Raw genomic sequence first — 1,153,433 nt, forward strand, 5'->3', positions numbered from 1 at the left:
CGTCTATTCTTCACCCATCTTCTTTCTTAGTCTCAATCTTGCAAATCTTCAACTTCTGTTCTTCCTGCTTTTACTCTGCCTCTTACTTGCTTCTTGGTTCTTCTCTGGCCAGGATATGGAAATATTTATTGATAACTAGTCGCTTTGAAGTTCTCCTCTTAGTAACAGTTTGATAAATTGTTTGGGCGTGTCATTTTTACTTTGTGGAAGTTTTCTTCAGTTTCGTGCATCAGCGTGCTGTTTAATAACGGTAGTGTGACTTTTACCCATATTTTTTGCCAGTGGTGGCTTGCCCAAGCGGTCTTCTCGTCAGGCCGTTTCTTGCTCGCTCCGCTGAGTGGGGGCGTTTGGGGGTTTACGAGCGGTGAAAGTCCGGTGTTTGTTTGTCAGTCCCTGCACCGGTCCCTTCTGGCGTTTGGTGTCCTGTCGTGTCTGTGCAGGGTTCCGTGTTCTGTCCCAGCAGATATACAGCCCACTTCAGCTACAAGGGCCTTCTGTTGGTCTCGCTGTCCTTTCCCTTCTCTCGACGCTTCTGCCTTGTAGGAATAGTGTCTTGCTAATTACGTCCTTTTCTTTCTTGATACTTCTCGCATTGCAATTTTTGGGTCATTGCATCTCGTCCTTGCTAGAGTTTTTACAATGGTTCTTACAAGAAGTTTTACTTATAATCATCTGACATGTGTAGTACCTACATTGTGTTACGCCTTTTTAAAAAGCTTTACAAATTTCGGCGCCCTTTCCATGTTACAATTCTAAGATATTTTGAGTCTTAACTTATACAAGAAACCTCAAATTCGTTTTTTATTTTTGTGTAGTGTCGTGGTGTATAGCATTTTAGTATTTCATGCTGTTAGACTATCTACACTTTATCCTTTCACCTTAATCTATGGTACTATTGGTGTAATTTTTGTTTTTGTTTTTATTGAAACTACTTTCTTTTTCCCACCTTCCTCTCTCTTCAATCTTCTTTCTCCTGACGATCTTATCTGCAACATAATCTTGAAATATTGTGCTGATTATTTACCAGTAATAAAATTAATCTTCAAACTTGTACTGAAAGTGTTTAATACTGCCAGTCTTAGGTAAAAATACCTCTGCTTTATCTCGTAAAATACCCTCTAATTCTCATTTACTGTGTTCCGAAATACCTTGAACTTCTTGCAATTTTTCGTCGATTTCTTTATGGACTTCTAACATGAGTTGAGGCGATTCCCCCTTTTGTGCATACCATTCTAATTCTTCATCCTCTTTATCTCGCATCATTCTTAATTGTTTGTTTATAACTGATATTTCTTCTAATTTTAGCTTTTGCTCAAAGAGAAGTGTGACATTCCCGAATGTTACACTACCTTTCCCCATATCTATTATCGCTCGTCTCTCATTTAAAAAATCTGCACCTATAATCAAATCCACCATTAGTTTAGGTATAATCACGAAGTTGGCTTCGATCTTTTGACCTTGGCACGAAAGAGTTGACATTGTTTGTATCGTAACTTCCGAAGCATTGTTTCTAATAGGACCTCTTACTTTAATCTTACATGTTTTCAGAACTGGCAATTCCTCATCGGCATTACACTGCATGAATAAATTTTCTGAAATCGCAGTCAGTTCACTTCCACTATCAATTACAATATTGACTGGGATATACTTTACCATGGCCTTCACAATTGGTTGAATTTGAAAGGGTTGGTTCTGTTCTTCTTGAATTCGAACTTTCTGTAGGATAAGCTTCGACTGCTACTTCTCTCTCTTTTATTTCCTCTTCTCTATTTCTTCCTTCATTTATGCTTTCTTCAACATCCTCTACTTGTTCCTCATCCTCATCTATCTTCTCCTTCTTCGTCACTACGTCCACATAATCGCATGTAAATGTTCTAGTTATCACTTCATAACTTCCTTCATTATATACGTTGGGTTGTGTGCCCACTCGTAACTTCTTTTCAACTTCTGTCGACTGCGCATTATCCTCATTGAATTCGCTTTCCCTGGTTTCCATCTCAAATAGCTCTGCAATACTCATTACTTCGTCCTTTCCTCCTACATTCGTTGTGCATGCCTCTGGTAATTCATCTTCTTCGTCAGTATTCTTCCAATTAATTTCGTCCCAACACGATATTGTTATTTTCTTGTCTTCGTTTTCATCTGGTCTCTGCGGATTTGTTTCTTCCTTCTTCTCTTCTCGTGATCAGATTTTTACTTCTCTGTTCAAGGTGCTGCAATTGTCCTGGGTCGGTGCGTCATTCTCTTTGGCATGGGCGCTTAGCTGTCAATTCGAACGTTTATCGGGGTTTGGTGGTCTTACCTCCACCTCTTCTATCTGTATTCTCTTTTCTTGTTCAGCTTGTGGATAGTGGTTTCTTTGTTGATAATTTGTCGGTCTAATGGTTCTCCAGTACCCGTTCCGGTTGTCGTTATTCCCTCTGTAATAGTTGTTGGAGTTCCTGGGTGAATTATAGTTATTGACATATTCTCTTCTAAATCCATAACCGGTTCTTTGTTGAAATCTATTGTCGTTTCTTGGTGCGAAGTTATCACATGGTTCGTAATTATTGTTTCTTCGTACTGTGTCTTGTGGGTTCCACTGATTTTTGCTTTCGTTTTTACGTGCTCTTCGTCTTTTTCTTGCGTCATCTTCCGAAAATATGAACTCTAGTTCCCTTAGAATACCTTTAAATGCTTCGACGTCATTGCCTCCGCGACCTACTAATGATTGCTGGTATTTCAATGGTAGCTTCATCGCGCATACTGTAATCAACTCTCCGTCACTGTAAGGTACATCTAAGCATTGATTTTTCTTTGCCATTAATTCGAAAAATTTCACGGGACTCTTCTCTCCTGAATTTTCAAAATATGGGTTCTGTAATAATTCGTACTTCACTCTGTTCTGTGCTTCGCTGGACCAATATCGTGAGAGAAACTTCTCTCTGAAATCTTCGTACGATCGGCATGTCGCTGCAACATTCTGCATGGTTTCTGCGACTGTTCCTGACATGTGTGCACATATAAAGTCTAATTTGTGTGCTAGCGTCCAGTGTTCTGGTAATCCTACTCGGAAATGATCAATAAAAGTTCGTGGATGTAATGAGTTTCCTTCTCGAAAGTGTTCAAATTTTCTGACTGTGAGGAAATCATCGTTGTCGTACTTCGTCATAGTTTCATATGAAATTCGCGATTCTTCGCCACTTTTGTTTCTGATCATTTCTCCCGTCGTTCTTTCCGGTTGTGGTGGATCCATTGGATATTGTCCACTGTAACTTTCGCGTACCCGCGGTACAGACTGTCTGATTTCACGTATGTTACTTTCCGCCTGTGATTGGAATCGCAAATGCATGATGTCTTCGTTAATTGTTTGTTTTTCCGGTGATGTTACAGATACGGATGTGGTTGCAGACCCTGTGCTTGTTCGATCCTGTTCACTACGCTCTCCAATGGTTTGCAACAACTCTGTTCGCAATTTCTGAAATTGTCGCTTCTTTTGCGCTTCTATTTTGACTATGCGGTTATCATATCTTTTCAGCGCTGCTTTTGTGATACGTTTGTGTAACACACTGTTTTCAACATCTTCACGCGCTGTACCTGCTGCTTGTCTAGTAATTACGTTTATCTGTGTCTCTAGTTTCTTGACTTCTCCCTGGGTGTTGTTACGTAATGTTTTGATCTCGTCCTGAATGTCATTACGCAATGTTTGTACGTCCGCTTGTACCCTGTCAGTGTCTGTTCTCAATTGATTGTGACCTTTATTAAGTTTCCTATCACTTCTCGAGATTCTTTTGCCTGGTCTTCAATATGACTTAGATGTAACTGAATTTCTTTGTTTTGTTCTTTAATCTCATGCATTTGTCTCGTGGTTTCTGCATTCTGAATTTGAATTTGGTTCGCTATGTCTTTATTTTGCCTTGTCATGGTTTCCGTGATTTGTTGTAATAATTCTGCCAGATTGGTGGGTCCTATTGCGTTTTCTTCCGACGTCCTACGCTCTGTGTTTTCGCCCAAGTATTGGTTCGCAACCGATTGCATTGAACTGTGCTGTGACAAGTTTCTGCTCGCATTCCTTGTACTCTGTGGTGAGGGAGCTATGATTACTTGTACTATGGGTTCTACGTATTCAAGACGTAAGTTAGAATCCTCATCGACTGTCTCTCTACTTTCCTGCTCCTCTGTCGTATGCTGACTTACGTTTTCTATGCCTTGACGTACATTATCCTCGTTATGGTGCATTATATGTCCTATTTCTCGCGATACTGCATCGTCCGTTGTAGTGTCCTCTATTCTCTGTCCATTTTCATGCTGGGTCTCTACCTCAATTTGGTCAAGGTCTCGATTTGCCATTGCTAATCTTTCCGAATCCCTTATTTTCTGTTTTAAAAGCAATTCATGCGCCCTACTTCGCGTCAACATGCGCTCATACGATCTCACTCGTTAAATAAACTTTTTACACACACGACTTGACAATCAATTCACTTATTTGTTGGGTCAGAACAAAATTGGCAACGATGTATCAGCAACCTGTGCGCTTGCATTGGAGAGAAAACTTAATTCTAACAATATTAAAATTCATAACTTAATTATGCTATTGTCTCTGCAAGAATTCTCACTTTTATTGAATACTTTCTTACTATCTATCGCTGCAGCTACTGTTTTCGACTATTTATAACGTTCAAAACAATTTTTTTTATTACGAAAATTTTTCAACGGGATATTTTTCTGACCTAGTTAGGCATGTGGTCGACCTTCAATCATGGTAGTTTACCATCCTGGCAGGGTCGCCATTTTCTAACATTCTGCGTGGTGTCTGTTTGTTCTATATCGTGTCTCCCTACCACTTTCTCGCAACGACGCTCTGAGTGTGTTTTTTAGGGAATTGACTAGTTTGAACCTGGGACCTGTTGCTGGTAAGGAGACGCCAGACCACACATGACATGTAGAATTCAGAAGAGTTCAGTGAGACTAGCGATGATATAACCAAATACTTAATGATTTCAGCGTCAGCTCCACTGCACTCCCTGTAAAAGAATCTTAATAGTAACTAAATTTAGTGGAAGGGGTTCAAGGCTTTCCTATTTTTAGTTAGCTGGTAAAATAACGTCGAAAAAGCAGTTAAGTTTACCACTGGAAATTTTATTCTACTCACACAAACATTGTTTATAAATTGCACTATTGATAAAAGGAAATGTTTTAATACTGGATTGTGAAACCAACTGCGTTCAACAAAAATGTGAACGAATATTCCCTGAATGGGATTCCAAGTTCCACAATGTATCGAAAGATGACCTATGCCATATCACATCTATAATCTAGGTTTAAATTAAGTTTCACAAAAGAGAAAACTATCAAAATGGTCTACAGTGACCCTCAATTATCTTTAATTACTTATCTAACTTGTCGTCAATTACTGTGGCTGATGTGGCTTCTCAATAACTATATAACAGAAAAATCATCGCGTTCCAGATTTTATACTTCAAGTGGCAAATTTGAACACCATGAGCTTTAATTGACGATCGACAATAGTATTACGCAAAAAGGGGATGTAACAGATGAGACTTCTGCAGTTCTGAGTGAAGCCTTATGCGCTCAAAAATGCGGCATCGTGTGTGTTCATTACCTTGTCAGTGTTCGTCTGGGGGCAGCGGGCAGCACAGCTCCGCTCACCTCACTGTCTCGGAAGCAACTCTCTCCTGACTTCTCCTTATTACAATTTACCGAAGTTGGTTTAAAAACACTATCTGGCTGTGTTTTCATCTGACCAATCAGGGTCTCAGTGTTAACCTTAAGCTCTGCCTACAAAAATTCTGTCTATCCAATGAGAAACGTTATACTTTTCGTGGTGGAGCAATGTTTTTAAAGTTTGCAACGTAACAGAGACGCGAAAAAGTCTCACGCTAAAACTTGCAGCTGGTGTGGTCCTTTTAGCGTTATCGTAAGATCTGTACTGTTCTTCTGGAGGGCTCTATCTTTTAACATGGGCTGGGGGTGGTCCTGACGTAACAGAGACGCGAAAAGGTTTCCGCTAAAAACTTGCTGGTGGTGTGGCCCTTTTTGTGTTATCGTAAGATCTATACTGTTCTTCTGGAGGGCTAAAGCTTTTAACTTGGGCTGGGGGTGGTCCTAACGTAACAGAGACGCGAAAAAGTCTCACGCTAAAACTTGCAGCTGGGGTGGTCCTAGTGGTTAGCTGGCAACGTGGGTGTCCAGTCCGTCCCTTATCGTAGGGCCTTCTAGCTTAACACGGTTCTGATCTCGGCTTCTGTTCTTGTTTCTCCCCTTGGAACTGCGTCTGTCTCACAGTGGGAAGGTATGACATGCATTTAGGCATTCTTGTGTTAGTCTGTGGTATTCCATTTGCTCACTCGTTACTCGTTTTACTTTGGTTAATTTAATGTCACGATTTATTCGGAGCTATGTGACATACTACTGGATTTGCTTATCATGTCAGGGTTTTCATGGAAGGTGTTGGATTTGCCTGACACCTTAGAACTGATCCTCATCTTTCAGACTGGTAAGTTTTGCTCTGACAAATTATTCATGGGATTACAATGAACTTACCAGTGATATGCAAAGCAAAACTTTTTTCAACATTTACGATGGCGTGTATTTTAATTATTTCATATGTGGAATGTGCTGAAAATTGAGTAGTAGGTCTACAACTTTTGGCGGAGAGATAATTAACTTTTAGGCTTTCTGTGTAGTCGAAATGATTCATTTTGGTATGGTGGTGCTTTGTGGTTTCTATGTCAGTAGATCCCTAAATGTACTAAACTTCATTTAACAAATATCAAGTATAAAGTGATAGAGTCAGCCCCGGAACTATGATATTTCCTATTTCCTAACTCGAGGCAAAACTTGATAGTTCGGCCCCCCCTCCCCCCCCCCCCCCATTCCTCTAAAGCGTTTGACACACGCCGCTTCACACATCATTATTCTATCGCACGTCACTGTATTTCGCTCTACGGAATTCGCGCGTGTGTATTTTGTAATGGAAGCCATCAAATCTATACTGAAGACAGTGGAAATCAATATCTCCTGTGGTGCCTCCCCTACTCACAGTCGACCGGGTTGACATTCTGACTCATTTTTTTATTTAAAAAAACACAATGAATACTGGGTTAGATTATTTGTGAGTGGGATAATAAGAACTCCAGAAAATTTGCGCTCTTCATTGCCTGTTAGCTAATAACTTCCTCTTTTGTGTGACATGAAATTAAATACAGGAAACATAAAACCCTACAGACAAGAGACAAGCAACACATGCACATTTCCTCAATCCTTAAGCCCCAGCACGTTTTCCTCTCTAATCCTGTAACAGATTTACACGGCGTACTTTCCATTCTGCGAAAGAATGTATTACCTCATCACAGATTGTCAAACGTTTTGCTACATGAAAAGTAAAAATATCGTTGTCTAATACTGAAAATGCTATTAATACAAGTAGTACCCAAGAGTGGTGTGATTTCTCGATATGATTGTCTATTTTGTCGCTGTCTGCTAGGTCTTTCTAATACCTCAGCAATTGTAACACACGCAAAATGAGCGAGACTGTTTTGTCGCAAATGGTCATTTTTATCCACCTCATTTACATAAATAACTCGACAGAATATAATTCATGAAGTACCAATATCAAATCCCTATTGGGAGTATTACAAGCAAAAAGTTGTATGTTGGGAAATAGTTTAACGTTGAATTCATATGCTCCAGTTTCTCAAGCGTCAGATCGAAAAGTAGTAGTAGTACGAAATTTTTATACAAATTTGAAATCGTCATATTCTTCCATATAATTTGTGTGATGACCCAGTTTCTTCTCTTTCCTCGTTCTAAGAAACAATCTTGTTACCACTAATTCTGTAACTATTCCTGCCATTATCAAAACTTATTCTCCGGTCAACTTCACTAATATTGGCAGAATCACCGGTTTAGTTATCCCGCGTTTATTCGCCGGTTAGGCGTTATTGCGTGTCCGTACTACGCTGTTTCCACGCTATTCGGAGAACAGAACTATAGAACTTAAGCGGCTGCTAATCGAGGTCTGTACAACTGGCCCTTAGTAATGCAGCGATCTGCCAAAAATTTTCTGTCAAAATTTCATTTTCTTGTGTATACCAAGTAGATAATGTGTAATCTTTCGTACCTGTCATTCCTGTTAGTCGTGTATTTCCACACCTGTAGTCTGAATCTCACTAATAACTATAACAATGCTTATCACTGGCACACTATCGCACGTCACTGTATTTCGCTCTGCGGAATTCGCGCGTGTGTATTTTGTTCACCATCCGTGATAGTCTAGTGGTTAGGACATTGCGTTGTGGCCGCAAGAACCCAGGTTCGAATCCTGGTCACGGCAAAAGGTTAATATTTTAATGAGGAATGGCGCACTTGCTCTTACCCTTCATTGATACTTTAGTCTTAAACAATCAACGATTAGTATTCACCCGTTCGGGTGTATTCGGCTCAGCTCTTATAGCTATGTCCCCTTTTGTCAGCGGGAAAGTTTTTTATCTCTTGATGCGAAGGGGATTCTACTGACAGAGACATCTTATATACTATGCACGCATTCAAAAATCGGTCTACGATTCGTTCAGCAATGAACTTAGCAAGTGTTCAAAAATGTTCAAAAACCAACAGGGATGCGTTTCAAAACCATATGAGTAATCGATACATCAACGTATGCTGTATTCTAGGCACTTTGTAAAACACGGATGTTTTTTCCTCAAGAATATGAATTTGGCGCCCTGAAATTGCAGCCCGGGGCAGACACCTCATTCCCCCTCCTGCACCCCCCCCCCCCCCCCCCCCCGCTAAATCGCTAAATCCTGGCCTGGGATGTGCACCCCAGATCTAAAGGCTAGTCTGCCCATGCGCAATCCAAATCTGTACATTGTTCCAGCAAACCATGCTCTGTATAGGCTCAGAAAAGATGTTATGTTGCACAGTGCACGCTGTGCTTCTATAGATTTATCACTGTCGCACCTACCAGTTGTCAAAAGTTCCCAACCCTTTTTAATTGAATTAGTCAAACACTGTCGGAATTGTGATCCAAGTTTTCTTTACTGCTGAAAGATGGAGAAAGCTGAATCTGCGGTCTAGCGGTACCGAGTGACGTCAGCAACTTTGCGCACACTAACAGAAGAGCGAAGTACACCCACGCTGAGTTCACCAGCCGTGATAGTCTAGTGGTTAGGACATTGCGTTGTGGCCGCAAGAACCCAGGTTCGAATCCTGGTCACGCCAAAAGGTTAATATTTTAATGAGGAATGGCGCACTTGCTCTTACCCTTCATTGATACTTTAGTCTTGTTGGAAAATAGTTATTGGTTTTGTTCAGATTAATCCTGTACTACTAGATTTATGAAGTGATAAGGACACCGTTTCGCACAAGTGACTTGTAATCCAAGTACGGACAAGTGGAATATTCTCTAAATTATGAACTAAGATTCCTATTACGAAGGTCGTAGTATTTACTAATCGATGGGAACGGAAGAAGTGAAAGCGAAATTGTATCTGCCGTTCCACAGGGAACAAAGATAGACTCTTAAGTTTTCCTGACCTGTTTAAATGAATTAGGGCTCTTTCAAAACGTCAGGAAGTGTACTATAGCAAAGCAGGAAAGGCCAGAGAATAAATGGAAAGTTGTAGAAGCACACATGACTTGTAAAATATATATGTCGCTATAGGACAAGTAAAGAGAACTCTGGAGAAATGAAAAGTAACTGTATAAGTTTGAAGATCTCAAGTGACGAATCAGTACTAAGGAGAGATAGGAAGGCTAAAAGGTGAAAGGATATATAAATGACTGAACAGAGCAAAACAATCTTGAAGGCAATATTATGGAAAGGAGACGAGAAAATACAACAAGATGAATGTGACCAGTGAAAGACCTTAATTGTTGCATGTCATATAGGATAGTCGATATTCCTTATGATTTACTGATTTGCTTGGGAGAACCAGCCTGGTCACAGATAAATGAGATTGATAAAATTACCTCAGACTAAAAGAAGAGTGATAATTCAAATTACAAAGCGAGGTGTGAATACTACAGAACTATCAATTCAGTAAATCACGGATGCAAAACACTAACACGAATTATTTACAGAATAATGGATCAACTGACAGAAGTCGATTTCGAGGGAGATCAGTTTACCTTTCGGAGGAATATACGAAAATAGGATGCAATTTTTATCCTATTAATTATACACTGAAGAGCCAAAGAAACTCGTACTCCTGCCTAATATCGTGTAGGGCCCCCACGACCACGCAGAAGTGAAGCAACACGACGAGGCATGGACTCGACTGTTTCAAGTAGTGCTGGAGGGAATTGACACCACGAATCCTGCAGGGCTCTCTATCTGTAAGAGTCAGACGGGGTGGCGATCTCTTCTGAACATCACGTTGAAAGGCATCCCAGATATGCTCAATAATGTTCATGTCTGGGGAGTTTGGTGGCCATCGGAAGTGTTCAAACTCAGAAGAGTGTTCCTGGAGCCAATCTGTAGCAATTTTGGACGTGTGTCGCATTGTCCTGCTGGAATTGCCCAAGTCCGTCGGAATGCACAATGGACATGAATGGATGCAGGTGATGAGACAGAATGCTTGCATACGTGTCGTCTCTCAGAGTCGTACCTCGACGTATCAGGTGTTCCATATCACTCTAACTTCACCCGTCCCACACCATTAAAGAGCCCCCAGCAGCTTCAACAGTCCTCTGCTGACATGTGGGGTCCATGGATTCATGAGGTTGTCTCCATACCCGTACACGTCCATCCTCTCGATACAATTTGAAACGAGACTCGTCCAACCAGGCAACATGTTTGCAGTCATCAACAGTCCAGTGTAACTGTTGACGGGCCCAGGTGAAGCGTAAAGCGTTGTATCGTGCAGTCATCAAGGGTCCACGAGTGGGCCTTCGAAGGCCCATATCGATGATGTTTCGCTGAATGGTTCGCACGCTGATACTTCTTGATGGCCCAGCATTGAAATGTGCAGCAATTTGCGGAAGGGTTGCACTTATGTCACGTTGAACGATTCTCTTCAGTCGTCATTGGTCCCGTTCTTGCAGGATCTTTTTTCCGGCCGCAGCGATGACGGAGATCTGATGTTTTACCGGATTCCTGATATTCACGGTACACTCATGAAATGGTCGTACGGGAAAATCTACCTGGGAGATGCTGTGTACCACTGCTCGTGGGCCGACTATAACAGCATGTTCAAAAGCACTTAAATCTTGATAACACGGCATTGTAGCAGCAGTAGCCGATCTAACAACTGTGCCCGATTCTTGTTGTCTTATATAGGAGTGGCTGACTGCCGCGCCGTATTCAGCCTTTTTACATATTTCTGTATTTGAATATGCATGTCGATACCAGTTTCATTGGCGTTTTAGTGTATTTGAATATACACTGAAGAAATGCAAACTTACATGTAAAACACTAGTGGTTTTTTGTAAGTTTCTGACAGTACTTTCTGCAATGTGTATTTCGAAATTCAAAAGGCAGCGGGGATAAAAGACACAAAGCGAATCGATATCTATAGCTCGTACAGAGACCACGGTGCAGTTAAAAGCATCCGAAGGACATGAAAGAGAAGCTGTAGATGAGAATGACGTAATAGATTTGTTGCTTATCCCCGAGGTGGTTCACTCTGTACAATGAGCAAACTGAAGAGGAAACCTATGAGACATTTGGAAAGGGAATTAAATTTAACGGTGAAGAAAGAAAAACTCTGGAATTCGCCAATGTCTTAGTAATTCTGTCAGAAGCTGCAAAGGACTTGCAAGGTAGTGTCTTGAAAATAGGTTGTGAGTAATATCAGCAAAAGAAAGGAAGGGTCTTCATATGTACTCGATTTAAATCAGACGATACTGAGGGAATTAGAATAGGAAACGAGGCACTAAAAGCTCTAGATGAGTTTTTGTTATGTTGGTAGGAAAAATACCGAAGAAGAGAGGATAAAAATTCATACTGGCAACAAGGAAAAAATCATTTCTGGAAAAGAGAAGTTTATTAATTTCGGTATGAGGAAATCTTTTCAGAATGCATTTGTGTGGAGTGTAGCCTTGCACGAAAGTGAAAAGTAAGCGGAAAAATTTCAAAGAGTAATAGTGTAAACACTTTTTAAACGTGCTCATAATGAATGTGGATCAGATGCTAATTAAGATATACTGAATCAGATCGCATGGGGTGGGAAGGAAGGGAAGAAATTTAGGGCATTACTTGATCGAAAGAAAGAGTCCTGAGACATCAGTGCAGTGGAGGGAAGTTTGTGAGCTAAAAATGATGGATTGTGTACAAGAACTGATTATAAACACAGGATGTATGGATGTATGGTATAGTAGTTGTGTCCTAGGGACCATAATAACATGTTGAAAAGAAGAATACTGCAACATCAATGTTTTTAACGAGTGTAGGAGTCCGTTAAGTGATACAGTGTGAGACTAAGCAGTACAAGCAGTTATTGAATAACAAAGCTCGTGAAAAAAAGGAACTGATTAAGGGAATATCCTGATTAAAATGTCAGTCTTTTATGTTAACATGATTGGAACTTGGGTTGATGTGGCTACTAGACGATGGACTTAGTTCAGTATCTTCTATCCCTCTCTGGGAGCGACCTCTGTGTTTTCTACACAGATCTGTACAAAGGTTAGCTCCCATCAATCTGCTTCAGTATACCAATAGCAATGCCTTCATTGGCCAACATCCGAACCCTCCAAGCTACTCAACTGCCCCTCTAGATAGAGAACATCTCTTGTTTGTAACTGAAATCGATTCAAATGGCTCTGAGCACTATGGGACTCAACTGCTGTGGTCATAAGTCCCCTAGAACTTAGAACTACTTAAACCTAACTAACCTAAGGACATCACACACATCCATGCCCGAGGCAGGATTCGAACTTGCGACCGTAGCGGTCGTGCGGTTCCAGACTGTAGCGCCTTTAACCGCTCGGCCACTCCGGACGGCTAACTGAAATCGGCTTGCTCTCAAAATCAGTTATCTTTTTGGGCAATTTCTATGATTTTATTGCTGCATACTGAATACCGTTCTGAGCCATTGATAACTACAGTGATGAACAATGAAGTTGGGACAAATTCCATTGACGTATGGCTAGATGGTTGACTCGGTGGAGTTCATCGGTCCCATCGGGTTACGGAAGGATGGGGAAGGAAGTCTGCTGTGCCCTTTCAGAGGAATCAACCCGGCAATTTCCTGCAGCGATTTAGGGAAATGACGGAAAACCTATATATTAATATGTTGATTCGTTTAATTTGGAAAGAAGCTGTTATGTGAAGAGCAGAATTTATTGAACTTAAATGTTTAAGAAACTTGGTATGCTCCATCCAGTTCATATTTTCGACAGCTCAGCTCCCACAATTTTCGAAGATTCACCCATTTTCGCTGATTCTGTTCCCCAAGATGTGCTAAAGTTGTTTCGAAACCAACTGCCCATTTTCCACAATCAGTTAATAATTCTCTGTCAAATGTTATTAACAATTTCTTGTGCTGTTGCAGTGTTTCTAACACATATAATTACAGAGTATTTATAAAGTGCAACAGTGTCAAGTCCGCTTCATACATGGAGGTGATGGAATGTCATTTATATACATAAGGAGTTGAAGCAGACTCAGGATTAATGTATAACAAAAAATTAAGCGCATTGTTTTCACTTACATTTAGCACTAGTAATACGTTTATTTAACGAGTATTTTAGGAAAAACGTTCCAGGAATGAAGCTTGATGACAACTAATTAGAAGGTGCCTTATGCTGTCGTGGAAGCACCACACTGATCTTTATATTCCAGCTGTCTGAGAAACACTGTGATGATGGCAATATCTTTTGTTTTCGTTGACGGCGCAAAACAGTTGCTGCAACTAGACCTGAAGATGACTTATACTGACTGAAACCAGTCATCTAAAATAAGCAATATTGTGATCCCGACTTCGTTACTCAATAGTTGTATGATAATTATTTAAAACATTTTCTGACCTTTTTTACTCAGAGATTTTTAGAGCATATTGTTTGGAAAAATTCCTTGTGCTAGGGTTGAATTGTCTACACCGCTAAGAAAATGACAGAGTAAGTTGGAAAGACGGGTGTTATGTTCTAACGACAATAATAGTTCAAATGGCTCTGAGCACTATGGGACTTAACATCTGAGGTCATCAGTCCCCTAGAACTTAGAACTACTTAAACCTAACAAACCTAAGGACATCACACACATCCATGCCCGAGGCAGGATTCGAACCTGCGACCGTAGCGGTCGCGCGGTTCCGGACTGCAGCGCCTAACGACAATAATACTTCGCGACTTTTGTAGTGAGATTTTACCTATATATATTATCATCAGTGCTGCTTATTTGTTGCTTCTGGTTGTTTAAATATTTGTAGGTGGTAAGTTTCATGTGAAACTGCTTGCTTCTTCAACGAATGTACAGAACGGGATGTAAAGAAAACTGGTAGCGTTTCATTAAATGATTAGGGTTGAGGAACGGGTGAAGCTCCAGAATTCTATAATAGGCTTTGAACGCGAGATGATAAGCATTATTGAAAGGAGAGAATGTTAATGCTGAATTGTAGACTTTTAAACGCTTGGATCAGAATGTATTTTTTGTATTTGTCTCTTGAATATTTCTCTGAAATTCAACCGAGTGGCGTCGCGCAAACGCCTCGATATTTGGGCAAGCCGACTTCTTTCCATTTTCAGACGTCCAGGCGTCTTTTAGACGTCGATAACCACCTGAATATCAGAGAAATATTCCAAATTTTCCTTTACAAGGAAAAATCACATTTTGTTGAATCCCTTCTACATTTACTGATGTTATGGTGAATTACTTGCTGTCGACTAACTGTCGGTGACGTTTTAAGAAACAACACAGAAAGATGTGAGATCTCAGTCTGCGTCCTCCGTCTTGCTGCAGCAGTCTGTTGCTCTACTATCGAGACGCCACCTACCTGCTGGCGAAGTTACTGTGCCTACTGGACCGGAAAGGACAGTTTTCTCCGGCCGAAGGAGTGATTTTTAGCAGAGCGAGCGTAGCCGTGATAGTCTAGAGGTTAGGACATTGCGTTGTGGCCGCAAGAACCCAGGTTCGAATCCTGGTCACGGCAACATAGTGCTCTATTTTATATTTTTTACAGAGCTACAAATGTATTCAAAAGGTTTCTTATAATTGTAATAATTAAAAACTTTTCATTTCTTTCACCAACATTACACACCTGTGATTTAGATTTTGAGATATTCTTTACATATTTTAAATAGGATGTAACTTGGTCACCAAGTAACAATGAACACAATTCTGCTAAACAAAGAGTAGCCATGAGTATCACATGCTCAACTATAGCCTGCAGATAGTGAACACAGCAGTGAAATAATTGAAACTACCCAAATCATTTTTCTTTTTCTTCTGATGGAAAATGATCGACGCTCAACGATGTAATTATGTTCGAGAAAAATTCTGCGGTGTGGAAATATTTGGCTATTGTGAATAGGTACAGATGGTACAAAGATAAACAGAAAACATAATATAGTTTTCGGAAGAGCTCTTGAAGATATGTATAAAATATGAGAATATGGAGGTAACAGCGTTAATTTCTCGCGAGTAATATTTGATAAAAGAAAACAATTTGCACTGAGGTTCAAACAAAGCAGCTGAAACATTGCCACTTATCTTCACTAAAAAAGCATACTTTGCATAGTTTAATAGTATATTTTAATACTGTGTCATATTATGGGGTAACTGATAAGAAACACACTAAAATTACTGAGTCCAAAAGCGTGTAAAAATTACTGAGGTGCGAATTCATGGAATCCTTGCAGTACTCTTTTCATGTAACTAGCTAGAACACTGCTGTTTCTCATTGTACATATCGCAAGAAATACGGCTCTCTTTTGAAGTCAACCCCTCAATTCAAGAAATCGTTATCGAGAACAACAATAATTTGTATTATCACTTCAAATCACTCATTGTGGAATCTGTACTTCAGAAATACACATTTTCAATAGCTTGGAAGTAGCCGTAAGAGAACGTCAACTGATAAACTAAAGATTAGGAGTATCCTGTAGAATTTTCTGGCAGTCATCTTCTTTTACTTCACTAATCAATTTATATCACATAACACGAATTCAATCTAATACTTGATTCCGGAACAACCTCAGAGCAGAAATTACAGTTTGCGAAACTAAACACTTCAAACTGTTTTTGATTTCACGATTCTTGGACACAATAGCATACCGATTAAATTGCGCACTTTACTACCGTTCATTTAAATGTTTGTAGTAAACATTTTAATTAATTTGTATGTGAAAAACAGGTACTTTTTTACTTTTTTTACGTTTTTAAGGCCCATCTTATTTAGGAATTGTCAAAGAAAAATTACCACATCAGGTTTGTTTTACAAGCATGCAATGCATTTTTATTTTTCTAAGATTCCCAGCAATCTCGAGAACTTTTATCATGGCTATAGGTAACGAATTCTAATATAATTTTTCAGGCGTTTCGTTTAATGAAGATTTATAAAGAGTTGTAAACCATCCAGTATCTTACGTCTTTGGATTCAATGCAGTAAGTGCACGCCAGTGTACAATACGTTTCTTTCTATACTTCCTTATTTCTATAGAAAATAGGAATCAAGAAGTGCAGATCAGTCTTATACGGCGAAATTATCATTTGCAAAAGAAGTTAATTACAAACACATATGAGATCCTGGCACTACATTTGACATCTATTGTTGTTGATTTATAGTGCACAAGTAAGGACTATCAATAAGAGCTATTGGCCACATGCACTACCGAGAAGATACCCCTGATGCTAGAGGAACAAATTATTAAGGAAAACTGGAGTCACCGCTGTACCTAGTCAATTTCTACCTCATACTGTATTGCGATGTATCATAAATCCGAATAGTCTTTGATTGGATTGATTTGGGCGAAGAGACCAAACAACAAGATCATCGATCTTATTGGATTAGGGAAGGAAGTTGGCCGTGTCTTGTCAAAGGAACCATACCGGCATTTGCCGGAAGCGATTTAGGAAAATCACGGAGAACCTAAATCAAGGTGGCCGGAAGTGGGATTGAACCGTCGTCCTCCCGAATGCGAGTCCAGTGTGCTAACCACTGCGCCACCTCGCTCGGTAAATCGGAATAGTCCGGGTTCTGGCAGCCAACGTAGAAAAGAAAAATGGTACAACTCTACTTTCTTATCTAATGTGTCTACTTCATGATCTTTACTTTGTCCTGCAGATACAACGGCTCTAACGAGAAAGAATATGGTCTTGTTCAGTCATATTCCCATTACAATACTTATTACGAAATTAGAATTACTAGTTTATTGAGTTTCTTCCCGAAGGTATCTGCTTCTTCTTCAGTCAGTGTATTAAGCAAATAATCTGTTACTCTAGGGGAGAATGCTGTACCAGGGGCATAGTGTACCAAGGAACATACACTGAGAACCAAAGAAACTGGTACACATGCCTAATAATGTGTAGAGCCCCTGAGGGAACGCAGGAGTGCAGCAGCAAGACGACGTGGCATGGACTCGACTGATGTCTGATGAAGAGTTTGAGGAAACTGACACCATGAATCCTGCAGCGCTTATCATAAATGCGTAAGAGATCTCTTCGCAACAACCCGTTGCATGGCATCCCAGATAGGATCAAAAATGTTCATTTTTGGTGAGTTTGGTGGCCAGTGGAAGTGTTTAAACTCAGAGGAGTGTTCCTGGAGCCATTCTGTAGAAATTTTAGATGTGTGGGGTGTCGCACTGTACTGCTGGAATAGATCAAGTCCGTCGGAATGCGCAATGAACGTGAATGGATGCAGGTGATCAGGCAGGATGCTCTTGTACGTGCCACCTGTCAGAGTCGTATCTAGACGTATCAGGGTTCCCATGTCACTCCAACTGCACACGCCCCTCACCATTACAGAGCCTCCACAAACTTGAACAGTCCTCTGCTGATACGCAGGGTCCATGGATTCATGTGGTTATCTCCATAGCCGTACATGTCCATCCGCTCAATACAATCTGAAATGAGACTCGTCCAACCAGGCAACATGTTTACAGTCATCAACAGTCCAATGTCGGTGTTGACGGCCCCAGGCGAGGCGTAAAGCTTTGTGTCGTGCAGTCATCAAGGGTCTACGAGTGGGCCTTCGACTCCGAAAGCCCATATCGATGATGTTTCATTGAATAGTTCGCACGCTGACACTTGTTAATGGACCAGCATTGAAATCTGCAGCAATTTTTGGAAGCGCTGTACTTCTGTGACATTGAACGATTCTCTCTAGTCGTCGTTGGTCTTTTTCTAGCCGCAGCAATGTCGGAGATCTGATGTTTCACCGGATTCCTGATCTTCACGGTACACTCGTGAAATGGTCGTACGGGAAAATCCCTACTTCATCGCCACCTCGGAGACGCTATGCCCCATTGCTCGTGCACCTAGTATAACACCACGTTCAAACTCACTTAAATACTGATAACCTGTCATTTTAGCAGCTGTAATTGATCTAACAACTGCACCAGACACAGGTTGTCTTATATGGGCGCTGTTAACTGCAGCACCGTATTCTGTCTGTTTACATATCTCTGTATTTGATTACGCATGCCTACATCAGTTTATTTGGCGCTTCAGTGGGTAATATTCCTTGGATGTCGTTTCAGTGTAGTAGCTGATTTTGGAGTCACTTGGAGGAATCTGTGCTACAAATTGCATAAGCAGTTTCTGGCATTTTCTAATGTTTTTGTTGTTGTGAAACATGAGATGGTTTCTGTAGCCTCTGTTAATATTTCATGCTACACATCCCGTAGCGCTAAATATTATGTTAAAGCTATTTGAAGCATATTGTTTTTTCTTTAGTACGGTGTTATAGGAAGTAAAATTTGTATATATGTAAAACTACTTACATAAGCGTGGACGTTTAAGATAGTCGTGCATTATCTTGTATTTTGAAACTTGTCTTCTGCCATATCACACGTTAAATCTGTAAACGAACTGAGTTTCTTTAATGGCTTAACAGTTTTCCCTGCCTTGAAAATGCAGTGTTATGTTATCTGCCAACAGCTTCTTTTTCAAAATGTTTTTAACATGTAAATCATTTTGATAGTACTTCGTCTAAATGTGGTTTCATTTATTGATTATTGGTGTGCAGCAGAGCAATAGCGTAGCTCATAGGCTATAAATAGAGTACTGACAAAAAGACATTCTCGAGTGCAACAGTTGTAAACGTGAACTGCGTATTTGTTCCAAGGTACATGGACATGTTATTCCTTGGAACAATTTTTCACATCTGGAAAAACTTTACTTTACTGCGGAGTAATTTTTGTAACTTAGGAAAAAAGACTGCAACACACATGAAGAGTATGATATCAGTTCAAAATAGAGTAAAGAAATGTAATAAAAGTCAGTTACAGGGCAGCCTGAATAGTGTTCCAAGGTACTAGACTCTGCCCTACGGCGCCTCTTCTATGGTTTCCTACAGTTCTTATTCCAGTACGTTTTTGATTGCGAGCCTTCATCGGGAGTCCTTCTCACTCCACACGGTCTACATGTTTCTTCCACTTTAGTTTGTTCCTTTTCGTTCTTTTTTTCTTTAAATCCTCATTCCTACACGATATTTTCTTGTATACCATTCTCTCTTCATGGAAGCCTCATTTATTCAGCTGATAGTGTACTTTTTAGTGTCTTACTGTCACTTGTGCCGCATTTTAATAAGTAAAAGTTGATAATGCTATGGTTTTCTAAAACTTCAGCTGGCTTTCTTTCCTGACCTTGTTCTGTACTTGTTTTAATATAGTTACACATATGGAAGTAAATTTATTTAATTTAAAAGGAAGCTTTGTGAAGAAATTACGGCGGATATATCGTTGTATGGTTGACCGATCGTACACTCCGCATGTAATCTACATCTACATCTATCTCCATACTCAGCAAGTAGCCTCATTGTGTGCGGCGGAGGATACACCGTGTTTCGCGGTCGCGACCCCGTTTTCCTGTTCCAGTCACGAATGATGTGTGGGAGAACGATTGTAGGTAATCCTATATTCCGGGCTTTAATCTCACTAATTTCTCCTTCAGGTTCTCTTGGCAAGATATACGAAGGAACAAGCAGTATACTGGTTAATTCGTATTGTGTCGAATCTTAAGAATGAACAATTGGCCGTAGCGTTTGCGACTGGAGTTGGAGGGGCATCTCTGTGACGTTTTCACTTTAACTAAACGAACCTGTTACTGGTGTATTTAGATTAGCCACTGACCTCGTTTTATACATTGCAATTTAATCCTAACTTAAGCTATTACAGCAGTCGATTGTCTGTGTTGTTTTCTGCCCTATGTCAATAAGTTGGTAGGTAACTTCTAATAAAGCCATTTCCTCCCTGCCTATTACAATCGTGGAGAATACGCTACTCACCATGTATAAGGGAGAATTTGTCTGATTATGTCATTGTGGTTAATGTTCGAGGAAACAGTATGCCTTCTGACTCAGTTTGGGGACATGGGGGCTCACACTTTTAGTACTAAAGTTTCCACGCGATTCACAACACCTCTCATTTATAACTAATAAATTAACAAACGACAGAGCTGATACCCGATGTTAATCCAAACAGGTCAGAACACTGTTGCAGGAACAACGAAAAAAGGATGCCAAATTTAAACGGAAGCAAAATCCTCAGTACCGGTGACCTTTTACTGAATTTTGAAATTTATCGCGGATTCAATGCGAGATACTTATAATAGTTTCCGTAATGAAACCTTGTCTCGAAACTCGGCAGAAAATCCAAACAGATTGTAGTCGTACGTGAAGTATGCTAGTGGCAAAACACAAGCAATGCCTTTTCTGCGCAGTATCAACGGAAGTACTATCGATGACAGTGCTGCTAAAGCTGAGTTACTGAACACAGCCTTCCGAAATTCCTTCAGCAAAGAAGACGAAGTAAATATTCGAGAAGTCGAATTAAAAACAGCTGCAGACGTGAGCAACGCAGTATGAGACATCCTCGGAGTAGTGAAGCACCTTCAATCACTTTATAAGAGCAAGTCTTCCGGTCGAGACCGTATATCACTTAAGTTCCTCTCAGAGTATGCTGATGCAATAGCTCTGTACTTAATGGTCATATACAACCGCTCGCTCGACGGAAGAGCCGTACCGAAGGACGCAAGTTACACAGGTCAGACCAATACCCAAAAAGAGAAATAGGAGCAATCCGCTGAATTACAGGCCTTTTTCATTAACATCGATGTGCAGCAAGATTTAGCAAAATATGTTGTTTTCGAACATTGTGAATTAGCTCGAACATATCGGGCTCTTAATATACAGTCGAGACGGATTTAGAATACATCGTTCCTACGGAACACAACTTAGTCGCACCAAGGGTTGACTGCTATGGACAAGGGACTTCAAATTGATTCCGTACTTTTAGATCTTCAGAAGGCGTTCTAAACTCTATCTCACAAGTGGCTTGTAAACAAATTGCGTGCTTATGAAATATCGTCTCAGTTATGCGACAGGATTCGTGATTTCCTATCAGACAGGTTATAGTTCATAGTAACTGACGAAAAGTCATCATGTATAACAGAAATGATCTCTGGCGTTCCCCAAGGTTGTACGACAGGGCGTTTGTTGTTCCTTACCTATGTAAATGATTTAGGGGACACCGACCTACGTAGGGAGAAACGATCATCATAATAAAATAAGGGAAAACAGAACTCGAGGCAAACATATAGGTGCTCGTTTTTTCCGTACGCTGTTCGAAGGTGGAATAATAGAGAATTATTGTGATGGTGGTAGATAAACCCACTGCCATGCGCTTAAGTGTGATTTGCATAGTATCCTTGTAGATATAGATGTACCATATCAGACTGCAGTTTGTGGACCGTTTCTGTGAGATGAACTGACTAAACTGTCGTGTCACGAACCCCGCAGCTGTTCTTTGATTATGATCGTGTGTCTGTTCTCTCTCTCTCTCTCTCTCTCTCTCTCTCTCTCTCTGTCTCTCGTTAAAGCAACTTTGTAAGTGCCACAGACCGTCGAAAAATATTTAAGAATTGGTGAATCGATTATTTTACAAGCGATTTCTTTCACGTTTTAATTAGACTTTCCTTGTGTTGTTTCAATAAACCGTAGTCTACTTGTAAACGTAGGCTTCCGCGGCCGTTATCACAGTCAATATAATTCTGGGTTTGAGGCCGCAATATCATCTGTAAAATTCCGACGTTTCGGCGACTGTTGCAAGGCACCTTCCTCAGGGTGTATTGCTAAGTGCTTAATGAGCACTAGTCTGAATACTTACATACTATGGAGGAGTGCTGTCATCCAATGACAGCAGTTAGTAATACACCCTAAGGAAGGCTCCTTTAAACAGTCACAAAAGCGTCGGAATTTTACAGATGACGATGCGGCCTCAAACCCAGAAGAATTTTATTGACTTAATCTACCTTCTCTACATCTACATTTGCGCGATCGTTCGACCTCACACCACGACGGATGGTTGCTGCTAGGTACTGGAAAGTATTAAGGCGATTGGTTACCGATCACGTAGTCAAATGATGCAGATTCTTTCAGTGTACTGGAGAGCATTACACCAGATCTATTTACACTGAGAGTCAACTGTCAATCATCGCAGAAGGCTCTGGATATCTACAAGTGTCACCCGTTTCGTATCCATTTCCTAATGATCTCAAATGACTACACACGTATTCATCGTCTCTGCATAACCTTTTTGAGGCCCAAAATTATGAAAAATTTTCAAATGTTCAAATGTGTGATTTCATAAGGGACAAAACTGCTTAGGTCATCGGTCCCTAGACTTCCACACTACTTAAAGTAACTTAAACTAACCCATGCCCGAGGGAGGAATCGAACCTCCGTCGAGAGGGGCAAAATTATGACATCACGCTCCATGATGTTCTAGCACAATACAGCCATCCTCGTAAGCAGCCGACTGTTCTGTGAAGCTATCGTACTGTGAATCACAATATACAAACGTTTTGATTTTCACCTTTTCACAGGACTTTTGAGAAATCAATATTTGGGATTCAGCTGAAAGATCTGTTTATTCATACGTAAAATGCAAAGATATTGTGTCTGACAACCTGACTTTTCTTCGTTTCCGTGTATCAGTCAGCTGTATACCTATATCCAGGCTAAAATACATATAAAACGTTATTTTGAAGTAGAACACGAGAAATACAGCCTCCTGATGATCACAAATTTACAGTTTAATGTCCTGGGAAATTAATGTATAAATTTGTGTTATCGAGTTAGTCTCACAGGATTGTTATTTTACCTTTTTGAGATTTGTCGTGAATATGTGTGCGCCCGTGCGTGAGTGCGTTCTTGCGTATTTGTAAGTTGAGACACTTAATCCTGAGGTGCAATACGATTGGCCCGAGACACAAAGGCAGGCCTGTTCCTCGACAATTCTCATCCTCCCTGTAATAGCGATTCTCCAGTAAGTCCTCCTTCTCAATGTGAGTGCCCACATCACTACTCCACTCTTGATAGTGCCAGGAGAATACTTGAATTAGCCGGAATGTCGTGAATTCCTAAAGAATCCTAGTACAGTTGAAGCACCGTACTCGGCAGCAATTGTCAATGTCTCCTGGAGCACACTGTACAAATTACAGACAGGTTCTGGATTGATAAGTTATGCTATGTAGGCTATACTTCTGTAGATATATCACTGTTACAGTTATCATACGTCGAAAGTTTCTAACCGCTTCCAATTAAACCATATCGAAATTACGTTCAAAGTTTTCTTTGCGACGGAAGAACGGAGACAGATTAATCAATGAATCGGCGTTCTAGCGGTCCCGCGTGACGTCAGCAAATCTGCGACCGCTAAAGGAGAGCAAAGCACACCCACAACGTCGCCACCAGCCGTGATAGTCTAGTGGTTAGGACATTGCGTTGTGGCCGCAAGAACCCAGGTTCGAATCCTGGTCGCGGCAAAAGGCTATTATTTTAATGAGGATTGGCGCAATTGCGCTTAACTACTGCATAGAGACATTACTTTTGTTAGGAAATCGTTATTGATTTTGTTCAAACCAATTTCATACTACAAGGCTTCTAAAATGATTTTGACACCGTAAGTCACAAGCGACTTTCAACCAAAAAACGAGTAAGTAGAATATCGTCTAAATTACTCATCACGATACTTGGTTTCCCGTCAGGAAGGTTGCAGTTTGTACTAACCGGTGGAAACTGGTCTAGTGAAACCGAAATTGTATCTGGTGTACCACACGGAATAATTATAGGCTCTTTACTGTTCCTGATCTGTATAAACGAATGAGAAGACAACGTGAGCAGTTGTCTTAGACTGTTGAAAAATGAGGTTGGCCGAAAGTGCAAAGCAGGAATGACTAGAGAAGGAATACAAAATTGTAGCAGCATACATAGGTACGGGGAAGATGCATATGCCGCCTACAGGAAAATTAAACAGACTTGAAGAAAAGAAAGTAACTTTATCAGTATAAAGAGCTCAGGAGGGCAAGCAGTATTAAGCAATGGAGATTGGAGAGATCATACTGTAAGAAGAATGTGTTAGTTGAAGCAAGCATCTATGGTAGTTGGCATTTCGCACAAATTACTGAGCACCTTGGGAGAGCCAATCACGGATAAATGAGACAGGTGAAACTGCCTTAGATTACAAAAACACGTAACATTTCAACATCCCAGGAAAATATGCGGTGTAGGGGTTGAATATCACCAATATCACCAAACTATCAATTTAGTGTGTTATGGATGCAAAACAGTAACACGAAGTATTTACAGAATAATGGATCGACTGACTGAAGCCGATTTCGAGGGAGTTCAGTTTGGCTTCCGGAGAAATGCAGGAACACAATACGCACTATTGACCATACGACTGATGTTTGAATGCAGATTGAAGAAATCCTAACTTAGATCCAACCATCTATAGGTTTAAGAAATCTTTTGACATTGTTACCTGCAACACACTCTGAGATATTCTATAGGTAGTTTTGATATGAATGCAGAAAGCACAAGGTTATCCACAACTTACACGGGAATCAGACTGCAGTTACAAGAATCGAAGGACATGAAAGGCAAGCTTTAGGTCAGAAGGGAATGGGATAGAGTTGTTGTATGTCGCCAATGCTATTGAGTATTTACAATGAGCAAATAGTAATGGACACCAAGAATACATTTGGAAAGGAATTAAACTTAAAGGGGAAGAAATTTGCTGATGACATAGCAATTCAGTCAGAGGCAACAAAAGACTAACAAGATGGGGTCTTGTAAAGAGGTTATGAGTGAATATCAACAAAAGTAAAAAAAGGCCACGTAATGTAGTCGGATTAAATAAGACGATGGTGAAGCAGTTAGAGTAGTAAACGAGACACTAGAAGTTGTAGATGAGTTTGCTACATTGGCATAAAAATAAATGACGATAGCCGAAGAAGAGAGGATGAAGTGCAGACTGTCAGTAGTAAGAATAGCGCTTCAGACAAGGAGATGCTTATTAATTTAACTGTGAAGAAAGCTTTTCTGATGATATTTGTCTGGTGTTTAGCCTCGTACAGAAGGGAAATCTAAGCGAAAACCAGCTCATGAAGTGAAAGATAAGAGGCTAATGAAGATAAGAGGCTAATGAAGATCGTTTTAATCAATCGGTGAGGTGGGGGGAGGTGGGGGGGGGAGGGAGAGAGACAAATTTGGGGCCTTCCTTTACAGACAGGATGGATTCAGTGTGAAGTGCGTGGGATAAAAATTGTGGCGGGAGTACAAGAATTGGCTACAGACTACAGGTTCCAGTTGAAGTAGCTGTGGAAGAAAGGCAAGTCAAAAATCAGGAAGTAACAGCGTTGCAACAGAAAGGTTCCTTCAAGTGTAGGAGTCAATTCAGTGTTGCTGGTGAGAATAAACAATACCTGCAGTTCACTAAATGACCAAGTTAATGAAAAGATTACTGATTAAGGGAATGTCCTCATTCAAATATCAGTATTTTTCCATGTCCAAGATGCAAACCTAGTGGCTATAACGGCTGGTAGGTGGACTAATCCAGTCCAGTATCTTCCATCCATCTGTAGGAGGGCCTTACATCTGTTCTGCACACTTCCGAGCAGCTGCTACTTTCCATCCATCTGCTACAGTGTTCCGACACTGCTGCTCCCCATTGCCTTCCGTCCATTCCCTCTAAGCTAATCAACGGCAGACCTAGACAGTGAAAACGTCTTGTTTAGAATTGTAATTCCGTTTGCTCTTAAAACCTTTGTCTTTTTCGGCAATTTTCTGTCCTTTTCTGGCTCCATATTGACTACCATTCTGAACCACTGGCAGCTAGTGTGATAAACAACCGTTATAAATAGGGAGATAAAAATTTCTTCAAATTGTGACAAATCTCATTGTTCACTTTCATACGACTGATATGTACTTTCTAAATGATTAATTACGCCGGAAAATTATACCAAAAGACACTGAACAGTAGAAATTTACAAAATGTGTTGACATGTTGACTTCTTTGTGTTTGAAACTAACAGTTAAGTGAAGAGTAAAATTTGTTGAACGTAGGTGTCTCAGAAACGTGATATGCTCATCCGCCCAATCCTTAGACCCAAAAATTTCGAATGTTCTCCCACATTCGCTAACTCAGTTTCCTGTAGTGTGTTACAGCTGTTTTTTTCGAGACTAAGAGTCCATTTCCCAAGAATCACTTAATAATTCTCTGAAAATATTGTTAACAATTTCTTCTTCTATTGTTGTCTCTGTAACAATTAATTATATCACCTGCTGATGAAACACTCTCAAATGCGTTTTATACATAGCAGGTGATGAAAGATCGTTTATACACAGAAGGAGTCGACACGGATCCAGAATTAAGATCCATGGGTTATTTCATCCTTGAGTCACTAAGATTTTCTCTCCTTCTGCAACTATTAGATTATTTCAGCTTCGCACATTGTATTCCTTTTGTTAAGTAGGATTCAACTGCACACAATAAGTTAAATTCCATCTGTTTTTTTTTTTTTAAGTTTTCTTCAGAGGAATATTAAACAGAAAAATTCTTGAAATATTTTACGAAAACGTCAAATGGTAATAGTTTCTTGCACAATACTTGAAATATCTGGTTTTAAATTCCATTCTCAGTCGAGCAAACCTTCTGGAACGGAAATTGTGATTCACTAAGTAATAGTAAACTACTGCCCCAAGGAACTTTCGGAACAAGGGGAAGAAACAACTGACAACTAATGTAAAAAAAAAATAAAATTATGTAATCTGAGCGCGAACAGCTACCTAAAGATGAAACTGTCGGTTCGAAACCGGTAACACTTCTACTTGTGTGAATAAATATCTTTGTTAACAGTGGTTCGTTTCTGTTTTCTTCTTTGCAAGAAGAAGAATCATCTTGCAATTTTTACACAGCTACGGTCTCATAAGGTTAAATTTCGATAAAATAACAACCTTTGTTAAACATGGTAGAGCACCCTAGGCTGTAGATTAAGTAAAATATAAAAAATAAGTACTTTGCTACCATTGAGATGTAATGCTGCTGAGAAATATAATTGTTGAACGAAAGATACCACTAAGGGAATTGCATGTAATTTTCGAAACGACGCCGTTATGTTGTCGAGGAGACACAACGGTGATATGTACATTCAAAGCGACTAACACAGTCATTTGGTTGACGATGGTAACAGTAGATGAGACGAGTTCTTAGTTAACCAGACTTGAGCATGGCGACTTACTGCCTTTAACTGGTCATCTAAAGTAAATAATGTTGCGATGGAGACTGTGTTAATCGCAGAGTTCGTATGATATTACTTAAATCTTTTCTCTTCCCTTTCTTACTGAGGGATTTAACAAAGCATACTGTTACGTGTGTGGAAAAATTCCTTGTGGTGATACTGAATTGTATACAACACTACGAATATGATTTGCTGAAATGGAAAGACTGATGTTTTGTTCGTAGCTACATGAATATTTCGCGACACTTTTTTTGAGCGATCTTAAGCGGATGTATTTATTTTAATGCTACTTCAATGTTACTTTCGTCTGTTTGAAGGGTCAATATTTTCAGTGTGTCTTCTCCCCCCCCCCCCCCCCATCCTCCTCGCCAAGAAATGTACAGATGTACAGAATGCGGTGTACAGAAAACTGGAATACGTTCACGAAATTATTAGGGATGAGGAAGGGGGGGATAGGGAATTCCAGAGATTTGTAATAGGCTTTTAAAGGGAGATGATAAGCGTGGGTTTGTAAGAGAGATTGTTAATGCTGTATTGTGAGATATGAATAAGGTAGGTTGTAAGCTGTTTGTTTGTAGTTGCCTCCATTTCACATTTATTGAAATTAAGCTGAGGTCCTTGTGTCGACTAACTACACAGAGACGTGAAATCTAAGTCTGTGTCCTCCATCTTGTCGCTCCCACCCGTTGCTCTGAAATCGAAACATCACCTACCAGCTGGTGGAGCTTCTTTGCTAACTGGAACGGGAAGTGCTTTTTAAAGAGCATAAGTAGCCATGATAGTCTAACAGGACATTGTGTTGTGGCTCCATGAACTAAGTTTCGAATCATGGTCAAGGAAACGTATTGCTCTTTTTATTTTACACAGTGACAGGTGTGGTCAAAATGTCTCTTCACATTGTAGTAACTGAATATTGCTAATTTTATTTTATCAGGATTACACAGCTATTATTCAGACTTAGCGATATTTTTTACGTATTTCAAATATGATGTAAGTGGCTTATCGAGTTATAATGAGCATAATTCTGCTAGAAAAAGGCGAGCCTTGAATTTACCATGCCCAACTGCAAGCTGCAGAACATCAGAACAGTAGTGGAATAATAGGAACTGCCTAAATGCTTTGACTCCCTCTTCACATGGAAAAGGATCGACATTGATCAACAGACTTATGTTCAGAAGCCATTCTAGGCTGTGAAAAGCGGCGAAAAGTTACACATGATACAAAGATAAAAACGTAAAATACGTTCGTGTATCAGCATACAATCACAGTATGAATGTATGGTGTGCTCATACAGTTTTACAAAGAACTGTTGATGGTATGCATAAAAGATGAACAAATGTAGATATATGATTTTGAGAGCCTTAATGTCTAGCAAGTAATTTTTGATAACAGAAAATTATTGCGGCAGAGCACCATACACAGCGGCTGATAGAACTAAAGTAATCTTCATTTGCATAGTGAATGTTGTTGCACACACATAGCGTCAAAGAAAGACACACTTTTCTTGATTTAATTCTATACTGTGATAGGGAGTCATATTTTGGGATAACTGATAAAGACATTGTAAAATTACAGTGTCCGAAAGCGTGTAGCAAATTATTGACGTTGTGAAGTCATGAAATTCTTGCAGCAGTCTCTTCAGATAATTAGTTATGAGACAAATACCTCTCACTGTACTTATTATTTAACAAAATAAATCGCAAGAAATATGTCTGTCTTTGGAAGCAGCCCCTCAGTTCAGCGAACCATTAGCAAATACAAGAATAAACTACACTGAAACTTAAAACATTTCATTCTGCTGTCACTAATACAGGAAAACACATTCTGGGTAGCTTGCATGTAGCCATGAAAAGGTCAGCTACTGATAAAGTACACATTAGGAAAATCCTAGAGAATTTTTCGGTAGCCATCTTCTCGATACAGCGAAATACTTGATTTCGGAACATCTTATGACCAGCAAATGCAATATGTGTAGCCAAGCACTGCAAACAGTTTTTAATTTGACTACTCTTCGGTAGAACAGCCTACGGATTATCTTATGCACATTAGTATCGTGCAGTTAAATGATTGTAGTAAGCTTTTCATTATTTTGCAAATTAGATCAAGTACGTTTTTCTTCATTCTGAAGGCTCATATCACTTAAGATCTGTGAAAGGGATATTCGCACATCAGGTTTCTTTTGCAAGTATGTAATGCATTTTTATTTTTCTGGCTTTTCCAGCAGTCTCTAGAAACTTTTTGCAATGGATTTAGGTGACTAATTCTGATATAATCTCTCAAATGTTTCATTCAATGAAGATTCGTAAAGAATTTAATGTATGCAATGTATTACTACTTGGGCTTCAATACAGTAGGTGTATTTCTGTATAAGCTATAATTCTTTCTATATTTCCATATTTACGCAGCTCAAATTGTTGTTATTCAACTATGACAGGCATCAGCAAGTACAAATGGATCTGAGATGGAGGAATTATTATTTGCGAAAGAAGTTAATTACAAACAAATCTGAGAGACTGGGACCACATTTGTCGTCACTTTTCATTAATTTATGGTACAAAGTAAGGACTATCAAGAAGAGCTATCGGTCATGTGAACTATCGAGAAAATACTTCTGGTACTACAGGAATCAACCAATAACGAAAACTGGAAGTCATTCCTATAGTTAGTCAATTCCACATGTTTCTGCAACCTAGTTCTTACTGCGTATCAGAAACCAGAATGGTCGGAGTCCTGAAAGTCAAGGCAGAAAAGAAAAATTGGAGAACTCTGTCTTACGTTTTTATGTCTAGGATGCACGATCTTTGTGTGATATTTTATTCGTTGTGCAGATGCAGAGGTTGTAGCTAGAATACATTTTGATCTTCTTCAGTTATACACCCACTCCAATATTTGTAACGAAGTTGGTTACTTATTTATTGACTTTCTTCTCAAAGGAATCGTCTCCTTTTGCACTTCTTGTGTTAAGCAAATAGCCTGTTACAGTAGGGGGGTATGATGTACCTGAAGAATAGTGTACTTAGGACCACTTGATTTTTCTTGGTCGGTGTTTAAGTCTACTGACTGATTTTAGAATCATGAAGGACTGCACACTGGAAACCGCCGTATGCAGTTTGCGGAATTTTTTAGTGTTTTTATTGTTTTCAGACATGAGGTTGAGTTTTGTGCAACGTCTGTGAATATTACAAGTTTCACATATTTAAGCACTGCATGCTGTGTTAAAGCTAATTGGGGGATATTGTTTATTCCTGTGTTACAGAGTTTTATATTCAGTAAAATTCTGTGTATTTGTAAAAGTAGTTACATAACATGTGGAAGTCGTATATCGAAACAGAAGAGGGTCTCTTGCCATGGACCACTGGAAATTTTCAAACGAATTGAGTTTCTTTTACGTCTTACCAAGTGTTCCTCTCTTGAAAATGGAAATTTCTGTTAGTTGGTAATACTTCTGTTTCAAAATGTTTTTACTTGTAACTCGTTTATAGTAATACTTATTCTTTATGTGATTCCACTTATTGATTATTGGTGTTTCGCAGAGTAATAACGTACCACATAGACTATTAAACACATTACTGATGAGATTTTCTCGATTGCAGCAGTTGTAAAGTTGAATAGCGTATTTGTTCCTGGTTACATGACAATTTGGAACAATATTTCACATCTGGAAAATCTTACATCTCCTGAGTAATTTTTGTAAATTCAGAAAACGACTGCAGCACACTTGAAGTTTATGCTATCATGTCAAAGTGGAATAACAAAATGTAATAATCTTCTGTTACTGGGCTGGCTGGAGGAGAGTGTCTAAACAGTTTCCAAGGTACATTACTCTCTGCTGTGGCGTGTCCAACGTGCAGTGCTGGTAGCTGAATGCCTGCCAACCACACAATTCGAACGCCCACGAATCTACTCGTACCGTGACAGGGCGAAGAAGTCAGCGAGTAGATCAACATAGGTCGACGTTGATGAACACGCCAAAATCTCAAACGTCGCAAGCGACTAGCATCGGTGTGCGCCGATCCAGACTGTAGTCTATTTCCACGACCCAGCCAAGCAGTCAATCAGAAAGGTGTAGTACTTCACACATTGAGAGTTGAGAGTTTAAGCTTGCACCAAAGCAGCAGAAGAAAGTGACACGACCATCCTTCACCAGAGTACCAGAGTCGCCGCTGCTGTTACGGTCCAGTCTACTGTCTACCACCACTCCACAACCGAGGCGTTGCGCCCTCAGCAACCTAACTCCACCAGCTCGACGCATCTGGACTTTGTCATCGTTTTGGGGACTGTAGATGGGAACATCAACTTTTCCGTTACTCGTGCTCGGAATGGACTTCAGCGTTCACGACGAACGTGCTCCGTACTGACTTGTCGGAATTTTAGCTTTCGTTCTGCCAGTTATATCGTCCTGCAAGGGATTCGATTACCTATACTTGTTTTCTAGCTATTTCCGGTTTTCAACACTGTGTTTTTTTACTACAGTGTTCAAGAACAGATCTTTTTGCCACAGTGAATTTTCTGAAGCAGTATTTATTTTCTATGATGTTCACTGATTAGTTTTGGAAGATACTTCTGAAAGTATTTTGTGTGTGTTGCTACTCTGTAGCTAAAGGCTTATAACTGTGCGCATTCAACATAATTGTGTAAAAAAAAAATTTTTTTCAGTTTAGCTTCCGAGTAACAATATAAAAGTCTCTCCTACTCGACCCCATGTAGTTACTTACATTACTTCTACCAGTGCAGGGCTACAGTGAAGATCCCTGGCTCCTTAAATAAGTGTCTGCAGGATGATCTTGGATGAGCTCCAGCAATTATTCTGATTACACACTTCAGTGCAACGAACACTCTTTTACTCAATGATGAGTTACCCCAGAATATGATGCCGTACGAAAGCAGAGAATGATGCAAGCCTGTATTGCATTCGTTCTTCATCTACGCCGTCTACATGTTCCTTTTGTTTCATTTATGTTATATTTCTAAACCTATCTTTAAATCTTCATTTCTTGTACTGTCGTCTGTTGTGTATCCTTTCTCTCTAATTATACGCCACATTTATTCAGCAGTTATTGTACTTTTTGGTACCTTGCTGTTACCAATGCTTCACTTCCATAGAAAAGTGTTGGTACTACTACAATTTTCTAAAACTTCAGTAATGTTTCTTTCCCGACTGTTTTCTGCAGATTTTTTAATAAATTGTTACACATATTGAGGTAAATTTATTGAATTTTGAGAGAAGCTTTGAGAAGAAATTACGGAAGACCTGTCATACGGGTGATGAACCGTACTGTCCACGTAATTTATACAGATACAGCTACATCTACATCCACACCAACATTCAGCAAGACACCTCACAGTGTACGGTGGTGGGTACTTTGTGTACTGTTGTCACTCCCCCCCTTTTCCTGCTCCAGTCACGATTGGCGCGGGAAAGAACGGCTATAGGTAATCCTCCATCAGGGCTCCAATCTCACTGATTTTACCTTCAAGGTCTTTAGGCAAATTATGCGAAGGGTTGACTCTTCCAGTGAAGAACGCACACGGAATTTTAAGGGTAAACCACGGCTCATAGCGTCCGTCACTAGAGTTGGACGAGCATCTCTGTGACGTTTCCGCTCGACTAAACGAATCTGTTAGTGCCATACCTAGGTAGGTCCCCGAAGTCATTTTATGCAGTGCAATTTAAACCTAACTTAAGCTATTGCAGTGGTCGCTTTTCTGTGTTGTTGTGTGTCCTATGTCTATAAGTTGGAAAGTATCTACTAATAAAGCAGCTAATTCCTTATTTCGGTCGTATAGTCAGTGCTTCAAGCTGACGGGAACACACTTCTCCTTTTCTACGTCCACATGTGTGCCTTATTACGTTATGTGGCGGAGTGTAAGTGGTGTACCATAGCCATTTTCTCCATGTCCATTACAACCGCGAACAATATACTACAGACCTTTTATAAGCCATGATTTCTCTAGTTATGTCATCGTGGTTATTGTCCGAGGAAATAATACGCCTTTTGACTCAGTTTTAGAATTTGGGCCCTCACACTTTTGGCAGGGAAACTCACCGCGATGCACAACGGCCATAATGTAACGTCTCATTCTGCAGTTCCTGTACGCTGTCTGAGACACGAGCTGACAAAAATGACCTTTCTCGAAGCCCGAAGCAATACTTTTGTGTGACTACCCGCTCTCTCTCTGTCTCTCTCTCTCGCTCTCTCTGTGTCTCGCTCTCTTACTCCCGATAATACTGTTTTGTATGGGCTACAGACCGCTGAAAAATATTCAAGAATTGGTGGAACGATTATTTCGCAAGCAGCTTCAATCTTACCTTAGTTAGACTTCATTTACTTTCTCTCAATAAATCTTTACCCGGCTTTTCCATAACATATTTGTGCCTTCGTTCGATCTCATATCTCGCCAGACGATTACTTCTGGATACTAGACAAGGTTTCAAGTGATTGTGCAGCGATCAAGTAGTCAGACGATTTACTTTCATTCAGTCTGTTTGAGAGAATTGCACGTTTATTTACACTGGGAGTCCACCGCGAATCTTCGGCGCAACCATTATCCACACTCATGCTCATAAATTACGGATAATGTTGATACATGGTGAAACAACGCTCTGGTGGGCGGTTTGCGGGTTTAAATCACCCCGGGGTATGACCATGCGGTGCATCTGACCTGCAGTCGTCGCACGGTGGCGCTGGCAGCAGTCTACATACGCAAAGGTGTGTTGGTGCATGTCAGAGTACGGTGCATCGAGTAAGTGTGCAGACGTTTTCAGACGTGCTAGTGGTGACTGTGATGGAAATGAATCAAACAACACGTATTTATGACGTTATGAGGGGTAGAATACTAGGGCGACTGGAGGCTGGTCACACATAGCAGGTCGTAACATGGGCCCTTCGTGTGCCATAAAGTGTGATGTCAAGATTATGGCAACGATTCCCGCAGACAGGAAACGTGTCCAGGTGCTATAGTACGGGACGTCCACAGTGTGAAACACCACAAGAAGACCGATATTTCACCATCAGTGCCCGCAACGGCCACGGAGTACTGCAGGTAGCTTTGCTCGGGACATTACCGTAGCCACTGGAACAGTTGTCTCCAGACACACAGTCTACAGACGACTGAACAGACATGGTTTATTCGCCCGGAGATCTGCAAGGTGCATTCCACTGACCCCTGGTCACAGGAGAGCCCGTAAAGCCTGGTGTCAAGAACACAGTACACGCTCATTGGAACAGTGGTCCCAGGTTATGTTCACGGACGAGTCCAGGTATAGTCTGAACAGTGATTCTCGCCGGGTTTTCATCTGGCGTGAACCAGGAACCAGATACTAATCCCTTAATGTCCTTGAAAGGGACCTGTATGGAAGTCGTGGTTTGATGGTGTGGGGTGGGATTATTATTGGTGCACGTACACCCCCGCATGTCTTTGACAGAGGAACTGTAACAGGTAAGGTATATCGCGACGTCATTTTGCACCAGTTTGTCAGCCTTTTTAGGGTCCCACCTTCCTCCTAATGGATGATAACGCACAGCCCCACCGAGCTGCCATCGTGGAGTACCTTGAAACATGAGATATCAGACGAATGGAGTGACGTGCCTGTTCTCCAGACCTAACCCCATTGAACACGTCTGGGATGCTCTCAGTCGACGTATCGCTGCACGTCTTCAAACCCCTACGACACTTCAGGGGTTCCGACAGGCACTGGTGCAAGAATGGGGGGCTATACCCCAGCAGCTGCTAGACCATCTGATCCAGAGTATGCCAGACCGTTGTGCGGCCTGTGTACGTGTGCATGGAGATCATATCTCATATTGATGTCGGGGTACATGCGCAGGAAACAGGGGCGTTTTGTAGCACATGTGTTTCGGGACTATTTTCTCAACTTATCACCAATAGCGTGGACTTACAGATCCGTGTTGTGTGTGTTCCCTATGTGACTATGCTATTAGCGCCAGTTTTGTGTAGTGCCACGTTGTGTGGCACCACATTCTGCAATTATCCTTAATTTATGAGCATTAGTGTATATGCAAGTGTCACTCCGTTTCGTGTCCATTTCATAATGATCGTATTTGCCCATATACATATCTGTCGTCAGCGAACATCATCACAGAGGCAGAGACGTTACGACGTCACGCGGCGTGATGTAGCAGCTGACCGTTTTGTGAAACTATGATTTTGTGAATCACTATATATAGGTACTTCTTATTTTCACTTGTTCACAGGGCTTAAGAGATATCACGGTATAGCCTTCGGTTCAAAGATACATAAATTCACAACATTTTTTGCGAAGATATTGTGTCTGACAACCCGACTTTTCTTCGTTTGCGTGGATTAGTCGCCTGTACATCTATATCCAGGCTAAAATATACACAGCAATTGTATCACTAGTGCATTAAGTCATTTTAAAAGTACAACACCTAAAAACAGTGCATCCTGATATTCACAGATTCACACTATCAATTTCTGGAAAATTACTCTATAAATCCGTATAATAGAATTAGACTGTTTGGATTCTTATTTTATCGTTTTGAGATACATCTTGTACATGCGTGTGCGCGCGTGAATGTGTGCGTGCTTGTGCGTTTGCATGTTTAGACATTCAGACATTCAGCCCTGAGGTGCAACATAATTGGCTTCAGACAAAAACGAAGGCCTTTTCCTAGGTCATTGTCATTGTCCTGCTAATGGAACTTGTCCGAGAAGTGCTGCTTCTTAGTGTGATTTCCCACATTACTATTCCGCTCTTAATGCTGCCAGGGAATACCTGACCAGATTTCGCTGGAATGTGTCTAATTCCTGAGCAAGCCTTGTACAGCCGGATCATAATATTCAACATGTATTGTTCTCTGGCAGCGGTGTTTTCTACCCGCACCATGATGTCTGTCGAGTCTCCCATGAATATTCGCCTTCCGGATACCGTTCGTTTCAGGTTTGACAAGACTACTCGTCATTTTCAACCACGCTGTCTAGAAATTCACGTTTCAAAAAATGGCTCTGAGCACTATGGGACTTAACATCTTAGGTCATCAGTCCCCTAGAACTTAGAACTACTTAAACCTAACTAACCTAAGGACATCACACACATCCATGCCCGAAGCAGGATTCGAACCTGCGACCGTAGCGGTCGGACTTTCCAGACTGAAGCGCCTAGAACCGCTCGGCCACTCCGGCCGGCAAATTCACGTTTGGTTGGTTGATACGATTCGAGTTACATCTCATCAGGTAGATGCTGCTTCTTTTGATTCTGATTCGTATATATTTTTTGTGAAGTTTCAAGATCCCGTGATAATAGACCAGCTTCTCTCTTGGGCTGGTTCTCAGGTGGTGTTTACACATCGTGATGGTTCCGTTAGTCCAGGACTTCTTGCAAATGCGGCGATCGAGTATTCTCCGGTTAGAGTTTGCAATCTTTCATTTCTTAAGGCGGCGTTGCTTCCTCGTGGAGTCGTTCGGCATATCCCAGCGAGAACGCTGGTGTGCTCAGCATCGCTTGCAATGTTGCAGTAGTATCCGAACCGTAGACATGTGTCTTCAAAAGAATATTCCTTCACACCTTAATACTTGCGATTACCGGATTCATGTTACGCGTGTAGGGCAAGAAGGAACCAGCTTCCTTAGTAATGAAAGTGGTTATCTGAGATCCAACCGTCCGCGTCGTGTTACGGTTTTAAAGTGGTCCTATGGAAAAACCTTGTCCGTTGACATTAGCTGAACTAGAGTCTTCGCAGTGTGCTGTCAGTACTTCTCCAGCTTCAGAGGCCGTTGGGGAGAGACTGCTTCCCACTTAGCGCGAACTTTCCACCCTTAGCTGCACTCTCAGATGCGGCCTCTGCTGCCGTTATGGCGCCGGCACCGTTAGCATAATTCAAACGCCCCTAGACTCAGGATGATACAGATTTTGAAGTCACTCCTCCCCAACCACGCCTCTCCGAGAAAGTGGTGGTAGAGGGTGCTACTTCCAATGGTGTAGCTTTGAATATAGACGGTAATTGCGGTTCTTATCTCGCCAGGAATGACGAGGCCGAATCTGTTGATGCTGAAATGAATGTTGCATCCGCGTCCTCTCCTCCATCCGTACAATAATGTCTGTCACGTTGTGTTCCTATCATTTAACGGTGATATCGTCTACTTGTAACCTCCCCCTCACTTATCGACCTTAATGACAGTGAAAAATTAAACCGCGTGTACCTAATGGAAATTTGGGAAAAGCAATCGTCACCGAAGTTAATTTGTCGGTAAAGAGGGAGGAAAGGGTTACATCTAAATGAAAGGAAAAATGCAAATGAAACTGTTGGAAATTAATTTTGAAAAGGGGTAAAGTTAATAAAGAAAGTGAATGTGCGGCCGTTGCGTCAACAATTAACTAGCGGTAATTAGATATTTGAGATTTGGGGGAAATCACGGTCGCCAGTCCTAAGGACAATTACTATAGTAACTGAAAAAGAAAGGTTATTACACATATAATTAGCACTAGAAGCGTGGCAACTGAAGGTTGACACGTGTAGTGTGAAAACTGAAAGTTTGTCGGAAGTAATAAATTTCGCTGCACTCTGACTTAATTTAGCAAAAGAATTAATAAAACCGGAAAATTGAAAGTTAATTTAGTGACTGAAATTAATAAGAAGCTTTCATTCTTAAGCACATCGAAATTCAGTAAAATACGGTTAGTCTTGGACTACCTCAACAATCATTTCAAAAGCTACTTGAATCTACGCAATTTAGAAATAAGAGATTTAGCTTTGAACTTGAATTAAATGATTCTGAACAATTAACAATAGTAAAATTTAGTACGTACCAAGCTGAGCTGCAGTCACAGGTAAGCTAAAATACGGTAACAAAACTCGCACTCTTAATTTGTGCTTGTGTAATCTAAATATTGTAGCCAGCTATGAATACTAAAACTGAACTTTGAAATTAAAGCAGTGAAATGGAATGAGTGTACTTTAATGCTGGCGTCTGAATTTCAACGACACTCGGGTTCATTTCGGAAAAGGAAGGGACCCTGCTTGGTAATGCAATTGGGACAATGAGCAACAAAGGGTCATGCTAAGTTGCTGTAATTTTGCGAGGCAAATGGAACAGTTTGAAAAGCTGAGGTCTGCCATACAGTTCTGAAACTTTACGTGCTTTTAGTCTTCCTTGTTGGTTGATTGAAGGTTTGAAGTCGTCGATCGAGGAGGTGGCGACAGTCACTCATTGTCGGCCGTCGCTGTTGCAGAAGCTGGATGCTGGCGCGCCTTCTTCTCGACACGGTCACCAGACGAAACGGGCTCTTGATGTGCGCCAGCTAATGCTTCCCGTCCGCGACACCATGCCAGAAACTATCATTGCAAGTCGAGCGCAATTACATGCTGCCAAACCCCGAAAGCGCGGCAACTCGCGGGAGCGTGACACAACACACCTGCTCCACTCGCTACTCCAGCCAGACTCTCTCTCTCTGCTCGCGCTCGACGCGGCAGAGTTAACACTCCCAAAGATCCTAAACACTTTTGTTCTCCACACGACCTATCGATGTATTCGTTCGATAGTTTTCCCTAGGCCAGACCCAGCGTATAAATACAAATAATATTCACAAAACAAACCAACATAAATATATATATATATATATATATATATATATATATATATATATATATATATATATATATATAAACAGTAAAACAATTACAATATATAAAGAGACAGAAACGTCATATCTTGAGGTAACAAACCAAGGAAAAAAAATTATAGTACAATAGATGGAAATAGGAGGATATGCATTTCCGGCGTTACATACTGCTCTGTTCTTATAGTGTTGTAGTGCAGTACCACCCCCTCCTCATTCTGGTACAGTGGAACAAGGAGGAGCAACAAGTTACTACGAATTTTTCTTCGGGCTAGTCAGATGATGCAGATAGCTCCAGACGCTGCACTGCCTGTCTCTTCTCTATCTGCTGACGATGTTCATCACTCCCGATTGAGTTTCTCGCATTCTGTTGAGTGGAGCATGGAATCTGCTCCTTCCAGTGGGGAGGGTTCAAATCTTGTACCGTCTTCTCGCCCACCTGTCGGTGGTATGGAGAGCGAGACGTGATGTGTAAATTCTTTTGTAGTTCTCCTTTCATTTGTTGCATGTGTTAACTAATGCAGGCATATAAGTTTCATCCCCCAAGCATTAGTAGGATAAGGTCTCCATTTCGTCTTGCTGCGTTACGACAGTTTATTTACGATTCCCAAGCTGCTGCTGTCTGGTTTCAAGAAGTGGTATTTGATGTGTTTAGTCTCCCTGAGTAGTGTACGTTTTTTGAAGTTACGCCAGTAAGTTCTACTGGCATGGCCATGCTTCATTGGGATGCTATTCCGTTTGTAAGGTGGCAGAATAAATGGTCAGATTCGCACCTTACGCGAGACATATACAAATCGCAATGGGAAGGTGAAGATGACACCTAACGTAAATCGACAGTTATGAGAACACTTGCCTATCAATTTGTAATGCAAAAAGGGATGACAGTCAATTGGCGGTAATTAACGCACCACACCTATACAACGAATATCTTTGAGCGGAAGGTAGAACAGGGAATGTGAGTCAAGTCGCTTTTAGTTTTGGAAAGCCAGCTCCACAACGGCATAGCGAAGCCGAGCTGCGGGAGTTACGCCGGCAACCACTTAAAGGGGCGGCAGGAAAGAGGACAGCAACCCCGGGCCAGGCGATTCAAGCTGGAGGGCCGACTGTAGAGAGGTACAAGGGCAGAGAGGAAGCTTTTGAAAGCAGTGTTTCGAAATTTCAATGGGATATGAACAAAAGCAAGTGACGCATTTTCGTCCAGTGACTGTGACACACAGAAAGGTCAATGTACTTGAGGCGTCTAGAACGAGCACAAAACGTCCGATTGGCGGAAACTAATTAGGAAGGAGAAAACTGCTGATGTTTCGACACAGTTTGATAGAAGGGACGTTGCGGTTGGTAGAGGGTGTTTCTACAAAATAAGAGGAACGCTCCTATTGGTCAAAAAAGCCGTGATGTGTAAAAGGAACTCAAATGGAGGGAGGCAGTTCTGCCATGAGTAGGACAAGAGAGAAATTTTAGGGAAACTCTTCTCTGAACTGGCGTCATGTGCAGAACGGAGCACTTAACGCTCCGTACGGCGCAGATAAGAATTTGGTGTGGACACTGCGTTCACAGAGGCTGCACTCCAGCTAAAATTAGCTGTAGCAACGTTTAGCTCCAACTGTGGAGAAACGAACCAGCCAAATTAGTTAATTGTTCTTGGGAGAACTGAGAGGGCACTATAAAATGCACGCTGCTACAACCATGTGAGTGTATATCGCCATGTAATAGGACTAGGGCTGAGTACATGTTTTCTCGCACAACGAGAAACATAGGGAAAGTTTCAGCTGGAAAGCTCAGCAAAGGCCAGGTTAGTTTTGTAGGAATTTCTGTGACAGACAGCTGCCTTGCAGACAGCAGCACATCGCAGCTTAAGGTAAATACCGCCTGCAGAGGCGTAACTTTATTGGTTCACCAGTTTGCATCCACTTTAAACTCGAGTGGCCTTGGGTAAAATTGCTCTAAAATTAGTCACTTGACTAACCATCCACCATAAAATTGATTGTCATCCTAAATAGTACCGAACCTTGACTGTAATCGGACGATTTTTATAGTTCAAAATGGTTCAAATGGCTCTGAGCACTATGGCACTTAACTGCTGTGGTCATCAGTCCCCTAGAAGTTAGAACTACTTAAACCTAACTAACCTAAGGACATTACACACATCCATGCCCGAGGCAGGATTCGAACCTGCGACCGTAGCGGTCGTGCGGTTCCAGACTGTAGCGCCTTTAACCGCTCGGCCACTCCGCCCGGCGATTTTTATAGTACTGACAAACATCATAACGTATGTGTAGGAGCAATTTTGCAAAGAAACGTCCAATAAAACTTTCATATTATTGAGCTTAGGATTAATGTAAAGAAACTTCCAATTAAACTTTCATAATATTGTGCTTAAGATTAATGTTCTTTCAGAGAGTTGATATTTAATATTGTTGTGTATAAACTTATTTCACTTTTGATGTTGGCAAGATGCGTTATCCATTGCGCTCTTTTTATGTTGGCGAGTCGAAAACTGTGTGAAAATCTGTAATTTGGTGAGAAATTTTGCGACATTAAACTTGTCATTTCACCTCACACAGTCGTTCTCAATTGTAGAATAAGTGAAAACAAACCCCCCGCCCCCATACCTTACACGCTGACGGACTTTGAACCACTGGGTGATGGTCGACGTATCGCATGTCGATTTTATGATCTCGCCTAAATTTGTCTTTATGTTCCAACTGGAACTGGTCATACAAATAATCGCTTGTGTTTTTATAAGAAAGATGCCATTTATTTACTTGGTCAAAATCCACGGAAAATTTTGATGGGGAAGGGGCGATATTTGAACTACGCCTTACGTCCTGTGGATCAGACTCCTAACTATAGCTGTGGTTGTGTACTTAATGATGTGCTGGCGTAGCAGGGTCGGCAGGATGCTTGGATCTGCAGATGTCCCACATTAGTGCGATTTTTGTAATTCGCAGCTACTTCTGGTAGTCGACTGGACCGTTTAAATTGTCTGCTTCCCTACGTAGCCAGCTTTCGTCAACTGATGCAGTTCCCCCCAGCTTCACAGACTACTGTGATGTATAATGACTCTTAATCACGTCCCGCAGTGGATACCTCTTTCTCACCCCATTTGGAAGCTAAATATTTTTCATCTGGCGTATCCCTCTCTGGATGATATCATCGCTGTCGTGTGGGGGCGAGCAATCCGCTGCAAAGTGCGTCATCCCTCAATTATGGAATCGTGGGTTACCATTGTCAAATATCACCTTCACGCTGTACTCCTGCGTTCTAGCGCTTGTAAAGCTGCTGGAATGAGGAGGACTCGGAAATTTTATTATGCTGTCCCTCTTGATCTTTATGATGGTGCTCGAGACGTCCCATTCACAGTTATATATGTTCACCGGGTGAAGGCGAGACTCCTGCAACTCACAAGACTGCAAGTACAAGTACTTCGTTTGCATTCCCAGCCACGTTAGATTCTCCAGGACGAGTTGACGCCTCTGTATCATCAAACTCGGCTTCGAACGCTATTTGAAAGGACGTGTCTACCATTCGTTCTATATGTGGACGTGAGTGGTCACCTAACCTGATGTGATGCGTGAACTTTCCCGTATTTTTGCGATCTTTACACTGGAGTGGAATCAGACGGTATACTGTCTGCTGGTTTTATACTTTTCTCCTTGATAGTGCTGTTACACCAGCTTTCCATAGGAGTTTTTGACAGCTTATCGCCGTGATGAGGTATCTGACTTTGTAGTTAGTTCTCCTTCCCGCAGATCGCCGGTAGTGGATGGCGTTCACAAAGAATTTTGTGCTCGGTTTTGGCCTTGATAGGAGACACGAAAAGATCTATGGTGAATGAAATGTGCAACGGGTACTCACTCAGCCCTCCTTTAAGTTCGGAAAAACTGTTTTAATTCCCAAAAAGACAGGACATTTGTCGACCGATCAAGTCCGACCTACAACGCTATTCAATTTCGATTATAAAGTCGTAGCGCCTGCGATGAATAGCCGTTTGTCTGTTTTGCTTGCTGACACATTGCGCGTTATCAATGTTGTCTACCGGGTCGTACTCTCCTGACTCCCGTTACTGAATGTCGTGATAACATCTCGACTGATTCCATTGTTTCTGTGGTGGTAACATTACTTTTTATTGATTTGCTGTTGCTAGTGGTGATGGCTGTTGATTTTAACAATGCTGCACGACGGATGTACTAGTACTGGTATTCTGACGTGAATGGTCGCCTTACTCCCTCTATAGAAGTGTGTCGTGGTGTCCTGCTGCGGGGTCCCCTATCTATGTCGTTATTAGTGCTATCCCTGGAACCCTTATTGCTGTCCATAGCTGCTCGCTTATAGGGAGAAAGGTTTATCGTCCTTGCGTATGCCGACGACGTTGTGGTACTTCATCGTTCTCATGAAGACATACCACTGCTCAGCGAAGTTTTGGATGTATTTTTTGGGAGCACAGGCTACTCAGTTTGCGGGGATATGAAGCAGCTGAGATTCCATAGGCTGTGGCTGTCGCCGCAATCGATCATTAGGTGTTTAACGCATCTTTGTCCGCTGAAGATGGCTGCGTTAAATCGTGGCACGCCACTGACAGGATTCAAGGGGCGATTCGTGAACACGAGTGTCGCTCCATCTCTTTACTTCATAAGGTTCGGATCGTGGAAACTTATGTGTTGAGTAAAACCTATTTTGTTGCACAAATTTTTCTCCTTCCAACGATGATATCCCGAAAGTTACAAGTTTATCTGGTGAAAGTCTATTTTTCAGGTGCATTATGAGGTTTGGTTGAACAGAATTGGGGAGAAGAGAAATTTGTGGCACAACTTGACTAGAAGAAGGGATCGGTTGGTAGGACATATTCTGAGTTATCAAGGGATCACCAATGTAGTATTGGAGGGAAGCGCGGAGGGTAAAAATCGTAGAGGGAGACCAAGAGATGAATACACTAAACAGATTCAGAAGGATGTTGGTTGCAGTAGGTACGGGGAGATGAAGAAGCTTGCACAGGATAGAGTAGCATGGAGAGCTGCATCAAACCAGTCTCTGGACTGAAGACCACAACAAGAACATGAGGTTATGGCGAGACCCCGGCTGATGGGTAGTTCGGGCGTCCCTGATGTTCGTGCCAAGGCACGATAAGTATCAATGAATTAGCTGTATCTCGTGTATTTCTTGGACGCACTACCTTAACGTGTCTTTGGGTCCCCCAGTCACTTACAGCTCGCCTTTTTGCCTGCCTCCAACCTGCGAGCGTAAACCCTCCAATACATGTTGCTAGTACAAATAACAAATTAAGACATATTCGAAAGAATACTTGGATGTTGATACTCTTTCCCAGTCGCATATCGCTGTTCGAAAGGATACTTGGAGGTTGATATTCTTTCCCAGTCGCATATCGCTATAAATATGCTGTTATACCGCTGGACGTTTGCAAAATGCGTTTTCTCTGTGGAACCCCTGCCGCCAGAGACAGATTGGAAGGTTGCTTGGTCAACTTGCTTTCCAATTGACGTTGCATCCTCTTGGTACCACGTAATTCATAACTTTGTCCCCATCAACGTTATACTTTTTCGCAATGGCCTTAGTGAAACAGACCGATGCAATCGTTGCCATGAAACGGATACAGTACGTCATCGGACGGTTGCTTACGGAATTGGCTCTGTTGTCAATTGGCCTTTTTTTGGCACGACGACGGAAGCGGTGAGATTGTCCGGCGTCCCGATTCAGCCTTCTTTTCCAGCACCCAGCAAGAAGAACAATGGAGTTATGTGGCTTGTCGGTCATTATGTTCTTCATGTGGTGGGGAGCCGGTATGACCAGGAGTGTTGTGTCTTTCACTAATATGTGGCTACGGCCCAGTGGACATGCCTAAGGATGCCACGCTATCATGCGCTTTTTGCCGGTATGCTGTATCTCGTATTTAATTGTGAAGAAGTTGGATGATGATCGGATGTTTCACTCCTGTTTCGTTGTTTTTGGTATGAGTGAACTGGTGCCCTTGGTATTTTTGTAATGGTCCCTTTTCAGGTGTCTTATTACAAAGTTTATTTCATTTTTGTGGTACTATGTGTCTCTTTTTTAATTAATAAAAATAAACAAAAAATGTGGCTGGCAGCTACTGGCAATGATTTTATTTTCTGTTTCAGTGGTGGAAGCCATGTAGGATGAATCCCGATTTGGTTTCTTTCTTTTTGAGTAGCGCGTTTTAAGGTTTCAAAGAAAAAATAAATAAATAAAAATTTTAAAAAGCAAAAAATAATAAAGGCCAGTACCATGTGATGGACCAGTACAGAGACAGGCGGGGCCAGCCTCCGGGATTCGACGCCTGCCTACCTTGTCTCCAGAAAGCCTGCAGCTGACAGTGTCCGTTCTTTCCTGCCGTTAAAAAAAAAAAAGAAAAGTGGTTAGGGCATTTCGTTGTGGCAGCAAGAAACCACATTCGAAACCTGGTCACGGCAGAAGGTTAAAATTTTGATGAGGAATGTGCGCACATACACTTAACTACTTCATTGATACAATACTTTTGTTGACAAATAATTGTCATTTTTTCAGGCGATTTTATAGTACTATAGCTCTGAAATGATTTCGATACCGTTTCTTACTAGCAGCTTCTAATCAAAACGCGAGCAACCGGAATATCGTCTAAGTTACGCACCAGAAATTGTGAATCATTGTCAGGAAGATTGCAGTATGTACTAACGGATGGGAACGGAGCGAGTGAAACCGAAACTTTATCTAGAGTTCCATAAGGAACAGTGACAGACTATTTACTGTTTCTGATAAGTACCAATGAATTAGCAGACAATCTGAGTATCTTTGTTGCATTGCTGAAAAATGAGAATGGCAGAAAGTGTAAAATAGCAATGCAGGAATGGCTAAAGAGAAAAAGCAGTATTTTAGAAGCATGCGTGACTGTGTGAAAGATAGATGCCACCTATAGTAAAACTAAAGAGACCTCTGGAGAAAAAGAAGCAAGTTATGAATATTAAGAGGTCAGATCGACAACCAGTATAATGCAAAGGAGGGAAATCTGCGGCGAAGGAAAGCTGTAGACAGTGTTGTCTGCAACAAACGCTTTGAAATTTTAGAGGTATCAGGAATAAAACACAGGAAGCAAAAAATTATCTTCAGCTTGTACAATAACCAGTATGGAGTTAGAAGACTCGATGGACATGAAAGGGAAGCATTAGTTGAGAATGGAATGAGATAGGGATTGCTGACTATTCCCAATGTTGTTCAGTGTGTACACCTAGCAAGCAGTGAAGGAGGCATTTGTAAGGGGAATTCAACTTCAGGGGTAGTGTCTTCGAAAGAGGTTATTAGTGACTATCACCAAAAGCAAAAAAAGGGACATGGAATGTAGTCGAATTAAATCAGACGTTTTTCAGAGAATTATAAAAGGAAATGAGACACTAAGAACTGTAGAGGAGTTTTGATAGAGATATAAATGACGATAGCCAAAGAGGAGGGGATAAAACCCAGACTGGTAACACAAAGAAAAGTTACCTGAAAAGGAGATGTTCATCAATTTAACTGTGACGATGTCTTTTCTGAAGATATTTGTCTGGACTGTAGTCTTATACAGAAGTGACACGCAAGCTAAAAACAGTTCAGAGCGTAAGAGAATAGAAGCTTTTGTAATGTGGTTCTAAAGAAGGTAGACCAGGGCCTGCTGAAGAGATACTGAGTATAATCTACCGGGGGGGAGGGGCGGCGAGTGTGAGGAGGGGGGAAGAAGGAATCCAGACGCATTAACGTAATGGAGAGAAATATGTGGGATAAAAATTCTCGAGGGTATATAAGGAATGACGATAGGACACTGGTTCAAGAAAATTTAGGGTACCATAGTATGCAATAAGTATAATGACAAGTTAAAAAGAAGAAAGCTGTAAATGATCAAGTTAATGAAACAAGTGTAACGGATTAACGGAATGTCCTCATTAAAATATCAGTACTTTTCCGTGACCAAGATTAGAACTTTAATAGGTGTGGCTAACCACTTGGCCATAGCGACTGGTATGCGAACTTACCCAGTCCAGTATCTTACTTCTATCTGTAGGAGTGCACAGTTCTACACAGTTCTGTACAGCTTGTACTTCCCATCCATCTGCTGCACTGTATCGATAATACTGCCTTCATTGCTTCTTCCAACCCTCCAAGGTACTCATCGAGCGCTCTAGTTAGAGAAAGTCCCTCGCTTAGAACTGAAATTAGGTTTGCTCTCAAAATCTTTACCTTTTTCGGAAATTTTCGTTGAATTTGGAGCTCCATGTTCAATACCGTTCTGAGCCACTGACAGCTATAGTGATGAACAGTGAAGTTGTACCTAGGGACTGCACTATTATCTTTTTCCAAACTGTGACAAATTCTGTTAGCGTGTGTAAAAATGTTGTTCTCGATTGCTTTCATACGACCAATATTTACTTTCTAAGTGATGGACTACACCAGCAAATTATACCAAAGGCATTAAAGAATAGAAATTTGCAAAGTATGATAATATGTTGATCTGCTTGCTTTCGAAACTAGCACTTACGTGAAGTGCAATTATTGATTTCCGAAGTCTCTTAAGATTTTCTCCATTTCTCAAACTATTTGATTTATTCAGTGTCACACACTGCATTTCTCTTGTTAAGTATGATTCAGATCAGTTGCATATAATATTTAATTACATATAGCTAATTTTTTCCAGAAGAGTATCACAGAGAAAAATGCTTCAGATAAACTGCAAAAACACCACCTGGTGGTTGTTTTTCATGTAATCCTTGAAATATTTGGTGAGCAAATGTATAAATGGCATTCTCAGTCGAGCAAACCTACTGGAATGTATTTTGTGATGTACTAAATACCAACACAACCCCAAAAAACTTTGGTCACAAAGGGAAAAACCAGCTGACAAATAATATAAACAACAATATACGCAATCTAAACGTGAACAGCTGTCTAAAGAAGTAACTATGGGTTCGAAACCTGTAACACTTCCTTTTGTGTGAATAAATAGCTTTATTAATAGTGGTTGGTTGCTGTTTTCTTCTTCGCAAGAATCAGCTTGTACTTTGGACAAACGTACGGTCCAAAAGGTTAGTTTCCGACAAAATAACAGCCTCTGATTAATATGACATAGTACCGTGGCTATGGATTCAGTAAGATTAAAAAATGAAGTACATAGTTTCCACTTATACGCGACACCATTTTTAAGCATATCTGTTCAACGAATATTTTAGAAACAAAGATATCAGTAAAGAAATTGGATGAAAAATTTACTAAAAGATGACATTACTCGTATGCTGCCCAGGAGGCACTACAGTAATCTGTATTTTAAAACTTGAGTATCGCAATATTATTTATTTCGTTGACGACGCGGAACAGTAGTTCAGTAGAGATTTAAGGCAACCAGACCTGAAGATGGCCTGTACCTACAAACTGGTCATCTGAAATTAATAATATTTTGATCTAGAGAGTGTTACACAGTTTGTATGATATTTATTTTCGTTTTTGTTCCTTTCCTTATTGAAAGATTTAACAAAGGATATTGTTATTTATCCGGAAAAATTCCTTGTGCTAGTGTTGAACTGTATACACCACTAAGGAATAACTTAGCAAGTTACAATGACTGGTGTTATGTCCGTAGCTACATTAGTACTTCGCGAGAATTTTTATTTTATTTATTTCTTATTGCTAGGTGCTACATGGACATATAGGTTTCAGTGCTATTGTTGTGTTGCTTTTGGTTGTTTTAATGATAATGAGTCAACACTTTCCGTGTATCTTCCTCCGACTTCTTCAAGGAATGCTCAGAATGGGGTGTCCATAAAATTGGCAGATATGAATGAAATAATTAGGGATGAGAGACGGGGAAATATCAAAAAAATTATGAAAGGTAGTTTTAGCACGATTGCAGGCGTCAGTTTAAAAGAGAGGATGTTAAAGCTGCCATGTAGGATATAAATAACATAGTTTATGAGCAATTTATTTATAGTGCACTCGATTCCTCATATATTGACATCAAGATGAATTTTCTGCTGACGACCAACAGCAGATAACGTTTTGAGAAGCAACAACACAGAGGCGTGAGATCTCAGTCTGCGTCCTCCGTCTCACTCTTCTCCCGCCTGTTGCTCTGCGATCGAGACGCCACCTACCTGCTGGCGGAGTTAGTTTGCCAACTGGAGCGGAAAGGACAGTTTTCTGCTTCCAGAGGAGCGTTTCCATAAGAGCAGTGGTAGCCGTGATAGTCTAGTGGTTAGGACATTGCGTTGTGGCCGCAAGAACCCAGGTTCGAATCCTGGTCACGGCAATATAGTGCTCTATTTTGTATTTCTTTTTACAGAGTTACTAATGTAGTCAGAAGGTCTCCTCCCATTGTAATAACTCAAAATTGATCATTCCGTTCACCAACATTAGACAGATGTGGTTCACATTCTGTGATTTTTTTTTTGTTGTTTCCAATATGATGTGTTTGGATCATCAGGCTATAATGAAACAATTCTGCTAAACGAAGACGAGCCTTGACTGACACATGCTCAATTGCAACATGCAGTTCGCGAAGATAGTAGTGGAATAACAGAAAGTGACCAAATGCTTTGCCTCCCTCCTAAGATGGAAAAGAAGCGACGTTGAGCAATATAACCATGTTCTAGTAAAACTCTACAGTGTGGCAAACGTTTGCTTATAGTGGGTAGTTGAGAGTGATGCAAAGATAAACAGCAGATGTAATATAGTTTTGTATAATATATGAGGACACATAGGTATAAGATTACGACAGAGTTAATTTCTGGTGACTAATATCTGGCAACAGAAAAACGTTTGTTCAGAGCACCACACTCAGCAGTTAAACATCTAAATCTATCTTCATTTGCATTATGAATGCTTTTAGAGATACACAGTGTCAATAAAAAACGCACACTTTGCTTTCATTAATTCCATATTGTCATATGGCGCCATATTTTGCAGTACCTGATAAAGAAATGCCAAAATAATCAGGTTCAAAAGAGACTTACATATTATTTGTGGTATTAATTCATGACATCTTTGCAGTAGTCTCTTTAGATAGGTAGGTATAATATTACTGCTTCTCACTGTATTTACTCTTTAATGAAATACATAACAAGAAATATCTCTTTCTTTGAAATCTACTCCTCAGTTAACGGAATCATTACTAAGAACGAGAATACTCTATATCAAAACTTAAAATCACTCTCTGTGTTGTCCGTAATTAAGGAATACACATTTTCAATAGTTTGAAAGCAACCCTAAAATGAGCAGCTACTTATAAATCACATATAAGGAGTATCTGAAAGAATTTCAGGCGGACATTTTCTTCTACTTCAGTGATGAATTTCTTAGCACAGCGAAATGATGTCTATGTTTAAAGTACATCACATCACATCACATGAACGCGGTGTAATACCGGGTTTCGGAAGACTTCCGAGCAACAAATCCAATATGTATAACTAAGCACTGTTTCCAATTTGACGATCCTTGGGCACTATAGCCTACGGATCATCTTATCCACTTCAGAAGAGGACATTTAAATGTTTTTGATGAGCTTATTGACTAATCTGGACAACGGTGACGAATTCTGATCTAATCCTCAAGGTGTTTCATTCAATGAAGATTCATAAAGAACTGTAAAACATCCAGCATCTTACTACTTTGTCTTCACTGCAGTAAGCCCATTTCTGTATATTCGATGTTTCTTTCTGTATTTCCATTTTCTATAGATGGGATTGTTATTACTGAACTATGATAAACATCAGCAGGTGCAGATGAATGTAAGAGGGGGAAATTATTATTTGAGAGAAAGTTAATTACTAACAAATATGGGATATTTGTACTACGTTTGTAGTCACTTGTTGTTGATCTGTGGTACACAAATGAGGACCAACAAGAAGAACAACCGGCCACATGAATTATCGAGAAATTACTTCCGGTGCTAGAGGAACTAGCTAATAAGGAACACTGGAAGTCTCTTGTACAGTTAATAAGATTCACTTGTCTCTCCAATGTAGTTCATTCTGTGTTACTGTGCATCAGAAACCGGAATAGACAGAGTCCTGACAGTCAGTGTAGAAAAGCATGTAACAGCTATACATTACATGGTGTTTGTGTGATCCTTTGTTCTACGTGGATATACAGTGGTTTTAGCTAGAATGAACTGTGGGCTTGTTCATTTATGCACCAACTCCGATATTTGTTACGAAGTTGAAATTAATAATTTATTGACTTGCTTCTCAAAGCAATCGTCTTCTTTTCACTTCATGTACATGAAAGAATCCGCTCTAGAAACCGCTATAAGTATTTTCCCGCATACTGTACTGTTTTTGTTCTCTGTTTTGTGCAGCATTTCTAAATATTATACAGGGATATTACAAATGATTGAAGCGATTTCATAAATTCACTGTAGCTCCATTCATTGACATATGGTCACGACACACTACAGATACGTAGAAAAACTCATAAAGTTTTGTTCGGCTGAAACCGCACTTAAGGTTTCTGCTGCCAGAGCGCTCGAGAGAGCAGTGAGACAAAATGGCGACAGGAGCCGAGAAAGCGTATGTCGTGCTTGAAATGCACTCACATCAGTCAGTCATAACAGTGCAACGACACTTCAGGACGGAGTTCAACAAAGATCCACCAACTGCTAACTCCATTCGGCGATGGTATGCGCAGTTTAAAGCTCCTGGATGCCTCTGTAAGGGGAAATCAACGGGTCGGCCTGCAGTGAGCGAAGAAACGGTTGAACGCGTGCGGGCAAGTTTCACGCGTAGCCCGCGGAAGTCGACGAATAAAGCAAGCAGCGAGCTAAACGTACCACAGCCGACGGTTTGGAAAATCTTACGGAAAAGGCTAAAGCAGAAGCCTTACCGTTTACAATTGCTACAAGCCCTGACACCCGATGACAAAGTCAAACGCTTTGAATTTTCGGCGCGGTTGCAACAGCTCATGGAAGAGGATGCGTTCAGTGCGAAACTTGTTTTCAGTGATGAAGCAACATTTTTTCTTAATGGTGAAGTGAACACACACAATGTGCGAATCTGGGCGGCAGAGAATCCTCACGCATTCGTGCAGCAAATTCGCAATTCACCAAAAGTTAACGTGTTTTGTGCAAACTCGCGGTTTAAAGTTTACGGCCCCTTTTTCTTCTGCGAAAAAAACGTTACAAGACACGTGTATCTGGACATCTGGAAAATTGGCTCATGCCAGAACTGGAGACCGACAGCGCCGACTTCATATTTCAACAGGATGGTACTCCACCGCACTTCCATCACGATGTTCGGCATTTCTTAAACAGGAGATTGGAAAACCGATGGATCGGTCGTGGTGGAGATCATGATCAGCAATTCATGTCATGGCCTCCACGCTCTCCCGACTTAACCCAATGCGATTTCTTTCTGTGGGGGTATGTGAAAGATTCAGTGTTTAAACCTCCTATACCAAGAAACGTGCCAGAACTGCGAGCTCGCATCAACGATGCTTTCGAACTCATTGATGGGGACATGCTGCGCCGAGTGTGGGAGGAACTTGATTATCGGTTTGATGTCTGCCGAATCACTAAAGGGGCACATATCGAACATTTGTGAATGCTTAAAAAAACTTTTTGAGTTTTTGTATGTGCGTACAAAGCATTGTGAAAATATCTCAAATAATAAAGTTATTGTAGAGCTGTGAAATCGCTTCAATCATTTGTAATAACCCTGTAGGTTCGACACACAATACGAGGGGCGTTCAGTAAGTAAAGAAACTCATGTTTTTCTGAAAACAGGTTAGTTTTATTCAGTATTCCAATACACCATATTATTCATCACTGTTTTGGCTAGATAAACATATTTTTCAATACAATCTCCGTTTAATGTGACGGCCTTCGCCACGTTACTAACAGAGCCTGTATGCCCGCGTGGTACCACTCTACTGTTTGACGCTTGATCACTAACCTCCCCATCATCCACGAGTATCAGTACTACTCAGTCATACAATTTACGAAAATTAAAACCCCTTTAAAGTCTGTCGTATATATCTATGATATGCAAAGGGTATATGGAAAGTGTGATGTAAGTTATGTTAGAGTGCTTTGCTGATTAGTGTTTGTAACTTATGTAAATAAATATGTGGAATGTATAATTTACTAAATAATATTATGTCATGGATTAATGAAATGAAAATATTCGTGTGTGTAATTTTTGGTATTTCTGCAAATTGTCATTTGTATAAAATGGTATACGCTTAATGGCAATGTGTAGGATATGTGTTATGTAAAAAAAAAAATGGCTCTGAGCACTATGGGACTTAACAGCTGTTATGTAAAAGACAGAGTGCTTTTTTACTGTGCGGAATTTACTGTGGGAACCGTAAAAGGTAGCTTGGGTTTTTGGGGCGCTACCTGTATAGCGAGTGGCTACGAGAGGCCACAGTATGTAGGCAGCAGTGAAAGACACAACACTCGGACGGTGCAGGCGATGTCTTGCGTGGAAAATGTTGCACAATAGCTTCGGCAGACGAATACTGAATTATTAAGGCATTGGTACAAGTTGTTGGGCTACGTTATGGACGTCAAAATGACGCCAAGAAGAATTAATTAGTCCATACTTGAAGAAACATTAACGCCATACCATGGGTAGTGTAGCTGACGATACTAACCTGCACATCTAACGACTACAGCCAACATGTTGCGAACTGTATAATTAGAACTGTAGAAGCGTGAACCATTAATTCAAGACTAACTTTTTTTGAATAATTATTGTGTTTAACATAAAATTTGGTTCACCCCGTTATTTTATTCCTAATCTTTCATCTATATAGGGTCCTTTTCTGGTTTCACCAACTGCGACATGCCAATTGCAATAATGACTGTGTGGACGATGAGGCCTATTCTACGCCTTATTTTAGATCTATATGACGATGCTATGCTGATTATATTTATATGTTTTGACGATGCCATTATGGCCTTATCACTTTAGGACATGGTGTAAAAAAGATCTGACGATGGTCATTACGGACTGAAAGCGGTCATCGTCTAAAGAACTCATATTGTGATCAAAGACTGAAATAAAAAACATTTCCTTTCCAATTAAACCTGATGTAAAAACATTTAAAGTGCTTTATTCGGTATCTACGAGCACTAATTTTCATCTCTGAATAAATGTCTGAAAATAATTGTTGTGGACGAATTTTTAAAGTGCAGGTAAATGTACTACATGATTTACGTAGTAGAAATGCTGAAGTGAAATTTTGCTTAAGTATTGAAGTTGATGTTTTTTCGACAAATTTAGTTATTTTAATATTCTTACTGTCTTTCGGGTAATAAGTAAAGTGAAACTGAGTAAATATGTTTTGCTAAAAAGACAAACTTGTCATGCATAAATACTAAGGTTTAGCAAGTTCAAAATTTTAAGTGAAGTAACGATAAATTTCTTTCATTTATGAATGAACTCCAGTACACTAAGAAGAGTTATAAAAAGAAAATTGCATATGTGGCTCAGTAACACTGATGTAGAACTGCATGAAAATAATGAATGACAATACAGAGTGACTACCTTTGGCTTTTGACAAATCATGTGTTAAGAGAAAGTTATAATCAAAGCATCTTAATGAATTTAAATGTGTGTAATATGGTATTCGAGTATTTAAGTATTTAATTTGTTGGTTATACAAGATGAAAACATATAAGTCCATCCCAGTCAATTTCTTTTAGCGCATAGTGATGATTAAAAATTAGTGGCCTTTCTAGATATATATGTATGTTGGTGTAGCAGCTAAAAGACTCTTATGTCTTGCTCAGAACCATATCCTGAAAAGATGTATTTGTTTGTGAAGCTATGTTAGGGGGACAGCATGAAAGCAGGCCAGATTTACTTGCTCCGTTTTTTTTTTAACTTAACCATGCTTTGCCTAGATAAGCTGCCGCCCGTTAATCCATTAGAGAAACCCCTTAATAAACTTCGTACGAAGGTCCTAGATGCAGTATTATTCCTTTTTTACTGCGTTTCTTTCTACCAGCTAGAAAACTCTTAGGAAAAGGAACCAATAGTCTGTTTTCCATATCTGTTAGTCATGCATCACGGTCAAATCCTGTAGAAGGGTAACATTATGCTACAGTTGTGGAAAGTAACCACGATTGTGACTTGTATACTACATGCAGAAATCCCCATACAGTAGTGTTACACGTGGCTTTTCCCATGATGGAACTATTTATTGGTTGGCTCTGAGCACTATGGGACTTAACATCTGTGGTCATCAGTCCCCTAGAACTTAGAACTACTTAAACCTAACCAACCTAAGGACATCACACACATTCATGCCCGAGGCAGGATTCGAACCTGCGATCGTAGCAGTCGCGCGGTTCCGGACTGAGCGCCTATAACCGCGAGACCACCGCGGCCGGCAACTATTTGTTCTCTTAGGGTATAGTCATACAGGAACTGCTTTCCGCGGAGTGCATCCTTCATGGAGCCAAAAAGATGGATGTCGGAAGGTACGAGACCCTGACTGTTGATGTTTCTTGAACTCCTCTGGAGTGCGAATACATTTGTAAGATCCCGAGTGGTCACTGAGAAGTAAATGTACCTTTGCATGTTTGTGACGACGAACACAGTGAAGTCGTTTCTTCAATTTCCTGAGGGTAGTACAGTTCCCTTGAGTTCTTCGTTGCGTCATGGGGGAGGAAATCAAACAGAATAACTTCTTTAGAGCCCCAGAAGACATTCGAAATGACTTTACCACCTTTTTCTTCGGAGAAGAGGTGGTTTGGCGCCAGTCCATGGATTGTCGTTTTGTTTCTGCTTCGAAGTGATGAAGTCACGTTTCATCGCCTGTGATGACGTTCGACAAAAAAATTGTCACGATAAGCCTGGTAACCCGCAAGCAATTCCCGCAGGTGGTCCTTTGTTGCTCTTTATGGTCTTCTGTTACGCAGGGCGGAACCCAGCATGCACACACCGAGTACCTTACTGATTGTAGTGCGAGGTGTTCGACTGAGATCCGTTTATCATCTCTAATGAGTGTGTGTGTGTGTGTGTGTGTGTGTGTGTGTGTGTGTGTGTGTGTGCAGGTTCCAACAATGGTGTGTGTGGCCGGCCGGCACGCGGCATGTCCGACATGTTTGCGCAACCTTTTGCTATTATGAAAGACACCTCGCCCAACGACTCTCCGTGCTTGTTCACTGCCAGGTTTCCGTTGAGATTTTGCAAGCGCCTATGAGTGTCTGCGACGGTCTGGTTTTCCGCCAAAAGAAACTCAATGGCAGCTCTTTGCTTGGAACGCTGCTCCATCACAGACGCCACTTTGAAGGCAACGTATTCCGTAACGACCTATCGGAACCTCATGAAACTATAGGGGCTGTAGCAGGAATATTCCAGGATATCCAAAAACGAGTTCGCATTTTTTAACGGAAATTATCCGTAAACAAAGAATGTGTTGCGTTGTTCACAGTACGCCCTTCGTAAGTTAAAACTATTTGGAGGATGTTGTTTACTCTTCAGTTGCAGAGTTTCGTTGTGAATAAAATATTGAATACTAGTTAGAGTAGTTACTAGATGCGTGGATGGTTAAACCATACATCGTCGAACGTCCACTATCTTGTACCTTGAAACGGAAGGAGATCTTCTGGCATGGAATACGTGAAATTTGCAAAAGAAATGCGTTCCTTTAAGTACAAAACAATTTTCTCCGTCTTGGTTATGGGAATTTCTCTTTGTATCCAATAGCATCTTTTTCAAAATATTTTTTAACGTGGAATTCGTTTTGGATAATCCTTCCTTTTAATGTGACTCCACTTCTTGATTGTTGGTGTGTAGTAGAGTAACAATGTAACATGTAGACTATTAATTATAGTGGTGACAAGATTTTCTCGATTGCAACACTTGTAAACGTGAAAACCGTTTTCTTCCTAGGTGTGTGACCAAGTTGTTCCTGGGAACAATTTTTCACGTCTGGGAAAACCTTATTTTTCCCGAATAATTTTTGCAATGTCAGGAGAAGACTACAGCACACATAAAGTGTACGCTATTACATCAAAATGGAATAAAAAATATAATGAACTTCTGTTACAGTCTTACTGTTTAAAACATCAATTTCAATGACGTATTTAAAGAAACGATCATTCTCCCAAAGAGCAGAACTATCTGCCAAACACCTGACCGATGTTTATGCTTTTACATACGCACTTTTACGGCGTGTTTTCGAAATTGGGTCATCTCTCCTCGCTTTATCCTAAGCCAGCATTTGTCTAATTACATCACTGTGGGTGTTGTGCGAGGAAATAATATGTATTTCCACTCAGTTTAAGAAATAGGGTGCTCACACATTTGCTAGTAAAATTCTCCATGATGGCACAACGCTTCTGATGTACTGTCTCATTCTGCAGTTTGTGGAGCGTTTCTGTGATATGAGGTGACTAAAGTGACCTATCACGAAGCTCGCAGCTCTTCTTTAAATATGCTTCTCTCTCTCTCTCTCTCTCTCTCTCTCTCTCTCTGTCTCTCTCTCTCTCTCTCTCGTTAACCCAACTTGGTGAGGGCCACAAACCATCGAAAAATAATCGCGATTTGTTGGAAAGAATATTTTCCAAGCTACTTCTTTCGTGCTAGGAACTGACTGCCATTGGGTTGCCAGAGTAATTCGTGATCTACCTTCTCCATATAGCTCGATAGTTCGAACTCGGATCACCAGGACAGATCCTAGATACTAGACAGGTTTCATGTGACTGGTCACCAATTGCATAGTCTAACGATTTAGATTCTTTCAGTGTATTTTTGAGCATTACTTCACATTTATTTATCCTGATGGTCAACTTTCAGTCTTCGCAGCAGGCAGTGATTATTTTCAAACCGTCGCCCCATTTTGAATCCATTTCCTTATAATTTCAGCTGGCTTCACACATATGCGTCGTACGCGAAACCATTATAGTCGTACAGACGTCATGACGTGACTCGTCAAGATGTAGCAGCACGATACACGTATCCTAGTAAACAGTCGACTGTGAAACTGTGGTATTATGAATCACAATACATAGCCATTGCTGATTTTCACTTGTTCACAAGATTTTTGAAATACGTTCTATAAGCTTTGGCTCAAAGATAAACCTGACGGCAAAAAAAGTGGATCACTGCTCAGTGCAACCAATATGACGTAGATGTGTTGCGGGTCCTCTCGACGCCGAAAGCCTGTGCGTACAGTCATTTGACTGCACATAATGGTTCAAATGGCTCTGAGCACTATAGGACTTAACTTCTAAGGTCATCAATCCCCTAGACCTTAGAACTACTTAAACCTAACTAACCTAAGGACATCACACACATCCATGCCCGAGGCAGGATTCGAACCTGCGACTGTAGCGGTCGCGCGGTTCCAGACTGTAGCGCCTAGAACCGCTCGGCCACTCCGGCCGGCTGCACGTAATTGTTATCAAAAGAGACCACTAAATAATCTTGCTCATTATGGCAGTCACTCCAGATGTAAACCAATACCACCATACAACAAATATTAGAAAATACGTTATTAGAGATGAGACAGTCCTTAACACTTGTAAATATAACTTCATTACAATAAGTGATACTGCAAAGGTCTTATAACAATCATTACATTACATGACGAGTTGTTGTTCATGACCCGAATTGGAACTCATTCTTAATCGAAAAAAGCTTGCATGTCTGATCGAGACTTGACTAGGCATGAAGATATGTCAAATACCAATCAAATATTCTGAATAAATTCAACTTTGGTGTGTCATCGACTTATCACACACATGTTTACAGACAGGGGAGACTACGTTCTCGCAGCAACTACAACTAATCTCGTTGTCTACATTGCGGATTATCTGTATCAGCCACCACAAGGGCAATGGTGAGATGATCAACGCTGCAGTTGATCCCTTACTCCACGAAAATATCAAAATGTTCAAAGGTGTGCGAAATATTATGGGACTTAACTGCTAAGGTCATCAGTCCCTAAGCTTACGCACTACTTAACCTAAATTATCCTAACGACAAACATACACACCCATGCTCGAGGGAAGACTCGAACCTCAGCCGGGACCAGCTGCACAGTATGAAAATATCGACGCACTGCAAAGAGTACGAAGCAGTAGCTCTCGGTTTCTAAAGATTTCGTCCTGAGTTCAATACAGCTGTTTGTACCTCCTCTGAGACAAAGCTACAAATAGCTCTATCGAACTCAGAACGACATCTGTAGAAATGTTGTCATCATAAGACGACTCACCGCCGTTGGTAACCAGTATTTCTAGAGGTAATAAACATAAAATAATTCGGAACTGCTACTGAAAACACACAAATCTGTTAATGAAACCGTATCACCGAATACTCTGTTAACTGTGTTTCATTCAGAAATTACTCACAGCCACATTGTCGTACTTGTGTTATAGACCGGTAAAGCTAGTGAGTACAACAAAAGACTCCAAGTTTAATTAAGATAGCCATTCGTTGTGTGATATTATGATGAAATATTAGTGTAGTGCATATTAATAGTCTTTCCCATTAGGTTATTACACAAAATAGACACAAATATCAGAAATAATTGTCGACAGTCTATTCAACTTAGTTATCAAACTGTCGAATGGTGTGCCGTTACTGTTTCGATTCCGCGCATGTAGCGACTCGTGGATTCTGAGTTAAGTCATGTTTAAAGCACAATCGCATAAAAACTAGGTTACTTGGTGGTTTATCGATAAGGGGCGAGAAAGGTAAACACGTGCAGGTGCCAGATTAGAAGATGCGCGGTGGGTGTTTTTGCCAACCAAGCACCATGGTGACGTCTTCCAAGTCGCTTTTGCTACTCTCCAATTGCGAGGTTTCTCATTTGTTGGCAACATTTGTCATCTGCGAAGGACACATCCCTATGAAGTGGTTCGTAACACAAAACACATTCTTTATGCCACAAGACGTATATCAATAACAAAACATTTCGTGGACGTATACAAGCCATTGTTTGAAATAGTTTTTGTTATGGCTCACCCACTATTAAATCCTTATGAAGTTAATATCAGGTACTTCAAATCGCCATCACGGTGCATTCATTTAGGTTTACAGTCACCTCGTTAAATCTGTTGCGGCAAAGCCGGCCGGTGTGGCCGAGCGGTTCCACGCGCTTCAGTCTGGAACCGCGCGACCGCTACGGTCGCAGGTTCGAATCCTGCCTCGGGTATGGATGTGTGTGATGTCCTTAGGTTAGTTAGGTTTAAGTAGTTGTAAGTTCTAGGGGACTGATGACCTCAGATGTTGAGTCCCATAGTGCTCAGCGCCATCTGTTGCGGCAAATGGCAGGATCAATCCTTTGAAAGGGCACAGACATCTTCCTTCCCCATCCGTTCCAGTTCGATATTCTGCTTCGTTTCTAATTTCGTTTTCGACGAGATGTTATACCATAATCCTTCCTCCTTTCTTTTAACCTCAACACGACTACTGAAGGCAAGTGTCGCACGAAGGTTAAATGGTCGTCACATTTGCCACTTGACAGTTACACTGTCATTGACCGTAGTAGTAAATCGCAGAAACATCCCACATCAACGCCTGTTTGTCTTCCTGAATGCGGTCATTAATGTATCTCAAAGCGATCTTACTTTAAACGACACTACATGGCTTTCTCTATACCACCCTCTCCATGCAGGGCACAGGTGTTTCGTATTTGCCTCCACTGTTTTCACCCTTTTATACGCTCCTCATAAAGTAAAAAAAAATGAGAAATATTCAAGTTGGATGGCACGAGCTATACTACAAAGTTGAACAAATTAAGACCATAGTCAAATATGTTTATAGCGACATGCCATACAAAATCGCCATGGAGCATGGCGAAACATAGTATTATATTGCCTGAAACGTTCATAATGTTACAGTTGCTAATTCGAACACATGAAAGTCCGCTGGAGATAGTAGGCTCTATGCCCAGTGCGTCACGATCACTTGGGCAGACGCTGGTCTACGTCAAGAGGCCACTGGCTAATGGAACTGAAATTGGTCTTACCATGACAGACTCCCGCAAGCCCTTTCACAAACATGTTTCCGCAAGATTTTTCTATTACTGGCTGGTTAGAAAATGAACAAAACTGTCTCTCATCTTCTGTAACACAGATGCTATTGGCAAACAGACGGAATACAGCTTTAAAAAGATAGGAAAAGAATGGGTTTGATATCACGGCTTTGTGTTCGCACTGTATGACGTTGACTGCTAGGCAACAAATAGATTATTCACAACAACAGCTCAAGAGGAAGTCAACACTTCTCGTGGCTTGTTCTGGGTACTCCATTTCGACAAAAACGTGATGGTAACACGTGTGAAATTTGGTGGTTGGTTGGACTGAGGCTAGCTTGTAATGGCTAAGGTGTGGTTTCGATTCCCGCTGGGGGCACCAGTTTTTAACAGCCACAAAACAAACCCTCTTCATCTCCAATAACGACAAGGACAGAACACAGGGCTGTGGCTTGGTTCCCAATCAACATTAAACATGTCTGTTTCATACTGTCTGGAACGTAGTTGGTTTATTTTTGGCGTCCGAGGCGGAAGTTGCTGCTTGCAGAAACACTGTCTGTAGCAAGCTTTCTTACAGTAGTTATGTTGTTTTAATTAACAGACCAGTTGTCATGTAAGGTCATAGGACCTTCATTTCTTATTTTAAGTAACTTTCAGATTTAGAAGATAGTGGCACTGGTGTGGGATTCGAGCTCTTACCTCAAAGTTTCTCTGGATTTGAACTCTTTGAGATGATACTGTCACAACATTTCGTTGTTTTCTCATGATGCCACACTCCTCCAGATCTCTATGAATGGCACGATCCCAACTAATAGTGAGAGGGAAATTGATATTTGACACCACTTTATGTGGGCTGGCGTTTCCTAATCATTCTCATTAACTTAAATTTCTCTACATTTAGGTCTAGCTTGCATTCATCACACAAACTAGAAATTTTGTCTAAGTCGTCATTTATCCTCCTTCAGTCAATTGAACTTCGACACATTCCCGTACACCACAGCATCACCTGCAAACAGTTGTAGGCTGCTGCCCACCCTCTCGCCCAGATTCTTTATGTACACAGAAAATAACAGCGGTCCTACTGCGCTTCGATGGGGCACTCCTGACCATACCCATGTGTCTGATGAACGCTCGCTGTTGAGGATAACATACTAGCTTCTGTTACTTCAGAACCTATTCCATTCTCCTTGTAATAACGCCTCTCTGATAAGTGCCACTTAATAATGTGACCACCCACGTTACTATTTCACTCTTAATGCTGCCAGTAGAATATCTGACTTCGCCGGTATGTCTTTAATTCACAAGGAAGCATAGCAGAGAAGGAGAACAGTATTCAGTACGTATCGTGAGCACTCCTGTAGCATACCTCGTACGAATTACAAAAACCAACTGGCAATCTCCAGGGTGTAGACGATAGGGAGTATGGTGCTAGGAAACTCCGTTCCTTCTTCGACTTTGCTCTTATATAATATCTAAAGGCTAGTTCACCCATGCGCAATCCGAACCGGAACACTACTCTTACGAATCGTGGTCTGTATATGGTCAGAAATGATACGGTATGCAGTAATCGCTGTATTTCTACAGGCATGTTACTGTTCCAGCTATCAGACGTCAAATGTTTCTAGCCCTTTTTAATGAAATTAGTTAAAGACAGCCGAAATTGCGGTCCATGTATACTTTACAATGGAAGGATGGAGAAAGCTGAGCCGGCGCTCTAGCGGAACCGAGTGACGTCAGCAACTCTGCGGCCGCTGACTGAAGAGCGAAGTACACCCACGCTGAGTTCACCAGCCGTGATAGTCTAGTGGTTAGGACATTGCGTTGTGGCCGCAAGAACCCAGGTTCGAATCCTGGTCACGGCAGAAGGTTAATATTTTAACGAAGAATGGCGCACCTGCACTTAAATGCATCATTGATACATTATTTTCTTTAGTAAATGGGTTTGGTTTTGTTCAGAACCATTCCATGCTATTGGATTTCCGAAGTGATTGACACCTTTTCTCACAAGTGGCTTTCAATCAAAATGCGTACAAGTGAGTGTAAGTCATGGGACGGGATCCATGATTTCGTGTCAGGAAGGGCGTACTACGTACTAAACGACGCCAACTGGTTAACCAAAACTGTGTCTGGTGTTCCACAAGGGACGCGATGTGTTCTTTACTGTTCCTGATACGTATAAACGAATCAGAAAACAATCTCAGTAGCTTTCTTAGAGCGCTGAAAAATTAGATTGGTAGTAAGTGCAAAATAGCAAAGCAGGAATAGCTAAAGAGGAAACGCAAAACTGTAAAACCGCAAATGACTATGGGAAAGATAGGTGTTGTCTATAGAAAAATTAAAGAGACCTCTGGAGGTAAGAATAGCAACTATATCAACAGTAACAGCTCAGGTGGTAAATCGGTACTTAGCAAAGAAGGGAAGGCTGAAAGCTGAACTGAATAAACAGGGTGTACATAAAGTCCGGGAACACTTTCAATTATTTATTGCACAAGAACGAAACATTGTACAGATATCATCCACATGTGATTTTGAAGAGAAACCCTGGAAGCTTTTTTTTCATGTGTACCACCATAGCGTAGTTTGATAATGTACAAAAACCTGTACAGAGAAACAAACGTTAAGATTATATAACGGATAGGAGATGGGAGAGATATCTATAAGAAGAATATGATTGACCATTTCAAGCCCTTGGTGGAAAAAGGTCACTGTGACAGACGATACTCCATACAAATTATTTAGCTCCTTGTTAGTGCCAGCCACGGCAAAGAAAAATGAGACTGTGAAAATTACATCAGACTAAAAAATGAACGTAATAATTCAAATTCCAAAGAAAGGATGCACTGACAAGTGTGAATATTACCGAATTATTAGTTTAGTAAGTCACGGACGAAAATACTAACACGAATTATTTACAGACTAAAGTCCCAGTTGATAGATGCTGATATCAGGGGAGATCAGTTTGACATACGGAGAAATGTATGGACAAAGGAGGCACTATGGACCCTGTGACTTAGGTATAAATCCGGACTGAAGAAATGCAAAACTAAATTTGAAGAACTTGTAGATTTAAAGAAAGCTTTTGACATTGTTGACAGCAACACATCTTTGAAATTTTTAAGGGATAAAATGCACGAAGGGAAGGGTTATCTTCAGCTTGTACAGAAATCATACTGGAATTCTAACAATCGAAGGATATGAAAGGGAGGCATTAGTTGAGAATGGAGTGAGATAGCTTTCTAGCCTATCCCCTATGTTGTTAAATCTGTACACTGAGCAAGTAGTAAAGGAAACCAAGGACAAATTTGGTAAGAGAATTACCCGCACGGTCTTAGGCGCTGCAGTCATGGACTGTGCGGCTGGTCCCGGCGGAGGTTCGAGTCCTCCCTCGGGCATGGGTGTGTATGTTTGTCCTTGGGATAATTTGGGTTAAATAGTGTGTAAGCTTAGCGACTGATGACCTTAGCAGTTAAGTCCCATAAGATTTCACACACATTTTTTTGATAAGAGAATTAATCTCCAGGTCGAAGAAATAAAAACTTGGCGGTTTGCCGATGACATGGTAATTCTGACAGAAGCGGAAAGGACTTGAAAAGACGTTGTGAGTGAATATCTGCAAAAGTAAAAATGGGCCATGGGAAGTAGTCGAATTAAATTAGACGATACTGAGGGAATCTGAATACGCAATGAGACACTAAAAGTCTTAGAATGAGTTTTGCTGTACTAGTATCATCGGTCCCTAGGCTTACACACTACTCAGTCTAACTTAAACTAACTTGCGCTAAGGACAACACACACACACACACACACACACACACACACACACACACACAGGCCCGAGGGTGGACTCGAACCGCCGACGGACTCTACCTTGCGTGGCTTAAACGGAGAAGTCCATTAATTTAAATGTGAGGAAGCCTTATCTGCAGATACCTTTCTGGAATACAGCCTTGTACGGAAGTGAAACGTAGGCGAACAACATTTCACAGCTTTATAAATCTGGTTCTAAAGAAGATGGACCAGAGGCTAATGAGAAAACAATGAATGAATTCTAAGAGGTGAGAAACAAATTTATGTTATACATGACTGAAAGAAGTTATCCTGACTCGTCAAGGAAATAGAAATCTGGGGATGAAAATGGTCAACGGTATACAAGGAATGGCTATAGGACGTAGGTTCATGAAGTAGGGTATCGTAGTTATGGAGTAAAGACGATAATAGGAAGTTGCAGTGTTGCAACACCAATGTTTCCTACAAGTGTAGGAGTCCATTAAGTGTTGCTGCGTTATAACAATACCAGAAATTACTAAATGACCAAATTAATCACAAAAAAATTGATTAAGTGAATGTACTCATTGAAATATCAGCCTTTCCCCGAAAGCAAGATTAGAATCTGAATAGTAGTGGCGGCAACCAAGTATCCTGACCACTAGACCATAACTGCTGGTAGCCAGAGTTAGAAACTCCAGTACCCATCTGTCGGAGCACCCTGTCCCTGCTCTACAAATTTTTGCACAGCCTGTACTTCCCATCCATATGCTGCAGTGTAACGATAATAATGCCTTCATTGCCTTCCGTCCAACGCTCCAAGGTTGTGATCAGAACATCTCTTGTTTAATATTGAAATTTTATTTACTCTCAAAATTTTTTTTCTTTTTAGGCAAAGTTCGACAATGTTTTCGCTGCATATTGAATAACTTTCTGAGCCACTGACAACTTAATGATGTACAATAAACCTGTAGCTTGGGAGTCACAACTATCTTTTTAAAAATTGTGAAAAATTCCATTAGCTTATGTTTACATATCATTCTCACTACACGACCTATACACTAATGTGCTAAAAAGTCATAGGTCATGGGATAGCGATGTGCACATATACAGGTGGCGGTAATATCGAGTACACAAGATATAAAAGAGCAGTTCATTGGCGGAGCTGTCATTTGTACTCAGTTGATTCATGTGCAAATGTATCCGACTTGATTATTGACGAATGATGGAAACTAACAGACTCTAAACGCGGATTTGTTCTTTGAGCTAGACACATGGGACATTCCATTTCGGAAATCGTTAGGGAATTCAATATTCCGAGATCAACGGTGTCTAGAGTGTGCCGAGAATACCAATTTTCAGCGTTACCTCTTAACAAGGACAACGCAGAGACGAACGGCCTACATTAAACGACCGAGACCATCGGCGTTGCGTAGAGTTGTCACTGCTAAGTCCGGATGTTCAGATGTGTGTGAATTCCTAAGGGACCAAACTGCTGAGGTCATCGGTCCCTAGACTTACACACTACTTAAACTAACTTATGCTAAGGCCAACACACACACACACACACACACACACACACACACACACACACACTCATGCCCGAGGGAAGACTCGAATCCCCGGCGGGAGGGACCGCGTAACCGTGACATGGCGCCTCTAACCGAGCGGCCACTCCGCGTGGCAACAGATAAGTAACACTGGGTGAAACAATCGTAGAAACAAAAGTGGGACGTACAACGTACTCATACCTTAGGACAGTGCGAAATTTTGCTTTAATGGGCTATCCTAACTGCAGGACATCGCCAGCAGCGTCTCTCCTGGGCTCGTGACCATGTAGGTTGGACCTTAGACTACTGACAAACCGTGGCCTGGTCAGATGATTCGCTATTTCATTTGGTAAGAACTGATGGTATGGTTAGAGTGTGGCGCAGGCCCCACGAAACCAAAGACCCACGTTTTCAACAAGTCACTGTGCAAGTTGGTGATGGATCCATAACGGCGTGGACTGTGTTCAGGTACATGGAGTGGACTAGGTTCTCTGGTCCAACTGAACCGATCACTGACTGGAAATAAATATGTTTGGCTACTTGGTAACCATTTGCACCCGTTCATGGGCTTCATGCTCCCAAGCAACAATGTCATTTTATGGATGGCAATGCGCCATGGTAGAACATTCTGGACAGTTCGAGCGAAGGATTCGGCCACTCAGATCGCCCGATGATAATCTAATCGAACATTTATGGGAAATAATGGAGAGGTCAGTTCGTACAACAAATCCAGCACTGGGCACACTTTCGCAAGTACAGACGGCTATAGAGACAATATGGATCATTATTTCTGAGTGGGGCTTCCAACGACTTGACTCTCTGCCAAGTCGAGTTGCTGCACCATGCAGGACAAAAGAGGAAGCTGTACGATATTGGGAAGTATCCCATGACTTTCGTCACCTCAGCATATCTACTTGGTAAGTGATGAATTACACCAGAAAATTACACCAAAGACATTTAAGAGGCGAAATTTACAAAATACCTTAATGTATTGGTTTGTTTGCTTTGGAAACAAACAATTGCGTAAAGACCAAAAGGAAATGAACTTAAGTGTCACCATTTCTTAGACCACAAAATTTAGAACATTCTCCCACTTTCGGTAAAATCGTTTCCTGAAGTGAACTACAGCTGTTATTTTGAAATTAAGCGTCGATTTTCCAAGAACCACTTAATAATTCCTTTGAAAATGTTAACAGTTCCTTCTGGTATTGCTGTCTCTCTAACAACAGTGTGAAGCAGTGTCTCAGTCGAGGAAATCCTCTGTAACGCAGATTGTGATTCACTAAATAGTAGTAAACCATTGCTCCAAGGATCTCTGTGCAAAAGGGGGTAAAACAGCCGACAACTAATGTAAACAACGACATAAGTGATCTAAAAGTGAACAGCCGTCGAAAGATAAAACTGTCGGTTCGAAAGTGGTAACAGTGCTATTTTTATGAATAAATAGCCTTATTAGCAGTGGCTAGTTGCTGTTTTCTTCTTCGCAAGAATCAACTCACATTTTGTACAGACCTACTATGTCAAAAGGTTAGTTTTCAAAAAACTAGCAATATGCGGTTGGTATGGTAAGCACAGTGACTGTAGATTCATTAAGATAGATAATTGTTTTCACTTATATGTAACTTTAATCTTAGGTATATTCGTTTGACGAATATCTTAGAAGAATGATAACAGTAAGGAAGTTGGATGAAAAGTTACTACAAGACGGCATTACGCTGTATATTCATATTGTCTGAGTAGAGCAGTCCAGATCACAAAACTATATTTTTATTTTCGATGACGGTGTCCAGCAGTAATTGCGACGAGTTATTAGGTAACCACACCTGAACATGGACTATACTGACTGAAACCGATCATCTAAAATAAATAATATTGTGAGGTAGACTGTGTTATTTACACAATTTGTATGAACATTTTATAAATTTTTTCATGCGCTTTCTTGTTGAGGAGTTTTACAAAGCATATTGTTACCTGTCTGGAAAAATTCCATGTGCCGGGGTTGACATGTACACATCACTAATAAGCTGACTGAGTAAGCTCGAGTGAGTGGTATTATGTTCTAGCTACATTAATACATCGCATGAGGCTTTCTCTCTCTTTTTTCCTAGATCTTAAATACGCATATTAATTTCAGTGCTACTGCCATATTTCATTTGGTTGTTTCACTACGTATGCATCAACATTTTCAGTGCATCTCCTTTTTCCGAGGAATGAACAGAACATGGGGGACAGAATGTTGGCATATTTTCATGAAATGATTAGGGATGGGGAACGGCGGGAACTCCAGAAATTTGTAACAAGTGTTTAAAGCGAAATGGTAAGCGTGGGCTTGATGTTAACGTTGGACAGCAGGATGTGAATAATACAGGTTGGAAGCTGTTTATTTGTAGCTGACTACCCTTGCTGTCGATTAACTGCCTGTAACGTTTTGAGAAATAATAACACTGAGACGCCAGATCTCAGTCTGCGTCCTCTGTCTCGCTGCTCCCACCTGTTCCAGTGCGGTCGAGACGCCATCTGCCTGCTGGCGGAGATAGTTTGCCAACTGGAGCGGAAAGGACCGTTTTCTGCTGCCAGAGAAGCGTTTCGAGAAGAGCAACAGTAGCCGTGATAGTCTAGTGGTTAGGACATTGCGTTGTGGCCGCAAGAACCCAGGTTCGAATCCTGGTCACGGCAACATAGTGCTCTATTTTGTATTTTTTAAAGAGTTGCAGATGTAGTCAAAAGGCCTCTTCACATTGTAACAACTGAATATTGCTCATTCAGGTTACCAATATTACACATATGTGATTCACATTCTCTGATATTTTTTTACATATATCATGTATGATATAACTTATCGCCGATAAATTATGAAAACAATTTTGCTAATCAAACATGAACCTTCAGTGGAATATGCTCAACTGCAGATAGTAAAACGGTTATCGAATAATAAGGACTTTCTCGATGTTTTGCCTCCTTCCTCAGATAGAAAACGATGAAAGTTGAAAAATAGAATTGAATTCAGGACAAATTCTATAGTGTGGAAATCATTTTACTATTACGAATAGTTACAGATGATACAAGCATCATTTACAGATATGCTCGTGTAACAATATCCATTTCTACTGCGGAGTATATGATGTGCTCATAAAAATCTAAACATATTTTCAGCAAGAGCTGTTGAAGATACGCATATAATATGAGGACACACAGATATATGATTTTGACAGTTAATTTCTGGTGAGTAATATCTGGTAAAAGGAAAAATCATTTGGGCTAAGCACCACACACAACAGCTGAAAAACTTAAAGCAATCTTCATTTGCAAAGTGAGTGTTGTTGGATATACAAGATGTCAAAAAAGTCGTATTTTGCTTATTTTAATTCCATATTGCAATTTGATGTCACATTTTGGGGTAACTGACAAGGAGATGCTTAAATTGCCCGGTCCAAAAGAGCGTAAGAAACTATTGACGGTGTGAATACATAAAATCTTTGCAACAGTTTCTAAGTGTGTTTACTCTTTAATGAAATATAACACAAGAAACACACTCTCTTTGAATCCGTAAGATTAGAATCTTTAACAAGAACAAAAATGATTCATATTAAAACTTGAAATCACACAATCTGGTGTTCATAATTCGGAAATATACTTTGTCAGTAGCTTGTAAGTAACTTTAAAAAGGTCAGCTACGGATGAAGTACAGATTAGGAGAACCTTAATCAATTTTGTGGCAGCCATTTCATTGTATTTCAGCGATCAATTTCTTAGCAAAGCGAAATGGAGTGTCTATATTTAAAGTCATATCATATAAAATAAATGTAGTGTAATACTTGATTTTGGAATAATTTCATAGCAGCAAATGTTGCACGTGTAACTAAGCACTGAAAACTCGCTTTTCATTTGACGTCCCTTGAGTTCAATACTTTATGGATTATCTTACGCACTTTAGAACTGTAAATTTAGTCTTAGTAGTAAGCTTTTAATTAACTTGTGTATGAGAACAAGCATTTTTAACTTTTTCCGCGTTCTTGAGTTCAACACCACTTAGGACCTTCGGAAGGAAAATTAGTACATCAGGTTTATTTTACAAGTAGTTAATGCATTTTATTATTTGGCATTTTCGTAGTCTCGAAAATCTTTTACTTTGAATATAGTATACGTATTCTGATCTAACCTTTCATGAGTTTGATTCTATGAAGATTCGTAAAAAGTTGTAAACCATCCAACATATTGCGTTATGGCTTCAATGCAGTTAGTTTATTTCAGTATACGCTATACTTTTCTTCTATATTTCCGTATTTCTAGGGCGCATTATTGTTATTCTCCTATTATAGGCATCAGCAGGTACAGATGAATCTTAGACGGGGAAATTATTAGTTGGGAAAGAAAGTAATTACAAACAAACAAATCTTGGTTGCTGCGATAACATTTGTCCTCACCACTATCTGCCTTCTGCTTGTATGTGTATACTACACTGAAGAGCCAAAGAAACTGGTACACCTGCCTAATGTTGCGTAGGATCCCCGCGAGCACGCAAAAGTGCCGCAACATGACGTGGCATGGACTCGACTAATGCCTGAAGTAGTGCTGGAGTGAACTGACACCATGAATCCTACAAGGCTGTACACAAATCCGTAAGATTAGATTAGATTAGATTAATACTAGTTCCATGGATCATGAATACGATATTTCGTAATGATGTGGAACGAGTCAAATTTTCCAATACATGACATAATTAAGTTAATTTAACAACATAATTAAGTTAATATGACAAAGTTTTTACTTTTTTTCTAATTTTTTAAAATAATTTTTTGTTTGGTTTTTTTTTTAATTTATATCTAAAAATTCCTCTTGGAGTAGAAGGAGTTGTCATTCAGAAATTCTTTTAATTTCTTCTTAAATACTTTTTGGTTATCTGTCAGACTTCTGATACTATTTGGTAAGTGACCAAAGACTTTAGTGGCAGTATAATTCACCCCTTTCTGTGCCAAAGTTAGATTTAATCTTGAATAGTGAAGATCATCCTTTCTCCAAATATTGTAGTTATACACACTGCTATTACTTTTGAAGTAAGAGTACGAGGGGGTGGAAATCTCTTCTGAACAGCACGTTGCAAGGCATCCCAGATATGTTCAATAATGTTCATGTATGAGGAGTTTGGTGGGCAGCGGAAGTGTTCCTGGAGCCACTCTGTAGCAATTAGGGATGTGTGGGGTGTCACATTGTCCTGCTGGAACTGCCAATGCACAATGGACATGAATGGATGCAGGTGATGAGACAGGATGTTTACGTGCATGTCACCTGTCAGAGACGTATCTAGACGTCTTCACACACTCCACACCATTACAGAGCCTCCACCACCTTGAACTGTCCTCTGCTGACATGCAGGGTCCATGGATTCATGAGGATGTCTCCAATACCCGTACACGTCCGTCCGCTCGATACAATTTGAAACGAGACTCGCCCGACCAGCAACATGTTTCCATCATCAAAAATCCAATATCGGTGTTGACGGGCCCAGGCGAGACGTAAAGCTTTGTGTCGTGCAGTCACCAGAGGTACACGTGTGGACCTTCGGCTCTGAAAGCCCATATCGATGTTGTTTCGTTGAATGGTTCGCACGCTGACACTTGTTGATGGCCCATCTTTGAAATCTGCAGCAATTTCCGGAAAGGTTGTACTTCTGTCTTCAGTTGTCGGTGGTTCCTTTCTTTCAGGATCTTTTCCCGGCCTCAGCGATGTCGGAGATTTGATGTTTTACCGGATTCCCGATAATCACAGTACACTCGTGAAATGGTCGTACGGGAAAATCCCCACTTCATCGGTACCTCGTAGATGCTATGTCCCACTGCTCGTGAGCCGACTATAACACCACATTCAAACTCACTTAAATCTTGCAAACCTGCCATTGTAGCAGCAGTAACCGATCTAAAAGCTGCACCATACGCTTGTTGTCTTATACAGGCGTTGCCGACCGCAGCGCCGTACTCTGCCTCTTTACATAGCTCTGTATTTGAATATGCATGCCGGTACCAGTTACTTTGGAGCTTCAGTATACATGTTCTTTTTAAGATATTTTGTTCGTTGTGGAGCTAGAGCGGTTCCAGTTAGAATGCGTTATGGTCTTGCTTTGTTATACACCCACGCCAATACTTGTTACGAACTTGAAATTACTAATTTATTGACTTGATTCTCAAATGAATCGCATTCTTCTCCACTTAATATGCTAAGCAACTTGTAAAATGTAAACTTTCACTGCCAGAAATCTCACAATTAATACAATGTTCCGAGCTATTATGCCACTGACGAATGGATTTCACCTTAAAACCCAGCATTTCGTCACCATTTGTGGAGAACATCTTCAAGCGAGATCGTAGCTACTTTGAACGTCCGATTCACACGCTGGCTCGCTGCTTCCGCACAGTGGCGTGGCGTCACATGTTTTGACCTTCCCATTAAAATTCCTGGGTTATTTTACAATCTTTATGGCCTCTCTTTATATCCTTTCACGGTCTCTGATTGTGGCTGACAGTACTTGAGTCCTATCAAAATGAAAGTGGCGGTCTCTGGCTGCAAAGCATGCTCCGCAACAGCTGATCTATCACTCTCCCGTTTTCTGCAGTTGCTTTTGTGCTCTTATAGTCGTTTTTTGACGTTCTTTTTGTAGTACCCAAGTACACCTCCCCACAACTACACGTAACCCTATAAATTCCTTCCTTTTCTAGCGGTTGGCGAGCATCCTTGGCCGATTTGAGGTGATCTTGAATCTTCTGGGTGGGTTTGTGTATTTCTGCCATGTTTCATTGGGCTTCAAGTTCCCAAACAACGATGGAATTTTTATGGATGACAATGTTTCATATCACCGAGCCAAAATTGTTTGCTGTAGTTTGAAGCACATTCTGGACAGTTCGAGTGAATGATTTGGCCACCGATTGAACGTTTATGGGACATAATCGAGAGGTCAGTTCGTGCACAAAGTCTTGCACCGGCAACACTTTCGTTATTATAAGCAACTATAAATGCAGCATGCTCAAATTTCCGCAGTGGACTTGCAATGACTTGTTGAGTCCATGCCACGTCGAATTGTTGCACTACGCTGCCGACCATTGACTGGAAATGGTCCGCATTCAAAGTCTGTTAATTCCCGTAGTGTGGCCATAATAACGTCGGACACGTTTTCACATTAGTCACCTGAGTAGAAATGACAACTCCGCCAATGCACTGCCCTTTCATACCTTGTGTACATAATGCTTCCACAATCTGTATACGTGCAAATCGCTATCCCACGGCTTTTGTAACCTCTATCACGAAACGTAAAAGAGGTAATTTACGTTAATTACCTAAATATATCATTGCTGGTCACGTATAGTTACTTCATGGGTTCTAATAACATTTTTGATAATTGTGTTTTCTGATATTACAGCACAAAATTTCAAGCACTGGAATGACCTGTCTGTTGCCAGAGACCTCAGCTACACTTAATCTCTCGTAGACTGTAATTGCATCACTTACTTACGAATTTTGCTTTTCTGTACTACGTCGTATGAACATCAATAATTCGTCGTAAGGTGCAAGAATCATACGATGCTAATTTGGCGTCTTTTGTTTCCGTTCTTACGATTTTGGTCAGTAAATTAACATACGACAAGTCGTTCTTTTTCTGCCATACTCGAACTCATTTCCCTTATCTCCTTGTTTTCTTTTGCTTACCAGATATAGGTAAAATAATTACTGCACACGTTTTCTTTTGGGTATTCGAGATCTAGACATTGTAAAATGACTAAAATGGAAGTATCAACATCAAAATACGACGATCGCTTTAATGGAGCGTTTAATCAGATTATCTGTTTCGGCAAACTGTGTTTCAATTTTTGGATCTTATGCAGCACATTTAAAAGAATCTCATACAAGTGTTTAACGATTTGCGTCACTTGGAACGTGAAGATGGTAACATAGCTTGCCGAAAACGGTAACCTGAATAAATGCTCTACTAAAGCGATGGTGGCATTTCGAAGTTTGTTGCTTCTTTTTTCATTTCAGTCTAGATCGCCTCCAGAGTGGAATTAAGGTCAAGCACATATAATCTCGTACAATTTCTCGGTCCACTGACAATGATGACAATACTATTGATGATGTGAGGGTAGCTTCACTGTTTTGAAGGTATGACAAACCAGTAATGTCAGTAAATGTTGAACGTGTGCTGGCTCCTTAACAGCACTTGCAAAGTGATCCACAGTGTGTCTCCTATAACCGAGCGGCAGCCGGCAGCCCACGTGGAAACACTGTAGGGGCAAGTGACAGACGACTAATATCAAGTTATTTTAATCGCACTATAACGAGCAAAAATTCTGTTCATTTTTAGAAACAGTTGCATAACATGTGGACGGTTAAGCCATACATCGTCGGTCATGTACAAACTTGGGCCTTGACACGGAAGAAGGCTTTCTACCACAGAACACATGAAATTTGCATACGAACTGAGTTTCTTCAATGACTTGACAATTTTCTCTGTCTTGAAAATGGAAATTTGCGTTATTTACCAATAACTTCCTATCCATTTTTTTAGCCTTAACTAGTTTTTTGTAATGTTTTTTCTACATGTGATTCCATTTATTGATAATTGGTGTGCATTAGAATATTAATGTAACACATAGACTGTTAAATACAGTACTGACGAGATTTTATCGATAGCAACATTCGTAAATTTGAATAACGACATTCTCAAGTACCTAGGAACAATTTTTCACGTCCGGAAATAACTTACTTTTTGGAAGTAATTTTTGTAATTTCAGAAAAAGACTGCAACATACATAAAGTATATCCTATCACTTAAAAGTGGAATAAGAAAATACATTAAACTTCTGTTACAAGGCCGGCTAGAAGCGAAGTCTGGTAAGCGTTCCAAGGCACAATACGCTCCGCTACTCTACCTCTTGTATGGCTTCCTACATTTCTTATTTCAGTGCCCTTTCAATTGCAAACCATTGATGGGAGTCTCTCACCATCTACATTATCTACATGTTCGTTCCATGTGGTCTTACTTTCTTTTGTTTTTTCTTCGTCAGTCACATTGAACTCTAATAAAATTAATGGCTTGGTGTTGCTATGGTTTCCTACAACTTCAGCAGGAATTCTTTCGTGACTTCGTTCTGCTTTATTTTTACTATCGCCCCACACATGGAAGTGAATTTATTTAATTTGAAAGGAAGCTTTGAGAAGAAATTACGGCTGACCCATCATTGTATGGCTGATCGACCGTACACTCTGCATAATTTCTTCGTCTACAACTACATCTACATCTACACTCAGCAAACCACCTCGTTGTGTACGACGGAAGTAATTTTGTGACCACTGAGACTTCCCCCTTCTCCTATTCCAGTCACGAATGGCGCGTGGGAACGACAATTGTAAGTAATCCTACACCGGGCCTGTAATCTCGCTAATTTTACCTGCAAGGCCTTTTGGCAAGATGTGTGAATGACGAAGCAGCATACTGGTTGACTCTTCTAGCAAAGAACGCACTCTGAATTTTAGCAGTAAACAACTGCTTCTAGCGTCTACCACTGGTGCTGGACGAGCATCTCTGGACGTTTTCATTCTGACTTACAGAAACTGTTCCTGCCATATTTATATCGGTAACTGAACTGATTTTACACACTGCCATTTAATCCTAATTTAAGCCATTACAGCAGCCTATTTTCTGTGCCCTACATCTGTAAGTTTATAAGTAGCTTCTAATAAATATTTTCATTCCTTATTTCGGTCGTATAGTCACGCTGACGGGAGCACCTGTTTCCTGTTCTACGTCGACATGTGTGCTGCTTTACGCTTTGGCGGAGGTTTAACAGTGCACCACAGCCATTTTCTGCCTGTCTATTACAACCGCGGATAATACGCAAATAACACGCTACTGACATTGTCTAAGCCAGAATTTGTCAAATTATGTCGATGTGATTATTGTGCGAAGTAATAACACACATTTAGACTGAGATTAAGAATTTGGGCGCTCACACTTGAGGCAGTGAACTTCTCCACGATGCACAACGCCACTCACGTAACGTCTCATTCAGCACTTTCCCGAGCACGGGGTACCGGGTTCGATTCCCGGCGGGGTCAGGGATTTTCTCTTGCCTCGAGATGACTGGGTGTTTGTGTTGTCCTCATCATTTATGAAAGTAGCGAAACTGGGCTGAGCAAAGGTTGGAAATTTGTACGGGCGCTGATAACCGCGCAGTCGAGCGTCCTGCAGTCCAAACATCATCATGATCAGCAGCAGCATTCAGTACTTTGTGGATCACTTCTGTGACACCAACTGACTAAACTGATCTGTCCCGTATCGCGCAGCTCTTGTTTGAATATGCTGGTCTGTATGTCCTATGTCCTCTCTCTCTCTCTCTCTCTCACACACACACACACACACACATTCCTATTAAACCAACTTGGTCAGGAGCGCAGACTGTTGAAAAATATTCAAGACTTGCTGAATTGGTAAGGAGCGCAGGCCATTGAAAAATATTCAAGAACTGCGGAAGAAATAGTTTGCAAGCTACCTCTTTCGTGCGTGAATAAGACTCCTGTTGGTTCTTTCAATCAATCTTTATCTGCCTTCTCCACATCTACATTAATTTTGTGCTGTCGTTGGACCTCAAATCGGGCCGGACGCTAGGTTCTAGATACTGGACAGGTTTCAAGTGACTGGCCACCGACCATTTGGTGAAACGATTTAAGTTCTTGCAGTCTGTTTGTAAGAAGTGTGCTGTGTACAACTTCGTACACAATGTTAATTGTAGGTGGGACACAGAGTGGTGCAGCAACAGTCGTAGTAGGAAATCTGGACAGGAACAGAAAGGACTAGCGAACAAATTAACACAATAATCTGAAGATTTACATAACTTCTATTTCTCCGCGTATACGGAGACTCGTTACAAATGACGCAGCAAGAAGTACAGTCCGGTTCATACAATAGGAACTAGGATGACGGTCTCCGAACTAAAGCACGAATGAATGTCGGAGCCGCAACTAGGCGACATCTGCTTGACATCTTGTGGCAAAGAGGCTCCAAGCCTGAATAGGTTGAGTGACTGCCGCAGGCCGCCGCTATACAGGGTGAAGAGAAATTCGCACACTCGGGCTTTGCAGCGCGACTCCTCACATGCCAGCGATAAAAACATTACTGTCACAAAATTTCGTCCGACGAGTACATCTGGCAGAAAAAGGACGTTAAAGAGTGGCAATCTGACAACACTGTAACCACATGTATGATAAGTACCTCTGTCAGCACATTATAGTCGTTCTGTACAGTTGATGCAGTTATTTGAGTTTTGAGTTACCATACAGGAAGTCCTTGGTTCGATCCGGGACTGGGCCATATGTTTTATATTTGGTAAATGTAGTCCAGGTGGTACGGTGTCTGTCATCTTAATCGTCAATAGCGATTTCAGCGAGTCCTCCAGCTTTTTCCACGTCGTGGGCATGAATTGACTCCCACCACTTCATCTACTAGATGCGAAACCTGTTTTCCGTGTACTCTTCTCCAATGGTCCCATAGATTGCTACTAACACTTATTCTTGCCTCGTTCAGGTACATTACATTTTCATAGGGCTTTACGTTACTAGTAGGACTCTTATTCTTTCCTCGTTTAGGTACATTACATTTTCTTAGGGCTTTGCGAATAATGTCCAAACTCGGTTACTATTTGTATGTGTTATCACCATCATCCCACTAATTATGCCTTTCAAAATTGAGTCTGGTAACTGCATACTGCTTATTACATATCTCAATGCGTTATTATTACACTACTGGCCATTAAAATTGCTACACAACGAAGATGACGTGCTACAGATACGAAATTTAACCGACAGGAAGAAGATGCTGTGATATGCAAATGATTAGCTTTAAAGAGCATTCACACAAGTTTGGCGCCGGTGGCGACACCTATAATGTGCTGACATGAGGAAAGTTTCCAACCGATTTGTCATACACAAGCAGCAGTTGAACGGCGTTGACCGGTGAAACGTTGTTGTGATGCCTCGTGTAAGGAGGAAAAATGCGTACCATCACGTTTCCGACTTTGATAAAGGTCGGATTGTAGTCCATCGCGATTGCGGTTTATCCTATCGCGACATTGCTGCCCGCGTTAGTCGAGATCCAATGACTGTTAACAGAATATGGAATCGGTGGGTTCAGGTGGGTAATACGACACGACGTGCCTGATCCCAACGGCCTCGTATCACTAGCAGTCGAGATGACAGACATCTTATTCGCATGGCTGTAACGGATCGTGCAGCCACGTCTCGATCCCTGAGTCAACAGATGGGGACGTTTGCAAGACAACAACCATCTGCACGAACAGTCCGACGACGTTTGCAGCAGCATAGACTATCAGCTCGGAGACCAAGGCTGCGGTTACCCTTGATGCTGCATCACAGACAGGAGCGCCTACGATCGTGTACTCAACGACGAACCTGGGTGCACGAATGGCAAAACGTCATTTTTTCGAATGAATCCAGGTTCTGTTTATAGCATCATGATGATCGCATCCGTGTTTGGCAACATCGCGGTCAACGCACATTGGAAGCGTGTATTCGTCAGCGCCATACTGGCCTATCACCCGGTGTGATGGTATGGGGTGCCATTGGTTACACGTCTCGGTCGCCTCTTGTTCGCACTGACGGAACTTTCAACAGTGGACGTTACATTTCGGATCTGTTACGACCCGTGGCTCTATCCTTCATTCGATCCCTGCGAAACCCTACATTTCAGCAGGATAATGCACGACCGCATGTTGCAGGTCCTGTACGGGTCGTTCTGGATACGGAAAATGTTCGACTGCTGCCCTGGCCAGCACATTCTCCAGATCTCTCACCAGTTGCTCTGACCGAGAAACTGACTCGTCACAATACGCCAGTCACTACTCTTGATTAACTGTTGTATCGTGTTGAAGCTGCATGGGCAGCTGTACCTGTATACGCCATCCAAGCTCTGTTTGACTCAATGCCCAGGCGTATCAAGGCCGTTATTACGACCAGAGGTGGTTGTTCTGGGTATTGATTCCTCAGGATCTCTGCACCCAAATTGCGTGAAAATGTAATCACATGTCAGTTCTAGTATAATATACCCGTTTATCATCTGCATTTCTTCTTGGTGTAGCGATTTTAATGTCCTGTAGTGTATTATTATTATCTTCTTTCCTTTCTCAGACCTTAGGTCTGGTTAAAAATGGAAAGTGACGCGGACTTTGATCAAGCGTGACTTCCTTTTATTATTATTTCTTTCCTTTCTCAGACGTTATGTCTGGTTAAAAATGGAAAGTGACGCGGACCTTGGTCAAGCGTGACTTCCTTTTAACTGTACGGTATATGTTACATTGCATTTAGGAACTTTCGGGTAATTGAACAAGTATCAATAATTACAGATTTCTGTAATTGTATATATAAGTTTGGATGTAGCTGTATTGCTTTGATGTACTGGTGGATATTGTGTGGTATGACTCCTGTAGTTGATAGTATAATCGGTATAATGTCAACTTTATCCTGAGGCCACATGTCCATGACTTCCTCAGCCAGTTGGATGTATTTTTCAATTTTTTCCTCTGTTTTCTTCTGTATATTTGTTGTATTGGGTATTGATATTTCGATTAGTTATGTCAATTTCTTCTTTTTATTGGTGAGTATGATGTCAGGTTTGTTATGTGGTGTTGTTTTATCAGTTATAATGGTTCTGTTCCAGTACATTTTGTATTCATCATTCTCCAGTACATTTTGTGGTGCATACATATATGTGGGAACGTGTTGTTTTATTAGTTTGTGTTGTATGGCAAGTTGTTGATGTATTATTTTTGCTACATTGTCATGTCTTCTGGGTTATTCTGTATTTGCTAGTATTGTACATCCGCTTGTTATGTGATCTACTGTTTCTATTTGTTGTTTGCAAAGTCTGCATTTATCTGTTGTGGTATTGGGATCTTTCATAATATGCTTGCTGTAATATCTGGTGTTTATTGTTTGATCCTGTATTGCAATCATGAATCCTTCCGTCTCACTGTATATATTGCCTTTTGTTAGCCATGTGTTGGATGCGTCTTGATCGATGTGTGGCTGTGTTAGATGGTACGGGTGCTTGCCATGTAGAGTTTTCTTTTTCCAACTTACTTTCTTCGTATCTGTTGATGTTATGTGATCTAAAGGGTTGTAGAAGTGGTTATGAAATTGCAGTGGTGTAGCCGATGTATTTATATGAGTGACAGCTTTGTGTATTTTGCTAGTTTCTGCTCGTTCTAGAAAGAATTTTCTTAAATTGTCTACCTGTCCATAATGTAGGTTTTTTATGTCGATAAATCCCCTTCCTCCTTCCTTTCTGCTTAATGTGAATCTTTCTGTTGCTGAATGTATGTGATGTATTCTATATTTGTGGCATTGTGATCGTGTAAGTGTATTGTGTGCTTCTAGGTCTGTGTTACTCCATTTCACTACTCCAAATGAGTTGGTCAATATTGGTATAGCGTAGCTATTTATAGCTTTTTCTTGTTTCTTGCTGTCAATTCTGTTTTCAGTATTTTTGTTAGTCTTTGTCTATATTTTTCTTTTAGTTCTTCTTTAATATTTGTATTATCTATTCCTATTTTTTGTCTGTATCCTAGATATTTATAAGCATCTGTTTTTTCCATCGCTTCTATGCAGTCGCTGTGGTTATCCAATATGTAATCTTCCTGTTTAGTGTGTTTTCCCTTGACTATGCTATTTTTCTTACATTTGTCTGTTCCAAAAGCTATATTTATATCATTGCTAAATATTTCTGTTATCTTTAGTAATTGGTTGAGTTGTTGATTTGTTGCTGCCAGTAGTTTTAGATCATCCAGGTATAGCAAATGTGTGATTTTGTGTTGGTATGTTCCAGTAATATTGTATCCATAATTTGTATTGTTTAGCATGTTGGATAGTGGGTTCAGAGCAAGGAAGAACAAGAAAGGACTTAATGAGTCTCCTTGGTATATTCCACGCTTAATCTGTATTGGCTGTGATGTGATATTATTTGAATTTGTTTGAATATTAAGTGCGGTTTTCCAATTTTTCATTACTATGTTTAGGAACTGTATCAATTTAGGATCTACTTTGTATATTTCCAATATTTGTAGTAGCCATGAATGGGGTACACTATCAAAAGCTTTTTGGTGATCAATGTATGCGTAGTGTAGCGACCTTTGTTTAGTTTTAGCTTGATATGTCACTACTGCATCTATTATCCGTTGCTCTTTACATTCTCGTGCGCCTTTGCAACAGACTTTTTGTTCTTCATTTATAATTTTGTTCTGTGTTGTATGTGTCATTAATTTCTGTGTAATGACTGAAGTTAATATTTTGTATATTGTTGGTAGGCATGTTATGGGGCGATATTTAGCTGGGTTTGCTGTGTCTGCTTGATCTTTAGGTTTCAGATAGGTTATTCCATGTGTAAGTGTATCAGGGAATGTGTATGGGTCTGCAATGTAACTGTTAAATAATTTAGTTGGATGTGAATGTGTTGAGGTGAACTTCTTTAGCCCGAAATTTGCTATTTTATCTTTTCCAGGGGCTTTCCAATTGTGCGTAGAATTAATTGCTCGGGTGACTTCATGTTGCAAAATTACCACTTCAGGCATTTGCGGTATCATCTTGTATGTGTCTGTTTCTGCTTGTATCCACCGTGCATGTCTGTTATGTTGTACTGGGTTTGGCCATATGTTGCTCCAGAAGTGTTCCATGTCTGTTATGTTTGATGGATTGTCTATTTTAATGTGTGTGTCATCTATTGTCTGGTAAAATCTCTTTTGTTTGTGTTGAATGTTTGGTTTTGTTTCCTTCTATTTTAACTTTTTTTGTATCTTCTAAGTCGTTTGGCCAATGCTTGTAATTTTTGCTCATTTTCATCTAATTGCTCTATCGCTTCTTGTTGTGAGATTTTACCTAACCTTTTTCGTTTTTTGTCTGATATTTCATTTCTTATAAATTGTGTTAGCTGTCCGAAGTATTTTCTAAGTTTTTCTATTCTGATCTGTAGCCTGTGTTGCCATGCTGGTTTTGTGGGTTTCTTCTGTGTGTTGGTTGGTTCTGATCTCTGCCTAGTGTGTATATTTAGTGTAGTGAGTGCTCCTATATAAACCAGTAGTTGTAACTCTTCCATAGTTGTATTTTCATTTATTTTGTTGTGTATGATTGTGTTGATAGTTGTTATTGTTGTTTTGACTTGTGGGTTATTTGGTGGTCTATGCAAGAATGGTCTAATGTCTGTATTTGTGTCTTTGTATTCTATATATGTCAGCTGAAATTTTTCTTCTATATCTAACATGTGTGTCACTTCGTGTTCTATTTGTGCTTGTTCTGGTGGCTGTCTTAAGATTTCGTTTTCCTCTGATTGTTTAATTGATGCGTGTTGTTCTCGGTTTGTTTGCTCTGGGATTTTTGAGTCCATTACTGTATTTTCTTCTTCTTCTGACTGTACATTATTTTGTTCGAGTATTTCTTGTACTTGTTGTTAGATGTTTTCTAATTCTGACTGGGGTATCCTGTTATTTTTGATTATTACACGGATCTGATCAGCTAGTCGTTGTTCTGTTAAAAATTTTAATTCTGGGTAACTGGTAATAAATGTTGTGTATACTTGTGATCTGTATCCAGTTGTGTTGGTTCCTAAGACTGTTGCTTGGTAATAACAGAACATGAGGTGTCGGTTTACTTCATCATACCATCTCATCCTCTGTCTTTGTTTTCCTTCTAGGGTGGTTGCGGGAAGCATGTCCTGCAACACAGCTCTATTTGGATTTAAATCATTTTCCGTGTGGCTAGCAGTGTCGTTACCATTGTGGACGGGCATTGGGTTCAAGCGTCGTCCCCGAGCATGACAGTGCTTGTCCGAGGATTCATTAGTTCTGTCCTGAACCAACTAATCACACTAAAAGGGGGGTTATCCCTATTAGTGGTTTGTTCTTTTCGTCGCCTTTTACGACTGGCAGAACATACCGGAGTCCTATTCTTTTCTTATTGTTATTATTATTATTGTTATTATTCTGTCGATGGGATTGTGGAAATATCTAATCTATTGCCGTTAGGGAAGCAGTGTAACTCGGGACTAAACATTTCACATATAGCACTGTCAGAATGAATCATGCAGAACAATTTCTGTCAGAGGGGTAATGCGCGTTAGGTGGAACAGCGTGCGGGACTGGCGGCGTGTTATAGTATGCGGTGTCCACCAGACAGGGACTAGTTCAAAAAATGGCTCTGAGCATTATGGGACTTAACTTCTGAGGTCATGAGTCCCCTAGAAATTAGAACTAGTTAAACTTTTTTTTTTTCTACTGACTGGTTTGATGCGGCCCGCCACGAATTCCTCTCCTGTGCTAACCTCTTCATCTCAGAGTAGCACTTGCAACCTACGTCCTCGATTATTTGCTTGACGTTAGTCCACGACTGTTCATGCTGCTCTTGTTATTTTGGATGCAGCTTTGCTGTGAAGGGTCCAGAGCTGTATGATCCATCGGGTTGCACAATGTTTTTACGTGCAGTGAGGTCACTTTGAGCATCTGTTGTTCTGAGGACAATGTATTCTGTTGTGAAGGTCACGCAGTCATTAATATGGACACTATTATTCAAACTGGTTGCTAATGTGCGACATCTGAGAGCTCATTTTATATGTAGGATAAATGAAAAGTAGATGTTGTGTTGTTGTACAGCACTGTCATCTTTAGCGTCTCGAAATTGGTGTTGTTTATACAGTTATTCTGTCATATGACAGGTCATTTGTTTAAACTGTCTATCTCTTATTTGTCTGAACACGCAATTGTTATGTTCAGCGTTACAAAATGTTGTAAATTTAGGATACATGTGCCCTAAGGAATGGTGTACATTACAGTATGAAATGTCAGAATGAAATTAGCAAATAATGAAAACTCTTTCCAAACCAGGATCGAACCCTCGACCTCCTGCATGCTAACGCAAAACTCTATCCACTGATGCACTCTCTGGACGTAATTTTGTCAGAGACATTTTTTTTTATCGCTTGCATGTGAGGAGTCGCCCTGCGTAGCCCGAGTGCGCGAATTTCGCTTCACCATTTACAGCTTCGGCAGAGGGTGCTTGTAGACAAGAGCCGCTGAAGGTTTGGCATAGCGTAAGAGCACCGTTGAATCTGCCAGATTACGCGTGAATGCTGTCAACGTCTGATGGAAACTTACAGTTCCACTGCCAGCTTTAAGACGCCGGTTCGATGATATCAATACGTGATACCACAAACTAAATAAATGTCGTGTGACTAGAGCCTCTCGTCGGGTAGACCGTTCGCCGGGTGTAAGTCTTTCGATTTGACGCTACTTCGGCGACTTGCCCGTCGATGGGGATGAAATGATTATGATTAACACAACACAACACAACACCCGGTCCCTAAGCGGAGAAATTCTCCGACCCGGCGGGGAATCGAAGCCGGGCCCTTAGGACTGACATTCTGTCGCGCTGACCACTCAGCTACCGGGGGCGGACTATCACAACGTGCCTCTCGATTATTTTCTCTGAGGATCAACTATCAGATTTTGCAGCAGTCTACGATTACCCGCAAATTTTGTCCATTTTGTATCCATTTCCTAATGATCTCACCTAGCCATACAGAAATGTGTTTTCTGCAAACAACCTTGCAGAAGTACAGCCGCTATGACAACACAAATCGGGGTGCAGTAGCACAATATGCATATCCTCCTAGTAAGCAGCTGATTCAAGACATGAATTAGAAAACGCCTTCAGTCACAACTTTTCGTGTTTTATTCAGTACATGATCCATTTCGGACCCTGTGGGTCCATCATCAGGTGTAATTCGTCTTAATGCGAATAACGAATAACACCTGATGATGGACTCACTGGGTCCGAAATGCATCTTGTACTGAATAAAACACGAAAAGTTGTGACTGAAGGCGTTTTCTAATTCATACCTCCACTATACTGAATAGAGTCACGTTTGAAGCTGCAAAATATGGATAAAATTAAAAAGCAGGATTGTTTTCTGAATCTATGATATTATGAATCACAACATATAGGCATTTCCTACTTTCGTTCGTTCAAAGAACTTTGAGATATCGGTGGTTAGGCTTCGGCTGAGAGATACATATATTTACAACTTAATTTGCAAGGATTTTGTGTCTGAGAACTGTATATCAGTCGGTTGTATACCTAAACCCAGGCTAAAATATACACAAAAATTATTTTTCTAGTGCAATAAGTTATTTTACAGTACAACACATGAAATTAATACATCCTAATGTTCACAAATTTACATTATAAGTGCCTCAGAAATTACTGTGTAATTAGATGTTGATGAACTAGACTGTTTGGATTCTTAATTTACTCTTTTGAGAGTTGTCGTGTACATGTGCGCGCGTGTAAATACGTGCACACTTGCGTGTTTGTCATTTAGTTCAGTCACAAACGCAGGCCTTCTCTTCGGCCATTCTCATGCTACCCCTAAGAGGGCTTGTCGCATAAGTGCTGCTTCTTAATGTGACTTCCGACAGTGCTATTCCACCGCTGGAATGTCTTCTATTGATGAGCAAACCTAATAGAGTCAAAGCATAGTGTTCAGCATGAATTGTTATTTTATAGGATATAGATTCCGCCTTTTTGCAAACATACTATTTTTTCTTTTTGCCCAAACATGTTTCAGCAACACTGTGCCATCATCCGTGGGATTTTGCTTATTGAAAACTGTAGAAAGTGAACATATTTTGTGTTGTAACTGATTTAACAAAGTGACGCCTAAAGAGATTTTGTTCGTATTGTTTTTTATCGTGATTTTGCTTTATATGGTTTTCCAGGACCTTCTGTATGGTATACTGCACTGATAGCTTGTCACCTGAAAGCGAGATGACATAAATGTGAATTTCACCTCCACACCCCATGGTTTTTAAAAAACGCGATTCCGCCGTGTAAAAATGTTTGCGTATACTTGTGTACTTGTTACTACTCAATTTTTGTTATGACTGATCCTTCTTCTTCTGCTTTCTAAGGACACCGCATACACACATTAATGTACTTTGTCTAATTTCGTTTCTTATAAACGCCTTCTTACTTCACAAAATGCGGAAAGCCCGTCGTATTCATTTGTTCCTAAAATTTGTTTGCCTTCTGCTACTGCCTTCTGTATGTGGAAGTTCTCTTCTGCTGTCAGTTTGTGGTACAGAATTTTTAAATCTGTTGCTACTGTAATTGGGTGATGGTTATGGGCTATTAGGTACTCAGCATATGTGCTATGGGTGCTGTTACTTTTTAGGGCTCTGAGGTGTTTTGAGTATCTCGTTTTAAAGTTCCTGCATGTTTGTCCCACGTATACTGGTTGACAAGTGTTGCATGTGAGTTCATGTATTCTTTATCTGTTGAAATTATCTGTGGGTGTCTCCTGCGTCCTGGGTTTTTTCTGTGTAGCGTTGTCTGTCCTGTATTCTAATCGAAGCCACTGTTTCTTCAATATGTTTCCTGTTCTGTGGACAATTTTGTTATTATAGGTGAGTATGTGCGTTGGATGTGTATGTCGTGAGTGTGTGTGCTTGTGTGTTGTTGTACATCTGTGTCTTGGATGTAGTCATTGGGGACACCATACAGTTGGTCCTGCAAAGATATATAATGTAAAATGACGGTAACAAACAAAACGAAAAAAAACTTTCTTTAGGCCTCACTTTGTTAGACCAGTTGGTACCTAAAATATGTTCACTTTTTACGCTTCTCAATAAACAAATACCTACTGATGATGGCACGGGGGTGCTGAAACATGTTTAGGTAAAAAGAAGAAACAGTGTGTTTGAAAGAAAGGCGGAACCTATACCCTATAATTTAGCTGCAATTACGAAAGAAAATACGAGAGCTATCATATGTCAAAAGTTTCTAACCGTTTTTGATTAAATTAGTTAAGCACTGTCTAAATTGTGATCCAAGATTTCTTTGCGACGGAAGAATGGAGGAAGAAGAATCGGCGCTCTAGAGGAACCGAGTGATGTCAGAAGCTCTGCAGCCGCTGACGAGAAAGCAAAATGCACCCACCACGGAACCACAAGCCGTGATATTCTAGTGATGGTCCCGCCTTGCGCTTCGGGCGAGTAGGTTGTTTCTCCTTCCACGTGCATAGCAGCGCCGCGTGTGTCGAATTTTGGTGTTCTTATACTTGTGTGTGTATCGGCAGGTGTCATATGATGTCCGTCGAATTTTCCAAGAACATTCCTCGTCCGGCTACCGGTCGTTTCACTTTTCACAAGAGTAGGCGTCGTGTGCAACCGGTTTCTCTAGAAATTCGCGATTGATTAGTTGGTACGATTCGAGTTACATGCGATCAGGTAGATGCAGCTTATTTTTGCTCTGGTTTATATGTATTTTTTGTGAAGTTTCAAGATACCGTGCAAATAGAACGGCTTCTCTCTCAGATTGGTGTTCAGATGATGTTCACACATCGTGAGTCCAGTCCTTCTTGCAAATGCGGCGATTGAGTGTATTTCGGCTAGAGTTTACAATCTCCCACCCGAAGTGGACGATTCATTTCTTAAGCCGGCGTTGCTTCCTCGTGGAGTCGTTCTGCATGTCCGACGGGAACACTGGTCTGGTCAACATTGCTTTCAGTGTTATAGTGGTATCCGAACCGTAGAAATGTGTGTTCATAAGAATATTCATTTACACCTGAACGTTTGTGATTACTAGATTCATGTGGCGTATGCAGGGCAAGAAGAAACCTGATTCCTTTGTAATGAAAGTGGCTTCTCAGATCCAATTGTTCGCGCCGTGCTACGGTTTGAAAGCCGTCCTACGAAAAACGTCATACGGTGAGAATTCTTCCGGGTTGTATGGTTGTGTGGTTCATGGAACTCTTCTATCCCTGACGTTTCGCCCAAAACTACGTTGAAAATCTTCGGAGGTGCTCCTGGTTGTGCTGAGTCTTGCCGACTGACGAGTCGGACGTCAAAGAACGGCCTAAATACCGTGGAAAGTGGGCGTGATCAGGATTTCACGTGATAGCAGAGGTAAACCTTGTCAAGGGTAAAATATAACTATAGATTATAGCACGTCAAAGATAAAAACTTCTCATCGATTCTGTAGCGCCACTGTCCATATATCACTGAGTTTCATAGTTTATGTATTTCGACGGCTTGTCTATATTGTCGTGGATAACAGTTCGTCCTTAGGCCTCCTGTTATTCGGTCGCAAAACTCTATTTATTTCCTTACTAGAGTACCCATTCTTCTCAAAAACCTGCTTTAGATGTTTTAACTCGGCCTACAGGTACTCCGGCGTACAAATCCTTTCAGCTCTGTTCACTAGGCTTTTAATTACACCTCTTTTCTGTTGTGAATGATGACTGGAATCCTTATGCAAGTACCTGTCGGTATGTGTAACCTTCCGAAAGACTTTATGTTTCAAGCTGCCATCAGTTTGTCTCATAAAGAAGACATCCAAGAAGGATGTTGCATTGTCTTTCTCCATTTCCATGGTAAACTGGATTTCAGGCTGTATACTATTTAAATAACAAAGTAATTCCTATAGAGCTTTTTTGTCATGTGACAAAACCACAAATTTATTATCTTCGTATTGATACCAAAAAGCGAATAAGAAACCATGTCGACAGTATCGATGTCCAACGTAGCTTTGGACGAAACGTCAGGGATAGAAGAGTTCCATGGACCACGGCCATACAACCCGGAAGAAGTCTCGGCAGCTGAAACATCCGGTCGTGAAAGCCTTCATTGTATGTCCTCCGGTGACATCGGCTCAATAAGGATCGTCGCAATCTGCTGTCAGAACTTCTCCAGCTTTAGTGAACGTTGTGGACATATTGCCCCCTACACCGCGCGACTTTGCGCCATTACTGGTACGTTCAGATTCGGCCCCTGCTGCCGTTAAGGCGCCGACGCAAGTAGCACAATTCAAAGATCGGAGGACCCAGCATGCTCAAGATTTTGGAGTCACTCCTTCACAATCTCGCCTTCATAGTGCTTTTTTCAGTGGTGATACTCTGAATAGTCACGAAACTACGGTTCTTGTTTCCCCACGGATGACGAGGCTGGTTCTGTTGACGTTGAAATGGATGTTGCAAATGCGTGCTCTCCTAACCCTCAGAAACGTCTTTTCCGGTGGGTTCCGATGGTTTAACGAAGACATCGACTGCTCTTCTGTCTTTCCAGGGTTCTAGTGAAATGCCACCGTTCCCTGAATATGATACGATGGTGTTAACAGGTAACTGCGGATACTCCTCTGGGCAGTCAAATGATGCAGACAGCTTCAGATGTTGCGTTGCCTGTCTCTTCTCTATCTGATGATGATGGTGGAGTTCATCGCTCCCGCTTATGTTTTTCGCAATCCGTTGGCTGGAGTGGGGACCCTCTCTCCCAGCAGCGGACATTGATGAGCCCCCTATTCTTCCGCGTCAAGAAGTTATATTGTCACGAAATGGTGTTGGACAACGTTTTCGACATGAGCGTGCAGCGTCGTAACGAAGAAATAAAGCATGGAATGTGCACCTTCCGGTAGAGACGATTCAAATCCTGTGCATTCGTCACAGCCGTCTGCTGGTGTTGTGGAGAGCGACACGTGATGCGTTCATTGTTTTTTCTACAGTCATGCTCATAAATTAAGGATAATTGCAGAATTTGGTGTTACACAACGTGGCACTACACAAAACTGGCGCTAATAGCATAGGCACATATGGAACACACACGACACAGATCTGCAAGTCCACGGTTTTGGTGATAAGTTGAGAAAACCGTCCCGGAACACATGTGCTACAAAACGCCACTGTTTCCTGCACATATACCCCGGCATCAATATGGGATATGATCACCATGCACACGTACACAGGCCGCACAACGGGTTGGCATACTCTGGATCAGGTGGTCGGGCACTGCTGGGGTATAGCCTCCCAGCCTGTCGGAGCTCCTGAAGTGTCCTAGGGGTTTGAAGACGTGCAGCGATACGTCGACCGAGAGCATCCCAGACGTGCTCGTTGGGGTTTAGGTCTGGAGAACAGGCAGGCCACTCCTTTCGCCTGATATCTTCTGTTTCAAGGTACTCCACCACGATGGCAGCTCGGTGGGGCCGTGCGTTATCATCCATCAGAAGGAAGGTGGGACCCACTGCAACCCTGAAAAGGCGAACATGCTGGTGCAAAATGACGTCCCGATACACCTGAGTTGTTACAGTGCCTCTATCAAAGACATTCAGGGGTGTACGTGCACCAATCATAATCCCACCCCACACCATCAAACCACCACCTCCATACGGGTCCCTTTCAAGGGGTTGGTATTTGGTTCTTGGTTCAAGCCAAATGAAAACCCGGCGAGAATCACTGTTCAGACTACACCTGGACTCGTCCGTGAACATAACCTGGGACCACTGTTCCAATGACCATGTACTACGTTCTTGACACCAGGCTTTAAGGGCTCTCCTGCGACCAGGGGTCAGTTGAATGCAACTTGCAGGCCTCGGGGCGAATAAACCACGTCTGTTCAGTCGTCTGTAGACTGTGTGTCTGGAGACAACTGTTCCAGCGGCTGCATTAAGGTCCCGAGCAAGGCTACCTGCAGTACTCCGTGGCCGTTTGCGGGCACTGATGGTGAAATATCGGACTTTTTGTGGTGTTTCACACTGTGGACGTCCCGTACTGTATCGCCTGGACACGTTTCCTGTCTGCTGGAATCGTGGCCGTAATATTGAGATCACACTTTGTGGTACACGAAGGGCCCGTGTTACGACCTGCTGTGTGTGACCAGCCTCCAGTCACCTTAGTATTCTACCCCTCACAAAGTCATCAATATGTGTTCTTTAAGTCATTTTCATCACAGTCACCACTAGCACGTCTTAAAACGTCTGCACACTTACTCGTTGCACCGTACTCTGACAGGCACCAACACACCTCTGCGTATGTGGACTGCTGTCAGCGCCACCGTGGGACGACCGCAGGTCAAATGCACCGCATGGTCATACCCCGAGGTGATTTAAACCCGAAAACCGCCCACCAGAGCGTTGTTTCACCATGTATCAGCATTGTCCTTAATTAATGAGCATGGGTATAGTTACACTTTCATCTCTTACATGTGTTAACTAATGCAGGCGTATGCGTTTCTTACCCTAAATGTTCAGATGGTAAGCTCTACATTACGGCATGCTGCGTTACGACAGTTAACGTATGACTCCCAAGGTGAAGTTTTGTGTTGGCAATAAGTGTTATCTGATGCGTTTTGTCTCCCTGGGTATTCTATGTTTTTAATGTCGCGCTAGAATGTTCTGCCTGCGTGGACGTGATTTATAGGGACGGATTCCTTTGACGGACTTTGTAACGCTGGAGACTGTCAGGCCATTTTTGATGTAGTTTTTATGATCTCTCCTTAGTTTTCCCTTGTGCTTCATCTGGATCTGGTTGACGCGCTTTGATAAGGAATATGCCATTTATTTACTTCGTCAAAATACGCGGGCATTTTGACGCGGGGGATCAGACTCCCAGCTATAACTATGGTCGTGAAATTAATGATATGGTTTTGTTGAGTCTACAGATGCTTCGCTATACAGTTACCCACATTAGTGCGTTTAACGTATTTCACTGCTACTTCTAGTAGTTGACTGGACCTTGTTATTTGTCTGCTTCTCTTTGTAGCCAACTTTTGTCAATTGATGCAATTCCTGCCAGCTTCACTGACCACTGTGCTGTTCCAGTGACTCTTAACCACGTCCCACGGCGGGTACATCTTTCTCTATTGGAAGCTAAATATTTTACATCTGTTGGACCTCTATTTGGCTGATATCACTGATGTCGTGTGGGGACGGGCAAATCGTTCCCAGGTACGTGATTTCTCAATTAGGGAATAGTGGGTTGCCATTGCCAGACATCAGCTTCGCACTGAACTCATGCCTTTTAGCGCTGGTAAAGCGGCTGAAATGAGGAGGAGTCGGGTGTTTTATTATGCTGTCAGTCGTGATATTTATAACAGTGCTCGAGACGTCCCACTAATAATTACGGAAGTTCATCACGTGAAGGCGAAACTCTTGCAACTCAAAAGGTTATAGTTAGATGGTCTTCGTTTGCGATCCTAGCCATGTTCGATTCGCCAGGATGAGTTGTCGTTTCTGTATCACCTATTCGGCTTCGAACGCGATCTGAAAGAACGTGCCTCCATACCATTCTTTCTATATTTGGACGTGAGTGGTCATCCCAACCCGATATCATGTGTGAACTTTCTCGGTATTTAAAGATTTATGATTCTGCCGTAATCTGCTCATTAAGAGGTATAAACTTACACACAGTAAGCCAGTTATTAAAGTTAGAAACTTGTTTTACGTTTTAAGACAGTGTAACTCACGCCTCGAAGTTTAACCCTTAACTCACAAGATGTGGTGTCCCACACCATGCAAAAATTTTCGAACTCGTTATCCGAGGTCATTTCTGGCAGAATGCTCCTATACCCATGCTGCCCTCCTTATGTCGCCAACCCTAAATATTTTGCTGTCGGTTGCGTGATAGCTTCCTTTGTTTTTTGTTGACATGTGTTACTGACACCTGTTGGGGTCTCCTAGACTGCACCTCGTGAACTACGTACCGGTTTTCCTCAGTACAGTACAAAATGTGTTCGCAGTAATGTGTTAGTTTTAACGATCCGAAGTTTAATGAAATTGTTAGTCGGTGGATGGAGGAAGATGTCAGTGATACAATCAAGAAATAGACGAAAACGACGTGGATTTTACAAGAACCACTGATCACAGTTCTGCGAGCGGAAGATAATTCAAAGGAACAACTTCAGGACATTTATGATGGAGACCTTTTTCCTCCTTCAATACAATACTCAAAGTGTTAGTTAAAGTTGGATGTGTCATGAGTGACGTTAAATAAAAATGTAGCGCTCATTTATCAGTACTGAGTGTCAATTCAGAGAGTCAGTCACATTAATGTGACCACTTGTCAGAATTATGAATAAGCACCTTTTGCAGCGCGGGCCCCTGGGAGATGTGCAGGAAGAAAGTCAGTGAAGTTCTAAATGGTCCCGACAGAGATGTGAAGTTATGCCTACTACAGTTCCATGGCGAGCTGCGCTAGGTTTCCTCGGTAGAGGATCCATGGAGCGAACAGCCCGATATAGGTGTTCCGTAGGTTTCGATAGGGCTTAAATCCGGGGAGTTTCGTGGCCATAATAGTACAGTAAACTCATCCTAGTGCTTTTCGAACTGCGGACGTACACTGCGACCTGCGCGACCCGCTGCATTGTGCTGCTGGTAGATGCAATCGTGACGAGGAAAAACAAACTGCGTGCAACGGTGGACGTGGTCCCGAAGGACAGATGAATACTTGCCTTGATCCACTGTGCCATCCAGACGACGAGAGTACCCAGTGAATGCCATGAAAACATTCTCCAGACCGTAACGCTCCATCTCCCAGCCTGAACTCTTTCGATAATTGTCACAGGGTGTTTACTTTCAGACATCTGACGCCGATGGAGCCTAAAACGCGATTCATCTGTGAAGACCACCTTTCGCCACTCGGTGGAAATCCAGTTTCGAAATTTGCGTGCCAATTCCAGCGTTTGTCGCCGAAGAACAACAGTGAACATGGGTGCATTAAGCAGGCGCCTGCTTCTCTGCCTCGTGATGGCTGGGTGTTGTGTGCTGTCCTTAGGTTAGTTAGGTTTAAGTAGTTCTAAGTTCTAGGGGACTGATGACCACAGATGTTAAGTCCCATAGTGCTCAGAGCCATTTGAACCAGGCGCCTGCTGCGTAGGGCCATTCACAGCAATGTTCGCTGAACGGTCGTTCAGGAAACATTGTTGATAGATCGTTGCTTCATCTGGGCGGCTAGGTGGTCAACAGTTTGTAATGGTTCTTTATTTACGTGACCATTAAGGCACTCCAACCCCAGTTCTCGATACCAGTAATATCGAACTACTTTTCTTCGAAGTAACTGACATATTTTTGTGACAATATTCACATTTGGTTTTATTAATGTGTAGGTACTCTGATGTATCGATATATTACAGTGATATGGTTCTTGTGTGTATCCATTTCTGCGAGACTGTCATAATCTTTGACTTACTTGTAACCGTTTTGGTGGGAATGCGCACAGAGCAGTCTTTGTTTCACTTTGCAGAAGTTATGTTGTTATTTCGCTTTGTAAAAGAACAGTCTCAAGTCTCGTGTTTAGTTCAAGTTGAAATTAAATATGTGAAGATTGATACAAAACTGTTTTCTTGATGATGTGACAATTGAGAAGAAGTATATGTGAATTTACAAGAAGTTTATTAAAAATGTGGATCGTGAACACCAAGTCAAAAATTATTTCTACCATGCCATTATTCCGATCTGGGATTGTTTGATCATTAAGAATTTCCCGAAAAACGCATTTGTTAGGTCTTCAAATGTTGCTAAAATAGAGATCCGGGCCTTCTAGCAGCCAAAGTGTAATCACCCTAGAATCAACAAGATGAGCCATAGCGACTTAAACGAAATCTACGTGGGAATCCATTCAAGGTAAGTCCCAAATTAATGACTTATTTACAGTGACCTCATTATTTCGATTCTGACGATACCATCCACAGTCAATAGTTTTGTTGTTGCCCGATAAAGCGAACATATGCTGCGTGAGCAACATAATTAATCTGATTTCTAATCTACTTTGCAAGTGGTGGTATTGTTAGTAGTTGCACATCTGTTCGCCCGTACACATCTCCGCAGCCGCCGTTCATTCCTGTCATCTATGGCCCATGGTGCACCACAGAGGCCTTGGCGTCAGTTTTACATGGCGTCATTTTGTCATGCACGGTATACTTTAATCGTGATGGCACGCGAACAGTTTGCAAATTAGCTGTTTTGGAAATGCTTCCAGCTTACCCTTTTGAACCTCAGATAAATCAGCCCGTTTCCGCAATACGAGAACGACTGCAGTGTTTTCCAAGTTCCCGCTCCGCTTCCCCCGCACCCCCTCCCCCCCTTCACGACACCTTTGGTGTATCCACCACTCCTAGTGCCGCCAGCTGCTGTCTCTGAATGGTTACTGTACGTAGACGTCGAACATAGGAGGTGATACGGTGATCACATCGATGTGACTGGACGGTGTGGTAAGTGGATGTAACAATTAGGAGGGTTATGAAATGTAACCGTCAGGTAGGTCCAGTCGTAGAGAAAGCAGCTGACAGACTTCAAATGGTTCAAATGGCTCTGAGCACTATGGGACTTAACATCTAGGGTCATCAGTCCCCTAGAACTTAGAACTACTTAAACCTAACTAACCTAAGGACATCACACAACACCCATTCATCACGAGGCAGAGAAAATCCCTGACCCCGCCGGGAATCGAACCCGCGGAACCCGGGCGCGGGAAGCGAGAACGCTACCGCACGACCACTAGCTGCGGACGACAGACCGGTTCGTTGGCAGGATACTAGGAAAATGCCGTCGGTCTACAGAGGAGACTGCTTCCAAATCACTCGTCCGTCCCATCATGGAATATGGTTCAGGTGTGAGAGATTCACACCAAGTAGGATTTGCTCGGCTTACTGAAGTATACGAACAAGAGCAGTACGAATGGTCAATTTTTGTTTAACTAACGGAGCGTGTCTCGTCTGTGTTGAAATACCTGCATTGTAAGACTCCTGCAGATAGACTCAAATTATTCCCCGAAAGGCTACTTAAAAAATTTTAAGAACCAGTGTTACGTGAAGGGAGACATTTCTCGTTCCGATAGAGATCGTGAAGAAAATATTAAACTAATTACAGCACTCACGGATACATTCAAGCAGTCTTTCTCCGCGCAGTCCATGCACGATTCGGATGGGAAGAAACCCTAAAGTGTGGGAGCAGGCTAAATACACTCTCCCCTGCACTTCACAGTTGTTTGCAGACCATTTACAGATGCAGATGTTGATTTAGCGAGCGACCCATGGATATGCAAGCAGCTGGAGCAGCAGTCCGGTAGATGCGTGGCATAGGAGCGCAACAGTTCACTAATCCTTGGAACATAAGATGACAAGTAGCACACGGCTGAGGGTAATGTAAAATTGACAGTCCGTACCTTACTGCACAAAACTGAATAAAATTCTTTAAACATAAGTTTTTGGTATAGCGATTAAACTTCATTGTCACAGAATTAACAAGTTGCGAGATGTGCAGAGAGAGAAAAGAAAGGACTATACTCGCAGGCACGTATAGCAGATGAAACATTAAATTTCAAAGGCACGCAATATTAATCGATGAATGGGTGTCAATCTCTTCACTTCTCGTAAATGTTTCCATATTAAGTTTTCACATTCGAGTAATTTGTCTATAAGCAAGACTAACCAAACAAATAACTATGTTGAGACACATTAGTACTATTATGGAGTGAGTTATCCTTCATCTACTATGGCAAATAATCTGTATGTTATGAGTGAATCCTCCATCTACTCTGTTAAGTAATCTTTTTTTATATTTTGTTTTTATAAATGTCAGACGAACCGTATTTTGAAGCTGTAGAAACTTTGGGCACAAATTCTAATTATTCAAATCCATCTGTATCAGATGCACATGCAATGTTAGAATGGGATTCAGATAAATATGATGATATCTCTTATCCTAATGATGAGTCAAGTAGAGCTATATATGATTCACAAACAAAGGAACGTTTGAAACGTATTTTCATAAAGTGCACAAAAGACATAAGAAGCATAAATCCACTGAACTATATTAACATGGTCTAAATGTACATTTAATTCACGTGTTCATGACGTTATTGGACAAACAGCTTATGATATACATCCTAATGATAATAATTTCCAGTGATCTTTTGACTGGAAATTAAAAGAATTTAGAAGATACGATAATTTTATGCGATGTTTGGCTATAATACCTGTTACAAGGGTCGAACGAAAAGTAATGGCTGTAATGCCTGTAATATTTATCATGATGACACATGAATACAAACTAATTTAAATGGGTTTGGATGGGAATATTTTAATAAATCAAACGCAGAAATCATCCTTAGAATGTGATCTTTAATCACCAATATTCACTTTTCCACATAATCACCAGCGAATTGGATACATTTCTGCCAACGATGAACAAGTTTTCTGAAGCCGTCACGGAAGAAGTCGACACTCTGTTTCCATAACCAGAGTCTCACAGTTCTCTCATCCTCTTCATCAGAAACACAATGATGTACCCGCTGATCGGTTTTAATTATCAGGAACAGATGGAAGTCAGACGGTGCTAATAAATCTGTACTGTATGGAGGTGCCGTACAGTGGTGAGATTCAGTCTCTGAAGTTCTGCTGTGGTGGCACATGAAGTGTGTGGTTTGGTATCGTCATGCTGCAGGAAAACAGTTCCCTTTTCCTTTCACATCAACACAATCAGCATAAGCTGCTTCCATTCTCTGATGAATTTCCTTTGGGATTACACCTTCTGCTGTCAAGAATTCAATGACTGCACGTTGCTTAAATCACATTGACCGACAGTCTGCGTAGGGTTCCATACTTTACACTGTAAAAACACAACTGTTCAATGCTAAGGCTTCCTACTAACTGGATCTGTAGAGAAGAGGATACAGAACAAGAAGTACCTGCCTCTACCAATGCTGCCAACTGTAGAAGAGTTGCATAGGCGGAAACATTAATTTTCAGTCAACCCTGATATATGTTGTATAAAATGGTCATGGCAAATGAATATAAGTTCCCAATAACAGAGATTATTTTGGTCAATTGTGTATAATATGTATGTAATATTGGAAAATTACATTTGTTTTATAATTTACATAAGAGTAATATTTACAAACCACAATTATTATCAGCACTAAGTCCTGAATGTCACATAAATGAAATTGTCAGTAAGAAAGATAATGATGCATTGAAGGAAATAGCTAATCTACAGGCGTATGTCGGTACCAGACCTTACATTTATTCAACTTATTCTCCAAGTCAAGATTATTATGCTTTTAAAACAATGGGAGTTAAATGTAAAGATATTAATAATATGTTTGAAACAATATTACAAATGAGTTCAATTCGTTCTTGCAATGTATGTTTAAAAGCAACATTTGGAGAAAGAATACATAGAAAATTTGTTGATAAATATATTTATCATGATGACACATGAATACAAACTAAAGGGTAATTTTCAAATGTTTTAGGTTACTGAAAGAAGGAAAATAAGACATACATTATTTTCGCCCATTCCAATAGGACATTAACGAATTATCTGGATCGAAAGCCATGTCCAATAATAAAATCAGTGGTACTGTTTCATCTTAAGACTATTGTGATACTGAGGAGGTCACTGTTCAAGAACCTCCTAAAACTACAGGTAAGGTTCTATAAGTTCTCGTAGATGAGGAAGATACTAGTTAGCATTCGACACCTAAGTAAAGGGATAGTAAAAGAAAACTTGAAAGTAACGACAGTACTGAATCAGCACCATATCTATAAATTATAACACTACTAATTGAAACTGTTAAGTATATCAGTCAGAGCAAGAATGTATAGACTCCTTGTGTGGCTATATAACCACTTTATCAAAAAATATATGAGCATCACTATTCAAAATAATGAATTGTATATAGGACAAATGGAACCATTCCAAAAACCAGAAAATTTTGTTAATTTCTGCAGTTTGTTAAAGTTCCAAAGCAATTGGACACACAACGTTTTCTGACAAAACCAATACCCATATCTTTATAAAATCAGTACAGATATTTATAGAAATAGAAGTACAAAACATGGAAAATTTGTCTTCCTCTTCTTTAAACAAGCAGGAACTAATAGAGAACACATCCACTTCATTCACAACTAGAAAAGACAAAATGTATCATACAGATGTATGTTCCACAACAGCATCACTTCTGTCTTTTGGTGGGCTGAATTTACTAGGGTCATCAGACTTTATGTCACTGATGGAAAAATCAATCTCTTCAAGTATTTCATTGTGAAACCTAGTCGGCTGGGGTGGCCGATCGGTTCTAGGCGCTACAGTCTGAAAGTGCGCGACTGCTATGGTTGCAGGTTCGAATCCTGCCTCGGGCATGGATGTGTGTGATGTCCTTAGGTTAGTTAGGTTTATGTAGTTCTAAGTTCTAGGGGACTGCTGACCTCAGAAGTTAAGTCCCATAGTGCTCAGAGTCATTTGAACCATTGTGAAACCTAGACAGATATGTTTCTTTGTCATGGCTGGACAAACCAAAAAATGTATTTATAATTTGTTAGTTTTACAACTGACAGAAAATCAGAACAACTACCACACAACATTTGGTACAAATCCATATTAAGGGAAATACAAATGTGAATCTGAAGAATTCAAATTTGAAAATTACTCAAGCAGTTCAGAATTTGATAACCAGTACACAAGTTTTTCTGGACAAATTAAATCCAGACCAAATTACAAAAAAGTTCTAGTTAATATCATGGAAAATGATGTTACCTTTCCATTTAACAAGATATAAAATAGATTATTTTGGAGGAAAAATATTTCTTTATGAACTTTAAGTGATGATACTTTTTTAAATATTATCAAACATACTCAAATTATCTTGAGTGATTTTTCTCTATGGAAATTATGTTTTGAATGCAAAGGAAGTGTATTTTCAAGCTTATGCACAATTCGATTCGTATTATTACAATGAAAAAGAATCATTAGATATAATTAAACATTTATTAGAATATCAGTTTGGAAGTGACTGGGATATCATTTATGACTTTATTTGTACATTGTATAATGTATCAGACAAAACAAATGCAAAACAAAATTGTATTCAGTTAATAGGTCACATAGTAGTAGTTTCAAATCTACATTTGCTAGTTTAATAGCAATGCTATGATTAATACTGGATGGTGTAATAAAAACCATAAACAATTTACATTTAGACTGATAGAATGTGCTAATAAATGTTTGATATGTATGGATGATCCTAATTTTGATCCAAGATCATTTGAACAATTAAAATGTATTTTTATTGGCGATCCTACTAATATTCAAATAAAGTTTGAAAGAGACTGTACCCCTGATAAAAATCCTGTATTTGTATGATCTAATATTGAATATTTCAAAGGAGATGTAAGGGAACATAGGATTTGTAGATATTATTGGACTAGATGGGATATAAAATTAGAAAACAAATTCATTTTCTTTGTACAATTTTATTGTATATAAACTTTTACAAAAATAATACAAATTGTTTTATCTTAAATCCTCAACATCCTTAGTGCCTGTAATAGGTGATCTGCTACGATCATGGATTTCACGTTCTTTTTCTTTATTTTCTGGATTAGGTGTATCTAAATTATCAGAAATACAGGTACATGCAGAGGATCCAGCTATTATGTCAGTACAGTACATTGCATAGAGTCAAAACAAACGCCTTTAAAACTATCTACAAAAAATTTAGTTGAAAATGTCATCCACATTTCATCAGTATGACATAATGTACATGTTTGAGAATTATATGTTTGATAATTAGTACCTATAATAATTCCATGTGTTATCTGAGCTTGGAAGAAATAATACTGGGGAAGACGGACAGTGCAAGCTTTCACTGCCCGAGACTTGTGCACAGAATGGTATAAATAGGCGGCTGTGTAAGTCGACTAGGCTCAGAATGAGTGGGCCTGACAAGGATGCTTAAATAGCACCGATGCCAGAACACAAGCAGTCTTAACAAAATTCTCTGCAGCACAAATGCAATTAATGCAAGCTCAGATTACAGCTAAGCTTAAATAAATAATTATTACACTCCCAATAGTTATTATAATTTGTTACAGAACACTACTCTACAATCTCTTAAGAAGTTAGAAGAAAATTAAAGACACTACTTACAGTTGGCTTAAGGAAATTTCAGTATTAAATAGTTATACCAAATCCTGCTGTAACAAATGATTAAGCCAACCCCAAGCCAACTGCCTCAAATGCTATGGCTCCTGGACGGGTGCACAGTCCAGGCCAATCTCATATCGGACAATGTGTCCTAAGACAAACTAAATTTTCCACATAAATCACTTAAATAAAATAAACACACGATATACATGAGCTGAAGTAGAATAAGCAGCACATTAGCCTCAATTAATAAGACACAGTGGAGCCAAGTCCAGAAAGATGGTTAATGTTCCAACAAACGACAACTACGAATTGAGCAAAGCATTTATCGAAAATGTTCTAATTAAACACAAGTCACATGGTTTTTAACACTAACCCTGATAACATTCGGTCAACACGAAAGTCCATTTTCGCACCAGTAACAGAAAACCTATGATTGTATTAATCATCGACCAATACCACGTGCCAGAACTAACATTATCTGATAATTATTTGCCTCAAGGAAGGCAAGAATTAATAACAGGCAGGTGGAAGCACTTAAACACACATGAATACTACGATGACAAGGAACTTCACAGCAGCCTTCCTCGTATAGGCGACCACTAACACCAGTACTACAATGACAAGGAACTTCACAGCAGCCTTCCTCGTATAGGCGAACACTAACACCAGCCGAAATTAAAGGCGCCACTGACACTTAAAATTCACAGATCGGACTTCCAATGAGATTCAATGTACAAAGATCTAATTAAAATAGTTAACAGACCGTTTTAACACAAATTCTTGCTCATATAATTCACCCCGAAAATTCCATGGAGGCGTGGACCTCAGTATCAGCAAACAGAACCGGAGCATCCAGAAATGCTGGTAAACACGCCTCTGACACCTCGGCGGGTTTTTAATAATCCACTCCTGAGGTTCCTTGCCACTGCAAGACAAACACATTCTAACATGACCCTTGTATATTCACGCCAACACTGAGACAGGTGGGTGGCAGGCTACGCCAGATAGATCTGCGCTCCCTGGGGAACATCTTGGAGCCAAAGATGAGAGCATATAGATATTGATACAGCACGACAAGCCGCCACTGCTCACTTTGACATCTTTTAAACAATGTCTGATCAAAAGTGTCTGACTGTATAACGTGGGAATTACCAATAGTCACGAGGGGCAGGCCCACCTCTACAAAAGGGGGTGGGAAGTACTGCGACGTCGGTAAAACAATAACAGCGAAATGGTTCGCTCATGAGAGCTCAGCGACTTAGAACGTGGTCTGGTCACCAGACGTCACCTGAGTTACAAATCCATCTGGGACATTTCAGCCGTTCTGAAGTTAGTGAAGTTGACTGGTGGTGATGAGTTTGTGGAATGGAAAAGCGAATAAATCACCAAAGTTGATCCTAGAGTTGCAAAACCACCGTAGGCTGCCATACAGTATCATAAGTAAGCGTAGGCTACGGTAGTTTCCCTAGTAGCTGTGGTCAGTTGAGGTTGCACTCGTATTCGCTTGTAACGCTCCCACCGACCACCTTAAACGGCAATCGATGCTAGCGTTATACCTCTGCGAGGAGTTTTTGAGATGTGACCCTGAGGTAAGCTGATGGAAGCAGAGCAATCAAACTGAGAGTCGTTTCCGAAACACTCCAGAAGAGTATAAACAATAGTAAACGATGGGTATAGAACAGATGTTTTCCCAGCACAAAAGCAAGTTGTAACATTATATTTTAAAACAGGTCGCCAGAACATTCTACGCACAAACCTCGTAGATCCAAAACACGTACTCCTACCACCTCTACATATAAAGTTAGGCCTAATGAAACAGTTTGTAAAGGCTTTACCTAAAGATGGACCATGTTTTAAGTATCTCAGCCAAAAGTCTGCACGCCTTTCAGAACCTAAAGTAAAAGAAGGCGTCTTTGTCGGACCTGACATTAGAAAATAGATGTCTGATGTTAACTTTGAGTCCACAATGACCTTAAATGAGAAAGAAGCATGGGTATTGTTGTATCGATAGCTACGATGCCACGGCGTAGGTACAAGTTCTTAGGTAGGCACTACGACACCGACACCGACGACAGCGCCTTCTAGCCGGCGCTGTGCAGCTCTATGAGCGCCGCTCCAGATTCTCTCCATTTGATTCCGAGTAGACGACCAAGCAAAATTGTTTCTATTTCATAGTGGGCGAGGCGCTACAGATTTTGCCTGTGAAACTTTTATGAGCTTTGATACATCCGGCTTCACACCTACGTGCTCCTCAGTGCAAAGTTAGGTATTCAAGTTATCATGTATTCAAGTTATTATTGTTGTGAGATAGTAAAACCACGTGTACCTTGAAAGCTATACCGAGAGATTTTTACCTCACCTGCTCCTACTCCCTTACTACATTCGGCCTACCCTTCAGTTTACAGGAGCAGACCCACGCGCCGCCTACCTGGCGGGATACAAAAGGTATCATTCAAGCAAGTCGTTATAAACTTCTTAGGACATGAAAAAGACCCAGAATATGTTTCTGTTATAGCTACAATGTTACAGAAGTTTAAAACTTTAGGATGTTTAATGAGCCCGAAAGTTCACTTTTTTAACAGCCACCTTGATTACTTCTACATCTACATCTACATTTACATCTACATCTACATACATACTCCACAATCCACCATACGGTGCGTGGCGGAGGGTACCTCGTACCACAACTAGCATCTTCTCTCCCTGTTCCACTCCCAAACAGAACGAGGGAAAAATGACTGCCTATATGCCTCTGTACAAGCCCTAATATCTCTTATCATATCTTTGTGATCTTTCCACGAAATATAAGTTGGCGGCAGTAAAATTGTACTGCAGTCAGCCTCAAATGCTGGTTCTGTAAATTTCCTCAGTAGCGATTCACGAAAAGAACGCCGCCTTTCCTCCAGAGACTCCCACCCGAGTTCCTGAAGCATTTCCGTAACACTTGCGTGACGATCAAACCTACCAGTAACAAATCTAGCAGCCCGCCTCTGAATTGCTTCTTTGTGTTCCCTCAATCCGACCTGATAGGGATCCCCAACGCTAGAGCACTACTCAAGAATAGGTCGTATTAGTGTTTTATAAGCGGTTTCCTTTACAGATGAACCACATCTTCCCTAAATTCTACCAATGAACCGAAGACGACTATTCGCCTTCCCCACAACAGCCATTACATGCTTGTCCCACTTCATATCGCTCTGCAATGTTACTCCCAAATATTTAATCGACGTGACTGTCAAACGCTACACTACTAATGGAGTATTCAAACATTACGAGATTCTTTTTCCTATTCATCTGCATTAATTTACATTTATCTATATTTAGAGTTAGCTGCCATTCTTTACACCAATCACAAATCCTGTCCAAGTCATCTTGTATCCTCTTACAGTCACTCAACGACGACACCTTGCCGTACACCACAGCATCATCAGCAAACAGCCGCACATTGCTATCCACCCTATGCAAAAGATCATTTATGTAGATAGAAAACAACAGCGGAACTACCACACTTCCCTGGGGCACTCCAGATGATACCCTCACCTCCAATGAACACTCACCATCGAGGACAATGTACTGGGTTCTATTACTTAAGATGACTTCGAGCCACTCACATTTTTTGGAACCAATCCCATATGCTCGTGCCTTAGTTAGGAGTCTGCAGTGGGGCACCGAGTCAAACGCTTTCCGGAAGTCAAGGAATATGGCATCCGTCTGATACCCTTCATCCATGGTTCGCAAGACATCATGTGAAAAAAGAGCGAGTTGCGTTTCGCAGGAGCGATGGTTTCTAAAGCCGTGCTGATGCATGGACAGCAACTTCTCTGTCTCAAGGAAATTCATTATATTCGAACTGAGAATATGTTCGAGAATCCTGCAACAAATCGATGTTAAGGATATTGGTCTGTAATTTTGCGGATCCGTCCTTCTACCCTTCTTATATACAGGTTGTCACCTGCGCTTTTTTCCAGTCGCTCGGGACTTTACGTTGAGCAAGAGATTCGCGATAAATGCAAGCTAAGTAAGGAGCCAATGCAGTAGAGTACTCTCTGTGAAACCGAATTGGAATCCCATGAGGACCTGGCGATTTATTTATTTTCAACCCATTCAGCTGCTTCACAACCCCAGGGATGTCTATCACTATGTCCTCCATACGGGAATATGTACGAGACTCAAACGGCGGTATGTTTGTACGATCCTCCTGCGTGAAAGATTTCTCAAATGCTCAATTTAAAATTTCAGCTTTCGTTTTGCTGTCTTCCGTTGCCAGGCCAGACAGATCAGTGAGTGACTGGATGGAAGCCTTCGACCCGCTTACCGATTTTACGTAAGACCAGAATTTCCTTGGGTTTTCAGCAAGATCTTTTGTTAAGGTATGACGGTGGTAGTGGTTGTATGCTTCGCGCATCGCTCTTTTTACAGCAGCACGAATCTCCACTAACTTTTGCCTGTCCTCATTCTCCCGATCTTTCTTGTACTGCGAGTGCAACTGTCTTTGCTTCCTGAGCATCCTCCGAATTGTGCTGTTAAACCACGGTGGTTCTTTTCCGTCCGTAACCCATTTTTTCGGCACATACTTCTCCAATGCGTGATTTACAGTGTATTTAAAATTTGCCCATAATTCTTCCACGTCCATCGTACCGGAAATAAATGAAGTCGATTCATTTACTAAGTGGGATGCTAACAACTGCTTATCTGCTCCTTCTAGTAAGAATACTCTCCTAGCCTTCTTGACCGACTTTTTAACTTTCGCAACCATAGTCGTAATGACATCATGGTCATTAATCCCTGTCTCAACACTGACACCATCGATGAGGTCTGGTCTATTCGTGGCTACTATATATAAAATATTTCCATTACGCGTTGGCTGTCGATTTAGCTGCTCAAGACAGTTTTCGGATAATGTGTTCAAAAGTAATTTACACGACGGCTTGTCTGTACCACCTGCAATGAACCCATAGACTACCCAGTCTATACTAGGTAGGTTGAAGTAGCCTCCGACTAATATAGCATGATCCGGGTACTTCTGCGATACAGAGTGTAGACTGCTTTTGAATGATTCTAGAACTCTCACAGTGGAACCTGGTGGCCGGTAATAACACACAACAATTAACTTTATTTCTCCTAGCCCTGTTAAACGTGCCCAAATAACTTCACAATCACACTCTACTTCGACCTCAGTAGACAATATTTTTGTCAACTGCAATGAAGAAACCACCTCCTACGGTGTCTAATCTTTCTTTCCGATACACGTTCCAACCCTCACTAAATATTTCAGAACTTCCTGTCTCAGGGTTCAGCCAGGTCTCAGTCCCGAGAATAATTTGCGCGCCACACGCTTCCTGGAGGGCAGTAAATTCAGGAACTTTATTACGAACACTCTGAAAATTTACTGCTAATATCTTGATAGCTGAAGTGTCTTTACACTGAGCGCGTCCTAATTTCCCTGCCTGTACGTCGACTGGCGATTGTTCATCAGGACACCTCGCACTACTGCCTAGCCTAAAAAAAAACCCATGTGCACGCCACAACTTTCTGGACAATATGGGAGATGTTAGTGAGGAACAAAGAGAGCGTTTTCACCAGGACATTACAGTGATGGAAAAACGCTACGAAGGCCGCTGGAACACCAACATGATGGGGGGCTACTGTTGGTCACTTCATCGAGAAGTTGGGCAAGCGACTCACCATAGAAAAGGCTACAAAAGAAGCTTCAATGAAAAAAGAAAAAGAAAGTACAAACCAATTGCAGCTGACAAGAGAAACCTCTATTAACACATATCATTGTTTTAAGTAGCTTACAGTAAATATAAACCGTGCTTATGTTGTAACAAAGCGGTTCATTAATTTCCCCGTTTACCGTATGGCATAGGATTTTATACTATATATTAAAAAGCATGCTGCTCGAAAACTACGGGCGATACAAAAAAACTAAGGCTAGATTTGGATTCAACTCATAAAAATCTGTAAAGATCCGCTATCAAAGTAAAAAAAGTTTTTCAAAACAAAATTTTTCGTTGGCCTGTGTTATTAGTTAAGTAAAGCACAACCAACTATAGCTCTTTAAATAACAAATGTGCTTTCATAAGCAGTCTTTTGACCTACTCAAAAGTATAATTGACTGTGCAAATGACAACACAACGTTAAATTCAAGTTCAGCCACTTTCTCATATTCAGTTAGTACATTCGGAATTAAACCTACTAGGATAGGAGTCCTGTCCAAGGTTTGTGATTTGGGATGATCACAGGTGTAGGATAGAGTTCTTAGTAACACCACGATTAGTATTAAAATCAAGCAACTTTCACAAATACCTGGTCTCTTTACAGAGTGCCAAATACAAAACAATTTAGTGGAAGGCTGGTGGCGCTGGTGGCGCAATTCGCAGTGTCTGTTAACCTGGCGGCGATGCAGTCATGGCAGTACACATGGCCTCGCCCTATTACTGATCTTCTTGGTGTCGAAATAATATTTTTATAGGGCCAAAAACCATCCCGTGATAATGGTATTACCAAATTCAGCATCCGAGGCCCATAAATACTGCCCTCAAGTTCTTCTGACATCAAAACTCTCGGAATATGAGCCACTATGATCCGCTGCCGTTAGCGAGGTGTTAACCATCACACTGCTCATCCCAGACTCCATACCCGTCACATAGGGAGAGTTGCCACTTGCGCGCCAACCACACCTTTTCCACTCTGCCAGGCTACTTCCGTAGTTGCGGGGCTTCCCTACGTGTTTTACATCACTCCTGCGTTCCCCAGTTATGGACCAAGTCATTTCTAGTACATTACATAACAATCATTTCAGTAGTTATTTAAACAACATCGTTCAAAATTTCGCATAACTGAAACATGTATACGTAGTCAAAGAATTTCAATGGCAGATACAATATTATACATAAGCAATACTACAAACTGACATAGGAATATCGATACAGATACAAAATAGGCTAAAAATAGGTGATACACGCTGTACGTTACGTGTGCTGCATATCTATCGGGCGTTACCTCATAATGATCGCTTTCTTACTAGATACCTCTAAAAACCACGAGCGGTGAGCTATGTAGAAACTGAGACAGGGTATTTTAAGGGCTGGGTAACCTACGGAAAGTTTTCGTTCTCCATTGTTATCCTCCTGTCTGTTACTTGAAACTAAACAGTATTTATAGCAAAACGGAAACTGTCAATGTTCACTTCTGATTCTATTCGAAAATTGAAGATTTGTAAGGTGCAACAAAGGGATGTTATAATATTATTATTTTTATATTTTACAGATTCGATCTCCTCAACGGTTCTTCACACGCACTGCTTTCCACAATATAGCCTTTAAGTTCATCTCCCTTGTATAGACTCTACATATTCCTTCCACCTTTCAGATTTCCCTTCTTTCCTGGGAACTTGTTTTCCATCTGAGCCCTTCATATGGCTGCTTCTCCTATCTCCGAAGCTATTTTTAATCATCCTGTAGGCGCTATTTATCTTACACCTAGTGAAATATGCTTCTAAATAATCATTTATCTCCTGTAGCCATTTCTGCTTAGCCATTTTACACTTCCTGTCAGGCTCATTTTTTAGATATTTGTATTCCCCTCCGTCTGCTTCTTTTGCTGCATTTTTATGTTCTCTCCTTTCGTCGCTTAAATTCAGTATCTTCTGTGTTACCCAACAGCAAGGTCCATGGTTCAAGGAAGGTGTCGATGCATCCATAGAAACTCAAATTGTTGGGTATTTGGATACCATCCGATGTCTCCGAAATTGATTATGTACGATTATTTAAGTGTTTTTCATTCTGTTTGGCAATGGGACACAAATATTCTAATAGGGTGCATATTACGTGAAATGTGTGCTGGTTTGTTACAAATTCAAGATACATTTCAGTGAACGAGGTTGCGCAGTGATAAATGCACTCGTCTCTCTGTCTCATGAAAAGCAGTATTTCCCGTTGACTTAAATCACGAAATTGGGCAAGAAACATGGTTTCGTAGTACAAGTAAAGAAAAAATTAGAAGACTGTTAATTCGTGATTATATCACATGAAAAAATTTGAAATTAAAACATGTTCGAAAATCATGGAATCACTAGGACCGATATCTTGCCAATATCAATGTTGATAACAGGGAAAAATTGTCAGTATACTCGATTTCCGGAAACACACACACACACACACACACACACACCTACATCTATATGATTACTCTGCTATTCACAATCAAGTGCCGGGTAGAGGGTTCAATGAACCACCTTCATGCTGTCTCTCTACTGTTCCACTCTCGAACGGCACGCGGGAAAAACAGATACTTAAATTATTCTGTACGAGCCCTGATTCCTCTTATTTTATAGTGATAATCATTTCTCCCTATGTAGGTGGGTGCCAACAGCATGTTTTCGCAATCGGAGGACAAAACTAGTGACTGAAATTTCATGAGAAGATCCCGATGCAACGAAAAACGCCTTTGTTTAAATGATTGCCACTCCAATTCACGTATCATGTCTGTGACACTACCTCCCCTATTTCGCGATAATACAAAACGAGCTGCCCTTCTTCGTAATTTTTCGATGTCATCCGTCAGTCCCACCTGATGCGGGTCCCACACCGCACAGCAATACTCCAGAACAGGGCGGAAAAGCGTGGTGTAAGCAGTCTCTTTAGTAGACCTGTTGCACCTTCTAAGTCTTCTGCCAATGAATCGCAGTCTTTGATTTGCCCTACCCACAATATTATCTATGTGATCGTTCCAAATTTGGTTATTTGTAATTGTAATCCCTAAGTATTTAGCTGAATTTAAAGCCTTCAAATTTGTATGACTTATCGCGTAATCGAAATTAAGGTGATTTCTTTTAGTACTCATGTGAATAACTTCACACTTTTCTTTATTCAGGGTCAATTTACACTTTTCGCACCATACAGATATCTTATCTAAATCACTTTGTAAGTCGTTTTGATCATCTGATGACTTTACAAGACGGTAAATGACAGCATCATCTGCAAACAATCTAAGACGTCTACTCAGATTGCCTCCTATGTCGTCTATATAGATCAGGAACAATAGAGGGCCTATACCACTTCCTTGGGGAACGCCGGATATTACTTCTGTTTTACTCGATGAATTTCCGTCTGTTACTACGAACTGTCACCTTTCTGACAGAAAATCACGAATCCAGTCGCACAACTGAGGCGATACTCCGTAGGCACGCAGTTTGATTAGAAGACGCTTGTTAGGAATAGTGTCGAAAGCCTTCAGGAAATCTAAAAATATGGAATCAATTTGATATCCCCTGTCAATAGCGCTTATTACTTCATGAGTAAAAAGAGCTAGCTGTGTTCCACAAGAACGATATTTCCTGAATCCGTGCTAACTATGTGTCAATAAACCGTTTTCTTCGAGGTACTTCATAATGTTCGAACACAGTATATGTTCCAAAGCCCTATGTAAATCGACGTTAGTGATATAGGCCTGTAATTCAGCGTATTACCCCCACTTCCCTTTTTGGGTATTGGTGTGAATTGAGCAATTTTCCAGTCTTTAGGTACGGATCTTTCTGTGAGCGAGTGGTTGTATATAATTGCTAAATATGGAGTTATTTCATCAGCATACTCCGAGGGGAACCTGACTGGTGTACAATCTGGACCGGAGGCCTTGCCTTTATTAAGTGATTTAAGCTGGTTTGTTACGCCGAGGATATCAACTTCTATGTTTCTCATCTTGGCAGTTGTTCTAGATTGGAATTCAGGAATATTTACTTCGTCTTCTTTGGTGCGGGAGTTTCAGAAAACCGTGTTTAAAAACTCTGCTTTAGTGAAACTGTCATAAGTTACTTAACCGTTGTTATCGCGCAGTGAAGGTATTGATTGCGTCTAGCAACTGGTGTGCTTTATGTATGACTAGAATCTAGAATCTCTTTGGTTTTCTGCCAGATTTCAAGACAGAATTTCGTTGTGGAAATTATTAATATATATAAATATATATATATATATATATATCAAAAAGAGCATCTTAAATTAATGAAGAATATAATAACACCTCAAATAAAAATTTGCAAAGCTCAGCATGCATTGCCAAATGCAGCAGAGGGGACTAAAATTTACTGTCTAAATTCAGAGTATAATGTGGGAGGACGACTAAGTGGAAGGAATTGTTAGAATGTGTGGCTGTTCGCTGAAGATGTACTTTGATAACAACGGGTGTGTGTGCAACTGTTTGCAGTAATAGTGCTGCCGTGAACTTCCCGTGTGGACTGTGCGTTCCTTCATCCGTCTTGAGACCCACAGCTGTCTGTCAACCAGCGAGGCGATCGGCCTTGGACGGAGGCAGAGGTCGAACACCCGCCCTTCAAGTTCAGAGGCCGGCGGTCAGACAGGTACGCCAGCGGCGGCACTCGAGAGCAAGGTTGCGCGCCGCGTAACTCACGCATTTTTACCTTTTCCGATGTCATCCTGAACTGTTGGCTGCCCTGCGCGAGAAGGCATCTTTCTGGCTCACATGGGTGCTCCCGCCGTCTGAGATACCGAGGGGCAAATAAAAGGCTAGTGATGGTGGCATGTGAGATGCCGTATAAGGACCTGTGTGAATACATCGTCCTCAGACAGCAGGTGGCAGCTGAGGAAGCCCCGGAATGTAAATAACGCAGAATGCATCGGGCGTTCCACTTTCCCATTATGGGCCCTCGGATGCGGTCCTTGATGACGACGGGGGATTTCGCAGGAGGAAGGTCGAGGGAGGAGGAAAAAGGAGAACTTCGGCTGTCTGGTGGTCAGTGACTGCCCTCGTAAATAATACTCGCCTGCCAGGATGGAGTGCACTGCACTTGCCCGGGGACCGGCAGTCATTGCTCTTCACATGGCGGCTGGGAACCACCAGACATCCATCCCTTCGTAGCAGCGGTGTCCGCACTGGAACATTCAACTGACGGCTGAGAACCAAGACACGTTGCTACGACGTATCCTCACTGATACGTTGCTGGATCGAAACACTTTTTTTAATACACTCCTGGAAATTGAAATAAGAACACCGTGAATTCATTGTCCCAGGAAGGGGAAACTTTATTGACACATTCCTGGGGTCAGATACATCACATGATCACACTGACAGAACCACAGGCACATAGACACAGGCAACAGAGCATGCACAATGTCGGCACTAGTACAGTGTATATCCACCTTTCGCAGCAATGCAGGCTGCTATTCTCCCATGGAGACGATCGTAGAGATGCTGGATGTAGTCCTGTGGAACGGCTTGCCATGCCATTTCCACCTGGCGCCTCAGTTGGACCAGCGTTCGTGCTGGACGTGCAGACCGCGTGAGACGACGCTTCATCCAGTCCCAAACATGCTCAATGGGGGACAGATCCGGAGATCTTGCTGGCCAGGGTAGTTGACTTACACCTTCTAGAGCACGTTGGGTGGCACGGGATACATGCGGACGTACATTGTCCTGTTGGAACAGCAAGTTCCCTTGCCGGTCTAGGAATGGTAGAACGATGGGTTCGATGACGGTTTGGATGTACCGTGCACTATTCAGTGTCCCCTCGACGATCACCAGTGGTGTACGGCCAGTGTAGGAGATCGCTCCCCACACCATGATGCCAGGTGTTGGCCCTGTGTCCCTCGGTCGTATGCAGTCCTGATTGTGGCGCTCACCTGCACGGCGCCAAACACGCATACGACCATCATTGGCACCAAGGCAGAAGCGACTCTCATCGCTGAAGACGACACGTCTCCATTCGTCCCTCCATTCACGCCTGTCGCGACACCACTGGAGGCGGGCTGCACGATGTTGGGGCGTGAGCGGAAGACGGCCTAACGGTGTGCGGGACCGCAGCCCAGCTTCATGGAGACGGTTGCGAATGGTCCTCGCCGATACCCCAGGAGCAACAGTGTCCCTAATTTGCTGGGAAGTGGCGGTGCGGTCCCCTACGGCACTGCGTAGGATCCTACGGTCTTGGCGTGCATCCGTGCGTCGCTGCGGTCCGGTCCCAGGTCGACGGGCACGTGCACCTTCCGCCGACCACTGGCGACAACATCGATGTACTGAGGAGACCTCACGCCCCATGTGTTGAGCAATTCGGCGGTACGTCCACCCGGCCTCCCGCATGCCCACTATACGCCCTCGCTCAAAGTCCGTCAACTGCACATACGGTTCACGTCCACGCTGTCGCGGCATGCTACCAGTGTTAAAGACTGCGATGGAGCTCCGTATGCCACGGCAAACTGGCTGACACTGACGGCGGCGGTGCACAAATGCTGCGCAGCTAGCGCCATTCGACGGCCAACACCGCGGTTCCTGGTGTGTCCGCTGTGCCGTGCGTGTGATCATTGCTTGTACAGCCCTCTCGCAGTGTCCGGAGCAAGTATGATGGGTCTGACACACCGGTGTCAATGTGTTCTTTTTTCCATTTCCAGGAGTGTTGAACCTAGTACGTAATAAAGGTCGGCGAATGTTCCACAGAGACACAAGTTGCACCCAAAAGGCTCCAAATGCGCATTACAGTACTATGCTACTAATGTTTTCAATATGCAAGGGAACAAAAATATAAGCACTCTGACGTCACAGCGTGCATCCTTGCATACCAAGAGTACAAAGATGTCTCTCATAAAGTTCCGTAGAAAATCGATGTAAAAGAAAGGCAGTCTTGTAAAAAAGTAATCAGATCTCCGACAAGTAGCTGCCATCACTACTGTGTGGCATTACTGCCTGATTTAAGGCCGCTGAAGGCCGCCAACTTACACTTAAGGTGGCAAATCTGACGGGATAGCGATAATTACATATACAGGTGGCCTTAGTATCGCTTGGACAGTGCGGTGAAATGTGGCGTTACTGGGCTGTGGCTGCAGAAGACAGACGCGTCTGCCTTTGCTAACAGCACGACATCGCCTGCAGCGCATTGCTTGGGCTCGTGACCGTATCGGCTTGACCCTAGGCCGTGTTATAGTTCTGGGTGGAGATTTTAATTTACCAGATGTAGACTGGGACACTCAAACGTTTATAACGGGTGCCAGGGACAAAGAATCCAGATAAATTTTTTAAGTGCATTATCTGAAAATTATCTTGAGCAGTTAAACAGAGAACCGACTCGTGGTGATAACATATTAGACCGTCTGGTGACAAACAGACCCGAACTATTTGAAACAGTTAATGCAGAACAAGGAATCAGCGATCATAAAGCGGTTACTGCATCGATGATTTCAGCCGTAAATAGAAATATTAAAAAAGGTAGGAAGACCTTTCCGTTTAGCGAAACTGATAAAAAGCAGATTTCAGAATACTTCACGGCTCAACACAAAAGTTTTGTCTCACATACAGATAGTGTTGAGGATCAGTGGGCAAAGTTCAAAACCATCGTACAATATGCATTAGATGAGTACGTGCCAAGCAAGATCGTAAGAGATGGAAAAGAGCCACCGTGGTACAACAACCGGGTTAGAAAACTGCTACGGAAGCAAAGGGAACTTCACAGCAAACATAAACATAGCCAAAGCCTTGCAGACAAACAAAAATTACACGAAGCGACATGTAGTGTGAGAAGAGCTATCCGAGAGTCGTTCAGTGAATTCGAAAGTAAAGTTCTCTGTACTAAATTGGCAGAAAATCCTAAGAAATTTTGGTCTTATGTCAAAGCGGTAGCTGGATCGAAACAAAGTGTCCAGACACTCTGTGAACTGAAACAGAGGATGACAGACTAAAGGCCGAAATACTAAATGTCTTTTTCCAAAGCTGTTTCACAGAGGAAGACTGCTCTGTAGTTCCTTCTCTAGATTGTCTCACAGATGAAAAAATGATAGATATCGAAATAGATGACAAAGGAATAGAAAAACAATTAAAATCGCTAAAAAGAGGAAAGGCCGCTGGACCTGATGAGATACCAGTTCGATTTTACACAGAGTACGCGAAGGAACGTGGGGGCACGTGGGGGCTTCTTGCAGCGGTGTACCGTAGGTCTCTAGAAGATTGGAAAAGGGTACAGATCATCCCCTTTTTCATGAAGGGACGTCGAACAGATGTACAGAACTATAGACCTATATCTGCAATGTCGATCAGTTGTAGAATTTTGGACCACGTATTATGTTCGAGTATAATGAATTTTCTGGAGGCTAGAAATCTACTCTGTAGGAATCAGCATGGGTTTCGAAAAAGACGATCGTGTGAAACCCAGCTCGCGCTGTTCGTCCACGAGTCTCAGAGGGCCATAGACACGGGTTCACAGGTAGATGCCATGTTTCTTGACTTCCGCAAGGCTTTTGATACAGTTCCCCCCAGTCGTTTAATGAACAAAGTAAGACCACATGGACTATCAGACCAATTGTATGATTGGATTGAAGAGTTTCTAGATAACAGAACGCAGCATGTCATTCTCAATGAAGAGAAGTCTTCAGAAGTAAGAGTGATTTCAGGTGTGCCGCAGGGGAGTGTCGTAGGACCGTTGCTATTCACAATATATATAAATGACCTTGGGGATAACATCGGAAGTTCAGTGAGGCTATTTGCGGATGATGCTGTAGTATATCGAGAGGTTGTAACAATGGAAAACTGTAATGAAATGCAGGAGGATCTGCCACGAACTGACGTATGGTGCAGGGAATGGCAATTGAATATCAATGTAGACAAGTGTAATGTGCTGCAAATACATGGAAAAAAAGATCCTTTATCATTTAGCTACAATATAGCAGGTCAGCAACTGGAAGCAGTTAATTCCATAAATTATCTGGGAGTACGCATTAGGAGTGATTTAAAATGGAATGACCATATAAAATTAATCGTCGGTAAAACAGATGCCAGACTGAGATTCATTGGAACCATCCTAAGGAAATGCAATCCGAAAACAAAGGAAGTAGGTTACAGTACACTTGTTCGCCCACTGCTTGAATACTGCTCATCAGTGTGGGATCCGTACCAGATAGGGTTAATAGAAGAGATAGAGAAGATTCAACGGAGTGCAGCGTGCTTCGTTACAGGATCATTTAGTAATCCCGAAAGCGTTACGGAGATTACAGATAAACTCCAGAGGAAGACTCTGCAAGAGAGACGCTCAGTAGCTCGGTACGCGCTTTTGTTGAAGTTTCGAGAACATACCTTCACCGAGGAGTCAAGCAGTTTATCGCTCCCTCCTACGTATATCTCGCGAAGAGACCATGAGGATAAAATTAGAGAAATTAGAGCCCACACAGAGGCATACCGACAATCTTTCTTTCCACGAACAATACGAGACTGGAACAAAAGGGAGAACCGATTGAGGTTCTCAAAGTACCCTCCGTCACACACCGTCAGGTGGCTTGCGGAGTATGGAAGTAGATGTAGATGTAGACAACCGGAAAACCGTGGCCTGATCAGAGAAACCCCGATTTCATTTGGTAAGAGCTGATGGTAGGTTTCGAATGTGGCGCAGACTCCACGAAGCCATGGACCCAATTGTCAACAAGACACTGTGCAAACTGGTGGTGGCTTCATAATGGTGTACACTGTGTTTATGTGGAATGGACTGGATTCTCTGGTTCATCTGATCCGATCACTGACTGTAAATTTTTATGTTCGGCTACTTGGACACCATCTGCATTCATGGACTTCATGTTCCCAGACAACCATGTCACCGAGCCATAATTGTTAGCGATTGGGTAGAACATTTTGGACATTTCGAGCCAATCATCTAGCCACCCACATAGCTCGACATCAGTCCGATCGAACATTTATGGGACATAATCGAGAGGTTAGTTCGTGCACAAAATTCTGCACCAACAACAGTTTAACAATCATGACTGACTATAGAGGAAGCAGGGCTCAATATTTCTGCGGGGGACATCCAACATCTTGCTGTGTTCTGCTACGTCAAGTTATTGTACTACGCCGGGTAAAAGAACACGATATTAGGAGATATCACATTACTTTTGTCACTGTACTACTAATGGTCTCAGTATAACGGGGTGAAGTCGCAGTGCATACGAGTACAAAAATGTCTCTTACAAAATTTCGCCCCTTGAATACTTCAGGTAGAAAATGGACATCAAAGAAAGGTAACTGGCAGCATTGTAATCATTTCTCCGACGGGTACTTGCCATAAGTACCGTGCAGCAGTACGGCCTGATTTAAGGTCACCGAATTGTGTCGATCCAGAATGTAAAAAATACATTTATTTCTACATCTGCATCTAGAAACAAGCTGCCTTGCAGAGAACACACTGAAGTGTTCCTCAGAAATAGTCTACCAACAATTAATCCAAAGCGCTCCAAAGCACCCTAAGGCAGTGAAATATCCTCACACAAATTGGTCACAAGTTTGATGAAGTGACCAGGCAAAACTTTTACCCAGAGATATCAAAGCTATGTGTCTAGATGCAATCACTGAAATCTAGCCAACTCTAAGAAAAATAAAATCAAATATCCTTGCCTTTGGTAACTTCCATCGCATGTAGTTAGCTGAAAAAGCTAGTGGTCCCGAGCAATTCGAGAGGGTTTGTATCACTCTATTGTAATAACTCTAGTTGACAAATTTAAACTGTTTTGCTGCATATGGTTTGTAAATAGGTGCATTTACCTAATTTTGGGGTGCTGAATACACTGGTAAAATCAGTTTTTTCTATAACGTCACATTTCCTAGACACACAGCAGAATAAAAAAATGGTAATATCGAAAACTGTCACAATTAAGTCAAACAAAAATACACACTCAGAACGTTTGAAATCAATACTATTTTGTATGGATATATAGACATGATGCCGATAAAAGGTCCAAATTAGTTCAGAAGATATTTTCACCTTTAATCGTCTTTGGTTTTTGAAAAATGCGACGACGGAGCTCTTCTTTTGTTTTCCATTTCATCACTCTCCCTAACAAGACCCCAGCAGTAGTCACCCGTCTCGAAGGGTTCCAATGGCCTTGGTAACGGTGTTCCATGGTAAGAATGTCTTGGCTCTGAGCACTATGGGACTCAACTGCTGTGGTCATTAGTCCCCTAGAACTTAGAACTACTTAAACCTAACTAACCTAAGGACATCACACACATCCATGCCCGAGGCAGGATTCGAACCTGCGACCGTAGCAGTCGCACGGTTTCGGACTGCGCGCCTAGAACCGCGAGACCACCGCGGCCGGCAAGAATGTCTTGGTAAAAGCGTTCACCATGCTCATCGCTTACGGCTCCAAAATTTTCCGAGAAGAAATGAGAATGTAAAAAGTAAATTTTAAGCGACATTCTACACCCCATGCTCTTATAGTTGTCCAGTAGATCATTCAGAATGTAACATGATTTTTGTCTTTTCTGTTACCAAAAAAGCCGGCCGCGGTGGTCTCGCGGTTCTAGGCGCTCAGTCAGGAGCCGCGCGACTGCTACGGTCGCAGGTTCGAATCCTGCCTCGGGCATGGATGTGTGTGATGTCCTTAGGTTAGTTAGGTTTAAGTAGTTCTAAGTTCTAGAGGACTTATGACCACAGATGTTGAGTCCCATAGCGCTCAGAGCCATTTGAACCATTTTTTTGTTACCCAAAAAACCCTTTACAATTGCTTTAAAAGAAGACCAAGCAGCTAATTGGAGATCTGTGAGTTTGGTAGCAAAGGTTGGATCTTTCAGCAGTTTTCTTATTTTGGTCCAACAAATGTAACCTCTTTCACTTTTGCCTCACTTAATTTGGGAAACCTTTCTTTTAAGTGATTGAAGGTCTCACCTTCTTTATCCAGAGCTTCACACAGTTCTTGATAAGGCCAAACTTGATATAATGGGGAGGCAAAATGATTTTATCGGGCTCAACCAATGGGGTATTGTTAACATTTACGTTTCCAGGAACATATGGCTTCCTTAAAGGCCATTCCTTGAGTGTATAGTTGTTCTTGGTGTCACAAGGGTGCAAAAAGCAGCAGTATTCCGTGAATCCATCCCGTAAACCTGTAAGGAGTTCAACAACTTTTAAATCACAGCAAAGTTGCCATTCATGATCCTTATACTTGATTGCCTCTAGCAGCAAAGCCATGGTTTCATAAGTTTCTTTCATGTCTACTGCGTAAGCCAAAGGTACCGATGGAAATGCATTGCCATTATGCAGTAGTACTGCTTTCAAGCTGGTTTTACTGGAGTCAATAAACAGTCGCCACTCCTGTGGATTATGTCGTACACCTAGCTGCATCATCAGACCACTGACATCTCTACATACACACAGTGAATTCCGCATATCGAAATATTGATCGAAGGAAGCAACTCTTGATCTGAAACAGGACATTTTTGTCCCTGGAACTAGAAGGTTCCGTTGTCGCAGTCTCGACCCCAAGAGTTCAACTTGCTGTTTCGATAGTTTTAGATCGCGAACCAAATCGTTCAGTTCCTTTTGATTAAAGAACTGAGGCGAAGTGTCATGATATTGAGGGCAGTACTCTTCTGTATGTTCAATACTTTCTGATTCACTTGACATGGTGTCTGGTTCCGTGGCTTTCAAGTTACAGACAGCAACAAGCAACCCCTCATCATGGGGCACAGGCAAATGCAATAAAGATACATTTGGATACTTTATTTTATGTCTAGTTATGCTTGAATGTCCCGAAATATTTGTAAGAAAGAAGTAACAGTCTGAATAATGGTCATTAGGCTCACACTACGCCATCGGAACAGCAAATGGCATGGCTCGGCGTTTTCCTTTCAACCACTCGGGTAAGGTTGTAGCACAGGTTATGCAGACAATCTGAGGTGCAAAATTTTTATATTGATCACCAACAGGACAAACAAAATACAGTTTATATGACTTCTTAAACAAATCAGTGATTGGTTTTCTTTGGGCTTTTGGAGTGACTTTCCCACACACATAACAAAAGTTGTCTGGGTTGTTTAGACAGCAACGAGATTTACTAGTTGCCATTTTTCTTAGTGTAAGTTTCAAACACAAAAAGTTTGCCTATCTTTCACAGGAAATACTCACTGCGGATCTCTTTCACACCACAGGATTACCACATCAACCGTTTACTGACGATTTGTAGCTCTAGCTCTCCTCTGCAAATAAAAAACAAACAATTAAACATCAAAACAGAAGAACAGCAAAAAGAGAAATACTGAACACGAAAAATAAAAAACTTTTAAAAACTCAAAAATGGTAGGTGCTAGAACATTCTGAAAGGTACATTCGGATTCTACACACCAAAATACATACTAGTTGATGTATCACATCCTAGGTGCAAAATGGCTGTTAGCTAGTGTAATAGACCATTTCGTAATGTATTGTTCCAAAAAGATCTGTGATACCCTATGTGGTTATTTCCGCTGTATTGTGTTAAGTAGGTTATCAATGTTCGTTGTTTTCCACGTTCTTGTACCTAAAAAAAAAAGAGAGCTGCAAGCTGCTCCAGAGGTGTGCTGCCGTCGCGACCCTGTCTGGAGTCGGTCGATGTTGAAGCCCATCCGATAGGAGGACGCCTTGTAAGATTTGCCGATACTCCTATCACACTGATAAAATGTTGTAATAAATGGTTAAATATAATGTTTTAACCACTTCTGCGGAGAAGCTCATACTGTGAATATTAAAATGTGTGTGTTTCATTCAATCTGTGTCCCTTTATACCACTGCTTAAGTTAAAGCACTTCAAATGATTTTGCCGCTCGGGGTAGTCCGGGTGACTGCCCCCGTCGGAGGTTCGAGTCCTCCCTAGGACATGGGTGTGTGTGTTGTCCTTAGCATAAGTCAGATTAAATAGAGCGTAAGCTTAGCGACCGATGGCCTCAGCAGTTTGGTCGCATAAGACTCTACCACAAATTTCCAATTTTCAAATGATTTCGGCAGAATATTCCGAAGTTAACGGGATCTAAACTGGAAAGTTCAGTTATTTAAGAATGGTTATTCAGGAGAGACTAATGCTTTGGAAGGTAATTACAGTTTCAGAATAAAAGAATAACATGTCACTAATATAAAAACGGAAAAGAGTGGTTGTTATGTCCATTCTCCCCTAGGCAGCAGGTCAGGTGTTGCGGGTTAATCTTTATTGACAGGCGTATTCCATTTAATGGTACAGTTACGACCGGGCAGAAAACATCAAGTAATAAATTATGTGACATGTTTGATAGAAGGCTGTAGCTATGAACAGTTTATTCGAAAGTGAAGGTCGTGAGCTTTCGATCGTAAAGTGAAATCACAGGCTATAATTAAACTATGAATTATGGGGTTGAAAAATCGAGGAGACTGGAAAAAGTCGTGACATTGAACATTCATGCGACAGTTTGTAATATGTTATTATGGAGATTACATTACCAATCAGCTCTTCTCAGAAGTGTTAATTAAGAATTACGTGTAATGGACTTCATGATAGCTACGTAATCTCGGAAAGCTTTTCAGTGATGGCTAGATACATTGTGAGAAGTTAAATGGTCGTTTTAATCAATACAGAATGGCAATAAAATTAGGTTTGGATACTAAACTTCTACAGGTATTAATATCTCTGACTGTCATTTCATGTGTAAGGTTTTCATATGTTTTCTTTTATTGCAAATAACTCATCTTTACTGTACTCAGAAGAATGACTTTAACGGTCCATCGACATCGAGGTCATTAGCGACAGAGCCCAAGTTAGAATGGTGTCATGGAGGTATAAGGAAATCGGCGTGCCTTTTCAAAGGAACAATCCTGGAATTTGTCTGGAGCGATTTACGGAAATCACGGAGAACCTACATCTGGATCGCCGGACGCGGGTTTTAGTCGTTGTCCTCCCGAAAGCGAGTCCAGTGTGCTAACCACTGCACCACCTCGCTCGTTCACTGTACTGGGACAAAGATGAATGAGCGCACTGCACAAGTGGTGAATAAGATCCTTGACCCTACGTTTAGTTTTGTCTGTGGTTCACTTGCTAGTCAGTCAGTTGTGCATCACTGGGGCATTCTTATTTGAGGCATAGTAGCGAGCATTTGAGTTTATCAGCAAATGAGATCTGTTTTTTCTGAATCTGGAAGAAACTATATGGAATACTTTATTATGGAGATGAAAACTTGTTAATAAAGCTATTTCATTCGTTGTATTTATGGAGAAGATTTCTGGAGGAATTTTTAAAAGTAATCCTTGCACAAACAAGAATAAGATATTTGTCAGAACTATTAATTCATGTAATTCTTCGTCCCTCAGATAACAAATAATATTTTTGATTTGTGTTGATCTCTTTGTATCCATTACGTCACAAATCTTTGAAACCAAACATTGCACTTCATAACACACATCTGACATTATATACAGACATTGCCTAGTTATTATGGTAAAGCTGTAACGTCAACATTTGCTTTGAAATTTTGTATTTAATATGCAATTTGTGGAATCAGGTCAGATAAAATTATTCTGAGGTGAATGTGCAATGTTCAGAGGTAAGTATGGGCATCTGTAGAGAATTTTGAATTGCATAGGTCGGCTAGAATGACTGCAAGACACTGGCAGTTAAAAATCGGGTATGGTACACAGTCCTGCTTTCATTATGTAATGAGAATTTTTTGAGTGGTGGTTGTTGAGAACATTAGTGATGACCTGTTGCTTAAACAGTTAATAACGATTTAAGTAAACTATTTGGAATTAATTCCAAGCAACAGATCAGAGTCCAAGTGAGAGGCTTATTTCAGTTCTTTTGGAGTCACGCAATTTGGGGTTGTGTGTAGGAAGAAAGAAATTTCACCAACTACAGCTGCCATTGTTACAACACTTTAGGCAGAAGGGCGCTACACAAAGCATCAAATTTCCTCCAGACTCGGGATCTCACAACAGACAGTGAGTAGTTACAAAAAAATTGTACATTAGTACAAATTTAATTAACTGAACTCTTTCCAAAATGTTGCTCTTGAAAAGCAGCTTTACCGTAACAATTTGGACACCTCTGTACTTCGGTATTGAGGTTCAGTTATATAGTTTTCGTTATGCACAAAATTAGTTTCTGTTGGCATTTAAATAGATTCATTTTCATTTATTTCAAATTCTGCATTTCATGGAATTTAAAGTTTTCTTTCACGAAATTGTTCACGTGCACAACGGAAGGCCAGCCAGCAGTCAGTATTTCTCAGCAGTTGAATACGATACCTAAGGTACATGTTACTCGAGGAAAACGTTTTTGAACATAAAATATTCATTATTCACACATCTAGACATGTTTTTTACAGGAAGCTTCATGTATAGTATATGAAATTTAACGCAAAATTTCTATATAAACTTATAAAGTACAACATTATTAGCCATTTTTATTAAAGTCCATCGGGTCACTGTCAGTAATTGATCAATTAAATTAATTGATGAGTGCAATTAAAATTCATATAAAGAAAGAAGCTTAAATATTCTAGGAATTAGTAGCATAGGTTAATTCGAATAAACATTCCATATGTGTCCAATTTTGTTGGTTAAGGAGATATAATTGTTAAAATGTAGAATAAATATTAATCGTGGTGCCTAGGAAACATGTTGATGTCCACCGATCCATCCATCAGAGAATGTTAGATTTACATTAGATGATGTGTCACCTGACGACTAGAATGTGTAGAGCCTCGTCATGCTGCAAGAATATACGCACTCATGCAGCCAAAGAAAACTCTTCCAATAATGTTTGAAGCTCCATTTCAAGAAAGATAGGGAACGAGCTTCTCTAAGTCGATGAAGTAACACAGGAAGTCTAATCAACACTGTCCATCATACGACGCCATACATTTACAAAGAAGCGTTCTTGAAAATATGTCTCAGTGGCGGCTTCTGAATACTCCTGAACCAACGATGTTTGTTACGGGTGTTCTTGATACCGTCACAAATGAAAGTGGCTGCATCTATAAACAATATTAGTGGGATTATTAGGCGATTTACAATTAAACAGCGAAAAAATTCCAGTGGTCTATCTTCGTCTTCTTCTCGAAGGCGATGGATCCGCTGTAAATGATAAGGATAGAGGCTTTGCATATATTACGTTAGCCATATTCTTGTATATGGAGCCCCGATACACACGTACAAATGCTGCCAATGCTCGTTGAACGACTACGTTCTACCAGCTGAGTAATATCTTGAACTTTATCTACGCTCTGTTCACTTGCACATTCAGATGAAATAGGACTAATAGGAATGGGAGAGCCATGAACAGTGGCCTACCAGAAAACTGTTGGTTTGGCTGGCCTAAGGCCACGACCTACGTAAGCGTCAGAAGCGACCGAAAGAGAGCGAAAGCTTCAGACGACAAAACGCAGCTTCAGGTGTTGTTTCGGAAGTGTCCTAGATGAGCGACGTCCTTTGCGCCACCCATCCTCTGCTACGGCTTTGAATTCTAACGTGTTTGCACCTTGTCGCTGCAGCACGCGTGACAATGAGAGCGACAGCTACGATTCTTCTCCACAAAGCACTGGAGCGGATGTGCCGTCTGCTACGAAATATCCATTATCCGATTTTAAGAAAACTGTTCAGCGAAAAAAATTTATCCTTCTGCATCTTGCAACTTGATATCTTTGCTCAATGAAGGACTGAATTTATTTTCGTTATACCTCATGCTTACGGTGCTGCACAAAACTGAGTAAATGACTGCACGAAATTTTGCAGAGGTAAAACGACATTGTGTAGACTCTGCGTATAGTTCGTTTTAGGTCATACATTATTGTGTATTAAATGTAGCCAACACATCTAAATCGGTCAAATATTTTGTCAAATTATTTGTCTAAAAGAAACATTTTATATGCCTTTGAACGATGCTCGAAATCATGTACCGAAAATGACGTACATCAAATGTTTCTCTAAAACACTTTATTAATTATTTGTAGACAAATCATATCACAAAACGTTTGATTTCCTATTCAAAAATTTTGTATGCTTTATTTATGCTGACTGTTTAGATTAACTGAAACGATTCAGTTTGGCCTTTAACATTGATTTCTGATGAATTACGTTCCCAACAATCAAAGATCAGCAATATTTCATTGTTTTTCTTTGTGTTTTATAAGGAATTCAGTGTGTATGATATTCTGGGATAGGTGTGTATACACTTAAACATCAATTACTGTGGCAAGATCTTAAAAATATACTTTTAGATGCAATGTAAATGATCCAGATAAAGTTTAGTAAACAGCGGCCGGCCGCGGTGGTCTAGCGGTTCTAGGCGCTCAGTCAGGAACCGCGCGACTGCTAAAGGTCGCAGGTTCGAATCCTGCCTCGGGCATGGATGTGTGTGATGTCCTTAGGTTAGTTAGGTTTAAGTAGTTCTAAGTTCTAGGGGACTTATGACCACAGATGTTGAGTCCCATAGCGCTCAGAGCCATTTTTTTTTTTTTAGTAAACAGCATTAGTGATAGGATTGTAGGCAAGCCAGTTAAAATTTAAGATGTAGGCAAGATCGAACTCTGTACCTACGACGCTACACCACGGATACTTAATACGTAACATCCTCCATTCTTCCGTATTTACTCTACTCAGTCATTCCTCCCTACTTACCGGGTGTTGAATGTTCTTGGTCATGTGAGAAACATTCGTCTTTAATTTGTTGATGAGATAATCGAACGTCTCTCTGCTCAGCCACGTATATTCGAAACATTTGCTAGTGATCTTCGTTGATAACTTATGAAATTCTCCATGAAGATCCCTCCCTTTGTAAATTTCGTAACAGCGCTCCATATCGCCTTATTTTCCTAAGTAAAGATGATTTTGTTTCCGTACTCTCGAGCTACATTATTCTACTATTCAGGGGCGCCGTTTACAGAAACAGGCGGTCGGTTCTAGAAGGTATCTTGTAGCGGAAGATGGCTGCTCACACACAGAACACTTTAGCGTATCGCCGGATGATGCCGCTTGTTAGGCTAGGCGCAAATTGAGACGCGTACAGCACGTGTGACGTGACACACAGCGCGACACGCACGTGCCGCACTAGTTGCGCTGGTCCAGCGCATATTGCGACGCGTACACCGTACTTCGCACGCGCCGACAGAACCAGATCGCGCGCAACCTGTTATCTTCCTCAAACGATTTTACAGAAACTATTCACTGAAAATATTTTCTTTTTGCCTTACTTGTAGCGTTATACGTCACCTTCGTGGCGAAGTGCCTATCATCTCGCTAATGGCCATTCTTATTGTGATGTACACATTTTAGTAAGACACTACGCAAAACTCAAAAAGTTTGCAACGAAAATCAGGGGTCGCTATGATTTTGCGTTTGGTGCCTATTATACCATGTGTTGCTGCGTATGAAATTTAGCTAAGATGTTGAATTTTTGTTTAGACTTGGGAGGAGGTCTCTGTCTGCCTCCGAGCTCCAGAAAATGGATCCGATGTAGATTGCTCACTTCCGATCTCACGCCCGCGAGAATGAAATACTCGCAACATCTCTCATATCTCCTAAACCGCTCGAGACATCGAAACGAAAGTTTGGCGAATGATAGCACACAAGGAGGAGAGGGTTTTGCCAATTCTTAAACACACGGAACTTTCTTATCTATGGCGATATATCACTACTTATACTACCCTTTTTATTTATTTCACTCCAGTGACCGTAATTTTTTAAGAGTCATCGACAGCTAGCGAAACAAGAGCTTCCTAGTGTAAAAATAAACATGAAATATCTTCTTTTAATTAAACAAGTTACAAAGAGAAATGTGGCCGTTACTCACAAACGGTGATGCTTCTTCAAACGAGAAAAGGTTAACAACTCACACAAAAATAGATTGACAATTCTGTTGGAATTTTGGTGGAATCCCCGTAACCCATCGTATTTTTAACACTGAGCGACTGGAATGGAAACTTACCAAAGGATTTTATTCCTTCTCTTGATCTGAGCAGTATTAAAATAATGACGAGCGTTCCTTCAGGCGGAATGATAGGCACATGCCAGATACTGGTTACTCACCTACGGCTTGCCAAACTGACAATGTCTGATCGCGAATAAAATAGTTGTTATTGAGAAACACAAACAATTGATCTGTCGCACAACATAATGGCAGTGTATTGTCAGCAGCGGAGGATAATGCGCGTGACAGAAATGCACAAGCTAGCCATGTCTACCTTGTGATTAGGAGTTCGAAAAACATTGTCATGAAAGTATATCTGACTCTGTCTGCAGTACATTTCAACAAATTAAATATATCTAATCATGAGACTCTTTTAGGATATTCCTACTTTCGTAATAATAGCACCATGTTCTTCATTTGTGTAGCCTGTTTTATAATTAGTTTATTAATGCTGATAATGTGCATGCAACAATTGAAATGCTTTTTCTCATCACGGCGAACCAATTAAAACATTGTTATTTGTGACTGCTTTTCGACTCTTTCTAGCTTGCAGTGGAAATGTGATGTTCACATGCATGTAGTACAGTGTATCGTATTACATTACTACATCCATATCCAAGTAATCACAGTGAGACATCTATACTTCAGATCTTAGACGCTTTTTACCAGGAGCACAAAGGGATAACACCTCTGGAGATCATCCCTTTACAAATTTTTGTAACAGATCGTACAGATACGCCAGCATACTAGACAGTGAGAAGATATCCTTGTTTTACTTTCCTGCCTTGCTTCTTAATCACATGATTTTATAATATTCCTTGCTTCCTTATTCACTACCCTCTGTCCCTTCTTGCGATCTGAAAACATCGTGGAGGCATATGATACAATTCCAGCGGCCAATGGCTCATCCGTTACTGAAGTATGGATTTTTCTTGACAGAAGAAAAAACAAAACAGAACTATACAGATATAAATAACAGAAAAGTATAATGTACTAACGAAGAAAGCAGGAGCGTTTAAATGGGGAAAAACGAAACACTACCCAAAGGCAGTAAAATTTAGTACACAGCAAGGCAAAATTTACCGTATGGCCAATACTACCACTGGTCATATGCGCCGTTCCGATGTGAGCATATGGCCGGGCTACTTTTCCGCTCCCAGCCTCAAATTTCCCACGGTGCTAGCAAGGCACGCGCGACGCGCGGCGCGAGAAACTGTGCCTCAACCACAACGCCGCGCGACCTGCCGCAGGCGCGCGTCGCGTCCCAGTCGCGTCGCGTCGCAATTTGCGCGTTCCCATTTGAACCAGTGAAGTCACAAAAATGCGCGCTGCGCTGCGTCGCGCCACACTCGCTATACGCGTCTGAAGTTGCGCCTAGCCGGAGTGTCGCGTATCCAGACGTCGCTCGCTGTCCTTCGCTTCTGACGCATATATAGGCCGCGGCCTAAGGCAAGTTGGCTGTCTTAAGTACGTGAATGCAGTGGCTTCTGTCTTGGTAGTTTGCCGTGTTTAATCAGAGCTCAGTGATGGCACAAACCTCAAGTATAATTTCTAGTGACTGTGTTGAGAACTGTCGATGCTTATTAGCTTTGTAAAAGTCCTTTTACTTTATTGAGGATTAATGTCATTCATGTCATGGCAGTATTTAACATGCATGGAAAACGGGAATTTATAAATTTGTTTCATTATGTTAGCCTTCCATGAATTATTGTAGCTGAATTTTGTGACTGCTGAGGAAGCTATGGAGGTACATCCATTTTACTGTTTAAAATTATGTTGCCTTAAATTCATTGAATGACAGTTTTGGATATTATTTTCTGAAACAGAAGTGTAATGAGTTTCGAGGAAAAGTATCACACTCACCTCAACCTAACCCTTCTCCTCACTTACCACGTATCGCAATTCAAAGCAAAACAATGACAGTCGATAAATAAATCCGTGCTACAGCAGTACCAACAAGAGAAATGAAACTTACCTTTCTAGGGAACTGTACCTTTTAACCACTAAATATTGGACACATGTTACATAGAATGCTTTATTCGAATTAGTCTATGCTACCACCTCCTAAAACATTTACTATTCCTCCAGAAACAGCCATTCTTATTGTGTTTGGTTAGTAATGAAGGACATCAACAACAATGGCTAGGAATTTTTACTAGATGAGTTGTACTTTCTCTAAATCTGAGTTTGTTGCTAAGGACCAAATTTCGAAACCACACGTTATCATTAAAGGAGTGAATAATATGGAAGTGTTCAGTTTAGCCTTGATGTTTGAGTGTCTTTTACTCAGTGAATATGTTTGATGTATCTTCACGTAAAGTATAATATTAAGGCACTAGGTTCTTTCGATACAGTTGGAATGCTATATGAACCCGTGATGTTGATTGTCGAGTAGAAAGTACGGGATATGTACCTCACTGTCTCCTATTTCTTTTCTCTCGTTGTCACGTCGACGTGACGTTAAAGTTTAATCTTTCATCCTTTTTTTTTTTGTCTACCGCTCTCCAAATGTTGGCACCATTGCCAAGAAGCCAAACTAGCCTGACTAGGACCAGCTTGAAAGTTAAATGCCGGCCGCGGTGGCCGAGCGGTTCTAGGCGCTTCAGTCCGGAACCGCGCGACTGCTACGGTCGCAGGTTCGAATCCTGCCTCGGGCATGGATGTGTATGGTGTCCTTAGGTTAGTTACGTTTAAGTAGTTCTAAGTTCTAGGGGACTGATGACCTCAGATGTTAAGTCTCATAGTGCTCAGAGCCATTTTAACCATTTTCGAAAGTTAAATGCAGTGACAGCAACAACGTTCAGAAAACTAGGTGTATAATGGCGCTCTGTGCTAACGGCACATTAAGCCGCGCAAGCACTCTACATCTACATTTACATCAGTTCTTTACAGTTCACACTTAAGTAGCTGGCAGAGTGCTCTTCGAACCGCCTTCACACTATTTCTCTACCGTTTCAGTTTCTAACAAAGTATAAAACAAACAAACACTTAAATCTTTCTGTACTTGGTCTGATTTCTCTTATTTTATTGTGATGATCATTTCTCATAAAATATTTTTCCTTTAAGAGAAGCAATATCTTGAGAAGATCTCGCCGCAATGAAAAATGCCTTTGTTTTAATGATTTCCATCCCAACTCGCTTATCGTCTCTGTGACATCTGAACTTTTTGGATGCTCTCCGTCAGTCCTACCTGGTAAGAATTCCATGCAGCACAGCAATACTCTAGCAGAGGACGAATAAGCATAGTGCAGACTATTTCTTCGTAGACTTGTTGCCTCTTCTAAGTGTTGTGCAAATAAAAGATAGTCACTGGTTTGCCTACACCACAACATTATCTATGTGATCATTACAACCTAAGTTGGTCGCAGTTGTAATTCTAGGTATTTAGTCGAATTGGCAGCCTTGAAATTTGTATGATTTATCGTGTAATCGAAATTTAACATAATTATTTTCGTACTCATGTGCATGACCTCAAACTTTTCCTTTTTATGAGAAAATTGCCACTTTTCTCACCATTCAGATATTGTATCGAAGTCATTTTCCTGTTGATTTTGGTCTTTACTGGACGGTAAATGACATAATTATCTGCAAACAGTCTAAGAGAGCTGCTCAAATGGTTCAAATGGCTCTGAGCACTATGGGACTCAACTACTGAGGTTATAAGTCCCCTAGAACTTAGAACTACTTAAACCTAACTAACCTAAGGACAACACACACATCCATGCCCGAGACAGGATTCTAACCTGCGACCGTAGCGGTCGCGGGTTCCAGACCGTAGTGCCAGAACCGCTCGGCCACCAGCGGCCGGCTGAGCTGCTCAGATTATCTCCTACATCCTATACGTAGATTATGAACACAGAGGGCCTATAACATTTCCTTGGGGAATGCCTGATATCACATATGAACATATAGTATCGCAGGAGCCAAATCTGTCAGAAAAGCTGTCAAAAATAACAAAACAACATCACGCAAATAAAAAGTAAACATATAAATAACGTGATAATTTCATAACAAAAAGACAACAGACATCTGCGCTCCGAGTTGCCATATAGACCACATCATACTAGCTAAGAGGTGCATTTGACAATAGTAAATCACGGAAATGAGCTCGTCGTCTAACTTCTTATCACTAGGAGTAAATAAAGAAATAGTGCAGCAAACAAAAAGTGTACAAAATAAAAGAAATTACTTCTGTTTTACTCTGTGATTTTCCGTCGATAACTACGTACTGCGACCTTTCTGAGAGGAAATTTTGGATCCAGTTGCACAACTGAAGCGAAACTCTCATGGCCACACATTTGAATAGAAGGCAGGACTTGATGTCAATATGGTTTGGTTTCACGACGAAGCCTACTTTCATTTGGATGGGTTCGTCAATGAGCAAAATTGGCCTATTTGGGGGACTGAGAATCTGCATTTCGCGATCGAGAAGTCTCTTTACCTTTAACAGCTTACTGAGTGGGTGCAATGACCAGTCACAGAACAATCAGTGCGATATTCCTTGATGGCACGGTGACTATCGAACTGTACTGAAGGTTTTGGAAGACGTGATTCATGCAAGACAGAGCTAGACCCCATCGAAGCAGGAGAGTATTTGATGTCTGGAGGAGCACTTTGGGGACCACATTCTGGCTCTGCGGTACCCAGAGGCCACTTGAGTGGGCCTCGACTGACCGCCATGTTCTTCAAATCTGAACACATGCGACGACTCCTTTTTTTGGGGCTATGTTAAACACAAAGTGTACAGCAACAACCCCAAAACCATTGCTGAGCTGAAGACAGCCATTCAGGAGGTCATCGACATATCGATGTTCCGACGCTTCAGAGGGTCAAGGAGAACTTCGCTATTTGCCTGTGCCACATCATCACCAGTGATGGCTGGCATATGGAACATGTCATAACCTATATCCGAATATCTGCAGTGACGTATACATGTTGCATAAAGAGTGTGAACGCCGTAGTTTCTAACTAATTTACATTTTTTCATACAATTCAATAATTGTCACCCTCTATGTGTAAATGGTATTTTCAGGGGTTACAATCTTTTAAATCCTCAGATTTTTGTATTTCATTCTTATATCCATTCTGATATTTGATTCTTATATCTATTCTTCAGGAAGATCTGGTGTATTTCCTTGGTTGACACCGAACGTATAAACATTCGAAACACAGAAATTCCGAACATTACGAGTATCGCATGAAGGCAAATTTGCAAAAGTGACATCTCTGCCTGTCAATCTCACTCAGGGAAGAAACGTCGTTAACGTTCCTGAAGATTCCACACGTTGGCAATAATTTTGCGACAAACTATGGGTAACAAATAATTTTTCCGAATACCGGCCCTTACAATTGAGTGTGAATTAGGATACATTACAGAAATTTGACCGAAAACAGTGTCAAATAATTTTCTGATTCATTTACTGTTTTCTTGATTAATTCACCAGACATACAATTAGTAGATAGATAAGGACAACGCTATTTGAAAATACCCTGAAATTTTTTTTGTAGTAATCCTATGGGGACATGGGCAAATAAATGAGAATCAAAAATAAAAATAACAATCTGGTTTCGAACATGGGGTGCAAACATGTGAAGCCGTAAAGCTAATCATTATGCCAGCGCTTCTGTTAAACTATTTACTCGCTCAAAGGTACATAAATTACCTCGAAAACCTTGATCATCGTTTTCTCAGAAGTCTAATATCTACGTACAAGCCGAAACACGTGTTCGACTATTTTCAACCCTCTTACACTGAGGAAAGTTTCTGGGAATTCGGATTTTGGCATTTGTCGTGTCCTCCTCGTGAGATCTGAACCTCATTCGCGAGTGAGAGTCTGCTGCTGTCTTAACAACTTCACCGCGGTGCTTGGTAGCTTTTCACTTTGTGTTGGTGGTCGGTGAAACAACTCTATACTGAAACTGTTTGTAAGTGCAAAAAAGCCTGCCGGAGGAACATCCGCAACCAAGCATTATGGTTGAGGTTGAAAATACCGCTTCAGTCGTAAGCTTCTTTAGTTTTTCTGTGCATAAGCCATGATCGGTTTCGGGATATTACATGCCCATCATCAGGTGTGATACTGAAAATAAGGAATAGACCGAAGTTAATAATGATTTTTAAACGCATTCGTACACATGAGGAAACAAAAAGGAAGTACGATATAAAAATGGTTCAAATGGCTCTGAGCACCATGGGACTTAACTTCTGAGGTCATCAGTCCCCTAGAAGTACTTGAACCTAACTAACCTAAGGACATCACACACATCCATGCATGAGGCAGGATTCGAACCTGCGACCGTAGCGGTCGCACGATTCCAGACTGTAGCCCCTAGTACTATATAACATTTTTAGAAATAGGGATCGCGCTAAGTGCGGTAACTCATAAATCAACGCCAGAGCGACACCAGACGGTACTACAGATGACTGCCTGTGTAAAGAAGTATGGAATGAACACATGGACACCTACATTTTATGCTGGACCGCAAGCGCCGCTATGGAGAGCATAGCACCACCATCGAGTACAGAGCACGGAGTAGCTTGCACGAGGGAGGAAGCAAACTGATAAACCAAATTGGCAAACGTACTGCCATCTGTTGACAGGAAGAACAACGCGCGACCGGCTAGCCAAGCCGTTTGTAAATGGTTACCATCTCGACGAGGAGACTGCTATAACGTTTGTGACAGAAGCACTGGAGGACACAACAATGCATCAACCCACAGAGTGTGTGTGCCGCCGCTGTTTGGCGGCCAGACGACAGCAACCATTGTGTTCGCGCTCACGTGTTGCAATTTGTCGCCGGCAGCGTGCAGGCGAGTCCTTGTGATTCCATAAAGGTTGAACCCTACTTGTCCTCTGCGGTCCGAAATGCATCTGCGACGCAGAACCTGACCTCTGGCCTTGGCCATTCTCACGGTTTCTTCCAGAGCTCCGGCGGAAAGCATCTGCATTTCAGGTAGGCAGAGCCGGCATTAAGCGTTACGTTGTCCGGCCAGGGCACAGCAGCAAGGTGGTAGCGGTCAACGAGGTGCTGTTGCTCCTGCGGTGCTGGTTGTTCCTTATGCATTACTCCCTCTCTCTCAACTACACATTGCCGGCCGGTGTGGCCGAGCGGTTCTAGCCGCTTCAGTCTGGAACCTCACGACCGCTACGGTCGCAGGTTCGAACCCTGCCTCGGGCATCGATGTGTGTGATGTCCTTAGCTTAGTTAGGTTTAAGTAGTTCTAAGTCTATGGGACTGATGACCTCAGATGTTAGGTCCCTTAGTGTTCAGAGCCATTTGAACCATTTTTTCAACTACACATCGTTAAAGCAAACATCGCACTAAATTCCGCTACAAAAATCATTTTGTTTGTAAAGGGAAACAAACCGAAGCTTTCCGTCGACACTGGTCATCGCATGATAAACGTAGTGAGCGGCATTTGTTTAGGGTTACTCTAACTGAAGCATGTGCGTTTGAAATACGAGATGTGTTTTTTAAGTAAGTACCGTTTTGAAATTGAAAAAGACGTGCTAAGATATCTCAATATTTTTATTTTTACGTGAAAGCCTGTACCTTAATCTACTTTTCTACATAATTTCCGTCAATATTGAGGCACATGTCATAACGTTGTACCAGTTTTTGAATACCCTCCTCATAGACGTCTGCCGCCTGACTTGTTAACGACTGCATCGCCACTATTTAGACTTCGTCATCGTCTTGAAGACGCTGACCCCCCCGGTGTTTCTTCAAGTGCAGGAACAGATGGTAGTCACTGGGTGCAGGATCAGGGCTGTACGGAGGATGATCTAGAGTTTCCCATCGAAAAGGGTTGATGAGATCTTTGGTCTGATTCGCCAATTGCGGACGGGCATTGTCTTGTGTTTCTTCAAGTGCAGTAACAGATGGTAGTCACTGGGCGCAGGATCAGGGCTGTACGGAGGATGATCTAGAGTTTCCCATCGAAAAGGTTTGATGAGATCTTTGGTCTGATTCGCCAATTGCGGACGGGCATTGTCTTGTGTTTCTTCAAGTGCAGGAACAGATGGTAGTCACTGGGCGCAGGATCAGGGCTGTACGGAGGATGATCTAGAGTTTCCCATCGAAAAGGTTTGATGAGATCTTTGGTCTGATTCGCCAATTGCGGACGGGCATTGTCTTGTGGTTCTTCAAGTGCAGGAACAGATGGTAGTCACTGGGCGCAGGATCAGGGCTGTACGGAGGATGATCTAGAGTTTCCCATCGAAAAGGTTTGATGAGATCTTTGGTCTGATTCGCCAATTGCGGACGGGCATTGTCTTGCAGCAAAGCGATGCCCTTGCTCAACTTGCCACATCTTTTGTTCTGAATTGAACGGCGCAGATTGCGCAATGTCTTACAGTAAGCTGCTGCATTGATTGTCTCATTATGAGGCAGAAATTCCACCAGCAATACTCCTTTTCTATCCCAAAAACTGTGCACATGATTTTCCGAGCAGAAATTTTTTGCTTGAACTTCACTTTTTTGGTGAAGCTGAATGCCGCCATTCCATGGACTGTTGCTTTGATGCTGGTGTGACGTAGGCCAGCCATGTTCCATCGCTCGTAACAATTTGGCTTACGAAATCATCACCGTCTTTGTGGTACCGCTCAAGGAAAGTCAATGCACTGTCTAAACGTCTGGTTTTGTGCACATCCGTCAACATTTTCGGTACCCAACGAGTGCACAATTTTCGGTAATTCAAGTGGCCGGTCACAATGTCATACAAAACACTACGAGAACCATTACGAAAGTCATGCCGCAAGAAGGAAATCGTAAAGCGGCGTTTTCTCTCAACTTAAAAAACACGCCTCGTGCAATTGAAATTACGTCACTGGCACAAAACTGCGTGAATTTACATAACACAAAAACTGAATCTGATCCAACACTGTTGATTTAAAATTAGCCCTGGTAACTGGAACTTCATCAGTTATAAAATAATGGTGCCTGTGCTTAATGAATGATATCCCTGAAATAATAAAATTTCTTACCTTTCTCTACGCAATGGTAACGCTCTTCGCACTGCTCCCTGTTAGTACTTTAAACCGTATAATTAGCAAACAGCTATTGTGCACGGATGTTGCTTTGCAGACATTTTAATTAAATTGAATATGGCTGTGACAATACCTTCTTGAGAAAGATACTTAATCAACAATGACATGGATCATTTTGACTCTTTGAAAATTAATAATGCTCGCAGTTCACACACTCAATAAACTGATTGTACATTGACAATTAGCTTTACAAAATCATTGGATGTGAGTGCTGTACATTGTCTCAATCATCACTTATGAATACGTGCATTACATTAGTAACAAAACAACTTTCTTTACCTTAATTATTTCCAACTTCTGTTGAGATTCCGTTTACAGTTAGCAAACATCATAGTATCTTGCAAATAAAAGCCGTTACTGCTCGTCGGGAGTAAATATATATATCCAACACACATCAGATAAAACACGTCTTTACACTTGAGAGTCCTCCATACATCTCTCGATCTTAAGTTACTCTAACACTTTACCCATAACACGTTGAATCAGCGATCGCTGTTGAGCAGCGATGCTACTACACAGTCGATACTACATTTGACCATCTCTGGTTCAATATAATATTTTCTTGCAAAACTTGAATTAATTTACCCTATGTATATATCTTTCGCAGCTACACACTGAAAAACTGAGAATACAGAGATCTTCCTAAACAGCAGAGAAACGCCCCTGTCGACTCTTAGGAGGGACACCCGGCATATATCTGAAACTGTTAGACCACCCTCAGTTGCATGGTCTGATCAACGTTATACCATGGCATATTTTCCGACATACGCGCACCAAGCATATATAAGTACGGCTATGTACTGCAGTGACAGAATCATGAGATTCCTCCTAATATCGTGTCGGGGCTGCTTTTGTCCGGCATAGTGCAGCAAGTCGACGTGGCCTGGACTCAGCAAGTTTTGGGAAGACTCCTGCAGAAATACTGAGCCATGTTGCCTCTATAACCCTCCATAATTGCGAAAGTGTTGCTGGTGCAGCATTTTGTGCATGAACTAACCTTTCGCTTATGTGCCATAAATGTTCCAAAGGGTTCATGTTGGAGATCTAAGAGACCAAATCATTCGCTCGAATGGTTCAAAATGTACCGGGTGATCAAAAAGTCAGTATGAATTTGAAAACTTAATAAACGACGGAATAATGTAGATAGAGAGCTAAAAATTGACACACATGCTTGGAATTACATGGGGTTTCACTAGAACAAAAAAAAAACAAAGTTCACAAAATGTCCGACAGATGGTGCTGGGCAGCAAAACGTCAGTGACTACGCATGACCATCGTGTATAAAAAATGAGCTGTAATCAGAGAGAGAATTCCCCCACCCTCACCTACCTTGGCCTCACCATTGACCGTCACCTCACCTGGATCCCTCATCTCCGCTCCATCCAATCCAAAGCCCACAACCGCCTCTGACTCCTCAAACTTCTCTCCGGCCAGACATGGGGGTTGCACCCCTCTACCATCCTCCACACCTACAAATCCTTAATCCGTCCCATCCTCTGTTATGCCAGTCCTGCCTGGATATCTGCCCCCCCCCCCAAATTCTATAAGTCCCTCCAGATCCTTGAGCGTCATGCACTCCACCTCGCCTTCTGTATACGCCTCCCATCCCCCACGCGGATCCTCTATGATCTCATTCCTTTCCCCCATCTGCTCCTGTTCCTCGAACATATCCGCATCCTCTACACCTCCCGCCGTCTTGATCCCCCTCACCCCCTGGTTGCTCCTCTCCTCTCCGATCCCCGCCCCCTGCCACGTCTTCACCGTTGTGTCCCCCCTGCCCTCCATCTCTACACCCTACATCTCCTTTCCCAAGGTGGCTTCCATCAACTCCCCCTCCCGGATGATGCCCTCTCCCCCTCCATTTATCCCTCCTATCAACTCTGATCCTCACTCCCCCTCCTTTCCTCTGTCCTTTTCCCGCCCCCCTTCCATCCTCTTTCTTCCCCACCTCCCCTCTCTTTGCCCCCTTCTCTCCCCCGCGTCCTTTTACATTTCCCTCCTCTCATTCCCTCTCGCGTCTGCCCTTCTCCCCCTTTATTAGTCCTCTCCCTCCTTGGTCCCCCCCCCCTTTTCGCTCTTTTTTTTCTTTTTCTTTCCTCTCCTCCCTCCTTGTTTTCCCCCTCCTGCAGGACCCCCCCCCCCCCATCTGCCTTTGGCTCGGGAGTGTCATCTTTGTGCTGCCACTTTCGTGCAGTGTTCTCCAGTGAGTGTTCTACAGTGTGTGTTTTACAGTGAGTGTTCCATACTGTGTTTTTTGGGACTTGTTGTGAACGGCCATCATACTGTCGCTGGGTGTGCCTTTTATCTCTTGCGAACAGAAACCAGACTGTCGCCGTGTTTTTTAATTGTGTGTCTACTATGTTACTTGTCTGATTCCTGTGTATTTTATCTACATTGCCAACCCCTTTTGCTTTCTGTTTTAACTTTCCGCATTTTTACGCCATTTTACACTTTAAATCACCATTTTATCGCCTGTTTTTCCTTGTTTCTTTCTTCTTCCTTTATTTAAAAAAAGTCTGTAGGCTGTAGAACAGCGTAGTAAGCTGCTGCCAGCCCGCCCCCTTCGGGGGGAATTGAAAGTCAATAAAGAAAAAAAAAAAAGAGAGAGAGAGAGAGAGAGAATTAGATGCGCCAGCAATCGCAGCATGTTGACGTTACCTGAACAAGCGCTTTTAGTGAAGCTGTATTATCAGAATGTGGGGAATGTGCTAGTTCAGCGTTACGATCCTATCGCCATAGGAAGGGGATTCGAACGGGTAATGGTCCGTTGACAAATGCAGCTGTGGCGAGAATGATTTCGAAGTTCGAAGCCACGGCTTCTTTAGACGATAGACCCCGTAGTGGCCGACCGAGCACAAGGCGTAATGCTGCTGAGGCAATTCAGGAAGCAATGGAGACTGTAGCGCGTTCGTCTATGCACAGGGAAGTCAGCGCTCGTGAAGTCGCACGTCGCACCGGCATTCCATACACTACTGTTTGGTTGGCACTTAGGCGTACCCTCCGATGCTATCCGTACAAAATCCATCGGCATCATGAACTGTTTGTTACCTGGTGATTTAGTGAAGCGGGGGGCATTAGCGGTGTGGACGTTTCAAAAGATGGCGGAAGATGACGATTGGTTGAATAACGTGTTGTGGACCGACGGAGCTCATTTCACGCTCCGAGGGTCTGTCAACGCCCACAACTGCAAAATTTGGGCTACCGAAAATCGTAGAACTTTCGTGGAAACTCCATTCCACGACGAGAAAGACACGGTATGGGTTGGATTTACCACATCTACCGTTATCGGGCCTTTTTTCTTCGAGGAAATGCGTGAGTCTGGTTTTGTAACTGCTACCGTGACGGGTGAGAGGTACGTCGATATGTTACAGAATCGCATCATCCCCAGCCTGGCTGATAAACACCTGCTGGAACGTACGATGTTTATGTAGGATGGCGCTGCTCCACCCCATATTGCTAGACGCGTGAAAGATCTCTCGCGCGCGTCGTTTGGTGATGATCGTGTGCTCAGCCGCCACTTTCGTCATGCTTGGCCTCCCAGGTCCCCAGACCTCAGTCCGTGCGATTATTGGCTTTGGGGTTACCTGAAGTCGCAAGTGAATCGTGATCGACCGACATCTCTAGGGATGCTGAAAGACAACATCCGACGCCAATGCCTCACCATGCCAATGCCTCCGGACATGCTTTACAGTGCTGTTCACAACATTATTACTCGACTACAGCTATTGCTGAGGAATGATGGTGGACATATTGAGCATTTCCTGTAAAGAACATCACCTTTGCTTCGTCTTACTTTGTTATGCTAATTATTGCTATTCTGATCAGATGAAATGCCATATGTCTGAAATTTTTTGATCTTTTGCATTTTTTTGGTTCTAATAAAACCCCATGTCATTTCAAGCATGTGTGTCAATTTGTACCTCTCTATCTACATTATTCTGTGATTTATTCAGTTTTCAAATTTATACTGACTTTCTGATCACCCGGTACTTCAAACCCGTCACGAACAATTGCGGGCCGGTGACATTGCACAAAAAATTCCATCGTTGTTTCGGAGTATGACGTCCATGAACAGCTGAAAATGGTCTCAAAATAGCGAAACACCCAGCGGACTAAGTCCATTCCATGTGAACATAGCCCACACTATTATGGAGCAACCACCAGCTTGCACAGTGCCTTGTCGGCAAACTTGGATCCGTGGGGTCTGCGCCGCACCCGAACCCTACCATCAGCTCTTACCAACTGACATCGGGACTCATCTGACCAGGCCACGGTTCTCCAGTCCTCTAAGATTCAATCGATATGGTCGCGAGCCCAGGAGAGGCGCTGCAGGTGATGATGTGCTGTTAGCAAAAGGCACTCACGCCGGTCATCTGCTGCCATAGCCCATCAACGCCAAATTTTGCTGCACTACGATAACGAATATGTTTATCGCACTTTCCACATGGATTTCTGCTGTTATGTTACGCAATGTTGCTTGTCAGTTAGCACTGACACTTCTACACAAACGCCGCATGTCTCGGTCGTTAAGTGAAGATCTTTGCCCATTGCGTTGTCCGGTCAGAGGTGATGAATGATGATGAAGTCTCATAATCCTTGACAGAGCGTAGGGGAACTATGCGGGAGACCCGCACCGCCGTACTAGGCAACTTCGTATTGGAGGAGATTTGCCACCGCCTTCCTCCGACCGTAATGGAGGATGATGAAGACGACACAACAACACCCAGACATCTCGAGGCAGGTGAAAATCCCTGACCCCGCTGGAATCGAATCCGGGACCCCGTGCTCCGGAAGCGAGAACGCTCCCGCCAGACCACGAGCTGTGGACCCGGTGAGAAGTAGCGCCTAAAATTTAGTATTCTCGGCACACTCTTGACACTGTGCCTCGCGGAATGTTGATTACCATAACGATTTCCGAAACCGAATGTCTCATGCGTCTAGCTACAACTACCATTTTACTTTCAGTGTCCGTTAATTCATGTCGTGCGGCCATAATCACGTCGGAAACCTTTTTACATACCCTTTTACAAATTGTGTTCACGATACTGACGTCATCTATATGTGGGTATTGCTCTCCCATGGCCTCTGCTATCTCACTATAAACCAAAACAATGAGAAGTACATACGAACATTGTGGTGTCTTTTTAAGGGCAGCTATCAATATGTACCTTACTTGCACACCGTTTGGAAGCAGCGACTACACAGCTTCCAGAAAGTTTACTTCCCTGAAAATCTTGGCATCCTCTAGTAATTACACAACCGTCTGAAGCGTTTACATCTCTGGAACTGTTAAATTATCGTTCTCTTAGGACATTGCTACGTTATCTCACTAAAAGGCGAATTCCATTTCGAAGCGGTAACCGGTTACATGTTAAATGTAGCTTTCTATCCAGAACCAGCTATCCGCTGTAACTGTAAAACCAGTTTTCAGCAGATATTTTGCTTCTCCGGCTCCTGCAGAGATATGATGGGGATTAATACTATATCGTTTCGGTATATGGTTTAGCGAGTCGGATCGCTCGGATTAACAGGCACAACAGCAAACCTAATGGAAATGTTCTTATCGTTGCTGTCACGGTTGCCCGTAGTGAATACAAACGTCGTTTGCTACGGAATGTTTGTAAGCTCTCTCGTTAGCTGGTGAATCTCATTTACACAGATCCCGTATAAGCAGAGAACAGGTCTTTCTAATTTTTCCTTGCTGTTTAGTAAATTATGTAGTTCGGAAAGGCAGAACGTATGTATTGTGTTATAAATCTCAAAATGTAAGACACTGAAAATTGAATAGCTTTCTACACCTTTTTTTCTTTGTGATTATACACTACTGGCCATTAAAACTGCTACACCAAGAAGAAATGCAGATGATAAACGGGTATTCATTGGACAAATATATTACACTAGAACTGACATGTGATTACATTTTCATGCAATTTGGGTTCACAGATCCTGAGAAATCAGTACCCAGAACAACCACCTCTGGCCGTAATAATTGCCTTGATACGCCTGGGCATTGATTCAAACAGAGCTTGGATGGCGTGTACAGATACAGCTGCCCATGCAGCTTTATCACGATGCCACAGTTCATCAAGAGTAGTGACTGGCGTATTGTGACGAGCCAGTTGCTCGGCCACCATTGACCAGACTTTATGAACTGGTGATAGATCTGGAGAATGTGCTGGCCAGGGCAGCAGTCGAACATTTGCTGTATCCAGAAAGGCTCGTACAGAACCTGCAACATGCGGTCGTGCATTATCCTGCTGAAATGTAGGGTTTCGCAGGGATCGAATGAAGGGTAGAGTCACGGGTCGTAACACATCTGAAACGTAACGTACACTGTTAAAAGTCCCGTCAATGCGAACAAGAGGTGACCGAGACGTGTAAACAATGGCACCCCATGCCATCACGTCGGGTGATACGCCAGTATGGCGATGACGAATACACGCTTCCAATTTGCGTTCACCGCGATATCGCCAAACACGGATGGAACCGTCATGATGCTGTAAACTGAACCTGGATTAATCCGAAAAAATTACGTTTTGCCATACCCAGGTTCGTCGTTGAGTACACCATTGCAGGCGCTCCTGTCTGTGATACAGCGTTAGGGGTAACCGCAATTATGGTCTCCGAGCTGATAGTCCATGCTGCTGCAAACGTCGTCGAACTGTTCGTGCAGTTGGTTGTTGTCTTGCACATGTCCCCATCTGTTGACTCAGGGATCGAGACGTGGCTGCACGATCCATTACAGCCATGCGGATAAGATGCCTGTCATCTCGACTGCTAGTGTTACGAGGCCGTTAGGATCCATCACGGCGTTCCATATTACCCTCCTGAACCCACCGATTCCATATTCTGCTAACAGTCATCGGATCTCAACCAACGCGAGCAGTGATGTCGCGATACGATAAACCGCAATCGCGATAGGCGAACCTTTATCAAAGTCGGAAACGTGATGGTACGCATTTCTCCTCGTTACACGAGGCATCACAACAACGTTTCACTAGGCAACGCCGGTCAACTGCTGTTTGTGTATGAGGAATCGGCTGGAAGCTTTCCTCATGTCAGCACGTTGAAGGTGTCGCCACCAGCGCCAGCCTTGTGTGAATGCACTGAAAAGTTAATCATTTGCATATCACAGCGTCTTCTTCCTGTCGGTTAAATTTCGCGTCTGTAGCACGTCATCTTCGTGGTGTAGCAATTTTAATGGCCAGTAGTGTAATTCGTGATTTCGATGCACTAATTTTTTTTTTAATTGCTCTTCTGTTATCCGTTCAGAAATAGCGTCTGATTAGTCTTAAATCAACACTAAATTCCTTAACAGCAAAATGCAGTCCTTACTATCCATGTGGGAATTAACTGATTAAGGTTCACGTAACAACCAACCATAATCCTGAATCTTCCAGGCAGATTAAAACTGTGTGCCGGACCGAGACCCGAACTCTTGACCTGTGCCTTTCACGGGCAAGTGCTCTACCAACTGAGCTACCTAAGCACGACTCAGGCACCGTCCTCACAGCTTTACTTCCGCCAGTACCTCGCCTCCTACCTTCCAAACTTTACAGAAGCACTCCTGCGAACCTTGCAGATCTAGCACTCCTGAAGGAAAGGATATTGTGTAGACATCGCTTAACCACAGCCTGGGGATGTTTCCAGAATGAGATTTTCATTCTACAGCGGAGTGTGCGCTGATATGAAACTTCCTGGCAGATTAATCTGCACACTCTCTAACATTCTGCGTGGTGTCTGTTTGTTCTATATCGTGTCTCCCTACCACTTTCGCGCAACGACGCTCTGAGCGTGTTTTTTAGGGAATTGACTAGTTTGAACCTGGGACCTGTAGCTGGTAAGGAGACGCCAGACCACACATGACATGTAGAGTTCAGAATAGTTCAGTGAGACCAGCGATGATATAACCAAATACTTAATGATTTTAGCGTTAGCTCCACTGCACTCCCTGTAAAAGAATCTTAATACTAACTAAATTTAGTGGAAGGGGTTCAAGGCTTTCCTATTTTTAGTTAGCTGGTAAAATAACGTCGAAAAAGCAGTTAAGTTTACCATTGGAAATTTTATTCCACTCACAAAGCATTGTTTATAAATTGCACTATTGATAAAAGGAAATGTGTTAATACAGGATGATAAAAACCAACTGCATTCAACAAAAATGTGAACGAATATTCCCTGAATGGGTTTCCAAGTTCTACAATGGATCGAAGGATTTATAATCTAGGTTTAAATTAAGTTTCACAAAAGAGAAAACTATCAAAATGGTCTACAGTGACCCTCAATTATCTTTAATTACTTATCTAACTTGTCGTAAATTACAGTGGTTGATGTGGCTTCTCAGTAACTATATAACAGAAAAATCATCGCATTTCAGATTTTTACTTCAAGTGGCAAATGTGAACACCATGAGCTTTAATTGACGATCGACACAAGTATTACGCAAAAAGGGGGTGTAACAGATGAGACTTCTGCAGTTCTGAGTGAAGCTTTATGCGCTGTTATGCGGCATCGCGTGCGTTCATTACCTTGTCGGTGTTCGTCAGGGGGCGGCGGGCAGCACTGCTCCGCTCACCTTGGAAGCTACTCTCTCCTAACTTCTCCTTACTACAATTTACCGAAGTTGGTTTAAAAAAAACTATCTGGCTGTGTTTTCATCTGACCAATCAGGGTCTCAATGTTAACCTTAAGCTCCGCCTACGAAAATTCAGTCTATCCAATGAGAAACGTTATACTTTTCGTGGTGGGGCAATGTTTTTAAAGTTTGCAACATAACAGAGACGCGAAAAAGTCTCACGCTAAAACTTGCAGCTGGGGGTAGACCTTTTTGTGTTATTGTAAGATCTATACTGTTCTTCTGGAGGGCTCTAGCTTTTAACATGGGCTGAGGGTTGGTCCTAGCGGTTAGCTGGCAACGTGGGTGTCCGTCCGTTATCGTAGGGCCTTCCAGCTTAACGCGGTTCTGCTCTCGGCTTCTGTTCTCGTTTCTCCCCTCGGAACTGCGTCTGTCTCACGGTGGGAAGGTATGACGTGCATTTAGGCATTCTTGTGTTAGTCTGTGGTATTCCATTTGCTCACTCGTTACTCGTATTACTTTGGTTAATTTAGTGTCACGATTTATTCGGAGCTATGTGACATACTACTGGATTTGCTTATCATGTCAGGGTTTTCATGGAAGGTGTTGGATTTGCCTGACACCTTACAACTCCGGTGCAGAGTGAAAATCGCATTCTGGAACCAGAATCATGTGTGACGGAAAAAGTTGTCATAAATCACATTCGAGTGTTTTATGTCAAAGTAGACTGAACAGAAAAAAATGTTCAGCTAATTTAAGTACAACAATAATTCCGTGAAGCTCGACGGCTTTCTATTGGATGCCACAATCTATGCCACTTATCCAACCGGTGCAAGAAATTTCATCATGGAGAAGCGAAGACTGGGTTAACAGCAGAAAAAAATCCGTTGTTCAACCTGGATTCGATCCCGCAATCTTTCGGTTTCCAGGGTCGACAATTACTCGTACAATATCAGTATTTTCTACATCATCTTCTGCTCCCGAAGGTGAATGCACAGGTGCGATAGAAAACACCAGCCTTCTTTACATAATTTTATCAGTACTGAATTTAAGATGTAAGTGGATGGAAAATTACCCACTAATGATACGAATGTAATTATACGAAGAGAAATATATAAAGTCATGGTCTCACTGTGGAGGAGTGTTCTTGAGTTCAAAAAGGCTTTACTTTTTAACGCAGCTCTCTTTTAGATCAGCTCACTTTATGAAGCATTTTTCAGGGGAGAAGATTCCGTACATGGAGAAAGATTCTGTGTGGTCAGCAAATTACAAAAAATTCAAATGGCTCTGAGCACTATGGGACTTAACATCTAAGGTCATCAGTCCCCTAGAACTTAGAACTACTTGAACCTAACTAACCTAAGGACATCGCACAACACCCAACCATCACGAGGCAGAGAAAATCCCTGACCTCGCCGGGAATCGACCCGGGAACCCGGGCGTGGGAAGTGAGAACGCTACCGCACGACCACGAGATGCGGGCAGCAAATTACAGGTTTGTGATTGCTATGCTATCTACGAGGCGCGTTCAGTAAGCAATGCAAAACATTTTTCTCTCGGCCAGTTTCGGTTGAAAAATTGCTAGATTTGTTATGAGACATGGTGAAATATTCCCGCTTCAGCCCCTATAGTCTCATGAAGCTCCTATCGATGGCGACGCTAAACATTGCCTTCAAAATGGCGTCTATAACGGAGATGCGTTACAAGCAGAGAATTCTCATTGAGTTTCTTTTGCAGAAACCCAGATCATAGCACATAGACATAGGCGATTGCAGAATGCCTACGGAGACTAGGCAGTGAACAAAAGCACGGTGAGTCGTTGAGCGAGGCGTTACTAGTAGGGTAGCGGAGCTCCGAGAACACTCTTCATGTCAAATTGAAATGCAAATTAATTAACGCCGCCCCTCCCCTCCCCCACCCCAGATGACCTCATGTGTATTCCCCAGCTGGAACGTGGTTCCCGCACCCTACCCCTCCCCACACCTTCCCTGCCACTTCCCCACCTATCTTATTGGCGAGAGTTTCGAATTTTGGTGGGAATTTCTTTGACTCAGGGCGCGATGACGTCCCACCCCACCAGGGAATTACAAATGGCAGCTCCTTTTCCGGGACTTGGAACCCTGGTCCTTCTGGTTGGAAAGCCGAAGTGCAACCCCTCTCCCCCCCCCCCCCAACATATGGAAACTGCCCAGGTGCAGAAGAGGATTGTTGGACAAGCGTACTTTATTTATTATTGTTGTAAACTGAAGTTAATATCGATCCTCATTACGTAATCATAAACATCGGTCCTAATTACACAACTATATGCACAGCGCTACACAAGGAGCGCCTAAAATCGCAAAACAGCTCAAAAATTGACGATGCCATACAACTGGCGTTATCCTGGTGGGAAAAAATTCACAATACCACTCAAAAGTAGTGGGAGACATACTCAAACTCTACCCCTCACTTACACGCTGGGAAAAAGCCTGGAGTGGAACGTACTATCTTTATTTTTTTGGTGGGAACTGTGTACAACTGACGAGATGCTGGTGTTCGACAAAGAGCAGTCTAATAAGTGTATTACCTGTTAGCATACAGCTGAGGACTGTATCTATCGCTGTTTGATGTCACAGTTCGCTACAGACAACTGTAGGTTGTACACGGCGGAGAAAATCACCTTGTATATGTTTTCCTACAATTACTCTTTAGGCCCACTGCTTATTTTTCTAAACCTGTGCAATTATTATGTTTGAGCATTTGTTTTGGTTGAGAGGTTAACTATTGTGGAAATCGATTCTGTAGCCTGCTAATTTAGTGGCTCAGATCCTTGCTATGTAGCCGACTGACCCAAGGCAGGGAAACATGTTTATTTGCAGTGAGCACTGGCAACTATGACTAGCATATGGTCGAGCTTCCCGGGGATTTTTGCTACTGGAATGGAAGACTGTCATCAACAAAAAGAGCATTTGCTGGTGGTAAACATCCTGATCCTATTTCTCACAACCGTCAGAACATTTTGTCTATTACTGGATTATTTCCTACGTGGGGTCACAATCGTCAAAAAGACATTGAAGATATATTTGAGTTTTGCGGTATGTTTTGTTTTGCTGAGCAAGGATTCACTACACCTCTCAAGCTATGACTTTAGGCGTCACCTTAATACCGCCAACTTTCCTTCCTAAGTGGGTAAGTGGCATTATACATATATTCGGACTTTGCTATGCTGGAGGTACTGGCTATTGTTTGTGCTACTTTTTAATGTTCTTAATTTTTTTGTCTTCGTTTTTCTTTGTAAGTGTCAGGAGTGCAGACTACATCCTAGGAGTCAAGGTGTTAACACGTCTTGAAGGATGATACGTGATACAGCGATCTTTGTTTACCAATGTATACATAAACAAGATGCATATTTAATGATTCCAACATGGTGGTCAAGATGTCACCATGCCACAACTAACGTGGAGCAGGAGAGCTCTGAGCGCACACCCAGTGCGATGCGAAATGTTTTGGTAGTAGTGATAGTAGTAGGATATAGAGGTATAATTAAAAACTGAATTAATTTTTGTTGGAGAATGTAACAGCATTTCAGATTTCCATACATGATAATAGATTTACTGCTACCAAATGATTTACTAAGTTACAAATAAATGGACATATTACAGAAGAATTTCCAGTCTGATGATCTGTCATGTGGAGTAACTGTTGCATCACAATTTGGTAATCATTCAACAGAGCAAAGAGTATTTCACATATATTTTTCTGTCGATAATATTACAAAACACCTCTTTGGATATGTTAGAATATGTTAGTTACATTGTGTCTAATTCTTTAAATTTCGAGTAAGTAATGTTGGCAGTAAATTCAAGAATACTTTTCATTCATGTTTTAGGGCAAATCACAAACTTTTCAGCGACATAAACTAAAGCTTATGTTTTTTGGCTTCACCCACTTTTTCTGACGGGTAGCGTAATGTGTCTTTTGCAAGCGGTAGATATTTTATCAATACTTTGTAATCAGTTCGCTCTAATATGTCAGTTTTTACCCCCTCGCACGAATGTGGTGTAGTAGTTCATACTTAAACACAATTGCATATGATACTGTCAATGTGTCGAGGTACTTAACGTTGTTTGTAAGTTATATTGTTTTTCATACCGGTGATTCCGGATGTTGGTTTTTTTAAAAACGTTCCCCTATTTCTTGTGTTGTCATGTAATTAATTTCTCGGCTGAGTGTCGCTCCCACAGTTGCTTACGTCGGCCTCCTACGTTGGTGCTCCTGTTCCACGCATACACGCCTCGGCGTTCTTCAATGGGCATGACCCATGCACGAAGTATATCTTGTATCGGTGTCCTGGTCGCTGTACCTGTGGTTTGCTCACTCCACTTGCTGATAATGTGGATCTATTGGGAGGATTCTTGTCCATTTCATACGATTCGGTTCTTAACATCAATTTCTTTTCAGGGTTTCGTCTTATCTCGTGTCCTCTGTCATTTTATAGATGACGAGTGCATTTTTTGTATGCCGCTTTCAAGCAGGAAGATGGGCAATGTCTGTTATTTGCCCTCACGGAGATCTAAGCACACTTTAATATGTGTACTTGACACTGCAGCACTTTGATACAATCACGCTAAGGTTAATTTTGGTTGTAACTTCTTTAAGTTCAACTGTTTTTCACCTGAAGATATGATTTTGTGGTCACAAAACTAGTTGTCACTAAGTGATTGACAATTAGCTTCTGGCAGCTGTTGCTGTCTTATTAGTTGAAATGGGGTACTGCAGTTGTACTTGAACCATATTCAAATGATGAACCGCTCACAGCGTTTCACGAAAGCTATCCGCCAAGGAGCCCAATTAACTCTGTTACTCTGTTGCAAGAACTACATCGGTCTGTCATTGTGCTTGCAGCGTGACTGATTTTGTTCGATATCCGATATAACTACGTAGCCTTGCATGCCGGTGCCAAGACGATTAAAATTCTTCCGGCTGATGTACAGTGTCACTGTATAAAAATTTAAATACTTTGAAATATAATAAACTCTATACTCAACGTTTAGGCCATATCATAACGGCCTTCCTCAGGGTAAGACTTATTTTACTGGAGGAAAGGTGCCGCAGTTTATTGCAAACAATCGTTGTCAATGCTTACTACTTCTGGAACTTTATTGGCACTGGAATATAACAAGCTAGTCGTGACAAGAGTGAGAGATTTGGAAAGAGACTACCTTTAGACTATCCGGCTCGTCAATGATAGGCACATACTTGCAAATCAGCCCTTGGCTTCTTGTGGGCATGTTTTATTCCCGATGTTCGTGCAAATGATTAATAGTCCCTCTATAGCTGTTTGTTTAGGGTGTACCGTCCTTGACCATCGAGGCTTCTGCCCCAGAAACTTCGGACAGGGATAGCTGGTAGCCATGACTCCGGAAGCTTGTAGCCGTCCCCTCTATTAGTGTTTCAAGCTGGTTTATGAGTTTAACCGCCTCTCTGTTTCGCGTCGGCACGTCCATGACTCTTTTGCCAGTACACGGGCTTCTTGTACCACGAGAAGTTGTCCACAAGCACTGTGGTCTTCCACTATTGCCGGTTAATTGTGCTGTTCTAATTGCACCTAGCGTTCATGTTCTACCTCGTGTGTGCTGCCTGGCTTCTCTGTCTTCCCTATATAGGCAACGAAGCAGTCGCAGCGTAGCTCTTATACACACATAAAAAAAGTCTTGCATTGCCTCGGTTCCGAGAGTTTCGGAACTTGTACAGAAAATTGGAATATAAATCAACATAAACATCATTTCCGCCCTTTTTATTGAAAACCACACATTGCATGTTGTGTCACCATACAGCGAGACCTGCAGAGATGGTGGTCCAGATTTCTGTACACACCGGTACCTTTAATAGCCAGTAGCACGTCCTCTTGCACTGATGAATGCCTGTATTCGTCGTGGCATACTGTCCACAGGTTCATCAAGGCACTGTTGGTCCAGATTGTCCCACTCCTCAACAGCGATTCGGCGTAGATCCCTCAGAGTGATTAGTGGATCACGTCGTCCATAAACAGCCCTTTTCAGTCTATCCCAGGCATGTGCGATAGGGTTCATGTCTGGAGAACATGCAGGCCATTCTAGTCGAGCGATGTCGTTAACCTGCAGGAAGTCATTCACAAGATTTGCACGATGGGGGCGCGAATTGTCCATGAAGACGAATGCCTTGCCAATATGCTGCCAATATAGTTGAACTATTGGTCGGAGGATGGCATTACTTATCGTACAGCCGTTATGGCGCCTTCCATGACCACCAGCGGCGTACGTCGGCCCCGCATATTGCCACCCTAAAACAGCAGGTAACCTCCACCTTGTTGCACTCGCTGGACAGTGCGTCTAAGGCGTTCAGCCTGACCGGGTTCCCTTCAAACACGTCTTCGACGATTTTCTGATTGAAGCCATATGCGACACTCATCCGTGAAGAGTACGTGATGCCAATCCTAAGCAGCCCATTCGGCATGTTGATGGGCCCATCTGTGGCGCGCTGCATGGTGTCATGGTTGCCATGGACGTCGGGACTGAAGTTGCGCATCATGCAGCCTATTGGGCACAGTTTGAGTCGTAACACGACGTCCTATGGTTGCACGAAAAGCATTATTCAACATGGTGGCTTTGCTGTCAGGGTTCCTCCGAGCCATAATCCGTAGGTAGCGGTCATGCACTGCAGCAGTAGCCCTTGGGCGATTGAGCGAGACATGTCGTCTACAGTTCCTGTCTCTCTGTTATCTCTTCCATGTCCGAACAATATCGCTCTGGTTCACTTCGAGACGTCTGGACACTTCCATTGTTGAGAGCCCTTCCTGGTACAAAATAACAATGAGGACTCGATCGAACCGCGGTATTGACCGTCTAGGCATGGTTGAACTATAGACAACACGAGCTGTGTACCTCCTTCCTGATGTAATGGCTGGAAGTGTTAGGCTGTGGGGCCCCCTCCGTCTAATAGGCGCTGCTCATGCGTGGTTGTTTACATCTTTGAGCGGGTTTAGTGACATCTCTGAACAGTCAGAGGGACTGTGTCTGTGATACAATATCCACAGTCAACGTCTCTCTTCAGGAGTTCTGGGAAACTGGGTGATGCAAAACTTTTTTTGATGTCTGTACTTATGCAGTATTAAAGTTAAGTTCTTCACCGCATCTCTAGTGGAACCTGTCACGTGGATCCTGGCTGCCGCAGAAAATCGGTTTGAAACCTCACCGACGGAGGATGTTACCTAGCTGTTCACTGACGTCCTTCACGTACGGTAAGTGCACTACCGGAAGCTTCTCTCCCTTGCAGTCTTCTCGTGTTCTATTCTGGTTGATCCTGGTAGCCTTTCCTACAACTGTGTTGTCACATCCGTTGGCCCTAAATGTGTGGTATGGTCCCCTAGATTCTTCTTTGATATTGTTAGTGTCACTTACGGGGTGAGCACGGAAGTCATTGGATGCTGAATAGAATACTTGCGAGCTGGGTGATGGCGGCTCTCCGTGTGCAGGTACACATTTGTGTGGGTTGGCTTCCGTTATGCTTTGTGTCCGTCGGCGGTTCTGTATACCTCCAAATCCAAAAATGACAGCGTACTGATGTTTTCGGTTTCGTGCGTGAACTGTATATTCTTTGGCAAGCTATTTACGTGCTGAATGAAATTTCCCAACTTTTCTTCTCGTGCGGCCATTTAGCGAATGAGTACTTTACATACCGTAGGCAACAAGTTCCACTTTACCATTATACCTATAGAGGACACCATCCGCATTCTATAGGAGCAGATCCACCTATCTGTGATCTGATGCGCTTATGCCTGCCATCAAAGTCGTTGACCTGATCGGGAAAACACAGCGAGCCGTTCGATGAGTGACAATGGGCTCTCCGCTCCCCCGTCGCTGCGGACATCTTCGTGGAAGCTTCTGAGCAAACAGCCGTTGCTTCTGCACCATTGCGCCCCCGTTGTTGGCTACGGTATGCAGACTACACATTCATTATATGACCACACAAAGAAGAACTTCAACAATATTAAGCATCGTTCGATGTCTGCTGTTATACTTATTTGATAAGGAATCACAACACTGGAACAACACTCTACAATTGGTTGCATTGGCACCATGTAAGCGATTTTGTTTACAGATGCTGTGCATTTTCCCAAACCCCTCCAAAAAATCTAAGTTTTCCATCGGTCTTCCCAAATTCTGATTTCTAAGCATTACACATAAATACTGAAACGCTGACCTGCTCTACAAAATTAACAGTTAATTTTTTAAACAGATACTATTGGGTGCTCTCTCTTTGTTATGTCATTTTGGTTGTTGAACAATGTGATACAGAGTTTAACACATATTACGTCTCACATCAAAAAGTGATCTTTGATCAATGCTGCACTGATAATACTATATCGAACGATCCTGATGACTGCGCACAATGTTAAGTGTAGTGGATATAAACATAAGCAGGATTATCCAATGACGATGTTTAAAAGTTTCAGGGATGATGAAAAAGGGTAAATGCATACCATAAGAGCTATAAGCAGTTCTTCATTTTCACTACTGTGAATCACATCTCTTCTACCGGAAAAAGTGCTCACAGCTATGAAAGTACGGGGATCCCACACTTACTAGACCTTTTTTCCTTGTTTTGGCCCCTATTATAACCTCAAAATATTGCCTAGCTTACAACCTTAGCATCAGTAGACGTATCAGAACGATTTTTGCTTATAACTTCGGACTCGGTCATCCAGAGCAGAGTCCCTTACCTCAAATTGAGTCAGTTTCCCCTCTGTATATCCCTGAAAGTTTGTAACATCGTTACTGAATCACCATGCACATGTTTCAAAAAGAATGCAGCTCGGTCAAGCGAACCAAATCGTCTTTGTTATTAATATAGCATACAACCACGAATGTTAGGAACACAACCTTCAGCAATGCGTTTCGGAAGTTAAGCTCCTATCATCTCGCTGTCTGTGTTAACGTTACATCAACAGGCATATACACTCCTGGAAATTGAAATAAGAACACCGTGAATTCATTGTCCCAGGAAGGGGAAACTTTATTGACACATTCCTGGGGTCAGATACATCACATGATCACACTGACAGAACCACACGCACATAGACACAGGCAACGGAGCATGCACAATGTCGGCACTAGTACAGTATATATCCACCTTTCGCAGCAATGCAGGCTGCTATTCTCCCATGGAGACGATCGTAGAGATGCTGGATGTAGTCCTGTGGAACGGCTTGCCATGCCATTTCCACCTGGCGCCTCAGTTGGACCAGCGTTCGTGCTGGACGTGCAGACCGCGTGAGACGACGCTTCATCCAGTCCCAAACATGCTCAATGGGGGACAGACCCGGAGATCTTGCTGGCCAGGGTAGTTGACTTACACCTTCTGGAGCACGTTGGGTGGCACGGGGTACATGCGGACGTGCATTGTCCTGTTGAAACAGCAAGTTCCCTTGCCGGTCTAGGAATGGTAGAACGATGGGTTCGATGACGGTTTGGATGTACCGTGCACTATTCAGTGTCCCCTCGACGATCACCAGTGGTGTACGGCCAGTGTAGGAGATCGCTCCCCACACCATGATGCCGGGTGTTGGCCCTGTGTGCCTCGGTCGTATGCAGTCCTGATTGTGGCGCTCACCTGCACGGCGCCAAACACGCATACGACCATCATTAGCACCAAGGCAGAAGCGACTCTCATCCCTGAAGACGACACGTCTCCATTCGTCCCTCCATTCACGCCTGTCGCGACACCACTGGAGGCGGGCTGCACGATGTTGGGGCGTGAGCGGAAGACGGCCTAACGGTGTGCGGGACCGTAGCCCAGCTTCATGGAGACGGTTGCGAATGGTCCTCGCCGATACCCCAGGAGCAACAGTGTCCCTAATTTGCTGGGAAGTGGCGGTGTGGTCCCCTACGGCACTGCGTAGGATCCTACCGTCTTGGCGTGCATCCGTGCGGCGCTGCGGTCCGGTCCCAGGTCGACGGGCACGTGCACCTTCCGCCGACCACTGGCGACAACATCGATGTACTGTGGAGACCTCACGCCCCACGTGTTGAGCAGTTCGGCGGTACGTCCACCCGGCCTCCCGCATGCCCACTATACGCCCTCGCTCAAAGTCCGTCAAATGCACATACGGTTCACGTCCACGCTGTCGCGGCATGCTACCAGTGTTAAAGACTGCGATGGAGCTCCGTATGCCACGGCAAACTGGCTGACACTGACGGCGGCGGTGCACAAATGCTGCGCAGCTAGCGCCATTCGACGGCCAACACCGCGGTTCCTGGTGTGTCCGCTGTGCCGTGCGTGTGATCATTGCTTGTACAGCCCTCTCGCAGTGTCCGGAGCAAGTATGGTGGGTCTGACACACCGGTGTCAATGTGTTCTTTTTTCCATTTCCAGGAGTGTAGATAGCACACAGAATAAAAAAAAAAATGAAAACAAGGTAGTTATCCGGACGGGAAGTCCTCATTTTACTTTAAAAACGGCAACAACGGATTCCTTGTTCCACTTATCCATGCTACTGCCTGCCCACCGATGTGTTAATTTCCTGTCTCGGTAAATAGCAGTCACGTTAGCTGTAAGTTCGTTCAGCTGCCTCACCGTGCACCGGCTGTTTCAGTGAACATGTGTACGGCTCCAAAAGACTGCATTGAGCTATGAGCCGTTCCATAGCATTCCAAAGATGTTACAAGGGACGTTAATAGGCAACATACCAACGGTTATCGACGCAAAACTGCTCACTTATAGCGTATTAAGACTAACGTTATAAAAGATCTAAAAAACCATTGAAGAAAGCATTACCACTCTCTCTCTCGTTTATACCTTACGTATATTACCAAACCTAACTTGGTGAAATGCTATTTCAATTTACTTCAAGTAGGTTTAGTATATTATCGAACCTAACTTGGTGAGATTGATATTTCAAGTTCGGGTTAAGCTTCCTTCCCTTCTTCTATAAGTGCACCACTTCTAAATCTATGTCTTTTAGGGAGCAGCCAGTCTCATATATGGCAAATACTGCCCAGCTTAAAAGCGCATGCATGCTCCCGATATCTTGTCGAAAATTTCCTTCCCATCTGTTCTATAAATTTCACCTCTCACGATGCACGCTGTATTTTAGAAACACCATCAGTTCAAATATACTTATCCTGTACCCGACTGGATACTTTAAAATATATCTGATTAAGGTATTTGCTTTGAATGGCATCTAGACATTGTATGGCCTAAAATGTTCGCCATTGCTATGAAAATTTTCTAAAATACGTGTATGGTATAGAAACAATCTTTTCATTCCTAACTATTTCCTCTTTTCCTTTCTTCTTGCCGCTATGGATAACATGATTCACCACCCTTACATCATACCCATTATTAATTGCTATTTGTTTATTAACGTTTAATTCATTTAACCTCTCTACTGCAGTCACTGGCACATTAATGTCTCTGTTCATTAAGATTCTAAACGCCATTTATTTGAAAACAGGCGGATGGCAAGACGTGCTAGAAGTCACATCTGTTGCCGTTGGTTTTCTGAAAATCTTGAAGGTATGCACTTTGTCTTGTCTCATCGCCGCAAGGTACAAAAGGCGTGGAGTTTGTCTTGTCTCATCACCGCAAGATCTAAAAACGAAATACAACAAGTACTTTAGAGCTCTACAATAAAGTCAATTTCCTCGTGGAACCCATTAAATTTACCAACTCTTTTGAACTCCTCAGCTCCATCCACGAGCAACCAAGTTTCATTGACTTAGGCGTTTTTTTTATTTATCCAGCTTGCTATAAAAAAATGTACACACATGTAAGCGTAAGATAAAAGAGAATAGATGCTTGTATGAGAGGTAAGATAAGGATATACGAAAATAGCTGTCAGCTGTAAAACATTATAAATTTGTTGAGGAGAAAAGCTTCTTCGCGTTAATCGGTCTGGTTTGTCCCATCTTGTGCTGTAGATGCAGGTATGAGTAACTGACAAACCTTGTACTTGATATTGTTGTGAATAATATACAGAATACAATGCTCAAACATCAAGATGTGATATTACAATGCTCAAACAGCAAAATGTTATACGAGTATATCTGAACATAGCCCGCATTTTTCAATATTTAAATGCAAAGTTCAATTCACTTTTGGTAACGCTATTTAAGGTGGAAATGAAAGTAAGATTTTTCACGGTCAATCTGCTTATCGAACAATGGTACGTTCATCAGCACCACAGGGCCTGAAACATTCACCAGTTAGTAAGCGATGGTTATTTCATTTTACCTACAGGATTTCACATAATACTCAGTGAGACAATTAATATTTTCAGATGTTTGGATTTAAATCCAATACGTCATGCTATCGCTTCTGCGATGTGTCGTTCCGACGGCAAACCTTTGATTCGCGCACTGAGCAGATTCATTTTTAACTTAGTCATTGTCATACTTCCTCACTGCTGACCGGCAAAGGACACATTACACTCTCCCATTAAAGTATTGTCAGATTTCAAAACATATTCTTCCAGATTGTTAGTAAAAATATCTGTCATTGTGTCTCATATGCTTGATCTCATAGGAAGTCCAGTTTCCTGGACGTAAAATTTGTTAACAGATGAATAAGACAGCCAACAAGCTGCATTAAGTGGTGGTATTCAATTAACCTTTAATTCAACTGGTTGGCTGTCTTATTCAAGCTGTTATTCTGTAACCGTTGCTGAAATGCAGCCATATTCAAAATAGTAAAATTTGTTGTTAAATGAGAAATAATTAAAATCAGTGACAAGCCTCAGTAGCTCTATAGCCTGAAAAGTTTTCTGTCTTCAGAGCTTCTTATGCGTGAGAAAGTTATTTTGAATATTATCTAAACGTTGGCGTACAAGTTTTTAATGTCCAGGAGGATTCAATGATCAGATTGCCTTTAGGTGGATGGACATTAACACGGATTAGTGGACCGAGAATCTGGTGTTCACATTTTTAAAGTAAGACAAGAACTTCTTGTCCGAATAACATGTTTTTTTTTTCACTTTGAATGCTTTTCGAGTGCATGTTTATGTGGGGATAGCATAATCGATTAACGGGAACTTTACTCTTGAACTGTATTGCATATAATTATGATCCCAACATTACACATTGTATGCTAACACAATTATATTATGACTTGCAAATCTACTGCCTCCAGTCCACATCATTAGTACACTACAACTATGCACAACTACAACCTTCAATCTCGCAGGGACACTTTCTGTAATCAAGACAATTGATAATCGGAATCATCGTAGCAGCCGTTCCTGAATGTAGTTAAATATTCTGGTACCATTATCTGACTGCGGGAGACTGATTTCTTCCGTTAATGAATAATTGGACGCTTCGAAGTACACAGTTAGTAGAGTTCTTAGACACTGAAGTAGATGGTTAGATTCCCGTTATTAATATGTTGTTCTGTTTTTTAGTGAAATAGCAACCACTGCTTTTATAATGTTTCTGGAACAATCTGGAAATAGGTGGCCTGAGCACAGAGCAAACCTGCCCAGTATCATTCATTATTTAAACAGACCTACAGCCATATACTTACGATTAACTCTCATGTCCAGTAAGTTATTACAATATTTTGCTCTGCTCTTACTTAATGTTCACCGGATTTAACGTTTCTTATACACCTGAATTTGCTAAAAATTGTTATTGGACTTCCACAGTATTCGATTTACAACACTCGTGAATCCAATTTCAACAACGTCGATAAAAATTTCAAATCCCTTCAGTATTTTCAGGTCAGTGCTTATTTAGTCTAATCTGTATGCGCACATGTACATTTCCATGCTCAGTCCGCAAGTCGCTGTACAGTGAGTGGTAGAGGATACTTCAAGCCAATAAGAGCGTTTTTGAAGTGCAGTTCCTATGACATACTGAGTGATGTAAGATATTGTCTAATGCCTCTGCAAACGTCGTAAACTCTCATAGCTTGCTAGATTTCTTCCTATGGTACTTGTTCGATGCTGGGAGCTTCAATTGTCGCACTGTCTTTCTGATCACCTGAAATCACCTAAAATGATTTCAAGAGATCACAGATATCCACTTACGTTCTCTGAGCAACTTTTACTACATTTTCTTACGTGCTGGACTGACCGGTCGAGATCGTTTGATATTTGTATTCGTGGACTGAAGGTGAGTATAATGGGTGTATGTGTAGTGTAGTGTAGCGTAATGTATGTGTTCTGTGATGATGCTGGGAGATCAAGAATATCTGGACACCCCTATGTATTGCCAGCATATACAGGGTGGTCCATTGATAGTGACCGGGCCAAATATCTCAGGAAATAAGCATCAAACAAAAAAACTACAAAGAACGAAACTTGTCTAGCTTGAAGGGGGAAACCAGATGGCGCTATGGTTGGCCCGCTAGATGGCACTGCCATAGGTCAAACGGATATCAACTGCGTTTTTTTAAAATAAGAACCCCATTCTTTATTACATACGAGGTGTGGCTAGAAAAAAACCGGACTAGTACTGGTGAAACAATAAAACGAATGCAATAAGGCTGAAAGTCGCGTGGCCTGTCACGTGACTCTCGCTCCGCCTACTGCTCGAGTTTCATCTGCCTCCTGCACTCAGTCTGCCAGTGGCGTCTGTTTTAAGTAGTTGACGTTTTGTCTGTGCGTCGGAAAATGTTGAGTGTACAGAAAGAACAGCGTGTTAACATCAAATTGTTATTACTTGCGATGAATCGTGGTTTTTTACTTACGATCCCGAAACTAAACGCCAATCGATGCATTGGAAAACTCCTGGTTCTCCACAACAAAAAAAAGCACGAATGTCAAAATCGAAATTCAAGGCAATGATGATTGTTTTTTTTTGACATCAAAGGGATTGTGCACATTGATTGGGTACCAGAGGGACAAACAGTGAATCAGCATTACTACATTAGCGTCCTGGCTACCATACGTGAGCGAGTACGGAGAAAACGGAACGATTTGTGGAGAAAAAAGTCATGGATCCTTCACCAAGACAATGCCCCAGCTCACAGTGCGTTGTCAATGAAGACGTTTTTGGCAAAACACAACATTCCCATCTTAGATCATCCACTCTACTCACCTGATTTGGCCCCCTGTGACTTTTTTTCTTTTCCCTAAAGTCAAGTCAGCTTTGAAAGGAACTAGATTTGAGACTGTTGAAGCAGTAAAAGAAAAAGCGACGGAAGTAATGTATGGACTTACCGAAAATGATCTGCAGCATTGCTATGAACAGTGGAAAATTCGTATGGAGCGGTGTAGAGACCGAGGAGCAGAGTACATTGAAGGAGATAACATGAAATTGTAAATAATTGTAAATAAATGTTTTTTCCAGCATCAGTCCGGTTTTTTTCTAGCCGCACCTCGTATTTGTGTACAACGTAAAGAAATAGGAATGTTTTAGTTGGACCACTTTTTCGCTTTGTGATAGATGGCGCTGTAACACTCACAAACGTATGTATGTGGTATCACGTAACATTCCGCCAGTGCGGACGTTATTTGCTTCGTGATACATTACCCGTGTTAAAATGGACCGTTTACCATTTGCGGAAAAGGTCGATATCGTGTTGATGTATGGCTATTATGATCAAAATGCCCAACGGGCGTGTGCTATTTATGTTGCTCGGTATCATCCAAATGTCCAGACCGTTCGCCAGATAGTTACGTTATTTAAGGAAACAGGAGGTGTTCAGGCACATGTGAAACGTCAAGCACGACCTGAAAGAAATGATGATGCCCAAGTGGCTGTTATAGCTGCTGCCGTGGCTAATTCGCACATCAGTAGCAGACAAATTACGCGAGAATGGGTCATCTCAAAAACGTCGGTGTTGGGAGGAATGTCGTTACACATATTGCCAAGTGCATTGAGGTTGACGGACATCATTTTGAGCATTTGTTGCATTAATGTGGTATTTACAGGTAATCACGCTGTAACAGGATGCGTTCTCAGAAATGATAAGCTCACAAAGGTACATGTATCACATTGGAACAACCAAAATAAAATGTTAAAACGCACCTACGTTCTGTATTTTAATTTAAAAAACCTACCTGTTAGCAACTGTTCGTCTAAAATTGTGAGAGATACGTTTGTGTACTATTACAGCGCCATCTGACACAAAGCGAAAAAAGTGGACCAACTAAAACATTCATATTTCTTTACGTTGTACACGTTGTAAAAAATGGGGGTTGCTATTTAAAAAACCGCAGTTGATATCCATTTGACCTATGGCAGCGCCATCTAGCGGGCCAACCATAGCGCCATCTGGTTTCCCCCTTCAAGCTAGACAAGTTTCGTTCTTTGTAGTTTTTTTTTCATTTGACGCTTATTTCGTGAGATATTTGGCCCGGTCAAGATCAATGGACCACCCTGTATAGCCTATTCCTGACGGATAGCAGCAAGGAGGCAGACGAGCTTAACGTCCCAAGCTGACACACGGATCAGCATTTAGAGTGTCACACATCTACCCTTCATGAGACAGTGGCAATGATGTACTAACTATCTGATCAAGAATATCTGGACACCACTATGTAATGTGGAATTGACCACTAGATGTCACGCAAAACGGACACGCCAGTATAAAAAGAGGCAGGGACTACTGGGTTATCAGTGGAGAGGCAGTAGCAGCAGAAAGGGTTAGTCAGGAGAGCACAGTAACTTCCAGTGTGTACTACTCATCAGGTATCATCTGCGTTACAAATCTATCCGGGAAATTTCAAATCATCTAAAGGGGTCCAAGTCAACTGTTGGTAATGTGACTGCGAAGTGGAAACGCAAAGTTGGGTTGGGTTGTTTGGGGAAGGAGACCAGACAGCGAGGTTATCGGTCTCGTCGGATTAGGGAAGGATGGAGAAGGAAATCGGCCGTGTCCTTTCAGAGGAAGCATCCCGGCATTTGCCTGGAGTGATTTAGGGAAATCACGGAAAACCTAAATCAGGATGGTCGGATGAGGGATTGAACCGTAGTCCTCCCGAATACGAGTCCAGTGTCTAACCACTGCGCCACCGGAAATGCAAAGGAACAACCACAACTAAACCAATAGCAGGCAGACCTCATATACCGATGGTCAGGGATCATCTCGCATTGCCTAAGGTGGTTGTAAAAAATCGCATGAAGTCTGCGGAAGGAATTGCTGGTGAGTTCCAAAGCACCACCGGTAGTCCAGCTAGCACAATGACTATGCGTGGGGAGTTAAAATGAAGGGGCACACTAGTCGAGCACAAGTTTCTGTTGTCAGTGCTAAGCGACGCTTGAGACAGTGTAAAGCGCTGGTGACTGGAACTGAGTAATTTGGAGTGATGAATCATACTATACGCTGTGACAATACGATGGTAGCGTTTGAGATTGGCGAATGCCTCGTGCACGTTACGTGTCACAATTTGTAATGCCAACAGTGAAGTACAGAGGAGATGGTGTTATTCCCCTTACTGCGCTTAAGAAAATGCTAGATGCGGAGTGTTATGAACACATTTTAAACCATTGTATACTGCGGACAGTAGATGAACAGTTCGGAGGCGATGACTGTATCAACCTGAAAATGCAACATGTTATTAACCAGGGTATTTGAGGCAGTGGTTTATGGACAATGCATTCCTGAAATGGAATGGCCTGCCAAGAATCCCCAATGCACCCAAAGGAACACCTATGGGGTGAGCTAGAGCGTCGACTTCGCTCGAGACACCATCGTCCAATATCAGTACCATCTCTGGTTTCTGCTCTTGAGGAAGGCTACGATCCGTCCACAAACATTCAGACAGCTCACTGAAAGTTTCTCCAGCGGAATTCAAGCCATCGTATATGCGAAGGGATTGAGATTGACAAAAACAACTAGGGTCATACGCGCACGTATGAGAACCGTAGAATACGAAGACAAAGAGAGGAGTTAAAAACGGCTACACGTTAAGCCCAACCGACGGAGAAAAAGACAGCCGAAAACAGGGAGGTGGAGGTAAGTCTATAAAATACGCCATAGAGAAATGGAGATTCTAAACTAGAGATTAAATGTACTTCGCCATATTGCTACGACGGATAAAAATTAAAACGCGGTCGACAGCACGCGCATCGTTCGCTAAAACGGCCGATAACTCAGACGGCAAACACAAATGAGAACGTAAGTGGTTAAAAAAAGGGCATTCTGTCAGGAGATGGTGGACTGTCAAAGGTTGAGGGCAATGAGCACAAAGTGGTGGGGGAGCACCACTTAGCAAATTGCGATGGCTAGAGAGACCGTATCCGATAGTGACCTAGGTAAAGTAGTCTCCGCACGGAGAGAGGGTCGAGAGAAGGTCGTCCAAGCCGCTGGGAGAGGCTTAATTCCCTGGAGTTTGTTCCCATGAAAGGAGGACCAGTGGTGATGCCAAATTGACACCTGCTGACAGACGGCAACACAGAGATCATCAGAAGGAATGTAAGAACTAGCGAGCTGAGGTAGGAGGACTGCAGTCTAGGCAGCAGCGCCAGCGGCCTCATTTCTTGTCAGACCGACGTGACCAGTAATCCATATAAACATCACAGTGGCTCCATCAAGAGTGAGAAAGTGACAGCTTTCCTGGACCCGTTGCACTAAGGGATGGACGGTGAACAGCACACAGACGCTCCGAAGGGCATTGAGAGAGTAGAGCAGATGAGGCAACTGAAAAGCCTCTGTCGCTGGATGACTGCATTGCCTCATAAAGAGCGAAGAGCTCTGCTGTAAATACTGAGCAGTGTGCCGGAAGCCGACAACGAAGAACTTCGGTGCCAATGACGAAGGTACACCCGACACCACGGTCAGTCCGAGAGCCATCAATGTACACAAAGGTACTACCGCGAAGTTCAGTGCGAAGGTCGTGAAACTTAAGGTGATAGAGCGAGGCTGGAGTAATGGCCTTAGAAAGTGAATGAAGGCCAAGGTAAACACTGGCCGCCGCACGATGCCAAGGTGGTGATGGTTTCATACCCATCAGGAAAGCGGCAGGTAGCGTGAAGTTAAGCTGCCGGAGCGAGCCGAAAGCGAAGTCCAGCAGGTAACTGAGAAGAGGGACGCGCCTCATAATGGCGATAAAAGGAGTAATCGAAGAGGGAGGCATAGGATGGTTGGCTAGGCATGACAGACAAACAGCATACATATCTGCTGAAGAGAAAGTCACAGCGATATGACAGTGGTAGCTAGGCAGCTTCTGCATACAGGCGCTCAAATGGGCTAGTGTGAAAGTCGCCAGCGGCCAAACGGACGCTACCATGGTGAACAGTATTGAGACGGCGTAAAAGGGACGGACGTGCAGATGCATAAACACATAATCTAGTTCTGAATAGACAAGGGACCCGTACAAAAGGAGGAGGTTCGATCGATCTGCTCCCCAGGAAGTACCACTAAGGACACGTAGGACATTGAGGGACCGCGAACAGTGGCCTCCTAGGTAACACACGTGGGAGAACCAAGAAAGTTTCCTATCGACCATGAGCCACTGGAGTTTCATAGTTTCAACGAACGGAAGAGCAACACGCCCTAGATATAAAGACGGTGCAAGAAACCAATTTCGCCGCTAGAAATTAATAGAAACGGTTTTGTCAGTGGGAAGACGAAAACTATTGTCGATGCATGAGCAAAGACGGTCGAGGAATCGCACAAGGCGCCACTGAAGGAGACAAGTCCGCTGAGGACTGCAATAGATCGCAAAATCGTCAACGAAAAGGCAACCGGAGATGCCCTGCGGGAGACAGGCCATTATAGGACGGAACCCTGAGGCACACGGTTTTCCTGGATAAAGGTGTCCGACAAGGCAGTATCCACATATATCTTGAAAACTCAGTCTTTCAAAGAACCATGAAGGCAACACGGCATGTGGCCACGCAGACCCCAGGTGTAGAGAGTATGGTTGTCCTCATCATCATTATCAATGTCATCAATCTTCATCTTCTTCTCATTATCCTTTTTTGCCTTCTGCCCCTTCTTCTTCTTTTTTTCTTCTATATCGTTACCACTCGCATCATCGTTATTTACTTTTTATCACCATTACCAGCACCATCGCCATTATCCTCTTCTTCTTGTTCTTGCGATTGATTGCCTTCTTACAATCATAATCATTGGTATTATTATTAAAATGTCCATCATCATAATCTTATTCTTCTACTCCATCATCTTCATAATATTTGCCTTTATCATCATCGTCTGCATCATTACCATAACCACCACAACCACCACCGCATCATTATTTCATGTTCTTCTTCATCTTCTAGATTATCTTCTCCTACTGCTTAGTCTTTCTCTCCTTCTTCTCCTTTATCATTACCAATTTCCTCTTCTATTTCATTATCATCATCACTGTCTTGATCTTCTCCTTCTACTTCATGATCATCTAGGGTCCATATTCATATGGAGTATTTGGTTATATAGACCACCTTTCAGTGGTCACAGACAGATTTTAAGTCGTATTTCCACTATATAAACTATTTTAACATTCTGCGTGGTGTCTGTTTGTTCTAAGTCGTGTCTCCCTACCACTTTCGTGCAACGACGCTCTGAGCGTGTTTTTTAGGGAATTGACTAGTTTGAACCTGGGACCTGTTGCTGGTAAGGAGGCGCCAGACCACACATGACATGTAGTGTTCAGAATAGTTCAGTGAGACTAGCGATGATATAATCAAATACTTAATGATTTCAGCGTTAGCTCCACTGCACACCCTGTAAAAGAATCTTAATACTAACTAAATTTAGTGGAAGGGGTTCAAGGCTTTCCTATTTTTAGTTAGCTGGTAAAATAACATCGAAAAAGCAGTTACGTTTACCATTGGAAATTTTATTCTACTCACAAAACATTGTTTATAAACTGCACTATTGATAAAAGGAAATATTTTAATACAGGATGATAAAAACCAACTGCGTTAAACAATAATGTGAACGAATATTCCCTGAATGGGTTTCCAAGTTCTACAATGGATCGAAGGATGACCTATGCCGTATCACATCTATAATCTAGATTTAAGTTAAGTTTCATAAAAGAGAAAACAATCAAATTGGTCTACAGTGACCCTCAATTTTCTTTAATTACTTATCTAACATGTCGTAAATTACAGTGGCTGATGTGGCTTCCCAAAAATTATATAACAGAAAAATCATAGCATTTCAGATTTTTGACAAACTGCCTATTGGCTTCTGTCTCGGGTTCTTCGGCCGACGTTCATCTAATGATTTTTCTGACGTTTCGCCAGCACGAGTGGCTGGCATTGTCAAAGCTTCACCCTCCATTGCCGGTGGTGAACTGGAGGCGAGCTCGCGGCCGCAGACTATATGTACCTGGCGCGCCAACGTCCGAGGGCTTCTCAGCGGTCATTTCCGGTGCGGTTCTCCTCTTGCTACCTGCGACGGTCGTTCGCTGCAGTACGGGAAGCCAGGATCCGTTTACCTTAAGGCTTTCCTCTTTCTTGTTGAAACTGTTCGCGTGTTTTTGGATTTCTACAGCTTCTCTGAACAAGCGCGTGTGATAGTGCTTCTCTACAGCCAGAACTTCCGTGTCGGCGAATTTTATTACGTGGTCGGTCTCATTCAGTGCGTGTTCTGCCACGGCCGATTTCTCCACCTGCCCCAACCTGCAATGTCGCTTATGCTCTTTGATCCTGGTGTTAATGGATCGTCCAGTCATTCCGACATAAACTTTTCCGCATGTGCAAGGTATACGGTATATTCCCGACAATGCAAGTGGGTCTCTTTTCTCCTTCGCCGATCTAAGACACTCTTTGATCTTCCTTGTCGGTTTGAAAATCGTCTTTACGCCGTGTTTGCGCAATATACGGCCGATTCTGTCCGTCACTCTGGGAATGTATGGCAGAAAGGCTGTACCCGACATTTCTTTTTCTGGTTCCTTACTTCGCCGAGTGTTAGGCTCTGTTACACTTCTAATGTAATTTGTGGAGTACCCATTGCTCCTCAGAACAGTTTCCAGGTGTTGCATTTCTCGTTTGAGGTGTTGAGGCTCACATATTCGTCCTGCTCTCGTTACGAGCGTACTAATCATGCCTCTTTTCTGGCTCGGGTGGTGGTTTGACAGTTTGTGGAGGTATCGGTCCGTGTGTGTCGGTTTTCGATACACGCTGTGTCCCAGGTTTTCGCCGTCCCTTGTGACCAGCACATCTAGAAATGGCAGTTTCCTGTCCTTTTCTACCTCCATGGTAAATGTTATGTTGGCATGGAGGCTGTTCAAGTGTCTCAGGAATTCACCGAGCTGTTCTTCACCATGGCTCCACACCACGAAAGTATCATCGACGTACCTGTACCACACCTTAGGTTTGCAAGTCGCCGAGTCCAGTGCCTGTGCTTCGAATTGTTCCATGAAGAAGTTGGCCACCACTGGACTGAGAGGACTACCCATGGCGACGCCTTCCAGCTGTTCGTAGAAATCGCCATTCCACGTGAAATAGCTCGTGGTGAGACATGCATGGAAGAGCTTTTTGATGTCTTGCGGGAACATGGAACCGATGTGCTCCAGAGCGTCGCTGAGTGGCACTTTCGTAAATAACGAAACAACATCAAAACTGACCAGGATGTCGTTTGGCGCAAGTTTCAGTTTCTTCAGCTTCTCAATGAAATGTCCTGAGTCCTTAATGTATGTGTCGGTCTTTCCCACGTGTGGCTGTAGCAGAGAGGCCAAGTGTTTCGCCAGTTTATACGTTGGTGAGCCAGGAGCGCTAACGATCGGTCTCAGTGGAACGTTGTTCTTATGGATCTTGGGTAATCCATACAGCCGAGGTGGTAGGGCTTCTGTGTTGCGCAGGTATCTCTGTATGTCCGCCGGCAGAGAAGACGCCTTGATTAATCGATTCGTATTCCGAGTGATACGCTGCGTCGGATCTGCGCTTAGTTTTCGGTACGTCGTCGGATCTAATAGGTCTCGGATCTTTTGCTCATAATCTTCGGTCTTCATTACGACGGTCGCATTCCCCTTATCGGCAGGCAGTACCAATATACTCTTGTCGGCGTTGAGATTCTTAATGGCTTGTTCCTCTTCTTTCTTCAGGTTGCAAGCTGGTGGTTTTGCTCGGCGCAGTATCCTGGCTGTTTCAGTGCGTATTTCCTCTGCCCTTTCACAAGGAAGGGTCCGAATGGCTGCTTCGGTGTTGGCAATGATGTCCTCCATAGGTATAGTTCTCGGGATGATAGCGAAATTCCCTCCTTTTTGAAGGACTGACACTTCCTCTTCGGTCAATTGTCGTTCAGTGAGGTTGACCACTGTGTGTGACATGTCGGGAATCGCGTTGTCGGTCTGCTTCCGGCATCTTTCAAACTTTTTCTTTTGCCGCTCGGTGCAGCGCTCGAGTTCGTTCTGCATGCTCCTGTGAGTGATGCTGTCGATCTTGTCCCAGTCGTCTCGATGCATTCTGCTACTTAGTTGATAGAAAATGTCCAGGCCACGAAAGCCTTAACAATTTTGTATTTCAGATTTTTACTTCAAGTAGCAAATGTGAACACCATGAGATTTAATTGACGATCGACACTAGTGGAAATAGGGAATGTAACAGATGAGACTTCTGCAGTTCTGAGTGAAACCTTATGCGCTCAAAAATGCGCCATCGCGTGCGTTCATTATCTTGTCGGTGTTTAGGCAGCGTCAGGGGGCGGCGGACGGCGCAGCTCCACACCTCTCGCCGTCTCGGAAACAACTCCCTCCTATCTTCTCCTTACTGCAATTTACCGAAGTTGGTTTTAAAAAAAGGTATCTGGCTGTGTTTTCAACTGACCAATCAGCGTCTCTGTGTTAACTTTAAGCTCCTCCTACAAAAATTCTGTCTATCCAATGAGAAACGTTATACTTTTCGTGATGGGGAAATGTTTTTAACGTTTGCAACGTAACAGAGACGCGGAAAAGTCTCACGCTAAAACTTGCAGCTGGTGTGGCCCTTTTAGTGTTATCGTAAGATATATAATGTTCTTCTGGAGGGCTCTATCTTTTAACGTGGGCTGGAGGACTCTATCTTTTAACATGGGCTGGGGGTGATCCTGGCGGTCGGCTGGCGACGTGTGTGTCCATCCCTTATCGTAGGGCCTTCTCGCTTACACGACTCTGCTCTCGGCTTCTGTTCTCGTTTCTCCCCTCGGAACTGCGTCTGTTTCACGGTGGGAAGGTATGACATGCATTTAGGCGTTCTTGTGTTAGTGTGTGGTATTCCATATGCTCACTCGTTGATCGTATTACTTTGGTTAATTTAATGTTAGGATTTATTCCGGATTTGCTTATCATGTCAGGATTTTCATGGAAGGTGTTGGATTTGCCTGACACCTTACACTTTCTATAGATTGATAATTTCAATATCTATGCAATGGAGTTATCAGTCATGCCGCAAAGTAATTTGTTTACGTCATATGTTACCAGACAGTGTCTCAGACCACTCAGAAAAATCAAATGTTCTAATCGTTTATATCGTCTCAATTGAAACAAAGCCACAGAAAATTGATGAATAATCGTCATAAATGCGTGGTGGAAAGCTGACTGTAAGTGACTGGTTACTTTTACCTGTGTATTTCAATTGATATTCCCAGACTTCGTTAAGAAGATACTAATATTTCATACCTTCCAGGGCAAATATTTAACAGATCAGGGAAAGACTTAACCGATCAAGGAGGAAGGTCGTAATCATCTCTGAACGAGGCTGAAACTGAAATGTCAGAATGCTGACGCCGTGGGAGCGCAGCCACCTGTCAGTCACAACACAATGACGCACCTCTGTCAGTTGCTGCTCCTCTCCCAGCTGATCGGCGTCGCAACATTCGCGGTAATGGACTGCTACATTGTACTGTCCGTCACCGGAGCAGGTGCGGGCGATGGCGTACCCCAGGCGGTAGGAATGCGCGAATAATTTCCTCCGAGCTCGGAGAACAGCCCTGGCATTCCTCAGCGCGGATTCTCACGAACCTTACGTAAGCGCAGGGCTCGCAGGAATGAGAGCCAAAAAGCAACGGGGGAAAAAAAAGAAATGGGCGCAGCCACGAGGTCAGCTCATGTGCTCCGGCGGTCAGCCCTGGACGCCCTATAAAAGGCTATCACCGTGGCAGAGGTGTCTTCACTCTCCCCCACCCCTTCCCACCTGCCCGCCGAGTCAGGTGATACAGTGTGGAAGAACGAAACTGAGGTAGGGAGGAGGGGAGAAACAAAGATCGAATGTGTATCGCGAGGCGGGGCGATGCGACTGTGAACCTGTTCCGCCACAGTCGGCCGTGACATTTCGCAGATGAGCAGCTCTGCGCCGCAGAGTCCAGCTCCATCAGCGCGGCTCGCTCGGGCCAGTTTTTCACCCGCCCTGTCGCATCCAGCAATGCCAACAGGTTGCCGATGGACTGGCAAAAAGGGTCCACAGCGGGGCGGTTACCGGTGACTTCTGCGCCGGCTGCTGCTTCCACGATTCGCCTGCGTCGTCTCGTTTCGCGGTAAGGGCGGAAAAACTGAAGGAAAGTTGCGCAATGTGAACGGTCGCGCGCGTCTCGAAGCGTGTGGCGTTCGTCCCAGACTGAGAGAGAGGCGCACCTTACGAGCGTACAGCACGTCTTCTAAAGACACCTCAAGAGGTTTAGCTTGAGCTGTCCCCAGGTGTATAGAAAATCTCCCTTCACTGTCACTGGATATCTGTCAACTGCATCCGCATCTACATGACTACACTGCAATTCACTAATAAGTGCGTGGCAGAGAACTCACCGAACCACCTTCAATCTGTTCTCTACCGGTCAACCCTCGAACATCGCACGGGAATAACGAACACTAAAATCTTACCACGCGAGCCAAAATTTCTCTTCTTTTGTTGCGATGATAACCTCTCCCGTCGATGGGTGCCACCAAAATTTTTTCGCATTCGGAGGAGAAAGTTGGCGACTGAAATTTCGTGGAAAGTTCCCGCCGCAAAGGGAAACGTCTTCAGCCGGCCGGTGTGGCCCATCGGTTCTAGGCGCTTCAGTCTGGAACCGCGCGACCGCTGCGGTCGCAGGTTCGAATCCTGCCGCGGGCATGGATGTGTGTGATGTCCTTAGGTTAGTTAGGTTTAAGTAGTTCTAAGTTCTAGGGGACTGATGACCTCAGATGTTAAGTCCCATAGTGCTCAGAGCCATTTTTGAACGTCTTCGTTTCAATGGTTTCCACCCCATCTCGCGTATCACTTCCGTGACACTTTCCTCACTATTTCGCGATAACACAAAACGAGCTATCTGTTTTGAACTTTTTCGTTTTCATCCGTCAATCCTATCTGATGCAGACGCATACACGCAAAAATAGTCATCTCAATGTATACAGCGGGACGAAGCATGGAAATGTGTATTCGTAGAAATTCTGTTGCTGGGATCTTGACACATTCACAGAGAAAGCGTTTCACGTCCAAAGCTTTCTGTCTTGCGTATTCTTTACAGAAGTTGAATCGCAACGTACACTTCCCATATTTATTCGCCATAATCGATGTACACTAGCACACGCGCAGGTTACGTCCGCAAGATAAACAAAATCTATTCACATGTCTCGCAAGCGGAAATACCAAACACCTACTTTGCATGGCCGATAGAGCCAGACTGTCGAATCTGATGTGAACAACCCTATCACTGAGCTGTTCACAACAGCTCAGTCTGTGCCCTACTTTCCTATTCATAACGAGTCCTAATCCCATTGCCCATTTTCTTGTTGCTGTAGATATTACGAATGTTCGTGAGACCACAAATCCTTGTCTTCTTCCCATTTCACTACACTGACCTCCATGTATCTATATTCATTCTTTGCATTTCTCTTTTTGGATTTTCTGTCTTTACTACTGCGGTAAAACTTCTGACATTCCATGATTCGACTTATTAGAATGTTGTCCCTTAGTTGGACACTGCATTTTATCCTCATGATCATCTCCCAAAGATCCGAATGGAGGATTAATCTGGAATAGTTTAACAATCTTTCCCCCATGAACCATGGACCTTGCCGTTGGTGGGGAGGCTTGCGTGCCTCAGCGATACAGATAGCCGTACCGTAGGTGCAACCACAACGGAGGGGTATCTGTTGAGAGGCCAGACAAACGCGTGGTTCCTGAAGAGGGGCAGCAGCCTTTTCAGTAGTTGCAGGGCCAACAGTCTGGATGATTGACTGGTCTGGCCTTGTAACACTAACCAAAACGGCCTTGCTGTGCTGGTACTGCGAACGGTTGAAAGCAAGGGGAAACTACAGCCGTAATTTCTCCCGAGGGCATGCAGCTTTACTGTATGGTTAATGATGATGGCGTCCTCTTGGGTAAAATATTCCGGAGGTAAAATAGTGCCCCATTCGGATCTCCGGACGGGGACTACTCAAGAGGACGTCGTTATCAGGAGAAAGAAAACTGGCGTTCTACGGATCGGAGCGCGGAATGTCAGATCCCTTAATCGGGCAGATAGGTTAGAAAAATTTAAAGAGGGAAATGGATAGGTTAAAGTTAGATATAGTGGGAATTAGTGAAGTTCGGTGGCAGGAGGAAAAAGACTTTTGGTCAGGCAAATACAGGGTTATAAATACAAAGTCAATAATTGGTAATGCAGGAGTAGGTTTAATAATGAATAAAAAATAGGAATGCGGGTAAGCTACTACAAACAACATAGTGAACGTATTATTGTGGCCAAGATAGACACGAAGCCCACACCTACTACAGTAGTACAAGTTTATATGCCAACTAGCTCTGCAGATGACGAAGAAATTGAAGAAATGAATGATGAAATAAAAGAAATTATTCAGATAGTGAAGGGAGACGGAAATTTAATAGTCATGGGTGACTGGAATTCGGTAGTAGGAAAAGGGAGGGAAGGAAACGTAGTAGGTGAATATGGATTGGGGCTAAGAAATGAAAAAGGAAGCCGCCTGGTAGAATTTTGCACAGAGCACAACTCAATCATAGCTAACACTTGGTTCAAGAATCATAAAAGAAAGGTTGTATGCATGGAGGAAGCCTGGAGATACTGACAGATTTCAGATAGATTATATAATGGTAAGACAGAGATTTAGGAACCAGGTTTTAAATTGTAAGACAGTTCCAGGGGCAGATGTGGACTCTGACCACAATCTTTTGGTTATGAACTGTAGATTAAAACTGAAGAAACTGCAAAAAGGGGGGAATTTAAGGAGATGGGACCTGGATAAACTGACTAAACCAGAGGTAGTACAGAGTTTTAGGGAGAACGTAAGGACACAAATGGCAGGAATGGGGGAAAGAAATACAGTAGAAGAAGAATGGGTAGCTTTGAGGGATGAAGTAGTGAAGGCAGCAGAGGATGAAGTAGGTAAAAAGACGAGGGCTAGTAGAAATCCTGGGGTAACAGAAGAAATATTGAATTTAATTGATGAAAGGAGAAAATATAAAAATGCAGTAAATGAAGCAGGCAAAAAAAATACAAACGTCTCAAAAATGAGATCGACAGGAAGTGCAAAATGGCTAAGCAGGGAAGGCTAGAGGATAAATGTAAGGATGTAGAGGCTTATCTCACTAGGGGTAAGACAGATACTGCCTACAGGAAAATTAAAAAGACCTTTGGAGAAAAGGGAACCACTTGTATGAATATCAAGAGCTCAGATGGAAACCCAATTCTAAGCAAAGAAGGGAAAGCAGAAAGGTGGAAGGAGTATATAGGGGGTCTATACAAGGGCGATGTACTTGAGGACAATATTATGGAAATGAAAGAAGAGGTAGATGAAGATGAAAGGGAAGATATGATACTGCGTGAAGAGTTTGACAGAGCACTGAAAGACCTAAGTCGAAACAAGGCCCCGGGAGTAGACAACATTCCATTAGAACTAAATGGTTCAAATGGCTCTGAGCACTATGGGACTTAACATCTGTGGTCATCAGTCCCCTAGAACTTAGAACTACTTAAACTTAACTAACCTAAGGACATCACACACATAAGTGCCCGAGGCAGGATTCGAACCTGCGACTGTAGCAGTCTCGCAGTTCCGGACTGAGCGCCTAGAACCGCGAGACCACCGCGGCCGGCCCATTAGAACTACTGACGGCCTTGGGAGAGCCAGTCCTGACAACACTCTACCATCTGGTGAGCAAGATGTATGAGACAGGCGAAATACCCTCAGACTTAAAGAAGAATATAATAATTCCAATCCCAAAGAAAGCTGGTGTTGACAGATGTGAAAATTACCGAACTATCGGTTTAATAAGTCACGGCTGCAAAATACTAATACGAATTCTTTACAGGCGAATGGAAAAACTAGTAGAAGCCGACCTTGGGGAAGATCAGTTTGGATTCCGTAGAAATATTGGAACACGTGAGGCAATACTGACCCTACGACTTATCTTAGAAGCTAGATTAAGGAAAGGCAAACCTACGTTTCTAGCATTTGTAGACTTAGAGAAAGCTTTTGACAATGTTGACTGGAATACTCTCTTTCAAATTCTGAAGGTGACAGGGGTAAAATACAGGGAGCGAAAGGCTATTTACAATTTGTATGGAAACCAAATGGCAGTTATAAGAGTTGAAGGACATGAAAGGGAAGCAGTGGTTGGGAAGGGAGTGAGACAGGGTTTTTGCCTCTCCCCGATGTTATTCAATCTGTATATTGAGCAAGCAGTAAAGGAAACAAAAGAAAAGTTCGGAGTAGGTATTAAAACACATGGAGAAGAAATAAAAACTTTGAGGTTCGCCGATGACATGGTAATTCTGTCAGAGACAGCAAAGGAGTTGGAAGAGCAGTTGAATGGAATGTACAGTGTCTTGAAAGGAGGGTGTAAGATGAACATCAACAAAAGCAAAACGAGGATAATGGAATGTAGTCGAATTAAGTCGGGTGATGCTGAGGGAATTAGATTAGGAAATGAGACACTTAAAGTTGTAAAGGAGTTTTGCTATTTGGGGAGCAAAATAACTGATGATGGTCGAAGTACAGAGGATATAAAATGTAGACTGGCAATGGCAAGGAAAGAGTTTCTGAAGAAGAGAAATTTGTTAACTTCGAGTATAGATTTAAGTGTCAGGAAGTCGTTTCTGAAAGTATTTGTATGGAGTGTAGCCATGTATGGAAGTGAAACATGGACGATAAATAGTTTAGACAAGAAGAGAATAGAAGCTTTCGAAGTGTGGTGCTACAGAAGAATGCTGAAGATTAGATGGGTAGATCACATAACTATTGAGGAGGTGTTGAATAGGATTGGGGAGAAGAGAAGCTTGTGGCACAACTTGACAAAAAGAAGGGACCGGTTAGTAGGACATGTTATGACGCATCAAGGGATCACAAATTTAGTATTGGAGGGCAGCGTAGAGGGTAAAAATCGTAGAGGAAGAGATGAATACACTAAGCAGATTCTGAAGGATATGGGTTGCAGTAAGTACTGGGAAATCAAGAAACTTGCACAGGATAGAGTAGCATGGAGAGCTGCATCAAACCAGTCTCAGGACTGAAGACCACAACAACAACAGTTTACCAATGGAGAGATGATGATGACACTTTATCAATTACTTTCTTTTGCACTTTGCAGACACGTACTTCACTGTTTCTTTAAGACAAAGAAAATACTTATACTGGCAGAAAAGAAGATACACAGTCAGCTTCAGGCTGGGTGGAGACAAGCCGGGCACGGTTCGAGCCGTGAGGCCTGGCCACGATGGCTCCCCCTTCCCCCGCCTGCCGCTGTGCTGGTCCCTCACATGGTACTGCCTCCTCCTTATCTTTTTTATATTTTTTCCTTACAATTTGCTAAACAAAAAGAAAACAGGAAACAAAATCAGAGTTCATCCTACATAGCTTTGGCCACTTAAAAAAGAAAAAAAAATTCTTCTCCAGGCGTTGCCTGCAACAATTTTATTTATTTTCTTTTTATTAATTTTTAAAAAAAGAACAAGACAAAAAGGGTCATTAAAATGTGTACTGCTGGCCATTATAATTGCTACACCACGAAGATGATGTGCTACAGACGCGAAATTTAACCGACAGGAAGAAGATGCTGTGAAATTCAAATGATTAGATTTACAAAGCATTCACACAAGATTGGCTCCGTTGGCGACACCTGCAACGTGCTGACATGAGGAAAATTTACAACCTATTTCTCACGCACAAACAGCAGTTGACCGGCGTTGCCTGGTGAAACGTTGTTGTGATGCATCGTGTGAGGAGGAGAAATGCGTACCATCACGTTTCCGACTTTGATCAAAATCGGATTGTAACCTATCGCGATTGCGGTTTATCGTATCGCGACATTGCTGCTCGCGTCGATCGAGATCCAATGACTATTAGCAATATATGGAATCGGTGGGTTCAGGTGGGGAATACGGAACGCCGTACTGGATCCCAACGGCCTCGTATCACTAGCAGTCGAGACGACAGGCATCTTATTCGCATGGGTGTAACGGATCGTGCAGCCACGTCTCGACCCCTGAGTCAACATATGGGGACGTTTGCAAGACAACAACCATCTTCACGAACAGTTCGACGACGTTTGCAGCAGCACGGACTATCAGCTCGGAGACCATGGCTGCGGTTACCCTTGACGCTGCATCACAGACAGGAGCGCCTGCGATGGTGTACTCAACGACGAACCTGGGTGCACGAATGGTAAAACGTCATTTTTTCGGATGAATCCAGGTTCTGTTTACAGCATCAAGATGGTCGCATCCGTGTTTGGCGTCATCGCGGTGAACGCACGTTGGAAGTGTGTATTCGTAATCGCCATACTGGCGTATCACCCGGTATGATGGTATTGGGTGCCATTGTTTACACGTCTCGGTCACCTCTTGTTCACATTGACGGCACTTTGAACAGTGGACGTTACATTTCAGATGTGTTTCGACCCGAGGCTCTACCCTTCATTCGAACCCTGCGAAACCCTACATTTCAGCAGGATAATGCAGGACCGTATGTTGCAGGTCATGTACGGGCCTTTCTGGATACAGAAAATGTTCGACTGCTGCCCTGGCCAGCACATTCTCCAGACCTCTCACCAACTGAAAACGTCTGGTCAATGGTGTCCGAGCAACTGGCTCGTCACAATACGCCAGTCACTACTCTTGATGAACTGTGGTATCGTGTTGAAGCTGCATGGGCAGCTGTACCTGTACACGCCATTCAAGCTCTGTTTGACTCAATGCCCAGGCGTATCAAGGCCGTTATTACGTCCAGAGGTGGTTGTTCTGGGTACTGATTTCTCAGGATCTATGCACCCAAATTGCGTGAAAATGTAATCACATGTTATTTGTAGTATAATATATTTGTCCAATGAATACCCGTTTATCATCTGCATTTCTTCTTGGTGTAGAATTTTAATGGCCAGTAGTGTAATAAACTGTGCGAAAAAACTTCTGAACGGGACCATAACGAGAGTATCACAAGGACCGGTTAACTCTGCCGATACTGTGACGACGAAATACAAGATTCAACATATTGGCGAATTAGTGGCAGTACCGTGGCAATCGCCAACACTTCCAATATGCAGTGGCCATATTTTGGTGGTAGGCGAGTGGGTCCCTATCGTCCCCTTCATCCTTACTGTATTGAACATAGTGGCCTAACAACCAAGCAACGGATTTGACTTTGCTCTTTGAAAATAGGAAGAGTCTGGACGCAATAGGATATCAGCTGAAAAGGCAGTGTCAGTGAATCGAGCTATAAAGGCTAATTGTTTTATAAGCAAATGTCTATTCAGTTCGTGACCACAACAGGTAAATCTATACTGTACCGTGTCTATGGCGGGAAAGCGACTACATTAATCCGTAACACTAAGTCGGATACGGAATGGGCGCCCATTGTGGGATAAAAAAAATTGTGCACCACGTGAAAACATGAGGACTCCATCGCCTTAGGTAAAACAGAAAGGTTCAGATGAAGGCACACCGTATTCCAAGAAGTTTGCGGTGCTGCCCATTCAAGCGTCACCGTACAGTCAATCCCTCTCCCGCGCATTAACAAAAATGTGGTAGTGAGATGCTGCCTCCGTAGAATATCAGCCCCCAAATAACAGACAGCAATATATAATTCACGGACATGGAAATGCATTCGAGCAACATCGATAGGCGGATAAAGACTATTCGGCCTCAGACTGTAAAATAACCGCGATTTGAATGTCTCGATTGCCTTGTCCGCACGGTGCGCCGAACAAATAATACAGGCAGTTTCCTCTGAATATCGGAAAGTCCCAAAGCAACGAGAGAATGCTGCCGCCTCGTATCAAAATCGATGAATGTGATACTTCCATTAATGAAACAACTATAGTGCGTTTAAAATTAGTTGCGACTTTTGACGTTTGGCTCACCGAAGGGGACGTGACGGCATTGCCCAGGTAACACCAATGGCAAGGCAGCTTTCCCTTCCGCGCCGCCAGAGGTTTGGTTGGCAAAGCGCCCCTGTTGCCACGCATCGGTTAAACAGTACCACATGGTGTCACGCATTACATGCAACTACGTTCTTGAGCTCTCGTTGTGAAGTAGCATTTTTTGGCGTTGAAGTGTTCTGCAGCTGTTGTGAACAAGTGTTTTGTGTTGGCGTTGCATTGGTAATAACAGTGCAGTACGTCTGAATACGAGGTTCGCATTAAAATTGTCGTCCAAGAACACGTTCACTGGATGTGAAGATAATGTTCTGTTGCATAATATTCCTCCGAATTCAACAACAACAACAAAATTGTTCAAATGGCTCTGAGCACTATGGGACTTAACTTCTGAGGTCATCAGTCCCCTAGAACTTAGAACTACTTAAACCTAACCATCCTAATGACATCACACACATTCATGGCCGAGGAAGGATTCGAATCTGCGACCGTAGCGGTCGCGCGGTTCCAGACTGAAGCGCCTAGAACTGCTCGGCCGCACCGCCCGGCTTTTACGAATTAACACAATTTTGCAAACTTTAAGTGAATAGGGCACAAACTCTCTGCTAAACATATCGTTCAAAATCAGTGTAAAAGTAGTATCCAACAAAGACCAAAAACCCACATAAAAGCAGCGGGGAGTGGCCGCGCGTCTTAATCGCCGTGTCACGGATTACGCCGCCTCTCCCGCCGGAGCTTCGAGTCCTCCCTCGGGCGTGGGTGTGTGTATGTGGTGTGTGTGCTGTTCTCAGCACAAGTTAGTTTAAATAGTGTGTAAGTCTAGGGTCGATGACATCAGCAGTTTGGTCCCTTAGTAATTCACACACATTTTTTTCCCACATAAAACTCCTTAGGCAGACCATCCAAACCCGGCAACTCGCGCGAAGGCGGTCTGAAAATAGGCAGCGTGACATTGTAAATCTTCTAAACACGTAGCAGTATGAGCAGGTGTAAGTCTACGATCCAGAGCCTGAATAAATAAATCGGGTGACGTTTCAACAGGAACGGGTATTTCATACAGCCCAACACAGAATTGATGTACAGCACACAATATGTCCTTTTGTGCGGTCACAACATTGCCGTCCTCTGTCTTGAAAGACGTGATAAACGCTCGTCGACGACGAGTCAGATATCAAATGACATAATATAGAAAAGTCAGTTCATTCTCTGATACGGAACATGGTTTAGATCGCATTCTTAATCCTCCCTTTTGACGCTACCTCAATCTTTAACAATTGCACCTTTGCACGCCTGGCGTCTGCAATCCGTAGCGGAGCCTGATGCATACTTTCATAAAGATCACTTGAGAGAGAGTAGCAAAATTCTTGCGTCCTCCGATATTCCCGCGCTCTATCAGCGCAGGATCGTAACAACGCTGGTCTGAACGCCGGCTTTGCAAATTGAACCCACCATTCCTAAATAGAGGCGTATCGCGCAGTTGAGAGAGAAACTACAGTCCCACACTTCACGGATCACCTCATCGAGAGACTGATGCTCAAAGTGTTCCACAGTTAGCATCCAGGGCAATCGAAACAATTTCACTCACTTTCGTGTGTGGTTTAAAGTAACAGGCACCGCACAGTGGTCAGTGAAGCTGGTGGGGATGACATCGACAGCCAAAATTCTACCACACATCCTATTTTATACATAAAATTCGTAAAGCTTACTGCTAGAAGTAGCAATAAAATAGGTATAAAAATAGGTTCAAATGGCTCTGAGCACTATGGAACTCAACTGGTGAGGTCATAAGTCCCCTAGAACTTAGAACTACTTAAACCTAACTAACCTAAGGACAACACACACATCCATGCCCGAGGCAGGATTCGAACCTGCGACCGTAGCGGTCGCGCGGTTCCAGACTGTAGCGCCAGAACCGCTCGACCACCAGCGGCCGGCCTATAAAAATAGGTATATTTGGCAAGAGTCTGATATTTACAGACACAAACATCTTTCAGTTTCACGGAACGAATTAAATCTTGCAAATGCCAACAGAAATTAAAACTGGGAGACTGATTTACAGGGTGCAAAACCCAGTTAAAATTGCCACCTATCAAGATATTCTCCAGACTTTTCTTAACAAGTAAACCACCTCTCCTTTATAGAGTCGGGAGCCGTCCAAAGTGTGTCCGGTACCGATGTATAAAGGAGAAGCAAGTGCAAGTGAAGAAAAGGTACATTCTATTCCTCTCCCACTAACAAGTTAACAAGAACTTCAATCCCTTCATTGGGAAAGCCCTCACTAAAAAAAAAAAAAAAAAAAAAAAAAACAAGTCTGTCCCCGTGGAACATTCTGGAGGCAAATTAATCATAGTGCAAAAACCAGGGATTGAAAAGCGAGTAAATTGTAGTTCTTGTAGGAATACGACATCCGTACAGGGATCATAGATAAACTGACGCAACGAAGCGAGCCGCGGATCCGATTTCCCCCTATCAACATTCAATGAAAGTAACGTATAAGCCCACAGATTTTAACAACAAGAAACAAAATTCGAGGTGTTGACCAATTGAATCCTGCTTCGGGCATGGATGTGTGTGATGTCCTTAGGTTAGTTAGGTTTAAGTAGTTCTAAGTTCTAGGCGACTGATGACCTCAGAAGTTAAGTCGCATAGTGCTCAGAGCCATCACAAAGCGTCAAGATCCATTGCCCACTCCATTGATGAATCAGAGGGTTGGGGACTCCCACCTCCATCTGTAGAATCTTTATATTCCTTCGTTTTACGAGCGACCGAGCGCTCTGGTTGGACGCGTTGTTCACAACAACTTTGAGGCAATACAACATGGGATATCGGGGACGTAGGCGGTTCTTGAATATTAGGCAGAATAGGTGACAAACAAGGAGCAGCAGTTGGCCACTACATAGGATGAGACCCTTGCAATTCCGATCGAGACAAGAGAGGGGTCAGGCACCACAACACATGGGTCAACATGCAGGATTTCATGGCCTTCAAACGACTTCACTGGAGTAATAACAGTTGGTCGTTCCCGGCATCACCTGAATGGGTGACATCAAGGAAAGAGGTGATTTTGGGGACGTCTCAATTTGCTGCTGTTAAATCACTGTAACATCACAGGGCTCAACAACTTCCCCACCCTTTGGTGGTTCAGGATGAGTTTCCTCAACAGAGGGAGGGATACTAGGAGAAACACCAGAGCAGTCAGCAGCTGTTTTCGCACTATCGAACCCATCTGGAATCAGGACTACGAGATACATCAACCGACAAAATTAGTTCCTGGAGGGGTAGGTGAGGAGTGGACCCATCCGACTCCTCACTATCCTGCCTACGGTGCCACTTTTGCTGTACTGCGGACACTGCCTGCTTGGTAACAATTTCAGGACCGTGCTGGGAGGGTAAAGGCGGAAAGTAGGAAGCAGTAAACTGTGCGTCCTGTTGTTTCATTGTACCCGGGGAAGACATGGCACCAACTTTGTGAGCAGTAGAAACAAGATGAGCTAACGTCAACTTACTGGGATGTTTGAATGAGAAAATCAATACAAAAATCCTCCTCAGGCAACTGGATCTAAGGTGGCCACTTTCATTTCAGAGAAAGCGTGTCCCCAGTTGCCCGTTATACGTAATATGAATGCGGTAACCACAGACCAGCAGATGGGTAGGAATGTCACATTTAACTACCATCTCCAATGAACGGATTCCGCTATAATATTGCAAACCGGTGTTGATGGAACAGTGTTCGCGTCGAATACCCCTTACATCACCGTAAGGAAGAGACACTACTGTAAGTAAGCTGTCGCCTGTTGCCGGCGGGAGACCGAACACTCGAGCGTTAATACACATATCAAAAAAGTTTTGCATCACCCCGGTTCCCAGAAGTCCTGAAGATAGACGTTGACCGTGGATATTGTATCAGAGACACAGTCCCTTTGACTGTTCAGAGACGGTCGCAGGTTCGAATCCTGCCTCGGGCATGGATGTATCTGATGTCCTTAGGTTAGTTAGGTTTAAGTAGTTCTAAGTTCTAGGGGACTGATGAACTCAGAAGTTAAGTCCCATAGCGCTCAGAGCCATTTGAACCATTTGAACCTGTTCATGATACTAAGAGCGCCCAAAGATGTAAACAACCATGCATGAGCAGCGCCTATTAGACTGAGGGGGTCCGACAGCCGATCCGTTCCAGTCATTCCACCAGGAAGGAGGTACACGGCTCGTGTTGTCGGTAGTTAAACCATGCCTAGACGGTCAATACCGCGGTTCGATCGCGTCAGCATTCTTACTTTGTGCGAGGAAGGGCTCTCAAAAAGGAAAGTGTCCAGGCGTCTCGGAGTGAACCAAGGCGATGTTGTTCGGACATGGAGGAGATACAGACAGACAGGAACTGTCGATGACATGCCTCGCTCAGGCCGCCCAAAGGCTACTATTGTAGTGGATGACCGCTACCTACGGATTATGGCTCGGAGGAACCCTGACAACAACGCCCCCATGTTGAATAATGCTTTTCTTGCAGCCATAGGGCGTCTTGTTATGACTGAAACTGTGCACAACAGGCTGCACGAAGCGCAACTTCACGCCCAACGTCCATGGCGATGCCCATCTATGCAACCACGACGCCATGCAGCGCGGTACAGATGGGCCCAGCAACATGCCGAATGGACCGCTCAGGATCGGCATGAAGTTCTCTTCACCGATGAGTGTCGCATATGCCTTCAACCAGACAATCGTCGGAGACGTGTTTGGAGGCAACCCGGTCAGGCTGAACGCCTTAGACACACTGTCCAGGGAGAGAAGCAAGGTGTAGGTTGCCAGCTGTTATGTGCTCGCATTATGCGTGGCCGACATACGCCGCTGCTGGTCATGGAAGGCGCCGTAACGGCTGTATGATCCGTGAATGCCATCCTCCGACCGATAGTGAAACCATATCGGCGTCATATTGGCAAGGCATTCGTCTTCATGGACGACAATTTGCACCCCCATCGTGCACATCTTGTGAATGACTTCGTTCAGGATAACGACATGGCTCGACTAGAGTGGCCAGGATGCTCTCCTGCCATGAACCCTATCGAACGTGCCTGGGATAGATTGAAAAGGGCTGTTTATGGACGACGTGACCCACCAACCACTCTGGGGAATCTACGTCGAATCGCCCTTGTGGAGTGGGAAAATCTGGACCAACAGTGCCTAGATGAACTTGTGGATAGTATTCTACAACGAATACGGGCATGCATCAATACAAGAGGACGTGCTACTGCGTATTAGAGGTACCGATGTGTACAGATATCTGGACCACCACCTCGGAAGGTCTCGCTGTACGGTGGTACAACATGGTATGTGCGGTTTCTATGAACTATTTAAAAAGGCGAAAATGATGTTTATGTTGATGGTATTCCAATAATCTGTACAGGTCCCGGAACTCTCGGAAACGAGGTGATGCAAAACATTTTTTATGTGCGTATAATCCAGTTCCACGTTAGCAAGAAGCACCATACTTATGGAAACATCACAATGATTACAGGGAAAAAGCAACCTATCTACGTAGGAATCTGATAAGATGTTATATGATTTGTATCGACGAGCCAATCATGAATATCCAAAGATTGGGCTGCACGGAACGCGTGAGTTATCAAAACTGAAGCTTACTGTACCTTGGAACTCATGGCAGACATTATGAGCGGACTGCATGCTGCTCACATACATACCAAACAATTAATGTTACGAACCAAATAACGAAGCAACACAAGCGAAAACACAAACAAGATGGAGGAAAAGCTGTCCATCCGCGCGCGGCGGTGCGATGAGGCAATAGACTAACACTCTTCCCGCTAGGGTGCTCCAGATGCAAAGTTCTGCTGAAATACCGCAGTAAATACGTCTGACAGCCCTTAGGAGAGACAACTGGTACATAGTGGCAAGGATACTGAACAGTCTTGTTAATGTGACTACCTGCCACAAAAATCCAATACTTTTTGCAGCACAGATGTGACGGAAGAAAGTCATTGGAGTTGTGCAAGGTAACGATGAGGTGCTGTGGGCCATCTGCGCTAAGTGTCTCGGTTGAGAATCCATAGCGCGAATAGCCCGATCGAGGTAGTCCCACGGATACTCGATGGGGTTTAAATCCTGGGAGTTTGGTGATCAGGAGATTACGGTAGACTTATCCTCGTGCTCTTCAAACTACTCACGTGCACTGCAAGCAGTGTCACATGTTGCATTGTCTTACTGGTAGATGTCGTCGTGCCAACGAAAAACAAAATGCATGCAGGTCTGGACATGGTCCCCTAAGGCTAGACGGATACTTACGTTCATCGATTGTGCCACCCAGTATGACGAGATCACCTAGGAAATGCCACGATAAAACCAAAAGTTCTCTCTTCCAGCCGGGACCCTTCCGATGGTGGTTGCAGGGTGTATGCTTTCAGACGTTTCACACCATACACACCAATGGCCATCTGTCTGATGTGGCAGACTTGTTATCTCTCAGTGGACATTCAGTTGCGGTACTGGCATCAAGATTAATATGTCAATTGCCGATGGACTGCTGTCGGCATGGTTGAATGAAGCACATGCCTGCTGCACAGGCCCATACACAGCAACTTTCGCTGAACGGTCGTTGAGGAGAGACTCTTGGTAGCTACGTGGTTCTTCTGGGTGGTCAGCTGCTGAACAGTTTGACAACCTCTATTCGTCTGCACACATCTCCACAAGTGTCCTTCACCCCTGTCATCTGTGGGTGGTGGTGCACCACAGTTTCCTCAACTCTGATTTTAGATAGAACCATTTGGTATGTACGGTACACTTCAACGACTGCAGCACGCGAACAGTTTACAGACTTGGCCGTTCGTAAATGCCTCTCACCTTTGCCCTGAAAACCAATGAATATGTTGTTTTGGATGTCACATAATTCGTTGGGTTTCCGCATCACGACGAACGACTGCACTGTTTTCCGCGTTCCATCCAACGCATTTTTATATATCCTCCCCCCCCCCCCCCCCTGCCGTACGAGAGTGGTCATTGTACGTTGTCGTCGAACATAGCCATTGTTCATATTAATGTGACTGGACCGTGTATTACTACTTGGATAAATAAACTCTTCCTCTGGTATCTACTGTTGTTGTTGTTGTTGTTGTGGTCTTCAGTCCTGAGACTGGTTTGATGCAGCTCTTCATGCTACTCTATCCTGTGCAAGTTTCTTCATCTCCTAGTACCTACTGCAACCTACATCCTTCTGAATCTGCTTAGTGTATTCATCTCTTGGTATCCCTCTACGATTTTTACCCTCCACGCTGCCCTCCAATACTAAATTGGTGATCCCTTGATGCCTCAGAACATATCCTACCAACCGATCCCTTCTTTTAGTCAAGTTGTGCCACAAACTTCTCTTCTCCCCAATCCTATTCAATACCTCCTCAATAGTTATGTGATCTACCCATCTAATCTTCAGCATTCTTCTGTAGCACCATATTTCGAAAGCTTCTATTCTCTTCTTGTCTAAACTATTTATCGTCCATGTTTCACTTCCATACATGGCTACACTCCATACAAATACTTTCAGAAATGACTTCCTCGCACTTAAATCTATACTCGATGTGAACAAATTTCTCTTCTTCAGAAACGCTTTCCTTGCCATTGCCAGTCTATATTTTATATCCTCTGTACTTCGACCATCATCAGTTATTTTGCTCCCCAAATAGCAAAACTCCTTTACTACTTTAAGTGTCTCATTTCCTAATCTAATTCCCTCAGCATCACCCGACTTAATTCGACTACATTCCATTATCCTCGTTTTGCTTTTGTTGATGTTCATCTTATATCCTCCTTTCAAGACACTATCCATTCCGTTCAACTGCTATTCCAAATCCTGTGCTATCTATGACAAATTACAAAGTCATCGGCAAACCTCGAAGTTTTTATTTCTTCTCCATGGATTTTAATACCTACTCCGAAATTTTCTTTTGTTTCCTTTACTGCTTGTTCAACATACAGATTGAATAACATCGGAGAAAGGCTACAACCCTGTCTCACTCCATTCCCAACCACTGCTTCCCTTTCATGTCCCTCGAGTCGTATAACTGCCATCTGGTTTCTGTACAAATTGTAAATAGCCTGTCGCTCCCTGTATTTTACCCCTGCCACCTTAAGAATTTGAAAGAGAGTATTCCAGTCAACATTGTCAAAAGCTTTCTCTAAGTCTACAAATGCTAGAAACGTAGGTTTGCCTTTTCTTAATCTAGCTTCTAAGATAAGTCGTAGGGTCAGTATTGCCACACGTGTTCCAATATTTCTAAGGAATACAAACTGATCTTCCCTGAGGTCGGCTTCTACCAATTTTTGCATTCGTCTGTAAAGAATTAAAAAAAATGGTTCTAATGGCTCTGAGCACTATGGGACTTAACATATAAGGTCATTAGTCCCCTAGAACTACTTAAACCTAACTAACCTAAGGACATCACACACATTCATGCTCGAGGCAGGATTCGAACCTCCGACCGTAGCAGTCGCGTGGTTCCAGACTGAAGCGCCTAGAACCGCTCAGCCACGCCGGCCGGCTGTAAAGAATTCGCGTTAGTATTTTGCAGCTGTGACTTATTAAACTTATAGTTCAGTAACTTTCACATCTGTCAACACCTGCTTTCTTTGGGATTGGAATTACTACATTCTTCTTGAAGTCTGAGGGTATTTTGCCTGTCTCATACATCTTGCTCACCAGATGGTAGAGTTTTGTCAGGACTGGCTCTCCCAAGACTGTCAGTAGTTCTAATGGAATGTTGTCTACTCCCGGGGCCTTGTTTCGACTCAGGTCTTTCAGTGCTCTGTCAAACTCTTCACGCAGTATCATATCTGCCATTTCATCTTCATCTACATCCTCTTCCATTTCCGTAACATTGTCCTCAGGTACATCGCTGTTGTATAGACCCCCTATATAATCCTTCCACCTTTCTGCTTTCCATTCTTTGCTTAGAACTGGGTTTCCATCTGAGCTCTTGTTTTTCATACTAGTGGTTCTCTTTTCTCCAAGGGTCTGTTTAATTTTCCTGGAGGCAGTATCTGTCTTACCCCTAGTGAGATAAGCCTCTACATCCTTACATTTGTCCTCTAGCCATCCCTGCTTAGCCATTTTGCACTTCCTGTCAATCTAATTTTTGAGACGTTTGTATTCCTTTTTACCTGCTTCATTTACTGCATTTTTATATTTTCTCCTTTCATCAATTAAATTCAGTATTTCTTCTGTCACTAAAGGATTTCTACAAGCCCTCGTCTTTTTACCTACTTGATCCTCTGCTGTCTTCACTACTTCATCTCAAAGCTACCCATTCTTCTTCTACTGTATTTCTTTCCCCCATTCTTCTTCTACTGTCTTTCTTTCCGCCATTCCTGTAAATTGTTCCGTTATGCTCTCCCTTAAACTCTATACAACGTCTGGTTTAATCAGTCTGTCCAGGTCCCATCTCCTTAAATTCCCACCTTTTTGCAGTGTCTATTGTATCAATGTGTATTAACATGAAATAGGATGAATCATAAACATTTGGAATTATTCATGAAATGTTTCAAACTGGTATTCGATTTAGCACTTTACAATCAAGCAATAGTAAGTACACTGTCAACTTAAATAGTGTGACATCTGTATTTAGCTGCGAGAGAGTATATGTCATGGGCATAAACCATAATTAGCCTTATTATTATTATTTTGTATAACATTTTTTAATCTTGAGTGACCTTTACGTTCGCCTAACTTTACTTAATGTTCACGTGGAAAGTGTACTGTGAATAGATATTTACAAGGATGTGGGCACGATGTTCGGTGTCAGAGGCAAATCTCTGCAATTATCCTTGGCTCACATGGAATGCTGCCATTGTAGCTGACAGCTACTGAACTCGTTGCTTAGGAGATGTTCGGCAAAAAATGGTTTTGAGCACTATGGTTCAAATGGCTCTGAGCACTATGGGACTTAACATCTTAGGTCATCAGTCCCTTAGAACTTAGAACTACTTAAACCTAACTAAGCCGGCCTCAGTGGCCGAGCGGTTCTAGGCGCTACAGTCTGGAACCGCGCGACCGCTACGGTCGCAGGTTCGAATCCTGCCTCGGGCATGGATGTGTGTGATGTCCTTAGGTTAGTTAGGTTTAAGTAGTTCTAAGTTCTAGGGGACTGATGACCTCAGAAGTTAAGTGCCATAGTGCTCAGAGCCATTTTTGAACCTAACTAACCTAAGGACATCACACACATCCATGCCAGAGGCAGGATTCGAACCTGCGACCGTAGCGGTCACGCGGTTCCGGGCTGCAGTGCCTAGAACCGCACGGCCACCGCGGCCGGCTAGATGTTCGGCATCTTTGGAGAAGACAAGATGGTGGGTGCTAACGATAGAATTAATTAAAAAATCTCAGGCAATTCCTTTTCCCGAGCCGATGCGCCATCCTGTCATAGAACTTTCACTCCGAAAACGGTCAGGACTGTTTGAAAACGATGCGGGAGTGGGATGTGCTGGGGCTGAGATACGATCACTGTTTTATCAACAACAACAAACGCCCACATAACTATGCATTTGCGTAACATGAATCACTTAATTAGTATTTCACTTGCATATGACATGCTTACTTTGGTCCTGACAATAGCTTATTTAACAGTCAGACACCCTGGCCAGAGCCCAAATTCTCCAAATACGAAAACTACTACACAGTCACTTTTCAGTGTTGGTAATTGGTCAGTACCCTGTCTCATCCCATGCTCGGGGTCCTCATGGTTTATGGTGAACACAGGTTTCGTCTCGTTCTTTCAGCGTCTTTATTCTTCTGTACTGGTGTGTAAGTGTCGGACTGAAGTGCCACAGTTAGTTAGGCACTGGTTATAGGAGGTGCAATATCGAGATTCTAGCTTATTTCATCCAAGGCTGTTTCAAAAAAGTGTCTCAGAGCTGGTGGCTCATTGCTTTGATATTAGGTTTGTTGAGATTAACTGATTGAATCCAACACCCACGAAACGTAAATGACACTTCCGATAAGAAGTAGTTCAAACCACCGATAAATGTTCTACTGAGGAAACAAAAAGCGAGAATTTGAGTCATACTGTACAACTGATGAAATAAATATTCTAAAATTACTGGTAAAAAAATAGACATGACGCTTCAAGCAACTGTAATCTGTAATGGAAACTAAATGTTACGTGAAAATTTAGGTTCAAAAGGTAAAGTGCTCTTAGTCAGAAGCAATCTTCACATACTGATCGAATGGTGATTGTGATAAACTGTAGCTTCTACATGCAATGCAATGTTCGGAAGACCAAAACCGATTTCGCAAACGAGTTTGCATGTCAAGGCTCCAATCGATTTTGCTAGCTCGATCTAACATATGTGTTCGTATCGCCAACTGCCAAATGGTTTCAGGCAATCGACAGTTCGATTTACGATTTCAAAAAATTGCTCTGAGCACTATGGGACTCAACTGCTGTGGTTATCAGTCCCCTAGAACTTAGAACTACTTAAACCTAACTAACCTAAGCACATCACACACATCCATGCCCGAGGCAGGATTCGAACCTGCGACCGTAGCAGGCGCACGGCTCCGGACTGCGCGCCTAGAACCGCGAGACCACCGCGGCCGGCGATTTACGATTTGGTCAACACTATGACTGTATCCCTAAGTTAAATACTGGTGGGTAGTTTCTTGCTCAGTCTACTATTTCTTCTTTTTACTGCACACAAAAGGCCTCACAGTGCGCATTAGCCGATATTATTAAAAACAAATAGGAACATGATAGCCCAAGTAAGTTATAAAAAATAATTGATAGTATACATGGGAGCGAATATAGATTGTGGAAGTATGACGCTAACAGCGAGGAAGAATAGTTTATTTGTGCGATTTTAAAATTGTGACTAAACTAGCTATGCAGCCAAGTGTGGGGCTCTGACGTGTGCACGTACTGTAGTTTCCGAATGACAAAAAAAGGCAGCTCTAGGTAAATTTAGAGAGAGATAATTGAAGATTATGAAAAAGTGATGATGAAGTTTCAATCGAAAATGGCGGATCATGTATGACAACGGACGAACGATAATCATCATGAAGAACCAGGGTCCAAATGGCCCTGAGCACTATGGGACTTAACAACTGAGGTCATCAGTCCCCTAGAACTTAGAACGGCTTAAACCTAACTAACGTAAGGACATCACACACATCCAGGATTCGAACCTGCGACCGCAGCGGTCGCGCGGTTCCAGACTGAAGCGCCTAGAACCGCTACCGGCCGGCTACGAACAAAGGACTGAGGCAACAATTTATTAGTGTAGACGTTTCAGTATTGATAGGCTGAGCTGATTTTAACCTGAAATTTCACGACCAGTTATTTATAAAACTGTTAATGGTGGTTTGAGCTATATAAATGTGTGTGCCAGGTGCTTTTCGGCTTTTGACAGATGAACACAAAAGACAACGAATGGGAGCTGCACTGACTTTTGTCACTCATTACGACAACGATGCCGATGAGTTACTGAATCACATTGTTAATGGACACTAGACCTGGGCTTCGGATAAAAGAACAGAAAGAAAGCTTAACAGCGGAATAGCATTGTTTACGATCCATCCCCTTCCTACAAGAAAATCTGAGCAACAAAGAAGTTATTGTCACAATTTACGGAGGTTGAAAGGGCGTCCTACTCATCGACTGTATGCCTAGAGTAGTCCGTAAGCGCTTCCTCCTGATGTCATACCCTTCATCGGGTATGCTGCGCCGCTCAAAACAGACGACGTGGATAGTTCTCCTGCAACATTCTACTTTTTCACAGCAACGTTCGCTCCAGTTCTGCAGCTTTCAGGAAGGACTCGCTATGGCAATGCAGATGGGGAGATTCTAAACATCCGGTCTGTAGCTCGGACTTGGATGCCAACTTGTTGATTTTTGGGGCGGAAAACACTATGGAAACGGGAACGAACTGAAAGAGGACGTTAGTGACTGGTTCAACAACTTGATGGCAACTGAGCATGAAGAAGGCTACGACAAGTGTTGACTGAACTTGAACGGCAACTACGTAGAAACATGGCTGAGATAACGCAGTGCGTTAACAAAAAATCGTAACTTGAAAACTATTGGAAAAGTGATCTACATCTACATGATTACTCTGCAATTCCGCCTGGCAGAAGGTTCATCAAACCATTTTAGTACTACTTCTCTACCATTCCACTCTCGAATGGCGCGTGGGAAAAAGGAACACCTAAATATTTCCGTTCGAGCTCTTGATTTTTCTTATTTTATTAGTATGATCATTTCCCCCTACGTAGGTGGGTGTCAAAAAAATATTTTCGCATTCGGAAGAGAAAGTTGGTATTTGAAATTTCGTAAATAGGTCTCGCCGCTAAGAAAACCACCTTTGTTTCAGTGACTGCCACCCCAACTCGCGTAACATACAGTGACACTCTCACCCCTATTGCGCAATAACGCGAAACGAGCTGCCCTTCTTTGCACTTCTTCGATGTCCTCCGACAATCCTACCTGGAAAGTATCTCATACCGTGCACCAATATTCCAGCAGAGGACGGACAAGTGTAATGTCGGCTGTCTCTTTAGTGGGTTTGATGCATCTTCTAAGTGTTCTGCCAACAAAGCGGAGTCTTTGTTTCGCCTTCCCCACTATATTATCTATGTTATCTTTCCAATTTAAGTTGCTCGTAATTGTAATTCCTAGGTATTTAGTCGAATTGACAGCCCTTAGGCTTGTGATATTTATCGTATACCCAAAATTTATCGGATTTCTTTTAGTACCCATGTGGATGACCTCACACTTTTCTTTGTTTAGTGCCAATCGCCATTTTTCGCACCATACAGAAATTCTCTCTAGATCATTTTGTAATTGGAATTGATCGTCTGATGATTTTACTAGACGGTAAACTACAGCGTCATCTGCAAACAATCTAAGGGGGTCGCTCAGATTATGTCCTAGATTATTTATGTAAATCAAGAACAGCAGTAGGCCTATGAACTACCTTGCGGAACGCCAGATATCACTTCTGTTTTACTCGATGATTCACCGTCTATCACTACGAACTGTGACCGCTCTCTGAGAGGAAATCACGGATCCAGTCACACAACTGGGACTATACTCCATATGCAAGCAATTTGATTAATAGTCGCTTGTGAGGAACGGTATCAAAAGCCTTCTGGAAATCTAGGAATATGGAATCCATCTGAGATCCCTTGTCGACAGCACTCATTACTTCATGGGAATAAAGAGCTATCTGTGTTGCACAAGAACGATATTTTCTCAATCCGTGTTGGTTATGTATCAATAAGTCATTTTCTACATCGTGATTCACAACGTTCGAGTACAGTATATGCTCCAAAATCTTACTGAAAATTGAAGTCAATGATAAGGGTATATAATTCAATGGGTTGCTCCTATTTTCCTTCTTGAATATTGGTGAGACCTGTGCTACTTTCTAGTCCTTAGGAACTGACCTTTGGTCAAGTAAGCGGTTGTTGCGAAACGTTTAGCAGCTGTCAATTTTTTTGAAGTCAGAATTTCAATATGTAGCCCCGTCGCTCGTAGAAGATCAAGCCAATATTCGAGTTTTGTCCATTCACGGGTCAGCATTGCGGCATCAAGGATTTTGATTGTTTCATTTATTCTTGCACGAAGGGTATTAATGTCATTGACTGGTGTTTTGTTCGCGTGATCCTTGACGAAACCTCACAAAAGGACGAGAAACGGTGCCACTGCGACAGTGCGACGGCTATGCGATGGGACCTTGACGATCCATCCACCCGTCAGGAAATGTCATTCAGCACATCTGCACGTTTAAATTACAGTGAAGATGTTGTAACACCACGGTGGGTGATGACGGTCGGCTGCAGTTTTCCGATCTGTGATAACGGAAACTGTTCGAATATGTCCAGGTAAACATTTGCCGTTATGAAGAAAGATGGGTCTAACCCCCTATCGTGCATTAGGCCACATGAAGATTAAGCTCTGGGTTGTGACTGATGTGTCTATGTGTGTTGTGTGGGTTTTCAGAGCGCCAGATTGTCGTACTGTAGCGATCCACATGTCAAGAAATGCGGAACACTGCTTAATCTGGAAAGAGGTACTTTTCAGACAGTCACTGCTTATGTACGAGTAACACTGTACGGATTGTTGGCCGCGCGGAGTGGCCGCGCGGTATGAGGCGCCATGCACGGACTGCGTGTCGCCTCCCACCGGAGGTTCGAGTCCTCCCTCGGGCATAAGTTAAAGTTAGTTTAAGAAGTGTGTAAGTCTAGGGACCGATGACCACAGCAGTTTGGTCCCTTAGGAATTCACACACAGACACAGACGGATGGTTGGTCTCGCTTCCCGCTATTCGCGTGATAAACAATGAACTGACTTTTGGGGGCTGCGCTGAAATGCAACTTGCACTCAGTCAACACTTATTTGAGAAGTAGGCGAACGCCCGCTTGCGGGCAGTCTACGACACGGCCTGTCGCTTTAAGCTTTTTGGAGCCAACTCATTATACTTGTTTTTGCCTTTGTTGGCGTCTCATACTGGTGTCGATAAATTCACAATGTCGTTGTCGTAGGATGGGTTCTGCATATCTGATGAAGCATTATACTTTCTCCTAGTGTATCGCTTTTTGGTGCACTGCAAGTCAAATCTGCAACAAAGGACTAAAGAAATAAAAAACTTGAGAACGCCTATAAGTTTTAGAACAAATCTCTATCCAAGTTACGATTTTCTGACGGACCGTAAGAGAACGACAGCTACGAAAGTCGCTGCAGAACTGAATATCGTACTCTCGAACACTGTCAGCACCAAAACAACACAAAGGGAGCTCCACAAGCAGGTAATTGTACCGCGAAGAGGAATGTCAAAACCATTTATCAGTGACGGAAATGCCGGTAAGAGGAAAGTGTGGTCTGAAGCTATAAAACCTACACTATAGAGCAATGCAAAAGTGTCACTTGGTCGAGTGAATCTTGTTTCAGTTTCCAACATTTGACCGAGTTTACGTCCTAAGAGTGAAACACTGCGGACTTTGTTGGGCAGCCATATTGTATCCATGGGCCCCATGGTTAGTCTCCAAGTTCGCATTACTTTCAAGGATTACATGACCGTTTTGTCTGATCAAGTCCATCCTGTGACACAGTGTTTGTTCCCCAATTTCCAGGACTGGTTCCGTAAGCAGGAGAATGAAGTGGCGCATCTTCCCTGGTCACCACAGTAACCAGATCTCAACACTGTCGAGTCTTTGAGCTCTTCTTCCGAGAGATGGGTGTGTGATCTCTATCCACGTCCATCATCGTTCCCTGAACTTGTCACTGTTTTCGAGGGAGAATGATGTTGTGTAACTGAAGGTGAAGGGAGGGGAAAGGAAAGGAAAGGGAAGAACTGATGATATCAGCTGTATCGGAAATTTATGCGGAATCAGCGGCGACGAGCGGAAATTTGTGCTAGACCAGGACTCGAACCTGGGGTATCCTACGTACTAGGCAGTTACGTTAAGCACTGCTCCACCTGGACACAGCTTTATCGTAAATGCGCGGGCTATATCGGTACGCTCCCTGGCTGACCCACACTCCCACCTAAGGTCACCTATCTGCAGTCCTTGTTCCTCCTTGCTCTCTAATTTGTGGTTCCCGCTGGAGGTCGAACATAAATGTGCATCCAAGCTAAAAGTTGAATGCTTGATGTCTGTTCTTTCGGAGATGTTCGAAAGAAGAGACATCATGCGTTCATAGAACGATATAAGATTCCCTCGAACAACCTACACGACCTATATTTATACACGACAGGCCATTAAAATTGCTACACCAAGAAGAAATGCAGATGATAAACGGGTATTCACTGGACAAATATATTACACTAGAACTGACATGTGATTACATTTTCATGCAATTTGGGTTCACAGATCCTGAGAAATCAGTACTCACAACAACCACCTCTGGCCGTAATAATTCCCTTGATTCGCCTGGGCATTGATTCAAACAGAGCTTGGATGGCGTGTACAGATGCAGCTGCCCATGCAGCTTTAACACGATGCCACAGTTCATCAAGAGTAGTGACTGGCGTATTGTGACGAGCCAGTTGCTCGGCCACCATTGACCAGACGTTATGAATTGGTGAGAGATCTGGAGAATGTGCTGGCCAGGGCAGCAGTCGAACATTTTCTGTATCCAGAAAGGCTCGTACAGGACCTGCAACATGTGGTCGTTCATTATCCTGCTGAAATGTAGGGTTTCGCACGGATAGAATGAAGGGTAGAGCCACGGGTCGTAACAAATCCGAAATATAACGTCCACTGTTCAAGCGCCGTCAATGAGGGTAAGAGGTGACCGAAACGTGTAACCAATGGCAGCCCATACCATCACGCCGGGTGATACGCCAGTATGGCGATGACGAATACACGCTTCCAACGTGCGTTCACCGCGATGTCGCCAAACGCGGATGCGACCATCATGATGCTGTAAACAGAACCTGGATTGATTCGAAAAAATGACGTTTTGCCATTCGTGCACCCAGATTCGTCGTTGAGTACACCATCGCAGGCGCTCCTGTCTGTGATGCGCCGTCAAGGGGAACCGCAGCCATGATCTCCGAGCTGATAGTCCATGCTGCTGCAAACGTCGTCGAACTGTTCGTGCAGATGGTTGTTGTCTTGCAAACGTCCCCATCTGTTGACTCAGGATCGAGACGTGGCTGCACGATCCGTTACAGCCATGGGGATAAGATGCCTGTCATCTCAACTGCTACTGATACGAGGCCGTTGGGATCCAGCAAGTCGTGTCGTATTACCTACCTGAACCCACCGATTCCATATTCTGCTAACAGTCATTGGATCTCGACCAACGCGAGCAGCAATGTCCCGATACGATAAACCGCAATCACGATAGGCTACAATCTGACCTTTATCAAAGTCGGAAACGTGATGGTACGCATTTCTCCTCCTTACACGAGGCATCACAACGACGTTTCACCAGGCAACTGCTGTATGAGAAATGGGTTGGAAACTTTCCTCATGTCAGCACGTTGTAGGTGTCGCCACCGGCGCCAATCTTGTGTGGATGCTCTGAAGCCGGCCGGAGTGGCCGAGTGGTTCTAGGCGCTTCAGTCTGGCACCGCGCAACCGCTACGGTCGCAGGTTCGAATCCTGCCTCAGGCATGGATGTCTGTGATGTCCTTAGGTTAGTTAGGTTTAAGTAGTTCTAAGTTCTAGGGGACTTATGACCTCAGATGTTGAGTCCCATAGTGCTCAGAGCCATTTGAACCATTTTTGATGCTCTGAAAAGCAGGTTTAAGTAGTTCTAAGTTCTAGGGGACTTATGACCTCAGATGTTGAGTCCCATAGTGCTCAGAGCCATTTGAACCATTTTTGATGCTCTGAAAAGCTAATCATTCGCATATCACAGCATCTTCTTCCTGCCTGTTAAATTTCGCGTCTGTATCACGTCTTCTTCATGGTGTAGCAATTTTAATGTATATTTCGGAATGACTGAAAGCTGCTTCGAATGCCAATGGGCGTCGTACACCGTATTAGGCATGTTTGCGTGTTGCGTTTTTGGCTGATGGATAGTTTTGGCCACACCGCTGATGTTACGTGTAGTCTTTGTGAATGTACAGTCAGTAGGGTGTGGCAGGGAGAACTGACCTGCACGCCACGACACTGTAGTTCCGTCACTACTGCACAATAAGCTGTTTTTCTTCCGCGGCAATAAAATAACTCAGCGGGGAGTGAGACGTTAAGTCTCGGTCAGCTGCCGTTTGTAGCGCGGACGCACACGCCGTTATGACGTCCTGTAATGCGAGCAGAGGCCAAGGGCGGGTGCAACACGGGCGGCCCTAGCTGTCTGCGAGATTCATGGTGGCCCGGCCCGGCCTCGGCGTGCGTGGGCGGACCGCACAGTACAGTACGTCGCAGGACTGAGCTGTGCCGCTTTGCTGCTCGCGCCGGAGTCGTAAATACACCCAAAGGCTGCTAACGATGCTCACTCACGCTACTCACGCTGCACTTTAGTTCCTTCTCTAGATTGTCGCACAGATGACAAAATGGTAGATATCGAAATAGACGACAGAGGGATAGAGAAACAATTAATATCGCTCAAAAGAGGAAAGGCCGCTGGACCTGATGGGATACCAGTTCGATTTTACACAGAGTACGCGAAGGAACTTGCCCCCCTTCTTGCAGCGGTGTACCGTAGGTCTCTAGAAGAGTGTAGCATTCCAAAGGATTGGAAAAGGGCACAGGTCATCCCCGTTTTCAAGAAGGGACGTCGAACAGATGTGCAGAACTATAGACCTATATCTCTAACGTCGATCAGTTGTAGATTTTTGGAACACGTATTATGTTCGAATATAATGACTTTTTTGGAGACTAGAAATCTACTCTGTAGGAATCAGCATGGGTTTCGAAAAAGATGGCCATGTGAAACCCAGCTCTCGCTATTCATCCACGAGACTCACAGGGCCATAGACACGCGTTCCCAGGTAGATGCCGTGTTTCTTGACTTCCGCAAGGCGTTTGATACAGTTCCCCACAGTCGTTTAATGAACAAGGTAAGGGCATATGGACTATTAGACCAATTGTGTGATTGGATTAAAGAGTTACTAGATATCAGAACGCAACATGTCATTCTCAGTGGAGAGAAGTCTTCCGAAGTAAGAGTGATTTCAGGTGTGCCGCACGGGAGTGTCGTAGGACCGTTGCTATTCACAAAATCTGCAGCGAATTGACGCATGGTGCAGGGAATGGCAATTGAATCTCAATGTAGACAAGTGTAATGTGCTGCGAATACATAGAAAGATAGTTCCCTTATCATTTAGCTACAAAATAGCAGGTCAACAACTGGAAGAAGTTAATTCCATAAATTATCTGGGAGTACGCATTAGGAGTGATTTAAAATGGAATGATCATATAAAGTTGATCGTCGGTAAAGCAGACGCCAGACTGAGATTCATTGGAAGAATCCTAAGGAAATGCAATGCGAAAACAAAGGAAGTAGGTTATAGTACGCTTGTTCGCCCACTGCTTGAATACTGCTCAGCAGTGTGGGATCCGTACCAGATAGGGTTGATAGAAGAGATAGAGAAGATCCAACGGAGAACAGCGCGCTTCGTTGCAGGATCATTTAGTAATCGCGAAAGCGTTACGGAGATGATAGATAAACTCCAGTGGAAGACTCTACGAGAGAGACGCTCAGTAACTCGGTACGGGCTTTTGTTAAAGTTTCGAGAACATACCTTCACCGAAGAGTCAAGCAGTATATTGCTCCCTCCTACGTATATCTCGCGAAGAGACCATGAGGATAAAATCAGAGAGATTAGAGCCCACACAGAAGCATACCGACAATCCTTCTTTCCACGAACAATACGAGACTGGAATAGAAGGGAGAACCGATAGAGGTACTCAGGGTACCCTCCGCCACACACCGTCAGGTGGCTTGCTGAGTATGGATGTAGATGTAGAATGTCCTCCTTGAAAAGATCCAAGTTTTGCTGTGTCACACGCTTTATCAGAGACGACCAAGAATATCACTGGTATTTGTAGCGTCTCCTGGCAAAACACACATTATATGTGGTAAAAAAGGAGAAAAGAATAATTGAACTGGATGATTGTAATTGCGTGGACAATGATTGTGTGAACTTTATGTAATAAAGAGAAACCATTATGTGTCATGTTTTATACTTGTATAGAATTATGTACCGATTTAAAAAAAATGATATCTGCGTCGGCGAGTACTGAAGCCGCCACAGACGATAATTATTAAACATCAATCAAAGATGAGATTACGTCACAACGCGTATAAATAGTAGTGACCGAAAATTAATTTGTAGGAAGGGCCTGTGACGTTATATTGTATGCTTGTATAGCATTCTTTTGTCAAGATTGAGAGACGTACGCCATTAGTTACTGATTTGTAAAGGTGTGTAATAATTTAATCTGTCTAAATGTTTTGAATATAGAGTTATTTAGTGAAAACTTGCGTTATGATTTGTAATAAGCTTGTCTGGTATTTTATCCCATCCTTTTAAGACATTTTCAGCTATTTAAATATTATTCGTGGTGCAGAGCTGCGCTTCGAATGAACCAGCCTCTGCCGCGGCGCATTCAAACTGCATTAAATGAAACCAATCATATCGCAAAGAGCGGACAGGTAATAGTGAACTCAAATCATTTCTTTCAGCTTTCGGAATTGCAGGGCAGAGCAGCAGATTTTATGATGGGTTTTACAGGTGGACGCGGGCTGCGGATGATGTATTATAGTTCGCAACTCGTGGTCGTGCGGTAGTGTTCTCCCTTCCCACGCCCGGGTTCCCGGGTTCGATTCCCGGCGGGGTCACGGATTTTCTCTGCCTCGTGATGACTGTGTGTTGTCCTTAGGTTAGTTAGGTTTAAGTAGTTCTAAGTTCTAGGGGACTGATGACCATAGATGTTAAGTCCCAAAGTGCTCAGAGCCATTTGAACCATTTCTTTTTATATATTATTAACAGTGCAAAAAGATAATTTACCTTCATAACATAAAAGAAATCTTGCTGTGCGTAGTTCTGGCCTGGCAAACATTATAGTAAAAACATATTTTTCTCTGATAATAGTCTCACGTTCCCGTGTTAGTCGTGGTACTTATTGGTGTTTTACTGTTAACAAAAATCCACTGCAAAATTTTGATGTTGGAACAAACATAGCGTACTGTAACATCAGTATTGATAACGAAATAATTTTCAATAACCTTTTCAATAACTCTAAAGTAAGGAAGATATGCTGAACTTTATGGCGAGTTACACTAGCGAAAAAATGTTCCTTTAATAGAAAGCCAGATCCAGAATAATAAGAACAAAATATATTTTGTTTTGTTGAAAATTAATTATCCAAAGAAAGTCACAGCACAGCATCCCTAAAAAGTATTTCGGGGCTCTTTTTGTAGCAAAATATTTTATCTCATATATTAGTTGTTACAAAGCAGAGAGCCAGCGAAATATTGGTTTTCGTCTTCTTTTCCTGAACAAGGTGTCGTATGGGGCCTACTAGTAGAGTTTCGATTATCATCTCGATAAATAAAGTTACATGATTACACTGCCTGAGAAAACAAAGTGAAGCACGCAGAAGACATGGTGGAATGTCAATGTGGAGTTGAAATTCTGTCTGACAGATGGAATAGCCATCTTTGTGCATTACTGTTGTTCACGTTTAGTTATATTACCAAGCTTGGTAAGGTATATAAGAGGCGTGAACAGCGTCCGACGTCTGAGTGATCACTGTGAAGGTCACTGAGATACAGCCTACTCATGTGAGACAGCGTTATCAGCACCTGACAGAGTTTCAAAGGAGCCTTACTATGGTCTTCATTTGGCTCGCTGGAAGGATTCTACATAATCCAGATTTGTGGTGTGTTTGGATTACTTATCAATTTATTTCATTAACGGTACAGAGTAATCCACTGCCTTGAAATGTAAGGTGGGTCGGATCCTTCTAAATCTAACAGCAAAGGTCCTCTTATTATTACAGTCTTATTGGTGTACCCTTGTTAATGCTTTTTTAAATAATATAAAGAATATAACACATAGCCGCGCGGGATTAGTCGAGCGGTCTAAGGCGCTACAATCATAGACTGTGCGGCTGGTCCCGGCGGAGGTTCGAGTCCTCCCTCGGGCATGGGTGTGTGTGTGTTTGTCCTTAGGATAATGGAGGTTAAGTAGTGTGTACGCTTAGGGACTGATGACCTTAGCAGTTAAGTCCCATAAGATTTCACACACATTTGAACATTTTTGAACGTAACACATAAAAATTTTTCTAAGGTTATGGATAATTGAATGTTTAACAGTTGTTAAAGCCGTTCTATATAATTTGTTTCGCCCTAGTTGAGGAGAATATGGTTTATATAAAGCAAATGTAAAAAAATAATAATAAAATAACTGTGGCGAAAATAAGTTGCAATTTGTAGAGCGAACTGATATACTGTATATGGACGTGTAATACGAGGGGCGTTGGGAAAGTCCGTGCAACAATAAAAACTACTTACGTGTTTGGGGTAAACCTTTTTTATTTTTCGACATGGTCTCCTTTTAGACTTATACACTACGTCCAACGCTGTTCTAATGCGTTGATTCCTTACGAATAATAGGAATTGTCCAAGTCTGCACAATAGTTATTAGTTTCAGCACTCACCTCCTCGTTTGAATAAAATCTTTGTCCCGCCAGCCATTTCTTCAAATTGGGGAACAAATACCTGTCCGAGGCAGCCAAGTCTGGAGAATAGGGGAGATGTGAAACGAGTTGGATTCCTATTTCCATTAATTTTGCTACCACAACTTCTGAGGTGTGTGATGGTGCACTGTCGTGATGGAAAAGGACTTTTTTGCAGCCCCATCGCCGGCGTTTTTCTGTCAGCTCGGTTTTCAAACGGTCCAAAAACGATGAATAATATTCACCTGTAATAGTTTTACCCTTTTCCAGTCGATGAGGATTATCCCTTGCGAATACCAAAAGACTGTCGCTATAACCTTTCCAGCCGAAGGAATGGTCTTCACCTTTTTTGGTGCAGTCTCTCCCTTGGTAACCCATTGTTTAGATTATTGTTTGGTCTCAGGAATATAATAATGTAATACATGTTCCATCCACAGTGACGAAACGATGCTTAAAGTCCTTCGGATTGTTCCTGAACAGCTGCAAACCATCCTTGCAACACTCCACACGATTCCGTTTTTGATCAAGCGTGAGCAATTGCGGAACCTATCTTGCGGATAGTTTTCTCATCTGCAAAAGTTTATGTAAAACATTATGTACCTGTTCATTCGAGATGCCCACAGCACTAGCAGTCTCACTCACCTTAACTCTTCATTATTCATTACCATATCATGGATTTTATCAATGATTTCTGGAATTGTAACCTCCACAGGGCGTCCAGAACGTTCAGCATCAGTTGCGCCCATCTGGCCACTCTGAAAATTTTGAATCCACTTACAAAGTCTTCTAATCGAAGGTGCAGAGTCACCGTAACGTTTATCAAGCTTCTCTTTAGTGTCCTGAGGCGTTTTGCCTTTGATAAAGTAATGTTTAATCACCTCACGCAATTCTTTTTCGTCCATTTTTTGACAATCACTCGACTTCCTTGATTCACACGAATGCCAAACAGAAATAAATAGACCAGTATGGCTCAAACTTGGTGTGTGTTCTTTCCAAAGTTGCTACTAACTCAACATGACCTCGATACGCGCCGGTGGTGCCATCTCTCGGACTTTGCACGGACTTTTCAAACGCCCCTCGTACAGTCTACGTACCTCTGTGGTTGATAGTAGCCTATTTCTACCTATTTCAGGTGAGAAGGTCTCGGTAGAACCTCGAGCTATTCTCATATGCAACAGTTAGTGTTTATGTATGTTTATTGTGTTTGCGTGTATTCACGTATTACTTAGAGCGTTGCATGTCAGGACACTACATGATATTCAGTTGTTGTTTGTTCGCCTTATTGTTGGTACTTGCGGAATATTCTTTGTGATACCTTAGATATATACACATGCTATTATACAGATTAATTGCTGATTGAGTATTTGATACATGGAATTCATGAATTTTAGCTTTGCATGAAGAATACACTTATGGTTGTAAATTTGTTGGTAGAAAAAGAATGTAGTTCATTGCTGCTTGGGCGCAATATTCCTTAAATAACTTAATAAATAACATTTTTAGTTTCATACATAGTTTATACAGAAAATACATTTGCTATATAAAATTCATTGATTGTCGCTTTACATAAAGAAGATAATGTACTTCTATCTACATGTAATAAGACGAATAATACTTTACTGCATGTGTACAATATGCTTTAAACAATATACAATGCGTCGTTGGGACGAGGGGCCTCGGAATAAAGGTTCTTCGAGCTTTCTCCTCCAAAGTGACGTTACATTATTACTAGAGGCTTAGTATGTGGTGTTGGTGCTTGTTTCATGATTGTTACTGCCTGTTTTGCTGTTTATGATTATGTTATGGCAAGCAATGTCATGTGTTGGTTTGGGTCCCTTACGTGTTGATTAATTCTAAATCATGTTCACTTAGTGTGCTCGTTCATTCCATGGTTTCGGAGTCTTATGTCGTGCTTATGTCCTCCCATGTGAATTTCTGTGTTGCCTGTCCTTGTCTACGCCTCCTTACGTATGAGTTTTGGTCCTTGTATTCTTCGTGCGTTCGAATGTGGCAGTGGCTCGATTTTGTACCGCATAGCAAAGTGAGGGCAGGCATACTTGTCGCCGACCTCTAAACGCTACAAGGGAGGATCGCCGCATTGTGCACCAAGCACATCGTAACCCTTTCGCATCAGCGCCTGCCTTCAGAGAACAAGTAATGGACTCCTTGCGACGTCCTGTCTCATCTCACGGCCTTTGGTTGGAGACTAGCAGCGGCTGCGCTAGGTAATTCCCATGCCATGCGTAGGCTGCCATTAACACAGCATCACAAACGGCTGTGTTTGGAGTGGTGCCGGCACGGGAATAATGGACTGCTGACGAATGGCTTCGCAGTGAGTGATGTGAAAAAACCGAGTTGTAGCTAAGTCTTTCACGATTTGAAGATGTACACAATGTGATCAAAAGTATCCGGACATCTGGCTGAAAATGACTTACAAGTTCGTGGCGCCTCCATCGATAATGCTGGAATTCAGTATGGTGTTGGCCCACCCATAGCCTTGATGACAGCTTCCACTCTCGCAGGCATACGTTCAATCATGTGCTGGAAGGTTTCCTAGGGAATGGCAGCCCATTCTTCACGGAGTGCTGCACTGAGGAGAGGTATCGATGTCGGTCGGTGAGGCCTTGTACGAAGTCGGCGTTCCACAATATCCCGAAGGTGTTCTGTAGGATTCAGGTCAGGACTCTGTGCAGGACAGTCCATTACAGGGATGTTATTGTCGTGTAACCACTCCGCCACAGGCCGTGCATTATGAACAGGTGCTCGATCGTGTTGAAAGATGCAATCGCCATCCCCGAATTTATCTTCAGCAGTGGGAAGCAAGAATGTGCTTAAAACATCAGTGTAGGCCTGTGCTGTGACAGAGCCACGCAAAACAATACTTGGTGGAATCCCCCTCCATGAAAAACACGACCACACCATAACACCACCGTCTCCGAATTTTAGTGTTGGCACTACACACGCTGGCGGATGAGGTTCACCTGGCATTCGCAATACCCACACCCTGCCATCGGATCGCCACATTGTGTACAGTGATTCGTCACTCCGCACAATGTTTTTCCATCGTTCAATCAACCAATGTTTTCGCTCCTGACACAAAGCGAGGCGTAGTTTGGCACTTACTGGCATGATATTTGGCTTATGAGCAGTCACTCCACCATGAAATCCAAGTTTTCTCACCTCCCGCCTAACTGTCAAAGTAATTACAGTGGATCAAAATGGTTCAAATGGCTCTGAGCACTATGGGACTTAACATCTGAGGTCATCAGTCCCCTAGAACTTAGAACTACTTAAACCTAACTAACCTAAGGACATGACACACATCCTTGCCCGAGGCAGGATTCGAACCTGCGACCGCAGCGGTCACGCGGTTCCTGATTGTAGCGCGTAGAACTGCTCGGCCACCTCGGCCGGCTACAGTGGATCCTGATGCAGTTTGGGATTCCTGCGTGATGGTCTTTACAGATGTCTGCTTATTACAAATTACGACTGTCAGCGGTCTTTGTCAGTCAACAGACGAGGTCGGCCTGTACGCTTTTGTGCTTTACGTGCCCTTCACGTTTCCACTTCACTATCACATCGGAAGCAGTGGACCTAGGGATGGTTAGGAGTGTGGAAATGAAGCGAACGGAGTATGACACAAGTGACACCCAAGCACCTGACCTCGTTCGAAGTCCGTGAGTTCCGCGGAGCGCCCCATTCTGCTCCCTCACGATGTCTAAAGACTACTTTGGCCGCTGATATGGAGTACCTGGCAGTAGGTGGCAGCACAATGCACCTAATGTGAAAAACGTATCTTTTGGTGGGTGTCCGGATACTTTTGATCACATAGTGTATGTAAGTTGTACGTGAATAAACTTTGCGGATTCTAACATGCCGAGATGTATCTATTAGATTTAAGCTGCGAATAAAGAATACAATCTTGTTTCCATACTGAGATATATCAAGGTTATTCGTAAAATAGTGGTGGGACACGCTACCTCTTAATCATTATCCGTCAGTCTGAGACATGTCGATGTCCCTGCCAGTCAGACATGAGAAACGTTATCAGATTCGGACGGATTTTAATAGATTCATAGAGATGTTACAATTTGAAACTGAAAATGTGGACTTTTAACAGTGGAAATTATTACAGTACGTGTTGCAAGACGAGTGGTTGGTTGACTCCCCGAAAATGGATGGAAGTAATTCTTCTTTTTGTGGGTGATCCTGGTTTCCAGACTGGTGCAGCCGAGTGTTTTGGAATTGACAACAGTATGTAAGAAAATTGACGATGTTATGTATCAGAGAGTTTTAAAAGCTCACGAGAAATTAATTCGGCTAAGATAGAATAGCAAAATTTATTTCGAATGCCAGTTAAAGTAGGGGCTTTGGAACGCACCGAAAAATTAATTAAAAAACCAGCATTATATATTAATGAATAAATCAGTCGCAAGGCTATGCCTCTGTTTACGTGCAGGCCACCGTAGATGCTGGTGAGAAATTTACTAACACAAGTGCAGAATGGCCAGTTAGTGTACAGGATGCTAGAATATGGAAACATAATTTCATGGTCAAAGGGGATGCTTGCTTGCTTGATGATTAAAGGTTAGGAATATCACTACTGTTATTCACTTCTTTTAAGCCACCAAGAAGTGCTGATCACTGACGATTGAATTCTCTCCATACCAGAGATAGAGCGATGTGGAGAGAGCCATTGGTAAACTGAAGCAACGATTTCCAAGCGTCGGTAACTGCGTAGGACTTTCTTTAGACAGAATCCCCAAATTAGTAGTAACGTGTGCTGTACTGCACAACATGTCAAAGCACCTGAAAGATAACTTTCAGTATCATTTAGAGTCCCGGAAATGTGTAGACGAATCAGAAGACGACGACGAAAGTGAGAGTCCTGATGAAGGTGAGCCAATCAACGTGCAGCTGGAAACCACTGGAAGCAAGGTTCGTGGAGAACAGAAGAGTTAGTAAATGCTCGGATTTAATCAGGTGTTTTTTCTTGCTTCAGTTGTGTACTATTCAAATGTAATAAGCAACAAGTAAGGAATGCAATTATGATTGAAAGTCACGTAATTGTAAGAGAGCAATAATATTACATATTATATTTTTATTTATTTTGTTTGTACAATAAAGAAAGGAATGAGAAGGATATGGTAACAGGAAACTTTTAACTGTACAGTATTTATTTTTCACACCAATAGTACGTTTGAGTAGGTTTGTCCTCTACAATTTTTTTTAGCGTTTTCTATTTGAAGGTTATGTAATTCCAGTTGTTTCAACAATTCAAGTCTCTGAAGGTGAGGTAAAGACAAGTCTTTTGTTTCTTCAGTTTCATATGCCGCAACGATTTTCACACCAGGTCGAATGTATGTCGATGTTGTCGATATTGGTGTCGCAGGAGCAACAAGTGGGCACGTACCTGCGTTTGACATTTCCCTCTAATCTTCATTTCTATCGGAATCCTTAGCAGCGTTTGATACGTGCTTGGCACCAACTGAAATAGCACCAGGAACCTTTCTGAGAACAGGATTATCTTCCTGGCGGAGCAACATCAATAAATCCTTTTCCCAGTCTTTAAGTTTAATTGATTTATTTCTTGTTTCCTACAGATCTGTCTCCTCTTTTATTTGGCTCTTCATATTGGCGAACAGTTTATTAAGCTCTGCAACACTGTACTGTTTGCCCATTCCATGGGAGTATTTCTGTACAATAGTATTGCAAACATTCTTCTTTTTTGACATTGCCTTCGGTATGCTAGATTTTTGTAACAGAATCATATACTGTGATATCGAACTGACGAGCACTGCTTTGCTGACTGTGGTCTTGTCGGCATTTTCACTTTCACTGGAAGGCTTGTCTATAATTGGCTCTTAACCTAGCACGACCTGCGCGTCACGATCCTCTACATGCAATTAACGTTTGGTATGAGTACAATGGGTCGTGAGGGAAAATGGAGGGGGGGGGGGCGGTACAGACACAGTATAGCTGTGAGTTCTCATGGACAGGCGAACGTTGACTCACAGTGAAAACAAGACGTATCTTGCCCTTGAGCTGTATACACTCCTGAAGAATCTGCTTGCGTTTTTCGACTGAACAGATTAATCTACCTACACTTAGCAACAAATTATTCGCTTCAGAAACAGTCGGCGCTAAATTTAGGTCCTAGGTATTACTAAGTAGACTCTATGTTATATTCATATCATTCATTGTTTTCAACCCTGAATCAAAGTTCTGAACTACCAAGGGTGACAGTCGCGGGTGCGTTTAACGGCCACATGGGCAGAGATCTACGTGATTTTCAGGTACTCCAAACGTCTGTCCCCAATAGAACATGTATAGGGGTAACGCGGAATCGATTCCGTCTCAGTGGTAGTATCCTGGATATCAAGGACTAGTTACAGTAGCTGTGCTGCAGACTACCTCAGGAGAGGATAGTGGCCTTGCGAAATCCTTTTCAATCGAATCAATGTAGCAGATGGAGGGGTTACAACGTCATGCTGATAAATAGACTCAAACTGCGCAAGTATGCAGCGTAATTGTTGCAGCTGAGTCAGACCGAACCACGTGACATCTTTAGCCAACGAATTACCTTATGGTATGCACAATTACAACAGGCTTCATCTGCTTTAGCAGTGTGCTATAGTGATGTGGCGCTGGGATTTCATTGTTTACCAGCACAGCAGACATGTAACGAAAAACAAACGAGTAAATAGTTGTAGATTTTAGTTGAAATTTTATGGTTATCCCTTGTAATCCATCCTGATGCTGCTGCAACGCTAAGCTGTCCTGATCTGGGACGTGCAACGGGACGCGTTCGAGCAGCTGGTCACAATTAGAGATGGGCAAAACTGTTCTTTTCAGAGATCGGATCAGAACTGTTCACTCCCTGAAATGAATTAGCTCTTTTTCATGACTCACCACTCATTCACAATAGAAAATAAATGGAAGGCACATTGCCCTTTAAACTTGGTTTATTCCAGTACTATACCTGTATTTTGATCTTATTTGATCCTATTTTGAAGTAACACAGATAATGAGTAAGAATTTTGTATTGTTTATTGAAATTTCCACGATATGACGAAGTTTTTGATTATTGATTTATTTTGCACTAACATGGTTTTTTGGGTGATCGGAAAATGTTGTTACTTGAGATTTACATTAACAATATATTTGGCTATAATGTATTAAAATTTCATTAACCTCGTACAAATACATCGCAAGCCATATATTTTTAAAGTGAACATTTCCTTCCAAAGACGCCTAAAATCGCAAAATCCGTACTACAATAAGAAAAAAATATATAAATTTGACTGTAAGACCAAAGTGCTGCATATAGCCTTCCGCAGAATAAAACAAGGAAAAATTGGTGTATCACTTTTGCTATACGTTTATCGGTTCGCTCGTAATTAAAGTGTAAATTCGAGTGACCATAATAAAAAACCCTATAGTAAGAGGAGCCATCAGGAACCTAATCTGATCAGTTTAAACAAATAAAAATAAAATAAAAACAAATGATGTATACATAACATAATAACGTAATATACATAGCGGTATTACTACGAAGAACAATATCCAGTAGAGACGAACTCCGATGCAGAGGCGCTGAGTCAAGCAGCTCGAGCCGCGAGCTGTATTACTGCGTGAGCTAAGAGCGCAGAGACCAGAGTGACACCTGAGTTGCTTTGCTCAACGCTCTGGCTAGAGTCGAGAAGGGTGGGGTGAGCGTTGAGCGGGCGAGTTCCGAGGGTGGGGGGAGCGGTGAACAGCCACCACTCACCCGCTCGGAGACAAATCGTCCACTCTCTTGCGAGCAGGTTGTTGCATGTAGTTCTTATGTTCTCCGCTAGGAGGCTCTCTGTCTTGTTGCTCGCATCAACCGCCCAGAGGGCAGGACGTGCGACTGAAACGATCGCTGACGGAGTTCAGGTGCGCCAGACACTGCACGTGGCAGAGGAAGCACAGGGACGGCACGGCATGTGTGAAACACAAAATCCAATGGGGCACTGCACAATGCAGGCAGCCAAGGCAGAAGCAGGGCAGAGGCCGGCGCTGGCTGTGGTGTGTGGCGTGCGGTGTGCTCTGACCAGCAGAGGCGCCGCTGATATGCTCCGACTCTCTCTCTCTCTTTCTCTCTCTCTCTGCTGTGGGAAACGTTTGGAGCTACCGTTCTTTTTTTCTGAATCACTGATTGTTCACTCCTTTGAAAGATTCAACTCTATGAATTAGTTCAGGAGCGGATCCCCCATCTCTAGTCACAATGTGCAATTCCGCGTTGCGGAGCATTCTCAAGCGCGACAGCGAAATCTGAAATGTCAGATATTTGCTGCATAGAGAGGAATGTGGCAAAAGGGATGCAAAATCGCTTTCTACGACATATGTGAAGACTGGGAGAGGTCATACTGGATAGAAGCCTGTACTTGGTGGTCTGCTACGTCATAGCTTACGTGCTATGACTATACGACATTTAAAATCATTGGTGTATTGAAGAGTTACCAATATAAACATCATTTTAGAGAAGATTTGTTACAAATGTTGGATGGTTTTCTATCGATGATTAAAGCATTTATTACAGAATACGATCAAATACACAGACTGTCGATGGGCAGGTGGAGCTAAAAAGATAAAAATAAAATGTGCCTTGTATAACGAATAGAAGTGCGGACTTTCAGCAGAAATGTATCCAGTTCATATCTTTCTCTTTGCCAAAATCTTTTTCCTCTTTCATGTTTTCAAAAAATCTAGGTTTCCTTATTAATTTAACAGAAGTATACTATAGTTTCTGTAATATTCAGTGACACATTTAAACAAAAAATGGTGCAAATGGCTCTGAGCACTATGGGACTTAACCTCTATGGTCATCAGTCCCCTAGAACTTAGAACTACTTAAACCTAACTAACCTAAGAACATCACACACACCCAGTCATCACATTTAAACAAGAGCGCTCTGTGTTGAAGAGTGTTTGTTCAATTTTGCGAATGTTGAAACGGTCTGCTGCAGAAATTCAGCAGCAGACTGAAAGCAGCAGACTGAAAGAAACATGTTACTTAAGTATAAAAGCGTGGATTTTAGTACGTATGCCATCGTTACGAGTGTCATGTTCTGGAATGTAAGGGAAATTCCCCATGAAAATGTAAGGGAGAAGCAAAATACAAGTAGCTTTCTTACCAGAATTGAAGTAAGCAGGAATGAAGACAAACTAAAAATCAAGTATCCGACTCCTCATGTGGATCATCAGAATGTTGAGTCGTTAAGGTCTGACAGACAGAAAGAAACACGATAGATATTGATATCGCCAGAAAAATTTAGTTCCATGAAAAATATGACGAAATAAAAGGCAATTCGTCTTCTTTCAAGTTTGTGCGAACCCGTCTGGTGATAAGAGACATTTATATAACACTGATCAAACACTAATATGCATTTAGATTTCACGAGACATGGGTTAACAAGCCAAAACTAGCGACAGCCCTAGTGTGTTGTTGTACAAGCCACAAGATATAAGCCGCCTCACGGATTTACTCCTGAGAAGAGAAATCTTTGTTCTCATTACTAGAAATAGAGCTCAAGGTGAAATGCTAAAAAAGTGTCGCGGTGGCCGAATTTTCATGAATGGAGCCAACGTTTAAGTTTCGAATTAATTACGCTTATTGTGCCTGATGACGTGAGGGACTGTTTACCATGCGCATCCCTCATTTCAGACAGATCAGACCAAGAGCTCAGATCCGTTTTTAATGAAATAATGATTCGAGTAAGTAAAGCATAGTCTCTGATGCTTACGTCAGACTTAGCTAAATTGTTTCGAAATGCTTGTTTATCACACGTGGCACAGTGTCATGTTGTAGAGAAAAATTACTTATAACTACGAAAATTAAATCAGGAAAAAGAGAAGCTGAACTGAATAAAGTAGTCAGAAGTGTGATGTAACTTATTTCTTTCGAAGAAACTAAATCCATGGTTTGGTGCCAGCAGCACAGTATGTGATTTTTCTGTTTCCGAAAAGTTCTATTTTCTGTATCTCTCTTAATTAAAAGAGCAAAATATAATCTTGGACTGCTTGGACGCCGGTGATGACCAAGAACAAGTGACTTTGTGTAGCACGATTTTGGAATGAGCTTTGTCACCAGCAGAAAACGAGTGTGCAATGTAATATGTATAATAAAACACTTCCCTTTTGCAGATTCGTTTAATTTCAGTGTGTTTCTGTATTATTTCAGTGATAATAAAATCGTCTGCAAAGATAAAACTGGCTTCGTCTTGCGCGCCATGCTCTGAAATTCGTATCTCCTCCTAGCCTCGGTTCTCTTCGTAAGAACACAGCCGCAGCTATACATCAGAGGCTAGACCAAGTGATTCAGACGACACGCGGGTTGGGAGCTACAGTATCTTCGCGTTTTCTTTTAGACCTGCAAGGTAAGCGTGGAACGCAAACACATTGAGTATGAGAGTTCCCCTGAACGCTTTTAATAGAGCCACTCACATGGAACAGTGTATCCACCCGATACTCGCGCGTCTGCAGATATATCTAGTCGACGTAGTTTTTTTCTAACGTAAATAAGACTAAACTTGAGCCAGAAAATGAGAATTTGTTAGGGTAGTCTGTGATATTGCGCCAGGATTATCATTAAGATATTTTGTTAGGGTGGTGGGAGGCCAAGTGATTTAAAAGCTTCATCTTTTTGTGTACCGTAGTATGTATTTTTTTAAAGTATTAATGGAAATATATTGGTGTGGTGAATTTTTCTTTCCGGCTTTTATCTTTTCTATGTATTCTAAGAACTTCAACTTGTTATGCGACTTTGTCTCTACTAGTAATTCCACCAACAAACGAGCGACATTTATTTTTTTGTAATTTTCAACTTCTCCGAAGTGAGAATGGCCGACTGAGACTATGTGATGCACAAATCTTTACGTGTGTCAGACGTGGAACTCAGTCGACGCCTGTGAGAGCAGCCTATAATGCATCAGCGTTTCAAGTTTTATTTGGTCATGCATATATAATAGTGGAGATATTAGCCCCGCCAGGATAGCTGAGAGCGCTAACGCGCTGCTTCCTGGACTCGGGTAGGCGCGCTGGCCCCGGATCGACTCCGCCCGGCGGATTAACGACGACGGTTAGTGTGCCGGCCAGCCTGGATGTGGTTTTCAGGCGGTTTTCCACATCCTCCTAGGTGAATTCCGGGCTGGTCCCCACGTCCCGCCTCAGTTACACGACTCGCAGACATTTGACACACATTCACACTATTTCACGATTTACACAAGACACAGACAGCTTGGGTACACTCATTCCGTCCCGGGGGGTATGGGTGGTGGCAGGAAGGGCATCCGACCACCCCTTAACTTAACCACGCCAAATCTGTACTTAACCCTGCCGACCCTGCGCAAAATGCGGGATAAAGAAAGAAATATAACAGTGGAGATATTACTGTCGTAGTCAGCTGCATATATACTTGGAATGCCTCGGAAGGGTACCGTCCGATCGCCGTGTCATCCTCAGCCGATAGGCGTCACTGGGTGCTGATACAGAGTGGCATGTGGTCAGCGCATCTCTCTCCCGGCCGTTGTCAGTCTTTGTGACCGGAGCCGCTACTTCTCAGTCCAGTAGCTCCTCAGTTGGCCTCAAAAGGGTTGTCTGCACCCCGCTTGCCAACAGCATTCGGCAGACCCTGACGGTCACCTATCCAAGTGCCAGCCAAACCTGACAGCGCTTAAATTCGATGATTCGGTGATCGGACGGGAACCGGTGTTACCACTGTGGAAGGCTGTTGGCAGCTGCATATATACGTTTTCATTTATTCATTTACGTAGAACAGACAGCACAAACACGTACTTTCGATGGGTTGTCCCCCTTTTTGCATTAAAATATAATCACACATTATATGTACACTTCCAGGGCACAACCTTTTAAATTAATTAGTTAATATTCCAATATTCACTCTGCCTACCACGAAGCCATTTAAATTGTTAAACCACATAACTACCATATGTATTTCAGTAATATCAGAAATTGAGTCCGCCTTGATGCAAAACACCTTGTTATTCGTTTATTTCTTTATTATCCAAAACTAGTTCAAAAATGGCTCTGAGCACTATGGGACTCAACTGCTGAGGTCATTAGTCCCCTAGAACTTAGAACTAGTTAAACCTAACTAACCTAAGGACATCACAAACATCCATGCCCGAGGCAGGATTCGAACCTGCGACCGTAGCGGTCTTGCGGTTCCAGACTGCAGCCAAAACTAGTTTCGGCGACAAATATCACCATCAGCAGTGGGGTTTTTTAATCTTCAACATTCAGAAAATGGCATGATTGTACAAACACAGTAAAACATTATTAGATTTTTACAATTCGTCTTTTGAAATATAGTTTTCTATTGATACTTTCATACTACCTTATTTTATTGTATGTTACAGCATGTTTTAAGCAATTATTGGCGCTGTTTGCGACATATTTTCTGTGCTCTTTTTTTTCTGTTGCCGTCTTTTTACTTAGCGAACATCATGTCATCTGCAAGTATGTGAGCGGCTGTTAGTAATGTATTTCATTTGACAGTACCCGCAGTGATTTTAAATTAAACCATAAATTTAAACAGCTCACTTTCATTAGTAATTCAGGCAGTGAAATACTTTTAACGAGTTAACTTCCAGAGCTGCCAAGCCTAGGGAAGAAGGTCAGTACCGATTACATATGTTTACTGCTGAACATTTTACGTGATGGCAGTGTTTGCCTCTTCACACACACACACACACACACACACACACACACAGTAGTCTTACAACACATACAAGGAACAGCATATATTCCAAACGACGTCATCTTCAAATGTAATCGACACTCGCAGACGCAAACAGGAGACTATTTTACATTCGGAATATTTTACTCAGGCTGATGCAGTCATCGTTACGTCTTATAGTAGGGACTCATCCCCCAGAGAATGTAACGGCTGTACTTTCACTCTACCCTCAACAGTTCGCAGTATCACTATGGTAAGGCCATGTTGGCTGAAGCTACAAACCCAGCCAGATTAGTCAAACATCCAACCTGCTACCCCTGGAATTACTGAAAACGCTGCTGCCCCTCTTCAGCAACCATATGGGAGTCTGATCTTTCCACTGATACCGTTCGATGTGGTTGAATCTATAGTATAGCTGTCAGTTCCCGTAACACACTCCAGTCACCCTACTGCGGCAAGGTCCATGGTGTGAGAGAGAGGAGAGTGATCGTCGAAAGTATGTTTGTATATTTAAAAAATTTTCGACCGTGTTGACTGGAATAAACTCTCTGAATTTATGAACTTATCAGTGATAATACCGGAGAAGGAAAATTATCTACGATTTGTACTTCAATCAGACAGCAGTGACAATAGTCGAAGGATATGAAAGGGAAGCTATAGTTGCGAAGGAAGTGAGACAGGGTCATGTCATTCAACCCGTACATTGAGCAAACGGTAAAGGAAACTGTACTCATAAATTATTTCAACTTCATGTAAATTGTAATTAGTGTTTTCACTCATTTTCCGGATACTAGAACTGATGTGCCTCGTGTATAACTAATTGCACTCCACGGTTTTTAATACTTTTCTTGCTTTATACATACATAGTAGAGTGGCAATTATTAACCGAAACCTGTTGTGATAATGGACATTCGGACAGAACGTGTCACCCTTTTCACAGAATACCGCCACATATCATGTCCTCATCAACCTCTTTCTCAGCATCACAAGAACAGAATTTCCAGAGACGAATGTGCAACTTCCTTCCGATTCGTCACTCATTCTTTCTAACTGTACAGATATAAAACGCTTATGTCGCTCCATCCACAACTTTACAAACAGGTATGTGTCAAAAGATCGCCACTGTCAGTTGCTTTTCAGAATAAATACATAGTCTGCGCTTCACTTTCCAGAGTAGTTCCTTTCCCAAACGATGTCTTTCCTATACTACAAGAAACTACTATCAAGGAAAATGTCTAGAAACTCACCCACACAATCCGCGCGTTGCAAACACCGAAACCTTTGGAACCGCACGCACTGCACCACCGACTCAAAACCCAGGGGCTTAGAACTGATTGAGGCGTTACCATAGAAACGTTAACAAAAAAAACGTTATGCGATTGTTCACGGTAGACACGCTAAGCAGCCGTACCATACCAACTTCATTTATGATTGATCTTCTCTGGCCGAACGGAATATAAGGTACGTACTACACTTCTTCTGCTGGTATGAATAATCGATAAATATTACGAAGATGTATGTACACATATACTCATATGTATGTATGTATGTATGTATGTATGTACGTATGTGTGTTCCACGTCTCCTAAACTACTGAATCTATTTCAACCGAACTTGGTAAGCATCTCAAAGGGATGGAGTGGAGGTAAAAATCATTGTAGTCGACGACCCTCGGATAGCCGTACTTTATCACACAGTATTTGAAACTGAGGCCACTTAGTGGCTTGTAACAAGCTTTACATATAATTTCAAACCTTGATGAAACTTTTTCTTGCTGACAATTCCCACAAACTGGTGAAAGGAAAGAAGTTTCTCGCTTATTACATTTTCGCTGTTCATGCAGTAAAACTGCCACATGAAGCATGACGTTTCAATTTACTACTTCTTTACTACTAACTATATTCGTGATGCATACTTCAGATAGTATTGACGTATATCATTGAATGTACCTACAAAAATTTATCACTACACGACACATAGTTCAGGATGTTTGGCGTCATAAACACTGAGATGAGTGAAAAACTGCGGCGTAATGTAATTTTAATTTATTACTTCTTTACTAGTAACTCTGTTCGCGGGTCAAGAGCTAAGTACAGTTCCACCCGTCCGCTTTGCCCATAACGCTTGTATGACGTTACTATTTAACGTTGCGTAGAACGTAAGCGATCTATTATGAAATGTTAAGTGTGATTGTGTAAGTTTCGCGAGTAATCTATGATGCTTATAAGCAGCAAGCATAGATTAAACTGTTGATAGAGAAATAAATACTTGGCTCTTTACTTGTAATCTCGGTACGGTTCTGACGGTAAGGTTCGGTGGGAACTTTAGAGCAGAAGCTAAACTGCTGTTTCTTAATTATTAATATAATGTTGTTTATTGCAGTTATTTGGCTGTTTTTGTAATGTGGCAAGTTTTTTCAGGGTGAGTTTATTCAGGAATGTAAATACATTAGCCGGCCGAAGTGGCCGTGCGGTTAAAGGCGCTGCAGTCTGGAACCGCAAGACCGCTACGGTCGCAGGTTCGAATCCTGCCTCGGGCATGGATGTTTGTGATGTCCTTAGGTTAGTTAGGTTTAACTAGTTGTAAGTTCTAGGGGACTAATGACCTCAGCAGTTGAGTCCCATAGTGCTCAGAGCCATTTGAACCATTTTTTGTAAATACATTGCTCATATGGTCGTGAGTGAAGTGAGTTGTGGTGCTATTCATAATTTTGCTTTTTTACCAGTACTTTGTCTCTTTTTAAAATGTAAAGTCGCTGAGGCGTTGCATATACGAAATCGATTTTGTATTACAGCGAATTACTCGATTCCAATTCCCTATTCTCTGAATATTTTGTTCAGTTTACTCCAGATGAATTGGATTGTCCTAATTTCCAGTGTCTTTGTTCCTCTGCGATGATCTTAGCTTTATTAACCTTTCTTAAGTTTGTCCCCGCCCAAAACCCTCTCATTCTCGCGGGTAACTCATTAATTTTTATTTTATTTGCTGATTGACATATGCAAGTGTTTTTTTTTGTTCTTCTATGAACATCATGCTCTACCTTGTCGTCACCGTCATGCAGAATGTAAATTGGACTGTTATTAAATGCTATATGTGACTGTCTTAGTAACTACAATAAACGATCGTCTTTACGCGTAGTGTGAACGTCACTGATCAAAGTAGACACGAGGAGTCGGTCCTTATTGTATCCCTCTATTCACATCACATTTTGCAGACAGTATTCATACACTTTGCTGAATTTACCTACAAAAATATATCATTGTACGACATACGGTTTAGAAGATACATCAAATACTGAAATGCGTGCAAAATTGCGGCATCATGTATGGCGTTTTAATTTATTACTTCTTTACCACCAAGTCCATTCGAAACACATTTCGCAGACGGTTTAGAAGATACATCAAATACTGAGATGCGTGCAAAATTGCGGCATCATGTATGGCGTTTTAATTTATTACTTATTTGCCACCAAGTCCATTCGCAACACATTTCGCAGACGGTATCTACATAGGTTGCTGAACGCACCTACAAAAAAATACCGTTGTACTACACATATTTCAGGAGATATGATGTCATAAACACTAACTTGCAGTGAAAAAGTATGCATCGTGCTTGACGATTAAATTTGTTACTTCGTTATACTAACTCTATTCACAGCACGTTTCGCAGACAGTAGCCACATCTATTACTGGATGTACCTGCAAAGATCTGTCATCGTACAGTACATAGTGGAGCAGACGAGACGTCATAAACATTAAACTGCGTGAAAATGAAACTGCAGGGCGATATTCGCCAGATATGCGAGTGAAACACGTGCACAACGATCTGTGAATTATGTTACATATATGTGAAATACAGGAGGAGGAGATGGGCAGACAGCGAGGGGGAATAAGGTGTTACGACTTCTGCACCACTTGTTAGCAGCAGACACAGTGCCTGCGCCAAAGACTGAGACGGCGTGGAGTTTTACAATTATTTATTGATCTTTCTTTGCAATTTCTCCCTCGTCGTCGCTGCCCAGCCCTGCGGATCCCTCCGCCTGGCTGCTGCTGTGTAGATTCTCCGACAATGCGTGCAACGCGTGCCGCTGATCGCACTCGGGAGCCTCAGGCCACCAGTGCTCCGCTGAAGCCAGGATGACCTGTGGTTGAGATGAACTCGTCGCCGCTCGGCGCCCCAGTACGGGCACGCCCACGGAGCCGTGAAGTCCGGAAGTCAGTCCCCGGCGGCGCCTGTGACCCAGGGACACAGATAGCGGGAGGAGGAGGTGGACAGATAGATTGGAAGGGGGAAATGGAGAGGGAGAGAGGAGAGGAGGAGATAGCCAGAGAGAGGGGGGAAGGATATGGACAGACGGAGGAGGAGATAGACAGAGAGAGGGGGGAGACGGATATAAAGTGAGATGGGGAGGAGGAACGCACATAGAAAGGGAAGAGGAGGCGATGGACAGAGAGAAGGGGAAAAGAATATTGGCAGAGAAAGGAGGGAGGAGGAAACGGACAAAGAGAGGTGTGGAGGAGATGGACAGAGGGGGAAGCAGCAGATGGACAGAGAGAGCGGAGGAGGAGCAGATGAGTAGAGAGAGGGAACGAGGACCAAATTGATGGAGAGAATGGCAAGAGAAAATGGACAGAGAATGAAGTGGTTGACGAGATGGACAGAGGGAGGGGGTGAAGGATGAGATGGACAGAGATGAGGGAAGGAGGAGATGGACTAATAGAAGGTTGTAATAAATATAGGCCCAGGCAATGCCGGGCACTCAGATAGTAGGTAACAATCTCACATAATAAAATACTTTCCACCGCAGTAAAAGAGCCCACTGGTCGCTTTGGAGAGCTGCAGAATATGTACAACTGTTACTAGGCGATCATGTCAACCTCTGCTGTTGAGGCAGTGAAGTGTGAATGTGACAGTCAGTTGTGCTGTATCAGTGCAGTAAGATGGGTAGACGTGAAAACGTAGCAGGATGGCAGCTATTGGAATTTAGACGTGCCCATGGTCACACCGTTAATGAAGTTGCTTGATTTGTCTAACGTATCTACAAAGAATGCACAGTCATGCGCCACAGTGAGAGAACAGTTGTCTTAAGAGGATGCAGACTGACAGGAACTCGAGATGAGCGTCACGTCCTGTAAGTCACAATCACTTTCAGACCCGACAGGAATTGCGAGTCAATTCCAGCGTCCGATTCCACACATCGGCTTTCACCACTGACCTAATGTGTGATGTGATGAGCTTACCTTGCTTTGGGTTGTCTTTGGGTGTAATAAGTAGATTATGAATTTAATGTATAGTTGACTTAGATGTTCTCTAAGTGTCGTACCGCTTTAGAACAAACAAACTATTCTGGAGAAAGCAATATTTGGCTACGGTTACAGTACCATCCTCCTTGGTGTGTAAAAATACCACTATAACCGTGGCCGAAACGGTGCTTTCCCCAACGTAGTTTTTTACATTCTGACGCAGTACGATACTCAGAAAACTTGTATTTTACCTGACCTTGGCCATGGAAGTCTGCGCAATTAAAATGTGTAGTAGTCTGTTTTCTTATCGTGTTTTGTTTGCAATGTAATGCATGCGTAGATGTTCTTGCATACTGAGATACTGAGATTCCCCTGGTTTAGTCTAGAATTTATTTTCCTAGAATGGATGTGTCAGCTGTATTTAATGACAAAATGTTTAGGAAAAAGTCAGAGATTTGGAGTCATGCAAAAAGTTTTTACAGACATTCGGTGTGAATGGAGAATTTTGTAAACGTCACACATGTGACATGTATCAGTATATGACTTTGGTCATGGTTCCTTCTTTAAGAAAAATTTGACGAGTGTGTGTGGTGATCAAGATGGGACGATTTATGATCTGTCAGAAGAAGATCATGGTCTGAAAGTTGGATGCTGAACTTGTAGTTATGCTCACCTACAATTTTTGTTACAAGTGCTCTGCTCGTTCTGCCATGCATGAAACTGGGATTTCTTATGCTACTGTCGTGGATTGTTTTCTTTTTGTGGAGAGTTAAGCATAGGATTTCATTAGGGGGGCCAGGGTTTACCATTAGTCGATGAATCTCATTTTGGGAAGAGAAAGAATGAAGGTGGGCATAAATTCCTTCAGCTTTGAGTTATTGGAGCAGCAGCTTTTTTTTCGGGGGGGGGGGGGGGGTGGGAGAGGTTATTTTCAGGGTGGTGCGCAGTAGTACTAAACAGGTACTCCCATCTTTCATAGAAAAGTTCGTAGAAGAGGGTTCAACTAGAATGTCTAATGAGTTTTCTTCTTACAGCGGGTGGTGTCGAAGGAGATATAAATTGGCAGTGATAAGAGGAAGTATTCTGCATTGCCTGTGCGTTTGGATGAGTATTGTTAGAACAAAATCATTTCTAAGGGGTTTTGTGCTTTTCAAGCTTTCATGAAATTGTTAGCAAAATGCACAGGCTGCACCTTGGTTGTTAAGTGTGGGTGGGTTTTGTGTTTTTGGTTTGTTTGTTGTTTTCTTTGTTCCAGTTGGTACTGTGTGAGCGTTTGGTACTTTTGGATTACCTGGAAGGTGGTGGCGGGTTATGGTTTTGGCATGATTGGGTTTGAGGGGGGGGGGGGGGGGTTCGGGTTCGTTGGTTGTGGTTACAAGTAACCTAAGTTGGAACGATCACATAGATAATGTTGTGGGTAGAGCAAACCAAGGACTGCGATTCATTGGTAGAACACTCAGAAGGTGCAATAGATCTACTAAAGAGACAGCTTACACTGCACTTGTCCGTCCTATTCTGGAGTATTGCTGTGCGGTGTGGGATCCGTATCAGGTGAAACTGACGGATGATGTTGAAAAAGTTCAAAGAAGGTCTTCTCGTTTTGCATTATCGCTAAATAGGGGAGATAGTACCACAGACATGATTCGTGAATTGGAGTGTCAGCATTAAAAGAAAGGCGTCTTTCGTTGCGACGGGATCTTCTCGTGAAATTTCAATCACCAGTTTTCTCCTCCGATTGTGAAAACATTCTGTTGACACCCACCTACGTAGGAAGAAATGATCATCACGATAAAATAAGAGAAATCAGAGATCGCAGAGGAAAATTTAAGAGCTCGTTTTTCCCGCTCGCCGTTCGAGAATGGAATGGTAGAGAGACTGCTTGAAGGTGGTTCATTGAACCCTCTGCCAGGCGCTTAATTGTAAGTAGCAGCCGGCCGTTGTGGCCGAGCGGTTCTAGGTACTTCAGTCTGGAACCGCGCGACGGCTACGGTTGCACGTTCGAATCCTGCCTCGGGCGTGGATGTGTGTGATGCCCTTAGGTTATTTAGGTTTGAGTAGTTCTAAGTTCTAGGGGACTCATGACCTCAGATGTTATGTCCGATAGTGCTTAGAGCCATTTGAACCTTTTTTTGTGAATAGGAGAGTAACCACGTAGATGTAGATGTAGCTTGTGTGGGGTTGTTGCTTTGGTTGGTGCGGGACGTTTCTTGTGGGTCTTATGGAAAAAGGGGTGTTTCGCCTGGGTAGGACGTGTTTTCGTGGATATGTTGGGTCAATTCTGTTGACCGGGTTCAAGGTACATATCATATTTCGCGTTTTTGCAGCAGTACAGAGAGCGACACCGAAAATGTAAATCCTTAATTAAATAACAGTCCTCACATAAGAAAAACGACGAAAAATACCGTAACGTGGAATTAAGTAATAATGAGAGCGATACCAACAATGAAAACAAGGTGTATGTCAACTGCAAAATTATGGTTGGCTGTTCCCCGTTTCGTCATATTTCGTGAAGTTTTCGTTGAGTGTGTAGTGCGCTTCCTTTTAGGATTTCTGTTTTCATTTCCCACCATTTCCTGTTGCTGTTGTTTTTGCGCTTAGTGTATGTTACTGTTTATTTGATGTTGCGGTTGTAGTGTTAGACTGTGGTTTGTCCCAGATTAATCTCATTTGATCCAATATTTATTTTTAACAATTATCACTATATATTATGAGTTTACAATGCGGGATATTGAAGTGGATGTTAAAGGTATTTTAACTCCTCACGAAAACTATTATAGCGATTTATTTCGGTTATGTACATTTCCTTTTTTTTCTGTTGTCAATTTTTTCATTACCCCAGTTTGTGTACGATATATTTTGTGGCTAAAAATAATTAATCGGATGAACTCTGATTTTAATTTATTGGATGTATGGATATTATCTTTTCTCTGTGCTGTATTCGTTTGTTTCCGAGTAAGCTTCGTTGTTTCATATAGGAGCTATAATACGGAGAGTTGTCATAACGTCACAAATTTGAAGCCAACGTCCCGCACGTTAGTTAACATCCTGTGGTAAAGTTCGATAAAAAATGCCATCTTGCATCATTTACCGGTGTGCTAGTCGTTCTGATTATGATCTACAGTGTGAATGAGTCACATTTCACTCGTAAGGGGACTCGTTCAAGTCACATTTTCTTTTATACACGTGAATTTTAGTTCCGCTGGCTTCTTTCACTGTTGTGACCTTATTTATATAATTTCCCTCTAGATATCTTATCAGTACAAACCGAAGAGGACTCTGGTTGGACACTTTGAGAAGGAAATCCTGCTAACCTTGCGGACATAGCAAAACATATTCTCAGTATTTTCAGGAAGAGGACATAGACGGAACGTCACATACTTCACTTCTTGATAAGTCTAAGTGTGTAACACAAAGAAAATAACATTAACGAGGCTAAATGTGTCGCACTACTGGATCAAATGAGTCGTTAACACCAGAAAAAGTCTGAAAATCCATTCCTGACCCTGTGTTATTCACGAAAGCACAATAATATTTACTTTTTAAAACAACTGTTGCGCTTACACAACAGAAATTAAGAACAAGAAGCAATTGTAAACAACAGTCTGCTAAAGTTTAGAGGCTACTAACATGACGGTACCGTCTTCAGAGCAATGTACAGCGTAGATGTGTAGGGCCATCTCCCCTTGTTATACTGTACATCCAAGGTTGTTTTGATTTATTGCCTCTGTATATCTTCGACTTAGGTATGACGTCATTGGTCAAAGCCGAAGGGTAGAATAGCACACTAGAATTTATCCAAAATTGTTTCTGTCATTAAATACAAATCCGCTTCAGCCAGTTCCCGAGTGTCAATTGCAAAAGAAACTCCACGCAGAAGACATTTGGAGTCGGGTGCCTCGTAAAAGGCACATAAAACCTTAAGTCTCCAATCGGCCAAACTACCCAAGAAGTGGACAGTAGTTGACTGGAGATGTGTAGTGTGGACCCAAAAATCTCGATTTGTCCTCTTTTAAAATGATGCAAGGCGTCTATTTGACCAGCAGTGTGTGAAGAGCTAGATGCGGTTGTGTGCGTGATTTTCGTACCATCACTTGGGCCCACTCATTCATGTTACCGTTAACATGAACCACGATATTTCTTTCAACATTCTCGGTGACCAAGTGTTGCCATTTGTTCTACGTATTTGTGATGAGTATGCTGTAGAGACTCCTGCCTTTCAAGATAACAACCGTGTTCACAGGGATGCAGCCATTTGAAGAACTCTGAGACTCCCTATACCACTTTGACTAGCCTACTAAATCAGCCAATCATAATCCAAAAGCAAACGTGTGGTACTATTTGGAACAGATGGTGCTTTCTTTTGATAAACATCAGAGTTTTTCGTGAGACAGTCACAGCGGCACTTAAATGAACAAATATTGTCATTTTTCAATTTATGCTTTTTATTTCATGTATCGATAGGCATACTAAGTGTAAATATAGTCCTGTGTTTTATCTTCCCATTTGGTTATTACGTCCCATGTTATATTTCTGTGTTTCCCTGTTCCATTCCTTGTCTAGTCTGATGGAGGGAGTGTGTGCAAATGTCAGTTTATGGTGCTTCATTGTATTTGGTTCTTGGGCAGGTATTCTTTGAATGGTAATGGCAGTGTAGCCAACTTTTGTGTTGAGACTAAGTAGCTTCTGCTAGGCCATAGAGACGTTAATAGAGATTGGTCAGCAGTTATTGTATAAGTTGGTACAGGTAGCCAAAACGTTTCTTCTCTGCCCGTTGCCGCTACTGCAGCGCAGAACAGCACTTTTCGCTGGGTCATCGTAAGTGAGAATGTGTGCTCTGATCATCTTTCGTTATGTAAGCTAAGGTAGTTGGAATGTGTAAGCGTATGGCCGAGGTTGATACGTCAATACGTTTTTTAGCAGTAGAGCCGTGGTAGATCGTACTCGAGTATCTATTTCAGTTGGGGAGTGCAACTATTCTTATTAATATTTTGTTTATTTAACGCGATTCTTTGTCCTATAGCTACTTGGTAATGGGAGAGTGTTTTGTGCAACCTGTGTCTCGCTTTAGTTAATGTGAATCTTTTATTTGTGAATGCATATTGTGTGTGTGTGTGTGTGTGTGTTATATAGTCTTAGAATTCTTTTTCCATGTATCAAGTTTAAATGCATTTTGTGAGTTCTGTGTGCCTTTTATCAAGCAACTAAACTACACCACGCACCTTTCCGCCATGTGGAGAATCCTTAGCTGAACGCTATTACTCTTTCAAACGTGCTGCTCAGTTTGAATTTCGAATCGTTTGGGAATCTGTTCAAATGGTTCAAATGGCTCTGAGCACTATGGGACTCAACTGCTGAGGTCATTAGTCCCCTAGAACTTAGAACTAGTTAAACCTAACTAACCTAAAGACATCACAAACATCCATGCCCGAGGCAGGATTCGAACCTGCGACCGTAGCGGTCTCGCGGTTCCAGGCTGCAGCGCCTTTAACCGCACGGCCACTTCGGCCGGCTGGGAATCTGTTTTCATCTTATATATTTCCGAGTATTTTTTTCGTACCTCCTAGCTAGCTACCAAGCGGTTGATCAGTAAAACTAATGTTTCTCTGCTGTTTAGATTTATCCTCATGGTCTCTTCTTTCTGTGTGTGTACTTTGGGAGGAAGGGATAATTAGTAACTTATAACAAATCGAGGCTTTTCCTACATGTTTGGATAGAGTTTATTTATAAACTACTATTCTGTGTAAAGGATGTCATGCGTTCCTATAGTGATCATTATTGTTTGGTAATTGAAGTTATTTGTAATTTTATCTGTAAACCAGTATTAAATCGTCTTCGTAACATCACATGTGCAATCCGTCCAACTATTCGTCTGATTTCCTCAGGGACACCTGATTTGGCTGTTTGGTTTGTTAATGTTTTATTTGGCGTTAATACAAAAGTTTTATCCTAAATTTGATCAAATGCTATTCGGAGAGATAATATACCAGTGAGTCATTACAATGAGATTTAATTAGTAATCAACTCATAAACCAGTTGTTGAGACTTGCGCAGTGGAAACGAGCACTAGGTTGCTTTCAGTCCCATCATCCGGATATGATGTGTAGTTCAGGGTAGAGTAGGTTTTATTCAGAATATAGTAATCATAGCAGCTCAGGGGTCTAACCATTAACGAGTAACTTCAGCTGGATGTTGCATACCTGACGAAACTTGTGCCCTCGGCGATTGAAGGCCATTATCAACTATATAGGCAGTGTTACGCGGTGTTGTATTGTATTGTATTGTATGTTAACCGGCGACCTAGAAACGACGGAGAGGCTCCGTCCCCGCCGCAGCCGCAGTGGTCCACAACCCCACGACGACTACATACGCGGTGTTAGTCATGCGATGTCTCCTGACAGTAACTTATTTTTGTCAAGTGTGCGTATGGGCAAATCTCTGAAGAAACCATCATTGCAACACAGTGTATTTATAGTGTATGTTCTAAGTGTTTGAACCTTTTCAGTCACACGTGGGGATGATAACTCTACAGTTGAGCCAGCTGTTTTTTTTTTTTTTTTTTTTTTTTTTTACCACTTGTGATTGGCAAGGAATGCTCTTATGTTCATAGCGCACACTGTTTCCTGAGAGTGCCAGGGAGCCAGTACGGAGAAGCGCCTGCCATCTGGCGTTCAGAGCGCGTGTTACATGCTGCGGCAGCCTTCGTGACTCGGATCGCGTATTGACGGTGGTCGACGTCAGCCCGCTAACTGCTTCATCACGTTTCCCCTAAAATCAAGAATTACCATGAACAACTGAGCAAGAGTATACTACGGCTAACGCATTACGCTTCAATAGTAGAGCAGAGAATTTCACATATTCTGACTGGCTAGCGCAGTTGACCTCACTCACTTAAAAACGAGCGAGGTGCACATGAGGTATGTCCTCTCTTTTCGTGTCTCAATACCTTCTCCCACCCATATCCTATACCGGCTCCAAAAGATGAAGGACCTCCTCAAACACATAGAATACCTTTGCCTCTCCTACATGTCTTGTTCATAAGTTCCAACACCCTATAGTCACTCTCACTGTTTCTGGAATACACATAGGGATGTAGTGTGCGCGCAGTAAGCGCAGGCAACAAATCAGATATCTGTTACAAATTTCAGTAGTTGAGATGTTGCAGTTTTCACAGTAAAATCTTTACAGTGTCTAGCCGCGATTTCTGTCACAGCTACAAGTTGGGGGAAACAACTAAAGGTGGTATGCTGTGTGTGCCATCTGTTGACCGAAGTTCATAGTTATTTCTAAGATCATTCTGTCTCCGCGCTATGTGTGTACACCGTGCAGTTTCATTCTACATCTACATCTACATGGATACTTTGCAAATCACATTTAGGTGCCTAGCAGAGGGTTCATCGAACCACCTTCACAATTCTCTATTATTCCGATCTCGTATAGCGTGCGGAAAGAATGAACACCTATATCTTGCCGTACGAGCTCCGATTTCCCTTATTTTATCGTGGTGATCGTTCCGCCCTATGTAGGTCGGTGTCAACAAAATATTTTCGCATTCGGAGGAGGAAGTTGGTGACTGCGATTTCGTGAGAAGATTCCGTCGCAACGAAAAACGCCTTTCTTTTAATGATTTCCAGCCCAAATCCTGTATCATTTCTGTGACACTCTCTGCCATACTTCTTTGAACTTTTCCGATTTACTCCGCCAGTCCTACCTGGTAAGGATCCCATACCGCGCAGCAGTATTCTAAAAGAGGACGGACAAGCGTAGTGTAGGCAGTCTCCTTAGTAGGTCTGTTACATTTTCTAAGTGTCCTGCCAATAAAACACAGCCTTTGGTTAGCCTTCCCCACAACATTTTCTATGTGCTCTTTCCAATTTAAGTTGTTCGTAATTGTAATACCTAGGTATTTAGTTGAATTTACGGCTTTTAGATTAAACTGATTGATCGTGTAACCGAAGTTTGATTTATAGTGCAAAAGTAGGATTCACAGAAATCACAGCTATCGGAAAATTGACTGATTTATAGTGCAACCGAAGAATAACGGATTCCTTTTAGTACTCATGTGGATGGCCTCACACTTATCGTTATTTAGGGTCAACTGCCACATTTCGCACCATTTAGACTTTTTTTCTAAATCGTTCTGCAGTTTGCTTTGATCTTCTGATGACTTTATTAGTCGCTAAACGACAGCGTCATCTGCAAACAACCGAAGACGGCTGCTCAGATTGTCTCCCAAATCGTTTATATAGGTAAGGAACAGCAAAGGGCCTATAACACTACCTTGGAGAACGCCTGATATCACTTCCGTTTTACTCCATGACTTTCCGTCAATTACTACGAACTGTGACCTCTCTGACAGAAAATCACAAATCCAGTCACATAAGCATGCAATTTTACTACGAGCCGCTTGTGTGTTACAGTGTCAAAAGCCTTCCGGAAATCCAGGAATACGGAATCGATCTGAAATCCCTTGTCAATAGCACTCGGCACTTCACGTGAATAAAGAGATAGTTGTGTTTCACAGGAACGGTGTTTTCTAAAGCCATGTTGACTGTGTGTCAGTAGACCGTTTCCTTCGAGGTAATTAATGTGACAGTCTGTCAAAAGCCTGAATAACCACCATTTGCATCGGGGACCGCTACGAAACATGCAGGAATAGATTCACTGATATTCTGGCAGGTACCTACAGGGATGTGGAACCATATCGACCGCGGTGTCGTGGCCTGTTGCACTACGTTTGTAAGTAGGCTGTTTAGGTTTTTTTTATTGGTAACGCCACCTCTGTATGAAAATCACTGGCTGTGCTGTGTGCAGTCTGTGGCTGCTTTGCATTGTTGTAACACTCGCCATTGTAGTGTTAGGCAGCTGGCTGTGAACAGCGCGTAGCGTTGCGCAGTTGGAGGTGAGCCGCCAGCAGTGGTGGATGTGGGGAGAGAGATGGCGGAGTTTTGAAATTTGTCATGAACTGCTATATATATTATGACTATTGAGGTAAATATATTGGTTGTTCTCTATCAAAATCTTTCATTTGCTAACTATGCCTATCAGTAGTTAGTGCCTTCAGTACTTTGAATCTTTTATTTAGCTGGCAGTAGTGGCGCTCGCTGTATTGCAGTAGCTTGAGTAGCGAAGATTTTTGTGAGGTAAGTGATTTGTGAAAGGTATAGTTTAATGTTAGTCAGGGCTCATTCTTTTGTAGGGATTATTGAAAGTCAGATTGCGTTGCGCTAACAAAATATTGTGTGTCAGTTTAAGGACAGTCGTGTATAATTGATCAAAGGGGACGTTTCATACGTTTCCCAGTTGAGGATCCATGTGGCTAACAGCCCGATCGAGGTAATCCCACGGATTTTTCAGTGGGTTTTAATACAGGGTGTCTGGTGTCTAGGGGAGAATGGTAAACCCATCCTAGTGCTCTTCGAACCACGCATGTACACTGCGAACTGTGTGAGACGTTACATTGTCCTGCTGGTAGATGCCATCGTGCCGAGGAAAGAGCGTGAAGGGGTGGATATGGTCCCCAATGATAGATGCGAACTTGTGTTGATCCATTGTGCGTTCCAGATTGATGAGATCAACCAGGAAATACCTCTTTCGTGGAGCCTTCCGAGTATTGTTGCAGTTTGTTTGCTTTCAGAGTTTCATGCCGAGGGAGCATAAAACGTGATTCATATGAAAAGGACACCTGTCGCCACTCAGTGAACGTCCAATTTCCGTATTAGCGGGCTGATTCGAACCTTCGTCACCACTGAACAGCAGTCATTACGGGTGCGTGAACCACGCGCCTGCTGCGGTGGCCTACACGCAGTAACGTTGGCTGAACTGTTGTTGAGGAGACGCGGTCGGTAGCCCCTTGGTTTGTCTGGGCTGTCAGTTGCTGAACAGCTGCGCATCTATTCGCCCGTATACATCTCCGTCGTCGCTCACACCCGTCGTCTAAGTCCCGTAGTGCATCACAGTTGCCTCCTTGCCGGGTTTGGATGGCCCCATTTTGCCATGCACGGTGTACATTAACCACGGTGGCACGCAATCAGTTTAAAAACTTATATATTTCGGAAATGCTTCCACCATTGGCTACAAATCCGATGATCATGCCCTTTTGTATGTCAGATAAATCGCTCCGCTTTTGCATTAAGACAACAACTGGACTGTTTTCCACGTCTCCCCAACATGTTTCATATACTCTCGACTGCTAGTGCTGCCACCTGTCGTCAGTCAGTGACCATTGCACTTTGATGCCGAACATACGCTGTGGTCACATTAACGTTACTGGACCATGTATAAACTACATACGGTCGAAGAAATGAACCAAGAAGCTAATTTACTCTGAGAAAAATTTTGTACTTGGTATTTTACCTGGCAGCAGCACTGCTACGTGTGATGTTGGGCCTCTGCCCTCACTGATATACGCGTTGTGTTGCATTGTCCGAGGTCTAGGTTAGATTGAAAGGTGATATCTTGTTGCTGGGTTGGTGAAGCCAACGACTCTGATCGCCAAATAAGGTTATGATGACTGACTGAACTATAGCGTAGCCTAATGATTACGTACGCGCCATATTTAAACACACTTAGCGCACTTTTTATTTTAAAAACTAAAAGTGCAAGGTAAATTCAGAAAATGTATATCAGTAATGGACAAGGCTTCGATGAGTATTTTGATGTGCACTGTATACGTATAATGTACGTAAATTGCAATAAATGCATTTCGAATTCACTACCTAACGTTCACCAAATGTTTAAGAGTAGTGTATTCACAAGATAGGCAGCTCTTTCAAAACTGTAATACGGAGGTAAATTTTTGTGTGAAATTTCTTGGCAGATTAAAACTGTATGCCGAACCGAGACTCGAACTCGGGACCTTTGCCTTTCGCGGGCAAGTGCTCTAACAACTGAGCTACCCAAGCACGACTCACGCTCCGTCCTCACAGCTTCACTGCTGCCAGTACCTCGTCTCCTACCTTCCAAACTTCACAGAAGCTTTCCTGCAAACCTTGCAGAACTAGCACTCATGGAAGAAAGGATATTGCGGAGACATGGCTTTTTCAAGTTCTGCAAGATTCCCAGGAGAGCTTCTGTGAAGTTTGGAAGGTAGGAGACGAGGTACTCACCGAATTAAAGCTGTGGGGACGGAGCGTGAGTCGTGCTTGGGTAGCTAAGATGGTAGAGCAGTTGCCCGCGAAAGGCAAAGGTCCCGAGTTCGAGTCTCGGTCCAGCACACGGTTTTAATCTGCCAGGAAGTTTCATATCAGCGTACACTCCGCTGCAGAGTGAAAATTTCACTATGGAAACTTTTTGTGTATCTTACACTATTCCCGACGTCAACTTCTAACCTGCAGATCCGTACTTCCCCGTTCATTTCACTTGCATATCATCAACCTTAAAACGCATAACAAAGTCAGTAACTACATGCCAGAATATTGAAGGGTATAGGACGGCTATAACAAGGGGAGAATAGAATTTTCATTATTCACTCACAGTATATTTATATTTATTTATCCTTCCATTCAAATCTTGTAATGAATTGGGCGACACACTCTTGAAATATTCAGTTTCCACACCTTACAGAAGAAGACATATCACGTCCGTTGCATTTCCACAGCTCACTTGGCCAGATAAGTCAATCAACAGATATGATTGCCAAAGCTCGTAAGATGCAACTTCTGACTAATAACAGCGTAACATCTACAGTGATAACTCGTAGAAGTGGCGTCTTAAAGTTGCCAAGTGATACGAGCTGTGAACTTGTAAACTGCAATTTTAACCTGTGACAAATCACAACTAAAAAATCCGTCTTACAGAAAAGTAGGATTCACAGAAATCACAGCTATCGGAAAATCACAATTCAGTCCACCCGTGCACGCATTAACAAGCTGCAATGATGACGTCAGAGACGACCTTGCCAGCGCTCAGCTGTTCACTACTGCCGTAACCTGTTGTGTCGTCATTCGAATTTTGACTGAAGGCAATATCGTTTATGTGAGTGTGAGTATTTTCGGTAAACGTTAATAGTTTTCTGGGAAACTGCGAGTTGTGATAACCACTGTAGATACCGAAAATAGTCAGTAACAAAGTTTTATAATTTCCTAAGAACAACAAGACGAAACAATAATTGATAATTGCTTCTAAACCGGGCAATTCGTTTTCAGCTGGTAATGTTTCTATTTGCTAGATACATTTCGCTTACTCAGATCATGAAAGGGATTTGAAAAGCGATCTGTCGAGTCTTCCACTGAAACGCATGATAAAGACTGACGGTGTTGGAACTCTGGATGTTCCATCCTCAAAAGTTGATTTAGGGGCTAGTGATGAGTTTAAAATGAGAGAAAAGCTCGGATACAAAGAAGAATTTACTGTAAAGAGGTAGAGGAGATTTTGCAGTTTTAATTTTTTTGTTTTATTTAATTTTTATTGCTTTCTTTGTGCTATTCTCTTTAATTATATAAGAGGTCATGTTTTTAGTATTTTTTAACTTGTGGCATGTTTTGATTGATTCCAAAGTTGTACCTCAGCACTGCAATAACAATATTAAGAATACTAATGATAGTAATAGTAATAACCATTTAGTACTGGTAAAGAAGAAAAGTGTACATCTTTGTAAATGTATAATGTATCAGTAACGGTATGCATATGTTTTGGCTAAAAGTTTAGAAAATGAAAGTTTAAAAAGTTAAACATATCACAAACGAAGAAAGAAAGTACTAGAAAAGAAAATGTTAAGTATGAAAAAAAAAGAAGAAACAACATGAATGCGAATTACGTCTATGCGCCAACGATTAGAAATTATGTATAAAGAAACAGAAGAAATTAGGCAAAAGAATACATATTTACAGGATAATCTTTGTAGGTGTGTGTAATGCAGACTTACTTGGAATAAAATATGTTCAATATGTCCCTGAGGATTCATTTTTTGACTAAACGACGAGTGGTCATGAAAGGAGAGCTTTCTTACTGGTCATCAAAAGGTATTGCTAGGGCGGCGACTTTACAATGTATATCTTATAAAGTGCCATTTTTTCTTAGGGATGTATTGAAATATCTTCTTCCTAGTACTGTCATTGTTAAATGAAGAGCCACGCAGTTTAACATTGCTCAAGGATTTATGCCAGCATTTTATCAACCATTAAGAAATAGCATGGATAAAATTTGAAAAACAAACACACGTTTAGGTAGTCCTTAAAGTTTCATACAGAGAAAAAGTTTTAAATAATGGCTGATTTACTTGTTTATTCAAGTATTAAATGAGGTAATAATAATAATTATAATAAAAAACTATAAAATGACAAATCCAGTTTTTATTCACACTTGAGCTTCAGTTAACATGTATGCCCAGCATAAGCTTCCATGCGGCGCTGTGAGGCAGTGGTGTCATTGCTCGCAGCAAACTTGCGCATGCGCATACCATGTATTCCAGTAACCGCCATCTCCCCCGGACGCGAGATCCCTGGCCTCTGTCAGCAAGTCCCATCTTCTCTTCACTTCTGAATACCCGATGTCTTTTCCCAAATTAATTCAACTGTCTCCCCGTCGTAGAGCATGAACTCATTCCTGAAATCAATCCTTACTTCCAACCATAACCTACCCTACACCACTCACCTCATCACAATTGAATCTTCCATCTCACCTTTTCCTTATCCAGAGGGCGTCCTACCCATTTTTAACACCTACATCTCACCTATCACGTCCTCCGCACATAGACACGCCCATATCGTTTTTCATGTAATACCCTTCCATCCTCCATAATATTTCCCACGTTCTAATCCCCATCCACAGTTACTAGGAGAAACCATCATACCATCTCATAATAAACTGAATGAACGCAACGTCACTTTTTTTAACTTCAAAAACTTTTTCATATTAAATTGAATTAGTATATATTTCATATTACGACTGGTTGTGCCCGCCATACCTAGCAATACCTGCTTTTCTTAGCGAGGAAATACATATGTATAAAACAGACACACATGTTACATACATTTCACACATGTATATTTCACATATATTGAACATATTTCTGACGTCTTTGTACACTTATCTCACCCTTATCTGAAGCGAATTTTGCCTTTCAGTTTCATCTGAATTCTGGGGAAAACTGTAATTGTGCCAGTAACCGATCGTCTTTTCGAGGTAAAGGACTGTCGCTGGCAAGTATGATTCTTCGCTGTTTGACACCGTGTAACTCTAGAAAGGACTATTTTAATCTATGGTAATGACACTTATCATAACATCTTTGGTGCCAAAACACGATGTAGCTGATGCATTGAACAACGCAAATAAGAGACAGATTGCGCTCCATTCTTTTAAAGTCTTGTATGTCAGCTGATGAAAGAAAAGGAATACCCGCATGACATGATCGTGCGTTTCTACATGTCACCCCTTCTCATCCTCATCCTCATCCCTGGCGGTAGTAGGCGTATCTTACTACTACAGTATTTTTATACAAATCTATATACAAAATTTGGTTGAAACTGTTTCAAGCGCTTCTGAGTTATTCTTTTGTGTCAGGCCTTTTCACCCAAACGCTCAGCCACAGAGCTGTTATGGGTGTCTTACTGTCATAGTAATTTTTTCTACCTATTCTGTAGAAACTCCTTCAGGTGTTACACAGATATACTGATATGTCACTGACTTTACACCCCCTCCCTACTCTCCTCCCATTTATAGCGGTGAAAAGTCATCGTGAATGTCTCCTGTAAGTCTAGCGACCCCGAAAAATGTATATACTCATATCAGCCATTGCAGAAAATTTTTATAAGTCCCACCTTCAAAAGCATCAATCGTGGTTATATTCCCATCCCCTAAAAACTAAAAGCGGGTAGGCCCTCCATTAAAATCTACCCTTTAAATTTCAATTGTGCACAAAGTCAAGTGGATAACGCGAAATTACGGCCATCAGAGTAGACCTTAAAGTGAAAAATTTGCCTAAATGTGGATGTGGTTGGCGCTGTATGGCTGGAATAGTTTATTTGCCTATGATTTACTATAATTGAAAGCATCTCCCTGAACACTCGTTAACTGCATCTAGCTTGATATAGTGAAGGTGTCAAATAGAAACATTGGTTAGTTAAAAACTCAAATTTATTCACAAACGCATCAATTAATGACATAGATTTGTCACGATTTTCATAACTGACTTTCCGTTTCCAATTTCTGGTGTAAGTATAGGTGGATGGCAGTGTTACTTGTTCATCCATGAATTTGCTATTTACATACTTCAGAATTTACACGAAAATAAAGTACAACGATAATTCCACTCCATGCAACCCTACAAATTCCTGACTGAGGAAGTGGCTGGAAGTAGGTGACTATCCCAAAAAGTGCACGCGTCCATATACAGGGTGGAGAAAAATTGCGTCACGAAATCTTAACCCTGGATAGCTGATGCCGGAAGGAACCAAAATTACTAATGTAGTGTAGGTCGACAACGCATAATTTTTAAATTACGGAAACTTGGCGCCACGTGCTCCGATTAGCCGCAGGATTGCCCTGTTGCCGGATGCTCTGGACAACGCATGACCGCGAATGCTTTGCCTGCCGGAGACGGCGATGTATCCAAGGCGGCCCGCACTCTCGGTGGTAGCGCGCCAGTCTTCACTCTAGGGGCCTGCGGGCGAATCCGCCTGGATCCCGACACATCAATTGCAGTTTCATGATAATAACCGTCAACAGCTGTTAGTTCGCGTACAGAAAGTCTTTTACAAAATGTATTGGCCCCGAAAAGGGCCCTTTTGGTAGCTAGGACATTGTTTACTTCAAGCAGGTGCTCGAACTGGCGGCCCTCTGACGCGACACAAGCTTGGTAACGTCGAACGGTGTTTTGCCGAATTCTTTCAAAGATTCCTGGCATTGCCCTGATGCGATTGTCGGCATGTTGAATGCGATCCATTAATTTCTTTTCGTTTCTAGGTGGTTCGCGTTCGGATGGGTGAACTACTCGTAGAACCTTGAAGAATCCCCACAGGAAAAAGTTCGGTGGCGTGAGGTCTGGTGATCACTGGGGCCAGTCCTACGAGCATCCCTGCCAATTACCCGGCCGTCGAAGAGTTCATTTAAATATCCGCGCACAGCACGAATACCAGTGCGGGCTCACCATCACGTGCAACCTCTTGCGTAGCCGTTATGTCAAGGGGAACATCTTGCAGCAAAAAGTGAAAGTAACTTGCCCTGGTAAGTCTAGGAGGTAGACGGACCGGCCCAATCAGATGGTCACCCACAATGCCTGCCCAAAAGTTGAGCTAAAATCGTTCCTGGTGTCCGCAGACGTAAGTGACGTGAGGATTTCTCCTTGCCCAGTAATGAACGTTTCGAACGTTGTGAAGTCCATCCCGATGGTAGGTGCACTCGTCGGTAAACAACACAGCGGCGGGGAAGTCGGTATCTCGTGCAACACGCAGAAACCACCGGCAAAACCCTAGCCTGTGTTCATAGTCCGCCACAGGATTTAGGTCTTGGACAGAGTGGAAACTAAATGGATGCTGGCCGTCATCCCTCAAAACATCCCAGGCTAACCGATAAACGACCCCCATGTCGTGTCCAACCGCTCGAGTACTTGTCGTAGGTGATTCACTGAAGCGCTCGAGAACAGTCTATTCAAATGCATCCCGTCGTGTTCTAGCTCTTCCATCATCACTATGATATCCCGCTGTTTCGCCAAGTCGCCGGCGAATTGCTGTAAACGGTTGCGGGTGTGGGTGGCGTCAAGCTGGGTACCGTTCCTCATACAACCCTCGAGCTTCATGCGCGTTACCGTCGGCTAGTCCATAAACAAAATCATACCTCGTTGTTCTTCAAACGAATACTGTGCCGCCATGCTTACTGTGTGACTAAATCGCAGGTGACGTGTGTGTGCTCCGAAGAGAAGCTTACGTGTGAATGCCTCTGACTTGAGGTGGTGACAAACAGCAAGATCCATTCGACATGTGTGTGTATCACGTTGGGGCAGTGACGGGGCGAGGGACGTTTGTAAGTGTGAACCGACAACCATAGCGCTGCCCGTCAACCGATGAACGGCAACAGAGCAACCCCCCGGCCAATCGGAGCGCGTGGCGCCAAGTTTCAGTAGTTTAAACATGGTGCGTTGTCGACATTAGTAATTTTGGTTCCCACTGGCATCAGCTATCCAGGGTTAAAATTTCGTGACACAATTTTTCTCCACCCTGCAGATGTGATGAACTTGAGACAGGCGACCGTCCTGGGTTCCTCAAGCGTGAAATCGAACTGAACTACTGCGCTGGTGCCGCGAATTACGCTCACGATGAGTTTGGCGGTCTTGCGCAATGTTGTACACTGCAGAACTGCTGGCCTTTCGTGAAGACGGGGTCGTCAGTATCCCGTCGCAATGTGAAGATGGCACAACCACGATGCAACGTCAAGTCGATCCGTCCTCTATAGCTACCGTCCACAGGATCGATCCAGACACCTTCACGACCAAAGCGCAAGACGATGAGGACAGCTCCGCTACCAACTTCCTAGTGCAGTGGTTCCCAACTTTTCTTAGACCATTACCCCTGAGCGCAGTCAGACATTAGTTGGTACACCCGCCTTCCGCACCCCCTCTCCCCACCCCTACCATCAGTTGCTTCCCCTCCCTCCACCACAGTATCACTAGCTTTAGCACCTAACTAAACTGTGGAATGAAATACTTTTCTTGAAACAATTTTACTCTTAAGAGCATGAAACATGAAAATTATTTAGTTCGTTTATATGAATGTGTGTGTATGTGTGGTGTGTGTGTGGAGGGGGAGGGGGGGTGTTAGAACGAATGTCGAAGGAATTCATGGTCCCCGCTACTTCACAGGTGCTACCCCAACTCCTTCTCAGATTAGAAAGCTTACTATATACAATGAGGGTAGACACTTGTGCCGGCCAGAGTGGCCGTGCGGTTCTCGGCGCTACAGTCTGGAACCGCGTGACCGCTACGGTCGCAGGTTCGAATCCTGCCTCGGGCATGGATGTGTGTGATGTTCTTAGGTTAGTTAGGTTTAAGTAGTTCTAAGTTCTAGGGGACTGATGACCACAGCAGTTAAGTCCCATAGTGCTCAGAGCCATTTGAACAATTTTTTTAGACACTTGTACAAAAAATACTTAATTCTCTCCACTGCCGCGCTTGCTCGACCTGTGCACTGCAATCCCTTTTAGAATCAAACATGTTCAGATGTGCGCACTATTCGTACTATTTTGTGCTTTGTCCTTTCCGATGTTCTTGTTAGGTGGTAGACTGACGTATTCTCTTCTTGCATACGCTGTCAGCTCTCCACCTTACTTTCAGACCACCTACTTTTCTTATCTACATTGACATTATCTGAGTTTTGAACGTTATCTGTGAAAATTACGGTGCCAACTGCTCAGAACTGAGTCTGATCATCCGTAAATACCTGTAAATGATATTTAATACAAAGAATGGCTATCAACAGTATACAGAACAACTTCCTCATCAAACAGTGACAACATACTGGCTAATTCTCACGCACTGAAACCATGCCCTATTAGGAAATGCGTCTGTAGAATTATACGAAAATTTAACAAATTGAAATTGTCTCCCAATTCCATCTTCTAAAGTTCGTTAGGGACTACCATTGATTCTAAAAGTGGAGCGTGACGGATAGTACTTAAGATTTTGAGCACATGACTGATAATTCGTTCTGGATAGCAAAATATAGATATTGTTAAACAAAGTGGAATTTTTGAACTAAAATAAATTCAGAGCTAGCTTTTGCATCAAATATAAACTTTTTTTTATTACCTGTCCCAAATGTGCCCTATCTCTACGAAATCATCTCAAAATCATCCTTTATCCTCAGTCACACCAGGGATCATCTCAAATAGATTTCATTCGCAATTCGACAGACAGCTCCCAACACATCGACGACTCGAAAAATTTTCTCCGCAGCCGATTCATTCTCTGTCATCTTCTCCTAATACAACCTCTGATAGCCAAAGAGTAACATACCATTCATGTGTTCAGGCATATAAACCTTTCAAGTATTAGGAAATATACCTCACGTATTGAGAAATACTTCTCGGGGAGACACATCACATAAAACTGGTCTGTAGTTTTCTCCAACTCTCTTTTGTTGTACCCATATTGAGCAGGTAATCTTCGTAGTTTGGATGTCGCATGCTCCATCCACCAATTTAATCTGTTGATTATATTACTACTGCATAACTTCCATGTTTCCAGCACAATAGTTCTTAGTTCCTCGTCTTTGACCAGGGTAGTAACTAATTCCCAGTATCCTTTTCCACGGAAAATAGGTTGTTTCCGAAAACTGATTCTGGTAATATAAGCACAGTGATCGGAGAAATCTACGAGCCAGATTTCTAAGGCAGTTTCTGATGCAGTTATGTTACGTACTAAGTCTTGTGAGATCTAAATCCTGTCTATTCCGCTCGCTGAATGACTAATGACGTAGGTGTGCATTAATGAGTCTGCATTTGTTGCCTCCACGTGTAAATCATATTAAAATTTTTAACAGTGTATTCCAGTTCAGTGCATTTTTTAAATTTTGAATTTGGTCTCTTTATCTTATAACAGAGTTAAAATCGCCACCAAATACCACTCTGCTCCAAGAAACTGGTAAAGCAGACGTAATGTCCTGTTTGAAACAGTCGGTCCTCGCATCTCCGCTGCTGTTAGCAAACGGAGCACACACATTTTGAAAGATTGTATCTTCTATTTGTGCAGATGTTGCTTTACCGTATAAAAGTCTCTCAGTTTCCGCCACTTGAATGCCGTCTTTTATTAATGTCACCGTACTCAGAATTACTTTTCATCCTGTAATTTCAAACAGACTGCTAGTTTCGACTTCCTGGAGGAATTATATACTAACTTCAGCAGTGTACAAGAATCGTTGGAGACAGGTCTGCCTGAACTTAGATGATGTTCTGTTACGTATTAAAGTACTCGTACAAATTTTATGACTTTGATAGGTCATAAATGTCTCTTGTGGTTGTGAATTCCTTTTTTCTAGGTTTCCTTGTCTATACTTGTTGTTCTTCATATTGTAATTGGTCTGGTTTGCAATTGGGATCAGAATTCACCTCTCTTTTCCGATATTTCCGCCTGGTTCTACTTGACCGTACGATCACCAGATTCTGCACTTTCTTTCGTCCCTCACGACTGTCGGCAGAGAAATTATGCTCGTCATGGGAGATCGGTTCGGAGTCAGACACTGTCATATCTTCACTCGCGGTTTCCCCTAGGTCACTACTGGAAACAGTTGTGGGCTCTTTGTTTGCATCGTCTCGTCCCCCTTCGTTAGTACACGCAGAAATTTTCCTTTTACACTCTTCAGTCGATACGTGATTCAGCTTTCCTTTGAAAATACACTTAGTTTTATCCATCTGTGATTGTTCTGTTGTTTCTGATGTGAAATCGCAGACGCTTCCTTTGAATGTATCATCGATTTAGTCACAAGTCTTGGCTCTGGAGCACCGTACACCTCTTCACCACGAACGATCTCTATCGAGGACATTTCTGAGACGTCTGTTTTAAACTGCCCGACTGAGACTGCAATGTCTCTCTGCCGGACTTAATGTTTACCGTTTGTTGCCTAAAGCTTGCTACAGGTTAGGGCAAATAAAAGGGACCCGAAGAACAGGGTTCCAAGGTACAAAGAAATGCAGGAGAGGGAAGCAAATACGATACTAACCTGATTAGATTCAAAGTGATCACCATTCATCACTTGGCACTTTTGGGTCCTGGTTCTGAATGTTTCATACTTGTTCGGAACAGATCCTGTCTGACACCATTTTCGGACTAAGCGTCCCATGGCATTCTTTGCTGGAACTTTGACACCATTAAACTTCTCAGCAACTAACTGACCGCACGGTTTCCACGTCTTTGTTGACACGTGACTTTCCACAACAAACACTTGCTGCTCCAGTGTGAATACTATCGTACCCCTTGCAATGCTCCATTCACACTGACAAAGCCCGCAGTACGCTGTGAACCGGAGTGGATCACGTAGCGGACGTACACGTGGTCTCCGCGTCAAGTAGTGTGGTTGTAAGCATACATTCACATGCAATCGCATCCACTTATCCGGGCCACTTTTATTCGCCCCACCCTGTAATATCGGCTGTGCTATCATCTTTAGGAATACTATTTGCATGGACATGGCTGACAGATAGTGAATCTCCTCAATCTGACTCTATCCATGTACACCTAAAGACCGAGATACACTTTCATTTGGAACATCACTGATGTGTTCAGGCTTATTGTTTACCGTCTCTGGATCATTAACAGCAACTGAGTTACTTACGGCTGATGCGGCACTTTTTGCCACCGATTCTCTACTTATCCCGTCTGTGAGGAATACATTAAGTTCGGCTGGTCCTGGCGGAGGTTCGAGTCCTCCCTCGGGCATGGGTGTGTGTTTGTCCTTAGGATAATTTCGGTTAAGTAGTGTGTAAGCTTAGGGACTGATGACATTAGCAGTTAAGTCTCATAAGATTTCACACATTTCAATACATTTAGTTAGGTTACGTGCAAGACGGAATTTTCGTCTGAGACAGTCTTGTTTAACATGATCTGTTTCATTACATATGAAGCATTCTGGTCGTTGCATCGTCTATTTAATATATGTTTGACATCGCTCAACACTCTGTACAGACAGGATCGGTTTTTTAACTCCCATTTGGATTGATCTTACTCCATTTAGGAGGGGAACAGGGTCCGCACAGACATCGTTCTGAAAGGGTGCAATTTGAGTTTTATTACTTCATTTGGAACCTCCATGGAGTTGTTAAAGACACGCATATTTACCAAGTTGTCTTCTACTGGAGTAACGGTAAACATGGCGACAGAGTCTGTTGCAAATATTAAATCAAAGTGACCAGTACATCAGGAATTACATTTACATCTACGTGATTACTCTGCTATTCACAATAAAGTGCCTGGCAGAGGGTTCAATGAACCACCTTCATGCTGTCTCTCTACCTTTCCACTCTCGAACGGCACGCGGGAGAAAACGCGCACTTAAATTTTTCCGTGCGAGCCCTGATTTCTCTTATTTTATCGTGATGATCATTTCTCCCTATGTAGGTGGGTGCCAACAGAATGTTTTCGCAATCGGAGGAGAAACTGGTGATTGAAATTTCATGAGAAGATCCCGTCGCAACGAAAAACGCCTTTGTTTTAATCATTGCCATTCCAATTCACGTATCATGTCTGTGACACTATCTGCCCTATTTCGCGATAATACAAAACGAGCTGCCCTTCTTTGTACTTTTTCGATGTCATCCGTCAGCCCCACCTGATACGGATTCCACACCTCACAGCCACTTTTCGCACCATACAGATATCTTATCTAAATCATTTTGCAAGTCGTTTTGATCATCTGATGACTTTACAAGACGGTAAATGACAGCATCATCTGCGAACAATCTAAGACGGTTAGTCAGATTGCCTCCTATGTAATTAATATAGATCAGGAACAACAGAGGGCCTATAACACTTCCTTGGGGAACGCCGGATGTTACCTCTATTTTACTCTATGACTTTCCGTCTATTACTAGGAACTGTGACCTTTCTGACAGGAAATGAGGAATCCAGTCGCACAACTGAAGCGATACTCCGTAGGCACGCAGTTTGGTTAGAAGACGCTTGTGAGGAACGGTGTCGAAAGGCTTCTGGAAATCTAAAAATATGGAAACAATTTGACATCCTCTGTGGATAGCACTTATTACTTCATGAGTGTAAAGAGCTAGTTGTGTTTCACAAGATCGATATTTTCTGAATCCGTGCTGACTATATGTCAATAAAACGTTTTCTTCGAGGTACTTCATAATGTTCGAATACAGTATATGTTCTAAAACCCTACTGCAAATCGACGTTAGTGATATAGGCCTGTAATTCAGCGGATTACTCATGTTTCCCTTTTTGGGTATTGGTGTGACTTGAGCAGTTTTCCAGTCTTTAGGTACGTATCTTTCTGTGAGCGAATGGTTGTATGCAATTGCTAAATATGGAGCTATTTTATCAGCATACTCTGAGAGGAACCTGACTGGTATACAATCTGGACCGGAGGCCTTGCCTTTATTTAGTGATTTAAGCTGCTTTGTTACACCGAGGATATCTACTTATATGTTTCTCATCTTGGCAGTTGTTCTTGATTGGAATTCAGGAATATTTACTTCGTCTTCTTTGGTGAAGGAGTTTCGGAAAACCGTGTTTAATAACTCTGCTTTAGTGGCACTGTCATCAGTGGCTTCACCGTTGTTATCGCACAGTGAAGATTCAAAATGGCCCTGAGCTCTATGGGACTTAACTTTTGAGGTAATCGTTCCTCTAGAACTTAGAACTACTTAAACCTAACTAACCTAAGGACATCACACACATCCATGCCCGAGGCAGGGTTCGAACTTGCGACCGTAGCGGTCGGGTGGTTCTAGACTGAAGCGCCTAGAACCGCTCGGCCACATCGGCCAGCTCACAGTGCTCTAAATTAGAGCAAATTTTGAAAAAGTAGACGGACTAGTTAATACTAATTTGCACATTGTCTGCTTGACGTCTTACAAATTTTATACAGCTAATTACAGAACTCTGTATTTCGAGAGCTGTTGGCCGTTCGTTCTCCTCGTCGAATTTCAGTTCCATAGTAATCTTCCGGGTGAAACGTAATTTTATAGTGAAATAACTAGATGCTTACCATGAATTATGTTTTAACTGGTAGAGGTTCGTGAGGATGTATTTTGTATATAATGTGATGCAACGATAGCGCGCCATCAGCACGCCATGGTATATGAATTACAAGAGACGTTAATAAGTAATGCAACACTTTTTTTCTGAAAGCAGGTTGGTTTTATTCAGGATTCCAATACATCATATCATTCCTCATTCTTCAGGCTACAAAACTCTATTTTTAAGCATAACCTCCTTTCAAAGCGACAGCCTTACGCCACCTTACTGGGACGGCCTGCATACTCACTTGGTAACACTCTACGTCCTGTTGAATCAATAATCTCCCAGTCATCCACGTACTGCTTTGCGCGGAGTGCATCCTTCATTGGGAGAGACAGACAGAAGTCGGAAGGTGCGAGATCTCGACTGTAGGGCGGATGATGAAGAACAGTCCTCTGACTACCCTCAACTGGTGGACGAGTGTTTCAGCACTACCAACAGAGACGTCCAGTTGAGCAGCGAGGTGTCAGAATGTGATTCGTCGATCACGTCGATTGAGAGTGTCCACACTCTCCAACATTGCAGGAGCCGTAGCTGTGTGCCGGCCGAAGTGGCCGTGCGGTTAAAGGCGCTGCAGTCTGGAACCGCAAGACCGCTACAGTCGCAGGTTCGAATCCTGCCTCGGGCATGGATGTTTGTGATGTCCTTAGGTTAGTTAGGTTTAACTAGTCCTAAGTTCTAGGGGACTAATGACCTCAGCAGTTGAGTCCCATAGTGCTCAGAGCCATTTGAACCATTTGAACCGTAGCTGTGTGTGACCGGCAGGCACGAGGTAGATTGCACGAGTTTGGGTGAACTTGTTGCGATGACACACCCCTCGCCCAACGACTTTTGTTCACTGCCAGGTCTCCACAGGCATTCTACAGGGACCTATAAATATCTGCAAAGCTCTGGTTTCCCGCCAAAACAAACTCATTGACAGCTTTCTGGTTGGAGCGCACCTCTGTCACATGCCTCATTTTGAAGGTTACGGATTTTCAAGAAACTATAGGGGCTGAAGCGGGATTATTCGACGATATCCCACAACATCCACATTTTTTCAACCGGAACTGGCTTAGAAAAAATTTGTTGCATTAACTGTTGAACTCCCCTGCTACAGCGGACATCACTCGAGCCTATAGCCTTTTTTAACTAAATCCGATTACCATTGTTATTTTTTATGCAAAGCTAACTTTTTGCATTAACGGTAGCAGTTACACGGTCAGGCGTCACAGAGCTTACTGTTTTCCAACTAAGACCTTTGAATATAAAAATCTCAACATTCCGACAAGAAAAGGTTTGATGGCACCGTAGATATAGTTACGCCATATCATTAAATTTATTTTTCCTTTCTTGTCGGCCACTCTCATTCACTCTTTTTTTTTTTTACCAAAAAGTGTAGCGTTACACACTTCAGTTGTTAATAGGTACTTTGTTAAGTTCACGACCAGTGTTGGTCTTTACAGTCAAGCTATCTTCAAGACGATCTGAAACTTTTGCTGCTAAGAAGCTAGGTCAAATCATCGTTAGTTACTCGAGCTACCATCTAATCTTGTGACGCACCACAGTTCAAAAGCTTCTATTATATTTTTGTCTGTACTGCTCATAGTCCGAGTTCCACATACGTACAAGGCTGCACATCAGACACATAGCTATAGAAAAGAGTTCTTCATATTGAAATTTATGTCACATTGTAACAAATTCCTCTTTATCAAAAATTCTTTTCTCGCTGTAGCCAATCTGCATGTTACATGTTCTCTGCTTCGGCCTTCATGAGTTACGTTACTGCCCAAATTGGAAAAATAAAATAATACTTTTAGGCGTTGTTTGATATACTTCTACATTTGCCGAGGTGGGTTGCCATACGTGCCTCTATGATACAGACCACAGTACCATATGTGTAATTACATACTCAATCAGAGGCAAGACTGACATATGGTTATGAACAATAAATGCAAACTTTCTAGTAACTGCATGGGCAAAAGCGTGAACGATAGACTGGCCTGATATTGTAACGTTAGCTGGCGTAGCGAAGTTTGCAACGAGCTATTTAGCTTAATATCCTTTTCCATTCTACATGAAATCTCATTGAATTTTAACGATCTACGGAATCTTTTGCTTTCGTGTGAAAAAGTCTACAAATTGAGCCATCCAAGAATGAATCACGACCCGCACTCACTGGCTTTTCATTGCCAGAGGTACTAGCTAAAGCTGTGAAGTCATTACCGGATGGCTCATCGGCAGAGCAGCTGCCTTCGATAGGAAAAGGTTCCACGTTAGAGTACTGGTCCAGCATACATCTGCAATCTTCCAGGAAAACATCAGATCAGTGCACAATTCACTGCAGAGTCAAAATTCTATTTGAATTAGGAATGACATCACAGTCCACATCCTTATTGTCGTCACAGCACAGACGACCTAACGTCAGCAAATTTCAACAAATCGGGCAACGCCCCACTTATAAATGACTGGTGAAATAAAGAAATTGAAGTGTTACTGTATTCAGAAGCTGCTCACAGACAGAATACTTACTTAACTGGTTTCCAGCGGGAATGGAGGTCAAAATTATGACGAACAAGCTTAGAATAATTCCATCTCTACCACTGTCTTATACAGGGTGTTTCCGTATGAGCGTGCAAAGATTTAATAGGACGTAGAGATTGCTCCACTGAAGAATTTGAGGTAGGGAACCTGGGGTCGGAGAAGCCAGGTTAAGGAGTTAATTGGAATAAAATCACGTAACTGTGTACTTTTTTAATTTACATTAGTCGATTGGAAATACCATCATTGACACATGGTTCCATTTGTACAGTATCTTACAAAATGTACTGACGGCCATCAACCTCAACGCCAGCATGACGTCGGCAAACAAGATTCTGACGCACCCTAATAAATATCTGTGGTGTGTTTCGAATCACATCACAGGCAGCTACAATTCTGGCAGCTTATTCCATCTCTGTACCCACTGGGGTCTCACACAAAAGTGGCTAAAGATATCCCCACAGGAAGTAAACAACGGGATTCAGGTTAGGTGGTCTCGCAGGCCATGTAATAGGACCTTCTCTTCCAATCCAGCGACGGGAAAATACTATACCGGTACTGTTACATCGCATTGTACTGAGTAGTAATGAGTCTGTCGTTCATTCATAGCGCATTCCGTCACGGGACATTGCAAATATAATACAACAGAGCCACCTTATGGAGAAGTAAAGTAAACAAATCGTGCAACATGACTTCCTGGTAATCAAGGTCGACCTCCGTGTTTCCTTACAGGAAATAAAGACTGTACATGTAAGTAAACAGCACAGTACGTGTAAACTTGTGCGCATCTTACTTGTAAATGAGCTGGAAAACAGTAATACTAAATAAAGCGGTGGACAAGTGTACTTCCATGTCTCCTTATGTTGACTTCTCCGACCCCAGGTTTCCCATCTCAAATTGTTCGGTGGAGCGTTCTCCATGTTTTGTTACATTTTTGCACGCTCAGACATCCTGTATATCACTGACACGCAAAAGGCCGGAGTTCAAAGCTTGGACACAAAGTTCCGGACATTCACCCCATGGAGTGGAAAGCACGATGTCCCAAGAATCGTTGTGTATGTCTTGTCACTGGCTGCGACAACGCTCTTTGTGAAGTGTGTCTCTGTCCACCCCTGTAAGCTTTTTAGAGTAGGCAAAAGTAGTGGAGTGTCAGTAAAGCGTGAAAAGAAATGACACGGGATCGATAGTAATTTGCACAGGCGCCGTAGTAGCTGCCCCTTCCTATCAGGCAGATCTTGAACTAGAGAGAGATAGAGAAAAAGTACAATAAAAGAGCGAGACGGTGTTGTGATTCCAGCAGACCGTAAACTACGGTTGTTATCGCCATTTATACGGCTACAGAACGGATGTCGGCTCATAAAGCGCCTACGTGCGGTGATTCGAGGAGATCGTTAGGCCCCCTTCGACTTTAGTGCTCCAGTATTCCACAGCACGGTTCCTACGTCCTGGTCCGCCCACCGCGACAACAGTATTTTACCCGCGGCCGGGGCGGGATGTGCTCGGAGTACCTAATTTGCAAATCCTGGTGTTATCTCCGAGGGCAGAGGATGAGACTTGCAGCGGCCTGAGCCGTGATGCTAATTTACGGTCGGCCTGTGGGCGGCTTTACAGCGAGCGGGCATCGGCACTGCCCGGGATTTCGGTGTTCAAATAAAATGAGCGCGGATTCCTTTCGGGTCGGCGCGGGGTGGTTGTCGGACAGCGGATAGCGGACAGCGTCCTGGGTTTGGGAAGGCGCCAGCCCACCCAGACGGCGCGAGTGAGTCAGGAGCCGGCAGCTAGGAGCCAGCAGCCGGCCCGGGGAGTGGTCGGACACGCCATTGTTCCCGCGGACGATTCATTGCCGCGGCCGCCGACGCGCGGTCGTGACCTTTCTGGCCAGCCCTCAGCCCACGGAACTCCGCACGCCGGGGCGGGGAGCCACGTGCTCCGGAACCAACACGCTGGCCCGACGCTGATCACAAGGGCGCTACAAGAGCGAGCTGAATCGACCGCGGCATTAAGGCACAGGACGTGGAAAAGTCCTTTTTTACCGCTTTACGTCTACATCTACATCTACATCTACATAGCTATCCTGCAAATCGCCCTTACGTGCCGGGTAGAGGGTTTATTGAACCATATTCACAAAGATTCTCCATTACTCCACTCTAGAACAGCACGCAGGAAAAAGCAAGCACCTACACTCAAGTGCCAAAGAAACTGCGAACTCATACACTACTGGCCATTAAAATTGCAACACTACAAAGATGACGTGCTACAAAAAATGGTTCAAATGGCTCTGAGCACTATGGGACTTAACGGCCGAGGTCATCAGTCCCCTAGAACTTAGAACTACTTAAACCGAACTAACCTAAGGACATCACACACATCCATGCCCGAGGCAGGATTCGAACCTGCGACCGTAGCGGTCGCGCGGCTCCAGACTGTAGCGCCTAGAACCGCTCGGCCACTTCGGCCGGCGACGTGCTACACACACGAAATTTAACCGACAGGAAGAAGATATTGTGATACGCAAATGATTAGCTTTTCAGAGCATTCACACAAGATTGGCGCCAGTGGCGACACCTACAACGTGCTGACATGAGGAAAGTTTCCAACCGATTTCTCATACACAAACATCAGTTGACCGGCGTTGTCTCGTGCAACGTTGTTGTGATGCCTCGTGTAAGGAGGAGAAATGCGTACCATTACGTTCCCGACTTTGAAAAAGGTCGGATTGTAGCCTATCGCGATTGCGGTTTATCCTATCGCGATATTGCTGCTCGCGTTGGTCGAGATCCCATGACTGTTAGCATAATATGAAATCCGTGCTTTCAGGAGGGTAATACGGAACGCCGTGCTGGATCCCAACGGCCTCGTATCACTAGCAGTCGAGATAACAGGCATCTTATCCGCATGGCTGTAACGGATCGTGCAGCCACGTCTCGATCCCTGAGTCAACAGATGGGGACGTTTGCAAGACAACAACCATCTGCCCGAACAGTTCGACGACGTTTGCAGCAGCACGGACTATCAGCTCGGAGACCATGGCTGCGGTTACCCTTGACGCTGCATCACAGACAGGAGCGCCTGCGATGGTGTACTCAACGATGAACCTGGGTGCACGAATGGCAAAACGCCATTTTTTCGGATGAATCCAGGTTCTGTTTACAGCATCATGATGGTCGCATCCGTGTTTGGTGACATCGCGATGAACGCACATTGGAAGCGTGTATTCGTCATCGCTATACTGGCGTATCACCTGGCGTGATGGTATGGGGTGCCATTGCTTACACATCTCGGTCACCTCTTACCCGCATTGACGGCACTTTGAACGTGGACATTTCAGATGTGTTACGACCCGTGGCTCTACCCTTCATTTGGTCCCTACGAAACCCTACATTTCAGCAGGATAATGGACGACCGCATGTTGCAGGTCCTGTACGGGCCTTTCTGGATAGAGAAAATGTTCGACTGCTGCCCTGACCAGCACATTCTCCAGAACTCTCACCAATTGAAAACGTCTGGTCAATGGTGGTCGAGCAACTGCCTCGTCACAATACGCCAGTCACTACTCTTGACGAACTATGGTATCGTAATGAAACTGCATGGGTAGCTGTACCTGTACACGCCACCCAAGCTCTGTTTGACTCAATAACTAGACGTATCAAGGCCGTTATTACGGCCAGAGGTGGTTGTTCTGGGTACTGATTTCTCAGGATGTATGCACCCAAATTGCGTGAAAATATAATCACATGTCAGTTGTAGTATAATATATTTGTCCAATGAATACCCGTTTATCATCTGCATTTCTTCTTGGTGTAGCAATTTTAGTGCCCAGTAGTGTATATATAGATACGCGAACAGTCAGAATACGGCGCTGCGGTCGCCAACGCCTACATGACACATGTGTCTAGCGCAGTTGTTAGATCGGTTACTTCTGATACAATGGCAGATTATCGAGATTTAAGAGAGGTTGAACGTGGTGCTATAGTCGGCGCACGAGCGATGGGACACAGCATCTCCGAGGTAGCGATGAAGTGGGGATTTTCCCGTACGACCACATCCCGAGTGTACCGTGAATAACAGGAATCCTGTAAAACATCAAATCTCCGACATCGCTGGGGCAGGAAAAAGATGCTTCAAGAACAGGACCAACGATGACTGAAGAGAATCGTTCAACGTGACAAAAGTGCAACCCTTCCGCAAATTGCTGCAGATTTCAATGCTGGACCATCAAGTGTCAGGGTGTGAACCGTTCTACGAAACATCATCGATATGGGCTTTCGGAGCCGAAGGCCCACTCGTGTACCCTTGATGACTGCTGATGGAGGCTCTTTAATGGTGTGGGGCGTGTGCTGTTGAAATGCTATGAACCCATGACACGTCTAGGTACGACTCTGACAGATAATACATACGTAAGCATCCTGTCTGCTCACCTTCTTCCATTCATGGCCATTGTGCATTCCGACAGACCGGCCGGTGTGACCGCGCGGTTATAGGCGCTTCAGTCTGGAACCGCGTGACCGCTACGGTCACATGTTCGAATCCTGCCTCGGGCATGGATGTGTGTGATGTCCTTAGGTTAGTTAGGTTTAAGTAGTTCTAAGTTCTAGGGGACTGATGACCACAGATGTTAAGTCCCATAGTGCTCAGAGCCATGTATTGGTGGACGTGGTACCCACAGACAGAGGCATAATTTGTTGACCCACTATGCCTTCCAGAATGATAAGATGACCCAGGAAGTGCCACCAAAACATTCCCCAGACCACAACGCTCCCTCCTCCGGCCAGGAACCTTCGGACTACTGTTGCAGGGTGTTATCATTTGTTCGATGGGGCATAAAACTCAGTGGATGGCCTGTAATGGCACTCGCGTGCGGATTCCAGAATTCGGCGCCGATCAACAGCAGTCAGCATGGTTGCATGAATCAGGTGAATGCTGCAGAGCCACAAACGCAGCAGCGTTCGCTGAATGGTTGTTGGGCAGCCACTGGTGGTGGCCCAGGTGGTCAGTTGCTCAACAGTCACACTTCTATTCGCCCGTACACATTTCTGCAGCTGTCGTTCACCCATCTCATTTATAGTCTGTGATGAACCACTGTTGCCTCGCATCGGTTTTGGATAGTGCCATTCCTCCACGCACGGTGTACTTTAACCACGGAGGCACGCTAGTATTTTACAAATAGAGCCGTTTTAGGAGTGTTTCCATCCTTTTGTACATCAGATAAAGCCCTCTATTTCTGCATTATGACAAGGACTGCGCTGTGTTTCCGCTTCCCCCGGAGATGTTTTATATACCCTCCATTGCTAGTGCTGGCACTTGCCGTTTGTGAGTGATTATTGTACGTCGACTTCTAAAATGGACGGTGTTGACATTAATGTGACTTGACCATGTGAATCAATAAGACTTGCCCCAAAAGTGATGCCATCGAATACAAACATACGTTGCCACGGTCTTCAATCTGGAGACTGGTTTGATGCAGCTCTCCACGCTAGTCTACTATTTGGAAGACTTTTCATGTTTGTATACCTACTGCAAACTACATCCATCTGAACCTCCTTACTATATTCAGGTCTCAATTTCCCTCCACAGTTTCGCCCTCAACCCCTTTGACTGCGTTCTGTTGCCATACTGACGAGTCTTTCATGCCTCAGGAAGTATCCTAACAACTGCTACTTTTTTTTAGTCGAGTTATGCCAGAAATTTATTTTCTCCCGAATTTGGTTCAGTGTCTCTGAGTCAGTTATTCCTCCTACCGATTCAGTGTTCAATGTTGTTCTGTGGCACCGCATTTCAAAAGCTTTTATCCTCTTCTTGCGTGATCTCTTTATCGAGTGCACTTCATTTACACCGAATGCCACGTTCCAGATAAATATTTTCAGAAAATAGTTCCTAATATTTGATATTCTCCTTCAATATTTTTTTTTCCAAAAACGCTTTTCTTGCTATTGCAAATCTTAAATTTACAGCCTCTCTACTACACTCATCCAATGTTATATAACAATACTCATCGACTCCTTTTAGCCTCTCAGTTCCAAGTCTAATTTCCTCACCATCTCCTGATTTATTTCGACTATACAGTATTACCCTCGTTTCATTTTAGTTGACGTTCATCTGTCAACCTCCGTTCAAATTATGCTGTTCTAAATCCATTACTGTCTCTGAGACAATTACGTCATCGGCAAACCTATGGGTTTTTATTTCTTCTCTCAGATCTTAAACTGTCTTTCCAAATTACTCTTTACTTTTCTTTATTGCTTGCTGAGTGTATTGATCGAATAAAGTCGGGCATAGACCACAAACCTGTCCCACTCACTTCTTCATTACTGATTTTCTTTTATGTACTTCTTGTAACATATTTTCGAGTTATCCGAATAGCTTCACGTCGTTTCTAGCTAGTGGATTCACGTACTACTCGTATTTCCTTTGCTGCCCGTATCAATAGAATAAGTATTGCAACTGTAATGACACACAGTTATGATATGGTACAACTGAGTTAAAAGGGTATTCAGCTTAGTATATAAGTTGCGCGGATAAAGTATTAGTCTGCCTCTGAACAGAACAGATTGATCTTTTTGGAGCCTGTAGATTGTCTAACATTGGACAGTGGTGTAGCCCTCCACCACTGACGTAACTCACGGCAGGGAAGCGGTGCGTATCTGTCAGTTTGTTACATGTAACCAGTGAGTAAGATGAGTCGAAGTCGAAACGTGACAAAATGGTAACAAGTAGTTGTCCTGTTTGTACATGTAGATGACAACGCGGTGAGTGAAGTTGTTTGACTATTTGTGTCAACGTGAGCTGTCCAATGTATCTACAATGGATGGAGTACCACGCAGAGCATTTAACACGGCTTACGAGCAGATACAACCAACAGGGCTCGGAAACCGTTGCCAGGCCTTGCAATGACAATCGCTTTTAAGCCCAAGAGGAATTGCTGTTGTGAATGAATGCAAGTCCATGTCAACTACGTGACAGAAGTGCAAGCCTTCCGCAGATTGCTGCAGATTTCAATGCTGTGCCATCAACAGGTGTCAGTGTACAAACCATTCAACGAAATATCATTGATATGAGCTTTCGGAGCCGAAGGCCCACTCGTGTAACCTTGACTGCACGACACAAAGCTTTACGCCTCGCCTGGGCCCGTCCACACCAACATTGGACTGTTGATAACTGGAAACATGTTGCCCGGTCGGACGAGTGTCGTTTCAACTTGTATCGAGCGGATGGACGTATACAGGTATGGAGACAACGTCGTGAATCCATAGGCCCTGCATGTCAGCAGCGGACTGTTAAAGCTGGTGGAGACTCTGTAATGGTGTGGGGCGCGTGCAATTCGAGTGGTATGGGACCTCTGACAGTCTAGATACGACTCTGACAGGTGACATGTACGTAAGCATCCTGTCTGACCACCTACATCCATTCCTGTCCGTTGTGCATTCTGACGGACTTGGGAAATTCCAGCAGGACAATGCGACTCCCAACACGTTCAGAATTGCTACAGAGTGGCTCCAGGAAGACTCTTCTGAGTTTAAATGCTTCCCCGGCTACCAAACTCTCCAGACATGAACATTATTGAGCATATCTGGGATGCCTTGCAATGTGCTGTTCGCAGAGATCTCTATCCCCTCTTACGTATTTATGGACACTCCTGCAGGATTCATGGTGTCATTTCCCTCCAGCACTATTTCAGACATTATCTGAATTCATGCCACGTCGTGTTGTTGCACTTCTGCGTGCTCGCGTGGGCCCACGTGCCGCACACCGTTGTTCCTCACTGTTAGTCCTGCAGACGTTCCAGACACTCAGGGGTGAGAATAAAGTCATTGGTCCTATGTATGCTAAGAAAATAAATACAAAATTCGAAAAGACAGGTTCTTTTGAAGTGCAGTGTGGCAGAGAAAGGTGAGTAGTTGATCCAACGTGCGTCAAAGATGGACCACACTATTGCAGGAGGAGTCGATCGGTGGTGTGCAAACACGCATTGCACGAGGAATTGCCCGAAAGTTGGACATGCTTGCGACCGAGGTGTATAAAATGCTTTAAAACATCCTCCGTTGCTATCCATACAAAATAATGCATTTTCAAGAGTTACTTCCTGTTGACCTGCCAGCAAGACAAACGTTCGCTCTGGAATTTCTTGCTTGGGTTGAAGTGGACAATGAATTGCCATGGAACATTTTGTGGTCAGACAAAACCTATTTCCATTTTCAAGGACAGTGCGTAGATCTGCAGAATATTGGCAATGGAAAATCCGCCAGCACATCAACGGGTGCCACTTAATTCTGAAAAGGTGACTGTATAGTGTGGGTTGACGGCGTCTTTGATCGTATCATGATATTTTTTCGAGGAGATGAGTCTTGCGAGTCCTGTTACATCTACCGTTTGTGGTAAACGCTGTGAGAGAATTTTGCAGATCATTATCATTCGAACCCTTAACAACGTGGATGTGAGGGTAGGATAACTTTTGTTCAAGATGGCGCTCTTCGCACATTGCAAAGCCAACGAGGCGCTGCTGTAGAGGTTATTTCGGAAACGGTGGAATTTCCCTGCAGCCCAGCAGTCCAGGTCACCTGCTCTTAATACGTGTGACTCTGTCTGTGGGGTTATTTTAAAGATGTTGTGTTTTGTGCTCCAGTTACCATCGTAACTAAATGAAGGCACGCACTGAGAAACGCATTCCGAACATGACCCCCGAGACCCTCCGATCTCTTCTGAAAAATGCTGTTTCTTGACATCAACTTGTGGCAAAAACTTTGCGGAATCACGAGAATTTTTATGCGGTCTCTGGTCCCATAACAATTGGAAAGTGATATCATTTTCCTTTTTATACGTTTTTTTGTCTCCAGGACAATTAAAAACCGATGTCATTTTGTTTTCTATGTAGTTTTTGGCCTCAGAACAAATAAAATCCGATAACCGATTTTTCTCATCCGATGTAGTACGACCTCAGAGTGATGGATGGGTTTACCTGAGTAACAGTGCCACAGCTATTGGCTGTCGAACTCGCGCAGTCATGCACATTGAACAGTGCAGTTGGTGTAATGTGCACCTCAAACTGTAGCCGTTGTATTGCAATTCATCTGTTATTTGGAGCTGACCTCATTTAATTTAAAGGCTTCCAGTGCCATCTGATGGTAAAATTTTCGTTACTTTTGTTTCATGGCGTGTTTTTTTTTCCTTTATTGTAATTTCATGCCTCAACTGAGGCGGGCCTGCAGTGGCCTACATACGCCGCTCTTCAGTCAAAAGACACAACATAAATACACGGCACAGAAAGTATAAAAACATGGTAAACTCAAGATGAACACTGCACAAGAGATCAGAAGTCGTTCGACGGAAGTCACTGTAATGAAGGGTGGCACGATTTGGAAACAGATGAAGACGTCCAGGTGGAGACACAAACATAGGAGAAAACACTGATGAAGACACTGTACACAAACGGAGGAACACTGACGCACGGAAAACACTTGCGACGATCATCTGCGAAACACTCACACTGACGAAGGAGGGGGCCTGCCTCCTGGTCAAAGGGAGAGGTTGGAGGGCGAGAAGGGGGGTGGAGCCAGTGAGAGAAAGAAGAGAGAGTGAGGGGGAGAGAGGGGGGTTGGAAGCCTGGGGAGAGGGGTGGAAGCGGGAGACGTGGGAGAGGAGGGGGGGAAGGAAGGTGAGGAAGGAGAGAGGGAGCCCTGGGGGAAAAAAGAGGGGGAACAAACTGGCTCTGAGCACTATGGGACTTAAACCTAACTAACCTAAGGACATCGCACAACACCCAGTCATCACGAGGCAGAGAAAATCCCTGACCCCACCGGGAATCGAAACCGGGAACCCGGGCGTGAGAAGCGAGAACACTACCGCACGACCACGAGCTGCGGACGAGGGGGAACAGGAGAGGAGAGTCAGAGCTGGTGGAGGGGTAGATGGACGGGACAAGGACATCACCAGGGAGGGGGAGTTGGCTGAAGCCACCTTGGGAAAGGGTGTGGGGGGGGGGGGTGTGAAGATGGAGAGCAGGTGGGATGCAAGAATATAGGCGCGGCAGCGGGCGTGGATGGGCGAGGATGGGAGAGACAAGCGGGTGTGGGGGATCGAGCTTGCAGGAGGTGTAAAGGATCTGTGTCTGTTAGAGAAAAACGAGAAGGTGCGGGAAGGGAATCAAGTCGTATAGGATCTCTGTGCAGGATGGGAGGATGCGATACGTGAGGTGGAGTGTGTGGCGTTCAAGGATTTGGAGGGACTTATAGTTGGTGGGAGGGGTGGAGATCCAGGCGGGATGGGCATAGCAGAGGACAGGGCGGATGAGGGATTTATAAGTATGGAGGATGGTGGAGGGGTCCAGACCTCATGTGTGGCCAGAAAGGAGTTTGAGGAGGCGGAGTCAGGCACGTGCCTTGGCTTGGATCGTCCAGTGATGGGGGTTCCAGGAAAGGTGACGGTCAAGGGTGACACCAAGGTACTGGAGGGTTGGGGTGAGGTGAATGGGATGGCCATAGATAGAAAAATCAAGGAGGCGGAAGGAAGGGGTGGTTTTGCCTACAATGATTGCCTCGGTTTTCGAAGGATTGATCTTGAGCAGCCACTGGTTGCACCAAGTGGTGAACAGAACAACATGGGATTGGAGAAGGTGTTGGGAACGTTGCAGGGTGAGGGCAATGGCAAGGAAGGCAGTGTCATCGGCGTACTGGAGAAGGTGAATGGGAGGTGAAAGCAGCGGCGTGTCCGCCGTATACGGAAGGTAGAGAAGAGGGGAGAGGACGGAACCTTGGGGCGGAGGGGTAGAAGGTGTAGGAATTCGTGTTTTGAATTGTGACATAGGAAGGACGGGGGGAAAGAAAGGAGGCGATCAGACAGATGTAGTTAATAGGAAGGGCGAAGATTTGGAATTTGAAGAGGAGACCGGAATGCCATACATGGTCGTAGGCACGTTCAAGGTCGAGGGAGAGGAAGATGGCAGAGAGACCATGACGTGTCTTCTTGCGTCAATAACATGCTGTTCAAGTACATCAGTCTAAGCAGTGATTCTCTTTCTACGTTATTTGCTATTGGAACTTTAACTATCGATACTCTGTATACAAGTTCATCCATTTTTATGAGTGGCGTTCATTAAGTAATGCAAAACTTTTTTTTTTTGGCAACATTCAGTTGAAAAAATATGGAATTTATTGTGGGTCATCGTGGAACATTCCGGCTTCAGCCCATATAGTTAACTGAAGTTCCCGTATGTGGCGGTTCTATACGTACTCGTCAAAATGACGTCTGTAGCGAAGGTGCGTTCCAAGAAGAGACCTATCATTGAGTTTCTTTTGGCGGAAAACCAGAGCATCGCAGATATTCATAGGCGCTTGAAGAATGTACACGCAGACCTGGCAGTCAACGAAAGAATGGTGAGTCATTGGGAGAGGCGTCGGTTCAAAATGGTTCAAATGGCTCTAAGCACTATGGGACTTAACATCTGAGGTCATCAGTCCCCTAGACTTAGAACTACTTAGACCTAACTAACCTAAGGACATCACACACATCCACGCCCGAGGCACGATTCGAACCTGCGACCGTAGCAGCAGCGCGGTTCCGGACTGAAGTGCCTAGAACCGATCGGCCATAGCGGCTAGCGAGGCGTCGGTCATCACTGCAACAAAGCCGCGCAAACGTGTCCGATATTCCGTGTGCCGGCCGGCCCCACATAGCTGTCACTACTGCAAATGTTGGAACGTGCAGACACTCTCATTAGAGGTGATAGACGGATCACAATCAAACATCTCGTTGCACCACTGGATGAGACCAGGTGGGTGATGCCACACACGCATACAGACTCTCTCAGTAAGGTTGCGTAAGGCCGTCGCATTGAAAGGAGATCATATTGAAAAATTCGGTTTTGTAGCCAAAGGAGTGGAAAATAATATGTAATATGGTTACTGGTATCGTGAATAAAACGAACGTGCTTTCAGGAGAAAAGTGATTTGCATTACATATTGAAAGTTCCTCGTATATTACGTTTGGAAGTCTGGAAATGACAAAGAACCATTTTGCATCAAGACATCTTACAAATCTCATATTGTTTTAGCTGATACAGACCAAATTAAATAAGAGCTAAACATTTATTGCGAGCGTCATATTACATGTGCAACTACACTGACACATTACAAGCCACTTTACAGAGGCAGGAAGAACTGTCCGTAAACCTTCGCTTGAGCCTGAATTTCTCACGTTTTCCAGAGGCGGTTACTTCGCGGTATGTGTGTGGGAGGAATTAATGCGTGTACACTCAGAAATATAACTGTAAACCTCACCGTTAAACGCAACGCCTCTCTTGTAGCGTCTGCCACTGTAGCTGTATGAGCGTCTCTATGAAGCTTTCACGCCTACTGAATTGCTCTGTGACAAAACACCCCGCTCTGCTTTAGATTTTCCCTATTTCAAATACCAATAATATATGATATGATTCCGGACTGACGAGCAATATTTGAGCATTAGTTGAAAGAGTGTTTTCCTAAGCTACCTTCCTCATAGACGGAGTACCTTTCCTGAGCGTTCTTCCGATGAATTTCATCCTGACATCTGTCTTATCTGCAATTGGTTTTGTAATGTCGTTCCGCTTTCAATAGCTCTGTATGCATAGTCCCAGTAATTTAATACATGATTATTCAGCAGTCGTATCATGGGTCTTCCTGGCTATTCATGCACAGTACATTTCCGATCCATGCACCAAGCGGTTGTCCTCTGTAAGTCTACCTGTATTTCGCTACAGTTTTCTAGCGTTATAGATTCTCTCTGTAGAACAATATCTTGTGCGAAAGGCCTCATACCAAATTCCGACGCTACGTATGGTATCCTTTACAAACTCGTATATTTTGAAAATGAATGGCGCCATAACACTGCGATAAGACACGCCCAAAATTATTTTTACTGTTTCAGAAGTCTCTTCGTTTAAATTTTACACAGGAGCTGGTTTTGATTTCATCGACGTTCAAAACTGTGTACTGTTGCACAGACTGCCTTTATTTTGCTCCGTGGTTTATTTTGCAGTAAATATATGTTTTTTAGTTTAATAAGGCTTGATTTTTCATTCTCTGCTCACAGTTAATCTAAACCCCACACATTTACCAACTTATGCAGAAAATGTAAACATTTTTAGGCATTTTAATCCAACGAGATCGAACTTTCATATTTACGTATTAATCGAATATACTACGCATATTATTTCGGTTATTTTTGGTCCACAGATATCAGCATTCGTTCTCTCCACTACCGGTATTCAGAGTGTTCTTTCAATAGGTTTACAGTGAGTTGCTTAGCAGTTATGTTGTTTATACCTTTCAGAGGAGACACAGAACTCATCTCTAGTTAAGCGCTCTTCCACGGCCGCCGAGTTCATCGGTTGCGATTAAAGTTGTTCAAGCGTGACAATAGAGTTCTAGATCAAAAAGCAGTCCTGCACTATTACGCGACGAAGAACAGTTCCTTAGTAACGCGAGCAGAGTCGCTTCCTTTTTGACGAGGTAGTATTACCCACAAGAACGCAATCATTATTACCCACAAGAATCTAATTTGAAGGCCCCATACGGGAGAAGTTCTTCATCATTGCACATTATCTTCCAGCACACAAGTCGCCGGTTGTTTATCAGAATGATATGGAGGTCTCAGAAATCACTGGAACACTCTGCGGAACTCTGGGTGGACCGTCCAAAAATAAAGTAACTTCCAAATTAACAAACATATTGACACACCGTCCATATGCATTAGTATAAGTAATCTGAGCATTACGTATCGCTGTATTCAAACAGGAGTTACGACGTACACAGAGAAAAATAGCGCTCGCACATAAGTAGGTGATTGGATCTACATGACAATTAAACTTGTAGTGCAGTCCAAGTTACACGCATACTGACCACCGCCTATTGTCATGAGTGACATAAAGATACTTGATATCAGATCAAAAACTTGCAAGTGCAGAAAGACTAGTAAACAGATAAATTAATGTGCGAAGTGTTCTAATGTATTCAACCCACACTCGGGTGTAGCTGGTGTCTGGTTGTGTGAGGTTTGCATAAAGTAATAAGCACGCGCAAGAAGAATAAGTGCTGGGTCGTAGAAGTCGGCAACCGTTTAGTTTCCCAAGAAATTGTTCTCCAGGTATGTTCTTAGATTATATTAAAATGTTCTGTCTTCCATATCTTCTTAATAACTTTATTGGTAATGCAGCAGGCTTTTTTCCCTCTACAAAGTGGGCAGATTTTATGTCGTGATTCGGCATGCATCACTATACTTCTGAACTAGATGGGATTTCATCACTCACTCGCGTTATAAATATAAATAGACAGATCTTCATGAGTCTGAAATCAGATGTCTTCTTTTGCCTGTTTCTTCAGATGAGTTCCGTCGTCGTTATTCTCACGATCCTGGAATTTTCCTTATTATTCTTCTTCTTTCTAATATTTCTAGTTTATCTAACTTCTAATTCAATACTAGGCATTCACTCACATATAGACATTTGGATTTCACCACCGTATTGTAATGTTTCGTTCTAAGGTCGCTCGATAACCATTTGTGTTGCGAACATTTCCCATGAGAACAACGGATTTTTTCTCTTGTGCTTTTACTTCATAGCACATAGTTCTGTTCCTTTATCTTTAATTATTTCTCTCAAATAACTTTGTCAATTTCTTTGTGTGACTACTATTTGTAACTACAGCTGCGAATAATGTTTATACTAATGACGAATTTAGCTTTTTCGCAGAGTTCCTCAAACCTGAAGCTCCCTGGCGGATTAAAACTGTGTGTGGTACTGGGACTCGAACGCTGGACCTTTGCCTTTCGCGGGCAAGTGTTCTACCGACAGAGCTACCCGAGCACGACTCAGGGCCCATCCTCACGGCTTCATTTCCGCCAGTACCTCGTCTCCTACCTTCCAAACTTTACAGAAGTTTCGCTGCGAAACTTGCAGGAGTAACACTTGTGGAAGAAAGGATATTGCGGTCTTGCCCACAGTTTTACTGTGGCGAAAATAAAGCTGTGGGGACGAAGCGTGAGTCGCGCTTGATAGCTCAATCGGTAAATTTTGATGAAAGTTAGTCTGACTCTCCTGACTTAAAGGAAGGAAAAGTGAAAGGTTGTGATTCAGAGGATGTAAGTGGTATTCAAGTATCCATTCAGCAATGCACATCGAAGTGGAAGGGCCGAAGCAAATGTTGAGAGTAGCCCAAAAAAAAAAATGGTTCAAATGGCTCTGAGCACTCTGAGCACTATGGTCATCAGTCCCCTAGAACTTATAACTACTTAAGCCTAACTAACCTAGGGACATCACACACAGCCATGCCCGAGGCAGGATTCGAACCTGCGACCGTAGCGGTCGCGCGGTTCCAGACTGTAGCGCCTAGAACCGCTCGGCCACTACGGCCAGCGCACCGCTAGATATGTAAGGCTTTCAGAAGGTGTAGTAAAATAACGGGTAAATCATAGGCAATTTACTGTAACATTATTCTTTCTCCTCAGTAGAAATAAGCGAATGGAATATTCTGATTATTTTTCCTTTCACGTTCTTATGATTTTCTCCAGAATACAGTGTTGCGGGTTCGAAGATAAGCCGTCACCTTGACTTATTTACGTATTTATGTTGAATTGTTATATTTAATTCATAAACTTTATTTTTATGTGATATTTACGAGTTAGGTTTACTAATTTGGATTTAAATTGAAATTTTCTGATTACTTATCTGTCAACAGACTGAAAACCCTTTTAGTTAACGATAGGACGCATTAAGGAGTTTAAAATCGATATCTACCCATTCCAAATCCAAACTAAATACTCCCAAATGATTGTCAGATTTTCAGTTAATTTGTAGAGAATATTTAACAAGCAACTGAGACAGGAGATATATCTCTCTATAAATACTGACTCAAAAATTGCTATACTTCTTATGCAGTGGGTGAAATATTCCCTATTCTTCTGTAACCTTTACTGTTTTGCAGGTTTCTACAAAAATTAATTCTAAATCTTTTATAATTTTTGATTAAGGGAACTTTAAACGTTCAGCAGTTTTAGAATATGTTCTATCAGCATGATTATTTTTTGGGTGTTAGTTACTTCCTTAATTTAATCATCAATTGGTAACACATTGAAACAGGGCAGCTGAATCCGTTCTATGAATACTGGGAGTAGTTTGTTTCTTAACATGATAGTGGTGTTTACTACGTCTGCATTTCCCTCTGCCACAACTACACTTGGGCTCTATAAACCTGAGGAGCACCTTTTTTTGTTATTCATCCGCGTACAGACCGCTTTGTTTCCATTTTTCCCCGTATGTTTCTGTATGTGAATCACTGTGTGTGTGAGGACACTTGGAAGTTGCCGCCATTATATATATGTTCGAGGGTTTTCATCGTCACTCTATTTTGGTAGTAGCAAGACATAGAAATTAGAGACTTTTTTCGATCAGTGATGGGACGAGAGTCATGTGAGCGCACTTACAGAAGGTAGTCGGTACTCCATCCCTAGACTAACGGAGATTTCCCCCACAAATGGTCACTTGTAAATGGTCCGAGCTCCCTCGACTTTCTGCGGTCAGTTGCTGGCCCCAGATTTTAAGTGTCCCAAAGCAGTATGAGCAACCCATTAGTTACTGGACGTTGGTATTTGTGTTCCTTAAGTTTGATTTTAGAGGACGATAAATCTCTTGCTTTTAGTCGTAATGCTTAAGGAGACAAAGCACCATCTCATTTCTACTTTCCATTTTAGACATTTTTGTTTAATTGAGGGTGGATGTGTGAACTTGGGATGGCACCCTCTGTTCTGATGGTAGCTCTGCCCATATGTTCGTTTTACCGTAGAATGTTGAAGTATCCGTAAGACATTAGTTGATAATGCAACCCCACCTTCTGATATTCCGTATGCTAATCTGTGAACTGTAATTTTCGGATTCTTGGCGAGTTTGCTGCAGTATCATTTGACAATTAACTTCAACACATAATCGTCCATTGGTTGCCAGAGGAGATGTGCATTGTTCAAACGAAAGATTATAATATGTAGAATGTAACAAGTATCTAAACGTTGTAGAAATTCCTAGATTTTCTTGGATATTAAACGAATTTGACTTCCAGTCTACCTTGAACCCTCCATTATGCCATTAACGTTAAACCATCCAACTTAAAGAGGGCATGATGAAGTGGTGCGTTGACTGAATAGCAATATGGATGTTGGACTTTTCCTAGTTTTCACTGCTTGAATTTACCTAAGATAGACTGAGTTTTTTACCACCAACCCACCACATATCCCGAGATCCATCACGTCAGATCAGTGCATCCAATCGCTTTAACAGGTGCGTTACACTGAGCGCAATGATTATCTGTTCATATGGAAAATTTCTTTCAGTCACTGATTTAAGGGACTTCAAGGGATTTAAGGGAATTTAAGGAGATGGGACCTGGATAAGCTGACTAAATCAGAGGTTGTGCAGAGTTTCAGGGAGAGCATAAGGGAACAATTGACAAGAATGGGGTAAAGAAATACAGTAGAAGAAGAATGGGTAGCTTTGAGGGTGAAGTGGTGAAGGCAGCAGAGGATCAAGTAGGTAAAAAGACGAGGGCTAGTAGAAATCCTTGGGTCACAGAAGATATATTGAATTTAATTGATGAAAGGAGAAAATATAAAAATGCAGTAAATGAAGCAGGCAAAAAGGAATACAAAGTCTCAAAAATGAGATCGACAGGAAGTGCAAAATGGCTAAGCAGGGATGGCTAGAGGACAAATGTAAGGATGTAGAAGCTTATCTCACTAGGGGTAAGATAGATACTGCCTACAGGAAAATTAAAGAGACCTTTGGAGAGAAGAGAACCACTTGTATGAATATAAGAGCTCAGATGGCAACCCAGTTCTAAGCAAAGAAGGAAAGGCAGAAAGGTGGAAGGAGTATATAGAGGGTTTATACAAGGGCGATGTACTTGAGAACAATATTATGGAAATGGAAGAGGATGTAGATGAAGATGAAATGGGAGATATGATACTGCGTGAACAGTTTGACAGAGCACTGAAAGACCTGAGTCGCAACAAAGCTCCGGGAGTAGACAACATTCCATTAGAACTACTGACAGCCTTGGGAGAGCCAGTCCTGACAAAACTCTACCATCTGGTGAGCAAGATGTATGAGACAGGCGAAATACCCTCAGACTTCAAGAAGAATATAATAATTCCAATCCCAGAGAAAGCAGGTGTTGACAGATGTGAAAATTACCGAACTATCATTTTAATAAGTCACGGCTGCAAAATACTAACGCGAATTCTTTACAGACGAATGGAAAAACTAGTAGAAGCCGACCTTGGCGAAGATCAGTTTGGATTCCGTAGAAATATTGGAACACGTGAGGCAATACTGACCCTACGACTTATCTTAGAAGCTAGATTAAGGAAAGGCAAGCCTACGTTTCTAGCATTTGTAGACTTAGAGAAAGCTTTTGACAATGTTGACTGGAATACTCTCTTTCGAATTCTGAAGGTGGCAGGGGTAATATATAGGGAGCGAAAGGATATTTACAATTTGTGTAGAAACCAAATGTCAGTTATAGCAGTTGAAGGGCATGAAAGGGAAGCAGTAGTTGGGAAGGGAGTGAGACAGGTTTGTAGCCTCTCCCTGATGTTATTCAATCTGTATATTGAGCAAGCAGTGAAGGAAACAAAAGAAAAATTCGGAGTAGGTATTAAAATACATGGAGAAGAAATAAAAACTTTGAGGTTCGCCGATGACATTGTAATTGTGTCAGGGGCAGCAAAGGACTTGGAAGAGTAGTTGAATCGAATGGATTGTGTCTTGAAAAGAGGATATAAGATGAACATCAACAAAAGCAAAACGAGGATAATGGAATGTAGTCGAATTAAGTCGGGTGATGCTGAGGGTATTAGATTATGAAATGAGACACTTAAAGTAGTAAAGGAGTTTTGCTATTTGGGGAGCAAAATAACTGACGATGGTCGAAGTAGAGAGGATATAAAATGTAGACTGGCAATGGGAAGGAAAGCGTTTCTGAAGAAGAGAAATTTGTTAACATCTAGTATAGATTTGTCAGGAAGTCGTTTCTGAAAGTATTTGTATGGAATGTAGGCATGTATGGAAGTGAAACATGGACGATAAATAGTTTAGACAAGAAGAGAACAGAAGCTTTCGAAATGTGGTGCTACAGAAGAATGCTGAAGATTAGATGGGTAGATCACATAACTAATGAGAAGGTCTTGAATAGGATTGGGGAGAAGGGAAGTTTGTGGCACAACTTGACTAGAAGAAGGGATCGGTTGGTAGGACATGTTCTGAGACATCAAGGCATCACCAATTTAGTATTGGAGGGCAGCGTGGAGGGTAAAAATCGTAGAGGGAGACCAAGAGATGAATACACCAAGCAGATTCAGAAGGATGTAGGTTGCAGTAGGTACTCGGAGATGAAGAAGCGTGCATCATTCTATAAAATTTCTTTAATTCAGATGTTTGTCTGCAGAACTACTTATGAGAAGTTTAACTGTAGAGATCGGATGTTTGTAGAATGAGAGTCCCAATGTTTACAGAATGATGTTTCCTTCGAACTCCATGAAGGTATAATGATGTGTGTAGAGAAGATAGTTCCATAGTTAAACAAATAAACTCATACCTGATTTCTAAATGTGCTCACATTCAAATGTACCACCAAAGGGCATGATGTGCACAATGCTTAGCAGTGTACAGAAAATGAGAGATAGAGAGAGAGAGAGAGAGTTGCGAAATTGTTTCCTTACGTCCTAGTTATCTGTTGTGTCTGATAAAAGTAAATAACTCTGACTAATGGGTCGGTTCTGTTGCATGAAGTCATACTAATGTGTGGCGGGCATCTTGCATTGTGAGTCTGACAGACAGTCACGAATACAATCCGAGGCAACTCAAGACGTCTGGATACAGGAGGAGAACCGAAATAAATTTTAAGCAAAAGATGAACCGACAGTTTTTTTAAACACACCTGAAAATATTTAGTGTATTTACCTTGGTGAAATACTTCTTTCTGTGACATTTTTCCGAAAACCTGCTGGATGATTGGACGTCTAACTTAATTCCTTTTCGATTTCAGGTGTCGTATCTTTTCTTTTCTTGATTGGCACTGCTCTGTGTCATCCTTCTTGTTTCTTTTTTACTGTTTATTAATGTTTTACATGTTTTGGGGAATATATTTCATTGTCTGTTAGTGCACTTGTATAAAATAATTGGAGCTTCGTGTGTGTGTGTGTGTGTGTGTGTGTGTGTGTGCACGTAACTTGAGAGGGAATTTTGTTGAATAAGTGTAGCAGAAGAGTCAGAAGTCGTCTTGTCACACACGCACAAAGGTGAGCTAAATATACGCGAGTATTTTGAAGTAAGGGAAAAAAGGGATGGTAAGATTTCGGGGTATCTGACAATGGAGATTTAATGCAAGAAAGAGGGTAATGGGAACGATTTGTACAACGAGGAACTTCAGTTAAATGCGAAAGAAACCATTCTGTTAGTGACTTTGCAACACAATAGCATGACTCAGGTACCTGCAGCGGGTGTTTCTGTAGAAGCACCGCACAATTAGGGTAGTACTTAATGAAGCGAGACGTGTTCCTCAACCTCTCAACTTTAGTACGTTGCAATCGCTCGTGCAGGAAGATTTTAATGGAATTAGGAAGAAATTTGAGTAACAAGAGGGAAACTGGAATAAGGAATCCCAGGAACCGGAGGAAAATTGTAAACGGGAAGCTCACCAACTGGAGAAAAGGCTCGACATTAAATTCAGAAAACAAATAAATGAAAATTTGGGAAATATGCTGCTCATCTGGACTCCATAATTATCGAAAGCTGGTGCACTGAGGAATCATACTGCCAATTGATTGTGGAGGTGAGATCTGGAATAGAAGTGGTAACCCACTACAGAGAAGAATTTAGAGGTAAAGGAGAAGAAGCGTGAGGGAACAGCAAGCTAAATAGACGGATAGAATCCAGAATCACCGTGCCTGAGCAAGATTTTATTTAACACTCCGATAAAGCGATTGTTGATGGTCCAGAAATCAGGGAGATCATCAGACGGATATATATGGAGCAGAAGAAGAAATTGATTGGGTGTACGACCAGATGTCGCAGCAAGAGAAGTCGTTAGAAAAGCGGGAAAACGAAATTAATGGAGTTACTGACATGTTAGAGGTGCTCACCAAAATAGTCGAGCAATTATCTTTAAGGGATGATAGAGATTATGATCACACTTATCGCGCTCCTGTGAAAGAAAGTAAAGAAGTTCAGTTCTTGTTGTTCAAGCAGAATCAGCTAGAAATCAGTCAGCTCAACCAAGAAGCGTTGGCGCATTTACAGCAGGGAAATGATGACGAGAGGATGCAGGAACGCAGTCGATTAGGCGTGGGTGTTCCGTCAGATGCAGGAAGACGTGGCATTAGGAGGCAAAGGGAAGATGACGAGGAACTATGTTACCTTAAAGAGGCGATATGCAATATACATGGCTCGACTTATACGTTGTCCGACGCCAGGAAAAGCTATGACGATATAGGCGGAGATGATAGCAGGAATCACCTCGTTTTAGTTTTTCTGTACCCTACTAATTAGCAGCATCCGTGTATGTGGATCGAGAAGTTAGAAATCCTACTACTATTCTCTTCTGGACCGCTGCTAAAGATGCAATCAGTATGAAGAGGCTGTTGCACGAATGAGGATAATTATGTGTGTCACTTGTATGGAGAACTTTGACTCCCATTTCTAGCAGAGTTTTGGGCAAAAGATATGTACGATTGAATTCAACTTAATGATATCTAATTGCAACAAGACTAACAGCAGCGATCCCATCACGTTTTTTAAAGAGTTGGTAAAGAGGAGAAAATATCGATGCTACGTCTGACCCTCCGGAACTAATAAGGATATTCCTAACAAAACTGTCCAACAAGCTATGTCATGAGATCATAATTGCAGGATGCCATACACAGTATATAAAGTCGTGCCACAGTCCGCTGCAGGAAATAAGATATGATAAAAATGTGAGTTACTGTACGTGTGGTGGACAAGTTTGAATGCATGTTCCATGAAGCGAAGATAACTACAAAAGAGGGTAATGGACTTGACCATAGATGAAAAAGAAACCGTGAACGTAGAACATGCAACCAGTGGCCAAAATACAACAATGATTATGGGAATTCGCGGCCTCCAGATGACCATATATCCTAGCATTTTTGACTGAGATCGGCTCACCAGACCCATGTAATAATTAGCACAATTCAGAGGGAAATGATAATCAAAGAAGTCGACTAGCCAGAGAGACAATGAAACCAGAGGACAATAGCAAAATCGCGGGGTAAGGTATGGCCAGCTTGTACATAAATTCTGAAGAAACTAAAGAGATTTTAATAGAGAAGGATGAAGAGGTAGCTGTTGTTCAATATCCTACGGTAAATACAAAGAATGGAGAGATAGTGATACTATATGTATTAGATTCTCGGTGTTTAGGCTTCAGAACTCATGAGAATGTCACCCGCTGTAGTCAGGAGAAAAAGAGATTAGCCTGTGCTGCCGATATAGGAAACTAAAGTAACTGAGGCGATACAAGGCAAGAGCAGTGGTTTCAGAAAATAGATAGAGATCTGGTTCACGTATCAGTCGGATTTATTAAGCGTGAGTTTCCTTCTGTCCTCACACTCATTGTCAAGGCAATACTAGGAACGGACATCCTGAATCAGTAAGAGGTAATCATTGTCATGCGGGAGAAGTTTGTCTTGCTGCATGTGAATAGCTTCATTGTCAAATTAGAATTCGAAGTCTGCTTAAGCAGTAAGAAACACAAAAATTTGAATTACTTCGTCTAGTAATTCTAATGGGTAATTAAAAAGATGGTATTGCTTGAATGATAGTGTGGCCAGATCTACTGTGCACATTCAGGGAGTCAATTTTAGAGGGCTGTGGGAGACCATTCAGGAAAAAAAAAGTGTCACATGCGGGAAATAAATGGAAGGAACAATCTGAGTGCAATACTAGAATCACATAAGGATTTCTTTGCCAAAATATCATGTGCCATTGAGCATTTTGTTAAAAGGTCAAAGTTAAAGAATGTAAGGAGTTCCTTGTGATGCCTTGTACAGTACTGCTGACATATTGAGAGAAGATGGACGCCGAGATTCAAGACTTACTGAGCCAAGACATAATTGAATCAGCTGTTAGTTCAGGTAGTTCATGCAACAATCTACTTCACTGCATTTTGATTGTTCTGAAAAGGGTGGACCAGTTAGATTAGTGTTAGATTCTAGACAAGTTAGAAAAGTTGTAGAGATGGAAACCAAGGGCCAGATTAACTGAATGAACTATTACAAAAGTTTCTTAGAATTAAAGTGCTGTCATCAGTTGACTTAAGCTTTAGTTATTGGCAGATCGAACATCAGCCCATGTGCAGGAAACATACAGTTTCCTTGGCTATGGCAAATGCTACAAGATCAGAAAGCTTCCATTTGGACTGAATGTATCCTCATTGGCATTCATTTAAGGTTCATATACTGGAATTACAGAAGCATTAAAGAATTGACTGTGTTTTGGCCATTCAGAAATCATGGGTGCACATAATCAGGCAGTGGACAAACTCTGGCATGTGTTCTGTAAGAAGAGTTTCATGGTAAATCTTGTTAAGTCTGAATTTGTAATATAGCTATATCCCAAATTTTGTTGGCTATCAAAGGTTCTTCAGTTCGAATTAACAAGTGGAAACTACACCAATTTTCAGGTTTAGTTAACTTTTATAACAGGTTCAGTAACATGGAAGGCATCACGACTCCCTGCCTCTGTAGTCTGTCTGGTAAAATGATCTCATGGGGCTGGGACAACCAAGCTCAGCGTGATTTCAATCAGATGAAATGTGCATTGTTGAGGATCCAATTCCGGAACATCCAGATTTGACCAGAGAATTTTGTTTGTTGTCAGATATCTCACCAACCAGTTATGGAGTGAAGATGTGATAGGAGTTTGAGGAAGGTGAAGTATAGTCCTGTATACAATGACATTTGCATGCTGAGGGTTCAACAAATGTGGCAGTGGTGCAGAGGCTCGCAGTAGTGAGGGATTTGTCAAATTCTGGTATTATCTCTTTAGGAGAGAGACCAAGGATTACAGTGGCTATAATGCACTCCAATTCTACAACTTCATCTACATAGATTCTCCGTAATTTACCGTACGGTGCGTGGCGGAGGGTATCATGTACCACTTCAAGTCATTCCCTCCCTTGTTCCACTCGCAAATAGTGCGTGGGAAAAACCACTGTCTATATGCCTCCATATGAGCCCTAATTTCTCTTATGCTATTCTCGCAGTCACTAAGTGCAACGTATGTTGGCGGCAGTAGAAGTGTTCGGAATTCAGCGTTTAATGCCAGTTCTCTAAATTTTCTCAGTATTATTCCTCGAGAAGAACGACGCCTTACCTCCAGGGATTCCCATCTGAGTTCCCGAATCATCTCCGTAACACTCACGTGTTTTTCAAAGCTATTAGTAACAAAGCTAGCAGCCACCTCCGAACTGATTCGATGTCCTCCCACAATCCGATGTGGTACAGATCACAAACATTCGAGAAGTACTCAAGAATAGGTCGCATTAGCGTCTTATGTGTGGTTTCCTTAACATGTGAACCAAACTTTCTTAAAATTTTCCCAATAAACCTTCCCTGCCATAGTTTTCGCAAGTTCGTTCCATTTCATATCGCTTTGCAACGTTACGCCCCGATATTTCAACGACTTCACTGTGTCAAGGAGGACACTAGTAATACTGTATCCAAACATTACAGGTTTGTTCTTCCTAACCATCTGCACGAACTTCCATTTTTCCACATTTAGAGTTAGCTGCCTTTCATCTTACAAACTAGAAATTTTGTCTAAGCCGTCTTGTATCTTCCTACAGTCACTCAGCTTCGACACTTTACCATAGCACCGTCAGCAAACAACTGCAGATTGTTGCCCACCCTGTCTACGAAATCATTTATCTGTGCAGAGAACAACAGTGGTCCTGTCACACTTCCCTGGGGCACTCCTGACGGTACCCTTGTCTCTGATGATCATTCGCTGTCGAGAAAAACATACTGGCTTCTATTGCTTAAGGAGTATTCGAACCACTCACATATCTGTGAACTTATTCCATATGCTCGTACCTTCTTTAAAAGAATGCAGTGGGGCACGGTGTTAAATGATTTCTGGAAATCCAGAAATATTGAATCAGTCTGTTGCCCTTTACCTTTGCAGTGTATCATGTGTGAAAAGGGCAAGCTGCGTTTCGCAAGAGAGATGCTTTCTAAAGCCAAGCTGATTCGTGGACGTAAGCTACTCAGTCTCTAGAAAGTTTATTGTATTCGAACTGAGAATATGTTTAAGGATTTTGCAACAAACCGAACTCAAAGATATTACTCTGGAATTTCGTGGGTCCGTTCTTGTACCCTTCTTATATACAAGAGTCACCTTCGCTTTTTTCCAGTCGCTTGGAACTTTGTGCTGGGTAAGAGAATCGCGATAAATGCAAGCTAGATAAGCGGTCAACGTCGTGGAGTACTCTTTGTAGAACCGAACTGGTATTCCATCGGGACCTGGTGATTTATTTGCTTTCAAATCTTTCAGGTGTTTCTCTACGCCAGGGATGCTTATTGGTATAGCTTCTACACGGGAGTCTGTCCGATGGTCAAGTGATGGAACGTTTGTACAATTACCCTGTGTGAACGATTTCTTGAAAATGAAATTTAAAACCTCGGTTGTCTTTTGCCATCTTCAGCTGCCGCATCAGACTGGTCAACAAGGGACTGAATGGAAGCCTTAAACCGTTTAACGATTTTACACACGACCAGAATTTTCACGGGTTCTCTGCCAGATCTTTTGCTAAGGTATGACTGTGGTAGCTGGAAGCTTCGGGCATAGATCTTTTCATAGACGTACGAAGGTCTACTAACCTTTGCTTCTGCCTCGGCAAATGCGGGCTGGTTCCCCTTATTCGGCCTCAGCTACACTATGTCGGCGATTGCTGCACAAACAAGTTCTCCACGTACGCGTACACCACCATTACTCTACCACGCAAACATAGGGGTTACACTCGTCTGGTGTGAGACGTTCCCTGGGGGGTCCACCAGGGGCCGAACCGCACAATAACCCTGGGTTCGGTGAGGGGCGGCGGAGGGGTGAAGTGGACTGGGGTAGTCGTCGTGGGGTTGCGGACCACTGCTGCTGCGGCGGGGACGGAGCCTCAATGTCGTTTCCAGGTCCCCGGTTAACATAACATAACATAACAACCTTTGCTTGTCGTTACTTGTGTGTTCTCTTCTGAACCGTGAGTGCAGCAGCCTCTGCTTCGTCCACATCTTACGAATTCCGTTATTAAACCATGGTGGGTCTTTTCCATCCCTTATCCACTTACTAGGCACATAACGCTCCAGACCACGATTTACAATCTGCTTAACCTGTGCCCATAATTCCTCTAGGTCCATCTTACTAGAAGTAATTGATGTCAGTTCACTGTCTAAGTGAAATGTTAACAACTGCTTAACTGCTCTTTCTAGCACAAACAATCTCCTAGCGTTCTTGACTGATTTATTAACTTTAGTAACCAAGTTGCTGTTATGATATCATGATCGGTAATTACCGTTTCTATTCTGTCACTGTCTATAAGTCCGACATATTCGTAGCTACAAGGCCTAAGTTATTTCCACTGCATGTGGACTGCCCAGCTAGCTGCTCAAGACACTTTTCAGAAAAAGTGTTCAAAAGTGTCTCCGACGAATGTCTATCTATCTGTACCCGCCGCAATGAATCCATAAGCATCCCGGGCTATATTCGGTAGGCTAAAGACGCCTCCAATTAGTAATGCATGATCTGGGTATTAACGCGCTACAGACCATAGACTATCTTTGAATGACTCTAGAATTGTCACAGCGGAATCGGGTGGCCGGTAAAAACATCCAACAATTAAGTTCGTTTCACCTACACCTGTTACACCCGACCAGATAACTTCACTATCACACTCAACTTCCACCTCAATAGAGACAATATATTTGTCAACTGCAATGAATACTCCTCCTCCAATGGCCTCTAATCTGTCTTTTCGATAAACATTTCTGGTCACACACAAGTTAAACCAAGGACGTTTGTCACATGCATCCCTCTTTCTGCTGGAATTTAAATTCTCAATTGTTTATGTACCAAGATCGCAAAGTCTAGTCGAAGGTGTGTTCTCCCATGCTCCTATTGGCTTAGTGCTAAGAACAAATCAAGAATTTGGAGACTATATCTGTATAGAGTCAGCCGTATGTGGCTTTTCAGACTCATAGACATCACACTTGAAGGTATAGTGCAAAAACAGGAAAAGGACCTTGTAAAATTACTATAAGGAAACTGGAGGGATCGTGGATAAGTAGTTATTTGACAGGTTTATCTACAACTAAATAATGTACTGTTCCACAAATTGAATCGTTGAGACCCAAGTTACGTTGTCTACATACCAGAATAACTTATAAACAAACTCACTTGGTGTACAGGGTGATTCAGCTCTCCTTGACTATGGTTTCTATGTGTTCTTAACCCTTCGTTACTCGGGCGAAAATTCGTGACATGGTCACACGCGTGGATGACAGGTGTCATCCACAAAGCAAGCGGTCTATTTGTGTATTTTGAACGGTCTTCATGACTGATTTTATGTTTTTTTATTAAATCTAAATATAATACATTTAATATTCGTGCACAGTATAATATATTCTAACGTTTGAAACAGTTCGACCATTCGAAGAAGAATATCTTCAGCTGAACTACTGGCATTACATGATCCCTCTGGTTGCTTTCCGACGTACGGTTCTAAATTCAAATTGTAGGCTGTCTTCACATAAACGAAAGCAAACACTTTTAACCCATACTTTGCTGGTTTGCTAGGGATACATTGCCTGAATGGAATGGGCAGTTTCTTCTAAATGCCATAAGCTGTTCGTCAACAGTAAGATATTCACTAGGTGAAAAATATTTTTGGCAATTGTTCGTGAATAGTTTAAGTACCTCTCTGATAGGAACCAACTTGTCAGTCTCTCTGCGAACACCTCTATCACGAATATTATCAAACCTAAGACATCTCAACAGAAACCTGAATCGGTTTTCACTTATGCATAAATAACATGATTCAAGTGCGTTTCCCTTTGAGTTATCCCACAATTTTGATATACTCTTCCTAGAACATCTCAAAGATCCACACAGATATAACAGACCAATGACAGATCTGATCTCTATCGCATCTGTTTCTTTAACGTCCCTTTCCCTTGAGAAGTTACCACGAACTTCACTCATGGATATATTAGTGCATGTTGCGATAATGCTTATTATGTTTTCACCCAAGAACAAATTCAGAATTTCTATTTATGTCTTTTTTATACGAGCTTAATTTTTTGGTCCAGTCAAATGTGTAATAATATAACAAGATCTGCTTCTAACAGTGGTAGGATATTTATTTTTCCCCCGTGTAGTTATTCCATCTTTCCCTAAAAGAAATGCATCCTCTTGAGTTACTTCTTCCTGTGACGCATATTCGTCATTCCCTGGCACTTCTTGTTCTACTCCTGAATCATGACCGCTTACATGAACACAGTCCTCAGTCTCTGAGTCAGCGCTATCACTGTGAGCATCTTCATCACTCAGCTCATTGAACCATTCCAACCATACATTAGGACCTCTACTAAATTCCGAGGTTTTTTTGCTTTTGACATTTCTTCCACAATCTAAAAATAAAGAGAATACTAGGTAACAAGGGAAGTAATGCAGTCAGTTTAAATAAGTCCAAATTTAAGCACATGAAATATCGATTGAATCTAGGAAAGCAATAAAGTAATATAGACTTACTTCGTTTCAGATTGTGGCAGCAGAGCTCGCGGGGATCACTGGTGTCCTCCAGACCATAATAATGTTTCATAAACAATGTATCTTTTGTAACTGAAAGCCAACAATGATTGGAGCTAACTGCTGGAGAGTTAACAGAAAGGTACTGAAAATGGCGCGATCTCAGTCCTGCCCTGTCACACAAAATTGGGCGGGAAAATCATATGGATGACGAGTGTCATCCGCGCGAGCGACGGAGGGTTAATACAGCATAAGAAAGAACCTTCTTTTAGGAAATTTAATGAGTTAAAATTTGCACTGGGATGCGTTTTCACTATAGGCTGCAGTTCTCTAATTATTCAAGGAAAACCTAAGAAAGAGACCTTCTAACGCGATTTTTATTTATTTATTTATTTATTAACTGTAAACCGTCGCCTCCAGAGAAGCTTTTGCCAGTACAGAATTTAACTGCATTAAATTTCCTATAAAAAGATCCTATTCATTTTTACGTATGAGGGAAAGTTTGCATGTAGCGAGCAAGAGAATATAAAAATCCCACTCACTCGTCGGTTTTGACGGCATTGCGTGTTGCACAAATCCATAGGCTTATCAGCTGAACCACCCTGTATAAGCCATAGTTATGCAAATTTGTGATGATGAAATGTTTCAAGAAACTTAGGGATATTGTATTCTTTAGCAACACAAAGACGGATCTGTAGAAAGTTCTAGGAACCGGAAAGGTTTGCCTGATGGCAAAACCATCCACTCTAAGTAACCAGGCTCTCTTATTCCGCTTACTCCAGTGGGAATGAGAGAATTCGTTGCCATCGACCCATACAGTCCCCTTCCCCAAACGATACGGACTTTTTCAACATGTTTTTGTGGCTTTTGAGATAATATGAAAGTTTGGAAGCTTTACGCCACTGTGAAGCTCGATCACTCGGACAGTGGTGAATACTTTCCGCAATAGTTTCTAGCGAGAGGTAGGCCAAGTCGAGGAAGTCATCTCAGACAACAGGCCACAATTCTACTCCCAACGATGGCGCTCGAAATGGAAGATAACACAGGTATACTTTTCATTTTAACACTCAGCTTCCAACCCATCTGAAGAGACCATGAAAGAGGAAGGGGATACTTGTAGGATATATTGCTCCAAGCAACAAAGGAAATGGGATGCGTTTTGGCATAAGTTTCAGAACTTTATGAATGACCTACCCCATAATTGTATAGCAGTGTATTAACACATAAATCATCTCCCAATAGAATACGCGATTTGGTAAACCTTTCCCATGATGAAACGAAGGGACACCAGTAGATTGTCCAGTTTGTACTGAAGAACATGAAAGGCTGACTGAAAAGACGTAGGAGATGCTAGCAGGAAGGGATCTTGTGTAGTAAAGTACTGCATATAGGACAGAAGGTCTTGTTGAAAGCACACTGATTTTCTGAGAAGTAGAAGCTTTTGTGTAGCAAATTCTTTAACATTTATTGCAGGCCCTTCCAAATATCTCTGTTGATTTATTGTGTGTCCGCGACAGTGGCTGGTGAAATATTTCCTGAGGAAAATCGCCAAGCACCCGCACAGTTTGAGAAGTTATTTTAATCTGACGATCAATTTTGCAACTTCAGTATGCCATCTTCAGGCTCCACAAGCACTTCATTTATAGACAATCAGATGTTTCGATGTTGGCATACTGGAGCCATCAGTATCTGGATACTGTGAATTCGTTATTCGAATCTACATTTACATCTACATGGTTACTCTGCAATTCTACATCTACATCTACATCCATACTCCGCAAGCCAGCTGACCGTTTATGGCGGAGGGTACCTTGATTACCTCTATCGGTTCTCCCTTCTATTCCAATCTCGTATTGTTCGTGGAAAGAAAGATTGCCGGTATGCCTCTGTTTCCGCTCTAATCTCCCTGATTTTATCCTCATGGTCTCTTCGCGAGATAAACGTAGGCGGGAGCAATATACTCATTGACTCCTCGGCGAAGGTATGTTCTCGAAACTTCAACAAAAGCCCGTACCGAGCTACTGAGCATCTCTCTTGTAGAGTCTGCCACTGGAGTCTATCCATCATCTCCGTAACGCTTTCGCGATTACTAAATCATCCTATAACGAGGCGGCCGAGCGGTTCTAGGCACTACAGTCTGGAACCGCGCGACCGCTACGGTTGCAGGTTCGAATCCTGCCTCGGGCATGGATGTGTGTGATGTCCTTAGGTTAGTTAGGTTTAAGTAGTTCTAAGTTCTAGGAGACTGATGACCCCAGCAGTTAAGTCTCATAGTTCTCAGAGCCATTTGAGCCATTGTTTTTAACGAAGCGCGCTGCTCTCCGTTGGATCTTCTTTATCTCTTCGATCAACCCTATCTGGTACGGATTCCACACCGGTGAGCAGTGTTCAAGCAGTGGGGGAACAAGTGTACTGTAACCTACTTCCTTTGTTTTCGGATTGCATTTCCTTAGGATTCTTCCAATGAATCTCAGTCTGGCATCTGCTTTACCGACGATCAACTTTATATGAACCTTCCATTTTAAATCACTCCTAATGCGTACTTCCAGACAATTTATGGAATTAACTGCTTCCAGTTGCTGATCTGCTATATTGCAGCTAAATGATATGGGATCTTTCTTTCTATGTATTCGCAGCACATTACACTTGTCTACATTGAGATTCAATTGCCATTCCCTGCACCATGCGTCAATTCGCTGCAGATCCTCCTGCATTTCTGTACAATTTTCCATTGTCACAACCTCTCGATATACCACAGCATCATCCGCAAGAACTCTCAGTGAAATTCCGATGTCATCCACAAGGTCATTTATGTATATTGTGAATAGCAACGATCCTACGACACTCCCGTGCCGCACACCTGAAATCACTCTTACTTCGGAAGACTTCTCTCCATTGAGAATGACATGCTGCGTTCTGTTACCTAGGAACTCTTCAATCCAATCACACAATTGGTCTGATAGTCCATATGCTCTTACTTTAATCATTAAACTACTGTGTGGAACTGTATCAAACACCTTCCGGAAGTCAAGAAACACGGCATCTACCTGAGAATCCGTGTCTATGGCCCTCTGAGTCTCCTGGACGAATAGCGCGAGCTGGGTTTCTTTCACACGATTGTCTTTTTCGAAACCCATGCTGATTCCTACAGAGTATATTTCTAGTCTCCAGAAAAGTCATATTCACACTTAAGTGCCTGGTAGAGGGTACATCGAACCATATTCATACTACTTATCTACCTACCATTCCACTCTCGAATGGCGAGTGGGAAAAAGGAACACCTAAATACACTCCTGGAAATGGAAAAGAGAACACATTGACACCGGTGTGTCAGACCCACCATACTTGCTCCGGACACTGCGAGAGGGCTGTACAAGCAATGATCACACGCACGGCACAGCGGACACACCAGGAACCGCGGTGTTGGCCGTCGAATGGCGCTAGCTGCGCAGCATTTGTGCACCGCCGCCGTCAGTGTCAGCCAGTTTGCCGTGGCATACGGAGCTCCATCGCAGTCTTTAACACTGGTAGCATGCCGCGACAGCGTGGACGTGAACCGTATGTGCAGTTGACGGACTTTGAGCGAGGGCGTATAGTGGGCATGCGGGAGGCCGGGTGGACGTACCGCCGAATTGCTCAACACGTGGGGCGTGAGGTCTCCACAGTACATCGATGTTGTCGCCAGTGGTCGGCGGAAGGTGCACGTGCCCGTCGACCTGGGACCGGACCGCAGCGACGCACGGATGCACGCCAAGACTGTAGGATCCTACGCAGTGCCGTAGGGGACCGCACCGCCACTTCCCAGCAAATTAGGGACACTGTTGCTCCTGGGGTATCGGCGGGGACCATTCGCAACCGTCTCCATGAAGCTGGGCTACGGTCCCGCACACCGTTAGGCCGTCTTCCGCTCACGCCCCAACATCGTGCAGCCCGCCTCCAGTGGTGTCGCGACAGGCGTGAATGGAGGGACGAATGGAGACGTGTCGTCTTCAGCGATGAGAGTCGCTTCTGCCTTGGTGCCAATGATGGTCGTATGCGTGTTTGGCGCCGTGCAGGTGAGCGCCACAATCAGGACTGCATACGACCGAGGCACACAGGGCCAACACCCGGCATCATGGTGTGGGGAGCGATCTCCTACACTGGCCGTACACCACTGGTGATCGTCGAGGGGACACTGAATAGTGCACGGTACATCCAAACCGTCATCGAACCCATCGTTCTACCATTCCTAGACCGGCAAGGGAACTTGCTGTTCCAACAGGACAATGCACGTCCGCATGTATCCCGTGCCACCCAACGTGCTCTAGAAGGTGTAAGTCAACTACCCTGGCCAGCAAGATCTCCGGATCTGTCCCCCATTGAGCATGTTTGGGACTGGATGAAGCGTCGTCTCACGCGGTCTGCACGTCCAGCACGAACGCTGGTCCAACTGAGGCGCCAGGTGGAAATGGCATGGCAAGTCGTTCCACAGGACTACATCCAGCATCTCTACGATCGTCTCCATGGGAGAATAGCAGCCTGCATTGCTGCGAAAGGTGGATATACACTGTACTAGTGCCGACATTGTGCATGCTCTGTTGCCTGTGTCTATGTGCCTGTGGTTCTGTCAGTGTGATCATCTGACCCCAGGAATGGGTCAATAAAGTTTCCCCTTCCTGGGACAATGAATTCACGGTGTTCTTGTTTCAGTTTCCAGGAGTGTATTTCCGTTCAAGCTCTGCTGTCTCTTATTTTATTATGATGATCGTTCTTGCTACGTAGGTGCGTGTCAACAAAATATTTTCGCATTCGGAAGAGAAAGTTGGTGATTGAAATTCCGTAAATAGATCTCGCAGCAAAGAAAACCGCCTTTGTTTCAGTGACTGCCATCCCAACTCGCGTATCATATCAATGTCACTCTCACCCATACTGCGCGATAACACGAAACGAGCTGTCCTTCTTTGCACTTTTTCGATGTCCTCCCTGAATCCTACCTGGTAAGGACCCCATACCGCGCATCAGTATTCCAGCAGAGGACGGATAAGTGTAATATAGACTGTCTCTTTAGTGGGTTTCTCGCATCTTCTAAGTGTTCTGCTAACAAAGCACAGTCTTTGTTTCGCCTTCCCCGTAATATTATCTACGTGGTCTTTCCAATTTAAGTTGCTCGTAATTGTAATTCCTAGGTATTTAGTCGAATTGACAGCCCTTAGATATGTGCGATTTATCGTGTACCCAAAATTTATCGGACTTCTTTTAGTATCCATGTGGATGACCTCGCACTTTTCTTTGTTTAGTGCCAGTTGCCACTTCTCGCGCCATATAGAAATTCTCTCTATATCATTTTGTAAGTAGAATTGATTGTCTGATGATTTTACTAGACGGTAAATTACAGAGTCATCTGCAAACAATCTAAGAGGGCTGCTCAGATTATCACCTAGATTATTTATGTAAATCTGGAACAGCAGGGGGCCTATGACACTACCTTGCGCAATGCCAGATATCACTAGATGATTTACCGTCTATCACTACGAACTGTGACCTCTCTGAAAGGAAATCACGAATCCAGTCACACAACTGAGACGATACTCCATATGCACGCAATTTGATTAATAGTCGCTTGTGAGGAACGGTATCAAAAGCCTTCTGGAAATCTGGGAATGTGGAATCGATCTGAGATCCCTTGTCGACAGCACTCATTACTTCATGGGGCTAAAGAGATAGCTGTGTTGCACAAGAACGATATTTTCTGAGTCCAAGTTGGTTATGTGTCAATAAGTCATTTTCTTCAAGGTGATTCATAATGTTCGAGTACAGTATATGCTCCAAAATCCTACTGCAAATTGAGGTCAGTGATATGGGTCTGTAATTCAGTGGGTTACTCCTATTTCCTTTCTGGAATATTGGTGTGACCTGTGCTACTTTCTAGTTATTAGGAACAGACCTTTCGTCAAGTGAGCGGTTGTATAAATTGCTAAGGAAGGCGCTATTTTGCCTGCATACTCTGAAAGGAACCTGATTGGACCGGAAGACTTGCCTTTCTTAAGTGATTTGAGTTGTTTCGCAACACCTAAGATACCTACTTTTATGTCACTCATGCTAACAGCTGTTCTACTTTCGAATTCTGGAATATTTACTTCGTCTTCTTTCATGAAGGAATTACGGAAAACTGTATTTAGTAACTCTGCTTTAGAGGCACCATCATCGGTAACATTTCCATCGGTATCGTGCAGCGACAGTATCGACTGTTTTTTGCCACTGGAGTTCTTTACATACGACCAGAATCTCTTTGGTTTATCTACCATATTTAGAGACAATGTTTCTTGTGGAAACTGTTGAAAGCATCTCGCGTTGACGTCCACACTGAATTTCGAGCTTCCGTGAAACTTATCCAGTCTTGGGGATTTTGTGTTCTTCTGAATTTGGCATGCTTTTTTCGTTGCTTCTGCAACAGTATTCTGACGCGTTTTGTATACCATGACGGATCGGTCCCGTCTCTTATTAACTTATGCGCTATGAATCTATTTATTGCTGTCGATATTGAGACTCTCTCTTAGGAAGACATCAAGTGAATTTTTATCTGCTTTCTTCGAAGACTTGACAAAAACTGAGCACACCTGCGGTCCAAGAAAACATATCCTCTCTAGTATGAATGACCTAGAGACCATCCGATTAAAAAGATCTGACAGCATGCACAACATTTAAAATACAAAAGTCTTTGTAGAATAAATAGGAAATGTACATTAGAGATGATTTCTATGTTGACCTCCAGCATTGGAATGACGCTGATGAGACGTTTGAATATACACTCCTGGAAATGGAAAAAAGAACACATTGACACCGGTGTGTCAGACCCACCATACTTGCTCCGGACACTGCGAGAGGGCTGTACAAGCAATGATCACACGCACGGCACAGCGGACACACCAGGAACCGCGGTGTTGGCCGTCGAATGGCGCTAGCTGCGCAGCATTTGTGCACCGCCGCCGTCGATGTCAGCCAGTTTGCCGTGGCATACGGAGCTCCATCGCAGTCTTTAACACTGGTAGCATGCCGCGACAGCGTGGACGTGAACCGTATGTGCAGTTGACGGACTTTGAGCGAGGGCGTATAGTGGGCATGCGGGAGGCCGGGTGGACGTACCGCCGAATTGCTCAACACGTGGGGCGTGAGGTCTCCACAGTACATCGATGTTGTCGCCAGTGGTCGGCGGAAGGTTCACGTGCCCGTCGACCTGGGACCGGACCGCAGCGACGCACGGATGCACGCCAAGACCGTAGGATCCTACGCAGTGCCGTAGGGGACCGCACCGCCACTTCCCAGCAAATTAGGGACACTGTTGCTCCTGGGGTATCGGCGAGGACCATTCGCAACCGTCTCCATGAAGCTGGGCTACGGTCCCGCACACCGTTAGGCCGTCTTCCGCTCACGCCCCAACATCGTGCAGCCCGCCTCCAGTGGTGTCGCGACAGGCGTGAATGGGGGGACGAATGGAGACGTGTCGTCTTCAGCGATGAGAGTCGCTTCTGCCTTGGTGCCAATGATGGTCGTATGCGTGTTTGATGCCGTGCAGGTGAGCGCCACAATCAGGACTGCATACGACCGAGACACACAGGGCCAACACCCGGCATCATGGTGTGGGGAGCGATCTCCTACACTGGCCGTACACCACTGGTGATAGTCGAGGGGACACTGAATAGTGCACGGTACATCCAAACCGTCATCGAACCCATCGTTCTACCATTCCTAGACCGGCAAGGGAACTTGCTGTTCCAACAGGACAATGCACGTCCGCATGTATCCCGTGCCACCCAACGTGCTCTAGAAGGTGTAAGTCAACTACCCTGGCCAGCAAGATCTCCGGATCTGTCCCCCATTGAGCATGTTTGGGACTGGATGAAGCGTCGTCTCACGCGGTCTGCACGTCCAGCACGAACGCTGGTCCAACTGAGGCGCCAGGTGGAAATGGCATGGCAAGCCGTTCCACAGGACTACATCCAGCATCTCTACGATCGTCTCCATGGGAGAATAGCAGCCTGCATTGCTGCGAAAGGTGGATATACACTGTACTAGTGCCGACATTGTGCATGCTCTGTTGCCTGTGTCTATGTGCCTGTGGTTCTGTCAGTGTGATCATGTGATGTATCTGACCCCAGGAATGTGTCAATAAAGTTTCCCCTTCCTGGGACAATGAATTCACGGTGTTCTTATTTCAATTTCCAGGAGTGTATATGGTTAGTAAATAGTTACGATTACTTGTTTTTCTCTAGTGGTAAGTGAATGTTGTTGTTTGATATGTTCTTAATTGATCTTCACTTTGTGACTTGTTATGAAATCACTTTTAGATATATGTTATCACAAATGTTGTCTGAAAACAATGAACTCAAGGTATAGTGAGAAATGCCTGTCTTAAAAGTGGAACTTCTCAAAGCTACTGAGCATTATAACTACGTCTATGAGGTGTAGTGTTTCCTAAATCTTTGGAATTCTTGGTCAGTACAGGAGACATTGAAGGGAAATAGGAACAAGAGGAGAATTTGAGATACCCACTTAAAGGTACAATGTGATTGAGACGCTGAGAAATTGTCTGCTGCAGGAAATGCTATGCCTGTGTAGTAGTATTGAGGTAGATGACAGTTTTATCTGTTGTTTTGCCAGTTACAGGGGTAGCGCTACGTTTATCTTACATCTGCTTACTCTGAGGAAGTTGCATTGTCAAAGTAAGAGATGAGGCAAAGTAAGTAGTGCAAGCTTACCCTTAAAATCTCAGTGAATAGAATAGCAGTGTTAAGGACAGTAGTATGTTTTGTGTTTATTTTCTTTCCATGAAATCCCAGATCTCAGTCGACTACAGACTTATGATGACAAAGAGAGATTGTGTGTTGATGGCAATGACAATTCCAACTGTGGACAGAGTGTGCTCCAGATGAGTGTGCATCAAGGCGAACTTCTTACATTGGTAAATGGTGTAGGGCAACAAAAGGTCAGAAGATGGTGTGCAGGAAGTGAGTTCAATAATGTGTAACTCATGTGGCTGATAAGAGGCAAGCGATTATTCAAAGTAATGTAACCACTTTGTGCGAGATTTTCCATATCCATGTGAAAAATTATGCAGTGTTCCCACATGCCAATGTCTGTTTTCCATGTTATAGGTCCATTTATGATGAGATACTGGATGAAAATGATTCCCATCGATCCTGATGAGAAAGTTACTCTAGTTACAGATAAGTGGAAATGTAGAAACTGACTAATTATCCCAGATGTAATGGGTAGTATAGCGTAGAAACTAACCATTTAATGATAGAATGTGTGGTGTCACCGCCAGACACCACACTTGCTAGGTGGTAGCTTTTAAATCGGCCGCAGTCCATTAGTATACGTCGGACCCGCGTGTCGCCACTGTCAGTAATTACAGACCGAGCGCCGCCACACGGCAGGTCGCGAGAGACTTATTAGCACTCGCCCCAGTTGTACAGCCGACTTTGCTAGCGATGATACACTGACAAATACGCTCTCATTTGCCGAGACGATAGTTAGCATAGCCTTCAGCTAAGTCAATTGCTACGACCTAGCAAGGCGCCATTTATCCTTTGCTATGTATCTAATGAAGCATGTACAGTAACAAGACCAATGTTCACCAATTGTGGATTAAAGTTAAGTATTCCAGCAGTTACGTACTTTTCTTTATAGCATTCAGTAAGTATCCTGTTTCAGACCTCACGCCATCCTGCGTGAGCTTATAGCGTGCATTTCGGCTTCCTCAAACAACACGGTGTTGGCACTTCTGCCGACACTTCAGAATGTGTCTCGATAGTCCTTCTAGGTGACTGTTTCAAGGGAATGTAGCTGGAGATGTACATCGAAAATCAGAACTGGAATAATTTAGTAGCTAGAGGGAAAAAGTTGATGAGAGGAAAACAGTACCTGTTCGTTTTCCTCATATGTGCCCCACTACATTTCATCAGTGGCATATAGCGAAGTAATCATTGTAATCTCTTTGTGCTATCACTTATCAGAACCAGGATGTACCACATGGAAAAGCATTAAATGTCAGATAGTTATTATATCCATTGTTAATGAGTAAAAATACATTTCTATGACGGTTTAAACATTTTAAAATTTTTCTCTTTAGTCAGTACTAATGTGGAAATGTAGGATGCACCTGTGTGTAAAATACTGTAAATATTTTACATTCCCCAACCTCATGGGTTTACAGGCATGTCGGCATTGTAACATTTTACAATCTAGTGAAATAGGTAAGTACATGTTCAGTTATTTGTAAATTGTTAATGTTATGCGAATTCTCTGTTTGCAATATATGGTAGTACGCAGCAGTTGGAGATATTTGTTCATGCATGATGGGAAAAGAAAACCCAGCTTGGAACGAGGCAATGAGCAAGCCTCCCTCAGTCCTGGCGATGAGGAGATAACAGATAGAACTGCAGTCTTTGAACTACGATCCTTTATGTGCAGAGTCGACCACTGCTACAGATAAGAGTGCAGTGAATGCTGTACCACTGTGTTCTGCAGTGAGTGTGCTGAAAATATGCTGTTTGTCAGGCTTGCTGTGCTTAATGTTACCCACATGAGCAGCTACTCCAACTGATGTGATGTTACGATCCATGAGGGTCGACGTCCTGATGGCTTGACAGCGGCAGAGACGCACTCCTTCTGATTGCAGAGTGTCTGAAACCAACACATTGCTCCACAGCACTGCATATACTGTCGCATACAGAACATGTGCATTCAGTCCTAGTACGCACCAGGAGTGTTTGGCGGTAATCCAGTTCGTAAAAAGTGGGACTGTCCACCTATTGGTAATCCAAGTCATAAAAAGAAGGATTGCCCACCCAGTGATAATCCAGGTCATAAGAATGACTGCTATTTAGCTTTTTTGGCCTCAGGTGCTGTGAGGCCCACAAGCTCATCTACCATTGTCCTAAGCAACATCATAAAAACCTCAAAAATTCTCATTACCATACATACACATACACATTCTCTCTCTCTCTCTCTCTCTCTCTCTCTCTCTCACACACACACACACACACACACACACACACACACACACACACACACACACACACACACACATATATATATATATATATATATATATATATATATATATATATATATATATATATATATATATATTCCCAGGATGGCTCACTTCAGCAGTGACATATTCAGTCAGTCATGATTATGAGACAGCAACCTAGTGCATCTTGAGACTGCACTGCAAAGTTATCATGTGAGGGCTCGACAGCAGTATGGTCCACAAGGGTGATGCTGACATGGTGTGAAGATTATCCAACCTGCAAATGATAATATATGATGATTATTGAATAATAGAAGTGGCACTTACTACCTGAGGTGAGCAGTGAAGGCGACTGGTATTGCTCCATCAAGAAAACAGACTCACTCACAGGAACTTTATGTGTAAGGCTCCCTCCCACGTAGGCAAGGATATCAATATGAGAATGCCACCAATGTTATGTGATTAGTGGTGAAACATGTGAATAATTTTTCTTTCTTTCATTTAGACAGATGTATTTTTGCTTTGTCTTGAGTGAAGTGTATTATCGAGACTTGGGTGCACATGAGACCTAATATCATCCTATTTTCTTCTGTAACTGAACCAATGCCATTTCTTATTATTATGTAACAAGTCTTTTTATGTGAAACACAAACCTATATTCATCGGGTCATTCCCATGAGATGTGCATATTCAACCTCTGGCCTTCAGGATGTATCTTACACCTTTTCTTGTTAATTTATGACTGTGTATTGATATTCATTTTTACATTCCACTATAATAAATTTTATTTCTACATGTCTGATTTCATTTAAATGTAATATAATTCCTGTACCTATTTACTTAGTGTCAGATCAATAAGGTTTCCTATTTGTCGATGCAAGGATTCTTATGCTAATTGTGATTTTTCTCCATATCACATGAGTTGAAGTGTGTGTTGCAAATTTTGGATCTTAATAGGAAACTATAAAAGTGTGTGTGGCATCAATATTATGCTATCATAGTTCTTAAGTGATTTAATTGTGGAGTTTATTCCTTTCCCTTTTTTTGTTGATCTGATGACAAACAAACTTTGTCAAGTGAATATGAACAGTGGCATGTTGACATACATTTTCTGCAAGAACACAATTTAAGCATTACTCCTTGTGTTTGTAATATTATGGCATACCAGATTCACCACCACATGTCATAGTCTTTCATTTTCTTGGTTTCATGTAAATGTAAAATGCCTTTCATACTTTCAATTAGTCATAGGAATTCATTTTTCCATATTTATGTGTGATTATTTTCTTCTTCTTTTGCTGTTTTCTTTCAAGGGTTCTACTATCTGTTTGCATATTTGTTGTTACGATATATGCTTTATGAGGAGCTAGGTCCCCATCCCTTTAGAAAGAAATATACATATGTGTAAAGAAATACTGTCATCTTAATTTAATTTTGGATGGTTGTGTGAACTCAGGATAATGCCCTTATGTTAATACTACCTCTGCCAGCACATTTGTTTTCCTATAGAACGTTGAAATATTTATAACACATTACATGGTATATAGTCCCACCTTTTGATAATGTGTGTATGTAAATTTGTGAACTGTAATTTTCAGATATCTTGGCGAGCACAGCACAGTATACTATCATTTGACTGTTAACTTCAACATGTATTCCTATGTTGATTGCCATGGTAACTCTGCATTTTTCACATGGAAAATTATAATGTGTGAAATAAAACAAATATCTCTACATTGTAGAAATTCCTGTTAGTTTTCCATTTCTGCAATTTGCCATTAGAGGCAGACATATTGCTAAAAAAGTGCTGAGTTGATTGAATACCAACATGTATGTTGGATTTTTTGTAGCTGTCAGAATTTATTTGAGAATACCCCTTACTGGTAGCATACTGAAAGTGAGAGAGCAAGGGACTGAGAGACAGAGAGAGATAGAGAGTAAATGCCTGTGGAGAAATGTAGTACATATCTTAATCACATGCTGTTTGTACATCAGCCTTTCAGTCCCTCATATACTTATCTTGAAGTAGATTGCTTTCATCTTTGTACCCCCTGTGTGTAATAAAAATCAACAACAGATGAATCTGTCCACTCTGTTGACTGAATTCTTATTAATTTTTGATAGGCACTTTGGGCTGCAAATCTGAGGGAGTCATGAATACGATTCTAAGTGACCCAATAGGTCAGTTATTTCCCCCCCCCCCCCCAAAAATAACTACAATGCAAGAGTAGTTCCCAAACAAAGTCAAAACGACAAATAACAGTCTTAAAAAAGACACTCCTTCTTTCACCATCTCCAAAACCTTTCATTCACACTGAACATTCCAAACTATTGTTTGTTTGTTGTCAGTTTAGAAGCTGACTGAAGTATTTGACTGTTCCTGGGCACTTATATCAAATAATTACACCTCTAAAGGACATTTCAGTGCCTGATAGCCTTTAATTTGCTCTTTAGCATTTGTAAGCATTTTCAGAAGCTTTATTTTACTAGGATACCTTGCCTTTAACTATGATTTTTGCTTTTATGTCAACTTCATTGCTATACTTTAAGTTTTAGTGTCATGTATTCCACATGCTTGTAAATTATTTCAACATTCATTCATGTCTTCCATTTCACTACAACTAGAGTCTGATTTCAGGTTGAAATTTCATCAAGGTGGAATAGTTTCACTTATTGTAATCCCACTACCTAATATATTTTTCTTTTCTTATTTTGTATTCCCTATTCAAAACATAAGGTTTGAAAATATGATGTCTCAAAATTCTTACATAACATTTATTTTTTAAACCTTTATTATTTAGTATATGATTTATATCTGCTGCTACCAACAATGTACATAGTTCAGGTATAAGTATTCTAAATTAATGATTCACTAAAACTGTCTTTATTTCAAATTTCTGTACTGATGATGACGTTTTGTGATAGTATTGATATATATTTTATTTGAAATCTTTTGCTCAAGTCTTTCTAAGAAATGTCTTGTCTTTTACGAAGGCTATATAATTCGAAATTTATCTTAATTCAAAGTTGTCAGTATCTAGAATAGAATGTCAGAATTATAGAATGTAATCCTTTCAAAATTATAGTGTTGTTGTCTTGCAACCATAAATTTTCTGATTCCATACATAACTTTCACAGAATAACATGTTAGTTTGTAAAATATTTCAGCTAGAAAATTAAAGTTTTCAGAATTTCTTGGTGGACTTTCGTAGTTCCAAGTGGTCACTAAAGCTTTTGCCCCATAAGAGGGAGCAATTAATTGAGCCAATTTAAGGACATCTATACAACAGTTGAACTAAATATTTTGTGTATATGTTATTTTCTAACATATAATATCTCTTTATACATTAACATTTTGAACAAACTGTTCTAATTGCATGTTTAAATAGGCAGAACCACAAAACTACAGTCAGTTAGCAGCTAGTACTCAAAGAACAAAGCTACTATTGTTGTCACCTAGATGTACAGTCGCTATGTCAGCCAATAAGAGTAATTTAGCGATGTTTTTATCGAGTTATGGCCTTGTTCCCTTCTTGTTAGTTAGCCATCTGTGTAACTATGAATGGGCACTTGTGAACTGTTGGTATGCTCCCTACAACCACATAGGTTACTGATCTTTGTTTTAAAAAATACATTATTTATTTGAAGTAAACTGACCATCGATACTGTTCATGAATAATAAATATGAATGAAGTGAAAACTGAACTCAACTGTGCTATATACTATCATTTAAAAATTGCTTGAGGCATGTAATAATCAACAGCAGTGTGGTATTACTAATAAGAAAATCTACAAGACTCACAAGCCCCAAAAAACGTTGGTAAGCTTACAATTGAAGATGTGATGGTTTCCAGTTGGTGTTCTTGTTAATACGTGGCTGTTATTTGCTGGTTTCTGTTGGCATGTTTTAATTATTGTTGGCATAATACTCTTTGCACTACGAAACTAAAAGTCATGCTCTAAAATCCAGACACAGCATATCTGTCTCAAAGTGGCAAAGAAATTTTAAAAATGAACAGTTTAATTTGTTCATACCCTATTTTGCTGAATATAACAACTACTTGAAATTTTCTGTATTACTTTTGTCCTCTTCTGTTCATTAGTTACCAACTGATGACTGAATATTATTTTAGGCTGTTTATTGCCATTAATCTGTATAATTTGCTAATAGGTGTTATTAGATAACAGACGTTTGGGTAATATTAATGGGGTTTGTTATTTGTGATGATGACTTAGATATTTTTTAATTGAATACAATTTTTTTCGATCATATTTTGGATACCATGCAGTGATGTTGACGATGCAACTGTGTTCGATTTCACTGACATTTGTATTACTCTGTTCAGAGGTGTAAGTTCATACATTAAAACATGCAAACACTAACATTTTATGTTTAAAAATTCGTTTACAAAGTAAGTATATTTCTCAAGTAATTTTGCTTTATTTTTAAAATTATCATTATAGTCTATTATCTCCTTCTTGCTAAAGCAGCTCCTCACTCGTCCATCCAAGGCTCCATCAATCTAGTTATAGTTCTTCCACCATGGAAGAACTGTTGTCAGCACCAACATGCAATAACCATTTAGCTATAGAGATAGACTATTAACAAAACTAGTCATATTTTTTTCTAGAGATCTATTCATGAAAGCTAATGTTGTTAAAGTAACACTATTTTAGGAAATAAATCTACTGTGAGGCTGTGATTTTGAAATAGTTGTTTAAAGAAAATTTTCTTGTGTCTTATATACTTTATGTCTCTCTATGGAGTTGACTACTGGTTAATATTCAGCACAGCATTAATGAATAAAAGTTTACACAGTAAGTTAACATCCAGACACATTAATTGCTAAAAACTACACTCACTACAAGAGCAAAGGCAACACAGAATGACGTCCTCTAATTCTGTTTATTTTTTCTGCACTTTCCTGCTATTTCTGCAGTTGCGCCCTGTCTTGTTTGCAGATTTGTAATGAGTCAATATCGAGTGACATTCTGTTTACAGAGATGAAGTGAATAACTTTCATGAACATGCCTTTCAGTTCCTCTAAGGTGGAATTAATTTTGAAGCAAAATTATTATTTTCCATTTATCAGCAGATGATTTGGGACCATTTACACATCAAAAGAAAAATATGTATCCTGTATCAAACCCAGTGGCATGCCTGTAGCGCTTTGTAACCAGATATAAAATAATTCCTTATACAAAGTACAATACTATAATTTGCTTTTTATGAGTTATGTATGAAGTAAACTAATTCTTACACACACAACTAGTCCCATAAAATTATAGTTCCGTTTAATGAATTTTGTAATATTATAGTGAAATGCACTAGTTATGTATTATGACATTCCAGTTGGAAATATTCAATAATTCATGTATTTCGTTATAAGTCGCAAATTAAGGATGACAAACATCATTGTATCAGAATTGCAACTAAATCAGAATTTAGTACCCCAATTACATTTGATGTTCTTATTACAATACCCCCCAAAAATATAAAGAAAACAGTTGCACAGAGGAAGTGAACGGTTATGGGGAAGTGATTACACTTTACAAGAAAAGAGAAAGTGCATTCATTCTCTCATCATGGTAGGAATCAGCATTAGTTTTTATTACAATGCTCTGCATATTATACCAACAATTTCACCCAACTTTGAAGACTGTGTAATGGATACCTTAAAGTATGCCTACATTTACTTTGACTTCTGTATTTTTCAATTTCAACATTCTTTGTCCAGTGTTAATCAAATACGCTTGCAGTTCTGACTTTTTTATACAACTGTGTATGTGTATGAAATAGAGAGTATTGCACCTACAGTGTCAACGATTGCAAAGCCAAAACGTCAAGAAGAAGGCTTAGCACATTTTAAGACGTTGCACCACTTAGCCTTACACTGCTGGTTGACACAGCATTCCGAATAATGTCGCTTGTAGCATAGGTGTTTGGTAAATCCTGAAGTCTTCCTTAATTCACCTACTCTCTACAGTCTGTTAGTGTTTCCTGCACTGTCGAGAACAGCAAATTTTCTGTAGCCATATTCCTTTTTTTACAGAATAAAAAGCTATGTAAGTATTTATGTTTTGATTATAAGTAAGATCAGTAATTTACATTGAGTGAAACTTTTTGTTACGGAAATATATCGTAACATTTCCATGGTGATTAAAAGGAGCATTAATGAACACAACTGAAATCACAGAGAATAATTATAAAAAACAGCGAGACGTTTATTTGCAGTATAAGATTTAATGGTACATTTTTAATTACATTGGCAAGAAGCTATGAACGGTGTACTGACATCGGCGATCACATTGCATTAGTCGACGAACAATGATACAAAATCGTTTGTTAAGACCTCCACTTTCTCACCGATCCAGTTTTTGGTCACTTGGAACAAGTTTCCATGGAATAAAAGCGGAGATAACTGTCCAGAAGATCTGTAAGCACTAGTATTGGAACTGAAATAAAGGATAACGATACTTTCATAACTAAATTACAAAAAAAAAAAGACTGAAGAAACAAAAAACAGAGGAAAAAGTATTATCACTGGTCTCAGACTAGCTTATGAGCACAGTTCAAAGTCCATTTCATATTACAGAGTTTATATATCACAGACATCAATGTTTGTTAGCATTCTTGCTTTTGTATTGTCATTAATATTATAGGCACATTGTTGCGATATTGTTGAAATGTGGTTTTATTGTATACGACCGTTAGTTCGCTCTTTCAAGTACCTTTGATGTAGATTTCACGATATCTACACCACAGAGTCATAGAATCACTGTGAATTGAAAAGCGACATTGGTTAAACACATTGATCGACCTTGAGGCGTTTGACTATTTATATGTGCAACCTGCCAAATGGTATGCAAGAACTGTTAACTGTATCTGAGGTGGAATAATAACATCTGCCTATGAGGTGAGTTCGGCGGTATTTCATGTTCCATAGATTAGTGCCATGTCAGAGTTAGAGGGGAAACTAAACCAATGCACACCTTGCCGACGCGACAAGTGCTGCCAGGGCCCGAATACGGCCCAGCCGTCCAGATGGGCCCAAATCCTGGACGGGCAGTCATCGCGCAGGCTGTGCTAACCTACCTGGGACGCCACGCTGCTTAGGATCGAATCCGCGGCCAGGCTCTCGAACTCGCCACACGTATAACCGTCTAAGATCATATAATGATGAAAAAGCGTAGGAAAACGTATAGATACAGCACAATAAATTATTTTGAAGAACAAGTAAATGGTATATAGAATTCCGCGATATCGACTGTTGTATGTTTCGAGTAGAATTTATTTATAACCTGTTGCGTAAGTACAAGGTTAAAGACGAGATGCCGAGAAAATAATTCTAACCTGGAAGGAAGAATAGGAACTTTGATTTTGTAGTGTATCATTAACATCGTGATATGTCAGCAGAAAAAAAAATGTGCTCACAAGTACTCCCAAAGATAACAGTAATTTCGAAGTCGAAATTGAAATTATTGAAGAAGTTAACGAATTTAAATATCTAGAAGCCTTCTTCAATACAACAAGTAACATCAAAGATGAAATTGAAATTGGATTACTAAGCACAAATAATGCATTGTGCTCACAAGTACTCCCAAATAAACAGTAATTTCAAAGTCGAAATTGAAATAATTGAAGAAGTTAACGAATTTAAATATCTAGAAGCCTTCTTCAATACAACAAGTAACATCAAAGATGAAATTGAAATTGGATTACTAAGCACAAATAAGGCTTATTGTAGCCCGACAAATTTCCTAAAAAGTAGTAAAATCTCTAGAAATAATCGAAATATTGATCTGAAACTACTTTTTAATTATCGCTTTAAAGTATGCAATTGAAACCTTGACTCTAACAAAAAAAAATAAAAAAATAAAAATAAAAAAATTAAAAAAAACGAATAAATGTTCGGGATCTTGAAAGGAAAATACAATAGTTTTGCAGCAGTGAACGTAGAGGAGGGCAAATCTCGAAAAACTTACAGTTGTATTAGCTATTTGAAGGACTTGCCTTGGCAGCAAAGATAAAAGGTAATATTGTTAATTGGATTGGAAAGAAGACAAATTCATAGATTGTAGCAGAAGAATTAGACTGACCAGAATAGCCGAGAATCAGATTTCAGAAAATGTTGAAAAGACCTGAAATTTTTGAAAATTACTAGTTGGAGTGGCTATTGCAAAAAGAGACAAGTTGTTAAATCAGCAACAAAGAAAACATACGGCTTGTAACTGATTTGTAGTAATAATGAAAATCGAGATTGAGGTCAATAGCGACGGAATAAACACTCTTAAGTGATACAGAGTTAAGAAAAACTGACGTTGGGGATGACTGTGGTGCACTGCGCATATTCTTTAGAAATTATTTGCAAAAAATTGTCCCTGAACTAAAAAAAATTGTGGACTATTTTTAATATTAACTTAGTGACGTCGTTATAAAAAGGAAACTTAGTTGAAATGAAATAATCGGATGAACAGTTAGGGTTGACTGTACTTGGGAAACCTCCCAGGGTTTTTCCTTGTGTACTTAGAGTAAGCGAGTTTGATACCTGAAAGAACGTTCTTATTGTTGAGCGGCTGCCAAAAGTTGTGTTCAGAAGTTGTGACTAGAATACTGTGAGCGTTTGTTTAAACCAAAGAAGTTTTTGTCATAAATGAGTGTGAACTGCATCAAGCATTCTCTTGGCTCGGAAATAAGACATGACTCATAATCTGTCATTATCTACTAGAACCTAAATCGTAGAAATGGGAATATTTTCGAGGGCGCTGGGTAAGAAACACTGAGAGATGAAATGATTGACACAAGACTGCAAGACAAAAAACATAGAAAGCAAGCAAGACAAACACATATACCATGGAATCTTGTAATGACGATTCTCAGCAAAGATATTGCATTAATATGTAACTACAGGTGGGAAAAATAAAAGTGAACTGGAAAATATTTCAAGCACCTTAAGCTAGGCAACCAACCTTACATCATCCGCCCCAGTTATGGATATTGTAAGGTGGGTTGGCTGTCTTAAGGTACATGAAACACTTTTTGAGGGCAGTTTTATGTGCCCGTCCTGTAACATGGAAGCAATAGGAAGCTTAACTGTGGCAAGAATCTTCGGTATCAAAGCGGAGAAAGATAAATTAAATTTATACTTGCGTTAGTAAAAAGTAACCTCTTTGAACAAATTCTCAGCACTGCAGCTGAAGCCTCGCTCTTTAGCCACTAGGACAAAGAGAGCCAGCTTAGACAAACTCTGGAAGCTCTATGAAGACGCAGACCCAACTGCGTCAGCCTCACTCGTAAATGAGATGACCACTGGATCTGCGTTTCCTGTCACACTACTAGAGGTCTAGAGGTAGCACATGCAAAGCGCATTTTATACAAGCAGCGGATACAAGCGGTTGCCGCTTAAGATATTAGGCGACACTACCTACAGATTCAACATCGGAAATGTCTGAAACGTTATTTAGTACACTGAGTGCATATTTATAAAATATGCGCTTCAGATTTGTGACGAAAGCACCAAATCATTAAACCGGGTAGTTCACGTTTCATCGAAACCGCAGCAATGGTGCAAAGGAGGCATGGCATCTCCGAGGGGGGGAACTAGAATCTCGTCTCGTACGTAAACGACACGAAGGCTATACGACATGCAAAACGCAAATCCAGCGTGATCTCTACAAGTCTGGCAGTTAGTCCTTCTAGGTTAACGGCAGCGTAGCGTCCCAGCTGTTTCATTTGCTTTTCTTGACCGTTGAGCGCCGTGCATGATGTTATATCGTATTCTGATCATCCCACAACACATTGCCTTATCTTTTCCTTTCGACTGCTGCGTCCGTGTTTTGAATACAAAACGGAGGGATATATGATTAGTTTCGAATCTTGTGGTACGGTAATTCGATACGTGAGGACATAGCCTCTTAGGCTAAATTATGTTGCGTCTTAAAGATAATTTTATATCTATTGTGAAGAGATCAGCTGCAGTGGGGAAATGAGACGTCTTGTTTGCGGCGTGAGCTGAATTGGTGAGCTTCTATTGCGTAGCACACTGTGTCTACTACATGCAGTATATTGTTGTGACGTAAGCGTAGTAACAAAGATATTAGTGTATGTAATTTTCCCCACTTGTGAATGTATTTTCAGCCCTTTATGCTTTAGCATGCATATGTCTTAAATAGGACTACTGGTCTTTTGATCTCTGTATTGAAACTTCTTTTGAGAATAGCAACGTGTATTGACAACAATTTTACAGTGGCTTTCTTATCGAACCTAAAAACACAGATCACAACCAGCAGGTCAGGGAAACTGACTGGTGGCACCTGCGCATCGCGGAGCAGTCGCAGAGTCGGCAGGTAGCGGTGGGCGTGGCGTCCAGCGGGCAGTGACGTCAGAGGGAGAGGAAGTGGCTGAGCGCCTGGTCGATGAGCTTGGTGGGGGCGGTGCCGTCGGCCGTGTAGCGCACCGCCCGCAGGGGGTCGCCTTCGCTGTTGACGACGCCGTACTCGCCCACGATGAAGCCGTCCGGGGTTCGTTCCTCGACGCGGTACTTGCGGAAGCCGCGGCCCTCCACCACGTAGCCGGCCTTGTTGCCTGCGCTGTCCACCTGCAACACCAACACATCTATGTAAAATCCGCAAATACGAAGCCGAGTAGATGAGTAAATCCCCGAAACCATCCAGACAGCCTAAAATTCTAGACCCAGACACACTTCAGCGATTTCACAATATGGTGTAGCCTTTGGTACCTTAAAAAAGCAAAACCATCCCAAATAATAGGCAGAATCAATCATTAAACTCTCCTCCTGCCCCTCCCCAAAGCCATCAAGGCTACCAGACACTGCACATCCAGATCTACTTCTACAATTTTAGCATCTGGTGTAGTCTTTGGTACCTTGAGACCACCTAAATGTCCCAGTTAAGTGGCTGGATCAATCAGTAAACCTCCTCAAGCCGTCTATACTTCCCACCATCTCATATCCAGGTCTGTTTCTGGAAATTCACCATGTGGTGTAACCTTTGGTGCCGTAAGACCATCCAAAAATCCCAAATACGAGGCTAATCAATCAGCGAGCCTCCCCAAGACATCCAGACTTCGAAAGACTCCACATTCAGATCCACGTGTTCAACTTCAGCCGCTGGTCTACTCTTTGGTACCTTACATCAGCCTAAACGACCCAAATACAAGGCTGGATCAGTCAGTAAGCCGCCCTTCCCGTCCAAAAAGCCATCCGCACTTCCTAACACTCCACATTATGATCTAGTTCAACTATTTCACCATCTGGAGTAGCCTTCACTACCTGAAGAACGACAAAAATTTCAAATAAGAGGCTGTGTGAATCAGTAAGTCTTCAAGCCATCCAGACTTACCAACATTCCACATCCATATTCGCTCAATAGCTCACCATATAGCACAGTCTCCGCTTTAAAGTCGAAAATTATCCCAAAGACGGAGCTGATTTAGCCACTAAGCCTCCTGAAGCCATTTAGACTATCAATATTCGACATTCAGACCCACTTAACTATATCACAATCTGATGTAGCGTTTGGTGCGTTGAAGTTATTGTCATTGGAAGTAACATGTCTTGGTTGATCAGGTTGCGTCATATTCGTTTCATAACTTCTTCGATTTTTTGAGCCTCTTTCCTGCGATCTTTCTCATGAATCTTCCAAGATCTCAGGGTAGCTGAACACTTAATTCCTCTCATATTTTGAGGCTTATTATTTCAAAGACAGGTTTCCATGATTCTTAGAAGATGTCTATGTTACCTGGTGCCACAGAGAGGCTTTTACTTTGTTGGTAACCAGCATATCTATTCTGATCTTCAGGTAACAGTAGTAGCAGTATTCGTAGTGTGTAAGGATTGAAGAAAAATGCAATGATTGAAAAGATAATAGGAAAAATACAGATTATGATAGTATCTACGCTTATCAGCACATAGGTATGATAATTGTTGGTAGGCATGAGTGATATGGTCTTAATAGCGAACGCAAGAAATGTATCCCACACAAGAATTCATCGCCAGTTCCAGCATGTGTGAGCTCGCTCTCGAAAGTCCTTGCAGAATAAGATTGCCATAATCAGGTAAGAGGGGTGTTAGTGATTCCACGCGTTTCTTTTCAAGCTCGAGAGAAACTGTTTTCTTATGTTTGGATAGTGAATTAAGTGACGCAGGCACTTTCTTACTGAGCACATTTGTGTGTTCAGTCCAGTCTAAGTAATGGTTCACAATTAGCCTCAAGTCGTTTGCAGAAGAAGGAAATGTTATTTCTGTGCCGTCTCGGATTAATGGTAGAAGCGTTCCTCTGGACTGAGGGAAAGTAAGTCTTTTATGAGTGAATGAGATAGCTTTCTTTTTTGGTGGGATCAATTTCAAACCCGTGTTCTGGGTGTACTCTAATAAGGCAAATAAGTCAGCACTTACATCCTGGATGGCTATGCACAGTTTTGTTGGACTTCCAGATGGGAGTAGCTAAAGATCGTGAGCGTAGAACTGATATTTTCGTTTGGAGATATAAATCGGCACATCAGCGGATAATGAGAAAAGCAATGGACCCAACACTGATCCTTGTGGGACATGTGATACCACATCTTTCCATTCTGATCTTTTTGTTTCAACCTTTACACACCGTTGGTGGCATGCAAAATATTAGCGGAATCATTAGAGGGTCTCGAACCGATGCTTTGGGCCTCACATTCAATTTTTCGTCAATACGAGAACGGCTGGGTAAGGAATTGTATGTGTGAAGACGCTAGATATCGCTACGTCGTGACAAGGAGACCTTGTACCTCCCTAACCTCTTGACATACGGAATCTTAAGGAAGATTTATGCGGTGTGCAGTTAAACATCACTCCACAGGGAATACCCAGAAGTGAAGTGTCAGGAGTATTGTGTAAGAACGACATTCCATTGCCGCCGTCCCGCTTACGGAAGCACCAGAGCAGGAGCGTATTGCATTAGCGAGTCGGCTGTGTCCTTAGGGTGTCGATAGCAGCTTCACAGACGGAGCCGTGAATCCACCTCGTCACGCTTGTTACTGTGCTGCCGACCTTCCACGGGATGGAGTGCCTTCGGATAATTAGTTTCCTGCAGAGTTAGTCTCGCATTAGCCACTGGCGCGCTGTTCGGCTGTGTTGATTTAGAGGACAACGCAGCGCCCGTAAAAAGAGGTATCGTGCATGCAAAGTGGCAGATTAGCCCTCTAGAGATCATTACTGCCACAAGCGGGCGCAAATAAGTTTCGGAAGACTGCAGCTTAAGCTTCACAATTTAGAACACTTGTTAGCGGGAATGGGTTCCCTTCAGTCGTTTATCTTTTCGTCAGCGAAGGTTGGTCTGCGGTGGGTGAGTTTAATATCCAATTGATGTCGAGGTCTCTCTCTGTCGAGATTTTAACGTTCTGTCAATGCGGAGGACGTTATGGACAGGCGCTGAAATACCTGCCCGTAAATTTGTAGCTAAACGAAGACCCATGATATAAAAACACGGATATATTTCACCGAGAGAACATTTATAGATTGAGTTACTGAATTAATTTTTAGGAAATTTTTATAAATACGACTCAAGAAACAGGGAGACCAGTCGTTTAATACAAAATATCAGTACCGGGACTCTACTTCGCAGAGAAGACGAAGAGCTTCATAAGAAGAGACATGATTAGAAATGAAGATACTAGAACAGAATTAAATATTTTCAACATGAATGAAAAAATTCAAAAATATCGTGAAGATTAGACACAACGCCTCATGAGAATGTCAGGTCACAGAACTTCTGAGAAGATCCTCAACAACAAGCCGAATGGCTAAACAGACATTAGAATACCCTGAAAAAAATTGTTTTTGAGTTCAGAACAGGCAACAGCCTAATCTTTGGGAGGAAGAAGAAGATGATAATAGTTTTCACTTATTAAACAACCTTTTTGGGCAATTTCGTAATAATCTGAAGTAAATTTTAAATTACGGTATCCGTAAGAAAATGTTTCTACTGTTACGATTCTTTCATTGCATAATTCATCGCAGTATATACTTTAGTTCTGGTTTGTCTATAGCAGTTCGTCTCGAAAAGGGGTTATAAGGTAAATATCAACAAAAGCAAAACAAAGGTGACGGAATCTAGTCGAATGAAATCAGATGATATTAAGAAAATTAGGTCAGGAAAAGTGAACACGAAAAGTGGTTGAATATTTTTGCTGTCTGGGCTGCAAAATAACTGACAGTGGTCAATTTAGAGAGAATATCAAAATCACGGTGGCAGCAGCGAGAAAAGATTCTCTGAAAAAGAGGAATTTCTTAACATGGAATTTAAATTTAAATATTAGAAAGCCTTTTCTGAAGCTGTTTGTGTGGAATGTAGCTTTGCACGGAAGTGAAACGTGGCCGGTGTGTAGTTCAGCCAACAAGAGAATAGAAGCTTTTGAAATGTGATGCTAAGGCAATACTGTACTTATATATTTGCATTTGTGCATATTTCTTTCAACAACTGTCTCATAACGTCAAAGGTATTTTCATGAATCCATGGAAATGAAATTTTTTTCTATAGTTCGCTGCAAAAACACAGGTCACTTTTTGTTTTCGTTTCTAATAGAAAATTGGCAAAATGAACACCCGGCAATGCCAGTTTTGTCTGGTAGTTAGAAGTGAAAGTAAAGGCGCGAAATTCTTCTGTTTTCATGTTTTTACGTGCGATATTCTAAAATGTGAAGGATTTCGAGTATATTGTAGTGGAACTTCTAGAACCTTAATAAAACTTCTTTCCTCTACGTGTAACAAAGAAAATCTTTATTTAACCTGGTTTATGAATGTATAAATTGCTGTTTACGCATTTTTACAGCTGCAAACTTTACCGTGAAAACCACTGTAACTTCTGAAATGAGGGTAGCTTTCCCTCTCTATTTCGACATCACTCACTTCTTCGACACGCATCCTTACCGATGCGAAGAGCAATTCACTGGCGTTCTAGAATGTAGTTAAATAAATTATGACGTGGTATCTTGAATTTCTCGTGCAGTATACTATGACAGCATGATTCTCCTGAATACAAGAGAACCTTAAGGATTCGTGTCCGGGCTCTTGTGCCTACAACTTTAAGTGGTACAACGGCAAGTACCTTTCGCCATGCACTTGACAGTGGTTTCCAGAGCAAAGATGTAAATGTAAAATATCAAGAGATCACATCGCGCTACGAGAAGAGATTGAATAGTGATGCAATGTACAGTTACGAAATATCTTATCAAGATGGTTTATTGTTCGGCACAAACACTTAATTATCTGTTTCGGCCGAAAGGTGACAGTTTCTAGATACAACACAGAGTGATTTAAGAGGAAGAAAGTTGTGATTCGAAATGTGATTTAAAAATAGGATTCTATTGTCGTGAAATATTTTTATGCAACAAGACAAATATTCAGTTGGAGCAAAACTGAAGACAGCGCATTGCCTGGCTTTAGCTCACCCTAAACGAGCTTCACCATTCGGGGTTCTTGTTTTCCAAACAAATCTAATTATTTTCCATCAAGAAGGTTAGGCTATCTGGTCTTTGAAATAGTTCCGAAACGTTTCTTACCTATATTGATGGACCACTACATCTGAGGATGACAAGATTGGCTTTCCTACATCCAAAGAACTGTTTACAGTATTCTACTTTGTAGCGCCAGCTAAGATAGGAGTACTGGCACATGTTGGGACGTTAACTCGGATCGTGAGACTAACTAGAACCCTGATTAGATCACTGCTAGTGACAGAGAAGGGGACGGATGCACGACTAGGTCTGACAAACCATTTTAATATTTCTGGTATATTTCATTACACCGCAATACAGAAAGAGTGTGTCGTTTGGTGAACAAGCTAAAGGCTGCAGCTAGGTCATTCTTCACCATAAGCTTCCTTACTGGGTTATTAATCCAACAGACAAGACAAGAGTTCCCCAAGAATATAGTATAATAGCAGAGATCAGCTGAGAAATTCGATACGAATAGGGTCGTCAAGCATGAATAGATGGTTCATTTGGTAACAGGGATACTAGATGAAGCTAAGAGGATAAGATTGACTTCCCATCAGGGACATATCTTCGTCTTTGAGGAAGCTTGAAATCTATTTGTTGATCACAGTTGGTCACATTATCGTTGTGAAAGAAAATTGCATTGTTATTAGAACACCGTACTTGTCTACCGGTTCGGAGCCTTTAGCATTAAAATTATATGGTGCAACGATTAGAAGAGTCCTACTAAAGAGATATCTAAAGACACCTCTGGATGAACATAATTTCATACATGATAGAGATCAGGCATGCAGAATGGTATGAATGTGATCCACCGAATTATAGCCAATGAAAATTTCAACTTCTCTTGAAAACAGAGTTACTAGCAATTTAGATACCTTAAAATCAGTTGTACTATATGACGCGAGTGTTTGGACACATATAGATTCCAGTCGGAACAGTTAACAATAGTATTAGCAGCCAAGTAAGTGGATAACTCACGAGCGTGCACGCCTATGTATAAAGTGCGCCAACCACAAATAACGTTGTATTGCATCGTTACAATTTTGCTCAAAAATTGCGAGCCCGTACCTATTCCTTCTTTACTGCTTCAGCTAACACACTGGCAAGTGAACAGCAGTAGTACAGAATAAAAAGCAAGCCAGGCGAAAAACAATGTACGATGCGTGCAAGAAAATTCCGAGCTAGTGGCACAGTTCCACAATGAGACAGTTGTCTACGAGGTAATTAGCAATCGAATAACTGGTTGGCTGTGATCACATGCTTAGAGAGTGTCATTATTGTTGGGTAATATTTGTACGCGTCATCAGAGTGATATAATGAATGTTTATTTTGTTATTGTTTAATTAAACATTGGTTATCTCATATAATCGTTGTTTAATTAAACTAAGATTAAACTGTGATTTTACTCATACATGTTTACCTTCCTAACGTAAAGGCATCTAATCCTTACATGTGTACAAAGTGTTACAAAAAGCGGTCATTGGAAGCGCAGGGAAACTATACTGAAGGCATGGAATGAGATGACATCGAAAAATGAAGATGGAAATAAACGAAAATTTATGTGCGTTATTCATGAAATGACAATCTTACACTAGTGCACATTGTTATAGGTTGTCACAATGAATGATTATTAAATTATGAAGAGGCATTGTTCACAGTTTCCGTTCCTATCATTAGTATATCTCGTAATATGTATGCTTGACTATACTTCTGCACGAATTTTAACCATGGCATCAACTTTTCAGAGAAAAAGTTCTGTCCGAGAAAATTTTGTGACAACCTACCCGGCACCCAGTTGATTGTCAGAGACTTTGGAGTTGGATGTCACTGGTTATTTAGATAGGAGAAAAAATTATTAATAAAAAAAAGTTGTGCCAAGAACACAAATATCAGAGAATGGTATTGATAAAGCACTAATATATGCTTAAGACCATGTTAGATACTAAAATAGTAGGGGAGATCGTGGTAATATGAAACAGGACTGTAATACGAAACGCCATAGTATTTGCAGCCTGCTAATATGTTTGCAATAGTTTTGAGTCGTAAAAAGTATTTTCTTTTCTTTCTTTTTTGCTTTTGTCGAAGCGTTCGTTTCTTATTGAAATCAGAATTTTTTCGTAATGTTTGTAGCAGGAATAAACTTTTTTTTATTGATTTGGCCTACTAAGGACCACATGAAATAACTTACGTATTCTTTCTTTCCTCCTTCCTTTCTTTCCAGTAATTTTCATCCTTTCCCTACACTTTTCTCATCTTTCTTCAGTCATATTGCATCTGCTTTTTCTTTGTTCTCTCCTGGAGGCCCTTGAAATCTTTTACTTTTACTCTGAACCTTTATCTTTCTCCAGTTTCTGTATCCATTGTTTCCTTTTCCCTCAGGTCTGCTTCAACTTCTTTTATCCACGCCATTGATGTTTTTGGGTTCCTGTTAAAGAACTTAAAAGTTCTTCCTGTTATTCTGCTTTCATCGAGCGTTTTTATGTGTCCATACAATGCAACTCTTCTCTCAATCATCGTGTCTAATGTTTGCTCTATTGCTCTGTTTTTTCATAAATTTCTTGTATATTTCTTAATTTCCATTTCCCATTCTCATATTTTGGTCCCAAGATTTTCCTGATTACAGTACTTTCCTGCCGTTCTTTTCTAAAAAAATGGCTCTGAGCACTATGGGACTCAACTTCTGAGGACATCAGTCCCCTAGAACTTAGAACAACTTAAACCTAACTAACCTAAGGACATCACACACATCTATGCCCGAGGCAGGATTCGAACCTGCGACCGTAGGCGGTCTCGCGGTTCCAGACTGTAGCGCCTAGAACCACACGTCCACTCCAGCCGGCCGTTCTTTACTACTTCACCTGATTGTTTGGCTAGATTTAACGAAAGGCTTTCTGATGCATAAAGGCATTCTGGTTTAATGACAGTTCTATTATATACTGTACACATTAGATTGCACACAAAAATGTTTGTTGTGAGCCTATGTTATTTATCTAGATAATGGGCTGTAATTGTGAAGACCGAATAAATAATTTAGTTAAAAAATAAGCGATAATCATACCTGCGGATTTTCTGGCGCAGACACAGGGGCCGTCGAGGGCTGAGTGGTTTGCGACGCGTCTTGGGGCTGAATGCCGTGTGCACGGCCATTGGTGACCACACTCAGCTGCTCGTCCACTTCATAGTTCTGCTCCGGTTGCTCGTAGTTGTGCTCTGAGGGTTCAGAGTGGCTCTGGTGGTGGTGAGCTGGCGACTGCTGGTCCTGCTGCTGCTGCTGCGACTGCTGTTGTTGATGCTGCTGCTGCTGTTGGCCTTGGTGACCGAAGCTCTTGCGACCGCGCTGAGGAGTCCAGCCGTGGCGCCTCACGGGCTCAGGTTGGCTCGGCGGTGGCCCACTGTAGAACTGGACGCGGCTGTTGGATGTGGGCGACGACACGCGTGACTCGTAGTTGACCACGGCGGGCGCTGGCACCTCGACCACTGTGGCGATCGTCTGGTCGCTGCCATCGTCGTGGTAGTTGTGCTGCCTGTTGTGGTGGTCTCGCTGCGCGTGCAGCGCCGAGATATCCGATGGGGAAGACTCCTCGACGCTGAACTGGCTGCGCTGCACAGCCGTCGCCGCCGGCTGGTCCTCGGTCACGAGTGACGTGGGAACCACCTGCTGCTGGTCCTCCACGGCTCGTTCTTGAGACGCCTGCGCAGAATCGGGCAACGACGTCTGCGAGTACTGCCTCGCACCATCACCTTCCGTCCGACTAGAAAGAAAATTGTCGTGACTGGAAGATTCACTGCTGTGGTGAAATGGAGAATCACTCTCTTGAGATACACCGAACGGTTTACTTCGTGCAGTGTTGGGCGGTGATGAGGGACCCTGCACTACCGACGAAGAGACCCGGACGGAGATTACTTGTTGTACTGTCGAACTTTCGGGCCGAGAAGTCGGCTGTCCAGGATGGCTAACAACTATTTGAGTAGCTTGAGTGGGATGGGAGGAGAACCACGAATTGGAGGTGGACTGGGGAAAGGCAGTACTGTGTCCCTGGTAACTGTGGTCTTGACGCTGCTCGTGGAGCGTTACAGTGTGATAACTGGGGCTGGGACCAACACTGCTGTGAAACAGGCTTCCTGTCTCGGCGCCTTGACCTGTCGACGATTGATAGTGAACATTAGGATCTGGCACAGAATTGTGCGGACTATTGCTGTGGTATGCACCATTCGTTGAGGTTTGGTGAGGGCTACGATGCTGAGTGCCACGTGTGTTTTCATCCTGATGCTGCACATAGAAGCTGGTGATCCTCGACGCAGACAGTACGCCGTCACTGGCGTGTTGGTCACCATCAGTAGGGTCTCCGGCGGTAAGTGATATCAGTTCCTGTTTCGATGTGACGATATCTGTGACTACCGATATACTACTGTCGGGAGGAAGGGTGACGTCGGATGTCGTGGGAGAGTTCTGTGGCGGGTAAGTCCTGTAGTGGAGTTCGGAAGCGGAATCCTCGATCCGCTGGGTGGGTTCTGTAGAGGACTGGAATGTCTCGCTGTCGCTTTCCGCCGGTGGTTTGCCGTACGTGCTGCTGTAATCTTGCTGGCGGGTGGACGGGCCAGAGAGTGGGGTCTCGGTGGTAGCGCTAAAGGGCGTCGGGGTGGCGCGGGAAGTGGTCAGAGTGGTGCTGGAGCTCTTGGGCGCCAGGCGGGCACCGAAGCCGATGTCCTCCGGCGCCGTGGTGGAGTCTCGCAACCTAGGTTTGGCCACCTGCTGGGGAGTCCGCGGCAGTGACGACCCGATGAACACCGACAGGAAGTCGGTCCCCGCGATCAGGTCGTCTGCTCGTGGGCGGGGCCGCCCCGAGGAAGCGCGGGCAGGTAGGCCCGCGCTCGGCCCCACTAGTGCCACGCACGTGATCTGCAACACAGAGCGCCGCGGGCGGTCATTGCCGTGGACTCAAACACTGTGCGTTACTCAGCTAGGCTTTTTGTTTATTTACTTATGCGTGTATTTCACCTTTCTTACCATGCTTCCTCAGCGAGTTCAGATGGCTCTGGACAAAAAAATAAATAAATAAATAAATAAATAAAAAGGGGGGGACTTAACTTCTGAGGTCATCAGTCCCCTAAAACTCTTAGAACTACTTAAACCTAACTAACCTACGGACATCACACACATCCATGCCCGAGGTAGGATTCGAACCTGCGACCGTAGAGGTCGCGTGGCTCCGGACTGAAGTGCCTGGAACCGCTCGGCCACCGCGGCCGGCTCTTCAACGAGCAAACATTATAGTTTGTATAGTGCATAGCAAACAATAATTGTTTACCGCGTACCACACTCGTGTAGAGGAGCTCGATCAAATCGATATAAAATACTTGTGACCCATCATGTCGGAAAACTACCTCAAATTTGCCTACAAAAACCATCAAAGCTACAACGTATGTCCGAGACTTTCAGTATTCTCTCATTCTCTGCGCGCAAAGTATTATTTCTCGAGAAGAAAATGAACACTTTTTGTATCAAATTTAGTGTAGTTTAGTTTTGTACGGGGATTCGTTTCCGCTAGGGACCGAGATTTTCGACTGTTTCAAGAGAAACGTATAACAATGTCCTTCAAACCCAATTCCCTCCCACCCCCATTGCACATGCACTTACCCCGCTCTACTCATGATTTTTAGTATGTTCATCACTACACGAATCGTTTCGCATCTGCGACATTTTTATCTCTCCGTTTTCTGGGCTGTTGTTAGATCATCTGCTTAATCATCCACTTACAAATCATAAACCTGATATTTGTGTGATTTTTACCTCAATTTTTGTGAATTAGGACAGCAGAAAATAAACAGTTAAATAGCTTTGTATGTGTTGCCTTCTTACTGCGAAACTAGTGTGCTTGTTGGGGTTCAGTTGAGATCGATTTTTAAGCGTAATTAGTTTATACATAACGTTTGAAAAAGTCTTTTTTCTTTGAATACCTTCACAGGAAAGTGTACATAAAAATGTTTACGAAATAGCCGACAATGCCAATGGTAGTTAAACACAAAAAAGTCAAATATTGAAAATAATTTCTGCAGTTGCATGTTATTGCAGACTGGTTGGAGGAACAGCCATTAGCAACATACTAAAGGTCATGACAGCCGGGCGCGTGAGTGAGAGGATGCGGGGGCGTTTGAGGGCCACTTTTGCAGGTCTCTCTTGCATAGCTCGGACACCACGGGCCCTAGCGAAAAGGTATCCCAGTACAAAATTAAACTGCTTCAAATGTCCGACAAAAAAGATCCTTTTAAGTTTTTCTCTAGGACCAATAATTTTCTCGCAGAGAGCGGGAGAGTTCTGAAAATCTCACACGCCGCACATGCGCTAAAGCTTAAGTGATTTTTGTAGGTCAGCTAGTGATAGTACCCTGAACTGATAAGCCACACTCATCTGTCTCATATCAAATTCTTCATCACGACTATCTATACAGCACTGTGGTAGGTTGTAACCAATTAAATGGTTCAAATGGCTCGGAGCACTATGAGACTCAACATCTGAGGTCATCAGTCCCCCAGAACTTAGAACTACTTCAACCTAACTAACCTAAGGACATCACACACATCCATCCCCGAGGCAGGATTCGAATCTGCGACCGTAGCGGTCGCGCGGTTCCAAACTGTAGTGCTTAGAACCACTTGGTCACACCGGCCGGCTGTAACCAATTACCTACACCCTGTAGAATAATAGTAATTATATTAATAAAATCATCCAGCAAACTGGCCTAGACAAGACTGGTTGCGAAATTTGTTGTCCCAAAATCGGAACAGCTTTCATGTTTACAAGAGATACCTACATATAATAGATAGTGCATCTCAAAATACAAAAAAACAACAAACAGTACAACACAGTCATCGAGCCAGAGTGCCTTTTTGGGGATGAGACTCGCACTATACACAGAAAAAGAGACATCCAAGTAACATAAAAAAAGAACGAAAAGAAATCAAGACTATTTTAAGTTTAAATTATAATGAACGAGCAACGCAAAGACAAAGTGGAAATACGGAAACTGAAAAGTACCTCAACATGTATTCGGATATCTAAAAACGAAGGCTAAAATTCTGTGAGTGTTTTAAAAGAACGGGGCCAACCACTGAGGAATTTCACGAAACTCGCAATAAAGCGAAAACTGAAATAAAAAAAACTGATCAGTGCACTAACAGAACACCTGAAAGACACAGGAATTACACAACGTGAGAAAGGAAAATATTTAGGCAGAAAATTCACGACTGCATAATTAGTTCGCTGGACAAACCCACAGCCGGAACAACTTGGTCTGAAGAGCGGCAAAGAGCCAAATCTGAGAGAATGAAAGTAATGTGTACCCAAAGGACTGCTAAAACATAACACTGAATATGCGCCTTGTTGTATAATACGTGGTCCGGTGAGGCCCCAGTTTGAGTAATGATAATGATAATAATAAAAATAATAATAATAACGATAACCTTAGGTCAGCAAAATTACAGGCTGACAGCCTAATCTTGTTTTTGGATTTCAGGGATGACCCAGGATTTCTTATTCTCTACAATTCGAACTTCAAATCGTAGTAGAGAATATCAGGGTGCTTTCCGAAAGGGAAGACCCTACCCAGAACAGATTTTTAACTTCAAACCAATAATTAGCCACAGAATGTTAACCAGAAAACTGATAAAAGCATCGTTTATTGATTTCAAGAAAGCAGTTGATTTTCTAGACAGAAAGACAATAGATAAAAATCATTAGAGAATTTAGTGTTATATTCGTGAACTTTAATAAATAGAATAGCTAAAGTGAAATGCATCGTAGAAACATCTCAGCCATTTAAAATACAAACTGCCGTAAGACAATCCGACGGTTTACCACTTTCACTGTTTAACTGGGTTGTAGAACAAATTCTAACGATCTGGTACTGCAGCTAAGAAGTCACAAAACTGAAGCTATAATTTCGGGAAGGAAATCAAATTGAATGAGACAGACTGTGTTGCTTTTACAGATGATCTGGCAATGCAGAACACTTGCTCAAATATATCTTCCGGAAAGTATAGCGAATAGAGCGGATCTCAGAATTCCTGCTCAAAAAACAAAATTTATGACAAATACGGAAAAAGGAAAGTAAAGAGAATTAGTACATTTATATATCTTGAAGAAACTATACAGTAGAATAGAACAGAAAAATTTGCGGTAGATTTTAGGATTAATGAAACAAAAAGAGCATTTTTTGACAAGAACATATCAATAAGTAATGCATATTTAGAAATACATAACTAAAATTCTGTGCCAAGACCAGAATATTTACATGCCTGTAACAGCTTAACGATGAACTAAAGCGAGTAGAATAGGAACATCTGAAAAGACGGATAGTTAGAAAAATGACGGCTGCAGTACAAAGTAAACAGAGTTTGAAAATGGGAAGTAATGAGCAGATCTCCCAAAATATCAGAAATAATGGTAAAGCGAAAGTCAATTTTCTTTGAACATTTCTAACAACTCAAAGAGAGCAGGGTAAAGAAACAAGCGTTCCTGTATTTCTGCAAAAATAAATTAACAGTACCGTGGAAATCAGAAATAGGAAAACATCTACAAGAAACAATAACAAAGAAACGGAAATGTCATCAAAAACTTTTTAAGAATAAAACACGAAGTCTGGTAGGCTTTCAAGACAAAAGAAGAAAGAAATCGGAACTGCATCGGGGCTAGCATGAGCAGAACAAACGAAAAGAGGATACAGGGAGGAGATCGAAGAGCACTGGAGAAATACGAAACAAGAAAGAAAGGCATTGAACTGAAGATATTACTTGATCCCTGTTGGTCAATAGGAAGATAAAGAAAGTTATACACCATTGTCAGGCTTCTGAATGTAAAGCAATTTTCTCATTACGTTCTTGTCGAATGTGAGAAGTAACCTGTGCAGAAACATAACAGAAGGAATCAATGTGAAGAATAAGTTAATTGGTCAGAGGATGCGCGAGAAATAATTGAGTAAGATTAGCAAATGGGACGGAAAGAAGAAAGAATTAGAGAGTCAGGAGAAAACTATAGATAGTTTATAACGCTACATACTGGTTCCCTGTTGGATAGAAAGCAAACAGCTGCAGTATGCCGACAGCTGAGCTACACCGATGACAAAAGATGAAGCATTAACCTCCTATTGAATGCAGAGTCGTTCTGAATAAAAAGCAGGTTGCAGAGTATGGCTGTCGCATGGCTGAAGTGGGAAAATAAATGGAGAAAGAGTTAATGTTACGCAAAGATACAGCCCTGATGCCTGACCTAATCGATCCGATGTCGTAGTTGCGGAATGCTAAATGGCATTTAGTATCCCTAAAACAACATTCATCATACAGTAGTTTGAACAACGTCCTTGAACATCGCTAGCGCTAACGGTTGAAAGACACAGAGTGGAAAAACGGTGCACCTGTGACTTTTTATCACTTAAAACGGTGTTTATTTTTACCGCTTTTAAACATACCGAAATGTCGTGAACGTAGTTGTTGTTGTATATAATCTGAATTGGATTTGCTGAAATGGAATGAATTTCGTGATGCCCTGTAGATTCACTATTTGTGATTAGTTTTCTCTGATATCATCGCATCTTCACTGAATTCACCCTCACAATCTACTTACTGACTGTGAGTGAAACTATTTCAATTGAAAGGCACAGTGTTTAAATTAGGGGTAATACATCAGAAAAATAAGTGTAACAGGGTCACAGACATTAACTAAAGAGTTGTATTTTACCTGCACTTTTATAGATTACGTCCCCACAAATTGGATTAGAAAACGTAACTGGTCTTGGAGTAATTTGGTGTAGGTAAGTGTTAATTTACAGACAGAACAAGTGACAAGACCAAAATTAAAAAGAAATTTTGTTTCCAACCTAAATCAAATACGAGAACACAAAGCAGGAAACAGTTAGAAGACAAGATGAAAGAAAGAAATGAATAGATAAAGGCGTATTTCAAGGACTGCGCAGTTTAGTTGCTTAATCGTGGTCCTCAGTAGGATTATAATCGAAAAGACGAAAAAAAAAGGTTGGATTCCAAGTGGGAAATATAGAATTTGTGTACGACAGGTAGGGTACGTGATGAAGTTGCTGAGGATCTGTCGACGTACTGTCATCTTCGCAGATATTGAGAAGGGTTATAATGCTGTGGACAGACGTAGAGCTTATGACATTCTACAAGACCTCAGGGTGTGCACTGGTCAATACCTAAGGCAAATTTCCTTGGTGAAACTTTGTTGTCTTTAGAACGCCTAAAGGCAATCAAATTTTTGGCACACACTCGTACAGTCTGCCACAGCTTTACCAATTTTACGTCAGCGATCACATTTCATTACTCATTTACAAGTATGAGAAGCAGTATACCTTTGTACAACTGACACCCGAGGCAGTACAACACTTGTGAGACAAAAGGAGTTCGGTGTGTACAGCAGTACAGTACGTGATCTACGTAAGCATCTAGCCGCTCGTTAGGCTCCTCGTAAAGTAGCAGTGAACTCATTACCAGCTGGAATGTGGTTGAGTTGTAAACAAGATACGTCTCGGGCAACGAACAGGTGGAGGCCTGTTTGCAACAGAGAAGAGCTGATCTCTTTACCGCGGCAGGAAGCAGAATGAAGCGGCGTGAAGGCCAGACCTACACGCAACGAAGGCGTCGGCGCTGACGGCGTGACTGAGTCATCGTCCATCTGCAGAGAAATCTTGCTGACAGCGATTACTCCAACTCGCCATGTAAATAGGTCTTGCTAAACCTTAATGACCCAATTACGGTCTCTTCAAAAGGTAACATTCCTAGCCCATCCTGCTTTCAGTCAATCGGCTTCTGTAGCCATTACTTAGTTAAAAGCCCTTCTCTTTGCTCTGAAGAACAGTTGTCTAATTTTTTCCGCTCTTCTGAAAAGTTTCAGGGGGCTAGAGTAACAACGCCATTGCGGCATACAGTTCAATTGAATAAGCAGGGAACACTTAATCAAAAAAAAAAAAGTATCTTACCGATGCTTGAAAACTGCTTACTAGCAAGAATACAAAAGAGAGATAACCTTACTGGGCTTACGAAGAAATAACTGTTACATAACTAAACCCGTGAAACCTCTCCAGGAGCTGCAGCTTATTTTTTACACTTGTTTGTTATGTGTGAACAAGGCCAGAACGAATTAAAATACGCCTTATTTAACCCTCCTGCCATTAAAAGACGTTGGTTGTAGATTTTCACCCAGACGAATGGTCACATGCTGTTACTTAGCACTTATAAACATGTATTAAGCAACGAGATAAAAATCTATGTCCAAACTCACTTCTAAACACCGCGAATCACATTATGGTGTGTGACTGTGGATATTCGTCGTATCACTATGTTTCCCTCTGCCCCTCCCCCCCTCCCCCGACTTTCTGTTCCGTGGGAAGAACGTTTGTCAGTAAATCTCCATGCGGCATCTAATCTTCCCCCACAATCATTTCGCGAGACGAATGTGGGAGGATATAAAAAATATAGTATTTGTAATTTAAAACGCAAGTACGTTGCTTTGAGATTAAAAAGTTATAGTTCCCAATGGGACAGACACATCTAGCAGCACATCCTTTTAAACGAAGTGGCAAAAAATTTCGAAATGCGTTCAGAGTTGGCAGTTTTATGTATGTTCTGTAGTAGGCTAAATTACGTGACACCTGAAAATTTCTGCAACTGTCGTCACCGCCTCATGTGATTCAGGAAAGAAGGCAGAATAGGCTTATATGCTGCTTCAGTGTCGCACACTATACTAAGCAAAAAAAAGAGGAAGAACTCTTACATACTGTTTTCCCATTCACTCACCAAAAACTGACGCGTGAGAATGAGGTTGTATCGCAAATACAGGTATTGTTTGTTTCAAAAAGTCAAAGCAACAAATCTAACTCATTCTTTTCTATTTGATTTGGTAATTGCGTCACTAGTTTCGCATCTTCACGTTTTATTTCGAGAATGTTTGTAATCCATACATTTTTAAGTCAGAGAACGGCTGATACCGTGGTAATTTTGGTTAGTGTGTTGCGTTGAACGAGTTATATGAGTTACTAGAAGTTAAACCGTTTGACGTCGTCGATCAAGTGTAGGCAATGGGTACAAATGTTTATTTTTAAATATGCACTGGAAGACATCTGAAGACTGACTGCCAGAGCTACAAATCAGTAATGGTAGCGTTCTGTAACATTAATTGAAAAATAGTGTCCTTACAAATAAGAAACTGAGTTCAATTATTATTTGTTTAATTATTTTTAACTTTAAATCAAATACGACATTATCTGGCGTTCACCTATGACAAATGTCCTAATAGTTTCCTTTGACTACGTTAGATCGGATGGTAGTCATTTCCAGATGGGAGTACACTTTCTGAAACCGGTAGTGTTCGAGCAGACGAGACTATAACTGTAGCTTGGGTAGAAAATAGTGTTTAGCACAAAGCTACGTTTTGTATAGCTGTGGGACTACATCACCCCATCGTTACCTAAACTAAAGACAAATCAATAGAATGAAAAAGACTGATTATGCAGAGGAAGATATTACTTTAAATTTTCGCTTCTGTCTCATGTACGCAGTACACAGGAGAGGACAAATTGTTTCAACAGAGCACGTGTCAAGGATTTTGGTCTGTGACGTCAGCCAAATCAATATATTCGATTGCTGATGCAACAGACCTGACTACTGGAAGTTTTGTTCCTGTATATTCGTGTAAACAACTTTGACCTTTTCTTAACAGGGCTTTGGAGATAACGAACAGCGCGTAACGACTTCCCACTCCTTCAGGAGTCGTGTCGCGAGTGTTCAACGGCGGCTTCCGTATCTCAATTGCCTCGATAAATTTTTTTACGGCCTCCGTAGCGACAAAACTTCTGTAGGGGAATCTGGACACAGGAAATTAAAATTTCTAACAAATGACCATCAGATGACTGGAAACCCAGATTCCAGGTCGTAAAGTAGGCACCGAACACATTTCGTTTTTGACACTTGTAAACACGCGAAACAAGGACGTCACAGGATTGGTAACACGATGTAAATTGTAGCGAACATCGAAATGTGAAGGATACTTAAAGCAGGTTTTTTCTGGATTTCCATTTGTGTTTTAATCGCCACTTCTAACGAGCTCCACTTCTTTCACTTTGTCACACATTTTCAAATGATTCAAAATGTGTCAGCAGCATAGTTGAGCTCTAGCAAAACTTCGATTCGATAGTTTTGGTGCAGTATATAAACAACGTCGTAAACGGTAGGACTACCGACAGTACTGGTAGAATTGGTAGGAAAATAATCATAAATGGATGCGTGAGAGAAAAAATGGGAGCCGACGACTTCCCTTCATTTTTCGTTTGTTTGTTTGCACGTAATTAGTACCTCAAATCGCTCAGCGTTAGTTCATTTTTTATTTTATATCTTCAAAATACTGCAGTTTAAAAGTATTAAAAATTAGTTGATCGCGTAACTTCTGCGTTCTCATGTAACCAAAACAATTACTTTTGATACAAGTACTGTTTACATACACAAACATAAAAAAATCTGTATCATTATTTTTGTTATTTTGTACTCATTAGAACGGTCTTCATCATCATCAAATGCAAGAGTTTTCTATTAATAATGATAAGAGCAAAAATTTTTTATATATCGCCACTCAGTTTCGAGACGGTTCGCAATTTTCGGTGTCTAGGGGGAATTTAGTAAGATACTGATCGCATATGTAAACAAAGTGACCGAAAGGGGGTAATGCCCGACAGGTATGCAAGACACCTGGTAAAGCTACCTAGTCCATCCATACTTATGTTAGTCCATGGTAGCCTATGGTAGTTTTACACCTCTAATCACCAATGGTCGAGAACTGTTTCAGGATTGACAAGAATTGAGACTCAAACATTTAAACGGTGGAGGCTTCATGTAACAAAATTTTAGATTTCACCTGTACTGTAGAACTAAGCTGAAATTCATCTCTAGGTTTCCATTGCATATTTCTGTAACACATGCTGATATGTTACTGTAAAGTGTGGTACACTGAACAGTATGAAATCTTAGTACTTGAATATTTTAGAGTTTGCTAGTATGTTGGGTAAGTTCTTATTAACACTACATCTTTCAATGTTTTCCTCCATAACTAGGCAGTTAGGTGGCGTGAGGCTATGCGGTAGACCTGGTTTCGACATCCAGTGTTGCCAGGGATGTTTGCTTTGTGGTAGGAGTGGAACGTGGATGACTCGACATCCTGAAGGTAGTTTAGGCGCTGCTAGGGTGAGAAGTAAGGGCTCCGAGGTTCCGAAAGCCGACAACGGTTGGTAGGTTGGTGTGATGATCCAATGCCACTCCACAACGCATCTAAATGACGTCATATGGCACACGATGCGACGGCCGCACTGCATCACGTGACCTTCAGGATCTGATCGACGAGTTCCCTTTAATTCATTTCGAGGTGTAAAAGCTCATCATCAGAGAATTGCTACAATACAAAAACATCTACCTTAAGTACACTATAATTCCTCTGTACTGTGACCACAGTAATTCAGGGCGAACATTCATGTTTGGACGTATTATATTACGGTTATGTCAAGAATATATGATTAATTATTGGAGCGCGTCACTGTGGATCGAGTAGGTTACTAGAAATTCTCGATGTTGTGAAAACTTGTGTAACGAACCTATAAGTGGAGAGATGTGGGCCTGTGTACAAAATTTTAAAGGTGGTTATTTATCTTTGTTCAGTTGTAATTAATCCATTGTAATTGAAAAGTGGACGTGTACTTCTTTTGTACACGAATAGTAGGTAGATGCCAACAAAATATTTTCACTCTCTTGAGGAGAAAACTGGTGATTGAAATTTCGTCAAAAGATCAAGGTGCAACGAAAAACACCTTTCTTTTAATGATTTACACTCTAGCTCTCTCATCATATCCGTGATACTCTCTTTCCTGTTCTACGATAACACAGAAGCTCCGCTCATTTGAACTTTGTCGATTTCCTCCGTCAGCCCTATCTGATGCGGATCCCACACCGCATAGCAATACTCCAGAAGGGGGTGGGCAAGCGTAGTACAACCAGAGTCTTTAGTGGACTTGTTACATTTCCTAAGTGTTCTGCCGATAAATCGCAGTCTTCCAGTTAATTTTCTCACAACTTTATCTATGTAATCGTTCCAATTTAAGTTATTCGTAAATGCAATTCCTAAGTATTTAATGGAGTTTACAGACTTTAGACTTGTGTTATTTACCGATTAACTAAAAAATAGCGGATTCTTTTTAATGCTCATGAGGATGACTTCACACTTTTCGTGGCTTAGAGTCAAGTGTCACTTTTTTCAACCGTACAGGTATCTTGTCTAATTGATTTTTCATTTGATTTTGATCATCTTACGACTTTAAATGATGGTAAATGACAGCGTTATATGCAAACAATCTAAGAGGGCTGCTGCTCAGATTGTCTCCTAAATCGTTTATGCAGATCATTTGCAACAGGGGGCCTGTAACACTTTCTCCGGGAACGCCAGATATTGCTTCTGTTTTACTCGATGGCTTTCCGTCAGCTGTTACGAACTTTCTGACAGGAAATCATGAATTCAGTCACACAATTGGCACGATACTCAACAGGCACACCATTTAATTACAAGTCGCTTGTAAGGAACGGTGCCAAAAGCCTGCTAGAAATCTAAAAAATACGAATAGTTGGACAGCGTATAAGAGCAGACACTAGTGCAGAAAAATGTGACAAGTGATCACTTGTGTTTTGTTATGATGAAATAAAACTGAATAAAGATAATTTTTTTAAAAAATATAGTGAGATGATTGTATACAGGAACTATATTTTATTTAAAATAGTTATAACCAAGAAGATACCGGAACTTTAAGTGGCTGAGTGAAGCAACCCGCAAAAGTTATATCTTGGCACTCGCGTTGTGTTATGTACCTGGTCACATGTAATGCTTCGCTCGGAAATTTTCTTGCGTTACGCATTTTCCAAAACTCAGTTAACGGTTCTGAACATTTATTTTGCTACGTTTAACCGGATAACATTAAAAATTACAATGTACTCTTCAGTTTCTTATATTCGACACGCGAAGTTGCCTGAAAATGGTCCTGTGGGCCAAAACTGGCTGGTTGCGCTTATGATTCACATGAATTTAAACAGATGAGATGGTTTCCCTTACCACGTATTTCTGCTTCATCTAAATGGTGACTGGGACATCAACAAAAACTATTCTACTGAGGGGGGCCGAGCTAAACTTCCCAATTACCAGTATCAAATGCCCTCACCTAAGAAGCTCTAAAGAGAGGTTTGGGACTTAATTTAGGAAACCAGTGTGGGTAGCACCTGTTCTTATCGTCTTTCACAGAGTACTTTATAATTCTAAAATGGCAGACTAGTTCGTGGAAGTAATAGTGGACTCAAGCATGATTACTACCACATTAATACGTATATATTTAAACAAATTTAACATGCAGAAGGAAAACTACATTAATGATAAAATTAAACACAATAGCGCTAGATTTCAGGTTATGAAATTCTACCGTTACGTTCATGTTTATATTTCAATTTTGTGACTTCACATCAGTTAAACTTTAGGAGAGTGGGATGCCTATAGGTTTAGATTGCAGGTATTCAGATGCTGCAGCCGAGCGAGTAAGCTCCTAGTTTCATAAGCGCGTGGCTTCTGGGTAGAATATCGCTGTTGGTACCCTGTTTTTGTTATTCACACATAATTCTAGCAACATATTTACTATGACAGCACAAATTGTCAAAATTTAATGATTCATTTTTTATTTTGTTGAAGTTTATCCCGAAAAAAGGGAAAAATGTTTCATCTTAAGAAGGATCTAAATAAGAAAAGGAAACACGAGGAAACGCAAACAGGTCAGTATAGCCTTTTTATTTATATTATTGTATCTAGATTTGTGACAAGTGTGCTATGTAACTTGTAAAGCACTGCCCGAATCGGTATGATACTGATCGTAGAAACATGGGAAACAGTAATTATTGCGAAATACAGAACACGTAATGAACACCGAGTTTTTCCATGTGCATGGGTTTTGCAACGCGTCTGTCGCAAAAAAAAAAAAAAAAAAAAAAAAAAAAAAGTTCAAATGGCTCTAAGCGCTATGGGACTTAACATCTTTAATAAACGGTTAGCGGTAGTCACACATTTTCGCGGCGTACCATGCGTATCGAACCATATCACCGACTATAGCTCACAGAAACAGTTGTACCAGCAGCACTATTTGATGCAGAGACCTCACACTTACGAAACGAAGCGCTCGCCTGTGTACTCCTTCGAGATTACAGGACCAATGAAGTATATAACTGCACCTAAGCTTCTCGAACTAGATTTCCTAGAAAACGATTGAGAGTTGGGTCCTCCTTTTTACATATGTTGAAGTCCTAGTCTTGACGTACACGTGTTGTCAGCGTGTGAGGAGAAGTTTATTCGGTCGTCTTGTTTGGTATAAAAATCTGATAGCACAAGTGATCTCTGGGATCAGGAAACTGGGATCTGACTGAAGACACTGGAATTCATCACATGAATTGATGAAATCTACAGGTTCGGTTAGTGCACTACTGAATGAGAGATCAGAATTTATTACCATTCTACCACAAGCATAGAAAACGTCACAGTAGGTCAACCTGCAGGTCCACTGCCCGCGAAAGGAAAGGTTGCTGGCTCGAGTCCCGGTCCGATACACAGTTTTGGTCTGCCAGGACGTCTCACTTTTCTCCCGGTCTTTCATTCTCACTCTAGTGCTTGTACGCGCTAGACAGGGGACTGGCAAATGCGGCGCACGAAGCGCGGAGGGCAGGGAGTCGACACAGCACCTGCAGGTGCGCGAGCGCGCTTTCGATCCCCCGTGCGGACATTCCAGCGCAAATGCCACGGCCGCACTCGTCAGCGCGCAACAGCCGCGCCGCGCCGCGCCGTCTGACGACGATTACTCTACGTCTGGGAGCTGCCAGGCAGAGCACTGTGGAGCAGCGATGATGCTGCACCCATCAACCGTCTGGCGCAGCGACTCCGTTCTTTCGTGGCACTGTGATCAAAATGATATTCAGTATCAGATTAGTTGAATGTCACTCACTGTCTATCCAAGGTGCAACTATTCCCGTGCGTTCCTTAAAAGACAATAAGATGTGTCACTGCGGCCATGCGGAAACTTCCACGACACAATTTTTAACTGTCACGCCTATAGTGAAATTAGAAAACCAATAGACACTTAACAACAAATAGAAGAACTTTTAAGAAATTGCGACTGGTGTACAATAACAGTCAATGTGGCTGACCATTCGCCAGCATTAAGAAGACAAATTTGCCGTGCTACGACAGTTACAAAATGTCTCCCATCTCAAAAAGCGTCACCACAGAAGCGAGTGCATTGTAAAGCCGTCGGCACACGGACCGTGCATCCGAACGTTGAGCGTTGAGCGTGCCGAGTTTCTGACGTCATAGCGTGGAATAGCACGTTCGGGAGTCTTTCCGAACGTGCAGAGCAATATCTGGCATGTCAGATATTCTGAGCGTGCGTCTCAGCGTTGACCAATGAGATGGCACAGCGCCACCTACGTCACACGCACGCCGTCTCCCTTCAGCACAGAGTTGTCAGGCGCCATGTTGGCGTTCATTTGAAACCTATACGTATATATGCCGTTTCTGAGCACCAGCAAATTGAGAATCACTGTAAAGCCCGTTGTTAACTGTGTGATTCGTTCCAATAAAATTATGAGGAACATCGTATTCGTGGCAAAAGAATTATTGTAACCTGCGTATTATGAGAGTAGGCTATTTGAAGGCAGTGACGCAGTGAAGATCCATCAAAAACGCATTGTTTTGGTACAATTTGTTATAATTAAATTTCAATTAGTAACATAATTATCTACGATTAACGGTTTCAGCAAGAGGTAACGCAATATGATTACGTATACCAAGGGTGTTAGGGGTTTAGCGTAGTGGTTAGCGTCTCTCTCTAGGAAGATCGTTTTGTTGGGGCGGTGGTTCGCGTCTTAACACTTCAAAAAATTTTTTTTCTTAACATTCGCGTTTCTTAGGTTCTGATACTTTATTATTAATTTAATATAAGTATACGCTATAATATTTGATGTTATGTAAATATAAATTCACCTTTTTTTGAGGGGTGACTTTGTTCGATTGGCTTAGGCCTAATCTACAGGACAGCTTGCGGTACTTGTATAAAGATATTTTGCTCCTTTTTCTTTTACGCTTCGTAATTCATATGTTGCAAGGATTCTGCTACTGGTTAGGAACAGTGATCAAGTAAGTCTGACCCTGGGGTTTTAGTAAAATGTGAGAATGATGAAATAATGTTTATCGTATGCAGAGAAGTATTCCAACTTGTACCTCGCTGTTTGTAATGGAACTGTTATAAGCCTGTGTCCTTATTGATTGGACATGGTACTTTCCTTTTCGTGGACGATGGAGGAAATGTGCGTTTTAATAGAGCTAACGTGGGAATTTTACGCACGCCCGTTGAGTAAATAGTGTGATTTACGAACTACTAGAAACATCCCTCAACTGCCGCTGGAGTGCGTTGCGATCGCGTATACCACGTTGGGGCCCACGTACCGTATGCACAAGTCGCATCGTTCCCGAGCGTTCAGCAGCACGTTGAATTTGGCACGCTCAACGTTAACGTTCGACAGCACGGTCCGTGTGCCGACGGCTTTAGTGTTGTGGAGGATACGAATGCGAGTGTTCTGTTACAGAACGGGCATAGGCAAACTAGATCGCAGCGACACACGAGGCAGAACCGGCAGAACCACAACAGCCCCACGTCGACATAGCATCCACTCTCACCACGCCGATCTGACGCGGAGATCCTCATCGGAGTGAGGTCCACAACGCATGAACTGTGATATAGTGCCGTAATCAGTCCCGATGCTCTCCTCGGACGATTTCCAGACATACAAAAAAGTGATTTTTACGCAGAGAGAGAATGGTAACGTGCTCTGGCGCCCTTACAGGACATATACTCATTCATACGTATTTAAAAAAAATCTACGTACACACGGACGTATGTACATGTGTATGTAGGTACAAGTATGCTTGTGTGTATGAACAGGGTGACAAATATTGAAATGTATGAAAAAACGTAAATTAGTTACAAACTACAACGTGCACATACTTTATTCAATATGTAAACGTCGCTACAGATATTCCGATCTAGGTTATGAAATGTTCGATATGTCTGCCATCATTGGCGATGATGTGGCGCAGACGAATAGCGAAATTCTGCATGACCCTCTGAAGTGTCGGAACTTCGATGTTGTCGATGACATCCTGAATGTCTGTATTCAGCTCAGGAATGGTTTTGAGATGGTTGATGTACACCATGTCTTTAATATAGCCTCAAAAAAAGAATCTCATGACTTCTGATCCGGAGAATATGGCGGCCAATCTAGTCCCATACCAGTGGCCTCTGTGTACCCCAAAGTGCTTCTCCAGGACATCAAACAGTCTGCTGCTTCAGTGGGGTTGAGCTCCGTCTTGCTTCAGCCACATCTTGTCGAAATCAAGGTAACTTCGGATAATGGGGATGAAATCATCTTCCAAAACCTTCACGTGCCGTTCGGTAGTCAACGTGCCATCAAGGCATATCGCACCGATTATTCCGTGATTGGCCACTGCACAGCACACAGTCATCCGTTGAGAGTGAAGACACTTATTGATCGCTAAATACGGATTCTCAGTCCTCCAAATGCACCGCTTTTGCTTACTGACCAACACATCCAAATAAAAGTGGACTTCGTCGCTAAACCAAACCATGCATGCGCATGCTAATTCCCATCATGCCCAGCGGCCAACTGTGCAGTTTGAACGTGACAACGCAAACCGTTCAGAAGTTATGACGATTTTGTTTCATATAGTTCAATAATTGTCACCCAGTATGTTCCACATCTTCTCCTAAACTTTTAAATTTTCATTCGCTCTGCGCCGGCCGGTGTGGCCGAGCGGTTCTAGGTGCTTCCGTCTGGAACCGCGCAACCGCTACGGTCGCAGGTTCGAATCCTGCCTCGGGCATGGATGTGTGTGCTGTCCTTAGGTTGGTTTGGTTTAAGTAGTTCTAAGTTCTAAGGGACTGATAACCTCAGATATTAAGTCCCATAGTGCTCAGAGCCATTTGAACCATTTGCCATTCGCTGTGCTTTTAGCTAATACATGTGCGTATGACCTCTCCACTAATATTGTTGCTTTTATATAAATATTACACACATTTCATTTTTTAACATTAGTTAGCCGTTATAGTTATTATTATTATTGTTATTACTATGCTGCAACAACCCCAAACACGTTAAAAACTCGACCTATTATATAAAAAAGAGACACGAGGTTTCAGGGAAGTAATAAAATAAGGAAATGTAATCTAAGAATAAATAAGCTGGCGGACACTGCACCATTAAAGTTTTTTTCAAAAAGTGTTGGCGTCCCGTGTTTTAATGACCTGACATAGATGAGGCGTTGCGGTGCACTGTTTCTTAAAAATTCCCAGCATTTTTTACTTAGGGGTGATCTGGGTGTACAGTACATAAAAAATACGACAGGATTGTACGACTATGAGCCGAACTATATTCAGTTTAAATGTTGTCGCTATTTTGCAGGGAAACTGTTATAACATTCCCTTAAAAACCATGCAGAACCTGTATTTCTGTATTCCGAGACGACTGGAAGCTGTTTGTAATACTAACGGGTTTCCTACACAGTAAATGTGTTTCCATGTTATTGTCCACCCCCTGTATCTATAGCGAAGTACTGCCTGAAGAAAACCTGCACAGATGCCCTGCTTTCAAGATTTCAAATTGGTGGAAAAACTGGCAACATGTTGAGAAAGGTAATACTGTACGGCTTACGAAACGAAAAAGCGGAGTATCGTGTGACTACAATATCTGCTAATAGTTGATACTGAATGTGTACAGAGAAGAACAATTTTGTTTGACCCGTGGAAGTGTGTCATGGAGATTCTGACGAAACTGAACTGGCAGACATTTAAAGACAGGCGTAAACTATTTCGACAAGACCTACTTACAAAGTTTTAAGGAACGGCTTTAACTGATGATTCTTGGAATATACTACAGTTCCTTACGTATAGCACCCATATCATTTGCAGAGGCAAGAGTAGACTAATTACAGCGAGCGGTGAGGCGATTGAACAGTCATTCTTCCCGCGCCACATGCGTGGATGCGACGGGCAGACGTCGTAATAACTTGTACAATGTCTTGCTCTTTCTTTGTGATTCATCAGTCTTCTGAATTGTTAGATGCGTCCCGCCACGAGTTCCTCTCCTGTGCCAACTTTTTCACTTCAGAGTAGCACTTACAAATTACGTCCTCAATTATTTGCTGTATGTATTCCAAGCTCTGTTTTCCCCTACAGTTTGTACCCCCTACCAGTCCCTGTAGTACCATGGAAGTTATTCCGTGATGTCTTAACAGATATCCTATCATCCTGTCCCTTCTTCTTGTCAGTGTTTTCCACATATTCCTTTCCTCGCCATTTCTCCGGGGTACCTCCTCATTCCTTACCTTATCAGTCTACCTAATTTTCAATATTATTCTGTAACACTACATCTCAAACGCTTCGATTCTCTTCTGTTCCAGCTTTATTACAGTAAAATGCTGTGCTCCGAACGTGCCTTCTTGGAATTTCTTCCTCAAATTAAGGCTTACGCTCGAAACTAGTAGATTTCTCTTGGCCAAGAATGTCCTTTTTGCCAGGCTTTTCATGTCCCCCTTACTCAGTTCGTCATGGGTTATTTTGCTGCTTAGTTAGCAGAATTCCTTTATTTCTTCCACTTAGTGATCCCCAATTATGATGTAAAATCCTATCATTGACATCTTCGTGAATTTTAAATTCACTCTTGAATTTCCGTGATTTCTTCTTCGATGTATAGATTGAACAGTAGGGGTGAAAGACTACATCCCAGTCTTATACCATTTTTAATCCGAGCACTTCGTTCTTGGTCTTCCACTCTTATTGTTCCCTCTTGGTTGTTGCACATATTGTTTATTAACCATCTATCCATATAGCTTACCCCTATTTTTCTCAGAATTTCGAGCACCTTTCACCATTTTGACACTGTCTAACGGTTTTTCCGCGTCGACAAATGCTATGTTCTTCATAGTGGTTTGCGGATTATGGACGTTAGTGTAAATATAGACAAAATGCCAGTCAGGCGTAAAAAAATACATATAACCTAATATGGAAAATTTCTAATTCATGACTCCCAAGGAATGTATTATTAACCACCCTTTGAGCACACCAGTAATGAATAATTGTTAAGCTGACATACAAATACCCAGGAGTAGCAAAGCATTGGGACATGAAGTCACGGATGATAAAGGCTTAACTTGCGGTAAACCCAATGACACGATTCGATTTACTGGTCAATTACTAATAAACTTAAGTTTCTTGTACGTAACAGTATACCGCAGCATTATATGTGAGATCAGTATAAAGGTCTGACTAGGAGAGAAATTGAAGTTAAACTAAGGAGGAGCGTTGGAGTAGTTAATAGATTGTTTAACTTGCGGGAGACTACTACACAGATGATAAAAAACGTGCCCGCAAAATATACTTTGACATTGGGTTTCGGAGCAGAATTTATAATATTCTTCAGGCCCTTACATATCGGCCCAAAAGGAAGAGGGGAAGTAAAATGAGACTGATAAACGTTCACACAGTGACATTGAAGCAATCGATCTCTCTGTGGTCCGTCCGCTAGTGGAACGAGATCACGCTTAAACTTTCCAATGATATTCTTGTCAGTAGATGTGCGCGTAATAAGAAAATATTTGTAATTGCAGCAAGTTTCCTCCGAATGTGGTCGATGCTAATAATTTGAGCACATTTTTAATAATTTTTGAAATTATGACAACTAATGCAGCATAAGTTCAAAAGTGTTTTAGAGGTATTATCGCGATTTCTGTTTTCGATCACGCAGTATTCCATTCTGAAAAATAATGAAAGATGACACAGACTCGATCCACGTTATTTCAGCAGAAATTTTGCGAGTGGTCTATACAATTTTTTGATGTTACCTCATTAACTACCGAAATTTTTTGGTTAACGGATTAGCGTGCGGCGTCAGGCACTTCAGACAGGTAATGTTTTTCGGATAGTAAAGGAAATTTTCTAAAACAAAGACGGAAAAAAATTGACGATCAAATAACAAACAGATTGTTTCCGTACTTTAATGACTACTTTACAATTCGCTGGCACGAAATTTGACTCACTGTCATTTTCGGAATCCAGCAAGCACACGTCCCAAAATTTCGCTCTATCTGAGGAGCGCCTGATAGAGCAGGTAGCAGAGTTCACAGGGGACTGCAGTGAGGTGGCTGCGCCGTAAATGAGAACCCACTTCTTGGCACAAAAACGTACCTCTCGGTCCAAGAGTGAATCTACGTGAAGTTATGAGCACAGAAAATAGTCGGGGACCGGAAGAATCACTAAAAGCAAAGTACACACCTTAGAATAATAATGACAAAGAAAAATATTCAATCCATTAAGGCTAAACGCCTTCCTCTGTCAGCATGGGGGGTATAAAGGATTTCCCAGAAATGCTGTCACAAACTTCAACTAGTTGAAGAGGATGTATTGAGGAAAAAATCGAGGATAGGAGTCCCCGTTTGGGAGCGTCCTCCAACGACGCTATAGAACGTCGAAGTTATATGTTCCAGCGTCTGTCACTAGGCCACCCCTTCGGCAACAAATGTGACTTTGTCCGCTGATGGATCATAGGCAGAAAGTCTCGCAATAATATTTGTTATTCAGTGATCACGACTGACTGCCACGATCGCCATTGTAGAAGATAGAGCTGGCTGCTGCATAGAAAGGCCTTGACCCCCACGCATACAATGCTCTGCTCCGTTGGTGGACACAGATATGCCATGACGTCTGTCACCTTAGTGTAGGGTTTAGTTAACCGCGAGTTTATTGTTAGATGTTTAGCAAATGGGGTCATCTAGCTACACTCCTGGAAATGGAAAAAAGAACACATTGACACCGGTGTGTCAGACCCACCATACTTGCTCCGGACACTGCGAGAGGGCTGTACAAGCAATGATCACACGCACGGCACAGCGGACACACCAGGAACCGCGGTGTTGGCCGTCGAATGGCGCTAGCTGCGCAGCATTTGTGCACCGCCGCCGTCAGTGTCAGCCAGTTTGCCGTGGCATACGGAGCTCCATCGCAGTCTTTAACACTGGTAGCATGCCGCGACAGCGTGGACGTGAACCGTATGTGCAGCTGACGGACTTTGAGCGAGGGCGTATAGTGGGCATGCGGGAGGCCGGGTGGACGTACCGCCGAATTGCTCAACACGTGGGGCGTGGGGTCTCCACAGTACATCGATGTTGTCGCCAGTGGTCGGCGGAAGGTGCACGTGCCCGTCGACCTGGGACCGGACCGCAGCGACGCACGGATGCACGCCAAGACCGTAGGATCCTACGCAGCGCCGTAGGGGACCGCACCGCCACTTCCCAGCAAATTAGGGACACTGTTGCTCCTGGGGTATCGGCGAGGACCATTCGCAACCGTCTCCATGAAGCTGGGCTACGGTCCCGCACACCGTTAGGCCGTCTTCCGCTCACGCCCCAACATCGTGCAGCCCGCCTCCAGTGGTGTCGCGACAGGCGTGAATGGAGGGACGAATGGAGACGTGTCATCTTCAGCGATGAGAGTCGCTTCTGCCTTGGTGCCAATGATGGTCGTATGCGTGTTTGGCGCCGTGCAGGTGAGCGCCACAATCAGGACTGCATACGACCGAGGCACACAGGGCCAACACCCGGCATCATGGTGTGGGGAGCGATCTCCTACACTGGCCGTACACCACTGGTGATCGTCGAGGGGACACTGAATAGTGCACGGTACATCCAAACCGTCATCGAACCCATCGTTCTACCATTCCTAGACCGGCAAGGGAACTTGCTGTTCCAACAGGACAATGCACGTCCGCATGTACCCCGTGCCACCCAACGTGCTCTAGAAGGTGTAAGTCAACTACCCTGGCCAGCAAGATCTCCGGATCTGTCCCCCATTGAGCATGTTTGGGACTGGATGAAGCGTCGTCTCACGCGGTCTGCACGTCCAGCACGAACGCTGGTCCAACTGAGGCGCCAGGTGGAAATGGCATGGCAAGCCGTTCCACAGGACTACATCCAGCATCTCTACGATCGTCTCCATGGGAGAATAGCAGCCTGCATTGCTGCGAAAGGTGGATATACACTGTACTAGTGCCGACATTGTGCATGCTCTGTTGCCTGTGTCTATGTGCCTGTGGTTCTGTCAGAGTGATCATGTGATGTATCTGACCCCAGGAATGTGTCAATAACGTTTCCCCTTCCTGGGACAATGAATTCACGGTGTTCTTATTTCAATTTCCAGGAGTGTATTTTGCCGTCTTGTGTCCAATATTTTTTTAGTGTTTGTGTGTGTAGAGAGGGGTTACTCTGAGGGACGGCGTTGCATTCCGATTTCATTTAAGGTGGTAGAATAAAGGTGAATAATAATAATACCCGCAAATTCGAGAAATTGGGCTTCAGAACGAGACCAGCTATCTTATTAAACACCTGCACTGAGATAATTTCGATACTATTCCGAGTAGCAAAGGTTTCATAAGCGTAAGGAAAGCTATTTCAATTACAGAGTTTTCTACATTCGGTCTAATGTTAGATGTTGTGTGACTAACTCCAATGAAACCTTACGAAAGTTGCAGCGAGGTCTACAAGTGAGAAGTGACTTGTTGCCCAGGTGTCTCCAGAAAGGCCATTCGGACAAAAGCATGCGCAGAGCTGTGGACGCGTGGACTTGGATCACCTTGTGAGCAGCTCGTTGCAGGAGTAATGTATGCAAAATTTACCGGTTATGCAAGACAAGCGTCCGACAGATACTGTTATGTGACCGCTTACATTTCGCACAGGTAATGTCGATCTTGCATGACGATGAAACGACTAGTGTGGGCGAAAATGACAGTGATACCTTTGAACGAGAGCATTATACTTTCAGCACGTTGCCGTGACGTGTTCACGGCAGTAAGTGTCGGAGCGATAAACTGTACGTAATGTTTCTCACTGGACGTTAGCCTACTATTCATATAACGCAAGGGGGTGAAGGGTAAGCAGACACGTATTTTGATACTAATGTACGTAGTACGTTTCAGATAAGGAAGACGTGTGCAAGGCCTCGTTTACTTGGTACTCCAAAATAGATTTTGGGAATCATCGACTGCAGATTGACAAATATTTCAAAGTTTCGTTTGATGTCTTACAGAGGTTATCAATCTGAAGGCTCGTATAAAAATTACCATCACCGTTCGATATCCTTCTATTACAGATCGTACACGGGACTTCAACACTCTTAGGTCTCAGGAGTATACTTGCCACATTAAATTTAATACATACCACATACATTCTATTAACGGTCGTCCTGTTGTTTTGTGGAAGATTTATTCGTTGTCATGATATAAGGGTCTAAATTTCCACAAAAATGCACTAAAATCACGTTTTACGAGAATCGCACGTGCTGAGATGGTTTAAAGCGTTACAGATGATAACGAAAAATGCACTGTTGTCCAAAATTAAAGTGTCCAAAATTAAAGCACAAAACCACTATTTCCCCGTCCTGTGTCTAATTCACGAGATAATCATACAAACTATCAACAGATGTCCGTAGGAACATGTCCTGCACGGAAGATGGCATTGTGGTCCACGGACAGCCACGCCAACGACGACGTAGGGGTACTTATCAAACGGGATGGTGTTTGCCGAGTGGTTCCACATTCACAATCGCTGTATACACAGACACCGATGGTGCACTATCGCATAGAGAGGACTCCTACCATGCTCTCTGTGGTGAAGGGCCATGGGAAGAATGGAAGCAGGACAGTCGCAAACAGACGTGGTCCGTTAATTTAATGTAAATAGTTTTGTTGTTTTTCGGATGTGGTGGCAGTTGAAGAGGTCGATACTACACCGAAGACCAGAGCGGGGCCGACAACGTGTAACATCAGAAAGAGAGAACCGTTGTTTGGCTGTGAGTGCACGACGGTACCGCCTTAGTACTGCACGGCAACTGGCATCTGACCTTCTGTACACATTTTACTTCACTAAAACACTATTTAGGGGCCCACAATTTGTGGAAAGAGACCGATGTCGTGAAGGATCCCTAATGGTGTGGGCAGGAATTTCGAACAGCTCGTTATGAAACTGTGCGTTTGATTCGGCAACGTTTAAGTGCTGTCAGGTATTGTGAAGAGATATTGAGACCTCGTTTGCGGTTGTTGCGAGTTGCTGTGGGCCTAGACTTCGTATTGACCGACAATAATGCTCTACCTCATAGAGCATGGGTGGTTGATGTTTTCTTGGAAACAGAAGATATTGCAAGTATGGCGTGGTCTATAGTTTATTATTTGTGGCGCGAATCGTTCAGCTTGTGACATAGTAAGCTTTTAAGTATAAGTTTATCTATGTCTGTGTTATACGGTCGTATCGTAGGTTTTTCTAGGTAATATAAACTACTTACATGCATTATTATCATAAACTTCGCGCAATATTAGTATTTCGTCTGGTATCGTATTTATGTTTGCTGTTATTCTGTGCACTCTATTAAGTATGCATGGTTATTTTTCATTTATTTGCGTGTAATCTCATACGTATATGTGAATAAAATATGTGTAACTATAAAAAATTTTCTAAATTAACTAAAATAAAACATAAACATATAAAACAAAATACTAAATAATAAAAAATGATAATATAAAAATTTAAAAACAAAACAATAATCTCAAGCGGGTATGGGACCATGACGTGGTGGTGAGACGTGTGTGTTCTGAGGACACAGTAAGCTATACTGGACAGATTCGACCATACCAGACAGGTAACTGTACAGGAGCCAGACTAACGATGCCCGACTCAGGCAACATGGTTCGAAAGACAGTTAGATAAAACCCATATTGAATCAGCCGTCCTCGAGTCAACAAAAATCTACATCTGTTGTCAAGGTAAGGCGGTATAACGTCAAAATTATTGCAGGGTAAAAGTTGGGAAGCATAGCACAAAAAAGGCGAATATGTCCTGGATAGAGTTGGGAATGTAAAAGAAGGTAACTATCTTTTCGACTTACCTGGCACCTTCAAATATACTTAAAACAAAACATTTTGAAATACACACACTCTTTTTTTTCGAGGTAACCCACCTTCCCAGCTTGGTGATTTCTCTCGGCTGTATCTTGCAATTTGTAGGCTAAAGTTCCTGATCCTGTGCCCAAATTCCAGAATATTCGCCAGCCATAGCAAATGTCATACGGCCTAAGAGCATACTGCATGTAACTGGCAAAAACTTTTTCTGGGGAAATAAAATTTCTGTGTATGATTTTGTCCCAGAGGGGACCATTTCTCCTCCAAACCCACCCCCTATTTCATGTATGGTGAGGGTTATAAGAACAAATGGACACAAATTTCTGTGTTTCGAGAGAGTGGAATGCAGCTACAAAAAGGGATATCTGAGAGGGTGTACATCTATAATAGGGTGTATCCGAGAGAGGAGACAAATGCATCCTAAACTATATGACACGGTGTACCATACTGCATACAAATACCATATTATATGACATGATGGCATGTGTCATCATGTGTCATGTTAATTTACTTGACATGGTGTATCACATTACATGAGATGGTTACTAACAGTAACAAGTAAAAAAGCGCAAAAATATCAAGATGTTTTGCTTTCAATGTCTTTGAAGGTGCCAAATAAGTCGTAAAGTTAATTCCCTTCTTTTACGTCCCCAAATCTGCCTTTTTGTGATATGTTAGGAGCATTATTCATTCTGGTCAGTTCTATGTGAATGATATGTCATCATCGAAATATTCCAAATCATATTTGGCCGGATCTAGCAGTCGTCTTTGCTGTGATTATATCACAGCTCAGGACATTGAAGTATGTCTATGCGCGTAAGGTAAACTGTAATTCCTATTTTCAGTTCGCATTCGCATCCTATTATGAAACTTTTCCGTTGTTATAGACATCTTCTTTGCACCAATACTGCCACAGGAAGATTTGAAGACCATAAAATGTAATATGTATCAACTGTTTTATATGTACATAATTATAATACATAGTCATCACGATGCCGTCCGTTATGGACGAAATAATGTTTAATATGATTTCTCGTACGGTGTGCCAATCAGAGTAGTTCTTTTAAGAGAAATCTACATCTACTTCTACATGGACACTCTGCAATTCACATTTAAGTGCCTGACAGAGGGATCATAGAACAACCTTCACAATAATTCCTTATTATTCCAATCTCGTACAGCGCGCAGAAAAAAAACGAACAACCATAGCTTTCCTTGCAAGCTATGATTTCCATCATGTTATTATGATGATTATTTCTCCCTTTGGAGGTCGGCGTCACTAAAATATTTTCGCATTCGCATCATGTACTCTACAGTTTTGATCTTCATTGTTAGTATTTCGAGAATGGGCCGCTGCTATCTCTGAGACAGGCTGCTTACGCAAACTGAGAATATCATAGGCTCCGACACTGACCCTTGTGGCACTACAGAAACGATTTGATTGGCGGACGACCGCTGACGGCCGCGGCCACGTGGGCGGTCAAACATGGCACTATTGTCTCTGGGGGCTGCATGGCGCATCAGCAGCAGCCGTGGCGTGGGCGGCAGCTGTTGGCATTACCGTAGGCAAGGTCGCCGCCGCGTTCTGCACGAGGCCGGGGTGCATAGCCAGGCACCGGGAGTGCACAGTACGGCCTTGAGCCGTCACACCGGCCTGCTAACGGTTTCTGTCCCTGCTCTGGTGCGAAAGTTGGCCATGTCCGGCACACTTACTGACCACACGGGCCGGACTCTCTGGACTTCGTAACACAACACACTGACAAGAACATGGTGACGTACGCGCTACCACACAAAGTGAACTACCCGAGCGATATTTTCTTACGCTGGTAAATATTCAGAATCATTCATCAATTTATGTCAACTGCTGAGCATTATGTTACTCTTGAGCGCAAACGATGTCATTATTCTTGAGTTAAAATTTCAGGTCTGAGAGGCCGTGGTCGATGCATAAAACTGCTCCCTTACGTTTCGTCTCCAACAGCGGGAGAAATCTTCCGAGGTAAAACGACTGCTGCCACTACGGGTTGAGGGGTTCAAAATGGTTCAAATGGCTCTGAGCACTATGGGACTCAACTGCTGAGGTCATTAGTCCCCTAGAACTTAGAACTAGTTAAACCTAACTATCCTAAGGACATCACAAACATCCATGCCCGAGGCAGGATTCGAACCTGCGACCGTAGCGGTCTTGCGGTTCCAGACTGCAGCGCCTTTAACCGCACGGCCACTTCGGCCGGTCGGGTTGAGGGGTTCTCGCCTTTTTAGAGCGCATAGAGGGAACCACCATACGTCACGTGATACCGACTGTGTGACTATTTCTATATGGCGTCATCATTCACTTAAAAATAATCGATTGTTATTTTGTTGGTGCCAAAAATATCTACCGAAAAACCAGAGAAAATGTGCCTGACGGTTCTTAGGAGTATATATAATGTGTCTGGCCCTGCTCTGGTGACATCGAAATAAGTGTCCAAGGAATAGAAAAGCAACTGGAATCACTCAACAGAGGAAAGTCGACTGGACCTGACGGGATACCAATTCGATTCTACACAGAGTACGCGAAAGAACTTGCCCCCTTCTAACAGCCGTGTACCGCAAGTCTCTAGAGGAGCGGAAGGTTCCAAATGATTGGTAAAGAGCACAGGTAGTCCCAGTCTTCAAGAAGGATCGTCAAGCAGATGCGTAAAACTATAGACCTATATCTGTGACATCTGTTGTAGAATTTTAGAACATGTTTTTTGCTCGAGTATCATGTCGTTTATGGAAACCCAGAATCTACTCTGTAGGAATCAACATGGATTCCGGAAACAGCGATCGTGTGAGACCCAACTCGCTTTATTTGTTCATGAGACCCAGAAAATATTAGATACAGGCTCCCAGGTATATGTTATTTTTCTTGACTTCCGGAAGGCGTTCGATACAGTTCCGCACTGTCGCCTGATAAACAAAGTAAGAGCCTATGGAATATCAGACCAGCTGTGTGGCTGGATTGAAGAGTTTTTAGCAGACAGAACACAGCATGTTGTTATCAATGGAGAGACGTCTACAGACGTTAAAGTAACCTCTGGCGTGCCACAGGGGAGTGTTATGGGACCATTGCTTTTCACAATATATATAAATGACCTAGTAGATAGTGTCGGAAGTTCCATGCGGCTTTTCGCGGACGATGCTGTAGTATACAGAGAAGTTGCAGCATTAGAAAATTGTAGCGAAATGCAGGAAGATCTGCAGCGGATAGGCACTTGGTGCAGGGAGTGGCAACTGACCCTTAACATAGACAAATGTAATGTATTGTGAATACATACAAAGAAGGATCCTTTATTGTATGATTATATGATAGCGGAACAAACACTGGTAGCAGTTACTTCTGTAAAATATCTGGGAGTATGCGTGCGGAACGATTTGAAGTGGAATGATCATATAAAATTAATTGTTGGTAAGGCGGGTACCAGGTTGAGATTCATTGGGAGAGTCCTTAGAAAATGTAGTCCATCAACAAAGGAGGTGGCTTACAAAACACTAGTTCGACCTACGCTTGAGTATTGGTCATCAGTGTGGGATCCGTACCAGATCGGGTTGACGGAAGAGATAGAGAAGATCCAAAGAAGAGCGGTGCGTTTCGTCACAGGGTTGTTTGGTAAGCGTGATAGCGTTACGGAGATGTTTAGTAAATTCAAGTGGCAGACTCTGCAAGAGAGGCGCTCTGCATCGCGGTGTAGCTTGCTGTCCAGGTTTCGAGAGGGTGCGTTTCTGGATGAGGTATCGAATATATTGCTTCCCCCTATTTATACCTCCCGAGGAGATCGCAAATGTAAAATTAGAGAGATTCGAGCGCGCACGGAGGCTTTCAGACAGTCTTTCTTCCCGCGAACCATACGCGACTGGAACAGGAAAGGGAGGTAATGACAGTAGCACGTAAAGTGCACTCCGCCACACACCGTTGGGTGGCTTGCGGAGTATAAATGTAGATGTAGATGTAGATGAAAGTTGGCCACGTCCGGCACCGTTACTGACCACACGGGCAGGACGCTCAGGACTTCGTAACACAGCCGACTGACAAGAACATGTTCTTCATTGTTAGTATGTCGAGACTAGGTCGCTATCACTGTGGCAGGCCGCTTACGCACACTGACAATATCATATGCTCCGACACTGACCCTTGTGGCACTACAGAAACGATTTGTTTGGCGGAAGAATTGTCACTTTCAGTATACTGTATATATAAAATAAGTAAAAATTTCGTTATCTGCCATTCTCCGCCGCGCGGAGTAGCCATGCGGTCTAGGTTCGCGCGGCTTCCCCCGTCGGAGGTTCAAATCCTCCCTCGGGCATGGGGGTGCGTGTGTTGTCCTTAGCGTAAGTTAGTTTCAGTTACAGGTTACCGTTAGTTTCAGTTACAAGTTAGATTAATTAGTGCGTAAGCCTTTTGACCGATGACCTCAGCAGTTTGGTCCCATAGTCCTTACCACAAATTTCCAATTTGCTACGCGTGGTTTGAGGCACCATGTCACGGATAGCGCGGTCCCTCCCGCCGGAGGTTGGAGTCCTCCCTCGGGCATGGGTGTGTGTGTTGTTCTTAGCATAAGTTAGTTTAAGTAGTGTGTAAGTCTAGGGACCGATGACCTCAGCAGTTTGGTCCTTTCGGAATTCACACACATTTGTGCATTTTTTTTAATGGTCAGCAAAAATTCACCACGTCCGTCCACGCCAGTGTCCTTTAGAAGTATCTAAGACTGAAATTAGTACTTGTAGGATCCAGTTTCGGGATGGTCATTTTTTAATTCAGTAAAAACGTAGTATACCATCTGTAGCACCGAGCGAGATGGCGCAGTAGTTAACACGCTAGAGTCGTATTCGGGAGGACGATTGTTCGAACCCGTGTCCGACCGTCCTAATTTAGGTTTTTTACGTGATTTTCCTAAATCACTTCAGGCAAATGCCGGTATGGTTCCTTTGAAAGGGCACGGCCGACTTCCTTCCCTATCCTTCCCTAATGCAATGGGATCCATCACTTCGCTGTTTGGTCTCCTCTCCCGAATCAACCAACCAACCTACCAACTATATGTAGCTAAGTGGTGAAGAATTGTCACTTTCAGTATAAATTACACGATAGGCTAGCATAGGGATCACTTGTCACTACATACGATCAAATGGTTCAAATGTCTCTGGGCAGCCACGTGGGATTAGCCGAGCGGTCTAGGGTGCTGCAGTCATGGACTGTGCGGCTGGTCCCGGCGGATGTTCGAGTCCTCCCTCGGGCATGGGTGTGTGTGTTTGTCCTTAGGATAATTTAGGTTAAGTAGTGTGTAAGCTTAGGGACTGCTGACCTTAGCAGTGAAGTCCCATAAGATTTCACACACATTTGAACTTTTTTTTTTTTTGTCTCTTAGCACTATGGGACTTAACTTCTGAGGTCATCAGTCCCCTAGAACTTAGAACTACTTAAACCTAACTAACCTAAGGACATCACACACATCCACGCCCGAGGCAGGATTCGAACCTGCGACCGTAGCGGTCACGCGGTTCCAGACTGAAGCGCCTAGAACCTCTCGGTCACTGCGGCCGGCTACATACGATCAGTTTGTAGTACCGCTTTATGTGAGTCTATCTATGCTTTCCACATGAACATAGGTATCTGATCTCACGCTCCCAAGCGACGGCCTTTGATTTAGTTGATTTGTACTTTCGTTATTGCTACGTTTCCGTTCCATGCTTGTAGTGGAATGTATTTTGAGTATTTTATGACAGCCCTTGATATTCGTTTAGTGCAGAGGACGAAACGAGTTCCAGAGTAAGTTTTCCCATCGGTTCACTTATTAACATATTGCCTTAATTTCACGTTTTGATAGCTATCAATGGGCACTGTTTAGAAATGCCGATTCTGTATGAGTGAATGCAAGCACTGTTTTACCTAGCTTTACCTAGCTTGGGCAGACTGGGGCCTTGCTTGTGGTCTATCTGAGATATTATTATGAAGATAATTACAAATACCAACAAAAATAATAAAAGTACATAATAATAATAATAAGAGAACACATTAAAATAATATTAATACTAATTTAGCAATTTTGAAGCCGAATTTCGGAAAAAGAGAACATAATGACACAGGAGAAGACTGGAATGGTAGTGATGATCATTCTTAAGAAAGACCAAACTGTTTCAAAGGAGTACTCTGTAGATAAGGAGAGGGGAGGAGGGGAGTATTTACTAAAGTGAGCTTCGAAACAAGTATGTGGAAGAGACAGCTAGAGTGACAGAATAGAGACAACTCTCTTTCAAAGTTGGAAACGAGCTTAATTTTTGGAACGGAAAACGATCTTGAGGAGATGTCTGACTTCTGAAGTGATACACAGAAAATGTTATTTTTCTGACGTCGAGTGTTTCTGCTTTTACCTATCAGACAGAAGTCATAGAGTTGAAAATAAATAAGAGGTTTTGCAGTCTTTGAACAGACCGTAGAGCACCTCTCCATGATAATTGTCCTTGAGCTGGAGTGTTGTGGCTGAAAAAACGAACATCACTAATAAATCAAGCAGAAGCATTCCGTTCGTCATGAGTACTCATACAAAAGTCTTTCAAGAACAGCGTCATCATAGCGAAGGATTCAGAGTGTAGTTATCCTGTGAGTTGACTTATAAGTTCCAGACGAAATATTTGTTTTATAATATATCTGTACACAGCATAGAGAGACGCTAACTCTTTTTTTGCATATCGCTGGTGTGTTTTCAGTCCAGGCTATGTTATCACCCAGAATTATCGCTATCTGTTCAAGTTGCTGTCAAAGTCTTCACGTACTCATAACTATAGCAAGTAGCGAAAGCAACCAGTTATTCAAGATATGTTATTGATCTTCCAGGAAGTCCAGCGCTCACTGCGCTGCAGAGTGAAAATACATTCTGCAAATAGATCATTACATATTCTGCTGATAAGTTTCTGGCAAAGGCAGTAATTGAATTGCACTACTGACGGGTAAGTGCTCCAATTGCTCTAAAAAATGAAGGGCTTACTACACTTCTTTAGCTGACATTGCATAACAGAAATAGCAGCTGATTACGCCTCGTACTGCCGCCTGGTGGCCGCGCCTGGAAGCGGGTGCCGCTTTTGACTCGTAGTGACTGCTTAGTCATCTTACTACGTCTGCCCGTGTCAACAAGCATTTGTTACTCGCGTCACTATCAATTACAGCGCTGTAAAGCCCCAGAAGACGTTATTGCTATTCTCCAAATTGAAATCAGCGCTAAAAAGCTGTCGATCATAGCCGACAGGAGTAATAAAGGTTAAAACAAAGAAAGAAACACTTGCCAGCAGACATCGCACGATGAGCTATGAGACATTGGTTTGTATCCACTTCCTCGTGTCCTTGATGACCAATTAGCAAGAAGTACATCTTACTCTTGAAGGCCATGACCCTGCCTATTATGCTCGTGTCAAAGTAAATGGTGGTTGGTACTAACGTGCCTGACAGGCACTGCCACGCAGCAAAAACTACCTTACAGAGAGGACTGATCAAATACGCACACGTACTGTAGCTCCCATCCCTCATTCCTCGGTGTTCGTGATCGAAGAACCACGGCATCGAACACGATAACAATGCGAATGGGCAGAGGTGTGGAGTCAGATTCTGTGCGTCCATTTTCAAGAGGTTAACAACCAACCTTAATTTCTTTGTCAAATTCAAGGACGGATGAAACCTTGGGTAATAACTAAATAAAACAGAGCAACAGCCCAAAATATGCAGGTTTACAGAAACTTATGTTCTTTAGTTCACGCTAGTGATACTTCCACAATAATAGTGTTAAACAGAGTGAAATAGTGTTAAATAGAGTTAAAATAGTGACTAAATGAAAGCAGTAACTGTAACTGTGAAGACAACTGTTTATGCAAATTGTGTGGGTCTGGACGTAAATTATTGTAAGGGGGAGAGAAAATGAAAAAAAAGTTATGAATTCGAGGGTAGAATCTAAAACACTGTACTCAGGGAAGAATAGTTAATTTCAAACGCTATTAATGACAGTTCGTTTCCCCGTGGCTACTGTGGGTCAGACTATATGTCGTGCAGATCAGTCTGAGATCTAAAGACAAATGTGGGAAAAGAAATGCTACGCAAAGACGTCAAATGAAAACGGATTTTACCGAGCTATTCAAGAAATGAAAAGCAGAAATTCCGATGAAGAGCTTTACAGGGCAACGTTAGATAGAGTTTGAGGTAATTGAGGAAGAGACCAATTTGTCTCATTCGGAAGACTCGTTTGATATAGCGTCTGCCCTGTATAAATCGCTTCAGCTGCGCATAACTACTGCAGCCAACACCCATTTGAATGAGATTACTGCAACCGAGCATTGGTCTCTTCTAGAACTTTTACCCCCCTTCCCCCCTTCCCACACACAAGCACTTCTATTACTAACCTTAAGATATTTGATGCTTTAAAAAGGATGCATCCTATGAAGCGATCCCTTCCTTTATTGAGATTGCGCCATAAGTTTCTTTTTGTCTTCCACATTCGGTTCAGTACCTCTTACCAGCTACAGCTTTGCAAGAGAGTTCCAAACATTTGAATGTATATTAGTTGTTCATAAATTACTGTTTTTTGCTATCGCAAATGTGCATTTTACGCCGGCCGAAGTGGCCGTGCGGTTAAAGGCGCTGCAGTCTGGAACCGCAAGACCGCTACGGTCGCAGGTTCGAATCCTGCCTCGGGCATGGATGTTTGTGATGTCCTTAGGTTAGTTAGGTTTAACTAGTTCTAAGTTCTAGGGGACTAATGACCTCAGCAGTTGAGTCCCATAGTGCTCAGAGCCATTTTTTTTTTTTTTTGTGCATTTTACACCCTCTCAACTTCGGCAATCGTTTGCTGATTTCCTTTCCACATTACAATTATCATCGGCTGCTCTTAGTGTCCCTTTTCCTAATATAATTGACTCAGAATTACCTGATTTACTTCGACTACATTCCGATACTCTTGTTTTATTTTTGTTGATCTTCATCTTACAACTTCTCTTCGGCACACTATCCAATCCCTTCAACTGCTCTTCCACGTCCCTTGGCGTCAGTCACAAAATTACTTTGTCATCAGAAAATTAAAGATTTATTCCTTATCCATGGACTTTAATTCCCTTTCCAAATTTTCCTTTTGTTTCCCTTACTGCTTGCTCAACAAGCAGATTGAGTAACATCGTGGATAGGAAATGTCCCTGTCTCTCTTGCTCCTCATCTGCTGCTTTCATACCATTCGCGCCTTGGAACTGCAGTCTGATTTCGCTCCCTGTATTTTATCCCTGGAACCTTCACAATTTCAAAAGTTTTACTCCAGTCGAAATTGTTAAATGTTTTGTCTAAATCTATAAATGCTATAAATGTATGTTAGTCGTTCTTCATCCTGTCTTCTAAGACAAGCCTTTGGGTCATTACTGCGTCACGTGTTCCTATATTTCTCTGAAAACCAAACAGATCTCCCTCGAGATTGGCTTCTACCACTTTTTCCATTCATTTGTAACTAATTTGTGTCAGTATTTCACAAGCATGGGGTATTAAACTGCTTGTTCAGTCATATCCACGGTTGTAAACACCTGTCTATTTCGAATGAGAATTTTTATAGTCTTCTTGAAGTCTAAGGCTGTTTAATCTGTCTCCTATATGTTGCTTACCACTTGGGGTGGTTTGGTCACAGACCGCTCTCCCACAGACCTTAATAATCCTGCGGGACTGTCGTTTTCTCCAGGAGACTTGTTTCGATTTCTCAGTGATCTGTCAAATTCTGCTCGTAGTATCGTATCGCCTATCTCATTTTCATTTAGTTCCTATTACCTTTGTACAATTCATCAAATGCATTTCTCATATCTAGCCATTCTGTATATGCATTCAACATTTTAGCTACTCCTTCTTCGCTTAGTATTGGTTCCATCTAACCTTATATCAATATGTCCTGTGACGTCAGCATAGTCCCAGAAACTAGTTCATATGCCGCACATTACAAATTTCCCGTACTTATTCACCATCTGATAATGAACCTGAAATGCCTTGAATCAGTCTAAGGAGCCTGGAAAAAGTTTTTAAAAAACATAATAAACAGACTCGTTGCAATTTTAACCACGATCGTAGATATAACGTCCTGAACGGACAAGATATACTGAATGAAACAACACGTTAACTGTTACCAGTCACAATTTATTTATTTTCGGGACGTGTTTCCGAGCTTCAAACCTCCGTCGTCAGGTGTTTTTCTGTGAATTAAAATGATTTTGGGGTATACTGTGGCAGTGACTAGTGGAAGACGACAAAAGCATGAATAAAAATATAAATCTAAAAGTAAAAAGCGGTCCCAGACATTTTTGTGTCGTGTTATGCGACATACATCACACACTGTATAAAGAAAATGTGGCAAAGGTGGACACTACAAACTAAGTGTATATGATGTAACGCGACAGGGAAATGTCTGTGACTGCCGGAGATATTTTCGACTTTACATTTATGTTTATGTTGATCATTTCAAAAAATCCCTCCACATAACTATGATCTATGAACTGCTTCTGTCCTCTTCTACCAGACATAGATTACCAAAGTTGTAATACAACATATATCTCGCTTTAATCCACGTAAATCCAACTGACGATGGAGGTTTGAAGCCCTGATACGTCGTCATGGAAATAAAGAAGTAGTGCATAGTAACAGTAAATTTCTTGATGAAAAACAAACAGTGTTGGATGCAGGGCTGTAATTATAATATTTTATTTACCAACGACGCGTTTCGCCTGATTCAGACATCTTCAGATCGCCCTACACAAACAAATTGTGTTTCGTTAGAAGTGGTATGACCCCATTTTGCAAAACAAGAGTTACCAGCAAGAGACTGTAACACGACTTATTGATATTAGTTTGTATTAGGTAGTATTAAGTTCAGTCATGCTACGTTCGGTTCATAGTCGTGTAACAGTTTATTTCTACTAACTCCAGTTTTGCAAAAAGGAGTCATGACACTGCTAAGAAAATGTAATTTTTTTGTGTAGGGCAATCCGAAGATGCCTGATTCAGGCGAAATGCGACGTTGGTAAATAAAAGACAATTACAGACTTTCAAACAAGTCTGTTTGTTGCATCATCGTATATTACTGGTTGCTGTAGCATCCCTGACATGAGTGAAAAACGTAAACTACTTGTTTCATTTAATTTCATTCAGTACTAGTCCCAATAAAGCCTAATTAAAAATGTTCGTATTTAAAGTAGTTTTTTATTCCTGTCTCTCCGCAGCTCGTGGTCTTTCGGTATCGTTCTCGCTTCCCGCGCACGGGGTCCCGGGTTCGATTCTCGGCGGGGTCAGGGATTTTTTTCTGTCTGGAGATGACTGGGTGTTGTGTCATCTTCATCATTAACATTCGTTCCCATTACGGTGGAAGGAAGGTAATGGAAAACCACCTTGCCTAGTACAGCGGTGCGGGTCTCCCGCGTGTTCCTCTACGCTCCTAGGAGTGGGAGACCTCATCATCATTATTACTATATCACATAGTTGAGGTAAAGATGTGTGTGGATTTTCGTTGTCTAAAGCGATATTTTTATTCCAATCCTATGTATGTAGAATCAATTTTTCACTCTGTGGAGTAATGTGCGCTGATTTTAAACTTCCTAGGAGATTAAATTGTTCCAATGGCTCTGAGCACTATGAGACTTAACCGCTGAGGTCATCAGTACCCTAGAACTTAGAACTACTTAAACCTAACGAACCTAAGGACATCACACACATCCATGCCCGACGCAGGATACGAACCTGCGACCGTAGCGGTCGCGCGGTTCCAGACTGTAGCGCCTAGAGGCGCTTGGCCACTCCGGTCAGCCCTAGGAGATTAAAAATTTGCGCCAGATTGGGTCTCGAACTCGAGACCTTCACCTTTTTCGAGCTACCTACGCACCTAAGCTACCTGGGTTCAAGTGCCGATTCGGCACACAGTATAATTCCCAGGAAGATACATTTCTGTGTAGTTGTAATGGAAAGTAAAATATATCTAAAGATACTGTCAGGGACGAGTTATGTGGGAGAATCTTCAGGAGCCAAGAAACATAACGTCTGCCGTGGCAGCCACTAATGAGGCGTTGTTACTCGCAGACCTGGCGTGTCAGCCGTACATGCAGATGCGGTATCCGTTGTGCAGACGTGTTTCTGGGGTGAGAGAGGCAGTGACAAACAGCCGGACTCCAGAATTGCCGGCGGTGTTTTCCTTGGGCACGGCGTCCGCCAAGGCCGCTCCAGCGCTCCAGCACACCTGGACTACTGGAGGAAGGAGGGCGGACAATGGCGGACGCGCCGACACGCACGAGACGTGGCACTGCATTTGCGGCGGGTCGGCTCCGCTCCCAGCTGGTTCGTCACGCAGCTCGCCCATCGGCCAGCATCAGCGTTAATTCTGGCGATGAGGCGGCGGCCAGAGGGCGGGGTCTAGCGGAACGCTCTCCCTGCGTGGATACGTGAGCAGAAACACCGTCCATTAGCGGAAGATCTTTAGTCACTCTTGGAGTGAGGCCAGCGGTTCTTGCTCCTGATTCTCGCCACCTCAAGCAGGCGATTCGAACCGACAATACCTCTGCTGCTTACATGTGTGTCTCCTCACTTGGTGTTGGTTGGACGATGACGTAAACAATACTTCAACACTTGTTTTCAAAGTCGGACATAATGTAGCAGGAGAGCCCACGATCATGATGACACTTTTACTACTATGATTTTCAGTCACTGACCGCATATATACGAGGGTGAGTCAAATGAAAACCTTAAATATTTTTTAAAAATATTATTTATCACTTTTCAACATAATCCACCCCACGCTCAAGTCCTCCAGCGCTTGTACAGGGTGTTACAAAAAGGTACGGCCAAACTTTCAGTAAACATTCCTCACACACAAAGAAAGAAAATATGTTATGTGGACATGTGTCCGGAAACGCTTACTTTCCATGTTGTAGCTCATTTTATTACTTCTCTTCAAATAACATTAATCATGGAATGGAAACACACAGCAACAGAATGTACCAGCGTGACTTCAAACACTGTGTTACAGGAAATGTTCAAAATGTCCTCCGTTAGCGAGGATACATGCATCCACCCTCCGTCGCATGGAATCCCTGATGCGCTGATGCAGCCCTGGAGATTGGCGTATTGTATCACAGCCGTCCACAATACGAGCACGAAGAGTCTCTACATTTTGTACCGGGGTTGCGTAGAAAAGAGCTTTCAAATGCCCCCATAAATGAAAGTCAAGAGGGTTGAGGTCAGGAGAGCGTGGAGGCCATGGAATTGGTCCGCCTCTACCAATCCATCGGTCACCGAATCTGTTGTTGAGAAGCGTATGAACACTTCGACTGAAATGTGCAGGAGCTCCATCGTGCATGAACCACATGTTGTGTCGTACTTGTAAAGGCACATGTTCTAGCAGCACAGGTAGAGTATCCCGTATGAAATAATGATAACGTGCTCCATTGAGCGTAGGTGGAAGAACATGGGGCCCAATCAAGACATCACCAACAATGCCTGCCCAAACGTTCACAGAAAATCTGTGTTGATGACGTGATTGCACAATTGCGTGCGGATTCTCGCCAGCCCACACATGTACAGTACAGTACAGACTGACGAAACTAAAATGAGCTCTAACATGGAAATCAAGCGTTTCCGGACACATGTCCACATAACATCTTTTCTTTATTTGTGTGTGAGGAATGTTTCCTGAAAGTTTGGCCGTACCTTTTTGTAACACCCTGTAAAGTGCATAAATTCCTTTAGAAAAAAAATCTTTTGTTATTCCGCGCAACCACTCATGCACCGCGTGTCGTACCTCTTTATCAGAACGGAATTTCTTTTCTCCTGTTGCGTCTTTGAGTGGTCCAAACATATGGAAATCACTTAGGGCAAGGTTTGGTGAGTTTGGCGGATAAGGAAGACACTCAAAATGCAGGTCTGTGATTGTTGCAACTGTTGTACGGGGGCCGGCCTGGGTAGCCGATCGGTTCTAGGCGCTACAGTGTGGAACCGCGCGACCGCTACGTGGAAAGAAAGATTGTCGGTATGCCTCTGTGTGGGCTCTAATCTCCCTGATTTTATCCTCATGGTATCTTCGCGAGGAATACAAGGGAGGAACATACTGCTTGACTCCTCGGCGAAGGTTGTTGTTGTTGTTGTTGTTGTTGTGGTCTCCAGCCCTGAGACTGGCTTGATGCAGCTCTCCATGCTACTCTATCCTGTGCAAGTTTCTTCATCTCCCAGTACCTACTGCAACCTACATCCTTATGAGTCTGTTAAGTGTATTCATCTCTTGGTCTCCCTCTACGATTTTTACCCTCCACGCTGCCCTCCAATACTAAATTGGTGATCCCGTGATGCCTCAGAACATGTCCTACCAACCGATCCCTTCTTCTAGTCAAGTTGTGCCACAAACTTCTCTTCTCCTCAGTCCTATTCAATACCTCCTCACTCCTCATTAGTTTTACGATCTACCCATCTAATCTTCAGCATTCTTCTGTAGCACCACATTTCGAAAGCTTCTATTCTCTTCTTGTCCACACTATTTATCGTCCATGTTTCACTTCCATACGTGGCTACGCTCCATACAAATACTTTCAGAAACGAGTTCCTGACACTTAAATCTATACTTGATGTTAACAAATTTCTCTTCTTCAGAAACGCTTTCCTTGCCATTGTCAGTCTACATTTTATATCCTCTCTACTTCGACCATCATCAGTTATGTTCTCGAAACTTCAACAAAAGCCCGTACCGAACTACTGAGCGTCTCTCTTGCAGAGTCTTCCACTGGAGTTTACCTGTCATCTCCGTAACGGTTTCGCGATTACTAAATGATCCTGTAATGAAGCGGCCGAGCGGTTCTAGGTACTACAGTCTGGAACCGCCTGGCCGCTACGGTTGCAGGTTAGAATCCTGCCTGGGGCATGGATGTGTGTGATGTCCTTAGGTTAGTCAGGTTTAAGTAGTTCCAAGTTCTAAGGGACTGATGACCTCAGAAGTTAAGTCCCATAGTGCTCAGAGCCATTTGAACCATTTGTTGTACGGGCAGTGTGGGGCCTTGCATTGTCATGTTGCAAAAGGACACCTGCTGACAGCAATCCACGTCGCTTTGGTTTGATTGCAGGCCGAAGATGATTTTTTAGGAGATCTGTGTATGATGCACTGGTGACAGTGGTCCCTCCAGGCATGTAATGCTCGAAAATGACGCCTTTTTCGTCCCAAAAGAGAGTCGGCATAACCTTCCCTGCTGATGGTTCTGTTCGGAACTTCTTTGGTTTTGGTGATGAGGAATGGCGCCATTTCTTGCTCACTCTCTTCGTTTCCGGTTGGTGGAAGTGAACCCAGGTTTCGTCCCCAGTAACAATTCTTGCAAGAAAGCCACCACCTTCTCGTTCAAAGCGCCGAAGAAGTTCTTCACAAACATCAACACGTCGTTCTCTCATTTCAGGAGTCAGCTGCCGTGGCACCCCTCTTGCAGACACTTTGTGAAACTGGAGGATATCATGCACAATGTGGTGTGTTGACCCATGACTAGTCTGTAAACATGCTCCAGTGTCACTCAGTGTCACTCGGCGGTTTTCCTTCACTATAGCTTCAACTGGTGCAATGTTCTGTGGAGTCACAACTCGTTGTGCCTGACCTGGACGAGAAGCATCTTCCACTGAAGTGACGCCATTTGCGAACTTCCTACTCCATTCGTAGACTTGCTGCTGTGACAAACATGCATCATCGTACTGAACCTTCATTCGTCGATGAATTTCAGTAGGTTTCACACCTTCACTACGCAAAAACCGAATAACAGAACTCTGTTCTTCCCTGCTGCAGGTCGCAAGGTGGGGCGGCCATCTTTATACTGATACTGCGACGGAATGTGTGCATCTGCACTATGCTGCCACCTACAGGCCATTCTGCACGCTGTCTGTAGCACTCTTACCAGCTAACAGGATAACGGCGCGAAATTTCGATTTGTTATTACAAATTTAAGGTTTTCATTTGACTCATCGTTGTATATCTTACAATAGTTAGGGTTTCGACGTCAGTTATCTTCAGATCAATTCTCCTCAGTGCTCAGAGACACTTATACACTCCCTGAAAATAAAAGTGAAGCACTACGATGACACTGTCCGATGTGAATGTAACTTCTTACAAGTACAAACCATCGAAGCGAATGTAAATGATTACAGTTGGGATTCTTTCTGATGGGTAGAGCGGCTGGAGAGCATTAGTGCTGTTATCACGCCTGCTAGATTATACAGTCCAGTCACATTAATGACCACCATCTATGCTTGACGTGAACGTGCAATACCCAGTCACAGACGACAGGTGGCAGTACTAGCAGTGAAGTGTATATAGAGCGTGTCGGAGGGGGGGGGGGGGGGGGGGAGGGGGGGGCGGAGAGAGAGAATGCGGGAAACAGTGCAGCAATTGGCATAATTCGGAAGCAAAACGATTTATCTGATATCCAAAACGGCATGTTCATTGGCTTTTGTGCCAAGGGTGGAAGCATTTCCGAACGGCTGAGTTTGTAAACTGTTCGCGTGCCACGCTATCCAAAATCGAGGCAATTGTGATGCACGACGGGACACAAATAAAAAGGGTGAACGAAGAGTGCGGAGATGTGGGTGGAGAGATGTGCAACTCTTGAGCAACTAACAGCCCAAGCTATTTGGCACTATATTTATGAGAAACTTCATTTTCTTTAATCACGCGATTTTTCTCACGTGTCATTCGGAAGGAATTTGTGCGTGTTTCTGAGTAAAAACTGAGCTGGCGATTATGACTAGACGTAGTACAGAACTGAAGTTTTTACTTCAAAATTGAACTTTTGGTTAAGAATTATGACATTTAAAAGATAATTAAGGCTGCTGGTATTTGAAAATAATATACTACAACCCATTTCGCCACATTAACAAAACTGAGCGTACGTTGTGAGGTCGAACTGTTTTCAGTGACGAACACTTGCCTTAAAAATTTTTCTGGAGTATCATTATTGGTTTACTTTCTGAGTTTGAAAACAGTGGTAACTTCGAGTCAGGACAAAGATGTTATAATTTAACTTACATCTTGCTTTGAAGGAACTTCGAAATCTATTTAAGCTTTCTTTAACTGTCTTAAGATCAAATGAGTTATTTTCTTTTAGTGTTGTTTACCCCTTTAGCAGCGACTATGTTTGGCAGTTGTGTACTATGAAAAATGTAAGTCTCTGAGGTCTTTGAATTGTGAGTGAAACAAATCGTAAGGTAACTGAGAAGTGACAGAATACCAAAGCCAATTGTTTATTAAATGACTACACTTTCGCCAGCTACTGAACTACTTATTGTAATTTTCACAATCGCCATTTCCACTTTTAAGTCGTTTTCACCTGGTTAAGGAGCTGAAAACACAATATTTGTCAGTGTTAGTAAAATAAGTAAAGGTGTTGTCAGCGTATATGGGTCAAATCAGTATTCGTCATATATGTGATCCATGTGTAACAATGTAAATAAACCTGGTGGAAATGGATTCACAGTTTCTACACATGTTACTAACGTACACCGTATTTGTTAAAAATAAGCTGAAACCGACTTTAAGTGTAGATATCAGGAATCCTGTTTCAGAAGATTTATTCCCTTCTGTTGTATACCGATGGTGTACGTCACGAATACTGACATGAACCATATATAGGATCACGTGCAATTCCCTTACTTTACGAATGTTCACTACTACCGTGTTTTCGGCACCTTAAACACTTGAAAATGACTGAAAAGTCGAACCTGAATTTGTAGAAATGACGAATTGGCGAATATGAAGTCACTCAAAAAATTCAAACACTTAAATCCCTAAACAAATACAATTGTGCAAATTGTGTACTAAGTAAACTTAGGCGACTGGAACAGAGTGAAGTAACTTTTTTACAAAATGACGTGAAAGTTACAAGGGGAAGAAACTGAAGGAAATCTTACTTCTTCTATACGATGCAAACTTAACGAGTTCCTGTAAATGTGTCGAGTCTGCTACCGCAATTTTGTAGAAGAACATGCAAGGCCAAATTCATATTAACCGGTATCACCTAATTTCTAAGAAAATGTGGGTAGAGTTAATGTAGTATGATAGCCTCTCTCGTTAAAGCAGGCAGTCATGTTTTTAGCACAAAATAGCCAAGGTGTATAATCAGAAACTACCCTGGTAATATCTCGTAATATTTTGAGTGAATATGTGTAGAGAGACTTTCAGGACTGTGTTACTTAGTGAAGCTACTTACAGAAAATTGGTAGTTTCTTATGTGAGACAATGTATAGACCCCTTTGTAATTCATTGTTTTTCTTACTAACGCTGAGAGAATACAGCTCGTATGCGCTTCCAGAAATTTTAATGAACCTCAGTTAATAAGAGCAAACGTTATCTCGTAGTCTACGAGCGGTAACCACAGGCTATGCTTTCTTCTCCGAGTATCCGGGAAAGGTATCCATTAATACAGACCTTGTACACAGTAATGGCTGTGACCTTAGGATGGCTTTTCCTGCGGTTTTCCGTGGCACACATACAGAGCAGTGCCAAGCTCAAGGACAGAACTTCACTTCAACATTAGGAAGCGATTTCTCAGCTCGATCCGCTGCCTTCCAAAATGTCAAATGCGGAAGGAGAAACATCCATCAACTGATACTTAACGTCTGCTATCACTCAGAAGAATGCCAACAAACGGTTTCTGAGCTACTCAGATTCAGTCAGTGGATTCACACGGACGATGAGCCTAGTCATCCATTTTTAGATTTCGCTTTGTGTCCCTAAAACGAGCGAATTAATGCTGGAACCGTTTTTAGAAAAGTACATCCCGATCCATTTCCAAACCTTTTTGCAGTCAGAGCCTGTGCCACATCCAATACTAATAAAATACTAGTATATCTTGTGCTTAGAGCTCACTTTCTGTCCGTGTTTGTTTTCAAATGTATACAAGGGGCGATAAAAGTGTTTCCGTTTCGGGACGCTGCTGCAGCGTATACACAAGGTAGCACCGTACGTCGCACAAACAGTTCCGAAGTGAATATTCAGTCGACAGACTTAAGTATAAGGAGATATAAGGCTGCAGTCAGCGGGCAGTACCTCAAGACAATCAGTTGCTGACCCTCATGAATCGAAAACATGACTGCGTCGTTTCATGATTCGAGGGTCAGCAACTGATAAAAAAAATGGGGCCCCCCAAGGTCGCGATGGCGGCGTCACTGTCCCGCCGAGATAATTTGTCCTTTAAGGACAATTATCTGAGCAAGCACCCACGCCAGCAAAAGGTTGCCCGACACATGCTGTTCGATAACGTAATGTAAAACGGACTCGGAACAGAAAGAAAGGATGTGTCATGCTGATATGATCAACTGTATAATCTAGGGATAAGAATCCAAATTAGAATATAAAATTTGAAAAATTTTATATGGCAAGGTATCAGAATATTCATTTTTCAGCAGCTTTTTTGTGATTATATATACAGCCTGTCCCATTTATCTTGACCACCCTAAATAACTGTTGGTCCGGATGCAAATTACAAAAGGTTTCAAGCAAATGTTCTTTAGCTGTCAGGGGGACATCAATCATCAATCAGCGTGATTGCCTTCGTTGTAGCTTTTTTTCTTTTTTTCAAAGATATGAACAGCGGTATGACTTTTTTAAATGGCACCCTGTATTTTTTCTTCGGTAATTCATTTCCTGTCCTAAAGACCTATACAAAAATGTATCACAGTGTACCATTCACTGAAACACAACGTTATTAATTACATAGCACAACATTGACTTTGAGCCCGGGATCACAAACTCGTCCACCTGCTGGAGTTGTCAGAAAATAAATGAAAGCCAAGTTAAAACATAACACAAAATTGAATTTGACTCCCCTGTACCATTGCCCAGGAGTAGAATATTCAAAGGTGCTCAAAGTGGTGACCCTGGACACCGATACACTGGTGCACTCGTTGAATGAAAGAATTTTATACCGCTTCCAGTGTTGCCTGCTGAAAAGAATTACAAGCAAGCACGATACGTCTCTGCATGTCCTCTGGAGTTGTTGGAATATCGCGATAGACAACGTCTTTAATGCATCCCCAAAGAAAAAAGTCCAGAGATTTAAATCAGGATATCTAGCAAGCCAAGTTACTGTTCGTCCTCGACCAGTCCATCTGACAGGATACCTTCGGTTCAGAACACGACATGCACGCAAGGCATTATGTGCTGACAGCACCAAGGCATTGTCTCAGTGAGCGTCTCAGGACTCGTTTACAGTCATCGCCATGTAATGCCAAAATGGAAATTATAAATGTTTTGTTAGTCCTCATTCGCTAGATTTAGGATTATAATAATATCCAATGATAGGTTAGGGTCTGTGAACTATGAACTTTATTGCCACGCACAGTCTTCATACAAGTACTGAAAAACTACCATCAATAAATCATTGCAAGTAGTTCCTAATACGTGTTGCCATCTATTTTTGTCACAGCTGTTGTCTGTCTATCCCTACGTGGCCCGGTCACAAATCAGCATAGTAGTATGCAAGGAAGCCACCTCTTAACAGCAACTACTCTGGTGGTAAGGGGTTCGCTTTCTGCCCATGTTTGACGCCAAATGCATTTGGTGAATGCAACGTATACAAATAGCAGTTTCTAGTAAAAACATGTAATTTGTATCGACCGTGTCTTTAAGATTATCAATGCAGTGTTCGGTTTTTATTAACCGGAAATAAGTTAAGTCGAAATTTAGGCAGAGGACCTAACTGTGTTCAGAAAGCATAGATTAAAGCAGTTGGCGGTGGGGTGTTTTCTGCTGTCAGAGGTAGTTTACTTTGTGATGAAACTAAAGTAGATTTTTCCTGTGAGTTAACATGGAAAGAAGTTATCCTTCACAACTAGAAAAAATTAATAATTGATTCATTTTACCGTCCCTCCGACTCAGCCGATACAGGTCTTGAAATGTTCAAAGATAGCTTAAATTTCATTTCAAATAGGTACGTCGCTCATACAATTATACTTGGTGGTGACTTCAATCTACCATCTAAATGTTTACATAATAGCACGTTCAAATGTTCAAATCTGTGTGAAATCATATGGGACTTAACTGCTAAGGTCATCAGTCCCTAAGCTTACACACTACTTAACCTAAATTATCCTAAGGACAAACACACACACCCATGCCCGAAGGAGGACTCGAATAAAACATCGTCCGAAACCGTATAGAAAGCGTTCTGAGAAAATTATATTGAACAATCAGTTTAGGTTCTCACTAGTAGTGTAAATGGTTGCGAAAACATACTTGACCTCTTACAACAGAGAGCGTCCTGACGGGTACTGGCATTAGTGACTACAACGTAGTTGTAGCGAGCCTGAATACCTTAACTTCCAAATCCACCAAAAATAAACGCAAAATACAGGGTGATTCAAAAAGAATACCACAACTTTAGGAATTTAAAACTCTGTAACGACAAAAGGCAGAGCTAAGCACTATCTGTCGGCGAATTAAGGGAGCTATAAAGTTTCATTTAGCTGTACATTTGTTTGCTTGAGGCGCTGTTGACTAGGCGTCAGCGTCAGTTGATGCTAAGACGGCGACCGCTCAACAGATCTGGAGATCTGGAGATGTTAGAGAATTGGCTGTTCCCTCAGCTCGAACAAGAAGCACAACAATTCATATTTCAGCAGGATGGAGCGCCACCACATTGGCACTTATCTGTCCGTAACTACCTGAACGTCAACTACCCGAGGCGATGGATCGGCCGCCAGGCAGCCCGTGACAGAGCACTTCATCACTGGCCTCCAAGAAGCCCTGATCTTACCCCCTGCGATTTTTTCTTATGGGGGTATGTTAAGGATATGGTGTTTCGGCCACCTCTGCCAGCCACCATTGATGATTTGAAACGAGAAATAACAGCAGCTATCCAAACTGTTACGCCTGATATGCTACAGAGAGTGTGGAACGAGTTGGAGTATCGGGTTGATATTGCTCGTGTGTCTGGAGGGGGCCATATTGAACATCTCTGAACTTGTTTTTGAGTGAAAAAAAACCTTTTTAAATACTCTTTGTAATGATGTATAACAGAAGGTTATATTATGTTTCTTTCATTAAATACACATTTTTAAAGTTGTGGTATTCTTTTTGAATCACCCTGTACATATATCTAAACAAAGCAGACCAAAATCCGCTTCACGTCTTCCTGAGAAACAATCACCACTACTTTCAATGTAACTATGTAAGCATGGACCAGATGGGGTTTCAATTCAGAAAAATAGTATCGACGGCAATTGGGAGATACACAGGGTGAGTAATTAACTATTGCCACCAAGAATACCTCCGAAAGTTTGCCAACTGTGGTGTGAGATTGTCAGAACGCGTACAGTGTCATCATTGAGCCCCACCCTAGTGCTTCGTTCGTAGCTGTCAATCATGAGGTAATTTCGAGCGGAATACGGATTGAATTCTCTGCGCCTTTCGGTTTTCGACAGGAAAATCCGCACGTAAACGCGCAGTGATTCTTGTTCGGATACTGCTTGACTCCCACCAACGTTGCAAAACGGCAGCGTCAGGTAATTTGAGAAACTGAGTGTAAAGGAAGAAATCTGACAGATCGGACGAGCACAAAGGAAACATCGGGAGCTGCAGCAAGGCGCATTGTCGGCGCGGCAGCTTCCTGCCGCATTGTATGGGGCCCGCCGGCCGTACCTGCTGTTACGTGGAGAGCGTGTGAAACAGGAGCCCGCAGCCGCAGGTTTTGCCGGAGCGCCACTGCGCGGCACGGCACACCGCCCACTGCTGCAGGGTCAACGCTCCCAAACCGCGTTTTGTGCCCCTCGCCCAAAAAACTTACAAGACTTTCCCCTCGTCTGTTAGGAGTGGCACAGACTCTACACGATTTCATTGTGTCAAAAGTGTTCTCCTCCCGGGGTTCTGAGGAATGAAGAAATACTTGCAGTGCCGCATGACTCGAATAACTTGGACTGAGCACCATTCAGATGAGAAAGAAACAAAATTCCTCTCACTTCTTACTGGGTGGAATCACGTGCTACTTGGCAAGAAGAGAATCTTCTCTTGTGTTCCAATTAAAGACTCTACAAGAGACTAGTACGCGAGTGGCGAGTGATCGCCTGAGACAAGGGGATCGTCAAAGGAGCCCCGGGGAAGTGTCATAGTGACAGTCGTACTCCTACGGATCTCGCTCCATCAGCAACCATAACGACGGTGGAAAGCCTGAAGATGCTCTCAGGAAAGGGCGAAAACCGGTTGCTAACAAACAAAAAATTTGAAAACGTGATCGAGACTGTATTTATTTGATTTTTAGTGTGGTGGGACTACTCTTGTTCTCTACACGCATAAATGACCTGATAGACAGGGTGAGCAGGAATCCCTGGCAATTCGCTGAAGACACTGTAGCGTGCAGGACAGGGTCGTCTTTAATTGACTGTAGGAGGATGCAAGTTGACTTGGAGAGAGTTCCTATTTTTGTGATGTATGGCAGCTTGCTGTAAATGAGGAAAATGTAATTTAATGCAGATCTACATCTACATCTACATTTTACTCCGCAAGCCACCCAACGGTGTGTGGCAGAGGGCACTTTACGTGACACTGTCATTACCTCCCTTTTCTGTTCCAGTCGCGTATGGTTCGTGGGAAGAACGACTGCCGGAAAGCCTCCGTCCGCGCTCGAATCTCTCTAATTTTACATTCGTGGTCTCCTCTGGAGGTATAATTAGGGGGAAGCAATATATTCGATACCTCATCCAGAAACGCACCCTCTCGAAACCTGGACAGCAAGCTACACCGCGATGCAGAGCGCCTCTCTTGCAGAGTCTGCCACTTGAGTTTGCTAAACATCTCCGTAACGCTATTACGCTTACCAAATAACCCTGTGACGAAACGCGCCGCTCTTCTTTGGATCTTCTCTATCTCCTCCGGCAACCCGATCTGGTACGGATCCCACACTGATGAGCAATACTCAAGTGTAGGTCGAACGAGTGTTTTGTAAGCCTCCTCCTTTGTTGATGGACTACATTTTCTAAGGACTCTCCCAATGAATCTCAGCCTGGTACCCGCCTTACAGCCCGCCGTGGTGGCCAAGCGGTTCTAGGCGCTACAGTCTGGAACCGCGCGACCGCTACGGTCGCAGGTTCGAATCCTGCGTCGGGCATGGATGTTTGTGATGTCCTTAGGTTAGTTAGGTTTAAGTAGTTCTAAGTTCTAGGGGACTGATGACCTCAGAAGTTAAGTCCCATAGTGCTCAGAGCCATTTGAACCATTTGAACCCGCCTTACCAACAATTAATTTTGTATGATCATTCCTCTTCAAATCGTTCCGCACGCATACTCCCAGATATTTTACCGAAGTAACTGCTACCAGTGTTTGTTCCGCTATCATATAATCATACAATAAAGGATCCTTCTTTGTATGTATTCGCAATACATTACATTCGTCTATGTTAAGGGTCAGTTGCCACTCCCTGCACCAAGTGCCTATCCGCTGCAGATCTTCCTGCATTTCGCTAAAAATTTTTAATGCTGCAACTTCTCTGTATACTACAGCATCATCCGCGAAAAGCCGCGTGGAACTTCCGACACTATCTACTACGTCATTTATATATATTGTGAAAAGCAGTTGACCCATAACACTCCCCTGTGGCACGCCAGAGGTTACTTTAACGTCTGTAGACGTCTCTCCATTGCGAACAACATGCTGTGTTCTGTTTGCTAAAAACTCTTCAATCCAGCCACACAGCTGGTCTGTTATTCCGTAGGCTCTTACTTTGTTTATCAGGCGACAGTACGGAACTGCATTGAGAGAAACAGTCTTCTAATGTTAATATACGGCTTTAGTGGTGCCCTGCTTGACTTGTAACGTTGTAAAGCGGCGTGAAATGAGACACGCACGTAATATCGGTTTTAGAGAATGGAGCTGCTTGACTTCGGTTTATTGGGCGAATTCTGGGTCAGTGTAGCTCATCTATTAAGGAATCTGCGTACAGAAAACTTTTGTGACTCGTTCTTTAGTAAATGATCGAGTGCTTCTGGTCCCCATCAGGTCGAATTAAAGGATGAAATCGAAGCACTTCAGAGGCATCCTGCTAGGTTTGTTACCGGCAGATTCGATCAGCAGGTGAGCATTAAGGAAATCGTACCTGATCGCAAATCAGAGTCCCTGGACGAAAGCTTTTTTTTAAAAAAAAACATTTTTGAGAAAGTTTAGAGAAACAGTATTTGCGACAAACTGCAGAACCATTCTACTGTCACTGAGATTGCGCGTGAGGACTGCAAAGACAAGGTAGGAGAAATTGGGACTGTGTACAGAAACATGAAGGCAGTCCTTTCTCCCTTGTTCCATTTGCGAATGGAACAGGAAAGGTAATGACCAACGGTAGTACAAGGCATCGTCGGTCATGCACCGTTATGTTGGCTTGCGGAGCACATATGTAGTTGTAGAAATGTTAGGTGAAAAAATACGAGAGCTTCGCAATAAGTAAAGACGTAGAAACACCTACAGAAACGTAAGCAGCAGACAAACACCTGCCTCCTACGCAATGTTCGCTTCGTAATTCTACATATATTAATTTGCGACCAATAGTCCGCAGTTTCTGATTGTCTAAATTCTGTGTAATATTTGTTTTTAAAGTTTGGGTTTCTCTACACACGTCAACCTCCATGAACAAGACAAACACAGTGATTGCAGATTTAAATCTGACATCCACCTCCACGGTGGAACTGGAAGCTGTGAGTGTTATTTTCTCAGGCTGACACGCTACCTTAGGCATTAAAAGGGAACACTAATGTCAGCGATTCAAGTGAAGTAGGCTAATGCCACTATCGCATTTAATTCTCCTTTGTTTTTACTCCACATGCATCAATAACAACATAAATAAATATTTTTGTCACATTTGTTAGAAATAAAAAATAATACATCTGAAGCTCGACTGTGACATTGGATATTTAAGCAGCTGAATAATTGTATATACGAGGCATATTCAGAAAGGAAGGTCCTGTCAGGTGCGGAGTAGAAGCCATTGTGAAAATCCCATGGACCTTTGCACAAATATGTTGGGCAGTGTCTTTAGTGTAGCTGTCGATCCCTTCACATCGCTCTTTTCAATTTACGATGCAAAGTGATCACGTAAAAATGCGTAAAACAAGTGTCTCCCGCGAAGTATGTGGATCTGGTGAGAGATTTCGCCTGAAGCTCTGCAGCCCACATAACATAAATGTCATGCATTTAATTCTTCAGGGCAATTTCCAGCCGCATTCTGCAGGGGCAATTACGACGCTCCTGCTGCGTTTTCAATGGGAAGTGTTTGATCACCCACAATATAGCTTTCAATTGGCTTCCTGCATTGTTCATCTCTGCTTACGTGGACCGCTGGCTACGAAGACAACATTTTGGCACTAACAACGAAAGGCAGACCAGTGTAGAGAACTGGCGGAAAGCACACACGACTACTTTCTGTGACGAGGGTACTGGAAAGTTCGTACAACGCCACGACAAATGTCTAAGTCGGAGCGGTGACTATTTAGAGGTAGCTGGAAGGTGTTGCTAATAAAAAATTTTTGGTTTTCACTGTGGTTTTCGTTTCGCGGCCGATCGGACCCTACTTTCGGAACAGCCGTCGTCAGGTTCTGTTCGAGACTTCTTTGTTACCAAATGATTCTCTAAATTTTGTCAATGTGGGAGAATGGTTGATGCCACTTGAGAAATTCCTGGGGTTGTTTCGCAGCTGTTGATTTCATATTTACTTAAATCAAACACTCCGGTTGGCATTTATATACCATCCTTGGTCAGAAACGAATTCTGACTCAATTAAAAGCTATTCTCAGGCAGTTATGTGTATATGCCGAAGACAGCAAAGTCAGATAGTAAAATGTTGTTCGACATCGAAGTATGGCGTCAGAACTAATACAAAGTTTATGATGAAGAGGATGATGAACGAAGGTGATATCCACATAGTCTGACGACCTTTTAACGACAAAATAACACCTAGGAGTCATCAGGTGCGTTTTTCCTCGTTTTGGAAGGTAATAGCAATATGTTGATGGCATTAATATAAAAGTAATGCTCTACAATTGTTTCATGCGATGCCCAGATTTGAAGGAAAATTTCGGTTTGTTCTCGTTACAAAGGATTTTTTAAGTGCAATTTCATGTGCCTATTCACTAGATTGCTCCCTAATTATTCTAGTCGAACGACACTGAAAAACAAAAAGAAGAAAAAACATAACGCTGATACGAACAGCAACGGCAAATCGTAGCTGATAATCATCGTCGCAGCCATTTGATTATAAAGTCTGAAGACAGTGGTTACAAGTAGTGGAATAAATCGAAGATCTAATCCACAAGTGATTACGATGATGGCATTCTCCGTTCCAATTACTGAAGAAGGCACGGCTTGAAAGTGGTTCTGTCTCTTGGAATCGTGCCACACTCTTTCAGTGGGCGCTGAGTTCCGTTGTTGCACCTGACAGAACACTTTCGTTGTTCATTTTCTTGCAATTCTCCACCCTGGCTTTTGTTCTGTGTCGATCAAGTTGCAAGTCATACCTGGCGTACTTTAAGGCTTGTGTATTGCGTAACTGTAGTTTGATTTTGTCTTTTGCTTCTTCTTTGCACAATACGTAAGTGTACTTCCTCCTCTTTTTCTGGCGCTATTTAAAGAAAGCAGGGCATGTATTTACATTAAGTAGCATTTCATGCTAGTAGTTTCAAAAATCTTACATTAAGCATTTATTTGTCTAGTGTGTATGGCACAGCGTCTACAGTAATAGTTAATCAATGATGGAAAAACTTATTCCACCCTTCGTTCTTTTCTCTTAAAACTGGAAGAAAATTTGTCAAATATTTAACATTTTTTGTGACTCGCTCTCTACTCGATAGCCGACGCCCTTGCCGCTGTGGTAACACCGATTCCCGTCAGATCACCGAAGTTAAGCGCTGTCGGGCTGGATTAGCACTTGGATGGGTGACCATCCGGTCTGCCGAGCGCTGTTGGCAAGCGGGGTGCACTCAGCCCTTGTGAGGCAAACTGTGGAGCTACTTGATTGAGAAGTAGCGGCTCCGGTTTCGTAAACTGACATATGGTCGGGAGAGCTGTGTGCTGACCACATGCAACTCCACGTCCGCATCCAGTGACGCCTGCGGGTTGAGGATGACACGGCGGCTGGTCGGTGCCGTTGGGTCTTCCAAGGCCTGTTCGGACGGAGTTCAGTTTAGTTTAGTTTTTCTACACGATTTGTGTTTCGTGCAATAGTGATAGCTGTTCATTTTGTATAGTGACTTTTATCACTACTATCTTCGCTTCAGTAGAGAAAAATAGCTGAAAGATGTGACTCGGGGGTTAATACACAGAAATAATATTCAGGATTAGATGAGCTGAACTGCTTGCTTCACTTGTCTGCTTCATTATCCCATGATTTCCCCAAAATCGATTCTCTCGGACACAGGAATGGTTTCACTGGTGACAGCTCCCGTCTTTCGTCACTGAGTGTGTGAAAGACACATTGGCAGTGAAGTACCAATATAAATACGTGTAATGTAAATACGTGTGAGTGGGCGAAATCATACCGTAGTGTTGTATCCATCCGCAGCAGTTCAAAGCAGCACGAACACGCAAAATGACTTGTGGTAAGGATGGGGGTAGGGGGGTGGGGGAAGGGGGAAGGGGGAGGAGGTATACTGACATTTCAGTTCCTTACACCCGAATAGATTACAGTTTACTCACGTTGCAGCATTTTTTGTTATTTTATTTTTTTATTTATTTAACCTGAGAAGCCACTATTTATATTTAATCAAGAATTCTACATATTTTACATTACACCTAGTGTAGCATACTGCATTTAGAAAATGACAATAGCGCGGATAGAAACACACAGTTTATATTCTTCGATAATTACAACAGTAAATACAAATTAAAGAAGTTAGTGTAACAGCCTTATTTGACCTAGTTATTCCATGTCCGTCTACTACTACTAGTCGTTTAAGGCTCTGTAAAAATATTAATGAAGTCTGTATGTATTTTTTTCACTACTTCTTTTTTTCTGTTAACAATGCTTACCGTGTAATGACTTTGTGTGTACAGATGCAGCGTAATATCTTATGTCAAATTAGTCTTGTATTTATTGGGTAACATTATTTCCATGTGCGTATGTAATGTCGCTGCAACCGTAGGAGCTTCGAACCGTTAAGAAAATTAATAATGCATAACGTTATGGAGAAACAGTTAAGGAGTGGTGGTGAGCTATGTTTGTTGAGTAAAGCCGAGTACCACGATTGAAAAGAGCTGTAGTCATATGGGCCGTGAGCTGTCTATGGTCTGGTTTAGTATGCTCAAAACTGTATCGGAATCTGTGTAATGGCCGATCTCCTAAACAGCTTAATTTTGGTGACGTGAAAAATAAACGGATGGAGCGCACGTTGGGTTTGATGATCGGACAGCCTTCCACTGTTGCTTCTGGAAATCTATATTCTTAATATTAAATAAATTCGATTGGTCGTATCCTGTTCCGCTTTTGAAGTAGTGAAAGTTTTTTTATGGTGTGCTCAGAGAGACCAGCCATCAACGAGACAACGAGGCGTCGGCACAAGAGATTTTGCATCAATCGTCTCAAGTAGGAAGCTGCAGAATGCACATCTCTGTAATCACACTGTCGACTGTCAACCGATGGTTCAAATGGCTCTGAGCACTATGGGACTCAACTGCTGAGGTCATTAGTCCCCTAGAACTTAGAACTACTTACACTTAACTAACCTAAGGACATCACAAACATCCATGCCCGAGGCAGGATTCGAACCTGCGACAGTAGCGGTCTTGCGGTTCCAGACTGCAGCGCCTTTAACCGCACGGCCACTTCGGCCGGCTGGTGAGAACCAGCACAAACGAACTACTGTAGCCAAATGTTATTAAAGCGTGTTACATACTTTCAGGCCAGTTAACGATTTACGTTTCAACAGTTCTCCTCCAGTAACACTTGAATTTAAAATTGCATTTGTGCTGTTGAGGGGTCTTTCAGGGTCAGAAATTTACGTACTTGTCACATAACGAAGTGTGTTGACATAATGGTTAAGCTAAGGAGACTGGTTCTCTCTTATTTTGATAATCCATGGTCGCCACAATTAAACCAACCACATTTTTAAGACACTGGGGAAAAGAATGAACACTTTTGCCCTATTAATACTACGAACTCCCGTTATTGAAGATAGTGTTCGTGAAGCAACCAATTAACAAATACTTGAAGCCGAAACTGTTTACAGCTGGGTCATTTCGAGATAGGTCCACATCACTTATTCCTTGGTGCTTTATTCCAACCAGGGATCATTTACTTGTTTGTTGATTGGGCTGCCTAATAATTACAGCAACACTTACACAAATACTTCTTGTGTACATTTTATCTGGTATGCGTCTCGCTTGGATGTATTTATTTTGTTTATGACTGAAGTGAGATTGTGAACCATATCAACGATCTCAATCAATGTTTATTAGAGCTAGACGCTACCTGCTAGGAGATATCAAACACATAGTAGTCCACGACAGAAACAGTCTGTTTAGGGGCGGAATAAATGGGCATATACCCGGAACTCATTGGTAATAGATTAAGGGGCTCCGGAACGGCTCAAAATCATGAAAAGTTCAATTTTTACTTTTTTGCGTTTTCTGAATCTGCAGACTATTACCTTTTAATAGATATATAATTTATTCAATTCCGAAGACTACAACTATTTTTAAATTTTTTTTTTTGAAATGTGTTCTACATGGCCGTGACCCACTGTGGCGCTGTTAAACTGCTGTCAAATGGTGTTATTATTAACGTCCGTGTTCATCAGGTACATTTTAGTGATGTGAGATAAAGTATGTGTTGTGGCTAACCTTGTTTTCAGAGACTTAGCAGCACCCGAACTGTTGAAAAAGTGTATTCACGGAAAAACTCAAAACCCCAATGAAAGTGTAAATAGTGTTATATGGTCGAGAATACCCAAGACTGTATTTGTTGGAATAGAAACACTTCACTTTGGTGTGTATGATGCTGTTGCGACTTTCAATGATGGCAACATTGTAAGGTGCAAGGTATTTAGAAATATGGGAATGAAGATAGGTTCTAACATGGTACGAGCGATGCTTGCTTTAGACAAGGAACGCCTTCGGGCTGCAGACAGGGCTGTAAAGAGTCTAGAAATACAAGCAAGAGTAAACAGGAGGAGGAACAAGAGGAAGCTGGAGGAGGAGTTTGCAGAGGATGAAGATAATCCATCCTATGGACCTGGAATGCACTAAAAAGTTAATCCAATCTTTGTCGCTCGATTCCCAAAACTTTTATTTTCTCATACTAATTACATGTTTTCTAAGGATCTTCCAAACATATTTGTTTCAAACTTTCAGTAAATGTTACACAGTACCTTCTGCATAATTTAACACAGCCTTTTTCCAAAAAACTGTATATTTTTGAATATATAAATAAAAAACTGCAAAAAAATGTTGTGAATTTTCATTACAATTGAAAAAAAATCATCTTTAATAACTGAACTAAAATTTTGTAAAATCCCTGTGTTAAGTTGTAGCCCATATTCCAATAAATAATCTGTAAAAAGTTCAACTTCCTACCTCAAATACTTTGTGAGGAAAGATGTAATTTATAAGCGTTATTTTAACATTGCAAGTATAGGGCGTTCCGGAGCCCCTTAAGAGGTGTTTATTGCGACGTAGCCTCTACGGGTCACGTGCAGTAAGGAGCTTACATATATTAGAAGGTAAATGACAAAGTGGGGAAAGATATGAGCTGCGCGTTTACTTACTTCTAGAACAAGTAGCCCAAGAACAGTACCTTCAGCTTTTCATAAAAGAGTCTTAACCCAACAGTAGTAGTAATTCGGAATCGGTAAAAGTAGAGAAGAAGAAATTAGGACCGTTTTACTAGGTTTGAACGCTGAGCTCTAGTGCCAATGCACTGAGAGAAAGGGGTGGAAGAGGCAGACGAACAGGAATGTGGTAGCACACAGTTAATGATGATAAGATAAAAGGAAGTGGCGTGGCTCATTGAGAAAGAAAAAGAGAAAGAAACGTAACTGGATGGACATAGGTGCATTGATTGTACCGTTCGACAGAGGGAACACAGTTGCGATATAGTAATTTCTTTGTGGTGACTAGTTTCGAACCATCAGGTGCATTTTCAAACCATGGCCTTAGACGTGATGGCCCAAAACTAGTCACCACAAAGGAACGGCTATTATCGCAGCTGTGATGGATATTGGAAGAAAACTGAAGGAAATTTAATACCCAATTTGCTGGTCCTGTCCTCCATTAATATGTTGGAACTTCCTCAACAGGGTTTTGATTTGTACGTAGATTACTGGGCAATTTCGTTCCAGAGGCGGACGGCAGGAACGGGCACAGCTATCAGTGTAGGTGAGTGAGACGTTGTGTTTCGATTAGTATGAGGAGATGAGACGTACTTAATCTCTTATGCGAGGTACTAGGGTGCATTTTCACTGAAGAGCCAATGCAATAGGCACACCGGGTGGTACTCCCATAACTTGGGTGGTTGCAACCAATCAAACTAGGCATATGACACGGTTACATAGATGAATATTTCAGATGTAATGAATACAAGCGTTCTAAGCGTTTAGTGTTCTAACTAACCTTACCGCGTTGGATTACATCGCAATAATGGAGGTTCGGTAGTACGAGATATTGCTTAAGTTTACGTTTCGCTTCCGGTAGAAATACGTTGAGGGCATAGAAGCCATTCTTAACGTGGCGACAGTATTTTCTGCCCATCTAAGATGCTCTTACAAGGCTACGTCCAAGTTCTCCACAGTTTTCTGGTATGGTACTGGCGTAAAGAATAGTAGACAATTGTTCACTGAATTCTGAACTTTAGTTTGTGTTGGGATACTAAGATTACGAGCGACTTTTTAGCATTTAAGCTCAAACGTTGCGCCAATATTACCATTGAAGACAGGTCATTATTGATATGTCCGAGCGCAAAATTTACGAGAGCTTGCTGAAGAGGAAAACCTCCGATTTTTTTTATGTGAAAACTTTTAAGGCTTTTTTAAAAAAACAACAACCTGTTTAACATTCTACACCTTTATTGTTCCTGGTTACATATTTATTTCCCTACACGCTCATAGTGGCGACGAACACATTGCTCCCAGCGAGAGACCAGTTTGTTGATACCGTCATTGTAGAATGTTTGACTTTGTTTCTTTAAGTTTTGGAAGTAAGGGGCGAAGTCAGAACTTTATGGAGGATGATCGATGACAGTGAATCCAAGGCGTCAGATTGCTGCAGCACTCGAGTGTGGTCTGAATTGCCATGCTGAAGGAGAGGTTTCACCATATGTGGCTGAACACTTGGAACTCCAAACTCGATTACAGCACACTGTTTCCCACGCACCGACATAGTTACGTTAGACATCGCCGTGATACACGCTAGAATTTGCAGTCCTGTAGCGACAGAGGGCTACAAATACGTAGGAATTAAGACTAAAGCTGTAGAACGTTAATAGCGTTTCTTTTAATTTAAAAATCATCAGGTGTTCCTATATAGAAATTAGGAGGCATGCGATACCATCTTCAGTTTATCCTACCTCTGTTTATTCTAATTGAAATTATAAAGTACAGGATTCATGTCTATTGGACTAACACGTCACACTAAAGCATAAACGAAAACTTTCCCAATTATTTTGCAACCTATAAAAACATTATTGGTATCTTTGAATTTGAAACTTTTTGATCATAAAATTGTTTATCCTATAGGTTTCCATGATTTATAGCAAATGCCACATGGTTCGAGTATTTTTCCAAATGTAATATTCGTAGTATTTCTTGGAAATGTATTGTTTCTTTAACAGAAAACTATTATAATGTTCTAAAAGCACACTTAACATGTAAATAATTAGTTGTTTTGTAAAAGATGAATATATACAGTCCTTTACACGAGACAAACATTTTTGAGTCCCAAAATTTCATTTTTAAGACTATAAAAGAATGGTATACCTTTGAATTTTTCATACAGTGGAAGGAGAGAAGTTTAGATAAAATTGTTAATACAGTAACGGGATTTCATTATAATTTGAACAATGTAGCTTCTACGACATACTAGAATACCAATAGTGAAAAAATACAATTTTAGAAAGAATTGTTGATAATATAAAACCAGATGCAATTATAATCATTAATTTGAACGATACACCTTCTGGAACATATTAGAAGTTCATGTTTTAACATACAGAACTGAATCTTCGACAAATGATCAGTCAGTAGTAGGTGTGCATTAGTATTTGTTTCAGTGCACCAAAAACATGTCTTTTACATAATAAAGATGGGAATAAAAAGCTGTCTTTAGTGGTAAAAAGATTGGTGGTGTATTTTGACTGTTGTGAAACGTTAAAATGCGAAACAAAACTAATAACGTGATGTCGTGAAAATGGGTCTTCACCTTGTCGGTAAAAAACCCCAAGCCTGAAATCTGTGAAAGCTACGAGCCCTGTATTAAAGACAAACATCTTTCCGTATGTTATTTTCTATCGAATGTTTTAGCAAATGATTCCCCTTTCCTTGCCGGCCGCTGTGGCCGAGCGGTTCTAGGCGCTTCAGACTGGAACCGCGCTGCTGCTACGGCCGCAGGTTCGAATCCTGCCTCGAGCATGGATGTGTGTGATGTCCTTAGGTTAGTTAGGTTTAAGTAGTTCTAAGTTTAGGGGACTGATGACCTCAGATGTTAAGTCCCATAGTGCTTAGAGCCATTTGAACCATTTTGAACCTGTTTCCTTGAAGTTTAAAAATCTGCTAAATTAGTTATTTGTGACGCTAGAACACTACAGAAGTTGTGTACAACACTACAAGAGTTGTTTCTCACTTAGTTTGGGAAAGTGGATCATTTCACTTTGACATACAAGGGAAACATAAGTGGGCCTAGAAATGATCCCTGTGGCACTCATGAGAGAACATGTTTTCGGGACGACTCTTTATTTCCACAGACAACACGCTGCTGTCTTTTTCAACTATCTTTCAAAGCACTTCAGCACACTGTCTGAAAATTTTAACTTTTGCATCTTCCCGAGCAGTACATCGACATTGACAGTATCAGAAGTTTTGCGGAAGTCTAGAATATTGTGGCCTCACAATTATCCTCGTCGTTTTTTTATCTTCGGTTACCTAAAAAATGCAACAAAGAAATGAAAACAATATGGCTGCAGCGCCCTGGTAGCACACTGTGTACTGCAAGCGCCGGGCGCGCGCCTTGGGGCCCGCTGGTTGCGGCGACACTGCAGTGTCCTTAGCGGCGGGCGGCACCTCCCACGCCGCGGGCGGCGGTCGGCCGCCACCGCCACCCCACGGTCGGCCATTGTGGGTCGCAGCTGCCGCCCATTACCGGTAAAACTCTCGCACACACACACTGCGCCGTCAGTCACTTTGTAAAGGTGCCGACTCAGTGAGCTGACATTGCTCTGTTGGTACCGATCTAACACACCAATACGTCATGTGTCCACTAATGCATTAGCTTCCACCACCCTCTGCGATGACCTGACTGTGTTTTTATGGTTCTACTATACCTCGTTCGATAGAAACGGACCCTTAGAGAGTCACTTTGCTGTCCGTCCATACGTCTGTCTGTCTGTCTGTTCGTCTTACTTTTCTCAGGAACGGGTTGAGGTATCAAGTTGAAATTATCTCAGTTACTAAATCCTTTGGTTCCTTGGCGGTGTATAACACTCTAACTTTTAAGGTACCTTGGCGGTGTATAACATTTAAGCTTCTAAGTCAATGCAGTCAAGAGATACGGTCATATATATTACATAATTTGATACTCGCAGACTCACTTATCAAAACCTGTAGGGTACTTTCCGTTGGACTAGAATCATGAAAGTTGGCAAGAAAAAGAGTCTCACTACACAAGTAAAGGAAAAAAATCTGGAAACTGTGAATTCCTCACTAAACCAAACAAAGGAAAATTATTATTTGTTTTCTGTCGATCTGTCCGTCCGTTAATCCCTGTTTCTCAGTTTGTAATTTATGTCACACATGTATAATGCGAAGATCTACACCCCTTGGCCGTGTAATAAATGTAAGCCTCCAAGTCAATGCAGCCAAAAGATTCGGGCATTTATGTCTCATCACTAGCTGTAAGGTACTTCTCATTGACGTAGCATCATGAAATTTGGGAAGAAGCAAGGTTTCACAGTACAACCAGTAAATTGTTAATTTCTGATTGTATCACATGGAAAGAATATTTCTTGTGCCATTTCTTATGTGACGTCAAACTTGAATTTAAAATATTATCGAAAGTTTTGGAATCCCTAGGACCGATATCTTGCCAGTGCCAACGTAGAGAACAGGTAAAAATGGTCGAGATTCGCCTCCTGGAGTAGGTGAACTGTACGTATACATCATTAAATTTCTACGAAACCATCAGTGCGCGTGTCCTACTAGGATCTGGCCAATTTTTCCTCACAAACTCACCTCAGTTTGCTCAGGGTAGACAAGTCGTTATACGTATTTCAGCATGAATCCATCACTCTGCACCGAAGTGTGCGCTGTTTTAAAACTTCCTGGCAGATTAAAACTGAGTGCCCGCTGGGACTCGAACCCGGCACGTAGCCTTCCGTGGCCATTGCACTTACCGACTGGGCCATACAGGCACGAGTGAATATGCGCCCTCGTTAGTTGTGCCAGTACGTCTCTCCTATCTACCAAACCTCACAGGAGCCCTCCTGTTGTTAACTGGAACAATTTTTTTCATACATTTTGAAAGTCGTGAATTACAAAACATCTTTGAAATACTTTACTTTTACGCGAGTTAAAGCCACTTGCCAGGTGCACAGACACTCTACACTCGATTTCTCGTCTGTTAAAGCATGTGAAGACGTGGGTGAAGAAGAGTTACAGAAACTGTTGAATCGGATAAACAGTCTATTTGGCACAGAATATAGACTGAGAGTAAGCTGAGGAAAAACGAAAGTAATGTGAAGTAGGAGAAATGAGAATAGCGAGAAGCTTAACATCGCAACTGATGATCACGAAATAGACGAATTAATGAATTCTGCTTGCTCGGAAGCAAGATAAAGCCATGACAGACGAAGTAAGGAGGACAAGAAAGCAGATTAGCACAGGCAAAGAGGACATTCCTGACCAACAGACGTCATTAGAATCAAATAAAGGCCTTCCTCTGAGGAAGAAATTTCCGAGAATGTGCGTTTGGAGCACAGCAGTCTATGGTGGCGAATCACGGACTGTGGAAAACCGAAACAGCTGAGAATCAAAGCATTTAAGATGTGGTGCAGCAAAAGAATGTTGAAACTTAGGTGGCCTGATAAGGTAAGGAATGTGGAGGTTCTCCGTAGAACGGGCGAGAAAAAGAATTTGTCGAAAACACTGACAAGGTGAAGGGACAAGATGACAGGACATGAGTTGGACAACATGGAATAATGTCCATACTACTAGAAGGAGTTGTAGAGGGTAAACGCTGTACGGGACGTCTTAGGCTGGAATACATCCAAGAATTGAGACATAGGACACAAGTGCTACTTTGAGATGAAGAGGTTATTACAGTAGGACAATTGTTGGCGGTTGCATCAAACCAATGAGATGACTGAGGACTCAAAAGAGAAAAAACATGCTACTGTCTTTGGCTGCCTAATGAAGGAATATCTATATGCAATACTTTGGAGGAATAGCTCATTGACCAATCCGGTGTCAGCACGTGAGTTTTTACAGAAGTGTGCCCACGAAGACAGTGGGATAAAGAATTTTTCTGCTCTTTGCTTTCAACCTCTTCAGGATGTTATGGGGCATCTTGTTTCCAGAGTCGTTCGTATTACACTCACTACGAGGTCGCTACCTCCACTTACACGATGTTTTGTCAGTTTCATTTTGATGACTGTTTCTACTTCGCAACATGCAGCAGCGCATGGTGTGACCCTTACTAGCAGGCGCTGCTTGGCGCAATATTTTATTGCAGAATTCTAAGTTTCTTCGATGCATTGTCCTTTGTGTATCCAAAATCCGACGTTCAAAGAGAGAGATCTCGTTCCATGTCAAAGGATTGATATCGGCATTTCTTTGGTAGGGCTTCGCATACTTTTCCATCCCACTAATGTAATGTTTTGCAGAAATTCTAGGTTGTGTGAGATTTCTTCCAGAATCTGATGTTTTGGAATTGTACTGCACGTGGTCCATTGGAGGACGAATGTTATCTCGACATTCCATTTTCTTAGTGGATTTTTTAATAATGACATTAAGTTAACCTAAATTTCTTTAGATTCATTTTTCATCCCACTATCATTCATGAAATTTCTGCGTTGTTGCCATGCGCTCTTCTATTTTTACTACAATCGATAGTTGAAGAGAGTACAAGTTATTTAATGCAACTTGCCTTCAACAGAATCATTACTCAAACAACCCGTCTCATTTTTCCATTTTTTGCGTGGGTTACCGTCTGTATAATGTCAATTAACGTTTCTGTGAACTTTGAGGCTACATGCTGATCTTGAACATGTTTGGGGTAACTAATATATTTCATGTTAGTTTGCCAATATGTTTTTGGGTCTACAAAGTTAGGTCTTACATCCTCATAGCATGCGTCGTTTCTACAAGGCGAACACAAAGACAATTTATACATTTTACCAGGAAATTAGAAGGTGTGGTTATAATGTTGCATTCATTTAAATATATGTTCAGGCTCCGCTTATTTTTCGTTGCACTATGAAAGCACTTCCTACTTCTGGATATATCAATTAAGTCGGAATGATACCACGTTAATAATCATTGCTGGGTTTACATTTTGTGTGAAAAGGGGAATATTTTTAGAACATTTTTACTGAAGGCGGATCAGTTACGTACTCAGTTTAGTTCAAAAAGGAGCTGCATTCATCTGCCGACATGCTGCCAGGATATGTTCGCGGTGATCTGATAGCTGCAGTCGTAATTATTTTGTGTGAAATCCTGTCAACGACATCTAAGCAATTTTCCCGGAATATTTTTCTTCTGAGAATTCTAGTGTAGCAAGCTGTGCAGGAGAAATACTGTGAAATTCAGAAACTGATAAAGAGGTACTGACACAACTGTCGCTATGAGGCCACGTTGTGAAGCGTGTATTGGTTTTGTGACGCAGTGGCGAAGTGACAGGAGGGATCGATTATCGGTCATCCTTGGGATTTGTGCCTGCGTAGGTCAGTCGGTATGCGATGTTCCAGGTTCGAGTTCCGGTCTGGAACATAGATTATAAGGAAAAATTGCAGGCCTAAAAAACAGAAACTAAGAGGGGGTAAAGTGCCAGACTAAAAAAAAGTCTGTAAGAGCATTGTACATAATGGGGAGGTTCGAATCGCAGTCCATCACAGTGTTTTGATCTGCCTCTAACTTAGCAGACCTATTATTTCGCTGCTTTAGTCTGGCAATTACATGGTTTAAGTGGCCGAACGTTACTTGAAATTGGCCATCTGATATGAAGAGCGTATGTAATTTGGTTAATGATAGAGATATTGGCTTACTGCAAGGTGCAGTGATTAGTGTTCTGAAACATTCATCTATGGATAATGATCTGTGTAAGGTAGCTTTAAGGCAACCGGATTTGCCACTACATTTAATATTTATCGGGTTAAAACAATTCCATCTTTATATTTTTGTGCAGACTCTAAGTGACTGTAGCTCATTCGCATAATAATATCTGTAGAGATTTGCAGTAAGAAATAAGAGCAACCAAAAAATCTTGCTCTAAGGTTTATAAACAGGCTACTAGCTTGTTGCTGTACAAAATATCTGATAATACATCAATACGTAAATGTACAGCTCTAAAACCGCCAATATATTTACAATTAGCAGCCGATATTTTTATAGGCCTGTACCGCAATATATCGATATTTTCTCGGTATATCAAGGCCCAGTTATGATGTTTTTATAACATCGGATTCCCAATATTTTCAAAAATATCAACAGTTCTAGTCAACAGTCATGTTAGAATGTTTTTTACAGAACCAAAGATTCAATGGACGTAAAACCCTCTTGACGTAGAGAAACTGAGTAAAATGAAAATGAGTGTAAATAAATGTAATGTACTGCACTTACATTAATAGATTCACTACTGTTCAATTACACTAATGGTGACAAATCACTGAAAACGACTACAGTCGTAATCATTATCATCATTTTCTTGTTCCTCTGTTCCGCATCAGTGCAGCGTCCGTATGCTTATTAAAGGATTTAGCGTTGTTAGCTAAGGATGGCTGAATGCTCTTCCTATCACCACGCCCTCCTTCCTCCTTCCCTCCGGAACGGAGTATGTGTACCCCAAATGTCTGTGTGTAATTTTATTCATGTGAAAGTGAGCGAAAGTTTTTGAAATGTTGGCGAATCGTGTAACTGAGGCGGGACTTGGGATCGAGCACGGTATTCACCTAGCTGGCAGTGGGAAAGCGCCTAAAAGCCACAACCAGGCTGTTTGGCACACCGACCATCGTCTTTAATCTGCCAGGCGGATTCGATTGCCTATCCGGAAGGGTATCAACACTCGTAATATGTACAGGAATAATCACATGGAGCGGCATAAAATGGTATGAGCGCATTGAAACAGTTGAAGGAATATCAGATGTCAAGCTTTCATGTAAAGGATCTATAAGTATTTAAAAACAGATCTTTAAACACATGTTTAGGAAATGTCAGCGGTCATAAAATACTATTAAAAATATAACAAAACTGTCTAGCTCACATAAAATATTTTGTTTCAAAAAAAGTAACGAAGAAAGGGTGTTAGAGAACTCTCATTTGGCAGACTCTTGAGTTTTGTTTTACTGTCTGGAAGTCTTATTTTGAGGTATTAATAGAAGGATGAGAAAAGTTCCAAAGAAGAGCAATTCATTTCGTCACGAATTCGTTCAGTAAGAACGGGAGTGTTACGGAGATGTTCATCAGACTCTAGTGGCAGATTTACTTGTGTCTGTTATCCATCACAGAGAGATTCACTGTTAAATGTCAGTCAGTTCAGTGGGTTAGTACAAATGGACTCGCATTCTAGAGGACAGCGGTTCAAATCCCCGTCCGGTCTTCCAGATTTAGGATTTGCGTGTTTGCCCTAAACAGGTTCAGGCGACAGCCAGTGTGCTACCGTTGAAGAGCTGATTTTCTTCCCCATCCTTACTAAGCTATCCTAGTGCTCCTTTTCCAATGACTTAGTTGTCGCCGACACGTTAAACTCGATCTTTGTTACTACTACAATCGCGAGAGCGTGCGTGTAGAGAAGAGTCAAGAATATACACTCCTGGAAATTGAAATAAGAACACCGTGAATTCATTGTCCCAGGAAGGGGAAACTTTATTGACACATTCCTGGGGTCATATACATCACATGATCACACTGACAGAACCACAGGCACATAGACACAGGCAACAGAGCATGCACAATGTCGGCACTAGTACAGTGTATATCTACCTTTCGCAGCAATGCAGGCTGCTATTCTCCCATGGAGACGATCGTAGAGATGCTGGATGTAGTCCTGTGGAACGGCTTGCCATGCCATTTCCACCTGGCGCCTCAGTTGGACCAGCGTTCGTGCTGGACGTGCAGACCGCGTGAGACGACGCTTCATCCAGTCCCAAACATGCTCAATGGGGGACAGATCCGGAGATCTTGCTGGCCAGGGTAGTTGACTTACACCTTCTAGAGCACGTTGGGTGGCACGGGATACATGCGGACGTGCATTGTCCTGTTGGAACAGCAAGTTCCCTTGCCGGTCTAGGAATGGTAGAACGATGGGTTCGATGACGGTTTGGATGTACCGTGCACTATTCAGTGTCCCCTCGACGATCACCAATGGTGTACGGCCAGTGTAGGAGATCGCTCCCCACATCATGATGCCGGGTGTTGGCCCTGTGTGCCTCGGTCGTATGCAGTCCTGATTGTGGCGCTCACCTGCACGGCGCCAAACACGCATACGACCATCATTGGCACCAAGGCAGAAGCGACTCTCATCGCTGAAGACGACACGTCTCCATTCGTCCCTCCATTCACGCATGTCGCGACACCGCTGGAGGCGGGCTGCACGATGTTGGGGCGTGAGCGGAAGACGGCCTAACGGTGTGCGGGACCGTAGCCCAGCTTCATGGAGACGGTTGCGAATGGTCCTCGCCGATACCCCAGGAGCAACAGTGTCCCTAATTTGCTGGGAAGTGGCGGTGCGTTCCCCTACGGCACTGCGTAGGATCCTACGGTCTTGGCGTGCATCCGTGCGTCGCTGCGGTCCGGTCCCAGGTCGACGGGCACGTGCACCTTCCGCCGACCACTGGCGACAACATCGATGTACTGTGGAGACCTCACGCCCCACGTGTTGAGCAATTCGGCGGTACGTCCACCCGGCCTCCCGTATGCCCACTATACGCCCTCGCTCAATGTCCGTCAACTGCACATACGGTTCACGTCCACGCTGTAGCGGCATGCTACCAGTGTTAAAGACTGCGATGGAGCTCCGTATGCCACGGCAAACTGGCTGACACTGACGGCGGCGGTGCACAAATGCTGCGCAGCTAGCGCCATTCGACGGCCAACACCGCGGTTCCTGGTGTGTCCGCTGTGCCGTGCGTGTGATCATTGCTTGTACAGCCCTTTCGCAGTGTCCGGAGCAAGTATGGTGGGTCTGACACACCGTTGTCAATGTGTTCTTTTTTCCATTTCCAGGAGTGTATTATTTCCTGTCGCGTACATCTCGCGCAACGGCCACGATAGAGAAATGAGATGAATTAACTTCCATACGGTGACGTAGCGTCCGTCCTTCTTACGTGCCATTCGCGAAAGGAACGGGATATGGTGGAAATCATAATGGCGTATTCCGATTAAGATTTCTTCGTTACTGACGTTTCGGCGAGTCGAGCGGTTGGGGCAAGCCGCCAGGCAATCGTGCCTCCTCGAGCGCCATATCCTCACCGTGTTTCCTGTTTTATAGGAGCCTTGTCCACCGTGGCTAACTGCATTCCGCAAACCTGCCCGCAACCCTTTCACCAGCCCTCCTCCCCCCCCTACCCCCCCACCCAATGCAATCTTTCAGTCACACAGTCACAAATGTTATTCGAGCTATAACAGAAATCTGGCTGGATTCCAATGGAACCATTGTACGCAGCGTTTGTTAGGCAATTCAGACACGAAGGAAGTCAACAGTGATTGCTCAATTGGAGATCTAGATTTCAGCTACATTATAGCTGTACTGATCTACACTAGATCCGCAATACAGTATAGACTGAATAGCGACTGACCGCAGACTTTCTTCCCGATGTATATAAGAAATTCTCTCCGTCGCTTGCGAAGAGTAGATATGGACCTAAATGTCAAGTCGCTTTCTTTACTTGCGCTCTATTTCTTGTATGATAACTTCATTCACGTCTGCAGTCGAACCGGATACCTCTAAGTCGAGAGCAAAATTAGCGAACGTCCTGGCTACAAAGTTGTAGAGTAGCAGGCGCTTCGAACGCTACTCGATCAATAAAGAGTTTTGCATTCGTAGTTATTTCGCTTCTTGCGTTTGCAAATCTTGCGCTTCTTCTTTTTGTAAGTTCTGAAGAGCCTGTTTATTTTCCCGAACGATTTTAATATATATGCAAATAGACTACACCGGGAACCACGGAGGTGGCTGCGTGTAGGCTGGCGTACAGAACGTGGCCTCTAATTTCGGGCGACAAGTCTAAAATACGGCAGATGGGAAAGAGCATTCTACGAGAGAGAAGTGTCTCGTGTGCCGTAATATGCGAAGTTAAGTTGGAGTGCGCCAGAGCATCCTGTGTAGTCAGCTTGGACGGCCATCCGAGCAGTGCCCACTAAAGCACGCCTGTTTATAAGGCGGTACCATATATGCAGACTAATACCTGTCCGTCGAGCGCAGTGGACGAGATTACTTGCGAAATACTACTATGCAAACGTGCAGCCAGAGCAGTTTTATCTTGACGACATTACACTTGGGAGCATGATGCACAGCTCTTACTTTACACAGAGGCGAAAAAAGTCACGGGATACCTGCCAGAATCGTATCGGACCTCCTATTTCCCGGCGTAGTGCAGCAATTTGACCTGGCATGGACTCAACAAGTCGTTGGAAATCCAGAAATACTGAGCCATGCCGTCTCTATACCCGTCCGTAATTGAGAAGCCGTGGACGCTGTAGGATTTTGTGCACGAGCTGACCTCTCGATTATGTCCCATAAGTGTTCGATGGGATTCACGTTAGGGCATCTGGGTGACCAAATTATTCGTTAGAATTGTTCATAACGCTCTTCAAACCTATCGCGAACAGTTGTGGTCCGGTGACCTGGCGCATCGTCGTCCATAAAAGTTCCATCCTTGTTTGGGGACGTGAAGACCATTAATGGCTGCAAACGGTCTCCAAGTAGCAAGACATAACCATTTCTAGTCAATGATCGGTTCAATTGGACCAGAGGACCCAGTCAATTCCTTGTCAACACAGCTCATACCATTACGGAGCCACCGCCGGCTTGCACATTGCATTGTTGACAACTTGGATAAATGGCTTCGTGAGGTCTGTGACACACTCGAACACTACCATCAGCTTTTACTAACTGAAATCTGGACTCATTTAACCAGACCAATGCTTTCAAGTCGTCTATGGTCCTACTGATATAGTTATGAGCCCAGAAGAGGCGCTGCAGGCGATGTCGTGCTTTTTAGCAAAGGCACTCGCGTGTCGTCTGCTGCCATACACCATTAATGCCAGACTTCGTGATTTCGCCGCACTGTCCTAGCAGATACGTTCGTCGTACGTCACACATTGATTTCTGCCGTAATTTGAAGCAGTGTTGCTTGTCTGTTAGCACTGACAACTCTACACATACGCCGCCACTCTCGGTCGTTAAGTGAAGGCCATCGGCCACTGCGTTGTGCGTGGTGAGAGGTAATGTCTGACATTTATTACTCTCAACACACTCTTGACACTGTCGATGCCGGAATGTTGAATTTCCTAATGATTTCCGAAATGGAATGTCCCATGCTTCTACCTCCAACTTCTTCGTTCAAAGTTTGTTAATTCCCTTGCCATAAACACGTCGGAAACCATTTCACACGAATCACCTGAGTAGATGACAGTTCCACCAGCGTGCCAACGTACTGCCCTTTTACACCTTGTGTACAAGATACTACCACCACCTGCATATGTGCACATCGCTAGCGTATGACTTTTGTCGCCTCGGTGTACTTGGCACCTTACAAACTATCACCTTTCGCAACGACTGGCGTAATTTCACTAGGAAATCATGCGGCCTACTTTTGTTTCTGTAACATTTTTACTAATTTTGGTGCGCGAGTTAGCTTTGCGGTCTGAGGCGCCTTGTTACGGCCTGCGCGGCTTCCCCCGTTGGAGGTTCGAGTCGTCCCTCGGGCGTGGGTGTGTGTGTTGCCTTTAGCGTAAGTTAATATAAGTTAGGTTAAGTAGTGCGTAAGCTTAGGGATCGATGACCTCAGCAGTTTGGTCCCGTAAGACCTTACCACAAATTTCAAAAAACAAAAAACAAAAATTACTAATTTACTAATGTTTACTGATAGCTAATTACTACACAGGAACCAAAACATGATCAACACAGCTCACCGCGAGTATGAATGCCGCTTCTGGCGTAATGCGAACGTGACGCGGTAACGGAATGATATAAGTGGAGAAGAGACGAATGGGTAATCATTCCATCAACGACGTGGGCCGCAGAGGGTTAAAATTCAATGATATACGAGGTGGGGCTTTGAAATGATGGGACTGCCACTGTAAAACGTTTTATTTCAAAAACATACACAAGTAATTATTGTTACCGTCAATACACTCCCCATCTATATCCCTACAATGCGCTGATGGAAACAATGTTGAAATATTCCTCCGTGAGCTCCTTTTTTTGTTTCACTGCTCCAACAGACTGAGATAATGTTTCGTTTTAACGCAAGTTTGACCTTTGGGTATATATAAAATGGCTCTGAGCACTATGGGACTTAACAGCTGAGGTCATCAGTCCCCTAGAACTTAGAACTACTTAAACCTAACTAACCTAAGGACAGCACACACATCCATGCCCGAGGCAGGATTCGAACCTGCGACCGTAGCAGTCGCGCGGTTCCGGACTCCACGCCTAGAACCGCTCGGCCACCACGGCCGGCTATATATAAAAGTCACATCGTATTAGGCCAGGCGAATTAGGTGGGTGCCCTAACACTCGCATGCTGTACTTCAGAAGAAATCCCTTAACAGACAATGCGGTATGAGCCGGTGCGTTGTCTTGATGCAGAAGCCTTTACTTGTTCTTCCAAAATTCGGGCCTTTCTTTTATTTTGTCACGGCGTTAAACAATATCCTCAAGATAGTAATGGTGATTAATAGTTTGACCTTCGGGGGGCGGATTATACACAACTGCATGAATATCGAAAAAAAGGCTAATCACCTACGCTTTGAATCTTGATTTGCTCTGTCGAGTTTTTTCTGCTCTCGGTGAAGTTTGGCCCTTACAGTGCATGTACTGGCGCTTAGTCTCTCGATCATAAGGGATAAAACAAATTTCGTCCTATGATATACCTCTTTGCAAGAAATTGGGATAATTTTCAGTGGTACTCAAAGTGTCAGTGCAAAATTTTCACGAGCTTCTTTTTGTTCTATCATGAGAATTTTCGGCACTGGTTTCGCACACACTTTTCTGTAAAGTGGTTATGTAAAATTTGCCCTCCGCATTCTTTGTTAATTCCTACAGTTTCAGTAATCGATCTGATATTCAACCGCCGGCCGAAGTGGCCGTGCGGTTAAAGGCGCTGCAGTCTGGAACCGCAAGACCGCTACGGTCGCAGGTTCGAATCCTGCCTCGGGCATGGATGTTTGTGATGTCCTTAGGTTAGTTAGGTTTAACTAGTTCTAAGTTCTAGGGGACTAATGACCTCAGCAGTTGAGTCCCATAGTGCTCAGAGCCATTTGAACCATTTTTTGATATTCAACCGATGGTCAGATCGAATCAAATTACCTACTTTTTCGACGTCTCCATTCGTCTTTGATGTTGAACGGCGTTCCGGGCGTGAGTCATCTTCAACGTTTTCTCGGCTATCTTGGGAACTCCTGAACCACTCAAAAACTGGCGTAGGAGATAAACAGTGTTCACCATACATTTCTTTTAGTAGAAGATAAGGTTCCGTAGCAGTTTTTCCAAGTTTCATGCGTAAATTCACGATACTTCGTTGCGCTATTATTACACTTATTTTCCGGCAAAACAAAGTAAACACTTCTTACACGAAGGCCACGGCCACGCTGATATGTCTACAGAAGATACATACTTTGTGACAGCATCTGTCCCGTTATTTCATAGCCACACATCGTAAGTGACGCTGACAAACGCCAGGTAGTTACGTGCCGGCGCCTGGAATGGAGAGACTCGAAAACTATTAAGCCAGATCGGATGAATCGTGCTCCTTGTTACGCCATATCGTTATTCATCTCCGTGTACGCCGTCATCCAGGTGAACACACCGTGTCACAGACGCAGGCCGGTGGGGGCAGTGTGACGCTATTCGGAACATTGACGTTGGCGTCAAGTGGTAACAGTTTAAGGCCTCTTGATAGCCATGGACTACGTGACCATTACTGTGGACCACCTGCATCCGTTCATGCCCGATGTCTTCCTTTACAGTAGTGGGATCTCCCAGAAAGATAACTATCCGTGTCACAATGCCAGATTCAAGCTGCAGTAGTTTGACGAGCATGATAGAGAAATCACGCTGATGTGGTCGCCTATCTGAACCAAATGTAGGGCATTTGGGACACAAACGTGCAGCTCGTAGTCTACGATCTACGGGAACTGCAAGACCTGTGTGTAGGCTTCTGGTGCCACTTACTTCAGAAAACCAACCCACGACCGGTCGAATCCATGCTACAACTTTTTTTTTTTTTTCAAATCCGTATTTCGGCTAGTGCCTAGCCATTATCAATGTACTATTTTATAATGTCAATGCATGTCAGTTCCCTGTTGTTCGGGCGTGTCAGTCACAGTTCTTTGAATACAAGAACTGTGACTGACGCCCGAACAACAGGGAACTGACATGCATTGAGATTAAAAATAGTGCACTGATAATGGCTAGGCACTAGCCGAAAACCGAATTTGCAAAATAAAACCTGCAAAAAAAGAGGACGACTGATTGCGGCGCTCTACAATTTATACAAAAAAAATTGTGGTTAGAAGAAGCTACAGAAAATAGCCAGGTATATAAGAAATAGAAAATAGTTCATATGGCTCTGAGCACTATGGGACTTAACTTCTGAGGTCATCAGTCCCCTAGAACCTAGAACTACTTAAACCTAACTAACCTAAGGACGTCACACACATCCATGCCCGAGGCAGGATTCGAACCTGCGACCGTAGCGGTCGCGCGGCTCGAGACTGTAGCACCTAGAACCACGGGGCCACTCCGGCCGGCTAAGAAATAGATTATTCGCTCAATACGCGAATGGAACGGACATTTAATCACTAATACCGTTACGAGAAGTACAATTAAAGACCTTTCAGGTCTTTAACATCTACATGCAGACTGAAACAACGAATGAAAATTTCTACCAAGGCTGGGATTCGCGCTACGGTCTGCTGCTCACTACGGGGATGCGATGACTACCACGCCACCTTGGCACAGTGGATTTACACAACTGCACGGACTACCGTAGCACATCTCCCACATCAAATTCCCATTCACGGCTCAATCCACTTGGTACTGACCGTAAACTCAAACGGTATCACGGAGGCTCTTCAACTGTATTGGAAAAGCACCTCAGCCTCGAACGAAGCAGGAGTCCCTTCCTGAAACCCATGCACACGTGCTTTAATCAAAAATGTTATAATCGTACAAATTTTCATTCATCGCTTCAGTCTGCATATATACATCATAAAAGTTTGAGACTTGTAAAGGTATCTGGAACCATATAGTTTATTCGATTAAAGAACCTAAGACTGGATTTCAGGCAAGATCCTCCGTTTCACTCGATGCTGAGGTGCTATTCACAATATATATAAATGACCTAGTAGATAGTGTCGGAAGTTCCATGCGGCTTTTCGCGGATGATGCTGTAGTATACAGAGAAGTTGCAGCGTTAGAAAATTGTAGCGAAATGCAGGAAGATCTGCAGCGGATAGGCACTTGGTGCAGGGAGTGGCAACTGTCCCTTAACATAGACAAATGTAATGTGTTGCGAATACATAGAAAGAAGGATCCTTTATTGTATGATTATATGATAGCGGAACAAACACTGGTAGCAGTTACTTCTGTAAAATATCTGGAAGTATGCGTGCGGAACGATTTGAAGTGGAATGATCATATAAAATTAATTGTTGGTAAGGCGGGTACCAGGTTGAGATTCATTGGGAGAGTGCTTAGAAAATGTAGTCCATCAAAAAGAAGAGCGGCGCGTTTCGTCACAGGGTTATTTGGTAACCGTGATAGCGTTACGGAGATGTTTAGCAAATTCAAGTGGCAGACTCTGCAAGAGAGGCGCTCTGCATCGCGGTGTAGCTTGCTGTCCAGGTTTCGAGAGGATGCGTTTCTGGATGAGGTATCGAATATATTGCTTCCCCCTACTTATACTTCCCGAGGAGATCACGAATGTAAAATTAGAGAGATTAGAGCGCGCACGGAGGCTTTCAGACAGTCGTTCTTCCCGCGAACCATACGCGACTGGAACAGGAAAGGGAGGTAATGACAGTGGCACGTAAAGTGCCCTCCGCCACACACCGTTGGGTGGCTTGCGGAGTATAAATGTAGATGTAGATGTATTCCAATGCAGCTGTTTGACTTAGGGCGAATACCAAGTGGGTTGAGAGTTGAGTGGGAATTTGGATTGATGAGGGGGTGTGCTGCAATAGTCGGTGCAGTTGTGCAGAGCCACTGTTGCCACGGTCGTGGGAGATTCGCGCACCTGCCCATTGAACAAGAGACCCGTCTTGGAAACTCAGCCTTCGTCGCTTCAGTCATCATACACACATTAAAAAATTATATTTGAAAAAACTATTGCATCAGTAATTCCTTACTAAAACGTTAGCATAAACTTTCAGTTTGGATGAGAATTTGTTCTTTATCCGTGCTCTATATATATCAACAACATATGCTGCGCTATTTACTCTAGGTTCACTTCCTTCTACATACAACTTTAGTCGCATGCTTTTGCGTTACTGTTAAGTTACAAATCGTATGACGTGTCCCTTTGTATGCAAGGTAAACTTTTGTTGTTTGTTTTAACACTCTTTTTTCTAATTATAGCGTGGTCTCTTACATCAGTACTAAAGTGTTGCGTTGAACGTACGTCAAAGTGTATTACATTGTTGCACTTTATTCAAGTGTTGGAAAATGCGTCAGCAGAATAATTTGTCACCTTTTTAATGATGAAATAGCTCAACAGATGCTTAAAGAGTACGTCTAAATGGTGTAACTACCACCTATATGAGTCTACATTTTGTTGTTAGATATTAACGTAAAGAACTGCATTATGCAATTCACAGTTGCAACACTACATTTTAATAGAGACGGTCGATTTCGGTATGGGATCAGACCATCATCAGGTCCATAAGCTACCTCAGCTATGCATTTGCGTAACTGAAGTAACATTGTTACACCACTAATAATAGGTATATATTCGTAACATATATGTCCATTTAACCTCACAGACATTGGTGTGGGGTATACTCATTCACTTAGTTACGCAAACTGAGATGGCTTTTACAGCCGATGACGATCTGATCCTAGACATAAATCTATCGTCTCCAATAGAATACATTGTTACACCTCTGTATTGCATAAGACAGTTCTTAACATTCATTAAAGCTGTGCAACACCGCCTCGACAAAATATAACTGGATATTAATTTGTTTTCCGTCGCCTAGAGAGAGATAATCATTTATACTGTTACTGGTTATGAGTACTAAAACCGGCTAACGCATGTTTCCTTGGTATTCATTTGGATGGTTCTTCCTATTTACGCTGCTACCAGTTAACGCCGCACAGCCTTGCACCGTATTAGCATTGCTGGTATAAAAAAAATCTTGCACGTGTGGTTCTTAGATAATCTATAACGGGCAGAGAAACACGGAGATGAAAGCTTCTGTTAACACAGAAGCACGAAACGCCTAAGCTATAGATTCTTATCTGTACAGAGAGATCTGAATGCTATCCCCACTCTCAACCTCCTTTATAGGTGAAGATATATCTGCAGTATGTATAGGCTATTTTTGGTAGCATGATTCTTTGTTTCTTCCAACCACGTCGGATTTTCACAGTCGATTGAAAATCGAGCGGCCTGTTATAGTTCCCTATATAGAGGTATAAGATTTCAGGGAAGTGACGCGGGAACCGGTAATGCTTGAAGGACAACACAGCTCGTGACCGGATTCCTTTCATGCCCCGTAACAGAGAGCGGATAAGAGAGAACGCAGTTTTCCACGCCTCGTGTTGTTCGCCCGAGCTGATTCATTCATCGCGCAGCGTCTGGGCAACTCCGTTTGTCACCCGCAGATGAGTGAATTTTCGTTTTCTCCATTTGGATGAATTGCGTACAGAAAAGACGTTGTAAGAGGAACAGTACCGAAAGTAAAACGAGGGTAATTGACTGCTGTTAATACAGGAGATGTCGAAGTAAGTAGATTATGAAATTAGATTCTGCCATTTGAGCAGGAAAATAACTGACAAATGCAAAAATATGAGGCTGCAAACTGCCAATATCTAGAAAAATTTTTCTGGAATAAAGAAATGTGCTACACTGTAATAGGAAACGAAGTTTAGGAAGTCTTTTCTGAAAGTGTTCGTGTACACTGTACAGAAGTGAAACGCCATACACTCAAGGAATCGGCTATTACAGAAGGATTCTGAGGATTACATGGGTAGATCGAATAAATAACTAATGAAATGTTATTGTATTAAACTGGGGAGAAATCAATCATTAAGCTGTCTGTTCTTCACATAGTTGTGAATATAGGATTCTTTTCCTGCCGAATGGCAGCTGGACTGTAATATAAATTATCTAGTGCTGAATAAGTGACATAAGGAAGTGCGTTTGAAGAAAATTACACCCTCGAGACAGTACACGCAGCTGCTAAACAGCCGTTGAGTGGCCGTGAGAAATTCTTATTAATAAGCTGCAGCTGTTAAATCAATATAAAACCATCTACATCAGGTAAATGTTTACAAATATCAAGTTCCTCCTGTTTTAGAGGTGATCGTGTTGTGTGTCTAATGCCACCACATGCCGTAATTCCCCCATGCCATAATTCCCAACAACGATGAGGAAAGCAGTCTGCTCAGAACCTTCATCCATGGATGCGTCCATCGTGATGCTCTACGTGAAACTTTCACTCGTCTAAAAAGACAGCGAGATGCCGCTCCAACGTCCTATGTTTTCTTTGCGGTCACATCTGTGCTGCCGCGTCAAGGGAAGACGCAACAATGATCACCTTGCAACCAGTAGGTGCTATTCCAGAAGTCGTCGCACGCCCGTGTGGATATCTTGCAGCAAGAAACCCATTTCCTGGCCCAACGTGAAGGTTGGTGTACCAACCTGCGTTGTCGAGCAAACAATATTTCTCACCTTTTGTGCACTAGTCGTATGGGGTCCTGGAATCCTGTATGGCGATCAGAATGACTCTCCTGAATTTATAGATTCCGTATTCGCATGACAGTCAAGGGATAAAAACCGACGAAGGCAGCAATATGGCGGAAAGATAAACCACAGTTTCGATTCGCCATGATTCTCCCACTGTCGACTACCGTGCTGGTAGTGGTTTCAGCTTTTTGAAACGTACTTAACACTCTGTTCTCACAATATTCAGCAGTTATATCTGAATGAGAAACGTTCTGAGTAATCTTTCCTCATTCCGGGAATATCTGGCTACACACGATCGGATTTCTGCGACGAGCCAGAGTCGCAGGCCAATGCCGCGGAGAATTTTGACCAGTGCGTCCTGCTGGTGTCAGGACCGTCGTTTCCAACCGGGTCCAACGGCCCCGCGGCGTGGGTCATAGCACGTGACACTACAGTTCTCACGAGTGCCAACGGCCGTCTCCGGAGGAGAGCTAGTTACGATTTCAGACGAGTTTAATAATTCTTAACTGCACGTTTAAATATGAATTAGTGTTTACCTCTTCACGGACATAGTGATTCCCGTGAGCATCACACGGACCCGAGCGTTTGCGATGTTTGGCGGGAAAGGCGACTAGTGTGACGCCACAAGTTCGTTGCCGGGTTCGTATTTCTCGTGGGCCCAAATCCGACTAACTTGCAGCCCCTGTCAGTCGGATCTAGGCTCCCAGATTTACTCGGAGGCCGTGGGCTTTCGTGCGTTACATAAATCGACATCGACAGATACAAGCCTGCGGTGAATGCTCGATAGGACAGAAACTATAAGCGACGGATATCAGTTGTCGCGAGACGATATCTCAATGAAATTATAATGAAATTATGTAGGAAGCTTTTCAGATATTATTTTGGTAGCGGATTTTGAAATTATTTTACATCGTCGAGTGGTAGTTAGTATGTGCGACAATAGGAAGAAAATTATTGTAGTCTCCTGCGGTTTGAATGCTGTGTACCCGTGTACCATACCCTGTATGGTTGAAAACACCGAAACATCAAAAACATAACACATTACCATACCTAGTACCTTGTAGGAGAACTGGCTTTCAAATCAGCTTCCAGTCGTCTGGGAATGATAAGCACTACTCCTGTAAGGGTCCCGAGGAATCTTAAAGCATTTTTCCTGTAAAACTGTGCCGAGTTCAGGCAACGATCAAGAGGTTGGTAACATTTATGCAGACTTCTATGCAAAGGAGACCACAAAGGCGAAATAACACCTAGATATCGTGACTGTGGTTGTCAGGGGAGGTTCGACAATACATCCTCGTGCTCACAAAACCTGGGCGGTGCGAGTGTGAACAGAGACCGTGTCGTCTTGAAACACAGTATCACAAAATGGGAACAAGTACCATGGGACGGATCCGATCGGCCTTAATGGTCACATAACACCTTGCAGACTAATCACGGTGCTCATGTAATAAAACGATATACCTACCCAAATCGTCACCGAACCCACGCCAGGTTTAATTCTTGGGACGTAAAGAGTGCAAAACAAGACTCACTTGACCAAATGAGTTTCTTGCATTGCTGCACTTTATGGCTTCGACAGCACGTTGCCCTGTTACTGGCATTTGTATCACTGACAAGTGGTTTTGGAATTCCAGTTCTCGGGCGTGGGTGTGCGTGTTGTCCTTAGCGTAAGTTAGTTTAAGTTAGATGAAGTAGTGCGTAAGCCTAGGGACCGGTGATCTCAGCAGTTTGGTCCCATAGTCCTTACCACAAATTTCCAGTTTCCAATTCCAGTTCGCCCTGAAATTTCCTGCTTCTGGAGCTCCGCTCCCTTCGTATTGCGTCGGCACTGACATGCTTCGCGAGTGTGACATTCAGTTCTGACGTGACTTTTCGTCACAATTCTCTTCAACGGCCGTCTGTCACGATCACTCAACACGCACTTTCGTCCGCGTTGTGACTTGGGAGACGATGGTTTTCCGCTTTTTCTGTGTGCGGTATAAAGCTTCGATACGGTGCCTCTTGAAACAGCAAATACTTAGGCAACCTTGGTTTCTTGGTTACAGAAGGACCCACCACACGGGCACCAACAATTTAGCAACGTCAGGATTCACCTAGCTTCGACATGACTCACTCACAATGGCATAGAACATGTTTCTGACCACAATTGACACTTGGAACGCATTGATAACATTACAGAGGTGCCGGTCGGGGTAAAATACAAGAGCGCAAACTGCAGGCTTGGCTAGAATATTTATTTATGTTCTGCGGTTTTTCCATATATTTGTCCAACCACTATATTTCTCGAAAAAAAAATGGTTCAAATGGCTCTGAGCACTATGGGACTTAACAGCTGTGGTCATCAGTCCCCTAGAACTGAGAACTACTTAAACCTAACTAACCTAAGGACATCACACACGCCCATGCCCGAGGCAGGATTCGAACCTGCGACCGCAGCAGTAGCGCGGCTCCGGACTGAGCGCCTAGAACCGCTAGACCACCGCGGCCGGCTCTCGAAAAAAGTCACACAAAATGGTTTTTGTTGGCACACACCATAGTGTTGGCTTATACATTTCAGTCTCCCGCTTTCCGCGTCTTTAAGAGGCCTTTATTACAATTTGGTCCACACCTGGAATACTATCTAGAAATATTTCAAGCATCTCTTCGGACACACGATTTTTGGATTGCAGACCACCTATTGTCCATGGATCAAATTCCACAAACAAATTCTTTCGTGGTAAAATTGTGTAACTTTTCCATGGCATCTTGTGTCCACTGCTTTACCATATTTGGAACAACTAAAACTTGCTGTCAAGTGCAATTCAAAGCAAACTGAAGGCCCATCATAGGTATCTACTCGCAACTGCACAGTTGAGCAGGCGGTATCTCCGGTTCCACGAACTGTGGGTAACGGCCTGAAAGACGTGTCTCCACTGACGCAAAGGCAGAGCCTGTTGGTTTTTGAAAATCAGTCAGAAATATTTACGACCCGTCGCCAAAATCCGCTCTGTGTGGCCAGATAATGTACCCTGAGATTTTTTTAAACTCATAGGGATAGCTAAATACACGGATACAGATGGCGATAGTATAGCGTATACAAGTTATAAAAGGACAGATCGTTGGTGGAGCTGCCATTTGCACTCACGTGATTAATGTGAAAAGGTTTCCGATGTGAATAAGACCACACAAAGGGAATTAACAGAATACGAACGCGGAATAGTAGTTGGGGCTAGATGGACGGGAGATTACATTTCGGAAATCCATAGGGCATTTAATATTCTGCGATCCACAAGAGTGTGCAGAGAATGCCAAATTTCAAACATTTCCTCTCACAACAGACAACGCAGTGGGTGACGACATTCACTTAACGACCGAGAGCAGCGGCGTATGCATAGAGTTGTCGGAGTTGCCAGACAAGCAATGATGGGTGAAATCCTCACAGAAATCAATGTGGGACGTACGTCGAACGTATCTGCTAGAATAGTGCGGCGAAATTTGGCGTTAATGGGCTATGGGAGACATTCGATCGATGCGACTGCCGTTGTTAACATCACGACATCGCTTTCAGCGCCTCTCCTCGTCTCGTGGCCATATGACTTGGACCTTAGCTGAGTGGAAAACCGTGACCTGGTCAGATGAGTCCCTATTTCAGTTGGTGTGATCTGATGGTAGGGTTCGAGTGTGGCGCAAGCCTCACAAAGCTATGGACCATAGTTGTCAACAAGGCGCTGTGCAAACTGGTGGTGGTTCCATAATGGTGTGGGCTGAGTTTACATGGAATGGATTGGGTTCTCTAGTCCAACTGAACCGATCATTGACTGGAAATGGTTTTGTTGGGCTACTTGAAGGCAATTTACAGTAGTTAATGGACTTAATGTTGCCAAACAACAATGGAATGCTCATGGATGACAATGCGCCATGTCACCTGGGGTAGAAATGTTCACAATTAGTTTGAAGAACATTCTGGACAATTCGAGCGAATGGTTTGGCCACCCAGATAGGCCGAGATGAATCCCATCGTACATTTATGGGCCAGAATCGCGAGGTAAGTTCGTGTACAAAATCCTGCACCGGCAACATTTTCACAATTATGGACTGTTATAGAGACGATACGACTCCATTATTTCTGCAGGGAACTTCCACCGACTTGCCACGTCGAGTTGTTGCACTACGCCAGGCGAAAGGGGTGCGACACGGCATTAGTAGGTACCACATGACTTTTGTCTCCTCATGTAGATGGCATTATTCCCACTTACTTTGTGCAGTTGCACTGAAATGCTTATCTTTCTCATACGCAGACGTGTAGTGCAGTTCATACCTATTTGTTTTCGTAGCGCCTGCACGGTGTTACAATTTTAATGCCGAAACCTTCGGAACACAGCGGGGCGATCATCGGAGTGCCACGGGCCGCACGTAAGCGGCGGTAGCCAGCGGCAGCACAGCCCCGCGACTGCGGAGGCGCCGGGGCGGTCGCTCGAACAGCCATGAACCCGGCGGCCACGCCTTACGTGGAAACAAAACCAGACCGGCCTCACCGCCACCGCACCGCCGCCGCCGCCGCCGCCGCCGCAGCCACTGCCAGCGCCCGGGTTGTTCGACCCCGTGGGGCTGAAGGCGACCAGGTGGCCTTCCCTGCCTCAAGCCGCCAACGCCGTGCCCCACCCGCCGGCACACACTGCCATCTGTGGCGACGCTAAGTCGTGCACTCTACGAAACGTGGATCGTGTTCTCAGTTCATCACAGAATTAATGAATTACAGCTAATGTAACGTCCCATACCATAACGAGGGTCTATTGCTTGGTGTCCAGCGAAGGAGTCCCTCATTTCAAAATTAAACGTCTCGATAGCTAAGGTGGACAGACAAGTGCAACAGGAGGTACGTTTATTGTGAAAGCTACAACGATTTTATACGCTACTGGCCATTAAAATTGCTACACCACGAAGATGATGTGCTACAGACGCGAAATTTAACCAACAGGAAGAAGATGCACTGATATGCAAATGATTAGCTTTTCAGAGCATACACACAATGTTGGCGCCGGTGGCGACACCTACAACGTGCTGACATGAAGAAAGTTCCCAACCGATTTCACATACACAAACAGCAGTTGACCGGCGTTGCCTGGTGAAACGTTGTTGTGATGCCTCGTGTAAGGAGGAGAAATACGTACCACCACGTTTCCGACTTTGATAAAGGTCGGATTGTAGCCTATCGCGATTACGGTTTATCGTATCGCGACATTGCTGCTCGCTTTGGTTGAGATCCCATGACTGTTAGCAGAATATGGAATCGGTGGCTTCAGGAGGGTAATACGGAACACCGTGCTGGATCCCAACAGCCTCGTATCACTACCACTCGAGATGACAGGCATCTTATCCCATGGCTGTAACGTGTCGTGCACCGACGTCTCGATCCCCGAGTCAACAGATGGGGACGTTTGCAAGACAACATCATCTGCACGAACCGTTCGACGACGTTTGCAGCAGCATGGACTATCAGCTCGGAGACCATGGCTGCGGTTACCCTTGACGCTGCATCACAGGCAGGAGAGCCTGCGATGGTGTACTCAACGACGAACCTGGGTGCACGAATGGCAAAACGTCATTTTTTCGGATGAATCCAGGTTCTGTTTATAGCAACATGATGGTCGCATACCTGTTTGGCAATACCGCGGTGAACGCACACTGGAAGTGTGTATTCGCCATCGCCATACTGGCGTATCACAAGGCGTGATAGTATGGCTGCCATTGGTAACACGTCTCGGTCACCTCTTGTTCGCATTGTCGGCACTTTGAACAATGGACGTTACATTTCAGATATATTACGACCCGTGGCTCTACCCTTCATTCGATCCCTGCGAAATCGTACATTTCATTAGGATAATGCACGACCGCATGTTGCAGGTCCTGTACGGGCCATTCCGGATACAGAAAATGTTCGACTTCTCGCCTGGCGAGCACATTCTCCAGATCTCCCACCAACTGAAAATGTCTGGCCAATGGTGTCCGAGCAACTAGCTCGTCACTACTCTCGATGAACTGTGGTATCGTGTTGAAGCTGCATGGGCAGCTGTACCTGTACACGCCATCCATGCCGAGGCGTATCAAGGCCGTTATTACAGCCAGAGGTGGTTGTTCTGGGTACTGGTTTCTCAGGATCTATGCACCCAAATTGCATGAAAATGTAATCACATGTCAGTTCTAGTATAATATATTTGTCCAATGAATAGCCGTTTATCATCTGCATTTCTTCTTGGTGTAGCAATTTTAATGGCCAGTAGTGTACATAAGGAGCACAGTAATTTTGAAATACACTGACGGAAAAAAATCGCTGTATCAAGAAGGATTTGTGCCACATAAAGTTGGTACGAACGTTTCTACATCTGAAAGATGATGTGTGTTCAAACTTCGCCCCAGTGTTATGAGAGTGAAGCTAGTAGCGGCACTATCGCGATGGAAATTAGATTTCTTTAAATACGTGTTGTACCGGTCGTGTGAGTTATTTATCTTTGAGATACGACATGATGATTTGGTGTCAGTCAAGAATGCTTTTAAGGCGACAAAGACTCCACAATCAACACCTCAGTGAGTTGTACAAGGTCATATAATAAGGCTACAAGTGCTGGATGTTCCTTCCGCGACATTACAGGAAGTTTTGGCAGGAATGTAGCCACTCTGCATGGCTGCTAGCAGAGGTTATCAAGAAAATGTCGCAAAAAGACTCTGGACGGTCACGTGGCACTACTGAGAAGGAACACGATCGAGTTCAGCGTATGGCTACGGCCCAGCGTACTGCATCTGCAGCAGAAATTTCACCTGCAATTGGCACCTCAGTGACACAACCAACTACACTACTGGCCATTAAAATTGCTACACCAAGCAGAAATGCAGATGATAAACGGGTATTCATTGGACAAATATATTATACTAGAACTCACATGTGATTACATTTTCACGCAATTTTGGGGCATAGATCCTGAGAAATCAGTACCCAGAACAACCACCTCTGGCCGTTCAAAAATGTTCAAATGTGTGTGAAATCCTATGGGACTTAACTGCTATTGTCATCAGTCCCTAAGCTTACACGCTACTTAACCTAAATTACCCTAAGAACAAATACACACAACCATGCCCGAGGGAGGACTGGAACCTCTGCGGGGACCAGCCGCACAGTCCATGACTGCAGCGCCCTAGACCGCTCGGCTAATTCCGAGCGGCCCTCTGGCCGTAATAACGGCATTGATACGCCTGGGCATTGAGTCAAACAGAGCTTGGATAGCGTGTATAGGCACAGCAGCCCATAAAGCTTCAACACCATACCACAGTTCATCAAGAGTAGTGACTGGCGTATTGTAACGAGCCAGTTGCTCGGCCACCATTGACCAGACGTTTTCAATTGGTGAGAGATCTGCAGAATGTGCTCGCTAGGGCAGCAGTCTAAAGTTTTCTGTATCCAGAAAGGCCCGTACGGGACCTGCAACATTCGGTCGTACATTATCCTACTGAAATGTGGGGTTTCACAATGATCGAATGAAGGGTAGAGGCCGGCCGCGGTGGTCTCGCGGTTCTAGGCGCTCAGTCCGGAACTGCGCGACATTTACGGTCGCAGGTTCGAATCCTGCCTCGGGCAAGGATGTGTGTGATGTCCTTAGGTTAGTTAGGTTTAAGTAGTTCTAAGTTCTAGGGGACTGATGACCTAAGATGTTAAGTCCCATAGTGCTCAGAGCCATTTGAGCCATTGAAGGGTAGAGCCACGGGTCGTAACACATCTCAAATGTAATCTCCACTGTGACCGAGTCGTGTAACTAATGGCAACCCATACCACCACGTCGGGTGATACGCCAGTATGGCGATGACGAATACACACTTGCAATGTGCGTTCTCCGCGATGTAGCCAAACAAGGATGCGACCATCATGATGCTGTAAACAGAACCTGGATTCGTCCGAAAAAATAACTTTTTGCCATTCGTGCACCCAGGTTCGTCGTTAGGTACACCATCGCAGGCGCTCTTGTCTGTGATGCAGCGTCAAGGGTAACCGCAGCCATGGTCTCCGAGCTGATAGTCCATGCTGCTGCAAACGTCGTCGAACTGTTCGTGCAGATGGTTATTGCGTTGCAAACGTCCCCATCTGTCAACTCAGGGATCGTGACGTGGCTGCACGATCCGTTACAGTCATGCGGATAAGATGCCTGTCATCTCGACTGCTAGTGATACGAGGCCGTTGGGATCCAGCACGGCGTTCCGTAATGCCCTCTTGAACCCACCGATTCCATATTCTGCTAACAGTCATTGGATCTCGATCAATGCTATCAGCAATGTCGCGATACGATAAACCGCAATCGCGATAGGCTACAATCCGACCTTTATCAACGTCGAAAACGTGATGGTACGCATTTCTCCTCCTTACACGAGGCATCACGATAACGTTTCACCAGGCAACGCCACGCAACTGCTATTTGTGTGTGATAAATTGGTTGAAAACTTTCCTCATGTCAGCACGTTGTAGGTGTCGCCACCGGCGCCAACCTTGTGTGGATGCTCTGAAAAGCTAATCATTTACACATAACAGCATCTTCTTGCTTCCGCGTCTGTAGCACGTTATCTTCGTGGTGTAGCAATTTTAATGGCCAGTAGTGTATTACAAATCGTTTACTTAAAGGACAGCACGCGGCCCGACAACCTGTGGTGTGCATTCCTCTGACTCCGAACCACCACCGTTTTCGGCTTCTGTCGTGTCAAGGGAAGGCTAATTTTAGGACTTAGTGGAGGCCTGTTCTGTCTGCTGAAGAAAGCTACTTCTGCTTCGGTGACAGTGATGGCCATGCATTGGTTAGGAGGAGGCCAGTTGAGGGCCTGCATCCGATCTGTCTACGTGCTAGACACACTGGACCTACACCTGGAGTTATAGTCTGTGTTGCGATTTCGTATGATAGCAGGAGCACTCCCGTGGTTTTCCCATGGTTGTACGTCAATCTGTTGAATCGACTTGTGCTGCCATTCATGAACAGCATTCCATTGGGTGCCTCCTAACAGGGTAACGCTCGCTCACATACCGCTATTGTAGCCCAACATGCTCTACAACGAGTCGACATATTGCCTTGGTCTGCTCATCCAGACTGTCTCCAATCAAGCTCATATGGGTCATCATCGCAGGACGACTGCAGCGTCATCCACAAACAGCACCAACCGTCTCTATATGACCGTCAGAGTGCAACAGGCACGGAATTTCATCCCGCAAACTAACATCTGGTACTTGAACAACCAATGTATGCACGTTTGCTAGCTTGAATTCAACATTCTGGCGATTACCCGGTTGTTAATATGGCAGCATTTTATGTTTGGAATGGCTTATCTCGCGCTTACATTAACCTGTGATCTTGCATTGTCAATCACTTAAATACGTTACCTAGACAAATGTATTCCTGTAATTCCAGTACTATACGTTAAGTATTTCTCTGGTGTTACGTTTTTTCGCATCAGCGTCGTTCGAAAAGCTGCTAGTAGAAGGCACTGTACGTTGTGCAGTTCGAACAGTGTCACCGTGCATAATCAAACTCGTCCTCTGCAAGACGAATAGACGAATGAGGATAGCCTGAATCGTGCAGTGGTTGCTGGCAAAGTTTCACAACGAACCTTCTGGAACAGACCGGTCGAAGCTGGTTCGAATCTCGAGTTACCATGTGTCGTTTAACGCCGACGACGTACCAGAGACAACAGAAACTGGCTTCGTGTAGAGTCAGAGTTAACTGCTACCCTGAGTGGTATTTTGTGGTGCTCTGTGATGAGTCTCGTTTCCATTTGTACCAGTGAGATTGATGTCAAATGTGTCCGCAGACGGTCTGGTCAGATGTGACAGAAAGCAGCGACGAACGAGATGTTTGTGACTGGCCTGCTCTGTCCCCTGATTTGCCTTCTATAGATATCTGGTTAGCCAGCTTAAAGCAAGCAATTTTCATGACCAGACACAATGTGTCTTTCAGATGTGGCTCAAAATTCCGCAGGACAGTTAGAGTATAAAAGTCAGACTCATGGTCACATAATATCTTATTACAACTGATTGCCGATATCAGCTATGCAGCTATCGTCAGTGCTAAGTCTTGCGGTAGATGAGGCGCAATGAGAAAACGCCCCAGGTAAGCAATGCAGAGCAGTTTTATTAGCAAGTACATAAACCAAAATACTCCTTATTTGGAGAAATGTTAGTCACTACATTGATTAGCACGAAATTTGCACAAGTCTAAACTTAGACTGATGGCTGTAACGATGAAACAGTCGAAGTTTAATCACTTGGAAATAAAACGTGATGACATTGAGAAGATCGACAGTTGATACCAAGTTCCTGACTGTCTCTGATGCAGAGACTACGTTCTGGTAATGGTGAAGGCAGACACTGGCAGTTCCTTCGGTCGGCCACGGGTGGTGCAGCACTGCGTCGTACGTAGAGAAGGTTCCGATCGAGACTCTAAAGAAGCGCGGGTGCAGTTGTCGCCTGGCCCAGGGCCCGACGGAAGATGCCTCAGAGCCCCGTAAGTACCCAGGCCACGTAGAGATACTAGACGACATGTCTGTGAGCTGTGCCGGCTCGTATCGATCACTCTATCGCTAGATCGCGGCAGGGGGGCATGATCACCGGTGGTTCTCTGCGCGAGGAGCTTTGACCGGCACGAAGGTTGATAGGTGGGCCGAATTGGAAGAAGCACTTGCAGGACGTCAGGCAGTTTACTTCCGCTGTCTGGAGCTGATAGAAAACGTCTTTTGCAGAGCATAGACCTCATCCCGCGAAGAGGGTGTTTTTTGCTGGCTGTGGTGGCGATGCGACTCTGGAAATTTGCCTATGCCGAGTGTATGGAAATTTTGAGTGGCACTTCGCTACCGATTCGTCAAATATTTTGGTGAGAATCCTTTTGTGCCTTCTGCGCCTTGACTGTTAAAGTCATACTGCTCCGACTAGCTTCTCCTTCCCGGAAGCCCTGCTGTATTTTCTGTTTATGGGGTTTCACTCCGAAAGAATTGATGTTTACCTTAATGGAAGCAACTCTGTTTCATTACAGACGTTAGTCGCAACTGTTTGTGAACTGTGTGAAAGTTGCGTGGTCTGCGTTGCAGAGCCACTGTTAATCGTAACTGCCTGGCTGAACTGGTCAGATTTCGAGTGGCATACTGTGGATTATGTAAAGGGTTGCACTGTGTGTTGTTCTTCCTTTTAAGTAAGTGAAGTCTATCTTAATCAGAGTGCCTTTTCACTGTAATCATTTCAGTTAAGCATTTGCAAGACATTTTAATGGGGGTACTCTAATTTAACCAGAATGCTTTTTCACTGTGATCACTTTAGTTAAGTATTTGTGAAACGTTTTGGTGGGATTGTTAGTCGACCCGCAATGAGATTTTCAATGGTGTATTCTGCTAAAATAAGAATGTACCTTTTCTCTGTAGTTGTTACGGGCAGTGTGGTAAACAAAGTTTGACATCTGAGATTCTGTTGCTTAGCTATCTGATATAGTGGAGTTTACATTAGTAAGAGCTGCCCGATTCGTTAATATGGCTAGGGTCTTACTGCAAAACACGTTAGAAGTCAGGGACTTTGAGTTTTCTTCCACTTCAAAATAGTGTGTAATGGCTGGTTCCTGCTGCATAATTATTACAAGTAACTTTTTGCTAATTAATTTTGGGGCCACGTAAGCCTTATTACTTTTCTCAGTTCTGTAATCAGATTGACATGCAGTTGTTAAGCGCTTTGTTGCTTATCACCATATTAGGTGAGTGGGTGGGTGCTTGTTTTTATTTATTTATTTTTCGCTCTTAAATGGTAATATAATGAAATATGTACCGCCCTTTGTAAAACAGCGCACAGTTACTAGTTTTCTAAGTTTAGTTCTTAGTGTGTTGCAGTGCACGTCGTACGGGACCGACCCCATCCACCAGTACACGCGTGGGTGGCGAGTTCACACTGCTCTCCCTGTCCGTCGGGCTGCCCCCCCCCCCCCCTTTCACGGAACTGAATTGGATCCGTATAACTTCTCCTGGTTCTGAACTGATACCACCAACATACGTGACGCATTGCTTGTGTTGCTGCTGTTTTTAAGATATATTTAAAATTCAAATGGTTCAAATGGCTCTGAGCACTATGGGACTCAACTGCTGAGGTCATTAGTCCCCTAGAACTTAGAACTACTTAAACCTAACTAACCTAAGGACATCACAAACATCCACGCCCGAGGCAGGATTCGAACCTGCGACCGTAGCGGTCTTGCGGGTCCAGACTGCAGCGCCTTTAACCGCACGGCCACTTCGGCCGGCATTTAAAATTCAATTGAAAACTTTTGTGAATGTTAATGTTTTGACTATTAATATGTAGCTTGGCTGACTTCAGACACCTGTTAATATTTGACAAATTGCTTAGTTTCTTAATTTTTTAATAGTTCTTTTGCTGATATCAATTACTAATCTCATTCCCTCATTAATATTCAAAAAATTGCTTAATTTCTCACTTGTTGTTAAAGGCTATTTTACTGACTCATTAGGTTTTTGACTTTTGTTTAAATAGAAGATTAAGCATGTTTTCAATTGTGAACGCTACTTTCTACCTTCTAATGCATGGTATTAAGCTGCTTTTGGCTACCTATACCGAGTTCAGTCCGAAGGAACAGATACCATGCATTCATATGATTCGCCTCGATGCACAGTTACATTCGACCCCCAGCGGGAATCTAAAATTAGCGAGCATGGAGGACATGCACAGGGACTGAAGACAAGTGGCGCTAGGTGGGACTGCGAGTCGGCTTGGGAGCGTGTATTTGCGATAAACACTGTGTGCGGGCGGCGTAGTGGTTAATGCAACTGCCAACTAAGCAGTGTATCACATATTCGAACCCCGGTCCGGTACACACTTTCCCTCGTCGCTGCTGATTCCGCATGAAGTCCAGATGAAAGTGGCATCATTAGTTCCTTCCCCTTTCTTTTCTTTCTCCCCCCTCCCCCTACCCTGCAGTTTACATAACTGGAGGAACTAATTGTGCCGGCCCATGTGGCCGAGAGGTTCTAGGTGCTTCCGCCTGGATCCGCGCGACCGCTACGGTCGCAGGCTCGAATCCTGCCTCGGGTATGGATGTGTGTGATGTCCTCACGTTGGTTAGGTTTAAGTAGTTCTAAGTTCTAGGGGACTAATGACCTCAGATGTTAAGTCCCATAGTGCTCAGCGCCATTTGAACCATTTGAAATATTTGTGCCGACATGGTCCACGTCCGCGGCGCCAGTTACCTTTGGTGACGCCCCTTCTGACGTGCATGATTGCAGCTGTGTCGTCTGCGATGTAACCCCTTCTCCTTTAGGCCGCTGGTACACCACTGGTGTCAGAGGGGTTGCCGGTCTGTAGGGCGTACAGCCCAAACACAGCACTCGCATGTAAGAATTTAGCAGCAACACTTAGTACATGATTACTTCTGTTGAAAGTATCAATAGGTGTGTGAAATAATACAGACTGCCCTATGTTTCCATATGTCGCTCGATGGAGAATAAGTAAATCAGTGTCACCAATGCACAGTATATAAAGAAGTGATAGAAGCAGCATGTAATCTTGCTAGGCAATAGTAACTTTAGACGTGACATCCAATAAAAAGGGTCAGGATCGTACCGGTAGTGTTATCTACAAGAGTAGTGAGCCCAGCTCGTGGGTAATTGGGTAGCGACAAAGTAAGTCACGAAACGCAAGAGATCATTTCAACGCGTTGACAAGAAACGTCGCGAAGCGTCGCGTGTCAGGACACAGAAACGCCAGTCGGAGTGAGGTGTGGCGTTGTTTCCGCGGCTCGCAATGTCTCCTCCCCCCTGGAGAGAGAGTACTGCTGGCCGAGATGCGCGGTGAACCGCGACGTGGCCCAGCCGGCCGCGCCTCTGACTCTGTTATGGCGGCGTGCCCTCGCGGTTCCGCCCCATAACGCTGCTGTGTGCTGTTCCTCGCGTCGCCCGCACCAACTCTTACGTAACGGCCACCGGGTGTCCGTTGTCCCCTGTCCCCGCTAGCAACGCGATGGTCACCACACGTTTCCTCTAGCACTCGGCTACGCCCCGAACAGGAACTCCACCCACTCGTGGTGTTTACAGACACGTAAATCACGCAGTGGAGGTCACGACCCGATAATGTAGAATTTAGTAGGACTGGTTCTGACTAGAACTCTTTCGTAACGGAAGTGGTAACATTTGAAATCAGGATGGAGTGTTTTGGTGTTTTGTTTCGCAAGGAATGAAGATTACATTCACTTCTATCTTTCCATAATATATTTCTTCCCACAAACAACTACAATACCGTAAGACAAACATCGTATGGCTTCTTTTTTACTAGGGTTCAGTACCTCAGTCGGTAAAAACGAAAAAAATCCTTTTTCTCAGTAAGGGGTGGACGTATCAATTTAAAATTTATGCCAAGCTTGTAAGTCATATGCCCATTTATGTCACATATTTTGATACTCGCAACTCCCTCATCACAACCTATAGCGTACTTCCCGTTGACCTTGAAACACGAACTTTGGCAAGAAGCAAGGTTGTGCAGTAGAAAAAAAAAATCCCAAAGTTGTTAATATGTAATTATAGCACACGAAAAAAATATGTCACTTGTTATCCGGCTCAGAATGTGCACCCGTCTGTTAAAACTCCTTTTCCTCAGGAACAGGTAGATGTACGAAATTGAAATTTATGTAAAATACTAAGGTCTAAGCTCTCTGGTTGGTGCAAAAAAGTTAAGCTTCTAAGTTAGTGTACTGAAAAGTTATGGCCATTCATGTCAAATATTTTGACACTCGCGAGGTCACTCGATAAAATTTTGGAGATACTTTCCGTTGAACTAGGATCACGAAATTTGCCAGGAGGTAAAATTGCACAATACAAGTAGAGGTCAGAATCAGAGCAATGTTAATCTGTTAATTATATCTCACGAGAAATGTTTTTTGACACTTGTTACCCGACTTAAAACTTAGAACTGAAACATTTTCAAAAGTCTTGGAATTGGAACCGATATCTTGCCAGTATCAATGTCGATAAACTGCAAAAATTGTAGAGATTCTCGATTCCGGGGATGGATGAACTGTCTATACACATAATTACGTTTGTACGGAAACCTCAGAACTCGATCCCTACTCTTACCTAGGCTTTCTTTATTTTCTTTTTTTTTCGTTTTTTGGGATTACCGATTTTTGCCTCTTGCTTCAGGACATCTTCCAAAACAAATCTAATTGCTACGAACGATAGTTCTTCGCCGCGGCCAAGCTTTAGTCAAAAACACAGAAGTCGACCAAAATGAACTGTTACCATTATCCTACATTGTACTTCTAATTCACAAGCGAGGTGGTTAAATATTTTTATCGCTGCACACTTTGCCTTTTCTGCGCTATAGAAAAGTTAAATTGTGAATACTACTAATGAGAGCGTGTGCGATCCAACATTTCTTTTATTAAATCGAGCAACAAGCATCGCTGACGTCTCAAACTTTTGGTGGCGTCCATATGCTTGTAGCACACATTCACAGAGTATTTGCAATAAACCTCCAGTAGTGACAGATCACGTAATGGGAAACAACTTCTGTAAAAGACAAAACGTTCGCTGACGCTTCCCGTCGACACTGGGCATTTTTTATTATTCACTGGCCCTGGAATGATTAGATGTCATCAAACTACTAGGATCTAATAACATGGCGTGCTACCCCAGAAAATTGATACAGTAATTTTCAACAACGAAACCTTAAGAATGGATGTCTCTAAGCAGAGAAATATATTTTGGAAGCGAATCAGGAACTTTTATGTTGCTGGGCTTACCCCGTTTCATACGGAGCAGATGATTATATTACAGGCAACACACAAGGCATATGAGCGGCGCAGAGTGCCTAACCCCTGCCGCCCCTCAGGGACATAACTAATACAAAAGCGTCAGGGTCAGCGAACATTTTTTCTATAACAAAAGTTGTTCCCCTTAAACGTGATCTATCACACAGGAGGTTTGATGGAAACCTTTTGAAACAGCCATTACTGAACAGAAATAATACAACTCAAACACACAGACATAAATTCGCATTTAAAGCATTTTTCAGATTTACATGGTCCTTTATCTACCAAGTTTCGTTTCGGTAACTTAAAAAGTTGACGCACTAAAAAGACTGCAAGCTATATGTGATTCAGCTTGTAGACTAATAGCTGAAAATCTTATAATGATCCAGTCGGCCTCCTGGTTTAACGTCGAAGAACAATAGAATTAAAAATAAACATTTAAAAACGAAGGCTTCATCGTTCATAACCTCAGACTCTCCAGACGCAAAAACCTAACAAGTCAAAAAGTGCCATAAATATGAATACACGCAGAATCACTAATGATCCCGACTCAGTCGTACTGAACGCGTCGGGTCGTTTTATTGACTTGCGCAATATTAACTCCTTGACCCTCTTCAGCAGTACTGTCTCGTATCCGTCACTTCTAGCCGTGCGAGAAGTATTGCACTTATAACTTAGTTACTGTCTGTGTCATAATGTGCAGCGGTAATGTGAGAGTAGCACAAACAGCTGTGAATACCATCTACATCTATAATCGCTAGCGGTATTACGGCGTGAGGCTGATAGAACTCGTGGTATCACTGTTATTTACACACATTCCTGTTCCATTCGCGAAAGGTGCATGAGCAGGACGACTGTTGAGCTCTTGTATGAGCTCTGATATCTATGATTTCCTCACCGTGGCCATTTAGCCAAATGTATGTGGGAGGATGTTGCCTGCGATATGCTTTTCGAATGTTAAACTGTAAACTTCTCCGTGAGGCGCAACGCTGTACTTGTATCGGGTACAATCGGAGTTTGACGAGCATCTTCGGGACGTTCTCGCACATACCAAGGACCTGTGACGAAACGCGCGTGATGCCACCTGTCTCCCGTGTTAATCCTAGTTGGTAGCTGCCCAGCTGAACACGCAGTATTGTTGAATCTGTCAAAGCAAGCTTTTTCAAGCAACCTTTTCAGAGCGTGAATTAAGTTTCCTTAAAATTCTTCTAAAGGGTCTATCTGATATCTATTCATCCCACAATTAGCTTTACATAATCATTTTAATTGAAGCTGCCCCGTACTGACGGTCCTAGAAAGTTTACAATCGTTATTCTTCCCGGTGAGTAATAGCCAGTCGTATAATTGAACAATAATAGATGTTTCGTCTTATTTCTCAGCAATTTATTATAGTAATAAAAGAGGAAGTGTATCCTGTCGTGGGGTGCTAAATGCCCAATGCTCTCGGTGGTTTGATGTTCCGTATAACTCACAGTGCCATTAATAAGTAACAGCTATTATTACGATTAATTATCTAATTATTAACACAATATTCGATAACGATTGTTACTCGGCAAATTTCCACTCAAAGTTTCACGATATGTAAATAAAGAGCACTGAAGCTAAATGTCAAATCAGAACCAAATAAGTGGAATGTAGACATTTTTCAATAATTTTGTTGGCCCAGACATACCCGAATTAATAACCGAGAGGATGGCACTCTTATCAGTACAGACAATTTTGTATCTGGAAGAGCGGGGTTCAAAGGCCAGCCAGATTTACACAGAAAAGAAGTAACTTGATCTCTGTCTCCCAAAGTGGACGTCTATAGTAATATAGATGACAATTGTTAGTGTTGCTGCGAAGGAGAGCAGGAGAAACACCGGTTTCTAAACTCAATTTAGTTAAATCTGATTCAGGTAGTACAAACATTGTTAGATCTCCATACATTCAGACAGATTACTTGTAGATGCATGTGAAACACTTATTTCCAATGTTGTAATGCAATAATGCATATTAAGTGTGCATCGATACTGCAGATGAGTACGACGCTGTTTAATTGCTTTATTCGTATCAGAACCTGTAATTTTATATTTTATGTCAACAAATGCTCCTAATAATCTTCCGTTGACACGAAATCCCCAAGCCCATTGTTCCAAGAACAGTCCATTCATCCAAACAGTGGAAGAGCAAACAAATAAAATAGCATTTCCGTCAACTGGAAACAACAGAGTGTGGCGTAATACATAATATGAAAGCACGTAAGTGTGTCAGATTGGCTCAATGGAGGCTCCATTATACGGTCCAGTGAACCATTAAGGAAAACATTGTACCCGAGACAGATGCAGTCAAGCGATTTATTTAGAAAGTGGCGTATTAGCGAAAGGTAACCACTAGAAAACTACCTTGAATGCCGTTCTAACAATACATATTAAAGGTCGTTCGCCAGAAATCGATTTATTTCACAGCCAAATATGTCCATGTGGCCGAAAATGCTAAATCATTGAGTTCAAACATAGGAGATAATATGGTATATTTGTTTCGAGCGAATAGCAAAGTTCAGTCTGGAACCGCGCGACTGCTACGGTCGCAGGTTCGAATCATGCCTCGGGCATGGATTTGTGTTTTATATCCTTAGGTTAGTTTGGTTTAATTAGTTCTAAGTTCTACGGGACTGATGACCTCAGATGTTAAGTCCCATAGTGCTCAGAGCCATTTGAATAGCAAAGAGTTGCAGAACGTTCGTTAAGCGCAGTGACAACCTGCTGTATTGAGAATAGAAAGATACTTTCTAAAAGCACCGTTTCCAACATTTAACATCGAGTCTTGAGATTATACACTACAAAAGGCGCGCTAGATGGTTTAATCGTTTTCATCCTTGCGTTCGTAAGATCAGTTCACTGTCTTCGAAGTGTGACGCGTGTTTCTGACAGCTATAGAACTGAATAAGCTTGTTGTAGACATGGTGTAAACACCGTATATTACAACCGGATAATGTAACACTGAAGATTGTCTATCATCTTATGTAGCCGTTTTGTACTATCTTCAAAAGTATATTTTCGGTGCAGGCTGTTGTCTAAAATTTTTTGGGCAAAATAGATGACATTTTTGTCAACAAGTCACTATTTTGTTAGATAATATTTTTCAATTATTCCACGCATACTGGTGGAAAATATATTGAAAATAACATATGTAAAATTATCGTGTTACAGATTTAACGATAGGACTTCAGGAATTCCAACCTATGACCAGTTTTCGGCTGCAAGGGGTTTTCAACTTGGTGCAGCCGTTACAGGGAGAGTCCGATGTGGACGCCAAAATTACTTCTTAATGATAAAAGGGTAAGCAGTTAAATTATATCATCAGATTTAGCGTTACTATTTATTTCACTTGAAAAAAAATCACGAAATTTGGTTGTTTTCAGATCACCTATTTTTCATACTTTCAAAGAAGACTGCTTCTTTTAAGCAACTTAGGGAAACGAGGGAAAACCTAAATCTAGCTGACCGGACTCTGCTTTAATCGTCATTTTGCTGAATTTGAGGTACAGTGGGCTATCTGCTATACCACCTAACGCATGACTAAAAAATTTAGAACTCACGAAAATTCAAGGCACTTTCGAAGAGTGTGCTGACCTGAAAACAGCGCTAGACGGTGTAAAATGGTGCAAGATGTTCAAAATTCCGTGTATAATAGGGATAAGCTGGAGGAAAAGACGAATATTATACAATGCGTACAATAGGCAGGAAGGAATACGGAGACGAAGGATGAAGTGGGCGTATTAGAAAGGATACGAGAAAGGGATGTAGTCTTTCACCCCTAGTGTTCAGTGACAGATTAGAAAGAATATAAGAAATTGATGTAGTCTATCGCCCCTACTATTCAATGACAGAATAACATAAAGGTTGAAGAACGGAATTGAAACGCAGGCTGAAAGGATATCAGTGACAAGATTCGCTGTCGATATTTCTACCTTGAGTAAAAGTGAAGAAGAATTGCAGGACACGTTGAACGGAATGAAGTCTAATGAGTACAGAATACGGATTAATAGTAAACCGAAGATAGGCGAAAGTAATGAGGAATGGCAGAAATGAGATTAGCGAGAAACTTAACATCAAAATGGGGAACCAAGCACCATATGAAGTTACGGAATTGTGCTATCTTGTCAGCAAAATAACACATGATAAGGAATGAGAAGGTTGAGAAATCAGAAAGGAAAGGAACACATTGAAAACACTGACAAGAAGAGGGGACAGGATAATAGCGCATGCGTAGAGGCATCAGGGAATAACTTCCATGATACCACAGGGAGCTATAGAGGGTAAAAGCTGTAACGGGTGACAGAGATTGGAACACATCCAACAAATAATTGATGAACGTAGAGTACAAGTGCTGTCCTGAGAAGAAGTGGTTCTGACAAGAGAGGAATTCGTGGTGGGCAGCAAATAAAAAAAAGAAAGGCACTATAATTACTTTACTTACTCTTGGAAATTAATTATCTAAATTTACCCCAACTTGAGAAGAACGTTTTCCTATCAATTTTTTCGATTCAGATTCGCTGATCGTCTCTTAACACTTTCATTTGTACCAAGACGTTTGGTTATAATTGTGGCAGTATCTCTTCAGGCACCTTATTCAGGTCGATTTGGTATGAACATTCAAAACACTGTTGCAGTACTCAACAATAGGTAGCATTAGAACCTAGACTGCATTTTCACTTGCACGTGAGCTGCACTTTGTCAGAATAATCCCACTGAGACAGTAAGAAAAAGGCATGAAATTGCGTGTCGCACACCTCGGTAATTTAAAACACTGTCTAATCTAGCTGCAGGAAACTACTGTCGGTAATGAACAAGGTAACTGAGAAACGCGAATTTCAAGACATGCATAAAATCGATTCGATACAGGTAACTTTGTCTGTGAGACAGTGTAGATTGATGAGTATATTTCTTTATTTATATCGTCGTTTCATCTACTAACATCATCCGATCAAAATTCTGAGACTGCAATAAAATGTTCAGTGTCACTATCAACGAAATCTAAGTGTAAGCAGGGTGTCAACTGAAATAGGGGATACACATCTTTCTTCCAGCGAGCACCTGGCGATACTGGATTTGAAATTCTTTTTTCTTCATTACGTGCAATCAAAAGGAGCAAGAAATAAGAAAATTTCATCGAAAAAGAAATGCAGAGAACTGCAGAGATGCATTATCGGTGTCCAATTAAGAGGGTCTCTCCTTACACTGCACTCCAGACGTGCTGCGTTATTTTCCTTTCCGGAGCTGATACCACGCCCACACAACTAACGACCTTGATTTAAAAAAAAGGAGTTACCTTGCCCGAACAAAGGACAGTTATATCTTATTGATGGCTACGAGATAAAACAAACGGTCAGCATCTTTCTTTTTTTTCTTGTGTACTCCGTAATCGTAAGAAAGGTATGTGTTTTTCGCACAGTTGGCCAGACTGAAATTACGGTTTACGCGATCGTTATCATCCTTCACGGTCCGCACTGCCTCATTAAAAGGAATTAGGCGTGGACCCGTAAATCGACGAGTGCTGTTGCTTTACTCCGCTCTCGTAACATAGCTGCGTAAAGCATTTGGTAGGTGGGTAACAACATATCTCTACTGTCAGTGGAATAAGAGTTCTTCTTGTTATGTTGTCTTTCAGCGTTCCACTTCACTCATAATAACGTGATGATGGGATGCTAACTCAGAAATTTTCCTTTTTTGCGAAGACGTTTCCCACTTCAAGTGCAAAGGTTGTCTGACGTTCCATAAACATGTTACTTTGTTTAGAAGATGAGAGTGAGGACTTGTATCTAAAGTTTTTCGAAAATCAACGTCGTCATCTCTCAACTCACTCCCGTTTTTCATGAAAGAAAAGAAAAGCTTGCGAAATGCAAGTTAATTCTTGTACAATAGTTGTTCGATCTCCGTATCATCTTCACATTTGACGGCACCAAAAGATTCCGTAATTCTGTAACAAAACGTCGGCAACGGTATACTCGTGAGTCTGGTAACTGACTTATGACCCGTTTCAGAAATAGGTACGGCATATAAGTGAGGACGTCCATTAGCGAATGGACGTAATCATGTACTGTATTTTATTGTATTGTTTTTGTTGCATATACACACGGAAATAAGATGTATACCTATCCACATGTTCTAGCGATATATTAGATGTGATAATGCTAGAAGCTTAAGAATGACCCACTGCTGAAAATGACCATATACACGAAAAATAAAAAGAATACAACCTACTTGTAACATGTTTCCATTGTTAATTGACCATCTTGTCACATAGTGGGGAAAATATATTAACAGTTGTGGCTATTATCTTTAAAATAATAAAGGGTTCAATTATTATTTTTCCATCTGTCTCGTTTTCATTTGGTTGCCCTTTTTGTAAACTTCCAACTTCAAAATGTAATCCTTTAATGTTCCATTATTATTGTCTAATAGCCTTAAATTTTATGACTCGAAAAATGTATACTTCTACTAAAATAACGTGTTAGTAAATAAAATACCTAAGTTTTATTGTTTAATTAACTAAAAAAATCTCATGGTATTAGTAACTCTTAGTGCACTGCCAAAACTTTCGCTACATGAAACAGAACCACTATTTTTGCCAGTTTAAGGAAATCGGACAAACTGGTAATAGAAATAATTATTTCCCACTGAAAATCATTATTCCCACTTTTTCTGTGTTTTTCGATGATACGTAAAATGCAGTAGCTGTACAACTTGAAATTTTATAAAAACAGTTCTACGCTCGTCTTTAAATGGGAGTTACACAGAAAACCAGATTCCTTCAGCATTGAGCACTTACAGAACAGTCATTATGTAATTTATACTTGTTTTTGTATCCATTTTTATTTCTTTGTTTACAACATGCTCCCTTACAGTATTTGCAATACTACATGTATGTAACGCGTGGGCATGTAGAACGCAGTGCAATGTTTGTGTTGTATAATGATGATGAGAGAAGGAAGAGGGCGAACCCTTTGCTGGCACATAGCCTACTCATTGCGGGTACAACCAAGGGGGCTACCAAGCTTCACGTCCACATCTGATGGACGAATCACCATCAGCAGTACCCCAGACACAGACCCTCACTTCATGAGACACATTGGAGAGATTTCGTATTTATACCAGGACCTTAGCCCAAAGCCTGGTGATCAGGAACTTTAAGCCACCACCTCTCCTCCCATTGGGGCCAAAGACTGGCAGTGAAAATTCGAACCGTGTTATCCCCGGGTGAGGACCAAACACAAGCGTGCATTAGCGACCTCGGCCACGGAGGCGGGTTATTTACTCCTGTGTTTAAGTTTTAATGAATCACTTCCTCCACCACTGTAAGATAAAATATGTAAATAAACTCCACCGGAACGGGCCATGAAGACCCAATGGTACCGACCGGCCGCCGTGTCATCCTCAACCCACAGACGTCACTGGATAAGGATATGGAGGAGCATGTGGTCAGCACACCGGTCTTCCTGCCGTACGTCAGTTTACGAGACCGGAGCCGCTATTTCCCAATCAAGTAGTTCCTCAGTTTGCCTCAAAACGGCTGAGTGCGCCCCACTTGCGAACAGCGCTCGGCAGACTGGATGATCACCCATCCTAGTGCTAGCCAAGCCCGACAGCGCTTAACTTCGGCAAGGCCGTTGGCACCACTGTAAGAGAGAAACACCAAAAAAAGCTTAAACCGTGCATTAATAGTTTCGATAGACTAGCATCTGAACCCAGTCTAGACGACGAAGCCACGAAACGAAAAGAAAACATAAGTAAAATTTTGATCGAACTGAAATATTTTAACAGATACAATTTCCATACAAACATTTCGACCTGATCGAGTGCATGCAGTGCAGTAAAAGTATTCGTTGTATACTGAGACTCGCTTGCAATGACCAATCCTAACAGCTTAGAACAAAATAAAAACTAAATTTGCACATAGAGAGAAATTTTATTTTCTCGACAAATTACGTCATACAAGGGAATGGATGTTGTAACTGTCAACCGGCATACCATCTGTACTTTCTTCGAAAATTACAAGATTGTTTCTCCTACCTGTTCACACTAATTTACATTTATCCACATCTGAAGTAAGTGGCCATTATGAAATTTTCAAAATGGTTCAAATGGCTCTAAGCACTATGGGACTTAACATCTGAGGTCATCAGTCCCCTAGGCGTAGAGCTACTTAAACCTAACTAAGGACATCACACACATCCATGCCCAAGGCAGGATTCCAACCTGCGAGCATAGCAGCAGTGCCGTTTCGTACTGAAGCGCCTCGAACCGCTCGGCCACAGCGGCCGGCATGAAATTTTCACTTTGTAACGGAGTGTGTGCTGTTATGAAACTTCCTGGCGGATTAAAACTGTGTGCCGAACCGAGACTCGATCTCGGGGCCTTTGCCTTTCGCCGGCAAGGGCTCACCGACTAAGCTACCCAAGAACGACTTCACGGCCCCTTACAGCTTCAATTCAGCCAGAACATTGCCTCCTACTTTCCAAACTTCACAGAAGCTCTCCTGCGAACCTTACAGAAGTAGCAGAAAAGATAATGCGGAGACGTAGTTTAGCCACAGCATGGGGATGTTTCCAGAATGAATTTTTCACTCTGTCCACGGAAATCAAAGGTCCCGAGTCCGCGTCTCGGTTTGGCACACAGTTTTAATCCGCCAGGAAGTTTCAAGATGCCATTCATTGTATCAAGTAGAAATTCTGTCCATGTGGTGCAGTAGCCTTACATGAGCGACTTGAATGCCTTTTTTTTATTTTTCTGGATAGCCCGTGAACACTTGTAGTGCGTTGTAAATGCGGCTGGTGTCACGCTGGTCAACGTGTAACGCAGCTCTCCGACAAGAAGCAGCTCAGTGGCTGGTTGCGGCGTACCGCGTCGGTCCGGCCCGGACCGGTCAGCGAGCAGCGAGGCGGCGGGTTCGCAACCCGATGCCGCGTGGCCTTCCAAGGCCGGCCTCCTTTGTCTTGCAGGATGGCCAGCGGCGGTCTTTACGTAAGGCGGGGTGCCGCCCAGCTTCTGGGCCCTCATCGGCAGGGGCGGGTCGTACCGCCGAGCAAAACACTGGTCGAGCCCGGCGGCCCAAGTCTTTTCTACTGGAACGTGCCCGCGATCTACAAACATCGCCCGGTGCTCGCATTCTGCACGGTGAGAGTTTTTGTGATACACGGCTGCAGACAGATACGCCACCTTAGGTGAGGTCGCTAAATTATGGGTTTGCGTTTGCTCTCGGGATTAGCAATCGTGTCGGTGGTAGGCAGTTACAGCACTGCGGTTCTTTGACTGGACGAAATGGACACACAATCGGCGGAAGTTGATAGAAAATTGAGATAATTTGTGAATATCATTACAATATGTTCGAGTGAGGGTGCATAATGCACTAATGGGTGAAAAGGGATGTGTTTAATTAATACAAAAGATGTAATTACATGGAGGCAGTGATGAGGGGAACAGAGAGCTATGGTCAGAGTAGCAACCACAAAAAGGCTGTGCACAAAAAACTCTGTTTGAAGGCAACGTGACAAAATTGTATATGATAGAGGCAGCGACCGGACGAAACTATTTCAAACGCTTAATAATGCACGAACTGCACTTTTTCTCTACAAATGATTGCTATAATTGAAGCAATGTGGCCATCTTCCATTCCACTGAACAATTTCGTTACCGAGCAACACATCTACATGGAAAGGAACCCAGTACTTTGTGATCATCAAATGGTTCAAATGGCTCTGAGCACTATGGGACTCAACTGCTGAGGTCATTAGTCCCCTAGAACTTAGAACTAGTTAAACCTAACTACCCTAAGGACATCACAAACATCCATGCCCGAGGCAGGATTCGAACCTGCGACCGTAGCGGTCTTGCGGTTCCAGACTGCAGCGCCTTTAACCGCACGGCCACTTCGGCCGGCTTTGTGATCATCACCAGCGTACCGTTGTCGTGTTGAACTATTGCGAGCAGCTTGATTTTTGACGATTATATACACTACTGACATTAAAATTGCTACACCAAGAAAAAATGCAGATGGTAAACGGGTATTCATTGGACAGATATATTATACTAGAACTGACATGTGATTACATTTTCACGCAGTTTGGGTGCATAGATCCTGAGAAATCAGTACCCAGAACAACCACCTCTGGCCGTAATAACGGCCTTGATACGCCTGGGCATTGAGTCAGACAGAGCTTGGATGGCGTGTAGTTATTCGAGGTATCACATCTATCAGCAGCATTCTTCTGTAGTTTCCATTCTTTCTTATCTCAAGTGTTTATTATCGACGTTATATTCTGTGTTATTTGAATTGACTTTCTTACTATTGGCAATTTGCATTTTATATCGTCTCTGCTTCAGACATTGTCAATAATTTTTCTGCGTAAATAGCTTATCTCATCTACTACTTTTAATGTCCTGTTAACTAATCTGAGTCTGTCGACATCACATTAAATTCGACATCATTCGGTTACCCTTGTTTTACTTGTGTTAATTTTCCAAGTCATTTTCTGTCTCTCACAGATGTACAATCCGTCAGAAAAAGTCACAATTTTTGCTTTTGCTACGTGAAGTCTTTTTCCAAATTTCTCCTTGATTTTTTTTACTGCATGCTTGATATACAGCTTGAATAGATTTACGGTTGGACTACACCCTGTCTCACTTCCTTCTCAACCACTAGCTTCCCTTTCGTTTTCTTCTACTCTTACAGCTGCAGTCTGTTTTCTGCACGAGTTGTAAACAACCTTTCATTGCCTGGGTTTTATCTCTGATACCTTCAGATTTTCAGATCATATAGTCTGTTCAACGTTGTTAAAAGCTTTCTCTAAAACACAAAGGTTATAAAAGTAGGTCCTTCTTTCTTCAATCTATTTTCTGGGATAAATCGTAGGGTCAGTATTGCATCGCGTATCCTACATTTCTCCAGGTCCCAACTGACATTCCTCATAATCGGTTTCTACCAGTTTCTCCATTCTTCTGTAAATAAGCGGTGTCACTATTGTGCAGCCATGACTTATTAAACTGATAGTTTGAAAATATTCACACTTGTCAGGACTGAACGGCCTTGCCGCAGTGGTAACACCGGTTCCCGTCAGATCACCGAAGATAAGCGCTGTCGGGCTGGGCTAGCACTTGGATGGGTGACCACACGGTCTGCCGAGCGCTGTTGACAACGGGGGCTGCGCCCAGCCCTTGTGAGGCAAACTGAGGAGCTACTTGATTGAGAAGTTGCGGCTCCGGTCTCGGACACTGACATACGGCCGGGAGACCGGTGTGCTGACCACATGCTCCTCCATATCCGCCTTCAAAAAAAATGGTTCAAATGGCTCTGAGCACTATGGGACTTAACATCTATGGTCATCAGTCCCCTAGAACTTAGAACTACTTAAACCTAACCTAAGGACATCACACAACACCCAGTCATCACGAGGCAGAGAAAATCCCTGACCCCGCCGGGAATCGAACCCGGGAACCCGGGCGTGGGAAGCGAGAACGCTACCGCACGAGCACGAGCTGCGGACTGTCCGCATTCAGTGAGGCCTGAAGGCCGAGGATGACACGGCGTCCGGTCGGTGCCTTTGCGCCTTCATGGCCTGTGCGGGAGGAGTTTTGTCAGAACTGGAATAGAAATTATAATATACTTCTTGAAGTCTGTCGATATTTCGCCTGTCTTATATATCTTGTATACCAAGTGGAAAAGTTCTGTCACGACGGTCTCACTCAAGCAGCTCCGTAATCTAGAGGGAACATGGTCTACTTGCTCTTAGGTCAGTGTCGAGAGAAATTCAGCCCATAGCATGTCTCCGGTCTCATCTCCATCTACTTCCTGTTCCCTTTCTGTAATACTGTCTTCAGGTTTTATCACAAAGCGTAAGAAGCTCAAGAAATACAATTATCTTACGTTAAAAACCATAAGCCATAAACCAAACGTCGACCCGTTCTGTCAGTGGATCTTTGATTTCCCATTCGCTGGTGTTGACTGCAAGAGCAAACGCCATCATCTGAATTAGATTAGAATTTTCTCGATGTGACATGAAACATCCAGTGTCATTTGGTTTCAACAAGCGTTCTCCAAGAAATGTTTTTTTTTTTTTTTTTTCGTGGGTAGACATTTCTCATAGGCTGTGCGCCAGGAGTCGGTACATAGTTAAGCACCGCACCCCGCCTGCTAGCTGCGTGTGACTTCACTGCAGCCGGCGGTAGGGGGAGGAAAGCAAGGCGATGCATAACGCCACGCAACAAGAGGTCTGCTTGCCATTAGAATACAATGCGTTGGATGGAGCGAAGCGTTCTGGCGTGTGGCGCGCAGGACTGCGTCGTGGAAGCTGGCAGGCACACCGTGTGTGTACTCTGTACAGGCTCAGCGTCGACGGAGCCGCTCCCGTCTGGTTAACAGCTAGTGGGCTGACAGGATACGCCCGCAGACAATTACGATCGCCGGCGCACTGCAAATGCATTACAATCCATACGAGACGCTGGTCGCAGTGGAAGAAGAGAGCACATGTGTCTCGCGACTCGCGAGGCAAACCTCTGTCGTACGTGCAACACGAGCGTTTCGTTTGTTAACCCTCTTTTTTTTTTTCGAAAAATGTACCAGTGCCCTTCGCGTCAAACCACCGACGTTACTGCAACACAGATGTATCTAGTGGTATACTGAGATACTTCTACTAATGAAGTGCAATGTAGCAGTCACTTCACAGAGTTCAAAGCAACAGTCGGGCGTGGATATCGTGGACTGTGATTGTAGGAAATTGTACCACGCTTTATTTTTTATTTATTTCTTATAGTGATCGTACTGAGGAGTTCACTGACAACAAGCAAGTAAATCTAAAGTTATTATAACGTAGTTTTGAGTGTGTGCTACTGCTGTTATTACTGGTCTCGAAATGAATCCACTAGAGCAATAATTACTTTTGATATAAAATTTTTGCTTGTTATTTACGACTATAATTTGTTTTATGTATTATGTGTTCATGGAAGTTTCGAAATGTGGAATTGTGTCTAGGAAAAATTCGAAATCGCTTTCAAATATGTCTTAGGAAATAATGGATGTCTGGTAATTGTATTTACCAGTGGTTCGAAAGTGAAATCACAACTTTAAAATCATTGATTGTTTACGTTTTGCCAATTTCTTCGTGTATTTTTGCTTATTATGATAATAAAGCTTATTTTGTGAAAAATTTTAAAATTATAATCCAAATTAAAACCATTTCCTTAAAACAACAGAATTTTTCACTTTTTCCCAATTTCTTCTTGTATCCGTTGCTTACTATGACGATGAAAGTCAATTAACCGAAAAATTTTGAAATTCATGACCCCATGAGCCCATGCCGTTGCTCATTTAGTAACACCAGTAATCCCACCACCTATGTCCTTAAAGAATCGGACTCCCATGTATAAAATGCCTGATTATTTAAGAAATAAGTTATTGCGTTAAATATTTCACCGTAAGCATGTAAAACATATTTGAAGAGGTTGTAGGTTTTCACACATCTCAATGTTTATGACGTCTTATCTTCTCAACTATGTGTCGCACAATAATAACAATTTGGAAGTGTACGTGTGTTACGAATAAAGTTAGTGGTAAAGAAGTAATAAATTACAACTAAAGCATCGTGCCTGATGCTGAAGCTGAATAGCGAAAATTTAGTAAGCGTTGAACATTTTTAATTTCATTATCTTGCGTGGGCGAGCGAGGGGCTTGGTGGAGGCTGGTGGCTGGGGGCGGGGGGGAGGAATCAGCGAGATAAAGTTTCAAAAAAATTTGGAATAACGAGTAAAACTTGGAAGTCGCTAAGTAATCTGATTCTCAAACACTGGATGCATTTAGTCTGTGTAATTTGCCCGCCTTGAGCTATCCTGCCTCAACATACTAACGTGTTAAACCTTTTTAAGATTATACCACATAATGTGTGTCTTATGACACCTACTTAATTTTTTAAATTTGTCCACAATTACATGAAAGCTTCAAAGTGAAACATTTATTGTTCCTGGAGGGTCGTAGATAAGTAACCTACAAATGGATTTGGGTGACTGGGGTTAACGAGTGATCCTTTAGCTATTTAGTAGTATAGAACTCTGGCAAAATGGTAATATTTATTGACTTATTTATTTTCAGTTTCATCTTCGCAACGTGGTACTGAGTTCAGTAAATAACAACAAATTTTCATTATTATTGTTGTTATTATTATTTCTTTTGACTCTTCAAGGAGAAAGTAGAACAATTAACTTTAGTCTTCTTGTTCTTCTTATCTTTCCCTAAACTTCTTCATCTTGTCACTATGTGTTGGTCATCTTTCTAGTGTCTGTGCGTTTTCTACAGGAACAGACTTCCTTCTATTAATTGGTTGGGCTTGAACTTACGAAAGTCGATCTTCAAACAGTATGTCGTACGTGTTGTTGCCAAAGGGTCAACAGCGGATTCCTGGAGATCGCTTTAGGTGTCGGCTAGCCACTGTACTTTGGTTTTTCGGGTCTTATTTATGATATCGCAAATTTCGTTATTTAATCGAGTGTCGTCCATTACTGTTACATTCCCAAAAATTTTAGGCGTCTTTTCCTTCAAACTAATCCAATGATTTTTTCGATACATTTGTCATTACTACTGAATTCACATGACCTGTCCTCTAGAACGCAACTCAGGCTGTGCTTTACGGTTATTATTAAGATACATCGGCTATTCATTTGGTTTCCTTCTTTTATAAATAATTAAGTGTTCAGCCCCGATTCCCCACGGCTGTCAACAGTGGACACGGCATGGTCGCAGCCTTGCAGCAGTGAATCCGGTGACCAACACTACTTCACATGCCACCGGGCATTGCCAAGTCTCATTGTCAGGTTGACTCAGAAGAAGCTTTATAACAAATGTGTTATAGGGTCATTAATTTTATACGTTCTGCATTGTGTTACCAAAGAAGTTAATACTTTAAGGCATATGTAGAACATTCCATCAGCTGTTGTATTTTAACTAACAGTTCCGTCCAGTGAACATTCTAGGGAGACAGGTGTCTAGGAGTTTTTGAAGTGCTTTACTACCCATTGAAACAGGTCCTACTACAACTGTTTTCTTCTGTACCGAAACTCTCGGCAAAGTTATAGCCTAGGAACGTGTCTTGTGAAAGAGTTCAATGGATGTAACCGGTATCATAAATTTAAATATTTCATTATAACGGCTGGCGAGGTGTTTTACATATAACTAAGAATGTAATAGGATCCGATCTAAGACGCGTTTAAGAACGAGTTTTAGTTTTCGTGATACACAAATTCTTTTTTTTTTTTTCCTCCTTCAAATTAAGGGAGTGGAAGCCTCTGAAACAGTGTACGTCTGTCGAAAGGACGAAGAGGAAACAAATTCTGTTCGTTAAATTTGAATTTAAGCTAATGCCTCACTACTTCATATCCAATCATAACAAATAAATACTCGTAGAACAACGACACATTGTAAGGATAAGAGTTTAATTTCATTACATTTTCCTTCGGCTCACACAGATGCAACATTCGTTTGCTCTGGAGCGGTACGTAGTTAGTGACTTTCCCTTCCTACATTTTAAAAAGTATTATGAGCTTCTCATAACCTTCGATGATATCACAGTCCAAGTTAATTATTTCTAATTGGTGTACACAACGTTCTGTACACAATTTATTTCGTGGCATAGCAAGACTCATTTGCACGATACTACTAAGAAGAAAATCCGGGAAGCAATAGCGGAGACCAATCGCTGTGTATGTGAAATACTATGACCTACGAGAAACATAAACAATTAAAACAAATAACGACTTTGAGTAATAGGAGATATGTAGGACTATGACACTCCTAAAACTGAACATATGGAGACGAAAAGACGACAACGTGTATAAGTGCATAGTTTGAATCATATTCACAGTGCTGCATCTAAACAAGGCCATTCATATCCCACTGACCACGCCCGACATTAAAACTACAAGACGGTTTTGGAACGCATGCAATTAGCTGTTCCCGTTGCGTCATTCAGACGCGCGGACAAGATGTTTACGAAGTGCGTTCAGCGAATGGTGAGGTGCAAAGCAGTAATCTCTCTTCATTTGTAGATCCTTATTTTTCTCTCTTAGCGCCGTATTAATACACTCCTGGAAATTGAAATAAGAACACCGTGAATTCTCTGTCCCAGGAAGGGGAAACTTTATTGACACATTCCTGGGGTCAGATACATCACATGATCACACTGACAGAACCACAGGCACATAGACACAGGCAACAGAGCATGCACAATGTCGGCACTAGTACAGTGTATATCCACCTTTCGCAGCAATGCAGGCTGCTATTCTCCCATGGAGACGATCGTAGAGATGCTGGATGTAGTCCTGTGGAACGGCTTGCCATGCCATTTCCACCTGGCGCCTCAGTTGGACCAGCGTTCGTGCTGGACGTGCAGACCGCGTGAGACGACGCTTCATCCAGTCCCAAACATTCTCAATGGGGGACAGATCCGGAGATCTTGCTGGCCAGGGTAGTTCACTTACACCTTCTAAGCACGTTGGGTGGCACGGGATACATGCGGACGTGCATTTTCCTGTTGGAACAGCAAGTTCCCTTGCCGGTCTAGGAATGGTCGAACGATGGGTTCGATGACGGTTTGGATGTACCGTGCACTATTCAGTGTCCCCTCGACGATCACCAGTGGTGTACGGCCAGTGTAGGAGATCGCTCCCCACACCATGATGCCGGGTGTTGGCCCTGTGTGCCTCGGTCGTATGCAGTCCTGATTGTGGCGCTCACCTGCACGGCGCCAAACACGCATACGACCATCATTGGCACCAAGGCAGAAGCGACTCCCATCGCTGAAGACGACACGTCTCCATTCGTCTCTCCACTCACGCCTGTCGCGACACCACTGGATGCGGGCTGCACGATGTTGGGGCGTGAGCGGAAGACGGCCTAACGGTGTGCGGGACCGTAGCCCAGCTTCATGGAGACGGTTGCGAATGGTCCTCGCCGATACCCCAGGAGCAACAGTGTCCCTAATTTGCTGGGAAGTGGCGGTGCGGTCCCCTACGGCACTGCGTAGGATCCTACGGTCTTGGCGCGCATCCGTGCGTCGCTGCGGTCCGGTCCCAGGTCGACGGGCACGTGCACCTTCCGCCGACCACTGGCGACAACATCGATGTACTGTGGAGACCTCACGCCCCACGTGTTGAGCAATTCGGCGGTACGTCCACCCGGCCTCCCGCATGCCCACTATACGCCCTCGCTCAAAGTCCGTCAACTGCACATACGGTTCACGTCCACGCTGTCGCGGCATGCTACCAGTGTTAAAGACTGCGATGGAGCTCCGTATGCCACGGCAAACTGGCTGACACTGACGGCGGCGGTGCACAAATGCTGCGCAGCTAGCGCCATTCGACGGCCAACCCCGCGGTTCCTGGTGTGTCCGCTGTGCCGTGCGTGTGATCATTGCTTGTACAGCCCTCTCGCAGTGTCCGGAGCAAGTATGGTGGGTCTGACACACCGGTGTCAATGTGTTCTTTTTTCCATTTCCAGGAGTGTATGAGACGGTCGTATTTCAGGGGTTCGAAGTCAGCAACGGCACTTTTGGAGTCATCTAGCAGGATTAAAAACTATTTTCCAACAAGAATATGTCTTGCATGATAAAACTCTCTCTTCAGAGCGATGTTTATATGAAACTAATCGTTTGCTAATACTGCGGCTGTTACTTACGGTCGTGTTTGTGCACCGGAATTTTTTTCCCGTGCATCATCCACGCACTCGATGAAGACGTTGGCTATAAAGCTGTTTAGAGATTACTGATAGCAAGATTGTTACTGTTAACACAGGATGGGCCCTTAACCCTATGTGAATATTCATTGTCTTCTCAGTTCGCTACAGACGAAGAATGCTATCGTTTAACTTTAAAATGCACTGATTCTTTTATATTGCGGCAAACTTCGACACTTCGAGGCTTTGTAAAGGGTGTTTTGAAGAACAAATTGAGAGTACAAAAACGTGTCCGGAAACGTCATCCGACGACACTACAGAACGTCGGACTTACAGGCGCCGGCGCTTGCCACTAGGCCACTCCTTCGGCAGTGACTTCGTACGTAGGTGTAGCCGTAGGCGTAAGTCTCGATGTTGCTTCTTGTTCAGTGATGGCTATTGATGGCCACGATCGCCAGTGGGGAAGACAGAGCTAGCTGCTGGGTGGACTGGCCTTGTCTCCTATGAATCTGATGCTCTGTTGCCTTGGTGGATGATGGTTGTGTACACGGGTTTCTATCTGCAATATATTTTTCTCCTGTTTATCGAGAAACGTTGAAGAAAAATAAACTGCGAATGGAAACCCGTATCCGAACCATCATCCAGCGAGGGAACAGAGCATCACGTTGATTGGAGACCAGGGCCCTTCTAGGAGGCAGTGATCCCCATCTTCTCCACTGACGATCGTGGCAATCAGTTGCGATCACTGAATAACAAACAACAGTTCGAGGCGTTCCACCTGCGATACGTCAGCATACAAAGGCATGTTTACTGCCGAAGGGGTGGCCTTGTGCCAGGCGTTAGCTCCTGTAACTTCGACGCTCTGTGGCACCGTTAGATGACGTTTCCGGACATGGGTTCGTATCCCCGATTTCTGCCTCAACACACGATCTACAACCCCTCGAAGTTTGTCGAGACATTTCTGGGATACCTTGCATATTTACATCACCACAGGAAAGAAACTAATACCATAACACAGCACTGGACTGGTAACGGTAGCATCGTGGTGCAATATATGCGCTAAGAGCTATCATCCAAACGACCTGTTCATATAACTAAATTCGCAGTGCGCTAACGCGTGAGTTGAGAAGATGAGCCAGATTCCGATTGAATCCGTGTGGTGGATTATCCACTGTCGTGTTACTACAAAGGCCAGCGGTTTTCCGAGCTCGTTTAGGTAAATGCTCTGCCTCATAAAATACAAGACATAAACAATTAAAGGACTTTAATACTCAGAGCAAAATTTACACGATACGCCTTACATTAACTGACGACCTACCGAATGAAAAATCATGAAAACAGCATACCCTGTTCCATCAGATAATCAAAAGGAGAGAGAGGTAGAGGTAGATAATGAGAGAGAGAGAGAGAGAGAGAGAGAGAGAGAGAGAGAGAGAGAGAGAGAGAGAAAGGTGGAAGGGAGGAAGGGATCTCTAAAAGCCAAGCATCTGCCTCAGTCCGTCCATACAGACCGTCTAACCAGCTCTGCTATTGGACTGAAGAATTATTTACAATTGGATGTATGTTCGACTTAAGGACAGAAACTCTTGGATGTGAGGGAAACCATTCTACGGTCGTTTTATACCGCCATTACTGTTTCAAGACAGATATAATGGGTAACGTCAACGGCGGAATGAGGCTGTTCATGGATGATGCTGTTGCAGAGGGTGTGTCATAATTAATGGTGTAGACGCATGTAGTTTAAAGTAAATGATACCGCAAGCAAAATGGCTCTGTACAGTTTCATCCATCGAATGTATCAAGCTTGTAACAAGACATCGCTATGCGTTGTATGAATATATGTTCCGTGGACATTACCAATGTATATAAGTGGAATTTTGCTTTTATAAGCACTTTTAGTGTACGTCTGGTGTGAAAATGAACGTCTATCTTCGAAACTAATCACTATAACAAATTACACACAGCTACGCTAGAAATTTAGATGAATAACTAACAAATCTAAGTTTCTGGTCCTGCACACATATTAAATGTATTTTGCATAATTTCGCAAAACGCGAAGGGAAAAGGCGATTGGGAATCCGAAATTACGCAAAGTACATTTAACGTGTGTGCAGTGCAGTGCTCTCGGAACGAGAAAGAAGAAGGATCAGTCACAACAAAACGTGACAGGCTATCAGTGTAGGACAACATACAGATTATCCTACAAAACTATATAGTGTAAAATCAAGTTGTTCAATAAACAGAACCCACTTATGATTACAAAGAGGTGCTGAAACATGTTTAGGTACCAAGAAAAAACTGTGTTTTGCGTAAAAGATGGAACCTATATCCAATAATTTTAAATGCAAACGTGGAAAAAAATACAAAGGCTGAAAATGCAAACGACGACTATATCCTCACTCAATTAGACGGTCCACCGTTTCAGAATATTGGGGAATCTAGTACGAAACTGATCGCACACATAACGAAAGCGAGTGTCATGAGGTAACGCCCAATATGTATGCAACACACCCAACGTGCAAGTAATGCGAGCATGATATTAAGGGGAGGTTTCCTATCTTTGGTTCAAAAAACAGATTTTTTTTAAAAAAATTGCATATTTGGATCCATAAAAGTGGTTATAATGCACCTCTCACACGGTTTTTAGGAATACGGAACAGAAATGTTTGCTATTCGCAGCTGAACAACAAAATGCACCTGCCTGAAATCGTCCTTTCTCACGCACCAGTTTTTTTCTTTCAGAGGGTAAGTTATTGTACTGGTGCTTGGGAGGAAACAAACAAAATCCAAATGAAAGTTTGAACGCGTGTTTTTGGAATTTAGCGCCCAAGCATTTGCATTCTGGTGCGAAGACTGTGGAGATTGCGAATTTCCTGGCAGCGAGCAGATTCAACGAAGGGTATTCAGCAATTCGGAAGACCGTGACAACGATGTACGTCACCCTGAGACTCTATTCCATGCACTTCTCCAAGCATTCGGACGACCACCGGATTCGAGCGGCCGAAAACCGCTTGTCACCGGCCGTACGAGCGGCTCTGGAGCAGCGCAGGATGGCCCAGATCGAGCAGAACGCCCTCTGTGAGGAAGAGGAAGGACTAGTTTATGGACCCGGAATAGCAGATTGAATGTATGTTGCGTAATATTGCATTTATATGCAGTCAAAACTTCAAACGCATTTTTCTCGAAATGACTTTTTTTTTTTTATTGCGCAGTGTGTTAACTTGAAATCTGCTGAACCGATTGGCATTATTCTTTGTTTCCGACGAAGCTAACTAAATTTTCTAGGAGTTGTACCACTTTTATATTTACTTGGCCGACGAAAAATCGACGAGAAAAACCCTAATTGTTTTTCAAATGGCCGCCATTTTGTTTCCTATCGTACAACTAACTTAAGCGAGGTACAACTCCTAAAAAATCTTTATACTTCGCTAACATTAACTGAATTTTGAATTCAGACGAACCGGCTGACCTGTGACATACCGCGCGTGGAGATCTACATCGAAATTTTGTTTCGTTCCGACGGCACTTCCGCCTTTGCTCTTCGACATTTCCGGTCGAAAAAATTCCAGTTTCTAGAGGAAATATCAATAAATACACTACTGGCCATTAAAATTGCTGTAGCAAGAAAAAATGCAGATGATAAACGGTTATTCACTGGACAAATATATTATACTAGAACTGACATGTGCTTACATTTTCAAGCAATTTGGGTTCATAGATCCTGAGAAATCAGTACGCAGAACAACCATCTCTGGCCGTAATAACGGCCTTGATACGCCTGGTCATTGTGTCAAACAGAGCTTGGATGGCGTGTACAGGTACCGTTGCGCATGCAGCTTCAACACGATGCCACAATTCATCAAGAGTATGACTGGCGTATTGTGACGAGCCAGTTGCTCGGCCACCGTTGACCAGACGTTTTCAGTTGGTGACAGATCTGGAGAATGTGCTGGCCAGGGCAGCAGTCGTACATTTTCGGTATCCAGAAAGGCCCGTACAGGACCCGCAACATGCGGTCGTGCATTATCCTGCTAAAATGTAGGGTTTCGCAGGGATCGAATGAAGGGTAGAGCCATGGGTCGTAACACATCTGAAATGTAACGTCCACTGTTCAAAGTCCCGTCAATACGAACAAGAGGTGACCGAGACGTGTAACCAATGACACCTGATACCGTCACGCCGGGTGATACACCAGTATGGCGATGACGAATACACGCTTCCACTGTGCGTTCACCGCGATGTCGCCAAACACGGATGCGACGATCATGACGCTGTAAACAGAACATGGATTCAACCGAAAATACACTCCTGGAAATGGAAAAAAGAACACATTGACACCGGTGTGTCAGACCCACCATACTTGCTCCGGACACTGCGAGAGGGCTGTACAAGCAATGATCACACGCACGGCACAGCGGACACACCAGGAACCGCGGTGTTGGCCGTCGAATGGCGCTAGCTGCGCAGCATTTGTGCACCGCCGCCGTCTGTGTCAGCCAGTTTGCCGTGGCATACGGAGCTCCATCGCAGTCTTTAACACTGGTAGCATGCCGCGACAGCGTGGACGTGAACCGTATGTGCAGTTGACGGACTTTGAGCGAGGGCGTATAGTGGGCATGCGGGAGGCCGGGTGGACGTACCGCCGAATTGCTCAACACGTGGGGCGTGAGGTCTCCACAGTACATCGATGTTGTCGCCAGTGGTCGGCGGAAGGTGCACGTGCCCGTCGACCTGGGACCGGACCGCAGCGACGCACGGATGCACGCCAAGACCGTAGGATCCTACGCAGTGCCGTAGGGGACCGCACCGCCACTTCCCAGCAAATGAGGGACACTGTTGCTCCTGGGGTATCGGCGAGGACCATTCGCAACCGTCTCCATGAAGCTGGGCTACGGTCCCGCACACCGTTAGGCCGTCTTCCGCTCACGCCCCAACATCGTGCAGCCCGCCTCCAGTGGTGTCGCGACAGGCGTGAATGGAGGGACGAATGGAGACGTGTCGTCTTCAGCGATGAGAGTCGCTTCTGCCTTGGTGCCAATGATGGTCGTATGCGTGTTAGGCGCCGTGCAGGTGAGCGCCACAATCAGGACTGCATACGACCGAGGCACACAGGGCCAACACCCGGCATCATGGTGTGGGGAGCGATCTCCTACACTGGCCGTACACCACTGGTGATCGTCGAGGGGACACTGAATAGTGCACGGTACATCCAAACCGTCATCGAACCCATCGTTCTACCATTCCTAGACCGGCAAGGGAACTTGCTGTTCCAACAGGACAATGCACGTCCGCATGTATCCCGTGCCACCCAACGTGCTCTAGAAGGTGTAAGTCAACTACCCTGGCCAGCAAGATCTCCGGATCTGTCCCCCATTGAGCATGTTTGGGACTGGATGAAGCGTCGTCTCACGCGGTCTGCACGTCCAGCACGAACGCTGGTCCAACTGAGGCGCCAGGTGGAAATGGCATGGCAAGCCGTTCCACAGGACTACATCCAGCATCTCTACGATCGTCTCCATGGGAGAATAGCAGCCTGCATTGCTGCGAAAGGTGGATATACACTGTACTAGTGCCGACATTGTGCATGCTCTGTTGCCTGTGTCTATGTGTCTGTTGCTCTGTCAGTGTGATCATGTGATGTATCTGACCCCAGGAATGTGTCAATAAAGTTTCCCCTTCCTGGGACAATGAATTCACGGTATTCTTATTTCAATTTCCAGGAGTGTATGACGTTTTACCATTCGTGCTCCCAGGTTCGTCGTTGAGTACACCATCGCAGGCACTCCTGTCTGTGATGCAGCGTCAAGGATAACCGCAGTCTTGGTCTCCGAGCTGATAGTCCATGCTGCTGCAAACGTCGTCGAACTGTTGGTGCAAATGGTTGTTGTCTTGCAAACGTCCCCATCTGTTGATTCAGGGATCGAGACATGTCTGCACGATCCGTTACAGCCATGCGGATAAGATGCGTGTCATCTCGGCTGCTAGTGATACGAGTCCGTTGTGATCCAGCACGGCGTTCCGTATTACCCTCCTGAACCCACCGATTCCATATTCTGCAAACAGTCATTGGATCTCGACCAACGCGAGCAGCAATGTCGCGATACGATAAACCGCAATCGCGTTAGGCTACAGTCCGACCTTTATCAAAGACGGAAACGTGATGGTACGCATTTCTCCTCTTTACACGAGGCATCACAACAACATTTCACCAGGCAACGCCGGTCAACTGCTGTTTGTGTATGAGAAATGGGTTGGAAACTTTCCCCATGTCAGCACGTTGTAGGTGTCGCCACCGGCGCCAACCTTGTGTGAATGATCTAAAAGGCTAATCATTTGCATAAGACAGCATCTTCTTCCTGTCGGTTAAATTTCGCGTCTGTAGAACGTCATCTTCGTGGTGTAGCAATTGTAATGGCCAGTAGTGTATTTTGAGCAAATTTGACATTGATATCTATAACCGTATCCCGAGAAAAAAATCCTCAAAGAACATGCTTTTTTCGGGCCAAAGATAGTAAACCTCAACTTAACTGACTAAATCTACTGGGAAAGCTACATCAGCCTACGCTTATTTATGGAAATCTACGTAGCCACCGGTAGTTTTACAACTCTAGTGGAACTACGAACTGAAAGGCGTGAGACACCTATTTTACAACAGTTGCTGCGCGGTGCTCGTGCCTGGATACAATAGTGGTTATTAGGAGCAACAAGTGCGCAGTTTACGGCAGGCAGGCCGGCCGGAGTGTCCGAGGCAGCGGCGGCGGTGGCAGCGGTCCGCGGAGGTGAAGGCCGCCACAGCGCGCCGGGCTGTGGTGCGGCGTGGGGCACCAAGGCTGGTCCGGCAGCGCAGGGCGTGGCCGCCGGAAACGGCGAGCCGCCGGTCACGTGACGCGCACCAAGGACGCCGCCGAGCGCGCGCGCGCGCACGCGCAGGCAAGCACGCACGCATCGACGCACGCACTCGCGCGCGGAATGGAATCGTCTTTGCGGTAGGCGGGGTCCTTGGCTCCTCCCCTGGCGCCACCGAGCGGCCATCCCCGGCCGGCGAGTGAACGTCCTCCACTGGCCTTCACAGCTATAAGCCAGCGGGTGCTCTTAGGCAACGGCTTAATGCCCGACGCCGGTCACGATGCCGCAGTTGCGCAAGCCGTCTAGCTCGTCGCTAATCGGCTGTTGCGAGCTTCAAGTGTCTGGGCTCGTTTCTGGTGGGGAGCTGCCAACGAGCGTGAGAAACTGCGTGACGAACGTGTAGGTGTTGAGCATTATTTCCCACTCGGGATGACTTAAGCGTAACTGTGCTTCCCCGTTTTTATGATACCAAGACCATTCAGGAACTAAGTCTCCCTACTTTTTCTAACAAAGAAACAGCTATACGAAAAACTTTACTAACAACACATACAGCAATGCTTGAGCTATATGTCGACATAATCACTACCAGACCACAGACACTTGTCACCTTTTGTGTTCCTTTTATAATGTAACAGATCAAGAACCACGAATATATATGTATGTATGTATATTCCACATATACTTCTAAAACACTGGATTGTTTTCAACTAAGTTTGGTACACACACCCTTGTCTAAAGAAAAGCGCTGTGGGTGGAAGCTACCCCAGCGGTAGGGGTGGGGGTGTGAGGGTACTGTAACTCACGAAGTGCGAATTCTGAAGACTAATTATTCAGTATTTGAGAACGAGAACACTTAAAGATATGCAACAAACTTTACCCATAATTTCAAACCTGTATGAAACATTTTCTATCCGAAAATCTCCACAAAATGATGAACGAAAAGAAATTTATCGCTTACTACGCTACTAGAAACGGTATGTCATTGTATGACACGCAGTTCAGGAGATGTGACATTATAAAAATGGCCGCATCATCGACGATTTCTGAATTTATTACTTCTGTAACAGTAAGCCTGTTTGCAACACATTTCACAGGCAGTAGCCACATATACCACTGGACGTACCTGAAAAACATCACATATTGTTTAGGAAATACGACATCATAGACTGGGAGCAGAGTGAAAATACAGGTGAAATACGTGTAAAAATATGTGTGACATATGTTAAATGCATGTGAAATACTGTATATTTGACATGTGTATACACGGGAAAAGCCGTGGGTAAAAAGCTCATCCTAAACCGCTGGGACAATTTCAATCATATTTGGTACACTTATTAGTTACGATCTGGAAAGAAATACTATGGGGTTAAGAACTACCAGACTTCTATTCTAATGGGGGTGATGAGGCGCAGAGAGAAGGAGGGGGGTGGCGAAGAGAAGATGGACAGACAGAGAGGAGGACGGAAGATATCAACAGAAAATGGGGGATGGAGGAGGTGGACAGAGAGAGAGAGACACAGAGAGGGAGAGAGAGAGACAGAGAGAGACATAGAGAGAGAGAGGGGTGGAGGAGGTGGGCAGATAGAGCCGGAAGGAGAGTATGTACTAACAGAAGATTGGAATAAATACATATCAGGCCATTCTTTTTGTAAACAACTGTTTAACAATGGCTAACACTGTAGGGCGGGGAAAAAGGGCAGTAAAAAACTGTTTATAAAAGAATGTAAGAGTCTAAACGGAAATGACACAAATACAGGCAAGAAGAACCTCAATTGATGAACAGTTTGTAATATTGATTGTTAAAACGCTCGAGATGCGAGCTTTGGCTTAGAAAACATGTTAAGTTTTTAAATCTTGCCACGAGGACTGCAGTTGTATTTTCTGTTGTGCGTATTGTGTGCTTATAAAATTTCGCCAATGCTATTTGCAATTGTAAGTCAATTAAAAGTTATCTTCAACGACCTTTGTACCTGTTGACATTGTTAAAAGAATATAGCGTATACTCTTCAGCAGCTGCGTCGGCACAGGAGGTGTTGATTAGCTTCGTTTTGGCTGACATCTGTCACACTCTGTGGAAGTTAATTCTGTGAAAATATATTTAAAAAGATAGATTTGATAAATGTGCAAGTGAACTTATACGTGCTTTTCAAGTTTTATTTAAAGATTTTCCATACACTTATCTGAAACTGGATGCCGTATTATTCCAATAGGAAGAACTTCTGACTTTCTGTAGCGAACGGACATCAACGATAGCATTTCTCAACGACTGAACGAACAGATCTAAGTACTGTTGATTATGATGTGACATTTCTTGTTCTCAAGAAAGACTTGGAAATAAGCTTTGTCTCTTACCTGTAGCACATGCAAATTAATAATCTGAAACGACTGCACTTCACTGGAATTTATGGTGACATCAATATTTTGAGCAGGAATGTTATACGGATCCAGCCCCCTCATGTCGTGTCCTGCCCGAAAATGAAGATGCGTTGTGTTCTTGCTCTGTGAGCTTACCATCAATACAACAGTTCACGTGGACTTATTGGAATTTTACGTTGCACATCAGTTACCGGTATTTCAACCATTAGTAATGTTTCAACAAGATGTACTGTTACACAGGGGGCTTTTTTTTGACAGTTCTTGGATGAGATCTTTCCGGACACGCGGCTCGGTATAGGCAGTCCAAGTATTTAGCTATGTTAAGTATTAAGTGTTCAGTTCATTATCTGCTAATTTGCAAACTTTTATTGCATGAATATGAGACGCTGTAGAGGCGGTGAAGGAATGAATGTTATCCCAGAGACGGAGAGAAACTGAATATCGCCGAGATATTCGATTGGTAAGGAGCACGTGTGGAAGTATATCCATACAAACTTTCTGAGTTAAGGTACCATTTGCAACAAACCGCATAGCCGTGCATAGCATAGTTCCTTAAAACTTTTTTATTCAGTGAAACGCCCCGTATCGTTTAACTTGTTCTGCTAAAACATCGAAAAAATTAGCTCGTCATTGGTCAGTTACGTGGAACATGACGCAGGGGGATTTTCCTAAGCAGCCGCGGCAGTCGCTCGAGACACTAGGGCTGTAAGGAAACTCCGTTGAGCGTCGTATCCACACAGACGTCCTCGGCCGTTCTAGGACTTCCCTGTCCATTAACTGCCCCAGAAGCAACATGTATCTTTCGTTTGCGCACAACGCGTCCGTCATCTCGAAGCTTGCATGTGGAGTGTCCACCTGCTCGTTGCCTCTAAAGCTCCACGTGGGCGCAGCTAAGGAGAGCACTATTACAAAAACTGCGCAGCAGTAGTGGTATCCAAAGGAGGTCCCGCCACATCCTACGTGCTCGAAATCAGAGAACACAAAACAAAGTGCCAATACTACCACTCTCTCGGGCCGAGTGTAAGAACGGCGATAAATCTTAAATGAAAAGCAGGCAGTAATTTCGTATAGGCTTACAATGTTCCGCACGCAGCTAACGAGAGCTGTCACTAATTAGCAGCCTCCAATCGCGAGACGTGGCGTGTGCACACGTGCTCAGCCGTTTGCGCAAAGGTCGGCTACAGGAAATCTGCTGCAGAGCCTGCTTCGAGCCCTGTCGCAACCGAAAATTTATGGGAGCAAGTGTGAGGGAACATGAAGAAACCGAGGGACGTGCGGAAAGCATACGTACGTGAGGTCGCAGAAGCGTGTAACTCACTTGAGGAATCCACATACACGACATCATGAAAGCAAGGACTGAGACTGTTAAATTCAGTAATACCGCACTATTAATTTCAACTGTGCTACTATGAATTAATTTAGCAGGCAAAGCATAATGGAAAATTCATTGATATAGGAAATTGTTTTTTATCGAACGGACTGTTTAAAGATTGAATACGATTTTAATCAGTGGAGAGAGGTTGATTCTCAATCTATATATGCAATCATCAGTGGAAGGCAACGTGAAACCACCACTGGAGTCACTTCCCTAGACGCTGATGCGGTTTGACCTCTCTTACGAGGCTTCCCCCATGACAAGACCTGCCGTAAGAAAGAACACAAAGTAGTAATAGTAGTAGTAGCAGTAGTAGTATCAATTAAATTTTAACAGAAAGGCAACGTCTTGTTGCTGAAGCCATTCTCGTGTCTATCTCATCATTTTTACCACTTGGCTGTAGTTGCTGCCGTTTATTCCACTGTCAACACTTTAATACAGATGTTGTAGCCATGCCTCTTTATTTTCTTTTCCCAAGATGTTTCCTTCAGCCAGATTTTTAAGAGCCATTAGGTCGAATGAGTTGTCCAATTAATTTAGCTTTTCTTCTCTCTTTCACGCTAATGTCCTTTTCTCTTTAATTCGTTTTAGTGTTTGTAGACTGAAATATCTTTCAGACCAGGGTGTTTTTGAGTCTATTCTTCGCATCCACATCTCTATTTTTTTCTTGTCCTGATTCCGAATGGCCCACGCTTCACGTCTATAAGATAAAATGTTCCAAAAAATATTTTCATTAATTTCTTTCTTTTTTCTCTACTAAGGTGGTTGTTCGTTAATAAATTACACTTATTGATAAAGGATTGTTTAGTCATGGCAATTCTTCTTTTAATATCTAATGCTGTACTTTGCAACTATCAAAATTCATTTACTTGCTTCAGTATTATATTTTCTGTCTTAAATTTTATATTTTTTGTATCAAAAAGGAGCAGCAAAGAGATGAAATTTAATGCTAAGCAAATACATTGTATTGGATTTGCTGATGATATACTAGCAGATTCTGAAGAGAACATGACGTATAAGTTTAAAAAACTTGAATTTTTTTATTACTGAATCGTTACAGTTCGTAAGGATGAGCCTGCCATCAATGTATTTATTCGCAGATTCCTTAGTAAACATTGTTATGTGTTACACAACGATGGTGCTGTGACCAGCATGCCCTGAGATGACAAAAGTCACGGGATATTTCCTAACATCATATCTGACCTTCTTTTCCTCGGCGCAGTTCAGCATCTCGACGTGGCATGGATTCAACAAGTCACTGGAAGCCCCTGCGCAAGTACTGAACCACGCACGCTCTGCAGCCATCCATAATTGCGAAAGTGTTGTCTGCGCAGGATTTTCTGCACGAAATGACGTCTCGACTATGACCCATGGATGTTCGATGGGATTCATGTCGGGCGATGTGGGTGGCCAAATCATTCTGTCGAACTGTCGAGAATGTTCTTCAAACCAGTCGCATGGCGCATTGTCATACATAAAAATTCCGTCTTTGTTTGGAAATCCATGAATGACTGCAAATGGTGTCCATGTAGTCGAACATTCAATTAGGCCGGAGGACCCAGTCCGTTCCATGTAAACACAGCCCACACCGTCTTGGAGCCACAACCAGCTTGCACAGTGCCTTGGTCGACAGCCTAGGTCAATTGTTTCGTTAGGTCTGCGCCACTCTCGACCCTACGATTAGTTCTTAACAACAGAAATCAGGACTCATCTGACCAGGTTACGGCTTTCCGGTCGTCTAGTGTTCAACCCATATGGTCACGAGCCCATGAGACGCCAGATGATGTGCTGTCAGCAAAAGCCCCAGGGTCGATTGTCTGCTGCCATAACCCATTAACGCCAAATTTCACCACACTGTCCTAAAGGATACGATCGTGGTACGTCGTAAATTGATTTCTATGGCTATTTCGCTCGGTGTTGCTTGTCTGTTAGCACTGACAACTCTATGCTAATGCCGCTTCTGTCGGTCGTGAAATGAAGGCCGTTGGCCACTCCTTTGTACGTGGTGAGAGATAATTCCTGAAATTTGGTATTCTCGGCACACTCTTGACTGTATTGTCCGTGGAATACTGAATTCCCTAACGAATTCCAATATGGAATGACCCATGCATCTACCTCTAACTGCCATCCCGTGTTCAAAGTCTGTTCACTCCCGTCGCGCGGCCATAATCACGTCGGAAAAACGTTTCACATGAATCACCTGAGTACAAATGAAAGCTACGCCAATTCAGTGTCCTTTTACACGTTATGTTCGCGATACTACCGCCATCTGTATATGAATCTACCCCCTGACTTTTGTCACCGCAGTATAATACGCAGACACTAAGTCCTCAGTAAACTTGTTCTGGAGATGGTAGTCAGCAGAAACCGGTTATCAGCCGATTTTCCTTTTACGTTTTTTGAAATCAAGACTATTGAAAATTTGAACAGTTGAAAAAGTTAATTCCTTAAATAACCACCAAGTAATAATGAACACAAAACAGAGTAAAATAATTGTAACGAAATTAATAAAAAATATATAACAGAGAAGTACGTCACACATGTCCCACTCTTTTTTCTTCTCCCAAGCGTTTTTGCGGCATAGTAGAAGTCCACTTCTACAGGATTTGGCAAATTTATTGTATTATTTAACTTTGTGGCCGGATGTTCTTCCTGACACCACAGTCGTCATAGTGATCTAAGTAAGAGAAGTGAACCTCTGAATCGCGCAGGCTACGTCGTGTGTTTTATGGTGTTTTAACTGTTTGTGTATCGTACTCTCTGAGGCGGACTTTGGGGCAGCCCAGCATTTGCCTAAAGGGCGCCGGAAAGAGCTCAGAAACGACACCCAGTCTGATCATTGTACCATCCCACGGTCGTTAATCCGCAGCGCGGATTCGTTACGAGCCTGGCACGCCATGCTAACACGCAGCGTGTTACGCTATATGAGCAGGCGCACATTAGATTTGCTTGTGATAGTTGGGTTGGAGCGTTTTTACGGTAAACTTTTTCAAAGGTTTCGCATAATTGAATACATTGTCTCGGAACGTAGTTACTTTATTGGTACGTACTAACACTTTGGTTCCTATCACAAACGTCCCTCACAATTCTATGAACCGCTTGCCGGCGAAGATGGTATCCAAGCAGCCCGCGAATATCACTGCGAGCCGGTGGCTCCCGGTAGACCATAATAAACTGATGAACTGACTAAATGGTTCAAATGGCTCTGAGCACTATGGGTCTCAACTGCTGTGGTCACAAGTCCCCTAGAACTTAGAACTACTTAAACCTAACTAACCTAAGGACAGCAAACAACACCCAGCCATCACGAGGCAGAGAAAATCCCTGACCCCGCCGGGAATCGAACCCGGGAACCCGGGCGTGGGAAGCGAGAATGAACTGACTCCATCGTGCCCGATCTATAGATACTGTATGCTAACAATTTCGTGGGACTCAAAGGCTGGGCGTAAGTCGTTCAATTAGACGCCACTTCGTTGACTTGCATTTTCCTAATATACCCCAGTTATCCAGTCGGTTGAAGGTGATGTACAGTTTCACGTGGAATGCGGATCACGTGTCCTCCTTGGCGGCTCCTCATACCGTTGACAGGTGACGGCTAGACTGAAGGCAGACTGTAAGTTCCCGTGGTTTCGGTATTCGATCCCACGACCGCTGGGTTTCCAGGAACACGCTTCGCCGCTAGATCACCAGGCCCCTCTGCTGCACGCTGATTGACTCCCTGTGCAGAGACGCATCACCTTGTTGTCACACCTATGTATCGGTTGCGTATACATTCGCTCCTAACTTTTGTATACATGATACATATTTTACATTACCGTTACTACCTTTAACATATTACTATGGTTTTGTATGAAATTAACTCTCGTTCTTTTATGCGCAGAAGGTACCAAGTGCAAGTTAACAACAATAGCGTCAATACTGACACAGTAGGAAAAGAAATTCGCTTTTCAATAAATATTGCCATATAACTATCATTCGAGGCGAGGTAGTGAAGGAGGGTAAAGTTGCTATGGATGGGTCGGTTCCATTGATGGGCCGGCTTGGTTTCTCTGTGGGTAATGACAATAAGCGCATAGTAGCGGACATTAAGTGTAAGACGTGCTGCCAAATACTCGGCATCTTTGTTGTGTGTTGTTCCATGGAGACACAAAGCAACAAAGAAAAAAGGTAAGACTTGCACTGTGTTCTTGTGATTGGGTAGTATTAAGGATTGAAGCATCGTAGTCATATGGTAATAGTGATTAAATATCTGCAGCTGTTATCGGAAAATACGAGAACATCATACCATTTTCTCGTATTCACAGTATAAAGTTACGTACTGTGGACGGAAACCACCATAGGTGTTGTTAAACGCCGGCCGGTGTGGCCGAGGAGTTCTAGGCGCTGGAGTCTGGAACCGCGCGACCGCTACGGTCACAGGTTCGAATCCTGCCTAGGGCATGGATGTGTATGATGTCCTTAGGTTGGTTAGGTTTAAGTGGTTCTAAGCTCTAGGGGACTGATGACCTCAGAAGTTAAGTCCCATAGTGCTCAGAGCCATTGGAACCATTTTTTTGTTAAACGAAGCCTGCCTTGAACGAGTTACCTCCAATTTTGTCTAAACTAAGTATGTCACTATGAACTAAGTATGTCACTATGAACAATATTGAAGTATTGGTTTTCATTACAGTTTGTGTTTTGACAGTCAGTCGAAGTCGTGTCATTTTTACCTTTGAACGCGACGTTTCTACGTTAAGCTTTTAGCGTCTTTGGTTTCGAATACATGTTATTCGATTTCAGTTTAAAAAAAAAGTTCCTAAAAATAAAAACTATTAAATGTATTGACGTTTAGTTGTGTGTAGCATAACAGCTAAGTGTTAAATGCTGCTGACAAGGGATTTCAAATTGATTCCGTATTTCTAGTTTTCCAGAAGGCTTTTGACACTGTACCTCACAAACGGCTTGTGGTCAAATGGCGTGCTTATGGAATATCGTCTCAGTTATGTGACTGGATTCGTGATTTCCTGTCAGAGAGGTTCGCAGTAATTGAAGGAAAGTCGTCGAGTAAAACAGAAGTGATTTCTGGCGTCCCCTAAAATCGTGTTACAGGGCTTCTGCTGTTCCTTATCTATATAAACAATTTAGAAGACAATCTGAGCAGCCGTCTTAAGTTGTCTGCAGTCGATGCTGTCGTTTATCGTTTAGTAAAACCATCAGAAGATCAAAATAAACCGCAAAACAATTTAGAGAAGATATCTATATGATGGTACAATTGGCAATTGACCCTACACAATGAAAAGTGGGAGGTCATCCACATGAGTGCTAAAAGGAATCCGTTAAAAATGACTTACACCAGAAATCAGTCAAAGCTAAAGGCCGTAAATTCAACTAAATACCTTGGAATTACAATTACGAACAACTTAAATTGGAAGGGACACATAGAAAATTTTGTGGGGAAGACGAACCAAAGACTGGGTTTTATTGGCAGAACATTTGGAAAATGCTACAGATCTACTAAAGAGACTGCATACACTACGCTTGTGCGATCTCTTTTGGAGTGCTACTGCGCTGTGTGGGGTCTTTACCAAATAGGGTTAACGGAGTACATCGAGAAAGTTCGAAGAAGAGCAGCATGTTTTGTATTATCGAGAAATAAGGGAGGGAGTGTCACGGACATGATACAGGATTTGTGGTGGACATCGTTAAGACAAAGGCGTTTTTCGTTGCGGCGGAATCTTCTCACCAAATTTCAATCACCAACTGTCTTCTCCGAATGCGAAAATATTTTGTAGACGCCAGCCTGCATAGAGAGGAACGATCATCATAATAAAATAACGGAAATCACAGCTATCACGGAAAGACATAGGTGTTCGTTTTTTCCGCGTGCTGTTCGAGATTGGAATAATGGAGGATTATTTGAAGGATGTTCGATGAACCCTCTGCCAGGCACTTAATTATGATTTGCAGAGTATACATGTAGACGTAGTTCAAGATGTAATACACTATAGGCGATTCAGGGAAACTGCCTGCTCCAATGAAGGAAACCTGTCCTCTTAAATGGGGTGACGACATTTGTTTTTATTTTTCAAATATTTAATTAACAGTCAATACTTATGACTTCTGTGCCTGCTATAGTGAAATTCCAAAAATAACTTTCAAGTTACACTGAAAATAAAATATTTATTACAATATTCGAGGATTTTTCTACACATTCTCTTTTGGAGGCCCGTCGATAGAAAACTTCCCCTTTCCCTTTCTTTTTGGCGCCTAGCCAGACTACAACATCAAGCTACAAAAATAAAGGCACACACACACAGGCACACACACACACACACACACACACACACACACAAATAAAACAAATGAAAAAATAAAAAAGTAAAATAAAATATAAGTAAGTAAGTAAAAATACGATAATAATAATAATTAAAAATCCTCAGACTTACAGTCTCTCTCTCTCTCTCTCTCTCTCTCTCTCTCTCACTCGCTCTTTCGTAGCCGCGCGGGATTAGCCGAGCGGTCTCAGGCGCTGGAGTCACGCACTGTGCGGCTCGTCCCGGCGGGGGTTCGAGTCCTCCCTCAGGCACGGGTGTGTGTGTTTGTCCTTAGGATAAGTTAGGTTAAGTAGTGTGTAAGCTTAGGGACTGATGACTTTAGCAGTTAAGTCCCATAAGATTTCACACACATTTGAACATTTTTTTTCTCTTTCGCACACACAAATGCACGTACAAAATATCACGTACACTTCGGAAAGATTCAAAACAACAGCCAGGAACACCTTAAATTGTTCCACTGTCTGCCATCTTGTTTTTACAGCTGGTAAACAGCAAAAAGTGACACTACAGTGACCATTCAATACGCAAATACACACACACACAGCTTTCCATATAGGATTAATTAATTTTCAGGCATAGCCATAAAAGTTTCCAAATCATAATTTTTGCTTAAAAATTCGTTTACATTAAGTTTTATACCGTTGAAGATGACAAACTGTGAAAGAAAACATATACTATAAAAACATAGTACCTCAGGAAAGCCACACCATGTGGTAAAAAGGTACGAATACATAATTTTACGCGTTTTTGAAAAAAATTGTAATTACGACTTTAAAATTTAATATTTACTCGTGTAGAAACAGTAAAGAACATTCTTTTACGTTTAACATCCATAAAATAAAAGACCACTGGTGATGCTGCAACTGCAGTGAAACATGTTTGGGGTAAATTGTGTTTTGCTAAAGGCGGACCCTATTGAAACACATACGTACTGTTGCAGCAAACACGGACAAAGGGGCTTCGACCTCAAGATGATTATTATTGAGCATATCTGGGACGCCAGGCAGGTTCTTTAGGTCTTCAGTGTATATGTAAGAGCACCGTCATTTGTCGTCTGTTATCGGAGCAGGGACCATGTAGGAAGGAATGTAGCTTGGGGGAACGCCCATGGGTCAGTGGCTTCCGCGAGGCGAGGTGAAATCCGGTTCAGCATCTAGTGTCGAGTGTTCCGGTAGAGGGTGGCGGAGTGACCTCAGGGCGAAAGCCTCTAATTGGCCGTCAGGTGGGAAGCCGGTGGCCGCAGCTGCGGTACAGAACTCCACCCACGCACCCCCTGCCGCGGTTTCTCCCGCCGTGGGCCGCGGCGAAAGCACAACCCGATGCCTATCGCACTGTCCGCCACTCCATCCGTCACCCACCGCCGCGCCGGAAGTGCGCCACCGCGCATTCCGCACTCCGCTGTAGCACGCCTCCCGATCCATCACTGAGGTGGCCCCAGTGTTTGTTTAGGAAAACTCGACGCCTCGCATCCACTTTTACGCAAGACTTCACTGTGGATGACAAGTGGAGCGAACAGGTGCGAAACCTACCGTTAGTGCTACGTGCATTCCAAGTGAAACGCTGACAGCTACTTCCTAGATACGTCATGTGCAAACGGAAGTGATGACGACCATTTCACTACGAAATTCTTCTGCCGTCCGAGTTACAACATTACACAAATAACCAGTTTTTATTAAAGAGCACTAAAATGCCATCATTAAGCTGTATACCCAGTCAAGAGTGGAGCTATAGAATTACAATTTTACAATATATACCACGAATCCCAAAACGTACAGTTGTTTAGAATATCAGAAATAGGATCCCTTAGGAATCTAATGATGACCTTGTACAGTGTGTCCCACATAAAACCTGTACACCTCACGCCCAAAATTCAAGTAACAATGAACTAACAAAAAAAGAATGAATAACAGCAAACGTAGTTAGCTAACGTAGTTAACTGTTGTAAGAGATGCTGAAAGTGGTCTGCATAGGCACCCAGTCATCACTAACTTCGTGTGATGGCATTACGAGCAACACGCTGTAATGGGTTCAAATGGCTCTGAGCACTATGGGACTTAACATCTATGGTCATCAGTCCCCTAGAACTTAGAACTACTTAAACCTAACTAACCTGAGGACATTACACAACACCCAGTCATCACTAGGCAGAGAAAATACCCCTGACCGCGCCGGGAATCGAACCCGGGAACCCGGGCGCGGGACACGCTGTAATTCTGTAGGCCTAATGTTGTTGATTTCTCAAGTCATGTTCCGTTTAAGATCGTCTATTGCGCGAGGATTTTCTGTGTGGGCCTTGCTTTTTAGTGTGCCACATAAATAAAAATCACGCGATGTTAAGTCCGGGGACCTCGGAGGTCAGAGACCTCTAAGGGCAAGTCTTTCTTCACAGAACACGTCGGTGATGCAGGACCTGCTTTGGTTGGATGTGTGAGCGGCTGTTCATCTTGCTGGCATACTGGATACAGCTTCTATGCAGCTGTTAACTGTGCATAGAAAGAATCAAGAATCTCTAGATATCTGGCACTGTTCAAAGTGTAATTGAAAAATATGGGACCAATAATGCTCATGCACACCAAACGCCTATCTCCTCTGAGTGGAGAGGTTCTTTATGCAGAATATGTTGGCTGTCCTGCGACCAGTATCTGCTTTTGTAGGAGTTTACACAACCTGACGATTGAAACCGGGCCTCATCTGATATGAAGTAGAGCAAGGCGTCCAGGGAACCGTTAGCAATTGATGTTAACAACCAGTTTCCACAATGAACTATTTTTTCCGAATCCTCAAATTTCAACTTTTGCATTGCACTCGCACGATAGGCTTTTAATTTCACACCTTTTAGTACACGGTGACACGATGTACGAGATACACCAACCTCCTGCGATAATTTCCTAGCCGTCTTGCGCGGACTATTCGTAATGTCCATGCAAATTCCGCCTCAAATTTCAGGAGTCCTCACTGTCGGTCACCTATCCGTCTACACATTCTGAACTGATCCTACAACCCTCCATTCTTGACCAGATCTCGAACAGTGCTCATCGTGGGGAGTTCTCTACCAGGATAGTTATCTGGAACAGTTCTTTACATACACTACCAGCCATTAAAATTGCTACACCACGAAGATGACGTGTTACAGACGCGAAATTTAACCGAGAGGAAGAAGATGCTGTGATATGCTAATGATTAGCTTTTCAGAGCATTCACGCAAGGTTGGCGCCGGTGGCGACACCTACAACGTCCTGACATGAGGAAAGTTTCCAACCGATTTCTCATACACAAACAGCAGTTGACCGGCGTTGCCTGGTGAAACGTTGTTGTGATGCCTCGTGTAAGGAGGAGAAATGCGTACCACCACGTTTCCGACTTTGATAAAGGTCGGATTGTAGCCTGTCGTGATTGCGGTTTATGGTATCGCGACATTGCTGCTCGCGTTGGGAGACCCAATGACTGTTAGCAGAATATGGAATCGGTGGGTTCAGGAGGCTAATACTGAACGCCGTGCTGGATCCCAACGGCCTCGTATCACTAGCAGTCGAGATGACAGGCATCTTGTCCGCATGGTTGTAACGGATCGTGCAGCCACGTCTCGATCCCTGACTCAACAGATGGGGACGTTTGCAAGACAACAACCATCTATATGAACAGTTCGACGACGTTTGCAGCAGCATGGACTATCAGCTCGGAGACCATGGCTGCGGTTACCCTTGACGCTGCATCACAGACAGGAGCGCCTGCGATGGTGTACTCAACCACGAACCTGGTAGCACGAATGGCAAAACGTCATTTTTTCGGATGAATCCAGGTTGTGTTTACAGCATCATGATGATCGCATCCGTGTTTGGCGACATCGCGGTGAACGCATATTGGAAGCGTGTATTCGTCATCGCCATACTGGCGTATCACCCGGCGTCATGCTACGGGGTGCCATTGGTTATACGTCTCGGTGAACTCTTGTTTGCATTGACGGCACTTTGAACAGTGGACGTTACATTTCAGATGTGTTACGACCCGTGGCTCTAGCCTTCATACGATTCCTGCGAAACCCTACATTTCAGCAGGATAATGCTCGACCGCATGTTGCAGGTCCTGTACGGGTCTTTCCGGATACAGAAAATGTTTGACTGCTGCCCTGGCCAGCACATTCTCCAGATCTCCGGTCAATGGCCGTCGAGCAACTGGCTCGTCACAATACGCCAGTCATTACTCTTGATGAACTGTGGTATCGTGTTGAGGGTGCATGGGCAGCTGTACCTGGACACGCCATCCACGCTCTGTTTGACTCAATGCCCAGGCGTATCAAGGCCGTTATTATGGCCGGAGGTGGTTGTTCTGGGTACTGATTTCTCAGGATCTATGCACCCAAACTGCGTGAAAATGTAAGCACATGTCAGTTCTAGTATAATATATTTGTCCAATGAATACCCGGTTATTATCTGCATTTCTTCTTGGTGTAGCAATTTTAATGGCCAGTAGTGTACATTGGTGAAGCCTATTTTTATATAATATTCCACAATATCAATTCGCTGCTGTAATGAAAACTGCCCCATTTCTGTAACAACCCAGCAATACGAGCTTCTCATAACAACTGACGTACGAATACACACATGCACTCAATTATCCGATAAAATGCAGTGCAGCCACCTTTCTAGACAGTGTTCACAAACAATTCGACTAGAGATGATTAACGTGAGGCGTACACCATGTGTAATGATACACAAAATGTAAAATAATTTAAAAAATACCAAATATTATTACTTACGAATTTACCCAAACCTTTCAAAATTTATTATATAAGATCAAGCCAAGCGCCAAATTAAAGAAATCGCTTTAAATAATAACAGTTATAACGCTCTCATACATTTTAATATTCAAGTTTAGCCGGCCGAAGTGGCCGTGCGGTTAAAGGCGCTGCAGTCTGGAACCGCAAGACCGCTACGGTCGCAGGTTCGAATCCTGCCTCGGGCTTGGATGTTTGTGATGTCCTTAGGTTAGTTAGGTTTAACTAGTTCTAAGTTCTAGGGGACTAATGACCTCAGCAGTTGAGTCCCATAGTGCTCAGAGCCATTTGAACCAATAATCAAGTTAACAATTACGCCAATCACTTTAAATGCGGCCCCATGTTAACTTTCTAAGTAAAGGATGCAGCATAAGTCTGGATCAATGTTCTTCATCGTCCATTATGTTGAGCTATCAGCAAACAAAGGAGGTTTGTTTTCTTTTCTCGCACGCTATCCATACTGTATGGTATATTAGCACTTTGGTTAAAGTAACAGCACTTAGTTTCAACACACTTCCCACACACCACGTGTGGACTGAATACTTATTGCGCTTGCGGTTTCATTTTCTGGGAAAACAGGAGTGCGCTGTCCTGCTCGCGCGGTGCCGAATTCCTGCTCCTAGGGTAGCCCGACTTCACTGAGAGATACACAAGATTTCGACCGCCTCTGGGGCCGAGCGGTTCTAGCACTACAGTCTGGAACCGCGCGACCGCTACGGTCGCAGGTTCGAATCCTGCCTCGGGCATGGGTGTGTGTGATGTCCTTAGGTTAGTTAGGTTTAAGTAGTTCTAAGTTCTAGGGGACTGATGACCTCAGAAGTTAAGTCCCATAGTGCTCAGAGCCATACACAAGATTTCCTTGAGAAGACGTACTACGGAGTGCAGAGCCGGGAGTATAATAGCCGCTCCCGCAAATGGATTTCTCCTCGTAAAGCGCGGCCCGCGCTGCATAGCGATGACGGAGGCGGCCGGGGGCCTTGGCAGCCGACAGAGAAAGTGGCAGGTGCAGCGGGCCGGACCGAGTGCAGTTGGGGACATGGACTTCGACCTAGGACGGCCCCGCGCTGCTGAAACACCGGCCGGTGACCGTTGCGGGGCAGCTCGTAAGGCGAGAGAACGCAGGTAGCTCTGCAAGAGAGTGTGTGTTCTTCAGAAACTTGCTGCGTGTTGGACCGGGACTCGAATCTAGTGTCTTGCCTTTCGTCGGCATTAGCGTTACGTAGCGGGACAGAGCAACGGGCTCGAGCGAAACTGCGAGTGTCAGTCTGGCGGTAGTTCTTTCCCGCCTTCCGAATTACAGTTGTCAGACCGAATGAGCTACGCAGGCACGACTCGCGACAGCCGTAAAATCTTCAGTTTTGTCAATGAAGTTTGGAAGTAGAAGGGAGGCACTGGTAGAACTGAAACAGTGAGGGTAGTGACGACACGTGCCTGGATAGCTCAGCCGTTAAGAAGATTTGCTCTCCATAGCGACGGTTTCGACTCCTGCTACGGTACACTGTCTGAATCTGCCAGGAAGTTTCAGAGCAAGTGTTGTTTACTCTCTGTTAGGTAGATGAAATTTGAGCTGTCGTAAAGACGATGGTTGGTTTGTACACCACAATCATTTACACCATGCGATCAAACATATTTGGACACCTGGCTGAAAATGACTTACAAGTTCGTGGTGCCATCCATCGGTAATGGTGGAATTCAATATGGTGTTGGCCCATCCTTAGCCTTGATGACAGCCTCCACTATCGCAGCCATACGTTCAATTAGGTGCTGGAATGTTTCTTGGGGAATGGCAGCCCATGCTTCACGGAGTGCTGCACTGAGGATGTCGGTCAGGTCGAGACTCTGAGCAGGCCAGACGATTACAGAACAACTAGCGGTGCAAGCCCCCTTCGTGAAAAACACGACCACACCATAACACCACCGCCTCCGAATTTTACTGTTGGCACTACACACGCTGCCAGATGACATTCACCGGACATTCGCCATATCCAGACCCTGCCATCGAATCACCAAATTGCGTACCGTAATTCGTCATTCGACAAATGTTTTTCCACTGTTCTGCGGTTCAATGTTTACTCTCCTTACACCAAGCGAAGCGTCGTTTGGCATTTACCAGCGTGATGTGCGGTTAATGAACAACCGCTCGAACATGAAATCCAAGTTTTCTCACCTCTCGCCTGACTTTCATAGTTCTTGCAGTGGTTCCTGATGTAATTTGGAATTCCTGTGTGATGGTCTGGATAGATGTCTGCATATTACACATCACGATCCTCTTCAACTGTCGGCTGTTTCAGTCAGTCTACAGACGAGGTCGGCCTGTACGATTTTGTGCTGTACGTGTCCCTTCACGTTTCCACTTCACTATCACATCGGAAACAGTGGACCTAGGGATGTTTACGAGTGTGGAAATCTTGCGTACAGACACAAGTGACACCCAACCATCTGCCGACGTTCGAAGTCCGCGAGTTCCGCGGAGCACCCCATTCTGCTGACTCACAATGTCTTATGACTACTGACGTCTCTGATACGCAGAACCTGGCAGTAGGTGGCAGCACAATACACCTAATATGAAAAACGTATGTTTTTGGAGGTGTCCAGATACTTTTGATCACGTAGTGTTCTAAGATACTGGTGAGGTTCGTCTTTTGTCTTCTGCAGAACCATCCGTGTAGTGTATAATGGGGAGTAGCAGAAATGAAATCCAGCCAACGGCCTTGCCACAGTGGTAACACCGGTTCCCGTCAGATCAGCGAAGTTAAGCGCTGTCGGGCTAGGATAGCACTTGGATGGGTAACCATCCGGTCCGTCGAGCGCTGTTGGCAAGCGGGCTGCACTCAGTCCTCGTGAGGCAAACTGAGGAGCTACTTGATTGGGAAGTAGCTCCTCCGTTATCGTAAACTGACATACGGCCAGGAGAGCGGTGTGCTGACCACATGCCCCTCAATATCCTCAACCAGTGACGCCTGTGAGCTGAGGATGACATGGCGGCCTGTTCGGGAGGCGTTTAGTTTTAGAAATGAAATTAGATATGACCTCAATATCAAAACTGAGGACCACGAAGTAAACGAAACGCGTAAGTTCAGATATCCCGGAAGCAAAATAACGTTTGGCGGACGAAGCAACGTAGACGTGAACAGCAGCATATAACAAGCAAACAGAGCATTCCTAGACAAAAATTCACTAGAATCAAACAGCGTCCTTAGTGTGACGAAGAAATTTCTGATATTGCACGTTTGGAGCATAATATTGTGTGGTAATCATGGTCTGAGGGAAAACCGGAAAAGAAGGGACTCGAAGTTTTTGAAGTGTGGTGCTAAAGAAGGATTTTAAAATTGAGGTGAAGTTATACGATAAGAAATGGGGAGGTGCTTCGCAGAATCGCGGAGGAAAGGGACATGTTGCAAACACATACAAGGAGAAAATATAAGGTGATAGAAATTGTGTTAAGACATTTAGAAATAACTTCAGTGGCAGGTGCAGGTGTGGGAACTGTAGAGGGTAAAAACTGTAAAGGATGACAGGGACTGGAAAGGGTTTGCAAAAGAGGTGCATTGCTGGCGAGGCTCATCAAATCAGTCAAAAGACTGACAAAAAGAAAAGAAATAGCCCAAGAATCTCTAGTCCATACGCTTGCATGGAGATGCAGTTCTTCCTAATTTCATTTCAGTGTATAAGTACTACACACATCATCTTGTTTTGCATTGTCAAGTCTTTTTCTGTCTTTACAATTTTCCTCCTCCACCGTTTCCGTAAGGCTGGTCGAGAGTCGTGCTTGCGTACAGTAGTTGAGAAATGGTAGGATTGTGGGTTGAGTCCGTCACACAAACTGCTGGGCTGCTTCAGGTGTATAAAACTACTTCCACGTTTCTAAAACTAAGTATAGGTGAATCGGAGATGTAACTCCACAGCCAGCTAATGCACTGTGCAGGCACGGGTTTCATTTACCGATAAACAACATTTACAGATATACCTTGACTGACAGCCTTTCATTTGCTATTCTTCAATAGGCTTCTTTCCACGATCAATCGTCATTAAACTCAGCAAATGGTTCTGTAATAATAACAAAGGAAAGTCTATGGACTGGAAACAGTTGTTGTATTGCGTACGCATGAACTACTTGTTGAGATTTCCTTGTGCAAATATATCTCTGACTCTGATGAATTTATTGCAACTAGCTATTTTATGGAAAGTGCGGATCGGTGTATATGGCGCATTCTGACAGGCAGTTCCTTAGCTACAATTTAAGTTTGATAAGAAATTTAGACAAGATTTCCTTTTTTTTGTTTTTTTGTTTTTTTGTTTTTTTTTACGACCAAATTTTGATGGTATGTGAATGGGTGGAAGCTTTTTTACTTTTGTGTCCCGTGTCTCATAAACACAAACGAAAACAAAGACAATGATTAAAAGGGTAAGAAAAAAAACAGAAAAGGAAAGATAAATCAGTTCTTTGTCCCAAACTTGTGAATGCAATTTGCTTTATTTGTTATAATATTATTGTTTGATTGTTCTGTTTCAGAAATGGTTTTTTTCCTTTTTAGTAATATGTGAAGAAATGAATAAATATGTATTTCACTTTTAACAAGGCACAGCGGGTTGAAGAAATACAAACTGCAGAAGGCTCTTGTATCGGCCATAAATCTCTTACACATAGCGCTAATTTATTGCCATCGTTATCTTGGAGTTTCGATTTTAATTGCCCCCAGACAAAAAACTTTGATGTACGACGTTTCAAGATTTCCTGAGACCACTGCGAGAGGCATGGTTGCGGATTGTTCCCAGTTCCCGCAAGAAGTTTGGTGTGGGTTAGAGGGCATCCAGTAGCGGCGAGGTCTTCTCGGAAACTATTACAGGACATAAACTCAAATAGCCAGTCCAATCTCTGGATGGAGATCGGAGCCTATCGGCTAGCTGCTTGATCGAGCGAGAGTCTGAGGGTGGTAAACAAATCTTGGCGCGGTTTTTCTTTTTCGTCTCGAGTGCTGACCGCCCTTGCTAAAGGCCAAGGCTGTCTGGTTTTATCAGCACGATATGTTGTGTTGTGCCGGGAGTCAGTATCCGGCTGCAGGCCAGCGTTAATCGATCAGCTTGAAAGCAAGGCACCGATTAAAAACGAAATGAAGTTGAAACGCAGAGAGGTACATGTCTATACGCTTATTACTTTGCTTAATGAAACATTCAATTTCGTAACTTTCTTGCTTTCTTTTTGGTTGGAAGATAATGGAAATATCGTTACCGTAGTGTATCTACGTTCAGTATTTTAATTCATCTTGAACATTAATTTTGATTGAGGAAAGTGCGAAAACAAACCAGTAAGCTGTTCAAACAAATTTCGGGCTTGCAGCCGGTCGTCGTTCAATACTTCGCACGATATTTCAACTGGGCACCTGCCAGTCATCTTCAGGTGAGCCGTCGCAGACTGGCGATAAAGTTCTCCGCTCCGCAATATATAGCGTACTGTAACTATTCTGCGCATACGTCGAAAACTTGATAGTTGAACCAACACTGCCCGCCGGCAGCGCCCTCGCTGGTGGAATAGCAGAACTCAGTCGCCCTCTGCGTTGTTGTTTGCCACGGCCGTCGACGCACTCTGTCGTCTTCGATTTGAGCAAATCGTGGAGATGATGGGATTCCATGCACTGTCCAGCTGGTAGCCGCTGTCACGGTTTAACAGATTTTCCGCCAGTCGTATTTCTACGGATTCTTTAATAATGGAGTCCCAGAAAGACGTTGCTGTAGACAAAATCATTGTTTTCTCATACTCCATTGAATGTCCAGTAGAAATACAATGTTCAGCAATAGCGGACTTGCTTGGCTGCAAAAGGCGGGTGTAACGTTGATGTTCAGTGCAGCGTTCTTTCACGGTGCGTGTGGTTTGACCTATGTAAGCCATACCACATTGGCACGGTATCTTGTAAATTCCGGCCTTTCGTAGTAACAGATTGTCCTTAACTGATCCCACAAGGTCCGCAATCTTCGATGGTGGGCGGAAAACCACTTTTACCTGAAATTTTCGGAGGATTCTCGCTATTTTAAACGAAGTGTTGCCAACGAAAGGAAGAAAAGCTAAAGATTGTTCCGGCATGTTCTCCTCTTTATTCACTTCCTGCTTCTTAGTTTTAGTGAATAAAGAGGAGAACATGCCGGAACAATCTTTAGCTTTTCTTCCTTTCGTTGGCAACACTTCGTTTAAAATAGCGAGAATCCTCCGAAAATTTCAGGTAAAAGTGGTTTTCCGCCCACCATCGAAGATTGCGGACCTTGTGGGATCAGTTAAGGACAATCTGTTACTACGAAAGGCCGGAATTTACAAGATACCGTGCCAATGTGGTATGGCTTACATAGGTCAAACCACACGCACCGTGAAAGAACGCTGCACTGAACATCAACGTTACACCCGCCTTTTGCAGCCAAGCAAGTCCGCTATTGCTGAACATCGTATTTCTACTGGACATTCAATGGAGTATGAGAAAACAATGATTTTGTCTACAGCAACGTCTTTCTGGGACTCCATTATTAAAGAATCCGTAGAAATACGACTGGCGGAAAATCTGTTAAACCGTGACAGCGGCTACCAGCTGGACAGTGCATGGAATCCCATCATCTCCACGATTTGCTCAAATCGAAGACGACAGAGTGCGTCGACGGCCGTGGCAAACAACAACGCAGAGGGCGACTGAGTTCTGCTATTCCACCAGCGAGGGCGCTGCCGGCGGGCAGTGTTGGTTCAACTATCAAGTTTTCGACGTATGCGCAGAATAGTTACAGTACGCTATATATTGCGGAGCGGAGAACTTTATCGCCAGTCTGCGACGGCTCACCTGAAGATGACTGGCAGGTGCCCAGTTGAAATATCGTGCGAAGTATTGAACGACGACCGGCTGCAAGCCCGAAATTTGTTTGAACAGTCAATTCGCCGGGAAAATTTTAAAATTCAAACCAGTAAGCTATTCACGAACATATGTTGTCGAAACAGGTCTTCCTAATGCGTAATTGATTTCGCGATTATAAAGAAATGTCTAATTAAAATCAGTAGGATGATCACTGACACTATTAAAAATAATTTTATCTCATTTTACAAGTAGGTGATTTCCGGCGATTGAATTATGAGACCTACAAAGAGCATTCGTCTCCATCCAAAATTATTTCGTGAGTTTTCAAATTTTTGTCTTTTTTCTGAATATAGAAGTAGAACAAGAATGGAACAATTTTCGTGTTGTATTAAACCGGGGACCTAGAAACGATCGAGAGGCTTCGTCCCGCCGTAGCCCTCACTTGTTCACAACCCCAAAATAGACCACAGCAGTCCACTCACCCCACCGCCGACCCGCAACGAACCCAGGGTTATTTTTCGTATCATATAAAAGTTCTCTTTAATTTATTTTCTGCATTCACTTCCCATCCTCTGAAAGACTGCTAATACATAGCCCTAATGACACGTATACAGATCTTATATTACGAATCCATCTTTTTTAAGGAGCTGTCAGCAAACTGGATCTTTTCAGCAAAACTGTGTCATTGAAAGTGGTTTGGATTTTAGTTGTCGTAGCAATTTCTCGTAGACATAATAGGCAAGTTCGACGTGATGATTTCGCTTTCTCCTCTCATAACTTCTTTCGAGTAAATCAGATTAAGTGCATAATGGTATACTTTGATTTAGACAATGGAATCAGTATTTACATTAGCCTAAGTTTAAAGTATAAAAACCTACAACGGGCTTTCAACAAAATACAGTATCTCTTGTAAGCCGTCTTTTCCCTGGTTGGCAAGGGGTACTGGAACAGCATAGAGGAAGTTTGGGTAGTATATGACACGTGGGCTCTTTCAGAATTGCGAGTGCTAATCAGAAAGTAAAGACCGATCGGTCGCGAAATGGAAACCACTGTCAAAATCAACAGTTTTTTATTTGCAACAGTTAGTTGCACCTTCCAGCTACTTCTCTACAAAGTCGCCGCTCCGACTTCGACATTCGTCATAGCGTTGTACCAACTTTCCAACATACTCGTCGTAGAAGGCAGCCACTTTATGCTGGTATACAGCTCGTTGTCTTTGCTAAAATCTCTTCAAGCCAAAGGTTCATGTGAGCAGAGATGAAACTAAGGGGAGCCAATTACGAACTATATTGTGAGTGACCAAAAACTTTCCATCGAAAACGCTGCAGGAGCATCTTCATTGTCCCTGCAGACTGCGACCGAGAATTGTCATGAAGAAGGAAACTAATGACAGTTACGTTACGTAGGGTGCATGGCATCAGGTGAAATCTCTCACCAGGCCCTCAGATACGGCAGAAGACACTGTTTTCTAGGCATCATTACGTGCTCACTGTCCTCCCAGAACTGGAAAAAGCAACCTGACGCTGTCGGCGGGCATGCTAGAGACACTGTCCAGCTTACCTGTGGCAAATCTTCTTCGGATTTACACTTGGTTTCCGTTTGGTGCCTGATCCTCGTATAATAGTAAGGAAGGTTGTGTTGAACATTTTTGACACTTAACAGGATTATGATACATTACTTGATATAATTGTAAAACGCGATGTCATACGAAGATATATTGCTTGACTGTTAAAAATATTTTTCTCTTCTTTGCATTTTGGACATTTAAATTTTTGAAGTGTTGCATCGGACACAAAATTTTAGTATGTAAAAAAAGTCATTTTTGTTCCAAAAAACGTTTCAGTTAGATCTTAAATGGTTATAAACTTGAACTTGTGAATTTGCTCAGCTACTCTGTCAAAGAAACTGTCAACTTGTTCTTTGCCACTTCTCGCTGCAACCTCACGGGTTCAGCTGTCTTCAACTAAAGTCTTCATGGTTTCTCATAAAATCATAGTAAAAGTCTTTATTCGTTTTCATTTTTGTCTTGTTTAACTGATTTTTATTTTCAGTTGCTGTGCATACTTGTGCACTAGATTTAAAGTTATCAGCAGCTATGTAAATTACTTACATCATCATACAAAGCTGTTTCCCATTCATCAGTGGGTACTAATGGGAAAAATAGTTTCCTAAAATAGGTTTCACGGCCACCTCTCGGTTTTCCCTTAAAACTTTACGTATATCGTTTCACGTACTTCTTGGAACTGTATATTTGTCACCCACTTTCCTGATTGTAATTCCAAAAAGTCTACCTTTTCTTGCAGCTTTCACCATACTATTTTCATATCATTTACGTCCTGAATGCACTATATTTGCCTGTTAAAAAACATAAAAATTTAAATTTTTACGCTATCTAGTTTGTCTGGTACATTGCCTTGTTCGATACAACCCGAACTTACTACTGCGATTGTTTAGCATTTATATTACTTGAATTTTTCACTGTCACAGATTAAAGTTAAATGGAGCGCCGAAAAACTCATTAGTAACTGATAATTTGTTGTCTTCCGGAACACAATGTTGTTTTGACTAAAAATTTCCTGACTGGTCTTGTTCGTCCATTGCTTGCATTGCAGTTGTGTGACAGGTGCTGCCACTAGCGGCAGAGTTTATAAACGAGTCTCGCCCAATACAATCCGCTGTGCCATGCACCCGACCTTCAAATGTTTGCTTACGAAGCAAAGAAATACGTTCGCGCAGCTGGGCGCTATTTGCCCCAGAGTGAATGATTTACAGTCGCAGCACTGCACATTCCGTCACGTACTGAAGGTACAGAACGTTCACTCCCTACTGTCATCTACCATATGAATGTCCAGACGATTTTTTATCATTAATTCTGTTAAGAGCTGCACATCTGGTCGGTTGCACAGTGAAGATCAGATGTCTCTCGCATCATCAGTTCGTAAGCCTAGTGGGCAAACCTGTTGAACTGGTTTCCGACGAAGAGCTGACAAGGTCATGCAGAGTTTCTTTGATGTCCAGTAGAATGTCATTTTTAATTCGCTAACACAGCACGCAGAGCTCTTGAAATCATCGCGTTTCAAACATGCGGCTGACAGAATTCTCCGCCGCGACAAGCTAGCTGCCGACCATGAAAAGGTGCCGCCGGGAGGTGGATGACCAAAAAGGCACGCCAGCAAGGCGGGTTGCATACTTAATGTCGGCGAAGGCTGGGAACTGCGCTCGTAATGGCTCGCTGGTTTCTGTAACGCTGCCATTTTTTCTTACGACGTGACAACAACGATAGTGTAGCGACTCAGTAATCCAGTGAGATACGTCTCTGAGTCGTTATTTGCCACCTGCTGACTCTTTTCATCGAGATGACAGTGCCGTATTTCTAAACGGTGTGCGGAATTCGTTTAAATAATACATCATTTATTTGATTATTCATAGTGTTTTTAGCCTTGTATCTCTTTCATCGCAGCAGTGACAGTTTACACCAAAATATATTACAACACAAATACAAGTTGTGAGTAATAACAATAATTGGCAATAATAATAACAATTGTAATAAAGGACATTAAGTATAACATGACATTGACTATATGAGTACTTTTGATGTTGTGTCCAGTATCATGAGCAATGGAAAGCATGAAGATAGAGAAGATCGAAACGACAGTGACTGTGGTTATTATGAACAGACTTTCAATAGAAAACTCTGTAGGAAATGGGAAGGAGAAATGCTGGGGGACGGCGGGGCTGATAAGTGAGTTTCAGACAGCTATCTGGAAGACAGCTATTGTACTAGGAAGTGAACCATTAGGCGTTCGGTACGAATTTAATTTCTCTAAAATTTTGAAGAGATTGTTGCAGAGATGGGATCCTGATATCGAAAATGATTTTAAGTAGACGGCTGTGTTATGTAGTGGTATAGTGAGGATTTTACTTTCTTGATAACGAATATTTACATGTTGGATGGCTGTGCACAGGTTAGTTTGTCTTGCACTGCTGTTCGGATGGTACTGTGAGTTGAAGATTAAGAGGGAGTGCAATGATCGGGAATACTATAGACAGAACACAAAGTATGATAGACTCTACGGTTACCAGCACGTACCGGATATTACTGTTCGTAGGGGATATGGGAAGTATTAGTGTTCCTACGAGTTTCTTTTTAAGCTCGACAGGAAATAATATTTTATATTCTGCAGCGGATTGACACTGATATCTTACAGGCTACAGTCGTCTGTTCAGTGCAGGCTAATCGGTAGAGCAACAATGGCTCGATATTTAGCTTCTTTGTGACAAGGTCTAGGTGGTAGATATGAATCCTAACCTGCTTTTATTAAAAAAAACTTTCACTCACTACATGTTGTCTTTTGTGGCTCACGTTTTATATGAAACTGAAGCGACATGCCTCATGAATTGGTAGTTTAGTCGCTTCTTACTTTGAACTTTGTCATATTTCTCAGTGAAGATCGCAGTTATATGACAAATGTTACCCATATCACTAGTCTCGGCCAGTAGCCACAGTTAGTTTTCGGTATTATCTTCGATATAAGATATCTCGTTACACGTACCATATAACTAACATTGTCAAGTACTGTTAGGAGATTTTGGTATGGTACGTGTACCGCAAACGTGCCGAGATCATGTTTACTGACGAAAACACCCAAGACTGTTGATACTCACTGACAGAAACTAGTAATTTGTGACTGTTGTGCAACAAATTGCGACCTTTACTGTTCATTGCATTAACGTAGTATTAACTACGATGGTGTACTCTGACTCATTATCGGTGTCCTCTTTGCCGGCCGCTGTGGCCGAGCGGTTCTAGGCCTTTCAGTCCGGAACCGCGCTGCCGCTACGGTCACAGGTTCGAATCCTGCCTCGGGCATGGATGTGTGTGAAGTCCTTAGGTTAGTTAGGTTGAAGTAGTTCTAAGTATAGGGGACTGATGACCTAAGATGTTAAGTTGGTTGGTTGGTTTGGGGAAGGAGACCAGACAGCGTGGTCATCGGTCTCATCGGATTAGGGAAGGATGGGGAAGGAAGTCGGCCGTGCCCTTTCAGAGGAACCATCCCGGCATTTGCCTGGAGTGATTTAGGGAAATCACGGAAAACCTAAATCAGGATGGCCGGACGCGGGATTGAACCGTCGTCCTCCCGAATGCGAGTCCAGTGTCTAACCACTGCGCCACCTCGCTCGGTTAGATGTTAAGTCCCATAGTGCTTAGAGCCATTTGAACCAATCGAAGTCCTCTTTGTTTTTCTCTAGTTGGATTGTGATAAAAAAATATCGTTACAGAAAGATCACAACTCTAAGGAGCATATGCGATGGCTGGATACTCTAATAACTAATTTTTTATATATATTTTGCGTCTCAACAGTCTCCTTAGATAAAAAGACACTTGACCCAAAGAGACTTTACCATCACACTGGAGAAATAGTTTCCTCAAACTTTTCAGCATACTCAGTTATGAAGGTGACAATATTTTAGTTTGTTGAAAATTTCTTCCTACCAAATCAGTTTTTCAGACTGCTGAATAAAGTGGAATCAAGGCAACCAAATGAACCAGATAGGGTCTCGCACCGTACGCTTACGACGTCGTGACTGTTTCTCTGCTAGCTGGAGTGTGCTATGCTGGAAGAGCCACTTTCTTGTATATCAATACTGACCGCTTTGTTGCTTTTCAATCAGTTCCAGTACCAAACCGTAACATTAGAATGGTCTCGATTAGTCATTTATGATTCTATATACTAACCTATCAAAACCGTATCGAATAACTTATACTCGAGAAATTGAAAGTGTTTAATCATAGTTCGGTACTCGTTTTTCTTTATTTTCTGCGTCTCTCGTCGTACTAACCACTTCGGACAGCTGCTAACTAAGGTTTCAGTGGGCCATTGCCGAGAAATGTCCTACTTTCATAACACTCAAGTTATAATACGAAAATTCTGTAACCTGACAATATGATAATTTCCGCCATTTTATTACAGCTAGTCGTATCAATAACGACGAGTTTTCGAGAAATTCTCGATGTGCTGGTTCTTTGAAACAGTGTACGTTGATAGAACGCTAGTTCTAATATAATCCCCACCAAATTTGAGATCGTCATCTCGTTCCAAGGATCAGGTATTATAGTTACCTGTACCGGTATCCATCATCCATCCATCCATCCATCCATCCATCTCTTACCACACGTACCTAGTTCTCTCTGTCCAGTTTGCTGATAATTCATAATCTTTTTGGCAATCTATCTTCTATCATTCTGTCAACATTATCCTTCCATTTCATTCTACTCTCTTCTACCTTCTCATTAACTTGAAAAGATTTTTAAATCTTATTGTTTCATTCCCTATTTTATCCATTTTACTACAGCTCCTTATATATCTCATCAGCTTCATTTCTGCTGCCTCTATACGCGTTTTTTTCTTTCTTTGTTACTACCCATGTTATAGAACCATATTCAAAAGTAGGTACAGCAATATCTTTACAGAATTTCATTTGTGTTTTCTTTCTTGTTTTCCTTCCCAACGTTGTACCAATTTTTCCGCTGATGGCTCGATATTTATTAACCTTCTGTTCACTGTCTTTGTCATAGTTGAGACTAATATCACATTCTAGATAACTGAAGAGGGATACTTCTCATTTATTGTTATTTTTGATCTGACTGAATTTTTCCCTTTGAATGTCATCATTTTTGTCTCGTTTTCAGTTATAGTTAGTTGTAGTATATTGCTTTTTGTATTGCTTTTGACTCAGTCTATACGGCTCTTTGTAAATTATCTTTCTTTCCTGTATAATTACCTGGTCATCAGTGAATAATTATTTATTATAATAATCAGTGAGTATTTAATGTTATGCTAGATCCTACTTCCATTTTTCCACTTCAAAGCTTGATCGTCAATACATAAACTAAATAAAGCGGGTGACAGGCTACACCCCTGGTCGAATATCTTCATTCATTAAAATTTCCTCCGACGTTTAGGAAGCTGAAGTAATAACTCTTATAACTATTTTCGTATTTAAATGGTTCGAATGGCTCTAAGCACTATGGGACTTAACATCTGAGGTCATCAGCCCCCTAGACCTAAAACTACTTAAACCTAACTAAGCTACGGACAGCACACACATCCATGCCCGAGGCAGATTCGAACCTGCGACCGTAGCAGTAGGGCGGTTTCGGACTGAAGCGCCTAGAACTGCTCGGCCACAGCGGCCTGCCGTATTTAAATAAAGACTCTTTATGGTACAAATGAGGTGTTTAGGAGCAGTTTTATTTTCAGTATTTTTCACAATAGCGACATTTTTACCTTTTCGAAGGCTTTTTCGTAATCAGTAAATGCTAAATGTGTTTCTAAGCCAAATTCTCGACTTTTTCAGTAATTTGTCTTATTATAAATACATTATCGTTACTTGAAGATCTTTTCTGAAGCGTATTGGTTCTTCTGAGATTAACGTTACCGATTTTTTACTAAGAATTTTCCCCTAAATTTTATATCCTGCACTTGCAAACTTATTCCTCTATGTTTCATGTGTCTTTCCTACTGCTTTTTTATATACATAAATAAATTCAATCGTGTTCCATTCTCAGGCACGGACCAGTTCTTCCCACACACATTGAAGAAATGGAGATAGCATAGTTCTAAAATGATCCCTCCGTATTTGAGATCAAACGGAAAATGACTAAAGCCATTATGGCAACCGCAAAGTTTTACCTGTCACGTAGCGTGCGATCCTGCAGCCCAGTGGCCCAGTTTCTCCCCACGAAACAAAAATCTGATCTGTCTTATTCCGTATTTCACGCTACGACGTGTTTTGCAGTGAAAGGTCACAAAATTCCACCAGTCCCTCGTCTACGAACGCCTTCTCGGTTCTCGTGAGGGCGGCTTGAAGGAGGGAGGCTCGCATGTGCCATCTTGCCCCGAAAAGTGTAGAACTTGTTCTGTTCGTTATTGTATTGTTTGTGTGTATCTTATTTTCTGAGGCGGAGGTTGGGCAACAATGCGGCATTTTTCTAGACCAGCCTGGAATATCCAAAAAAAAGAAAAAAACAAACCACAGGCTGGCTGGTGTACCAGTACAAAATTAGAGAATTTGATCCGATTTCTGTTCACCTCTACATCTACATTTACATCTACATCTACATTTATACTCCACAAGCCACCCAAGGGTGTGTGGCGGAGGGCACTTAACGTGACACTGTCATTACCTCCCTTTCCTGTTCCAGTTGCGTATGGTTCGCGGGAAGAACGACTGCCGGAAAGCCTCCGTGCGGGCTCGAATCTCTCTAATTTTACATTCGTGATCTTCTCGGGAGGTGTAAGTAGGGGGAAGCAATATATTCGATACCTTATCCACAAACGCACCCTCTCGAAACCTGGACAGCAAGCTACACCGCGATGCAAAACGGCTCTCTTGCAGTCTCTGCCACTTGATTTTGCTAAACATCTCCTTAACGCTATCACGCTTACCAAAAAACCCTGTGACGAAACGCGCCACTCTTCTTTGGATCTTATCTATCTCCTCTGTCAACCCGACCTGGTAAGGATCCCACACTGATGAGCAATACTCAAGTATAGGTCGAACGAGTGTTTTGTAAGCCACCTCCTTTGTTGATGGACTACATTTTCTAAGGACTCTCCCAATGAATCTCAACCTGGCACCCGCCTTACCAACAATTAATTTTATACGATCATTCCACTTCAAATCGTTCCGTACGCATACTCCCAGATATTTTACAGAAGTAACTGCTACCAGTGTTTGTTCTGCTATCATATTAGTCATACAATAAAGGATCCTTCTTTCTATGTATTCGCAGTACATTACATTTGTCTATGTTAAGGGTCAGTTGCCACTCCCTGCACCAAGTGCCTATCCGCTGCAGATCTTCCTGCATTTAGCTGCAATTTTCTAATGCTACAACTTCTCTGTATACTACAGCATCATCCGCGAAAAGCCGCATGGAACTTCCGACACTATCTACTAGGTCATTTATATATGTTGTGAAAAGCAATGGTCCCATAACACTCCCCTGTGGCACGCCAGAGGTTACTTTAACATCTGTAGACGGCTTTTCATTGAGAACAACATGCTGTGTTCTGTTTGCTAAAAACTCTTCAATCCAGCCACACAGCTGGTCTGATATTCCGTAGGCTCTTACTTTCTTTATCAGGCGACAGTGTGGAACTGTATCGAACGCCTTCCGGAAGTCAAGGAAATTGGCATCTACCTGGGAGCCTGTATCTAATATTTTCTGGGTCTCAAGAACAAATAAAGCGAGCTGGGTCTCACACGATCGCTGTTTCCGGAAACCATGTTGATTCCTACAGAGTAGATTCTGGGTTTCCAGAAATGACATGATACGCATCTCTCGTTTCTCTCTAGCTAGCGTACTGCACGTTAAGCTACACGAGGAGGCTGCTTATCGCTTAACTCACGTTTCATACATGACGTTTATATACGGTACATTTTTCTCGTTCTAATACTGGTTCAGCAGCACCAAATTACTTCGTGACCGCTATCTGATCCGTCTGACAAATACGCATCGCTCCCCGGACAAAATGCGCAGATAGCATCTCCGCTGGCGCTATCCATCCGTCTTCAGCGGCGAAGTGGGAGGAAGGAGGAGGTGGAAGCTCTGGAGTTGCGCCAGCAGTGGGATTGCATCGGGACCGGCGCCGCCCGCTGCTTCGGCGAGAACTGGATGGTACTCGCAGAATTCGCCGCGGCCGCAAGCTGTCCTTGCAGGTTCGTGTCCAAGGACGTTGTCATGGATACGGGCAGACGTCACGCCCTCGCGTTAGCGGATCAAATATTGCCGGCGTTGTCTCTGTGCAGCTGTACGAGGTATGTCTCACGCACCTCAACGTATTTGGCTTGAGAGAGTCAATCAGAGGCTTAGCGCTGATTTCAATTGGGGAGTGCGTGGTCCATCGGAAGTGACCACACTCTGGGCAAGGTTTTGGTGTCATAAGGACGCAGATATGCCTTTTCTTCATGCCGCAGCACTTACTTAGATGACATTGGTACATGTTCATTCCTCATGTCGCGTGTTTAACTAAACTGCAATGGAACACATAATTCCTTTATGTTAGGTTCGTGTCCCCTCGTCAAGGTCAGTCCCTCTCCCTGACAATTACTACCAATCAGGTTATCTTCACTGCGATACTTCTATACTTGTGTATTAAAAGTAGGTTTTTCCGGCGCATAATATCTGGTCGCCAGAAAAAGTAAGTACTAAGGATATTCCGAGAAAAACAAATCAGACACCTATAGAAGAACAGATACGTGAAAGAAAGTGGAGATGGCTGGAGCACAAATTGAGTAAGCCGGATAGTGCAGTCGAAAGGAACGCATTACAATGGAATTCCCAAGGAACAAAGAAGAGAAACAGGCCTAGAGATACATGAAACAAGACGGTGGAAGTGGAAGCGAGGAGAGTTGCCAATATGCGGGAGGAATTAAAGAAAATAGTCAAACACAGAAATGGATGGCGAGCTCTCCTGAATGCTTTATGCCTCCGTAGGAGTAAAATGATTCAAGTCAAGTAAGTAGTAAACGTAGGAATTTAATTGTTTTTGCGTAACATTTGAGACGAATTGCTGTAGGTAATTTAGAGCTACCTATCATGTAACCAAAGCATATGAATATTACATCGCCTTTACCAAGGAGTTTTATATTTGATTTTTTAGTTTACTGAAATTTCCCTTTGCGTGATCATAAAACCATGTCATACTAAAACCACGTGGCTTTGCTTATTCGCGGCCAGTACTGGCTTCTTAATGACTCTTTGTCCCATTTAACGGCTCTTTTGCTTAAGCAGTGCACAATACCATCCAACGTCATTTAGGAAACATAGGAAATTAAGAACGAGCAATGCCACTAGCTGCCCACATCCAACTCATGATACATCGAGTTCACTTTTAATCAATACTATTGCCAACAAGAGCACGCAATGGAGAACACGTAGACAATGTAAATGCAATTTTAACCTCCACACGTTCGTAAGTCCTAATGAACTTAGGTCGAAGCAGTATGTTCCTACCACAATTACTTTATTTGCCTTGTGTCGTTTCTTAGTCGCGAAACAACTGATATCTCCTTAGCCTTTCCGTTTCTGCGATTAAATGGTAGGCTGTTTTGTTAGTTTTCCACGCACGTTAATTTTTTTAAATTGGGAAACCTCTTCGGCAGCGATTTCGTGTGGTTTTTTTTTTCAAGTATGTGTCGCAGTGGTATGGTCTTCGGGTGTTGAGTTGTCCTGAACACTTCACGACGGCCTTTTCTTGGATTTCGTGCGGGAATATCACAACTGTACTTCAGTGTTTTCAGCAGCGTGTCTTAAAAAAATAGAAATAACACATGTATTTCATCCGTGAACAGACGATATAAGTATCTCGCAAGTATGACACATAGTGTGACATAAATAACATAATTTTCGTAACAAACACTTTTAGATGATGCGCGCCACACAGTACGTAAGCATCCTGTCTCGTCGCCTGCATTCATTCATGTCCATTGTGCATTCCGATGGACTTGGGCAATTCCAGCAGGACAATGCGACACCCTACACGTCCAGAATTGTTACAGAGTAGTTCCAGGAACACTCCTCTGAGTTTACACACTTCCGCTGGCCACCAATCTCCCCAGACATGATTATTACTAAGCATATCTGGGATGACTTGCAACGTGCTGTTCAGAAGAGATCTCCAACCCCTCAAACTCTTACGGATTTATGGCCATCCCTGCAGGATTCATGGTCTCTGGCCGTAATAACGGCCCTGATACGCTTGCGCATTGAGTCAAACACAGTCTGAATGGCGTGTACACGTACAGCTGCCCATGCAGCTTCAACACGATACCACAATTCATCAAGAGTAGTGACTGGCGTATTGCGACGAGCCAGTTGCTCAGCCACCATTGACCATACGTTTTCGATTGGTGAGAGATCTGGAGAATGTGCTAAACAGGGCAACAGTCGTACATTTTCTGTATCCAGAAAGGCCCGTACAGGACCTGCAACATGTGGTCGTGCATTGTCCTGCTGAAATATAGGATTTCGGAGGGATAGAATGAAGGGTAGAGGCACGGGTCGTAACACAACTGAAATGTAACGTTCACTGTTCCAAGTGCCGTCAATGCGAACAAGCGGTGACCGAGACGTGTAACCAATGGCACCCCATACCATCACGCCGGGTGATACGCCAGTATGGCGATGACGAATACGCGCTTCCCATGTCCGTTCACCGCGATGTCGCCAAACACGGATGCGACCATCATGATACTGTAAACAGAACCTGGATTCATCCGAAAAAATGACGTTTTGCCATTGGTGCTCCCAGGTTCGTCGTTGAGTACACCATCGCAGGCGCTTCTGTCTGTGGTGCAGCGTCAAGGGTAACCGCAGCCATGGTCTCCGAGCTGATAGTCCATGCTGCTGCAAACGTCGTCGAACTGTTCGTGCAGATGGTTGTTGTCTTGCAAAGGTCCTCACCTGTTGACTCAGGGATCGAGACATGGCTGCACTATCCGTTACAGCCATGCGGATATGATGCCTGTCATCTCGACTGTTAGTGATACGAGGCCGTTGCGATCCAGCACGGCGTTCCGTATTACCCTCCTGAACCCACCGATTCCACATTCTGCTAACAGTCATTGGATCTCGTCCAACGCGAGCAGCAATGTCGCGACACGATAAACCGCAAGCGCGATAGGCTACAATCCGACCTTTATCAAAGTCGGAAACGCGATGGTACGCATTTCTCCTCCTTACACGAGGCATTACAATAAAGTTTCACCAGGCAACGCCGGTCAACTGCTGTTTGTGTATGAGGAATCGGTTGGAAACTTTCCTCATGTCAGCATGTTGTAGGTGTCGCTACCGGCGCCAACCTTGTGTGAATGCTCTGAAAAGCTAACCATTTTATCACAGCATCTTCTTCCTGTCGGTTAAATTTCGCGTCTGTAGCACGTCATCTTCGTGGTGTAGCAATTTTAATGGCCAGTACTGTAGGTCGTTGGTCATAATGTTCTGGGTAATCTATGTATATCTAATGTTCTCTACCTGCTGTACTAATTTGAACGAATGGTTTCGGAACACCCTGTATACACTGTTCCTTTTCCATCGCTCTGTTTGACAGTGGAAATGGAAAGGGAATGACCGGCAGTGGTACAAGGTAGCGTACACTACGCTGTCACTGTACGGTGGCTTGCGGAATACGAATGTAGTTGTTTAGTAGAAGGAAATTTTGCTAGCGTCTTGGTAAGTATGAAGCTCTCAGTTCACCAACGTACGCCCCGCTCTGTTGGAGCTCAGTGAGACGGTAATAATTAGAGCCAGGCGCAGTGGCGCTCATGAATGAAGCGGTACCGTCCCGCCGTGCCGCCATGAGGGCAATTAACGCGGCGCGGCGAGCTGCTCGCTCGGCCGCGCGGCTCCACGCTGCTTACGCAAATGAGCGAATTCCCAGGGGTCGGCCGAGTGCGACGCCACGGCCCGTGCCTGCTAGCTTTCGCCAGGCGCGCGCGAGCCGCAACAGGCCCACACCTCGGCTCAAACTCGGCTTACCGCACTGCACTTCCCTGAAGCCTCGCCCGCATGGCAAGCGACTCACATTCCTCACAGCTGGCTGACCACGTAGGAGGGCCTCTGACATTCCGATCCGCATTGCTTGGCACCTCATCGCCTGAGGTCGTCGTTAAACTCGCCTCACGTCACTTTAAGTTAACTCCGTGTTGGTCTCTGGTGCGGACTCACAAGCTATCGGGGAATCTTTACCCTTCCTCCACAAAACGTGTGTGTATATCAATTTCCGAATTTCACAGCTAACTTTCAGAGATGCCTAGCATGAAAAATAAGTTTCGTACATGGCAAGGACTTTCATTAATTACAATCTACGTTTGACACAGGATACGCTTCAGATGCAGACAAGTGTGAATATTACCGAACTATCAGTTTAATAATTAAACTGCTAGAAGCCGACCTCGGGGAAGACCAGGTTGGGTTCCGGTGAAACGTGGGAATACGCGATGCAATATCTATCTTAGAAGACAGGTTAAGCGAAAGCAAGAAGATAGGTTAAGGAAAAGCAGACTTGCGTTTTTAGCATATGTGGATTTGCTGAAAGTTTTCGACAATATCGACTGGAATATGCTCTTTGAAATTCTGAAGGTAGGAGGTGTCAAACACAGGAAGCGAAGATCTACACTACTGGCCATTAAAATTGATACACCACGAAGATGACGTGCTACAGACGCGAAATTTAACCGACAGGAAGAAGATGCTGTGATATGCAAATGATTAGCTTTTCAGAGCATTCACACAAGGTTGGTGCCGGTGGCGACAACTATAGCTTGCTGACATGAGGAAAGTTTCCAACCGATTTCTCACACACAAACAGCAGTTGACTGGCGTTACCTGGTGAAACGTTGTTGTGATTCCTCTTGTAAGGAGGAGAAATGCGTACCATTACGTTTCCGACTTTGATAAAGGTCGGATTGTAGCCTATCGCGATTGCGGTTTATCGTATTGTAACACTGCTGCTCGCGTCGGTCGAGATCCAATGACTGTTAGCAGAATATGGAATCGGTGGGTTCAGGAGGGTAATACGGAACGCCGTGTTGGATCGCAACGGCCTCGTATCACTAGCAGTCGAGATGACAGGCATCATATCCGCATGGCTGTAACGGATCGTGCAGCCGCGTCTCGATCCCTGAGCCAACAAATGGGGACGTTTGCAAGACAACAACCATCTGCACGAACAGTTCGACGACGTTTGCAGCAGCATGGACTACCAGCTCAGAGACCATGGCTGCGGTTACCCGTGACGCTGCATCAAAGACAGGAGCGCCTTCGATGGTGTACTCAACGACGAACCTGGGTGCACGAATGGCAAAACGTCATTTTTTGGATGAATCCAGGTACTGTTTACAGCATCATGATGGTCGCATCCGTGTTTGGTGACATCGCGGTGAACGCACATTGGAAGCGCCATACTGGCGTATCACCCGGCGTGTGGTATGGGGTGCCATTGGTTATACGTCTCGGTCACCTCTTGTTCGCATTGATGGCACTTTTTGATCAGTGGACGTTACATTTCAGATGTCTTACGACTCGTGGCTCTACCTTCATTCGATCCCTGCGAAACCCTACATTTCACGACCGCATGTTGCAGGTCCTGACGGGCCTTTCTGGATACAGAAAATGTTCGACTGCTGCCCTGGCCAGCACATTCACCAGATCTCTCACCAATTGAAAACGTCTGGTCAATGGTGGCCAAGCAACTGGCTCGCCACAATATGCCAGTCACTACTCTTGAACTGTGGTATCGTGTTGAAGCTGCGTGGGCAGCTGTACCTGTACACGCCATCCAAGCTTTGTTTCGCTCAATGTCCAGGCGTATCAAGGCCGTTATTACGGCCAGAGGTGGTTGTTCTGGGTACTGATTTCTCAGGACGTATGCACCCAAATTGCGTGAAAATGTAATCTCATGTCAGTTCTAGTATAATATATATGTGCAATGAATACCCATTTATCATCTGCATTTCTTCTTGGTGTAGCAATTTTAATGGCCAGTAGTGTACGTACAGATTGTATGAAAACCAGATGGTAGTTACAAGAGTCGAGGGGCATGAAAGGGAAGTAGTGCTTGAGAAGGGAGTGCCACAGAATTGGAACGTATCCCCGATGCTGTTCAATTTATACAATTTGCAAGTAGTAAAGGAAACAAAAGAGAAATATGGTATAGAAAATAAAGATCAGGTAGAAGAAATACATACTTTGAGGTTTTTCGATGACACTGTAATTCTGTCAGAGACAGCAAAGGACTTGGAAGAGCAGTCGAACAGAACAGACAGTTTCTTGAAAAGAGGATATGAGAAAAACATCCAAAAAACCAAAACGAGAATAATGGAATGTAGTGGAATTAAACCGAGCGATTCTGAGGAAATTAGATGATGGCCGAGGATATAAAATGTAGACTGGCAATGGCAAGAACGCGTTTATGAAGAAAAGAAGTTTCTGACATCGATTAAAGATTGAAATGTTAGGAAATCTTCTCTGAAACAATTTGTATGTAGTGTAGCCATGAATGGAAGTGAAACAAGGACGACAGACAGTTTATATGAAAAGACAATGGAAGCTATTGAAATGTGGTGCTACAAAACGATACTAAAGAGAAGGTGTGTGTATCACGTAACTAATGAGTAGGTATGGGGAAAATACTATTCTTCTGCGTTATTATTCGTGAGTTTGTCAGCTAGCGCAATTTTATGGCACAAAGTGATCGACATGTGACTTGTATTAGCAAATTTTTCGTAAACTACGTTTTATATTTTCTTGTATTTATAACGTTCTGTACTTCAAGATTTGTTTTTATTTTCGGTTTTTAACGTTTGTTCAGGTGTCAGATGATGGTCGTTGGCCGTAATCGGTGGCAAATAAATAAGTAGTTCTAATGCAGCCAAGTGTCATGAGTTTAGTAAAATCTATAGTACTACAAATTAACGGTCAAATGATTTTTTTTAATGAAGTAATTTTGAGTAAATGGGCGTGTCATTATGAAACACTAAGGCAACTAAATTTCCGAAGTTCAGACAGATTTCGCAGTGGTTCTCATCAGGGCGCTTAACCGTCGGAAATTGAGTTCCTTTAGCGTTTCCTAAAGACGTGGTCTAAAGTCAAAATCGCTTTATTCACAGTTACGCTGGACGTGGAAGCTTACGAAATCATATGATTTTTTATAATGTCTCCATGACATTGTAGGTTAAATTTATGTACATCACAATTATTCGTGAACGATATAGTCTAGCATTAATCCTCGCATCAAAATAGGCTATTCCAACGTAAGTGATAACACTAGAATCCAGTGTTTATATCTCTACGATAATAACCGTTTATATACATGGAAGTACGACCAGTGTGCCATCAGAGATCAGGCCTAAGTACGCACTATAGGTAACAAATGGTGCAGAGTATGGCAGTTATGCAAAATTACAACAAATTAGATAATCTATCACTAGAATAACAGCAAATATTCAGTAATCGGTTACTATTCCAGTTATGTTATCTGTTGCCACTTCTAGTTCATATCCTTCATTGATGTTTCTCATCACAGCAAACGATAGACCAAATGACTGATAAATACTAACAACATCGTTGTAAGTATCTTATTATGCTGTTAATAACGTTTCCCATCATTTTACTTAATAGTAAAATTGCTATCAACATTCAGCCATAAATTTTAGCTGCATACATTTTTGTGAAAACGGTATGACAAAGAAAGAATTTCACCCGTGAATAGTACTGCGTGCTTTAAAACACGAAACTGTCGCACTTCTTACAGCGCGGCCCTGGTTAGACAGACACCTCTTCTAGATGAAATGCTTTGATCTACATTACGCAAGCGACCTTGTCTAACTGCCGTGTGTCGTTACCATTGAGGAGTTGCAACTTTTTTCACTGCAATTTCTTGTACCGCATCAGCGAATGGTCTTAATAGCCTACAAGCACAGAAAGATGGGTGCTTGGTGGGAGGAGAAGCAATGTAATTTTACAGCCGGAAATTCCGTGGCTAGATTAATACCTTTATGTCGACCATAATAATCATGTATACGTCAGGTCCTTGACTGAACACGATACTTCGACGGACCGGTTTCAAATTGGAGTGAGTTTCACAATGTCGGCGGGTGCAACCAGCGGGATTTGCAGAGCTTATGCGAACCTGGTAACCGTCAAACTACTAGCGACGTCAACTGTTATTAACAGAATAACAATCAAGAGCTGTTTTCTGTACCTTTATGCATGTAATTATTGTATCTACATTCAGAGAAAGAGTGCACAATGACATATGAAAGTTTTCAACTGTGAATAACTGTTGGATAGTTTTGTGCCATTTTAGGTTTCGCTAGTTGTGTAGCAACTTAACATGTAACCCGTGTCAAAAAAATTATATTCGGCAGCTTGTTTTAAACAGTAGTACTACTGACAACATGACTCGTACATGTGATGTTATTTATATGTATTTGACGATGCTGGTGCTGATGCCGCATTTAACATTTGACGATGCCACTATGGCTGCAGTACGTTAGGACTTTTTTATGAAACAGATCTGAAGATGGTCATTAAAGACCGAAACCGGTAATCTGTTAACAAAAAGTTTGTGATCATAGACGTAAATTAAACGAAACTTAAAATTATATTCGCCACCCTTGTAATAACTGCCTTAGTGAAAATATGTCTCATGTAAAACAATACGAAAATGTGTGTAGAAATGTAGGATTATCTGAGGCTTCTGTGATCACCAAAATAAAATATCTCAGAATTTGCTATTATACTCTTTCTGTTTCGGCAAATAAATTTATTTTTAAATCAGTGTCGGAGTCCGTGCACAAATTTTGAGTATGTATTTGTCAGAGGCCGCTACCGAAATACAACTCATTTAATTTTTCCTTTCTGTTATTACCGTATGATGGCGATTCCTTGATCCACACTTATTTAGTGCAGAAAGGAAATTATGAGACTCGTAATACGGAAACAAATTGAAAATGGCTTCTACTGCTATGGGATAGTACCAGATACAAAACCAGAATACGATATGCAAACGTATTTCGTACCATCCTGCAGATCTAGTTAGAGAAGAAAGAAAATATTGCAGGTATCCTACAAGCTCAGTGGAACTTTTAAAAATGTTCTGAACAATCCACCGAAAAACGTCTTTTACAAGTGAGGTGCTGAGAACCACAAGGGCCAAAAGCACACTTAGTAGATTTTGAGATTGCAGCGTGTATGCCTACTCGTGACATCTGTTGATCTTATGGTGAACCAGCTTCATGAATGCTGTATCCACACACCCTATATATTAAATTTGCAAAAAGCTGTCTCACCGATTTCCCTAATATCCATTTCTGTAAGGGCCCAAAGCACAAATTTTCATTGCGGTAACAACGCTCAGTCTAGATACAAAAATTAGGGCTCAGTGAATTGAAATGGAAAGAAAACAAGGATTTTTGGACAGATGGTAATATCAATAAAAAAATAAAGTGGTATAACGGGAGTAGGATTCGGTGTGAATACGCAGGTAGGGCAGAGAGTGCGTTGCAGTGAACAGTTCAGTGATAGGGTTGTTCTTATCAGAATCGACAGCAAACCAACACCGACAACGTTAGTCCAGGGACGATTTCCCAAGCTGAAGATGAAGAGACAGACAAATGATATGAGGATATTGAAAAGGTAATATAGTACGTAAAGGAAGATGAAAATCTAATACTAATGGGAGACTGGACTGCAGTTGTAGGGAAAGGAGCAGAAGAAATCGTTACAGAAAAATATAGGCTAGGGAGAAGGAATGAGAGAGGAGAAAGACTAAGTTCTGTAATAAATTTCAGCTACTAACAGCGAAGACTATGTTCAAGAATCACAACACGAGGGGATACGAGAAGTTTCCGATAGATTACATCATTTCCAGACAGAGATGCCGAAATCAGATACTGGATTAGGAGAAGATACAGACTCAGATGACGATGTAATATGAAGAGTAGGCTGAAGTTAAAGCGATTAGTCAGGAAGAATCAGTACGCAAAGATACGGAAGTACTAAGGAATGAAAAGATACGCTTGAATTTCTCTAAGGCAATAGATACAGCAATAAGGAATAGCTCAGTAGGCAGTACAGTTGAAGAGGAATGGACATCTCTGAAAGGTGCATTCACAGAAACTGGAAAGAATATCATAGGTACAAAGAAGGTAACTACGAGGAAACAATGGGTAAAGAAGAAATACTTCAGTTGATCGATGAAAGAAACAAGTACAAAAATGATGAGTGAAATTCAGGAATACAGAAATACAAGTCGTTGAGCAATGCAATAAATAGGAAGAGCAGGGAAACTAGGACGAAATGCTTGCATGAAACATGTGAAGAAATCGAAAATAATTATTGTCGGAAGGACTGACTCAGTATATAGAATGGTCAAAACAGCCCTCGATGAAATTAAAACGAAGGGTGATAACATTAAGATTGAAACGGGAATTCCATTGTTAAATGGAGAGGAGATACCAGATAGGTGGAAATACTATATTGAAGGTGTCTGTTAAGGGGGAAGATCTGATATGATAGAAGAAGAAACAGGAGTCGATTTAGAAGAGATAGGAGATACAGTATCAGAATCAGAATTTAAGAGAGCTTTGGAAGACTTAAGATCAAATACGGCAGAAGAGATTGATAATATTCCATCAGAATTTCTAAAATTATTGGGAGAAGTGGCAACAAAACGGCTATTTACGTTGGTATGTAGAATGTATCAGTCTGGCAACATACCATCTGACTTCCGGAGAAACATCCACACAATTCCGAAGACTGCAAGAGCTGATAAGTAAGAGAATTATTGCATAATCAGCTTAACAACTCATGAATCCAAGTTGTTGACAAGGGTAGTATACAGAAGAATGGAAAAGAAAATTGAGGATGTTTTAGATGAGAATCACTTTGGTTTTAGGGAAGGTAAAGGCACCAGAGAGGCAATCCTGACGTTGCAGCTGATAATGGGAACAAGACTAAGAAAAATCGAGACCCATTCATAGGATTTTTCGACCTAAAAAAATCGTCGACGATGTAAAATGGTGCAATATGTTCGAAATTCTGAGAAAAATAGGGGTAAGCTACAGAGATAGACAGGTAATATAAAGTATAATGTGTAATATAAATAAAAAGGGTGTAAGACAGGGATAAAGTATTTTGCCCCTACTGTTCAATCTGTACATCGAAGAAACTATGATGTAAATAAAATAAAGGTTCAGAAGTGGGATTAAAATTCAGGGTGAAAGGATATCAATGATAAGATTCGTTGATGACAATGCTATCCTGAGTGAAAGTGAAGAAGAATTACGTGATCTGCTGTAGGGACTGAACAGCCTAGTGAGTACAGAATATGACTTGAGAGTAAAGCGAAGAAAGACGAAAGTAATGAGAAGAAGCAGAAACGAGAACAGTGAGAAACTTAACATCGGGATTGATGGTCACGAAGTATGTGAAGTTAAGGAATTCTTCTACATAGGCAGCAAAATAACTAATGACGGACGGAGCAAGGAGGACATCAAAAGCAGACTAGCACTCGCGAAAAGGGCATTCTTGGCCAAGAGAAGTATATTAGTATCAAACCTAGGCCTTAGAGTAAGAAATTTATGAGAATGTACATTTGGAGCAGCGCATTGCATGGTGACGAAACATGGACTGTGGGAAAACCGGAACACAGGAGAATCGAAGCATTGGAGATGTGGTGCTACAGATGAATGTCGAAAATTAGGTGGACTGTAAAGGTAAGGAATGAGGAGGTTCTGCGCAGAATCAGAGACGAAAGGAATATTTAGTATATACTGACGAGGAGAAGGGACAGGGTGATAGGACATCTTTTAAGACATTAGGAAATGACTTCCATGATGCTAGAGGGAGCTGTAGAAGGCACAAACTGTAGAGGAAGACAGAGATTGGAATATATCATGCAAATAATTGAGGAGTTAGATAGTAAGTGCCACTCTGGGATGAAGAGGTTGGCACAGGAGAGGAATTCGTGTCGGGCCGCTTCAAACCAGCCACAAAACTAATGAAAAAAAAAGAAGGCTCTCTGGCTACACTGGCGCCTATTTCTGCAAGAAAACTGGAAACTTTTGAAGGAATGTCGCACCATAATATCACGTTCCATGGTCTCAGCTTTTCAATTTGTATAACAAAGTGTTACCGACCTCACTACCAAACGGCAGCTTGATGTTCGTGGTAACTATGTACATTTCAGAAAATTTTCAAAGATGAAGTTTTCGATAGGTTGCCATAAACCGTTGTATTCTTTATTGGGGTCGTGGAAGGCAACCATTTTCTTCAAATCATATCGACAGAGCCCACAATTTGCCATTTACCCACAGTTTGTAGATGCACTGCAAAATCTAGTGCCCAAATACTTACGTGGAAGGCTTAACAAAACGACTAGATCCGGCTTGAAACAAACAGACTGAAATAAACTACTAGATTTCGTGCCTAAAATGAACAGACGGTTTTATCTGAACCTCAAATCACAGAATGTGCTCCACGAAAATGATGATAACGAAGACCATGAAGTGTTGGGATAGGCCGTAATTGCGCGTGTGATACATTTAGTATCTGTTATTTATGTTCTGAATCTGGTTTCACCTTAATTACACACTACACAACAGTCAAGAAGACACTATTGCCACTAGCCTGTATATGAAAATTTTGTGGATTAACATGGGCCGGCCGCGGTGGTCTTGCGGTTCTAGGCGCTCAGTCAGGAACCGCGCGACTGCTACGGTCGCAGGTTCGAGTCCTGCCTCGGGCATGGATGTGTGTGATGTCCTTAGGTTGGTTAGGTTTAAGTAGTTCTAAGTTCTAGGGGACTTATGACCACAGATGTTGAGTCCCATAGTGCTCAGAGCCATTTTTTTGGATTAACATGAATAGTGACAATCCTAAATATTAACTAAAATTTCATAGTATAAAACGGGTACTTGAATTTTTAGAGGAAATTTATTGTGTTGAGACGTGGTTAAACAGCAAGTCAAACCAATGAGACTAGTAGTTTGCCTACAAACTTGATTTGAACGAACTTCTATTTTTCTCAAAACTCTGTATCTCTGCTGTGGGCCCTTATGGCTCTAGGTGCCTCAACTGTCTCTGCGATCATTATTTCTCACAGAAATTTGTCGTAAATGCTTGGTGTGAACAATTTGAAATGCGGCGTCACAACAATTTAAATTCAGTTACTAACGAAAATTGTAACGGATGGTGCTATGAAGGTCATATGATGTACATGTCCCGACGTGCTTATGTAATCTTGATGTTTAAGCAGGTAAGACCACAAATGCTACCACCACGTGGGAGCAACTAACATTAGCGGCCGTTACACCGGTGACTGTTTCGGTATAAAACGTACTGCAGTGCAATCTAGTGTTTTACTACTCTGCATCGCTGAGTTACCTCCCTCGTAATTAGTTACTGCCTTCCGAATTGACTAGTGGACTGGCTACTCCAAGTACTTCAGTTGATACGCAGTGCTATGTACTACACTATAATGCAGGTAACAAGTGTCATGATATTTTATTTACATCGTACCGTTACTGCTTACAAACTTTTTCCCACAATTTATTGTCTTTCAAGAAAGCAATTGCCCGTAACTATAAAGTTGCGTTAAGCATCAATAGAGTATTTGGCCATACAGTAATCTTCGGGGAGTTCTAACACAATTTTGTTTTTATGTCGTTGTTTCTGGTGACTGAACCTCGCACTGCCCACAACACAACATTTCTGCAGATAAGCAAAGAAGTCACAAAATTTTAATCAGTCTGAATTCTAAAAGGAATTAAAGTGACAGTGAAGAACGTACTCACGATGTGAGGGGGTGGATGGAGGAGGATCAAATCACAATGTTTTAAACGATGAACAACTAAACAGTTTTGAGATTGCATAACAAATTTCTATGGGTGCACTTGCTACTGGTCAATAACCTTTACATCTTTTGACTCTCTCCAAACTGATATAAATAAATATATGTCTGCTTGGCGGGGCGGGATGGACGGCTCAAGGCTGTTTTCATTTTCTGGGAGAGTGGTGTATCAGATGCTACCCTCCTCTGGTCTTCTCAGGGTATATCTACATCTACATCTACACACACACTCTACAAGCCACAGTACGGTGCACGGCAGAGTGTAAGTTATACCACAGCTCGTCGTTTCCCTTCCTGCTCGCAAATGGAGTGAGAGAAAAGTGATTGTCTTTATCCTTCCGTACGAGTCCAGATTTCATGCCTTTGTGGTCGTTACATGGCAGTAAGACTGTCCTGTCGCAAATCCTGGATTTCTGAACGTTCTCAGTTGTGTTTCGCAAAGAGACCGCCTCCTAGCATTTTCATAATCCTAGAGTGTTCATCAAACTTACCGGTAACGTATTAGCAGCACGTCTACTTTTTTTTTTTTTTTTTTTTAATTTACGCATCTAGTTCCGTAGGACCAAATTGGGAATCAAATCTCCATGCTCATGGGGAGAGTCAGTACATGAAATTAACATAAATAAAATAAGAAGCGGTTGAAAAATTAGTCAATCAGTTGCAAACAAATGTCTATTAGCCCTTGACCTAGGTTGCGATATTTGTAAAAATATCATTTTCAGATAGGAGTGGGCCTTTTACATCATATGATGGTACATTAGATTTGATGAAGCCGAGCCGCTCTTGGCACATATAAAATTGACAAAACAAGAAGTATGCTAAACCATGGCTTTAGATAGCAACCAAATTATATATGTCGCACTTCAGAATGAATGCTCACTAGTAAATGCCCACAGGTAGAGGCTCTCGTCAACAGAAAATAGTAATAGGCATCATAGGATAAAATATTTGCGTACGTTGCGTGTACATCATGCCAGAGACTAAGGCAAAATGCTAGAACAGTTAACTTTTTACAAATATCAAAATCTAGGTCAAGGTCTAATAACTAATAATCCTTTCTTCGCAGCTGGTTGGATGATTTTTCAACCTCTTGAGATTTACATAGTTGCTGTTTCGCACCTATCTTTAAGATATTGAAATAAAATAAGATGTACACGAATGCTCTGCAGATGACAAGCTGTGGAGATATATTACCATAATCAACAATATAACACAGGAGTTAGCTTTATTTTACCAGGAACTCTCCGATAGAATGGAAGGAGTAATCGATGGGGAAATCCTTCAGTTTAGACTTGAATATGCGAGGATTACTGCTAAGATTTTGTTTCAGTGTCTTTCTTTAAATCGACCTTATGCGAATGGCAAACATTCTAACACTGGACCTACTGAAGAAGCTACAAGTACTTCCCAAGGCTTCATTTCTTGATTGCTCCTTTATTTTAGATTGTCAGTATGCTAGTAAATGACGTTGTCTGACAAACTACATTTTTAACTCTTTTCTGTTTTGTGTGATTTCCTTCTGGCAGTACATGGTCGATCTTGTTTCGCTTTCGATTTATCCTGTGTTTATTTCTTTTTCGATGGTCTAGTGTGAAACTAATGACTCTGAATGGCTGTATGTTGGACTTGGAAATTTGTGGTAAGAGCTTATGGGAGGTCATCGGTCCCTAAGCTTATACACTACTTCATCTAACTTAAACTAACTTACGCTAAGGACAAATACACACATCCATGCACGAGGGAGGACTCGAACCTCTGACGGAGGGAGCCGCACGGTCCGTGACAAGGAGCCCTACACCGCGCGGCTACCCCGCGTGGCCGGCTGTGTCATATTATTGGTCGCGCTGACATAACCTGTCAGTACGATCGATTGCAGACTCGCCAGCTGTAGCTTACATGTTACGCGAAATATGACTTGGTGCACAGGCTTCAGCTGTCGAATTACAACCCCTCCCCCCTTTCACAACGAAGACTGCACCCCTCCCACCGCCACTAGCGCATCGTCTGCACAGCTACAGGCCAGGATATTTTGTGCGCACCCTATTCTCTATTTGTGATGTTTCAGATAACCCACGATCAGCCACCTCGCCGTGTTTTAAAGGAATGCGCGAATGGCAGAAGAGCATACAAGTTCACCGTGTCACAGAGTATCAATAATGTGAAACTGTTGCTCTGCGAGTTGCAGCTGCATAACTGCTGCCGGGCGATAAGTTGGTCTGTGTCGACTGCCGACTCACTGTGCGCGGCGTACCTCTCACCCAAGGCCTCGGAAGGCCACCCAGGGCGACCTCGAAACGCGGCCGCAGGGCGTGAAATTCGGTTCCTGAGATCACTTTGCCGACACCGGCGCGCTCAGCAGAAGAAACAGCCGTTCTGCTTTGCTCTGGCGCGTCCCATTAATTTGTGACTGTGACGTCCTCGAGCGTCCTTCCCGTAACCTCTATCGTTTTTTCTCGGCGAAATGCGAGATCCGCTATACTGGCTACAATAGACGAGCGATTTCTCAATCAGTCCGGTGCTTTGGTACCCCATCACTAAGTTCATGTAACAATTTAAAGCCATTATGACTATAAATTGACTGTGACTGTTTCAAAAATATGAAAATGTTTTTCAGAGGCCACTACCAATCACAAAAAGTATTCCAGTTATTTAGTGAAGCAACATTTTTCGAGGTATGAACCACAATTACGTTTACAATGGCAACACAAAAATATACAACTGAAATACACTAAAATACCAGAGTTGTTTTGTACAATGTTTCCTGTTTCTTATGGTGTATTCAGTTACTTCCATTGCTATGGATAATGTTAACTACTGTTCATAAACTAGCATGCTTTAGAAACACGACATCACAATCAACTCTGTGTGCGGTAGGAACAAAATGCAACAGCAAGATGGGCAGAAGAAGTTGCAAGTAACTGACAACTCTATTATCGACCTAAGTAGAGCAATAATCACTAATAAGATCTTTTTGAGCGTCACAGTGCTTTACTAGATATGTCAGAGGTGGTACGCCGTTGGCTGAATCCGACCTTTGAGAACTGACTTAAGGGGCTCCGGAAGGCCCTATACTTGCAATGTTAAAATAACGCTTATAAATTACATCTTTCCTCACAAAGTATTTGAGGTAGGAAGTTGAACTTTTTACAGATTATTTATTGGAATATGGGCTACAACTTAACACAGGGATTTTACAAAATTTTAGTTCAGTTATTAAAGATGACTTTTTTTTCAATTGTAATGAAAATTCACAACATTTTTTTGCAATTTTTTATTTATATATTCAAAAATATACAGTTTTTTGGAAAAAGGCTGTGTTAAATTATGCAGAAGGTACTGTGTAACATTTACTGAAAGTTTTAAACAAATATGTTTGGAAGATCCTTAGAAAACATGTAATTAGTATGAGAAAATAAAAGTTTTGGGAATCGAGCGACAAAGATTGGATTAACTTTTTAGTGCATTCCAGGTCCATAGGATGGATTATCTTCATCCTCAACAAACTCCTCCTCCAGCTTCCTCTTGTTCCTCCTCCTGTTTACTCTTGCTTGTATTTCTAGACTCTTTACAGCCCTGTCTGCAGCCCGAAGGCGTTCCTTGTCTAAAGCAAGAATCGCTCGTACCATGTTAGAACCTATCTTCATTCCCATATTTCTAAATACCTTGCACCTTACAATGTTGCCATCATTGAAAGTCGCAACAGCATCATACACACCAAAGTGAAGTGTTTCTATTCCAACAAATACAGTCTTGGTGATTCTCGACCATATAACACTATTTACACTTTCATTGGGGTTTTGAGTTTTTCCGTGAATACACTTTTTCAACAGTTCAGGTGCTGCTAAGTCTCTGAAAATAGGTTTTATCACCTCCATTATTGCATGAGGCAGACTATGCTTATGAGTGTTCACTTCACCAGTTACACGGACGTTAATAATAACACCATTTGACAGCAGTTTAACAGCGCCACAGTGGGTCACGCCCATGTAGAACACATTTCATAAAAAATTTAAAAATAGTTGTAGTCTTCGGAATTGAATAAATTATATATCTATTAAAAGGTAATAGTCTGCAGATTCAGAAAACGCAAAAAAGTAAAAATTGAACTTTTCATGATTTTGAGCCTTTCCGGAGCCCCTTAACAAGCAAGTTTACAGTTTAACGTGGATTCTGAAATATGGTGCGACTCAGTATTTTTCACATGAAGGAACGTTGTCAGATGTGAAGGAAATGGTTAGCGACAGGTAAAAAACGCTGGAAGGACCTGGTACCAAGATCTTTTGATTTACAACTAGGCACTTTACCTTTTACCTTCTTTTTGGCAATACGTCCTTAAGATAAACATTATCTGTTTTCACAAGGAGGACTGTACTAAATGTCTGCGAACAATACGTAAGCAGTGATTTTTCTACTTCTAAGGGATTTGCAAATTTAACAAAGAAAGCGTAGAGTTCAGTGTCAAAATTCGCAGTTTGCACCCGATTCGAAGTCAAATCAAAAGTATCTACCAACCGATCGTTGATTTACAGAGAAATGCACGTGATGGGTCGACTTATCGAAAGAAAAACTAACTGTACCTTCACCTGGAATAGACCTGGACGCTATGGAAACAAAAAAAGTGGTCATCGCTGTTACCAAGAGCACTCTTAATCGAACTCAAAGACGAATTAGACGTCGGGCACAAATCACAAAACATCAAGTAAATATCAAACTTCCAGTACTCGCAGCACTGTGGAACTGCGAAGTAAACAACGTCCTACTCGTACAGCGTCGCAAGCGGAACTGACACAATAAAAACAGGGGATACTTCTTGATAGTTAAACAGAAACTAGTTTTGCTTTATTCATCATCTTGTGATATCGTGTTTTAAGTATCCTTTGGAAGTTTATCAACAGTTGTTAATAAGATCCAAGAAACCAAAGCAGTGGAGGTAACTGAACACATCACAAGAAGACAGCCATCTCATGTGAACAAAGTGAGTAAATATTAAAAATTTCCGTACGTGGGCTGCAGACCAGCACACAGAATTAATAGTTCCCCAAATTATGTAATCCGTCTCTTTCTAAATAGCAGAACCACAGCACATACCAAATCTCCACAGAAAAAACTTAAAATCTATCTGTGCTTGTGTCAAATGTTTTTGTACTGCCATTGTAATCTGTAAATGTGGTTCGTACCTCAAATATCTTCCTTCATTAGGGGGCTCCGGAAAGGCTCAAAATCATGAAAAGTTCAATTTTTACTTTTTTGCGTTTTCTGAATCTGCAGACTATTACCTTTTAATAGATACACTCCTGGAAATTGAAATAAGAACACCGTGAATTCATTTTCCCAGGAAGGGGAAACTTTATTGACACATTCCTGGGGTCAGATACATCACATGATCACACTGACAGAACCACAGGCACATAGACACAGGCAACAGAGCATGCACAATGTCGGCACTAGTACAGTGTATATCCACCTTTCGCAGCAATGCAGGCTGCTATTCTCCCATGAAGACGATCGTAGAGATGCTGGATGTAGTCCTGTGGAACGGCTTGCCATGCCATTTCCACCTGGCGCCTCAGTTGGACCAGCGTTCGTGCTGGACGTGCAGACCGCGTGAGACGACGCTTCATCCAGTCCCAAACATGCTCAATGGGGGACAGATCCGGAGATCTTGCTGGCCAGGGTAGTTGACTTACACCTTCTAGAGCACGTTGGGTGGCACGGGATACATGCGGACGTGTATTGTCCTGTTGGAACAGCACGTTCCCTTGCCGGTCTAGGAATGGTAGAACGATGGGTTCGATGACGGTTTGGATGTACCGTGCACTATTCAGTGTCCCCTCGACGATCACCAGTGGTGTACGGCCAGTGTAGGAGATCGCTCCCCACACCATGATGCCGGGTGTTGGCCCTGTGTGCCTCGGTCGTATGCAGTCCTGATTGTGGCGCTCACCTGCACGGCGCCAAACACGCATACGACCATCATTGGCACCAAGGCAGAAGCGACTCTCATCGCTGAAGACGACACGTCTCCATTCGTCCCTCCATTCACGCCTGTCGCGACACCACTGGAGGCGGGCTGCACGATGTTGGGGCGTGAGCGGAAGACGGCCTAACGGTGTGCGGGACCGTAGCCCAGCTTCATGGAGACGGTTGCGAATGGTCCTCGCCGATACCCCAGGAGCAACAGTGTCCCTAATTTGCTGGGAAGTGGCGGTGTGGTCCCCTACGGCACTGCGTAGGATCCTACGGTCTTGGCGTGCATCCGTGCGTCGCTGCGGTCCGGTCCCAGGTCGACGGGCACGTGCACCTTCCGCCGACCACTGGCGACAACATCGATGTACTGTGGAGACCTCACGCCCCACGTGTTGAGCAATTCGGCGGTACGTCCACCCGGCCTCCCGCATGCCCACTATACGCCCTCGCTCAAAGTCCGTCAACTGCACATACGGTTCACGTCCACGCTGTCGCGGCATGCTACCAGTGTTAAAGACTGCGATGGAGCTCCGTATGCCACGGCAAACTGGCTGACACTGACGGCGGCGGTGCACAAATGCTGCGCAGCTAGCGCCATTCGACGGCCAACACCGCGGTTCCTGGTGTGTCCGCTGTGCCGTGCGTGTGATCATTGCTTGTACAGCCCTCTCGCAGTGTCCGGAGCAAGTATGGTGGGTCTGACACACCGGTGTCAATGTGTTCTTTTTTCCATTTCCAGGAGTGTATATAATTTATTCAATTCCGAAGACTACATCTATTTTTAAAAATTTTTTGAAATGTGTTCTACATGGGCGTGACCCACTGTGGCGCTGTTAAACTGCTGTCAAATGGTGTTATTATTAACGTCCGTGTTCATCAGGTACATTTTAGTGATGTGAGATAAAGTATGTGTTGTGGCTAACCTGTGATGGTTCAATATATATCGCTGGTGTGATTGTCGATTGTTTCATGTTTATTTACTCTGTCGTTATCTCGAAAATATTCGTAATTAATTCTGTTTCTTGAGTCTCTGTTTTGTTGAAGTATAATAATGAGTAAACGTAAAGTTATTAGAAATCCTCTGAAGGCTTTTAAGAAAAGGAGAAATGTTGGAAAGCCAAAGGTATGTGTTATTACTGTAAACAATAAAGACGATGAAAATCCCCAACATAGCTTGTGTCCCAAAGAAGAAGACAGTTGGTGTAAATATAACAAAGGATTGCTAACTGGTGAAGTGTACACTCATAAGCATAGTCTGCCTCATGCAATAATGGAGGTGATAAAACCTACTTTCAGAGACTTAGCAGCACCTGAACTGTTGAAAAAGTGTATTCACGGAAAACCTCAAAACCCCAATGAAAGTGTAAATAGTGTTATATGGTCGAGAATCCCCAAGACTGTATTTGTTGGAATAGAAACACTTCACTTTGGTGTGTATGATGCTGTTGCGACTTTCAATGATGGCAACATTGTAAGGTGCAAGGTATTTAGAAATATGGGAATGAAGATAGGTTCTAACATGGTACGAGCGATGCTTGCTTTAGACAAGGAACGCCTTCGGGCTGCAGACAGGGCTGTAAAGAGTATAGAAATACAAGCAAGAGTAAACAGGAGGAGGAACAAGTGGAAGCTGTAGGAGGAGTTTGCAGAGGATGAAGATAATCCATCCTATGGACCTGGAATGCACTAAAAAGTTAATCCAATCTTTGTCGTTCGATTCCCAAAACTTTTATTTTCTCATACTAATTACATGTTTTCTAAGGATCTTCCAAACATATTTGTTTAAAACTTTCAGTAAATGTTACACAGTACCTTCTACATAATTTAACACAGCCTTTTTCCAAAAAACTGTATATTTTTGAATATATAAATAAAAAATTGCAAAAAAATGTTGTGAATTTTCATTACAATTAAAAAAAATCATCTTTAATAACTGAACTAAAATTTTGTAAAATCGCTGTGTTAAGTTGTAGCCCATATTCCAATAAATAATCTGTAAAAAGTTCAACTTCCTACCTCAAATACTTTGTGAGGAAAGATGTAATTTATAAGCGTTATTTTAACATTGCAAGTGTAGGGCGCTCCGGAGCCCCTTAAATAACTTCAACACTCACTAAATTTTTTGGGAGATATCAGTCTCTCCAAAAACCTTTTCATACAACAGTAACGCTACTTCAAGGTTTCTTTCTCAGCCGTCTGTTCTTTCGAGATGTAGTAAGAGAGGTGTGATAAGATAATCTTAGTGGCCTATAATGATGAGATGCCGACGAGGTAGCTCAAAACAGAATCAAGTTCCTCATTTTTTATTTCTCTTGCGGGCGTGGGGGAAGGGGCCGGGAGTAGGCAGGAGCGAGACACCTGCTTCTCTATTCCTCAAACCGCTTTACGAAATGTAGCAGATAACTATTATTTACACTGTCGTGAACAGCACTTGAAAAGAACGAATGTCAATAATCTTACGTACTTGTTTGTAACAGCCGCAGTCATTTCGAGAGATGTAAGTGGTACAAAGTATTATTTAGTGCGATTTCTCTTCGCATGTATGCTCTCGAAACTTTAACAATAGTTCTTTTCGTGGTGCATAATGCCTTTCTTGTAACGTCTGCCCCTGCAGATTGACGGGATTTTCCAGTAACTGACTCACGCTTACTAAACGAACGCGCCAGAAAATTCTTTCAATCTTATCTATGACCTCTACAAGTCGGATTATTTAAAAGGTAGTTCTTGTTTACTGTTGAAGGACAATTCCGTTTCTCATCCTGGCTGTTATATTATCACTGTCATTTGTATCATTATTACAACCACACTTTCAAAGGCATACTCTTGAATTTACACAGCGACAATCTGTGTATGTACAAATATGTCTGGCATTATAATACGTAACAAACTGTCGTATTAAGCACGAGCGAGGACAACGTTCCGTATTCGTCAATGCTTCAAAACTATATTAACATCAAAGCGCTGACGAAGCGGAACTTTGCGTCGGTTGTGTTTACTACACAAGCGGTTACGTATAAAAATGACAGGCGTGCATTTATAAACACCCACGAAGAATGACGGTGTGAGTTTACGAATGTAGCAGTACGCAAATGATACTGCCTAACAGCAGATATCAGGTGATAGCAGGAAGAAGTCCTGTGGTATCGATAGTTGCGATGCCATAGCGCCGGTTAGTGTGGCCGAGCGGTTCTAGGCGCCACAGTCTGGAACCGCGCTACCGCTACGGTCGCAGTTCGAATCCTGCCTCGGGCATGGATGTGCGTGATGTCCTTAGGTTTGTTAGGTTTCAGTAGTTCTAAGTTCTAGGGGACTGATGACCTCAGAAGTTGAGTCCCATAGTGCTCAGAGCCACTTGAACCATTTTTGATGCCACAGCGTAGATTCACGCTCATAGGTTGGCACTACGAGTGCGGATGAACTACGGCGACCACAGCGCCCTCTAGCCGACGCTGTGGAGTTCAACGAGCGCCACTCTGCTTTCTGACCATTTCATCAAGAACAGACAGCCAAGAAACATCGCTTCAACTTCAATGTGTATTGGCTCGCTATTGAGACTATGTACTACTTATGACGGGAATACGGCTTGCCAACTACGTGCTCATCATCGCAAAGTTATGTAACCATTTATTAACTTATATGAAGTCTTCACAGGTTGTCAGCGGAGTAGCATCGTCGTCTCGTAGCAACGTTTCGATGGAATGCGCCTCCATCATCTTCAGGCGAAGGCTTTGCTACTCGGCTGACAACCCGTGAAGACTTCATATATGAATTTCACCGACAAAGCCTGCACTCGCATTTATTAACTTGTTTTCGCATATAGTAAACATCTTTAATTTTACACGCAGTACCTCTCCTGCTCCTACTCGCTTCCTTCATTCGGCCTATTTTGCAGATCACAACAGCAGACCCACGCGTCGCCTTCCAGGCGGGATGCAAAAAGTCTTTCAATAAAATTGTGGACGTGGTGCTCGACATGAAAAAAATTATTGTTACTTACATTTCATGATACAAAGCTGAAAATTCAAAGTTTATCTCCGCAGTCCGCATCAAAATCAATCTCGGAGTTGGGTGATGTTGGATTTCAAATGTAACAAACTAGAAAAATTCAGAGACGAGCAGAGAATCTGTGTTTTCCATTGTCCCGAAGGATCAAGAGGAGCCGACCGTGGTGGCCGAGCGGTTCTAGGCGCCTCAGTCTGGATCCGCGTGACCGCTACGGTCGCAGGTTCGAATCCTGCCTCGGGCATGGATATGTGTGATGTCCTTAGGTTAGGTTCAAGTAGTTCTAAGTTCTAGGGGACTGATGACCTCAGATGTCCCATAGTGTCCCATAGTGCTCAGAAACATTTGATTCATTTGATCAAGAGGAAGACGAGCCTGCTTGGCCATCAGAGGTGATGGCGGACAGGGTGCAAAGAAAAGAAAGAGAATCGTTTCTACGCTGTTATCAGCCCGATATTACAGGCTCCCTCCAAAAACGGCGTTTCTGCGACTATTAATTTCTCTTTTCACTGTAAATCTTAACCTCTTCGCTCCCTGAGTGTCGTATACGACAATGACCTGGCGACTTTCATCTGCATACATAAACCATGTGACGTAAAAATAACGCGTCAGAACTTTCATTACCTTCTGGAATGTGTCATTACCTACTGCAACAAGTTTCAGCATTCTGTGTCATCAGCTATAAGTGATAGAAATATTACACGGATAAACACGCCACTGGTGGCCAGGAACCGAAGAGGTTAAGGCACAGCAAGTAGTATTAAACAGTTGGGATTTCAGCACGCTGCTCGAAGGTAAGCGGGCAGTCTCCAATTTGTTTACTTCTTCAAACATGGGTGCGTAAGAACCTATTAGGTACACACACCGCATCCCACATGTGGCACGGGAATGTTGCGGTAATGTTCGCCGGCTGAGCTGCCGTAATGTTCGGTAATGTCTTCATCGGCACGGATGCACGGGCCACGCCCGACTGCGTGGGTGCCGTGGCTCCGCAGCGATGGCCGGCGCCCTCATTGTATGTTAATGCCTGGGATTAGCACCTGCTGCCCAGGCGCCCAGCACGCGCTGCACGACCAGACGCGACGACGCTCACACGTCGCTGATTCAGTGTGCGTCTCGTCTTGTTATGCGGGGGCTCCAATCAAATACATGCAATGACCCCATTAACGTCTGTGTCGCTACTCCCTCTTCTTATGCTCCAGGGAGCATACTATCCGTGTGTGTGTGTGTGTGTGTGTGCACGCACGCGCGCGTGTCAAGACTGTTTATCCATACGGCCCATGCTATGGCCACAACGCTGCTGTTATGTAGTTTTTAAGCGAACAATACCGTTTATGATCATACTACATTTCTAAATTAATGTACAGATACATCAAAAATATGCCATCATATACCCGTATTCAAAATTACTTTTGGAGTTTCAGAAGACGTCTGCGAGAGAACTACAAGACATACAGAAGTATAACAAATACCAGTGCCAGCAAATAGGACACAGCATATCATTCTCAATGGAGAGAAGCCTTCAGACGTAAAAGTAACTGCGGGCGTATTCCAAACGACTGTTATAGCGTCATTACGTTCCACAATTTATACAAACTACCTATTCCCGCCCGCGTCTTCCTGTGGATCAGACTGATTAAATGAAACAGAAAGAAAAGTGAAGACACACGTTCCTAATATGTATGGGATCTGTGTTTAGTGCTAAACTCCTTCGGCCGACCGTTGTGGCTGAGCGGTTCCAGGCGCTTCAGTCTGAACCGCGTGACCGCTTCGGTCGCAGGTTAGAATCCTGCCCCGGACATGGATGTGTGTGATTTCCTTAGGTTAGTCAGGTTCAAGTAGTTCTAAGTTCTAGGGACTGATGACCTCAGATGTCAAGTCTCGTAGTGATCAGTGCCGTTTGAAACATTTTAATCTCCTTCTCTTCCGTGTTTCTGTCCATTACCTCCTTCCCCTTCTGTCCCTCTTCTCCTCCCCTCCCTGCCCGTCTCTCTCCCCTCTCACCGCTCATTACCTTATCTACCTTTTTATATCCATCTTCTCCCTCCCTCTCTCTCCATGTCCTCCTGTCCCTTCTCTGGGTCCGTCTCCTTCTGGCCGCTTTCTATATCCCTTTCTTCCGAACCCAATTCCATCTCTTCTTTCCCCCTCTTACGTCTCATTTATTGTTATTATAGATTCCGATTCTGTAGTAGTATTCTACTCATAAACCAATAAGATATATATCCCATATCTGTCTGAATGTTCATTAGAGTATCATTAGAGTATTGAGACATGTAGTAACGTTTCCTCTTTTTATACTACATATATATTTATTTATACATTATATACTATTATTTATTTATTTATTATATACAGTAAGATATGAATACAAAACACACGCATATTCAAATTCAACGTTGTGTCAAAATTTCAAAGTAATCGGTGAATAACTTTTGGAGATAATCGTTTTTAATAAACCGACGTTTACATTTCTATTTATATAGACGACATCGTACACAAGTTGTGACAATCCATGAGGCTTCTCGCGGGCAATGCTGCTTTATACAGAGAAGCCGAAAAGCTAGAAAGTTGTAACGATGTGCAGGGAAACATGCAGAGTATCGTGTCTAGGTGCAGCGAGTGGCAACTGACCCTCGGCATAAACAGATGTAGCTTGTGGCGATTACATAGATAAAAACACTCATTATTGAATGATTAGGCGACTGCAGAACAATCACTGGAGGCAGGTGCTTCCAGAAAATATCTAGCAGTATGCGTACGGAGTTATTTAAGAGAAAGGACCGTATAAAACTAATCGCAGGAAAGGCATATCGCTGCCGAGATTTATTGTAAGAATTCTTAGAAAACGTAGTCCGTCAACAAAACGGTACTTCAATATTGTTCTTCAGTGTGGATCCGTACCAGATAGGATTCGTAGAGAGAATGAGAAGATCCAAAGAAGAACAGAGTGTTTCGTTATAGGTTCACTTAGTAAGCACGAAAGCATCACGGTGATAATCAACCAACACCAGTGGCAGACATCATCACGGTGTGATTTTCTGTTGAAATTCCGAGAGAGTATATTCCTAGAAGAGTCAACAAATATCTTTCTTCCTCCTACCCATATCTCTCGTAAAGACAATGGAGGAAAAACAGAGAGATTTGTGGCTACTCTGAAACTTACCGGCGATCGTTCTTCCCGCGAAGCACTCTCGCCTGGAACAGGAACGGACGAAGTGACAGTGGTGCACAAAATATCCTCCGCCACACACCGTAAGGTGGCTTTCAGACTATAGGTGTAGATAGAGCATCTTCCCAAGTATCGATTGCGCCCCGTGGGGTAAGTGTGTCAGAACATGTAGAGTGTAGTCAAATCAACCGCTCCGTACTGTCGCATCGAATTGGTTCGAGTCTGCGGAGAAGCAAATGAATGAACACATTTCCACTGCGGGCTGCTGTCACACCTTCCCAGACAGTTCGTGTCATAGACTTCACTGACATAGTCTGCCGCGTCACAAACGGTGTACTGCTCAGTTATTCGGGGGGTGCGGGGCTTTACACGTTTGCGGTTGTAAATTGAATGTTATAAAACTTTCTATGTCGATATTAAATTACTACATTTCTAAATTAATATATGTTAACAACAGTCTATTATGCAGGATTATTTATAAGTTCATCGAGAGATTCAGAAGCAGCAACTGTGTGAAAATTTGAAGCCATAGAGAGGACTGACACGTATCAGAGGATAGAGTGCCTCTCCAAGTTTCGATTCGCGATACTCGTCTTGGCTAGATGCATTAGGAGGGCAGACGTGTAAAAACATTTGGGCAGATCATCCGCTCCGTGCTTTAACACTGAACAACCCGCGCCTGCAGACAGGTAACCCAGCGAACAGATTGCCAAAGCGGGCTGTTGGCTCAACTCCCCGGGCCCAGTCAGCGACTTCACTAGCGTATTGACGTCAGCCGCACCACGAACGGTGCCCATGTTGCACACATGTACACTGAGGTAGCAAAAGTCATGAAATACCTCCTAATATCGTGTCGAACCTCCTTTTACCTCGAGTAGTTCACCATTTCTAAGTGGTATGGACTCAACAAGCTGTTGCAAGTTCCCCGAAGAAATATTGAGAGTGCCGCTATAGTCGTCCATAATTGCAAAAGTATTTCCGGTGCAGGGTTTTGGGCACGAACTGACCTCTCAATTACGTCCCACAGATGTTCAATGGGATTCTTGTCTGTCGATATGGGTGGCCAAATGACTCGCTCGTACTGTCCAAAATGTTCTTAAAACCAATCGAAAACGATTGTGGTTCGGTGGCATGGCGCATCGTTGTTTGGGAACATGAAGTCCACGAATGGCTGCAAAATGTCTACAAGTAGCCGATCATAACTATCAATGAGCGGTTCAGTTGGACCAGAGGACCCAGTACATTCCATGTAAACACAGCCCACACAATAGAGGAGCCACCATCAGATCGCAGTTGACAACTTGGGCCCATAGCCATCGCAATACTCAAACGCTCCATCAGCTCTTACCACCTCAAATCAGGACTCATCCGACCAGGCCACAGTTTTCCAGTCGTCTAGGGCCCAACCCATATTGTAACAAGCCCAGGAGAAGTGCTGCAGACGATGTCGTGTTGTTAGTAAAGACAACAGTCATCTGCTGCCATAGCCCGTTAACGCAGAATTTTGTTGCACTGTCCTAACAGATATGTTCGTCGTATTTGCCACATTGATTTGTGCTGTTATTTCAAGCAATGTTGCTTGTCTGTTAGCACTGACAACTCCACGCCAACACCGCTGCTCTCGGTCGTTAAGTGAAGGCCATCGACCACTGCATTGCCCCTAGTGAGAGGTAACGACTGAAATTTGGTATTCTCGGTACACTCTTGACACTGTGGATATTGGAATATTGAATTTATCTGACGAATTTCGAAATGGAATGTACCATGCATCTAGTTCCAACCACCATTCCGCGTTCAGTGTCTGTTAATTCCCGCCGTGCGATCATAATCACGTCGAAAATCTTTTCACTTGGCTCATCTGAGTGCAATTGATAGCTCAGCCCTTTTATAACTCGTGTACGCGATAATAGCGCGATCTGTATATGTGCACATTGCTATCCCATGACTTTTATCACCTCGCCTCTTTTTCACATTCATAATAGCCATAGTAACATGAAAAATTACACAAAACGGCACAACCACTTAGCAGAATTATGCACACCGTAACACATATCCGTCGCGCCATCCACCGGTGAGGAGACGGTGAAGATAATCACGATATTGTCATTAGATAAGATACCGTATAAAATCATTCACTCATTCGTCTCAACGACTGGAAGTTTTCATCTACAGAAAAAAATAATTTCTGATGCATCACACGCAGAATGGTTCTTGAAATTTCGTAGAGAACTATTTTGACCCGACATCAAGCTTCGTCCTCAGTAAGAGAGTGTGACGATTGCTTACTACGTATATACTCTTGGAATGCTTCTGTTTCTGTGTTTCGGTTTGGTTAAATCTTGCTTTAACCCGACAAAAATCATCCACACTTGTAGCAGGAACTGATTCGTTTTATTACTGATAATGCGTAATTTACGACTACTGAAACTCATGATGTTATAATTCGGAAGTTCTTCAGTGGACTATAAAGAGAGAAAGAATACTATGAGTATGAAGCCAATAATCTCACCTAGCGCAAGAACATGTTGTTTAAAGGACAATTATTGATATTGCTGAGCAGCAGTCATACAATAAGTTTTCAATGAACACACCGTCGTTTGACTGTATTGTTGTTTATGTAATTACGACGCAGGTTTCGGCCTTATATGCCATTTCCAAGTGATTGTGTTTATGTCATTAACGTATACTGCAGGATTGGGTTCAAAATTGGCCATAAATTAAGAAAAATATTCGCTCTCCACGAAATGCCAAATGTAAAATCATGATCGTGTAAAAAGATCAATAAATAACGGATTTTACAAGATGATGGTTTTACATCTCTCATTTAGTGGGCAGCGAATATTTTTCTTAATTTATGGCCAACTTTGAGCTTGGTGTCCGGCATTATATGTCAATGACATAAACTCAGTCACTTGAAACTGGCATAAAAGGCCGAAACGTGTGTCGTAATTAAATAAACAACAGTACTGCCAAATGGCGGTGTGTTCATTTAAAAAATTATGTAACAGAAAATGTAGTTGACTTTTCGAATTAATATAGCAACACAAAACACCGAGTGTCTGTCCACCTCTGTGCCTAACTCTGTAAATTAAGTTTATGTGATGGCACTTGCCCCGCTACACGTCGTTGAGATCTTTCATTCAGAGAGCACAGGCGTTACTGCCTACTCCACGTTTCTACATGATCCCTATAGTACCATTTTTTTAAATATTTTCCGATCATTTTCCTTCTATTAGACTATATTACTGTATTTGTTTCGAATAACTTCGAATTCTATTCTTTGTATGTGTATCTTCTATTCCATTCAATACTTTTAGATTTACCCGCACAGTTTTATTTCTTATACGTTCTTTTAATGTATCTCTTCTGGCTCTACTTGAAGACTTTATTTATGGAGTTTAAATTCTTCTTGGACCTTTTCCCGCGGACGCCCATTTTTACTCAATAAAAAGCATTGGGAGAATCGCTGTTTTTCAAAAATGGAAGTTTGTTACAGATGTTTGCGTTTCTAACGTTTTGCTATAGTCCCGCGAGCCTACCGATATGTGACCGGCCTTTAAAAAAAATTCGGTTTCGGCAAAATGTCGGCTTATGTTGAGGCTGGAAGTGCCTGTGCCGTTTACCTGTGTCACGTGCACACGCGGACTAAACACACACACATACACAATAAGCAAACAAGTTTCCTTCCCACTGCTTTTGTAACACAAAACGGGCGCCAGTTAGCCTAAAACAACAATGCGCGAGCGAGTAGCGAAAGCAACTTATCTCTTGATGACTGTGGCGACGAAAGTTCCATAAATACCGTTGTATTGAATGAAACGCCGTTAACTGCCGAGAGAGAAGTGGACCAAGGACAAATAATACAACGGAATATGAGAGTACAGAACATCCAGTAATCCTGTTCTCGGAAAAAATATTCAAAAATAATTATTCCTTGAACAAGTAAGCTCAGTCCACGGAATAAATTGTAGACGAAAAGTAGACGAAGCTGTAGGGTTTACAGCTCTTTGTTTCACATTAATGCAGTCGCATAAGGAATCACTAAAAAAATATAAATGCAAATGTAATTATTTTAAACCTATACTACTAAACCAACCAAAATGTTTAATAGAACTTCACGTAAATAAAAGAGCGCCCACTGAAGATGACATATAGCTGTTGGAACGGGGTTCAGTATAGTATAAAAACCGAAGAAACACTGCATTTTGCAGGAAGCTGATTGAAAAACAAGCCATGTGTAATCTTATGACCGACGAAACGATAGATAATGTGAGACTTGTAACTTAAGACGATGTAGCGCCGTAGGCTTGTAGCAATACTGATAGTGGAAGGATTTTGAGTCTGTCGAAGACGGCGGTTCAAACCCGTGTCCAGCCATCCTGATTTACGTTTTCTGCGATTTCCCTAAATCGCTTCAGGCAAATTGCCGGGATAGTTCCTTTGAAAGGGCACGGCCGACTTCCTTCCCCGTCCTTCCCTAATCCGATGGGACCGATGACCTGCCCGTTTGGTCTCCTCCCCCCCCCCTCCCCCCCACGAATCAACCAACCAACCAGATACGGCCATACATGTCACACATTTCGTACTCCCAAACTCACTCATAAAAAAAATGATCTAGCGGTCAAATGCGTCTCTGGAAACCGAGAGGTTGCGGGATCGAACCTCGCTCAGGTCATGGAGTTTTCAGTGTTTGTTTTAACCTTTCACCTCTCAGCAATGTGAGATGATGATGATGTTTGGTTTGTGGGGCGCTCTACTGCGCCGTCATCAAGTCCGTTCTACACCTATTTCTTCCATAGTCCAATCGAGCCACTGTCACGAATGATGATGATGATGATGAACTGATTAGGACTACACAAACACCGAGTCCCCAGGCAAACAAAATCCCCAACCCCGTCGGGAATCGAATCCGGGACCCCGTGATCGAGAGGCAGCAACGCTAGCCAGTAGACCACGAGCTACGGACAACAATGTGGGAAGGATGACAACTCGGATTTCACGTTGAACGATAGGTCCCCTTTGCCCGGATAGGTAACTAAGGTAGGTTAGGGGCACGAAAGTCGCCGAAGTGGTGCCGAGTATTTGGACAAGGCCACTCGAGTCACACGAAATTATTATTATTATTATTATTATTTAATTTACGGAACAGTCAGAGCACGAGGGTTACTTTCGTTGTCTGCCTTGTTTACTTTTGATTGCCCCTTTTCGGAGTGAGCAAAAAAAGTTGGTATGTTAAGTATTTTATACGTGTTAATACGGGAAACAGCATTCATATCATCTGCCTTGGGTGCGGATGATGTAAGTTGGGTTCTCTGTCTTAAGATACATGAAATATTTTCCAGGCAGGTTTTATTCGTTTGCTCGCGCAGAAGTGAGAGGACAGTGATTTGATACCGGATTTGAACCTCTCTCTACCTTTCACTTCGTAACCATACCTATCAAGAGGGCCGGAATGAGGCAGAGGACACCCTCTGCCCAAACACACACACACACACACACACACACACACAGACAGCAGGTTGTTGGCTCCAAGAGCGACGTGTGATCCATAAACAGTATCCTCCACTCATTGACCGCTGTGGAATTGGCTGTGACCTGACTCTGCCGCGGGTGCTCTGGATACTAAACAGATCTGAAATGCAAATGCAGGCCGCCTCCGTGCGAGGAGCGGCGGGCCGCGAATGCGAGTGCATCAGCCGGCGTCCGGCGCCAGCGGAGCGGACGTGCCGCAGCGGCCGTGTGGTGGATCCCAGCGCGGGCCGTGGCTGGCAGCGTGCAGCGGCGGCGGCTGCGGCTGCGCTCTGAGTCAGCAGATGCTATCGCCGTCTCTCCTCTCCTTTCGTCTGGCATTCACGCCTCGCCCGGGGCGCCGGCCAAGACGCGAGCGAGGCGCGCTCGCCGCACCACCACCAGCGGACCGCGGCGCGTCTCGCTGGCTGCCCTGCACGAACACCTGCCGAGGATCGGTGACTGGTGGACAGCAATGTAATCACGTACTACGCACAAATAGCCGAAGAAGTCAATTACTCCAGAATGAAATTTTCACTCTGCAGCGGGATATACGCTGATACGAAACCTCCTAGCAGATTAAAACTATACGCCGCACCGAGGCTCGAACTCGGTCTCCTGAGTTCGAGTGTTTGTCTGGCACACAGTTTTAATCTGCCAGGAATTTCAAGCCCATTACTGCTCGATTATGCCACTGGCGATAAATTACTGGAGACAGGAAAAACCTTGAATGAAGTGCATAGGCCTTATTAGATGTGGAGGCGACCAGTGCCAAGAATGGGTGAGGAAGGCGACGGAAGGGAGCCGTTTTGAAAGGAAAGGCACAATTAAACATTTAACTATATTCTTACGGCAGGGTGTACGGGAAAGCTCGTCTAGGCCTGACTGTGGGTGCGTTCGATAGTTTGAGTGTTAACGAAAAAAAAAAATGGTTCAAATGGCTCTGAACACTATGGGACTTAACAAACCGCCAGGATAGCCGAGAGCGCTCACGCGATGCTTCCTGGACTCGGGTGGCGCGCCGGCCCCGGACCGAATCAGTCCGGCGGATTAACGACGACGGCCGGTGTGCCGGCCAGCCTGGATGTGGTTTTTAGACGGTTTTCCACATCCCGCTAGGTGAATACCGGGCTGGTCCCCACGTTCCGCCTAAGTTACACGACTCGCCGACATCTGAACACGTTAGCACTATTCCATGAATTACACTAGACGCAGACAGCTGGGGTCCACTAATTCCGTCCCGGGGGGTATAGGGTGGCGGCAGGAAGGGCATCCGGCCACCCCTTCATCCTAACCTTGCCAAATCCGTTCCTAACAATGCCGACCATGCGTCAGTGTGGGACATGGCACCAGTGAAAGAAAGATCAAATGGTTCCAATGGATCTGAGCAGTATGGGGCTTAACTACTGAGATCATCAGTCCCCTAGAACTTAGAACTACTTAAACCCAACTAACCTAAGGGCATCACACACATCCATGCCCGAGGCAGTATTCGAACCTGCGACCGTAGTTGTCACGCGGTTCCACACTGTAGCGCCTAGAACCGCTCGGCCACTCCAGTCGGCTGAAAGAACATGGGACTTAACATCTGAGATCATCAGTCCCCTACAACTTAGAACTACTTAAACCTAACTAACCTAAGGACATCACACACATTCATGCCTGAGGCAGGATTTGAACCTGCGCAGTTCCAGACTGTAGCGCCGGCGGTGTTAACAAAACACGGGAATAGGGAGGGGAGAGAACGATGGGTTACTATCGAAGTCCACACATAAACAGAAGTTTTCTCTAGCCACTTTACTCCGGAATTCTTGGCAGACGAAACAAAAGTTGGCTCTGAGGCATGTGTACGCAGGGTGATTAAATTGCCCCTACCGCCGGTGTTCCATGCAACCCGCAATGTTACCACTGGCTTTCATCAACTATGCACAAGGTTTCTGATGTTCTCTCGTTCGCTACGTGCAAACTATTAGTCCTACAGTAAAAAAATGTGCAGGACTCTTTTGTAGGAAATTTAATGTAGTTAAAATTTTGTGCTGAGTTTTCGCTGGAGGCCGCAATTTTTGAGTTATTCAAGAAAAACGTACAAAAGTGACCTTCGAATGCACCTCCACCCCAGACCGACCCCGTATCAGTCACGATTTCTAGTATGTTGTTCGTGGCACTCCCTCTTATCACGGAACAAAAGTTTCTGACTATTTGCGATATTCGGCAGTTTTTGTCCTGGATTTATTGGGCTATTATGCCACCAGCATAGTCGGCCACTTCCTCAACATTATTAATTTACACATACCCGTGAGGGTAATGAACGAGTAACGACTTCCGTAAACTGTCCGCTATAGCTAACTATGCTGACAGTTGCATTCAGACGTAACCCTTACAAGCACAGTAGTATCGTAGTCAGAAGGCCTGACGAATACAAAGACATGATTGTTTATTTCTTGCTGTTAAAATTCCCAAAATTGTTATGTAAAATTTACACAAATATCAATCTTACAATCTGTAAGTGCTCCGGTAGGCCAGTGGCGTAATAAGGCCAGTCAATGAAAAACAAAAAACGTCGAATGTGAGAAATAATTTGTACAGTCGCAAATTTTTGTAAATGAATAATATACTAGAAATCCTGACCGGTGAGGACTGAGAGTGGGAGTGGGGGGTGCGTTTTTCTTGAATAACCTGAAAACTACGACCTCTAGCGAAAACGTATCCCAGTATAAACTTCAACTACTTCAAAATTCCTACAAAAATATCCTGTTCATTTCATCTGTAGGACTAATAGCTCGCACGTAGCAAGCGAGATGATGTGACAATCTCGAGTGTGGTTTATGAAGACCAACCACAACACTGCGAACTGCCTAAGACGACAACGGTAGGAGCAGCTGATTCACTCTGTATATTCATTTGCAATGTGTCCAGATTATTAAGAAAATAACTGTGTAACGACAAAATCGTCTGTTGCCCATGGGGACCTTTTCTCATCAATGCTGAGCAACGTCAATACCGGGTGGAACGTCGCTTTCTTCGATACAGGCTTGAATCCGTCGTGGCATGTCATCGATACGATCACCAAGCTAGCCATAGTTCAAATTGCCCCACTCTTCAATAGCGATTCTGCAGAGCACGTGGTCGTTGCTGACGTTCACAAGCAGCTCGTGTTTTCAATCTATCCCACACATATTTGACGGCTTTCATACCCAGGGCATAGTCAGGCCACTAGTTTCTGGTGATCCTAGCAAGTTGAAGGAACGTTTTTGTGAGAACAGCACGATGAGCACGTGGGGTATCATCCATGAAGATGAAATTGTCACCAAGCTGTTGGCGATATGGTCCCACCACTGGTTGCAGAATGTCGACACAGTACAGCGGAACCGTGAGATTGCCCCCATCAACCACAAGATGTGTACGCTGGGCCTACGTAATAATACCCCAAAACATCACTCCATCACCCGCTTGTTGCGCATATGCGGTTCAGTGTTGGAAGCGTTCGATATTAATGGGTTGTCTCCAATCGCGTTGCCGGCCGGAGTGGCCGAGCGGTTCTAGGCGCTACAGTCTGGAACCACGCGACCACTACCGTCGCAGGTTCGAATCCTGCCTCGGGCATGGATGTGTGTGCCGTCCTTAGTTAGGGTTAAGTAGTTTTAAGTTCTAAGGGACTGATGACCTCAGAAGTTAAGTCCTATAGTGCTCAGAGCCATTTGAACCAACCGCGTTGTCTGCGATTAAGACATTCTTCCGTGAAGAACACGCGACACGAATAAAAAAAATGGCTCTGAGCACTATGGGACTCAACTGCTGCGGTTATCAGTCCCCTAGAACTTAGAACTACTTAAACCTAACTAACCTAAGGACATCACACACATCCATGCCCGAGGCAGCATTCGAACCTGCGACCGTAGCAGTCCCACGGTTCCGGACTGCGCGCCTAGAACCGCGAGTCCACCGCGGCCGGCGACACGAATAATGCAACGTCCATTGTGCCAAATTTCCTGCCGATCTGTAACAGAGCCAGTGCATCTACTGCACATGGACAGCATTTGTGGTGTAAGTCCTTAACACTAATAGTCGACTGGAATCGACTCCATGTCTGCCACATCATTTTGTTTCCAGTTCACTCCTCGAGGAACTTCCCTGGTTGGCAAGACTTCTGCATGTAACGTGATGATTTGGAGCCGACCACTGGTCGCAACTGTCCTTAGTAGCACGGTGGATGTTCACTCAACTGCTCCACAGACGTCTCTCATGTGCCCCTACCGTTGCTTTACTTTCAATTGCAGTGCCGTAATCCATTTGAGTGCGGCGTTCCACCGGTAGGTAGCGCTCATGGTTACTGTGTATATGTTTACAAACAACGTCAGGTGTGACCTTTCGAGCGCTATAGGAACAGGCACAACAGCAAAACCCCTGCACGACATATCAGTAACTAAAACACCTGATATGGCCGGGCCAGTAAAGTGAAAATTATGTAATTTGGCGCCGAGCGTGAGATCCAGAATAGCTTAGCGCACAAGATAGTAGGGCAAAAGCCGGCCACAGTGGCCGAGCGGTTCTAGGCGCTACAGTGTGGAACTGCGCGACAGCTACGGTCGCAGGTTCGAATCCTGCCTCGGACATGGATGCGTGTGATGTCCTTAGGTTAGTTAGGTTTAAGTAGTTCTAAGTTCTAGGGGACTGATGACCTCAGAAGTTAAGTCCCTTAGTGCTCAGAACCATTTGAAGCCAAGTAGGACAAAATCATTCAGATGATAATTTCCCAGTTGCTCGTGAACCATCCACTTAATCTCTTAAACATTAACAATACACAGAAAGCCCTGTGTCGTTGTGGAATCTGACAAATCAAATCTTTAAGTCGACCACGTTTGGTAGGCTGTTTACAGAACGTAAAACCTCTCATTGTGGTCCTATCTCTCACAATGGTAAGGTTAAACTTATGTATCCTCTTGTAGGTAGTGCTGTCTAAAATTTCGTCGCTGAAACTTCGTTTTCTGCCCTCAAGCTCCCCGTTTCACTATTGTGCGGATGTGTGTGTTAACTGGACACTTTCACTTCTAGGACATTAAGAGCGAGGAAACGTCTGTACACAAGGACGGAGTATTGTAACATGGAGTACTCACTGGTACTTCAGAAACCGGTAAGTACCTAAATATTGTATAATTACTTCTCTTCATCCTGTCATAAAGCATTTAGCAAATACTTACTTTTACTGCAGATAATACTAATGTCTTTCTACTCGGTGAAAGGATGGAACATAAGAGGAATGTTTGGTTATTCGCTTCTGTGAGAATTACTATGAATTAAACTTTATATTTCTGGCCTCTACAGGAGAGAGACCCCTCAGGGATGAAGGAGGAACGAGGAGGGAGGGGGGGGGGGGGACTCGTTTATTACGTCGTGAAAATAGGTTCGGGTAACTGAAAGGCGGCTGTTCTGTTTGCCACGACAATTTTCATGTGGTTTTGGCCGTAAGCATGAATGAAATTTGATAAATCGTATCAATCTGAGTAGTATCGATATAACCATATTCTTTGTAAGTCTTGTAAGTCTGTTCCTGTTTTTCATATTAGGTGCATTGTGCTGCCACCTACTACCAGGTACTCCATATCAGCGACATCAGTAGTCATTAGACATCGTTAGAGAGCAGAATGGGGCGCTCCGCAGAATTTATCCTCTGTCTATATATTGTACTCATTAGACTATTCATTCCAGTGAACAGATCCTGTAATAGTACTTCACTAACACTGAGAACCGCAATGTCATCAGCAAACCTTATAATTCACCTCCTTTCAACCTGAATTTCAAGTCGGCTCTTGAACCTTTCTGTTATTTCCGTCATTGCTTCGTAGCTGAATAGAGTGAACAGTAGAGGTGAGAGACTGCAGCCCCGTTTTACACCCCTTTTTTATTCGAGCACTTCGTTTTTGGTCTTCGAGTCGTATTGTTCTCCCTTGGTACTTATGCATACCTTCACTATAGCTTATTCATACTTTTATCAGACTGAGCATAAGCATTTCTTATGAGGCTTTTTAGCTTTCCCACCAACTTCAAACTTTTACTATTTCACTCTCCGATTCGTAGAACGTTACGCTTTCGTTGGTTATTCAGTCTTTTTCTGATGCTCGCTTCTCATTACTAGCCCATCCCGGAGATCCGAGAGGGGGGTTAATCCGGAACTTTTTATCAGTGGAGAGATCATCATGACACTTTTTCAATCACAGGCCACATGTCCTGTGGATACACGCTATGTGTCTTCATTGCATTGGTTTCCATTACCTTCTGCATCTTCATGCCGTTGGTCATTGCTGATTCTTCCACCTATAGGGACAATTTCCCACCCCAATAGCAAGAGAGTGCACTGAACCTCTGTCCGCCACTCCGCCCTCATTCAAAAGGCCATTGGCAGAATGCCGGAAGTCTTCAGCCGCCATTCCTGATGATTTTTATTAAAAATTTAAGCAGACGAGGTCTTTGAAAGCCGGGAACCGGACGTTTTGATTATAGTCAAAGCCGTTACCACCCCCTGTTTTTTCTTCATTTGATCGTTACTGCTCTCGGCATATGGCCTGGGCGGACGATTTATGACACCTGTTCGAGTTGATCGATGAATGCGTCACTCAGTCTTTTTATTATAGTCAGCCCTGTGACCGAACACGCTGGGCTAGCGTGCCGGCACCCATAGACCGCGGCTGAATGGAGATTGGCTTAAGCTCATATGCGCTGCACTGCGTTGTCTGCAGTCGTGGAGACGGGGATCGACAATTCCGTTACGGAGTGGCACCTCGAGAGAGCTGACGCCGGCGTCGCATCCGCGTTCCTGCGGACGTCCCAAGGCTGGCTGAGGCGGCGGGGGCGTGGCGGTCCCGGCGTCGGCGTCACAGTGTGCACCAGGCCGCCAGCAGGCAGCAGGCAGGCAAGGGTCACGGACACCCACGCTTCTGGGAAGCCGCGGCCGCGGCAGCGGCGCCGTGTGGAGAACGCCGTCTCGGGCCGCCGCATAGTTTCCGCACCGTGGGATACTTTCCCACAGTACCCCGTTCGTCACTCGGAGCAAAGTTCACGATTGACAGCGCTCACTTCCGATCAAGGCGTTGCTGGCCTGACTGAGAGGGGGTGGAGGTGGAGGAGAAGCAACAATTGTGTGACGCAAGGAAGGCGAACGCCGTCTTCAGGCCACGAGTGGCATACCGGGACCGTCCGACCGCCGTGTCATCCTCAGTGGAGGATGCGGGTGGGTAGCAGGGGCGTGGGGTCAGCACACCGCTCTCGCGGTCGTTATGATGGAATTCTTGACCGAAGCCGCTACTATTCGGTCGAGTAGCTCCTCAATTGGCATCACGAGGCTGAGTGCACCCCGAAAAATGGCAACAGCGCATGGCGGCCTGGATGGTCACCCATCCAAGTGGCCACCACGCCCGACAGCGCTTAACTTCGGTGATCTCACGGGAACCGGTGCCACTACGGCAAGGCTCAAGGAAGGCGAACACTTATTTTAATGCAGGCTCATCCCACAGATTTTTATCCACGTACGACACAGACATCAACGTAAAATCACACAAATTATTTACACAACAAGCCGAATCCATGTTACAACATACATCTGGAACTTCTGACAAAGGAATTCCGTGACCTCTAAAGCACAGAAACGCACGAAAATGTCAGAATGTACTAGGGCTGTTTGTAAAGTAAGAAGCGATCGAACGCGCATTGAAAACCACTGTGAAAATCAGAACCACTTTATTTGCAGCAGTTAGCTGCACCTTCCAGGTATTTCTCTATATAGTTGCAGCACCGACTTAGAAATATTCGTAGTATTTTACCAACTTTCTATTATCCTCTTCATAGTAGGCAGCCTTCTGTGGTTTCCGATTGTTTTCTACACTGGACTGCAGCTCCTTGTCCGTGACAAACAGTTGCATTCATAGCCTGCAGTTCATCTGAGCAGAGATGATAATATGAGGGAGCCGAGTCGGCACTGTATGGTGGGCGATAAAACAATTCCCATCGGAAACGCTGTAGGAGCCAGCTCATTACCCCTGCAGTGTGTGGCCGAGAACTGTCGTGAAGAAGGAAATGCGTGGCTCTTAAGTTATGTGGGATTGCCTGAAATAAGGCGAAATCTCGCGGCGGGCACCCATACTCGGTGGGAGACACTATTTTGTAGGCATCTTTACGCGCTCACTGTGCGCTCAGAACTGAGAAGAGTGACGTGACGCTATCTACGGGCATACTAAAGACACTGCCCAACACATCTGTGTAAAGTTTCATTAGATTTTCACTGTGGTTACCATTTCGCGACCCATTGTTTCTCCTTTATAGATGGCCCTCGTCAATCTCTCATCTCAAAAACAGTCGTATGAGACATTTCCATACAAAATTGCGCCTCATACCACGTGTGATACTTGAATGACCACCCATTAAAGGTCCAAGATAGGAACTTTGGGTATTTATTTATCTTATGTTAACAGCAGAACATACTAGACAAATATTTACAACAAATATACAAATTAAGACACAAAGTAATTAGATTGGCTGCAGGTGGGCATTGGTTAAAATCAATGGCCAAGGTTGAAAATTTGTCCTAGACAATGATTCGAAGCCAGTTCTTATGCTTACTAAGCGGATCTTCTTACCACTGAGCCAGCCAGACACAGTGGTCTTTGCAACTGCATCGATATACCGGGTGATCAAAAAGTCAATATAAATTTGAAAATTGAATAAATCACAGAATAATGTAGATAGAGAGGTACATTTTGACACACATGCTTGGCATGACATGGGGTTTTATTAGAACAAAAAAAATATACAAAAGTTAAAAATGTCCGATAGATGGAGCTTCATCTGATCAGAATAGGAATAATTAGCATAACAAAGTAAGACAAAGCAAAGATAATGTTCTTTACAGGAAATGCTCAATATGTCCACCATCATCCCTCAACAATAGCTGTAGTCGAGGAATAATGTTGTGAACAGCACTGTAAAGCACGTCCGGAGTTATGGTGAGGTACTGGCGTCGGATGTTGTCTTTCAGCATACCTATAGATGTCGGTCGATCAGTTAACCCCAAAGCCAATAATCACACGGACTGATGTCTGGGGACCTGGGAGGCCAAGCATGACGAAAGTGGCGGCTGAGCACACGATCATCACCAAACGACGCGCGCAAGAGATCTTTCTCGCATCTAGCAATATGGGGTGGAGCGCCATCCTGCATAAACATCGTACGTTCCAGCAGGTGTTTATCAGCCAGGCTGGGGATGATGCGATTCTGTAACATATCGGCGTACCTCTCACCCGTCACGGTAGCAGTTTTTTTTTGTTCTAGTAAAACCACATGTCATTCCAAGCATGTGTGTCAATTTTTACCTCTCTATCTACATTATTCGGTGGTTTATTAAGTTTTCAAATTTATACTGACTTTTTGATTACCCGGTATATATATATATATATATATATATATATATATATATATATATATATATATATATATATATATATATATGGATTGAATATTGAATAGCCGGAAATGAAGGTTTGAAAGCCAGTCGGAGCATTCAGATTTTATATTATGTGTAGTTAGATGCTCTTCGCCTCAGTCATACTCAGGAGACGATTTCCATCCCCGTTGATACAGCAATGCTACACATCTACTTGTGTTTCTTGTGCTATTATAACTATATTTTATTTCTTCGCATTTTTCAAGCTCCTGTTTTTGGAATGAATGATAGCTTCAGTGGAGCATGCCGCGCGATAATCATTTGTGATAAACTGTGTGTCGGACCAGTAACCGAACTAGCACCCAGCCTTTCGTGGTCTCGTGGTCAGTGTGCTATATCTGTGTTCGTGTCCCAGTCAAGAATGCAATGTTAAATTGTCAAAATGAGGGGCTATTTCTCTACGGCTTGCACTGAACTATCAAACTGCTTCAGATTTCTAAATCCGCTCAAACGGTGGGAAAGAAGAGCAAGATATGCAACACAAAAAAGATCGGCATTGATGGTGCTGTAGACGTTCCAAAAGCCTGTAGGGAGAGTGTTACGTAACAAATTAAATGAATGTGGCAGGCAATAAGGGTAGAAATAAAAGTGTTCCAATGGAGGCAAGAGGAATTAAAGTGCTCTGCAGACACACAAGCGTGCCTGCATTGCGCCGCCGGCGGAGGACGGAGTTCAATGCTAACCAGGGAGGGGCCACCTGGTCTGCCCCGCCCACGCCACCAGCACACCGCGAGCACACCGCCAGGTTTAGAACACCCACCCACCCACACCGACCCACACACAGACACAGACACACACACACACACACACACACACACACACACACACACACACACACACACACACACACACTCGACATCGAGTAAGGGACCACTCCAGAGAGGAATGTCAAAAATTGTTATGTACGACGACATTTTGCGCTCGTTTCCCACATTAAAAATTACTGTACAGATTGGTTATAACTATAACTTTAGCGTTGTTACTAATGTTGATGCCATGAATTGCCGTTACGCGCCGATACTGCTACGGCGACGTGGGGTTGAAACACAAGCGTCAGTATGCATTACAGTTGCAGACAGTCAACATTGTAAGTAGCCTGTTTACATGTTTGTATGTTGGCAGCGCTATGTCTGCATTAATATCACTGACAGTACTCTGCGCTCTCGCTAAGAGATTCTGTGGTTTGAAGGATTCGCAGTTGGAAGTTAATAATTAGCAGTGTTGGTAGCTAGAATTGTTAGCGTGAGCGGACTATTTGGACGTTTGTCCGTCATGGAGATTTGGTATTGGTTTGACATGGATTGTAAAATGGTGATTTATGTATCTGCTAATGCTGGGAACTGGAATTATTGATGATTCTATAATTCTGGAAATGGATGTCACATGATTAAGGTAAATTGGCTGAATACACTGTTTGTTCTGCAACAAAACCTTTCCTTTGCTAACCACATGCCTATTAGTAGTTAGAGCCTACAGTAGTAAGAATCTTTTTATTTAGTTGGCTGTAGCTGCTGCATGCTGTAATTTGTGTCATGACGATTTTCTGTGAGGTAAGTGACTTATGAAATGTATGGGTTATTGCTAGGATTTCTTCTACATCAGAGCCATTCTTCTGTGTTAATTATCTGCAGTGAGACTGCGTTGCGTTTGTATATTGTGGTCATAAATGAATGAGATAAGTCTGAGTTGTATTTGTCAGGGAAAATTCTGTAGGTCAGTGTTGAAATGATAGAAACCAGTAAAGCATACAGCAGTTAAGCAGGTTCAGTTGCATTCAGCAGTTTCAGAAATAAACGTAGAAGTTTCACCTGGCGACCCTGGCAGGATAATATGTCCCAAATGTTCGGGAAACTTAATTAATCAAATGCAAATAAGTTCTGAGGGGCTGTACAGGTTTGACAAATACTGATTTTTGTGCAACATATCTTCAAAATATTTTACTGGGCTGGAAAATTCAGACTGTTCAAAATGTTTCATGATTATAATGCTGTGTTTTACTCGATCTTGAGTAGCCCGACACCAATATTCAGAAAGGAAGGCGTGTTAAAAATCTCCTTCACTGTGACAGTCGCGAATAACCGATCTCATTCTAACAGCTGGCTCATTTGTAGATAACCACACATAAATTATAATCTGTGCTCTAATGACCAATTAGGAGGAAAGCAATGAGAAAATTAATGAAGCCCAGGGCTTGGAGGTATGTCATTACTTGAATTCTTGAATGTTTTAAATTTACACGTTCTGATGAAGAGCTTGTAGTCAAAATCATCGTGACGACGAGTTGTAAATCGGTCATTATTACGTCGCGTCGGCGGTTCCATCTCAAGGCTCGCTGCTCCTTGCCGATTCCTCTCAAAATCTCCGAAATACCCAGTGTTATTGCTTTGTGACTTTTCCATATTTCTAAATCCCACTTCCCGTGTCGTAGCGCAAGTATCCTCCGAAATACGTAATTCTTGTATCACGTGTGCCAATTGATCTTGTACTTTCCGCATCTTTTGTATTGCGTATTAATTTGATTGTGACTTTTTTTTTAATTTTCTAATTTTCTTGTACTCCTCTGTGTCAGTAAAGGCTACCGGTCTTGTATCATTCAAATGATCCTCTACCTTCGTAGATAAATTTTTTAACTGATCCGAAATTTCGGCTACTTTTTCCGATAATGTGCTGATTTACTCCATGTGTTTTTCTGAACCAAATTTTAAAGTGTCCATTTGTGTCTTAATCGTGTCTACTGTGTGTTCTTTAAGTTTTGCTGATTTTTTACAAGTTGCGCAACCGCATCGGTAGATGCAACTGAGTCAATTTTAGCCTGCAAGGTGTAGTGATTTTCGGGAACAATGACCTGCAGTTCTTTTATGGCTGCTTCATGATTCTGTAATGCGTTGTCATGTCACGAAAAAATAGCTTGAAAATGCTCACAAATTTGTGTTTTTACATCTTCAGAAATTTTTTGAGATTTCGACTCGATTTTAAGTAACTCAGCGGTTAAGTCATCACGTATTTGTTCAGGCGTTTGCTCAATTATGTCTAACTTTTGGAGTTGTTTCTCTGTTGGTTTTTGACTTTGTTCCATTTGTTGCCCTGTTTGTTTCTGATTTTGTTCCATTTGTTGAATTAATAGCAATAACAATGTGTTAGTGAATGAAACATGTTGCTTTGTGGTTTTCGGCAGTGTATTTGCACCGGCAATATACGCATTTTGAAGAGCAAAGAATGAATGTTGACTTAATTGAGAAAAGGGTAATGACACAAAACCTGAATCTACGGTATTTGCAACATTTTGTTCTGGTATTTCGCATTCCTGAGCGAACTGTTAGCGACCGATCGATCGACAACACTTCCCTGTTCATTAACTGTTACAGCGTCTACCCAGTTATTTACTGCCTGGTCCATGTCCCTATGTACAGTTATTAAATTATTGTCTCAAACATTTGTCACTTCATTACAAGGTGGTGCTAACAAGCTACGCTCGTCGTCACTGTCATTTCTCAATTTGCTTTGCAGCCTAGTATTACGTTTTTCGCACGCCCTGATTGTCACACTATTTTACACGATAACACAGAAAGAACAATTTAAAAAGCATAAAATAAGAAGTAGACTTGGCCACTGTTTCTATGTTTCGATACAGTGTATCGATACGTGGAACTGTTTCAGTGTTTCGGAACGGCTGTGGTTCACTGTTTCGAAACAGTGGTGTTTCATTCCGCCCCTGTCTCGGACAACCGGACCAGATTCGATCTCGAGCCAGGCACAGAAACTGTATCATTGTTTCAAAATGAGGCTGTTTCAGTCCACCTGTGCTAGGAACGGACAAATTGTATCGAAACAGTGATGTTTCATTCCGCTCTGTGTCGGACGAGATTCGGGCTTGGCACAGGTACTGAAACACAACATACCACTTCGTGAAACACTTTCATGAGTGTCGAAATCTTTTTGACATGCAATAGCATGAAGCTTAAGATATCCGAAAATAAAGCTTCGTTTCTATTTGACTGTCCTATTCCGAAATGGCGTAACATCTGCTTTATAAACACTAACCAAACAATAAAACAACGTATACTATTCACATTCAAAATAATAAATATGTGAAAACCATTCAGTTAAATTACACTTTTTTCATAACATACGTTTCTCTGGCCATCCACAGTAATCATATTAAGAAACGCAAGTAAGCCTACAACATTTTGAATAAAAAAGGGCGTAGAGTGACAGTTATTAGACATATACATAAATTTGATGTAGGTATAATTGCATGCAATCTGTTTGACATATCACTGATAGTGTAATGGTGAAAGGGAAGGACTGGGAAGCATGGTGAATTTATAGTAACGGTTTGAAACACCTTGAAAGACAATTGTTTTTGTTATATTTTGTTACTTATTCGAATTATTTGGCATTATTTGTGAGTCTATAGTCACTGCCTATTATCCACAATGATTCCCTTTGTGTGCATGGAAATTAGCAAGATGGGTATATTACCCATACTAACGGAATGTGGGAATCATAGTAGCATATCCGTTGTTTCTGCAGTTTGCTCCCACCTCCAGTTCCGTTCATGGTGGTTCTTCTGTGTTCAGCTATGGCTGTCCTCAGCCAATTGAAAAGTATGAAAGTCACACGACACGAAAGCAGCGCATTTGCTGAAGGAAATACGAAACTGCCAAGACGCCTAAGTGGTAGTTTCATACTTTCTACGATATGATTAGCGCTCTCGCACCTCATTTATGTTTATGTGGACATACTTATACAGTAGACATTCAAGATGATAAAATGTGTAGATTTATTAGATTACAAAACACAAACTGTTTCACTGTTTCGAAACAGCGTATCGAAACATTACATCGTACTGTTTCATTTGTTTCGAAACAGTTACGTGTTTCAGTTTGCCCATCTCTAATAAGAAGACACACTAAAATAGCACTGAAAATAATAAATATATAATTAGTTGCAAACGCGACTGCGAGATGCTTGGTGCAAATCCACATGCATGCCACAATTGTTTGATCATTACTATACGGTACAACAATAAGAAACTACAAAGGAAATTCCATATACAATTACGCCCTAGCAATAAACAATGACTAATTTCTAATCATGCACTAATTATTCAAACTACAAGAAAATCAGAAGATTCCAGTGAGGTATCCTCGGCTAAGGGTCGACAGCTGTGTACTTACACTGCCTGGCAAAAAAAAAGTGAAAAATTCGGAGGACATGTTCAGAGGTGACTGTAACTACGTACACATACGCATCATCGGAGCGAGATGGCAAGGTGGTTAGCACACTGGACCCGCATTCGGGAGGACGACGGTTTAAACCTGCTTCCGACCACCCGGATTTAGGTTTCCCATGTTTTCCCTAAATCGCTTCAGGCAAATTCTGGGATGGTTCCTGTGAAATGGCGTGACCGACTTCCTTTCTCGTCCTTCCCTAATCCGATGCGACTAATGACGTCGCTGTTTGGTCCCCTCCTCCGAATCAACCAACTAACCATCCTCAGACAACCAACACATCATCGGCGGGTATGTGATGGATTAAAGCTACAATGATCTGTGACAGGTAGAACGGCCACCACACTGTATCGATATTATTAGCATTTAGTGTTGTTACCAGGTCTGTAGAGTATATAAAGGGCATTAACAGTGTCGGATAGTGAGTGATCACTGTGAAGGTCACGAAGATGACGCGTAATCTTTGTCAGCACCTCACAGAGTTTCAAACGGTGTCATTGGGGGTCATTGGTCGGAGTGATCCGATGTTGGAAAGCGTGGGAACGTGAAGACAGGCATACTCATCGTTAAGGTCCCGCTCGACCACGTCTGATCACGACAAGGGAAAATCTTAGAACTGTATACCAAGCACATTCAACGGTTTGAATGTGCCTGCCATCCGAGAACAAGTAATGGATTCCCTGCAACATCCTGTGCCAACTGGCACCATCGGTCGGAGACTAGCAGCAGCAGGTCTAGGAAATAATCACCCCATGAGCAGGCTGCTGTTAACAGTACAACACAAACGGCTGCGTTTGGAGTGGTGGACGGTCACGCACCGAAAGCCATTGACTGCTGATAACTGTGGTCAGCGACGAACTGCGGTTCTGCACTATCCCAGATAACCATCGTAGACATGTACGTCGCTGGCATGGAGAGAGGTACCTTTCTTCCATTGTTTTGGAGAGACGCATTGGTGTTACCCCTGGGATAGTGTTGTGGGAAGCCACAGGTTTCGGCCTCAGGTCACTGTTGGTAGTGATTCAGGGAAATCTTACGGCACTACGGTACGTAACGGCCGTCCTAAGCCTTCGTGTTTTACCTCTCATGCGACAATATCGTGGCGCCATTGTACAACAGAGTCTGCTTGATGTTGAGTGACTCCCGTGACCAGCAAGATCCCCCATCTCTTCCCGAAAGAACAAGTGATGGTCCAGCTCTTGCATCAACTCCGTCCCAGTTCAGTATCGACGATATCAGAGGTCAAGCACAACAGCAAATAAGACAAGATTTTCACTTCTCAAGTTCATTATGCAGGTAGTAGACAACGCCATTCCTAATCCAACAGACATGACGTTCAATTTGCAACGTTCTGTATAGATAAAGGCTTCGCAGTGATCAATTGTAATGATGTTGCTTCTTTGACATTACTGTATAACGAGGTTTAATTCAGTACGATAATTTCACAGTATTGTTTCCTATGACAAAGGTGTAGTGGTTAGATGTTACTTTTAAGACAGTCATGTCTAATTACAAAGTTGTGGTCCAGTCTGTCTCACGAGACGACGCAGTGGCTGTATGAGACCCTCCCGAACCTATTCAGTGCATGGGCCCAGACTAGATGGTGTGCAACATCATAGTAAATATGACTCGATTTTATAATCACCGAAATGAAACCATAGGCCCTCTTAACCTGCAAAGTTTCCTTTCGTTTCCTCCTCACCTTCTGGGTACTCCATTTTTCTTGAGTCTTTGAAATTAAAAATAAAGAATCCGATATTCCGCTATTAATAACTGACGTGAAGCCATCCTACCACTGTTACTGAAGCAATATTGAGCATATTCAGCCCAGTTGTCAATCGTGTGATTATTGCCGCAACATATTTCAGGATAACATTATCCCATTTTCAGGAGCTTAAAAACTTTTTTGATGCCATTAGGCCTCGTGAGAACTTAAAAACAAGCTGCACACGTACACTGTCGACTCAAACCGTAAAACATCACAGCCGGTCCACCCACCGTCCCCGAGGTACAGTTGCAAACTGCAAAATTTTTTAAGCACTTGAAAGCGGGATAATGTTGTCCCGAAACATGTTGTAGCAATAATCACACGATTGACAACTGGTCTGAATATCTTCAGTATTCCTCTATTAAAGTTCTGGTTTAATTTATCACTATACGTAAAGATTACAGTATAACATTATAAATCATATCAGTGTATATGAAAAACCATTTTGATCGTTTTTACTATTGTTCTGCCATCAAGAGAGCTAGTCATTTATACCGAAAAATACGGAGTGGACCCTACAACCACCACCAAAATTTCGGAGGTGTTTCAGAATATTTTATGACTATTCCGATACGAGAGATAAGTGGTCTCCGGTGGATCGTTACAGAGTAGTTGTATTTCACTGAATTTATTACCTCCGTTTCTCGTGCTATCAGCGTTGCACTAAATATTTGGGCACGAAAGAGCAGATGTTGACGATATGCGCTGTGTGTTCTGTTTGTAAACAAACGTGTTTTAATTCACTCGTGGTAGTTGCTGTTGAAAACAATAATGTTCATTTTGTTGCTCACCCTCAAGTCTGTGTTTAGTACATTTCGCTTCTGTCTAGAGTTTAGCATAAATATACGGTATCTCCCAGCGAATAAGAATTTATTTACGCCTGAGACGGGAAACGTTCCATTGAAATATTAAAATAAAACGTCGATACTTACATTAGCAGTCACTTGAACTCTGGCAACGGACCACCGTTAGTCTACGTACAATAACTAACGTGTTGGTAAGTGTTCATGCTTCATGCCTCGCAACATTAATAGGGGTATATCCTTTTGTCGCTGAATGTCACGGACGGGTGGCATTGTTCTGCAACATAACTGCGCGCCAGATTATAATCTGTCTTTTAATCGCATCAAAAACGAGCAAACAGGGTGTGGTTCGTGTTTCGTAACTTAGAGCAGGCGGGAAACTGGACACACGGACCGCGGCTAGTTACAACAAACGCTCCGGTACTTACAAGGAGAACGGGCTCGTTGTCACATTGCCGCTGGCCGCAAGAGGCGAATAGCCTCCGTAACTTAGTCTTAAGCTCTGGGTGGCCCAATGATAAAGTGCCTGCAATTTGTATTCGTCAGTATTCTCTACAATTTCACGCTCAATTTCCGCGTGCCAGCCTTCGATGGCTGACACGAATGGCCTGTATTCTTTGTCAGACGGAGCCCTGACCCCTGAAAAATGTCCATGGTCGTCTTCTCGTAGTTTCTCTTTGCTCTGTTGTTTCAGCAATGACGTGGAAAAAATTGTTGCAGTGAGAAACGCTTAGGGAAGACAAAGAGAAACTTTGGCCAATAAAATACTACGCGACCCTGGGTCAGTAACAAGTGACATTTCCATGGTTATCAAAGGAGAGCAACTAATAAGGCACGCTTCTGACATGACATCCTCTTTTCGGTGACTTCAAATTAAGGCCAGGAGTTCAATGAAAAGGAGTACATTGTTTCCACATTTACCAAGGGAGATACCGCGTTAATTTATGTACACGTGAGAATAAATATTCTGCGTAGGTAGAGAAGGGAGAATTCACTGAATTGAAGAGTAATGAAAATTAACGATCGTTTTTTAAGTGGAAAAATTTATGAACCGATTTTGAGGCTGATGGCTCCGGCTGAGCACATTAAGTGATCCATCCTGGTATTGCGCGACTGATCTGAGACTATCTATTAAGTGCTCTGAAATGGGGAACTACGACAAAGGTAGGTGGCAAAGTAATTAGGATTTACAAGCCTAACAATATGAAGAGCTTTCTATCATTTTTAATACTGTTTCCTTTGCTTTCAAACGAAGATGAGGTTTTGATATTTTATTCTTCTTTGTATTCGAAAAGAGCATAATATACAGGGAGTATCAAAAAGAATCATCCTATTCAGCACGTCTAAATTTCTGAAACTAATAAACATATGAAATGAATTTTGTTTTTTGATGAATGGTAAACTCAAAAAGGTTTTTCTTATACCTTTTCATAGGTGTTCAATATGCCGCCCTTGAGATCCACGTCATATATCAATGCGGTACTCAAATTGTTCCCACACTGCAACAAGCATGTCTTCAGTTACAGCTTCCACAGCTTCTGTTATGCGATGTGTAAGTTCATTCATTGTGGTTGGTAAGGAGCCATCTAAATTGAGTCTTTTATAAGCCCACTCAATAAACAATCACATACAGTTAGGTCCGGTGACCTTGGGCGTCAGTAGTGTAAGGCTGAATCATTTGGTCCAGTGCGACCGATGCATCGTTCAATAGTTCTTTGATTTAAAAATTCCCGCGCTTCCAGATGCCGGTGTGCTACTAACTAACGGGAACCATATACACTCGAGAGTTTGCTCTTTCAAACAGCACGTTGTTCATCCACATATCTCAAATAACGTAATAGTTATGATTTTTAAAAAATCGGATGATTCTTTTTGACACACCCTGTATTTGAATTTAGTTAACTAAGTATATATCAATACACCGTCTTATTCGTAACCTATTATGGAAACAAAATGTCACTAATAACTGTCGTATTCCCGTATATACCATATCATAGGCTTTTCTAGTTTTATTTTCCACTTTTTAGCTGTGCACACTGGTATTATGTTCACAGTCCACTGAATACTGCCGAGTGGCATCCTGAACACGTACGTAAATGCGGAGCAGAGGCGAATAGATGACCATTCAAGTAACGATACGAGCCGCAAATGCGAAAATGCATTGACAGAAGTGATTTTGACGAAGGATAGATTGTTATCTCGGAAGCGGCATAGCTGGTAGACTGTTGCGTGCATCTATGCAATGGGATTGAAGGGCCGTGATCCCTGAGTAGGTGATGACATGTTTGAGGTGCACGCCTCGTAACAGTACGTAGAGATAGGAGGCTTATCCGCTCTATAAAGCAGGACAGACGACGATATGAGGTAGATTTGATGACTGACTACAATGATGGTGTAGGTAGAAGGATTTCGGAGCACACCGCTTAGCGCACATTGCTGAGCAAAGGGATCTGCAGCAGACGAGACGGTCAGTTATGGTTGCGGTAGGCACAGGATAATCGACAACTGACTATGTGTCAATGGAAACGTGTCGCAAGGTCGGACGAATCACGTTGCACCTTACTCGCTGGTAATCATTTCCCGAAACAACGTCATCCGGGAGAATGAGTGCTCGGTACCTTCACTGCCCTGAGGAGGGTATCACCACATAATGCATTGCACCTGCAGTAACTGGTGACATCATGACAGCTGTGGACTTAACCTATCACCTCAATCCCTTCATTCTTGATGTATTCCCCGACGGCGATGGCATGTTTCAGCAGGATAACTCTCCGTATCATAAAGGCAGAATCATGCTACTGTAGTCTGAGGAGCATCACAGTGAACTTACGTTCAGGTTTGACTACTCAATTTTCCTGATTTGAAACCAGTGGAGCACATCTAGGAAGCTATCGGACGCGAGCTGTGCGTCCACAATTAACAGGCCCTAATGAGTGGGCATTGCTTGAGTTGTGAGTAGACTTCTGATGCCGCATACTTTAGAAAACCTGCTAATGACTTTTCGAACCCATGTCATACAGATTCGCTGATATATTGCGCTCCAAAAGGGGATTAATACGCAATTAAAATCAATGTAGACCGAGTTCAATTGTTGTACTCACAAGGAAAGTGCGTGACGTCGAAGAGTCAGAACTGCGCGAAAATGTGCTCATCGCAAAAACAGGAACGCGAAGAAATAAGATATTGACGTAATAGCACAAACAGCAACATTTTTTTTAATCTCGTGACTTATTAGTATATTTTCCACTAATAAAATGCACTGGTGTCCAAACTTAAAGCAATAAACACGAATAGTAAACAATAAAGTAGGAGCAATGTAAAGGATACGGAACGTAAACAACTGCAACATGCGTAACGGTAGACAAATTTGTTCTTCATTTTTTCCAACTTAACGAATTGACACACATTCCGACAACTGATCAGTGTGGTCGGTATTGGATGAGATTACCTCTGGCATCAGTACAAGCCTGACAACGATGGGGCATGCTGTAAATGTCATAAATGTCTTGTTGAAGCAATAACGCCAATTCTTTTTGCAGAGCTGCTCGCAAATCTTGGACAGTGGTTGGTGGATGCAAACGTGATGCATGTGTCCCTAGAGAATCCCAGACTTGCTACATGGGAATCAGATCGGGAGAACGAGCAGGCTACGCCATGCGTGCAAATTCTTCTGTCTCTAAGAAAATATCAACCACCCGTGCTCTATGAGGTCGAGCATTGTCGTCCACCAATATGAAGTCCGAGCCCACAGCAACCCGCAGAAACCCGACATGAGGTCCCAAGATCTCTTCACGATACCTGACAGCAGTTAAACCTTGCTGATTCAACCTTATAAGTTTATGGAGAGGTGTTCGCGTGGTCAACATAATCCCTGCTCATATCATTAGGGACCCTCCTCTATATCTTTCCACAATGTTTGGGTCCAGAAATCGTGTTCTACGTTCCCTCCCGATGCGAACCCACTCTTCAGACCAAATCGAGACTCATCTGTGGAAAGAACATTGGCCCACTGTTTGCCCGTCCAAGTGGCATGTTGAGCACTGCACTCTAGACATTCTCTTCTGTAAAGACACGTCAGAGGTACACATTCAGCAGGTCTCCGGCGAGTAAAGGTCATTTTGCAGAAGCCTTCTGTACACCGTTCGCCTCGATACAACTCGTCCAGTGAGTGCTGCGATGTCAGATGTCAGTTGCGACGGTGGTACCGTCGTTTCCTTGCAGTCAAATAACGGTTCTGTCTTTCTGATGTCACACGCTGTCGGCCCCTGCCCTGGTCTTCGAGATACAGTTCCGGTCTCCATAAACTGTCGTCACACCCGTATGTGACGATCCTGCTTCCATTCTTCTTATGTCCCTCCACCGCAGAGAGTATGGTAGACGTCTTCGCCGTGCCATACGGCACCGCCTATGACTGTAGACAGCGACTGTGGATTTGGACTGATCGTCAAATACCACCCCGTTTGATAGGTGCTCTGACGTCATCGCTGGCGTGGTTGGCATCGTTGGTGTGCATATTCGTTTCCAAGAAAATGCTATATTCCGCGCAGAACACGATCGTACGGACATCTGTTGACAGTTTGTACGATTACATCGTGAATTACACACAGGACGGGGAAATAGTGGTTTGCTGCTTTAATTTTGGACACCAGTGTAATTATGCTATCTGAACAACAAACTACAAGACTACAACGCAGAAAACCACAACTTTACACGATCGTGATTTCGTTATGAGACTTCAGTCTATGCTATACATTGAACTTTCTTCGCCTAACTAGACACCTATGTTATAACATGCTTGGCAAAAAGCACGTAGGCTATTATGAATAATTTTATGATACCGTAAGATAATCAAATGATCTAAATCGATAGTTGATGACGAATTGTGTCATGAGCATTTCTTGGTGGACCTGACACTGCATTTATTCGTGCTAGAGCAAAATTAACGCTAGGAACAGAGGCATGTTTTATTTCATTCAATGACACCAATGATTTTATAACACATAATGTGACGTAAATGCTTTTATGGACCCGATTATGGCCTGCAGGCTGCGACTAGTTGTTAAATAAATAAATTTGATCAGCAGCTCTTACCAGTAATCATGATCAAACGTTTATGAGCTGTGGGGCACGATTCCATGATAAGTTCTGAACATCTTACAAGACATTTTGAGTATGACAAAGGTCGCCGCCAGCTGGATTCGGTGACTGCTGACACAGGATTAAAAACACCGTCCAACGGAAGTAGCAGCAAAGCTGCTGTTTTATCATACCAGTTCAGCTGACTTCTTTAAAGGCCCATTCACCATGGACAAGTACTATATGGCGCTATGACCCCGAGACACAGAAGCAAAGCAAGCAGTGGCAACACGTGGACTGACGAACGCCAAAAAACCATCACGGGGCAAGGTGCGACCGAGTGCTTTTGGATGCCATGGCGTTGTGCTACCACCTAATGGTCGTAAGGGGAAAACCGTAATATGAGAGTACTAATGAGATCTCCCGACGGAAGTACATATGTTTGCGAACACAAAGCGTTGCGGGAAGCTGCCCACGACAACATTCTGCACAGAACACGGTCACACACGCTGCTTGTATGGAGTGTTAAATTTTGCATTATCCTCGTGTTACCCTGGAATGGAACCGAATGAGCGCTTTCTCTTTCCATGGATGAAGACACCACTGCGTGAAAAGTAATTCCATACTGACGACGAGATGATTTTCGATGTGAGACACTTCCTCAACAGCCAAAATGGGGACTTCCATAACACCACACTCTCCAAGCCATCCTTCGATGGGAAAATGTGTCGCATTTAAGAGTGACCAACACAAAGTTTTATGGTCTCAGTTTGACTTGTTTTTACGTAGTGATTAAAGCATCGTGACTAAACGTCGTACACGTGTGAACTGCTGTGGAAACAGTGGCTGTAGAGACAAGTACCAGGGTGTATTTTGCCTCAATAATTTTTAAGATTGATTTGTTTATTTTTCATATAGCTTTTTGTAAAGTTATCTAATGCAAGATTTATTTATTTAATCGTTTGGCTAGCCGAGAACTGCTCTGCCACGTCAGCCGGCCTTTCAATTAAATACAGCAGATACTGCTGAAGAGAGAAGCTCGGATGTACTTCACAAGACATTTTTCATTGCCAATTTGCTGGTTTTGTTCTCTGTAAATGAAACCTAACCTTTGATGTTCTTAAGTGCAAAGGAACTCTTGTTATTCTCACTGTTGCGACTGCAAAGCTGCATTAACAAGACGTTTTCTATTGAAGTGACACTCCCCGTGTTTCGACGACGCACGTCATTCCGTTCTATTAGTAATCTCAGACTGGACGTATGGAGCCTTGAAAAACCTTCACCTAATGACTATATCGATCAGTGTACGGTTATTGGTCCCTACGACTTGGTGTCACTGTTTCGGTACAGATCTTAACAACAGACAACGCTTTATGACGTGCCAAGTCACGCACTGGGTAATTAAATGAATTAAACAGTGAACGCTGTGTAGTGTAGTAGCGTTATCGTTCAGTTGTTACACGACACGAAGGTTGACTGAAGCAGGCATAACGCGGGACGAGGGCAACACTAACTGCGGACTCCGTTAGGAAAGTAAACGGAACTGGGAACATCGGTTCATGAAGGACAAAATGCACCCGCAAATTGCTTTCTCAAGGTACCTACTAGGCAACCAGCATAAGAGCGGTAGGAATACTTCAGGTGTCACTGTAAGGTATTTTGTTAGATCCACAACAGATGTCGCATTGAAATGAGCTATACAACTGAAAGTCATGCACTTATAAATTACTACAGATTACAGTTTTATTTTTAATTCTCTAGTTACTAGTCATCGTCATCTCGCTCCTATCTTCATGTCCCTCACGGTAATTACATAACTGTATCCCACCTCACCTTCGTCAGTTCACATTGGTTGAAGATGTCTGAGGTGTAAATAGACACACACAGAAAAATAATAAGGAACCCCATTAGTGCGAGGTCACAAAAGGCCAATGACGTTTACGTCATTCGACGCCCTACATATTGGCTGTTAAACGCAACAGGAGGTGGAACTGGAGGTATCCAATGGTGAGCACAACATAAGGCTACGGGACGTAGTTGAACTGCTTAGTTGACGAGAAACTCACAACAGTGCTACAGTGCCAGCCGTGTTGACATAAAGCAGATCAATGGCAACGATAAACAAAGCGAACATTGCATTATATCTACAACAGTTGCCGATGTTGAAAAGGAAGCCAAGAAACTTCGCAGAGTGAGAAAGAAGTGACAGATGAAATGTTAGCTTTTCTGCAAGATGAGTCTGTGGAATGTGTAGTGTCGTATACGCTCGACTGTGCGCACAATGCACGTGAGGAATAAATGATGATGATACCTGCTTAAAAAGTGAAATTGATATTGAAAAAGGCGCCGAGCCATGTACTTCATCATCCTTGTCGGACAGAGAACCGCAAATCCTGGTTCCAGTGAAACACAGTAAGGGACAGTCGTTTTCCAAGGAGCGGGTGCTAAACATAATTACGTGCGTGGAAGATCAACCGCAGGGTATTAAAGAAACAAGAACGAATACATTTCTAATAAATCCGCAGCAAAATGACCGTGTAGTGCATAAGAAAATCTACGGATATTCAAAGAAGGATAAGGTGCACTTTTTACAGAAAATGGCTTTGGCGCGTTTCAACGATGCTCGATACAATTTACAGGATGTGTATGACGGGGACCTACCACGTTATGCACGTTAGATCAAAATGGTTCAAATGGCTCTGAGCACTATGGGACTCAACTGCTGAGGTCATTAGTCCCCTAGAACTTAGAACTAGTTAAACCTAACTAACCTAAGGACATCACACACATCTATGCCCGAGGCAGGATTCGAACCTGCGACCGGTGCGGTCTCGCGGTTCCAGACTGCAGCGCCAGAACCGCGCGGCCACTTCGGCCGGCTATGCACGTTAGACTGCGCTTGAGATAGATTGCAGTGATTTCAGGGGAAGCAGTATATGGTTGCTTAACTTCAAACAGTGCTACAATACTGGGAGTCATAAGATAAAGAAATTTCAAATAAAGAGTCAACTTGACGATGCACAGCAAACTACTGAATGGACTCGAAAATTTGTAAATGATTCAACAAAAGTTACCCCATTGTTCAGTAAGGAATTTATTTTCAACTCCGACCAATGGAATCTCAAGAGGAAATGCTTATGAAAGGAACCGTAGGAATTAGAGGTACCAAGAGACTTGTATCAAGAAAACTAACATCAATGCTTTAGTGAATTCGTATATAATTATGCCCGCTGTTAATCTGGATGTTAAAATGGCTGGAAAGTTATTTATTGTGCTGCAAGAAGTTGGAGGTGCATTGCCCCTTACGATTCTTTCTCGTGTGCGTGATCTTGCAAAGACAGTAGGGAATATTTACGTCACAGCAAGCAAGAGTAGGAAAAAGGGCGTAAAAGAACTGTAACTTTGGTACGAGCACTGCTTTTGGACAATAGGTGGTCAAAACAACGTGTATTGGCTTGATTACTGGTCCACGTGTAAATATCCCACTCCGTTAGACCAAACCATCCCTCCTGGTAAGTGTGTGACATTGCAGTCCATACCACCTGCAACCAATGACCAAATTCAGCCTCTAGAGGTATATGTAAATGAAACATATTACAGCACTACCTGCAGGTACCCCTTAAAGCATAGCCAGTATCACGATGAGCTCCACGACGAGCTCATCCGCATTCGGTTGCATGACATCACACTCCATCAGTTATCATCACCTGTTAACCAATACGATCCGTTATGAATTCTTTGAAAGTGAATTTTTTAGAAGTGACCAGCGTAGTGCAGCAACTCGGCGTGGCTTGGACTCAAAAAGTCGTTGGAAGTTCCCTGCAGAAATATTGAGCCATATGGCCTCTGTAGTCGTCCATAATTGCGAAAGTGTTGCCGGTGCAGGAGTTTGTCCATGAACTGACCTCTCGATTGCGTCTCATAAACGGTGGACGGGGTTCATGTCGGGAGATCTGGCTGGCCAAATCATTCACTCGAGTGTCCACAATGTTCTTCTAACCAATCTCGAACAATTGTGGCCCGGTGACATGGCGCATTGTCATCCCTAAAAACTGCATCGTTGTTTGGGAACATGAATTCCGTAAATGACAGCATATGATCTCCAAATAGCCGAACATAACCATTTCCAGTCAATGATCGGTTCAGTTGCACCAGAGAACCCAGTCCATTCCATGTAAACACAGCCCGCGCCATTGTAGGGACACCACCAACTTCCACAGTGCTTTGTTGACAACTTGTGCCCTTGGCCATCGTACCCTGCCATCAGCGCTTACTAACACAAATCGGGACTCAACTGACAAGGTCACAGTTTTCCAGTCATCTAGGATCCACCCGATATGGCGATATAGTCACGAGTGCAGGAGAGGCACTGCAGGCGATGTCGTGCAGTTACAAAAGTCTACTGCCGTAGACCATAAACGCCGCATTTCGTGGCACTTTCCTCACGGACACGATAGTCGTATGTGTCACGTTGTTTCCTTTCAGTTATTTCACGCAGTGTTTCTTGTATGTCATAACTGAAAACTCTACGCAAACACAACTGCTCTCGGTCGTTAAGTGAAAGCAGTTGCCCATTGCTTTGTACTTGGTGGAAGGTAATGCCTGAATTTGGGATTTCTCGGCACACTATTGACAATCTGGATCTGGGATACTGAATTCCTTAACGATTTTCGGAATGCAATGTCCCCTGCATCTATTCGAATTACCATTCCGCTTTCAAAGTCTGTTAATTCCCGTTGTGCGGCCATACTCCCGACGGATACCTTTCCATACGAATCACCTGACTACAAATGACTGCTCCCCCAATACGCTGCCCTTTTTTACCTTGTGTACGTGATGCTATCACCATCTACATATGTCCATATCGCATCCTATGACTTTTGTCACCTCAATGTAGTGTCACTCTAGTAGTAACATAATTGTATATTTTTTATGAAAACTTTACACCAGTTTTCGCAATTTTCATACAACGATGTACTACAAGTGATAGCAGTGCCAACTGACAGTACAGTTATGCGCTTTTCTAAGATATATTTCTTCATTATGTCTTGCGTTTCTAGTCTTCGTTTATGCTTCTGACGCTTACGAAGGTTGTGACAATATGACTCGACATTCAAACGATTAGCCGAATGCTTCTGCGTCTGGTCAGCGATTCGAGAACTGTTGTTTATGGATAATAAATTGGTATTTTAGCTCATCTGGCGATGGGAATTATTGGTGAATAACTCTGTGATTGAAGAATTTATCAATCTTCCATCACGAGAGTCCATGTTGTTACTATTTCAATATGCCTCATCGGATGTAAAAATACAGAAACTATGAGAACTTTTCTTTCATTATTTTATTGTTTCGTTTATTACACCAATGGAAATTAGCAGTGATCATGGCTGTTCATTGCTCATCTACCCAAAGAAAAAGAGAACTGTGTACACCTTTCATTAAAAAATGTATGTTAACATTTTATGAAACTTTAGGAACAGTCTGACATTATATTTTCTAACTTAAGAAATGTAGTATTAGGATAAGTTCTATCACCCCATATTCACTCATTTTCTGTATATCTAAATACAGTTACTCTCACCAGCAATATTCATTGAATCAGATTTAAATAAACCAGACATCCCTCATTGTGTTCTTGAAATATATTTCAGTAACTCACTGAGAAATACGCAGAGCTGAACCAGGTTTTGTGTATAAAATGCGGAACCAGACTTACTCATCGATGATGGGCAGTCTTTTCTAGCGTCAACTCACCTGAAACAGAAAGAGACATATTAACGTTATGATATGACCCCAGCCAGAAATTTAGTAATTTTACTGTCAGTAGTGCAACAAAAAAAATGAAAGCATCCAACTTCAAAACAGTATATTTTCCAGAAGATAGAGTCCGCTATGCATTCTACGGTGCGTAAGACACTGTTGCGACATATACAAAGAGGAACGTCATCCACATTTCAGGTATTACGTGCGGTACATGGAGGGTTGGTGATTTGAATGCATTTTTAGAAACGAAACACAAACTGGAACTCTCCTTGACAACGAAATACGTACGGTAACAACGCTATGTGGTGCATATAGTGATCCAGAGTTATTATACTATTTGATACATATTTTCACAGATATATTTTCACCTAAATCGAACATGAACACAGGATTATACGCTGATATCAAAGATACCAGCTGTTTGCACCGATCTTATTAGATGCAGTACATGTGTGTACTCGAGCATGGCCTAGTTCATATCTCAGCAGGTCGTCTCAGGAAAATTTCACGTATTGTTCAGGGTGGCTGTGTCAGTACGCTTTCTTAATTTTGATAACATCTATGGAACCACATTCCCAAACATTGAATATTTGTTCAGGATATGATATCGTAACTGTACTATATAATAACCGAAAGACAGCTCAAGTTACAATCTACATCTACACTCCTGGAAATCGAAAAAAGAACACATTGACACCGGTGTGTCAGACCCACCATACTTGCTCCGGACACTGCGAGAGGGCTGTACAAGCAATGATCACACGCACCGCACAGCGGACACACCAGGAACCGCGGTGTTGGCCGTCGAATGGCGCTAGCTGCGCAGCATTTGTGCACCGCCGCCGTCAGTGTCAGCCAGTTTGCCGTGGCATACGGAGCTCCATCGCAGTCTTTAACACTGGTAGCATGCCGCGACAGCGTGGACGTGAACCGTATGTGCAGTTGACGGACTTTGAGCGAGGGCGTATAGTGGGCATGCGGGAGGCCGGGTGGACGTACCGCCGAATTGCTCAACACGTGGGGCGTGAGGTCTCCACAGTACATCGATGTTGTCGCCAGTGGTCGGCGGAAGGTGCACGTGCCCGTCGACCTGGGACCGGACCGCAGCGACGCACGGATGCACGCCAAGACCGTAGGATCCTACGCAGTGCCGTAGGGGACCGCACCACCACTTCCCAGCAAATTAGGGACACTGTTGCTCCTGGGGTATCGGCGAGGACCATTCGCAACCGTCTCCATGAAGCTGGGCTACGGTCCCGCACACCGTTAGGCCGTCTTCCGCTCACGCCCCAACATCGTGCAGCCCGCCTCCAGTGGTGTCGCGACAGGCGTGAATGGAGGGACGAATGGAGACGTGTCGTCTTCAGCGATGAGAGTCGCTTCTGCCTTGGTGCCAATGATGGTCGTATGCGTGTTTGGCGCCGTGCAGGTGAGCGCCACAATCAGGACTGCATACGACCGAGGCACACAGGGCCAACACCCGGCATCATGGTGTGGGGAGCGATCTCCTACACTGGCCGTACACCACTGGTGATCGTCGAGGGGACACTGAATAGTCCACGGTACATCCAAACCGTCATCGAACCCATCGTTCTACCATTCCTAGACCGGCAAGGGAACTTGCTGTTCCAACAGGACAATGCACGTCCGCATGTATCCCGTGCCACCCAACGAGCTCTAGAAGGTGTAAGTCAACTACCCTGGCCAGCAAGATCTCCGGATCTGTCCCCCATTGAGCATGTTTGGGACTGGATGAAGCGTCGTCTCACGCGGTCTGCACGTCCAGCACGAACGCTGGTCCAACTGAGGCGCCAGGTGGAAATTGCATGGCAAGCCGTTCCACAGGACTACATCCAGCATCTCTACGATCGTCTCCATGGGAGAATAGCAGCCTGCATTGCTGCGAAAGGTGGATATACACTGTACTAGTGCCGACATTGTGCATGCTCTGTTGCCTGTGTCTATGTGCCTGTGGTTCTGTCAGTGTGATCATGTGATGTATCTGACCCCAGGAATGTGTCAATAAAGTTTCCCCTTCCTGGGACAATGAATTCACGGTGTTCTTATTTCAATTTCCAGGAGTGTATATCTACAATACACAATTAAGTGTTTGGCAGAAGGTTCGTTGAACAACCTTCAGATTTTTTCTCTGTCGTCCCACTCCCGGACAACACGCGGCGAAATGGAACATGAATCATTATGTGCGAGCTCTGAGTTGTCTCATTTTATTGCAGTGATCATTTCTCCCTACGTGGGTGGACGTCAACAAAATAGTTTGGCATTCGGAGCAGAACGTTGGAGACTCAAATTTCGTGAAAAGGTCTCCCCGCAATGAGAAACGTCTTTGTTTCCAAGATTGCCACCCTAACTCGCGTATAATATCCATGACTCTCTGTCCCCTATTTTGCGATACTACAAAACGAACTGCCATTCTTTGAACTTTTTTGATGTCTCCGTCAATCCTATCTGGCAATCAGTCCATACCGGACATAAATACTCTAGCAGAGGACGGACAGGGTTAGTGCAGACAGTCTCTATTAGTACACCCACTGCTTCTTCTTCCCAGTGTAACAATACCGATTTGAAGTGCCATGCAAGAACATTTGGTTTGCAACCAGGCTATAAACAACAAACCTGATCCTTGTCTAAACCTCACAAAATAAAACCACACATTGTGAGATGCTATAACCTAGAAGGCAGTGCATAAAAGGTTTTATGCCGTGAATTGTCAATAGCCAACGTAGAAAAATTCACAAGTTCATGTGGCCTACGATAACTCTCTGATGAAGAAAATTAGGACAAACACATCGCCTAGAAATTGTACCAAACCTGTTTATTATTATCGATATCAATGAAACATTCGGAACTTTTAGAACCCCATTCCCGAACATTAATTTTTACACCTAAAAGAAATATATTTATCAGCCAGAATATATGGCAAACGATTCTCCTGCTCGGCAGTGGCTATAAATATCTCACAAAACACAACATTGTAGGAGCCAATAGATGTATCACGTGTAATCTAAATGGGCTTGGTAGATGCAGTTGCCAGTTGCATCTCTGCTGGCTCCACAGTAATCGACTTGGTTTTCGCTTACATCTGGCGACCTGCTACGGCTCTTACCTCGATGACGAATGCTTTCTTTGACCTTTGAGCTAATGTCGCAGGAGGATATAATGTCCTCATTGCTTCTAAATATCCGTCGAAGTGAAATAAATATTTCTCGATGAGTATATTCAATCTTCATCTGTTACCGATCACTGCATAGTTGCCCTGAAGGCATAAAAGTAAACAGCACATGTGCTTCTTCTCTGGATTTGGTTTGCAGTGAATACAGCCAAATAAAATATCATTCTCCATCTTCGAAATGGGACTTAATTATTAACGTATGTTCATCGTTACTGAAAAATACGAAATTAATTTAACAGCCCAGTGTTACGCGCTACGAAACAATATAATCGTACGTCTTCCCATGCGCATTTCATTATTCATACAATGACCTCGAACAGATCAAAACAAAATCGCTTCGTTGTCTAACTCCCACTCGATTACGGAAGAAAGACAATAGCTCGGCTGATAATTCGAGGACGTGCAGTCCGTGCAGAAATACTACGCAGTACGTAAGACAGAGAGACGAAGTCCTTGACCCAACCTGTTGAGGTCTGCCCTCCACATGCCACTTTAGCGCAGCATCGCAGATTTGAATTGCAGAGAGCGATGGAAAGGACACACGGATGGCAGAATGTGTATAACGACATGCACCAAGAACAACCTATACGGTACTCGCGGACTCGGAGGCAAGCGATGCGGAGTGCCTCGGACATGGGCTTCGTACAGCTGCCATAACACTCAGTAAAGCATTAAACCCGGAGTCGTACATCGTTAAGTTTGCCACTGTCGGTCTTTCCCTGCGAGCGTAAATGCAATGGTGGCTGCGAAAAGCTGTGTCAAATAACAGTCGTAAGTGTATTCAAAAATACCTCTCAGATTTACTGCAAGAACACTTTCGACTGATTTATGAAGTCGTGACGACAGCCTGACTTTTACAGTGGTACATTATTTCTCACGAAGCAGAAATAAGATACGGTCCAGTAACGTCTCTTTCCTTCACAAATATTCTGTCCTCTGTTGACTAAGGATGAGGTCTCTTCGAGTTTAATTACTAGTGCATAAAATATTAGCGTAATCTCCAACGAGACTGACGTACTTTTAATAAATTTCGTAGAAACAACGGTTGCTATAGAGAAACAATGGTGAAAAAAATGTTTGTGAACAGCACACCTAACAAAAATGGTTCAAATGGCTCTAAGGTCTATGGGACTTAACACCTGAGGTCATCAGTCCCCTAGAACTTAGAACTACGTAAACCTAGGTAACCTAAGAATATCACGCACATTCATGCCCGAGGCAGGACTCGAACATGAACACCTAACACCCCCGTCCAAAAAATACCGAGACCCTTTTTATCCTAGCATATAAGCGACGTCAGCGCACTAAGGTGGCAGCAGTAACTAATAACTGTCAATAACAGATAGCCATTCGATCACTCAGTTGTAAGCAAGAAGTGTTAATTAGCGGATGTGCGTTCGTTGTGTGTCAACGTTGTTGTATCACAAATCGCAAAGGAGCGACGTTTCTAAATTTGTTCAAGACATTCTCCTGAATGATTTGAAGAAGAGAAAAGTCTGTGTAAAGCTTGTCGCTCGTAGCCTAACTTCCACTCGTCCAAATACAAAAATAGAGGAACACTACATTCCATTCATTTTCTTTTCACTGTGATTCTGGTGCCATGTAAAAGGAGATAAGAGATCGTAGTTACATAAAACTTTACTCTCGTAACTTACCGGGGTAGGTTTTTGACCGTGTTATAGGAAGTGCTACAGATACGACCATTACTGATCTTGTGGCACTACAGTAACGTACCCGAAGATATTCGTCGTGATCTTATTGCTCATTTTCGTTTGCATTAGTATTACCTGGCCATGTTCCGCATAGATTTTTCCTGCGGTCACTCGGAAAATAACAAAAATGTCACAGGGTGTCGTAATTTGACGTTTAGTGAAGGAAATCATATGTTTGTGGTAGAACTCTACAGCAATTTTTTAATTACAAGAGATGGAAGTCTATAGAAGAATTTGTGAGGTCTCTGATGGCACTCAGTATACAGATGTTAATCATATGTGATTATTGAAACATGGTGGTCAAAACAAACGTTGCGTATTGCCCAGACTTTAATATTGAACGTTGCGATCGAGATGTACGTTATGATATCAAAACACTGGTTTGTTTATAATGTAATTATAGCTGAAGCAATCCACGTTTCTACCGTAAGGGAGCAGTATGTGCAATGTCCGTCCCCGGTAGCTGAGTGGTCTCCAAGTAATAAAACAATTGAGTAAAGGAATCAACGTCCGCCCAGACCAAACGCAATAAACTATATCGAACAAAATGAAGAAGAAGGAAAAAAAGTTGTCAGCGCGACAGAATGTCAATCCTAAGGGCCCGGGTTCGATTCCCGGCTGGGTCGGAGATTTTCTCCACTCAGGGACTGGGTGTTGTGTCGTCCTCATCATCATCGTTTCATCCCCATCGACTTGCAAGTCGCCGAAGTGGTGTCAAATCGAAAGACTTGCACCCGGCGAACGGTCTACCCGATGGGAGGCCCTAGTCACATGACATTTACATTTTTTTTTTAGTATGTGCAATCTATGAATACAGTGTCATCTGTGAACATTGCAATACTTGTGCAGTGTTCCACTACGAGACATGTGTAGCTTTAGGGTGGTTCGGACAACAATAACGTACGGTCAGAGACTCCGTATAGTCACCCTAATGGGCTCTGAGCACTATGGCAGCTGAGGTCATCAGTCCCCTAGATCTTAGAACTACTTAAATCTAACTAACCTAAGGACATCACATACATCCATGTCCGAGGCAGGATTCGAACCTGCGACCGTAGCGGTCGCGCGGTTCCAGACTGAAGCGCCTAGAGCCGCTCGGCCACATCGGCCGGCCACCCTAATGGGGCAGGGAATGAGACCGGTGGACGTCGCAGCAAATTTTGTGACTCAAAGTGTTGTCTATAGAATCTGGAAGAATTTTCTAGCGACTGAAGCAGTTGAGGATCGTCGCAGACGTGGACACGGAAGTAAAACAACAGGTGTGCTGGACGGGTATTTACATATAAAAGCAAGCAGAAACCCAGAACATAATGAATGCTACGCGTCTGCAGCGGCAATCCCAAACAGCTACAGGAGTGCAGGTGTCAACACAAAAGAAACAAAATAGACTCCTTGAGAAGCGGTTACGTACCAGAAGTTCTCTCAAAGCTCTTACTGTAAATCGGGTTCGGAGAGGGGCTCATGTCGCATGGGCGAGGAGACACTCGTTGTGGACCGTGCAGCCGTGGGACACATTACTATTTTCCGTTGAGACTTGTATCAGTCTCCAACATGAGAGTATTGATATTCGTCTGTGGAGGTAGCGAAGACAACACTGCATCCTAACTGTATCGCAGATCGCCATCGTTATCAAGGCGGTTCAGTTATGTTTTGGATAACATCACGCATGGCCGCAAGACACCCCTTGTGTCAGTACATGGAAGGACGACCGGTGTGAAGTATCGGGACGACACCATTGCACCCATGGTGGCTCCGTTTGGTGAACGTACTGGAGCGGGATTCACGCTAATGGACGACAATGCACGCCCCCATCGTCCCCACCTAGTGGAGCATAAAAACAGTCGGATTGAATGGTCCTCATATTCTTCAGACCTCAGCTGCATTGGGAATGAGTAGGTCATACTAAAACGAGCGTAAAATTTGGAAAATTGTGGTAGGGACTTATGGGACCAAACTGCTGAGGTCATCGGCTCCTGAGCTTACACATTATTTAATCTAACTTAAACTAACTTACGCTAAGGACGACACACACACCCATGCCCGAGGGAGGACTCGAACCTCCGACGGGTGGAGCCGCGCGGACCGTGCAAGACGCCTCAAACCTCGCGGCCAGCCCGCGCGACAAAACGAATCGTTTGCTATCGTCCTGTCTTAACAGAGACCTTACGGGCATCATAGAGCCCGCTGTGGAGGAATGGGACATGTGCGGAAAAACGAGCTAACCCTCGAACGTAAAAGCTTAAAGATAAGTGCTGTCATCTGTTGGTGTGTATGGTAACTATCAAAACTGACATGGGTCTCAGATGGTTCAAATGGCTCTGAGCGCTAAGGGACTTAACATCTGACGTCATCAGTCCCCTAGAACTTAGAACTACTTAGACCTAACTAACCTCAGGACATCACACACATCCATGCCAGAGGCAGGGTTCGAACCCGCGGCCGTAGCGGTCGCGCGGATCCAGACTGAAGCGCCTAGAACCGGTGGGCCACTCCGGCCGGCATTGGTCTCAGCCCTAAGTGATATTTAGGGGTGAGACCAATGACGATTTTGATATTTCCAGTACCCAGCAACAGATGGCAATACTTATTAAAGTTTTACATTTGAGGTTTAGCCTGTTTTTCCGCGCATGTCTTCAATTACCCTCAGGCTTATCTAGACAATCTGGCTACGAGTAAGCCCAAACGTATTCATAATGTGTCTCCAGTTGTGAGGAGGGACAGGTGGTTCATAAACGATGTATTACGCAAGATGACAGTGAAAAGAAACTGTAGTGTTTGCAGTGGAATCTTTTGTAACTTTTGGTTTTGTTTTTATCAAGTGGAAATGTGTTTACCATATTTATTTTTGTTTTTTATGACTGTACCTGACAGAACAAAGTCAGTCTCTTATTTTGATCACTGTACCTAAAAATGCTTCAGTTTTAAAGTAGTAAAGAGGAACGCCCAATGGGACCGACTTACTGCTAAGGATCGCCGTAGGAGCTTCCATTAAGACTGCATAAACAGACATTCTAACTTAATGTCCTTTTTCGCTTTCATGGATCTTCAGATCTGAGTATGTCGGCTGTAAGAGTAACCCGTCTTATTCTATAAACAAATATGCATGCTGCGTCATAGAACAACAGGACTATATTCTACTATGAGTTAGCATTCATATTTTCCTACACATTAACTGGCTGCTCTTATAGGTGACATGTTACAATTATGTCTGAGGATTGTTCGATAGAATCAAAATAGGTTATGACAACAATGTGTAACCACTGATTGTGGGTTATCCAAAGCATAAAAAATGTATGCAGAAAATAAAAAAAACTAGAAATTTCTCAAGAGAATCTTGAATCTGTTTCATAGATTATTTAAATACATATCTGCTACTTGTCTAATATGCTGGATAGAAATAAGATTGGTATATCAGATCTTTCTGCTGATTAAGTAAGGAATGTAGCCAATAAACGGAGGCCATGAAAAGATGCAACGAAACGGAACCCATTAAATAATTGCGAATTAGGGATGTGGCAGCATTTTTAAAGTGGTGCACAGTAGAGGATGAGGACTATTATCTTCGTCAGCTCTGCAATACGACCAAAGCAATGTCTTCTCCCTTGCAGCTCCGAGAGTTATTTCTTTCCGAAGAGGAACAATCGATTGAGCTCTGTAATCCTCTGACAAGACCATTTCGTCGGTATCGACGCCTGTCCATTGAATGTAAATCTGGGTGATTTCAATACGCGGAGAACAAGGGCCATCGCTGCGTGGTCTCAGTGCCCTCCAGAGGTCGCGAGCACATTCCAGCTCCAAGCCCTTACAGCCGCACGTGCCGCCTTAGCTTTGTGCTCGGCGATGTTCACCAATGGAGCGCCGTCACAGGCGGAGTCGAAATGTTTGCGTTTCAGTCGCTGTTCGTGACGTGGCGATTACGTCTGCCGGATTAGTCAACAAGCAAGGTGAAGGACGCGTGGTACTAGTATCAAGCAGTTATTTCTCAACAGCTTAAGTCAACAAAGACTTTTTAAATTGCTACGACTGAGATTAACTAACCACACAACTGCGAAACAAGCTGCGTCAGTGGGTTAAGAATATGAGATTGATTGTGTTCGTATACCTAGTGCCTTTCTCAGTCTCGAGATTGCTATGTGGCATTCTAAAACTTCACTCGTGACTATCAGTGCTGTCGATCCTACATTTTTTTTCTTTTAAGTTCTTGTTGCGTTATCTGATGATCCGAAAGATTTTAGCTCATAACGGTAAAGAAAGAGAACATACCAACTATTATTTTTTACTGTAGTAGTCGCTGCATTTCTAGGATACGGTGCACATTACACAATAGTAACCAGTCCCATCAGCAGCTCTGCCCAGCGATCAAAACAGTGCTCTCTTCCAACTACGATAGTTTATTTTTTTTCCAACAACAACATTAAATGGACAGGTGTTGATACCGATGAAGTGTTATTGTCAGAGCACTGCATATATTGCGATTAGGTGAAAGTGTTGTAGAAAAAAATTTAAAAAGTAGTTTTCTAATGAACCCTCGCTTTGGCGGCTGCTTTACTTCTTATCACGGTGAACAGTCCATTTTGTCTGACTTTTCCTACAGATTTTGAACGGAAAAAAGTTGGAGGTCGAGGTTGTATGAGACGAAGTATTTGGCCGTAAGAAAGTGGGAGAAAGAAACCGCACGTGATAAAAGGCGAAAAGCAAGACGATTTCTTTGAAACGGCGATGACAAATTCTCTTCTCCGTGCTCTTCCACTGCTCCACCTCTGGTGACGACGTTATCCATGGTACGTTAGACTTTATTCTTCTTTTCTTGATTTTAGTCTTAGTGCTTTTGAAAAGAACTAGCCTGAAAATCACACAACCTGATTTGCAGAAGTCGTCGACTACCAAAATTGGGAAGAATTGTATTGATGAGTTGTTTTATTGAGAGTAAATTTTGCTAAATCACTAACTAACATACGTCTAATTATCTGTTAACAAAAGTTATGAGTGTCTTCGTTGCCAACTGGACTAACAACTTCAGGCGTTCCCATGTTACGTACTTGCAAATTCTGCTGTATAATCGGAGCCACGGCATTACTCTGAATTTTTCACATTTTCAGAACAAGACAAACAAAGGGAAAATTTTTATATCAACGACGCATCGAGTAGCGAATATTCAAATTTGGGATCTGATATTTATCGACACGAGCACCTTAAAGTAAGCAAAAATGGTTCAAATGGCTCTGAGCACTATGGGACTCAACTGCTGTGGTCATCAGTCCCCTAGAACTTAGAACTACTTAAACCTAACTAATCTAAGGACATCACACACATCCATTCCCGAGGCAGGATTCGAACCTGCGACCGTAGCAGTCGCGCGGTTCCGGACTGCGCGCCTAGAACCGCTAGACCACCGCGGCCGGCTTAAAGTAAGCAACAGCCCTTAATGCACGGTGGACACATTGTTATGTTACGTAAAGCGCGTGCATGTGTTGGATAAACTCCATTTGCTGTGCACTGTCCAGTCTGAGCGTGTCATTCAAGCGGTTTTCCACACTTTTCCAGGCAAACGCCGTGCATGGTCCTCCACTTCACTTCAGAAACACACAACACACATAGTTTAATAACCACCAGACACTGAACAAATGTTATGCTGTTTACTGACTGATGGCATAAATGCTCCTCCACTCTCAGGGTAACGGATGGCTGCTGCAAGAGAGAAGAAAACAAAGAATATTAGGACTTTATGTCTCGTCAGTCATTAGAGACTGAGCACAACCTCGAATCAGGGGAGCTTGGAGAACAAAATTGCAAGTTTACTTATCAAAGAAACCACTTTAAACAGTTTAGGGAAACCGCGGAAAGTATAAAACTGGATGGTCGAGAGGAAATTAGGACGTCTACCCTCCTAAAGGTTAGCGTCATCTATTAACTATGGCACTGGCTGGCGACAAAGAGGAAAAATTTTAAAAATAATTTAATTCCAGTAAATGTCAAATCGAATATGGCTGGTAGCCCATCATTAACGTAACCTGGCACAGGCAAAATATAATGCAGAAAAAGTAGAAAACATTGAATACCAGCTTAGCGTCCGCTACTTCGCTCTCGTACACTGTATGGCCTGCAGAGATTCTTCTCCTTTTTATCTAATCGAATTTTTTATGTTGCTCACAAATTGTAAAACCTTATAAGATTTTCTCGCTAATTAAGGCCGTACGAGCATGGTGAACACCGTTGTGGCCACGAATGCGAGAATTCACCAAAGCCATACCTCGACAAGGGCGATGCTGGGAGTGATTACGGTGAAGGGGAAACGCTAACCAACGTCATAATTGCTGAGGAGGAATATGATCTTCGGCTTGATTTGCAGTATGGATCAAAGTGGGCCAGGTGTTAATTTTTTTGTAATTCTGCGTTCTGTTACGGTTTTTTTTATTTGTAGTAATTTTCTGTTTTCCAAAAACATTTAGCTGATAAGAAATGGCATTGTATTAGATGCAAGGGAAATTTTTATACAATGTGCTTTATACACTAAGCAGATTCAGAACGATGTAGGCTGCAGTAGGTACTGGGAGATGAAGAAGCTTGCACAGGATAGAGTAGCATGGAGAGGTGCATCAAACCAGTCTCAGGACCGAAGACCACAACAACAACTTGTATAGATCAAGAATTGTTTTGCTATGTAGATATACCTGCACAAAACGAAGATCCCATTCAAGGCAAGGCTGGAGGAGGGTGTCAGTGGGTTTGTTAAACTCTGACGATAAGAAGACCTTACCATGATAAACCAGTATTGTCTTTTTTTGTGCAGCTTTATTAGAAATGAGAGTGCCTTTCAAATTAGTCATGAAGTTCTTTATGCTAGAGATACCTACCACTAAAGAGAATTCATAATTAAAATTGTAATGGCGAAAATCTCTACTTTCTGCAGTTAATTATTTTCTCTTGGCCAGAGTCCACAGATATGTAGAATCTTTTAAAGGCATCATATTTGCCGTTGACTTACAAGTTATTTATTTCACAATTGCAATTCCGATCCGTGGGCCATACTCAGGCCGTACTGCAGAAGATTTTGCTTCAGCACATGTCAGACTTTAAAATCCTTCGACACGTTATGCATGTCATCGTCAAAAATAAGCGCTTTCACTGTAGAAATACAGTAACATCAGACGAGTGCGAAGCTCTCTGTGTATCATGCAATGATGTAAATTACGTGAAATGTTCTAACGTCGATTTCGTTTTGTATCGATTTATGTGAACGATGTTAACATTAATACAATTCATGTAATTTTCCTCGTTTCAGGATGCCCAGAGCTTCGCACTTGTCTGACATTACTGTATTTCTACAGTGAAAAGGCTTATTTTTGACGACGACGTGTATATGTGTCTGAGAATTTTGAAGTCTGACATGTGCCGAAGCAAAATCTCTTGCAGTACCTCTTGAAAATGGCCCAGAGCCTGAAACTACAATTGTGAAATAAATGACTTCTGCAGCCAACGGCGAATACGATGTTCTTTAAAAAATTTCTGCGTTCCTTTGAAGGTCTGTCCTTTGGTAAGTATGTGGTGTAAAAATATGTTTGACCAATGCAAATTATAGAGCGTTTTACTCGCTACACGAAAGGTAGCTGTAAGAAGTAAGGGAAAAACTTTGTAGAGAAAACAAATGAGAAAATGTCGCGGTCATTCTCCTCCGCCTCCCCCTCCCGCCCCCCTACACAAATATAAGCCACTCTACCCCTCCGAACTTAGCACAGGGTTTCCGGGTTCTACACTACGCACCACCTGCACACAACATACTAGAAGTTCAAAAAATTCGAACACTTTGTAAGTTTCAATGTTGGAGAGACTGTTGTACCTGAAGGATCGTGTACCTAGGAACACATGATGTTTCGTCGTGGGTGTTTCAGTCCAGCAGCCGATTTCAAAATCACATAGAGGAATGCGAACTACAGATCGCCATAAGCAGTTTCCGACATTTTCTACAGTTTTTGTTGTTGTGAGACACGTGGGTTTTATGCAGCAACTGTATTTGTACTACTACACGTTTAAGGGCTTTGTAATATGTTAGAGCTATTTGGCAGATATTGTCAATTTTTCAGGAACAGAATTTTTTATGGTATGCGGAATTCTTTTTCAAAAGACGTTATACAACGTGTGGACGGTTAACCCATATTTCGTCGGTCGTGCACCGTCTTGCACCTTGTTGAAGGCCAACTATCATGGAACATTTGACATTAGCAAAAGAACTAGGTTTCTCTAATGTATTTTCAGTTTTTCCTGCCTTGAAAATGTAAATTTGTATTAGTGTTCTATAGCTTCTATTTCAAAGTATATTTAACTCGTATTTAATTTTTGATAACACATCTATTTAATTTGATTTCACATACGTATTATTGGTATGTAGGAGAGTAATAATGTAATAGGCAGACTATTAAATATGGTACTGATAACATATACCTGTTTGCAAAAGTTTACAATTTCAGCAGAATGTTTGCTCCTCGGTACATGACCACTTTGTACCTTTTACATTTGGAAAAACCTTAGTTTTCCAGAGTAATTTTTGTGCTGCCCGGAAAAGACTGCAGCATACTAAAGCTGAGGGCTATCATTTAAAAATGGAATGAGGAAATACATTAAATATCTATTACAGAGCGAGCTCGAAGAGAAAAATAAATTAAACGCGTTTTTAGCAGACCGCTGGTGGTTAAACGAAAAGAAAACTTTGCAAACACGCTACCCTCACTGTTTTATCTTGAATAGATGAGGTCCCAGTTGCAGACTTCCCTTATTAGACAAACACTGCAGGAAGCACTAGAGTGTCATCAACTTCTGTAGGTATTTGGCAATATAAGCGCCTGTCGAATAGTAACTGTTCTCTATTTCCTCCTGTCGTCAGTACTACCATATCTTTATCATAATCATAGGTGAACATAGCAAATATTGGCGTATAATTCTGTATATTATTACAGATCTAGCTAGATTTCAGCTGCAGTATATTCATCATCAGCGTTCTGTGGCGAGTCATATAGACTTAGAAAGCTTGTAGGCTTACAGGCTTGCAAACAGCAGCCACAGTATGAATTGAGCTATGGACAACTTAAGGTTATCTTAACAACATGTGCATATAAAAGCTTTCTGCGTCTATATGACTCCCTACTGAACGCACTGATGACGGCTACTGCAGCTGAAATCTCTCTAAATACGCAATAAAATACAGATTGATACGCGTCTGTTTGCTGTGTAATTCCCTAATAAAAATCATTTCACAGTCTCTGACCACAATGATTTCTAATGGAGTCCAGTCTTGTAACTTTACCATGTTAGAATGCTACAGCTTATTTCTAGACACAACGGAAACACTTTCGGTTTATAAGTCTTTGTGGTCTAAGTTCAGTCCACGTGTATTCAAGTATGAAGTTGATTAACAGAGGCAACAAACATATCTCTGACTGTTTTGAAAGAATAAAAGCCCTTTCTCGTGTACCATGATAGTACAGTGGTGGAGCGATAATAAAGGGGCAGTCTTGAAACTGCACAATTGTGACTCAGAAATATGGCGCAAATTTGTATCGACCTGTCAGTCATGGGGCTGCACCATAACTTCAAAACCACGTACTGTAGGTGGGGAGTCCTTGAAATGAGTAACAACAGCATCATCGTGGGTGTGGAAATCAGTTCTGTCTTCATGGAGCCTGGCAAGGCGATCCCGTTACGAATCATAAACATTTCGAGTACTTGTATATGAGCTGCAAACAAGTTCGACTAAACCGGGTCAAGCGCTTTCGTCACGTGGCCGTGGTCAGCCACAGGCTGTTTACTCTGGCAACACGCGACAGGTAACTCTACTGCCCTATAATTCTAGCAGTAAACAGCGCCTACCTTCAGCTACTGCATTTTTACGATCATAAAGTACGTGCGTTGTCTCCGCGGTTCGCAGAAATATTTCAGTCCCTTCACGGTTGTATCTGTTTTCTCCCGGGACGATATCGTCAGAAGCGAATATCGCTATCTCCATACCTCAAGGTAGTGTGGTAGGAATGGTATCACTCACTATGCACGATGGTTGTAACTTCAATAGTGGCAACTATTTATTCACAACCGATACAAAAGAGTTACATGTTTGCACCTGTTACTGTCCCTCAAAGTAGTCACCAGCGTTGTGTAGAACCCGTTGCCAGCGATGTGGAAGGCGTAGTAAACCGTTAATAGAGCCTGTTCTGTTGGTGGTGCAACTGGCGCAGTCTACTGCCTGTCGAATCTCTGGAACAGTTTTGAAGCGAATGCTACCAAGTGGTTACTTCATTTTCGGAATCAAATCAACGTCACAAGGACTTAAGTCCGGCGAGTATGGTGGATGGTACAGTACTTCCCAGTCCCATCGACCGAACAGAGCAGCCACAGCTTGCGCTGTATGCGCCCGCGCTGGCCATTTCTGGAGCATCACCTGTGACCAGCTTTGCGAAAGAAGCGGCGACACGTCCTGCGCAACCCACCCATCATTTTGCACGACAATGCGAGGGCGCATACAGTGCAAGCTGGGGCTGCTCTGTTCGGTCGATGGGACTGGGAAGTACTGTACCATCCACCATACTCCCCGGACTTAAGTCCTTGATTTGATTCCGAAGATGAAGGAACCGCTTCGTGGCATTCGGTTCAGAACTGTTCCAGAGATTCGACAGGCAGTAGACCGCTCCATTCGCACCATCAACAGAACAGGGTCGGCTAACGGTATACTACGCCATCCACATCGCTGCCAACGGGTTCTACACAACGTTGGTGACTACTTTGAAGGACAGTAACAGGTGCAAACATGTAACTCTTTTGTATCGCTTGTGAATAAATAGTTACCACTATTTAAGTTCCAACCTACGTATATTAATTATCTGGAGGATATCTTTGGTCCTACGAGGTATTTGCAAACGATGAATTTATGTGTAGAATGATAACATAGAACCTTGTTTCTAAATACTGTGAGACCCTGCGGGTGTTCAGTGAAAAAACTGGCGCCCTACTTGAAACATAAACGTATGTATTTTAATGTGCGTAAATATGTGCGGTTGTCTTCTGCACTAGTAGACAAAATATGCATTACACCAAGTTTTAATGCTTATAAAACTGATATTACCAAGGATGTATGGTCAGGAGTACCCCCTGGAAGTGAGAAAGAACCGCCTTTGTCCTCTGTATATGTAAACGATCTGACGAAGAATAATGGCCGTTTGCTGTAGTCTTTGAGAAAATGTCGTCTTTGAGTGACTGTAGGAGGACAGAGGAAATGAAAAGAATTTCTGTTCGGTGGGATGAATGGCTACTTTCTCCAAAAATATGGGAGAATGTAAGTAAAAGTGGTGTGCTGCCTGAGATAGTGTTGTCGACTAAACATCTAGGCAAAACGTTTCGAAGCGACATGAAATAGAACGAGCACGTAGGGACGGCTGTACGGAAGGCTTATGTTTGTCTGGACAATCCTAGGGAAGTTCAAAACGTTCAAATGTGTGTGAAATCTTATGGGACTTAACTGCTGAGGTCATCAGTCGCTAAGCTTACACACTACTTAACCCATGCCCGAGGGAGGACTCGAACCTCCGCCGGGACTAGCAGCACAGTCCATGACTGCAGCGTCCTACACCGCTCGGCTAATCCCGCGCGGCGGCCCTAGGGAGGTGTAGCTGTCTATAAAGGAGAATACGTGTGCACCCATTCGTTACTGCTTGAGCGTATTGAGATCACCAGAAGGGTAGATGAAAGGAAGAGATCAAAGGAATTCAGAGGCGTAATGGCTAGGTTTGTTACCGGTATGTTCGATCAACACGCGAGTATTCCTGAAACGCTTCGTGGAAGATGGGAACTACCGGAGGGAAAAAGACCTCCAGTTCGCGAAGCACTTTAGAGAGTCAGCATTTGCGACAGACTGCAGAACGATTCTAACGCTATCAAACTACGTCTCGCATAAGGACAGCAAAAACTCGACAAAATATACCAGGTCACATTTGGAGGCACATAGACACAAATTTTCCCTCTGTCCATTTGCCACTGGAACAGGAAACTGTGTGACTAGCAGTGGTACAAGGTACCTTCCGGCAAACACAGTGTGATGGCTTGCGGAGTATAAATATAAATACAGACCGTGAAATCCTGTACTGTATCACCAATAGTGTTTTTTTCTTTGAGTTTACTGTATAAATGAGGAATAATAGTGGAGGAAAAATTAAAGATGATAAGAAACTTAGAAGTAAGTCCCCGTCTAGCACAAATTATCATTAGTCACGACGTATTCAGTTTGTGACCCTTCCTGTATATCTGTATCCGAAGTACCGTAAAATAAGAAGCCAGCTGTAACATATGGAGAGGGTAACGTGGTATCTTACGCTATGGAACTGATGCAGCGGCCAAGGTTACGGTCTGCAGCTAGATCTGCTCAAGGCCCTGTGTTGAAGCCCTTGACAGAGTTTTGTTGCTGTCTGTCTTTCACTAGTTCACGTGTGGACCCCATATGCAGCAGAAAGAGACCAGCTATCAGCATGAAATAGGTAGTCAATTTTAGCGACGGATCTATGTATACTTTAAGGGTAAATGTTGCTGTAATGAATAAACATAATCAGAAGCACGAAGCTTGAAAAATGTTTTAATGGAAGAGTTGAAATCTGAATTAATATTTTCCGTTTCGTACTGAACACTTGGTACGAGGTATACTACGTATCTATGAAGGCTGATTCGTGGTTTGTTTACGTTTCGTTGTTACATTATTTGCATCTGGTAAGTCAGACTTTGTTCAAAAACGTAATCCATTCGAAAGCAACACATCTCAGACGAAGGTAGCCAGTATGCGCTAAGTAGAACTTTACAGCTGTCTTTCTTAGTGGTTGGCAGGAGACCTATTTTTTGAGGTCGGGAGCTTTCTGAGCATCGGTCACTCGAGGTCGTAAAACTCTGGGTCGCGACCTTCTCAGCCTCCAATTTTACTGTTCGGACATAAGCGACTGCACGATCGGAATACGGCAGTGCACTAGGCACTTGCCGTATAAAGTCTCGTTACAAACTTGTTGTTCATTATCTTGATCAGAGACGCACGATGACGCCTACGATAAAGAGCCACAGTTTTATTGAGGAGCGGTCAACTGTTTCAAACAGGAGCGCCACAAGTTTATAACCAGGGATCTTCTCCAACGGTACCTGTAGTATAGAGGCTAAATTTAGCCATTAGAGTAGCGATACATTGTACGCCACTCTGCAACTTCTATTTGTTAATAGTTTGTTCACAGCTGAAGTTCAGCGGCTGCAATGCGCATTCTTTCGACAAAGATAAAAATCGCTCCTCACCTGCACAAAAATTTTGTTACATTCGCTGTAGTGGTCCCAGTAGTTTCAGCTGTCGCCTTCAGAAGTTTGAAGTAGGCTCACTGTCAAGTCGAAATCGTCTTACAAAGAATCGGCAGAAAACACAAACGTAAATGAATATGTTAGAAAGTATCCTGAAAAGTTCAACGAATAGCCGCTTCTCCATTGTCCCTTGGCTCAACCACTAGTTGATAGTAAAATAGAACGCTTTAATAGTCTTGGCTTAGCTCCCTTTATGTGTATGTTAATTATATGTTTGTTTGTTTAACTCTTGATCCTTGTTTACTTGTTTATGCCAAACATTTTATATGCTTCCATAAGGTTTACTGGAGAGTAGTGCCCCCACTCACATAATTCTGTTAAGGTTGTATAAACACTAGCACACCTACTTTGTATATATGCGTGATAAATTCTGCTCAAGTCATCAGTATGTTGCTTGGCTACTGTCGCATATATGACGTATGATTAGCGATTTGATAGTTTGATGCTTGCTACTCAAATGGCTCTGAGCACTATGGGACTTAACTTCTGAATTCATCAGTCCCCTAGAACTTAGAACCTCTTAAACCTAACTAACCTAAGGACATCACACACATCCATGCCCGAGGCAGGATTCGAACCTGCGACCGTAGCGGTCACGCGGTTCCAGACCGTAGCGCCTAGAACCGCTCGGCCACTCCGGCCGGCTGCTACTCATCGCATATACTATATATATTCTTTTGCGAGGTGATTCTCTTTGTTGACTGTAATAAAGGCACGTCGTGGTGCTAATGCTTAACTGTTTTACTTTTTTTTTAACAATCGTGTTATATTTCTCATTTTTAACATATTCTTTTTGCTTGTGTATTCTTTGCTGATTGTTTGTGGGACACCATGGTTCGATCCTTATTTAACGTCGGTTTGCCAATGATTTGGAGCTATTTCAAAATTCTGAAGGTAAAAGTTTAAACTGTTGAAATCGTAATGTGAATCTAATAAAATTTTAGTGCAACTAACAGCGGACTTTTTATCTTTGTTGAAAGGATGTTACTAATTTACTGTCAATACCTGTTTGCCTTTAAATGTTAGAGGAATGCTTTTGGTTGACTGCAATGAATTCTTTGCTGCAACCGTACTTTTGTTAAGGCTGTCCTGATTGTGTGAAAGTTCTTTGTTTTTAGCACGTTAATATTTTAATGATCCTCTGTTTCATTTTGTGTTGTAACTTCCGTCCATATCATCAGTTGTACACCAATCAATTTAGAACCGTTTGAAACTAGGGACGATCTCTGTTGCCTTACATGGTCAAGACTGAGAACTGAAATCACAATTAATTTTCCTAGGTGTAGGACACAACTTGGAGATACACCTCTCCTTTCACTTGGATGCAGTTACTATCACGCCCAGTTACAAACGTTAGTGAATCCTATTAATGTACGCCAGCATCCTATAGTGTGGTAACTATGCTGGTCTTATAATCCTATGGGTATCATACAATAGTATGCGGTGGTATACTAACAGGATATACTAACGAGGGTATATCATATCGACCACTGTAGTAAAGTGCCTGAAGAAGAAGCCACAGTTGATTCTAATTCGACAGCTGGGTGAAAGAAGTAGCAGAATAGCGTCTGTTCTCCATAGCTAGAGAAGTTACTATTTTGTGTAAACTGTAATATTCAGTTTAGTGTCACTTTTTTTAGTTATTGATCTATTTAACCAGGAAATATTAGGACCATCAGCCGTCTCTTACCTGTAATCGGGCCTACTACATGTTTTACATTAGATCTACGTTCATTACGATAAGCAATGTCCAGATTGCATTAAATATAAATATTTAGTAATTGCTATAATGTAGAAAAAGAAAAGATAATTAGCATCACTTCACGGGAAGTAAAACAACAGGGCCAAATTAGAGAAAGGTAGAATTAATCAATGAAGAGCAGTAACAGTTAACCTGGGAGCTGGGTTGATAGAGGGGAGAGAGACAGAACACTTTTAACACAGTGAACCGTCCTGTAGAGAAACGCAGCAAGTTGGTCGTAACGTAGGCAATTATTGTAGTAGTTGCAATGACGCGGCCCAACGCCCAAAATGATGTGATCCAAAATACGGTGGCCAATTAAGCCTAAGAATTTATAACGTTCAATGAACATGAGTGAAAAGAAAGTCACGTGACTGAGTAAGGGAAAATTGGTGGAATACATTACGATGTAAGTGAAACTCGGACTTCAGTCGCAATCGAGCAAACAAATCCAATGGCGAAAAGTGAAAATTTGTGCCGATCCAGTACTCAAACCTGGATTTCCCGCTTTACGTGAGAGGTGGCCTTAACTGCTTCGGCTATCTGACTGAGCACGCGTTCCGTCCAAACCAAATTCTTAATCAGTCGCACGCGAACTACACATGTAGCGTCCACTGTCCATTATCCCCATTGCTCACAGCTTCCCTGATCCCAGCAAGAGTTCCGAAGTAGTGAGCACCCGCAATGAAATCATCTTTATTCACCATCTTTCGGACACCCGTGTCGTGTACGTTACTACGTCGCGCCTGAGTCGCAGGCCACTCAGCGCTATTGTATGTAGACTGTATCTACATCTACATCTACATGATTACTCTGGAATTCAAAATTAAGTGCCTGGCAGAGGGTTCATCAAATTGCCTTTAAGCTACATGTCTGCCACCTTCGAACAGCGCGCGAGAGGAACGAACCATTACATCTTCCTGTGCGATGATTATCATTTCTTCCTTTGCAGGTCGGCACCAACAGAATATTTTCGTAACTGAAAAAGAAAGTTGGCGTTTGAAATGTCTTAAAAACGTCTTGCCGCAGCGAAAACATCTTTGTTTTAATGACAGAGACCCCAATTCGTGTATCATATCCCTGGCACTATCTCACCTACTTCACAATAATACAAGAAGGAGATAACTTTCTTTGAACTTTTTCGATTTCCTCCATTAATCCTAACTGATGAGGATACCACACAGTACAACAGTACTCCAGAAAAGGGCGAACAAGCGTAATGTTTTATCTTTAGTAAACTTGTTACGTTTTCTCAAATGGTTCAAATGGCTCTGAGCACTAAGGGACTTAACATCTGTGGTCATCAGTCTCCTAGAACTTAGAACTACTTCAGCCTAACGAACCTAAGGACATTACACACATCCATGCCCGAGGCAGGATTCGAACCTGCGACCGTAGCGGTCACGCGGTTCCAGACTGAAGCGCCTAGAACCGCACGGCCACATAGGCCGGCTGTTACGTTTTCTAAGCGTTCTCCAAATTAAATATAGTCTTTGGTTTCCTTTCTGCACAACATTATCTATGTGATCGTTCTAATTTAAGTTATTCGTAGTTGTAATCCCTAAATATTTAGCTGAGCTTACAGCCTTTAGATACGTGTTGTTTATCATGTAACTGGAATTTAGCTAGTTTTTTCAGTGTTGATGTGGATGAGTTCAGACTTTTCATGACTTAGAGTCAACTTACACTTTTTGCATCATGCAGATAACTTGTCTAAATCATTTTGCAGTTCGTTTTCACCATCAGATGACTTTACAAGACAGTAAATGACAGCATCATCTGCAAAAATCTAGGAGGACTGCTCAGATTGTCTCCTAAATCGTTTATGTATATCAGCGAACGAAAAGCTTAAAACACTTCCTTGCGGTACGCAGGATATCACCACGGTTTTACACACTGACTTCCCGTCAGTTACTGTGAAGTGTGACGTTTCCGACAGGAAATCACGAATCCAGGACACAACTGAGACGATACGCCACACGCAAGCAATTTGATTGGAAGTCACTTGTGAGGATCTTTGTCAATAGAGTTCTGGAAATTTAAAAATATGGAACCAATTGGACGTCCTCTGTCGATAGCTCTCATTACTTCATGAGAACAAAGAACTAGTTGTATTTCACAAGAACGGTATTTTCTAATCCTTGTTGGCTGATTGTCAGCAAATATCAGGCAGCTTCTGGAGAACACAGCAGATGGTAATAGTGCGAATTCATTACAACGAGTGATTGCGCAGGTTTAATTTTCACACCCCGTGGACACATGTCCCGAAACTTTTTAAAGGCACAGAGGCCGGCGGAAGTCTTCCTGCACGTGGCGACCTATTTTCTGCCCATACAAAGCTACACCCAATTTCTTCGCTGTTCTTTCGTAAGGTGCTGGTCTGTTCTGAAATTCGAGGCTCGTGCATTGACCAGAGGTCTACACGATTCGGGGAAAACCAATGACTACGTAGCAGCAATTATACTACACGCCATCAAAATTGCTACACAACGTAGATGACGTGGTACAGACGCGAAATTTAAGAGATAGAAAAAAGATGCTGTGATATGCAAATGATTAGCTTTTCGCCGGCCGCCGTGATCTAGCAGTTCTAGGCGCTCAGTCCGGAACCGGAGGACTGCTACGGTCGCAGGTTCGAATCCTGCCTCGTGCATGGATGTGTGTGATGTCCTTAGGTTAGTTAGGTTTAAGTAGTTCTAAGTTCTAGGGGACTGATTACCACAGATGTTAAGTCCCATAGTACTCAGAGCCATTTGAACCATTTTTTGATTAGCTTTTCAGAGCATTCACACAAGGTTGGCGCTGGTGGCGACGCCTAGAAGGTGCTGACATGAGGAAGTTTCCAACCGATTTCTCATACACAAACAGCAGTTGACCGGCGTTGCCTGGTAAAACGTTGTTGTGATGCCTCGTCTAAGGAGGAGAAATGCGTACCATCACGTTTACGACTTTGATAAATGTCGGATTGTAGTCTATAGCAATTGCGGTTTATCGAATCGCGACATTGGTGCTCGCGTTGGTCGAGATCCAATGACTGTTAGCAGAATATGGAATCGGTTGGTTCAGGAGGGTAATACGGAACTCCGTGCTGGATCCCAACGGCCTCGTATCACTAGCAGTCGAGATGACAGGCATCTTATCCGCATGGCTGTAACGGATCGTGCAGCCACGTCTCGATCCCTGAGTCAACAGATAGGGGACGTTTGCAAGACGACAACCATCTCGACGAATAATTCGACGACTTTTGCAGCAGCATGGACTATCAGCTCGGAGACCACGGCTGCGGTTACCCTTGACGCTGCATCACAGACAGGAGCGCCTGCTATGCTGTACCCAACGACGAACGTGGGTGGACGAATGGCAAAACGTCATTTTTTCGGATGGACGCAGCTTCTGTTTACAGCATCATTATGGTCGCATCCGTGTTTGGCGACATAGCGGTGAACGCATATTGCAAGCGTGTATTCGTCATCGCGATACTGGCGTATCACCCGGTGTGATGGTAAGGGGTGCTATTGGTTACACGTCTCGTCACCTCTTGTTCGCGTTGACAGCACTCTGAACAGTGGACGTTACATTTTATATGAAGTGCGACCCGTGGCTTCATTCGATGCCTGCGAAACTCTACATTTCAGGAGGATAATGCACGACCACATGTTGCAGGTCCTGTAGAGGCCTTTCTGGATACAGAAAATGTTCGACTGCTGCCCTGGCCAGAACATTCTCCAGATCTCTCACCAATTGAAAACGTCTGGTCAATGGTGGCCGAGCAACTGGCTCTTCACAATACGGCAGTCACTACTCTAGGATGAACTGTGGTATCGTGTTGAAGCTTCATGGGCAGCTGTACCTGTACACGCCATCCAATGCCCAGGCCCAACAAGGCCGTTATTACGCCCAGAGGTGGTTGTTCTGGGTACTGATTTCTCAGGATCTATGCACCCAAATCGCGTGGAAATGTAATCACATGTCAGTTCTAGTATAATATATTTGTCCACTGAATATCCGTTTATCATGTGCATTTCTTCTTGGTGTAGCAATTTTAATGGCCAATAGTGTGTTACTGGAGCGCCAGCGGCGGCAGTGGGTGCCGATGGCAGCTGACCGCCAGCGTTACGTGAGGGCGCACACGGCCGTGCCGTGCCTGGCCGGCGGCGGGCGCCACTTTCTCCGGCGAGGCCAGGTGGCCGCCCGCCCGCCCGCTCACCGCACTGTGCGCTAGGCGCTGGCCGCCTCCGCCGCCGCGCTGGCTTTGACCCGCTTCCCCACGCTGACTGCCCCATATCTGACGCGCCCGCCAGCCTGCAACGTAACCGCGGTTGCTTACTTACTGGCGCACCTCTTCGCCGCTAATTTATTTGCGTGGCGGTTTATTTTGCGAGCACTCTTGCGTAACGTCCCCGATCTGTTCAGCGAGAACCAGTTCCGCGCGTTCGAACCTCTGCAGCCGCTGCGCCTACCGTCTCTTTCCACTGCTCGCATTCTTTTCTCGATTATATCCACGGCCGGCACCTACTGTAGCGACGTCCGCTATCGTATCTGCTCTTGTGTGGCCTGGAACTAGCCGCTAGAGAACTGAATTTGAAGAAGAAAAAAGAGAAAACGGAGTGATTATACAGGCTGGGCTACATTAAACAGGGACGGGATATACATTGCTGAAGAAAAAAATGTCCGGAGGACGTGGTCGGATGTCAGTGTAACTTCGTACACGTAAATACCCACACATCGTTGGCGGGTATGTAAATGATTACAACTGCAACTGAAGAGACTGAAAAAATCAGGCACCCAGTTGCAAACGAAAAATTTATTTAGCCCTTGACCTAGGTTTCGATATTTCTAAAAGTATCTGCTTCAGAACAAGTGGGCCTTGTTACATCACATGGTGGTGGCTTCAGCTAACGTAATTTACCACCATGTGCAAGACATGTCCTACATACATAACGCCAGTAGTGATTAAGGTAACTATTTTGAGAATTTCTGAGGAATGTGATTCACTGAAAGCTAAAAAGAACTTTGTATTTAAGAAAAATACCGAGTCGCAGTGTTTCGTTAAGTCCTTTCATAAGCTGCTGCGCATGTGTAGCAAGTCTGAAGACAATATCGTAATGGAAAATAATTATCAACAGTAACACGTATGAGTCTAATGTGGGAGATATAGAACAAATGTAATAACGTAACAAGACTGTTGTGAAAATATACTTATATTGATATGGTGTCTATTGTTTCGGAGATGTCTGAAAGAACAGACACCATTGATGACCTGCAGCCGCCTAGAACGAATTTAGAATTAATTTTAATACCTTCAGCTGCTAACGGCCGTTGATATAGACCAACGGGGACAGGTGAAAATGTATGCCCCCACCGGGAGTCGAACCCGTGATCTCCAGCTTACATGGCAGACGCTCTACCATTTTTTTTTTAAATCTTATTTTGTTCGTTTTCGTTCATTTCATCTACTAGGGGCGGAGGTCGAAAGACGCCCGTTTCAGTTCGCCGTTGATCCATTAACTCAGTTTTTTTTTATTACAGAGCAGCTGACCGAACACGCTGAGCTATCGTGACGGCTCCATCTGAGCCACCGCGGACACAGATGAATAGCGCGACTGCAGGAACTATCTCGCGCGCGCCTCCAGCGAGACCCACATTCTCACCTTGTATATCCACACACTACATTCGTAGTGTCCCACCTCAACACACTCATTACTCGTGGAAGACATTCTTACCAAGTCCCGTAAGAGTTCGGGGAACATGTGTGCATCCACACAGAAGAAAAAGGTCATGGTCGGTATTGCCAGAACTATATACTTATATGGATATGGCAATACCGACCATGACCTTCTTCTTCTGTGCGGATGCACACATATTCCCCGAACTCTTACGCGTCTTGGTAAGAATGTCTTCCACGAGTAATGAGTGTGTTGGGGTGGGACACTACGAATGTAGGGGGTGGACATCCAAGGTGAGAATGTGGGTCTCGCGGGAGGCGTGCGTGAGATAGTCCCTGCAGTCGTGCTATTCATCGATGGCTCAGGTGGGTAGAGCGTCTGCCATGTAAGCAGGAGATCCTGGGTTCGAGTCCCGGTCGGGGCACACATTTTCACCTCTCCCCGTTGGTATATATGAACGCTCGTCAGCAACTGAAGGTATTAAAATTAATTCTAAAAATTGTTCTGAAAATGGTTTTGGAAAACATATGTTAGGGTTAATATCCACATCGACAACGATCTCATAAGAGAAGGAGCACGATTTAGGATTGGAGAAGAACCTGTTAGGAAAATGACCGTTCCCAGCATTTGCCTTAAATAAAAGGGACCACAGAAAGCCTATATCTGGATGTCAATCGTCGTACCCCCGAATACGGGTCCAGTACCTCAACTTTGTGCCTCTTCTCTCCTCCAAATGCTCTTGTGTCTCCGGCCAAGGCAGCTGTGGCCGAGTCAGCTGGTTCGCATGGATTTAGACTCTATGGCACATTATTTGCGATAATTAACCAACAGTTGCCTATTTTGTCTTCTGATATCAGGTTTAAAGTCTCGACAAGGTAGACCCGATCATAGTCGACTATTCGTGAAACCAAAGTATCTGTAAAACTGATCCTCCATAGTAATTTAGATGACTACTAAATTACTTACTCTAACCGGAAAAAGTAACAAAATTTCAGAGATTAAGTGCATTACCTACAGAGTTGCCTCATCGGCCATCGTCTAGTGGTTACGATACCACTGCATGTGACATTTCACGAATACAATTTGACTGCTGTTACACGTGTGAGCTAATATGCCGAAGGAAACTGACGACACCTATACGATTCTCCTTATGTTGCGTGACTGTGAACATGGGACTTCTTCAGTAGCCCCGTGACCGAGGAACACAGCAGTTAGACTCCACCAGTGATTCGGCTGCGTCATTTCCCGTGCGCCCTTTCCCGCAGGCACTCTAAAATGTCAAAGCTGCTGGTTCTTGAAAGCGCATGCGAACATCTCAAGCGTAGCAGTAACGCCGGTAGCCTAACAAGCAACCGTGCAGCTAATCAACTAATCCATCACCGAACCCTGTGTACGGCTGACACTTCTCTAAAGGTTTTCAGAAACTACAACCAGTCGCCTTTCATGTTGATAGAATTTTGATTTTCCTATTAGCGACTTCAGGTCGCCCAGTGACTCATCACATGGTACATTTCTTACTAGTGGTTCATAGCATTGCAGGGGCCAGTGTGTAGAGTTATTTAATTCCAGAGGGCTCCTGTAAGGCACGTGGGCGTAGTTACCAGTGGCAAATTCTATCATCAGATTTATATTGTTTGCTGTTGCCATGAAATCACTTCAAGTGATCGCTGGGCTGATTCATTTGAACACACCACAGATGTAAATTATAGTGAAGTTAGTTCGTCACTTTTGTATTATAGATAAGAGGATACGAATCTGTGCCGTCACAATCTTTACTGCCGTCTGTTTAATTACATGCAATTAGCTTTTTTAGTCCACATACAGTCACCTGCTTGAGAGACAGAAAATTTTTTCCTAAGAAGGAAAGGGTATAATAGTGTGCATAAAATTCGAGATGTACATTCTAATCAGAAAAAAAATTGACAGATGAATTGGAGATTTTTCCTTGCCACATATGCTTTCTCTAAACGACTAGTATATGAGTTGCGAGATCTAAAGTAAGGCAACCGATTCTGGCACGGAAACATCGACAGTTATTAGGGAAGGATCAAGATGCATTCGTTCCCAAAACGGATTATTTCCTCATCACGTAATGTATGAACAGGAAATCATAAAATATTTTTAAAACTTGAATAATAACGAGGTCACTGCAGATGACAAGTGGTACAGGTTTATCAGCAGCGTGAAATTTTGTAAAAGAATATTTTCAAGTGTATCGCTTAGTTAATACGGTTTCTTTGCACACAAGCACTAATTTATTTTTTTCTACCTCCAACACTATTTTGTTCGCAATTATGCCTTATTTCTTTTTGAGCTTACTTGAAATACGCAAGTATTATTTCTGTGATTTTTAAAGGGAGGTAGAGCGTCTTGTGCCATTTCCATTTCGCGCTATCCAGTATACCCTAGGAAGGACCAGCAAGCAAGTACGTACCCAATTAGGACAGAGGAGCGCAGTAGCCGCAATCCCACCCACCTTGAACTCCTAGGCGTAAAAAATTCTGCCCTGACGTACATGCAGAATTATTAATTCACTTTCAGTCTGAAGAAATTCAGAACATCTATTGGATATTGACCAGCAGCGAGGGTGCCCAGAATCATTTATCGCAAAATCACAAAACTATTTCTCCGATAACAGCTATTCTCGCCGGCCGCAGTGGCCGAGCGGTTCTAGGCGCTTCAGTCTGGAACCGTGCGACCGCTACGGTCCCAAGTTGGAATCCTACCTCAGGTATGGATGTGTGTGATGTCCTTAGGTTAGTTAGGTTTAAGTAGTTCTAAGTTCTAGGGGACTGATGACCTCAGATGTTAAGTCCCATAGCAGTTTGAAGCGCTATTCTCCTTGCAAATGAAAACGCCAGGTGGCCCTAGGTTCACAACACTACCAATAACATAGTACCTTCAGTTACGCATTTTACCAGTCAATATCAAAACTACGAAAATGTGTATAGAGAGAACATTCGCATTCAACTCAACGTCACCTAACTAACAGTACAATAATATGTAAAAGTCAAGTTAAAATCTTCTGGGTTATTAGGCCGCGTCATATTTCCTCTAAAATAACCGACGTTTCGACGCCTCTGCTGGGATCATCCTCAAGATCTTCTGGTGTCCGCTGCTGCTAGAACACTAGATTTTAGCTTGAGTGACAACGGCCACGATAGCCTGCAGACTTACATAATCTGTAAAAGTCTCGTACAAACTAAAGTATTTCAGTTATGAAAGCAGGCATGTGTTACAAACTGGTAGCATATTTCGGCATCAAAAAATGGTTCAAATGGCTCTGAGCACTATGGGAGTTAACTGCTGTGGTCATCAGTCCCCTAGAACTTAGAACTACTTAAATCTAACTAACCTAAGGACATCAGACACATCCATGCCCGAGGCAGGATTCGAACCTGCGACCGTAGCGGTCGCGCGGTTCCAGACTGTAGCGCCTAGAACCGCTCGGCCACTCTGGCCGGCATATTTCGGCATCAATAAACATCAATAAAATTTTCAATACTTTTGTCAGAAATTGTGGTTTCCCTCATCCCTCCCCCTCCTCAGCTCAGCTGGTACATTCTTGCCTGCAATCACAGAATTACATGTTTAACTCCTAAGACGTTTTTCATATTTTGCGCCATACCCACCATGGCAGCGTATGACGCATTTAGCTTAATGTCCTCAATTATCTTCTCCTTCCTCTGGTTCTATTCCCTGTCATCTCTCCTACTAGTGGATCCTTTACGATGCAGTCTCTCCTCATCCAGTATCCTGTACAATTTCTCTTTTTTATTCGGTTTTCAGTGTTCGTTATTCACTCATTCTCAGTCCTTTTATCTGGCTGTTTCGCACCTTCCATTATTCTCTCCAAATCCACATCTCCAAAGCCTCTAAGTGTTTTTCCACTCTTTGTCGCGGCACTGTACAAGGCAACACTCCGCACGTAACACTTTTTAACGAGCCACAGGTAATAATAATTCTTCTAAATAACATTTCTGTTGCTGTAGCTACCATTGTTTTCATTTTTTCATTGAATGTCAGATTACTGGTTATTTTACGCCATAGGTAGCTGAAGTTATCAGTTTGCTCCCCTAACTCTTTACAAATACTCCCATTCATCTTCTACGCTTGTCCTGTCTTTTCAAATGTAACTTAATTCTATTTCTTTTTATTCATAACTGATTTTTCCATTTTCCCTTGGAAATACGCTGCCAGCGTGATATTATATGCTTTCTTCTACTGTCACACCACTCTTTTGTAGGTAACAGTTTTTAACTAAACTATATAAACAGACATAACACGGAGTAGGCGAAAAACAACAGCCTTGTCTAACCCCTCTCCCTATTTTATTTCCTTCTGACATCTCATATATTATCTTTACTTTTACTTATTGTGTCATATATAGATTGCTTATTAGCTTTGTTCCGTGCCGAGCCCCTAAATAGTAGGTGAAATGAAAGATGAGTTTGGTGTTGCAAAACTAACCCCTGACAGAAGTTAACGCCATTAGTAGAAGGCGCAAAACCTTAACCTCTACGTGCCCATTCCCTTTGTTTCTCTTCTGACCTCTCACGTGCAGAGTCCATGAGTAACAACTTTGGCAACTCTGAAGACACGCACCAATTGCGTGACCCTGTGATCCTTCTATCTCGTGACTGCAGAGAATGGGAGCGGCCACTAGGAATGTGTTATGACTCTCCACGTTGCTCGTAAGAGCGATACAGTCTCGCACCTATAATTCCCTTGCATGAGACTCACTGGGATGCTAATATGTCTTCGAAGTACAGTACACGTTTTAAAAAATCGATAACCAGTGAATGCAGCATCTCGTTCTCCACAACAGGAAAAACATCGACCAGGCACGTTACTGATAAGCGTACCTTTGCTGCGCAATACAGCAACATATCTGCATGGCATGGAATCGACATGTTCTTGGTAGGTTACCAGAGGTGTATGGCATCAAACACCTACGTACAGGCCGCGCGGGGTAGACGCGCGATCTGAGGCCCCTTGTCACGGTCCACGCAGCTCTCTCCATCGGAGGTTTGAGTCCTCCCTCGGGCATGGGTGTGTGTGTTGTCCACAGCGTAAGTTGAAGTTAGATTAAGTAGTACGTAAACTTAGGGACAGATGACCTCAGCAGTTTGGTCTCATAAGACCTTACCACAAATTTCTAAAAAGAAATTTCCAATCTACGCACAGGTCACGTATTTCCCCTAAATACTGACCCGTGGTTTGTGGGAGAGAAACTGGAGCTCGGCAGCGTCCCGTAAGTGTTCCACAGGTTAATATGAGTTCAATAACGTGCTCTTCAAACCACTGCAGCACGATCCCGGTATTGTGAGAATTATCCTGCTGAAGATGCCACTGCCGTCCGGGAAGACGGATGAAACCGTTTCCCAATAATGTTCATATAGTCCACAGCTGTCCTAGTGCTTTAGACTAATAGTATGTGTGCCATGGAAGACCAGGTGAACATCCTCCATAGCGTAATACTGTCCCCACCGATACGCGCTAGGGCCGGACCATGCTCCGAGTTGGCCGGCCGCGGTGGCCGTGCGGTTCTAGGCGCTCCAGTCGGGAGCCGCGCTGCTGCTACAGTCGCAGGTTCGAATCCTGCCTCGGGCATGGGTGTGTGTGATGTCCTTAGTTTAGTTAGGTTTAAGTAGTTCTAAGTTCTAGGGGACTGATGACCACAGCAGTTGAGTCCCATAGTGCTCAGAGCCAGAGCCATGCTCCGTGTTGACGTTCTCCTGGATGATATGGTAAGAAACGCGATTAATCCGACCATGTGACACGTTCCCATTGATCGCTGGTGAAGTCTCGATGATCCGATGCCCAGTGCAGTCGTAATTGACAATGTCGCTGGGTCAACGTGGGATCACGTCGGGTGCGCCTGCTAAGGAAGCCCGTGTTCAACAGTGTTCACTGAACGGTGTGCTTGGAAACAATTGTGACTGCACTATAACTGTACTCTGCTTTTTGATCTGCCACATCGCCTATCCTGTTTTACAGAATGAGGACGATTCCGTGATGAGTTGTGGACGTCTGTCATCTCATGGTTTTGCCGTCTTTCACTTTCCACAGTTTCTCAAGACAGCAGTACACGGGCAGCGGACCAGCTTCACAATTTTAGTGATGCTCGTTCCCAGGCGTCGAATCCTACCATTTGCCTTATTTGCTTAAGTCAGTGGATTTCCCCATTTGTGCCCCACATTGTAACTAGAACTTTTTCTCATTCGGCTCTAGTCCGCTTATATGCTTTTTCTCACCGCGTCATGCACCGCAACGCGGAGTTCAAATTCACCATCTGCAGTGGTCACATCGTTTTGACTCTTCCATGTATGATGCGAGATTTCATCCAAAATAAATGCTATGGCGTCCGTTTTCGCATTTCCCACTGTTATATACCGTCGTCTCGTCATCAGTGCGTACTTCTGTGGGTGGTTAACTTCCTAAATATTTTGGAACCAAACATCCTTTTTAATGATATACGACTCTGGTAACAGCGGAATACCTAGTGTCATAAAGACCTGAATAGCGAAACTGAAAAGCGATTCAGTTTCTCAGACTCGTGCATGTTTGAGCTGCTAATAGTCTGCACAAACCGACGTATCAGTGAATATAGTGGTTTAACTGTAGTAAGAGGTGTTTTCTATGTGCTATTTGTAAACGACCGAATAACTTTGCGCAAGCTATAAACATTGTCTCTCTTACATTGTGTTCACTTCGTTTTAAAAAAACTGCTTGTCACCTAATTTAACGTTAAAAAACTGAACTGTAGCCAACATTACAGAAAATACATGATTACTAAAATATTGTATTCCACTTCCATCGATTCCAAGTATAGTTTAGGAATAGCACAATTTAAGATATCTCAGAGTCTCTAAAATATTCGACAAATCACTTACAAACTGTGTATCAAGAGCGAAAAATAATCTTTTTTATTAATTCTATTACTATCTAGAAATTATGTGCAGAGGGCTCAAATTTAATTAAGTAATACAAGGTCATTGACAGACAGAAATGTCGTCTATAGATATTCGTGTTATTGGATAAATCTTCTACTGCAGGTACGAAATTATGCACACAACACTTCATTTCCCGCATTCAGTTTTAGTGTTTATTTTCCACACATATCATTTTCTCTAATCCGTTGGAATAATGTTCACCGGATCTATTTTTGCTCTCTCAGATGTTTTTCGGACTTTTCCAGGAGAAGTGTGGTACCTATGTACACATGATAACCATGAATTTGCAATCAAAAGCTTTCCAGAAAGTAACAATTATAGCACGAAAACTTTTACCATCGTAGAAATGGTGACCTTAGCCAGATAGGAATTAGGGGACACCGTTACGCCGGCTGGAGTGGCCGTATGTCCTTAGGTTAGTTTGGTTTAAGTAGTTCTAAGTTCTAGCGGACTGATGACCTCAGACGTTAAGTCCCGTAGTGCTCAGAACCATTTGAACCATTTCTGACACCGTGATGCTATTGTTACGCTTCCGATCCCCAAACCTTCATCATCCCTGATAAAAGATGTTGACTCTCTATGAAACTAGTATACTGAACGTCCACAGTAAATTGTAAGCGGTGAAAAAGTATAAGTGATATGAGGCGTATTCGGAAAGTAAGTCCGATTAGGCACGAAATGGAAACCACTGTGAAAATCCGATGGAACTTTGCACAAATGTATTGGGCAGCACCTTAATGTGACTGTCATCGCTTCACGTCGCTCTTTTCAGTTCGGAGCGAAACTTACAAATGCCTAAAACAACTGTGTCTCCAGCCAAGTATGTGGACCTGGTGAGAGATTTCGTCTGAAACGACTATTTAGAGAGGTTGCTGGGAGGTTTGGCTAACTGTTGCGAATAAATACTTTTTGAATTTCACTGTGGTTTTCATTTCGCAACCGATCGCACCTTACTTTCCGAACAGCCCTCGTATATGTTAAGTAACTGGCGGCGTTGTGTGTAACTAATAAACAAAACAAGTGGGTAAAAAACTATGTCAAATACACGAGAGTTAACTCACGTTTTTTAAAAATAAGTAGCTCGAAAGCAGAGGCACGAATGTAAGGAAATCGCAAATGATTCACAAGGGACGAAGCTACTGGAGGTCTCGCATCCGCAATCAAATGAAACACATAAATGAGAAGAACGTTGGGCAGTACTGTCAAGACTGAAGTGCATCTATGATTACCACGCAGATGAGAGACCGAGGTCGATATATAAAACTATTCCCAGACGTTTCATATCCAACTGCGGCAGACAGGTAAAATGGTTACTGCGTCAAAGTCTTGAGGAGTTCATGAAATTACAGAACTATATGGAGTGGAGCACGATTCATGGCATGATGCCGCATGCTCTGCCTGACATCATCGCTTTCTATTAAGAGTAATCGATCGCCATTAACTGGCGCAAAGTCAAAGCAGGAGCATCTAAAGGAGGTGACTTTAACGTGACACCCCTAAACGTTCCCAAGGACAACATTATATTTAATACTGAGGCAGGGATCCGTCTGTTATCACAACGGTACGCTGATGAAATTAGGACAAAAACAGTTAGAATATTGCTCAAATTCGCTGCACCTAACAGTAGTCTGTCGCAAGGGGAAAGCACTATTCGTGACAAGAACAGGTAAGAGGAGAAGTGACGGTCGTGTTCAACCTACCCTCCGCCACACACCATGAAATGGGTTCTACAGTACAGGTGCAGATGCAGAAGTTGCGCGTCTCTTGCTGCTGTGTTTCTCATCATCCCGGACGACCTCCCTTTCGCTTGCTCTCGGCTGGCGTGGGTGCAAGAATTCCGCGCAGACATTAGCAAACTTCAGGCCGGAGTCTGCTTCGCGAGGAAATCAGCCGGCGCTGCACGCCGGAAGGCCGAGTTTCCTAACTTTGGGACAGCTGGCCTCGCCAGCGCGCCGGCCTATATTCGGTACAGCGTGGCGTGGCCGCTCCAGCAGCCGGCGTCCTCATGCACAAGTGGCGTTGCGTGGCAACCCCACCACGGCCAGGCCGGCACGCCGCTGTGAATCGCTGTCAGAGTCACGTCACAGTAGCGCAGTGCGGGCGTGAGAACGGAGCAGCTGATGGACAGCCGCCAATGTAGCCGCTGGCACGTAGCGCTTTCAGCAGACTGTGAGAGTCTGTGAGCTAACTTTATTTTTTTGTTTCACTCTCTCTTCTAAAGGGGCTTTGACGTAGTACTGAAGGGTTCATTATCTTTCGTTGACCTCGTGGAGGTAAAAAAGGAAGGGAGATGGCTCTATCGACTTACCCTGTGCTTTCTTTTGAAGCCAGTGTGGGCGTGGCCTGCTGCCATCTTAAATATCCCAAATCATTAGCAGACTGCTATTTACAATTGCTTCTGGTTCATTATTTTGTCGTGTGCTCCCCACAGTTGTTTTGAATACCAAAACTAACAGTGATTATACAAACAACATTGTGTAAGGAAGCACTTCGTCTTCAGGCCACGAGTGGCCTACCGGGACCATCCGACCGCCTTGTCATCCTCAGAGGAGGATGCGGGTAGGAGGCGCGTGGAGTCAGCACACCGCTCTCCCGGCCGTTACGATGGTTTTCTGTGACCGGAGTCGCTACTATTCGGTCGAGTAGCTCCTCAATTGGCATCACGAGGCTGAGTGCACCGCGTAAAATGGCAACAGCGCACGGCGGCCCGGATGGTCACCCATTGTGTAAGGTAGGCAATTTCGAAAATTTTTCTTTTTCTGAATGCGTATTTCCTCTAGTAATACGACGCATTTGGGCATGTTAATGTAACTTGTTCATTGTTTGCATAATCCTAATAACCAGGAAGAGAAGGATGTGATGTGAAAGGGATGCTTTCGTAATTCATTTACAGACATCAAAAAAAGTTTCGCATCACCTCGATTCCGAGAGTTCCGGAACCTGTACATAAAACTGGAATAGAGATCAACATAAACATTATTTTCGTTCTTTTTATTGCTCATGAAAATCACACATTTCATGTTGTAGAGGTGGTGGTCCAGAATGCCGTACACACCGGCACCTTTAACACCCAGTAGCACGTCCTCTTGCATTGATTCGTCTAGATTATCCCACACCTCAACAGCGATTCGGCGTAGATCCCTCAGAGAGGTTGGTGTGTCACCTCGTCCATAAACAGCCCTTTTCAATCTATCCAAGGCATGTTCGATAGGGTTCACGTCTGGAGAATATGCTGGCCACTCTAGTCGAGCGATGGTATCATCCCGAAGTAAGAGCCGCGGGGGGTAGCCGCGCGGTCTACGGAGCCTTGTCACAGTCCGCGTGGCTCCCCCCGTAGGAGGTTCGAGTATTCCCTCGGGCAAGGGTGTGTATTGTCCTTAGTTTAAGTTAGATTATGTAGTGTGTAAGCTTAGGGACAGATGAGGTCAGCAGTTTCCTCCCATCAGATCTTACCACAAATTTTCATTTCTCCTGAAGGAAGTCATACACAAGATGTGCTCGATGGGGGCGTGAATTGTCGTCCATGAAGGTGAATGCCTCGCCAGTATGCTGCCGATGTGATCGGAGGATGGCATTCACGCATAGTACAGTCGTTACGGCGCCTTCCATGACCACCAGCGGCGTACGTCGGCCCCACATAATCCCATCCCAAAACAGGAGGGAACCTCCACCTTGCTGCACTCGCTGGGCAGTGTTTCTAAGGCGTTCCAGACATGTCTCCGACAATTGTCTGGTTGAAGGCATATGCGACACTCATCGGTGAAGAGAACCTGATGCCAATCCTGAGCGGTTCATTCGACATGTTGTTGGGCCCATCTGTACCGCGCTGCATGGTGTCGTGGTTGCAAAGATGGACGTCGCCATGGACGTCGGGAGTGAAGCTGTGCATCACACTGCCTATTGCGCACAGTTGAGTCGCAACACGACGTCCTGTGGCTGCACGAAAAGCATTAGGCGTTGCTTTCAGGGTTCCTCCGAGCCATAATCCGTAGGTAGCGGTCATCCACTGCAGTAGTAGCCCTTAGGCGGCCTGAGCGAGGCATGTCATCGACAGTTCCTGGCTCTCTGTATCTCCTCCTTGGCCGAACAACAACGCTTTGGTTCAATACAAGGTGCCTGGACCCTTCCCTTCTTGAGAGCCCTTCCTGGCACAAAGTAATAATGCGGACGCTATCGTACCGCGGTATTGACCGTCTAGGCATGGTTGAACTACAGATAACGCGAGGCGTGTTCCTCCTTCCTGGTAGAATGACTGCAACTGATCGGCTGTCGAAGCCTCTCCGTCAAATAGGCGCTGCTCATACATGGTTGTTTACATCTATGGGCGGGATTAGTGACATCTCTGAAGAGTCTAAGGAACTGTGTCTGTGGTACAATATTCACAGTGAACGTCTGTCTTCAGGAGTTTTACGAACTGGGGTGATGCAAATTTTGTGTGTGTGTGTGTGTGTGTGTGTGTAGTTCCAATTTTACTGTATTTGTATCGATAGCAGATGAAGCCGAAAATCCAAAATCAACATGTTTACTTGCTGGTACATTTTCTTGTTCGATACATGTTCAGCTTTCAATATGTATGCAAAACATTTTTAATACTCACTTTGCAAAAACGACTTACTTTATTCTCCATATACGTGTACTATGACGAAATAAGCAAGGCATGCTTTCTTATCTTGCGCATATGTACTAAGTGAACGATTATCGAAATGTCAAAGAAACAGAAGTGAACTGAGGCATACCCCCATGCAGAACAGAATTCTTTTTTTACTAGATTGTCAATGCACTAGTCTCATTGTAGCTTACACATTTTTCATTTTGAAATCTTAACTATGACTCATATTTCAGTGTGTGGCAAAAAATAGCAATTTTCAGAGTAAAAAAGCGACCGGTAAGCTACAAAGCTATTTCGGATACGACTAACGAAAGTCGACAGATATCCCCAATGGTCGAAACTGTGCAAAGGCACGTCAGAGTGATGTCACAGGGGAGTATCACCTCAGTGAGCCATGGAAGTACAAATGCAATGAGCCTAATGTTTTTGGCTATCTAAGATGGCGACCGTCGTCTTCAGGTTTGTAAAGTAACAACAATTTTCTTCTACTTTTTTTTAATTTTTTTTTTACTTCCGTGTTTGACGTAGCAACGAGCGAAAACAGTGATAACAATTTATGCAAACTTGGAATTATTTATGAATACATTTCCGTTTCGAATACAAAATTCTCGCCGGGCGTGCTATTTGATTTTAGAGAGAGAGACTCAGTTTTTATGTGATACTGATGTCTACCATTAACCATTTGTTTTATGTTTTTAGAATTTTTTACGGATACCTGCTTTTTTAGTTCTCGTGCCACTGCTGGTTTTTTTTATTATTGTACCGGTATCGACGTTTTAAGTTAAGCTGTATAGGTCAAGTGACGTTTCGGAAACCGAGTTTCGTCAGTTCTCGCGATTTTTGGGTATGTGTATTGGTACTGCTTTCTTGGCTTTTTCTACTTCTGTCGGTTTTTAGTTTTAGTATTGGTGCTCTTATTTTTAGTTGGGCTGTGTTAAAGTCGGTTATCGCTAATTTTGTATTTTTTGCGTCTTTTAAATAATTTTTTGTATCGTGTTTCTTTGGGTGTTTCGTTTCGTGTATTTTCCTGATAGCATAATTCTGCGGTCGCTCTTTTAGTTAGTCCTTGCTCAAAACCGCCATTTTCCCGCGGTTGTCCATTAGCTTCAAAATTTATTATTACATATTTGTACCTTTCTGTATTTGATAGTAATATTTCGGTACCATGGGAATCGATAGTACATTAGTTGCCATTTTCAAACCATTTTTGTGCAGCATTGTGGAGATTCTTATTACATCATTGGTCAATGCACGGTATGGAAGGCTCTGATTTATGCCTCTTTTCAGCCATTGGTTTGGTTGTTCTGTTTGGGATCCATTTATTTGTAGATGGGGAGAGGGAGAAACGAGATTGTTTAAGTGACTGTGTATTCTTTGTTCTTTTTTATGATTTTGATTTTTTAAATTTCATTTTAGTTTTTAGGGGGTAAGGTATGACCGCAGCACTAGCCTTGTAGGAAAGGGGAACCCCTCTAAATCCTCACCTGCGACTGTGTTGTGGATGTAAGGTTTGACTGTCATTGTCCAAGTTTCCCTTTCTTGGTTTTTTATAAAAATTAGCTTATGTTGGCTGCTCTTGATACCTTAAGAAACGTAAAGTTAGGGTTTTTATCTTGAAGTAGGTCTGTCGCCCGTGTATTGATACCTAATCTATTCAATACGATGTTTCTAAGGAGTTAGATGCGTCGGTATTTTAAAGGTTTTATCTTGCCTGTTTCGTGTGTTGTGTTATTTGCCGTGTGTACGCTATATCTTCTAGCTATCCTTAGGACAGTACTTTCGGTACTCAAAATTATTTTGCTCTGGTGTGGGTTAGCTAAGCAGACAAGTATGTCTCTAATGAAAGTCTTGTATGTATGACATGTTTTGTTTGAAGTTCCGTTACTACGTCCTGTTATCAATTTTGAAACACCGTGTCGTCTTCCTCTTGCTTTTGCTACGAGGTTATCTACATGAGATTTCTATAATAATGTAGTATCCATAGCCAGTCCGAGATATTTAGTTTTTATTTATGATATTATTTCTTACCAATATTATAGCGTTAGGAATGCTATTTATATCCGAAACACCCTATCCTTTTCCTGTAATACACTGAAGAGCCAAAGAAACTGGTACATCTGCCTGGTATCGTGTAGGACTTTCTCGAGCACGCAGAAATGCTGCAACACGACGTGGCATGGACTCGACTAATGTCTGAAGTAGTGCTGGAGCAAGAGTGTGAGGAGGTGGAGATCTCTTCTAAACAGCACGTGGCAAGCCATACCAGATATGCTCAATAATGTTCATATCTGGGGAGTTTAGTGGCCAGAGGAAGTGTTTGAATTCCGAATAGTGTTCGTGGAGCCACTCTGTAACAATTATGGATGTGTGGAGTGTCGCGTTGACGTGCTGGAATTGCAAGATGGACACGAATGGATGCATGTGCTTTGACAGGATGCTTACGTACGTACGTGTTACCTGTCACAGTCGTATCTAAACGTATTAGGGGTCCCATATCACTCCAACTGCACACGCCCCACACTATCACGGAGCCTCCACCAGCTTCAACAGTCCCTGCTGACATGCAGGGTCCTTGGATTCATGAGGTTGTCTCCATAACCGTAGACGTCCATCCGCTCGATATAATTTGAAACTAGACTCGTCCGACCAAGCAACGTTTCCAGTCTTCAACAGTCCAATGTCGTATTGACGGGCCCAGGCGAGGCGTAAAGGTTTGTGCCGTGCAGTCATCAAGGGTACATGAGTGGGCCTTCGGCTCTGAAAGTCCATATCGATGATGTTTTGTTGAATAGTTCGGACGCTGACACTTGTTGATGGCCCAGCATTGAAAACTGAAGCAATTTGCGGAAGGGTTGAACTTCTGTCGCGTTGAAAGATTCTCTTCAGTCATCGTTGTTCCCGTTCTTGCAGGGTCTTTTTCCGGCCGCATCGATGTAGGAGATTTGATGTTTTACCGGATTCCTGATATTACGGTACACTCGTGAAATGGTCGTACGGGAATATTCCCGATTCATCACTACCTCGGAGATGCTCTGTCCCATCGCTCGTTCGCGACTATGACACCACCTTCAAACTCACTTGAATTTGATAACCTGCCATTGTAGCAGCAGTGACCGATCTAACAACTGCACCGGACACGTCAGTGTATAATGGAGAAAGTGGAAACAGCAATACTAGAAGTTAGATTTCAGTAGTGACGAAGTGAACTTGCGTCAGTTGAAGTAAATAACATGATAAGTGTAACGACATATCGATGGCTATAAGCGAAGCATATCCAAAATGGCCAATTCTGATTACGAGAATTTAGTACGCGAGGAAAAGAAGTATTGCGAGTCAGAACTACTATACTCAGTCTCATTTTAATAGGGGTAACATTTATCGGAAACAAAACGAATCCAATGTCGCAAAGTAACCCCTACAGGGATAGTAGACACCTCAAGAAATTGCACAAACCTGAAAAAAAGACAGCTCAGCGGACAAAATCTGAGGCACCCGCATAAAAGACCACACCGGTCGCTTTCGACGCAGATGATGGGATGATAGTATGTAATAGGGACCAGCCGGTAACGTCACTCTCTGCCGCCGAATTAAGTCATGATAGTGGCGTGATATGGAATGTGCCAGTCGGGTGTACAGAATCAGCGCATTAAGATGAGTCGACGTGCAGATCAGCAGAAAGGAGCTATCGGATTTGCACATCCCATGACTGTACAATTAACGGTTTCCCAATTTGTTGCTGTATCAAGACGTATTGCCTACCGCTTCTACAAGGAATGATATACCACTCGTACTCATGCGATACGGCGTACCACGAGCGGTTGTAAATAGAGCCTAACCTATAGGAATCGGTGACGAGTGTCACACCACGCCAATGACAGGTGGCTTCAAACCCAGTTGGAAGCACTGCCGCCAGTGAATGCAGATCCATCTCAACCAGTTTAGGGGCGAAAACTATGAAACGGGTTGAGTGCCACGGACATCTGTACACGGGAACCTCGCAAAAGACCACTGTTCACAATGGCACGTAAAGCTTCCTGCCTTCAACGGACCAAACCGCGCAGAAACTCGACAGTAATTGACATCAGGCGTGTATTGTGCCCCCTCGAACCGTTATTTTGTCTCTTTTTACATTATGTAAGGTATCGAGCTCACTGACAGTCCAGCGTGGCTTTCAGTCCGCTGTGTATGTCTTGTGTAGCTCGGATCGGAGGCAGTTCTGTGATATTTTGGGAGTGTTTTTCGTAACACAGTTTAGGCCCATTCATTCAGGGCGTCATGAATGCGAATTAGGCTGTTACTTTCAACACTATCAGTCACTAGGTATTGCCCTTTCTTCTTCGTGAAGAGATGCTTTCTGTACTGCCGTCTTCCAAAATGACGGCAGTCGGGTTCATAGAGTTACATGAACACGTTCATGGTGTGACGAACTCTCAGACACATCATCGGACCACAACCAGTACTCTAAGTCACGTGATCTTAATCCCGAAGAAAACGTCTGGAATTCTTTCAAACAATGCAAGGAAATTAGCAATCAACATCTCCACAATTTTCTGCACTTCCTTACTCGCCGGACTAAGGCCATTGATAGTAATGCAGGTAGTGTACAAAGTGTTTCCATGATGAATCAAGGGGTGACTAATATTTCGTCAAATATGCTTTATACCAGGAAAAATAAAAATTATATACACAGTTAAAATAAACGTTATGGAAAACTTGCACCTTCTTCTTAAATGGAAGAAAAAATGGTTCAAATGGCTCTGAGCACTATGGGACTCAACATCTTAGGTCATAAGTCCCCCAGAACTTAGAACTACTTAAACCTAACTAACATAAGGACATCACACACACCCATGCCCGAGGCAGGATTCGAACCTGCGGTTCCGGACTGCAGCGCCAGAACCGCTAGACAAATGGAAGATTTGTACAATATTCTGTAAGGGAGACTGGAAGTTTCTTCGACTTGCCGAGAGAAATTTAACAGATTGTTATTGTGATTTGCGAAGTAGAGATTGTCGATACCTTACGCTAAGTTGGTTTCAAATACACTCTCGTCGAATAGATTAACAGCATCTGAATGCCATTGATTGGAAGAGTCGACACCATACCGTGGTTTCTTATGTAGCCTGTAGTCTGCTTTCGGAATTATTAATTGTATTATATATAAGACATTAAATATGAAACGAAGATCCTGTTCCTTGTCTGTAGATTTTTTTTATTCCACTATACAAATAAGGAATTACCTGCAGGAATTGAATGTTATGCATTTTTTTCTAATATGCACATAATACTACACTTCGCTTGATCATTTCAGGTTTATTGACTATCCCTCCTCTTTATCACCGAGAAAATTGCTAGTATTTAATGTATACCATCCTGAGAAATGACCAGCACGTAAAAGAACCTAAGGCCTTTTGCGGCGGATTCAAGCATTTAGGCAAGGTAGCAAGAATGAGAAATGAGACGCGAAGATGCATATACTCTATGGATTACGTATGCCATTCGTTTGCAGAATGACTACCAACATATTTATCATCCTCATACCTCTTCCTTATTTGATAGTGGATTATTGCTGTTATTTGGCGTCTCACCTGTAATGATATTAGGCAGATTGTTCCATTCTTCCTCCCATGCGGTTCGTGTTCTTTGAAATATGACAGTGACGCCTTGAGGGACTTCAAGATTGGCGAATTATGTGTACTTATCCTACTTATTTCCCAGCTGTCCTCTGCTGAACATCGTTGCCAGTTTTGGAACGACCAAGCCTATTTCTCATGAACCCGTCTCTTCATAAACGTTAGCCATAAATCAGGCTGTCGTTGGCAGTCGGACCTTCAGTCGTAACTGCGTCCATCGCTGTTTACTTTTTGGGTAGATGTTAGCCGTAGGGTTTGATTCACTGATATATCTCTGGGGAACACCAGTCAGAAGCTGGAGGCTTTCTGATGAAATGGGCTGCTGAAAATGCAGAAGTGACTACCAATAGTTTTGATGCAGTACCCGTACTTATTCTGAGGATGTAGCATGTCGGGAAATATGATACAGGTGAGCGTACACGAGCGTTATCCTAAGAAGTAAATGGTCGATCTTCTTTCACGTACACAACGACGCACAATTGTTAGACTTAGTTTTAATCATATATAATATCGTATTTATAATCCTGTAGGTGTCACAATGTTGGAAGCGGTAGAAGTGTCAGCGCCAAACATTTTCACAGCTGAAAATGGATGTTCCTTATTCTCATTTTGTTTCTGTAGCCGAATAGTTATATTTATGAATCTTGCACTCTGCTGTGGGGTGTTTACTCTCTTGAAACATCCCGAAAAATGTTGTGCTGTGCCAGTACTCGAACCTCTTACAGACTGAACTACAAATACCCGTCTCACGACCCGAACTCACAGCTTTACTTCCACCAGCCCCTCATCTCGAACCTTCCAACCTTCACACAGGATCCCATGTATAACTTCCTGGACTAGAGCTCCTGGAATTATAGATACTGAGGAAAAATGACTTGATCTTCAGACATGTTCCTCTGTGAAAATATTTTAAGTTTAAACACTAGATTTAGTTGGTCACTGTTAAGTGCTATTAGTGGTAAACTTAATAATAACAATGTTCACAATTGGGATCTACAGCCATTACACTAAACACCCTGCTCAGTATTATCGTCTACGCATATACGAAAAATTTACAAAAAATATAAAAATGTTACCAAAGCTGTATTATTAAACAGTCTATTGTGTCACGACAGGTTTCATTCTTAGAACATCATTACCGCAAATCGGCATCCTGATGATGTTCAAAGAACGAACCAGATCAGGACAAAAGATATTGTTTAGTAACACGGCCGTGGTGATTTGCATTAGTCACTGATATTGGTTTTTACTGCAACTATTCTCGATTACATGAAAGCAGGAATTGTTGACGGATGCTTGAGAGAAGCTGTGATGATGTTACAAAACATTAATGCAGTCTGTAATTTCATTAGGAGGGGTCTACAGGAGATCAGATTTTTCCAGACTAGCTAGTCAAATATATATATATACTGATGGGAAACATCGCAACATCAAGCGGAAGGAGTAGTGCGACATAAACACAAGTTTTTCTACATTTAAAAGATGATCTCAGTTCAAATTTCGCGCCAGCCACATGGGAGTAGCTCTAGTAGCACCACTGTGATTGTGTAACGGTTGTGAGCATTAGCTGCCTTTGAAATTGGATGTGTCGAGTTGGTGTTAGTCAAGAATGCCTTTAAGGTGACAAAGATTGATTAATACTGCAAGATTAAAAGCTGTTCTACGTGCGAGATAAGCCATTTCAAATTTGAAATGCTGGTACATCAATAACCGATGTAACCTCCAGAATTCTGAATGCAAGCATGCAGACATGTGCTCGATTGGAGGCGGATCTGGTGATTGAGAAGTGCAAGACCAAATGTCGACATTCTGTAGAGCATGTTGGGTTACAACAGCGGTATTTGGGCGAGAGTTATCCTGTTGGAAAAATCGCACTGTACTGCTGTTAATGAATGGCAGCACAACAGGTCGAATCATCAGGATGACGTACAAATCTGCAGTCAGAGTGCGTGGGATAACCAGAAGAGTGCTCCTGCTCTCATATGAAATAGCGCCCCAGACCATAGCTCCAGGTGTAGGTCCACTGTATCCAGCAGGTAGCCACATTGGTTGCACGCCGTCATTTGAACTCCTTATCAACACATAGCCATCACTGCTACTGAGGCAAAACCAGCTTTCATCAAAAAACACAGCAGATGTCCATCCTACCCTCCAATGAGCTCTTGCTTGACACCATTGAAATCGGAAATGGTGGTGGTTTGGGGACAGTGGGATGCACTCTGCGGGGCATCTGGTTCTGAGCTGTCTTTGAAGTAAGCGATCTGAAACAGTTCGTTGTGTCTCTGAGGTATCAACTGCTGCTCAAATTGCTTCTACAGATGCAGTACGATGCGACAGACCCATATGCCAAACACGATGATCTTCCCTCTCAGTAGACCCAAGTGTCGTCTGGAGCCTGATCTTCTTGAACGGTACATTCTCGTGACCACACCTGCCAGCAATCATATACGGTGGCTACATTCCTGCAAAGTCTTTCTTCAGTGCTGCAGAAGGTACATCCTGTTGTGACCGTAGAAAATTTTAATTTTTATTCTTGCTTTCGTGGCCATAATTAGAGTCCAGGCTCCACAGGCAAACAGCCAGCCGACATTAAGAAATAGTCCACCAGGACGTAGGACGAGATAAGTGGTGGAGGCTGACAAGTATAGCTTGTTGTTCAAATAACTGAGTGTTTGACTTCCTGCCAGAGGAAGCAGCATGAATCAAACTTGCGCAATGGAAGACGCAAACACCAGGGCGATAATACAGCAAGAGAGCGTGTCAGTCACGTGCGGAAAAGACTCGTGTGGAACCAAATTAATTGTGTGCAGCTAGAAACGCAAGTGTCGTCTGGAACCGAAGGCACTCTTGCGCAAGCCGACCAATTAGAAACGAGAGTGTCGTGTGGAACCATAGGCATTCTTGTGCAATCCGATCACTGAGAAATGAAAGGGTCGTTTGAAACAAATTAACTAGTGTGCACCCAAGTACATGAGAAACAAAATAAAAGGCCAGGCAGCGGAATAGATAGAAGCAGATGCAGATTCAGAGCTAGAGCCGGCAGTTTGGAGATTCCACAGCGAGGCGCCAGCGGGGCCGAGTAGGCCCATAGCAGCCAATACAGCTGATAAAGACCAACTACGAGAAGACGGTAATAGACTCTGGTGGAGACTCATGAACTCCAGGTCAAGTAGGAGTTTTAGAGTTTCATTGGAATAGTGTTGAACAGGGGCTGTCAGTCTTTGTCTCAATTACTTAGAGAGATTTCAGTGCTAACCAAGAACAAGTGATTGCTTTGTACTTGTTTCTTAGATGTACCGGCAATTAGCTTTGAAGTAGCAAGTCCGAAAAAATAGACTGAATCTTACTAAGGGGTTTATGGTCCGACACCTACATAAGTATATGTGAGAATAAACTTGATAGAAACTAACCAATCTTTTCTGCCTATTGCAAATCTGTAACCTATTTTCAGGAAACTTATTTGCTTCAAACCAAAGAGATGCTCTCCGTCTCATCTCCGATATAAAGGTTGACAGCAATTTATGACTAACCCATTGTCGTTAACGTCCCGCTTGCGCTACGCAGTTCGCTCTTACTTCATTCTCGTATAGTGAGGCTGTGCCGGGACGCGACAATCCAGCTTCTCGTAGCCCTTTTACACGACCTCGTGTAGGTGTTGCTAATGACGTCTTCGTAGCCTTAAAGGCGTTCTTGGCTAACATCATCTCACCACGCTCAGTCTCAAAGACAAGTAATACTCACGACCATCGGAGCGAGTATTTAAAGCAAACCTGATTGCATCCTCATAGTGGATCTACTAGTATGCGACTGGCGCGAAGTTTGAAGACACATCTGGTTTCTACACAAGCCTACAAACTTTCGTTTACGTCGCACAGCCCCTTCTTGGGGTTTGATTTTTTTTCGCGTCAGATTATAGTGTGTGTGTGTGTGTGTGTGTGTGTGTGTGTGTGTGTGTGTGTGCGTGTGTGTGAGATAGAGAGAGAGAGTGTGTGTGTGTGTAAGTGGGAGAGTGAGGGAGAGAGAGAGAGAAAAGCAGAGAGGGAGAGAGGTGTGTAAGTAAAGAGTAATTGGTGCGGCGTGTGTATGGTGTGGTGGTTGCGAGACCGGAGCCCCAGCGGCGAGTAGACCGGCCTCGCCCAAGCCGGCGGCTGTTTTGCGAGGCGGCTCAGGCGTGGCCGCCGGACGCTGGGCAGTGTGGACGCCGCGCGCAGGCGGTAGCAGCTGCCGTGACGCAACGCCCAAGGTCTCCGCCGCCGCCGACGCCGCCCCCGCGGCCAACTGCGCGACGGTGAATGGGGACGGACACCAGACCGGCGAGGAAAATAGACGCCCGTTTCGCCAGGGTTGGCGCAACCGGCCGTGGACGGCCGCCTGATACATGGGAGGCGCCACAGGGCCGAGGTTGGCGCTGGCCGGACCCCCTTCCGAAACGCACCTCACCGCGGATGCCGCCCGCGTCCACGAGATAGTGATCGGCTCACCTGCAGGCGTCTTATCTCGCCTCTGGTGTACACGTCGAACATGGCGCTATCGTCAGATTGATGCAGGCGGATATCTCAAGTTGGGAAACTGGTGAAGAGGAGATGATGCCTCAAGACGCTCCAAGAGACGCTTACGATCCCACTGTTTCTACATCTACGAGACTTAGCCATAAATTTCTTATCATCTCCTCGAAAATCTCAAGCTGCGACCATCAAACTTCCATTTTCTACGTATTCTAATGTTTATAGCTTATTCCAGAATGAGATTTCCACTCTGCAACGGAGTGTGCGCTGATATGAAACTTCCTGACAGATTAAAACTTTGTGCCGGACCGAGACTCGAACTCGGAACCTTTGCCTTTCGCGGGCAAGTGCTCTACCAACTGAGCTGCCCAAGCACGACTCACACCCTGTCCTCACAGCTCTACTTGCGCCAGTACCTCGTCTCCTGCAAGATTCACAGGAGAGCTTCTGTGAAGTTTGGAAAATAGTAGACGAGGTACTGGCGGAAGTAGAGTTGTGAGGACAGGGCGTGGCCGGCCGGAGTGGCCGTGTTGTTCTAGGCGCTACAGTCTGGAACCGAGCGACCGCTAGGGTCGCAGGTTCGAATCCTGCCTCGGGCATGGATGTGTGTGATGTCCTTAGGTTAGTTAGGTTTAATTACACTCCTGGAAATGGAAAAAAGAACACATTGACACCGGTGTGTCAGACCCACCATACTTGCTCCGGACACTGCGAGAGGGCTGTACAAGCAATGATCACACGCACGGCACAGCGGACACACCAGGAACCGCGGTGTTGGCCGTCGAATGGCGCTAGCTGCGCAGCATTTGTGCACCGCCGCCGTCAGTGTCAGCCAGTTTGCCGTGGCATACGGAACTCCATCTCAGTCTTTAACACTGGTAGCATGCCGCGACAGCGTGGACGTGAACCGTATGTGCAGTTGACGGACTTTGAGCGAGGGCGTATAGTGGGCATGCGGGAGGCCGGGTGGACGTACCGCCGAATTGCTCAACACGTGGGGCGTGAGGTCTCCACAGTACATCGATGTTGTCGCCAGTGGTCGGCGGAAGGTGCACGTGCCCGTCGACCTGGGACCGGACCGCAGCGACGCACGGATGCACGCCAAGACCGTAGGATCCTACGCAGTGCCGTAGGGGACCGCACCGCCACTTCCCAGCAAATTAGGGACACTGTTGCTCCTGGGGTATCGGCGAGGACCATTCGCAACCGTCTCCATGAAGCTGGGCTACGGTCCCGCACACCGTTAGGCCGTCTTCCGCTCACGCACCAACATCGTGCAGCCCGCCTCCAGTGGTGTCGCGACAGGCGTGAATGGAGGGACGAATGGAGACGTGTCGTCTTCAGCGATGAGAGTCGCTTCTGCCTTGGTGCCAATGATGGTCGTATGCGTGTTTGGCGCCGTGCAGGTGAGCGCCACAATCAGGACTGCATACGACCGAGGCACACAGGGCCAACACCCGGCATCATGGTGTGGGGAGCGATCTCCTACACTGGCCGTACACCACTGGTGATCGTCGAGGGGACACTGAATAGTGCACGGTACATCCAAACCGTCATCGAACCCATCGTTCTACCATTCCTAGACCGGCAAGGGAACTTGTTCCAACAGGACAATGCACGTCCGCATGTATCCCGTGCCACCCAACGTGCTCTAGAAGGTGTAAGTCAACTACCCTGGCCAGCCAGATCTCCGGATCTGTCCCCCATTGAGCATGTTTGGGACTGGATGAAGCGTCGTCTCACGCGGTCTGCACGTCCAGCACGAACGCTGGTCCAGCTGAGGCGCCAGGTGGAAATGGCATGGCAAGCCGTTCCACAGGACTACATCCAGCATCTCTTCGATCGTCTCCATGGGAGAATAGCAGCCTGCATTGCTGCGAAAGGTGGATATACACTGTACTAGTGCCGACATTGTGCATGCTCTGTTGCCTGTGTCTATGTGCCTGTGGTTCTGTCAGTGTGATCATGTGATGTATCTGACCCCAGGAATGTGTCAATAAAGTTTCCCCTTCCTGGGACAATGAATTCACGGTGTTCTTATTTCAATTTCCAGGAGTGTAGTTCTAAGTTCTAGCCGACTGATGACCTCAGAAGTCGCATAGTGCTCAGAGCCATTTGAACCATTTTTTGACAGGGCGTGAGTCGTGCTTGGGTAGCTCACATGCTAGAGCACTTGCCCGCGAAAGGCAAAGGTCCCGAGCCCGAGTCTCGGTCCGGCACACAGTTTTAATCTGCCACGAAGTTTCTAGCTTATTGTTGGTATTCAGAGATGTCACTTGAGCTCCTTTTTCATTCGATATGCTATACTTCATTCTACACTCATGCTCATAAATTAATGATAATGCTGATACATGGTGAAACAACGCTTTGGTGTGACCTCAAGATTATGGCAACGATTCCAGCAGACAGGAAACGTGTACAGGAGCTACAGTACGGGACGTCCAGAATGTACAACACCACAAGAAGACAGATATCTCACCATCAGTGCCCGCAGACGGCCACGGAGTACTGCAGGTAGCCCTGATCGGGACCTTACCGCAGCCACTAGAACAGTTGTCTCCAGACACACAGTCTACAGACGACTGGACATGGTTTATTCGCCCGGAGACCTGCAAGGTGAATTCCACTGACCCCTGGTCACAGGACAGCCCGTAAAGCCTGGTATCAAGAACACAGAACATGGTCATTGGAACAGTGGTCCCAGGTTATTTTCACGGACGAGTCCAGGTATAGTCGGAACAGTGATTCTCGTCGGGTTATCATCTGGCGTGAACCAGTAACCAGATACCAACCCTTAATGTCCTTGATAGGGACCTATATGGAGGTCGTGGTTTGATGGTGTGGGGTGGGACTATGATTGGTGCACGTACACCCCTGCATGTCTTTGACACAGGAATTGTAACAGGTAAGGTGTATCGGGACGTCATTTTGCACTGTCCGCCTTTTCAGGGGTGCAGTGGGTCTCACCTTCCTGCTGATCAATAATAACGCACGGCCCCACTGAGCTGCCATCGTGGAGGAGTACCTTGAAACCGAAGATATCAGGCGAATGGAGTGGCCTGCCTGTTCTCCAGACCTAAACCCCATCGAGCACATCTGGGATGCTCTCGGTCGACGTATCGCTGCATGACTTCAAACCCTTAGGACACTTCAGGAGCTCCGACAGGCGCTGGTGCAAGAATGGGAGACTATACCCCAGCAGCTGCTCGACCACCTGATCCAGGGTATGCCAACCCATTATGAGGCCTTTGTACGTGTGCATGGTAACCATAAGCCATATTGATGTAGGGCAACATGCGCAGGCAACAGTGGCGTTTTGTAGCGCGTGTGTTTCGGGACGGTTTTCTCAACTTATCACCAATACCGCGGACTTACAGATCTGTGTCGTGTGTGTTCCCTATGTGGCTATGCTATTAGCGCCAGTTTTGTGTAGTGCCACGTTATGTGGTACCACATTTTGCAATTATCTTTAATTTATGAGCATGAGTGTAGTTCACTGGATATTTTTCGCACTGAACAAACACAGTAACACTATTGAGTGAATGTGTTACGCCACAGAGGTTTCAGGTACAAGCAATGTGATCTTTGGTTGTCGGTAGCATTCTCGTTGCCAGTGTAGCAGTCTTGGTCACACAGCTGAACAGTTTGGATATAACTAACAGAACAAAACGATGTAAAGGCATAGGATGTTGCTTTTTGGAAATATGATTTTGTAAAAATTAATTTGAGAAGTGTGAAGATATTCAGGTAATGTTGTCGCTGCATTGCTTGCTCGTGTGTAATTTATGATGAAAGATTTGTAGCTTCATTTTTCTTTATTGGTTCTCTTAGGTTGGTGTGGTTGCCGAGATGAGATCAGCAACAATTATCTGATCACATAGTTTGACCCAGAGCTACAAATTCACCACTCCTGTAACATTTCAGTAATTAATTCCACGGCAGAATTGTATTTTTTAAGAAAAGAGTTTTGTAAAGGTTGTTGTAATTGATAATGAATCAGAGTTTCAAAATACAGCTTTTGGATGCTACCATCTTCTAAATCATTCAGTAAGTACAGTTACTACCAACATCTCGTCACGAAAATTGGTTTTGTAATGATGTGTCGCCGCATTGCACTTACCGGAAGAATCATTAGTATTAAAGCCTGGTATGCTCTGTACAGTTCATTCCCTTGCACTGCGCATGCACAAGGTGTACTTTCTTTAGTTGGTTTCCTGCTGCGCTGCATGTTAACATTCATCACTTTCGAACAGTACCGAGTTTCCGTTGCGGCAGTCTAACTCATGAAAGTATATTAGGGTCAGTTTAACGTCGCAATCAAATGGTTCAAATGGCTCTGAGCACTATGGGACTTAACTTCTGAGGTCATCAGGCCCCTAGAACTTAGAACTACTTAAACCTAACTAACCTAAGGACATCACACACATCCATGCCCGAGGCAGGATTCGAACGTGCGACCGTAGCTGTCGCGCGGTTCCACACTGTAGCGCCTAGAACCGCTCGGCCACCCCGTACGGCCGTCGCAATGAGGACCCAGCAAAGACATTGGCAGTTAAGAATTGCATTATAAAATTATTAGCAAGTTCAGATTTCATTTCTATATCAGTCATTCTTATTCTTACAGTGCAGTATTACACGTTTGTCATTTAGAGTTAGGAATTTTATTTAGTCAGTTTTCGTACGTAAATATGCAGGGTAATTTTTGCAGAAGCATTTTGAACAGTTATTCTTTAAAATTTCGGTTTGTAATTTTATATGCAATTTTTACTCTGTTAGTTTTTGTCTCTTGGATTCCAAGGCAGATACTGTGACGTCACGCATTGTAGCACTGTTCATTCATTGCGCAATACAGAATTTCACAGGGCTTCTTTAGGATACAGTTTTCCGTTTTCTTGTTATTATTGGTAAAATTTAATTGCAGTATAGCTACACTGTTTCATATGGATTTGGCGACTCTTTTCATCAAGCATCGTTTAAGTAAGCACATTACTTGCATTGTTCCGTTTAAGATTGCGACGCAGACGTATACTAAAGTTTAAGAGTAGGAAAACAGTTCACGTACACAACAATAAACAGAAACAAAATAAAACAAACCTGTTGTAGTATTGAACGGTCAATGCGACACATTTTTCCCAGCAATGGACCAATTGGACGACGTATTCTTTGTAGAAGTCACGATTTTGGATGTTCAGATAACGTTTCACCTCGAAAGACCCTTCTGGAAGTGTCTGCACGCACTGTTTCATCATCTGAGGAAAGAGGAAGAAGTCCCTGAATGCCATATGGGAGGTGATACGAAATTTGATGGTCCAGAGAAGCAGTGCTTGTGCCTCTATCCTGCGCAAAATGGACGGAGTCGTGCTTGAGGACAGGACCACCCCAGTGGACAGCTCCTGTGAAGCTTCGTCCTAACAACATCCCGTAACGTCGTCAGGAGATTTCGGTGGTACGCTCATGTGACGGTTTGCCGTCTTACTACCATAATCTGTTATCGCCACACCACGTCAGTCCCCAAACAACACCTTGTCCGATTATGGGTTATCAGGGAAGGGCAGCTACATCATCAAGTTTTTCACTGACGTTGCTTTGGACTACAGGAAAGTATCATCACTGGACGAAAGTTAATTCTCACCGTGTGAACTTCACTTCGAAATTAAAGCCAGTCATCAGGGAGTAATTCAGAGTTTTAAAACTTCGTGTCGCAAATAAACTGTGATATTGGATGGCAACGAAGATGGTCATAGCCCTAAAACATTTTTGGCAGTGATAATCATGGTTGATAAAGCATGGAATAATGTTACCATGCCAACGATATTGGGCGGTAATACTCATCAAAACAAGAAAAATAAGTCCAAAAAGCAGGGGTCGGAAACGCATACTTTCTGAGATAAACACGTGTTTATAGGAAGGGCTGCGCGACGCTTGGTTGCGGATATTAGAACAGTCGTTGCATTTGCGCCCCGCCAAGTGTGTCGGCAGGGTATTACGATGTCTTACTTACAGTACCCGCCTTCCTTTACGTGGCCTGTAGTCAGCTGTACCGTCCGAGTAGCGTCGTAGGCTATATTAGTAGCAGTACTTTACTTTTCGTTGTGTCTGTGTGCCTTATTGTACAGTACTGTCAACCTTGGGTACGTATTACGGTGTTTTACCTTCTCCGAAACGCGAATTCTCTTATGTGTTTACTGTTATTTGCTGTTTGTATCTACAGATGGTGTAGTAAATTTACACTTTCTCTCCTCTACCTCTTGTTAGCAATGGAAGCCTACTACTCGACTAGTGAAACGGCGGATATGAAATTCTGGTATGGTTTATCGAATGGACGTTGCCTGCGAGCCCGTGTCCTCTACGCTGAAAACTCTCCTTAGCGCCGAGTGCCCTCTGATAAGCTGTTCGACAGAATTTTCCAGCGTCTGAGGGATACGAGTACCCTTGCACCTCGCGAGACTGACAGCGTAAGGCCCCATACAGTGCACGTGCCTGACATGGAGGAGCGTGTGCTGCGTTCGGTGGAAGAAGCTCTTGTTACCAGTGTGCGACTATTAGCTGCAGCAGAAGACGTGTATCAATCTATCTGCTTGGTACTTCAAGAACAATTGCTGTACTCATTTCATCTAAAGCGCCTTCGGTCCTAAGGCCGTAGGATCATCACGGCAGAAAGCAGTTCTGTCCATGACTGTTGCAGAAGTGTGCCGCAGATCAACTGTTCAGATCCAAAATGTTACACTCCTGGAAATTGAAATAAGAACACCGTGAATTCATTGTCCCAGGAAGGGGAAACTTTATTGACACATTCCTGGGGTCAGATACATCACATGATCACACTGACAGAACCACAGGCACATAGACACAGGCAACAGAGCATGCACAATGTCGGCACTAGTACAGTGTATATCCACCTTTCGCAGCAATGCAGGCTGCTATTCTCCCATGGAGACGATCGAAGAGATGCTGGATGTAGTCCTGTGGAACGGCTTGCCATGCCATTTCCACCTGGCACCTCAGCTGGACCAGCGTTCGTGCTGGACGTGCAGACCGCGTGAGACGACGCTTCATCCAGTCCCAAACATGCTCAATGGGGGACAGATCCGGAGATCTGGCTGGCCAGGGTAGTTGACTTACACCTTCTAGAGCACGTTGGGTGGCACGGGATACATGCGGACGTGCATTGTCCTGTTGGAACAAGTTCCCTTGCCGGTCTAGGAATGGTAGAACGATGGGTTCGATGACGGTTTGGATGTACCGTGCACTATTCAGTGTCCCCTCGACGATCACCAGTGGTGTACGGCCAGTGTAGGAGATCGCTCCCCACACCATGATGCCAGGCGTTGGCCCTGTGTGCCTCGGTCGTATGCAGTCCTGATTGTGGCGCTCACCTGCACGGCGCCAAACACGCATACGACCATCATTGGCACCAAGGCAGAAGCGACTCTCATCGCTGAAGACGACACGTCTCCATTCGTCCCTCCATTCACGCCTGTCGCGACACCACTGGAGGCGGGCTGCACGATGTTGGGGCGTGAGCGGAAGACGGCCTAACGGTGTGCGGGACCGTAGCCCAGCTTCATGGAGACGGTTGCGAATGGTCCTCGCCGATACCCCAGGAGCAACAGTGTCCCTAATTTGCTGGGAAGTGGCGGTGCGGTCCCCTACGGCACTGCGTAGGATCCTACGGTCTTGGCGTGCATCCGTGCGTCGCTGCGGTCCGGTCCCAGGTCGACGGGCACGTGCACCTTCCGCCGACCACTGGCGACAACATCGATGTACTGTGGAGACCTCACGCCCCACGTGTTGAGCAATTCGGCGGTACGTCCACCCGGCCTCCCGCATGCCCACTATACGCCCTCGCTCAAAGTCCGTCAACTGCACATACGGTTCACGTCCACGCTGTCGCGGCATGCTACCAGTGTTAAAGACTGCGATGGAGCTCCGTATGCCACGGCAAACTGGCTGACACTGACGGCGGCGGTGCACAAATGCTGCGCAGCTAGCGCCATTCGACGGCCAACACCGCGGTTCCTGGTGTGTCCGCTGTGCCGTGCGTGTGATCATTGCTTGTACAGCCCTCTCGCAGTGTCCGGAGCAAGTATGGTGGGTCTGACACACCGGTGTCAATGTGTTCTTTTTTCCATTTCCAGGAGTGTATTTACCGGTGACGCATGGTTCTCAAGAGATGTGAATGTCCATGTCCAGCATGTTTGGGCACATGTACATCACCAACCAATGCTGGAAAGAGGGCACACCTTGGACTGCTCTTTCCTCATTCCCCATACGTCAATCCCTTAGAATTCTGGTTATGGGGACACTTGAAGGAATTGGTCTACGCCACGCCAATCGACGATGTGTGGACAATACAGGATCGCGTCTTCAGTGCATGCCACCAGTACAGGGTGCACTTCAAAGGATGCGTCTTTCCTTACGCCGGAGTGCGGAGGGGTGCATTATCATGAATGGACTCCACGTTGAATACGTCCTGTAAACACGTGTTTATCGCAGAAAAAATGCATTTCCGAACCCATGTTTGCTGGACTTATTTTTCTTGTTTTGAAGCGTACTACCACCTCTCGAAGAATTCGTAAATTTTTTCGATGCCACTGAAAGACTGCAGGGCGTAGGCACTCTGTGAGGTTTGTATTCGGTGTGTGTTTCCATCATCGAGTCATGTGCTTTGTGTGAAAATCGACAGAGCGAGCAAAACTGTTCATGATTCTCTTATTTTATATACACTACTGGCTGGCTAATAAAATTGCTACACCAAGAAGAAATGCAGATGATAACCGGGTATTCAGTAAACAAATATATTATACTAGAACTGACATATGATTACATTTTCACGCAATTTGGGTGCATAGATCCTGAGAAATCAGCACCCAGAACAACCACCTCTGGCAGTAATAACGGCCTTGATACGCCTGGGCATTGAGTCAAACAGAGCTTGGAAGGCGTGTACAGGTACAGCTGCCCATGCAGCTTCAACACGATACCAGTTCATGAAGAGTAGTGACTGGCGTATTGTGACGAGCCATTTCCTCGGCCTCCATTGACCAGACATTTTTAATTGGTGAGAGATCTGGAGAATGTGCTGGCCAGGCCAGCAGTCGCTCATTTTCTGTATCCAGAAAGGCCCGTACACGACCTGCAACATGCGGTCGTGCATTATCCCGCTGAAATGTAGGCTTTCGCAGGGATCGAATGAACGGTAGAGCCACGGGTCGTAACACATGTTAAATGTAACGTCCACTGTTCAAAGTGCCGTCAATGCGAACAAGAGGTGACCGAGACGTGTAACCAACGGTACCCCATACCATCACGCCGGGTGATACGCCAGTATGGCGATGACGAATACACGCTTCCAACGTGCGTCACCGCGATGTCGCCAAACACGGATGCGACCATCATGATGCTGTAAACAGAACCTGGATTCATGCGAATAAATGACGTTTTGTCATTCGTGCACCCAGGTTCGTCGTTGAGTACACCATCGCAGGCGCCCCTGTCTGTGATGCAGCGTCAAGGGTTACCGCAGCCATGGTCTCCGAGCTGATAGTCCATGCTGGTGCGAACGTCGTCGAACTGTTCGTGCAGATGGTTGTTGTCTTGCAAACGTCCTCACCTGTTGACTCACGGATCGAGACGTGGCTGCACGATCCGTTACAGCGATGCGGATAAGATGCCTGTCATCTCGACTGCTAGTGATACGAGGCCGTTGGGATCCAGCACGGCGTTCCGTATTACCCTCCTGAACCCACCGATTCCATATTCTGCTAACACTCATTGGATCTCGACCAACGCGAGCAGCAATGTCGCGATACGATAAACTGCAATCGCGATAGACTACAATCCGACCTTTATCAAAGTCGGAAACGCGATGGTACGGATTTCTCCTTCTTACACGAGGCATCGCAATAAAGTTTCACCAGGCAACGCCGGTCAACTGCTGTTTGTGTATGAGAAATCGTTTGGAAACTTTCCTCATGTCAGTACGCTGTAGGTATCGCCACAGGCGCCAACTTTGTGTGAATGCTCTAAAAAGCTAATCATTTGCATATCACAGCATCTTCTTCCTGTCGCTTAAATTTCGCGTCTGTAGCACGTCATCTTCGTGGTGTAGCAATTTTAATGGCCAGTAGTGTACATACAAAGTTCTTGATTCGCTTATTACACATATACTTCACTTTGTTGCTTTGTAAACATACCGGGATTTTCTTGAAAGCAGAGTAGCATTTTTAACGTAATTTTGAAGTCTTTACAGTCAAGTATTCTTTTATTTCTTTTTCACTGCTGGTGTCCGATCAATCAAACATTCGTTAAACATCTTCTGAGGTTCCTTGAACACTCAGCTGTCTGGGATCGATATCTAATTACAAGATCAGTGGTAAATTTATAGATCCTGCGCATTTAATATTTTGAAACAGAACTTCTTATATTGGCGCGTGTTGCAACGTAACCATGTATTTGACCCTGACAAGTGAACAAAATAGTAGTGACAAGCAACGAATTAGCCCGACACGTGATGCGTGAAAATTTGAACGGCAGCCAGACACCAAAACATGCAAATGAGATGCCCACTGTGAAATGCGACGGCCAGACACGAGAGCAAGATGCGTCGTATATCCACATTAGCATTCACAAAGTAGACTGGGCTCATTTTCGATCGCACACGCGTATGCTGCCCCACATAATTTACAGATATGACATCTCGTGTTCACTATACTTCTCGTCTTGCGATGTTAAAAAACTAACGACCGCACCGAATCCGATCCAAGAATCCCACACGAGCTTGCACCACAGCGTTTCAGGTATCAACACTAGACTGTCCCTTATATATCCTCTCCATAATGACCAAGGTCGTGTCGTCTGGCAACCACAGGCATCATGTTCTGACGCAACCATAAGGAATAATTAAGAAATGATCCGACACAGAAGCTTCACAAGCACGCGAGTGGTTCAGTGAATGTTTTGCTAACGAAACCCGGTAGTAAATACTACACGGATAATGCTCAACAGAAACAAAGTAACATCATGTCCGTCACATGGAAGCATAATAACAACCACTTATTTTCTCAACATACAAAAACAGTTCACCTTGCCGGATCGACAGAAGAAACTTTCAGATTATTTTTCTAAAATTAGCGGATTGAACAGATACACTTTATCTTTCAATGACGTTTCTTTACTTGTTGCTGGTACCGAGGTCACAGCAGCATTCTTGAGAAGACAATTGTGAAAATACTACCTACAAACATGAAGCTACAAATTTTGGTCAGTTACATTATAGCAGCATTACACTGTATTAGTTATATTTCATGATTGCTACAAAGAGTGGGTTGTTGAAATTAGTCAAAGATGTACATTCTATTTAAGTGCTAATTATCAACTATTACACTTATTGTAACTAAACTTTACAAACTAAAACCTTAAGTTTAAAGTTTCTGTGAAGTTCCTCTTCACTGGAGCAGCAAGAGTTGCCAAGAAAAAAAAATTATTCAATCTTAAACACCAGCACATTTTCTACATGACATTTAATGTACTCTGGCACGTTGTTGAATACATTGATACCTATTTAATTTACTCTTTCTTGTACTAATTTTAACATCTTGACTTTTTTGTAGTGGCTGTCTTTCATCCGAGTGTTGAACCCATGCTATTCAAAATTTCTTGATAAAAGAGAAATATTCGTAATGAGAAAGAACATCTGCGAAAATAACACTCTTCTGTATTCTGGAAATACTGTCCCTGTAAGTTGTGGTTCCCCAGAAAATTATTCCATAACTCTTTCTACTGCCATTAAATTATGCAATACTCAGTGGGACATCAACACTTACAAAGTACAAAATGTAATTTAATTTTGAGGGTAGGTATGTAATTCGTTAAAGAATTAGCTACACTTCATGAAAGGTGTACGACAGATATGACGAAGTATGACTACTTGCTTAATACATCAAGCAGCTATCTGTAACCTAAACTAAATTTTATGTTTTGTATGGATTAATTTACTATTGTATACAACATACATTTATGGTATTACAATGTTATTATAATGAAAAGACAATTATAAATCAGTCGAAATAATTGAACACTAGCTGTGAGGAACACAAAATGAAGATAAATGTGAAGAGGTCTAGGGCAATGTTTTTTAGAAGGACACAGTCAATGGAAATCGAGAAAAATCGGTTACGAATATGGTAAAACAACTGAATAGCAGCTGCAAAGAGTATAGAATTAATTTTAATGTGAAAAAGGTAAGGCAAGCAAGAAAGATAAAAGTGGAAATCTGTGATGAGTTATTGTGTAAGTTGATAACTTGAGGTACCTAGGATGAAAATAAACAGTAAGGTGACACAAAATGAAGAAATAAAGACACGGATAGTACTGCAAGACATGTGTTTCATAGAAGAGGAATTTCTTTCTGTGTTCCATTAAATAAAAAAGATTAGTGAAGTGTTTTGTATGGAGCGTTTCCCTGTACAGTGCCGAAATATGGACACAGCGACAGTGAGAGGAAAACCGTTTAGAAGTTTTTTAGATGCGCATTTGGAGAATGGCGGACGGTATGAAACGGACAGATAAAAGGACTGTGGTTTTATAAGACAAGGGGAATCAAAGAAGACAAATATTGGGAACAAGGGGAAAGAAGTGGCTAAAACACTGAGTGAAAATAGACTGCATAATAAAAGATGCACTAGAAGGGACGGTGACTGGAAAAGGGACTGGCCAGCTGCGGTGGCCGAGCGGTTCTAGGCGCCTCAGTCCGGAACCGCGCGACTGCTACGGTCGCAAGTTCGAATCCTGCCTCGGGCATGGATGTGTGTGATGTCCTTAGGTTAGTTAGGTTTAAGTAGTTCTAAGTTCTAGGGGACTGATGACCCCAGACGTTAAGTCCCATAGTGCTCAGAGCCATTTGAACCATTTGACTGGAGAATGCAGAACTTATAGTGATGGACTTGGCTGACAGGCAGAACAAATCGTCATCACAGTCACCAGTGTAATTTACTTCTCATGTATCATTGTTATGAGGGTCTCCTTGAGAATGCGGCTGCGACCCTGAAACTAGCAGCAAAGAAACAAATACTAACAAAAAAAAAAATAAATGAAGGTTAGCTCCGGAATTCCTATCTGCAGAAAAGTGCTTTGTCATCTACGCAGCCAGACTTAGCATTCTCGCTCTAAAATAATGGAGAATATCATGACTCTCCGATGCATCCATGATGATGCTGTCGTATACTGGAAAGTCTCTACGCAGGGCGATTTTAATTAAATTTAGAGCCCCTTATACATGGCTTACTGAGTGAATAAATACGAGGCATTATCCGTAACAAAAGGAAAGAATCCGACAGTGCGCTGCCGTAACATCAGCGCTGAAGTCATGCAGTCTTCACGTCCAATAAATCTGGAGAAGTTCAACTGCTTCTTCCTCTAAGATCATGAAAATAAGACAAGAGAGATACCGAAGACAGTAATTTTTCCATGGCTCCATGTGTGAATAGAACAGGCGAACATCAGTATTTGATATCCTCTGCATTCACTGTACAATTGTTTGCTGAGTATATACGTAGAACGAGAAGAAGCGTCCCACTATCTCGATTACAGGCTCCTTTGATGTCTGAGCTAAGAAGTCCCCGTTGGCTTGGGATTGTTTATAGCTCCGGAAAGCACAGCGGGAAGCACATGTACAGAACCCCAGACTGAGTAATTCGTGTGTGTACGTTACGACACGCGTCAGGCGAAGATGCTGCTCCTAACGTTGCACAAGAACAATCCAAATCACGAACCAACCGACAGCGGGAAAGACTAACAAAGGATACATGGTCGATGCGTGACCATCGTAGTGGTGCGCAAGAAGGGGCGCATACACAAACACTGATTTGGAAACTCATGCACTCGCACACGGCTGAGCGACTTGGTCATAAATCTCTGGTGCTGTAGAGGTTTCGTAGGGTAAACGTAGCTTCACTTCGTTTTATGCTTTATGACAGAGTGCTTTTGACTATTATTATTACTCGTCTCGAACGGGATAACGCAGCGTTAACAATTTGAGCATCCAAACAGATGTTCAATGATTCTAACCTGCGAGCTATAGCTGTAAACCCCCTCTCCCCTGCCGCTTTACCCAAAGGCTGTGCGGATGATACAGTTGAACTGTATGTCACACAGGGGCAGCTGTTTAGATAAAGTATGTACTTCCACTGAACTCCCAGCTGCTGTCGTTCTGGTCTTGAAGACATACGTGCCACAAAGTTTGTCACTCGTAACTGCTTAAAGATGTAGTGTCTGAAGACAACGTTCCTTGTATGTCGTTACTAAAAGAGGTGCTGTTATCTCTTATTTATTTGAAGTTGCGAAATGTAGTATCGTGCAGTGAAGTACGAAACTATCATTAATTCGCTTACACCTACCAGCACTGCAGCTACATATATTGTACAACAAATCACTTGTGACGAGGCAAATTCAACAATTCTCTGCCCTCCCTTTCTATTTCTGTCTCATTCTCTCCCTCCCTCCCTCACAAGTACCGACAACCCTAGCGGCACAAAAAATAAATGCCAACGACAAGACATTAACAATGAAGATGCTTTTAAGTTTATGTCTCTGACGTCCCTCGATCTTTGTTTACCTTGTCAACGTTCCACTTTTCTTTCAAAAAACGAAAGAGGGAGTCTATATTAATAGTAGTCATCTGCACACAAGGTAAATTGCAAATTAAGAATTTTCGGCTTTTTCCCCTTTACTTATACTGCAAAATCTTGCTTTTTGCCAAATTGCCTGGTTCTATGACAACGGGAAGTATCTTAAAGGTTTTCATGTGTGAGTTTGCGAGTGACAAAATATGTGACAGAAGTGGCCATATCTTTTGACTGCATTGACTTAGAAGGTTAAATTCCTTACAACCGTAGACCATAATATGTGATATAAATTTCAAATTGATATTTCTTACCCACTCCTGAGAAAAATTTAACAGACAGACAGACATACGGACGAAGAATTATCCTTTAATGGGTCCGTTTCTACCGACTGAAGCGCCGAATCCTAAACAGAAAAAGGTTCCCTACACGTCCAGAAGGGTTATATGTATGTGGGAAGTATTGGGCATGAAAACTGAAAAATGTAACCTATTTAAGATCTTGACAATATGAAAACAAAACGTGATTTTAAGACATTGATGACGAAATCAAAGAGTCAACGAAACTAAGCTCAAAAAAGAGAATATTTTCTATCTAAATAATGAGGCGATATCATCAATAGAAATAACATCACGTAATAAACTTAAGCTAATTTTCCATTTATTCTTTATAGTACCACCGGTTTCCGTCAAAGACCGTTATCCAACAAAGAGGAAGAGTTACATACATACATCAAACAACACAATATAAAACAAAATACAATATTCATAGATAATGTATAGACATACAGAGGTGAGTTCATGGCGTTATCTCTGACTGCAGACACTGAATACTGAAAACTTCATGAAGTGGCATCTGTTCCTTACTATTCTCTCCTTTAGTGCGCTGAAATGAATGTATCGCGTTCAACCGCAGAGCTCACGCATCTCCTTTCCAAAACCTTGTCCTCTCTCTTGTACACATATCCTCTAATTATTTCCCTTCCAACATACGCATGCGACCACATCAACCTTGTAAACTACAATGGCATTCTCTCTCCTTACTACAGGCAATGGTTATTTTAATAATGACGCGATTTCCGTGTCAGTCTGTAGCTACCCTCTCATTTAGCAGTTATAAATCACTGTACCTAATTTCAGAGGAAATTTGTGGCTTGTTGTCACTTATCATTTTCCACGAAATGGAAGTGCAACCGGATCTGTAATATTCACTTTATGTTTACCGTTGGCTGGCTTGCAGAAACCGACAGTTTTTTGATTACTACATTAATCCTCAAATTAGCCGCCCATAAGAAGTGAACATTCGGCATTTTAGAAATGAACTGACGAGCTTTGACGTTAGCTGTCGTGAGTTATGCGTAAGGTTATTTTTGCGACATGCTGTGGTATTGTTCGTATCATTACTACTGTATTACTAAACAACATTTTATGAAGCCTGTCTCGCTATGTGAAATGAACATTTATTCTTTAAATGTTTTACTGTTTGTGTCTCAGAGAGATAAACACTATTGAAATAAGCCCACTGTAGTAATCACCCCTAGAGAAATCATTAAAAGCATCATTTAATATGGTGTAATTCGGCCCATGGACTTGATAACCGCCTGGATTCGATTAGGAAGTGAGCTCACAAGGTTGTGTAGGTACGCTGCAGCTAGGTTAAGGGGCTGGCTGAGGATTTGATCGCGCAGTTCCACCAAATCGTTGGGATGCTGATGTCGGCCTTTTGCCCATTGTTCCAACACGTCCCACAGATTTCCTATGGGGTTGAATCAGATGATTTTGCAGAGCAATCGAGATGTTAGAGGGTGGGGAAACGTTCAGAAAATTAGTCACATACTCTCCCAGCCAGATGAAACTTGCTACTGTCATCATTATGTGCCTAAGGTGAGCAATGGCCTCTTATGTGGTGGCCGATTCCAAATGTTCATTGCATGTAGCTCCCATCGTAATGTTCTCTCGCTAATGGGTTGAAATGGATCTTCATCCGCTGCCTGCAGCAATTCACGTTGGGTCTGCAAGTGGTTTTGAATCACAAGCCCTGAAACACTTCTCCGGTCCTTCTCAGTCAAGACCTTTTTCCGACCACAATTCTAACTTCGTGTTTCATGACCACGTGTGTTACACCACTGCTGGTAGACACGAAACTCCAGCAAATCCAGTAGTTCACTCACAATATCGCCATGGGTAAAGGTAATACGATGGCCCATTTCTGACACTCTCTCACATACATTTACCCATGTTTACGTACAATGTCCACTTCAAACACGAGTGTCTCACTGTTCGCTATTGCTTTATTCTCACACAGGCATTGCGTGCATTGATTAGCACACGACTCCACCATTGTTCAAGGCTTAACGATTCATCTGTGCATGTGCACTGGTGTGTGTGCTGGTGTAAGCCGTTGCTAGCACACCAGGTGGCAAAGAGGTTGCGAGAAGATCGATGATAGACACCGAAGCAAGCGAACCTATCAGGAGAGAGGCCAAAGACAAACACACAAGAAGTGCGCCGCACTGGGTGTTGTGTGATGTCCTTAGGTTAGTTAGGTTCAAGTAGTTCTAAGTTCTAGGGGACTGATGACCATAGATGTTAAGTCCCATAGTGCTCAGAGTCATTTGAACCATAGTGCTCAGAGCCAACTGCGCCGCCAACGCCCTTTCGACGGCCGGTATTCAGATCGCCGCTGCAGACCGGAGGCCGCAGTCAGCCATCCAGTGAGTTAACGAGTCGAGTCGCCAGTCACAGCCCAGTGGAATTCCCAGTTGCGGTTAGCACAGTCTCTAGCTCAGAGTCAGTCAGTACCTAGCGACCGGAGTAGTGTACGTAGTGGACATTTACCTCACCAGCACTGAGGCTAACATGGACTATTACAGAAGAGCTTGTACCACAACGCCTGGATTATCTTAAGTAACTTCTTGTTCTTATGACTGAAGAACCCTGTTAATACATGCGTGCAGCTTGTGTTATTGAAAGAGGATACTTGCCACCAAACAAAATCCTCTCCTTGCCTCCTATGGTGCATGTCTAAAGTGATGACGAGAAGACACAAAAGGGTGACTATGTTTTTGTCTGGTGAGCTTATTGCTTACATCTTGATCATCATGTCAGCACACGAGTCTTTTCTCTTTTTGAACTTGCGGAACGTGCGAACATTTAGTTGGTCTTCTCGGTGAAGGGTTCTTTGATAAACATCTTCATTGGGCCAAACAGCACAAAAATGGGTCAGTAGCTGACTGGGAGCGTGGAGTGTACGTCGCCGACTCACGATTTCGTCTGTTTTCAAATGATGCAAGTCAATAAGGTATGTGCCTTGAAAGTTTCCGGTAAACAGTAAATCGTACAACTACACATATTTCAGATACCGTTCGTATGACATAATTAACATATGACAGCAATACTGCGATGTTGTTAGGTTAAGATGGTTAAGATACGTTAGATAGCACTCCAGAAGGAATGTTTATGACATTTTAATCAGTTTGATCACGTACATCGACTTAAAACTAAACTACTGGCGATATTATCATAAATGCTTGGCTACAAAATTTCCTGTGCGTGGCTCCACTGTTGTAAATGGTTGTTCTACAACACATACCGAGCGAGGTGGCGCATATGGTTAGCACGCTGCACTCGCATTTCGGAGGACGACAGTTCAAACCCACGTGCGGCCACCCTAATTTAGGTTTTCCGTGATTTCCCTAAATCACTTCAGACAAACGCTGGGATGGTTTCTTTGAAAGGACACGGCCGACTTCCTTCTCCATCCTTCCGTAATCCGATGGGACCAATGACCTCACTGTTTGGTCCTCTCCCCCGAAACAGTCAACCATGTAATGGAACATATTAAAGGCTTCACTTTAATGATGTAGGCGATACCCTCCAAATTCAACCAGTTTAACGAGTATTTATGATTATAGAAAAGTTATTGTGTATGTTAACAATGATTGCATAACATGTCTCCATAAACAGTCAACCCATTAAATTATACTAAATAACTGACCCACACAAAAGTTAATATCACTTGATCACTGATACAGCAAATGTCATCATGTAAAAACACTAAGTTTATCTTAAATAATTAATATGAAGTACGAAAAATAGTGGCCAACTTAGGTATTTTGGATCTCCTTAAATAAAAATCACCCAGTGAAACCTATTTGTTCACTAGGAGCGTTTTCACTCAGTGTTCACGTAATCAATCCTATTTTAGACGAAAACCAATGTAATTCTTAATAATTCATGTTACTTACTTATTTATGCAAATTAGAGAAGTCAATTGACAAACTTCTAAAAAATGGCCTTTTTGTAACAGAGAATTAGTCTGTCAAGTCAACAAATCTGTCTGTCATTTTCATAACATGTTAAATTATGTCACTCGATGCAAATTAATAACTTATCTGCACAAATTATGATAACAGATGTACATGTGACTTATAAACTATATCTCTTTTTAGTAGTTCTTTGACAATGTTATAAATACAAGCAGCAAGAAGGGTCGAGGAGGCAGTCGAAATGTCACTTTGGTGAGGTGTGTTTCTATGTTATTGTTTGAGGTGGATAAACAATGCAAAGAACATGTAAAGGAAGTACTACTTTGTATTGTGTCGTGGTCTTTGGTGGACAGTGGAATTAAGATGGCCACCAAAGTAATAAATATTTGATGTTTACATATGTGTTGGTTTCGCTCGTTCTTTATCATCAAAAGCACATAAAAAACACGGGACCTCATGTTTTTACCCTAGACAACCAGATTGAGAGCCAGCATCAGCATCGAGACAGCAGCGATCCAGCAAGCAGCAGCGATTACTACAATGCATTTTAATGGCGCCAACCTAACATCAAGTGCTAACAAGCTCCGTAAATTGGAGTGAAATAGTGCGATTATAGCAATTAGCAATATCTACGACTAGGCGACCATTACAACCACCAACCAACATTAATAGTGTAGTTCCCATATTTGCTCGTTTTTAGTCTCCGTCATTTGTCTACCGTGCGGCCATGGCACACAGTAAGCAATTATTGTGCTATAATGGACAGTATTCTGCAATAATGCACAATATTGTGGAAATTATTGAACAATAATGCGCTATTATAATTTAATCAACCATCAATTAAACAATTAATTGAAATTAATGAAGAAGTAATGTATTTTGGATATTTCTGTGATGAACATCTTGAAGAGATGTTTTCCAGCATCTACTCGTTCAAAAACCTACACATGGGACAGCGAAAATTTCCTGACAGCTAACAGCTGCTAAAGACAAGCAATTGCGATTAATTTGTCGAAATTGTGGATGATGTGGAAACAGGCTCAATGTAAATGCCACCAGTATGACATTACCAGTGAACAGTGGTTGGACGGATCATTTACATTTGCGTTGACTTCCGTCCGCTTTCGTATTATCGTTCGCTTCAACAACTTGTACCTTATATTGGTGTGATGATATTAATTTTGCGTTGTGGAATGGCTGGTAATAGGGATATCCGGATTTACGGAGAAGGTATTAAACGCAAATATTCCCGTTAGAAAGCAATGCATGACGTATTCTACGCGCTTTTGGTATCTTCGGAACTACTCTTCTCGAGCTTCCACAAAGTGATAGTTGAAGAAGATAAACAGATGTTTCGTGAGGCAAAATATTTAATTTTCGATTCATCTCCCAGTGGACAACCCAACAGCGAGTCTACTGGCAACGATAAGAATGGAAATGACAAATGTAGCCAAAATTTCATTTAAAAAAAGTAAAATATTGAATAATTTCTTAGCAGCGGCTTGAGAATACCTTATAACAGGTATTAAATGAAACAACAAGTTCACTTTTACCAGTCACCGTTTTATTTATTTCCACGACGCGTTTCGAAGGTTTAAACCTCCATCATCGGGTGGATTTACATTAGTAAGTATTACATTTGTGTGTGTGTTGTGTTACGATTTTGGAGGAACTTGTGGCACTGCCTAGCGGAGAAACAAGACACTATTTCAGAATATGGTTTAGGATTACTTTTGACAAAAAAATTAAACTGATATCTAATGGTAAACATTAAATAAGTAAAGTAGAGTACCTTCAGTGGTCACAGGTTCCTTTTGCTGTCGTAACACATCACATGTATACTGCCACATTTGTAAACAAATATGGCGTCTGGAATCAGCAGGGTGCAAGGTTCGTATAGCAGAAGAGAAGACATAATCGCAAAGTGCAAAGAATATACATCGTAACAATATTATTGCAGAATAATTGTTTAAAGCATTTGGTGGTGTTTGTTTTGAGGTGTCAAATATATGTGTGTGTACTTCAGGTGGTATATAAATCCAATTCTGACAAGTTAAAACAGCTAAACATTCGTACTCGTTTATACAATCAGGTGAAATGTTAAAATGGCTTGAACTTCATACTTGTTGATAACAATTAGGTGAAATGTTACAGACTGGTAACAGTGAACTTGTTGTTTCATTTAATGTCAGTAACAGTCACGGTAAAGCCTAACCTAAAAATGTTCGCATTTAAAGTTATAACAGGTATTTTACTCGAATCCACAAAATTTATAACTTTTTATCCGACAAATTAGTTGCGCCATTTTGAATTTCGACATCAGATTAGTAATCAGCGACCCCAAAAATCAAAATAGAACACATCTTTTATAGGTTTTTATATCCACTTTCTATTATGTCCTAGGTAGGAAGAGAGTTGGCATACTGTGCGCCGGCATCTATGCTTTCTAGGCCTCATGCACGAGCAGAGGGGGTTTTAGACGATCGTTGTTCTCGGGACCCATGATGATCCCTACAGAGAGGATTTTCGGCATCCATTATCATACTACACGAACATAAATGAGTTCCAAAATTCTGCTAAGTGAACTGGGCGGCTGTGTCACCCGACCTTAATCCTATAACAAAATGTGATGGAATATCTGGAACGGGGGGTCAGACGTAGCAGTCAGCATCACCGCAAGCTGCTAGCTCCATGGGATCTAACCATCCGTGGATGCCTGCAATTGGATATGGTATACATGAATAAACTAGCGACCTTTCTTCATCGCCGCTAGCGCTATTTCTCCGCAAGCTGCCAGCTCCATGGGATCTAACCATCCGTGGAGGCCTGCAATTGGATATGGTATACATGAAGAAACTAGCGACCTTTCTTCATCGAGGCTAGCGCTATTTCTCCGCAAGCTGCCAGCTCCATGGGATCTAACCATCCGTGGATGCCTGCAACTGGATATGGTATACATGAAGAAACTAGCGACCTTTCTTCATCGAGGCTAGCGCTATTTCTCCGCAAGCTGCCAGCTCCATGGGATCTAACCATCCGTGGAGGCCTGCAATTGGATATGGTATACATGAAGAAACTAGCGACCTTTCTTCATCGAGGCTAGCGCTATTTCTCCGCAAGCTGCCAGCTCCATGGGATCTAACCATCCGTGGATGCCTGCAATTGGATATGGTATACATGAATAAACTAGCGACCTTTCTTCATCGCCGCTAGCGCTATTTCTCCGCAAGCTGCCAGCTCCATGGGATCTAACCATCCGTGGAGGCCTGCAATTGGATATGGTATACATGAAGAAACTAGCGACCTTTCTTCATCGAGGCTAGCGCTATTTCTCCGCAAGCTGCCAGCTCCATGGGATCTAACCATCCGTGGATGCCTGCAACTGGATATGGTATACATGAAGAAACTAGCGACCTTTCTTCATCGAGGCTAGCGCTATTTCTCCGCAAGCTGCCAGCTCCATGGGATCTAACCATCCGTGGAGGCCTGCAATTGGATATGGTATACATGAAGAAACTAGCGACCTTTCTTCATCGCCGCTAGCGCTATTGCTCCTGGAGTTGACCTTTCTTTTCATCCGGTGTGTTTAGTTAGTGAACTCGTTATTTGAGTAGAACTATGTGTAAAGTATCGTGCAGTTCTCTGCTGCGACGTCTGCGGAACGTGGGTTACAGCCTACTACACGATCGAGGCGGTTCTGCTGTCGCAATGTCGGATAATGTATTCCGCCTCACAACTGGCCCCTCCAGCAGACCGCCTCTCCCCCCCTCCCCCCCCCCCCCCCGCTCCATCCCCACCCTCCCCGTCCCAGGCGGCCAACGTAAGTCTAAGTGCCGGTCCGGCGTGACTCGCCGAGGAACCGGGACGAATTTCCTCTCCGGCCGTTTGTTTTGCATCAGAGAACGTCCAGATGAGATACGACGAGTTGCGTAGCTTACGGGTTGCCTTGCATCCACAGCTATACAAGAATCAACTGGGCGAACATTGTCATTACAAATGAAACGCTCGCAGAATCGCTCTTTACCATCTGTCTACAGGGTGTTTCACGATAATTAGTAAATATTGTAGACAGACTAATTCGAATAAAACATTCCATATAACTTGTCTCCAATTTTTATCGCTTCCGCACTGTCGCCTCATAAGCAAAGTAAGAGCCTACGAAATATCAGACCAGCTGTGTGGCTTGATTGAAGAGTTTTTAGCAAACAGAACACAGCATGTTGTTCTCAATGGAGAGACGTCTATAGACGTTAAAGTAACCTAAGTAACCTCTGGCGTGCCACAGGGGAGTCTTATGGGACCATTCCTTTTCACAATATATATAAATGACCTAGTAGATAGTGTCGGAAGTCCCATGCGGCTTTTCACGGATGATGCTGTAGTATACAGAGAAGTTGCAGCATTAGAAAAATGCAGCGAAATGCAGAAAGATCTGCAGCGGATAGGCACTTGGTGCAGGGAGTGGCAACTGACCCTTATCATAGACAAATGTAATGTATTGCGAATACATAGCAAGAAGGATCCTTTATTGTATGATAATATGATAGCGGAACAAACACTGGTAGCAGTTACTTCTGTAAAATATCTGGGAGTATGCGTACGGAACGATTTGAAGTGGAATGATCATATAAAATTAATTGTTGGTAAGGCGGGTGACCAGTTGAGATTCACTGGGAGAGTTCTTAGAAAATGTACTCCGTCAACAAAGGAAGTGACTTACAAAAAACTCGTTCGACCTATACTTGAGTATTGCTCATCAGTGTGGGATCCGTCCCAGGTCGGGTTGACAGAGGAGATAGAGAAGATCCAAAGAAGAGTGGCGCGTTTCGTCACAGGGTTATTTGGTAAGCGTGATAGCGTTAGGGAGATGTTTAGCAAACTCAAGTGGCAGATTCTGCAAGAGAGGCGCTCTGCATCGCGGTGTAGCTTGCTGTCCTGGTTTCGAGAGGGTGCGTTTCTGGATGAGGTATCGAATATATTGTTTCCCCTACTTATACCTTCCGAGGAGATCACGAATGTAAAATTAGAGAGATTCGAGCGCGCACGGAGGCTTTCCGGCAGTCGTTCTTCCGTCGAACCATACGCGACTGGAACTGGAAAGGGAGGTAATGACAGTGGCACATAAATTGCCCTCCGCCCCACACCGTTGGGTGCCTTGCGGGGTATAAATGTAGATGCAGATGTAGTTACAGCTGCTTACGAAGGTAAGTTTTCATTCCGCATGTTGCTGCTCCAGCTGCTGTGGGCTTATTTATCTACTGTCACGTTCGTTTTGAAGTTTATGTTGTGAAGTTGTGCTTGAGTTAGTTTAAATGAATTCTTCAACTGTGGTTGTGATTTGCTGGCTGAGTCTACCTTTTAGCAAGACCGTACGTATCAGCAAATGCTGAATATGCCTACATAGTAGTGCTTAAAAATGGTTCAAATGGCTCTGAGCACTATGGGACTTAACTTCTGAGGTCATCAGTCCCCGAGAACTTAGAACTACTTAAACCTAACTAACCTAAGGACATCACACACATCCATGCCCGAGGCAGGATTCGAACCTGCGACCGTAGCGGTCACGCGGCTCCAGACTGTAGCGCCTAGAACCGCTCGGCCACCCCGGCCGGCAGCAGTGCTTAATTTTGTTTTTTAATTTTAGCTGGCGGAACACACCTCTTCAAGCAAAGATCTCCCTCACCTCCTCCCCCCCCCCGTTCCCTACCACACCCTGGTCGCCTACCCCAAGCATAAGAATCACATGTCTCAATTTTTGAAAACGTGTGATGAAACCTACAATGAAGAATCATTTTCTTAGACAATACCTTTCTGAAATTCGGGTTTATAAAACGTAAATTCTTATAATCGAAACAATAACACAAGATTTAATACAAAAACGAGTGCTAATCTCTGTATCCGTAGCGGCGCCACTTTGCTTCCTAGTTCGGCTCGATACGTATCGGCACAAGTCGTTAATCTTAGTGACTATGGCGTCGTGGTTTCGACTGCAGCCAGCCGCAACATTAAAACAGTTGCATTGTAGCTGCTCGGTAAAGTTGTGTCCAGCTATGTGAATCATAAAGCATGACGATGAAGATATTCTTGGCCCAACGGAGTCTTGTACGATTATGACTTCCGAGTCAGGAAAAACAGAACACGATGTGACATGAGACACGGAGCTGGATGTCAATCAGATGCTTTAAATGTCATTTTTCTTGTAGTTATTGAGTTACATTACAACTCAGTTGCTCTAAGTTCATATTCGTTTTTCAAATAAGCGTCACATTCGATTGCGAAAGCCGCTTTACTACTTGTTCGGGGAACATTGATTCCGTGAGCCATTTGTACTGGTGCTTGGCACTTGAGCTGGTCTATGCAAGATAGGAAAACATTTCCCCCTCTCTCTTCTCCTGAGCCTGCAGCTGCAATGTAATCAGAAAAAGAGAGAGAAGAACCATTCAGAATGACATCAAAGGCAACAACCAATCATTATTTAATGTCAACGCGGACTGGCCGACGGTCCAAATCTTCTCATCTAGCGAAATCTGGGAATCGTGAAAACCTAAGAAGAACTCTCCTCCCCTCCTCCCCTCCTCCCCACCTCCTGCGAGACTGCTGTGTGAAGTCTCCTACGTAATACTCTTCAGTCAGATTTTATCGTTCATAACTTTCATAATCTTGAGTTACATTGCTATTTAATACACGTATGCTATCTGTGGTATCGTCCAGAGACAGCGGTTCCACATCAAAGTCGGCAGCGAGAATGGACACAACAGACATTAGCAGGAGGGCTCGCTGCAATCCGCAACAACCAGTGGTAGACACTGCAGAAACCACGCCTCACTCCAGTAACAACAGCGCCCTCGCACTGATGTCAATATAGTGTCGGGCATGAAAGAGTTCTGCCGACTTCGAGACTTCAGCTACAGCAGTCAGCATCATCGTCTAGGACCAACGAGTGCTTAAGCTTTCAGATGAAGTTCTACAACAGTTTATTAATGAGAGCATCAAGTGATGCTTTGCTAGGCAGTGACAGTTGCAAATTATCCAGTACTACTGTGGCAAGTAGTTTGTTTACGTTAAGTAATCTTTATGTTGATTTATATAATAAAGTATTTCATATGTTCTAGTTTGATGAGCCTTCTCACGTTACAATCAAAGAACCCACAGTTATGACCAGACTAAAGTAGCTTCGTCTGATCACAATATCCTTTCAAATCTCCGATGCCGGCGTGTTCTAGTGACAAAAAAGAAAATTCCCTGTGAGCTGCGGAACTACGTTCGAGCGCAAGATGCCCTTTGAGTTTTCGCCTGTGGGGCTGGTTGGATGGTTAGACCCACAAAGAGAAACAAAACACAAGAGACGAACTGATCATTCGAATTACGAACAGTGCTGCCATCATAAACGAATGCCAAGAAGACCTAAGAAGAGGTGCACAGAATTCGAAAATCTATTGATGTCGGAGATGGAATTTATGAAAATCAACTTTGAACTTAGCCATCTCCCTTTGTTTAACATCTTTTGAATTTCTATGGTTTACATTCTAACATCTGTATCTCTAAAACCTACCACAGAAAAGATTGGAATGTTTTGCGCGAATTAATGTATACTATCACTTCCTTAAATATTTACTAATCCTCCTAAAATATGTACTCAAACTAATGTAAAAGGTGTAACACAGAGGATTAAATGTCCCCGATTTCTGGTTCCACAGTATGTGTTTTAATTTTAACATACTTTTTCCATGCGATAATTTACATTCAGATTGTACTCATTGTATGCCATGCCCATCGCTTTAGTAACAAACAGCACTCGAATGTGTCAGGATGTAGTAGAGTCATCAATTCAATAACATTCTCTGTAGCGAGAGTTATCTAGTGAAAATATGGTGGTGATGATGATGATGATGGTAATGATGATGATAATAGTAATGAAGAAAATGACGAGTGAACTCCTAACCCATACGACTATCGATATCAACTGTATCGCTGAATCAACGATAAAATACTTTACGTAATTATAAGAAACCGAGGCACACGTATTCAGAGACAGCGTATTTAACTAGCGGTATTCACGAGATGACAGTACTTTTTCAGTCAAATTCTAGTCCATCATACTACGTGTATCTCTGGCGAGCTCTTGGCTTTCTGATTAATAAAACTACCATAAAACAAAGGAAGTAAATCTGAAATTAATTTTTTTTTAAAATTACTGGAATATTTATTTCGAATAACCTTCATCTGCACTTCATGAAAGGGAAGTTCGGTTAAGAGTATGCACGTGAAGTTTCTATGCGCTTGGAAACCTGTCCATTGTAGCAGTGCATAGTCACATAAAGATCAGACTTTCGCTGTTGGTTCTCAATTCTTTCTTGGTACTCAGGCGAGAAAGCGTATTTGTTAGTCTCTGGCGTAACGTACGAACCTCAAAATTTAAGCGTTTTTGAACAGTCACTGTAGTGTAACGCTCTGCTTTAGATATTAAGTTTATATGTCACATCCGCCACGTCCACTTGGAGGCAGATACTTATCGTTTGGAGTCTTGCTATACATTTGTCAACTTGTGAACTTCCTTGTAAGTGCATTCACAACTGCGGCAATTTCTTCAGAATAACATATTGTCCGACAGTAAAAGCAGGAAAGACAGCACAAATTTACAGAAGGAAGCAGAAGACCAAAAACATCGGAACCCTCTCCTCACCGCTGAAGAATGCTCTTGACCAGAAGAAGAGAAATAATACTGAAAGGAAGAGAGAATCCAGAAACAAGATCTTCTATGAATTTCACTTGTGAACTCGTGACAGACTGAAAGCTTACTCTTACTAGTCTGTAGTGGTAGCAGTGCGCGGTTAAAAATAAAATTTTGCGCTCTCTCTGTTGTTGCGTCTGTCTTAAGAGTAAAAACGAATTTACATTTACAGTTATTAATATGTAGGATGTTTGTATGTAAACAGATTACAGTACCCTTTTGTCCGGATGTTTACATCTAGATTTCACGACATCAGAAGATTTGGACGGTTGGCCAATCAACGTTGAGATTAAATAATAACTGGCTGTTGCATTCGTAATGGTCATACTCAGTGATTCTTCTCTCTCTTTTTCTGATTACGTGTAACCATACCGTGGCGTATCCTTGCAGGACCTGTGCGTCACCAAGTCGTGAAATGTTAGAATGACGTCATGGTAAACCCTCTGACACATGGGCCAACACTGAAGTTATGGAAAAAGCGCTCAGAGAAGCTCTGGAAAGCTAGTTCTCCTCAGATTACGAAATTTACTTTCTTACCATAAGGTACGGTGACAACGGAAAGTATCTCTGTCCGTGCGCCAACATATTCATGTTGCAGAGAAATATTTCAAACTTACTATGCTCATCTCAATAACAGGAAATATCCCATCGATGCTACAACGGCCTCGAACTAAACTTGACGTACACCAAAAGAGTTCCTGAATTAATATAAGGGTCGTATAACTTTCTGTCCGCACAGGCTCAAGAAATGATAGGTGTAAATTGTCTAAATATATAGTGAAAACCCTTGTCACACTCCTCTGCTGATCTTAATTGGTCCTCTCTTCTCTTTCCCTGTATTTATTATGTTTTCCGCGTACTGATACAAACTCTTTATTTCTTGCATTAAATGTCTCTGATACCCTCATTTTTCATTGATTTCAAAGGTCGCGTCAGATCACTGTATCGAAAGCCTTCCCATAATCCATGTGGTTAGTGTCCAGTTTGTATTCTCGTCGTTTTTCAGTTAAATGCCCTGCAGTAGTAATAATGTACCACAAGATCATACCTTTCAGTTTGGTCGAAATTTGTTGTCCCTATTGTTAAAAAGACGAATTACAGCTTATTATGCAGCTGTTTTAGGTAGTTATCATACAAAGGCCGTTCATTTACAAGCAATCGCGGCTTCCAAGCTGTGAATTTACCAATTCACACACCTAGCTGCACTCAAGTGTGATTTGACGACCATCAATTTACACGCCCTGAACGCTATCGACAGTCAGCAGTCGATTACAGACCAGCGAATTCTATGCAGTCCTTCATTCCTGTCATTTGCGACAGAACTCCCATAACAGATGGTACGTAATTTTCCTGCAAACAGTTCGCGATTCTGAGAAGTATCCTAAGTGTATGACAAGTTCTCTCCACAAAGTACCAATAATAATCGTTCCAGTGTCCCAGTACGTTAACTTCTATGTTCACAACGACTGCTTCGCGAGGAGATGTGTAAGGAAGAAACGAATGAAGAATGGGGAGTAAAGTGCAGTCGACGACGAAGTAACATCTGGAAAACACGGAAAACCGGGTTTAAAGATGAAACACATCATAAACCGTGGTCTGGAAAAGTACGTTCCAAGTAAAGTACTAAAACACCCAAAGACAGTCTGGTTAGTGGTGCCATTTGTAGAATGTTATGGAAAGAGAAACTACCACAATCCCGCTACAAGAGAGATTGCATCGACGCTACTAGGTAGAAGTTAATCGCATCTCGGCAGTCTGTAAGGAGGGCTATCTTTGAAGTCTGCAAAAATGTTTACATTCCAGTCCCGGTGGAAAATTTATCATAAAACACTAGTACGTTCTGATCACACGTAAAGTCAATGATTAGGTTCAAAACTTCCATTCAGTCTCTCGTGGGTCCCTCTAGTGTCGAAACCGAAGACAGCAGAGAGAAAACAGAAATTTTAAAATCCATATTTAAAAATGCAGTAGCGCAAGAGAATACTACGGTGGCAAAGTCTCACCACTGCACAGGCTCACAAATAGGCATGCTACATTTACTGGACTAGAATTGTCGTCACTGACGAGTCCCTATTCGAACTGAGCCCCGATGACCAACGAAGACGTGTCTGGAGGGCGCCGGTCAGCGGTGGGAAATCAACGTGGTTGTCGCCTGCCATACCATCAGCCATCCAGGAGTGCTGATCTGGAGTGTCATTTCTTTTGACATGAGGACCCCTTTGGTTGTCATCCGCGGCATCCTTACAGCACAACGGTACGTCAACGATAGTCTACGCCCCGTTTTGTTGCCCTTCATTGCAAGCCATCCTGAGCTTACATTTCAGCAAGATAATGCTCGCCTGCTCACGGCAAGAGCTTACACTGTTTGTCTTCGTGCTTACCAGAGCTTATCTTGGCCAGCGAGGTCCCTGGATCTCTCCCCAATGTAGCATTATGGGCAGGGCCCTACAACCAGCTCGGTATTTTGACGACCTAACGCGCCAGTTGGACAGAATTAGGCGCAACGATATCTTTCAGGACATCTGCCGGCCGCTGTGGCCGAGCGGTTCTATGCGCTTCATTCCGGAACCGCATTTCTGCTACGGTCGCAGTTTCGAATCCTACCTCGGGCATGGATATGTGTGATGTCCTTAGGACTGATGTCCTCAGATGTTAAGTCCCATAGTCCTTAGAGCCATTTGAACCATTTTTGGAGGACATCCAACCACTCTGTCAATCAGTGCCAAGCCGAATACCTACTTGCATTAGGGTCAAACAAGTGGATCAGCTATTGACTTAGTGTCTGAAGCTCTTTCTCTTGAATAAATCTTTAAATTTTTTCCAAAAGTGTAATCAGCTGTTTGTCCGTACATGAAGATCTTTAGATATCCGTCCCATTCGGGTAATTCCTTCGTGGTGTGTCGTTTTTTCCTGTTTTTCCCTTATACATTAACGGTTTATCAGAAACGGTCAGAAGTACTGTACTATTGTTCGCTGCCGATGATGATGTGTAGGTCACTAGGAAAATATCGTTGTAGGAGGATTGTAAGGAATTGCGGAAAGACCTGGACAAAATTTACACTTGCTGTAGTGAATTGTAATTCTGTTTGAATGAGGATATGTAAGATAATGGCTGTAACAAAGAATAAGAACCCTATAGCACCTGATTGAAGAATAGTGTTGAACATCTTGGGCGTGTCACATCATGTGAGTGTTCACGGGTAATGTTAAGAAGTGATATGAAATAGAACGTATGATCAGTATTAAGGAAGGCGCATGGAAGAGTAGGATTTGTTGGAAGGATTCCAGTAAAGTACAGTGTATCTGTGAAGGAAATCACATACAAGACGATAGTACGACGAATTCTAGAATATTGTTCCAGTGATTGGAGTCCTTATCAAGTAGGAATGAACGAAATCAAAGATGTGCTGCTACCACCGTAACAGGTCGACAGAGCGATGGGAATGTTCGAAAGACTTACGTGGGGATGCTTGAAAGAAAGACGATGTAGTTCTCGTGTAACCCCTGTTGGACCAATTTATATGACATGTATTCCAAGGTGACCGATAGGTGTGAGCACAGTTGCTGATGATGTGGATTTTAAAATTTCTGCTCTCTGTCTACTGTCTTCGGTTTCGACACCAAGCGGATCCATGCGAGACAGTGGGAAGTTTGGACCCATTCATTAACTTTACATGTGACTAGAAGGTGCTAATATTTTCTGATAAATCTTTCACCGGGATTGCACATGGCCATCCTTACAGACTCACGAGTTGCTATTAACTTCTCTCCATCAGCATCCTGCAATCTTTCTTTTAGCGGAATTGTAGTAGTCTCTGTTTTCGCAACAATCTACGAACTGTGCTATTAAATCAGGGTGGGTCTTTGCCGTGTTTGTTTTATTACTTTACTTAGAATATACTCATCCAGACCGCAGTTCATAACGCCTTGTCAGCTTTAACCACAATTTTTCCTGCGTTTACCAGGTTTGACTTCGTCGCTGACGGGTCGTTACACGCTGGTCTTCCTTCCTTTCTTCCTTACACATCTCCTCTTGAAACAGTCGATGTTCAGATGGTAGTCAACGTACGGGAAACACTTAGTCGTTTATTACTAATAGTTTGCGAAGCCAAATCCAACCTGTCGTCGTCGAGTGACTGTGGGACACTACAGAATGCGATGAATGACAGCTTGCTGTAAGTACGGAAAAATATAAGTTAATGCATGTGAGCAGGTAAAACAATAATGTAAGGTTTGAATACAGTAGTAGTGGTGTGCTGCTTGACACAGTCACGTAGCATAGCTACCTGGTTTATGAAATGGAACTATCAGTAAGAACCGTAGTATGGAAGGCGAATTCTCAACTTTGGTTCTTTGGGAGAATTTTAGGGATGTGTAGCCTACCTACAAGGGAGACTGCGCAGAGAACGCTAGTGTAATCCATTCTTCAGAACTGTTCAAGTTTTTGGAATCTCCACCAGGTAGTATTACAGGAAGCCGTCGAAGGAATTCAGAGGCGTGCCGCTACGTTTGTTACTGATAAGTTCGATCAACACGTGAATATTACAGAAATGCTTCGCGAACTCAAATGGGAATTCCTGCATGGAAGGTGCAGTTCTTTTCACGAAACACTATTCAAAAAATTTAGAAAACCGGCATTTGCAGCTGACTACAGAGCGATTCCGCTACCACCAACGTACAGTTCGCTTAAGGACGGCGAAGACAAGTGGAATAGAAAACGAATTAAGTAGTATTGGACAAGGTACCCTCCGCCATACACCATTTGGTGTCACGCGGAATATTGTGTTGTTGCAGATGTAGATTTTTGAGCTACAGATTAGTAGATATCAAACAGATCAGTACTTCACTTTATGAAACGCATACTCCTTCAGTTACTACAATGGACGTGTGGATGTTGCACTGCTCCCCTCTCGCACTCGACACTTGAGCAGAGTGCCCTGAGATGCGCGGCAGCCTGACGTCCTGTGTGGCTGGCGCCACAGCGTTGCACAGTCGCGATGTTTATCGCATTTATAAGTTCCGTTTGACTCACCGCCTTAGCATAATCTTTTGTTCTGAACGATGCTGTAAACAAACGGTCCAGAGGAGTCGCCAAGTCTTCGCTCGGGACAGGTGGGCGTTGCTGCCAAAGAAATACGACCTGCACACAACCAACCAGCACGAAGGCCTGTCGCTGTGAACGTTCAGGCATACTGTGTGAGGAGTTACAATAGGCGGTGACAGAGGATGGAGTCACAGAGACCTTATGTCGCTGATTTGTTAAGACGGGCGAAGAATTTCTAATTATTATTCACAACCTCACTTCCAGGGTGGGCAAAATGAATGTGGCCCATAAAATACACTACTGGCCATTAAAATTGCTACGCCACGAAGATGACGTACTACAGACGCGAAATTTAAACGACAGGAAAAAGATGCTGTGATAAGCAAACGATTAGCTTTTCAGAGCATTAACACAAGGTTGGCGCCGGTGCCGATACCTCCAACGTACTGACATGAGGAAAGTGTCCATTCGATTTCTCATACACAAACAGCAGTTGACGGGCGTTGCCTGGTGAAACGTTGTTGTGTTGCCTCGTGTAAGGAGCAGAAATGCTTACCATCACGTTTCCAACTATGAACAAGGTCGGATTGTAGCCTGTCGCGATTGCGGTTTATCGTATCGCGACATTGGTGTTCGCGTTGGTCGAGATCCAATGAGTGTTAGCAGAATATGGAATCGGTGCGTTTAGGAGGGTAATACGAAACGCCGCGCTGGATCCCAACGGCCTCGTATCACTAGCAGTCGAGATGACAGGCATCTTATCCGCATGGCTGTAACGGATCATGCAGTCACGTCTCGATCCCTGAGTCAACAGATGCGGACGTTTGCAAGACAACAACCATCTGCACGAACAGTTCGACGACGTTTGCAGCAGCATGGACTATCAGCTCGGAGACAATGGCTGCAGTTACCCTTGACGCTGCATCACAGAGGAGCGCCTGCGATGGTGTACTCAACGACGAACCTGGGTGCACGAATGGCAAAACGTCATTTTTTTCGGATGAATCCAGGTTCTGTTCGCAGCACCGTGATGGTCGCATCCGTGTTTGGCGACATCGCGGTGAACGCACATTGGAAGCGTGTATTCGTCATCGCCGTACTGGCGTATCACCCGGCGTGATGGTATGGGGTGCCATTGGTTACACGTCTCGGTCACCTCTTGTTCTCATTGACGGCACTTTGAACAGTGGACGTTACATTTAAGATGTGTTACGATCCGTCGCTTTACCCTCCATTCATTCCCTGCAAAACCCTACATTTCAGCAGGATAATGGACGACTGCATGTTGCAGGTCCTGTACGGGTCTTTCTGGATACAGAAAATGTTCGACTACTGCCCTGGCCAGCACATTCTCCAGATCTCTCACCAATTGAAAACGTCTGGTCAATGGTGGCCGAGCAACTGACTCGTCACAATACGCCAGTCACTACTCTTGATGAACTGTGGTACCGTGTTGAAGCTGCATGGGCAGCTGTACCTGTACACAACATCCAAACTCTGTTTGACTCAATGCCCAGGCGTATCAAGGCCATTATTACGGCCAGAGGTGGTTGTTCTGGGTACTGATTTCTCAGGATCTACGCACCAATTTGCGTGAAAATGTAATCACATGTCACTTCTAGTATAATATATTTGTCCAATGAATACCCATGTATCAACTGCATTTCTTCTTGGTGTAGCAATTTTAATGGCCAGTAGTGTATTTACAACAATGTTTACTGCTGTTCGAACTCTTTTAGTGTAGTTACGGTTTTTGTTCGTTGCAGAGCCCGTTTCGCGCCATTTTGCCACTAAGTTTCGAGCTGCATATATTGCTGGAGCCTTATACCAAAACACTCCCTTTCTCAACTCTTGCACAAGCAGTTCTGCTAATGTTTTTCATAACAATGGAAAACAAACATAGGCTGTTTTATTATGAGTCCCATTTAGGATTCCATCTAGCTGGTCACTAAACACGTCTGCTACTCTGCTCTTATCACGCACTCATACGTAATGGCATAGTGAAGTGCTCGGGACAGCGCATGCGGGAGATACGCATGCTCACACATGCGAGAGCAAACGATTGGTGCGTCGAAATCACGGTTTCCATCATTTTCTGTGAAGTGCAGTTCTCCTGTTCTTTAACGTGGCTCAGTTGTGTACCAGCCTTATAAATAAACACATCAAAAAAAGTTTTGCACGACCTCGTTCCGAGAGTTCCGGAATCTGTACAGGAAATTGGAATTGGGATCAACATAAACATCATTTCCGCCCTTTTTATTACTCATGAAAACCACACGTTGCATGTTGTTCCACCATATAGCGAGATCTCCACAGGTGGTGCTCCAGATTGCTGTACACATCTGTACCTCTAATACACAGTTTTTCTCTGCGTCCAACAGCCTTCCCACAAACTGTCACAAACTTTAAGACCTGATGATTTCTGCACAGTCGTTCTGCACCACTAAGTGGAATACATCCTGCAGTATAGACTAACGCATGAACCTTTTTGCGTCCATGCTTCCATACTTCAACACCTCACCTGCTACCAAGGAGAAAATAAGCGTTAACGGCTTGCTCTTGCCACTTGTCTTGGAGGAGCTAACCAGTCGAAAATATACGATAATATAACTACAATTATTAGTCTGCAAATGACGTAAGTACTGATGTAATGTTGTTAAGTACACCGTCCTCAGTCACCAGTAGAAATATTTGCACTTATACCTGTTATACCCTGTCTGTATAACACCTGAGGTTACGAAAGTAGTAACTGCCCATCATAATTAAGTGCAATGGGTTATTGAATTATGACGCCTCGTCTCTGTCATTCAAGAAGTTTCCATTTAAATTCCACAAATGGCGACAGTCAAACCGAGTGAGGTGGCGCAGTGGTTAGCACCTTGGACTCGCATTCGGGAGGCAGACGGTTCAATCCCGTCCCCGGCCATTCTGATTTAGGTTTTCTGTGATTTCCATAAATCACTTGAGGCAAATACCGGGATGGCTCCTTTCAAAGGGCACCACTGACTTCTTTTTCCATCCTTCCTTAATCCGACGAGACCGATGACCTCGCTGTTTGGTCAGTTCCGCCAAATCAATCCAATCAAATACGACAGTCAAGCTCTTCCCATTCTTTTTGGAGTATGCAGTTACTGCACTCACTGTTATTGCTTAGCAGCACTGCAGTTGTTTGAAAAGGAGGCACGGAGATAGTCTTTCAATAACCTCCATCCCACTAAAAAAAAAAAAAAAAAGGCTCAGGGGACCCTGGAAGCTAGTGCTTCAGTCCGAGATCCAAATATCCCACTGTTAAGGCAGATCGTGTTAAGAAAATTCTGTCTTGCTGGTGTCACTGTTGTGGTGATCCATCCTGTTGAAAAGTGAAACTTTTGGCATGCTCTCGCCTTTTGTTACTGTGCTATCATCTCGATCCCAAGACAATGGGAGATGAAGGAGCTAGCGAATGAGGTAGCTGCAGTAGGGTCACCTTTACTGGCAAATACATAAATAGGTAAATTACAACTGGCGCCACGCCAACAAATTTCTAGCTTCGACGTGAGTTATTATCCACCCAAAGTTTATCTCTTCAGTCACATAGAAGATATAGAGTAATCAAAAGTCTCCAGACATCTGTATGTAATGCGGAACTGAACACTTGATGCTACGAGCGGTGGACCGGCCAGTGTGAAACGAGTCTGGGAGTAGTCAACAGAGACGCAGTAGCAGCAGAGTGGGACGGTCAGCAGAGATCAGTGACTTCGAAGGTGTCACTGGATATCACCCGAGTAAAAAATCCACCAGGTACATTTTCAAAAAATGGTTCAAATGGCTCTGAGCACTATGGGACTCAACTGCTGTGGTTATTAGTCCCCTAGAACTTAGAACTAGTTAAACCTAACTAACCTAAGGACATCACAAACATCCATGCCCGAGGCAGGATTCGAACCTGCGACCGTAGCGGTCTTGCGGTTCCAGACTGCAGCGCCTTTAACCGCATGGCCACTTCGGCCGGCCAGGTGCATTTTATCCATTTCCAAATATGTCCAAGTTCACTGTTGGTCATGTGACTGTGGAAACGCTGAGGAACAACGACAGCTACATTAGTACGAAGGTAATCTCAAAAGTAAGGTCTCCTATTTTTTTTATAAGTGCAGAACTCTGTTTGAGTGGCAGCTGGTCACACTGTTATGATGAATGCTTCACTTGTTATGTGTAAACATGCGCACGCCGCGCTGAGGCACTCAGTCTTGGCTTGGCAGCCGTTGAGAATGCAGTTCCCGTTGGATGGTACCGCCAAGAGCGAATTGCGCGCAGTTATTCGGGTTTTGAACGCAAAGGGCACTGCGCCGATTGAAATCCATCGCCAATTGACGGAAGTGTATGGTGAGTCGTGCATGGATGTCAAAAATGTTCGTAAGTGGTGTAGAGAGTTTGCAGCTGGTCGGACCGAAATTCACGACGAACAAAGGAGAGGGAGACCGTCAATTTCTGACGAGACAGTGTTGAAGGTTGAGCAAAGTATGCGTGAAGATCGGTGGATCACCCTGAATGATCTCTGCACGTTAGTTCCTGAGGTTTCCCGAAGCACCGCTCACAGAATTTTAACGGAAACATTGAACTACCGAAAGGTGTGCGCAAGATGGGTGCCACGCATGCTGACTGAGGACCACATACGGCAACGAGTTGATGCATACTTCGCATTTCTTCACCGCCTTGCAGCCGAACAGGACAACTTCCTGGACTCAATTGACGCGGGTGACGACACCTAGGCATACCACTTTACACCTGATACCAAGCAACAACCACGCCAATGGAGGCATCCTTCACCAAAGGCGCGGAAATTCAAACAGACTGCCGGTAAAGTCATGACAACCGTTTTTTAGGATCGGAAAGGGGTATTGTTGGTCGACTTTATGCCCACTGGGACCACAATTAACGCTGACAGGTACTGTAAGACTCTGAAACAACTCAAACGGGCAATTCGGAACCGGAGAAGAGGAATGCTGAGCAAGGGCGTACACGTTCTCCATGACAACGCTCACCCGCTCATCGCTCGGCAAACCGTTGCTCTCCTGCAACTGTGTCAGTGGAACATAATCAGCCACCCACCCTATAGTCCTGACTTGGCACCCAGTGACTATCACCTGTTCCCTAGGTTAAAAGAACATTTGGCCGGAAAGCGATTCAGCTCCAACGACGAGGTGAAAGACGAGGTTCAGAACTTTCTGAACAGCATGGCGGCAAGCTGGTATGACATGGGCATACAAAAACTGCCACAGAGTCTACAAAAATGCATCGACAGAAATGGTTATTATGTCGAAAAATAGCTAAATGTTCAAGCTGTAAACTGATGTAAACCATTGTAGAAACAAACAGGTCTATGTACTTATAAAAGAAATAGGAGACCTTACTTTTGGGATTACCCTCGTACCAGGTAGATCTCGTCTACTGAATGATAGGGCCCGTTGAGAATTGCCGAGTGAGGATGCAGAAAATCGGATGGAACCAGCGGAAGGAATCACTCGTGATCTCGAAACTGCTACCAGCAGTCCAGCTTGCGTAGATACGGTGAAATGTAAACTTTCACTGTCGGAAATTTCACAGTTAATAAAATATTCCGGGCTATTAAGCCGAGGTCGTATGAATTCACATTAAAACCCAACGTTTCGTCCGCATCTGCGGACATTTTCATGGGGGATCGTAGCGTCTTCGAGTGTCCGATTCACGCTTTATCTCGTTGCCGACTGCAGCAAAATTCCGTCTACGCATTATCCCCCGCAGTGGCGCCACGTCATTTGCTTTCAATACCCGAGCGCAAATGGCCGTTGTCGGCTGCCGTCGTCCGCTGTTGCTATCACTGCACGATGACAAACAATACATTGTTAAACAAACAAGGAATTCAGTATGGAGAAAAAGAGTGCGAAACTGAATAACAATTGGATCCCGGTGCAGAAGAAGATATGACGTCATGCCACTGCGTGGGAACACGCTTAATCGTAATTTTGCTGAAGTCGGTAGCGAGACAGAGTGTGAATTGGACGTTCAAAGAAGCTGCGATCCACCTTGAAAATGTCCTACACAGATGGGGACGAAACGTTGGGTTTTAATATGAAATCTATTCGACGACGGCATAGCAGTCCGGAATATTTTATTAATTGTGTGCGTAGAGAGTTAAAACGAATTGGGTATAAGGGTCGAGCAGTTACTCGTACGCCACACGTTTCTGATGATGTCAACGATATTTGGTTCGTGGGGCACACAACCAGGTGTTTATCAGCGCCCGTGCAAGTTCCCAATCTTTTCACTATCCAGTCACTCCGCTATCCCGAATGATGATGAAATGATGACGACAACATAAACAACCAGTCTCCAGGTGGAGAAAATCGCCAACCCGGGCGGGAATCGATCCTGCAACTCTGTGAGCTAGAGGCGGCAACGCTAGCCGCTATACCACGAGCTGCGGGCGCCACACATTTCTGTAGTCACTGGTAAGTGACGTTTAAGGTGGTCCAAAGATCGATACGATGATTTGGAGTAATGAATCACGGTGTACCTTGTGGCAGTGCGATGGAAGAGTCTGGATTCGGCGTATGCCTGCGGATTGTTAGCTGTCCACATGCGTAGTGCCAACGGTGAAATATGGAGGTGGAGGTGTTTTGCTATGAGTTGTGTTTCGTGGTTAGAATGTGGTACCGTTACTTTGTTTAAGAAAACGCTTAACGCCGAAGGATATGAACACGTTTTGCAGCATTCTGTACTAGGTTGAGTAGAGTAAAAGCTCAAAGAGAATGATTGTATCAGCGTGACAATCCAACTTGTCATAATGCAGCAACTGCGAGGCGGTGGTTTGTGGACAGTAATATCCTTGAAATGGACTGGACTGGCCAGCCTACAGACCCGACCTGAACGGAAACAAAGACCTTTTGGGAAGAGTTAGAACTTCGTTCCCAACCCCAGCATTCAACATCACTGTCCTCTCTGCTTTCCGCTGTTAAGGAAGAACGGATTTCCATTCTTCCACAGACATTCGCACATGTAATATCATTGGGATTTCCGTCGTATGAAAGCTGTGAGTGCCCTTGGAAAGGCATTCACCTAGCTGTATATTAAATGATCAACTTATGAGATGAGACCTATTCTTTGAAAGACAGTTGTTTTATATAATTTACGTAACTGTAAAGATGCGCATCTAGCGCTAACGCTAATACATCGATTGTGCAGTCAAAGAAACATTTTAACAGAAGCTGAACTGAACGTTCCGCTTCGATCTAAATAAAAGATGACAGTAAAAACCTTTGTAGATCTTCATGTTTTATCGTACTTCTGCTTGTAATGTGAAAGCGTAAAGAAGGTCGTCTTTAAGCCATAAAAGTGAGCGGTCTTGCCAGAGTGCAGCCAACAGTTATTAATTAATAAAATTCAAGTAATTTATGATCGATACTGTAAACAGGCAAGTTATTGTTATGGAGGTGTTGAACGGTGCAAGAATTGTCTCGAAGGAAGGAGAAAAGTAATGACTGTAATTTGTGACAAAAACGTGAACCAAGAAGCTAGCACAGGACAGGCTGAAATCTGATCGCACCATACAGTTAGAAAATTACTTATGTAAGTTATGCTGTTTATAAATAAGCCCTAATTGCTTGTGAGAATTGGTTCAAATGGCTCTGAGCACTATGGGACTCAACTTCTGAGGTCATCAGTCCCCTAGAACCTGGAACTACTTAAACCTAACTAACCTAAGGTTCAAAATGGTTCAAATGGTTCTGAGCACTGTGGGACTTAACATCTGACGTCATCAGTCTCCTAGAACTTAGAACTACTTAAAGCTAACTAACCTAAGGACATCACACACATCCATGCCCGAGGCTGGATTCGTACCTGCGACCATAGCGGTCTGGCGGTTCCAGATTGTAGCGCCTAGAACCGCACGGACACTCCGGCCGGCGCTTGTGAGAATTATTTGAATATATTTAGTGTTTACCAGATTTATTATTCTATTCTTTTCCTTCATTTTTTTACGTCCATTTCATATTATTTTTATAAATGTCAAACAGCCTTTACTACAGGAGAGAATACTGCGGCATCCTGGTCGTAGACAGAAGGCCGCTCCTTCTCTTCTATACAACCCATAGAAGCCCCATTTATTAATGATTTCATTTGCAAATGCAATTTTTTTTATTGTTCATTGTTAAAGATCCCTTAGCTAATTATAAAATTCATACTGATTACGTAAAGAAATCCGGGTTGTACTTTTCCGAATAATAGAAGCCTTTGCGTAATCGAAAACTAGCCTCCTTCTGACAACGATCAGGAGCCGACCAGAAGACGGACGTCTTCGACCACTTTCGTGCTTCCTGTGGCGAAGCTGTTCCAAACTGGGAACACGACATTCTAGTATGAAAATTGAAAGAATTGAAATATATTTAACTTACTTTTTTTCTTGTATCATACTAGAGACACCACAATGAAAGTATCTTCAACAGAATTCGAGCCGTCATAACACCGAAAGGTGAACACGCCCCATACTAACGTCCACTAACAGGTGTCCAGATACTTTTGCGCAGACAGTGGAGTCTCATAAAATCGGATGTATCTTTTTGGAACACGGTATATTGATCGAAACCTTGTGCGAAGAAAGAGTGAAAGCCACAACAGGTACGGAGAGTAAAGCTACAGATCTTAGTGTGTTACGAGACAGTGGCCGACAGTTGGCAGCGTCCAGAAGCCAGCAGTAGCGGGTGGTGCCCCGTGTTCGTCCCACCGCCGCGACTATGAACAGCAATTGCCGGAGGCGAAAGCTGCGCTGGCACAGGGAGCACAGCAAGTCGTGACGCCGCGCGCCGCCGCACGTCTGCATTATTTCCCGCAGTCACGCCGCCGGCGCCCCGGCAGATGCGCGCTCGACACAGCTTCGTGGAAACCGGCGCGGGCGGCAGAGACAGCGCCCTGGAGCGGAGCCACTGGTGACGCGTCGGACGCAGCCGGACTCCGCAAAGAGAGAGACTGCCGCCCCCCTCGTCGTGCCACGCTTACTACCAGCCACTACACGTCTACAGTTACTAAAATACTATTAAAAATACCGGGTGATCAAAAAGTCACTTGTTGTTGTTGTTGTGGTCTTCAGTCCTGAGACCGGTTTGATGCAGCTCTCCATGCTACACTATCCTGTGCAAGCTTCTTCATCTTCCAGTACCTACTGCAACCTACATCCTTCTTAGTGTATTCATCTCTTGGTCTCCCTCTACGATTTTTACCCTCCACGCTGCCCTCCATTACTAAATTGGTGATCCCTTAATGCCTCAGAACATGTCCTACCAACCGATCCCTTCCTCAGTCAAGTTGTGCCACAAACTTCTCTTCTCCCCATTCCTATTCAATACCTCCTCATTAGTTACATGATCTACCCACCTTATCTTCAGCATTCTTCTGTAGCACCACATTTCGAAAGCTTTTATTCTCTTCTTGTCCAAACTAGTTATCGTCCATGTATCACTTCCATACGTGGCTACGCTCCATACAAATACTTTCAGAAACGACTTCCTGACACTTAAATCTATACTCGATGCTGACAAATTTCTCTTCTTCAGAAACGCTTTCCTTGCCATTGCCAGTCTACATTTGCTATCCTCTCTACTTGGACCATCATCAGTTATTTTGCTCTCCAAATAGCAAATTCCTTTACTACTTTAAGTGTCTCATTTCCTAATGTAATTCCCTCAGCATCACCAGACTTAGTTCGACTACATTCCATTACCCTTCTTCCATTATTGTGGCCAAGATAGAAACGAAGCCCACGCCTACTACAGTAGTACAAGTTTATATGCCAACTAGCTCTGCAGTCAGTATAAATTTGAAAACTTAATAAACCACGGAATAATGTAGATAGAGAGGTAAAAATTGACACACATGCTTGGAATGACATGGGGTTTTATTATAACAAAAAAAGTTCACAAAATGTCCGACAGATGGCGCTGGACAGCAAAACGTCAATGACTGCTACCGTGATGGGTGAGAGGTACGCTGATACGTTACAGAATCGCATCGTCCCCAGCCTGTCTGATAAACACCTGCTGGAAAGTACGATGTTTATGCAGGATGGCGCTCCACCCCATATTGCTAGAAGCGTGAAAGATCTCTTGCGCGCCTCGTTTGGTGATGATCGTGTGCTCAGCCGCCACTTGCATCATGCTTGGCCTCCCAGGTCCCCAGACCTCAGTCCGTGCGATTATTGACTTTGGGGATACCTGAAGTCGCAAGTGTATCGTGATCGACCGACACCTCTAGGGATGCTGAAAGACAACATCCGACGCCAATGCCTCACCATAACTCCGGACATGCTTTACAGTGCTGTTCACAACATTATTCCTAGACTACAACTATTGTTGAGGAATGATGGTGGACATATTCAGCGTTTCCTGTAAAGAACATCATATTTGCTTTGTTTTACTTTGTTATGCTAATTATTCCTATTCTGATCAGATCAAGCGCCATCTGTCGGACATTTTTTGAACTTCTTTTTTGTCTAATAAAACCCCATGTCATTCCAAGCATCTGTGTCAATTTGTACCTCTCTATCTACATTATTCCATAATTTATTCGGTTTTCAAATTTATACTGACTTTTTGATCACCCGGTGAAATAAAGACTGTCCAGACCTCAAAAAATACTTTATTTTCTTTAAAAATGTTGGCCAGTTTCGTTCAGTGACTGATCATCCTGAGGCCACTACATAAACTTGTAAGAAGGCTGTTTAGGTTTTTATGTTGGTAACGCCACGTAGCGCTCTGTATGAAAATCAGCCTGTGGCTGGTTGGACTCATTGTTGGAATATTCGCTTGTGTAGTGTTGGGCAGTTGGATGGGAACAGCGCGTAGAGTTGGACAGTTGTAGCTGAGCCGCCAGCAGTTGTGGATGGAGAGATGCCAGAGTTTTGAGAGGTTACTATAAGCGGACGATCTGGACGTGTGTCCACCAGAAAAAGGAAATTTATAAAGATGGATGTCATGAATTGATAGATATATATGATGACTTTTGAACATTATTAAGGTACACACATTGTTTGTTCTCTATCAAAATCTTTCATTTGCTAACTATGCCTATCAGTAGTTAGAATCTTTTATTTAGCAGGCAGTATTGGCGCTCGCTGTATTGCAGTAGTTCGAGTGACGAAGATTTTTGTGAGGTAAGTGATTCATGAAAGGTATAGGTTATTGTTAGTCAGGGTCATTCTTTTGTAGGGATTATTGAAAGTCAGACTGCGGTGAGCTAAAAAATTATTGTATGTCATTTTAGTGATGATCAGAATAAGTAAAGAGAGAACTGTCTGAGTACGTTCAGTTTTGCTCATCTGTTTGAAAATCAAATAACGTAAGAGGCTTTCCAGCACTGTCATTCATCATTTTTCTAAGGGGACGTTTCAAACTGTAAACCGACTAACATTGAAGTCATTAGAGGACAAATACGAGGGTCGTTCGATAAGTAATACTCCACATTTATTTCTCAGAACATATTTATTGTTAAGAGTCAGAATTTGGTGGCAATATACATTAATATGTCTTGTCAATGCCCTATTTTTCTGTGTAGTAACTATCACGATCTAATGCTGTACGCCAATGTTGTGGAAGAGCACGTATTCCCTGCTGGCAAAAGCCCTTGTCCTGTAGGCGTACCCACGTTTTCACTGCATGACTGACACTCTCTTCATCTTCAAAGTGTGTTCCCCGACGCCTCTCCGTCGGTCTCAAAACGCCCCAACAATTCAGATGAAATGGCATTTCTTTGAATCTTAGTTAGGTTTAAGTAGTTCTAAGTTCTAGGGTACTGATGACCTCAGATGTTAAGTCCCATAGTGCTCAGAGCCATTTGAGCTTGCTGTAATTGAATTCTTGTGTGCACAAAAAGAAACCGTAATCAACCTTCATAAACGTTTGTGTGCAGTGTATGGCGATGCTTCAGTTGACAGGAGTACAGTTGGGCGATGGGTAAAACAAGTTACAGCCTCAGGAAATGCTGAAACAGAGCTCCATGATCAGCCACGCTCGAGACGTCCTGTCACAGCCACTGCTCCAGACATGCTGAATCGTGCGGACGCCATTATTCATGCCGAGCGGCGCATCACAACTCGACATTTGGCTCTACAGCTGTCGGTCGGCATTGGAAGTACGTTTGCAATGATCGTGACTCTCTGATATTCAAAGAGATGCTAGCTATGGGTTCCACGAATGCTCACAGCGGACTTCCAGATATGAATAAGGGTAAATTAATATGTAGTTCATTGGTTATTTTTACTCTTTTTCTCTTTTTGTGGGGCGTGGCCTGCCATACTTTATAGTATATATAGTATGCATAGCATGTATAATATTTATAGTAAGTATTTGATTAGCAATAATAGTAAAGTTGCATTGTAGTAGTAATGAGTGGCTATACCGTGGGACTGTGTGTGCACTGCTGGGACAGCGCTATCTAGTGGCCGGTTGTGAACCACTAGACTCGCAGCAGGCAAACCGGTGCGGAAGAGGGCAGTGTGATGCCGATCGTTTTTAGTAAAGCTGCGGTCATGTGTCAAATAGTTTTCTCTTATGACTTCGGTTTTATATATCTGATGGAATAGAATGACCATGAGAGCAGATGTTTTAATTTTTATTTCTGCGACTATGATTTTATATCAGCTGGTCTGCCTCATGTATTGTTAAATCCAAATGATTTATACATGTTAAGCTACATTCAGGTACATGGTACTGTACTAATAGTAACGTACATAGTGTAACTCATGTAAGTCCTCCACAAAGGTATCATGTTATATCTTCACAGATCCGATAGTGGCACCTTTAGTGTGTTGAAACTGGTCAACTAGTTAACAGTGTTTAAGCGATCTTGGTTTTTGAATTATTTCTACAACAAAGTGATCGCCCCACAACACACTATGTGTTCATTGCAGAAAGGACAATGTTGAAATAAACAGTCACTTCAGTGTCCACCGTGACAAGAAAGAGTGAGTCTACGTCGTGATGCGATAAACATCCCCGAAACATTATAGAACCATCTCCGGGTTGAACAACACCTTCGATACCTTGCAGGTCTACATCTGTATCTACATCTACATCTATACTCCACAAGCCACCTTTTCCTATTCCACTTGTGGACGGTTCGTTGGAAGAAGCACTGTTGGTGTGAGTTCAAACCTCTTTAATTTAACGTTCATGATGTTTCGTGAGATATACACTCCTGGAAATTGAAATAAGAACACCGTGAATTCATTGTCCCAGGAAGGGGAAACTTTATTGACACATTCCTGGGGTCAGATACATCACATGATCACACTGACAGAACCACAGGCACATAGACACAGGCAACAGAGCATGCACAATGTCGGCACTAGTACAGTGTATATCCACCTTTCGCAGCAATGCAGGCTGCTATTCTCCCATGGAGACGATCGTAGGAATGGTAGAACGATGGGTTCGATGACGGTTTGGATGTACCGTGCACTATTCAGTGTCCCCTCGACGATCACCAGTGGTGTACGGCCAGTTTAGGAGATCGCTCCCCACACCATGGTGCCGGGTGTTGGCCCTGTGTGCCTCGGTCGTATGCAGTCCTGATTGTGGCGCTCACCTGCACGGCGCCAAACACGCATACGACCATCATTGGCACCAAGGCAGAAGCGACTCTCATCGCCGAAGACGACACGTCTCCATTCGTCCCTCCATTCACGCCTGTCGCGACACCACTGGAGGCGGGCTGCACGATGTTGGGGCGTGAGCGGAAGACGGCCTAACGGTGTGCGGGACCGTAGCCCAGCTTCATGGAGACGGTTGCGAATGGTCCTCGCCGATACCCCAGGAGCAACAGTGTCCCTAATTTGCTGGGAAGTGGCGGTGCGGTCCCCTACGGCACTGCGTAGAATCCTACGGTCTTGGCGTGCATCCGTGCGTCGCTGCGGTCCGGTCGCTGCACCTTCCGCCGACCACTGGCGACAACATCGATGTACTGTGGAGACCTCACGCCCCACGTGTTGAGCAATTCGGCGGTACGTCCACCCGGCCTCCCGCATGCCCACTATACGCCCTCGCTCAAAGTCCGTCAACTGCACATACGGTTCACGTCCACGCTGTCGCGGCATGCTACCAGTGTTAAAGACTGCGATGGAGCTCCGTATGCCACGGCAAACTGGCTGACACTGACGGCGGCGGTGCACAAATGTTGCTTAGCTGGCGCCAGTCGACGGCCAACACCGCGGTTCCTGGTGTGTCCGCTGTGCCGTGCGTGTGATCATTGCTTGTACAGCCCTCTCGCAGTGTCCGGAGCAAGTATGGTGGGTCTGACACACCGGTGTCAATGTGTTCTTTTTTCCATTTTCAGGAGTGTATGTTGAAGGAAACAACAGACTGGTTCACTCTTCTACACCCGTTCGCCTCTTTCGTCTGTCAGTAGCTTCACACCTGGCATCATTTGGAATGGAGCAAAATCGAAACTCGTCGGACAACGACGATGCCACATAGCGTCCAATTTCCCGATTATTTGTCCCGTTGAAGACGTACATCTTGATGGGTCGCAGTGAGAAATGGCCTTTCCCTAGATAAACGGTTCCAAATGTCCATTGCATGTAGTTCCCTTTGAATTATTACCCAGGATAATCGTTCGGATGGACCTGCATTCACCGTCAGCACCAAATTCTTGATGGCTTGGAAACGAATAGACACTGACAAGATCTGACATTTCTGTGGTCTGTCTCTGTTAGGACAATTTTCCGAGCACTGTTGTTACGAGGCGCTACATGAATATGAGTGAGAAGACAATTCATTGTATCACGTTGGACAGTCCGCGTTACCACACAAATAAATCAGGAAACTTCATTCAACGTGTAGTCATGAAGGCGAACAAATCCAATAGCTTCTTTCTGTTATTCTGTCGTTGGTCCTTCTTACCATCGCGATTCCATTCAACTGACTGTCACATACACATCACTTAAATTCCATGACCCCACTGGCTGATATCAAGAGAAATTCTGCATGTAAGTGCTAAGAATAATCGCCGACCTCTATAAGGGTCTCTTACCCTATATAGAGTGAACCCGATGTTTACCATCAAAATGTCGGAGGTTGTTCTGAGGTATGTTCTGAGTATTGTGGTATAAGAGACTGGTGGTCACCGTTGACTCGTAAAAAAAGTAATAAAGTAATTTTAATTCTGTATTCACAATCTCCTGCAGACTTCATGAGGTTGGTAAACATACAGAGTGATTCATCTGCCCCTACCACTTGAATTTTATGCAACCCACAACACCTTCAAAAACGATGGGCCAGATTATCAAATTCTCTCGCTCGCTATTTGATTATAAGTCCCTCAGAAGAAAATGACCTGGACTTTTTTGTAGGATATTTAATGCAGTTAAGTTTTTTACTGGGATACGTTTTTGCTGGAAGCCACAGTTTTCCAATTGTTCAGTAAAAGCGTGTCTGAAGGAGCTTTTTGTGCCTCTAGCGAAAACGTATTGTGTAGCACTGATAGTTCGCGCATTGGGGAGACAGAATATGAAAATTTTGCTAGTACACTAATGGCCATTAAAATTGCTACACCATCAATATGACGTGCTACAGACGCGAAATTTAACCTACAGGAAGAAGATGCTGTGATATGCAAATGATTAGCTTTTTAGAGCATTCACACAAGGTTGGCGCCGGTGGCGACACCTACAATTTGCTGACATGAGGAAAGTTTCCAACCGATTTCTCATACACAAACAGCAGTTGACCGGCGTTGCCTGATGAAACGTTGTTGTGATGCCTCGTGTAAGGAGGAGAAATGCCTACCATCACCTTTCCGACTTTGATAAAGGTCGGATTGTAGCCTAACGCGATTGCGGTTTATCGTATCGCGACATTGGTGCTCGCGTTGGTCGAGATCCGATGACTGTTCGCAGAATATGGAATCGGTGGGTTCAAGAGGGTAATATGGAACGCCATGCTGCATCCCAACGGCCTCGTATCACTAGCAGTCGAGATGACAGGCATCTTATCTGCATGGCTGTAACGGATCGGGAAGCCACGTCTCGATCCCTGAGTCAACAGATGGGGACGTTTGCAAGACAACAACCATCTGCACAAACGGTTCGACGACGTTTGCTGCAGCATTGACTATCAGCTCGGAGACAATGGCTGAGGTTACCCTTGACGCTGCATCAGACAGGAGCGCCTGCGATGGTGTACTCAACGACGAGCCTGGGTGCACGAATGGCAAAACGTCATTTTTTCGGATGAATCCAGGTTCTGTTTACAGCATCATGATGGTCGCATCCGTGTTTGGCGACATCGTGGTGAACGTACATTGGAAGCGTGTATTCGTCATAGCCATACTGGCGTATCACCCGGCGTGATGGTATGGGGTGCCTTTGGTTACCCGTCTCGGTCACCTCTTTTTCGCATTGACTACACTTTGAACAGTGGACGTTACATTTCAGATGTGTTACGACCCGTGGCTCTACCCTTCATTCGATCCCTGTGAAAACCTACATTTCAGCAGGAAAATGCACGAACGCATGTTGCAGGTCCTGTACGGGCCTTTCTGGATACAGAAAATGTTAGAGTGTTGCCCTGGCCACCACATTGTCCAAATCTCTCACCAATTGAAAACGGCTGGTCAATGGTGTGTGAGCAACTGGCTCGTCACAATACGCCAGTCGCTACTCTTGATGAACTGTGGTATCGTGTTGAAGCTGCATGGACAGCTGTACCTGTAACGGCATCCGAGCTCTGTTTGACTCAATGCCCAGGCGTATAAAGGCCGTTATTACGCCTAGAGGTGGTTGTTCTGGGTACTGATTTCTCAGGATCTATGCACCCAAATTGCATGAAAATCTAATCACATGTTAGTTCAAGTATGATATATTTGTCCATTGAATACCCGTTTATCATTTGCATTTCTTCTTGGTGTAGCAATTTTAATGGCCAGTAGTGTATATTTAAAGGCGTTGCGGGTTGTATAAAACCCATAGGTAGGGGCAACTGAATCACACTGTACAACAGACGAGACTGCTACTTTATTTTTACTTTTGCCGGTCCGGCATGGGCCTACACGCTCATCGTCAGGAATATGTAATTCTGTTATTTTTGTGCCTCTTACTCGGGTTATTAACGCAGTTACATTTTTGCTGTGAAAATACCACAACAAAACTGAAAAATCCTGTAATATGTAATCACCAATACAACATAATTACGCGCTCAGATTCGCAGCCTGTTGCACATCATTAGCGTGCGTCACTTACCGAAGTACCCCTCACTGGTCGTTTCGGGTTCCCGAAGGGGATCGAGCTGTGGTGTCCTTAAGTTAGTTAGGTTTAATTAGTTCTGATTCTATGGGACCGACGCCCTCACTTGTTAAGTCCCATAGTGTTTAGAACCATTTGAACAATTTGTGCAGACATTTTCAACATACTACTCATACAAAGAGGAATGAGAGTAAAAAATCGAACGAAATGTAGTTACTACGTAACGAGCCACCGAAGACGACAAGTTACTTTATACCAAATACCCAGAAAATATCTGTGAAGAACGTCCGAAATTTGGACAATGGAGTTCGGGTTCGAACTGTACATCACAATAGTCTGTTGCGTTCCTCTTGGGGGAGGAAGCAATTATGGGGCGGTATTATCAAAGGCTTAATGTGGACACTGGTGGGAAGGGGAGGAGGGGTTTTGCCAAAGTAAGTCTGCTGGAAGATCCTGGAGGCCCGCGGCGAGAGCGCATTCCAGCGCGGTCAGCCAGCGCGGCTCCAGGGCGCTCTCGCCCTCCCGCTTGCTGTGATTCATCCGCGCAGCCTGGCCACGGGCGCAACGCCCCCTCACCTCACACGGACGCTGCTGACACACTCTTGCCATTTCTGTTCCGGGAAATACCTGTGTACGAGGAACCAGTGTACCGGTGGGAGTGGCAGGGGGCCATACAGATGAACGTATCGTCACCGCAGAGGTCAGCTGAGAGGGAGCATTAGTCCTTTCGGGAAAGAGCGTGAAAAAAAATGGCTGTTGATCGACAGAACTATCCCAGCATTCACCTGGTGTGATTTTTGAAATCCAAATGATAATCGACTGTTATATTCTGTACTAGTCGATTGGTTTAATTCGTTAATTAGGACTATTAAGCCCTCCTGGTCAGTTCCCAAGTACCGGACGATTATAACTTAAATGCAACACTCACGGAGGTTCATTGTGGGCTTTGTGGTCTATAATTTTCGTATGGCATTGTAACTTGGTAAATAAGCTAATGCGGATGCGGTTTACGCCGGAAATACTTAGTTCCAATTTTGGCCACTAGGCGCAAATCTGGCGCTGTACAGCATCTCGTTGACGTCTCCGGTGCTCATACTGAACAATCTGTGTAAATGGCGGTTAGAAATGCCTTTCTCACTTGTTCAACAGTTTCTGCCCACTTCCCGTTCCTAGTCCATTACATATGGGAAGATTTCTGTACGTCTTTCTTCCATTTACAGAGCCAGATTTGCCCCTGGTGGCCAAAATTTGAACTAACTGTTCTCCAGTGTAAATCGGTTTCCCACTAACGTATTAGAATGTCTACCAAATTTAGATGTCATACTATAATTACAGCCTATACTCGACCTCTGTGAATAACTGTACTGTAGTTATAGCCAGTCGGGATACGAATCTTATAACCTCAATAAATGAAGGGGAGGGCTTAAAAAAGGCAGTTACACATTATTATGACAGGCCAAGTAAATTTTATTGAATGTTACGGTAAACGTCAAAATGACATACGTGACATAATTTTTCAGCATAGTCACAAAGTCTCTCTAACCAATCGTTCAGTTATTTTTGAGAACACGTCTCTCTAGAGTACAGCGTTTAATTTATATTTAAAATTGAATATAAACAGTTACAATCGCAATACACTTTTTTTAATTTGAGGTTACCGGTTACGGTCTGTTTTAGACCATCTTCAGATCCGCACTGAAATATTTACATACAACAGAATTCTATTGAGAAAGATATTTCACTGTGGGCCTGAAGATGGTCTAAAACTGTCCGAAACCGATAACCTTATACTAAAAAAAAGTTAATTGCGGTTTTGAGAACACGTCTCTCTAGAGTACAGCGGTTAATTTATTATTTAAAACTGAATATAAACAGTTACAATCGCAATACACTTTTTTTAATTTAAGGTTACCGGTTACGGTCTGTTTTAGACCATCTTCAGATCCGCACTGAAATATTTACATACAACAGAATTCTATTGAGAAATATATTTCACTGTGGGTCTGAAGATGGTCTAAAACTGTCCGAAATCGATAACCTTATACTAAAAAAATTTTAATTGCGGTTTTGACGTTTATATTCAATTTTAAATCTTTCAGTTCCCTGACGACAGAAATCCGCTCTTAGATCTCGGAGCCATTCGTGGACCGCTATGTGAACATCTTTACAGTTGTAAAATATCTTCTCCCCTTCCGCCCAGATAGTCTTTAAGCTTGCTGTAAAGATGGAACTCGCATGCTGCAACATCTGGGCTTCCCAATCAGGCACGTCTTTGCGGTGTTGGTCAAATTCTTGGCACCATTTCACTAAGAATGGACGTGACGCTGCATTTGGTTCGTACACCGCCAGAATTCCACGGTGAATCGGTGTCCAGTTTAGACGTATTACCGACGAGAATCGTACTGCCCCGCACTCTTCAACTTTGGAATACGTTTTCAGTTGCTCCGTCGTTTCAATCGCACGCTGTTAAGCACGTGTCATCCATACCGCAGCAGAACTGTGTGTACAGGAAGCCGGAACGTGTTGTCTCTTCTGACACTACCACTCTTATTGTGGTCCGAAATGAGAGTTAAGCGCCGCATAAGGAAGTTGTCTCTACACCTTACAGACATTTGTTGGCTGAGTAATAAGGAGAATTTCGTTGTTTAAATTATAGTGCCGTAAAAGTTTACTCGACAGACAAGAGCCTTCAGCTTCCCTGAACGGCGAAATGATGAATAACGATGCAGTACGCGCCATGAACGCTAATGAAGGCACCGAAGCACGCCGCTAGAAAGACGACTGACGAATGTAGAATACGATCAAGCATTGTTAAAAAGTGGAAATAAAGACGTTATTTTCCTTTTCTGATACTCCGGATCACTTTTTTTTTTTTTTTTTTTTTTTTTTTTAGGGCAGTTGAGTTTTGGGTTTGGAGTCGAGTTGGTGAATTAGTCGACAGACTATTGTCATCTAAGGAGGAGGAGGATATTGGTGTTTAACGTCCCGTCGACAACGAGGTCATTAGAGACGGAGCACAAGCTCGGATTAGAGAGGGATGGGGAAGGAAGTCGGCCGTGCCCTTTCAAAGGAACCATCCCAGCATTTGCCTGGAGTGATCTAGGGAAATCACGGAAAACCTAAATCAGGATGGCCGGACGCGGGATTGAACAGTCGTCCTCCCGAATGCGAGTCCAGTGTGCTAACCACTGCGCCAACTCGCTCGGTATATTGTCATCTAAATAGTAACAGAAAAGCAATATCTTTCGGGTAAACTGCATCCATATTGCAAGTCGTCGGATCGGTAAGAAACATCGTTATCCCGAATTGGTAGCTAATCCATGGACAGTACACTGTCCATTCAGAATGCGGTAGTACTTTATTTTGAGACCTAAAAAAAGAAGGTAGTGGTATTTGGTCCGTGAAAAAGATGCTATAGTAAATGTTTTCTGAATAGTAGGAGATGGTGCGACAGCCTCGCAGTTAATGTAATTTATCTACATCTACATCGTGCTCTGCAAGCCACAAACGATGTGTGGCGGAGGGTACTAACGGTACCACCTACTCATCCTACCTACCCTGTTCCTTTTGCGAATGGAGCATGGGGGCAATAATTGTCGGTAAGCCTCTGTATTAGCTATAATTTTCGTTAATTAATACGAGACTCACGTTAGATTCTCCGAAGATGACTGATTCTTAATATAATAACTATATTTGTAAACTTTTATTCCAAATACGTAGCGATTATCGCAATGCGAATTGCTTGAAAATACTAATAACAATTATCTCCATAACATTTTCATATAAATGCTTCTTACATTTTAGTTTTCACAAAATGTAACAGAACTCCAATATCTATAATTTTTTTCTGGTGAACTGGTTTCCTCTATTTATTTACATTATTTACTCTGAAGCACCTATAAACAGGCAGAATACGGCGCTGCTGTCGGTAACACCTGTATAAGACAACAAGGGTCTGGCGCAGTTGTTAGATCGGTTACTGCTGCTACCACCATGGCATGTTCTCAGTACTGAAGTGAGTTTGAACGTGATGTTAGCCTGCGCTCCAGCGACGGGGCACAGCATTTCGGAGGTGGCGATGAAGTGGGGATTTTGCCGTACGACCATTTCACGAGTGTACCGTGAATATCAGGAATCCGGTAAAACACCAAATCTCCGACATCGCTGCGAACGGAAAAAACATCCTGCAAGAACGGAACCAACGATGACTGAAGAGAATCGTTCGACCTGACAGAAGTACAACCCTTTCGTAAAGTGCTGCAGATTTCAGTGCCGTGGTCTCGCGGTTCTAGGCGCTCAGTCCGGAACCGCGCGACTGCTACGGTCGCAGGTTCGAATCCTGCCTCGGGCATGGATGTGTGTGATGTCCTTAGGTTAGTCAGGTTTAAGTAGTTCTAAGTTCTAGGGGACTGATGACCACAGAGTCCCATAGTGCTGAGAGCCATTTGAACCATTTTTTCAGTGCTGGGCTATCAACAAGTGTCAACGTGCAAACCATTCAACGAAACATCATCGATATGGGTTTTCGGAGCCGAAGGCCTACTCGCGTACCCTTGATGCCTCCACGACACAAAGCTTTACGCCTTGCCTGGGCCTGTCAACACCAACATTGGACTGTTGATAACTCAAAACATGTTGCCTGGTCAGATGAGCCTCGTTTCAAATTGTATCGAGCGGATAGATGTGTGCGGGTATGGAGACAACCTCATAAATCCATGGACCCTGCATGTCTGCAGGGGACTGTTCAAGCTGGTGGAGGCTCTGTAATGGTGTGGGGCGTGTGCAGTTGGAGTGAAGTGGGACCCCTGATACGCCTAGATACGACTCTGATACGTGACACGTGCGTAAGCATCCTGCCTGATCACCTGCATCCATTCATGTCCAGTGTGCATTCCGATGGACTTGAGCAATTCCAGCTGGACAATGCGACACCCCACATGCCCAGAACTGCCACAGATTGGCTCCAGAAACGCTCTTAAATCTCTTCTGAGTTTAAACATTTTCTCTGGCTACTAGATGTCCCAGCCGTGAACATTATTGAACATATCTGGGGTCCCTTGCAACGTGCTGCTCAGAAGAGATCTCCATACCCACGTACTCGGACAGATTTATGGTTCAAATGGCTCTGAGTACTATGGGACTCAACTGCTGAGGTCATAAGTCCCCTAGAACTTAGAACTACTTAAACCTAACTAACCTAAGGACAACACACACATCCATGCCCGAGGCTGGATTCGAACCAGCGACCATAGCGGTCGCGCGGTTCCAGACTGTAGCGCCAGAACCGCTCGGCCACCAGCGGCCGGCGACAGATTTATGGACAGCTCTGCAGGGTTCATAGTGTCAGTTCCCTCCAGCACTACTTCAGACATTAGCCGAGTCCATGCCACGTCGTGTTGCGGCACTTCTGCGTGCGCCGGCCGCGGTGGTCTCGCGGTTCTAGGCGCGCAGTCCGGAACCGTGCGACTGCTACGGTCGCAGGTTCGAATCCTGCCTCGGGCATGGATGTGTGTGATGTCCTTAGGTTAGTTAGGTTTAAGTAGTTCTAAGTTCTAGGGGACTGATAACCACAGCAGTTGAGTCCCATAGTGCTCAGAGCCATTTGAACCATTTGAACTTCTGCCTGCTTGCGGGGGCTCTACACGATATTAAGCATGTGTACCAGTTTCTTTGGCTCTTCAGTGTAAAATAATGCTCAGAAAACGTATATTACATTGACTGTAATATCTATGGTCTGTGAATTTTCTATCGCAACATCAATTTACAAACTGTAACTTGTCTGATGCACACACAGTCCTTGGCACAAATTGGTTTTTGTAAATCATTATCTTTCTGTATAAACATCCGTGCCACTGATGTACAGTATTTGATGGTGCAACGTCTATGAAATTGTTAAATTTTCCCTTTCGTTTGACTAAATATGCATTTCTTCGAAAACAATCAACAGTACAATAAAAAGCCGAAGAGTTACGATACAAGTAACATAAGCTCTAACGTCTTATCTTAGGAAGATGTTTACAGGCCCGTCTACAGTAACATCTTACGCCGTTATTTTGCTCTACTGCACCACCACTCCAAGAAATCTTCGCACAAACAGCGAAGAGTTCTTGTACAGTACAATGCCATTTCAAATTTTAACAACCGTATGAAGACCAACTTGTCGATTCGAAACTTGTAACGGAACTATTTGCTCCTAATAAGTAGCATTGTTAACAACGACTGGTTGCTGTTTTTATTTTATAGTAAGAATTAATCATTACTTTCAAACAGCGAAAAATTTCGACCTAATGGATTACTGAATTGCGGTTTCTTTGTCTTCCAATATCATTTTACACTCGTATCAGCAGTATCCTGGTCGAACCACGGAATTCTGCTTATATTCTAATGCTTACCTCACAATGATTTGAGGAGTCGCCATAAAGGACATGTACCGGGTGGGCAAAAAGTCAGTATAAATTTGAAAAGTTAATAAACCACGGAATAATGTAGATGGAGAGGTAAAAATTGACACACATGCTTGGAATGACATGGGGTTTTATTAGAACCACCTCATATTGCTAGACGCGTGAAAGATCTCTTGCGCGCGTCGTTTGGTGATGTTCGTGTGTTCAGCCGCCACTTTCGTCATGCTTGACCTCCCAGGTCCCCAGATCTCAGTCCGTGCGATTATTGGCTTTGGGGTTACCTGAAGTCGTAAGTGTATCGTGATCGACCGACATCACTAGGGATGCTGGAAGACAACATCCGACGCCAATGCCTCACCATAACTCCGGACATGGTTTACAGTGATGTTCACAACGTTGTTCCTCGACTACAGCTATTGTTGAGGAATGATGGTGGACATATTGAGCATTTCCTGTAAAGAACATCATCTTTGCTTTGTCTTACTTTGTTATGCTAATTATTGCTATTCTGATCAGATGAAGCGCCATCTGTCAGACATTTTTTGAACTTTTGTATTTTTTTGTTTTTTTTTTTTTTTGCTCTAATAAAACCCCATGTCATTCCAAGCATCTGTGTCAATTTGTACCTCTCTATCTACATTATTCCGTGATTTATTCAGTTTCCAAATTTATACTGACTTTTTTATCACCTGGTATTTCTGACTACCCTTTGCTCGGTTGCATTCCTAGGGTAGGTAAGGAACACGTAAGTCGCCGAGATGGCCTCCAATGGAAAGACTTGCACTCGGCCAATGTAGCCAAACGCAGTTTTACATGCGTGCCATAAACTTTCATTCAGCAATGCTACGACCATTTCCTGCCACGATTCATGTCCTGCTGAGATATTCTCCCTATGTACAAAGAATCTTGCTAGCGCAAGGGCGTTAAACTGTGGAGAAAAACAAAAAGAAATGAAACGATAGTGGACGTGCAGGTTGTCATAAGAACGGAACATCATGTAGCACTAAGTTTCTGCGCAGTATTCTATAACAGGAAGAAAAAGAGAAACGTTAAAACGCTAATAAAAGAAACTATTCTCTCTCGTGAGACTTTAACACGTCGTTACTGTTGCTGAGGAAGTCTGTTACGGTAGATTCCTTGCGGGATTGCCACGTGTGTCGCGAACGAGCCGTCTGAGCGTCAGTGAGGTCGCCGACCATATTCGCTCGCATAACCGGACGGCTGACGTGACACCACGGCCAGCGCAGCCGTGTCGCATACATTCCTGAATGAATTTAGGCGGCTGCCTCGTCCGCCACTTCCTTATCCACCGCTACGGAGACAACAGGTGTTCCATACATCACGGTATCGCGCGGTGCCGCGCGGTCTGCGGGCTCCGTAGCGAATCGAAGCGGGCGGCGGTGCCAGGAGAGATCTTGTAAATCGCAATTTCCGTCCACCGAGCGACAGCAACCTTGAACCCCTGCCAGAGAGTCCGCACCTCACAGTTTCGGCTCGTGGGCGCTTGCGTCACCCTGCTTGCGGTCCCCATTAAGTCGTACCACTATGTTAATAAGCGGCCGCAGGCGAATTTATGGCTTCCAGTTAGGAAGCTGCGACTCTCGGGACCTTGACACTTGTCGCAGGTCCTCAGCCGCTCAGCCTGTGCTGCCGCGGCACGCGGCGAAACGTAAATTTTGTATTGAACACTTTTTATGTACCTTCTCAATCAGAGTGAATGACATGAAGAAGACACTGTATTTAATGTTCTACAAAGTAGTTTATGGGTAGGACAGATCCCCCAAAAAGGATTGTCTTCAGCAGCGATGTTAAAGTTAAGTGTATCAATTTGAGGTACGGTATCCTAGTCGGGAAGCGACCGGACGAAAATTATAAGCGAAAATCGTTGTAGTAGCTTTGACAGTGGAATAAATTAGCGGTACTATTGTTGCTAAGATTGTAGTGTAGGCAACTTCCAGATGTGATACGAGGGTTGCCCAGAAAGCAATGCCCCGCACTTCTTTTCTAGACCGAAAACAACGCTCGGAATGCGAAACGTTACGTGTATACACTACTGGCCATTAAATTTGCTACACCACGATGATGACATGCTACAGACGCGAAATTTAACCGACAGGAAGAAGATGCTGTGATATGCAAATGATTAACTTTTCAGAGCATTCACACAAGGTTGGAGCCGGTGGCGACACCTACAACGTGCTGACATCAGGATAGTTTCCAACCGATTTCTCACACACATCAGTTGACCGGCGTTGCCTGGTGAAACGTTGCTGTGATGCCTCGTGTAAGGAGGAGAAATGCTACCATCACCTTTCCGACTTTGATAAAGGTCGGATTGTAGTCTATCGCGATTGCGGTTTATCGTATCGCGACATTGCTGCTCGCGTTGGTCGAGATCCAATGACTGTTAGCACAATTTGGAATCGGTGGGTTCAGGAGGATAATACGTAACGCCGTGCTGGATCCCAACGGCCTCGTATCACTAGCAGTCGAGATAACAGGCATCTTAACCGCATGGTTGTAACGGATCTGATGATGTCATTCTGATGATGTCATTCGCGAGGAGAGATGCATTACGAATCGGCAGGAAGTTCAGACGGTGAAGCACTGGCTCCGCCACCAGGACAAGGATTGGTACCGACAGGGCACACACGCCCTTTTTTCTCGCTGGATGAAGGCCATAGAACGGCACAGGGATTAGGTTGTGCAGATAAAACACCATTCTTTCGTGTGTGGAATTCTCATTATGTTCAGTAAAGAATTGTTGAAGAAAAAAATGCGGTGCATTACTTTCTGGGCAACCCTCGTGATATGGATCAAAACATGGGCTCTCCAATACCTATGATATATTAGCACTTGTTCGTCTTCGTTACTGTGAAAGACATTTCTTCTACTGATCAAGTCTCCATAGCTCTTCAAGTACTTATTTTAGAGGACCAATTTACCGGACTTATTTTCTTGTTTTGGTTCACACTACCTCCTCCAAAAATATGGAATCCAAAAAGTTTGATGTACAAGAGATTTGTATCGCAGTATCGAAGATGAACAAGTGCTCACAGTTTTATATCTAATGTTTGCTAGACATTTTTCTCTTTCTGCTGTCGATACTACCACCTCTTAGAAGTCTCCTACCCTACGACCTCAGCAATAACTCTACCGGTACAGGTTTTACACTGTCAGGGATATCAGAACGATTCTCGCAAATTACTTTCGCCTCGGTCATTTCCGAATCAGGCTCCCTTATCTGAATCTGATACGTTTACACGTCTCCATCACCCTCTCACGGTTTGTAACATCATCATGGAATCACCCTGTAAGCCTTTGAGTGTTTCTAAGTGCAGAACGTGATTCGCTCGTAGTATAACATTTCCGGAGCGAAACTGTTTGCTCGGTTCTGTTGCTACCAGTTTCCCCCTTCTTCCGCACCTGCAGTTCTTTAAAGAACCGAATTACATGTATCTGCATAGTCTGAATACTTTATAGATTAGTTAATATGTTAAATATTTGACGTTAAGCATATAAAAACTTTATGCTTGAAAATGCAAGCACTAATTACGATGATTTTATAAGTTTTGGTTTATTTGCTCGTAGGCTAATGGAAAAGTCAAGTCAGAACTCGTTGAGAACAATTTACACTTTTCTGATGTATGTGAGGTATTACCTCCAGAACCATGTATCGTACAGTGGCGTAATTTTGCGGGTACATTCAGTAGTACACTTCAATAAAGTCTGCAAAATGTTTTACTGATAGAATTAGCAGTAATGAAGTAAAAATTAAAAAGTTATGTCCGATGCTGCAGTTGTACTGCATGATCAGCGAAAGTTTCATTATACTGCGCGGGGTGTCAGCGAGACGAAGCTTTGTAATGGTCGCAAATTATGTGTAATGTTTCTTGGAAGTCACTAAGTGCACTTATTCTCGCATACTGGCTTAATAAAGTTTAGGTAATTTGGATGCCGTAGGTTCTGCTAGCTCAAGACGTGTACACAGTTTCTAACTTTAATTCGAGGGCTATCCGTTTATTAAAGTCGTATAGGTCGCTAAATGGAAACTACTCTGAATATCCGAAGAAGCTTTTCACCATCGTGTTGGCCAGTGGCTCTGGTATGCCCATCGATAGCGTCACGTCACTCCTTTTAGTTCTGAGCGCACACCGAGCATGTAAAGACGCGTAGAAAATAGTGTCTCCCTCAAAGTATGAGTGTCTGATGAGAAATTTTGCCTGATTTCATGCAGCCCACATAACGTAACTGTAATGCATTTTATTCTTCACGTCAGTTCTCGACCGCAAACTGGAGGGTCAATGAAGACGCCCCTGCAGCGTTTTCGGTGGAAAATGTGTGATCACCCACCATACTGCCTCATAGTTTCATCTCTACCCACATAAACCACTGGATATGAAGACAACATTTTGTCACAGTGCAGCGAGCTGCAGACCAGCATAGAGAATTGGCGGAAAAAACAGGCGGCTGTCTCATATGACGAGGATATTGGAAAATTGGTGCAACGCTTTGACAAATTTCTTGAGTCGGAGCGGCGACTATGTAGAGAAGTACCTAGAAGATGTCATTAAATAAAACAGGTTGCAAATAAAATATTTTTCATTTTCACTGTGGTTTCCATTTCGCGATGTATTGGACCATAATGAACGAATAGCCCTTGTCCTTACTGTTTCACTATGTTGAATAACGTAATATTACACTTCTTAATGAGTAGGTTATAATTATATTATATGAAACACTGGATAGCGAATTATTGTTCCGCTGGAAGCCGTTAGATAGGCACCCTGCAAGTGGGAATGTGCATCATTTCAACCGCTTAGTAATATAGATTGCGTACGCCATGAAAAGAGGTTTTCCCCAACCTGGAGGTAATGAGCCGGTCTTTCCTTAATTTCACTAAATGGGTACTGCTCTGGGCATACGAGGCCGGCCGGTGTTTACCGATATCCACTGCAGGAAAGTTCTGAAGGTCCTGTCAGGAAGGGGCACGTTACAGAAACGGCATAGGTGGGAGCAGGAAATGGTCAATGAAAATACCTTCTTTCTGCTCCGTATTGTGATTAGCTGTAAGGTCTGAAGGTAAAAGAAGTGTTTGTTGGGCGCTCGCGGAAACGGAGATTCTGCAGACCTCGCAGGTGTGTGTTGGCGTGTTCCCTCTGAGGCTGGGTGGTGTTCAAAAGTTTGTTTCCGACGTAAGAAATGGGTGATCTTCATAAAACAACAATATGGGAATTGTAGGTCCGCCTTGATGCAAATCACTTTTGTTATTTATTTAGTTATTCCCCAAACTGGTTCCAGCGACAAATATCGCCATCATTGTGGGTTCTTTAATTCTAAAACACGCAGAAATAGCTTAGTTATTAAACCTTGCAAAACGTTATTACATGTGTACTATTTGTTTTTTAAATATTATTCTCTGTGTATACTTTCATAATACCTAACACAGAAGATATGCCGCAAACAGCAACAACAATATTAAAACCAAGCTGTGACGCATAGAAAATAAGGTGTTACGAAAGTATTAACAGAAAACAATATTTTAAAAACCAGCAGTACATATGTAATGATGTTTTACAGAGTTTTGTAACAATGTTATTTCTGCATGTTTTAGATGACGATATTTGTCGCTGAAACTAGTTTGGGGAATAAGTAAACCCACATTTGCCATATTGTTCTTTTTTGTGTGCGAACACGGACCAATGCAAGAGTTCCAAGATATTCTGGTGATCCTCATTCCTGGTGATCCTCATCATAAACTAAGTCATTTTCCCACTAAGGGAGGCCGGCTTTTGTGGTCGAGCGGTTCTAGGCGCTTCAGTCTGGAACCGCGCGGCCGCTACGGTCGCAGGTTCGAATCCTGCCTCGGGAATGGATGTGTGTGATGTCCTTAGGTTAGTTACGTTTAAGCAGTTCTAAGTTCTAGGGGACTGAAGACCTCAGATGTTAAGTGCCATAGTGCTCAGAGCCATTTGAACCCACTAAGGGAAATCAACGAGAATCAGAAGTACGTTTCCGAGGGCGGGAGTCGGATTCTGAACAGACAATTTCAAATTTTCTACGCATGTATTGTTCAGGATAGACGTGTATTGTGACCATTGAATCCTTACATTACATTTACGGAGTCAATAGCCAGCGGTTTTAGTGATCGAGAAGGACATGGCAAGGTTTAAATTATATTTGTTTCCGGAGAAATTTGATTCTTTTCTGACTCTTTTCTTGTTGAGTTTAAACAGTGTTCATGTTTTGCTGTTGTGGATATTATCGGAGCGAGTTGCTGGTGTTTTGAACTGTTAGCGCTGGACATAGTCCATTCCAGTGGTCGGCTCTCGGAATCTTACCTGAATGTTCATTGCTCTGCAAAACTTAAGGACGGGCTAGGTAAAGTAACATAAGTAACATAATATATTAACTGCTCTTTGGAACTGAATAAAAGTGGGGGAGCCTGTTCAAAAAAATTGTTCAAATGGCTCTGAGCACTATGGGACTTAACATCTGAGGACATCAGTCCCCTAGAATAAGAATTACTTAAACCTCACTAAACTAATGACATCACATACATCCACGCCCGAGGCAGGATTCGAACCTGCGACTGTAGCAGCAGCTCGGTTCCGGACTGAAGCGCCTAGAACCGTTCGGCCACAGCGGCCGGCGCGGCTATAATCATGTCGGAAACCGTTTCAAATGAATCACCTGACTGCGAATGACATTTCCACTAACGAGCTTCCCGTTTATACCTTGTGTACGCGATACTGTCGCCATCTGTATATATGCATTCCCTATCCAATGACTTTTGTCATCTGAGTGTTTATTGGAGGCGGCCGGGGTGGCCGAGCGGTTCTAGGCGCTACAGTCTGGAACAGCGCGACCGCTACGGTCGCAGGTTCGAATCCTGCCTCGGGCATGGATGTGCGTGATGTCCTTAGGTTAGTTAGGTTAAGTAGTTCTAAGTTCTAGGGGACTGATGACCCCAGATGTTAACTCCCATAATGCTCAGAGCCATTTGAACCATTTGTATACTGCAGCAATTCTTTGTATGTGTGATCCAAGTTTCAACGAGCTATGTTACTTGGCAGTGACACACATCATGCGAAAGTTACCTCTGTCCTTAAGTTTCGCACACCATTGCACTTAAGAAGCTACACGGTATTTTATTAATGATTTTGCAGCAGTGAGTACACTAAACCTGTCTCGCAGGTCAAAGAGAGGCTGGCGGCCCATATATCTTAACTCATTTGAGAGGTATAACGACGCAGAGAATTAATCCGAATTCGCCAAGAAGCATTAACAACTAAATCTATGAAGCAGTACGTGCATTACGAAGACTGCGTGGGTTTCAGGGAGTGTAGACGATGGAATTGTAGCCTGCGTCATCTTCCGGTGGTAATACGTGATTCATGTGCGTAAGTGTATTCAAACAAAAATATTCGTTTTAATTGTAACAAGGGACTTCATAGGCTTCATTTTCTATTTCGTTTTTTTCAAAAAGCGCCAAACTACGCGCTGAAAACACGTATTATGGGGAGCTTGCTGTGCTGTTACAAGCCGTTTCAGGTTGCATGTAATGGGTTTCGTGCAACAGAGGTAACAAATGAGCAATAAAAATTGAAATGTATTGCATACTAATACAGGGAGAAAATTATTTAAAATTCAGATCTGTCACCGACGGTGAGTGAACGAAGGTCAGGCCAAAATGTAGTTGAATACGTGACGGTGCGGTCAGCTGGCCCGCCCGCCTACAGCTCGACTCGTATGGTCAAAACAAGGACAGCCAACATCGCCCGGGCCTCGCTTTATAACTCCTAATTGATCTGTCAGCATAAGTAGTGACGGTACAAAGAAAAACAGGTAGACCAGTAGACAGCATTATGCAACAACTTGTACACCGTGGTTATTCTCGCGGTGGTCTAGTAATTCAACAGTTATCTTCCTCACGCACCATAAGAGCTAGTGCAATGATGAGGAGTCTGGATTTTTGTAGCAATGGGATTAAAGTCCCTGTCCGGTAAACCACATTTTTTTAGGCAAATTAATAACAGTGCGGGGATGGTCCCTTTGAAGCAGATGCGGCCGATGTACTTCGTCATTCTTAATTGCGTCCTTGTGCTTCATCTCTAATTATAAACTCTTCCACAGGGCGGTTAATCGCAAACCTTCCTCCCTCTCTGTCTTACAAGAGGACTGTAACTATTCGTCATCACCGGTTTCAACTAAATTTGTGGTACGTGATGGACTTGGCCAGAAATGAAAGTAACAGAAGTGGGGCAGCACATGACCAAGCGTTTGGAAAAAATAGCGTTTTTGGCGGTGTTGTGCCACTGCATGTGCCATTTATGTTAGCGTAGACTCCAGGCAGCGGTTGGCGCAGCGGAAAGAGTAGTCAACGGTAATCCGAAGGCTCCCGGCAGGGGACTGGGTGTTGTGTCTCCATCATCATTTTGCCGGCACGGTAGCTCAGCGTGCTTGATGAGAGGGTTAGCTACCCCCTGTAATAAAAAACTGAGTGAATGGATCAACAAAGAACCTGAACGACTGTCATCGGACGTCCGCCACGAACAAATTCATCGACCAATATAGAGCAGAATGAGATTTTTTTAAAAAAAAGAGAGGGTAGTTGGGTCGGGTCCCTAAGCGGGAACTATTTTTATTTGTTCACGGTACATTACAAAACCAAAATAGTGCTCAAAAGTTATGTTTATTAATATTTTCATAAAAAGCTTGAAAAGCAACGGGAATTTTGGACTGTTGATACGGTGGACGAGTACGTGGTAAAATATAGAAATGTCAGCATCACTTCATCAAAATCTTGGTGAACTTACAATTGCCTCTACAAAAAAGTTTTCGCTGACATGATGAACGTGTGCTGTTCTTAGGTTAGTTAGGTTTAAGTAGTTCTAAGTTCTAGGGGACTGATGACCTCAGATGTTAAGTCCCATAGTGCTCGGAGCCATTTTTTGAACTTGACGATCCCCTCTGCGCAGGACAACAAATTTATTCTCTTAACTGACTCGTGTGAATAACCAACAAATCTATAGGTATGTGGTGAGATTTATCAAGATGAAGAAGGATTGCCATCGTGAAGTTTAAGTTACTGCCCACAAATGCACTCAGCTCGTTCCTCCCTGCGTAGTTGATTAAAAAGTTTCAAAGCTATTCTTAACTCATAGAGAGAGAAAAAGTAATCATACCCCGAGAAGAATTTATCAAAATACAGTCCGTTGTACATCATCGAATATCCCCACCAATACGTATTTGCTGTCAATTACTGCTACGATGAATCTCACCCCAGCACGTGTAAATCACCAACTGTAAAATAAAAAAAATATCTTATTTTATGCAAGAAGTTGTCGTACATCCCTTACAATACCTTCCTGCAAATTGATTTGCAATCCCAAATGTTACAATGCATTTCCTCTTCTCTTCATGCCTTTTATGAAAATATTTGTAAATACAGTATACCGAGCATTATTTCGGTTTATTTGCAGTGTTACGTAAAAACTGAAAAAAAGTTCCCGCCTAGGGACTCTACCCAAGGATCCACGGATTACCATTCAGTGCTCTTTCAGCTGCGCCAACCGCTGACTGGAATTTACGCTAACATACATCACCCATGCCTCAGCCGACCCAAGCCCCCCCCCCCCCTCCCCCCCCGCCCCAGCCACCGCTTCCTAATTTATCATAAATATGGATTAAATCGGTTTTGAAGAGTAGGCGTGGTTCACTTGTTAGACATTGTCGGACTACAGTTGAAGTGAATAGTGTTATCGGAACGCTGCTCATAGATTTCAGTCTCACTCGGAGAAGCTGCAGTCTTTGCAGTGCAACTAATTCATCCATTCTTTCATGGCAGCACTTGGCTACTACTAAAGAATTAAAAATAGGAAATCTGTGTCTTTTTTGTATTTTTGTCGAGACATTAATTTTCTGAACGGTCCGATGCGGCTAGCCACTAGTTCCTATCTTGCGCAACATCTTCAGCTCAGTGTTACAATTGCATCCCACGTCCTCAGTTATTTATTAGATGTGTCCCTGTCCCCATCTTACCCCTACAGCTCCCTCTAGTACCATGGAACTTATTTCCTGATGTCTTAACGCATGTCCCGTCGTTCCGTCCCTTCATCTTGTCAGTGTTTTCCATTTTTTGCTTTCTTCGCCGATTCTGCGGAGAATCTCCTGACACCTTATCTTATCAATCTACCTAATTTTCAACATCCTTCTATAATACTAGAACTCAAATATTTCTATTCTCTTCTTTTCACCTCTTCCCACACTCCGTCGTTCGCCTCCATGCAATGTTCTCCACCATATGCGCATTTTCAGATTAATACCGATGTTTAAGACTAGCAAAATGTTCCTGGCCGGGAATACCGTATTTACAAAAAATTTTAAAGCTCCAAGAACATATGTGAAGCGTTGTTTTCGCCCTACTGGGGAATGGGAATGTTGCCTTTGGTGAAATACTGAAACCACCCAGATGTTATAACTCGGTGATTGAGAAGCAGAGAAGGTACATTCTAGGACAGAGAAGGCAGTGGATACCGCCACGCAGATTGAAGCCGTATTCCTTTAACTCTGGAAAGCTGCTAGGCACACTGATGCCTGATAGTTTAAGCAAAATACTAGCTGACGGAGTATCAGAGCAGTTTTGTGACTTAACTGGATAATTTCTAGCAAATAAAACACAACAATTCGCTCTTTGGGAGAGATGTATTCAGGCATATAAGTAGCTTCGATGATTTCTAGAGGATATGGGACTATTACCGTTCACAATACAGATTAAAGACCTAATTTATAACGTCTGAAGTTTGGCTATTAGCAGATGATGACGATGTATATGGACAAATCACAAAGCTAGAAAATCAGTAGTAAAATACAAGAAAAGCTGTAGAAAATCGACACTTGATACAGGGATTGTCAGCTCACCTACAACATAAACATATGTAAGGATGTAAGGTATCGCGCACATGACTGCTGAACAGTCACTAGAGGCAGTCATGTCCATTAAATAAGTGACACTGTGACTGCGGAGCGATTTAAAGTGGAACTAAAACTCAGAACTAATCTTAGGGAAGGCAAATGCCCCACCTGTATTTATTGTAAGAATATACAGCAAGTAAAGTGCACCCCTGAAGGTGGTGTCATACAAAATCCTTGTTCGGCCGAATAACTGATTATTGCTTTTCAGTGTGGAGCACTTGGATAGAGGACTGATTGAGGAAATGGAAAGGGTTTTTTTTTATAAAAAAAAGAAAACTCAGCGCATTTCGTCACTGGGTCGTTCAGCCAGAGGAAAAGCTTCAGCGAAAGTCTCATCAAATACCGGTAGCAAACGCTACAGGAGAGGCGTTGTGCGTCGTGGTGTGCATTGCTGTTAAAATGCTGCGAGCGTATTTTGCGAGAACAGTCAGTCATTACATTGCTTCCTCATACACATACGTCGCGAGAAGACCAAAAAGGGTAAATTAGACAGATTGGAGGTCATACAGATGCTTAGCAATCAGTCAGATTGTAGAAGAAAAGAAGGGGGAGGGCCTGGTAGAGGGCGGATGACAGTGCTCCACACAGCCACATTCAGTAAGGTGGGTTGCAGAGTATGAACACAGAACGTAAACTGATGCGCAAAAGGGTTACAACACTACATGCCACGAGACTAAATGCCATGTAGTGGCGTTGAAGACGCGTGTCGCGCTAAGGAAAGTGTGTAAGAGGAGTAGGGAGAAACAGAAAATCCGATTCGAGCCAGGAACGGCGAAATAAACAGACACGGGCAACTTTGTCAAAGGGCAGATCGTTATGACTCGGCGCATGGGAACGACTGACTCCGAAATGGGGAACCTCCCGTCGCAGGCCTCTATGAACAGTGGCTAAGGGCCGCTGAAATCACGAATAGGTGACAAGGTGTGGGACGTCCACGCCTCAATACAGAACGTGGATGTTGGAGGCTTGACCACCCCGTAAAGTAGGGCAGGCGGAGATCTGTGGCGATCTGAATACAGAGTACAGTGCTGGTGTAGACACAAGTGTATCATAGCACATCGTTCAGCGTACATCACTGAACACGGGGATCTGTAATAGACGACCCGTTACGTCTTCCAATGGCGACCCAACGACATCGTGAGTTACGATTGCAGTGGAGACAATCCTCGAGACTGGACGTGGATCACTGGTTGGATGAGTTAGTTTTCTTGTTACACTAGGTCGACGGTCAGTCGTGTCCAGATACGCGGTCAATCAGTCGAACCGACGAAGGCATACTCGAAACATGCAGTTCGCCACGAACGCAGGGTGGTGGGGGCAGGCGGGGGGACAATAACCTGGACTTTCATTAGACCTGTGGAAGCAATCTAAGGCGTCATCACGGCTATGGACTACGTGAACATTATTACGGACAACCTCAATCCTTCCGTGTTTAATGTCTTCCATAACGACGATGATATTTTCCAAAAGGATAACCGTGCCGCCGGCCAGGGTGGCCGAGCGGTTCTAGGCTCTAGAGTCTGGAACCGCGCGACCGCTACGGTCGCTTCGAATCCTGCCTCGGGCATGGGTGTGTGTGATGTCCCTAGGTTAATTAGGTTTAAGTAGTTCTAAGTTCTAGGGGACTGATGATCTCAGAAGTTAAGTCCCATAGTGGTCCGAGCCACTTGAACCATTTTTTGATAACCGTGTCACAAGGCCAGAACCTGGTTACAGCGGTTTGAGGAGCATGGCGATGAAATCACAATAATGTCACGCCCACCGAAGTCGCCTTCTCGGAACTCGATATAACACATCTGGTCTGCTATCGATTGCCAGCTACGCGCCCACAAGCCACCGGCTCGTCATTTACGGGAATTGCCTGACCTTTGCTTACAAGGGAACCTCCCGATCGCACCCCCCTCATATTTAGTTATAAGTTGGCACAGCGGATAGGCCTTGATAAACTGAACACAGATCAATTGAGAAAACAGGAAGAAGTTGTGTGGAACTGTGAAAAAATAAGCAAAATATACAAACTGAGTAGTGCATGTCCCACATAAGCAACATCAAGGAGAAAGTGCGCTCAGGAGCGCCGTGGTCCCGTGGTAGCGTGAGCAGCTGCAGAAGGAGAGGTCCTTGGTTCAAGTCTTCCTACGAGTGAAAATTTTACTTTCTTTATTTTTGCATAGTTATTATCTGTCCGTTCGTTCATTGACGTCTCTGTTCACTGTAATAAGTTTAGTGTCTGTGTTTTGCGACCGCATCGCAAAACCGTGCGATTAGTAGACGAAAGGACGTGCCTCTCCAATCGGAACCGAAAACATTTGATCGCAAGTTCATAGGTCAACCGATTCCTCCACAGGAAAACACGTCTGATATATTCTATACGACACTGGTGACGGCATGTGCGTCACATGACAGGAATATGCTGTCGACCCACCTAACTTGCACACTTGGCGAATGGGCAAAAACATTCTTCTACCTTGCCCGATTTAGGTTTTCTTGTGGATGTGATAATCCCTCCCAAAAAAGTGATGAAAACATAAGAGTTTGTCACATAAACTGAAAATAAAAAATTAAAATTTTCACTCGATGGAAGATCTGAACCAAGGACCTTTCGTTCCGCAGCTGCTCACGTTACCACGAGACCACGGCGCTCCTGCGGTCCCAGTGTTGATGATGTTGCCTATCTTCCCATGAACTACTCAGTTTGTATATTTAGCTTATTTTTTCACAGTTCCACACAACTTCTTCCTGTTTTCTCAATTGATCTGTGTTCAGTTTTTCAAGGCCTATCCACTGTGCCAACTTATAACTAAATCTGAGGGGGGTGCGATGGGGAGGTTCCCTTGTTAGATATCTGATGCCACATGCCTCCAGAAACCTACGAAGTACTTGCGAAATCCATGGCACGCAGAATCGCTGCCGCATTGCACTACGAAGGTGAACCAACACGCTAGTAAGCAGGTGGCAGTAATATTTCGGCTCGTCGATGTACTGAGAAGTAAGAAACGTAGTTGGTGTGCGGTACTAAAGGAGTGACCATGGCAGCCGGGTGAGCCGCCGTGAGCGCGCAGTCGCGGGTAGCGGGTTCCACAGCGTCCCGTGAGGTGGGCGCTGCCCGGCGCTGCTGACCTCGCCTCGCCGGCTGTATTAGGAGCACGGCAGGGCAGCGCAGGGCAGCGCAGGGCAGGCTGCCCGCCTGTACCGGTATGCGGCAAGCAGACGCCGCGCCACGCGCTGACCGTCCAGATGTCATTCACCGGATTCACAGCGCCCGTCGCTGCCGAAGACCGAACAAACCAGAGAGCAACAAGTCATCTCCCATATGCTTCAATGCACGCGGTGCCCCGGCTTTCGCACATAAAGTGAAATCGTGTCGGCCAGCGAATAACCTCTCCGTGCTGTATGTTGGCCCTCTCACCTTCCCCCACATTATCACCAACTTTAGCACCTAACTACATTGTAAAATGAAACACTTTTATTGAACTCTTTTATTGTTAAAATGGTGAAAGATGAAGGATATTTCGTTTGTCTGCGTGTGTGTGTGTGTGTGTGTGTGTGTGTGTGTGTGTTAAAATGAATCACAAAGGAATTTGTGGTGCATCGCAAGTGCCACCCAAAAATACTTCTGAGAAAAGAAAGCTAACTGTCTACAGTGAGGGTGGGCACTTGTTACAAGACATGCTTCCCCTGCATTACTTCTCTCCATTGCGGCACTTGCTTGGCCTGTACACTATAACCCATTTTACACTGAAGAACGCCAACCGCTGTGGCCGAGCGGTTCTAGGCGCTACAGTCCGGAACCGCACTGCTGCTACGGTCGCAATTTCGAATCCAGCCTCGGGCATGGATGTGTGTGATGTCCTTAGGTTAGTTAGGTTTAAGTAGTTCTAATTTCTAGGGGACTGATGACCTCAGATGTTAAATCCTATAGCCCTCAGAGCCATTTGAACCATTTTGTGGTTGTGTATAAGATTTCAATTAGATTTACATATTCATACAGTTTTGATGTTTTCTAGATCGATATTGTTATTAATCATCATAATGATTTTAATTTTGCAACTCGTAGATGTAGACATGCACAGAATGTAAGTAACTCTGTGTTTGGGCCGGCCGGAGTGGCCGAGAGGTTCTAGGCCCTACAGTCTGGAACCGCGCGACCGCTACGGTCGCAGGTTCGAATCCTGCCTCGGGCATGGAAAGTTCTAGGGGACTGATGACCTCAGAAGTTAAGTCCCATAGTGCTCAGAGCCATTTGAATTCTGTGTTTCTGCTGTGGTGCATATAAAGTGTTCTCGTGTTGCCGACATAGGTATCCATCCATACGTGTGATTGTTTATCCTCTGTATCAGATGCCACTGACGCTAGGCGCGTGCCCCAGCACTGCTCTGCCAAACAAACGCTTCTGAAGTGCAACTCGTGCTGCGCAACAAGCTGTCCTCTACCAAACTATTCGCCTGTTGCAGAACACTGTCGCTCCGGAAGCCAGCCGCATTCAACTAGGTTCGCGATCGCCAGGAAAGAACGCGCAAGGTTGCCTTGGGAACGCGAGCAGAGAACAATGCCTCAAAGTCGTCTTCGCCAGTAGACGACTGCGCCCACTCGTTCGGCGGCGCTTAACCTCCGCGGCGGCCGCTGCTGGTGCTCGCATTTCCATACATCTGCCTTGCAGCAGGGAACGGAATGCGCAGCGCCAACTTGTCTCCCGCCGTCGGCCAGGCAGTGGCAGTCGCAGCCGCTGCCGCCCACCGTGTTGCGGTACTCGCCCACGGCGCGCTCACCAATGTCGGCCGCTGGCACGGTCCGCACTGCGGCGCCCACGCCTTTGAAAGCAAAACAACTGGGGGACAACTGCCCCGTCCTGAAGAAAGTCTCCTTACCGTACTTCCGGCCTGCCAGCCGCATTCCAAGCCCAACGGCGGAGACATTCATAAGCGTGATATATACCACTGTAGGCGATGAGGTATTGTCATTGTTATTGTTGTTTATAAGGACACGCGACAGCACGGTCATTAGCACTAGCATTCACTGAATTAAAGTTGCGTCGCCGAACTTAAATACGAGTGCCAGCAAGTATTTTCTGAAGCTGCAGGCTATAACATACACTATTGGCCATTAAAATTGCTACACTAAGAAGAAATGCCGATGATGAACGGGTATTCATTGCACAAATATTTTATACTAGAACTGACATGTGATTACATTTTCACGCAGTTTGGGTGCATAGATCCTGAGAAATCAGTACCCAGAACAACCACCTCTGGACGTGATAACGGCCTTGATACGACTGCGCATTGAGTCAAACAGAGCTTGGATGGCGTGTACAGGTACACCTGCCCATGCAGCTTCAACGCGATACCACAGTACATCAAGAGTAGTGACTGGCGTATTTTGACGAGCCAGTTGCTCACACACCATTGACCAGACGTTTTCAATTGGTGAGAGATCTGGAGAATGTGCTGGCCAGAGTAGCAGTCGAACTTTTTGTGTATCCAGAAAAGCCCGTACAGGCCCTACAACATCCGGTCGTGCATTATCCTGCTAAATTGTAGCGTTTTGCAGGGATCGAATGAAGGGTAGAGCCACGGGTCGTAACACATCGGAAATGTAACGTCCACTGTTCAAAGTGCGGTCAAAGGGAACAAGAGGTGACCGAGACGTGTAACCAATGGCACCCCATACAATTACGCTGGCTGATACGCCAGTATGGCGATGACGAATACACGCTTCCAATGTGCGTTCACCCCGATGTCGCCAAACACGAATGCGACCGTCATGACGCTGTAAACATAAACTGGATACATCCGAAAAAATAACGTTTTGCCATTCGTGCACCTAGGTTCGTCGTTGAGTACACCATCGCAGGCGCTCCTGTCTGTGATGCAGCGTCACGGGTAACCGCAATTATGGTCTCCGAGCTGATAGTCCATGCTGCTGCAAAAGTCGTCCAACTGTTCGTCCAGATGGTTGTTGTCTTGCAACCGTCCCCATCTGTTGCCTCAGGGATCGAGACGTGGCTGCACGATCCGTTACAACCAAGCGGTTAAGATGCCTGTCATTTCGACTGCTGTGATACGAGGCCGTTGGGATCCAGCACGGCGTTCCGTATTACCCTCCTGAACCCACCGACTCCATATTCTGCGAACAGTCATTGGATCTCGACCAACGCGAGCACCAATGTCACGATACGATAAACCGCAATCGCGATAGGCTACAATCCGACCTTTATCAAAGTCTTAAACGTGATGGTACGCATTTCTCCTCCTTACACGAGGTGTCACAACAATGTTTCACGAGACATCGCCGGTCAACTGCTGTTTATGTATGAGAAATCGGTTGGAAACTTTCCTCATGTCAGCACGTTGTAGGTGTCGCCACCGGCGCCAACCTTGTGTGGATGCTCTGAAAACCTAATCATTTGCTTAGCACAGCATCTTCTTCCTGTCGGTTAAATTTCGCGTCTGTAGCACGTCATCTTCGTGGTGTAGCAATTTTAATTGCCAGTGGTGTACTACAATGAAGCTCCAAAGAAACTGGTATAGACATGCGTATTGAAATACAGAGATATCTAAACAGGCAAAACATGGCGCTGCTGTCGACAGTGCCTATATAATACAACAAGTATCTAGCGCAGTTGTTAGATCGGTTACTGCTGCTGCAATGGTAGGTTATCAAGATTAGAGTGAGTTTGAACGTGGTATTATAGTCGACACACGAGCGATGGGACACAGCATCTCCGAGGTAGCGATGAAGTGGGGATTTTCCCGAGCGACCATTCCACGTGTGTACCGTAAATATCAGGAATTCGGTAAAACATCAAATCTCCGACATCGCTGCGGACGGAAAAAGATCCTACAAGAACGGGACCAAAGACGACTGAAGAGAATCGTTCGGCGTGACAGAAGTGCAAGCCTACCGTAAATTGTTGTAGATTTCAACGCTGGGCCATCAACAAGTGTCAGCGTGCGAACCATTCAACAATATGAGCGTTCGGAGCCGAAGACTCACTCGTGTACCCCTGATGACTGTACGACACAAAGCTTTACGCCTCGCCTGGGCCCGTCAGCACCACCACTGGACTGTTGACGACTGGAAACCGGTTTCCTGGTCTGACGACTCTCGTTTCAAATTGTACCTACACTGGTATGGAGACAATCTCATCAATGCGTGGACCCTGCATGTCAGCCAGGGACTGGTGGCGGACGCTCTGTAATGGTGTGGGGCGTGTGCAATTGGAGTGATATGGGACACCTGATACACCTAGATACGACTCTGACAGGTGGCACGTTCGTAAGCATCCTGCCTGATCACCTGCATCCAATGATGTCCACTGTGCATTCCGACGGACTTGGGCAATTCCAGCAGGACAATGCGGCACCCCACACGTCGAGAATTGCTAAAGAATGGCTCCAGGAACACTCCTCTGAGTTTAAACGCTTCCACTGGCCGCCAGATTCTCCTGAAATGAACATCAAAGATGCCTTGCAACGTGTTGCTTAGAAGAGATCTCCACCCTCTCGTACTCTTACGGATTTATGGACGGCATTGCAGGATTCATGGAGTCAATTCCCTCCAGCACTACTTCAGACATTAGTCGAGTTCATGCCATGTCGTGTTGGCGCTTCTGCGTGCTAGCGGGGACCCTACATGATATTAGACTGGTTTACCAGTTTCTTTGGCTCTTCAGTGTATTACTGCACTGCGCCTGTTTGCCCCTTTCGGTGGCTACTGGTTTCCCCGTGTTTTTTTCCAGCCTAACGATAATGAGTTCGTATTTTCATAATTCCCCCTAAATCGACATTGATCGAAGCATACGAGGTCTGCTCCAGGTAGAGATATTTCCTCACGATGGCTAATATTTCCATTGATACAAGTTACAATGAATCATGTCAGGAAGCAGCTTTTATATGAAGCGCTGTAAGTCAATGACCCTTGGAAATTTGTACATTCTGCTGCTAGAATGGCCGGAAGACATAAATCTATACCTATATTTCGTAACTACACTAGTAATAAAACTGTAAAAGCGTCGTGTCTGTTTGAAAACAAGAATCTCCGAAATTACTAGACAAGTTTTCATGGTGTTTTAATAGGTAACTTGAGCATAGCTTGAGTCAACAGATAGGTTTTATTTCATCAAAATCGGGTCACGGAAAAAGTAAAGTAAAGTTTTATGTATAACCGTCGTATTTGTCTGTTTGTTTGCGCACGCTAATTTCCGAAACTACTAGATGAATTTTCATAGGATTTTGACAGGTAACTTGAGCGTAGCTTGGGGCAACATATAGGCTTTATCCCATCTAAATGGGAACATGGCAAAAATATATTAACTTAAAGTTTTATCTAGAACCGTCTTTTCTGCTTTGTACTTTAGATTTTTAATCATTACGGGCTAGTACAATAGAAAAACCTACAGAAGGCGCTGTTAGTTTCTTGGTACACGAAAGAACCAATAGATGGCGATGTTCGTTTTTTACATTCAGTGACAGGCGTATTTTCGCAATCTACGACAGTGACAAAATTAAGTACTGCAATTTTATCTTTACAAATAAAAAGAAACACTGAACCTACTTTCCCAGGATATACGAGTTTACTTATGTCACCTTGTGCATTAAAAACTTAACGACATTGCTTTGCTTCTTTCGACAGTTTTTATTTACATTTTTTGGTAGCAAAAAAGAATTTAAGTTCTCTTTGCGATTAAGGGCGCGTACTCATATTTCGATTTCGTTTCGTTTACCAACAAACGGTCGAGTCTTTCGGAATACGCCAGAACGGCTAAAAGGCTGAGGGCTGTGTGGTTTGAAGAACCCAAAGAAGATCGTGAGGTGAGACTAGCCGTGACTCGAGATCAGGTCTTAATTTGCTCTTTGGAAACTCGTTCCGAAAGCGAGACATAACATCTCTGATGGAGAACGTCATGCATTATCCAGCTCCTGCGAACCCCTCATTCACAGAGGCTTAATGCAACATTATGAGGGGAAAATTTTGACGGGAAGTGCCATAAGCGAGTGAGCTTTTATATTCACGATCATATTCCTAACAGTTTATCATTTCTCTTCAAACGCACACAATGCCCGATGAGCGTGTGTTACGCTATGAAAATAAGCAAAGCACAATAGCAGGTGCTGCGTTTTGAGGGTGTGCACTTTGGCGTCCGCTGCTTTTCGGATGGTCAGCTCTTCGTGCGTCTCTCCCGTGTTAGTGAAGCGAATAAGCTCTTCGTTTATGTCCCCGATGGTACTGCTTCAAATTTTGTATACAAAGAAGCTTTATAAGTCAAAAATAAATTGCACGTGTACGAAATTTTGGGTACGGCTATAAATAAATATCGAACTCCTCTACTTTCTGGACCAGTTTGGATCTCGCGAAATCGAGGAGCTGACCGTCAGTCCTTATGCTGTTGAGGTTATAAGTGGTGGGTCGGAGATCGCGTTTTAAAGAGGCTATTATCTTGAAATTCTGGAGTTAGTGGTCCTTTGTGATAAACAGTTTTCCATCTGAGCTCTTGATATTCATAGAGTTGCATCTCTTTTCTCCACAGGTCTCTTTAATTTTCCTGTAGGCGGCATCTGTCTTACCCCTAGTGATAAATGCTTCTATATCCTCACATTTGTCCTCTAGCCATTCCCGCTTAGCCCGACCGACTACATTCCATTAAAGCTGCATGCCCTCGGGAAAAATTACGGCTGTAGTTTCCCCTTGCTTTCAGCCGTTCGCAGTATCAGCACAGCAAGGCCGTTTTGGTTAGCGTTACAAGGCCAGATCAGTCAATCATCCAGACTGTTGTCAGTGCAACTACTGAAAAGGCTGCTGCCCCTCTTCAGGAACCACTCGTTTGTCTGGTCTCTCAAGAGATACCCCTCCGTTGTAGTTGCACCTACTGTACGGTTATCTGTATCGCTGAGGCACGCAAGCCATCTCACCAAAGGCAATGTCCATGATTTGGGGGAAGGGGGTGGTAACTGACGAAGAGATACTAAATATAGTAGGAGAGAAAAGTCATCTTGGCTAAAAGAAGGGATCGGCTAACAGAACACCCTGACACATCAAAGAAACGTCAGTTCGGTAAAGCACGGATGTGTGAGGAGGAAAAATTTTAAATAACCAAGGCCTTAATACAGTAAGCAGTTTCCAATGCAGTAATTATGCAGAGAAGAGCGGAGCTTTTTTCTACTTATTATGGCTGCAACTCTCGTGTAAGATCGTGGATGCACTTTTTCTTAATCCCGTGATGGAACAAATGTCATAACATTTCATGCAAAAAGAGTACTATACTTCGTTTATGTGGAACCTTAGAAGCTATACGAGCCAGTTAAAGTTTTTTATTCACGCTATTCTGCAGCGAGGGTGTGCAATGTACCACCGCTTAAAGCAGAAAGACACGTTCGATTTCCACACAGATGGTCGTTCGATTAGGACACAAACGCCGTTCCGAGATACTTGAATCACTGCACACATTTCTGCTTGGTGCTAATTACCCACGCCTTTCACTGGCATTTGTCCTTACAATCCCGGTTAACGCCGGCATTGTTAAGAGAATAGCGAGAGGTGCAAGATGATTTCAGGGCTCTTACGTCAGTGATAAACTGCTTTAGTCTTCAGAAGTCTGATTATGAAACATAGTTGGCGTCGTATTAATAAAAACTTATGGTTTTCGAATGCATCTGTTCTTATGAGTTTGATGAATTGAGTACAACAGGTTTGAAAATTTTAACATAATTCGTTGATGGCAGCTGATGCATCAGCCCTTCGTTTTACAATTATTTCCCAAAGTTGTTGAGGAGACACTGCGGAGGCCGTATCTGACGTCCGAAATGAATTATACCTAAGCAATACATATAAGTCTTTGTTTCGTCTTATCGTTTAATGAAATATTACTGTCTCAGATGCCTTCATAGCCGCGATAAATGACCATTTCACAGACAACACCTTCAAGCCCAGAACGCTAATGGTGGGAAATATTATTTCGGTACTAAAACATTGTAAATTTTACTACTCCATATTTTATTCAGAGGAGGCCGCGCGGGATTAGCCGAGCGGTCTAGGGAGCTGTAGTCGTGGATTGTGCGGCTGGTCCCGGCGGAGGTTCGAGTCCTCCCTTGGGCATGGGTGTGTATGTTTGTCCTTAAGATAATTTAGTCTTCCCTCGTGCATGGGTGTGTGTGTGTTTGTCCTTAGGATAATTTAGGTTAAGTAGTGTGTAAGCTTAGGGATTGATAACCTTAGCAGTTAAGTCCCATAAGATTTCACGCACATTTGAACAATATTCATTGCTTCCATGCCACTATGCGTCGGTGCTGTTATCCGTGCCAATGGCAGACATACCGGCTGTTAGGTAGGTGGTCATATAATGTTCTGCTGATCAGTGTAATTACCAAGTGAGAACGTAATTTTAGATCGTCATCCAACTCATTTTCAAAAGAAGTGTCGTGTACATAGTTCCGCATAGTCAGAGCGTACACAACTTTCCCACTAGAGCGCACCCCGCTAAGCACAACAGAGCAGGCGCAGCGCTCGTCCGTCTCCGCACTACGAGATGGCGCTGCCATAGAGACGGACCAAATTCTGCTTCCGCCGATCCGCGCATTAATATATAACGCAGCCAATGAGATTGCTGCTAACGTAGAACTTTTTCTCCTCGCGGATCACACTCACGCAATGATACCTGAACGCTCGAGGTATTATAACGAGTGTGCAGACCTCCGAGTAGTCAGGTCCCCGGACTCGCACACGCACAGTGAACATTCGCGCGCCGGAGGTCATCGCCATTAGTGTCTCGTGTGTGTGCCTTCGTTTGTGTTTAGTGTTTGTTCGCCGAAACGCCGCCACCGTTCACGTGTACCATCGCCATCATCCCTGTTTTGTGCGCCGTGTCAACTAGTGTCAGTGATGTTTTCTCGTCAGGCGTGAACGGCTCCGTGTTTTTTGTTTTTTGGTATCTACATTGTTTTGCCCGCCATTTTGACTGTATTCTCTGTGTCCCCTCTATTTATTACTCATTGTAAATCTCAAGGCTGAAGAGCGGCGTACTCAGCTGCTGACAGCCCGCCTTGTGTAAGGTGATAAAAATCACAATAAAGAAAAAAAAACTCCGAGTACTCAGTCTGCATCAGTCTGCATTAGTCTGCATTAGTCTGTACCACTCTGCATTAGTCTGTACCAGTCTATAGTCAAGTTTCAGTCTGCGCCTAATAAGATTATCATATTCCTGCACATAGCCATGAAGAGAAATGTATAGACACTTTGTCAAGTATCAGAGATATGTGAGAATAAGATTAACATACCAAGACCAAAGGAACTTCAGATTGTCAATTGTAAACAGCATCCAGAATCAAGTTACGTAATGTCTATATTTTTATTATTTTAATAAATCTGTGTGAAAATTAATCAACTTCTGTTTAAAGTTGGTCACCGTCAATCTGCTACTCTAAGCGTGCAAGTGGCATTTCTATCGTCTGACCTAACGGCAGAAGATAAACACGCCACGATAAGACCACGAGACATATTACTGACACTCGCCTACTTCGTTAGAGCGACAAGTCAAATAATCTAATGGTGTGTGTACCGAAGGTCTTACAATACGCACACCACAAGAAGAGTAGTTGTTATTGTTGTTCTCGTTTTTGTTTGGGTTTGTTTGTGTTGGAAAAAATCAACAACAGACTTTCAAAATTTATCTAACTTCACTCAACATCACGAGTTACCGCTCGTTAGAAATAGCGAAAAGAGATTTTTGATAGAAATAAAAAGCTGAAACTCGCTTTTTCTCGTATCCTTACTAATAATCAATCCTACGTGAAATGTGTTGAAGTGAGGTATGAATGTAAAGGAAGGGGCTATACGGTGGTGTAGTAAAGAAGGTGAGAGAGATCATATTGGGTAGATGCAGGAGAAGGGAAGAATAGCGCTGTTAAGCCTCTTGACCCCGGTACATAAGCAGCTCTCCCTAGCGCGGTACCTCTGTTACCTGTGCTTTCGCAAGAAGCGAAATGAGATCAGGAGAGATTCAACAGTGCAGTTCTGCCCTGTGTGCTCGACTGACGGCCGAAAACTCTCACTGCAAAAATGTTATCCCGCTTGTTATGGACATGCAAACTGTTTCATTGTGTAGTGGCTTCGGCGGATGTTACGTGACCAGTACGAGGCGTTTGGTCACGCCAATTAGCGTCATTCCCCGGCGGAGAAACTAGAGCCTCGTTAACCACAATGGTAAGACCACGTGGAGCAACTCTGAAAATGTGATGGGCTTCTAATACCAATGCTCCAAGTGCGCTGGGGTAATTAACGTAACTTCTCACCAGCATTAAAGGAGTTATACCAAACTGTTTCATTGTTATGTGATTATCTGTTATGGGCAACGATTACTTGCCTTGTGCGTAGTTCGTATCTAAGTTTTTCTCTTTATCGTTCACAGACGAGGCTGTTGCAAAAGATCAAGTGTTTCGTTTCCCAGGCAAAATTACAGTAATATCAAAAATCTATGTGCGCTTAGAGTACTATCACACACACACACACACACACACACACACACATATATATATATATATATATATATATATATATATATATATATATATATATATATATATATATATATACTGCTGGCCACCGTAAATGTAACACCCTGAAGGAAGCATCCGAATCAAGTGAAATTTACACCATGGGTTTGCAGCGATGAGATATGCAACTGATTAGAATTTCAGCGCAGACGCACATCACGCTCGCCTGTGGCGCCACCTCATAGTGCCATTTAAGGCTTGGCGATTTCTACGACTGTACATTCGGCACGTATGTTTACCTTGTGGTTGTTTCACAAGACGATCAGTTATGCCTCGTAGACAACAGCGAACATCTTTTAATCAAGTATCCGAGTTCGACAGAGGAAGGAGAGTGGCTTACCGAGATTGTGGATTATCATACAGAGAAATCGCTAGTCGTGTTGGACGAAACCAAACAACTGTAATGCGGATATGTGACCGTTGGATGCAGGAGAGTACGACGGACCGACGTGGTCGATCGCATTCACCTCGGTGCACCACTGCACGTGCTGATAGGCAAATTGTGCGCATGGCAGTGACGGATCGCTCAGTGACATCCCGAACCATAGCACAGCACATTGCGTCTGTAACGCATCATCCAGTGTCTGCGCGTACCATTCGACGCCGTTTACAGCAGAGTGGTCTGTCCGCAAGACGTCCATTGCTTCGTCTACCATTGACCCAGAACCACAGACGTCTCCGTCGCCAATGGTGTGATGACAGACGGATGTGGACGGCAGAATGGAATGACGTTGTCTTTCCTGACGAGGCACGCTTCTGTCTGCAGCACCACGATGGTCGGATTCGAGTGTGGAGACAACGTGGAGAGAAGATGCTGGACAGCTGCATTATGCACCGCCACACTGGTCTTGCACCGGGTATTATGGTATGGGGCGGTATTGGATATTACTCTCGCACGCCTCTAGTACGCATTGCCGGTACTTTAAATAGCCGGCGCTACATATCCGAGGTGCTGGAGCCAGTTGTCCTTCCTTACCTTCAGGGCTCGGCCACAGCCATATTTCAACAGCATAATGCGCGACCACACGTGTCACGCATTGTCCAAAGGTTCTTCGTCAATAACCAGATTGAATTGCTTCCCTGGCCGGCTCGCTCTCCGGATCTTTCGCCGATAGAAAACATGTGGTCCATGGTTGCTCAACGAGTGACCCAGATTACATCCCCAGCTGCCACACCAGATGATCTTTGGCAACGTGTGGAAGCTGCTTGGGCTGCTGTGCCCCAGGAACACATCCAACGTCTCTTTGACTCAATGCCGAGACGTGTGGCAGCGGTGATCTCCATCAATGGCGGCTACTCTGGCTACTGATTCTGTCAGGAACCACATGTCACAGACGTCTGTAAACGTAATCATTTGATACTTGGTCAACATGTTATCTACAAAATAAATTTTGTTGTGCTACCTCTTGTCTTTCTTGGTGTTGCATTTACGGTGTCCAGCAGTGTATATCGCTTAGAGAGAGAGAGAGAGCGCACGCGTTATCGATTCCATTTTTGCACAGTTTTTCGGCTATCGACCAAGTCGTCTTCTTCAGCTACTGCGAAATGTGTTGTTATGCGTACTCACTGCCTAAGACTCCAAACAGAGTGGTCCAGTAAGGCCATGTTAAAATTGTCTGCATCTCAAGGAGTGTTTCCACCGAACGCTCCTACACTATTTCCAACGTTTCTGCGTCATCTCAGAAAAGTACCTGTGCGATGACTAGTTGCTAGGGTTACCAGTGATGCACATCTTTTTTAAATGCTTCCTCCCCCACCTCTCCCCATACTCACTTCACTCTTTTTCAGCATATACTGTGTATGTGTGTTCGTTTGTGTGTGTGTGTGTGTTTTTTTTTTTTTTTTTTAATTTCTGACCTTTTACTCCCTCACTCTCTCCGAGTGCCCATTTTAAAAGCACGTTTAAGTTAGTGAATCCCAAAATTTCTTCGTCAGTTCACTATATTGCTTTTTTGCATTCTTCTGTCAGTTTTTAACTAGTTTACTTTTCTTCTTGAATCTAGGTGGTAAAGGTTGTACTGTTTCCTTCAGAGTTTTCTGAGATGATGAGCAATTGCAGGTCTTCCTAAGTGTGTTGTGCTCACTTAATTTTTACCTTCTTTGAACTGATCGCAGTAGGTCCTCTTTATCAGTTTGTTATTATCCATTTTGTTAATACATTGTTGTGAATAAGGCTATAACGATTTTACGGGAAGCATTTCAAGGCACATGTTTACTGGACTTTTTTTCTTGTTTCGGTCCATACTACCACTTCCCAAAATATGGGAAGCAAAGAGCTTGTAGTAGAAGAGATATATTTCACAGTATCGATGATCAAGAACAGCTCGTAGCTTTTAAGGTATGCGTCTTACAGCCCATGTTTACTTGACTTTTTTTGTTTCGAATGATCATTCCTGCCATATACCTGAATATTAGCTATCACTTCTGAAACACCCTATATATACACCTTCTTTTCAAGATGTGGGAGATTATCTGGATTGTTCTATCTTTTGTACATTCAGCTAACCCAAGAAGATGGTCTAGAGAAGCCAAACAGTTAGTTGTCAGATTCTACCGTTTTCTTTCAATTACGGTTCTTCTAATTCTTTCTTCTTCCATTCCATGATTATGTTCTCCACTACACAGATGACAACAAAGGATATCCTTGTCTTACAGCAGCCTTGATATCATAGATTTGTAGGTTTCACCTAAAAATTTAAATTTGCATTTTGAATTTGTTAATGTCTCTTTCATGACTGCAATTGGTTTATTGCCAGCCTCAACCTCAGTATTCATTACTATTAAAATTCTGTAATAAATATGACAATAAAATACTGGAAGTCGTTTATCGATTTGTAATACACTACTGGCCATTAAAACTGCTACACCAAGAAGAAATGAAGATGATAAACGGGTATTCATTGGACAAATATATTATACTAGAATTGACGTGTGATTACATTTTCACGCAATTTGGGTGCGTAGATCCTGAGAAATCAGTACCCAGAACAACCACATCTGGCCGTAATAACGGCCTTGATACGCCTGGGCATTGACTCAAACAGAGCTTGGATGGTGTGTACAGGTACAGCTGCCCATGCAGCTTCAACACGATACCACAGTTCATCAAGAGTAGTGACTGGCATATTGTGACGAGCCAGTTGCTCACACACCATTGACCAGACTTTTCAGTTGGTGAGAGATCTGCATAATGTGCTGGCCAGGGCAGCAGTCGAACATTTTCTGTATCCAGAGAGGCCCGTACAGGACCTGCAACATGCGGTCGTGCATTATCTTGCTGAAATGTAGGGTTTCGCAGGGAACTCATGAAGGGTAGAGCCAAGGGTCGTAACACATCGGAAATGTAACGTCCACTGTTCAAAGTGCCGTCAATGCGAACGAGAGATGACCGAGACGTGTAAGCAATGGCACCCCATACCATCACGTCGGGTGATACGCCAATATGGCGATGACGAATACACGCTTCCAATGTGCGTTCACCGCGATGTCGCCAAACTCGGATGCGAGCACCATGATGCTGTAAACAGAACCTGGATTCATCCGAAAAAATGACGTTTTTCCATTCGTGCACCCAGGTTCGTCGTTGAGTACACCTTCCCAGGCGTTCCTGTCTGTGATGCAGCGTCAAGGGTAACCGCAATCATGGTCTCCGAGGTGATAGTCCATGCTGCTGCAAACTTCGTCGAACTGTTCGTGCAGATGGTTGTCGTCTTGCAAACGTCCCCATCTGTTGACTCAGGGATCGAGACGTGGCTGCACGATCCCTTACAGCCATGCGGATAAGATGCCTGTCATCTCGACTGCTGTGATACGAGGCCGTTGGGATCCAGCACAGTGTTCCGTATTACCCTCCTGAACCCACCGATTCTATATCCTGCTAACAGTCATTGGATCTCGACCAACGCGAGCAGTAATGTCGCGATACGATAAACCGTAATCGCGATAAGCTACAATCCAACCTTTATCAGGGTCGGAAAGGTGATGGTACGCATTTCTCCCCCTCACACAAGGCATCACAACAACGTTTCACCAGGCAACGCCGGTCAATTGCTGTTCGTGTATGCGATATCGGTTGGAAACTTTCCTCATATCAGCACGTTATAGGTGTGGCCACCGGCGCCAACCTTGTGTGAAAGCTCTGAAAAGCTAATCATTTGCATTTCACAGTATCTTCTTCCTGTCGGTTAAATTTCGCGTCTGTAGCACGTCATCTTCGTGGTGTAGCAATTTTAATGGCCAGTAGTGTATGTAAGAAATTGCGATCTTCCCCTTATTCCATTGCTGTGCGTACTGTGCTGCGTACCACGCTGCACCGTTCCCACAGCTGCCTCCATTCCTCAGCGCCTGGCGTTCCCCAAGGCCGGCGGAGAAAAACCTCGGCCCTATTGCCGTGCCTGGAATCCGCAGCTGGGGATCGCCGCGCTCGTCGGCTCGTATGTAGCCTCGGTGCGCCGCCCCGGGCGTGGCCGCGGCGCAGCGGGCGATTCCGCGCACGCGCAGACCGCCCCCGCTGCAGCGGCGACCTCTCACGCGGCCGGCCAGTGGATTAAGAGATGGACGGCCGCCAGCAGACGCCGCGAGAAATCGCCGCGGTGGGCCATCTCCATTCACCTGCCGCCTGCGCATGCGTGGCGGCGAGGCCCGCACCTGGCCGCTATCGGGCGGAAATCGGGGCTCCTCCCACTGTCCGCGCCGAATACAAATCAGGACCGTACAATAGCAGCAGTCGTTAATTTCGCAGACGTCTGGTGGCAGGTTTGGTTACAGAAACCCCAATGCGTGGCATTTACATCTACATATACTCCGCAAGACACCTTACGGTGTGTGGCGGAGGGTACATTGTCAACCACTGTCACTCCTACCTCCCCACCCCTGTCTTTTCAATTCCAGTCGCGAACTGTTCGTGGGAAGAACGATTGTGAGCTCGAATTTGTTTACCTTTACCTTGACGATCTTTTTTGTATGATATATTCTAATACACAGAGTAGTAAATGATAGGATAACCGGTAGTAAGGTGGTACTGGTAGCATTGGCAGTGAAAGAGACGTAAATGAATGTGAGACAGAGAAACTGAGAGCTGGTGATTTCGCCCTTTTTTTCATATAATTACAACCGTGCATCGTTCAGTGTTAGTCCATTGTGTATTTTATATTCTTACAAAATATACATACATAAAAAAAAGTTTTGCATCACCTCGGTTCAGAGAGTTCCGGAACCTGTACAGAAAATTGGAATAGAGGTCAACATAAACATCAATTCCGCCCCTTTTATTGGTCATGAAAGGCACATATTGCATGTTGTACCACAATATAGGTGGGCGGATTGCTGTACACACCGGCACTTCTAATACCCAGTAGCATGTCCTCTTGCACTGATGCATGCATGTATTCGTCGTGATATACTATCCACAAGTTCATCAAGGCACTGTTGGTCCAGATTGTCCCACTCCTCTCCGGCGATTCGGCGTAGACCCCTCAGAGTGGTTGGTGGGTCACGTCGTCCATAAATAGCCCTTTTCAATCTATCCCAGGCATGTTCGATAGAGTTCATGTCTGAAGAACATGCTGGCCACTCTAGTCGACCGATGTAGTTTTCTGGGTCAGGGATTTTCTCTACCTCGTGATGGCTGGGTGTTGTGTGATGTCCTTAGGTTAGTTAGGTTTAAGTAGTTCTAAGTTCTAGAGGACTGATGACCATAGATGTTAAGTCCCATGGTGCTCAGAGCCATTTGAACCATTTGATGTCGTTTTCATGAAGGAAATCATTCAGAAGGCGTACACGATAGGGGCGCTTATTGTCGTCCATTAAGACGAATTTCTTGCCAATATGCTGCCGATATGGTTGCACTATCGGTCGGAGGATGGCATTCACGTATCGTACAGCCGTCTCCGACGTTTGTCTGGTTGAAGGCATATGCGACATTCATCAGTAAAGAGAACGTGATGTCAATTCTGAGCGGTCCATTCGGCATGTTGTTGGGCCCATCTGTACCGCGCTGCGTGGTGTCGTGGTTGCAAAGATGTCCCTCGCCATGGACGTCGGGAATGAAGTTGCGCATCATGCAGCCTATTTTGCACAGTTTGAGTCTTAAAACGACGTCCTGTGGCTGTACGAAAAGCATTATTCAACATGGTGGCATTGCTGTCAGCGTTCCTCCTAGCCATAATCCGCAGGTAGCGGTCCTTCACTGCAGTAGTACCCCTTGGGCGGCCTGAGCGAGGCATGTAATCGACAGTTCGTGTCTCTTTGTATCTCCTCCATGTCCGAACAACATCGCTTTGGTCCACTCGGAGACGCCTTGACACTTCCCTTGTTGAGATCCAAAAAATGTTCAAATGTGTGTGAAATCTTATGGGACTTAACTGCTAAGGTCATCAGTCCCTAAGCTTACACACTACTTAACCTAAATTATCCTAAGGACAAACACACCCACCCATGCCCGAGGGAGGACTCGAACCTCCGCCGGGATTGTTGAGATCCCTTCCTGGCTCAAAGAAACAATGCGGACGCGATCGAACCGCGGCATTGACCGTCTAGGCATGGTTCAACTACAGACAACACCGACCGTGTACCTCCTTCCTGGTGGAATGACTGGAAGTGTTCGGCTGTCGGACCCCCTCCGTGTAATAGGCACTGCTCATACGTGGTTGTTTACGTCTTTGGGCAGGTTTAGTGATATCTCTGAACAGTGAAAGGGACCGTACCTCTTATACAATATCCACAGTCAACTATCTTCAGGAGTTCTGGGAAACGGGGTGATGTAAAATTTTGTTTGATGTGTATAATTCGCATTTCATAAGTAATAAAAATCAGCTACTCGCCTAATTTCTGCGCTTTTATGAAGGCAAAACAGTTACTTCTGATAAAAGTGCACAAACGTAAAAAAATCTATATAATTACTGTTGTTATTTTGTACTCAGTAGACCTTTGTTCATCACGATCAAAGGCAGATGTTTCCCGTTATTACTGATAAGTGCAAAAGTTGCTTAACAATAACAGAAACATATTTCATATAAGCTCGACGAAGTATTGAGGCTAAGTTTTTTTTCTTATTTTACTTTTTTTCAGGAAATTGCTTTTTCTAGCACTGTATGCTCGATTTTCTTTTTGTTTTACTTCAACATCCGCCAGTGTCAAGTTACAAATCAAGAGTTTTGGAACGAAACTTGAATTATACATCAATGGTTTACATTTTACTATGAATACTGTTTATTTTTATGTAACAGAGATAAGGGTAACTAAGTAGAACAAAAATGTTCCGTAGGTTACACGGCCTTTTCTCAGTTTCTAGACGGTTCAGTGCTACCGGTTTCTAGGGTAATCTAGTAAGACATTGTTCGGATACGCAAAGAAAGCGGCCGAATTGGGATAGCGCCCAACAGCAATGCAAAGCACCCAACGTGCAGGTAATGCCTTTATGATCTTAACTGACCGAGAGCACTAGGAAAGCTACTATAGTCTACACTTACTTATTATAGTCTCCGGCAGCCTAAGGTAGTTTTACAAATCTAGTAACACACCATTTGCTCGTCAGTCATGTGTGCTAGCGCTATCCGCTAGTGTAGACGCCTGGGCCAGCACCTGGCTACAGAGAGAAGAAGGTTTTTCCTCAGCCTGGAGCTGATGGGCTGGTCTCTCCTGTGAGCTGGGCAGCTATAACTTGCCCGCGGGGCGCGCTCTCTCGGCCGTGGGCTGTGGTTGTATGAGCACATGGCTGCGGCGAGCTTGCGTGCAAATGAAAGGGCAGGCCGGCAGTGACGTCACGAGCTGCACTTCCAATCCCACCTCGTGCATTTCTATTTGTGAAACATATTGATCGCAATATATTGTAACTAGACGATAATCAGTTTTAGTAGACTTGCAACCATCCCCAAATTTGCAGGAACAAACACAAACAATTGATTTTCATTTAATGTGAAAATACGCTACCAATATTAAAAAAGCATAACTTTTTTAAAAAAAGCAATAAAAGATTACATACAGTAAAAATTTACCATACTTATGCTATAGTTGGTACCAAAATACAGTGTTAACCATCAGAACATAGTCACAATGTGTAACGTCTCAGTATTCGAATGTTTGATCAGAGCATGATTGTTGACTCGTATTAAACCAGCAGAAAACTAATCGATGCTCTTGCTTGCCTGCGACCACCGTGGTTTGTCGGTGACCGGTGGCCTACAAGGACGCTCACTCACAATTCTGAGAAAAAGACAGAAATAACTGACTTTATGATGACACCAATAAAATTATAGAGACAAAAATTAAATTAAATTGGTAATCCCAATATCTCCAAGTGACACTGGAATGGAAAAGTCATGGATACCAATATGTAATGCAGTGTATCATAACATATCACATTCCTTTCGTTTCCCGCACGTCTAGTTATGTATACATTTCCATTATTTTCGCCTGCACTATGAGTCTAGCATCTAGCTGCGCGTGGCCCAGAAAACAATATTCCTGCAACACCTCCATCTGATGTTGAGCGAACAGTGGCTCGAAAACTGGTTAATGGTACTGCTTAATGGTATACATCGTATCAGATTGAAAAAAGTGTTTGTCTATTATCTCTGCATAAACAGCCAATTTAAATCAGAGTTGAAGTTCATCGTCCACACTGGATGTAATGAATCTTAGTAGAATATTACTGCATTTTCTAGTTAAATACGAGGGCTGTCCAGAAAGTAAGTTACCATCGGTCGCGAAATGGAAACGACTATGAAAATCCGATAAAGCTTTGCAAAGATGTGTTGGACACTGTCTCTAGTATGACTCTAGGTAGAATTATGTCGCTCTTTTCATGCCTGAGCTCTTAGTGAGCGCGTAAAGATGTTATAGAAAACAGTGTCTCCCGCCAAGTACGAGGGCCTGGTGAGAATTTTCCCCTGAAGCTATGCAACCAACATTACATAACTGTCGTGCGGTTTCTTCTTCAAGACAATTCTCAGCCTCATTCTGCAGGGGCAATGAAGATGTTCCTGCATCGTTTCAATTGGAAATGTTTGGTTACCCACAATACAGCCCGTAATTGTCTCCCACTGAGTTTCATCTCTGCTCAAACGAACCGCTGGCTATGAAGACAACATTTTGGCACAGACAACGAGCTTTAGGCCAGCGTAGAGAATTGGCGGAAAGCGCTGGCGGCTGCCTTCTATGATGAGGGTATTGGAAAGTTGGTACAACGCTTCGACGAATGTCTGAGTCAGAACGGCGACTACGTAGAGAAGTAGCTGAAAGGTGTAGCTAACTGTTACAAATGAAACATTTCTGATTTTCACTGTAATTTTCATTTCGCGATCAATCGTAATTTACTTTCTGGACAGCCCTCGTATCTCAGACTCAGGTGACTCAAGTAACGTCATTACACATTTCCATTTATTACCACGTAAAAAATAAAAGCATTATGTAGGTAGTAAAAACTAGAAAAATAAAATGGGGAAGAAATGAAGGGATAACTCTTTAATATACTGTCAGGTAAGAGCGTGACTTGAGTTTCCTCATAACGAGGTGATTTAGCTGCCCCTGCCAATGGGTTTTATACAACCCGTAACTCCTACCAACACGACGCGAAAGATTTCTATATTCTATCGCTCGCTACGTGTAAACAGTTAGTCCTACAAAAAAAACGAACAGGAACTTTTTGTAGGAAATTTACAGTAGTTAAATTTTGTACTGCGATAAGTTTACGCTGGAGGCCAAGGTTTTTTAAAGTTATTCAAGAAAATACATTTGAAGGTCACTTTGTACGTTTTTATTGAATAATTAGAAAATTACGGCCTCTAGTATAAACATATCCAAGCACAAAAATTTAGCTACATTAAATTTCCAGTTCATTTTATCTGTAGGACTAATTATTCACACGTAGCGAGTGAGAGAATATGAAAATGTTGCGTGCGGTATTTGAAGGAGTTGTGTTTTATAAAACCGAGCAGTAGGGGCAGGTGGAATAGCGAGTGCAAATGCGCATTGTGGGTGGTACGATTCGACCTGTTTCTCTTTGTCTGCGTACTTGTAATAGTTCTGTCCCGCCGCGCTGGTGCAGCTCCAAGGTGGGAGGTGCCATAGGTATCAGACCCAGCGGAACTATCTCGTGGCTTAGTGGGCAGTGTGTACACTTATAATGGTAGAATGTACATTGTGTTTGTGTTTCCTACCATTGTGAGGCATGGCCAGTACATGAATAGGTCTACCTACGCTAAGAAAGACAGTGCATCCGGCAGATACTGTAGCTGATGTTTGCCAAAGCTCACCGAAACGACGTGATTATAGACCTACACATCCTGTTGTGTTAATGTAAGTGGCTAGAGTGAATGATTATTTTTTTTGGATAGACTTTTCAGCGGATAATGCTGAAGTGATTGGCTGCAAAGAATAATGTTTAGCAGATTCTTAAATTCAGACTGTTTTAACTCAGTGGTGGTGATAAGTTCCTGTGGGACCACACTGCTGATGTCTCGGTCCCTAGGCTTACACACTACTTAACCTAACTTAAACAAACTTTCGCTAAGGACAACACACACACCCATGCCCGAGGGGGGACTCGAACCTCCGACGGGGGAAGTGGCGCGAACCGTTGCAAGGCGCCCTAGACGGCGCGGCTACCCCGCGCGATTATAACTTAGTGTGTGAAAGAGACATGCCATTGTGCATGATTGGGTACAATTATGTTATTAATGTTGATAGATGATTGCTGTGTTCTGTGCCCAATTCTGAACTGTTTCAGGTAAATCATTCTGTTGCTAACTTTCATGTGCACTGTATGTGAGGATAGGGACTTGTCTAATACAAACGTGACTGTTAATGGCAGCCATTTGAAACTTCACTGCCGGCCGAGGTGGCCGAGCGGTTCTAGACGCTACAGTCTGGAGCCGCGCGACCGCTACAGTCGCAGGTTCGAATCCTGCCTCGGGCATGGATGTGTGTGATGTCCTTAGGTTGGTTAGGTTTAAGTAGTTCTAAGTTCTAGGGGACTGATGACCTCAGATGTTAAGTCCCATAGTGCTCAGAGCCATTTGAACCATTTGAAACTTCACTGATACTCTGTCTCAGGTTTTTCCAAACTGTGTTCCGCAGGAAGCGATAAGTGTGCCGCTAAAAACTGTTATTGTATCACGGCTTTTTTTCCAGCATTTTGAAGATACTAATTCTTTCTCTAAAATTTTATTATGATTTTTGAATTATTAGTTACGATTTAAAATTGAAGTAATACTGAATAAGTCAAGTTCTTATTTTTTTAAAAGCGTTTTAACCTTCGAAACAAACAAGGTGCTTCACAAATTACAAGGATTCCCAAAGTCTTCCATCAGAGAAAAGTTTGGGAACATCTGCTCTATTTGAACGGAAGCTGATGTTCGTATTTTTACAGTTTTGAGTGTTAAATGTTTTACTGTGAATCATTTGGTATAGGACCGATTACTTTAAGTAACATCACATTAATCAAGTTGGAATAGTCCTATCTAAACATTCTGATGAAGTGCCTCGATAATCACAGGCAACTGGAAAGAAGAGCTGAAAGAGAGTCTGATGAAGAACGGCACATAAAGTTCCTGTGCATATCCCAAAAGTCGTTGAAAACTTGCAAGTGTATTTGCAAGCGGTTATGAGGCAGAAGGAACATCATCCAATGAAGTACCGATTTCCAGTACAATTCCTGTATTCAAGAACGCGACCCAAACCGGCGTATATCCACATAATATATTCCTAGCAAACGTATGCTGAAACAGTAAAAAGTGCGCCCAAGTGTAAAAACAGTACCTGTACTTAGGAATGGAGTCACATGTTTTCAGGTTACATAGTGTGAACTCTGTACTGATGTGTACCGCCATGTGCGGGCGCACATTGCCTACCACTTGCGTGAAAGCATTAAGACTGGAGTAACTGAAGTTACTAAGGCAGAAGTGGTGGCAACATTGCAGCCGAGCTGAAGCGGAAAATAAATACAAAAAGCTGTGGATGCCTCGCACACCATCATGAGGCGAAATGGAGCAGGACCCAGTAAAGAGTACAGACGTGTCATTGACGTTTCCCGGACGTCCGACATTAGCGGACAGTTTTCCGCGTCTTTTCCGGCTACTCCAACAGCCTGGGCGGTGATTGAAGCGAGATCAGGAGACAGTGCCTTGGGCGACGTACAAGCGGACACACGGAACAGGTTTCACTTCCGCTGGTGTGTGTGTGTGTGTGTGCCAGACACAGTGTCGCAGCAGTGGCCTTGCTCAGTAACACACGGGGCAAAAAGAAACAGGCTCTGCGCTCAGTAGCTGGACGGCTGCTGCCAGCTTAGCTTCCAGGACAAAGCTAAGCTACGGAGGTCACTAGAGGTGGATTCATACTGGACGTATAGCCACGGTTAGTGTTTAACGTCTGGTAGTAAATCCTATCCATATTCTAGGAGTAAAAAAAGACGCACCACGAAGGAATTATCCGGGTGGAGCAGAAATATGATGTAAATGTACACACAAACAAACGATTACAATTTCAGAAAAATTTGATGATTTATTCAAGAGAAAGAGCTTCACAAGTTGAGAAAGTCAATAACAGACTGGTCCACCTCCGACCACTATGCATGCCGGTATTCAGCTTGGCATAGATTGGCAGAGTTTTTGGATATCCTGAGGGATATCGTTCCAAATTATGTCCAACTGGAGCGTCTGATCGTCAAAATCACGAGTTTGTTGGAGGACCCTGCTCGCAATTCTTCAAACGTTCTCAGTAGGGAGAAGATCCAGTGACCTTGATGGCGAAGGTAGGGTTCGGTAAGCACGAAGATGAGCTGTAGAAACTCTCACCGTGTGCGGGCGGTCATTATCTTGGCGAAATGTAAATCCAGGATGGCTTGTCATGAATGGCAACAAAATGGGACGTAAAATATCTTCGACACACTGCTGTGCTGTAAGGGTGCCGCAGATGACAATCAAAGGGCTTCTGCCATAAAATGAAATGTTGGGGTGTATGGTGGGCGACAGTCACGCTGGTATCCCTGCACTGTTGGAACGTGCGGACACTCTCATTCTAGGTGATTGATGGATCACAATCAAACACCTCTCCGCTCAACTGGACGTCTCTTTTGGATGACGGGAAGGTTATTTATGAAGCAAGACGTTGGCTCCAATGTCGAACAGTAGAGTGGTACCATGTGGGCATGTGGGCATATAGTAACGAGACGTAAACCGTCGCACTGAACAGAGGTTATATTAAAAAATAAGGTTTTGTAACCAAAAGAGTGGGAATAATATAGTGTACTGGAATCCTGAATGAATCCGAACTAATTTCAGAAAACAATGTTTCATTACATGTTGAATGCCCGTAGTAGAACAGAAGTGATATTTGGCGTTCCGCCAACTAGTGTCATAGGCCCTCTGCTGTTCCTGATTTACATAAATGATCTAGGTGATAATCTCAGCAGCCCCCTTTGATTGTTTGCAGATGACGCTGTAATTTACCGTCTACTAAAGTCATCAAACAATCAATTCCAATTACAAAATGATCTAGAGAGAATTTCTGTATGGTACGAAAAGTGGCAATTGGCACTAAACAAAAAACGTGCGAGGTCGTCCACATGGGCACTAAAAGAAATCCGATTAATTTTGGGTATACGATAAATCGCACAAATCTAAGTGCTGTCAATTCGACTAAATACCAGGGAATTACAATTACGGGCAACTTAAATTGGAAAGACCACATAGATAATATTGTGGGGAAGGCGAAACAAAGACTGCGCTTTGTTGGCAAAACACTTAGAAGATGCGACAAACTTACTAAAGAGACACCCTATATTACACTTGTCCGTCCTCTGCTGGAATATTGCTGCGCGGTATGGGATCCTTACCAGATAGGATTGACGGAGGACATCGGAAAAGTGCAAAGAAGGGCAGTTAGTTTCGTGTTATCGCCCAGTAGGGGTGAGGGTGTCACTGCTATGATACGCGAGTTGGGGTGGCAGTCACTGGAACAAAGGCGGTTTTCTTTGCGGCGAGATCTATTTACGAAATTTCAATCACCAACTTTCTCTTCCGAATGCGTAAATATTTTGTTGACACCCACCTACGTAGGGAGAAATGATCATCATCATAAGATAAATCAGAGCTCTAACGGAAAGATTTAAGTGTTCCTTTTTCCCAAGCGCTATTCGAGAGTGGAATGGTAGAGAAGTAGCATGAAAATGAATGAGATTTTCACTCTGCAGCGGAGTGTGCGCAGATATGAAACTCTCTGTCAGATTAAAAATGTGTGCCGGACCGAGACTCGAACTCGGGACCTTTGCCTTTCGCGGGCAAGTGCTCTATCAACTGAGCTACCCAAGCACGACCCACGACCCTTCCTCACAGTTTTACTTCTGCAAGTACCTCGTCTCCTACCTTCCAAACTTAACAGAAGCTCTTCTGCGAACCTTGCATAACTAGCACTCCTGAAAGAAAGGATATTGTGGTGACATGGCTTAGCCACAGCCTGGGGGATGTTTCCAGAATGAGATTTTCACTCTGCAGCGGAGTGTGCGCTGATATGAAACTTCCTGGCAGATTAAAGCTGTGTGCCGGACCGAGACTCGCTGTGAGGACGGGGCGTGAGTCGTGCTTGGGTAGCTCAGTTGGTAGAGCACTTGCCCGCGAAAGGCAAAGGTCCTGAGTTCGAGTCTTTGTCCTGCATACAGTTTCAATCTGTCAGGAAGTTTCAGTATGAGAATGGTTCGATGACCCCTCTGCCAGGCACTTAAGTGTGAATTGCAGAGTAACCATGTAGATGTAGATGTAGTTCTGTTAAGTCAGAATTAAATTTTACCTGTTTTAGCTGCATCTGGTACGCTCGCAAAACCTGTAGACTTGTTATACTGAATAGAACTGGCTACAAATACGGATATGCGTAGACTCGAAAGCTGCCGAGGTATGCCACAACTGGCGTTGACCGTGAAGAGTGGTATAACAGCGCTAGATTTACAGATAGAATTACAACTGGTACTGCTTTGGAAAACCTCAAATACTTTCGACAAAGCCAATAAATGTTAATCTGTTAATCATTTAAATAGTTAGCAAAGGTGCAGGTTGCCCCATGAGACAAATATTTCTGTTTCATTCATTATTTTCCATCCTTTTTGCTAGCTATTAATGTTCGTTGAGACCTTTTACGTCTAGGAAATGTGGCTTTTTCCCTTTGAAGAGATAAAGACTACGTTTAGTGGCAATTGAACTGAAACTGAAATACATTCAACGAATAGAAGAAGACTGAAAATACACATGCAAAAAATGAGTCTATACTGTCAACAGGATTCCGTTACGTTTTCATATATACATCGGAGGTCTCATTTGTACTGGCTCTGTTGAGCAAATTAGTCTTGTGACTACAACGAAGAAACCCGCAGATAAATCTCGCGTCCCGGACTGCGAACTCTGTTCTAGGAATCCGCTAGCGGGGGCGGGCATGCGCACTCCAAATCCGGCCACGCTAAAGTGAAAGCGTACAGATGGCTGTTGCGGATTATTTGCACAATCCCACGATGTGCGGGCAGACAGATGTTCACGAGGGCTCTTTCCTATTTCCCGTTGTCCGCAGAAAATGTAGTCGCTGTCCAGCAAAATGTTACCAACAGCGTAGATTCGTAAGGAAGGGCTTGTTCTTCGGACTAGTGATTTGGAGACTTAGACGTCATCGAGGCACGTCCACGCATTCCTCGGTTACTTTGGATCACCTTATGCATAGACAGGAATGAGGGTTTCATACTACTCAGTAGTATTAGTTTTTTATGTCATCAACACAGCAGTGTAGCAAAGCCACGGATTTTAAAATGAAGAAATAAAGATAATTTTGGGAAGAACATTGGTCATGACATTGTCAAAGAAGCCTTAGGGCGTCCAGTGATAGATCAACGTAGTTTGACGTCATGACTGTCTTAGATCAAATTCCGCACGATGTTTAATTTGTGGTTTGAGCTTCAGACGATTCCCTCTGTTGTCACCGTCAGTAGCTACAAGTCATGACTGATGTGCTGCTATTTTGTATGTACCAGTTGTCCAATCGTGAGGGGTGTTCAATAAGTAATGTACGAGGTGTGGCTAGAAAAAAACCGGACTAGTACTGGTGAAACAATAAAACGAATGCAATAAGGCTGAAAGTCGCGTGGCCTGTCACGTGACTCTCGCTCCGCCTACTGCTCGAGTTTCATCTGCCTCCTGCACTCAGTCTGCCCGTGGCGTCTGTTTTAAGTAGTTGACGTTTTGTCTGTGCGTCGGAAAATGTTCAGTGTACAGAAAGAACAGTGTGTTAACATCAAATTTTGTTTCAAACTAGGAAAATCTGCAAGTGAAACGTTTCTAATGTTACAACAAGTGTACGGCGATGATTGTTTATCGCGAACACAAGTGTTTGAGTGGTTTAAACGATTTAAAGATGGCCGCGAAGACACCAGTGATGACACTCGCACTGGCAGACCATTGTCAGCAAAAATTGATGCAAACATTGAAAAAATCGGTAAACTTGTTCGACACTTTCCTTGTCAACTCCTGTTAACTGAGACACTGCTCTGATTGTTAAACGGCGATCTTGTCGAACAAGTTTACCGATTTTTTCAATGTTTGCATCAGTTTTTGCTGACAATGGTCTGCCAGTGCGAGTGTCATCACTGGTGTCTTCGCGGCCATCTTTAAATCGTTTAAACCACTCAAACATTTGTGTTCGCGATAAACAATCATCGCCGTACACTTGTTGTAACATTAGAAACGTTTCACTTGCAGATTTTCCTAGTTTGAAACAAAATTTGATGTTAACACACTGTTCTTTCTGTACACTGAACATTTTCCGACGCACAGACAAAACGTCAACTACTTAAAACAGACGCCACGGGCAGACTGAGTGCAGGAGGCAGATGAAACTCGAGCAGTAGGCGGAGCGAGAGTCACGTGACAGGCCACGCGACTTTGAGCCTTATTGCATTCGTTTTATTGTTTCACCAGTACTAGTCCGGTTTTTTTCTAGCCACACCTCGTATCATATTTATTTTTCTGAAATCAGGTTGCTTTCATTCAGGATTCCAATACACCATATTATTCCCCACTCTTTAAGCTACAAAACCGTGTTCTTCACCATAAGCTCCGTTCAATGTGACGGCCTTACGCCATGTTACTGGGACGGCCTGTATGCCCGTATGGTACCACTATAGTGGTCTTGCTGCATCAGTAACCTCCCCATCATCAGTAACAGTTTGAAGGCGATTGATATTGACTTGGCTGGGCAGTTTAATAAACAGCAATTGATTCGAGGTCCAAATGTTTTTCGTGGACTCCATCTGGACTTTACCTGTGATGTACAAGCAGTGTTTGGAGGTAGTACCTGGTTGACACTTGCTGTTGTGTGGGGCAATCAAGCAGATTATGGTGGCCTTGAAGCATTTCCAGATGCTAACATTTTGGCTTGGAAGACATGGAGTATTGGTGAGACTACAGGACTGTTGGCTAAACAGCGGGGTGCATCCTTCATTGGGCCAAACAGATGGAAGTCAGAACGTGCGAGATCCGAGGTGTATGTTGGATGAGGAAGAACAGTCGAATGAAGTTTTGTGAGCTCCTCTTGGGTGCGCAGACTTGTGTGAGGCCTTGCGTTTTCACGGAGAAGAAAAAGTGCGTTTTCATTTTTGTGGCGACGAACACGTTGAAATCGTTTCTTCAGTTTCTTGAAGACAGCGCAACACACTCCCGAGTTGATCGTAGAACCATGAGGGAGGACATCAAACAGAATAACCCCTTCAGAGTCCCGCAAGACTGTAGCCATGACTTTACTGAGTGAGAACGCGGCTTTTAATTTTTTCTTCAGAGGAGACATGGTGTGGTGCCACTCCACAGGTTGCCGTTTTGTTCGATGTGATGAACCCATGTCTCATCGCCTGTGACAATGTTCGAGAAGAAAATGTCACGAAGAGCCTCGTGACGTGCAAGCAATTCCGTACAGACTGTCCTTCGTTGCTCTTTACGGTCTTCAGTTAGGCGGCGAGGAACTCTGCGGGTACACATCTTTGATTACCCTAATTGGTGGACGAGTGTGTTAGCAATAGCAAAAGAGACGTCTAGTTGAGCAGAGAGGAGTTTGATTGTGGCCCGTTGATCACCTCGAGTGACAATGTCCGCACATTTTAACGTTGCGGGAGTCACAGCTGTATGCTGCAGGTCGGCATCCGGGTGATCGTACAGTTTTGCTCGAGCTCGTTGGGATGATGACAGACGCTTCGCCCAACGGCTCACCGTGCCGTTTTTTACTGCCTGGACTCCTTAGACATTCTACAGGTGGTTATAAATATCTGCGATGCCCTGGTTTCCATAAAAGAAACTGAATGACAGATCTCTGACTGGAACACACCTCCGCTGAAGACGTCACTCTGAAGGCTACGTACAGCGCCATCACCTATCAGAAGTCCATGAAAGAACAGAGAACTATTCCACCACGTCCCGCAGCAAATTCTGCGTTTTTTTTTTTTTTTTAACCGAAATCGGCCGACGAAAAAAGTGCTACATTACTTAATGAACGCCCCTTGTATTTGTTGTGGCTTGCAGAGTCCAAGGATTACAGACATATACTGGTGACTGAAAACATTATGACCACCTACTTAACAACGTATTAGTCCATGTGTCTGTTTTCTGAATAACCGTTTCGAGATTTTACTTTGAAATGTATCATTTTACTTATACAGATGTTTGAACGTACACCATATATTTACACCTACATGGCACACACCTCTCCCATAAGGAGGGACGCAGCGGCACTGATAGGTTGTGTTAGGACAGTAGTAGATCTTGGCAGAAATTTATTTCCATTAATTCATGTTGAGGCTCCCCTTTGATTTCTATTGCTCACTAGCTCAAATTTCATTAACAGTATTCAGATTGTGTGTTTGTTTATTCATGGGTCAGATTCCGTACAATTATTTACAGTGCATTACTACCAGATACATAACTTGCTATACGCTCACAGCGAAAACTTACAACGTAGTGGTAACTTTCAACCGAAAGAAACCTACGAACTTATTGAAGAATGTCAGATTTTGGTCACTTACTGAGATACGCATCACTCCACATGCGAGTAAAGTAAGAAGCTTGTCAATGGTACAAAATACTTTCCATGATAGACTGTAACGCCGTTTGCGGAGTATGTACCCCCGCAGTCGCTGTTTCGTGAAAATTTTGTTATGCACGTTGGTTGCTGTGTTACTTCCTATCAGTTGTTGGAATCAATTGTTGGAGTTCATGTTTACTTGCCTTCGCAGTCGCAATCGAGTCTTAATTTTCAGCCGCGGTAAATGCAAGCGATCCTAATTATGTTATTGAGGAGCACGTGTGTGGGTGCACGAACGACAACATACAGATTATGAGAGCGTTCCAGGAAAGATTTAATAAGGCTCCACCTCGAAAGGCAACATTTATGGATTGGAAAAGACGTGCTTTCGCTTTTGGCAGGGGTAAGGACAGGCCGCGTAAAGGAAGCCGACGCGAGAAGCTACAAGTGCAGGCGTCTCTGCTTCGATTGAACCCTCTCCTATGAAATCGAAACGTAAATGTGCTTCGGAACTCGATATACCGCGGACGCCAGTGCGAGATCACGTGAAAAAAGACCTAAAGGTCAGATCTTTTCGACAGGCGCTGTCAAACGAGTTACCGGACACAGACCGAAATAAGCGCGTTTTACAATGCCGTGCTTTGCTGCCTCAATTTCCAAATGCAGCGAACCGTGCCAAGGTTATGTTCACTGTGCCATTTATCGCAGCTCACGTGGCAGAAATATTGTCGTTTCGGCGAAAGAGAATCCTCATTACATAGGCAAGTCAGAAAGGAACCCGCCTCTCGCAGTGATATGGGAAGCGATGGCATTACAAAAACTGCTTGGACGGTACTTTTTTGAAGGGATGTGAATGGGCAAATAATTAACATATGTTGCAAACATGGTTAATACTTCAGCTTGAGGAAAGGAGCCTCACAGGATGCATACGGTTGCAGGAAGGAGGAGAACTCCATATCGCTCTTGCAGTGCGCGAGCTCCTAAATGAACACCTGCCAGGAAGGTGGATGGATCGTGACTCACCAACAACACCAGTTGCTTTTAAACGGCCGCCAAGAAGTCCTGACCATACCTGACAAATTGTTACAGGGAGTCAATAAGGCGCATGTGCCTGCATGCCGTAGTGCTACAAAAGGAAGAAATGCGCAATGCTGTTCAGGATGCATTTCGCACTACAACACCGATCATGCTCAAATATGTCAAGAATAACATGAGAACATATCGAAATGTGTTTACAGCATGATGGGGGATACACCGATATACTGGGCACGTAATACGTAAATAAGTACTTGTGCTAACACAAATGGAATCAATTAGACAGAACTTCAAGAAGAATGTAATAACAGCATTTACAAAGAAATCGGTTGCTAACGTGTGTGAAAATTACCTAACTCTCCGTTTAATAAGTCTTGGTTGCGAAACATTAATATTAATTCCTTACAGAAGAATGGAAAAACTGGTAGAAGCCGACATCGGTGAAGACCAGTTGGACTTCTGAGAAAGACAGGAACCTACATCCTCAATTATCTGCTGGATGTATTCCAATCTCTGTCTTCCTCTAAAGTTTTTGCCCTCTACAGCTCCTCTAATACCATGGGAGTCAGTCCGTAATTCTTAACAGATGTCCTATCATCCTGTCCCTCCTCGTCAGTGTTTTTCAAATACTCCTTTCAACTCCGATAAGCTAGAAAACGCAACCTTACGTTATAGTATTTGTAGACTTAGAGAAAGCTTTTGACAATGTTGACTGCAATACTCTCTTTGAAATTCTGAAGGTAGCAAAGGTGATATACAGGGAGAGAAAGTCTATTGACAACATGTACAGAAACCAGATGGCAGTAATAAGAGTGCAGGGGCATGAAAGGGAAGCAATGGTTGAGAAGGGAGTGAGAGGTTTGTAACCTATCCTCGATGTTATTCAATCTGTATACTGATGAAGCAATAAAGGAAATCAAAGAAAAATTTGGAGTTAGAATTAAAGTTCAGGGAGAAGAAATAAAAACTTCGATGTTTGCCGATGACATTGTAATTCTGTGAGAGACAGCAAAGGACTTGGAACAGCAATTAAACGGTATATACAGCGTCTTGAAAGGAGCACATATGATGAACTTCAACAAAAGCAGAACAAAGATAATGGAATGTAGGTGTATTAAATCAGGTGATGCTGAGGTAATTAGATTAGGAAATGAGACACTATTGGTTCAAACGGCTCTGAGCACTATGGGACTTAACATCTGTGGTCATCAGTCCCCTAGAACTTAGAACTACTTAAACCTAACTAACCTAAGGACATCACACACATCCATGCCCGAGGCAGGATTCGAACCTGCGACCGTAGCAGTCGCGCGGTTCCGGACTGAGCGCCTTAACCGCGAGACCACCGCGGCCGGCGAGACACTATTTGGCCGAAGTAGAGAGAGTATAAAATGTAGACTTGCAACGGCAAGAAAAGCGTATATGGAGAAATTTGTTAACATCGAATATAGATTAAAGTGCTTGGAAGTCTTTTCTGAAGGCATTTGTCTGAAGTGTAGCCATGTCTGAAAGTGCAATGTGGACGTTAAACAGTGGAGACACGAAGCGAATAGAAGCTTTTGAACTATGGTGATACAGAAGAATGCTGAAATTTAGATGGAGAATTCACATAACTAATGAGGAGGTACTGAATAGCACTGAAGAGAAAAGAAATTTATGATACAACCTGACTAGGACACATTCTGAGACATCAAGGGATCACGAATTTAGTGTTGGAGGGAAGTGTGAGAGGTAAAAATCGTAGAGGGAGACCAAGACGTAAATACTGTAAGCACATTCAGATGGATGTAGGTTGCAGTTTTTTTTTTTTTTTTGGGGGGGGGGGGGGAATAAACAAGCTTGCTGAGGATAGAGTAACATGGAGAGCTGCATCAATCAAATCTTCGGACTGAAGGCCGCAATAACAACAACAACTAGGGAGTACGGAAACTTCTAGACCACCCTTGCGTGTTCAAACCCGTCGGGGTCACTATCCCATTCTGTTGGCAGGGTTACGATTTTAATACGTATGCTGAGTTCTAATTCAGCGAGGACAAATATGAAACGTGATTCAGCATCCTGAGACAGCGCTTCACTCAAGGCAGTCAAGCACTTCATACATAGAACTATCAGATCCATTCACAAAGAAGCTGCTGCGTAACTAATTAATATATAGTGCGTGCCGTCCGGTTTGTTGGGTAACCAAGTGAGAACTAATACACAGAAATTAATAGTCACAGAAATTCGGACTGCGGAAAGGAGAAACCGATCGCAGCGCTCCTGGTGGCCAGCGCATGAACTCTGGTGACAGCTCGTCGAGCGAATTGGCTGTCCATCTGACGTCGCTGCAGTCTGCTGTACGTCGCTACAGCAGGCACCTCACGGTAAGGGAGGAGGCGGTGGTTAGATGCAGATGAACAAAGAGAATAGCGTTGCAGACTGAAGGAAGTGTGCCGGCAGCTCTAGAGCAGGCCATCGGGGCAGATTTCGCCATGCCAGGGTCAGCCGGAGAGGTCTGAAGCCAGCCGGGCGGCCCCCTTTTACCAGACGAGTCTGCCCCGGAGGCTGCAGGCGGCGGCGGCGAGGGGCTCTGCCGTTACAATAACCGCAACGCGATGGGGCAATTATCGGAAACGCCGTGGGAATGTCGCCGGCTCCGTTTCCTCAGAGCGAGGCGGCAAGCTGGGCGATCCGCCCCGCTGCGCTGACGGAGTGCCGGTGTCGCCACCGGCTGGGAGCGGCGCTCTGGTGGCGTGGGTGGACGTGTGGTGGCGTTGAACGGTCCAGCGGCCAAACCGAGTCCCGCGCTTGCCAAAGTGCTGTCAGCGAAACTGCCGGCCGTTTGTCCAGCCGACGGCGGCCGCCTGTGTCCGGCGGGGCGAGACCGGAATATCACGCGCGCTTTGGACCGGGATCCGTGTCGCACGTACAGCCAATTCGTCGGCCTGAGAATGAGGTCTGCGAGGAAGGGATTGGCCGACTCTCCAGTGTTACGCTTACAGTTTCCAAAATCCTCTGACAGACTGTCCTACTTTGCACAAATGCAATCTGATCAAAATTATCCAGACATCTAGTAGTGGTCATTAATACGGGGAGTGTCCACCCTTCGCATTTGTGGTGACTTTGCTGGCAACACTTTCAGTAAGATGTCTGAATGTCTTTACGTCTTTTATGGACTGGCAGCTCATTTTTCCTCAAGAACCAAAACCAGAGAAATTACAGGTATCAGATACTGGGATCTGGAACGAAGTCCACGTTCTAGCTCATCCCACAGGTGTTCCATTGGTTCAGATCGTGACTGTGGGTAGGCCAGTGCAAAAAATGGTTCAAATGGCTCTGAGCACTATGGGACTCAACTGCTGAGGTCATTAGTCCCCTAGAACTTAGAACTAGTTAAACCTAACTAACCTAAGGACATCACACACATCCATGCCCGAGGCAGGATTCGAACCTGCGACCGTAGCGTTCTCGCGGTTCCAGACTGCAGCGCCAGAACCGCGCGGCCACTTCGGCCGGCGCCAGTGCATTTCAGGAACGAAATTTGTACCAAGGCTGGGATGGGTTCAGATCGGGGCTCGGGCCAGAAATACCGCGAGCATAGAAGGGCTGGAGGTGATTTGATCGGCTGCTTAACACACTAGCCAATAGGAATTCAGCATTTACCGCGCATTTGAGTAGGAGTTTGTGCCTCAGCTCTATGAGTCGAGAAAGTCGCTCTGGAGCCGTCTTCCGGTGTACGTCTATGTTAAACCGCGCTGATCAATTTTGTACCAAAATGAAGAAATACGCGAGTTGGATTGGCTCACGTTTAATAGTGTATTTTCTGAAAGTTTGAGCTTCGTGAGTGGTTTATTTTAGGAGATATTTGTGTGTAAACATTTAGTGTCGTACATAAACTTCGCGAGGCGTGTACCGTGCAGGATACGAGACATTATGGAGAGCAAATCTTTACAAGAAGGCTACGTAACGACTGAATGTGATAATTCGCAAGTAGTGGTGAGTCAGTGACTGTTTAGGACATTTGGACTAAATACCTGCTGGCTGATTTCGGGTGTGAATGTGTAACAGAGACTGTCAGTAACATTGCATAATTGATGTCGGGATATTAAATAAGGACTTGATAGCCGTTTTCATTGTTTCAAAAAATATGAACCAACTTAAAGATTTTTTTTTTTTTTTTTAAAGTCATGCAAGAATACCGAACGCTCGATAGTTTAACTTCCATCTACTGCCCATGGACTGGAGTTATATGGCCTTTGCGTGGTAGGTATTAAGCTCAATTTTCGTCAGCGCTGCTTTTGTCGGCTAAACCATCGCTGAGTGAAGGGGCAAACAACCTGAAACCTATCCAGGTAGGTGGACTGATTGTTTAAAGGATAGTGAGATACCAAGCCGCCCCGCCGGAATGTGCAACAACGTTAAAAGGTCACATCCATCGCTCCTGGTCAAAATTTACTATATAGTGAATATTGTCGTATCTTCGTTCGCCGTAGTATTGATAATATTCACGGTATAGTAAATTTTGACAAGTAGCGATGTGTGTGCCTGTGGCCTTTTAACGTTGTCGCACCTGATGATGCGGCTTTAGGCCGCGAAACCAAGTGTGTTTCAATAACTAACAGTTTTATCAGCTATTATTAGCGGAATTCGGAAACATCGGTTTACTGATAATTCGGTTTCAACCATTAGATTTTGCATCAGGTAACTGTTTCAGTATCAAGAACTGTAACTCTACACGTGGCGAGAACTGAACTCATGGACGGTTCCAAAAGAGATACGCTGAATAGTTTTGTAGATAATTATCACATTTAACTTGTAAGTACAGTACGCTCCGGTACTGAGAGGCCAGCGCGATTAGCTGCCATACAGGGGACCCGAGTTCGATTCCCGATACTGTCAGCGATTTTTCTTTTTTTCTGGAACGGTGTGCATCAAACTGGGATGGCAAGCTGAGGAGTTATTTGACCGAGCAGTAGCGACTCCAAAGTCTGGGAGAGCGGTGTGCTGACCACGTGCTCCTCATACTACATCCAGTGACGCCATTGGCAAAGGTTGACGCGGCGGTCGGTCGGTCTCGTTAGGACTGTATAACGCCAGAACGCGGAACTTCACCTTGTTTTACTTCAAAGTATAGAAAAAAGAATAAAATTCAGTAAGGCTGCTATAAATTTACAACCTTTTTGAAAGATAAAATCAAGGTGACAACAAACAGTTAGCGTCTACATGTCTGTTCTGTAGAGCCGGTATTGCGGCTACCTGTTACAGCTATGGAGGCAAGCGCCTCAATAAACATATTAGTAGCAGCCTTGGCATTTGATTGGAGCGCTCAGTGACAAACTAGTTTTGTAAAACTCCAAGTACACGTAATGGAAATAAGTTAACGATAGCTCCCCTGTTGCTTAAGAACGTAGGCTTTCCCGGCTGTTGTCGACGATGTTTTAAGTCCTCCCACAGCGGTAGCGCGTCACTCTTGCCAGAATCTGGCAATGCAACGCTTCGGCCTTCTTTCTGAGGCCATCTTCCGGGAACGGGCTGCACACTGCCTGGACAGTTCCCGGAAAAAGCCTCAGCAAAAAGGCCGAAGCGTCGCGTCGGAAAATTCTGGAAATAATGACGCAGTGCCAATACCCAACACATTCGAACATCGGCGTGTTGCTATCGTCGACCGTTGTAAAGGTTGATAAATATTTTTTGCATGTAAATCTAAGTGTATACTTTGCAAATAAAGGTTAAGTGCCTTAAAACATACTTTCAGCAGTCGTCGCAGGCGGCGCAGTGCCCCGATTTATAAGACATTGAGGGCTATTGAAATTGACCTCGCTGGGCAGTTTAATAAGAAACAACTGATGGCTGGGCCTAAAGTGTTTCGTGTACTATGAATGCAGTTCACGTGTGATGTGGAAGCTGTATTTGGAGGCAGCACAATAGATATGATTCGATTCCGGCCACAAATGCAGCGTAAGATGAATGATTGCTGTGAGATGACAAAAGTAAAAGTCATGGGATAACGACATGCACATGTACGGATGGCGTATTCAAGGCATGCATTAGCAGAGCTGTCATTTGTATTCAGGTGACTCATGTGGAACGGTTCCCGACGTGATTGTGGCCGCACGACGGGAAATAACAGAACTGGTAGTTGGAGCTAGACGTATGGGAAATTCCATTTCGGAAATCATTAGGGAATTCGGATCGCCGAGAATGTCAGTGACGTCCAAGAGTAGCGGTGTTCAGTGCTAACGGAAAAGCAATACTGTGTGAAATAACCTAAGAAATGAGTGCGGGACGTACGGCGAACGTGTCCATTAGAACAGTGAGCCGAAATTTGGCGTTAATGGGCTATGGCAGCAGACGAACAACACGAGAACCATTGCTAACAGCACATCATCACCTGCAGCGCCTCTCCTCGGCTCGTGACTATATCGGTTGCATCCTAGACGACTGGAAAACCGTGGCCTGATCAGATGAGTCCCGATTTCAGTTGGTAAGAGCTCAAAGCAGGGCTCCAGTTGTCAGCAAAGAACTATGCAAGCTGGTGGTGGCTCTGTTTACATGGAGTGGACAGGGTCCGCTGGTCCAACTAAACCGATCATTGACAGGAAATGGCTATGTCGGGTTACTCGAAGACCATTTGCAGTCATTCATGGATTTGATGTTCCCATACAAGTTAACGGGCCGGCCGAAGTGGCGCTACAGTCTGGAACCGCGCGACCGCTACGGTCGCAGGTTCGAATCCTGCCTCGGGCATCGATGTGTGTGACGTCCTTAGGTTAGTTAGGTTTAAGTACTTCTAAGTTCTAGCGGACTGATGACCTCAGAAGTTAAGTCCCATAGAGCTCAGAGCCATTTGAACCAAGTTAACGGGACACAATTACTCACGGCCGGTTTGAAGAACGCTACGGACAAATCGAGCGAATAATTTGGTCACCCAGATTGCCCGACATGAATCCCATCGAACATTTATGGAATATAAGTGAGAGGTCAGTTCGTGCACAAAATCTTACACCAGCAACACTTTCGCAACTATGGCCGGCTACAGAGGCAGCATGGGGTCTTCCTGTGACTTTATACTTACAGGGTATTTCAAAAATGACCGGTATATTTGAAACGGCAATAAAAACTAAACGAGCAGCGATAGAAATACACCGTTTGTTGCAATATGCTTGGGACAACAGTACATTTTCAGGCAGATAAACTTTAGAAACTACAGTAGTTACAATTTTCAACAACAGATGGCGCTGCGGTCTGGGAAACTCTATAGTACGATATTTTCCACATATCCACCATGCGTAGCAATAATATGGCGTAGTCTCTGAATGAAATTACCCGAAACGTTTGACAACGTGTCTGGCGGAATGGCTTCACATGCAGATGAGATGTACTGCTTCAGCTGTTCAATTGTTTCTGGATTCTGGCGGTACACCTGGTCTTTCAAGTGTCCCCACAGAAAAAAGTCACAGGGGTTCATGTCTGGCGAATAGGGAGGCCAATCCACGCCGCCTCCTGTATGTTTCGGATAGCCCAAAGCAATCACACGATCATCGAAATATTCATTCAGGAAATTAAAGACGTCGGCCGTGCGATGTGGCCGGGCACCATCTTGCATAAACCACGAGGTGTTCGCAGTGTCGTCTAAGGCGGTTTGTACCGCCACAAATTCACGAAGAATGTCCAGATAGCTTGATGCAGTAATCGTTTCGGATCTGAAAAATGGGCCAATGATTCCTTTGGAAGACATGGCGGCCCAGACCAGTACTTTTTGAGGATGCAGGGACGATGGGACTGCAACATGGGGCTTTTCGGTTCCCCATATGCGCCAGTTCTGTTTATTGACGAAGCCGTCCAGGTAAAAATAAGCTTCGTCAGTAAACCAAATGCTGCCCACATGCATATCGCCGTCATCAATCCTGTGCACTATATCGTTAGCGAATGTCTCTCGTGCAGCAATGGTAGCGGCGCTGAGGGGTTGCCGCGTTTGAATTTTGTATGGATAGAGGTGTAAACTCTGGCGCATGAGACGATACGTGGACGTTGGTGTCATTTGGACCGCAGCTGCAACACGGCGAACGGAAACCCGAGGCCGCTGTTGGATCACCTGCTGCACTAGCTGCGCGTTGCCCTCTGTGGTTGCCGTACGCGGTCGCCCTACCTTTCCAGCACGTTCATCCGTCACGTTCCCAGTCCGTTGAAATTTTTCAAACAGATCCTTTATTGTATCGCTTTTCGGTCCTTTGGTTACATTAAACCTCCGTTGAAAACTTCGTCTTGTTGCAACAACACTGTGTTCTAGGCGGTGGAATTCCAACACCAGAAAAATCCTCTGTTCTAAGGAATAAACCATGTTGTCTACAGCACACTTGCACGTTGTGAACAGCACACGCTTACAGCAGAAAGACGACGTACAGAATGGCGCACCCACAGACTGCGTTGTCTTCTATATGTTTCACATCACTTGCAGCGCCATCTGTTGTTGAAAATTGTAACTACTGTAATTTCGAAAGTTTGTCTGCCTGAAAATGTACTGTTGTCCCAAGCATATTGCAACAAACGGTGTGTTTCTATCGCTGCTCGTTTAGTTTTTATTGCCGTTTCTAATATACCGGTCATTTTTGAAACACCCTGTATATGGTTATGGTGTCTGTTCTTATTGACCTGCAGCCGTCTAGAACAAAATTAGAGCTATACATTAATACCTTCAGCTGCCGAAGGGCGTTGATTTATATCAACGGGGACAGGTGAAAATGTGTGCCCCGACTGGGACTCGAACACGCGCTCTGCTGCTTACATGGCAGACGCTCTAGCCAACTTTTTTTTTTTTTTTTTTTTTTTTGTTATTATGGGTAGGTGGAGACAAGGCGGGCAGGGGTCGAAACCCGAGGCCTGGCCGCGATGTCTTCCCCCCTCCCATCCCTGAAGCACTCCCGCAAAGTAGCTTTTTGATTTATTTTTGTTTTATTTTTATTTATAATTTTTTTTTTACCAGGAAAAGGGTAAATGAAAAAAAGATCGTTAGTGGTACAAACTTAAATACAACAGAAATGCCATCCTTCCGGCGAAAATAACACAAGACAATATACTCGTACAAGGCGAGGAATTTTTTTTTTTTTATGAACAAGGTGTAGGGAAAAAAAGAATAATAATTCTGATGTAATCTAAGAGGTGTGAAGCAATATACAGTGGAGTGAGGGAAAAGCCAGTGTTGTCTGGGATAGTGCATTGAAGAAAGGAGGCGCGTGTCCATGCGCCTACTCCACTGTGGGTTACAAATGTAGAAAGTAGCGCGGGGAGTCTCACATGTCAGCAGGGGGGGCGGGAGTGCTGTCGGCGTGTGGCACCATCCAACTGAGCGGGGGTGAAGTAAAGATCGCTTGTAGGTAGTTGGCGAAGAAGGCGCGGTAGCACGGTCGCTGTTCAACCTCACTGTGGGCGGTTTGTAAGTACTGCCAGAAATCAAGGCGTGATTTGTCGCCACCATTATACATGTAGGTGATCGTCCACCCCTTGACCCATACAATCGCATGATTTTTGGAGGCGGGGAAATAAGAATTCTCAGGATGGATAAAAGTCCGTGGGTCAATCGAGTCCGGCGGAACGCGGAGGTAACAGGCAACAAACTGTCGGGCAAGTTTCCAGACGTCACTGGTGGCAGCACAAGTCAGTTGGTGGACATCGTCATCCACGAGGTGGCAAATGGAACAAAGTGGAGAGTCCTGTAGTCCGATGGCGTGAAGGCGATGGTTTGTGGCGAATTTTTCATTTGCGACTTGGTACCATGTTGCCCGGACGTTGGAGGGAAGAAGAGGCTGGTGGATGTGACGCCAAACCGTTGGCCACCGCGTGGACGGATGTCTCAGTTCGATATTGTTGCCGGATATGGAACGAAGGAGTGGGGTGTAAAAATCTTTAGGTCGAGGAGAACGCGTGGTCGGTAAGTGCGTGTGAGCATAACTGAAGTCGACGATGAAATCAGAAATGTGGGAGCATAACTGAAGTCGACGATGAAATCAGAAATGTGGGTCAAATGGTGCTTGATGTGTCCGACTGGTACTGGTGGTGTTATGGTCGCGGGCACAAGAATTTCCAGCAAGCTGCGCGTAAGGGAGGTGCCCCCGTGCCACTGCTTGTGCATGGTGGACATGTACAAGGACGCCGCTCGGAGTCGCACATTGACAAGGCCGAGGCCTCCTGCTCGCGGGGGAAGGGTGAGCGTGTCGTAGCGGACCTTAAAGATCGTACCGGCCGTAAGGAAGTATCCGAGGGCAGCCTGGAGGCTGCGTCCAATAGTTGATGGCAGGGGGAGGATCTGTGCGATGTGGACCATTTTGGCCGCCACATGTTGATTGAGGTATTGGACACGTTGTAAAGAATCGAGTCGTCGGAGAAGATTTTGTCGCACCGTCGTGCGGATAGTTTGGAGTGCACGCCGAAAATTGATGGCAGCGGAGCGGCGCACGGTGGAGGTGAAAATGATACCAAGATATCGTAGTTGTTGTACGCACGGGAGAGGTGCTAAGTCGTCGTGTGAGAGACCGCGTCCAATGGGCATCGCCGCGGATTTAGCCACATTCATGTTACTGCCCGCTGCAGTGCCGTACGTTGATATCAGATCAAGTACCGTGTGTGTTTCACTCCGTGAGCGGATCAAGAGGAGGAGGTCGTCCGCATACGCGCGACATCGAAAACTGTGCTGTCGCAAAGTGAGACCAGAAAGGTGGCTCGTCAGACTCCCGATGAGTGGCTCCAGGCTTATGGCATACAGTAGGGTCGAAAGTGGGCAGCCTTGTCGTACGGAACGCCGGATCGCCACTGGTCCCGCCACACGGCCGTTAACCTGAATCAGAGATTCGGCGGTGCCGTACAGGCGCCGGATCACGTCGATAAAGGTTGGTGGAAAACCCATGCGGTTCATCACTGAGAACAGAAAAAGATGTCGCAATTTGTCGAATGCGCTGTCAAAATCAATGGCAACCACTGCTGCGCGGAGTCTGCACGCCGCTGCCAGTGCAATTAAATCGCGACATTCTCCTGTGGCCGTTTGTATATTAACTGAGCCGCCCGGAGTTGTCTGTTCCGGGGATAGAATGCTAGGCAGGATCTTGCGGCATCGCGTTGCTAGTAGGCGTGTAAAAATTTTACAGTCTGCGTTAAGCAGAGTCAGGGGACGGTAATGTGCTGTCGTCACACGTGGTGTCGGTTTGTGGATGGGTATAATAATTCCCGTGACGAAGGACGGCGGTACGGCGTTCCCCATCGTCAGCAGTTCATTAAACATCGTTGTCCACCGTGACGCCATTAGTGTGAAGAAAGCGCGATAAAATTCTATCGGCAATCCGTCGACACCAGGTGACTTATTCAGAGCACCTTTTCTGATTGCATCGTGGATTTCGTCACGCATAATGGGCTCCATCAGCTCGTCCGCTTCGTCTCTGGTGAGGGTGCGAGTTACGTGTGGTAACACAGACTCCTCAGGGTGGTTGTTGGTAGTCTCCTCCTGGTACATTGTGCGGTAGTGGTCGACAAAGGCACTGACGATGTCGGCCTGGCAAGTGACGTGCTGGCCGCGACAGGTGGTGATCTCGGTGATGAGTTGTCGTCGTCGATGTTTCCTATCGGAGGCGATATGATGCATGGTCGGATGTTCTTGTTCCGCCGAATCTTGACGTCGGGTTCGCACCATAGCCCCCTGCAGTCTACGGCGTGTCAAAGTTACAATTTGCGCCTTAATCCTGCTGCGTTCCCTCTGGGTGTCGGGGGTGGGCGGTTGGGCGTCCAGGTCGCGGAGAACGGCGTAGAAATAGTCGGTAGTGTGCCGGCGCCACATAGCAACTTCCTTTCCATACTGAATCAAAGTACGTCGAATGGCAGGTTTGGCACATTCTAGCCACCAGGTCAAGGTCGTGCCGTATTTAGGTAAGCGACGTTCACAGGTGGCCCATGTCTCGGTAACACGTTGAAGACATTCGGGATCATGAAGATGGGAGGTGTTTAGCTTCCACGGTGCACGACTACGCCAGACCACTTGCTTGGGGAAGAGAATGGTGCAGATGTAGGCACAGTGGTCCGAAAAGGCCAGGGGCCAAAGTTCTGCACCTTGGACTGCAGGCGTGAGTTCCCGAGAGACGTAAATTCTATCAAGGCGGCTCGCGGAGTGACTCGTCTGGTAAGTATGTCCAGGCGCGTCGCCGTGCCGAACTTCCCAAGTGTCGCGGAGCAACAGATCTCGGACGACAAGACGCAGTTCTTGACAGGTGTTGTAGTGGGGCACTTGATCTTTAGGGTGCAAGACACAATTAAAATCACCCCCAAGCAAGTAATGGTCGCAGCGTCCAAGAAACAAAGGAGCGATGTCTTCTGAATAGAAGAGTGCCCTGTCGCGTCTGCGGGTGGAGCCTGACGGAGCGTAAATGTTGACGATACGGGTCCCCATGACGGTAACGGCCATGCCTCTGGCAGATGGAAGGTATGTGATATCGGCCACTGGAATGCCTTCTCTGGCGTAGATGGCTACGCCGCGTCCCAGGTGGTCACCAGGAGAAGGATAAGTGTTATATCCCGCGACGTCTGGAAGTGTGGCCAGGTGTACTTCCTGTAGTAGTGCGATATCGACGTCCGACGCCCATATCATCTCTCGCAGCAGTTGAAGTTTCACGGGTGAGCTAATGGTGTTAGTGTTGATCGTCGCTATTCGGTAGGTTTGGAGCCGTACCCCGCCGTGGAGGGAACTCCACCGGCGGAGGATGAAGAGGGACGAGGCAACGGTGAGTCGTGCCGTACGCCACCCGACGGCGTTATCAGCGGCGTAACGATGCTTCCGTCTGGGGTAACTCTGTCCCCAGCGTGTGGTCCGGGTCCTCATCGACGTCCTCACTCCACACCATTGAAGGCGTTGTCGTTGTGATGGTCGTACGTTCCACTTCGGTCGTAGGGGCAGAGGACGTCTCGGCGACAGTCGCATCTGTGGAGTCCATTGGTTCAGGAGCACCTGAGCGAGCCAGTAGAGTAGGCATCGACGTATCCACAGTCGGCGTCATGTTGTCGTCATGCGTATCGTCGTGGAGGTTCGCTGAGGCCTCGTCGGGTCGGACGGCCTCTGGAGCATCGGGGGGTGGTGATCCGTCTCGTTCCGAGACCGTACGGCGCCTCCTCTTGCGCCTCTTAGGTGAACGTTGTTTGCGGGTTCGCCCCTCCGTGTCGGAAGACGGGAGGGAGTCGCGTCGCTCTGAGAGGAAGGCCGCCGCGGGAACGTCAAATGAAGGGGCGTCCATATGTTCAGGCGGGTGGGTGTCGGAAGTCGTCGCTGCTGGTAGTGGCGCCGGAGTAGCGTCAGGCTTTGAGCGCGACGCGTCGGCCCCAGCGGTATCCGTAGCAGCTGGAAGGGTCACCGGTGCATGGTCCGATGGGCGGCGGCCGGTGGGAGGAGAAGAGAGCGCCGAGGCGTAGGTGATCGGTAAAACCGTCGTCGGAGCCGGAGGTGCCACGGTAGCGGCTGGCAATTGGGTGATTCGTCGCTGAAGACACTCAGATCTGAGGTGGCCTTCTTTGCCGCACCCGGAACAGGTCTTGGGTTGGACGTCGTATATGACGTCGTATATGACGTCGTATAAGAACGGGGTACGTTTGGAATTGCGCCCAGCGTTCGGCAGTGTGGCCATGTACAGTGCCATAGGGGCGGAAAGCCGCGATAACGTCTTCCGCTGGAAGCTCGAACGGGAGTTCGAAAACTCGTATGGTGCGCATTCCTAAGCCGGCATGGTCGACAGTGACCGCCCCGACATTGCCGTCGGCGTGGCAAAAGCGTAATCCATGGTTGGTGTCACGAAGTATTCTTTCACATACGGCGTCATTGACGACTTTGACGTACACAGTACTGCTTAATATGGACAAATGGATGCCCAAGATGTCAGAAGCTGGGATCTTAGCAACGTCGCGTAGGAAGCGTTCCACTTCCAAGGCCTTTGGTCGTGCGTAGTCGTTGCAGAAGGTGAAACGTAAAGTTGATTTTCGAAAACGGTTGGCCATGATTCTAGTGCACGTAAGCGACACGTAAGTGACGGCCGCTGAAATGTAAACAACAGCGAGCGCGCGCGCTCCGCAGGCGGAAATAACAACACGTCCGTACTGCACGGCGGCGAAAGCCGGACTGCCAACTGAGCCACCGAGGGCACTGAGGATAGTGTGACTGCACGGACTATCTCGCACACGCCTCCCGTGAGACCCACATTCTCACCTTGTATGTCCATACACTACATTTGTAGTGTCCTTACCCAACACACTCATTACCCGTGGAAGATATTCTTACCAAGTCCCGTAAGAGTTCGGGTAATATGTGTGCATCCGCACAGAAGAAGATCATGGTCGCTATTGCCAGAACTATATACTTATATGGATATGGTGTTTGTTCTTTCGGTCATGGCCTTCCGAAACTTGGCCTTCCGAGACATCTTCAGTCGGAGTTGAGTGAGAACTAAAAGGAATTCGTTATATTTTGGCTACAAGATAAACACACAAATGTAAGGCTTTTAATTAAGCCCAATACCTAGCGATAGCAAATACTAAGAATTATTCCAGAATGAGATTTTCACTCTGCAGCGGAGTGTGCGCTGATATGAAACTGCCGGAAGTAAAGTTGTGAGGACGGGGCGTGAGTCGTGCTTGGGTAGCTCAGATGGTAGAGCACTTGCCCGCGAAAGGCAAAGGTCCTGAATTCGAGTCTCGGTCCGGCACACAGTTTTAATCTGCCAGGAAGTTTCACTAAGAACTATTATTCGAACGATACCATAGATAATGTTGTGGAGAAGGTGTACCAAAGAGTGTGTTTTATTGTGCAGAACACTTAGAACATGCACCAGATCTACTGAAGAGACTGCCTTCGCTACGCTTACCTGATCTCTTTTGGAGCACTGATGCGCAATATTCATATCGGATAGGACTGACGGAGGACATCGACAAACTTTGTGTTCTAGGACTCAGTGCAGAGGATGGTGACATAAGTTATCGACCTCTTACACTTAGGTGGCCGTTAAGTAATATATAAGCCAGAGTACAGCCAGAACCAACATATTAAAAAAAAAAAAAAAAAGAAATACTGCATCATTATTCTGCGATCATTAAATGTATTTTTTCCCGTTTATTTTTAAAATTTTAAGGCAACCATTTTGATAAAATTAACAATTATTTAGGTTTCAGTTACTTGGAAGGCAGTAAAATTTTGGGTGTACTTTAAAGCAACAGCAATATTTCTAAAGGAGACGGAATTAAATTTGAAACCTCTATAGAGATGAAGACTCGTCTGATGACGTGATAGAAGAAGAAACACGAGTCGACAGAGATGGGATTGAGGATCCAGTATTAGAATCAGAATTTAAAAGAAGTACGGCAGACTTAATGTAACATCCACGAGATAAATTTTTGGCTACAGTGCGACGAGAGGAAATTATGCCTCTAACAGTTATAAACATTATCTATTCGACGTATGAAAAAACAGTGAAAACTAATAAATATTAATTATTTATATAATATTCTATGATGTAATTGGACATATCGATGTGTATCATACAAAGACAATGATAATTGTAAATTCCTGTTATCATCTGCGTTTGTCTTAGTTTGTTTTTACCTTGTGTTGGTTGGCTTTTGTAAGTTGCGGACGCATATCGAACTGAGGTCTGTTAAGAAATTGTAATTATTTGTTAATTATTACTTGAAAATAGAGTTCATTATTATTATAAACGTGAGTGAATAATTATTTGTAACTTTAATTCCCCCCCCATGAACCATGGACCTTGCCGTTGGTGGGGAGGCTTGCGTGCCTCAGCGATACAGATGGCCGTACCGTAGGTGCAACCACAACGGAGGGGTATCTGTTGAGAGGCCAGACAAACATGTGGTTCCTGAAGAGGGGCAGCAGCCTTTTCAGTAGTTGCAGGGGCAACAGTCTGGATGATTGACTGATCTGGCCTTGTAACATTAACCAAAACGGCCTTGCTGTGCTGGTACTGCGAACGGCTGAAAGCAAGGGGAAACTACAGCCGTAATTTTTCCCGAGGACATGCAGCTCTACTGTATGATTAAATGATGATGGCGTCCTCTTGGGTAAAATATTCCGGAGGTAAAATAGTCCCCCATTCGGATCTCCGGGCGGGGACTACTCAAGAGGACGTCGTTATCAGGAGAAAGAAAACTGGCGTTCTACGGATCGGAGCGTGGAATGTCAGATCACTTAATCGGGCAGGTAGGTTAGAAAATTTGAAAAGGGAAATGGATAGGTTAAAGTTAGATATAGTGGGAATTAGTGAAGTTCGGTGGCAGGAGGAACAAGACTTTTGGTCAGGTGATTACAGGGTTATAAATACAAAATCAAATAGGGGTAATGCAGGAGTAGGTTTAATAATGAATAAAAAAATAGGAGTGCGGGTTAGCTACTACAAACAGCATAGTGAACGCATTATTGTGGCCAAGATAGACACAAAGCCCATGCCTACTACAGTAGTACAAGTTTATATGCCAACTAGCTCTGCAGATGATGAAGAAATAGATGAAATGTATGACGAGATAAAAGAAATTATTCAGGTAGTGAAGGGAGACGAAAATTTAATAGTCATGGGTGACTGGAATTCGTCAGTAGGAAAAGGGAGAGAAGGAAACATAGTAGGTGAATATGGATTGGGGGGAAGGAATGAAAGAGGAAGCCGCCTTGTAGAATTTTGCACAGAGCATAACTTAATCATAGCTAACACTTGGTTCAAGAATCATGAAAGGAGGCTGTATACATGGAAGAAGCCAGGAGATACTGACAGGTTTCAGATAGATTATATAATGGTAAGACAGAGATTTAGGAACCAGGTTTTAAATTGTAAGACATTTCCTGGGGCAGATGTGGATTCTGACCACAATCTATTGGTTATGAACTGCAGATTGAAACTGAAGAAACTGCAAAAAGGTGGCAATTTAAGGAGATGGGACCTGGATAAACTGAAAGAACCAGAGGTTGTAGAGAGTTTCAGGGAGAGCATAAGGGGACAATTGACAGGAATGGGGGAAAGAAATACAGTAGAAGAAGAATGGGTAGCTCTGAGGGATGAAGTGGTGAAGGCAGCAGACGATCAAGTAGGTAAAAAGACGAGGGCTAATAGAAATTCTTGGGTAACAGAAGAAATATTGAATTTAATTGATGAAAGGAGAAAATATAAAAATGCAGTAAATGAAGCAGACAAAAAGGAATACAAACGTCTCAAAAATGAAATCGACAGGAAGTGCAAAATGGCTAAGCAGGGATGGCTAGAGGACAAATGTAAGGATGTAGAGGCTTGTCTCACTAGGGGTAAGATAGATACTGCCTACAGGAAAATTAAAGAGACCTTTGGAGAGAAGAGAACCACTTGTATGAATATCAAGAGCTCAGATGGAAACCCAGTTCTAAGCAAAGAAGGGAAGGCAGAAAGGTGGAAGGAGTATATAGAGGGTTTATACAAGGGAGATGTACTCGAGGACAATATTATGGAAATGGAAGAGGATGTAGATGAAGACGAAATGGGAGATAAGATACTGCGTGAAGAGTTTGACAGAGCACTGAAAGACCTGAGTCGAAACAAGGCCCTGGGAGTAGACAACATTCCACTAGAACTACTGATGGCCTCAGGAGAGCCAGTCATGACAAAACTCTACCATCTAGTGAGCACGATGTATGAGACAGGTGAAATACCCTCAGACTTCAAGAAGAATATAATAATTCCAATCCCAAAGAAAGCAGGTGTTGACAGATGTGAAAATTACCGAACTATCAGTTTAATAAGTCACAGCTGCAAAATACTAACGCGAATTCTTTACAGACGAATGGAAAAACTGGTAGAAGCCGACCTCGGGGAAGATCAGTTTGGATTCCGTAGAAATGTTGGAACACGTGAGGCAATACTGACCTTACGACTTATCTTGGAAGAAAGATTAAGAAAAGGCAAACCTACGTTTCTAGCATTTGTAGACTTAGAGAAAGCTTTTGACAATGTTGACTGGAATACTCTCTTTCAAATTCTGAAGGTGGCAGGGGTAAAATACAGGGAGCGAAAGGCTATTTACAATTTGTACAGAAACCAGATGGCAGTTATAAGAGTCGAGGGGCATGAAAGGGAAGCAGTGGTTGGGAAAGGAGTGAGACAGGGTTGTAGCCTCTCCCCGATGTTATTCAATCTGTATATTGAGCAAGCAGTAAAGGAAACAAAAGAAAAGTTCGGAGTAGGTATTAAAATTCATGGAGAAGAAGTAAAAACTTTGAGGTTCGCCGATGACATTGTAATTCTGTCAGAGACAGCAAAGGACTTGGAAGAGCAGTTGAACGGAATGGACAATGTCTTGAAAGGAGGATATAAGATGAACATCAACAAAAGCAAAACGAGGATAATGGAATGTAGTCAAATTAAGTCGGGTGATGCTGAAGGAATTAGATTAGGAAATGAGACACTTAAAGTAGTAAAGGAGTTTTGCTATTTAGGGAGTAAAATAACCGATGATGGTCGAAGTAGAGAGGATATAAAATGTAGACTGGCAATGGCAAGGAAAGCGTTTCTCAAGAAGAGAAATTTGTTAACATCGAGTATAGATTTAGGTGTCAGGAAGTCGTTTCTGAAAGTATTTGTATGGAGTGTAGCCATGTATGGAAGTGAGACATGGACGATAACTAGTTTGGACAAGAAGAGAATAGAAGCTTTCGAAATGTGGTGCTACAGAAGAATGCTGAAGATAAGGTGGGTAGATCACGTAACTAATGAGGAGGTATTGAATAGGATTGGGGAGAAGAGAAGTTTGTGGCACAACTTGACTAAAAGAAGGGATCGGTTGGTAGGACATGTTTTGAGGCATCAAGGGATCACAACTTTAGCATTGGAGGGCAGCGTGGAGGGTAAAAATCGTAGAGGGAGACCAAGAGATCAATACACTAAGCAGATTCAGAAGGATGTAGGTTGCAGTAGGTACTGGGAGATGAAGAAGCTTGCACAGGATAGAGTAGCATGGAGAGCTGCATCAAACCAGTCTCAGGACTGAAGACCACAACAACAACAACTTTAATTCCTCTCTTAGTAAGCATTATCTGTGTTAAGTATTTCTTTCCGCTGCAACGAGCGCAGCCATTGATGATAACGATTTGTATCGCGTTTTTGTCTGTGTTTTCCTTAGAAACAAATCAAATGTTTGTTTGATGAAGTCTAAATAGTGCACAATACGAAAGTATAGTTTCTGTAAAGTTTAATAAGCATTTAAAATACTTATTTGCTCTAACAATAGAAAGTCTCTATCAATTGTCTGCCGCCATCTTAACAATTGTCTCAGCGGCAAATTCAAATTACGCAACTCTGCAGACATAAATGCCGAACGTAATACAAATGTGTAAAACTAAATGTGCACCGATGGTCCCGAACTCATTTGAATGAAAATAACTCGAATCAGATTGGTTCTTTAAAAATAGTGCTCATAGCACGATCGTTATAACAAACTTTTCTAGCTGATGTATGGAGCCGAAATTATTTACGCACGAGTTGCGAAGAATATTGTTTCAGGTAACATACGTCAGTGTTGTGCACGGCTGATATTCGGTGGTTTCAATGATCATTTTGCTGAAGATAACTGTTTCCATCATAATCCATAATTGTATAGAATCTGTTGTATGAACTGTGATTTAGAGACACTTACACAACTTACAGACAACACTTTAACGCGACGTTAACTTGGAGTTCTTTAGCAACTTGACCAAATCTTTAGCCGGGAGAAAAAATACATAGTAATTACTCAGTGTAATAAAATAAGATTATCATTTTAATTTACAAATTAGTTAAATACCAAACCACTGAATAACACAGCGAACGCCACATTAAGATCAAAGATATAAGGGATAGGCAACACCCCAGCAGAATTTCTAGAATCATTGGGGGAAGAGGCACCAAACCAATTATCCACATGGATGTGTAGAATTTATGACATTGGCGTTATACCATCTGACTTCCGGAGAAACATCATCAATAGAATTCCCAAGATTGCAAGAACTGACAAGTGCGAGGAATTATCTCACAATCAGCTCAACAGCTCAGCATCAAAGCTGCTGACAAGAATAATATACAGAAGAATGGAAAAGAAAACTGAGGATTTGTTAGATGACGATCAGTTTGGCTTTAGGAGGGGGTGAGGGGAAGAGATTAGTGTTTAACGTCCTGCCGACAACGAGGTCATTAAAGACGGAGCACAAGCTCGGGGTAGGGAAGGATGGAAAAGGAAATCGGCCGTCCTCTTTCGAGGGAACCATCCCGGCATTTTCCCTACGCGATTTCAAAAAATCAAGGAAAACTTAAATCAGGATGGCAGGCGCGGATTTGAACCGCCGTCGTCCTCCCGTACGGCGAGTCCAGGGTGCTAACCACTGCGCTTACCCGCTCGGTTTGGCTTTAGGAAAGGTAAAAGGACCGGAGAGGCAGTTCTGACGTCGCGGTTGGTAATGGAAGCAAGACTAAAGAAAAATGAAGACAGCTTCACATGATCTGTCGACCAGGAAAAAGCGTTCGACAATGTCAGATGGTGCAAGATGTTCGAAATTCTAAGAAAAATAGGAGTAAGCTATAGGGAAAGACGGGTAGTTAACAATATGTGCAAGATCCAGGGGGAGCAGTAAGAGCAGAGGACCAAGCACGAAGTGTTCGGATTAAAAAGGGTGTAAAACAGGGATGTAGTATTTCGCTCCTGTTGTTCAATCCATACATCGAGGAAGCGCTACGGAAATAAAAGAAAGGTTGGAGAGAGGAATTAAAATTCAGGGTGAAAGGATATCAATGGTAAGATTCGCTGATGCTATCCTCAGTGAAGTTGAAGATGAATTTCAGGATCTATTGAACTGAATGAACATTCTAGTAGGTACAGTGAGAATGAATGGAGGAAAGACGAAAGTAATGAAAAGTAGCAGAAATGAGAACAGCGAGAATCCTAATATCAGGATTGGTGATTACGAAGAAGTTAAGGAATCCCGTTACGCAGACTGCAAAATAACCCATGGCGAACGGAGTAAGTACATCAAAACCAGACTAGTGCTGGAGAAAAGGGCATTCCCGATTAAGAAAAATTTGCTAGTATCAAACATAGGCCCTATTTTGAGAAAGAAACTTCTGATTGCGTAGTTTGGAGCACAGCACTGTATCTACATCTACATCCACATGGATACTCTGCAAATCATATTTAAGTGCCTGGCAGAGGGTTCATCGAACCACCTTCACAATTCTCTATTATTCCAATCTCGTATAGCGCACGGGAAGAATGAACACCTATTAAATTAGAGCTCGTATCTTTCCGTACGAGCTCTAATTTCCGTTAATTTATCTTGGTGATCGTTCCTCCCTATGTAAGTCTGTGTCAACAAAATATTTTCGCATTCGAAGGAGAAAGTTGGTGATTGTAATTTCGTGAGAAGATATCGTCGCAACGGAAAACGCCTTTCTTTTAGTGATGTCCATCCCAAATCCTGTATCATTTCTGTGACACTCTTTCCCATATTTCGCGATAATACAAAACGTGCTGCCTTTCTCTGAACTTTCTCGATGTACTCAGTCAGTCCTATCAGGTAAGGATCCCACATCGCGCAACAGTATTCCAAAACAGGTCGGACAAGCGTAGTGTAGGCAGTTTCCTTAGTAGGTCTGTTACATTTTCTAAGTGTCCTGCCAATAAAACGCAGTCTTTGGTTAGCCTTCCCCACAACATTTTCTGTGTATACCTTCCAGTTTAAGTTGTTCGTAATTTTAATACCCAGGTATTTAGTTGAGTTTACGGCTTTTAGATTAGACTGATTTATCGTGTAGCCGAAGTTTAACGCGTTCCTTTTAGCACTCATGTGGATGACCTCACACTTTTCGTTATTTAAGGTCAACTGCCACTTTTCGCACCATTCCGATATTTCTTATAAATCGTTTTGCAGTTTGGTTTGATTTTCTGATGGCTTTATTAGTCGATAAACGACAGCGTCATCTGCAAACAACCGAAGACGGCTGCTCAGATTGTCTCCCAAATCGTTTGTATAGATAAGGAACAGCAAAGGGCTTATAACACTACCTTGGGGAACGCCAGAAATCACTTCCGTTTTACGCGATGACTTTCCGCAATTACAACGAACTGTGACCTCTCTGACAGGAAACCACAGATCCTGTCACATAGCTGAGACGATATTCCATAAGCACGCAATTTCACTACGAGCCGCTTGTGTGGTACAGTGTCAAAAGCCTTCCGGAAATCCAAAAATACGGAATCGATCTGAAATCCCTTGTCAATAGCACTCAGCACTTCATGTGTATAAAGAGCTAGTTGTGTTCCACAGGAACGATGTTTTCTAAACCCATGTTGACTGTGTGTCAATAGACCGTTTTCTTCGAGGTAATTCATTATGTTCGAACACAATATATGTTCTAAACTCCTGCTGCATATCGACGTTAACGATATGGGCCTGTAATTTAGTGGATTACTCCTGCTACCTTTCTTGAATATTGATGTGACCTGTGCAACTTTCCAGTCTTTGGGTACGGATCTTTCGTCGGATAGTAGTGAAACATGGACCTTGGGAAAACCGTAACAGAAGAGAATAGAAGCATTTGAGATTTGGTACTACAGAAAAACTGTTGAAAGTTTGGTGAGCTGATAAGATAAGGATAACGGAGATTCTCCGAAGAATAGGCGAGGAAATGAATATATGGGAAACACGGAGAAGGGACAGTTTCTGTTGATTCATTGTGTGGTACACCTTGATGTACCCTACATCTATACTCTTTATTACGCACGTGCCTGAAGATCGCATCACGAATTGCCGAAACAAGTAAAACAACTTCTCAATTGCATGACTGTTTGACGAATTTCATTCTTAAATATTGACGTCATAGGTTGCAAGTGCTATTCTGAGATCAGGAGGTTGGCACTGGAGAGGAATTCGTGGCGGGACGCATCAAACAAGTCAGAAGACTGATGACTCGAAAAAAACGACTGAATGACCTCAGTATCGATGTTAGAACATCGATAACCTCTCAAGATCGATGTTTTGTAAATGCCGGTGATCATCGTATCTTCCTGCTTTGAACTGAAGCGTCATCGAGTTATACACTGAAGCGACAAAGAAACTGATATAGGCATGCGTATTCAAATACAGAGATATGTAAACAGGCAGAATATTGCGCCGCGGTTGGGAACACCTGTATAAGGCACCAAGTTGTTAGATCGCTTACTGCTGTTAAAATGGCAGGTTGTCAAGATTTAAGTGAGATTGAACGTGGTGTTATAGCTGGCGCACGAGCGATGGAACACAGCATCTCCGAGGTAGCGATGAAGTGCGCATTTTCCCGTACGACTATTTCACGAGTGAACCGTGAATATCAGAAATCAGGTAAAATATCAAATCTCCGTCGCTGCGGCTGAAAAATGATCCTGCAAGAACGGGACCAACGACGACTGAAGAGAATTGTTCAACATGGCAGAAGTGCAACCCTTCCACAAATTGCAGCAGATTTTAATGCTGCGCCATCAACAAGTGTCAGCATGCAAACCATTCAACGAAACATCATCGATGTGTGCTTTTGGAGCCGAAGGTCCACTCGTGTACCCTTGATGACTGCACAACACAAAGCTTTACGCCTTGCCTGGGCCCATCAACACCGTTATTGGACTGTTGATGACTGGAAACATGTTTCCTTGTCGGATGAGTCTCGTTTCAAACTGTATCGAGCGAATGGACTTGTACGGGTATGGAGACAACCTCATGAACCCTTGGACCCTGCTTGTGTGCAGGGGACTGTTCAAGCTGGTGGAGGCGTGTGTGGTTGGACTGATATGGGACACCTGATACGTCTAGATACGACTCTGTCAGGTGACACATACTTAAGCATCCTCTCTGACCACCAGCTTCCATTCATGTCCGTTGTGAATTCCCGCCGCGCGGGATTAGCCGAGCGGTCTCAGGCGCTGTAGTTATGGACTGTGCGGCTGGTCCCGGCGGAGGTTCGAGTCCTCCCTCGGGCATGCGTGTGTGTGTTTGTCCTTAGGATAATTTCGGTTAAGTAGTGTGTAAGCTTAGGGACTGATGACCTTAGCAGTTACGTCCCATAAGATTTCACACACACTTGAACATTTGTGAATTCCGACGGGCTTGGGCGATTCCAGCAGGACAATCCGACACTCCACATATCCCGAATTGCTACAGAGTGGCTCAGGGAACGCTCTTATGAGTTTATACACTTCTGCTGGCCACAAAACCCAGAAATGAACACTATTGAGCATTCCTGGATTGCCTTGCAACGTGCTATTCAGAAGAGATCTCCACTCCCTCGTACTCTTACGGATTTATGGACAGCCCTGCAGGATTCATGGCGTCAGTTCCGTCCAGCACTACTTCAGACATTAGTCGAGTCCACGTCAAGTCGCACTGCGGCACTTCCATGTGCTCGCGAAGGCCCTGCACGATATTATGCAGGTGTACCACTTGCTTTGGCAACGCAACCGTCTGGTTTACAGGTCGGTTCGCCGAGTCCTAAGCGAGTGGAGTGTTTATTTAATTTTATTTTTAATTAGTTGCCTTTTGGTATATGCCTATACTTCTAGCGCGACATCTGAATGTCAATTATGGCGATATGAACGTAAGGACAATACCCAGTCCCCGATATTCAAGTGTTTACATAACCCGAGCTTACCCTTAATGCTGAGATACGACGTGCCGGACGTTAGAGCTGTCCTTGCCGACGGCACGCAGCCTTGGCCTCGGGTGTCGGGTTGTGGACTTCCGCGTGGACTGGCCGCATACCAGGTCCCCGAGCCGGCGCTGCCCTGGCCGGTAACTATGCGTGTTATTAATATTCGTCAGCCGAGGTGCCGATGCTATCGGCGTGAGAGACGGCGATCGCGCCTCTGTCAGAATTTCTTCGCAAAGATCAAGGCAGGCCTGTGCGGTCACAGGGGCCTCACGGAGGCGCGGTCTGCAACCTGGGCTTTGCGGTCAACCTTTGTCGAGGAGCAACACGGATGAGCTGTTTCTGGGTCTGCCGAATAACACGGTCGGCCGTTGGAGTGATTTTCAAAGCTGAAAGTCTTCTCTCACGTTACTTCACTTGCAGTTACGTGTGCCACAATGCTCTCAAAACCTTACCGCAAGTAGGCCTAACCTGCCGCAGATATGCGTACTCATAATGTTCATGTACGTGAATAATAATTGGTTGGGTAAATGTTTGTTATTATCTTATGTTATATAAAAGTCAGCTGTATGTTCAGAATACGGGGTGAACAAAAATTGACACACATGCTTGGAATGACACGGGATTTTATTAGAACATAAAAAAAACAAATTTCACAAAATCTCCGACAGATGGCGCTGGACAGCAAAACGTCAGTGACTGCGCATGACAATAGTGTATAAAAGGAGCTGTAATGAGAGAGAGAATCAGATGCGCCAGCAGTCGCAGCATGTTGACGTTACCTGAAAAGTCGCTTTTAGTAAAGCTGTATCATCAGAATGGGGAATGTGCTAGTTCAGCTTTACGATCCTATCGCCATAGGAAGGGGATTCGAACGGGTAAAGGTCCGTTGACAAATGCATCTGTGGCGAGAAAGATTTGAAAGTTCGAAGCCACGGGTTGTTTAGACGATAGACCCTGTAGTGGCCGACCGAGCACAAGGCGAAATGATGCTGAGACAGTTCAGGAAGATATGGAGACTGTAGCGGGTTCGTCTGTGCACGGGGAAGTCGGCGCTCGTGCAGTCGCTCGTCGCACCGGCATTCCATACACTACTGTTTGGTTGGCACTTAGGCGTACCCTCCGATGTTATCCTGGCGATTTAGTCAAGCGGAGGGCGTTTGTGGTGTGGGCGTTTCAAAAGATGGTGGAAGCGGACGATTGGTTGAGTAACGTGTTGTGGACCGATGAAGCTCATTTCATGCTCCGAGGCTCTGTCAACGCCCACAACTGCAGAATTTGGGCCACCAAAAATCCTAGAACTGTCGTGGAAACTCCATTGCACGACTAGAAAGTCACGGTGTGGGTTGGATTTACCACATCTACCGTTATCCGGCCTTTTTTCTTCGAGGAAATACGTGATTCTGGTTTTGTAACTGCTACCGTGACGGGTGAGAGGTACGCCGATATGTTACAGAATCGCATCATCCCCAGCCTGGCGCGACTGCTACGGTCGCAGGTTCGAATCCTGCCTCGGGCATGGGTGTGTGTGATGTCCTTAGGTTAGTTAGGTTTAAGTAGTTCTAAGTTCTAGGGGACTGATGACCACAGATGTTAAGTCCCATAGTGCTCAGAGCCATTTGAATTTGAACCCCAGCCTGGCTGATAACACCTGCTGGAACGTACGATCTTTATGCAGAATGGCGCTCCACCCCATATTGCTAGACGCGAGAAAGATCTCTTGCGCGCGTCGATTGCTGTTGATCGTGTACTCAACCGCCACTTTCGTCATGCTTGGCCTCCCAGGTCCCCAGACCTCAGTCCGTGCGATTATTGGCTTTGGGGTTACCTGAAGTCGCAAGTGTATCGTGATTGACCGACATCTCTAGAGATGCCGAAAGACAACATCCGACGCCAATGCCTCACCATAACTCCGGACATGCTTTACAGAGCTAGTCATAACGTTATTCCTCGACTACAGCTATTGTTGAGGAATGATGGTGGACATTGAGCATTTCCTGTAAAGAACATCGTCTTTGCTTTGTCTTACTTTGTTATGCTAATTATTGCTATTCTGATCAGATGAAGTTCCATCTGTCGGACATTTTTTGAACTTTTGTATTTTTTTGGTTCTAATAAAACCCCATGTCATTCCAAGCATGTATGTCACTTTGTACCTCTCTATCTACATTATTCCGTGATTTATTCAGTGTTCAAATTTATACTGACTTTTTGATCACCCGGTAAATTTAAACATATGTGTGGTGGATTCTTAGTAGAATTTTGGTTCTACGAGTGTACAAGTGGAAGTTCTGGTTTCTTTGTCAATTTGTTCGTTATCCCAATACGGAAATGCTAAAAACGTTGCAAGTACAGAACTTCAATTTTTTCAAATTTAATTCGTTAACGATAAATGTACATTGTTTGAAAATAATACAGTTCATATTATGCAGTACAAGAAATGTAATACGTTATCGACACATTATATAAGTTTCACTTTTTGTTATCACAGTAATTAGCATTTCTCTCTTTCAACACTAACAGCAGTTTGATCATCGTCTTCGTCTTCTTCTTCTTCTGCTTCATCTTTTTCACCTTCTGCAGCATCTTCACTGACATCACCTTGGCTGCTTCACTGCACTTCTGTGTTAGTGTGGTCTGCTTTCTTTCTCAGCAACCTCTTGATTTCAGAATGTAACTTCTAAGAATATCCTTATTTGCCCTATTCGCATTTTCAATGGATCGTGCTCAAAACTATCAATGCCACTAAGTATGAGATAAAATACATTAAATTAGGAGAATGACCAGGTACATGTATGCCGTCCACCTCAGATGCTTCATTAGTTTTTCTTCGAGCAATGTCTTTGTATATTTTCTGTCCGTTAGCAAGGGCAGGAACACCATATTCATTGAAGAATGCTTCCAGCTGCAGCCGACCACAGAAAAATGGCAGTATCAAGATTCTTAGTTCTTTGTCTTCCTTTTCTCTCTTTCTTCCTTTTCCTTTTTTCCCGTCTCACATTTTTATTAGTCCCAGTGCTTAAATACAGTTTGCATTCTTTTGTCTGTGGTTAGCGTTTTTCTTTAGTGGTTGTGCCTCGGTTGCTACAATTTGACTAAGAATACTCAACCTACAGTCGAAAGCGAGGTGAAGGAAGAACGGTTTGGATTTAGGAAAGGAATAGAGACGAGGGATGTAACTTGACAATTGAGAATAATAGGCAACCATAGCATGAGAATGCCAAACTCTGTACGCTGTATTTGCACATATTAAAGGAAAACATAAGCTGAAGGAAATGTTGCAGAAGAATCGGGTGGACTAGAAACAAATATGGTTTTTCGACAGTTTTTATCATACAAGGTATTAAATTGAGAACGAGTGTCAGGGAAGTACATCATTTATCAATGAATCTGTTCAATATTATTCGGAAGTAACAGTACATAATTTTCCTCAGTAAGAACGAGAAATTTGAGTAGATGGGAATGCCCCTCTTGTGCCAACCTCAAGTAGCATCAGAGCAGCGGTTGCACCCTATGTCCTCTGTTATTTGTTGGACGTATTTCAATTTCTGTCTTATCCTGCGCTTCTTACCCACTACAGTTCCCTCTAGCACCATGGAAGTTATTCCCTGACGTCTCAACACGTCCTATCATCTTGTCCCTTCCTCTTACAGTGTAATAATTAGAATGCAGAAAAACAGTTTTAAGTATTTAAGATGTTGAATAAGCAGCATTATGAGTTGGGGAGAGAAAGTTAAAGCAAGTTCAGCAACGCCACTATGGAGAGTTTTTATGGAAAAAAGGTTACGTTCGGTGAGTAACTGCATAATCGGCTAAGAGGAATGTTTATGAAGTTTGTAGTGAAGTCACAAATAGCTTCAATGAATGGCTCGCACACCTCGAGAAGTTGCCCAGTCACCTAATGGAAAAGGGTTCTCTTCCTTCGCGAAGCTGCCTTGCCTCGCGGTGTATGACAGTTGTGTCTTAAGTGCACTGTTGAGTGCTAGTAATGGACGTGTGATGTGTGATTCAGCAGGGAAAGGGTGAAACCCGTCTGGTGATCGGGAACCTTACACCACCACCTCCCATCCCCTTTCCGGCCAAATGCTGGTGGTGAAAATACCTTCCACCACCAACCTTTGAGGAGAGAGCAAAACAATGGCTACACGCAGATGAGATTAGTAAAAAAAGTGGTAGGAAACCGGGGGGAAGGAAGAGACGGCTGAAGCAAATGAAGAAGCTTATAGGAACAAGATGAGTCAGCTAGCACACAGTCCTGGAAAAAAAAGAAAAAACAAAAAAAAAACACGTGGAGATCGCTCGTAAACCACACCCGGGCTTCTAGAGCGGAAAGTCTTTGATGATGATAACCAGGATTCGAACCAGCTGCCTCTGAGTCGGGGGCCACCGTAGAGATGTGCGTTAGAAACCGATGTTAACGGAAACGAGTAAAAATCGCAGCATTCAAATGCCCTCGAAATACGAGGGAAAGGAGATAAGTGTGAACAGGACACACAGTATAGAGAGTAACATGTTATTAAAAATGGATGAATAAAGATAGTTCAACTGACAGTACAATACAATTTGCTTTAAATTTACTTAATGTTTCTCTAAAAATTTGATCTTTGTTTTTCGCGACTTTTACTAACAAATAAAACCCTTCCACTTTCTCCATTCTTATAGGACTTGAAGGTCCTTGCCCAGATATCAATACCGTAGTTCTCGCCTTTGTTGGGTAGAACTTTTCCGAGCGCTGTTAAGTAGAAAACATTTCTAGCTCATTACGTATTTACCGGTAGCTGAGGGTGTAGCTTAATAGTGAAGTTGCCTGTTCGAACATCGCTAGTGACAACATTTTATAAGATATATTTAAGTTTCACACTTACTAAAAAATGGAAATTTTAGGTCACAAATACTGAATCCTAATCTATACATATTATAAAAATGTATGAATGTGTGTGTGTGTGTGTGGCCGGCCGCGGTGTTCTAGCGGTTCCGGGCGCTCAGTCCGCAACCGCGCGGCTGCTACGGTCGCAGGTTCGAATCCTGCCTCGGGCATGGATGTGTGTGATGTCCTTAGGTTAGTTAGGTTTAAGTAGTTCTAAGTTCTAGGGGACTGATGACCACAGATGTTAAGTCCCATAGTGCTCAGAGCCATTTGAACCATTTTGTGTGTGTGTGTGTGTGTGTTCTACATCTTCTCGTCAACCACCGGACCGCTTTCAACCAAACTTGGTGGACATATACTTTACTGTCAGGCGACAGTAGCTTTGGGGGTAACAACCACCTACCTACCAAAGGGGTAGCGGTCGGGATGAAAACGAAGCGCAACCCGTGACGCGTCAATTTCCAGACTTCACCCATTCAGTATTCGTGAATGGGAGTACTTATCGACTTTTAACAAACTTTACATAATTTCAAACCCTCACGAAATTTTTTCTCGCGGACAACCCATACAAAATGATGAAAGAAAAAAATGTTTATCACTTACTATTTTTCCGCCGTTCATACAGTACAAGTACCGCATGAGACACGACGTTATAATTCACAACCTATTTTCTACTAACTAAGTTTTACAGATAGTATTGGCATATACCATTGCTTGTGCGGACGTGGACGCATAGCTATAAAAAGATGTACGAGGGAAACGCCGAGTTTTTCTAAAATAAGAATTTTATTTTAATATTTGATAAAGCCATGCAAAATATCTTATGAAAAAATTATACACGTCAAGAACACAATAAGTTCGTAGTCGCCCTGAAGAGCACCGTTGTAAAGTCGGTCGAAACGTCAGTATTTTAGTTGTTTTAATGTCTCATAGTGACACCCAGGATGATTTCATTCAAATCAATAACACTGTTGAATCTCTGGAAATAAAAAGGTATTTTATTTTCTATTTCATGTTTCACGTTTTTTTCTGTCAAATTTTAATACATATTGAATACTTGCATTTTCGTCCGCCTACGTTGCGGAGTGGTCTGCGCGGCTGACTGCTATGCGAGGGACACGGTTTCGAATCCCGGTACTGCCAGGAATTTTTTTCCTTCATGGGAGGACTAGTACGTGGTGCATTCAGCCTCGTGACGTCAAATCAGGAGTTTACTGGACTGATTAGTGGCGGTTACAAGGTCAAGAACCCGACAATGACCAGGCGAGCGCTGAACACACATCCCTCCATATCGCATCCGATGAGGCCATTGGCAAAGGATGACATGGCGGTCGGTCGACGCCGATTTGGTCTAAGACCAGAAAGCGAAACTTTGTTTGTTGCTTTACTTGCATTTTCAAGCCAATAACAATTAAAAACAAAAGATTTTTTAAAATTATGATTATTATTAAGTAATTTTCCATTAGTTAAAGATCATCAATTTAAGTAAAAGTAAAAAAAAAAGTATGCTGGTAATGAGATTATTGCTGATGGCTTTACGGTCACAATACTATTCCGCTACATATTCACCTAGTCTTTTTCTTTCTTTTAACAATGAACATTTTGTATCCTTGTATCCACGGGAATGTATTATTTACCCAACATAAATTATGTTTAGTTCTTCCAACGAATACAAAAATATATCAAAAATATTTTGTATTAACAGCGCTCGGTAATATTCTAATTTTCAAAGGGTTTCTTTTTTAGAATTCCTTCAAATAATAATAATATTATGAAGAAAATCGATAATGGCGGGGCAATCCATAAGGTCCCATTGTAAGCTGACTCGCCACTATCTCAATATTCCACGGAAAAAATGGATATAAGTTTATTTGGAGGTATTGGCGCTCTAAGTTGAGCAAATATGCTTGACAGTGACTTACGTTATCACGCGGATCGAACGGATACAGCACGCAGTTGCAACAAGACATCGTGACAGACAGGAGCACAGCGTTCTGTGTAGATCACGGACTTGTACCAAGGTCAGGTGATTGGTCGCCACACATATAACGATTAGCCGCACAGCCCACGGCTCTACCGAACTAACGTTAAATGTTTCCCACGTGGCTGCAGGGGGAAACGTGATGGCGACAGCTTAAATAATAGACCTTCAGGGACACCACAGAATCGAGTCTTTCTCAAACCGGCAACCTTCCGCCAACACCCAAAATTTCAGCTCTGCTTTACAATCTAATTCTATCGTCATGATATTCGAGGATTCCATGACTTGCTCGCGCAGCTCAAAGAGCAGCGCCCAAGCTTGCACAGCAGGGAGGTGGGGTTGGTCAGGGTAGAATGAGTGCGGTAGATTAACGACCGGTTGGTCTGCTAAGTCGGCCAGCTTGAATGTGGTGTTTAAAGGGTTTTTACGCGCTCGTTTAGAAAAATGCTGGTCTGGTCCCATCTTAGACAATACGATACCCAAACAGTTAAAAACACAGTATCACACAGTGCAACACATGACTTCGCTGCCTTAGATTCACTGACTACTGTGGCGACATGAAGTTTGAAACGAAATAAATTTGCTAAACAAAGACAAGAAACAGTGCTCCCCGTTACGACGATATAAACGCTAAGAAAGAAAGAGAGCCGGCCGAAGTGGCCGTGCGGTTAAAGGCGCTGCAGTCTGGAACCGCCAGACCGCTACGGTCGCAGGTTCGAATCCTGCCTCGGGCATGGATGTTTGTGATGTCCTTAGGTTAGTTAGGTTTAACTAGTTCTAAGTTCTAGGGGACTAATGACCTCAGTAGTTGAGTCCCATAGTGCTCAGAGCCATTTGAACCATTTTCGAAAGAAAGAGAGGAAGAGAGAGTAAATTTGGTTTCTACGGCTATTCAGCTCTCCGTAATCGCCTGTCTTAGTGGCATTTACTAGGGGTTACACCCTATGGAGTACAGAACGAACACACTGGACTGAGGCACAATGGAAAGTCGTTTCTTGCAATGTAAGATCAACGTGTTAAACGTGATATTCGGACGGGAGCCCGTAAATTACGAGAATATGTGGCGACAGGGCCCCAAGCTGCAAGATTTCTATACAGGACTCATCACGATTATTAGCGGCCGCTCTAGGTGCGAATCTGAGAGGGGTGCCAGTGTGTCAAAAAAAAAAAAAAAAAATGTTCAAATGTGTATGAAATCTTATGGGACTTAACTGCTAAAGGTTATGTCCCTAAGCTTAGACACTACTTAACCTAAATTATCCTAACACCCATGCCCGAGGGAGGACTCGAACCTCCGACGGGACCAGCTGCACAGTCCATGACTGCAGCGCCCTAGACCGCTCGGCTAATCCCGCGCGGCGCCAGTGTGTCCAAATGCAAGCTATGTATACAGTGCGTATCACAATTCTTAACGAAAACTAAAACGAGTGAAAGTGTTGGAAGGTTGATGGGGGATGGGGAGGAGAGAGAGCCCTAAATGATAGGTCGCTTTTGTAGAAAAATATTCTCGAATCGGCTCTGTGTGGCGTACATTAACCACAACAAACACTGTACAATTTTTAAATCATCGTTCGCTTTGTTAAGCATAGTATTGTTCAGACAATGGTATGTGTAAAGATCACGCGATGTTTCACGCTGTCTTCTCGAATTCATAGTTCATTCCAAAATCTTTATCTAGAAATATCATTTCATAGGAATAGTCACTCTCCCCGTCCCACTGCTGTCATTACGTGTTACCACATTGCAGCATATGGTACGCAACAGTTTGAATATTGTTTAGGAATTATATTTAGAAATAGAAATATAGCTTAGCCGCTGCCTGCCTGCTGTTTGCTGTTGTGCTTTCGAGAAATCTGCAACAATACTATCAAGATGCGAAATAAGTATGGAAATTTGGATTAGGGCCAGATAATTATTTTACTTCAGTTGCGTATTTAATACAAAGACAAGCTCCATTGAGACAAGTTACAGTTCAGTTAAAATTAGGTTCTGTTTGGTCACACGTTATCATACGAGTTTGAGTTGGATAACAGTCTGTGCGTACATAGTTTTGGTAACACGTAGACTTATTATAGACTGGGAGGTAAGTTTTTCCTAAATTTCATTTAGAAATACATAGTGGGGAACTTACAGTATAAACCAAAAAAACCTTTAAAATTGCCATTTCGGTTTAACAAACGAGTGTCCAGTTTTTTCTTTATTCTTTGGCCACGACCAGATTTGTTCTTCATTTGACTGCGCTACATGTTACTTTCAAGGGAAACCTCTCATCGCACCCCGCCAAATGTTGTAGTAAAATGGCTCAGTGGATAGTCTTCAAAAACTGAGATCAAGCATGAAAACAAGAAGAAGTTTTATTCAGCTGTGAAAAAAAAAAAAAAGGTTCAAATGGCTCTGAGCACTATGGCACTGAACTTCCGAGGTCACCAGTCCCCTAGAACTTAGAACTACTTAAACCTAACTAAACGAAGGACATCACACACATCCATGCCAGAGGCAAGATTCGAACCTGCGACCGTAGTACTGTGAAAAAAGAAGTGAAATAGAAGAAGTGAACGGTGCAAGTTCAAGACGTGCAACATCGACCATCTTGCAAGAACAACGGCGTCGTGACTGTGTGGTCACTGTCTTGGAGTGCAAAGCGGGAGATCCGAGTTCAAATCTCTCTCGTGTTATATATATTCAAATTTATGAACTCTGAGTCCGTCCATGGTAGGTGAGTGGTCAGCGTGACAGAATGTCAATCCTAAGGGCCCGGGTTCTATTCCCAGCTGGGTCGGAGATTTTCTCCGCTTAGGGACTGGGTGTTGTCCTAATCATCATCATTTCATCCCCATCGACGCGCACAAGTCGCCGAAGTGGCGTCATATCGAAAGACTTGCACCCGGCGAACGGTCTACCCGACGGGAGGCCCTAGTCACACATCATCGTCATCATGAACCCGGAGATTTGAACATGTTTCCCCCGTTTTGAAGCCCATGACCATGACCACACAACCACGACGCCGTTAGTGTTACAAGCAGCTCGATGTTGCTCATTTTAAACTGTTTCTATTTTGAAACTTCCTGGCAGATTAAAACTGTGTGCCCGACCGAGACTCGAACTCGGGACCTTTGCCTTTCGCGGGCGTGAGTCGTGCTTCGGTAGCTCAGTGGTAGAGCACTTGCCCGCGAAAGGCAAAGGTCCCGAGTTCGAGTCTCGGTCGGGCACACAGTTTTAATCTGCCAGGAAGAGTAGAGCACTTGCCCGCGAAAGGCATAGGTCCCGAGTTCGAGTCTCGGTCAGGCACACAGTTTTAATCTGCCAGCAAGTTTCATATCAGCGCACACTCCACTGCAGAGTGAAAATCTCATTCTGTTTCTATTTTGCTTCAAAAAATGTTCAAATATTTGTGAAATCTTATGGGACTTAACTGCTAAGGTCTTCAGTCCCTAAGCTTACACACTACGTAACCTAAATTGTTCTAAGGACGAACACACACACCCATGCCCGAGGGAGGACTCGAACCTCCGCCTGGACCATCTATTTTGCTTCTTTTCTTCCACAGTTCTTGACGCGCTATCCAGTGGGCCATCTTACCACTAACTCTGAGAGGGTGCGATGGGGAGTTTCCCTGGTTAGAAACACGCTGTTTAAAAATATATGGGACGGTTAACGAAAAACGGGACAATATACGTCCCGTATGTATTTTGTCGGGGTAACGGAACACTTCAGCTAAATAAGGGACGATCCCGTAAAATAAAGTACGTCTGGCCACACTATCGTAATGTAATGTCGCTAGCGCTTATTCCGCACGCACGGGTGTAGAGCGTGAGAGACGCGGGAAGAGGAGCGTGTACTGTGGCGTTGCGTGGCGGTGACGCAACGGAGAGCGGCCTAGCGGACCACAACACGCCGTGCCGCAGACACGTCCTTGATCCTGCACTAACCTTCTGCCCGCTACGCGCGCTGCGCCGAGACGTGTCCGCCCGCCGCCCGCTGTGACGCTCAGCTGCAGCGGGCGCCACTGTCGTTCCTGAGGCTGTGGGCTGACGCTTGAAGATCGAAAGCAAAACTGCTTTATCACTCATGCGGAACTGTTCAATCTCTCAAAATATTTCTGACAATCATCTCAAGCTGAGAACGTGAGAATCCCACCCTCTCCCCATCCCACACCCGATTCTTCAAAGAATCAAACTCTCAACAGCTTCAGACGTCTTATTACGAAAAGCCAGTTTTCCACGCACCTCAGTGTTCATGATGTCATATCGCCTGAATTGTGTGCTGTACAGTTACATAATTTTGCCTTCGACCTGGAATCTCATTGAATGCAGTAGAATTCAATGACGCGTCTCGCTTCGAACTGAGCCCCTATGACCAGCAAAAGCATGTCTGGAGAAGCCCCAGACAGCAGTGGGATATACCAAGCTGACTGTCGCCTGATAGCCGAGAGTGATGGTCTAGGCTGCTGTGTCTTTTCATAGCAGGACCCCTTTGGTTGTCATCCGCGACGCCCTTACAGCACAGCGGTACGTTGACGATATTCCACGCCCCGTTTTCCTGCCATTCACGGCAAACCGTTATAGCCTTAAATTTCATCAAGATAATAACCGTGCGGTGAGAATTTCTACTGCTTGTCTTTGTGCTTGCTAAAACCTACTTTTGGAACATGATGGCTCAAATGGCTCTGAGCACTATGGGACTTAACATCTGTGGTCATCAGTTCCCTAGAACTTAGAACTACTTAAACCTAACTAACCTAAGGACATCACACACATCCATGCCCGAGGCAGGATTCGAACCTGCGACCGTAGCAGTCCCGCGGTTCCGGACTGAGCGCCTGAACCGCTAGACCACCGCGGCCGGCTGGAACATGATGAGAAGAGGCCGCCAACCAGTTCGGAATTTTGAATAGCTAACGCGCCAATTGGACAGAAAATGGCACTCTATGCCTCAGGAGGAATCCAAAAATTCTGTTCATCAATGCGAAACCGGATAACTGCTTGAATATGCGCTCAGAGGTGGATCAACGTATTACTTCTTTACACAATTTGTGAAGCACTTCCTCTTTCATAAATCATACAATTATTCTAAAATTGTAATCACTTGCTTCTTTATGTAAGTCTGCAGGCTTTCGTGGCTGTTGTCACTGAAGTTAAAATCTTCTGGGTTATTAGGCCGCTTCATGTTTCTTCTAAAATGTTCGACGTTTCGACCCCTCTGCTGGGATCTTCCTCAGGATCTTTTGGTGTCCACTACTGCTAGAACACTGTCAGAGACGAGTGTCGCGTCCACTTACAAAGGGGGAATTTTCTGGCTTTCATGCTGGAGAAGTGACAGTATTAGTTAAAATTCCCTTCTCCAGCAAAAGTGTGTAATAGTGCCTTTCTATCCAGTGACGATGACCGCCAATGGTATTCACAGGAGATGAGCTACCAACGCCCCTTCTTTTGTATTAGCCTATGATTATGGCCCACCAATGGTAGCCATATGAATTTTAACCAATACTATCACTTCTCCAGCACGAACGCCAGAAAATTCCCCCTTTATAAGTGGACGCGACACTCGTCTCTGACAGTGTTCTAGCAGTAGTGGACACCAAAAGATCCTGAGGAAGATCCCAGCAGAGGGGTCGAAACGTCGAACATTTTAGAAGAAACATGACGCGGCCTAATAACCCAGAAGATTTTAATTTCACTTGCTTTTTTGTACGTGTGCGTCAAGGCTACCGATTTCTGTCTCATTAGGATAATTCCTTCGTGAAGCGTAATTTATTAAACCTGGAGAGTAGATTACTACATCATCCGAAGGAAGCTGTATGTTACAATTAACTGTTAACAAATGTGGTTTAGTTCATATCGACTCAGCGATGTCATGAACAGCTCTTTTTATTACTAACGTTTTCCGTCTGCTGCATTATTCCATGAACTCTTCTAGACGCAAGCGTTCGGTTTTTCACTGTACTCGAGTGACACAAAGAAAAAAAAATGTGACAGTGCAGCAGAGTGTGTTAAAAAACCAAACCTGCGTTTGTAATATCGCACGGAAATGGTGTGGAAGCCAGAAACGTTAGTAAGAATTACATAATTTCAAACAGGAGAACTACACTCCTGGAAAAAGAACACATTGACACCGGTGTGTCAGACCCACCATACTTGCTCCGGACACTGCGAGAGGGCTGTACAAGCAATGATCACACGCACGGCACAGCGGACACACCAGGACCAGCGGTGTTGGCCGTCGAATGGCGCTAGCTGAGCAGCATTTGTGCACCGCCGCCGTCAGTGTCAGCCAGTTTGCCGTGGCATACGGAGCTCCATCGCAGTCTTTAACACTGGTGGCATGCCGCGACAGCGTGGACGTGAACCGTATGTGCAGTTGACGGACTTTGAGCGAGGGCGTATAGTGGGCATGCGGGAGGCCGGGTGGACGTACCGCCGAATTGCTCAACACGTGGGGCGTGAGGTCTCCACAGTACATCGATGTTGTCGCCAGTGGTCGGCGGAAGGTGCACGTGCCCGTCGACCTGGGACCGGACCGCAGCGACGCACGGATGCACGCCAAGACCGTAGGATCCTACGCAGTGCCGTAGGGGACCGCACCGCCACTTCCCAGCAAATTAGGGACACTGTTGCTCCTGGGGTATCGGCGAGGACCATTCGCAACCGTCTCCATGAAGCTGGGCTACGGTCCCGCACACCGTTAGGCCGTCTTCCGCTCACGCCCCAACATCGTGCAGCCCGCCTCCAGTGGTGTCGCGACAGGCGTGAATGGAGGGACGAATGGAGACGTGTCGTCTTCAGCGATGAGAGTCGCTTCTGCCTTGGTGCCAATGATGGTCGTATGCGTGTTTGGCGCCGTGCAGGTGAGCGCCACAATTAGGACTGCATACGACCGAGGCACACAGGGCCAACACCCGGCATCATGGTGTGGGGAGCGATCTCCTACACTGGCCGTACACCACTGGTGATCGTCGAGGGGACACTGAATAGTGCACGGTACATCCAAACCGTCATCGAACCCATCGTTCTACCATTCCTAGACCGGCAAGGGAACTTGCTGTTCCAACAGGACAATGCACGTCCGCATGTATCCCGTGCCACCCAACGTGCTCTAGAAGGTGTAAGTCAACTACCCTGGCCAGCAAGATCTCCGGATCTGTCCCCCATTGAGCATGTTTGGGACTGGATGAAGCGTCGTCTCACGCGGTCTGCACGTCCAGCACGAACGCTGGTCCAACTGAGGCGCCAGGTGGAAATGGCATGGCAAGCCGTTCCACAGGACTACATCCAGCATCTCTACGATCGTCTCCATGGGAGAATAGCAGCCTGCATTGCTGCGAAAGGTGGATATACACTGTACTAGTGCCGACATTGTGCATGCTCTGTTGCCTGTGTCTATGTGCCTGTGGTTCTGTCAGTGTGATCATGTGATGTATCTGACCCCAGGAATGTGTCAATAAAGTTTCCCCTTCCTGGGACAATGAATTCACGGTGTTCTTATTTCAATTTCCAGGAGTGTATTTACGATCTAGCAGAGGTTGAAAATACCGCTTCAGTTGTAAATTACTTTATTTTCACACGACCGCTTTCGGACTGTTATAAGCCCATCCTCAGGTGTCGTACTGGAAATAGCAAAAGACGGGAGATAATTTTCACACGCCGCAAGACACATAAAAACAAAAAACAATTTTTTCCAAAAAGTTTTAAAAACTTTTAAAAAATATTTCGAAACCGGCGGTCGAGCTAGGTGCTATGAAACCTATGTCAATGCACAAGTGGCACCAGACAATACTACGGACGACAGCCTGTGTAGGGAATATATACAAATGATATCACGACACTTACGCGCCTGGTACACGCTGCGCTTGGGGACCACAACAGAGTGCTTTCTAGTGGTGCTGATTTTCATCTTCCTTTTAAACCACGGCTTCGATTCTCCTCTATTCCCGTTTTCCGTATTCCATGTACACTACTGGCCATTAAAATTGCTACACCAAGAAGAAATGCAGATGACAAACGGGTATTCATTGGACAAATATATCATACTAGAACTGACATGCGATTACATTTTCACGCAATCCGGGTGCATAGATCCCGAGAAATCAGTACCCAGAACAACCACCTCTCGACGTAATAACGGCCTTGATACGCCTGGGCATTGAGTTAAACAGAGCTTGGATGGCATGTATACGTACAGCAGGCCATTCAGCTTCAACACGATACCACAGTTCATCAAGAGTAGCGACTGGCGTATTGTGACGAGCCAGTTGCTCGACCACCATTGACCAGACGTTTTCAGTTGGTGAGAGATCTGGAGAATGTGCTGGCCAGGGCAGCAGTCGAACATTTTCTGCATACAGAAAGGCCCGTACAGGACCTGCATCATGCGGACGTGTATTATCCTGCTGAAATGTGGCGTTTCGGCGGGATCGAATGAAGGGTAGAGCCACGGGTCGTAACACATCTTAAATGTAACGTCCACTGTTCAAAGTGCTGTCAATGCGAACAAGAGGTGACCGAGACGTGTAACCAATGACACCCCATACCATCACGCCGGGTGATTCGCCACTATGACGATGACGAATACACGCTTCCAATGTGCGTTCACAGCGATGTTGCCAAACACGGATGCGACCATCATGATGCTGTAAACAGAACCTGGATTCATCCGAAAAAATGACGTTTTGCCATTCGTGCAATCAGGTTCGTCGTTGAGTACACCATCGCAGCCGCTCCTGTCTGCGATGCAGCGTCAAGGGTAATCGGAGCCATGGTCTCCGAGCTGACAGTCCATGCTGCTGCAAACGTCGTCGAACTGTCCGTGCAGATGGTTGTTGTCTTGCAAACGTCACCATCTGTTGACTCAGGGATCGAGACGTGGCTGCACTATCCGTTACAGCCATGCGGATAAGAATCCTGTCATCTCGACTGCTAGTGATACGAGGCTGTTGGGATCCAGCACGGCGTTCCGTATTACCCTCCTGAACCCACCGATTCCATACTCTATTAACAGTCATTGGATCTCGACCAACGCGAGCAGCGATGTCGCGATACGATAAACCGCAATCGTGATAGGCTACAATCCGACCTTAATCAAAGTCGGAAACCTGATGGTACACTTTTCTCCTCCTTACACCAGGCGTCATAACAACGTTTCACGAGGCAACGCCGGGTAATTGTTGTTTGTGTATGAGAAATCGGTTGGGAACTTTCCTCATGTCAGCACGTTGTAGGTGTCACCACCGGCGCCAACCTTGTGTGAATGCTTTGAGAAGCTAATCATTTGCATATCACAGCATCTTCTTCCTGTCGGTTAAATTTCGTGTCTGTAGCACGTCATCTTCGTTGTGTAGCAATTTTAATGGCCAGTAGTGAACATTCTGAGCAACGCATTCCTCAAATAAGGTCTACATTTGATGCCATATGGTCCAGTCACATTAATTTGACCACCACCTATGTTCGACGTCAACGTGCAATAACCATTCACAGACGGCAAGTGGCAGCACTAGCAGTGGATGATACGTAAAGGGCGTCGGGCAGATGCGGAGATCAGTGCTGTGGTCGTCGTAACGCGAAGAGGAGCGATTTATTTGAGTCTCTTTTGCTTTCGGGGGAAGCGTATAAGAATTTCCGATACGGATAAATTTGTAAACCGTTCGCGTGCTGCTGTGCTTAAAATACACAGTGCATGGCAAAATGGCGCTATCTGAAACCTGCTGCGAGCCGACTGTGGTTCGCCACGGGCAACAGATGGCAGGGGTGAATGCCGGCTGTGGAGACCTGTATGGGCCAATAGACGTGCTACTGTTGAGCAACTGACCGGTCAGAGGAACCACGGGGCTTCCAACAGTGTGAGCTCAACGAACGTTAAGTGTGCGTCGCTGCGTACGGGCCTCCACATTGGGCGCCTGGTTCATGCAGCCATGCTGACAGCTGTTCATCTGCCGCGAGTGCTGGTATTTGCGCGCCAATACTGCGAGTAGACATCCACTGAGTGGCGACGGGCGGCCTTTCCCGATGAATCAAATTTTATGCTCCATCGGACAGATGGCCGTTATATCGTCGGAAAACTCCAGACCGGAGGGAGGAGGTTATGGTCTGGAGAATGTTTTCGTGGGATTCCGTGGCTGATTTCGTCATTCTGGAAGGCGCAGTGGATCAGTACAAGCATGGAACCATGCTTAGGGACAATGTCCACCCCTATATGGCAGTTTCTTTTTCCTCGGCACGATTGCATCTACCAGCAGGACAACGCAACGTGTCACGCAGCTCGCTGTGTACATGCGAGGTTCGAGGAGCACAGGGAATAGTTTACCGTACTCTCCTCGCCTCCGGAACGAGGTGGCGTAGTGGTTAGCAAAATGGTTCAAATGGCTCTAATCACTATGGGACTTAATTTCTGAAGTCATCAGTCCCCTAGAACTTAGAACTACTTAAACCTAACTAACCTAAGGACATCACACATAACCATGCCCGAGGCAGGATTCGAACCTGCGATCGTAGCGGTCGCGCGGTTCCAGACTGTAGCGCCTAGAACCGCTCGGCCACTCCGGCCGGCGCAGTGGACTCGCATTCGGGAGGACGATGGTTCAATCCCGCGTCCGGCCATCCTGATTTAGGTTTTCCGTGATTTCCCTAAATCACTCCTGGCAAATGGTGGGATGGCCCCTTTGAAAGGGCACGGCCGACTTCCTTCCCCGTCCTTCCCTAATCCCTCGCTATTTGGTCTCTTCCCCCAAAACAATTCAACCTCTCCGGATTAAAACCCGGTCGAGAATGTGTGGGACCAGCTCTATCGGGAATCCTAGCGCAGCTGCCCGTGGTATTGTAATCAGCATGGCTCCGTACACACTGTCAATACCTTCGAGAACCTAATTGAGCCGCTTCCTCACCATATAGCAACAGTGCACGTTGCAAAAGGTGGTCATCCCCTATTCGGGTTTTGACAGGTGGTCACATTAACATTAGTGGACCGTGATATAGAGTTCTCTGGTTCAGGAATTGCATTTCGCGTGTGCTAGTATACAACCCTTGCATCGTCCGTCATACGCTAGGAGTAATCCTCAACTTCGACTTCCTCGTTTTATGTCAATTTTATCGCTGTTCTCATTTCCGCTACTCCTTATTACTTTCGTCTCTATTCTGTTCAGTCTCATTAGACTCTCTTCAACAGGCCCTGCAATTTTCCCTGACCTTCATTCATTATAGCAATGTCATCACCCTTAACACAGTTATTTCAGGCGTGCGGGAACGTAAAGTGTTGAAGTGTGTTGGGAATGTGAACTTTGACAGCGTCCATTGCCGAAGTGAAAAAGAGATAAAAGGTATCCTTAACGGCTGAAACGTTGAGGTGAAAGGTTACGCGCTTCCTCATCCGTCCGTGGTGAAACATAGCATGTGCTGTTTATTTTGGAAGTGGACACGGGTTACGCGATGTTTATGGCGCGCATGCGCGCTCCCAGCCCCCTTGCGAAGGTGACGCCCATCGCAAATCTGCACAGCGGGCGTGCCGCGGGTGGGCGTCTGTCTGCGTAATGAGGCCGTTCCCATACGCGCCCACAATGGCCGCGTGTGGGGCCAGCGTGACGTACGGCGCTCCATACCGCTCGTAAACAACGGCCGCGCGGCTTTATCAGCGCGAAATCTCCGCCGCTGTGGCGCGCTGTCCGGCGCTTCAGCCCGTCTCGTACAGTCACGCAGCTCTTTTAACGGCCTTCCGGTAGTCGCGTCGCGTGCCTTGCTGCCTGTGGTAATATATGGAGATGGCGGTGCCCCTCCGCACTCTCCACTGCTCTTTCCCAGCCCGTGCATACGTTCTTCAAGAATGGCTTTATTCACTCCTCTGGGGCTGAGAGGTTGCTGAAGCCGATGGCACACGGGACCATGCCTTCGTACGTCAACTTTGAACGTCACTGACAAGGGAACCTCCCCACCGCACCCCCCTCAGATTTAGTTATAAGTTGGCACAGTGGATAGACCTTGAAAAACTGAACACAGATCAATCGAGAAAACGGGAAGAAGTTGTGTGGAACTATGAAAAAATAAGCAAAATATACAAACTGAGTCGTCCATGCTTAAGATAGGCAACATCAAGGATAGTGTGAGCTCAGAAGCGCCGTGATCCCGTGGTTAGCATGAGCAGCTGCGGAACGAGAGGTCCTTGGTTCAAGTCTTCCCTCGAGTGAAAAGTTTAATTTTTTTTATTTTCAGACAATTATTATCTGTCCGTCCGTCCGTCCGATGCGAGGTAACTGCGCCGTAGTATGGGGACGCTACACCTAAAGAAACATCGAAACACACGACGTCAGTAGACTACAGCGCAAAAACATTAAAAACATATGTTTTGACAGAGCACAGGGAAAACTGTGCGACTGTGAAACTGTTGCATTCATTTGTTGCAGTTTATGTGACAAACTTTTATGTTTTCATCACTTATTTTGGAGTGATTATCACATCCACGAGAAAATCTAAATCTGGCAAGGTAGAAGAATCTTTTTACCCATTCGCCAAGTGTACAAGTTAGGTGGGTCGACAACATATTCCTGTCATGCGGCCGGCCGCGGTGGCCGTGCGGTTCTGGCGCTGCAGTCCGGAACCGCGGGGCTGCTACGGTCGCAGGTTCGAATCCTGCCTCGGGCATGGGTGTGTGTGATGCCCTTAGGATAGTTAGGTTTAAGTAGTTCTAAGTTCTAGGGGACTTATGACCTAAGATGTTGAGTCCCATAGTGCTCAGAGCCATTTGAACCTGTCATGCGACGCACATGCCGTCACCAGTGTCGTATAGAATATATCAGACGTGTTTTCCTGTGGAGGAATCGGCTGATCTATGACCTTGCGATCAAATGTTTTCGGTTCCCATTGGAGAGGCACGTCCTTTCGTCTACTAATCGCGCGGTTTTGCAGTGCGGTCGCAAAACACAGACACTAAACTTATTACAGTGAACACAGACGTCAATGAACGAACGGACAGATCATAACTTTGCGAAAATAAAGAAAGTAAGCTTTTCACTCGAAGGAATACTTGAACCAAGGACGTCTCGTTCCGCAGCTGCTCATGCTAACCACGGGATTATGGTGCTTCTGAGCTCACACTATCCTTGATGTTGCCTATCTTGCACATGGAGTACTCAGTTTGTATATTTTGCTTATTTTTTTCATAGACCCACACAACTTCTTCCTGTTTTCTCGATTGATCTGTGTTCAGTTTTTCAATGCCTATCCACTGTGCCACCTTATGACTAAATCTGAGTGGGGTGCGACGGGGAGGTTCCCTTGTGAGAAACTATGCGGCACGTGTGCCTGAGCACGGTATTCCCCACGCGATTGCAGCGCCCTCCAGCGGCAGTTGTCGGTTGCACCTGGCTCGAAAATCACAAGTTTCTTTACGAAACGAATGGGCATAAAATTTCTATGCTAGCTCTGCTAAAACGCACATTTTCTCCCTTGTCAATAATCTAGTGATGTTGTTCTGTCTGTGGAATAGATACAAATAAACTTCAGTATCCATAAAGATGTTATAAGGCAATGTACTAAATCAACAAGGCTATAAAATTACAGCAGGTCTCCACCTAAGATATAGATTATTTCATCATTCTCACTTTTTAGTGAAACTCTAAGGTCATTCTTGCTTGATCTATTTATGCATCAATAATAATTACGTGCGTCATAATTTGAAAAACATAGAGCACTGAAGACGAATGAATCATTTACGTCTTGGTTCCATTATCAAGTGTAGCGTCAGAACAGCCGCTCTGGTCCCTTTTCTCTTCCTAAAGCCAAACTGATCGCCGTCTAACGCACCCTGAATGTCCTTTCCATTCTTCTGTATATTAATCCTGTTAACAATTTTGACGAGTGAGCTGTTAAGTTGATTGTACAATAGTTCACGCACTTATCTGTTCTTGGTATCTTCGGGATTCTGTGGGTGATATTTTTCCTAAAGTCTGATGTTACGCCTCCAGTCTCATTGATTCTACACATTCTTTGCTCTATCCAAAACACTGTAGTGCTCAAGTCACCCTCAGTATGATGAAAGCTTTAATTATGTATTCTACCAGAACGACTTTAACGCTGTCGTGGCTAGGCTGTAGAGACCTTCTCATCCTAAGGCCGTCGACACGGGGGACGAGTTAGCTAACTTGACGTAGCTCTCTCGAGTCTTTTGATGTCACTTCCTTCTATTTCACGTTCAAGGGCCATTTCGTCACGTGAAACACTAAAGAAAGCCTCCGATGTTTTGGCAAAGTGCTACGTAAAATAGAACCAATAGGAAGCAAGAACTCTCCCTAAGCCGCAAGAAGAAAACAAGAAGCCATATTTGTCGTATTCAGTAGAAACCCATATTCGGTGGGTTTTATGTTATACGCATACCCTATGAGTATATGCTGTTTCTAAGCTCCAGCACATTGAATGTCTCGAGAACGAGCCGTTATTGGTACGATTTGTTACGGGAAACATAGTATTGATGGTTAAAGAATTTTCGTATTTAGTTATTTTCGCTTTATAATTCACGTATTATGGGAGTAAGCCATTTTAAGGTAACGACCCGCTGAAGATTCATGAAAACGTGTCGCTCTTGTTACGATTTGGTACAGTTAAATGTCAATAAATTAATGAAAGTTAGAGCATAGCATAGTTGGGTGTGGTGTGACGTAACAGAAATGAAGGTCACGGAGTGGAGAGTTGGCGCCCTACCGTATACAACGTTTTCCTTTTTCTCCTTTGCATTTTCTAAAACTCTGTGAAATTTTCCTATGAAATTAATAGAAATAATCCCTGTAAGCCGGCCGAAGTGGCCGAGCGGTGCTAGACGCTTCAGTCTGGAACCGCGCGACCGCTACGGTCGCAGGTTCGAATCCTGCCTCGGGCATGGATGTGTGTGATGTCCTTAGGTTAGTTAGGTTTAAGTAGTTATAAGTTCTAGGGGACTGATGACCACAGATGTTAAGTCCCATAGTGCTCAGAGCCATTTGAAATAATCCCTGTAATATTTGGTGTTTCGTAAATACAAGTACGCTGTCAGAAGTGAGTTTGTTTGATTTTGAGGATTTTTATAAGCTGATGTCCTTACTGGCTAGACACCTTTATTTTCTTATTGTCTTATTACGTATTCATGGACATGGAAGCTTTCATTTATGTGTATCACAAACAGAACAACATAACTAGCACATGGCCAAGAAAGGAAATATGTGATTCAGTAGAGCTAATACAGGTATTCTACGCGCGTCCATCTTCGTGAACATACTGTATGGTTTGCGAGCCAAATAAAACCGACAACTGCCGCTGGACAGAACTGAGAGTGCAGAATAACATTAACCGCTCTCGCTGTCTCTCGTAATGCTGGATGTGATGAGGTCTGCGTGCACATTAACGTTAGTTCCCTCGTGCCGTGCGCCGCCGACTTAACTTCCTAGGAGTGCTGGAAACCGCCTAGAGGGACTCGTTGATGCAACACACACTAGAACGCTTCGCTGACACACTGACTCGCTTTAATCGCAGCCTGGCTCCAGGTCAGCCTAGCCGAGAAGACGCTTCAGAAGCTGCCGCCGTCCCGTTATACACTCCTTACGTAAGTGGCGTGGGATTACCCGCGAGGCCGCCTCACGCTGCAGATGAAGCCCGCACCTCACAGCACCGACTGTGAAATTGGTTCGCACCGGACAGAAAAGTCCGGGGCTTCCCCCTGACGAACGGAGATTTGTGGCCTATGATAAAAGCAGTTTTAGTTGCTTCTTACAAGCCCAATCAGTCGCGCTAAACATTGCAGGTCGAGCGGGTCCCCAAGTTCTTTATTCAGAAGGTGACAACGGGTTTTTCTGCCTCTAGGTTCCTTCGCTGTCAAGGTCTAGAAATGAGATCCCGCTTGATACCTTACTTGGATCGACCTCGAGGAGGAAAAAAAAGAAAAAAGAATGAACAGCTTGTCCTCCGTTCCGCAAAGTGTCAACGGCTGGCGAGGAAGCTAAGCGTACAACAGGCCAAAGCAGCTTCCATAAATTGCCTATAAATTGACTTCCCGTCATATGGTTGCAGACTAAGACTTCTTTAGCAACATTAGACATGTGAAGGAGTCAGGGTGAAAGAAAAGTCTTCGTATTCCCTTAACCTACAAGTTGCCAGTGTGTCAAACACAACACGCACGTAACGACAATGCTTTATTTTCTTAACACACTAATCTCTGGACTGTTTTGCAACCTTCCCGGTATTCATAACGTGTGCAAATCTTTGTAGTCTCTAGGTAACTGCATGGTGGGCCAAATACATTGCGCAACCAAATTAAAGGATTATTTTTTGGAAATCCCATAATTGTCTCCAGTTACGACGTGTAAGTTTGAAATTTGACTCAAAGGTGCCTACAGCCTTCCTCTGTAATGGTGCAAAAGCGGGAGCCATGCCACGTCACCCTCCGGTTCGGTGTCGACACATGCGAAAAAAAGGTCACAGCTCAAAATTTCATGTGTTGTAAGGTGTACTAATGATGTCACATTGGCACAAAATTTTTCCACAATTCTTACCAAGGCCATAGTGAGCGTATAACACGATGATAAGGTCTTCATAGCCCCTCTTACAGGGTGTTTCAAAAATGACCGGTATATTAGAAACGGCAATAAAAACTAAACGAGCAGCGATAGAAATACACCGTTTGTTGCAATATGCTTGGGACAACAGTACATTTTCAGGCAGACAAACTTTCGAAATTACAGTAGTTACAATTTTCAACAACAGATGGCGCTGCGGTCTGGGAAACTCTATAGTACGATATTTTCCACATATCCACCATGCGTAGCAATAATATGGCGTAGTCTCTGAATGAAATTACCCGAAACCTTTGACAACGTGTCTGGCGGAATGGCTTCACATGCAGATGAGATGTACTGCTTCAGCTGTTCAATTGTTTCTGGATTCTGGCGGTACACCTGGTCTTTCAAGTGTCCCCACAGAAAGAAGTCACAGGGGTTCATGTCTGGCGAATAGGGAGGCCAATCCACGCCGCCTCCTGTATGTTTCGGATAGCCCAAAGCAATCACACGATCATCGAAATATTCATTCAGGAAATTAAAGACGTCGGCCGTGCGATGTGGCCGGGCACCATCTTGCATAAACCACGAGGTGTTCGCAGTGTCGTCTACGTCGGTTTGTACCGCCACAAATTCACGAAGAATGTCCAGATAGCGTGATGCAGTAATCGTTTCGGATCTGAAAAATGGGCCAATGATTCCTTTGGAAGAAATGGCGGCCCAGACCAGTACTTTTTGAGGATGCAGGGACGATGGGACTGCAACATGGGGCTTTTCGGTTCCCCATATGCGCCAGTTCTGTTTATTGACGAAGCCGTCCAGGTAAAAATAAGCTTCGTCAGTAAACCAAATGCTGCCCACATGCATATCGCCGTCATCAATCCTGTGCACTATATCGTTAGCGAATGTCTCTCGTGCAGCAATGGTAGCGGCGCTGAGGGGTTGCCGCGTTTGAATTTTGTATGGATAGAGGTGTAAACTCTGGCGCATGAGACGATATGTGGACGTTGGCGTCATTTGGACCGCAGCTGCAACACGGCGAACGGAAACCCGAGGCCGCTGTTGGATCACCTGCTGCACTAGCTGCGCGTTGCCCTCTGTGGTTGCCGTACGCGGTCGCCCTACCTTTCCAGCACGTTCATCCGTCACGTTCCCAGTCCGTTGAAATTTTTCAAACAGATCCTTTATTGTATCGCTTTTCGGTCCTTTGGTTACATTAAACCTCCGTTGAAAACTTCGTCTTGTTGCAACAACACTGTGTTCTAGGCGGTGGAATTCCAACACCAGAAAAATCCTCTGTTCTAAGGAATAAACCATGTTGTCTACAGCACACGTGCACGTTGTGAACAGCACACGCTTACAGCAGAAAGACGACGTACAGAATGGCGCACCCACAGACTGCGTTGTCTTCTATATTTTCACATCACTTGCAGCGCCATCTGTTGTTGAAAATTGTAACTACTGTAATTTCGAAAGTTTGTCCGCCTGAAAATGTACTGTTGTCCCAAGCATATTGCAACAAACGGTGTATTTCTACCGCTGCTCGATTAGTTTTTATTGCCGTTTCAAATATACCGGTCATTTTTGAAACACCCTGTACCTACATTTCACCCCTTCCTTTGACGTCTCTGCAATGAACATCAGAACGGCGACACCCTGCGTTGAAATCTCTTACGTGCTGCCAGGGAAAACATTTCAAACCTACCGCCGCTCGGTATCGACGCGTTAACACCTCAGGGGGTGGCATGTACGGTGTCAATGAAACCACTGCTTACCTTGGTGCGTTGAGTCGCATGCATTTCGATGTCAAAAATCACAGTCCACAGTGCGATGAGCAACTGGAGGATGTTATAGAAAATCTGTTATACTGCTGACACCCTCAGAAGTTTCAACCCTACCCTAAGGATATTGTGCACTCCCGTTGAACGTTATCGCACCCATTTACAATGCAGCGCGACCGCAATTTTTGCTCTCGTCCGTTTAAAACCATGCAACGGCATTTGAACCCGATCAGAACCAGCAAGAGTATTTATGCTTTTTCAACCCTCCTGCATTCTTCCCTCGTTTGGCTTGATCATATGGGAGTGCAACTTCAACCCGTGTGTGAATAAAACGGCTAAGAATCCCTCTAAGAACCCCGAATTTGTTAACACCCTCAATGTGAGATACATTCTATAACACTACACAAACATACAGTATTGTTTACATAACATAAAAAACTAAAAGAAAAAGACCGCCGAACGTGACTTCGATGAATGCTATTATGTTATCTCCAGCGCTTCTAACTATTAAATTACAATGGAGTGCGTTGCATGTGGAAAATCGTTGTGCAACGTTAAAAGTAAAGGCTTTGTTTGTGCTTGAAGCAACACACTTGAAGTAGAATATGTCACTGGTAGCCACACTTGACCCATAAACCGCCTCTGACTGTGTCACAAATACCACTTTACATTACAGATTTCTTATGGTCGGAATCTGAGAACCGGTCAATAGGATTTTTTTAATTGCTTTTATTGACTGTTCAGTCGGTACTTGGTAGAATATCTTATACATTATAAACAGAACACACACAACACTGATGTAATGTTCTACAATCTACAATTATTTGTCACGCGAACCAAAAAAAAAAAAAATGGTTGAAATAGCTCTGAGCACTATGGGACTCAACTGCTGTGGTCATTAGTCCCCTAGAACTTAGAACTACTTAAACCTAACTAACCTAAGGACATCACACACACCCATCCCCGAGGCAGGATTCGAACCTGCGACCGTAGCAGCAGCGCGGCTCCGGACTGGAGCGCCTAGAACCGCACGGCCACCGCGGCCGGCCACGCGAACCAGTTTCTGGCTGTTACGCCGTCAACAAGTACGAATATAAGTATGTGGCGTAGCGAAATTATGTTGGATAAAAGATTTTAAACTAGTGCATGTACAGAGTATCTCCATTTCCGGCGATGTTAATGCTAGAATTGATAATAAAAAAAATGGAAATTTATTAGTGTAAATGCGACGTAAGATTATTTAACTAAGATAAAATATTTTATTCATCAACTAATGAACTATAGGCAAACGAAGGGACACGCAGATGAGACGAGGGCTGACGTCCGCAACCACACCCTCAAAACAAATATTATCTCTGTATAAACATCAGTTTCTTGCTTCAGGTATCACTGGCACGAAATACACTCCTGGAAATTGAAATAAGAATACCGTGAATTCATTGTCCCAGGAAGGGGAAACTTTATTGACACATTCCTGGGGTCAGATACATCACATGATCACACTGACAGAACCACAGGCACATAGACACAGGCAACAGAGCATGCACTATGTCGGCACTAGTACAGTGTATATCCAACTTTCGCAGCAATGCCGGCTGCTATTCTCCCATGGAGACGATCGTAGAGATGCTGGATGTAGTCCTGTGGAACGGCTTGCCATGCCATTTCCACCTGGCGCCTCAGTTGGACCAGCGTTCGTGCTGGACGTGCGGACCGCGTGAGACGACGCTTCATCCAGTCCCAAACATGCTCAATGGGGGACAGATCCGGAGATCTTGCTGGCCAGGGTAGTTGACTTACACCTTCTAGAGCACGTTGGGTGGCACGGGATACATGCGGACGTGCATTGTCCTGTTGGAACAGCAAGTTCCCTTGCCGGTCTAGGAATGGTAGAACGATGGGTTCGATGACGGTTTGGATGTACCGTGCACTATTCAGTGTCCCCTCGACGATCACCAGTGGTGTACGGCCAGTGTAGGAGATCGCTCCCCACACCATGATGCCGGGTGTTGGCCCTGTGTGCCTCGGTCGTATGCAGTCCTGATTGTGGCGCTCACCTGCACGGCGCCAAACACGCATACGACCATCATTGGCACCAAGGCAGAAGCGACTCTCATCGCTGAAGACGACACGTCTCCATTCGTCCCTCCATTCACGCCTGTCGCGACACCACTGGAGGCGGGCTGCACGATGTTGGGGCGTGAGCGGAAGACGGCCTAACGGTGTGCGGGACCGTAGCCCAGCTTCATGGAGACGGTTGCGAATGGTCCTCGCCGATACCCCAGGAGCAACAGTGTCCCTAATTTGCTGGGAAGTGACGGTGCGGAGCCCTACGGCACTGCGTAGGATCCTACGGTCTAGGCGTGCATCCGTGCGTCGCTGCGGTCCGGTCCCAGGTCGACGGGCACGTGCACCTTCCGCCGACCACTGGCGACAACATCGATGTACTGTGGAGACCTCACGCCCCACGTGTTGAGCAATTCGGCGGTACGTCCACCCGGCCTCCCGCATGCCCACTATACGCCCTCGCTCAAAGTCCGTCAACTGCACATACGGTTCACGTCCACGCTGTCGCGGCATGCTACCAGTGTTAAAGACTGCGATGGAGCTCCGTATGCCACGGCAAACTGGCTGACACTGACGGCGGCGGTGCACAAATGCTGCGCAGCTAGCGCCATTCGACGGCCAACACTGCGGGTCCTGTTGTGTCCACTGTGCCGTGCGTGTGATCATTGCTTGTACAGCCCTCTCGCAGTGTCCGGAGCAAGTATGGTGGGTCTGACACACCGGTATCAATGTGTTCTTTTTTCCATTTCCAGGAGTGTATTTCACGACGATTGTCACTATATGCATTATCAGGTCTTGGAATCAGCTCGTGAGATAGTTAGGACATTCTGAACTAGATTCTGGAGACGTAGCGTGTTCACACATTTCGTCTGCAATACGCGATGACAGAGAAGAAAGAGAGCATACTGCACCGCTCGCGGAACCCCTTAGCCTGGCGATTCAAAATCGCTTCCTTCCGCGCGCAGTAACGACGCTACGCCGAATTTCATGGCTCATAAACGGCGCCCAGTCGTGCCACACACTTATGACTCACGAAATCTGAACAAGGGGAAACGCAGGGTCGTTTGTAGAAGCGGATATCGTGCGCTGACGTTTTCAGCCTTTCTTAATCAGCCAGCCTTACGGAAGAAGAGAATCAATTTTGTGGATTTCTGTTACTGCTAGTAATCATGAGTTAGCAGGATAATAATTACAGTTCCCACAGACCACATTGCTGCAACACTTGTAGAAGAAATTATTATTGACTTTTTGCAATCCCCATATTAATGTTCAGTAATAGGTATCCATATTCATTTTGTTATGGTTGAGGCGGAACTATGGGCCTCATGGAAAAAGGGTGACCCGGCTGAGTCACACAATTTGACTCTTAGTCTGATCAAGAGGTGTGGCCATTAATTGCACACGTTGATCACGTAGGCTGACTTGAGGATCAATGAACTATACTTGATGGGATGTATCTGGAACATCTTAGGTGATTAGAAAGTTAGTAGACAGGAATACAATTAAATACTTAGCATTAATTCATTATCAGCAGTGAACATCGATCTTGACTTTGTAAAATAAACGTTTTTTTTTTTCCTTTATTGTATTTCAATTCCCCATTGGGGTGGGCTGGCAGCAGCATGTGTGCTGCTCTTCAGCCGAAAGACATAGAACTAACAATAGAAGACATTTAAAAATAAACAAAGGAGAAAACACGGTGAACATAGATACAAAAAAAAGAGGAACATCATGGAAGGCAATAGAAAAAAGGGGTGACTGTAAAATGGAGATAAAAACCGTAAAAAAGTAGCGCACGCAAAAAACCACACACTGGGACAATTAAAAGAACACAAGACACAGTATGACCGGAGCATGAAAGTATCGACGGATGGCATAGCACATAACAAACACTGACAGTGACACTAAGTACAAGGCCAGCACACAATTCAAATCACACCTCTTGACGCACAGGAGAAACAGCACTAAACACAACACTGGCGTGGCACACTGATGATGATCAAAACGGAGGATCTGCCAGGCGCAGGGAGATGAGGGAGACTGGAAGAAGGGAGGGAGGGAGGGAGGAAGGGGAAGAGAGGGGGGGCGCGCTGAAGAGGGCCAGGGAGGGAGGGACGTGGGAAGGAAAGAGGCAAGGATGGGGTGCAGGGTCTCAGGGGGGGGGGAGGAGGAAAATCCGCTCTGGGAGAAGGAGGGGAGAGGAGAAAGGGGGCCCTGGGGTGGGGGGGGGGAACAAGGCCAGGTTATAGTTGGAAGGAAGGGTATATGTCACGGCGAAGTTCATCATCCGGGAGGGTGAGGTGCTGGAAATTGCCCTGATGAAGGAGATCGAGGGTGTGGAGGTGGAGAGAGTGAGGGATACAGCGATAGAGGCGCGGCAATGGGCATGTGTAGAGAAAGGAGGAAACCAGAGGGTGGGGGATCAAGCCTGCGGACAATGTAAAGGATGCGGAGATGTTGGAGGAACAGGAGGAGGCGGGGGAAGGGGATGAGTTCATACGGAGCCGTGTGGGGGAAGGAAGGTGAATACAGAAGGCAAGGTGGAGTGCATGGCGTTCGAGGATTTGGAGGGCCTTTTAAAAGTGAGTGGGTGTAGAGATCCAGGCAACGCTGGCATAACAGAGGATAGAACAGATGAGGGATTTGTAAGTGTGGAGGGTGGTGGAAGGATGCTATCCCCATGTCCAGCCGGACAGGAGTTTCAGGAGGCAGAGGCGGGAATGGGCTTTCCGCTGGATGGTCTGGAGGTGAGGGGTCCAGGTGAGGTGTCGGTCGAGGGTGAGGCCAAGGTATCTCAGGGTGCGGTGAGGTAGAAATCGTGGAGACAAGTGGGTGGTGCGGCCTATGATGATTGCCTGGGTTTTGGAGGGGTTACAATAAACGTATTTTCAAGTACAGTTATAGACTGAACTGTCAATACTTCTTTAAAATTCTGATTGCTTCACACATATAGATCAATTGTCAATGCATAAACTGTATGTGGCGCCTGGCTAGGTCGTAACTACTGACTTAGCTGAAGGCTATGCTAACTAGCGTCTCTGCAAATGAGATCTCTGAAGCTCTAACAAGTGAACCATTCCTATTATAGTCGGCTGTAGAACTGGCCAGTGCGCTAGCTTGTCTCGTAAGACCAGCCGAGTGGCGGCGCTCGGTCTGCTAGCGTCGACAGTGGCGACTCGCGGGTCCGATGTGCACTGACGGACTGCGGCCGATTTGAAGCCTACAACCTAGCAAGTGTGGTGCCTTGCGTTGACTCCACGCTTTTGATCTAATATTGTAGTTATTTGTGGTAGACTTAGGACATCCTGTACCCTCCTCTTATCAGTGTTTACCATATTTTCGTCTTTACGTTGATTTTTCTCATATCTTATCGTATCAGTGCACCTAATCTGATTCACTTCTTTTGGGGTTTTAATACAGTCCATGACTCACTAGCATATAATACTGTTCCCCAAACGTATATCCCCAGAAATTTCTTCTTCAAAATTAAGAAGTATGTTTGATACTAGAACACTTATTTTTCTTAGGAATGTCATCTTTGCATGTGCTAATCTGCTTTTTACATCTTTCTTGTTTCGTCCGTCATACGTTACTTCCAAGGTAGCAGAATTTCTTCACTTTGTCATCTTCGTAGTGATAAAGTTTGATCTTAAATATATCACTTATATTGTATCTGCTACTCCTCATTACTTTCATTTTTCTTCGCTTTACTGTCAACCCATTTTCTCTGCTCAGTAGGTGGTTTTTCACTCAGTATGGCCTGTAATTCTTTCTCACTTTCGGTAGTAATAGCAATCTCATCAGCGATCTTGGCGTTGACATGCTTTCATCCTGAATTTTAATCCCAATTTGGAACCTATCTTTTGTTTCCATCATCGCATCTCATTGTACAGAAACAACAGTAGCACAGAAATGTAGCATCCTTATCTTGCAACATTTTTAATCCGAGCATTTGTTCTTCGTCTTCCTTTCTTATTTTTCATACTAGGTTTTTACACAGATTGTTTACTTCTAGCCTTTCCCTGTATCTTACACCCACCTTCCTGAAAATTTCTAACGATTTTATGTTTTCGAACGCGTTTTTTTAGGTCGTCAAATCGTATGAAGGTGTCTTGATTTTTCTTAAGTCTTGCTTCTATTGTCAAGTGCAACGCCAAAACTGCCTTCTCTGTAGAATCAGCGAAGACAGAAACATACGGAAACAGTGATATGAGGAAGAAACAGGCTAATAGGTTATGTACTAAGACAGCAGCAAATAACTTACGTTATATTAGAGGGAGCCGCAGAGGGCATAAACTGTAGGGGAAGACAGAGATCTGAATGCACCCAGCAAGTAATTGAGGATGTTGGAATAAACGCTACTCTGAAACGAAGGGGTAGGCAGACGAGAAGAAGACCGACTTCCGCAATCCGACCCTCTAAAAAGTATTTTCTAAAGCTCTTCCTAACTCTAACCCTACATCGCAATAACAAAAGCAGCTACCACCACTAGAGGTCACTTCCTCACCGACGTCTACTCTCACTGTCACACATGAAACGACTGCATAAAAATAGTTGTGATCACTGCTTATAGATTATCGCACAGTCAAATTTAATTTAATTCAGCAACTTTGTCGTGATACATATTAAAAAAATACTCTTGGTGATGAGCAAAATACGTTCGAAACATTTCGCAAAGTGTTAAATTGAAATAATTTCTCTGACATGAGTCGTAGCAGCACAAAGCAAAGAATTAACCCAGTGTTTCTAGTGACACGTTATCAATTTTCAAAGTTGAACCAACGGAAGAGAATCAGCTGCTTAATTCATCAGGGGCTAGTTTCGTCAATGTTAGAGCGTCACTGAATTCTCCAGCGAAGTGTTAATCTACATTTATATTGCGCAAGACACTTGTCGGTGTGTTTCTGCGGATGCTTTGTGTACCTCTATCACTTCCCCCCTTTCCTGCTCCAGTCGCGAATGGTGGGAGGGTACTTCAAGGTCTTTAGCGAGATATATATAAGAGCGAGTAATATATTATTTGGCTCTTCTAACAAGGGAACCTCCCCATCGCACCCCCCTCAGATTTAGTTATAAGTTGGCACAGTGGATAGGCCTTGAAAAACTGAACACAGATCAATCGAGAAAAAAGGAAGAAGTTTTGTCTAACTATGAAAAAAATAAGCAAAATATACAAATTGAGTAGTCGATGTGGAACATAAGCCACATCAAGGACAATGTGATCTGAGGAGGACCGTGGTCTCGTGGTTAGCGTAAGCAACTGCGGGACGAGAAGACCTTGGTTCAAGTCTTCCCTCGAGTAATAATTTTAACTTTTTTATTTTCTAGCAATTGACGTGTGTCAATTATCAAAGTTTAGGCACTCACACGATCAACTTCGCTCTCGAAAATTCCAGGACATGTTCAGATTTGCTTGGACATATACAGGAATTACCGGTCTACACACGGAAACAATTGGAAAACGTTAAAAACATATGTTTTGACAGAGCACAGGGAAATCTGTGTGACTATGAAACTGTTGCATTCATTTGTTGCAGTTTATGTGACAAACTCTCATGTTTTCATCACTTTTTTGGGAGTTATTATCACATCCACAAGAAAACCTAAATCGGGCAAGGTAGAAGAATCTTTTTACCCATTCGCCAAGTGTACAAGTTAGGTGGGTCGACAACATATTCCTGTCATGTGACGCACATGCCGTCACCAGTGTCGTATAGAATATATCAGACGTGTTTTCCTGTGGAGGAATCGGTTGACCTATGACCTTGCGATCAAATGTTTTCGGTTCCCATTGGAGAGGAACGTACTTTCGTCTACTAATCGCACGGTTTTGCGGTGCGGTCGCAAAACACAGACACCTAACTTATTACAGTGAACACAGACGTCAATGAACGAACTGACAGATCATAACTTTGCGAAAATAAATAAAGTAAAATTTTCACCCGAGGGAAGACTTGAACCAAGGACCTCTCGATCCGCAGTTGTTCACGCTAACCACGGGACCACGGCGCTCCTGAAATGACAATATTCTTTATGTTGGTTATCTTGCACATGGACTACTCAGTTTGTATATTTTACTAATTTTTTCCATAGTTCCACACAACTTCTTCCTGTTTTCTCGATTGATCTGTGTTCCGTTTTTCAAGGCCTGTCCACTGTGCCAACTTATAACTAAATCTGAGGGGGGTGCGATGGGGAGGTTCCCTTGTAAGAACATTGGACGTCGTAATTGCAACTGTGAACCACCGCATAATGGAGAACCACCTCTATTGTAGCGTCCGTCACATCTATTTAATTAGCCTTTTCACACTTTCGATCTCACTAAAGGATCCTGACGAGACACGGCGTTCTTCTTTGTATCTTCTCAATTTCAATTATTATTCCTACGTGGTGAGGTAGTCAAAGTGAGAAACAATACGCAAGTGACGGTCGAACGGGTTGTTTGTAAGTTATCATCTTCGTGGTTTTACTGCACTCCCTCAAAATTCTTGCAATGAATCTGTGGGGCCCCTAGGATTAGTTTTAAGTAGTTGTTTCTGTGGTATCGATTATCCATAGCTACGATGCCATGGCGTAGGTGCAAGTTAGTAGGTTGGTACTACGACACCGACACAGACGACAGCGCCCTCTAGCCGGCGCTGTGCAGCTCTACGAGCGCCGCTCCGGATTCAGCCAATTTGATTCCGAGCGGATGACCAAGCTACATCGTTTCTACTTCATAGGGGGCTAGCCATTACAGACTTGGTTAATTCAATGATAGTTTGTCCAACTACTAGTAGCTGTTAGCGTTGATACCTGTACGGCTTCGCACCTACGTGCTCATCTCAGCCAAAGTTACGTAAGCCTAATGTAATCCTAATTCTTCCTATAGCAAAGGTGATTTAAATTCACACTGCAGTACCGAAATTTTGCCTCACGTGCTCCTACTCGCTTCCTACATTCGGCCTACGCTCCAGTTTACAGGAGCAGACCCACGCGCCGCCTACCAGGCGGGATACAAAAGTTTCATTTTAAATCGCTCCGTACGCATACCACAAGATAGTTACTGGATGTTATTGCCTCCAGTGATCCTTCGACTATCAGACAACGAAGCAACAACATTTCTTTTTGTCTCTTTATGCGCAACATGTTACATTTTTTTTTTTGTTTTGAGGGTCAATTGTCAATCCACCAACCGCCGATCCCCTTGCGTTAGTTTTCGCGAAATCTTCACTGTCAAGATGCGAAAAAATATTAGTTCCTCGGAAATACGCTTCGCTAGTGAGGGCTATGCTGAGAAAGCAGGAATTATAATGTGTCTAAACGGGTATCGACAACTTGTTCTCTCCACGTGCCGCAATACAAGGGAAATTACTGAGGCACGTTATCTACTCTACGCTACACTCCGTGCGACAACTTGCTGTCTACAGATTGAGAAGTAAAATCTTATCCGGAACGGCGTTCCTCTAAACGGGCAAGGTGGTGAAGTGGTGACACACTCGAGTAGGCTGTTCACATCCCCGCCAAACCCCGAGATTTCACCAAATGTGCTTAGAGACGTAAATAAACTCTCCGAAAGGCACTGTAATGTGCGTAGCGAAGGTTACCTTGTACCGTTGGTATTCGTTCCCTTGCCTGTTGCTCTGCCGGCCGCGGTGGCCGAGCGGTTCTAGGCTCTTTAGTCAGGAACCGCGCGACTGCTACGGTCGCACGTTCGAATCCTACCTCGGGCATGGATGTGTGTGATGTCCTTAGGTTAGTTAGGTTTAAGTAGTTCTAAGTTCTAGGGGACTGATGACCTCGGATGTTAAGTCCCATAGTGCTCAGAGCCATTTGAACAATATGAACCTGTTGCTCTGGCGTATGGAGAGAGGGAAAACTTACTGTCTGTACAGGGCGAGGAACGAAAGGGGCGAATGGAGGGAATTGAAAGAAGAAAATAATGCCAATAGAAACGGTTTCCCTGTTTATGACGTTTAATGACTGAGCAAGCAAAAGTTTGGAAATTTGTGGTAAGGTCTTATGGGACCAAACTGCTGAGGTCATCGATCCCTTGCTCCCATGCCCGAGGAAGGACTCGAACCTTCGACGGGGGCAGCCGCCCGGACCGTTACAAGACGACTCAGCAAGTAGCCTTATAACAGAATGACCGAAGATAGAACTAACGCGTTACACCAACTGTTCCATGTGGCTAAGACTCATGTTAAGGCAAGCTTCAGTAAATCTCTGCGACGCCTGTACGTATTCAAAAATACCAGACGTGTTCCGCATGCAATGACTATGTATTCGACACTTTCAACAGGGCTCAAGTGCCGGCCGCGGTGGTCTCGCGGTTCTAGGCGCGCAGTCCGGAACCGTGCGACTGCTACGGTCGCAGGTTCGAATCCTGCCTCGGGCATGGATGTGTGTGATGTCCTTAGGTTAGTTAGGTTTAAGTAGTTCTAAGTTCTAGGGGACTGATGACCACAGCAGTTGAGTCCCATAGTGCTCAGAGCCATTTTGAAGGGCTCAAGTCGGGGGGTTCTGATAGGTCATGGTATGGTCGATACAGTCGTTGTCGAAGATATGTGATACGTACTCCTGAACAGCCACATGAAAATGCGCCAGTGCACCATCATGCATGAAGTCACCTGAAGGATTATCATATATATTGTTGTGTCTAGACAGGACAGCCTAGACACAATGAGAGGAAGCCGAAAGGCACGCGCTTAAACTCACGCAGGCTGGCGTGAGGTCTGAAACAGGATAAGTAATGAATGCTATAAAGAAAAGTACGTAGCTTCTGGAATACTTAACTTTAATCCACATTTGTAGAAAATCGCTCTTGATGATACATTAATAGAATCTCAATATCAATTGAATACGGCGCCTTGCTAGGTCGTAGCAAATGTAGCTGAAGGCTATGCTAACTATCGTCTCGGCAAATGAGAGCGTATTTGTCAGTGAACCATTGCTATGAACGTCGGCTGTACAACTGTGGCGAGTGCCAGGACGTCTCTCTAGACCTGCCGTGTGGTGGCGCTCGGTCTGCTATCACTGACAGTGGCGACACGCGGGTCCGACGTATACTAATGGACCGCGGCCGATTTAAAAGCTACCACCTAGCAAGTGTGGTGTCTGGCGGTGACACCACATATATAACAATGGCATGCCTGTATTGACGCACACGTCTTATGGGGGGGGGGGGGGGGGGGAACCATCGACATTTCGTATCGACTGAGGTGTCGCAGTGTTTAAACCGTATACATGGAGATGAGGGTTCAGATCACACTCGGAGTATCCACAGTTAAGTTTGCCGTAGATCCTCTTAATTATTTATTAAGATCGTCTTTCCTTTACGTCTTACGTTTGCACCTAGTATAGTCAAACACACTGTATATTTCCACACGAGCCTCGTGATTTCTCTTGTTTTCGCGGTCCTTACACGAAAACTATTCCGTCTGGTGTGCAGGATGTAGCTATGAGACAGGCGAAATACCTTTAGACTTCAAGAAGCGTATAATAACTGAAATTCCAAAGAAAGCAGGTGCTGAATGTGTGTCAATATTACTGAACTATCAGTTTTACAAGTCATAGTTGCAGAATACCGACTCGAATTGTACACAGGAGAACCGAAAAACTGGTAGAAGGCGACGTCGGTAAACTTGCGAGGCAGTATTGAGCCTACGACTTATCTTAGAAAATAGGTTTTGGGAAGGCAAACCTACGTTTATAGCATTTATACACTTCAAGAAAACATTTGACAATGTTAACTTGAAATTTTGAAGGCAGCAGAGATAAAACACAGACAGCGAAAGGATTTTTACGGCTTATACAGAGAACAGACAGGAGTTATAAGTGTCGAGGGGCATGAAAGCGAAGCACTGGTTGAGATGGTAGTGAGACACGTTTGTAGCCTATCCCCGCTGTTAGTGAGTCAGTAGAGTGAGCAAGTTGTAAAGGATACCAAGAATAATTGGGAGTGCGAATTAAAGTTCAGCGAGAAGAGAGAAAAAATTTTAGGTTTGGCGATGACATGGTAATTATGTAAAGGAAGATATAATATGAACATCAACAAAAGATAGCGAAGGGTAATGGAATGTAGTGGAATTACCTCATGCGATGCCGAGGCATCAGATTAAGTAACGAGACACATAAAGTGGTAGATGGGTTATGCTATTTTGGCAGTAAAATAACTGATGGTGGCTGAAGGACACGGGATACAATATATAGACTGGTAATGGCAAGAAGAGAAATTTGTTAAAATCGACTGTAGATTGAGGTGTTAGTAAGTCGTTTGTAAATGCATTTGTCTGGAGCGTATTCTTGGACGTAAGCGAATCGTGAGACGATAAACAGTTCAGACAAGAAGAGAACAGAAATACACTCCTGGCCATTAAAATTTCTACACCACGAAGATGACGTGCTACAGACGCGAAATTTCACCGACAGGAAGACGATGCTGTGATATGCAAATGATTAGCTTGTCAGAGCATTCACACAAGGTTGGCGCCGGTGGCGACACCTACAACGTGCTGACATGAGGAAAGTTCCCAACCCATTTCTCATACACAAACAGCAGTTGACCGGCGTTGCCAGGTGAAACGTTGTTGTGATGCCTCGTGTAAGGAGGAGAAATGCGTACCATCACGTTTCCGACTTTGATAAAGGTCGGATTGTAGCCTATAGCGATTGCTCGTATCACTAGCAGTCGAGACGACAGGCATCTTATCTGCATGACTGTAACGGATCGTGCAGCCACGTCTCGATCCCTGAGTCAACAGATGGGGACGTTTGCAAGACAACAACAATCTGCACGAACAGTTCGACGACGTTTGCAGCAGCATGGACTATCAGCCCGGAGAGCATGGCTGAGGTTACCCTTGACACTGCATCACAGACAGGAGCGCCTGCGATGGTGTACTCAACGACGAACCTGGGTGCACGGATGGCAAAACGTAATTTTTTCGGGTGAATCCAGGTTCTGTTTGCATCATGATGGTCGCCTCCATGTTTGGCGTTATCGCGTGAAGGCACATTAGAAGCGTGTATTCGTCATCGCCATACTGGCGTATTACACGGCGTGGTGGTATGGGGTGCCACTGGTTACACGTCTCGGTCACCTCTTGTTCGCATTGACGGCACTGTGAACAGTGGACGTTACATTTAAGATGTGTTACGACCCGTCGCTCTACCCTTCATTCGATCCCTGCGAAACCCTACATTTCAGCAGGATAATGCACGACCGCATGTTGCAGGTCCTGTACGGGCCTTTCTGTATGCAGAAAACGTTCGACTGCTGCCCTGGCCAGCACATTCTCCAGATCTCTCACCAATTGAAAACGTCTGGTCAATGGTGGCCGAGCAACTGGCTCGTCACAATACGCCAGTCACTACTCTTGATGAACTGTGGTATCGTGTTGAAGCTGCATGGGCAGCTGTACCTGCACACGCCATCCAAGTTCTGTTTGACTCAATGCCCAGGCGTATGAAGGCCGTTATTATGGCCAGAGATGGTTGTTCTGGCTACTGATTTCTCAGGATCTATGCACCCGAATTGCGTGAAAATGTAATCACATGTCAGTTCTAGTATGATATATTTGTCCAATGAATACCCGTTTGTCATCTGCATTTCTTCTTGGTTTAGCAATTTTAATGGCCAGTAGTGTACTTTAAATGTGATTCTACAGAATAATGCTGAAGGCAAGATAGGTAGATCATGTAACTAATGAAAAGGTACTGAAGAGAACTGAGGAGAAAATAAATTTGTGGCACAGCTTCACTAAAGGAAGGGCTTGGTTGAGATATCAAGATGTCATCAATTTAGTATTGGCATGAGGTGTGAGAGTGTAATAATTGTAGAGGAAGACAAAGAGATGAATACGGTAAACAGGTTGAAAAGAATGTAGATTGCAGTAGTTATTCGGAGATGATGAGGCTCATACAGAGTGGTATTAAGAGAGCTGCGTCAGTCCAGTGTTCGGTCTGAAGAATACAACGATAACAACGACAAAGGAGACGAAACAGAACCAGTTGGAAGGCGTCGCAAGGTAAACTGCAGGATCGCGAGTGCCTTGTTTGTGACGTTTACGAGGAGAAAAGAAAGGCCTGAAGATAAACAGCGCATTGCAAGCACGGACGGTGTTTCCTGGAGGAGCGGCTGAGTAATATCGCAGCGGGGTGTGGCCGGCAGAATCAGAAGGCAGTCAAAAGGTCTCCGTGTCGTGTCGTGGCTCGGCGGTCACTGGCTGGCTGGCCGCGTGGGAGAGCGAGAGCGCCGGCGCGTGCCTTATCTTCTGCAGACCTCTGCAGCGGCAGATACTGCAGGCGCCGGCGCCGGCGCTGGAGTCGCCGACCTCGGCTGCCCGCCTGCAGAGCTGCGAGTACTCGCCTACCCACCGGAAACTGCTCGCCACAAATCACCGGCGTATGGCGCCTCGGGCATTTGTCCTCGTACAAGAGAGGTTCAACACAAATACCGATAAAACCTGCAACGGCCAGAAAGTGTTTAAGTAGCGCCCGTTGCAACGTAAAAAATTCTGCGAGTTTCTTGGTAGTTTCTTAACATCGAGGACGCATTTCGACGCACCACTAAGATTATATCCGCTGTCAGGGCCGTTTCATGAACATAGTTCCACACAAGCGACATGTCATTTGGCGCCCTCCATCCCTTCCCTCTCATCCCCACCCTGCCCCCCCCCCCCCGGTTCCTGTTCATAAGATAGTGCCTTATACCTTGCGCTATTGGTAAAGCTTCTAAAGCCGAGCGGGATTAGCCGAGCGGTCTTAGGCGCTGCAGTCATGGACTGTGCGGAGTCGTCCCTCGGGCATGGGTGTGTGTGTTTGTCCTTAGACTAATTTAGGTTAAGTAGTGTGTAAGCTTAGGGACTGATGACCTTAGCAGTTAAGTCCCATAAGATTTCACACACACAAAAAGCTTCTAAAAATAAATTTAAACTTCGTGCACGTGGAAGTAGCTTGTTGTAAGGGTTCCGTACCTCAAACGGTAGAATCGGGACTCTTTATAAGAGATCTTCGTTGTCCGTCTGTATGTCCATATAAGGAACGGATACGGCTATCAAGTTGAAATTTACGACGTCATATGCTAAGGCCTACGGTCCGTCGGTGGCGTAAAATGTTTAAGTTTCTAAGTCAATGCAATCAAAAGAGACGTTCATCTATGTCACATTTTTGATACTCACAAACTCGCTCATTGAAACCTACGGGGTACTTACCGACGACATAGACTCATGAAATTTGACGAGAAGAAAGATCGCACCGTACAAGTAAAGAAAAACTCAAAAAATTGTTAGTTGGTACCTACATCACATAAAAAATATTTTTTTTGCCCATTTGTCGTCCGTCTGTCCCTTTGTTCACATGTTAAGATCCGGATTTGTTCGGAATGGGTAGAGGTAACAGCTTGAAATTTATTTCAAATAGCTAATTTGTAATATATTCATATATTACGAAATTTTACTAATTTTTTTTTTAATTGAGCACTATGGGACTAAACTGCTCAGGTCATCAGTCCCCTAGAACTTATAACTACTTAAACCTAACTAACCTAAGGACATCACACACATCCACGCCCGAGGCAGGATTCGAACCTGCGACCGTAGTGGTCTCGCGGGTCCGGACTATAGTGCCTAGAACCGCTCGGCCACCCCGGCCGGCTTTACTTACTCGAATTACCCCTCGTTTTGGCCAGAGATAATGTAACCGTGCATAGCAGCTTGAGGCACGAATTATGAATGTCTATCACGTTCGGACATAACTCACCGGTCACAGAAAAATATTATAAAACTAATTTCGGCTATTTTAACTTCCCGCTTCGCTTCTGTTCTTGGTGGTTTACGGTTCTTATTCATGAAAAAGCTATAAGTACATTTAAAGTGCTAAATCCTATTTGTCTTAAAACTTTTTTTAAAAGCGTACTGCATTCTCATTACGTTCCTTAACGCCTCGTAATATTTATGAAAAACAGTAAAAGAGTTTGATTATTAGGTTATTGAAAAGACTTTTAAACAATTTACAGTGTGCCATGTATTGTGTCTGCTGCTTGGGACGATATGTGCTCTGGTGAATCATGGTAGAAAGACGAAATTGCAGCCGTATCATGACGTGTTGTCATCGTTTCTCGCGCGTCGTCGTCGATGAGCATCAATAATTTCGCAAAATTAACTTGCCGATTCTGGAGTTTCGTCATATATGTCATACGAAACTAATTATTTGTATTTGGAGGATCTGACTGACAGCAGTACGCCCTCAACGGTATTTATAAAGTAATAATATACAATCTGCTATTTATTAAATTTTTATCTCAACAAAACTGAAATTTTACTTGGTAAATTTCTTACATAACATGGTCACTTGTCCTGTGAAGCTTCCAGAATTTTTGGTGAGGAAAGCGGAATGAGGAATCAGACAGCTGGTTGCCCACTTTTCTGTCAGAGACTTTTAAACACTATCATATTTGCTTTTATTGTACTCCAACAGGAGCATTTTTCAGCTGATTATTATGTAGTTCATTTTATAAAGATGAAATTCCAACTAGTTGAACTTTGGTGGAGTCACCTATATTAAGCAACGAATTTTATCATCTGTATACATCAATAACAACACTCTAGTAGAAACTTCGTGGCAGATTAAAACTGTGTGCGCGACCGAGACTCGAACTCGGGACCAGGAGAGCTTCTGTAAAGTTTGGAAGGTAGGAGACGAGGTACTGGCAGAAGTAAAGCTGTGAGTACCGGGCGTGAGTCGTGCTTCGGTAGCTCAGATGGTAAAGCACTTCCCGCGAAAGGCAAAGGTCCCGAGTTCGAGTCTCGGTCGGGCACACAGTTTTAATCTGCCAGGAAGTTTCATATCAGCGCACACTCCGCTGCAGAGTGAAAATCTCATTCTGGGAACACTCTAGTTATCGAGACTTTATACGCAACATCTAACCATAGGGAAATATTCTGTAATTTCTTTCAGATGAACACGCCCACTGTCGCGTAAATCTTTATCTAATTACTAACTGTAAACCCGCCGTTGCCCGGAAATTTATTCATCCCAGTTTTATGTCAGTCCATCCCCTCTTCCCTCATCTTTCACAGGTTTAGTGTGCCACTGCTCGTAGGAAACCCCACGACACCGTATTACTCGTATTTACTCTAGTGTATCGCGGCGAGAATCATTTTGTTCCCAAGATTGTCAACTACGGTAACTGGCTCTGCGGTTCCATCGACAGTTGGCAGAGTCGAGTATTGCTTGGCAGCGCTGTTATCCGGAAGCTGTCAATCAGCAGAATGAATTACTTAAATTATTTACAGTGTTGCAAATAATTTGGGGATGAAGAATCACTGAAGGGCTTCTCTAGAACTGACGAATGTCTGGCGAACGGTGTTTACCTGAATTGCTGTACCGGTGGTAACGCTCCGTACCGCCGTTATGACAGCTTGTTGCTTTTTCCTTGCCCCTAACGAGATAGAGGCTCATATCAGTCCTTTGATAGCGAGCTGTAGCTAGGCATTCGGTGATGCCCACATACAATTACACTCTCGAGAGGTAATGTGGTCGGATCTATCGAGCAAGGTAAGTACTGAAAGCGTTCGAAAGCCAGTCGGTGTAATTTTCTAAATGAAAACAAGATATGTCAAACCGCGTAGCTGTATACTCGTTAGCTGTTACCGTTAGTTTTGACTGCAAAAGGTAGAGATTCTTGGGAAACTATCGGCCGGCGTCAGTCGTGCGCGCTCAGTACCCGTGCAACAAGCGGGAAGACGAGCGACTCTCGCGCAGCGGGTTTCCTCAAGTGAGAGGCAGCGGCGATTAGACGTAACGCAACGCAACGTGCTCCGGAGCTCTTGTGACACGACCGCCAGGAGAATGTCTTCGGTCAAGGCCGACGCACGCCGACGACTGGCTGCACCACAGAAAAAGTCTTCCTCCGTTGACGTGCCAGCACGACTAGTTCCGAGAATACATTCGTTCAGTCAGTACTTCTGGGGCTGATATAGACTGCATACCTCACATGTGTGGATAACAATGTGAGTGATTGAGGTACTTGAAACCATTTTCTCTTTTTTTTCGTAAAGAGTATTTATATGGTTTCTTCGGCTTGAGTTGCTGAGAACGGTTAGACCAGATTTTTTTTTACGGATGACACTGGATCATAGTTACTGGTCACTTATGATGTAATCAAATAACATTTTTAGTTGTTCTCCCACATTACATAAATGTACTGATGCCGACAGTAAAGTAAGGTACAGGACGTCCGATTTATGTTAACCACTCTGTATGACATTTACGTCCAGAACCAAAGTAAAAAAAAAAAAACGTGTCAAACAGATGTTGTTTAGCTACCAGGAGCCATTAACCTCTCTTCTAACTTTGTTGGTTACGGAAACATGAGCTGCAGCCCGTCGTATTTTTTATTACATAATTCACTACATCTCCTCAATAGTTGTTCAAAACCGTGTCACAGCGTACCACCCCAAAAGATGAACATTGAGGCTGCGTCTTAATGGAAGGTGAGTGGATGTAACGGGAAAATATGCAAGATCACCATGGGTACATATATATTAAGACTGTAATACATTTTAAACTCTGCCGGCCGCGGTGGTCTCGCGGTTCTAGGCGCGCAGTCCGGAACCGTGCGACTGCTACGCTCGCAGGTTCGAATCCTGCCTCGGGCATGGATGTGTGTGATGTCCTTAGGTTAGTTAGGTTTAAGTAGTACTAAGTTCTAGGGGACTGATGACCACAGCAGTCGAGTCCCATAGTGCTCAGAGCCATTTGAACCATTGTAAACTCTACAGAAGCCGATTATCCAGAAATCAGAGACAGCAAAGGACCTGGAAGGGCAACTGAGCGGAATGGACAGTGTCGTGAAAGGAGGATATAAGATGAACATCAGCAAAAGCAAATTCGGTGATGCTGCGGGAATTAGGTTAGGAAATGAGACGCGTAGCTGGCCATTGTGGCCGAGCGGTTCTAGGCGCTACAGTCTGGAACCGCGCGACTGCTGGGGTCGCAGTTTCGAATCCTGCTTCGGGTATGGATGTGTGTGATGTCCTTAGATTAGTTAGGTTTAAGTAGTTCTAAGTTCTAGGGGACTGATGACCTCAGATGTTAAGTCTCATAGTGCTCAGAGCCATTCGAACCATTTTGAGACGCTTAAAGTAGTAAATTAATTTTGCTATTTGGGAGGCAAAATAACTGATGATGGTCGAAGTAGAGAGGATATAAAATGTAGACTGAGAATGGCAAGGAAATCGTTTCTGAAGAAGAGAAATTCGTTAACATCGGGTATAGATTAAGTGTCAGGAAGTCGTTTCTGAAAGTATTTGTATGGAGTGTAGCCATGTATGGAAGTGAAACGTGGACGATAAATAGTTTAGACAATAAGAGAATAGAAGCTTTCAAAATGTGGTGCTATACTGAAGATTATATGGGTAGATCACATAACTAATGAGGAGGTATTGAATAGAATTGGAGAGAAGAGAAATTTGTGGCACAACTTGACTAGAAGAAGGAATCGGTTGGTAGGGCATATTCTGAGGCATCAGGGGATCACCATTGGAGGGCAGCGTGGAAGGTAAAAATCGTAGAGGGAGACCAAGAGATGAATACACTAAACAGATTCAGAAGGATGTAGGTTGCAATAGGTACTGGGAGATGAAGAGGCTTGCACAGGATAGAGTAGCGTGGAGAGCTGCATCAAACCAGTCTCTGGACTGAAGACCACAACAACAACAACAACATGTCAAATAAATGAAGATTCTGACGATAATGACACGTAAAGCTTCGATGGTCGGTGTGTCTTCTGGCACAATTGCTGACACGTCCGTCGTGGGGGTTCCGCAACAGTAATGCAATTCAAAATTTATCCTTCGTTTTACCGCCTCACTTTCACGTATATTTATATGAAGACTGATTTCGATTAGTATTTAATCATCTCCAGATTTACCTAGCTGCGTGGGAGAAGTTCTGTACGAATATGACGAGTTGTTTAACAACTACATAGACATACAGACCACCAAATATTAATCGAAACTAGGCATCATATAAATAAAAATTCATCTGGGACTATGAAACAAAGGATAACTTTTAAACGATTTCTAACGTTTCCTAAGTATTTAATACACAAAGGATTTATTGGGAATTTTTCTGAGCAATACTGTGAAACTGCTGTCGATTTCCTTGTGTAGCTTAACGCATATAAAGCGTTTCCCGCGTTTCCCTGGTCCGGCAGTTAACAGACATAGTAGCTCAGCGTGTTCAGTCAGGGGACTGGCCACTCTCTATAATGAAAAAAAAAACCGAGTGAAACTCTCATCGACAGAATCTGTAGGACGTAATACGACACCGCGAACAACTACTGGCGAAAAACGACGAAGAAACAGCCACAAAAAAAGACCACAGTGCGGTAGTTTGCGAGACGGATAATTGATCCAGACCAGATCGAAACCGAGCGAGGTGGCGCAGTGGTAGCACACTGGACTCGCATTCGGGAGGACGACGGTTCAATCCCACGTCCGGCCATCCTGATTTAGGTTTTCATTGATTTCCCTAAATCGCTCCAGGCAAATGCTGGGATGGTTCCTTTGAAAGAGCACGGCCGACTTCCTTCCCCATCCCCCCCTAATCCGATGAGACCGATGACCTCGCTGTTTAGTCTCTTCCCCCAAACAAACCAAACCAACCAGATCGAACCCTCTCGGTATATTGACAGCGGTTAACCTGGTATAGAGACAACACCGTGTGTCATTATCAGGCGGTTTCCCACGCTCGTTTATGCAACTTCTGAGCTAGTGCCCCATCTCCGCCTCAGAAAATTCGATATACAGAGGAGATATGACGATACACTGAACAAAAATAGCACAGTCCATATGCGCTGCATACAGTTTACCTCCATTAGGTGAATTGAAGACTGTGGCAACATAAATAGAATCCGAGTACGAAGTTAAGTGAGATAAATCTGTCAAATTGTTAAAAAAATCTCGGTAGAAACGAATTAACGCTATGAGGGAAAGAGAGGTAGAATATGGGAGATCAACCGAACCCAGGCAGACTGTGTTTTTGTAACGCGTACTACGCCCTCTATACACACACGTATATAACATATTCTACTGTTTGTTAATTTTTTCTGCGTACAGCTTTCCTGTGAGTGCTGCTCCCTGATCAGGCTAAATGCACCGATAAGTAACGGACCGCTTGGCAACGTTGTTCGTGTAAAAGTTGGCACTCATATTCAAGGGTGCTACGCCGTAGGTTTCCTGTCTCAGAGAGGAGAATCGTGGACATTTCTATTCAGAAAACCAGAGATGGTCAGAAAGTTAGTTTCACTGTCCCACATAATCTTGTATACACATCGTGTCAGACTGAACAACATATCTAGAGAAACAGCGTGACGAATATTGTGTTCACAACTAGACAATCGCTCTTTGGCGTATTCATCATTAAATCACCAGAAATGTACGCAATGGCAGGGCTGAAAAGTACCACAAAAATTAGGCAGAAGAATCTTGTTCTAACAAAAACAAGTTTTACGATTGATTACGAGTGGCAGTATCAGTACTTTTATAACTATCTAACCATGAGGCATCGCAGCTTTTATACGTCGTTTTAGAATGTATACTGATGTGAAAAGCTAAAGGAGGAAAGTAACTTTCTAATGATGTGTCACTGCCAGGTAATACAGCTCCATGAAACTTGGAGCAATCATAGAAAATACTGCAACAGTAACTGAAAGAAATACGCAATGAGACGAACATAAATGAAATATTTATTAAAAGACCATAATTGCACTGAAGTCACCACGATTCATGACATTCCCTGTACATTAAAAAAGGCACTACGTGGTTCTTAGTAAGCCTTGTGATCACCACGGACGACAATGCATGCTCTGCAAAGTGTTCCCTACAAGGCTGGTACGGAGATGTCGTACAGTGTCCCATTCATCCAAGAGCTCGGTTGACGATTAGCTGGATGGTCGCTGATGCCAGTGGTCCTGGACGTTAATCTCCAGATCTTCGAACGCGGTACCTTCAACGATTAACGCTATTCTGACACTGAACTCCTTCCCCGTGTGCATTCGGAGCTGACTGCATTTTTGTGGATAACAATGCGCGATCGCATCGTACAGCGCAGGTGGAAGAGCTCCTTATCATTGATATGAATATTTACCACCCCACAACTCATGACAGACTTAAAAATACATAATAAATTATGCATTTTTTATTGATTACTATTCCCAAAGAGCACATGCTGATAGGTATTTCACTGTCAGGCTGGTTAAAACATTGTCGCTTACAAGGTTAACTGAATAAACAGTGTTCTTTCGATCAGTCGTTCGAGAAACACGAAATATCCCGCACGTTCACAAGCCTTTACATCCTTAGATACTAAAAATGTAATTACCAAGGATACATCTACGTTTCCCGAAATCAAGAAATGTTGTATCACATTGGACTTTATTGCAGTAAGCCCAAAAGAAAATTACGTTTAACGCGCCGTCGACGTCGAGGTCATTACAGACGGAGCACAAGCTCGGATTGTGTCAAGGATGGGGAAGGAAAACAGCCATGCCATTTTTAAAGGCACCATATTGGTATTTGCCTGGAACGAATTAGGGAAATCACTCAAAACTTAAATCTGGATGGCCGAATGCCAGTTCGCTCTACTAACCACCGCGCCACTTCTCACACTGCAATAAGGCCAGATGAAATTAAACGTGTAGTATTGTCTTTCCTGAATCGGTTTGTAGCGTGTGCCAGTCTCTAAGGTCAACATTTTGAGCTCTTGCTGTGATCGTCATAACGATAAACATACGAGCCGCACTTAAGTGTTTGGTTACATATAGTACAGTAGTGTTCGCGTTTGTTGCGATACCTCTTCTCTTGACGTCGGGACACTGGATTGTGGCGGTGTTATTTTGTTAATCACTTTAAGGAAATGTTGATTGTATAAACTGTATAAACCGGCAGAGTTAAAGTTTAAAATTATTTTCATACGTCAGAAAATACGTCACAAAATCCTCTTGATCTTAGCGGAAACTACACCTTCAGTTATTTGGAGTGGCTTGTTATAATTGCCTCCTAAAACACAGATCCACATCATCTTATTTCAGGACTGAATATTCGCTGATGGATATTGATCGATGTCGCAGATTCCAGAGTTACGTGCGATCGACACTGCACTTAGGGAACAGGGCTAGCTTTACCCGGTGTGAGTCGCTGCGACGAGCGAACAGCGTACTGCCATTGTTCCCTGGCTGCGTGGAGAGCTACCGGAGTCCGCCCGTTGCTGCATGATCGCCGAAGACTTCACGCTGACGAATCCTTCGAATTAGACGCGGCTCAGGTGGCGTGCGGAACAGGACGTTTCGTTCCGCCAGCGCGTTTTACTCACAGTGCAAAACCAAGCGTATCGCCGGACTTGTTGATCAGATTCGGACCATTACGTTAAGTGCTGCTTAAGAATACAATTAGAAACACACAAATTAGAAATCAGTCGGAACGTAAACACTGAGAACAAAGGTCATTACAAAGCAACTACCTTATTAACTTTCAATGTTATGTTGGAAACGAAAGCCACTGGAAATTCAGCCATGAATTGGAATACTCTACCAACCGATGTGAAGAATCAAGGCCCTGTCTTGATTACAAAGGTCGCCATCAAACAGTCAGTTTCTTCGTACAGTATTTGAAATATGCGTGTTTCAAATGTATTATTGAAGGAAGACTACTCTTTCAGTGGCACGACTGGGGTTCGTATCAGCTCTGCTTATGCTGACCCACACGACGACGCTTCTGACATTTCATATCAGAACAACGCCTCGTGCCAGCAATGACTGCGGCGCTTGGGAATCACTGAACGGACCACGCAGTAAGTCCTGCAATGGCCCAGTGTTGGTTGGTTCTGCACCATCACAAGTGTTTTTTTTTTTTGTTAACTGAACAAAATTTATACTTATACGACATTAATAAGATTATCCCAGAATTTGTTACGAACTTGAAGATAAAAACAACTGAACATAACAGGACGCAGACCATAGACATTGTATATTATGTTTGTACATAAACACTCTTGAAATTATAACGAAATGAATACCCCTAGCTGCATACAGGCGTTGATATAAGTCAACGGGGACAGCTGAAAATGTATGCCCCGACCGGGACTCGAACCCGGGTTCTCCTGATTAGGTGGCAGACGCTCTATCCATCTCATCCATCTTTTTTGTTTTTTTGTTTCTTTAGATCTCATTTTGGTCTATATTGTTCGTTGACTTTGTTCGGGGCGGACGTCCGATGACACAGTTCAGGTTCTTTGTTGATCCGTTTAGTCGCTTTTTTTTATTATTATTATTACAGAGGGTAGCTAACCCTCTGACCGAGCACGGTGAGCTACCGTGCCGGCGACCCCATCGAGGACACAGAGGATAGTGCGACTGCAGTTACTTACTTCTGGCACGCCTCCTACGAGATCCACATTCACAACTTATTGTCTCGCACTATATTCATAGTGCCCCTGCCCATTGTATTCATTACTCGCGGCCGTACTGCCGATTCCCGTAAGAGTTCGGGCACTGTTTGTGCATCCGCACAGAAGATGGTCAAATGGCCGGTGAGCCTTATATATATATATATATATATATATATATATATATATATATATATATATATATATATATGAAGGTATCTGTTCTTTCGGACATGTCCGAAAGAACAGATACCTTCTTCATATATATAATTCTTGTCTATCAGGTAGTACAGGTCACGCGGAGAAAGTTTTGGAACTGTTTCCTGCATTTCGACTGTTAGTGATGCATTTGTGAAATGGAAACGCGAAAGAATAACCACAGGTAAACTAAGACAGGCCGACCTCACATACTGATGGACAACGATACTCGACCATTGCACAGACTGGTTGTAAAAAATCGCATGAAATCAGTGGAAAGGAATCAACTGTGAGTTACAGAGTGCTACCAGTCCAGTTAGCGCAATGAGTTGAAAGGAATTTGGTACAATGGCCGAGCAGCTCATAAACCACACATTTCTGTTGTCACTGCTAAGTGATGCTTGGAGTAGAGTAAAGAGCGGCGCCACTGGGCACTGGAAACTTGTGATTTGGAGTCATGAATCACGCTATACGCTGTCGCATTCCAATGGAAAGGTTAGGGTGTAGCGAATGCCTGTAGATAGTGTAGTGCCAACAGTGAAGTACCGGTGTCGATGGTGTTACAGTACGGCGGGCTTTTTCGTAGTTAGAGTGTGGTTCGCTCATTCCAATTAGGAAAACGCTAAATGTGTAAGCATGAGAACCCACTGTTCACTACGCACAGCAGAGGAACAGTTCGGAGACGATGATTGCTTGTACCAGCATGTCAATGCATCGAGTCATAAATAAGCAGATGTGAGGCTATGATCCGTGGCCAGTAATATGCCTGGAATGGACTGGCCTGCCCAGAGTCCCAAACTGAGGCAGTGGAGCACCTTCGGGAGGAGCTACAAGGTCGACTTCGCTGAAGGCACGGCCGTCCAACATCACTACCTTGTCTAGTTTCGACTCTCGGGGAAAAGTGGGCAGCCTTTCCTCTGCAGACATGGTGATTCCTTACTGAAAGTATTCCTAGCAGTGATGAAGCCGTTACAAAGGCGAAGGGTGGACACACCGCGTATTCCGATAGTAGGTGCCCAGGTACGTGACGTTAGATAGTGTTTCAGGGAAACGCGTCTTTGCCTCTGCTTCAGAGGTCTAGTAGAAATGAAAGTTTTCGAAAAAGTATTCACTGAAGGCACTTTACATTTGGATTTCAGATGCTAACATTGAATTATTTTTCTTTACTTTATGTAATTTATTTATTTAATCGTATGGCTATGGCCCCCATCGGGCAGACCGTTCGCCGGGTGCCGGTCTTTCAATTTGACGCCACTTCGACGACCTGCAGTCGATGAGGATGATAGTATGATGATGAGGACAGCACAACAATCAGTCCCCGGTGGGAGAAAATTCCTCGACCCAGCCGGGAATCGAACCCGGGCCTAGAGAATTGACAATCCGTCTCGCTGACAATTCAGCTACCGGTAACGGACAACTTTATGTAATGCATCCCTAAGAAGATACCGTGGTCGATTTCGGCAAGTAATTGATCTCGCTCCCTAACGGGGCTCCGCAAGTTTCGGAAGTGCGCAAGCGTGAACCGGCCAGAAGTCAAAGAAAGAAGCGATGAGACTGCGTTAACAGCGATTAGTCAGGCGGTACGTCCGGAGCGCGGGCGTTAATACGGATGTCACGGCGTGACAAGAGGAGGAGGAGAAGAAGAAGAAGAAGGCCCCCCGCCAGAGGAAGGACGCTCGAACAGGGAATGCGGCCTTCGGCGGCGCGTGGAGCGCTGGAAAGTACCGAAAGTACTGGGGGCAGGCGCAACCGCAGCCGCGGCCGCGGCGTGGGCGTATACAAGAGCACTGTCCGCGCCTGGCGGCCGTCGCCGCAGCTGCGAGGCGGCGGAGAAACCTCTCCTATCACAACTACCGTAGGCGAGTTGTCTTTCACTTTCTTAGACAGTGAAATACTCCTTTTACATCGCTTTTCGACTCTTCAAACTTAACAAATTTACGTATTTCGGAGCCGGCCGCGGTGCCCGAGCGGTTCTAGGCGCTTCAGTCCGGAACCGCGTGACTGCTACGGTCGTAGGTTCGAATCCTGCCTCGGGAATGGATTTGTGTGATGTCCTTAGTTAGGATTAAGTAGTTCTAAGCTCTAGTGGACTGATGACCTCAGATGTTAAGTCCCATAGTGCTCAGAGCCATTTGAACGTATTTCGGCTTGCCTCCGACTGTAATCAAACAATCTTCAACTTTTCTTTTACATGATCAGTTATGATGCTGCTAGCCTCCCCTTCAGACGTGCCTGTTCACACTAAAGACACTGAGGCGGCGCGGTTCCTTCCGTCCCTTTACGACGTACCTGCACCTACCTGTGAACATTGTCTCAACAGATCATCAGTAGGGAAGCCGCCGAAACCCACTGTACTTCGACGTGTCCAGGCTGCAATTAAAGTCACTAATCTACGTTTCGGGGGAAAATTTTCACACATAATTAAAAGTTGGAAATTTTGTCCTCCATTAATACATTCTGAAACTTATGTGAACAAGTATCACTGCCAAGCCCGTGCTAGTCTTAACACAGTCACTCACAATCCCTTTCACCAACGTTAGCAAGTTTATGGTGTTGCATTTCCCGAAAATGTAATAGCTACAAAAATACGGATTGTTTTTGATTGAGAATGCTCGCCAAATATTAAGTCTGTCGGTACCTAATGTAGTCACAGTTTTAAGCCACCGACCTGCTCAATACGCCACGCGGAATTTATGTCTTTTCTCGTCACAAAATTCATTTAAAAATTCCGCAATTTCTACACACCATCGGAATAATTATGCCGTCACTTTACCACAATTTTGATGTATGAAATACTGCTAGATCCGGCAACGTATCATTTCCATCGGAACTACTACTACACACGTCCGAACTGTTTCATGGCTAGGCTCCGACTCCTCCCTAGAACACCCTCTTCCAAGCACTTAAATGTGAATTGCAGAGTAATCATGTAGATGTAGATGTCTTCTCTACCAGCAGAAAAAGGTGCGCGAAGAATATTGCTTTACCATTGGTCAGTTTACTCAACAGCCAATAGCAAAACAACATTCCCCCACGTCAGTCCGCGCTTTTCATCAATAACCAATCGCAAAATAGTAAACCTAACGACTGCACTTTTTACCGACGTAATTATCTAATATGTTGAAGTTTTGTTTATGCATAAAGTTATTTACTATTGTTATTTATACCTGAATTAACTTTCCCTTTGCATAAACTTACTTTACAAATCTATTCTACAAAAATCCCCTTTGTCCACATCCATACTTCTTCGAAATGTTCCCACACTAAATTCCACTACATAACTCGTTAAGCAATTATCTTCATATTAACCTTATACCACACTCACGCATCATTCATACTGCTAAAACACTTTACAACATTTTACCTACACAAAAAGACATAACAACACTTTATGAAAATACTAGAACAGTTTATGAAAAACGTTCTATTACTTTAGTGCACTCTAGTGGGCACAATCGAAACTAAATCAGTCCCCTGTCCAATATTGTCCTCTATCGGCTGATACATAAACTACGTGTGCGGCCAGTCTCGCGTCACCATCTGTCACTATCCAGCTCTGAGACACATCTCCCACTTAACCGCCTCCAAGGCACGATCGGTATACGGCGCTACGCCTCAACACTACCGGAAAACATTAATATATCTGGAAAGACGACGTCGATTTTGATCCGGCGAATGTCACCTGGGGGATAATAAGGTACAGATAATGGTCTCAACGTCACCCGCCAACAGATAGCGTAGCGGCACAGCTTCCAGAGCGCCATCTAACCTTTAATAGGGATTGCTCCCATCTAGAAGGCTCAATTTGGTGCATCGTGTGAAGCAAGTAGGCAACGTGTCACGGAGAAGCACTCATGCTTCCTATAGCCAAATGAACGAATTGTAAAGGGGTCGAATGGTGGCCTTCCGCGGGATGATCCTTTCGGAGAATTGCTGCATCAGTTGTGCATCGGTGCTAGTATCAGTGGTTACGTCAACATTCTCGCATTAGTTGGCGAGGTTCTGGACATCCGCGTAGCACAGACGACCGCCACGATCGTCGTATTGTAAGGACAGCAGTGGCAGGTGGTACAGCTATCACAGCATAGATAAGAGGGCTTGTGAGCCAACGGTGTAGACACGCTCTATTGCGGCCAGGTTATTAGCAGTGGAACTGTGGGAACGTACACCTCTAGTCCATCTTCCATTTAACCCACATCATCGATGTGCACGGCTCGACTAGTGTCGTCAGAGGATCACTTGGAAGATGGAATGGCGTGCAGAGATCTTCAGCGATGGAAGCAGATTCTGTCCGCATTGATGTGTTGGTCGTTTGCGCGTACGACGAAGACCTGGTGAGCGTTGTCTCGTAGAGTGCATCCATCCAAGACACACTGGCTACATCCCAGGCTTATGGTCTGAGCTCCGACAAGATACAACCACCGTCCACCTTTGTTGCTTCTGGAGTGGACGCTAACCAGAGTGCAGAATGTTGTTGAACCCTTTATTTTGCTGTTCTCGCAACAGGAGGGTGATGTGTTTCTCCAACAGGCTAATGCTTGCCCACACATTGGCAGTGAAACTCATCGAGCCCTGCAAGGTTTGCAGCAACTTCCCTGGCCAGGACGATCTCCAGACTTGTCTCCAATCGAGATCGTGTAGGATATGATGGGACAAGAAGTGATTCGTGCGACTTGTCAACCAACAACACATTTACAAGTCAGATGTCAGACCAAAACCCCTTATCAGAATGTCACATGCTTTCAGTAATCACTAGAAAAGATCTCTGAAATGATGAGTGCTTCAGTGTCACTCGGTCTGCTAGCCACTGGCCACTTGGCCTAACTTATCAGTCATTGTGAACTACTTCGTCAGTACTCAAAGGCCACTTTGCCTGTCGTCCCAAGTACCAAGAAGAAACTTGTTCCTTCTATTCACTAAAATTCTGCTGTTCTAATTCTTTGTAGCAGAGACAGTCTCTGTTCAGCACTATTCAAATGAATATTGTAAGTAGATACTTAAATTGCAGCTACTGTGTGTCCACCAGAGTCTATCAACGTCTTCTCGTAACTGAAGTGTTTACTGTACCATGAGGGGCTGCTGCGGAGCGTCACTGCCCTCTGAAGGTGGTTCTGACTCCCAGTACATGTCAGTAAGGCTGTGGAAAATTTCTAAAAGACAAACCAAATACGAAAACTTGAACCACACTAATAAAACTGGTAGAGTAAGAAGATCGATATGGATAGGGACGGACAGTTTCGAGTAGTTATGTGTACTGACCGATAACGCCTGTCATGTTACATCCTACGTAAAGTGTTAGATAATAGTTTACAATGGAGTTCCCGTATGATTACAGTTTAGTCACGATAAGTTGATCCTTTTGACAGTCCTACCAGCAGCGGAGAAAATCGGTAGTAGTTGCAAGATACTCATTTGTCTTCGAGTACTGTCAATACTTCCGCATGTGTTAAATCTGATTTAGTACGGGCACAAAATACGGGTAAAGTTGCCAGTACCGTGGGAGGCAGTAGGTGTTGCCTTCCCCTCACCTCTCCTCTCACGATGGCAGTCTAATGTAGAAGCAACACACGCCTTCTTCCGTTCCAGACAGTCACAGTGCGAAAGGTCAACTTACTGTGGCCAGACAACAGTAACAGATTCACTGCTCGCAGATCGACAAGTCCAATAGAATTACACTGCACTGTCGGTTTGAGCACTGCGCCACACAGATAAGTAACGGTGAGCCGACATGGCAGAGAGGAGGAGGAGGTGTGGGTGGTCAGAGGTCAGCAGAGCCAGCGTGACACTCACCGCCGTATCCGCTGTGGCATGTGGCGACCTCTCCGGCATGGAGGTGAGTGCGCGGCTTTCGACAGCGGTTAGCCTGCCGAGGTCGCGAAAATCCGTCTCTGCGCTCCGGATGAGTCAGGTGCTGTGTCGGGGTAAGAGACGGAGGCAGGCGTGGTTTAGTCGTAGCTGTAGCGATTGCGACCTCTGCAGAGTTACACACGACAAACCAGCGGCTTTAGTCATAGAGCAGACTCAAGGCAAGTGGTTCTCCACCGAAGTCTGCGGTCAGTGGCACCAACATTTGGGAATTCCCCTGACTAACGACACCGGCCGCAGACGGCCGAACTTTTCAAATCAGTACGCCAGCACGTGCTCGGTCTCTCAGCCCGAACAAACAGACTTCGGACGACAATTGGTGAAATTCAAATCAATCACTTTGTTTTCTTCAGTCCAATGAGCCGAGCTCCTCATATGCAAAAAATTGGGATTTTAATCAATTTTTATGTTAGTACTAGAAAGGTAAGAATTTATGACGTCCTGAGGATGAGAAATATCATAATAGGGATACGTCTAGGAATCCATAGTCTGAAATCACTACTTTATTGGATACCACGAGTTTGAAAAGCTTAAAAATTTAATAATAATTAATTGAATGTTACCGTATATTACGTTATGTGTGTTCTCTGGCCGTTTGGCTATTTCACACTCATGTCTTTACACGTATGCGGCATGTTACTGCAAAATTACGAAAATCTGTATCAGAAATTTTACACGTCAAAAACCTGTGTGTTCAAGTGGGAGAGAGGGAGTATGTCAATTTCCACACTTAAACTAACTGTAGTGAATCTTTTTTGGGTCATGGTAGGCGGCCATTAGCTGTCTACGGATTAGTATTACGGCTTAGGCCTACCGGCGTTCTTATGCCAGCAGGCATATTAGGAGCTTTACCAGTGCGCTGTACGTGTTTCTAGTGTTTCGTTGCTTTATGTGTTCAGGGTATCTTATTCGAAAATTTACGTTCGTCGTTCAAACATATAGACTGAAGGTAAATTAAGTTTTGCAGAGTATTTGTAAGCTTTTTTTTTTTTTTTTTTTGCACCATCAAGCATCTTTTCAAGTATGTAATAGAACGTTTGCTTCATCTCATTTATTCGTACAGTTTGTCTGATTATTACAACTAACGAAAGAGTGCACAGTACTCGCCACGTTCCTTTAGAGACAAAATGGTTCAAATGGCTCTGAGCACTATGGGACTTAACTGCTGTGGTCATCAGTCCCCTAGAACTTAGAAGTACTTAAACCTAACTAACCTAAGGACATCACACACATCCATGCCCGAGGTAGGATTCGAATCTGCGACCGTAGCGGTCGCGCGGTTCCAGACTGTAGCGCCTAGAACCACTCGGCCACAGTGGCCGGCCAATATTAAATAACTGGTGTCCGTAATTCTCTGGTTTCCGCGACACTATCCCTTCGTTCGTCAACCGACGACTCTGCGTTTTAATTTTCATTTAATACTGATCAACCGAAGTCCTTGTAATCATCTAGTACTAGGATGGACATACAAAGATTAGATATAACTTAGAATAGATTTTAACCTCATTTATGGGACACCAATACCTTACTGACGAAGGAGAACGCTCGTATTGCGACCAAGGTGTCAGTTAACATCATTGGGCACCATCTGGTGACGGCGTCTGGTGACAGCTGTCGGTGCCACTGTGAATGCAGACTCGCCAGTAACACCCGATTAATTAAAGAAACGAACCCCAATTTTTAAAACAGGTTCAAAGGTCTGAGCAATTTGCGCTCAGTTTCAAGAAAGGCTAATTTTCCAGTTTTTTCAATGTTTATGACGTCACATCATCGAAACTATGAGTCGTAAATGATACAGTTTTGCAGGTACATTCAGGTTATATGTGGAGTGTTGTCCGCAAAAAGTGTGGCGAATATGGCAATAAAGAAGAAATAAACTACAAAGTTATGCATGAGGGTGCAGCTTTAGAGTATGAACAGTGAAAAGTTGCAAGCGTTAAACTTTTTTCCCCTCACTACTTCGTGAGGAGTGTCAGCGAGTAAAACTTTGGTGCATTGTTCATTACGTGAGGTACATATTGGATTAAGTAATATGTTTTCTCAATCATTTTACAATGCAAGCTCTGGGAATTACGTAAGGCTGTCCTCGATGCACAATATTTTTCTTGTTACTCCCATTGGAGTTAGCTGAGCATTTCTGTGACACTCCGTGGCAAAGTAAACAAACTCATACCTATTATTGCAACTCTTTCTTGAATGTTTGCTACCTCTTCGATTGAATCAACATGGTAAGTGATTCAACTCATAGGCAGTCTATGTCACTGAATGGGTAAAACAGCCACAAACCACCAGTTGCAGGAACCCTATCTAACGACTTCGAGGAACAATAAAAATTTGATTTTCAGTATTTCATGTCATTATTGAGCGAGTTTAAAAATTTAAATCGCTGTCATAATCTGCTCATTTAGCGGTGTAATCTGCCGTTAAAAGTTTAATACAATTAGTCGAGTATTATAGCCAGAAACTGTGTATGTGTCTTATGGGAGCCTAACTCAAGGCGCGAAAATTACCCACAATCTATTTATCCAGTATTTGAGAATGTGACCACTTAGTTTCCTCCAACAAACGTTCACACAATTTCAAACATTTTCGAAACTTTTTTTCGCTGATACGTTCCACAAAAGAATCGCTTACTACTTTTTTTCTGTTGCTGCAGTAAACATTATATATATCAGGCACGGCGCTTTAATTTTTTACTGCTTTAGTACTATCTCTGTTCGTAGCAAATTTTGTAGACAGCGTCTACTTTGTACCAATGAATATATCAGCAAAATTATATCACTATAGCACACACACAGGAGACATTGCGCCATTAACGTTTCAGGAATTTTCCGCAACGAGTAAAACCAAGATAATTAGAGTATTGCGTCTTCATCCATAAAGGTTTTACATGCTTAATGTCAAATATTTAACACATTAACTCGTTTGTAAAGAAATCAGAATTTTAAATGTGTTTTATACATGGGAGCTTAGAATCGCCATCCGGGGGCTATTGATAAACAAGAATTGGTCCAACAGAGATGGCGACCTCTTTCGTGAGTGAACTGTGCTTCTTCAAGAAACTCGCCATCCATCCGAGTCTGCCGTCAGCCTTGCTCACGGTAAATCGCCGTGGAAAGAAACTCTTAGTCAATTGAAATTCGTGGCTGATTCTGTTGATACATCGCCACTTACGTTACCAAGAAGTATAGCATATTTTCATCTACTTACGCACACTATCTACATCCACATCTAAACGCCTCAAGGAACCTGACGGTGGTTGGCGGGGAGTGCTTCTGGACCACTTACTCCTCTCTTCTTCCCTGTTCTATTCGCGAATAACATGTGGGGACAATTACTGTTTGCAAACCTCCGTATTAGCTGTAATTACTAGGATGTTGGCGTTGTGGTTATTTCGCGAAGCTTACGAGGGGGAAATAATACACTGAAGAGCCAAAGAAAATGGTACAACTGCCTAATATCTTGTAGGTCTTCCGTGAGCACGCAGAAGTGCCGCAACACGACGTGGCGTGGTCTCGACTAATATCTGAAGTAGTGCTGGAGAGAACTGACATCATGAATCCTACAGTGCTGTCCATAAATCCTGAAGAGTACGAGGGGGTGGATATCTCTTCTGAACAGCACGTTGCAAGGCATCCCAGATATACTACCTCGGAGATGCTGTGTCCCATCGCTCCATCTCTGACTGTAACACCACGTTCAAGCTCACTTAAATCTTGATAACCCGCAGAAGTAACCGATCTAACAACTGCACCAGTCACTTGTAGTCTTAAATAGGCGTTGCCGACCACAGCGCCGTATTCTGCCTGTTTACGTAGCTCTGGATTTGAATACGCATGCCTATACCAGTTTTTTTGGCGCTTCAGCGTATGATGGTGTTACTCTTCCTGGAACGTACTCTCCTGGAATTTTAGTAGTAATCCTCTCCATGAGCCGGCCGAAGTGGCCGTGCGGTTAAAGGCGCTACAGTCTGGAACCGCAAGACCGCTACGGTCGCAGGTTCGAATCCTGCCTCGGGCATGGATGTTTGTGATGTCCTTAGGTTAGTTAGGTTTAACTAGTTCTAAGTTCTAGGGGACTAATGACCTCAGCAGTTGAGTCCCATAGTGCTCAGAGCCATTTGAACCATTTTTGAACCTCTCCATGATACACAACGCTTCCCTTGTAGTGGCTGCTAATGGAGTCTTTTGAGTATCTCCGTAATCCCGTCGCACCAGTAAACACCGGGTGACGAAATGCGTCATTCTTCGGTGGATCTTGTATGTCTCTTTTATTAATTATATTTGGTAAGCTACGGAGAACGATGATAAGCACTCAAGAATCGATACAACCAGTGTTTCTTAGGCAACTTCTGTCTCGGACGAACTACATTTCCTTAAGTCTTCCAATGAAGCTCAGCCTAGCATCTGATTTTCCTAGAGTAATTTTATGTGGTCACAACATTTTAAGTCAATCCGTACGCTTACTTCAGGGTATTCTGCAGTAGTTATTATTTCCAGTGATGTTTGTCCAGTAGTGGATTTCGTAGCCTATTTGTTTTCAATATTAAACTATGTATGACCGCCGGCCTGAGTAGCCGAGCGGTTATAGGCGCTTCAGTCTGGAACCGCGTGACCGCTGCGGTCGCAGGTTAGAATCCTGCCTCGGGCATGGATGTGTGTGATGTACTTAGGTTAGCTGGTGACTGATGACCTCAGACGTTTAGTCCAATAGCGCTCAGAGCCATTTGAACCATTTTTATTTATGGCCCGCCAGTCGAGAGCGCTAATGCACTGCTTCCTGGACTCGGGTAGGCGCGCCGGCCCCGGATCGAATCCGCCCGGAGGATTCACGACCAAGGACTGGAGTTCTGGCCGACCTGGATGGGGTTTTTAGGCGGGTTTCCTCATCCCACTAGGTGAATACCCTGCTGGTCCCCACGTCCCGCCTCAGTTACTCGCCTCGCAGACACTTGACAACCATTCGCACTATATCACGGTTTACACGAGACGCAGACACCTGGGGTACACTACTTCCGTTCCAGGGGAGGGGGTACGGAGGTGCGGACAGGAAGGGCCTCTGGCCACCCTCTGAAACTCACATTGCCAATAATCCATAGTAACAACCCAGACGCGACAGGATCCGGATACAATTTCAGAAAAATTGGATGACGATAGCTTCACAGATTGAGCACGTCAATAATGCGTTGGTCCATCTCTGGCCCTTATGCAAGCGGTTTCGGCTTGTCATACACTGACAGAGTTGTTGGATGTCCTCCAGGGGAATATCGTGTCAGATTCTGTCCAGCTGACGCATTAATTCGTCAAAACCGCGAGATGGTTGGAAGGCCTTGCCCGTACTGCTCCAAACGTTCTCAGATGGGGAGAGATCCGGCGACCTTGTTGACCAAGGGCCGGTTTGCAAGCATGGAGACAAGCAGTGGAAACTCTCGCCGAGTGCGACCGGTCATTATCTGGCAGATACGTAAGCCCAGGGGCGTAGAATATCTCCGACGTACCGCCATGCTGTAAGGGTGTCGCGCAGGACAACCAAACGGGCCCTGCTATGATGCTATGAAAAGAAATGGCACCATAGATCACTACTTGTGGATGTCGGGCGGTATGACGAGTGACAGTAATGTTGACATCCCACCTCTGCCTGGGATGTCTCCAGACTGTTTCAGCCTGGAATCTCACTGACTGGAGTAGGTCTTCAGGGATGAGTTCCCGCTTCGAACTGAGCCCCGATGACCGCCGAAGAAGACACCCGGACAGTGGTTGGATACCAAACTTACTGTCGGCCACAGTATGGCCCAATAACCAGGAGTGATTGTCCAAAGCGTCACATTTGCTCAATTTGTGAAGCTCTTTCTTTTGAAAAAATCATCCAGTTTTTCTGAAATCGTAATCATTTGTTATTTTGTAGATGTGCGGCACATCTGCCGACATCCGTCCCATTCAGATAATTCCTTCGTGGTGTATCTCTCTTTTGTCTTATACTTGCAGGAATCAGTTGAAGCTGAGAGCAAAGAGGACAATGCAAAGAGGATAATGGACAGTGGACGGTGAACTCTACGTGTGCAGTGTGCTACAAGTTCTACAAGTTGAGAAATTGGGTTGGACACAAAGAGGATAGCTGAAGCCGTTAAGGCGACCGCACGCGTAAAGCCGAAAGTAAGGGTTCGAGTCCCAGTCTGGCACAAAATTTCACTGTCGCCATTGGATTTATTTCGAAACCGGATTGCGGCTGAGATCTGAGGTTCTCTTAAGTCACGCAATATACTAGATTTATTTAGATTCAGGGTTAACTGCAAATGTCTGCACCTATCTTCGATCCTCCACAGGCCCTGCTGCAGTTCACTGCTGTCTTCTGGCTTTGCTGCCTTTTTAGAGGCAACCACATTCTCTCCGAACAGCCTCATGGAGCTTCCGAAGTTATTGATCGTGTCATTAGCATAAAGAGTGATTCTTATTAACGTTAATAAACACCTACCGAAGCGACGTAGATGACGCTGAGACAAGTAATGTGAGACTCGTGCGGACGCAGATGTCGGGAAATACCCGAAAAGAGGATGACAGGTGATGTACTTCGCTGTACATGCAGCGTGTTGAGCCTATCGGTTTGTTTGCACATGACCATCCCAATTCAAGGCAAGTAAGTATTCACGTCGGTGTGGCTCCGAGCGTATTGGCAACGGCCTTGCCGCAGTGGCTACACCGGTTCCCGTGAGATCACCGAAGCTAAGCGCTGTTGGTCGTGGCCAGCACTTGGATTGGTGACCATCCACCGGCCATGCGGTGTTGCCATTTTTCGGGGTGCACTCAGTCTCGTGATGCCAATTTAGGAGCTACTTGACCGAATAGTAGCGGCTTCGGTCAAGAATACTATGAGAACGACCAGGAGAGCGGTGTGCTGACCCCACGCCCCTCCTATCCGCATCCTCTTCTGAGGATGACACGGCGGTCGGATGGTCCCGGTAGGCCACTCGTGGCCTGAAGACGGAGTGACGGAGTGGCTCCGAGCGTACGTGCGCGACTTTAGCGGGAGGGGCTCAGAGTTTCTGCGTCCGACATGCAACATTTTTGCATTGTGTGAGACGATTATGTGTTTATAGTGAGGTAAGATTTATCATTTTATTTATTGGTCCCGCGGTCTCCACTGGTATATTGAAAATTACAGTACAACAACTACCTACCTACTAAGTCACAAGTAAATGAGTATAAGCTTCCGAATTCTGTCGCTACCAGTAAATGACCGACGTTTTCTGTATTGAATAATGTGTGTAAACAAAAAAAGAAGAGAAAAAAGGAAAGAAACAAAAAATATGAACACTTTTGCTTGCCTGGAGCGAGGACAGTATTTTTGTGACTTATACATTTACGACAGATCCGAATTTTTTTAAAAAGTAATCGAAATTTGCATCGTTGTGCAGCAATGTGTATCATAGCCCCTGAAAGCGAGTCTAGAATCGACAAGACCAACAGCTGCACGTGCGGGTGACGTCACATGTTCAACATTTGTCGTCCACTTTTGGGGTACGTCCCGACATTCGCGGCTACACTGGGAGACAGTAATGGTCCCATCATGATTTCTTCGTCTACTACTGAAATTACCTTTACATATCTCTATTTTGTTCCGTTAAGAGCCAAGTGTTGAGTTCTGCCTGCTTGAAAATCGGGAATGTAGTGAGAAATCTGCCCAGCTCTCAATTCTTCTCCGCAATCGACAACTCGAAACTGTATCAAATGCCTTCCTGAAGTCAATGAGCACGCCATCAGCCTTACATTTATTTGTATTTAGCGTTAGATGGCAATCCTCACTAGGTATTCATCATTTGTATTTCTCCAGCACATGACACTAGCTCACATTACGAAAGCCGCCTCTAATGAACATACTTATAACCACTTTTTACTCGCTTTCTTTGTAATCTGTGGCTGTTATTAACTCGTATCACAGACACAATGAGCACCGAGCGAGGTGGCGCGGTGGTTCGCACACTGGGCTCGCATTCGAGAGGACGATGGTTCAAATCCGCGTGCGGCCGTCCTGATTTAGATTTTCCCTGATTTCCCCAAATCGCTTCAGGCAAATGCCGGTTCCTTTGAAAGGGCGCGGCCGATTTACTTTCCCATCCTTGACACAATCCGAGCTAGCACTCCGTCTCTAATGATATAGCTGTCGACTAGCCGTTGACCACTGTGGTAGATGACCACAAAAGAAATCTTAGCTTTATTACGGTCAAACGAGCGAACGACGGCTAACTTGGAGATAAATGATCAGTAATAGGTATCTCGCATGTCCTCTTAACTTATACTTTACAACATGTATATCCCGTTACAGGAAATTCAAGTCTTACTTTATAGCGCTTACGCAATCAACAAGTCAGATCGCAACTTAAATGGCACGAAGATCAAGTTGGTCCATACGTCACACGGCCGTGATCTTTACACAGGGCGAGTTCTTTTAAATACGACCGTGTGTCATTGGACCGGCGGGCTCTTTCGGTGTGTGACCAAACGTTAATTGCAGCTCTCACGAATGCGCCAGCGTCCGCACCACAGAGGGGTTCTCGCCGATTCCAGACGCCTGGGCTGCCACTTCTTTGAGGCTGCACCAGGAAGCAAAACTGCGTCCTTGGCTGCCTCATCGACTGTTTATTCACTTCCAAAAGTTGTCGTTCATGGCGATATTTATGTTATCTATGGTATCACAAACGATACTGTGAAACATTTGTACGCTCTCTGTTACGGATACAGATTCGCCCTTAAGGTACCTACAACACTGTACAATATTCCTAACATATATTTTGGTCAATAAACTTCGTACATCCCGGGAGATTCGTTAGAAGTGACGTACGTACTATAATAAAATACAATAAGTTAATCGAATAAATTTTTCGTGATTTTCCGGTTAGATTTCCCCTGAACTACAACGTGCGACTCCTCGATAACAAATTATACTACAGTTTTATGACGCGAATATTGTTTATGCCAATACTTGAAGGTAATTAGTGATGTAGCAACAGTTCGGAAAAACTGAATGAGCATTTCACAACATACATTTTTAGTGAGGAAAATCACAGAATCTCTAGCTATCTACTGATAAATACACTCCTGGAAATTGAAATAAGAACACCGTGAATTCATTGTCCCAGGAAGGGGAAACTTTATTGACACATTCCTGGGGTCAGATACATCACATGATCACACTGACAGAACCACAGGCACATAGACACAGGCAACAGAGCATGCACAATGTCGGCACTAGTACAGTGTATATCCACCTTTCGCAGCAATGCAGGCTGCTATTCTCCCATGGAGACGATCGTAGAGATGCTGGATGTAGTCCTGTGGAACGGCTTGCCATGCCATTTCCACCTGGCGCCTCAGTTGGACCAGCGTTCGTGCTGGACGTGCAGACCGCGTGAGACGACGCTTCATCCAGTCCCAAACATGCTCAATGGGGGACAGATCTGGAGATCTTGCTGGCCAGGGTAGTTGACTTACACCTTCTAGAGCACGTTGGGTGGCACGGGATACATGCGGACGTGCATTGTCCTGTTGGAACAGCAAGTTCCCTTGCAGGTCTAGGAATGGTAGAACGATGGGTTCGATGACGGTTTGGATGTACCGTGCACTATTCAGTGTCCCCTCGATGTGTACGGCCAGTGTAGGAGATCGCTCCCCACACCATGATGCCGGGTGTTGGCCCTGTGTGCCTCGGTCGTATGCAGTCCTGATTGTGGCGCTCACCTGCACGGCGCCAAACACGAATACGACCATCATTGGCACCAAGGCAGAAGCGACTGTCATCGCTGAAGACGACACGTCTCCATTCGTCCCTCCATTCACGCCTGTCGCGACACCACTGGAGGCGGGCTGCACGATGTTGGGGCGTGAGCGGAAGACGGCCTAACGGTGTGCGGGACCGTAGCCCAGCTTCATGGAGACGGTTGCGAATGGTCCACGCCGATACCCCAGGAGCAACAGTGTCCCTAATTTGCTGGGAAGTGGCGGTGCGGTCCCCTACGGCACTGCGTAGGATCCTACGGTCTTGGCGTGCATCCGTGCGTCGCTGCGGTCCGGTCCCAGGTCGACGGGCACGTGCACCTTCCGCCGACCACTGGCGACAACATCGATGTACTGTGGAGACCTCACGCCCCACGTGTTGAGCAATTCGGCGGTACGTCCACCCGGCCTCCCGCATGCCCACTATACGCCCTCGCTCAAAGTCCGTCAACTGCACATACGGTTCACGTCCACGCTGTCGCGGCATGCTACCAGTGTTAAAGACTGCGATGGAGCTCCGTATGCCACGGCAAACTGGCTGACACTGACGGCGACGGTGCACAAATGCTGCGCAGCTAGCGCCATTCGACGGCCAACACCGCGGTTCCTGGTGTGTCCGCTGTGCCGTGCGTGTGATCATTGCTTGTACAGCCCTCTCGCAGTGTCCGGAGCAAGTATGGTGGGTCTGACACACCGGTGTCAATGTGTTCTTTTTTTCATTTCCAGGAGTGTATTTGCTTGTCAGTTGACAGACATGTTTTCCTCGGGTTTTTCTCATAATCATCTATGATTTTTAAAGTCATTCACGTCAGCTGAGGTATGAGGTATGTGAGGATTACACAGTGGTCCTATGAATACCAAGAAATCTACTTGCATACGATAATAACATCGTTGCTTATTTAACGCACAGGAATGGCTTTCTTGCCATTGCATTCAATACGAAACTGCGAGATATATCGTTCAAAATAGAATAAAAATATGTTGTTTAGGGTTTCGTACCTGAGTCAGTAAAAACGTAACACTGTTAGGATCACTTTGTTGTTCCCTCTGTTAAAAACCGCCTTCTCAAAAACGAGCAGAGATACCAATTTACGTCAAATATTAAGGTCTAAGGTCTCTTGGCGGTGTAATAAATTTAAGCTTCTAAGTCAACGCGTTCAAAAGGTACGACAATTTATGTCGCATATTTTGACACTCACTCATCACTGCTAATACACATAATAAACTTTGCACGGAACGCTAGGAGCGCGAGCCCTAGTCACACTTGTCCGGTTGTTTTCCCTTAAGTAAAGAATTGCGTGGCAGCAACTGGACCGGTTAAGAGGTGATTCACAGTACTTTCTTTCTCTAACTCAATGAGGTTTGTACATAAGTTCAAATGGTTCAAATGGCTCTGAGCACTATGCGACTTAACTTCTGAGGTCATCAGTCGCCTAGAACTTAGAACTAATTAAACCTAACTAACCTAAGAACATCACACACATCCATGCCCGAGGCAGGATTCGAACCCGCGACGCGCCTAGAACCAGACGGCCACTCCGGCCGGGTGTACATAAGTACATGATACTATACAGAATGGAGGCAAGCTAGCTGATAATCTCATAAAGTTAGAGGAGAACGTGAGGAAGCTCATAAAGTTAGAGGAGAACATGAGGAAGTTTGTCCGGTGTTTCGGGACGCCTGGCATGTCGATTTTGCCCAACCAATAACTTCTTTGATGACGTCAACTCTGTAGCGATTTCTTAAGTCTATGTAACTTCGTAACAAGCTACGACTTAACGTAATGTATACATTGAACTGTAAAAAGCAAACTGTTGTATAATATTTAGTGTTGAGTTGGGTACGTGGGCACGCTCCGAAGGCCAATAAATTAAAAAAATAAAGTTTGTAGCGACGTTTAAGACTGGAATTTCGAAAACCTGCCGTAAAAAATGTGACTTCAGAAAAGAAAGAGTGTTTTAAATGTAATTTCGATTTTCTCTTTCACCACTTTTATAGACCGCACGTAGTACGAATAGAAGTTCATTCGTGCTCTGGAATGCCACCAGAACTTTAAACACTGCACCTTAGTGCAGTACAGCTTATTATAAAAAAAGTACAGTGTCTAATCTAACCAGACATTGACAGGAATGTAAAGTTTGTCTATTTTGGACCGTTCAGCAAAAATCATTATCTTCAGTTAACTTCACTACTAACTGCACTATTCAGCATAACAGTTTCCAACAGGGGTGAGCAGATTTATATGTACACGTGTCCTTTCGCTCTTCGCTGATCTGCAGTTGTTTTGTGGTCGTAGCTCCACAACTATGTATTTCCGACATACAGTCACTTTGAAAATTTTGCTGGATTTGACGTCCCAAATCTGTTCTGACCTTTTTATCAGTTTCTACTCTACCCCATAGGCACTTTCATCACACGCACTTGTGCAGGTGTGACAGTAATTACGATGAGAAAACCATAGCTTAAATTGTAAGAAAAGCGGCACGACGCCCCCGACCCAATCTAAATATACTGACGTTCCAGTATGGTTCCTGCTCACTTCGCTGTTAATCACGAGTTTGGCGCACGTGTGAACGAGAAGCCAATTAGCGGCCGCCGCTGTTACTTCCAGTTTCCCCGCTAGCCCCTCCCCGCCTTCCTCCCCCCTACCCCTCCAGCATTTCCCCCTCTACACGCAAGTGCACGATGCGCACCGCTGGTCGCGAGGAACGCATTTCCCTCTGCGCGGCGATCCTGTTGCGGCCACGGTGCTGTAACAGACCCGCTTTTTTCTTCATCGTGGCACTGTGCTTAGGATTTCGAGTCAAAGAAACGTTTGCGACATTCGGTAAGGGCTCGAGAGCTCGCCATACGGCACTGGAGGAATTGGTACCTCGAGTCTGCGGGCAAACCGCACACTGGCGGAGGCCTTGTGAGTCGGCGTTTGGTAACGGTACAGCTCCCCGGTCCAGCGGTCTGAACAGACACGCGTCGTTGGACACTCTCAATACGTACTTCGCGGCTGCAGCTGCCGTGTTTCTACGGAGAAATGACTTAACGGCCAAACACTATCCAGCTACGGCAAGCAACCTGGGTCAATGAACCTGCATGCGTATGACTCCTTACCACCCAGAAACACATTGCACCTTTTCTTTAGTTTGGAAACGAAAGCTTCGACCCATTTTCATGTGTGTTCGTGCAAGGTACCGAAATATGAAAGTAAACCCTTCATCTTTTCTCAGAATAGATATCTAGAAGATATACGCATACACCAAGCGTTGCTTGAATTGAAAGAAACAGTGCTGCTGGCGGGTAAGAACTTTATACCAGTAAATTAATAAGAGACGCAACAGACCCCATGGTACAAAAAAATGGTCAGGATACTATGGCAGAAGCAATGAATAAAGCATGCCAGATTTAAAAGAACGCCGGCCGGTGTGGCCAGGCGGTTCTAGGCGCTTCAGTCTGGAACCGCGTGACTGCTACGGTCGCAGGTTCGAATCCTGCCTCGGGCATGGATGTGTGTGATGTCCTTGGGTTAGTTATGTTTAAGTAGTTCTAAGTTCTAGGGGACTGATGACCACAGATGTTAAGTCCCATAGTACTCACAGCCATTTGAACCACTTAAAAGAACGCAAGAAATGCAAGCAAGACTGGCTGTGGTCTTCCGATGCTTAGTAAGGAATTCCACGTGAGATGCTTTTTATAGTCTGCTCAACGAAACTCTGTATCTAAATGTGCCAAAGTACGTGATTTTCGTCGTTGTGTGTGTGTGTGTGTGTGTGTGTGTGTGTGTGTGTGTGTGTGTGTGTGTGCACGTTCTTAGACCGTTATTTCTGTTCTTCTTTGTAGTTACATTTTAGTACTGGCGCTAATGATCAAGATGTCGCGCGCCCATACCAACATATCATTATTCATCATCAACATCACCATCATCATCATCATCGAAATCTAGCAGAAGGTCCAAAGAGTTATGATCATATGTAAAGTACACCAGTGATATAATTCAGTCAACACTTTCACTGCACTACGATAATGGTAATGTTACCGACGACAGCGCAGTTGAAACGGAGTTAATGAACACGGTTTTTCGAAATTTTTTCGCCAGAGAAAATCTACTAAATACTCCGAAAGACAAATCAAGAACAACTGCCAAGCTAACTTGGAAGTAGATGCTGTATGTGAAGCAAAGTAACTTAACTCACTTGATAAATGCAAGGCTTCCGGACTAGATTGTGCACAAAGTATTCTGCTTTCAGAGAACTCACATGAAATAGCGATTCTTAACAGTCATATAAAATCACCTGCAGACGAAAGATTTCCATCTAAAGACTGAAATGCTGCCTTGGAAAAACCAGTACAGAAGAAGAAAGAAGTAGTAATTTGCTGAATTATAGTACCATACAACTAACATCGATTTGTAATGGGAACGTTATGAAATACCTTGAAGAAAACAATCACCTGACTCATAACAAGCACATATTCAGAAAATATCGTTTCTTGTCAAACTCAATTGGCTGTTGATTCATATAAAATAATGATGGAAAGTGGAGAGAGTGTTACAGATACGAAAAGAAATTTGCGGTGGCAAACATTAAAAAAAAAGGTCTTTTCTTAGCGCCGAGACTTTTTCAGGAAATTTCAGTCGTTAATTTTCTACTCTGAATGCCAAAATGTTCTTTTGATTTCCACCTACACAGGGATAAACGACGATAGTAATAGAATAAGAGAAACCAGAGCCCGCACGGAATGATTTCGGAGTTCATTTTTCAAAAGTGCTACGGCCGATTTAGGAGTCTCAAATTGGTGCTGCCAACCTTCTGCAGAACAATTAATTTTGAATTGTAGGTTAGTTATGCAGAAGTGGATTTGTGTTTTGTGAACGACATGATGAACGGTTATAAATTGTAGACTTGTGTTTGTGATCTTATGAATAATTATGGGAATGAAATGAAGAAATTCGCTTTCAGTTGAGCTTACCTCTCTCCGTCTAGCACTAGGGATTGAACGAGATAAATGCAGCTATCCTATTGATGAACAATCATAAGCAAGATGATATATATTTATTCCATTAGACAGAGATTTGGGATTTAACCCATAACATCGGCGCATTGCATACTGATATACGACCACAAGTCCTTCTCATACCAACCGGTTTGGAGCGAGCGCGAATTTGACGTCGTTCATAAGGACCATAGTTAGGTAGACGAGTAGAAAAATATTATTGGTACCTTCTTAATGTTCGTGCAATAGAAAATGCAGTCGTTTGAGGTGTCTATAAAAATATTTACTCTCTGATTGATTTCGGCGTTGTTCTGTAATGTACGCATCTAAATTATTTCAAAATGAGTATAACTATGTTTGGGTTCATTAAATAATGGTAACATGGTCAGCCAGATATTCCACTTGATGGTGATTTTGTAAATATTTTCCTCGCGTAGGATTTGGGCAGAATGGGAAGGAGAGGATCCATAATACAAACATGTGTCGTGTGTAAGTTTCAGTGTATTTAGCAATTAGACATCTCTTTAAATTGTCCGATGAAGTGAAATCATAACAGATTGTTGATGGTGATCCGTCCGTTATACAGTTTCATAATATTTAAGGTTAAAAGCTGTATTCAAACAGAATAATCGATATTACGATCGAGATTTGAGAACCAGCCAGTTTAGTGATTAACAAAGAGTCATCAGTTTTCCAGTTTGCGTTGAAACTAGGAAACAAAATAATGCTATCTCCATTGAAGACATTACATCACGAATAGTGCGAAGAACATGTGATATTTACACAAAACAGTCAGTAATCCGAACGCAGCACTTCACAAATTGTGGATATGACGATTAAAACAGCGTAAATTGAAGTATAGTTAATTGTGATTCGAATAAGCACAGTAGAATTTTAGCTGTCTATGACTTATCATATTCATAAGGGATGATTAGTACAGAATGAAGTGAAAAGGATATTTTACGCATTTCACGCAAACCTCTTCGTAAAATTGTCCCAGCGATCTTTACGGAATGCTGACGACAGAGGCAAGGGATCAAAACAGCTTTATATAGTTTCTGCATATCAGGCAGATATCCTGTAACTGCGATATCTCGTACTGCGTGAAGAGTTTGACAGAGCACTGAAAGACCTGAGTCGAAACAAGACCCCCGGAGTAGACAACATTCCATTAGAACTACTGACGGCCTTGGGAGAGCCAGTCATGACAAAACTCTACCATCTGGTGAGCAAGATGTATGAGACAGGCGAAATACCCACAGACTTCAAGAATAATATAATAATTCCAATACCAAAGAAAGCAGGTGTTGACAGACGTGAAAATTAGCGAACTATCAGTTTAATAAGTCACAGCTGCAAAATACTAACACGAATTCTTTACAGACGAATGGAAAAACTAGTAGAAGCCAACCTCGGGGAAGATCAGTTTGGATTCCGTAGAAACACTGGAACACGTGAGGCAATACTGACCTTACGACTTATCTTAGAAGAAAGATTAAGGAAAGGCAAACCTACGTTTTTAGCATTTGTGGACTTAGAGAAAGCTTTTGACAATGCTGACTGGAATACTCTCTTTCAAATTCTGAAGGTGGCAGGGGTAAAATACAGGGAGCGAAATGCTATTTACAATTTGTACAGAAACCAGATGGCAGTTATAAGAGTCGAGGGACATGAAAGGGAAGCAGTGGTTGGGAAGGGAGTAAGACAGGGTTCTAGCCTCTCCCCGATGTTGTTCAATCTGTATATTGGGCAAGCAGTAAAGGAAACAAAAGAAAAATTCGGAGTAGGTATTAAAATTCATGGAGAAGAAATAAAAACTTTGAAGTTCGCCGATGACATTGTAATTTTGTCAGAGACAGCAAAGGACTTGGAAGAGCAGTTGAATGGAATGGACAGTGTCTTGAAAGGAGAATATAAGATGAACATCAACAAAAGCAAAACAAGGATAATGGAATGTATTCTAATTAAGTCGGGTGATGCTGAGGGAATTAGATTAGGAAATGAGACACTTAAAGTAGTAAAGGAGTTTTGCTATTTGGGGAGCAAAATAACTGATGATGGTCGAAGTAGAGAGGATATAAAATGTAGACTGGCAATGGCAAGGAAAGCGTTTCTGAAGAAGAGAAATTTGTTAACATCGAGTATAGATTTAAGTGTCAGGAAGTCATTTCTGAAAGTATTTGTATGGAGTGTAGCCATGTATGGAAGTGAAACATGGACGATAAATAGTTTGGACAAGAAGAGAATAGAAGCTTTCGAAATGTGGTGCTACAGAAGAATGCTGGAGATTAGATGGGTAGATCACATAACTAATGAGGAAGTATTGAATAGGATTGGGGAGAAGAGAAGTTTGTGGCACAACTTGACCAGAAGAAGGGATCGGTAGGTAGGACATGTTCTGAGGCATCAAGGGATCACCAATTTAGTATTGGAGGGCAGCGTGGAGGGTAAAAATCGTAGAGGGAGACCAAGAGATGAATACACTAAGCATATTCAGAAGGATGTAGGTTGCAGTAGGTACTGGGAGACGAAAAAGCTTGCACAGGATAGAGTAGCATGGAGAGCTGCATCAAACCAGTCTCAGGACTGAAGACCACAACAACAACAACATCCCGTAACTGGTATAGTATGAAAAAATTGCTGTGCAACTTAATTCAAACGACACTCTGACATACTGTTTCAGAAGTACGGTAGTTGTCCTTTATAGAATGGCATAGCTGCATAAGGTCCTATGGTGTACTTGGTGCAGGTGGTAGCAGATGATAAAACTAAATACGAACTTAGCTCACGTTCATACCTTGACGGCCACGTGATGTTGGCTGGCTACTGTGTCGTTCTCTGACTATCGGCGTCATTTAGACGCGATGTCAAGAGTTACGTGATTACACATCGCTTGAAAGCGCTGTCAGCTTTCCGAACTTGGAGATGCTACTTCTGATTCACTTCGTTTCTTAGTTTTCGTTAAGAGGAAGGGTTCACACAGCACCAGTCCGTCCACCAGCGAGATATCGCTGGCAGGAGCAGGAATCGAACCCGGATCCTCCGCATAGCAGTCAGATACAATGACGGCTCAGCTATGTGTTTATGAACCCTTACCACTATGGAGACATCACTACATTAAGAAACAAGAGTGAAGTAAGAGCGAGACGCTGTCTTCATCTAAGAGTAGAAACCAACTTTATCGTTGCAAAGACAGCTCTGCTAAAGTAAATTTTCCATTTTGGGTTCAGGTGGAATAAAAATTTCCAGGCGTTCTGATAATGTTACGTCAAGGAAACAAAACTTCAAAATGCAAGGAATATGTGGAGTGGAATAATTCAGTCTCATCATTGTTGCGTTCGCAGACTTCACTGTTACACTCGTGATGTGTTTCACTGCTGGAATGACACTGGCCGGAAAAGTGCGCAATGCGGCATTATCAGTTCGGCTTGCGCGGGTCGGTAGCCGGGAAACACGCCTCGCGTGCTGTCATCAAATAAATGGAACAATCTGTATAAGCAAAACATTTCGAGGATTTTTATACACTGAAGCGCCAAAGAAACTGATACAAGCATGAGCACTCAAATACAGAGAGATGTAAACAGCCGGAATACGGAGCTGTGGTCGGCAACGCCTATAAAGACAACAAGTGTCTGATGCAGTTGTTAGATCGGTTACTGCTGCTACAATGGCAGGTTATCAAGATTTAAGTGAGTCTGAAGGTGGTGTTGTGTTCGGCGCACGATCGATCGGACACAGCATCTTCGAGGTAACGATGAAGTGGAGATTTTCCCGTATGACCATTTCACGAGTGTACCGTTAATATCAGGAATCCGGTAAAACATCAAATCTCCGACATCGCTGCGACCGAAGAAAGATCTTGCAAGAACTGGACCAACAATGACTAAGGAGAACCTTTCAGAGTGACACAAGTGCAGCCTTTCCGCCTATGGCTGCAGATTTCAATGCTGGGCTATCAAGAAGTGTCAGCGTGCGAACCATTCAACGAAACATCATCGATATTGGCTTTAGGAGCCGAAGGTCCACTCGTGTACCCTTGATGACTGCACGAGAGGAAGTTTTACGCCTCGCCTGGGTCCGTCAACACCGACACTGGACTGTTGATGACTGGAAACATGTATAGGGCGGATGGACGTGTACGGGTATGGAGACACCGTCACAAATCCATGGACCCTGCATGTCAGCAGGGGACTGTTCAAGCTGGTGGAGGCTCTGTATTGGTGTAGGACATGTGCAGTTGGAATGATATGGGACCCCTGATACGTCTAGATACGACTCTAGAGTTAACACGTACGTAAGCATCCTGTCTGGTCACCTGCATTCATTCAAGTCCATTGTACATTCCGACGGGCTTGGGCAATTCCAGCAGGACAATGCGACACCCCACACGTCCAGAATTGCTACAGAGTGGCTCCAGGAGCACTCTTCTGAGTTTAAACACTACCTCTGGCGACCAAACTCCCCAGATATGAACATTACTGAGCATATCCGGGATGCCTTGCAACGTGCTGTTCAGAAGAGATCTCCACCCCCTCGTAGACTTACTGATTTATGGTCAGCCCTGCAGGATTCATGCTGTCAATTCCCTCCAGCACTGCCTCGAGACTGCCACGTCATTTTTCCGCACTTGTACGTGATCGCGGGGTCCATCTACGATATTAAGCAAGTGTACCAGTTTCTTTGGCTCTTCAGTGTATTTGTGTTGTGAATTTTTGCCCTGCCCAGCCGGCTGCGTTAGCGTTGCTCTCGCGCGAGCGCTTGGGTAGGGTACGCGGTCGGCAGCGTTTGTGGCGCCTGGATGGGGCAACGCGAGACGTTGTGCAGGGAGTCTTAATCTGACCAGTTCTCAGGCCACAGTCATGGACTGACCAGCGGACTAGCCGGACAGAGCAGTCGAGCCTTGGGGTGCTGTGGACTTGATTCCGGTGGCGACAAGGACAGCTGTCCGGAGTTGTCTTGCGGGCAGTAGGGGTTATTCGTGATGCCATATGTGCTGTAAGAGGGGCCATCCATGCGTTCCGGTGTCTGGCCGCGCAGCAGTTGGACAGTGGGTTGTTGGAGAGTCAAGAGCTAGTCTTCAAGCTGATACGCTCACCAACGGTCAGTGCCTGGCGTGGTTATTGTGTACGAAAAACAAAAATAAAAGAAACGCAGTTGGGCGGTTGGTGTCCTTTCCCTCGGCGAGAGAACGGCGTTTCCAGTGGAGATAATGGCTTCCAGATTACAAGAGGAGGCCTAACTGGATGCTTTAGTGTCAGACAACAGTACCATGATCGGTTTATTGAAGCAGCATAGTATACTGGGCATTGAACACACGGAAGTTGCCCGGGTGTAGCGTATTATGGATGTCGCTGTGCTTGACTATTGTGCTCTATGAGCAAATGTAATATTGATTGTGTTGTTTAGACACTGTGTGACTGATTTTGTGTGCGCCATTGAACAGAAGGTAATCCCATTATTATTACGTTATGAACGTGACTGATACTATTTACGCCATTTTATCGAATTTTTTGGTGGTTTTGCTCTGTGAGTAATGTACACTCCTGGAAATGGAAAAAAGAACACATTGACACCGGTGTGTCAGACCCACCATACTTGCTCCGGACACTGCGAGAGGGCTGTACAAGCAATGATCACACGCACGGCACAGCGGACACACCAGGAACCGCGGTGTTGGCCGTCGAATGGCGCTAGCTGCGCAGCATTTGTGCACTGCCGCCGTCAGTGTCAGCCAGTTTGCCGTGGCATACGGAGCTCCATCGCAGTCTTTAACACTGGTAGCATGCCGCGACAGCGTGGACGTGAACCGTATGTGCAGTTGACGGACTTTGAGCGAGGGCGTATAGTGGGCATGCGGGAGGCCGGGTGGACGTACCGCCGAATTGCTCAACACGTGGGGCGTGAGGTCTCCACAGTACATCGATGTTGTCGCCAGTGGTCGGCGAAAGGTGCACGTGCCCGTCGACCTGGGACCGGACCGCAGCGACGCACGGATGCACGCCAAGACCGTAGGATCCTACGCAGTGCCGTAGGGGACCGCACCGCCACTTCCCAGCAAATTAGGGACACTGTTGCTCCTGGGGTATCGGCGAGGACCATTCGCAACCGTCTCCATGAAGCTGGGCTACGGTCCCGCACACCGTTAGGCCGTCTTCCGCTCACGCCCCAACATCGTGCAGCCCGCCTCCAGTGGTGTCGCGACAGGCGTGAATGGAGGGACGAATGGAGACGTGTCGTCTTCAGCGATGAGAGTCGCTTCTGCCTTGGTGCCAATGATGGTCGTATGCGTGTTTGGCGCCGTGCAGGTGAGCGCCACAATCAGGACTGCATACGACCGAGGCACACAGGGCCAACATCCGGCATCATGGTGTGGGGAGCGATCTCCTACACTGGCCGTACACCACTGGTGATCGTCGAGGGGACACTGAATAGTGCACGGTACATCCAAACCGTCATCGAACCCATCGTTCTACCATTCCTAGACCGGCAAGGGAACTTGCTGTTCCAACACGACAATGCACGTCCGCATGTATCCCGTGCCACCCAACGTGCTCTAGAAGGTGTAAGTCAACTACCCTGGCCAGCAAGATCTCCGGATCTGTCCCCCATTGAGCATGTTTGGGACTGGATGAAGCGTCGTCTCACGCGGTCTGCACGTCCAGCACGAACGCTGGTCCAACTGAGGCGCCAGGTGGAAATGGCATGGCAAGCCGTTCCACAGGACTACATCCAGCATCTCTACGATCGTCTCCATGGGAGAATAGCAGCCTGCATTGCTGCGAAAGGTGGATATACACTGTACTAGTGCCGACATTGTGCATGCTCTGTTGCCTGTGTCTATGTGCCTGTGGTTCTGTCAGTGTGATCATGTGATGTATCTGACCCCAGGAATGTGTCAATAAAGTTTCCCCTTCCTGGGACAATGAATTCACGGTGTTCTTATTTTAATTTCCAGGAGTGTATTTTGTTTGTCAAATTGTACAATAAACTGTGTTGAGACATTTGCGCCGATATTCCGGCAGGTAGTTGAAGGCAGCTTTGCTTTACTGTCTAGTTGGTGATGGAAGGGGTCGTAGATCTGTATTTAGTTGAGTTATAATGTGTGTAACCTTAATTAATTCTGAGAGCTGTGTTTTAGTTTCTTATCATGCAGTTCACTGTAGGAGTTAATTTTAGTGTTGTTTTTCTGGTTGTGGCTAGAGGCCAGATATTGTAAACTATTACTGTAAGCGATTATTGGCCTGATTCTATTTGCTGATAGGAAGTCAATTAGGATTTTTTTTCATTGCTTGAAGGTATTTCATGTTGTTATTCTCTTACTGAGCCATGCCTTCAAGAACTCTACTTTTCTCCAAATCTGTTACTATTGTTGTCATTTCTCTGTTGCCAATAAGAGTATGATTAATAAATTATTTGTAAAATTGACCCCACGCCTCACAACTGTCCAGTCAAAACCACAATCCACCCATCTTCTACGATACATATTGAAGTAAACTGATCAAGTTATTCGGTAGGATGACTCAGTGCAATGCTGTATGCCATAATGCAGCAAATACTGACATCTATCGAGTGCCCTGTTCTGTATAACATGTCGTTCCAGAGTGCTTTGATCACGCTCTGTTTGCCTGTCTTCTGTGAACAATTGGATGAACCGGAGTAGTAAAGACCTACACACCTCATGAGGCATTGCAGACAAAGGTGACGGAATCCGACAACGCGAAAGTATCGCTAAACTTGGCTGAAAATTTCCTGTTAACAAGGGCTCGGGGTAAACGTAACACCTCGCAGCAAAAGAAAGATCACCGCAGCATAAACAAGTTTAATAATAACAAAGGAATCCGCACGAGTGGACTAAACCAATAAGCGTTCGCTTTTTTTCCACTATACTTAACCATTCGTTCACGGTGGGATGGACAGAATAATACAGAGTGGGAGCCTACTATATCAAGCATATTCTATATTTTGAAGAAGAAATTTATGAGAATGTTCGTTTAGAGCACAGCGCTATACGGAGGCGAATCATGGACTGTGGAAAAACGGGAAAAAATAGAATCGAAGCGTTTGAGATGTGGTGCAGCTGAAGGATATTAAAAATTAGATGGCCATTTAAGAAATGAGATTCTTAGCAGGATCGGTGTGTTGAGGAACACGAGAAAAACATTGACAAGGAGAAGGAACATGAAGACAGGATATGTATTAAGACTTCAAGAAATAACTTCCATGGAATTTGAGGGATGTGTAGAGGTTGAAAACGTAATGGGAAATCACAGATCGGAATATTTACAACAACTAAAGTTGGGTGCAATGCTATACTGCAACCTCCGCCACGCTTGTGAAATATTAGGTACCTAGTGGAAACTGTAACATGCAGCGCTTAGCTGGAGACGTAACCTATAGCATCGTATGCGCAAGACGAACTAGGCGGCTTGGCACCGTTTTCTGTACTACTTTCCCGACAATAGAGCACTAACTCTGTATCCAGTGAATCATTCTGGATGAAACTTGATACGTTACCGGTCACTTGTTTCTAACCGTGTGAAATTTGTAGCATCCCTTTGTGACGAAGCGTCAAGTTGGGTAACTGGACTGCTTTGTGTAATGATATCGTAAGATATATTTTGATGTCATTAATGCTGTAACAATAGTGCACTCGAGGAACATTCTCCGACTGCATTTCACAGCAAAGCGTTTCACCCGCTCGACACTACCTATCATTCTGCCCTTCGCTGCCATTAGCGACGAGTGTCGTGCACTCTGGCGAGGCGGCGTGTGGCGGGGATTGCATCTCTCTAGACACCACAGACGTTCGTGGCCTCCAAGTCAAACAGGTTCCGTGTAAATGGCTAAAAGCCGTTGCTACCTCAACCGCTCTTAAAGACATTGTGAGCATTCACGCCAGACTCATAACTTTCTTCCTCTCTCACTAGTGCTGATCTGCATGCCTCCAAACTCTACTACACAGAGTACGAATATGATTCTTATTCACCACGTGTATATCACGTATGTACATCACAAACAGAGTGATTCAGCTAAGCAGTTCACCTCAAACACTTCAGGACCCGTTTAAGATACAGAATTCCTTCTTACGCAGTCGAAATATGATAAAGTCTTCAATAAGCAAGTGGTAGTCTGAAAAATTTCATGACTCACCGCCAAGAGCTGCTGATAAAAATTTCTTCATTATACAATCACTTCCGGTTAGAGACAATCATCAGTTATAAACAACGCTACGCAGCACAATTAAAGTATCACTTTTTGAAACCCCATTGCGAGCAAGAAGTTTGAAATTTGGCTCAAACCTACAATCCTCCTCCGTAATGGCGCAAAAGCGCAGCACTCTCCGACATCTCTTCGGGCTCTGCGACGCTTCAAACAGAAAAGTGTCGACACTTGGCGCAAAAAAAGATCAGAGCTCAAATCAGAGCTACAAATAATTCAATACCTTCTCTTGCTAACAGTACGGGTAATGTAACGATAATGATGATAAACAGAAGGCCGAAATTCTAAACCTAGCTTTCAAAAACTCGTTTACGGTAGAGGACTACAGCACCATTCCCCCTTTCAATTATGGAACAAACGTAAGGATGGCTGACACAGTGTTTAGTGTGTCTGGGATTGTAAAACAGTTAAGATCCTTAGACGCCAGGAAGGCATCTGGCCCAGACGGTATCCCCGTAAGATTTTATGCTGACTGTGCTACAAATATAGCACGATTCTTATCCATTATGTATCACACATCATTGGAACAGCGGAAAGTTCCAAGGGACTGGAAGAAGGCCCAGGTCACAGCAATCTATAAAAAGGGTCGAAAATCGGACGCACATAATTACCGGCCAGTTTCACTGACATCGATTTGTTGTAGAATCATGGAACATATTTTGTGTTCAGACATAATGACCTTTCTAGACTCTGAGAAGCTCATCTGCAGAAACCAGCACGGTTTTAGGAAACATCGGTCATGCGAGACACAGCTGACCATCTTTGTGCATGATATACAACAGGCTCTAGATACCGGTTCACAGGTTGATGCCATATTTCTCGACTTTCGAAAGGCATTCGACTCGGTTCCGCACTGTCGCTTGCTACAAAAACTGCGCGCTTACGGTCTATCCGATGACATATGCGGTTGGATAGAAAGTTTTCTATCAGACAGGGAGCAGTATGTCGTCCTAAACCGGGTGACTTCAACAGAAACAAAGTAACTTCAGGTGTGCCCAGGGCAGCGTAATAGGTCCTCTGCTTTTTACGATTTACTTAAACGATCCGGTTGATGGTATTGACAGCGGCCTGAGTTGCTTGCCGATTATGCTGCAGTCTACAGGAAAGTAGTATCACACGAAAGTTTTGAACAAATCAGTGAGGATTTGCAGAAAATAAATGAGTGGTATAATGACTGACAGTTATCTCTCTATATTAGTAACTGTAACCTACTGCGCATAACAAGGCGAAGATCCCCATTAATGTACAAGTACAAAATAAATGTCCAGTCTCTGGAAGCGGTAACGTCCGACAAGTATCTAGTTGTGACTATTCGAAATGATCTCAAATGGAATGATCAGATTACACAAGTAACGGGTAAGGCGAACTCTAGATTGCGGTTTATTGGTAGAATCCTGAAGCGATGCAGTCCTTCAACAAAGGAAATAGCTTACAATACGTTAGTTCTTCCAGTCTTAGAGTATTGTTGGTCTGTATGGGACCCTTACCAGTTGGGTCTGATTCAAGAGATTGAGCAGGTCCAAAGAAGAGCGGCAAGATTCGTGACTGGTATATGTACGAGGTGTGGCTAGAAAAAAACCGGACTAGTACTGGTGAAACAATAAAACGAATGCAATAAGGCTGAAAGTCGCGTGGCCTGTCACGTGACTCTCGCTCCGCCTACTGCTCGAGTTTCATCTGCCTCCTGCACTCAGTCTGCCCGTGGCGTCTGTTTTAAGTAGTTGACGTTTTGTCTGTGCGTCGGAAAATGTTGAGTGTACAGAAAGAACAGCGTGTTAACATCACATTTTGTTTCAAACTAGGAAAATCTGCAAGTGAAACGTTTGTAATGTTACAACAAGTGTACGGCGATGATTGTTTATCGCGAACACAAGTGTTTGAGTGGTTTAAACGATTTAAAGATGGCCGCGAAGACACCAGTGATGACACTCGCACTGGCAGACCATTGCCAGAAAAAACTGATGCAAACATTGAAAAAATCGGTAAACTTGTTCGACAAGATCGCCGTTTAACAATCAGAGCAGTGTCTGAGTTAACAGGAGTTGACAAGGAAAGTGTTAGGCAGATTCTTCATGAAAGTTTCAACATGAACAAAAGTCATGGATCCTTCACCAAGACAATGCCCCAGCTCACAGTGCGTTGTCAGTGAAGACGTTTTTGGCAAAACACAACATTCCCATCTTAGACCATCCACCCTACTCACCTGATTTGGCCCCCTGTGACTTTTTTCTTTTCCCTAAAGTCAAGTCAGCTTAGAAAGGAACTAGATTTGAGACTGTTGAAGCAGTAAAAGAAAAAGCGACGGAAGTAATGTATGGACTTACCGAAAATGATCTGCAGCATTGCTATGAACAGTGGAAAATTCGTATGGAGCGGTGTAGAGACCGAGGAGGAGAGTACATTGAAGGAGATAACATGAAATTGTAAATAATTGTAAATAAATGTTTTTTCCAGCATCAGTCCGGTTTTTTTCTAGCCGCACCTCGTACCAATCGCGAGAGCGTAACAAATCTCATAGAAAGTTTGAAGTGGGACACACTTGCAGATAGACGGCGCGCTAAATTCCGAAATCCAATTTTCATCGAGGATGTAGAGCATATATTATTACCACCAACTTACAAATCGCGCAATGATCACCATTCAAAGATAAGGGAAATAAGAGCTCGTACTGAGGCGTTCAGACAGTCTTTTCTCCCTCGCGCGATCCGCGAGAGGAACAGAGGGGGGGGGGGGGGGGGGGGAAATACGACTTTGGCGCGAATATTGCCCTCCGCCACATAGCGCTTGGTGGCTAGCGGAGTATATATGTAGATATATATGTAGATGTAGAAGTTCATGTGAGGTATAAGATAGGTTAATGACGTCACATTGGCACCAAATACCACCATAATTATGCCCAATGCCACGTGATGGGAAGGTCGTCGCACCCCTTCTTAGCCATATTTCACCCCTTCTTTTGACGCTTCTGCTACTGAAATGAGAATCACGACGTGCAGCGTTGAAATCATACAATTTTCTTATAGGTGACCGAGGAAAACATTACAGGCACACCGCCGTTCATGCGGTGGCATAAAGGCCGTCGATTAAATCACCCCTTACCTTCTGGGCGCTGACTCCCACATATTTCTTCAAACACTCTGTCCTAAGGCAGGGAACACAACAGCTAATCTTCCGCTAATGGTCGGATAAAGATTAGATAAATTTGTGATTCTTATTTCACTTCCTGAAACAGGCTTTGAAACATACACATCAAGCGGTCACAAGCCTTGCAGACGACACTCCGCTTACACACACTGCATCCATTCCTTTTTATTTTGTGCTCGGTCCTTCCAGATGTCTTCAGTCCCTAGGGCTGCTTAGTCCTTCGTCAAATTGTCCATTCAGCACTGCCTTGGTTGCCCTATGGGGCGTCTGGTGTTTCGTTTCCCCTCAAGTGTTTTATTCACCCGTCTTTCTTTTGGCATACAGGTTACACTACACGGCATGCCCACTGGATTCTTTTGCTCTCTAGATTTTGTAGTATTGTTAGTTGTTACATAAAGAGGTAGATTTCCTCATTCTTCCTCCCTCTCCATTCTCTTTTATCTAAGATCGGTTCGCGTATCTTCCTCATTACTCTTCTTTCAAACGTCAGTAGTTTTTCCTTTTATCGTTTAATGATGCTCCAGATTTCTCAACCGTAAATGATTGGTGGGCGTACCACTGTCTTTTATATTCTCATCTTAGTATTTGCTGATATTGATTCTGAGGTGTTTCCCTCAGGGAATGCATGCATTTCGTTCCTACTGCAGTTATTTCCTTGATGTCCGTTTCTATGCCGGTGCTGCTGGTAAACCAACATAATGGATGAACATTAATAAAACAGAGAAACTGCAGGGTCGGATTCCCTAGTAGAAATAGAGGAAAAAAGGCCCTGTGAACACGTGTTCGGAAATGCATCGTTACCACGGTAGATGGCGGTGACGAATGGCGTCTGGTCAAGTGCCATGTTTTCCTTGTGTGCTGCAGGATGTGTGATTGACGCAGTGTACTGTAAGCAGCAGAATGGTCAGGTATTCATACTGGGAACGAGCCGATAAGTTGTTTGCTTGCGGGCAAGCAGATGTAAACCATCGAGAGGCAACACGGCTAGACCAAAGCGAGTACCCTCACAGACGCCAGATACCTCAAACAACATTTCAAGCCCTTTTTGGGCGTTTGTGTGATTTTGAGCCTTTTCACACAGACGAATGCGAAGGGAGGCGGCGGACTGTGCGTACACCAGATGTCGCGGTCCGGGTTCTACGGGATATTGAGACGAACTCTAGTACAAGCTCCAGGCAAGTGGCCCGCAGACATGGTGTAAACCAAAGTACGACTTTGTGTTGTAAGGTGCCAGGACATGGGCACTTACACGTTAGCTTACCAACATTAGTATTAATAATAAAGGGAGTGGCAAGGGCATCAAATCATGACTCTGTTGAATTATGATAAATATGAGGCACTCTCGAGCAGTATTCCCTGCATGTCTGCATGATTGAGTCACTAACTTAAAGCGTTGGTGAAAAGTGTCGGAAGTTGGAAATTGTGGAATATAAAGTCTGCAGCTGGCCGTGGCTCGCCGGCCGCCGTGGGAGGCAGGTAGCGGTCACCGAAACCGGGGGACAATACGGCGCTTTTGGGGATAGCCCGGCATCCGGAGCCACCTGTGCTGGGCAACACGTGGCGAACACGGGAATTTCGTTTTCCTAGGGACGATATGACCTACTCGATCATTGGGTAGATCTCAGAAATGCCGTTGGAGGGATTTCGACGATGATAGAGCGTTTGATATTTGCCGAAACTGAGTATTCTTCCGCCGCGTTTACGTACGCGTGGAGACGGGAGAATTAGAGGACGCCTTCAGCCATCGAGCGATACAGACGTGGAGACGGCGTCTTGGCCATCGTCTTCGAAGGGAGATATACGGTCTGTATCGCAGCACTGCACCAACGCGTGTTCCGCTCAGAGTTCTGCGCTTAGAGCTCTTTGTGTGCTCAGAAGCGAGATTTTCACCAACGCTTAACTACTTCCAACAACTTACCTAATATTTTTGATCTGGTAGTTATCCTTGCGAGGTGTCGAGTATTTATCAACGCAGCTGCCGGTAATAGGGGCGCGTAATCGCAAATTGTTAATGTGCCATTCTCGGGAGTGTGTGGGTGGACAAAGAAAGTCACATTTTTTTTTGTAAATTTTGTCAGTTGTGGGGGATATCAAATTAAAATGCCAATATTACAATCGAATTATCGACTTCATTGTAGCTAGCATTTACCCTGTCCCAGTAAGCTTTACATGTACCCTAGTCACTGTACAGCTTGCCAAGACGGGAAGGAAAGAAGGTTTGCGGTCTTCTATGTCAGCGACGGACAAATAAGCTTACAGTCTATCCTGCATGACAACCGCGACTATCCCTGTCACCTTCAATTCCATGGAGGCTGCTTTGAACGTCTGTTGTGACGTAGATGCGTTTCAGCTCTGAACTGTGTTTGTTGTTGCTGCAAGCACACCGTCTATTTCTGGACACATGTTCATAGGACCTATTTTCCTCCATTTCCAGTCAGGAATCCGACCCTACAGTTTGTCAATTTTTTTTAATGTTCGCCCTGTAGAACTGGACATCAAGGAAAGAATAGCAAAACAACGACGGAAAATATGAAATAATTAACTGAACAGATTATGTATAGTTGATGGACGTGAAAGAAATATCGGTATATCCGTAATACATAACAGTATAATTACGTTTAATTGATTAATTGCAGCGTGCAAAATAAATTAGGTAATGAACAACACTGTGTAGAACCGCTTTTGTGAGCTGGTGGTAATCAGTTGATAATATAACGTACGGTGCATCGGTCTGCTACTCACAGCAGCGTTTTTCGAAATTGCGTAGGCAAGGAGCAGGCCGTCAGCAGAGCTAAGACTCAGTCCACACCCAACTCCACCGCTATCCAGCTGGCTACTTTGAATGAGCCGTGAACGAGCAGGCGGCGACTTCGGCGTCCTTATAGCGGAGCGGGTCGGGTCGGGCTGCAGCGGCGGTCACGTGACGCCGCGCGCCCAGGTAGTGCGCAACTGCGGCCCAGAACTGGAACAACTTTCGCAGTGGGCCAGCCACCAGCCACCAGCCACAGCGAGCGGACTGCTAGGCGCAAAGGTTCGCCGGTAACGGGCGCCCACTGCACCGGCTCCGTCTGACCCTCCGCTGCACCTGGCCTCATGTCCACGACGCGACCTTGAGCCGAAGTGACACGTTAACCTGGCGGCCACGTAAGAGGACAGGTCGACGAGGGATGCGCTGTCACATCACAACAGACAACGACAAATGACTAACAACCCCAATAGCTACATCAGGGCACCAGTCGCATCCTTACCCCAGTGCCTGCAAGATCTTGTGGGATCCAAGGCCATGTCATGTCCTCTTCAAATTTCTTCTCCAATAGCCAACCCTTTTAGGCCTACCCTGCTGAGATCTTCTTGAAGACACTCCCAGTGTCTCCACTTGACTTACGATTCAGCCAGCCATGGGCACTAGAATAGTCCGAAGAAGACACCAGTAGCTACATCAGGGCACCAGTCGCATCCTTACCTCAGTGCCTGCACCTCCTCTTCAAATTTCTTCTCCAATAGCCAACCCTTTTAGGCCTACCCTGCTGAGATCTTCTTGAAGACACTCCCAGTGTCTCCACTTGACTTACGATTCAGCCAGCCATGGGCACTAGAATAGTCCGAAGAAGATACCAGTAGCTACATCAGGGCACCAGTCGCATCCTTACCTCAGTGCCTGCACCTCCTCTTCAAATTTCTTCTCCAATAGCCAACCCTTTTAGGCCTACCCTGCTGAGATCTTCTTCACGACACTTCCAATGTCTCCAATTGACTTACGATTCAGCCAGCCACGGGCACCAGAATAGTCCGAAGAAGATACCATAGCTACATCAGGGCACCAGTCGCGTCCTCACCTCAGTGCCTGCAAGATCTTGTGGACTCCAAGGCCGTGTCATGTCCTCTTCAAATTTCTTATCCAATAGCCGACCCTTTTAGGCCTACTCTGCTGAGATCTTCTAGAGGACACTCCCAGTGTCTCCACTTGACTTACGATTCAGCCAGCCACAGGCACCAGAATAGTCAGAAGAAGATACCAGTAGAGGCTTCGAAACATCGACTACTGAAGAAGAAATCTGAAGAGGTTCAAATGGTTCTGAGCACTACAGGACTTAACTTCCGAGGTCATCAGTCCCCTAGAACTTAGAACTACTTAAACCTAACTAACCTAAGGACATCACACACATCCATGCCCGAGGCAGGATTCGAACCTGCGCCCGTAGCGGTCGCGCGGCTCCAGACTGTAGCGCCTAGAACCGATCGGCCACTCAAGCCGGCATCTGAAGAGGAGCGTGACGTGACCGTGCAAGCGACAAATTTTGAACTTTAATTATATGCCCATGAAATGGTGCAGGCGTATACAACACATTTCGTGAGCAATATTAAATATTTTAGGAGGTGGCAGTAAAGACTTATTTGAATAAAACATTTCATACATGTGTCAGATTTTTCTATTGGTTGTAGACATACGCATGTTAGAACGTAACCCAAACAAATATTCACACAAGGCGTTAAGCAATAAGCAGATGATTTAGTTAGAAGTTGGTTTTCATAAATTTCTACTTCTACTTCAACGCTCTTTCAAATTCGGTTGACAACACAAAGTGTAGCTCTTCCGAGGTTCGCTTGATGAACTTTTATTAAAGCAGTACTATTTGTAATCCTAACGATCATTTGTCTCTTATGTTTAATTTTTCATTGTGAACTTCGCGTTTCAACCAGCCCCAAAGGCTAAAATGTAAAGAGGAAAGGTCCAGAAACCTTGCTGGCCAAGAAGCGTGATCATTTCTGCCGATTCATCATCCGGGGGATGTTAGGTTTAGATGACATGTCTATCATCTGATGACTCGAATGTGTAGAGGTCTCGTCACGCTGCAAGAACATCTCCATTCTTGTAGCTACCGGTACCCCTCTGAAAATGATGGAAGCTCATTTTCAAGAAAGTCTACATGATGGACTCCTATAAGACGATGCGGTAACAGAACATGTCCAGTCGACTGATTACCTTTTGAATCACAGTCACAAGTGAAAAATTCAAATACGTAAACTCAAGCACAGCTTCAAAACTAGTATGACAATCGATAAATTTAACCACAGTGATTTGAGTACCAACACGCGAAATGAAAACTTATCTCTGTAACCAGTGATAATTAGAGACACGTCGAATCTATTATTCGAACCGTCTAAACTTCCATGTACTGAAATACTTACTATTCCTCCAGAAGCCTACTGTATACCTACGTTACGTACACACCAATTGCCTCAATACTGACGAAAATAATTTCTTTTTTTTTACTTCAGATGTATTTATTGACGATAGTTTTTCCATCTATTGATTTCCAACCTTCATTTTGAGGTGGATTCTTGGCTCTAATGGCTGCAGAATGTGGCACTACACAAAACTGGCGCTAATAGCATAGGCACTTAGGGAACACACACGACACAGATCTGTAAGTACACGGTATTTGTGACAAATTGAGAAAACCGTCCCGAAATACACGTTCTACAAAACTCCACTGTTTCCTGTGCATGTACCCCGATATCAATATGAGATATGATCACCATGCATATCTACACAGGCCGCACAACGGTTTGGCATACTCAGGATAAGGTGGTTGAGCAGCTGTTGGGGTACAGCCTCCCATGCTTGCACCAGTGCCTGTCAGAGCTCTTGAATTGTCCTAGGGGTTTGAAGACGTGCACCGATATGAGTACGTCGACCGAGAGCATCCCAGACGTGCTCGATGGGGTTTAGGTCTGGAGAACAGGTAGGCCACTACATTCTCCTGATATCTTCTGTTTCAAGGTACTCCTCCACGATGGCATCTCGGTGGGGCCTTGCGTTATCGTCCATCAGGAGAAAGGTGGGACCCACTGAACCCCTGAAAAGGTGGACATACTGGTGCAAAATGACGTCCCGATACGCCTGACATGTTACAGTTCCTCTGTCAAAGACATGCAGGGGTGTACGTGCACCAATCATAAACCCACCCAAGACCATCAAACCACGACCTCCATACAAGTCCCTTTCAAGGACATTAAGGGGTTGGTATCTGGTTCCTAGTTCACGCCAGATGAAATCCCGGCGAGAGTCACTGTTCAGCCTATACGTGGACTCGTCCGTGAACATAACCTGGGACCACTGTTCCAATGACCATGTACTGTGTTCTTGACGCCAGGCTTTACGGGCTCTCCTGTGACCAGGGGTCAGTGGAATGCACCTTGCAGGTCTCCGGGCGAATAAGGCATGTCTCTTCAGTCGTCTGTAGACTGTGTGTCTGGAGACAACTGTTCTCGTGGCTCCGGTAAGGTCCCGAGCGAGGCTACCTGCAATACTCCATGGCCGTCTGCGGGCACTGATGGTCAGATACCGGCCTTCTTGTGGTGTTGTTCACTGTGGACGTCCCGTACTGTAGCGCCTGGACACGTTTTCTGTCTGCTGGAATCGTTGCCGTAATCTTGAGATCACACTTTGTGGCACACGGAGGGCCCGTGCTACGGCCTGCTGTGTTTGATCAGCCTCCAGTCGCTCTAGTATTCTATCCCTCATAACATCATCAATATGTGTTCTTTGAGCCATTTTCAACACACAGTCACCATTAGCACGTTTGAAAACGTCTGCACACTTACTCGCTGCACCGTACTCTGACATGCACCAACACATCTCTGCGTATGTGGACTGCTGCCAGCGCCACCGTGCGGCCACCGTAGGTCAAATTCACAGCATGGTCATACCCCGAGGTGATCTGAGCCCACAAACCGCCCACCAGAGCGTTGTTTCATAATGTATCGGCATTATCCTTAATTTATGAGAATAAGTGTATTTATTGTATTCAGAATGTGTTCAAACACTCTACAGCAAACTGATGATAAGGATATTTGTCTGTAATTTACAGGTTCGATTTCTTTTACCTTTTAATAAACAGGAGTTACCTGCGCTTTTCTCCAGTCGCTTGAGCTTTAAGGTGAACGAGAGATTCTCGATAAATGCATGCTAAGTATGAGGCCAGTGCAGTAGAGGTTCCGCAACCGAACTGTGATTCCATTCAGACCTGAGGACTTATTTCCATTCAATTCTTTCAGATGCTTCTTAAGCTTGAGGTGTGCCAGTTGCGGTGTCCTCGTTATGGGACTCTGTGCTACGTTCAAATGACGGTATATCTGTCCTTCTCCTGCGTGAATGATTTCTTAAACGCGAAATTTATAACTTCAGTTTTCCTTTTGCTGTCTTCTGTTGCCACACGACACTGGTCGACGAATGACTGGGCAAATGCCTTTGACTCGCCAGAATTTCCTCAGGTACGTGGCAAGATCTTTCGCCAAGGTATGGCGGTGGAAATTACGATGTTGACAAGGTGGTTCGAGTTCGTTTCTTTTCACAGCTTTTAAATTAGTGAACTTCTCTAGCAAATCCTTTTCAGTTCGTTTGTTTCTCTGAGTTGTATTTTCTTGGAAGTTATACCAGATCGAATTATTAAGCACTGAAGTAAACAAATCATTATTTTAAAATGTTTTATAGTTTTTACTGTTGAAATCCTAGGAATTTATGGTGCGTTAAAAGGAGGCAACGGCAAGTGACGCAGGTTTGGAAAAACAAAACTGACTTGGAAAATAATTCAAATGGTCCAAATGGCTCGAATCACTATGGGACTTAACATCTGAGGTCATCAGTCTCCTAGACTTACAACTACTTAAACATAACTAACCAAGGACATCATACACATCCATGCCCGAGGCAGGATTAGAACCTGCGACCGTAGCAGCAGCGCGGTTCCGGACTGAAGCGCCAAGAACCGCTCGGTCACAGCGGCCGGCGGAAAATAATTCATGAACCTTAAAATGACAACCCAACTGACATCAGCCACACCTGGGGTGGAGATGTAAGTTGGCTGCCTATGTTAAGTTGCATGAAGTATTTTCCAGATCAGTTTTATTTTGCTCACCCTCTATTTATCGTTGAGACTGGGGGAGGGACGGGAGAGACAGAGGTGGGGGAGACTGTAAAAAAACTTGGATTCCCTGCGGAACCGAACCTTGCATCCGCGTCTCAGAGGTCTTCCAGTCAACTCTTTCTCAGGACACACAAGTCTCATTTCAGCATGGAAAGATCACATTGAGTTGTACACGAAGACAGGGAGTGTGTTACACTGGTTTGATCGAGACTGGTCGTAGTTAGTAGAATCCAAGAATCCACGACTGATGACCTCAGGTGATAAGTCCAATAGTGCAAGCATGGGAGGCTGTACCCCAACAGCTGCTCGACCACCTTATCCTGAGTATGCGAACCCGTTGTGCGGCCTGTGTACATGTGCATGGTGATCATATCTCATATTGATATCGGGGCACATGCACAGGAAACAGTGGAGTTTTGTAGAACATGTATTTCGGGACGGTTTTCTCAATTTATCACAAATACCGTGTACTTACAGATCTGTGTCGTGTGTGCTCCCCACGTGCCTATCCTATTAGCGCCAGTTTTGTGTAGTGCCACGTTGTGTGGCACCACATTCTGCAGTTATCCTTAATTTATGAGCATGAGTGTGTAATAAAGTTCCGTGAGACGAAAAAGGTTCTGTCCGCAAATCAGCACGGACCTAAAAGGCATCGCTCTCGCGAAACTCAGCTTGTCCTTATCTCCCATGACATCCTGCAAACCATGGATGGGGGAAACAGGTAGGTTCCGTAGTGATAGATAACTGGTGCCCCACTGCAGGCTGTCAATGAAGGTACGAACATATGGAATTGGTTCCCAGATATGTGACTACCTCGGAGATTTCTTAAGTAATAGAACCCAGTCCGTTGTCCTCGACTGCGAGTGTTCATCGGTGTCCGTATCATTGGGTGTGCCACAGGAAAGTGTGTTCAAAATGGTTCAAATGGCTCTGAGCACTATGGGACTTAACTTCTTAGGTCATCAGTCCCCTAGAACTTAGAACTACTTAAACCTAACTAACCTAAGAACAGCACACACATCCATGCCCGAGCCAGAATTCGAACCTGCGACCGTAGCGGTCGCCCGGTTCCGGACTGTAGCGCCTAGAACCGCTCGGCCACTCCGGCCGGCAGGAAAGTGTGTGATATGGTCGACAGGATATCTGTTATTCTCAGTATACATAAATCATCTGACGTGTAATGTGACCAGCAATCTACGGCTCTTTGCTGATGATGCTGTAGTGTACGGGAAGGTGTCTTCGTTGTGTAACTGTACGAGGATACAAGTTTACTAAGACACGGTTTCTGGTTGGTGTGATGAACGGCAGCTAAGTCAATGTAGATGAAGAGGAAAAAGAATCCCGTCATGTTCGAACACAGCATTAGCACTGTGCTGCTTGACACAGTCACATAGCTTAAATATCTAGCCGTAACTCTGCAGAGCGATACATAATGGAAAGAGCGCGTAAGGACGGCAGCAGTGAGGGCGAATTGTCGACTTCGGTTTTTTGGACGAATTTTAGAGAAACGTACCTAATTTACAAAGGATACCACGTGTGGAATGGTAGTACTACCCATTATTGACAACTGCTCGAGTTTTTGGGATCACAACCTGGTTGGATTAAAGGAAGACATCGAAGCAATTCAAAGTAATGACCGCTAGATTTTTTACCGGTAGGTACGAATAACACGCATGTACTGCGGAGATGATTCCTCAATTCAAATGGGAATCCATAGAAGGAAGCGACGTTCATTCCACGAAACTCTATTGAGCGAAATAATATTGAGAAAATTTAGAGAACCGGCATTTCCATCTGACTGCAGAACGATTCTACTGCCAACAAAGCACATTTCGCACAAGGGGCACAAAGATAAGCTAAGAGAAGTTAGGGCTCTTACGGAGGCATACAGACAGTCCTTTATTCCTTACTCCATTTATGAGGAACACGAGAGGGAATGACTAGTAGTGCCATGCACAGTACAGTGGCTTGAGGAATAACTATATAGGCGTAGATAAAATGGTAGTTAGGCCCACGAGAAAGAGAGACCGAGGCGCGTACGTCACGACGGCAGTCCTTGAAATCGCTCGCTCGCTCAGTTCAGCAGACAAAATGCGTTTCTAAACCTGTTAACTCGCAGCTGGGCATGTAAGTACTAACGAGAATTGCATCTTCCACTGGAATCTGCTATTATGAAGTCTTACTGATTAACAGAACTACAGCAAAATTTAATTTAAGATCAATACTCGATATACACTCCTGCAAATTGAAATAAGAACACCGTGAATTCATTGTCCCAGGAAGGGGAAACTTTATTGACACATTCCTGGGGTCAGATACATCACATGATCACACTGACAGAACCACCGGCACATAGACACAGGCAACAGAGCATGCACAATGTCGGCACTAGTACAGTGTATATCCACCTTTCGCAGCAATGCAGGCTGCTATTCTCCCATGGAGACGATCGTAGAGATGCTGGATGTAGTCCTGTGGAACGGCTTGCCATGCCATTTCCACCTGGCGCCTCAGTTGGACCAGCGTTCGTGCCGGACGTGCAGACCGCGTGAGACGACGCTTCATCCAGTCCCAAACATGCTCAATGGGGGACAGATCCGGAGATCTTGCTGGCCAGGGTAGTTGACTTACACCTTCTAGAGCACGTTAGGTGGCACGGGATACATGCGGACGTGCATTGTCCTGTTGCAACAGCAAGTTCCCTTGCCCGTCTAGGAATGGTAGAACGATGGGTTCGATGACGGTTTGGATGTACCGTGCACTATTCAGTGTCCCCTCGACGATCACCAGTGGTGTACGGCCAGTGTAGGAGATCGCTCCCTACACCATGATGCCGGGTGTTGGCCCTGTGTGCCTCGGTCGTATGCAGTCCTGATTGTGGCGCTCACCTGCACGGCGCCAAACACGCATACGACCATCATTGGCACCAAGGCAGAAGCGACTCTCATCGCTGAAGACGACACGTCTCCATTCGTCCCTCCATTCACGCCTGTCGCGACACCACTGGAGGCGGGCTGCACGATGCTGGGGCGTGAGCGGAAGACGGCCTAACGGTGTGCGGGACCGTAGCCCAGCTTCATGGAGACGGTTGCGAATGGTCCTCGCCGATACCCCAGGAGCAACAGTGTCCCTAATTTGCTGGGAAGTGGCGGTGCGGTCCCCTACGGCACTGCGTAGGATCCTACGGTCTTGGCGTGCATCCGTGCGTCGCTGCGGTCCGGTCCCAGGTCGACGGGCACGTGCACCTTCCGCCGACCACTGGCGACAACATCGATGTACTGTGGAGACCTCACGCCCCACGTGTTGAGCAATTCGGCGGTACGTCCACCCGGCCTCCCGCATGCCCACTATACGCCCTCGCTCAAAGTCCGTCAACTGCACATACGGTTCACGTCCACGCTGTCGCGGCATGCTACCCGTGTTAAAGACTGCGATGGAGCTCCGTATGCCACGGCAAACTGGCTGACACTGACGGCGGCGGTGCACAAATGCTGCGCAGCTAGCGCCATTCGACGGCCAACACCGCGGTTCCTGGTGTGTCCGCTGTGCCGTGCGTGTGATCATTGCTTGTACAGCCCTCTCGCAGTGTCCGGAGCAAGTATGGTGGGTCTGACACACCAGTGTCAATGTGTTCTTTTTTCCATTTCCAGGAGTGTAAATGGTATAACGGCTTGTTTGTAGCATTTAGTCTCTTCTGCTAAACAGTACTCATTACATGCTCGAAGTGGTGCCTTATGCGACTGATAATCATTTTAGCATGATTTTATTTTCTTGTACGCCTGTACAGCCGTAATAAATTATAAGCCCACGGACTTCCCATCAATATAGGACTAATAACAGTGACATTCCATAATAGTGGATTCCAGTAGAAGATTCAGTTTTCGTTTTTACGGACACTCCTAGTTATGAGTTAACAGTTGTAGAAACGTAGTTTGTCTACTGATTTGAGCGAGCGAGAGATCGCAGGACTACCTTCGTGACGTACGCGACGCAGCCTGTCTTTCTCGTAGACCTCGCGCTCATCGTTGTCAGTGTTACATTTAGCACCACTACTATGATCACACGTCTGACACAGGTCTGCAGACTGTGGCTACAGGAGCATATAATGGTGGAATGCTGTCTCTATCTTCAGTTCCCACGTACATTTGGGAAAGTCAGTCTTAGTGCACGGTCTTTCACTTTTTGTCTCGTCACACTCAACTTATTGTGGTTTGCACCTACTACCAGTGGATTCGCGAACCATGTCGGCTTTGTTGTTGGCAACAAGCACTGCCAACCTGTGCATGTCCTCATTTTCCTGGCTGGAATGCAAGCGTTCAGGACGTACGGCCACCCACTAGTGCAGGCACTCGGACAAGAAGCAGAAAAGTATTATGTATTAAACGCAGCTTGTAATTCTGCAAAAATTTTTGTTATTTACTATATTCTTAGTCTTTTACTTCGTTCTCCAGAAGTCAGCCGATATATATAGAAATTGATGAATGTAAACATATAAATGTCTTGTGCAAAATGTTCGTTGCAGTGTGTTGGAGCTGATGACACCCATGAGCTTGGATTCGCACCTGCACACATTGGTCTCTTTCCACTCTGAAATTAGAGTTTTGAGCGAAGTGTATTTGATGAGTGTAGGTGACTGTAATTTGCGAGTATATATTGTCCTGTATGGTGATGACGAGCAAAAGGAACCCACCACATAGCCTATTCCTCCCCAGTAGCACCAAAGGGGCCGCCGGGTTTGACGTCCCCATCCGACGGACGATTCAAATGACTTCACTTATTGAGGCGCTGCGGAGTGCCTTGCAATTTAATCGCGGACGTATGCACCAAGTCTGGTGATCAGGTACATAACACCATTGCCTCTGCACCCCTTATTGGCCAGATACCTATGCTGAAAATTTGTTCTATCACCGAGTTTATAGCCAAATACCACCGATTCGAGGCCTGTCTTAGCAACCTCGGCTGTAGAGGTTGATTTACTGGCCTTATGAACCGAGGCAGAACATTGGTGATTAAATTCTGCTTATAATATTATTCTCGTTGGTCAAACGACAGAACGATAGAAACAGCCCCGTTTGCTCCCTTAGTGTTGTTCACACTTGGTTCTGTGGTGGCGCCAGTTGCTTCGCTGCGTGATTTTTTTCTGCGTACCCCGTCTTCTGGTTTCCCTGTCGGCGCAGCGTCATCCTTCGAGCGTTTAAACTGTCATGCACAACGACTTCTCGCTACATCTGAGCGAATATCACTTAACAGGACCTTGTTGACTGGTGCACGTCACCTGTTGTACCTGCGAGGTGTGCTGCACAGTTCTTAGAGACTATAACCTCTGTTGTCTGCGAAAGGATGTGGCTTCAACACGATGTTAATGTTCGAGTGCACATGAACAGCACATAACCCCATTGTTGGGTTGGAGGGGGAGGTCCTACCCCATGGCCAGTGCGATCGCCGTATCTCACACCTCTGGCCTTTTTCCTCTGGGGTTACATCAAGACGTTGGTATATGAAACCCCCGTTCAAACAGATGAAGTCCTGCTTGCTAGGGTCTAGGCTGCATGTCTCTCTGTAGAACAGATATCAGGGACCTTTGAGAGAATGCGACAGAACTTCATGTGCCGTTACGATGTAGGCATTGAGACTGGTGGTAATTACTTTGAACAGTTACTCTGAGCTACGTTATTTTCACGCTGTGCACGTTCATAACACAATAAAAATGCATTTTCGAACATTGGTTCCCTATCCAAAACCGAGCGAGGTGGCGCAGTGGTTAGCACTCTGGACTCGCAATTTTTTTGTGGGGGGGGGGGGGGGGGGCGACGCCGGTTCAATCCCGCGTCCGGCCTTTAGGTTTTCCGCGATTTCCCTAAATCGCTTCAGGAAAATGCCGGGATGGTTCCTTTGAAAGGGCACGGCCGACTTCCTTCTCCATCCTCCCCTAATCCGATGGGACCGCTGACCTCGCTGTTTGGCCCGCTACCCCGATTGAACCAACCAACCTATGTCAAAATAGTCGGTTGTGGACCCACTGTCACCAGTTTCAATTTGACCCAAAAGGAGGATACTGGGATGTTGTGTAGTAGTCTGAGACAGCGTCATCAGCACAAGACAGGGTTTGAAAGGGTTCTCACTGTGGGTCTTCATTTGACCGTTGGTCGAATCGTGAAATTACCAGATCTGTAGGGCATTCGAATACGACAGTACCCTGATGATGGGCTCCATGTCGAGCAGGTATATTCATTGACCATGTGAGGAGACCACAAGGAATGTTCGTCGTACTGCGCACGAAGCATATTTCAAGCACTTCAAATCTGCCCCTGCCAAGTCAGAACAAGTATCTGATTCCCTGAAACATTCTGTGTCATCCAGCACCATTATTCAGAGGCTAGCAGCAGTCAGACTAGAGTACTACCGTCTCAGGATGCTGGCAACACTAAAACAAAAAGTGGCTGCGTTTGAAGTGCTGCCGTGAGCGGGAAACATGGACTGGTAATTATTGGGGTCCCAGTGTGTTCAGAGATGAGAAGTGATTCGGCACTACCATGATGAACTTGGTCGTCCGCTATGCTTAAAATGTTCAAATGCTTGTGAATTTCTAAGGGACCATCGGTCATCGGTCCCTAGACTTACTAACTACTTAAACTAACTTATACTAGGAACAACACACACACACACACCCATGCCCGAGGTAGGGCTCGAACCTCCGGTGGGTGTCAGCTATGGCGGTGATCTGGGGAGAGGTCTCATTCTCGTTTACGAGAGGCACAGATGTCTTGTTGTGCGTTGACAACGCTGTGACTTCAGGTCACGGCAGGTGCTGATTGAGGGAACTCTTGACTACACAACGTACATCACGCACGTCTTGCGTCCTCACGTGTTACCTCTCATGTGACAGTATCGTTGTGCCATTTCTCAAAAGGACATTGCTCCTCTACTTTTGCCACGCGCCTCGGAACTACCTGCGTTATGTTGAGGTACTCCCAAGAGAAGCAGGAAATCCTGGTCTCTTCCCAATAGAACACGTGTGCGACCAGTTCGGAAGTCAACAACGTCCTAGTGTTAGTATCTTCGATATTAAGGACCAGTTGCATCAGTGTTGACCCAGCTGACCTCAGGAGAGAACTCAAAGGCTTTATGACACTCTTCCCAACTGAATGAGGCCAATGGTTGTGCCACGTCATAAAGTGGTTTCATACTGCCAGATGCCTTGTTAATTTGAGTCGATTTTGTAATCGGTGAAATGTACTGCATAACTTCTCCCCAAGAAGATTCATTTCGTTTCCTCCTCCTTTGTGCTTCATTGTTTTGCTCAGACATAAATACGTGAGGACGTGGATGGAAGAAGGATTTAAATAAAAAAATGTATCTTTTTTTAAAGGTAAATAGCGATCTCTCAAGGTATCGGCATTTTTCTTTCACGCTTTTATGAGTGCGATGCGTTTCGTATGGTACTGTTCATGAGTAAATAATCGACGGTTTTCGTTCGATACTGTGTCCCTAGCTTCGGGAAATTTTTGTAGGGATCCTCCTAAGTATAAGTGCGAAAACAGTTCAGCACAGCTCGGCAGTCGCTCTACGCTGCGTTGGAGGCTGCTGCAAGGGCGTTGTCGCAGCTGGTATTTCTGCCGGCCGGACAACTGCGGCTGTGGAAAGTAGCGCAGCGTAGTCCAGGTCCTCCAAACCGGCGACACCGCGTTTCATAACCTCTTTCGTTACAAGTGAAAGAGCGATTATGTCGGCAATTGCGTGTAATTTCCTAGCACACGCCTCGTATTGACAACTCTGACCTCTGGAGTTTGCTTTTATCTTTCGTCCGTCAAACGCCAAACGAACTTTCTGTTTCCTGCTAGCTTTCCCGTCTGCGGAACGATGTGCTGTGTGATATCTTTTCAGTCTCAAACGAATAGCTTTCATTTTGTCCGCGGCGGTGTGGAACGTGTTAAGGGCACTTATTAGGGAATTATTCTGGGGACACTCTGGTTTTTCGAACTGAACCTGCATACTGTAGTTCGTCGTCGTCATTGTCTTACACCTGTCTGCTCCATCTTTACGAATTTTATGTACTTATTTTCCTTGATCGCCCTGTGTGTCACATTTCGGATTGCAGTTCATGATCATCACCTGTAGTCTTCAGTAATTTGTTCTCTTCACATATTATTTCCGCCTATCTCTATAATCGAGCTGCTTCCTCATTAAAAGTATGTACCTCAGTTCATGTCCAGCACTTCACAGTTTTTTGTAGAATCTCCTCAAGAATGTCATCTTTGTTTCTTATTTATCCGACTCGCGATTCTGTACCCGCCACGCCTTTAAGTGCTCCAATTCCTAAGTCTTTTCCGATCTGCTCCTAAGCGTAACGCGCAACGCACTAGCTTTCCAGACAGGGAAGTGAGCCATACGCAGATTCAACACGCGCGGCGGATTAATGACAGTGGCCTAGTACCGCCGTCCAGCCTATGGTTTTTAGGTAGTTTCCCAAACTCGCTTAGGCAAATGCCAGGCTGATCCCCAAATCCACCTCAGGTAATACGATACACGAACAGTTAAGATACGATAACACACAGAATAAAGTCTACACGATGACAGACAGACTGTCCCCCCTCCCCCTCCCCTGGTTAACTTGACGTATGTGGCGTCGGGAAGAGCATCCGGCCACAAGACTAAATATTAAAATAAAATTTGTAAATCCCGACGAAGCGAATGGCGTTCAACACTGTATGTACTCGAGGGAAGAGAAGAAAAATTCTCGAATCTTTTCGAGTTTCGTAGTTGTTTTATTTATTGTTCTAAATATTGCTAGACGTTTGTGCAGCTTTTTATGCATGCCATTATCATTATGAAAACTTGTGTCGCATCTCAGATGTTTAAAATGTGACGATTGCCCAATTATTTCGTTGCTGTTAATTATGTTCGGCCATAGTGAATGTTTACCTGGCCATAATTTTCTTCTTACGAAACGAAGTGTCAGGATTGTAGCCTCTTCCTCACCTTTTTTGGTTCACCCCACATTTTGCAAGTTGGAGGTCATCTTGTCTTTCTAACATTACAGCTTTATCATCAGGAAATGGTAATGCTCTTAGGTTATTATGTTCATATTTAATTTAATTCCTAGATATATATCCAATTTCCATAGAGCGTCGTCAACACATAGGTTAAAAATGGTGAAAGAAAGACAACGTTCCCTTCTAACTGATTTTTATCCCATCTGTTCTGCCCCTAAGCCAACGTGTTGCTCTGACTGATCGTTACACGAAACGTACTCCAAGGAAAATAACACACGATTGATTGTTATAAACACTATGCTATTTTAATTAGGTGTTTTTGGATTGATAAAGGTTACTTAGCAATAATGGTGACTAGCAAACATCGTTACAGTGCGACTAATAAGCGTCATTGTACACGAACACTGTCATGCCATGTCAACTAAAAATATCCAACAGTTTATAATATGGATGACATTTTCTTGCACATATAATTGAGTACCTATTTCTCCGAGGATCTTTATTATAGCTCTTTAACATGCAACGTTGTACCGCTCTGCTATCTTTTCTGAATGTACTAACGTTAATGTTTTATACTGATATATACTAATGATTTAATATGTATTGACTACTTGGTATCTACAGCAAATGGTTACGAAATCAGTTACTTTTCTGTCCAACCTGACAAGTTCGCTTTTTGATAGCTTAAAATATCAAAGATAATCTTAGTTTTTGGCACAATGAAACTTTATGTATTACAATGCGATGAAATATAATAACCAGTCAAGAATAAAACAGAGATTTCTACTTAAGCTGTTGAAGGTAATACCGAATTCTGAGGATCCCAAAAGAATTATACCTCCCACCCACCAAGACTAGAAATAAGAAAACAGGTAACAAATTTGTGATTTAGTGTAAATAACAGTGAGTATGAATACACCCAGCACCGTCAAACTGATAACATAGAATATGAAGAAATTCATGTCGTCATAAAACCAAAAAGGTAAATAAAATAGTGATTATTCCGAAACTAGGTTCACAGACTACTGTCATTGAAATACTAAAGCAGAATAGTCAAGTCAGCCGAGTTGGTAGCTCTAAGTTGATTCGAAATCTTCCTCAAACTCAAAGTAGATCACTGAAGAAAACTCAGTGATGCTTAAACTATGATGTTTATATTCTCTCTTATCAAAAATAATTCCTAAATTATAATTAAAAAAGCGCTGACACTTTTCCTACGAAACACTTCAATGAGTGACAGAGTAATATTCTACGGTTTTGAGATTCGCTTCACTTTCTTAGACTTAAACCACCATTTCGAAAACAAATTTCATGAAAATTTCGTCGACCCGTACTGACACATAAACTCAGAATGGTGAAGTCTGTTTAATAAATTAATAGACAATAATAGACTATCGCCAAACGCCGGCCGCTGGTGGCCGAGCGGTTCTGGCGCTACAGTCTGGAACCGCGCGACCGCTACGGTCGCAGGTTCGAATCCTGCCTCGGGCATGGATGTGTGTGTTGTCCTTAGGTTAGTTAGGTTTAAGTAGTTCTAAGTTCTAGGGGACTTATGACTTCAGCAGTTGAGTCCCATAGTGCTCAGAGCCATTTGAACAATTTGAACCACTATCGCCAAACATTTGGTAATTTGACATTAGCTGTACTGTTGGAGTTACATCAGCATTTCCGCCCAACAAGTTCAAGCGCATATTTCCTTCTGTGGTACGCTCGTCCATGTCGCGCCTTGAGCAAGTCTCATCCAGTTGCTCTGAAATGTTAAACAGTTACACGTGTGGCAGTTGTCATGGTATATTATGCGGTTGACAATTATAATATCTTAGCAATTTTGCGCGTCTCGATTTTCAAGATATTTTTCACTAGACGTGGATTTCTCCATATCCGCCTGTTTGAATACAAAGTCCAGAAGACTTCCTTTTACGTTGTGCAAAATCTAAAAATTCTTAGTTGGCATTTAACCGGCATGTAGATCTGGAATGTTTATCCATTGGTAAGGCCATACTCCCGAGTTAGTGCACGTTCGAAAATAAAATGAAGCAAAAAAAAAAAAAAAGGGAATACTACACGTTTCTTTTCGGTAAAAACGCAATACTGAACGTAAGCACGCCTTGAGCAGTTCATGGTAAGTTGTTTCAAAGAAAATTAAATGAATTATGACTTTGAACGAAAAATCGTAAATCTCCACATCATATACAAAAAGGAAAAATTCATTCTGGGGCGATCAATACGTCAGGATTGCTGAAAAGGATGGAATAGGAAGGGTCGACCTATGCATGAATGGAAGAAGTCTTCCTTGAGCTACAGATAAGTGTTACACAGAGCAGCAGGCAATAGAGAGGTACGATGTCTGTTATTAATCAGTCTCAAGTGCGGAATTATGCAACTGAACTCCTGTGTGCTAGCGAAAAAAGAAAAGTATCGCCTACTTAAGTTATACAGCCTGTCACTGTTGTCGATTTCATTGAAATAAGTGAATAAGAATTTCCAGAAACTAGCTTAATACTTACTGCTTCATGCAGTTTTTAAATATTGTAATGCAGTGGAAATGATAAAATGCGTTTCGGGTACACTCTGCAATCTTCAGGATCCTACATAAGTGTTTCACATTGTACTAGGTGTTTTTGAGTTGAAAATAGCTAACTTTCTCCCTAGCTGTTTCGATTGCACCTCAATCTTCAGGTGTATTTATTTAAAGTGAAAAGTCGTAAGATTGCACCTCAATCTTCAAGTGTATTTATTTAAAGTAAAAAGTTGTAGGTAGTTTGTGCGGAGGACTGTTCTGGACTATCTAAGACCCTGTCTTGCAGATGTCACAGGCTGCTTTTCGAGTCGTATTTACATCTCACTACGAATATTTTCTCGGCCGGCTGGAGTGGCCGTGCGGTTCTAGGCGCTGCAGTCTGGAACCGAGCGACCGCTACGGTCGCAGGTTCGACTCCTGCCTCGGGCATGGATGTGTGTGATGTCCTTAGGTTAGTTAGGTTTAATTAGTTCTAAGTTCTAGGCGACTGATGACCTCAGCAGTTAAGTCGCATAGTGCTCAGAGCCATTTGAACCATTTGAATATTTTCTGTACATGCACTGAAAGAACACCTCTCTTGTGAATTAAATATGCTCGTATACAATGAAATTTTTAAAAAGACATTGATTTCAAGCTTGGCAACTCGTCCTGCTTTACAAATGGATTTCTGAATAGATGTTTTGTATATACGGTTGTTACATTTGTTAAACTTTTCTGTTGGTGAAGAACTATAAAAAAATGTAGTTACATAAATACAGTTATGATATGACAGAGAAATTGTGTCTTATTTGTAAGTTTATGATACGATGTACATCTTAGCGAGATGCCTCGAATATGGTCCACGAGACATGCGAAAATCTAAACTAAACTACCACATTCTTTTATTGTCGCACAGATAGCCGTGTAGCCGGTTTAGAGCCCTTACTAAGTTACCATCAGTTGCTGTGCTTGAACAGGAAGATAAAATGAGATACCAAAATACTAGAAAATCAAACTCCAAATCAAACTAACTTTAAGAAGTTAAATTTGTAATGATTTGAAATTGAGTTTCCTAGTATTTTACTATCCCGTTTCTTTCTTTTAAGCACACCATCTGATAATGACTTACAAACAAGTCGAGACCGGTTATGATAAGTACGTATGCGATCCAAGGCTGAAAAGGCAACGAAAGAGTTTCGATACAAGACAGTCATACTGTTGCCTTTATGGAGTGTGCCCAGTCTGTACCACAGGCTGCCGAGAAAAGTCGTACGTACAAATTTTCTTGACTTATTTATTTAAATACATCCATCTGACGATTTAGTTGTCACTTTCCGAATCGCCAAATGGAAAGATTAGTAAATGTGACTCGTTACGGATACTTTCATCGACAATTAATATTAAAAGCAATGAAGGTTAAGCCTAACCTAAACTGTCCTTATTTACAGTTAAAAATTTTCCGCGCTACTTCGGTTATCGCAAGACACAGTGTCACCACGGCCGATTGAATCATGGTACAGCCGTTAATACGAAGAACCACTGGTATCAGTTTGTGGTCTGCGTTATATTTATCAAACTTTGTGATATGGTTTGAGTAAAGAAATCCAGTTACATAAATGCTGACATCTTCCATGTCGCGTCTAGCTGTCATGAATGTGGTGCACGGTATACGTAAAAACTTAAATGAAACTATAACAAGTTGCTCAGAAATTAGTAAGTAAGAAGAGTTACTCGTGTTTTCAGCTGATGTTCAAAGCAATCCCGGTTACGTGTTGTCCACAATTTATGCTTGAATGTCTTTTCCCCCCTCCCCGTCACTCGGTTTATGTCATTCTGGCCGACAGCATAATGGTATGGCCACTGGCAGTTCTGACAAATGACGTTGACGTAGTTGTTGACGTAGCTGTCAAGTGCAACACCTGGTGGGCGCGCTGTAGAAATTGCGTGCGCAGATGGCGTGGATTCGGTAGCAATTATTACATGCAGTGCTACTTTACTCCACATAAATGACGAAGAGTTCTGCCGTGGCACACACAAGGAATATGTGAACATCGTTTGACATGAGGATAGTGCCCTCTTTAAAAGGAACGACGTGCATTGACACATTTCATAGTAAGCTATCGCTTGAAAATGACACAATAAACACAATAAGGCGAATCCGCGATCATGGTGAATATATATATATATATATATATATATATATATATATATATATATATATATATATATATACGCTGTGGTTTTTAAAATAGTGCAGGACTCTGGACAGGAGTAAGAAGAAAACAGAAAATAATAGCCGTTTAGCAAATTTTCTGAAGTTTCGCCAGGACGAACGGCATTGTCAAAGATGAACTTGAAACTAATAATAATGACTTTCGTAAAAACTTGTCCAATGCTGAATGCCTATTTCATCGAAAAAAAAAAATTGTCTTTATCAGCTACTCATCTAATATTTGTCATGACATAAATAGATGAAAATGTTTCATCGTCACTGCATACTACTATTTAAGGAATAGAAACTAGTTTATCTTAGCTCTTATGACTCTTTGGAGTGATGTAAACAAATGACTGTGAAAATATTAAGCTGCAGTGTACCTGTTACTGCGCTCTGTGTGCCAGACAACGAAATTACCAACAAAAATGTGAGCAAATGCACTAGCAAATTGGCTAAACGTGCTTATTATATAATGTACGCACTACATCACATTAATCTTCCCGAACTAGTGTCTCTTCCGACACACAACTTCACTGGCACGAGCAGCAATGGAGGCGAACCTCACTTCATGTTAATTATAATATAAAAGTAATAGCAAATGTGCCTGATGATGGCACCATACTGCCGAAACGCGTCGCGCTAATAGAATATTGGTAGTAGGTGACTGTTGCAGCATACTCTGTATTATTTCATTACAACCTTTTAATACTGTAGCGGCCCTCAAATAACTTCCGTATAAATTTAAGACAAAGGTTTACCCTGCATTATTGGTGGCCGACTCCGCTTATTGCAGGGTGATATTTTGACAGTGCTAGTGGCTGGTGGTGGAGAAACGTCAGAGACGTCGCTGTCGAGAGTATAAGGAGACGAGAGATTGTGACTCACCAGCAGGAGAGGCAGAGCGGCTGCGACGAGGGTTGGCCTCATGTCGTCGTGGCGTGCGCTGTCCGGCGCTGCTGGTGCTCCTCGCCTCGCGTCGCCTGCTCGCTCTACGGGTAGCAGCACCAGAGCATGGCACGGCCGCGGCGGGCTCACACTGACTGCCGAGCGCTCGCCGGCGCGCGCCAGCCGCCGCGCCGCTGCCCACCACCGGCCCAAGCCACCAGCTGGCCACGGCAGCGGGCCGGCCGCTCGGCGCCAGGGAGGGGCGCAGCCGCAAGGTCGCCTCCAGCTTCCAGCCCTGTCAGCCGGCCGCTGCCGGGCCTTTCCGCGGCGTTTCGGAGCCCCAGCCACCCTTAACCATTTCGCTGTTGTGGACCTGCATACGCGTCCCATCACGCCGTTCCCCAGATGTTGTGGAGGTATACAGGGTGAGTCACCTAACATTACCGCTGCATATATTTCGTAAACCACGTCAAATGCTGACGAATCGATTCCACAGACCGAACGCGAGGAGAGGGGCTAGTGTAATTGGTTAATACAAACCATTTAAAAATGCACGGAAGTATGTTTTTTTAACACAAACCTACGTTTTTTTAAATGGAACCCCGTTAGTTTTGTTAGCACATCTGCCGTTTGTTGCATTGTAAAATGTTAATTACATCCGGAGATATTGTAACCTAAAGTTGACGCTTGAGTACTACTCCTCCGCTGTTCGATCGTGTGTATCGGAGAGCACCGAATTACGTAGGGATCCAGAGGGAACGGTGATGGACCTTAGGTACAGAAGAGACTGGAACAGCACATTACGTCCACATGCTAACACCTTTTTATTGGTCTTTTTCACTGACGCACATGTACATTACCATGAGGGGTAAGGAACACGTACACACGTGGTTTTCGTTTTCAATTACGGAGTGGAATAGAGTGTGTCCCGACATGTCAGGCCAATAGATGTTCAATGTGGTGGCCATCATTTGCTGCACACAATTGCAATCTCTGGCGTAATGAATGTCGTACACGCCGCAGTACATCTGGAGTAATGTCGCCGCAGACTGCCACAATACGTTGTTTCATATCCTCTGTGGTTGTAGGCACATCACGGCAAACATTCTCCTTTAACGTACCCCACAGAAAGAAGTCCAGAGGTGTAAGATCAGGAGAACGGGCTGGCCAATGTATGCGTCCTCCACGTCCTATGAAACGCCCGTCGGACATCCTGTCAAGGGTCAGCCTAGTGTTAATTGCGGAATGTGCAGGTGCACCATGATGCTGATACCACATACGTCGACGCGTTTCCAGTGGGACATTTTCGAGCAACGTTGACAGATCATTCTGTAGAAACGCGATGTATGTTGCAGCTGTCGGAGGTTTCAAGCGTCAACTTTAGGTTACAATATCTCCGGATGTAATTAACATTTTACAATGCAACAAACGGCACTGATTACGTATTTGTTTATATGTTCAGATGTGCTAACAAAACTAACGGGGTTCCATTTTAAAAAAACCTAGGTTTGTGTTAAAAAACATACTTCCGTGCATTTTTCTATGGTTTGCATTAAACAATTACACTAGCCCCTCTCCTCACGTTCGGGCTGTGGAATCGGTTCGTCCGTATTTGATGTGGTTTACGAAATATATCCAGCGGTAACGTTAGGTGACTCACCCTGCATACCCACGCCGACTGCATTGTCCTACAGTCTTATGGACGTCTAAATGCGTCCTGAGCGGGCGACGAGTTACTTCTGCGCCACCACCACGACCATCATCATCATCATAGTAATCAGGATTCCTTCCAGTGAGCCGAGAGGAACTTTTTATTTAAGAATAAAATTCGCCCAACAGCCGTGCAATTGAGAAGCTATTTTATTTTGTTTTCACCACCAGTTAAGGCAGTTCATTATTCCATCTTCAGGTCTCATATTCAGCTCTAAAAAATAATAGATACTGTCGTACTAGGGCCATATGTTTCTGGATGTCGTGGATTCACAAGTGCTTCCTTCGAAGGGAGCACTTGTCGACATCCATTAACAAACTTCGAACGCGGAATGGTAGTTACAGCTAGAAGTATGGGATATTCCATTTTGGAAATCGTTAGGGAATTCAATGTTCCGAGATTCACAGTGTGAAGAATGTGCCGAGAATACCAAATATCACACACCATTTCTCACCATGGACAACGCATTGGCCGACGGCCTTCGCTTTACGACCGAGACCAGCGGCGTTTGCGTAGAGTTGTCAGCGCTAACAGGCAGGCGGCTCTTCATGAAATAACAGCAGAAATCAATGTGGTGCGTACGACGAACGTATCCACTAGGACACTGCGGCGGAATTTGGCATTCGTGGCCTATTGCAGCAGAGGAACGACGCGAGTGTCTTTCTTAACAGCAAGGTATCACCTGCAGCGCCTCTCCTGGGCTCGTGACCACATCGGTTGGCCCCTAGACGTGGAAGACCGTATCCTGTTCAGATTAGTTCCGATTTCAGTTGGTGAGAGCTGATGGTAGGGTTCGGATACTCTTGGCTTGAATTGGTTATTTTCAGTTACTGGCAGACTATTTGCAATCATCCGTGGACTTCATGTTAAGGACGACAATGCTACATGTCACGGGACCACAGTTCTATGCGATTGGTTTGAAGAACGTTGTAGACAATTCTAGATAATGAGTAGCCCACCCAGGTCACACGTCATGAATCCTATCGAAGTTCTGTGGAGGATAATCGGGAGGTATGTTCCTGCATCAAATCCAGCGTCGGCAACACCTTTGCAAATTCGGACGGCTATACAGACAGTACGGCTCAATATTTCTGCAGGAGACTTCCAATGACCTGTTGAGTCCATCTCACGTAGAGTTGCTGCACCAAGCCGGACAAAACTAGGTCCAGCACAGTATTAGGAGGTTGCTTTTGTCTTTTCAATGTAAGACAAAAAGGAATGTACCATGTCCAGTCAATAGCGGCTTATAAAAGGCCCATTGCAAATAGTTCCGTACAAATGTACAATAGTTCTCGGCATCTGATAAAAACTTTTTCATCGTCCTCATTTTTTTAGTAAACCCCTAGGATCATTCATACACTACTGGCCATTAAAATTGCTTACACCACGAAGTTGACGTGCTACAGACGCGAAATTTAACCGACAGGAAGAAGATGCTGTGATATGCAAATGATTAGCTTTTCAGAGCAATCACACAAGGTTGGCGCCGGTGGCAACACCTACAACGTGCTGACATGAGGGAAGTTTCCAACCGATTTCTCATACACAAACAGCAGTTGACCGGCGTTGCCTGGTGAAATGTTGTTGTGATGCCTCGTGTAACGAGGAGAAATCCGTACCATCACGTTTCCGACTTTGATAAAGGTCGGATTGTAGCCTATAGCGATTACGGTTTTTCGTATCGCGACATTGCTGACCGCATTGGTCGAGATCCATTGACTGGTAGCAGAATATGGAGTCGGTCGATTCAGGAGGGTAATACGGAACGCCGTGCTGGATCCCGAAGGCCTCGCATCACTAGCAGTCGTGATGACAGGCATCTTATCCGCATAGCTGTAACGGATCGTGCAGCCACGTCTCGATCCCTGAGTCAACAGATGGGGACGTTTGCAAGACAGCAACCATCTGCACGAACAGTTCGACGACGTTTGCAGCAGCATGGACTATCAGCTCGGAGACCATGGCTGCGGTTACCCTTGACGCTGCATCACAGACAGGAGCGCCTGCGATGGTGTACTCAACGACGAACCTGGGTGCACGAATGGCTAAACGTCATTTTTTCGGATGAATCCAGGTTCTGTTTACAGCATCATGATGGTCGCATCCGTGTTTGGCGACACCGACGTTAACGCACATTGGAAGCTTGTATTCGTCATCGCCATACTGGCGTATCACCCGGCGTGATGGTATGGGGAGCCACTGGTTAACGTGTCGGTCACCTCTTGTTCGCATTGGCGGCACTTTGAACAGTGGACGTTACATTTCAGATGTGTTACGACCCGTGGCTCTACCCTTCATTCGATCCCTGCGGAACCCTACATTTCAGCAGGATAATGCACGACCGCATGTTACAGGTCCTGTACGGGCCTTTCTGGATACAGAAAATGTTCGACTGCTGCCCTGGCCAGCACATTTTCCAGATCTCTCACCAATTGAAAACGTCTGGTCAATGGTGGCCGAGCAACTGGCTCGTTACAATACACCAGTCACTACTCTTGATGAACTCTGGTATCGTGTTGAAGCTGCATGGGCAGCTGTACCTGGAAATGCCATCCAATCTCTGTTTGACTCAATGCTCAGGCGTATCAAGGCCGTTATTACGGCCAGAGGAGGTTGTTCCGGGTACTGGTTTCTCAGGATCTATGCACCGAAATTGCGTGAAAATGTAATCACTTGTCAGTTCTAGTATAATATATTTGTCCAATGACTACCAGTTTATCATCTGCATTTCTTCTTGGTGTAGCAATTTTAATGGCCAGTAGTGTACTTCATCACTGTACCTACACAGTAGCAGAAATTTTTTTTGGAAATTGTGGTAAGGTCTTATGGGACCAAACTGCTGAGATCATCGGTCCCTAAGTTTACACACTATTTAATCTAACTTAAACTAACTTACATTAACGACGATACATATACCTATGCCCGAGAGAGGACTCAAACCTCCGCCGCGGGAGCCGCGCGAACTGTGACAAGACGCATCAAACAGCGCGGCTACCGCACGCGGCCAGTAGCAGAGTCTTTATAATATGTGAAATATGAAACTTGGAACCAGAAAGTGCTAAACATCTTAGTGCAAGTAGTACAAGCTGTCTTGTATGTCAAGCCAATCGAACAAACTCACTCCTCAGAAAGTGGACAGTTATATTTACTTAAAATTCTGTTAAACTAACAAGTAAGTATCAGAGCATATTTGAAAACAGGAAGGTTAGTAAAAAAAGATTCTTCGTTCCGGTGAGACACGAACCAGCAACACATCACCTGTTACCTTACAATTCTGTGTCTATTCATTACACTACTCCGCCCATAGTTCAGTTCCGACCATATTTCGCTTCTTATCATTTCCTGAAACATTTAATCCTAGGTATGTTACTAACTTATGTTATTAACTAACATTTAATTACAACAAACTGAACCAAGAACAGTTGTTTTAGATGGATCATCAAGGTGCCGTTGCCTCGAAATAGCATACTTCCACACAACGCAAGTTAAAATAATTCTTTAACCACTAACTCGACGTTTCCGCACAACTGACAACGGGCTTTCGAGGGATCCTCAATTTTCTGGTGCTTAAAAATGGCTTATATACGAATCGGCTGTAACTGAAAGCCAGTATGGCTTCACGTAGACCTGTAGTGAAAAAGAGATGGCATTCTGTGGAGTAGGTGGCGTTCTTCCCTCTCATTGGTTGACGTTCAAACGCACGTTCAGAATATCTGTCGTGCTAGATATTGCTCTAAGCGTTCTAAAAGAGCACTGCGTGCTTTTTCCAAGCTATGGCGTCAGATACTAGGCATGCTCAACGCCTAACGTTGTAATCCACGCTCCTCGTGCCGACAGCTTTGAGCCGTCTTCTCAAGAGACATTAAAATGCACGTGGACGAGGAGCTGGTGACGTCTCACAGCCTGGAATTCCACTTTCGACTACTCGGCAGACCTTGAAATGAAGCATCTAGCATGTCAGATTTTCGCCTCGTTGTGAGGAACGTGGAGAGGGACATCGTTTTAAGCTCAAAAACAAATATTAGAACCGGCATATTGTGTGAGATTAAATTTCGTATTTGGTGCAGTTTCTATCATTGAATATGACGTCCTCAAACGAAACACTCCAAGCGTAGCGTCCGCTGCACGTTCTGAAACAACCTGCTACATCTCACGGAAAATTACGTGTTCCTCATCGTGATTTGCGACCTCAGCGCTCTGCAGTTTCAGTCTGCGGCATCTGGTGGGTAAATCAGGGTTTTTACGAAAATGGGCGCGCGTAAAATAGGTGCGTTAATATTGTCAGCCATTGTCGAAGGAAAAAGATTCGGGACTCTTCCACGGTTTCAACAACGAATGATGCTGTACAATGATCTAACACACGTACAATTAGAAGTTATTTGTTAACTCAGTTGGATCTTCATGCCATTTTGTGTTTGAGATTGAATATAGTTGAAGTACAATATCTAATCTCAGTCACCTGATCTATAATATCCATATTCCCGATGCAGCATTGGCTACGATCACTCTGGAGTAACGTACTTCATCACGTACATTTTAAGACCAAAATTAGTTTCGCAATTTCATTTTAATGGAAGACGAGATTTTTTTCTTATCTGCTCACCATCATTGAAAAATATAGTTACGTACAAGATAAAAACATGAGACGGTTATTGTAAGCAAGAGATGGGTATATATATTTTGCACCAAAGTTTCATAATAGCAAAAATTTCCAGTGTGTAACTTGTGTTTATCTTTTGACATAGATTGGCACTTACCTTGATATTCCTGGTCTGTGGCGAAACCTTGCAGTCATTGGACTTAGTAATAAGAATTGCAGCAAATTATTATTTATAATGCGACACATTGACTACCGTAGGTAATACTTCTATTAAACTATTAAGAAGAACCCAGAATCTTTTAGAACACAAGAAGTATAACAAAGAACCTTGGACGTAGAAGGACGCGAACCTGGTACCTTTCGCTACCAACAATTTTTTTATACAAATAAAACAAAAGACAGCTGCACAATATAGCAGTATATAGAAAACAAGTTCTCTGCTTCCGACCCAGAACCATATATATGCCTGGCCACAAAGTCCCATTTTGCCCCTCAGAAATAAGAAGGGTGGACGGCATAGGATCCAAGATGAGCAAATTGCATCAAGGAAACTTCTCCTGTCTTGGATAATCCAGCTGCGAGTTTGAGTATCGAGAGCGCTCTAGAGAAAAAAAAATGGCTCTGGGCACTAGGGGACTTAACTTCTGAGGTCATCAGTCCCCTAGAACTTAAAACTACTTAAACCTAACTAACCTAAGGACATCACACACACCCATGCCCCAGGCAGGATTCGAACCTGCGACCGTAAAGGTCGCGACGTTCCAGACTGTTGCGACTAGAAGCGCTCGGCCACCTCGGCCGGCAAGAAAATTTGAGAAATGTTGCTGGTACTAGGAATTACGTTTGTTTAAGTATCTCCAGATATCGAGGATTATCTTCTCACCGTCACCAAACGTACAGTGTAAGGCGTGACGGAGTCTGCATGCCATACAATTCGTGTTTGTTCCCGGAAAATAGTCTCATCAGGAAAGAGGAGCCTTTGTGCAGTTATCCGGTCGAGAGTCAGACGTGTGAGGAAGACCAGTACCTGGTGCACCAAATGCCAAACACCCTTCGCCAGTCCACAGACAAGGTGATGGTCATTCTCATCCATCACTCCACAGATAACCCTCGATGGAGAGTCCACTATGTGAATTTGATGTAGGCGAGATTGGCACACCTGCTTCCCATTAACCGTTATGTACCAAGCGGACTGAACATCTGTATCAAGCGTGGCGGCGTCCACCACCTGCCACACAACACGTCACTCTACATGGGGACATTTCTGTTCACTCACGTTCGATGCTTCGATGCGCCACTCAGTTGCAGATTGGTGTATATCGCCCTCGCCGATGTAAACCGTGTGGGCAATACTGCTGTACAGATGTATCCTAGTTGAAGGAAGAATTGGTCATTGTAGAAGAAAGACGCTGCGATGTCCAACAACAGCGCCAGGGGAGAGGGAGAGATCGGCACTATGGCCTCCAGCAGGCGACTTGTAAGACATATCACACAACGTCGCCACATCTTCATGTGGGAACTTAAAAAATAAGGCCTTCGCTCTGTCCTGAACATGAAAAAGGCTCAAACCTCCTATGTCCCTCTGGAGGAGGTGGGACTAATGGAGGATCTTAAACGGCATGCCCATAATGACAAAGGATCCCAAAGCGGCCAGCATGCGGCGGGCTAGAGATAGCAGGATCGGAAGCGTCTGTGCAACACACTGACTGCTCGACGCCAAGTAGACGTTTGAATATCGGGTCCGTTGTAAGAGTCCCAAGATTGCGCACTTCTCTGATCTGGTTTAATAGACGCCTGCTGTTGAGAACTGTCGAGTGCGGCAGGGCAACTGTGAAGTCAGTGCCCAAGCAACGGATTGTGCCACTTACTCATAAGGGGGTGGGGGAGGAGATTGATACACCCACCGTACCTATAAGCAGAACATGCGATTTTTGGACGTTGCCACGCCGAGGTCGTCACCCATACCTATGCTGCGCGGACATCCTCGCCGCCACCAAAGGAGTACCAGATAGTCAGCATAGGCAGTGCAGCAAAAAGTGTGTCCGCTGAGTGTCATCTTCATCAGGCATTGTCAGAGGCCACAGAACAGCGGTTCCAAAGAGAAGACGTTTCATGTCGCTGAGAGAGGACAGCCCTGTCTCACCGAGCGCTACATCATAATCACCGGCGTTAGACGCCACGACGAAGATGCATCATTATGTCTACGATGGTATGCGGGTACCCCATACGTCGTAGTACCACCGTCACGAACAGGTGAACGTGTGGTCAACCTGTAAAAGGGCTACCTAAGTCGAGGGGGTTCAAGAGCCGAAGCATTTGGTGGGCGCACTCCTGTCCCGATTCTGATAAAGTACAGTGCAGATGTTATGATAGCCTCTTAACGATGTGCGGTGTCGTGAAGCGACTTAACGAACCGTCCGCTTTAGATGTGCCGCCAGTTGTCGAGTGAAAATCTTCGTGTCACTGTTGAGTATGGTTAACAGGCGAAAATCGCAGATCATGATCTGCCTCGTCGTTCATAATGGGTACAAGCAGTTTTCAAGGAAGGCCCCAGGGAGCTCCACCATGGGACACAGTAAAACGCAACAGATGTCCATCAAGGCTGACGCCAGCAAATGCCTTGTAGAACTCTAGAGCGAGGCTACCATGTGTAACAGCCGATAAAACTCCACAGGCGGGTCTTAGCGTCTCTGAGCAGCTACCGTCTGCATCGCCCGGTACATCTCGAGAGGGAAGCCGTCGAGTCCCGGCAACTTACGAGTCACTCCCATTTGTATCGCCTTGTAGAACTCCAGAGACAGCCGACTGGGCCCCGGCAATATATATCCGGGTAGAAATCCAAAGGGAAGCCCTCGAGTCCCCGCGACTTATCAGCGGCTCCCATCTGTTCTTATGAGAGGCCTGGGGTAAAATTTGATCCCAATTAGACGTGGTATCGATCGAAGAGTTTACATTTGGAACACATTTATGCTAACCACAATGAACTATGCAGAGCGGAGTGGCCGCGTGGTTTGCGGCGCTATGTCACGGATTGGGCGGCCCCTCCCGCCGCAGGTTCGAGTCCTCCCACGGGCATGGGTGTGTATGTGTTCTGAGCATAAATTACATTACTGGCCATTAAAATTGCTACGCAACGAAGATGAGGTGCTACAGACGCGAAATTTAACTGACAGGAAGAAGATGCTGTGATATGCAAATTATTAGCTTTTCAGAGCATTCACACAAGGTTGGCACCTGTGGCGACACCTACAACGTGCTGACATAAGGAACGTTTCCAACCGATTTCTCATACACAAACTGCAGTTGACCGGGGTTGCCTGGTGAAACGTTGTTGTGATGACTCGTGTAAGGAGGAGAAATGTGTACCATCACGTTTCCGACTTTAATAAAGGGCGGATTGTAGTCTATCGCGATCGCGGTTTATCGTATCGCGACATTGCTGACCGCGTTGGTCGAGATCCAATGACTGTTAGCAGAATATGGAATCGGTGGGTTCAGGAGGGTAATACGGAACGCCATGCTGGATCCCAACGGCCTCGTATCACTAGCAGTCGAGATGACAGGCATCTTATCCGCATGGCTCTAACGGATCGTGCAGCCACGTCTCGATTCCTGAGTCAACAGTTGGGGACGTTTGCAAAACAACAACCATCTGCACGAACAGTTCGACGACGTTTGCAACAGCACGGACTATCAGCTCGGAGACCATGGCTGCGGTTAAACTTGACGCTGCATCACAGACAGGAGCGCCTGCGATGGTGTACTCAACGACGGACCTGGGTGCACGAATGGCAAAACGTCATTTTTATGGATGAATCCAGGTTCTGTTTACAGCATCATGATGGTCGCATCCGTGTTTGGCGACATCGCGGTGAACTCACATTGGAAGCGTGTATTCGTCATCGCCATACTGGCGTATCACCCGCCGTGATGGTATGGGGTGCCATTGGTTACACGTCTCGGTCACCTCTTGTTCGCATTGGCGGCACTTTGAACAGTGGACGTTACACTTCAGCCGTGTTACGACCCATGGATCTACCCTTCATTCGATCACTGCGAAACCCTACATTTCAGCAGGATAATGCACGACCCCATGTTGCAGGTCCTGTGCGTCCTTTCTGGAAACAGAAAATGTTCGACTGCTGCCCTGACCACACATTCTCCAGATCTCGCACCAACTGAAAACGTCTGGTCAATTGTGGCCGAGCAACTGGCTCGTCACAATACGCCAGTCACTACTCTTGAGTAGTGTCGTATCGCGTTGAAGCTGCATGGGCAGCTGTACCTGTACAAGCCATCCAAGCTCTGTTTGACTCAATGCCCAGGCGTATCAAGGCCGTTATTACGGCCAGAGGTGGTTGTTCTGGGGACTGATTTCTCAGGATCTATGCACCCAAACTGCGTGAAAATGTAATCACATGTCAGTTCTAGTACAATATATTTGTTCAATGAATACCCGTTTATCACCGGCATTTCTTCTTGGTGTAGCAATTTTAATGTCCAGTAGTGTAGTGTAAGTAGTGTGTAAGTCTACGGTCCTATGACCTCAGCAGTTTGGTCCCTTAGGCATTCACACACATTTGCACATTTTTGACAAACTTCATACCGAAGTTACTGTGACTGTTTCGCATGTGTTTTGTAAACGGCATGTTTGCGTTCCCATGTATACTAGAATGTTTCCGCTTCTACTGTTCTATACTTCATCCACGTCAGTTTTAGCAGTCAAGTACAATACACTTCGCTTATAAATGTTACACCTGAGCGCCTTACGGCGGAAGTAATACGACAGGTTCTGCTATTGTGGTTGTAGGAGCTAACTGTTTGGGGACTGATTAACCTTTGCAACAAAAATCAATGTTCGATGCAATCAGCGTCCTAGCATCTTGTAGTATTCCCTCCTCTTTATTACCACAGATTACACGCACGTGTCCAAATTAGTACTGAGAGTGCAGAGTGTGAGTGGTGCGTGGGAATATAGCTTTGAACTGTCATATCAACACAGAACATAAACGTTCTAAATGCCCACCAGGTATCGTCTACCGATGTCCCTGAGCAGAAGTAGCTCGTAGGTCGTGGAGTTCGCCTCTCTCAGTGTGAGGCTGTAACAAAAGTTACTACTGAGTAGGCTAAGACTCTCTAACTACCGAATGAGAAGTCCAATTTAATGTTCAGGGATGCCAGCGACTTTTAATAAACGAAAACAATTTAGCAGACAAATCTACAGACTGCTAACAAATGCTTAAATAAATGTTCGACTATAATGTCACAAGTTAAACTTTTCAAATGGCTAATAATATCTTTGTTTGTAAAATACTTTACATAAACAACTTAACCAAATATCTTCCTATTTATACATTCTGATCTGCGTTGCACTTGGAGTCACGGTACATTAATAATTTCATATTCGGTGAGGAAATAAGATACTGTAGGCGCTGCATTGCCTATACCGAACAGTACAGCCGCTGTAACGTTTGCTCACACCTCTAGCACTCGACTCCAAATCCCAACACTAGTCAGTGGTCAATAGGGATGACGGAATCGCTGACAATTAAAACCGCTCGAAATGACCAGTTTCTGAAATAATCGATTCTCAGTCTTTTATTCCTGTTATTTTCTGCAGTAAACCTAGAAATCGAACAAAGATCGAAAAATTTTGAATCGCTCAGTTTCAAGATATGTAGCATCAAAATTAAAAATTAAACGCGCAAATAAAAGAAAACTTAGTCCGCCCACCGTTTGCTGCTTTTCTCTAGAAGTGGTAAGTGGTTGAATACTACAAAAAATCACCAGTATTCTCCTATTTATACTAATTTTCTGAAACTATCCTAAAAATCATGTCATAATGGGAGATTATACCATTATTTGGGAATTACGGATAGTAAGAGTTAAATCGTGGAAACTAAGGTTGAGGTACTCTATTTTCCCGTTCAATTGGTCCGTTTTCAAGGGCTACAATCAGCTGAAGGCATATTATGTAGACACAGGCAGCAGATCAAGTACAAATACTTTCTACGTCGGAAAAGTGAGACAATAAAAATACTGCTTTATCGCTTCACGGTCGTCGCGTCGGATAACGTTGTGGACGCCCGTGAACCGATGATGCAGTTATTACGTCGGGAAAGTCTTAAACAGCACACTAAAAGTGTTTGCCAGAATAAAAGACAAAATCTGCATTAAATGAAAAATTACAAAATTATAAAAGATTTGGTCTCGTGTGACTTGCAAATATGCTCGGAGTTGTAGAAAATACAAGTAATAGGGAATTTCGCGTCGAAAGGAATCCAAAGGACGTAAAAAGTCCATTGCAGGATGAATGGGAGAGCAACAGCGGCGTCGTAATAAAAATGATGTAACGACGCAAAGTGATTACGTACCTAGGACATCCGATGAATGACGGCCAGTAACAGTCCAAAATTGTAATGTATCTATTATGTAACCGTTGGACTACTCTGTGTAACCACTGTATTAAACAGAGTGATGGTTAAATTACATATTAATGCGAAAAAGTTGTTATGATTTTATGTAGACGTTTTCACGAAATATCTACTGTGCAGACTCAAACTGCGCACACAGAATTTTCTTAACTTCGTATTGATCAACTAGGATCAAGTAACAACTTACTCTGCTTCCTTGTTGTTGTTGTTGTGGTCTTCAGTCCTGAGACTGGTTTGATGGAGCTCTCCATGCTACTCTATCCTGTGCAAGCTTTTTCATCTCCCAGTACCTACTGCAACCTGCATCCTTCTGAATCTGCTTAGTGTATTCATCTCTTGGTCTCCCTCTACGACTGTTACCCTCCACGATGCCCTCCAATACTAAATTGGTGATCCCTTGTTGCATCAGAACATGTCCTACCAGCCGATCCCTTCTTCTAGTCAAGTTGTGCCACAAACTCCTCTTCTCCCCAATTCTATTCCATACATCCTCATTAGTTATGTGATCTACCCATCTAATCTTCAGCATTCTTCTGTAGCACCACATTTCGAAAGCTTCTATTCTCTTCTTGTCCAAACTACTGATCGTCCACGTTTCACTTCCATACATGGCTACACTCCATACAAATACTTTCAGTAACGATTTCCTTACATTTAAATCTATACTCGATGTTAACAAATTTCTCTTCTTCAAAAACGCTTTCCTTGCCATTGTCAGTCTGCATTTTATATCCTCTCTACTTCGACCATCATCAGTTATTTTGCTCCCCAAATGGTAAAACTCCTTTACTACTTTAAGTGTCTCATTTCCTAATCTAATTCACTCAGCAACAGAATTACAATGTTATCGGCGAACCTCAAAGTTTTTATTTCTTCTCCATGGATTTTAATACCTACTCCGAATTTTTCTTTTGTTTCTTTTACTGATTGCTCAATATACAGATTGAATAACATCGGGGATAGGCTACAACCCTGTCTCATTCCCTTCCCCACCACTGCTTCCCTTTCATGCCCCTCAACTCGTATAACTGCCATCTGGTTTCTATACAAATTGTAAAAAGCCTTTCGCTCCCTGTATTTTGCCCCTGCCACCTTCAGAATTTGAAAGAGAGTATTCCAGTCAACATTGTCAAAAGCTTTGTCTAAGTCTACAAATGCTAGAAAAGTAGGTTTGCCTTTCCTTAATCTATCTTCTAAGATAAGTCGTAGGGTCAGTATTGCCTAACGTGTGCCAATATTTCTATGGAATCCAAATTGAGCTTCCCCGAGGTCGGCTTCTACCAGTTTTTCCATTCGTCTGTAAAGAATTAGCGTTAGTATTTTGCGGCCGTGACTCTTCTTCCTTAATTGTCTCTTATTTTTTCCGGTACAGTTCCATTTCGTCCCCATGTCACCTTTTCCTTTCTCCCGTCCATGTTGCTGCCGATTCCTTTTTTTATTCTCACACAGTGGTCTTCAGAAATAAGTATTATATTCTTAAAAGTTTTCTTTCTTTTATTTCCAATTCCTTCATGTTGCTTCTTTCCAGTTCTTGTCATATTTGTGTAATTTATGATACTGTAATTTCATTCAAACGATACTGTAAGCGTCGTTTGATAAACATCGTCATTTCTGAATTTCAGAGCCTGTTCACAATATACAATCTGCACCGTTGTTACTCTTTTGCCTTAATAACAAGTCTCCGGTGGAAGACTGAATTGGAATATGTGTTTATTTACACTGAGGTGACACAAGTCACAGAATCCTCCTAGTATAATGTCGGACCTCCTTTTGACGGCTGTAGTGCAGCAACTCGACGTGGCATGGACTCGAGAAATCGTTGAAATATTGAGCGATGCTGGATCTATAGCCGTCCATAATTGCGAAAGTGATGCCGGAACAGAAATTTGTGCACGACCTAACCTCTCGATGTCGGGCCAAATGTGGTTGGGCAAATAATTCGCTCGAATTGTTCGTAATGTTACTCATAGCGCATTGTACTCCATAAAAATTCCATCGTTGTTTGGGAACACGAAGCCCTCGAATGGCTGCAGATGGTCTCAGAGTAATAGAACATAATCATTTCCAGTCAATGATAGGTTCAGTTGGACCAGAGTACCCACTCCATTCCATATAAACACAGCCCACACAATTATGGAACCACCACTAGCTTGCACAGTGCCTTGTTAACAATTTTGGTCCATGGCTTTGTAGGGCCTGCGCCATACTCACTTCCTATCATCAGCTCTTACCAACTGAAGTCGGGGTTTTCCAGTCACCTGTGGTCAAACCGATATGACCACGAGCTCACCAATGGCGCTGCGGGCGATGTCGTGCTGTTAGTAAAGGCAGCCATGTCGGCCGTCTGCTGCCAAAGATCATTAACGCCACATTTCGTGACACAGTCCTAACAGATAAGTACGTAGTTCTTCATACACTCATTTCTGCGGTCATATCAAGTAGTGTTGCTTCTCTGTTAGCACTAAAAAGCTACGCAAACTTCACTGCTCCCGGTCGTTAAGTGAAGGTCGTCGGCCACTGCGTTGTCCATTCTGAGAACCAATGCCTGAAATTTGGTACTCTCGGCACACTCATGACACTGCGGATCTCGGAATATTCGGTACTCTAACGATTTCCAAAACTGACTGTCCCATGGGTCTAACTCCAACTACCATCCCGCGTTCAAAGTCTGTTAATGCCCGTCGTGCAGCCAAACCCACGTCGGGATCCTATTCGCATTAATCACGTGAGTAAAAATTAAGTTCTGCCAGTGCACTGCCATTTGAAACCTTGTGTACACGTTACTACTGCCATCTGGATATGTCCACATCGTTATCCCATGACCTTCGTCACTTCAGTGTATTATACACATATCAAAAAAGTTCCGGAACCTGTACAGAAAATTGGAATATAGATCAACATAAACATCATTTCCGCCCTATTATTGCTCATGAAGTCACACACTGCATATTGTTCCACCATACAGTGAGACCTACAGAGGTGGTGGTCCAGACTGCTGTACATCTAATATCTAGTAGCACCTACTCTTGCATTGATGCATGCCTGTATTCGTCGTGGCATACTATCCACAAGTTCATCAAGGCACTTCATCAAGGCACTGTTGGTGCAGATTGTCCCACTCCTCAACGGCGATTCGGCGTAGATCCCTCAAAGAGGTTGGTCGGTCACGTCGTCCATAAACAGCCCTTTCATTGCATCCCAGGCATTTCTGGAAAAAATGCTGGCCACTCTAGTCGAGCGATGTCGTTATCCTGAAAGAAGTCATTGGCAAGGTGTGCACGATGGGGGCGCGAATTGTCGCCAGTGAAAACGAATGCCTCGCCAATGTGCTGCCGATATGGTTGCACTGTCGGTCGGAAGATGGCATTCACGTGTCGTACAGCCGTTATGTCGCCTTCCATGACCACCAGCGGCGTACATCAGCCCCACACAATGCCACCCCAAAACACCAGGGAACCTCCACCTTGCAGCACTCGCTGGAAAGTGTACCTAAGGCGTTCAGCCTGACCGGGTTGTCTCCAAACACATCTCCGACGATTGCCTGGTTGAAGGCATATGCGACACTCATCGGTGAAGAGAATGTGATGCCAATCCTGAGCGGTCCATTCGGTATGTTGTTGGGCCCATCTTTAACGCGCTGCATGGTGTCTTGGTTACAAAGGCGGTCCTCGCCACGGACGTCGGGAGTGAAGTTGCGCATCATGCAGCCTATTGCGCACAGTGTGAGTCATATGGTCGAATGTGAAGTATTTTAGCGGCAAGAAACAATCAATGCCTTCTCTGAGCGATAGCAATGGACATACTGTCGAAGACAGTGCTGCCACAGCAGAGTTACTAAAGACAGCCTTCTGAAATGCCTCCACAAAAGAAGACGAAGTAAATATTCCAGAGTTCGAATCGAGAACAGTTGTCAACATGAGTAACGGAGAAGTAAATATCCTCTGAGTAGTGAAGTAACTTAAATCACTTAATAAAAGCAAGTCTTCTGGTCCAGACTGTATACCAATTAGGTTCCTTTCGGAATATGCTGATGCAGAGGTCACACCAATATTCACGAAAGGTAGTATGAGTAATCCACTAAATTACGATACGGGCCATATCGTTAACGTCGATATGCAGCAGGATTTTGGAACATGTATTGCGTTCAACAATATGAATTACCTCGAAGAAAACTGTCTATTGACACACAGTCAACATGGGTTTAGAAAACATCGTTCCTTTGAAACACAAGTAGCTCTTTATTCACGTGATGTGTTTAGTGCTATTGACAAGGGATTTCAGATCGATTCCGTATTTCTGGATGGCTTTTGACACTGTGCCACACAAGCGGGTTGTAGTGAAACTGCGTGCTTATGGAATATCGTCTCAGTTATGTGACTGCAATTGTGATTTCCTGTCAGAGAGGTCACAGTTCGTAGTAATTCACGGAAAGTCATCGAATAAAACAGAAGTGATTCCTGACGTTCTCCAATGTAGTGTTATAGGTTCTTTGCTATACCTTATCTACATAAACTATTTGGGAGACAAGCTGAGCAGCAGTCTTAGGTTGTTTGCAGATGACGCTGTCGTTTATCGACTAATAATGTCATCAGAAGATCAAAACAAATTGCAAAACGATTTAGAAAAAATGCCTGAGTGGTGCGAAAAATGGCAGTTGATCCTAAATAACGAAAAGTGTGAGGTCATCCACATGAGTGCTAAAAGGAATTCGTTAAACTTCGGTTACACGATAAATCAGTCTAATCCAAAAGCCGTAAATTCAACTAAATACCAAGGTATTTCAGTTAAGAACAACTTAAATTGGAAAATGTTGTGGTGAAGGCTAACCAAAGACTGCGGTTTATTGGCAGGTCACTTGGAAAATGTAACAAATCTACTAAAGAGATTGCCTACACTACGCTTGTCCGTCCTCTTTTTGAATACTGCTGCGCGGTGTGGGATCCTTACCAGATATGACTGTCGAAGAAATCGAAAAAGTTCAAAGAAGGGTAGCACGTTTTGTACTATCGCGAAATATGGGAGAGAGTGTCACAGAAATGATACAGGATTTGGGCTGGACGTCATTAAAAGAGAGGCGTTTTTCGTTGCGACGGAATCTTCTATCACGAAATTCCAGTCACCAACTCTCTCCTCTGAATACGAAAATATTTTGTTGACACCGACCTACATAGGGAGAAATGATCACTACGATAAAATAAGGGAAATCAGAGCTCGTACGGAAAGATATAGGTGATCGTTCTCTCCGCGCGCTGTACGAGACTGGAATGATAGAGAATTGTGAAGGTGGTTCAATAAACCCTCTGCCAGGCACTTAAATGTGATTTGCAGAGTATCCATGCAGATGTAGACGTAGAACACGACGTTCTGTGGCTGCACGAAAAGCATTGTTCAACACGGTGGCGTTGCTGTCAGGTTTCCTCCGAGCCAAACCCCGTAGGTACCGGTCATCCCCTCCAGTAGTAGCTCTTGGGAGGCCTGAGCGAGGCATGCCATCGACTGTTCCTGTCTCTCTGCATCTCCTCAATGCCCGAACAGCATTGCTTTGCTTCACTCCGAGACGCCTGTACACTTCCCTTGTTGAGAGCCCTTCCTGCCACAAAATAACAATGCGGACGCGATCGAACCGGTGTACTGACCGTCTAAGCACGGTTGAACTACAGACAACACGAGCCGTGTTCCTTCTTCCTGGTGGAATGAATGGGACTGATCGGCTGTCGGACGCCCTGCATCTAATAGGTGCTGCTCATGCATCGTTTTTTGCATCCTTGGACGGGTGTATTGACATGTTTGAACAGTCAAAGGGACTGTGTCTGTAATGTAATGTCAACAGTCAACGTTTATCTTCAGGAGTTCTGGGAAACGGGGTGGTGCAAAACTTTTTTTGATATGTGTACCCATTTGTTTCCTGTCATTTGCTGTGAACGATTTTGAATTGTTGAATGCTTGAATTAGTATACTTTGGAAGTTACGTGGGGGAAACCTGAGTTAAGAGTGGCATGTGTGAATTTTTGCAACGTAACCTTAATCTACGTAGTTTACGAGTATAATGGAAAAGTGAGATCAGGCCACCACAAGTGAAAACGGCCAGTGGCAACTCAATGTACTAGCGGCCGCTATGAGGAAATGTTCTGTTGAACTTTTGTGTTAAATTTTTGAGTTCAGTATTTGACTGAGTAATTTGAACATGTGATGATGCTTAATTTGTTTCTTTCTGGAGAGTTGTATTATACAAACTGATTCGTGATTAAATTTTTCGTTCCTTTAATTTAATTTTAGACGCAGGGTGCAGTTTTGCACGAAGATATTTGTTCAGTGCAACCACGAGTTCCCATAGCTTCTTGTACATAAGTCTTTCACCAGTCATTTAGCCGCTACTTCATCTGCATATTTAGTGGCGAGAGTTAAGGAAATACAAGGTCCATTCACGAATAGCAGGAAAAGTAATATGGAAAATACAAAACTTCGACGAAGTTAACGCTTCTTTGTTATTTTTTGGTGGTGTCCTGATACTGTTATCAGATGGGACTGGCACGCCTACTGGGACTCAGTGAAATAAGGTGGAGGAGTTTCGTTAGCTGAAGGGTTGAAACCAACCTAAAGTCACCGTCGTATGGCAGTGCAGTACGCCGAAAGCTTAGTCGAACACAAGTGCGCGAGTGGGCAAATAAGTTCAAACGCGGTGTAAGAAGTCTTGAAGATTCGTCACCGGCCGGTGTGGCCGAGTGGTTCTAAGAGCTACAGTCTGGAACCGCGCGACCGCTACGGTCGCAGGTTCGAATCCTGCCTCGGGCATGGATGTGCGTGATGTCCTTAGGTTAGTTAGGTTGAAGTAGTTCTAAGTTCTAGGGGACTGATGATCTCAGCAGTTAAGCCCCATAGTCCTCAGAGCCATTTGAACCATTTTGAAGATTCGGCACGCCCAGGACGCTCCGTTTGTCCAGTCACGGAGAACAACACTGCGAGAGTGGATGAACTGATACGGCAAAACGGGTATATCACGGTGAGTAATAGTGTAACATCGATAAACATTAGTGTCGGATCACCCCATCGTAATGTTCATGATGTACTGATATTCAAGAAAGTGTATGCGAGGTGGATTCCAAAACATTTGATATCAGAAATCAAAGAAAGGGGTATGGATATGTTTAGGGAGAGCTGAAGTTTGTCTGCCAACTCCCGTATTCCCTGGATGTGGCATCTTGAAATTATTTCATTTTTCACACACTAAAAGAAGCTCTTATGGGCTCAAAGTTCGCTGAGGATGAGGAAGCACTGGTTATGTACACGCCCTCAAGGATCCCTTGCACGTGGTATAAGTACATTGAACTTGAAGCCCATTGCGTTGAAAAATAAGTAAATGTAGTATTCCGTTCTCATAACAGGTATGTAAGACGGCTGCTTTTCGAATATGTTATGGATGAGTTAATATTTGTGGAGGGAAATGATGTATTTGAAGAACTGTGGTCAGAGAAACAGTTGTCAGGCAACAGTATCTGTGTCTGCGATGGCAGCACTGTGAAGTCTAGGATCTTTGACAGTCAGTAGTGGATAGCTGCAGTGAGCAGCAGGCGCTTTTTTTCATTGAGTGCACTGCGTAATGCATGGACACATTTTTGGAAATATGTGAGTTGCAGTTTTCTTACGAGGAGGAATGATGCCTTAGAACAATGGTTAGATAGCATCCGGACATAAAAAAGGTTTTGAAATGAAGACAAAGGAATTATTTGATGAGGTAAAAAGTTTATTTTTATTTCTGCAGACTTGCATTGTTGGTCCACTTCACTCTCGTCATAGTCTAGTTTTTGATAGTTATTCTATTGACTGGTCTTCTGTACCTTGGAAGTTATGAGATCAAATGAATATGCATATTAGAGTCTATAATTGTTTTCTTTGATAAGCTCCTTCCTAACTGAAATTGTAGAACTTAAGAATTGAGTCTTGTGTTTCATTGGCATTTTGTGTCAAGATTATGAACCCAGTTTCTCCGGACTAACTGTAGTTAGTTTGTAGCAGTAGTTTTTTAGCTGTTGAGGAGTCTTGCTGTGTTGCTGTTTCTGCCAGTACTTCATTTTTTAGGTGAAAATTACAATACGTGATTGTTTCGTTTCCTTTGCGCATATGTCAGTGCAGAAATTTTCGCGTCTTCCAGGTCACATTCTTATACATGTCGACATTACAGTTTTTTTATATACAGTAACCTTTCTTTCAAGCAGTTCACATTGAGCAAGTCTACTGAGAGTGAAGTTATTGGTTTGCGTATTTATTCGCTTATGAATGAGATCGGTTTTCACACACACATGATTGTTTTCAGTTTCTTCTGAGTGCCGTAGCGTTGAGGTCAGTAGCAGATCTAGGTTGTCAGTTCAGATTCCCAGAGCTGTGTTTACGGTAACACACACACACACACACACACAAGAAAGGCTACCCATTTACAAATACTTTAGGAAAAATCTGGTTTATTATGGAATGGACTCTGTAATTCTGTCGAAACTATCGTCAGTTTTGAGCCATTAGTCAATATATTAGAACTTCGGCCCTTTGTCCGCAATGCTAGTGTCAGATTAAATTCACTCCCAACTAATTAATCGAGTCTTCGGTGATCTATCTTTGCCACTTCGCGACCTATCTTTGTTTCATATTTTTCGAATAACAACGGTGTTTTTACTATTTTTGAATTCAATCTTAGTAGGTAGTCCACACTACACGCTCTTCGTTGAATGCCTGACACTTCATACAGTAATCCTGCCTGTAGCATGCAAAATTACCTACGCTTTGATTACATAAATGCATACAGAGAATTTCTTTTCATTTTCTATTTACAGATTTTAAGGCACTTTTGATACAAAGAAATCAGGTCTGAGACTTACCTGTCTAATTCTTTTCGCACATCAGTCACAAAAAAGATAAGATTTAATTTTTCTGTTAATGCAAGAGAAATGAAACGAAACCTGTATACCAAATAAACTGCCCGCAAAATCTGTACTATTATGTCATTGCACACAACTCGTTTTCAAGAGTCAGAAAAATGTCACATGAAAAATAACATACAAAACTGACATTAAAATTACGGACTGAAAGAGAAAATACAAATGTTAGTACATTTAAGCGTAACGCAGATTTTCTTTCGAAAACATGTGTTGCAATCTAACTACGTAATCACAGAAAAACTTGAGGACTATACTAGACGGAAAGGGTCAACATCTGAAAGCTTTCTCTTTAAAGAAAATTCTGTATTTACTGAATATACATATTTAAAAAGCTTTGTCCTCATGCAACGTGCACTTTAGGTATTGTGTCCAATTGCTTGGCAAAACAGAGGGTAGGTAGGCCAGTGTTGCGCGTGTGAACAGTCTCGTGGAATAAAACTTTAAACTTCATGAAATGCAAAATGAGTCTAATTAAATTCCGAAGGAAAATAATAGTGTGGTCAATGAAAACTATGTAACTAAACCCCGGTAACGAAGTACGTTCTGAACTTTGCGTGTTATGAGTTGCAAGGTTCAGACTTGCATAATCCACAAAAAATAAATCACAGCTCTATTGGAAAGAAAATAACTGTTTCATATTACCAATATTGTTTACTGAAAATTAATCTACTTCCTAGCACGACACTTGATAATCCCGACTAGACATTGTTTGCTCAAGAATGCAAAGTGAGACATGCCTGTAGTAAAAGTGACATTCCTTTTGCTCAGCATGCCGTTTTAGTGTCTGGAGTGCTGACGTTCTCGAAAGCAAATACAAATCAGCAGATGTAGCAACTAAAGATAAATATATTCTACCCTAAATTTGTTGCTCTGAAACAATCTGTGACATAATGTGGCGTATGTTTCAATGCACACACGACAAAATTCAAAACTTTACTATGAAACATGGAGGTGGGTATTACTACAAAGAAAATCGGTTCTGAGAAATCAAACTCTGGTTATTGAGAAAAGATAGTACAACATAAGAAGATTCTAACATTTAAAAATTTTGTCATTACAAAATTTATGAACATAATTTTAAAATTCCTCCAAAATCTTCTCCATCAGTATAAATAATATGAAAATATTATAACTTAATTGTCATCTCCATAATAAAGAGTTCCAGATAGCAAGCCTCATTCTCTCAAAAGATCAACTGCTCGCTGCTGTGCCTGCAAGAAGAATGGCCAGTGCCGCACAACTATCAGGTCCACTACAGATGAGGATCTTATTCACTACTCCCGCATTGGACTCATTCATCTTTGTCCCAGTACAGTAAAGGTGAATTATGTCACAACAGCAGAATATATATGAGAACCCCACATTGTCCCCTGCCACCATCCCCAGGCAGAAAAGTTTTTTGTACGGTTTGTATTAGCTGTGATAAGGCAAGGAGAATGAAATTTTTTGTTTTCTTAATATACGAAGCAGTGAGTACAGTAAGATACAATTACAAGTAACACTATAAGTGTTGGAGTTCATGTTGCAAAGTGTACAAGGGAATGTTCTAATTTAAGTTTTACATATGAAGATTGTCTTTGCACAGGGAGGAAGCATACACACTGTTTGCCGAGTTCTGTAGAATGCGAGTAAATATTATTAACTGATTCTTCCGTCGGTTCTTGGTAGAACAACGTTATTATAAATTAAAAGTGGTAGTATGCTTTTGTTTTACAGTACTAACTTATTGTGTTTACTGGTTATAAGACCTTCATCAGACGTTTACGGACTACTGTCAGGTAAGAAGTTACAATGTTTGTAAACGACATTGGAAAAGAAGTTATACCGGTACATCTAGACTGAAGCACAAACGCACAGTAAACGACGTTTTTGACAGTCTGCTGGTATTACAATGTAAAAAGTAAAAAACTGAACAATAAATAAATATAAAGGGAGTAAACAGGAAAAAAACTTTAACACAAAACTGAAAAAGCGTGCCCCCATAACAGTTTATATTAATAAACAAAACCAATAAAGTAAAATAAAATTTTATTCATTTGTCTTGCATTTACAGAAACTTTTAATCTTATCTTTTTTGTTACCGGCGTGTGAAAAAATTTATTTTATGAGCGATAGAAATTTCGTAACGATTGATACTTGTTACAGTCTGTTGTTATGGCTTGTTATGCACAAAATATACTTGTGCCATATGTTTGCACTTCTGTTGAGTCTCAGGATGCAATTATAGTAAAATTGGCGCTACAGTTAAAAAGAATATGGATAAGTATAATAGGTCAGTGCAAGAGACTTACGCTGAAATACAAAAGTCACTGAATGAATGTAATAAATTACAGAAAGAATTTATTAGGTGAGAGATGAGTACGGCACACGTAGAAAATACCAAGAATCAGAAAAAAATAGCCACATCACAGAATGAATAGATAGGTTCGATTCCGGACAAAACCGACGAATTTACAACCAAAGCGACTCATTATTCAAACAATACGGATAGAAAATATGACGACACAAAGTCATGGATCTTATTCACCACCTACGCAGTGCGCTCCTTCATCTCGGTCCCAGTTCAGTAAAGGTGAATTATTTACAATAGCGGAAAGCGTATGGAAACCTTACAACGTGACTCCATTATTCCTTGTCTTATTATTATTGTTAAGGAACCATGTGTTTAATTATATACAATGAGAGATAATTAAGAATAAGTTACCTTCTTCTATGAATTGTATGAAGATGGTAGGAGCTTCGTGTTCCTTCTGAATAATGATGTCAATTTCTTTTTTTTTTTAATTCTTAAATAAACTACTAATCTTTGTGGTAATAAATATCTTTTCTTGATTACATCACATGCTCTCAATCCAGATTCGTTTCCATACGTCAACCACTTATCAACGACGTGATGTAAATGATAAAGTAATTAAAATGAAATTGACTTATGATAAGGAACCTCAGAGAATCCCTGAGGTATCACCTTCCATTGTGCATATGCCTTAATACATCCAAGCTTTCCGTTGTGCTAATAACGACTGGTAATGCTTTCCTTTGGCTTGTTCAGTCTTGTAATACAAGATAATCCACTTAAGTTCAGTAGCTTGTGAACATGACTTGAGTAGAGTGCTGATCTTCCGCGAAGGAGAATGATTAAATGAATTTATCCTCACAACAACATGAAAAACAGACTTGATAAACATGTCGCCCTTACACCACTCTCCTCCTGGCTTAATGCTCCTGCCTTTTTTTAAAATTACATAGCAGAATTCTAACTACACAGCCCATTTATTTGTTTGCAGCAATCAGGGCTATTCGTTTCGTTAGTCTTCTCATTCATTCGATGGAGATGTCCAAATAAGGTTTACCTTGGTTATCCAATTACTGCTGATATATTCTGTATATTTTCGTGAATCTCCTCGTTACTTCTCATTTCCAAACTATCTGTAGTTTGTATTGCACCCAGTATTCTTCTAAATATGTGTCTTTCAAGTATCTTTGTTCTGTTCAGCTTACACTTCATCATTAAACATTCACATTCGTATAGACATTCTGGTCTTACCACTGTGGTATAGTACCTTAGTTTTATTTTTATATATATGCATTTCTTGTTGTGGATAATTTTTGGCACATGACATGCTCTTGCCATTATATTAACTAGTAAATCTACTGCAAATTTTAATAGGTCTTTCTGCTGTATGGTTTCTCCAAGATAGTTATATTTTCTAAATGCTCTATTTTACCTATTTCTGTTTCCATGTCTTTTGACGTAGATTTTACATCCATCGTGATTTGTTTCAGCTGAAATTCTGAGACCAGTTTGGCAAATCTTTGTAGAAGATAAGAGTAATTGCTTCTGTAACATTATCTGCAAATAGTCTTTAAAAGTCAAGCAATATAAGTTAATACAATTTATTTCCTTCCTTTGGTTCAATTTATTGGTTTTTAACTCAAAATCCCGGTTCCATACATTTTTTTTCTAAAGCACAGTTTAAAAAAATAAAGGTGGTAAGCCGTCCACTTGCCTTACACTAGTTTTTAATACAAACGCCTCCTAAATTTCAATTTAGAAATGTTCCTCGTGCTGATTAAACCTTCTGGAAACTAGTCTTCATGGAAGGAAATTAACTTCATGAAAAACAAGGAAAGTAAACACTTTGCGGAAACGAATCACGACAGTTCTTTGTGACATGCCCGTGCGACTCTCTTGGCGCTCAGTGATCAATTGTATCTCGCCTGTGTATGTCTTGGAACCTATGTTTTCACCTTCGTTAACATGTATATACATGTATGTAGATGTTATTCACTCTGTCTGTCACATAATTTATGTATGCAGAGAACAAGACCGGTCCTAACACATACACACACACACACACACACACATACACGGTACTTCTCACGATACCCTTGTCTCCGATGAACACTCGCCGTCCAGGACTACGTGCTGGGTTCTATTACTTACGAAGTATTCGAGCCGTTCGTATATCTGTGAACCTAAACCGTATGCTCGAACCTCCGTTATCAGTCTGCATTGGGACACTGTGTAAAATGCTTTCCAGAAATGTAGGAATATGTAATTACCATTTTCAAAAGCATGTCAGCAGGTATTGCATGAGCAAGTGAGCTATAGATCCAGCTTCATCCGGAATTACGTTGTTGGTCATGTGCCGTCACTCTCTTCAAGATTATTTCAGGGTTGAAAAGTCACCAGGAGTATATGGATGCACGTAACTTAGTTGTCACACCCTGCGTGGAATGCACGTGTAATCTGACATTTAATTTAACCTTTCCATTTATTGATTTCTGCCTTTCACTTAAAAACACGTCGATCGTCTGAAGTTTATGGCATGTACTCAAGTTTTTCTCGTGCTCATTACGCCTTCTGGAAACTATTCTTCATGGAAGGAAATGAACTGCACGGAAAACAAAGAAAGTAACCACTTCGTGGAAGCGAATCAAGTCAACTCTTCGTAATGTGAGCGTACGACAGTCTTGGCGCTCAGTGATCCATTGTATCTGGCCTGTGTATGTCTCTGCCCCATTGCTTGGATACCAGAGGCCACCTACCTGCTAGATTGGAATTTGCTGAAAAACATATTCCACTGATTTCATAATGTGGTAAGGTGATCTTCTGTTATGAAAAGAAGTTTAATTTACATGGGCCTGCTGGATATCAGTATCATTGCTGTGATCTGACAACAGGGTAGCAGGTATGAATGAGCAGAAATATTGTTGATGGAAGTGTTATGAATTGGGCAGCCTTCAGCCCTAAAACGAAATCACCCATTGCTTGGGTGAACACTAAAATGAACTTTAACATTTACGCTGAGACATTAAAGACATATTTGATTACTGTGTGTTAGTACGTAGGCGACAAGGTAATTCATGCATGCATGTTTCTGCTACAAACAAAAAATGGTTTGAAGATAAACATGTAGGTGTCTTGCCTTGACGTGCACGTAGCCCTTACATGAACCCCGTGGAAAACCTTTGGAGAATACTTTCAAGGCACATTTATCACAGTGGGATGCAATTTGAGGTCTAATGTGAGCTGAAAAGCGTGATTCGAAAAGAGTGAGCTACAATTTCACTGCGATAAACTGCAAATCCTAGCAACATTAATGCCGAAGAGAAATTTTGAGATAATTAGGAAGAACGGAGGTTAGACAAAGTACTAACAAAGCAATAACACAACAGGATAGTGAATGCCTTTCTACCATTTCCATCAAGGAAAGGCAAAGGCATTATTTTATTGCTCGTGTTATGAAAGAAGCTAAGTAATTCCGTCATGATTGTTTAGGTCATTATTACCTTATTACTATAAATTCGATACAGTATGCTACAGACATTGTACTATTACTTTCGTAGGAACCCTCCCTTTATACCAAATTCCACCAGCATAGAGTATATGGTGAGGTCTTTTGTAACGGGCAGTAATTTGTTCGTAACTGATGTGTGAGCCACTGCATTCTGATTCCTTTTGGGTCTAGCAGGTGAATTTACTGTCGTTCCTTAAATATTCTGTTGAGAGGGAAGGTGCTTGTTTGTATTTTTCTACCACGTTGTGTTTGGCTGATTTTCTGGACATATATTCACGATTAGTTGCGAACATGCATCTAATTTGATTTTTATTGCCTACTCTACAGGTTACTGGATAGCATGGGTTGGTTTTCCACGCAAACCCCCGCTTTCAGCCAAATTTTTCTGTAAAATTAACTGTACATCACTTGGCCGACGAATTGCCTATTGAGTGTTTACCACCCTTGCTTTAGTCATTCAAATGGTTCAAATGGCTATGAGCACTAAGGGTCTCAACATCTTAGGTCATAAGTCCCCTAGAACTTAGAACTACTTAAACCTAACTAACCTAAGGACATCACACACACCCATGCCCGAGGCAGGATTCGAACCTGCGACCGTAGCAGTCCCGCGGTTCCGGACTGCAGCGCCAGAAGCGCACGGCCACCGCGGCCGGCTTGCTTTAGTCATTGGTGTTTTGTATTTTATTATGACATCGTTTAACGTTTGCAGTGCTTGCCAGACTTGTATTCATTAGCGTTTGAATTTGATTAGAATAGTGTTTACAGCTTTGGTGTGCGTGCGTGTGTGTGTGTGTGTGTGTGTGTGTGTGTGTGTGTGTGTGTGTGTGTGTGTGTGTGTTTTACAGCAGAGATAGCCGTTACTTAGTGTCTTATTTACTGAAGTCAGGAAAATCAGGAAAGGGGCCCCACTGTATGGTTTGGTTGGTCTTACTGCATTCACCAAATCATTTTGTAAGGTAAATTCCTCATACACGTTCTTAAAAGTTAACTATTTTAGTAACAAAGCTGTCCAGCTGAGTCTACTAACTTCGCATTCTACATCTACATCCACATCTACATCTACGTGATTACTCTGTTTTTCACAATTAAGTGCCTGGCAGACGGTTCAATGAACCACCTTCAAGCTGTCTCTCTACCGTTCCACTCTTGAACGGCACGCGGGAAAAACGAACACTTAAATTTTTCTGTGCGACCCGTGATTTCTCGTATTTTATCGTGATTATCATTTCTCCCTATGTAGGTGGGTGGCAACAGAATGTTTTCGCAGTCGGAGGAGAAAACTGGTGATTGAAATTCATGAGAAGATCCCGTCGCAACGAAAAACGCCTTTGTTTCAATGATTGCCACTCCAGTTCACAAATCATGCCTGTGGCACTATCTCCCCTATTTCGCGATACTACAAAACAAGCCGCCCTTCTTTGAGCTTTTTCGATGTCATCCGTCAATCCCACCTGATGCGGATCCCACACCGCACAGAAGTACTGCAGAATATGGAGTGCAAGCGTGGTGTAAGCAGTCTCTTTAGTAGACCTGTTGCACCTTCTAAGTGTTCTCCCAATGAATCGCAGTCTTTGGTTTGTTCTACCCACAACATTATCTATGTGATCGTTCCAATTTGGCAATTTGGGTTATTAGTAATTGTAATCCCTAAGTATTTAATTGAATTTACAGCCTTAAAATTTGTGTGACTTACCGCGTAATCGAAATTTAGCGGATTTCTTTTAGTACTCATGTGAATAACTTCACACTTTTCTTTATTCACGCTCAAAAAAATGGTTCAAATGGCTCTGAGCACTATTGGACTCAACTGCTGAGGTCATAAGTCCCCTATAACTTAGAACTACTTAAACCTAACTAACCTAAGGACATCACACACATCCATGCCCGAGGCAGGATTCGAACCTGCGACCGTAGCGGTCGCGCGGTTCCTGATTCACGGTCAATTGCCACCTTTCGCACCATACAGATTTCTTATCTAAATCATTTTGAAATTCGTTTTGGTCATCTGATGACTTTACAAGACGGTAAATGAGAGCATCATCTGCAAACAATCTAATAGGGCTACTCAGATTGTCTCCTACGTTCCTAGATCAGGAACAATAGAGGGCCTATAACACTTCCTTGGGGAACGCCGGATATTACTTCTGTTTTACGCGATGACTTTCCGTCTATTACTAAGAACTGTGACCTTTCTGACAGGAAATCACGAATCCACTCGCACAACTGAGGCGATATTCTGTAGACAAGCAGTTTTGTTAGAGGACGCTTGTGAGGAACGATGGTGAAAGCCTTCTGGAAATCTAAAAATATGGAATCAATTTGCCCCTGTCGATGGCACTCATTAGTTCATGAGTATAAAGAGGTAGTTGTGTTTCACAAGAACGATGCTTTCTGAATCTGTGCTATGTGTCAATAAATCGTTTTTTTCGAGGTAATTCATTATGGTCGAACACAGCATATGTTTCAAAACCCTACTGCAAATCGACGTTAGTGATATGGTCCTATAATGCGACGGATTACTCCTACTTCCCTTTTTGGATATTGGTGTGACTTGAGCAATTTTCCAGTCTTTAGGTACGGAACTTTCTGTGAGCTAGCGGTTGTACATAATTCCTAAATATGGAGTTATTGTATCAGCATACTCTGAAAGGTACCTGACTGGTATACAATCTGGACCGGAGGCCTTGCCTTTATTAAGTGATTTAAGCTGCTTTGTTAGACGGAGGATATCTACTTCTATGTTTCTCATCTTGGCAGTTGTTCTTGATTGGAATTCACGAGTATTTACTCCATCTTCTTTGGCATTTTTTGTTATGAGCTGTTTCTCGAACTACACGTTTGTTTGGTAATTATCTTGTGATTTGTTTGTTTCCTGTTTCTACAGGCCGAGCTTAGCTGATTCCTTTTTTATATTTGGTTTGCTACTGCAGTTCTTTGCATACCTATATCCCTTGAGATTAAGCGTTCACCTTGCTTCGGTGTTCTATATTCCAGTTATGTACGGTACACACAAGGGAACATTTATATTTATAATTACTTTCGCTTTTGACTTAACGCAACTGGTTTATTCTAAATCTCGCTTAAGTGAGTCTAAGCAACACAGTCTAGAGGCGGCCTTTGGTGTAAGTTCGATCTAGCGTGTGGGTCGGCCATTGCTCCGTAAGGCTCACTATGTTCATAAGCCTGATAACCTGCCTATCCACGGAGGCCAAAATAGTTATTATTTTAACAAAATTTCTCGTAAATCCTAAAGCATCTGCACCAATTTTAAAATTTGTTTGAGTTACCTCCGGCCGTTAATTCAGCTATCCTGTATCTGTCTTAAATGTTATTAAAGTTCTTGATAGTGAAATTCTATTCACTTAAGATTAGTCAGTGCGGCCATAAACCGGTATTTATGGCCGAGGTATCGGATTCCTTAATAAAATTTGTATGTAAAATTTTAGTACTTAAATTGTTCACCGTGGTAGGCATTTTCATTGGGGCTGAAGCCGCTTGTGCGGTGTACAAGTGTAACTGATGTTCTTATCTGTGATTACGTATTTTGGCCCGTCAACGTGGGGACGATCTTTGTAACCTTTTTAAATCAGTTTATGTATATGAACTGAAGCGCTGAGTTAAGATTTGTACCAACGCCGTGAATCGAACCGGAGTCTCCTGCTTGTGAGGCAGATGCTTTAGCCACTAAGCCAACACACAGCTCCGCGAGTTGGCTCTGAGCACTATGGGACTCAACTGCTGTGGTCATAAGTCCCCTAGAACTTAGAACTACTTAAACCTAACTAACCTAAGGACAGCACACAACACCCAGCCATCACGAGGCAGAGAAAATCCCTGACCCCGCCGGGAATCGAATCCGGGAACCCGGGCGTGGGAAGCGAGAACGCTACCGCACGACCACGAGATGCGGGCGCTGCGCGAGTTACCCTAGTTCTCTTCGTTCATCAGTTTAAATTCTCACTGCCGCCCCATTCTACTTTATATTCCTCCTCGCACACGAACAGAACTGCCGAGGCTCTTCATGTTCTGGATTAGAACCTCAGCATCGTACATAAATCGGGGATCCAGCCTGAAACCTAGGCGCAGGTACTTGTACAAATGAAATGACAGTTAGTTAAGTCTTAGAAACTGTGTCGTTTCAGTTGTGTAAGTACCTGCTCCTAATTTTCAGGCTGCATACCCTATTTACTTTCCATGCTGAGGTACTATTCCAGAAAATGGAGAGCCTCGGGAATTCTGTTCGTGGGTAAGGGGGAATTTAAAGTAGACTGGATCGGCAGTGAGAATTTGGATCAAGGAGGGAGATGTACCAGAGTAATTCATACTGTTGTCTGAACCGCTGCGTCACCACGGCTTGGTGGCTAAAGCACCAGCCTAATAAGCGGGAGTCCCGAGTTCCTTTCTCGGCCTTGGTACCAATTCTCATTCGCCGCTCCAGCCTACATACATATCTGCATGAAACCAGTAAAGGTTCTGAAACTGTGTCATTTCATTTTCAAATTATGATCGTGCAGCCATGCATTTCTAAGATTGATGTGATAACCTTGACCGTAAGTCCCGTATTCTTACAATATTCATTATTCATCAGTGCTCACAGTATTCCCGTATTTCATCATTATAAAGAGTTTAAAAGCTTCTAACAATAAACTGCTGTTAAAGTATACGTTATTTTGTGGTCTCAGCAACTTACCACACCCCAACCATCTCCCTACCCCTTCAACCTTCTTGGCAAAAAAAAAAAAAAAAAAAAAAAAAAAAAAGTAAGTCTTATTCGAACATCAATAGAAACTCTTCTTCAGATGAAAAGCCTCCAACTGCAAACAGTAAATGAAAAATGTGCCAGAACCAGAAAAGAATAAACTGGAAGCGTCTCAGACGTGGTGCTATAAAATTAAGTTGAAAATTAAGTGGACTGATAAGATAAGAAATGAAGAGATTCTCCGCGGAATTGGCTGAGAAACGGACATGTGGAAAACCTTGACTGGAGGAAGAATGGTAGGACATGTGTTAAGACATCAGAAAACAATGTATAACTGGGAGAAGTGGCAAAAAAAAAAGAATATTCAGGTTTGTGTGTAGACTATATCAGTCTGACGATATACGATCCGACTTTCGGAAAAACTTCATCCATACTATTCCGAAGACTGCAAGAGCCGAAAAGTGCGAGAATTATCGCACAGACAAGAATAATGTACAGCAGAATGAAAAAGAACATTAAGGATGTAAAAAAAAAATTGGAAATTTGTGGTAAGTTTCTATGGGACCAAGCTGCTAAGGTCATCGGTCCCTAGGCTTACACACTACTTAATCTAACTTAAACTAACTTACGCTAACGACAACACACTCACCCATGCCCGGGGGAGGTCTCGAACCTCCGACGAATTAAGGATGTGTTACATGAAGATCTGTTTGGATTTGGGAAGGGTAGAGGCCCCAGACCGGCAGTTCTGACGTTGTAGTTAATACTGGAAGCAAGACTGAAGAAAAATCAAGACATGTTCATAGGATTTGTTTACCTGGAAAAGAGTTCGACAATTTCAAATGTTGCAAGATGTTTGAAATTCTGAGAAAATAATAGGGGTAAGCTATAGGGAAAAACGGATAGTATACAATGTACAAGAATCAAGAGAGAACAACAACACAGTATTAAAAAGGGTGTAACACAGAAATACAGACTTTCACCTACACTGTTCAGTCTATACATCGATGAAGCAATGACGGAAATAAAAGAAACGTTCAAGAGTGGGATTAAAATTCAAGGTGAAAGGATATAGTTGACTAGATTCGGTAACAACATTGCTATCGTCAGTGGAAGTGAAGGACAATGACAGGATCTGCTGCATGGAATGAAAAGTCTAATGAGTACAGAGTATGGATTGCGATTATATCGAAGAAAGTCGAAAGTAATGATAAGAAGCATAAACGAAAACAGCGGGAAACTTGACATCATACACGGTGATAACGAAGTAGCTGAAGTTAAGGAATTATGCTACCTGCAGAGCGAAATAATCTACCACTAATGGAGCAAAGAGTACATAAAAAGCGGACTAGCACTGGGGAAAAGGGCATTCCTGGCCAAGAGAAGTCTACTAGTACCCATATAAACCTTAATTTGCAGAAGAAATTTCTTGGAATGTGCGTTTGGAGCACAGCGTTGTATGACAGTGAGACACGGACTGTAGGAAAACCGGAAAAGAAGAGAATCGAAGCAGTTGAAATGAGGACTAATAACGTACGGAATGAGGAAGTTCTCCAGAGAATCGGTGTGGAAATGAATATACGGGAAGCACTGATCAGAATAAGGGATATGATGGTAGGCCGCCTGTTAAGACATTAGGGATTGACTTCCACTGCACTACATGGAGATGTACAGAAAAACAACAAATAATTATCGACGTAGCCGGCCGAAGTGGCCGTGCGGTTAAAGGCGCTGCAGTCTGGAACCGCAAGACCGCTACGGTCGCAGGTTCGAATCCTGCCTCGGGCATGGATGTTTGTGATGTCCTTAGGTTAGTTAGGTTTAACTAGTTCTAAGTTCTAGGGGACTAATGACCGCAGCAGTTGAGTCCCATAGTGCTCAGAGCCATTTTTTGAATTATCGACGTATGTTGCATATGCTACTCCGAGATGAAGAGGCTGGCAGAAGAGAGAAACTCGTCACGGACCTCACCATGCGTCAAAAGACTGATGACTATATATATGTATAAAAAAAATCTGTCCGTGGATGAAAATGGTCACGAGACTGCACCACAAAATAACTTACAGTCGTGACACTCCTCTGCGATACTGTTTATTTTCTGATAATTGCAGCGACAATATCACCTTAAATCGAGGAGAAGCCTTATTGTAATATACAAGGCGAATCACTTGAAACTTGCACCACAAATATTGCGAAATGGAAAGTGCTATTGATGTGTGCATTTCACAAAACGCTTAGGTTTGAACAATTGGTAGCCAATGAACAGATTGTAATAATACTTAGAAAGTGTGTTTTTGAGCAAACGAAAGGAGAATCGCCTATTGACATTAACAAATTAGATGTAAGAACAATGCCTAGTGACATAAACGAATCAAAAGAAGGGTAAATTAAAGTGTCAGTGATGTTTGTTGCAGGATTCTGGTGCGAGTCGTTTACGAGATATCGTATTCTGAAGAGTGTCCACAACGACACGTGCCTGTGTCATTCAACCTGCATAGTTGCTAGAAACGATGTCGTTATGTTTGCTTACATTGTGCTTGTGCGTTCCTTGAGTGCACTGCGACTTTCTAGTCAGTTAGTGTGGCAGTCCGAGCACTGAGTCGTGAGTGGACGATGGAATTTTCCACTGCAGAAGAAGCCTACATGCTCGTGATGTATGGAGTGTGTAGGAAGAATGCAGTTCGTTCTTGTACGGTGTATGTATGCGGCAAAATAACCGAATAGACGTCCACCATCTCGGCATTTATTCATAAACCTCTTGGACCAGTTACGTAAAGATGGTAGTGTAATACCTAGCAACTAACAGAGGGAAACAAGTGACGACAGAAGAGGGGGAAATTAATGTTCTTGCCGCTGTTGCAGTTGATCCGCGCGTTGCGCCCGCGCAGTCGCACGTGGAAGTGACATGAACCAGGCAGTGTCCTACGTAATCTCCATCGACATAGGTTCCATCCCTATCACGTCTCTCTCCACAAGAGCTGTGTAGAAACGATAATGAGAATCGTTTTAACTTCTGTATATGGGCATTAAGACATGCTATTCCGGATGTCTTAACCTTCCTGTCTTAATGCCCAGGCTATTCCGGATGTATGGAATGCAGTCGAATTAAATCGGGTGATGCTGAGGGAATTAGATTAGGAAATGAGACACTTAAAGTAATAGATGAGTTTTGCTGTTTGAGGAGCAAAATAACTTATGATGGTCGAAGTAGAGAGGATATAAAATGTAGCCTGGCAATGGCAAGGAAAGCGTTTCTAAAGAAAAAAATTGTTAACATCGAGTATAGATTTAAGTGTCAGGAAGTCGTTTGTGAACGTATTTGTACGGTGTATAGCCATGTGTGGAAGTGAATCATGGACGATAAATATTTTAGACAAGAAGAGAATAGAAGCTTTCGAAATGTCGTGCTACAGAAGAATGCTGAAGATCAGATGGGTAGATCACATAAGCAATGAGGAGGTACTGAATAGAATTGGGGAGAAGAGAAATTTGTGACACAACTTGACTATAGGAAGGGTTCGGTAGGTAGGACATGTTCTGAGGCATCAAGGGATCACCACTTTAGTATTGGAGGGCAGCGTGGAGGGTAAAAATCTTATAGGAAGACCAAGAGATGAATACACTAAGCAGATTTCAGAAGGCTGTAGGTTGCAGTAGGTACTGGGAGATGAAGAAGCTTGCACAGGATAGAGTAGCATGGAGAGCTGCATCAAACCAGTCTCAGGACTGAAGACCACAACAACAACAACATAGCGGATGTATCATGAACCTTGTTTAGTGATGAAGCCACATTTACCGATCACGGCCAGGTAAACCGCCCAAAAATGCACTATTGGTCTGTTGATAATCCCCGTTGGCTTCGTGAGGTGCAACATCAGCGTCCAGGGAGTGTGAATACCATCTTCCACGGATGCTAGAACGCGCTTCTTTTTAACTTGGCTTACCTGTTCCCCGGATTTGACGCCAGTAGCCTTTTTTCTCTGGGAAAATCTGATAAGACGGTGTCTGCAAGGACATACCAACTACACTATTGGCCATTAAAATTGCTACACCAAGAATAAATGCAGTTGATAAACGGGTATTCATTGGACAAATATATATTGGACAAGTTTAGAACTGACATGTGACTACATTTTCACGCAATTTGTGTGCATAGATCCTGAGAAATCAGTATCCAGGACAACCACCTCTGGCCGTAATAACGGCCTTGATACGCCTGGGCATTGAGTCAAACAGATCTTGGATGGCGTGTACAAGTACAGCTGCCCATGCAACTTCAACACGATACCACAGTTCATCAAGAGTAGTGACTGGCGTATTGTGACGAGCCAGTTGCTCGGCCACCAGTGACCAGACGTTTTCAGTTAGTGAGACATCTGGAGAATGTGCTGGGCATGGCAGCAGTCGAACATTTTCTGTATCCAGAAAGGCCCGTACAGGACCTACAACATGCGGCCATGCATTATCCTGCTGAAATGTAGGGTTTCGCAGGGATCGAATGAAGCGTAGAGCCACGGGTCGTAACACATCTGAAATGTAACGTCCACTGTTCAAAGTGCCGTCAATGCGAACAAGAGGTGATCGAGACGTGTAACCAATGGCATCCCATACCATCACGCCGGGTGATACGCCAGTATGGTGATGACGAATACACGCTTCCAATGTGCGTTCACCGCGATGTCGCCAAACACGGATGCGACCATCATGATGCTGTAAACAGAGCCTGGATTCATCCAAAAAAATGACGTTTTGCCATTCGTGTACCCAGGTGCGTCGTTGAGTACACCATCGCATGCGCTCCTGTCTGTGATGCAGCGTCAAGGGTAACCGCAGCCATGGTCTCCGAGCTGATAGTCCATGCTGCTGCAAACGTCGTCGAACTGTTCGTGCAGTTGGTTGTTGTCTTGCAGGCGTTCCCATCTGTTGACTCAGGGATCGAGACGTGGGTGCACGATCCGTTACAGCCATGCGGATATGATGCCTGTCATCTCGAATGCTAGTGATACGAGGCCGCTGGGATCCAACACGGCGTTCCGTATTACCCTCCTGAAACCACCGATTCCATATTCTGCTAATAGTCATTGGATCTCGACCAACGCGAGCAGCAATGTCGCGATACGATAAACCGCAATCGCGATAGGCTACAATCCGACTTTTATCAAAGTCGGAAACGCGATGGGACGCATTTCTCGTCCTTACACGAGGCAGCACAACAACGTTTCTCAAGGTAACGCCGGTCAACCGCTGTTTGTGTATGAGAAATCGGTTGGAAATTTTCCTCATATTAGCACGTTGTAGGTGTCGCCACCGGCGCCAACCTTCTGTGAATGCTCTGAAAAGCTAATCATTTGCATATCACAGCATCTTCTTCCTGTCGGTTAAATTTCGCGTCTGTACGCATGTCATCTTCGTGGTGTAGCAATTTTAATGGCCAGTAGTGTTCATCTAGTGATACGCAACGACGTATTACTGCAGCCTGCACGGAAATCCACCCTCAAATGCCAGCACATGTACAGCAGTCGTTCCATACCAGACTGGAAGCGTGTATTGGCGCTGCCGGTGGTCATTTTGAACACAACCTGTGGCGGTCAGTTGTCTTGTTACTGGTCAGAATCCACACTGCTATTGTATACACTTGTGGTGTTCTTCCATGTGCGCTACAACAGTACAGCATTGTACTTTTCAAAATACGATGTATCGTAAATGATTCTGTAAAAAATTCTGTAAAAGATACCACGGACATTCTAATTTACCGAAATTTAAGTTTACTGATGTCTATAGGCATTGTTAAATTAAAAAAACTACACTTGGACAAAAAATACACTTTTTAACTGTTATTACAATCTGTTTATTGGCTAATAATACGAGCCTCCGATTATCTATCCATTCTGTGAAAACAGCACATCAATAACACTTTCCGTTTCCACAATATTTTCGGTGCAAGTTTTATGTGATTCAGAGCGGCTCTCCAGGATTCGCGTCTTAATATACGACGTGAAGTAGTTGATTTGGGGGCAAGAGTGTGAGACCATGTAGATAAATAATCTACTCCACATTGACACATCCAAGCAGTTCTGCCTGCAGATAGGCGATCTGATAAACAATCTCCAAAGAATAGTCCTTACCCGGCAATTCGTGTCAGTGACGTCAACGCATTTTACAAACGTATGGACGTTTGCATCGTCAAAAATGGCGTCCATACTGAGCAGGTGTAACATGAGTTAGAAACTTGGGGAAAAGCTCTATCCACTGATATGTATGCATTTTCTGTGTGTCTCGCAGTTTTCGCAAAGTCGACTTTTGAAACTCCATAGGTACTTACGAATAACCCTTCTGTTACTACACTTTGCGTCGCAAGATATAGCAAGTTTACGAGAGACATGAATGATCGTGGAATAAATGTGAAAAGTTCTAAATCTGACTATTTAAAGCTTCAAAGTATTCATCAGGAAATACTTACAAAGTTGTGAAAACTGCAGTTTACTCCACTCAAAGCAAGAAAAAATAAAAACAGAAGCACATATAGCGCGTTTGTTTTAACTTGAGACGATTAAATGTCTCGAAAACGACGCAACGCACGAAAAAAAAAAATGTTCTATGTGATAAGTTGATATTAGCAAAGGGGACATCTGTCTATGCTACAACTACTCATCTTCTAACCATCCCTCCTGTATGGGTGGGGTTAGCTTCGTATTTTAAAATAGGTAACTCCCATTCGTGGTAGATGATGATGTCGAAAAATACCAAGTGTGCCTGTTTTTGCAATTAAGAACCAAAACATCTGCTTCTACATTTCTTATGGTTGCTACTGATAATCAAACGCCACCTGAGTGCCGCAAACGTGATTGTACTGTACAAACAACATGGTTAGACATTGACATTTCTGTCAAATAAGCTACTTGTATGGTAACGTAGTTTTCGGTTCCCTAAGAGGCTGATTGAAGTGAGTGCCCAAACCATCGGAATGTTTGATATCGGTCGCCGCCTTCGAACCTCGCCATCTGCGTTGCTGATTTCGGTGTGTGTTTCCATCCAACCGTCGTAACTCTCCCGGTGATCGCTATGCTGCTACTGGAGGAATGCAAACCACAGCCATTTTAATAAGTAACAGGCAAACCTGCCATAGATACTCACCGAAATCAGGCACACCAGTGGTGACAAGAAAGCGGACTCACCGAAATCAAGCAACCCGATGGGAACGGAAAACTATTACATCACCGTCGTTGTTTCTGGATCATGCTAAACGTAGTTTCTAACCAGGCATCAAAACGGCGAAAATATAGTACTGTATAATCAAATTTAGAACACTAAATTAAATTCTGAACATAAATATAAACCGTTAGAATACAAACTTCTAGATTTACATCCCAAACGAACGTAGAATCAAACGCGTCGGTTTTTAATTGCGAAAACATTCACATTTGATATCTGTCGATGTTTTAAATACACCGTACGTTTAATTTAGCATAGCAGCCCAAAAATAAAAATGGAGGGGGGGGGGGTTCCGTTAGAAAATACAATGTTGACCCCCATCCACATTTCCCCTTTACTAATATTAATTTTTCACCTATCACATTTCCTTTTCGTACGACGTGTCGTTTGCGAGATATTTAGTAGTCACAAGTTAAAACAAACATACTGAATTTCTGTTACAGTCTTTTCTTATTATGACCGCCACTTTGCTTGGCATGTAACACATTTGCATGGAGTCTAATGATTCGCACATTCTTATAGAACACTGGACTATCCAATACACGAATATCGTCTTAAATATAATTAATTTTTCTTAAAAAGAAGACTATTGAAGATTCCTCCGTTTGTCAGGCTAGCGTTTGTCGCCCAGATGGAGCAAAAATTGTGATTTTGATTTCTTATTTGATGAGAAACGGTTTTAACTTCTTTAGACATTTGATATCATGTTTGTTAGTATTTCTCGGGAGTTATATTTGAGAACGGTAAATAAACTGTCCTGTGAACTGTTTCTTGCATAACACGGATCTTGTGAAACTTAAGAAAGACAAATGTTATGTACTCTTTTTTGCTATCGCGTCATTTATTGCACTAAACACGCTCGCTTTTGTAAAAACTATGCTGACAGAAAAGGAACCGGCCGGGATAGCCGAGCAGTTCTAGGCGCTACAGTCTGGAACCGCGCGACCGCTACGGTCGCAGGTTCGAATCCTGCCTCGGGTATGGATGTGGGTGATGTCCTTAATTTAGTTAGGTTTAAGTAGTTCTAAGTTCTTGGGGACTGATGACCTCAGAAGTTAAGTCCCATAGTGCTCAGAGCCATTTGAACCATTTTTTGCACGGAAAAGGATCACAACACCAAGAAGGAGTTGTATGACATAACCTGCGACCGTAGCGGTCGCGCGGTTCCAGACTGTAGCGCCTAGAACCGCTCGGCCACATCGGCCGGCACAAATGTTTTCCCGAAATTTCATTACTCTACACTAATTATTATTTGGTGTTGCGATTTTTTCCGTCATTGTATATCACGCATCCATACAAATGGTGCTACTTGCACTCATTCGATGTCTCGTTCAAAAATGCATACTCTCCGCTGCCACCGCTACCCTCAGTGTGTAACAAAAATGACTTGGAGTGTTACGACTGTACATGATAAATGTGACTACACTCTGTTCTGAATTAGTTTAGGATTGACAGTTCGGCAGTAACTACTTCTCATGTAGACCACACGCTCAAACTCCAGAGCTACTCATTGTACCAGGATGGAAAGGTGACTGGAAGAGTTACACTATGTTTTATCTCAGTTTAATTTTCGTCAGCAAATTATGTATACAGTATGAACAATTAACGAAACTGAATTTCCTGACGATGGAGACGAATTTTCGAGATGTGGAAGACTCCAAAGCGGAGTTCTGTCTGACACGAGGTACTCTGAGTTACATGTGATGCATAACGTTCACTTCGTCCCCCAAAACAAAGATGACTCTTCCCAAGCAGCAGGGGTGGTATGGAGGTGTCCAGTTGTAGCACAGATGTCCTCTTTGCTAATATTTACGTTTCACGTAGAACGTTTTTTTCATAGGATGTGTCGTTTTCGAGATATGTAGTTGTCTGAAGTTAAAACAACCTTCCTCTATATACAGCAAAACATTTGTCACAAAGCTCGAACAATTTCGTGAAATTTATTTTTCTAATTTCCTTAAAATCGAGTTAATTATTGCCCTGTGCTTATTGAAACAAAGTGATAGTGAAAAAAAGTAAACTGTAATAGCAATGCAGTAAAACAAATCTTTTCAACAGTTATTTACGCACCTGTTCGGTGGAACCCTTTGAGAAGAAACAGGTCACAACTTGTACATTTAACACAGAATCGTCGAAGCAAAGTAATTAGTTCCAACTGTTAGCCATTTACTTGCAAGTTTAGTGATACGTGAACGGATGAAGTCACGACACATTCAGTTCAATATTCGGAACTACTGTGTGCTATATTTAGAAACAAAGTTATAATGTGAAATAAAACATTGTCTGTTTTACAAAATCAATCATAAATGTCCCTAATTTCATTAATGAGACTTGGTGTCTACAATTTCATTTGCCATACTTTTTCCTGCAAGTATGTGTGCCGTCACTAAGTTAACCCTACAAGAGCTTCAGTGGACTGGAAATAACAGCCATCCAGTTCCAAAATACAGGTTTATTTAACCTTGACCATGATTTAGACAGTTTTAAAACTATCTTCATCAGGAGGTAATGCACCTACTGTGAATGTAACATGGTCTATTTTCTCGTGATAACCTCCTGTTTACTCCGACTCAAAAAACAGGAGAAAACGTTTCGAGCTGCCTGCATGACGAAAAATAAGCCTGCCCTTTTTCCAGAACGCAATGCCATTGTTCCTTTAGCTGTGTCCAGCTCTCCTTCACAGCGTGACAAGAACTGACCCACTTTTCATCTACCCACATCACTTCGTCGATATTTATGCTGCGGATGTCCCTTAAAATTCGGCATCGCCGTGCAGCTATGTCCGCCCTCTCCATCAACAGCTTACACCCACAGAAATGTCCATAGTGAAAGCCTAGGCAATGCAAAACTGTGAACAAGGATGTTCTACTGCCTTAAAAATGTCCAGGAGTATGACCAGTAATCTCCTGAGTGTCGGGTGTTACTTCCTGCGGTACTAATCTAAACATGACGACGAATCACATCCTCCGCAAACGAATCGATATTGGTAACCCGCTTTTCCATACGGCATTTTTCCACAGGGGTTAAGTTTCGATGGTTGTCCGGTTTCCTTTTGAATGTCAAACATTTCCTTCTCAGTCTTCCCTAATGACGGTAACGACGAATAACAGTCACAACGAATTATAAATAACAGTAGTAACAAATAAATGAATAACTCCTACAACCGTAAAGCGAACACATGGGATTTCACAGGGCGCAACGATCACCATCGACAGCACGCCGACAGCTACTGAAGCTCATTACAAGCAATAAATAATGTGACGTGGGGTGAAGGTTCGTCAACTTTGCGGGTTTGTTGCGGCTGCAGGCAGCACGGTATTGGCGGAGAATGGCCTGAGCCTGCAGTGTGGGCAACCTACGCCCCCCCCCTCACCCTCCCTTACCCTTCCGTCCTCACTGACAGTCCTAAACTAATTCTGGAAAGCCTATAATTACGCTCTATGCAAAATTCTACCAGTCGACTTGCTCTTTGACTCCTTTCCCCCAATCCATGTTCTTTTACCATTTTTTCGTCTCTTCCTTTTCTTACTCTCGATTTCTAGTCTCCCATGGAAATTGACTTTCCATCTCCCTTAACTATCTCAATAAATTATTTTATCTCATCATACATTCTTTGAATGTCTTGACCATCTGCAAAAATTATTCGTCATATAAAGTTGTACTATAGCGGCGGGTGTTGTCTTCATGCATGTTTTGGCTACGATAATGTGTTCACTGTGCTGTTAATAGCAGCATACCCGCAGTTATATATTCTTATTAACTGTTAGACCTACTGGGTTCAAATGGCTCTGAGCACTATGCGACTTAACTTCTGAGGTCATCAGTCGCCTAGAACTTACAACTAATTAAACCTAACTAACCTAAGGACATCACACACATCCATGCCCGAAGCGGGATTCGAACCTGTGACCGTAGCGGTCGCTCGGCTCCAGACTGTAGCGCCTAGAACCGCACGGCCACTCTGGCCGGCGGTTAGACCTACTCCTGAATAACCTCGATTTTTTTATATTTATAGCCCTGCTGCCCCTCCTGCATTCCGCCTCACTAATTTCCACGATTTATTGATTTCCCTGTTCAGATTCTCTAGGCTACCTACGCATTCGGGAGGACGACGGTTCAATCCCGCGTCCGGCCATCCTGATTGTTTTCCCTAAATCGCTTCAGGCAAATGCCGGGATGGTTCCTTAGAAAGGGCACGGCCGATTTCCTTCCCCATCCTTCCGTAATCCGAGCTTGTGCTCCGTCTCTAATGACCTCGTTGTCCTCTAGGCTACCTACCCGATTAAGGGATCTAACATTCTATAGTCCATCTGTAGCATGACAGTTTTGTGTTTTCTGATGACATCCTCTTGAATAGTCCCGCCTGGAGATCCGAATGGGGGACTATTGCTTCTCCGGAATATTATATTAAGGAGAATGCCATCATCATTACCATACAGTACACCACCTGTCCTCGGGAAAAATAATGGCTGTAGTTTCCACTTGGTCTCAGCCGTTCGCAGTACCAGCATATTAACGCTGTGTTGGCTGATGTTAGAAGGCTAGATCTTTCAATCACCCAGACTGTTGCCAGTGCAACCACTAAAAGGCTCGTGTCCCTCTTCAGCAACCACACTTTTGTCAGGCCTCCTGTTGTGGTTGCAACTACGGTACGGCTGTCTCCATAGTTCATGCACGAAATTAAAATTAAGGGTAGTCGCATTAAGGAGGCAATGTGATTTGCATCTACATGGAAACTCCGCAAATCACATTTAAATGCCTAGCAGTGGGTTCATCGAACCACATCCACAATAAATCTCTATTATTGCAATTTCGTATAGCGTACGGAAAAAACAAACATGTATATCTTTCCCTGCGAGCTCTGATTTTTCTTATTTTGTTATGATGATCGTCTCTCTCTATGTAGGTCGGCGTCTACAAAATATTTTTGCATTCGGGGCAGAAAATTGGTGATTGAAATTTCGTGAGAAGATTCCTCCGCAACGAAAAACGCCTTTCTTTTAATGATGTCCACCCCAAATCCTGTATAATTTAAATGACACTGTATCCCTTATTTCGCGATAATACAAAACGTGCTGTCCTTCTTTGAACTTTGTCGATGTACTCCGTCAATCCTATCTGGTAAGGATTCCACACCACGGACGGACAAGCGTAGTGCAGGCAGTCTCTATAGTAGATCTGTTAGACTTTCTAGGTGTCTTGGCAATAAAATGTAGTCTCTGGTTAGCCCTTCCCACAACATTTTCTATGTGTTCCTTCCAAATTAAGTTGTTCGTAACTGTAATTCCTAAGTATTTAGTCGAATTTACGGCCTTTATTTTTGACTCATTTGACATGTAGCCGAAGTTTAACGAGTTCCTTTTAGTACTCATGTGGATGACCTCAAATTTTCGTTATTTAGGGTCAATTGCCAATTTTTGCGCTCTACAGATATCTCTTCTAAATAGTTTTGCAATTTGTTTTGATCTTCTAATGACTTTACTGGTCAATAAACGACAACATCATCTGCAAACAACCTAAGATGGGTGCACAGATTGCCTCCTAAATCGTTTGTATAGATTAGGAACAGCAGAGGACCTACAACACTAGCTTGGGGAACGTCAGAAATCACTTGTGTTTTACTCGATGACTTTCCGTCAATTACTCCGAACTGTGACCTCTCTGACAGGAAATCACGAATCCAGTCACATAACTGAGACGATATTCCATAAGCATGCAATTTCACTACGAGCCCTTGTGTGGTACAGTGTTGAAAGCCTTCCGGAAATCCAGGAGTACGGAATCGATCTGAAATCCCTTGTCAATAGCGCTCAGCACTTCATATGAATAAAGAGCTAGTTGTGTTTCACAAGAACGATGTTTTCTAAATCCGTGTTGACTTTGTGTCAATAGATCATTCTCTTAGAGGTAATTCATAATGTTCGAACACAATGATATGGGCCTCTAATTTAGTAGATTACCTTTCTTTAATGTTGGTGTGACTTGTGCAATATTGGTGTGACTTGTGCAACTTTCCAGTCTTTGGGTACAGATCTTTCGTCAGCGAACGGTTGTATATGATTGTTAGGTATGGAGCTATTGTATCAGCTCAGTCTGACAGGAACCTAACTGGTATACAGTCTGGAGAGTCTGATTTAAACTACTAAACGCAGAGGAGAGAGTGGACAAGTGAAAAGAGTAGACTGAATGACTCTACGAGGGGGAGTACTTCTCTGATCACGTGACAGGAGACGAAATTGGAATAGATATCGAATACGTAGAGGGTTCAGTATTAGTCAGAATTTCAAAGAGCTTTGGAAGACTTGAAATCAAATAAAGCAGAAAGGATAGATAATTTCTTTCGGAATTTCTAAAATCATTGGGGAAGTGGGAATCAGACGACAATTCGTGCTGGCGCGTAGAATCTGTGAGAAGGGTGACATACCATCAGACTTTCTTAAAAATAACATCCACGCACTTTCACAGATAGCAAGAGCAGATAAGAGCGAGGACTGCTTGTTGATTTAATTGAAGCCTTCAGGGAGTTTTTATTTGTATTTATGCAATCCTTTAGGGTACTAGCCTGGGTAATCTCTATTTAAATATCAGTCTATATACATTACTACCTTTACCTTGGCTGAGATTTGCATTTTACTTGATTATTCACAGAGTCAAAATAATTCATTTCAAATTGTTTTATAGGCGTTCCTTGTCACATCGGATTTGATGTGATCACAGTGGTTCACTGAACCGTCAACTAAGTCTTTTGATGAGTCTTCGTATGCTTCCTCGGCGTAATAATTCTTAATAGTCCCCTCGGGTCTGCTACGGGATCCTAAAATCAACATGATTCGATTTTTCAACGATCCATCTGTTCGCATTCTTCAGTAGAACGCTGCTGCTGGTGATTCCCGCTGAAAACTGATGCTAATGCTTCGAAGTGTCGTCGTACGTAGGATTCCGTACCGCACAAGGCGCACGGGTCGTCCATCACACTTGCTACCTTCCAAGACAAGGCGAGTAGCGCCGCCATTGGTAGAATACCGGCAGCAACGATATATTGCAGTCAAAAAATATTTTCAATGACTCATGCTGGCCGCACTGAAGAACACTGTGTTTTGAAGCGGTATAATACAGGGTTCAATGTCCTGCTAAAAGAAAAACCATTGTCTCTTTTAACCAAAGTGTATGCCAAGCTAATTTCAATTGCCTCTTTACACTATTCAAAAAACCGGATGTACTGATAACTATCAAAGTCTCGTCAAATTTCATCCCGCGTACCTCATTTAAGCTATATTCTGCTACCGCCGATTTTTCGGGATTTTGTAGCCTCGTGTGATGGCGATGTACGGCATAGGAGTTAATCTAAAGGTCGATGTACGCGCTTCCACACTGATAGGAAATTTTATACATTCAAGGAAAACAGATGTTCCGACAAACAAATGATTATTATTTCAGATAAATTGAATGAAGTATTCAAGAGAGAGATAGCTTCACAAATTAAGAAAGTCAATAATGCTTCGGTACGCCTCTGGCCCTGATGCAAGCAGTTATTCGGCTTGTCATTGATTGACAGAGTTGTTGGATGTCGTCCTGAAGGATATCGCGCCAAATTCTGTCCAACTGGTGCGTTAGATCGCCAAACTCTCGAGATATTTGGAGGGCCCTGCCCATAATGTTCTAAACGTTCTCAATTGGGGAGAGATACGGTGATGTTTCTGGCCAAGGTAAAGTTTGACAAACACCAAGACAAGTACAGTGGGTGGGCATTATCGTGCTTCTATGTAAGATCAGGATAGCTTGCCATGACGGGCAACAAAACGGGGCGTTGAATATCGCCAACGTACCGCTTGGCTCTAAGGATGCCGCCGATGGCAACCAAAGGAGTACTGCTATGAAAATAAATAGCACCCCAGACCATCACTCCTGGCTGTCGAGCCATGCGGCGGGAAGCAGTAAGTTTCAGTACCCCACTGGCGTCTCCAGACACGTCTTCGGTGGTCATTGGGGCTTATTTAGTAGAGGACTTATCAATGAAGACAGTTATACTCCAGTTAATGAGATTGCAGGCCGAATGTGCCTGACAGCGTTGTAAACTGGCATCTGGTGTACAGAAAAATGGCTCTGAGCACTATGCGACTTAACTTCTCAGGTCAGTCGCCTAGAACTTAGAACTAATTAAACCTAACTAACCTAAGGACATCACACACAGCCATGCCCGAGGCAGGATTCGAACCTGCGTTCGTAGCGGTCGCTCGGTTCCAGACTGTAGCGCCCAGAACCGCACGGCCGCAAAGCCGGCTGGTGTACAGAGATCAGTGGTAGCTGGCGTAAGGAGCCTTTCTGTGAGCCGCCTGCCAATAATCTTTGTGGGCAAAGATGCACCAGTTGCACGTTCCAAGTGTCTCTCCGGCGGTTGCTCGGTCCTCACGCTTTGTCATCTCTCTTGGTCGACCGCTTTCATTCTCGATGCTGTTTTCGGCCACGGTGCAGCCAACAACGTCGAATAGTGACATTGCTCCTATTCAAATGTCGAGCGTGTCTGCGTGTCTTGTTACGCACCTGTCCATGAGGCATAGTTACTGCGCAATTGAGTACACGGAATGAAATTCGCAAAGACTATGCACTGATACTGACATTGTCCATAATCCTTGCAGCTGTGCGGTGGAATTGCGCTGCAGCGTCACACATTCATCTATCGACCGCCAAAGTATACAATTTTGCTTTTTTCCGTGGATAACTGTAAGAATATTAATTTGTGACTAGCTTGAATAACTCCGTGGTGCGTCATGTTTTCCTTTTTTTCTCAGGGAGTATTTCTCTAGGTTATGAGTGGCTGTACCCAAATTACTATCAGTTGGGCGTAAGAGAACACGTTCCTAATGTAACTACCGAGCGAGGTGGTGCAGTGTTTAGCACACTCGACTCTCATTCGGGAGGGCGACGGTTTAATACCGAGTCCGGCCATCTAGACGTAGGTTTTCCATGTTTTCCAAAAATCGCTCCAGGCAAATGCCGGAATGGTTCCTTTGAAAGGGCACGCCCGATTTTCTTTCCCATTCTTGACACAATTCGAGCTTGTGCTCCGTCTCTAACGACCTCGATGTCGACGGAGCGATAAACCCAGTCTTCCTTTCTTCTTTCCTTCGTTATGTGACTTCGGCACACCATACAACCTAGACGTAACGGCAGCATCTGGATGAAGTTTCTTGCGTAAATATTCCGATAAGGTGCTCTTTTTTTCAGAAGTCAAAGATTCTTGCGTTTAATCCTTTCTGAGGGGTCACTAGACAGTCTTCTGTAAGCCGTATCATTGAATAGCATGAATGCATTTTAATTATGTAATAATCCCCTGTCAAAACAGCCGTGACATTTCTCTTGTCGGCTGGTAAAACTACTGCTTCATTATCATCCCTAAAGGAACGAATAACTGCTCTCTCCGCAGATGTAATCGCACTGCGGCCGAGTCTGGCACAATATGTTGGACAGTTCTTGCCTTATTGCTTCCGCTGGTTCTCGCGGAGGCTGTGTAGCTCTTGTTCTACAGAGCAGATAAATTCTGCAACAGGAAGTCTCTTTGGCGTGGGATCAAAATTTAATGCTTTCTGCAGCACCGCCACCTTGTTTATTAAGAGGCAGTTGTAATTAGGCTGGCAGAAAATTTTATTAAGAGAGACAATGTTTTTCCTCTTAGCAGGATGTGGTACCCTGTACCACACCGCAAAGCTCCAGCGTTTGAAAACAGTGTTTGAGTGCCACATATCGTTGCCGCCGGTGTTCTATTAAAGCTGGCCCAGTCACGGTGGGCGACGTGTGCGCAGTGTACGGTACGGAGGTATATATAGAACGAAGATTTGCAGCCTTGCCATCAGATGTAAGCGGACCTCAGCAGCAGCACCAGCAACAACAACAACAACAACTTTCTTCTGAAGATGGCGGAGAGAGGATCGCCGAAATATTGAATCATCTTGATTTTAGGATCCAGCAGCAAACCCAGGAGACTTAAGTCTTTCGGCGATTTATATACACCCACCAAAAAGGTTTTGCATCACTCCGGTTCCCAGACATGTCACTAAAACCGCCCAAAGACCTAACAACCGTGCATGAGCAGCGCCTATTAGACGGTGGGGGTCCGACAGCCGATCAGTTCCAGTCATTCCACCAGGAAGGAGGTACACGGATCGTGTTGTCTGTAGTTCAACCATGCCTAGGCGGTGAATACCGAGGTTCGATCGCGTCCGCATTGTTACTTTGTGCCAGGAAGGGCTCTCAACAACGGAATTATCCAGGCGTCTCGGAGTGAACCAAAGCGATGTTGTTCGGACATGGAGGAGATACAGAGAGATAGGAACTGTCGACGACATGCCTCACTCAGGCTGCCCAAGGGCTACTACTGCAGTGGATGACCGCTACCTACGGATTATGGCTCGGAGGAACCCTGACAGCAACGCCACCATGTTAAAAATGGTTCAAATGGCTCTAAGTACTATGGGACTTAACATCTGAGGTCATCAGTCCCCTTAGAACTACTTAAACCTAACTAACTTAAGGACATCGCACGCATCCATGTCCGAGGCAGGATTGGAACCTGCAACCGTAGCAGCAGCGCGGTTCCGGACTGAAGCGCCTAGAATCGCTCGGCCAGAGCTGCCGGCCCGCCATGTTCAATAATGCTTTTCGTGCAGCCACAGGTCGTCGTGTTACGACTCAAACTGTACGCAATGGGCTGCATGATGCCCAACTTCACTCCCGACGTCTATGGCGGTGTCCATCTTTGCAACCACGACAGCGTGCAGCGCGCCACAGATGAGCCCAACAACATGCCGAATGGACCGCTAAGGATTCACATCACGTTCTTTTCACCGATGAGTGTCGCATATACCTTCAACCAGATAACCGTCGGAGACGTGTTTGGAGGCAATCCGGTCACTCTGGACGCCTTAGACACACTGTCCAGCGAGTGAAGCAAGTTGGAGGTTCCCTGCTGTTTTGGGGTGGAATTATGCGGGGCCGACGTACGCCACTGGTGGTCATGGAAGACGCCGTAACGGTTGTACGATACGTGAATGCCATCCTCCGCCGGCAGCGCAACTATACCGGCACCATATTGGCGAGGCACTCGTCTTCATTGACGACAATTCGCGCCCCCATCGTGCACATCTTGTGAATGACTCCCTTCAGGATTACGACGTCGATCGATTAGAGTGGCCGGCATATTCTCCAGACATGAACCCTATCGAACATGCCTGGGATTGATTGAAAAGGGCTGTTTATGGACGAGGTGACCCACCAACCACACTGATGGATCTACGCCGAATCTCCGTTGAGGAGTGGGACAATCTGGACCAACAGTTAATTGATGAACTTGTGGATAGTATGCTACAACGAATGCAGGCATGCATCAATGCAAGAGGACGTGCTGCTGGGTATTAGAGGTACAGGTGTGTACAGAAATCTGAACCACCATCTCTGAAGGTCTCGCTGTATGGTTGTAAAACATGCAATGTGTGGTTTCCATGAGCAATAAAATTACAGAATTGATGTTTATGTTTATCTCTATTCCAATTTTTTGCACAGGTTCCGGAACTCTCGGCACCGAGGTGATGCAAAACTTTATATGATGTGAGTATATTTTGAGGAAATGTTTTCCTCTGCCCTAGTAGTAACTAAAGTCATGTCGCGGCTTACTGGATTTATTTAGTGCCAGTACCACCTGAGGTCAGCGTTTACGTAATTTCCTTGTTTTTATTTTTCACTTAAAATCCGTATTGTAAATAATTAATGTAAAATAATTAAATTTCTGGAATACATTCACCTAGGTAAGAGTACATTCGTCTAGGTAATATATTTAACTGATTAACATTGCAAGATCACAGGTTAATGTAAGCCCTAGGTAAGCCATTGCAACTGTGAATTTCTGGTACCTTAATAATCGGTGTAACCGACAGAATTTTGAATTCAAGCAACAAACACGTATGAATTGTGATGTACAGGTGCCGGATGTTGGTTTGTGGGGTGGAGTTCCCCGTCTATTGCACTTGGTCCGTCAGTAAAAGGACAGCTAATGCTGCTTGTGGATGACGCTAGAGCTGCCGTCCGATGATGTTGCAAATGTGCTCGACTGGAGACAGGTCTGTTGACAGAGCAGGACAAGGTTGCATGACGACACTCTGTAGAGCACGTTGAATTACAGCAGTTGTATGTGGGCATGCGCTATCCTGTTGGAGGACGCCCCCTGGAATTCTGTTCATGAATGGCAACACAACAGGTCGAATCAGCAAACTGACGTACTATTTTGCAGTCAGAGTGCGCGGTATAACCACAAGAGAGCTCCTGCTGTCATACAAAATCGTACATCAGACAATAACTCCAGGCTTATGTCGAGTATGTCCAGTACGCAGATACGTTGTTTTGGAGGTCCTCAGCTGGTCGCCTGCTAAACAACACACGGTCATCACTGGTACCTTAGCAGAGCCAGCTTTCATCAGAAAACACAACAAACCTCTACCCCGCCCTCCAAAGAACTATCGATTGATATCACTGATGTTGCAAAAGGCGGTGTTTTAGGGTCAGTGGAATGCACGCTGGCTTGGAGCTTCCCTTATATTAAACAAATTATTATAGTTCGTTGTGTTACTGTGGCGCGAACTGCTGCTCATATTGCTGCTACAGATGCACTACGATGCAACAGAGCTAAACACCGAACACGATGGTCTTCCCTCTCGATAGTGCCAAGTGACTGCCCGGAGCCTGGTCTTCTTGCTACTATCAAGTCTTTCTGCAATATCACAGGAGCATCATCCAGCTTCTCGTAGCCATATTACACGACCCTAGTTCAAAGTTGATGAGTTGTTGATAACGGCGTCTTTGTCGCCTTAAAGGTGTTCTGGATTAACATCAACTCACCACGTCCAATCTCAAAGGTAAGTAAGCCTCACTACCGTTACAGCGTGTATTTAAAGAAAGCCTGATTTGCTTTCTCATAGTGGCGCTATTAGCGCCTCTCCTACACAGGTGACGATAAATTTGAATAGACATCAACTTTCAGATGTAGAAAGACGTTTAAAAACTTTCGTTTATGTCGCTCAACTGCTTCTTGGCGTTGCGACTTTTTTTGCATCAGTGTATTTATTGGTAATTTAATGTATTCATCTGAGCACACTCTTTACAGCTGCCATTTATTTCGCTCTGTTTTTTTTTTTTTTTTGTAGTATCTCATTTCCTGTTTACATTTACTGGATTTATTATTAGTCGATATCTGTATTTTTTATTTTCTTGGCCTCAGACCTCACCTGTTAAAGAAATACATAATTATATGAAGTACATTTTAAAATAAATTTCCCTTTTCTGGTTGAAGTGTAACGTTTATTTGCGAAATGGCACCTTACGGCGCCAGTTCATCTCTTGCTATAGTATTTCGGAACTCTGGGTGGACATTTTAACACTGACTGTAACAACCACGACCTCGTCCATTACGGACAAAATAAAAAATCAGCGGTGGATATCTCTTAAACGAGCACAGAGCTATGAAAAAATTGCCCTTTATGCCGACCCACTGGGATGCTGTCATCGAGGGAACCGTTGATTTCGGGTGATGCAACATGAGCTTTAACGGGGACGCTGGCTGCAGTCCTAGTGTTACATGAATGAGGGCGCTCCATGCCAAAAGACGACACTTGTTTACTTTCCAGCGAGATCAGTGGGTCAACTGGCATTCCTCTACGGCAGATATCGGCATAATTTGTGGCAGTATACGTAAATTCCTAGACGTTTCCATGACGCCATCGTGACGTTACACTGTCACCTCCTAAAGAAGACGGTGGCAGAAGTGACGAAATCTACAGATATCTCTTAAACCTGACGCAGCAAAGCATTCGAAGATACTTTTTTCAAGAATGATGAAAGAGTCCCCGGGGATCATCTCCTAGATCCACGATTAATCACTAAAAAACTTCCCGTCTGCAATAATCCACGTTATTATTCATTCATTCATTGTCATCGTCTGCCGCAAATCCAACGAAGATGCAGAACTTTCCAGGATGTGGAACGACGTGAGATACACACTTACAGGAGATGAGCAAATCGTAGAAATTTATGATCTAGACTGTACATACAAGATTGAAGATGCTATATCAAAGAATGAAGGCACAAGTGGAACAGGAATTAGGGGAACACCAGGGAGGGTTCTAACCACGGAGAAACTGTGCCGGAGGTTCGAGTCCGCCCTCGGGCATGAGTGTGTGTGTGTTGTTCTTAGCGTGACTTAGTTTAAGTAGTGTGCTAGTCTAGGGACCGATAACCTCAGCAGTTTGGTCCCTCAGAAATTCACACACATTTGAATATTTTGAGAAACTATGCAGAGCAGATCATTAGTTTAAAATTGATTGTAGCATACTACAGGAAACGGAGCAAATCTCTGGCAATAACATTTTTAGATTTAAATAAGGCATCTGACTGTCTCCGTAACCTACATTGTTAAAATTGTTACAGAACACTAGGACTCTATCCAAAACTAATTAAACTCACAGAACTTACTTTGTAACCAACACCAAATGATAAGTCCAATTTAGAGCAGAAATTTCTGAACCATTTCTCATAAAAACAAGTTGAAGACAAGCTGACTGCATGTCACCATTACTATTCAACTGTGCACTGGAATATACAGGGTGGCTTAAGCAGCATGAAAAGCTTGTCAGAGTGTTGCAGGATAGGTTACGCTAAGAAATAAGTGTTAAGAAGAAAATACGATGCGTTACACGGTTCCTGAGCTAATTATCATTGAAGTTAGCCAATCAAGCTGTTGGCGCGCAAATTCAGATGGCCCGCCAGATACAGTTAGCATCAATTGTTGTCATAGCTTGGATGCTCAGGCTTTCGCTCGTATTCGATCCTTACTACCGTCCGATGCCCACCTTTTGTATCGCTCTCTTGTTCGGTTTTAGGAAACCAAACGAAGAACACATTTGACTACACTGCGATTGCAGGCTTTCTCGGCGAATTTCAGTTATGACATCTTCACGGGTTATCAGCCGAGTGGCGTCGTCTTCCAGTCCCACAGTTTCAATGGATTGCGTATCCGTCATTTTCGTCTGAAGATGATGGATACGCAATCCATTGAAACGTTGCGACTAGAAGACGACGCCATTCAGCTGATAACCCGTGAAGATTTCGTATTTGACGCCACTGTCCCTAGAGGGCCACTTGAATATGGGCGCGCAACGGCCTGACTGGCTAACTTCAATGCTAACTAACTCGGAAACAGCACACCGTACCGAATTTTTTCGTAACAATTATTTCTCAGTTCAGCCTACCCTGCAACACCCTTACAAGCTTTTCAGATTATTTCTGATCGCTCTGTGTAATGAGAGAATGGTACGAGAATATGTCGAAGAAAATAAGAACAGGAAGTGAGAAAAATGATATAAGTTTAAACTGCTTGGGATTTGCTAATGATATTGCTCTCATAGCCAACGTTTTTTAAAAGACCACACTACAAGTTAAATTATTACAAGAAATAGCACAGAAAATCAGTCGTGGAATATCATTTGAAAAAACAGATTGTACTAACTGATCCATCACTTGCAAACAAAATTACAATAGAAGAACAAGAAATCAAAAATGTCGATAAATTTAAATATTTAGGTGAAATCATAACGATGAGAAAACAACGTTGAAAAATAAAATAAAAAAGGTGAACAATGCAAATTACATTGCCAAAACCACATACAACAAAAAAGTCTGTATACAGCTGCAAAACAGTTACACAACCAGAAATAACATACGCAGCTGAAACCATCTTGCAAATTAGAAGGAAAGACGTTACTTTAAAAAATACCCCCTGTCTCTTCATTTAGAATAAACGATTGCTGTTTATATCATTTTAGTAGTTTAATACTTACTTGATTACACTGCTCTTTTTCAAAGAAAACATTCACCTAATATGTGAATACAAAGCCGCTATATACAGTACATCACTACATGTTAAGTACCTTTAGAACGAACAACGTTACTTGCCACATAGCTAACAGGACTTCTAGATAATCAGATGATAAACAGAAAAAGTTGATAATGAGATTGAAAGACTAGCGTCGTCTTAAAAAAAATGTTATTATATATTCAGTTCATACTTTGAAGCAAGTTTCACCTTGATTTCTAGACAATTTTCAGGCATGGTTCTCTGACAGCTCAATCTGTCTTGGAAATCCTGACGCCGGCTGCTGTAGCCGAGCGGTTCTAGGCACTTGAGTCCGGAAACACGCTGTTGCTACGGTCGCAGGTTCGAATCCTGTCTCGGGCATGGATGTGTGTGATGTCCTTAGGTTGGTTAGATTTAAGTAGTTCTAAGTCTAGGGAACTGATGACTTCAGATGTTAAGTCCCATAGTGCACAGAGCCATTTGAACCATTTGAAATCCTGATGACAACTTTGGCCCTTTCGTAAACACAAGGGGAGTCTCATTTAAAAGTCTCTGAATCAAAACGTGTTGTTAAGTTTTGATCAGAATTGCTGTTGCATTAAAGATGGCTGTGTAATCAATTTCATCTTGTAGACACAACCCGTCCAAGACAATGTATGTGCCATTTGTATATTATGAAATTAAGCATTCAGAGTAAGAAATTTCAAATTGTAACAAGAAATGGTGAAATTTTTGTTGAAAAGTCCGATATGTCGATGTCATTGCTGCGGACTGCATGCATAAGTAAACTGGCAGGTGAAAATACTACGAAAGACAGTAGCATAGTGCGTTTTGAAGCAAAGCAAGTACATTTTTTAGTGAAACAAAACAGTGGAAATTCATTGGGTAGCAAAAGGAAGCTCAGCACTGGTGCAAACTGCTGAAGCACTACAGAATACTGAACACGGCAATGCAATGTGTTGCGACTTTAATTTGTGAAACATGGATACACATCTTAGAAAATTTGTCACAGCAATTCTACATTCAGAAACATACGACAAAACTTACTTTTAACTTCTTACATCGAAAGAACTGGGTGCTTAACTTATAACGTGGGAAAAATTAAGTGAAAACTAAATTACTGCATCATCTGCGCTATTTGCAGTCATTAATGGACAAAAAGAGGTGTCTCGCAACATGTGTTCACAAGATGGCGTTATACAAAATTGCACCAATAATATATTTTACTATCCAATAAATGAGTTAGAAAACTAGAAATGAGTAAATGCAAATGAAATTAAATTATTTACTCGTATAAGAAAGAAAAGGACATGAGCCACTTGGTTTTCATGATACATTGGAACATAAGTCCAAAATTTCTAAGTACCTGATAACCAGCCAAATATAGAATGTCCTAAATTGAGGGAGAGGATGACAAAATTAAATGCATAATTTTTCGGCCTGGACGACCAGAACACGATTCCGTATTCAGCTTCAAGCTCACAACTTTTAAATTCTATAACGCCTCACGCCTAATGAAAAGCTCGCCTTCGCAGATTATCAAAATTTTAAAAAATGCATGACACAGTGTTTTATTAAACTTTCCTTAATATTACTCCCGATTTCGTTATTGTCTCTGTACCTTCTTCTCGCTATCTGCATCAACCGAAAGAAGAAAAAAATTACAAGAAAATGTGTACAAACATCGTCAGGTTAAGGGGGAAACATAAAATAGTACGAAAAAGATCAATGTTACTTACGTATCATTACAAATATTAACGTGGAAAACCATATTTTAACTATAAATTCCTCATAAAGGAGTTAATTTAGCAAGGCAAAAAATGTTGTAACACAGAATAAAAATTACCCATTAAAGAGCAATTGGTACCTTATCTTGAAGTAGTGGGCAAATTGGCAGCACAGATGCCGAACGTGATTGATCATGAAAGGATGACATTTGATATCTGAGTTGTTTGTATGTTAACAACATCACTATCAGTCACTAATTGCTGTCTAATAAGTCATTGCTTATTCTGTATTAGAATGTTTATTGCCGTGCTCAAATACCACGTTTATGAAAAGTTTATATTTAAGATGAGGATTTCCACGTCAGTAGTTGTAATGGCATGTTAGTCTTTCTTTGCAAATATGATTTAGTATTTACTCATTAACCTAATGATGTTTGTGCATACTTTTCTGTATTTTTTTTTCTTTTTTTTCACACAGATTCCGAGAATATGGCATTTTACAGAAACTGGTAGTAATAAAAAAGACTAATACATTTGATTGTCATGAATTTTTACAGTGTGTTATTGGTTCAGGAATGAATGTTAAGTCTGTGTGGGATTGTGTGTTGATATGAAACATCTCGTCTAATTATAACTGTGTGTCAGACCAGGAATCGAATGTCGGACTTTTGCCTTTCACAGGGAAGTGTCCTATCAAGTGAATTACCCTGGCACGACTCACGAACCGTTCCCACAGCCAGTAGCCCACCTCCTACCTTCCAAGTTATTTATTACAGCCGTTGGAAGTAGTCTAAGAAAATATAAAATCGTCATAAGTCTACCATGTGAAATTAATGTAAAATAATCGTGTTGTAGAAGTATCACACATTAATTGGTTGCAGATTCTTGCCTATTAGCAACCACTGCTGATGCTGCCACAGGCCTGCGTCTACAACATGCGTGACTCCAGGAACCAAGTGTCTTTCAAGTTATACGCGAGCGTTGCGCAACTAACGGGTAGCTATCTGACTGGCTGAGAGGGTGGAAGTTACCACGGGTGACATGCTTCCACCGTAAAGGCTCAAAGAGACGCAAATCAAAGAACCTACTCTGCAGATATTTCTCATATGAAGACCTTATCTGTAAACACTCAATGACAACAAGAGTTATTGCATGTAAAACATGGTGCGTGGAGTGCTTTATTCCTATTAGCTGCCAGCTCCACGATAAAACGAGAAATACTAGCCCTGTCTCTAATTTCTCAATAATGGCAATTTTGTCAGGATATTTGAATGTAAACAGTGGCAAGTCAAAATCATAGCTGTCAGTAGTAGAAACGTATGTGGTATTCCTGTTAAAAAATGTTTTCAGGGCAAATTTGTACAACTCTGACGATTATGTCGATAACTACAATAGGATAAAGGTTCTGAGTCTGGTCCTGAACTCAAATGCGCTTCAAATGTTATTTATAATCAGGAAAATGTGAATAATTCCTTGAGCAAGTTAAAAATGTTAATTTGTACCCCTCACCATTGTTTACATGAATTTGCATGACAGTGTGATAGCAGAAATTTTACGGGGCATTCTTAAGATGGTTTACTTGCGGTAATAAGATGACAGCAAAATTCATTTTATTTTGTGCTGAGACCTAGATTAATTTTTGAGGTTATTATACTGCATTTTTTTCACAAATTGTTAACACACAGTAAAATAAATGGAAACAATGTGGACTTTTAAATTTGTATTTTTGAGAGGTTTTACAGTAACGTTCAATTAACTCGCACAGCGTGTAAACAAAGGTAAGTCATTGGAAACCGATGTCAGGTGCACTCAGTTTGCTAGTAAACACTGTTAAGTAACCACAGACGTATTATTAGGAATAAAATTTTGCATAGAATTTACGATTTTAAAAATATGTCGCTACTCTGGAAGTAATTGAAAAGCGTAATTTACTCAAAAAAATCACATTGCTTGTTTTTGAAGAATCTTATTTATGAGAATTTATTGAAACTTTACTGCGCAATTTCTCGAAACAACCAACTCTTCCCATTCTATTGCTTACGTCTGAGGTCTTCATATTGCAGTACACGGTATATTTCCAGAGTTTCAGTGAATATTTCTGGCATTTTTAGTATATAGTGGCATTCATATTACTTCAACTGCATATCGGTTCAAGATCTAGTAATTTCGTAAAATAAAGCAAATCCAGCCATTCTATGTAACATTGTAAAACTATCGTATGCACCAAAAACACCATAAGCAAACGTTTTGCTAGTAGCTTTGGTCAGTTAAGGTCGTAACCATGTTACCTGTACAATGGGTGTGTTGCAAGCCTATTGGGCGTTACCTAATAACGATCGGTTTCTCCATGTATGCGGTGAGAGTCCTACTCGATTCCCCCAAAAACCGGAAACAGTGAACCGTCTAGAAACTGAGCAAGGACATGTAAAGGGCTGGGTAACCTACGGAACTTTTTTATTCTACATACTTATCCTCCTAACTGTTACTTAAATATAAACAATATTTATAGCAATACTGAAACTGTCAATGTTTAGTTCAGGTTTTATTCAAAAATCGTTGATTTTTAAAGTGGAAAACAGGGAAGTTTTAGTAAAAATTAAGAAAGCAATACAGGTTTATCATAAAGCGCTAGAAAATGCAATTTCCTCAAAAAATGGTAAAATAAAAAAAAACGTAAAATAAAAATATATCAGACATTGCTTCAATACTTCCTCGAATTTGAAAAAAAAAACATATTACTGTTATTCATGAACAACTTCAAGGAAACTCTTGCCTCTGATCATGAAGAAGAACGTTCTATTGAGTAGGAAATCACAACAAATATAGGCCTTTATATTTCTTATGTTCGCGCATGTAAACGGTACTTGCATCAAAAGTAACTGCTTTGGTTACATTAAAGTGCAGAAGTTACGCGATCAACTAATTGTTATTACTTACAAATGCAATTTATATTCTCTAAGGTTGTAACATACCCACTATACTAACACAGTAATATGCGGTTCTAATTATGTGCAAAACAGATAACCAAACAGACAAAAAACGAAGAGAGGGTAGTCGGCTTCCATTTTCTCTCTTACACCTTCATTCAGTTTCTTTCCCTATCAATTCTATCAATACTGCCAGTAATCCTACGATTTAGTGCGTCATTTATGCAGTATACTACCAAACTGTAGTTTTGGTGGAGCGGAACTCTATTCCTTAGTAACTGTCAAGCAGTGTAGTTGATGTAGCGCGTCTCTGGTCTAGAAGCGGATGCAGATGACCCGAGAAATTGCGCCAGTCGTGCTTGAATGAAGAGTAAAAAGTACTTGCAACTTCGTGAAAGTGCAAAGTCGGCAGAAACTAAAATTACAGGCCTGCGGTGTGAGGCAGAGCGTTAAACAAACTATCAGGCTGTAAATGGTGGAGACGCGGGCGCTGCTTGAATGCGAATGGCTCGTGATGAATATTCAGCTGTGAGGGCGTTGAGATACGCCTCGCAATGTTAGCGTTTACTGATGAGCGTGTCGAGTTAGACGGTATTAAATTTAGATCTCGCACTCCAAGGTCGGGCCATGAAAATATTTCTGTGATGATATTCTGTATTGTTGCATTAACCACCGCAAATGCCTCTACTGACATCAATAAAATTTCGCCATCGTGCTTCAAGTGTGCTTTGCCATTGCACGGCATAAATTTGGTGCGCAGTTCAAGCAAAGCAGGATTACCGGAACAGTTTACGACGACAGGAGGGATTGTACTTCATTTTAGACACACATAAACACACACACTCAGACGTACACAGAGAGAGAGAGACAGAGAGAGAGAACTGAATATCACTAGTGTGCCTCCATCACCGGGCGGCGGCACTCGACACTGAGCTAAACCGGTTCGAATCTTGGGGTGGTGGATGACATTTTCGCTGCGATTATCTTGCTGGCAACGGAAGGAGAGGTTGGTAGCGTAAAGTTTCTGATCACCAGTCTTTGCGCCAATGTCCTGGATTAAACTATCCGACATGTCCCATGAAGTGGGGGTATGTGATGATTAGCCGCCCATCGGACTGGAGAGGAGCAGGCTATGTGCCAGTACCGGCTTTCATCCTGCCCCATCTCTCATCGCCATCACACAACACAAACATAGCACTATAAACGCACTCATTACATTCATCTACACTATAAATACAAATACGACACAGCTCTCATGTACAGGGTGAAAAGTATTTAAACCGACAAACTCTGGTGGGTTGTAGGGGACATCAAAACAAATATTTTTCCCTAGTGTCATATTTTCTATGAGGATTATTTAAACCGGTGGATCCCGTATTACACTCCTCAGTTGTTAGATGCCGTATTACGATCTTCAGTTGTTAGAGGGCGTATTACGCTCTTCAGTTGTAGGCAACTACTGTCCAGCAGTGTAGTTGTGCATGGTCTCTGTTTACTAATGGAGCGATACACCTGGAGTGAGCACACTGATATGGTTGGTGCGAAATAGCGCACTAAAACGGACGAGCTGCACAGCGGGTTTATCAACAACAGTATCCTAATCACCGTATCCCGCATCGTACGACCTTTGCTGCTGTGTACCAACGTCTGCGTGAGACCGGGTCATTTAGCAGATTACCTGGACAGGGACGCCGTCGCACGGTAAGAACGCTGCAATTTGAGGAAGCTGTCTTGCAGCATGTTGAGTGGGATCCTTCAATCAGCACTCGTGCAATTCCACGTAAAATGGGGACGAATCAGACGAGTGTAAGAACAGTCCTTCGAGAGCAATTGTTACGTCCATTTCACTCCACAACCTGGAACCAGTTTATTATCCATCCAGAGCACAGTTTTCGCAGTGGTACCTGGAACTGTGTGATATCCATCCTACATTTCCATCCTCTGTGTTGTTTACCGATGAAGCAACGTTCGGGCGTGATGGAGTCTTCAACATGCACAATTCGCATGTTTGGAGTGAGGATAACCCACATGCCACAGCTACTGGCCCTCATCAAGTGCGGTTCGTCGTTAATGTGTGGGTCGGTGTTGTTGGGGACTGTTTAATTGGGCAGTATCTGCTACGTAGACCATTAAATGGCAGGCACTATTACAATTTTCTCGCCAGAGCATTGCCAGAATTGCTGGAAGACGTCCCGCTCCCTACAAGACAACGCATGTGGTTCCAGCATCACGGGGCGCCGGCACATTTCAGTCGTCCTGTGCGTCGATTCCTGGACCGACGGTTCCCAGAAACACTGAGCGAGGTGGCGCAGTGGTTAGCACACTGGACTCGCATTCGGGAGGACGACGGTTCAATCCCGTCTCCAGCCATCCTGATTTAGGTTTTCCGTGATTTCCCTAAATCGTTTCAGGCAAATGCCGGGATGGTTCCTTTGAAAGGGCACGGCCGATTTCCTTCCCAATCCTTCCCTAACCCGAGCTTGCGCTCCGTCTCTAATGACCTCGTTGTCGACGGGACGTTAAACACTAACCACCACCACCAACCACGGTTCCCAGAAACGTGGATTGGAAGAGGTGGTCCTGTACCATGGCCTGCTCGATCCCCAGATATATCCCCTCTGGACTTTTTTGTGTGGGGAGAGATGCGCAACCTTGTTTACGCAACTCCTGTTACATCAGAAGAGGATCTGGTTGCCCGGATAGTAGCAGCAGCAGGAACAATTCAGGGTACTCCTGGGGTTTTTCCCGTTTCAGACAGAACATGATCCGTCGGTGTAACTTTTGTTTACGTGTCAATGGAGGCATTTTTGAAAATGTACTGTAATTGAAATTGGGTTGCGTTAATGCGTTGTCTCTTGGTCATAAAAAAATGGAAAAGTGTTTGTTGGTTTAATTAATTTGCCACCAGAGAAACCTTCCTCTACCGGTTTAAATACACCTCATAGGAAGAAACGACGCTAGAGAAAAATATTTGTTTTGATGTCCCCTACAACCTCCCAGAGTTTGTCGGTTTAAATACTTTTCACTCTGTATACCCAAGGAAAGGGCCAATGTGCGTGAAGGAAGAACATCCGTTCCGCCACTCTCTGCTACTCAGAACTTCCTGTAATCCCTAAGGTAGTTTTGTCAAGAGCAATTAGAGCAGTTTGGCAAAAAAAGTCTGAGCCTTAGAATGTAAACTTAATTTACAAGGAAGTTTTGGATACAAGAAGTACTAACGAAAAAACAATGATGGAGACACAAATCTCGAAGAAAAAATGTTATGTTATTAATTTTTGGTTTGTTTGCTGGTAGGTGTTTGCAATCGAGACACACAATGAAATAACCGCCCCACCGCGAGAGTGAATTCCGAAAATCTGGTATGATAACTATGAATTCTTATGCGGGTGGACTTTGGCGGTGTTACATTCAGCAAGTACGCGTTAACATAGTAACTCATTTAAAAAAAAAAAAAAAAAAAAGGCAGACGATATTAGAAGACGTCGTTCAAGGACGAGAACAGTGCAGTTTAATATTGCATTGGTCCACAAGTTCGTAGCGTTTTTCCATAAGTTTAATAAACACAACGGGTACACATAACAGAGACTTTAGTCGTTAATAATAGATTCTGCTTCACTATTTACACCAGTTTGCCAACGATGAAATACGGTAACTTTTCGATTCCGCGACTGCGGAAAGCACGTGGTTTTGAGGAGAAGAACTCGTCGAGCCATGGTCGGAGCGCATTTTCACCCGGAAAGGACGTTCCTTGAAGATTAACGATACCGAGCGGAATAGGTGTAAATCGGAATATCAGTTGAATAACGTGGGTTGGAATTACTTCCCGACACAACTCATGTATAGTCTTTTATGTCAGTCTAGCAGAATGCGAGCTTTATTGTGGAGTAGCATCACTTCACGCACTCTTCCTGGTCATTGGTCTCGGATTGCGTCTGCAAGACGTTTCAGTTGTTGATAATAAATAGCAACAGTAATGGTTACACCTTGGGGTAGCAATTCATAGAACCCCACACCATCGCTGTTCCACCAGGTGAATAATACACTAGTGGCCATTAAAATTACTACACAAAGCATAAATGCAGATGATAAACGGGTATTAATTGGACAAATATATTATACTAGAACTGTCATGTGATTACATTTTCACGCAATTTGGGTGCATAGATCCTGAGAAATCAGTACCCGGAACAGCCACCTGCGGTCGTAATAACGGCCTTCATACGCCTGGGCATTGAGTCAAACAGAGCTTGGATGGCGTGTACAGGTACAGCTGCCCATGCGGCTTCAACACGATTCCACAGTTCATCAAAAGTAGTGACTGGCGTATTGTGACGAGCCAGTTGCTCGGCCACTGTTGACCAGACGTTTTCAATTGGTGAGAGATCTGGAGAATGTGTCGAACATTTTCTGTATCCAGAAAGGCCCGTACAGGACCTGCAACATGCGGTCGTGCATTATCCTGCTGAAATGTAGGGTTTCGCAGGGATCGACTGAAGGATAGAGCCACGGGTCGTAACACATCATAAATGTAACGTCTACTGTTCGAAGTGCTGTCAATGCGAACAAGGGGTGACCGAGACATGTAACCAGTGGCACCCCATACCATCACGCCGGGTGATACTCCAGTATGGAGATGACGAATACACGCTTCCAATGTGCGTTCATCGCGATGTCGCCAAACACGGATGCGACCATCATGGTGCTGTAAACAGAACATGGATTCGTCCATAAAATGACATTTTGCCATTCCTGCTCCCAGGTTCGTCACTGAGTACACCATTGGAGGCGCTCCTGTCTGTGATGCACCATCAAGGGTAACCGCAGCCATGGCCTCCGAGTGTTAGTCCATGCTGCTGCAAACATCGTCGACCTGTTCGTGCACATGGTAGATGTCTTGCAAACGTCCCCATCTGTTGACTCACGGATCGAGACTTGGCTGCAGGATCCGTTACAGCCATGCAGCTAAGATGCCTGTCATCTCGACTGCTCTTGATACGAGGCCGTTGGGGTCCAGCACGGCGTTCCGTATTACCTTCCTGAACCCACCGATTTCATATTGTGCTAACAGTCATTGGATCTCGACCAACGCGAGCCGCAAAGTCACGATACGATAAACCGCAATCGCGATAGCCTACAATCCGACCTTTATCAAAGTCGGAAACGTGATGGTACGCATTTCTCCTCCTTACACGAGGCATCACAACCACGTTTCACCAGGCAACGCCGATCAACTGCTGTTTGTGTATGAGATATCGGTTGGAAACTTTCCTAATGTCAGCACGTTGTAGGTGTCGTCACCGGAGCCAACCTTGTGTGAATGCTATGAAAAGCTATTCATTTGCCTGTCACAGCATCTTCTTCCTGTCTGTTAAATTTCGCTTCTGTAGCACGTCATCTTCGTGGTGTAGCAATTTTAGTGGCCAGCAGTGTGTTATACACTCCTGGAAATGGAAAAAAGAACACATTGACACCGGTGTGTCAGACCCACCATACTTGCTCCGGACACTGCGAGAGGGCTGTACAAGCAATGATCACACGCACGGCACAGCGGACACACCAGGAACCGCGGTGTTGGCCGTCGAATGGCGCTAGCTGCGCAGCATTTGTGCACCGCCGCCGTCAGTGTCAGCCAGTTTGCCGTGGCATACGGAGCTCCATCGCAGTCTTTAACACTGGTAGCATGCCGCGACAGCGTGGACGTGAACCGTATGTGCAGTTGACGGACTTTGAGCGAGGGCGTATAGTGGGCATGCGGGAGGCCGGGTGGACGTACCGCCGAATTGCTCAACACGTGCGGCGTGAGGTCTCCACAGTACATCGATGTTGTCGCCAGTGGTCGGCGGAAGGTGCACGTGCCCGTCGACCTGGGACCGGACCGCAGTGACGCACGGATGCACGCCAAGACCGTAGGATCCTACGCAGTGCCGTAGGGGACCGCACCGCCACTTCCCAGCAAATTAGGGACACTGTTGCTCCTGGGGTATCGGCGAGGACCATTCGCAACCGTCTCCATGAAGCTGGGCTACGGTCCCGCACACCGTTAGGCCGTCTTCCGCTCACGCCCCAACATCGTGCAGCCCGCCTCCAGTGGTGTCGCGACAGGCGTGAATGGAGGGACGAATGGAGACGTGTCGTCTTCAGCGATGAGAGTCGCTTCTGCCTTGGTGCCAATGATGGTCGTATGCGTGTTTGGCGCCGTGCAGGTGAGCGGCACAATCAGGACTGCATACGACCGAGGCACACAGGGCCAACACCCGGCATCATGGTGTGGGGAGCGATCTCCTACACTGGCCGTACACCACTGGTGATCGTCGAGGGGACACTGAATAGTGCACGGTACATCCAAACCGTCATCGAACCCATCGTTCTACCATTCCTAGACCGGCAAGGGAACTTGCTGTTCCAACAGGACAATGCACGTCCGCATGTATCCCGTGCCACCCAACGTGCTCTAGAAGGTGTAAGTCAACTACCCTGGCCAGCAAGATCTCCGGATCTGTCCCCCATTGAGCATGTTTGGGACTGGATGAAGCGTCGTCTCACGTGGTCTGCACGTCCAGCACGAACGCTGGTCCAACTGAGGCGCCAGGTGGAAATGGCATGGCAAGCCGTTCCACAGGACTACATCCAGCATCTCTACGATCGTCTCCATGGGAGAATAGCAGCCTGCATTGCTGCGAAAGGTGGATATACACTGTACTAGTGCCGACATTGTGCATGCTCTGTTGCCTGTGTCTATGTGCCTGTGGTTCTGTCAGTGTGATCATGTGATGTATCTGACCCCAGGAATGTGTCAATAAAGTTTCCCCTTCCTGGGACAATGAATTCACGGTGTTCTTATTTCAATTTCCAGGAGTGTATTTTGTGAACACGGGCAGGTCTTTGTACGTGGAGTTGCTGCTTTGCTTGGGCTCGAGCATTCCTTGACACCACTTCTCGTCACCAGTAGCGATACGGGATAGGAATGATCTGTGTTGTTCACTAGCCAATTGATGACGAGCAAGCAGAGATGCATATACGACCATCTTCTGATTTCTGTGATTTTGGCTTAGAGCATGCGGTACACATACACCCGACTTTTGAACCTTCTCCGTTGCATACAAGTCTCACACGATGGTGGAATGATCACAGTTCTTCACGTTTGCTGGTATTTGAGTACACTGAAGTGGATCATTGTGGATTAATACGTTTAAACGATCTTCGTCAAAGCCCAACGATCTTGTTGAACGCCGAGAGCCACTAATGTCAAAGCGATCCTCGTTTAAAAGGAGAGACCCATTTTCTTGCCATGCTCTGTCCAGTGGCAAATCCTCATGCACGGCACAAATGTTTCTCGTTGCCTACGTTGCTGTCACCCCTCTATTGACCTCAGACAGAAAAATACGCCGAAAATGTTCCGATTTCTCCACTTGGAATTCCATTTTATAGAGTCCACAACTCCATTAACTACCTCTAAATGACGAAATGACAATACTTAGACTTACATGGCGACAGTGAACTACAGCTAAGAATGACTATCGATAAATAAACCCACAGCAAACGGAATATCGACGTGCAAAACAAAAACAGCACGACCTTATGCACCAAGCTAATATTAGTGAAAGATAAATATTGGAAACGCCATAAAGTACAAGGAAATGTAACTCGTCTTATACAGCGTTAACATTTCCACGGTTTTGCGTTGCGTATTGCCTGAATAGATTTTTGAATATCGGGAAATATACAACAAAAGATTAGATACCTTATGTTCAACAGTAGGCTACCAGTATTGCCCCATACTTCCATTTGAAAATCTGAATTTGAAATTGTTTCTTCCGTTTCCCATTTGTGTCAAGGGATGTTAAGCTCACCATAATATTCGCTCTTACTGGTCTGCCTGAGACACAACTTACCTCATAAAGATCGAACGCAGATCTATCGCAACCGGCTCTTTATTTCGGAAGCGCCCTGCGCGGTTTCGCAATTCACTACATCGAACAGTCTAGCTTTCTATTATCGTATCAACTAAGGAAACCCGTACCAATGCTACAGCGTTTCGGTCAACGGTGGCAAATAGAGAGTACAGTCAGTTCAAAAATACTTTAGTGCCAACACTTGGGCAGAAGCCGCATGGACGCGCAGAGCAGAGATGTCATGTCGCCGAACGGCTCGTTCAAACTCGCAAAATGTTCGCTTTAAAAACGCTGAATTGATGTCAGTGTGTTGTCAGTTTAGTTCTCTTCACGGCAACTAATTGTTGCAGTCATGCACTGTGCGGCTGATCCCGGCGGAGGTTCGAGTCCTCCCTCGGGCATGGGTGTGTGTGTTTGTCCTTAGGATGATTTAGGTTAAGTTGTGTGTGAGCTTAGGGACTGATGACCTTAGCAGTTAAGTCCCATAAGATTTCACACACATTTGAACATTTTTTGAACTAGTTGTTGAGAGATGACAGAAGCCATGGGATACCTCCTAATACAAAGTCAGACCCCTTTTGCTTAGCGTAGTGCAGCATCTCAATGTGGTAGGGACTCAACAGGTCGTTGGAAGTCCCCGCAGAAATACTGAGCCACGCTGCGTCTATAGCCGTCCATAACCGCGAAAATGTTTCCTGTACAGGAATCCAAGCACGAACTGACTTCTCAATTATGTTCCACAAATGTTTGATGGGATTCATGCCGGGCAATCTGGGTCGCCAAATTATTCACGCAAATAGTTAACAATGGTCTTCAAACCCATCGCAAACCACTATGGCCTGGTAACAAGGGTCATTACCATAAAAAAAAATCCATCGTTGATTGGGAACATGAAGTCCATGAATGGCTGTAGATGGTATCCCAGAAGCCTAAAATAACCATTTCCAGTCAATGATAGGTTTAGTTGGACCTAGCATCCAGTTGGACCATTTTGGTTCACATGGCTCTGAGCACTATGGGACTTAACTTCTGAGGTCATCAGTCCCCTAACTAACCTAAGGACACCACACACATCCATGCCGTAGGCAGGATTCGAACCTGCAACCGTAGCGGTCGCGCGGCTCCAGACTGTAGCGCCTAGAACCGCACGGCCACTCCGGCCGGCCCACACCACTATGCATTATGCAGCTTTCACATTGCCTTATTGCAAATCGGGGTCCAAGAATTTGTGGGGTCTGCGCCACACGCTAACTCTACCATCAGCTCTTACCAGCTGAAATCAGGATCGTCTGTCCGAGCCCACAGTTTTCCTGTCGATATGGTCACGAGACCAGAAGACGCGCTGCAGGTAAAGTCGTGTAGTTAGACGCACTCGCGTCGGTCATCTCCTTCCATAGCCCAATAACGCCAAATTTCGCCGCACTGTCCTCACGCATACGTCCGTCGTACGTGCCACATTTATTTCAGTGGTCATTTCACGCAGTGTTATTCGCCTGTTAGCACTACACAAACGCCGCTGCTCTCGGTAGTTAAGTGAAGGCCGTCGGCCGCAGCGTCGTCCGTGGTGAGAGTTAACGCCTGAAATTTAGCATTCTCGGCACACTCTTGACATTGTGGATCTCGGAACACTGAATTCACTAAGTATTTCCAAGACAATATTACCTCGAACCATCATTCTGCGTTCAAAGTACACTACTGGCCATTAAAATTGCTACACCACGAAGATGACGTGCTATAGACGCGAAATTTAACCGACCTGAAAAAGAAATGCAAATAATTACCTTTTCAAAGCATTCACACAAGGTTGGCGCCGGTGGCGACATCTACAACGTGCTGACATGAGGAAAGTTTCCAACCGATTTCTCATACAAACAGAAGTTGACAGGCGCTGCCTGGTGAAACGTTGTTGTGATGCCTCGTGTAAGGAGGAGAAATGCGTACCATCGCGTTTCCGACTTGTAGCCTCTCGCGATAGTGGTTTATCGTATCGCAACATTGCTGCTAGCGTTGGTCGAGACCCAATGACTGTTAGTAGAATATGGAATCGGTAGGTTCAGGAGGGTAATACGGAACGCCGTGCTGGATCCCAACCGCCTCGTATCACAAGCAGTCGAGATGACAGGCATCTTATCCGCATGGCGGTAACGGATCGTGCAGCCACGTCTCGATCCCTGAGTCAACAGAGGGGGACGTTTGCAAGACAACAACAATCTGCACGAACAGTTCGACGACGTTTGCCGCAGCATGGACTATCAGCTCGGAGACCATGGCTGCGGTTACCCTTGACGCTGTATCACAGACAGGAGAGCCTGCGATGGTGTACTCAACGACGAACGTGGGTGCACGAATGGAAAAACGTCATTTTTTCGGATGAATCCAGGTTCTGTTTACAGCGTAATGATGGTCGCATCCGTGTTTGGTGACATCGCGGTGAACGCACATTGGAAGCGTGTATTCGTCATCGCCATACTGGCGTATCACCCGGCGTGATGGTATGAGATGCCATTGGTTACACGCCTCGGTCACCTCTTGTTCGCATTGACGGCACTTTGAACAGTGAAAGTTTCATTTCAGATTTGTTACGACATGTGGCTCTACCCTTCATTTGATCCCTGCGAAACTCTACATTTCAACAGGATAGTGCACGGCCACATGTTGCAGGTCCTGTACGGGCCTTTCTTGATACAGAAAATGTTCGACTGCTGCCCTGGCTAGCACAATCTCTCATCAATTGAAAACGTCTGGTCAACAGTGGCCGAGCAACTGGCTCGTCACAATACGCCAGTCACTACTCTTGATGAACTGTGGTATCGTGTTGAAGCTGCATGGGCAGCTGTACCTGCACACGCCATCCAAACACTGTTGGACTCAATGCCCAGGCGTATCAAGGCGGTTATTACGGCCAGAGGTGGTTGCTCTGGGTAGTGATTTCTCAGGATCTATGCACCCAAATTGCGTCAAAATGTAATCTCATGTCAGTTCTAGTATAATACACTCCTGGAAATGGAAAAAAAGAACACATTGACACCGGTGTGTCAGACCCACCATACTTGCTCCGGACACTGCGAGAGGGCTGTACAAGCAATGATCACACGCACGGCACAGCGGACACACCAGGAACCGCGGTGTTGGCCGTCGAATGGCGCTAGCTGCGCAGCATTTGTGCACCGCCGCCGTCAGTGTCAGCCAGTTTGCCGTGGCATACGGAGCTCCATCGCAGTCTTTAACACTGGTAGCATGCCGTGACAGCGTGGACGTGAACCGTATGTGCAGTTGACGGACTTTGAGCGAGGGCGTATAGTGGGCATGCGGGAGGCCGGGTGGACGTACCGCCGAATTGCTCAACACGTGGGGCGTGAGGTCTCCACAGTACATCGATGTTGTCGCCAGTGGTCGGCGGAAGGTGCACGTGCCCGTCGACCTGGGACCGGACCGCAGCGACGCACGGATGCACGCCAAGACCGTAGGATCCTACGCAGTGCCGTAGGGGACCGCACCGCCACTTCCCAGCAAATTAGGGACACTGTTGCTCCTGGGGTATCAGCGAGGACCATTCGCAACCGTCTCCATGAAGCTGGGCTACGGTCCCGCACACCGTTAGGCCGTCTTCCGCTCACGCCCCAACATCGTGCAGCCCGCCTCCAGTGGTGTCGCGACAGGCGTGAATGGAGGGACGAATGGAGACGTGTTCTGCCTTGGTGCCAATGATGGTCGTATGCGTGTTTGGCGCCGTGCAGGTGAGCGCCACAATTAGGACTGCATACGACCGAGGCACACAGGGCCAACACCCGGCATCATGGTGTGGGGAGCGATCTCCTACACTGGCCGTACACCACTGGTGATCGTCGAGGGGACACTGAATAGTGCACGGTACATCCAAACCGTCATCGAACCCATCGTTCTACCATTCCTAGACCGGCAAGGGAACTTGCTGTTCCAACGGGACAATGCACGTCCGCATGTATCCCGTGCCACCCAACGTGCTCTAGAAGGTGTAAGTCAACTACCCTGGCCAGCAAGATCTCCGGATCTGTCCCCATTGAGCATGTTTGGGACTGGATGAAGCGTCGTCTCATGCGGTCTGCACGTCCAGCACGAACGCTGGTCCAACTGAGGCGCCAGGTGGAAATGGCATGGCAAGCCGTTCCACAGGATTACATCCAGCATCTCTACGATCGTCTCCATGGGAGAATAGCAGCCTGCATTGCTGCGAAAGGTGGATATACACTGTACTAGTGCCGACATTGTGCATGCTCTGTTGCCTGTGTCTATGTGCCTGTGGTTCTGTCAGTGTGATCATGTGATGTATCTGACCCCAGGAATGTGTCAATAAAGTTTCCCCTTCCTGGGACAATGAATTCACGGTGTTCTTATTTCAATTTCCAGGAGTGTATATTTGTCCAATGAATACCCGTTTATCATCTGTATTTCTTCTTGGTGTAGCAGTTTTAATGACCAGTAGTGTATATTAATTCCAGTCATGAAGTCATAATCAGGCCGTAAACATTTAACATGCATCACCTGAGTATAAATGGCAGCTCCGCCAGTGCTCTACCATTTTATTCCTTGTGTGCGCGATGCTGCCTCCATCTGCACAGCTGCATATCGCTGTCCCATGACTTTTGTAACTTCAGTGCATTGTACCGGCATATAATTTGTGCCACTGCTACAAAATTCGTGCCTCTTGTAATATTCCACATATTGTAAGGTCAGTGTGAATTATGTACTTCTTGGAGACATATTGTCAACTATGAGTTTTGCATGCTGAGGAACAGATCGTCTAAAGACACCGCTGACTTTGTTGTGGTTTTCATCTAACATTTAGTGTACATGCGAACAGAATTTCCATTGCTCGAACAGTCCACGGGTGTCCTGACGGTCCATAGTGTCCAACGGGCACAATATTACGGCTATCAGACATGTCGCCATCGTCAGGTGCGCTGACGAACTGAGCTCCTGAGGGCGGGCGGTCGTCCTACGTCCCCTTCCCCCGCGACGTCAGCGGTCGCTGAGAGGCTGGCGTCGGTGTCTGTGGTGGCGTCGGTGTAGCTGTCTCGTCCTATGTTGATGACACGTTCGTGATATGGCCGCATGGAAGGGACAAGCTCCTAGACTTCCTTACAGACCTGAACTCCATACATTCAAACATCCAATTCACTATGGAGACCGAAGCAGAAGGAAGTTTACTATTCCTGGACGTTGTGGACAAAAGAAGAGCGGATGGCACCCCGGGCCATGGGGTATACAGCAAGAAAATGCACACCGACCTGTATTTGCTTGCAAATAGCTGCCACCACCCTTCACAGAGGAATGGGGTACTATAAACACTGGTGCACAGGGCGCGCACCATCTCGGACGCAGAGAGTCTGCCCCATGAGCTGGAACACCTCAAAACCGTATTTCGGAAAAACGGGTACTCGGAATGGCAGATCAGACGCGCTCTCCGCCCCACCTCTACAGTACAGCGTGTGGAGATGGACGAAGTCACGGAGGAAGAGATAGCCACCGCCTATATACCGTATACTGGCGCACTATCGGGGAAAATAGGACGAATATTGAGGAAACACCGAGTAGTAACTGTCTTTTGCCCGCCCAATAAAACACGAGTATTATTGGGAAGTGTCAAAGACGATCTCAGTTTGCGGAAGGCCGGCATATACCAGATTCCCTGTGTCCCTTAAATTGCGCACCATCGAAGATCGTTGCCGAGAACATCAGAGGCACACTCAACTTATGTACCCCAACAAGTCGGCAGTCGCAGAGCACTGTTCGTCCGAAAATCACGAAGTGCACTACCAACATACCAGGGTCTTGGCACAGACATCTATATACTGGGACAGCGTCGTTAGAGAGGCTATCGAAATTCGTACCACGGACGGACTCATCAACAGAGATTGCGGCTGCAACCTCAGCAAGGCATGGGAACCAGCACTGAGTCTATTTAAAAAGAGGCTCAGCAAAGAAAACGAACGAGCGACCAGGGCGGACGAGGCAGTTACACCGACGCCACCACAGACACCGACGCCAGCGTCTCACCGACCGCCGACGCGCGGCCGCGGGCGTGGACCGCGGAGAGAACGCCTCGCGGGGGAAGGGGATTTAGGTCGGCCGCCCGCCCTCAGGAGCTCAGTTCGTCAGCGCACCTGACGATGGTGACATGTCTCATCGCCGAAACATTGTGCCCGTTGGACACTATGGACCGGCAGTACACCCGTGGACTGTTCGAGCAAGAAATACGCCGGGAGAAGTTAAAGAATCACCGAATTTCCATTATTAGGTAAGTGGCAACGTAGTGTTTTATTTATATATCAATAAACATAAAATAGACTTGCTTCGCAAATGATCATGGATGTGTATTCGTTGCGGTTCGTTTGCAAGAAATTGACAAATTGCCTACAATCCACCGCTATAAGTTCCCGGTTTTGTGGCGGTACAGTTTGAGAAACTTGCTCTCATTGACAGCATAAAAAGGAGTTCGGCATTATTAATGCATTATAATGTTTAAAAACGATGTGGTGAAGTGCGTAATGCGTTCACTGTCCTAAGCAATTAGTTACATAATTGTAACTCTTCAGGCTTTCCCGGCGATCTAATGACATCTTGGGTAGGCAATTGTGGTCCGCGCCCATTCCCTGCGACCTGCTGGAGCAGCAACGCTCCAGCAGGTCGCAGGGAAGGGGCGCGGACCACAGAGGAAGCGCCTGCAGCCGTTGGTGGAGGGGGAAGGCCATAGGCATAAATACTGGACCAGGTCCACTCGAGGAGCAGTCTCAGGTCGCACCTGATGAAGGTTACGAGCTACGTGACCGAAATATCGTGCAAGTACGACGCTGATATCCGGCAGAACACCCGACAACCCAAGAAGTTACGTAATTACTTTGTATTACAGTACGGCAACAGAAATGTGTTATGGAAAGTGGAGCACACACGAATTGTAGTTACTTGTAACAATGTATCTAAATGGGGATTATCGCTTCAATATAGATGTACGCGTATAAAGTGTGCCTAAGTCAACATTTGGAAGGCTTGCTGAAAATAAGAAGTTCAAGTGGGGACGGAAAAATTTTCGGCCGAAGTAAACTATTTTTCAACGAAGTTGAAAACTAATTGGGAAAGCATGTTCTAAGATCTGAAGAGATGATGATAGATTTAAGCATTTGGGGTGTAAGAATACTGGCGTTCATCATTACAGAACGAAACGCATTGCCCCATAATTTCAATGCAGAAGAAGCCACGGCAGCAAAAAGTGCTTTGGAGGTATCCATCCAATAAATATCGTAAATTACTGGCGAAATGATGAGAACTTCAAGCAAAAAGTGAAGGCCTTGCCAACGAGCCTGTGAGCTGATGCAAACAACCCAAGGGAAAAAAAGAAAAAAATGTACAACTTGTATATGAATAGAATATTAAGCATAGTGTGTTACTGCTTCTCAGAGTTTCCATTCTTGAACTGAGATACTAAGAGCAACATCCTGCTGATGAGGATGACATTGTTTAAATAATTTTGTATATTGCTGTTTAGACTGTAACAAATAAAATTTCAAAAGTTTTGCCGTTTCGGTATGTCTCCTCTATCAATAAGATTCACGGACAGTTTATAAAATTTATTTCCTAAATATTTTACCAAATTTTTAATTCACAGAAAACAATTTCGTTACTGAGTATAGATGAATACATTACACACATGAAATCTTAAAAACAGACCGCTCAAGGAACTAGAAATTCCTTCACAATGTGAGAGAGTGCACGCCTTTTGTAAAAATTGCTCGGATTCAAGCCTCATTACCCACAGACTTGTAAGACAAAGAACTGAGTGGTCACTGGGCACCACATGGTACGGAAGATCTCAAATTTACAAAAATTCCTCTCCAGAATGTCACAAAGCTACCACATATTTCAGTAGAGCCAACTCTCAATCAATCACGAAATGTATAACCATACTTCGGCAACAGTAACGGCATTCGAATCACACAAGAGAACATGGCAAGAAACTCCAATCAGCGTCTTGGTATGCTAGTTTATCAAGCGTTACAAATGCAGAAATAAAGTATAATAAAATAAAATGATGAATAAGCAAGGCAACCCGGTTACTAATTGGTTGGCTATGGGCCATGTAGACTCAAGAAAATATCTATATTCCCTATTTTCTTGAGTCAGTTTACAAAATGTGTTTCCAGTAGTTAACCTGAGATCTGTAATGAGAAAAACCATTCAAAATTAATTCTCTCTCTGTTCTGTAGAAGCATTTCTTAGCGAATATCAACCAGTTACTACAGACTGGTAGCAGAGTGACTGGCCTTCTGTAAAACTGTGTCATCCAGCAGCTCCTTTGTTCCTATTTTCAGTATGCCCAATACCTGCACCGGTCACTTCGGTAACTTGCTGACCAGGCCCAAAACTGCCAAAAAATGAATGGTGGACACATTCAACATGTGCAATAGTCAGGTAAGTACCGCATTTCCTTTCCGCTGCTACCTTTCTTTGTACTCTGGAAGTCTGTTCTCCAGGCCAATTTATTAGCCCTACCCAGTGTAAGTAAGACGCCTCTAGAAGCTCATTAGGATGAGCTGCCGGTGCTCAGGAGAACAACAAGGTCATGTAGCCGGACAGGGGGACCACCTTCTTGGGAACTCTCAGAACTTGCTGGGATGGCAAGTTCAGGGCCCCTAGCAGCTACTATTTTTCCTACTCAGAGGTGGTAAAATGGAGAAATGCTGTTTTTAGCGAGGTCCAGGAAGCTCCTGTTGTGGAAAAAGACGTAGAAAGCCGTGTTTCTTTGCAACACACAGGACGCTAACGTCAAGGAAATGGAGTGAGACCCAGCAAGTTTTGACAACTTTGTTCTTCTGGACCACTGCCGAACACCGATTTCACAAAAACTAGATGTTTACACAATATAAGAACTGCCAGGATTGGCTAATGTAAATAAACTGGAATTTAGATAAAGTCGACTGTGCTGCCGAAATCCCGCTTCGTTGGTCACAGGAAGAGTGAGAAACAGTGAGATGCCTTTTCTCAGCACTAAATTGTAGGAAGTGCTTTACTGATTAACTACCAGAAGAAAAACTCAAAGAAGGGGACCATCATCTTTTAAGGAATATTTTTTACTTGTTGTCTCTCTGAATATCCATGGCCATATCCATGTCCTTAGCATTCAGTACAAAAATACCTCATCACAACGAGCCTTTATCACAGGGAGCCTTCATCGTCATACTTGGCCTCTGTCACTGGCAGAGTCCGTCTCCGAGCAGATGAGCTGAGGGACTCAGAAATCTCTCGGGCTGAGATGAACTGTGGGTGAGGGTCGTTGGTGGTGGTGGTGGTGGTTAATGTTTAACGTCCCGTCGACAACGAGGTCATTAGAGACGGAGCGCAAGCTCGGGTTAGGGAAGGATTGGGAAGGAAATCGGCAGTGCCCTTTCAAAGGAACCATCCCGGCATTTGCCTGAAACGATTTAGGGAAATCACGGAAAACCTAAATCAGGATGGCTGGACACGGGATTGAACCGCGGTCCTCCCGAATGCGAGTCCAGTGTGCTAACTACTGCGCCATCTCGCTCGGTAAGGGTCGTTAGTGTGCCACTAATCACTACTCTACAACCACCTCAGCCTTCGCCTTCAGATTAATATGGTGAGGTCAAACCCAGACAGCGAGATATTCCATAGGGACAGTAAAGTCATTTTTAGAGAATTTCACTAACTTGAAACTTCACTCCGAAGCCTTGCTTTCAGATTCTTATGACCAATTTCCTTTCAAGTCTGGCCACACAAGCAACGCATTTCCTTCTGTAGCGTTATCTGTCTTTAGTCTAACTTCACGCAATCATTGTACAACTACACAGACGTAATTGTTTCATTTTGATATGCGATTATTAGAATCATACACCAGACCTCTTTAGTCAGACGTGTCAAGCTTTTACTTCAGAACTGCTGTTGCTTGCCAAATGATGTATGAGCCACTTTAATGCAATAAACAGAATTAATTGTCATACTACTTTTATTTAGTAGTCATTGAATTTGTTGTGACTTGGCAAGACAGCCAAGTCACTATGAGGTGAAGCCGAAAGGCACGCGCTTAAGCTCACGCAGGCTGGCGCGAGGTCTGGAACAGTTAAGGGAATTAATAGTAGCAAATAAAGTACGTAGTTGATGTAATACTTAACTTTAATCCATAATTGGTGTACATCGCTCTTGTTGATACATCAATAATAATCTCAATACAAACTGGTAATGGCGCCTTGCTAGGTCGTAGCAAATGACGTAGCTGAAGGCTATGCTAACTATCGTCTCGGCAAATGAGAGCGTATTTGTCAGTGAACCTTTCCTAGCAAAGTCGGCTGTACAGCTGGGGCGAGTGCTAGGACGTCTCTCTAGACCTGCCGTGTGGGGGCGCTCGGTCTGCAATCACTGACAGTGGCGACACGCGGGTCCGACGTATACTACCGGACCGCGGCCGATTTAAAGGCTACCACCTAGCGAGTGTGGTGTCTGGCGGTGACACCACAGAATTCTTAATCCATTAATTTGAAGAGTGTGTAATTAATTTACGTCAGATAACATTGCCAGTTAGCATATGTGGAGAGTCACAACCGAAGCGGACGCTAACACCAGAATACATGTGAAAAATTAGGAACTCCTTACAAGAAATTGAAGAACGTCTCCCAGGTTCTGATTCCAAATAGACACGCGGCATGTGCATTTACAACAAAACAGTGCTTGTCATTCCATGACATGTGTCTCTACGTATTGTCTGCATAATGTTGAAGTACTCCATTGTATGCAAAGTGTGTCCGATATACGAAAATTCATATTGTCAGCGAATACTGTACACGTCTACAATCCGCAGAATGAGGACATTCCGTCACAACGACGACGTGTGTGGCTGTCTTTGGTGCTAGTAGAAAAATATACTTGACATGATGTTTCGAGAGAGCATGAAGACAGATTCCCTACGTTCGTAGGAAAGCCATGGCCTTTGACGTTTCCTCTTCAGCTTTTGCACATGAGACCGTAGAGGTTTGGGGACAGTCTGTGGTGGATAACCATTATCTTCAAAAAACACACTGTCTTCCAGTGTGTTGAGGAAACCACTAGTCTGCACAGAATGATGATAGATTACAGGTAGCACGTACGGATCCTTCTGTGTCGGATTGCGAAACACAGCATTTTCCATGGTCCAGTCAGTTTTAAGGTGAACCAAGACATTCAAGAAAGGGAGTTATCCGCCCATTTCCTGTCCATGGTAAATGGCATGTTTCCCATGAATGGAATTCAGACAGTTCAAGAATTAATGAAGTTTCTCCCCGCTATGTGGCCGTCCTAAAACACCACCATCCACATACCTCCAAAGGCTGACAGTCTTGCAGAGTCAAACAACTCTCCAGAATCTCCATAAGTAGGATAGCAAGGAGTATGGGAACAATAGAGTCAGCATTCCTGGAATCTTAACTTCTTTCCCAGATTTACCCCTCCCCCTCCTTTATTTCCTAGAATTCCTTCCCTCCTTCCCATCCTCCCTTCGGCTGCGGGAAATGCGGTTACGAAAATTCATCGTGCTGTCTGCCATCGCTGTGGCGCCCTGCGGCACAGCCGGCCAATGCCATGCAAGCTCACCCAACACTCCTTGAACAATTTTAATTTTTAGAATTCAACTGCATGAGCGTCATGTTTCGTTCACTATCTATATGTACGTCTAGGTCTCATGTACTCAATTGACGAGATATGTGCATTGAGCAAAGATGACTTGAACAGTTCCATTTGTTGTAAACATCTATCACAGAAATATATTTACAGCTTTCAGCTCATACAGAAAAGAAACGGGAATCTCCATGGTTTTGGTGTCCTAGTTTCAGCTGCTTTTCAAGGCCACCCAACCAACTACTCCCTCATCCGAAAGAATCATGTAACTCACTGTAGATAAGAGCCTAAAAAGCCTAAAATCCCAAGAAGGATTCTTGATAGGGCAGCGAATAAGAAACAAACTTGTACAGAAACTTTGTTAATACTTGTATATAGATTTACACACCGGAAACCTTTTTCTATGCTCGTATAGTGTAGTGTTAATAACACGCAGCTTGGTTTTTAACTTATAATTTAAATTTACATTAGATTCGTGTATTTCGTTCTGCAGACAGTAATTTAAAAAGTATAAGTAATGTAATTTCTCAAGTTCTAATGTGTGTCGAACTCTTTTCCTGTAAAATATCTGTTTTGCGGGTGCAACAATAGTTCTGTTCCTCCCTACAGTTGTTCTGGCCGATATCATTTGGGAATTTAATTTTGCCTCTTGTTTCCTGCGTGACACTACTGTTAATGCGTTCCACATGTTCCTGTGTGTACACTAACAATTCCTTCAGAGTCCTATGAAGTTTTTATACAGAAATTAAAGCGTGTTCATTAAATGTAGATCATGCATCAGCTTTAAACTCTGGAAACGGACGTTCTTTTGCTAGGTGCACAACGTCCAATACACTACATTTAGTATAATTTAAGGTCTTTGCAAATCTGATCCCAATAGGAGTGGAATTTCTTCATCTGCATCTACATCTACATCTACATGGATACTCTACAAATCACATTTAAGTGCCTGCCAGAGGGTTCATCGAACCACCTTCACAATTCTAAATTTTCCAATCTCGTATAGCGCGCGGAAAGAACGAACACCTATGTCTTTCCGTACGAGCTCGGATTTCCCTTATTTGATCGTGGTGATCGTTTCTCCCTATGCAGGTCGGTGTCAACAAGTATTTTCGTATTCGGAGGAGAAAGTTGATGATTGGAATTTCGTGAGAAGATTCCTTCGCAACGAAAAACGCCTTTCTTTTAATGATGACCAGCCCAAATCCTGTATCATTTCTGTGACACTCTCTCCCATATTTCGCGATAATACAAAACGTGCTGCCCTTCTTTGAACTTTTTCGATGTACTCCGTCAGTCCTATCTGGTAAGAATCCCACACCGCGCAGCAGTTTTCTAAAAGAGGAGTGACAAGCGTAGTGTAAGCAGTCTCCTTAGTAGTTCTTACATTTAACAAGTGTCCTGCCAACAAAACGCAGTCTTTGGTTAGCCTTCCCCGCATTTTCTATGTGTTCCTTCCAGTTTAAGTTGTTCGTTATTGTAATACTTAGGTATTTAGTCGTCGACGGCCGCGGTGGTCTAGCGGTTCTGGCGCTGCAGTCCGGAACCGCGGGACTGCTACGGTCGCAGGTTCGAATCCTGCCTCGGGCATGGGTGTGTGTGATGTTCTTAGGTTAGTTAGGTTTAAGTAGTTCTAAGTTCTAGGGGACATGACCACAGCAGTTGAGTCCCATAGTGCTCAGAGCCATTTGAACCATTTAGTCGTCGAATTTATGGCTTTTAGATTAGACCGATTTATCGTGTAGCCGGAGTTTAACGAATTCATTTAAGCGCTCATGTGAATGACCTCACACTTTTCGTTATTTAGGGTCAACTGCCACTTTTCGCACCATTCAGATATCTATTCTAAATCGTTTTGCAATTGATCTTCTGATGACTTTATTAGTCGATAAACGACAGCGTCATCTGCAAACAGCCAAATAAGTCTGCTCATATTGTCTCCCAAATCGTTTATATAGATAAGGAATAGCAAACGGTCTATAACACTACCTTGGGGAATCCCAGAAATCACTTCTGTTTTACTCGATGACTTTCCGTCAGTTACTACTAAACGACAGGAAATCACAAATCCAGTCACATAATTGAGACGATAATCCATAAGCACGCAATTTCACTACGAGCCGATTGTATGGTACAGTGTCAAAAGCCTTCCTGAAATCCAGAAATACGGAATCGATCTGAGATCCCTTGTCAATAGCACTCAACACTTCATGTGAATAAAGAGCTAGTTGTGTCTCACAGGAACGATGTTTTCTAAACACAATATATGTTCCAAAATCCTGCTGCATATCGACGTTAACGATATGGCCTGTAATTTAGTGGATTGCTCCTACTACCTTTCTTCAATATTGGTGTGACCTGTGCAACTTTCCAGTCTTTGGGTATGTATCTTTCGTTGAGCGAGCGGTTGTATATGATTATTAAGTGGCAGGATTTTTGTGTATCCCTTAACACATGGCTACCTACAATTGTTATTAACACTGAATGCATTTATCTTTTATTCACCATACATTGTCTTTAAAGTAATATGTAAATCTTGACTCCACATCTGCAATGACTCCTTCTTTGTCCAATTGCATTTTATCTTCATCTGTTATGGCAGTTGTTTTCGCCATATACTCAAGCTTAACTTTTTTTGACTCTGCCACTTCCATTTTCAGTTTTCTTTTTCGTTCATAAAACACATAAACTACACTTAACGGAGCAATGTATTTAATGTTGAATGGCTTCAGTCTGTTCATTACATTAGTGCTTTTCCTTAAGATTTGTGGAATACCATTGTTTGACGGTATCTATATTTGATGGTATTGTAGAGAACAGTGTTCTAGACAGAGAAAAACATGTTTCTCCTGCTTTCATATAACACTTCTGTTCAATAATTCTATTGTTTTTGTTAGAGTTTGCATTAAGAATCTCCACATCGTTTACAGGTAAATAATTAATACTGTGTGCAGACATTTTCCAATCTTTCCTTGGTCTTGACTGTTTGGAAGGTTGACCTGCACACAAGACAGTTTTCAGGTATTGTGATTACCACAGCGAACAAACTGCGGAGCACTATAAACACCACACAGCTGCTGTTCTGTACATATACTATGTGATCAAAAGTATCCGAAACCCCAAAAAAACACACGTTTTCATATTAGGTGCATTGTGCTGCCATCTACTGCCAGGTACTCCAAATCAGCGACCTCAGTAGTCATTAGACATCGTGAGAGAGTTGAATGGGGCGCTTCGAGGAACTCACGGACTTCGAACGTTGTCAGGTGATTGGAAGTCATACGTATGTACGCGAGATTTCCACACACCTAACCATCCATAGGTCCACTGTTCCCGATGTGATAGTGAAGTGGAAACGTGAAGGGACACATACAGAATGAAAGCGTACAGGCCGAACTCGTCTGTTGACTCACAGATACCATCGACAGTTTAAGAGGGTTGTAATGTCTAATAGGCAGACATCTATCCAGACCATCACACAGGAATTCCAAACTGCATCAGGATCCACTGCAGGTACAATGACAGTTAAGCGGGAGTTGAAGAAACTTGGATTTCATGCTCATAAGCCACACATCACGCCGATAATTGCCAAACGACGCCTCGCTTGGTGTAAGGAACGTAAACATTAAACGATTGAACAGTGGAAAAACGTTGTGAGGAGTGACGAATCACGGTACACAATGTGGCGATCCGATGGCAGGGTGTGGGTATGGGGAATTTCCGGTGAACGTCATCTGCCAGCGTGTGTAGTGGCAACAGTAAAATTCGGAGGCGGTGGTGTTATGGTGTGGTCATGTTTTTCATGGAGGGGGCTTGCACCCGTTGTTGTTTTGGTGGCACTATTACAGCACAGGCCTACATTGATGTTTTAAGCACCTTCTTGCTTCCCACTGTTGAAGAGCAATATGGGGATGGCGACTGCATCTTTCAACACGATCGAGTACCTGCTCATAATGCACGGCCTATGACGGAATGGTTACACGACAATATCCCTGTAATGGACTGTCCTGCACAGAGTCCTGACCTTAATCCCACAGAATACCTTTGGGATGTTTTGGAACCCGGACTTCGTGCCAGGCCGCACCGACCGACATCGATGCCTCTCCTCAGTGCAGCACTGCGTGATGAATGGGCTGCCATTCCCCAAGAAATCTTCCAGCACCTGATTGAACGTATGCCTGAGAGAATGGAAGCTGTCATCAAGGCTAAGGGTGCGCCAACACAGTATTGAATTCTAGCAAAAGGAAATTTGGAAAACTCATCAAATTAGCACTCGAAACTATTTCGAGGAAATATAAAAAACCCAGAGCTAAATCATATGAAGCAGAATTGGCTGACGCTAAAATGGTGATGTGCGACTACCTAATATGAAACTACAACTTTTTTATTCAAGCAGACAAAATGGTAAATAGCTAAGTGATTCTAAATAACTACAACACAAGTGGAACATAGAGCTTAAGGTCAATGACCTGCAGTTCTAGAGATGTGTAACAAATTCATTTGTCAAATCACAAGTTCAGGAGTGAAAAAAGACATCGTAAACTACCTTATTGATAAAAGTGTCCGGACATGCATCCGCGAGAAGTTGTAACGTCTTCCTTGACAAAAGAACACAGTACTACCAGGCTGGAGGCTAAAATATACAGCTACAGTGTGCATTGTGTGTTTGCCTTGTGAAAATCTGTGTAAATGTTATAAACGCTAACAAACGGTAATTACAATGTGTGCCTCTGTGCTCTGTTCACATTACTTCCATATGGAGTCAACCAACGTAGCCCACAGAACAGATGCTGCGCGGTGTTTACAGTGTTCTGCAGTATGTTTACTGGGGTAATTAGTACATCGGAAAATTGACAGATGCGCAGGTCAACCTTCCAAACAATCAAAACAGAGAAAAGACTGAATATTGTTTTAATTATTTACCTGTAAACTATGTAAAAATTCCATCTAAGACGATATCACAAAAGTATAATATTAAAGCAGAAGGAATATTTTTATCAATCTAGCACATTGGTTTACACACTACCATTTTAAAAGTTCTAGTAAGAGAAAGGCTAGGTTGAAATGGGCGTGAAGCATTCCTTTAAAACACACTGTGTTATTACAATTTCGACCTCCACAAATAATTTTAAGACCCCCCACTAACGATTTCTTTATTAGAATTTTCAGATCCAAAACCTCTAGTAAATGTTATTTACAACGATTTCTCACACAATTATAATAAGACAGAATTTTAAAATACTTAATTGTAACTGATGAATGGTATAATGTTATGACTTGTTTACCCATGTTAGAAACACAATATAAACGATTTTGGAGAAAGCACGCTTTTAACCATGAAATATTTTAACTGAACAGTGTGTTGCGATACACCCAAATAATGTAGAACATGCTATTATCCATTTCTAGAATAACCGCTTCTGCTAGCAACACAGATAACATCATTTGACTGAATATTACAATTGGAAACAGTTCTCAGTTTTCAAATGGGTTACTCCCCAGTAACTTCAAGCAGCTACTACCCAGTTAACATTGCTTGCATTAAGATGTTGTCAGTACCCAGGCACAGCAGCCGCACGAAAGCATCAGCCAAGCCATTCAGTAGCGCCCAACAAATTTGGACACCAGCGCGCAAGCATCGGCGCAAGCTAATAGACAAATGATACTAATCTTTGACGGTAACCGCCACTCTCACCGCTACGGACCATGTAGATGACTCTGTAGCAGTACGGCGAGTGGCGTCCTGCAGGAAGAGCGTGTCGAATAGTCGATACTTCCCGGCTGAAGGCTCAGTTAAGAAGACAACTCCTCTGACATGCCGACTTCCCCGGTAAGAAGCAGCTGGTACTACCGGTGCCGCATTGCAGCAAGCCCAGGAGAAGCGCACGCAGGAATTCAAGTAATCGCAACTTGTGACTACTTCAGATTGGCACATCCTGCCCCACAATCTCAAGTACGTGGGGGGTAAACCATGGCTGAAACTTCGCACTTGTACATTAACCACAAATTCTTAGTTTCACCTTACTCACAATACAAGGTAGTGAGGAAACAATTCCATACATTAGTCTTTGGTTGAGAAACTATCATACTCACCGAGAGAAAAAGAATATTCATAATCTGAATACATGGGGTAGCACAAGTTCACCCAGTTAGTGCACAAATCCGAGGTCACAACCGTGCAGTTCATAACGCTAAATCAACCAGTATGAGTCTACATTCTTATTTAGTTACATCGTCTTTCACATAAGGTTCAACTACAGATATACGCTTTCTACAAACCCTTCTGTTTTGGGGATTCCTCACCAGAAAGGTGACGAGGGTGTCGAAACAAAATCCAGGTATATCCCACAACCTGGGCAAAAGCTTTACATTAATTTGATCTGCCCCACGATCTGTCGCGTCAGGAGTTTTCACCCAAACCTGATCCTTTGGTTTCAGCGAGACCAGCCGTCTTCAGCATTGTAACTTTTTTTTCTCATGGGATACCCCCAAGCTATTACGGGTGCACTCCCAAATAGGGCAGATTTGTGATGGAGAATGATCATGGCTGCCCTCAAATTATGATTCATTCATTTCACCAGGGAAGAGTTTGGATAACAGGACATGGTTGTACTATAAGCTACCCCTACTTAGAGGCGGAAATTATGAAACGCAGCACGCCCAAGGGTGCCAAATACACGTCACCTTACAGACGTTCGTGTGGTAATATTACTAGTTGGAAGCAACCAGCAGAAGTGCGCGAACGCGTCTGCGCAAACGAAGACATACCAGTTACCTCCTCTGTGGGATGTGGGAGCGATCCCACATTATGAACATACAATTTTTGCATAGTTTCAGTAGCAACATCAGAAGACATTAACCCTTGTCGTGTATTCAACGCTTGTTTGCTGATCCCTCAAATATTGCACTCTAGCATCAACTCCTTGGTCCGTTATCCATGCCATTCCAAACAAATATTTATCTAATTTACATGTACGTTATGAACACTCACAAATGACCTGTGACCGGGGTTTCATGATAATAGTTGAACACTACAGAATCCATGTCTCCCGCAGCACGTTTTTCTCACATTGCTTCTCCCATACAGTGAAACACAATACATTTCCTTTCAAACAACAGGGCCTGACGACTTTTTTCATTCCCTATGCTTTCCTTAATGCTACTCGGTTGAGGGTCCCCATCCTTTTGTATGGCAACATCCTTAAACAGAAGTGGGAAACCACTGAGAATGGTACAACTTTAACTATCTAATGACTCCAGAGTGACCTCTCCAGGAGGTTCATCATCATCCAACTGTTCCTGCAACTCCTGATAAAATATTCGGCTCAGTCCATCTTCCATGACATGTTCCGAGACACGGCTACGTCTGACTTTAAACTAAAATGCTGAAATACATACGACCCATCTAGTGACTCGTTCCATCCGTGAGCTCTCGAATGGGACCTACATGCTAAAGGGAAATTTTGACTAAAAATTATTAAATCATCACTCAAACTTATAATCAGACTACACCATATCCAAGATACTGGACAGCACTGCTGCCCCCGTTGACAGCCCAAACAGAACTTTATCATACTCTTAAAGTGTCCAATCACTAGCAAAGGCCATGAAAGACTCTCACTCCTCCGCAAGAGGGGTTTGGTAATAGCCTGGTTTAGGTCAAATAACGTAAAGACGTTTGCCCTTAGGAATCACGAGAAACATGAGTGCAAATCAGAAAGGTGTATAGAGTAAAGGATTTCCTATTCACTAAGTGCCGATAATCAACAACATGAACCCCCCCCCCCCCCCCCCACATGACTTGGGCAGCGCAAAGATAGGAGAGGAGTAAAGGGATTTGGATGTCCTAATAACGCGCCTCAGGTAGCGTTTCATCAGTAGTGGCTCGCAACAGTTTCATTCAAAGTGGTGACTTAAGTTTGGCACAACCATCAAATATAGATATGGCAAAATTAGGACTGATACCCACAAACAATGTTAATCCACAAGTCTTAAGAAAAAGACCCAAAGTGTAAAAAAGACTTAAGCTATTTCCCATTAAAGAAATTACTCCTTTAAGTGGAGTTAATGAGTTAGGTGTAGCAAACATAAAACTGGAAATGGAAGATGTCGAATTGCAAAAACTAAAACTGGAGTCTATGGCGAAAAAAAACTGTCACAACAGATGAATATAAACTGCCAATTGAAAAAGAAGAATCTATTGCAGATGTGCAGTCAAGCTTTATATATTACTTTAACAAAATGTATGGAGAAATCTTGGTACAAGTGGAGAGTGTAAGATATCTACATTTACTGTTAATAACATTGCTAAGAGGCCCTGTTCTGGGGTACTGGCCAAAAATGAGGGATTTTCTCGGTTTATAAAGCTTCACTCCCATTTCGACCAGCTTAACAAGGATGATTACATCGTATCTAAATGTGGTGGACTGGACGTTGTGCATCTAGCGACAGATTAATCTGCAGATATTAAAACGGATGCAAAAAGTACATTTAATGCATATTCTTTTACAAAAGTTGTAAATTTATACAGAAATTCCACTAGAGTGTATAAGAAAAGAGCTGTTAGCGCGCACACAGGAAGGTGCGGAACGTTTTAACAACTGTACCGAAGGAAATAAGACGCAAAATTAAATTCCCAAATGTTCTCAGCTAGAAGAATTGTAGGAAGGAACAGAAATAGTTCCCAAAGTCATGAAACAGATATTTTACAATAAAAGAATTAGATACATGCCAGAACTTGAGAACTTATCTTCTTACGTATCAAATTACTGGCTGGATACCGAAATATATGTTTCTAATGTAGATTTAAATTATAAGTCAAAAACGAAATTGGATAGCGCTAAAACTATACCAAGCAAACACAAAGAAAGTACTGTTTCCTGTTTGTAAATGAACAGTATATACAAAAATTAATAACGTTTCTGTACAATTTATTTGTTTCTCATCTTATACCCTGCCAAGAACCCTAAAAATCCTTCTGTTCGCATTGACCTACATGTGTCTTTTTGGTGGGGGACCTTAACATGCAGTTGAAACGAGATAGCTGAAAGCGCGGTAACACCCATTTGTTAACTATATGAATATGACATGCACAATATCATCAAATGAAATATGACATCATGACCCTTTCTTGAATAGGTCTACGTTGTTTCGGAAGCTCGTTCTCCCCTTGCTACTTACACAAAAATATCAACCAATTCAGTTTGTTGATAAAAGTGCTAATTAAATAAAAGGTGAGGGCATCACACCCTGAAACAAGGTTATGAAATTTTTGTGAACATGTTCTGTAATCAGCGTTAACGATTCTGCAAGTGGAACTTCGGTAAATAACGACACAACATCAAAACTAACCAGAAAATCCGGGTCGCTGTGTCTCATAATCTTCAGCCTCCATCTGGGATTAGGGTTTCTGGGATGTCAGTTGCTAGTGGCTTCAATCCTGATAAAATGTGTAAGCCGACACTCGCAATAGTTTGCTCTCACAGCCAACGGTCCTGTTGCCCTGTCGACCAGACTTTGTTGCACAACTTACAGAAGGAGCAGCAGTAGTGTGGCAGTTCTTACATAATGATTTTTCCGTGTACCAGTGCGTAATTGACTAATCCTACGGGTATATATGAAAGTGGAGCGAAGGACGGTCAATCTTTACGGCTCGTTCAGAGTATGGCTAAACAGTTCATAATAGAAATACTAGGAGGAGATAAAGTTCGGTTGCTGTTGAATTCCCGTAACTAAAACCGTGGTTTCTTTCCTAGTGCCAGTAATTCGGTACGACCATGACACCACTCTTATCTGTCGGCAACTCGCATTGGAAAATGTTTCTAAATATTACAGGCTTTAATCTGAATATTCTGGACGTTTATATTTAACACAAGTAGCCAGTTCATCGCTCAGCAAAATAGAACTACTCTGAATGACGACTATGAAATTCTAGCTTACAGGATAAAATCACGAAACTTGTACATCTATTTGGAGTTAACCTCGGTTGAAATGATAATAGTTTTTCTTAAGTACTTCATTGGTACAGATCGACAAACAATCCATAGTCGTAAGTAACCTCACGCTACGGATTCTTTCACTAATTCGCAGTTGCATTACCTTTGAATCTCTTCCCCATCACTCCATTCACAATGAGAGGCTTAAATCCTATCGTGCAATACACTCAAGCGCCGAAGAAACTGGTATAGGCATGCGTATTCAAATACAGACACATGTAAACAGGCAAAATACGGCGCTGCGGTCGACAAAGCCTATGTAAGACAACAAGAGCCTGGCGCAGTTGTTCTATCGGTTACTGCTGCCACAACGGCTCTGAGCACTATGGGACTTAACATCTGTGGTCATCAGTCCCCTAGAACTTAGAACTACTTAAACCTAACTAACCTAAGGACATCACACACATCCATGCCCGAGGCAGGATTCGAACCTGCGACCGTAGCGGTCACGCGATTCCAAACTGAAGCGCTTAGAACCGCACGGCCACACCGGCCGGCTTATCAATATTTAATTGATATTTACTTGAGTTTGAACGTGGTGTTATAGTCGGCGCACGAGCGATGGGAAACAGCATCTCTGAGGTAGCGAAGAACTGGGGATTTTCCATTTCACGAGTGTACCGTGAACATCACGAATCCGGTAAAACATCAAATCTCTGACGTCGCTGCGGCCGGAAAAAGATACTGCAAGAACGGTACCAACGACGACTGGACAGAATCGTTCAATGTAACAGAAGTGCAACCCTTCCGCCAACTGCTGCTGATTTTAGTGCTGGGCTACCAACAAGTGTCACCTTGCGAATCATTCAACGAAACATCATCGATGAGGGCTTTCGGAGACGAAGTCCCTCTCGTGTACCCTTGATGACTGCATGACACAAAGCTTTACGCCTCGCCTGGGCCAGTCAGCACCGACGTTGGACCGTTGATGACTGGAAACATTTTGCCTGCTCGGACTAGTCCTATTTCAAATTGTATCGAGCGGATGGACGTGTACGGGTATGGAGAAAACCTCATAAACGCATAAAACGCATAGAACCTGCTTGTGAGTAGGGGACTGTTCAAGCTGGTGGAGGCTCTGTAATGGTGTGGGGCGTGTGCAGTTGGAGTGTAGTGTGACACGTACGTAAGCATCCTGTGTGATCACCTGCTTTCATTCATGTCCATTGTCCATTCCGACGAACCTGGGCATTTCGAGCAGGATAATGCGACAGAATTGATGCAGAATAGTTCCAGGAACACTCTTATGAGTTTAAACACCAAACTCCCCTGACATGAGCGTTATTGAGCATATCTGGGACACCTTGCAACGTGTTTTTGAGAAGTGACCTCCACCCCTTCGTACTCTTACGGATTTATGGACAGCCTTGCAGGTTTCATGGTGTCAATTTCCTCCAACACCACTTCAATGCCACGTCGTGTTGCGTCATTTCTTCGTGCTCCGGGGCCCTACACGGTATTAGGCATCTGTACCAGTTTCTTCGGCTCTTCATTCTCAACATTTAGTCTAATTAATGGGCTCTATAAGCGCTAACGCTGTAATGAAGTCTACGCAAAATCCATCTCAGAAACTGGGTATCGCAGAAGGAGCTTTTACGGGTGTTGAGAACATTAAACGGCGGTTACGCCTTTTATGTTTTCTAATTGTCAGCGAGTAGAACAAAAACGACTGCAGTGACGTTCGAACTAAGCGCGCAAGCGTCTCTGGAATGTAACTCTAATGGCAATCAAAGGTACGGAAATCGCGTAAAAATTACTCGAAACAAAATGAAACGTGTAGCTGACCAAGTCGTTCGCGCAGTCGCTGTGACACCGTGCAGCCTATGGCAAGTGCAGCTGCAGAACCAGTTATTTAGCAACAGCAGAGTAAGAGCAAATTAACACGTGATTCCGATCTGTGTTGAAGGTTCCTAGCGGCTGCAGTCAGCAATCCGAAGGCTGTTTGGCGTGTGCAGAGATATCTACGTTTGCAGCCACAGGTGTCAGTCGTAACATTGTCCGAATCCGAGTGTCGAGTTCCTGCCGCTCGAGATTCCTTTATCAACGTGTGAAGCTGTTAAGGTTCAAAAGGGACTATAACTAAGGCACGCGAGACAGGCTACAAAATGCACCTTATACTACGAAGTCGATCTACTCTAAGTTTACCATCTTTTATATGATTTTATAACCTAGAAAGTCCTAGATGTTGTTCCCTGTCTGCGTATCCTGGTTTGGGACTATCTGTGGCAGCTTGCGTGGTCAGCTGGGACCACTGATGTTCTTTTCTATTTAGTGTCTTAGGCCTGAAAAACTACTAACGGTCACCACCATGAGTCATTCCTGCACAACCAGAAACTTCCAACCACAGACCGCTATGTGAAATGCCTCATCTGTATGCTTCTTAACATAACATTAATGCTATGGACTTCTGCCATCCTTTCATCATCCACTGCATTACTAATTTTCCAGTAATATGTTTCAAAGACTTGTAACTGGACATCTGGTATACATACGCCTAACGAGTTTTTAAAATCTACTCGCATTTGTCCAACCATTCCTGTTAGAAGAAGTCTCTGATCCTTCCCGACCCTTCAGTTAAAAATTGAGATCCTGTTTGTGATGCTCTGATATTGACTGAATAAAACTGTGTGTCAGTTATTCGTAAATTTCATCGATCTATTCTATCTGCTCTGTAAGTCAAAACACTTAAGCACTTTGCACTTCATAACGTCGATCGAGAAAGCATTAGACTGAGTTCACCTACCGAATGTGAAATGTAGGTGGCGTAAGCTTTCTATCCTAATACAGTTCTTACACATTTACGGTTTACAAATAAAAAGGAGTTTGATATACTGGTCCCAAGACAAACGGGTTTTAATTTCATGACATGCGTTGAATTTATTGATGGTAGAGGAGTGGCGAATAATATGTGCAAAGTGAGGAGGAAAGAGAAACATATAAAGGCCTAATCAAAAAAATGTTCAAATGTGTGTGAAATCTTATGGGACTTAACTGCTAAGGTCATCAGTCCCTAAGCTTACACACTACTTAATCTAAATTAGCCTAAGGACAAACACACACACCCATGCCTGAGGGACGACTCCGCACAGTCCATGACTGCAGCGCCTAAGACCGCTCGGCTAATCCCGCGCGGCAAAGGCGTAATCACGGTCGAAGATTACCCGTTTCTACAAGTTGTTGTTTTCTTTTCACTTTACTTAAGAACGTTGTTCAAATATCCAAAAGAGTTACCGATTTACTTCCTTGTTTTCAAAGGGGTCTAAGCACTATGGGACTTAACATCTGAGGTCATCAGTCCCCTACAACTTAGAACTACTTAAACCTAACTAACCTAAGGACATCACACACATCCATGCCCGAGGCAGGATTCAAACCTGCGATCGCAGCAGCAGTGCGGTTACGGACTGAAGCGCCCAGGACCGATCGGCCGTAGTGGCCGGCTCCATGTTTTCGATTATAGTGTCTCGTCTTCAAATTTTTCTTACAATACAGCAAAATTTCAGAATCTGACGGAAAATTTTATGTTCCATTCTGTAATGGGTGATTATTAACACGCCTAACTGTAAACCTCTTGAAACGGAAGTGAAATGCAATAGGAAGTTATTGGTGCATTGGCACTGACACAGTGAGGTCAGAGGGTGTTAGGCTGAAAATTTGGCTATGTCGAGGTGGTTACGCTTCCACAGGGCCCATTAAGAAAGCTATCGCAACAAGGGTAAAGGATTCGCGAATGACCACCAACAGATATAAACATCAATTACTCACAGCAGTGAGTTTGAGAACGATGAGTTACCTTACGGTTGCAAGGGCAGGGACTCAATAACAGATGTAAATTACCAACCACTAATCACAAGGCTTGATTCCGATGAACGCTGCCTGTTATAGTAGTCGAAAAGCCGGTACCTCTATCACATCACGACGAGCTCACTTACCCAAAAGAATTTTCTTGAAATGTGCTCTGGTTCCTTGCATTCGTAGTGAATTGTAGTATTCTGGAGAGATAGCACACAGGAGTGAATGAAGCGAAATTTGACCTTATGATACTGTCGACAGATATTTCCCAGGAGGCTGCTGTACGTTACCATTACGTTTATGGAGTGTCATGCGGAATCATTTGCTTCTGTAAATCTGCGTACAGACACGAACTATTCAGTGCACAGAAGCGTGCTTTAGTTGTATCAACAACAACTTCACAATATATTTACCCTCCCACAAAGTTTCTCGTGAAGAATGGGGTGTTATTTGAAAGTAACAGAAGCGTTCATAAATACAACACTAGGATCAGAAACAGACTGACTATCGACAACTTAAGCGTGCTCTTAATTATAATGAGCAAAGGGTGTACCCACAATTCGTCTTAGAATTTTGTGTCACTGCCTGCGTAAAAGATATTTCCTTGTAAAATAAACACACAAAGCTGTAAAAGATCTTTATTTTACTCTTATTACTCAGAAACTAGTTATGACGGAGCCAGTCTTCTTATGGCACACCGACAATAAATAAATAAATAAATAAATAAATAAAGACACGTATCTGTAATCTTGAAAAGGAACCCAAATAAAAATTTTAGACGTTCTGCCAGAAGATGATCGATTATGCGACAAAAATGTTTGACCATCTCTCAAGTGAATTAATACTACTGTCGATTAACAAAGGTTTTAAAAGCAAATTGAAATCTTTCCTACGTGTCAACTCTTGGTAGTTTAAAAAAATTTTTGTTGATTTTATGCCACGACATTTAATAGTAAAAGTTATATACACACAAAAAAGAAACCAAACAGTCAAAACTATAATATATATGAGTATAATGCTTAGTCCATCAGAGGTCGATGACTAAATATTGTTTGTAAATATTAACTTTTTAACACGGTCTTTTTCTCTATGCTAGTATATCTCACTGGATATTTATCTTTCACCGAAACCGCTCTCACAATAAAGAATAAACTGAACAGTACTCCACAGAAGAATATCTTACCGTATGCGATCGGGTTATATTTACCACATTTTGCTCAACATTAAGGTTAAAAGAAAAAGCTCTAGTTTTGTAAATGGCTAGCTCATAACCATGTATTCACAGAGAAAATGTATTACATTTGTGAACCTACTAAGACGTTCCGCTAGATGACAAATTGTCGCCAATATGATTAGCGGAATATGTAAAAAAGAATAAATCTATAATTTCTTAATGAGAAATCACATAAATTAGATGATGCAAACATTGGAAATGAAATATGTTATATGAATCAGAGAGATAAGGTCCTAGGCAGTGATGCCTGTTGCATCTTTCATTCAGCAAGAAGTGGTTCAAGAGCACGATAACAATTCAGGGTGAAAGGTTGTCAGTGGCGACAGCCTAATGAGCGCAGAATGTGAACTGAGAGTCAACTGAAGAAAGACGAAGTTAGTCATGAATTTTGGAAATGAGATTAACGATAAAGTTAACATCAAAACAGTGAACCACGAGTTAAACAAAGAGAAGGAATTCTGCTACTAAAATAACTTATGACAGACGAAACAAGGACATAAAAAGCGGACTAGCACAGACAAGGAGCGTATTCCTGCCCAACTGAAATCTGCTAGTATCACCTTCGACCCTAATCTGAGGAAGAAGTTTCTGATAATGTAAGTTCGCAGCACATCATTGTATGATATCGAATCATGATCTACTGGAAAATTGGAAAATATGAAGATGAAAGCGTTGAAGATGTGGTGCTGTAGAAGGATATTGAAAACTAGGTTGACTGATACGTAATGAGCAGCTTCTCCGCAGAATCGGCGAAGAAAGCAACATACGGAAAACACTGGCAAGAAGAAGGAACAGGACGATAAGACATTTGTTAAGGCATCAGAGAATGACTTACATGCTACTGGAGAGAAGAGGGAGCTGCAGAGGGTGAAACCTGCAGGTAAAGCAGTGATAGTAGTATATCAAACAAATAATTGAAGTCGTAGGATGGAAGTGCTAGTCCGAGATGAACTGCTTGCCACAAAAGAGGAATTCGAGGCGGGCCGCATCATACCATTCTGAACATGGATGAACAAAAAGTGTTTGTAAGCTAACCGCGGTACAGCATTCTTTAAATCCTGAACAAAAACATTTTGTACATGGTTGGGTGTAATTAGGTCCATTATATATCGAGAATAACTCACATACGTTCATGATAGTTATTCTGTGTACAGAAAACAGTGTGTGATGTTTAACATGTTTGAGACTTTGCACAAATGGACCATAAAAGAACTTAGTCAACTGAACAGGCCGACCTCTGTGACCGAGCGGTTCTAGGCGCTTCAGTCCGGAACCGCGCTGCTGCTACGGTCGCAAGTTCGAATCCTGCCTCGGGCATGGATGTGTGTGATGTCCTTAGCTTAGTTAGGTTCAAGTAGTTCTTAGTCTAGGGGACTGATGACCTCAGATGTTGCCCCGCAGTGCTCAGAGAAATCAACTTAACAAAGCAGAACCTCACACATCCAAAACAGTACGTAAAAATGGCAAAGTACACAGAGAAAAACGCACTTGATACTGCGAATAATTTCCCGAGACGCGGCGTGTAAAATATAAATAAACAAACCCATTATTAGGTGTGCTTCTCGCTGTATTGTAACCTCTGAGGCCAAGGCTGGGACATGGAAAGTGCAGTCAGAACATTGAGGGACCTACAATCTGAGAATCAACGGAGGAAGACAATGACTGTTGGGATATTATCCGAAATCTGTTAGCGCCGCTTCTGCAAGACGTTAATAAGCTTCGGAGGTATGCGTGGGAGCGCGAGAACACGGCGGCCTTGATCTTTGCCGCGCCCGCAACTACTGGTGGAGCTGCGGAGATCGCTAGGGCCTAACAGGCCTATGCCTGTGCCTGCCCGTGCCTGTGGCCTTTAACTGCCGCCTTGCTAATCGATGGCCACTTTTAACTGCGACATTTAACTGCTGCTTCCCATACTCGCGCGGCGAGAACGGTCGTAATAATAACAGGCTGGCTGTCAAAAATACTGTGCCTGTCAAGGGCTTCCTGTTACTCCATTTGCAACTCGGAAGATAAGCCGAAATGGAAGGCTGTCTGCCTGAGAAACGCCTTCTGATTAGCGTTACTAAATAGGGAAACGAATAAAAAGTAACAGAAACAAGAAGTGCAACCCGGTTTGTGTTGCTCGTTCAAACTTAATAGCCCTTATGGAGTATGCTGAATGGGAGGACACAGTTCTGAGAGTCAGGGCGGAATCGTATTGCCAAGTCCTGTCACGTGCTTGGTTACCCTGTACTGGCTTCCGAAGAGTCTCAGTCAACAATATTTACAACCAAAATTAAAAACGCTCCTATCGTAGCACGAGAAAAGGAGAATATGTCCTAGGCGGAATTAGGGATGCAAAGGAAGACAGCCAGCTTTTCGACTTATCTCGCAGTTTCAAAGACATTTAAATAAAAACATCTTGACTTATTCGGGTTTTTCTACTTGTTAGTGTTATACCAACGTCATTTAACATAATTCATCGTGTCAAGTGAAGCAGCATGATACATGATGTCGTATAGCACAGCACATGCCATCATGCTACCCAATATGGCATTTGTGGTGCAATATGACACAACGCGTCATTAAAATTAGGATTCTTTCATCTCACTCTAGGATACTTTCTGTTACAGATGCACCCCCTCCCTCGGCTACTTTCTATTGTCGATGTAGCCACTCTCTAAGAGCACATAAATTTGTGTCTCTTTGCTAGAGAATGACTTCTGATTAGCGTTACTAAATAGGGAAACAAATATCACCTAACGGAAACAAGAAGTGCAGCCCGATTTTTGTTGCTCGTTCAAACTTAATAGCCTCTGACGTATGGTGAGGGGTGTGTCTAAGTGAGCACACTGTGCTGGGAAAGTGGGATTAACTGGTAAAAAAGTGCGAATATGTCTAGATGTTTCGATTTAAATGACATCGAAGCTGCCAGAAAAATCGAAAAGCTAGTTCCCTTCTTCCACGTCCCTAACTCTGCCCAGGACCTATTCACCTTTTTTTGTGCTACGATAGGAGCATTTTTCCTTCTGGTTCCCACTTTAACATAATTTTGACATTAGGCCGCCATAGCTTGGCAAACGATGTAGATTTTTGTTGACTCTGACGACGTCTGTTCCGATGTATGGCTCTTTGTCTTTCGAATCACATTGCTTATATCGCAGCAATGGATACAGCTTTCACAAAACAAAAGGACGACCACTAATTACATATATTTGTCTGCCTTCTTACAAAATTTGAACCGATTCGCACAAGTCTGAAACAAAGAAGTGGCGCGCGGAGAAAACTCACAGAAATGTGTTTTTTGCACGTAAAACCGAATGAAGCTAGATTTCTGAAAGCGAGTTTTCAGTTTTATAGAAATAATATGTTTTTTTTATTTATTTGATTTACTTTAAATAGTTTCCACGGATTCAATTCACATAAGAAAGAAATTTACGCACTACATGTAACTCTAATTTAAACCATCGTATCTAGAAAGCTAATTAAGATTATTAGATAGAAACAATTGCTTTGACTTTATCCATTTACTATCTTCGCGTAAAGTTTGAATCTATTCGTACAAGTTTCATGTATAGACGCGGCGCGCGTCAAAAAACTCCCAGAAGTACGTTAAACAAAGATATCTCGACAACGGATAAAGATTACTGGATAAAAGAAAATTTCATAATTAAAGGAACTACAGAGATACCTCCGAAAGAATAGACACCACGTATGTAATTGTAAAAAAAATTCATTTCCACTTTTCCATTTGTCTACCTTCGTGCGAAGTCTGAACAGACTCGTACAAGTATAGAAGCGGCGATCTTAGAAAACCTCCCATAAAAACATGTTTTCTGCAAGTAAAACCCAAATGAATCAAGACTTTTTCAAACGAGTAAAACTTACTTTAGACCAAGATCCGACACACCGGTGGACCAAATTTGACCATGAGTCTATCTCCTGTCCGGTGTTATTTAAGGGTGACTTGTTGATTCGAGTAAAATCCGAATGAGGGTGACTGTTTCTGCACGTAAAATGCGTTCGGTGCACATACAAATGGTGTCATCAACTGAGCACTAATTTCAGCCCGATTAAAATCTTTTACCACAGGAATTAATCGATTCGCACAATTTTCCTGGGCTCCAGCTACGGTTCGTCGTTCGAACTTTGCTTAATATACTGTAACATACCTACTGTACGACAAATTTTCGAATGGCTATATAAAAGGCCGCTGGTCCGGGCCAACTGAAATACGTTTCACCCCATTTTCCTAGCTCAAATAGGAACAGAACACCAAGACCCTCCCTCTTCCCCCATCCCCATCCAACCGCGATTCTGTACGCGGTCTCTTCAGACACATTTGTTACAGCGCTTACAGGCGTGGATCCGACAGTGGAGGAGACGGAATCATTACGGTCAGACATCCCCTTTAATAAAAATAGCGAAAGCGTTTGTATATACATGGTCTAGTCGCATTAAAGTAATCACCGCCTATGTCCGATGTCCACATGCACAGACTGCAGATGGCAACACTAGATGGACGGTATATAAGGCCTGTCGGAGAACGCGGGAAAGGTGCAATCGTTGTCGTAAAATGGAAACGGAACGCTTTATCTGACGTCCAAAAGGCCGTGTTCATTGACTTTCGGGCCAAAGACGGAAGCATTTCCGAAACCACTAAAATTTAAACGGCTTGCGTGCCGCCCTGGTGAATGTATACAGTGCGTGGCACAATAGCGCTGTCCAAATCGGGGACCGAGGCAACTCTTTTGCACCACGGGCCATAGATGACAGGTGCGAACGACGGCTGCGGAGATGTCTGTGGGCGAACAGATGTGCAAGTGCTGAGCAGCTGACACCCAGTTGAACAAAGGGGCTAATAATGTCTCCTTGACAACCCTTTCGCAAAAGTTACTGTGTATGAGCCTCCGCAGCCGTAGCCTGGTTAATGCACCCATGCTGACTGCTGTTAATCGGCGACGAAGGCTGGAATGTGCACGCGAATACTGTAACTTGAGGCCCACTCAGGGGCGACAGGTGGCCTTTTCAGATGAATCACGTTTTATGTTCCATCAGACAGATGGTCCTTGGCGTGTACAGCACGAAACGTCTGAAAGCCAACACGCTGCTATCAGATGGGGCGTTATGGCCTGGGGAATTTTTTCGTGGCATTCCCTGCTTGATCTGGTCATTCTGGAAGACACAATGGATCAAGAATACATCTATCATTCGTGTTTTGCCCAGGAACGATGGCATTAATCTAATTTTGAAATAGCTCGCAGTGTAAGTGTATCATTCGAAGAGCAGCAGGCTGTGTTTGTCAGACTCCCCACATTAAAAGCTAATCGATAAGCTGTGGGACACTTTTATCGGACTGTACGCGCCATGGACTGTCAACCAAGAAACGCAGCGCAGTTGGCCACCGCAAAGGTGTCGGCATGGCTCCACATCCCAGTCGGTACAAATTTATCTTCTGTCTGATAAATCCTTTGTAGACGATTACAATTCTGTTTGTTGGCAAGGACTGCTATATCAACTTAATATCTCTACCTAGTGATTCTCTTACCATTTATTAGGATTACCTTCTCTTTCCAGTTAATATTTGGACATAACCACCCCAGGGATTGCTATAAATAGTTTCGGGGATATAGGGTCACCTTGCGTTACTCCTCTTAAAAGGAAAAATTCCCTCTTTTGTATTCATATTCTGACAGAAACCATTGAGGTGTCCTAGATGTTACATTGTATGTGGATGTATATTGCTTCCACACTTTGTTGTGTCAGTACCTATATAAAAGCTCCGGAGCTGACAGACTGAAAGCATTTTCAAAGTCTATAAAAGTTAGGCATAGTGGCATTTCATTTTCATTGGCTCGACTAATTACTTCATACAGGGTGTATATATGGTCCGTTGCACTATAACCACTGTTAAACCTCCTTGTTCTTTGGTTTCTTTGTTATCAACAACAGAGCTGGTGAGATTTATCAACACTTTAATGAAAAGGTTGTAAATGACGGAGAGTAAACTGATGGGACGCTAATTCATTAAATAGTGAATACTTACTTTTTCTTGCATCTTTGCTCCGTTCGTATAAAAGCAGTAAATACTTTAGCCAGACTTTTTTCTGTTTTTTCGTCATTTCCAGAGTTCACAGCTAACTTTCAGTGACAAAAATAGCATCAAAACCGAGAGCTTTTTAGGGTTCCGTACCTCGATCGGTACAAAACGGAACACCTATAGGATCACTTTTGTTCTGGCGTAACCGCAAGCGCCGGAACGAAGAGGAAGAACGCAAGACCAGAGAAGGTGGTGAGGCGACGTCAGCCAATAGTGCCCTAAGCAGGACGTGACCACGACAGGAGCGGCACCTTGCCAAAGTGATTGTAAGCGCCACTCCTGCCAGCCTCGGTCGGACGTTAGTGGACAGTATTCGCAGAGTATTAACATGATCTAGCAGAGAGGGCTACGAGAACAGTTAGTAGTGATACAAAAACTGTGTGTGTATCTTCCATGGACATTGTCTATAGCGAAGATCATTTCTTGTTTGCATGTCGCCCATCGCTTCCGACACCATTGTGATTCCAAAGTATTGTCAGTCTGTTTTATTGAAATAAAACTATCAATGTCATTTGCTTGAATTGTTGTACAGCATTTCGAGAACGCTTCATCCTTCAGGCACCCTGTACGAGACGATTGGGTGACATCCCACAACTTTGCTGTCTGTCTGTCTATCCATTTGTTAAGATCCCTCTATCTTAGGAACAGGTATAGCCATCAATTTGAAATTTATCTCTAATACAATGATGTACGGTTCCTTGGTGTGTAAAGAAATGGAAGCTACTAAGTCATTACAATCAAAAGTTACGGTCATTTATGTCACATATTCTGACACTCGCAAAATCGCTAATCAAAACCTGTAGAAGAAATATGTTTACACATAATTAAGCTTTTACAGAACCCCCAGGGTACGAGTCCTACTCGCAATAGTCCTTTTTTTTCAGGTATGGAATTCCGGAACGTTAGCGAAACGACAGAAAAAAGACGGCGTCGAACCTCCCCCCCCCCCCCCCTTACTAACATGCTCGCGTAGACAGTCTACAAACCTGGGTTCACAATCGCAGTGCCAAGTGAAATACTCACGATGTTGTGTAGACACTTCTATCTTATATCGTGTAAGTTATGACGTTGGAAAAGTTATAAGAGTTTCAAAAATGGCTCTGAGCACTATGGGACTTAACATCTGTGGTCATCAGTCCCCTAGAACTTAGAACTACTTAAACCTAACTAACCTAAGGACATCACACACATCCATGCCCGAGGCAGGATTCGAACCTGCGACCGTAGTAGTCGCGCGGTTCCGGACTGAGCGCCTGAACCGCTAGACCACCGCGGCCGGCCTTATAAGAGTTTGTTGCTGTTATAGTTCTTACATGAACTGCATGACACATGTACTTCTCGAATATTTGGAAGATTGCTTTTTGAAAGATTAGATCTCTGAATTTCAGTATATTGGGCGTTATGCTAAAGTGATGTACTAAGCATTGATATAACAAAGTATTATAATATACGAGGGCTATTCCGAAAGTAAGGTCCGATCGGTCACGAAATGGAAATGACTATGAAAATCCGATAAAGCTTTGCACAGATGTGTTGGGTAGTGTCTCTAGTATAACCCCAGTTAGCATCACGTCGCTCTTCTCATTTCTGAGCTCGCAGTGAGTGCGTAAAGATGTCTAGGAAATAGTGTCTGCCGCCAAGTACGGGGGCCTGGTGAGAAATTTCCCCTGAAGCTATGCAGCTAACATTACATAACTGTCGTGCTGTTTCGTCTTCAAGACAATTCTCAGCCGCATTCTGCAGGGGCAATGAAGATGCTCCTGCATCGTTTTCAAATGGAAATGTGAGATTACCCACAATACAGCCCGTAATTGTCTCCCTCTGAGTTTCAGCTCAGGTCACATGAACCGCTGGTTATGAAGACAACATTTCGGCACAAGACAACGAGCCGTAGGCCAGCGTAGAGAATTGGCGGAGAGCACTGGCGGCTGCCTTCTATAGCGAGGGTATGGGAAAGTTGGTACAACGCTACGATACACGTCTAAGTCGGGTCGGCGACTATGGAGATAAGTAGCTGCAAGGTGTATCTAACTGTTGCAAATAAAACATTTTTGATTTTTACCGTGGTTTCCATTTCGCGACCTATCGGACCTTACTTTCGGAATAGCCCTCGTATTTTATATACTTCATTGTTATTAAACAATGAATTATTGTGATATACAAACAACTGCGTATTTTACTGTTATTATTATCAAAATCGTAGACATTTAGCCATGTTAAAAGCAGGGATGAGGGCAAGTCATAGTCCTACAGTGGGGGAGGGGGGGGGGGGGAATAGAAGAGGCTTTCTGTTCTTTTCAGGCTGTTTTCGAACAATGACTTGGGCCTACTCATTCCTATTACTGTGAACGTAAACCAAGATATTTATTTCAATATTCTCTGCGTATAAGCGTTATACTTTTCTTTATGTTCATAATTACACTGCTTGACAATTGCTAAGGAAGAGAAACATTGTTGCACAGGATTAATCACAGCCATTGACGACCGACACGAAACACAAGACTATCTATACAGTTCCGTACGAGGTACTGCTCTTTAGGACATGTAATTCTGCAAAATACGTAGCATATTGGAATTACATAACAGATACCGCACAATGATTAACATTATTAACGAGAAAAGCAGTTACTTTTGAGAATGACCTTAACTCTAGATTAATAACCAGATATGATTCCAATTTGCAAGTGGCCTTTGCTATCAAATTCATGAATGCAAAACAACTCAATGTACGGAATGGAACCAGTTCAAGCAGTTCATACATTTTTATTGACATTTCCTCGTATTTTCATTTTTTGCTTCGTCAAAGTGAAACAAGTGTCGTTATAATTTCTAAATATGCATTTAGAAAATAAATATAATTTGTCCCGTCAGTCGAATAAAACATGGTTCTAATTAACCAAACCGTTTCTAGAAGACATTTCGTAATGACGTCATGGATTTGTTACAACAATTGATAACTGAAAGTCCTGGTTTGCAATCTCTTTTCTTACCTCAGCTGCTGTGTTACATGGTGGGCGCCTTAAGTGTCCCGTATAGACTACCAGCCATACTGGACGGAAAAACGCAAGGTAATGTCAGCAGTCGAAATATCCCTGACTTTTCTAAAAACTACACCGTTACTGATCTCAGTACCTGTACTGGCAAGTTCCCAATTTAGGGAAGGACTCTAAATGCGACAGGTAATAAAATACACTGCTCTCTGAAACAAAACTTATAAGGAGCGGAAAGAACGAACCGTATGAAACTAAACTCTAGACTGTCTTGTCATCACGTACGTTATTCATAATCGGGAGATCTAGAAATTAACGTTTTCGTACAGGCTGGCCAAAATAAAACTGCTCCGGAATGTATTTAGTTGCCTGTCTCGTAATTAACCCTTGTTAAAGAAGAGCAGAAGTGCTCGAGATAGAAAATGCTGGAAACCGTGATTTTTTGCATCAACGCGCTGCCGTTAAATGCCTGCGCATGCACATCTTTTCCATGCCCTGTCCCGAGTACTTCGCCGTGTCATTAAGTTTGAGTGAGAGGACCAGACATGATAATAGTTGCAATGGCCGTCGAGTTTATGTTTGTTCTGCACATCTACGTCACCCATTCCCCGACAACTAATGAGCATTCTGTAGTGTTCTCAGTGGACTGTTGTGAATGTCGTAGCCAATGCGAGCATTAAACTTGATCTCAGCCACTTATTGAGTGAATTTTTGTTCTATTTGTTGCGGCTAATGGTGGTGGTTAGCGACAAATTCTGCACAAGCAAGCGAAAGACATAGTTTGCAGTATACACGCTTTCTTCAACCGCAGAGCACGTGTATGCGCTTACCGCAACCTTCGCCTGGAGCAGGCAACAATGGAATTACCGCCCTTGTATCGAGCTGCGCGAACCGCCATCTGTCATGTGTCAGACTATAGTGACCAGCTGAATAGAACACAAAATGGTGCTCACAGCAATACAGCGTTTGTTCATTGTCGAGTGTTTTGTGAAGTACAGATTGTGAACAACGTGTGAAGAACTGTTTGCACAAATACTTAACTCTGAAAATGTTCCAGCTAAACCTCGATAAAAGTCTGCCATGTAAAACTTAGTGGCAAAATTGGGTCGAATCGGGCTCTTTAGCGAATAAAAACCGTAACTATCGTAAAAGAGTTCGAGTGAAGAAAAGCCTGACACCAAGTCCGACGAAATCTCAAATCTGTTTATCTGTGCAAATGACAATCATCAGATCGTCGTGTCGAAATATTATGAAAAAGGAGCCGCATTTTTATCCTTATAAATTTGCTGCTGTGCATGAGTTAAAGCGTCCAGATAAACATTCGCGTATTGAATTCTACCAGAGGTTTCTGAATAAAGTGGAATCGGGACTTTTCGATTCTCAGTTTTTTATATCTTCAGATGAAGCCTTGTTCAGACCCTCTGGGTACATGAAATCACAGAACACATGCTATTATACACCAGAAAATCCCTATCAGTACTTTGAAGAGTGGGTTTCATAGTCTCAAGATTTGTGTACGATGCACAACGTTTGGTGTCCGTATCGTAACACGTTTCTTTAATCAAACTGGTAACAGTAACCAGTATGACCAAAAATTCTTTGATCCATGTGTGGATCAACATAGGCGGCCGAACGCCTGTATGGATAGTTTTACCAATACTGAGCAGTAGCACACACCGCCTTGACGACGTTGCGACGATTGCATGAGGTGTTTGTTAAGGAGAGGTCAATCACTAGAGACAGTGCAATCTCTTGGCCACCTCGATCACCCGATTTCGCTCCTTCCAATTTTTAACTGTGGGGATAAATCGAAGGGTCAGTTGTACTCAAATGATATCATACATTGTAAGACGTACATCAGAACAACAAAAAACGTAGCTACTGTTCTCCCGCAGACAGGGATGCTACGTGTGTGTCGCAGTTTGATAAATCGAGCACAGCGCTGCATCGGCCTCATTGATGGCCATTTCCAGCGTCTTCTCTAACAAAAGTCAGTCTTGTGGCAATCTTATTGTAATGATTTCCCGATCCAGATTATTTTGTCACCCTTTAGTTCTGTGTTTTTTATGCCACGTACATCTTATGTTACCGATTCATTGCGCTCCCTGTTCCACTGAAGAGTGGTTACCATCGTCAATTTCTGGCTGGAATGATAGATGTACAGGGTGTCACTCAAAAAATTAATCAGACATATTTTCTCTGGTGTCTCGGCAGATATTTGTAACTTTGTTTTTGCAATGTGTAGCTAGGATCATTCCAAAGATATACTGCTCTTCACGTCTTTCAGAAGACGACCAGTGTTGATGGAAAGCGGAATTTTCTCTGGCCATCCCAAACCATAAAGTGGATCCGTATTAGTCAAATGTGATACTGGTTATATATATGCATTAAGAGGGGCAGTACAACGCGAAGATTAGCCAGTAACCAGCACCCCCGTGGCCTGCACTGACTGCTGATGCCATGCAACAGCGCTACTCAGTCGCTGCTGGTTACTGGTTACTCAAAATGGTTCAAATGGCTCTGAGCACTATGGGACTTAACTTCTGAGGTCATCAGTCCCCTAGAACTAAGAACTACTTAAACCTAACTAACCTAAGGACATCACACACATCCATGCCCGAGGCAGGATTCGAACCTGCGACCGCAGCGGTCACGTGGTTCCAGACTGAAGCGCCTAGAACCGCTCGGCCATACTGGTTACTCTTCATGCTTTACGGTCCCTCTTAATGAATATCGATAAAACCAATATCCACTAAACTAACGCCGGACCACTCTATAGAATGGCCAGGTAAAATTCCGCTATAAAATTTTTTTCTGTAACTGGTACAAACCGACGCTTTCTGTTGACAATGAGTGTGTTATGAAAGTTGTGATGAACATTGTTTCTTTGGGCTGACTCCAGCTACACATTAAATTGCAAATATATGCCGAAATACCAGAGAAAATGCGCCTGACGTTTCTTAGGAGAGACACACTGTATAGTTCAGAAGACGGATTTGCGAGTGCTGTTTCCCTTGGGAGATGCGTGTCAGCATAGGGATAAATAATTCCAACAGTTGGGAAATGCCAGGTGGCAGCTCAGAAAAGACTTCCAGACGTGTCACGAGCACTTGAACCCTTGGACACATTTCCCCCGAGGCGTTTAGGATTTGTTGGTAGATCAAAGTAGAGCGTTAGTGGAGGCCTGTCTGGACCGCACCCAGGAGTTACTTCATTCGTTGGAGCTGCTGACTCGTCCTTACCTTCACGTCTCGCCTGGCTGAACTACACTGCTAGCTATTAAAATTGTAGCGTCAAGAAAGATAACAAATAACGAAAATTCACTTTTTGTGCATATATGGTACAGAAGAAAGAACGCACGGCTAAATTCGTATTTGTTATGGAGGCATATAGGACGCGAAATGTGTGAGTGGCAATCAAATGGAAACAGCGGGACCATGGAATGGTTACATTCAAAAATAAACACCACACACGTTAAGACACTTGTCCCGCTGAGAGACGAAGCGATCGATGCCTTTTCACAGAACGCGGACGGCCGCTGACGGATCCACAACATCACCCTCTCTTGCACCTCCTCATTCGACTTAAACCGGCGTCAGAGTGAAAGTTATTTACGTCAATTTGGTTTAGTGTGTGAAAGTGAATCTCAAAGTGAATCTTAGCTTAACGCTAACCAAATACAGTGGAATGTCAGGTCTTAAATGGCTACACAGGATAACTGAACTGGCGTGGGAGTCGGGACATTTTCCATCAGACTGGACGAAAGCAGTAATCACACCAATCTTTAAACATGGAAGCAGAAAAGATTGTAACAACTACAGAGGTATCTCTTTAATCAGCGTTGTGGGTAAAATCTTCTAAGGTATTGTTGAAAGGAAAGTGTGAGTATTAGTTGAGGACAAATTGGATGAATATCAGTGTGGGTTCAGGTCTCTTACAGGTTGTCAGGACCAGATCTTTAGCTTACGGCAAATAATGGAGAAGTGTTACGAGTGGAACAGGGAATTGTATCTATGCTTTATAGATCTAGAAAAGGCATATGACCGGGTTCCTAGGAGGAAGTTAATGTCTCTTCTACGAGACAATGGAATAGGAGGCAAACTTTTGCAAGCAATTAAAGGTCTTTATATAGATAGTCAGGCAGCAGTTAGAGTTGAAGGTAAATTGAGCTCATGGTTCAGAGTAGTTTCTGGGGTAAGACAAGGCTGCAACCTGTCTCCACTGTTGTTCATATTATTTATGGATTATATGTTGAAAACAATAGACTGGCTGGGTGAGATTAAGATATGTGAATACAAAATAAGCAGTCTCGCAAATGCGGATGACGTAGTTGTGATGGCAGATTCGACTGAAAGTTTGCAAAGTAATATTTCAGAGCTAGATAAAAAATGTAAGGACTATGGTATGAAGATTAGCATCTCCAAAACGAAAGTAATGTCAGTGGGAAAGAGATATAAACGGATTGAGTGCCAAATAGGAGGAACAAAGTTAGAACAGGTGGACGGTTTCAAGTACTTAGGATGCATATTCTCACAGGATGGCAACATAGTGAAAGAACTGGAAGCGAGGTGTAGCAAAGCTAATGCAGTGAGCGCTCAGCTACGATCTACTCTCTTCTACAAGAAGGAAGTCAGTACAAAGACTAAGTTATCTGTGCACCGTTCGATCTTTCGACCAACTTTGTTGCATGGGAGCAAAGGCTAGGTGGATTCAGGTAACCTTATCAATAAAGTTGAGGTTACGGATATGAAAGTAGCTAGGATGATTGCAGGTACAAGTAGATGGGAACAATGGCAGGAGGGTGTCCACAGTGAGGAAATCAAAGAAAAACAGAGAATGAACTCTATAGATGTAGAAGTCAGGGCGAACAGGCTTAGATGGTGGGGTCATGTTACACACATGGGAGAACCAAGGTTACCCAAGAGACTCATGGGTTCAGCAGTAGAGGGTAGGAGGAGTCGGGGTAGACCAAGGAGAAGGTACCTGGATTCGGTTAAGAATGATTTTGAAGTAATAGGCTTAACATCAGAAGAGGCACCAATGTTAGCACTGAATAGGGGATAATGGAGGAATTTTATAAGGGGGACTATGCTCCAGACTGAACGCTGAAAGGCATAATCAGTCTTAAATAATGATGATGACGATGATTCAACATACCATGTTTTATTTGCGAAATCTAGTTTTCGCCTGTATAACCATTCTCCACGAAGCAGAAAAAGGCAGATTATTGAATATTGTAGATGAAATGAAATATACTCACATATGAAAAAACAACCAGACAATTTACTTAACGAACAAAAAGAGTTACAGAATAGGGTGTAAGTACAAAATTTCAAGAATAATTTTGGTTTGGAATCTGTGTCAAGCACCTAAAAATTGTCTAATTCGACGTGATAAGTTGAATTAATTTCCAATCTCATACCTTTTGTATGTTCTACCTTCACATGCAAACCGACAAAAATAGCACTTTACTCGTACGTAATTATATGAATGAATGTATGACACAGATATAAGTAAGTGAACTTATATTACTGCTATATATGTGGAATAGAAATCTGAGAGGAAACAGTTGTTTGTCTCTCTGCATCAAATGCCGCTGATGATGGGTTATAAACCCGAAAACCGGTTTTGACAAGTAAAATAATTTTGTGGACTGATTGATAGTGGACCCAGTTTAGTGATTTGCACAGTTCATTCCTGTTACTAACCACAAACATGATTAGGGTGTGTATATATTGGCACGTAAGTGTAAACTACCTAGGTCCGTAAAGAGGTTTCTAAAACATGTTCGATTACCAACTTCACCTCTCCCCTGTCCATCTCGTCCACTTCCCTTTTCTGGCTGTTTCCTCCTGCACCTTTCCCTGTGCCGTACGATGACAGAATTTTGCAGCTACATTCTATTAGTTTTTTCAAAGAGTAAATATTTGTCCCTAATTCGCGTAATATTTTTCAAAGCAAGAAGTATGTTTTACTACATACTTTCTCAGGTGGCATATGTTCTTCCTAAGGGTTCCAGCTAACTCCTTACCAAATTTTATCGAAATAGGTTTAGCGGGTTAGTAATACCATATTTAAAAGTAATGCATGGTGCGGTGGTTTTTCACGCATCAGAGTGGTTAAGACGTCATATATCCTGACCTATATGTAGTACCATTACATAATTTTACATGTACATTCAGTGGTGTATGTGAGCACTGTCTGCGAAATGTGACGCGTATACAGTGAGTAGCAAAGATGTAATAAATTAAAACTTCGTACCTTTTGCGAAAATGAAAAGTGGAAATGCAGTAAGCGATGAACTTATTTCCTTTAGTCATTATGTGTGGCACCTAGCAAAAAAGTTCTTAAAGGTTTGAAATTATGTGTAAAATTTGTTGCAAGTCACTAAGTGCTCTCGTTCTCAAATACTGAATGAATAAAATGTGGACATTTGCGCGTCATCTGCTTTTTCATCCTCACTCTTACCACTTTGATAGGTAGGTGGTTCTTTCCAAACGGTTAGTGGTATGTGTATCAAGTTTGGTTGAAGTTTGTCCAGTGGTTTCGGAAGAGATATGGGACATATATACATATACACTGTACATTTTTGTAACATGTATGAATATCTCGTTTTTCAGTGACCCGATTTCGATGAAGTATAGGGTATAGTGACCCCCTAGCCACGTTAAAGCTACCAGTGAAAAAATTCTTCTAGTAGGTTTGTATTTTATTTATTTATTGTTCCGTGGGACCAAATTAAGGAGAAGTCTCCATGGTCATGGAACGAGTCAATACATGAAATTATAACACGATAGTAGAAACAGATAAAATGAAATACAAGAAACGTATTCAGGCGACAATTCGTAAATTTAAATAAAGAAAATCAACAATGTAACACTGGAATTTGCTTAATTTTTCAGCTCTTCCAGGAGCTCCTCGACAGAATAGAAGGAGTGAGCCATGAGGAAACTCTTCAGTTTAGACTTAAAAGCGTTTGGGCTGCTGCTAAGATTTTTGAGTTCTTGTGGTAGCTTATTGAAAATGGGTCCAGCAGAATAGTGCATTCCTGCACAAGAGTCAAGGAAGTGCATTCCACATGCAGATTTGATTTGTGCCTAGTATTAACTGAGTGAAAGCTACTAACTCTTGGGAATAAGCTAATATTGCTAACAACAAACGACATTAAAGAAAATATATACTGTGAGGGTAATGTCAGAATTCCCAGACTATTGAATAGGGGTCGACAAGAGGTTCTCGATCAGAAGAATTACCCCAAAAAATAATACCATATGACATAAGCGTATGAAAATATGCGAAGTAGACTACTTTTCGTGTTGAACTGTCACTTATTTCAGATACTGTTCTAATGGTAAATAAAGCAGCATTTAGTTTCTGAACAAGATACTGAACATGGGCTTTCCACAACAGCTTACTATCTATCCGAACGCCTAGGAACTTGAACTGTTCTGTCTCGCTTATAATATGCCCATTCTGTCTGATCAAAATATCAGTTCTTGTTGGATTGAGAGTTAGAAACTGTAAAAACTGAGTCTTACTGTGGTTTAGCATCAAATTATTTTCCACAAGCCACGAACTTATTTCATGAACTACATTATTTGATACTGTTTCAGTATTACACACAAGATCCTTCACTATCAAGCTGGTGTCATCAGCAAACAGAAATATTTTTGAATCACGTGTAATACTAGAAGGCATATCATTTATATAAATAAGAAACAGCAGTGGCCCCAGCACCGATCCTTGGGGAAGGCCCCCTTTAACAGTGCCCCATTGCGACTGAACATCACTACCACTCACACTATTGCGGAGAATTACCTTCTGCTTTCTGTTCTTAAAGTAAGAGGCGAACCAATTGTAAGCTACTCCCCTTACTCCATAATGTTCCAACTTCTGCAGTAATATTTTGTGGTCAACACAGTCAAAAGCCTTCGTTAAATCAAAGAAAAAACCTAGCGTTCGCAACCTTTAATTTAATCCGTCCAAAACCTCACAGAGAAAAGAGAATATAGCATTTTTAGTTGTTAAACCAAATCTAAAACCAAACTGTACATTTGACAGCAAATTATGTGAATTTAAATGCTCCAGTAACCTTGTATATGCAACCTTCTCGATAACTTTAGCAAACACCGATGGCATAGAAATAGGTCTATAATTGTCAACATTATCCCTGTCTCCCTTTTTATAAAGTGGCTTCATTACCGAGTACTTTAATCGGTCAGGAAACCGACCACTCCTAAAGGAAAAGTTACAGATATGGCTAAGTACTGGGCTAACATACATAGAACAATACTTCAGTATTCTGCTAGATACCCCGTCATATTCAAGAGAGTTCTTGGTCTTTAGTCATTTAATTATTAACTCAATCTCCATCTTGTCAGTATCATGGAGGAGCATTTCAGGTAACAATCTCGGAACACTTTTTTCTACAAGCGCTATATGATTCCCTGTTGAGACTAGGTTTCTATTTAGTTCACCTGCTATATGCCGAAATTGATTATTAAATACTGTACATATATGTGACTTATCAGTAACACGGACATTCCCACTACGCACTGATTCTTCATCCTCGACCTGTCTCTGCAGACCAGCCACTTCCTTTACGACTGACCATATGGTTTTAATTTTATCCTGAGACTTAGCTATTCTATCTGCATACCACATACTTTTTGCCTTCCTAATAACTTTTTTAAGCACCTTACAATACTGTTTGTAATGGGCTGCTGCATTTAGATTGTGACTGTTTCTAACGTTTTGATATAATTGCCACTTTGTTCTACAGGATATTCTTATCCCTCTAGTCAGCCACCCAGGCTGCCTGTTTGTGCTAGTACCCTGTTTTGAACGTTCTAACAGAAATCAACTTTCAAAGAGCACGAGAAAAGTCTTGAGGAAAGCATTATATTTATCGTCTACTGTATCAGCACTATAAACATCTTGCCACTCTTGTTCCTTGATAAGGTTTACAAAGGTCTCTACAGCAACTGGATCAGCTTTCCTAAAAAGTTGATAACTATATTTAACATGAGTTGCAGCACAAAAATCTTTTAGAGTTAAAACCTGTGCATCATGATCTGAAAGGCCATTCACTTTTTTGCTAACACAATGCCCTTCTAGTAATGAGGAATGAACAAAAATGATGTCTATGGTTGTTCTACTGTTCCCTTGCACTCTCGTTGGAAAGAATACGGTTTGCATAAGATTATATGAATTAAGGAGGTCTACCAGCATCCTTTTCCTTGCACAATCACTTATACAATTAATATGGAAGTCACCACATATAACTAACTTTTTGTATTTCCTATAAAGTGAACCAAGAACCTCCTCTAGCTTTAGCAAAAATATAGTGAAAACAGAGTCTGGGGATCTATAAATAACAACAGTTAGAAGTTTAACTCCACTAAATTTAACCACACCTGCACAAAATTCAAACACCTTTTGAGTGCAGTACTTTGAAACATCAATTGACTCATATGGGATACCGTTTTTCACATACATGGCTACTCCCCCACAGCGCAAGAGCTCCTAGAAAAGCTGCCAGCCAACTGTATCCTGGTAAAGGAAGCCTCTCAATTATCTCCTTATTTAAGAAGTGTTCAGATATACCAATAATTTCAGAGTCAATATCTATAAGCAGTTCACTAACTTTATCTCTAATACCTTGTATATTTTGATGAAATATACTAATTCCCTCATTACTCGGATACCTAAGCTTTGTCGAAAGTGGTTCCTTTGTTAGAGAGACTTCCATTAAGCAGGAATACCTATCAGCTGACTTCAATCTAAAAAAGGTGCAGCTCTAACACCCACTAGTACAGGAATTTTCCCATGAATAATCACAAACCCCCCACATATGCTGTCACCTATAAGCTTTGCCAACCTCCCCTTTCCATACCTGTTGAGGTGCAGGCCATGTCTAGTGAAACCCGTCCTGCTGATAGACTCCACCGACATCACTGAAATGTGACTCATGCCTTCTGTCATCAGCGCACCCTCAAGTCTCAAGTTATTACGCTTGACGGCTGTATTAAGATGAGGCCGATCGTGACGCTGAAACAGTTCCACGAAATGCACATTCGTGTTGCCAGTCTGAGTAGCTAACTTTTCCAGGTCACCATCTATGTCATACTCCCCATCCCTATCAATACTATTACCAGCCCCACCCACAATCACTACCTGATCCCCTTTAGTAAAATCCCCTACATAACCCCCCTATGTTAACAGTCACCTGAGCCAATCCTGCATTAGGCTTCACAATGCTGGTGACCTGGTACTCACTCCCCAACACATCCTGCAACTGCTGGCCTACACCTCTACCATGAGAACTACCTAACAGCAGAACCTTCTTCTTTCTCTTAGACTTTGCAACTGTCCTAGCCACCGTAACTGCTGAGGTCTGCTGCATACTTCCTACATCTACAGAGATCTACTAGAGATTCCTCTCCACTAGACTCTGACAGTTGGTCATATCTATTGCAAACACCAATAGTAAAACTATCTGAAAATCTCCTTCTCCTAGCAGATCTCTTGCCAACAGCCAGCTCCCATTCCCCAACCCCCTTCTCCCTCCTCATACCGTCTAGCTCCTCCTGTGCGTTTTGCAACTGCACCTGAAGGGCACAGATCTTACGCTCCTGCTCCTCTATCAACTTACTCTTGCTACATAGCCTGCAGTTCCAGGAGAGGATCTCACCAGAATGCCCACTGGCTTCCCCACTGCATTCCCCCCAGTGAAAATACTTCGAACAAGTCTCACACCGCAATCCACTACCCACGAACCTACGGCAAAGCCCACACTTCTCACTCATGGTAAAATTTTACAGTTATTGGAACAAGAAAACTACTTTATCTAAGTTCCGCTAGTACTATAAGAATATGTTAAAAACTGACTACAATAATCACAAACTTACTCTACAAGGGAAGTAACTACTATTATTAACAGTACTAATCAACAGCAAATGAGAATATAACGAAAGACTAACACAGAAAGAAAATCAAACGTCTAATGACACAGTAACGAAACTGAAAACAGTTCCCAAAAATGTCTTCTGAAATTATTTCACCAGAAAACACCAACAACACCGGTTGCAGACTACTAAAGTTCCTAAATAAACCACTATACACAAACAATTAATTAGTACTTAGCTTTCGATGCGCCGCTACAGCTGCAACTGGTCAGCGCGGAATGTAAACACAGGTAAGAAGTTAAGTTGCTCCGACTGTAAAGACCACAGTGCCCCACACCCTACGAAAATTCGTCTTATAGATTTGGAGGTTAGCGTTTTCAAAGACATGTAGGCCCGATAAATTTAGAGATGTAGCAGTATACATACATTATTTTACATACAAATAATTTTAGATACAAATAAGAAAAACGTGGCACTAAAGCATATGAAAAAGCAGATAGAAAAACGAGGTATAAAAAAATCACTAAAAATACGGGTAATGTAAATTACAAAATTATCAGTTTGAAAATCTATTTTCTAAAAACATAAAAAAGTTTGTCTGTTGCTATCTTCTCCTTTTAATCTACTTTTTCTGAGAAGAAACCACTAGCTTTTGAAAATAGTCTTCCCGCTAGGAATGAACTCCATACAACAGATCAATATATCCTAGTTCTCTAATACAGACTGTCACTACGTTGAGATATTTCCCTCCAGATTGTGAAGGGGTTGTTTCGTGACCAGGGGCTGGAATTCATAAATATACTGATAATTCTAGCGAAGTGCCTTCACAGTGTCTAGACTTTTTTTTAGCTTCCGTTGTTCTTGGGCAATATTTTGGAAGCCACTTTACACGGAGAATTCCATATCTAAATACATAATAATCATTTTTTCACTATTAGATTTTGCCGTATATTACTAAAACCTTATCCGCTGAAGTGACAGCACCTGTCTCAGAGCCACATTTTTCACTCTACACTTCAGTCAGCATAGTATTCACTTTTCTCACAAATTCAACATTATCAGCTGGGTTTGAAAAATAGGCATCTTTGGATTCTTCGATCTAATGATGTACTAAGGTCAAGGATTGGCACACACTCCATTTTTTTGAAAACGCTAGGCCATTTCTCCAATGACACCTTAAAAATAATTCCATCGTTAATTACTTAAACAAATTAATTGCTAATTTCAAGGAAAAAAGACCTACACACATACTGCTAATTTCAAGGAAAAGAGACTTACACACATACCTTACTTAAGTTTCCTTGGTACAGACCCCTCAGGCTACAACGCTTCAATTGTAGACCACATAATTTTTACTATGGGAATTATTATATTACTATATATCTCTTCAGGTATTTCTCTGGTTGTCTATTCGACAGGTTGCAACGGTACTTTCGCGTTCTCGTCAATACGGTACCGGAACGTTTAAGTTCTACCTCCGTAAAGACGGAAGACCGACGATTCGGAATGTCATAACAGTGTAAGAAGAAGCAGCAGGAACACCACCACAAAATTACGCAGCACTAACACTCCAAACCATCGCCTCTCGGAGAGAGATTTTGACCGTGTTCAACCTAATGGTAAAGTATCGAACAGTTCGTGGGAAAAGCAGTGAGAATAATTACTTTTGAAAACCTTTTATCAGACAAAGCCTGTTATAACAAACTGTTTCGCTTAATAAAACGGCCGCCAGCCCAAATCGGGCACAGTGTCTACACAAAAAGATGAAGTCAAATTTCTGCACTGAATAAATAACTGCTTTCGCTTACTACGTAATTTAAACACAACCACTTAATTTCCATTTACTACGGTCACTTGGCAGTAAGTACTACTAATCCCACTTTCTGTTACTTATGGAATTTATCACTATACTTCAGTAATTATTTAAAGAAGACAATCATATGTTTCAACAAGGACACACAAAAATTAAACTTATAGCTATCTTTCATATGACCAAAACTTTTATTTAACACGTCTAAATTTCATTTCTTTAGGACTGTTATTTGTTAATGTTTTACTAACACCAATATTTGTCTGGCTTTCTTTGACATGGAGAAGCAACATGAATAATTACTGTTAAGACTTTTGCAGTTGAACAATTATGTTACTTTACTTTCAGAAATGATATTGAAGTGTCAGCAAGTCGTTTCTGAAAGTATTTGTATGTAGTGTAGCCATGTATGGAAGTGAAACATGGACTATAAATAATTTAGACAAGAAGAGAATAGAAGCTTTTCGAAATGTGGTGCTACAGAAGAATGCTGAAGATTAGATGGGTAGATCACATAACTAATGAGGAGGTGTTGAATAGAATTGGGGCGAAGAGGAGCTTGTGGCACAACTTGACTAGAAGAAGGGATCGGTTGGTAGGACATGTTCTGAGACATCAAGGGATCACCAATTTAGTATTGGAGGGCAGCGTGGAGGGTAAAAATCGTAGAGGGAGACCAAGAGATGAATACACCAAGCAGATTCAGAAGGATGTAGGTTGCAGTAGGTACTGGGAGATGAAGAAGTTTGCACAGGATAGAGTAGAATGGAGAGCTGCATCAAACCAGTCTCAGGACTGAAGACCACAACAACAACATTGAAAACTTATCCTCATGGTCACGCAAAGCGGTGGCCCCTAAACTGATACGTGCAAACTTTAGAATTTAATAATGATTTTCAGAATTTACTACCAAAACAGTACTATTGCCAGTATTTTACTATTATTCAAGCTTCAAGAAACATCAGGATACTCGGAATAAATTCGTTTACGTAAGGACCCTTCTGAGGTAAATGAAATAGGAAAAGTACGGTTAAACACAAAGATACATTTGACGTATTCCACTGATTGAAGGTCGATGGTTCATACTGTGATACACTTCTAAACAAAGTACGTTGCCTATTGTCGAAGGTGGCGTGAGGCGGTGCTGCGTATTAACATTGCGCAGGTACGGCTCTTGATGCACATAGCTCTGTCTTCCTCTTGGTGGCGACGATAAAATTGCAAATTTCTGAGCTATTAATTTATTGCCGTACTGCGCCAATCCTGTAGAACACGTCCGAGGCCAAAACCCAGTCTTGCAGGTAAATTCGGGGCCTCTAGTTCTTGACCAACGTAATGCGTGTTCACTACTTGCAGGGCAGCTACCGACTGTGTGTAACTTGCGCGCCAATCCTCACTCGCGCGCCCCATCACCTTTCCCATTCCACCACTGGACGGAGTTCCGTTCTAGCTATGATCCCTACATCTTTTCAATTTACACTTCTGCTTACAAAAACCCTAAGTATGAACCATCTACAATTGCATGACAGCATATACATAAAAAATTGACATAATTAATTACAGTTGTACTTGAAATATTATATAATTATTTACAAAATATGTTTGAATACATTTATTCCACCTACGTCAAAGAGGTTATTTTAAACAGACAAACTACACTTAACAAAAACTTACTCTCATTATAATATTTGCTTAAATTTTCAAAATTATTACGGAACAAGAAAATGTTAAAGTATTCAGATTAATGGCAGTATTATATTTACAATAGCATTACAAGGTCTTAAACAATCCAAGATTTCCGTGAGGTTCTCTAACTCCTCTGTTGAAACCACATCCAGATTTGAATGATGAGTACTGAAAATGTCATATGATGTCTGCTATACTATCTTACTGGAAGGTCAGAAATTAACTTTGTCTTCGAGGTACGTTGTGTCAGTTTCCTCAGATGGTCGCTCGTGGTTACACTATGCTTAAACAAAGTAATTAAGCTCTGAATCTGATGCATATGTCTTCGAAATGCAACAATAGTGTACCAACAGCCGTTATTTTGATACTGTTTTATTGGGCAACTAGCTTTGACTGACATCATCTTCAGGCCTATACAATAAAGACAATAAAGATACAAGAAAGCGGATAAATGCATAATAGGATGTCACACATACATTACATAAATGAAACTAACGATACATATTAATGCATATAAGCAAAATAAACCAGCAATGAAGTAAAATATTCAGGTTATAGTGATAGATATACTATGAACATACAATATGATACGCATACATGAAGCAAGAACATCAGTTACCTAACAGAAATAACTACAGAACAGTAGTGTCAATGACATTCAGAGATTGATAAGACGTATTCATTGTCTACAAATTGTATTGTCGCCAGGAACTGGAAAAATATTTTCTTGCCTATGGAAGACACGAAGTGACAAAAGCATATAATCCGATAAACTAAGATAATAGTCGTATCTGCGATCCAACAAAATCAAAGAAAATAAAATGTTCATTGTTAACACTAATAGTTTAAATACTGTGATACTATTAAAACGTATTTCTATTCGAGTTCTTGGAAGAATAACACGCATACTGGTACGCCAACATTTTATTACGTGTATGGAACGGTCTCCGATGTGATAATTTGTGTCAGTTATCTAAGAATATAATTATTTTTCGTTAATATGAAATAACTGATTTTATTTAATGTTCATATGTGTGCAAAGCACCCTTCCTCCGAGTTATTGCCATTTTCAGTGTAGCAGATGTACGTCAGTTGTTGGCCGCCACTGCTGCGAATTCTCTAAATTCACCTAAATGTGTGCTTTCATTAATCAAGAGAAATAGCAACAAATCACAGTAAAATCTACAAAAGGACTAACTCTAACCCACAGACAATCATTACACTTGGTAGCGTTGAGGCACTGCATAAATATAACTGTGCATCCTCAGTCAACAGGGTATAGTGGAAACAGTGTGGGTTGAAGTTTGTACGAAAATTAACCAAAGCGAAATGACGCAAGATGTACCTTTTACAAGGTAGTCTTCAAGGAAATAACTGAAAGAGATGAAAACCGAAGTAATAATGGTTCAAAATGGTTCAAATGGCTCTGAGCACTATGGGACGTAACTTCTAAGGTCATCAGTTCCCTAGAACTTAGAACTACTTAAACATAACTAACCTAAGGACATCACACACATCCATGCCCGAGGCAGGATTCGAACCTGCAACCGTAGCGGTCGCGCGGTTCCAGACTGTAGCTGCTAGAACCGCACGGCCACCACGGCCGGCCCAGTAACAATCCATCTATTATTATGACGCCCAAAAATAAATGTAAAAAAGTGTAAGACGTCGTAAATAAAAGTTCATGCTCACAATCCTGAACTGACATCAACGGAATAAAACAGTGAGCAGTTATGAGTGTCCAGCAGCAAAATCTTAAACTGCCGTATGCACTCTACATAATAATTAAGTTAAAAATGCCCGAGATCCATGACACACTCGTCATGAGATCAAATGGATAGTCGAATACGAAGCTGTCGCCGTTTAAATACAACTAACACGTAGATCTCAGTGTAAGAAAATAAGCCAAAGAACCAGAAGGAACCAGCGGCCGAAATAACAAATCAACCGTTGTAGTAACGGATTACAGGAGTATAAATCAACGGAATGTAGAAAGTACTAGTGCTAAAACCAGACTAACACATTGTAAAATCAATAAAAATCTGTCTCGTACCTGGAATCGCCTCTCCGTGATCACCAAATGGGCCGAAAGAACATAGTCAAGCATAAGATTGGTAAAATGTATGAATTTATCATGCAAACCACATGTGTCCTACCGAGAAAGAACGATGCCATTACCCTCTATGTCTGCTCATATTATAAGATCACCGAAAAAAGGAAATGCAGAAAAACAGATATGAGAGTGAGGTAGCTTAGCCTATGTATGTCACAACCCCTGCCATTAGTCAAACAGCAAGGTTGTACTACCACCTTTGTGGAACAACACTATTCGGAAGATGGGGAACAAACATTGATTTCAAACAGGATGTCCTAATAACAACTTACTGGAGAATATCGTTTATAGAAAACCGTAACTAGCAATAATGTCCCACCAAAGTCTTGATGCAAATTGTTCTTCATATACCACAGGTGAAACTGTAAGTAGGCTGTTTAGGTTTTTATATTCGTAACGCCACGTAGCGCTCTGTATGAAAATCACTGGCTGTGCTGTGTGCAGTCTGTGACTGGGTGGCATTGTTGTAATATTCGCTATTGTAGTGTTGGGCTGTTGGCTGTTAACAGCGCGTAGCGTTGCGCAGTTGGAGGTGAGCCGCCAGCTGTGGTGGATGTGGGGAGAGAAATGGCGGAGTTTTGAGAGCGGATGATCTGGACGTGTGTCCATAAGAGACAGTAAATTTGTAAGACTAGATGTCATGAACTGCTATATATATTATGACTTTTGAACACTATTAAGGTAAATACATTGTTTGTTCTCTATCAAAATCTTTCATTTGCTAACTATGCCTATCAGTAGTTAGTGCCTGCAGTAGTTTGAATCTTTTATTTAGCTGGCAGTAGTGGCGCTCGCTGTATTGCAGTAGTTCGAATAAAGAAGATTTTTGTGAGGTAAGTGATTTGTGAAAGGTATAGGTTAATGTTAGTCAGGGCCATTCTTTTGTAGGGATTTTTGAAAGTCAGATTGCGTTGCGCTAAAAATATTGTGTGTCAGTTTAAGCACAGTCATATATAATTTTTCTAAGGGGACGTTTCAAAACCAAAAATAAAAAATAAAGAGTAAGTCTGCCCTGCAGATCGCATAAGCAAATGGAAGTCCATGTGGGGAACCCAAATATTGTCATAGTTAAAAAATTTCCGTAATTTTAAAATCTAGAATACGTACGAACATTTTTCCTATAAATTAACTGTGGTAAAATCGGCAGAAGGATTAAATCCAACATCGAGACAATTGTTAAACCTGTTAGTGTTGACGAGGAACTGTATAAATATAACAGCTGAAATGGCTCTGAGCACTATCGAACTTAACTTCTGAGGTCATCAGTCCTCTAGAACTTAGAACTACTTAAACCTAACTAACCTAAGGACATCACACACCTGCGACCGTAGCGGTCGCACAGTTCCAGACTGTAGCGCCTAGAACCGCTCAGCCACTCCGGCCGGCTATAACAGTTCATGCCTAGGCAAGAGGTAAACTAAAAACAGTGTGGACTGAAATTTTAACGAAAAGAAACAGAAACGAAATAACGCAGGATGTACCTTTTACCAGTGAACTTAGTAGGGCGAACCACATGGGATAGTCTAGGCAGAAAACCAAACCCGTGGGTTATATGAGAGAACATTCATTAAGTTTCAGATACTCAAAAACTGATAAATCAACAAGGCAGAGTACCCTCACCGGTCGCATGAATGACACCAAGTACCACTCGTGTATTTAGAAGACAACGCACAAGTATTCGCAGAAGGTTCCGTAGGTATCTGATCCAAAGAGAGAAGTGAAAAGTAAGTCATACTGCAGCTCGCGTTGGTGCCGTTGCTAGGTTGACATCGTTTAGTTGGTATAGTTACGGGTGTCGCTGTTTCACGGCTGAAGCCCTGAATAGCAATCTTAAGAACCAGTTAAACTACTTCAACCTGCAATTACAGTTCTTAAAATATTTTTAAAAGAACAATCATCAAAATGTCACTGCCAGAATACAATTGCCTAATTAAAATTTTAAGACAAGTAACACTCACAGCTTAGTGCCTTATTGACAACAAATTCAAACTGCTTCTCAGCTGAAGGCGCCAATAGTAGTAATTTGAAACTGTTTCACGGCTAAAGGCCTCAGTAGCAATCTTTTAAGAACCAGTTACCTTCTTCAACTTTCAATTACAGTTATTAAAATATTTTTAAAAGAACAATCATCAGAATCTCACTGGTAGACGACAATTGTCTAATTAAAATTTTAAGACAAGTAACACTCACGGCTGAACGCCTTAATGACAACAAATTCAAACTACTTCTCGGCTGAAGGCTCCAACAGTAATAATTTAAAAACTATTTCGCGGCTGAAGGCCAGACTAGCAATCCTTCAAGGACCAGTTAAACATCTTCAAACGTGAAATTTCAGTTATTAAAGAATTTAAAAAATCATCAAATCTGACCAAACCATGGAGAGGGATGGGGGGGGGGGGGGAGGAGGCGGCAGACGTTGCTCTAAGGATCGACCTGGGAAAGTTCCTCAAAACTTTGCAAGCGATGAGACAGGCAGCCAAGAGTTGCATTCACTTCACGAGACGGTAACTCAGACTAGTGGCAGTTTAAACGCATGACCAATAATCATTTGCCGAATCTACCTAATTTCCGACGACCAATGCAGCAATGGAATAACACACCCAAGCTGTAGCAGGCAGTCAGCACTACGTCTTCAGACTCCGGTGTTTAGAGCATCCGGAAGCAGAAGGGAACCACTACTACCAGAGAAGGAAAAGAAACCACCCGGCCCCCAAATCAAGGAAGCTGTCGAGTTACACGCCTTACCGGACAGCAGCGGTAAGGCGAGGAAAAGTACACTTCCATAACATACACTAAGCTCCAGGGCAGGTAAGTGGGGCGTTAGCGGCCACTAGGCAGGAAAAATACCACTGGTTGAACTTCACAAATAATAACATATAGAATGCAACAATTAATAATAAGAAGTGGAGGAAGGCTAACTAGATTCGTCTTTCCCAAACGCTCCACTCGCTGCTCTTCGTCTCGGCTACAATGCGAGCAGCAACACGCAAGCAAATGGCGAGATCTCACAATGGTGGAGGTTTCACTACTTCAATTAAGATTCACTCAGATTAAACTTCCTGGTTTTGGTTGACAACCCTTCCATCTGGCAGTGCATGGATGCCGCCAGTGGTCCCGGAGTGTTCTTGCACTGTGCGGACCTGGCTGCTCGTGCGTCCCCAACCGACCTCTGACTCACACTTCCCGGAAACACTACAACGTCGCCCCAAAGATAGTACCACCGTTAATAGATATCGATAACTGCCGCTGCTGCCACTAGTGGACAGACAACGCTTGCAAATGGAGTGGCGCCAATGAACACAAAAATAAGACGACAACCGTAACTACACCAACTGAACGATACAAACCTAGAAACGGCCCCAACGCGAGCTGCGGCACGGCTCACTTTTCACTTCTTTCTTTGGATCGTTTACCTTCTAGTAAAGTCATCAGAAGATCAAAAGAAATTGCAAAACAATTTAGAAAACATTCCTTTATGGTGCGACAATGACCCTAAATAATGAAAAGTGCAAAAAGGAGCCCCTTAAACTTCGTTTAAATGATACGTGTGAAGGCCGTAATTTCAACTAAATACCTGGGAATTACAATTATGAACAACTTAAACTGGACGTAAATCACAGTGAAGTGCCTGGCACAGGGTCCATCGAAATATCTTCGCAATAATTCTCTGTCATTCCACTCTCAAACAGTGTGCGGAAGAAACGAACACCTATATCTTCCCGTGCGAGCTCTGATTTCCTTTATTTTATTATGATGATCGTTTCTACCTCTGTAGATCGGCCTCAACAAAGTATTTTCGTATTCGCAGGAGAAAGTTGGTGATTGAAGTTTCGTGAGAAGAACACGCCACAACGACAATCACCTTTGTTTTGATGATATCCAGCCCAAATCTTCTATCGTATCTGTGATACTCTCGCCCCTATTTTTCGATTATACAAAACGTGCTGCCCTTCTTTGAACTTTCTCGATGTACTCCGTTAACACTATCTGGCAAGAATCCCAGACCGCGCATCAGTACTCCAAAAGAAGGCGAACAGCGTAATTCAGGCAGACTCTTCAGTAGATCTGTTGCATGTTCTAACTGTTCTGCCAATGAAACGCAGTCTTTGATTCGCTTTCCTCACAATATTTTCTATGTTTTCTTTCCAGTTCAAGTTGTTCATAATCCTAATTCCTAGGTATTAGTTGAATTTAGGGCCTTCAGACGTATCATTTAAACGAAGTTTAAAGGGCCCCTTTTTACACTTTTCATTATTTAGGCTCAATTGCCAGTTGTCGCACCATAAATAAATGTTTTCTAAATCGTTTTGCAATCTGTTCTGATCTTCTGATGACTTTACTAGAAGGTAAACGACACCGTGGTCAGCAAATAACCTAAGATTGCTGCTCATATTGTCTCCTAAATCGTTTATGTAGATAAGGAACAGGAGAGGGACACTAGAAATTGCTCCTGTTTTACTCTACGACTTTTCGTCAGTTAGTATGAACTGTGACCTCTCTGAAATGAAATTATGAATCCAGTCGTTTAACCATATTCTATATTATTCTATATTCTATAAGCAAGCAATTTGATTACAAGCTGCTTGTGAGGTACGGTGTCGAAAACCTTCTGGAAATCTAGAAATACGGAATCAATTTGAAATCCCTTGTCGATAGCAATCAAACTTCGTGTGAGTAAAGAGATAATTATATTTCACAGAATGATGTTTTCTAAATGTGTCTTTACTGTTTATTATGTGTCAATAGTCCGTTCTCTTCAAGGCAATTCAAATGTTCGAACACAATACATGTTCCAAAATCCTACTGCACATCGACGTTAGTGATGTAGACCCGTAATTTAATGGATTAGTCCTATTGACTTTCTTGAATGTTGGTGTGGCCTGTGTTACTTTCCAGTCTTTGGGTGGAAATCTTTCGTCGAACGAGCGATTCTGTATGATTGTTAAATACGGAGCTGTTGGATCGGTATACTCTGAAGGGAACCGAATTAGTACACAGTCGCAACAGGGAGACTTGCATTTATCAAGTGATTTAAGCTGCCCCACTACTCCGAGGATATCTACTTCTAACCAACTCATGTTGCCAGCTGTTCTTGATTCGAATTCTGGAATTCTTCGTCTTCTTTGGGGAAAGAATTTCGGAAGGCTGTGTTAATGACTCTGCATTATCAACACTGTTATCGATGGTATTTCAATTGATATCACGCAGGGAAGGCATTGGTTGCGTCTTGCTGCTAGCATAGTCTATATATGACCAAAATCTCTTTGAATTTTCAGGTTTCGAGATAACATTTCGTTGTGGAAACTATTGTAAACATCTCGCATTGAAGGCCGCGCTAAATTTCGAGGTTAGGTAAAAAATTGCCAATCTTGGCGATCTTGTGTACCATGAGGAATCAATTCCGACGTTCGTTAAATTATTTGGAATAAATCTCTGAGCTCCTGTCGACACTGTTTCTTTGAATTCAAACCAAATTGACTATACTTACATTGTGAATCTGGAAGAAGATAGTCCCCTAGGAAGGCGAAATGCGAATTTTTATCTCCTTTTTTGAGTAGATATAATTTCGCTTATTTTGGAGGATATGGGAGTTAAGGTATTCAGTCTCGCTCTGTGTTCACTAATCCCTGTATCCGTTTTGATGCTCGTTATTAGCTCAGTATTATTTGTTGCTGAAAGGTCAAATGTCTTTTCACAACCGTTTACTATTCAAATGGGCTCATGAACTAACTACTCGAAATAATTTTCAGACAATACGTTCAGCACGATTTCCGGTGATGTTTTATGTGAATCTCCGGATTTAAATATGTATTTCTGCCAACATATGATGGATAAATTGAAGTCACCATCAGCTATAATTGTATGAGTCGGGTAGATGTTTGAAATTAAACTCAAGTTTTCTTAGAACCTTTCAGCATTGGTATCATCTGAGTTGGCAGATCGGTAAAATGATCCAGTTACTGTTTTATTCCGGTTGTCAGGAATGACCTCTACCCATACTAATTCACACAAACTGTCTACTTCAATTACGCTCCAAGACAAACTACTACTAACTGTAACAAACACGCCACCGCCAACTGTATTTTGCCTATCCTTTCTGAACACCGTTAGGTCCTATGCAAAAATTTCGGCTGAGCTTATTTCTGGCTTTAGTCAGCTATCAGTGCCTATAGCAATTGGAGCATCAGTGCTTTCTATTAGTCTGGTACTTTTCCAGCACAGCTATGACAATTTACGACTGTTTTGACAATGGTCCCTAGACCTACGTTCTTCCTGAGTTGAACGTGCACCCTTTGAGACTGAGGGCCCTTTTTGTGTTTCCCTGAGACCCTCTAACCTAAAAAAACACCCAGCCCACGCAGCCCCTGCTTGCTGTGTAGTCGCCTCCTGCGTAACGGACACCTGACCTAATAGCGGAACCCGAAAGCCCACTACGCTACGGCACAAGTCGAAGAATCTGCACTCTACATAATCACAGAATCGCCTGAGCCTCTGATTCACACTCTCCACTCGGCACCGTACCAGAGGTCCGTAATCGGTCCTGTCGACTATGCTGCAAATGGTGAGCTCTGCTTTCATCTCACAAGCAAGCCTTTACCACTTCTGATAGCTGCTCGAAACCAGGTAGCATTTCTTCCTACCCAAAGCGGCCACACATAACTGATGCCGACGTGAGCCACCACCTATAGTTGGCTGCAACCTGTGCTCTTCTGGCATCTGTAAGGTCCCATTGCCGGTCTGGAATGACCCCACCCGGTATGCACATTGGATTTCTTCCTATCGTTAGCAGCCATGCCCCTAAGGGGCCCCATAACGCGCCTGACACTGGAGCTCCCAACCACCAGTCATCCCACCTTCCGTGACTACGAAGATCTTGCAGGATGCGAGGTTCCGTCAAACAGGAAACGAGACTGCATCTAGCTGATAGACAGTATCAGCGGCAGACAACACCTGGAACCTGTTTGTCAGACTAACCGACAAGACCTTAAGTTCGACCCACCTAAAACGATCTGAGGCAACCTCCCACTGGACCACTGGTGAGGGTCAACGTCAATGCAAGCAGTAACTTCACTGGCCACTGGTGCAGGTCGATCCACCGACTCGTTTATCGTGCTGGACGTATGAATGTATAGGAATACTGTTTGAATTTCACCGACACTGCTGTTTCCTAGTTATTTCTCATAGGTGATTGATGTTCTTGTTTTATGTATGCATACCATGCTGTAATTCATGGTGTATCTTTCAGTATATTCAGAATAATTTACTTCTTAGTGGTTTCTTTTATACATAAATATGTATAAATTGTTTCATTTATGTAACGCTAAGTATAACACCCTGTTATGGTTTATCTGCTGTCTTGAAATTTTATTGTATAGTCCTGAAGATGACGCGATTGGAAAGTCGAAACTCGTCGCCAAATAAGACAATATCAAGATAATGGCTGTTGGTACTGTGTTATTTTAATTCATCGACCATCCACTATTCCTCAATCCTGAGCCAAAGCTTGAGTTACACTTAATATGTCTTCGAGTCCTTTTGCGGAGAATAATGCTTTTTTACGTACAAGATGTAACATATGAGCAGAACAGTGGATATACTTTTAACGACAAAACGTAGATACTCTTTCCTTGACCGTATTTGCTGTACTGTTGGTAAATACAGCTGTGACCTAATGATAAAGTTTTTTCAGAACATGAGAAGTACAGTATGCCATTCTGAGAGCTCAAAAAGTTCTAAAGAAACTGAACTTATTTCATCCCTGTCATGAAGCACATAATGGACAGTAACACCCATAAAACTTTTAGTTTGATATTTTTCGGTCCATACATAAGAGGTTTATGTCACTGTTGCCACTTTATTTAAGTTTTTAAATTTGTAGTGGTACCAGAGGTTCAGGGATGTTCCCACAATAACTGCCCTTCACACTTTTACTATTGTTTGGTTAAAATGTTTCCACACATCGCTTTTGAGATACATTTCCTTTTGCTTCTGCTTTTCGTTTCCGCACTTAAAAATCTCTAATACGAACACAAAACAAGCAACGAACAGTACAAACAGCAGAAGGTTCCAGAATTGTATTTCTACCGACATTACTATAGAGTGAGAGGAGATTACGGAAATACACAACTCACAAAGTTGAAATTACTCTAACAAATTCATAGTAAAAATGGTAGGTGCTGAACTTATGCTGCAAATTTTTAAGTATGAAAAAGAAATTAAGGCTTATTTCTCTCTATTACGAGTTAGATAATAATAATAATAATAATAATAAACCCCGTGGAGGCCCGGGAAAAGAATAGGTCTCCGGCATATTCTGCCAGTCGTAAAAGGCGACGAAAAGAACAAACCACTAATAGAGCTAACTCCCCTTTTAGTGTGATCAGTTGGTTCAGGACAGAACTAATGAAGCCTCGGACAAGCGCTGTCATGGTCGGGGACGACGCTTGAACCATATGCCCGTCCACAATGGTAACGACACTGCTAGCCACATGGAAAATGATTTAAATCCAAATAGAGGCGTTTTGCAGGATATGCTTCCTGCAACCACTCTAGAAGGAAAACAAAGACAGAGAATGAGATGGTCAGATGAAGTTAAACGACACCTCATGTTCTGTTATTACCAAGCAACAAACTTAGGAACCAACACAACTGGATACAGATCACAAGTACATACAACATTTATTACCAGATACCCAGAATTAAAATTTTTAACAGAACAACGACTAGCTGATCAGATCCGTGTAATAATCAAAAATAACAGGATACCCCAGTCAGAATTAGAAAACATCAAACAACAAGTACAACAAATACTGGTACAAAATAATGTGCAATCAGAAGAAGAAGAAAATTCAGTAACGGACTCAAACATCCAAGAGCAAACCAACCAAGAAAAAGGCGCGTCAATTAAACAATCAGAGGTGAACGAAATCTTAATACAGCCACAAGAACAAGCACAAAAAGAACACGAAGTGACACACATGTTAGATATAGAAGAAAAATTTCAGCTGACATATATAGAATACAAAGACACAAATACAGACATTAGACCATTCTTGCATAGAACACCAAATAACCCACAAGTCGAAACAACAATAACAACTATCAACACAATCATACACAACAAAATAAATGAAAATACAACTATGGAGGAGTTACAACTACTGGTTCATATAGGAGCACTCACCACACTAAATACACTCCTGGAAATTGAAATAAGAACACCGTGAATTCATTGTCCCAGGAAGGGGAAACTTTATTGACACATTCCTGGGGTCAGATACATCACATGATCACACTGACAGAACCACAGGCACATAGACACAGGCAACAGAGCATGCACAATGTCGGCACTAGTACAGTGTATATCCACCTTTCGCAGCAATGCAGGCTGCTATTCTCCCATGGAGACGATCGTAGAGATGCTGGATGTAGTCCTGTGGAACGGCTTGCCATGCCATTTCCACCTGGCGCCTCAGTTGGACCAGCGTTCGTGCTGGACGTACAGACCGCGTCAGACGACGCTTCATCCAGTCCCAAACATGCTCAATGGCGGACAGATCCGGAGATCTTGCTGGCCAGGGTAGTTGACTTACACCTTCTAGAGCACGTTGGGTGGCACGGGATACATGCGGACGTGCATTGTCCTGTTGGAACAGCAAGTTCCCTTGCCGGTCTAGGAATGGTAGAACGATGGGTTCGATGACGGTTTGGATGTACCGTGCACTATTCAGTGTCCCCTGGACGATCACCAGTGGTGTACGGCCAGTGTAGGAGATCGCTCCCCACACCATGATGCCGGGTGTTGGCCCTGTGTGCCTCGGTCGTATGCAGTCCTGATTGTGGCGCTCACCTGCACGGCGCCAAACACGCATACGACCATCATTGGCACCAAGGCAGAAGCGACTCTCATCGCTGAAGACGACACGTCTCCATTCGTCCCTCCATTCACGCCTGTCGCGACACCACTGGAGGCGGGCTGCACGATGTTGGGGCGTAAGCGGAAGACGGCCTAACGGTGTGCGGGACCGTAGCCCAGCTTCATGGAGACGGTTGCGAATGGTCCTCGCCGATACCCCAGGAGCAACAGTGTCCCTAATTTGCTGGGAAGTGGCGGTGCGGTCCCCTACGGCACTGCGTAGGATCCTACGGTCTTGGCGTGCATCCGTGCGTCGCTGCGGTCCGGTCCCAGGTCGACGGGCACGTGCACCTTCCGCCGACCACTGGCGACAACATCGATGTACTGTGGAGACCTCACGCCCCACGTGTTGAGCAATTCGGCGGTACGTCCACCCGGCCTCCCGCATGCCCACTATACGCCCTCGCTCAAAGTCCGTCAACTGCACATACGGTTCACGTCCACGCTGTCGCGGCATGCTACCAGTGTTAAAGACTGCGATGGGGCTCCGTATGCCACGGCAAACTGGCTGACACTGACGGCGGCGGTGCACAAATGCTGCGCAGCTAGCGCCATTCGACGGCCAACACCGCGGTTCCTGGTGTGTCCGCTGTGCCGTGCGTGTGATCATTGCTTGTACAGCCCTCTCGCAGTGTCCGGAGCAAGTATGGTGGGTCTGACACACCGGTGTCAATGTGTTCTTTTTTCCATTTCCAGGAGTGTATACACACTAGGCAGAGATCAGAACCAACCAACACACAGAAGAAAACCACAAAACCAGCATGGCAACACAGGCTACAGATCAGAATAGAAAAACTGAGAAAAGACATCGGACAGCTAACACAATTTATAAGAAATGAAATATCAGACAAAAAACGAAAAATGTTAGGCAAAATCTCACAACAAGAAGCGATAGAGCAATTAGATGAAAAGAAGCAGAAATTACAAGCGTTGGCCAAACGACTTAGAAGATACAAAAAAAGTGAAAAAGAAGGAAACAAAACCAAACATTCAACACAAACCAAAAGAGATTTTACCAGATAATAGATAACACACACATTAAAATAGACAATCCACCAAACATAACAGAGATGGAACACTTCTGAAGCAACATATGGTCAAACTTGGTACAACATAAGAGACATGCACGGTGGATACAAGCAGAAACAGACACATATAAGATGATACCACAAATGCCTGAAGTGATAATTTTGCAACATGAAGTCACCCGAGCAATTAATTCTATGCACTACTGGAAAGCCCCTGGAAAAGATAAAATAGCGAATTTCTGGCTAAAGAAGTTCACCTCAACACATTCACATCTAACTAAATTATTTAACAGTTACATTGCAGACCCATACACATTCCCTGATACACCTAGACATGGAATAAACCTAAAGATCATGCAGACACAGCAAACCCAGCAAAATATCGCCCCATAACATGCCTACCAACAATATACAAAATATTAACTTCAGTCATCACACAGAAATTAATGACACATACAACACAGAACAAAATTGTAAATGAAGAACAAAAAGGCTGTTGCAAAGGAGCACGAGGATGTAAAGAGCAACTGATAATAGATGCAGAGGTGACATATCAAGCTAAAACTAAACAAAGGTCGCTACACTACGCATACATTGATTACCAAAAACTTTTGATAGTGTACCCCACTCATGGTTACTACAAATATTGGAACTATACAAAGTAGATCCTAAATTGATACAGTTCCTAAACATTGTAATGAAAAATTGGAAAACCACACTTAATATCCAAACAAATTCAAATAATATCACATCACAGCCAATACAGATTAAGTGTGGAATATACCAAGGAGACTCATTAAGTCCTTTCTGGTTCTGCCTTGCTCTGAACCCACTATCCAACATGCTAAACAATACAAATTATGGATACAATATTACTGGAACATACCAACACAAAATCACACATTTGCTACACATGGACGATCTAAAACTACTGGCCGCAACAAATGAACAACTCAACCAATTACTAAAGATAACAGAAGTATTCAGCAATGATATAAATATGGCTTTTGGAACAGACAAATGTAAGAAAACACACTAAACAAGAAGATTACTTATTGGATAACCACAGCGACTGCATAGAAGCGATGGAAAAAACAGATGCCTATAAATATCTAGCATACAGACAAATAATAGGAATAGATAATGCAAATATTAAACAAGAACTAAAAGAAAAATATAGACAAAGACTAACAAAAATACTGAAATCCGAATTGACAGCAAGAAACAAGACAAAAGCTATAAATACTTATGCATACCAATATTGACCTACTCACTTGGAGTAGTGAAATGGAGTAACACAGACCTAGAAGCACTCAATACACTTACACGATCACAATGCCACAAATGCAGAATACATCACATACATTCAGCAACAGAAAGATTCACATTAAGCAGAAAGCCAGGAGGAAGGGGATTTATCGACATAAAAAACCTACATTATGGACAGGTAGACAATTTAAGAAAATTCTTTATAGAATGAGCAGAAACTAGCAAAATACACAAAGCAATCACTCATATAAATACATCGGCTACACCATTGCAATTTCATAACCACTTCTACAACCCTTTAGATCAAATAACATCAACAGATACAAAGAAACTAAATTGGAAAAAGAAAACACCACATGGCAAGCACACGTATCATCTAACACAGCCACACATCGATAAATGCGCATCCAACACATGGCTAAGAAAATGCAATATATATAGTGAGACGGGAGGATTCATGATTGCAATACAGGATCAAACAATAAACACCAGATATTACAGCAAGCATATTATTAAAGATCCCAATACCACAACAGATAAATGCAGACTTTGCAAACAACAAATAGAAACAGTAGACCACATCACAAGCGGATGTACAATACTAGCAAATACAGAATACCCCAGAAGACATGACAATGTAGCAAAAATAATACATCAACAACTTGCCATTCAACATAAACTAATAAAACAACACGTTCCCACATACAAGTATGCACCGCAAAATGTACTGGAGAATGATGAACACAAATTATACTGGAACAGACCCATTATAACAGATAAAACAACACCACATAACAAACCTGACATCACACTCACCAATAAAAAGAAGAAATTAACGCAACTAACCAAAATATCCATACCCAATACAACTAATGTACAGAAGGAAACAGGAGAAAAAATTGAAAAATACATCTGGCTGGCTGAGGAAGTCAAGGACATGTGGCATCAGGATAAAGTTGACGTTATACCAATTATACTATCAACTACAGGAGTCATACCACACAATATCCACCAGTACATCAACGCAATACAGCTACATCCAAACGTATATATACAACTACAGAAATCTGTAATTACTGATACATGTTCAATTACCCGAAAGTTCCTAAATGCAATGTAACATATACCGTACAGTTAAAAGGAAGTCACGCTTGTTCAAGGTCCACGTCACTTTCCATTTTTAACCAAACATAACGTCTGAAAAAGGAAAGTAATAATAATAATACCTGATCATATGTACACAAAATAGCGACGCTCCCGTTATATCCGTTGAACAGCATTCGATGAAAAATATAGCTTAACTCACTTCGACGTTTTGATGTATCACTGCCCTATGTCCCAGTCATAGCATACGCATGAGAATCCCATCCACCCCACCCCAAGTGTACTGAGATATTCAGGTGAAAATAAAGTTAGTTCAACAATAGCCCGCCTAACAGGGACAGGGAGTGAAAGTTTTTAAAAGGAAAAAATCAAACTTATTTGATGAATGTGGTGATCGTCACTTTATTAACTTAGATGCCTTGTGCGTATATCAACTGTCTGTAAGATAATCTGTAGTACAGACTCAATTTATTAAATATGATGAATTTAATGACTCGGTATGATCATGTTTACCACATACTGGTGTTTCTGTATAATACCTCTGTCAAGAAGTAGTACCTATGCAAGATGTAACGTCACGTTTTGTGACGACACAATTGCGCTTCAGTTAGCATTAAATTACAAAACTGAAGGACAGTGTAAAGAATAAAGGCTTCGACAGAAAATTACATCATTCACAGGGACTGATTATTACTACTTATTACGACCAAGTAACACATATGATGTCTTCCTGCTAATAACGAGAGTGAAAGTATACATCAGCGTTCATCATCATAGATTTTCTTCTACTGCTCTTTTTCAATTCATCTTAACTAGCCGTGCGGAGTGGCCCCGCGGTTTGAGGCGCCATGTCACGGATTGTGCACCCCCTCCCGCCGGAGGTTCGAGTCCTCCCTCGGGCATGGGTGTGTGTTTTTCATAGCATAAGTTTGTTTAAGTAGTGTGTAAGTCTATGGACAGACGACTCCAGCAGTTTGGTCCCTCAGGAATTCACACACATACACACACACACACACACACACACACACACACACACACACACATCTTAATAAACATACAACAAGAGCGCAATAGTGCACCTCCGGAACCTTTTCCAAGGTGGTAGTTTAACCTGTGCTACATTCAAGTCAGGATGTAATCTAATACCAGTCATGTGCTTCAATAGCCTTCAACCCTTCTGCAGCTCACACTTCTAAGGCATTTCTATAAAATGGCGGGAAAATGAAGGTCACCCATTCACTGTGGGCATGCAAGCACCAGAATCAAAGACACCCTCCTCTCACCCCCCCCCCCCCCCCACAACGATCTAGGCCAATAAGAAGACTTAAAAATGGCGGAAAAACAAATCCCCCAGCACCTTTTATTTCTAGTCCAACCACTGAGATTCGTCATTTGATGTCTGTGCACCATTATGAAAGGGTCATCAGAGGGATCAGCTGCAGATTCATCCCACTTGAAAAATGGCGGTAAGTTTTATCTTAATTTTTGATCCAAAATTACGTAATGCTCTGTGACACTATAGTGTGTGACTTTAAAACTGGGGGCTATTCAAAGAGTTACACCGAGCTGTTGACCACTTCCCATTGCAGTTTAATGTAATTTGTTGCATTTTTGACCGATTTTCTCCCAATTACCAAGCTCATCAAACAAAGGGACATGAATGTGAGACTTTTACAATTTAACAATTACCATACACATTATTTAAACAAGTAATTTATTGCTATGTACCAAGTCTTGTTCCTGTGTTATAGTTTGTTAAAAACAATGACATTTTCTCTAAGCACTCCAGTTCATGAGCCCCAGCCGTTGCTACCGAGCGAGGTGGCGCAGTGGTTAGACACTGGACTCGAATTCGGGAGGACGACGGTTCAATCCCGCGTCCAGCCATCCTGATTTAGGTTTTCCGTGATTTCCCTAAATCGCTCCAGGCAAATGCCGGGATGGGTCCTTTGAAAGGGCACGGCCGACTTCCTTCCCCGTCCTTCCCTAATCCGATGAGACCGATGACCTCGCTGTCTGGTCTCCTTCCCCAAAACAACCCCAGCCGTTGCCGTTTATAGGTCGTAATATTTCTTGACAGATTTTCTCCCACTTTTCAAGATAATCCACTACGCACACATAAATACGAGACTTTAAATGTTAAACAGTTAATACAGTGTGATATTTCAACAAACACATCGATTACCATATTAAACAATTAGCAACAAATATACTCTTGCTACGTCTCAAATATATGAGGAAATTATTCTTGCATTATTAGTCTGTTAAGAACTATGACATCGTTGTAAAACTGCCTTAGACGAGTCTGACAGTGTAAGATTATAGTAGTTTTGGAAATAACGGCGAAAAGTCCAAGTATGTACACACACACACATGCGCACACACACACACACACACACACACACACACACACACAAAATTTATACATCATTAATTTACAATGTAAACAATTACCCTCAACACAACTGTGCTGCTAACTACCAACACCGGCATAAAAAGACTTCCTAATCGGTTAAAAAGGATTATGTCGCTAACTGGATACCGTAGAGGAGATCCTATAAGAGTATGGTATTCCCCCCGTCGAAGGTTCGAGTCCTCCCTCGGGCATGGGTGTGTGTGTTGTACATTGTGTAGTTTAAGATTGATTAAGTAGTGTGGAGGCTTAGGGACAGATGACCGCTATAGTTTGGTCCCATAAGACCTTACCACAAATTTCCATTACACTATAATTGTAAACAACGGCAGGAAGCCGAATAATGTCGTTTCTACAGACAAGTACTTTTTATTAAAAGAAACACACAAGAAATATTTAAAGTGTGCAGTAAATAGTTCCCCCCACCTGTGTTGATACCGCCACTATTGACATTGGACAGGAGTGGTAGAGGTATTCACTGTATTTATAGCACTGTATTTATAACGAACAACAAAATGTCTTCTGTTATATGCTCCATAGAAGCATGTAGTCTCTATACTGTGCGTCCTTACCATAATGCCAGGGCCGGTGTCCACCTTCTCCTTCTGTAATGCTAGTAATGGCACTGGAGTGTTAATGACATGTAGAATGGCGTTCTCTCTGTAAAAGGCAGAATCTCTGACATAGATAATGTCACTGGAGAGAGTGAGTGAAAGGGCCTGATGAGCACCCTTTGTTGCATGGGCAACGGTCTTAAGAATTACACATACCGGATATAATACGCTGCTGGAGCGAAAGAGAGAAAAGGAGAGAGAAAGAGAAAGAGAAAGAGAGAGAGAGAGAGAGAGAGGGAGAGTGAGCGGATGGGCTCTTGAGTGCTCTCTGTCACACCAGACCCCGCTGTCAAATAAAAATCGTCCACCATGACTGTTAAAGCTACTGGAAAGAGCTATTGTAATGAATGCCTTCTTGGGTGCTCTGTGTCGCATCACACACCAATCGTAGAAAAAGAAAAAACATACGTAACAGCCAGCAAGCCGTGATTTGCGCCTTGGATTCACTGGCCACAAGCTTTCCGCACAGATGAGATAAGACTAGCAGGATTGTGAAGTGGGCGGGCAGTGAGCTAACAAAAGAGACCACTCGTTTAGTAGAAGAGATGTGTTTTACAGTAGCGAAGATAAATAAGTGCTCATAGTTTCGCAGATGCGCATTTTACAGCCCATGTTTAATGAACTTTTTTCCTTGTTTTGGTCCATACTACCACGTCTGAAAGTTGTCTACCTTAAACAATATTACCAGGAGATGTATTCCACTGTCAGAGGTATCAGAACTGTCTCCGCTTAGGGGGATCCTTACCTCAGATTGATACATTTATCGCCGGCCAGGGTGGCCGAGCGGTTCTAGGCGCTACAGTCTGGAACCGCACGACCGCTACGGTCGCAGGTTCGAATCCAGCCTCGGGCATGGATGTGTGTGATGTCCTTACGTTAGTTAGGTTAAGTAGTTCTAAGTTCTAGGGGACTGATGACCTTAGAAATTAAGTCCCATAGTTCTCAGAGCCATTTGAACCTTTTTTTTTTTTTTTTTTTTTTTGATACATTTATCCTTCTCCATCATCCTTCTACATCATCACGGAATTACACAGTATGTACATATATTTACATGTATGTACATATATTTACATATATAACTTCACGCTCTGTAGCGTCGATGGATGCCGTTTCCTGACATGGGTTCCTATGTAAAACATGATCTACTGCATCCCCTCTGTAACCTTTAGCAGTATCTAACCTGAACTGTGAAACATCCTGTATAAAGCTGCCATTCCCCGTTTTTAGTACAGAATTGCTGTGTTGCACTGCCAACCACCATCAACAAACGTTCCATTAAAACTACAGTCTTCTACGATGTGTCTGCCCCGACATCCGTCCTCCTGTTTTCAAATGCCATTTTCTCACGACAAATAGGCAGTACTCGAGCAGAGCAACAGAATCAGATGCTCAACATACATATCCACATGGTTTACAGGCAACTAATTAAAACTATAATCAGACATAGCATAGGTTACAGCCTTTTGAAGGCCCTGTACGTCTACTCCTAGTAGACAAAGTGCAAAACGGCAGTGCTGCTGCAAATATACAAGGTGGTCCATGTGAAGTTTCGGATGAGATTATCTATACAGCGGGTAAAAATAGTGGGTAAGACATGTTCGTAAGTTCAAAGAGGGACATCAAATTGCATTACACATGGCCCCAGCCCCGTCCCTTTGGGTGGGGCGGGGGGCAACTTTTGAATCTTAAATGGAAACCCCCACTTTTATTGCAGATTCAGATTCTCCATAAAAAAGTAATCAAGTTTTGTCTGAAACATTTTTTTAAACCATTGACAGATGGCGCTGAAATCGAGAAAATTAAAATGGGGGGAAGAACTCCGATTTGTTTAAAATGATCCGAGAAGGACGCATTAAATCGATACAAAATGTGCACCAATTCTTTCATTACTCCAAATTAAGCTATTTCGTTACAATTGCATTACTCACCCGACTCTGGCGCTACTGTGGCCAGACTGCGAACTATGGCTCAGTATTAAGGTCGGTGCAATGCGATTAGACGTCACTTCACTTTCAGGTTGTGAACCGTAAACATCAACTGAAGAAAGTAAATTACTCTTTAGCGAAACATGACTCACTGTTCTCTTACAGAGACTGTTGATAAGATGTTAATTTTAGGTGAATGCCATAACAATTACGCTTCAGCTGCACAATTGCATGCGGATCGTTTCCCAAACAGACGATGTTCAAGCGAAAACTTTATTCGAAATTGCACTCAACTAGCTCGAAATGGATACATGCACCGTCCACCTCGTCATCACGAATACAATGAAAATGACACTCGTGCCCTTACCGTTCTCGCCTGTGTTCAACTGGATCTCGAAATTAGTAGTCGTGCGATTCAGAGACAACCTAGAATACCGAAATCAGCTGTTTTGAGGATTTTGAAGGCACATAAATATCATGCGCATCGTACCACACTGACACAGGCATTAACGCCGAAAGTATGCAAATACGCGTGCATTTCTGCCAATGGGCCTTGGAAATGATAAGAGGTGACACAGATTTTTTTAGATACATTATATTCACCGATGAAGCCACATTCAAAAACATTGGTGAATTAAATCGTCATGAAGCCACATTCAAAAACATTGGTGAATTAAATCGTCATGATTGTCGTTATAGGTCCCCTGACAATCCCCACTGACACAGACCCGTTGACGATCAACACAAATTGTCATTAATTGTCTGGTGTGTAATTTCAAACGGTTACTTCATAGGAGCGTATATTTTTGACAGAAATGTTATTGGGGAATCTTATTTACAATTTCTCCGCGATGATTTGTTGGAGCTAATGGAAGATGTTGATTTAGAAACTAGGCAACGAATGTGGTTCCAACAGGACGGAGCAGCTCCCCATTATGCTAAAAATGTGCGGAACGTTTTAAATTTACTGTACTGTGGTCGGTGGATAGGACAAGGCGGACCAATTCAGTGGCCTCCACGTTCACCAGACTTAACATCTCCTGATTTTTTCTTGTGGTGTTATTTAAAAAATATTGTTTATGAAAGACAGCCCACAACCCGAAACGATATGAAACAACGCATTCGAAGAGCGTGTGCAGCCATACCACGGAATGTGCTGCTCAAAACTATGGACAACTTTCGCAGACGATTGACTTTATGCATTGAAGCAAATGGGGATAACTTTGAACAATTTCTTCGTGGCTAATTTCATTAATTAAGTACCCCAACATGTGACAGGCAAGAGGACTCACACTCATCAAGCACCCCATGGGAACATCATTCTACTACGTCCTGGGTAACGCTGAAAGTAGGCTACAGTACATTTTGTACAAACATAGCTTAATTTGGCGTAGCGGAAGAATTGGTGCCCATTTTTTATCGATTTGATTTGTCTTTCTCGGATAATTCTAATTAAATCAGAGTTCTTCCCAGTTTTACATTTTTCTCGATTTCAGCGCCATCTGTTAATGGTTTAAAAAAATGTTTCACTCAAAACTTCATTGCTTTTTTATGGAGAATCCGAATCTGCAATAAAAATCGTTGTTTTCATTTAAGATTTAAAAGTTGCCCCCCCCCCCGGCCCACCCTATGGGGTTGAGGGCTAGGGTTACGTGTAATATCATTTGATGTCCCCCTTTGAGCTTACGAACTTGCCTAACGCACTACTTTTACCCGATGCATAGTTTTCGAGATAATCTCATTCGAAACTTCAGGTGGACCACACTGTATTTTATACTCCAAAACTTCAATAGGGAATCGTTTAACTTGAGTATGTTCCTTAAAAGCTGTGGGTTAATATTATTTGTAGGAACCAATTCTAATTCGGTAATATCTGCATATATTTGATGGTACTGTTACCTGAACGTCGGTCAGTCGAAGGACAGCTTAACCGTACTGTCACTCGCTTCCGCATGTCGCCACCTGCTCCACCCTCTTCCCTCCCTCCACCACGCCATGATGTCCCAAAACAATGCCGAACTGCCGACAACAGTAGTCTTTCGCATTTGTTACGATCACTTGTGTTGTGGCATCTTTGCCGCGAAAAGCAAACTTGTCGAGGAAGATGGAACGGACCTATTGTTTTTCAAAAATGGCTCTGAGCGCTATGGGACTTAACATCTGAGGTCATCAGTCCCCTAGAACTTAGAACTACTTAAACCTAACTAACCTAAGGACATCACACACATCCATGCCCGAGGCAGGATTCGAACCTGCGACCGTAGCGGTCGCGCAGTTCCAAACTGTAGCGCCTAGACCCGCTCGGCCACTCCGGCCGGCCATATTGTTGTTTCCTATAACATCAGCACTTCCCTAATAGCATCCCCCAGCACACATATGTAGTGCGTTAACGTTAGGTAGTCATACAACTCCATTTTGTTAAAAATCTAAGCAATCGTACGTTATATCAACATTCATATGGCTGCTGCAATAGTCCGAGCTCTTTATCATTTGGAACAAGGAATTCAATTTGGACCATTTCCACTTTGTAGCAACAGTGTATTTGTATATTATAATAATGGTCTGTAGTAATTATTAAACAATAAACGATGTGATGCTCTCAGGCCCTAGCTGGCTGTTAGGTAGTTTCACATCTCGGTAGACTCAGCAGCGCATTCCTCACCCACCACGTGACAAAGTGTTCGACATGCACACTCATGAGAGAGGTGCGTCGCCGTCTCCGAGAAACTGTCTTTAGCATCTGAGAACGTGTATAACTCTTAATCAAGTAGGTAAGTTACAGAAATTAAAAAGGGAAATGAGTCAGTTGAAGTCAAATGCAGTGGTATTTGGTGAAAAGAGATGGCGTGTCAAATACACAAATCAAAAAAAGTTTTGTATCACCCCGGTTCCTAGAACTCCAGAAGACAGACGTTGACTGTGGATATTGTATCACAGACACAGTCCATTTGACTGTACAGAGATGTCACTAAACCCGCCCAACCATGTAAACAACTATACATGAGCAGCGCCTATTAGACGGAGGGGTCCGACAGCCGATCAGTTCGTCATTCCACCAGGAAAGAGGTACATGGCTCGTGCTGTCTGAAGTTCAACCATGCCTAGACGGTCAATACCGCGATTCGATACCGCCCGAATTGTTATTTTGTGCCAGGAAGGCCTCTCAACAAGGGAAGTGCCCAGGTGTCTCGGAGTGAACCAAAGCGATGTTTTTCGGACATGGAGGAGATACAGAGAGACAGGAACTATCGATGGCATGCCTCGCTCAGGCTGCCCCAGGGTTACTACTGCAGTGGATGACCGCTGGGGGGAACCCTGACAGCAACGCCACCATGTTCAATAATAATTTTCGTGCATCCACAGGACGTCGTGTTACGACTCAAACTGTAAGCTATAATCTGGATGATACGCAACTTCACTTCAGACGTCCATGGCGAGGACCATCTTTGCAACCACGACACCTTGCAGCGCGGTACAGATGGGCTCAACAACATACCGAATGGGTCGCTCAGGATTGGCATAACGTTCTCTTCACCGATGAGTGTCGCAATTGCCTTCAACCAGACAATCGTCGGAGACGTGTTTGGAGGCAACCCGATTAGACTGATTGCCTTAGAATCATTCGCCAGCGAGTGCATCCTCCGACCGATAGTGCAACCATATCGGCAGCGTACTGGCGAGGCATTCGTCTTCATGGACGACAATTCGCGCTCCCATCGGGCAACTCTTGTGAATGACTTCCTGCAGGATAACGACATCGCTCGACTAGAGTGGCCAGCATGTTCTCCAGACATGAACCCTATCGACACATGTCTGGGATAGAATGTAAAGGGCTGTATATGGACAACGTATCCCACCAACCACTCTGAGGGATCTACGCCGAATCGCCATTGAGAAGTGGGAAAATCTGGACCAACAGTACCTTAATGAAGTTGTGCATAGTATGCCACGGCGAATACAGGCATGCATCAACGCAAGAGGACGTATTAGATATTAGAAATAACGGTGTGTACAGCAATCTGGACTATTACCTCTGAAGGTCTCGCTCTATGGTGGTACAACATGCAATGTCTGGTTTTCATGAACAATAAAAAGGGCGGAAATGATGTTTATGTTGATCTCTATTCCAATATTCTGTACAGGTTCCGGAACTCTCGGAACCGAGGTGATGCAAAACTTTTTTTGATGTGTGTAGTAGCAGAACACAGACTGGTATAAATGAATGAAAGCTGCCTGGTAGAATTCTGCACAGTGCACAATTTGATCATAACTAGCTATCGATCTGAGAACCTTGTGTAAGCGGATAGTACGTGAAGAGTCCTCGAGACAATGAAATGGGACAATGAAATTTCTAAATCAGATTTTAAACTATAAGACATTTCCTGGAGTACATATGGGCTCTGAAAATATTAATTGATTGTAAACAGCAGACAAAATTTAAGAAATTACAAAAAATGTAAGAAATTACGGAGATAGGACTGCAATAGAAGACGAATGGAGAGCTTTGAGAGGTGAAATAACGCAGGTAGAAAAGGATCAAAAAGGTAAAATGACCAGGTCTTCTAGAAATCTTTGGATAACACAGGAGGCATTGAATTCTTCGACGAAAGGAGAAAATTTGTAATGCAGCAAATGAAAGGAGCCAAAGGACATACAGGTGTCTAAAATAAGAGACTGACAGAAAATATAAAATGTCTAAGCAGGAATGGCTCTAGGAGAAATGAAAGCCTGCACAAACATGTATGGCGTGGGAAATTAAAGAGAACTTCGGAGATAAGGGAAGCAGCTGTATAAACATTAAGTACTTAGATGATATGTTAGTACTAAGCAAAGAAGGAAAAGCTGTAAGGAAGAAGGAATGTATCGACGACCTGTATAAGGGGAATGAACTGGTATATAATGACCGAGCGAGGTGGCGCAGTGGTTAGCATACTGGACTCGCATTCGGGAGGACGACGGTTCAATCCCGCGTCCGGCCATCTTGATTTAGGATTTCCGTGATTTCCCTAAATCGCTCCAGGCATATGCCGGGATCGTTCCTTTCAAAGGGCACGGCCGCCTTCCTTCCCCATGCTACCCTAATCCGATGAGACTGACGACTTCGCAGTTTGGTCTCTTCCCCCAAACAACCCCAACCCAACTGGTATATAATGCTGCAGAGAAGACGAAGTAAATGAAAATCAGGTGGCAGATGCGAGAAGAATTCGGCAGAGCTCTGGAAGAAACAAATGGGAATATGGCCTCTGAGAATATTACTGATATCTTTGGGAGAGCCAGGCACGAGCAAACTATTCACCCTGGTGCGCAATACAACCACAGACATGAAAAACGTATTAATTTCATTTACTAACATGAGAGTCTTCCACATGTGAATACTATCGAACCATCAGTTAAAAAACGCAGGATTCCAAAATACTGACACCAATTATTCACAGCAGAAAGAAGTAACTGTTAGTAGCAGACCTCGGGGAACAGTAATTTGGGTTCTGGATAAATGTAGATTTGACAGCGTTGACTGAACTACACTATTGAAAATCTTGAAGGCAGCAGGAATAAAATACTGCTGGTCAGAGATTATTTACAAGTAGTACAGAAATCAGACTTCAGTTAAGAGAGTTAAAGTGCATGAATGGAAAGTAGTGGTTGAGAAGGAAGTCCGACAGCAGAGTAATCTCTCCTCGATGTTATTCAGTCTTAGAGTGACCAAGTAGTGAAGGATACCAAGGTTAAATTGGGAAAGGAAATTAAAGTTCCAGGAGATGAAATAAAACTGCTGCATTTTGTCGAAGACGTTTTAATTCTGTAAGAGACGGAAGAGGACTTGGAAGGGCTATTGAATGGAATGTATAGTGTCTTGCAAAACGGTTATGAGACGAACGTCAACCAAGTTAAAACAAGAGTAATGGAATGTAATCCAAATAAATCAGGTAATTCTGAGATAATTAGATTAGGAAATGAGACACGATAAATAGCAGATTAGTTTTGCTATTTGGGTTGTAAACAGACTCATGATTGCCGAATTAGAGAGGAGTGAAACGCAGACTGGCAGCAGCCAGGAATATGGTGTTACAGAATATTGCTAAAGGTTGGGTGGGAAGACGGAACAACTAATGAGGAGGAAGCCTGCAGAATTTGACGGGAGGAAAAACACGTTTTTTGCACAACTAAATTAAAACAAGATATAGGGTCATAGGACACATGCTAAGGCATTCATAATTAATCCATTTGGTAATGTAGTAACGTAATCTCTTTACAGAGCCCTAAACAGGAATGAAGTAAATTCCGCCTGAACAGACCTCGGAAAAGCCAGCAGTACCGACCGATCGGCGTGTCATCCTTAGCAACTGTTGTCATCGGATGTGTACGAGGTACTATCTTATACGCCACTTTGCATTATTTAGAATATGTCCAGCAGATGTAAACAGTTGTGCTATTGTGTACCGTGTTTGTATGATAGACCAACAACCGTGTGCAATATCTACGCGGAAATAGCCTGTTGCGCAAGGTGTTTTATGTTTTTAGACATTTTAGCCATGACAAACCTATTACAATGTGCAATTTTTATCCATTTGACATCTTGTGCTTGAGGTCAGCGTAAAAATAACATGTTTCACAACAGAATATTTTAAGACCTGAAGATGACAGCATGTTCTTGATGCTGTGGTCTTCAGTCCAGAGACTGTTTTGATGCAGCTCTCCAAGCTACTCTATCTTGTGCAAGCCTTGTCATCTCCGAGTAACTACTGCAACATACGTCCTTCCTTAGCGTATTCATCTCTTGGTCTCCCTCTACGATCTTTACCATCCGCGCTTCCCTCCAATAGTAAATTGGTGATCCATTGATGCCTGAGTACGTGTCCTACAAACCGATCCCTTCGCGTCAAGTCCTACCACAAATTTCTCTTCTTCTCAATTGTATTCGGTACCTCCTAATTAGTCACGTAATCCACCCATCTGATCTTCAGCATTCTTCTGTAGCACCACATTTCGAAAGCTTCTGTTCTCTTCTTGTATAAACTATATATCGTCCATTTTTCACTTCTATACGTGGCTACACTCCATACGAATACTTCCACAAAACGCTTTCTGACACTTAAATCTAAACTCAATATTAATAAATTTCTCTTCTTCAGAAACGCTCTTCTTGCCATAGCCAGTCGACATTTTATGTCCTCTCTACTTCGACTTAGTTATTATGCTTCCCAAACAGCAAAGCCCATCAACTACTTTAAGTGTATCATTTCCTAATCTAATTGCCTCAGCATCACCTGAATTAATTCGACTACACTCCATTATCCTTGTTCTGCTTTTGCTGATGTTCATCTTATATCCTCCTTTCAAGACACTGCCCATTCCGTTTAATTGCTCTTCAGATCCTTTGCTGTATCTGACAGAATTACAATGTCGTCGGCAAATCTCAAAGTTTTTGTTTCTTCTCCATGCATTTTAATTCCTGCTCCAAATTTTTCTGTGGTTTTCTTTACTGCTTGTTCTATGTACTGATTGAATGACATCGGGGATAGGCTACAACCTGTATTCACTCCATTCTCAAATCTTGTTTCCCTTTAGGGCCCCTCGACTCTTATAACTGCCATCTGGTTTCTGTACAAACTACAACAGCTTTTCGCTCCCTGTATTTTAACCCCGCCACCTTTAGAATTTCAAAGACAAAATTCCAGTCAACATTGTCAAAAGTTTTCTCTAACTCTACAAATGCTAGAAAAGTAGGTTTGCCATTCCTTTACCTATCTTCTCAAATAAGTTGTAGTGTCACTACTGCCTCGCGTATTCCTACATTTCTGCGGAATCCAAACTGATCTTCCCCAAGGTCGGCTTCTACCACCTTTTCCAATCGTCTGTAAAGAATCTGTGTTAGCATTTTGAAATGTGACTTATGACATTGATAGTTCGTCATTTTCATACCTGTCGACACCTTCCTTTGGGATTTGAATTATTATATTGTTCTTGAAGTCTGAGTGTATTTCGCCTGTCTCACACCTCTTGCTCACCAGATGCAAGAGTTTTGTCATGGCTTGCTCTCCCAAGGTTATCAGTAGTTGTAAAGGAATGTCATATACTCCCAGTGCCTTGTTTCGAATTAGGTCTTTCCGTTCTCTATCAAATTCTTCACGCAGTATCATGTGCCCCTTTATATCTCCATCTACGTCCTCTACCATTTCCGTAATATTGCCCTTGTATAGACTCTGTATATACTCCTTCCACCTTTCTGCTTTCCCTTCTTTGCTTGGGATTGGTTTCCCATCCTAGCTCTTGATATTCATATAGGCGATTCTTTTTTCTCCAAAGGTCTCTTTGATTTTCCTGTAGGCAGTATCTATCTTACCCCTAGGGATATGTGCTTCTACATCCTTAAATTTTGTCCTCCCCATGCCTGCTTAACCATTTTACACTTGCTGTCGATCTCATTTTTGAGACGTTTGCGTTCTTTTTCGCCTGCTTGATTTATTGCATTTTTATATTTTCTCCTTTCATTAATTAATTTCAATATCTCTTCTCTTACCCAAGGACTACTACTAGCTGTCGTCATTTTACCTATTTGTTTTTCTGCTGCCCTCACAATTCCATCTCTCAAAGCTACCCGTTCTTCTCCTACTGCATCTCTTTCCCCTGCTCTTGTCAACCTTCCCCTAATGCTCCCTGTGAAACTCTCTACAACCTCTGGTTCTTCAGTCTATCCATGTCCTATCACTTTAAATTCCTACCTTTTTGCTGTTTCTTCAGTTTTAATCTAGCGTCCATCACCAATAAATTGTGCTCAGAGTCCACATCTTCCCCTAGAAATGTCTTACAGCTTAAAACATGGTTCGTAAATAATTTATCTGAAACCTTCCAGTGACTCCAGGACTCTTTCACGGATAAAACCTCCTTTCATGGTTCTTAAACCAAGTGTTAGCCATGATTTACTCATGCTCTTTGAAAAATTCTACCAGGCAGCTTCTCCTTTCATTCCTTGAAACCGGTTGAATTAAATAGAAAATACTTTATGCAATCTTGGCTGTTCAGTGTTTTATAAAATTTAGGTATTTATTTATTGCTGAGTTGTAAACCACATACCAATTGTTGTAGTTCTAGCTTCAAAATTGTCTTAATAGCGATATATTTTCAAAAAATCATTTCAGCCCTTCAAGGGCAATTTCAAACAATAGCTTCTTATAATATGCCTACAGTACAAGATAAACAGCCACTCGAAATATCAAGTTTCTTTCCTTTTTATATATACAGATGTTAATTAGGTTGATTTGTGCGGCTGTGCTGAAATGTTTATCATCTACATATCCAAGCAGGTGCCACACTCTATGCCAATTTGACATTTGTTGCATTTCTTCTTCATTTTAAAACCGCATATGTCGACTGGTTGTATTTTTGCAGTCTCCTACAACTGAGCTGGGGTGTGCCGCCTGCTTTACATACGGCTGAGCCTTCGTGATCATTCTGCTTCATATTGCTACATATCTCGGGGAGTTTCTATGAGTTCGTCTGTAATTGCTTAGTAGATTCTCAAGTCAAGTCAGGTGAAGGAAAGACTGTTCTGTGGTAAGCTACAATTAACCTACTAGTTAATTCGCTTATAACAGTACGCAGGGAATGCATAGCTCCCGTAACAACTGCGCGAGCTGTGGCTCTAATATGCTCACGAGAGGCAGAATTAGTGACGGTGGTTGGCATACGGTAGTGTAATAACTGAGTTCTTGTTGGGAAAGCCACCCGCTTTCACGTTACCTGTAAACTACGCCCATGCATCTTCCATGAGGGTGTACGACTTCAATTTTTTTGTTCTTATTTAAAATCTGCTATATAGAAATTGTAATGTGGTTTCTATAAATGAACTTCGTTTGTGGCACTCTGATACTAAAATAGTCACCCACAGTTTGTCATTGTAGTAATATATACCCAGAAAACAATAAAACAGGAAGTGTCATCTAGTGCATTTTCTCCAAGATGTGGTGAAATGACATCGGTCGGCAACAGCTTTGACATAACTTTGAATTTTACATAAAATTAGTAGCGAAGTTAACATATGAAAGACAGAAATTATAATGTCACCATTTTAGTATATATAATCTGTAAGTTAAAACTAACCCAGTCAAAGCTGAAACTTAATTATAATCACTCATACTGTGACAATGACATTCAACCACTTTACATGCTTCGCATCACAACTAAAAGACGGCGCACAAACAAATGGACGATACTCAATGCCATAGCTGGACAGTAAAACTGCTGTTACTGTGCACCCATTCTTTCTTCGTGTAACACTATCTTGCCGTCTTTACAGATAAAATCTTTCATTGTCAGGCGAAATGGTTCAAATGGCTGTGAGCACTATGGGACTCAACTGCTGAGGTCATTAGTCCCCTAGAACTTAGAACTAGTTAAACCTAACTAACCTAAGGACATCACAAACATCCATGCCCGAGGCAGGATTCGAACCTGCGACCGTAGCGGTCTTGCGGTTCCAGACTGCAGCGCCTTTAACCGCACGGCCACTTCGGCCGGCTTGTCAGGCGAATATCCATTCCAGAGCCAGGTCATCAATTAAGAGTCGTCGACGTGAAACCTGCAGTATTGTTATGTTTCAAGTGCCTGACTACGCTGCGGAGTATAAAATTCAACTAATTCCGTGCTTCTAAACCTAAAACGAGAAATCATTGTCAGGAAGGTTAGTACTTGAGGCGAGAAAAGGAGCCCTAACAAGCCCATGCACCACAACGACATGAAGAAATTTGTTAAGGACACAGTCCGAATTCCAGCATTCATATGCATCTTAAACTCGTAGAGTTGACGAGCACACTAGTTTCTAAAAAATATGTGATAAAACTGTCAAAATGTAGAATGCTTCAGATGGGATAAATTAAACATAAGATATACGGGCCGTTATTTTACTGTTTGAAATAAGAGCATTTTTGAAGTGATCAAAATGAAAAGCACAAACAGTGACCGAACTCTGTTATTTACTGTAATACAAAATTTTGTCGTTACCGGTTTCAAACGGATATTCACATTTGTTTTGTTTCTTACACAGTACTGATCTTATGTTTGCAGGTGGGCGAAAGCTTCTTGGAAGGTTTGTTACGCCGAAAACGCAACGTTGTATTTATGGGACTCAATCCAGCTGTTGCACGGCTTTACATTGCGTTATGCAATTACGCAGTAATAGCCGGACGATCTTAGTTTCGTCTGCTCATCAAAATATGAGTAACCCTTTGTTCTCGTAGGTATAAAATGTAAAATTGACATTTGTGTAATTGCTAACTCAAGATATTCTGTACTTTAAGAGCATAAAATTAACAATTATATCGTTGTGTTTACCTGCCATTTGGCCGGCCGCGGTGGTCTCGCGGTTCTAGGCGCGCAGGCCGGAACCGTGCAACTGCTACGGTCGCAGGTTCGAATCCTGCCTCGGGCATGGATGTGTGTGATGTCCTTAGGTTAGTTAGGTTTAAGTAGTTCTAAGTTCTAGGGGACTGATGACCACAGCAGTTGAGTCCCATAGTGCTCCGAGCCATTTGAACCATTTGAACCTGCCATTTCTACTATGAAATTAACGTACTTGTATAGATTAAATTTAGACTGTATTCTATACATAGGTAGTTCTTGCATAACATTTACAAAAGCCTTTCTTCTTTCATTACACTCATTGGACAGTTTGAACTAGTAATGTTAATTAAGTAGCCGACTAAGCCTGTGTATGCTGAAACTCTGGCTGCACTGTGGCTCTCATGGCTTTATAGACCAATTTGAGGTTTTTTTGGCTTCATAGACCACAGGTGCCCAATATAAAAATGTTCGTCTCGCCTTCTCCTACGCTGTAAACAGTTAATGTTAACATCCTGCATACAGCAAATAAAACATCAAAGAGAAAAGTTCTCAACTGCTGTGAGGAGCCCCTTTACAGATTAAAAAAATGTGACACAACGAAACATGTCGACCACTGTTTGAAAATATGGGGTTTCTCACACAAGCTTTACAGTTCACTTAGAAGTCTATTGAAAATTAAATGCAACTTTGTGATTACCTTTCTGCACGAGTTTGTTAGTTAATTAGTTCATTCATTGACAAATAATTTTACAACGATATTAGGCACGTCAGTTTAACATAACAATATGTCATAGTTAAAAGTTTATAAATAAGAAGGCGTATAATCGCACACACATTTGATTAATTCCAAAATAAATGGTACATTATCCATTCACATCTCATGACACGTCATAGTACACAGTGTTCGTCATTAAAATTTTTCTGTCTGAAAAACTGAGTCAGCAGTTCTCCATAAGGAAGATGTTGTCCTTAGGAAAATGACACGTGGTTATAATTTTTCGTCAGATCATTATATTCTTCAAATATATTGCGTAATAGGATGTACGGTTTATTTTTAAATTTTTACGAACCTCTAACCATTTACCAAATCTTACTTCGTTACATTTGAGTAATCGTTTATTATTATTATTTAGAGCTATTTTTTGCTGTCTTTTACAACTGTTGCTTTTATTTTTTTCGTGCAATTTATTGCGCAGATTACTAGAGAGTTAGATACCCTACATCATCAGCAACAACGCTGTTTTAAAACAACCGTTTGAGATTTTTTGTAACAACGTTTCCCTATTATTAAATTTATGTAACTTTATGTATTACATGTATTTAAAAAATAGGGAATTAAAAATACACACGTGTAACAGTAGAACATTGTGTCAAAATTTCAAAGAAATCGGTCAGAAAATTTCGAAGATTAGCGTTTAAAATCATCTACATTTTCTGTATAAGTACAACTGTAAGTATTCGTTTATTCAGAATCTCAAATCTCCGAAAGTTCTTCTTGGATTGCTTTGAAATTTTTACAAAACGTTACATTCGAATACACAAGCGTTTTTGTATACCTAATGGAACGACATCTGGTATATCTTAGCATACATGTAATAAAAGGCAAAATTTATAAAATGTAAATGTTGGTTTGTTCTAATTCTAAATCGTCAATCTCCGATTGTTCTTGACCGACTGCTTTGAAATTTTGACACAACTTTTAATTCTAATACGGGTGTATTTTTACGTACCTAATTATTTAATATACTGGTATTTTTAATACATACAATACATAAATCTGTACATGTAATATATAAAGGGAAAATATTGATATAAAAACTCTCAAACTGCACCTTTTCGATTTACTTCAAATTTTTACAAGTTACTGTAATAACAAGTTGTATTTATAGCTTGTTGGTTTATGATTACAATACTACTACAGAATCTAAATTTGCTATGACGATGAACAAGGCCCGAGGTTAGAGGAAGGAGGAAAGGAGAGATGGACAAAGAAAGGGGCAAAGCCAGGAGAGAGAAGGATATCAGGAAGTATATCCTGTTCCCGTACGTGGTAGAAACGTGTGCTCTCTCTTTCCCTCCTTTTCCATTTAAGCAGACTGGGCCACAGTGAAGCGTAGCCGTTACCGCTAGTAGCTAATAATATTTTCTTTGACGTCCGAAATCTATGCGTAGAGTACACTGCTACTGTAGTTAGAATCTCCAATTCATCATACAGATTTTTACAACGATCCTAATATTTTATGTAAGTACTGTATTTAAATAAGTATTATCAAATAGTTAACTGTATTTAGTTCAAATGTGAATGTGGCACTTCCATACTATTGACAAAAATGGCACGTAGAACTAAGTGTACAGTGCTGGCAGAGTTGAACATCGCCTTGCACGAAGTTAAGACAGCATCGGACGTGTCAGACGGCCTCTCGGGAAACAGGCATTCTACAGTAGATTCACCAATTGTCGCAAATACTATCTGGATGTGTCAAAAATGGAGACTGGGCCAGCAGTCTGCCTATCGTTCCCCATTGCTGCTCGATAGCAGGCAGGCCGGGTGGCAGTGCTGGCCATGGGAATTGACACATCGCGCAGAGCAGTGATTGGAGAGACAAGTGTATATACATTGAAGAGCCAAAGAAACTAGTACACGTGCCCAACATCGTGTAGCGCCCCACAGAGCACTCAGAAGTACCGTAACACGACGTGGCATGGACTTGACTAATAACTGAAGCAGTGCTGGAGGGAATTGACACTATAAATCCTGCAGGACTGTCCATAAATTAGTAAGAGTACGAGGGAGTGGAGATATCTTCTGAACAGCACGCTGCAAGGCACCCCAGATATGCCCAATAAAGTTCATGGCTGAGGAGTTTGGTGGCCAGCGAAAGTGTTTGAACTCAAAAGAGTATTCCTGTGGCCTCTCTGTAACAATCCTGCACGCGTGGAGCGTCGCATTGTCCTGCTGGAATTACGCAAGTCAGACGGAATGCACAATGGACACGAATGGGTGCAGGTGACCAGACAGGATTCTTACGTACGTGTCACCTCTCAGAGTCGTATCTAGACACATACGGGGTTCCACATAACTCCAACTGCTCACGCCCTACGCCATTGCACAGCCTCTGTCAGCTTGAAAAATCCTATGCTAACATGCAGGGGCCGTGAATAAATGAGTTTGTCTCCATAACCGTACACGTCCATCCGTTCGATACAATTTGAAACGAGACATATCCGGGCAGTCATCAACAGTCAAATGCCGGTGTTGACGGGCCCCGTGCGCGGCGTAAAGCTTTGTGTCGTGCTGTCATCAAGGGTACACGAGTGAGCCTTCGGCCTCGAAAGACCATATCGATGATGTTTCGTTGAATGATTCGCACGCTGACACTTGTTGTTAGCTTAGCATTGAAATCTGCAGCAATCTGCGAAAGGGTCGCATTTCTGTCACGTTGAACGATTCTCTTCAGTCGTCGTTGGTTACGTCCTTGAAGGATCTTTTTCCGGCCGCAGTGATGTCAGAGCTTTGATGTTTTGCCTGATTCCTGGATCCTGCCTCGGGCATGGATGTGTGTGATGTCCTTAGGTTAGTTAGGTTTAAGTAGTTCTAAGTTCTAGGGGACTGATAACCACAGCAGTTGAGTCCCATAGTGCTCAGAGCCATTTGAACCATTTGAACCTGATTCCTGATATTCACGGTACACTCGTGAAGTGGTAGTACGGGAAAATCCCCTTTTCATCGCTACCTCGGAGATGCCGTGTCCATCGCTCGATTATAACACCACGTTCAAACTCACGTAAATCTTGACAGCTTGTCGTTGTAGCAGGAGTAACTGATGTAACAACTGTGCCAGACACTTGTTGTCTTACAGTGGCGTTGCCGACCGCAGCGCCGTATTCTAACTGTATTTGAATACTTATGCCTATACCAGTTTCTTTGGTGCTTCAGTGTATTTTGAGTCCTTTAGAAAGTGAACAGCATCCTGGGCCTTTTGAAAAGGCAACAAACATACTGTAACTAGAGGACACTCAGTATATTTTCCCTGCCCATACTACGAATAGGCACCACATGTGTGCTTCTGGCTATTGTTCCTCACATTCTTTTTTACTAATTTAATTCCCTTCCATCAAGAAGCACATCTTCGGTGAGGATCAAAAGTAATTTTGTTTCCCAATTGCAGCAACAGGACAGAGAGAGCGGGGCTACGCACTTGTAACACAGTCGATCCGCATTCAGGTGGACGGTGGTTCAAATCCCCGTCTAGACATCCAGGTTTATGTTTACCGTGATTTCCCAAAATCGCTTAAGTCGAATGCGGCCAGAGTTGCTAAGAATGGGCAAGTTCATTATACTCCCATTTCCAATTTGAGGTTGTAGCTACAGTCATGTATTACAATGGACATGAATTTTAATGATAATTGAATTTGTAGGCCTACCTGTGCGAACGAAACGCTCCTCTACTCTGGACCCTGTACTATTCAGATAAGGATGAGACTGTCAAAAATCAAATTTCATTTACCGTACTTGCGATGTGCAATGCGAGACGGTATCATATCAATTTTCGTAAAAATGCTTCTGTAGCACACAACTCGTGATGTGCAATGCGAGTATGCAAAATGTTTTCGTAAAGGTAAGGAATGCAAAATGAGAAACTAAACTCAACAACTGATAAATGAGAACAAGACCCAGGTTAAATTATGATTCATTAAGCCAGAATAACAACACACTTTTCATAAAGTTCTCAAAACTAGACAAGTTAGCAAAATATTTCTTTGTAATTTTCACGTGCACAATTACTTTTCTTGATACGTGTTTTGGTTATAAGACAAAACTATATATTGCATTATAAAATTTTCTTTACGAAACTACAATCATACGCAATGTTCTAACAATAAGAAACTACACAAATACAAAAAAAAAAAACTGATTACCTAACGCGTTGGATTACTAATTCCACCATTACTAGACCCCAACTTACTCGGTATTTTTCATCAAACAAGTTGTTGCAAGATCCTTTCTAAATAATGCTGCCTCCACTGCACGACAGGCCAGCTTCCATCCTCTTCAAACCAAGTATATTGCCAGACTGTTTAACACACCTTGTATGTTACTCTCTTCAAAAGAAGAAACCTCTATGAGCAACATCTGTGGTCTCAAGAACAGACTCACAAAGAATATGGTTATATGGATTCTACAGAGGTTGAGTACATTTATCAAATTCATTACATCATACACACTTTTGGCCAAAATTTCTTGAAAATCGATATAGCAAATAGGACACTCCCGTTTCACTACTTCATCTATCATAGTTACCTATCTTCTGTCGTTCTACTAACTCGGGCTACAGGTTAGTGAAGTAGTTCACTATCACAGTTGCTAAAATACCTACATTAAGCGACTGTTATCACGCTGTGCTAGCTTTCAAGTAATTGTACGATAGACTTTAACCAGCATTTACATAAGCTACGGATACGGATTCTGCATACGAAGTCAATTCGTAAACATGCATCGGGGCCCCTCGCACGCTTCCGGGTGGGCGGACTTGACTTGCGTTTCCGCTACCTAAGGTCCGTCTGTAGCCTCGCCTCCAGGATACTTGATATGTTCAGTGAAATGCCACTACTCCATCGGCCCATGGCGTCAACATCAGTAGTTAATAAAACGGAATTATTTACCTGGCTTTTAATTAACTCCCCTTATAAGAGATTTTATTTTTGTATTATTACTTGTTTAGCTGTGAAACATTTCACGCAATGTGTGAGTGTCTTTCTAAATTTTTAGGTTAAGCATTTTATGTGGTATGATAAGATTTTTGGATGCTAGTGGTCCTATTATGCATAGAGGCGCGACAATGTTTCTCTAGCCAGCTAGCAGTTGGTGGTTGGAGTGCTGACACAAAAGTTTACGGATAGTCTGCGTAAACCAGTTATGTTGGCGACTGATGCGCTGCGTACGTGGATCGTGTTAACCCCTTCAGCATTGAAGCGCTGAAGCTGGTAGCTACACAATATATCAGAACATAAGGACGGCTATAGGGTTTTCATTTTCTTACAATAGTGAACGGCCATGGTCCAAAAAAAAATGGTTCAAATGGCTCTGAGCACTATGGGACTTAACATTTGTGGTCATCAGTCCCCTAGAACTTAGAACTACTTAAACCTAACTAACCTAAGGACATCACACACATCCATGCCCGAGGCAGGATTCGAACCTGCGACCGTAGCGGTCACGCGGTTCCAGACTGAAGCGCCTAGAACCGCACGTCCACACAGGCCGGCGGCCATGGTCCACAAGGCCTTCAGTCAAAGGACGGACATACAAAAATAATCACTTAAAGTCATCAGTCTGTCACTTGATTTTTATTTATTTATTTGCAACTTGCTCCATTACAATATTTGTAATAACACATGTATGCAGTGTGTGTGTGTAGTGTAGTGCAGTGTAGCGTGTGTAGTGTAATGTCTGTGTTCTATGATGACGATGATGATGATGATGATGAGAGAAGGGAGAGGGCGAAACCCGGTGGCGATATGTGGTTTTTCTGATACTCATATGTTGCACTTTCATTCCTAAGGAATCTGTTATACCTGTCTCGAGCCCAGCCATTGTACATTTTTGCTGAAACCTTTTATTTATTTTACTTATTCCCTGTATGACGTCTTTATTCTCTGATCATTATTTGACGCTGACTTGCTAATCATGTAAACCTGTATGGAACTTCTGGAGATAGTAGATCGATCTGCTGAAACCGGTAAAATGAAATTAAACAATTTCTGAACTTGCTCGCATTTTCTGTCAGTAATCACTACATCCGATTACAAAACTGTATGATTCCTACATTAAAATAGTTCTCAATTCCTGCATGATAAGCATAACGGACAAAAAATGAGTCACCCTTGTATGACGTCTCATTAACGCCGTGTACCACCGCTTCTAACCTAGACAATGGCTACATTTTGATGAGGAAGAGAAAGCACAAGTTTCTTCAGCTGTACCATCTTTAGATTCTGCAGAGCTAACAAATTTTGGGAATTCTGGCTTCTACGTTTCACCTGCCACCCCCAACAGCCTCATAGAGTTACTGTTGTGTTTAGAAGGGGTGAAATACAATGCAAATCGAGGTGCTATAGGGTGACTGGGTGTTCGTTACCCCAGGAATGTGCAGCTCTGTGAAAACGCCAGTCGTAACCTTGGTAGAAGGAAATGTACACAATGTACTAATTTTGAAGATGCAGAAGAAACGTCAGCGCTTGCTCACTGTGGATGTTATAATAAATGAAGTGATTAATGCTCACAGTAACGGGAAAGAGCAGACCGAATTCATGAGATGAAAGACACGACCGAAACATCATCGAGTCTCCTCCGACATGAACTACATGCTCCACACATCGCGGATTAAATGCATCACTGAACTGTCAGGACAATCGCCGCCTTGCATCATACGAAAAGTGGAAAAATCTCGGATCGTGGGTCCACACTCCATGCCTACAGTCAGCTACTGCCCAGTACCTGTGTTGACTCGGCCATTGAGAAAGTACAGTTTTAACTGCTGCTGTAAGCAGTGACCCTTAGGGCAAGGAATCATATAAAAGCTCTTTTCTCTCAGACAGTTTGGTTTTCTCAGACAGTACTCGCACACTTGTCTATACTAAGGGCTAATTTTCGCTGATAGTTACTATGGACAGTTACTTGTGAGTACTTTCTGTAAATGCCTGAGAGTCTTGTGAGAGCAAATGTCGGAAGCGTTTGTACGCGACAAGGTCTGGAGGAGCTGAGAGATCACTTTCCGCGAGATTGTTCCGGCGTGAAAGAAGAGATTGCGACGGAAGAGCGTCAGGCTACAGCTGCACTTTTCATTCTTTTAGTGGCAAGGAAAAACCACAAACGAGCGTGTTCGTGTTGGATAAGAGAATGGATTACGTGGCGGGATGATTGTGAAACATGCAAGTATCTCGCTGTAGAGCTCCAACAATATCGAAATGTTAGGAGAATGTCAGCGATGAAAATGGAAATATTACTCCTTATAAACGGACCTATAATTGACAAACTAGACGTCATTATACGTAAATGTATTACTATTAGTGTTAAAGACAGACTTCTTTTGACACGAAGATTGTCAGCCGCTGTGGCCGAGCGGTTCTAGGCGCTTCAGTCCGGAGCCGCGCTGCTGCTACGGTCGCGGGTTCGAATCCTGCCTCGGACATGGATGCGTGTGATGCCCATAGGTTAGTTAGGTTTAAGTAGTTCTACGTCTAGGACACTGATGACCTCAGATGTTAAGTCCCATAGTGCTTACAGCCACTTGAACCATTTTTTGGCACAAAGATTTGTAGCATTAGGTACGTTTACTCTCTTTAACATTTGGTAAAGTCACAATTACAATGAAACAACATTACACCAGATTTCAGCTTGATAGCCCTACTCGTTCAAAAGCCAGATGGGGTGGATATCTGAGAAATGAAATATTTCCATACGCAAATTTATCTACATCTACATCTACATTTATACTCCGCAAGCCACCCAACGGTGTGTGGCGGAGGGCACTTTACGTGCCACTGTCATTACCTCCCTTTCCTGTTCCAGTCACGTATGGTTCGCGGGAAGAACGACTGTCTGAAAGCCTCCGTGCGCGCTCTAATCTCTCTAATTTTACATTCGTGATCTCCTAGGGAGGTATAAGTAGGGAGAAGCAATATATTCGATACCTCATCCAGAAACGCACCCTCTCGAAACCTGGACAGCAAGCTACACCGCGATGCAGAGCGCCTCTGTCGCAGAGTCTGCCACTTGAGTTTGTTAAACATCTCCGTAACGCTATCACGGTTACCAAATAACCCTGTGACGAAACGCGCCGCTCTTCTTTGGATCTTCTCTATCTCCTCCGTCAACCCGATCTGGTACGGATCCCACACTGATGAGCAATACTCAAGTATTGGTCGAACGAGTGTTTTGTAAGCCACCTCCTTTGTTGATATACTACATTTTCTAAGGACTCTCCCAACGAATCTCAACCTGGTAACCGCCTTACCAACAATTAATTTTATTTGATCATTCCTCCTCAAATCGTTTCGCACGCATACTCCCAGATATTTTACAGAAGTAACTGCTACCAGTGTTTGTTCCGCTATCATATAATCATACAATAAAGGATCCTTCTTTCTATGTTTTCGCAATACATCGCGGCATTATTTGAGCGTTTTTACTTGTATTGACTTAAGGAACCACTTGTAACTTCCTAAAGGTCAGTTCTTAAACACCCAATGAAATATAATCAATAAATATCACTCATATAAAATTATAGATACAGGTGTGGCATTTTCCGAGTTCCAAAGTGATTACTTTCAAACATAGCTTCACTTGTTGCTTTATGTTAATTAGTCTAAGTTATAAAAATGGTTGCCTAATCCTTAATTTTTGGATATTCTGGTGCTAAATTTCTTCTGTGGAAGTATTAAAAACTGTAGCCGTTTCAGCTAACAAACTTTGCTTTTTATCTCAGTACCTGCAGTCCAGTAACAGTGCATTCCGTAACGCTTGCCTTTCCTCGTGGAAACTAATTAAATGCACAAATTATTCCTGAGTCCACTTCCTGGCAGCCTTCATCATTACATTTTTGCCTACACGTATTTGAGATTCACTCCGCTATGCGTATCCGCCGCGATAGTAGTTTCAACTGTCCCGACAGTACCGGTAGACCTAGCGAGGTGACGTACTGGTTAGCACACTGGACGTACATTCGGGAGACAGACGGTTCAAACCCGCGCCCGGCCATCCTGGTTTAGGTTTTCCGTGATTTCCCTAAACCGCTTCAGGCAAATGCCGGGATGGTTCCTTTGAAAGGGCGCGGCCGACCTCCTTCCCCATTCTGTCCTAATTCGATGGGACCGATGACCTCGCTGTTTGGTCCTTTTGCCCAGATCAACCAGCCAACCTATCCCGGTAGACGTTTATTCATATTAACGTGAGGTCGAGTCTGACCAGTGACAATTTTCTTCTTTATTAATTCTGTTTTTATATACAAATATTTTTTATTCCAGTCTTTGATCACAATATCAATTCTTTTGACGATGACCGGTTTCAGTCCGTTATGACCTTTAGATCTTTTCTACACCATGTCCTAAAGCGATATACGTTAAACTCTCGCCAATCTGCCCATCAATAATCCGGCCTCACTGGAATCCGTCCCACATCCAGCCTCTAGTCGCTCAGGCAGAAAAGACGCATACAATAACGAATTCTCCTGTGAAAAGGGTTGTTATTTAATTACAGTGTTAAAGACTGCTACACATGTTTGAAAATGTGGCATTCTTTACTGTTCAGATTTATAAAAAGAAAAATGTCATGCTAGGCCTTAGGCAGAAACTCGAAATTAGAGATAAGCTGAATTGAGGTTCATCGCAGAATGGCATTACTCCTGAGTTCAATGTAGGACGAGTTACTATTTATAAGCAAACTTTTAAGGACGAAGAGATTAAAGCGTACATGAAAGTTATGATGAAAGCGATGAAGAAGAGTACATAGGGGGAGAGAACACGGAAATATCTCACACGGCTGCTGCTGTAGCTGCAGACATCTTCGTGAAGTACATTATGCAACAATCAGATACATGCAGTACCGATGTAATGCTTGTAAAGCCGTTGTGTCACAAAGCGTGCCGGCCGGGATGGCTGAGCGCTTCTAGGCGCTACAGTCTGGAACCGCCCGACCGCTACAGTCGCAGGTTCGAATCCTGCCTCGGGCATGAATGTTTGTGATGTCCTTACCTTAGTTAGGTTTAAGTAGTTCTAATTTCTAGGGGACTGATGACCTCAGAAGTTAAGCTTCATAGTGCTCAGGGCCATTTTTTTGACAAAGCGTACTTCCGTCGCTTATCGTCACTGCGACAGCTAAAAATTTGGGACATGTTTCATAGCGAGTGATACTACAGTATACATATACACACCAGGACTCCAGGACAAAGTTTTCTATGAAAATGAATGTGTCTTTGGATTCAATAAAGTGTAATCCCTAAGTGTTTTCACTATATTTAGAACACTCCCAATAATTCGGCACTTCCATTAATTCGGCACTCATATTTGGAAGGAATGGCCGCGTTAGCAAGTGTTTAGTGTATTCTTTGCTGCACTGCATTGTTTAAGTCTATAACTTCAGAAATAGGCTGATTGATGTTCGTCCTCTTCGTATAGTAGGTAAACTGAGTGATTTCTTCGCTCAGAAACATGCCACGGCCACAAACTATAGCTCAGAACACGGAGTGTCGTAGGTACTCTAGTTTAACAAGAGCTTGAGCACGGTAAAATGTATTAGCAAGATGTGGTAGTGTACAAACTGCGAAATGCTGCACAGATCTCGGACGCAATATGACTTCTCAGCAGAGAGTAATCTCAGCTCTACCAAAAAAGTCGGTAAAATTGTTTTTATCTGAGAGCTATGGCGAGCGTCTCTCTAGAGATAGAGGTTGCCATCTACACAGGACGTCTTAACTGGCAGAGAGCGACTATCTGAGATCTTGCCATACAGTGCTAGACACTGTCGGCGAGCCGACTCTCGGTGCTGTTTACTCGACACGTATTATTCGAGCGAAGTACCCGACTCCAAATGTAAGTTGCATACAGGTTTGTTTCGGGTACTGTTTGATATTGACGTACACTCGCTGACAGCAGTAATTCTTGTCGCGCCTGAAACAAGGTATAACCCTCGTCTCCGATTGCTGTCGGTTAGGATTATTTTTGAGCACCAACGTTTTATTACACCGTGTTACTTGGCTGCAAGTGATATATCATTCCTTGTACACACCATGGATATTCTACACTTATACGTCAAGCAAACTGAACTACTTCATTCACGGTGAGGTGACTCGCGCGTCCGTACACAGCGGTTCATATCTGCCTCTCAGTCGATTATCAACATCTACCCACCTTACTGTATTGATTCCATAGAACTGAATGGTATATGCACACCACTTCACCGCCCTGGTTACGCCAGTGGTAGAGGTCACATGACAACCTGGTGGCAGTTCTGAACCTTATACAGCGCTTGTAACAAAACAAAATCCTTTCCGTTATTATTTCTATCAGAAACGATCGCGTTCACGTAAAATTTTAATAAATAAAATGAAAATTATGTTCCAGTTTGAGCAGAAACTGACAACAAATGATAAAATAGAATGAAGACACGGCGCCTTATCACTACTGCATTGGAATAAATAAACGCGTTACAATTATAAAATGAAAAAAATAACTGATAACAAATCACGGAATAATGCATACACTTGGACTAAAGCTGTGACTGGTAAAAATTTTCCATACTGCCTTTAGCATATTTCAGAATGATAATTTTTGAGGCGTAGGTAAAACCCATTCAACATTTGCCTGTATGATTTAGAGTTTTCTCGTATCCAAGCGCTGTGCCAACGAAAGTACGCCTACCCTTTGCTGATTAGTTTAAGCCAACTGGCTTACCGGAGGATCTATACGACACGCGTGTTTTACATAAGCATTGCACAAAATGCCACTAACATCGACATAAACTTTTTATAAATACACAAATAAAGTAATAACACTCAAAAACCCTGCAAATGCACATTTATATGCAGCAAAAAGAGCATAGGACAAGGATGCAGTCTTTCACCCCTACTGTACAATCTGCACATCCAAGAAGTAATGACGGAAGTAAAAGAAAGATTCAAGAGTCGGATTAAAATTCAAGGTGACAGGATATCAGCGATAATATTCGTAGATAACATTGCTATCCTCAGTGGAAGTGAAGAAGAATTGCAGGATATGTCGAAAGGAATGAACGGTCTAATGAGTACAGAATATGCATTTAAAGAAAACCGGAGACAGACGAAAGTTTTGAGAAGTAGCAGAAATAAGAATTGCAAGACGTTCAGTAGCAAAATTTTGATTGCGAGGTAGTCGACGTTAAGGAATTCTGCTACTTGGCAGCAAAATAACCCATGACGGATAGGGCGAAGTGGACATGAAAAGCAGACTAGTACTGACACAAAATGGCATTCCTGGCCAAAAGAAGTGTACTAGTAGCAAACATAGTTCTTGATTTGAGAAAGAAATTTCTGAGAATGGAGCATAGCATTGTACGAGAGTGAGATATGGACTGTGGGAAAACCGGAACAGAATGGAAACATTTGAGATGTGGTGTTCAAGACGAATGTTGAAAATTAGGTGGACTGATAAGGTAAGGAATGGGGAGTTCTCTGCAGAATCGGCGACGAAAGGAATATACGGAAAATACTGACAAGAAGAATCACCCCACAAAGGTAAATGCCACAATAACGGAATCCATGTCAAAAAGAAGCGTTCACATGTAGGTCTTATAGTTACTATTAAAAGCATTTAATGTAAAATTTAATTGAATTTAATGTTTGAAATTACTAAAAGAGTTCGGAAAGATTCAGAAACAAAGCTGCATAAGACAGATAAGAACCGCAAGAACTCGTGCACTTAAATTCAGTGGAAGAATTATAGATTTATTATTATTATTATCTTTACTTTCTCAGACGTTAAGTCTGGTGAGGAATGGAGTGACGCGGACCTTTATCAAGCGTCACTTCCTTTTTGCTGTACGGTATATGTTATATTGCATTTAGGAACTTTCGGGTAATTGAACATGTATCAATAATTACGGATTTCTGTAATTGTATATATATATGTTTGGATGTAGCTGTATTGCATTGATGTATTGGTGGATATTGTGTGGTATGACTCCTGTAGTTGATAGTATAATTGGTATGATGTCAACTTTATCCTGATGCCACATGTCTTTGACTTCCTCAGCCAGTTGGATGTATTTTTCAATTTTTTCTCCTGTTTTCTTTTGTATATTTGTTGTATTGGGTATGGATATTTCGATTAGTTGTGTTAATTTCTTCTTTTTATTGGTGAGTATGATGTCAGGTTTGTTATGTGGCGTTGTTTTATCTGTTATAATGGTTCTGTTCCAGTATAATTTGTATTCATCATTCTCCAGTACATTTTGTGGTGCATACTTATATGTAGGAACGTGTTGTTTTATAAGTTTATGTAGTAAGGCAAGCTGTTGATGTATTATTTTTGCGACATTGTCATGTCTTCTGGGGTATTCTGTATTTGCTAGTATTGTACATCCGCTTGTGATGTGATCTACTGTTTCTATTTGTTGTTTACAAAGTCTGCATTTATCTGTTGTGGTATTGGGATCTTTAATAATATGCTTGCTGAAATACCTGGTGTTTATTGTTTGATCCTGTATTGCAATCATGAATCCTTCTGTCTCACTGTATATATTGCCTTTTCTTAGCCATGTGTTGGATGCGTCTTGATCGATGTGTGGCTGTGTTAGATGATATGGGTGCTTGCCATGAAGTGTTTTCTTTTTCCAATTTGCTTTCTTCGTATCTGTTGATGTTATGTGATCTAACGGGTTGTAGAAGTGGTTATGAAATTGCAATGGTGTAGCTGATGTATTTATATGAGTGATTGCCTTGTGTATTTTGCTAGTTTCTGCTCGTTCTAGAAAGAATTTTCTTAAATTGTCTACCTGTCCATAATGTAGGTTTTTTATGTCGATAAATCCCCTTCCTCCTTCCTTTCTGCTTAATGTGAATCTTTCTGTTGCTGAATGTATGTGATGTATTCTATATTTGTGGCATTGTGATCGTGTAAGTGTATTGAGTGCTTCTAGGTCTGTGTTACTCCATTTCACTACTCCAAATGAGTAGGTCAATATTGGTATGGCATAAGTATTTATAGCTTTTGTCTTGTTTCTTGCTGTCAGTTCTGTTTTCAGTATTTTTGTTAGTCTTTGTCTATATTTTTCTTTTAGTTCTTCTTTAATATTTGTATTATCTATTCCTATTTTTTGCCTGTATCCTAGATATTTATAGGCATCCGTTTTTTCCATCGCTTCTATGCAGTCGCTGTTATCCAATATGTAATCTTCTTGTTTAGTGTGTTTTCCCTTGACTATGCTATTTTTCTTACATTTGTCTGTTCCAAAAGCCATATTTATATCATTGCTGAATCCTTCTGTTATCTTTAGTAATTGGTTGAGTTGTTGATTGGTTGCTGCCAGTAGTTTTAGATCTTCCATGTTTAGCAAATGTGTGATTTTGTGTGGGTATGTTCCAGTAATATTGTATCCATAATTTGTATTGTTTAGCATGTTGGATAGTGGGTTCAGAGCAAGGCAGAACCAGAAAGGACTTAATGAGTCTCCTTGGTATATTCCACGCTTAATCTGTATTGGATGTGATGTGATATTATTAGAGTTTGTTTGGATATTAAGTGTGGTTTTCCAGTTTTTCATAACTATGTTTAGGAACTGCATCAATTTAGGATCTACTTTGTATATTTCCAATATCTGTAGTAACCATGAGTGGGGTACACTATCAAAAGCTTTTTGGTAATCAATGTATGCGTAGTGTAGTGACCTTTGTTTAGTTTTAGCTTGATATGTCACCTCTGCATCTATTATCAGTTGCTCTTTACATCCTCGTGCTCCTTTGCAACAGCCTTTTTGTTCTTCATTTATAATTTTGTTCTGTGTTGTATGTGTCATTAATTTCTGTGTAATGACTGAAGTTAATATTTTGTAGATTGTTGGTAGGCATGTTATGGGGCGATATTATTATTATTATCTTTACTTTCTCAGACGTTAAGTCTGGTGAGGAATGGAGTGACGCGGACCTTTATCAAGCGTCACTTCCTTTTTGCTGTACGGTATATGTTATATTGCATTTAGGAACTTTCGGGTAATTGAACATGTATCAATAATTACGGATTTCTGTAATTGTATATATATGTTTGGATGTAGCTGTATTGCATTGATGTATTGGTGGATATTGTGTGGTATGACTCCTGTAGTTGATAGTATAATTGGTATGATGTCAACTTTATCCTGATGCCACATGTCTTTGACTTCCTCAGCCAGTTGGATGTATTTTTCAATTTTTTCTCCTGTTTTCTTTTGTATATTTGTTGTATTGGGTATGGATATTTCGATTAGTTGTGTTAATTTCTTCTTTTTATTGGTGAGTATGATGTCAGGTTTGTTATGTGGCGTTGTTTTATCTGTTATAATGGTTCTGTTCCAGTATAATTTGTATTCATCATTCTCCAGTACATTTTGTGGTGCATACTTGTATGTAGGAACGTGTTGTTTTATAAGTGTATGTTGTAAGGCAAGTTGTTGATGTATTATTTTTGCGACATTGTCATGTCTTCTGGGGTATTCTGTATTTGCTAGTATTGTACATCCGCTTGTGATGTGATCTACTGTTTCTATTTGTTGTTTACAAAGTCTGGCTCAAAAATGGCTCTGAGCACTATGGGACTCAACTGCTGAGGTTATTAGTCCCCTAGAACTTAGAACTAGTTAAACCTAACTAACCTAAGGACATCACAAACATCCATGCCCGAGGCAGGATTCGAACCTGCGACCGTAGCGGTCTTGCGGTTCCAGACAGCAGCGCCTTTAACCGCACGGCCACTTCGGCCGGCTACAAAGTCTGCATTTATCTGTTGTGGTATTGGGATCTTTAATAATATGCTTGCTGAAATACCTGGTGTTTATTGTTTGATCCTGTATTGCAATCATGAATCCTTCTGTCTCACTGTATATATTGCCTTTTCTTAGCCATGTGTTGGATGCGTCTTGATCGATGTGTGGCTGTGTTAGATGATATGGGTGCTTGCCATGAAGTGTTTTCTTTTTCCAATTTGCTTTCTTCGTATCTGTTGATGTTATGTGATCTAAAGGGTTGTAGAAGTGGTTATGAAATTGCAGTGGTGTAGCCGATGTATTTATATGAGTGATTGCCTTGTGTATTTTGCTAGTTTCTGCTCGTTCTAGAAAGAATTTTCTTAAATTGTCTACCTGTCCATAATGTAGGTTTTTTATGTCGATAAATCCCCTTCCTCCTTCCTTTCTGCTTAATGTGAATCTTTCTGTTGCTGAATGTATGTGATGTATTCTATATTTGTGGCATTGTGATCGTGTAAGTGTATTGAGTGCTTCTAGGTCTGTGTTACTCCATTTCACTACTCCAAATGAGTAGGTCAATATTGGTATGGCATAAGTATTTATAGCTTTTGTCTTGTTTCTTGCTGTCAGTTCTGTTTTCAGTATTTTTGTTAGTCTTTGTCTATATTTTTCTTTTAGTTCTTCTTTAATATTTGTATTATCTATTCCTATTTTTTGCCTGTATCCTAGATATTTATAGGCATCCGTTTCTTCCATCGCTTCTATGCAGTCGCTGTGGTTATCCAATATGTAATCTTCTTGTTTAGTGTGTTTTCCCTTGACTATGCTATTTTTCTTACATTTGTCTGTTCCAAAAGCCATACTTATATCATTGCTGAATCCTTCTGTTATCTTTAGTAATTGGTTGAGTTGTTGATTGGTTGCTGCCAGTAGTTTTAGATCATCCATGTATAGCAAATGTGTGATTTTGTGTGGGTATGTTCCAGTAATATTGTATCCATAATTTGTATTGTTTAGCATGTTGGATAGTGGGTTCAGAGCAAGGCAGAACCAGAAAGGACTTAATGAGTCTCCTTGGTATATTCCACGCTTAATCTGTATTGGCTGTGATGTGATATTATTAGAGTTTGTTTGGATATTAAGTGTGGTTTTCCAGTTTTTCATAACTATGTTTAGGAACTGCATCAATTTAGGATCTACTTTGTATATTTCCAATATCTGTAGTAACCATGAGTGGGGTACACTATCAAAAGCTTTTTGGTAATCAATGTATGCGTAGTGTAGTGACCTTTGTTTAGTTTTAGCTTGATATGTCACCTCTGCATCTATTATCAGTTGCTCTTTACATCCTCGTGCTCCTTTGCAACAGCCTTTTTGTTCTTCATTTATAATTTTGTTCTGTGTTGTATGTGTCATTAATTTCTGTGTAATGACTGAAGTTAATATTTTGTAGATTGTTGGTAGGCATGTTATGGGGCGATATTTAGCTGGGTTTGCTGTGTCTGCTTGATCTTTAGGTTTCAGATAGGTTATTCCATGTGTAAGTGTATCAGGGAATGTGTATGGGTCTGCAATGTAACTGTTAAATAATTTAGTTAGATGTGAATGTGTTGAGGTGAACTTCTTTAGCCAGAAATTTGCTATTTTATCATTTCCAGGGGCTTTCCAATTGTGCGTAGAATTAATTGCTCGGGTGACTTCATGTTGCAAAATTATCACTTCAGGCATTTGTGGTATCATCTTGTATGAGTCTGTTTCTGCTTGTATCCACCGTGCATGCCTGTTATGTTGTACCGGGTTTGACCATATGTTGCTCCAGAAGTGTTCCATGTCTCTTATGTTTGGTGGATTGTCTATTTTAATGTGTGTGTTATCTATTGTCTGGTAAAATTTCTTTTGGTTTGTGTTGAATGTTTGGTTTTGTTTCCTTCTATTTTCACTTTTTTTGTATCTTCTAAGTCGTTTGGCCAATGCTTGTAACTTCTGCTTCTTTTCATCTAATTGCTCCATTGCTTCTTGTTGTGAGATTTTACCTAACCTTTTTCGTTTTTTGTCTGATATTTCATTTCTTATAAATTGTGTTAGCTGTCCGATGTCTTTTCTCAGTTTTTCTATTCTGATCTGTAGCCTGTGTTGCCATGCTGGTTTTGTGGGTTTCTTCTGTGTGTTGGTTGGTTCTGATCTCTGCCTAGTGTGTATATTTAGTGTAGTGAGTGCTCCTACATAAACCAGTAGTTGTAACTCTTCCATTGTTGTATTTTCATTTATTTTGTTGTGTATGATTGTGTTGATAGTTGTTATTGTTGTTTCGACTTGTGGGTTATTTGGTGGTCTATGCAAGAATGGTCTAATGTCTGTATTTGTGTCTTTGTATTCTATATATGTCAGCTGAAATTTCTCTTCTATATCTAACATGTGTGTCACTTCGTGTTCTATTTGTGCTTGTTCTGGTGGCTGTCTTAAGATGTCGTTTTCCTCTAATTGTTTAATTGATGTGTGTTGTTCTTTGTTTGTTTGCTCTGGGATGTTTGAGTCCATTACTGTATTTTCTTCTTCTTCTGATTGCACATTATTTTGTTCTAGTATTTGTTGTACTTGTTGTTTGATGTTTTCTAATTCTGACTGGGGTATCCTGTTATTATTATTATTATTATTATTATTATTATTATTATTTGCAAAAACATTGCGAGAGGAAACTCATGAGAGGAATCTCATTAGAGGAAACGTTTCTAAGCGTCAGAAAATCCAATGAAACAGCTTAGCTGTCAGATATGTTGTATCGTCATTCCACGTTGGCGACAGAAACTCATGGTCTAATTGCGTTGTCTGTTCATATTGGCTGAAGTTACGGTAGTAGAAGTAACTCCACCAGCCTCGTCGTCCTTACAAACATTACTCATCATGGTTCGATAGTTGTAGCTTTTAAATGATCTTCCCAGACTTCATTTTGTAAAGAGAAGCACTTCAGCACTTTTACACATGTAATTCACACCAAATGTCCAGTGTAGACATCACTCCACTTTGACTACACTGCTTCAACGTAGTATGTTGTTTTCTGAGATAGGTGTTTTCGAGAACAAAAACGTCGCTACAAATATACATTCGTTAACAATTCACACTTTGGATATAAAACAGTTTACACGTGCTGTTAAGCACACGCATACACACACACACGCACACTTAAACACACACACTCCACGTCCTGACTTAGCAATCAACGATCTCTGTTCTCTCGCAGAATATATATAACAAAGTTAAAAAACTTTTGAAAATTTTCATACTGACATGCAATATACACATAAAGGCCGTTTCAAGGTCTTTGCGTCAAACGTCTGGGGGTGATAGATCACACCAAGGGAAAAACTTTTGTAAGGGAGAAAATGTTCACTGACAAGTTTTGTAAGAGAGGAAATGTTATCTGACGCTTGCTGGTGACACTAGGAGTCTTTAGTAATATTGTTTATTCCGCTGACCGCCGGGAGTTGATAGCCACTTGCGGCGTTCATACGCAACATGTGTTGCCTACAATCCAATCACCTGCTCCGTATAACGTAAGACCGGGTTTCTACAGTGTCCTTTTCCGCTTAGAGACACTCATTTCTTGTTGGAAATCACTGTGTCTGATTACATGGGTACGCAGTACGTGGATGCAGCACACCTGGTTATTAAACCCTTAAAGTTCGCTAAAATTCAATGCAGCGAATTCAATTCAGCGAATTCAATGCAAAGACGCCAAGCGTCGCCGCCTAGTATCAACGAACATTTTGTCTCCAAGAAAAGTTTTTTTCCATGTCGTCATCTGTCACCCCTAGATACTAATGCACTGGCTATGAAATACCCTGCATATACACACATCCCAACTGTTTTGCATCACCTCAGTTCCGAGAGTTCCGGAACCTGTACAGAAAATTGGAATAGGGATCAATATAAACATCATTTCCACCCTTTTTATTGCTCATGAAAACCACACATTGCATGTTGTACAACCATACAGCGAGAGCTTCAGACGTGGTGGTCCAGATTGCTGTACACACCGGTACCTCTAATACCTAGTAGCACGTCTACTTGCATTGATTCATGCCTGTATTCGTCGTGGCATAGTATCGACAAGTTCATCAAGGTCCTATTGGTCCATATTGTCCCACTCCGATTCGGCGTAGATCCTTCAGAATGGTTGGTGGGTCACGTCGTCCATAAACAGCCATTTTCAATCTATCCCAGGTATGTTCCATAGGCTTCATGTCTGGAGAACATGCTGGTCACTCTAGTTGAGCGATGTCGTTGCCCTGAAAGTAGTCATTCACAAGATGTGCACGATGGGAACGCGAATTTTCGTCCATGAAGACGAATGCATCGCCAATATGCTGCCGATATGGTTGCACTATCAATCAGAGGATGGCATTCACATATCGTACAGCCGTTACGGCGCCTTTCATGACCACCAGCGGCGTACCTCGGCCCCACATAATGCCACCCCAAAGCAGAAGGGAACCTCCACTTTGTTGTGTTGTGTGTCTAAGCCGTTCAGCCTGACCGGGTTGCCTCCAAACACGTCTCCACGAATCTCTGGTTCAAGGCATATGCGACACTCATTAGTGAAGTGAACGTGATGGCAATCCCGAGCGGTCCATTCGGTATGTTGTTGGGTCCATCTGTGGCGTTGCTGTCAAGGTTTCTCCGAGCCATAATCCGTAGGTAGCGTTCATCCACTGCAGTAGTAGCCCTTGGGCAGCCTGAGCGAGGCATGTCATCGACATTTCCTCTCTCTATGTATCTCCTCCATGTCCGAACAACATTGCTTTGGTTCACTCCGGAACGCCTGAACACTTCCCTTGTTGAAAGCCCTTCCTCGCAAAAAGTAACAATGTGGACGCGATAGAACCGCGGTATCGACCATCTAGGCATTGTTGAACTACAGACAACACAAGCCGTGTAACTCCTTCCTGGTGGAATGACTGGAACTGATCGGCTGTCGGACCCCCTGCGTCTAACAGGCGTTGCTCGTGCATGGTTGTTTAGATGTCTGAGTGAATTTAGTGACAGCTCTGAACAGTCAAAGGTGCTGTGTCTGTGATACAATACCCACAGTCAACGTCTACCTTCAGGAGTTCTGGGAACCAGGGTGATGCAAAACTTTTTTTGATGTGTGTAACTATGTACAATGGGCGACCAAAAGTTTCTGTTAGCAGGCCGTACAATCCGGAATCAGTATGCCAATCAGACAAAATCGTCGTGAGCGTCCAGGCAATCATCCCGCCGGCGTATCAGGTTAAGACATGCAGCTGGTAGAACATCATGCCCTGTTGCATGAACGAGTCTGTAACTGCCTGCTGCACATCCGCTCTCCGACAGGAATCGTCGATCATTCAAGGAGCTTTTTAAGTGACTGAAGGAGTGATAACCACATGGGGAGAGATGATGACTACAGGGCGGATGTTATAGAACTTCCTAGTTGAGTTGGCGTAACTTCTGCGTTACGGCATTTTAGATATCTGCACGTGCGTTATTATGAAGCATCAGCACCTCTAAGCGCAGATTTCATTCCAAAACAGTGCTTTGCGACAAACGTACTACTCCATACATATTCTTCATTCTTCGACGGATGTCTACCAGAGTTTGTACTTCGGCAGCTGTGGTAATAATAACAGCACTTTCGTCCTGTTTTGACGAGTTGGTAATAACGTTACCATAGTTCACGTTTCCAGATTTATCAGACGCACATCGGAAAGACACGAATCCTACACGTCGGCGCTCATATATGCTCATTGGAGACCCGCTACTTTGCATATATCGAGCAACAACCCCCTCGAACAGGTTTTTGATCGTCCTTATATATACAGAAATTTAATTTTTGACTGAAACAGTGGACGGTGTTGTCACAAAAATAAATTAAAATCGTTCCAGTCCCGATAGTCTGACCAAGGTCGTCAGAAGGCTTCTCCTGATCATCATACGAATACCGGAACTGAAGATATTCTGTTAAATATTCCCATTCTGTATCCCCTCTGCCCCAATCCCTGCCTGTTGGGATATTTGGCTGAAATGGACGAAGTTCTTCAACAGCCCCTCCTTCTCTCACGAGTTTGAAATGACAGAGTCTACAGGGTGTTAGTGGTATAGGTGTAAATACTGTGACAATTGGTAGCTTAATATGTACCCACTTCAGTGTCTTAGGTGTTTCTTTCTCTCAGTCTGATACTCTTCCCGCAAACACGTCACATAACTTACTAACTGATGTTTTCTGCACGTTCGTAACTGCACTGCTAAGTGGAATACACTTAGTATAGACTGCCAGTTTTGAGTTTATGCATGCACACTTCGCAGGTGACCTGCTGTCCAGGGGAAAATAAACATTAATGGCTTGCTCTTTCCACATGTATTTGGAGCTATTAACTAACCTAAAAACATGATATTCCTAATAGCTATAATTACTAGTCGGCAAATGAAGTAAATACTGATGTAGTGTTATTCAGGACACTGTCTTAGTGACCAATAAAAATATCTGTACTTACACCTCTAATACGCTGTTTATTTCTTCTCTTGTCTTCTTCTCTATATAAGACGTAAGTGGAAGTTCCCTGCTATCTCCTGTCTGTACGTTCAGGATACTATCAGGTACCACTGTACTGATTTTGAACCAGTTCTGACTATCAGATTCACGAAGTATGTCGTGTGTATAATTTATATAAGTATTTCGCGGATATCGGTCGAACTGTGAAAAGAAGGACATTGTTATTTAGCGGTACAGCCGCCACAATACCAGTGAACAACGAAGCTTGAGTCGAGTCGAGCCTGGTGGTGAGCGGTAAAGGGCGTGTCTGAAAACCGAAAAGCTGCGGAATCGAATGTCGGAATACCGATTTCTCACTCAGTATGTTAAGCTAGCAGTGACCTCTCAATGATGAGCACATTCGCCAGATGCGAGACGTGGTTCGGATTCCATGTTGAACTGTGGGTCTGATTTACCGGGAGGCAAATCCAGTTCGGGAGTGATAGTCACGTGGTAAGGCGCGTCACTAGTAATACAAAGTCGCGGTATCAAATTAAGGTCGAACCACGGATTCTTATTTCTGTTTTTTGAACCTAGAACCTATCAATTATCTCTCAATGATGTGGACATTCGCCAGAACTGAAATGAGTTTCAGATTGACGTTAAACTGTAAGTCACCTTTTCCCGGTTGGAAAACTGGCTAAGGAGACAAACATCGCCGAGGTGATTCCCAACTGAAGGACTTGCGCCAGAAAATTGACCTTCACGAAGTTATTAGTACCATAATCCGTGAAATTGATGCCGTTGCCATCTAGCGCTGAGGGGCTTGCGAAGCCATGGGTCTGCTTAATGATGAGTCTCAAGAAGATTGGAGAAAACGCTATCCGAACCTGTAATATGCTGTACAGTAAAATCACAGAGGCACTTATTGGCTATGATTATTCCGTTTTGTGCAGTTACTAACCCCATGCTCCTTTGTCAAAATCATCGCGAAAGCATGGCTCAAGGCATACAGCACTCTACACGACAGGAATTGTCATCGGATGATGTAGATTGCGACCAAAACATATTTGATGAAACTTTACTTGACTTGAATAAAGAGACTGAATCTCTATCAGGCGAAACTGTAACACATTCTGGGTATTATTTACCGTTACATTCTAAAATAAAAACATCAACCAATATGGAGTATCATTGTCAACTTTTGCAGATCGATCAAAGTGACTGCCATTTGAATCATGAGCAATAAATGTTTACAACTTGATAAAGACATAAATCAACAACAACAAAGGGAGAATGTCTTTTTCAGATGGACCTGGATGCACTGGCAAGGCATTTTTAATTAATCTAATACTCGCAAATGTCGGATCTAGCGGAAACGGTCTTAGAAGCAGAAAAGGCTTGGAGTTCCAAGGCATAAATTAATACTGAAAATTAGTTCACCTATTTTTTATTGAGAAATTTGAAGACCCCTGACTTGGCAACAAAAGAAGACAGTGAGTAACTGATGTCAAAAATATTTTTATCACTTGCACAATAATAGCTATCTGTGGAACTGGACAAACTGTTTTGATACCAAGAATACCAATGATACACGCAAACTTACCTTTTCAGTTCAGACGGCTCAATTTCCCTATAAACTCCCCATTGGTATGACAGTTAAAGCACTGGGCCAGACACTGAACGTTGCTGAACTGAACTAAGTATGCAGTGTTTTTCGCATAGCTGTACGTGGCCGTACACCTAACCCTGAAGAAGTTATCAGTCCAGTATACAAACAAATATTTTAAATACATAGAAAATATCCACTGGGTCACAGTTAAAATATAAATAATAATCTTTCAAGGGCTTGATCTGCAAGCTAAATGCAACAAATTTTGTTCTTCTTTCTACACGAATATTATCACAATTGGAATTTGGAGTTAATAATCAGTTACTTAATTTTGTTCTCTGATTTTTAATCGTAAGTCTGCGCAGTGGGCCGTAAATAAAATAACCGCAACTCCAGTCAAATAACTGCTCAACAACGGCGGAAAAAATACAAAAAAATTATGGTTTTAAAATGTTAACTTTACGTGCTTCGTAGCGACCTGCGTGATATTTTAGGAATGAGATTAACATTTTGTTCTGTGAGCTTAGCTCCTGTATGAACAAGAAAGAAAGTATCTGACTAATTCGTTTGTTGTGATATACGATGCAAACTGCACTTCATTTCTAGAATCACTATGAGCTTTTATTCTAACTTACTACCGCGTTTATTAGATACTTTAGATACGAGATTCGGACATTATTAATGATACTTTCACTGAAAACCTTATCGGCGTTACGCTTATTATTATCGTCTCCATCGAGTTTTTGTAGCCAGTGGCATAGCTTCATAAATATGGCTGACGTGTGGAACGAATGGTGTGTGCCATTGTTTTAGGAAATAGGCTAACACAAAGAAAGCTGCTCAGTCGTAACAATTATTTATTTCACCAATTCATTCAGCACTTCCGGGTCAAGACTTGCCTGCATTAAATATATTTTCTTGCACAGTAAAGTAGTACGGAGACGTACAGGAGGGAAAAATTAGCTGCGCAGTGCACTGCTTTAACGATTGTCAACAACCGTGCGGTACGTTAACGATGCGTGTCACCTCATACGTTTCTGTACTATTTTTCTTGTCACCTACCACAGGCATACTGTAAATTTCACTTGAAAATTATTATTCATCACCTAGTACAGAGAGAGAGTAGAAAGCACTTATCGTCTAACGACGACTACCTCTCGCTTACATCATTTTGAGTTGTGTGTTGGCTTCCGGTGAAGAACCGGTGGGCTCGTTAACGGGCGTGCATATTTCTTGCTGACGTAGTGCGGGTCGCCAGCTCAGAAGAGTCCTTGTTCTTTCAGTACTGACGCTAACTGAAAAGTATCGGAACAAAGTTCTTGTACCATGGCCCAGGGATAGAAGCATCTTCTTGTGTTACTATGATACGGTAACTATGTTGGGACATTTCGAAGAAGAGAGTACTTCTAGATTAAACACAGCACTTAAATATACTTCATGTGGTGGAAGCCGCACTTGAGGGTTCACAATGAGGGAAATCAAATTTACTGATGCGAGATCGGCATTGTCAGAAATTGTCTTCAGTAACGAAGCTCCTTTCAGACTGAGATGATTTCATAAAAAAAGGCTGAAGTGAAACCATTTACAATGAATATCAGTACATGATAAACTGCAATTGACAATAAAGACTGTTTTGTTTGACTTAGAGAGTGAAACAGTTTTCAGCCGAAAGAACAGATCGAAAATCAATGCGGCTAGATGGCGTAGTCTTAAGACTACTGTCAAAGGTTAGTCGATATACAGACGGTGGACTAACATATGGAAACGTCACAAACACAACACATTACCATGCCTTATGCGGAACACCGTTTCCATTCAAAACAGCTTCCTGTCGTCTTGGAATGGACAAAAACAGTTCCTGTATGGTTTTCATAGGAATTTTATACCATTCTTATCGGAAAAGAGTGGTAAGTTCAGCTAACGTTGAAGGAGATGGATACCGATCACGTACCCTCCTCTCCAAAGTAGACCGCAAACGATCAATAATATCGAGAACTGGTGATTGCCGTGGCCAGGGGAGATGCGACAGTTCATTCACATGCGCACAAAGCCAGTCCTGTACCGCGTGAGCAGTGTGAATAGGGGTTCTATCGTCTTGGAACCCAGCATTAGCAGTGGGAACAAACATTGTATCATGGGAATGATCTGACCAGCCAAAACGTTCGCATAATCTTTGTCAGTAACGCGACCTTACAGAGTGAGCAGGAATCATGGAGTACCAGGCTATGGCTGTCCCAGTCATCATCGAACATTCTTCCATTGCTCTATAGCCCAGGTTTCGTGGCTTCGAGACCACGTTTTTCTGTTGGGAGCGTTATCATGTTGGACGTGTTGTTTAGGAACTTCAACTGGGTCCGAAATTCCCACCTGCCTCAGTGTTGTTTTGATGATGAGAGGGCTCGCAATTACCACATTCAATTCTGCAGTGACTTTTGCAGCTGTCGTGCTCTTATTTTTTGTCAGAATCCATTTCAACAATTGTCCGTCAGGATCATTCAACACACGCTATCGTCAACACTGTGTCTTAGCAGGTGACGTGTTTCCACTTTTCTTTTATGCTGTATAGATCTTTGATCGGTGCCTCTTGAAACACCAAACACTTCGGCTTTCTTGGTTACGGAATTATCCACCATGCAGCACCAACAATTTGCCCAAATTCGAATTCAATTAGTTCCGACATAAAACATTCGCAACTGCACACAACACACTTCTCACTACGTCTGAGACTTGCAAATGTATTTGAGGACATTGCACATGTGCCGTTCGTGATCAAATGCATCAGCGCGACCTGCAGGGTTGGCTGTAATGTGTAGTTATGTTTAAGCTTGCATTTCTCGTCGTGTTTCCAAATTTTTATCCAACCCTCTACATGATATTGAAAGCATATTGATTGCGAACTCCAGATCTGACAGTGCTAACTGGAATCTTAAGAACTACGCTACTACAACCGTCGGTTCACCATAGTGCATCTGAAATGTTTGGCTTGCGTAGATATAGACTGGTGTCCAACATTAAAGCAACAAACAGCTATTTACCCGTCCTGTGTATAATTCACGATATAATCATACAAACCGTCAACAGATACGCACGATCGTGTCCTGAACGGAAGATGGCATTCCGGTCAACGGACAACCACACCAACGATTACGTCATGGGACCTGTCAAATGTAATAGTGTTTGCCAGATAGCCCCACATCCACTATCACTGTGTACACAGTTACAGACGCGGCAGGATGGCACAGAGAAGAAACCTACCAGACTATCTGCGGTGGAGAGCCATAGGGGGAAAGAAATATTGCCCGATGGCTTAATGTAGATCGTTTCGTTGTTTTTCGGATGAGGCAACCCTTTATAAAGACCGGAACTGTATCCTCAAGACCAGGGCACTGCCAACCAAGTGTTACATGAAAAATAGAGGACTTTTATTTGGCTGTAAGGCCACGAAGGCCTTAGTACCGCACAGCAACTGCCATGTGACCTCGCAGCATCCACGTGTTGTATCGAGGCAAACGGTGTACATAACGCTTCAGGAGAATGACCTTTATTGTCAGAGATCTGCTGCGCATGTATCTCTGACGCGTCTGCACCGAAAGGGGCATCTAGAGTGGAGTCGTCAACATGCCACATGGACAATCGAGCAGAGGGCCAGTTCTTTTCACATATGGGAACCGGTTTGGAGAGTGATTCTCGACGGAATTGCAGCTCGAGGGAACATGGAACACGGTTTCAGGACTCAGATGTTGTAGAAAGAGACGGTAACGTGGAGGACCCCGAATGGTGTGGGCAGGTATTATGTCGACCACTCGAACACCTCTTCAGGGAGTTACAAGGGCGAATCGGCAAGATTTAACGGCTGTCAGGTATCGTGATGAGACCTCGGGACCTCACGCGCGGTTGCTGCGAGTTCCTGTGGGCCGAGACTTCGTTTGATGGACGATTAAGCTCGACCCCATAGAGCACAGTTGGTTGACGTTTTCTCTGAAACGGAATATATACTCTTAGCGTGATCTGCTCGCTCTGCGGATTTGAATCGCATAGAGCTTGTGTGGGATGCACTAGGGAGATAGGTTACATCATCTCAGCACCCACCAATCACTCTCAAAGACTTGCGAGCAGCTCTGCAGGAAGAATGGGAGTTATTGCCTCAACATGAGATTGATGACATCATTCACAGTACGCCCCGTCATTGTCAAGTCTGTACTGCTGTCAGACATTGTCACACCCTGCCTGATGTATACCCCATACTAAGCACGTTAACCAGTTGTCGGAATGTGTGTGCAAATCTGTTAAGTTGGAAAAAACGAAGATCATTTTTGTCTACAGTTATGCATATTGCAGTTGTTCAGGTTCTGTATTCTTTGCTTTGTTTCCACTTTGCTATCACCTGTATATACTGTTCTGTGGCAAAATTAAAGCAACCATGCAAAATTTCCGTTTGTCGCTTTAATTTTGGACAGCAGTATATAACATCACAGAAGACGTGTTGGAAGGACGCTTACCGAAGATATCCGTAACTCTTCTACATAATGTAGTTTGATTATATACATTTTCGTCTGATTGATCCAGCATCGCTGTTTTGTGTAAAGGAATAGAATAAGGTCGATGAATATGTCCCATAATGACTGCGTGAAGTGATGCTACTAATAACTGGGAAGAGCCCTGGATTACGCAGTCCTGAGAGTTAACGGTACTTATCCTCAATGGTACACAAAACACTGCAGTGTTGCAGAAGCAACGAAAAAATCTTGTCAGATTTCGATGTAAACAAGATCTCCAAGTATGGTGGTGCTTTACAGAAGCTCGAAATTTAGCGTGGACTTGACACGAGATACTTTTAATAGTTTACACAACAAATCTCGAAAATTGACCGAAAATTTAAAAAGAACCTTGTACGCAAAGAATACCGGTATCATAAGGCAGTCAATACCTTCACTAAACGATATCAACAATAATGTTACCGATGACAGCGCCATAAAAGAGAAGTTACTATGTTCGGTTATTCGAAATTCCTTCATGCTCAAGAGCAACTCAATAAATCTCAGTATAAAATAATTACCCCAAGCAGTCATACTGAGTGAGCCAAATAGTGCAATATCGCTACATGAGAGTAAACGAACTGCTTAAAGTAGCAATATGACGGCGAAGTATTATCATTTATCACTTATTAGAAAACAATTTCATTTTTAGTACCAATCCCTAACAAACTGCGTTGTGAAACATTCGTAAGTTACAGATATGTTACTTATTTATTACGCTTTTTCTCCAGGTAGAGCTATTTCAGATAACGTTAAAATTAATGCCATGGCGTATTCCATGTTATAGTAATGCCCCTGCCATTAATTTTAATGTTACACTATGTGATCAAAAGTATCCGGACACCCCTAAAACATACGTTTTTCATATTATGTGCATCGTGCTGCCACCTACTGCAAGGTACTCCATATCAGCGACCTCAGTAGTCATTAGACATCGAGAGAGAGCAGAATGGGGCGCTCTGCGGAACTCAACGGACTTCGAACGTGGTCAGGTGATTAGGTGTCACTTGTGTCATACGTCTGTATGCGACATTCCCACACTCCTAAACATATTTAGGTCCACTGTTTCCGATATGATAGTGAAGTGGAAACATGAAGGGACACGTACAGCACAAAAGCGTACAGGCCATCCTCGTCTGTTGACTGACATAGACCGCCGACAGTTGAAGAGGGTCGTAATGTGTAATAGACAAACATCTGTCCAGACCATCACACAGGAATTCCAAACTGGATCAGGATCCACTGTATATACTACTACAGTTACGCGGGAGGTGAGAAAGCTTGGATTTCATGGTTGAGCGGCTGCTCATAAGCCACACATCACGTCCGTAAATGCCAAACGACGCCTCGCTTGTTGTAAGGAGCGTAAACATTGGACGATTGAACAGTGGAAAAACGTTGTGTGGAGTGACAAATCACGGTACACAATGTGGCGATCCGATGGCAGAGTGTGGGTATGACGAATGCCCGGTGAACTTCATCTGCCAGGGTGTGTAGTTCCAACAGCGAAATTCGAAGGCGGTGGTGTTATGGTGTGGTCGTGTTTTACATGGAGGGGGCTTACACCCCTTGCTCTTTTGCGTAGCACTGTCACAGCACGGGCCTACATTGATGTTTTAAGCATCTTCTTGCTTCCCACTGTTGAAGAGCAATTCGGGGATGGCGATTACACATTTCAACACGATCGAGCACCTGTTCATAATGCACGGCCGGTGGCGGAGTGGTTACATGACAATAACATCCCTGCACAGAGTCCTGACTGAATCCTATAGAACACCTTTGGGACGTTTTCGAACACCGACTTCGTTCCAGGCCGACCGACATCGGTACCTCTCCTCAGTGCAGAACTTCGTGAAGAACGAGCTAGCATTCCCCAAGAAACCTTCCAGCACCTGATTGAACGTACCTGGAGAGTGGAAGCTGTCACCGAGGCTAAGTGTGGGCCAACACCTTGTGAATTCCAACATTACCGATGGAGGGCGCCACTAACTTCTGAGTCATTTTCAGCCAGGTGGTTGTTGGGTTTCAATATACGATTGAGACTGATGAAAAAATTATTGTATATAAATAAACTGCTCGTTGCTAGCCAGCGGTATCATCACACACGGTCACTTCTTAGCGATTCACTGTATTGCTCGATAACCACTAGCCATCAGAGATCCATCGCTGCGATCTGCGATTTGCGCGCACACGTGCGAATTGCGTGCAGATCCAGCGACCTGAGGACAGGCAACTGTCATCTGTCGTTAGTGTCTGTTATACTCATCTGTTTATGGTGCTATTAGTTTCACAAGTCATTACGGAACGTTACAGAGAATAACAGAGCTTTGTTATGGTGAGAAATCATTGCATTATCGGAGAATGTTACGCGACAATCGGTCGCCAATTATGTGAAATTTTCTATGGATGAAAGGAAATTAAACCTTTAACTGTGCAGAAAAGGAATAGGGAATTTGAAGAAAAGGTTTCCGTATTACATGTTAAGACGCCTTGGTTTCCACGTGGTACCTTTCTCTTGTAAACAGAGCGATTGTAAAATACTGCGCTAAAGTGAGTCAAGGAAAATCAGTTCACCTCTGATCACAATAACTGATCATTCCGGGAAGCACAGCACAAAGAACTTTAAAATCTTTATCTGAATGTCTATAAGATACAATTGTTAACAGAACACAAGCAGGGTGATCATTTCAGGCACCAGGAATTCGATGAGAGGATATTGGGTTTAATTAACATTATTTTTTGTTATAAAATCTTGTGCTGTCATTAATCGTACTTCCATCTGAACAGGTACACATACACTGCTGGCCACCGTAAATGCAACACCCTGAAGGAAGCATCCGAATCAAGTGAAATTTACACCATAGGCTTGCAGCGATGAGATATGCAACTGATTAGAATTTCAGCGCAGACGCACATCACGCGCGCCTGTGGCGCCACCTCATAGCCCCATTTAAGGCTTGGCGATTTCGACGAGTGTACGTTCGGCACGTGTGCTTACCTTGTGGTTGTTTCACAAGACGATCAGTTATGCCTCGTAGACAACAGTGAACATCTTTTGATCAAGTATCCGAGTTCGACAGAGGAAGGATAGTGGCTTACCGAGATTGTGGATTATCATACAGAGAAATCGCTAGTCGTGTTGGACGAAACCAAACAACTGTAATGCGGATATGTGACCGTTGGATGCAGGAGGGTACGACGGACCGACGTGGTCGATCGTATTCACCTCGGTGCACCACTGCACGTGCTGATAGGCAAATTGTGCGCATGGCGGTGACGGATCGCTCAGTGACATCCCGAACCATAGCACAGCACATTGCGTCTGTAACGCATCATCCAGTGTCTGCGCGTACCATTCGACGCCGTTTACAGCAGAGTGGTCTGTCCGCAAGACGTCTATTGCTTCGTCTACCAATGACGCAGAACCACAGACGTCTCCGTCGCCAATGGTGTGATGACAGACGGATGTGGACAGCAGAATGGAATGACGTTGTCTTTACTGACGAGGCACGCTTCTGTCTGCAGCACCACGATGGTCGGATTCGAGTGTCGAGACACTGTGGAGAGAGGATGCTGGACAGCTGCATTATGCACCGCCACACCGGTCTTGCACCGGGTATTATGGTATGGGGCGGTATTGGATATTACTCTCGCACGCCTCTAGTACGCATTGCCGGTACTTTAAATAGCCGGCGCTACATATCCGAGGTGCTGGAGCCAGTTGTCCTTCCTTACCTTCAGGGCTCGACCACAGCCATATTTCAACAGGATAATGCGCGACCACACGTGGCACGCATTGTCCAAAGGTTCTTCGTCAATAACCAGATTGAATTGCTTCCCTGGCCGGCTCGCTCTCCGGATCTTTCGCCGATAGAAAACATGTGGTCCATGGTTGCTCAACGAGTGACCCAGATTACATCCCCAGCTGCCACACCAGATGATCTTTGGCAACGTGTGGAAGCTGCTTGGGCTGCTGTACCCCAGGAACACATCCAACGTCTCTTTGACCCAATGCCGAGACGTGTGGCAGCGGTGATCTCCAACAATGGCGGCTACTCTGGCTACTGATTCTGGCAGGAGCCACATGTCACATAAGTCTGTAAACGTAATCATTTGATACTTGGTCAACATGTTATCTACAAAATAAATTTTGTTGTGCTACCTCTTGTCTTTCTTGGTGTTGCATTTACGGTGGCCAGCAGTGTAAATTAACAAAGTAGTCGGATCTGGAACACAGCAACACTCGCATCATTCAGGATCAGCCTTTGCATACTGAAAGAGCAACGGTCTGGTGCTGCTTGTGGACTGACGGCGTAATTGTGGGGTCTTTCTTTGAAACTGAGGCTTACTGCACAGTGGGAATATAGAATGATCATGAAGCTTTCATGTCCACAGCCTGACGTGAAGTAATTGGAAGGCTTTTTTTGTGAATAGTAAGGAGAATGTAGTTATGCCGAACGCGAAGAACGGATTTGTTACCTGAAATAATTCTTGGACAAGTTATTCCACGATTTAACAGCCAGTGGTGTACTTTCCATTTCTTGCTTTTACATGAAGTTACATATTTGCGACAATTATCCACAAATAGCTTTTCAACTTAAGAATGAGAACCAACAATCTGTTGGCGACACTTAATCATTATTTGAATGACATTATTTTGCACACTTAATCACAGTAAGTGTATTTTCTATTAGTACGAGGGCATTTGACACACTTTAAAAATAGTTACTCCTATTACTATGACTGACGCAGGACGTGAATTTTATACGCTTCCAGATGTAATTGCAGTAAACATATTTTGATTAATATGACAAAATCTGTTATCCTTTATTTTCCATAAACAGTGTTGCAGCTCCAGTGTAGTTCAAGACCGGCATCACGAAACCATCAAAAGCTGCTCTGATATACGTTAATTTACGGACAACCAGCTTCGGTCAGGAGAGCGACTTCAAGTCACTTACACATGAACAAGAAAGTGTAAATAGTAGTAGATTCAAAATAATTAAAACGAAATGTTGCGTATAGCAGATACAAGAGCCATTACGACAGGTTAAAGAAGGTTTTCTGGCCTGAAGTACACAATTATTATCAATTGCGGCATCTAAATGAAATAGTTAAAAATACAATATGCTTACAGACATTAAAAAAGTGTAGTATACTAATGTTTGCACGTCATATGTATCTACATCTAAGTCGTTACGTACACATGTGTCCATTTGTAAAAAGCCGGCCGGTGTGGCCGAGTGGGCATGGATGTGTGTGATGTCCTTAGGTTAGTTACGTTTAAGTAGCTCTAAGTTCTAGGGGACTGATGACCTCAAATGTTAAGTCCCATAGTGCTCAGAGCCATTTGAATCATTTGAACTCGTAAAAACCCATTTTTATTTCTAATTTAAGAATTGTAACCTAACTAATCTTTATTTTAAATCTTTCTTTTATCTGCTAGTTCCTAAGGGCAAAGTCGCGTCTGCTGATTCGTGTGACTTTGCTACGACCTTCAGCAGCTACCGGTACATAAACTGTGGGCTCGAGAAGGCTAGTAAAGCTATGCTTTTATACTTCTCATGACCACTTTTACTGAAAAGTAACTAATCTGAAATTTGCTTCACTGATATTAATTTAGGAAAAGAATCTGTGTTCCGACACTTGTTTACGCTACTGCAGGGGCTATGTCGTCATCAGAGTCGTTTGGCTGATATTGCCGTGTTCGTTAAAAATCGTTTTTCGCTAACACCTCACTTTCTAGTTTAGCTATCAAGATGGCTTTGCTTAAAGCGCCAGACAACAGTGCCAGTGTTCACCGCAGGGACAGGAAAGAGTACAATCTCACTTTATGCATTGTCCCTTTGGAAACGAATATTGTTAACTAAATAAATCGGTAGCTAGTCCTGAAGGGATAAATTTTGAGAGCAGTTGTCGTGTTTGCACTTTAAATCAGTATTAAAACTTTTCTTGAGGTATTATCAGTTTAGCGAACGAGTGAAACAAGCAAACAATTGCTTTATTTACTTTAACAACTGAAAATATGAAATTATTCAAAGAGAAATCGTATTACTTGTTAATGTTAGTAATTTGTGTTTAGCCTGCAAAACCATGGAAATGAACTGTACCTTGTAAAATAGCAAAGCAATTTTTCCACGAATAGAATAACATTTTCGTTTGAGAATTTAAGTAAATACTTCTCTGTTAACTTCACATTACGATTACTGCACAAATATTAGTACGAACAGAATTTACTTTGTGTTTAACAGTGTTTGCTTGTTAAATAATTTAGGGAAAAGAATATTCACATAAGTTACCACAAACCATGCAATTTTATTCTATATTGTTTACCAAATATCTTTCCTGTTTCGCTTTTAAAGATAGAAAAAAAACGTTCTTCCCTTTAAACACAACAGAGTCATGTGAGCAGGGTGCATTCAATATTTTACATTATCTTCGCATTTTAAATAGAGAGTTACTACTCGCCATATCAGCTTCCTTAGTCACAATGCTTGAAGTATTTATGGCGAGAGCAATTACAACAACACATTTTGCCTGCAAATATCTTGCATCCGATGTAGTTATTTGAATGAGACAGTTTACTTTTGTAAGCTACATCAAATGACGCTTCAGTTCCTCATGTTGCACCACTTCACTCCACAAAAACTAACTTTCTGTTGCGCACATAATGTGCTGGATGCACCGTGATACTGCCTACAAGTGACTGACTGCTATTCACGCTTTCCGTGCCAAGGCAAGAGAATTTCCGAGGCTGAAGATCACACTCATAATATTATAATAAAATGAGTCCATCAGAAGGAATCAATAATTTACATATAGAAAGAATGAAAGTAACTCCATCTATAACAATATTATACTGGATTATTACAAACAAACTAACAGTTCATACTTGGTTTACGTATCTACCTCTTTGGTAGTGGACGACGAATAAAGCTAATAAGACAGAGGAAGTCAAATGGACAGTCAGACTTTAAAATATACAGGGTGTCCCACTCAAACCTCCCTAATTTCAAGGACCCAGGACAGAAAACCACAGTAGATACGACAATGAAAACTGCAGCCCATTGTAGATTATATTCCTGCGTCAGAAATGCTAAGTATCGTCGTCAGAGTGCTGCATGGTCGCATGAAGCGAAAATGGCGCCTCCACAGCAGTGCGTGAAAGCAGTAGTGTGGTTTGCAGAAACAAAATCGCCAATTATTGTGCAAATAAATCATAGTCGTATGTATGAATGTGATAAACCTGATGTAAAAACAGTTAAGGAATGTTATAGGAAGTTTCTGGCAACAGGAAGTGTTCTGAAACAATGTGGCGGTGCACGTTACGGAGTTTCAGAAGAGACGTGGAGGACATCAGATAAACGTTTCTCGCAAGGGAACCTCCCCATCGCACCCCCCTCAGATTTAGTTATAAGTTGCCATAGTGGATAGGCCTTGAAAAACTGAACACAGATCAGTCGAGAAAACAGGAAGAAGTTGTGTGGAACTATGAAAAAAATAAGCAAAATATACAAACTGAGAGCCGGCCGCGGTGGTCTAGCGGTTCTAGGCGCGCAGTCCGGAACCGCGCGACTGCTACGGTCGCAGGTTCGAATCCTGCCTCGGGCATGGATGTGTGTGATGTCCTTAGGTTAGTTAGGTTTAGGTAGTTCTAAGTTCTAGGGGACTGATGACCACAGATGTTAAGTCCCATAGTGCTCAGAACCATTTGAACCATTTTACAAACTGAGAAGTCCATGCACAACATAAGCAACAAAAGGACAAAACGGTCGTAGGAGCGCCGTGGTCCCGTGGTTAGCGCGAGCAGCTGCGGAACGAGAGGTCCTCAAGTGAAAATTTTTTTTTCTTTATTTTCGCAAAGTTATTATCTGTCCGTTTGTTCATTGACGTCTCTGTTCACTGTAATAAGTTTAGTGTCTGTGTTTTGCGACCGCACCGCAAAACAGTGCGATTAGTAGACGAAAGGACGTGCCTCTCCAATGGGAATCGAAAACATTTGATCGCAAGGTCATAGGTCAACCGATTCCTCAACAAGAAAACACGTTTGATACATTCTATACGACACTGGCGACGCCATGTGCGTCACATGACAGTAATACGTTGTCGACCCACCTAACTTGTACTCTTGGCGAATGGGTAAAAAGATTCTTCTACCTTGCCCGATACTACGGCGCAGTTTACCTCGCATCGTACGGACGGACAGATAATAATTGTCTGAAAATAAAAAATTAAATTTGTCACTCGAAGGAAGACTAGAAGCAACGACCTTTCACTCCGCAGCTGCTCATGCTAACCATGGGACCACGGCGCTCCTAAGCTCGTACTATCCTTGATGTTGCCTATGATACGCATGGACTAATCAGTTTCTATATTTTGCTTATTTTTTTCATAGTTCCACACAACTTCTTCCTGTTTTCTCGATTGATCTGTGTTCAGTTTTTCAAGGCCTATCCACTGTGCCAACTTATAACTAAATCTGAAGGGGGTGCGATGGGGAGGTTTCCTTGTCAGAAGCCTACGTATGTCAATTCGTCAAACATATAGGCAACTTGATGTATTGCGATCAACATTGCATCATGTAGTTCACCAGCGTTTTCATGTGTGCTTACAAAGGGCAAATTCTGCAACATCTAACGCCGAACGAAAAAAACACGCTGACAACAATTTGCTGCGGATATGCTGCACATATTGATATGGATGCCAGATTTATGGAAAAATGTTTATTCTCAGATGAGGCAACCTTTCATCTACCAGGAAGGGTTAATAGGCATGATGTTCGGATTTGGGGCTCTCAAAATCCGAACATTGTCATTGAACATGTTCATGATAGCCGTAAACTAAACGTCTGGTGCGGGCTAATGCATGACAGGATTGTTGGACCGTTCTTCTTTGCGGAACAAATAGTTAATGGGTCAGTGTATCTGGACATGGAGCAGTCTGTGTAGCCACAGATACAAGACTTGGAACCCAACATCATTTTTCAACAAGATGGAGTTCTGCCGCATTTCTCAGCGGCTGTTCGCAAGTTTCTGCTCCTGAAAATAACTTGTATATCGTTTCGTATCCACCAGTTATATTATGGGCGAGTGTAGCGTGAAGAGCACTTCTCCGCTTGTACGAAAATAATGACGTGATCTATATTAAACGTATCATTCGGTGACTCTGTTTTAGCTGTTTACTGATGACAAAAATATGTCTGTTCGATTACACTAGGTTCGATTCACTAGGTTGCAAGTGAAGACAGTTAAGTACTACCAATTTCTTTCATTAAAAGTCTAATGTTTTATACAATTTTACTAAGCAGTGCAATACATCCATATGTTTCTAAACAAATTTGTTAACGTGTGGTATATTTCTTAGCTGAGTGCTGCTGTGTAAAGTGACTGTTGCAGAGACTAATACAATCGTTGTGGTTATCTTTTTAAACAAATATCCAATAAAAGAGTGAATATTTAATACAGATGTAATTTTCAGGTTTTTTTAAATAAAAATGTCTATTAAAACAGCTAGATTGTTGTAAAGACTACACAGTTTTTTATGCAACAGTACAATACTGACAGGTTTTTTATCTGGTTGTCAGTATGGGACAATTTTTTAGGCTACTCTGTGTTTATATAAGGCTAGCTGCACAAACTGATGTAATCTTGACATTGTTTCACCACTAGTCTAGCCTAGTCTACGTTTTGAAATAAACATTTTGAAGCGTGATGGTCTATGTGACTTCTTCTATTTCATTTTTTTTATTCATCTTCCACAACAAGAGACTAGATACTCTAGGTTATACATTTCTGCTTCAGCTACGATCCATTATCCAAACGTATAAACAACATCACTGGACTTGTATGAAACCTAAGGAAGCTGATGCAGTCGTCAGTTTATTATACCACTTTGGTTAGGCAGTATATGGAGTAGTGGAATGAACAGTCAGATTATGCATTTCGTCACCTATAAATAATTTGTAAGACATTGAACGCATGTATATGTGAGAAGCAGTCATGTTAGATTTCTTTATGTGTGCAACGGGTACACATAGGTTTACTACTGTATATTTTAGGAGTATTCATGCGTATTGTATTTTTAACTGATAATGTTATCTACTTGATGCAAAGAAACGTTCCTTTAACATAACGTAGTGGTACACGTATCTGCTACACGCAGTAGTTCGCTCTGTAAAGGCTCGTTTAGTGTACCATCAGCACGTATTTTAAGCATCGAATGAACCATAAATGTTGGGGAATTTTACTTCTACTGCTTAGATCCCAAGGGAAGCACTTCTAGTCGCATGTATTTATGCTAATGTTTCTATAAACTTTCTACAGAAGTGATGAATTAGAATATTTGCTATCAGAAGGTGTGAGCCACGGCGGCTGGCCTACAACATGTTCCGTCAAAGAACTTTAACGAGATTTCTGTATAATGAAAAAAATTAGACAGGTTGTATCGTAAAGGTGGTTCTTCGTTGTATTCTGGAGCAATTGATGCGCCAACGGAAGATCATACTTAATGATGAATCTATTTAATACTGAACTGAAGTTTACTCAGGGATTTTACAGCTTCATAGACAATAGTACTTCCTGGAAGAGTATATGAAAAATTTTGTTGTAGCATTTGTGCTTTTATGATTGATAGATATGTGAAGTGGAGGTTTTTTAAGTGATAAGATTGCAGTTTGACCGTTGCTTAAGCCTTTGTAAGTTGAACTATGTTATTTTGAAGTGTAATTGACTATAAGTATTGGCAGTGGTCATTTTATTACTTTAAAAGCCTATAACCTCTGTGATAATAAAAACTATTAACTTGTACTCAGTGACAAAAAATACTCAATAATTCGCGGTTGGATTACGTTTTAGTTAATTACACAGATTAACTGAACCTTGCACATAAGCTGGGGACATGTAGTAGGCCCCTAATGCTGGTGACCAAACCTCGTTCGAACTTAGCAGTTTTACTGTGGCCAGAATCGTCAAGGTTTTAGTTCGGGCCATCAGTTTAATATACCTCCAGATACACAGACTACCACACTGGTGACCCTGCTAGTATCGTTCTCGCTAATAACGGATTTCAATAGAAGCCTGAATGGGAGTGAATGAAAAACAGCGAGGCGGTTGGTTGGTTGGTTGGTTGATCTAGGACTGCGGGCCAAACAGCGAGGTCATCGGTCCCATGGAATGAGCAAAGGTGGGGAAGGAAATCGGCAGTGGCCTTTCAAATGAACCATCCCAGTATACGCCTGAAGCAATTTATGGAAATCACCGAAAACCTGAAAGAGGATGGCCGGATGCGGATTTGAACAGTCCTCCAGAATGAGAGTCAAGTGTGCTAACCACGGCACCACCTCGCTCGGTACAGCGAGGTGACGCTTCCAGTCAATGAGGAGCTATACTGTAGGTGGCGCAGTTCCACACGCCCCTCTAGAGTCTGCTGTAGCATTTGGTGAGCCGGTGGCAGTCGATCCCGTGTGCTGATGGTCTAAGAAGAGCTCGGGATTTGGCTCCAGCGAGCACATGAGGCTCTTCAGTTCACTTAATGGCCTACAGGAAGTTTGGTCGTTCGCTTTCCCACTCGAGCTAGTGTATTGTTTAGCAGGAGTTGCTTCTATGTGGTGGGTTGTGGTGGAGCCTATAAATCTAACAGAGCGTGTAGCGGGCATGCGTTGCAACCGTCGACAGTGAGTAAAAGCGTCACGGGCGTGTGGCAGTCAACGGCAGCCATTTGGGCGTCACGCCATCAACGTGTCGAACAGATGATGAAACGAGTGGCTGCTGATTGCTCCTCTACGGAGGGGCCACGACTGTAGTCCACACATCGCGGTTCCATGACCTGCATCCGCAACACATTAGCATCTGATCAATTCACCAGATGCACTGCATGTCTTATTAACTGTTTTTAACATAAGCTTAAAAGGTATCGCTTTTATAATTGAAATAAGGGACCATGAAAGGGAACGAAGATTATAGGATTGAGTTACAGGTCATATGGTTAAAAAGATGAATTTGTAACAGACAGTGAAACTGTAGAAAGTGTTGGTGATTGAGTTTTAAGTAATAAGATGTTAACAGAATCAAATGAGGAGTCAACTAGTATGAAACGAAGTAACTTAGGGAATGACGAAGCTATGAGTTTACTCAGTGCTGTGAAAATTATTTTCGGAGAAGTACGATTTAGAATCCAAATTTGATTCTAGTATCGAAGAGTTGAGCTCTGATAACCAAATAATTAATAATAAATTATAACCGAGAGCTGAAGATTGATAACTAAAATCTGATATTAGAATTGTGTTCTAAATTGAATGAATTAAAATGTGATTTTATTGGTGAACTAGAAAATAAGCTAGATACTAATTACAAGGAATTAAAAATGAATTACAGCTTTAAACTAGAGAATTCAGAAAAGAAATAAAACTGGAAGGTGGTTCAGCAATAAGGGATCCTAACCGTCTTTTATACATGTCGAATTCAGTGAACATGCTATTAATGGTCCCTTCTTTGACGTTTTCAGTCAGTTCGGTGACTGCAAATGCACACAGGGCACAGCACCAATAGCGAGTGTCCACTGAAGTGGGCTGTGTGCATTTGCAACCTTACAACTGACTGAAAACACCAAAGAAGAGACATTAACAGCTGCCACTGTACACATGTGCACCACAGGGTTAGAAGAGACGCTTAAGTGATAAAGGAGGCTCACAGGGAGGCTGTTAATATTGTTAAAAATTAAGTTTCTAAGTTAACGAATTCCTGTGAACTAGCGCGTAAGAACTAGCCTGAAGAAACAGAAAATGTATATAAGGATTAAATAAAAAAAGGCAAAGAAGGGGATGAGATGAATGGAATGATGGTTAATGATTTGAAGTCCGTTGTTGCAAACAATGCTGACAACGTTCAGGCCTCGTAGCCCAAGTAAACGGAAAGAGTGGACATAGTCGTGTCTACTCCAGTCACAGACATTCCAGGTTAAAGACTTGTTTGGAGACGACCCAGACAGTGGTGAGACACAAACATGACGGTCACCCGTAATTTTCTTCTTGTTGTCGTTTTTATTTTTCTTCTTATTTCCTTCTTTTTCTTCTCCTTCCTCTTCCTCTCCATCATATCAACGTGTCAACTTCCTTGCTGGGATGCCCTGAGACAGTGATGTGTGAAAGGAGTAACTGACTGCTATAGTATTCACAGATTTGAAAAATAAACTCATTACAGTGACAGACTAAACAAAGGAGGACAGAAAAGGGAAAAAGCGACAGGAAGAAGAAGAAGGAGGAGGAGGAGGAGGAGGAGGAGGAGGAGGTGGAAGAAGAAGAAGAAGAAGAAGGAGGAGGAGGAGGAGGAGGTTGGACAAGAAGAAGAAGAAGAAGAAGAAGAAGGTTGGACAAGAAGAAGGAAAAGAAGAAGAAGAAGAAGGTTGGACAAGAAGAAGAAGAAGAAGGTGGAATAAGAAGAAGAAGGTGGAAGAAGAAGAAGGTGGCAGAAGAAGAAGGTGCAAGAATAGGAAGAAGAAGAAGAAGAAGAAGAAGAAGAAGAAGAAGGTGGAAGAAGAAGAAGAAGGTGGAAGAAAAACAGGAGTAGTAGAAGGAGAACGATTCGAAGGAGATGTACAAGGAGGAGGGGAGGAGGAGGAGGAGGTGGTGGAGGATGAAGAGAAGAGGAAGAAGAGGTGAATTAAGAGGAACAAGGTGAGTAAAACAAAGTACGAGGCCGTGCTGAAAAGTAATGTCTCATCACTTAATCCTTTTTATATAAAACAAACTATATTAACATTCTACATCTTTGTTCTTTATGTATATGTATATGAAGCGCTCTGTGACATGAGGATCCGAATTGCACCGTGTAACAAGGCTGTACGTAACGTAACTTCATCGGTGCATGAGAAACATTGAGCTGTAATAGAGTTTAGAGTTCGAAGAGTTCGTCCACACATGGAGCACCCTCTCCTTCAGCATGACCACACACGAGCGCTTCGACATCTTCGACAATGCGAAGCCTTGGGTTCGCTGTCATCGATCGTCCTCCTTACAGTCCCGACTTGATCCAATCTCCAGACTTGGCCTAATGCAATTTTTATCTGTTTTCAAAACTTACAGAACAGCTTCGAGGACTTCGCTTTGATGGTGACGAAGCAGTGCAAGCAGCGGTGAGGCTGTGTCTCCAACAAAACGGTCAAACATTCTGCAGTGATGATATCGACGAACTGGTCTCCCGTTGGGACAAATGTCTTCGTCGCGAGGATGACTACGTTGAGAAATAAATTACAGACATGAGAAATAAAGATGCAGAATGTTATTGACGTCTGCTTTAAGAATTTTCAATCAAAAAATTCGTAGACTTTCCTTTCAGCACGTAGATAAGTAGAAGGACTGAATTGTTTTTTTTTTCCATTTAGGAGTTGGCTCACGTTTATCTGCTAACCTAGCCACTTATTAACGACACCGTAATTTAAGTACCGAGTGATGAAAAAGTCAGTATAAATTTGAAAACTGAATAAATCACGGAATAATGTAGATAGAGAGGTACAAATTGACACACATGCTTGGACTGACATGTAGTATTATTACAAAAAAAAAAAAATACAAAAGTTCAAAAAATGTCCGACAGATGGCGCTTCATCTGATCAGAATAGCAATAATTAGCATAACAAAGTAAGACAAAGCAAAGATGATGTTCTTTACAGGAAATGCTCAATATGCCCACCATCATTCCTCAACAATAGCTGTAGTCGAGGAATAATGTTGTGAACAGCACCGTAAAAGAATGTCCGGAGTTATGGTGAGGCATTGGCGTCGGATGTTGTCTTTCAGCATTCTTAGAGATGTCGGTCGATCACGATACACTTACGACTTCAGGTAACCCCAAAGCCAATAATCGCACGGACTGAGGTCTGGGGAACTGGGAGGCCAAGCATGACGAAAGTGGCGGCTGAGCACACGATCATCATCAAACGACGCGCGCAAGAGATCTTTCAAGCGTCTAGCAATATGGGGTGGAGCGCCATCCTGCATAAACATCGTACGTTCCAGCAGGCGTTTCTCAGCCAGTCTGGGGATGATGCGATTCTGTAACATATCAGCGTACCTCTCACCCGTCACGGTAGCAGTTATAAAACCAGAATCAGACATTTCCTCGAAGAAAAAAGGCCCGATAACGGTAGAGTGGTAAATCCAACCCATACCGTGACTTTCTCGTCGCGCAATGGAGTTTCCACGACAGTTCTAGGATTTTCGGTAGCCCAAATCCTGCAGTTGTGGGCGTTGACAGACCCTCGGAGTGTGAAATGAGCTTCGTCGATAATGACAACACGTTACTCAACCAATCGTCACCTTCCGCCACCTTCTGAAACGCCCACACCGCAAATGCCCTCCGCTTCACTAAATCGCCAGGTAATAGTTCATGATGCCGATGGATTTTGTACGGATAGCATCGGAGGGTACGCCTAAGTGCCAACCAAACAGCAGTTTATGGAATGCCGGTGCGACGTGCGACTGCACGAGCGCTGCCTTCCCCGTGCATAGACGAACCCGCTACAGTCTCCATTTCTTCCTGAACTGTCACAGCAGCAACACGGCTTGTGCTCGGTCGGCTACCACGGGGTCTATCGTCTAAACAACCCGTGGCTTCGAACTTCGAAATCATTCTTGCCACAGCTGCATTTGTCAACGGACCTTTACCCGTTCGAATCCCCTTACTATGGTGATAGGGTCGTAACGCTGAACTAGCACATTCCCCGTTCTGATAATACAGCTTCACTAAAAGCGCCTTTTCAAGTAACATCAACATGCTGCGACTGCTGACGCATCTGATTCTCTCTTTCATTACAGCTCCTTTTATACACGATTGTCATGCGCAGGTACTGACGTTTTGCTGTCCAGCGCCATCCGTCGGACATTTTGTGAACTTTGTTTTCTTTTATTCTAATAAAACACCATGTCATTCCAAGCATGTGTGTCAATTTTTATCTCTCTATCTACATTATTCCGTGGTTTATTAAGTTTTCAAATTTATACTGACTTTTTGATAACCCGGTACTTTCCGACTTTCGATGCCGTGGGTTCAGCGAATACCATTTATTTTCCCAGACTACTCTTGCTAAAACAGCAAACCCGAAAGAGAAAACAGACGTGTATTTAGTTAAATGGTGGATTAAGCACGTTCTGAGAAGTTTTCTTCTCTTTAAAACGTGACACGTTGACTGTAACTGCTCCCTCATGAGGCAGGCTGGCGTGACAAATGCCTCGGCATCAGCTCACGACTGATCGACGTAGAACGGTCGTACAATGGCTGGGGGCAGGGTGTTCCACCGATAAGAATATCGTTAGCACCTTCTAATAGCGAGGCAGCACGACCTAATGACCCCCTGCATGTGCCGCTGCCGTAGCGCCGTTTCTTCTCGCCTATTACAGTCACAGTCCAGCTGTTAGTTGCTGCTACGTGTCGAGTGCCGCACTCAGCCCGAAGCACTTTTTGTTACTCAGGCGCCAATAAAAGCAGCCGTTCGCTCGGCTATTGTGATCAGGCTAGCGGTGCAACAGGTCTCCGTCGCGAATCTCCAGGAATTCTGTAACATGTGGACAATACCGGGTAGAACTGTGTTGGCAGCCATTAACTAAGCGGTTCTGCAGCACACTTTCAACTGAATCACATTTTCTTTTCCCACGCTTCTGAACGTAAAGGTATTTTTGTTTTCGACTGTGGGAATCTTGCAGTTCTTGTCTAAAACGAATGCAAACTGGTAACGTGAGAAACCATCGAAGAACGTTAAAGTTTCATTACTACTTACATACACAGGTGAATCTCAGTTCCAGTGCAGGAGGTCTGTATACTCACAATATGACCTAGTTTGTATTAATTTAATTATTTGCATTATTTGGATTAATTTAATTATATGCATGTTCATTAACGCCTACAGGAACTACAAAAATTTGATTTCCAGTATTTTATACAATTACTAGCTGTACCTGGTCCCGCGTTGTAGTGGTTATATTGGAGGGAAAGAAGTGCACAATGTCTGTGGGAATTGGTTTACTCCTAGTCTCCTTCTCCCCTATGTCTATCTCCTCTCTCACACTCTTTGTCCATCTCTTCCTCCTTCCCCTCTCTCTATCCGTCACCTCCTCCCGCTTGTCTCCATCTTCTCCCCCTCCTCTCTCTCCTTCTCCTCTTGCCCCATCTCCTTCTTTCCTCTCTCTATGTTCATTTCCTCCCACCCCTCTGTGAATTTCTACACTTCGCATCCCTCCCCCTCCCCCCCCCCTCTCACCCAATCCTTCCGACCTTGAGATTTGTTTATTGTTACTGCAAGTTCAGATTTTATAGTAATATTGCAATTATAAGCCCATGCGCCGCAAATGCATCTTTCCTGTTTCAAGAGAAAACCGTCTGTGGCAAGAAAACAAAATAATACATTGCTTCGTATATATATACCAAAAAGTACTTGATTAATCTGCTTCAAATTATGTATATATATATATATATATATATATATATATATATATATATATATATATATATATATATATATATATGTGTATGTGGGTGTGTGGGTGGGTGGGTGGTTTGAAGTAGATCAGTGAATTATGTTTCCCTTTTATATATTACATTTCTATTTATGTATTATATACAGCCTATATTAAAATATATAGGCTATGCCTGTCCCAAAGTTCATTAGAGTATCGCGTAAAAATTTGAAGTAAATTGGTCAAGAGCTTTTTGCCATTTTTGGTAACGATGTTTTCCATTGATTTGTTGCTTATTTTACACATTTAAAAATAGGTAGGTAAAACCATGAACGTATTCGAATGTAAGACTGAGTCAAACCTTCAAGTCAGTAAACTGACAGAGTTCAGAGTTTCACAAGCGCAAACATATACAGGCTAAATTTTTGTATGTAAGTATTGAATAAATTCTCATTAAGAGGTATCATGTTAAGTTACAGGTTAAACACAGAAAGACAAGTACATATGTTAGATATTGTGCACATGTCTTGAGGCAGCATTAGTAACGGCGCGCATATTATTCAGACTACAGTTAATCATTAGTTGAGGACGAGAGCAATTAGCGACTTCTTACAAGCTTTACTCATAACTTCAATCTTCTCGAAACTCTCGCTGACATTCACTGCAAATTACTGAAAGGAAAAAAATTCCATCGATACTGGATTTTCGTTGTTCCGGCAAGTATTCTTCAGCATTAGGTATGACTTTTTAATGTATTATTTCTTTATTAACTCTATTCGCAACACATTTTGCAGTTAGTTTTCACATAATTATATGAGTGCTCGTACCCACAAAATTATATGACTGTAGAACATATACACTGTCCATTAAACGTGATGTGACCACCTGTCAAAAGCCTGAATAACCACATTTTGGAGCGCAGATCTCTAGCAAGAGCGTCGGTGGGGCTATGGAAGGTACTGACAGGCATGTAGAGCCATGCCGGCTCCAGTGCAGTGGCCAGATGAACTAGGTTTATCGGTTGAGTACCCATGACGCAAACAGCATGATCAAGGTGGTCCCACGTAATTTCGATTGGGTTTAAATCCCGGGAGTTTGTTGCCAGAGGAGTATGGTAAACTAATTCTGGTGCTTATAATAAAATATATGTGGAAATAATGTCCGCCCCTGGTAGCTGAGTGGTCAGCGCGACGGAATGTCATTCCTAACCGCCCGGGTTCGATTCTCGGCTGGGTCGGAGATTTTCTCCGCTCAGGAATTGGGTGTTGTGTTGTCCTTATCATCATCATTTCATCCCAATCGACACGCAAGTCGCCGAAGTAGCGTTAACTCCAAAGACCTGCACCAGGCGAACGGTTTACCCGACGAGAGGCACTGGTCACACGAAGTTATTTGTGGAAATAATGAAATTAATTAATGGCAGATAAGAAAATAGTAAAGAGGTGATCTGAAATTGGAATTATCATTACTGCCTCCTATGAAATTTTCCGGCCTTTCGGACGAACACAATAAGCTGAGTTATCCCTGCCTGCGAATGGGTAAAAATCTTTTCATATTAGTTCCACATAAACGAAATAATCTTTCTCTTGTTGTAGATTTATGCGTACCAATTAATAATACTACGTCCGATCGCCGTATCCACCTACAAAATCTTGATCGTGTCCTTCACATTGTTGTAATCGGATCCTCGTGATAACTCCGAAGTACACATGTGAGCTTCTTGGGTTTGAAACGTCCCCTTAGAATAATTTATACAAGACTGTGCTTAAACTGACACACAATATTTTTAGCGCAACGCAATCTGACTTTCAAAAATCCCTACAAAGAATGGCCCTGACTAACATTAACCTATACCTTTCTCAAATCACTTACCTCACCAAATATCTTCGTTACTCGAACTACTGCAAAAGAGCGAGCGCCACTACTGCCAGCTAAATAAAAGATTCAAACTACGGAAGGCACTAACTACTGATAGGCATAGTTAGCAAATGAAAGATTTTAATAGAGAACAAATTTTGTATTTACCTTAATAATGTTGAAAACTCATAATATACATAACAGATCATTGTATATCTTACAAATTTCCAAACTCCGCCATCTCTCTCCCCACATCCACCATTGCTGGCGGCTCACCTCCAACTGCGCAACGCTATGCGCTGTTCACAGCCAGCTGCCTAACACTACAATGGCGAGTATTACAACAATGCAAAGCAGCCACAGACTGCACACAGCACAGCCAGTGATTTTCATACAGAGGTGGCGCTACCAATAACAAAACCTAAACAGCCTACTTACATAGCCCCCATGCTCCCCACAAAAAATTTTACGAATTGTTTTGGGCACTGGCCAATACAGATTTGAAAAATTTTTTTCATAATTACAGTAAGAAAGATATCAAATGCACACACTTCTTGATACAATGTTAGTCAAAAGCTAAAATTTTCTCACAGTCCATAAAGACAGTCCTGATCATTCATCACAGTAACATTGCAGTGTTTTTCTCAAAGTCTGAGCAGTAAAAGAAAATGCACACGGAAGTAGTGAATTTCCATGCAATCTTGAAGGAGTAGTGTTGTCCTTCCAACGGAAAGACAGTGCTGACTCTTGACATGCAGACAGGAATTGGTCCACAACAGAGCAATCCAACAGCAGAGTCAGTCGAAATTTTGAAGAGTATTGGTAGGTAGGTCATCACAGAGCAGACCCACTGTAGTCCTGGTAGAGAGTATGGTATTGGTGGGCCACCAGAGGTGCAGACCCACTGTAGTCCCGGTAGAGATTGTGGTATTGGTGGGCCACCAGAGGTGCAGACCCACTGCAGTCCTTGTAGAAATAATGGTACTGGTGAGTCAGCAAAGGTGTAGACCCACTGTAGTCCTTGTAGAGATGGCCACCAGCCATCTGCTGCGACTGTGCAGGTGCACAATCACCATCGAAGAGTCTTGCGGACAATATAGCAAGTCCATAACCACCACTTGTGCACTCACAAAGTTTTTGGAATTGTCCTTGAACCAACAATGCTGTTATCCAGTCCCTTGCTGAATTATTAACACACGTGCAAACACTAACAGTCCCCTACTTCTCACATATTGTCCATATACTATGACCAACAGAAACGTGTGCAGTGAAATGTAACTTACAAGTTAATAATATGATGAGCTGGTGTCAATTACAATTTTATAACATAAGAATACAATTACAAAGGTACAAAATACATCATTAAAGAACATAACAATACAGATAACATTTGTAGTAATACAGGCTTTACAAAAGAATAAAAATATATACATCAGTGTCACAAAAATAATGACATAAGTACATACGTAAAAGAGCAAAATAACTTTTGAAACATCAACCTCACACATGAGCATTAAAACAAAACAGAATAAATAATGTCTAAACATCTTTACAAAGTAAATAACATATTATTAGAAAAATTATACAATGTAACTCTCATCAGATAAACACATAAAGACAGGAAGAACACAAATACCCAAGGGTGCACAAACACATAGTGGGATAACACAAGGAAAGGACAGGGTTTGTTTTACTGCAGTATTTTGCAAACAAAACTTTCTTTACTTCTCGGAGATCTCCTTTCGATCTTCATTATTTCCAAAAAGTCCCATCTATACCTGCTTTCTATACCTTTTTCGTATAACTTCTCCATGCATTTCTTCCAATGAATCGCAACTCATTCTCTTATAGTCTACCCCCTCCTAAGCTAACTTAAATCTACTGAGCTCAGATGCTAAACTAAGGGACGAGGCAATGCAGCAGCACAAAACAATTAACACAAACAGCAATGACAAAATATTCAAATGGCAAAGCAAGCTACAGTAAATGTAAATTACCAAGCAATGCAACATTACCATTAATATGAGCCAATGTGCAGCAACAAGAAAAATAAATCAGTAGTAAAACTAGTTTAACAGAGTAATACAAAGTTAAATTCAGTAACACTATGCCTGGCAAACAGCAGCAGCAAATAAAATTTAAACCTAGACCTCAAGCAGAAAAAAATATTACACTAAAAATGGCCATGTCTAATACCTATGTCACATCTTAACACTAGAGTGATGCATCACGATTTATTCTACGAAAGAAATTACCAAGTACTTGAAAAGAAAACTATGATTGCAGTTCCTGTGAAGGTAAATGTCTTTTTGTGCTCACTAATTTTTTTGAAAAAAAATATTATTTACTCGATCTGTAGACAGAAAATATTTATATTAGTACATCTATAAAATTTTATTTTAACCAATGCTGCAGTGCAGCTAGAAACTAGATATTAAACGAAATGAGCAAATATATACATAAAGCAAGCCATATGGCATTTCTCTCAACTAGCAAGACAATAGATGTAAAAATGTTCCTCGTCATTTCATTAGGCAATTTAGTAAATATCATAAATGAAGAGTTCCACAGTGTAATCATATGTTTTCAAGTTCGACCGTGTCGTTTTTGCGATGCTTCCTACAAAGGAATGTCAATAGCAAGGATAATGGCCTCCCTTTTTTTTCTACCTGTGCTGCTGAAAGGCACACGCTAATGGCTTTATTTCGGGCGACTGTCGCCCAGCTGGGTGCCCACGACGCATTACGTGCAGGTGGTCACTTAACTTTCTTACCAAAATATTTACGACACCAATTTCCGCTACAGTGACAGTCTCATACAAAAATTTCACAGGTCAAGAATTAGCGTTACAAATCTGTAGAAACAAAATCTTATTGACATAACAGTGTCCAAAAAAATTTTCGTCGGCATCGTGATACATTCACACATTTACACACATTTCATAACTCTTAAAGTACGATTCTTGGTTTCCAACATGCTTTTTTCACAAACCAGAGTCCCTAACCACTACTCATTATTCCTTACCTTATTACATATATATATATATATATATATATATATATATATATATATATATATATATATATATATTCGTCGACACGTCAATCTTGCGATGACACTTCAATATTTCATCATAATAATTACATAGCATAATCAAATTCCTCATATAGCATCAGCTTATTGATCATAAACACACCTCAACAGCATAATACACATCGTCGTCGTAAAAATAACATCATAACACCTCAGTCAAATCTCAAAAACGTCGTAGCTTTCTGCAATAATGTCAAAACCTAAAAAAAATTCTCTGCTCATTTCAATAGTGTCATCTACCTCAAACGTACTTTAAAAATCGTGATCCCGTACCAAATATATCATTCAAAGCTCTCATAATATCACAATGGTTCCGAAAAAGTATGAACAGTTCACAAAGTACACACAAAATACAATTTCATAAGTGTGAAATTATCCAACTGTGTAATTACGTAAACATCTGTGACTGATGTAGTAAAATAAGTATTTGTCTCTTTCAGTTAAATGATCAGATAGCTGTGTAATTCTGTGTTGGAGAAATATGGTACCGATGTGTAAAGTTGTATAAGCAAGTACCATATTAGCTAGGGCTCCTTGTGCTTGCCACACACATGGTACACAAAGTATGCGTGTACCCCCCTGAGGATTAATGTAATTATACCCTCAGGTGTTACAGATTATTGCAATGGAATGAAATGTATCACGGAAAAACTTCGTATCATTGTAGTTGAAATATCTTTAAAAATAAATGTTTTAAGTACAAAATTAATCACTCAAATGCGTGTACTGTAGCGCTAAACTGTGCTTCATGTTGTAAGATAACCTCTGTGGAAGTCTTGTAGTTATCGTCCTCCGAAAGCTAAGTTCTGCAGAAGTCAATGTACTTACCTCATCATAAACGAAAGTGAAAATCTTTGCGAATAGATATCGTAGTTATTACGTACCTGACTGTGATCAAGAAAGTACTATAATGTAACGTATTGTTGTGCTATTGAAAGGGCTGCCTCATTGTAGCTATACCACAAAAGTTACTACTAAAACATGTTTTGCTTTCCAGAATAATTCAGAAAAACTCTGCAGATATAAAACAGATACACCGCAAAAGCAACATTGTAAATTGTCACTCATTAGTAGCGTCGTGATAAAAATCGTGTAGCTGTCACATAAACTAACCTCTGTGTCATCTGGTATCTCTCAGAAAGCACTTTAAATTCAGAATGTATTTTCAAATAAACCAAAACGTTGCATTAAAATCTCATTGGCAGTACTGGTAAATGTTCTAAGTATGTGAGCCTTATAGTCGTTACGTAATCGTGCAACAAACAAGCAAGAATGCACACACACAATAACACTGTGTCGTCTGTTCACAATAACAATGCATTCGTAATTTCTGTTTAAACAAGTTCTCTTGGTTCTTGACTGGATATTTAACTTCAAACATTGTTGCATGTTAACAGTTTCTTAAGTCTTACAAAGCATACTAGTAATGTAAAGTGAAAAGTTATATGGCAAAGACAAAGTTAAAAAGCAGATTATTTTTCAATAAACGGTTTTACATGTGAAATGTGGTGTAAACCTTTACTCTTCCTAGTACTCAGATTTTCAACTTGAACGCAATTATCATGCGGTATACGTCGGTAAAGAATACTGGAATTTTTCTCAAGGTTAGCGTCTATGTTATTTTTCTCTGAGCCAGCCGGCGCACGCCGCTGCCTGCGGTGCGAGTCATTGTCTGTCTGTTTGTTGGCGCGCGTCGTTATTGGGATTAGGAGACCTAACTTCTACAAATTCACCTTGCCGAGAAGGGCCTGCTCTGTTTGAATCCCGCCAGTTCTGATGCAATTCTGGTCTGTCGTTACGATCATATCGTGTGTCGTCATGTCGGTAGATTCCATAGTTTCTTTCTTGTCGGTCACGTGGTGGAGAATTTCTCCCTGAATCGTAACTGCGTGCTGGACCGTTGCGTCTAAAGTTATTCTGTCTCCCCTGATAATATTTATTTTGGTTCCCATATTGTCTGTTTCTCTGATTGTCTCTGTGATAGTCATTACCGCGGAGAGGTGATCTTTCCCTGTAATTATTACTACTCTGCCAACGGTTGTCATACGGGTGGTGTCTGTTTTGGTCACGATTTGTGTTGTGAGAATAGCCTTGTCGCGTCCAGTTATTATCGCGGAATTGTGACGGATGTGACCTGTAATTGTTGTGTTCCTGTTTCCGCATTCCGCGATTGTCAGTGTCAATTTCCAATTCTTGTAACAGTCCCTGAAAAGCTTCAATGTCGTCTTTGCAACGTCCTGCCAAAATAATGTGTCCTAAATGTTCAGGCAATTTGATTAAGCAAATGCGGATGAGTTCTGAGGGGCTGTATGGGTTTGACAGGTACTGATTCTTGTGCAACATGTCTTCAAAATATTTCATAAGACTGGAAAATTCAGATTGTTCAAAACGTTTCATCATTATGATGCTATGTTTTACTCGGTCTTGTGTGGCTTGAGACCAATATGCTGAGAGGAAGGCATGGTAAAACTCTCCTTCACTGTGGCAATCGTGAATGACCGACCGCATTCTTACAGCTGGTTCATTCTCTAAGTAGCCACACATGAATTCTAATCTGTGCTCTAATGACCAGTTGGGAGGAAAACAATGAGAGAATTGATGAAGCCACGCTTGTGGATGAATGTCGTTGCCGGAATTATTAAATGTTTTGAATTTACGTGTAGTAATGAACAGCTTATAGTCAAAATCATCATGTCGGCGAGTCGCATATCGGTCATTGTTACGTCGTTTCGGCGGTTCCATTTAAAAATTCGGTGCACCTTGCCAATTTCTTTCATAATTTCCGAAATGCGCTGTGTTATTATTTTGTGGCTGTTCCGTATTTCTATGTCCCTCTTCCCGTATTGGGGCGCGAAATTCCTCTGAAATACGTAATTCTTGTACTACCTGTGTCAGCTGATCTTGTACTGCCCGGATTTCTCTTTGGTGTTGCGTATTAATTTGATTCTGATTTTGTTTGAATTTCTTAATTTGTTCATACTCTTCTGTGTCATTAAAGACTACCGGTTTTGTGTCGTTCAGATTATCATCTACCTTCGTAGATAAGTTAGTGAACTGATCCGAAAGTTCGGCTACTTTCTCCGATAGTGAACACATTTCCTCAGTGTGTTTTTCTGAACCAAGTTTCAGAGTGTCCATTTGTGTTGAAATCGAATCTACTGTGTCCTTTAAGTTTTCTTGAGTTTTTGCAAGTTGCGTAACCGAATCGGTGGATGCAACTGAGTCAATTTTAGCCGACAAGGTCTCATGATTTTCATGAACAATGGTTTGCAGTTCTTTTATGGCTGCTTCATGATTCTGTAATGCATTTTCATGACGCGAAAAAATAGGTTGGAAATGCTCACAAATTTGTGTTTTTACGTCATTACATACTTTTTGACATTTCGATTCGATTTTATGTAACTCAGTAGTTAAATCTTCACGTTTTTGTTCAAGTCTGGTGACTAACTTTTGAAGCTTTTGCTGTGTTTGTCTCTGATTTTGTTCCATTGTGTCTAACTTTTGAAGATTTTGTTCCATTGTGTCTAACTGTTGCTGTGTTTGTCTCTGGTGTTGTTCCATTGTGTCTAACTTTTGAAGCTTTTGTCCCATTTGTTGCATTAATTGTAATAACAATGCACTGGTGTCTGAAACATGTTCCTCAGTGCTTTTCGGCAGTGAATTTGCACCGGCAACATTCACATTTTGACAAGCTGAAAATGTGTCTTGACTCATTTAAGAAAACGGTGAGAACCCAAAACCTGAGTCTACAGTATTTGCAATATTGTGTTCTGTCATTCCTGATTCCTGAGGCGAGCTGTTGCCGACCGATCGATCGATAATGCTTCCCTGTTCACTACCTGTTTCACTGTCTACACCATTATTTGATGCCCGCTCCATTTCCCTATGCACAGTTACCAAATTACTACTTTGAATGTCTGTTACTTCATTACACAGTGGTGCTGATAAGCTACGCTCGTCATCACTATTATTTCTCAGTTTACTTTGGAGCCTAGTGTTACGTTTTTCACACACCATTATTGTCACAATATTTCACACGATAACACAGAAAAGCACAATTTGAAGAGCAAAAATAATAGAACACATTAACATAACACTGAAAATAATATCTAGTTAATTGCAGCTGCGAAATACTTGGTGCAAATCTACATGCATACCACAACTGTTTTACTGTACAACAATGAAAGACTGCAACTACAAAGGAGATTTTCTCTACAATTACGTGCTAGCAATAAACAATAGCTACACTAATTACACAAACTACAAGAAAAAATCAGAAGATTCCAGTGAGGTATCCTGGCAGGGTCGCCATATGAAACGTCCCCTTAAAATAATTTATACAAGACTGTGCTTAAACTGACACACAATATTTTTAGCGCAACGCAATCTGACTTTCAAAAATCCCTACAAAGAATGGCCCTGACTAACATTAACCTATACCTTTCACAAATCACTTACCTCACCAAATATCTTCGTTACTCGAACTACTGCAAAAGAGCGAGCGCCACTACTGCCAGCTAAATAAAAGATTCAAACTACGGAAGGCACTAACTACTGATAGGCATAGTTAGCAAATGAAAGATTTTAATAGAGAACAAACAATGTATTTACCTTAATAATGTTGAAAACTCATAATATACATAACAGATCATTGTATATCTTACAAATTTCCAAACTCCGCCATCTCTCTCCCCACATCCACCACTGCTGGCGGCTCACCTCCAACTGCGCAACACTATGCGCTGTTCACAGCCAGCTGCCTAACACTACAATGGCGAGTATTACAACAATGCAAAGCAGCCACAGACTGCACACAGCACAGCCAGTGATTTTCATACAGAGGTGGCGCTACCAATAAAAAAACCTAAACAGCCTACTTACAGGTTTTTATCCTTTTCCACCCTGAACACCTTTTTTTTGAAAATGATGAATAAAGTTGAATTCTCTGTATACTTGGGCATAGTAGACACTGGGAAAAAAAATAAAAAAATTCTTCCTTAAAAAATGTAGCAGGAAAACAACTAGCACAAACGTGAGGGTCAGGTTTTATTTCCCCAAAATTATTCTCTGACTTTCTGCTATTTGTCTTATATTATAAGTTACCTGAGGAACAGTTATGAATAAAAAATTATTCTTTCATTACTGTTATTTATTAGTTATTATAAAAAATGTTACATAGATTGCAAATCATATTCTGTGGCAAAAAAATTAATAATAAAATCTTTTGTATTTATTTTGTAACACAAAGTCATGGTTCCGACTGCTTCACATTTGGTGAACTAATTTGAAACAATCCTTTCCTTTAGCAAGACATAAGTACTGATTGAATTTTATGCACTTTGGAACTGCAGCGCTCATACTGACATGTTCGTGGTGACAAAATATCATTCACTGTCGGCCAGTGATCATATCCCTCATATCGCTTGTCCAAACCTGGTTTCGGATGGGGTTTGTAAACTTTTGCCTTTGTGGAGGTACTTAACGTATCGTCTAACGGTGTTTCAAACTCTTCAGCTCCCCTCTTTCTGTCTTGACATGAGAGACGAGCCCCAGCTAGAGACATTCTAAATTTCAACAGATCCATAATGTTCTTTTTGGCAGTCTGGTTTTCACGACAGTGCTCTCTGTAGAGAAACCAGCAGTTGACCACTGAAAGGTCTATGAAATGCAGCAAGCACTTGAGTGTCCATTTTCTGGTTCTGAACCACGTTCTGTAACACTCAACCTGCTGGTCATGAATGTCTACGCCACCCATATTGGCATTGTACTGCTCAATTACAAAAGGGCAATCTACATCAAGATAGTAACCCTCCTGCTTACACCACCTTTGAACGTCACATTTTGGCTCAATGCCAGCACAAGTGGATGCTATCACGACGCTCTGACTGTCCTGTCACTCAGTAATTACTACAGCTTCATCTGCTCTAACATATGAATGGCACTCTCTTCTTTTCATTCTTCCCTCTTTCAAATTAACATTCTTAATTCTGTTTACCATTATTGTGCCAGTAGCCTGAATTTCTTTCTCCTTATGCTTTGCTAAGAGAGGAATTGTGGTAAAGTACTTATCAAAATAAACAAAATTTCCTTGTGGGAGAGTCTGTGTTAGTCGTAAAATAACAGAAGGGCCTAATCTTAATGACTTATCACCCAGAAGTGTAGTAGCCCCCTGATAAATTTCAAAATCTAACACTATACCTGATGCTGAGGTCATGATAAAGTTGTTAAGACCCACAGGCCTTGTTTTTCCTTTAACATATTGCTTCAGTTTGCAATGGCCAGTAAAAGGGATCATTTGCTCATCAATACTGTAGTAGTTAAAGCTACGAGGCAAACTGTGACATTTTATTCTTACTGTGTAGATCACTGGCTGAACTTTCCACAGTCTATTAATTTTAGCTTCTGCAGATGGTTTTATAGTATCAACAAAGTGCACATTATTCCTCAGTGCAAGGAACTGTTCTCTAGACACAGTGTGACTAATAGCTGATAAAGAAATAGATTTCTTCCAGTACATGGGTAGCCTAGGATACCTTATTCACCCTGTCATTAAATTTATCCCAAAAAACACCTTCAATTCATGACCTGTAGTCCCTAGGGAATTCCCTGTCTTTGCAACACTATACATATTTGCATATTTCTCTGCCTCTTCAAAAAATTTTTCACTGAAATATTCACAGAAATATTCAGCAGGCGTTCCAATTGGTGAAGGACTCTAGAATTAAAAAGAAGATATTTTAGTAAGAAAATGGGAATGATACACGAAATAGGTAACTCAGATCGCACCTCTTTGTCACTGACCTCAACAGCACTGTAATTAATGTTTGGTGGATGAAACTTCTGAACAAAATTTGATCTCCGAAAAAGCAGTGGTCTGACACCTTCTGTGACACTGTGTGAACTCCTGCGCTCTTCAGGAACTTCTTCGGCATTCAAATCATCATCAGACGAGTCGTCTGCCTGCTGAATATTTGAAGGAGAAGGAACAAACTCGTCGTCTTCATCTGACGAAAAGCCACTCAAATCCGGATCCTCTAAAACAGAACGGATTTGATTGTCTGATAAACCTGCATACAATAACGGGAATGTGCATAAAAACTTTCCCATTCAAAACTGTATGAAAATCAGTAATATAGGGAGGCCAATGACACAATCAACAACACCCACTCGAGGATGAAGTTACACAGTCAACACCTAACCCGCACAATCGTGCTAGTACAAATTTAACGCACAATTACTGTGAAAAGATATGAAGTTACTAGCAATTATCAATATCACAACGTTGTACACACTATTACAAATAACCAGATCCAGCAAATCGCTGAAACAATTCAATTTAACTTAATTATGAGCTACTAATCAGGCGCCGACATAATGCTCACTTCTCGATCAACTTAAACGACATGTGCTGCAGTCTGTTGGCGCCGAATGGCAACATAAACATGAGAAACGCGTAGCGCACAACCTGCACGATCGTTGCAGGTCGGTTGGAAGCAAGGCAACAGAATCAGTTTGTCGTAAAAAAATAAAAACCGAACCCGCACGATCGTGTGGGTTCGGGTGGAAACGGTTATATATTGCAGTACTACTTGGAATAACGACTCATACAGCTTTTCACTTGTAAAATAATATTATATTCTTCCTTCGAGGCACATCAGAAAAACAGACTTTTTACTTATTCCCGCAATCAAAATGGCTACCGTCCATTACGCGTCTTGGTTCAAATGGCTCTAAGCATTATGGGACTTATCATCTGAGGTCCTCAATCCCTTAGGCTTAGAACTACTTAAACCTAACTAACCTAAGGACATCCCACACATCCATGCCCGAGGCAGGATTCGAACCTGCGACCGTCCAGCAGCACGGTTCCGGACTGAAGCGCCTAGAACCGCTCGGCCACGGCAGCCGGGAAACGTGCGTTTACCTTCGTTCATTAACAGAAAGCGAGTCCCTCCTTTACCGACGAACAGGAGAAACATTTTCTGTTTTTTTTTTTAACATTTGAAAATGAAAAATACATGACGGTAGGCGCAGGCTCTATGCTGGGCTACAGCTTCACATTTTATACTTACCTTTGAAGAAAACGAAAACATAAAACCAAGAAATGCAAGAGTTACATCATATGCTCTTTGAACTACGCCGTACACTATGAGCTGTGTGACATGTTGCGTTATCCTACTCGTAGAAGCCATCGTGCCGAGGAAAAACAACCGGCATGTGGCGATGGACATGCTCCTCAAGGATACAGGCATTCTGGTGTTGATCCATTGTGCCTTCCAGACTGAAGATATCTCCCAGCGAACGCCATGAAAATATTCTCCACACCAACAACACCCCATCCACAGGCATGATGTTTACTTTCGGCCGTTATACGCTGTACATGCCAACGGCCATCTTTACGATGGGCCGTAAAAGGTGATTCATCTCAAAAGACCAGCTGTCGCCACTCAATGGACGCCCATTTGCTGCATTGGCGGGTGTATTCCAGTCGTCATCACCAATGAACGGCAGTCAGCAAGAGTGCATGACCCAGGCGCCTGCTGCGGAGGCCCGTACGCAGCAACGTTCGCTGAACGGTCGTTGAGGAGACACTGTTGCTAGCCAGTTGCCTCATCTGGCCGATCAGTTGCCGAACAGCTGCACGTCTATTCGCACACGTCTATTTGTCGAGCAGATGCGCAAAACTATGGGCCTATATCTCTGACATCGATCTGTTGTAGAATTTTAGAACATGCTTTTTGGTCGCGTATCATGTCATTTCTGGAAAATCTACTCTCTAGGAATCAACATGGATTCCGGAAACAGCGATTATGTGAGACCTAACTCGCTTTATTTGTTCATGAGACCCAGAAAATATTAGATACAGGCTTTCTGGTAGATGCCATTTTCCTTGACTTCCGGAAGGCGTTCGATACAGTTCCGCACTGTCACCTGATAAACGAAGTAAGAGCCTACGGAATATCAGACCAGCTGTGCGGCTGGATTGAAGAGTTTTTAGCAAACAGAACACAGCATGTTGTTCTCAATGGAGAGACGTCTACAGACGTTAAAGTAACCTCTGGCGTGCCACAGGGGAGTGTTATAGGACTATTGCTTTTCACAATATTTATAAATGACCTAGTAGATAGTGTCGGAAGTTCGGTGCGGCTTTTCGCGGATGATGCTGTAGTATACAGAGAAGTTGCAGCATTAGAAAATTGCAGCGAAATGCAGGAAGTTCTGCAGCGGATAGGCACTTGGTGCAGGGAGTAGCAACTGACCCTTAACATAGACAAATGTAATGTATTGCCAATACATAGAAAGAAGGGTCCTTTATTGTATGATTATATGATAGCGGAACAAACACTGGTAGCAGTTACTTCTGTAAAATATCTGGGAGTATGCGTACGGAACGATTTGAGGTGGAATGATCATATAAAATTAATTGTTGGTAAGGCGGGTACCAGGTTGAGATTCATTGGGAGAGTGCTTAGAAAATGTAGTCCATCAACAAAGGAGGTGGCTTACAAAACACTCGTTCGACCTATACTTGAGTATTGCTCATCAGTGTGGGATCCGTACCAGGTCGGGTTGACAGAGGAGATAGAGATGATCCAAAGAAGAGCGGCGCGTTTCGTCACAGGGTTATTTGGTAAGCGTGATAGCGTTACGGAGATGTTTAGCAAACTCAAGTGGCAGACTGCAAGAGAGGCGCTCTGCATCGCGGTGTAGCTTGCTGTCCAGGTTTCGAGAGGGTGCGTTTCTGTATGAGGTATCGAATATATTGCTTCCCCCTACTTATATCTCTCGAGGAGATCACGAATGTGAGGCTTTCCGGCAGTCGTTCTTCCCGCGAATCATACGCGACTGGAACAGGAAAGGGAGGTAATGACAGTGGCACGTAAAGTGCCATCCGCCACACACCCTTGGGTGGCTTGCGGAGTATAAATGTAGCTGTACACATTTCTGGAGCCGTATTCCATCCCTGTCATCTATGGCCCGTCGTGTGCTACAGTTTCCTCGGCATCGTTTTGTATAGCGCCATTTTGCGATGCACGGTATATTTTAGCCACGGAGGCACGGGAACAGTTTACGAAATTACCAGTTTCGGTAACTCCTTTACCCTTGGTCCGAAAGGCTAATGATTATGCCCTTTTGAACGCCAGATAAACCGCATTACGGGAATGACTGAATTGTTTTTCGCGTCCCCCGTCGCTATTATGTACCCTCCGCTGCTAAAGGTGCCACCTGACAGATGGGAGTGGTTATTGCACGTTCACGTCGACCATAGCCGGTGGTCACATTAATGCGACTGAAGGTATAGTTAAGGAAATACGACCTGATAGTGAGATGTGAGAAAAACTAGCCTTAAAATGGAGTGCAAATTTTCCACACTATATGATACTGAGCTCATTTAGCGGCTTCCAAAGTAAAGCTGTTTTACACATGGGTGTGCGATTCTTTAAAGATTCGTGGATCGGGAATAGATTGCTGGTGAATTATAGCTGCAGTCACAAACTGTGTTGTGAACGAGGCAGTTTTACGATTATAGTTTACTTTGAAACAGTCTCGGCTGAAATAAAAGTAGATTCTGCACCAGGACCGCTATGAGAACGTTTCACTTACCGACAAAAGGGAACAGGTGTGCTCATATATTCTCACTGTATCAGTCCGTAAAACTTCAGTGTCATAACGTCTAATCCGGCCACTGTACGCAAAGAGCAAACGTTGACACAGCAAAGCAGAACTTTGTAATTGACTAGGATATATTTATATTTTACTGGTGACCGACCGGTGCAAAGTCACAAGACAAGTTAACGATCTTGCAATAGTGAAGTCTACCTTTAACATAATGATATTTAGTGTTAAGTTTCACAAAAGTTACATCCACATCCACATCTACACGGTTACTCTGCAATTCACACTTAAGTGCCTGGCAGAGGCTTCATCGAACCATTTGCATACTACTTCTCTACCATCCCAATCTCGAATGGCGCGTGGGAAAAAGGAACACCTAAATCTTTCCGTTCGAGCTGTGATTTGATGATCGTTTCTTCCTACGCAGGTGGGTGTCAACAAAATATTTTCACATTCGGAAGAGAAAGTTGGTGATTAAAATTTCGTAAATAGATCTCGCCGCAAAGAAAACTGCCTTTGTTTCAGTGACTGCCACCCCAACTCGTGTATCATGTCACCCCTATTGCGCGATAACGCGAAACGAGCTGCCCTTCTGTGCAATTATTCGATGTCCTCCGTCAATTCTATCCGGTAAAGATCCCACACCGCGCAGCAATATTCCAGCTGAGGACGGACAAGTGTAATGTAGGCTGTCTCTTTAGTGGTTTCTTTCACAAGTGTTCTGCCAACAAAGCGCAGTCTGTGTTTTGCCTCCTCCACAATATTGTCTATGTGGCCTTTCCAATTTAAGTTGCTCGTAATTCTAATTTCTAGGTATTTAGTCGAATAGACAGTCCTTAGATTTGTGTGATTTATCGTATACCCAAAATTTATCGGATATCTTTTAGTACCAATGTGGATGACCTCGCACTTTTCTTTGTTTAGTGCCAATTGCCACTTTTCGCGCCATACAGAAATTCTCTCTAGATCATTTTGTAATTGGAATTGATCGTCTGATGATTTTACTAGACGGTAAATTACAGTATCTGCTAACAATCTAAGGGGGCTCCTCAGATTATCACCGAGATCATTTATGTAAATCAGGAACAGCAGAGGGCCTATGACACTACCTTGCGGAACGCAAAATATCACTTCTGCTCTACTCGATGATTTACCGTCTATCACTACGAACTGTGAGCTCTTTGAGAGGAAATCACTAATCCAGTCACACAACTGAGACGACACTCCATATGCACGCAATTCGAATAATAGTCACTTGTGAGGAACAGTATCAAAAGCCTTCTGGAAATCTAGGAGTATGGAATCGATCTGAGATCCCTTGTCGACAACAGTCATTACTTCATGGGAATAAAGAGCTAGTTGTGTTGCACAAGAACGATATTTTCTGAATCAGTGTTGGTTATGTATCAATAAGTTAGTCAAAAGTTATCAAGGAACAAGATTAAATAAATCACGAATTACCTCAACGAAAAGTCATGCTAACACTGCTAAATGTAAGGAACACTCCTTGGCGACTGAAGCACCAGGCTATCTGTGCAGCTCGCCGATGCAAGAATAACGGAGCTATTTACAAATTGGAATTAAGTCAGAAAATCCAGGTTGCCTACTTGAAGCATATTACGAGCCAGCAGCTCGGATTAGATTTACAGCGCATTGTGCCGGCCGTTGTGACCGAACGGTTCTAGGCGCTTGAGTCCGGAAGAGCGCTGCTGCTACGGTCGCAGGTTCGAATCCTGCCTCGGGCATGGATGTGTGTGATGTCCTTAGGTTAGCTAGGTTTAAGTAGTTCCAAGTCTAGGGGACTGATGCCCTCAGATGTTAAGTCCCATAGTGCTCAGAGCCATTTGAACCTTTTGAACTGCGCATTGTGAACACTTACATCTGCCCAAAATCAGTAAACTACGGAAAAGTGCCACAAATGGCAGTCAGCTACCGGCTCCTCTGACGCTCCTCTATCGTCTCGTCTACTGTTCGACCTTCTAGTGCCCAAACCACTAATTTCTTCTGCTCATATTCCCACCTTTCAAAAATTCAAGTTTGAGGGGACGACTCCATGCTGCTACCAAGTGAAATTGTCTGTGGCGTTTGCTACCTGTAATCGCCGACGCAACGTAGAAGTGAGCCGTTTTGCAAGTTATGTATATACACTGTCCAATCACATTAATGTGGCCGCCTGTCAAAAACCGGAATAACCACCTTTTGCAACGCGGACCGTCGCGAGACGTGCGGGAAAAGAGGAAAGAGTCAGATTCTGGAAGATATCGACGGGAATGCAGAGACATGTAGACACCAGTGAAGTGGCCACCTTCGCTACGTTTCTCTGTTGAGGATAAATGACTCGAACAGCCCTATCGAGGTGCGTACACAGATTCTTGATTGGATTTAGATCCGGGGAGTTTTGTGGCCAGGAAAGTAAGGTAAACCATTCTGGTACTCTTTGAACCACGCACGAAGAGGCAAGTCCTGCAGGTTGAAACCATCGCGCCGAGGAAAAAACAGACTACATGTATGGGTGGACATGAGCCCCAAGAATAGATGCATATTTCTGCTCATCGACTGTGCCTTCCAGAATGACGAATCGCCCACGGAATGCCGTGAAAACATTCCCCAGATCATAATGCTCCCTCCTCCGGCCTAGACCGTTCCGACGGTTGTTGCAGTGTGTTTGCTTTCAGACGTTTCACGCTGCACACGCCAACAGACGTCTTTCCGACGTCTTTCCGGTTTCAGGCTCTGTCTCCAGCTGATACTGATGCTCGGCCGGAGATGGCTGCTTGTCCTGTTCCAGAGGTTGCCCCTCAGTCTGCAAGATCCGGGCAGTCGCAGAGGGTGGGCTTACTGGTAGTTGGGAGCTCCAACGTCAGGCGCGTAATGGGCCCCCTTAGGGATATGGCAGCAAGAGAGGGGAACAAAACCAATGTGCACTCCGTGTGCATACCGGGGGGAGTCATTCCAGATGTGGAAAGGGTCCTTCCGGATGCCATGAAGGGTACAGGGTGCACCCATCTGCAGGTGGTCGCTCATGTCGGCACCAATGATGTGTGTCGCTATGGATCGGAGGAAATCCTCTCTGGCTTCCGGCAGCTATCTGATTTGGTAAAGACTGCCAGTCTCGCTAGCGGGATGAAAGCAGAGCTCACCATCTGCAGCATCGTCGACAGGACTGACTGCGGACCTTTGGTACAGAGCCGAGTGGAGGGTCTGAATCAGAGGGTGAGACGGTTCTGCGACCGTGTGGGCTGCAGATTCCTCGACTTGCGCCATAGGGTGGGGTTCCGCTGGATAGGTCAGGAGTCCACTACACGCAGCAAGCGGCTACACGGGTAGTAGGGGTTGTGTGGCGTGGACTGGGCGGTTTTTTAGGTTAGATGGCCTCGGGCAAGTACAGAAAGGGCAACAGTATCAAAGGGTGTGGGGCAAAGTCAGGACATGCGGGGACCAAGCAGCAATCGGTATTGTAATTGTAAACTGTCGAAGCTGCATTGGTAAAGTACCGGAACTTCAAGCGCTGATAGAAAGCACCGAAGCTGAAATCGTTATAGGTACAGAAAGCTGGCTGAAGCCAGAGATAAATTCCGCCGAAATTTTTACAAAGGCACAGACGGTGTTTAGAAAGGATAGATTGCATGCAACCGGTGGTGGCGTGTTTGTCGCTGTTCGTAGTAGTTTATCCTGTAGTGTAGTAGAAGTGGATAGTTCCTGTGAAATATTATGGGTGGAGGTTACACTCATCAACCGAGCTAGGTTAATAATTGGCTCCTTTTACCGACCTTCCGACTCGCCAGCATTAGTTGCAGAACAACTGAGAGAAAATTTGGAATACATTGCACATAAATTTTCTCAGCATATTATAGTCTTAGGTGGAGATTTCAATTTACCAGATATAGACTGGGACACTCAGATGTTTAGGACGGGTGGTAGGGACAGAGCATCGAGTGACATTATACTGAGTGCACTATCCGAAAATTACCTCGAGCAATTAAACAGAGAACCGACTCGTGGAGATAACATCTTGGACCTACTCATAACAAACAGACCCGAACTTTTCGACTCTGTAAGTGCAGAACAGGGAATCAGTGATCATAAGGCCGTTGCTGCATCCCTGAATATGGAAGTTAATAGGAATATAAAAAACGGGAGGAAGGTTTATCTGTTTAGCAAAAGTAATAGAAGGCAGATTTCAGACTACCTAACAAATCAAAACGAAAATTTCTGTTCCGACACTGACAATGTTGAGTGTTTATGGAAAAAGTTTAAGGCAATTGTAAAATGCGTTTTAGACAGGTACGTACCGAGTAAAACTGTGAGGGACGGGAGAAGCCCACCGTGGTTCAACAACAAAGTTAGGAAGCTACTGCGAAAGCAAAGAGAGCTTCACTCCAAGTTTAAACGCAGCCAAAACCTCTCAGACAAACAGAACCTAAACGATGTCAAAGTTAGCGTAAGGAGGGCTATGCGTGAAGCGTTCAGTGAATTCGAAAGTAAAATTCTATGTACCGACTTAACAGAAAATCCTAGGAAGTTCTGGTCTTACGTTTAATCAGTAAGTGGCTCGAAACAGCATATCCAGACACTTCGGGATGATGATGGCATTGAAACAGAGGATGACACGCGTAAAGCTGAAATACTAAACACCTTTTTCCAAAGCTGTTTCACAGAGGAAGACCGCACTGCAGTTCCTTCTCTAAATCCTCGCACAAACGAAAAAATGGCTGACGTCGAAATAAGTGTCAAAGGAATAGAAAAGCAACTGGAATCACTCAACAGAGCAAAGTCCACTGGACCTGACGGGATACCAATTCGTTTCTACACAGAGTACGCGAAAGAACTTGCCCCCCTTCTGACAGCCGTGTACCGCAAGTCTCTAGAGGAACTGAAGGTTCCAAATGATTGGAAAAGAGCACAGGTAGTCCCAGTCTTCAAGAAGGGTCGTCGCGCAAATGCGCAAAACTATAGACCTATATCTGTGACGTCGATCTGTTGTAGAATTTTAGAACATGTTTTTTGCTCGAGTATCATGTCGTTTTTGGAAACCCAGAATCTACTCTGTAGTAATCAACATGCACTCCGGAAACAGCGATCGTGTGAGACCCAACTCGCTTTCTTTGTTCATGAGACCCAATAAAATATTAGATACAGGCTCCCAGGTAGATGCTATTTTCCTTGACTTCCGGAAGGCGTTCGATACAGTTCCGCACTGTCGCCTGATAAACAAAGTAAGAGCCCACGGAATATCAGACCAGCTGTGTGGCTGGATTGAAGAGTTTTTATCAAACAGAACACAGCATGTTGTTATCAATGGAGAGACGTCTACAGACGTTAAACTAACCTCTGGCGTGCCACAGGGGAGTGTTATGGGACCATTGCTTTTCACAATATATATAAATGACCTAGTAGATAGTGTCGGAAGTTCGATGCGGCTTTTCGCGGATGATGCTGTAGTATACAGAGAAGTTGCAGCATTAGAAAATTGTAGCGAAATGCAGGAAGATCTGCAGCGGATAGGCACTTGGGCAGGGAGTGGCAACTGACCCTTAACATACACAAATGTAATGTATTGCCAATACATAGAAAGAAGGATCCTTTATTGTATGATTATATGATAGCGGAACAAACACTGGTAGCAGTTACTTCTGTAAAATATCTGGGAGTATGCGTGCGGAACGATTTGAAGTGGAATGATCATATAAAATTAATTGTTGGTAAGGCGAGTACCAGGTTGAGATTCATTGGGAGAGTGCTTAGAAAATGTAGTCCATCAACAAAGGAGGTGGCTTACAAAACACTCATTCGACCTATACTTGAGTATTTCTCATCAGTGTGGGATCCGTACCAGATCGGGTTGACGGAGGAGATAGAGAAGATCCAAAGAAGAGCGGCGCGTTTCGTCACAGGGTTATTTGGTAAGCGTGATAGCGTTACGGAGATGTTTAGCAAACTCAAGTGGCAGACTCTGCAAGAGAGGCGCTCTGCATCGCGGTGTAGCTTGCTGTCCAGGTTTCGAGAGGGTGCGTTTCTGGATGAGGTATCGAACATATTGATTGCCCCTACTTATACCTCCCGAGGAGATCACGAATGTAAAATTATAGAGATTCGAGCGCGCACGGAGGCTTTCAGACAGTCCCGCGAACCATACGCGACTGTAACAGAAAAGGGAGGTCATGATAGTGGCACGTAAAGTGCCCTCCGCCACACACCGTTGGGTGGCTTGCGGAGTATAAATGTAGATGTAGATGTAGATGTAGACCATAAATCGTGATTCATCGGAAAGGGCCACATGTCGCCAGTCAGTCGCCATCCAGTTGCGGTAATGGCGTGCAGAGTCCAGCCTTCGCCGCCGATCAGCAACAAGCAGCTTGAGTGTATGAACCAGTTGCCTACTGTGGAGGAGCATACACAGCAGTATTCCCTGAACTGTTAGTAGCGTCTTGGTTGATCTGGACGGTCAGCTATTCAATAGTTGAACTTCAATTCGCACGTACACGTCTCTGCAGCCGTCATTCGCCTCAGTCAGCTATGGCCCGTGGTGCACCACAGTTACCTCGGGGCCGGATTTGGATAGCGTCATTTTGCCATGGAAGGTAAACTTTAATCACGGTGGCACGCAAACAGTTTACAGACTTGGGCATTTCCGAATTCCTTTCACCGCTGGCCCGAAAGCCAATGAGCTTGCCCTTTTCGATGTCAGATAAATCTCTCCGTTCCCAACTTACGACAATGACTGCACTGTTTTCCGCGTCCCTGCAACATGTTTTGTACACCCTCCATTGGTAGTGCCGTCATCTGCCGTCAGTAGGTGCTAATTGTAATTTGACGTCGAAGGAAGGTGGCTGTCTCATTAATGTGACTGAACCATGTAGTTTAAAATACGAGGGTTGGAACTTAAATAGTGGCAAGTATTTATTCACAACCGATACAAAAAAGTTACATGTTTTCACCTGTTACTTTCCTTCAAAGTAGTCACCAGCCTTGTGTAGAACCCGTTGCCAGCGATGTGGAAGGCGTAGTATACCATTATTAGAGTCTGTCCTGTTGATGGTGCAAATGGAGCGGTCTAAAGTTATGGTAATTCTCGTGTGCGACTGTGATGGCGTTATCCTAACGCATTACGTTCCTCCTCGGCAGACCGTCAACGCACAGTATTACTGTTCGTTTTTGGAGAATCACCTGCGACCAGCTTTGCGAAAGAAGCGGCGACACTATCTGCGTAACCCACTCATCATTTTGAACGACAATGCGCGATCGCATACAGCGCAAGCTGTGGCTGCTCTGTTCGGTCGATGGGACTGGGAAGTACTGCACCATTCACCATACTCCCCGGGTTTAATTCTTGATTCTGAAGATGAAGGAACCACTTCGTGGCATTCGCTTCAGAACTGTTCCAGTGATTCGACAGGCAATAGACCGCTCCATTCACACCATCAACAGAACAGGTTCTGCTAACGGTATACTCTGTATTAAGCCTTCCACATCGCTAGCAACGGGATCTACACAACGCTGGTAATCTGAAGGACAGTAACAGGTGCAAACATGTAACTCTTTTGTATCGGTTGTGAACAAAAAGTTGCCACTATTTAAGTTCCAACCCTCGTATGTATTTGTTTTCTGACTACAGATATTGAATTTCTTTCTTTTCATGTAACTGGTGATCACGGTGAGAATTCGTGGCTTCTCTGAAGAAGTGCCGCGCTGTCGAACGTCCTTCAGAGCAACGTCCTTCCGGTATTTTCCGCTAGGGTTTTATAGCAGTTCATATCTTGATTATGATTAAATTGGATGCCGTGGAGTTTTTTAATGTTTACAGCTTTTGACATCAGTAAGTGTTTATTTAAGATAGTAAGCGAAAGAAATAGTTGCTCTGGATTTGAATATATTGTGTTTTATGGATGAGAGGGAAATTAGTTTCATCGGCAGAATGTATTTTTATTTTTATTATACGCTGGAACGTATAGAAGTATCCATTGGAAGGGTAACAAAGCTTATGTGAATTACGAGGGACGTTCAATAACATTTCCTTTTGTTTTTTGAAGCGGGTTGTTTTCATTAAGGGTTGCAATACACTATATTATCCTCCATTCTTCTGGCTACAAAATGCTATTTTTCAGTATAATCTCCGTTCAATGCGACGGGCTTAGACTATCTTACTCGGAGAGCTTGTATGCACACATGGTATGTCGGAGCCAACGTCTTGCTGCATCAACAACCTCCCAATCTTCCCCGTCTGCTTCCCACAAAATGCACTCTTCATTGGGTCAAACAAATGAAAGTAGGAAGGCGCGAGACCTGCGCTATAGGATGGATGTTGAAGAACAGTCCAGTGAAGTTTTGTGAGCTCCTTTCGTGTGCGCAGACTTATCTGAGGCCTTGAGTTGCCAGTGGAAAGACGAGTTCGTTTGCTTTTTTTGCGGCGACGAACACCCAGAAATCGTTTCTTCAGTTTCCTGAGAGTAGCACAATAATCTTTACAGTTGATCGTTCCACCATGAGGAAGTCCAAGAAGACCGTCGCCATGACGGCTGAGGTTACGGTTTCGAACTTTTTCTTCGGAAAAGTGGTAGTATGACGCCACTCCATGGATTGCCGTTTTGTTTCCGATTCGAAGTGATAAGCTAATGTTTCATCATCTGTGACGATATTGTCACCATCGGACTCGTGACGTGCAAGCAATTCCGCACAGACCGTCCGTTGTCGCTTTTTATGATCTTCTGTGAAGCGGAGAGGACCCCAATGAGCACACGACTTTGGGTACCCCTACTTGTCCACAAGCATCCAGTTGAGTAGCGCAGTGTTCGTGATTTGTGGATCACCTCGAATGAGAGTGTCCGCGCGTTTCAACATTGCTGGAGTTACAGGTGTGTGCGACCCTCAGGCACGCGGTAGATCGGACAGGTTTGCGCGACCTTGTTGCGACGATTACGGACGTTTTGCCCAACGACTCACCGTACTTTTGTTGGCTTCCATGTCTCCGTAAACATTTTGCAAGCGCCTCTGAATATCTACGACGCTCTGGTTTTCCCCCAGAAGAAACTCAGTGACAGATCTCTGCCTAGCACGCACCTCCTTCACAGATGCTATTCTGAAGGCTACATCAGGCGCCACCACCTATCGGAACTTCATGAAACTGTAGGCGTTGAAGTGGGAATATTTCGCGATGTCTCACAACAAATTCCACATTTTTTCTAGCAAACACTGGCCTAGACAAAAAAATCTTGCATTAATAATTGAACGCCCCTCGTACTTAGGCCTTTGGGGACAACTTTAAGAGAGAAGAATTCGATGAGGTTTTGGACCATATATAGAATTTATGTGCCTCTGCGTGACGATGTCATCAGTGCTGTTGACAGCAGACAGGTACGAATTTTATCACAGTCGACATCCCTGCTCTACGTATTCTGTTGTGTTGTTCTCTGCACAAAACCCAACATGCAATCTAAAAATGAAAATAAATTATATTAGTCAACGAAGGATTCTGGTGCACAGAAGAGAACATGGACCTCTGTTTGGAATTCTTTGCTATCTGAATTTTTATGTGGGTTACAAACCACGCTGAATCCAAAACACGAATTCACTTTCGGTAATTACATAAACGTAAAACGACGTAAGAAACCACACAAGGCAGAACAAGAACATTTTAAACAATGAAGAATAATTTCCAAAGGAAACGTAGGACAGTGCCCTGCATGTGATAATATCTGTGGTCATCCTCCAGCAGAAGATTGTATAACGTGTTGCGAATGCTACATGTCGTTGCTTTAGGAGCGCTCAAACTGTGAAGGAGGAAATTTGTGTCTCATTTTTATTAATGAAGAATATCGAGAGCTATACTAGTTTTCAAGACTATAATCCTTTCACTAAATACTATTAAATACATAACAATGTTTAATTAAAAGTAGAACTGTCATCTCCTTTCTAAGAAAATTAACATATTCAACTTTTATCTGTATTTTCATCTTGCCACTTCTTCTCTCAAGATAACACTTGCTATCAGCTTTTAAAACTGGCTAAATAATAGTGATAGCATTAAAATAAAAATTCATACAACTAGGTACAATTCGATAAAAGCGAATTCTATTAATACCCCCAAAGGAAATCATACTCTCACCAAAACCTAATTTATTAATAACGGTTAAAAGTTAACATCATCAGCTTCCGTGATATCTCTCACTGTACGTTCGGGAGCCTTTGTGACGCCTTCGGCGGCTTTCTGTTCAGCGGGAAAAATATCAGTTTCACCGCAATTTCGACTATTTGTAATATTGGCAAACAGTAAGAGATTTTTTTGTCCGCCCTTATGTGCAATCGCCGACTAGCGCAGTTTTTATTTATCTACGAAATATTACATAATAATATGGCACCTTACGACGAGCAGTTGCGGGCCTGTAGTTAACGTGGGAATTTAAGGAGATGGGACCTGGATAAACTGAAAGAAGCAGAGGTTGTACAGAGTTTCAGGGAGAGCATAAGGGAACAATTGACAGGAACGGGGGAAAGAAGTACAGTAGAAGAATAATTGGTAGCTTTGAGGGATGAAGTAGTGAAGGCAGCAGAGGATCAAGTAGGTAAAAAGACGAGGGCTAGCAGGAATCCTTGGGTAACAGAAGAAATATTGAATTTAATTGATGAAAGGAGAAAATATAAAAATGAAGTAAATGAAGCACGCAAAAAGGAATACAAACGTCTCAAAAATGAGATCGACAGGAAGTGCAAAATGGCTAAGCAGGGATGGCTAGAGGACAAATGTAAGGAAGTAGAGGCTTATCTCTCTAGGGGTAAGATAGATACTGCCTACAGGAAAATTAAAGAGACCTTTGGAGAGAAGAGAACCACTTGCATGAACGTCAAGAGCTCAGATGGCAACCCAGTTCTAAGCAAAGAAGGGAAAGCAGAAAGGTGGAAGAAGTATATAGAGGGTCTATACAAGGGCGATGTACTTGAGGCCAATATTATGGAAATGGAAGAGGATGTAGATGAAGATGAAATGGTAGATATGATACTGCGTGAAGAGTTTGACAGAGCACTGAAAGACCTGAGTCGAAACAAGGCCCCCGGAGTAGACAACATTCCATTGGAACTACTGACGGCCTTGGGAGAGCCAGTCCTGACAAAACTCTATCATCTGGTGAGCAAGATGTATGAAACAGGCGAAATATCCTCAGACTTCAACGAGAATATAATAATTCCAATCCCAAAGAAAGCAAGTGTTGACAGATGTGAAAATTACAGAACTATCAGTTTAATAAGTCACAACTTCAAAATACTAACGCGAATTCTTTACAGACGAATGGAAAAACTAGTAGAAGCCGACCTCGCGGAAGATCAGTTTGGATTCCGTAGAAATGTTGGAACACGTGAGGCAATACTGACCCTACGACTTATCTTAGAAGCTAGATTAATATAGGGCTAACCTACGTTTCTAGCATTTGTAGACTTAGAGAAAGCTTTTGACAATGTTGACTGGAATACTCTCTTTCAAATTCTGAAGATGGCAGGGGTAAAATACAGGGGGCGAAAAGCTATTTACAATTTGTACACAAACCAGATAGCAGTTATAAGAGTCGAGGGACATGAAAGGGAAGCAGTGGTTGGGAAAGGAATGAGACACGGTTGTAGCCTCTCCCCCCTGTTATTCAATCTCTATATTGAGCAAGCAGTGAAGGAAACAAAAGAAAAATTCGGAGTAGTTATTAAAATACATGGAGAAGAAATAAAAACTTTGAGGTTCGCCGGTGACATTGTAATTCTGTCAGAGACAGCGAAGGACTTGGAAGAGCAGTTGAACGGAATGGATAGTGTCTTGAAAGGAGGATATAAGATGAACATCAACAAATGCAAAACGAGGATAATGGAATGTAATCGAGTAAAGTCGAGTGATGCTGAGGGAATTAGATTAGGAAATGAGACACTTAAAGTAGTAAAGGAGTTTTGCTATTTAGGGAGTAAAATAACTGATGATGGTCGAAGTAGAGAGGATATAAAATGTAGACTGGCAATGGCAAGGAAATCGTTTCTGAAGAAGAGAAATTTGTTAACATCGAGTATAGATTTAAGTGTCAGGAAGTCATTTCTGAAAGTATTTGTATGGAGTGTAGCCTTGTATGGAAGTGAAATATGGACAATAAATAGTTTGGACAAGAAGAGAATAGAAGCTTTTGAAATGTGGTGCTACAGAAGAATGCTGAAGATTAGGTGGGTAGATCACATAACTAATGAGGAAGTGAAACTTCCCGGCAGATTAAAACTGTGTGCCCGACCGAGACTCGAACTCGGGACCTTTGCCTTTCGCGGGCAAGTGCTCTACCAACTGAGCTACCGAAGCACGACTCACGCCCGGTACTCACAGCTTTACTTCTGCCAGTACCTCGTCTCCTACCTTCCAAACTTTACAGTTTCATATGAGCGCACACTCCGCTGCAGAGTGAAAATCTCATTCTGGAAACATCCCCCAGGCTGTGGCTAAGCCATATCTCCGCAATATCCTTTCTTTCAGGAGTGCTAGTTCTGCAAGTTTCGCAGGAGAGCTTCTGTAAAGTTTGGAAGGTAGGAGACGAGGTACTGGCAGAAGTAAAGCTGTGAGTACCGGGCGTGAGTCGTGCTTCGGTAGCTCAGTTGGTAGAGCACTTGCCCGCGAAAGGCAAAGGTCCCGAGTTCGAGTCTCGGTCGGGCACACAGTTTTAATCTGCCAGGAAGTTTCATATCAGCGCACACTCCGCTGCAGAGTGAAAATCTCATTCTGGAAACATCCCCCAGGCTGTGGCTAAGCCATATCTCCGCAATATCCTTTCTTTCAGGAGTGCTAGTTCTGCAAGTTTCGCAGGAGAGCTTCTGTAAAGTTTGGAAGGTAGGAGACGAGGTACTGGCAGAAGTAAAGCTATGAGTACCGGGCGTGAGTCGTGCTTCGGTAGCTCAGTTGGTAGAGCACTTGCCCGCGAAAGGCAAAGGTCCCGAGTTCGAGTCTCGGTCGGGCACACAGTTTTAATCTGCCAGGAAGTTTCATATCAGCGCACACTCCGCTGCAGAGTGAAAATCTCATTCTGGAAACATCCCCCAGGCTGTGGCTAAGCCATATCTCCGCAATATCCTTTCTTTCAGGAGTGCTAGTTCTGCAAGTTTCGCAGGAGAGCTTCTGTAAAGTTTGGAAGGTAGGAGACGAGGTACTGGCAGAAGTAAAGCTGTGAGTACCGGGCGTGAGTCGTGCTTCGGTAGCTCAGTTGGTAGAGCACTTGCCCGCGAAAGGCAAAGGTCCCGAGTTCGAGTCTCGGTCGGGCACACAGTTTTAATCTGCCAGGAAGTTTCATATCAGCGCACACTCCGCTGCAGAGTGAAAATCTCATTCTGGTAATGAGGAAGTATTGAATAGGATTGGGAATAAGAGAAGTTTGTGGCACAACTTGACTAGAAGAAGGGATCGGTTGGTAGGACATGTTCTGAGGCATCGAGGGATCACCAATTTAGTATTGGAGGGCAGCGTGGAGGGTAAAAATCGTAGAGGGAGACCAAGAGATGAATACACTAAGAAGATTCAGAAGGATGTAGGTTGCAGTAGGTACTGGGAGATGAAGAAGCTTGCACAGGATAGAGTAGCATAGAGAGCTGCATCAAACCAGTCTCAGGACTGAAGACCACAACAACAACAACAGTTAACTAGATCTAGATGATTTTCCCACGAGCTCATCCTATATTGCTCTCGCAGTTCTCAACTACAAAACAATCCCCTGTGGAGCCTTACCCATTGTCAAGCCTTTCCAAAAAAAACACGATATATGCTCTTTGGAGCCTTTACTGCCACTGCGTGGTTGGTTGGTAGTGTGTATAGCGTGCCCAACAATGAGGTCATTAGCGCCCTTACTAAGCGAATGTGATTACTTTAAAAAAAGTATGTACCAAAAAGGTACCATAGGAAATATTAATCCAAGCCACAGTGCTGCACTCTCAACCACACTCGTTTTTTCACACAGAAGAACAAAATCCATTGCTAAAATATACACATTATAACTTCACAATACCTTAAGTGTATGACATCTGATCACCAGTGACCGTTTGTAGGTTAGTGTGAGTCATCAGATTTTAGTGCGCCCTTCATCTACATCTAAGGTGAAGCGATATGCACTAGGTGACATTGCAGCCTTTCGTAACGTTCCCTACACAGGCCACAACGAGAAGCACAATCGATTCGTATATTTTTAAAGGACTTAACAGATAAACATTCAAGGGAAATTAAAAAAAAAACTGTTTAATTTGTGTATTAACTTTATATGGGAATCTTTATAGACATTGTTATGTTATGTGATGCAAACGAGGCTGTCAGATATATATGTTGGCAACGTACTTAATCATTAAAAACAGGAAACTGATGACTTATAAAAAAAATGGTTCAAATGGCTCTGAGCACTATGGGACTTAACATCAGTGGTCATAAGTCCCCTATAACTGAGAACTACTTAAACCTAACTAACCTAAGGACATCACACACATCCATGCCCGAGGCAGGATTCGAACCTGCGACCGTAGCGGTCACGCGGTTCCAGACTGAAGCGCCTAGAACCGCACGGCCACACCGGCCGGCGATGACTTATTAAAATACGTTTAAAGTATATTGAAGTCACATACCCATTTTTATTAATATCAACATTATCTTGATTGCATGCAATAAAACATGCATTGTTGTACATTTCACAACCTTATCATCGTTCAACAACAATAATCAGTGTCCGACAGTCCATTCAACTCGTGGTATTGGCTGTCGTTCTTTACACGCCACATCAAAATTTCTTTATAGAACTATAGGTTTTCCTCAGGAAGGTGACTGCTGCCATGTCCTTAATTATATTAGACTGAATTGCACCGCGCGACCGCTACGGTCGCAGGTTCGAATCCTGCCTCGGGCATGGATGTGTGTGATGTCCTTATGTTAGTCAGGTTTAAGTAGTTCTAAGTTCTAGGGGACTAATGACCTTAGAAGTTAAGTCCCATAGTGCTCAGAGCCATTTGAACCATTTTGAACTGAATTGCAACATTTCTCTAATGGATAAGCAAGTTTTTCTGGCGCACTCAACGGATCACGTTGGAAGTCCAGACCAAAATTGTGACTACTCAGATCATTGGTCGTTCTAGGAGTAGCAATATAACAGTTTCTTGTGATCATTAAGCCGATGTTCGTCGCAAAAGAACAGAAACTGTATTGACATTTAAAATAATTTCCATTTTATTCTTCAGTCTCAGTTGCACATATTTTAAATACATAACACATTCGATCACTATGGATCATATTTAAATCTAAAACAAAGTAAAACTAAATGTGAATTGTCTACTATTTCACAATTAGTGGAAAAGTATTGTACATAAATGTAGACTTAACCTATGTAGTTGCGTCAGCAATCATTAATGTATGTGTCAGAACTTCGTATCAGCGTACTATGGCTGCGGTCAACGGTTTAAATTGGTATATGGTGGAGGTAGAGAAGAGGGGGCGGCTTGATTGGTTGGAGGAGTGGATGTTAGGAAGGAAATGGAAAGAGACTGAGTGGGAAGGAGGAAAGGAAGCAGAGATCGGGAGTGGGAGAGATGACTTGAATTTAACAAGTTGGGTACTGCGATAAAGCTATAAAATTTTACCATTATGTAAAAATTCTCATTAAAATATTAAAAGTGTAGAAAAGTGGGAGTGTAAATTGAAAAAGTCATAAAATAGTAAAATTATGACATGGCGTGAGGAGAATTTGGGAAAGAAGACAAGTAGGAGGGAGGGGGTGGGGGCAAGTAGTGGGATGTTATGAGTTTGGAAACGATGTCTTACACTAAAAATGCAAAAAGGAACATAATGCACAAATTTTCTGTTAAAAGTATTAAATGTGTAGATCAATAGATGTGTAAAACAGTAAAAGGCACAAAGTAGCAAATTATAAAAGTAGAATGTATAGTAACTAAAACTGAATTAGTCTCTCAGAAAAAGTTTGAAACATTGAAAATACAAAACCATTAGGGTTTTACACTAAAATTATGTAAGGTAAAATCGCATAAAAATATCTGTTTAAAAATAAATAGGCAAGGACATAAAACAGTATAATACTAAAAATTTTATTATATAAAATAACTAGAACTAAAGTAATTGTCATGAAACATTGAAAGGAAAACAGTGAAAGTATGAAACCTTGACAAAATTAAACCAAAAATTATAGAAGTGAAACGCTGACCTGCTGCTAGGACGGTGTGTTTGAAAACTAAGAGAAAAAAAAGGGAGCGGGTGGTGTGCTGCTGGGACTGAAGAGTTAATGAGATTTGTTTAAAACTTTCTTGTGGTATCAGAAACGGAATGTGAAAAGTACTGACAGAGAATGTCACCTTTTCTTACGTTCAGAAATCCTGATCTTCCTTGGTACAGCTGCTCCCACGACTCAGAGTCTAGTATTTCAGTAGCAGCAATCTTTGGTGATTAATACAAGTGAGATTCGTCCTCTGAACAAATCATCAATACAAACTGAGGATAGAGCACGATTTCTCTGGTCAAGAAGTCTGACGAACTTGAACAGTATCAGACATGCAATAATCTCACACTTCGGAATTCCAGAGACCAGCAGAGAGAATACAGACGATTTAGTGACGAATCTTATGTGCAAGAAGTTAGGCAAGAAGGTGACACTGAATTACATTGAAAAAAGTCATAGTGGAGGACGTAGGACGCCAGGATCTACAAAACCTAGACCAGTAATAGTGAAGTTCGTGTCACACACATGAAAAGATCTGAGATCTTCGAAGCGGACAAGTAATTGAAGCAGTCAGGTCTGTCAGTACGAGAGGATCTCACCTCTGAAAGATTAAACATTTTGAACAAAACGGTTTTGAAACTGGCGCTACAAAAAACTGGTTACATGGTGCCAGAATAACGATGAAAACCAAAACTGGAAGAAATATCAATCTCCAATGCAAATGAATCTGAAAGCCTGTGCTGTAGAAACTAAGAGCATGTCGACTCTTGCTGCTGCTAATGCGTTTGTTTACAGTGTTACTGTACACTATGTAACTCAACACAAGTTACACATGTTCCTTTGGCGCGATCTGTAAATTGTGATTAGGTAATTCTTCTGCAGCCATGCTCGCTTGGTATTTTTATTTTATTTCACAATGACATCAATGACACAATGAAATAGGTTTTTAGCCTAATTGTGTTACACGTATTTGTGCTGTAGGTACTTAGACTAATTTATGTATCATCAATTAGCATTGTTGCAGCTTATTTACGTTCTTATGGATGTAATGTATTCCTGTCTTTATCGTGTATCTGGCTACTATAAATCCCTATTTTTATGTACAAGTGTTTGCATACTTTGTATACAAGGGTCTTAATAACGGCAAGTTATTGGTGGTAATTAGGTGCTGCTGCTCACTGATGTATTTGTACATGCAGCAGTTTTTGCTGTCGGTTGGTGATGAGGGTATTTTGTGTTGTTTTTTATGTGTTGATAAGCCAACGTGGTGTCATTTCCTATGAATGGAAAGTGTTCTCACTGTATTGGTGGCATGTATGCATGTTAATAAGAATTTTCCAAAGGTCTGTAAAGTAGTGCTTGTGGTCTGATACATGCTCTTGTACACAGTAATAAATTCTCTTTGTATTGGCTTTATTTATGGTACATTGTAGATCCAATGATAACAGTAAGATTCTGTCGAAACCCGTCATTGTCAAATAAAATAAAAATACCAAGAAAATTTTCCTTGTCACCATTACTTAACAAAAGTGTTAACTGTTTTGCTTTACTTCATTGCTAATTACTGTTTTTATTGTTTGTTATTTACTTTGTCAGTAATAGTACCTAATTTGTCTTAGTGCCAGGTATTTAATCTAGAAATTCATTACCATATTATAGTCGTTACTCATCATTAGCACCATTAATAGTACACTCTGTTTTTATTTCGTTTATCTTGCTTTCAGTGCTGTTGTGCACAGGTTATTCTAGTTCTATTTAGCGAGTTTCTTTTCCAGTCACCAATTGACTGATTAATGGCCGCTACAAACCGGCGGATCTTGACCACAAAACCTTCCTCCTCCCGAAAGATACCTGTCGCTTTCACTTCCAGGAATGCTTGCTCCTCTACTTCATCATTTTACTTATTCATTGTTCCCTCGCCAGCACTGACCCTAAGCTGCCACTATCCAGCAGTGGCACCTCCTCGCACTTTGCAAGTTCCATGTTGCACATGCAAATATCCAATCTTTGCCAGCTCATCTCAGCGAGTTCTGTTATACATTTCAAGACAGAGACCTCCATGTAATACTTCAGTTAGAGACCTGGGTCAAACCACGTGTTCATGAAAGTTTGGTAGATCTAGATGGCCACATCTAAGACATGATAAATGCAACAGATGAGCGGGTGGAGTAGACAAACACCCTTCACTAGGCAACTTTGTCTGCTTCGAAAATTCATTTCATGTCTCGAAACGATTTATGAGTATATAATTATAGCTGTTGACACTAACATCAATTTTCTATGCAGTAGTCCTCCCAGTGTGAAATTTAAGCGGATGCTTCCTTCTTCAAACATGTCACTACTTCAACTTTCTCTTATCACACAAACAACAGTCACACTCTCACAGATATATTTGCAATTAAAACCCCGAACAGAGTGATTCAGACCTCTCAATCATCTGCACTAGGCGTGTCTCCCCATGATATAATTTTCATAACGCATTCGTTAGAATATCCCAGAAGAAAACTACAACTGACTACATACCAAGAAATCAAACACATTAATTTATCTTAACTTGCACCTGAGATACAATAAATATTTTGGGGGATGTCTTCTATTCCGTTCTTGGACATAAACGAAGAACTTCATCGATTTACAAACAAACTTACTCACCTGTATGATAAATGTGCTCCCATAAAGACAAGAAAGGTAAGAAAAAGAACTGCACCTTGGCTAAATGAAGAACTAAAATAGTTCATGAATCTCAGAGGCGTTGCATATTGGCCATAAAAACTCCGCCGCATGCCAGAAAACCATACTGCTTACAAAGAGAAACGGAACAGAATTAATCAAGCCGTGAAGAGGCAAAACTCAGGAATCCCCATACATTAACTGACAACAGAAATAGACCAGCTGTCCTATGGAAAAACCTGTGTGTTCTAGGTATAAGCAGAGTGGTAGCTGAAGCTAATTACATTGCCCCAAGCGAAGAACTGAACCGGTAGTTGGCATTACTTCCATCGACAAGTGAAGCACAAACAAAACGCGCATTGATTATTTCATATGGCTACAGTGCCACGAAAATTTCAATCACATTTTACTTGCAATAACGTCATGTGCATCACATAAGCATCTACCGGTAACTATGGCAACACAGTCCAAATTATGAATATTATTATTAACCCACTACTGCCCATTATAAAAACTATCTGCCACGACTCCTTATCCGCAACTATTTTCCCTGACGTCTGGAAACAGGGATTATATAGTCACTAAAGAAAAACGTTGCCACAGCACCGTCTGATTACCGACCTGTTTTCATTCTCCCTGCACCACCCAAAGCCGTAGAATATATAGTCCATGACCAGCTATGAAACTACCAACTACAAACAAACTACTAGATGAATACCTGTCAAGTGTCGACAAATATCGCAGCACATCATCTTCCTTAATAAAGATATCAGATGACCTGAAGTTTGCCACAGATGCAAAAGAGGCAACTGTCGTGTGCTTCATAGACTTCAGCAAAGTCTTTAAAACTGTGGAATTTGACATTTTACTAGCCAAACTTGTCACACTAAATTTATCACAAAGTGCACTGCAATGGTTTCACTCATCCCTGCCATCTTTCCAGCACTGTGTCATTTCTGGCACCATAAAGTCACAATTGAAGCGGTGGCAACAGGGGTCGGTGTTAAGTCCTACACTCTTTTGATTTATGTCAATGATGTTCATCAGTTTTGTACTACTGCAAGTACCACATGTACGCTGATGACTTCAAATGATATCAAAGTGCAAAACCGATAAACCTTAAAAGAGCTATCGACAATATCAATATCGACCTGTGTGGACTATCACAATGGGTATAGGATACAGGGCTAAAGCTCAACCCATCCTAAACTCAACCTGTACTGGGTTGGTCATACTAGGCTCATTAGCCCGAAATATAGAGTATCTTTGTAATCTTTAATCCTAAATGGGACAAATACCAACTTGTCTCCTTAAGAAAAGAGTCTAGGAGTAATAATAGATGAAAACCTAGGTTGGACTGAGCACATAACTGAAATGTGCAAGAAAGTCTCTATGAACTACAAAAATATAAAAAGCTCTTCTATCTTGACCTGAAAAAGACTCTTGTATACCTACACAGTCGTTTTCAGAAGAATAAAACAGAACACCTTGAACGACTAGAAATAGACATGTACATTAATATGTTGTGCGGAAATGATTAGCATTTCAGTCACTTCGGTTCAGCGTGTGTCCTGTTCCCTAGCAGGCATACGACGCGTATAAGGCGCGCATGGCTTCCTGTGGTACAGCCATCCATGCTGCATTCACCTGGTTCCAAAGTTCATCTGTGGTGGTTGGCATTGGGTCACAGCGCTGCACCCGTCATTCCATCATATCCCACACATTATCGATTAGTGACAAGTCTGGTGATCTGGCGGGCCAGGGCCAAAGGCTGACATCCTGTTACACCAGAAGTCTCGTGTTTGTGCAGCAACATGTGGTCGTGCATTGGCTTGGCGAAAAATGGTGTCTGGGGTGCTGTGCAGAAACGATATGGTTACAGGTCACAGGATGTTATTCACATAGCTGTACTGGTCACAGTGCCCTGGACATGCAGCAACTGTGATTTGTGGTTGTACCCAACAGCACCCCGCACTTTATGTATTGTGGGAATGCAGTCACTGTGATGCCATTCCCCCTGTCTGCGGCGAACCAAAATGCGGCCATCAGTTTCAAACAAACATACCTGTATTCGTCCGAAAACACTATCTGATGCCATTATTGTCCTCAGTGACTTCGTTCCATACACTGTTGCCATCTGATGTTTCTGCACATTCGTCAAACGTAGGCGGAGAGGTGGACAATGCGCACGTAATCCATGCCGTAATAAACGTAGACTGTCACCTCTGACAGTGTACCTTGTGTCACTCTGTTCCACTGTTGTGCCAAAGCCGAGGAGGATGCAAATTTGTCCTGCAGTGCCATTAGGATTAGGTGTCAATCGTCTGTGGGCATGGTCTGAGTGGTCATCGTGTTGTACGGCCTTCCGTGAATGATTCTGCACAGAGCCGTTTCACTGTCGCAACATGTAGTACCACATACGCAGGAATTTCCCGGATGGACGCGTCACGTTCTCTCATATCAATAATGCACCCTCTTCAAAATCATGATTTGACGGCACGGTTCGCGCAAACGTCTGCGAGGTATCCTGCACATCTACTGATTCATTATCTTCGTTTATAGCGACAACGAGAGTCCCAGGTACATTTTACCGGTTAGTGGTGTTGCGCCGCGGTATCGATGTTGACTTTTAACCCGTAGACAGACATGGTTCAGATGCTAATCATTTCTGCGGAACATACTAATGTACATGTCCTGTGAATATGAACGCCCGTTCACTAGTCGTTCAAGGTGTTCTGTTTTTCTGACGTGAGTGTACTTCCAATTATTGATTACACCGATGTTATCCTGCAAGGTCTTCTCAGGAAACGTTACGGCGGCTGGTACTAGTTATGAACGCCTGTGTTCATTATATCTATGATGTTCGACTCCTCGACCATATTTCACAAATATGCACCGCTATGCCGCCTGCATGAAGAAACGCGCAGACATTTCCATTCCCTCTGTCTTCTGTACATTTTATCAACGTAAACTGTCCCTCGTATCTCTCGCAGAACTTCGGGTTGTTTTCTGAACAACATGTCAGAAACACCGGTTTCCATGTGAGAAAAATCCTTTTGTCCCACCCCACCGTTCAGCCACTTTTTGAAGTCCTTCTCACTAACAGGAACCCGACACTGAAATAGCTTCTCACATTATGTTACAGAACTAAATAACACCTTCAGCTTCATAAGACAGTACATACATACTAAAACAATAATAGTGATTATCATTGCTCTGTGTGCTCTAGTTACCCTTGTACATCCTACTTTCCAACTAGATTTTCTTCATTTCCCAGTCTTCTTCGCTGGAGCAAGCTTCTTAAATTTGTTTCCCGAGAGTTCTCTATACCAGAAAACATCTATTTTGTACACGTAATATTTTTGTATATGTGGGGAAGTCAAAAAGTAAAGGGATTTTTTTAGAAAAGGAGCACTTATTACAATGATAGAAAACTGAAACACTCATTATATTTGTACGTCACCTCCATAAACTTCAACGCACTTTGTCCATCGTTTCACATTTTCTTTAATTCCGTCGGAAAAAAGGTTTTGGGCTGTACCTGTGCCGCGCGGGATTAGCCGAGCGGCCTAAGGCGCTGCAGTCGTGGACTGTGCGGCTGGTCCCGGCGGAGTTTCGAGTCCTCCCTCGGGCATGGGTGTGTGTGTTTGTCCTTAGGATAATTTAGGTTAAGTAGTGTGTAAGCTTAGGGACTGATGACCTTAGCAGTTAAGTCCCATACGATTTCACACACATTTGAACATTTTTTTTTTTTTTTTGCTGTACCTGTAAACAATGCATGGGTTGCAAATCTTCCCCTGAGCGCTCCTTCAATGGTCCAAAAATAAGGAAATCATTTGGAGTCGGGTCTAGACTGTATTCCGAATGTTCCAGCAATTCGAATCCCAACTTCTTTATTGTTTCGGCCGTCTGTTTGGCAGAATGTGACCGAGAGTTATCTTGCTACACCTTTTCGCAGTTTCTCGCGACGTTTGCATCTAATTACAGGTTTCAGTTTAGTTCGCAACAAATCACAATTCAATGTTCGGAGTTTCACCTGTTTGGGTGAAATGAACGGCTATCACACTCTCCGTTTCACAGAATGGTGTCAGCATAATCTTACTAGCTAACGGTTGACGCTTAAATTTCTGAAGTCCTGGTGACGATGGGTGTTTCCAAACTATGCTCGCAGCCTTACTTTCCAGTTCTTGATAATGAACCCACGCTTCGTCAGCAATAAGGCTTTGCTGTAAAAATCCATGTCAGTCGCAATGATAACAGCCCAGGTGTTTTACGAGACACACCCATCCTTTGCGCCATATGTTCCACTGAAAATTCTTTCGGTACCCACCTACCACACACTTTCTGAAAATTTAGTCTGTCGTGTAAGACGGAATACGCTGAACATGATTTATATGTAAAGTATAGGGTATTTCGTCAACTGTGATTCGTCTGTTTTCCATCACCATATCGTCAACGACTTCCAAATTGTCCTCAGCTGTTGACGTCGATAGCCTGCCCGGTCTTCCCTCGTCACTCAGAGAAGTTCTTCCCTGTTTGAAGCGCTCTATCCATTCGTATATCTTGCTTCACGATAGAGAGCTGTCGCCATACTGCGCATGCATTCGACGAATAATCTTCGTAGGTTTAACACCTTCCGCAAACAAAAAGCGAACCACTGCCCCCGACAATACTTCAGCACTGGATACTAGCAATGTTACCAACCCCTACAGCGAGAAACTGAAAAAGTACCTTTACTTTTAGACTTCCTCTCGTATCTGCCAATATTACTATCACTATTGATATTGTTATTGCGATTATTATTATTATTAGTAGTAGTACTATTATCAATGTTAGTGGCAGCAGCAACAGCTGTGCAAGTACTGCCACTATTACCTACATTACTTCATATTCAGCATTATTTACACACATTGTCACCATAGACACTCAAATAATTTTAATGCCATTTGTCATATTAAAATGGTTATTTTTAGGTAACAACGATGTAATAAGTGATACTCTTTGTGTTAAATCTTGGTCCGGTGCAAGAGAGAGCCTGGTGGACCTAATCTCATCAGGTTAAATAAATAGATAAACATAGTGTATTTCTACTTTAATTTCGTGGGTAACAAAGAAACAATGTACAATAGTCAAAGCAGTCACAGCGTATTGTTTTCTTGTCAACACTATTGGTAACGTTATATGCGGGTGCGAGTAGAAAGTGTTAGGTGATACGCGCCGTCGTCAATGCAGCTACGTAAGCTTTGTTCCCAAATGAATATGAGTCTCAACTGATGCCTTTTTGCTTTGAAAGGCCATGAGTCACTGACTGATACTCCTGTGAAACTAAAATTGGTTTCTCAGAAGCATTTCTCATGTACACTAACTGATGGATAGCTACCTCTTTAATGTCAGTTTGTGCAGTGTAGAACCTGGAGCAATAATAAACTCAAACTTTTCAAATTACAGCCTGAAGCCCCTTTAAAAATATACCATTCAATAGTCACATCGCTTCGACGGCATACACCTGTGAAGAGTGACACACGGATGCTGTGAAGATAAAAAAAAATAAGCAGTAGAATACAGTTTATCGGACATGAAAGAGTCTTTCACGTTCACAAGAAGGGTGAAATAATCACCAATATACAAATAATTAATGAATTTATAATGGCTGTTATCTTACGAAAAGTAATGCAAACCTGTCACGGAGAAGCATTTTATAGTACATAACTCCATATTCTTCTACATGGTAAGCCATTCAGCCCGCAGCAAAACAAGTGGAAATACAAATATTAAATGCATTTTTAATCCATAATTGCTTGTCATTTGTACGTATTGTGTGTTACGTCGAAAACTGGCAATATTTACGACGTTTTGGCGTATCGCCACACACTTTTGCTGATCGACTTAACGTGTGAGTCACCTGGACAACAATGGATCAGTCTTTATGAATAATAATAATAACAAAAATTGGAAACACTGAAACAGAAAGCCCCTATAAAAAACGATAGATTAAGGTTTAAAGTCCCCTTGAAAGAGAGTATATTAGAGGCGCAACACTCGTTGGTGTAGACCAAAATACACTACTGGCCATTAAAATTGCTACACCAACAAGAAGTACAGATGATAAACGGGTATTCATTGGACAAATATATTATACTAGAACTGACATGTAATGCCAACAAGAGGTGCCCGAGACGTGTAACCAATGGCACCCCATACCATCACGCCGGGTGATACGCCAGTATGGCGATGACGAATACACGCTTGTAATGTGCGTTCCCCGCGATGTCGCCAAACACGGATGCGACCATCGTGATGCTGTAAACAGAACTTGGATTCATCCGAGAAAATGACGTTTTGCCATTCGTGCATCCGGGTTCGTCGTTGAGTACACCACCGCAGGCGGTCCTGTCTGTGAGGCAGCGTCAAGGGCAACCGCAGCCACGGTCTCCGAGCTGATAGTCCATGCTGCTGCAAACATCGTCGAACTGTTCGTGCAGATGGTTGTTGTCTTGCAAATGTCCCCATCTGTTGACTCAGGGATCGAGACGTGCCTGCACGATCCGTAACAGCCATGCGGATAAGATGAATGTCATCTCGACTGCTAATGATACGAGGCCGTTGAGATCCAGCACGGCGTTCCGTATTACCCTCCTGAACGCACCGATTCCATATTTTGCTAACAGTCATTGGATCTCGACCAACGCGATCAGCCGTGATGGTATGGGGTGCCATTGGTTACAGGTTTCGGTCATTTCTTGTTCGCACTGACAGCACTTCCAACAGTGGACGTTTCATTTCAGATGTGTTACGACCCGTGGCTCTACCGTTCATTCGATCCCTGCGAAACCCTACATTTCAGCAGGATATTGCACGACCGCATGTTGCAGGTTCTGTACGGGCCTTTCTGTATACAGAAAATATTCGACTGCTGCCCTGGCCAGCATGTTCTCCAGATCTCTCACCAACTGAAAACGTCTTGTCAATGGTGACCGAGCAACCGGCTCGTCACAATGCGCCAGTCACTACTCTTGATGAACTGTGGTATCGTGTTGAAGCTGCATGGGCAGCTGTACCTGTACACGTCATCCAAGCTCTGTTTGACTCAATACCCACGCGTATCAATGCCGTTATTACGGCCAGAGGTGGTTGTTCTGGGTACTGATTTCTCAGGATCTATGGACCCAAATTGCGTGAAAATGTGATCACATGTCATTTCTAGTATAATATATTTGTCAATGAATACCCGTTTATCAACTGCATTTCTTCTTGGTGTAGCAATTTTAGTGGCCAGTAGTGTAGAAAAACTAAAAAGTATAATATCACTGCAGCCGCACTTTAAATTTCTGCCACGAGAGCGCAGCAATGAGGAGTTAAGCAAGATGGCGAAAGGATTCGAGAAGGCGTATGTTCTGTCTGAAATACATTCACATCGGTCAACCACAACAGTGCAACGACTCTTCGGAACGAAGTTCAACAAAGATCCATCGACTGCCAAATCCATTCGCCGGTGGTACATGCAGTTTAAAGTTTCAGGATACCTCTGCAAGGGAAATAAATGGGTCGGCCTGCAGTGAGTGAAAAATACAGTTGACCAAGTGCAGGCGACTTTTGCACATTTCCCATAGACGTCGACGAACAAAGTAAGTAGAGACCTAACATACCACAACCGTCCGTTTGAAAAATATTAAAGGAACGTCTGAAGCTGAAGCTATATCACTTGCAATTGCTAACAGCGCTGACGCTCGATGAGAAAGTCAGATGATTTGGATTTTCGGCACAGTTGCAACGCCTTATGGAAGAGGATTGGTTTTCTGAGAAACTCATCTTCAGTAATGAAGCAATATTTTTGTGAATGGCGTAGTGAAAAGGTATTTCTTTGAGTCATTACTCTTCTGCCTGGTTTGATGCGGCACGCCAAGAATTCCTCTCCTGTGCCAGTCTTCTCACTTCCTAACTATGACTCAATTATTTGCTGTATGTACTCTAGGCTCTGTCTTCTTCTATAGTTTTTACGTTCTATAGACCCTCTGGTAAGATGGAAGCTATTCCCTGATGTCCTAACATATAAGCTATAATCCTATCCCTTCTTCGGATCAGCTTATCAGTGTTTCCCATGTACAGTATTCCTTTCCTCGTCGATTCTGCGGAGGAACTCTCCATTCCCAACCTTATTAGTCCACTTAATTATTAACTTTCTGCCGTAGCACCACATCCTAAATGCGTCGCTTCTCTTAAGTTCCGGTTTTCGCACAATCCATGCTTCACTACCAAGCTTTAAGCGTGCATCCTCAGAAATTTCTTCCTGAAATTAAGGCCTATATTTGAATCTAATAGACTTCTCTTGACCTGAAAACCCCTTTCTGCCAGTGCTAGTCTGATTTTTATGTCCTCCTTGCTCCATCAGAAATGAATTATTTTGTCGCCTAGGCAGCAGAATTTCTTCATCTGCTTTGTGACCACCAATTATGATGTTAAGTTTCTAGCCCTTCTCATTGCCGCTTCTTCTCATTACTTTCGTCTTTCTTCGATTTACTCTCAGTCCGCTTTCTATACTCATAAGATTGTTCATTCCACTCAATAGACCCTGTGATTCTCCTTCACTTTCACTGAAAATAACAATGAATCTTATCACTGACGTAATTTCAACTTGAATTTTAAATCCATTCTAGAACCTTTCTTTTATTTCTGTCATTGCTTCTTCGTTGTAGAGATTGAACACTTCGTTCTTGGTCTTCCAGTCTTATTGATTCCTCTTGGCTCTTGTACATGTTGTACATCACCTGTGTGTCCCTATAGCTTACTCCTATTTTTCTCAGAATTTCGAACATCTTGCACCATTTTACATTGTCGAACGCTTCTTATAGGTCGAAAAATCCTATGGACGTTTCTTCATTTTTCATTAGTCCTGCTTCCGTCATTAAATGCAACCTCAGAATTGCCGCTTTGGTACCTTTACCTTTCCTAAAGTCAAACTGATCGTAATCTAACACTTTCTCAGTTTTCCTTTCCATTCTTCTGTATATTATGCTCGTCAGCAACTTGGGTCCATGAACTGTTAAGTTGATTATGCTATAATTGTCGCCCTTATCTGCTCTTGCTATCTTCAAAGTTGCGTGGATAGTGTTTTTCCGAAAGTCAGATGGTACATCGCCAGACTCATACATTCTGCGCCCCAACGTGAATGGTAGTTTTGTTGCCACTTGCCCAGTGATTTTATAAGTTCTGACGGAACGTTATATTTCCCTTCTGCGTTACTCGGTCTTAAATCTTCCAAAACTCTTTTAAATTCTGATTCAAATGCTGCATCCCCTATCTCTTCTGTATCGACTCTTGTTTCATTTTCTGTCACGTCCTCAGAAAGGTCTTTCCCATCATAGAGGCCTTCAATGTATTCTCTCCACTTACCCGCTCTCTCCTCTGCATTTAACATTGGAATTCCCATTACACTCTTAATGTTACCACCCTTGCTTTTTTATTTCACCGATGGTTGTTTTGACTTTTCTATATAATCTGAGACAATCGTTCCGAAAATCATTTCTTTTTCGATTCCTTCACAATTTCCTGCAGCCATTTCACCTTAGCTTCCCTGAAATTCCTATTTATTTCATTCCTCAGCGACTTGTATTTCTGTATCCCTTTATTTCCCAGACCATTTTGTACTTCCTTCTTTCACAGATCAACTGAAGTATTTCTTCTGTTACCCATGGTTTCTTCGCAGCTACCTTCCTTTTATCAACGTTTTTCTTCCCAGCTTCTGTAATTGGTTTTTTGAGAGGTCCATTCGTCTTCAAATGAAGTGCCTACGGTGCTACTCCTTATTGCAGTATCTATGGGCTCAGAGAACTTCAACCATATCTTTTCACTCTTTAGTAAATCTATATTTCACTTCTTTGCACCTCTCCCTAACTAGTCTCTTAAACTGCAACCTACTCTTCATCATTACTTCATTGTGGTCTGAGTCTATATCTGCTCCTGGATACGCCTTACAATCCAGTATCTGATTTAGGAATCTCTTCCTGGCCGTTATGTAATCTAACTGAAATTTACCCGGATCTCCCCCGTTTTCCAAGTATACCTCCTCCACTTCTGATTCATGAACATATTTTATTGCAAAACTCAATTATTTTTTCTCCTCTCTTTCCTCGTACTAAGCCCATATTCTCCCGTAACCGTTTCTTCTACTCCGTTACAGCCGCATTCCATTCCCCCCATGACTATTGGATTTTCATCTCCCTTTAAGTACTGAATCACCCTTTCAATATCCTTGTATACTTTCTCTAGCTTTTGACATCGGCATGTGTACATGAACTATTGTTGTTGGCGATGGTTTGCTGTCTATGATATCTGATGAGAACAACTCTGTCACTAAACTATTGACAGTAACTCACTCTCTGTCCTGCCTTCCTATTCATAACGAATCCTACTCCAGTTATATTATTTTCTGCTGCTGTTGATATTATCCTACACACATCTGGCTACAAATCTTTGTCGTTTTTCCATTTCATTTCGCTAACCTTCACAAAGTCTAGATTAAGCCTTAGCATTCCTCTTTTCTGATAATGTGTCTTTAATGCAGTGGTCCTATAGCCCTCTCCGTCCTCATATCGTTTAAGTTAACAAGTCCGTTGACAGAACGAGGGTGACTTCTTATACTTGAATTCTTCTTCCTTCATTGTTGATGATTTTCATCCAAAAATTAAGCAATGGAGAGGTTCGAAACAGTGACCGAGGACTTTTTGATTACTAGTCAAAGACACTATTCCTTTTTTTTCCTTTTTTCGTCATTTTTCTCGTCATTTGGTATGGGTGGACGTCGCATGACAAGTTCATCGTCGAATATATCACACAGGGGTTTTTTACCCCTCATACCGAACTCGCGGAGCTACCCTCTCGGCAACCCTAGATAGCGTGTAAAGTGTGCGAATCTGGGGGACAGAGAATCCCCTCGCTACCGTGTAGCATATTCGACATTCACAAAAGTTGATGTGTTCTGTGCAGTGCCAAGAATTAAAGTTTAAGATTCTTATCCTTCTGCTAAAAGACCATTGTTAGACATGTGCGTCTGGACACACTGACACCCTCGAAAGTTGTCGCATGCTATAACTGCAGATCGCATATTTGCTGAGCAAAGGTATGTGGTAGAAACATATATCGTCGGAGAATAATTAGTCTATTGTAATATCCTACTAGATACGACTAAACAAACTTTTAACAAACTGGCATTACTTCGTCCTTAGTTGCAGCTTGGTTTCCTCAACGCTTGCATAAATTTTTGATAGGTAGCTAAGCGTAATACTAAATTTCTACATTACGAAATGCGCAGTCAAACAGTGGTTGAGATCGTTGACTTTACACAAACTCACCCTTCTGCCAAGGGAAACTGCGCTGTAGGTCAGATACAAAGATTAGAGACAGAACAATGTGTTGAGAGGCCTCTATACGGCTCGGGTTTCGTGATGATGATGTTGATTGACGTCTCAGGTCACGATGAGTAACAACTCCACTTAAAGTGGTCCACACAGTATCTCTGTTTCGATGACAGAACATCTTAAGAAGTTTAAGAGGAAGACGTGTGCAAATGTGACCAAAAAATTCATTTGTGGATTTTGTTTCCAGTCAGAAGTAAAATTTATTGACAACTATTTCCCAAAGTTTCATTCTCGAAATCGTATGAGAAGTGATGGAAAAAGAATCTACGTTGTTCAGTGTTCTCCAGTCACTCTCCCTTTCGTAACTATCTGGAGGGACTAACAGTTTCTGCACCGAAAAGAAATACATTCTCCTTGGAAGCGTCATGACAGGCTTCATTTTAACTCTTTTGTTAGAATTGTTAATTTAGAGGTGGAACGGCTGCTTGTATCAGGTATGGGGTCTCGTATTGGTGTGATTCCTATTGACCGTGTTGTTCCTGTGGGGCTATACCTGGCATGGTCTTCACCTCAATACTAAAGGGAAGGACTAATAGCAAATAACTTAAAGTAAGACAGGGGCACTATCACATATGGTAAAGTGCTAGTGGTTACAAGTAGCAGAATAGCAGACTTTTTTAGAATAGGGAGGGCAGAAAAAACCGAAAATTACGTTCAGATTGATGAAACAGGCAGCCATAAAGCAAATTTTAATTTACCCAATTCATGCGAACACAGACTACTGCAAAATATTGAAGCACATAATCCAGAAAACTAAGTGTTTTATTATGAGAAAAAGATAATTGCATCAGGCAACAAAATAAAAACAACATGGGACATAGTGAACACAGAGGCAGGTGTGGCCAGAAAAGCAGAGGAACAGAAAGTCTAAAAATAAATCAGACATTGGTAACAAGTGCATGTAGTGTTGCAAACCCCTTAAAAAGTACTTTGTTTCTGTTACTTGACAGCTTGGGTTATCAGGTTCAGTAAACAGTGTAGTGGAATATCTAATACCAATCTCTACTAATAAATACAGTGAAATGGAAATGACACTCCCTTCTCCCAAAGAAGTAGCATCTATCATGAAACCCTTAAACTCTACGTATTCTAGTGTTTATGATAATATATCAATGAAGTTAATCAAAGAGTGTTCCATCTTAGGTTATTTCTGAAATCACTTTCTTTGAATGAAACTTTACCATATTAGCTAAAATAAGTTAAGCATCTTTACAAGAACAGGGGCCAATTTCACTTTTGCAGTCTTTTTGAAAAATATCTGCATAGGTTGTGTACTGGTATCATCTTAAGCCTCTGACTGCAAATAATGTACTGTCCAAGTCACAGTTTGGGTTCCTTGAGGGGTCAGACATAGAAAAGGCTGTTTACATGTGCAGTGAAAATGTACTTTTTCATTACATGACGAATCAGACGCTGCTGGTGTTTTCTGTGACTTGTCAAATGCCTTTAACTGCATGAATTACAGCATTCTCTTAAGTAAATTAGAATATTATGGTGTCGCTGATAGTATTACAAAATGGTTCGAGTCTTACCTAACCAACAGGAAACAAAGGGTGTCGCTGTGAAATACCTGTGGAGTAAGCAACGAGCCTTCATCTGATTGAGAATTATTACATGTAGTATTCCTCAAGGTTCATCTTGGGCCTGTTGCTTTTCTTGTGTACATTAACGACCTCTCATCTGTTAAATTGCCAGGTGCTAAGTTTTTTTTCAGATGATACAAACATCACAATAAAAAGAAAGTCAGGTACAGGTATAGAAACGGCTGCTAATGAAATTTTCACTCCCATCAATTTACTGTCATTAAATTTTGAAAAGACCCACTATATGCAATTCAGAACCTGTAAGAGATTTCCTTCCAGCATGTGTATGACATATGAAGGCATGCAAATAGAAGAGGCTGACAATGTTAAACTTCTGAGATTACAACTCGATAGTAAATTCAGAACTGATGAAGAGCCTAAACAAGTCTGTATTTGCAATGTTAATGACGTCAGAAGTAGGAGATGAAAATATAAAAAACTCGTATACTTCCCTTATTTTCACTCTTTTATGTCATTTGGGATCATATTTTGGGGTATCTCGTCAAAGTGAGAAAAATTGTAAGATTGCAAAAGCTTGTAATAAGACTCATTTGTGGTGTACATTCAAGAACTTCATGTATAATCCTGCTCAAACAACTGGGTATTCTAATCACTGCTTCTCAGTATATTTATTTATTCATGAAATTTGTTACAAATAATGTCTGTGTTTCCAACCAATATCCCGATACATGGTATCGATACTAGGAATAACAACGATCTCCATGAAGATCTGTGTCACTTACCTTGGTCCAATATTCAGGAACACAAATTTTCAATAAATTGTAAGCATCCATTAAAAACTTGGTTTCAGATAAAGCACAGTTTGAACAGTCTTTGAAAAACTTTTTGGTAAGCAATGTCTTCTACTCTATAGATGAATATCTTAGCAGAGACTGTGAGACTGGCAGAAGTAAAAATGTCTGTTAGATTTCAGTTTCGGCAACACTTGGTCACAACAGTCAAGATTAGGTATTTTGTGTATGATAAGTTTATTAAAAGAGCGTAACTATGATTCATTCAGACAGTGTATTAATTCTGTAAATATTAGCAGTTCCAGTTTATTCCAGTTTACTGTAATTATTTGCATATTTTGACACTCTTCTGACAAATCATCAGGGAATTGAGTATTATATTCAAATGTTTTTTATGTTTTATGTTATACTTTCTGACATATACCACACCCGCGAGAATCAAGTCATTTTTGGGTCTGTGGGACAAAAACTTAATCTAATGTAATCTAATAATTCCTGAATGTGTAATAAATGCTATCAAGCTCACATTTAGGTTCCTGGCAATTTCCTGACCTACTAAGGATGTGTGTTCATGGAAAATCTCAAAACTCAATATCTAAATGAGTCTCTGAATGCGCTAGTCTGGAATTGTTGTTCCAAGGAAACATTTTCAACATCTGTAGTTGTAAAGCATGCAACATTTGATGCTGTAATTGTTTTTAACCATGGGAAAAGTAGGGAGAGTGAAAATGTTACAGCGTTTGAGTTTCAGGGCTGGTGCAGTCACTCTAACAGTTCTTGAGAAATTTGTCCATCATCGTGTTTCTAAAACTGAAATATGTATTCTGGGCCGAGGAGGGGAAACCAGGCAAAAGAAAAGAAGTTACGCGACAAATCTTGAGGACAAAGAAGATCCTAGGTACAGTTCTGCAGCATTATCTACATCTACACGATTACTTGCAATTAGTGACTGGAGGAGGATCCATTGAACCTCTTTCAAACTAGTTCTCTGCCGTTTCACTCTCGAAGAGCGCGTGGAAAAAACGAACACTTAAATCTTTCCGCGCGATCTCTGATTTCTATTATTTTATGAGGAGCTATATTTGACATTTGTGTGCTTTTTTCTCAGAACATCTGTGTTATAATGCCTTGATATTTGAACCATACATTTTTCACACTGCATCAGACAAATCCACTGAGCTAAATTTTCAAATGTCTCATTTACGATGAGATGTACAGATAAAAGTAATGAAATTCCTGTACCTATCCCTGCACCCAAAAAAATGTTCTAGGTTATAATTTTTTATTGAAGATGTTCAGAACTGGTTATGCATTATTGTTTATGTGGATGTAGACATAACCCATTTCAACTGACGATAATTTGTTTAAAATGTTTTGAGGAAAATAAACATTAATAACTACTGATGTAGTGCAGTACATATTTTTACCGTAATTTCTAATTCGAAGAAAATTACAGCAACTTAACTCAAAGTTGCGTTATACTACTACTAACAACCGCATAAAATTTTACATGTTCGTCTTAATTATTTTAGGCACACTGACAACATGAGTGTGTGCGTTTCAAACACGTCCCCTCTCTAAATTACATGGCAAGAAGCAGAAGTCAGACAGGTGTGTCTTGACTACGTGATTACGTACAGAATGGGATTTATCTGAGCAAGTCATAATCTGGATTAGAGTATCCTTTTCTTTTGTATTTCTTCTACTGTACAGTCTACACTGCAGAGCGATTTTCGGATATGTGGTATAAACTATTAAACGGATATAATTACGTTAAGTGAAAACTTGCGTTGGCCATACATCGTTAACATGCAGGGGGTGGCCACACTTTAAAATAAACATAAAACCAATTGTTTTTTGGATAGCAGTGACGTAACGTACCGCTGGCATGTACAGTGTTCAACTAAAAAGAGATCCCATCTGTAAGTGGGTACATGAATATTGTTGAGGAAATGCATATACAGCTATAGGTGTGAGATGGGTGAAATAATATTTATATTGTTGGTGCGACCTGAACTGGAGCATGGGGGCAGTTTGTTGCCTGCACACTTAAGCTGTGCCAATCACTGTTGAGCATTTGCTTTTGAACAGAGTTGCGTAATCGTGCCTTGTTGATGAAATGATCTTAACTGTTGGAGAACGTGTATTCGTGACAGAAACTTATTTTGTGATGAAATTTCATCACGTGTGTCAACGAAAGTTCGCGGAGGAATTTGAAAAGGAAACACCAGTGAAAAGCGTTTCTCAGGATTTAGTTAAGAAAATTCGTGAATCAGGCTCAGTGTTTAGATAAGGTACGAGTCAGACAAAGGTGAGTTTTAACGAGCCACGTCTTTCAGGAAACAACAGTTCACATTCTTACTGCAAGAGGATGAGCATGATTGCTGGTTGCAACAGGATGGTGCCATTTACCATACAGTTTGTTCTGCTGTGGAGATGCTATGGGATCTTTTTTGGTGAAAGAATCATTGCGACAGGATTATGGCCATCACTTAGTAGTCCAGACTCCTTTCAGTGGGCATACTTACAAGACACTCTTTACAGGGGCCATCCACATACCCTGCAACAATTGAAAACAAACATTACGCAAGCCATCAACAAATCAGACCGTGTAAAGCTACCAAGAGTAGACAGAAACATCGTCAAACGTGTCGGCAAGTGCGTCCAAATGGGTGGACAACATTTCCTACACCTGTTGTAATTTATAAAAACTTATGATGTAAGTTTTCCAATAAAATATTACTCATAGAATAAATTTAAGTGATGGGGCCTCTTTGAAGCTGAAAACCCCGTGTAACTGTGTACTGCCGTATTATGGTTCAAATGGCTCTGAGTACTATGGGACTTAACATCTGAGGTCATCAGTCCCCTAGAACTTAGAACTACTTAAACCTAACTAACCTAAGGACATCACCCACCTAAGGACATCACCCACATCCATGCCCGAAGCAGGATTCGAACCTGCAACCCTAGCGGTCGCGCGGTTCCAGACTGAAGCGCCTACAACCGCTCGGTCACACGGCCGGCGCCGTATTATGATTTAATCTACGGTCGACAACCAAATCGTTACAGACGAAGAGCAAGTTCAGAGTGGTCATGGGCGGGCCTGAGACTATCTGTTGTCTTTCTAAAGTGACCATCCTTGCATTCATTTGAAGGAATTCGGAAAATTTGGACATTTGTGGTAAGGTCTTACGGGACCAAACTGCTGAGGTCATCAGTCCCTAAGCTTATGCACTATTTAATCTAACTTAAACTAACTTACTCTGAGTACATAACACACACCCATGCCCGAGGGAGGATTCGAACCTCCGACAGCGGAAGCCGCCCTTTTAAGGGATTTACTAAAAACACTGAAATCCTAAGTATTGATGACTGCATTGGATGCTGAACCTTGCTCGTTTCGAATGGGAGCCCACTGCCTTAATCACTGCCTACCTCGCCGACTCCTTTCGAAGAAAATGTGTCAACAGTGTGACTGCGTCATAAGGAGCTGTTAGCTGAAGTAAAATCAAAGATGCACAAAAAAAACCTCTTCTGCATAGATGTGTCTGCGTCCAAAGCACTATTGCGAGCGCCTTTGGTAGCAAACGCAAGAATAAACGCACAAGACGTCTGTTAAGAAGACTACCTGTTCCTTAACATTTCAAGCACTTTACTGGCTACAAATGACATTAGTGTGTATCAACATACTGCATCTAGAATAATTTATTGGGAAAAACGCCTGTTTAAGAAAACTGGAGATACAGGTGAGGTAGAGCTCGTGAGACGTCTCTTTAATCTTGGCAATATTTGTGCTTTTCATTTTCCTTTATGATACATGTACTTAGTAACAAAAGTTAAATTTAGTTATATAAATTTCTTCTTCTCAGTTTCTCATCTGGAGATTGGTGTGCAGTAACTTCCTCCCTTCATTTCTTTCTACGTTATCATGTCAAGTTCTCTTCGACGAACGATATTAAGTTTGGATCTTTACTTCGTCTGCCTCATATATTATACATTTTTCTGTGGCACTCTGGTTTGGTCATCTTACAACATACAATAGGAATTTTGCATTGTATTAACAGTCACTATAGACGTGGTATATTTTTTTTACTTGCACTTTAGAGCTTCACATGCTACTACTGGAATCTGAGATTTTTTGTTACAAATGCTGCCAAAGGAACTATAGTTAGGCGTTAACGCCCTGACAAAGAAGACAACGAACTTCTCTAATGCCTGAACGTGTTGGTATGCAGATCTCGCAGATGCTTGTACAAAAGTTGTTTAATACTCTTATATTTCATACAAAAAACTGAAGTCTTCAAAGGCGGCACGTCTTTTGATGTACGAAACCTGTCAAACGAGTAATCTTTACTCTAGACTACGACGATGAAAAATTCTTATTCAACCGTAAATGGAAGAACAGGTTTTAAGTCATTCACAGGCTAGTTCCGAGGAGATCAGTACCTTAAAAATGTTATGTGAACCATATGTAACTGATTTTGGTCACATCCAGACAGTTTTTGTCACTCTTTCTGTGAATTATTTGTGGCTGCTATGTTCACGCATTTAAGGAACGACTGAAGCCGAGCGCCATCTGTACCGGCGCAACAGAACCTCCCAGTTCGACAGAAAACCGCCAGGTGGCACTAAGCTAGATTTCTCTCGCGCAGGCCAGGGACGCAAAAAAGTTACCGCAGTCTGCGTAAAAGCCTTATGTAAAATATGAACTGCAAAACACTATACCTTTGATAAAATTCACGCTATTTCTTATCCCGTACCTCTTCTACTCAAATATTTGCACATTTCTCTGCGGAGCATTCGGCTTTTGTGCCGTAGTATAACAAACTGTCCTTAAGCGATTAGTATTGTTTTCCTGTGTTGGTTACGGTTGATTTTTCCGTTTAATTGTCTCGTATTTATGAATTTATTGCATGTATGTGTAATTACATGTTACATCACGTTTCCACATTTTCATGGTTGATTTTAATACATGATACCAGTAATTTTTCCGTTTCTTTCTGATACATGAGCTATATGTTACTGCTCGTACGCGTTTACATCATAATAGTTCTTCAACAAATCATAAGATAATGAATTACAGCGGAAATGCTTATGAACCGAAGTGAAAACGATGCGATTAGCAAATGATATAAAAGGGAATTAATGCCACATATCAAAGAAAAGCCTTTCATTTTGTCTCATTGTAAGGCTGCACACTTTATACACCTTCTAATCGAAGCAGTCTTAATGTATATAAATGATTCAAGTGGAAAAGGAAAGAGAGCTTCCGCAAAAACGTGAAGGATATATCCATTTTACTTCTGCGTGATTATAATATAATTAATTTTAAAGTACTGGCATACCTTTCCGAATACGTTTCATTATTTAGAAACAGTTACTGGTAGAGACCAGAACATATTTCGTTATTTCATTATTGCTGATTTTGATTTTTATTGGACTGGATGAGTGTAGTGTCAACACGAACATGCTACCTGACAAAACAACAAATATGTTGTTATCAACACACTTCACTGAATATTCACCGTCATCGTCATCATCACGCATCTGACGACAAGCGTGCGATGAGGACCTCCTACAGACTTTTCCATCACGCACTACAGTTTTAAGCAATAAGCATTTCTAACGTCACCTTCTCACCTTCCATTACGTCAACATCCAGATCCTTTCTTATCTCCTGGAATCCAACAAAGAACTTTCTTATTTTATCTTCGGTCTGTTTTCCAGGACCCGTGTCCCGACCACTTCTGTTTTAATAACAGTTATAATTAAATCTTCCATCATTGTATGTTCCTTGATCTGTTCTTTTATTTTCACCGGCTATCCAATCATTCGCAACATGCTTCTCTCCTTAGTCACATTTACGTATCGAATGGTGTTTGCAATAAAAATTCATGGTTGACAACAGTAACGTAAACTTCCCACCCATTTATTCTTCAAAGAATCGTACTGCCATGCAGAAAACAACTTCAAACGTCTGATTATGAATGAGTGTGAAATGGAATGAGACTTCGTAAGTCGCACTCGAATGACTGCATGACAGCACGGACCGACGAAATAACGCGATCCACTGGTAACTATTAAGAAGTCGACAGCGACTGATTGGGCTATAGAGAGGGACAAGCAGGAAAAATTGAAGTGCGTAAAGGTTCGTGACGCGATGCGTTTTTTTCTTAACTCTGTGTAATATGTGGCTATTTGTTTTTACTGTTTTAGGGCAGGAAATTGAAACACAATTTAAAATTTTTAACACTGCATCTTGTGATTAAATTTATGGACGTCAAGCAATAAAGAATTAGAGAAAATGGAATCTAATTGTTGGTGATTCTAAGGCACCATTCCATTTTGGAATGGTAACTGTAACAAAGCGAAACTACAGAGCTGATTGACTCAAAAGAGGAAGTGTCTTTCATTAAATTAATTTTTCAGATACCCATCTTTAAATATCCTGCAAATTCCTTAATACCTCGATGAAGAGTTATCCTGAGACAATGTTCAATAGAAAATTGTTGAGGCTTCGCCGATCTAAGACGGAGAAGGAGAAAAGAGACCCACTTGCAATGTCGGGAATATACCGCATACCATGCACATGCGGAAAAGTTTATGTCGGAATGACTGGACGATCCATTAACACCAGGATCAAAGAGCATAAGCGACATTGCAGGTTGGGGCAGGTGGAGAAATCGGCCGTGGCAGAGCACGCACTGAATGAGACCGACCATGTAATAAAATTCGCCGACACGGAAGTTCTGGCTGTAGAGAAGCACTATCACACGCGCTTGTTCAGAGAAGCTGTAGAAATACAAAAACACGCGAACAGTTTGAACAAGAAAGAGGAAAGCCTTAAGGTCAACGGATCCTGGCTTCCCGTACTGCAGCGAACGACCGTCGCAGGTAGCAAGAGGAGAACCGCACCGGAAATGACCGCGGAGAAGCCCTCGGACGTTGGCGCGCCAGGTACATATAGTCTGCGCCCGCGAGCTCGGCTCCAGTTCACCACCGGCAATGGAGGGTGAAGCTTTGACAATGCCAGCCACTCGTGCTGGCGAAACGTCAGAAAAATCATTAGATGAACGTCGGCCGAAGAACCCGAGACAGAAGCCAATAGGCAGTTTGTCAATGTTCAATAGCTTATTGCAAACAGGAAAATCAGTTTGCTATAGAAAAATCAAGTTACTATTTCATGAGCCTCAAAGGTTGTATTAAGTGTATTTTTGGCCGTTATTTTGGCTTGTTAAATGTGCAAATTTGATCTTTTATATTCCTTTTTCATTCTGTTTGACGATCTCAATTCTGCCCCATTTTCAGATCTGAAGCGGATATTTTAACAAAGGGAATTTTCATATGAAATAGATTTATTGTCAGGTGGCTATAACAATATTGAGTAACTTCGGAATGGCCGAGGTTGGCATATGTGGTGGTGTATCGTGTAGTTCTATTGAAGCCTGTTATGCAGACCGTATGATACCAAGCATTTTGCAATCAATTAATGTGTAATTTTCTCCATTTCTAGGAAATTTAGTTTTTCACGTGTTTCAATATTTATGACATTATATCTACTTAACTGTACAATGTATAATCGTATAATTTTGCAAGTGTATTCAGTCGTATAAGTAGATACTGTCTGCAAAAAGCGTTGCGGCTAGAATAAGTAGTAAAAGCTGATGACATAGTTTTATTGCACGAAGAGAAAAAAATTTAGTAAACAGTAAACTTTTTTCCTTTTATGATTTCGTAGGGATAGTTAGCAAGAGAAAGTTTCAGAAAACTTGAAATTATGTGTAAAGTGTGATTGAAGTTTCTAAGTGCTCTCATTCTTAAATACTGGATGAATATAGTCTGGATAATTTGTGCGCCATGAGTGATGCTGTCTGAAGATATATGAATTGTATCTAACTTTAATACTTGCATCATTGTGGTAAATGTTTAATGTGCGATTATAACGCTTAATCAGCACATTACGAGGGCATTTTAAATTTTTTAAATTTACTCAATAATTGTGTAAAATACTGAAACTCAGACTTTTTAGCACCTGGAAACCATTAGATAGGCGATTTGCAACTGGGATTCAGTGACAGGGCGACCGACGCTTCCTCATCTGTATCTACAATATTATTCTGCAGCTTACAATTAAGTGCCTGGCAGAGGTTTCATCGAACCACCTTAAAGCTATTTCTCTACCGCTCCACTCTCGAGCAGCTCACAGGAAAAAAATAAACTTAAATCTTTTAGTGCGAGCTCTGATATCTCTTATTTTATTATAATGATAATTTCTCCCTGTGTAAGTTGGCACCAACAAAATATTTTGACATTCTGAGGAGAAAGTTGATGATTGGGATTTCATAGGAAGATTCTGCCGCAACGAAAATCGCCGTCGTTTTAATGTTTGACACCTCAATTCGCGTATCATATTCGTAGCACTCTCTCCCTTATTTCCCTATAACATAAAGTGAGCTACATTCTTTGAATTTTTTGAATTTCCTCCGTCAGTCCTATCCGATGAGGATCCTACACCGCGCAGCAATACTACAGATGAGGCCGGACGAACGTAGTGTAAGCACTCGGTTTAGTAGACCCGGCGAATTTTCTAAGTGTTCTGCCGATAAACTGTTGTCTTTTATCTGATTTGCCCACAACAGTACCTATCTGATCGTTTCAAACTGAGTTATTCGTAATTGTAACCCCAAACATTTAGTCGAATACGTGATTTATTGAGAAACCCAAATGTAGAGGATTCCTCTTATTAGTCATGTGGATAACTTAACACATTTCCTTATTTAGTGTCAGTTTCCACTTTCCACGTCATAATCATTTTGTAAATGGTTTTGATCATCTGATAACCTCGCAAGATGGTGAATGACAGCATCCTCTGCAAACAATCTAAGGGGACTGCTCAGACGGTCTCCTATGTCGTTTATATAGGTCAGGAACAGCAGAGAGTCTGTAACACTTCCTTGGAGAACATTAGATATTACTTTTCTTTTACTCGATGACTTTCCATCAATTACTACGAACTGTGAACTTTCTGACAGGAAATCACGAAACCCGTCGCATAACTGAGACGATACTCAATAGGTACGCAATTTGATTAGAAGTCGTTTATGAGAAACTGTGCCAAAAGTCTTCCGGAAATCTAAAAATACGGAATCAATTCAACATCTCTGTCGATAGCACTCACTGCTTCGTGAGAATAAAGAGCTAGTCGTGTTTCTCAACAATGATATTTTCTGAATCCGTGTTGGCTGTTTGTGAATAAATAGTTTTCTTCTAGGTAATTCATTATGTTCGAACACAGTTTACATTCCAACATCCGAGTGCAAATCGACATTAGTGATAGGGATATGAAATTCAGCGGACTACTCCTAATTTCATTCTTGGGTATTGGTGTGACTGGTGCAACTTTCCAGTCTTTAGGTACGAATTGTTCGACGAGCAAGCGGTTGTATACGATTTTTAAGTATCGAGCTATTACATCACCATACTCTGAAAGGAACTTGACTAGTATACAATCTGGACCGGAGGCCTTGCCTTTAATGATTTCATCTACTTCGCTACGTGAAGGATATGTAATTCTAAGTTACTCATGTTGGTGGTTGTTATTGATTCGAATTCTGGAATATTTATTACTTTTAGCAGTTTAGACTACAATTGCATTGGACTCTTACGTCTTCTGATTCGATGTGCCTCGTGGTCTCTTTGGTATTGGTTCCTGCAGAAGAAGAGCGTTCCCCTTAATGGGAGAGTTAGGAAGAAGTGATGGGTGCACCAGTTTAACGAAAGTAGATCAGCAGGGGAATGTTTTGAAACCTGCTAACCTTTACGAAATTATCCAGAGAAATTCAAGGGTTACCACCGCATGAATATAGAAACGTTGCCCACAGTTTTGGAGGCGTAGGAAATGATATAACTCGTGTACAAGATGGGTTTAAGGCACAAGGATCTCTCTAGGACTAAGCTGGTTTACTAAGCTGAAAGGTGCGTCAGAGGCGCCCAAGAGCAAAAATTTTCATAATTATAGAGTGAAAATAATTAGTAGCGAAAACTGACACTAGTGAAACTACGAGATAATACTGCAGCCCAACTGTTTCAGTAAACATTGGGCCGCAAACGAGCCGCTTTTGTTATAATGACGTTCGTGTAGCTACTAGCCGACATTGTGAAACATTGTCTTGGATAGTACAAATGTATTTGAAACGTAAATTTTTCAGTTAAGTCCCAATCTAGTTGGGCGTAAATTTCACCCAAGGACTACCCCCTTTAAGAACCATAACATTGCTTGAAACTAGTCACTGTACACTCGTGCCTGTTAAAGCAGGTGTTCCACATGTCAGCCTCAGGTTTGGAGACATACCTGTGTCACAGGGAAAAACCTATATAGCATATAACAACCCATTCTACTATAACTCGGATTTATTTTTAAAGGTCTTTTCAAGATCCCAAGGAAAGTCAGCTTATTTAGAAGATGCGTTCAATAAGCAACGAAACACGTTTCTTAAAACAGGTCGGTTCGGGAGGGTTATGGATCGCTACCAATATGTTTGAAAACGTCGCACATTTAACGTGATGTTTCCGATGCTCTTACCTCGGGTTCTATTGGTGACGAAAGATAGGGTCAGGTATTCTGATTCGCCCTAGGGTTAGGGACCACTTGTACATACAGGATCGTCTTACTGTAACTATTCTACAAAATACTTCCCCCCAATTTAGGCTAATGGAGCAAAAACGTTGGTTCTTTTTGCGTTACATGTCTTCTACGGTGCGCCTTAAGGGGATTATGGAGGCACCATTTAGTTCATGGGCGGTTGCTGAGAAAATCCGAAAAAAGCGCTTTTCATCATTTTTTCGCCGTCAGCAGTGGATATCTAAATGACTATCAGCATCAAATGGTTCAAATGTTAATGGTATATTCTCTAGGCATTTATCTAGAAGTGGTATCTTCCATTTTTAAAAAAGGTTTATCCATTATCTAGAAATACCCCAAATACATCATTTATGGGTACCAAAACCGAGCCACGGATTCCAAGACGGCTATAAGCAGCAAATAGCTGAAATTTTTACGATATATTCCTAAGATTCCAATCTCGAACAACCTTGATAATTTTCTTGATATCTTTATCCGTTTTTGAAATAGAGAGGTTCAAAGTTACCCTAATTGCACATCTAAAATCCGGTGTGAGGCAAAAACGTTGTTGATAAAGTGACATAGCGTGGGTATCTAAGCTATTAAGTGTCACCGTTATCATCAGAAGCGTTCTGGGAGCCTTACGTTGCAGTACTGGAGCTCACGCTAAATTTTTGTGCACGTAAAATCCGGTCTGCGGTGTAAAACTTAGTTTCCCTTCACTTCAGTTTCACGTGGGTAAACTATCACGACTTTACTGCCTATAGAGTTCTTTTGATAAGAGTGATATAACCTGCTGTAGTAGAGGAGTCGGCGGAAAAATGCTCTTATTGTAGCACAAAAAGGAGAATATGCTCCTGTTTAAATTAAGACTCGGAATGAAAAATGGGGTACCAGCTGCCTCGTACTACCTTGCTCAGCACATTTAAAAATTTTGATGTACGAACATATTCGTCCTATTCTATTCTGAGAGAGAACGAGTCAGTGGCAGTGGGAAAGACACGGAAAATCAATAAACATTGACATTAGACAGTGGTTGTGGTGTAGAAAGAGCGAAGGAGAAAATGTCAGTGTGAGCGAAACACAGGGACACAGTGGCACTGGTTCAAATGGCTCTGAGCACTATGTGACTTAACTTCTGTGGTCATCAGTCCCCTAGAACTTAGAACTACTTAAACCTAACTAACCCAAGGACATCACACACATCCATGCCCGAGGCAGGATTCGAACCTGCGACCGTAGCGGTCGCGCGGTTCCAGACTGCAGCGCCTAGGACCTCTCGGCCACTCAGGCCGGCACAGTCATAGGGAAAGAGACAAGGAGACACTACGAATGGGACAGAAATAAAGAGAAGAAGCAAGTGGGTGAGAGCCAGAGATAATGGAGACAGTGTGTATGACAATGACAACGGGGAAGAGAGAGATAGTGATATTGAGAAGAGATAGCAGCAGTTGGAAGGAATGAATGAGATAGCAGCAATAATAGAGAGTAAGAGGGAGACAATGACAGTGACAGGCCGCATTATTAGTAGGACAGAACGAAGGCGAGTGTGGCTGTGAGACAGGAGACGATGACATAGAGACACAAAGAGATTATGACAATGATTTGGGCTGAATGAGTGGTTGAGAGAGGTCAAGTGGGAGTGGATGGGAATGAGCGACTTACAGCGAAGGACTAGCGGGCGTGAGCGAGCTGCAATTAGGAAAGGTTGTGGGATTGAGAGGTGAGTTGCATGTTAAAAAGGGCGCGTATATGTTTGCATGCCAAATTTTTTGGAGAATTTTTTAGAGGTGGTGAGGAAGGTAGAATGAGACAGTTGGTAGCGCACTTTTCAGTGTCTTTTAATTAAACAGTAACATGCCTTTATGCGCTCGTTAAATTTATTTACGGAAAGAAGCAAATGAATCAGCTAAAAATGGAATACAGCTAAAATAAAATACAGATAACAATAAAAACCGAAATCAATATAAAGTGAAAAGTGGCGAAGCAGGTATGACTAAAGGAGAATGCATACGTGGTGCTATCCAAAACCGAAGTCGAGGCAGCTGTGGTACACTGTGGGCCATAGATAAGAGGTGTGAAACAGGGTTGAGGAGATGTGTACGGGGAAATAGACGTGTAACTGTTGGCCAGCTGACTGCCCAGATGAACCAAGGTACTACCAACAGTGTCTCCTCAACAACCGTTCAGCAAACGTTGCTGCATGTGATCATCCACAGCACCTATGCCGACTGCTGTTCATCGGCGACGAAGGATGGAACTTGCTGGCCCATAGTGCACCTCAACGTCTACTGAGATTCGACAGGTGGCTTTCTCTGATGAATCATGTTTATGCTCCATCGGAAAGATTGCCGTTGACGTTTACGGCGTGAATCGTCTGAAAGCAAACACTCTGGAACAATCGTCGGAAGGGTCCACATTATGGCCTGGGGAATGTCTTCGTGCCATTTCCTGGGCGATCCCGTCATTCCCGAAGGTACAATGAATCAGCACAAGAATGCATATATCTTTAGGAACGAAGTCCACTGCTGCATGCAGATTGTTTTCCCTCGGCACGATGGCATCTACCAGCAGGGCAGTGCATTGTGTCACGAAGTTCGCAGTGTACGTGCCTGGTTCGAAGAGCACCAGTTTACCGTACTCCCCTGGCCACCAAACTCTGCAGATTGGGAGTCGGCACGACTTGCCGTCTGCAAGTCGCCTCATCTTGAGCTAACTGTGAATGACGTGACTCCCAATACCACTCGCCTTTGTCGTGATGGCTCCTCTGTGCCAAACCGGCAATCCGCCTTTTATGTAGTTTGGAAAGGACACGGCTACGTGGCACCGGCAAACACTGAACTTTTACAATGCGGCGCTCAGGGGCCTCAACACTCTACCCCAATCGCTGGACAGACAACGAGAATGTCACCCAATGAAGGTTCACACATTATCGTTGACGTCGCGCCGGTTAGAAGGCTCTGTAGTTCATTCGCGACGACACGACCGTGCACCATATCGTGTCTTACGTGCGCCGAAGACGACAACAGTCAATCAAACGCCTTACAACGCAACAAGGTCGCTACTGTACGACCCAAGTAACAACAGTGAAAGCCATGGAGGGTCAGTTTCGTCATCGTTATCAGAAAAGAGCTGTAGACGACGAGGACTTTGCCGAAACGCTACAACAGGTTACACACACTATCGACACGGCAACAGCGACGACATTAATGGAGAGAGTCTCGTCTGAGGAGGTGGGGTATGTCTTGGACAAAGGTGCGGTCAATACCTCCCCAGAGCCTGGTGGATTACAAGTCGAGTTTAACCAGACCTTCCGTGACATTATGATGCCCCTCTGGGTTACAATGTTCCGAGAACTCATGTCCCTGGATTGCACAATACCACGTACCTGCGTCGAAGGACTCCTCATACAAGTACACAAGGCTATCGGCCACTTACAATGTTGAACGCCTATTACAAGATCATCGCCAGGCTTTTGCCAAGCCTTATGAAGAAGATGTACTCCTCGTCTCGGTACAGAAGTCGCAACGGAGAGGTGCCAACATACAAATCGCCACCGGCGGCTGCAGAGAATAGCGGTCGACTCGACATGCCGCCTGCGAGCTGCCTTCGTCCCCATCGATTTCAATCAGGCCTTCGATAGAGAGCCCCATAATTTCCTTCTACATCGAGTCGGCATGCTGGCTGCAAGCGGCCTGCAAGAAATGGTTCAAATGGCTCTAAGCACTATGCGACTTAACTTCTGAGGTCATCAGTCGCCTAGAACTTAGAACTTCTTAAACCTAACTAACCTAAGGACATCACACACATCCATGCCCGAGGCAGGATTCGAACCTGCGGCCGTAGCGGTCGCTCGGTTCCAGACTGTAGCGCTTAGAACCGCACGGCCACTCCGGCCGGCCCTGTCTGGTGACGGTCCAACATCGCGTAGCAGTACTCCAAAAGAGGAGGGGCATACGTAGTGTAGTCAGTCTTCTTAGTAGATCTGTTGCATCTTCTAAGCATTCTGCCAATGAAAAAGCAGCCTGTGGTTCGCCTTTCCCACAACATTTTCTATGTGCTCTTTCCAATTTAAGTTGTTCGTAATTCTAATACCAAGGTACATTTTTTTTTAAAAAATCTTTATTCAATTCATTACAATATTATACATAATAACCCACTACCTGACTACATTAGTGGGTCCTAATAATGATACAGTGACAATACAGCTTTCTATTTTACACTACAGGTAATTTTATTATTATTTTTATTTTTATTTTTATTACCCTAATCTTACCGCTATGAGGTTCTAAGCTACTTAATCTACAAGGAAACTACATGCTACCTGCAGCGTTACAAGTGTGCCAGTGCTACTATAAACCTACTAGGTGTTGGCCAGGCCCACTGAGCTAATCCCAGTGGGCATGCCCCTGGCACTGGGCTGGCCCTTAACTTAGTATCGCTGCAGTCTATTCTAAGGTGTTATCCTATCTTCTACATCTAATCTAATTATATAAGTCATAATCGGTGTGCGTTTTAGTCCGGTGTTTATGTACCCCCCTCCCTCCTAGTCCAGGGCAAGGCGGATTCCAGCCGTGAAGCGGCTGGCCAGTCCCTACCCGGCGGTACAGGAAGGGTGCACGAAGTCTAAGTCGGTGAAAGTTTTTGCCTTTAATGATGATTGTCCCTTAAAAAGTTCTTAAGTACCTTTTTTGATATTTCATCAGTGAGTTTATTTAGGGTGTTAAAAGTGTTGTCGTGCCTTAATAAGTAGTACGTGTCATTGTTTGGTAGCTGTTGTCTTAGATCATGGGCTACATCATCGAAGAGGTGGCACTCATACACCACAAGTTCTGAGGTACCTTGCACTGCACCACAGTCACATGCTGGTGTAGCCTGCTTCCCAAACCTACATAGATATGTTGGGTATGGTCCATGTCCAGTAAGAAAGTGCAGCATTCCTCTCGTAGAAGTGAAAAATGTAAGTTTTATTCTTTCCTCTATATCCGGTAGCAGCTCATAGGTTCTGCGTCCCGTATCCTCATTGTTCCATTGTTCCTGCAACAGTTCGATCCCTCTCTTTTTGATGGTGTACTTATCCCCAGCATAAACCCCAAGTATCTCCCTGATTTTGTCCCTGATCTCCTTCTTCGCCCAGTACCAGGCGGCCTGCTCCCGAATTTTTATATCCAGTGGACAAGATCCACAACCACTACATTTTTTGTGGCTTTTACCTCATTGATTTTTATTTTGTCTCTTGCCAGGTCGATAGTTGTTGTGAAGATCTCTTGGACCTTTTTGATAGTCTGACCAGGCATGGGTCTTAAAAAGACTGCCGTGTCTGGTTTCTTTGAGATCTTGGCGATCGTTTCCTTAGTTGTTTGGGCTTTCGTGGCAGCTTGCGCCACCACTCCGGCCCATGTCTTTACTGGCTGTTGTCTTAATCTGGCATTCTCTTTTTCCAACTCTTCGAGACGCCCCTCAAGCTTCACGTTTGCAATAGCCCAGGCAGCGAGCTCATTCTTTATTGCCAGGACCGCAGCCTGGCTTATTTTTCCATTCTTGATGCTGGAGTCTAAAATTTGACTGATACAACAGTGTCTCTCATACACATTCTCATCGTCATGTCCCACTTCCTCCTGCAAGGTAGGGACAGTAGACATACTCGCCCTCGAAATCTCACTCGTCTCTTGTTTGGCCATGTTGTTGACGAATGAAAAAAGGTTGGGAGCCCGTCTCTTACCCCGGACCGGCTCCTCTGGCATGGGGGGGGACTGATGCAGCTCACCCACCGGCCTCGCCCCAAGGCCAAGGGCATCCTTCGAACTGCAGGGTTCAGCGCGCCGTTGCCAGCGCACTGGTCCCCGTCGGTGGCTCCGTCATCGTCGATTTCACCCGACGCTCCTCGGCAAGTGCACCCCGCACTCCGGAGAGGCGGATGCACCTCACGTCCTTCGCCGCTCGCTTACTAGCCCAAGCTTCCACCTCTCGGCCAAGGACCCACCCCTACTCAGGTGGTGGGTCGGTCGCCCAGTCGTTCAGCGGTCTGGACCCATCTAACCTAGCCCAGGCGATGTCACCACCTCCTGGGTTTGGCAGAACACGCCCCGGTTACCCAGGGGCGCGGCGAAGCACCCTTGCCGACTCGCGCCGCGATCCCACGCCGACAAACGAAGTCGCCGGCATGCAGAGCACCTGCTGGTCTGTGCCCTGCGAACAGAAAGGGACTGGTATTCGGTCCCTCGACACAGCTCCCCCTGTGCCACGCACCCTTCGCTTTCGCATCGGGTTGGGTCGCAGCTCTCCCTTTGTCGCAAGGCAGTATGCCGAGCTTAACATCTGGCACCACGGGAAGGCGGAAAGAGCCAATTTGGGAAGGAGAGGCTATGAGAGACGCATCACTTCCCCTGTGAGGACTGCCGCGGCACACCCGACTGGAAGCGATACGCCCCAGTGCGAGCTTCCGTGCCTTACGGCGCGCCGGTAACGGGCGGGCCCGCACCGAACGCGCCGTCAAGCGACCGACCCCACGCCAGACCAATACCAAGGTATTTAGTTGAATTCAGTTGATAACTAAATTACGTATTAATAAGAAACACTTATGACTTCACCGCGAAGTTTTCACGAAAACTCTACGACGCGGACTGGAACGGCGAAAACATGAGTGAGATAGAGACGTATTTAGGGAAAAATGGTTGAATCTCGAAATTTCCATTTTTTGTGTTGTTTATCTATCATATGAAAAATATTTACCAAGCGAACAATATTTATTATTACTTCCAAGAGAACTGTTATTGACACAATACAGTTCTATAGAAAAACTTTGCACCTGTTCAAAGACATGCTGGCGACTCGCATGTGACTGGCAGCCTCTTGCATGTCCTGTCATCGTCTGATGGTTTTTGTGACAGAGCTATTACTAAGTGGTGTCCCAGGTATTAATTGGAGCTCCACACCTTTCGACTCTTAATCATAAAAAAAACTGTGCCAGTGCTTTCATTTACATATGTGGACTTCTCGCAAGCAGTTTCACGTGAACCAAAAACTGTGTCATGGGTGTAACAGGGTGACAGGGTTGAGAGATGAAGTTAGAAGCGAGGAGGAAGGCAGATCGTCGGCTTGTGGTCATACACTTCCCTCGTTCGTAGGTCTACAAACCGAAGAAAAATCAAGCGAGACCCCACACTACGTCACAAGAAGCAATTACGGGGTTTTACACGAGCTTATGCCGTCCCTTCGGCAGTGCGCCTTATAAATCACAAGCGAAACACTGCAAAGAAATTTCTGGGGTATTAATTTTCGACAAAGTGCGTTAAACTACATGGAATACAGATACGAATTACTAATAATACCAACGCAAGAGGCGCATATGGACAGACTCTATGCTGTTCTACGCTCTAAAGATGAAATTCGTTCTTAGGTATCCTGTACCGCAGTTTCAGCGTTCGTCCGTGAGATGTGATTTAACCCCAGCACATGTTTACAGGCAGACTATACCTGCACAGCATTTCCTGTCCAGTTCTGTTATGTGACTGGACAAAATAACTTCACTGAGCATTTGCTTATATAGTGAAGTTTATTGAGTACTTATCTGCAGTTTTTAAGTGAGATTTTATGTAATACACGTTCTTGTAAACAATGGCGGTGAAGTGTGAAAGGCGACGAAGTGTTTAATTTGCAGGTGTGATGTCAATGACCTAGGTTATGCTGGTTGGAAAGGGATTATCTTGGTAAATGAGGTAACTTGAGAGTACTGAAAGAGTATTGTGAAGCCATGTAACCATGTTGTGGACACTTGCTGGTGAGTCAATGAATGATCAGAAAGTTACTGCACTTTTATCAGCATTACTAGTAAATTGGATAAACCCCTTCCATTCAGGAACTACTGGCACTTGTAAAGTGGACCGCACCGAGTGGAGCCTCTTGCCATAGATTCACAGTATATCTTCCATGGTGGGCGTGAATATGTCTTACCCAATGGGACTGACCATGTTAAAGTCTAGAGCAGTAATCTGTTGCAATGGGTTAATTAACTTACGTTGAAATATTTGAAATTCCATAACACCTAGGTAACCTGCTTCTGTTGCAGAAGGAGCCAATTTAAGCCTCAGGGCCTCTCGAAATGTCGGGAGGGTTAAGGCTGTTGTTATGCATTTGATACCCCTCATGGTGTGAAAAGCATTCCCATCGTCGATACTGGAGGCAGTGAAAATGACGTTGTCGACTACATACTGACGACATGTCACACTCGGGACAAGCTCTTCAGTGTGGTGGACAGTTGACAGCTCCAGCTGTTGAGCTTGTGTACATAATAGCCCAACAACGTCAAATACGCTCTTACGTAATAAACTGAAAATTATTCCACTGGTATAAACACTAGCTCTATGATTTTGTCTACTTACGTAAGAGAAATGGACAGGAAATGCTGGGAAGGTATAGTCTGTAAACTGAAAAGATAGAAAAAGGTGTATGAAGATGCTGCTGTCGATCGCAGTACAGTTAATCGGTTGGCAAGCAGGTTACGTGATGGAAGCGGGCACGGCAATATTGAGGATTGTCCTCGCAGCGGCAGGCCTCGTACTCCACACATTCCACACAATGTGCAGAGAGTTAACAAATTGGTGACTGCTGACAGACGCATCACAGTGAACGAATTGTCACGCTACGTTGGGATAGGGGAAGGAAGTGTTTGCAGACTACTGAAAGTATTGGCGTTAAAAAAGGTTTGTCCCATTTGGGTTCCCAGGATGTTGACAGTGGCTCACAAAGAAACAAGAAAAACGGTATGCAGCGGATTTTTGGAACAGTACGAGAATGGAGGAGATGAATTTCTTGGAAGAATTGTGACAGGTGATGAAACATGGCTCCATAATTTTTCACTAGAGACGAAGAGGCAATCAGTGGAGTGGCATCATGCAAATCAACCCAAGACAAAAAAAAAATCTGCTGGAAAAGTGATGGCTACGATGTTTTCCGAAGGACTCTTGCTTGTGGACATCATGCCACCATAAATTCTGACGCATATGTGACGACACTGAAGAAACTTCTAGCTCGACTGAGTCGTGTTCGACCACATCGGCAAAAGCAGGATGTTTTGCTGTTGCACGACAATGCACGGCCACAGGTCAGTCAAAAAATCACGGAAGCGATCACAAAACTCGGATGGACAACAGTGAAACCCCCTCCTTACAGTCCTGACCTGGCTCCATGTGACTCTCATCTCTTTGGGAAACTGAAAGACTGTCATCGTGGAACATGGTTCGAAGATGATGACTCGCTTGTGCACGATACCAAACAGTGACTCCAAAAGATTGGTCCAGAATTTTACCGTGCGGGTATACAGGCGCTGCTTCCAAGATGGCGCAAGGCACTTGAGAGGGATGGAAATTATGTGGAGAAATGAAAATATTGTTCCTAAAGGATGTATCTACATACTGTAAAACTTTCAAACATGTAGAATAAAAGATGGATTTAAAAACAAAATAGTGTGCATTTCTTTTGGAGTGACCCTCGTATAACATTGTATGATCTAAAGACTACTTTTAACCATCTGCAATTTTTCCACCCCTGCAACGTGCAACCTATTACTCTTAGAGAAAATATAAACAGTATCTTTCTTGTAGGAATCTTAATGTAGGTTAATTTTGTACTGGGAAATATATTCGTTAGACGCTGCAGTTTTCGAATTATTCATGAAAAACATGATCAAGTGGTCCGCACACACACATCTAACCGCTTAGTACTTGTTGTATGTTGTTCATCGTACTTCCTCCTACTATTGCACAAAAATTTGTGACTACACCATTGCTTCCTCCTAATTTACCTTTGTTGGTTCCGCAGACTCGGGTCAGTTTGTCCGGAGATGGGCGTTGGTCCGCTGTTTCCCCTCATATGACCCTGCGCGTGTCCGTTCTCCTGATCTGATAACTAAAACAAACGAGCAACATACATGTTCTTGCAATGTGCAACTTTTAAGTCTTTAGGTACGTGCTTTCGTCGAGCGAGCGATTGTATACCATTGCTAAATATGGAGCAATTATGTCAACATACTCTAAAAGAAACCTAATTGTTATACAATCAGCTCCAAAAGGCAGGTCTTATGAAGTGGTTTCAGTTGCTTCGCCACACCGAGGATATCACCTACTAAGTTTCTCATGTTTACAGCTGTACGTGGTTGCAAAAGATATATACTCGTAAATCCAGATAGTTCTTTTGGAAGACGATCCTATAATCGTATGTATAAGTGAAAATGTACCCAAGGGTTCCATTTTCATTGTTACAGAAATCTTGTGAAATTACATGAATATTATTCCAGCACATGAATGAGTGTGTGTGTGTGTGCGTGTGCCATCATTGGTATTGAATCCCTGGAGCAATTTAAGCCAAAATTGATAGAGATGTGAATGTTTATTCATCGCATGATTTTTTAACCACAGTATTAAATATAATGTAGTCAGCTGTGTGATTCGCTGTCATCAACAAATCTTCGAAAGTACCACGATAGGTCCTGTTGGGACGTTCTGTAGCATTGTGACGAATGGTTTGCTCTGCACTCGCAATTTGGAGATGGAGCCTTACTACACAAATGAAGAGAGTCCACGTTTCTGCCATGGAGTGCAACGTCAGACCGCCTCAGGGTAACGCTAAAGAGCTGCCAACACTGGCTGCCAGACAATCTTCGGATCTCCTGGCTAAAGCACATGATAGCAGGCCACTCCCGTGGGAGGTTCGAGTCCTCCCTCGGTCATGAGTGTGTGTTTTGTTCTTAGCGTAAGTTAGTGTAAGTAGTGTGTAAATCTAGGGACCGATGACCTCAGCAGTTTGGTCACTTAAAGATTCACACATTCACACATGATAGAACATATGAATTAGTCAGAAATGGGGGCAGGCAAGGGATCGGACAAGGGGCGGGCAAAGAGGTCAGGCAAGGGGGCAACGACACTAAGACTACTATGGAATGTCAACTTATACAGCAATCGCTAAAGTTTCAGTATTGGCTCACTGCGGTCAGCTACACAATGCTATAACTGGATAAACTAGAGCTTTAGAGGAATCTCAGGTAATCACTTCTGCAATGCCTGAGAATTCTATAATGAATAAAAACTCTGTATTCCAGATTCCAGTCGGGGGGAGAGAGGGAAAGTACTCCGGTCTTTCCTGATGATGTGGCTGCTCTTTTGCGGGTTAAAGGAAGTGTTAAAAGCTGCTACACGTCTGAGACGCCCCCCGGACACGGAAAGCTTTTCACGGCCGCGTCTGCGGTCAGCGTGGAACGCGAGGTGTGTAGCTTTCGCCTGTGACGCGGTGCTTGCGTCATCGCTCTGGGCGGGTCGCAACCTCGCCGACGGCGTGGCTGCGGCTGTGGCCGCTCCAGTTACGCGGAATTCTTCCGTGTCCGGCCTCGCCGTATCTGGAAAGAGCAACGCGTCAGCCGCTCGCTTCCGACACGCAGAGGTTGCCCCATCTAGGATGCATTCGAATGGCGTATTAATGGCTGGACGTACCGACCAGACTGAAGTGCCAAGTGCCAAGTATCGCCAGAGTGCAGTATGATCGCATGAAGTGAAAATGGCGACTCCACGGCAGCGAGCGCAAGCAGTAGTGCGGTTTGCAGAAACAAAATCGCCGATTACTGCGCAAAGTAATTATCGTCGTGTGTATGAATGCGATCCACCTGATGTGAAAACGATTAAGGCATGGTATAGGAAGTTTCTGGCAACAGGGACTGTTCTGAAACATTCTGGCGGTACACGTAACGAAGTTTCAGAAGAGACAGTGGAGGACATAAGACAAACGTTTCTCAGAAGCCCACGTAAGTCAATTCGTCAAGCATCTAGGCAACTTGATGTACCTCGATCAACATTGCATCGTGTAGCTGACCAGCGTCTTCGTATGTGTGCTTATAAAGTGCAAATTCTGCAACATCTCACGCTGAACAACAAACCACGCCGACAACAATTTGCTGCGGATATGCTGCAGCTTATTGATATGGATGCCAGCTTCCTGGAAAGATGTTTATTCTCAGATGAGGCAACCTTTCATCTATCAGGAAGGGTTAATACGCATAATGTTCGAATTTGGGGTTTACAAAATCCGCACGTTGTCGTTGAACATGTTCGTGATAGCCCTAAACTAAACGTCTGGAGCGGGCTAATGCACGACAAGTTGATGGACCGTTATTCTTTGCAGAAGAAAGAGCAGTTACAAGACTTGCAACCCAACATCATTTTTTAACAAGATGGAGCTCCGCCGTATTGGTCAACGGCTGTTCGCAAGTTCCTGTATAGGAGATTTCCCAATAGTTGGATTAGACGCCGAGGAACCATTGCCTGGCCACCATGTTCACCCGACATTACGCCGCTTGATTTCTTCATGTGGGAATTCGTGAAGGACCGTGTGTATGCGATATTCCTACGTTGCGACATCGTATCTCTAATGCGATTGTAACAATAACAGAGAAAGTGTTACAAAGAACTTGGCAAGAAATTGAAAATGGACTCGATATTCTTCGTGCTACAAACGGCTCACTTGTAGAGGTGGATAGAAGATAATTAAATAAATTCTTTGAGATGCTCTACAATATGGTGCATTTTTCACTGTCGTATCTACTGTGTTTTTTTTTTCTTTGATCTTTGAAATCAGGGAGGCTTGAGTGGGACACATTACATTATTTAATTGATCCTTTAAAAGACAGTTTAATAGGGGACGTGAAAAAAATATCTGTTCACTGAGATCGGTAAAGTGGGTGTTAGAAACATGATGAATCCAATACATTAAATGAAAATAGATCTATTATTTCTTTACACAGTGTCGATTACAATGCACAAACAGTAACAAAGGTTGTTGCTTCCTGCATTATGAAACTGTTGAAACAGTTTCTGCCTCTGCAACACACAGTGACATCATATTTTTCACACAATACATCTATTTTATGCTTATAACAAGACATTTCACCCCTTGAGCCTTCATTTTGTTCATGGTTCTCAGAAAATTGCACAGTAAGATGTTTTCGATTTTATAGTCCTGGAGGAATTTCTGTTCTTCTTGAATTGTTCTTCAGAAAGTCAACCAGATCAACTACGTTTTATTTTGATGACTTTTTATAAGAGCTTCGCCGGTTCTAAGCTTAAAATGGAGTGAAATTATTATCACTTTCTCTCCCAGTGATTCAGTAATTTCCTTGTACTCTGTCCAGCTGTTCACACAGGCTGAATCTATATCCTGGGACAACATCCTCCAATTCAGTTGTCTAGACATAACGCAAGTTCTGTACATGTTAATTAACATATATATGTTTCCTAAACCCTCAACAGCATAAGAACAAAAAACGTCAGGCCATGTGACAGGAACATACTTGTCATTAGTTTTATATCAGTGTCGTAGGGTAATGTGTCCTTAAGTAACATACCATTAGGGAAAAATTTTACTGTGGGTACATTTTTTAATTACAAGCTTTATTTTTTGTAAGTTAACACTAAAAACTATTCACTACCCCATGACTGCTGAAAGAGAACTATGTTATACGTTATATCTTTATTACAACGAATTACTAGAAAGCTTATACAATGTCATTTCATTAGAGTCATTGGGCAAAATGGCGTAATCTTATGTCTTCTATAAATATTCACTTTTCTTGCGGACGACACACGCAAACATCTTCGCGTTTGTGAAAACCCAGAAAACTCACTGTGGGCCCACACTAAGCTATGAATACATTTGAGTTATGCCTCTTCTGATTTTTGTTGACCATACCTGGCATTGGTGTCTGCTTGCTGAAACGACTGACAATTCATTCCTGTTGGCTAATTCAAATGCCAGTTTCCTTACATCGTCCAATGTACGTCGTAGTGGTCTGAATTCAAGGTCTTTAATGTTCTGTATTAGCTCAGTTTCTAGCTCTTTTGGAAGTGTTTGCTAGAACTGATCGCAACCTTTATCAGCTTTCACAACTTGCTTATTCTTGCCTTGCACTATCTTTGGTCAAGTAGGTCGACAAACATCGAACATTTTTAGGAACGCTGCCAGCCCAATCGCTTCTTATTAACACCATCAACAGCCTTCTGCATGCTCTTGAATCCCATGACTGGCGATTACTAGGTCTCTTATAATATCAAACCATTATTGGCAGGTTCAAATGGCTCTGAGCACAATGGGACTAACTGCTGAGGTCATCAGCTCCGTAGAACTTAGAACTACTTAAACCTAACTAACCTAAGGACATCACATACATCCATGCCCGAGGCAGGATTCGAACCTGCGACCGTAGCGGTCGCGCGCTTCCAGACTGTAGCGCCTAGAACCGCTCGGCCACCCCAAAACATTATTACTAACATAATAATGATAGTAATGAACTACATGTTATGAAATAAATGGAAAGACAGGAGCATAAAACGTGGTTGTGGGTAAAATGACGTGCTTGTGTCATTTTACCCTCACTCATGGTGGGCATTTCACCCGCAGCTAATAGTATTCCGTGTGCAAGGACACTGGTCATAAACAAGTGGACCTGCATAGCCACTAATATGCTTAAAATGTTTGGAAAGGAAGTGTTTACTCACCTTCTGCGTAAAAAATATAAATAAAATGATCCAGCCGTAGTACTCCACAGATAACAGTTGTCTGAACCTCTAAAACCTGATGTGTGCGATTCTTTACATAGTAAGTGTCTGAGCGAAAACCCTCGACGTTTCTTGTGTCACCTACCAGAGAACATGACCTTGGGCCATAAACTGCTGCCTCTAGTGCCAGCAACAAGAAACACGAGGTATGTCATTTTACCAGACTGTCATTTTAGAACACGTTTCCCTACTTAATTTTGAGTGCTACAACGTATAAAATTTGATGCTACAACAAGTGATCTGTTATCAAACTATTTACACGGCATAACTGCTTCACTCAAGCTCTAAACATCCTCAGAAAAACCGCGCCCTGCCTTTGTCATATCCTTATCACAGCAAACGGATTTAAAGCCATACGAGAATTGTTCATAAACGCACGGAATTTTGTCAACCAAATATTTGATAAAGTCAGTTATTCGAATTATAGTCCCCTGTCCTTATAGAAGAGGTATAATGTCACCTAAAAATAACAAACAACCACCGAGACCAAGTGTCCGTTTAATTGGGCACGCCAGTAACAAAATGATTTTCCTGATTTGGTAGTCAAATTTGCTATACATAAAGTACTCAAATGCTTTCTAAATATGTTAACACATATAAACTCTGATTCCTCTAACATTCAAACAGCTAAAACTGGTTGAAATATGTACCCATCCTTGCAACGCTTCCTGTGTGCGGTCTGATACAACGTGCAAAAACTTCGTCGCTTCACGACTCGGCAGGATTGCCCTGCAGCAAGCACCATCAGATTTCCATTGATAAGTACAAGTTGTCTTAAAATCAGTCACCTCAAGCAGAAGATAATACGAAAGGTACATGGTATTGATAAACAATACTAATCTCTGTGTTGTAAGTCGTTTGGTTTCAGCTAAGCCGAAGAATAATTTTCCAATGTTCATTCCAGTTGGAAGCAACAGTCGAACTGTTGGAAACGGTCGAGAGGCCGCATGGATTTACTGAGCCACTTGCCATGATAGAGGATCACCCTGTTCACAAAATCCTTGCATCCATGTTTCGGCGTTTGTACGAGTATAACCATGGATACCCACACGGAGAGGAATACACTTTTCGGCCACGTGGTGTTCAGACATCAGACTCGTTTCATTAGGGAACCCTTAGGGAAAAGAACATCCGTCCTCTACGGGATTATGTATGAGTGTGCCCGCCAATACAGCGGCAAAACGCAAGGCTGCATTTCGCAGAGATGTGGGGAATACACGAGCAATGTCCGCTCGGCAACACCATAATTATGCGATCTCCGTTATCATTACTTTCCACGGGAGGAGCAACATTTGGTAGAAATGCTTTCATAAACCTATACAATCGTCATGTATGTACAACAGAACATCCTCTGGATATAGTTGAATCTTCGCATCAGCAAAGGTTAAGCATCAATGTGACAGGAGAGCGAACTCTTGGTCTAGATGTAGCGTCTTTCAGTAATAATCAACACGTCACGGGCCTCGGCTTCAAATCCAGCCACTGTCTACATTCGAATAATAATCATCAGCAATGGCGGCCAAAGATTTCCACCATAAGAAGTTACCCTCATTCCGCCAACGGTCCCGTCAAAGAGGGAGGAGGAGCGGACAGAGGTTCAGGGCACTCTCTTACCCTTGAGGTGGAAACTGCGCCTAAAAGGCGGAATAATCAACTATGATCAACGGCATTAGGATTCTGAAGGTAATGGAAACTACTGCATTAATGTCGCACTATGTTCATACACGGAAATATGGTCTGTAAATGGAAAAGTGTCATGATGATCTCTCTATTGGCATAATATTTCAGGTTAGTCCCCCAATTCCAGTCTGCAGAAGGAGACTGCTAAGAGGGAGGTGACTTTGAGAAAAATATACAATAAACTTCGGTGGGATGACAATTACGAGTCGGAGCATGGAATGTCAGAAGTTTGAACGTAGTGGGAAAGCTACAAAATCTGAAAAAGGAAACAGAAAGGCTCACTCTACATATAGTGGGGCTCAGCGAAGTGAAATGGAAAGAAGACAAGGACTTTTGGCAAGGTGAATATCAGATAGGAACAGAAAATGGTAAAACGGGAGTAGGATTCACTATCAAGAGCAAGGTAGGACAGAGAGTGAGTTGCTATGAACAGTTCAGTGATGGCGTCGTTATCTTCAGAATCGACAGCAAATCACTGCCGACAACGTGTACATGCCGACGTCGCAAGTAGAAGATGAAGAGATAGAGAAAGCATATGAGAATACTGAAAGGATAATTTAGTACGTAAAGGGAAATCAAAATCTAATAATTATGGGGGAGTGCAACGGGTTCGTAGGGGAAGTAACAGATGAAAGGGTTACGGAAGAATGTTCTAGGAAGCAGAAATGCGAGAGGAAAAAAAACACCTCAGTTCTGTAACAAATTTCAGCTGGTAAAAGCAAACACTCTGTTCAAGAATCACAAGAAGACGAAGTGTATTTACAAAAGACCTTGAGACACGGGAAAATTCCAGCAGATTACATTATGGTCAGACATAGGTTCATAAATAAGGCATTGCATTTTATGTAGTAACCAAGAGCAGATTCAGACTCAGATCACAATTTAAAAATTATGAAGAGTACACTGAAGTGTAAGAGAACCTTCCGGAAGAATCAGTGTGGGAGGATGTTGGGTACCGAAGTAGTGAGGATTGATGAGACGCATTTGAAGTTTACTAAGGACGTGGATACTGAGATTATGAGTATCACATCAGGCTGTTGGTTGAACAGGTGTGGACAGGCTGTTGGTTGAACAGGTGTGGACATCTCTAAAACGACCAACACACAGTCCGGCATAGATGCAAGCTAGAAATACTTCGATCAACCGACAAAAGGAGGAAGTACAAAAATGTTCAGGGAAAGACAGGACTACAAAATATAAATCACTTAGGAGTGAATTAAATAGAAAATGTAGGACAGCCAAGGCGAAATTACTAGATGAAAAATGTGAAGAATTCGAAAAATAAATGATCGTTGGAAGAAGTGACTCAGAATATACAAAAGTCAAAACAACGTTTGGTGAAATTAGAAGCAAGGGTGATAACATTAAGAGTGCACTGTTAAATACAGAGGACAGAGCGGATAGATGGAAAGAGTACATGAAGGCCTCAATGAGGGCGAAGATTTGTCTGGTGACGTGGTAGAAGAAGAAAGTGGAGTCGATAAAGAAGACAGTACTAGAGTTAGAATTTAAAACAGTTCCGAAAGACGTGAGATCAAACAATTATATCGGAATTTCTAAAACTATTGGTGGCGATTTGGCAACCAAACGACGATTCAAGATGGTGTGTAGAATCTATGAGACGCGACGAACGACCAAACTTCCGGTAAAATATCATCCACACAGTTCTGAAGACAGTAAGGTCAGATAGTTGCGAAAACTATCACAGCATCAGCTTAACAGCTCACGCAACCAGGCTGCTGACAAGAATAATATACAGAAGAATGTGAAAGAAAACTGAGGACCTTTAAAAGGCGATCGGTCTGGCTTTAGGAAAGGTAAAGGCACCAGAGAGGCAGCTCTGACTTTGCGCTTGATAACGGAAGCAAGAAGGAAGAAAATCAAGATACGTTCATGGGATTTGTCGATCTACAAAAGTTGCCCGGCAATGTGAATTGGTACAAGATTTCCGGAATTCTGAGAAGAGTAGGAGTAAGCTACAGGAAAAATGGGTAATACATAATATATACAAGGACCTAGAGGGAACAATGAGAGTGAAAGACCATGACCGAAGTGCTCGGATTAAAAATATTGTAAGACAGGAATGGTCAATCGCCCCTACTATTCAACCTACAGCAGTGACGGAAATAAAAGAAAGAAGAAAGTGACTAAGGTTCGCTGATGACACTGCTATCCTCAGAGAAAGGCAAGATGAGTTACAGGATCTGTTAAATGGAATGAACAGTAATGACTACAGAACGTGGATTGAAAGTAAACCGGAAAAGACGAAAGTAATGAGAAGTGGTTGAAACGAGAATAGCGAAAATCTCAACATCAAAATTGACGGTCATGAAGTAGACGAAGTTAAGGAATCGTGCTACCTTGGAAGCAAAGTAACTTGTGACGAACGAAACAAAGAGGTCATAGAAATCCGACAGCACAGGCAAAGGGAGTATTCCTCGTCAAAATAAATCTACTAGTATCATACGTAGGCTGTAATTTGACGAAAAAATTTCTGAGAATATACGTTTGGAGCGCAGCATTGTATGGTAGGAAAACAAGTACTGTGGGAAAACAGAAGAGAATCAAGCATCTGAAATGTGGTGCCGCAGAAGAGTGTTGAAAATAATGTGGACTGGTAAGGTAAAGGCATGTAGAGGTTCTCCGCATAATCGGCGAGGAAAGAAATGTATGGAAAACACTGATAAAGACGGGACAGGGTGATAGGACATCCGTTACGACATCAAGAAATACCTTCCACGGTATTAGAGGAAGCTGTACAGGGTAAAAGCTATAGAGGAAGACAGAGATTGGAATACATCCAGCAAATAACTGAGGACGTAAGGTGCAAGTGCTGTTCTGGAATGAGGAGGTTGTCGTAGGATAGGAATACGTGGTCCAACGCATCAGTTCAGTCAGGAGTGGCCACGTGGTTAAAGGCGCTTCAGTCTGGAACCGCGCGACCGCTTCGGGCGCTGGTTCGAATCCTGCCTCGGGAATGGATGTGTGTGATGTCCTTAGGTTAGTTAGGTTTAAGTAGTTCTAAGTTCTAGGGGACTGATGACCTCAGATGTTAAGTCCCATAGTGCTCAGAGCCATTTGAACCATTTTTTCAGTCAGAAGACTGATGACTCAAAAAAATAAAAAGAAGACTGGTAACCTGGCTGATGCGTGATGGAACACCCGCCCATTTTCGAATTATTATTCGTTAACACCTCAACAATGTGTTCCTCAGAAGGTGGGTAGGACAGGGAGACACTTGTGGCATGGGCGCCTCGATCACCGTACTTAAGTTGAATCTTCTTTATTTAAATGAGTGTGTCTGTACTTAAATTGCAGAATGACTGAGAAGATGAAACTTCTACGTTATTTGATTCTGAAAGAGATGAGTAAAACTGAGCCTACTTTCTCTTTACTTTTTCTTATCATGTCAACACTGACCCACAATATTCTAGCGCAACGCAGTCTGACTGCTCAAAAAATTACAACCTGACTTCAAACAATTAATTCAAAAGAATGGCCCTGACTAAAAAGAAATCTTAACAATAACCTATACATTTCATTAAGCACTTACAAAAGTCATCATTACGCGAACTACTGATATACAGCGAGCGTCAATACTGACAGCTAAATAAAAGATTCTAACTACTAAAGACACTAACCACTAACAGACATGTGGTTAGCAAAGAAAAGATTTTGTTGCAAACCAAATAATTTATTTTTTTTACCATAATAATGTGACATCCAGTTGGAACACGAATATAAATCGTCATTGACATCTTGTACAATCATGCATAATATTCAATCTCCAAGTCGAACATGTGCAGATCGTTAGCCTACGCTAACACTTCAGACCTCTACCCTCCATCAATGCTAACTTCTCACATCTAACATCCATCACTGCTGGCTTCAGCTGCCCAACAGTACTTCCATCACTGCTGGCGACTGACTTCCAACTGCCCAACACTACTGGCGATTAACTTCCAATAAAGAGTCCAACCAACCACAGAGTCCCTTACAAAGAAAGCGCAGCCAGAGATCGAATCCACAGCGCTACACAGCGCTGCCAACACAGAAGTAGCCTACTTACAAAGTGAATTCTTGAACTTTACTTGTCGAGGGTTCTGAAAACGGTTGTCTTTGCTAGACAGGTGCTAATGTACAGGCTCTTGAACAGCGTATCAGTGAAGCCTGTGCGCTATTCGGCTGCAGACCGGAACATTTGAAACAGTGAAGCGATGTGTGAACTTTAGCATCGCATTCCATGATGGCCAATTAGAACATCTTTTGTGGTCAAATACCACTGCACAATGGCCCAGTAGCACTTAGTTGAAAGCCCGTGGGAATGTAGCTATTTAACCAAGATGATTTCAGTAATTCATACCATTATGAGTCTGTGCATACATAAACTGTGCAAAAAATTTGTAATACAATTACATTTTGTCTCCCAAATGATGTCCATCTTATTTGGAGTTTTGCCCCTCACTTGCACGATGGTAACATACGTATACTACCTCTATCTGCCAAACAGTGAAATAAAAAGCTCGATATTTACAGTTAATTCACTTTTTCACCGGTTCACAAATTTCGAACTCATTTTGTAAGTAACGTTAATCGCTAAACGCCAGGTTTTAGCAGTTTCTTGTCCTTTGCAGGTACGATAATAAACCGCTCTTTGACAAACTGGCCGTTGGCCTAAACCCCGTGCGTGGCACATTGCAAATGAAGTACATGGGTCCACACAGACTTCAATGGGTATGTCATTCGAACACGATTTATCGAACTCACTTATATTTTATTTGTTCCACAGCTCCCGCACATACCACGTCGCTTTCGTACATAACTAACAATTTATCTATGATACACTGGCGTGGGAGGCACGCTAATCTATGTTCCACTTGAGCCGTGGTAAAAATTGCTGTTTTGAAGAGCGCGCCGCAGCGCGTAGTGTGAAGCAGTCGCCCTCCGTTTCTGGCGGTGGCGCCGCTGCGGCAATCGCAGCTTTGGTGTCTCCCTCTGGTGGGAAAAGAGAAAGGTTGCTTGATCACGTGCATTTAAGGGGCGCTATGAGCTCGCCAGTTAGTCGGGGCCAGTCTGGGGTCAGTCTCTCGTCCCCAGCTTGCTAGTCTGTCGCTCGTCTGCATTTGTTAGGCAGTTATTGTCTGTCTGTCGTTCGGAGTGCTAGTATGTCTGTCGTTCGGATCAACCTTTAAAGCCGGCAAAATGAGAGTCTTTTGACTCCGCCAGTAAGAGAACTCAGCGAGTAGTCGCCTGGTCGGGGCTTAGTTCCTGCATCTGAATCTGCGCGTTAGGCTGCCAGTCTGCTCGAGTTTTCTCAGGAAATTGTCATTGGCGGTTGGATCGATCGGTTGGTCGGTCGCGCACTGAGACACAAGATGACTTGTGCGTCTTGAGCGTCGGCGGATGTGAGGTCGCCACGTGAGTCCAGTGGGCCGCGGCGTATAGCAGCGAGGGGTAGTGACTTCGCCGTCGACACGAGAGCAACAGGAATCAACCCATGACGTCAGTCTGGCCGGTGCGAGCTGCGACGCTGTGAGACGGGAGATCGGCGCGCCTTCCTGCGTCCGTTGAAGCGGCTGGCAGCGGACGGTTCGGGAGAGTGATTTGGGGCTGCAGCGCCAGGTCTTCTCGAGAAATCGCAGTTTATTAGAAGTTAAGTGATTGGTGATATGTTGTTTGATTTACTCTTGTTAAATTCTACTTGTTTTCTTGATGAGGTCACCAGCCGTTATGCTTTGGGGTCGTCCCACCATTCTTCTCCGTTTGCCCACCCGCGGGAAGATGGTTGTTTATAAATTGGGTGGTCCGTTTTTCCCTTGTGGAGTAGGGGCGGGTTAGAGCAACCTGCGGTTCGGGTTGTTCGGTAATTTCCCTATCAATCTACCGTACGTTAGTAGCTGCCTCTGTCATGTTTGTCGGATTTGGTTTGTTAACGAATTTATTGCTTGGAGAATGTAACGGCCTAATACCTGAAATATGTTTTGATCTTTGCAAGCTTTGATATTATTGCCTATGATCTTGAGAGGCGGTATCTGTGTACTGTAGTGCATCGTAACTATTGTTTGGCCAACCTTGTAGAATTTTATATAAGATTGCATTTCATGGGCTTTATTATCATTTTAGTATATAAAGTTGCCACCCTTTCACCGTAAGACTTTTCTTAGAATTTAAAATCAAGTTGCACCTTCGGCGGCAAGGTTAATGGCTCTGAGCACTATGGGACTCAACTGCTGTGGTCATAAGTCCCCTAGAACTTAGAACTACTTAAACCTAACTAACCTAAGGACATCACACACATCCATCCCGAGGCAGGATTCGAACCTGCGACCGTAGAGGTCGCGCGGTTCCAGGCTGTAGCGCCTTTAACCGCGCGGCCACTCCGGCCGGCGGCAAGGTTAATATTTTAATTGTTAGTATTTTGTACCATTTCCATCCCTTCTACGGGGAGTGCATAGTTTGTGTGCTTGTGTAAATTGTTAAAACTCTTAGTTTAAAGTTATCCGGTGTGTTGCAGATTTGCACCAGTGTAGTCTTTCAGAGGCTGTTGCGAGCGGTCGTAACTACAGCCGTGTCAAAAGGGAGCGGCGGTTCTCTGCCCGAAAGCTCATACATTCAAAACTTGTTTCTTTCTGCCTCTGAATAAATTGAAACTTTGATATTTAGAGGGTGCTTTCTGATTATAATTTTAAATCTGTTTCTTTTAAAAAATGCTTTTAGTCAGTATTAAAGTGAATAAAATTCGCATTTGTTAAGATTTCATCAGTTACTCCCTGGCAACTACTTCCATGCTTACATAGTGTGATTAAATGTGTTAATGTTCCTGATGAATCGCTAGTAAATAAAATAAATTCTTAAGAATATTCTTTGAAAATATGGCTCTGAGCACTATGGGACGCAACTGCTGAGGTCATTAGTCCCCTAGAACTTAGAACTAGTTAAACCTAACTAACCTAAGGACATCACAAACATCCATGCCCGAGGCAGGATTCGAACCTGCGACCGTAGCGGTCTCGCGGTTCCAGACTGCAGCGCCTTTAACCGCACGGCCACTTCGGCCGGCCTTCGAAAATAAATCACGGTTCATCACTATTGACTAAAACACTTGCGGGTATTCTGAAAGCTTTTTATCCAAATTATTTAGTTACACTGTCCAGTCACATGTATGTAGCACGCTATCAAAAACTCGAACAACTACCGTTTGCAGCGCGGGATGTGCAGCAAGATAGTCAATGCGAGACCGAAAGATACCGACAGGGATGTGGAGCCATGCCGACTGAAGTGCTGGGGTCAGCTGCGATAGGTTCCTCGTTTGAGGCTCCATGGCTTGCACAACCCGATCGAGGAGCCCCACAGATTTTCGATTAGGTATAAATCAAGGGAATAGGGTGCGGTAAACTCATCCTGTGCTCTTCGAACATTGCACGCACAATGCGAGCTGTGTCACGTTGTGTTGTACTGCTGGTAGATGCCATCGATACGAGGAGAAACAAACTGCAGTAGAGGTGTACATGGTTACCGAGGATAGATAAATACTTTTGGTTATCCATGGTGCCTTCCAGATTGACAAGATCACAGACCATAACGCTCCCTTCTTCGCTCTGGACCAGACCATAACGCTCCCTCCTTCGCTCTGGGCCCTTCCGAAGATTTTTGCAGGCGTGATTCATCTGGAAAGGCCTCCTGTCGCCATTCAGTGAACGTCCAGTTGCAATATTGGCGTAGATATTCCAGCTTTCGTCGCTGATGACCAGCAGGGGTGCCTGAACCAGGCGGCTACTGTGGGAGCCCATATGCAACAACGTTCGCTAAAAGGTCGTTAGTGAGACACTGTTGACAGCCCCTTGGTTCATCTGGACAGTTGCACATGTATTCGCCTGTACACATCTCCGTAACCGTCGTTCACCCCAACTGTCTATGGCCCATGGTGCGCCACAGCTGCTTCAGTGTCGGTTTCGGATAGCGCTATTTATCACGGCGACACGCGCACAGAATTAGCCGTATCGGAAATGCTTCCACCTTTGGTCCGAAAGCTAATGATTATGCCCCTTTGTACGCCAGATAAATCGCTCCGTTTCCGCATCACGACAACAACTGCAGTAATATGGATGCGTGGTGTCTGTGCCTTAGGACATGTCCGAAAGAACAGACACTACGCGGAATCCGCAGCTGCGAGTCAAGACTTCATTTACCAAGTATGGACACCTGCTATAGAAGAAATAAACTTCCGGCCATCTGTACCGGCTTTGACACATGTCTCCTGTCATATGCTCTCTTCAGTGTTCTCTGCTTTTGCCTTTATTTGAATACTAGGTATTTCACCAAAGGATTCCTTTATGTATTCAATCGATAGATACACTGAACATATCTCATCCTTCCTCTTTTCTATCCATCTCTTCCTCCTTCTGTCCGGCCACATCATCCACACTCTATTTGTATATCTCCTCTTCCCCACTAATTTTGTCTCTTCATTTCCTCCTCCTACTCTCTTTGTCCATTTCCTCCACTCCCCCTCTGCAACCATCTCTTCTTGTTCCCTTCTTCTGACCATATCCTCCTCCCATTCCCTTCTCTTTGCCCACCTGACCACTATCTCTCTATACTTTCCACCTGACTCATGCATCTCACACTCCTGCCTTCTCTTCATTTATTTCCACCTCAGAATCGTTCTGCCTATCGCCTCCACTATTCGTCTCAACCAGTCCCCAGCTGTACTGATAGGCATGTCTAACTCTTGCAATACAGTTCAATAAAGTAGGCCAATACTACTCCCACAACTCACCTGCCATGCAGGGCATGCTGCACATAAGGGGTTTGAAAATCATTTGTTTGACCCTGATGTACTGGTTGCCATGTATAGCAGGTTGATAAAGCAGGCCACTGCCACACCAACACAGCACATCTGTCACACAGGGCAGTATACACATTGGGGCCCAGAAAACTATTTATTTCCCCCAAGGTTGATTTGGCAGGCCGATACTGTTCAAATGTGTGTCAATTTCTAAGGGACCAAACTGCTGAGGTCATCGGTCTCTAGACTTAAACACTACTTAAACTAACTTATGCTAAGAACAACACCCATGCCCAACGTAGGACTCGAATCTCAGGTGGGAGGGGCTGCACAATCTATGATATGCCTCCTCAAACCACGTGGCCACTCTGCACTGCAGGCCAATACTGTTCCACAAAACATTTCCATTGTGCAGGGCAGCCTACATGTCAGGAGTTGGAAAAAATACGTTTTTCCCTGTATCTCCGCTTCTATTGGAGGTAAGAAGTTATAAAACTCACAGTACTGATTGTTGTCAGGCCTGATGCTTCTGTGCCAGATTTGGTTGAAACAGACCAGTGGTTTAGGAGCATGAATTGGACATACACACATCTCTTCTTCTTAAGTTGCCAATCCTAAGATTGATTTGCAGTTGCTCTCCATTCAGTGCGATTGTCAGCCAGCCTCTTCAATTCCGTGAAACTTCCGCATCCTAGGTCCTGCATTATCTGGCTTATGTACTTTCTTCTAGATCTGCCTCTTGCCCTTTTGCCCTCCACAAGGCCTTCTGTTATAGTGTGGAGAAGACTTTCATGTCTCAGAATGTGTCCCATCCATATATCTCTCCTCTTCTTGACCGTCTTCCAAAGAACTGGAACTTCCTCCGCTCTCTGCAGGACTTCTTCATTTGTCATCCTGGCCGTCCATGGAATTTTTAACATCCTTCGCAGACACCACATTTTGAATCCTTCAATCCTTCTTCTTTCGTCCTCTCCAAGTGTCCAGGTTTTGCTGCCGTAGAGAAGCACATTCCCAACAAAGGTCTTTATTAACCGCTTCCTTAACGACAGACTTATCATATTTGATGTGAGGAGTCCTTTCCTTTTATAGAATGCAGTCTTTGCCTGATTTATTCTACTTATTACATCTTTCCTACTACGACCATCTGATGTTATTCTGCTTCCCAAGTAGACAAAGTCTTGTATTTCTTTCAGCTTCTCTCCATTCAGTCTTATATTCGTAATTGCTTGATTATTTTGTTTGCTTGCAACTAAGATTTTTGTTTTTGACTTATTAATTTTCATGTTGTACCATGTAGCAAGAGTGTTTTCCATTTCCTCCAACACTACTTGTAATTCTTCCTCATTTTCCGCTAGGACAGCAATGTCATCCGCAAAACGCAGCATATCAACTATTTTTCCCTGGATCCTGATTCCATTAGCTTGTCCTAACTTTTCTCTGACCTCGTCCATTGCTTTCTGTATGTACATATTGAAGAGGACAGGGGAGAGTGCACATCCCTGTCTCACACCCTGTTTAATTTTTACTTGTTGTTGATGTTCCCCACATCTCACTATTGCCACCTCTTCTTTGTATATGTTCCATATCGTTCTCCTGTCCTTGTACTTAGCTCCAGTTTCCCTCAATATCTGGAATAGTTTTTTCCATTCAACCTTATCAAAGGCCTTTTCGAGGTCAACAAATGCTATGTAGGTGTCCTTTCCTTTTTCCATTCTTTTTTCTATTATGAGACTTAGGGCCATAATGGCTTCTCGCGTACGTCTCCCTCTTCTAAAGCCAAACTGGTCTTCTGTGAGCATGCATTCCACGTTCCCTTCAATTCTTCTGAGGAGGATGGTCGTCAAAATTTTTGATGCATGTGATGTTAGGCTGAGGGTTCTGTATTGTGCACACGTTTTTGCTGGCATTTTCTTTGGTAATGGAACAATAATACACTTTTTGAAGTCCTCAGGCAGCTCTCCAGTATCATATATTTGGCAGATTAATTTATACAATTTATCTTTTATTTCTGTTCCAGCTGCTTTGATGATTTCTGCAGGCAATGAGTCAATTCCTGGTGCTTTTCCGTGCTTAATTGCCTGTATTGCCTGATCAAATTCAGACCTTAGTATGCTGTCTCCTAGTTCATCTTTATCTACTTCGTCCTCACTTTCAATCATGTCATCTTGTACGTTGCCTCCATATAATTTCTCTAGGTATTCCTTCCACGTAAGTGCTATATCTTCATGATTATACACCATCTTATTATCCTCTCTTATTAGGGCATTACATCTAATCCTTTGTCCTCCTGAGAAGAAGCGTTTCACTGTTTTGTATGCTAATTCAAGGTTCCCTTTCTTCAGAAGGTCTTCAACTTCTTTGCATCTGTCTTCAAGGAATCTTTCTTTTACTTGCTTCAACTTCCTGTTGATTTTGTTCCTAAGCACTCGGTATGCCGTTTTTCCTTCTTCCGTTTCATTATTTTTGAGCTTCCTTCTTTCCTCAAACATAAGTATTATTTCATCAGTTATCCACTCCTTCCTCTTTTCGGGTTTTTGTTTTCCAATTACCTCTTCAGCTGCTTTTATTAGGCCATCTCTCATATTTTCCCAATGTTGTTCTACATTCTCTATAGGATGCTTTTGAATTAGATCCTTAGCCCTTTCTTGGAACTCCTTCTGCGTCTCACGGTTTCCAAGCTTCCCTATATCCAGTTTTCCATTTCCTATTTTCTTCCTTATGCATTTGAACTTGAGTCGGCATTCCGCAACAACCATGTTGTGATCACTCACAATGTCTGGGCTTGCGTATGCTCTAGAGTCTTTTAGTTGACTTCTAAATCTATTTTTGACTAGAATGTAATCAATTTGGTATCGTTCTCTATCCCCTGGTGACTTCCAGGTGTATCTTCTACGGGGTGATGTTGAAACCACGTGTTCGATATTATCAGTTGATTCCTGTTACAAAATTCTATAAGTCGGTCTCCTCTATCATTCATTTTACCAAGGCCGTAGCGTCCAACAGCTGGCTGTACCTCTTTATCTCCTACTATTGCGTTCCAGTCTCCCATGATTATTAAATTTGTTTCTCCTTTGATTCCTCTCAAGGCTCCATTTAACTCTTCATATACAGCTTCAACTTCCTCATCCTCCTGGTTTGTGGTAGGCATATAGACCTGTATCACAACCGTCTCTGTAGGTTTGGTATCCAGACTGACAAGTATTATCCTTCCTCCATATTGTATATATCCCTTCACTCTCTGCCCCAATTTTCGACTCATAACTACTCCAACCCCACCTGCTCCAGGTCTATCTTCTATCGTTCTTGTGTGAATTATCCTGTACTCATCACTCCAGAAATCTCCGCAGTTAGGCCATCTCATTTCAGACACTCCTAGTATATCCAACTTCATTTTCTTCATTTCTTGCTTAAGGTTTTCGAGCTTCCTCATCTGCAGTAAGGTGCGGACGTTCCACGTTCCAATTCTACTATAGCTCTTTTTATTTCCTTTCTTCCTATGAACTGTTGAAACGAGATCTCTGGTAGTCCCCTCCCGGAGATCCGAATGAGGGGCTATTACTCCGGATTGCATTTTTACTAGAGCTTGTTTCATATTCATATTATGGCTGCTGATACTTGAGAAATCTAATTAGATCTTTAATGAAGTGGTTTCTCCTTGCCTTCTTCATTCTATGCCGTTGGCCATCATGTGGCTCTTCCGCCTTTAGGGACAGTTTCCCATCCCAAGGACAAGAGAGTGCCCTGCCTCTACCTGCTCATCCGCCCTCCTAGGAGGCCGTTTCGCTTGGTAGAGGGTGTCTCCTTATTCCGGGAGATACTCGGTCGCCATATCCTCGTTAGTGGTAACAGGGTGTACCGTGCAGCAATCCTTGGCTGCAACTCGTGAAGGTGAGGTTGGCATTTGTATGGAGAGGCTGTTTGAGACGCATCACATACCTTACACCCCAATACACACATACATTCTGCTTTATATACACGGTGTTACAAAAAGGTACGGCCAAACCTTCAGGAAACATTCCTCACACACAAATAAAGAAAAGATGTTATGTGGACATGTGTCTGGAAACGCTTAATTTCCACGTTAGAGCTCATTTTAGTTTCGTCAGTATGTACTGTACTTCTTCGATTCACCGCCAGTTGGCCCACTTGAAGGAAGGTAATGTTGACTTCGGTGCTTGTGTTGACATGCGACTCATTGCTCTACAGTACCAGCATCAAGCACATCAGTACGTAGCATCAACAGGTTAGTGTTCATCACGAACGTGGTTTTTCAGTCAGTGCAATGTTGACAAATGCGGAGTTGGCAGATGCCCATTTGATGTATGGATTAGCACGGGGCAATAGCTGTGGCGCGGTACGTTTGTATGGAGACAGATTTCCAGGTGTCCCGACAGGAAGACGTTCGAAGCAATTGATCGGCGTCTTAGGGAGCACGGAACATTCCAGCCTATGACTCGCGACTGGGGAAGACCTAGAACGACGAGGACGCCTGCAATGGACGAGGCAATTCTTCGTGCAGTTAGCGTCAGAGAAGTTGCTGCTGTACAAGGTAAGGTTGACCACGTCACTGTATGGAGAGTACTACGGGAGAACCAGTTGTTTCCGTACCATCAACAGCGTGTGCAGGCACTATCAGCAGCTGATAGGCCTCCACGGGTACACTTCTGCGAATGGTTCATCCAGCAATGTGTCAATCCTCATTTCAGTGCAAATGTTCTCTTTACGGATGAGGCTTCATTCCAATGTGATCAAATTGTAAATTTTCGCAATCAACATGTGTGGGCTGACGAGAATCCGCTCGTAATTGTGCAATCACGTCATCAACACAGATTTTCTGTGAACGTTTGTGGAGGCATTGTTGGTGATGTCTTGATTGGACCCCATTTTCTTCCACCTACGCTCAGTGGAGCACGTTATCATGATTTCATACGGGATACTCTACCTGTGCTGCTAGAACATGTGCCTTTACAAGTACGACACAACATGTGGTTCATGCACGATGGAGCTCCTGCACATTTCAGTCGAAGTGATCGTACGCTTCTCAACAACAGATTCCATGACCGATGGATTGGTAGAGGTGGACCAATTCCATGGCCTCCACGCTCTCCTGACCTCAACCCTCTTGTTTCACTTATGGGGGCATTTGAAAGCTCTTGCCTACGCAACCCCGGTACGAAATGTAGAAACTCTTCGTGCTCGTATTGTGGACGGCTGTGATACAATACGCCATTCTCCAGGGCTGCATCAGCGCATCAGGGATTCCATGCGACTGAGGTTGGATGCATGTATCCTCGCTAACGGAGGACATTTTGAACATTTCCTGTAACAAAGTGTTTGAAGTCACGCTGGTACGTTCTGTTGCTGTGTGTTTCCATTCCATGATTAATGTGATTTGAAGAGAAGTAATAAAATGAGCTCTAACATGGAAAGTAAGCGTTTCCGGACACATGTCCACATAACATATTTTCTTTCTTTGCGTGTGAGGAATGTTTCCTGAAAGTTTGGCCGTACCTTTTTGTAACACCCTGTATATAACAGATAACAGACTATCAAGACACACACAACTGCCAGATTCCAGCTTGGACAGCATTGATGTCAAATGCATATTTAATGGTTCTGTTGCAGCTCATTGGCCTGATTATCTGTATATGTACACCGACGGATCCAGAATTTCACAGTAGGAGTATACTGGATGTGCTTTTCTATCCCTTCAGATCCAAGTCCAGAAAGCCTTGCCGCGTGAGGTAGCCATGCAGTATGAGACTCCTTGCTAAGGGTCGCATGGCTCGCCTGTAAGAGGTTCGAGTCCTCCCTGTGGCATGGGTGTGTGTGTTGTCCTTAGTGTAAGTTAGTTTAAGTTAGATTAAGTAGTGTGTAAGCCTAGGGACCGATGACCTCAGCAGTTTGGTCCCACAGGAACTTACCACAAATTTCCGAAAAAAATTTCCAGAAAGCCTTCCATCTTCCTATAGGCATTTCTATCTTTACAGCCAAGATAGTGGCACATTTAAAAGCACTGAAGTTTGTGTCTTCCATTCCCTTCTCAAAAACATTCATCGTGTCTGACCTCCATAGCGTTCTTAAAAATATTCATTACTGGAGATGTTAAAAAACAACAAACTGTTATATACTGTATGTCACAGAATGCGTAGGGGGCAAACCATCCCTTTACTGTGTGTGCGTTCCCACACTGTCATCTGCTATAGTGAGGAAATTGACGTATTAGTGAAGTAAACCGGCTCTGTAGACACTCTCCTTGATCTGAAATTGCTATATACCTACAACTTACGTGAGATCAGGAGCCATGGAAAGCATCAATAGCAAGATAAGTGGAACCTGTCTCAAGAAACGAAAGGTGGCTATTGTGCGGTGTTATGACTTTGGGTTCCTGCAAAACTGTAGTTTGTGGGGACACATCTCGACTGATCAACGACATCCATCATCATTCGACTCCATTTCAACCATGTCTTTTTTCCTCTCCATCTACATTGAATAAACATTTACAGTTCTCTTAAGTGTGAGTGTGATTCTGAATTGTAATCTGATGTGAAGTACATATTGCTTTTGTATCCCAAATTTCCCTGAGAAAGTTGAAATTTTCGAAGACACTGCTGAGTATGGGATATCACTTCCCTCAGTTAGCATCTTCTCTGATGTTTATCAAAGACACTCTACATTATTGATCGGTTAATAATTTCCTCAATAGTATTGGGAAAAATCTGTACGTTTTAACGGTATGCATTTTTAATTTTTATGTCTTGTTTGTAATGCAGTTTCCATAATGTGGTGAATTGATAAATCACAACTGTCTCATTTAACCTCTCAGTCTATTTGTTATCAATTGTGGTGGAAAAAATTGTGACAGTTTGACCTCTTACGTCTGTAAATATGAATTTATGTATAATTGTCATACAGTTCAGTACAAATTTAATCATGTGTTTTAGATGGCTAAATAAGGTACACTCTCTGGAGGCAAATAAATAAAAACTGCTTCTTTGGATGCTTTACAATTCATAAAGACAAACTGATCGTCATCGATAAGCAATTTTCTTTTCCGTTTTTTGTATATTACTCGCCGGCCGAAGTGGCCGTGCGGTTAAAGGCGCTGCAGTCTGGAACCGCAAGACCGCTACGGTCGCAGGTTCGAATCCTGCATCGTGCATGGATGTTTGTGATGACCTTAGGTTAGTTAGGTTTAACTAGTTCTAAGTTCTAGGGGACTAATGACCTCCGCAGTTGAGTCCCATAGTGCTCAGAGCCATTTGAACCATTTTTGTATATTACTCTTGTCAGCAGCTTGGATGCGTGAGATGTCAAGCTAATGGTGCGATAGTTCTCCCACTTACCTGCCCTTGGTGTCTTTGAGGTTGAGTGGATGATATGTCTCCAATCTTATACATTATACATAGCAATAGTTTTGGGTCGCCACTTCCCTAAGGATTTTACGAATTCCAAAGAATGTTGCCTGTCCTTACTGACTTATTTCATAGCAATTTTCTAAAAATCTAACAAACTCTGACTCTGACTCTGGATCCCATACGCCTTCCGTATCGACTTCTATTTCATCTTCTGTCATGTCTTTAGGTAATTTCTCCCCTTCGTAGAGGCCTTCAAGTTACACTGGTGACGCCTTTGCTTTTAAATCAATAGTTGTTGTACTGGTAGATAGGACAGCTTGGCTGTGGAAGTGGAAGAGTAGCCCACAACATAGACAGACAACAGTATTCACAATTACAAGCACCCAAGCTTTAATGATCTTCCAGCAATAAAGGCTCTTAACAAATCTCAATTAAGCAATGACATAAACTTGGTTACAAACATATGTTAACCTTCAACCAGTGAATAACCCCAATAAAGAATTACCAATCAATAAAACGTAGATAAAGGGCTGCTTTACAAGAATGCTTAAATTAAGTAAAATGATGAAAGCTAAGTTAGAAATTTTATGTTAAGCTACAACAGGTGAATAACCCCAATAAAGAATTCTCATTTAAATAAAACATAGATAGGAAAATGCCTTAGCAAAATGCTTGAATTGTGTAAAATCATGAAAAGCTGGGTTACAGCTTTCCTCACAAACTACTTAGGAATTTACAGCAAATAAACAAGTTTGATCTATTTAACCAGAAGGTAACTACCAAGTCCAAGCGACCGAAGCCACTCAGAGCGGACGACCGCCCCAACGCTGGTCATCAACCGACATTGTCACGGCCCAGTGGCCACCGTGCTAAAACAGACTAACGTTGCGGTAAGCGACTGACAGCAACACAGGAGTAACAGTGACTGAAAGCCGGCGTACGCCTTACGAAACACGGCACACCCTGAAGCGGGAGCAGGCGCAGCTGACTAGCGGCCATACAACCGCGAGCAAACAAATCTCACGCCGCCCGTACTAACGCGGGAAATGATAGCGAGCGACAAGACGCCACGCGCAAAGCAGCAACCGTGCCTACCCCTCGACCACAGAATGTGCCCTGTCTCCTTGTCTATGGTAATACAATTTATAGCACACAAGAAACGATTTAATAATGGCATTAGCTCAACGCAAGATCAGTTAACAGTTAGGTGCAGTAAAAATTTACCAACGGATTTACCTTCAAACCAACTTCCGGACCACAGGCGGAAATTAGTAAACTTGGCATAAGTTTTCACCAGACCGATAAACAAGAAATCAAATTAAACAGTTGCCAAAAATACAGTCACGATACGCAAGCCCTTCAAGATCTTGCTATCTTATTCACAGTTATCATTAACGGCGAAACATACACAAATGAATGACAAGAAATTCACCATTAAAAGCAAAAAACAACACAAAGGTTAAATTAATTAATTTGCAGACGAGGCAGTCACTGAAAGCTCAGTTCCACAAGATTAGGACTAACCTCACTCGGCAGCAATACATTTGTGTGCGTGATAACTAGGTTGCCCAAACAGGACTCCAAAACCCAAAACAAAAGGTCACACGTTAGCTGTCTTGTTCTCGGATACTAGGTACCACCGTGCTAAGACAATCGCGACGAAAAAAAAAAACTCCGAAATTACAGCTGCCTGCAGCAAAACAAATGAGTCAGGGTGCATGAACGTAAAGCACAAGCCACTGTTCCAGCCGTAGCGTAACCTTTTCAATGCACATACGGACAGAACAACACACGTGGGCGTAAAGGGAGCAGCAGATGCGTACCAAGCAAACTATACTACGCCAAAATACGACCCAAGTCACGTCCACAAACCGGAGCACTGCTCCCGGAGCTGGTGTCTGCTCGCTGGACTGCCGCAACTCTCTGTACCCTGGAAAGCGATGCTGACTGCCGCCTTGCTCAACGCTCCCTTCTCGGCCGTGCACAACAACTCAAGAGTGCGGCTGCAACGTCCGTTCTCCCCTGCTGTCCGCCCCAGACTGCCGTACTCGCACTCACTCCCCCGTTAGGACTCGCTCCGACAGGAGGCGCTCGCGATCGCACATAGCGCCAACCTCAACCAGAGGAGTAATCGATAGCGTCTTGCGCCCGAGAGCCGCGCCACGGCTCACTTGTGCTTACTTTACCATATGTTGAATTAGTCGTTTCGACGAGTACTTCTTTTTCGATTTCTTCACATTCTTCCTGCATCCATATCGTCATACCTTCCTGGCAGCTTCCATGTATTTCATTCCCATGATACTTGTAACGCTGTATGTCTTTCTCTTCCAGAACATTTCTGTAGTTCCTTCTGTTCAAAAATGGTTCAAATGGCTCTGAGCACTATGGGACTCAACTGCTATGGTCATAAGTCCCCTAGAACTTAGAACTACTTAAACCTAACTAACCTAAGGACATCACAAACATCCATGCCCGAGGCAGGATTCGAACCTGCGACCGTAGCAGTCGCACGGTTCCGGACTGCGCGCCTAGAACCGCGAGACCACCGCGGCCGGCTTCCTTCTGTCGCCGATCAATTAAAGTGCTTCTTCTGTTACCCATAGTTTCTTAGCCAATACATTTCATGCACTTATGTTTCTCTCTGCAACATCTGTGACTGCCCTTTTTAGAGACGCTCAGTGCCCTTCAACTGCACTGCCTACTTTGGAATTCATTATGGCCTTAGAAAATTTCAAACGCCTGTCATCATTTTTGCGTATTGATTTTTCTAGACAATTCTTTTAATCTTTAGTGTGCTCTTAATCATTACGAAATTGTGATTTTAGTCTATGTCTGCTCCAGAGTATGCCTTACTATCCGGCATCTTATTCTAGAGTCTATGACGTATCATGATGTAACCTAGCTTGAATCTATCATGTCTCGCAGTCTTTTCCAAGTATACTACCTCTTATAATTTTTGAACAGTGTATTCGCTACTATAGTTGAAATTTATTGCAGAATTCAATCTCCTGTCTCGTTCCATCTACCACGTCCATATTCTCTTGCAACCCCGTTTTTTCCTTTCGTTGTCGTTCTATCGTCTTCCACTCCTCCATGACTACCTGATTTTCTTCTCCCTTTAAGTGCTGAATCACCTGCTCAATATCTTCATATAGGTTCAAAATCTTCATTTTCTGCTTGCGACGTCAGCAAGTGTATCTGAACTATTGTTGTTGGCGTTGGCTTGCTGTCGATTCTGATGAGGACAACCCTATCCACAATACCTCACTTTCTGCCCTCCCTTCCTATTCGTATCGAATCCATCTCCCATCATACGATTTTCTGTTGCTGTTGCTTTTACCCTGTAGTCGTCTGGTCTGAAGTCCTTATCTTTACATTTCTCCTTACTAACCAGCCTATATCTAGACTGAGCATCTGAATTTCCCTTTTCAGGTTTTCTATCTACCCCTGCCACTTTTAAACTCCTGACATTCCACGCTTCGACTCGTAGAATGTTACGTTTCAGTTACTTGTCCCGTCCGTATCTCATTGTTATCTCCCATTGGCATTCCATTCCCGGAAAACCGAATGGGGGACTAGTCCGGAATCTTTTGCGACTGGTGAGACCAGCAAGACATTTTTTCAGTTACAGGCCTGTTCATACACATTACACATCTATCACACAGTGGTTTCCGTTGCCTTCAGCATTCTCAAGCCATTGATCATTGTTGATTCGGTCATCTTCAGGGACATTTTCTCATCAAACAGGCAAGGGATTTCCGTGAATACTTGTCCACTTCTGTGCCCTCTGTAACAAGGGCGTTGGCGGAGCGATGATGACTCGTTATGGTGGAAGTCTTCGATTACCATTTCTGACGATTTTTATTCAGAAGTTTAGCGGAATCGAACCCAAGACAGAGGACGTTTTGATTACTAGTTAAAGATGCTACCTCTAGATCACGAAAGTAGCAGAAACTGACACTGATGGTAATACTTCATAACAGAAGGAAAACGTTGGGCAAGGATTTTGCGAAATATCTGCGAATGTGTTGTTACGACCCGATCTGGCTTCAATATCAAATATTGTCCTAGTTAATGTAAATGTATTAAGTTTTTTAACTAAATCGTCATCTAAATGGAATCAAAGTTCTCACAAGGCCTACTTTAACGAGGGATACAATAGTAAATTTCCACGTCACATATTGTAGTCTATTATACAGAGGTGCCTCTTAAAGCAAATGCTTCAAATGGCTCTGAGCACTATGGGACTTAACATCTGAGGTCATCAGTCCCCTAGAACTTAGAACTACTTAAACCTAACTAACCTAAGGACATCACACACATTCATGCCCTAGGTAGGATTCGAACCTGCGGCCGTAGCGGTCGCGCGGTTCCAGACTGAAGGGCCTAGAACCGCTCGGCCACACCTGCCAGCCTAAAGCAAATCTTCCGAATGTTGTCTTCACGTTTGGAGGCAATACTGCACTGGTTTCTGCAGTGAGTTATGAAATCATTCTAACTCTCCCCGAATCATCTGCTAAATCTTGACAAGACTGTAGAACTCACTGTTGGAGTTTTTCAACCGTAACGAACACAGTGTAGTAGACTTCACATTTAAGATGATACCAGACAGAAAAATCGAGAGGACTGAGGTCAGGTGGCCATGGAGGCGAATTTACATACTGTGCTCCACCAATCCGTGTTGGACTATACTGGAAAGTAAGTCTGGTATCAGCAGCAAAATGTGATTCGCTACACATGTATCACAGGCTCCAAGACTGCATAAGATAAGGTAGGCCGTGGGTGAAATTTTAGTCCGATTGTATGGGTACTTAATCGTAAAGTTGGTATTTCAAATGGACTAATGGAAGAAAATCGCAACACTGAGAAGGATTTCTAAGATATAAATGAAAGATGGTAGCCGTTTTCTAGATATGAAACGTGATGTCTGTTCAAATTTAGCACCAGCTGCACAAGAGTGGCGCCAGTACAACTACTATGAGAATGCAAAACAGGCTTGCTCTTTATACGTGGTGTACTGGTTGTGAGCGTTAGTTATCTTTCAGATTGGACGTTGTCACTTGATGTTAATCAAGAATACTCTTAAAGCGACAATGACACCATTATCAACACCTCACCGAGTTTGAACGAGGTAGTGTAATTCTTCTTTTTTTTTTTGTCATCAGTCTTCTGATTGGTTTGATGCGGCCCGCCACGAATTCCTCTTCTGTGCTAACCTCTCCATCTGAGAGTAGCACTCGCAACTTGCATCGTCAATTATTTGTTAGATGTATTCCAATCACTGTCTTTCTCTACAGTTTTTTCCGTCTACAGCTCCCTCTAGTACCATGGAAGCCATTCCTTCATGCCATAACAGATGTCCTATTATCCTGTCCCTTCTCCTTATCAGTGTTTTCCACATATTCCTTTCCTCTCCGATTCTGCGCAGAACCTCCTCATTCCTTACCTTATCAGACAACCTAGTTTTCAACATTCGTCTGCAGCACCACATCTCAAATGTTTCTATTCTCTTCTGCTCCGGTTTTCCCACAGTCGATGTTTCACTACCATACAATGCTGTACTCCAAGCGCACGTTCTCAGAAATTTCTTCCTCAAATTAAGGTCGATATTTGATATTAGTAGACTTCTCTTGGCCAGGAATGCCCTTTATGCTAGTGCTAGTCTGCTTTTGATGTCCTCCTTGCTCCGTCCGTCATTGGTTATTTTACTACCTAGGTAGCAGAATTCCTTAACCTCATCTACTTCGTGACCATCAATCTTGATGTTAAGTTTCTCGCTGTTCTCATTTCTACTACTTCTCATTACCTTCGTCTTTCTTCCAGTTACTCTCAACCCATACTCTGTACTCACTAGACTGTTCATTCCGTTCAGCAGATCATGTAATTCTTCTTCACTTTCACTCAGGACAGCAATGTCATCAATGAATCGTATCATTGATATCCTTTCACCTTGAATTTTAGCTCCACCCCTGAACCTTTCTTTTATTTCCGTCATTGCTTCCTCGATGTATAGATTGAACACTAGGGGCGAAAGGCTACATCTTTGTCATACACCCTCTTTAATACGAGTACTTCGTTCTTTGTCGTCCACTCTTATTATTCCCTCTTGGCTGTTGTACATATTTTACGGGGCTATTACAAATGATTGAAGCGATTTCATAAATTCACTGTAGCTCCATTCATTGACATATGGTCACGACACACTACAGATACGTAGAAAAACTCATAAAGTTTTGTTCGGCTGAAGCCGCACTTCAGGTTTCTGCCGCCAGAGCGCTCGAGAGCGCAGTGAGACAAAATGGCGAGAGGAGCCGAGAAAGCGTATGTCGTGCTTGAAACGCACTCGCATCAGTCAAACAGTGCAACGACACTTCAGGACGAAGTTCAACAAAGATCCACCAACTGCTAACTCCATTCGGCGATGGTATGCGCAGTTTAAAGCTTCTGGATGCCTCTGTAAGGGGAAATCAACGGGTCGGCCTGCAGTGAGCGAAGAAACGGTTGAACGCGTGCGGCCAAGTTTCACGCGTAGCCCGCGGAAGTCGACGAATAAAGCAAGCAGGCCGATGGTTTGGAAAATCTTACGGAAAAGGCTAAAGCAGAAGCCTTACCGTTTACAATTCCTACAAGTCCTGACACCCGATGACAAAGTCAAACGCTTTGAATTTTCGGTGCGGTTGCAACAGCTCATGGAAGAGGATGCGTTCAGTGCGAAACTTGTTTTCAGTGATGAAGCAACATTTTTTCTTAATGGTGAAGTGAACAGACACAATGTGCGAATCTGGGTGGTAGAGAATCCTCACGCATTCGTGCAGCAAATTCACAATTCACCAAAAGTTAACGTGTTTTGTGCAATCTCACGGTTTAAAGTTTACGGCCCCTTTTTCTTCTGCGAAAAAAACGTTACAGGACACGTGTATCTGGACATGCTGGAAAATTGGCTCATGCCACAACTGGAGACCGACAGCGCCGACTTCATCTTTCACCGCACTTCCATCATAATGTTCGGCATTTCTTAAACAGGAGATTGGAAAACCGATGGATCGGTCGTGGTGGAGATCATGATCAGCAATTCATGTCATGGCCTCCACGCTCTCCCGACTTAACCCCATGCGATTTCTTTCTGTGGGGTTATGTGAAAGATTCAGTGTTTAAACCTCCTCTACCAAGAAACGTGACAGAACTGCGAGCTCGCATCAACGATGCTTTCAAACTCATTGGGGGGGACATGCTGCGCCGAGTGTGGGAGGAACTTGATTATCGGCTTGATGTCTGCCGAATCACTAAAGGGGCACATACCGAACATTTGTGAATGCCTAAAAAAACTTTTTGAGTTTTTGTATGTGTGTGCAAAGCATTGTGTAAATATCTCAAATAATAAAGTTATTGTAGAGCTGTGAAATCGCTTCAATCATTTGTAATAACCCTGTATATGACCCGTCTCTCCCTATAGCTTACCTCAACTTTTTTCAGTGTAACAAGGCTAAAAAAACTGATGTTCCCCCTCCGATATTAGAGAAAAACTTTTCTGGAATATAGCCACTGCACATGATTGCTGGCAGCGGCGGTCACGAAATCGTATAGTGGTAAGAAGACCGGGCTCTGGACGGCCAAGTGGCACTACCGAGAGGCAAGACCATCGTGAACGGCGTTCGACTCTGGCGCATTGTACTGCATCTGCAACAGGAATTGTAGCAGCAGCTGGCGCCACAGTCAATTAACGAACTGTTACAAATCGATTATTTCAAGGAAAGCCCCGAGCCAGACGACCTGAAGCGTGCATTACACTGAATCCCAAACCGCCGCCATTTGTGACTTCATTGGTGTCGAGCGAGAGCTCACTGGAGGGAAAGGTGGAGCTCCGTTGCGTTTTCTGATCAAAGTTGGACCTGCCTCAGTGCCAGTGGTAGTCGGTTAGGAAACCATTTGAGGGCTACAGCCAACATGTATGTGCTAGACACGCTGAACCTACACCTGGAGCTACGGTCTTTGGTGCGATTTCATATGACAGCAGGGGTACTCCGTGGTTATCCGACGCATCCTGACTGCAGATTTGTACGTCAATGAGCTGCCATTCATGAACAGTATTCCAGATGGTGTCTCCCAACAGTATAATCTCACCCACATACCGCCCTTGTAATCCATCATACTCTACAGAGTGTCGACATTTTGCCTTGGCCTGCTCACAAACTGACATCCTGCACCCGTCACAACACAATGCATCCACGTTTGCCTGTTTGAAAGTAGTCTGGTGGTTATACCGTTATCAATGTACCATCGTTTTACATTAGCACTGGCTTATCTCTCACTTACATTAACCTGTGGTCTTGCAATATTAATCATATAAATATATTACGTAGACAAATTTATTCATGAAATTTCATTACTCTCAATGAATTATTTCTTTGTACTGCGGCTTTTTCCGTCGTTGTATTTGCATCAACAGGACCAGTGGTTTATGGGGCAGGCGTTTCACTTTTTGGTTGGTCACTTTATCTACGCCTGGTCCTTCGTGTGATTCCAATATTCTGAAGATGGCCGTTACTTCGTTGATGGTCGTGTTCCGTAGTGTGTGCGTCTGTCTGCTAGATGGTCAACTCAGCGCTCTCCAATTGCGTCACAATCGTTTCGATGAGCTGGCATTGCCTGGTTTGCTCCTGGTAAACAGCAACAACACCCTCTGCTTTTGCAATGTACCATAGAGTAATCCTCGCCTCCTACTAATGACTGTTCACGTGTTTTCAGTGTGCTGACTCTCTTTAATAGCTGCCACTCGTTCCAGTTTTGGAGTATAAACGTATTCACTTGGTCTTCCCACATTTCGGTGCGCCATTTGCGAAGTCTTTGCGTGAATTCTGGTCCGATTAGTTCCGTCTTATGTTTCAGTCTCGGGTCCCTCAGGTTCTGCCACCATACACATGCCCTTCTTTTCTGATAGTTAATCAAGGAGAGGCGATCATCGCATCTGATACAAAACTTGTACGGTCGTGATGTTGGTCGCCAGTTTTGCGCCCTGGAGATTTTCTTTGCCAGGTAAGTGACAGCTTCATCCATTTTCTCTACGGATGCACGATGGCAAATAGGATGGATATTGTTGCTGAAATAGCGAGTGAATTGTATCCAGTTGGTTTGCGTTGACCTTAGTAATGTGAGTGGAGCGTTTAGGGTCTTGGAGTACTTGGTTATGGTCGGACATCATATTGTGGAGCATATTTGGTTCCAGCGGGAGGTCGATAAATTATGTCCAAGACATCCGAATGTTGGTTTTCCGGCCACAGCAGGTCTGTCGCTTGAGGAGGGCTCCACACTATCGAACTCAAACTCTCTTCGAGTTCGGATAGTTTTATTCGCGTTAGGTTGATGTTCCTCGAATAGCACGTTGCACGAATGCTGTCACATTCGAAAACTGCTTCAAGGGCGTTGGGTCTGAGGTATGCGGCAATCATTGTTATTTGTCCGTACGTTGTGTTGACCTCGACTGCTGTTGCTTCCTGGGTTCGTAACCTTGGTAGGCTTTCTTCTTTGCGTTCGAGTCAGTACCGAGCAACAGCTAACGTTCTTTCTCCTCTGCCTCTTCTACCCGTCCTGCACCCACGCATATTACGGAGGGTGAGCGAGTCTTCCCGTTTGAGTCCTGTTTCCGACTCGTGGAGTACGTTGAGAAATAATATACATATATGTATTATCTCCGGGCGGGGACTACTCAAGAGGACGTCGTTATCAGGAGAAAGAAAACTGGCGTTCTACGGATCGGAGCGTGGAATGTCAGATCCCTTAATCGGGCAGGTAGGTTAGAAAATTTAAAAAGGGAAATGGATAAGTTAAAGTTAGATATAGTGGGAATTAGTGAAGTTCGGTGGCAGGAGGAACAAGACTTTTGGTCAGGTGATTACAGGGTTATAAATACAAAATCAAATAGGGGTAATGCAGGAGTAGTTTTAATAATGAATAAAAATAGGAGTGCGGGTTAGCTACTACAAACAGCATAGTGAATGCATTATTGTGGCCAAGATAGACACAAAGCCCATGACTACTACAGTAGTACAAGTTTATATGCCAACTAGCTCTGCAGATGATGAAGAAATAGATGAAATGTATGACGAGACAAAAGAAATTTATTCAGGTAGTGAAGGGAGACGAAAATTTAATAGTCATGGGTGACTGGAATTCGTCAGTAGGAAAAGGGAGAGAAGGAAACATAGTAGGTGAATATGGGTTGGGGGGAAGAAATGAAAGAGGAAGCTGCCTTGTAGAATTTTGCACAGAGCATAACTTAATCATAGCTAACACTTGGTTCAAGAATCATAAAAGAAGGTTGTATACCTGGAAGAATCCTGGAGATACTAAAAGGTATCAGATAGATTATATAATGGTAAGACAGAGATTTAGGAACCAGGTTTTAAATTGTAAGACATTTCCAGGGGCAGATGTGGATTCTGACCACAATCTATTGGTTATGAACTGCAGATTTCAGGGAGAGTTTCAGGGAGAGCATAAGGGAACAATTGACAGGAATGGGGGAAAGAAATACAGTAGAAGAAGAATGGGTAGCTCTGAGAGATGAAGTAGTGAAGACAGCAGACGATCAAGTAGGTAAAAAGGCGAGGGCTAATAGAAATCCTTGGGTAACAGAAGAAATATTGAATTTAATTGATGAAAGGAGAAAATATAAAAATGCAGTAAATGAAGCAGGCAAAAAGGAATACAAACGTCTCAAAAATGAGATCGACAGGAAGTGCAAAATGGCTAAGCAGGGATGGCTAGAGGACAAATGTAAGGATGTAGAGGCTTGTCTCACTAGGGGTAAGATAGATACTGCCTACAGGAAAATTAAAGAGACCTTTGGAGAGAAGAGAACCACTTGTATGAATATCAAGAGCTCAGATGGCAACCCAGTTCTGAACAAAGAAGGCAGAAAGGTGGAAGGAGTATATAGAGGGTTTATACAAGGGAGATGTACTTGAGGACAATATTATGGAAATGGAAGAGGATGTAGATGAAGACGAAACGGGAGATAAGATACTGCGTGAAGAGTTTGACAGAGCACTGAAAGACCTGAGTCGAAACAAGGCCCCGGGAGTAGACAACATTCCATTAGAACTACTGATGGCCTTGGGAGAGCCAGTCATCACAGAACTCTTACCATCTGGTGAGCAAGATGTATGAGACAGGCGAAATACCCTCAGACTTCAAGAAGAATATAATAATTCCAATCCCAAAGAAAGCAGGTGTTGACAGATGTGAAAATTACCGAACTATCAGTTTAATAAGTCACAGCTGCAAAATACTAATGCGAATTCTTTACAGACGAATGGAAAAACTGGTAGAAGCGGACCTCGGGGAAGATCAGTTTGGATTCCGTAGAAATGTTGGAACACGTGAGGCAATACTAACCTTACGACTTATCTTGGAAGAAAGATTAAGGAAAGGCAAACCTACGTTTCTAGCATTTGTAGACTTAGAGAAAGCTTTTGACAATGTTAACTGGAATACTCTCTTTGAAATTCTGAAGGTGGCAGGTATAAAATACAGGGAGCGAAAGGCTATTTACAATTTGTACAGAAATCAGATGGCAGTTATAAGAGTCGAGGGGCATGAAAGGGAAGCAGTGGTTGGGAAAGGAGTGAGACAGGGTTGTAGCCTCTCCACGATGTTATTCAATCTGTATATTGAGCAAGCAGTGAAGGAAACAAAAGAAAAATTCGGAGTAGGTATTAAAATTCATGGAGAAGAAGTAAAAACTTTGAGGTTCGCCGATGACATTGTAATTCTGTCAGAGACAGCAAAGGACTTGGAAGAGCAGTTGAACGGAATGGACAGTGTCTTGAAAGGAGGATATAAGATGAACATCAACAAAAGCAAAACGAGGATTATGGAATGTAGTCAAATTAAATCGGGTGATGCTGAGGGAATTTGATTAGGAAATGAGACACTTAAAGTAGTAAAGGAGTTTTGCTATTTAGGGAGTAAAATAACTGATGATGGTCGAAGTAGAGAGGATATAAAATGTAGACTGGCAATGGCAAGGAAATCGTTTCTGAAGAAGAGAAATTTGTTAACATCGAGTATAGATTTAAGTGTCAGGAGGTCGTTTCTGAAAGTTTTTGTATGGAGTGTAGCCATGTATGGAAGTGAAACATGGACGATAACTAGTTTGGACAAGAAGAGAATAGAAGCTTTCGAAATGTGGTGCTGCAGAAGAATGCTGAAGATAAGGTGGGTAGATCACGTAACTAATGAGGAGGTATTGAATAGGATTGGGGAGAAGAGAAGTTTGTGGCACAACTTGACTAGAAGAAGGGATCGGTTGGTAGGACATGTTCTGAGGCATCAAGGGATCACCAATTTAGTATTGGAGGGCAGCGTGGAGGGTAAAAATCGTAGAGGGAGACCGAGAGATGAATACACTAAACAGATTCAGAAGGATGTAGGTTGCAGTAGGTACTGGGAGATGGTTCAAATGGCTCTGAGCACTATGGGACTCAACTGCTGTGGTCATAAGTCCCCTAGAACTTAGAACTACTTAAACCTAACTAACCTAAGGACAGCACACAACACCCAGCCATCACGAGGCAGAGAAAATCCCTGACCCCGCCGGGAATCGAACCCGGGCGTGGGAAGCGAGAACGCTACCGCACGACCACGAGATGCGGGCTACTGGGAGATGAAGAAGCTTGCACAGGATAGAGTAGCATGGAGAGCTGCATCAAACCAGTCTCAGGACTGAAGACTACAACAAATATATATATATATATATATATATATATATATATATATATATATATATATATATATATATCCTTATTTCATTTGCTTTACCAATCTTATGTTTACTAGGTCTGGGTCTGGGTCTGCAAGGGCAGCGGCTCATTCAGCTAAATCCACTACTCTGGATACTTTGTGTGGCAATAACTTCGAATTGGTGGCTTACGAATTACCGCACAGGAGCCGTTATATTCTGGGCTTAAATTAAAACAGGCTGTATGATGATTCACTGGAGCCGTTATGCTTTGGGCCAAAACTACAATTTGCTATATGAGCGGCCCATTAAGCTAACCCGGCCACTCTGGATAATTTGTGCTATACTTCGCGCACACGTATTTGGCAAGATTTTGAAGGTGGTGGCTTACGAATCACCACACAGGACCTGTTTTATTCTGGGCTAAAATTACAATGATACACAGCACGCGTTACATTTTGGGTCAAGTAGCCATTATATTCTGGGCCAAAGTTACAACATGCTGCATGAGCGGCTCATTCAGCTAACTCTGCCCCTCTGAATAATTTGGGTGATGCTGCGGGCACTTGCATTTGGTGATATTTTCAAATCGGTGGATACACAGGAGCCGTTATAATCTAAGCTAAAGTTACAGTATGCTGAATGATGGTACGCAGCACCCATTAAATTACATTTTGGTTCAAAATTATATAATGCTGTATAACAACCCTTCATGCACTTGATTTTAACAACTATTACACAAGCCCACGTACTGCAGAATGGCAACAAATTATACTGCACAATTGCTGATGAAGGAAACATCACTTATATATAATGTAATGCAGTAAACATGACTGCGAGAGAGATTTAATGTGGAAGATAATTTGGTGTACATAAATAACCTATAAGTACTATCTTTGTCAAATGGTGGAATATCAATGCACGCTGATGAGATTTACGAAACAAGACATGTGAATGAATGAATGACTTACATAGACTCATTGCAGAGACCCTACTTTGCGAAAAGCACAGTTGGACGTGCAGTATCTTTTCTCTCTCTCTCTCTCTCTCTCTCTCTCTCTCTCTCTCTCTCTCTGCACCTCTCGGCGATATGTTCCGTGGAGACAACTTAACGGTCACACTTTCGGATGAAAAAGTCCGTTTCTCTGAAATTTTTAAGGAAACTGGCACGATAGTAGTACCAAGAAGAGCTTTATGTAAAATGAATCACTCTGACAATAGTGCATCGACCTGTGAACGTGTGCAGGCAGTGTGTTGCAATCTCATTAAGTTCTTAGAAGTAATTATTTTATTTTTCAGTAACGACAAGCAAGGCGGCAGTAGAAATCAAGACATTCCGAGTTAATCGGAGATTAGATGGTTACGTCAGCGGACGACGGAAAGCCAGACACTCCTTCCATCGTCACCTCTCTCTCCCCCCTCTCTCTCTTCCATGGCTGGCAAGCCCTCGTTCTTCAACGCCAAGGAGAGAAAATTGGTTGAGGCAGAATTAGTGAATAGGATAATGAACACTTTTCAGTGATGGTACCATAGGCCAAAACACAAACAACATGCAGCGAAGTTTTTGTTAAGCTGGTATGACAGTGATGGATTTGAAACAGTCCCTGTTCACAGACGTCCTTTTCTACCCTGTAATCGTGATTCAAGACTCAGCAAATGCTGACTGATGATATGCCTTCAATCACAGGTTGCTGGCTCCCTTTCTATAAGAAGACCACAAACTCCAATGAACGTTCTGGTCGAGTAAGCCCTAAGAAAGGAAGGGAAACATTCAAGATATCCATGCTCAAAGAATTTCGATACAGCAATCAGACGAAGGGGAGGGTAGACGCCAGCTCATTCACCAGTGTATCAGTTATGAATACCTTCAGTTATGCAAAAACAGCCAAATCCACTTCTCTTCATCAGAAGAAGAATTATTCATAAGGAAGACAATAAGGTAGAGGATTTGAAGAAAGTTGAAGTGTACATTCAAGACTATGAATCATTCCAGTAGAAAATGTTTGATTAGCCAACCGATACCTATAATGACTGATATTTTGCACTCAGATGTAGAAGATGAGGACTAGAAGAGTTAAGTTATTGTTTTCAAGCTCTGTTTATGCCGTTACACCAGCATTAGTGAAATATAATTTGCTTTTCTACGAGTAAAGAGCATTTTCTTATTGGTTAGTCCATGGAAACAATGAATAGTATTAGTTAAAGTTCGTAAAGACCATTTCTTGCACAAACTATAGGCCTATATCGCTGACATCGATCTGTTGTAGAATTTTAGAACATGTTTTTTGCTCGCGTATCATGTCATTTCTGGAAACTCAGAATCTACTCTGTAGGAATCAACATGGATTCCGGAAACAACGATCGTATGAGACCCAACTCACTTTATTTGTTCATGAGACGCAGAAAATATTACATACAGGCTTCCAGGTAGATGCCATTTTCCTTGACTTCCGGAAGGCGGTCGATACAGTTCCGTACTGTCGCCTGATATACAAAGTAATAGCCTATGGAATATCAGACCAGCTGTGTGGCTGGATTGAAGAGTTTTTAGCAAACAGAACACAGCATGTTGTTCTCATTGGAGAGACGTCTACAGACGTTAAAGTAACCTCTGGCGTGCCACAGGGGAGTGTTATGGGAGCCGCCCGGTGTGGCCGAGCGGTTCTAGGCGCTACAGTCTGGAACTTCGCGACTGCTACGGTCGCAGGTTCGAATCCTGCCTCGGGCATGGATATGTGTGATGTCCTTAGGTTAGTTAGGTTTAAGTACTAAGTTCTAGGGGACTGATGACCTCAGATGTTAAGTCCCATAGTGCTCAGAGCCATTTGTTATGGGACCACTGCTTTTCAGTATATATGTGACCTATCAGATAGTGTTGGAAGTTCCATGCGGCTTTCGCGGATGATGCTGTAGTATACATAGAAGTTGCAGCATTAGAAAATGCAGGAAGATCTGCACCGAATAGGCACTTGGTGCAGGGAGTGGCAACTGACCGTTAACATAGACAAATGTAACGTATTGCGAATACATAGAAAGAAGGATCCTTTATTGTATGATTATATGATAGCGGAACAAACACCGGTATGCGTACGGAACGATTTGAAGTGGAATGATCATATAAAATTAATTGTTGGTGAGGCGGGTAGCCAGGTTGAGATTCATTGGGAGAGTCCTTAGAAAATGTAGTCCAGCAACAAAAGAGGTGGCCTACAAAACACTCGTTCGACCTATACTTGAGTACTGCTCATCAGTGTGGGATCCGTACCAGGCCGGGTTGACAGAGGAAATAGAGAAGATCCAAAGAAGAGCGGCGCGTTTCGTCACAGGGTTATTTGGTAAGCGTGATAGCGTTACGGAGATGTTTAGCAAACTCAAGTGGCAGACTCTGCAAGAGAGGCGCTCTGCATCGCGGTGTAGCTTGCTGTCCAGGTTTCGAGAGGGTGCGTTTCTGGATGAGGTATCGAATATATTGCTTCCCCCTACTTATACCTCCCGAGGAGATCACGAATGGAAAATGAGAGATACTCGAGCGCGCACGGAGGCTTTCCGGCAGTCGTTCTTCCCGCGAAACATACACGACTGGAACAGGAAAGGGAGGTAATGACAGTGGCACGTAAAGTGCCTTCCGCCACACGCCGTTGGGTGGCTTGCGGAGTATAACTGTAGATGTAGATTAAGATGAAACAACACATGCTGTTACGTACACTGAGATGACAAAAGTAATTGGATAGTGACATGCACATACATAGATGGCGGTAGTATCGCTACACAAGGGGCGTTGGCGGAGCCGTCATTTGTACTGAGGTGATTTACATGAGAAGGTTTACGAAGTGATTGTGATCGCACGACGGGAATCAACAAACTTTGATCGCTGAATTGTAGCTGGAGCTAGACGCATGGCACATTCCATTTCGGAAATCGTTAGGGAATTCAGTATTTCGAGATCCACAGTCTCAACAGTGTACCGAGAATACCACATTATCAGGCATTATCTCTCGCCACCGACAACGCAGTGGCCGACGGCTTTCACTTAACGACCGAGAGCAGAGGCGTTTGTGTAAAGCAGTCAGCGCTAACAGACAACAATACATGAAATAACCGTAGAAGTCAATGTGGGAGTGCAACGAACGTACCCGTTAGGAAAGTGTGGCGAGATTTGTAGTTAATGGGCAATGGCCGCAGTGCCATTCTCTAATACCACGATTTCGCCTGCAGCACATCTCCTGGCCTCGTGGCCATATCGGTTGGACACTAGACGACTGGAAAACCGTACCCTGGTCAGACGAGTCCCGACTTGTATTGGTAAGAGTTGATGGCAGGGTTCGAGTGTTGCGTGTACTCCACGATGGCCGTGAGCACAATTTGTCAACAAAGCACTGTGCAGGTTGGTGGTGACCCCATAATGGTGTGGGCTGTGTTTACGTGGAATGGACTGGGTCCTCTGCTCCAACTCAGCCGATCATTGATAGTTATGTTCGGCTACTTTGAGACCATTTGCAGCCATTCATGCACTTGATGTTCACAGGGAAATACGCCTTGTCACCGAGTCACAATTGCTCGTGATTGGTTTAAAAAACATTCTCGATAACTCGACCGAATGATTTGGCCACCCATATCACTCGACATGAATCCCACCGAACACTTACGGGACATAATCGAGAAGTCAGTTTCCGTACAAAATCCTGCACCGCCAACGCTTTCACAATTACGGACGGCTATAGAGGCAGCACGGCTCAATATTTCTGCAGGGGGACTTCCATGGAGTTTTTGAGTACATGCCAAGTCGGTATGCTTCAAAATGAGGTCCGACACGATGTTTGGTGGTCCCCGATGACTTTTGTCACCTCAGAGTAATCACGAGTGGGCTAAGATGAAAATAGCGAGTCAGAACTTCGGGAAAAATGCCACTTAACATATGTTTAACGTAGAAGTCTCCTAAAAACAACGTCTAGCATTGGAAAAGTGCAAAATGAGAAAAATACTACATGCGGTTTTTTTCTGAAATAACCGATTCTTACGATTTTCCATGGATATTTATGCCCTCCCCATTCGTATTAATGTGACGAATTGTCACAACCCTGATGGTTCAAATGGCTCTGAGCACTGTTTGACTTAACGTCTTAGGTCATTAGTCCCCTAGAACTTAGAACTACTTAAACCTAACTAACCTAAGGACATCATAAACATACATGCCCGTAGCAGGATTCGAACCTGCGACCGTAGCAGTCGCGCGGTTCCGGACTCACAACCCTGAACAACCACCTTTTGCAACATGGACTGCTGCGAGGCGTGCAGGAAGAGAGTCAGCGGGGTTGTGGAGGGTATGGACAGGGATGTGGAGCCATGCCGACTCCAATGCCATGGACAGCTGCGCTAGGCTTCTCGGTTGAGGATTCATCGAGTGAATAGCCCGATCGAAGTATCTCACAGATTCTCGATTGGGTTTTAATCCGCGGAGTTTGTTGGCCAGAGGCGTAAGGGAAACTCATCCTGGTGCTCTGCGAATCATACACGTACACTGCGAGCAGTGTGACACGTTGCGTTGTTCTGCTGGTAGATGCCATCGTGCCGTGGGAAAACAAACTGCATCTAGGGATGGATATGCTACCCAAAGATGTATACTTCTGTTGATCCAGTGTGCCTTCCAGAATGACAAGAGCGGTCTGGGAATGCCCTCTGGTTTGAACGCTTCCGACGATTGTTGCAGGGCGTTTGCTTTCAGACATTTCACGCCGTACACGCCAGCGTCCATCTGTCAGATGGAGCATTAAAGGTTATTCATAGGAAAAGGCCGCCTGTCGCCTCTCAGTGGACGTCCAGTTCCAGTTTTGGCGTGCAGTATCCTTCCTTCACCGCTGCTGAACAGCAGTCAGCTGGGGTGCATGAATCAGGCGCCTGCTGCGGAGGCCCATATGCAGCAGCTTCGCTGAACGGTCGCTGAGGAGACACTTTGCTAGCTCTTTGGTTCATTTGGGTGGTCAGTTGCTCAACAGTTGCACATCTCAGCAGTCGTTGCTCATCCTTGTCATCTGTTGCCCATGGTGCACCACCACAGCTTCTTCGGCTCCGGTTTTGTATAGCACCATTTTGCCATGCACGGTATAATTTAACCACAGCGGCACACGAAGCCGTAAGCCAACGAGCATGCCCTGTTGGACACCGTATAAATCGCTCCGTCTCCACATTACGACAGCAACTGCATAGTTTTTCCTCCCCCCTTCGCCCTCCCTCACGGCACGCTTTATATACCCTCCACCGCTAGTGCTGCCACCTACCATCTGTGAGCGGTTATTGTACGTTGACTTCGGACAGAGGCGATGGTCACATTAGTGACTGGACCGTGTAATACAACTTTTATTATAATGAATATTGATAAATAAATAATAAATGTCATGTTGTTCACATCTTGCTGCAACTTTTAACTTGAAGCCTTTGCAGTAACTAACACGTCAGTTTAAATGGATGTAATCATATTCAGGTAGACCATGCGATAACCGTGAACACTACCTTTAAGCCACGGAGTTGGTGTTGTTAAAACTTATGAACAAAGGCGAAATGAAAGGGAACTAATGTCTGAGGGAAAAGGGGGCGAAAAATGATGTGTATGGAAAACAAACCTGGAACTGGCCTTGAATATAAATTACAGGATTTAAATTGTTAGGGTGCGTTGCGAAAATTTACTTTTCTGTTGAAATGATGACTTTCAATTTTTTTTCAAACTCCTACTGTCGTTCGAATAGTTAGTACCTAGAGTTATGGCTCCGCGTTGAAATTCCTGTTAGCTCAGTTTATTCATCCTATGTCTGTCCTACCACCGTCAATACTAGTTTTAGGTTGTGCTGCTTACAGTGAAGGGGAATCAACAGAGGTTAGGTTAGGTTCTAACTGAATCTTCACTCTCGAATCCCTCTTTCTGTTTATCTCTATTATGCGATCATGCTTCATAATCGATGTTTTGAAAGTGTTAAAGATACTTTTATGTTTCTGGCATTGACAGTTTTATCTTCTGTTGAAAAGGCATGCAAATTCTGTAAATGCGTCACTGGAGTGCAGTAGAGTAGGGTAACACAAAATGGCTCTGAGCACTATGGGGCTTAACTTCTGAGGTCATCAGTCCCCTAGAACTTAGAACTACTTAAACCTAACTAACCTAAGGACATCACACACATCCATGACCGAGGCAGGATTCGAACCTGCGACCGTAGCTATCGAGCGGTTCCATACTGTAGCGCCTAGAACCGCTGGGCCACCCCGGCCGGCAGGGTAACACACTTCACCACCTTGCAGGAGTTTCAGGTGTGATTGAAGCGAATAAGGGCGCGAAATACTTACCATTTACTTTCAGTCGCTAATAAATTCCTTGCTTGCTGGTAGCGTTCACGGGCTAAAGTCGTTTATCGGCGTGTTTTTTTTAATGTATTGTGTTTGAATTGTTGTTATTTTTATTTTCTTGTGAACACTTGCAGTAAGTCATGCGACCGAAAACATCGCAATATGAACTGGTAACATATGTAGAAAACGACGTCACATTTTACGACATTGCAGCACAATAAACCGTACTAAAAATGAAGAGATCATTACTGTGGTGTAGCACTTCATTGCATATTTTCGTAATGGGCAAGTATAAATACGAAAAGTACATAATAGGTCATGTTAGTGTCACACACACACAATGATAAATAGGGTGGCTGCTCGGTTAGCTTCTGTCAGCCAATCACAGCACAGAACCCGTAACGTCATTGCAACATCACTCTTTCGTCACGTAAACTCATAAACGCTATCGATGAACACTCACGATAAACATTAAACTATCGAGTTCGGAACTGGAAAAAATGAAAATCATTAAGCATGTGCTGAAGATAATGTGTCGTATTTGGTAGTTTTTGCACTTATACTTGCGTATGTAGAGCGTTTAAAATCAGTTGCGACTTTTGATGGTTGGGCCACCGGAGAGGACGTGACGCCGTTGCCCAGGTAACACCAATGGCAAGCCGGTTTTCCTTACCACGTCAGCAGCGGTTTTGTTGGTAAAGAGCCCCTGTAGCCATGGTGGTGGTAAGTTCCTATGGGATCAGACTGCTGATCCCTAGGCTTACACACTACTTAATCTAACTTAAACAAACTTACGCTAAAGACAGCACACACACCCATGCCCGAGGGATGACTCGAATCTCCGATGGGGGAAACCGCGCGAACAGTAGCAAGGCGCCCTAGACCGCGCGGCTACCCGGCCCGGTCACTGTAGGCATGCCGTGAATAACAATACCACGTAGTAGCGTTCTACGTACGTCATCCATCGTTGTAGAGTGGTATTTCCTGGCGCTGAAGTGTTCTGCCGTCGTCGGGTGTTGTGAACAAATGTTTTTTGTGTTGGCGTTGCAATAATAACAACAATACACAACGTCTGAGCACACAAGATTCTCAATAAAAGTGGATATTCACGAATACATTCACTGAGATACTGTTCTGCTGCAAAATCCTTCTCCGAATTCGATAACCACTCTGTTGTGATGGCTAAAGCTCCAACAATGGAGTGAAGGAAAGCGAATATTTTGTTCTGGGCAAAAAGAAATGTTCCACTGTATAAAGTTGAATGTAGCACGTATAACGCGAAGTAAATGGAACTTTTAGTGCTGTATAATTCAAAAATAGCACAGTACCAGGTCGACAAACTGTCAAGCGCAAAGGCACATAATTTAATCAGGCTTCCTTCATATCACGCTCGTTTCAATACGACTGAGGTTAAAGTACTGAAAACAGTAGCCATTGCAAATGTTACACCAGAGGACGTATCTCGAGTTATGAGCCATATCTAGAAGGTAGGTGAGGAGAGGACTATGAAGAATTTTGAATAATACGTCACTTCTGTTGTTACCATGTTAAAATCTCTTTCTTTTACCGAAACACAGCATACGTTACACATATTCATCTCACTGGCATTCTAATGCATTTGTAATTGCGAAAGAATCCTCAAAGAGTGTGTTATTAAACTAGTAACTGAGAGCAAGTCAGATCAGAATAAAGCGGTGTAACTTCTTCACTTATATTGTTACAAAACCCACAGCAATTTTGGTTTCGTCAGCTATCGACGGTCCTTAAAAATTGCATTATTCATTGAAGAAAATCTTTAGTCGCTTGAATATCGCGATGGACATGGAAGTTTCGAATTCTAATCATGTGGAAAAATATTCGGCTCTTTGTGTGCTATCGTTTTCTAAAATATTGTTTCGATACTTCGAACTGTTTATGAAATACAAGGGATTTATGAATCTTTCTATCTGGCTTTTTCGCACGTGCATTCGTAACGGAGCGGCTTACATACATTCCATTTTCTCACTAGTCGAGACAGATAGCGATATCTCTCCAAGTTCAAAGAATAATTCAAGATATTATCTACATTTCATTTGAAGCAACATATGACCTGACATGCAAATTTATAACTACCCTTATTTTTCACTGCAAACTTAAAGAATTTCTTGCAGTAGATTACGTAATACCCTCCAAGGGGACATCGCCTTATAGTAGGCACCTTCAGTGCCGGGCGAGAGGGTTTGCGTGCTTCGTCGAATTCGAGAGCTATGCCGGCGGTAGCATAGCTACTGGCAGGGTCATCCAAGCCGGATTTGTCTCGACAGAGGAGCCAGACAAAGTGTGTCTCACAACATAGGGCGGGGAGGGCTCTAGAGGTGTAGTGAAGCCATCTTCCCTAGACGAGTAAACATCATACAAATCCTGTTCCTCCAGGATGGGGGTTGGGCATGGGGCTGATAACCCCATACTGAAAAAAAAGAAGAATATTACGGAAATTCAAGAGAAGCCTCGGAAACTGGATGGAAAGCATGTATCACGACCCCGGCAAAGGAGACGTATAAAGGATCTGACACTAGCATCATGGAATGTGAGGACAATGCTTCAGCCTGGAAAAAGGAAAGAAATAGCCAATGAAATTTTAAAATTCAAGTATGATATCGTGGGGCTACATGAAATAAGATGGCAAGGGAATGGGCAGACAGATAAACCTGAGTACTCATTGGTATATAGGGGACCAGAAGAAAGAACAGGCCAACTTAGAACAGGGTTTATAGTAACTAGGGAAGTTAGGAAAAGCCTTCTAGAATTTGAACCCATAAATGAAAGGATGTGCAGACTCAGACTAAGAGGGAAATTTAGGAATATATCAATAGTTAATGCACATGCACCAACAGAGGAAAAAGAGGATATATTAAAGAACAGTTCTACGAATACTTGGAAAAAGTATGCTGCGCAGTACCTAAATATGACCTGATGCTAGTAATAGGAGATTTTAATGCAAAAATAGGGAGGAATGAACATCCATATGGAGTTTCTGGAAAATAATCACTACATGAAGAAAACAACGAGAATGGAGACTTACTATGCCAATTCGCAGCTAGGAATAATATGGTTATTAAAAGTACCCGCTTTCCACACAAAAGGATCCATCTGGATACTTGGAAGTCTGCAGCCGATGAGTAGTCAATGAGACTGACTATATTTGAGTGATTGCACACCACTCCATGTCAGTTACGAATATACGGAGCTGCAGAGGACCAAACTGTGATTCAGACCACTTTGTGATAAAATCAGTCTTGAGAGAGAAACTGTCACTAACAAATGGCAACAGAATAGCAAAGATGATGAAATGGAATACAGACAAATTGAACATCCCTGATGAAGTAAAAAAATACCAGGTAACACTAAGCAGAAAGTTGAGCAATGAAGAGACCGCAGTAGGAGTAGACTAAAGGTGGAACAGGATTGAAAAAGCCGTTTAGGATGGTACAGAAGAAATAATAGGCATAAGAAGGAATAGAAGAACCCAGGAATGGTTTAATGAAGGTTGCAGGTCAGCAATAAAGGTAAAGAACAGGGGAAGAACAAAAGTGCTACAGAGAGAAACCAGAAATAATGTGGAACAATATAGAGAATTTAGGAGAAGAGCTAACAGACTGTGCAAGAGAAAGAAAAGAGAGTGGAATAAGAAGAAATTTCAAGAACTAGAAGAATTAAAGGTACAGAGTGAAATAAGAAAGTTCTATCATGCTACAGGCAAAATGAAGAATAGATTCCAACCAAAAACAATGGCCTGTTCCAGTAAAGATGGGAAAATGATAAGGGAGGAAGAACAGATAGTGAGAAGATGGGCATAGTACTTCAAAGATACACTACGCACCAGTCTAGAAGATGAAGAGACAGCTGCACAGGAGGAAAGAGTGGAACTGGAAGTAGACCATGACACCAATGAGGCAAGAAATCCAACATTACAAGAGGTCTCCCAGGCTGTGCACAAGTCCAAAAACAATCGAGCATCTGGGGAAGGCAGCATAATTGCTGAATTAATAAAAACTGGCGATGAGGCTGTATTAAAGGAACTGCACACATTAATATCAGATATATGGGAAACAGAAACTATGCCAGATAATTGGAATAATAATCCCCATTTATAAGAAAGGGGACAGAACAGCATGTGAAAACTATAGAGATATAATGCTCCTAAGCACAGCTTATAAGATCTATGGTATAACAGACAACAAGTGGTCTGTTGCATGCGCCGTCTATCGCTCCTGGCCTAGCACAAATTATAATTAAATGATAAAATTGAATTGCGGGTTAGGATTTGTTAGTTATGTGCATAAATACTGCGGAAGTATTTGTTTTTTGTATGTGCAGATAATTCAAACACCGAGCCAGCAACCTGCGCGGACTTTCGTTGACGCGGCAAGTAGCGGGCCGCCATGGAGCAAACACAGTGAGGCTGATGACGTCGCTCCATAGAGGTCCAGAGTCGCAGAGGCGGGATACGCCGAGGCGGTTGTTGGACTTCGGAGGAAAAAAACGAAGAATGTATAATGAGGAACTTTGTGTATAACAGCGAAAGTAGGAAGAAGCAATTTAACGGCCGGTAACGCAGTAGGCGGTACCTCAAGAGCCGACTGTACATAGGTATCAGAAATAAATCGCTGTAACTGTTGTAATAAAGGAGTCCTGAATAAGAGTTATTACGAGAAGCAGTCAGACAGCGTCAGTTACTGGTGAATGATCGCCATTGGCGACATTTTCTTCATCAGCGGCGCCGTCCCCTCTTTCACTCGACGAATTTAGGAACATTAAGACAGAACCGAACTACGCAAATAATAAAACTCATCAGTGGGGCGGGGACAGCGCAGCTCTTCACAGGTATATTAAACGAAAGGATACAGAAGTGTGCAGAAGGCATACTAGGGGAATATCAGTGTGGCTTTCGACCAGACAGGGGAACAACTGATCAAATATTTGTGATAAGACAAATGATGGAAAAGTTCTATGAAATAGATATGAATTTCCTATCCATCGACTTCAAACAAGCCTTTGACAGCATAAATCGGCAAGAACTATACAAAGTACTGAAAGAAGTTGGTATATGTGCTAAACTAATAAGACTAATCAGAATGACAATGACAGAGCAAAAGTAAAGGTCCTTAGTAGAACAAGTGAAAGCTTTGACTTTAATAAAGATGTGAAGCAAGGTGATAGATTCTTCACTGTTCTATTGAATATAGCCTTGCATAGTGCAGCAAATAAAATCAACGAAAGAGGCACCATATTTATGAAAACTAGCCAATTATGTGCATACGCAGATGACATTGCTACAGTAGGAAGAAATACCAATACACTCCTAGGAATATACCGGGCAATGGGAACAGAAGCCTTAAAAATTGGCCTCATAGTAAATGAAAACAAAATAAAATATATGGTAATGTCACAATCAGAGACCAGAAGAATCCCTAAAAACCTAAACATCAATGGGAAATGCTTCAAAGGAGTGTCCTCTTTTAACTAATTTTGAGCCCTAATAACAAATTATAAAAGTATTGGAAAGGCTACAAGGGAAAGAATACAAGCAGGAAACAGAGCTTACTTTGCAAATATGTAACTTTCCAAAAAAAGCCTTGTTACAAAAAAAAAAGCTGCTAATATATTCCCTAGTCCGCCTAGTTATCACATACGGGTCAGAAGTATGGACGTTGACAGAACACGATAAAAATGCACTACGAACCATTGAGCGGAAAATACTGCTAAAATCTATGGGCCAAAAAGGGAGGAAGAAGGCTGGAGAGCTACAATGCCGAATTACAAGAGTTAATACAAGGCAGGGACATAGTAAAATTTGTGAAATCACACCGAATACGATGGCTAGGACACTTGGAGAGAATGGCAGAGGATAGAATTCCAAAGAAAGTGATAAAAGGTGTGATCCATTCAGCTAGGTGAAAAGGGAGACTTAGAAGAAGATCGATCGACGAGGTAACAATGGATATCACCAGTATGGGAATCCGGGGGGTGGAAAAGAACACCAAATAACCGAGAAGTGTGGAGGAAGATTGTTGAAGAAGCCAAGACTCACCAAGTGCTGTAGCGCTACTGAAGAGAGAGATTACCTTATATCGAAATATCAAAATAATTATGAGTATTAACGAAATGATAGATAGTTCATCATGAAGCTGACAAATTAACCTACTACATTTGCAATAATCAGATGTTTTTAGCCAATAGTTACTTTACAATTGTTTCAGAAAACTGCAGATCGGGCAGCTTGCGCGGCTTGCAGTTAACGCAGTCGAGTAGGTCTGGTATTACCGTCATCCGCTGACGCGCACAGCTCACTCTGGCAACTATGTTACCCTCCACTCGCTCCATACTGAACAAGCAAAAGTCGCAACTAATTATAAACGCACTATAAGTATTAAATATCTCCCAAAAACGCACAGGTTGTTGTGCCAAAGGGTTTGGAAATGTGACGTCGGAGGCTGAAAATTCCATAGATCTTATCTTGGAGTTAGTTTTTACGGTTATTTAGCAGTTGGTTATGAAAGGGAAAGGAAATATTGTCTGTGAACTGTGTAGAGAGCTCCGGCACAATACTTACGATCTGTGGAAGTTGCAACCTTCCCTGTTCCAAACATAAAGGTACGTCGGAACCTCCACGAAGGACATTTAATATAAAACCTGCACTTCAAAGAGATTTTTAGAGCAACGACTTACGTTGCTTCTGCCGTAGCAGTGATAACAGCCAGCAGTACTGGACCACGTGATAAAGAGGGCCCGGATTTAAATTCGCCTAAGAAGCAGCGAAATATGGAAGCATTTGGGACCTAAAACCCGTACATGGTTGTTGTTGTTGTTGTTGTAGTGTTCGGATCTTATGGGCGCTCAACATCGAGATCATCAGCACCCTTGCAGTTATCAAAACAAACGAATGTGGAGATAACCCTCTAAAACAGTGGCACACTCATGCACTCGAAATGACCACACAGTCACTCTAACTCACATGCTCTAAAACAGATTAGGAAAAGGGAAAGGAGCTATACTTAAAATTAAAACACAGAGAAAACAAAACACACAAGAACTAAAAGAAAAGTACAGGTAAATGTGATTTGCCGACCACTTACAAAAAACTAGGGTGAACCAGTCGCCCTGTAGACACATTAAAAAGATCTCCCTAAAATCTTGTTAAAGCTGTTGGACAGTTCACAAAACTTTATAACCTCTAATCATATTCGTTTGAATGTTACTTAAAATAGATGGTAGATCATACGGCAAATTCGCCGCCGCCTGCCGGTCCGAAAATAAAACACAATCCAAGAAAATGTGACGTACATTTATCTCTACGTCACAACCGCCACACATTGAATGGTCCTCTCTCTGTAGCAAGATCAATGCGTCTGAGGACTGTGGCCTATGCGAAGACAAGTAAGGACGACCTCGTCCCTTCTACGTGGTTGGAAGGAAGTACACCACGGCCGAGTTGTGGACTTTACTACATGGAGCTTATTGTCGGTCACTTCCAGCCATTCGGCGCAGGACTTGTACCTCAACAGCGAGGTGACAGCATGTGGGGGGGGGGGGGGGGGGTTGGGAGGATGGTACGCTGAAATACCTGAGGATCACGACGCGCCTCCTTGGCTGCTAGATCTGCCCTTTCGTTCCCCACAATACCCATGTGCCGTGATACCCAGCAGAATGACAACTCCTTCCCCAGTCGTTGTAGTTGGAAGGGGACATCCTGGATATTCTGATTGACTTTATTTGCTGGGTATAAACGTTGGAGAGAGTGAAGGGCACTCAGAGAATTTGAACATACAAGAAATTTAACACTGGAAGAACGTCTCATCTGCTCCAGTGACCTCAAGATCGCACATAATTCTGCGTCGAAGGCAGCGAATTCTTGAGGCAGTGGAACCTTGAGGATACGATTAGGAAAACCGACAGAGTACTCCTGCATAGACCCATCCGTAAAGACAGTTACATAGGGGTGATGCATATACAAAATTCTAGAAAATATCGCATTAAAAACAGAAGCACGAGCGCAGTCCCTTTTGTACTGCACTTAATCTAAAATTACGCTGGGTCTTTGCAGTAGCCAGGGCGGAAGATGGTTAAAAATGGCTCTGAGCACTATGGTACTTAACATCTGAGGTCATCAGTTCCCTAGAACTTAGAACTACTTAAACCTAACTAACCTAAGGACATCACACACATCTATGACAGAGGCAGGATTCGAACTTGCCGTAGCGGTCGCACGGTTCCAGACTGAACCGCCTAGAACCGCTTGGCCAAGCTGGTTAAAACACTGGATTTGTGGTTGTACTTTGTAACCTCCCAACAGTAAAAATACGTAATTCAGTGTAACCTCCCAACAGAATACTATTCCGTAACCTCGCAATAATAACGTGACTAACCTCCCAATAAAAAATGTGACTCGTATATATCCTTTCAATAATTAACTGACTGTGACTCTAAACTGGTAAATTTGGACATCAGCAGTGTTGCGTCATGGCACTGAAAGATCATTCTGAATAAATTGAAAATCCTTACCTCAATGAAGTCGCCGGATAACGCGTATATATCTGCTCCTATAAGAAATTTTTCTGGCACAGCCCAGTGCAATGCTGGCCGCTAGATTTGTCAAGTATAAAAAGAAACAACTTATTTTTCTTTACGATAGTTTGGATGACCAGGCATTTCTGCGAAATTATTAAATTCTTTAAATTCAAATGAATGTCAAAAAAGTTAATTTTATAAAAAAGATTATTATTAAAACACTTTTAAAGGAATTTAGATGGGACTTGATATAACAATAATACAAATTTAGTTGTAACAAACTACACATGCGTGCGGCTGCTTTTACCCTATACTAAATCGCTGAGGCACAACCATCGCTCCCCACGACTGGTCCCGCGAACTCCATACACCCGAATGCTAGCTACTACTTACTCCTACTGCCGGAGCTACAACTACTACTGCTGCCGGCACTGCTCTCTGGTCTGCGATTCTCTTATAGCTTACATATCACAGGCAGCGTGTGAGCAATCCATCGAAATTACATCTGCTCGAGTGCGCTAGCAATAAATTCTTTAGTCATGGACCTCTTACAACTTGCTTCATGTGTAGTGACTCCAGCAATCGCTGCACGTAGATCCGAAATGACTTTAAATATGACCATATATGTTTGTTTCAAACCATTTATGTTGACTGTTTTTTACACCTTGTAATACAAAATAAATTTCTGAACAGATTGTGAGAATAGACTTACCCTTTCCAGTGTTTAAAAGTAACTACCACTTATTTTTGAAATTTCTGCATACGTCTGAAAAAACATGAAGCAAAATGAAAATAATAACATCCAACCAAACAACAAAACCATGCCTTTACACTGGATAACATGATGCATTTTCACGTTTTCCATTTTCAGAAACCAACGGTTGTCGTTGAGGATAGTTTTGGACCGAGAGAAGCTCCTCTGCACATCACAGAACGTCACAGGAGCGTACTGGAAGGCGGCGAGGTCACTACAGGCCAGCTTTGGTTCATTGTCTTCAAACGTTGTGGCATCCCCGGAAAGACTGTCACTAATTCTGCGCACTGCAGAATACCCAGGACTCCGCTGGAGAAGAATCTGCAATTCATTGTTCACTTTATCAGGCACATGACTCAGCCACATGACCCAGTTCACTTTGCACAAGTTGCGCAATATCGAGGCCGTCACACAGTTAGTACCAGCAGCTTTCAATCACGTGAAGGCTTTTGATACCACTGAAAACATGGTTTTCGTGTATACCAAGTTTCCAGACAAGGTATCTGTAAAAAACTCTTTCGCAGTTTTGATGGCACTTGATTCATCGCTATCAACCTCACCAAAGACTCTCTTTGCTTTGGTTTAGTTGTTGTAGTAATACGTAGCAGCATTGAACCGAGACCCCACCGTGTAAGGCCAGGCTGAAGAGGGAGGAGTAGTGAATTCCTGCACCTATAGAAAAAACTTTCACATAGATTTTCTTGCCATAGGACATTAATTTGTCTTCATGGAGCTAATTGGGCACCTCTTCTGCAACTCTGTGTCACGCATGTGCAGGCAAGTAACGTACGCCATACTATGTTAGATAATTTGAAGCCCTCGGCTGCGTTGGCCGCGTAATAAACACCATATGATGTTACCAGAAAAACATTATCTCTATTCAGACCATCGACCCACCGTAACTTCATAGAGTTGTCAAACAAAGGAGCAGTTGTCAAGTTCTTTATTCTCTCGATAGCTTCACACGTTTTGAGGAATATCTGACGGAAATATGACCTATAATGGCAGACGTTGGCCGAAATATGACTTATTACTAAAAAAATATCATATGCAAAATAAAAATACGTTTTTCTACACTACACTACATGGGTTCCTCCATGAAATGTTGTAAAATATACCCTGAAGTTCAGGAAAAAAATATGACTTGTCATTAAAATCCTAGCCCTGGTGAGCGACACAATACAAATTATCTTTAGCCTTTTCACTGTATGTTGTATGGGATGGTCTCAATCAGAAGTAACGTTTCGTACTTTCACGATGTGACCTACACACTGTCCTACAACCAAGGGCACGCCCAGTCGTGGTGAGGCGAACTTGGACTGGCGCCAAGAAGAGCTGCCTGTAACGGGGAGGCAGGGAACTTGGCGAACGCAGTGCCCGTGAGCGGAGCCGCTTACGAAACTCGTCGACCGGTTAAAGTGACAGCGCGTCGCATATATTAGGAGTGCTCACCCGCCCATTGGGATGGGCACTCAACGCCGGCCGTGGGAAACGTCGGAGCAGGTCGCAAACGCCGAGCGCGGTCGTGGGTTAGGCTGAAATATGGGAGGCGAGGAAGAGCAAGGTCGTTACAGGACCCAGGGCTCCAGTTAGAGGGGTCCCACATCCTCACACGTCGCCGCTACAAGGCTCTTTCTACAAGTAAATAACGTTTCTTCCTCCACTCATTTTTATTCAAGACGAGAAAACCCGGCCATGCTTCGCAACTACTAAATGCCCCTAAGGGAAAAAAAAGAAAAAGAAAGAAAAGAAAACATCGGTGAACGTGATGTACGTGTGCTGACAAACAAATGATTATAATTCCAGGAACATCAGATGTTTAATTCAAGAGCTTCACAAACTGAGCAAGTTAGTGACATACTGATCCACCTCCGACGTTCGTGCAAGCAGTTACTCGGCTTGGCATTTATTAATAGAGTTGTAGTAAGTTCTCGTGGGGGATATAGTGCCAAATTCTGGGCAACTGGCGCGTTAGATCCCCAAAATCCCAAACTGGTGGAAGGGCCCTGCCCATAATACTCCAAACATCCTCAATTGGGGAAAGCTCTGGCGACTTTGCAAGCCAACGTAAGACAAGCAGGAGAAACTCTCGCCATATATGGGCAGGTGTTACCTTGCTAAAATGTAAACCCAGGAAGGCTTGCATTAAGGGCAACAAAATGGGGAGTAGAATATCGTCGACGTACCGCTATACTGTAAGGGTGCCGCGGATCACAACCAAAGGGATCCTGCTATGAAATAGAACCCCAGACCATCAGTCCTGGTTGTAAGGCGCTATGGCGGGCGACTGCCAGGTTGACATCCCATTGTTGATCAGGGAGTATCCAGACATGTCTTCGCTGGTAATTGGGGCTCAGTTCGAAGTGGTATTTATCACTGAAGACAGTTGTACTCCAGTCAATGTCTTCTTGCTTGCCAGATCCTACCTTGGCCAGCATGGTCTCCAGATCCCTTTCCAGTTGAGAATGTTACGATCATTATGGGCAGGGCCCTCCAACCAGCTCGGAAGTTTGACGATCTAAAGCACCAGTTGGACAGAATTCGACACGACACCTCTCAGGATGACATCCAACATCTCTGTCAATCAATTCCAAGCCGAATGACTGCTTGCTTAAAGAAGTGGACCAATGAGTTATTGTATTACTTTTGAATGCATTATGGGAACAGCAGTGATCAATGTCTTATAAATAATTACTACTAAAAACAGTCTTGATCACGATTTATTTAACAAGGTGACCGGTTTCGACCACTACTGTGGTCATCTTCAGACCATTGAGTAGGAACCTCTTTCTGTTGGAAAGAGGTTCCTACTCAATGGTCTGAAGATGACCACAGTAGTGGTCGAAACCGGTCACCTTGTTAAATAAATCGTAATCAAGACTGTTTTTAGTAGTAATTATTAATGAGTTATTGGCTTGCTCAGTTTGTGAAGCTAGTTTTCTTCAATAAATCATCCCTTTTTTGAAAACTGTAATGACTTTTTTGACTGTGAATGTCCATCATATCTACCAATTTCCGTCCCATTCGACTGCGTTAATTCCTTTCTAGTGCGTCGTGCTTTTTTTTTCCGCTCTCATCCATTTCCTTCTTCCCCTCTCTTTACTCATCTCCTCATCCTCCCCCTTCTCTCTGTCCATCACACCCCCTCTCTCTGTCCTTCTCCTCCCTTCCTCTCTATCTCCACCATCCCATCACTTTAATCAAATAAGGAAGTGATAGTTGCAGTCAAAGGGTATTTTGCAGAATTTGACAGATCCTATTTTTCCAATGGGAAGAAAAAGCTGAAGGATCGCTGGACCATGGGTACATGCTTCAAAGCAGACTGTCGAGAAGTAAGGTGAGATACTTATGAAACAAACATTTTTATTGCTTTTTTACCAGACTTATCAAACCAATCTCGTAATCACATGTTATATATATTAAAAAGTAAGTAGCCTATGTCCATCAGAATGTTCATTAGACTACCATGTAAAAATAAGAAGTAAATCGGTCAAGAACTTTTCGACATTTTTGGTAACAACGCTTCCCCTTTATATATTATTCATATGTATATATCATATATATTAAAGGATTTACAGCCTATGTCCATCTGAATGTTGATTAGAGTAACGAATAAAACGCTGGTACATCGGTTAAGTACTTTTATGTTGAATATATATCTGTATATAATAAGATGGCGCTCCAATAATTATATAAAGATAAGCGTCTGTTCGAATGCAACGTTGTGCCAAAATTTTAAAGCAATTATTGAAGAACTTTTGGAGATCTAGGATTTTGAGCAAACAATCATTCACATTTTTGTTTATACAGATAACTAAAGAAAACTCATCTCAAAACATATCTTATATCTCAGTTAATTTTCAGGAATGTGAGCAATAGGAGCCAGAGTATGGAAAATCATCCAGAAAAGACTCAGGAATTACATGTGGCCTTTATACATCTAGAGAAAGAATATGACAGAGCGCGACAACAGGAAACGCGGAGATGTATGAAGAAGAAGCTAGTACAAAAGCATTTACGCCTCGTGCAAAATATCCTCGAAGATGCAAGAACAAAGGTAAGAAGCAGTGTGAGCACGAAGGATTGGATAGCAGTTCGCGTCGGCTTGCACCGGGTTTCTGCACACAGTCCCTACATCTTTTATCTTGTTATGGACGTCCTGTCAGAAGGTATTTGAGATCGAGCTCCATGATGTATGTTCTTTGCAGACGTTATTGTTATGTACAGCATATATATATATATATATATATATATATATATATATATATATATATATATATTGCTCCTTCATACAAAAGGTGTGTAACAATTTACATTATTTGACATTTGAGAATTAATGATATTCATCGTTATATTGCGTAGTTGTTAATCAGAAGGGAACTTCCGAAAGACTGGATCGAACCTGCATTTGATAATCCAAGAGCTCCATTACTTCTTCGGAAGGTTAAACTTCATTAAAGCCAAATATCCGCTTGATCTGAGGTTTCCCGACTGATTATACAACGCTGCCAAAAATACGAGGCATTTTATTTGTACAGATTAGCAGACTGCCGCAAAGCACGAGCCTGCAGAGAAGAAGAATCATCGCCTGATTTCATTCTAACAAGTAAAATTTCTGAATCATTTTGAGTGACTGAGTTATGACTGTGTTGCCTATTATGAATGATTGATTGCTCGAACGAATTGAGAACTACATAACTACATAATTACATAGATAGGACGAAAAATTACAAGTGGCTCTGAGCACTATGGGACTTAACTATTGAGGTCATCAGTCCACTAGAACTTAGAACTACTTAAACCTAACTAACCTAAGGACATCACACACATCCATGCCCGAGGCAGGATTCGAACCTGCGACCGTAGGGGTCGTGCGGTTCCAGACTGAAGCGCCTAGAACCGCTCGGCCACCACGGCCGGCCCTAGAAAATGGTCCAAATGGCTCTGAGCACTATGAGACTTAACAGCTGAGTTCGTCAGTCCCCTAGAACTTAGAACTACTTAAGCTCGGCCACTCCGGCCGGGAAAAATTACAGGATATTCCAAAAGCACCAACTTAAACTACCGATTCAAATCCTCCGTCAACGCCGCAGAATGCGGGCGAGCGTGATAGTGAAAAGCAGAAAGCCACAGAACAAAACAGCCGTCGTCTTTTGTTTTGAATGGAACAGCATAGTCGGTGAAACGTCTGACAGTACGCCGCAGCATTCATACGGTCTCCTCTGGCCTTAAAGCCGAAGAGAAGGACGCCCTTTCTTTCGATCCCAGAACACTGTGGCGATAACCGTTTTGGTGCTCGAATCTGTTTGGCGTTTTTTGGTTTCCCTGGAGATCGTGAACGATTCTTTTCGCACTAGTAACAATGTGGTTCAAAAGCTCTTCACCAACCTTCTAGTACCGAGTGAGAACAGACAGTTGTAATGAGTCACTCTTTTCGAACATAACCTTTTTTTCTATAGACTGCAATGCATAAAAAGAAATTAATTTGTTACACTCTGTATGTACAGTTAAAAATATTCTTCTTTTAGAAATATTTGAAATTGTGAAATTTCGTATTATTAATTGCACACTCTAATGCTAATTATTTAATTTATTTCTGGATTAACTTACAAAATAATGTTATATCTTGGTGATGATTCTTCTTTTGTCAAGAAAGTTTGCGAACTCTTCTGCTTTGTGAACTGTTCGGAGTATTGTGAGTACCACAAAATGTGTCCGCCGCTCGTGGTCTCGCGGTAGCGTTCTCGCTTCCCGAGCACGGGGTCCCGGGTTCGATTCCCGGTGGGGTCACGGATTTTCACTGGGTGTTATTGTGTCGTCTCCATCATTCATCCCCTTTACGGTCGGAGAATCACCTCCTTTAGAACCTAGCACAGCGGTACGAGTCTCCCTCATCGTTCCCCTTCGCTCTCTCAAGAAGCATGGGACTTCATTTCATTACCACAGAATGTGAGTAGTAGTAGTGGGCATACCTCTGATGGAATCACACGTGTTTTTGATTGTGTCACTAATATCAAAATTTGTGATGTCGTAGAAGTGGAAATTGTAAAGACGGTGTGATATTGAAAAATGTGACAAAGAATAAAATTCAAGAATAACATAGGCAAATCTTCATCAGTTATTTAGTCATCAGGAACCCACAACGTTATAAACCAAAATATCAGCTGCAAGAATGTATCCCTAGACGCAATAACTGCAGCCAACAACAAGAAGAGAAAATGAAGATAAGTAAAAAGTTTTTCTTTTGTATATATTACGCCTCACGAAGCTTTCAAAACTTGCGCAGAGACATAGAATTTTAATAGCGATGATTGGGAGGGTAAGATTACGCAGTGTATCTCCCGTTCATTGTTTTTTGCGTTCATCTGGAAAAATTCGAGGAAATTACGTGTCACGAACTTTTCTATAGGCCAAAATATCACTAGCAACATGATAAAGAGCTGATCGCAAAATTTCAGGGAAGCACGCACTGAGTCCACCAGCAGACACAGTTCATACAAATGAATTTTTTCTCACTTCCTGAGAAACTAAATGGTGGCCTGGTCGGTGTTCATCATGAGTATTCGTTCATACGATATCAAACATTCATCATATAACCACGAACTTGGGTTTCATGTACCTAAATTTCGATGGGTGGACGTTTATGCATTCAGAAAACATATTACACTTGAATCTCACACTTGGTGAGATTGTCAATATTATCTACCATTTTAAAATGGGACAAACAATCAGCAAACAACCGTTCCTGCTCGGTGTTAGCATCATGCTGGAGCGAACTACGAGAATGTTGGTGTGGAGAGAATTCCGCGGCGATCGGGTGATCGATCGAAACGTTCTCTACTTCTAGAATGACCCTAGTAATTGCCTATTTTAATCTTTCTTTTCGATTATACTTATTATTATTGTTTGCATTATTCACCCACTGGCCGATAAACTAAGAATACTGCATAGAGCAATTCAAAATTAACATAGCCATTAGAAACGACACCAACTATTGAGGTACACTGCGATACATCAATAAAAATGCTAAGGATAGTAAAATAAACTGAAAAATTTCCATCGTGACGCTAGCGCAGTGAATCGTAAGCCGACACATGCGAGATGATCCACAGCGAAAATTTCCGTGTCGCAACTGGAACACCTTCTGCGTGTTACTACACTCATGCTCATAAATTAAGGATAATTGCAGAATGTGGTGCAACACAACGTGGCACTGCACAAAACTGGCGTTAATAGCATAGGCGCATAGGGAACACACACGATACAGATCTGTATTGGTGGTAAGTTGAGAAAACGGTCCCGAAACACATGTGCTACAAAACGCCACTGTTTCCTGCTCATGTACCCCGACATCAATATGGGATATTATCACCACGCACACGTACAAAGGCCGCACAACGGGTTGGCATACTCTGGATCAGGTGGTCGAGCAGCTGCTGGTGTATAGCCTCCCGTTCTTGCACCAGTGCCTGTCGGAGCTCTTGAAGTGCCGTAAGGGTTTGAAGACGTGCAGTGATGCGTCGAGCGAGAGCATCCCAGACGTGCTCGATGGGGTTTAGGTCTGGAGAACAGGCAGGCCACTCCATTCTCCTGATATCTTCTGTTTCAAGGTACTGCTCCACGATGGCAGCTCGGTGGGGCCGCGCGTTATCGTCCATCAGGAGGAAGGTTGGACCCACTGCACCCCTGAAAAGTTGGACACACTGGTGCAAAATGACGTACCGACACACCTGACCTGTTACAGTTCCTCTGTCAAAGACATGCAGCGGTGTACGTGCACCAATCATAATCCCACCCCACACCATCAAACCACGACGTCCATACAGGTCCCTTTCAAGGACATTAAGGGGTTGGTATCTGGTTCCTGGTTCATGGCAGATAAAACACGGCGAGAATCACTGTTCAGACTATACCTCGACTCGTCCGTGAACATAACCTGGGACCACTGTTCCAATGACCATGTACTTGGTTCTTGACACCAGGCTTTACGGGCTCTCCTGTGAGCAGGGGTCAGTGGAATGCACCTTGCAGGTCTCCGGGCGAATAAACCATGTCTGTTCAGTCGTCTGGAGACTGTGTGTCTGGAGACAACTGTTCCAGTGGCTGCGGTAAGGTCCTGAGCAAGGCTACCTGCAGTACTACGGCCGGCCGCGGTGGTCTAGCGGTTCTGGCGCTGCAGTCCGGAACCGCGGGACTGCTACGGTCGCAGGTTCGAATCCTGCCTCGGGCATGGGTGTGTGTGATGTCCTTAGGTTAGTTAGGTTTAAGTAGTTCTAAGTTCTAGGGGACTTATGACCTAAGACGTTGAGTTCCATAGTGCTCAGAGCCATTTGAAGCCATTTGCAGTACTACGTGGCCATCTGCGGGCACTGATGGTGAGATATCGGTCTTCTTGTGGTGCTGTACACTGAGGATGTCCTGTACTGTAGCGCCTGAACACGTTTCCTGTCTGCTGGAATCGTTGCCATAATCTTGAGATCACACTTTGTGGCACACGGAGGGCCCGTGCTACGACCTGCTGTGTTTGGCCAGCCTCCAGTCGCCCTAGTATTCTGCCCCTCATAACATCATCAACATGTGTTCTTTGAGTCATTTTCAACACACAGTTACCATTAGCACTTCTGCAAACGCCTGCACACATACTCGCCGCACTGCACTCTGACATGCACCAACACAATTGTGCGTATGTGGACTGCTGCCAGCGCCACCGTGTGACGAATGCAGGTCAAATGCACCGCATGGTCGTACCCCGAGATAATTTAAACCCGGAAACCGCCCACCAGAGCGTTGTTTCATCAAAGTTAATGTCTTCTGCGTGCTGTCAGCACAAAAATTGTACGCCCAATTTTTCTTCACTGAACCAAGTAACTTAACAAACACTTACTTGGACATCCTTCAGCACTAATCACAGCCTGATGCGGATTCCATGCACTACATACTTCAGGAAACTGGAACACGTACACATTGATTTATGGAGGTTCAATTATTTTTAAATCAGCATGTTCCGAACTGTTGTACCCGTCGTACTGTACATGACGATTCTACTGTTGGCCGTCTAGATCTGTAGACTTGACACCCATGGATTTATTTTTATGGGGTTATATGAAAGGCCACGTTTATGTGCCTTCTTTGGCGAAAACAATTCCATGCAAGTACTGGGTGGTCATCATTAAACTGACGATGTTCCGAGGGCTGCAGTGCGGGATGTATATATCACAGGACGCTGAAACATCGGAGGTTTGTTCATTAATCGGTGTGCTCGTAGAACATGCTGAAAAAATAATAGTTCTGTTTTCTGCCACCAGGTGAAAATATATTGCTGTAAATTCTCATAGTGTGGTGTGAGAGCAGGAAAAGGAGAGTAACGAACAAATACATGATAACGGTAGTAATGGCACGTTTATTATTATATGGCTAGGAATTACATCACGTCTTGAAATTAGTCCGCTGACTCGGGAATATGCTGCAACCGTAACACGCCATGGACGATAGTTTCTTGCAGAAGATCCGCTATACTAAGAGAAATATGTCGTCAAATGCTACCTTTCAGATGAGGAAGATCTCTGACACATCCCTGATAGACACGATCTTTTTGATATCCCCACGACAACGACTAGAAGTCACTTCCATTTAGGTCGGGAGATCTGGAAGGGCACACATCGTGAAACTGCTTAAAGATGATGCAGTTGTTACCGAAGGTTTCTCGAAGCAAGTTATTCACATGGAAAGTGACATGTGGTGTCGCCCCATCTTGTATGAAAATAGTGATGTTGACACAGTAGTGTTTTTGCTAAACTGAAATTACGTGTTGCTCAAGGAGGTTCTTATAACGTGCAGATGTCATTGTATAGCTACTTGCCTGCGTGGTGTCATCTCCTCGAAGAAAAACCGACCTAGAATGAAGGATCATGTGGAACCACACCACACAGTCGCATAAACTGGATGCGGTGGATATTTCTGCACAATATATGGCGGATTAGAGCCCCATATCTGACAGTTCCCTTCATTCACGGCTCCGTACAGAGTGAAACGTGCCTCGTCCGTCCAAAGAACATTCCGCGACCACATGTAATCAATGTCCATATGTGCCAAAAACGAAGTTCAAAAAGTTACGGCATTGTAGCCTATCTTCGGGCATCATTTGGTGCTCATTCTGAATCTTATAGGGATATCATTGTAAAATGCGCCACAAAATCTTTTGAACAGTTGATCAGTAGAGAGATAATTCCCGTGACGCAGCTCGAACACTGGCCGCAGAATTTGGGGCATGTGCTGCACGGTCGGCTGTAGCTACAGCCGCGATTGATATGGGAATGGGCCACCTCCCTCAACCTACTGCATCGCCTAATTCACCCGTTTCTTCAGATTTCATGATCATATTCCTTAGCTCATTTACTGACATGGGGCCTCTTCGCAGCCGTTCCTGTCGGCGATATTCCCGCAGTGTAGCACTGCTATTGCTGCCTTTCTGGTAAACCAGCTTTGTCAGTAATGTACGACCTTTTTCTCAATAGCCATTGCATTTCGTACGGAAAACCTTAATCTTCTAAACCCTTCACACTAACAGTCGCTTCACAAACGATAACAACCATCACCAAGGGGCAAACAGCATACTGACATCAAAACAAGAAACATTTCACGCTCTGGCTGCTTACAGCGCAATATTTTCATCTGAAGACAAAAGTGAAAATATTATTTCTTCACCAGACTTCGCCAACGCACCGATTAGTGAACACAAGTACCGCCTGTGGTCGAAACTCGACCAGGTGAGTCAGTGGACCTGATCTGTGAGTGATACTCTACATGGAAAACTCTGTCTGAAATTTTAGCCGTAGAACTGACCAACAGAAAATGCTGCATTGTGGCAATGAGTATTCTTTAATTAACTGTTGGATTTCTATTTAATTGTTCGATTATTTAAAGTGTGCCCTTGATACAGAGCGTTGAAAAATAAATAAGACAATACAATGTGAATGCAGTTGTAGTGCAGAAAGAAGTCTCAGATGTGAAATGATTTGCATCAAAAAATCTGCACTGTAGATTCATCGCATCAAAATTATTTGGAATCACGTTCAGTGCACTTTTAAATCTATCTATTAAAACAACAATATAATTACCGTTAGCAACGTCCACATTTTCCTATTACTTTCTCTACTCAAAAATTACGTCTCTCTAGCTCCTTGTCTTTTAGACCGACCCGTTAGTGCAGAACAATAAGCGAAAAAAGGCCGCCATTAAACAATGTTACTAAGATATCTTGATTTCCGCTGCTGACATCATCATCGACCTATCAGTTGTCGCATTGTAGCTGCCGGTTTGCGTGTGTTACTGAAAATGAACCATATAAACATTAACGTCTCTGCAGTGTGGTATAACGAAACGTTCTTACTGTCACGTGTCTTTTCTTCCGTAGCAACTGATCGGTGCTCAGGTAGCACTTCAGTTTTCAGTGTTCGCAAAGTGGAGATTTTAATACGTGATAAGAAGGTATCATCAGAGTTATGAATATGTAAACATCTGCTTCCATTTACCAATCTTAACGACAACGTACATATATGATGTTTTTCGTTGTGCACATATATGACAAAGAACCTTTCGAATTACATAAGTTCCAGTGGCCTTGTTGTATAATTAATACTAAAAATGTATACTTCAATTTTCGTGTCCACATGTCAATAATACACTGAAGAGTTAAAGAAACTGGTACACCTGCCTAACATCGTAGAGGTTCCCGCGAGAACACAGAAATGCTGCAACACGACGTGGCATGGACTCGACTAATGTTTGAAGTAGTGCTGGAAGGAATTGACACCATGAATCCTGCAGGACTGTCCATAAATCCGTAAGAGTAGGAGGAGGTGGAGAACAGCACGTTGTAAGGCTTCCCAGATATGCTCAATAATGTTCATGTCTCGGGAGTTTGGTGACCGTTGGAAGTGTTTAAACTCAGAGGAGTGTTCCTGGAGCCACTCTGGACGTGTGGCGTGTCCCATTGCCCTGCTGGAACTGCCCAAGTCTGTCAGAATGCACAATGGACATGAATGGATGCAGTGATGAGACATAATGCTTACATACGTATCACCTGTCAGAATCCTGTGTAGAGGTATATGGGTCCAACATCACTCCAACTGCATATGCCGCACGCCATTACGGAGCCTCCACGAGCTTGAACAGATCCCTGCTGACATGCAGAGTCTATGGATTCATGAGGTTGTCTGCATACCAATACACGTCAATCCGCTCCATACAATTTGAAACGAGACTCGTCCGACCAGAACACCTTTCCAATCACCAACAGTCCATTGTCGGTGTTGATCAGCCCAGACGAGGTATAAGGATTTGTGTCGTGCAGTCATCAAGGGTACACGAGTGGGCCTTCGGCTCCAAAAGCCTGTATCGATGATGTTTCGTTGAATGGTTCGCACGTTGACACATGTTGATGGCCCAGCATTGAAATCTGCAGCAATCTGCGGAAGGGTTGCACTTCTATCACGTTGAATGATTCTCTTCAGTCGTCATTGCTCCCGTTGTTGCAGGATCTTTATCGGGCCGCAGCGATGTCGCAGATTTGACGTTTTACGGCATTCCTGATATTCATGGTACACTCGGAAGAATCACCACTTCACCGCTACATCGGAGATGCTGTGTCCCATTGCTCGTGCTCCGACTATAACACCATGTTTAAACCCATTTAAATCTTGACAGTGTGCCATCGTAGCAGCGGTAGTCGATGTACCAACTGCGCCAGATATATAGGCGTTGCCAACCGCAGAGCCGTATTCTGCCTGTTTAAATATCTGCATTTGAATCTGCATTTGAATAGGCATGCCTATTCTAATTTCTTCGGCGCTTCAGTGAATGACATCTAATATATTTAAGCGTTCTGCAATGTATACAGCCAGTACTGCAGCACTCAGAATATTGTCAGTTTAATTATAACCACCCTGTATTTCCTGAGGAAAATTGTCAGAAGTGGAAAGACCATCAATGGTTTGACGGTCGTTTTAGGAAGCTGCTACAAAAGCAACCAGAGCTTCCCAGAGCTTCACAGCAAATTTAAACGTAGCCAAAGTCCTCATACACAAACGAAAACTTAAGGAAGCCAAAATTAGCTTAAGGATGGCTATGTGTACAGCATTCAACGAAACCAAAAGTCAAACATTATCTATCAATTTGTCAGAAAATCCTAAGAAGTTGTGATCTTGTGTTAAATTAGTAAATGTTTCGAAGCCATCTGTCCAGATGCTCTGTGAGCATAATGGCATTGCAACAGAGAATGACAAACAAAAGGTCGAAATGTTAAACGTCTTATAGCAAAACTGTTTCACAGAGGAAGATCGTACTGTGGTTCCTCCTTCAAATCGTCACACGAACGACAGAAAGACAGATATCGAAATAATGACCCAGAGATAGAAAAGCAACTGGAGTCGCTCAATAGACGATAGGCCACTGGAACTGACGGGATACCAATTCGATTCTACACAGAGTAAGCGAAAAATCTTGCCCTTCTTCTAGCGGCAGTGTACCGTAGGTCTCTAGATAAGTGAAGCGTCAATAATAATTGGAAAAGAAGCACAGGTCATTCCCGTTTGTAGGAAGGGTCGTCGAACAGACGCACAGAACTATAAGCCTATATCTCTGACGTCGGTCTGTTGTAGAATTTTAGAACACGTTTTATAGTCGCATGTTATGACATTTCTCGAGACCGAAATCTCCTCCGTAGTACTCAACATGTATTCGGAAAACAACGATCGTTCGAAATCCAGCTTGCTGTGTTCGTTCACGAGACCCGGAAAGCAATAGACACAAGCGCCCAGGTAGATACCAAGTTCTGTGACTTCCGATACAGTTCTGAACTGCGCACAGAATATCAGACCAACTGTGTGATTGGACTGAAGAGTTTCTAGCAAACAATACACAGTATGTCATTCTCAACGGAGGGAAGTCTGCAGACGTAAAAGTAATTTCGCACGTGTCCCATGGGAGGGTTATAGAACCATTACTTTTCACAACATACATAAATGACCTACTTGATAACGTCGGAAATTCCATAAGGGCTTTCGCGGTTGATAGCGTGATATTCAGAGAAGTCGCGATGCTAGCAAATTTTAGTTGAATGCAGAAAGACATGCAGAGGATCAACACATGGTACAGACAGCGACAATTAACCATCAACATAAACAAATGCATTACGAATACATAGACAGAAAGCCCATTTATTGTATGATTATACGGGGTGTTCAAAAAGTCTCTCCGCAGTGCCGTATGATAGTTAGCTGGGCGTGCCGTATGCCGCAGTGAATATACCGAAATGACACTCAGTGAAATACAAGTTATTAATTTATTGAATATTCATTTTTACTTACAAATTTTCACATTAAATGTTGAATGAGTCCCCCCTGTTGTTGAATACACAATTCAATTCGTCTAATCATGTTTCCAAACAAAAGCTGTAACATTTCTTCTGTAACAGAAGCAGTGAAAATGGATATTGCAGTTTTCAATTCATCGATGGAGTTGGACGGATTTTATTGACAGTTGCTTTCGTTGCACCCCAGAAGAAAAAGTCAGGTGGTGTTAGGTCAGGCGGTCGTGGAGGCCAAAATCCCTGTGAAATTATGCGATCACCAAAAACATCAGCAAGCAGTGACACTGAAACGCGAACTGTATTCGCGGTTGTACCATCTTGTTGAAAATAACCGTTCAGTATTTCGCTTAACACAAGTACATAATATCACTGCACTATCGTAGTGTGTTTATTTTTTCGTTGAAAAATATGGGACCCACAATCCGATGTTTAGAAATTGCAATCCAAACTCCTATTTTCACAGAATAACGTGGTTTCTCATGAATACACCATCTATTTGCAGTACTCCACATACGAGAATGTTGCGAGTTCATGTACCCAGATAAATGAAACCACGCTTCATCAGTGAAAAACGTTTCGTTAAGAATATCCCTTCCATTTTGCTGAACGAAATTTTTGAACCATTGACAACAATGCAGTCTCTTGCCATGATCAGTATTTTTTAGTACTTGCACGACTGTCACTTTGTATGGGAAAAGTTCTAATTTTTTCCTTGCAGCTGTCTGGGCTGTTCCGACACTAACATCGATTTCCTGGGCAAGTTTTCTTACTGACTTGTTCGGACTCATGGAAATTTTATCGGAAATATCGAGTAGTTAATCCTCAGACAAAACGCTAGGACGAACATTTCTCGGTACATCTGTCACTGAACCCGTACTTCGAAATTTGTTAATCAAAATTTGCACAGTCTAGCGATGTGAGAATGTTGTTTCCGGGAAAACTGAATTAAATGTTTGAGGAACTGAAACTGTGTATTTACCGCCTGCTTTGAACACTTGTTCGACTAAAAACACAAGTTCTTCAATGGTTAGCATTTTAACTGTGACAAAACGAAACAAACGAACAAATGGTTCAAATGGCTCTGAGCATTATGGGACTTAACTTCTGAGGTCATCAGTCCCCTAGAACTTAGAACTACTTAAACCTAACTAACCTAAGGACATCACATACATCCATGCCCGAGGCAGGATTCGAACCTGCCACCGTAGCGGTCGCGCGGTTCTACACTGTAGCACCTAGAACCGCTCGGCAACTCCAGCCGGCACGAACAAACGAACTAAACTTAAATGTTCACGTCAACACGTAACGACACACACCAACGATACTTCTGACGGTGGCTGAGATAAACGAAACAGTGGAATGTTGGGAGAGTCCACTTAAAGGCAAGTAACCTAGGCAGGCGAACAATCATACAGCACGCGCGGCTAACAATCATACGGCACTGCGGAGACACTTTTTGAACACCCCATACAACTGCACAATAACCATTGGAAACATTTACTTACATTAAATGTTGAGGATTATGCATAGGAGTGATTTGAAATGAATCGGCAACATAAAATTAATCGCCAATGATGGCAGACTGAGAGTCATTGGAACAGTCATCAGGAAAAGTAGTCCGTTAACAAAGGCAGTAGCTTAGAAAATACTCGTTCGGCCAATACTTGAATATTACTCGTCAGTGTGGGATCTGTGCCAGATAGGACTGATAGAGGAAGTAGAGAAGATCCAAATAAGAGCAGTGCGTTTCGTGGCAGGTTCATTTAGTAAATGCAAAAGCGTTATGGAGGTGCACAGTCAACTCTATTGGCAGACGCTGCAGGAGAGTCATTCTGCTCACCTTTTGTTCAACCTGCGTCTAATCCTAGCATGATCTGAGGACGATTGGAGTGATAACCGAAACAAGACTAGTCACCAGAAGGGCAGCTCGTTTCGTGTTATCGCGCAATAGGGGTGAGAGTGTCACTGATACGATACGCAAGTTGGGGAGGCAGTCATTGAAACAAAGGCGGTTTTCTTTGCGGCGAGATGTATTTACGAAATTTCAATCACCAACTTTCTCTTCCGAATGCATAAATATTTTTTGACACCCACCTACGTAGGGCGAAATGATCATCATGATAAAATAAGAGAAATCAGAGTTCGAACGGAAAGATTTAGGTGTTCCTTTTTCCACGCGCCTTTAGATAGTGGAAGGATAGAGAAGTAGTATGAAAATTGTTCGATGAACCCTCTGCCAGGCACTTAAGTGTGAATTGTAGAGAAACCATGTAGATGTAGATGTAGACCATATTTCATTCTTTGTACACTTACACTAAAAGGATGTTGAAAAGCGATTGTTTACATTTTAACATATTACGTAAGATTGCTTTCTCCTGTCCTGGGAATGTCAGGCGTTATTATATGTAGAAATACACGACAAGCGTTCAGTACTCAGCAAGTTTGAGCTCCTTAGCCCATAGATAGACGTAGATCCCAAATGTCTTTAAGTTTCAACCCACCATCTAAGTCACGTGACGGAGGCCGAAAAGCCGAGTTTCTGTCTTCGCGCACTGTACGAAGTGAGTTAACTGTTACGTTTTTCTCATTTATAGATGAAACCAAGCACTGATTTTAATAACTGATCGACTTGTGTTGACACTGCAAATGTAGCAGTGCAATTAATCTAACTTCCCCGAAATTTCCAGTATTAATGCGATGGTTATCGTTTATACCTTTGGCCAGATGAAATGAGAGCAAACAGTTTGAAACAAGGTATTCACAAACTGCCTATTGGCTTCTGTCTCGGGTTCTTCGGCCGACGTTCATCTAATGATTTTTCTGACGTTTCACCAGCACGAGTGACTGGCATTGTCAAAGCTTCACCCTCCACTGCCGGTGGTGAACTGGAGCCGAGCTCGCGGCCGCAGACTACATGTACCTGGCGCGCCAACGTCCGAGGGCTTCTTCGCGGTCATTTCCGGTGCAGTTCTCCTCTTGCTACCTGCGACGGTCGTTCGCTGCAGTACGGGAAGCCAGGATCCGTTTACCTTAAGGCTTTCCTCTTTCTTGTTGAAACGGTCGCAGGTTCGAATCCTGCCTCGGGCATGGATGTGTGTGATGTCCTTAGATTAGTTAGGTTTAAGTAGTTCTAATCCTAGGGGACTGATGACCTCAGATGTTAAGACCCATAGTGCTTAGAGCCATTTGAGCTATTTTGACGGCCTTGTACCTTACTCCTTACGCCTGTTAGCCCACATGGTACCACACTATTGGTCGACGTTGGGGCCAACATCTTGCTGCATCAATAGCCTTGCATGATCCAAATACTACTTCCCGCAGTGTGCATCCTTCAATGGGCCAGAGGTGCGAGACCCGGGATTCAGGGTGGCTGAGGAAGAACAGTCCAATGAAGTTAGTTTTGTGAGCTCCTCTCGGGTGAGCAGACTTGTGTGAGGCCTTGAGTTGTTATGGAGAAGAAGAAGTTCGTTTGCATTTTTGTGAGGACGAGCACTCTGAAGTCGTTTGTTCACTTTGCAGTGGTTAACAGAGCACACTTCAGAGTTGATCGTTGCACCTCGAGGATGGACATCAAACAGAAGAACTTCTTCAGAGTACCAGAAGGCCTTCGCCAAGACTTTACTGGCTAAGGATGCGGATTTGAACTTTTTCTTTGTGGGAGAACTGACGTGGCGCCACTTCATGGACTGTTTTGTTTCCGTTTCTAAGTGATGAACCCGTGTTTCATCGTCTGTGACGATGTTCCATAGAAAAATTGTCACCATCAGCTTCGCAACTCGCAAGCATTTCCTCGCGGATGGACCTTCGTTGCTCTTTGTGGTCTCCTATTAGGCGGCGAGTACCCCAGCGGGCACACACCTTTGAGGAGACCAACTGGTGGGCGAGGGTGTCAGCACCACCAACACAGTTGTGCAGCGAAGCGTTTGACACTGTGAAACGCGTATGTATTCAGTACCAGCGACGGCGAGGCATGACAGAATCTCTGACCAGAGAGTTGTTTATCGTTGCTAGTCTGCGCTTGACCGCGCGAGAGTTCAGTTGCGTGTAGCGAGTCGGCAGGAACAGTTGCGAGCAGGAGTAGTGTGTGAGGAGTCGGCGGGCGTCGACATGGGTCTCTGGTCAAGGTTCGGGACGAGGTATATTGTTAAATAAGCTAATGAAGCAGCATTGCGCACATCTGATAATTTAATGTATGTTAATTGTAATTAATTTGTTCAAGAAATGCCCCAATAATAATTTTGTTTTCAAAGCAATCGTTTTTTTTAAACAATCATTCCAATTGAAACAATATTTCCTATGCTTTTCCTCCCTGAATCAATTTATCAGATTAATTATTGCACAGGGCCTAAGGTCAGCGCAGCTGCCCTTATAAAATTTATCTGGTTCACCTTAACGTTAATTTTGTGGGGACTTAACATTATTGCACATTTTTATTATCATTGAGTTTTATTACTGTGGGAAGCTAACATTTGGCACTATTTGCAATTATATTCAATTCTTTTCATTTTTATATTTTCACGGGAAGGTGACACTTGGCTCCATTTACATTTTTTATTGTTATCGATCATTTTTGTGGGGAGGTTACACTTGGCGACATCCGGACCAGGATCGTATTTCTTTGAGAATCTTCTGAAAAGTAGCCAGATATCTGCTCTTATTTACTAAAATATAATTAGCATTTGGCGCAACGCTTTTACTAATTTTGTGACTTTCTTTCCTCAGATCACCGGCAATTCGTTGCTCTTTGTTGTATTTGTATTTGTTGGATTTTGCATTGTCTCTGTCTCATTAGTGAATAATTGTGACTTGTGTAAAAATGCCGCGAAAGACTATTAATAGTGCGTCGCGAGGTATAATGAATGAAATTACCGAATTAAACAACTTCACCGATAGTACTTGTGACACGCAGTGTAATGATGACAATCCTGCGTTTACTGACAATCAGTGCGTTCCAACCACTAATGATGATTTTTATCTTAATGATGAACAAACGAACTCAATTGTCTCCTCTGTTAATTTGACGACAATTGATGACGCGGGGCGCTCTATTGTAATGAGCGCTGCCCAGCTTAACACACCCGGTTTGGAAAATTCAAGTAACGTACAGACAAATTTTTCTAATTAAAATGGACAGTGTACTGAAAGTAGGACGGATTTATTTAACTCTGAAATAGTGACTGACAGTGTACATCCGACTGGCAAACCTTTTTGTAAATTACAGAATGACCAAATGGTCACACAAAACGGGACAATTGCAGATACACCATCAAACAGTACAGAGAATGGAGTAGGTAATATTGGGTTGGATCAAATTATGGCATTTTTTAAACAACTTAATGAAAAACTAGATAACAATTCTAAACAACAGAGTGAAGATTTTAAACAACAACTTAATGAAAATTCCAAACAACAGAGTGAAGACCTCAAACAACAACTTAATGAAAATAACGAAAATCTCAAACAACAGTTAAATGAAAAATTAGACAACAATTCCATACAGCTTAGTGAACAGATCAAACAGCTTAATGAAAAACATGACAGCCTTAACGAATAATTAGACAACAATTCCAGACAGCTTAGCGAGTAGATTACAGCCGTTGCCGCGCAGTGTCATGATACTAAGGAACAGTTATGCGAGGAAATTGAGGCTCGTTCAAGGAAAAGTAACGAAGAAATTAGATCTGTTGCACAGGAATTAAGAGATATGCAAACAGCTACAACAGAAACACTTAGAGAGGAAATTAGCGCAGTCGGTAAACAATGCTCTGAAAATGCAACACAGTTACGCGACGAGTTTAAATTAATGACAGCAGAACTTTCGCGCGCAGTGGACACAAAGATAGACGCGAAATTCGAACAACAGAATACTCAAATTGACGAACGTTTTAACCCTAGCATTACCAACGTACTTTTTGTTACATGTAATACCAACGGGGGGGCCTCAAAGGCCCATAAAGAATACCACAATTTATTTTATCATAAACCAAGTTTATTTACTTCTGATACCTCTAATAACAATTCAAAATGCTTAGACATTGTTTTTGTATACTGGATAATAAAAAATGTTATTATAATAGGAATAAAATGAACAAATCACGAGATTCAGTTTATATATTTTTTGGAATAATGTTTCAAAATAGTGTTTTCTTATAAAAACGACTTTTTAATTCGATACACTACATGAAGCAAACAAAATTTACTGTCTCATTCTGCAACGCATTTTTCACACAACACTGTCTTCCTGCAGTGTTTCCCACAGACGTGTTTGTGGCACTGAGAGCAGGTAACAGTTGACTTTCCCAGCTTGTTGTACTTGATATTTTTAGATGCAGCTTCTTGGCAGCATAGGTGGCACCGTCCACGTGTTCCTGGTTCTGCTGTTGAGGATGATGGTTCTACAGAGCAGCTGAGCTTCCGTTGTGTGATGCTTTCCATTGCCATTATTACTGGCTTCTGAAGTCCATACAAATCTTGTGCCCGTTTATCTACTTGAGATCTTATTAGTTCGAGACCTAAGTTAGTGATAAAAACTCTTCTGCGGTTTAGCAAATTCTTTTTCCAATTCGGAAAGTTGAGGAGGAAGAGTGAATATGCATTTATTGCTGCTATGTCAATGAGCGTGTAGAAGAGGGACAAAGGCCATCTTCTTGTTCCTCTCTTTGTGCTGTAGTGTCTTGCCATCTGGTCTATGGTGTCCACGCCTCCCTTTGTAGAATTATAAAAAAGATTTATGTTAGTCTTTTTTGAGTCTTCATTCAACACCCCTTCTGAGTGATAAGTTGAAAGCATCAACAGCAGTCGTTTTGGCTTCTCGCGGACTAGCGTTGATGCAAGAGTAACTGGTGGCCTCTGTGTCTGAGGGTCAGTATAAGCAAAGATGGAAGAGTGTAAACTGCGGCCAGTTGTAGTCTTCAGCTCTTCAGGTATGTGTCGTCTGTTAGACTGTAGGGTGCCAACAAGTGTGAGGTGAAAATCATTCCATAGAGTCTCAGCAAGCTCCACTGAAGTATAGTACCGATCTGTGGTAACATTACGGCCTGATTTTTCAATAGGTTTTATTAGTCTCTTTACAATTTCCATCGGTCCATTTGATTGCTGTGTATTTCCTGACTTGCCTGTATAGATGTCCATGCTGATCACATATCTAGTCTCAGAATCAGACAGCATTCGAATTAGAATGCCGTATTTTCCAGGTTTTTCTTTTAGAAACACCTTGAATGGACAGCGACCACGGAACAAAGACAACATCTCATCCACTGTTGTATGTAGACCAGGAATGAAATACAATGGAAGTGAAGAATTGAAGCTTTCAAAAATTTCCCTCATTGGAGCAAACTTGTCAGTCTGGCGACGAATTTCTCTTGTGTTCTTATCATCAAACCTCAATATTTTAGTCAATTCGAAAAATCGGGTCCGACTCATTGATCCATAGTACACTTGTCGGCCCTGAAGCAAAGACCATAAATCTTGGACAGGTATCTTATTGTCATGATTTGAACCCATGATTAGCAAGAGTCCTATATAACAAAATAACTCATCTTCATCTGTGTGCTGAATACCTAGTCGAGAAGCCTCTTCATTTGAGTGTAGTTTTATTAGATTCAGAATTTGAGGTGTAAAAAAGAGCTCTATAGCCTCTTTCGGAGACGCAATTCTTCCTTGTTGTCCTAGCCCCATTCTTTCTCGCACCATATTTTGTACAGAACGCCGATATTGTCGAGATGGCTTCGTAATATACTCTCGTCCACTTTTTGCAATGAATTTATCACATTCCGTATCATTATCATCTGGTGGATTGGCTTCAACCTCATCTTCATTCTCAGACGATGAATCAGTTCTAATTTCTTCCACATCGTCATCCACTTCACTTTCCTCTAAATCTGATTCGTTCAAAACTTCTTCTAGCACTCTTTCAATGGAACTATCACGTAAACGATGTCTACTCATGTTGCTGGTTCAACAGCAGCAGAGACACTGAAAATAACAATGGTCCGCTTCATAATAATATGTCTGAAGGCAACAATGCCAAAATTCGTTTCATGGTAAGAATTTGAAACGAGAGACTCAACCTCGTAAATCTTTCCTTGCTATTACCAACGGGTGGGCTTCTAAGGCCCACAGAGAATTAAATCAAGTAAATGAATTTTAATTACATTTTTATTCCGAAATTCTGTAATGACTCAATAGTACATTCAATAACGAACAATTACCTTTGCTTTCAAGTTCATATATCAAAGGGTGTGGATACAACATAGAAAAACTGAGTCAGTGGGCCTACGAGCCCCCCCCCCCCCCCCCGTTGGTAATGCTAGGGTTAATCTTCACCTACAAAACAGTGATACTCGTTTCCGCAAATTTATACAGGATCAAAATAAAGTAAAACGTCAAGTCATGGAAACAATCACTGCACAGAGACAAGAAGATAAACGTAAAATGTTTGCGAAGGCAAAACATACGTAGACAACAATATTGCTACAGTATCGGACAAAATTAATACCATCGAACAGTTGAACACAGAATTACGTGATGAAATTTCTGACCTTAAATCAAAAACAGATACACACACAGTAGATTTTCAAACAGTGACCGACAGACTCGAACAATTAGAACTAACACAGGATTCCGATGTAGTCAAAGCTGACGTTAAAAAATTGAACGAAACCACACGTAAATTACAAAAACAGATTAATGCTTCTGACACTAAAACCGATGATCAGTTGAAAATACTGACTGAAAAATGTGTTGAATTGGCCAGTCGTATTGATATTAATGAAAGTAATAATGACAGCAAATCAGACGATACTGCACCGATTTTGTTTAACCAAACACCTGAATTCCAAAATTTACAGCAGACAATCAATGAGATCGATTCGTCTAATAACACATTGCGTAGGAAATTGTCAAGTTTACAGCAAGAGGTAACAGAGATAAAAAATATTTCAGTTAATAACACATCACAGCAGACGCAACTATGCGAACATTTGTCAGACTCACGCAGCGCGTATAATTTAGGTAATCTACAGAGAGTACGTGAGTTAGATTCTGAACAGTCACAGTCAAACAGATTCTCTTACAATCCTGAACCTGTTCCGTCATACAGAGACGATAATTTCGATTACAAACATTTTCTATCAGTGAGAAAATTTAAAGTATTTAAAAATGACAGAACACAGATTCACCCACTAGATTGGATACAACAATTTAGCTTTGCTTTTCCACCGACTTGGCCTGTAACGCACAAACTTGAATTTATTTGCAGTTTTTTGGAAGGCGAACCGGCAACTCGTATGAAACCAATCGTGAGACAATGTTACTCCGTAGAAGAATTTCAGAATGCTTTTCTGTCAGCGTATTGGACGAAGACGACACAGCGCGGAATTAAAGATCAACTAATCAGTTTGCCAAATTATGAGAACTCAAATTTTCCTAGTGTGAGGCAATTTTTTGAGCACATGGTGCAACAAAACCAGTACCTAAGCGAACCATACAGTGAATCTGCACTCATTCAATTATGTATTTCTAAATTGCCACGATCATTAAGAGTGTCACTTTTAACGGGTCAGCAAAAAGAAAATATTTCGGCATTCAGGGTGAAAGGTCTCTGTTGGATTCCTTTCATGTTTAATTTCTCAAATTTGTTGTCTTTTATGGAATAAATTCCTCTTCTAAATTTACTGTGGCGTTTCTGACTATCTGGGAGGAGACTGAGTAGTGGAACGTGTTACTTTTACACGTAAACAAGAACGATCTGTCACACTACTACACTTTAAAGCACAGTTTATATGTAATTCTTATATGTAATTCATGTCACACAGTCTCATACGGAACCTACATCCGCTTTCTGTTATATACTGTATATGATAAGATACTGTCATCCCCCTTCCCTTCTGTGTGAGAGGATGAATGATCAAATGTGTTTGTAGTTGCATGCTTGAGGGTAGCAGACAAGGCTGTCTGCTAGAGAACAGTAGGACCAACGTCGGAACAGGTAGCTACGGTTCCTAAAAGCAGAGAGGTTTCTATTCTTAGTATGGTCCGGTCCGTCCCTTGTCAGGTTGGTACAGGAAGCTGCCCCTCTGGCCCCTTCCGTTTGTCTTTGTGAGCGACTCTAAGGGAGCACGCTGAGTGGTAGGCAGTTGCAGTCCGGCAGTTGGAGAGTTGCAGTCTGGCAGTTGGAGAGTTGCAGTCTAGCAGTAGGCAGTGGCAGTCTGGCGGTAGCGAGCGTCTGAAATGGTAAGATCTCCGGCTAAGCGCGTGTCTGCTGAGTCCGTAGGACAATGGATTTGTTAAGTTCAGCCTAACTGAGGATTTAATCACTTTTATTTCGGGTTTAGCTTTAAGATATCTAAGGTTATCTTAAATTGCAGCGTAGTGTAATTCTCGTGTGAGGTTCATATTATTTTCCGGGAGTTGCTTTGTTACTACTTTGTGAGTAAAGTGGAACCACATGTTGATCAGTAACTCTAAGTAAGATCAATCTTAAATGCAAATGCTTGTGTGATTATAACGTGTCGTCTTGACAATATTTTGAATATAGCAACTTTTCTTTATGTTCAACCCACGTGGCGTGTACTTTGTGAGACCAGTACCACGTGCTTATATAACTGTTTGACCCATCAGGTTAATAGTAAGACGTTAGTAACCAGTTCAAGGTTTTTCTTTTGTCAATTGCTTTTCGAGCTAATTTATTTTATTATCAAAAATACTGTGGAGTTATACGCTTTCTGTAAAACAAGTTGACCACGTGAAGCATGTGGTGTAATCATCAAAGTAGCCCTCAGCTATTCTTTCTGGGAAGATTTCACAAAGAGTTAATATGAAGTTAGTATACCAGTGTGTGGTAATTACAAGACGGACAGGATTGTGCTACGAAAGTAATTTCTTTGGGTAAAAAATTTGAATCTGTTTGTAGTGATTAACTTTCTCTTGCATGTGTTTCAATGTTCTTTGTGTGTTGTTTTATGAATGCAGTGTTGTATCCAGTCTCCCAATCTTGACTCCATATTTTATGTGCTCAGTAAGATTCCAATCTCACATTTTCACAATCGTAAATAAGGCACCAGCTCAGTTATAACTCACGTATAATATGCTGAAATTTCAATGAACAATCTTTAAAATAAATTTGCAAATATAAACTGAATTCTTTCTTTTTATTTAAATTCTCCCTTTTATAAATATATATTACCGGTTGTTGTATGACTATTAAAATATTATAATTAATGTTTAGTCTGATTGGTAATGTGGTAAACCTAGACTAGACAGCCAGTCGTGAAACAGTTGCCCAGTAAACGCACGGTTAACCTCCCCAGACAGCTCACGGCTTTTAACCAGCTTTCATTGACCATCAGTACCGTTATCCAGCATAGCAAATTCTTGTAGAAATATTACACATGGCGACCCTGTTCTGTGATTCCGCTAGACTCTGGAATCTCTGATACGTTAGATTGCGAGCGTGTTATAATCTTAATTTTTTTCCTACAGCGCTCAAACAACTTTTGCGTTGTTTCCGAGGAGACGTTCAAAAGATTCACGGCGTTGTTGAGCGGCGTTGTGTTGTTTGTCTTGTTGTTTTGTTTTCTATATTTGTGTGTTTTATATGTGTGTGTGTTTTTTGTTCTCGCTTGTACATTGCACTGTTTCGATCAAAGATAAAAATTTGTTTTGCGTGTGAAAAAGTGCGTACTAGGTTGGGTATCTTTCGTGTGACTGTCGTAATTTTTGGGGGACACATTTATTGAGATTAGTGTGTTGCGTACTGGGTGTAAATTGCACTAATGCTGACACGTAACCAAGCTAAAAGTAAGCGGTCCGACAACTTAAGCAACATGGACCAAGGGGATAATTTGATTTCCAATATTAACGCGTCGGGCGGTTCCGAAAATGCAATGGAAAATACTTCAGACGAAATGCAAAACAGCATGAACGGGCTCACATCAGAGCCAGAAATTAGTTTGCCCCCAACTAAGCAAATTGATTTGGCAGAATTCATGAAAGCCTTATTGCAACAAAATAAAGAAAACGCAGAGAACTCTGAAAAATCGATCCGCGAGCTAGGCGAACAAATGACGCAGAAATCAGAAAAATCTGAGAAATCTATCCGAGAGCTAGGCGAACAAATAGACGAAAAACTAATCCTGCAGACAAATAAAGTCGACAAGTCGATGCAGAGAGTGTCCGATGATATCTCACAAAGAATAAACAATCTGGCAAGTGAAATAAAAAGCAATATTATGAAAGAATTAGGCCGTACATTTGAACAAATCGATGACCGTCTGCAAGCGTTAGAACAGGGTAAGCGGAGTGGCGATGCCGAATTTAAAGAGAGCGAAGAACAGCTACTTAGGAATTTCCAAGAGCTGAGAGAAGAATGCCAAAGGGAGCACCAACAGGTACTCTCGAGGGTCCAAGAGGCTGAAACGTATTGTCCCACGGTCGTTAGCAACACAATAGCGGACAACAGTTTAGCGATCCACGCGTTGGAACAGCAGGTCGAACAATTGAAGCAGACTGGGGCGGAGGACAAGAGACAAATAGATGATAAGATCGCGGCATTAGCGGACATTGTAGGCACGATGAAGCTGACGGAAAGCGAGAACAATACTACACCGGCAGCGGCCGCAGAGACCGAAGAAGTGCGTTCGCTTCTTAAATTTCAGAAGGGACAATTCGAAGTGAACAGGCGACACAAAGCAGTAACAGGCGAATTACAAGAACGCGTGGCGCATCTGGAAAACCGCATGGCGTGTGATTCCGAACTCGCCAATAGCAATAAAAATAGCCGTACGAACAGTGCAGAGAGGGACTCCGGCCACGAGGGAGATTTTGACGACAGGGAAGAATGTAATTTAAAGGGCAGACATGAGACGAATAAAAACATACAAGGGCCTCGCCGGAAGGAAATGCGGGGATTTGATTTCAAACATTTCCTTACGGTAAGAAAGTTTGAGATATTCCGAAATTCTCAAAAAGGCATACATCCACGAGCATGGCTCGAGCAATTTGAGTTCTGTCTTCCTCCCGACTGGGCAAGCTCACATAAGATAGAATATATGTGTGGCTATTTGGAAGGCGAACCGGCGAGTCGCATGAGGTCGGCAGCGCGTCACTGCAACTCCACTCGGGAGTTTCGACAAGCCTTTCTCTCCGCCTATTGGTCGGAAGCGGCACAAGATAGGGTCAAACATGGCATAATTATGCTGCCAAATTTGAACCAGTCTGGTTTCGGCAGCCCTGCACGCCTATTCGACCACATGCTGCAGGCAAATCAATTTTTATACGACCCATACAGGCCTGCGGAACTAATTAGGATATGCATCACCAAATTGCCGATGCACTTGCGGCACGTCATTCTTGCGGGACGATGCAAAGAGGACGTGGAAATGTTTAAAACACTTCTCCAAGAGTTGGAATATAATACAGCAGAATGCCCGCCTAATCAGGCACAAAGTTATTACGGGGCACAGCAGCGCGATCGCAGTCGTGGCCGTCGTATTAATCAACGGCGTGACTGGTCGTCGCGACGCGAACGGAACAGTAATCGGGACAGGCCGTATAGAAACTGGGGTAACAGTCGCGAACACAGGTGGAACAACAGAAATGATAGAGGATGGGGACAAGATCATGAACGCTACAGGTACGGCAACCAGAATCCTTACTACGATGAACACGGTGGGAGTAGGATTGTAGGCGGAGACCCACATGATGTTGAAATTCGGCCGGCCAACCCTAGACATAATCCAGCAAATGGGAATGAACGAAACTGGCAATGACAAACGATTAGCCCAGAAGGCGCCAAATCGGAACAAATGAGCGACATGGCAAATGTGTAGAAAGGACAGTGAGAAGTAGAGAGAACGGTGAGGAGAAAGAATTGATTAGTTTAAATTTGTGACGTATGCATTTTGAATAATATGTTAGTAAAAATAATGATAAAGATGTTTCTATGTGATTGATTGAAGTGATGTTTTAATTGTTTTCTTTCCTTGTGAAATTAGGATTTAGTTTGATTCAAACGTAAAGATAAAAGGTTTCCTTGTGAACGAGTGAAATGCTGTTTTTTTTTGTGTGAGTAAATTGAAAAAGAGTCGCTCCTGAGAGAAGCAAGATCGTTGCTGAATTAGTGCAAAAAAAAAAAAAACTCAGGGGAATATCCGATCTGTGGGTATTATGGGTCTGGCAAACCCAGGTCCCCAGCTGTTAGTAGCCTTGTTTCCGATTTTCTGCTTTCAGTGCTACTATCTATCTATTACTATTCTATATCTGTCAGTATAAATGAGGATCTCTTACTATAGTATGCGTGCTGTATGAATATTTTTAAGATAGGAGAACTCTGAGAAAGGAATGAGTAAGTTTGGAATCTTGAAAACAGGATGCGATAATACGATTGTTTAACCATTGGCTTCCCAATATGCGATGATTTGTTAATATTGATGATATGTCTTTTTTGTTCTTTATAGCTGAGTACGTAAAGTGATGTCTGTGGATTTCGTAAGTATATTGATTCCCTTCAAGGTGAAAGAAGAATTGTGGTTTGTGTAATTTACGTGGCCCTGAAATATTATTGTGGTAGTCATACGAGCAGTTTTTTTCAGCAGATGGAGAATGGAACGGAAATATGGATCCTTTTTGTAGTCTTGATTGATGTTGAGCCAAAGCCTGAAAAATTATTCTGCGTTAATACTTGTCCTAGAAAAGCGACGTTTATGTGTTTTGCTGATGCTGTGAGCATTACAGCCTACTGTTTTCGCTGGTGCGGGATGCACTGCAGCTTATATGATTTGTACTGAGGAAGTTTCCCTCTTGAAGGTAGAGGATGATTAAATAATTTTGATTATGGGAACGAAGGAAAGCTTGGTTTAAGGTAATAAGGATGAAGCAAAACATTTGTCATTTAAACTACAGGAGGATTCGAATCTTTTGTGTCTGTTGTAAGTTCAATATGTAAAGATGAAACTGTTTTACAGAATAGAGGAGACCACAATTTTGCCATTCATGAGATATGAGTTCAGAATAACCACCACAGGCGGAATAACTGATTTGAAAACGAAAGGTAATGTAAAGAAGGAACGAAATCGAAGCAAAATGGGTAAGAAAATGTAGTATAACCTGTATAATGCAAATAATTTAACCTTCTCAGAGCCATCTGTGTGATTAATTCTTGTGATAACGTAATTTTAGATGAAACTTTCTTACCGTGTTATGTGTGAATATATGAGTATGATAAATGTATAATTGCGAGTCTCTTTTCAGGTGTGCGAACTGGTATAAATGTTTTTGCGTGTAAATAACCATTGTTCTTTTTACTGTGTATGTTTAAGGAAAGTTCTCCATTTATCATGTGACAAGACGTATGCCGCGAGCGTCAAGAAGAGGGCGAATTAGAACATTGCTGTAGTGGTGTAAACACTTTGTTGAAGTAGCATTGAAGTGGCTTGTGCGATTAATTAGTAGTGGATAGAAGTAGAATTTTGAGTAATGCATGTTTATGGGTAGTTAGTTTGTAGAATAGACAACAGGTGTGCATGTGTGTGTGTAAATAACATGTGAACCCCATGCTCTCCTAACCTATACTTGCGCAAGGCATAACCCTATTCATTTTAGTGAATTAATAAGTGGCATTTGATTTATTAAAACACAAGTGAACCACATTAGTGATGTGGATTTAAATATTATATTGTCAGTTCATTTAATTTTTAGTTTTACATTGTCAAGTCATTTCACTTTTATTTTCTTTTACATTGTCAAGTCATTTAAATTTTATTTTATATTGTCGATTCATCTAATTTTTTTTAATTAAGTCTCACTTTGTTCTTAAAAATTGTGAAAGACAATACTAAGTGGTATTATGTATGACATTGTGTAATCACATAAGGATGATGAAAAATTTCTGTGAATGCAGTTGAGAACGTGAAAGCGAACCGGCAAAACTCTTAAGAGACAGCGGGAGCAGCCGGACTAGTTGTAAACTGGCGGGTTTCCCAGCGGGACACGCTGTCAGCCAGGCCACTTTGGGAGCGCGGCCCACAGCAAAAGAAGGGTCCGCAGCAAACACTTTCCCTTGTACCTGCTGCTAATGGGCGGCCGCCCCCCGCGGGACCCTTCGTGAAGGCGTTGACCTGAGATGGGCGAGCGGTCCACCGCGCGGAAATCCATCTCCTGGCAACGCACCACACGCACGCGACAGTGACGAGACGGCCGTGGTGAAACGACAAAAGACAGAAGATGAAAGGGCGTGGAGCCTTTTGACAGGTACTGTCCAAAGAAACTTGCAGACATCAACGACGCCTATCGACATTTTCTGAAGGATGCCTACTGTCAAGCGACAGTAAATCATGGTTCGATGTTCTCTGGTCGCTAAGGGTGACACAAAAGAAGAGCCATTGAAGTGTCATCCTTGCCCAGGAATATCAACCTGGCGTGTCAATCGAGGATACCGCACGAATTTGACAACACAAACATGGAACCAAATCGAGATGTACGTGACACAGACCACCAAGAGAAACTTCATGAGAGGGCAGAGACAGCGGGATTGCACGCAACAGATGGACAAAAATCCCTATTGACAGCTGCGGCGACGAACCCCCTCCCCCTCCCCTTATATTGTGCCACCGAACAGTGGAACTAGTGAGTGTATCAGTGAACAGTGATTATACGGTTCTTAGTTCAATGCATATACGTGTGTTTCTGTCACAGTTACTTTGACTCGTGTGTTTTGCAGGGACTCGATTTATTGGTGTTTATTAAACTCTGACTCTTGTATTTTGCAGGTGTTCTATATTTTTTTTAAACTTTGACTCTTGTATTTTGCAGGTGTTCTATATTTTTTTTAAACTTTGACTCTTGTATTTTGCAGGTGTTTTATTTATTGGTGTTTTGTTTTAGATGTTGACTATTGTACTGTTTTATTGATCAATGTTTGTTCTTGTGTGATGTATTAGATTTGTGTTATTTTGTTTAGTAAATTCAGTGCTGTGGCACTGCTTCCTTTATCAGTCAGATAGCTTTTCATTCTCATTGGGCTGTGATCGATTAGCCTTTGCAATGGGCCATATTTATTGTGAGGAACCCCTTAAGGGTAACAATCACATAATTATTGTAGTTTCAGTATAACGACACAGTGATCATTGTTTGCTAGCTAATTGAAATATAGTAGAGTGATTAAATTAGTGCCACATAGTTATTTTAATTCTACAAATTATTAGTTTTATAAGATATAGAATTTTTTTGCGATAACCACTTTGTAAAATATGTTTTTTCTCTTATCATTTTTTTGCTTTTGCCGATTGTGCATTGTAATGTTCTGCCTTGGAATACTGATGTTATTTCATGTTGCTTTTTAATTGCTGTGGCACCTTTGCTATTTTCATAAATTTTGCTTGTTAATAAACAGTCATAAATTTGCCTGTGATCAGTTGGCTCTTGCAATGAGCAAATACTGGTGAACTCCATAAGGGTAACAACCAGAAATTGTTTTCATATTAATGACACAGGAACCATTGTTTTTACTTGCTGACCGATTTAGGTCTACATGATCTTTTAAATAGGTGTCACAGATTGTGTGTTTTTCTTTTTCTCTCTTTAAAATTGGTAGATTGTAAAGATGTTTGAAATTATTGTGTTTTAGCAAGTAGCTGGTGACCTTTTGCCTTTTCTTTACACTTTTGGTTTAAGTAGGGTGTGAGAAGCCTGCTTGGGAATGTCCTAGCATGGCCAGAAAATTCCCTGCACAGTCTTTTCCCGGAGCGTTGGGGTTATGAAAGGTCTCTGTTGGATTCCTTTCATGTTTAATTTCTCAAATTTGTTGTCTTTTATGGAATAAATTCCTCTTCTAAATTTACTGTGGCGTTTATGACTATCTCGGAGGAGACTGAGTAGTGGAACGTGTTACTTTTACACGTAAACAAGAACGATCTGTCACACTACTACACTTTAAAGCACAGTTTATATGTAATTCTTAAATGTAATTCATGTCACACAGTCTCATACGGAACCTACATCCGCTTTCTGTTATATACTGTATATGATAAGATACTGTCATCCCCCTTCCCTTCTGTGTGAGAGGATGAATGATCAAATGTGTTTGTAGTTGCATGCTTGAGGGTAGCAGACAAGGCTGTCTGCTAGAGAACAGTAGGACCAACGTCGGAACAGGTAGCTACGGTTCCTAAAAGCAGAGAGGTTTCTATTCTTAGTATGGTCCGGTCCATCCCTTGTCAGGTTGGTATAGGAAGCTGCCCCTTTGGCCCCTTCCGTTTGTCTTTGTGAGCGACTCTAAGGGAGCACGCTGAGTGGTAGGCAGTTGCAGTCCGGCAGTTGGAGAGTTGCAGTCCGGCAGTTGGAGAGTTGCAGTCTAGCAGTAGGCAGTGGCAGTCTGGCGGTAGCGAGCGTCTGAAATGGTAAGATCTCCGGCTAAGCGCGTGTCTGCTGAGTCCGTAGGACAATGGATTTGTTAAGTTCAGCCTAACTGAGGATTTAATCACTTTTATTTCGGGTTTAGCTTTAAGATATCTAAGGTTATCTTAAATTGCAGCGTAGTGTAATTCTCGTGTGAGGTTCATATTATTTTCCGGGAGTTGCTTTGTTACTACTTTGTGAGTAAAGTGGAACCACATGTTGATCAGTAACTCTAAGTAAGATCAATCTTAAATGCAAATGCTTGTGTGATTATAACGTGTCGTCTTGACAATATTTTGAATATAGCAACTTTTCTTTATGTTCAACCCACGTGGCGTGTACTTTGTGAGACCAGTACCACGTGCTTATATAACTGTTTGACCCATCAGGTTAATAGTAAGACGTTAGTAACCAGTTCAAGGTTTTTCTTTTGTCAATTGCTTTTCGAGCTAATTTATTTTATTATCAAAAATACTGTGGAGTTATACGCTTTCTGTAAAACAAGTTGACCACGTGAAGCATGTGGTGTAATCATCAAAGTAGCCCTCAGCTATTCTTTCTGGGAAGATTTCACAAAGAGTTAATATGAAGTTAGTATACCAGTGTGTGGTAATTACAAGACGGACAGGATTGTGCTACGAAAGTAATTTCTTTGGGTAAAAAATTTGAATCTGTTTGTAGTGATTAACTTTCTCTTGCATGTGTTTCAATGTTCTTTGTGTGTTGTTTTATGAATGCAGTGTTGTATCCAGTCTCCCAATCTTGACTCCATATTTTATGTGCTCAGTAAGATTCCAATCTCACATTTTCACAATCGTAAATAAGGCACCAGCTCAGTTATAACTCACGTATAATATGCTGAAATTTCAATGAACAATCTTTAAAATAAATTTGCAAATATAAACTGAATTCTTTCTTTTTATTTAAATTCTCCCTTTTATAAATATATATTACCGGTTGTTGTATGACTATTAAAATATTATAATTAATGTTTAGCCTGATTGGTAATGTGGTAAACCTAGACTAGATAGCCAGTCGTGAAACAGTTGCCCAGTAAACGCACGGTTAACCTCCCCAGACAGCTCACGGCTTTTAACCAGCTTTCATTGACCATCAGTACCGTTATCCAGCATAGCAAATTCTTGTAGAAATATTACAAGGGATCTGTTGCAGCTTTTAGAAGTGCAGCAATCAGATTATTCCTTCGTGAACAAAAGTTTTTCATATAACAACCAAGGCCAACAAACTTACAGTAATTACGATCAACCACGCAATTTCAATAGCAAAGCTAATAGACGCTTTAGGAACGACAACCACCAGAACTTTAATAGCAGACAAAATTTTAATTATCAGTATCGTCAAAATTATCAGCAGCAGGAACCATATTTTAGTAACAATAGAGGTTTTTCACAACAACAGCAACAAAACCAGCCGGTTAGCATACCTAACCAACAATGTAATGCACAAGGTCAACCTAACTTTAATGTTTCGCCGCGTGGACGTATAGTCCCTGGTACATCAAATAGTAACGCACGGCAGCAAGGAAATAACTACGTACAGAAAAGACAGTATTTCAATTCCTATCGCAATGCACCGTATAGGAATGACTATCACGACAGACGTAAAAACAATGAGCACAATTATCAGCGTACGTATAATAACAGTAGGTCTTACGAGCAGCAGAATGATCAGGAACAACATATTCTCATGAATGAACCCGACAGTAGGTATCATCCAGAGCGTAATACGTCTGGAAGAAATAATAGAACAGTTCAAATAGTCGAAATGCCACAGAATCGTCCTGACAATAATAACACGTCAGATAGAATCTGACTAGATACTGTACAGATCGCATCTTCCAGTAACACAAGCACTACTTTAGACACGCAGAATGTTGTTCACGAAAATGTAATTACTTTTGACGATATCAGAGATACTCTTTTGCAGGAAAGACCAATTGTGCAAAAAACCATTTCACACCCTGTCATCGAAATTAAAATTGGTTCATCGAAATTTTCAGCAGTAATCGACTCCGGATCACCTATGTCAGTTATAAATGAAGAAACTTTCAACGAGTGTAACAAAGAGAATACCTATCCTACATTACCATTAGGCAAAACGAAAGTGAAAGGAGCAGTATCGAGTAAAGGAGTAGACGTTAAATTACAGACACATTTATCATTTTGTATTGCAGGTCACACATTTCACTCAAATTTTTGGATTGTTCCTTTATTGACAACAGACGTTATTTTAGGTACGAATTTTCTGGTACAACACGACGCAGTTATCGATTTTCAGAATTCCTATTTAATGTTGAAGGACCAAAATTTTCAACTGGCTTTAGAATTTCAGCACTCACTATCTGCGGAAGAACAAACAATTAATCGCACAGAGGTCATTTCCGCAACACGTAACATAGACTGCAATTCCACATTGTTCACAGATACGTACGTACATAACTATAATACTCCAGACGAAGCTGACTATGATGTAATGCACATGATTTCTGATAAAGTTAAGCAGAGCAGTGCAAATACAGACGACGAACGCACGCAACTACACAAAATTCTTTTACAGCAAGCTCCAGTTTTCGACAACATTCCTGGTACTATGTCCGGTTTTATTTATGAATTTCAAGTCAAACAGCACGACACATTTAAAGCCAAACATTATCCTATTCCGTATATCCATAGAGAACAGGTTAAGAAAGAATTGCAGGATATGCTTGAGCAAGGAATTATTGAACCAGCAGTTAGTCCGTACATAAACCCGCTACATATTGTTAAGAAAAAGGATGGCTCACTTCGCCTCGTGCTTGAATCACGTCACATCAATGACATAATTATTAATGAAACATATCGACCACAGACATTAGAGGAACTTCTACGGAAATTTCACGGTACTGCTATTTATTCTACATTAGATCTAAAATCGGGATTTTGGCAAATTCAGCTTCATCCGAATTGCAGAAAGTATACAGCTTTTCTCTGTTTCGGTGACTGTTATCAATTTTGTAAATTACCATTCGGTTTAACTATTTCTTCTGCAGCTTTTATTCGCGGTTTGAACACACTACTTCCGACAGAACTTAAAGACAGAATCACAACGTACGTAGACGACATTCTTATTGCAGAAGCTAACTGGTCTGAACACAATCTGATTCTAGAACAACTGTTGCAAACTTTTCATACACAAGGACTCACAGTTAATCTCAGTAAATCGCACTTTGGCAAAACTTCTATAAAATTTCTTGGACACGTAATTTCAGCAGAAGGCATTGCGCCTGATCCGGAAAAACTTCAAACTCTACGTGACATTACTGTTCCTACAACAAAAAAACAATTACGCAGCTTTTTGGGATTAATTAACTTATTTCGTAAATTTATTCATCACTCTGCTTTAGACACACCTAGATTATGCCAATTGACAGGTAAAAACACTATTTGGTCCTGGGATAAGCAAGCACATTCTGAATTTATGAACCTGAAACATGCTTTGTTGAATGCACCACTTTTATCGCACCCAGATCTTACCAGAAATTTTTCCATTGCCACCGACAGTTCCAGCACTGCTTTAGGTGTACATATTTTCCAGGAAATTGAAGAAGATGGTTCTACAGTAATTAAAAACATCGCATTTTCAAGTCGCATTCTGTCACCTGCTGAACGAAATTATTCCGTTACAGAACTGGAAACGTTATGTGTTGTTTGGGCTTTTACGAGATTTAGGCACTTTCTTTATGGCAGACATACCACCGTATACACAGATCACAGAGCGATACAATTTTTACTTTCGGCTAAATGCACACACGACAGATTAAAGAGATGGAAGCCTTATTTACAGGAATTTAATTTCACAATTGTTCACATTCCCGGCACACAAAATGTTATAGCAGACGCACTATCTCGTTCTCTTAGCAACAATCAGCAAGACGTCGCAACCAACTTCTGCAATGCAAATTCCGGCGTTATGTACATTCAACAAGTTGCATTTGAAAATTTTATTTCGTCCTCATTACAGCACATAGCAAAAGAGCAAAATAAAGACAACGTGTGGAAAGAAAGTAAACACCTTTGGCAAGATAAGAATAATGTTACGATTAGAAACCATTACACTGTACGCAATGACATTCTATTTCGCCGCTCTCATCCTGACAGCAACAATTGGTTATTATGCATTCCTGACGAGCTTGTTAACAAATTAATCTGGTATACTCATTTAAGTTACGCACATTACGGAGCTAGAAAATGTTTTCTTATACTGAGACAGAACTGTTATTTTACCAACATGGAGAAACGTATACGACGAGTTTTAGCGTCATGTAAAATCTGCCAGAAAGCTAAGTCAGACACAAATTCACATATTCCTCCATTATATCCCATTGTACCTTTTAAATTAAGACATATGGGCGCTGTAGACATTTTTGGTCCGATTCCCAGAACTAATAGAGGTTTTTGCTACATCTTTGTCGCTGTTGAACTGACTTCAAAATTTGTTACCTTCACTCCGTTACGCAAAGCTACTGCTAAAACCGTTTCGAAAGCATTTGTGAAACATTTTTTATTTCATGTAGGGCATGTGATGAACATTTCTCCGATCTATATATCCAGGTACCATGCTTCTTCGAACCCTTGTGAATGATTAATGAAAGAAATTGGTAAACTGTGTAGAATATACTGCCACAAAAGACATATTGATTGGGACACACACATACACTCATTCCAGGTTGTAATTAATTCCGCCGGCCGCGGTGGTCTCGCGGTTCTAGGCGCGCAGTCCGGAACCGTGCGACTGCTACGGTCGCAGGTTCGAATCCTGCCTCGGGCATGGATGTGTGTGATGTCCTTAGGTTAGTTAGGTTTAAGTAGTTCTAAGTTCTAGGGGACTGATAACCACAGCAGTTGAGTCCCATAGTGCTCAGAGCCATTTGAACCATTTTTTGTAATTAATTCCATACCAAATGAATCTACTATGCTATCTCCGTCTGTTATACTGAAAAATGTTGAACCACCTAACAAAATTAAAGAATTAGTAACCTTTCCTACATCTCGTCGATTACGACACCACGAAATAATCGACATTGCGCTGAACAACATCAAACGTGCCGCAGAGCGCCGGAAAAGACAGCAAAAACAGGTTTGTACACGCCGTGATTTTCACATTGGACAGAAAATATTAGTACGTACACACTATTTATCCAACAAAGGAAAAGGTAGGTGCAGTAAATTTGAACTTCTATACGCAGGTCCATATCGGATTCGCAGCATTCCTCACCCCAATGTTGTTCACGTCGAAACTTTGAGAACCAGAAAATCCAAAGGCAACCACCATTGGTCAAACATCAAACCTTTTATTGAATGAAGACACTTTATGATTCAACATGCTATAACGCTATTTTGCTAGTTTTATGATCACTTATGCAATTATATTCACTTGACGAATTACCAATGATTATCGTAATTTTTTTCTTGGCAAGTGCCCGGCAAGGTAAGGTTAGCAGGTCGCTCTTCTTCTCGTTACACATCAGACGTGCATATTTTTCCAGATGAATTTACACATTTTATGACTACTTATGCAATTATATTTATGTGACTACTTATTGATGATTATCGTATTTTTTCTTGGCAAGTGCCCGGCAAGGTAAGGTTAGCAGGTCGCTTTTCTTGTCGTTACACATTAGACAGTGGACATTTTCCAGATAAAAATTACGTATGTTACGAATAATTATGCAATTCTATCTAGTGATATATTAATTTTATCACATTTTCTCTCCATTAAAGTCTTTAATTCTCGCATCTATTAACTACACAACATACAAGCTGAACACAACGAATGTCACATTTTTTGTCTTTCTTAGGTATATACGATTGTTTCATGTTTTGTTTGTATGCACTATGAAATAATTAAGATATACCAAACAGCAGTTGACTTTGACATTTTGCCTTATGGTATCTCAACATCGAGACTACTTTACTGCTACATTGTCATACACTGGGTACATTTTGCCCTTGAACACTATGTTTTTTCACATATTACGTTTTTTGTTATGTTATGCTGTATGCTTAATTATGTTACGATAAACCAGTCATCATTTAGTGTGTATATGATGTAAATGCAAGACATTAATCTCTGTTCATCAATTTCAGAAAGAAATGATGCGTGACAGAAATAAATTAAACAGAAATGGGAATTTCACCTTCGGAATAATCGAAAGAAGATGCAAACGTCGTGAGGAAGAGTAAATGGATCAGGATTACCAAGCATTAACAAGAATATACTATACACATCGTAGAATAGCAGTCTTAACTAAATTTTTCTTTCAGAATACGAGGCGATTGATGCAGGCTGTCAGACAGAAGTACACATCTTAGTTTTAGTGATGAAATATGAGAGAAATAAGGAATAGTTGTATAATGAGTAATGAAGTGATTTTTTGCAGATGATAATGAATGCTGATGAATAATGATGAAGTATATGCTACTATGGATAATGAAGTTTTTCTTTACAGGTGATGATAATAATGGAGTTATGATAATAAGATAATGAAATGATGGATAATGAAGTTTTTTCTTTACAGATGAGGATAATGTGGAAGTTATGTATTCATGCTATGTAGTTATTTAAGTATTTGTTGCAGTTCGCTTTGACAGCAGGTGTTATATTGCATGGTATAATGACTGAAGGTTTTGGAAAGGACAGCTATGGAACACATCTTTATACACATTTCACTACCTGTTAATTCGAAGTTCACTACTTTTCAGCATAAAATGTGTTTCTTCTTTCAGCTTAATAATCCATTATATATATATATATATATATATATATATATATATATATATATATATATATATATATATATATATATATATATATATATATATATATATATATATATATATATATATATATATATATTTGCAGGAGAAATTATTTATGAAATTAATGTGCTATAAGCAGTTGTTCATTAAATCTATGTCATTTATGAATGTGATTACATATACTCTATTTGTTTCATAACCTTGCTACAGCTGACTCATGACGAATGACGTTACACATTTTCATTACCCAAAGAAATGCATTGCTAACGAAAATAAATGTATTACCAGTCCCAAATAATGATACCAGTTTAAGAGAGTTCTGAGTAATACTGATTAGCTCTGAATAGTATGTCACTTGAATAATGAATGCTACTGATTACTGTATTGAGATGACCAATGATTAATTAATAATGCTTTGTAACTGGGAAATGAATGCTACTGATTACTGTATTGAGATGACCAATGATTAATTAATAATGCTTTGTATCTGGGAAATGAATGCCACTGATTACTGTATTGAGATGACCAATGATTAATTAATAATGTTTTGTAACTGGGAAATGAATGATACTGATTAATTCTGTCTATTGAAGAAAATTTCCGTACCTATAATGTACGAGACTTCTATAAGACCTTTGCTGGGAGAATCAATGGATACGGCTCACGAAATCTATGTTTCAGAAAACCAGATGGAAAACTAGCGCTCACAAATCGGGAAAATTGTGAGGAGCTGGCAAGATACTTTTCCGGACTCCTCAATTGCCCTGAACCTTCTTCAAGATTCCCTCAAGAAACTGCTGTCTACACAAATCCAGAATCCCCACCACCTACACTAGAGGAGATCCAAAGACATATTCATAGACTGAAAAACAACAAGGCATCCGGAGAAGATAATATCACTGCAGAACTACTTAAAAATCTTGGACCAAATTCCCTCAAAGAACTCACTCAAATCATCACAGACATTTGGCAGACAGAAAAACTACCAGAAGATTGGAAATGCGCCCTAATTCATCCACTGCATAAAAAGGGAGACATGGCAGATATAAACAACTATCGAGGAATCTCCCTTCTCCAAGTCACTTATAAAATCCTCTCAGCTTGTCTTCTTCAACGAACACAAGAACAACTCGAACACAGTATTGGTGAATACCAAGCTGGCTTTCGCCCTCACCGATCCTGTGCAGAACAAATTTTCAATTTGAAGACAACACTAAAATACAAAGCAGTCAGAAACAGTCCGATCATTTGTTCCTTTGTTGATTTCGCAAAGGCTTATGATTCAATCGATAGGCAATCTCTCTTTATTATCCTTGAGGAGCTAGGACTCGATCCGAAAACCCTAAACCTTATCAAAGAAACGCTCACAAACACAACTTCTAAGATAAAATTCCTGGGTGAAATATCAGAGCCCTTCCTGATCAAAACCGGCGTCAGACAAGGTGACGGCTTGTCTCCACTCCTCTTCAACCTTGTCTTAGACAAAGTCATCCGAGAATGGGAAAAAGAACTGAAGAATCAAAATTACTGGAAGCCTATACAACTAGGAAGATCTAAAGATGGTATTAAAATTTCTTGCTTGGCATTTGCAGATGACGTGGCCATTCTAGCAGAAAACGAGACCACAGCAATTAAACAGATAGACATTCTCAAAGAATGCGCCGAAAAAGTTGGGCTACAAATTTCCTTCCAAAAAACCAAATTCATCTGCTCAAAATTTGAAACTCAAAAACTGACTACAAAATATGGACAAATTGAGAGAGTTCCATTCTTTAAATACTTAGGCGAGGTCCTAGAACCCACAGGGGAAGAGAAAACTGCACAAAAAGTTCGACTGCAAAAACCGAAAAGAGCACACTGGAAAACCCACAACATCTACAATAAAAAGTGTCTCTCCATTCACTCAAAAATACGACACTACAATACAGTAATCAAGCCCGAAGCACTATATGCCAGCGAAACACTCACACTCCATAGAAAAGGCGACCTGGAAGGCATCCTGAAAGAGGAACTCAAAATTATCAGAAAGATTCTTGGCCCAAAAAGAACTGAAGATGGATACAAGTTACAGTCTCGGAAAACTACAGAAAAATTATCTAACCTCGCCGCAGACATCCGGAAAAGAAGACTAAAATTTTACGGTCATATCCACAGACTCCCAACACCCAGACTCTCCCACAAAATTTTAATATACATTGAAAAATTGAAAACCATACCCTGGATACAAGAAACCAAAACAGATCTAGCAAATGCACAAATAAATTCTTCAGAAGTTATAAACAGAAATGTATACAGGCAAAAAATCAATAGTTGGAAAGTACAACCCGAGAATGAAGTTTGCAAGAGACAGGGGACAAAATGGACAGAGGAAATAAAGAGAATTCATGGGGAAAGAATGAGAGAAGTTTGGAGAATTAAAAAATTGAATCGGAAAAGCTTTGCGTGATCCGTATGGGTCCAATCGCACATAATAATAATAATAATAATAATGCTTTGTAACTGGAAAATGAATGCTACTAATTACTGTATTGAGATGATCAATGATTAATTAATAATGCTTTGTAACTGGGAAATGAATGCTACTGATTACTGTATAGAGATGACCAATGATTAATTAATAATGCTTTGTAACTGGGAAATGAATGCTACTGATTACTGTATTGAGATAACCAATGATTAATTAATAATGCTTTGTAACTGGGAAATGAATGCTACTGATTACTGTATTGGGATGACGAATGATTAATTACCAACATTATTCTGTAATACTATGTTATTGACTACCTCCTGTTTTAAGTAATGACTTCTGATGATTTGTAATTAAGTAACGAATTTCAATGTTCTCTGTAAAACGGATGCCTTCTGATGATTTGTAATTCGGCAATGAATTTCAATGTTCTCTGTAAAACGAGTGATTTCTGATGATTTGTAATTAGGCAACGAATTTCAATGTTCTCTGTAAAACGAATGACTTCTATGATTTGTAATTAGGCAATGAATGTCAATGTTCTCTGTAAAACAATGTATGAACATTTTTCTGTAATACTTCATACATGGTACAGAAATGTTCAATAACTGGGCTATGACTGCCGCAAACTACTAATGTAATTCCCAATGAAGACTAGTATGTGACTTAATGACCTTCACCTTCTGACCTAACTACCCTGAATTACTGCAATATCCTTTTGTCCTGTATATCCTCTTGATCATGGAGCACTATATTTGCTTTTTGCACTAATTCTACGTTGGTGTGCCTTGTAAGAGCGTGGTGTTGACACGACATGCTGTCCACCACCATAAGCGATGGAGACTGTATTATGGTCCCACTGTTTGGTGTACCTGATGTACTGCCAAAATGATAATATGGAATATTACTACGACATTTCAGTGTCTTGGCTACGCTGATAAACTCTTCTGGGTAAAGAACTTCAGATTGTCTCACTTGGTGTTGTAGTTCTGTGGAAAGATATGGACTTTCAGTGCAGCTGCGTGCAACCTGAAGTGCTACAACCATGATGCAATCCTTCCCTTTCCTATCCTAATTCTTGTAACATAGTGAAAATCATTTTTTGCTAACATCATTTATATTCATGGCCTATACATTTTTTCGATATATTCTGAACTACAGTGCGTGTGCACTTTTATCATTTTTCTAACATGATTTCTACTTATTGTATATACATTTTGTGATTTGCTGATATATTCTGAACTACAGTGCTTGTGCACTTATGTCACTTGTCAACATGATTTGTACATGTTTTGTACTCACATTTTGTTATTGTCTAATATGTTTTGCACTCGGTGCATGTGCACCACATTTACTTCATGTTCTTCATCTGTATATTCTGTGATCGTAAAGTTAATTAGTCAAAAAAAATTTGTTGCTCATGGCAAGTCCAAATGACTCACCATCGCTGCCAAATTTTTGCCCCCCCAGTGGAGGGTTATGAAACGCGTATGTATTCAGTACCAGCGATGGCGAGGCATGACAGAATCTCTGACCAGAGAGTTGTTTATCGTTGCTAGTCTGCGCTTGACCGCGCGAGAGTTTAGTTGCGTGTAGCGAGTCGGCAGGCACAGTTGCGAGCAGGAGTAGTGTGTGAGGAGTCGGCGGGCGTCGACATGGGTCTCTGGTCAAGGTTCGGGACGAGGTATATTGTTAAATAAGCTAATGAAGCAGCATTGCGCACATCTGATAATTTAATGTATGTTAATTGTAATTAATTTGTTCAAGAAATGCCCCAATAATAATTTTGTTTTCAAAGCAATCGTTTTTTTTAAACAATCATTCCAATTGAAACAATATTTCCTATGCTTTTCCTCCCTGAATCAATTTATCAGATTAATTATTGCACAGGCCTAAGGTCAGCGCAGCTGCCTTTATAAAATTTATCAGGTTCACCTTAACGTTAATTTT

General features: G+C 43.0%; 1 protein-coding gene, 7 non-coding genes and 2 pseudogenes across 8 annotated transcripts; 9 read left to right on the forward strand and 1 right to left on the reverse strand.

Annotated features, from left to right (window-relative positions):
* The first annotated feature begins 8,263 nt into the window (after nt 1–8,263).
* Nucleotides 8,264–8,335, forward strand: Trnah-gug (transfer RNA histidin (anticodon GUG)). Its single transcript has one exon. It is a non-coding gene; the product is annotated as a tRNA-His (tRNA).
* Nucleotides 8,336–9,150: 815 nt separating this feature from the next.
* Nucleotides 9,151–9,222, forward strand: Trnah-gug (transfer RNA histidin (anticodon GUG)). Its single transcript has one exon. It is a non-coding gene; the product is annotated as a tRNA-His (tRNA).
* Nucleotides 9,223–15,017: 5,795 nt separating this feature from the next.
* On the forward strand, nt 15,018–15,089 carry Trnah-gug (transfer RNA histidin (anticodon GUG)). The gene has a single exon. It is a non-coding gene; the product is annotated as a tRNA-His (tRNA).
* Nucleotides 15,090–23,854: 8,765 nt separating this feature from the next.
* On the forward strand, nt 23,855–23,926 carry Trnah-gug (transfer RNA histidin (anticodon GUG)). The gene has a single exon. It is a non-coding gene; the product is annotated as a tRNA-His (tRNA).
* A 25,565-nt stretch (nt 23,927–49,491) lies between these two features.
* Nucleotides 49,492–49,563, forward strand: Trnah-gug (transfer RNA histidin (anticodon GUG)). Its single transcript has one exon. It is a non-coding gene; the product is annotated as a tRNA-His (tRNA).
* A 13,471-nt stretch (nt 49,564–63,034) lies between these two features.
* On the forward strand, nt 63,035–63,106 carry Trnah-gug (transfer RNA histidin (anticodon GUG)). The gene has a single exon. It is a non-coding gene; the product is annotated as a tRNA-His (tRNA).
* A 6,057-nt stretch (nt 63,107–69,163) lies between these two features.
* Nucleotides 69,164–69,235, forward strand: Trnah-gug (transfer RNA histidin (anticodon GUG)). Its single transcript has one exon. It is a non-coding gene; the product is annotated as a tRNA-His (tRNA).
* A 221,933-nt stretch (nt 69,236–291,168) lies between these two features.
* Nucleotides 291,169–792,743, reverse strand: LOC126237304 (uncharacterized). The gene is made up of 3 exons (XM_049947262.1): nt 792,600–792,743; nt 303,513–305,354; nt 291,169–295,562 (listed from the first exon to the last, which is right to left on the reverse strand). The coding sequence occupies exons 1-3, from the start codon at nt 792,639–792,641 to the stop codon at nt 295,347–295,349; spliced, it is 2,100 nt and encodes a 699-aa protein (XP_049803219.1). The 5' UTR covers nt 792,642–792,743; the 3' UTR covers nt 291,169–295,346.
* LOC126237864 (5S ribosomal RNA) lies at nt 408,978–409,095 on the forward strand (annotated as a pseudogene).
* Nucleotides 440,001–440,118, forward strand: LOC126237895 (5S ribosomal RNA; annotated as a pseudogene).
* Nucleotides 792,744–1,153,433: the final 360,690 nt, after the last annotated feature.

The sequence above is a fragment of the Schistocerca nitens genome, chromosome 2, assembly GCF_023898315.1.
Source record: "Schistocerca nitens isolate TAMUIC-IGC-003100 chromosome 2, iqSchNite1.1, whole genome shotgun sequence".
NCBI classification, from domain to species: Eukaryota; Metazoa; Arthropoda; class Insecta; order Orthoptera; family Acrididae; genus Schistocerca; species Schistocerca nitens.

Coding starts and splice junctions, on each gene's coding strand:
- LOC126237304 (XM_049947262.1), bottom strand. CDS start 792,641: ATGAGGCCAACCCTCGTCGCAGCCGCTCTGCCTCTCCTGCTG. Junction 305,355..792,599: donor CCGCTCTGCCTCTCCTGCTG/GTGAGTCACAAT, acceptor TCTGTGTTGCAG/ATCACGTGCGTGGCACTAGT. Junction 295,563..303,512: donor CTGCGCCAGAAAATCCGCAG/GTATGATTATCG, acceptor TTGGTGTTGCAG/GTGGACAGCGCAGGCAACAA.